The sequence below is a fragment of the Lynx canadensis genome, chromosome A3 (assembly GCF_007474595.2).
Source record: "Lynx canadensis isolate LIC74 chromosome A3, mLynCan4.pri.v2, whole genome shotgun sequence".
NCBI lineage: Eukaryota > Metazoa > Chordata > Mammalia > Carnivora > Felidae > Lynx > Lynx canadensis.
In genome coordinates, this window is record NC_044305.1 from 39,678,652 (window position 1) to 40,832,084 (window position 1,153,433).

General features: G+C 37.2%; 1 long non-coding RNA gene across 1 annotated transcript; it reads left to right on the forward strand.

The window, feature by feature from the left end:
- Positions 1–179,698: 179,698 nt before the first annotated feature.
- LOC116737977 lies at positions 179,699–959,455 on the forward strand. Its single transcript, XR_004343383.1, has 4 exons — positions 179,699–179,810; positions 699,806–699,927; positions 891,046–891,076; positions 959,382–959,455. It is a non-coding gene; the product is annotated as an uncharacterized LOC116737977 (long non-coding RNA).
- The last annotated feature ends 193,978 nt before the right edge of the window (positions 959,456–1,153,433 follow it).

Sequence of the window (1,153,433 nt, forward strand, 5' to 3'; positions counted from 1 at the left end):
TCTGTCCCCTACCTATTTTGTCTTTTCTCTCTGGCTTTAGGCCCAGGTTACCAGTCATTGATTTCCTTGGATGGGATTAAGGAGGTCTTCTGGTCCATTCTGTGGATAAAGGCAATACAAAAAGCCTACTCTCATGGATCTGGTCTCAATAATAATCATTATAATTTAGGGTCCCAACTCTAGAATATAAGCTCACTGAGGTCAAGGGTTTCAGTCTGTTTCATTTATAAATGTTCCTTGTCTCCTAGAGCATTGTTGGGTAATTCAGTTAGCATTTATTGGATGAATGAATGAAGCAAATGTCCATGATACAGTCAGACCTTTTGTACTGCCAAGACTGAAAGTTTCTTTGGTTTATTCACCTCTGTGTTATTATGCTAAAATGATTTATTTGCTTTTATAAGTAGTATAGAAGATCCTCTTCTGTGTGCTTGTTTTCATAGATCAGCTTTCTGAAGAAAAAAAATAAAAGCTAGTATTTTCCTGCACCAGAAAAAGGGATAGAAGGATAGCTACAACTCCCTTAACTCTCTCACACAGAAGAGCCCTTTGTGGCTTCACACATAGATGGCTTGCTTTGCCCTCCAATTACCATCAGGCAGAGAGCATGGTGTTATCACTGTATTCTCCACATCAGCCTCCACAAGGAATATCCTCTGTGGCATGCCCAATTCCTCAAAGTGCAGTGAATTTGGGGGCAGATAACTCCCTTAAGGAGAGTTATCATTTTATACTCTACTTGTAAAAGAATTGTCCATCTCTACCCTGCTCAAGGTAATCAGTCCTCCTGCAATTATGTTTTCTGTGTCTTGGTGCCAATGACATGACCCGTAGATTGAATCAGAGGCATCCTAGCTTATATCCCCATGTTGGTGTAACATATGTGCTGTCTCTCTTGGACTGTCTGTAATCACTGAGCCTCCTCCCCAAGAAACCAGGGGACTCCACATTCTCCTAACATTTTCTTATCTCCTCTTTTCTCATGTTTGCTGGGCTCCTATTAGACCTTACCAGGAGCATCTAGGATTAAGCCAATCATGAGCATTAATTTCAATGTCTGTTTTCCACAGGCACATAAATATTGTTCTCCAGCTACATTTTATAAAATAGCAGAGATCCTAACTAGTCCACTGATAAATGTCATACATCAAGTTCTGTTCCAGAAATTTACTAGCTTCTGCTTTCTGGGTACATCCCAATTCTGTAACAAGATCCAATTCTGGGTCTGGCGACACTGTATGTGAGCACTTATGTGTCTACATGTGTTTGTGTACTCACAGGAGGCCAGAGGCTAGATTTAATAGTGCCCTTTTGCCTCCAGCAATTGCACTTTGATCATTCTCCAGTTGGCAAAGGCCCATCTCATTGTGAAAAGTTTGGTGATCTGGACATCATTTTTGATAAAATGAAAATAAAATCATGAACTCTAAAATATCCTTAGTTCTCTAAGATTTATGGAATCTGCTTTATAGGTCATGGTTAGATTGATTATAGAATTTACTATTTAAAACATAATACTTTAAGTGTGAAAGGGAGTGGTATTTACAATCACATTGGATCAGAAGTCATAAACCAGGACATGTAGTCACTCTGGTTATGGCAAAAATCTCATGTTGAAACTTATTTCACCAAATATGGTGAAATCATTTCAGAACTCCTCTCAGTCTGTCATCTTAAGTTTTGATTTTTTTTCTGACCCATGAACGTCCCTTCTAATATAATTCAGTAGTCTAAATTTACCTACCATTTCAAGTTGTTCATATTCTTAGCCACCTTCTCTATGTTAGCCTCAGAAGTTGGTTAGGGCTCTAGAGCTGCCTTAAGCTTTCTCTTGAACAAAAACTGATTGACTGGACAAATGGAGGCTTTCTTTTCCAATTTATTGTAGTAAATTGGAATTTCACTCTCACTTTGTAGTGCCAAGTGTGGACTAGAAGTGGCTAGGTAGGAGTGATGGAGCAGGGGAAGGGAAGGATAGGATGAAGGAAAGCTGCATACCATCTAGGTACATGTCAAAACCTTTTACACTCATGTTCTTGACCCCTGCCTTCATTAGCTTCTCACTCACTGCTCCCTTGATTACCTCAAGGATCCCACTCAGGGGAAAAGGGAGGTTGTATTTAGAACACTCTCTCCTGTTCTTCTTTTCTTTTCTTTTTTAATTTTAAATGTTTATTTTTGAGAGAGGGAGAGAGAGAGAGAGTGAGAGAGAGAGAGAGCATGAGTGGGAGAGGAGGGGAGAAGCAGACACAGAATCAGAAGCAGGCTTCAGGCACTGAGCTGTCAGCACAGAGCCTGATGCGGGTTTGAATCTGTGAGCAGGGAGATCATGACCTGAGCCAAAGTCGGAAGCTCAACCTACTGAGCCACTGAGGCGCCCCTCCCCTGCTTTTATTTCATTCCCTTTACGGATGCTTCAAGTCCTTGATCTCATTAGCTTCTACAGCCCTTCTTCGTGGTCTTGAATGGCTTCCATACTGCTTCTCGTAGCAGAGCCCCTTCTCCTTTTTCACATGCCTCACACTCTCTGGATTGTTTTTACCTTGCAAGAACTCCCTTAGCATGTTAGAGATGAAAGCTTGGAGAATCTCATTCTCATTTATTTTTATTTTTATTATTATTTTTTTTTTATGAATGAGAGTTTTAAGGATTGGAAAGAGCCTCAATTTTCCTTTTTTTCCATATCAAGAATGGTTAGAGAAGATGTGGTTTTGGCACCCCAGTTTAGAATTCTGAAAGGATTTTCTCATTGAAACTCCTTTATAACACCATTTTGTTCCCAAATGCTACTAGTAGTAAGTACCCCTGGTTAAATTGGTGTTTCAGTCTATGCTTTTGTTTTTCTTTGTCAATCCATTCACCAAATGTAATAATATTTCTTTTCAAAAATATGAGGCTAACTCTCCAAGTTTGTTTAGATGAAATTCAGAGATACAGTCTGTTTATAACCAGATCTATCTACACTTTTTTTCTGGTTGTCATTTAAACACAGTTCGAAGATGTTGAAAGTTAGCAATGTTAATGATGATCAGCATTGACGTTTATTAAGTAAGCATCCACCATGTAGCTAGCCACTACATTATCATTATTTTCCTTAACTGCACTGTGATGCAAGTATTATTTTCATGTTGCAGATGAGGAAAGTGAGGCGCTTTAATGATAGTGGTAATTTACTGGGGTGCCTGGGTGGTTCATTCGGTTGGTTAAGCATCTGACTTTGGCTTAGGTCATGATCTTGTAGTTCTTGAGTTGGAGCCCCACATGGGGCTCTGTGCTGACATCTTGGAGCCTGGATCCTGCTTTGGATTCTGTCCCCCTCTCTCTGCTCCTCCCTGCCTCTCTCTCTCAAAAATAAATAAACATTACAAAACTTAAAAAAAGTGATAATGGTAATTTACACAATGGTAAATGGTAAAGCTAAGCTTCATGCCCAAGCTTGTTGGACTCTATAATTGACATCTTTCTACATGCCATGTGGTTGCCTGTACCCACCCATATTTTACTATATTGGTATGCCTCTTTTAGCTTATGAACAATTTTGAGAGGTGCTTTACCTTATTCTGCATTTTTACTGGCATTTAGGCATACTGATTAGAACAGTTGGATGTTAAAGCACTTAGAATAACTTTTTAGATCATTTGCATTTCTAAAGAGTGGTAAATGAAGATGTCAAATAAAGCATATATTCACATTAATTTCAAGTCGCCTATTATGTTCTCCCCCTCTTCCTTCTGGTTTTCCATTCAATGGAGCCAGTGAATATTGGATCCATGCTGATGATCAGGTTAAATCTTTTATGATCATCTCCCTGAGTTTGGAGGGGTTACAGGGGTTAGGGGAGCAAAATATTTACCATGAAATTGATTTCTAAGGACAGGGAAGAGAGTAAGACTGATGTCAGGATGCTGATTAGAAAAGAACAAAAATCCTTTCTACTATCATGATGGCTATAATCGAATATCTTGCATAGGTTAGAGTGCAATAAAGGTTCAATGAGAGTCACCTGAATGACTTTGACTTCAATATTTTTCATGTCTCTCTCAACACAATTGTGACTCTTGTGTTACTTAAATTGCATAGAAATCTATTTTTCACACTGTCTCTAAATTCTGATTCTCTTTCATGTTATATTTCTTTTTTTATTTCTCAGTTAAAATAGAATGGGTAAATATTACATAAATTCTGTCATTGCAAAAGATCTAACTATTTTGAGAGTAATACTGACTCTATGAAGAACCAGGATTATCTTTCAGAATTTCTTCTATATTCTGCCCATTCTCACTTTTACTTTTTTTTTCCTTCAAAAATAAAAAAAAATTAGTAAATCAAGAGAGCCATCTTGTCTTGTCTATATGTTTCAAATTAAGCTGTCAACTATTGTTAGTGGTTTGGGTTGGAATTTTCTCTTCATAGAAGTCTTTCAAGTTTGATTTAGATTTCTTTTCAGATTGCAGTTTTGAGTTCAACCCTTCAAAGACATTGATAACACTCCTTACATCAGCTAGTTTTGCGGAATATGCTTACAACCAACCCTGATTACACAGGCATAAAAAAAAAAAAAACAGGTTTCTAGTGAACAACTTGAAAACTACAAATAAAATATACATCAATGGATTACGGTAACATTGTAGGAAAATATGCTAACATACCATTTCTATAGAAAGAATGCTCTGGGGACAATGACTCACACTGTGCATTATGAAATCATGAGTTTCAGCAGTTTCATTTTCTGTGATTTACATTAAAATAGCTAAGAAAGAGTACATGTTTGGAAAACTATTTCTTAATGATCTGTTAGACACATCCCCAAATGTCCTAATGTGTTTCACATGTGGCTCAATTGAGCCTGTGAAGTTTGATGACACACTATTCTGAATGAAATGAGTGCCTCTACATTTAGTCTTATTTTCCATGGCCATTTGGGGGGCAATTGTTCCAATCATTATGGTTTAGGGGAAAAGGCCTATTTAAATAAGTGTCTTCAGGAGGCTGAGTAAAATAATCAGCCTGGTTCGTGAAGAAGGGACTTGATTCAAGAGAAATGGATGAGACTCTCTCTAGTTTTGCCTCTCTCCATTTGATCCTCAGTAGCTATCAGTATGATATAAACTAACATTTTATATAATATTACAAACCTTAATGTGAGATCAAGTCTAAACTTTAAAAAACCCTACTGCCCCTGGAGAACGAAGTCTATATTTTTTTTTTTTTTTTTTTTTTTACTTTTTTTTTTTAAACTTTTATTTGTTTTTGAGAGAGACAGAGCATGAGGAGGGGAGGGAGACACAGAATCTGAAGCAGGCTCCAGGCTCTGAGCTGTCAGCGCAGAGCCTGATGCAGGACTTGAACCCACAGACTGCAAGATCGTGACCTGAGCTGAAGTTGCATGCTTAACTGATTGAGCCACCCAGGTGCCCCACAGAGTCTATACTTCTTAACATGGCACACAAAGTTTGTGATCTAGCCCCTGTCTACCTTTATTGGCCTCTTTGCTCACCACTGTCTTTTACTTTTAGCAACCTGAACCACAAATATTCCCTCTCTAATCTCCTTTGTCTTTGTTAAGCTGACTCTTTCTTCTCCTTGAGATACCTTATTTTCATTCTAAAACCTATTCACCTCACTGGTGGATTATTTCAAGAGTGAGTTGATCTTCTGTTGCCCAGAAAACAGATGTTAACCATTGCTCAGGGTAGATTGGGCCATCTTCTCTAATCCAATAGTAAGGAATAACCAGCATTTACAGAGCAATATGATAGAGCAATATGGTTAATCCTATATGTGTATTGTCTCCTTTAACCTCTATACCAAACCTATGAGGTAGATATTTGAGGATGGGTCTTATATAATAATAACTGGAGCATAGATTAAGTACTGTTTTTTTTTTTTTTTTTTTTTTCCTAGTAACATTTGCTCCTTTGCCTTTCTTCCATGTTTAACTAGATCCTGGAGGGTAAACCTTGATCAGTTATAACCTATTTTGTTTATTCACTTCCCATTTTCAGTGATTGCTCAGGAAAGAACATACAATGCAGTGTGGCTGAGAGACCAGTACAGGAATTATTAGCTAGGTTGCCCTTATCTAGGGAACTAAGATACTCCATGTGAAAGCATTTTTCACACTGAAAAAGCATTTGTTTTGGTGTTAGGTTGTAAGTAACAGAAGATTCAAAGGATTAAACAGTAAGATGTGTTATCTCGGGGCGCCTGGGTGGCGCAGTCGGTTAAGCGTCCGACTTCAGCCAGGTCACGATCTCGCGGTCCGGGAGTTCGAGCCCCGCGTCGGGCTCTGGGCTGATGGCTCGGAGCCTGGAGCCTGTTTCCGATTCTGTGTCTCCCTCTCTCTCTGCCCCTCCCCCGTTCATGCTCTGTCTCTCTCTGTCCGAAAAATAAATAAACGTTGAAAAAAAAATTAAAAAAAAAAAAGATGTGTTATCTCACATCACAACTCCATAGATATGACTGTTTCAGGATTAGTTAATTCATTTGTTCAAAGCCATCAAAGGTCCAATTCTCCTTTTATTTTTCTGCCCTGCCACCCTTAGCATGTTGACATTTGTTTTCAGACTTGTCACTTCATGCTCATGATATGGCTACCACAATTTCTAGACCACCTGTTTACACAGCATGTAAAGCCTTGGGAGAGAAAGGCTCCTCTTAATGTCCTTTTTAAACATTGGGGTAAACATTCTCAGCAGCTTTATAACTTTTCCTGGGCTGGTTGTATCAACCAGCAGTATACCTGCTGCCCATTCCTGAGTAGTCCGTGAAAACGGGAATTAGAGGATGAACATGAACATGAACATGAAAGTTTGCTCCCTGGACCTCTGGAGGAGTTGAGTTATCCAGAGGCATGTAGCCACTAAGCACTTGGATGAAATTGGGGTTCTAGTGAGGGAAGAAGGGGCTAAAGCATGCCTTTTTGTTAATGAGCAGTACCTGCCTTCATCCTATACAGTTACGAGTTCTTATTTTGAATGTTACTTAGTGTGTAGCAGTCGTTTCAGAAAGATTCACCTTTGAGGTAATTTTAATTAATTTATTTGTTTGAAAATTTATTTATTTTGAGAGAGAGAGAGAGAGTGGGCATGAGTGGGGAAGAGGCAGATAGAGATAGAGGAAGAAAGAGAATTTCAAGTAGCTGACCGTGCAGAGCCAAACATGGGGCTCAATTCCATGAACTGTGAAATCATGACCTGAGCCGAAGCCAAGTGGGATGCTTAACTGACTGAGCCACTCAGGTGCCCCTGAGATCATTTTAAAGCAAAGAAGTTTTATTTATTTTATTTTATTTTTTTGAAGGCTAATAGAATTTCTTGTTCTCTGTTTTAAGTTGAGTTGCCTTAGAAACAGACTCTAAAAGAGTTGAGTGCAAGTAATTTATTGAGAAGGTAGGGAAGAATGGAACATAAAAAGGAGAGCAAGGAAGGGAAGGCAGTCTAAGGGATACAGTATCAAACCAGTCACAGCTGTGGGTGACAGAAGCTTAATCCCCTAAGGACATTTTGGGAAAAGGTGTAGAATTAGGAGTAAGGGAGTGGGGGTATATGTACCCCAAGTTTTGTTAGTCATCTTTTGAGAAAATCAGGAGGGCATATTAATATCCCAGGCCCCTTGTGATGTGGCTTTTTGCAGTTTATGGGGAAACTCTCAGGCAAAGATACAGATATTGGAAATTAGAAACCTCTGGGAAATGATGAGCTCAAGGGATATGGTCTGAGGATCAGTAGCAACTACCACATTCCTTTATGTCCAAACAGTACAAAGAGCAGAGATGTCAGAAACCCTGCAAAACTATTGGGAATTGTTTTGTCAGAAAGGATAAGGAGGCACTTCCATATTTTTTAATTTACATCTCAACAGGGGTCATTTCTAAAACTGTGTGATTAGAATTTGCATTATAGAAAATTGTTCCCCTGTATACTGCTTATACTCAGATATAGTGGCAAAAGAAAACTGATTTTAATGACTCTAAAGATAGATGTTCTCACCTGCAGAATTTGTTTTGATACCTGCTCAGAGCAGCGTAAGAGTTGAAACCTTACATTAAAAATATTAGCTCTAGTTGTTAGCTGAGTACATTTTGATGTTGCAGCATTAGTTTAAATGCTGGTATCCGTCCACCTTCCCAGCTGATTAAGTGCACTGAAATATAATTTATCTTAAGTTTTTCAGTGTGTGTTTAATTTTCTCATCCCTTACTTAACAGAATGTCGATTAATTATTGAATCCAAAGTAAGAGAATCATTGTTCAAATAAGCAGGCTATGCTTCATTTAACCGCTACAAATATAACATTCTAGTGAAACCTACTTGTGTATCACAGTAGCAAAGGGTTGCTAATAATATAATAGTCATTACATGCACTTGCCCGGCAAAGTATTTCTTCCGCTTGCTTTTTTGTTCTTTTCTGTGTTTATTTACCCAAGAATACAAAGCAATTAGCTAAAAGCCTGTGAAAAGCTCTGGAAATCATTTTATTTTCTGTTTGTACTTTGAAGGCAGGGAAAGTGAGAGCAGGAGGGATGGGAAAGTGTAGTGGGTTCAATGTTGTGCCCTCATAAAGGGTATTCCTCTGGAACTTGTGAAGGTGATCTTGTTTGGAGAAAGTGTCTTTGCAAATTTAACTAAGTTAGGGATCTCAAGATGAAATCGTTGTAGATTAGGGTGGGTTTAACATCAGAGAGAGATTTGAAACACAGGTATACAGGGTGGAGAAGACCATGTGAAGATGGAAACAGAGGTTGGAGTCATGTAGTTCCAAGCCAAGGAATGCCTTGGAATCATCAAAAGCTAGATGAAGCAAGGAAGGATTTTTTTTTTTTTTTTTTTTTTTTTTTTTTTTTTTTTTTTTTGCCCCAGAGCCTTCTGAGGGAACACAGCCCTATTGACAACTCAATTTCACACTCCTGACCTGCAGAACTGTGACAGAATAAATTTCTATTGTTTTAAGCCACCAACTTTGTGTTAATTTGTTACGGCAGCCATAGGAAACTAATACAGCAGATATTTTTATTAGTGGTAGTATAGATAATGGAGGTAATGTATTTTATTTTTTATTTTATTTTATTTTATTTTATTTTATTTTATTTTATTTTATTTTATTTTATTTTGCCTATGGTTTTATAGTTTACCAAATGCATTCATCCTGATAGTAAATGGTAAGCCGAATGACTCAGAGAAGTTTAATGACCTGGCCCAGCTATGGCCATAAGCACCAGACACAGAGACACCAACCCATAGGGGGTCAGCTGTGTTGGGAAAGCTTGAGGAACACTTAAGTCTCTAAAGAGTAACAAGTCCTGTGGAAAGTTGTATCTCTAGACCCCAAATTTCCTCTTCTAAAGCTAGCCGTGTAAGAGCCATGCCTCAAATTTCTCATTAAAAGTACCTCTCAATACTCCATGTTTACTGTGTAGACACATTTCAATGAGTTTTTGGTTTTTTTTCTTTACTATATGATGATTTCTGTTTGTGCTCATTTATTGAATGTCCATTCACTTAGTACCTGATAAGGGCCTAACCCTTCATTATTCTAAAAAATATGTAATGCATATCATGATTTTAAGATCCAGGGCTCCTAAGAAAAGCATGGCTTTGAAAAGGATGTACAAAACATCCTTCTATAATAAAAAATTTTCAGTGTAAAATTTGTGTAATTTTAAGAGCTATTAGTATTATATATATGTGCAAGTACAGTGTGATTGAGATCATTTATAGTCATTCAGTATTTGGACAAGTTGGTTTTCATTAGTAGGTTTGTTGTTTTCTAATGCCTTTCCTCTTGGTTAAGAGAGTGAATGCATCAGATGTGGTGCCTGGACACCTGTTGCTCAAGTACATGCCATTGGCATTTTCTTAGAACGTCAGCCACTTCATCTCTGCTTAAATTTACTGCATATAAAGCTGAGAGTACTGAATTATTGATGTGGACTTGAAGTTTTGGGTCTGGTTGATGTATCAGAATTAGGTTTTTGTAACAGAAATTACTGAGACGTGCTCTGAGTTTGTGGTGTCTTGCTATATTTTTGTTTTGTGTGAGGGACAGAAAAGTGTGAAGCTGTATTTAGTTTGTAAGAGGCATATAGTCACATGATATGTGATTATATATTTATAAATAATTTCTTGATTATTAATACTCACATATTTATAAGAAAATAAGTTAAATGACTGCTAGTTTTTGCTTTACAGTGGATCAGGTGGTGATCCATTTGATCTTGAAAAAAGAAAATGAGAATGGAAATGGGATAAAAATGATAAAGTTGCATTCCTCCTTGTATCTAAACATCTGGTCATATTATGAAATTCACTTTTACCTTTATATCTAAAGAGTATTGTTTTAAAACTCTCTTTTTCTGTTATGTATCTCTTTAACTACAACAATTAATTACTTTCTTTGCAAGAAAAAATTGTGACAGTGTTTTTGGTTGGAATTTTTCCTTCATAGGAGGCTTTCTATGGTTTATATTTGTTTCAGATTGCAAAAAATAGAATGGTACCCCTTTGGGAGGTAGTGACTACTTACTGCGAAATATTTAAACAGTGAGTGAATGATTTTATCTCAGAGTACTGTTACATTGGTATGGAGCATTAAAGGAACCTCCAAGATCCCTTCAGAATTTAAGATTAGGTCACTCTACTTTTGAATCAGGCATAATTATAATGGTTACCTTCTTATTTTATAAGGAGTCCTGTCAAAGACTTGGGCATTTCTTTGATTAAATATCTGGGAAGGTGTGGCCTACTTTTTTAATATTTGTTTATTTCTGAGAGAGAGAGAGAGTGAGGGAGCGAGCAAGTGGGGGGACAGGCAGAGTGAGAGGGAGACACAGAATCCAAATCAGCCTCCAGACTCCACACTTTTCATCACAGAGCCCACCGTGGGGCTTGAACCCACGAACCGTGAGATCATGACCTGAACCAAAGTTGGACACTTAACTGACTGAGCTACTCAGGTGCCCCAAAGCTGTGACTTAATGGTCCTCAAAGTCTTGAATAAATAATGAAGAAGCAAGGCAGAATTAATTATGCATGAGGTCTCCTCCAGAATCCTCCCTTAGCTGCCATGACTTTATCAAAATCCTCACATTCTTTGGATTGGATGGCCAGGTAGTACTTAAATAATTTGTATCAATAGGCTTACGCACAAGGAAATGAACTTGTCATACTGAGTCCTAAGAAGGTATTCTAGCATTGAATTTGTGGGAGGTTTCATGAATTCTTTAACCATATATATCTTTGTAGATAGAAAGTATTAAGGTTATTACTAATATAATTAGCTTTGTTTATGGAGTAGTGTTTACCTATTAGAACATATGTTCTATTTCATATGAAATAGCTTAAATCTTATAGAAATAACCTTCTTGACTTTTGGAGAGAAACACATCATGGCTACACATAATAGAAACTGGGACATGGTGACTTCTAGAAGTAAAATCTTTGAACTATTTGTCATTGGGAGAAATCACCTATAGTTTCACAGAGACCTCATCAAAAAGAACTTTGCCATAATACGTAACAACATGTATATGTGCAACACAGACTTTGGTGATTATCATTTAATATCAAATATTTCTCTGTTACCATTGTCATTTCTCAAAAATGTATTATCCATTAACATTATTGGAGTTTAGCTGATACTTTTAAACTTTCATGTTTCAACTGGAGAACTTCATTGGGTATAGAAGAATGAAGACAAATTTATAGCATGAACAGAATTAAAGTTTGGTTCATTTTCTAGTTGAGGAAGAATAAAGAACAGCATATGAAAATCGAGGATGTAGAAAACATATGTGAAATAGCTGACGATTTATTCATTAGGAAAGTTTATCTTTTTTTAATGTTTATTTTTTGAGAGAGAAAGAGAGAAAGAGAGAGAGGCAGGCCGAGAGAGAGGGAGACACAGAATCTGAAGCAGGCTCTAGGCCCTAAGCTCTCAGCATAGAGCCCAACACGGGCCTCAAACTCACAAATGGTGAAATCATGACCCAAGTTGAATTTGGACGCTGAACCGGCTGAGCCACCCAAGTGCTCCAGGAAAGTTTCTCTTTATAGTTAAGTATTAAAAAAGTTAACTACAAGTTGCTTAGTAGTAAAATAGTATAGTGATAATGATAATGATGGATTATTTTAAGCTTTGAACAAAAGCGAAAGTAACTGGGGCTGAAGTAACTAAAGTACTTTAGTAGTTTACTAAAGTTAACTAAACGTGACTGGTAGCTGTGTGTGTGTGTGTGTGTGTGTGTGTGTGTGTGTGTGTGTGTGAATTAAGTCCCATTTCTTATATTTGTTCCACTTTTGACTGAAGGCAGATATTGTTGGAGAATAGATCTATTTGTGCAACCTTATTGGGAACATCCAAATTGGCAAAATGACTTGGTGCCCATCTGCGGTAAATCAAGAGGTACATCTGACTGGGTTGGGGCTTCGTGCCAGTGCCTGTCTCAACATGTTCAATTTTTAACTGAATTCTGTCAAAATTTTGAGTCACATAATAATATCACAGACATTTTGTACATCTTTCTTATGGAAGTGTCTGTGTGACTGTTGATCTAGTCACAAAGGCTCAGGGTGTCTTGGCCGTAATGTTAACTTAAAGTTCCTCCTACCCAGGCTAAATTTTCTCCCTCACCACCATCCCCCCCCCCATCCTCTTTCATCCTCATTCCACTTTGGAATTGATCATTGGTATGGTTGTTGAAAAATCCTGCTCCAGTGGGGAAGGGAGCACACCTGTGTATTGGGCTATTTGGGGGCATTATTTAGTGTCCTCGTTTGGATTTCTCCAAAAGCAATGATTTGGATATGATATTTATTTGTTAATTTTGGGAAATAAGAATGAGAGAAAGGAGAGCAAAGGACCCCAAAATTATTATTTTAATGATCAGAATAAAGATATGGGTAACTGGGGCTCAGTTTTACTGGGGATCCTGTGTAAAATGACCTCGGAATTGTTCATTCTCCATGCAGCATCCAAAATAATAATTAAAATGCATAAATCAAATCACAGTAGCATCCTTACTTAAAACCTTCTGCTGGAATCCCCTTGCGCTTAGAGAAGAATCCACACTGCTTATCCGTACGTATGAGAACCAAGCTCTTAGTGAACCTGTTCCTTCCTATCCACCAGTGCTCATCCCCTACCTCTCTACTGTGACTCAGCTCTAACTATACTGGCCTGCTTTCTATTCCAGGTACATACTGAGCTATTACCCTCTTCAGGATGTGATTATTTCCCACTTGCTCTGCCTGGGATACTCTTTCCTCCTGCATCTTTATCTAGCTGGCCTCCTGCTATCAGTCAGTTGTCAACTCAGAAGCTACCTCCTCACGTTTATTATCTGCCTTTATGTTTATCATCTGTCTTCCTGGACCCATCTTCCCTCCAAATTTAACTTTTATGGGATTAGGACTTTACTCACCTTCTTTCACTACTGTATCCCTAGTGCCTAGAATTTTCTGGCTTTATAAGTACTCAGTAAATATTTGATATATGATTGCCTAACTAATGGATAAAGTGATGAAATATTGAATGAACAAGTGGTATAGAAATTTAGTTACTGTACCCCAAATCACAGAAATGTTGGCAATATTTGAAATCAAGATGTTTCTCTGGCCTGCTCATGTGACCCTTTTCACAGTGATTTCAGATTCATTGCGTGTAATATTTTGAGCCAAAGGCATTGTCCCTTTCAAAAATCCCACTTTTTTATTTAGGAGGAGGAATGAACATAATAGGTGGTTTTGTTGTGTTTTATTTTGTTTTGCAGAGGAAAGTACCCACATATACAGGGTGATACCTCTCTTAGCTTGCCTAATCAAGTTTAGATAATCATACAGAGAACTTTATAAATATCCTCTTCTGCATCCTCCCTTAACTCCTGCTTTCCCAGGGGGAATGAAGGAGATAGCAGCGTGGGCTGGTGGTGGGAAAAAAGAGAGTGTTAGGGGAGTAAGGGAATAACTTGTATGAAAATGTTTGCTTCCATCATCTAGGGAAGGTAGGCAATATAAAAGCCTTGACTAAGCAGCAGTGGGTATTCTTAAGAATTAAGCACATTACTGCACAGATAAATATATCATCATTCATGCCACTAAGATATTTTATAAAATAGTTCCTCAAAAAAAGTATTATATCTAAATTTACCTAGTGAATAACTTGTTTTTAATAGTAAGACATATTTAATATATATACCATAAATGTACTATTTTTTATAAGCCACCATGGGAACTGAAAAGTAATGCTGCTGGTGTATTGACTGGATGCTTGGTTTTCTTTTAGAGAATTGGGAGCTTGGGTCTTGCTTCTGTCCCCAAATACAGAAATAATAAATTGTAGTAAGTAAGGGACTTGCATTTGTCTGCTGGTTAATGGAGTGGAAGGTAGGCTGGGAGGAAAGCATTATACATAAGGGCAGTTGTTGCTAGTTTCTGGATGCTAAGTGAATCTACTTCACACGTGAGCATCTTGGGGGTGCTCATTTCATCATTTGGATTGTTTTGCCATTCTTTTTAAAGGGTCCTGGTAGATTTTGATAATTCACAGAGAACTATAGTTTAGATCCAATTATCTGTAAGTATGTAAATATCTTCTTGTACATTTTAAAAGAGATAATATTATGGCAATGTCTTTAAGTAATGACACAGCCTTAGTTTTAATGTTTACCTGAGCCTAGTGTAGATTTTCAAGAGTCCCAATTTATTAAAAATAAAACTTTAGAACCAAAAATGATGGGACAACATCTTTATACTGCCCTTGTTTGCATTCAGGACATTCTCAAATTAATCATGTCTGTGAACTTGGTTATGTTTATTACCCAGATGGTATTTTACCACATGAGCAATTAATATAATTGGAGACTATGAAGTGTTTATGTCAAGGCAAGAAGCAGTAGAAGCTTCAGTGTGGTAACTTTGCAGACAGCTGAACATATTTTACTGTGTGCTTCCAACCTTCCCTTCTCCTGCCCTTCCCTTTCTATTTTTATATTTAACAGAAAAGAAAGGGAGTTCACAAAGGCACTCAGAAACTGGCAGTTTCTTGTAGAATGTGGTATATTTCTAATTTCCATATATTTCCTTCAAGTGGAATGGCCCTGGGAGCACAATTACCTTTGGTCTTGACAGGTTTGAAAGAGGCAAATTCTGCCAGTTTTTGATTGAAATGTTATACCGACTTTTCTGAAACGGGCATGATGGGTGACAAAAGAGAGAGATATTGCTGGGTCAGGTGAAGTTGTTGCCATAATCCCTTTTCCCTGTTTTGAGGTCTTGAGCAAGAAAATCCTGTGTCACGGTATATTATCACCACCTGCTAGGAGCACCTTAACGGGGTTGGCAACAGAGGCTCTCTAATTTTCACTATCATACTCCTCATTCCAAGGAGCTCTGGGCAAGAAAATCAGGCATGATCTCTGAAGACTATATAATAAGCTCACATTTTCATTCTTCATCTAGATTTCATTTTCTTATATGAAAATGATCTGCCAAATGCCATGATTAGGCCTTTCTTACTCCATATCGCAATATATAGTGCTTATGAATTTTGTTCATAGGGAGTGTATTCCTTCATGTAACGAATACATTCCACAAAAAGTGTACATCAAAAATTAAATCACATTGTATCTTCATTACCGAGTTGATCCCTCTGAATAATAAGCTCGTGATAAATGCTTGATAGAGTTTTATATTTTAAAATCCCAAATAATATATTGTTTTCTCAATGTGGGTATACTTTGTGTATACTTTATGTGAGAATAGGTATGCTTAAAGGGAAGCACACATATATTAATTTGCATTTACTGACATACTTTTGCAAGATGGATTTGAGGTCTTTTTGTTTAGTCTGGCATGTTCTTTCTGCATGGGTCCCTCCTCCCCCAGGATATTCTTAGGGTTCTCTTGGTCACTTGCTTTCACCTCTGTTCAGATGTCATCTTGCCAGGGACATCTTCTCTGACCACCTTATATAATCTTCTCACTCCTATCCTGCTCTACTTTTCTCCTATCACTCACAGTCACAAGGCATATTATACGTTTATTGTCTGTCCCCCCCTGCACTCAAAAAATACAGTGCCTGGTACATATATACATAATATATATTTATCAAATGAATGAATAAGTGAACAAATGAAGAATTGAGAGTGAGTGGCATCTGCATAACTCCCAACATTATCTGCCCCATTTTGTGAGAGAGTATCTGGGTATTTCCTGGGGAGAACTATATACTTTTTGTTTCTCTTAATCCTACCATATCTGTTATAATGGGATCTGGTGTATCTAACTGCTCAAATCCTAAACTTGTACAACATATTGATAAATAGATCCTTTAAATCTTATGATCTGAGATTCACCCATTGATTCAAAGAATGATCTGATTATAATAAATATATACTACTTCAGGGAACTTAAATAGTAAATCATGAAATAGCATGAAACTCCAAGCAAGAGAAGGCAAATTGAGGGGCTTATAGATCATTTTGATTGAACCACATAACATTTTAAAGATTTTTAATTTAATGTTAAGATTTTTAGAAATTTAATATATTGCACGTGAAAATCTGATTTCCAATGTGATGAGGCTGGGCTCACATGCTTGCATGGCAGCCATTAGCTGGAGCTGAATGTTAAATGTGTTAACCACAGTCTCCACCACTCCCTTTTGTCATTTTCTCATCTTACTGCTGCATTTATCGTACCGATGTTGGCACTCTTGGAATTTGGCTTAGCATCCATACTCTAACCCAAGCTAATCCCTTAAGCATCACTCCCTATGCTGCTTTTTATTTAGTTGCTGAAATGGAGTTGAAAAAATTTATCAAGGCTAAAGTATCCTTATTTTAGTTTAGCATTCTATGTATTTTGGATTGTTTTAAAGAAAAGAATGCTGATACCAAGGATTTATTATTTTCCTTAAAATAATCTGTAGCTCGGTGTTCTGTATCTTCAGAGGGGTTTGGATGTTCACAAGTGTAAACATGTCAAAACTGAATGAACACTTAAGTTTTTTGTATTTCATGGCATTTTATAAAATGAAAGCAAACATTGAACTATATTTAATCATATGCATGCAGAAATATTTAAAGAGAATTTTTAGGATGTTTGAAAATTACTTTGAAATGCACCCAAAACAGGTAGATTAATGAAAGGTTATAGGGAGAGACAGATGCATAGAAACATGACCAAAGAGGGTAAAATGGTAATAGTAGAATCTAGATGGTGAGTATGTGGGATTCATTCTCCAACTTTTATAATTTTTCTCTATGATTGAAAAATTTCATAACAAAATGTTGAGGAAATCTCATTTGCTGCTGAATATTACTAATTTGCGTACTGTTGCTGTTTGGATTTTTTGTTTCAAATTAAATGTAAAATTTTACACAATGAATTAATGAAACAGGAAATTGCTATAAATTTTTTATTCTGCTCCTTTAGGATTAATTTGAAAAAAGTTTCATATTACAAAAACAGTTGTGATCTGGAAATATAATTGTGGAGTAGTTTTATTTTGTAGAAAATTTTCCTTTTTGCTCCTTTTCTTACTTTTTCCTATATCTGTTTCCACATAGCCAATACATCTCAAATAGTATTCTCTGGGACCCTTAAGTTCCATATCCTTTAAATTCTTATATGTGGAGTTGAATTATGTACTATTATTATTATTATTATTATTATTATTTTGGTTAAAATATTTTTTAGTTGAGTATAGTTGACAATGTTACATTAGTTTCAGGTGTACAGCATAATGATTCAACATATACATTGTGCTATGCTATTTTTAACTGGGGAGAAAGTATTTTTAACTGATTATGGTTTCACTCTGCACTTTGTAAAGTGAAGTCCATATTTGAATGTTCGATTCATACACATTTTTAAATAGATAATTAGCATATTGGCATAATTAAAAGTTTTGTCTTGCACAGATTTTTTCTTACACACACACACACACACACACACATATATATATATATATATATATTTCAATTTCACAATTATAAATAGGAGGTTGTAGAACTATTAAAAGTAACTTAATTATAAATATTTAAAGTGGCAAAGTGTTGTAGACAATGGTTGAGCTACCCAATCCAAAGAAATAGGCTTTACTTTTTGATTAAAGAATACATGTTATTAGGGCAAACATTTGGATTGTTAATGGGCAGAGCTTGACCACAAAATCATCAAGTGAAGCTGTTTCCTTCCTTTTGGAAAAGAAACTCACTACCTGTTCTTTGGCAGAGTCAACAATATTTCTAATGGGTATCTTCAGTGACATGAAGCAGATCTATACCGTAACACCTAGAGTTCTAAACTCCAGAGTTTTCCTTCCTGATTACTCTAAATTTCAGCTTATTTTTTTTCAAGATGATCAGTTAGCATATTAAGACACTGCTTATGGGGTGCCTGCATGGCTCAGTCAGTTAAGCGTCCGACTTTGGCTCAGGTCATGATCTCACAGTTTGTAAGTTCGAGCCCCTTATCAGGCTCTGTGCTGACAGCTCAGAGCCTGGGGCCTGCTTTGGATTCTGTGTGTGTCTCTCTCTCTGCTCCTCCCCCGCTCATGCTCTGTCTCTCTCTCCCTCAAAAGTAAGAACCTTAACAAAAATTTAAAACACCACTTACACTGCAATGCCAGATGTGTTTGAAGCACAGATCATTCTCTGTATAGATAACTCCATCCAGGAAGACCATGGATCTCATTTCTCCTCATTTGATAAAATGTGTCTTCCCTACCAGGGAACATCAATCTTTTTTGCATCCAGTTTGAGTCTTATTAAAACCAATTTTCCCCCCAAACATTTCCCTATTGTTAAAATTTAGCAGAACTCCAGTTAATCAGTTCAACTAACATTCACTGAATGCCTATTAGGCTAGCTGTTGGGAATGCAGACAGTCCCTGCCCTTGAGGAGGCCTCATGTGTCTATAAAATGCTATTGTGGCAAAAAGGAGACACAGCCAAACATTTTATGGAGGTATGTTCCAAGTGAATTACAATACTATCCATGTTCTGATGACTTTTTTTGAAAGTATTATTAGGTTGGCAAGTGTATTGTTGGACATTTATTATTAAGTAGTTGAAATTATTTCCTTCTAATATTTTTTAGGAAATAGAGAAGGGCTCAACATGTCGTTTTTTTTTTTTTTTTTTTCCTAAGGGTGATAATAGAGTATGGTAGAATGAGAAAAATAAGTTTGGAATCAAACAACTCTTGCCTTCTAGTCTTTGTTTATTAACTCAATGATCTAGATCTCATCAACTTGTATAAACCTCCATGCCTCTCTTTTGTCAGCTGTGAGATATGGGTAATACAGCTGCCTGTCATGGATATTAATATTTTAATAGAATAATGAATTAAAGTCTCAAGTCCATATAGTACTAGCCCAATATGTGGTGAGGGCTATTGTTATTATTGTCTTGACATTGATTATGATGAAACTTTTAATTTGGGTTTCTAGAGAACCAAACCTGACACAAAAGTTGCACTATAAGTAGTTTATGTAGGAAGCATCTGAAGGAATTGTAGTAAAGGAATTGTAGTAAAGTGGGGGAAAAAAAGGACAGAGAAGGAAGAAAGCCAGTAAAATGGTGGACAACTGCAGCTTAATGATGCTAGGAAGTACTGAGAGACAGTATAAAACATGTACCTAGGGGTTATCTCACCTGAAAGATAAAGGGGAGGAAGTATTTGCATCATTTCCTGCAAGCCATTAGTAGAGGGCTGCTCTCAGGGGGTATTAATTCCTTGGCATTTGCATCCTGCCACATTCATTCATAAACAGAATAGTCTTTGGCAGGTAGGGAAAGGCTTCAGTCAAGGATTCAGGTGTTGACAGAAGTCAGTCTGGCATGTCTGAAATGGTTAAGCTGAGGTCATATGGACTGAGTACTGATAACATCTATCCATCTGATGATGATGAGACTACTTGATGAAAGGGGGACACTGTATATCTTTCTTTGAAAAATGAAATACAAATGCAGATGATTAAATGTAGGGAGAAGCCTGTCTAGGAAAACGAAGCACTATGTGCCTGCATACCTGTATATGCAGTTAGATATATCTGACAGGCTTGGAATTATTCTGGCCTTGGCCAGTCAGTCATTTTATTGGGCACAGATTTCCTTTGTACAGGTCTCCTGTCTGGGCTCTGGGTAGGTTTTGTGCATTACTGGTGGCTCCTTGGATCTGAGAGTGCAGTGTTCAATTCACTGACCTCACCTCCTAGAGCAGGGTACACTTCTCAGCCAGCAACCTTGGTCTGAGGTGATCTAGTCATTATAGCCTGCATGGTCCCTTAATAGCGATGATTCAACTTAATCCAAAGCTAATGAGCAGGAAGGAGCAGTTCCACCACTCCCTTGCATTGTTTGAGGAGATATTCCACCATCTTCCAATTTAATTATGGGATGTGGTTTCTGGGCAGGAGAGCAAGTGAGATCTGCTTTTTGCATTTTGTTTTGTTCATAACTGAATCATAGCAATTAAGCAATCAAGCAGGGTGTAAGCAATAACTTTTATGAACATTAAGATAGTATATTTCATAACATATAAATGCTATGTTTGTTAAAGCTCACTTTTGAGAAATTGTGATAGTTGTTAGGAAAACACTATTAATTTGAAGGTGTGGACGAGAGAGATAAGACACCTCTTCTAGAATTGTGTATATTCAAGTAACTATTATCTTTGGGAAGCACTGAAGGTGTCTTCTTTAATAAATCTCAGAAGGTATTCAAGCAATAAACAAGTATTTACATATATGGGTGTAGAGATAGTTGTATACATGTATACAATACATTATTTCAGCCATGTCGTAGACACTTAACAAAGATGGAATTGCACTGAATGGTTGGTTGCAGTGTCAAAGACAAAAAGGTAAACTCTAACCAGTTCCTTTCAAATTCATAAATATACTTTATTTTTTAAACTTTGAAAAATGGGAACAAATTACTATAAGAATTAATATACTAGCAGTCACTGTATTTAAATAAGTACAGGAAAATAAATCCCCCTATTAATTTTTGAAGCAAGAAATGCTGTGTATCCACAATGTAGAAATTAGGAACCATTGAAACTCTCTTTAAACATGCAAAAAGTCTGTCACAGATGGCAACTAATTTCTACAACCTCTCTTCTATTGATGGTATCAACTGTTAAGATAAGCATTTCAGTACATATGACATAGTTACAGCAATAAGCATGTTGTTGACTCATACATGGTTTGCCTGAATAGAATGAAGAGTCCTCTGGGAAAAAAAGAAGCAATTGTTTTACCCATCTACTTTTGCACAGTGATTAGAAGATGGGTGATATTTTGCTACCCTTCAGAAGTGATTCTCTTAATATTTTGGCTGGTTCAAAGAAAAAAGGTGTCGATAACCATTATACCTTTTTAGGAAGCCAGTTTTAGGATAGTGGAGTGAGAAAAAAGGAAGAGCTGGTATCTTAATATCCACAGTTCCCACTGTTCTCATCTGCCTGTCATTTCTCCTTGGCCTCTTGCCTTTTTTCTCAACTCCTCCCCCTTACTGGATGACTTTCCCTTCTTTTGATCTCAACACCTGTCCTTCAACCAGTCCAAACATATATCTTTTTCCTTTCAACTTTTATTGTCCACAGGGTCACAATCATACTGCTCATAACTTGGATATTCTCTACTCATTACAAATAATAGCCATTGTTGCTAGAAAAATATGTATTTATAGCAGCAATCACATTTTATACATCTTTGATATTCCCTGTGTGGTAATATCTCATAATATTGGTTCACCCAATAACTGCCTTTTCTTTGTCCTCCTTTGCACTTTGTACTTCACTCCAGTAGACTTATTAAGCTGTATCATAATTGCTTGCTGTTTAACAAAGCACCCCAATATTTGGAGGCTTAACACAATTTGTTATTTCTCATGACTCTGTGAGTTAATTGGGGGCATTTTCTTCCTTGATGGTAGAGCTGAGTTCACTCATGTAGCTGCATTCAGCTGGGAGATTTTTGGGGGCTGGAACATCCACGATGGCTTCTGTCCCTCCAAAGTCTCCTCCATGAGGCTTTAATCATTCTGCAGTCTAGTCTGAACTTCTGGCATGATGTCTAGGCTCCAAGAGGGAAGAGGGGGAGGGAAGTCAAAGCTGCCAGTTCTCTTTAGAGCTACACTAGAAATCCCAGATATCACTTCCACTGTATTTAGTTGTTCAAAGCAAATCACAAGACCAACCCAGATTTACTCTCTTGATGAGAGGAAGAACAAAGTCTCATTGCAAGGGAGCATGTGTACAATCATGGGAGGAATAATTGGTGGCCATGTTTGGAGATTGTCTTTACACTTGTATCAGCCTTTCCCACTAGAATTTGATTTCTTCAAGGCAGGGACTATGTCTTCTTCACATTTTTAGAATCAGAATTTGAAAAATATTTTGCTCTTTATTTCCTGAATGAAGGAATAGTTGCCCCATGATAGTGATTAGTTTTACCTCTCTATCTCTAAACTTTGATGATAAACTCTGTTTTATATTCAGATTGCTGGTATATATCTTGATTTTTTCTTCTTTTTTTTTTAATTTTGGAGTGTTTTTCTGATAGATATATAAAACATACCTACTGTCTTAGTTTGGGTTTCTTTGTATAGAGAAAGTCACAGAATTGCAGATTAAAATGCAAACAGTTCCTTTGGGAGCTGATTTCAGGAAACACAAACAGAGAAGTGAGGGGATTAAAACAGACAGCAAATGAAACTAAAATAAATAAATAAATAAATAAATAAATAAATAAATAAATAAAGGATGTAAAGCAGCTAATTTGGAACAACTAGAGGTTATTTCCAGTAGAGAACTCTGGAAAACAGTGTAGACATATGCCTCAGAGTTATTTTACTTGAGGGATGAGAGAGTGGGAGGACAGTAATTTTTCAGCACTTATGGCTGTCTACAGACATAGTGGCCAGAGAAAGGTCTCTGGCAGAAAGACACAGGTACTGGAAGTTGGACCAACAACCCAAAAATGGCCTGTGCCATAGAATACTGGGCATTGCCTCATCAGCCATCTCCGTACATACAATTCCCCTCTCCTCTTACCTCCCTTCCCAGAAAGAAGGCTTAGTGGTCTCACCAGCCTTCCTTTAAGGGCACTGTTGCTTGACAATTTTTCCTCTTACCATATGGTTTTAGCTAAAAGAAGTACCAAGAAAAACAGCTTATACTTCTTGAGCCATCACAGTTGTCCCAGATCACATCACAATAGATTCTTAAACATTGTATTCATAGACAGCAGTATAGCAGTTTTGCAGTGCACCATATAACCTTGATGGCCTCTCATTTTTAGAAAGGAACTTGAGGGTTTTGGGCTCTAAATTCACAGAAGCAGAGTTTATATCTGTTGTTGCACATCTTGTGACCCCATTGTCGCAAAAAGTGTCTGATCGGGGTGCCTGGGTGGCTCACTTGGTTTACTGGCTGACTCTTGAGTTTGGCTTAGGTCATAATCTCATGGCTCATGAGATTCTGTCTCTCCATCTCTCTCTCTCTGCCCTCCCCCAACAAATAAATAAACATAAAAAGCGTTTCTGATCATAATAGTACTCAATAAATATTTGATAAATAATAAATTACTAAAGGTAGAAAATAATGTAGTCAAAAGATCATTGTAAATATCTTTGCCATTTTCTTGCTGTATGGCTGTTGGTAAAGAACTTAATATTGCTGTGACTCAGCCCTGTTTGTCTGAGAGTATGACTTACGTTTTTCCAGATCTGTTCTATGATTTCCTTTGTCTCTTTTTACCCTCTTCTTTACTTTCATCTGTATTATATTTTGGACAGAGTAAGCTTTTACCTAGAGTAAACTTCTGCTAAAGTAAGTTTCCAGATGATTTTTCAGATCTCTTTCTACGGGAAAAATAAGTAAAGAAAGTTGATAAAGGGAATAAGTTGAAGACAATTACACTTGTGCAGAACCATCATTTGTTCATTCTTTCATCATCTTGTAAGGAGGAATGCTCTCCATAAAGCCAACTTTGGCCATTTTGGTGTTTTTGAGAATACCCATAGAGATACAGAGGTAGCAAAAAGATAGTTGAGGAGTCTTACCATTGGGAAACAAGGGGGAAATGACTATTCTAAGGTGGCAGTCCAGAACATCCCTATCAATATTGAATACTTTTTTTTTTTTTTACAGTGAAATGGATTCACACAGTATTCTACCATCTTAAAACTCTAAACTTATTGAGGGCAGGAATGCACCTTACTCATATTTCTGGGTCCTTAGCACTTTGTACCTTGCTTAGCACAAATAAAGCTCTTGGTTATTTTTTGCTGAGTAAATGAAGGAATAAGTGCTTGAATACATAGCTAAAATAAAGCACCATACATAATGCATGGGAATCCTTGCTGATAGGAAGATTGGAGGAAACCAATATCCCATGGTGATTTAGAACTTACTTGGTAATTGGAAATAAAGACAAATGACAGAGTGAGGTGGAAGGCATTGACTGAGACTCCCATCTTCTATCAGTAGTAGCCAGAGTTTTGTTTTGAAAAATAATGATGCTATGGCTTCCTCATCTCTTAGTTCCAACTGAGGACCTGTAACTAATTATATTGTTTTTTGAACTGCTCATATTGACTGTCATCTCCTGTGTTCTTATGCAGGAGATACTCAAGTTGGAGGGAAAAAAATAACTTTTTATTCCCTTTTCAGTCAGTGTAATTCCTATTGCCTGTGAAGGATTAACTTCTGTAATATAAGGTCTCCATACCTACAATAGAATGCTATTTCTGTGCATTTCTGTGCTGTTCAATTTCATTTTGTACACTGTTGTGGGAAACATGAAAATTAAGATTTGATTTGTCCTTAGCCTCTTATAGAATAAGGTAGTGGAATCAGTTCTTTAATGCAGTGTGTAGTTTTAGACTATAGCGTGAATTAAATCAACTTGGGCTTCAGTAAAGCCTTTATTAGTTCTCAAATATTGATTTAAGTAATGATATTAAATTATGTATGGTTGAAAAGATAAGTCTAGCTTCTGCCATAGTACATGAATGCCATGACAATGTTTTCCTTTTATTGTAATAAAATCAGAAGTAGAACATAGGTTAAACACAGTTCTCTTCATACCTCGTAATTTCTGACACAGTAAGTTATGTTGAGGAAAAGAGAGACATTAAGTTGACAGTAGACTTTTGTTTATAAATAGGGGGATACAGATTGATGGGGTGATCCATTCTGCCATTACAATTATTACCCATTGCAAAGATGCCTGAACTAAAAGGGAATAATTTCCTTACATAAATATTGAGGTGGACAACCATTTGAGACATGACTATGCACTTGGATTATTTTGTAAAGGAATATATGAGATTAGAGTTTTATATTTATTGAGTAAAAATTGAAATTATCAAAAATAAGAAGGCAGTTTAATATTCTCTCATTTAAATTTTAATCATATTAAGCTTTGAAGTTTTTCCTGAGCTGTTATGCAATTACTAACTGTAAAGTTGATTATAATTTTATATTCTTTTGTATGTATAACAACATTCTTCTATATTTTTTGGATGGCTATATGTGGATGGATATGAATGGGGAGTTATTTTAAAGCTGAAATTTCATTTTTCCACTTTATTTTTGAGTTGATGCATTGAATTCAGGATGGCACTGAATGAATGTTACATTTAATAAAAATGTTTAATTCCTCTAATTCTTTTCATAGATAAAAGTATATGCTTTTTTATCTTTTCCTTTAAAATGACAAGGGCTTCTCATTAGGGGGGTTAGAAACCATGACTAGTACATTGAACCTAGTATTAGAACATTTGGGTTTGATTCTTTATTTCATCTGACCTTGGAATGATATGATAACTCCTAGATTATTTTCTCAAAAATGACTTGATTTCTCATTCATTTACATTTCAGTGACACTTTGAGTTCTCTAACTCTTATGCTGACTTATATTTTTTAATATTTATAATAAGTAAAACTTAGTTTATTCATATCCTCTGGGTAGAAGAGTATAGATAAGGGACAATGGAGAAGACCCCTCTTTCTCGTGAAAGTAGCAGACACCTATACCTTACCCCCCAAGTAGATTTGACCATAAGAATAGTAAAGTGTACATGGAAAAAAAAAGGCCTTATGGTATAGTATAGGGAATTTCAAAATTTGTTGGGCTTTAGCATCAGCAGGGAGGCTTGCTGAAAATGCATACTCCAAACCTACTGAACCAGAATTTAGAGTCCTAGGGCATGGGCAGCTGGCTAATATCCATCAAAGTTGGTGGTATATGAATCAGTACCTAGCCCAATTTGAAGTAAGATATTGGGAAACTTTGCTGCTAACCTTAATTCTTCCATTATCTGAATCATTTCAAAATTTTGAAGCATGATTTTCCATCTGTCACAGCTTAAATGATTATTCAACATTGAAATTCCTAGCCCTAGATGGCAATAAGAATTAGCTGTCCATAGAACTCAACTTTTTTGAATGTCTCATTTCCCCATGTTATATTCAGCTCTTTTGCTCTTTGACCATTTTTTCATTTGCCAACTGCTATGATTTTGAGATTTTAATCCTCCTTCCCATGTCCCTATACTTTTCTTATTTTTCTCTTTAGCCCTTCTATGTTGGAGGCTGCCTGTGAATCATCCACCATTTGTAGGTCACCCTTTGGGAAACGCCAAGATTCTCAGAACATTAATTTCTCTGCCATTAGATGAGGACAGGAATGGCTGCTGACATTTCCCTCGACACTGAAGGATGTTGTCAGGCTATTTGAGAAAATGCTTGTTGAATGCATGGTGCTATGCTGTTACTGGCACTTAGCTGGGAAGCTGAAGTCCAAGCAGCTTAATGATTTGCTGGAGCTGTGCAGCCCATCAGTGGTAAGATTACAACCTAGAGAATGGGTTATTGTTTCAGAGAACATTCCATTGGATACACTGGACTTATTATTTGAAGTATTCCATGTCCCTGTAGACCAAAGAGGTAGAATTTGTGACATCAGTTTGATCTTCAGAAACTCCACTTAACCCAGAATTATCCTTTATTTACTGAGATCACTGGGAAAAAAGGAGGGATGAGGGTATGAGAGAATATTTAATTACTGAGATTATGTTGCTTATCTATAAGGGATGTATGTGGGGGGATCTTCACTTTTTCTACACATGCTATAAAAATTCCTTTTAACCCTCTCAGGAAAAAACAATGCAGAATTAAAATAGAAGTTCTTGAGATTTGTCCTTGACTATATCTGTAGAAAAATATATTTGGAATTTGATGGCTTGTAGAGAAAGTTTATCAGGAAGGTTAGAATTTTTATATTTATTCAAATTAAATACATGTGTACATTTTGAAATCAAAGTTTGTCCTTAGGAAAAAAATGGGTATAGGAATTCCTAATGTTGTTCTTTGGTTGGTATTTTGTATTATAGAGTTGGAATTCTATTCCTTAAATTAGAATTTGAGGGAAATGTCAAAGCCAGTCTTCATGGCCCGGAGATATGTGAGCTGTAGGTCCACCGTTCTGTCAGTGAAAAATTAAGGTGTCAAATATATACTTAACATTTTCTGTGAGCCAAGGTATTGCAAAAGGCACTTTATATACTTACATTTAATCCTTCTGGAGAAGTAGCAGCTTTAGGAGCCATGTGTTATAGACAAGGAAACTGAGGTTCTGAGATGTTAGATAACTAACACAAGGTAGAACTGAGATGCTATATTAGGTTCATCCCACCCCAAAACACAGAGTCCACTTGTTTCTAAAAGCACATATAACCAGAATTTCGTTATAAATGTTACCATCAAGGACAGGACTTGGAAATGCCATGGACATCTTCTGTTACATACACAAGGCTCTGCCTACAAAATGTGTTAGCTTACTACACAACTACAAAGGCCCAAATACAAACTGTGGGCTCCATATCCCTTTATTAGCACATTTTCTCTTGCCTGGTTATTCACTATGAATCTGTGATGAGCTGAGACTGTGGGTAGAAGCTGCTGCAATTAGTTTTGCCTCAGGTAGAATGCTGACATCAGTTGTAATGAGATTAAAATCTTCTACTCAGCTGTTACTTGAAATATTCTGTTGTGTTCTCATCCAACTGTTTTAACTAATTGAAGTGACTTAACCATATAATTATTTTCAAATGTTTACAATTACTTTTAGATAAATATAAATGAATGTTTTGCCTGCATATTAGCAGCAAAGGGAGTAATTTGGTATCTTCACCCAAATAGTCTTACTCTCCTAAGGTATTATTGGAGGATACATCAGAGTTTATCAATGGAGTTCAAATGACACAAATGAGGATTACTAATACTAAAATGAAATATTACTTTCAGTTACCAAGATGGAGTAGCTCCATTCCTGCCAAGTCCTCCTCCTTAGAACTAAAACCCCCTAGATATAACACAGCACACATAGGAGGTCTCTGAAAGATCAAACAAGAAGGTGCACCGCCTAGGGACTTGAGGAATTGGAGGAACTACACAGCGGTGAGTTCCTGAGATTTCCTTATTGTCTCTCACATATCTTGGATGGGGTGCTGCAGAAGTTTCCAATCAAGGACCTTCAACAGGCAAAGACCCAAAAAACTCCAAGAAAATCCTGTTTCCCTTAGCTAAAGGACTAAGAAAAGGATGGCCTAACAACAACAACAACAACAACAAAATGACATCTGCCCAATACCATCAGAAAAACGATACCTTTCCCCCTGAATACTTTCAGGGGTTCTAGCAGGAAGTTGATTCCCTCCCACACCCCGTCAATTTCTGTGATAAGTTATGTATGTATATTACATCACATACACAGATCAAACACTAATAAAACTATACAAAGCAATATACTAAAAAAGAAAATGCTACATATAAATCAAGATAAAAACTATAAAAATGATCAAAGAAACTGAAAACAGAAAGCAAATTATAAAATGATAAAATGAAAGACTTAAGCCCTGATACCAATAAAATACTTTCCATGTAAATAGTCTATGGAAATGCAAGGGACCCAGAATAGCCAAAAAAATCCTGTAAAGGAAGAACAAAGTTACAAGACTTGTAGTTTCCATTTTCAAAATTTACTACAAAAATATGGTATGGTGTGGTACTGGTATAGAGATAAACACAAAGACAAATGGAATGAAATTGCTAGTTCAGAAACAAACTCTTACATTGATGGTCAAATGATTTGCAATAAGAGTGCCAGGTCTATTCAATGGGGAAAGCATAATCTTCAAAAAATGGTATTGGGACGGTTGGATATCCACATGCAGAAGAAAAATACAAAACCTCTTCCTTATACCATACACGAACGTTAACTGCAAATGATTCGTAGATCTTAAATGTAAGAATAAAAACTATAAAACTTGTAGAAGAAATTATAGGTAAAAAATTTCTGACCTCATGTTAGGTAATGAATTCGTAGATGTGACACCAAAAGCATAAGCAACAAAAGAAAGATAAATACACTGGACTTCATCAAAGTTTAAAAATTTTGCTTTAAGGAGGAGTTAAGGTGGCAGAAAGGTAGGAAGTCCCTGGGCTTTCATCATCCCTCAAACACAGCTGTATTAAGGTGAGATCACTTGGACCACCCAGGAAATGGATCTGAAGCCTGGCAGAAGGATTTCCATGGTTGGAAGGAGACAGCATGGCACGTACAAGGAAAAGTTAAGATGGTGGAAAAATAAGGGGACCATGGGCTTGCCTTGTCCCTCAAATACAGCTGTGTTGAGGTGAGATCATTTGGAACACCCAGGAAATCTACTTAAGGACTGGTGGAAGAATCTCTGTAGTTGGAAGGAGAGACAGCATGGCAGGTGCTAGGCTTATTTTCACAAAGAAATCAAAGTACATCTAGTTTAAGGTCCAAATACTCCCCTCTTCTCTGCAGAGGAATAGCCAGTGGGAAAGAGCAGCCAAAATCCAGCAGCAGAGTATACACAGCATACATCAGAAACACTTCCTGAAGTGTCAGGCTCTGGACAGTGTATGACCCCTTTTTAATAAAGCATGACTCTCAGATGCAGGCAACATAACAGGATTTCAAAATATTCAAAAGACAGAAACTTAGCCAAAATGACAATATGGGAGAAATCTCCCCAAAAGAAGGTCAAGAAGAAATCATAGCCAGGGACTTGCTCAAAAAAATATAAGCAATACATCTAAACTAGCTGGACTTGAACAAAGCATAGAAAACACCAGAGAAATCCTTACTGCTGAGATAAAAAACCTAAAAACTAGTCAGGCTGAAATAAAAAATGCTATAACTGAGATGTAAAACAAATTGGATACAGTAACAACGAGGATTGAAGAAGAAGAGGAAAAAATAGGTGATACAGAAGATAAAGCTATGGAAAATAATGCAGCCTTAAAGAATAGGGAAAGAAAATTGTTAGATCATGAAGGGAGACTTAGGGAACTTTATAATTCCATCAAATGAAACAATATCTGTATCATAGGAGACCCAGAAGAATAGGAGCGGGAAAAGGGGGCAGAAGGTTTATTTGAACAAACCATAGCTGAGAACTTCCCTAAATCTGGAAAGGAAACAGGCATTCAAGTACAAAAGGCACAGAGAACTCCCCTCAAAATCAACAAAAACAGGTCAACACCATGACATATTATAGTGAAACTTTCAAAATACAAAGATAAAGAGAGAATTCTGAAAGCAGCTGGGGACAAAAGGTCCTTAACCTACAAGGGTACAAGGGTAGACACATAAGGTTAGCAGCAGACCAGTCCACTGAAACTTGGCAGGCCAGAGGGAGTGCCAGGAAATACTCAACATGCTCAATAGGAAAAAAAATATGCAGCCAAGAATACTATATCCAGCAGGGCTGCCATTCAGAGTAGGAGAGAGAAAGAGTTTCCCAGACAAAAAGTAAAGGGTTTGTGGCCACTGAACCAACCCTGCAAGAAGTTTTAAGGGGGACTCTTTGGAGAAAAAAAAATAAAGCAATAAAGACTAGAAAGGAATACAGAACATCACCAGCAACACTAATTCTGCAGGTCATACAATGGCACTAAATTCATATCTTTCAGTAATCACTCTGAATGTAAATGGACTAAATGCTCCAGTCAAAAGTCATAAGGTATCAGAATAGATAAAAAAACAAGATTCATTTCTATGCTGCTAATAAGAGACTAATTTTAGGCCTAAAGACATCTGCAGATTGAAAGTGAGGGGATGGAGAACCATCTATTATGATGTCAAAAGAAAGCCAGAGTAGCCATACTTATATCAGACAAACTAGACTTTAAAACATAAACTGTAACAAGGGATGAAGAACCACATTATATCATAACTAAGGTATTTATCCATCAATATCTAACAATTATAAATATTAATGCCCCCAATATGTAAACTCACAAATATATAAATCAGTAACAAACATAAAGAAACTCATTGATAATAATACAATAATAGTAGGGGACTTTAACACGTAACTTACAGCAATGGACAGATCATCTAAGCAGAAAATCAACAAGGAAGCAGTGGCTTTGAATGGACCAGAAGGACTTAACAGATATATTCAGAACATTTCATCCTAAAGCAACAGAATACACATTCTTCTTGAGTGCGCATGGAACATTCTCGAGAATAGATCACATAATGGATCACAAATCATCCCTCAACAGGTACAAAAACATCAAGATCATACCATGCTTATTTTCAGATCAAAATACCCTGAAACTAAGAACTGGTTCTTTGAAAGAATAAACAAAAAATGACTTATAAAAAAGAAAAGAGAAAGAACCCAAACAGATAAAATCACAAATGAAAGAGGAGAGATCATAACCAACACCACAGAAATACAAACAATTATAAGAGACTACTATGAAAAATTATATGCCAACAACCTGGGAAATCTGGAAGCAATGGGATTCCTTGAAACTCACACACTATCAAAACTGAAACAGGAAGAAACAGAAAATTTGAACAGACCCACAAGCAGCAAAGAAAGTGAATCAGCAATCCAAAATCTCCCAAACAAACAAGAGCCCTGGGCCAGATGGATTCCTGGGGGAATTCTACCTGGCATTTAAAGAAGAGTTAATACCTATTCTCCTCAAACTGTTTCAAAAAGTAGAAATTGAAGGAAAACACACAAACTCATTCTATGAAACCATAATTACCTTGATTCCAAAACTAGACACATACCCAATCAAAAGGAGAATTACAGGCCAATATCTCTGATGAACATGGGTATAAAAATTCTCAACAAGATATTAGCAAATCAAATTCAACAGTACATTAAAAGAATTTTTCACCACAATCAAGTTGGATTTATTCCTGGGCTGCAGGGCTGGTTCAATATTCACAAATCAATCAATGTGATACACAACATTTAAAAAAAAAGGATAAGAACCATAAGATCCTGTCAATAAATACAGAAAAAAAAAACATTTAACAAAATACTACATTCATTCTTGATAAAAACTCTCCACAAAGTACAGATTGGTGGAAGATACCTCAGCATCATAAAGGCCATGTACAAAAGACCCACAGCTAATATCATTTTCCATGGAGAAAAACTGAGAGCCTTTCTCCTATGGTCAGAAACAAGACAAGGATGTCCACTCTCACCATTATTATATAACATAGTCCTGGAGGTCCTAGTCTCAGCAATTAGGCAACAAAAAGAAATAAAAGGCATCTAAATCGACAAGAAAGAAGTCAAACTTTCACTATTCACAGATGACATGATGATATATGGAGAAAACCCAAAGGACTCCACCAAAATATTTCTAGAACTAATTCATGAATTCAGCAAAGTCCCAGGATATAAAATCAATGTACAGAAAACTGTTGAATATCTATACATCAATAACAAAGCAGCAGCAAAAGAAATCAAGGAATTGATCCCATTTGCAATCGCACCAAATATATATGTATCTAACGAAAGAGGTAAAAGATCTGTACTCTGAAAATTATAAAACACTTATGAAAGAAATTGAAGAGGACACAAATAAATGGAAAAATATTCCATGCTCTTGGATTGGAAGAGCAAACACTGGTCAAATGTCTATGCCACCCAAAGCAACCTACACATTTAATGCAATCCCTATCAAAATAACAGCTATTTTTGCAGAGTTAGGACAAATAATCCTAAAAATGTGTATGGAACCACAAAAGTCCCTGAATATCCAAAGCAATACTGAAAAAGAAAAACAAAATTGGAGGTATCACAAGTCTGGATGTAAAGCCATATCACAAAGCTATAGTCATCAAGACAGTTTGGTATTGGCACAAAAACAGACACAGAGATCAATGGAACAGAATAGAAAACCCAGACCTGGACCCACAACTATGTGGTCAACTAACATTCAACAAAACAGGAAAGAATATGCAATGGAAAAAAAGACAGTCTCTTCAACAAATGGTGTTGGGAAACCTTGACTGAAGGGAAGGATAAAACTGAACCACTTTCTTACAACATACACAAAAATTAATTCAAAATTGATAAAAGACCTAAATATGAGATAGGAAACCATCAAAATCCTACAGGAGACCACAGGCAGCAACCTCTTTGATCTAGGTAGGAGCAATTTCTTACTAGACAAGTTGCTAAAGGCAAGGGGAAACAAAAGCAAACTTGAACTATTGGAACTTCATCAAGATAAAAAGCTTCTGCACTTCAAAGGGAACAATCAACAAAACTAAAAGGCAACCTACGGAATGAGAGAAGATATTTGCAAAGGACATATCTGATAAAGGGTTAGCATCCAAAATCTATAAAGAACTTATCAAACTCAATACCCCAAAAACAATAACCCAGTTAAGAAAAGGGCAGAAGACATGAATAGACATTTTTCCAAAGAAGACAACCACATGGCTAACACATACACGAAAAATGCTCAACATCACCATCATCAGGGAAATACAAATCAAAACCACGATGAGATACCACTTCACACCTGTCAGAATAGCTAAATTAACAACACAAGAAACAACAAGTGTTGGTGAGGATTCAAGGAAAGGGATGCACTATTTGGTGGGAATGCAAATTGATGCAGCCACCCTGGAGAACAGTATTGAAATTCCTCAAAAAACTAAAAATAGAACTACCCTATGACCCAGCAATTGTACTAATATGTATTTACCCGAAGGATACAAAAATACAGATTTGAAGGGGTACATGCTTCCCAATGGTTATAGAAGCATTATCAATAATAGCCAAACTATGGAGAGAGCTTAAATACTTATTGACTGATGAATAGATAAAGAAAAAGTGGTGTGTTTATATAAATATAAATATAAATATGTATTAATATTACTCAGTCATAAAAAAAAAGTGAAATCTTACCATGGGTAATGATGTGGATGGAGCTAGAAGCTATTATGCTAAGTGAAATAGTCAATCAGAGAAAGTTAAATGTCATGATTTCACTTATATATGGAATTTAAGAAATAAAACAGATGTACATATGGGAAGGAGGAGAAAGAGAATGGAGGGAAACAACCCATAAGACTCAATGATAGAGAATAAACTATTAACTGACAGAAGAATTGTATTGGAGATGGGCTAGATAGGTGACAGGTACTAAGATGAGCACTTGTGTTAAGTTTCTCAGGATCCACATAAGAGTGAAAACATATGGTATCTGTCTTTCTCTGTATGACTTATTTCACTTAGCATAAAACTCTCCAGTTCCTTCAGATCATGGGGGAGGGCAAAGGAAAAAAAAAAAAAAAACGTTAGAGAGGGAGGGAGCCAAACCATAAAAGACTTAAAAACTGGGAATAAACTGAGGGTTGATGGGGGGTGGGAGGGAGGGGAAAGTAGGTGATGGGCATTGAGGAGGGCACCTGTTGGGATGAGCACTGGGTGTTGTATGGAAACCAATTTGATAATAAATTTCATAATAAAAAAAGATAACAAAATAAAAACAAAATTTTGCAACCAGAAAAAAAAGATGGTCACTTGTTGTGATGAGCAGTTGTATGAGCATGTTGGATGAGAGTGATGAGCTGAATTCTACTCCTGAAATCAATATTGTGCTGTATGTTAACTAAAATTTAAATTAAAAAGAAAAAGCTTTTGCTTCAATCACACCACAAAGTGAAAACCAACTCACAGAATAGGAGAAAATATTTGCAAATCATATATCTGATCTGTATCCAAAATATGTATAATACTCTTACAACTCAATAATGAAACAGCAATACAATTTCAGAGTGGTCAAGTATTGTGAATATACATTTCTTCAGTGAAGTTATTCAGATTACCAATAAGTATATGAAAAGATGCTGAAAGTCATTAGCCATCAGAAAAATGCAATTCAAAACCATAATAAGATACTATCTTTCACCATTACGATGAATAACTATTATAAAAATATGGAGAATAACAGTGTTGACTAGGATAAGAAGAAACTTGGAACCCTCATATGTTGCTGATTGGAATTTAAGATGTTGCACCCACTTTTCAAAATGGTATGACAGGTTCTCAAATTGCAAAACATTGAATTTACCTTTTGATCTAGCAATTCTACTCCTAGATATATTCTGAAGAGATAAAAAAGACATACATTTATACAATAACTTATACATGAATGTTCATAGCACATTATTCATAATAGTGCCCCAAATGGGAACAGTTCAAATGTTCATCAACTTATGAATGGATAAAATATGTATCATATTCAGAAAATGGAATATCATATTCATCCATAAAGAGGAAGGAATTGCCGAATCTTACAACATGGATGAACTTTGGAAACCTTATGCTGGGTGAAAAAAACTAGTCATAAAGGACTATATATTATATAATTCCATTTCTATAAAATTTTCCAAAATAGGCAACTCTATAGATGCAGGAAGCAGTCTGCTGGTTTCCTAGGACTAGGGTTGTGTTGGGATAGTTGGAGTTGAGGTGGGGGTTGGAAGAAAACAGAGTGAATACTAATTGGTATGAGTTTCTTTGGGAGATGATGTAAGTGTTCAAAAGTTGATTATGGCAGTGGGTGAACAAGCCTATGAATATACAAAACCCATTGAACTGTATACTTTAAATGAGCCAGTTGTATCATGTGAATCATAAAGCTGCTGAAAATGTATGTGGTGTATATAAAACAAAAAATATTTTGGCAAAGTGAATAAAAAACATGATCCAATAATATGCTGCCTGCAAGAACTTCACTTTAAATATAGTGCCATAGGGTTGAAGGTAAAAGGATAGAAAAAGATATATCATGCAAACATTAATTTTTAAAAAGTGGTTGTTAATATTAATATCAGATATAGTCGACTTGAGAGCAAAGAATATTATTAGAGACAGAGACATTACTTAATTATAGAAAGATGAGTCCATCAGGAAGACATAGCTGTGGTAAATGTAAATAGGTACTCATCAAACATCAGTGCCTAAAAATACATGAAGCAAAATGAAATATTACATGTCTCAGGTTTTTTTTTTACTTCTTTCAATCCTACTGCAACTATAATAATCATTTTTAAATCACAACATAAATTTAAATCTAACATCTGAACCAAGTCTAATTACTAAAAGAGCTGCCTCTGTCTTTTTACTCTCAAAATATAATGCAGTATTACATATTGAAGTGTGTGTGTGTGTCTGTGTATTTACACAAGATAGACAAAGCCTGTGTTTCTGTAATCATAGTATTTAGGCCTACATGATAATTTTTTCAAGCTTCCCTCTCCTATGACACACATATTCACAAAAGTGTAGTCAGTTTAATGCCATAAATACATACTAGTAATATTCTTGATGCTCTAATATCTTATATCTGTTCCAAAGTGATATTTTTTTACTAATTGTTATGACTGAGAAAGCTCTCCCCTCAAACAAGATGATATAAACTTTAGAAGTAAAGGCAAATTTCAGTATTTATATTTGGGAGCAATAAACTACTGTCTGGGAATATTTATCAAATGGAGGTATAATTGCCTCCCTGAAACTCATTAAGTATGATAGTTGTGTTTTTTGAGTTTATTCTTCTTAAGGGATATAAATGAAATATCTCAACAGCTTGTTTTTTTCTAAATGAATAAAATAGCATATAAATGTAATTAAACAAAGAATTACATCTTATATAAATAAATACTAAATAATATCTGGTAATTTTAATAGATTATCTATATAAATCCTATCCTGTAGAATAAATAACCTCTAAAATGGTCAGCAATGGGAGAGGATGAAGCTAGTGTACTTATATTTACACTTTTGTACTTATTTTTTTCTCTTCCTGTTTTCTTATATTATTAGTTCTAAAATTTTCAAAGCTTATATTCTTTGTATATTTTATAATTGTAATTTTAGCAATTTTTTCTTTAGTTTTGTCTGTTAAATGGACTTAGGATTGACCTCCAAGCCTTTTACAATGAATTCTCCATGTTTTAAGTTGATCAGGGTGATTTCCAAACGTCTGAGTCATGCATAATTGATAGATGTCTTTGGGAAGTACTGAGATTCTCAAAGGTTTTACTTGTGTCATCACATGAAAAGAGTAATAGCTGCTACCAATTCCTTTCTCTGTCACTTTGGTGTTAAGCAGGGCTCAAGGATCCTCTTAATGTTAGAATTTGGAGCTTTTTTTTTTTTCCTTTATCTATTCACATTTCTCTTTGTTTTGACCTCCTGAATTTGAAAAACATTGTAATAGCATGTGTATTTATGTGTTTAAGTATTCAAGATCTACTGCTGAGTTCTTTACATTTCATATTCTACCTGTGCTTTTTGACCAGCCAAAGATTTTTCAAGCAAGAGAGGAGAAGCCCTTGCTACCTGTATTTAAGAGCCCTCCCTAGAGACTTTTAAAAATCAAGGGGTTGTTAGGATTGTTAAAGGAACTTTTGACATGTTACAAGAAAGTGGTGAGTTTGGTAGATGCTAGGCAGAAAGAATTGTTTGCTAATCACACTTTGTTGCTTGGAAATTGATAACTATGCTTAATGCCCCCTCATGCACACACACACTGTACCCCCATCCCCACAAACACACACATATACATCAATATGTAAGAGTTGAAAATGGGATCAAAAACTGACCTTTAATATATTCAGATGCAAACAGCATTCTGTGGCTGCCTCCCCAAGTCATCTAAGTTCTGATATAGAATATGCAACCTACCTCAGGGATCCAGTAGGATAAGAGCAGGGAAAAGTAGGACAAGTTTAAATGTCACAATTCATTCTATGAATGATCATAGAATTAATTTAGGTAATAAAATTCATCCTATGTTTGTCATAAACACCATTCTTCTGAAGTGATTAATATATATATATATATGTCAAGACATTTAGACATATATATATATATATATATATTAGACCTATGTGCATCAAAGTGGGTCCATTCCATGTCACCAACCTATGCCCAACCGACGTCATCACACTTTTAGGCAGTATTGATATTGATTTCTGGTGAATGCCAGCACTTATTTTAGCACTAATTGCACAGAGTTGTTTATTTCTATTTTTTTTTATATAACAGCAAACAAACTGATATATTGAATTTTAATTTATCTTTACCTCTTACTCCTCCTCTTCTTATGAATAAACTTTAGAATTTGACCTTATTAACCTACAAGGAACCTCAGAAACTATTTCAATGAAATAAAGGTTGATTTATTTTCATTCATCTGAAATACCAGGAACTTTAACAGATGGACTGTCACATTCAAATAAAGTTTTATTGCTTCATGGTAATTTGTGGTAATTAAGATATTGTCCAGATAGATTAACACCTAGACCCAGGGAGTCTTGCAATGTAGCATCAAGGTAGAGGTATCTCATGAATTTGTAATATTGCATACCGGTCAAGGAACATCTCTTATAATTTTATATAAATTATATATGAGGGATTACTTATAGTCTAAGATTATATTATTTAAAAGCATTTTATTAGATTTATTTTTGGACTTATAACCTGATTAGAAACTTGCCATTTTCAAATTGTTCTTTCTAAATGTCTTGACCTTCAAGACATTTTAGTTCAGTCATAAGTTGTCTTATTATTGTGGACTAGAAACTGTTATAAGCTTGGGCAAATAATTTGGAATAATTGCTGAAAAACCGTTTATTATCCTAATCTTTTATGTTTTCATGTACTTTTGAATTTTAACAAAGTGATCTTGATTCCTATGTTAGATTTTGGAGCTGGGTAGGGAAATTTTGTGTTTTTATTTTTAATGCAGTATGGGATTTCTCCAGGTATTTTCATTGTTCATTTGGGATAGTAAACTTTTTGTTTGGCTTTCCTTTTTCTTGGGGGGGTGGGTTGTAAATATTTTATTTTATTTTATTTTAAATATATGAAATTTATTGTCAAATTGGTTTCCATACAACACCCAGTGCTCATCCCAACAGGTGCCCTCCTCAATACCCACCACCCACCCTTCCCTCCCTCCCACCCCCCATCAGCCCTCAGTTTGTTCTCAGTTTTTAAGAGTCTCTTATGCTTTGGCTTTCTCTCACTCTAACCTCTAATGGCTAAGAAAAAATTTAAATCTTGGTGGTATTATTTTTATTGTCTCAGTTTTCATAGGCTTCACCTATAAATACTGTATGGGAGAGGAAGGAACACCATGTTGAACACATAAAACACTTCATGCAGTTACCTGAAAATGACAAAGCAAAAGCTGTCACGTAATACTTTAGTGTATCCTTTCTCCTAGAATTTAAACTGCACTCCTCATGTCATGTATAAAGAATGAACTTTGCAGTTAGTTTTAAAAGCTGAAATAATTGGGATGAGAAACATAAAATGCCCAAGAAATTATTCTGATGAGAATTGCAAGTCTAGGTCAAGGAAGTAAATAAACCAGAATGTGAGGCATGATCTTTTTTATTTTTATTTTTTTAACTTTAACAGTCCTTAGCCATAATTGACAATTTACTGATTTTAACAGGAAACAAACATTGCTCTATTGCCATCTGGACATCCTGGATAGAGCCTATGCCTCTGAATGAGGGAAAGGCATAATGATTAGATAGATATTTTGGCAGAAAATTCCCTTTTTTAATGTCTTGGGATTTGGAATGTAAAACCAATGGCCATAATTCTGAAACATCTGTTCTTTTCTTGATCTCCACATGGAAACAGATTAGGAAATGGAGTGTCCTCAAGTATCACTTTATTACGGTGAGCAAAAATTTTCATATTGTCCAAATACGTAAATGGAGTCAAGTTAACTTTTGAGTAAATCCTCTTATACCAAACATGTAGCTTGCTTCTTTTTCTGAATTCAATATTATTTGTTTAACTTGGCTTATTTACTATTATATACATCCACCTACTTCCAAAAGGAGGTAAGCAATTTTACACTAAAAATATATAGGTATAATGAAAACAGTAGTGTTTACTAAGTAATGCATGATTTCAAAAAGATGATTAAACCAAAACATATTCATCAGGTATAATAAATGTAGTTGACTATAAAAACTGGGCATATACAACCTCAGGACATCTCTTACTGTTTAAAATTGGTGTCCTTCTATCTTTTGGATGCACTTCCCTCTTCTGGAAATAAACAGAAGGGAGAATGTCAGTGAATCTAACACCCTAGACTCCAAAACTGGGTGAATTTAAAAATGAATGGATCTCTCCTTCTGTCTGGGTCTCTTGGCTTCCTGGCTTGTTTTCATTCTCTTGTATTCTTTCTTCCCCTTCAGGCTAGGGGATTCTGCAGGAAAGCCTTTCTTTGGATCTGTTGCTGGTGATGTTCTTGCCAACTCTCTCTCATGGGATTACACTGTATTCTGTTCCGGTGCTTTTTTCTTTTTTTTTTTTTTAATATAAAATTTATTGTCAAATTGGTTTCCATACAACACCCAGTGCTCATCCCAACAGGTGCCCTCCTTAATACCCATCACCCACCCCCATCAACCCTTAGTTTATTCTCAGTTTTGAGGAGTCTCTTATGGTTTGGCTCCCTCCCTCTCTAACGTTTTTTTCCTTCCTCTCTCCTATGGTCTTCTGTTAAGTTTCTCGGGATCCAGATAAGAGTGAAAACATATGGTATCTGTCTTTCTCTGTATGACTTATTTCACTTAGTATAACACTCTACAGTTCCATCCATGTTGCTACAAAAGGCCATATTTCATTCTTTCTTATTGCCAAGTAGTATTCCTTTATGTATATAAACCACAACTACTTTATCCATTCATCCGTTAATGGGCATTTAGGCTCTTTCCATAATTTGGCTTTTGTTGAATGTACTGCTAGAAACATTGGGGTACAAGTGCCCCTATGCATCAGCATGCCTGTATCCCTTGGGTAAATTCCCAGCAGTGCTATTGCTGGGTCATAGGCTAGATCTATTTTTAATTGTTTGAGGAACCTCCACACTGTTTTCCAGAGTGGCTGCACCTGTTTGCATTCCCACCAACAGTGCAAGACGGTTCCCGTTTCTCCACATCCTCTCCAGCATCTATAGTCTCCTGATTTGTTCATTTTAGCCACTCTGACTGGTGTGAGGTGGTATCTGAGTGTGGTTTTGATTTGTATTTCCCTGATGAGGAGTGACGTTGAGCATCTTTTCATGTGCCTGTTGGCCATCTGGATGTCTTCTTTAGAGAAGTGTCTATTCATGTCTTCTGCCTATTTCTTCCCTGGATTATTTGGTTTTTGGGTGTAGAGTTTGGTGAGCTCTTTATAGATTTTGGATACTAACCCTTTGTCTGATATGTCATTTGCAAATATCTTTTCCCATTCCGTTGGTTGCCTTTTAGTTTTGTTGATTGTTTCCTTTGCAGTGCAGAAGCTTTTTATCTTCATGAGGTCGCAATAGTTCATTTTTGCTTTTAATTCCCTTACCTTTGGACATGTGTCAAGTAAGAAATTTCTGCGGCTGAGTTCAGAGAGGTTTTTTTCCTGCTTTCTCCTCTAGGATTTTGATGGTTTCCTGTCTCACATTCAGGTCCTTTATCCATTTTGAGTTTATTTTTGTGAATGGTGTAAGAAAGTGGTCTAGTTTCATTCTTCTGCATGTTGCTGTCCAGTTCTCCCAGCACCATTTGTTAAAGAGAATGTCTTTTTGTCCATTGGATATTCTTTCCTGCTTTGTCAAAGATTAGTTGGCCATAGTGTTATGGGTCCAACTCTTGAGTCTCTATTCTATTCCATTGGTCTATGTATCTGTTTTTGTGCCAATACCATGCTGTCTTCATGATTACAGCTTTGTAATAGAGGCTAAAGTCTGGGATTGTGATGCCTCCCACTTTGGTCTTCTTCTTCAATATTACTTTGGCTATTCAGGGTCTTTTGCATTCCATACAAATTTTAGGATTGCTTATTCTAGCTTCAAGAAGAATGCTGGTGCAATTTTGATTTGTATTGCATTGGATGTGTAGATATCTTTGGGTAGTATTGACATTTTAACAATATTTATTCTTCCCACCCATGAGCATGGAATGTTTTTCCATTTCTTTGTATCTTCTTCAATTTCCTTCATAAGCTTTCTATAGTTTTCAGCATACAGATCTTTTACATCTTTGGTTAGATTTATTCCTAGGTATTTTATGATTCTTGGTGCAATTGTGCATGGGATCAGTTTCTTTATTTGTCTTTCTGTTGCTTCATTATTAGTGTATAAGAATGCAACTGATTTCTGTACATTAATTTTGTATCCTGCGACTTTGCTGAATTCATGTATCAGTTCTAGCAGACTTTTGGTGGAGTCTATCGGGTTTTCCATGTATAGTATCATGTCATCTACAAAAAGCGAAAGCTTGACTTCATCTTTGCCAATTTTGATGCCTTTGATTTCCTTTTGTTGTCAGATTGCTGATGCTAGAACTTCAAACGCTATGTTAAACAACAGTGGTGAGAGTGGACATCCCTGTCATGTTCCTGATCTCAGGGAGGAAGCTCTCAGTTTTCCCCCATTGAGGATGATATTAGCTGTGGGCTTTTCATAAATGGCTTTTATGATCTTTAAGTATGTTCCTTCTATCCCAAATTTCTTGAGTGTTTTTATTAAGAAAGGATGCTGAATTTTGTCAAATGCTTTTTCTGCATCGATTGACAGGATCATATGGTTCTTTTTTTTTCTTTTATTAATGTGATGTATCACATTGATTGATTTGTGAATGTTGAACCAGCCCTGCAGCCCAGGAATGAATCCCACTTGATCATGGTGAATAATTCTTTTTATATGCTATTGAATTCAATTTGCTAGTATCTTACTGAGAATTTTTGCATCCATATTCATCAGGGATATTGGCCTGTAGTTCTTTTTTTTTGCTGGGTCTCTGTCTGGTTTAGGAACCAAAGTAATGCTGGCTTCATAGAATGAATCTGGAAGTTTTCCTTCCCTTTCTATTTTTTGGAATAGCTTGAGAAGGATAGGTACTATCTCTGCTTTAAATGTCTGGTAGAATTGTCCTGGGAAGCCGTGTGGTCTTGGACTCTTATTTGTTGGGAGATTTTTGATAACTGATTCAATTTCTTCACTGGTTATGGGTCTGTTCAAGCTTTCTATTTCTTCCTGTTTGAGCTTTGAAAGTGTGTGGGTGCTTAGGATTTTGTCCGTTTCTTCCAGGTTGTCCAGTTTGTTGGCATGTAATTTTTCAAAGTATTCCCTGATAATTGCTTAGGGATTTTGCTTAGTGTTTCTGAGGGATTGGTTGTTATAATTCCATTTTCATTCATGATTTTATCTATTTGGGTCATCTCCCTTTTCTTTTTGAGAAGCCTGGCTAGAGGTTTATCAATTTTGTTTATTTTTTCAAAAAACCAACTCTTGGTTTCATTGATATGCTCTACAGTTTTTTTAGATTCTATATTGTTTATTTCTGCTCTGATCTTTATTATTTCTCCTCTTCTGCTGGGTTTGGGGTGTCTTTGCTGTTCTGCTTCTATTTCCTTTAGGTGTGCTGTTAGATTTTGTATTTTGGACTTTTCTTGTTTCTTGAGATAGGCCTGGATTGCAATGTATTTTCCTCTCAGGACTGCCTTTGCTGCATCCCAAAGCGTTTGGATTGTTGTGTTTTCATTTTCATTTGCTTCATATATTTTTAAATTTCTTCTCTAATTGCCTGGTTGACCCATTCATTCTTTAGTAGGGTGTTCTTTAACCTCCATGCTTTTGGAGGTTTTCCAGACTTTTTCCTGTGGTTGATTTCAAGTTTCATAGCATTGTGGTCTGAAAGTGTGCATGGCATGATCTCAGTTCTTGTATACTTATGAAGGGCGCTTTTGTGACCCAGTATGTGATCTATCTTGGAGAAGGTTCCATGTGCACTCAATAAGAAAGTATATTCCGTTGCTTTGGGATGCAGAGTTCTAAATATATATGTCAGGTCCATCTGATCCAATGTATCATTCAGGGCCCTTGTTTCTTTATTGATCCTGTGTCTAGATGATCTATCCATTACTGTAAGTGTGGCATTAAAGTCCTCTGCAATTAACACATTGTTATCAATAAAGTTGCTTGTTTGTGATGAATTGTTTTATGTATTTGGGGACTCCTGTATTTGGTGCATAGACATTTATAATTGTTAGCTCTCCCTAACGGATAGACCCTGTAATTATTATATAATGCCCTTCTTCATTACTTGTTACAGCCTTTAATTTAAAGTCTAGTTTGTCTGATATAAGTATGGCTACTCCAGCTTTCTTTTGACTTCCAGTAGCATGACAGATAGTTCTCCATCCCCTCATTTTCAATCTGAAGGTGTCCTCAGGTCTAAAATGTGTCTCTTGGAGACAGCAAATAGATGGGCTTGGTTTTTTTTTTTTTTTTTTTTAATCCATTCTGATACCTTATGTCTTTTGGTTGGAGCATTTAGTCCGTTTACATTCAGTGTTATTATTGAAAGATATGGGCTTAGAGTAATTGTGATGTCTGTAGGTTTCATGCTTGTAGTGATGTCTCTGGTACTTTGTCTCACAGGATCCCCCTTAGGATCTCTTGTAGGGCTGGTTTAGTGGTGATCAATTCCGTCAGTTTTTGTTTGTTTGGGAAAACCTTTATCTCTCCTTCTATCCTAAATGACAGACTTGCTGGATAAAGGATTCTTGGCTGCATATTTTTTCTGTTTATCACATTGAAGATTTCCTGCCATTCCTTTCTGGCCTGTGAAGTTTCACTAGATAGATCCATCACTAGTCTTATTGGTCTCCCTTTATATGTTAGAGTGTGTTTATCCCTAGCTGCTTTCAGAATTTTTTCTTTATCTTTGTATTTTGCCAGTTTCACTCTGATATGTCGTTCAGAAGATCGATTCAAGTTACGTCTGAAGGGAGTTCTCTGTGCCTCTTGGATTTCAATGCCTTTTTCTTTCCCCAGATCAGGGAAGTTCTCAGCTATGATTTGTTCAAGTACCCCTTCAGCCCCTTTCTCTCTCTCTTCTTCTTCTGGAATTCCTATGATATGGATATTGTTCTGTTTGATTGCATCACTTAGTTATCTAACTCTCCCCTCATACTCCTGGATTTTTTTATCTCTCTTTTTCTCAGCTTCCTCTTTTTCCATAATTTTACCTTCTAATTCACCATTTCTCTCCTCTGCCTCTTCAATCCGTGCTATGGCCGCCTCCATTTTATTTTGCACCTCATTTATAGCATTTTTTAGCTCCTCATGCCTATTTCTTTGTCCCTTGATCTCTGTAGCAATAGATTCTCTGCTGTCCTCTATGCTTTTTTCAAGCCCAGTGATTAATTTTATGACTGTTATTCTAAATTCTTATTCCATTATATTGCTCAAATCATTTTTGATCAATTCATTAGCTGTCGCTACTTCCTGGAATTTCTTTTGAGGAGAACTCTTCTGTTTCATCATTTTGGGTAGTCCCTGTGGTGGCTCCAAACCCAGGGCACTTCCTCTGTGTTGTCCGGAATACCCGATGTTTGCCCCCGGACCACTGCTGGGGCCATAGTCAGACTGGTGTGTACCTTATCTTCCCCTCTCCCAAGGGCAGGACTCACTGTGGAGTGGTGTGGCCCCTGTCTGGGCTACTTGGACACTGCCAGGCTTTTGGTGCTGCTCCAATGGGATCTGGCGTATTAGCCTGGGGTGGAACCGCAAGGTGCACAGGGTGGGAGGGGTAGGCTTAGCTCACTTTGCCGTCGGTGGTCCCCTGTGTGAGGGGCCCTGCATCTCTGGGAGGGAGGCAGGCCCGTTGGAGGGATGGATCCACAGAAGCACAGTGTTGGGCATTTGCGGGGTGCAAGCAAGTTTGGTGACAGGAACTGGTTCCCTTTGGAATTTCAGCTGGGGGATGGGAGAGTGAGATGATGCTTGCCAGCACCTTTGTTCTCCCTCTGAGCTGGGCTGTCTCTCCCAGGGCTCAACAACTCTGCCTCCCGGAGTCCTCTCGCCCTCCCCGCTCTCTGAGAGCAGAGCTATTGACTTTTAACATTCCAGATGTTAAGTCCCCCTGGCTGTCAGAACTCATGGAGTCCGACCCCTCTGCTTTTGCAAGGGGCTCTCCATGTGTGGCAGGCTGTCCCTCCATCACCCGGGCTCCCTCATGCCAGTCCATGTAGCATGCACTGCTTCTCTGCCCTTCTACCCTCTTCTGTGGGCCTCTTGTCTACACTTGGCTTTGGAGAGTCCCTTCTGCTAGTCTTCTGGCAGATTTCTGGTTATTTAGGCAGATGTGGGTGGAATCTAAGTGATCAGCAGGACGAGGTGAGCCCAGCCTCATCCTATACCACCATCTTCCCTGTTCTGGTGCTCTTTGCCTCACTTTGAAACTCTCAGAAAAAAATTGTTGCCATTTTCATCCTTCTGATCATTTCTCTTCTCTGCTTTGCAAGCCTTGTGACTACCTATTCCTCCTAGATCAGATTTTTCTTGGACCTCATTACTGACCTAGAATGATCTGTGACCTGAATTTACAACTTTCATTGGACTAGAGTAGCCAGTCTATGGACCTTTCCCATACAGGACTGGGGTAGAATTCAGCTCAATTCTGACCCCACTTGTCAATGCTCCTAACTTATTTTCCACGAGCATCTCCTCCAGGATTGTTCCTTCCTCTTCTGCATGTATGCCAGATGGGTAGCATAAAGCTAGGATATGTTAGTCCCTTATAGGGGTAAAATCTTTACACAAGCTTCCAGGAAGCCAAGTACAGGAGGGAAAACATGAAGATTTGCAAACTCTCAGAGCATAATGAAAGCAATATAGCAGTTTTCAGGGCAGAAAACAACCCCTCCAAAAGGGAACTGAGATCTTTTTTATATGTAAGAAAAACTCTTCATTATCTCAATCTGTCTTGTATTTTAAGGTTAAAAATTATAGGCACCAAAACATACTTATTAGAATAGCTAAAATTTTAAAATGCTACAACACCAAATGTTGGTGAGAATGCAGAGAAACTGGATCTCTCATTATTGTTGATGAGGATGTAAAATGGACAACCCTTTTGTAAAGGAGTTTGACAGGTTTTTTTGAATTAGAATTTTTATTTTGAGATAATTGTAGATTTACATGTAGTTGTAAGGAATCAAAAGAGAGATTCAATGTATGCTTCACCCAGTTTTCCCCAATGGAAACACATTGCAAATCTATAGTACAGTATCTGTTCTATAATTTCTATTTGGTTCTTTTCTATACATTTTATTTCTTCAGAGAAGTTCTAATTTTTCATTTGGAAAACTATGGTACAGTATCATTGCCAGGATATTGACACTGACAGCCAAGGTACAGAACACTTATGTCACCACAAGGATCCCTTATGATTCCCTTTTACAGTCACACTTGTTTCCCTGTCATCACACCCCTTCCTTAACTCTCTTGTCATGTCAAGAATGTTTAATAAATGGAATAATATAGTATGTACCTTTGGTATTGGTATTTTCTCTCAACATATTTCTCTAGAGATTCTTCAGATTGTTGCATGTTATCAGTAATTCCTTTATATTGCTGAGTGTGATTCCCTGGTATGGATGTACCAAGTTGTCTCACCATTCACCTACTGAAGGACATCTGTGTTTTTTCTAGTTTTTTACTATTATTAATATAGCTGCTCTAAACATTCATGTGTAAGTTTTTTGTGTCAACCGATGTCTTAATTTCTCTGGGTTAAATCCCCAAGAGTGTGGTTGCTGGATCGTATGATAGTTGTATGTTTACTTTTTTAAGAAACAGCAAGAATATTTTCCAGTGTGACTAGCATTTTATATTCCTACCAACAGTGTATGAGTAATCCAATTTCTGTCCTCAACCAGCATTTGTTTTGAAGACGGTAAAACCTTGGTTTGTGAGCCTAATTCATTCCAGAAACATGTTTGTAGACCAAAGCACTTGTATATCAAAGTGAATTTCCCCATAAGAAATGATGGAAACTTAGACGATTTCTTCCATACCCCCAAAATATTCATATAAAAATGATTGAAATATTGTAATATAATACAAAATAATAAAGAAAATACAAAGTATAAAGAAAACAAAGAAATTAACCTGTACTTACCTTTGAAAACCTTTGTGGTTAGTGTGAGGGAGACAAGAGAGAGGAGGATTATTGTGTAGGACGAGTTTTACTATCACTAATGGAATCACTCCTATCTATTATTGGCTCAATGGAATATTTTTCTTTTTGTCCAACTTTAATAAGGACCCTATCCAATGACATTTGCTTTTGCCTCCTTTGAGGATTTCGAAGAAATGTGACATTGCATTGATGATCACCCACCATCCTGCATTGAGAGAGAGAGAGAGAAAGAAAAAGAGAGAGAGAGAGAAGAACCATTGGTTCAGTTGTGATCATGTGACATCATGTACTATTCGTATTGCAAGAGTACTTATTTATCAAGTTAAGGTTTATTAAAAATGTTTGCTCATCTTGTGGAACATTTGCAGAACAAGTTACTCAAATCCAAGGTTTTACTGTATGTATACATGTATGTACATAAAACACACACACACACATATATATATATATATGTTATATTTTATATATATATATGTTATATATAACCATTCTGATAGGTATAGTGATATATATATTATATATATACATATAGGTATACTGGTGTATATATATATAACCATTCTGATAGGTATAGTGATATCTCATTTTGGCTTTCATTTGCATTTTCCAAATGACTGATCTTTTCATTTGCTCATTTGCCATTAGTCTTTCCTCTTCATTGAAATGTTTCTTCACATCTTTTGCCCATTTACTAATTGAAATTTTTTGTTTAGTTTTGAAAGTTCTTTATATATTATAGCTATTAGTGCTTTGTTGGATATGTGGTTTGCAAATATTTTCTCTTAAAAATGTTTTTCATAGAATAGAAGTTTTAAATTTTGGTGAAATCCAATTTTCCTTTTATGGATCATACTTCTGGCATCCAGCATAAGAAGTCTTTATCCCTAGAAGCAAAGATTTTCTACATATTTTTCATGAAAACATTTAAGTACATTATCTACTTTGAGTTAATTTTTGTATAAGGTATGAAACATGGGTCAGTATTCATTTTTATGTTTGAATATCCAGTTGCTCTAGCACCATTTCTTAAAAAGTTGTTCTTTAATTTAATTGCTTTGTCCATTTGTCAAGAAGCCTTTGGCATATTTGTGTGGGTCTCTCTTTGGGTTCTATTCTTTCTGTTACATTGTAATCTATATGTCTTTCCCTCCACCAATATCCCTCAGTCTTACTTACAGTACCTATACCTTATAACTTATCACTGTCCACTGTTATTGTCATTTTATCATTTGAATCAAGCATAGAATAAAACATAGAAAGTATAGAAATCTTACTTTTATAACCCTTTTCCTCCTTGTATTTAATGTCATTATCTTAAACATTTATCTATATACATTTAAGACCATAGTAGATGGAGTTATAACTTTTACTTCAATTGTAATACATAATTTAGAAAACTCAGGAGAAGGAAATCCTATTGCCTTTACTCATACTTTTTCTTGCCATGTTCTGTTTTCCTTCCTGGTGTTTCAAGATACCTTTTTTTTCATTATTATTGTTTAGAGAACTTTCTTTAGCCATCCTTGTAGAATAGGTATGCTGGTGACACATTCTCATAGTTTTTGTTAATCTGAGAATGTACTGAGTTTTCCACCATTCTTGAAGAATATTTTCACTAAATATAAGGGTCGGTTCTTTTATCACTTAAGATAAATTGTCTCACTTCCTTCTAGCCTTCCTGATTTAAATGACAAATCCACTATTATTTGAACTATTTTCCCCCATAAGGTGTTTTTTTATGCTGATTTATACGAATGTTTTTGTTTTTAGTTTTCAAGAGTTTATTTATTTATCTATTTATTTTTGAGAAAGAGAGACTGCATGCAAGAAGAGGAAGAGACAGTTCCAAGTAGGCTCCACACTGTCCAGGTCCCTATTGGGCCTCTGTTCATACCCAAGAATGTGCTTCCTCTATGCTGGTGGGTGGGAGTGGGAGTTCTGGCTCCCCAACTGGTCTCCATTAATACTGTATGTATAGAAGCCTCTTTCTTAGCTGAAGGGGATGAAAGTCCCAGCTTCCTGATAGGTCTTCTCTGACCCCTTCCTAGTGGGGGAAGGTAGTTGGGAGTGCTTCAGTGCAGCCTTACAAAGGTAGAAGTCTACTCTTCACCTGGCATTACTAGTAGGGTAGGGCCACATTATTTGTCTGTTGTGTTTGGTTGGAATAGACTAATTATTGTTTGAAATTTTCCCTTGATTGGCAACAGGCTTTTAATAGGCTTTCTTCTTTTACTTTTTTTTTTTTTTTTTTTTTTTTTGTCTGTGGCCATTGGCATTCTGGGTTACCAACTACTTCAGCTCCAAGTCTAGGATACATGGTACAAGGAGTAAACCAAGGGAATTCAATACTCTTATCATTCTTTGGGTCCTGAGGTCATTTCTGATTTGCCTTTTTTTTTCCACTTTTCAGATTCTTGTTTTATTTGTTTTATACATAATGCCTAGGGCTCTTAGTTGTGTTTGGTGTGAGAACCAAAGAAAATTGCATTTAGTCCATCTACTTCAAAAGTGGAAACAGCAGTTTCTGGTAAAATTAAACATAAACCTCCATATTATCCAGCAATTACTCTTTTGGGTATTTAACTCAGGGAAATGAAGACTTACATTTACAAAAAAAAAAAAACCTGTCATTAAAGTTCCAAGCAGCTTTATTTGTAATAATAACCAAGGACTGGAAATAAAGAAAAGATCCTTCATTGGGTAAATAGAAAAACAAACTGTGTGGTACATCCATACAGTGAAATACTACTCATTAATAAGGACAACCTTTAATACAATATTCTCAAAGTGACATAATTCTAGTGAATGAGACTTTGCCACTGGCTGGGAGTTAGGGCTTGGAGAAGAAAGTGACTTAAGCAGTTAATATAGTAGTGTTTCTCTCTGGTGATGGAACAAGTCTGTATCTTGATTGTTATTATATTTACTCAAATGTATACTTACAATGAAAATTCATATAGTTACACACACATGCACACACACACACACACACACGCACACACAAATGAGTGCATGTAAAACCTGGTGAAGTCTAAATAACATCTGCACTTGAGTGAATAATATTGTATCAGTGTCAATTTTCTAATTTTGATAATGGGCTGTGATTGTGTTCATTATGGCTATCTTCATTGAAGGAAGCTATGTGAATGGTACATAGAACCTCTCTATTTTTTGCAACTTCTTGAGTCTTAAACTATTTCAAAATAAAAAAAAAGAGCTGTAACAATGATAAAAATAGGAATGCTTTAAGAGTTTCTAAAAAAATGTAACATTGGCCTGGAAAGAAAGTTAAATGTTTTATATGGTATGTTGATTATTCTACATTTTTCCTCTTCCAACTCAGATTCCTTTATGTTCTTCTCTGGCTTACATTATGCCCTAGGAGACTTACTTTTATTGACTGTCTCACTTTGCTTGCATCTCTGGACATAGCCCTTTTATTTAATTCTTTTTAGTTAAAACTTTTGAGTTTGCCTCTCTCCTGCCAGGACCCTGATATATTTGGCACAAAACAGATATGTCAAATGGAATGAAAATGATAGATTGGGGCAAATATTTGTAACTCATGTGATAGTTACTCTCCCTAATATATAAGGAGTTCCTACAAAAGGATAAGAAGAAAGCTAACAACATAGTTACTCTCCCTAATATACAAGGAGTTCCTACAAAAGGATAAGAAGAAAGCTAACAACCAAAAGAAAAATGGGCAAAGGGTAGGAACAAGCATGTCAAAGAAGAGAAATTCCAAACAGCCAATACACATGTGAAAGTATGTTTCTAAGTTAGTAAGTAAAGAAATATAAATTAAAACAACAATGAAATACATTTTTTATACATGAGATGGGGTCAGATTACTCTTTTGACTGAAGAATTTTTCTTGTTACTGAGTGTTTAAGTGGCCAACAGCCCAGCTGATTCTCTCTTCAAGAGTTTTTCTCAATCCGAGAGCTGTCTTGCCCAAGATTATGCTTTCTCCCTGAAGATGGTCTGCAAGCAGTGACTCATGATGTGATATATAGAAGTCTAATTCTTTGCCTCCAGGCTGGACAACTCTAAAAGACTATTTTCTAGGGAACCCACCCCACAGCCCAGCCTGTGTGAACCTGTAGGGATGTTGGAACTCTTGTAGTAAGAATTGTTGTGATCTCTTTTGGAAAACAATCTCACATGATCAGTAAAAAAGAAAAAAAAAACATATCTTTTGATTTAGAAATCCTTATTTTCAGTATTAAAAACAAGAAAAAATAGTATACAAGGATATATGTATACATGATGTATTTTGTAATTTTATTTGCTAGAGTAAATGAAAGTAGCTTAAATACCCCATCAATAGAGAAATGGTATAGCTATGGTCTGAAGTATGAAGGTACTAAGAAGAATTAACTGCACTTGCATCTGGTAGCATGCAGAGGATATCTGAGTGTCGATGGTATAATGCTATATAATAATAAAAGAAGAAAAACAAATTATAGATGTACGTGTGTGTGTGTGTGTGTGCACATGTGCTTTGCTATATAGCTTATTGAAGATAATCAAATAACTGTGAGTGTTAGAAGAACATGTTTTATTAGAGCTGCTTTTAAGCCAGAGCATGCTTTCATGGCTATGCTTGTTATTTATGATGATGAGCACGTTGATTGGCTGGGTGTTTATTCTGATTAGTTAGTGCCTGTACTGCCCTGGTTGTTAATTATTCTGATTGTTGTTCCTGCCTATAAAGCATATTGTCAGCTGACTGACAATTTTTTTTAAAGTCTCTGTATGTAGTTGGCTACAGAAACAAAAAAAGATTCAATAAACTGCACATTTGTATTCAAATTATGTCAGACATTTGGATGAGAAAGGAAGTATTCAATCCAAATTGTTTGTATAACAAATATAAACAAGTTAGAATTATGATAAAAGCTTCTAATTCTATCTGGTAAGCTCTTTATAATAGACACTCCCTCTGCATTATAAATAGCATATGGAAGGAGAGAAAGATTATACATTTTATAATTAAATACTGACAAAGCATTATTTCTCATTACTCCCACCATGGGCTACTGAATGCTGGAGCATATATTAGAAGTGCCAAATTCTGAAGTTTAGGAAATACTATTGTAAAGCATAACATATACATATATTAGAGATGCATTAGGGAGAGAGAGTGGTAGCATTTTATTCAGGGTTTTAAGCTAGTTGGTAGAGTAATAAGCATACTTTTGTGTTAGCTTTATATGATTTATATTACCTTCTAGAGCAAAACCACAATAGTATAAAGAAAGAATATTTTGATTGTTTTTATAAAAATAGATTACTTAAGAAATAAATATATTCAAGTTACAGTTTGCTCATTTGTATTTGATATGATCTGACACCGTAGAGGGGCAAAGGATCTCATTATTACCCAGGTCTTTACAAGAAAGGGTCCCCAATGCATGACATGGCAATTTGTAACCTTTATTTGGATGGATTTAGACAAAGCTTGCATCGTTTAGCATTCAGTTCCTTTGACAGTACCTTTTAACATCCTTCTTATTGTTCCATTTGTGGGTCATTGCAAAGCATTCATGAAGACTTTGTGGTTTAGGGAGGAAGTGAGGCTGTTGTCTAATTTGTTGTAATTGCTTAACTTACTCAAATAGTTTAATTTACCTCTGAATATGTTCAGCAGCTTAGAAGAAAGGTGTTTGTTCAAACATGAAATCTTTATAATTAGGAAAAAAAATCATTGTATGGTTTTGTGTTATATAAATCTTAGTGAACTTTCTACCTGCCTAATTTAATTAATCTTTAAATAATAACATTGGCTTGGTTCTTTTTTTGGTGGGGGGAGAGGCAAGGAAAAATTATGCAAACTTTCAGAAACTTTTGGCTTTTTTGAGAAGTAACATGCATATTTTTATGTGAGAGACTTTTTTCCTTCAAAATCTCTTCCTAAATGCCATTTCAGCTTCTGCCTGAGGGAGTGGATTAGCTGTATCTTTCCTCACTCTCAAATTAGCCCCCTCCCTGCAAACTGCTACAGCCCCAGTCTGCTTTCAGGTTACCAAACCATGGGGGAGTACACAAAATGTTCTTTCTCTTTTCCAATTTACCTTTGAAGTGCCAATGAGAGATATTCTGGCAGCACGTAAATCTGAAATATTGTTTTGCTTAAAAAAAGAAAAAAAGAAATTCTCGTTCAGGTATGATTCCCTTCAAACCAGCAGTCTTTTCCTGTTCTTTGTCTACTTCAGTATATTTCAGATATCTTATTAATAGGCTGGTATTCCTAATACAGTGCTTTTTAGGAGTTAGATTTCTGGCTAAATCTACACTGCATTTTTAGAGACAAAATAGCATACAGGGAAAATGAAGTATAACACCAGCGTTTTGAGTAATGTTGTTACCTTACCTTTCATGATTTAATTATATTTCTTAAACATAGAGAACAATTAAATCTTCAATTTTGCATTAGGTTGTTTTCACAAGTATATTGATTAATAGTATAAATACTGAGCCATTATTGAAAATGAATTTGGGTTGGCTGGAGACTACAGGAAGAACAATATTAAAAAAATGAAGACTTTGTATCACTTCCTAACAATCCAATCTCCTTTCTAGCTCAGTTTTAATGAAACTTTACTCTTTCTTGATGAAGTTGTCTGTTAGAGTTGGTTTAGCAATCTACCAACATCTCGGTCTCTCCATCTTTTTTATTTTCTTTCAATTTTTAGGGAGGCTGAAATTGTATAAAAAAGACTCCTTCTGCTTCTGCTTATAAAGTAAGAGTGAAATGGAGTTAGGCAAATTTATTTTAGGGTGAACTTACTGTCTTTTATATGGCTAGATGTGTCTAGGATCAGAAGCATTAGATGCCAGGTTGAATATTATAGACTGTGGGGAGTACAGCTACAAAGGAATCTGGATCCTAAACACCATTATTAAAGAAGGTTCAGAAACCAGCCAAGCCATAGAAAATGCAAATAAAAACCACACTGAATGGTTAAAATGAAAAAGGCAGGCAACACCAGGCATTGGAGCAACTAAGGTTCTTCTTTGCTAGAGTGAGTGCCACCACTTGAGAAAACTGGCAGTAGAACTAATGCTAAACCTATACCTACCTTGTGACTCACCACTTCCATTCCCAGGTATATACCCAACAGAAGTGAGTCAATATGTTCATCAAAGACACATATAATAAAGTTTATAGGAGCACTATTAGTATTAGTCCCAGAGTGGAAATAATCAACAGAAGAATGGATGAATTAATGCTGGCACATCATTACAAAAGAATGATATAGCAAAATGATGAGCCAACCATAAGTACACTCAACACCATGGACAAATTGTACAAACTCATTGTTGAATGAAAGAAACTGGATACCAATGAGTATATCTCATATTATTCAGTGTATTTAAACTTGAAAAATAGGCAAAACTAACCAATGGTGTTAAAAGTTAGGATGATGGTTAGCATTGCAGGGTAGTGACAAGAAGGGGGTATGTAGGGAACTTCTGGAGTTCTGGTGGGACTTGGTTTCCTGATCTGAGTGCTGGTTACCTAAATATGCTCATTTGTGATTTTTGCAATTTTATGCATATATATTTACTTCAATAAATAAAGATGAAAAGAAAAGAATGAACAACAACAGCAACAAACGGCTATAGCAATGAAGAAGATTGACAGCATAAAAGAGTGGATTTTGTTTTCTTCAACCATATAAAGAGATCAAGAATGAGATATACATTTAAAACCTATGAAAATTTGAGTCAAAGTTTTAAACTCTCTAAGTGGCCAAAGTTTATTGTTTGAACAGAATGCAAAATGATAACCACAGTGTTTAAAACTATCCTAATCTTTAGAATCACTTTAAGGACACTTGTCAAAAATATTGACTCCACATCCTCTTTGGGAAATTCTAGTTTAGTGTGTTAAGATGGGGTCAGGTATCTTTATTTTTAAAACACAACTTAGATGATTCTAATAGATTGATTCCTTTTTTTCCCCTAACAACTAAAAATGATGTAGCCTGCATTTTTCCTGTTTTCCTTCCTCCACCCCAATCCTCCCACCTATCCCCAATTCCAATTTGAGCAGTGATTCTCAAACTTTGCTTTAAGCATTTGATAAAAATACAGACTTCTTGGTCTCACCCCAGGGATTTTGAATTGTTAAAGTATGATGAGCAGTATATGCATTTTTTCATTAAGTACCTTAAGAGGTGCTCAGATTTTGAAGCAGCTGGTTTCAGTACACTTGGAGAAACTGGGGCCTGAGAAAAATACTACAATGGCCACACAGATATATTTGGCTTAGTTTTTCCCCTTTATGGCTGGGCTGGTTATCTAACATTGGTTATTATTAAGTGTCTAATAAATGTTAAAGTCTTAGGAGATGGGCAATGTGTCTCACTTCCTTCTTAGGGGCAATTTCATAGTATTTATGAATGTACTGCTTAGTCAGTGAGCATTAAGGAAGTCATGAAGTCCAGATGATTGAAGTTACTTTTAGCACTGTTTTTATTATTATTGTTATTGTTATTATTATTATTATTATTTAGCACAGTTTTATAATAATAGTTGTTAGAAATTAACCTGGAGAAGCATTGTTTCCTTTAATATTTACATTACTTTTAAAAAAACAGTAACCTATTTTGCCAATCTTAAGGTTTATTGAGTATCTATTATGTACATGGTTTCTGAAATATCATTTGGTTCCTGTCATTTCATGGGCTCCAACTGGAGGTGTGGGGGGCAGTAAAGATTCATGATCCAAATGGTACAGGGCCTTGTGCAGTTTTAATGTTTCATTCATCAGAATTATAATATAGATAGGTGTTTGGCTGTTCTAAGTTCTTTGATAGGCATTCTGTTAAAATGAAAAGGCAGAGAAGTTGTCAGAAATGGCTTTAGTTTATTATAGTGCAGAATCACCAGTCCTTGCGAATTGTAACCATGGGCTCTTTTTCCAAATAAGAAACACCAACTTATTTATTTAGTTGCCTAGAAACTTTGCTTTCCTAACACCTTATTTTTTATGTAGTATAAATATTTTATATATACTTTTATTATACTATTTCTATTTTTAAATATAGGCAGGTCATATCTGAATTTCTTTGGAAACAAAATAATGAGGTTATTGTAGAGATAAATTCGTGTCCATTTTGGAAGGAATTTTGACATCTAGTTAGAATACTTACAGCCTGGAGTAATTGGGACTCTGCTGGTAAGAAAGTAGATTATTACAACCACTTTGGAAAACTGTTTGGCAGTGTCTACTAAGGCTAAACATGTATCTACCCTCTGACTAAGCAGTGCCGCTCAATACACTCAAGAAAAATATGTATAATATTCACCAAAAGACTGCATAAGAATCTTCACAGCAGCACTGTCCATAATGTACCCAAATAGAAATTACTCTAATGTCAATCAATAGTGTGGAGATGATAAGTAAATTGAATGAGAATGGACAATCTCTAATTACACATAATAATATAGTTGAATCTCACAGACAATATTGAGAGAAAGAAGTCAGATGCAAAAGGGTATGTACTGTATTGATTCTATTTATTCAAAGTGCCCAAATAGGCAAAACCAATCTCTGTTGTTAGAAATCAGGACTGTGATTATTCTTGGGGGTTGTATAGTAATGGAGGGGGCATAAAAAGGGTTTGGGGGGGAGTAGTAATGTTGTGGCTTTTTTTTTCATTTTTGATGCTTAGAAGGTATGTTCAGTTCATGAAAATTCATTGAGCTGTATATTTACGATATGTGCCCTCTCATATATGTATATTACTCTCCAGTAAAAAGTTTAAAGATATTTATAAGCATGAGTTTTATGTGAATTGGAATTAGTTTCCAGCTTTTATCAGTTATATTTACATGCACCTATTTTAGAACACGCTGGCCTCTGAAAAGTGGAGAATAGTTTAAGTGTTCTATCTAGTATCCTTAAGCATCATGAAATAGCCATTTATCTATCTATCTATCTATCTATCATCATGTTTAGTGTGTGATAAGGAGGTGGGATAGTCAGATGGTTTAACATAAGATTTGATTTCATAAAACCACATCTGAGTTCTGGTTCTGTCCTTGATGAACTTAGTTCTTGGGCCAGGTCACATAACCCCTCTAAGCCTTACTTTCCTCATACAAAAATGGGTTATAATATCTAAGGCTATGTGGATCTATTTTGAGTTCCTATTTTGAGTATTATATATCATTTTATATATTGTTTGTTTACTAGAAAGTGAATCTGATAGGGGCAGAGATTTTTGTCTGTCTAATTAATCTAATGTCCACATTCCTGGAACTATATCTGGCAAATAACTAGTATTTGGTAAATATTTCTTAAGTAAATAAGTTGCTAAAGCAAGAATACTGAAAGAAATTTGAAAATAGAAAATATGTGTGCATCTAGAAGCTACTCTTACTCCCATCAGACTATTATTAAAGATCACCAGAGGAAAGCCATAGGCAAAAAGAATGAAACTGGACCCCAAAATTATCCCATACACAAAAATCAACTCAAAGTGAATAAAAGACTTGAACATAACACCTGAAACTGTAAAATTCAAGAAAACAAAGAACATAAGTGCCTTGACATTGGTCTTGGAAATTTTTTTTTTTTTTTGGATTTGACATCAAAGGCAAAAGGAATAAAAGCAAAAATAAACAAGTAGGACTACATCAAACTAAAAAGCTTCTGCACAGCAAAGGAAATCATTAACAAAGTGAAAAGTCAACCTACAGAATGAGAGAAAATCTTTGCAAATCCCATATTCTATGAGGGGTTAATACCTAAAATATGCAAGGACCTCATATAATTCAGTAGCAAAAAAACCCAAAAATGATCAAAGGACCTAAATAGAATTTTTCTGAAGAAGGCATACAAATGGTCAATAGGTGCATGAAAATGTGCTCAGCATCACTAGTCCTCAGCGAAATGCAAATCAAAACAACAATGAGATATCACTTTATATCTATAAGGATGTCTATTACCAAAAACATAAGAGATAACAAATGCTGGAAAGGATGTGTAGAAAAGGGAACCCTTCTACACTGTTGGTCAAATGTAAAGTGGTACAGCAACTATGGAAAAATCTGTGGGGTCCCTCAAGAAACTAAAAGTAGACTACCATATGTTCCAACAATTCCACTTTTGGGTATATATCCAAAGGAAATGAAATCATTATCTTGAGGAGAAGTCTATACTCCCATATTCATAGCAGCATTATTAATCATAGCCAAGGTATAGAAACAACCTAAGTGTCCATCAACAGATGAATTGATAAAGAAAAGGTTACACACACACACACACACACACACACACACACACACACAGTGGGGTGGAAGGAATAGGGAGAGGTTGTTAAAAGGGATACACATTTCTTTTATCAGATGAATAAGGTCTGAGGATCTAATATATAACATGATGACTATAGTACATAACACTATATTGGGTAGTTGAAATTTTCTGAGAGTACTAAAACTTAAGTATTCTCTCACCAAAGGAGAAAAGAAAAAAAAGTAAATATGTGAAGTGAAGGATGTGTTAATTAACTCAATGGGGGAATCCTTTCACAGTGTACAAGCATATCAAATCATCATGTTGTAGACTTTAAATATGTTACAATTTTATTTGTCAGTTATGCTTCAGTAAAGTTGAGGAAAAAAGTCACCAGAAACCCTGAGTCTGGCACTTTGCTTCATAACACATTGTAGTACAGAATTAAGTCTAATGAGTTATCTTCACGTATAAAAGAACTTAAATAAATAACAATTACTAGGGTATAACTTAGCCTGGCATATCATGATATTATTTATCATTGCCCTTCTTCCTGGAGCTAGGGAATTCATTCATTCATTCATTTAGTCATTCCATATTTATTAAATATTTGTTGTTATATATTAGCCAGCAATGTCCAACAAATGGTTTTTGCCCCAGTCATGCTCACAGTTGCATAAGGAACAGTCATTAGATAGAAATTTATACAAATCTTACACAAATTTTATAACAAGCAAGACCTTTCGAGTTAAGAAGGTTATGGATAAAGGGATGGATTCGGCCTCACCTCAGCACAAGGAGACTTTTTTTCAGGAATGCATCATAGTAGCTACTTCATTCAGGTGTTCTCTCTTTTCCTTTATCCTGAGTCCTAGAGAATTCTCACTACTATACTGTTACCCTTGTGTGTTCCATACCTCACAACAGAACAGACTTGAAACATATTCCAAACAACAATACCAATTGAGAAATTAGATCTTTTCCAGTTTATCCAAAACATGTGTGGGTAGCTAAACCTGCCCAAAATTTATCTTTGCCTTGGCCCACTGGAGGGACAAGGCTGGGGTAGCTCTCAAAAGAAGATTCCCAAGGTCCAGAGGAATGGCCTTTTTTAGCCATGGGCATACCATACCGCCAGAATCAGCTGTTACTTATTTCCCTAAAAATATAGTGCTACCTCCATTATAATTTCTGAGTGCATGAGGAAGTAACCTCAAACGTGAAAAACTGAACTTCCTGGTACTTTCTGCGTTCCATAAAGGATGTAATGAAATGATGTTATTTGGGTGGCAGTGTCTCTGAGAACATGAACTATTTCCAAGGCTGTCATTCCAGTATTGGCTCTGACTCTTTGTCTTGTCTCTTGCTCTCATTGCTCCTTTGGCTCAAAGTGGTGAGACCTCTTGCCTGGACTTCCATTTGTTTGTTTGCTTGCTCCTTCCTTCCTTCCTTCCTTCCTTCCTTCCTTCCTTCCTTCCTTCCTTCCTTCCTTCCTTCTGTACTGACCTATCCAGAGTGTTACCTGGTCTTGTTCTATTGAACTCTCAGCTGCATCTCTATAACTGAGACATAATATTTACCCTGCTGTTTCAGCTTCATTCGTTCATCAAATATAGGTAAAGCCTTTAGGGACTAAATGGGGAGACAAGCAGTGATCTGAACCTCTTTGCCTTGGTGGCAATGCTTAAGCCTTGCAGGGTCCTCACAGTCTGGGCTTTTCTGAACAAGTCTCTGTTAATGTGCTCACTGCTGCTCGAAGACAGATGAATGATATACATGAGGATGTTTAGTCATTTAGTCACTTTAGGAAGTGATTGATTAATTAAATATATAAATTGTAAACTTCCCTGCAAAATATATATAATGCATCACATGTTGTAAACAGCAGTTCATATGTTTTTGGTATCATGATCCCACTCTTAAAAATGAGCACCCCAAAGAATTTTGCACATAGTGTTATATATAACAATGTTTACTGAGTTAGAAATTAAAACAATAAAATTTTAAATATTAATCACTTCCAAATAATAAACCTGTTACAGAAATAACAAATATATAACCCATTGACATAGATGTCATATTTTAAATGAAATATAACTATATTTTCCATATAAAATATAGTAAGAAGACTGGCATCAATTTGCATTTTTGCAAAAACAAATACATTTAACATCTGGCTAATAGAAGACAGCTGGATTCTGTTTTTGCATTCAACATGTTATATCATACATCACGTTGTCTCTAGAAAACTCTGCTAGACACTTTTGAGAAATGAGAATTAATAGTCAAATAATATCTTAGTATTATTTTGAAAACCAGTTTTGACTTTGTGGACTCCTTGAAAAAGCCTAGGGAAGGCCTAGAGGTTTCTGGTCTACACTTAAGGAATGATGTCAGAAACTCAAATTCTATTTATTCCCTGTTGCATTACATTTTGATCAATTAAATTTCAGTGAGTATTCATAGATTCTTAATAATCCTATGTCAAATAAGAAAATGAATTATTAATTTTGGTGTATGTACCTTTTACAAATACATACCTAGGATACATTATGAATGCAGGAAAAAATTTTAATTTCTACTATTTTAAGTGTTGTTTTGAATAAGGAATATTTTAAATGTAATTTGAAAAAGGACATGTTCTAAATAGGTCAGTGAACTTTATAAAAACGGCATATTATTTCCAAAATAGTGTTATAAGATTACACAGGCAAATATTTATCTCCCTATTGAATGATTCTTATAATGCTATAATTAAGTGTAGAGAACTTGTTGGAAGAAAATTTCATTTTTATTAAAATGTCTGTATATGTTGCAGACACCTAAGTAAGTAGCTATCTTCATTATTAAATTGGAGAGCCTACCTTATATGTGTTTTGTGGAATAATGAATTTTTCATAGGTACATGATCTTTTAGATAACATGCATCAGGAAGAGGAATCAGCGTGCTGATTTCCTAATTCAGATTCTGTATCCCTACATTGATATTTATGAAAGGAAATAAAAATGGCATTACTTGATCCTCAAGAAGACACAGAGAGGCTTACACTGCTTAAAACGGAGGCTTCAAAAACGTGCGGAATCAGGCTTAGTTTGTGATGTGATTTGATGGCCAGTAGCAACAGAGCTGCCTCCTTCATGGGTGATTAAAGGAAACAGGAATGAGATGGCAGGAACCACAAAGCCCCATTGCCACCTGACAGACTTTTCCTTCAATTCAAGGAAGCCCTTCCCTTGAATGTGAACCTAGTTCCCTTGCCAGCATCTATTTTTGAATTTTTTTTTTATCTTTGTTACTGGAGTGAAAGTATAACTGCCATTTTCAATATGCTTCAGCACTGCTAATGACAAAGTTGTTATTGGGAGCCAGATGATTAATTTAGACAGTGCAAAACATGGAGGCCCCAAGTTAAGAACACTCTATAGGACTTTACCTTATTTGGATATAATTAAAAGGCCCAGAATCAACCTAAATGTGACACTTCTCAGTGACATGTGATTTTCTGTTTGCAGACATTGTTACATAAGGGTTCTCAGAGGTCAAGAGAGATGAAGGCCACTCCATTTTCCAAAACTTTTGGTATATTATAAAGACAGTGACATTCAAAAGATGTATTAAAAACTGAGATATATTTTAAAGACCTATATTAGACAAATTAATGCTTTTAACACAAATGTAATGCAATATAACTGGGGCATTGTCAAGGTAATTACAGTATTTTTTTAATTGAAGTATAGCTGACATACAATATTATATGAGTTTCAGGCATAAGCATAGTGATTAGACATTTATATACATTATGTAATGATCAGCATGATGTCTAGTTACCATCTGTCACTACATGTAGTTATTACAATATTATTGACTATTTCCCTATGCTGTACTTTGTGTTGCTGTGACTTGTTTATTTTGTAACTGGAAGTTTGTATGTCTTAATCCCCTTCACTTATTTCACTCATCCCAACACTCACCCCTCTGGAAACCACCAGTCTTTTCTTTGTATTTATGAGTCTGTCTGGGTTTTGGTTTGTTTTTTAGATTCCACATATAAGGGGAATCATATGGTATTTACCTTTTTCTTACTTATTTTACCTAGCATAAAATCGTCTAGGTCCCTCTATGTTGGAAATGACAAGATTTCATTCTTTTATATGGTTGAGTAATATAACAAGATGTGTGTGTGTGTGTGTGTGTGTGTGTGTGTGTGTGTACCACATTTTTTACCAATTATCTATCAATTAAGCCTTTAGTTGCTTCCATATCTTGACCATTATAAGTAATGCTGCAATGAACATAGGGGTGCATACAGCTTTTTGAATTAGTGTTTTCATTTTTTTCAGATAAATACCCAGAAGTGGATTTGCTGGGTTATATAATATTGCTATTTTTAAGTTTTTGAGGAGACAAATAAAAATATTGCTTAGACCAATGTGAGTTTACCGCTTATGTTTTCTTTTAGAAATTTTATGGTTTTATTTCGTACGTTTAGGCATTTAATCCATTTTGATTTTATTTTTGTATATGGTATTAGAATGTGGTCCAGTTTCCTTCTTTTGCATGTAGCCGTTCAGTTTTCCTAGTACCATTTATAAAGAGATTATCTTTTCCCTATTATTTATTCTTGCCTTCTTTGTAATAGATTAATTGACTATATAAGCATGAATTTATTTCTGAGATCTTTATTCTGTTGATCTGTGTGTCTATTTCTGTGCTAGTATTGTACTTTTTGGACCACTCAGTCTTTGTAGTATAGTTTGAAATCTGGGGGCATGATATCTCCAGTTTTGTACTACTTTCTCAAGATTGCTTTGTCTATTCAGGGTTTTTGTCATTCCATAAAATTTTAGAATTAATTTGTTCTAGTTCTGTGAAAAATGCTATTGTTATGTTGATAAGGATTTCATTGATTGGTTTGGGTTTATCAGTATTTATTCCAGTCCATGAGCACGGTATATCTTTCCACTTATTGGTGTCATCTTCAATTTCTTTCATTAATGTCTTATAGTTTTCAGAGCATAGGTCTTTTCCCTCCATGGTTCAGTTTATTCCTAGGTGTTTTATTCTTCTTATGCAATTGTAAATGGGATTGTTTTCTTAATTTATTCTCCTGATTGTTGGTTATTAGTGTATGAAAGTGCAACAAATTTCTCTATATTAATTTTGTATCCTGCAACTTCACTGAATTCATTTATTATTTCTAATGATTGTTTGCTTGAGACTTTGGGACTTTCTATATATAATACTGTGACATCTGCCAATAGTGACAGTTTTACTTCTTACCATTTGGACACCTTTTGTGTCTTTTTCTTATGTAATTGGTGTTGGCTAGGACTTCCAGTACCATGTGGAATAAAAGTGGTGCCAATGGGCATGTTTGTTTTGTTTTTGATCCTGGAGGAAATGCTTTTAGCTTTTCACTTTTGGGTGTGATGTTAGCTGTAGGTTTGCCATATATGGCCATTATTATATTGAGGTATGTTTCCTCTATACCCACCTGTTAAGAGTTTTTACTGTAAATATAGGTTGAATTTTGTCAAATGCTTTTTCTGAATCTGTTAAGATGATGACATGACTTCTAGGTTGTCCAATTTTCTAGTATATAATAATTTGTAGTAGTCTCTTATAATCCTTTGTATTCCTGTAGTGTCAGTTATAACTTTTCTTTCAGTTCTGATTTTATTTATTTGGGTCCTCTCTCTTTTTTTCTTAATGAGTTGGCTAAAGATATATCTATTTTGTTTATCTTTTCAAATACTAGCTCTTAGTTTCATTGATATGTTCTGGTTTTTTAATTATCTAATTTATTTCCTCTGTGATGTTTAATATTTCCATCCTCCTACTAAATTTGGGCTTTGTTCTTCTCTTTATAGTTCTTTTAGGTGTGATGTTATATTTTTTATTTGATAGTTTTCATGTTTATTGAGGTAGGCCTATATTCCCTATTAGAACTGCTTTTGATGAATCCCACAGATTTTGGAATGTTGACTTTTCATTTTCATTTTTATCAAGGTATTTTTTTAATTTCCTCTTTGATTTCTTCAGTGACCCACTGTTGAGTAGCATGCTGTTTAGCTTCTAATGTGTTTGTGTTTTTTCTAGTTTTTCTGTAATTGATTTCTAGTTTCATACTATTTTTGTCAAAAAAGATGATTGATGTGATTTCATTTTAAATGTATTGAAATTTGTTTTGTGGCCTAACATGTGATCTATCTTGGAAATGTTCCATGTGCCCCTGAAAAGAAAGTGAATTCTGTTGTGTTTTGCTTATAATGTTCTGTATATATTTGTTAAATCTATCTTGTATAATGTGTTGTTTTAAGGGCACTGTTTCCTTATTGACTTTCTGCCTGAATGATCTATTCATTGATTTGTAAGTGGGATGTTAAAGTCCCTTACTATTATTGTATTACTATCAATTTCTTCCTTTATGTTTGTTAATATTTACTTTCCTATTTTCAGTGTATTGATATTTACAATTTTTATATCCTCTTGTTGGATTGATCTCTGTTATTGTGTAGTGCCATTCTTTGCCTCTTGTCAAAGTCTCATTTTTAAGTCAATATGTCTGATATGAGTATTGCTATCCCATCTTCCTTTTTGTTTCCATTTGCATGGGATATCTTTTTTTCATCCCTTCACTTTCAGTCTCTTACTTTAGGTCTTAAGGGATTCTCTTGCAGGCAGCATACACATGAGTCTTGTTTTTTTTTGTGTGTGTTTTGTTTTGTTTGTTTTGTTTTGTTTTTGTTTTTTAATCCATTCAATCACCCTGTCTTTTGATTACTTTTGGTCTATTTACATTTAAAGTACATATTAATAGACATGTACTTATTGCCATTTTGATAATTGTTTTTTGTTTGTTTTTGTAGTGCTCTCTTTCTTTCTTCTTGTTTTGCTTTCTTCCCTTATGATTTGATAACTTTATTTGGTGTTATGTTTTGATTCCTTTCTCTTTATTTTTTTGTATCTATTTTTTTGGTTTGTGTTATGTGAAATTCAGATATAATACCCTATGTATAGTAGTCTATTTTAAGTTGATGTTCGTGTGAGTTTGAACACATTATGAAGGCACTACATTTTTACTCCCCCCTCCATATTTTATGTTTTTGACCTATATTTTACATCTTTTCATTTCATGTGTCCCCTAATTATTGTAGATATAGTTTATTTGACTCCTTTTATTTTTTATTCTTCATACTAGCATTATAAGTGGTTGATCCACTACTCTGTTTGCTATATATATACGTATACATACATTTTTGTGATTTTCTTATTTCTACTCATAACCGTTTCTTTTCCACTTAAAGAAGTCTCTTTAACATTTCTTTTAAGACTGGTTTAGTGGTGATGGACTCCTTAAACGTTTGTTTGCCTGGGAAACTCTTTATCTCTCCTTTAATTCTGAATAATAACCATGCTGGGTAAGTATTTTTGGTTGTATTTTTTTTTTTCTTTCAGCACTTTGAATATATCATCCCATACCCTTCTACTCTGTAAAGTTTCTGCTAAAAAAATCAACTGATAGTCTTAGGGGGTTCTCCTGTATGTAACTACTTGCTTTTCTCTTGCTGTTTTTAAGATTCTTTATCTTTAATTTTTGACATTTTAATTACTATGTGTCTTGGTGTGGGTTTCCTTGGGTTCATCTTGTTTGAGACTTTCTTTTCCTGGACTTGGATATCTGTTTCCATTCCCAGGTTAGGGAAGTTTTCAGGTATTACTTTTTCAAGTAAGTTTTCTGCCTCTTTCTCTCCTACTTCTCAGGTCCCTATAATGTGAATGTTAGTATACCTAATGTCCCAGATGTCCCTTAAATTATCCTCATTTACGTTTTTCTTTTCTTTTTACTGTTTGGCTTGAATGAGTCCCACTAACCTGTCTTCCAGATCACTGATCTAGCCTTCTATACCATCTAATCTGTTGTTGATTCCCTCCAGTGTAATTTTCATTTCAGTTATTGTATTCTTTATCTCTAATTGGCTCTTCTTAAATATTTTCTGTGGTTCATCCATTCTTCTCTTGAGTTTGGTAAGTATCTTTATGACCATTACTTTGAACTCTTTAGGAGGTAGAATTCTTATCTCTGTTTCTTTGAGTTCTTTTTCTGAGATTTCACCTTAATCTTTTATTTGGAACATATTCCTCTCTATTCTCATTTTGTATGACTCTCTGTGTTTTTATGCATTAGGTAGATCAGCTACATCTCCTGGTGCTGCAGTAGTGGTTTTATGTAGAGGGCATTCTGTGGGGCCCCAAAGCACAATCCCTTCTGGTAGAAACAGTTGCTCCAGAGATGTCCAATGTGGGCTGTGTGTGCCCTCTTAATGTGGCTGGGTCACAATAGCTATGGGGTGCTGGTGGATGGGGCTAGGCCCCAGTGTTGTTGGCTGTGTGTCCTGGCCACAGGCATTGTGAGCATGCTGGTATGGGGGTCTGGCTCTGCAGCACAGGGCAAGAGCTATTTTGGAGGGGCACTACTCCCAACCAAGGCTGCCCCAGGTGTGGCAGTTCAGTAGCCACAATGAGGGGAGAGGGGGTGCTAGTCTGGCTGAGGCTGACTGCCAGCCGTGGCTAGGTGTGAGCTGCTTTAGGGGGATTGGGTTCTTGCTGAGGCTGTCCTTCGGGTGTGGCAGGGTGGGAGCTGCTTTGGAGATGGGCCTGCAGGAGCAGATGGATCGGGCAGGGCAAGTCTGTAAGGGAATGCTGGGCTGGGTGATCACAGCTAGCAGGCAGGGTAGATGGAGAGTCCCAGAACTGGCAACATCAAGCACTGGGCCAGCTATGCGGAAGGAGGACAAGAAAAGTAGCTCCCATCAGCACTGCTGTTCCCAGAGAAAGTTCCTACAGATTTTTGCCTCCTGGCACATACCTTAAAATCAGTCAATAAATCTCCTTCATGTTTGGCCCAGACACTTTTCAAATTGCTGCCTCTGTTCTGGGTCTCAGAGGGAATGAGTCTGTATGCAACTATTTAAGAATGCAGTCTCAGTTTTCTGTAGTTTTCTGCTTTCTTGGAGGTGAGCCCTGCTAATTTTCAAAGCCAAATGTTACGGGGTTTATTTTCCTGATACAGGTTCATTGAGTGGGGGTTGTGCCCAGGGTGGAGGTTTGAGCCCCCTGTTCCTCAGGGGGAACCTCTCTATGCCTGGGATAGTCAGCCCTTCTACTTGCGGATCCCAACCAGAGCACACCTCTGTCCCTCCTACTTTTCCTGGGCTCGCTCTTTATATGTTTAGCTGTGGAAGAGCTGTCTGCTAGTCTTCAGGTTGTTCTCAGAGAGTTTCTGTATATGTTTTCATGGCCTTCCTGTGTCTACAGGAGGAGGTAAGCTCAGGATCCTCATACTCCTCCCTGTTAATCTGGTTCCCTTGTGTTGCCTGCAGGATTTACCTGAACATATCTTTAAAGTAAAGTTTGTTACTTCAACTTTATAAATATATCCAGTAGTAGTTATGAATTTGTGGTGTTTGGTAAACACCATGTTCTTCTGATCCAGTTAGAATATTCTGCTTGTTTTTATGAATGACCTCATTTGAAGCTCTTTCTGGGTGTGATTCTCAAGTGATCGACACTGCTGCCCCATCTTAATGGAATAATACCTCTTCATCAATAATCAGATACCATTTATGATAATGGTTTTAAACCTAAGGGCAGTAGTTGGTCAAATCATGCAGGATGTTGACTATTGAAGTAGAAATAGGTTTCTAAATTTTAAAATGTTCTGTGTAAAGTAACCTATTAATGAAATCTCAAAATATGCAGTTTTTAAAAATTATATGCTCATCTTGGAGAAAAATCCTATTTAATATGTGACTATATATGAATCAATAAATAACTAATTTTATATTAAGAATTACTCTAGTGAACTTGTAAAGCTCTATACTTTAAAACTATAACTTTCTTTTAACCTAAAAGTGATTAAAATAATAATTTTATTTTCTTCTAAACTTTACAATTTTGCCTTTAGGATTTTGGCTCAGTTATTAGAACTATAAAAGGAGTAGAATTTGGAAAATCCTCTCTGACTTAGAATCATAGAACCAGAAAGGAAAGTAGAGGAAATGGATGCCAATTCCCTTTATTAAAGATGATAACACTCAGGTTAAGTAGCTCAACTGATTTCTCTAAGCAATCTTGTTGTATAGCTAGATCTAGAACCTAGGATTCTGAAATAAAACCTTATGTTCTTTCTATACTCTGATTTTCCACCTTGTTAAAATTTTACATATTCAGAAAAATGGCATGGAATTTGAGAGACTCTTATAAGAGGAAAGATAATTAATTATTCATAGTAAAAAAAAGGAGCTATATATATATGTATATATATGTAATGCTTATATAAATAACAGCTTTTCTTTTCACAGATTGAGGAAAAAAATATTGCAGATTTAAATACATTATATAAATATCAAGTAGGAGCTATTTTAAATGTTTTTAATTTTATCACATTTTTGAGCTTTTCTCATGATTTGTCTTTACACATCACATAAGTTTTTAATAAACTGATAGTGGGATTTTTAGAAAATATCCAACTTTTGTACTTTACACACTGTGTAATATTTCTGTTAGTATTCTTTCATTTCATTGATAAAACATTTCTGATGAAGTTTTGAAGTTATTTAGAAACTATAGAACTATGAAAAATAATCCATGGATAAAGCAGTTTGTTATGGAAGCTATGTACTTTCACAAAAAAGGAAAATCATGTCTATATTTAATTCATTTTAAAATTGGAGGCAGAGATTTTTGCATTATATTTAATGATTTATATCAGTGATTTTTATTCAAAAGACTGCCTTTCAGGATGTATTCTTTAAGTGTTTATTTATTTATTTTGAGAGAGTGAGTACAAGTAGGGGAGGGGCAGGGAGAGAGAATCACAAGCAGGCTCAGCACACCATCAGCACAGAGCCTGGTGTGGGGTTTGATCCCATGAACTGTGAGATCATGACCTGAGCCAAAATCAGGAGTCACATGTTCAACTGACTGAGCCACCCAGGCGCCCCGAGAAATGTATTCTTTGATTAAATGTCATTTTTTCCTTAAGGAATCTTGTTGAGTCAAATGTTTACTTTGCTTTCTAATAAAACATACTGTAGAATCCCCATCCTGCCTTTTAAATCGTTGTAGTGTATAATTTCAAAAGCAGTTCATCTAATTATAAATGCTTTTGTCTTTATTCAGAATATCCAAGACTTTGATAATATTATAACCAAGTATCAGGTGTATTTAGTTACAATCAGTTTGATGTATGTTTTAAGTGCTCAAATGTTTCTGAATAAAACAAGCAGTTTATATAACAGATGAAGGTAAATTCATTGAAAACTAAGTTAGATATGACTCTGTAAATAATAATTTATTTTTCTACAGCTTTACAGTTTTACAGAGTGAGATGTGTGGCTCTGGTTTACAGGTTTCCAGCTCTGTTTCCTAATTCCTTATTTCTTCTCTAAGTCTTCTTGAGCTTAATGTTCTCCTTCCCATGTTTCTTGAAAGTCTTTGTGATTTTTTTGGATTGAAACTGCTGCTGGCTTGAAGTTCTAATCCTGTTTTTGTTTGTTTGTTTGTTTTGTTTTTGTTTTTGTTTTTTTACTATTTCATCCCCTTTTAATCCCCATATCTGCATATACTAAAGACAACACATCTTACTCCCCCAGCTGGCAGCAACTGTATGCAAGTCGTGATAACCAATATTTTCTTGATTGATGCAAATGATGCTTTATAATCAGATTAAAAATACATGTTTAATACTTGCTTTTTGAGCTTTTCAAACATTACAACATTTGATTCATACTTTTTATTGATGGCATTTTATTTTTAATAAAATCTTAGTTTTTCTTATAGATGTACAATTTGATTATATTAACTTTTTCTTTTTATACAGGTATATTTATAAGGTTGAAGGAAAAAGCCCCCTTTAATGTATTGCAATCATTTTGGATTTCAAAATCCACTTTGCATATCTTTGTATATTTGAATTAATACAAAAGCTTGATAAAGAGAGGAGAAATAATGTACTCAACCTGTTAGGAGTAAGTAGTTGTATTGTTGATTTAAGCCTGTTGAATGAGCTATCTCAGAATGCTAAAGAGGCAGACCAGCAGGTTTCAGGTGATTAAAGAAAATCCCTCATCCTGGAGGAACTTGAAGGAACATGATGCTATTTAAGTAGAATCTAATCAGGAAGAAGAAAAGCTTGGAAGTAAAAAGACGGAATGTTTCATGTCATTATTTGCAAAACAGCTGAACAAAAGGTGAGCAAGATAATTAAATGCCTTGCTGCTAAGTAGAATTTTTCAAAGCAGGTTGATTAGAGGTCTTCCTTTTAAAAAAAACAAAAAACAAAAAATTAAACATCTAAGTTCAGATAATCTAGTTGAAAGAGTAAACTCAGTTATGTGATGAAGACCAGTTTAGAAGAAAATTGAGTCTTGTATATGGTGGCAGATGTTCACAATGATCAACTTAATTGCTCAGCAAAATCCTGATGAGCTTTGCATAGTTTTAGCATTAACAGTATTTCAGTGTGTTTTGAGATTTTGAAAAATGGAAATACAAGCAGAGTCATGTGAAGGCACTAAATAGATTATTATATTATGTTGGTTATTTCCTTTTTCAATTGACCTGGAGAAATAGAATTTGATTCTTTTTTTCCCTTTGACTGAAAAAATGCCAAAAACATGTTTTATCATTTTTATTATAAAATATTATTTGTAACTATCAAGCAAAGATTGGATGCCATTGATTGTATCTGTATTTTGTATTTCAAGACATTTCTGGTTATAACATGAGAAAACTGGCATGCCCCAGATTGTGCTTTGTGAAGAACACATGCCAGCAGGGCTCTGGCTTCTTTTAAAGAGATGGTCAGGTGAAAGTATGCATTATAGCTTAAAATGAAAATTAGGAAGTAATGACTTTAGTGCCTACTTTGTACCTAAGAAAGGAAGCTTGAAGATAAAACACCTAGTAGAAATATGTTCTTTTGCCAGTGTTTTTTTTTTTTTTATCTCTTTCAACATTCTAATGACCCCCAGCTTACTTAGTAATGCATAATTTGGGGGCAAACATCCAATAGCAGATTGCTTCATTTATTATCAATGAATTTATTTATGCAGTCAGTTATTGTAGAGCTTTATCTCCAAAGAACACTTTTAAAAAGTTAAACTGATCTTTTGGTCACCTGGAAGTCCCCTGTGAATATAAAGTGAATAAATACCAGTATACTTTTGAGTAGTTTCAAAGGCTGATGATGTGAGTGCCATATTGAAGACTTCTGTGGAAATCTAAAACAATAATAAGGTCAGACATTCTCAGCAGAAACATATGGTCTAAATATTTGTATTAGAAGGGAAAAATGGATTCTAGACCCTACTCAGTTACTTTAAACAATCTGGATTTTTACCTTGTACTTTAGACAGTGTTCTCCAACTTTGCCTGCACATTAGAGTCACCTGGAAAACTTTAAAAATTCTCATGTCCTGGCCATACCCCAGACCAATATCAGAAACTGACTGTGGGAGTGGGGATCTATAATTTTTAAAAGCTCTCTGCATGATTCCACTATGTAGCTAAGATTGAGAACCACTTAGTATTTTTAACTATTGTATTATTTATTTTTCTTGATCTTATTAAAACAAACATCCTGTGTTATAGCTTTCTTAATTTAGGATGCGGGCATACAAGATTTTATATTTAAAAATGTCCCTTCTAGGGGTGCCTGGGTGGCTCAGTCAGTTAAGCATCTGACTTAATTTTGGCTCAGGTCATGATCTCATGGCTTGTGAGATTGAGCCTGCATCAGACTCTGTGCTGACAGTGGAGACCCTGCTTGGGATGTTCTCTCTGCTCCTCTCTCTCCCCCTCCCTTCCCCTTCTTTCTCTCTCAAATAAATAAATAAACATTACAAAAAAATGGCCCTTCTAGGAGTGCCTGGGTGGCTCAGTCTGTTAGGCATCTGACTCCTGATTTTAGCTCAGTTTGTGATCTCATGGTTGTGAGATTGACCCCCAAGTTGGGCTTTGTGCTGGGCATGAAGCCTGCTTAAGATACTCTCCCTCTTCCTTTGCCCCTCCCTTTCTTGTGTGCCTTCTCTTTCTCTCTCTCTCTCTCTCTCTCTCAAAAAAAAAAAAAAATGTCCCTTCTATGGAGTTGGACTTGGGAATATCACAAAAGTCTGTGATTCAGGTTTTATATTATTTTTACATTGCTTAATTATATAAAACATTGTCACCACAGGTTGATTTACATCGTGGACAGAGAGTAAATTTTAATATGAGTGTTACACATCTTTTATGCCCAGCTTCATTCTCCTAATCTTTTTTTTTTGCTTTATTCATTACTGCTGTGTCAGGTGGAAATGAGATGTTGTCAGACAAGTTCTCACCTCAGCTGTACCCAAAACTATGTTTTCTTATTAGGAGCTAAATAGCTGCTTCTCTTAGGACTACCCTTTGGGGCTAATGGAACTCAGCTAGCCCAGTACGTTCACATACCTGACTTAAGTCTTGATCAATATGGGCCAAGAGCAAGTGGTAACATGCTTTTCTGTGCTGTGTCTTGGGCAGAAATTCTGAATTGTCTTCTACACATTTCCTCAGAGGGTCCGCAATAAGTTGAGTTCCAGCTGCTCGCATTAGTCACCAGCTCAACTACACACCCTTGGATTAGTTTTCTCCCTTCCTGTTTTATACTTCCCATCCCCCTCAGTCTCCATTCTAGTTTCTTGGGAATCACTTACCCAAATAACCTACCTGCACGTAAGAGCTCATCTAAATCTCTGCTTAGTTTCCTCCAAGCTAAAACAGTACAAAAGGAGAAAATCGTAGCAGTCATATTTTGGTGTATGCTCCCTTTTCTATTGTGATTTTCTATCACCCTTTTTTGTATTTGATATATTAGTTTTATTGACCTATGATAGGAAATAGTCTACTCTCAAATCTTGAATACCAGAAGGGATCCTCATCCCATGTTATCAGTTCAGGGGCCAGCCCTAGTATCTCCTTCCCTCATCATTCTGTGTAATTTTGTCATCTTGAGTACTGTTCCTGATGGCCTCCCAGCAATTTGCCCTGTAATCTTGATCAGTACCCATATCACACCTTCCTTCCAGATCATGAAGCAAATGTTTTGTAGACTCAAATAGTATAACTCAGTAGCATCAGCATAATATTAAATGAAATGGGGAGATTTTGCGGAGAGAAAAATGATGCTGATGCTGATGCAGTGTGGTACAATTTGTGTAGTAGAGAAAGAAACACTTCATAGTTGGGGTCTCAGTGCGGGGCAATTGTATCTTCTGTCACTCAGAAAATGAATACGGTTAACAGACATGTTAATAAGGATAACAGCCATTTTTTCCTCCAGCATTGAAACAGATTTCCTTTTGTTCAGTTGAGTACCATATATATGAAAACAAATATATTTGAACACTGTGAGGACTTTAAAAAAAACATTTATAATGAATTAAGAAAAAGCATTTTCTTGTTTCAAATTCTTAGCCTTTAATATTAAGTCTGATTATTTTCCTAGAAGATCCCCTCAGTTTTGAATGATTACCCCTCTATGTCTTAGAACATTGGGAAGAGAGAAATGAGAACATGAAGTAGAATAATAAAATTATAGAGCTAGGAGAAATATGAATTATCATCTTTTTAAATCTTTGCCTACCCCCATGCCACCAACCAAGGCATTTTTGAGATGGGGAAATTGAATCATAGACAGATTAAATGATCTCTTCAAAACCATACAACAAGATAATAACAAAGTTACATGAGTCAAAGAGTCTGAGTAATAAGCTCAAGACCTTAAAAACGACATTAATTTACTAATTATTTCTGCAGGTGTGAAATCTGTGGAGCTACTTTGATATTATAGAAGTACAATTTGATGACAAACATTCTCTATTAAATATTTCTTCATAAAATGATAAAGGAGGGGCACCTGGGTGGCTTAGTCGCTTAAGCGTCCGACTTCGGCTCAGGTCATGATCTCGCAGTCCGTGAGTTCAAGCCCCGTATCAGGCTCTGTGCTGACTGCTCAGAGCCTGGAGCCTGTTTCAGATTCTGTGTCTCCCTCTCTCTCTGACCCTCCCCCGTTCATGCTCCGTCTCTCTCTGTCTCAGAAATAAATAAATGTTAAAAAAATTTAAAAAAAAATGATAAAGGAAAATTTTCTACATGTTGCCAATGACTTTTAAAATTCAATTTAAATAAAAAAAAATAACAACAAATACATAAACAGTCTGTCCACTTCTCTCAACCCCCAACCCCTTTCCTTGGTTGTCACCAATCTGTTTGCTGTATCTATGAGCGTGTGTGTGTGTGTGTGTGTGTGTATGTGTGTGTATAAATATATATATATATATATATATATATATATACACACACACATATACATATATACATATATGCGTGTGTGTATATATATATATACATACATACACATATACATATATATACATACATTTTTCCCGTATAAAAGAAATCACACAGTATTTCTTTCTTTGACTTATAGCATAATGGCCTCATACTCCCCCCATGTTTTCACAAATGGCAAGACTTTATTTTTTTATGACTGAATAATATGCCATTGAATATATGTAGAGAGAGATTTTATATGTCTCAGTATATATATTGAAATATATATGTATTGATATACATATGATGTGTATGATATACATATATATGAAATATATATGTATTTCTCACTATCCATTAATCTATCAGTGGACACTTAGGTTGTTTCCATATCTTGACTGTTACAAATAATGCCATAATAAACATGGGGGTGTGTACACCTTTTTGAAGAATTAGCATTATTGTGTTCTTTGGATAAATACCCAAAAGGAATTGCTAGATCATATGATAGTTCTATTTTTAATTTTGAGGAACCTCCATACTATTTTCCATAGTGGCTGCACCAATGTATATTCCCATCAAGTGCACAAGGGTTCCCTTTTCTCCACATTTTCACCAATACTTGTTATTTGTAGTCTTTTTGATAATAACCATTCTAACAGATATGGAGTGAAAAATCATTGTTAATTTGATTTGCATTTACCTAATGATGAATGTTGTAGAGCATCTTTTCATGTGTCTGTTGATTCACTGTATGTCTTCCTTGGAAAAATGTCTTTTTGGGTCTACCACCCACTTTTTAATTGGATTGTTCGTTTTTGTTTTTCTTTCTGCTATTGAGTTATATAAGTTCTTTATATATTTTGGACGTCAGTTTCTTATGAGATACATAATTTGCAAATATTCAGTAGAGTGCCTTTTTATTCTGTTGATGGTTTCCTTTGTTGTGCAGAAACTTTTTAGTTTGATGTAGTCTCAATTGTTTATTTTTCTTTTGTTGCTTTTGGTTTTGGGGTCAAATTTTTAAAAAATCATCACTAAGATTTATGTCAAGGAGCTTACCACTAGGCTTTTTTTTAGAAGTTTTAGGGTTTCATGTCTTATGTTCAAGTTTTTAATTCATTTTGACTAAGTTTTGTGTATGATATAATAGTTCATTGTCATTCTTTTTCTTGTGGCTGTCCTGTTTTCCTTATAACATTTATTGAAGAGACTGTCCTTTTCCCATTGTATATTTTCCTGCTTTGTTGTAAATTAATTGGTCATATATGTGTGGGTTTCCAGGGCTTTCTATTCAGTTCCTTTGGCCTGTGTGTCTGTTTTTATGCCAATATCACTCTGTTTAATTACTGTAATTTTGTAATGTAATCTGAAATCAGGGAGCATGATGTCTCCAGCTTTGTTCTTTCTCAAAATTGCTTTAGCTGTATACAGTCTTTGGTGGATCCTTATAACTTTTAGGATTATTTGTTCCATTTATTTGAAAAATACCATTGGAATTTTGATAGGGTTTTTATTGAATCTGCATATTGCTTTGGTTAGTATGGACATTTGAACAATATTGATTCTTCTAATCCATGAGCATGGAATATCTTTCAACTTATTTGTGTCTTCCTCAATTTCTTTCATTAATATCTTGTATTTTCAACATTCAGATCTTTAAAATCCTTGGTTAAATTTATTCCTAAGTATTTTAAGTTTTTGATGTAATTGTAAATGGGACTATTTTCTTAATTTCTCTTTCTGGCAGTTCATATTATTGTATAGAAATTCAACAGATTTTTGTGTATTTGTTTGTGTCCTATAAACTTACTGAATTTGTTTATTAGTTCTAATGGTTTTCTAATGGAGTCTTCAGAGTTTTCTATATATAATATCATGTCACCTGCAAATGGTGAGTTTTTCTTCTTCCCTTTCAATTTAGATGCCTTTGTTGTTGTTGCTATTGTTGCTTGTTTGCTTGTTTTTACTAATTGCTCCATTAAAACTTCCAATACTGTGTTGAATAAAAGTGGTGACAGTGGGCATGCTTGTCTTGATCTTAGAGGAAATGCTTTCATCTTTCCCCATTGAATATGATGTTTGTTGTGGGTCTATCTTATATAGACTTTATTATGTTGAGGTACATTCCCTCTATACCCACTTTGGTGAGTTTTTATCATAAATGGATGTCGAATTTTGTCAAATGTTTTTTTGCACCTATCGAGATCATCATATGATTGTTACCCTTCAGTTTGATAATGTGATGTATCACATTGGCTGATTCATTGATTTTGAACCATCCGTGCATCCCTGGAATAAATCTCACTTGATCATGGTGTGTGATTCTTTCAGTGTATTACTGTACTCAGTTTGCTAATATTTTGTTGATGATTTTTGTATTTATTATTATCAGGGGTATTTGCCTGTAATTTTCTTGCAGCATCCTTGTATCAGGATAATGCTGGTCCTGCAAAATGAATTTGGAAGAGTTCCCTCCTTTTTAATATTTTTAGAAGACTTTGAGAAAGATTGGTATTAATTCTTCTCGGAATGTGTAGTAGAATTCACCAGTAAAGCCGTATGGTCTTAGATACTTATTGGTGGTAAGGTTTTGATTAATGATTCAATATCCTTACTAGTAATAAGTCTGCTAAGATTTTCTATTTCTTCATTATTCAGTCTTGGTAGGTTGTATGTTCCTAGATTTATCCATTTCTTCTAGGTTGTCCAATTAATTAGCATATAATTGTTTATAGTAGTCTCCTGATCTTTTGTATTTCTGTGATATCAGTTATAATATCTTTTTTATTTCTGATTATATTTATTTGAGTTGAGTCTCCTCATTTATTCTTTGTGATTTTAGCTAAAAGTTTGTTCATTTTGTTTATCTTTTCAAAGAATCAGCTCAGTTTCATTAATATTTTTATTGTATTTTTTGTTTCAATTGTCTTTATTTATGCTCTATTCTTTGTAGTTTTCTTTCTTCTAACTTTGGGTTTTGCTTGTTTTTCTTTCCTAGTTCCTTGAGGTCTAAAGTTAAGTTGTTTATTTGACTCTTATTAAAGTTTTTGTTTTAAAGTCTATTTTATCTGATAGAAGTATAGCTACTTCAGCTTTCTTTTAGTTTCCATATGCCTGGTAAATTGTTTTCCATCCCTTCACTTGTTAATTTTGTTTGTTTGTTCTTAAAGTTTATTTAATTATTTTGAGAGTGAAATAGAGTGTGAGTGGGGAAGGGCAGAGAGAGGGATAGAGAATATCCAAAGCAGGCTCCAAACTGTCAGCACAGAGCCCAATGTAGATCTCCATTTCACAGACTTCGAGGTCAGGAGTTGTATACTTAACTAACTGACACTAACTCAGGTGCCCCTTTCTCTTCACATTTGGTATTTATGTGTTCCTTACATCTAAAGTAACTCTCTTGTAGGCAGTATATAGATGGGTCTTTTTTTTTTTGTTTTTTAAATACATTCAACCACTCTATCTTTTGATTGGAGGATTTAGTCCACTTACATTTAAAGTAATTATTGATAGGTATATGCTGATTGCCATTTAATTAATTGTTTTATGGTTATTTTGTAGTTTCTCTCACACTGTGGAGTATGTAGTTCTCATACTGAGTCAATACGATGACATTCTTTGTCACAAAATATTCATATAATAAGAGGAGTCATGGCTCTGGAATCACATTGACTCTGCAGCATACACATCAAGTGAAATGGTGTCAGAATCATCTGAATCCAGGATCATTTCCTTCTATCTGTCTCTTTTGGCTGAATGCATGCAGTTGAATACATAGAAATTACATGCATGAAAAAAAAAATCACATGCATGAATGATGCAATTTCATTGTCTGGGCTCATTTTCTGGCTCAGAGACTGAGGGACAGTGTGACTATCACAGATGACTGTTGTATTATGCCACATTCTCTTGGCTTCTCTCTGACTTCAGACATAGATGCATCAAACAATTCTGTGCAAACTCAGATTCATCTCAGGCTAACAGCATCCCACCTTGCTCGAGTGTATATTTCCTCACCCAAATACCAGTGGGGGCCAGAAGCATGAGGACTTAATGCCCTAGGGGAAACTATTTACTAGTGGGGTTAGAAGCCCTAGAAAAACTTTGCAGGTCCTCAGCATTCGTATGGGTAGTTCTGGGGAGCATCTTTTCTCTATAAAGGAGGTTCCCATAGATTCAAGCCTTGGTTGCTGTTAGTAGTAACTGGAGTAATGGACCCTTACATTGCTTTCTCCTTCCTCCCTTTCATTATTCATATAACCTCAATCTTGCTTTCTTGGATCACCTCCCAAATAAACTATCTATAACCAAGCCCTTGTCTTACACTCTGATTTGGGGGGAGCACAAACCAAGACAGTGACATTAGATCTGTTATGTAATCTTTCTTAGTCAATATTTATCCATCTATGAAATGAGAATATTAACATTTACTTTACACAGTTGTAGAGTGGACTGTATATAATTTATACAAATCATTTATCCCTGCTCATGACCTATGACTCACTTTAAAAACTGATAGATAATAAGAGACAAATACAAATTTGAATATCTTGTCCTAACATGATTTCTATAGAGAAGATAAGGAAGAGACAGAGTAAATAAAACTGAAAGATACTACATGCATGAACACTCACCACTCTTTGCCTTCTATCATCCTGAGACCATTATCACAAAGCATGATCAATCCCTTCACAGAACTAGTCTTTGCACTTGTGTTACTTTGAATTGGGGTACCCTGCTCTTTGATTCCTTCTTCCTTCTCTAACATATGGTTTTAGGTATTAGAGATTCAACTTCATTTTCTTAGTTTATTCACCTACTAATTATTCTCATTACATTTTGTTTCAACCAATGAAGTATTCTACTTCCATCAAGGAGTTTTCCATTCCACAAACTCTAGTAGGCCCAAATTCCCCACAAGTGTTTCATTTACCCAGCATTATTTTGTTTTGAATTAGCTGTTTCATATACAGAGCATGCTGAATAACTGACACTTCTTTAAATTATGTTTTCTTAAGACATACCAATATTAAAATCAGAGTCATTTTTTTAAGCTAAAAATAGTAAATATTGAGGGTGACCAACCTTTCAAAATTAGTGCATTTTTTCCTACCTTCTTTCATAGAATACTTGGAGCCTAGTTAAAAGTTTTTAAATTTATGCCTTAGGGTTATCATGATTTACAGTCCAGTGATAGTTTAGTTAGTAAGAAGTGTGAACTGGAAAATATTGTTGGTTCTATACTAGTTACTTAATAAATGCTTGTTGTATAAATTATTGAATAATAAAATGAATGATTCTTTTCTGAGGTTTCTTCCAACCTTAAAATCTTATGATTCTATGAGTAAAAAATCCTCAGTGAACAAAAACAAATTTGGCCCAAGGTCTTCCTGAAAATTGGAGATGCCAATCTTATTAGCTGTCAACTGGAGTCATTATAGTTAAGGACCATTGTTTAGTCTCTAGAGCATCTGAGTTCTGGCTGGGATGTAGGGACAAGTTGATTCTGAAGTTTATTTACATGTCCCAGCCAGAAATTTTACATAGGATGAACAATCTAGTTGGAAGTGAATCTAGCGGGTTTGTTTTGGAGCATGCATAAAAGCTACACTTTTTACCTCGCAAGTTTGCTTTTCTCAGAATGTGTTTATTATTTATAAAAATTATGGAGTGGTAACACCTTCCAAGTCATACTTATACACTATGTCACCAATATAACTCCATGTCTAAAGAATTGAAACTAAGCCTGTTAGAGTCATGTGTAAAGTATGAGAGTAGGTTTTGACTGAGGATTTCAGAGAATATCATAGCAGGAATATGCAAATACTTTAGTGAAAGGACTTGTATGTACTGTAATATACATACACGTCTTAGTTTAGGCTGCTTTAATGAAAATATCAGAGAGTTGGTGGCTTAGACAACAAGCATTTATTTCTCATGATTCTTGAAGCTGGGAAGTACAAGATCAGAGTTCTAGCAGATCAAGTGTCTGGTAATAGCTCACTTCCTGATTTGCAGAACATTGTTTTATTGTATTCCCACATGGCAAAAAACAGAGAGAAGTGAGCTCTCTCGTATCTCTTATTACAAGGGCACTAATTTTACTCATGAGAGTTCCACTCTCAAGACTTAATTACATCCCAAAGCCTCTAACTCCAAATACCATCACATTGGAGATTAGCTTTCAACATATGAATTTTGGGGGACACAAAGCTACTATATCCTTTTGCTTTAGTGTATCACATACAAACTATTTATTATATACATTCACTTAGTAATTACTATCAATAGTCAATAGGCAAGACAGATATGATTCCTGGCCTTATGAAACTTAACACAAAAGATTAAACATATAAAGTATTCTTGTACCATTGAGGGAACCATCTTAAAGAGGCTACCTACTATTCCATGGAATGAGAGAGTGGGAAACAATAGTTATTTGGGACAGAGCTCTTCTTTTTCAAAGATATAGGATCTTGGTAGATTAAAATATTTGTGTTGTTGTTAAAATATTTTTACAGAAAATATTGATCTTTAGGTATATTATTTAAGGTGTGTAGATTTCTATGTAGTTCCTTTAATATGAACCAACCAATATTGTCCAACCATTTAAACACCATTAGGGAGCACAAAGAAAAATTATAGCTATGTCTTCGTATAAATAAAAAAATTATATGACATAAAGCCAATGAGTGCACATAATAGAACAGACTTATGATGGCTCACATGTGTTGATGTGTTTGCTTTAATTTTTTATATTTTAGAGAACATAGGTGAAGACTCATAGGTTGGTGGCCAAAGGGCAGATATAAATATACAAAACAAGAACAATCAAAAAAGTTTACATATTTTTCTCTTGCTAAGTAAATGTACTTTCAGGACTTGTAATGATGGGTTATGCGATACAAGTTAGGTGGTACAGTGTGTGTTACATGCATGCGCATGCTAGTGTGTGTGTGTGTGTTTGTGTGTGTGTGTGTGTGTATGTTTATGTTTTAAATGTTAACTGTTAACTCTGGTGATGAGTGTTTGCATATTCTTTGAATAAATGGTTCTTTTACATCCTTTCTTAGAATCTTCTAGGTAAGTTGATTTAATCAATAACATCTTTCTTCAAATTTCCTAATTATAGGGTGCCATGTAAAAGAATACAGAATAAAAGTTTGCGTTTATACAATGACATTAAGGAATGAAACTTTCTGCTCTTACAATAAGAAGTTCAAGTACTAGTTTCAGTATCAAAAAACTAAAATAAATGCTTACCTAGAACTCTGTAGAAGGACTATCAGTTTGGCTTTCTCTGTAGTTAACTGGTTAGAAATGCAGTTAGTCACGAGCAAATTTCAAATATTACAGATTCTTCAAAAATACTCTTTACTGGCATAGTTTTGCTCTATAGACTTACTTTTTTTTTATATCCCCTCCAACTTAGTCTTCACAAAAGTTAATCAATTACTGAATGATCCATCTTTTCCCCAGTGTTTTAATATGCTATGTTTGTCATATACAGAATTTCATCATATATACTGAGGTTTATTTCAGGAGTTTTTATTCTGTGTCACTGATCTGTCTGCGATTTATCAACTCTGGTTCCAAATCACTTGAATTATCATAGTCGTTTAATATTTGGAGAAATTAGTACCTCCTTACCATTCCTTTTTCAGAAACTTCTGAATTTATACACTAATAGATTTCTTTTTCCCATCAGATGAACCTGGAAATTATTTCAAGTTCTGAAAAATATTCTTCTGGTGCCATTGTTGATTTTACAGCTAATTTAGGGAAACCAGATATTTTTTACAATATTTAGTTTTATTATTTACTAACAATATATGTTTTCATTTACTTGTGTCTTTTTTATAGCTTTTATAGAATCTTATACTTGGATTGCAGATCTATATTGTTAAGTGTTTACTGGTTTCTCTTGCTATTGTAATTAGAATATTTATTTTTTAATTTGATATATGGTTATTATTAAATATTTCATGTCATTGTTCTCATATATATGTATATGTATTTTTATGTTGGTTTCCATTTTTGTCCTAAAATATTTTCAGTAAGTATTTTTATTTTTTTTTGGTCACATATTATTTGCCAGCTACTAATGACAGTTTTATTTTTGCCATATTTGAATGAATGAATTATTGTCCTATTACATTTGTTAGGACAGAGTTCAGTTTTGCATCATATCACTCATAGTTATATTTTTACCTACATTTAACATAAATGAAAATGCTTCTAATATTTCATTATTAAAAGCTTTTTTTTTAAGTTTCAGAGAACTCTTATTCAAGTGAGGAAATTTTTTTGTGTTCTTAGGTTATACAGTATTATCTTTCAAATTAGAAATGGGGTTTTTATTTAAAAAAATTATAGAGAATTGAATTCATATATATGTATATACACATGTATACATTTCTTTTAATGAGTTTATTCAAAGAATTTCATAATATTGAACCATTGTTGTATTTTTGAGACAAACCCTGCTTGGTCTGGATGCATTAATCTTTTGATATATTGCTTTATTTTCATGTTATTTTAAAATTCATTTTTAGAGTTGATGTATAATCTACATAAAGTAAAATTTACCCTCTTTAGTGTATATTTCTATCAGTTTGACAAATGAATACAGCAATGTTATTACTACTCCATTCAGGTGTATTGCTTTGATGGTTATGATTTATGATTTTACCTTCTAATTATGTAAGAAAAATAAGACCACATTTTATATTTATCTTTGGACTTAAGAAATCAAGTTTTTAATCTATTTTGATGTTTAGAAATAAAAAAAAATAACATAGCAATCATCTGTTTCTTAATAATTTTATAGAATCTCCTTTCTCCTGGGAATAGGTCATAGACTACCTTTTCTTTTTTTAATTTTTAATGCTTATTTATTTATTTTTAATTTTTTAAATGTTTATTTATTTTTGAAACAGAGACAGAGGGCAAGTGGGGGAGGGGCAAAGAGAGGGAGACAGAATCCTAACCAGGCTTCAGGCTCTGAGCTGTCAGCACAGAGCCTGATGCAGGGCTGGAACTCACAGACTGTGAGATCCTTACCTGAGCTGAAGTCAGACGCTTAACCGACTGAGCCACCCAGGCACTCCTTCATTTTTTTTATTATTGTTCCACTATAAAGTTTTAAAATATTATTTTTGGTTATCTACGTTTACTTAGAAAATTATCCATTTTATTTAAATTTTCAGAATTAATGGTAAATAGGTTGACAATTATATGCTAATATATGCTTTTATTTTAAAATTATTTTGTAGTTATAACCTTGTGGTATTTAATTGTATTTTCTTCTTTACTTTGATAGGTCGTGAAAAAATATTTTACATATCTTTTAAAAGGTCAGATTTTGCTTTTGTAATTAGACATACTTTTCATTTTCTATTTATTCATTTTTGGATTTATATTTCTCTTTCCTTTCACTGTGTGGTAACTTCTGGTGCATTTACTGGTTTCATGAGTTTGTTTTCCTGAAGCTTTGAACCAATGTTTATTTCCAAACTTTTTCATTTTCTAATATGTGAATATAAGATTCTTTATATGTTTTTCATTACATAGTAAATGTTATAAGACACGGATCTGTAGAAATATCCTTTGATTTCATCTCACAGCTTTTGATATGTATGATTCATTTTGTCATTCATGTCTGAGTAGTTTATAATGCTACTTTAGTTGCTTTTTAAACCAGTGATTATTTAGACATTTGAAAAAAAAATTGCCAATTAAATCATAGAAGAGGTAGTATATAGTTTTTGTTATTAACTTATAATTTTATTTCACTGCCTCAGAAAATTTAACCTATAAGATTTTCTATTTTTGTAGTTGAATTTTTCTTTGTGTTCTAATACATGATTCTTTACTGTATTATTTTTATTTGAAAATAATTTATATATTGATTCATGTGGTATATTTCTGGGGTACACTACTTTATGTATATGTGATGATTAGCTCAATCTTATTGTAATAAATTTAGATTTTAGTCATTTAATCATTTTTAAATACTTGAAAGACTGATATGAGAGACTTGCTAAGACCTCCAATTATTTTTCTTAAATGTTCAGTGTCTCCTTGTTTCTGTTATTGCTTTATAAATTTTTGAAAAAATCAGCATAATATCTCAGTAAGTGGAATATTGTTATTTGACTATGACTTTTGTCAAGACAAAATGTCTTTCCTGGTTCCATTTTGTGCTTTCCACATTGAATTCTATTATATCTAATGGCAATATGCTATTTATTCTTGCTCTTTTGTTGTTCTCTTGTCTATTATACTGTTATATCTTCTAGTGAGAATCTTTCTATAACCATTTAATTATATATGTAACTCTATCTCTTCTAAGAGTCTCATCTTTTAGTAATAAAATGTAAACCATTCACATTTACTATTATGATTGAAATGTTCAGGTTTATTCCTTACATTTCAGTTTTAGTTTTCTCTGTACTGCTTCCCCAGCCTTTATCTACATTAGTTGGGACAGCCAGGTGCCAGGTTGAGCTGAAAATCCAGGTAAAATCCATTTTAAATTCAGAGAAAAAAGTTCTAACAACAACCATCTGGAACCAGCAGTTCACAAAATGCTACATACTGCTGTATGGCATGAATTTTTGCAGTACTTTATAAAAATATGCTGTCTTGATATACAAAGGTGACCTTATTGCCCTTTCCGTCTGTGAGACATGTGCTTTGAGCTGCTTTTCATGTGTTGGTGAAGAGTTGTGTTCAGACATGGCATACATTTATATGACAGCTTCTTGGGGTTAGGATTGAATATTTTTCTTCTCTTTAGACCTATAGAGCGTAATATTTTCATTATTTTATAATTCATATCTCTTGATCACTTTTAAGGTATTTTGACTACATTTAGGTGATCATAAATATGTTTTCAAAACTGCAATGTTTTTGATCATAAAAGAGGGGCACTATTCATAATTAATACTTTGTAAACAGGTATGAACTGGAGCCATCTGGGGAAAATGGGATGTAAAGTCATCCTAACCCTACTAGTTAGGTGGAAAAGGTTATAGGTATAATATGAATGAAAATTTGTTCCCATGTCCTCTACCATAGAAATACTAGACAAGATTGAAGAATATTTTGGCTGAGTTTGGGGGTCTATGGAGCAGCGATATTTGAAGGGGGAAGAGATTATGATGCCATGGCATAGCTTAGGGCACATTCAACCTCTTACCATAGTCTATACACTTGACTAGCTGCCAGGGTAGAATTATAAATACACCCTTCTTGAAAGGATATACAAATCCAAATTCATCCATTTTGTACAATGTGCTTGAAGTCTGATTTCTCTCTCCTTTTTTTACTTGTTTGTCTTTTATATGCATATGGTCATATTACTGTTTTTCCTTTCTCTCTATATTTTAATAGTTATTTTATTTATTTATTTTTTTTTAAATTTTTTTTTTCAACGTTTATTTATTTTTGGGACAGAGAGAGACAGAGCATGAACGGGGGAGGGGCAGAGAGAGAGGGAGACACAGAATCGGAAGCAAGCTCTAGGCTCTGAGCCATCAGCCCAGAGCCTGACGCGGGGCTCGAACTCACGGACCGCGAGATCGTGACCTGGCTGAAGTCGGAGGCTTAACCGACTGCGCCACCCAGGCGCCCCTAGTTATTTTATTTTTAATAGCCCTGCTCACCCAGTGGTACACTGGCTGAACTTTATTTTATTTTGTATAGCTTGGTGCAATTACACTTCTTTCTGTGCCCCAAATTTAATGAATTTAAATCAATTACCTTAGTCCCCAAAAGAATACAGGGCTGTTAACAGAGTTGTTTGGTCTAGGGATGAGAGGCTGTACTCAAATCATCGTATGTCAGCTCTCTTTGCTCTTTCCTTTTCTTAGTAGTTTGGTTAGATTGGCTCCCTACAAGTATATCTTACAGCAAAGGAAACTTAAAATATTTCCAGAGATGCTTATTTTAAAAGCCATTTCAGTGTCAACTATGCTTAAATCTGGCCACCTCTAGTTCCAGGGCAATTTTCAGAACACCAAAACCAATGATGAACCGGACATGACCAGTCCATGTATGCAAAGGAAGAACATTAACTTAGCACAGTTTGATGTCTAGAAGAAAATATACAGCCTCATAAAGTTTGAAGAGGCTTTTTAAATGTACTTTAAGCTTTAGTGTAATGCCTTTATAAGACAGGTTCTGGGAACAGGAATAGTATTATCTTCACAGGCTAGCTAGTGTTACAAGAGCCTTTTGCTGCAATAGTCATACATATTTTCATGGAAAGCCAAGTATATACCAAGCAGTATGCTGTGGGGTCTAGAAATATATGAAAATATTAAACAATGTATGATCATATAATTATGAATGAGTACACATTTCAATTCAGGTACTTAGACTGAGTAATAAGGTAGCAGAAAATCATTGGGCAGACAAGAGAAAGGAAGACATTCTGGATAGAGGAAGCTTGGTGTGGAATGACTGGCAAAAAAGGAATGCAGAAGGGCATGAGTGCACATTCGGTGTGTTTGGTAGGGAATCACCAGTACATTTGGATGTTGTATTTTTGTTTTGTGTTTTGCTTTGGTATTTGTTAAAAAACATCCCCCCCCCCAAAAAAAATAATAATTGGTAGAGAAGAGGCAGCCATGAGGGATATTTGAATGAGAAGGTGACACAAAGCCCTCTGTATTTTAGAAGGTTAAATATGGCTGTTCCATGGCTAGGCTGAATTGGAAGAAGCAGCTCAAAAAGTCAAAGATAAAAAATGATAAAAATTAAAAATAAAAAAAAGTCAAGGATAGTAGTTCACAATGTAGTTGTTATGTTTTAGAAACTTTGGAACATTTGACTCCCCTTGCTAAAAGAAGGGAAAATTGTAATACAGAAGGCAATACGTATTCTTTTTTTTAATGTTTATTTATTTGTGAGAGAGAGAGAGAGTGAGAGTATGAGAGTGTGAACGGGGCGGGGGGGGGGGGCACAGAGGGAAGGAGACAGAGGATCCAAAGCAGGCTTTGTGCGGGGCTCAAACTCAGGAACCTTGAGATCAGGACCTGAGCCAAAGTCAGCTAGTAAGCTGCTTAACCCACTTAATCACCCAGGTGCCTCAGGAAATGCATATTCTTAAGTGTCTTTGGGTATTCTCATCTTTTAGATTGTTTTTATTGGGTGTATAGGTATCGTTTATTAGCAGTACCTATAGCAGATCTATCTCAACATTAATAGGTTGCACAATATTTCATTTTTTTCTAGAGTAAGCAAGATAAAATGTTTCATTCTGTTTGTAGTTTCTTTAACTGTGATTTTTCCTCATATTTAGAAAATTTATTGCTGGCAAGTCATTTCTTAAATTTTGCTCTTATATGATCCTAAAACATTGCTGAGATAGTTTGAGTTTTAGGTAAATGACTATAGATGATTGTTATAGTCAATATTACTCTGTATCTTAATTATGACAAAATGTTAGGTTGAAATTTTATTTTAAAGACATGCATTACAGTATGTGAGTAACTTTTTCTATAAATCAGATAACAAGTAAGAGGTATATTTAATGTTCTCCTAAACTATTTTTCTACTATACCAGTATTTTGTATTCATAAAATATATTCCTGTTTTTCTTTTTTACATTTTTTTTTACATTTTATTTATTTTTAAGAGAGAGACAGAGCACAAGTTGGGGAGAGGCAGAGAGAGAGGGAGACACAGAATCTGAAGCAGGCTTCAGGCTCTGAGCTGTCAGCACAGAGCCCAACGCAGGGCTCGAACTCACAAACAGTGATATCATGTGACCTGAGCCAAAGTCAGACGCTGAACCGAATGAGCCACCCAGGGGCCCCTTGTTTTTTTTTTTGTTTTTTTTTTTTTTTTAAATTCAATATACATACACATTAGTGTTCCTGCTTGATTAGAAGAAAATAATTGGCTAAATTTCTTGTAAAAGTCAGATGTATTTACGAGTACGGATTATGTATAGTAATGAGATGTATATCTGCAAGTAACATTTTGATTTGTACTTTAATTGCTGTTTATATGCAGTGTGAATTAAGAATAAAACAAGGTGAAGTGAGTGAGGGAAGAAGGAATAAGGAATATAATTAACAGACTTAGTAGTTTTGCATTATAGCTGCTTTAATTAACAGCTTTGTGGTGGCAAAACAAATGTGATTTGGAAAAGCTAAGAATAAGTAGGATCATGACATCCTCTTTGGATAAAAGTTCTTAATATTTACTTGATTTTTTGACACACAGCACAAATACAAAGCATATGACATATTTGTGTCATAGAAATTATTTATATGATCAATTTCACCTTTATTATATTAATAAATTTATTCTTTATAAATTTACAAAGATGCCAAGCATACTACTACTACTACTAACTACTAACATATTTATTTGTATCCTTCCAGAATTGTATCTATAGTATTTAAAAAAAAGTGATTCGGGCTCTGTGCTGACAGCTCAGAGCCTGGAGCCTGCTTCAGATTCTGTGTCTTGCTCTCTCTGTGCCCCTCCCCGACTCATGCTCTGTCTCTTTCTGTCTCAAAAATAAATAAAACATTAACACATTAAAAAATTTTAAAAAAAGTGATTATGTTAAAATCATATATATATATATATGTAATAAATTCCTTTTTACCTAGACTTCATGAATATAGAGCTGTTGAGTTCTAAGAAAGGGGTAAGATAGGTGGTTTTCAATTCTTTTAAGTCCTCCCATTCATCTAAAACAATTTTTATAAGCTTCTTTTAGTTCCAAGCGTGAAGCTAGGAGATAGGGCTAGAATAGAGGCTCTCAGAGACTAAGTGAGATTCTCAAGCAGGTAGAGATACTAAATGAGACTTGGCATGCTATTAAAGACATGCAAATGATGATAGTAGGACTACAGAGAAAATAACTTTGCCCAAGGGAACCATAAGAAATTCGGGGAGGGAGGTATTTCTGCTGGCTTTTCCTTTACCTTCTTCTCCCTACTTTTTCATCTCTGCAGTTTGTCTTCTCTGTTTTCTTCTGTCTAGTATTCATCTGTGATATTTTCAGTTTTCTCTCACTGGATTGGCATTGGTCCACTTATTTTAAATGAAAAAAAGAAAGAGAACTTACATAGGTTTATTCAAATATGGAGAATGCTGCTTTGGGAGAAAAACTAACACAACTTTCTAGTCCTTTGTCACACCAAATATATTTATAAATATATATATATATATGGATATATATATATATTTGTATATTTAAATATATATATATATATTTAAATGTTAGATATTTGCCAACTATCTGTACTATCACAGTTTAAGTAATTTAGAAGTTTAAAATAATACAGTATTTTATCTCTTTGTCTCTGAAATAAATAACATACAGTATAGATTTGTTGTGGAAAAGTTAGAAAATAAGTAAGAGAAATTAGCACCTCAGTTTCCATTATTATTTCATTATACACCTTTCCTGGATTTTTTTAATGTAGGGCTATGGACATATAAATACTAATAATGACATATAATCATAAAAATGGGTCAAAACATATGTATTGATTTGTATTTAGTTTTGTTCACTTAATCCATTATAAACATCACATGGTAGCAAATACAAAGCTCCATTTTCATTTTCATTTTATTTTATTTTAGAGAGAGAAAGAGAGCATGAGGTGGGAGAGGGGCAGAGAGAGAGAGAGAGAGAGAGAGAGAGAGAGAGAGAGAGAGAGAGAGAATCTTAAGCAGGCTCCACACCCCACCCAGAGTCTGATTCAGGGATTTATTTCATGACCTTAGGATCATGAACTGAAGAAATCAAGAGTCAGATGCTCAACCAAATGAGCTCCCCAGGTGCTCCTCCATTTTCATTTTTAATGATAGCTGGGTTTTCTAAGTCTATGATTTTATCGAAATTTACTTAATCCACATTTTGTGTTTCTAATCATTTATAGCATACATAATCACATGAGTAACATCCGTGTAAACACATCTTTGCCCGTATGTCTAATTTTCTCCTCAGGGTGAATTACAAGTAGAATTGCTATGTCAAATGTTATGTACTTCTTATGGTTCTTACTACATGTTGTCAAATTGTTCTTCAGAAATGTTTTGTATTTATACATAATAGCAGTGAAAACACCATTCTGTTCAAAGTTATACACTTACGTGTGTGTATGTAACATTTATATTCTATACCAGAACCAAATTAAATAGTTGAATTCTGTACCAAACATCTGTATTTTGATTTTTTTTCACAGTTTTTTTTTCTAGTAACAACAAACATTACTATATATTAGGGAGGAGTTTCTGTCTTTATTGTGAAAAGTCAGTTCTTTCCATTTAAATGCAAATTCTTTATTTGAAGAATTTCATATTAATGGCACTTTTGACTTTCTAAAAAAATATTTGAAATTTATAATAAAAATTTTAGGACTTCTAGTACCTTTAGGAAGTATAATGTAAAAGAAGCTTTATCTTGTGTGAAAATATACAGGAACTGATTTGTCCTAACCAAATGTCAAATGACAGGTGATAAATTAAACAGACTATTGTTCCCATCTTGCCTTTCCTTTTGAAGGTTGAAAGGGACTGAATTGGAAGGGAATTTCCTTTATTTAATGGCACAAATAAATGAACACAAATGGTGCAGATTTGCTCATCTGTATCACTCTTCTGTGGTTTACATACATTTTTGATCACAAGTAGAGGATTAAAATTTGAATCATGATTCAGAGTTGCTTTTTTGGTGGTAAAATAGGTCATTTTTCTTGTCCTCTTATTGTCATTATCAGTCTCCTATTTAGTTCACTTTATTCATTGAAGAATCAAGTTCCTGATCCACTTTCTTTCTCCCTACTCCTGATATCAGCCTAAGTGACTTTAGCATCTATGTAGATGCCTCTTTGAATTCTAGTTGAGGAGCATTACTTCTCAATTTCTTGCCTTCCTCACCACTGTTTACCTTTCTCTCTATCAAACTCTGGGCCCTGTTGTCACAAGAAATTGCATCACCCCTGAAATCTCAAATCATTAGTCTATTTGCTCTGGTAGCCCCATCACAATTATTTGACCTTACTTAGATGACTAATCCATTGTCCTGACACCTTCTCACTGTACATCAGCCTCTCCTGCCTTCATTTCCTTCCTGGTCTAATTTAGATTCCATGATCTATCATTACAACTTCTGAACAAATACTCTCACCTCCTTGTCTCTGTCTCATATTCTCTTATCAAGCTCTGTCTTAGTTGAACACAGTTTGCTTCCTTTTCCTTGCCTATTCCCAATTAAGTAGATATGACTGGAGAAAAAAGTTAACTCACAGTAAAACCATTAATTTTTTTAATGTTTATTTATTTTTGAGATACAGAAAGAGACAGAGCACAAATGGGATGGGGGGGGGAAGGAAAGAGAGAGGAGACACAGAATCTGAAGCAGACTCCAGGGTCTAGGCTGTCAGCACAAAACCCGATGTGGGGCTTGAACTCATGAACCATGAGATCATGACCTGAGCTGAAGTCATACACTCAAATGAGTGAGCCACTCAGGTGCCCCACAGTGAAACCATTTAAAATCATGGTAAAAAGATCTCTAAGGGGAACTTTTATCATAAAACACATAAATGTGATTCTCACATGCCGTGATGATTTTTTATACTTTTTCTTCTCCCTCCCTCTGTTGCTATCCATTTAAATGATGGCCTTCTGAGATGATAGTAATTAAAGTGGCAAATATGCTCAGAAGGAATGAGCACCTATGACTTACCTAAAGCTATTACTGAGAGCTTATTTTCTTGAATGAGCTTTTTTTTTCTTCCTATCAGTTAGTTATCTTATAAAATTTATGATTATAGCCTGTGGAAAAATGGAGTTTCTGTCTTCTTTCAGTACTCTTGTTTTCCTTTAGTACTTCTACCCATCCTATTTCACCAGTAAAATTACAAAATTATTATGACCATGTGTCTATTTTGGTTGTTACACTTCCACTTTTAGAGGTAGCAGAATGTAAAGAAATTAGAATCTGAAGATCCAAATTTGATTCCTTTGATCATGCACTTTTTAAGCCGTGACTTTAGGCATGTTGCCCACCATCTCTGAGATTCAGTTTGCTCATTTGAACAACGGAGTTAATAAATCCTGCCTTGTTGGATTCATTGGAGAATCAAATGAGGTATGTTTGTAAATGTGATTTGTAATCTGTAAAGCCCTATACATGTGTAACCTGTTATCATTTGAACATCTCACATTCAGAATTACTTCCATCATGTAAATTATTATGATTTGAAATTTGGTGTTCAGTGTCATGGTTATTAACATCACGGTACTGGAAATTTATTATGAAGTGTCATCTTTTTAAAAATGTTTGTTTGGTCTCAGAAATACATTCTGCAAAAAGCATTCCATTTGAAGAACACTTTTTCCAGTTTTGTTCTCTCTCGGGGGATGTTAAGTGATGAGTTCTTGATGAAATTGCATCACTATTGCTTATACGCAGTGGATATGTTTCCATTACAGTGTAAATAAATTACTATTATAAACATTTGATTGAAACTAAGTAAGTCTTATGTGGGGATGAAAGCAGTTTGTTGTTCTTGGCTTTTCATTTCTTCACAAAAGCATTTCTTAATCTTTTAATTTCCAAATACAGTAATGTTTTTGAAGAAATATAGAGGGAAGAGTGCCCAAAGAGCAAGTTGACTTGGAAGTGCTTATTTAGCCTTCAAAAAACATGTGAAAAATATCAAGAAACTTTGTCATCTTAAAATCTGGAATCATTTTTGGAAAATCTGCTTTGAAAATTAAGCTTCTAACACTCAGGAACTGACTTACCCAACTATCTTGTTTCAAGGAAAATAGAGAAGGCAAGTTGGCTGAAATGAAATCTGGTTCATTATTCACAAGCCTTAGGGATAATCACATTTAGGGGAGAGGCTATAATTATTAGCTCAGTTGTTGCTTTTACCCCATATGTGGCAAAATCCAATTGTCTCTCATTTTCCTTTCTTTTTTTTTTTTTTTTTGGTTTTATTTTTAAAGTCTCCTAATGTTATCTCCAATTTATATATTTCAAACTTTGAAATTCTAATAGGAAATAGAGAAGTTGTAATACTCAATTATATAATATTCACTGACATTAATGTAAATTCAAAAATTTGTATCTTTAAAACTTCTACTTTGGAGTTACCTATTGAACTTTTCTTTATGCTGAGGTGTTTTGTGGCACTATGGCTATGTGTCCAAATATGAGTGATTAAAAACATAGTCTTTTTGTAATTGAAAAAATATAGCTGACATACAATATCATATTAGTTTCAGGTGTACAACATGATGATTAGGCAATTTACATCACAAAATGCTCACCATGATAAGTATAGTTACCATCTGTCACCATACAAAGTTATTACAATATTACTATTTCCCTATGCTGTGCTTTTTTCATCCCCATGGCTTGTTTATTTTATAACTGGAGGTTTGTATCTTTTAATCTATTTACCTATTTCACCCATTCCCCCCACCTCCCCACTCTGGCAACCACAAGTTTGTACTCTGTTTCTATGAAAAAATATACTCTTCTTATCAAAAGTCTCCAACATAAACAAATCTATGCTTCTCTATTTTGTTTGCTTGCTTTCAGCCTCCAGTAAGGACTTCCAACTCCAGGTTGGAAGTTTATTTTAATTAGAGTTTAAAAGTAATGAACATTACAATCAAACATATGGACGTTCCCAGAAGCATTTCTGCAAGCAGCACATTCATCTGCCGACTCACTCCAACATCACTATTGCATTAAAATTCTTTGTAAGAACATTTTGCTTAAGCTATATGCAAGTTTCTGTCAAATTTCTTCTGATATTTCTAATTTAAAATGTAGAACAAAAGCCTAGCCTTCTTTCCTTTATGTATTTTTTGCATTCACAATAACCATTTTTTCAGAAGTATTTATCTTTTTAGGATTTGATACTGACTTCCAGTATGAATATTCTAATATTTTTCTATTTAAGCAGGAGTTTTAAGTCCGACAATCTGTGACTTTAAAAAATAGTAATGGTAGTACTGAATATAATTTTATGGTGGTAATAAGAATTTTTATGCCCAGTGCTAAAGTGTACTCTGTTTATATTTTGAATTCTTAATTTTTCATGTTGGTTCAACAAACATTTCTCTGGAGAAACTATATATATTAATTGATTTACATGTTAATTAAGTAATTTTCACAATGGGTACTTACTGTGAAAATCGTAGAATTTATTTACTGTGAAGCTATCCTGATAGCCTAAGTGTATGTGAGGAAATGTGTAGGGAAAGGTTTAGCAAATGCCTGTAACAAAGGATTTCAGACTTCCTATTGCCCTGCAATTTCCCATTATCCATATTCTCTGTGGTGCTATGACGCATGCCATAAATGTTGGGCTAGATTCAAAGATAAAAGGATTATAACATATAAATCATCAGTATGATAGAAGAAGTTATCATACTCTAAGCACAGTTTAATTATGTTTGTATTATATCAGTAAGATAATGTTTTTTGGTTTTGGATATATGCTTAAAAGTTTAAGAAAAAATATAGATATAAATGCGGCTAACTATATTGATTTATACCTTTTGATTCAAAGAATGTGTATTGGGGTGCTTGGATAGCTCAGTCAGTTGAGCGTCTGACTTCAGCTCAAGTTATGATTTCATGGTTTGTGAGTTTACGCCCCATGTTGGGCTCTGTGCTGACAGCTCAGTGCCTGGAGCCTTCTTCGGATTCTGTGTCTGCCTCTCTATGCTCCTTCCCCACTCACACTGTCTCTCTCTCTCTCTCTCTCTCTCTCTCTCTCTCTCTCTCTCAAAAATAAATAAACATTTTTAAAAAAGAAAAAAAAGAATATGGATTTGTGTTGAAGTCTACAAAAGCTCTTCTGGGTATGTCAGGGCGGGGGGGTAACCATCTAGCAGGGTAAGGCATTCCCAAATAGTTATGTCTGTGTATTAAATACAATTATAAAGATATGAAAAAAAAAAGAATTGTAGAAAGCAAAGGAAAGAATAGGGGGAGGCAGAGGCTGGAGTGGCAAAGGCTTCCAGAAGAGATGACACTTACGTTGAGCTCTATTAAAATGAATGATCAATACTATTGAAGCATTGATTGAGGACAGAGGTGACAGGAAATGGGGGAGGAGTAGTAGGGTATAGGAGAAGAATTAGAAGAGCTGTCTATCAGAGCTTCAAAGGGCGAGTGGAATTATAATAGTGAGGAGCAGATTTAATAAAGTCCTGAATGGAGCAGGCAGTGGCATTAGTAATGGGAAGGTGGGAACATATGCAAGAGGCACTCTGCATGAGAATTGACATGACTTGGCACTGGCCTCACATGGGGAGGAAAAAGGGGAGGGTTTCAAGATGAGCTGAGATATGACCCCATGTGATGAGGAGGAAGGTGGTACCAGTGACTGAGATAGCTATCATGGCAGTAGGAATAGGGCTGTGAGTTGAATTAAGGTGTTGAAAGCATAGAGAGGTTGATATTTTTAGCTGTTACTCTGAATTAAGACCTGGAGAGTAGGAGAAACTCAGCTATTGAGTCCACCACACTGTCTGGATAGGGCTGACATGTTAAGAAATTAATATATTCAGGAACAAGTGATTAAGTTTTTGAAAATGTGGCAAGGCCATCATCATCCCAAAAAACTTTCAGCTGTCAGTCAAATCACTTAATCTTTCAGTAGCTGAATTTTCTCAGTTATAAAATGGGAAAAATAGTATCACTTCCATATCCATCATCTACATTCTGGGATTGCATTAAAGACATTGTTTCAGTAAAAATCTATAACAGGAGACTGTGTACATATATTTGTTTGTTGTTATTATATTGAGAAAACTCCAAAAAGATATAGTTAGTATTTTAATTTTTCAATTGTATATTGTAAGAAGTTCTAAATAGAAATATATTTGTATATATATTTGTATTTATATATGTATATGTATGTGTGTGTGTATATATGTGCGTATATATACATATATGTATATATATGTATATATAATTAGCTTTTATTATATATACATATACATATATGTATACATATATACATTATATATATGTATATATATAATTAGCTTTTATTAGGTTTTTACTCTGTGTCAGGTACAATTCTAAATACTATTCAAATGTTAAATAATCTAATTTTTAATTTAACACCATGACATTACATTATCACCATTTTATAGATGAAGAAACCATGGCTCAGAGAAATTAAATAGCATTTATAAAGCAGAGATTTGTACCCAAGCACTCAAGCTTCAGTGGTGGGCTCCTAGCCAGTAGTCCATGTTACATCCATATTGACACCTACTTCAGACCATGCTTCATTTTGTTATTGCATTTGTATTAATGTACAAATGTACATTAGTACAAATGTAATATATTTTCTGTTATAATCCTCTCTATTTCTAAAGCTCATGTGATCCATATGCATTGCCTTTGCTTCCACACATACCCATTTCCTTGCACTGAAGGTAATTTGATTGAGGGCTGGTACTGTGTATTACATGAGGAATTGACATGGCAGGAGAAAGTATATAGGCTTTGGATCAACTCCAAATGCTTGGTTTAAATCTGAGCTTTCTGTCTTGTTAACTGTGTGACCTTGAGAAAGTTGCTTACCACCCTGAACCCAGGGGTCCCCTTCTGTAAACACCAACCTGTAGACAGAGTTAAATGTCATAATATATATGAAATGCTTAAATAGGGTTGACTCATAAAAGTCAACCCCAGGGCTGACATCCATGAAGTAGAGTAGGTATAATGTGGAGAATCCACAATACTTTTTAGGGGCCCATGAAAATAGTTTAATTTCTTTTAAAACCAGAGGAAAAACTAAACTTTTAGGTTGAATAAATATATAATATATATATTTATATGATGTCATTATATATATGTTAATATATTATTCATCTTTATTACCAATACAATTATAAAATATAATTTTCAAAAAAAAAATTAATGGAGCAAAAGTGGCTCAGGTCCATGAAAGGCATAATGTAGTCCTGGCCATCACTGCTTAATTACATCCCTTAAACATCTTCTAGTGCCTGAGACATGTTGCTTTCTCCATACCTTTTCTTGATTGGTTCATTAGCCAGCTGATTTGTAGCTTATGTCCATTAAAATAAATTTAAAACTGACATTTATATTTGTTCACCCAACAATATTTCTCCAATACCTCCTTCCTAAATAGTTCATGTTTTCCTCCTCTGGCCTACCTCTGTACTTTGTGGTTAAGCTTCTCACACTGTATTTATTTAATTTACATATCTATCTTTCTTACTAGACCATCGGAGCATCTTAAGACCATGGGTTATGTCTTATCTACTCCTGTATCCCCAATAACTAAAAGCAGAGTACATGGCACATAGAAAGTTGTTCATTAAGTTGGTGAATTAAACTGATGCCACTTGCAACAAAGACATTGTATTTCCATCTATAAGCTAACTGCTGTTTGTAAATGTGCTTTGTAACTAAGATTTTAGCTAAAATTTTAAATAGCTGGGGTGAAAAATTGTCATCTATCCTGCAAAATTATCTGCTCCTTATGACTTTTTCTATACTTTTCAGCACTACTCTCTACCATCCTAATTATTCCTTAAAAATGGAAAAGTTAAATAAATTAGTTTGTCAAGTCTTCTTCCCTCTTTGCTAAGTTAATTTAATTAATAAAGGACCTATGAAAATAGTCAAGGCCCTTTGATATCTTTATATATACACATTTCCATGTTATAAATGATTATGTCCCACTGATCTAATAGAAATATAGTGTGAGAGGGAGAGAAATAAGCTTTAATTCCTCAATACCAAAGACAGACCAGCATTATCCAATTATAGAATTAGAGACAACATGTATCACTACCAGACTTTAAGCATCTAGTTTAATAGACAATGGGTTTTCTGATTTTACTTTAATATCATTTATAGAAGTTTCATTTTCTCTGAAGAGGAACAGAACATATAGTATATTATTAGGAAATTTGTTGCTGATTAGTTTGCATCATATAGTAATTTTATTGTTTTTTAACAGACTGCCAAGTACCACTTTGTTTTTCATTTATTTTTTTATCTTTGTTACTCTCTGAATGTGTAACTTGCTCAGGCTTGAAGAATTTATGCATCTTAATAGCTTGTGGTGTACAGAATACTGAGGCACTAGAAAGGGAAGAAACTGTTTGCAGTTTGGACAATTGTGGATGATGGTACCGATTACATCAAAGAAGTTGGAAGATAATTTTTGTTCTTTCCCAAGTTTGGTCCTGCACAATAGCCTATAGTAGACTTGGCTACTTGCAGACATTATTTTCCATTCTTAATATTTCTCTGAAAGAGAAGTGGGTAGCCTTAGCTGTGGAAAACCAGTGTATGCTCATGTACAGAGAATGAAATTTCAGAATTTTGGCATGAGCTAATACTTGGAGTCTCATGTTCATTGGATTTTTCTAAAGATGTTGAAATTCTTAATAATAAAGGAAGGATGATTGGGACACCTGGGTGGCTCAGTTGGTTAAGCGTCCAACTTCGGCCCAGTCATGATCCAGTGCTTTGTGGGTTCGAGCCCCACATTGGGCTCTGTATTGATGGCTCAGAGCCTGGAGCCTGCTTCAGATTCTGTGTTTCCCTCTCTCTCTGCCCCTCCTCCACTCTGTCTCTCTGTCTCAAATAAGTAAACATTGAAAAAAAAACTTAAAAAAATGAAGGATGATTAATAAGAAAAATAGGTAATCATTATCTTGATGTGAGGTTTTACTGGACTATTTTCTCATATTAGTAATAATAATTGAAAGTATCTACTGTTAGTATGACATTTTTCAGTTGGCAGGGAATTTTCTTAGGCATTAATCTTTTGTTGCTCATAATCCCATGAGCAAAGTGTTATTACCATCCATATTTTACAGATGAGGAAATGGAACTGTATCGACTTTAAGTGACTTAGACAATATCTCAGAGTTAGTAACAAGCAGAATTAAGACCACCTTCTGGGTTATTTTGTTATTGAAATTCCTATTACTTAGGACTCTTTTGCTTTGAAGCCCTTCAAGTCAGTAAGATCTAACCATAGGCCTCCTGACACAGTTGGAAGATAATCAAGAACACCTTTTCTCTGATCCTTTCCAGGCTTGCATACCTTAGGTGTCTTATGTACCTTCACTGGCCACTGGACCTGAGTCTACACTTCTTCTTCTGACTTGGGTGCCATATGGAATCTCTACTATACTTTGGTTTTGGCCTGAGAATAGTCACATTTCTTTTGTTTGTCAAATTAATGGTTCAAGCAATTATATATGGTAATGGCAGGAAGTTTAGTGTCTCCTTCCTAAGATTTTCCATTCCTCCTTAATTATTCAGGAAACCTGAATCTTGCTAAATCTGAGGGGAGACATTCTACCTTCCAACTACCAGCAGAGAACAGAGAACACATTTGAGTTGAGTCATTCATTTTTACTGTTGCTTTTGGCTGCCACACAGTGATGCCATGGTAAATGCACCTTGCACAGTTCTTGCAGCTGGTATTTATTCCCTGGTTGCCCTTGTAGGTAGAGATGGTCCCTTACCAGCTCATAGGGATACCTCATGTACAGCTCTTTTAGTTCACATTTTCAGATCTAATCATTATTCCCCAAAGCATGATGGCCTTATGGCAGAGCATCTGAGTTTGGAAGAGCTTCCTGTATAAATGACAAGCTGAAGTCATCTCTCAAACACATCCCTATGTCAAAACCCAAGTCTCCAGTTGATGTGCTACTTTTCATCAAGACAGTTTTATTTCAGTGTTTCATTGTTCTTTCCTGCCATAGAGTTTTGGTGGATTTCATCCTGATCCATTTTAATAAGTCTCCCAAACTTTGAATCTTAGGGAGCAGGCCTAGATTCTTTCTTCCAGGATGATCAGGGGCCTCAGCAAATGGCATCTTTCATCATATTCCAAATTCTCTCCCTTCTTCAAGGAAGAAGTTGCTTTCATGCCTCACATTCATATGACTAAGGAGATACCTTCAAGATGCCAGGAAAACTAGTGTCTATAAATTTACTTATGAAAGCTGTTATCATTTTAAAATAAATTCCTGATTGGGCATTCCACTTCCGCTTGATCTCTGTCTGAACATGCCTTCATCACACGTATGACCGCATAATGCTGTACAGTTAATGCTTGTACCTTTGCTTCTCAAAAACCCAGTGAGGTAGCTATGATACATATTACCTTCTCTAATTCACACTAGAAAGGTTGGAAGCTATAAAATTGGACTTAATCCAAATAGCTAGTTAGGGAGTATATTTCCTTCCTGGGGCTACTGTCACAAAGTCTACAGAAAATTATTGTCTCATACTTCTGGAGGTCAGAAATATCAAATCAAGCATTGGCAGAGTTGGTTCCTTCTGAGGGTTGAGGATGAATCTGTTTCATGCCTGTCTTCTAAACTTCTAGTATTCTCAGTCTGTGTGTCCAAATGTCTTCTTTATAGAAGCACACCAGTCATATTGCATTAAGACCCACTCTCATGGGTCTTAACTTGATCATTGGCAAAGACAGTTTCCAAAATAATATTCACAGTTACTGAGGGTTAGGACTTAGGCATCTTTTATGGGGGACAAAACTCAGTCCATAAAAGGGGGGAAGTATAGACTGTAAGTTAGGTTTTCTGACACTAAATTCCATAGGGTTTATATTATATTCTGAAGCATCATTTAATTTTCCAATATCTATTAAAACATTTCTCAAGAATGTACTTATTTGTTATAGAGTTAGTGGATTCTGATTCTTCTACCAAACTTGCTTTTTTAAACAAATGTTTATTTTTGAAAGAGAGAGTAAAACAGGGGAGGGGCACAGAGAGAGGGACAGAGAATCCAAAGCTCGAAGATGAGATCATGATCTGAACAAAAGTTGGAAGCTTAACCAACTGTGCCACACCCAGGTGACCCCAGAATTTATTATTTTTAAAATTCTTTTTAGAGAATTCTCAACTGAATTTTGACTTGTTGCCTTAATATAATTAGTTTTCTAATAATTACTTCTAAAGTCTGAATCTCTTTTTGTTTAAAAAGTATTTCACATAAGGGAACAATACCTGTAAGCATTATAGAATATCCCTATTTGTAATAGTGTGTGTGTGTGTGTGTGTGTGTGTGTGTGTGTGTGTGTGTGTGTGTGTTTGTCTTGTCAGTCATATTACTTAGGGATAATAGGATGAAACTTTATTCACTACTGCTGATTTTCTTTGTAGATATAGATGCCTTATCAGTTCCCAAGGATACCCCATGAGAAAGTAATTTTAGAGTTGTAAAATAGACTGGGTACTTGTTACTGTTCATAAGCATGGCCTAGAATAATACTGATGTGCTTCCTAAGTTTAAACAAATGAATTTAACCGTCATTATCTTTCTACATCCATTTAAGTAAGTATATACCAAAGTAGTTTTAAAAATGGGCTGTACAGTAAGAAAAATAAATATGGTTGGGTCTCAACTCTGCTATTATTATATGAGTGACTTGGGCAAGTAACCTAACTTTGAAGTCCAGTTTTCTCATGTCCAAAATTGAGACAGTAATACATATTCCTCATAGGACTCTTGGGGAAATTACCTAAGAAAATATATGTAGCATGCTTACAACAGTGCCAGGCACTTTTTGAGCAGGCAATAAACATCAACTATATTGTCATCATCAATTAAGTTAATTGGTCCAGTGTAATCATAATTACTATTTTACCCTATTAAATTAAAATCCTGAGCCTGAAGAGTAGAGGTTGCTGTAGTTCTGTGCTTAGAACAGTATTAGAGGCATATTTGGCAATAAATTATTAGTTTATGTCAGAGAGTATAACTATGGATCTATTATTTTAAATAGTTTTTCTGTACCAATAATAATCTTGAGTTAGAACCTACGCAGAGTAAGAAGATTTTTAAAAATTTTGTAATTTATTTTGTCATTTGGCTATTGATTTTTTCTTTCTTTAGAATTAGGGTACGTTTTCCTATGCAAGACTTTTTGTTGTTTTAATTGTGAGAGTAGCTGCATTTTCTGATATATCTACTTTTATTTTTCAGGTAACTTTTATTTTTCAAGTACTAGTTCGTTAACTAAAAAAAAAAAAAAAACTTCATGAAAGCAAACTGTTGTTATATAAGTAATACATGCCCATTAAAGGAAGAAATAGATAAATGTACACACACACACACACACACACACACACACACACACACACATCAAGCTACCCGTAGTTTCACATTCCACAGAAAATCAATGTTTGCATTTTGAGAAAACATCTCTTCATGTTATCTTCTGACTCTTACACCATCTTATGATAAATTGAATTTCATCTGTATTGATACCCCCTTCTCCCTGGCCAACCCCTTTGGTTGCAACAATACACAGGAAAGAATCCCAGTAGCAAGCAGAATCAGCAGGGACTCTATATCCATCTCTCATCCCCAGATCCCTTTCATACAGAGTGGTGCCACAATAGGACTGCTGAAGTAGTGTGAATTCATAAATTGGAATTTATTTTTATCGACTACTATTGTCAACTGGATAGAGACAAGCTTTGAGATACATAGGAAGTTTTCCAGCTTAGAGGAATGTAACAGAAGTTCATACCTCATGATTTTACCCTATGTCCACTGCCTGTCCTTTCCAACTCTATTTCCCTCTCTCGTCCAAAGTGGAGCTCATAGCAATTTATTTCATTGGTATATGTCTCTCCTCACACTATTAAAGATTCAAAATCCCTTATATGAAATTCTGAAATTTGTTTTTCAGAATCCAGAAAGTTCTAAGAACCAAAATATTTTCATAACCATATGAATCTATTTATAATTGTAACTTCTCATCCTTGATGTGTATATTCATATGTTTGGCTACCAAATGTAAATGTGCTTGATTATAGAGTATTACTCCAGATTCCACTGAAGATGTTATACAGCATGTAATATATGCTTAGATTACCTTTCTAATGTCCAGGAAAGTCTGAATTATAAACACAACTGGCCCCACCCATCCTGAATAAGAGTTGGACCTGTATTAGCACAAGGAGGTGGACAGGGACCAGTATAAGGAGGAGGAGGAGGGCCTCAGGGGGGAAATTCTGTCAATTGCACCATCACTTTGTGAACTCTTAATTCTGTTCTCTACTCACATTGTGACAATGAGGGTATAAACCCTTTTTAGCCTTCTCCTCTTTATTTAATTCATTTCTCATCATGTCTTGTACACCAAAACATGTTCCTTGAATTCCTTGACTTAATGATTTTTTCTTCTAATTACACTTAACCCTTTTCCTTCCTCAAATAAAATGGATTTCCTTTGTGTTCAGTACTGCGCAACAATTAAGCTAGAATGATCCTTTGCTAAAGCTACTTTATGAATAGTACTTATTTGTGGGGATAGTAAATCAATAAATCTATGCCATAGTTTTTGCGTCTGAATTGAGAAGAACCCTAAGGAATACCAAAAGATCATAATGAAAGGCCTATGGAAAGGAAAAAAAAATAGAGTATAAGAAGAAGACAAAAGAAAGAACAAGATTTCTTTTCCTGTGGTAGAAAGTTAGTTGAAATATTTTAAATTGTTGTTACAGTTTCCTGGAAAATATCTACGAATGATATATCATGTTTTCACCCTATAACACACCACAAGGACTCTTTGCTGTTTCCCCCTTGGCATCCATAAATTTCACAGTAATGTTCTTTTGCTATTTACTAAATAAAAGGAACTTAAAATCCAAAAAGACATTTCTCATTCCACATTAGCCCTACAAAGCTAGATGTAGGGGTTCAGGCCCAAGTGAATATTATAAAATATAGTTCCTCAACCTCAGCTCTATTGACATTTTGGGCCAGATAATTCTTTGCTGTCTAGGATTATCCTATGCATTGTAGAAAGTAAGCTGCATCCCTGGTCTCTACTAGATGCTAATAGCAATCCCTCCTCTCCCCAGTTGTGACAAGGATATTTTTCCCCCCACATATTGTCACATACATCCTGGGGGTAAAATCACTCTTGCCTCTTCCACTGAGAAGTACTGCTATGGGGTAGCTCTTGTGTGTTTTAGAGGTTTTCCCCAGGCAGAGAAAATGCTACCAGTGTGATAGCTTTGGAGGGTGGGGATAATCTAGCCTATCTTTCAGGATTTTACTTTGTATGTCATCCATCCATCCATTCATTCAGTTAGCTGACAATTATTGGTCACTGACAGTGTGCCAGGGCTTTACTTGGTGCTGGGATAGTGAATAACAGAGTTAGGTCCCTATTCTCAGGGAGTGTGCCTTCTGAAAGTGGTAGTGGTGGTGATGGGGGTGACAAGTGTAAATAATTAGTAAGTGATTTCTAAATAATTAGTAAATCTGTAACCAAGTAGATGGATAATATGATTTGAAAGAAGATATAAAAAGGGGGATATATTTCATAAATTGAAACATAATTTGTAAGGGGATATAAAGAAGAGATAGGTATTTGGAAAGAGTGATTGGAGGGTAGATGCATGCTACCTTAGGGTCATCAGGGATGATTTCTCTAAGGAGATAACATTTCAGCTGAGAAAGAGATGAATAAGGGATATGCATTCCAAAATAAGGGGATAAAAAATATGACTACTTTCAGATGTGGATAAGTTAGTTCTGCTCAGTGACAGTGAGAAGAAGGCAAGTGTGGCAGGAACAGAGACAGAGTGGTACCTGAGGTTTCAGTTATGTGAGATCTGTGTGCCACAGAAAGCAGTTTATTTATTTCCTTTTTTTAAATTTACATCCAAGTTAGCATGTAGTGCAACAATGATTTCAGGAGTAGATTCCTTAATGCCCCTTACCCATTTAGCCCACCCCCCCTCCCACAACCCCTCCAGTAACCCTCTGTTTGTTCTCCATATTTAGGAGTCTATTATGTTTTGTCCCTCTCTCTGTATTTAAATTATTTTTACTTCCCTTCCCTTATGTTCATCTGTTTTGTATCTTAAAGTCCTCATATGAGTGAAGTCATATGATATTTGTCTTTCTCTGGCTAATTTCACTTAGCATAGTACCCTCTAGTTCATCCACATAGCTGCAACTGGCAAGATTTCATTCTTTTTGATTGCTGAGTAATACTCGATTGTGTATGTATGTGTGTATACACACACACACACACACACACACACACACACACACTCCACATCTTCTTTATCCATTCATCTGTTGATAGAAATTTAGGCTCTTTCCATACTTTAGCTATTGTTGATAGTGCTACTATAAACATTGGGGTGCATGTGCCCCTTCAAAACACCACATCTGTATCCCTTGGATAACTGCCTAGTAGTGCAATTGCTGGGTTGTAGGGTAGTTCTATTTTTAATTTTTTGAGGAACCTCCAGACTGTTTTCCAGAGTGGCTGTACCAGTTTGCATTCCCACCAGGAGTGCAAAAGAGATCCTCTCTCTCCGCATCCTTACCAACACCTGTTGTTGTCTGAGTTGTTAATGTTAGCCATTCTGACACCTGTTCTAAAGCCTATGTATACTGCAGGTGTGAGGCGGTATCTGACTGAGGTTTTCATTTCTATTTCCCTGATGATGAGTAATGTTGAGCAGTTTTTCATGTGTTGGTTGGTCATCTGGATGTCTTCTTTGGAGAAGTGTTTATTCATATGAAAGCAGTTTAATAGTATAACTGCAATGCATTGCAGAAGCCTGCATTGGAGGCTTTTAAGCAGAGGAATTAGCATGTTCTCATTTGAGGCTTTAAAAAGATTGCTTTGGGGTCAAGAGTAAAAGCAGGTGAAATACACTAAGAGCCTTTTGAAGAAGTGTGAGATGGTGGTAGTGTGGGAGTTGTAACATTAGAAATGGAAATTGGAGGGTTCAAAATGTATTGGAGAAGTTAAACTGCCAGTAGTTGCTGTTGTTCTGATGTTTGGGTGAGAAAGGAGATGAGTCAAGGGGATGATTCTTGGGCTTGGGTTTTGAACAGTTTTAGTGATTATGTTGCCATTTATGATACAGGGAATTCTTGTTGAGGACTAGCTGGTTTGATATATGTATAGGGGATGGTGGTGTAAGGTACTTAAAGGTCACCTCTTTACCATCTTGTCTTTTTGCTTTGTGCTTGTGCAAGAAGTTAGTGTGCATCTCTTTTAGAAGATCTTTCACTAACCTACTACTCCGAACTTCATATAACCTAATTTTTCAAATACCAAACACTATAAAGCATCCTTCTTTTCTTTGCAAAAATACTTATGTATATGAAGATCACACAAATGACTGATTCTCAGTAAGTCATGTGTTCAGAGTTTGGTTTCAGAAGAAGTGATAGATTTATATGAAAATAGACATCTCCATATTGCTTCATCTGTCTTGTGATCACTGACTGAAAGATAACATGGTCTCTGAGGTCATGGACCATAGAACAGAACGAAACTTCTTTTCTTACCCTGGAGAGAAGATCCCAAGGATCAGTATTTTAACACATGGGGAAAAAAGTCTTTAAGAGCTTAATCTCTTTCTACTGAATGATTGGAAAGTTTCTTTTTCCTCTGTTCTTTTATTTCTTTTTTTTTTTTAATTTTTTTTCAACGTTTATTTATTTTTGGGACAGAGAGAGACAGAGCATGAATGGGGGAGGGGCAGAGAGAGAGGGAGACACAGAATCGGAAACAGGCCCCAGGCTCTGAGCCATCAGCCCAGAGCCTGACGCGGGGCTTGAACTCCCGGACCGCGAGATCGTGACCTGGCTGAAGTCGGACGCTTAACCGACTGCGCCACCCAGGCGCCCCTGTTCTTTTATTTCTTAAAGTTCATCTAAAGCCTATGTATACTGCAGGGTCTTATATAACCCTCTTGTCTTTAAAGTTCAAGCAGCAATAAGCAGACTCTTTCTTTAACTAGATCGAAATGCTGCACTCTCTGATTTAAATTGAGAAATCTGAATTTGGCAAACAAATGAACAACAGCAAAGAATCAACATTAATAGGATGGACCATTTACTCTGGAAGGGGTTTATTTAGAATGTCTTTAAATAATTAACCACATTAAAAGATTAAAAATATGGTTTAATAAACAGGTTTTCTGAGACATATCCATTTCATCAAATATGGACCTTCTGTATTATATTGGATCTCAATGTCTTAAGTTAATATATAGGTAAAGTTGCCATGGGATTCATTTCCCAAGAAAACACAATAGAATCTTTCATTTTCCTACATGAATAAGAAAGTATTTATCACTGTAAAGTTTCTCTTTCTTTTTGTTATAAGGTGCTCTTCTGGTAATTTTCTGTTTCTACCTGGGGTTTCTTTTTTACCCACTGATCAGTTTATTTCTCAGGTAGGCAATAGTGTTGGGATGAATTAAAAAATAGTTATTCTTTGCTGAAAAAAAATTTATTGATATGTAGGTATAATATTTCCTATTGTAGAGGTTGTATTTGGGTCAAAATACACATTTTTGTTTCTCCTATTATGTATTTTAAATGATTCTGGAAATACAGAATGACAGATTTTAATTAGTAAAGTCTAGTATGGATTGAGATTTTTTTTTTGTTTTTCCCTGAGAATGAGATAATATTTGTCAAAGTATACATTAATAATAATAATAATAATAATAATAAAGATGAAAATGCTTTGAAAATGGTAAAAGTAGGCCAATATAAACAGGCCAATTTTTATTATTATTGTTATTATTCTTTGTGATGGTTAAGGTATGCAAGATAATGCTGTTAGCTTGGATTGTAATTCAAGCATTAGGTAAAACAGACAAAGTAGAGTTAATTCTGTACTGAAGACTCATCTGACAAGCATTAGTTTAGAAGAGCTTTTTAGGAGTTTCACAGAAGGCTTTGGTGCAATTTAATTGCCTCTCGACATATATTTTCAGAATATTCCCTTCAGATATTTGGTGGGTTATACCATAAGATGGTATACTGGTTATAAATGTGGCTTGTTGTGCCAAACTACCTGGATTGAAAACCCACCAGAACCACTTGCTAATTGTAAGAGCGTGGACAAGTCTTATAACCATTTTGTGCTTTTATTTCTTTGTGTGTTAAATGATGAAAATGATATTGCCTACTTTTGAGGATTAAATGAACAATATAAATAAAGAAGAAAGTCTACCACATAGTGAAAAACAAATGCCATCAATTATTATTTCTGAACAAGCTTGGTAAAAATTCAGTTTTACTATTTATCAAATTACATTGGTCCTATTTGCAGTCTTCTTCATGTGCAGAGATCAGCTATGACCCATTTTTGTTTTGGTCATAATTTGACTATTACATCTCATAAAAAAGAAGGAAGGATTTGGCCTTCAAAAGGTGAAAACAAGGCAGCCCCTCAAATCTAGGCTCTACTCACGGTCCTGGCTCAGGGTGTGATCTGCAGTAATCCCACTGCAAACCTGGGTTCATGCCACGTTGTCTGCCCAGGACTCTGATCTGTGATTATGAAGGGCCTTACTTCTCCTTCTTAGTAAATCTGTATAGGATTCTTTTCTTAAACTTGGCCTTTAGCCTTAGGAAAATGAGAAAATTTAAAGGTATACTATTATGGCTGAAATATTAAGGTTTTAAAAAAACACATGCTTTGGTTCATTTAGCTGTCTAATACTTTCTTTGCTCTTCAATTAGCTACCTTTAAAAATGTATGATTATAGGTGTGCCTGGGTGGCTCAGTCAGTTAATTGTCTGACTCTTGATTTCAGCTCAGGTCATGATCTCATGGTCATGAGATCAAGCTCAATGTGGAGCTCCACACTGGGCATGGAGCCTGCTTAAATTTGCTTTCTCCCTCTCTCTCTGCCCCTCCTCCACCTCCCTCCCTCCCTCCCTTCCCCCCTCTCAAAAATGTATGATTTTAAATTATATAGTGGGTTATTCAGATACTCATCTAATATTTAAAATATAAACAGCATCAATTTTTCTAAAAGGCAAGAGGTACAAAATTATTTTATGTGAGAGGAAATAGAATCATGGTCTTTTTTATTCTTTCTTACCTTGAATTCTGCAGTTTTAATCAATTTGGCATTTAAAAATACTGGGCTGTATCTGTTAGGAACTGTGTGTTGTTTATAGAGATTTTTAGGTGCAAATTATCTAGCCAGATGTTTAAACACTAAGGGGAAACAAGTTAAATACAATTAACACAGTCTTCATTTACCAAGTAGTTAATTCTCGGTGGTAGGCCATGAAATCAGGCTTTTGATTCCCATAATATATATAGATATAACTATTTAGATAACATAATATAACATAACATGAAAGATACAAAAACCTACTTTTGAAACTCTATAAACTTTGCAAAATTAGGGACTATTCTACTCATTATAGGGGGCTTGTCAAATTTTGGATATTCATTGGCTTTGTAACTATCTTTTATGATTATTCTAGACTTTATGGGTATTGCAACAGATATTATAGTGCATTGTGATTTCCCACTGAGTAAATGATATCAATTGGTATCTGAGAACAGGGACAGGGTGGACATGTGTGGGATATATACACATACACATATGCACACACACACCCCACACACAAATATAAAAAATAAAATTGCATAATATTGCATTTAATTTGCATAGCTCTCGTTAAACTCAACTCTTACATAGTTACCTACAATATTGTGTTACTGTGGAGTGGGTTGTTTTAATGTGTTAATATGCTATGAAGTGGCAGCTCCTAAAATAATCATGCTGGCAACTACAAAGGTGTTGATATAGTTCTTATTATGGCGAATTTGAAAATGTTCCTTACGACTTTTTAAATTATAAAATAATATAAAAATGTAGTAGGTTTGGGTTTGAGAGACAGAGGGAAAAAAATCAGCTACTACTTAACAAAAATCATTTGTGCCCTACTGTATATATGTAGATATGTATATCTCCCATTGTATTTTCAATGTTATACTTTGTTGCTTATATACATATATAGGACTGTTTTAAATATTTTAAAACAAAGGTTTTAAGTTATTAAATCTTCCTGGGAAAGAACCTAAAAATATTTCAAATTTTGCAAGTCTCATTGAAGACCTAGGGAATAATTCCCAAATATTAATTTGGAGCTTCACTTTTAATAAGGTATTAAAACCAGTGATATAGTAGAAGTTGTATTAAAAATCAGGAACTATTTTCAAGTTTCCATTTTGACCACATGAAGGCTTTGAATCTGGTTATTACATTCTTCTCTACTTGTATCATTTGAAGTATGTTTGTGATACACCTTTGTATATGATAAATACACAGAGCTATAAGAATAAGTTATGATCTATATGCTTTCCCTAAAATTGTGCTCTAAATCTAATAGAGATTTATGGACATCTTTTCTGGGGCATTTATTTCTCTGTGATAGAGTGATTTATTTTGGGCAGGGAGATGCTTCTGCTTCTGTTAGTTAATGTATATGGGGAACAACAGAACGTAACAGGCAAGACTGGAGGAGGAAAAAGAACTTAGTAAGTACGAATGAGAGCAATGGAGAGGATCAAAGCAATTTAAGGATCCAATTATTTATTTGACAACTATTTCAAAGTCTGTTAACTATGAAGATAAGAAAAGGTTGTAAAAAAAAGAGAGAGCAGGGTGTTAAGGAGACAAAGAAAATACAGCTGTGAAAGGATACCCCAGTTTTTTTCCTCTGGTTCACATGGCTTCCATCATTCCTTTTTCTTTGCTTGTTGCTTCTTTTCTTTGTTGTTTCTGGATGTGAAGGAAGGAATATCTTAAAATTATTTAGACACAATTAATTAGCTCAGGAGAACTATAGATTTAAGAAACCACACAGACTATTTCATTTGTATTACAAAACAATTAAATAAGAGTCCACTTTAAGCCATAAGTTGCAAAGTGCTAAGGAAATTTCAAGTTAATTTATCTAGCTTATTTTCACCCTATCTGCCTATGTAAACTCGTCATTACCCTTAGCTTCCCTTAATGGATGAAATTAAAGTTCCTTCCTACTCTAAATATATTTTTTTAATGTTTATTTATTTCTGAGACAGAGAGAGAGTGCGAGCGGGGCAGGGGCAGAGAGAGAGGGAGACAGAATCAGAAGCAGGCTCCAGGCTCTGAGCTGTCAGCACAGAGCCCGACGCTGGGTTCGAACTCACAAACCGTGAGATCATGACCTGAGCTGAAGTTGGTCGCTCAACTGACTGAGTCACCCAGGCGCCCCAGTTCCTTCTTACTCTAATAGTTAGAGTCAAAGTGCAACCCAAAAGTCTGAGGTGGAGGTTGTTGTTCCATCATGGAGGCCTCCCAGTTTTCAAATGATAAAATATTTCTATAAAACTATACTAAAACATAAAATAGTTTATATTTCACTCTGGCTCTGCAAAAGAGACAGTACAGTAAAGAACCGCATATCCAGAGCCTAAGTTTTGGGATTTGAATTCCAAACCTAGTCAACTGTGTGACTTTGGACAAATTACTTCACTCTCCTATGCCTTAATTTTTTTGTCTATAAAATGATGATAATTGTAGTAATTTTCTTACTAATGTCATCACGGAGATTAAATTAGTTAAGCATTCACAGCAGTACTTAGAACATAAAAGCTCTTTATAATTCAGGTTTTCAGCTTCAGTGACACATTAGAATGACCTGAGGAGCTTGATGTCCAAGCTGCACACCTGACCAATTTAATCCAATTCTTTGGGGATGGGACCCAGTCGTGGAAGTCATTAAAACTTTTGATGTGATTCTAATGAGCAGTCAAACTTGGGAACAACCACCATATATGTTGACTGTAATTATCCTGCTGACTAAATTATAAACTTTCTGAGGGCAGGGAGTATGTTACTTCTTTTTATATACTCCTCCCCAGAGCATCTAGCCAAATGTCTTATTTGTAACTAATGCTCATCAAATACTTGCCAATTAAGGAAAACATGTTGATGATTCTTTAGATGTGCAAAGAAAGACCTTGCAGCACTATGGAGGTGCTAATTTCAGGCATTAATTATTCATTCCCTCACTTATTCATTTATTCATTTATACATGCTACACAATTTTGAGTCTTGATATCCAATGCTCAGCACTGCAGGCATATATGATTTGAAAATACAATCCATGCTCTGAAGAGTTTTTAATCTAGTGTGTGATGGGGAACATGAATAAATACAGACAAGACTTTAATAGAAGAAAAATTGACCATGTTTAAGTGCCATATTGCAATTTTGTTTCTTTAGGAAGCTGACTCTAAGATGGAGCATGTACCATATTTATTAGGAAGCGGTCTTGGGATCCACACCTCTGTTTGTGGTGGAGGGGAAGGAGAGGCACAGAAGAAGCATGATTGATCAGGGAGAGAAGTTAAATATCAACGCATTGCCATTGCAAACAAACCAACCCCACAAGGAGCTCTGGGTTGGGACAGCTCTTCAGAGTTGTCTCAAGTTGTCCATGTTGATCAGTAGTCGGATACAGCTGCTGGAATGAGTGACCTTGGATAAGACACATTTCTGTAGCCAAAGCAATCTCCAAATAGAGCTGACAGCTCAGGGTGTCTTCTGGTAGCTCTTCCAGCAGATAGGGGGATACACACATAATTTCTAAAGGGAGGTTTAGGTGGAGTATCACAACTTCCATTACATAAATAAAAAAGAGTAAATAAAAACAAAAAAAAATTACTATGACTCAGAAAAGAATGAGGTCTCATTTATTTACCTTGAGAGAGACGAGCCAGGGTGAATTGGAGACCACTTTCTGAAGCAGATGCCTTTACAATTTGATACTTAAAGATAGTTAAGATTTTAAGAGGCTGAGATGAAGAGCAGATTATTTCAGGTACAGGAAACAACAGAAGTAAAGGTGGAGAAATATGAAGTAAAGATTTGTTCAGAAGCCTGTGAGTGGTAGAATTAAACTCTAAATCTTCTAAAAATGAATTTCAGTGAATGGTATTATTTTGAGCAAGAGGACTTCTGAGCCCCTGAAAATGATGTTAAGTGTAAGGTCACCCTCAGTGATTTAATTTTGAGGGCTGGCATTTTCAGGATTTGAACAAAATGGAAAATTAAGTCATACTTGTAGCTTCTTAACCTTGGAAGGAAGTCCTGGAGTGTTATAAACATTGCCTTGCAGGGGACTCAGCTATAGGACATAGTATGCCTTAATGTTGTTATAATTTCTTTTTTCTCCCTTTTCTCTCACAGAAATGAAATGGATGAATTGATTATCCTGTAATTTGTCATTATGAGGGAACTTTTCCTACTTAATCTTAATGTCTAGGGTGTTTCATTTAAAAACAGTTTAAATGAGCCCTACTTTAAAATGAACTGTGCTATAATATCGTTAGTGCCCAACTAGTCACTTTGTGAAGTCACAGAACTCTGCACAATTTTTCTTTCCTTTCTAAGACCTTGGAAGAAAGTAATTGAAGTATAGACACTTGAGAGTCTTGATTTTATTGCTTTGCAAAGAAATTTCAATTTAGCGTTGATCTGGTTATGGTCCCCAAATATTTCTCAAAGGAAGATAAATCAAGTGTATTGGGAAGTTCCTAGTCATATATCATCCAGTCCTATTATCTGAACTACCTTGTCTAACGTTGTCAATCTGAGAACTCTCCCAGATGTGATTAGAACTCAACCTTGGTTTGGGTTGGCAACTTATTCTTCTTGTTATTCTCTCTGTGGCTCTGTGTGTGTGTGTGTGTGTGTGTGTGTGTGTGTGTGTGTGTCTTTTAACTTGCAGATTCAATGCAGTTCTTTGATTTATATTTTTTTCCTAAGTCATTAGGGTGTGTTTCCAAGTGGCCTATCTTTCCTCCTTTGTTGGTTAATGTTTACAAGAAACCTCTGGGAGTAATGACTCACTGTGATATCACTTGCCTGCCCACAGTATCAGTGATGAGCTTATATTTGAGACTTTACCCTTCTCTGTGTCTTTAAAACAAATTCTGTTTTCTGAGTGGTGCATGTGGTTCTGCACCTGATCTGTGGGGAACACAAACCACTCTCTATTAGCAAAGATAAATTTGTGCCACCCTCCTCTGTTTTTCTGCAAGATTGTTTTTAAAGACCAAGAAACTATAAACAAGACTCATTTAGGTTTCTTCAAAGATGCTTATTAGTACTTACATTAGAAGTCACATTAAAGGATAATAAATAACCATTCTAAGAACTAGTTCTATGTTTTAAAGAACTAGCTTACTCAAGTACATCTCTTATCCATTTTTTATGTCTAGTAAATTAAAATAATATCTACTTTCTATGCTCAGTAAGAGTCAAGATGCTATGAGACGCTGCTGAATTTCAATTCTGCTTATTACTGAAATTTTGAGCCCTTATGGATGATGCTAGAGAGAGCCTTCTCCAAATGGCTTAAGTCAAAGCCTCACTACATTAAAGGAGAGAGGGAAGTGTTTGCTGGTTATTTGTGCAGATGATGAATTGTACCAGATTAAGTTTCAGAGTCTTGGCACTGAGGAGGAGCCGTGAAGGGAAGTTTTCTTCAATCTCCTCTATTTTAGGTAAAGAATAGTATCATCTTGACTAAAGTGATAAGGCAGCCAATGATATGAGTAATTAAATGATTTAACCAGGGTCACTAGAAGGAATCTGCAGACCATGCATCCTCCCTACCACGCCCGTAACTTTTTTCTTTACCAGTGCATCCAAAAGTTACCAAAAATAATGGCTGATACTTAGAAGGTCCTGTGGAAGAATTAATAAGTAGAGCCAAAGAAAAAAGAGAATTCAGAGTAGCAGTTGACTTCCTCCTAAGGCAACATTATTCCCACTTTTTTTTTAATTTGAGTATAGTAGACACACAATGTTACATTAGTTTCATGTATACAGCATAATAATTTGACAAATTCATACATTATGTGTTTACTACAAGTGTAGCTACCTTTTGTTCCCATATATCACTATTACAAAAACACTGACTATATTTCTTATATCCAATGCAGTGCCCCTCATTCCTATGACTTATTCATTCCATAACTAGAAGCCTGTATCTCCCACTCCCTTTTATTCATTATTCCCAACCTCCCATCCCTGTCCCTCTGATAACCATCAGTTCTCTGTATTTATAGGTCTGATTCTGCTTTTTATTTATTGATTTATTTTTAGATTCCACTTATGAATGAAACCACATGTTATTTGTTTGTCACAGACTGCCTTATTTCACTCAGTATAATACCTTTTAGGTCCATCCATATTGTATCAAATTGCACAATCTCATCCTTTTTGATGGCTGTATAATATTTCACTATACAATACATGTACAATGTATATACATACAATATATATGTACGACATCTTCCATATGTATTTGTCTATTTATGGACATTTAGGTTACTTCCATGTCTTGGATATTATAAATAATGCTGCAATGAATATAAAGGTGCACATACCTTTTCAAATTAATGTTTTTGTTTCCTTTGGGTAAATACCCAATAGTAGAATTATTGGATCATCTATCTATTTATATATCTTTTTTGTTTTAAGAGTCAATATAGTGGAATGGTCAAGTGCCTAAGTTCTGTAGATAAACTGCCAGTTCAAATTCCTTAGTTTCTTAACTTCCACATATGAGTGAGAGCATATGGCATTTTTTTCTAACTTAATATCTCTTAGCATTATACTTTCCAGCTCCATCCATATTGTTGCAAATGGCAAGATTTCATTCTCTTTTTAAGGCTGAACAATATCCCATTGTGTGTGTATCCACACACACACACACACACACACACCCCATATCTTCTTTATCCATTCGTCTATTGATGGACACTTAGACTGCTTCCATAGTTTGGCTGTTGTGAATAATGCTGATATAAATATAGGGGTGCATGTATCCCTTTGAATTAGTGTTTTTTTGTATTTTTTTGGTAAATACCCATTAATGTGGGTATTAATCCTGGATCATAGGATAGTTCTATTTTTATTTTTTGAAGAACTTCCATACTGTATTCCACAGTGGCTGTTCCAGTTTGCATTCTCACCACAAGTGTAAGAGGGTTCCTTTCTTCCAACATCTTTGCCAACACTTGTTGTTTCTTGTGTTTTTGATTTTAGCCTTTCTGACAAGTGTGAGGTGATTTCTCTGACAGGTGTGTAGTTTTGATTTGCATTTTCCTGATGATGAGTGATGTTGAGCATCTTTTCAAGTCTCTGTTGGCCAGCTGTATGTCTTCCTTGGAGAAATATCTTTTCATATCTTCTGCCCATTTTTAATTTGATTATTTGGTTTTGGAGTGTTGAATTGTATCAGTCCTTTGTATATTTTGGATACTAACCCTTTATTGGATATGTCGTTTGCAAATATCTTCTCCCATTCAGTAGGTTCCCTTTTAGTTTTGTTGATTGTTTCATTCGCTGTGCACAAACTTTTTATTTTGATGTAGTCCTAATACTTTATTTTTGCTTCTATTTCCCTTGCTTCAGGAGACATATTTAGAAAAATGTTGCTATGGCCAATGGCAGAGAAATTATTCCCTGTGTTCTCTTCAAGAATTTTTATTATTTCAAGTCTCACTTTTAGATCTGTAATGCATTTTGAGTTTATTTTGTGTATGGTGAAAGAAAGTGGTCCACTTTCATTTTTTTGCAGGTAACTGTCCGGTTTTCCTAATACCATTTGTTGAAGAGACTACCTTGTTTTCCCGTGTAGATTCATTCTTCCTTTGTCAAAGATTAATTGGTAATATAATTGTGGGTTTATTTCTGGGTTTTCTAATTTATTCTATTGATGTATATGTCTATTTTTATGTCACTACCTATGATACTGCTTTAATTACTATCATTTTTAATGTAATTTGAAATTTGGAGTAGTGATACTTCCAGTTCTGTTTGTTTGTTTGTTTGTTTGTTTGTTTTTAAGATTGCTTTGACTATTTGAGGTCTTTTGTGGTTCCACACAAATTTTAGGATTGTTTGTTCCAGTTCTCTGAAAAATGCTGTTGACATTTTGATAGGGATTGTATTAGATTGCTTTGGGTAGTACAGACATTTAAATATTTTTTTTTTTACATTTGTTTATTTATTTTTGAGAGACAGAGAGAGACAGAGCATGAGCAGGGGAGGGGCAGAGGCAGAGGGAGACACAGAATCCGAAGCAGGCTCCAGGCTCTGAGCTGTCAGCACAGACCCCTTTGGGGGGCTCGGTTCCAGGAACTGTTGATATCACAACCTGAGCCAAAATTAAGAGTCAGGCGCTTAATCGACTGAGCCACCCAGGCGCACTCATAGTGTTCTTTCCTCTTGTCAGAGTGAACCAAATTCTCATGGCTGTGTTGGTCTGGGTCTCTGACTGAAGACAAAATGGAGCAGAGCTGTCTACTAACCTAAGATGAACGTGTAGTATGAGTAAGAAATAATGCATTATGTTATGTCATTGAGATTTGAAAGTTGTTTGTTCCTGCAACATATCCTAGCCTGTTCTAACTGATTCAGATAGGGGACATATTAGAATAAATTTCCAGAGGTTAAAAAAATAGTTGTTTTTTTCCCTCACTTATGTAGGTTTATATGTTCTCAAAGTTAAAGAGCTCAGGGCACTTTACCATCTATCATAGGGGGAAAATTACCTAGGCTCCTTGTATTGGTTTATTTGACTAGTGGTTGTGATGCTGGTATTAGTGGGTAGTCATATTTGGGAGCAAGGAGGCTGTATTGTAGCTCCATGGTAGGATTAATTTATCAGCTTCTTTTCTACTGAAAACAGAATCATTCAGTGATTCATCACCAAGTACCTCTGGTTAAATGACAATGATATTGGAGAACATAGTATGTTCTTAATATGCTGGCTTTTATTTTCTTTTTCTTTGATTTAAGTGAGCACTCTGTACTTAGATATTGTAAAGGGAAGATTCTTAATTTCTTCCTTTTGTTCAATAGAAGTCAATGAGAGGAAATAGAAGTCCATGAAGAAAGGAGGGTATCATTGACGAGCGGGGATAACAATAGGTTTGTCGCTCAAACAGGTGGTTTGTGGACCTCAAGAATTTCCATACTCTCTGGTAGTCCTGAACTATTATGAACTCAGCTACAGATCTTACTGATTCATTACGTGGCTTTGGGCAAAGCACTTAATCACATTTGATCTTAGTTTTCTCATCTTTAAAATGAGGATAATAACACTGGCATAAGTCATAGGGATGTTGTGTGGATAAACTAATTAATGATTGTAAAGCGCTTTGAAAGTGCAAACTGTTGTATAATTGTTAGGTGCTCTTATTAAGAAGTATTATTAGTGTGTTGTGTTTAATTTTTATTAGGGCTTTCTCTGCTTTGAAGTCAGCATCCACGTGGATTGTGGGGTAAGTTTAAGTTTACAGATGTGCTGCTCCAATCCCTTTTTTGCCTAGAGAAAATATTCAGTAGCTAGGGTAATCATCATTATGAAGAGTATCTCTTCAAGATAAAAAGATAGGAAATGATCTTCCTTTTAAAAAATGGAAATTGCTCTAACTTTAAAAGTATCAATCAATTCTTTAAAACCTCATACAGCCCTATGTTTCAATAAAAGTCTAACAACGTGCAAAATTTGAAACTTCAGGCATTTTCTGCTTCAGCATAAGATAGGAAATGTTCTTGCTCAGATAACTTTAAATCAGCTGAACCAGCTCTTTCTAATTTTCCCACAATGTTTGCTTCAAGGATGAAAATAAGCGAGGTATCCTCCTGAGGAAAGAAATTCTGATCTGTGGCTATGTTTTGCATTTGTAAAAAGTTAAAACTCTGACCCAAATTAATTTTCATTTGCTTTATAGATTCTCTGTTGGGAAATGTGTCTGGGTACATAAAAACAAGCTATTCTTTTGAAGGTCAACCAAACACCATATTTATATATGACTACATGATAGAGCTAAATAACACTGGCTTTGAGGAAAAAAGATTGTGGTCAGGGCTTCAGAAGATTGCTTCTTAGTTGTGTGTATTTTGACAAAATACTTTAATACCTGTCTTAGTTTTCATATATAAGTATGTATGTAAAATATGCCTTCCAGGGCTTTGGAAAGTGCCAAAGAAGGTAAAATCTTTAAAAAAAAATATTTTACAAATTAAGTGAACTATTTAAATTGTATTATATTATTTAACATTTTCAATTATCTTACATTTAATTTGTTCTTATTTTTATTTTATTATTTTTTTTTAATTTAAATCCACATTAGTTAACATATAATAATGATTTTAATTTGTTCTTGAGTTAACAATCCCCTAAATATATTTTCATGGATAATAAGGATAGTAGAAACTCAAATAATTTCATTCAAACTTTCTAAAGTCCATGTCCTTAGTCTTAAATCTTGTAGCGTGGTGAGACAGAAGTCAATATGTACTTCTGAGAGGTTGTTCATTAAGTAGGTCGAAGGGATATTAAAGATTTGAGTGGGCACTTTGGCCATTGCTAGTATTGTACATCCGTTTTGGTTTTCTTTGCCTTTTTAAAAATTCTGTGTGCAAACCTGTATACCATTTTAAAATCACAAGGAACTGTGAATACAGGAGAAACTTGTTTAGTATGCAAAAGAATAAAACTCTTACCAAAGAAATGTAATATTTAAGTCCAAATCACAAAAGGGGTTTTTAGAATTTGATCATATTGTTCTACTATAGGGGATAAACACTTCAAGAAACTTCTGAGAGACCAGAAGTTTTCAGAGGCCAGCCTTCTAGGATCAGAGGACTCAAATACTTAGGCTACCCTTGATGCACCATTGTTTCCCTCAAATATTACTCTTCTTTTGGTGGCCTAAATCTTTGCAAGAAGAACAAGTCCTACAATCAGTTTGTTTATTCCTGAGAATGTTGACCTCCTGAAATGATAGCCAGTATACCAAGCTATTTATTCCCTCACAGGTGCCAAAGAAAAGGGAATGACCGATTTTTTTTTTTTTTTTAAGGTTTGTCCCATTGTTTTTAGGTTCATTGTTTTTAGGTTCACTGCCTAGAGTGAATGCTCTGGTGTGCTGCCCAGTTCCTCTTTAAAAAAAAAAAAATAATGTTTGTTTATTTTTGAGAGAGATAGAGACAGAGTGCAAGCAGGGGTGGGGCAGAAAAAGAAGGAGACACTGAATCTGAAGCAGGTTCCAGGCCGTAAGGTGCCAGCACTGAGCCTGACGTGGGGCTCGAACTCACAAACTGTGAGATCATGACCTGAGCTGAAGTTGGACGCTTAACCACCTGAGCCACCCAGGTACCCCAACACAGCTCCTCTTTTTAAAACTGAGACACTTGTTTCCCTGTAACTGGGAGTGTTGTCTGCTGATGACTCAGAGCTAAGCCCCTCTGCTGGATTGGCTTCTGTTGAAGGGAGGGAGGTATTCCTTCCAAGGTCATACCTGCCTCCCTGGGGCTTGCTCACATCTAGTGACTGTTAATAGAGACAGTACAAAGCCACAGTCCCTTGCCTTGATGGATAACACCTCTGAAGGACTATCCCAATGCCAGGGATTCCTGTAAGACTGGCTAAGGCCTCTGTTACAACTGAACTGTAATTTAGTTTCTTTCTTTTTTTTTCCCCAAGCAATCTCCAAGTCATCAGAACAATATCTAGGGTCAATTCACACCATAATGTGGCCAAAGAAATGCTAGCTGTGCTATAGGAGGAAGCCCAAAGCTTTGTAGACCTTAGATAATATGTATTGTCAGTAAGTAGGAGAGTGTATTTGGGACTGGATCCAGAGAATGCTGAGTCAAAGCGGCTGGAACACATAAAGTTGAATAAAGGAAAGTGTATTAACATGGAAGAACTCTCCGATGACATAGAATTTAATACTCTAGCAATAACTTTGGGAAATAGTGTTAACATATTTCTAGGATGACTCCTGGAAGCTTGCAAAAAGTGATGGCCTACCAAATGAAAAGTAAGAATGCTGGAACTACTTTAGTAGACAGTAAATGATAGAATCAAAATGTTCAGGGAGATTGGCTTGATAGATACATATAAGGCTAGAAACCCGCCCAGATGACCATATTCTTCAGGAGCACTAGGGGATGCTCCATTTACCAAAGTGATAGTGAAATCACTAGTGAGGGGAGCACCATTAGCTCTGGGAAGCCCAATGGTAGCTATTTTCTATTGGCTACGGCTGAACAAAAAGATACTGTGACAGATATCTGATAGCAAAGTCGATAATGATGGACACAGTTTGGCCCCTCCAAAAAAACAGATAAATTCTCGTGAATGACAGAAGACTACCACAAATTCAACCAATCTTCAAGCACATGGTTTGCAGCCATTGAAGTGGCAAATACATTCTTTCCCATCCCTATCAGGGAAGAGGAACAGAAGCACTTTGCATTCACTTGGGTTAGACAACAGTAAAAATTTATGTCTTGCTTCAGGGTTGTACTCTCTGTCTTGCCCTCTGAAGGGACCTGGACTGTCTGGATGTTCTGCTGCACATCACATTAGTCTATTATTTGATGACATCATGTTTATCAGATTGATCTGCAGTAAGTGGCAAGCCTTAATAATGCATGTCTGACCCCGAGGGTAGAAGATAAGCCTTATGGAAATTCAGGAGCCCTCTCTCTACATTAGCAAAATTTTTAGGGGTCTGAAGTATGCTGGGACATTTGTACCACCCAGATATCCCCCTTGAGAGATGAGAGATTCATTCCCTCAGTTGCCGAAAGTACTAACTGCTGAGGATTCGTAATTAATTGCCTCTATGGGAATTGACCTCTGCTGAAAGTAACTATCTCACCAAGGTCATGGCCCTCCCTGGGAGTAGCCTGCATTTAATGACTGGTTGATGCAGGAACTCAAAAGCCTAGGTCGGTTACCTTGATAGGGGCCAATTCAGAAGGGCCATCCCTTCCCAGTGGGATCAGCTGAAGTCTGTGTTGCAACTGCACTGCAGTTCGACTTCTTTTCTTTCAGTCCTGCTGTATACACTCTCCTACAGGCATTATTCCTGAGAAAACTCCTTTATGAACTTTCTGCACACAAATCTCTCCCTGAGAGTCTGCTTTGTGGGGAATGGAGCTTAGAACCTTGTCCCCACAATCAAAATACAATTTTATTAAAAAATACTTATATTTTCTTATTTATTTATTTATTTATTTATTTATTTATTTATTTATTTATTTTAGTAAGTTCTTACTATGAACACATCCAAAAACATCCCCAGGCATTCTTACATGTTTTGATTCTAAAGATCTATATCTTTTATTCATTCTATTTGATTCAACAGTTCAAGAATGCCCAATATATATTAGCATTGTGCCAAGCATTCTGGATTTAATGGCAAATAATATCTGACCTGATGGCTGAATGGGAGAGGTAGTTAAATTAACAGTCAATTAAATATACTATGATTAATAGAGCATGTTGTGGGAACCCAAAGATAGGACATCTAATTTAGATTGTTGAGCAGGGCCAGAGAGACAAATCTTCCAGGTTTTCTGAAGAAGTGTTTGATCTGAGACTTCAGGATAAGTGGAAATTATTTAGATAAAGAAAAGAATATGTTCAAAGAGTGGAAACAATGCAAATAAGAAGGTCTGGAGGTAATAAAGCACTTTAATACAACCAGACCAAGGGCTGTGGTAGAGACTAGTGTGAGGTTCAGAGAGCTGTTGGCATTCATCAAATTGCTCCAGACAGGAGGGATATATAGTCTGATTTTCATTCTAGTCTAGTGGAAGTATAGAGAATGGGATATAGAGGAAACCAGTTAGGAGTTCCTTGTTTCAGTGTTGCTAAGAAGTGATAGCTTAAACTACTTTGGTGACAGAGGAAATGGAAACAATAAAATAATGAATTCCTGAGATGGAAAGGAAGTTGAATCAATAAAAGTCGGTGATGGATTGATGTGGGAATGCAGAGTTAAAGTTGCCCCTAGGTATCTATCTGGGTTGGGCAAGTAGAAGTACTACTTACCAAAATAAGTGATGAGGGTGGGGGTAATGGTGGTGCATGTGAGTGTATTTGTATGTATTGGATGGAATGCAGATAGGGTGAGATATGATCATTTTGATATTTCTTCTAAGAAACTTTAAGATATTTATCCAAAGACAATTGGCTGTGCGGATTGAGAGATCTGGGCTTAGGAGACCACATCAGATCAGCAGTAGAAGACACAGGATGATCTTATCCTAGGAGCAGATTTACGGTGAGAATAAAATAGAACTGGAATTGTCTTCAGCAAAGATAGTGACAAGAGCTGTCTATGTTCATTATCCTCTCTGTGGGAATCTTGAGTTACAAGACACTATTTAGTACGGTCGTTTAGCCAGGATTTATATTCCAGGGTTTCCTAATCCTCCATCAGAGTTCTAATGATAAGTTTCTTTGGAACTTTGGTCAAGTTTGCTATCTTCTCATTTAGTTGTATAGCCTGGAATTAGACACATTCTATTTGTTGTTATCATATTTGATAAGACCAGAATTAAGAAGCCTTCCTAGTGTGAAATAAGCTCCACTGCCCCACGAAAACAGGGGTGCCATTTGTGACTTCTGTGAAGTATGTGCCCCAATGGCAATTCCTATGTGTCTTAAGAGAGTGGTGTATTAAAAAACCAATGTAATTTGTGGACAAAGCAACATGGTAGGACATGTGTTTGGGATGTCACTGGTTCTGCATGCGAGATCATTTGAATAAGAAATGCATTTAATTATTTTTACCCTTTTGAAAATGTTTCCATGTCTCCATGAAATGAGCCAGATTTTAAACAAAAATTGAAAAATCCGTAAATATAATCCAAAACACAGTACGGTCTTGATTTGTGAGAATTAGATGTTATACGTCATTCCTTGAAAACAGGTTAAGCTTTGTTTAAACCTTAAAAGCAGATGACAGACAATTATATTTAATAATGAGATAATTTTCACGCATTATAGTTTTTGTTTATTTTGAGGAAAGTTAAGTGATTTTTAAAGCTCTTTTTACCTGAAATGAATATATAATTTGTATGCAGAGTGTTTCAGTTGCATGTAATGATTGTGAAGTTATAGGAAGGATGGCGTTCTAAATCTTGAGTGACTCACTTCAGCTTCTCTCCCTGATTCCCATTTTCCAAGTCTTCGGGAGGGGTAATAAATGCACAGACTCTGGGAAGGGTCATACTGCAAAGATGTAAATTAGCTTTGGAGTCTGGATGTTGTCCCTCTAGCTAAGCCCTTTATCTTTCTATCCTGAAGAACTCCAGCCCATCTATTTATTTTCTGATCAATCTCAATATTTATAATGTTCAACTCTAAAACACTAAGGTTTGTCCTAATTTTTGTCTCAAAGAGACACAGATACAAAGCAATCAGAACCTTAGCTCTTAGCAGGTCCTATTATGTGACAAGCTCTTTATATATTTATTAACGTTTTAAGATTTACAACAACCATGTAAGTTGATACAATTATTATCCCCCCCCTTGATAGATGAGAAAATGGAGGCAGGTGAAAGTTAAGCAACTTGTCTAGAAAGGGGCAGGATCAGGATTGGAGTCTCGGCACTTTGGCTCTTGAGCCCATCCTCTTAACCATCCTGTTATCCTGCCTTTCAAAAGTATGAGCTTTTAAAAACAGCACAAGGTATTTGGTGTGCTGCAGAATTTAATTGGGGGATTTGGGCAGGAATGGAGCCAGATAGAGAAAGAGAGAGAGAGAGAGAGAGAGAGAGAGAGAGAGAGAGAGATTCTTCACAGGTGGCTGAGACTAAAAGCCTGACAGCATCTGCACCAATTTCTAAAACCTAGACTATAAGAGAGAGAGAAAAAAAGTGTTTTGTTTTTGTTTTGTTTGCTTGTTTGTTTTTGCTTAAACTTGTTGCACAGTAGCTAATTTTGACTAGCTAAACTTGTTTTAGGCTTTAAGAAGTAGGTCCCAGAGACTCAAATATCAAACTGAAGTTAATTAAAATTAAAATTAACAGTTATTGTCTAAAAATTCATGTAACTCAGCAATGATTTAGGCCTTCTAAACAATATGTGCAGATTACTTTATAATTGGCATAATTATATTGCCTTTTCCTCTAGATTATTGATTTCTTACATAAATAAGATTTTAATTAGTTCACACCAGCCTGCATGCCTAGGGTTTGAGTAGAAATATGCCTATCATCAAGAAAATAAATTCATTTAGTCATTTGTAAGCATTCAAGAAGATAAGGTAACAAGACCTAAGTCTAAAAGAATATTATTGTCTACATTGGAAAGAGTTGCATTTTGTCTAATCTTTATTGATATGTGTTTGGGACATCCTTTCAAGGAGATGATTCACAGATTTTAGTTGAATCCAACAATTTTAAACGCTTTCCCTCACATATAGACTTTTTATATTCCCCACTTAACAGGAATGTGATTCACCTATGGACTGGCTTTTATGGATTTTTAGACTTTCGGGTGTTCCAACAACTAATTTGTTTACCTCTTACTAAGCCAGTTTGGATTATCAGTACTTTTCTGCTTGTTTTCTTTTTTAAAATTGTTACTGTTTATTTTAAGGAATACATGGGGGTTCTTCATGAACTTGTATGCCATTGACAATATTCTCTGTATTTTTATAACTTTAACATATATGCAACTGGAATAAGCATGCCAATTAGAAGACTCCACACAGTGACAGTGCCCACCAGAATAGGAAAAGGTTTCAGACTTACAACAAACAAATAAAAAATAAAGTTAAAGGGGCGCCTGCTGTCTCAGTCAATAAAGCCTGTGACTCTTGATCTCAGGGTTGAGTTTGAGCCCCATGTTGGATGTAGAGATTACTTAAAAAAATAAAATCTTAAGAAAATAAGTTTAGGGGCGCCTGGGTGGCGCAGTCGGTTAAGCGTCCGACTTCAGCCAGGTCACGATCTCGCGGTCCGGGAGTTCGAGCCCCGCGTCGGGCTCTGGGCTGATGGCTCAGAGCCTGGAGCCTGTTTCCGATTCTGTGTCTCCCTCTCTCTCTGCCCCTCCCCCGTTCATGCTCTGTCTCTCTCTGTCCCAAAAATAAATAAATGTTGAAAAAAAAAATTAAAAAAAAAAAGAAAATAAGTTTATTTGAGTATAGTTGACATACAATGTTACTTTAGTTTTGGTGTACAACATAGTGATTGAACTTTTCTATACATTATCCTATGCTCTACACAAGTGTAACTACCATCTGTCACCAAATAATGCTATTACTCAAACATAAACACTAATTTGAAAAAAAATATACACCCCTATAATTACTGTAGCATTATTTACAAAAGCCAAGATATGAAAGTAACCTAAGTTTTCATCAACAGATGAATAGATAAGGAAGATGTATTATATATGTGTATATGTGTATATACACATACATACAAATATGCATATATATATGCATACATGTATGTGTGTGTGTGTATGTGTGTGTGTGTATAGTGGAATATTACAAAGCCTTATAAAAGGATGAGTGGATGAATTCTTGCCATTTGTGACAACATGGATAGACCTAGAGGGTATTTTAAAAATTCTTATGTGTATTATATAATTTGTAATTTATTAGAATGGCATTTTAATTTCTAAACTGGTTTTTCCATGAGATTCAAAGGTCTTTTTGTGTGCTTTTCATTTAAGATGAAGTAATTCAGATATAGGGAATATTGACTGTATTGTTAGTCTAAGTGAAGCTCAGAGAGAAAGTTAAAGGGACCATATTTGATTAAGAATGATGCTACTTCTTTCCATTAAGGGCGGTCATTCAAAATCTGGCTGAACAAGGAAGAATTCTGGCAGAAAATCAGTTTTTAATTTTCTCTTAATATATTTAGGATTTAATTTAACCATTATGTACCTGGAGTCAGGAGTAAAATTTAAGTGTGTTTAATAATAAGAAACTTAGAACATGAAAGCTTGCTTTATTCATAGAATTCTTTGGTTAAATGATGGCATAAGTAAAAACCAATTAGTGAAATATTACAGATATGGGAAATTATAAGAAATTGTCAACTATATGTGTAATTCATACAGAAAAAAAATATTGAGGAAGTATCCCTATTTTCTTAGTGCTCATAAGGGTCCCCCTCTCCTACTGAGTTGTTTTCCTACATCTATGGCTTTTGTATTTATTGTTTTAAATTATGATTGATAGTATCTCAAAAGCAACTTGCTACTACTGTTTCATGATAGTCCTTATTTAGTCTAGAAAGCAAGAAGGCAGTAGATAGTTCATTTTAATGTAAAATTAACCAATAAATATTTTTAGAAAAATGATCTCAAGATTCTTTGACTCTTATTAATAATTTTATTAATCTATTAATAATTAATTAATGTTTTAATTTATATTATATTGATTATCGCCATTTGAACATATGTTGAGATTTTTCTTTAACATGATAGAAATTACATAGTTAGTAGTGTTAGTTTCCCATGGTTTCTGTAACATATTACCACAAACCTAGTGCTTTAAATAGCCTAAATTATATTTAAATATAATAGCCTCTTAACTGTCCACCCCATTCTGGTTTTTCCCTATTTCATCCTATCCTACATCCGCCAGGTTAATATTCCTAAAACACTACCTTGGTCATCTATAGATGTATTGCACAGATACATTGCACAGATATATTATTTGCCTTCTTATTTCACATGAGTTGAAATGTAAACTTTTTAGCATGCTTCAGCCTGGCCCTGATGTACATTTTTAGCTTTTCATTTTAAATGCTTATTTATTAATTTAGGGAGAGAGAATGGGAATGTGGAAAGGGCAAAGAGAGAGAGTGGGAGAGAGAGAGAGAGAGAGAGAGAATTCTAAGCAGACTCTGTGTTCTCAGTGCAAATCTCGATGCAGGGCTTGGACTCACAAACCCTGAGATCATGACCTAAGCCAAAATCAAGAGTCAGCTGCTTAACCGCCTGAGCCACCCTGGTGCCCTTCAAGTGAGCTTTTTGAAAAGGCCACAACTGGAAATAAAATTTGCCATTTCCACATTGACTCATATATTACTTTTTTTTTGCCACATGTGTTACTCTGATCACATACTGTTCATGAAACTTTGACTACTTTTTAAAATTTAAATTTTTAAAATGTTTATTATTTTTGAGAGAGTGAGGGAGAGAGAGAAAGACAGAGAGAGTGAGCAGGGAAGGGGCAGAGAGAGAGAGAGATACAGAATCTGAAGCCGGCTCCAGGCTCTAAGCTGTCAGCACAGAGCCCGACACAGGGCTCGAACTCACAAGCCATGAGATCATGACCTGAGCTGAAGTTGGATGCTTAACCAACTAAGCCACCCAGATGTCATAAAATTTAAATTAACACATTTTTATTATTGATATTATTTTCTTGAAAAGTAAATTCATCACAATTTAATCTCAGCTACGTATGTTAAATAGGTATCAGCATGGATAATTAAAAATAAAGTGAAGAAAAATTACAACAGTAGTATGATTTCATTAAAAAATTCAAAGAATATAATAAAGAACAAAGTAAAAATTATTGATATATATGAGATGAAATCAGCACCTTTAATAGTTTAGTGTGAGCTTTTGAAGCCTTTTTTCCTATGCACATAAAAATATTTTACTAATGTGAATTCATGTACTAAGTATTCATGTACTAAGTATGGCAGGCTTGGCTTTGCTTGGCTACAGGTAGACTGGGGTTCTGTTCTGTTTCTTCTCATTCTGGGACCCAGGCTCAAGGAGTAGCCCCTATCTGGGATATGACAGCACTCAGGAGACAGAAGGGAAGAAAGAGTAGTGGGGGTGGGGGGAGAGTGGCACTGAGGAACCTAATGGAATTTTAAGCTTTTGCTCAACTGTGGCAAATGTCCTATCTTTTCATATTCTATGGGTTTAGAGCATCCCTTGTGAATGTTTTTCATGCCTAATATTTGGCCACAGTTTTGGTTCTTTTTTGTTTTGCCCTTTCTCAACTGGGGGGGTTCAAATTTATTTTCATACATGGTCCCATCAACAGAATTGTTCAGAGGATTTAAGAAAGCTAGCACCTCATCAGAATTTTACATAACATGCCTGTATGGCTACAAAAATTGGGGGGCATGGGATGAAAACAGAATCTATAGATGACATGCCTGGCTTTCAATATTGAAGGCTTTTTGTTTTCAAGATATCCAAAACAGGCATAACCTGTTGAAGTAAAAACTCTAGACTTATTCTCTCTTCAGTCTGAAATTATGTTTTTGAGACTAACAGCTCTGGACAGGAGGCTATGGCCTTGAAACATACTTCTTGCAAGGAAGAAGTTCAGGCCCATGTCACCCCTCAAGTTTGGTCTCCGTTACCTCCTATAGTCTGCAAGGAAATTTTTTTGCTTTATCCTCCTCTCTCAGGCAGGATTATGGAGTTAACATTTTAGTCAATAGTCATCTGATGAATATTTATTGAGTACAAAGTGCAATGAGGACAAGGAATTAAAAAGATGCATCTTCAAGGAGCTAGATCTTTATCCTAGTCTAAAAAAAAAACTACAAAAAAATCCTAAAGACAGTGTTAAAAAATGTAAATATCTCAGCTGTGCAATCACTGTGGAGTTATTTCTGTGTTCCACAGGATCAGGCACCAGTGCAGGAAAGCTGGCATCTAGTGGCATTGCCATTTTGTGCTTGTTGTTAATTGTTTTTTTTTTTTTCCAAATCTTTATTTAAATTCTAGTTAGTTAACATACAGTGTAGTATTGGTTTCAGGAGTAGAACCTAGTGATTCATCACTTACATACAACAGCCAGTGTTCATGTAACAAGTGCCCTCCTTAATGCCCATCACCCATTTAGGCCATCCCCCCACCCACCTCCCTCTGTCAACCCTCAAGTTTGTTCTGTATAGTTAAGAGTCTCTTGTGGTTTGTTTCCCTCTCTTTTTTCCCCTTACTCTGTGTTCATCTGTTTTGTTTCTTACATTCCACATATGAGTGAATGGGTATTTGGCTTTCTATGATGGACTTATTTCACTTAGCATAATATACTCTGGCTCCGTCCATGTGTTTGCAAGTGACAAGATTTCATTCTCTTTGATGGCTGAGTAATATTCTGTTGTATATATACCATATCTTCATTCATTCATTCATGTATTTGTTTATATTATTTTTAAATTTTAAATCCAAGTTAGTTAATATATAGTGTAATAATGATTTCAGGAATAGAATTTAGTGATTCATCACTTACATATAACACCCACTGCTCATCCCAACAAGTGTCCTTGCCCATTTAACCCATCCTCCAACCCAACACCTCTCCAGCAACCCTCAGTTTGTTCTTGGTATTTAAGAGCCTCTTATGGTTTATCTCCCTCTCTGTTTTTATATTATTGTTGCTTCCCTTCCGTTATGTTCATGTGTTTTGTTATCTTAAATTCCACAAGTGAGTGAAGTCATATGATATTTGTCTTTCTGTGACTGACTTATTTCACTTAGTGTAATACACTCTAGTTCCATCCACATTGTTGCAAATGGCAAGATTCATTCTTTTCGATCGCTGAATAATATCTATATCTATCTATTTATCTATCTATATATATATCTATATCTATCTATTGGGGTGCATATATATCTATATCTATATCTATATCTATATCTATATCTATATGGGGTGCATATATATCTATATCTATATCTATATCTATATCTATATCTATATCTATATATATGGGGTGCATATATATATATATATATATCTATATCTATCTATCTATCTATCTATATATATTGGGGTGCATGTAACCTTTTGAAACAGCACTCCTGTATCCTTTGGATAAATACTTAGTAGTGCATTTGCTGGGTTGTAAGGTAGTTCTATTTGTAATTTTTTGAGGAACTTCCATACTGTTTTCCAGAGTAACTGCACCAGTTTGCATTCCCACCAGCAGTGCAAAAGTGTTCCAAATCTTTGCTAACATCTGTTGTTGCCAGAGTTGGTAATTTTAGCCATTCTGACAGGTGTAAGGTGGTATCTCATTGTGGTTTTGATTTTTATTTCCCTGATGATGAGTGATGTTGAGCATTTTTCATGTGTCGGTTAGCCATCTGGATGTCTTCTCTGGAAAAGAGTCTATTCATGTCTTTTGCCCATTTCTCCACTGGATTATTTGTTTTTTGGGTGTTGAGTTTGATAAGTTCTTTATAGCTTTTGGATACTAACCCTTTTTCTGATATGTCATTTGTAAATATCTTCTCCGATTCCGCCAGTTGCCTTTTAGTTTTGCTAGTTGTTTCCTTTGTTGTGCAGAAGCTTTTTATCTTGATGAAGTCCCGATAGTTCATTTTTGCTTTTGTTTCTCTTGCCTCTAAAGACATGTCAAGTAAGAAGTTGCTGCAGCTGAGGTCAGAGAGGTTGTTGCCTGTTTTCCCCTCTAGGATTTTGGTGGTTTCCTGTCTTGTGTTTAGGTCTTTTATCCATGTTGAGCTTATTTTTGTGTATTGTATAAATGGTCCAGGTTCATTCTTCTACATGTCATTGTCCAGTTTCCCCAACACTGTTTGCTGAAAAGATTGTCTTTTTCTATTGGATAGTCTTTCCTGATTATCAAAGTTAGTTGGCCATACATTTGTATACCACATCTTCTTTATCCATTCATCAGTTGAGGGACATTTGAGCTCTTGGCTATTGTTGATAATGTTGCTGTAAACATTGGGGTTCATGTGCCCCTTCAAATCAGCATTTTTGCATCCTTGGGTAAATACCTAGTAGAGCCATTGCTGGGTCACAGGGTAGTTCTATTTTTAACTTTTTGAGGAATTTCCCTACTTTTTCCAGAGTGGCTGCACCAGTTTGCATTTCCACCAGCAGCATAAGAGGGTTCCCCTTTGTCTACATCCTCGCCAATATCTCTTGTTTCCTGAGTTGTTAATTTTTTGCAACTCTGACAATTGTGAGGTGGTATCTCATTGTGGTTTTGATTTGTATTTCCCTGATGATAAGTGATGTTGAACATCTTTCCATATGTCTGTTGACCATCTGTATGTCTTCCTGGAAAAATGTCTGTTTATGTCTTCTGCCCATTTCTTCACTGGATTATTTGTTTTTTTAGGCATTGAGTTTGATAAGTTCTTTATGGATTTTGGATACTAACACTTTATACAATCATTTGCAAATATCTTCTCCCATTTCATAGGCTGCCTTTTGGTTTTGCTTATTGTTTCCTTTGTTATGCAAAAGCTGTGTATCTTGATGAAGTCCTAATAGTTCATTTTTGCTTTTGTTTCTCTTGCTTCTGGAGATGTGTCTAATAAGAAGTTGTTATGACTGATGTCAAAGAGGTTGTTGCCTGTTTTCTCCTGTAGGATTTTGATGGTTTTCTGGCTCACCTTAGATCTTTTATTCATTTTGAACATATTTTTGTGTATGGTGTAAGAAAGTGGTCCAGTTTCATTTTTTGCATGTTGCTGTCCAGTTTTTCCAACACTGTTTGTTGAAGAGACTGCCTTTCTCTCTACAGATATTCTTTCCAATTTTGTCAAAGATTAGTTGACTATATAAGGGTAGCTCCATTTCTGAGTTTTATGTTCTGTTCCATTGATCTATGTGTCTGTTTTTGTGCCAGTACCATATCACTTGACTTTTCACCAGTGCTTTTATTTAACTCATCATAGTCTAAATCAGGGGTTGCCTCACTAAGCCTGCTAGCAGAGATCCAGCAGAGCAAGATTTATAGCTGGAAAATTACTTAAAGTGCTCCTTTTTCAACTTTCCCCAAAACAGAGGCAGTACTGACCATGGTTATAGTCAGTGATCAAGCTCATTAATGTTAAGTTCTTTATACTCAGAAGAATGTCCTATCAGAATAGTGTCAAGAAATGGGAGAGCCTCCTTTGCAATACAAAGGTAAAAAATACTAACATAAAGTTATCAATTGTGCTGTCAATTAATTTTTGTTTATTAATAGATTATAACAATTACTTTTTGACTGATGGATTTATCTTTGAAACAAACATAAGGCCTATTTAAATTTTGCGATCAATTCTTTATTTTGATCAAAACTTTATTCATGTGTGTAACTTACTTATTATATTGTAGCCTTGATTTAGGTTGAAGTGTTGAATGACAAGTATTAAGCGTCTGATGAATGCTAATCTGGGGTGCAAACATCCTTTGAAAAATCAGAAGATAAAAACAAAGCCAAAAGTGTAAAACTAATTCTTATACCATATTGGAATAAAAGCTGTAGGATGTTATGACAAATGGTAATAAATGCTGTTTTCCCCAATGATATGAAACACATTTGACAGAATACAAAATTTTAAGAATATGTTTATAAACTAAATTAATCTAATGTTCAGTGGAAAATGGAACGTGATTTATGGTTTGCTTTACTGCATCTATTAATTTTTTTTTTTAAATTTTTTTTTTCAACGTTTATTTATTTTTGGGACAGAGAGAGACAGAGCATGAACGGGGGAGGGGCAGAGAGAGAGGGAGACACAGAATCGGAAACAGGCTCCAGGCTCTGAGCAGTCAGCACAGAGCCCGACGCGGGGCTCGAACTCACGGACCGCGAGATCGTGACCTGGCTGAAGTCGGACGCTTAACCTACTGCGCCACCCAGGCGCCCCTGCATCTATTAATTTTTAAATATTGCACAATTTGTTTTCAAGTTTTATTTATCTTCATGTTTACTTGATGTAATTCTGCTGCCTATTACAATACACAGAGCTTGTCATCTATAAGAATAAGAATCCTATTAAATCATCATTTTAATGTGATAATGAATGGAAAAGGAGTTTAACTCCATTTTATTTTTCATGATAGAATTTATTTCAGAAGCTCCTCTTAACCCAGAAATATTTGGGAGGAATGTTGATATGGAGAATAGTGCTTTTTTTTTTTTTTCACCTCTGTCATTTCATCTGTAAAAGTACAATGAAATGAATCTCTAAATAGATACTTATTTATCCCCTTGACTGTTTTAAGAGGAGACAATTACTATGATGTGAAACTATACATAATCCTCCCTGCTTCACCCCTGGTATTCCTCCACTCTACCTCTAAAGAGCCACCTGAAGCTTCCTCAACTTTACACACTCCAGCTACCACCCCTAAATAAATAAAACCAAAATATGCTTGAAGCTGTATTGCCTAAAGCTAAACAGTATCTCCAGTAGATAGTTTGGAAGTGAGGGGACAGTAAAGATGAAGTAAAGTGCCAATGGATGTAAAACAGTCCTTTTCTCCTATGTAATTTCATTAATATGGAATTAGCAAAGGGTTAGAACATTGCTTTTGTTCTCTTCCTCACCCCCCTCCCACATTCTTTTGCTGAGGACCACTGCAGCATTTAAACTTATACTACTGCATCCCTTTCTGGGGCACTAAGGAAACACCTGCAATGTTGAGACCAGCAAGGCAAGAGTGATCTGGAAAGTCAAATGGGAGCCCTGTAGAAAAGAGGAAATGATGCATAGAGATTTTGTTTTGATCCATCACCAGGTTGACTAGATGCCCAAGCTTCTTAGTATTCATGGGGTCTGCACCTGTGCTCCAATGTTTCTTTATGTTATATTTTGTTGCAAGAAAAAAAAAAAAGAGGATAGCAACAAAATGTTCCAGAACTTTTTCAGGTGTTATATTTGAGCACCCGCTAAGTGTATGGAAATGTGCCCTGTGTCAGAGATTCCCAAAATAATAAAATTTCCTCTGCATTTGGGAAAAGGTCAAAAGCACATTAACTACAGGTAAGGTGAAGGATATCCAGAGGAAGAAAACACCGATGCTGATGGAGTCTGCTTAATTAAAGGCAGGGAATTGTGGAAAAGTAAAATTCACATGAAAACTGGAATTAAATATGAGAAAAGAAGCCCAGTAGCCAAGATAAAGAATAATGACAGTAGCTAAGAAAGAATAGAATCACTGAACTGAGATGACTTTTCATCTTCTACCAGCAAGATGGGGTTTGTTAATGTTATGTATCTATTGGAAAATGAAAGCTGGAGAGGATCAGGAGGATGAGAGATGACATGAGAGAGCAGAGTGGGAGGAGAAGGAAGTTCTGAGAGGTTTCCATCCGACACTCTTGTAGCTGCCTTTCTAGACTGGTTTAAAGGATTAGCTTGCCTTGACTTACGTGCTTCTAAGAGTCCTCTCTACTGGTATCCCTTGATTTCTCCAGCTTTAAGAAGAAAAAAATCTGCTCTGTGATAGATATTATAGTCACCCTTTTAAAGTGCTCTTCAGATCCTGGTTACTGTTCCAGGTGACCATTGAGATGCACAAGTCTTGTACAAATTGGCAGTCCTTCCAGGGTCATTGATTTGTTAGCATTAAACTGCGTAATTAGCAGTTATGTTGAAGAGAAGACTGAGTAAAATATTAAAGTGAACACCAAAGGAAAAAACTCTATCTGAGGTTTGTAAGCTGTCACCCTGCTCAGTATCTCTATGTTCCCCAACACCCTGAAGGCCTAATCATGCTCTCCATGTAGTCTTACACGCGTAGACTCTTTTCTTCATTATGATTTGCCGATTCCCTATTGTTCATACTGCATTACAGCAATAATCTTTGTCATTTTTGAATTGGTGTCCAGGTGGCTGCTGTCACATTACATCCATTTTTAGATGTTCCTCAAACCCACTGAGGTGATGTGTGGTTTACAGAAAGTGTGATTTTTTTTTTTCAAGTTTTGTCTCTTTGGTGGAAGAGAAATTTGCTGTCATCTTTGACAGCTGGACAAGGAGAGATTGCAATCTCATTCCCTTCTCAGTAGTTTCTACCTTGGCAGCATCATGAATAAGCAACATTTTAGATGGTTGACTTCCAAAAAATGTTTCCTGTCAAGCTCCTGTCAGGATTTTGGAAGTCAGGGAACAACTTCTTTTCAGTTGTGATTTTATATAATTTTGTTTTTGAAGTCTGAATTATGATTTTTTATTTCTAAAGCTTATTTTTTTTATAACATGAACTGAGAAGAAGAGGTAGCTCAATTCATTTTTTGTGTTTGGTTTGAGATAGAGAATATCCTCTAGGTCTGTGGTACCATTATATTGATGTTATCCACCGATAGAATCTATGATGGGATTTTTTTACTTGTAGTTTAAATTAATATTGTTATATTTTAAATTGGATTCTATCAAGAGTCAATGTCTAGATAACCTTTCAGTGATACTTTTTAGGATATCATGTGATTTTTAAAAATCACACTGCCTTTCCTACGTAGGAATAGAGCATACACTGAAAGGAAGTGGGAAAGGGAACATTGTCCCTGTGATGAAAACCTTTCTTTCCAACCTTCTCTGTTTTCTCCTCAGTCCCTGAAATACTTAGGAGGGAAATAAATTAGGAAATAAACTAGACATGTCAGATTGGTCTCATTTAGATCTAAGAGAATAAAATGGAAGTCTTTTAAACACACCTGAAATTTTTTCCTGCTGCTTTCTTTCCTCCTGCAAGCTATAACTTTTAGTGGTTCTTGTTGAGCATTCCAATTTAGGCCACTCTGTGCTTATGTGTCTACAGGATTATTTCAACAGAGGGAGCTCAGCATAGTTGTTGAACTCATGGTCTTAGAAGACTGTGTGGCCCCAAAACCTGATTCTGCCAGGATTTCTGTGACTTTCAGCAAGCTCCTTACTCTCTCATTTCCCCAGTTTCTTCATCTGTATAATGGGGATAATAAAAATAGTACTCATATCACCAGTTTGTAGTAAGAATTAAATAAGTGAATATATAAAAAGTATTAGCAATGCAGAGTAGGCATTATGTATGTGTGATAAAGAAATACATACATACTTAATCCAGCCTTATATTTGGTACATGCCCACTGGGCATTTTATCCACCAGTGGTATTCATAGTTTTAAACTTGGCAGCCACACATTTGTTCACTTGCTTCCAAATAAGTCCTCTGAGTTTCGTGACTAATGCGGAGCAACTAGTAAGTGGAAGTCATTTCCGTGTTAGCAAAATCTAATGTAACCCACTCCTTTTTGGGGGAGGGGTCTGTTGTGAGTAAACTTAAAACCACTTTTACTAGATAGAGTTCATCTCTTAAAGGAGCTAGCTTATCACTAAGATTTAGTACCTTCTCTTTGAACTCCCTCAGTTCACTCATTTCATGCTCAATTTTATGAAATTCAATCCATTCTTGTCTGTCTTGTCTAAAATGTTTACTGTTATTTAGATAACTATCTTAGGAGGTTCAGATAGAGTTAATTCCTGTGGCTAGGGAAATTTCTGTTGTCAGAGGTTTTTCAATAACCTATGGCCAGGAAGAACTGGGGTTTCGTTCAGCTGCATTCAGGATATACTTACTTAGCTCAATGGGGATTTCTCCATTTTTCTTCCTTCTAAAGCTGATTACAGAATAGCCATCATTCAAAAAAAAAGTCTAAAGGCTTATCTAATTTTCTTGCAGGTCACAACTCTTTAGCCAACTACAGTTGTACACTATCAAAAGTAGGATTTACCGAGCTATCACTCAAATTCCTCCCTGATTCAAGTTCTAAGTTTCAGGATTGCTTCAGTATTAGGAATGATACATCAACACTAATGCCCAGCTATAGCCCAAGTCAGTGTAATGGGGAACACAATTTTTGTAATCTCAGAGGAGGGCATCCTTTTTGTCACCCTCCCAAGGGCCCTTATACAATTCAAAACTCACATTCTGTAATCGCTTTCTAATGTGACAACACATACCCCATATTTTTTGTTTACTACTAGTGTGAGCATTTTGTGGAAACACTGTAAAAACTTTATGATTCACCTAGTCCATTTGTAATTAAGACATTCTTGAACCTTGGGAGCATTTACAGATTTAAATTTTGTAAGTAAAGTGACATGTTAGAATATCTCATATTACTTTATAGCATACCACTTCATAATTCACTCTTCCTGAAAGGAAACAAAAAAGGAAAAGAGACATTCATTTAATGGTGTTAATGAAGTAATAGGTTATACTGATTTTTTTTTCATGTTAGACAGTAATGCAGTTTAGGTTGCTTATGATCCATTTGGCATATGTGAGCCTGGCAGTCAGATGAAATGGCTCCTCTGGTGATTCTGGAGTCCTTTGTTCACAGCCGGAGCTTTCCTGACACAGTGCTTGAAACCTGGTGTGCTTTAACTATTTGCTGAATGTATGAGTGACTAAATGAATGGATAGGAGAATGTCTATATGTGTGGATGGGTGGAATTAAAAAAAAAAAATAAAAACACGGAAGCCTCATTTCCTCACCTGTGACATGGGATTAGAATGTCAATCTGATGGGGGTGAGGGGCACCTGGGTGGCTCAGTAGGTTAATCTTCTGACTTCAGCTCAGGTCATGATCACATGGTTTGTGGGTTCGAGCCCCGCATCAGGCTGTGTGCTGACAGCTCAGAGCGTGGAGCCTGCTTTGTATTCTGCATCTCCTGTCTCCCCCCTTCTCTGCCCCTCCCTTGCTCATACTCTGTATCTCTCTGTCTCTCAGCAATAAATAACTGCTAAAAAAAAATGTCAATCTGAGGAGATTATTGTGAGAATGAAAAGCAATAATGTATATAAAGTACTTAGCAGATAGCTAGCACATGAGTTCTTTTTTTTTTTTTTTAATTTTTTTTTTCAACGTTTATTTATTTTTGGGACAGAGAGAGACAGAGCATGAACAGGGGAGGGGCAGAGAGAGAGGGAGACACAGAATCGGAAACAGGCTCCAGGCTCCGAGCCATCAGCCCGGATCCTGACGCGGGGCTCGAACTCACGGACCGCGAGATCGTGACCTGGCTGAAGTCGGACGCTTAACCGACTGCTCCACCCAGGCGCCCCTACTAGCACATGAGTTCTAAATAAATTACAGCTTCAAAATGATACAAAATTCCGATTAAAAAAAACAAAACTATATATTTTTGCCAGCCGTTAAAACCATGCTCTTGTGAATCAAAGAAACAGAAGTTAATTTGGATTGTAGTTTTGTATTTTTTGTGCCTTGAAAGTGATGTTTCATCATGAGGCAAGTGCTTTCTTTTCATGACCAAGAGCCTGATGTGGCAGCTTAACAAGTGTAGTAGCAGTGGAAGATCCAAATAGTCTGTTAGCTAGAAAGCTGGGGGTTCCATGATGTGAGTGTTGATCTTCAAAAGCCCATCTCAAAGCTCTTTGCTACTTTGTAGTCCTTTACTTGCCTTTCCTTGGTAACTCATTAAAATAAAAATTTGGATTCATCCTCATAGAGTTTTCTAAGACTATTTTTATAATTTAGCATTCCAGTAACATTTTATATTTACAGATTATTATATGGTAATATTTTCTCCCACTGACTCACCTCAATGTGGATTAATTTGACCTTATCACTGCAGTTTTCCAAAACTCTCTAGATAATTGTCTTTAAGAATCAGTGTTCCATTTCACATGAGTTTATCAAACATGCAGTGGATGAGCTATGTCTACATGATATTTGAAATTAATGTTTATGTGATAGACTATGGAGGCAGTTCATAGTCTACATATACTACATGTTATTTTGGGGGCACCTGGGTGGCTCAATCGGTTGAGCGTCCGACTTCGGCTCAGGTCATGATCTCAAGGCTCGTGGGTTTGAGCCCCATGTTGGGCTTTGTGCTGACAGCTCAGCGCCTGGAGCCTGCCTCCGATTCTGTCTCCCTCTTTCTCTCTGCCCCTCTAAACATTAAAAAAATAATTTTTACAACATGTTTTTACCTTCTTGCCTGATTTTTGGCTACAAAGACAATTACATCACTCTTGTGTGCACATGTCAAATAAAATAGTAATAGCAGGTACCATTCATACTTATGGGAGCATGGAGTGGGTAACTGTAAGCAAACAACACAAACAAGCAAAAACAGGATGGTGACAAGTAGAAACAAAGCCTTAGAAGGAGACATAGGATGAGAGGAAAAAGGCCAATGTGGTGGCTGAAGCATTCTATGTTCTGATGAAGATTTTAAACTCAAGTATTGGGCAATGTTTAGAAAGGGACTGAAACATTATTTTCACAGGAATAACCATTATTTTAGAATTATTTCTTGTCAGTGATAAATAGCTTCATTTTGAAAACAAAACCCAACTTTTTGAAATTGACACTATTTTGTCAATTTCCTTCACTCTAAGACTAAATTTAACTATAAAGCTCTTGGAAATTAAGGATATTACCTAGGTGCTTCTTAAAAGAAAATTAGTATTAAATGTATTAACCACTCCTATGAAATCTAAATAAGTCACAAATATAACATGAGTCTATTGAGTTTATAGCTGAATGAATGAATAATATATTCTACTAGTCTTTTTTTCATTTTCTGATTCTTCTTTTTATCACCTACAATTTTTCATATACTGTAAACTTTTTCTCCTCTATGTCTAGTTTAAGAGAATAAATGCTGAGAACTTAGAATTGACTTCTGAAGACTGACAAGAATATGCCTAAAGTCATACGATCGCTTACTTTCTTCTAATTTAATTAGATGGGAATGTGTTCAGTTTGTAATCTTTAAAATTTTTTTAATGTTTATTTATTTTTGAGAGAGAGAGTCAGAGCATGAATGGGAGAAGGGCAAAGAAAGAGAGGGACACAGAATCCAAAGCAGGCTCCAGGCTCCGAGCTGACAGCACAGAGCCTGACACGGGGCTCGAACTCACCAGCCGTGAGATCATGACCTGAGCTGAAGTCAGATGCTTAACTGATTGAGCCACGTAGGCACCCCTCAATTTGTAATCTTTTAAAAACTTTGTTGTTTTATTAAAATACATTTATATGTATCTTTGAACCCAATTAACATCATTATTTAGCTATGATGTTTTCATATGTAAGATTTCTAGAATTTTTTTTTTTTAATTTGTTTTGAGAGGGAGGGGAGAAGCAGAAAGAGAAGGAGAGAGTTAGAATCCAAAGCAGGTTCCATGCTGTCCCAGTGCAGGGCTTGAACTCACGAACCATGAGAGCATCATGACCTGAGCTGAAATCAAGAGGCAGACACTTAACCAAATGAGCCACTCAGGTGCCCCAGATGTCTAGAATTCTACAGCATTCCCCATAATGTTAACACATTGGTTTTTCAGGAAAAAAAATTCTGACAGTGAATTATTTACTTTGTATTAGGATAAAAATATTGTTAGTATTGGTTGCATTTGAAGGATCCTTTCAAGAGAGTAGTTGGTGTGCAAGCTGATTTTAAATAGAACGTGCAAGAAACAGTAATAACAGAGAGATCACATTCTCTTTGTAATTTATTTTAATGCCATCACACAGGGAATTCAAGGCAGATAAAACTTCTCCATTTACAGAGACCAAATGTGCAGAAATGGATTGTCATAATTCCAGATGAGTCAATAATACATACATTCTGGCACACTTTTATTAGAAATTGCTTGAAAAAATTTATATTGTATACTAAATAAATATATGATCATAGCTTTAAGATCTCTTGCAATGTTAATTCCCCTTGATGAATTACAATGCAATTTTCTAGCCTACTAATTTCACTAAAGAAGGTAATGACTGGAGCAAAAGTCTAATCAGCTGCCAATCAGGATTCCTTGAAGCACAGAGTGTCAAAAATTGAAGCAATTTTTTACAACTCATAAAAGCACTTATGTTCCATGATATGTCTTAAAACCTGTGATGAAAATCTAATGTTGATGAAGCTACCTTATTTCTCAAGTGTTTTTTGCAAACAAACAGCTTTCACATTTAACCAAACCTTTCATTAATATTCAAGTCTTTTAATATGGTACCATTATATTATCTATTACAGTACCATTTACTATCCAGCCATGGAAGGAAAATTAGTTACATATAAATGTAAGTCACAGCACTCAGTGGATTTATCATAAGAGTTATGATGGTGGGAGGTTTTTTCTTCCATAGGGAAATAAGTTAGCTTTTCTTCTGATAGAGTAAGTTTTTGTCTTTATATTGGGAAAACAAAGCTTCATGCTTCACTTTCCTTTGAATTACGTGTGTTATTGTCTAGCTTTTATTCCTAACATAATGATACATAGTTTCATGAGGAGTAACCGTATTTAAAGTCATCAATTTGTTTATCATTTATTATTTTAGTACCAGAACATAGTTGCTTTCCTGTGTTGCTTAAAAGCAATCTTTGAAGGTCTTATGTAATCACATTTCTGCATCATGTCATCATACTATCAAAACGCAGCTATTACAAGTCCGTTTATGTGTCTCTTCATCTGCCTTCGTACACATAAATAGGTGCAGTTCCTGGGGTTTTGCTGTTAGTTAAGAGGTAGAAAGTGTTTCCACATGGCTGAGTATTTACGGTTGACCTTCTTGATAATTTTTCTGTTAATGTTTTAAGCATGGTGACATACCTCATGTCCAACCTTAATAAAGTAATTAGCATTTTCCCTCTAAAACAAGTTTGAGAGAATCCTGGTCAAACTATGCTCTCCTATACTTGAGGGTCTTTGCTGTACAACCAGCAGTTACTAATTCAGGAAGATTTATTTGGCCTTGAGTTCTCTGAAAAATCTGTTTGTGTAAAAAAGATCATACTACACCATCTTCAATTTTCCCGGAGCTGAGGTTTTAAGGATTTAAATGAAGTTACCCTGTTTGTTTTATTATTTGAAGTTTTGTTTCAGTAGCTGATGCTTTCCCTTCACATTTTAGGGGAGGTAAGAAATCTCAGATGAACCTTAGAAGTAATGTTCATGGGTGCACATGTAAAATTTTTTCAATAACCCTTAGTGCGATGGGATGATAAAAAGGGACAATGTTTTGCTTTCTAAAACAGAAACCCAAACCAAGCAAACAAACAACAACGGCAAAACCCCACTAGCACAGCAAGTACGACTTATAAAATATGTGAAAATATTTCAATGCATTGACAATATGAAGTAGTAGTCATGACTAATGACATCTCAGTCTCAATATTTGTGCCTCAGTTGTTTATCAAGTCAACAATTAGGGACTAAATTGTCGCTGATCCTTTGATTTCTCATAAGGCATCAGTCCTCCAGGCTCCATTTCTTTTTTTTTTTTTTTCAACGTTTATTTATTTATTTTTGGGACAGAGAGAGACAGAGTATGAACGGGGGAGGGGCAGAGAGAGAGGGAGACACAGAATCGGAAACAGGCTCCAGGCTCTGAGCCATCAGCCCAGCAGGCTCCATTTCTTAAATGTACCCTACAAGATGGCAAACCTTCTTAGAATAGAATAGATAAATTTTCTTACCACTCTTGACTGAGAGACAGTTTTCTGGGTCTGGGGGGACACCATCCATGAGAATGATGATCACTGATGTAAAACTTTTTTTCCCTTTGTCCTGGAATTTGCTGTTTTCAGGACTACTTCTGTGTTACTCTTCTCTCAGGAGGACAATATCTTATTTTCCTAACTGAGACAAATCAAGTTCACTTCTTTCCCCAAAGAACTACTGTTGCATCCTACCCAGGTTGGACGAAAATGTTTTTCATTAGACTAAGAACCTGCAGAGGCAGTGCCCAGTATGTGTTTGTTTTTGACTCCATGGTGCGAGATAAATAGTGCTCGATATGTTACCGAGTGGTGACTCCTTAGAATAGTAGTAGTTAACATTTGTGTGGATAGAGTTAGTACAGGTCAGGATTATAGCTCAAAATCTTTGCAATATGATTTTCATTGGAACAAGGAAACCTGAAGATCAGAATACTTTTTCTGAAGGATGCCTATACAGTGGGTAGTTTGTTAATCTATATAAATGCAAATATCAATATTTATATCACAAATTAAGCCATTTGTAAAATTTACAAAATGGCTTTTATAGGACTCTCTAACTGAACATACCCTTATGACATTTAAAATCTGGTTTACTTTCAATATAATCTTTCTAATAATCTATTGAATTAAAAAATTCTACAAGTTAAACCATGCTCAAACTAATAAATGAAATTAAGCCAGGAAGTATCAAAATGTTTAGGTAACAGAAGCTTGCAATCTATTACAGCACTTACTGCTTCTCTCTTTTTGTTCATTTAAATATATATGAATCTCTCACACACAGAGGATTTTTTTTCATTTTATTAAAATGGAGTCACTATACATATTACTCTGCAGTTTTTTTCAGTTTACTTAAGAGTACATGATGAACATTCGTTTGGATCTTGATAAAATCTAAGTTATTTTTTAACAACTATATAATGTCCTATAGTTTGTACCATTTTATACTCAACCAAGAACACCTCTATTAAATAAGTTTTACCTATGCCCATTAATCCATTATTCCTAGAGAGTTAAGCTTTTGTCTTTCATCTGAAAAAAGGAAAAAGAAAAAGATAAAACCACACAGTTTCTCCTCAAAATGCTACATACAATGGGTCCATGAGGTGACCCCTGAAACTGATGTGTTTTCTTGGGAGTTGTCAACAGACCTATAGTCCTGTCAGACTCGGGAGGTCTAAATTCTTGCACATCACATTCAAAGCCCCCATACTTAAGGTCCCCTCCTCTCTGACCAGTTTTATTAAATAAGTGTTTACATCTTAGGATGTGGATAGAAAGAAAAGGAATAGTAATTTGAATTTCAATCTCCAGAATACCTTTTTCCTGTCATGGGCTCAGTTAGCACTGCCATCCATGAAGCATATGCCATCTGGTAGGAGGAAACAATTTTAGGTATTAGTGAGATCAGGGCTAGTGGAACTGGTCCCAAAGAAGGCACAATTTCCTCAGATACAGAGAGCACTGGTATCAGGCAGTGTTATTCTCATGGGCAGGGATATCTGGACAGAACAATTTAAGTCTTGAGTGGAGAGCATCTTCATTGCTTATAGAAAGGTTGTTGAACCATGACCACAACCATGCTGGGGGAAGTAAGCAGGATCCAGCCCCTGAAGAGACTGAGAAGGGCATCCAAATCTTAACCTAGTAAGTCAAGCTTCAGGGAAGGACTGCAGTTCACTCAAGGATGTAGACTGCTCACAAAGAACTGGGGTTGGAGTTTGTTCATTGGGCTAGACACCTGTTTTGGAGGCCAGCATCCAGCTGTAGCTCTGTAAGTACATAGACCCCCAAAGGTTTGTCCTGAGTACACTGGATGTCAGGTTTAAGGTATAGAGGCTAATGCCAGAGGTCTCCCCCCCACCCCCCGCCACTTTTGTTAGAACTCCACATCTAAGACATACCCAGGCTTAATTCTCATTGACACACAGGCTAGGTGGGGCTGGGCCTAGAGATGAATATCCTCAGGTCTTACCTCCAGATCCAAGTGGGGCATGCATAGACTGGTAACTTATTTTCACAGTGCTTTTGTGGATTGGAACCTTAACTTGACCTTTAATAACTTTTATCTCAGAAAAATAAAGCAGGAAGTAGAAGGGGACACAATTTTTTCACCTCTTTATATTTCCTATGCAGCGGGATTCTCGCACAGAGTTGTGACACTGAGGCTTTTCTTTCCAGGAAGCAAACTTATTCCTGTCACCATGGCTCAGTTGGGTTCCTGCCTGAAGAAATGAGCCCTCAAATGCCACGTGGTCTAGTTTTTTGTATATTTTCTATTTCTTTGTCTCCCATATGTGGTAACATACAAACATGCAGTCTGATAAATTGGTCTTATGTTATAAGGTCATTAGGGATGTCACATATAGTATAGCCAGGTTGCCTTGAGGGTTTTTTTTTTCCTTCACATTCCTTAGGGAGGGGACCCTACCACACCTAGACTTAATGCATCCTTTTATCAATCCCAGTGGGTTTGTTCCAGGTGCTTCAATAGTTGAAATATGCAACAATCTGTGTTGTCTCCCCATGCTGGTTGGTAGTATATTTTGGTGAGCAAGTCTTCCTACTTGGAAAAGAACAAGCTGGGTTTGTCTGCAGCTTAACAAGGAGTCTGAGGTGTAAAAAGCTTAAATATTTTGTCATGTAAACATGTCCTGATCTGACTTTTTTTTTAATTGGCTTTGTACCAATTTTTTAAAAGTTTATTTTGAGAGAGAGAACATGAGCTGGGGAGGGACAGAGAGAAGGATGGAGAGAGAATCTCAAACAGGTTCCATACTCACAGCAGGGAGCCCAATGCCGGGCTGGATTTTGAGAACCATGAGATCATGACCTGAGTTGAAATCAAGAGTTGGACACTTAATGGACTGAGCCATCCAGGCACCCCTCTTAATCTGTCTTTTAACTGTTAAATATTTGGCTACCATTACTGACTTTCATTTCTTTCAGGTCAAATTGTTGACATTCCACAATCTTGATCTATTACTTTACCCTAGATTGGAAAAACAATATTAGCACTAGTCTTTTCACCCACCCGTTCCCCCATTTTGAGCGTTGAGCTTTTGGAAAATCATAATAGAGAACACGATTTATGACATAATTATCAGTGGTTCTCAGCCACAGGAAGATTAGAGTTCCACTGTAAAAAATTAGTAAATATTATTTTTTATGGGTCGAGCAGTCAAATGGAACTCGCTTTTTCTGTCTTGCAGTTGTCCAGGTAGACTGACAGCAAACAGCTAACTGTTTTTCTGGGATCTACATAATCCCAATGGAGATCAGTTCCTTTTATCCTTCTATACTGCTTACCCACCAAAACAGGAGGGGTTTTTTTGAGGTACAGATAGAAGCCCATTTGATTATGCAAAAAGTTAGCTCTTAACACACCTTCATACCACATACCAAAATGCAGCTTTTCATGTAGTTGCAAGAAGCAGTTCTGAGTGTTTTACTGGTTTGAAAAGTGAGCTTATGTCAGTTGGTCTATGATATGCATTCAGAGCCAGAACAGGAGGGGTGGGCAAGGTACAAACACTCCTTCCATACTGAAAGCTGAAAATTGTAAAGTATGGAAATAAGAGATTGGTGGGATGAAGGCCGCACAGAGTCCAAAAGATAGGCATTTGCATGGCCACTGCATAGAACCCTGGGCCCCTAGGATGCCAAGAGGTGTTATGTCCAACATAGGGTTCGATGATCAGATAACTTTGAAAAATATTGAATGAATTGTCATTAAATAGATTTCTTTCCTGCAGTTATCACTTACTGTACTAGTATGTGCTATTAGTGTCCAAGACAGGGACAACATTTACTACATTTGCCAAACATGTATGGTCTGCAGGTTCCACTTAGGACATGCAGTTGGCGGAGGATATTGTGAAGTGCCTGAGAAAAGAGCCCAGGAAAGGAGTTCAGCAAGTCAAGAGAGCTAGTGCATAAGGACTTACTGGGAGGGAATTGGCACCTCCATATGAACCTTAATTTCAACACACAAAAGGACCAAAATTAAAGAGGAGAAGGCAAAAGGAGGTGAGGACAGTACTGCATATTGTGGCTTTGACTAGACCATATTTTCCAAATCCTTGGTGATCAAAGATGAAAATCAACTTAACCAAGGGTTTATAAGTGACAGGAGTAAGTGAGGTGGCGGGTGGGGGGGGGTGGGTGTAGGCAGCAGAGCAGGACAGAGACTAGAAATCTCAAATTGTCTGATTACAACTGTTAGTCCTGAACCATATCACTATACTGTAATAAATTCAAGAAATGAAGGTAGCATACATAATAACCTGCTGAGAAGCCCAAGTGTGAGATAGCCACATTGCTATAGGCCTGATTCCTCTGTCAGGGCGTGTGTCTCTCCAGATGCTGTAGACCTCACTTGTCTCTGATTTTAGCCACAGCTATGGGGACAATTCTGTACGGCTCCACCTAGCTTATTGCACAGTACCTCACCAAATCCCGTTGCCAACATTTCAGTGTTGATGCTGTAGATGCCTTCTGGGGAACTCAGGCTGCTGCTGTATCTGAGCTATTTAGCAGATTCTGTTTCCTGTTTATACACATAGTAATTATGAATTAATAAATGTATTCCTATTATGACACATCCCAGTAGAGGCTCTGGTAGGTGCTTGGTCATATGATAAACAGCTGTAATTCCAAAAGCCCTCAACACTATTTGGTCACTAGACAGATACCAAGGCCGGGACATCAAGATACCCAACCAGGGTAGGTTACCCATCAATATTTTGGAAACACGATTGCCTCACACTGTATTTCCCTGCCACTGGTTTAATTATTTTACATAAAAGTTTAAACAGTTGACTGTTAGGGATCCTTATTCAGAAATTTCTCTTCTAAACTGAAGTATGAATAACCTGTAAGGAGTGACTTTGAGTGTTTTGAAAATTTTATGTTTTCAAAAATTGTAGTAGAAGGTAGCTCTGCTGTAGTATTTTATCTCACATAACACCAACTTGATATTTCTTCTTTCAAACTATGATATAGCTGAAGTATTTGTAGCTACCACAAACATAATTTCCCATCTTTGAAACACATCCCTTATTGCACTGAAATTCCATTTTTTATTGTTTAATTTTTCCCCATTTCTTAATTTTATTTTTTTAGTTTTTTAAATGTTTTATTTATTTTTGAGAGAGAGAGAGACAGAGAGAGACAGAGTGCACGTGGGGGAGGGGGCAGGGAGAGAAAGAGGGAGACAGAATTTGAAGCAGGCTCCAAACTATGAGCTGTCAGCACAGAGCCTGACATGGGGCTTGAACTCACGAACCATGAGATCATGACCTGAGCCAAAGTCGGATACTTAACTGACTGAGCCACCTAGGTTGCCCTCTTTCCCTTTGTAATAATTGGGGAAAACTGTGTCAGATTATTTGACCACTGAATTTAAAAATAAAACAGTAACTTAAAACAATAACAAAAACCTTGAAAGCAAAATCACCACCACCATCATTACCACCAGTTTTTCTTACATATGACTCAAGAACAGTTGACATTTCAGTAAACAGGTGGGTTTTATGAGCCATACAAGGACCTGGGCCCATTTAAACCACCAAACTGGAGGAGTTTCAAGGCTGGAAACCCTTTGGCAAAAATGACTACACAAATAACTACGGGTGATAGTTCTCATCTGTTTGCTTGTCCTTGGCAAGGTTCTCATGGTTGCATACGACCTTCCATTCATTTCCTTAAGGCCCAATAGCTATTTATTTTGCCACTGGGAAGGAATTAGGCCTTTAGCAATGTGCTGTGTCTCTCACACTTGGGCTTCCTTACATATTCTTATGAACCCTATGTGCATTCCTTATCCATATTACAGTGTGGAAATATGGTCAGTGCTAAGGTTTGGAATCACACAGCCCAGGATTTCTGGTCTCTGCCCCATAATTTATTAGCCCTGTTTGCCATTGGTTAAGTCACTTAACCTCTCTGAATTTCAGCTTCCACATATATAAAATGGGAGTCTTATTATTCACATCACAAGATAACTGTGAAGTTTAAATGATATAATGTGATGTAGTAGACTATTAGGTTCCTGCCTATGTTCCCTGGGCCCTCATTCATATACCTTCAGTTCTACTTAGAACACTCCCTACTCCTTGCTTTCACTCTGGCTGTACAAGGATGGTTGGCTTATTCACAAGGGGAACTGAAAATCTACAAAAGCAATGTCTCCAAATGCAGCCTCTCATTTGGAATTTCTCTGAGGCATGTTCTACACATTTTCCAGAGTTCCCTGGCAGGATTGAGAGCTCTAGATGCCCATAGAAGTTAATTGCACGATATACCTCCTTGTTCCTCCTTCCCTGTCTCATTTCTCCTTTCCCTACTGATTTTCCTGGGATCCCCTTTCAAACAAATTACTTGCAGTCAAATTCTTGTCTCAGGGTCTACTTCTGAGAGGATTCAAAATAAGATGTGTGAAAAGCACTTAGCACAATGTCTGGCACATAATAAATGATACTAGTTATTAATTCCAGAAGATATATTTAGTTATATGTTTAAAAACAAACAAACAAACAAACAAACAGGAATTATATATTTGAAAACCACCCTCATGGCTGCCACTTCTGCTACTCTTTTTTTTTTTTTTCACTTCTGCTACTCTTATTTTCCACCCTTTCTCTTGTTTCAAGGGAAAAAATAAATTTTTGAAAATTTGTTCTCTATTTGAATAGCTGGAGCATGTTCAGCAGGCAAATTTGGGCAATGACTGCCTGCACTAATTTTTCTGTCTTTTAAAATAAAAATTTCTGACACCTATTTTGGTCTGGCAGTTCATTTGAAAAAAAAATAATGAAAGCAGAATTTTAAACATGTAGGTAAGAAAAATTGTATTGGGGGTCTGACAGCACTGCAGAATAGCAAGAGCTCTCTATTTTGCCAGAAAGGCTGTTTCCCTCTTTGAGTGAACACTGAACATTGATAGTATGTTATGATAAATTAACTATAATACCTTTGGAGGCCAAGTGTCTCCAAAAAAAAGGAACAGTAATATCTTAGGCAAAATGGAAAGCATTAGATTCACACCTGTAACTCATTAATTTGGACCAAGGGTTAGATTTCACAGAAAGCAATTACTAGGATGGATTGAGTTCTTTCGTACACAGTGTTGTTGTTTTTTTTTTTTTAAATTATAAAACTGTCTTGAGTATTTTTTCTGACCATAGTTGCCCTCTGCAATATCCAGAACTGGTGTCCATAGATTGCTTCAGTGTTTTTCGTTCTTTTTCTTTCCAGACTGACTGAGAACGGTTAACTGTTTATTACAACCTTAAATATTAGATTAGAGGGATTTTATGTGTTTATTCTTTCTATGTGTTTATTCTTATGAATAAGAATTCATTTTATGTGTATAATCTTAAAGAGTGTAGATCATTGTTAGTGGAATAACAGTGTTGAGAAATATACTAATTACCTCTTTGATACAGAACTTATGTATAAGCCAAAAGGGGATGCTGTGTGTGTTTTGAGTGTGTTTTGAGTGTGTGCATGCATGTGTGTTCATGACTACATTTTAATCCTACAGTTGTTCAGTTGTTAACAGTTCATCTATTTAAACACAAGTCTTTAGGGATGAATGACTTAATAAAGAAAAAAATATACTTTTATTTACTTGCCTCTTCTCATATCTCATTCTTTACAAATTCTAGTAACATTATTAGTAAGTTATAAGAGAAATTGTTTAGCTTATTTTTTGCCTTGAGTCTTTTATTAAAATCTTTTTACACATATTTTCATATTCCTGTTCTTTTGCTTCTTCCTCTTCCTAATGAAGCAGTATTTTTGTTAACTTATAGAGGTTTATGTAAAGGTAGCTCATATTGTTGAGAAACTAACATAATGATCAAGTAGAACTTAACCCCCTGTGATTAATCAATAAAATCCATTGACCTGCTTTCACTCAAAACTGTTGTTGCTGTTGAGCAGTTTAGCTATAATGAGTTAATTGGCTTTCTATGAAACGATATAGGCTGTTCTAAATTCCAAAGTTCTGTGATATCTTTTCATTTTCTGAAAAGCCATTTGTCACTGTTGTTTAGAACACATGGCCTGATTCTCACTCCCTGGAAGCAGAACTGAAGGAGTTTCCCAATCACTTGCCTCCTTCTGTTAATGAGGAAATCAAGGCTGAGAGGGTTTGTGAGACTTCCCCAGACTTCTCCCAGTCTGTTTCTCTTTAATCTAGTTGTTCTACTGGGTGTCTTGTGTCATTTCTGCAGAGGCTAGCTCGAGCCCTCCCTTGGTATGTCTGATGTATTAGGACAGTGGAGGTCATGGGGTTGTGGAGCCATGGAAGGACTTCAGAAATCTCCTACTTCTACCCTATTTATCCTTCAGAGGAGAAAACTGAGTCCAGAGGGTTGGGATGGCAAAGAAATCCATAGCGCTAATTCGTGATATAATTATATCCATTCTAACTTTAAAAGGGTAGGGACTGAACCCACTTTCAAAGCATGAGCTGAACTGTTTCCCCATCCAAGCATAAGAGAGAACTTGTGACACCATATGTAACAGCTGTTCATTTCCGTCTGGCACCAATAGAAGTGCCCTAGTTCATTTACACATTTCCCCTTCTCTGTAATACAGGTTAGCTGGCTTACTTCTATATCCCTGCCGAAATAGGCAATGCATGTTGGCTTTACTGTAGCTTATGGAGAAAAAAGTATTCATATTTTATTATAATACATTTAGCAGCCCTCTACTAGCATTATGATTAAAATATGTGGCTCAGGGTTGTTTCTGGGAAAAGGCCAGCCAGTGAATTTGGCTATAGACCAGGGACTGTTCTGGCTGATGCCAGAGGTGTCATTACTATGGAGGTTATATTGTTGTACCCGTTTTTTTTTTAATACTCTTAATACAGAATTTTGGTCTTTTCATTGTGAAAATTGTTATGTCTCTATTTTTTTGGGGTAGTATTTTCTATGTGCTATCTTGGGTTTCCTTATTTCTTAGGCCATAAATAAGATGTACATGAACATTTACTACATTATAAACCTCATGACCCTTTTCACAGGGCTGGTGTATATACCTCTTGTAACATGTATGTAATAAAACACTTTCAAACATACCCCCCCCACACACAGACCCAGACATTCTTACAATAGGAGGAATGTAAACTGGTCTTGCCATGTTGTTATTTTCATACATTTGTGCTTTATTTTGTATTTTTCCAATGCATTAGCCTTATGGATTTTAAAATTCATGTACCAAATGGCACTTATGTAATTTTAAATATGTTGATTCAAATCATTTAAAAATATAATCTAATAAGTTACAGTCCCTCATTCAGTGATTCAAGTTCGCATCTATCTCTAAGTGTGTTATTACTTATTCATTAATTGAAGCCTTTAATTTTATATTTCGCTCTTGGCAATTGTGGCTTATTTGGTGCTTGTTACAGCCACTTTAGAGAAGTAAATAAAATCAGATGAAAAACCTCAGCAACAGCTGGAAATAAACCAGTAGGTTCTGTTTGGGTTTGGCAGAGTGTAGCACTGCAGGGCTGCACGTGGAAAAATACCAGCCGGAAGTGTTACACACTGTGAAAAAAGCTTATACATCTCTAGGGTTTTGGCCTTCTATTTACTAGGGGTTTTCTTTGTCCATGAAAAATGCCACCTGTGTAGCTGGGCAGGAATATAAAATAATTAAATCACTATCAAGAAGGGTAATAGTATATGTCTTTCTGGCTTAGTTGTGATAAGAAAACCTTAAACAGACATACATAAAATGATGTCAAACAGTATTTCTTTGAGAGGCTTATTCTTATTTATTTATTTTATTTGTTTAATGTTTTTATTTATTTTTGAGAGAGTGAGACAGAGTGTGAGTGGGGGAGGGTCAGAGAGAGGGAGACACAGAATCAGAAGCAGGTTCCAGGCTCCTAGCCATCAGCATAGAGCCCAACTCGGGGCTCAAACTCATGAGCTGTGAGATCATGACCTGAGCTGAAATCGGACGCCCAACCCACTGAGCCACCCAGGCGCCCCTGAGGCTTATTCTTATTTAATTTCCCTTCACTAGTATTTAGTTCAAGTACCTGAAAATTTTAGGGAATTACCAGTCTTTATCAGACCACCAAGGAAAGAACAATGCTCTGTCAATAAGTAAAGCCATTGACTTGTAATAACTTGCTTCTGAATTTTAAGTCACACTTGTTTTGGTAAGCAAAGGTCTCAAACGTCTATGGGGTTTAGCATACTGGGTTTATTTCTTTACTCCATCAAGGGAGTATGGACATATAGTTTTTTAGACTATAAATACCTGATAATTTTAATAACGTATTTGTAGTAACTGCATTGATTGCAGTTTAACCTTATTAAAAGTGAATTATATATTTGTATACTATTCCTTTGATAAACTATTTCTCTTCTCTGATGATGAGGGAAGAAAGATGATTAAAGTTTGGAATTTTTATTGCGAGACTATTTAAAATTAGTCAGTTATGTCTAATTACATACTTTAATTATAATTTTGCTAACTGGTAATGTTCATGCTCTGATTAATTGTTCTTTTCTTCCAAGTTATACTCAATTTGGAGAAATCAGGTTAAACCATAGCATATGAAGTCCTTAAAATTCTCTATAGATGGATATCTTGATTTCAGAAACTTAAATCATCTTAATACTTTCTGGAATAAGACCAGGAATGGAGGAAAGATATGGGAAATTTTTTGTTTTGTTTCCTCTAATTTTATTTCTTCTTTTAGTAGAAGAACTGTATTCTTAAAACTAAGGGTTCAAGACTGTGTTCTACTGCTGGGTTTATCTCTTCGTTGGGGAAGTAGGCACAAACTAAACCCAATACTATTTGTTTTTCCATTAAAAAGAAGAAGGATGATGGTTGTTATCAGAGGAGAGGGTTGGTGGTGGGAGAAATAGGGGATGGGGATTAAAGAGTACACTTACTATGATGAAAAATAAAATAAAATTTAAAAAAAATGGCCTGGATTTTTCAAATCTGTGCGTTAAGAATATCTGAAAACAGTGATTCTCAAACTACAACAATCAGAATCACTTGAAGGATTTGTCAAAATCCAGATTGCTGGCTTCTACCTCCAGAATTTCTGATGGGTCTGGGTGGGCCCCCAAATTTGCATTTCTAACAAGTTCCCAGATGATGCTATTGTTGCTAGTTTCTGGGGCTGCACTTTGAGAACCAATGCCTTAGAACAACCAGCTCCTGCCATAAAAGAACTGTAAGGAAAAATACTATATGTTAAAGAAGTTGTCATTGGGTCATGGGAGTCTGGGTACTTTTATACTTTACTTTTTTGTATTTTTCACATTTCTACAATTTTGATATTTATATATGATCAAGAAAAAAATGAACTTTTTAGAAGAATGCATGTTGAACTAGTAATTCATTATCTATATTCACCTTGCCCTTCTCAGTGTCTTGTAGCAGTGTAGTAATGTCTGTTTCCTCTACCAGAGACAAACTTTCTCCTCTGTGTCTTCTTAGGTGGCTTTCACTGAGCAATCACCAAACAATTGCTTGGTTCTTATCATAGTTCAGTTCCAACTGTGGTGGAACTTAGTACAAGGAATGCTGGCTCCCCGGGGATTGGCAAATGACTTAATTATACTTTAAAAATGCTCCCTATTTTTTTTTCTTCCAACCTCCAACTCTTGCCCCATCCCCAAGTCCCAGGTTACAACCCCAAAAAGTTTTGTGTTGACCTATATACACCATTAGAAAAAAAGTCTGATGGACCAATGCTAGGTACCAATATGCTCAGAGATTGAGAAATTCTGCTCTCATTTTTGACAAATTAGCTTCAATTAGACAGAACTCCTTAAGGTAAATCAAGCAGAGTAATATAAAGCAAAATAAAATATGCCACCACAATTTCAGTCATTTCTTTTGGTGTTTCTCTTCCAATAACCTTCTAGACACCTTTGCTTTGTATTTTTAACCTCAAATTTTTAAAAAGTAAACTAAATATTTTAACTAAATACCCGAAATATTTTAACTAAATATCCTAAATTTTTTTCAAAAATCTTAGGTTCTTTTATTTATTACTTTTAGAGGCATGTGAGGGGAAGGGGCTTGGTTAGAGAATAAAGGTTATAACCCGCTCTGTCTGTGGAGACAGTGATTTTAATTACATTTAATTCCCATTCATTCTGTATGTTACTTGATCCACTCATTGGTTTAAAAGCATATTGATAAATACAGCAGTGGTTTAACCTCTTGCCCTTCTACTCGTCTAGAATTGCATCCAGGCTTAAGTGGGTTTGCCACATTTAGATGTCATACTTTGTTACTTACGAGAAAGTATTGAGATTCCCGCTAGATAGTTGAGCCTATGTTTTTCTAGAGAAAAGTCCATATTCCATTATCAAAATAAATAAATACCTTGTTGCAGAAGGCTTTCAAGATGTTGGCTTATAGTCAAACTATAAGTAATAGCTTTAAACCTTAATGTATCCATGATTCTCACATACATGTTAATGGTTATTCTCCTTCAAAAATATTTCAGTAAGTATTTTCCTAAAGATACTCAACTTGCTTGCTAATTTAGTAAGTGATTATCAAAATGTGTATTGTATATGACCCTGTGCTTGGCACATAGTATATGTAATGTCATCCGGTTGAGGTTAGGACCACAATTTTAAATACATGTTTTTAAAATTTTCTCAGATACTACAATTCAGTAGAAATTTAAAATATTCACATTTTAGTAACAAATGCATGAATTGAAGCAATGAAAGCAGATTGATAATCTCAATCCCTTCAAAAACACATTTTCCTTATTTTCCATGTTTTAGTAATTTGTTCCAAGTGATACGGAAGTGTCTACTTTTAATGATTGGTGCCAGATATGGGGGCAATGAAGTTTAAAAATAATATTAAAAAAAATAAGTTCTTGTGAAGAGCAATTATTCTAATAAGAAATCTACTCTCATGAATCTTTCAACTCCACTAGCCTTTAAATACACTTTTGCTGGATTGATTTCTGACCCAGAAAGCAAAAAGGAATAGTGTTGGGGCAAATGAGAAAATCCAAATATAATGGTAGGATAGTACCAATATCAATATCCTAACGTGGAGGATTGCAAAGTGGTCATGGGGGCAGAGGGGAGTGTCCTTGCTTTGGAGACATACAGACTGGAACATTGAAGAGTGATAGAGCGTCAGGTCTGCACCTTGTAGTAAATTATATAAATGTAATAAGTTATTTAAAAAGACCATACAATATGTAGTTAGACATTAATGGCTTCAATGTTTCTCAGATTCCTTATATCATAGTAGTTAATTTGATTCTGTATAGCATAACATTTAGTATAATAAATAATTTATACAGTCTTGGTCATATATAACATTTTGAGCAGACAATTAATTTTGGCTTTGAATAAAGGAAATGGAAGAAAACTTGTTTCTCCATCTCTTACTTTGTGTTTTATGACCATTAACAGGAAAGACTTGATGGCTATTTTTACCAATATATTAACTTTTTTATTTGCTATAACTCCTCTGGGTTTCTAGTTCTAAAATATAGATTATAATTTCAAGATCTAACTAAAGCATTTTATTGCACATAGTATTATCCTTTTTTTCCCCATTGCTTGGCAATACATTTTTACTTTCTATATTCTTCCTGTCCATTAATAAGGGTGAGAATTAGATAATTGTTGGTTTACAAAAATCCTAATAGATAAAGAAGAAAATATTGTATTTTTTCACATGTGTATCAAATACCAGGGTTCTGGCTCATCAATCAGGAAGAGCACAGAAAGATACAACTGGAGTCCTTCCTAGTTTCACTGTTACAGCCAAAATCCTGACATTCAGGCATATTTACAAGACCCATGTTTCAGAAAGCCCTTATGTGCTTTGAGTGGGCTGAAAAGAATGTGAAATAATTTCACATGACGACTTTTTCACAAGGCTGGATGAGGAACATGGCATCCTCTTTGAAAGAGAAAATCATCTTTGCTCATGTAAAAACCATTGCTTTCTTTCCTTTGGATTAGGCATATAATAAGATTGAAAGATTCACTTTGGAACTTTTTAGACTTTTTTGTCAATATACGCTAGCTTGCCAGCAAGATGCTGTAGACTGCTGTAGAATTGTGACACCTGCAAGATGCCTTTTCCTGACTTGGGACTGAAGCCAGCTCTTGACCCCTTAGATTCCCCTCCACGCCAACACCTCTGCAAGAGCACCCCTGATGTAAGAAAAAAAAATGATGAATGGTAATTACCTCACCCTCATTTAATGAGCATCTGCCATGTTTGAAGTGCCTTATATTCTTGATCCAAGTTAATCTTCAAAAACATCCTTAAAGATAAGACTTATTATTTCCATTTTATAAATAAGGAAATAGGCTCAAAAAAGCTAACCAACTTACCTAGCATCATGAATAGTAGTAGTGAATGAGAAATTTTCCCATCCTTTATGAATCTGGAACTTGTGCCTTTTTCACAAAACCCGTCCAAAGTCACAGGGATAACAAATAGATACTGGCATGGCAGAGAGAAGTTACATAAGGACAGCACCTTGACGAATTTCACCTTGAAGGCCTACTGTAGTGGAGTAGAGAAACAATGAAAAATCCTCTGATATAAGGACAAAGAACTTTGATAGATATCTTTATTTTCTTTAATTGAAGAATAATTAATATACAATGTTATACTGGTTTCAAATGTAAAACATATTGATCAATAATTTTATACATTACTCGATGCTCACCACAATAAGTGTAATCACCATATGTCACCATGCAAAGTTATTACAGAATTATTGAGTACATTCCCTAGGCTGTACTTTTCAACTCTGTGACTTACTCATTTTGTAACTGGAAATTTGTACCTAATTCCCTTTATTTATTTCACCCATCTCCCCATCCACTTCCCCTCTTGCAACCAACAGTTCTCTGTATTTAAGAGTCTGTTTTTTGGTTGGTTGGTTGGTTGGTTGGTTGTTTTGTTTGTTAGATTCCATATACAAGTGAAATATGGTATTTGTCTTTCTCTGTCTGACTTATTTCACTTAGCATAAATACCCTCTAGATCCACCCATGTTGTCACAGATAGCCAATCTCATTCCTTTTTATGGCTGAATAATACTCTATTTAACTAGATATCTTAATTATGACATGTAACTGTGATGCCATTTTGTTAGAGGCAATGCTTCTTTATAGTTCTATACACAATACTGAGTTGTACCTGGCACGTGGCAAGTGACTGGGAGTCTTCATTGAATAATTTTTTTAAAAAAAGTAAATAAATGAGGTAATAGAAAAGTAACTGACTAAAAAGCATCTTAGTGCTCTTAGTGACCAGAATTAACTATTTGAAGAGTTAGGACATTACCAGTTAAGATTTCAATTAGCAGTTTATTTTTTTTATTTTTAATTGCAATATGGATGGAGGGGAAAAGGGAGGTAGGCTTACAAAGAATCGGAAACATTAAAAAAGGATGCTAAGTCTTGACCTAATGAATTATATTTTTAAGTATGATTTTGATAAAGAAATAGACATATATGGGGCACCTGGGTGGTTCAGTCAGTTAAGCGTCTGACTTTGGCTCCAGTCATGATCTTAAGCTCATGGGTTCGAGCCCCGCATCAGGCTCTGTGCTGACAGCTCCAAGCCTGGAGCCTGCTTCAGATTCTTTGTCTCCCTCTCAGCAGCCCCCCCCCCCACTCATGCTCTGTCTCTCTCTCTCTCAAAAATAAATAAACATTAAAAAAATGTTTAAAGGGGTGCCTGGGTGACTCAGTCAGTTAAGCGTCCGACTTCAGCTTAGGTCATGATCTCAAGGTTCGTGGGTTTGAGCCCTGCATCCGGCTCTGTGCTGACAGCTTAGAGCCTGGAGCCTGCTTCAGATTCTGCGTCTCCCTCTCTCTCTGTTCCTCCACTGCTTTCACTCTGTCTCTCTCTCTTAAAAATAAATAAAGATTTTAAAAAATATTTTAAAAAAATTAAAAAAAGAAATAGACATATAAAGGTAGTGATGATCTTCTTTCTTTTTTACTCTTTCCAATTTGTTGTATGTTTTTTGCTTAGCTGGAAATGCCTAGCTCTCTCAGATATTATGCCTGCTGATTTTATGTTATTCAAGCCTCATATTTTTTCTTTAATTGTTAAGCATTCTTACCTAATATCAATCATATTGAAATAATTTTAATGCCCATAAATTAGTTTATTATTATTTTTTTCTCTCAAGCCATCTTTCCCAGTGTAATTAACTTACATATATCCATCTTTGGATTTCGTTTTCTTCCACAGCCATTGTGCCTGGTCATCAAATTCTCCAGGGCACTTTTATCTCTCTGTTCAAAACCACTTCCATTTACATTCTCCCTGCATTATTAGGTATCATGTGCTCCATTTGAATTTGGAAGTACCATTTCCTTGAGCCCTCTGGTAATAAACTGGGTGCATTTTTCATCAGTACCAATATTCATTTTCAGCAGAAACTATCAGAATTGTCATTATACTATTTGCTAAAAGGCGATATGCCCTCCTAAATGACCTTAAAAAAACAAATAAAAACCAAAAAAAAACCCAAAAACAAAGAAAACATAGATTCCTTTTCTACAGGTGTCAAATTAAAACAGGCCATGAACACAGTCCATGAGGTGTGGTTTCCCAGGGCTGCCAAGATTTCAGCTTTCTGCTCTTCCCATTGAGAGGAGCCAAATGTGCACCAGGAATGATTGATAAAGTGATGGCATCCCAAGCTGTATTCACTTTAACTTCTGGTGACACAAAACTTAAACCAGAATAAACCCCCAAATCATAACTTGCTCCAGATATTTATGATGCTCCAGATATATAAAATTTCTTTATTACCTAGCAAAGAAATACTGTAGCATAAAAACAATCAGCATTTTCTCTAAACAGATTGTATTTCTGAATTAATTTCTGAAAACATTCTTAGGAAAGTTTACAAAGAGTTGGGGGTTTTCTGTGTCCCTTGACCTGTGATTCCTGTGCAGTGGAGCAAAGTGTCCTCCCCACTATCTTCTATAGTTCTGTAGTCATTGCAGAACATTTTTTTAATGTTTATTTATTTTATTTTATTTTATTTTATTTATTTTTTTAAGCATCAATAACCATATTTTATTTTATTTTATTTTTTTTATTTTTAAGAAAGAGACAGAGTGTGAGCAGGGGAGGGGCAGAGAGAGAGGGAGACACAGAATTCAAAGCAGGCTCCAGGCTCGAAGATGTCAGGACAGAGCCAGATGCGGGGCTCAAACTCCCAAACTGTGAGATCATGATCTGAGCCAAAGTCAGACTCTTAACCAACTGAGACACCAAGGCACCCCTATTGCAGAACATTTGTAAATATCTTGTGTTTGCATATCTTGCTTCATTTGCAAATTTAAGGACATGTAATATTTTAAAAGAAATTTTTAAAAATTTTTTAATGTTTATTTTTAAGAGAGAGAGAGAGAGAGAAACAGAATGTGAGTGAGGGAGGAACAGAGAGAGAGGGAGGCACAGAATTCAAAGCAGTCTCCAGGCTCCAAGCTGTCAGCACAGAGCCTGACCTGGGGCTCGAACACTGAGCCACCCAGGCGCCCCATTAAAAGAATTTTTTTCTTAAAGAAAAAGACTCCACGTGATACAGTTAGGTCCAAACACAGTATACTTTACATCTATATCATTTGACTTTTAAGTCTTAATATTTCGGTCCCTGAGATTTGACAAGATATACTGGATTGCTAACTACTAGAGTGCTGTGCAGATGGCAGAGGAATACAATATTTTCTTAGAGGGCCCTTTAAAAATTGTACCTGTGGAGGCAGGATCGCTCTTGTTCCATCCTGACAGGGATGGTGGATTTAATAGGTTCCCTGGAGCTTTTCATCACATTATAACTCTTTCTGTGACGGTCAGTTTGGGTCCACATTATGTGACCTGACTTTCAACTCATTTGAACTGCTGTCAGGCTGCTCAGGAATTGAGGGCTACTGAACAATTCTGTTGTTTTCCAATTGGGAAAACAACAATCCTGCATGAAAACTCCTGACAAAGTCCAGAATTATGCTCTTTAGAGCCAAACTGAGTCAGACTGATACCTGGAAACATCTTTGGCCTGCTTAAAGTAATGTGGCTGGAATGCCTTATCATAATGTAAATCTGTGTTGCTTTGCTCTACAATAAGAGCGTGTCTATCTCTTGTCATCTTCCATTCCCAGAGGTTGAAACTGTTATCATATCCACAGTGCTCCTTTTTCAGTTAGCTAGTGCTGCTCGTCAGCATTCCTGCAGAAAGGACAGTGTCTCTCCTAAATGTTCTCCCCAGACCCAGTGCGTGGTATTTAAATTAAGAAAGCTCAGACATGTCTGAAAGGAACTGAGGTATTGCATCTAGCTTTGCCAATCCACTGATTAAAATTCTTGCCAAGTGTTACATTATGCACAGCTTCCTTATTTTGGCTGTAAATTTCATTGCATATTTTTCCAGGATGAGAAAGTTTGTACTTTTTATTTCATAAGCCCACATAATAAACACAGCTTTCTTCAAAACCGTTTGAGGTGTTGGATGTGTGTGCTAGGTTAAAATATAGGGCTCTTTTGTGGAGGAAAGCACATGTGGCTTGCTTTAACTTCTCCCACAAGCATTTTGGGTGGGACAAAATGGTTGTGCTGGGGAAAAAGAAAAGAGACATTTGATGAGCTGCAGGGTTATCCAAGTCATGGCTTTCTCCTCTCTGAAGTCACTTTTCTGTGAATTTGAAGAATGGACAACATTTTCTTTATCATCACAGAGAAACCCATTTGCCCTCTCCCGCGGCCACCACCACTTGTCAGCTTTGCATTTCTTTATTTTTTAGTGGGTGAACATGTGAATCAAAAGTTCTCACCAAATAGAACTTTCTCTAGCAGAAAACTTTGTGAAGTTTTCTTCACATTCAGGTGCCATCCTGGTGAGAAATCTTTGGTGTTTTGTAGGAACACATAGGTTTAGAAGGAGTTTGTCTGGAAAAGGCCATAAAACAAGCACTTTGGACCCAGTGACTAGACCTGCAGTGGAAAAGGGGAAGCAAATGAAAAGTATTGCTCCATTTGCTTCTAGAAATGTATTTTCCTTTGGCAGCAACCTTGTAGGAAGAGGGCACCCTTGAGGGTGTGGAGGTGGAGAGTTTAAGTGACATTAAAATAGCATAGGCCTTGGATTTGGGTATTGAATGCCCATTGGCAGGTCACATTAGCACCAAGATGCTCCTTGAGGCTTCACTGGGCAGATTACTGCTTTCATTCCCAAAAGAAATAATTCTGAATTTCTCCCCCCCACCCCGCCACATTTTATTAAGTGGAAACTTTCTCTGGAAAACAAAACAAAACAAAAAAAATCTCAACCTATTTATTTAGAAATATTTTAAGTTTGTACATGGGAATGCAATTTTAGTTACAGAAATTACATGTGATACTATTCATTCTATTCTCTTATTGCTTAGGTTAAATATTGTTTTTTAATGCTAAAGTTTAATTTGACATATGGTGCTTCTTTTTTTTTCCTCTGAGAATTTTTACTAGCATATTCCCATGAGAGTTTAGAATTGTTAAGGCAAAATCTTCATCCATGCAGGCACATATATTGAATTTTTTACTGGAAGGAAATAAGGGAATTTAACCAAAATTATAAACTCCTATAAACTCCATTGTTTGGATTTTTACTATTTAAAAAAAAAAAAAGAGCTAAACCTTTTCTAAAAATTAATCTTTAAATTTTTTTTAAATGTTTATTTTTGAGAGAGAGAGAGAGAGAGAGAGAGAGAGAGAGAGAGAGAGTGAACAGGGAGGAGCAGAGAGATCGGGAGACAGAATCTGAAGCGGGCTATAGGCTCCGAGCTGTCAGCACAGAGCCCGACTCTGAGCTCAAACTCACAAGCTGCGAGATCATGATCTGAGCCGAAGTCAGACGCTAACTGACTGAGCCACCCAGGCGCCCCTCTAAAAATTAGTCTTGGGGCGCCTGGGTGGCGCAGTCGGTTAAGCGTCCGACTTCAGCCAGGTCACGATCTCGCGGTCCGGGAGTTCGAGCCCCGCGTCCGGCTCTGGGCTGATGGCTCAGAGCCTGGAGCCTGTTTCCGATTCTGTGTCTCCCTCTCTCTCTGCCCCTCCCCCGTTCATGCTCTGTCTCTCTCTGTCCCAAAAATAAATAAAAACGTTGAAAAAAAAATTAAAAAAAAAATTAGTCTTTAATAAATGGTCAACTTTTACTTTAATTAAACTAAAAAGCAAAAGTCAAAAAGAAAGAATAATTTTATTGCTTGACAGAATGATCACAATGTTTTGCCCTTAAGTTTTTTTCTTCACATAAGATTACTCTTCAAAACTCCTGTTGAAAATACATAATGGGAGAAGAGAAAGTTGACATTTGGATTGGGGCAATAAATGCCATTTTCATGTGCAGACTTTGGGGAAAAGTACTGCTTGTTGTTTATCTCCTACCCAGACCTACAGATATATTGAGGCATTATTAGTCCTTATAGTACTCCAGCAGAGTGAGTGGCAAATAGTTTAATTTACCAAAACAAGGATTCTCTTTTGTGTATGTCAAGATTTTATATTTTTTCAAATACATATATACTGACAGGCTTTTATCACTTTCCTTTAGAAAACCAATTGAAAGTTCACAGAGATTTCTCTTTTTGTCTTAAAGATTTTTAATCCTTTATCATATCACCTGAAGCCATTAGTATTTCCTGAAGCAGATGGGAGTATGAACCACAAAATGACATATTTACTTCTTAGTAGGAAGAAAATGAGGAGAAAAGATTCTATAACACGACTGAAGTTTAAAAGCTGAATTCCTTGAGGAAAGACTACTTTTCTCCATAGGTCTCATTTTCTGATAAAACAGATGAGGTTGTCTTGGAAGCATCTGTTAACATTGACCTACATCATCCCTAGTTTTGAACTTATGTTCCCCAGCCACTGAGAAGTTTCCAATAGAAGAGGAAGTATGCAAGTTGACTCATTTTTTATTTCTTGGAAAGAGAGAGGTCTCTTTCGCATTGCATTTCTGTTTGACCTATTCTCTATTAAGAAGACTCCCCCAGAAACAAGGGCACAATCTATGCCTTTAACCCAGGCAAAGCCACACTCTAGAAGCAGGTCTATTATGGCTGCTCTGAGAATACAGATATTATTGCTTCTTTACTTAAGGTCAAAATTTCCATTAATGCTTAGGCTCTATTAACTTCAGATTTGAAGATTGTTTTGTGGAGTTATTCTCTCAAAGGGTATAGTGATAAGACCTGCCTTTTCATAGTTCCTTGAGAAGGGTCTCTGCCTGGGTTGGAGGAATGAGGTTGACCTTGAATAAGAACTGAATTGGATACTTTTTTCTTCCCAAGCAAACTTGCCAAATTAAAAAGTGGGGGGACGAGGGAAGAGAGAGAGAGAGAGAGAGAGGGGAAAGAGAGAGAGAAAGAGAAAGAAAAAGAGGTAGGGTTTATTAATGAGCTTTTGGGCCACCAGCTAATATATTCTTTGCCTGAAATCCCTGTCAGCTCTGATGGCAAATTTACCCTTCATCAGACCATCTCTGTGGACTTCCAGGGAAATATGATCCTCATTCTCTTCTGTGGGTTCTTTACTAGTATCTACCTTGAGTAAATCCAGCCTTATTGCTGATGGAAATATCCCTGCCTGGTGAGAGCTGATGAAATGTAAACCATCTTAAGGTCACATGGCTGTTAGACTGGCACATTCTAGGTTCTTCTAGCTGCCATTCCTTCTTTAATGATATGGTCAGCACTGCCCTGGCCTCCTCCATTGATCTGTTGGGACTTTTGCCTGCTGTTGCCTTCTAATGTTTTGTCAGCTCAGAATTTCTTAGTAATTAATACTTCTGTAATGGTCAAAGAAAAGTTACTCATCTGGAATTTCAAGGAATATGTCTCAGCTAAATTAAAATGCATGCCTACAACATTTAAAAACAGTGTTAGGTTCCAAGTTACAGAAGTTCCATTCCCACCCCAGATAGTGGGCTACATAAGACATATGCTCACTAACAAAAAAATGTTTTCTCTCACTGAGTGAGAAATACTCCTAATGTGACGTCTCCATAGATGCTATAAAAAATTCAGTCACCTACCAGCTCTTTTTTCTACCATACCAGACTAAAGCCTTTATGTTCATGCTCATTAGATGACTATGGTAGTCTGGCCACCAAGTTTAAGTCTCATGCAGAAAAGTGGAACAGTAAGAAATACTGCTAGTAGTATAATAGTAAGAAAGCCTAGTAGTAGTAGTAGTAGTAGCAGTAGTAGTAGTATAGATAGATAGATAGATAGATAGATAGATAGATAGATAGATAGATGGATCTGCTGTGTGAGTAAACCCTCTGTAATGAGATTCTTAGGAACTCACTCAATGGCATCTCCTTCTGTCTAAATTGCTCACTCATATCTTTTACATTTTTGAGAGACCTGCTGGTAAATATAGATTTTTAGCTGGGCATGTAGCCACCCCAATCAATATAGGGATTCTGTTAGTAGGGGAAATGAGAATTGATAATGGGTAGACAACCAGTAATCTATATCATTTTCTTAGGTCAAGGCTTTTTTTTTTTTTTTTTTTTTTTTTTTTTTTTGTAAAGACAGAGCATGGATATGTGGAAGGAAATACATGGGTACATGGGTTAGGTCTTAAGTAATATGTTTACCATGAAGTTAACATTGACTAAATATATCTTTGTCATCATCTGAGTAGGATTCTAATCAACTTGACTTTCTCAGTCTCAAACCTAATGATGAGATAGAACTCATTGATTCATATTTTCCCTAAGAAGGATTTTAGAAGGTCTGTTTGTTGTTGAGAAATATTCTTATATTCTCACTTGGGAATTCAAGTTTAACAAGAGGGACCAAAAATCATTGTTTGTTGGGCATCTGCACAATTAGTTAGGTCTTAGGTTCTAGGAAATAGAAGTATCTCCTAATTTTTAAAGATCAGTTTCTAAACTTTTAAAATTAGAAATGAAGAAAGCTATATGTGTGACCCTTAACTGAAAATTGCTCCAGGTTCCTGAGCTAGGAAATGTGTAAATGTTTATTTTTTTACATTTGTCATCTTCTCCTGGGACTACAGCCCAAGTCTTTCCTAGTCAAATTGGCCAACATCAGGAGGCTTATAACAGAAGTTAATTTTTAAGTCAGCCCAAGGCTGTTTCAGATACCTTAATTCCTTGCATCTGTGAAGCTTCAAGATGTGGATCTCCTTGTCAGTGTATTGCTTTTTCTAACAGATATTTCTTCTCCTCCCTAAAGGGAACACTGATGCTATTTAGTACCTGACACATAAATCTTTCATGCAAGCTACAGGTGACCTCTAATGGAATCAACTTTTCACCTGATTACTTCAGCTATATTGTTTTTCTTTCCTAAGAGTTTCGGACAGTTATTTAACCTTTTTCTTTTTTAAAAAGATTTTTTTTAGTTTTTTTTTTTAATGTGTATTTATTTTTGAGAGAGGTAGAGACAGAGTGCAAGTGGGGAAGGAGAAGAGACAGAGGGACAGAATCTGAAACAGGCTCCAGACTCTGAGCTTTAGCACAGAGCCCAACATGGGGCTCGGAGTCATGGACTGCAAGATCATGACCTGAGCTGAAGTCAGACACCTACTTAACCGACTTTCCTTTGTGTGTTTTTTTCTGATGATGATGGCTAAGCATATCAGTTAGCCTTTCTGTGTAACAAATCACCCCCAAAGTTTAGTGGCTTAGAACAGCTACTTATATAACTCATACTTCTGTGGATTCACCAATAAGCTGGACAGGTCTTCTCATGGACAGTTCTCACATATATATTTGTGGTCAGTTGGTAGGAAAGTTAAGTGCTGACTAGTGTAGTATGGCCCCAGCTGGGATAGCTTATCTCTGTACCATGTAGTCTCTTCTCCTTCAGCAGGCTGGGCTGGGCTTGTTTACATAGTTGCTAAGCAGAAGTGTGAAAGGCCTTTTGAGGCTTAGGCCTAGAACTGGCACAGGGTTACTTCTGTCTCATTCTGTCGGCCAAAGCAAGTTACAATATCAGCTGAGATTGAGGGTGTGGGGAAACAGATTCCATTTCTTGATGGAAGGAGCTGTAGAGTCACATTTCCAAGGGCATGGATGCAAAGATGGGAATAATTGTTTTAATCTTCTGTGCAGCAATTGCATTGGTAGAAATATCTACCACAGCAACATTCTTTGAGTACTTATACAGGCACTACACAAGCTAAGCACTGTACAAAAATGTTGCCTTACTTAATTAGAATAAGAACCTTAGAAGGTAGATACTAATATTATACCCATTGTATAGATGTAGAAACTCTTAAGTGATAGTCTAGCAGTTTGATTCTAAAGCCCTGTTAATCACTTTGTCTGTTGACTTCATTTTTTTACTTGTGTACCTTTCTCAGTACAATTTTTTTTTAGTATGCCCTTATAAATTGTGTGTTTACCTGTAAATTATGTACAAGTATTATTGTCAGTCTTTGTGTTAAATATTAGTAAATTTGAATTCCATTTTTATTGTATTAGATACATATAAATATCAAGAAAATTTTAAATATATTCATCCATCTCCTTTATGGATGTCTTGTAAACTTACTTTGGAGACCATACACCAGGGACCTCTTTATGGTCATTTTTAGTCATTTCATGATTACCATATCTATCTCTGGTATCTGAATACCAGATCTATCTTTGATCTTAATCAAGATCCAACTTGCTACTGGACTTCAGTTCTAGTTTCAGTTAGTATTTCCTGCTTTAAATACAAACTGTTAAGGACATGGATTCTTTAAATATTTGATTAGGACTTATTGGAGACTATAGCTCTAATTAAATTTAAAGGGGATCTTCTGATTTATTAGAGCTAGGACTCATGACTTTACGCATCCAGTGAATTATCAGATGATTTGCTATAGACCCAACTATTCACCACTCCTTGGAGGTTTGTCAAGAAAACAAGATGATAAAGAGGAGTTATTCTTAAAGTTCTCAATTGGTAATGTATATCTGTATTATCTGTTGAGATTAATAATTGTAGGTTCTGGGTCCTACTGCTAGGGAGACTGATCCTATAGATTTGAGGTTGAGTCTAGGAATCCACGTTTTTTTCCCAGGTTTTTGAGGTGATATTGATGTACTTCAAAAGCAATAAAATTTGAATTCTGCCACTTAACAGGTGGATGACCTTAGACATTTACTCTTGCATTGGTTGAGTTTCTTCAGCTATAAAATGAGAAAAGTAGTAAAGTCCAGGACCACCTTGCAAAATTGTTTTGAGAATGAAATATGTGGTAACTTTGTCAAAGAACTTTACAAAATGTAACACATTAACGTGTGAAATATTACCCAGATTTTTTTTATCTATTAAAAGACATATTCTCCATAACTAAGATACTCTATATATTGCCAATAATTTTCATTTCAGTGAAAATATGGTTCCGAGCATTTCTGTCTTATTCACTTGCTTCCCAACGGAAGGGACCATGGTTTTGATGGAGATAGAAGAGAGTAGGGATTAAGGACATAGATTAAGTTCAAACAGACGTGAGTTCTGACCGCAGCTTCTATGTGATCTTGCACTAATTCCTTAATACCACTTCTTTGTTAAGTAGTAGTTCCTACTTCCTAATCCTAATAGTTCCTACCTGTGAAAAATTTTATGATGATTAAATGTAATAACACAACCAACATTTACTACATACTTGCTACATGCCAAGCATTATTTGAAATGGTTGTCATGTAATAACTCATTTACCCACAAGAACCCTATGGTTTTGAATAGAGGTCCTATAAGGGCCCTTATTTTACAGTTGAGGAAATCAGAGGATGGGAAGAAATGATGGTGGCACTGGGACACAAACTTCTGCCTTCTGACTCCAGAATCATCCTCTTTCCATCTTGTAGCACCACCTCTTATTAAAGGGAAAGCTTGCAAGTTATTTAGCACACCAGAAGGCACATTGTAAATCCTCAAAAGATGTTACCTATTGTTATCATCATTTGATTTCTTCACAGCTTCTTGCAGAATGCTTTGTGCAAGGTATTTGTTTAATAAATTTATGTTGATTTGATTTGGAAAGAACTCCATTGTATTCTCTTGGGCTTCTAAAAGATATATTCAATGAGAGAGTCTCTTATTTTTCAAGCTAATGTGATTTATGTGGCTGCTTTTAGATTAAGTTACTGCCTTTTATTTACAAAAGAAGATTAAATGAATATGTACAGATCTAAGAACTTCAAAATCCTCCTTGCTAAAAACTGTTTAAAAATTTGTCTTTGTAAGACAAAGAAGAATGCTCATAGGGCCAATTTATAAAATAAGTGGATTTTGCTAAATAGTATGTTTAGTATTTTTCAAAACACATATTTAGAACTCTTCCCTGGTTCTTTTTTGCTAGTTCTTATGTTTCCTGGCGCACTGTATCTGATGGATTCCTGTTCAGTGCTTTGTCGCTTGTTTTTTCTTTCCTGTTTTCAGTATCAAGTTGTTCATCTGTATATAAAATGGGGAGTTTTACCTGAGGAATACCAAAGAGGCAGGTTGGAATGTATGGGGTAAAATAAATCTTAGGTCAGAAAAATTGATGTGGTTTCATGTCCCATTGCTTTGTCTTTATTTTAGCTATTTAAATAGTGGGTAAGACTATCCTATAAAAACATACTCAAAATCTACACCTCAGGGTACTATTGACACAAGTGAAGAACAGTACCCCCTCAAGCACAACTGAAACCCATTGTTCCAGCCCATCCGAGACAGTCTAATTCTCTAGGTTATGTTGTAAGGAAACCTAACCAAGATGGTATAATTAATAGACTGAAGTCTTCTGGATTTAGCCATTGTTAAATAACTGGAGGAAATACACCAGGAGCCAAAGTCCCTTGCCTTAGTTAACCATCTGCCTGAAAGCATTTTGGTCTCACTTGTCAGGATGGTAAATGACAGATGTGTCAGCACAGCAGAAAATGTGGTCTTTGGAAGAAGTTGTAGTCAGATTCCTCTTAGCTCTGATGAAGAGCAGCTCTGTGAGTGACCACAGCGTTCACTCCATTACTAGCTAATCATACCACAGACAGTTTTTAGGCAGTCCTCAGCCTTTATCTTCTATTAGTCTGCTTTCAATCACAAAGTAAGAGAACAACTATTTGAATGAATAGGACAGACTGGCTTTGGCATTCAGAGTCCTCAGCATTTAGCATGATTAAGAATTCTGAAGCATACCTACGGAAATGAACTTGGCTAAAACAATATGTTCATTCTAGTAGTAAAATCTGATTTTTCCCTATAAAAGTTAAAAAAAAGTATCAGTATTCAAACTGAATGAAAATTACCAGTATGGTATTTACAACAGAAGTAAAAGTGGTAGTCAAGGCCAACTGCTATTACAAATGTCCCCAAATCTCAGTGGCCTTACATAATAAAATGTTATCTATCACTGGATTGACAGTCCATTATGGGAAGTGGGGTGGAGTGGGGCTCTGTTCCACACAGTTTTTAAGGATTTAGGAAGTGGGGGGGGGAGGGGCTCTGTTCAACACAGAATTTAGGGATTTAGGCACTTTCCATTTAGCTGCTGTACCATCTCCTGGGGAACTGGACTCTTCCAGTGGGTCCTCTGCATGCAGCCTGCAGAAAATGGATGATGATGTGGAAGACTGTATGTAGCATTTTTAGGGATTGGATATACAAGTAATTACATCATTCATTCATTCATTCATTCATTTATTTGAGAAAGAGAGAGAGCACATGCGTGAGCTGGGGAGAGGGGAAGAGAAAGAGAGAAAGAGAACCTCAAGCAAGCTCTGTGCTCAGCATGGAACCTGACATGGGGCTTGATCCAATGACCCTTGGATCATGACCTGAGCTGAAGTCAAGAGTCGGACAATCAACTCAGTGAGTCACCCAGGTGCCCCTACTTACATCATTTTTACCAATACTCCTCTGAGCAGAACTCAATCTCATGACCTCACATAACTATAAGGGAGGCTGGGGATTGCTCTCTAGCTATATAACCAGAAAGAAAAATAAGTGGACTTTAGTGAACATATTTATTTATAGAGTTAATCATCTTTTCTTTTTTCCTATTGTGAGTATCTCTTTTGTAGGATAATAGACATAGGTAGTCCTACTGCTCTCTGGGATATCGTGTCCAACTTTTGTTTCTCTTCTAGACTTTTGGTCTTGGGTTTTTTGTTTGTTTGGTTTTAGTTTTTGTTTTATTTTTGTTTTTTTTAGTTGTAAGTAGGTTTAGACATTTTGGGTCAGACTGAATACCTTCTCTGCCAGCGCAGGTATTGACTGTTGGACCTCCATCCCCTCCCACCTGGGGGCTGGGGGTGAGAGAAATGTAAAAAATGCTACTATATTGAATCTCACATCTTCCCAGTATTCAGCCTGATGCATTCTGACCCTAAGGGATGGTGAAGGAGCAGATGTTCTAGTGGGCTGCCCCAGACCCACGGAAGTAGGTGAATTTTCCGATTCTATGAATTTGTTAAAATTTTTTAATGTTTATTTGTTTTTGAGAGAGAAAGAGAGAGAGAGAGGGTGGAGGAGGGGCAGAGAGGGAGGGAGACACAGAATCTGAAGCAGGGTCTAGGCTCTGAGCTGTCAGCACAGAGCCTGATGCAGGGCTTGAACTCGGGAATGGCGAGGTCATGACCTGAGCTGAAGTCAGATGCTTAACTGACTGAGCCACCCAGGTGCCCATGTTAGTACTTTTAACATGGAAGCTCATCACTAGACTTGTGACCACAACATTGTGGCTATGTATTTAACTTTTTTTTTTTTTTTTTAACTTCTGGTTCTTTGGATTTAACTAGCCTGACTACTTCAGTAACATAGAGAAAAAACAAAACAAAACAAAAAAAAACTACATTAGTTTTACTCCCAAATTTACTTGCATTTAGTTCAACTGTATTAAGCACTTTCAAAAAGTCAGTTATTAAGATAACTAGGGATATAAAAAGAATGAGCAACCTCCTGTACCTTCAAGGAACTGATGGACTAGAGGAGAGAAATTTTCTAGCACATAACCAGTCTGCTATATTTATATAATAGCTATAAAACAATTATATGTATGAAAATAAGGGTACAACCCAGAATATGGGGACATAAAAAGGCATTATTGTGTCCTGTAAATGTTGTGAGTAGCTTTTTAGAGGAGGAAAGATTGGAACTAGAAGTTGAACAATGAGAAAGACCTTGCTAGGCAGGAAACAGGGAGGGGTAGCTAGCTATTTGGGATAGAGAGTACTTTGCAAAGAAAGTTGTGTCGTGTTTAGGGAATGCTGAGGATTTAGATGTGTCAGATGAGATGATGTCAAGGGGGGGAGAGAGTGGGATGATGTGAGGTTGGAAGGTTAAGTTGGGACCACATTTGTAAAGGGTCTAAAAGACCATAATTTGGAATTAAGGGCTTTATAATGTAAGATAAGGGGAATAGCAAACATTACTTTAGTATGAAAATGTAAAATCAGATTTGCATTTTAGGAAAATAAGTCTAGCAAAAGAATTAACAATAGATTAGAGAATTTTAAATTCTCATACTGAGTTTGTGCATATAGACACATTATTATTGTTTTTGTCTTTCAAAGACACAAAAACCCACTTTCAAGTAGAGAATTGATACAATAGATAATACCACTTCCTTTTTCTTCTGTGCACTTTTTCTAAGGGACACATACAGCTCTAAAATAATATGTCATGTTTTAGCCAATAAAAAATGCAACTTCCAGCTTCTGATAATGACAGACTAGCTTGTATCAGAGTAGACTTCCTACCAATAGTAATTTAAAATTCTTGACAAAATATAAAAGCAATGACAGAAACTGTTTATTGGCACTAGAGAGCAACTAAAGAGGATTCAGCCTTGGAAAGAAGAAAATACACTGGGTGAGATCCACATTTAAATGACTTTGACCACAAGGGCCCTCCTTGCCCACCATGGGAAGTAGCTGATAGGACTCAAATAAAAAGCAATAGTTTTACTGATTTTAGGAATCATAGGACGAATTCAGGGTGGTCAGAACAACTAGGAATTGAGATTAGGGTACCTGAAGGGAGAGAGTCACAAAGGAGGGAATGCCCAAATCTGTAAATGAATACCTCTAATCTTTGGCAGAGCCTTAAACTGCATGTACAGATAATGAGTCCAAGGAACCCAGGAAGAAAACATGAGCTTGAAGGCTGAAAGAAGTAGAACATTCAGTTTCTCACTTTAGGGATATAGAGTTTAGAAATTTAGTTCCCCCAACTTAGAGGGAATTGACAAACACCTTAGGTTTTCCATTGAAACTCCAGAAGTTTAATGCTTTAGGAATAAAGACCACATCCTAGAATTAAGGGAAAAACTGGAATAAATCTACCGTAACAAAAGCCTAAAATTAAGCCTCCATATCACCTGGCAGTAATTTAACTGCTTGCTAGAGCAGTTGGCTAGAGCAAGCGTCAGTGCTGTTTGGAGTAAGATAATTTAAAGCCTTTATAACATATTAACAATGTTTGTCATCAGTAATTACCGGACAAGCAAAGAAACAAGAAAATGTGACCCAGCAACATGGGGAAAATCAGTCAATATAAACAAATTCATAGCTGACATAGATATTGGAATTGGGAGGCAGGGTTGTTAAAATCACTATACAAAATCTGTGAAGGCATTTACATGAAAAGACAGGCGAGGAGATGGAAAAGTTCAGGAGTGACACAAAAACTGTAAGAAAAAGAACCAAATGAAAATCTCAAGATCTAAAAAAAATCTCTGAAATTAAAAAGAAAAATTGGATGGAACTAATTGCAGATTTAACACAACTCAGTAATAAAAAGACAATAAAAATTAGCAAAAGACATGAGCAGACATTTCCAAAAAGAATATATATGAATGGCCAATAAGCATTTGGCAAGATACTTAACATCGTTAATCATCAGGGAAATGCAAATTGAAATCACAGTGAGAAACCCCTTTTTATCCATTAGAATTGCTAAAATTAAAAAGGCTGACAACACCAAAAGACTGTCAAAATTTGAATTCACATACTTTGCTGGGGGTAGATGTAAATTTGTATATCACTTAGGAAAATTGTGTATTAGTTCTTTATAAAGTAAAATATATACCAACCCAGCAATTTTATTCATAGTTCTTTGTCCAGTGGAAATGAAAACATGTAGCCACACAACGACTTGTAACTTGTACAGACTTATTCACAATAGCTAAAAACGAAACATGTCAATGCCTATTTGTACATTGGTGGATAAAGAAATCGTGGAATTTTCAACAATGGAATATTACTCAGCAATAAAAGGGAATGGAGCACTGATGCACACAACAACATAGATGGATCTCAAAAATAAGATGAGTGAAAGAAGCTAACCTTCAACCCCCATCTCTTGTATGAAGTTTGAAGTTATAAAATAGGCAAAACTTAGCTATGCTGGTCAAAATCAGAAAAGGGGCTCTCTCTAGGGTGAGAAGGGAAGTTGTATGTAAAGAGCACAAGAGAACTTTATTGATATCATGGTTACATGAGTAACATATTTGTTAAAACTCATCAAAACTGTACTTTTGAAATCTGTGTATTTGATTGTATGAACATTATAACTCATGAGTACAATTGATGGGAACTGAAAAGCAATGCAATATGGTAGTTCAACATGCCACTTGCAGGGACTGAGGTAAGACTATTTGGATTCAGGTCCTGCAGGCAGTGAATTATAATGGGTAAGGGTGTGGTTGCAGCATCAGACAAAACGGAGCTTTTGAATCGCAATGCCAATATTTTGTGAATATTGGAAAGTTACTAACCTCTTCTAAGCTTCTATAAAATGGAGATGATAAAATTAGTATCTCCATGGTAAGGTTGTCCTCAGTATAGTGGCTGGCATATAGATTCACTCAAGAAATGTAAGCTGAAGTCATTATTGGTAAATAGCTCTTCAGCCTTTCTTTCATTGCCCTAATGCAGTCATGAATGCTGGTATAATATGAAGATTTTGAGAATTAGATATCTACAAACTGCATTACACTGCAATCTAAATAATGGAGACAATATTTGACAGCATATGATTAAGTACACGAGCAAATCTTATTTTAATTATCCATTTCAAACTAAGTAACTATCTCTTTGCCAAGAAAAAAAGTATTCAATTTAAACTACTTTTCTTGAAGCTCTTGTAAAAAAATGCAAACAGAAATTAGGACCTAATTTTCTTCTTAATGGTCTCACTCTCGGTTTCCCATCTCATAATCACTTTTTATATGTTAACATATCTTTCAAGTACATATATGTATGCATGTACCTGTATCTGTATAAGTGTGGGTGTGGCTGTACTATTTATGTACTCTTCTAAACCTGACATTTCACTTAAAAATCTTTCCTAGTTTGGAACTATTTACATATAGAGTTGGCCCATTCTTTTTAATAGCCACATAATCGTGCATCGCTTTGATGGAATTTGACTTATCTAACTAGCTCTCTATCTAAGTAGTTCCAAGTTTTCACTATTATAAACAATTTTGAAAGTTTTTACTTAAGTCTTTTGCAGTTGTGTTAATTATTCCATAGAATAAATTTTTTAAAAATGCTGTGTGAAAGAGTTTGAAGAAAATTTATCAAGCCTTTTTTTTTTGTAAGAGAAAAGTTGTATGTGTGAGTGTGTTTGTGACTAAGCAGTGAAAGAATGAGCATGTTGAAGATTCTCTGAGTGGTGGAATAAATGGTGGTTTTCTTTCTTTTTTTTAAAGTTTTTGTAATGTTTATTTATTTTTAAGAGAGAGAGAGAGAGAGAGAGAGAGAGAGAGACAGAGTGTGAGCCATGGAGGGGCAGAGAGAGAGGGAGACACAGAATCTGAAACAGGCTCCAGGCTCTGAGCTGTCAGCACAGGGCCTGATACAGGACTTGAACCCACGCACCGTGAGATCATGACATGAGCCGAAGTCGGATGCTTAACTGACTGAGCCACCCAGGCACCCCATGGTGGTTTTCATATTCTTCTTGCTTCTCTATATTTCTTATTTTTAAATAAGGAAAGGAGTTATTTTAAAATCTATAAAAGAGTTCCACTAGATGGGTTTAAGATAATTAAATTATTAACTTATAAGTAACTAGATAATTAAAAATTATGAGAACTATTAATGGGGCACATAACACTGTCTTAAATGCTATGTGGTGCCTCTCATGCACTATATTATTTAAACTATGTACAACCATGTGAGGTAGTGCCATTATAGACACCAATTTCTAAGGAAACTGGGACTTGAGTATCATATGACTGGTAAAGGCAGAGTCCATTTTAACCTTGTTATTCTCATATATTGTAGCCCAGAGTAGTCTGGAGTCATTTTGTTGTGAGGGTCCTTGAGCCCAGGTTCATTCTCAGACTCTACATGTATGGTGATGTAGTCAAGCCCAGATGAGCTTGTTTCCCTAGGGGTCTTCCTCAGCTGAAAGCAATGTCTTCATGCCAGTCCATGGTAGCAGAAGCTACTTGAACATTAGACAAGTTGTCTGCCCCTCACTGACCACCTTTAATCCACTATCTGGCTTCCTCTCAAAATAGAAATAATAGTAATATTAATAACAATAACAATAACAATAATAAGAAGCAATAATCAATTACATGCTGGTGTGAACCGGGGAGGCAGGGGGACTCCTTCTGATCTCTAATATCCTGGTTTATTTTCACATCCCAGGTTACAATGATTCTCTTTCTCTGTCTCCTTATCCTTGTTTAGGAGTCTTACATTTCCTTTCCATGCAAGGGGCCCAATCAATAACAACTAAGAACCTAAGTTTTCAGTTTCCTAATTTATGTGCATATGATCTTTGACCTTTCCATCTGTGTACTTGCCCCTCATCCAGTAGTATAAGATTTTAATTTCCAGCAACATCAGATTTGTGTTTTCAAAAGGCGAGTTTCACTGTGTAGGCCAGGTGTTGAAGGGGGAGGCTGAGAGGCCAAAGGACTGGTGACGCTTGAGGTTGGTGAAAGTCAGGAAGCTGATCATTTAGCGGAGCTAGGGCAGCAACAGCCAAGGTTCTTGGCTTAGTGCCTGTCAAGTGAGTGAGGGTGACTTTATGGGTGTTTACTAAGACCTAAGGTGCCCTTGCCCATCATCTAGTGCCCTGTCAGATACCCTGCAGAGACACAGCTGTATTTGTGTCATGCTTTTGGGGGAGGGGAAACTCGGAGGTCTGGTTGTTTTCCTGACGGCTTTAATTCTACTCTCAGTTTTGAAGTGAGTACAGATGTTTCAGAGTGACGTTCTCACTTTCTTCTTGACCTTTTTTCTTCTATAACCTGTGATATGTCAGAGACAACACTTACCAGCTTGGGAGACAGAATTGTTAGCATTTTTTCCCAACCCTGTGTTTAGTGTCATCAAGTTAATAGTTAGACATTGGACGTGGTGGGGATATTTACACAATTGATAATGGAAAATGCTGTAAATCAGCGACTCCCCACCCCAAGAGAAACTGTTGTTTAATGTTTACCAACACACTACACGACTTCTATAACCCTTCGACCTCTGCTCACCACACAAATCAAATACACACACACACACACACACACACACACATACACACACACACACACAAGAAAATATAGTTTTGAAGGATTGGACATCATAGGTTTCTTCTATGAGACTATGGTGATTTCCAGGAGGAAAAACTGAGCTCCATTTTTCTTTCTATCTCAGGTTGTCCATTTATTTCCAAAAGGACGAAAATGAGCTAACTTCTTTCTCTCTTTCCTAGTGGATGGCTGTATTCACCGAGCAGCTGGCCCCTGTTTACTGGCAGAATGTCGTAACCTGAACGGCTGTGAAACTGGACATGCAAAAATCACATGTGGCTATGACCTGCCGGCAAAATGTGAGTACAGCTCTTTTGAACACTGTTTCAAAATCAGATGAGCACTCTTACATTGTTTTATTGCTCAAGCTTGTAACTGGAAAGGAAGTGGCAGTGGTGATATTTAATTAAATGTGCTTATATTCAGATTTTGTACTTGGTAATAAAATGTGTTTTCCAAATAGTTCCTCAAATATATATATATATATATATATATATATATATGTGTGTGTATATATATATATATATATATATATATATATAGTGTGTAAGTGTAGGTGATTGTTGCTCAGATCTTCAACAGCGTGTCTCTGAAACAGAGAAATAAACATGTGAGCAAAATATACATTATAGTATTTAAGTGCCGTGGAGTGACAGCTTCTGGAAATGATGCCAATTTCTTATTCCTTGTTCAGGTTTCTTGATTGTGGATGTGTTTAGAGCAAAGGAGATCAAAGTGATATATTGTGTTTTCAGCTGCCATGTAAAGGCTGATTGGCAATTACAGCCAAGGCATCTGTCACACTTTGCTTTCAGGAAAAGCCAATGGAATGTGGTTGTCAGTGTGAGAATGTATTTGCTCTTTGAATGTGGAATGGTCAAAACTTCCATTATATTTGAATAGAGAGAAGTATTGCATTTGATTGACCTTGTTGCCTAGTCGTTTAGCCAGCTGAGTGGGGTGGTGTAGAATAAAAATACTAAGAGAGAAGCTAGTTAAAGACACAGATGTTTTAATCACATAATCTTCAGGGCTTGGTCAGTGGAGGTACAAGGTTTCATTGTGCCATTAAGGTGTTCATTGATCTGGAAACTGGGACACCAATTAATTGTTTATTCTATTCATCTACTTCTTATGATACTGCCTGGGTCTGTGAGTACATTTTATGTAAAAATGAAGTGTGGTTTTGTTGTTGTTGTTTTGCAGTGGAGAAAATGTGACTTAAAAAATTATAACACAATCTGTGGGATACTTGGTGGGCTCTATATAGACAGGCTGTGTAAGAATGAATTCCCTATGCATATATGTGAGTGGAGAGAGTGTTATTTTTGAAAGATTACTTTAAAGTATGTTTAAATCTGAGGCTTTGTAGTAAATGTAATATATTAAAATGATATTTTTCCTTCATAAACATTATAATACTACTTTCTATATTTCTCACAGTGGGTTCCAGTGAAAGTATAGCAGCTGTATACTGTTTAATTTTCCTTCAATGACTTCTCACTTTTCTTTCTTTCTTAGTGTTTTTACCTTGTGTGAAAGAGTCAAGTCATGTGCCAATGGCCCCTCACTCCCACTTGGAATGTATATTTATGTCAAATAAAGTCCTTTGGGTACAGTGGTGTTTCAAACAATTCTCCCTCTGAGTCAGAAAATTTGAGTATTAAAGGTGATTTCCCTTCCCAGGATTATCTCTCTGTGTTTACAAATATTGGTCATTTTTTTTTTCTTTTTAACACCATACTACCTTTGTGATATAGCTAACTGATACCACCCTGAGAACAAACAGAATATTGATTATTTTCAGACTTGTGTCTGTCCTTAAGCTAAGGAATAAGGCCTGGTCTCCTAGTACTTTACTACTTTGTTTCCTATGTATTAAAGCACAAATAAGAAATTATTTATAACTGAGATTTCTGAAGAGAGATAACCTCAGTATCACTAAATATGACCAAATAAAATGGTGGCTTCAGTGTATGGATTGACATCATGATAATTTTGTCTAATGTGCTTCAGCTTCATATCCTTGTAAGTCATCCAACTTAGTTCAGGGTTATTGAAAACTTGCACAATACCACTGAGGTGTAAAGATCAATACCACCAGTGCTTGTGCTTGAGGAATTTCATGATTGAGTCATATCTCTGAGCTGAGGTGTGGCTTTCCTGGGCATCCCATGCCAACCGAGTCTTTGTGGCACAAGGACTCTAGTTAATGAAAGCCAATCCACAGGGCTTGTACAGAATCTGTGTGAACTGAGATACTGAAAGCCTGGTACACATTCTAGTCACTGTGTGCAGCCCACAGGGCACATTTAGTAAAAAAGTCATTCAGCAGTATAGAAAGTCCCAGTCTGGAATGGCAGTGCCACCTCACAAAAGTTACACACATGGACTACTTGTGAATAAGTCTTGGTATTTCTCCATATTTTAAGAGATTAATGATCTATATTTAAAACATAAAGAAAAACAAGGAAAGCAATAAGGCAATATGGAAATGAGTAATAATCACTTATATCTGTATGCTATGTTATAGTTTTCCACAGTACTTTCACAAGCCTTTATATTTTAAATTGTATTTTATAAACATTATGTGTGTGTTCATTTTCCCTTTTCCTGTCTCTGAAAGATGTTTTTCTTTTCTCATCAATTTGGTTCATCCATTTCAGAATCATTAACAATCCACAGATGTGCTTTTGTAGAGACAGAATGAAAAGGGAACTCATTACATACTGTTTGGGTCATTTTCCCCCTCCATATTTAATAATTCCATGACAGTTTGACAGCAGAAACTAGTTCCTATCTGTCCTCTGTGACAGTGGGTTTATCATTATAGGGGTACTAAAGCCATTCATCTAACCACCAATGATAATATCTTCATGCTTCAGCAATTGTTTGGAAAATGCTATTGTCTAGGTTACAGGCAAAGTTGGTAATTTTGGACTGGCCTTTGCTTCCCTTATGCTTGCTAGATTAATTTATTCATAAATGCTTGTATTTGAATTAATCATATTTGTAGTCTAAATTCTGTGACTCATCATAATTTGTGGAAAGATAAGCCTCAGAGATTTAGTTTATTCTTTGTTGTTAGGATGTTTTGGTTTCTTTTGATGTAGAACATCCAATAATTATTTTCAAAAGTAATCTTAAGAGTGCAAAGAATATTGGCCAGTATTTCATTAAAGGTGCAAAGAATATTGGCCAATATTTCATTAAAGGTGATTGCTAAAGAAATGACTTAAGAATTCAACTGACCGTATATACAATTGGACCTTTTGGGACCTTCTCTTTTACAATACTAGATTCATAATAAAATTTAGTTTCTACAGAGTTTTAGAAGCTTGTCAATATGTGGAACCTTTCTATTCAGGATATCATCATTCCACGAAAGTTTCAACTTCATGTGGGAGAAGTTTATTGATTTATCAGAGTCAGGGTTCTAGTGTCAAAATCTATCACAGTGTTTCTTGAATATGTGCTGAATTAATATGAATGAATGGGTGATCAAACAATGAATTGTTTCAGAACTTTTCACCTGGAAAATATTTTTGCAAATTTTGCTCCTACTAATTCTTTCCCTCCTGGAATGCATTCTGCCCAGTGCTGGTAGATTAATATTCCTAAATCCAGAGTCCTTATAAGTGTCCATAAGACTCTAGATGATGTGACCCCCCCCCCTTACATCTCTAACATCACCTCCTTCTGTCCCCTTCCTTGCTCATACTGTTTGCTTTGCTGATCTCTAATGCCTTTGCATTAGCATTCCTCTTTCCTGGAATTCTATTCTACATATCTACATGGCTTGATCCCAACCTACTTCAAATCCTTGCTTAAATGTAACCTAAAGTATCATCCTAACAAACTTGTTTATAATTGCTTTTCTGCCTTATTTATAATTGCTTACCTCTAGTATTTAACCTTCAGATACACAGTATCATTTACTTATTGATTTTGTTTATTGTCTGTCTCTCTCTATGAAAATGAGAGTAGAGATTTTTTTTCTGCATCTTTTTCAGTTATTGCAGCGTCCACATAGGTTAGAAAAATGTTTGACATGCAATAGGGGCTCAAAATCTAATTGTTGCACAAATAAGTAAAACCTAATTCCACTCCTCTCAAAATCCTTGGATGGGTCTTTCTTTAAACAGACTTGTTAGCCTGATCACCTTTGGCCTTCCATGATTTACTGCCATATCTTGAACCTTTTACATGATGTGAATTGCTGACAGTGGTCTGCCTGTGCATGGGGCCTGCATTTGGGGCCATCTAGAAAGCTCTTTCTTTGCTCCTTTTCTGTCTTCCAGACAGCTCAAGTATCACTTCTGCCATGAGACAAGTCTTCCCTTATCAACTCAGGTAAAAGTGCCTTCTTTTTTCTTCAAACTCCTGAACTCCTGACTTCCTGAACACTGCTTGTTAACACATTGAGGGCATTTTTCACTACTTCTTATTGTTATATATGCAAGCTTTCCACATTTCTTTAATCCCTTGGATATAATGGATACTAGAGAAACATCTACTAAATTAATTGCTTGTTAAAGGTGGAAGATTGATTGATAATTAGTGATGGGTAAAATGTTAAAGAAAATTTATGTTAATATTCCTGAGAAATGATGAAATCAGTGTCAATTATCCATTGTGATTTTTTAAATCATATTTTAACATACTTCTATTCCAAAGTCTCTTGTCTAAGAATTTTATTTTTAATGGAACTTCTACTAAAGGTGAACAAATAAAAAAAGAAACTACATCTACTTTATTTAATGATTTTCAGCCTACCTCACATGTCTATTCTATTCCTTGAGAATGCTTAATTTTTAGGCTTTAAGGCTGAATAATCTTGAATAATAGGTAGGAAAATATTAAAATCTGTGTCTATAAAATGACGGAATCTGTTTCTTTTATTCTTTCCATTTAATCTTAGAAGATATCAAAGGGTGATATTAGCATCCAACTCACAGGTTTTTATTAATCATTTGAAAGGAGACTGTAGGGTGAGAGACCATAGTATTATATGTTTGAACATCATAGAATAATATGAATCAGAATCCTCATTCTATTTCCAGGTGCAAAAATAATCAGATGATGATATCTTAAAAGATACTCTTGACAATAATTAATACTTCTCTTATGCCTTTCATGAAGAAATCATAGTACCTTGAAACATTAGTTCATCAGTCCTTTTGAAATTTCTCTGAGGAAGTGACATGACAAGTTATGGTATTTTCTTTCAACACAGAGAAATTCAGGTACACAGTAGTTAAGTTTGTTGCTCCTAGCAACAAACTATGTCCATTGAGGGGTATGGCAGATAATTCAAGTATCACCTGAATAGGGTGAGAGTCTATGGCAAGTGTTAGCCAAGACCTGTTGCCTATTTTTTTTTTAATTTTTTAATGTTTATTTATTTTTGAGACAGAGAGACGGAGCATGAGTGGGGGAGGGACAGAGAGAGAGGTAACACAGAATCCAAACCAGGCTCCAGACTCTGACCATCAGCATGGAGCTTGGCGTGGGGCTCGAACCCAAGAACTGTGAGATCATGAGCTGAGCTAAAGTCAGATGCTAAACTGACTAAGCCATTCAGGTACCCCCTGTTGCCTGTTTTTGTAAATAAAATGTTATTAGAATGCAGCATTTGTTTACATATTGTCTATAGTTGCTTTCATGTGACTGTGTTGAGTATTAGTAACAGGAACTGTATGTCCAAAAAGCTTGGAACATTTATTATCAGGCTCGTTATAGAAAGTGTTTGCCAATTCTTGGGGCACCTGAGTGGCTCAGTGGGTTAAGCTTAGGTCATGATCTCATGGTTTGTGAGTTCGAGCCTGGTGTTGGGTCTGTGCTGACAGTTCGAAGCCTGGAGCCTGCTTTCCGATTCTGTGTCTCCCTCTCTCTCTGCCCCTCCCTGCTCACTCTCTGTCTCTCTCTCTTAAAAATAAATAAACATTAAAAAAATTAAAAAAGAAAAGAAAGTGTTTGCCAATTCCTGATCTTTGGAAATCTCTATTTTTTATGAAGGAGGAAGCTGAGATTGAGAGAGGTTAAACACTTGTTGAATTTTATTGAATGTATGTGATTTAGAGCCCTATTGACAAAAGAGGTACTAAAATACCTGCCGTCTATTTCTCAGGACAGCTCTTGCTTCTGTTGCCTCAATAGAACATCACCTTGGGAGGATGATCTGAAGCTTTTTAAATCTTTCAAATTATAAGGCCACCTTGAAAAAGATCCTTGAAAAAAATGGTCATTTTTCTCAGTAGGGCCAGAACTGGAAAGTGAATAAGTCTCTGAAGGGAGAGTTAATTCAAAACACCAAAGTATTTGGCAATAAATCTTTATTCCTTGCTTCTTCCAGTGGTGTTAGCTAATGTGCTGAAAGGGAACCTATAGTCCTGAGTAAATTCAGTTTCTAGAGTAGGTAACTCATAAGATGGGTCTGAATTAGTCTTCTGCAATGCATGACCTGATTTCAGCCATCATGGGCTCCGTCAGCAGGTGTCTGATTGTGAAGGCAGTGGAGTGGGCATGCTATCAAGAATATGACTCTACCAGGCTTTGATGGAGATCTGAGGGCCCTCATGAGCCCTTTCCATAATTAAATGACTTATATTACATAAAGAGAAAAATAGCTTTTGAAGAACATAAAACCATCTTCCTTCCTGAAGAGAGATGTGAGGTTGTTCCTCCTAAAACCAACTCTGATTGGCTCGTTTTCCTGAAGTGCTTTAGGAATTTAATTACTATTTGAATCTATTTCTTCATAATTACCACCCCTTTCATTTATATTAAGCAGTTTTATACATTTATCTCCTTAGTGATCCTTATGATGAATGTGGAAGTGAAAAGGGCAGAAAGACTGTAAAATTCAGAGTAGTGGTTCTCAAAATGCTCTCCTGAAACAGCAGCAGCACCTGGGATTTGTTAGAGATGCAAATTGTTTTGCCCCACCCCAACTTTGTGGTTTAACAAGCTCTGGGGTGACTTTGAGACAAACTCAAGTGTGAGGATCATTGACCTATACAGTGGTGGAATCCTGAGCAGTACCCTTGACTTTTTTTCTTTTTTAATGTTTATTTATGTATTGAGAGAAAGAGAGCTTGTGCCTGCATGTGCATTGGGGAGGGGCAGAGAGAGAAGGAGAGAGAGAATCCCAAGCAGACTCCACACTGTCAGCACTGAGCCCCGACAGGAAACATGAGCTCATGACCTGAGCCGAAATCAACCGTCAAACGCTTAACCAACGGAGCCATCCAGGTGCCCCAGAACTGTTGCCTTTTGATTCCCTACCCTGGACCCCTTTCACTACACAGCACAGGCATCCTTTTGGGTTGCAGATTAGGGCTGTCTTTGAAGAGAACTCAGACATGTTCCCAGTTAGTATTTACTTGTTTATTGCCTGCCTTCTCAAACAGAATTAACAGTTTAAAGAGAAAGAAGTCGTATCAGTCTCATTTACCACTGGTATCCTTACTATCTGACTTAGTATCCAGAACCTAGTTCGTGGCTTTTGATACGAATTCACTGGAGGAATTAATGAAAGCATTGTCTTTGTGATAGTCATAGCTGCCACTGCAGGAAACCAACCAAGAAGACACTCAAGATAGGATTACATGATTCCAGAAGTTTGCAGAGCCAGTGCTGCTACCATTGCAGCATCTGTGTTATCCTATCACCAGACTGCAGCTTGCTCAAAGACCCTAGCAGTGCAAGAACATACAGAGGGGCCAAATTTGCTCAACTTGTCCACACGGCACACCAATAACCTCCACTTCAAACGCTTTATTTCAGTTTCTTTTTTTTTTCTTTTTTTTAACCCATTGTAATAACATATATTCCGTCTCCAAGTGGCTTTGTGATGAAATAACTGAAATACTCTAATAGTAAATAGTGTCTTTTAAAAATAACTACATTTTGGAAGCAGCTAGTATTTACATTGTTGTATTACTGACCAAGTGTAGAATAAACGCCTATGCTTGGCTTTCATTAGTTGACATCTTAGCAGGCCTTCAGAGGACACTGCCTATACCTCCTATTTCCTATGTGATCAATAGGAAATAACAGTGTAAATCAATTCTGGGTAATAATGTAAATGAGCTCTCGAAGGCAGTTCCTGCTGTGAAATAAGTAGTTAGCTGTGACACTGGCATTAACCGCAGTGGGGGTAATCAGCCTTTGGATATGTTTAATCAGAGTTATCAGCTAAGATTAAAAAGAGAGCCACTGTTGTGCAGGGATAATCATTTTCAGGATTTAAAAGATGAATATTTGAAGGTGTTCTTATAAATTAAAGCCATCAGAATTGCTTTGAGTAATTTGGGATGCTTTGAGGTCAGGCACAAGCAAACAGGAAAGGTTAATCTCAGAGCCACAGTAGTTAATGTGTAGGAATTGCAGAATACGCTTATTGAAATACATAGTGAATGCTGAATTAACTGAAGATTTTCCCCCATTGCTTAGATGTTCCTTGCGCTATTAACATGTATGATTTGATTAAAAAGTGGGCAACACATAAAAGTTTTTAAATTTATTAATTATCCTTACAATTAATTATCAATCCCAAATATTAAATATTGCACTACATTATGGTTTGATTAGAGGTGTTTCCAGTTGAAAATATTGATGAAACCAAGTTCTGCACTAGAATTAAAGAGTGATTCTGGGTCAAGAAAAGTAAGCCTCAAGGTAGAAAATCTGAAGAGAGGTCTTGAATCCAGGATATTCTAATTGGTAAAGTCCCTTAACCTCTGATCTGAGTTTGCTCATCTGTAATTATCTGGGGGTAGTAATATCTACCTTGAGTGAGTTTGTTAATATGCAGAACCACTTTTTAATAGGGTAAGACATAAGTATATGGTTCTATAATTACTTGTAAAATACTTAGCACATCTCATTTACTTATACTACCACTGTTCACTGAGTATCTACTCTGAGCTAGAGTGCTCTTCTGGAAGGTATAAAAACTATAGTGAAAGGACAGCTAAGCTGAGGTTTAAGTACTTTTAGATCTTAGGTTCTTAGCACAGAGAGGCAGATAATAAACACATTCACATAAGAGAATTCACACATTCAATCTCAGATCATGATAAGGGATATGAGGAAAATAAAAAGTGGCAATAGAATGGAGGGTGGAGGGAAAGGGCTACTTTTCCCATGGTGGTCAGGGAACACTGCCCCGAGGAGATGGCATTGGAGCTAAGAGCCATATGCTTTCTAGTAGAAATTCATTGCAGGCAAAGTGAAAGTAGTTTACTCTAGGGTTAAAAAAATTCCCATTGGGTAACCCGGTGGCTCAGTGGGTTGACCGTCTGACACTTGATTTTGGCTAAGGTCATGATCCCAGGGTTGTGGGATCATGCCCTGCATTGCGCTCTGCACTGAGTATGGAGCTTGCTTAAGATTCTCTTTCTCCCTTTCTTTCTGCCCCTTCCCTGATCTCTCTCTCTCTTTCCCTCTCTCTTTCTCCCTCTCTCTAAAATGAAAAAATAAAATAAAAAGCTCACCTTGCCTGATGTCTAAAATAAGATAGTCTGTAACTTTTTCAAGTGTTCTTCCTTGGTATAGATATTATATTTCAGTTTTTACAAGTGCATAATTTTAATATACTCTAGGTTGTTGAGGTAACAGAGGTAATGCTGTTGCTGCTGCTGCTAGAGTTGACAGGAATTTTAATGATAATTTAATCTCACCTCCTAATTGTAAAGTTAAGGAAATTGAGACCCTGAAAGATCATTTAATTTTAGTTTTTATTTAACCATGTGATAAGGGACAGAGCCAAGAGTAGAGTCTGGGTATCCTGACTCACAGTATAGGGCTCTGTCTGCTAAAGCATACTGCCTCTCCTAGTCTCTTAGATAATACTAACTCTCCTCTAGAAGTATTGTGAGAATTTAGTCAACTATTAAGTGAGATGATGTATGTGAGCATGCTTTTGAAATAACAATTTCTTATTTTATATGCAGTTTATTAATAGTCATTTTAGATGAGTTACATATACATTAATTGTGACATTATGAGGTCTACTAGTAAAGTTTATGACAATAGTCCACCTGAACATATGCAGCAGTGACTGGTGTTTGAGGAAATATGGAAGTCACGGACAGGAATTAAGAAAAAAAATTGTATGCCATCCTTAAGACTCAGACATTTGCTCCTGCTTCCTTACAGTATCTTGTTGTTGGAGGAAAGAGAAAGTCTTCAGAAGTCATTTTGAGAAACTTCAGAGGACAACTTTATTGGTTTTACAAGTTCTTTGGTATTTCTACCCTGGAGAGGTAGAGTTTAATTCCCCTCCCCTTGTATGTGGCTTGAACTTAATGACTCATTTCTACTGAATAGAATATGTCAAAATAATGGGAATTATTGAGATTAGGTTATGAAAAGACTATGGCTTCCACCTTTACCTCTCTCTCTCTCTCTTTCTCAAATCACTCTATTAGTTTCCTAGGGCTGCCATAACAAAATACCACAGGTTTGATGGCTTACAACAGCACTTTACTCTCTCATAGTTCTTAAATCTAGGTGTTGGCAGGACTCTATGCCTTCTGAAGACTCTAGGGAGAAATCTAATTATTGCCTCCATTTTTACATGGCCATCCTCCCTATGTCTCTCTCTGTGTGTTTTTTTTTTTTTTTCTTCTCTTATGAAGATACTTGTCACTAGGCCTACCCTATATAGATATTGATATAGATAGATATAGAGATAGATAGAGATAGAGATAGAGATAGAGATAGATACAGAAATAGATTAGGGCAAAGAGAACCCATAATCAGCTTAGTAAAGAAACGTTGGGAGAGGGGCACCTGGGTGTTTCAGTCGGTTAAGTGTCTGACTTCAGCTCAGGTCATAATCTCATGGTTTGTGGGTTCGAGCCCTGCATTGGGCTCTGCTCTGACAGCTCGGAGCCTGGAGCCTGTTTCACATTCTGTGTGTCTCTCTCTGCCCCTCGCCCACTTGTGTGCTTTCTCTCTCTCTCTCTTTCTCTCTCTCTCTCTCTCTCTCCCTAATAAATAAATAAATAAATATTTTTTAAAAACTTTTTTTTTTTTTTAAAGAATCATTGGGAGAAAAACAACACAAACCACAATACACAGCTGGGTATTGATATTTACCGGATATTCCTTAAGTGTCTTTAGTCTTTGCACTTGCTACTTACATGCTCTTTATTGTTAGGAATCACTGTTTTCATTTTCAGGGGAAAATAAATTCAGCCTTTCCCCTGTGTGGAAGCTGCGAGCTAAGTGAAGCATTGGTAGCTTCCTATTTACATTTATGGCAGTGCCCTTCTAAATCTGTTTGCTGTACTGGGTGGTATGTTTCCTATTAGCTCCTTCATTTGTCAGAACTACTGAGAGTTTGCACCATTTCTAATCACACACTATTTGTGAAATCCCTAATAATTTCCTAAGGTCTTCTGAAACTTTCCTTTTCCTACCTGTGATATTTTGAGGAAAGATTTATTCCCCTTCTATGTTTATTCTGCTTAGTGAAGATCATCAGAGACAACTTTAACTGTATTTTTGCAAATTTTCTTTCAAATTTTGTCTGTATTGTATTTAGAATGCAGGTGCCCATTTGAAAGTCTGCAGAATTCAAAGGGCTAACTTAGCATTCCCTTACATTTACACTCAGGTTTTGCCTTCTTACATTAGGGCACACGATGACAAACTTGTCTCTCCTTACACAGCCAGATGATTTTGTTTCTGTTTTAACATTACTGCTATACTTGGGTGTGTCCAATGCATACACATGTACATGTCATTTTCCATGCATCCCATTAGAAGTATATTCTCATTATGCTGAACACAGGTTTTCTTCTGCATTATCATGTTTTATGAGAATGGAATTTAGGGATTTTTTTTTCAATCTGTGGAACTGTTTGGAAAGCATTCTGGCAGAGTTTACATTTGTGGGTGGATTAATGGAACTGGGGTAGAGAGTCTGAGGGGATCTCCCAAGAACTCCCAGAGGGCAGGCAGAGGAAAGGTAACTGCTGTGCTGGACAGGCTAGCAGGATTGGCCCCTCCTCCTCCACGCATCCAGGACATATCTTACCTATTGTTATAAAATTAACAAAAGTTAGGGGCTCCTGGGTGGCTCACTCAGTTGAGTATCCGACTTTTGCTCAGGTCATGATCTCATGGTTAGTGGATTCTAGCCCTGCCTTGGGCTCTCTGCTGCCAGTGTGGAGCCCACTTCAGATCCTCTCTTCTCTCTCTGCCCCTTCCCCCATTCATGCTCTCTCCCTCTCAAAAATAAATAAACATTAAAAAAATGTTTAAGTAAAAAATAAATTACGAAAAGTTATTTTGATTGTCCTCCTAATAATATCCAGTGCCTGAATAGTTGAATGGATTCCAAGACTAATGAGAGATTGAGAAACCCCACATCAAAGTATATCCATAAAAGACAGGGCTCTGTATGTAGAGTATTGCATGGATTCATGTAGCACCTAGAAGGAGGTGAAGTTTAGAGAACTACACATCATAGAAGGGTTAATATTTCAAACATTTCCTTACATTTTCTGTTGTCTCCAAAGCAGTGTTTCTCCATATACCAAATTAACTGGTTGTCATGGGCACCAAACCTGTTACCTTAAACACAATATCACACTCCAGGCAACATCCTATTGTTTCTGCCTATTTTGAGATTAACCATCACATGGCATTTTTTTCCCTCTTGTTTTCATTTTTCTTTTACCACTCCATTCAGATGATGATGAAATCAATATTTCAAAGCCTGTATGTGAGATGTTTCTATTTATTGTTCACGATGGTATAATAGTAACTTTTTATTCATCACTATCCTTGAGGACATACATTTGGGGACAACGGAGCTTTTATAAAAGTCTCACAAGTACAACAAAGCTGAAAAATATCTAGAAGTCACTATTTAAGCAAATGAGCCAGTTTCTCCCATTAAGGACTAGGCTATATAAGCCTAGTATAAGACTGTATACTTTGCATTTAACAATCTGTCTGGCACACAGTAGGTAGTGATAAGTGTTTCATTCATTCAGAAAACACTGATTGTTTCCTAAGATATGTGCCAGGTGTTTCCTTATCTTTTAGAAAAGAATGATATACAAAACAAATAGGGACTTCACACTCTTAGAACTGAGTTGAGCTGAGCTCAAGTGATTCAAGTGACTTGCTCAAGACCACACAGTTATTTAAATGATAAAACCTTGCCAAGAATCCAAATTATCAGATTTTTAGTCTATGGTTCTTTCTTCTTTTTCATGGAGATTTTATTTGGGGGAATCTAATAATGAGAAGATCTGATGGTGATGAAAGGGCGGGCCTACGCCGGCTGACTCCATCTTGTTCTGTGTCCTTCACCTTGACCACGCCTCCTCCCCTTGAGTAACCTCCCACTCACCTGCCTAACAGGACTCCGACCCTTCCCCAGCCAATGGGCTGAGGCCACAGCCATTACCTCACCAACTGCCCCTAGGCCCCAATAAAACCTTTGTCCTTTTGAAACTCGCTCTCTCTCTCCCCAGTATCTCACCGCTGCGTCGGTGCAGGTAGGGGATTGAGTTCGAGCTAGCTCGAATAAAGGCTCTTTTGCTTTTGCATCAGACTCGGCTCCCTAGTGGTCTTTGGGGATCACGAATTCTGGGCATAACAGTGATGGCCTTCTTGTCTCATGTTTCCTTGGGATTTTCCTAGTCAGTGACCATTGGACATGATCAGTGGATTCTGATACATTTGTACCTGGGATGGGGAGAAGGGACATGATCTAGTATAGTAATGTCTAGTAAATAAATAAATATCTGTTTTAATGTTACTCCTATACTTGGGTATGTCATATGCTCAAGTCTCTCTCAGTCTAGTATAGAAAATGATTTTGGAAATCATAATTCTAACTTGGCATGGGGGGCCACAGGGCTTTTTTTGACTGGGAGCTGGTATAACAGCTGCCTGACATTTTCAGTGATACGGTTTCTTTTCTTTTCCCCCATCAGTTTTTATTGAAAATTCCAGTTAGTTAGCATACAATGTAATATTAGTTTCAGGTGTAGAATTTAGCAGTTCAACACTTAACATACAATACCCAGTGCTAATCACAACTAGTGCCCTCCTTACTCCCCATCAGTGATAATGACATGCAGACCACATCCCTGTAATCTCTTTGAAAGAATTTTAGGTTTCACATTATTTAAGGATAAGATAGGCAGTGATTTGTAATCATACATTTTAATAATTATTCATTATTTTATATCCACATGTTTTAGGAAGAAAAACTTTTGAATCTCTAGTTCCTAAATCAGAATGTTAAACATTCATTGTTACACAATATGGAAACTAAGCATAGATTAATTCATTACTTGTGGTTTATTCTGTTTATTTGCCTTAGCAGCACCTTTTAAAAATAAGATTGACACATATCTGTGAGAGCATCTGTACTGAGTTATGTTTCCCAGACATAAAACACATGGGTGGAGTTCTGGTGGAATCCTTGTCTTACTGTGTGGTGTTATGGCCTCTGTCCTCTTTTGTTCCTTTCACTCTGCTTTGTTTGTTTTGTTTTGTTTCTTTAGTGCTTTTAACTGCCTCTCAAATTTTGTTAAACTATTTGATTGATTGATTGATTGAATGATTGACTGACTGACTTGGGGCATAATCCATTTTGAAGATAGAATTTAGAACTTCCTGAAGTCAGAATCACTTGACTTGAAAATTTAAATGCGTATCCTTCCTGTGTGGAAATTTCTTTCCATTGATGTCCACATTTCATAATATGGTTAAGAACATGGACTTTGAAGCCTCAACATTCTGGGCTCAAATTCAGGCTCTGGATATGGGCAAGTTATGGAACCTCTGTGCCTCTCTGTTGCAAACTGGAAATAAGAACAGCTCCACCCTCGCGTAAATGTTGATGATTACGAGTTAATGTCAGTGTAGCATTATTATAATATAGAGTGCTGCCTGCCTCCAAGTAAATGCTGTAGAGGTTAGCTGTTTTTTTAGTAAGGTCATTCCAACCATTTTATCTAAGATGGTCATTCTAACCATATTATCCATCACTCTCTGTCCCCTTGCCCTGCTTTAGTTGATATCACAGCCCTTATCATCACTTGAGATTATTTTATGTATTTATTGGTTTATTTGTTAAATGCTTATATCCTGTACTAGAATGTAATTTTCATGAAAGCAGGGACTTGGTTCACTGTATCTTTAGATCTTAGAAAGGTATTCAAAACCATTTCTGAATGAACAGATATATGTGAACAGGAAACTTTAATTATGTATAATTATTAGCTGAGTTACTAAAAGGATGAGCCTAAGAGTACATTTAGTTTCATGCTGTGTTCATTTGGCTCTTCCAGTAAATTGGGTAATAGTTATGAATAAGCCAGGAAAATAGCACCAATGTATGAGAAGGTCAAGACCACATTTGACATTTGACATATCTACCAAGAATGTTCTAGGTGTATTAAACATCTTTTTTCCTATTTTTCAAAACTCTGTAGTTTAAGTAGTGTGTCAGGATGAAGTAACAGAGAAGAAGAACATTAATGGCATGGGAACCATGTCCTGGCTTGCCTAACTAAACCCAATGGGTGGATAGTGAGGTCCTTTTCCATTGATTTACAGTCTGTATTCAAAGGTGATTTCCAAGCTCAACTTACTGTTAAACCTCATTAAAATAAAGTGATAATTTTATGGGTTTGAAATGTGCTATGACTGAGTTTCTGATTGGGACCACTAGCCCCAGTGCTTACAACTTCCATGTAAATGTGTTAAGAGGGGAAATATTGATGTGTGTTTTCTCTGTGTTCAAACTGCTCATACTTTATGGGAAATAATAAAGCTTTACAACTTGTTCTTCACAAATAGGATGTGAGGGACTTGCAGCAACAGGAAGAATCTATTATTTTGTGTCAGAGTGATTGGGGCCATCTTCTGTTTTATGGACTCCCAGAGCTAATTGTTGCTTGGGGTAGAGAAGAAAATAGCATGACAATTAGTTCTTTGAGAATATTAATTTGGTATAAATAGAATTTCCTTTTATTATAAGGAAGATAATTATCTGACCAGTAGGCAGTATAGCAGCATTCTCTGTTAGCCCAAATTTTACCAGATGGAGTGAAGGCACAACCCTTCCCATCAGGACTTCAGGACTTCTGACATAAACGGCTTTAAAATATAGTTACAGTTTCCAGCTGAGAAATCATCCCTGCTTCTTGTCTTTTAGCTGCAGCTGTGGTCCAGACACCACAGGTAGGGGGAGAAAAAAGAAAAGAAAAAAAAAAAAAAAAAAAAAAGAAAAGAAAAGAAAGAAAAGAAAAGAGAAAAGAAAAGAAAAGAGAAAAGAAAAGAAAAAAGAAAAGAAAAGAAAAGAAGTAAGGTTGAGGTGATGTGGAGGAAGGAGAAAATGTAGTCATACTAGTATCCTTCATGCCTTGGCAAGAATTACAGTCACAGACATCCTCCTCCACCTCCACTTGCAGAATTGGAAGACTATCTGGTGGGGCCACTCCTTTAGCCCCACTCATATTGGATGTAAGCATGTACTTGTGAAGGCATTTAAGCCCAGCCCTTCATGTCTTTGTATCTATTTTAGATAACAGATGTTTCAATTGCCCATTCCAATTTTCTACTAAAACTATTACTCTGGGGAAGTTATTTCTCTTCTCATTGTTGGATATTATAGTCTGTAAAGCATGATCCTTGGTCTGAAGAAATGTGACTCAATGGTCCAAATTGGTGCACTGTCTACTGTTCCAGTTCTTTCTAGTACTCTGAGTGTTGTATCTACCACTGGCTAAGCAAAACCCAGTCTCAAGTTAGTGTCTACTTCTCTGAAGACCATTTGTAGCCCCCAAGGGCTACCTAGTCTCACTTGCCAGCTCTGCTCAGCGCCTTCCCCCACAGAATCTACCATATAGCCTGCAGTGTCTGTCTCTTTTGTTGGCAGATAGAATAATTCTTACTGGAATTTTGTGCCTCAGAGAGTGAGGCAATATGTCTAAATTCATCCCATCTCTGCATTGCTGCGGGTACCTCTTTATTCACTCATTTCATGGAGCCAAGTGGACACTTTAAGCGAGTGTACAGGGGTATCTGTTTGTCAATTCCAGTCACCCTCTGAACCTGGAGGGGTTTCCTCAGATGGGCATTGATGTGTCCCATATTAATGCATCCTTCAAATTTCTGTAGTGATTACCACAAGGCAGTGCCCCATATGGGCATCACTTTAATAGGTCAAGTTTCCATTGCCCTCCTGCCTGACCATATGGCCAGGCCATTGGCTATTGTGCATTAGTTGGTAAAAACAGAAACATAGGAGCTTTTTATCATAAAGCAGTATGTGATTAAGCTCACCAAACTGATTTGTTTTTACCTTCTTCTATCAGAGTGGTTGCCTTCCAAACAGAATATTGTCCATTCACCTTGGAACTGCTGTCCACAAATTAAACAGACTTTTGTTAGTTGGTTAAGAGCTGTTTATAGGGCACTGTTCAAATGATGATAGAATCTGGCAGCTCTTCATGCAGATCTGAAGTTAATCTTAGGGGAAAGGAGGCTCCCTGCTCATGAATATCTTCCCCTTGAATTCCTCTTGTAGCACAATCCCTATAAACCATTTCTATTTTATTAGAGAACTCTTCTGAGCACTGTCCTCCCCATTAGAGTATTTCTCTAACATTACCCAACACATTATATGTATTTCAGACTTCCAAGATTATTTTATGTCCTTCACTTATAGAGGTAATTTCAATTAATGTCTAATAGCAAGCTAGTAATTTTCCCTCAAAGGGAAATTCTGTAGTCTGAAGTCCCACAGCTGTCTCTGGAAGGGATTCACCAGCTTTTTCCATAAGCTCCATTCCACACTCCACATTGTGATATTTTATAGAAGATTTGTCTTTATCAGCACTCTAAGTTCTATTCTACACTGTGTGGGCCTGGGCAATCTTACCCATTCCCATTTAGTAGGTCTGGTTAATACTGCTTGAAGAACAGATTTATATACCTTCTCTTTCATAATACCAGGTTGGAGAAAACATTTCCTAGACAGATACAGTGTCTAGCCCCATAATATATTCAGGTAATAAACACACAATCACTTCATATGAAGCCTGTTCAAACATACCAGTTTTCCTCCACACTCTCACCTTAATCCCATCTAACCTTACATTTCTTTTTTTTTTTTTATTTTTTAAAATGTTTATTTATTTTTGAGAGAGAAAGAGAGCGTGAGCAGCAGTGAAACAGAGAGAGAGGGAGACACAGAATCCAAAGCAGGCTCCAGGCTCTGAGCTGTCAGCAGAGAGCCTGATGCAGGGCTTGAACTCAGGAACTGTGAGATCATGACCTGAGCCGAAGTCAGACGCTTAACCGACTGAGCCACCCAGGTGCCCCATCTAACCTTACATTTCTAATTGTAGCCTCCAATGGGGCTTCATTAACAGGTTTTGGTTTTACAGTACTAGGTATGGGGAGTGTTCCTCAGGCAGACATCATATCCATTCCCATAAAACATTCAGGTCAAGGCACAACCTCTTCACATAAAGCCTGTTTAAATAGTCTAACTTTCATAATCCTATCCTTTACATTTTTTCTATTTTCTATTTTCTAAATCTAATCTAACTGTAGTTCATTTCCAGGCTTCGCCAGTGGGTTTTGGTACCATACTTGTGGCTTTCCTATACTGGAATCCCAGGAACTTCTTTTCACCCTCTGACCATTTTACCCACTCATATATGTAAGGCTTTGGGTCCCCAGTAAAGGGTTGAGATGGAGGACCTCACCTTTTTATCAATCTTATCTTGAGTAATCTGCTTGCTGTTGCCCTGTGCCATTCCAGGTCTGATTTTCCATTGCTATCCTTGCCTTCTGGCTTTTAAAAATCCTCCAAATTAGAATATATAGACTTGTTTGGGGCCTCTTAATGTTGGAGGACCATCTGCGAGCCCCTTTGCTCTATCCATCCTTTAATAGTGCTTTATTAAGGCCTTTGTTTCAATCTCATCAATGTCCATGTTATTCACTCCTTTTCTTTATTACCATCTAAAGATTTCCACCCTGATGGGATTCTACTCTTCAGTCTATATTCACCCCATTTCTTAACCATTTAAAAAATTTCTATCATGCTAGGAGAAGTCCCTTGACTCTTCCCTCTGCCTCTGTGCATTCTTTTGTTGATTAATCTAGTATTAGCATCTGTCAGACTCATGACGGGAAGCTGAGACAGCAAATTTGATAAGGCTTCTCAAACTGTTGCATGATATTGTAGCAGTAAGGTTACAGTGGATGTTGATGCAAAAGATCCCCCTGTAACACCAGAATTTACTATGACCTGGGTAATGGGCATATTCAGTGGATGGGTATCCCAACTGTCATAAAGCCAACCCCATATGGCTTGTATATGAAGCATATAAACCATTTCATCTGGAGTGCTCCACATGGTATTTATAAGGGGAGTTGGACAGTCCCCCTTCTCCGAGTCAACAGATCTTACAGTAGATTTCATCCAGTATATCATGCTGGCTTTCACCTTGGGTGTAACTCATGGTGTGTCTGGATCATATATAGCCACCTGTGAGTGTTCTGCAGTGAGCTGTGAGTCCTATATCAACCTAAACATGTTCTTCCACCCTGTAGCATTCAAAACCAAAACAGTGCCCCTAAATTACTCATTTTCACAACCTATTTTAGTAGAGATTCTTCATGGAGCTGCTGATATAGATCCACAAAATTAGGCAACTCCTTCATGGAATGCCCTCTGGTTTCAGTAGTTTCCTGGTTTTGCCATCTTCCCCACCCCCAACACTGACTACCTTCTCAGTAACCAGAGATACTTTTTGTTGTCCTGGTGTAATTTTTCCTTTGTAGGCAGCTTTTTTAAAAAAAATCTTAAAACAATTTATTATTTATTTATGTATTTAATTTATTTTTTTAAATATGAAATTTATTGTCAAATTTGTTTCCATACAACACCCAGTGCTCATCCCAACAGGTTCCCTCCTCAATACCCATCACCCACCTTTGTAGGCAGCTTTGATGCTAGCAGCCTTCTCACTGATCAGCTAGAAATTGATGGTTCCCATGACCCTTTCCTCAGGTTTGATAATTTGCACAGAACTCGGGGACACACTTGCATCTATTATTATTGGTTTATTAGAAAGGATACAATTCAGGAACAGTCAAATGGAAGAAATTTAGAGGGCAAGATATGGGGTGCATGGAGCTTCCGTGCCTTCTCTGGGCATGCTGCCCTCCCAGCACCCAATATGGTCCATGGGGAAGTATTCCAAAGCCTTTTGTTTAGAGGTTCATTATGTAGGCATGCTTAACTAAATCATTGGCCATTGGTAATTAACTTGATCTCCAGCCCCTCTTTCCTCCCTGGAATTCAGAGGATGGAGCTGAATGTTTTTAATGCTCTAATCACATGGTTCCTCCTATCCTGATGCTATCTAAACATCACCTCATAAGTATAAACTCAGGTATGGTTAAAAGGGCCTTATTATGGATAACAGATGTTTCTATCACCTATATCACTAGGAAATTCCAGGGGTTTTAGAAGGTGTTAGGAACCAGAGACAAATACCAAATATATATACTTATTATTGTATTATAGTCATCAGTCCCACAACTTAACTGTATTTATGCAGAAATATGCTTAAGTATACATGCTAATAATATGTATCCTCATACCAACCTGAAAACTAATTTCTTTCCCACAAGGATCTGGTTTTACCACAAAACTTTAAATCTGGACGTTGGGGTTATCTTATTCTTACATTAAAAGAACATTATGGGTATTCTTTGAGAGATGAGAGTTGATCATGACTTTTGTGTGCATGATATATACTCATACACTACGGTTTGAGGAAAATTCATTTTTAGTATCTCATATTCATGTAAAGGTCCTAGGTGCTATTTTTAAGCAAGGTATCATATAGTATTAAATTACAAGATCTTATATACTTAGTTTTATAGAACTATTCCAAAAATTTAAATAATGGAACTTTTAGATTTAGATAGTTAAATATCTAGTATAAGGCAAAACAAAAGCGTCATTTGTAAAGCTAAATATCACTCAACTATTCAGTTATTCTTTGTTGTAGATGGGTAAGCTTGTTCTTTTACAGTTAGACCATATGGTGTTCATTTATTTTTCTGTGATAGATGTGCCAGATAGCCAAAACCTTTGCTTAGTACCCTAGGGGAAAGGGTATCTGTGACATGTGTATTTATTTTATGCCATTCCATCCACGTTGTACAAAATACATTTAAATAGGGGAACTAAATTGCTTACAGTAGTAAAATACATTTCCCTCAGTGAATGTTGGTACTTTTCGATGCATGCTGATTTGAGTTCTGACACAGTCATAATCTACATACCAAACATATGCATTTAGCTTTCAAAACAGAAACTGGCACTGGGGGAGCTAGGGAAGTGAGCTAGTTTGCCAAAGCAATCTCTCCTTCGTCCTCTTTGGAGAAAGGGTTTATCATTCATGGCCTAGGTTCTCTTGTCTTAAACTTCAGAGCGGACTTTCCAATTAATAAAAATATATTCCATAGCATGGCAAAAATTTGAGACTCTGACTCATCTGTCTCGCTTGCCTTCTATGAGAGAATGTGGTCATGAGGTCCACCGTTTAAAACATGGGCAATAAATCTTTGGGAACATCGATGTTTAAAAATGTACAAAATGTGGGGCACCTGGGTGGCTCAATTGGTTAAGCATCTGACTTTGGCATAGGTCATTATCTCATGGTTTGTGGGTTTGAGCCCCATGTGGGGCTCTGTGCTGACAGCTCAGCTTTTGCTGAGAGCCTGCTTTGCTCTCTCTCTGTCTCTGTCTGTCTCTGTCTCTGTCTCTCTCTCTGCCCCTCTTTCTGTGTGTGTGTGTGTGTCTCTCTCTGCCCCTCTGTGTGTGTGTGTGTGTGTCTCTCTCTCTGCCCCTCCCCTGCTCATGCTCTGTCTCTGTCTCTCTCTCAGAAATAAACATTAAAAAATGTGCAAGATATAAGTAGAAAACAGTGTCATTAGATTTTACCTTTGCACCAGATGGACAAAACAAAATGTATATAAATAATGATTTCTGTAGCCTCAGAGCATTCAGGTTTCTCTTCTACCAGTTGTATATCGGTATGCCCTTGGTATTTATATATATTTTGTAGATACTTTCCACCTATGACTCTCTGATATTTCACATGTATGGCTTACATGATTATTCACCTCTTACTTTCATTCTATCTTGATTAAGTCTAAGCTAAAGGCTTTTTAAGGTCTTGTATATTCTCCTTGTCAACTCCTGAGCATCTATACTTCTAAAATGTTGGATTCTTGATAACTGTGTCCTTCATGTATGCCTCATAGGTGATGTCACTTGACTGAAAAGTCCTCTTGGTAATCCAGTAATTAAATTCTTCTAGCTGGAGGCTAAGAGAGATCTCTTGTGCTGAATTGCACTGTATAGTAAATGGCATTATAATGAGGTTTTAACTTATTTGTTAAATGAATGAATGTGAATTTTGCTGTTGCAAATCATTAGTGTTTGATGCTCTAAAGCAAGACTTGGTGCTGTGGACGAGAGCTAGTATAATCATGTCTTCTTATAATTGTCATATCAGTGTATTGAAGGTACTTTCATTAAAAGGAGAAATACCCTTGCAAAGAAAGTGTAAGGCAGGCTAATGAAACAGGCTGATGATCACTCCCTCATGTCACTGAGTTCTCTGTGTCAGGCCTGTGGTAGATACTTCTGCAGCATTACCTCACTTTTATCTTCAAAACAACACTGTGTATTAGATTCTGTTATTATCCCCATTTTATACACAAGGAAAATCAGGCACAGACAGGTTAAATAACTTTCCTGAGTCTCACAGCTAGTAAGAGTAGAGTGTGGATTCAGGCTCAGCCCCTCTCCATAGCTCTGCCCTTACAAACAAGGTTTTATTGGAGCACCTGTGTGGCTTGGTCAGTTAAGTATCTGATGCTTGATTTCAGCTGGGGTCATGATCTCACTGTTGGTAAGATCAAGCTCCGTCCCCGTTGGCAGCGAGGAGCCTGCTTAGGATTCTCTCTCTCCCTTCTCTCTGCCCCTCCCTTTCTCTCTCTCTCTCTCTCAAAATAAATAAACTTAAAAAAATGTTTATCTCATCCTTAAGCATGGGCATTTGCTTATATATGAATTAATTTTATTGTTATTATTTCTCTTTGATTTCCTTCCATTTTTTATGAAAGTTGATATTTAGAAAGCTTTACTTCTGTAACTTAAAAACTGTTTAAGCTCAGAAATGTACTGAGAAAAATAACAAATGCTCATGCATCAACTACCAATACTTTTTAAAAAATCTACTGATATCTTGGCCTCTTTATTTCCTCTCCTTGTTTTTTAAATAAAAAATAAGACATTTTTGACAAAGTTCTCCTTAATCCCATTTTTTCCTCTTTCCCATTCCTTGCCCAGAGAAACCACTATTAAGAGCTGGATATAAAGCCTTATATATTTTTATATTTTTGTTTTATTTATTTATTTATCTATTTATTTACTTTCTATATTTTTGTATTTCTACCACAGATGTAGAAATAGCCATAAACCCTATACACTTTTGTTTTGTGTGTTTAAATGTATACATAAGGCCTCATGTTGTATAGTCTATATACTGTGTCTTAACCTTTTCATACAATATTATGTTTTGAAACCTCTCCGTAGTGATTTATCTAGCTATAATTCATTATCAGCAGCTGTATTCAATTCTCTTATACATATGCCATATTTTATGGGTTCATTTTCTTATCAAGGTTGATTAGATGGTTTTCAGGATTTTCCTAATGTAAATAATGCTGAAACAGATATTTTTCAGTATATATTGACTCATATACATGTGCCTCCTCAAGTGGCTGGCTGGTTGGGAAGGTTGTGCACTATACTCTAGCAGTGAGTGTACAACAGCATCAAGTGGGGAGGAGGGCACGCCAGGGTACATTTGAGAATTAAAGGAAATCACCAAGTACGTTTATTATGCTTATGAGACAATGATTAATTAAATTAAATTACATTCCACTGCTAATAGATAATTTGAGTCCATGTTTTATGAAGTCCCTACAAATAAATGTTAGGTTTATGTGAGGTTTAATAAGGAGAACTCTGAGCTAAGAGGCAAGAGATCTGGATTTTCTTCCCAGCTGTGCTGTAACCTAGTTTTGTGCTATGAAACAATACATTAATGGCCTCTGAATCTCATTTTTCTCAGCCAAAGATGAGGCATTTTTTATTGGTACTTTTTTTCTTACTATTTCTTCTAGTACTAGACTATCTATGTTACCAGTTTTCTTTAGGACAGTTTCTTTAAGACACCTGCTCAGCAGTGAGCAGGCCTAAGTCTGTATTGCACCCCTGGACTGCTACCCCGTTGCCCCTCAATATGGCACCCTTTCCTAATTCCAGAGTTCTAGGCACTTGGTCTTTTTGGTTCCTCAGCTTATTATTCCCCTTTCCGCCATGTAAATGCTACAGGTGTCTTGAAGAGAGACAGAATTCCTTGCCAGAGCATTTCTGAACCATGTGACCTTCCATGGCCTCAGGCTCCAGTTATCGTCAGTGGTATCTGGTGTGCTAACCACACTCTTGATTGTCCCTTTCCTTCTCCTGTCTCATTTCTCCATCCCCTGACCATTGTTATCTGAGCTTCTCATCTCAGGGTCTTCTTTCCAGGGGAAACCCAAACAAAGATATTCAACTATGCAAATCTTACCTGTTCTTCTGCCTCTAGCCCAATTCCTGGGTTTTGGAGGTTCTTCCTGACCCGCTCAAGCTCATGCTCATAAAGTTCTGTACCCTTTTGACATTTGTCATTTGAACCAATTAATGAAAGGCTGCATGCAATTATTCACCTTCTTTTGTGTCCCTCTTCCTCCCAGTCATAAGATGAACTGCCAAAAGTCATGAACTCTTTTTGTGTGTGTTGCTTTGTTTTTATTTTTAATGTTCCTCAGTGCCTAGGGTGGAACTAGCACAGAATATACACATGTAGTAAGTCTGCATTGAATGAATAATGTAGTCTTAATAGGTTCATACCCCCCAGGCCAGATTTTGTGGATGTTAGGCATCTCTTCTCCCTTCTTTGGTTTCTTTGCCTTTTAATTAACTTTCCATTAGGCTTGTAGCTCTTAGTGACCTCCTGAAAGCCTGGTAGTCAGAAGGTTACAGAAAGGGCCATCCATTTTGTTATAGGGGTAACAGGAAGAAATACTCTCTCTGGTCACACTTTGAGAATATTTCAGGCTAATTGGCAGAAATAATTGGGAATACAAATGTGTTGGGAAGTAGCAGTTAGAATTTTTAACTTTTTATATAATACCTTAAGTTCTAAATATCCATAGCATTGTTTTAAAGTTATTATCAAATTATATGAAATTAAAAACAAACTTATGTATGAATGATTCTAAACATTTTACTTCAAATATTTTTTGCCACATTTTCCCCCAGTGAGATGGAGTCTACATTAATTTTCTTTGTTCACTCTCCCTCCCTGTATCTTTGGAATCAGCCTGATTGAAATACAAAATTTTAATTTTTAAATTCTCTATTTTATTTTGGTTAAATATCTCATACGGTTAAAAGTTGTTAGATGAATTCAAGTAGCTGAAAGTGACAGCTTGTGGTTTTGTTTAGCAAATTACTGTCCCCCTTTGACTACAGGTGTTTTCTTTGTGAAATGAGGACCAGTACCTGTGGCTTCTCTTACAAAACTTTCAGCAGCTGAGGGCATTATTCCTTATTCCATGAGTTTAAAAACTGGGGAAACTATCCCCCCTGCCCCCCACCCCCGCCTCCCACCTCCTGCCTCCTCAACAGTGTAGCATTCTATTTGTCATTTGTTTGAGCCTGTTTAGTGAGTATTGATTTTGTAAAATATATTCCCCAAAGCTTATTTCTCAGATTCAGGTCTTTTCCAACTGTGCACAACTTGGTTGGGCAGAAAAGGCCTCCTGGATTGCTCTGATTTATTCTCCCTAGATGGACTTTATCATTGTCCTTCAGTTGTCTCCAGAGTTCATCACAGATGATCTCCTTTTGTGGGCAGAAAGCAAGGGGTGCCGAGGCTGCAGGGCATAGTTGCTGAAAGATTCCTCTTTCAATTCAGATTTCAGTCTAATTTTAACTTATTTGGTGCTGCTGTGGAAAAGCTGTTTGTCCGAAATAAGGAGGATAAATACATGATACACTACGTATGGAGTTCACAAAATGAGATGCAGAAATCTAAGAGCTAAAATTTAGATCTAAGGCACAAATTTTCCTTCCTTCCCTTTTCTCTTTCTGTTTCCTCCCCACTTTTCTCCCAGTGGATTGGATTAGGATTGGCAAGAGTGAAAGAAGAAGATGTAAGATTTTAGACATTTGTTTATTCCTCTGTGTTCAAAATGTGTGACAATGTAGAACTGAGCATAATTCTGAGGAGCCTTCAAAGACTGAGGTGGCAGCCATGAGGAGAGCACTTCGTGATCTTTGCAGAATCCAGACAGTTTCATGGAAGATCACTGAGAGCCTGAGCCCACCCCTTGCTCAAAAGACCCACAGGGACAGGCACCAGTAATTTTGTTGAGGTCCACTGAATTGAACTAAGTTATGCTGGTTCTAAATATGAAACAATTTGAATAGAATTGTTTTTATTTATTTATTTTTTTACATATATATTACATCTTAACATTTTCATAGAAGAGCCTCTATTTTCTTTCTGAAGGTATAAAGGCTTGGATTGTATATTAGGTATATTAGGCAGAGAAAATGTACCACTCTGTACTGCCTCCCTAGAGTTGTCTTGATTGTTTTATTGTAGCTCTCACTGCTGAGCCCCTTCCTTCCAGGGCTGTGGAGTTGGCTTTGTCCAGGGAGCTCACTCACCACAGGTACAAAAAGAGGAGTGAATTCCCCACTTGTACCAATATCACATTCAGGCTTAGCAGGCACATTTTTACTTCTGGCTGTAAACTTGTAACCAAACCACAAATATGTAAATATGATAGGGGAGAAGGCCATCTCAATTATTTGTTCAAACAAGTCAAGGGCCCACAGAAGAGAAAGATTAACTTCTCTATCATTAGCAGTTCACACATAGAGCAAATATTGGTTATGCATTATCTTAAATTATACATTAAAATAATGCTAATAATATTTGAGCCAAAAATGCTCCTATGCCTAACAGCTAGAAATTTCTAGTTATATAATGGCAATATAGCCTAGTGGCAAAGAACTGTCTAGATCTGGAAACCTTGGTGTGAGCCTTGCCTTTTCATGTAACCTGCTGTATATGCTTAGCAAATTACTGAGCTCTGGATTTAAGTTTCCTCATCTACAAAATAGACACATTAGGATTGTTGTAAGTATTAAATGAGATGACATGTATGACATTTATGACAGTACCTAAAACTCAGTAAGAATATCGATATCAGCTAGTGATAGCATTTCGATCACTTTCCTGTTTATTATGACATTTAGTCTTCCTGACACCCTTGTGGTATAGCATATACAAGAAGTAAGCATTTTTTTTTCTGTAAAGGGTCAAATAGTACACATATTTAGCTTTGTAGATCATTCAGTTTCTGTTGTAGCTTCTCAGTTCAAGCACTGTAGTGTGAAAGGAGCCAAAGATGATATAAATGAAGGGATGCATCTTTGTTCCAATAGAACTTTATTTACAAAGACAGGTGGCAAGCAGATTAGGCCCAGGACTGTGGTTTGCTGACTCTTGACAACACCCTATTTGCTATCATCTGCAATTTGTAAATAAGAACATGGAAACAGATTGTTAGGAGATTGCCTATGAGTCCATTGCTAACTAGCGGTATATGTCAAAGTAATAAGTATTGTTATCTTTCAGGTCAGGGATTTCCTACAGAACTGTTTAGTGGTCATCTACATTGCCTCAGAAACAGACTTGTTTGCATTATTGGTTAGAATGTCGGGGTTCCTGTGAACATTATGTTTTTATTTTGCTTTACGGCCCAGTCTTCAACTTTAAACTTCAAGACAACCTTCTTGCTAGCATGTAAATCCATCATAGGAAGTAATGCCTACATTAGTCCCAACCAAGAGTTAGAAATGTAGAGCCCTAAATCAGTTTTTAAGACTTGTTTCTATTTTTAATAACACTTAAACTGTAGTTTTTCATTTAAAAATGTGTTCCTGGGTTAGGTATCTTTTTTTTTTGTTGTTGTTTAAGGTTTATTTATTTGTTTTGAGAGAGAGAGAGAGAATGTGTGAGTGGGAGGAGGTGCAGAGGGAAAAGAGAGAGAGAATCCTAGGCAGGGTCCTCACAGTCAGCACAGAGCCACACATGGTGCTCAGTCCCATGAACTGCAAAATCATGACCTGAACCGAAATTGAAAGTTGGATGCCCAACTGACTGAGCCACCCAGGTGCCCCTGGGTTCTATAAATTTAAAAGAAATGGATAATTTGGGGGATATGGATCAAAATACTGGGTGGAAAACCTGTTAGATACTTTTACTAAATAAACTCTAACCTTAAGATTTTTTTTAAATTTGTTTGTTTGTTTTGTTTCGTTTTTTTGGCTCCAAAAGACATCCCTGGAGAGGAACATGAAGTCTGTGGCTTGAGCAAAGTCTTTTACATATGGTTCTAGGATACACATTCATACACACTGTCTCACACACACACACTCAGTCTCTCTCTCTCTCTCTCTCTCTCTCTCTCTCTCTCTGTCTCTCATACACACACACACACACACACACACACACACACACTCATACATGAAATAAAGAGGGTGTATGGATGTCTAAAAGCAAACATCATTCTCCAAACTCTCAAGAGTTTACTCTTTAGAGATTGCCTCAAGCTATTATTCTGATTCAACGTACATGTATTTAGATTACAATTTAATAGGCTTGGCATCAAATTTCTCAACCTACCACAAATTAGAAGCAATAAATAGGGAAAAGGTTATTGCTAGTAAAGGGTGAATGCCAGTAGGGAGAGGTGACAGCTGATGTTTGGATCCTAAAGGAAGTAACTGAAAAACTGAAAAACCATACCATGATACCCAGTTGAATCCATTATTAAGTAAAATTTAACCTGTATAATACACATTACACTGATTATTTATCAGAAATAAGTATATTTTAGGATTATATTGCTCTAAAGTTGTTCTAATAATAGGAAGTTTTGACCTTGAAGTATAAAATCCAGTTTTCTGGAAAGTTCACCCAAATCTAAAACCTCTTTTCTGATGTTGGATAAATGTGGAATTTTCACATATTCATAAAATATATTATAGTCTAAAATTCACCTTTTAAATAAGAATATTAATTTCATGTTTCAAACATATTCCTAATTGAACAGCCACATTTATATTCATTTATATATTTTTTTAAAAAAATATTTATTTATTTATTTTGAGACAGAGAGAGTGCATGAGCAGGGGAGGGGCAGACGGAGAGAGAGGGAGAGAGAGAATCCCAAGGCTCGATCTCAAGATCACCACGGGATCATGACCTGAGCCAAAATCAAGAGTTGGACACTTAACCAACTAAGCCACTCAGGTGTCCCTCTTTTATACATTTCTTCATGCCAGACAGAATTAGAAATAGCTCTTTACTCAGCTGAATGATGTTGGATATAATGTAAACAAACTTAGTTTGGACAAATCTAAGGACAGTAGCAGTCAGAAGAAAATTTACAACTAGATGAGGCAAACTACCTTTAAAACCTCTGAGAATGAGGAAGTAGAGATGATCTTGAATGACGTATATATATAAATTAAATGTTTGTTTATTTTGAGAGAGAGAGAGCGAGCGAGCATGAGTGGGAGAATGGCAGAGAGAGAGAATCCCAAGCAGGCTTCATGCTTACAGTGCAGAGCTGAACATGGGCCTCAGACTCATGAACCATGAGATCATGACCTGAGCTGAAATCATGAGTTGGACTCTTAACCAATGGAACCACCCAGGGACCTCTTCAGTTATATTTACTTGATAAAAATGGATACCACAATCAATAGGAAAACACAGCATATGTTAGGGCTGATGATGAAGCCCTACACTCTGAACATGTACCCCATTTTATTGCTCAGCCTTGGACTAGTGAGTTAATAAATATTCAATAAGCCCTTTTCACTGAACTTTTAAAAGATAAAATTTAATGCTTTAAATTGCATTTAAAAAATCAAGTTCACGGTAAGGGTGCAATAAATATTTGGTTTATAATTTCATCTTGTGTATGGGGAAAAAAGACAAGCATGGGGCTAATTGCCATGTACATAGAATTCCTAAAATAGTTATTGCTTCAATAAATGCTCATAGAAGAGTAGCTCAGGTTGCAGATTTTTTACATTTTATTGACTGAGACTCCAGGGAAAATTTAAAAGTTAAGGTGTCTTTTAACATGATTCAGAAATACAGAGTTTCCTCGGCACACTGTGTTTGACCCTTCTTTCTACCTCTTTGGGACACCCTCTCCTTATTGCCATTCTGTGTTCTGTTGTTTGTCCATACAATGCAACTTAATATAGTTTTATATTATTTCGCTTCATCTTTGCTACCTTTACCCACTCACTCATTAGTTCTTCCTGTCAGTATTTTAAAAACTTTCTAAAGAAGCAAATGCCATTGAGCTCAGTAAACATTTTTCATAATTGATAAACCACTTTCTGCTTCCACATGTAGGCATACAATTATTTCTAAAAGTGGAGTCCTCATAGGCTCCTCTTCTAAGGACTTACATTCTCACTGGTGATCAGTTCCTGCCATCTGTCTGAGCGGGTTCCATATTAGTATCTCCCAAATGGAGAGACTTTTCCTACCAGGAGTATTGGAGTTAAAATTGAGAGAGAACATACAATCATTTTTATCTTTTCACAAATTATACAAATTTGTTTGTACTTTAAGAATTGAGAAAGTTGCTAAGATTTCTCTGGAGTGGGTCACAAGTTTTCTTCCTGGATGTTTGTTCAGAATAGACAACCATATTTGATTTATTGAAGTCTCTTGCTAAAGCATAATTACAACTTCTAGACAATATGTTTGATGTCAATTTCAGCTTTTTTTTTTACTGAAAGGAAAGAGGAATGAATCATGTCTTCATCTTCATTCTGTAGTTCTTTAGGAATAATTTTCAGTGTCGTTGAAGAAGTTAGAAACACCCAAGTTAATTATTATATAGGTTTTGCAAAAGCAGAGTGTTTAAATTATTAGTCATGTTGTAGGAACTCATTTTTCTTGAAACATTGAAAGATGTTATTAATCCTAAAGACTAGGTGTAGTGCCAAAGACTTAACAAGTATGATTAGCCTCCCTGTTATAAATGGTGTACATATCCATCATGAGGTTTCTTCATTTCCCTTTCAGAACTGACCTAGTGTTTGTTTGCATGGTCAGTTAACCAGGAGTCCTTCATGACAGCCCTGCTCTCTCTGGCAAGTCTTCTCTCTGTTTCTAGTAACTCCTAAACTCCTCCCCTCCTCCAAATATTTCCACTTGACTTACTGAAACAGTTGCATTGTTCTTTTGCCCAAATCCCAAGCATTCCCCCAGAGAGCTGTTTTCACTTTCCATAGAGCACTTACAGTTTATCTCTGTAAGAGAATAGTTTTGAGTTTGGCACTTAGTCTATTTATTTTTCATTCTAATAGGAATCACTTTGGAGCTAGCTAAGCCACCTTTAGTCAGCTTCTTAAGTGCTGCCCAGACCTCTTCCATCTGTATGAAACACTCACTTTTTCATGTCAGAAGTTTAATGAAACTAGAGAAGTCTTTAAAATAACAATAATAATGAAAGACTCTAATAGATTCAGGGAAATTGCACATATATCTTCTCAAGGTTAGATCTATTTTGCTAAAATTTTGAGAGTTTTATTTTTTTGATACGCCCCCAGGTTAGAATCACATAAATTAGTCAAACATCTATCTCTTTGGGTTGGAAATACTCATTGATTTCATTCCTACCCTTCTCTATAGGGGAAATATTTTGGGGAGACTGGGTGGCTCAGTCACTTAAGCTTCTGCCTTCGTCTCAGGTCAGGATCTCTCAGTTCGAGGGTTCGAGCCCTGCATTGGGCTCTGTGCTGACATTTCAGAGCCTAGAGCCTGCCTTGGATTTTGTGTTTCCCTCTCTCTCTGCCCCTCCCCTGCTCACGTTCTGTATCTCTCTCAAAAATGAACATTAAAAAAATGTATATAGGGGAATTATCTTTAATGTAAATCATGTGGCTGATTGCCAGTGATACATAAAAATTGGTATGCATTATTTAAAATAAATTAATGAATTTATTGATAAGCAGCCACATAGTGCTTGCTTGTTTTCATGTGACATTAACTATTGTGTGTCTAAAAAGTGATATTGACAACTGGAACTGATCAGCATGCTTTCTGTTTCTCACACCTGATACATATTGAATGCCTCACATACTGACATTTCTTAAGTGAATAGTTATTGTTGGGACATTTAGAGAAGCTAATATAAAATGGGACAATCTTTATTTGACTATTTTACCACACCTCAGGTATACAAAAGTTACGAATAAACATTACATGATGGCTTCAGACTTTGTACTGATTCAAAAAGATTTTAAATGAGAAAGGCCAATCTTTCTTGTTTCTTGGGCATTCAGTAACTTTTTGTGAGTTTGAATTGTCAGTGTCTCCTAATCTCTCAACTGTTTTTCCCCCCCTCTCGATTTCTAATCTTACTCAGTTGGACTGTGGGGAAGAGAATACAATAGAGGGATTAATGGCTGAGTGCAGAGATGTTTGCTTACTGGACAATAGAAAAGGGAATTTGGTAGAAGTTCTTACCCTTCCTGTTTACATTCAATAATGTAACCATATATTGAAAAGGTTGTCAATGGTGGTTCTATTTTGCCAGTTGTGATTCCCAAAGTCTTATTGTTAGACATTCATCAAATAAAGAAATAAAGAAGAAAAGAGAGAGGGAGAGATGTAAAAGAAATATAAAAGATGATAGATTTGAGAAGTCAGTGCAGTTATGAAATAAGACTAAAGGAAGTACTAAAAAAAAAAAGCATGTGTGTGTGCACGTGCACGTGTACACACGTGTCTGAGCTTGCATATGAAATACATTCATGTACATAGAGTAGAGGTGATGAGAAGAGTTGAGGAAAAGTATTGACGTTTTCACCTTTTTTTTTTTTTTGGAACAGCTAATGACCAGAGAGCTTTCTAAGTGCTTAATGAGACTTAACATCTTTACATATGGTATGCTGCGTAGATATGGTTATCCCCATCTTTCGGATGAAGACATGGAATCTTAGAGAAATGAGAAACCAGTTTAAAATTTCTTAGAATGTATGTGGTTGAGTGAGGATTTGAATCCATATTATTTGTCACTCCAAAACCTCTTTTCTGTTTATTGGTGAAACCACTGTTCCTGGAGAGTTACGATTGATATTACTCTGGAAATTTTGCCACATGTTACTCCGTGAGTTTTGTAAATCTCATTAGAGTATGTGGAGACCTCCAAACCCCCTCCCTACCGACATAGGTAAAGGTAAAGCATATCTTGGAGCAAACTTTAAGTCATGCCTATCCACTGAAAACCTACATATGTACAAAGCACTGTGCAGGTACTAACAAATGGAGAAAGAAATACATGGCGTGTTCCTTGCTACCAGCACCTTATTAACTAGATGAAGAGATAAAACATACATATATGAAAAGCTAAAGACAATACTCTCATCAATTACTAATTTGGTACAGCAAGACAAGTCATGATGAACTGTCAAATAACACGAAATGTGTGTGGAAGAAGTTGAGTGGTCTGTATTGAAATGTAGTAGTCTGGGAATTCTTAATAGAAAACAAGGAAGGCATTTAATCTGGATGGGAAAGGATAAGCAGAATTTAGAAAGTAACAGAGGTGGAAGGTTAATTCAGGCCTGAATACAAGTGTAAAGAGAGGCAGCACAGCAGGAGACAAAGGTTATCCCAAGTGGGTTGAAGGACACAAACAAAAACAAGGAGATAAGTAAACCACTTTGGATAGAGAAGAGCTTTGGACAAATAGAAAGGAGAGATGTGACCTAAAAAGTAGGTCACAATCACGTTATCAGGCCTTGAGTGCCAGCACAGACTGAGCCTGTTGCTATGAAGGTATGGCAAATGGACACAAATAGGAAAATTACATAGTCAGAGTTGTACTTTAAGAAAATTATCCAGGCAGTGGAGGATACAGGGTGAACGTCTACAGATAAAGAGTGAGGCAACATGCATAACTGTACTGCAGTAGGATAGACTGTGAGCTTACCGTGCATACTTCTTACCACTGCTGCTCTGGTTGCTGTGTGCAAATAGCCCCCAGCTCATCTACCTACCCAGTCACCTCACAGAATGGCCAGAGTGATCCTTGTAATCCATAAACTGCTTGTCAAAATCTCTCAACATGGCCTATTAAGATATTCTTATTTTCATTTCTGTGTCCTACCCTTAAATATGGCCTACAAAATGTGGCTTTCACCCTCTCTCTCTGGTCTTACTTCCACTTTGTTCATTCTTTTTCTCTAGGCATGCTGGATTTGAAAAAAAAAAAAAAGAAGAAGAAGAAGAAGAAAAAAAAAATGTTCTTCTTCTTTGTGTTCAGCAGGCTCCCTCCCATTGTAGGGTCCTCTGAACATGTTATCACATCTTTCTGAAATGTTCTTCTTTCCCTTCATTGTCTTGTCAGTGCCTACTTATCTTTCAGATCAGCCCAATCTTCTTTCAAGACCTCCTTGACTAGGTCAAATCTTTCTATTGAAGGATCCTCATATCCCCATGTATCTATCTCTTATTTGTTGCTTTTGTTGTATTTGCAGTTCCTACCTTTATCTGGTTATTTGATTAATGTTGTTTTCCCCCGGGGACCACAGTTTGGTTTTGCTTTCTGTTGAAGTTCAGAAACTAGCATATGCCTAGCACATACCAGACTCTACTAAATATGTCCTGTGGTGGGCCTGGGGGGGGGGGGTCGGGAACAAAACTGTGATTAAAATGTTAGATGATTTGAAAATCTCTACATTTGAAGGTTTGGGCTATTGGAAATGTTATTATTTTTAAATACCCTTGGCATTGGTTTTTTAAAAAAGGAAATGATATATAGTCAGTGGTAGAATTCTATTCTCAAACTATAGACTCATCATCTTAGCAATAGGGCTAAGATTGCACTTTTTGGTCTGCCTCACACCCTTCCAACCTAGATGTCAGCAAACAAGCTGCCACGTCACTGAAATGCAGAGAATCTCTGGAGAAGAAATGCTGCTCTTCCCAGTTGTCGCACCTACTCAGACATGGTCAAGCTTTCTGAGCCCGAGGAGAATCAAGGCAAGATTACTAGTTTTTACAGATTTGTAAAGTAAGGCTTAGTGTCTGTGGGACAAAAGGGAACTATTTTTGTTGTAGTTTTTAAGTTAATCATCAGCTGAGGGTCAGAACTCGGAAATCACACCACTTGGAATTCACATAAAGACAATCTAGCTGCAACTACATTATTCAGGATCCTTTTGCCACTAAAACAGAAAGATGGTACTTAACCAATCAGGATGAAATGTCAATTTGAGAGGAAGGTAATGTGAAACTTTCATAAATCACCCAAACACCAAGAAATCTGTTACATTCTGATTTCCAGCCCGCTCTTTTGCTACGAAAACTCACTCTCATAACTCAGCTCTCTGAATACTACATATTCATGCAATTATAATTATTCCCAAAAGGTGGACACCACAGTGATATGAGGGAGTTTTCCTCTAGTCTGCTTAGAGTTTGTCCAAAGAGAAGAAGCCACATAATAAGAGTCACTCTTTTGGAATGATTTTGCTTCACTGTATTAAAATTTCTCTTTACGATCTAAATAGAAGAATTTTTTTTTTCTTTTACTTGAGGTGGCAGTGTTCTAGGGACATGTCTCTATGGTGTTTGCTAAATTAAAGTTCATCTTTTTAAGCTCATCCTTTTTTTTTTTTTTTCCCAAGAGTTTACTGGCAAAATCAAAGACCTTGCTTCATTCCCCTTGCAGGGTGGAGCAGAACTGGTAGGATGATCACAGGGGAGTGAGCAGGCTCCAACATTTTTTGAAAAGACCATTTCCATTTCATTGGCACAGGGACCCCATCCTGTGCTGCAGCCAATTCTTAATTCTTTCTACCATTGGTTCAGAGGGTCAGGCTTTTGTGGGGAGGGATTATTTGTTTCTTTAAAATCCACCAAGGTTCTTTTCCCTCCCGCCTTTTCCTCTTTCTTTTGTGGCCTGGAACAATAACAATGTTAGTGATTTTTCAGTTTCTGACTTGCAGCAAATCCATCTATACTTGGAAAAATGTAGTTAAATTTAATACTGCAGCTGGAGGTGAGATAGAAGTGAAGGTGGCTTAAAATGTGAGGTGGGTAAAAAAATGTGTAATTGAAACAGTATGATGTTGATGAAGCAGTGTGTGAGGCTGTCAGGAGGCATTATAATATGCTGATGAGTGGGACCAGCTTCCTAGTTATTCTGTGTGCACATGCTCCATTATATTGGGTGGGGAAAAGGAACCTGGCATATTAACTGCCTTTGTTTTTAGAGATGCAGGTGAAGCTCTTTCATTTCTGGTTTCTGAAAAGAAATTTGCAATATGTCCTAAAACCACTTTTAATCTGGAGTGTCAACTGACAACTATAACAAATAAAAACTCCTAATTTATTTTTAAATATTAAAATAAAAAAATATTTCGAGTATCATTATAAGCACCAACTCTAAAAATTCTCATTTTATGTAAACTAAACTGTATATGAAGTCTCTACTTTTCTACACTGAATCAAAATAATTAATTTAATAAAAGTACCATAAACAAAGTACCGTGAGATTCAAAATATAGAAAATAAATTTTACTATGTTTTTGTTCTGTTTTGTTTTGGAATTTTAGAGTTCTTTACCTAGTTGACATGTTTGTTTCTTGCACAGTCATCAGTAAGTTAGTCAGGATGTATCTGTCTTTTTGTCTGTTCCTTTCTTTTAAGGGCTGTTTGGGGGTGGGGGGGCGGGATGGAGGTGAAACTAGACATGGGTGGTAGGAGGAAATGTTAATGAACTTTAAGTATTTCTTTCCTTTAAAAAACTGAAATATTAGGTCTTAAAGTAAAAGTATGCACTTCAAAACTTATAAAGTGCTATACTTTATTTTCATTTTTTAATCTTCAAGTTATTAGCAGATTGCTATATTGAATACCTTTCATGTGGTTTTTCATTTAACATGTCCAAACACCCTTAAGGGATAGCTATTCATTAACTCAGGAGTGCCTAACCTTTGCAGAGAGAGGATTAAATTTTCATTTCCCTCAAGATTTAAGATGACCAAAAAGAGGATAAGGAAGTGGGGCTTTGAGGTAGTTGGAGAAGATTGAAGAGGGGGAGAATTGACCCTTGAGTCACTGGGATATTGGGAGGTGATTTTCAGTTACTTGTCTCAGTTCCTGTAAAGCCAGGGGGCAGAGAGTTGGAAAGGTGCCTTCATGACCTTTGACCTCTGGGAATGACTGTGGATTTAGCCAAAGCTAGTTAGAGCCAGAGAAAAAAGGAGAGTGATGGACAAAGCAGGAAGGAATAATTATTCTCCCTAAATACATAGTCCAAGATAGTGCCTTTCAACAACAAAAAAATACACAAAAAAAAGCATGCACATATATTCACATATATGTCTGTGAATTTACACATATGTGTATATATGTTAATATGTATATTAATATGTTGACATTACACAGGACACAGTATTAAAAGAAACACTGTAGTACATGTAGTTCAGACATCAGTGGTAAGACTGAAGCAAAGAAAGAAGCTAGTCTGTGAGTAGATGTCTTTTAGTCTCCCCTTCATCCAATGGTACAGAGCCCCCAACACTCACATACAGCTTGTTCCCAGAAATCCAACCTGACTGTGCCTTTGAGGCTCATGGAAGGAGCTTCAGATCCTATAATTCAGGAAGTCTGGGTTCTTGTTCAACACAAATCATGGTTTCCTGGATGGGAAGCCTTGTTTAGGAATTTAAATTAGCAGAGAATCAGAGCAGCCTGAAAAAGTCACCCTTGATACTTGAATGTCTAAGAAATAATTACGAGAAACAAAATTGTATTATTCAGAAACTTTTCCAGAAAATGATGGAATAAATACTATAATTCTCTGGTGAGAGCACAATCTCACCACAGAAAAAAAAAAAATTTCAGCTCTAACACAGGTTCCTTTTATTTAGACTTATTCATTCTTTTCGTCTTTTTTTTCTTTAAATAAAAAAATATAAACAAATGATAGCTCCTGGTCTAGAATGCTTCTACATTTTATACTTTAAAAAAGTTTGTAGTTATTTTATGTTTGAATCTAAGTAATTACTACATATTCCAAATGAAAAATAAACTCTTACTTCTGCCCACTTGAAAACCTCATGTCAGACGCCTCTTTTGCCTCCTGCCAGTTATTCCCCATGTCTTGATATAGCTTGAGAATCCTTGAATTCTCACTTACTGAATTTACTCATATAATCCATTTTTGCACTTTACTTCTCTCAAGACTGATATGCAAAGGTAACGGGAATAGGAATTTTGGAATCACAAATGGCCTCATTACTACAAGTCTTCTAATTTTTGAGATGTTCATACTCATTTATTAAAGATCATAGACAATAAATAAGTGATTTAATTAAATTATCCTAAAATAGGTACCTTAGAAACAAACAAACAACCCCTGCTGTAATGTTTCCTGAAACCCTGGAAATGTGTGTTTAAGAGAAAGAAATGGAAGGTGGATATCAGTTGAAAATAGTACTTTGCATTCCTTCTAATTTGGGGCCCTCTCTGGTGATTAAGAAGCACTTTAAGGACAGTGACTATGCCCCCAAGGTACATGCAATTGACAGCTAACTTCTGCAAGAGTCTTGGACCTTCAGTGGGGAGAGAAGACATAATATGAAAAGAAAAATAAATTTGAGGGGTGGGAGACAGTAGGGATGGAAGGATGTGTGGGCAGCTGTGTCCTTCTCATGTCTGTAATTTGACCTTTTATCTTCCTAGAGAAAGACTCCTTATATCATCTGATTTGCAGAAAACTTTCTTGAAAGACAATTGCATATTCTTTAAATCGGAGGATGTTGTACTTAAAAAAACCTCCTTTTGTTGATATTTTTCTATATAGTGATGAGTATACAATGGGGATAATAATTTGATACTTGTAAATCTTAAGGTTCAGTAAAAACCACAGACTATATATCATGACTATATACCTGATTGATCTTAGACTAAATTGCAATACTTCTGATCAATTCAGTTAATATGTCATATGTAGTTATGCTTTGAGCAAATTACCTTTTGTTAAAGGAAGTAAGTAAATTAAAAACTACATATGTATGTATATATACATATTTCCTCTTCATAAGCCCTCGGCACAGTTGGTTTGGGAAAGGTCTCCTACCATCCGGGCATTGAACATTCATCATGAGTAATTTGCTGTTTTGGTTGATACAGTTGTCATATCATAGTCATTTCCTCCTTTAGTTAGTGTTTTAGCCTAAAGGCAGTAGATTTATGTTTTTTTTTTTTTCCAGATTGATTCATTTCCCAGCTGCCAAGCAACTTCTTTTAACCACATTTACAAATTGCTGGATGCATCTGTATACACACATAATGAATTGATAAATATTAGATGAAAGATATGTTGAAATAAATTGAAAGTTAAAACTCGTGGAGTATATTTACATTTGGATCAATCTAGAAGATGTGTTTAAAATAGAAGTGTATCTTTCAGTTCTATAAGGAGTGTCTACTGGGGCAAGCACAGTTAATCTTGGCCTAACATGAGAAATAATTATTTAGTGTCTATTGTCTTGCTGCCTACATTACTGCAAAAGCCTGTGAGTGGTCCCACTAAATGTTTGTATTTAATGTGGCTACCTGAATTGCCTTACTGGTAGGTTGCATCTATATTCAAAATGTTTTGATAGGTTTTCATGTTTTTAAAATGAAGTTGAAATTTTTAAGCTTGACATTCAAAACTCTCCTAAATTTAGACCAAATTTATCGTCCTAACCCCATGAATCATTAAACCATCTTAGATACTGGCAACCAAGGTGGGCTTTTTCTTCGAACCTCCATTGCTCCGATCTTGAAATATCCTCCTCTCTAATACTCTCATATTATTAAGTGATAGGAAGACTGTAAACTTAGGTCCACGACACACCAGAATTCTAAACTGGGCTCTTTCTCTTACTAGGTTACCTAGGTAGAGATAACCTTGGGCAAACCACTTCTCTCCTCTATGGCTTAGTTCCTAACTTTGTACAAGTATGTCAATCAGTTATTGGCACAATAGTGTAACCAATGACCACAAAAATTCAGTGACATAAAATACATGTTTGTTTCTCTTGCATTTATGGATAGACTGGTCTCAGCTCCAGGTGCTGGGCTCAGTATAGGGTCTCCTATACTTTGGAGGATCAGTGAAATACAAGGATTGTTTTTCTCATGGGGATGGTAAAAAGTCCAACTGTCTAACTGTACAAGTACAGTTCAAGTCTTTGCACCACTTTGCCCTATGGATGTTACATCACTGGGTTGGGAAACATAATCCACCCCTAATGGAAGGAATTGCATAGGGCAAAAGATATAGAAAAAATAATGAGGGTGAATAATTGGAAACAATAATGGAATCTGTGACAGTCGTATTATTGGAGGATTAATTCACATCATCTAGATTAGGTTTCTAGCATAGCATGTGGCACAAAGGCACTCAACACATTTGACTTTCTCTCTGTACTTTCCACACCCACACTTGTTCAAACCCTCCTTTGTCCTTTAGTCTCAAAATAGATGTCATCTCTTTTATGAAGTTTCCCTTGCTTTCACCTGTAATTAAAATTAACTGCTTCTTCCTCAATACTTAATGCATTGTCTATAATAATTCACTTAAGGCCTTTATCTCTTTCCCTATATTAAATTAATCATCATAAGCAGATTATAAAACTTGTGGATAGTGCTTTATCACCGGAACTTCTTGTGTTTTTTCAAGCAGTAGGTATTCAGTGAATGTTTATTGGACATAAATTACCATCAGTTTTGTATTTGCTCTCTTATTGAAATACATCTCTGGGTGCCTGGGTGGCTCAGTTGGTTAAGTGTCTGACTTTTGATTTCAGCTCAGGTTATGATCTCATGGTTTGTGAGTTCAAGCCCCCGCATCGGGCTGTGTGCTGACAGCATGGAGTCCTCTTGGGATTCTCTGTCTCCCTCTCTCTCTGCCCCTCCCCTGCTTACTGGCTCTCTCTCTTTCAAAAATAAATAAACACGAAAAAAAAAAGGGGGGGGCTCCTGGGTGGCTTGGTTGAACGTCTGACTTCTGCTCAGGTCACGATCTCGCGGTTAGTGAGTTTGAACCCTGTGTCCGGCTCTGTGCTGACAGCTCAGAGCCTGGAGCCTACTTTGGATTCTGTGTCTCCCTCTCTCTTTGCCCTTCCTCTGCTCACGCTCTGTCTCTTTCTTAAAACTAAATAAACATTAAAAAAAATTTTAAACATCAAAAAGAAAAAAAAAAGAAATACATCTGGTACAGCTGATATCAAGCCCTGTATCTTCTCATCAATCTTAAATTTTCTTATTTTCTTATCAGCTCAAGTAGAATCTAGTTGCCATTTAAGAAGCCATATTGGTTCCCAAACCTAGTGAAACATAAAAATCAATGAAATTCTTTTAAAAATACCAAAATTTTATAATAAGCTCAAGAGTAAACTGGAAATGTGCATTATATACATATAATCCGTAACCTAAACTCTCTACTTCCTTAGAGCAAAAGTGGTAGAAATAGCTTCAGTATATAAATGATAAATGATTTCTTGACAGGTATGTGAGTCGACCATGCAGATGTTACACATAGGAAACGTTATGCCTTCTTACCTCCTTTGTCATTCTTCCTGGTGTTCCTGTCAATCAGACTGTAGAGCTCAGGATCTTCATGCATCTGAGTCAAGTTAGTTTGCTGATGCCAGGTCTTTTCTGTCCCTCTGACTAGTACTTTCTGCTTAGCCATCTCTTTGAGTGATAATATCTGACTTTATCTTCTCACAGAAAATATAGATAATTTTATATCAGATCAAATTATATTAATAAGAACCTGAGATCATAGGGAATGACTTGTCAGTTTATATTAGTATGACTCTGGTGTCTGACAGTGGCCACCAGAGATAGTTGGTGGGAGCGCTGCCTCATATGACCACTTTGTAGGTTAGAATCCTAACCCAAACACCTTCCTTTTAATTCTCAGTGTTTCATACTTTTTTAAGTGGCTTATTACACTCAAACTTTTTGACATTCTTCTTGCCATGGACACCCAAAGCAAAGTAGAACAAGGAAAATGACATGCAAAAAATGTATTTGTATGCTACCTTCTTTGTGTGGTGACTGTATGATAAGGAGGAAAGACTGGTGAACTGAAAATCAGAGGTTCTGCGTTGAAATGCCTGCTCTGGCACTCATTAGTTAGGCCTCAGTTTCTTCCATAGGAGCATGACTTATATACATTAAGTTTGTTCTCATGTGTGTGTGTGTACATATATATATGTATACACACACACTCAAACACAGACACACACACTTTTAATTTAAATTCCAGTATAGTTAACAGACAGTATTGTATTAGTTCCAGATGTATAATATAGTGGTTCAGCAATTCTATATATTACTAATAATGAAGCAGAAAGAAAAATTAAGAAAACAATATCATTTACAATTGCACTACAAATAATAAGATATCTAGGAATAAACATAATCAAGGAGGTGAAAGACATGCCTTCCAAAAACTATAAAACATAGATGAAAGAAATTGAAGATAACACAAGTAAATGGAAAGACATCCCATGCTCATGGATTGGAAGAACAAATATTTTTAAAATGTCTATACTATCCAAAGCAATGAACAGATTTAATGTGATCTCTATCAAAGTACCAATAACATTATTCAGAGAACTAGAGCAAACAATCTTAAAATTTGTATGGAACTATAAAAGACTCTCTCTCTCTCATTTTATATTTATATATACACACAAACATATATATGTATGTATGTACATATATATATATTTATACACACAAACATATATATGTATGTATATACATTTATATATGTATGTAATACTTATATACATATGTATATATTAATGTATTTAAATATAATTATAATAAATATATAAATATATTATTTATATATTATATATTATACATTATATTATATATGTATATACATTGTACATATGTATATACATTATATACATATATATACACATAGTCTCTCTCTCTCTATATATATTATATATGTCTATATAATGATGTTCTACAACTGTATTCATTGGAAATTAAGGGGCTAGGAAAGAGGACAGAAGAGATAAAACATTGACTAATAATGTAGTTTTGTGCCATTGCCAGTCACAGTTTTGAAATCTAGCATTTTCATGCTTTTTGTTGTTATTATTATGGTAAGAATAATAAAAATATGTTTACCTCCTTCTTGTAAAGATTTGATATTTCTGTATTCCTCAATTTTTCCTTAAGGTGATTAAATACATTGTTTCTTAGAAAGCTTGGATGGAATTTGTCATCCAGCATACCAGAATCTCAGTATAAAGCATATCAAAATAATTTTAGAAGACTTTGTTTTAAATGTCTATTGTCTACTGGGTAATTTTAGATGGGTTTCCTCATAAACATTGGGTAGTATGTTTTTATGAGTATTTCAATTTGATGCTATTCAGCTTTTCACACAATAAACATCCCTTATCTCTTCGTGTGTAGGCCATTGTGACTCTCATTCAAAATTATATACATATGTGTTAAATGCAGTTTCATTCTCATAAAGGCAATATTATTGAACATGACCATTCTTCGAATGGTTTTCATGCAAAATGAATTATGTTGCATTGTAATCTGGAGTCTTTTAGGTTTCCTATGAGAAATTGTCTGAAATTGTGTCTTGTTTAAACTGTTGGGTATCTCTTACTATAACTGTGTAGAGGATGAGAACTAAAATAGCTTTCCTTTGCTTTCTTCTTGGTATACCCACATAGCATAAAAATTGACTTATTTCTTACGAACTATGGATGTTTTATAGGTCTCAGAATAATTCAAAAAATGCTGTCTTTTAAAAACCAGCACTCTGTAAAAATGGATGCACTAAGTTCTTGGACTAAGGTTTTTTGTTTTTGTTTTTGTTGTTGTTTTTTGTTTTTTGTTTTTTTTTTTGGTGTGTGTGTGTGTGTGTGTGTGTGTTTAAAATTCATATTCTCTTACCATTCAGATGCAGAGAAAATTTGGTGTAATAGTGAAAAGTATGAGCTCTGGGTTAGACTGATTTGACTTATGTATCAATCTCTGCTTCTATTGGTCTGAGCAATAGACTCAGTTTCACCACCTTCAAAGTGGGGATGATGATAGCTCCCGCCATTTATTTCATTCAACAGAATTTTTTTTTTCAAAATTTTTTTTAAGTTTATTTATTTTTGAGACAGAGAGAGACAGAGCATGAACGGGGGAGGGTCAGAGAGAGAGGGAGACGCAGAATCGGAAGCAGGCTCCAGGCTCCAAGCCATCAGCCCAGAGCCCGACGCGGGGCTCGAACTCACGGACCGCGAGATGGTGACCTGAGCTGAAGTCGGACGCTCAACCGACTGAGCCACCCAGGCGCCCCCATTCAACAGAATTTTTATTTCAGGTCTGCCATATATCAGTTTATGTACTAGATGCTAGGGATGCCGCATAAGACAAAATTCCTATTATTGACTTCTACTCAGAGTAAAATAAACTATGTAAAAGAAATAAGTATGAAAAAAGCAGTAGTTACCACTGTGATAAAATAGTGATTGGGTAGTATATTAGGTTAGATAGTTTTTACACTTCTTTATAAGGACAATACATTTAAACTGAGCCTTAAATAAGAAGGAGGTAACCATATGAAGATCACAGAGAAGAACATTCAAGGTGAAGGAAACAAATATGGTAAAAGCTCTGGGGAAAGAACAGAATTTCTATGCTCAAGAAAAAGGAAAAAAAAGCCAGTGAGATATAAGTGTATGATCCAAGAAAAAAATTAGACAGACTTCTGTGAAGGAAAAGTTCAGAAACTGGAGCCTTATAAGCCAAGACAAGGAGTTTGGGTTTTATTTGTAAGTATTATTGGGAGCCATTGGAAGTTGTAGCAAAGGGAACACCATAGCTTACTTAATATTTTTTTAAGTGTGTTTTTTTTTGGAGATACCCTGTGGAGAATGGCACATAGAAGGAAGACTTGGTGGGAGACCATTGCAATAGCCCAGAAGAGAAATGTTCTTAGATGATGTGGTAGTTCTAGATGTGGGGACAAAAGGGTTTTTTAGAGTATGTTTCAGAGGTAAAGTCAACACAACTTGCTAATGGATTAGATATGGGGAATGAAAGGTGGGGAAGAATCAAGAACAACTCCTAGGTTCTTAATTGGAGCCAGTGATGGATGATGACACCATTTCCTGAAATGGGCAGGGTGGAGGAGAAGCAGGTTTTGGAAAGGACATCAGGAGTTCTTTTTTGGCCTTGTTAACATTTAGGTAGCAATGTTAAACAGCCCCTGAAGATATGAATCTGGAGCCTAGGGGACCAGTCAGGGCTGAAAATATAAATTTTATTTTATGACAACAATTTTTTTTAATTTTTATTTATTTTTGAGAGGGAGAGACAGAGTGAGAATAGGGGAGGAATAGAGAGAAAAGGAGACACAGAATCCAAAGCAGGCTCTAGGCCCTGAGCTGTCAGCACAGAGCCCCACGTGGGGCTTGAACTCACAAACCATGAGATCATGAACTGAGCCAAAGTCAGACGCTTAACTGACTGTGACACCCATGCGCCCTTGAAAATATAAATTTTAGAGTGTCACTGATACATAAACACTGGGATGGGTTAGACCACCTAGGCAGAGAATGGAAACAGAAAATAGAAGGCATCCCAGATAAGTCCTGTGATGTACCAACATTTAGAAGTCAGGCTGAAGAGAGGTCAATGGAGGACACTTAAAAGGCATGTACAGTGAGGCAGGTGCACTGAGAATATAAAGCCCTTAGTGGCTTGTACATAGTAGCTTCTCTATAAATGCTAGTGTCTTATTTGGGTTTCTTCAGAATACTGAGATAGGTGGATTGAAAGGTTATCCAAGGAAGTGCTGGTAAGGAAGTGGAAAGTGAGACAGAGAAGGGGAAGAACCAGTAAGTGTGCTATCAATCAGGTTACCATGGGAGAAACTGGAGCCCAGTCCTGCTGCTGACATCTGGGAAACTGTGTCACACCCTTCAGAGTTGCCCCAACCGAGGGATGAGAAATATCTATTCTCCACCACGTTTGTCCTTAGGTGAGATCTGCTTTCTAGGGCTATTAACTCATAGCACTTTTGGTGTGCCTCAGGAGGGATGCAGATGCTCCTGGTAGGACACTGCAGCATGTAAACATAGATCAAGTGCTGAGCAGATCTGGGTGGGCATCAATGGAATATGGTTAGCGGTTACTGTTATGTTCCTTACTTGATTGACCCTAATCATTTTACCTTTCTTCACTGAAATGTGGTAAGAACAAATGATATCCCAATTGATTAAATAAAATTATTAAAACAAGACAGAATTCAAATTTCTTCATTACTTGTCATACCTAAAGATGTGACAAACTAGTTGAAGCATATTAATAAATGGGTGTGTAATTCTCCTTATATTATTGACCTAATGTGTCAGTAAGTTTTAAGGCATGTTCTTCAGTGCCAAAAGTACCATTAAATGGGATGCCATTAAATGTGAAGGTAAGCACATATGACCTCAGTGTTTTATATTTTTTGAAATATCAGAATAAAAATTCATATGATATACTACCTTGAAATTCAGTGCTTTTCTCCCAGAGAACTCCAAGGTTACACTTGATGCTTTTCAGCTCACCTTGTACACATGAAATCACTTGATCCCAATTCCTAGGAGGGTAGTGAGTGAAGTAACTAGTGTCACAGGTGAAACTGAATTGCTTTTAAGCTTCTTATCTGAGCAAGCAGCAATATTGAGACCAAGACTCAAGTTTGTTAGCATTTGATCTAGTTTCCTTTCCTCTCTGCCATAATGGAAATGGCAAAATGGTTACTTGAGCTCACTATGGGCCAGACACTGCCCAAAGCACTTTATAAAATGTGCTAACTTAATCCTTAAAACAACACTATCATTCAGGTAGTAGTATTTTCCCCATTTTACCCACTGACTCACAGAGTTAAGTAACTGTACGGTTCACATCTCATAAGTGGCAAAGCAGGGATTCAAAACCATGTATTTTGTCTCCAGTGTCCATTCTCCTTGAATCAGTAGGTTACAGGGCTTATGCAGCAGTGATGGGGTCTGATCTCATCCCTGAACTGCTTGGACAGATCACACATATGATTTGTTTGGTACTTTTCCCATAAATTCACTTTGCTAATCATTTTACTAGAGATTAAAAAAAGAAACCTCACCACCAATAGTCTTATTTTTAATTTTAAAAATTGGAGTATTTTTTTTAAAAAATCTCTTTTGTATGGCTTCAAGTGTCTAGTTTTTCATGTATTCTAATATACAATCTATTAACAATATTATTTTCCCTCTTGTGAATTCTTATGCCTTGTCATTAGGATTAAATATATGCAGGGTATCAAGACATACTTCTACCAAAAAACTTCTATTAAAAGTCTAATTAAGACAGTTCTTCCAGGTAGGTTTTTTGTGCCTTGGAGAGGAAGTGGTATGGACACAATTCTCTGAGAAATGTTTCATTTTTGCATGTGTCTAGGAAAGATGTTATTACTGTATCACTCCCCAAATTTCATTTACTTATTTCTTTAGTTTCTTTTGCTATTACCTGCTCACTGCACGGAGTGACTAATCATAATTTTCAGAGTAATTTCAAGTGTGTTATGTCATTTGACCACAGGAAGATTTTTGATCCTAGGTAGATCTGTAAGGAGGTTGCTTTCATAACAAAGGAGATTCTGATATCTCACCTTGTGGGGAGAAGGCTGCTTTTAGCAGCTCCTGCCCCTTGTGGAAGAACTCTTCGGTCTCATTAAGCGTTAAGATATTATGATTACTTCCCCCTTGCTATGTGATACAATATTGGTGACTGTTTAAATCCTACTGGAGGGGATTTAAAGGCTCTTCTGCAATCCTTTTATAGCCTATGAATTTCAAAAATAGGAGATGCTTAACTTACTGGCCCCCAAATTCTGTTTCCACTTATATCTACGTAAAAGTAGAGCTGCAGATGAAATTATGACCCAGTATTTCTTCTCTCATTTAAAATATCAATTCCTATGTCCCAGAAGTTAGTACCAAACTTGTGTGTCTGTATGTTCAGGATTTTGTTGTTGTTGTTGCTGCTGTTGTTTTTTTTAGAGGGAAAGAAAGTCAAGTATTCTGGTAATTTAAAATTGTTTATGGCATATTCCTATAATTCTAATCATTTACAGATGTAGCAATTTATCTTTTTTTAATGTTAATTTATGAGTAGAGCTGTGATCAAATGAATTAAGCCAAAGTCCTTATAATTTAAATATTACTTTTTGGAAAGTACTTTTAAAAAAAGTTGGCTTACGTGCTTCCTAGTCAAATTATTATTTACTTTATTTTTCTGATATTAGTTTTGAACTATGAAATCTCATATGGCATATGCAATAGCTAAAGGTTAAAGATCGAATACCCAAGCCTCTCTTTAATGTCTGTTTTGTCTGATGGCTACAGCCAGATTTCCTCAGAAAACCTTACAAAACATGAGAAACTGTTCAGTGGTAATGTTTGTGTCAGTAGCAGCAGAGATGAGTTCCAGATATTTTCAGAATCATTTAGAAGTTGATGTGAAATTCTGCAAAGAGTCAGGCCAATGCAATAATTTCAGTTCTGTAAAGTTATATTTATTTTAAATCTTAGGATTTTTAAACAAAAATGGTAAACAACATTTAATTGGGTTTAGTACCACACAGTTGTTCTAGCCTTCATATAGTTTAAAATAAATGGTACAAAATTACTCGATAAGTTATAAAAACAGTATGAATTTGAACTATTATTTTGGGGTGCCTGGGTGGCTCAGTCAGTTGAGCATCCGACTTCAGTTCATGGTTCATGAGTTCGAACCCTGCGTCGGATTCTGTGATGACAGCTCGAGCCTGGAGCCTGCTTCGGTTTTGGCTTCAGTTTCTCTCTCTCCCTGCCCCTCCCTGCTCATGCTCTGTCTCTCTCTCTCTCTCAAAAGTAAATAAAAATTAAAAAAAATTGAAATATGATGTTTTAGCAAATAATATGACTATTGTTGAATATTATAAATTAAAATAAAGATGCATGTCTTAGTAGAAGATTTTCCACATAAACCTGCTACAGTATATACTTTAAGCCAAGAACATCCATTTCTGATGCTATGATTGACAATACATCCTGAAAAAAATCACTCATTAAAAGCACCTAATCTAGCATGCTATTTTATCCAGCACGTTTAATATCCACTTAAAATATACGGTTGAGCTGACTTGAAAATGAAGACATCATCCAGGGTCGAAGGGCTGAGTGAGAACAGGAATCTGCTGCTCTCCTGTTCTTTCTTTCTCTCCTTCTCTCTCTCTCTCTCTCTCTCTCTTTAAAAGTTTATTTATTTTATAGAAAGAGAGAGCATGGACATATGCATGAGCAGGGGAGAGGCAGAGCAGATCGAGAATCCCAAGCAGTCTCCATCATCAGCAGACAGCCAGATGCAATGTGGAGCTCAAACTCAGGAACCATGAGATCCCAACCTGAACCAAAATCGAGTGGGTTGCTTAACTGACTGAGCCACCCAGCAGGCTCTCTTGTGCTCTCTTGATCCCCTGTAAACTAAACAATTTCTGACCTCTGTGGAGGGCAGAGAAGAACCAAGGTGAAGGACCCAGAGCCAACACAAATGGCCATTTTATAGACTGGCAGCACATGTTTACATGTTTAGCTGAAAACGCCTGAGCTAAGTATTTAAATTACTCCTGATGATTTATATAGAAGCAAATGAAAATCCTTATTAGATATACACACTCTCAATACAAATTCCAAATAATTTTATGGATAAAGATAAAATGGTCACAAGTTCAGTATGCAGAATCACTAAACACACAGGAAATCACCATGGTTTAGGGTCAACAAAAGCACCACAGATAGAATCATAATATTGGAATCATCAAGTATGAATGTAAATGAGTCTGCATATTATATTTACTAAACTAAAAGAGAATTAAAATGTTATTAAGCGGTGAGAGAGTATCACAAATGATTATATAACTGTTTAAAAGAACAAATAGAATTTTAGCAATTAAAATGTTTAGTCATAAAGAAGAATGAAATCTTGCCATTTGCAACATGGAAGGAGCTAGAGGGTATAATGTTAAGCAAAATAAGTTAGTCAAAGAAAGACAAATACCATATTATTTCACTCATATGTAGAATGCAAGAAACAGAACAAAAGAACAAAGGGAAACAAAGACACAACCAAAACAAACAAAGAAACAGACTTTTAAGTATAGAGAATAGATGGTTACCAGAGGGGAGATAGATGGGGGAAATGGGTGAAATAGGTGAAGAGGCTTAAGAGAGTATGCTTATCTTGATGAGCATGAGTAGTATACAGAATTATTGTACACCTAAAATTCATTTAACACTATTTTTTGGCTATGCTGGAATTAAAATAAAAGAAAAAAATAAAATAAATTTAAAAATCACTACATTAGCTAAACAATTAAATGGAAGATCTAAAGAATTGCAGCAAAAGGAGGAAAATGTAAAAGCCAGATTAAGAGATGTGGAGGGTATGGTGAGCTGGTCTAACATATGTCTAACTGGAATTCCAGAAGGAGAGAATGAGGGAAATGAAGGATGCTGATACTCAAAAATATAGTGGCTGAGAATTTTCCAGAATCGATGAAGAGGACTTACAGAGTCCTTAAATTCAGGACCACCAACAAATCCCAAGCAGGATGAATAAAAAGAAAACCCAGTCTTAAGATACATTGAAGCTAGCTGTAGAACTCCCAAAGACAAGAATAAAATCTAGAAAGCAGCCACAGGAAAGGACAAAATACCTAGATGAACAACAACCATTAGACTGGCAAGTCTTTTCATAGCATCAAAGACAGACAGAAACCATTAGAGAAAGACTTAGAGGGCTGTGAACAATATCAAACTAGATTTATAATCCCAGTGAAACTATCAAGAATGAGAGCTCAATAAAGATATTAAAGCTGGGAGAATTTATCACCATCTGATCTAAGAAAAGAGTCCTAGAAGGGAGGCCTGAAGTATAAGAAGAAATGATGAGAAAATAAATTAGAAAATATGGATGTAAATGTAGGTGACAAAATATTGGTTGTGTAAATCAATACCATCTATTGTAGGGTTCAGAAACATAAAATAAAACAAATGTTGGACAGAAGTTGCATGTAAGCTAAGGAGAGATAATCAGAATTAAAATGCTTCTTAAAAAGGTATTTTTATTATTTAGGAAGAAAATTTGGATTACCTTAAAACATTTTTAAATTAAATATGCATGTAAGTATATTTCATAGGAAAACTACTAAAATAATTAGGTGTTTATCTCACAAAACAGTTTACAAAGCCAAACACACATTAATTGTGCATCAAAAGTATTGTCTTTTGGGGTGCCTGCCAGGGTGGCTCAGTTGGTTAAGTGTCTAACTCTTGATTTCAAGACCATTAGTTCAATCCCTGTGTTGGGTTCTGCACTAGACATGAGATCTACTCAAATAAATAAATAAATAAATAAATAGGTATTGTCTTTTGTAATTCAGGAGCTGTTTTCTGTTCACCACCTTGTAGGTCTTATTCGAATCCAGCAAGAGTAATGCAAAACTGTCTGTGACCATCTCTAGTTATCACAGGAGTCAAATTTAAGAATACAAAGATAACATTGAAAACAGTGCCTTTAAGATAGGAGATCTTTGTTGGCTTCCCTGGGAGGGAACATGGCTGTCCTGAGTCCATTTAGGCCCTGGTAATGTGGGGATTATGCAACAAATTTGGTTTTGCCATTATTGTAGAGATAATTAATTCTAATGAAAAATTACTTAGGTCCTTAAATCTACTTTTTCAGACATGATTCACTATCTCTTAGAAAATCTATAAACATTTCCAATGTCTCATAAGGTGCTGATACTGTATCTTTGTCTAAATGACCTCAAAAGAAAAAAGAACTATAACTGATGGGAAATTTATTTAGAAGAAATTGATGTGGAAACCTAGACAGGATACTACCATGGTTATTTGCTAGGAGTGTGTAGTTATCCCAATGTGGCTTTAATCCCTGTATGATTTTCTGATATTCTAAAGCAGTCGTTTTTAAAGTGTGATGTGGGGATGTCTGGGGGGTCCTCAAGACCCTTTCAGAGGTTCTATGATGCCAACATGATTTTCATGATAATACTAAGACATTTTTTCATTGTCATTCTCTCACAAGTATGGTGTGTTTCTAAAGGTTACATGAAAGATGATATTTTCTACTAAATGAAGAAGACATGAGAATCCAACTGCCTTCTTTTTAAACCAGACATTAAAAATATTTGCAAAAATTTTAAAAAATGCCATTTTCTCACTAGAAGTTTTGGTTTTGAAAATAAAATTATTTTTTGTAATGCACATGCTATCTATATTAATCTGCAATAATAATTATTATTTTTAAATTAATTAAATATTTTTAAAATTCTTAGTTAATTTTTAATATGGTAATATATATTATATATTTGGTAAATATGTATGGTAAATATATATATATATATATATATACACACACACACGCACATATATATGTTTATATATGTATACACACATGTGCATCCATATATATAACAAAGAAACAAAAACCCTGAGGTCTTAAATAATGTTTAAGAATGTAAAGTAACAGAAAGGGAATATTTATAAGTCAAATGATACTTTAAATAGGTATGGAGTTCTATAGATATGTTGGAGGGGAATGTGGCATGCATCACTTTGTAACTTTGCTATGTAGCAACATTTATTAGGAAAAATAAAGTGTGTGCGTTTAGGCAGAGGCATTTCTAATATTTCTTGGGCAAACTTTGAGTGCTGTGTATTATTATCTGCAATCTTTAGTAGACCCTCTTTATGGTAAATTAGAGCCTCAAATTTTTTCATGGCTCCAACCTTGAACTGTTGTTTTAGGATAGACACCAATAAATATTAGGGGTCTACTGGGAAGGCAGAGAGCATTTTCAGATTTATGAGAGGGGAAAAAAATCGATAGCGTCCCTAAGGCCGTGTAAGTCATGAGTAGCACAAGTAGTCTTATGCAAAGTTGACAATATCATGAAATATAAACCTTTGCTTTGGAATTTTACCAGAAATTAAAATGGCATTATAAGGGAAAGTCAATGTTTTTGCCATATCTCAAGAGTTATTTGTCCTTTTGATTGCCTTGCTTCACTTTGGCTGAGTTCTGGGAAGGTGTTTTTTTTTTCCCCCTCCTTTTCTGAAAAGTTGGGTGACCTCCTCACATTCTTCTGCCTTCTGGCTCATTTACTTTTTCTTCCTCTTCAGCCCTTGATTAAATCTTCTTGGCCCCTAGGAGTTCTTATTCCATATATAGCAAGTCATACACTTGGTCCTCTTGTTATAAGGAATGAATTAATAAGCTTAACTCCCTCTTTGAAAGAGACTTTGGAATGCTTTTTTGGTGAAAATTAATATTCAGTTACCAAGACTGTCACTTTACCAAATAGGAGAATACAAGACACAGCATAGCTGCACTTGAGAATCATTGAAATCAAATTTTCGTTGTATTATACCACAATGGCTCAAGCTCTGAAGGAAAACTTTTATGTCTTCTTATGACAATGAGTACATTTTTTTTTCTCCACTGAATATTTATAACAGACCGTTTAACTCACTGCTTTAAAAGAACATGGACTGAGGGGTTCTTCTTACACTTGTCTTTGGAGTTTTAGAGACATCCTACTGACCTACAAAATGCACAATGTTTATCTTTCCTTGGCATTAAATAAGTTCTCCAAAGGGCAGTAACTACAATACTTCTCCAAATTGCATCCTCTAATACTTAATAATATTCCTGTGATATTTTAATGGGACTAATGGGTGGATACATAAGAGGTGGTTCAGGCCACTTTCCTAAGGCACGTTTTGGTTTGCATGGGTTTTTCATCACAGATTGTGCAGAAAAATCTGTGTTGCTTAACTGAGTAATGAAAGCATTTTACCAGTTAATAATAATTTAAATGTCAAAGAAAAAAAACTTTATGCAAGGGAGAGGAATAAGAAATTGAGAACATAACAGTATGTGGAGAATAATCACAGCATACCTTAAAGTATAAAAGGAATCAACCCAAAGAAGTTAAATCTATACTACAAATAACTCTCAGGAGAGCTAAAATCTTTGGCATCTGATTTTACTTTTATTTCTGTAAGAACGTAGCATAAGCAAGTGATTTGCAGAAGCAATTATAAAAGCTCTTATTACTTATAAAATAGATTTTTTTTCCCAAACTGAAGTAAAAATTTAAATAAGGCCAATTTTTATCCAAGGCTGCTATTAACTCGCCCAGCTGAAGTAACTGACCTGGAAATCAGAGGACTTGGTATTTTGTTTTGGTTTTAGCATTTATTTGCTGTGCAGACTTGGGCTCATTGCCTAACCTCTCAGGGCCTTATTTTTTTCCATTTGCATATTGAGAATACTCATTCTTGCACTACTTCATAGAACTTTTGTGAAAAAATATCAGGCACTGTATGTGCAAGTGCTTTCAGAAAAATCTAATATTACTGATTTTAAATACTACTGTTACTAATTGTTATTGATAGATTTAAACTGCCTTATCCTTCAATTTCTTCTATTCTGGTATATCTTAAAAGTTGCTGAAAACTCTGAAAACACATTCTTTTTAAATTTCTAGATGAGACCGATAAATATTTTATTTTAAAATTCACACTAAGTTACTAGCTAGTAGGGTCTTGTATGGCTTTACCTAAAATCCAATTATATATTTTTTGTTAATAATTACCTTTTTTATTATTTTTAATATTTATTTATGTTTTTTTAATGTTTATTTATTTTTGAGACAGAGAGAGACAGAGCATGAATGGGGGAGGGTCAGAGAGAGAGGGAGACACAGAATCTGAAGCAGGCTCCAGGGTCCGAGCTGTCAGCACAGAGCCGGATGGGGGGTTCGAACTCACAGACAATGAGATCATAACCTGAGCCGAAGTCCGATGCTCAACTGACTGAGCCACCCAGGCGCCCCTATTTATGTACTTTTGAGAAAGAGAGAGCACAAGTGGGGAAGAGGTAGAGAAAGAGAGAGGGAGATACAGAATCTGAATCAGACTTAAGACTCTGAGGTGTCAGTGCAGACCCTAATGTGGGGCTTGAGCCACGATCTGTGAGACCATGGCCTGAGTCGGAGTCGGACACTTAACCAACTGAGCTACCCAGATGGTCCAATAATTATTTTTTAAAAAATAAAGTGGTTTGGCTGCAAATAGCCAAACGATCTGAGAAAAGAAGACCAAGGTTGGAGGACTTACATTTCCTAATTTTAAAACTCACTGCAAAACTACAATAGTCAAAACAGAGAGATGTTGTCATAAGGATAGATATATAGATCAGTGGGATTGAGAGTCCAGAAATAAGCACATAACATCTATGGTCAATTGATTTTTGACAAAGATTCTATTGCCCATTGTTCTACAATGGCCATTTTCAACCAAGATCATTGAATGGGGAAAGAATATTCTCTTCAACAAATAGTACTGGGACAATTGGATATCCATACATAAAAGGGTGACAATAGACCCTTATCTCATATCACATACAATGATTAATTCAAAATAGATCAAAGGCATAAATATAAAGCTGAAAATACAAACAAAACAAAACAAAACAAAGCACTAAAAAAACACATAAGGGTAAATCTTCATGACCATGGATTCCACAATGAATTTGGTACAAATATGATACAAAAAGCACAAGCAACAAAAAGAAAAAAATAAATCAGACATCATCAAAATTGAAAACTTTTGCGTCTCAAAGAATATAATTATGAAAATAGAAACAAAAACAACAACAACAATAACAACAACAAAACAAAACCAGCCCATTGAATGGGAAAAGATATTTATAAGTTATATATCTGGAAGAGTCTACTCTCCAGAATACATAAAGAACTCTTACAACTCAACAACAACAAGAGAAACGACCCAATTAAAAATTGGATATAAAGTATTTAAACAGACATTTCTCTGAAGAAGATACACAAATGGCCAACAAGCATATGAAAAGATACCCAACCACATTAGTCATTATGGAAATGACAATGAAAACCATAATGAGGTACCTCTTCACATTTATGAAAATGGTTATAATAAATTTAAAAGAAGAAAAATAATATTGTTGATGAGGAAGTAGGGAAAATTGAACCTTCTTTTACTGCTAGTGGGAATGTAAAGTGTTCTAACTACTGTGAAAAATAGTTTGGTGATCCACACTAAATGAAATATAGAATTACTGCAATACCCAGAAATTCTACTCATCACCCAAACTAACTGAAAACAGATACAAGAACTTGTACACAAATGTTCATAGCAGTACTGTTCACAATTGTTAAAAGGTGGAAATAACTCAATATCCATCAATTGATGGATGGGAAAACAGGATGTTTTATATCTATGTAATAGAATAGCATTCATCCATTAGAAGGAATGGAAGTACTGATACATGCTACAATATGAATGAACTGTGAAAACATACACTAAGTGAAAGAAGCCAGACACAAAAGACCATTGTATGTTTCCATATTCAGTATAGGGAAATCCATAGAGACAGAAAGCAAAATACTAATTGCCAGGGGCTGAGGAAGGGGGGAGGATGTCAAGTGGCTACTTAATGGGTATGGGATGTCCTTTTGGGGTGATGAAAATATTCTAGAACTACATAGTGGCGATGGCTGTACCACACACAACATTGCAAATATACTAAATGCCACCAAGTTATAAACTAAAATGGTTAAAATGGTAAAAATAAATAAATAAATACAATTCAGTGAAGTATTTTACAATTTTTTGGGCAGTGGCCAAACCAATCATACCTTATGCTTTCTAATTAAATACATCTGCAAAACAGTGATATGATAGTTAATATTAGTGAGAATCCTAGAGAGTAATAGAGTACCAACTATGTGCAGGGTACTGGTCTAAGTGTTTTGTGTGGATTTGCTTACTTAATCCTCATGACAATTCTATGAAGTACGTACTCTTCTTCCTTTTTTTTTTTTTTAATTAGAGGAAACTGAGGTGCAGAATGTTTAAGTGACTTGCAGAAGTCATATACTTAATAAATGGTCACTAAGAGTCTCTTCTGTTTTGTCCCCCTCCCTGTTTTTATATTATTTTTGTTTCCCTTCCCTTATGTTCATCTATTTTGTCTCTTAAAGTCCTCATATGAGTGAAGTCACATGATTTTTGTCTTTCTCTGACTGTCTAATTTCACTTAGCATAATGCCCTCCAGTTCCATCCACTTAGTTAACTAATTTGGTTGTAAATTTTAAAAAATAAAAAATAAAATAAAATAAATGGTCACTAAGGGATTTGATTCCAGTTGTTCTATTTCTGAAACCAAAAGTCTTAACTAGGACATTGTATATTTCTGCAACAGAAAATGGGACCAGGTACCTACTTAGACCTGGTTTCTGATAAGAAGGTGTTAGGAAAGCTATGCAGCCCAATCGGCATCACTGTTGTGTCCTTACAGCTTTTGGGAGCTGTGGCAGGGGGGCGGGGAGCATTTCTTTGGAAGAGTTGAAATCTTCTGGCCTGTGCTAGATGTTAAAAGATGGCAATACATGCTGGGAGTTAGTTGTTCATTTTATTGTCTCTGTAAGTATTTGTGGTCAATTTTGCTTCCATTTCTGATAATAGTTCCTGTATATGTTTTTCAGTTATTTGCAAACTACATTGGTTTTTTTCACCACATCTCTAGATTTATTTTGTCCTTATCAAGTGTTTTCTTGTATCTCTTGAATCAAAGTTGAAATTTTGGGATAAATATGGTTGATTTTTGATATTTTAGGAGAGTACTAAAAATTTTTTCTGAAAGTATTTAGGCAAACTATTTATAAAAGGTAAAATAGAATTAAGGCAGAATAATTTCAAAAATTTCTCCAAGATGAAATATACCTAATGACAAAATATACTAAAACATTTCTTTAGGATCATAAAAATAACTTTGGTCATAGGAAAAGCTGTTTGTATTAGGTAAGTCCCTTAAGCTTCAAGGTGGCCTCTAATCAATAAAAGGACATTTTTTTTTATTTCTCCTATCCTGTCTAAAGACAAAACAAAACAAACCCTATTTCACCTATCGGTCTCTAGCCCCTTCCCTGCTTTATTTTTTTTCCCTCTTGAAATAGAAGTGCCATGAGGGCTGAAACTTATTCCCCTCTGTGTCATTAGTGCCTAGAAAAATACTTGGTACATGTAGGCATTTGATACATTTTGAATGAATGAACAAATGAGTGAATGAGTCTACTTCTTATTTCCTTTAATCTGTTACTCCTGCAAAAAAAGAAAAACAAAAAACAAAAAAATGGAGGTACTGTAAATAAAAATATTTCTAAACCATTTCCAAATAAAGTTTAAAACAGGGATACGAGGGTCACCTGGGTGGTTCAGTGGGTTCAGTTCAGCATCCGACTTTGGCTCAGGTCACGATCTCGTGGTTTGTGAGTTCAAGCCCCGTTTTGGGTTCTGTGCTGACAGCTTGGAGACTGGAGCCTGCTTCAGGTTCTGTGTTTCCCTTTCTCTCTTCCCCTCCCTTGCTCACTCTCTCTCTCTCTCTCTCTCAAAAATAAATAAATGTTAAAAAAAATAATAAAAGAGGGATAAGAAATTTAAAGGAAAATAATAATACTTCAATAGAAATGTGAACAAAAGATAGAACTAGCTAATTTGCTACATATGAAATAAACATAGTTGGGGCACCTGGGTGGCGCAGTCGGTTGGGCGTCCGACTTCAGCCAGGTCACGATCTCGCGGTCCGGGAGTTCGAGCCCCGCGTCAGGCTCTGGGCTGATGGCTCAGAGCCTGGAGCCTGTTTCCGATTCTGTGTCTCCCTCTCTCTCTGCCCCTCCCCCATTCATGCTCTGTCTCTCTCTGTCCCAAAAATAAATAAACGTTGAAAAAAAAATAGTTATTAAATATATTAGAAAATATGTGTCACTTAAAATATGCAAGTGAAATCAATAGTAGATACCACTTATCACCTATAAAATTTACAAAACTTGTAAACCATAATATTCAGTTATGGAGGAATGATACAGTACGTATATCCGTAGAATTAGGAGACAGATAAAATCCACAAACTCCAGAACAAGTGGAAGGGCTCCCCAGAGCAGGAGAGATCACACAGGAGCTGCAGGAAATGAGTTTAGGGAGGAGACCTAATGAGTACAAAAAGTTGCTCACGATGGTAGAAATACAAAGTTCTATCTTTTTTTTTCCTTTTAAAAAGTATATGGAACTGAGGTAAGTAATTTTATTTCTAAGAATTTAACAGACATACAGAGCTGATAATCAGTTGATAAACACCAGTATGGCCGACAGATTGTTAAATATTTTGAATATTAGTCTGAACTGAAGAAATGTTTGCATACACAAAAATGATATATGTATAATATTAATGACTTTTTTTCAAGAGCAAAACATTGGTATAAAACTAAATACCAATCATTAGGGTATGGTGTAAATGAATTATGGTAAATTAGGGTATAGGTATGCAATGGAATACCATGTGATTGTAAATAAAAGAATGAGAAATAACTACTGATACAGAAATAACTATAAACTATATTATTAACTGCAAAAGCAAAACATAGTATGGTATGTATTTTCTACTGTCCTTTATAGAATAAGGGGGTGTGATATATATGTTTATATTTACTTATATATTCACAGATAAAATCTAAAAGGCTGTATATATTAATAACAATGTTACCTGCAAGATAATGAGAAGTGAGTAAATAAGATACAGAGCTGAGAGTAAGATACTTTACTGTTTACTTTTTATTTATATTATATTGATATAAAAATTTGTAAGACAAAGGTATTATATGCTGAAAAATTAAATATAAAAAAATAGAAAAAAATTGAGATGTGTAGAAGTACATGTTATCAGGTTGAATGGAATAACAGCATGCACATGCCTTTGTGGGACATTTATTATAATGGTATTTGGGTTAAAAGATAATGAAGGATGTACAGGAATATTTATTGCCAGATACACATACACTGTTGTTTACATTGATTAAATATTGGAAGCATCCCAAATCCTATGCTATGTTCACACAATGAAATACCATAAGTATTAAAATGGTGTAAAATAATTGCTAAAGATATGGAAATGTATTCACCATATATTGTTAATGAGAAGGACAGAAAAAGCAAGTGAGATAATTCAAAGTAGGATTCCATGTCCATAAAATAAAGAGTTAGAAAGTATACATACAAGCTTATTCATATATACAGAGAAAGAATTAGAAGGATATTCACCAGGTGGTAATTTATGTGGTTCCCTCAGGGTAGTGGGATGATAAGTAAGTTTTTTATTATCTGTGGTCTCTAAAGTTCTTCTAGGAAACAAACAAAAACTTTCAGCACTTATTGAAGGATTTGAATGGGCCCTGTGCTATATTCAGCTTTTGGTGACCACAGTCTCTTAAATTTCTCAAAGTCCCAGGAGGTAGGTTTATTAGGCATTTTACAGATGGAATAGCTGAGGCTCAGGCAGATGGAGTATTTTACCCGATACTGCGTAGCTGGTGTCAGATTCAAACTCAGGTCTGTCTGTATCCAACATCCACTTCTTGATCATCCTGATAAATAATTCAATGAAACACTGCTTGCCATTGAAAAATACCTTTCCAAGTAGTTTTCTTTTTCAGTGGCAAATTTGCCACTGGTCTTTTTGCCTTGGTTATCAGAATTTGTTTTTTTGTGGGCTGTGCTAATAATGCTCAAGCATTCCCTGATAGTAATTTAAACAATCTTGCATATGTGAATTATTTCATGTTTTTTTACAGTAGATAAAATATGTTAATTTGTGTAAATGGTCTTCTGGGTACAGATGCTCACATTGAAAACAGGCTTATCTTAAAAGCTGCTTGTCTTTAATTTGAGACTTCTTTTAATATGCATAGTTTATTTTTCTAATGCTGTCTCAATATAGGAATAATTTTAAGGAGGCATTTGTGGCTAAATGAAAGGAAAAAATAGCTCTCTTGGCTTTGGTAAATATTAATGAGCTCATAGAAAATCTTGTTACTGAAGTGCGGCACTCTTTTGAGATTTTTTTCTGCCATCTTGGCCCTTTGTGGGCCGGGGTCCTTTGTTGCAGATTAGCATACTGGTTTGTGTGTGCTATTGTGAGTTTTGCTTCAGCTCCTTTGTGTGTGCTGACAGAAGGCTCACCTTGGTCTATTATCAGGAATGTCTAGGCATCTTAATGTATTGGATTTCAGCAAGAAAAAGGCAAATCACTCAGAAATAATTAATCTGATTTATTCATTTCAAAGCTTCACGACCAAATAGATAATGTTCATTTCTGGTCATGTATATATTGTCATCATTAACAAAGTAAAATCCAAATTTTATTAATTTTCAAGTGGAGAAGTTCAGAATTTGAATTATTTATGTCAATATTGATGCATATGTGTGTAAAATTATATAGCACATGTACAATTTGATTTAGGCACTCTATTTTATTTTAGACAGTGTATTGTGTATACCCATCCAAACATATCTAATGATCATTTTTTCTTCATAAGCAATAATATTCTTAATTATGTTGGGATACAGAGAACTCAGAGAAGATAATATTTGACTTATTATTACCTCATTGGTCATCCTCTAAAAACCATGTTGTGGAGTGGTATTATTATAGAAATCATGAATTTACCTATTTGCTGATTTTATTCTGCTATATACATATACTGAAATGTAAGAAGAAGAAGAAAAAGATAATTCTTCCAATGACAGAATGTAGGAATGATCAAAACTACCTAAAATTAAATTAAAATTTTTTTTTTTTTAATTTTTTTTTTCAACGTTTATTTATTTTTGGGACAGAGAGAGACAGAGCATGAACGGGGGAGGGGCAGAGAGAGAGGGAGACACAGAATCGGAAACAGGCTCCAGGCTCTGAGCCATCAGCCCAGAGCCTGACGCGGGGCTCGAACTCACGGACCGCGAGATCGTGACCTGGCTGAAGTCGGACGCTTAACCGACTGCGCCACCCAGGCGCCCCAACTACACCTTTTTAAAAATCCTCTATTAGCTGAAAGAGTTGTATGATGCTTATAAGAGAATTATTTGACAAAACAACCTTTTCTTTTCAAGAATAAAATATTTGAGTCTAGTCACAGGGGTCATAAATTCACACCCAGTTTTAAAAACAGGTGCATTGAATTTAAAAATGTCAGGAAAAATGAAGCAGTTGTTTGAAAACATATTTTAGACAAGAAAAAAATGCATCAAACACTTTCATGGGTTATTACTAACCTGTCACTGCACACTTCTTCATCTGCCTTCACAGAAGTTCAATGTATGTGCATTATTTCTAGTCATGAAAAGAAAAAAAAAATGATAGGAGTAGAAGACTATAATAAGAGTATTTGGAAACATAGAGATAGAAGTATCATTCATCCACCTTAAGATTCTGTCCCAAAACCTTGCTTAAATGTTGTTCATAGTGAATTTGAATAAAGGATTTATGAGGCTCTTTTATAAAACCATCTTTTGAAGAATTTTTATCAGATCTAATTTTGAGCTAAAGTTGTAGCTGGGTAATTTTTGTTTGTTTATAAACAGAGTGTGAATCCCATGAGAACCCATTTCAATAGTTTGACAAAGAAGGAGACAAATCCTGTAAATGATTTTATGTTGTCAGAAATGGAGCATTATTTGAACCATCTCAATTTAAATTTCTGGAACTTAAAGGTAATGTTAGGAATCATTACTATAATTCAAACATATTAATTAAAAACCAATCTAAGATTTAGTTTTGGATTTTTTTTTCAATAAAAACAAGATCTACCTCTCCTTAAAAAAAAGAAAAGAAAAAAGAAATCGAGCTGGAGCTGACTGGTAACAGGGGGTTTAATAACTTCAAAAATCACAGAAATATGAAGGCATGGTCACATATAATTTCTCCAATGTTGCACTCGTGGTGAGTTAGAAAAGAGACATCTGCTGAAAGTCTAGAATGCAAACAGGGTCATATGTAGCTTTGATCATTAACAGTTTTGAGACAGAGAGAGAAAGAGAAAAATAGTACCTAATATAAACTATCATTAATTCACTTCAAAGTGTGTTCTCTTCAATATGGTTTTACTATGAAAATTCAACTTAAATTTTTTAAAATGGCAAAATCAGGGGCGCCTGGGTGGCGCAGTCGGTTAAGCGTCCGACTTCAGCCAGGTCACGATCTCGCGGTCTGTGAGTTCGAGCCCCGCGTCAGGCTCTGGGCTGATGGCTCGGAGTCTGGAGCCTGTTTCCGATTCTGTGTCTCCCTCTCTCTCTGCCCCTCCCCCGTTCATGCCCTGTCTCTCTCTGTCCCAAAAAAAAAAAAAACAAAAACAAACAAAAAAAAAGGTGAAAAAAAATAAAATGGCAAAATCATAATAGAAATCTGTACCACAGGCTAAATATATTGCTTTCATATACTAAGGTACTTAACCCTAGATACTAATTTGAAGCACACTATTGAAAATAATTCTAAAATATTTAAACTATACCTTAAAGTTCTAAAGTAATGGATACTTTATTTAAAAACTTGAGTTGTATAAAGAAAGCCCATCATAAAATGACAATTTTTTTGTTTTGTTTTGTTTTTGTTTTAACATAGCCAATTTCTCCAATACAGTTCAATATGATTTGCAGTTAGAAATTTTATTCAGGTACAGTTTGCCAGTAACATATTGTGGTAGTCAGAATAATGGCCCTTCTAAGGCCCACAGTCTAATCGCTGGTATCTCTGGAGGTAATACTTTTTATGGCCAAAGACATGTGATTAAGATGAAGAACGTTGAGATGGGGAGATTATCCTGGATTGTTTGGGGAGGCTTAATGTCATCACAGGAGTCCTTAAATACAGAGAACCCTTTCCTGCTGTAGTCAGAAGGACATGTAACTATGGAAGAATAGCATTAGAAGACACAGCATTGCTGGCTTTGAAGATGAAGGAAGGAGGCCACAAGTCAAGGAATATGGGAAACCTCCAGAAGCTAAAACACACCGGGAACAGATTTCCTCAGAACCTCCAGTAAAAAATAGATTGCTGACTCCCTGACTTCAGCTCAGTGAAACTCATTTTGGACTTCTGATATCCAGAACTATAAGAAGATAAGTTTGTATTGTTTTAAGTGTAGGGAAATTTGTTATAGCAGTAAAGTACAGACATATTGAAGGTATAAACTGAGGCATATGTATGTAAGAAGCTACCATGGCCATAGGCATCTTTGAATAAAAGTTATGTTAGAAAAATCATATAAGCTATATTTTCAGATAAAAGCTTATTTAACTGTATACTAAATGAGATCAACTTTAAAAACATCAAATGTAGTAGATTAGGTAGTATATGTAATGTAGTAGATTGTTATAAAATAACCACCATAGTTCATATTTTTATCTTCACATAGAGAGTAGGCCCTCCCATACTGGCTTTGAATTTGACTACATAATTTACTTTGGCCAAAGGGACTATCAAATGTGGCTCAAGCAGAGGCTTAAAAAGTGCTTTTGCAGTGGACTTGGGCCATTGTAGCTGCAAACTTTTGGTTCACAGTCTAAACCAAGCCTGGTCTAGCCTCCTGGAGGATGAGACGTCTTGTAGAGAATGCCCAGCTAAAGCCTCTAAGATATGAATGATGCCATCCTAAACTACCAAGCCCCAGCCAAACTGGTCCAGACTTGGAAATCTTAAGTAATAAATGACGTTTTTTAAGCCACTAAATTAGTGGCCAGAAGATCTTAGGTAATAAATGATTACTTAAGCCACAGGATCTTAAGTAATAAAGTCACAGGATCTTAACTAATAAATGATATTTTTTAAGCCACTAAATTCTGGGATGGTTTGTTTCTCAGCAATAGATAACTAATACAGTGTGTTTATTTTTGCAGGCTTATGGGTAATTTTTTTGTTGTTGTTGGGTACATTTTATACATTACATCTACACATTCCTCCAGCAGTGTTAACTGGGTAGCAGTTAGATGTCCTACATTAGGTTTCTTTTAAATCATGTGTAGCCTTTGATTTTTTAGGAGGCTGTGCTAGAAATCATATCAGGGCCTTTGTAGGCATCCTGAAATGACTAAAAGTGAGGTACTTGACTTGGATTTTTCAGCCCCAATTTTTTATCCTTGTCCTCCAAATACATCCAACTAAAAATAATAAATTACTAATGTTTTTGTAAAGGTTTTTAACCTTTGAATAGGCTCAGTGGAAAACATAATGTACCTATTACTAAATACCTTCTATATTTTTAAAGACCTATATGAGTATAGCAGGAGAGCTATGGTTAGCTAAGAAGAAGGTTTACCTCACTGAGACCCTTGAATCAAGTGGTTGACATCAGAGCTTTGTAAAAAGGAAACCAGAGATCATTTGGTTGCCGTGAAAACTTACTACTAGGAAATTTACTGAGAAGATAGGAAAGATAAAACCCCCCCCCCCCCCGCCCCATCTCTTGAATGGTTGTATCCTATTTTCTAGGGCCCTGAAGGATCACAATTTGAAGACACCCTAACCAAATGATCTCTAACGTCTCTTCCAGCTCTAGAATTACAGTATCATGGCTACTCCTTTCATATTGGAAAAGTGATATTTATATCCACAGAATACAGCAAAGTTAACTGACTTCCTTGGGGATGGAAACAATGACTCTGTCCCCTTCACCATGAACTCAGTCAACTGAAATAACAATTCTGGCCTCCAAGCTACTTCAGGTTTTCACTTCTAGGAGTTTATCTTTACATTTTGAGAAATGAACTCCTGTAGCTGTCTTCTCCTGTGACCACCCATGTTTGCAGGATTATATATTTTTCTTTCTGAGGAGCTGACATGTAAGAATTAAAAATGAAAATGGGATTTAATAGCACTTCTTAGTAAAAGAAATTTCTAGCATCTTTTTCAAGTTTTTTTTTTTTTTTGGTTTGTGGTGTGTGTGTGTGTGTGTGTGTGTGTGTGTGTTGTTTTGTTTTGTTTTGTTTGGTTTGGTTTTGCCAAATAAATAGTTTTCCCTAAAAGGGAGAAAGTAAGTGAATCTTATAACATCCCTATTTGGGTCAAAGTTGAAGAATTTACATTTTCTGAACCATGATGTTTGTACTGGGAATGGGTGGATGTGTGTGTACAGTCTATAACATATAAAGATATGATAGAAACTATACTAGTCTCATATATATCATTCTCTTGCACCCATGCTTAGTTATTTCCATTAGATAAGTATATTTCCCATGGCCTCAAGTAAAATAATGAATCGGATTTACCCAGTGCTGGAACTAATTTGAAGCCTTTTGGGAATTCTTTTCAAACCATGAAGGCATCAGTGCACTACTACTCTGTGTCCTGAAAGAGTTAATGTAGATTTCAAAAAGGATCTAATTTACTGGCTAGCGGTATCTTTTCATAGGAATTACTTGGCTTTTGTGGAATAGCCTTTCATCTTTCTGCTTTTTGTTAATTCAATTGAATTTTCATCTAATCTTCATTGTTTCATTCTAATTGCAGCCAGTCCCTCATCTTACAAACCATTCAATTCCAAAAACTCATTTGTGAGTTGGTTATTTGGAACTCAGAAAGTACTTTTCAATAGAAAAATAAGAGCCCAAATGTTGAGTGTGTTCCCAGAATAGCCCACTGAAGCCATCACATTCTCAGTACTAATGGTACTATCCAGCCTAAACACTATAAATAGCAGGGCATAGGAAGGTAACATGATTTTTAGGACCCAGGTTGGGAAGTCTGAGGTTCATTCTTCTATAGCAGGCCTGTCAGTAGGGGCGAGGTCCTTCTGTCTTTATTCCTCCAACCTAAATGATGCAAAGTTAGGACACAGCTCAATCTTAACTCAGAAACAAAGACTCTCATTGTTTAGGTCATGACTGAGGACAGGGGAGTTGTTCAGTAAGGTTGAAGCATCAAGATGAAGGCTAAAGAGAATGAAAAGTCAGAGTTATTTGTGAGTCACAAGGATGTGGACATTTGGATGAAGAGTAGAAAGATCGAGAGCTAGGTTAGGTTTTAAAGGTGTCTGTAATCCTCACTCCCTTCTTAAAACTATTTCAAAATCATATGCAGATTCAAGTTCACCTAGGTAAAATTGCTTGGTAAAGAGCAGGCTTTTAATTTACTAGTAGCTTTTATAAAAAAAAAAAAATAACCCATTCTTTCAGCTATCCCTTTTGTTTCTGAGATTGTTGCTGAGGTGGAAGAAGAGAGGCCAAGGAAGAACCACAGGAGAGAAGGGAGGAGATTAAGAAGGTATGACAGAGGTCCTCAGGTAGTGGCAAACAAGGTCTTCAATCTTGGTTTTCCTCTTCTCCCATTTCTATGAGTATAATGGGATAGATTTTGAGGGACATGAGAAAGAGAGTTTGACGGACTAAATGGGAGAGAAATTGAACTCCCAGTAGAAGGAATGTTAGTAGGTGGATATCTCTTGCATTTCTACAAGGATAGTTAATCATAGGTCAGACCATTCTGGGCCTCTGGATCTGACTTTATCAATCAAGTTTCCAGAGAATTGTCTTGGGAGGAAGGAGAGTGATTCTCAAATGTTTTGAGGAAAGGAAATGACTTTCTAAGAAAATGATTGCCATCTTAGAAATGAAATGAGGTTGGATACCAGCTATACTAGATATATAAAATTCTCATAGATGGGCCTCAGTGAGGCTGTCCTCCTTTGTCTTGAGTGCTCTTCTCTGTCCCCTTCACCTCATTAATTCCTACTCATCCCTTATCATGCAGGTATTATTTGTTCAAGGAAACCTTTCCTGCACATCCCCTCCATTCAGTCTGTACCATGCTCTAAGATAGAAGCACTCTTGTAGCATGTTTTGTTGTTGTTGTTTATTATTATTTCTTTTTACTGTCTGTCACAATAGTAAGTATATAACACATTAACCACTGAATCCAATGCCTAATATGGTGGCTGATACTTAGCAGGTGCTCAGTGAATATTTGTTGTGAACTATTAAGGAGCAGGAAGTATGTATCTTAGCATGTCTGTGTGTACAGAGGGTCCCTTTAATATGTACATCTGACTATTAAAAAACTTAAGTAGGATATAGAGGCAATTTAGAAAACTGTTAAAAGAAATTGACTTAAATATTTTGTTGCTACATATAAGGATGGATTCTAGAAAGCCTTTATATTATTTCAAGAAGTTTATATACTTTTATGTAAAAATTACACTTGTCTACCTCATTTCCAAACTGGTTAGTGCTATTTCAACTTGAATTACCTTTAGATTTTCAAAAATGAAGGAGTTGCCCCTGGCTTGCTGCATTGAGCGGACCACAGTTCTTAGGCAGGAAGGAGGAATTGCTGTTAGAAACAGTCAGCATCTCTCCTCTATGCTCCATGATTTTCTGGAGCAACTGAGAAAAATCTGGATATATCCATAGAAACCTTGGGTGTAGACATTAATAATGGAACAAAATGGATCTTGGCTTTGATTCCAGCCACCCAAGTAATTAATTTAGAGGAATTTATACCCTTAAAAAAGGAATTATTTTAGCCAGCAAATCTTTTGTGATTCCATTCATTTATCTTTATTTCTTTAAGGCTTGTCTTACATGAGCAACACTTGACGTAGTGATGCAAACACCACTACATTTCACTATTTTCTCAGGGTCTCTTCATTTTACTTGGGGAGAAATCGATTTATAGCCTGTGCCACATGAAAGGCAAAAATGCTACCATTTTTGTAACATGTTTATCATTTATAGTGTGATGAGATGTGCCTACTACCCACCCACTTGCTGTTGTCAGAGCTTGAACAAGTGCTATCTTGGTAACACACTCAGACTTTCTTAGCACAAAGGTGATGGTTTACTATGAGCTGTACAGTTTATATTTTCTAATAGATTAATAAGAAAGAAATCAAGAAAATGCCCTTCAGGTGCACATTGCCATTTCTCTAAAGAGAATATTATATTTTAATAGAAGTATTAAAATATAGAAAGCTTCAAAGATTATGATGTTGCTTGGAAATTAAAAAAAAGAACACAATGTAAAAATAGGTACAATTAATAGATTAGTGTGCAGATTTCCAGTCAAAATTAAACATAGGAATTTATAACTAAATATGTAATTCATAAAATGTGAGGGAAAATATAAATTCTAAATTATCTATTTCTTTCTCAAATACTCAATTTTAGTAAGAAGAGAACGTTTTGTTTAATGCAAAGATTGATTTTTAGTCTTATTTCTGATCAAGAATAAACTAATTTTCTAAGAGAAAATAGTCTCTTGGGATGAATTTTATTATTGAAACATAATACTTGTAATAAATTTGAGTATCCTATTGGTTTTGAAATTACCTTTATTTTTTACCTCTTAATTTTATATTGTATGGTAGTTGAAGTTTCGAATAAACAGTGCTACAGATGTTTTATAATATTATAGAAACATATTTGGGATAAAAAACAGTGCATTTAGAAAACAGCTATTGAGAATTTATACTGACTTTTTAAAAGTTAGGTAAAACTGTGTTGATATTTATCTGAATATTCTTGTTTCTTAAAATTATTAATTTTCTAAACTTTATGTAACTAGAATTGTAAATATTTTATCTACTATCACCAGAATTTGAAGTGTTCTAATTTGTTATTATATAATTAATACAAATAAACAAAATATAATAAAATCAAGTCAGCATCAATACTGATGTTACATTTTTAAAAATACTTCATAATAAACTAAATAATAAATAACTAATCTGGTTATAAATGGATCTTGGTTTTAGTTCCAGCTATCCAAATTGTTAATTTGGATATACCTGGACAGATACATCTACTTTTACTTACAGTTGACTTTCGAACAACAGGGGGATTAGGAGTGCCAACCCCCTAGGCAGTAGAAAATCCACATATAACTTTTGAGTCCCCTAAAAACTTAACTACTAATAGCCTACTGTTGACTGGAAACCTCACCAATAACACAAGCAGTCGAGTAACGCATATTTCATATGTTATATGTATTATTTATTATATACTGTATTCTTACAATAAAATAGAGAGAAGAAAATGTTATTAAGAAAATGAAGGGGCACCTGGGTGGCTCAGTTGGTTAAGCATCTGACCACTGATTTTGGCTCAGGTCATGATCTCATGGTTCATGGGTTTGAGCCCCACATCGGGCTTTGCACTGACAGCATGTAGAGCCTGCTTGGAATTCTCTCTCTCCTCTCTCTCTGCCCCTCCCCCTGCTCACATGAGCACTTTCTCTCTCTCTCTCTCAAAATAAATAAATAAACTTAAAAAATTTTTTTAAAGATAAAGTTTATAAGAAAATCAAAAGGATGCGAAAATGCATTTACAGTACTGTACTGTATTTATCAAAAAACAAAATTCACATGTAAGTGGACCTGTGCAGTTCATACTCCTGTTATTTAAGGGTCAACTGTATTTCTTTTCATTTTAATATCATAATGCTTTCAGTATTCTGTACTAGACCTCATGTACAAGGGACAGAAGTTGCGTTCTAATTTTTTCCACTATTGAGTTCTTTGATTAAAGAATGTAAGATCTTCTATCACTATAGATGACACTGAAGAATATATGCTACCAAATTTTAATTTCATTTCACTCAAGTTTTGTCTTTGCGGAAATAAGCATAGCATGAAGAAAAACTTACACTGCCACTGTCGGTGGCAGTGCCCATGAACTCAGCACTCTGGTTCCTTTATAAGGGCTGCCAGCTTTACCCTTGACCTATGTTATCATTAATGCAAACTTCTATAACATGTAACCTAATCTCTCCAGTGGCATCTAGGACATCTTCCCTCTTTATGTTGGATAATCAGTTTCTCCCTCTTCTTAGGATATTTCTATTCCCATGAAACTTTCTTTCAGGCTTAGGCTTCAGCCATTTAAGTCATATAAGCACATGCACATACATAACTTCTCTCAAATCCATGTGCTCCTCCCACTATCCTCTCTCTTTTTGTTTTCTCCGTAGCAAAACTGATCTGCACCAATTAATGACCTGTATTCTTAATCTAATGTATAGGTTTTTAGTCATCTGTCAGTTTTCTATTGTCAAGACAACTTGCATAATAAACAATGATAAAACTTCAGGGACACACAACACTATGCATTTATTTCGTTCTTACATCTGTGTGTCTGCTGAACTTTTGGGCTTGGTTCCCACTCTCTCTTTCTCCTGGGATTCATTAGCTAGACCAGGCATGTCCTTCTCATGAGGAGAGCAGAAGTGCAAGAAGGCAAGTTAAAATGTTTAGAAACTGCATGCCATAAATTCTGCCTTTTTTTTTCCCCAAAGAAAGTCACTTGGCCAAATAAATTCAAATGGAATAATGTACTCTACATCTTTTTAAAAACTTTTTTAATATTTATTTTCAAGAGAGAGAGATGGAGAGACAGCATGAGCAGGGGAGGGGCAGAGAGAGGGAGACACAGAGTCTGAAGCAGGCTCCAGGCTCTGAGCTGTCAGCACACAGCCTGATGCGGGGCTTGAACTCATGAACCATGAGATCATGTTCCAGAGCCAAAGTCGGATGCTTAACTGACTGAGCCACCCAGGCACCCCTGTATTCCACCTCTTTTAGTGAATGAAACTGCAAATTTACATAGTAAAGAATATGAATGCATGGGGAGGTAAACTGGGACCAATAATATGGTCTGTCACAATAATCTTACCTACCTCTGTAATAGTGATGAGCACTGTAGACCTTTGCCTTCTTTCTGAAATATGCTCTTCCCCTGGCTTCCATGATGAAACATTCCCTTGATATCCATCCCATCTCTGCCCCAACCTATTTAATCTCATTTTTTAGTCCAGCTTCCTCAAGACCTGATTATATATGTATAATCTAGGGTTCACGGATCCCATCACCACCAAAATAAAGATGAATCAGAAATGCTTAAATTTCTCCTCTATATTCCAGAATCATATATCTAGCTGCCTACTTTGTAATTCTTCCAAGATATTTCCAAGATACCTTAGATTAAACCTAGGTTTAATGATGAACCTCATCTCATCTTGCCTTCATCTGATCTGTTCTCTTCACTGCAGCTAGAAAGATATTATTGAGAAAAAAAAAGATCTAGTTACTTACTACCTTTAAAAAACAAAATGCCTAAGAGACCTATGCATTTCGTTCTTATCCCATGTCATGCTTGATGTCTTAGTTTGCAGTTCTCCAAAAATCATGACATCAGGCAAGGATTTTGTAGGGTTTTTATTTGGAAAGTGGAGCCAGTAAGTAGCAGCAAAGGAGTAGGGAGAGTGAACAAGAAAAGAAGGAAAAGTCATTACAAGAGTGTTCTACCGAGGTTGCTGCTATAGGCAGTGGTGGATTGATATTTAAAATTTTTGTTAATGTTTATTTTTATTTTTTTAATGTTTATTAATATGAGAGAGAGAGAGAGGCAGATCGTGAGCAGGACAGTGTCAGAGAGAAAGGGAGACACAGAATCCAAGGGAGGCTTCAGGCTCTGAGCGGTCAGCAGAGAGCCTGACACGGGGCTAAAACTCACGGACTGTGAGATCATGACCTGAGCTGAAGTCGGACGCTTAACCGACTGGGCATCCAGGTGCCCCTTAATGTTTATTTAATTTTGAGAGACAGAGACAGAGAGACAGAGTGTGAGCACGGGAGGGGCAAAGAGAGAGGGAGACATAGAACTCTAGCAGGCTCCAGGCTCTGAGCTGTCAGCACAGAGCCTGACGTGGGGCTTGAACTCACAAACCATGAGATCATGACCTGAGTAGAAGTCAGATGCTCAACTGACTGAGCCACCCGGCTCCCCATTGGTGGCTTGATTCTATAGGACTTCTGGGAAGTATGAGGAATAGGACCCATAATCATATGCCTGAGGAATGGCAGCTAGTTTTATGTATTTGTTGGCCCTTCATTGTTTGAAGATTATATGCCCAGCATTTCAGAACCATACTTGTACACTTTGCCTAGATGCTTCCCACTCAACTTTCAAATCCCACTTCATTCATATGCTAGGGAACACAGGTTTTTCCAGTCATCCCAACAAAACCATATGCCTCTACTATATTCCATAATCATACCATATATATATCCATGGCTGATCTCAGTGATGAGTTTACATTTTGCCATGGTATTATTTCACTAAAATTTTTCTGCCCTCTGGACTGAAAGCTTGAGAAGACCTGAGATCACTTCTGCTTTTGATTATCATTGTCTTCCCAGCACCAAAACCAGAACCTGGTGCATAAAATATGTTCAATATATTTTCAATGAATGTATAAATGTAGGTGTGTATGTATGTGTAAACATGCATGTATTTTTAAAGAGAAACTTTGAATTATCAGGACATAAGTAGATAACTACGAGTATCAAAAAGTTTTTTTTTTAAGTTTATTTATTTTTGAAAGAGAGAGAGTGAGCAAGCATGGAGGAGTGACAGGGAGAGAAAGAGAGAGAGAATCTCAAGCAGGCTCCACACTTCCAGCATAGAGCCCAATGTGGGACTTAAACTCATGAACCATGAGATCATGACCTAAACTGAAATCAAGACTCAGATGCCTAATGGACTAACCACCCAGGAGTCCCCAAAATTTAACTTTTTAAATTCAAATATTTTGTTGTATTTTTATGCAATTGCTTTATTTCAGTACTTACCTAGTCAGGTTACACCAAAAGAATTCTGTTTAAAAGAAATCATACTGAGAAAAGAAGAAAATAAACTCTTAAACATTGCAATATTTTGATTGATTGACAAGTATTGGCAATACTTTTCTAAAGAAAGTTATTGCTGTGCAATTTCCTTTTTAAGACAGAGATTTTGAGTTAGAAGGGGAATAATCAGGTCCTAGAACACAGCCTTGTACAATCCTGCATTAATCAGTGTAGGAGAGTACCACATTTGGCAATGCTGGGCAATTTGAGGACTTGGGTACTTAAAAATCGGTGTGTGTGTGTGTGTGTGTGTGTGTGTGTGTGTGTGTGTGTGTATGTGTGTCCTCTAAAACATCCTGTCCAAATCCATATTTTTGCTTCTCAAACTCGGAACTATGGTTTTATATCAGGAAACATGTTGTGAAAGTAAATCAGTTTTCAGTCTCTGGCTTCATGCAAATGTAAGATAATAGCAACCAAAAAGGAAATGGTGAGAAATCTACATAAATTATTTTTAATGAAAATGAAATACTTACATTTTAATGAAAATTAAATACATGACATAGGAAGTCATCCACATTCAATACATACTTTACATATGTCCAATTACCACGTGACATTTCATACCATCCAGCATTAATTCAACAAATACTGATTGAGCATTTACCAGGTGGAAGTAATGTGGTGCCATTGGCAAATCAGCTGGACATGGTCTCTACCTTTATAGAGATTGTGATATAGTTGGCATTATATTATAAAAAATGCAAATATTTTCTCTGAAAAAATCCATTCTATGCTGAACTGTTTCTTTTAATTTCATGGAAGAGAAACAAGAGCAGTATGCTTCTAATTTGGTCTCCAACCTCAGCCACTAAGAGATACATTGTGGTGAAAGGATTATTAAGGTTGTGAATAGATTATGAAAGTAGTTGTATCTGTGTCAATTAGTGTTTGCTTATGTTCCATTTCTCTCATTTGGGGAATGTGGAGAGGAGGCTATTGAACGTCTAGTGGGCTTTGAGTGTTTCTGTTCATCTGGTAGTTGTCACAGTTATGCACAGGGCTATAAATTGAAATGGCATGTAAGCCCATGGACTAAAGACTTTGGGGCCTTGAAGTAATTTCCCCAACACTCTTCCCTGTATAGCAGATACCATGGAAAGTATTTTCTTTGGCTTGTGCATATGAAATCAGAGAATATCTGTTATTCCAGGGCACACTCCTGCACATGAGACCTTTTTAAATCAAGTAAATTTGTTTGAGGACTGCCAGAGGGATGGTAGGCAAACATGAATTTAAGAGATTAGAGTTTTATTGAGCTGAGTGTGCAACAGAAGAAATCCTGGTTTTATTTGTTGCAGATAAACATGTTAAGATATTTTTAAAGTCCCATGCCCCCTAAAAATTGCTTATAATAAACAAAGGTGATGCCATCTTTGTTCCAAGATGATCTAGGCTTACTTCCTTTCAGCTGATGATTGTGCAACAATCAAGGTGCAGGCTCTGCCTTGGTGAAGTGACAACTCTAGCACAGGATTCATCTTCCAGTCTCTGTATCTGAGAGCATCCTTCAAAGTAGGATGCACAGAGGAACCAGCGTGTTGTGTGCTGGAACGAAGACCCTATCAGAGCGGGAGTCTACCCTGTCTTCTTGCTCTTGGGTCATTTTAGGTGAGGTCAACTCAAACACATTCTTACCACTCTCCCTCAGTGGCATTTTGGGCAAGGTCACCCCATCGGGAACATTTCTTGACTCATGTATTTCAGAGTGCCACATATACTGTTTAAATCAGACACAAGTGCCTGACAGTTTCTTATATGTACGTTTTTTGGTTACAGTTAAATGATCTGAGAATTGCACCCCTCACAAACAGTGGCTACGTTGAAATTTGATTAATAAAGTTCAGTAAATTTAGATAATTTGCAGTCTATCTACCAAGAAAAGAGTACTTTGATTTTGAGAAGATTACTTAGATTGCCTTTGAGAGGGTCAAAAACTAGTAACATTGTATTATATGAACATTGTTGCTAAAGTAGGTAAATCTGAAAACTCAAAATCATTAATAGTGAGAACACAAGTGTTCATTATATTATCTTTTGTACTTTTCTATGTCTTTTTTTTTCCTTTGGAAGGGAAACATAATTCTAAAAATCTTAGAGCCTTTTGGGCCAGCATGTATGAAATTAGGAAGAAATAAATATTCTATCAATAGGAAGAACCTCAAAAAAATAAAAGAGAGATTGTGAACATAACAGTTGTTATTTCTTGTAGCCAGTTTACTTTATTTTGTTTCACTGAGATTACTGTCATTCAAAAGTGATTTTTAATGACTCAGTAGCATCTTGGGTCATTAAAGAAGGCCTAATTTTGTTAATTAATTCTCTTTTCTCAATGTATTGCCCTTATCCATACCACTTTCTTATGGTCCTTCAGGATTTTTCCATTTCCTTAGAATAGAATCAAGGATCTCACTGGGATTTTCATGGCCCTATCATGCCTCTACCCAAGTCATCTCCCTCCTCTCCATTGCTCGCTAAACCCCAGCCATCTTTCCATCAGTTCCTAAAATATATCAAGTTTTTTCCCACCTCAGAGTCTTGCTACTTTCTATTTCCTAGGTTACACTGTATAATTGATTTCTTCTCTTCCTGGTAAAGCCGAAGCGTATCCCCTTCTCAGAGTGGCCTTATCTGACTACCCATCCAAATTTAATATCTTTTGTTATTCTTCTCACAATATCTGTTTATTGTCTTTATTGCAATTAACGGATTCTGTGGTTTTTAAAAATGCCTCAATCTTCCATTAGGTTATGAGCTTCATGACAGTAGCAACCTTATCTCATGGTTAATAATTTTATCTTTAGTATGCGTAACTTGCTTGGCATAGTAGATGATCACAGAAATTAGAATGAATTAATTTCAGCTATAAATTGGAAGCCTGCCATGCCCCTTCATAGTTACTGACTGACCTGTATCCTCAATCTTGATCTGATGAGGCTTTAGCCCACATGCTCCTAGCTTCATGATCACATTTATCATTTTTCTTTTGAAATTTTTGTTTAAATTCTAGTTAGTTAACATACAGTGCAATATTGGTTTCAGAAGTAGAATTCAGTGATTCATCACTTACATACAACACCCAGTGCTCATAACAAGTTCCCTCCTTAATACCCATCACCCATATGAAAACATTTCTGACAAATGTAACAAGAACAAGAACAACAACAACAACAACAACAAAAACACATTGTTTTAACTGTGAATCTTGACAATATTGTACTGTTTTATAAGTTTATTGTAAAACATGACATTTTAAAATTAAATATCTTAAAGAAAAAGAAAGTTCTCTTTTATAGTTTAGTTTCCTTCATTTATTATCCTTATCATAATGGGATAAAGAAGCAATACAAAGTTTTAGGACAATTTAGCAAATGAGTAATACAGTCAGGATTTTGAAAGAAAATCACTTTCAGCGACAGAATACATGAACAGCTTAATTTATTATATTTTACTTCTGTGGAGAAAATTTAAAAAAAAGCGCTGTTAGATAAATTTGATATTGAAAGCCATAATACTCTGAAATGTACATAGGGAATTTAGAAGAGTAGGCTTCATTTAGTTTCAAGAGATGTCAAAGTACGAATTTGTACGATAATGTTATTTTCTTGGGTAGACATCTTATTAAAGAAAACAGATCCAATATGACCTTCTAAAAAGCTGTATATAAACTTAGCCAATTTCATATTTATTAGAAGAGAAAATAAGCATAGAAATTTCAATTTTCTAGTGCCTTGTTTTGTGTATGTTTAACCAGTAGGTTACGTGTGCCTCTGGATTTATATAGCATTAAGTGTTACTCACTTCAATAAGTATTTAAAATATCATTATCCATTTTAGGATAATATCAACACATGTTTATTGTGGAAAGCAGAAATAATCTGCTTAGATTGTTCAGTGGCAATTTCATACCTAGAATGCTTCCCTGATCTTCACTGCTTATTAAAGCATGAACTCCCATATTTCCCCAGCCATTCTAAGTAGCTGGGTCGAGGCATGGGGATTGGTGATGCTCAGTACAGTTCAAAGCATGGACTGGGAATGAATATTTATGTAAGATTGACTGAAAGATAATTAGTCCATGTGTTACTGTAGATGATCTAACAGTTCATGACTAAGTCCGTTAGAGAACCCATTACCTAGACAACACTTGGATAACTCCCATGGAGCTGGTTTTATCCAACTAAGCTTTAAGGTGCTTCCATCTACTTGTATGGAGACTATCTACACCCAGAACTACATATTCTGTCATTGGGTTATTCAAAGAATATCATTGAAGATGCTGAGGATCTCTTTTGGATTTTAGTATCAGAAATAGTTGTTCTTATACTTAGATAAGTATCATTAGGCTACTTTTTACTTTGTAAACACTGTGAGTCTTGTAATTGATCATTTTTTCTCTCTTAAATTTGCTTTTAGAACTCTAAGAACCAAATCTAGAGGACCCCATATAGTTTAAATATTTCATGGCATGTATCTATGTATGGATCTACCTATTCTCTGTGTCTTATGTTTATACTCTTTTACTCCCTTTTGTTGCTTATATTCAATTCATTGTATCTTGGTTAATTAAATGCTTTCTGATAAGCTGTCTTGAATCCCTTTTTGAAATTATGTGGCTTAGGGGCGCCTGGGTGGCTCAGTAGGTTGAATGTCTGACTCTTGATTTTGGCTTAGGTCATGATCCCCAGGGTCATGGGATCCAGCCCTGTGATGGGCTCTATGCTGAGCATGGAACCTGCTTGAGATTCTCACTCTCCCTCTGCCCCTCCCTCGCTCACAAGTGCACATGCATGTGTGCTCTCTCTCTCATAAATTAAAAAAAAAAAAAACAAAAAAAAAACCTTAGGTGGGGTTATTAATTCATTGCTTACTGTTTAGATTGCTTACCTGGCTCATTATAATTTTCAAGTCATTAGAACAACAGGAGAATTTGTAAAGTTTTGCTATTGAGTATATCAAAACTATGCTTTGGGAAGGTCTTACACTCATAATCCACTTTAATATCTTATATTTGAGTTAATTTTATTAAACATTTCAATTGCAAAGGAAACTGATGAGAATTTTAAGGATAAAATAAGCATATTTGATAGCATAACTCATCTAGTACAAAAATTAATGGTTTTAGAAAGGCATCTCTAATGTTTAGTTAGATGATACATGTTGTCATTTTCATAACAATATAATAATATGCTTTATCTTCACATTAAGTTTCCAGCATACAAAAGACATATTTATAAATTAGTTATTTAGAGCACAGAGTTCATTTTTGTGAACAATTAATTTCTAAGTGGGTTAGGATCTTAGGTTAGTCCATAAAATTTGTTTCACTTATAGTATAAAGGAAATAATATTAATTCATAGGAGACATTGCTGAAAATACAATTTTACATTTTAAAATAGAAAAGAAACAGACCAATAATTACCTTATTTCAGTTTTGAAGCCCAAGACAAGATTGATATAATTAGATGATCAGGATGTAGATACACAATTTCATGTATATCTAGAGAGAAATTTTGGTTATACTTAAAGGGAGTAAGATTCATTGTACTATGCAATTTCATTTCACAGTATATGAGATTTTCCTTTCTTTATGTCAATATAGCATTAGTGATAGATAACTCTTCCATTTGTCAACATGATTAAGTTCATTTTTTACTTGAAAATGGAAAGAATAACATAAAAGAGGAAAAACAAATGATAGAATAAATGGGTTGATATTTCTAAGGTAACCAGATAAGAGCTGGTTAGACATCTGATAAAGGGAAAGTTTGTGGATATGAGGGAAATTTTCTGAGGTGGCACCAAATGAGCCATAAAGTGAAATCATGAGGGTGTGGAGGGCTCATGAATTGTACAGAACTCCTGAGGGAAAATAAATAAAACTGCTGAGGAAAGGATGTTGGATCATTCAGATCCCCATGTTGCCAGTATAGTTGGGAGAGTGTAGAATGGGGGCAGAGAGTGATCCTGAGCAGATGGCAATTTCTTTATTTCAAGGTATTGGCAAGTTGAGTGTCTACAATCTTGGAAGGGCTTATACTTTTAAAATTTCATCTCTAACATACTCTGTGGGTATTTGAGACTTTCAGTGTACAGAAGTTATTTAAAATTGTGTATCAAGTGTAAAGTACTGAACCTGGGGCCAAATGCAGGGTAAAGAATTAATTAACATTAGTTCTTATTACTTTCTGGTATTTAATACAATTGTCAATGGAAATTATTCATATTCACTCATTATTATTGCAGACATGGTTCCTCTTTTTTTTAATGTCTATTTTTGAGAGAGACAGAGCATGAGTGGGGAAGGGGCAGAGAGAGAGAGAGACACAGAATCTGAAGCAGACTCCAGACTCTGATCTGTCAGCATAGAGCCTGACACGGGGCTTGAACTCATGAACTGTGAGATCATAAGCTGAGCCGAAGTTGGTTGCTTAACCAACTGAGTCACCCAGGCACCCCAGACATGGTTCCTCTAAATTATGATATATATACATTTAAATTTTTTTTTTTTAACGTTTATTTTATTTTTGGGACAGAGAGAGACAGAGCATGAATGGGGGAGGGGCAGAGAGAGAGGGAGACACAGAATCGGAAACAGGCTCCAGGCTCCGAGCCATCAGCCCAGAGCCCGACGCGGGGCTCGAGCTCACGGAGCGTGAGATCGTGACCTGGCTGAAGTCGGACGCTTAACCGACTGCGCCACCCAGGCGCCCCATATATACATTTTAAATCAAAATACAGAGAGGTAGTTTAAGATGACATTGTAGGAAGATCCTGAACTTACCTTCTCCCACAGACAAAACAAATACACAGCTACATATGGAACTATTCTCTCTGAAAACAAAACAAAACAAAACCAAAACAATACAAAAAACAACCTGAGAACCAGCTGGACACTTCCTTCATGGCAAAGGATAAAAGTGCCCCACCAAGAAGGGTAGAAGAGGTAGAGATGTGCTCTCATCACCACCCCTCACAGTGACCCATAATTAGGAGGGATCTCAAACAACAACAATAAAAATATGAATAAACCTTCTCCCTAAGGATCAAGGGGTTTGTATCCCACATGGCACCCTAACTTTTGGGTCCTGCACCAGAGGGACAAGCCCTCAAAACATCTGGTTTTGAAAAACAATGGGAGTCATATTCAGGGAAATATAGGGTTGTATGAAATAGTTTCTACTTTTAAAGGGCTCATGCACAGACCCACTCTCCCCAGGACCTAGCACAAAAAGCAGCACTTTGAAAAGAGCCTAGACAAATGGGAAGAATATTCACTTGGTAAACTTAAAGCTTCTGTTGGAGGAGCAGACATTTACTGGAATTCTCTCTGGGAACTGAATGCTGGCAGATGCCATTTTTATGGGCTCCTTCTACCTTGCTGGTGCTTTTGGGTGCCATTTTTACACATGCAGTCTAACCATCTAACAGCAGCAGTTGAGCAGTCCCAGCCCCAGCTGCTTGAATGTAATGGATGATCAGCCCCACCTCCCCCTTTGCCACTTAAGTGATACTGCTAGATGCAGTGGGCAAGTAGGCTTCCCCTCCACCAGCCCCACAGCTTGTGTGCGTGGTCACAGGCAGCAGGCAAGCAGCCCCACATGCCCCTGCCCCATGCTGCTCACATGGTACCTTCAGACTTGGTGGGCAAGCACCACTACCCCTTTCCAGCAGCACCACTCACATGACCCATAAGAGCCAACAGTGCATACAACCCACACAGGACATACCTCTTCAGTGACAGCATCAGGTAACCGGTGGGGGCTTATGTTTCTGGACCCCACTGGTATGAAGTAATCAAAGAGACAGCTTGAAACACAACCAAGAACTAGGGAAAGATTAAACAAAAAAGACTCATCTCCTGCATAGAGCCACTCCTTCAAGACAGGGATAGATAGCTATTTTGCATAATACACAGAACCAGAGAATCAAACAAAATGAGGAAACAGAGAAACATGTTCCAAATGCTCGAAAAAGGTACTTGAGGGGCACCTGGGTGGCTCAGTTGGTTAAGTGTCCAACTTAATTTCGGCTCAGGTCATGGTCTCGTGGTTCATGGTTTTAAGTCCTGTTTAGGGCTAGGTGCTGATAGTGTGGTGCCTGCCTAGGATTCTCCCTCTCCCTCTCTCTCTGCTCCTCTCCTGTTATCTAAATAAATAAACACTTAAAAAGATGCTTAATATGATTTCAGTCTTCTTAAATGTGTGGAGACTATTGAAATACCAATGGTGTTATTCACAGAATTAGAACAAATAATCCTAAAATTTGTATGGAACCACAAAATACCCCAAACAGTCCAAACAATCTTGAGAATGAACAGAGTTGGAGGTATCATATTCCCAGATTTCAAACAATAATACAAAGCTATAGTAATCAAAACAGTATGGTACTGATACAAAAACAGACCTATAGATCAATGGAACAGAATAGAGAGCCCAGAAATAAGCCCACACATATCTAATCAATTAATCTGTGACAAAGGGGGAAAAAATATACAATGGGGCAGTCTCTTCAGAATGAAATTGAATCATTGTCTTTCACCATATTCCAAAATAACTCAAAATGGATTAAAGACTTGAATGTAAGATTTGAAATCATAAAACTCCTAGAAGAAAACAGCTGCTTGGCAGTTGTAGTGATATATATATATATATATATCACTACAACTGCCAAGCAGCTGGTCCAGTATATATATATATATTGGACCTGACTCCACAGGCAAGGACAACAAAAGCAAAAATAAACAAATAGAACTACATCAAAATCAAAATCGAAAAACTTTTGCATGGCAAGGGAAACCATCAACAAAACAAAAAGGCAACCTACTGAATGGGTGAAAATGTTTGCAAGTCATATATGTGATGAGGGGCTAATATCCAAAATATATAAAGAACTCATACAACTCAATAGCTATATATATATACATATACACATATATATGTGTATATATAAGGATCTTGAGGATATTGTGCTAAGTGAAATAATTCAGACAGCGAGGTTAAATACTATATGATTTCACTTATATGTGGAACCTAAAAAACAAAACAAAACAAAACCAGACTCATAGATACAGAGAACAGAATGATGGTTGTCAGAGGAAAGAGTTATTGAGAGGTGGGCAAATGAATGAAGAGGATCAAGAGATAAAAACTTCTAGTTATAAAATAAATGTCGTGGGGATGCAATGTACAACATAGGGAGTATCAACAACAATATTGTATCAACTTTGTATGGTGACAGATTGTAACTAGACATCACGGTGATCATTTCCTGATGCATATAAATGTCGAATTACTATGTTGTACACTTGAAACTAATATAATATTGTATGTCAATTAGACTTCACTTAAAAAAATTTGAATGCCCTGGGGCACCTGGGTGGCTCAGTCAGAGCATCAGACTTCAGATCAGGTCATGATCTCACAGTTCGGGACTTCCAGCCCCACAGCTTGCTGTTGTCAGCACAGAGCCCACTTCAGATCCTCTGTCCCCATCTCTGTGCTCCTCCCCCACTTGCACTTTCTCAAAAATAAATATATATTAAAAAAATTAAATGGCCATACCATAAAAGCATAAGATATAATGGAGAAAACTCAATTTTCTGCTTTGATAAACAGGAAAGCATTTTTAAAAAAATATAGAGTATTGCTCAGTATCTCTGCCTCATTCAAGACCTTATTCCTCACATGCTCCATCCCCCAGACCTGTTGATTCTCTTTGTCCTTCCTTTCTAATCATGATTCTGAGTTCTCTTCTATCCCTCCCCTAAATATAATGTATGCCCATTATGTTTGGCACTATTCTTCTTTTGTTTACCCCCTAACCACTAGAATCTTGTACCTTTGCTCATTATTGTCGCTTTATTACTACCAGGTTATAATCTCAACTATTCAAAATTGAGCTCTGTTTCTTCAGTTTTACTGAAGAAAATTCTCCTTGTGCAGAATTCTACCATCACTTCTCTATTCTTATTCTCATGGATTCCTCTACATTATAGATTGTAAACTACACTCATCTTTGGCATTGTTTCTGTGGCATCTCCTCATCTCATAACTCAGTCTATTGAAATCCTGCACTGTCAACTTCTATCTCTGGTGTTTCTTCTCCATGGGACCTTTCCTGATTTTCCCAGCTTCCTTCCATACCATTTGTCTTGGCCCCTAGTGGAAAGCCTGTTTTCTTTGATTCGTAGTTATTTGGGTATTGTTAAGATCTCTGCCCTAGATTTTGTCAACAGGATTCTTGAAAACAGGAAATTGTCTTATATAACTATGAGAAACATCGAGAAAACTCCCAATAAATGTTTGCTGAGGGTTGACTTTCTTTTTGGATGCAATCTGTTGAAACATTTCCATTGCTGCATATTACTAACAGTCTAGTAGTCATGATACCTATTGCTGAGGTAGAAAGAGTGACAAATCCCTCATAAAAATCCCAGCGTAACACTCATGCTCGTGACTATACTCCATTTTTGTTGAACACTTTTATACATTTATTTTGGTAAGCTTACTGCCCCTTTATCCAAAATAGTTCTTATATAAACTTGCTTTTTATTCCCAAGATCCTCATTACGAGATAGCTGCTTCAGCTCATTGATATGCCAGAGCAAATCTTCTGTGCTGACTCCTGACACTTGCTGTATATTCCTTATATTCCTCTCCAGGAGCGCTTTTTCTCTGCTTTTTAAGGCCACAAACCTGAAATACAGTTTACCCTTGACGGAGCTTTAGATGATCTTGTTTTGAAATATACTTGTAGCTCTTGGGTCTTTGGTGCCCCTCAGTAGTCCCTACACACAAACCTACATGCTCCTTACTTTACAAGTTGTAAACATTTGGAAGGAAGTTTTACCCACAGTGAAGACAAATCAGCAAATATTTAGGTATTTTCCTTGCTAGTAAATTGCTGCAGACTGAATCACCCATGTTCCTCCGAAGCTCTTCCCATTCCATAGTAGGTAGATCTGTGTGATATCCTTGCATATGGTCTGTGCAGGTAAATTTGACTCTAGGTCTGTTCTCTTCCCTTTCAGGCCCTCAGGTACTTTGCTTTGCCTCCTGCTGATAAGGCCATTTACTTCATTGCCTGGGAACTTTCTTAGTTCTGCAAGGAGTCTGTAGCTTTTCCCAAGAGAGATAAATAGTTCTTTCAATGCCTGTCAGGGACTATGTAGCACTTTTAGCATAAGCCTTCACTTGGGCCATCATGTACCACATCAGGGGTTCTCTCCTCCTGAACTTTATCTCAAGTGTCTGTATGAACTTAGAAGATTCCCCCAGGAGTGGGGTCATGAGGTCTTTTAACAGAGTGACATATTCTTTTCTTTCTTTCTCTCTTTCTTCCTCTATTTCTTTCTTTCATTCGTTCATTCATCTGTTCTTTCTTTTTTTCTACCTCCTTTGGAATAGAGATAAACTAGTTTTACTGACTCAATTTAGAGGATGACAAAAAATGAAATAAAAAAAAATACATACTACAAGACCACCTACCCTGATGTCTTTTTTAGTTTCTTGATCATAAGATTCAACATTCAATCACTTACTCAGCACACATTTCTTGGGTACATGCTGCAGGTAAGCTCTGCACTGGTCCCTGGTGATACACTGACCATGTTGTTATGGAACTTAGCCTACCAAGTGACACATAGACAGATAAAGCATGGAATGGTATGGTAAGTGCAATCACAATAAAGGAGGGAAAACAAACAAACAAACAAACAAACAAACAAACAAATCACCTCACAGAGAAAAGAGGAAATGAACTTCACAGGATGGGGTTAAGACCATAGAAGGTATTCCTGGAATTAGACATTAAGGAATGAATGAAAGTGCTGGGAAAGGATATATAGGAGGTCTTTGTGTTGTTATACCCACAACTTTTCTGTAATTTGAAAATTAGTTTTAAATAAAAAGTTAACAATAACTTACCAAGCTAATGATGGTGAAGCTAAGAGAAGAACATTCAAAATATATGCAAACAAACAAACAAACCACCACCACCACCACCAACAACAACAACAGAAAAACCCTGTTACTCATTTGATGTTGTTCAGGGTTCATGGAGGAACAGTGGAGACAAAGCTCTTGTACATGCAGTTGACTCTGGATGGATTTGGATTGCTATAAGTAAAAGGGTGAAGCTGAAGGATTTTAATTAAGGGAATGGCATGGCAGGATTTTCTCTTTAGAAAAGTAGCTCTATGACTTTGTGGAGAACAGACTGATGGGAAGAAGTAAGAGGTAGGGGAAGCATGGGAGGGGCCGGTGGTCCAGGCCAGAGGTGATGGAGTTCTTGATCAAGGAGGTGGTAACATGATTGGCAGTAAGAGTATAGGTTCCTGAGACACTCAGAAGGTGGCATTAGCAAGACTTAGACACTGCTGGGATTTCAGAGTGATGGGAAGAAGGAGTGAGAGATTTTGACTATTTGGCCAGATTGATTCAAGTTAATAGAAAAGGGAATCTGTGAGAAGAAAGAGATCTTAAAGGAAGAGGAAGATAACTATTACTGTTTCGAGTAGTTTGAATTTGAGATGCCTATCGGATATCTGAGAGAAGATGTCTAGTAGCTAGTTATTTATATATAAACTGCACTTGGGGGAGAGATAAGGATATAGCCTGTAGATATATATGTGGAAGTCATTAACATATTCAGTTTCTTAAAGTGGTATCCATGAATAGGCTTCAAGGGCTTCACAAACCCCATATGTGCCTATGTGTATTTTTCTAGGCTGAGGATCTGTGCTGAATATTTCCAGTTGCCCCACCAGACATGTATGTTTCCAGATCTGCTCTCTGTCCTAGTCTGTGCTACCAACAGGCTGGTAGTTTGGACTGCATTACCTGGAATCCTCTGCCATTTGATATATGTCATTTAATAGATAAGCCCTTGGGAGTCACTGGCAGGAAATGAGAGGAAGGGGGAAGGTAAAGATGGGGATATTTCTTTCCTCTTACTTCCTACTTTGGATCTCATTTTTGGCAGAGGCTGTATTCTTCCAGGACTAAACTCCTGTCCAGAGACTGACCTTTCATAGAGCTAGTGCTCACAAGCCTCCAGTAACAACATTTTCTCCCTATGCTTTCATTGTTGGGCTGAGGACTACTTTCTGCTCTTCTTGTCTATTGGTGTTTTGACATATCTTCCTGGTTGCATGAAACCTACCATAACATCTAAGGAGTCCTTTCATTCCAGGTTCTGTACCATCAGGGTGAATTGTTTCTTGCCAAATTCCTGACTAATAAATGGTACAGGTGTCACTTTTTGATACTGTAGTGTGCATCTGTGACAGAAACAAACAAACAAACAAACAAACAACTCAGTCGAACCATGGAAATGGTTGGCCTCACCCAAAAGTGTGGCCTGTTAACCATGTCCTGTGAAGATTGTCAAGTATCGTAATGGACTTACTTTTAAACACTTTCTAGGTTTTGGGTGACAAGAAGTTATCACTGCTACACATCCCAAGTGAAACTGTACCCAGCAAGTTTTGTCCCAGATTTGTAGGGTTGGATTTTTGCTGAGCTTAGAAGAGAAGGGAAATATGAGAGTTTAAAATGTATGCAATTTATATATGAAAAGGTCTATATAAGAGTAAGGCTGAATGTTATACTGGGAGTTTCAATCTAACCTGAACATTCTTGTTGTATTTTGGATATTTTTTTCTCAACTTTTTTGGTGGCAAGCAGGATCTTTCTAAAACATTTTTTTTAATTTATTTTGGAGAGAGCACAAGCAGGGAAAGGGCAGAGAGAGGAGGACAGAGGATCCAAAGCAGGGCTCGGCTGACAGCAGCAAGCCTGATGTGGGGCTCTAACTCACGAACTGGAAGATCACAACCTGAGCCAGTCGGACGCTCAACCAACTGAGCCCCAAGCAGGAATTTTTTGTATCCAAGAAACCCAGGAATGTCTCTGCCTTGCCCAGCTAAAACTGTACTTGGTGGAGCTCCTAAGAGGCTTCATGCAAGCAATGCTAGTGGACAGGGCATCAGAATACTGCTGCAATACCAAGTGATTCAGTGAAAGCTGTAGTTCAAGACTTATACAGAAATTCCTGCTCTCTTCAAATTTGAGAATAAAGATCAAGTGAGAGTGTGAATTTATACAATTTTAAACTTAATCAGTAACTTATACTCTAGCCAATCAGATTAACAACTCCTCCCTCTATTTTTCTCTCTCATTCTCACTGTCTCTGTCTCTCTGGCAGAGTTAGTAGAAGTATAAGGAGAGGGCTAGAAACTAACGTTATTTCCCTATATTGTTGTCCATCAGTCTCTCTCCTGCCTGATTTTTCCAACTGACATACCGCATCAACATACTCTTTTCTTCTAACTTTTGTCAAAATGTGAAACATCAGATAACTTGGAGGCCACTGACTTTGTATGACCATGTTCATAATATACCATTCTAAATGTAGCCAAGTCAGTAATTCTTCAGAAGTTGTTGGATAGGATAGCTTGTGACAGTGAGAATGGAGCTGTCCACCTGTTTTCTCTTCTAGGGAAATTGGGGAGTAAAAATATTAGAGTTGAAAAAGACCCTAGAAATATTTTTTTTTACATTAAAAATCTTAGAAATCTGTATTTAAACAAAATCTTAAAAGTAAATCAGTGTATGAAATAGGTCTGGTTCTGGATGAGGTTTGTTGAAAGTCTGAGTCCATATGAGAATACCCATGGCTTCTCCCAGAGTCACTATGGTGTGGACTCCTGTGAAACCTCATTGTTCCATGAAGTCCAGTTTGAAAGCCTTCAGCTATCAACACATAGTACTTTGCCTTCTTCCACATTGCCTCTTGAAATCTGCATTAGATTCAAGAGATCATATACCTGACACCTCCTTCAGTACTGCCCCTACACTACTCATTTACCATAGAGCTGTTTATCTCATGCGGGTGTGCATGCACATGTATGTATGCACGCATATGTGTATACTTGAAGAGTGTATTGGTTATGGATTTTTCTTACGGGCAGTCAGCCAGTTTTGTAGAGGGAATGTCAGCCTACCCACCTAGCTGATGAGTATCTGACCATACCTCATGCTGTACCTCCCTTATTTAAAATGGCACCCCTGGGACTCCTGGGTGGCTCAGTTGGTTGAGTCTCTGACTTTGGGTCAGGTCAAAATCTCACGGTCCATGAGTTCTAGCCCTGCGTCGGGCTCTGTGCTGACAGCTCAGAGCCTGGAGCCTTCTTTGGATTCTCTGCCCCTCCCCTGCGTGTGCTCTGTCTCTCTCTGTCTCTGTCTCTCAAAAATAAAATAAACAAGAAAAAAAATCAATAAAAAAATAAAATGGCACAGCTAAGTTATTTATTTACTCTGCCATGGTCTTTATATCTGTACATATTACTCATGTTCCTGCTCTGTTGTACAGGTTTTACTGTTATGGGCTGAGAAAAAGAATCCAAGTGATAAAGTGAACATTAGATGGTACAAGGCAAATTTTATGTCAGCACTAGAAAGAAAAAGAGAGTAGAGTTCAGGAAGCAATTAGGGATTGGACGAAGTCCTCTAATCGAGAGGGGTATTGTACACCAACCTCACCGCAGCCTCGGATAATTGGCCAATACTTGTGTGGAAAATAGTTGGAAACAAAAACAAAAACAAACTATTGGTGAGGCATATCTCAACTTCAGCAGGTATGGAGAGAAAAGAAAACTGTTTTTTTTTTTTAATGTTTATTTATTTTTGAGAGAGACAGAGACAGAGAGCGAGCAGGGGAAGGCCAGAGAGAAATGGAAGCACAGAATCCAAAGCAGGCTTCAAGCTCTGAGCTGTCAGCATAGAGCCTGGCAAGGGGCTGAACTCATGACCACAAGATCATGACCTAAGCCGAAGTTGGACAGTTAGTCAACTGAGCCACCCAGGCACCCCAAAAAGTGATTTCTTATGTTTGATGTTGAGAAGACATATTCATAAAGACTGTGCTCCAAAGACCCCACATAGGATAGATTAGTTCCACTATTTCAGGGAACTTGTTTCTTCAAACTAGGTAGTATATGCATTCATTAGACCAGATAAGGATACAGTAATCACTGCAAAGGAAAGCAAGATCCTTTTCCCTTTGTGTTGTCATATACTCTAAACAGTTTTCAGCTCTATTATTAGCATAGGCTTTAATAGTACTGATCATATCAACTGGACTGTAAATGATACTTGAATGTTACCAGTAAGTCACTGGTATAGTCACTAACTCATAATAAATACAGCAGACATGGTCAAGAATTATCCAGAATCAGGGGGTGCCTGGGTGGCTCAGTTGGGTGAATGTCTGACTTCGGCTCAGGTCATGATCTCTCATTTCATGAGTTCAGTCCCTGCATTGGGCTCACTGCTGTCAGCACAGAGACGGCTACAGATCCTCTGTGCCCCAATCTCTCTGTCCCTCCCCTGCTTATACTGTCTCTCTCAATAAATAAACATTAAAGAATTATCCAGAATCAGAAATAGCATAAAAGGATATTTTTAAAGAAAAACACAAGCTGTAAACTAATCAATTGTGTATAAGTTGAAGGTAATGAAATATTGGAAGAACTTTAGAAACACAGTAAGGAAGTAATGCTCCTGAGTTAGAAATCTTGGCTGATGAAAGATACTAAATATCAATTTTCCTTAATGTAACATATTTAAAAAGAGAAGTAGATATTACTCCTGACTCCACTACTTATTGCTGTGTCCTGTCAGAATATGCTCAATCTTAAAACATCTCAGAAAGTTTCCTCTCTGATTATACTGGAGAAACCATACCTGTCACACTTAACCCTGAGCGTTGCTATGAATATCCAATAGGATAGTGTATATGAACATTTCCTATGAACTTAGGAATTCATAATAGTTTGATTTCCCTGTTCTCAGAGGGACCACATGGAATGCTATAGACTTAGCTAGATGTGAACCTTTTCTTTTAAGAGAGAACTTATTTTGTGTCTTACTGGATGAATAACCATCAAGACTAGAGAATGCCAGTAACAGTAATTTTTTTAACCAACATCCCAAGGAGTACCCTGAGCTTCTCAAAAAAAGAAGTGAGAGTGTCAGCCTCCATTAGGTTTTGAAATTCAAGAAAGAATAAAGAGATGTTTGAGTTTGATTGGGACCAGGAGACAGAATTTAAGCTAGTTCTTAATCTATTATAATAGTAAGTTCTTAGACCTCATTTTAGAAATGACCTCCTTTCAGAATATGAAGTGTACCTTTAAGACCTAACCACTGCCTTTCCCGCATCAGAAACCTTCCCTCTCAGTGTAGTTAGAAAAGTAAAACTCGGGGGGAGCCTGGGTGGCGCAGTCAGTTAAGCGCCGACTTCAGCCAGGTCACGATCTCGCGGCCCGTGGGTTCGAGCCCCGCGTCAGGCTCTGGGCTGATGGCTCAGAGCCTGGAGCCTGTTTCCGATTCTGTGTCTCCCTCTCTCTCTGCCCCTCCCCCGTTCATGCTCTGTCTCTCTCTGTCCCAAAAATAATAAACGTTGAAAAAAAAAAAAAAAAAGTAAAACTCTTACCCAGGGTGGTCATCCTTCACGTATCATAGATATTAAGTGGAACTGGTTGGTTGCCCGCTGAAAGTTTTCTTTGAGTTTTTTTAATGCAAAGAGGTCATTCCTGTAGAATATCTTCTGGTAGTACATCTTATTTCCTAACCCAGCTGTGATGTAGAACCTTTTCTATCTCAGCAGGAAGAGAAATTTACACTCCAGTTATTTACTTTTGGCAAAACATTTCCTGTTTTAACACCTATTTGAAAGTGTAAAACACTTTTTGTTGTTGTTGGGGGGAGGGATGAATTATTCATACAATTTTCTTGCTTTAAACCAGAACAATGATACATCATTCTTTAAATATCTGTCAGACAAGCTTTCAGTTTTAACTCTTAATTCCTGGTCCTATACTTCACATGATCAAGACATTGGGTTGCATCATAAGCAAAATGCTCAAGTCATTCTAGGTTCTATTTAACTTCTTACCTGTTAAGAAAAATCACCATTTGGAGCACTCTTACCCCACACCTGGTTGGAGGTCACTTTCTTGATGCCTGTAGAGACCCATTAGAAGTACCCCAAATATAGCACATGGTTCAGCATTTTTGGAGTACAGCTATGACATGGGTCAAAAACCTAAAACCTTTTATTTTTAGCAATTGATCTCAAGCTTATGTAAAATTATTACTTACAAGAAACAATCAGCATTATTTATAATACAGAAAACCCAGAAACTAATTAAATGTCTAATATTAGGTATAAGGAAATTTTGAAACATTCATAGAACTAGGTAGTGAAAGTAATACTGTAAAAATTGCCTTTTGCATAAGAGACTCTTAAAAACTGAGAACAAACTGAGGGTTGATGGGGGGTGGAAGGGGGGGGGGGTGGGTGAAGGGTATTGAGGAGGGCACCTTTTGGGATGAGCACTGGGTGTTGTATGGAAACCAATTTGATAATAAACTTCATATATTGAAAAAAAATTGATATGAAAAACATCTTTATGTAATTATAAATAAAAGAATCAGATTATAAGTAGCATGAATAGTGTGATCTGATTTGTATAAAAATATACATTAATTATTTAGATTAAAATTCACAAAACATGGTCTGAAAGGGCACAGAGCAAATTGATAGTGTTTATCTCTGATAGTGAAAATGTAGGGAACATTTATTTTTTCTTTTTTAAATTATTGCTACTTTGTGAACATGTATTTTCTGTATCAAAAAGTAAGAAAAACTATTTAAATAATATTCACATCTTCAATGAGGAGACTATGGAAAGGAAGGTGGTGAAATTGCGTGTGGCTATCCTGATTTTAGGATTTCTCTTTTCAATTCTGTTGAAGGGAAAGGAAGGAAGGAAGGAAGGAAGGAAGGAAGGAAGGAAGGAAGGAAGGAAGGAAGGTGAAGGAAGGAAGGTGAAGGAAGGAAAGAAGGTGAAGTAAGGAAAGAAGGTGAAGAAGGAAGGTGAAGGAAGGAAGGAGGAAGGAAGGAAGGAAGGAAGGAAGGAAGGTGAGGAAGGAAAAAAAACCCTTTTCCTCCTTTCCATTCCTTCCTTCCTTCCGTCCTTCCTTCCTTCCTTCCTTCCTCACTTCCTTCCCCTCCCTCTCTGCCTCTTTCCGTCCTTACCTTCCTTCCCTCCTTCCCTTCCCCTATCCTTCCTTCCTTCCTTCTTAATTCAATACAGGTTAAACCTTCACACAATCTGACAACCTTTGCTTTTTGGATGTTTTACCTTAGTTTCACTACCCTCTGTGGCTTCCATTTTGTGACTACTTCCTACATTTTCCTCTATTTTTCTACTTACTTGACAAACAATTATAGGTGATACTCACCTCTAGATATTTCATTATTAGGTCTCTATTTAAAAAATACAACAGATAAATGCACTGATTGCTCACCATGTTCCAGGCCTATTCACTTACCTACTTTTCACAATACCCTGTAAGATAAGTGTTGTTATTCTCCCTGTTTTACATGGGAAGAGACTGAAGCCCAGGGAAGGTAAGTCTGTGCTCGAAATGATATAACCCTATAGGAGATCTGGGATTCAAGTCAAACAGGATAACTCTAAAGCCATATAGATATATGTGAAATATGTCACATGGTATTTAATGCTTGACAAAATCTAAATGAATAAAAACACCTACTTAAAATGAAACAAAACTTTAAACAACCTACCAGTCTATTTTCTTGAAAGTACAAAGTATGCAGTTTCTTTAATAGAAGGAAAAAAATCCCAAAGGGTATTATTTTCACAAATGACTTATTAAGAAAGAGCTTTAGAAATTTTGATTCATCATTTCTTCTTTTTATGATAATGTGTGCAATATATTTTTTTTGAATATTTATCCCATCTCCATTCGATCTTTGTAGAGTAAGTAATTGCTTTCTTTTTTTTTTTTGTATGTAACCCATAAAATAACCAGAACCTGCAAACTCACTCTGTGTTTTCAAAGGTTCATTTCATTATCACCTCATATCTTGTTTTCAGGAAAGACAGTTATCAAAAGCATCTCAAGTTTAGGTTTTCATTGCTTAGTGTCAAAGTTCAAACACTAGGGAAAAAAATTAGTCCTTATAAAAATCTCATTGCACACGATATTTAAAAACGACTTGGCATCTAGAAGCGGACAACAAATGATTTTACACGTTAATGTTTGAATTTTTTTAACTGTCTTTCACACCAGTTTTTTTCCACAGGCTTAAAAATATATATATTTTTTCCCATTTATCATTTTCTCTTTACCATATCTGTATCTTTTTATCTTGGCCATTTTCTTTTTTTCCTTTTTTTCTCCTGTTGATTTTCCTTTTATCACTTCCATTTTTCTCCTTCTGATAGTTCCTTTTCATCCATAGTAATAATATAGATGGAATAATATATGCAAAATATCTGGTTTTAAATATTTTTTTATATGTTTATTTATTTTTGAGACAGAGAGAGACAGAGCATGAATGGGGGAGGGTCAGAGAGAGAATGAGACACAGAATCTGAAACAGGCTCCAGGCTCTGAGCTGGATGCGGGGCTCGAACTCACGGACCGCGAGATCATGGCCTGAGCTGAAGTCGGACGCTTAACCGACTGAGCCACCCAGGCGCCCCTAAATATTTAAAAAAAATAAGTTAATAATTAGCTTTCATGACAGTGAATGAATAATATTTTCTGAGAATAAAAACAAGGAAGCTATTGCCAGAATTCCCAAAATAACATAAGACAGATAAATAGCTTTTATCAGGGAAGATTATATTCCAGTTATTGGTAACAGAAAAAACCAACTTAAAAAAAATAACTTTTGTCCTTCATACAACAAGTCCAAAGACAGGTAATTCTATTGTTACTTCAGCAGCTCAGTGACATCAAGGCCAAGGTCAATATGATTTTCTTGACTTTTCCCTTTTGGTAGTAAGGGGTTGGTGTAGCTTTAGCCATCATGCCAACATTCCAGGTGGGATGAAAGAAAACATATTTATCTGGAGAGCAAAGTATTCCTCGACATTCTCTGCAAGTTTCTGTTTGCAGTTTGTTGCCATAGTAGTGCTCGTAGGGCCAATTCTACTTGCCCAGAGCTGAAGTGTGTTTGTTTCACTAAAGATTGCCACCTTCATAATAAATAAGGTTTCTCTCAATAGAAAGGGAAGATGAATATTAGATAGATGTATTAGTTATATATTTCTCTGCAGTATATTAACCCCAAATCTAGTGATTTTAAAGCACAAATATTTACTGTCTCACAGTTTCTGTAGATCAGGAATTAGGATTGGACTAAATGATAGCTCACTCACTTTTAACAGGAGGCCCCATTCCTTATCTCATTGGCCTCTCCATCAGCTGCATATATAGATAGCAGTAGACACTAGTCTGTCCCATAATAAAGTTTCAATTCAAGCAAAAATAGATCTTTTGCCTCAAGTGAGTGTGGTTTTTTAGAGCAGCTCACCAGTGATGGACTCAAATCATAACACCTCTAATGTATAGTTGAATTTACTATGCAATAGGTCCGAAATTAAGCATGGCACCTGTTTTAATTTGCAAGAGTTCCCATAATAAAGTACCACAGGTCGAGTGGCTTAAACAACAGAAATTTATTGTGTCAACCACATTAACATGTATACTGATTGCAGTATGCCTGTGTGATATAGCTATATTTACTTCTTCTGTGTCAGACATCCTAATGCCTTTTCTCAATATGCATCAGGGAGAAACCAAAGACCTGCTAGCTGATAAAGAAGCATATATAGTTTCTTTTCTAAGTGAATTTCATTGGGTTTAATAAATAGCATTTTTATAGATTATATATGTTATCTTCACAAAATAAAGTTACTTGATTACTGGTGTTTTCAACCCAAGGTTATAATTTTGTTTATTATAATTAACATGATCATGGAAGAATAACCTTTACAGACCTTGGAAGTAAAGTATTAGTACACGACTTAAAGGAAATAGGGCAGTATTAAAAAGCACCAGCTCTTATATTGGTATGCTTTTTAGGAACCTGAACTTAGAACATCTAAACTCGGAGGTCACACTTGCCAATGATGATTTTTTTGTTGTTGTTGTTCTCAACAGTGCTCTATAACCTCTTAGAAAGTTGTCACAGGGTAAAGAATACTCTCCTTAACAGCCTGCTGGCCTGCTAGAAGTGTCAGAGCTCAGGATATCTGCTTTTTAATTGCCATGTTCAAGGTCTAATTATTTTTTCTCTATTGGGGCAAAAGAACTGTAATGAGGAAATAAAATCATTAAACACCAGTGAGTAAGAGAACAGAGTCTTCTTGAATTCTGCGGTGAATTAGCTTCCCGTGCAAAGCTGTTGCTGTGGCTAATTTCTATCTGAACATTCCCTTCTCAGTTCTTTGAGAGGTCATATAAAATATAAAAGAAGACTACAGAACGTTTGTAGTCTTTAAGGATAAGGGAAGACAATGGATTAAAAGGCCATTATTACATGTTGATATGTAGATGGTTAATAGTTAAGATTTTATTAACCCCAAAGTGTCAGCGTGTTTTATAAATGAGTAAGATAGTATGCAAGTTCGGGCTACACACACGGTGAGCATTGCCACTTGAGTAAGTGGCCTGGAGATATGTATTGCTGCTTTGAATCTTCAGAATTTAGACCCTCAGATTTCTATGAAACCTATTTTCTGTGTCACTGATTATTTATTATACTGGCATTGATGAATCTGTATTTTTCCTTAATTCTCAGCTATTTGAGTAAACTACCATATGACCAAACTGTCTCAGAAACAGGGTTTGCTATTGAAGTTATTACAAAGCTAAGAAATCACAAACCTTTGGTTCTGTGAGAGTATGTCTGTGTACATGTGTGTTTATAATGCATGATGTTACTGTGTAACATGCTAAATAAACTATTTGTGTATGTGTTTATGTATGTTTATTTATCACTTTGGAAACAGCAATACACATGGCAGAGATTGAGCTAAGTGCTTTTACACATCATCTGATTTATTTTTATAATACTTCTCTGATGAAGGTATTTTCTGCATTTATTAGATAAAGAAACTGGGACTTAGTAAGTGGCTTAGATGGGATTTGGACAGAGGTTTGTCTATCTCCAGAGACCATTAATGTAAGCACACAGTGACCATATTCTTCCCTTTCACTGCAAACATCTCTACTAATTTGCTGATGCGGAGTACAACTAATTTTATATGGATCCATGAGGGGAAAAAAATTTGGATTTCTCCTGGGAATTCAAAACACATCTGCCCTCATATATCAACCTTTGAAAATCTAGCAGTGAGCAGGAAATGGGTTTACTTCTGTGATCACATTGATAATTCCAATCGGCAAATTGTAGGTCCATGAGTCCCTGGAGCCCAGCCATCCTGGCGGCCTTGATGTTGGGGCTCAGTGGAACTGAACCACATGTGTGTGGGAGGGAGGAGGGCTGGATAATGCCATGGTTGCTTAAGAGTCAGTATTTTCACAGACTGACTGAGGAACAGCGGCTGAACAAAACTTGAACCCACAAAGGAAAATGAATATCAGAGGGAACAAGCCAGTGTCATCTCACACAGCAGTGGAGAGGGAGTTTGCTGGAGCCAAAGAGTGGGGTCACATATGCCCACAGTCTGGATTCAAGAGTTTCACAGGTTACTAGTATGAGTGATCATTCACCTGTCAGGTCTAACAACTTGAGATGAGATATTGGACATGCTTGAGCCTCAGTGTTCATACCTGCAAAATGGAAATTTGAATTTTTTCTCATAGAGTTGTGGGTGAGGATGAATGAGGCCATGTTTTTGAAAGGAACCACAATACAGCACCTGGTCCATAAAGACATAATAGTAGTTGTAGCAGTAATGATAATAATAGTAATGCCCTTTGCAGCCATATACATCAGGGATATTGGCACAGTTGCCCTCAAATGTATTGTGTCAGATTTGTCACTCTGGAGTCTGTCTTAGTCATTTGGGGCTGTTATAACAAAATGCCATAGACTAGGTGGCATATAAACTATAGACATTTATTTCTGACAATTGTGGAAGCAGGGAAGTCCAAGATCAAGGTGCTGGCAAATTTGGTGTGTGCAAGGGGATGGTTCCTGGTTCACAGACAGCCATGTTCTCACTGTGTCCTTATATGGTGGAAGGGGCTAGAGAGCTCTATGGGGGTCTCTTTCATAGAACATTAATCTCGTTTTTGAGAGTTCTACCCTCATGACTTTATCACCTTCAAAGGCCCCACCTCCAAACACCAGAACATTGGGGATTAGGTTTCAACATATGAATTCTAAGGGGACGCAAATATCTCGTCGATGGCAGAATCTCTGCTTGAACTTGGGATCATGCTGTCTAGATGAACCCATCAGATCTCTCCCTAACCATTTGGACATTTTTTTTCTTGCTTTTTCCAAGACCATTTAGAGATGAACATACATCTGTATAATCATTTGCAATTTTTAAAAACGTTTCTAGTATAACGTATATGTGGGAATGGACATATATTAGGCATACAGCTTGATAAAATTTCACTGACTGAATAGTTTTGTAACCAGCACCTGGTTGAGAAACAGAATATTTCTTTCAACCACTAGAAATCTCCCTTCCCCTCCCAGAGTGTATCCTAAGCATTAATAGATTAGTTTTGCCTGCTTTTGAGATTTAATAAAAAATGAGCCATATAATTTATACTGCTTATATCTCAGTTCTTCACCCAACATTAAATCTATGAGTTTTACCCATATTTTTCATGTAGTAATGCTGTGCTCTTTTTTTTTAAGAAATTGCTATTTAATATATCCTACTGTGTGAATATACCATAATTTTTCCATTTTCCTTTTGATGAATATTTGGGTAGTTTCCAGTTTTGGAAATATTCTGAATAGAGATTCGGTGTTCTTGTGCATGCTTTCAGTGCCCTGAAAAGCATGCATATTTACCTAGATTTGAGATTGGCTAGGTCATAGGGTATGTATATGCTTATAATCTTTTGGAAAATGCATATATCAATTTACATTCCCACCAGCAGTGAACTGGACTGTTTTGAATGATTATTGGTTTTTAAGAATTATTCTCCCTGCATTGTGGATTACTCTTAAAGCATTCAGCTGAGCAGAATGCAGCTGTATTGAGGGCTGGTCCGTGTGGGCACTAGATCCATAAGGACAGCTGAACACAGACATACCCTGTGATATATGTGAACGCTACAGAGCTATCAGAACCATGCGTTCTGCCTCTGTTTTATGGCTTGATATATTTTGATGGCAGTCCTTAACAGCTGCAGATTTCTTTTCCTAATGTTTTCTTGGAAACTGAAACGAGTTTGAAAGCAGCCTGATTCATATAGACCACACAAGTTAGAAGAGGCATATTAGATAACACAAATATTGGCTAAAGTGGCGCCAGAGAACAAAAAAGAAAAAACTTACTTATTGGGTAACTACTAGATCCAGGCATGAAATTCAGTAATATGCTGTTTAAACATAAAAGGTTAAGAAGAAAAACTTGTTTGAAATTGTAGAAGTGTCTGACAGCTAGTGTAAGGAATGTGTGAGTTTTCACGCTGACATCCCCCCACACCAAGGGCAATTTCAACTTATCAGGTGGCCTCCATTTTAGCAATGAAGAAAATGGGTTATAAATATGAATATCTTCATGTTAATTCAAACCATTCACAAACCTCCGTATTTGGGAAAAGTCATGCTAAAACCACAAGCCAGCAGGAACAAGTAAAAATTTCAATAATGGATCGAGCATTTACTGAGCTTGGGGTCTTATACACTCTTTTCCCAATTATAAGTATCCTCAAACCCTGGCAGCTTTTAGTATTTTCACTATCCTTTTCCCATGGATCAGTCCCAGAGACATTAAGTAACTTGTCTAAGTTCCCAAAGTTTGCAAATGACACAACCATTTTCAAATCCAGGTTTATCTGATTCTTCACTGCCTCATGTTGCCATAGGAACGTGAAAGGGAAGTAGTTGTACGTTTTGGCAGTAAATAGCAGAAAAATGATTAAAAAAATTTCTCTGATAGACATTACAATGCTCTTTACATCTCCATCATTCCATTCTCTCTGATAGGATAGCCAAATGTCACCTGGTTCTTTCACTTTCTGCTATCTTAGAAGGCCAGCCAGGCCTGGAGGACTGTCTTTGTTGTCATCGCTGTCCCCTTTTTGTTTTAGTTTTCTAAGTCTTCCCTCTTCCATCTAGTGGCCTTATTAGTAAAATGGGTCCGTAAATTGTTCAGAAGTCTTCACTAAGACAAACCTCCCCCAGCCCATTTCCAAAATGAATAAGGAAGCATTCGATAGGGTGGGAAGGAATTCATAGTAGTTTGGTGGAGTGATATTCATGCAGACAGGTCTTTCTGGGCTGTGGTTCAAATCACATCAGAGCCATCACATTATGTTGCTTCTGAAGATACAGCTAATGTGAGCTAAAGTGACTTTAGGGTGTGTTTTTCCCCGAAAATACGTAAGAGTCAACATTGGATTGGACAAGATTATGAGTGGGGAAAAAATGGTCAAATTGTTCTATCAAAAGTCATTATCAGATCTCTTCATTCAAAACTCAGAGTGTACATAAAATAATCTGCTGCTCACAGCATGACCACAACAGTTTATTTCTCTTCCTAAATCAGGATTGTGGTCATCTAATGTCCCATTCTCAATACTAGCTCATGCTTTTTTCTGTGTATAAAAATTTGTGTTTTTTTTTTTTTCACTTCATAGACACATTGCACCTTTTATCTTTCAAAAGGTAATTAATGATTGTAGTGACCTTGTGGTGTCACACACTCATGTGACAAGATCACAATTGCATTTTTCCCATTTCTACTGAGAAGCTGTAAAGGAGTCTGTTGTTTTTTTTTTTTTTTTTTTTTTTTAACGTTTATTTACTTTTGAGACAGAGAGAGACAGAGCATGAATGGGGGAGGGTCAGAGAGAGAGAGGGAGACACAGAATCCGAAACAGGCTCCAGGCTCTGAGCTGTCAGCATAGAGCCCGATGTGGGGCTCGAACTCAAGAACCGTGAGATCATGACCTGAGCCGAAGTCGGATGCTTAACCGACTGAGCCACCCAGGCGCCCCAAGGAGTCTTTATATTTGTGTTATCATCTCCATTTCCTCCTCTAGCTCATCATTTTTAAAAAGCTGACAATACAAGGTATTTAATCAGCAGTTCGCCATGGCCTTACAGTTCTGTGTTTTTTAAATTAGAATTTAACTTTGAACTTTATATTGTACCATATACCATAACTGGGTTTTCTTATTCATTATAGATTTATATTGTTAAGCAATATGGTAAAAATAAAATTATATTCAACAAGTTCTTAACAGGATGCTTAAAAGGCTGACAAATAATAGTCTTTTAAATAACTTATTAAGCTTTATATTCTCCATATTCTTTATATCCTCTTTATTTTTTATCTATTCTAGACCTTTTATTTTAAAACTTTATAATATCTTACATAATCACCAGTCATATTTATTAGATCATTATCTCCTGTATTTAGATTCATTTCTTATATTTTAACAGATACAATGAAAGTAATTGCACAAGAAGTTTGATTATTTGCTGTGGGCCAGTCTTATGTTAAACAATTAGATTAACCCCTTTGGTCTCCACCCTCAATTTTGTAAGACGGTATTATTGCCCCCTTTTTACAGATGAAGAAACTAAGGCTAAGAGAGGTTAAGTCATTGTCCCAGTGTCATACATAAGAAAGGTCAAATAAGGATTCATGGTCAGGATCCTCTGATATCAAGTTGCTGTTAAGAGTGAGACCGCATTATTCTGCTTTTGAAATGGGTGACCTTTCTTCTTTGTTGCAATAGTCACATGGAATGTTGTATCTAAAGAAGAAAGAAAAGGAAATTCAAAAAACCCTGATTCACATAATTGCCAGTGCATTGATAGTGATGAAACAGATGTATAAGTACCCAGAGAAGTGTAGGGGTGGTGTTAGTCAGAATCTATTCAGATACTAGAAATTGGCTATTTTTGTAAATCTAATGTCCTTCAAAAAAAAACTTTTTTTTCAGATAACTGCATTTTATTGATTCAAGTACCAATTTAAAAAAATGTAACTTTAATGGAAATCTTTCTAAATATTCTATAGACATTCCTGCATATTTAGACAGACCACCCAAGAGCATCACTTGAAAAATCCAAAAATTTACTATGCAGTAGAATATACCATAGGACTCCTTTTGTTTGTTTGCAGCTCTCCTCTCTTGATGTTATTTTTCTTATTTGAGTCGACTTGACTCTTCCCTCAGTTGCTTTTTCTCCTAGTGTGTTATAAACACTGCAATACCATGTAACACAGCATTGCAAAAAATCTGTATGGAGTGATTGGAGGTTCTTAGGGAAAAGCATTAGAGTAAAGTAGAACTTCAGTTACATCTATTTGGGGCACCAGAGAAGTTTTACAAGTTTGCAGTGATTCAGCATTGAATCATTTATTTATACAGTTTTGTTCAATGCACCTGAAATAAAATAATTGTAAACATACATAATGATAAAAAAAATGTGAGGACTAGAAATGTATGAATAAGAAACTATATGAAGGGGCTTTTTTGGCAGCCAAGCCAAAAATGAAGACTTAACTAAAATTTTTGTTATCATAGAAGATAATGCCTAATAGAGATAGCAGTATTTTCCTTGTCCTAAGTCCGAAAACAAAAGTTTTTAGGAAGCTTATTATATATCTTTAAAAAAATTCCTGTATTTAGGATTGTGTTGTGATGGATTAAAAGATGTTACTTCTTAGTATTGCTTTCAATAATATCATAATCATCATCAATAAACCATAATTGAACAATTATTATGCTAAAAATACTTTGAATCAAAAAATGAAATACAGAGGTTTGCTCTTTAAAGTCTTAACCGTCTTGCTAGAAAACATAGACAGAACTCATATAGCTAGGCAACAGAAGTTAGTATATGCTGTCATTACTGAATTCGTGTTAATCATAGATACAGTATTCTCAACATAGTTCTTCAATTTCATTACTAAAATAAATTATTGAGGTTTCCTCAAATGCTTATAGGACATTAACATCACCTAAGTCAGCCAGAATATATGATCTACCATTTTTGTGGATGCCTGTATGCAATGACTGATTAATGAAAATGTGTAAAAGTCTAGTTCCTTCACCCCGGTTTGTGACAACTCTAAAGGGCGTACCAGTTTTAGAGCTCCCCATGGGATCAGCTGAGGCATTGTGGTGACCACATCATAGCCTGGGTGTCTTCTCCATTCATTATGCTTCCTTTACTTCAACCATAGCTGTTAATCTTGAGAATACAACCTTATATATTTCCTGTAGTCCATTCCACGCCCCAGAGCCTGCTCTTCTGGAAAACCAACATGCCAGAATGGGTCACTTTGTGCAAGCCACTAAGACTTCTGTTAAAGAAGAATTACAATCTAGTTTAAAAGATGGTACAGAGCAGTGTGTAGTAGGTATGCACAAGAATGGGCTAAGGGCCAAATGAACCATTGAGATTCTGCATATTTTTCCATCTCAGAAGCCAAGGAGATTGCTGAGAGCCAATGTAGCCAAGGAACGTTTCTCTCAGGAAGCTTCTCCTGTTTTCCTTCTTGTACCCAAAAGAACCCATCTCAGAATGTTAATTCAATACTGGTGCTTTCCCCTGCATGTTTGTTTATAGCTGTGCGTAACAATTTGAGGTGTCATATTCCTATACTGTTATCTTCCTGGGGTCTCTTTATAGTCTTAATGACCTGTATGAATGCCATGTAAGTAGCAGCAGCCCACAAGGGCAAGCAAGAAGGCACTTGTGTTTATGGCAGTAGAACCCTGTTCAGTTGCTGCCTTTCTCTCAGGGCTGTCATGTAGCTTTGACAACCAACAAACCGCTGTGCAGCCATGTGACTCAATAATGCTTTTGCCCTAAATACTGGTTGTAAACACTTCTTGTTCTGTTGTGTCTCATATTTTTCCATCTGCCCTCAGCATAACTTGCTCTGCTCAGAGTTCTGCTTTTTTCTCTGTTTACGCAGTTTCAAAGGAAAGCCTTGGAAGATCCTGATGATAATAGTACTTCAGAGAGGTGCAGCATTAAGTTGCCATCACCTATATAGGTGGTCTTCAAGTTGGGTTTCCCAAGAAGTGGACTGAGACTCAATGATTTGAGGGTAGGTAGTATATTGGCAAGGTGCATCAAGGTAGGACAGCAGAAACGTGAGCTAAGCAAGAGGAGGCAGACAGTCAAGGAGGATCATCAAGCAGCTTAAGCTTACTCCATCCAGGGAATTCTGGAAGCCCATGTACATATGGACCTCACCCTTACCACCGAGTGATGAAGGAGCTTGGCCACTAATACACCAATGCCTGTTAGTCATCTCTTAGGAACAGCTCCCTTTAGAGGTGAATTCCTCAGCACTTCCCAGCTCCCGTGTGCTGGAGCGAACTAAGCTTTGGAAGCCCGAGAAAGCCCATTGTCAAAATAAATACATAAATAAAGTGCAGGTGCTGGCAGTCAGGCCTGTGGGCACTGAAATAAATGGTCAGGGCAAGGGGATGTGATCGAGGATCCTGTAACATCAGTGACACAAGCTAATGAGGGGAAAATACAGATCTTGCAGTCATATTGTACAGTCTTGGTGTTTCTTCCTCACTCCTACATCTAATGAGTCCCAAATTACTATTGACATTGTCTCCCTGCCAGCTCCAGTGCTTCTCCTTTCTTGAGATTTTTGCTGTTTTCTAGTAAAGTACACTTTATTTCTCTTCCAAACCTCAAGAGTTATCACCTCTGAGGCTTGGCTTAGTTGGAGGTGAGGTCCCTTTGCTGGAATGCGTATATTATATTCCTATTAAAGTTCTTCTCCAAAGTCCCCATCTCCACGATGCTTCTCACATCCCTCTCCTGAAGTTTGTGGCACTTCACTGTGGTCTCATTTTAGCACTTCTCAATATCTGCCTTGTATTAAAGGTATGTTAATAGGCATCTCTCTTTCTCACTAGATTGTGAACTCCTGAAGGGCAAGTGTTGATGTTCAATTACTGTAGCATCCACTGCAATGCTTCACATATAATGCGTATTTGATAAATGCTTGTTGAATTAGATTGAATAATTTAAACCCAAAGTAAGTTGGAAAGGGATGCTGTTTAGAGGGGGCCACCTGATTCAGTTACCTGCACAGGGAAAACATACACTCGATTTTTCTAACAGCTTGCATTCAAACTGTCAGTAACATTAAAGTCCTTTATTATACTCTTTCATTGTTGCCTAAATAATACTCCCCGTGCCTTGGAGCAGTAGATGTAACACCCTCTCTTAGTTATAATTTTGTGACATCAGGCATCAAGCAGTTCGGAAATTGCAAGTGCTGGTAATATAACTTTACATATAGTATATCATTACAAATGAGAAAAACAGGGCCTGGAGGCAGGGATGCTCTGTAGCATACTTTTCTGAGAAGAAAGAAAACTTAGTAGAATGACAGTAAATTTCTGTAAAAGCATTTTCTCCTAAAAAAAGACAGTATCCATTTAGTTACCCTTGAATAATTTCTGTTAATTTCTTTGTGGCAACATACTAAAAGACTCATTTTTTTTCTCTCTCTTACGCACACACACACACACACACACACACACACAATAGTGAGACATCATTTTAGGTGTCTGGGCAGACATACTGGTCCAGGAATTAAATGCCTGGGCTGGGAAAATCACTCTGCTTTCCTTGATATATCCACTGTCTCCCCACTCCCCAGCTCTCCCATACACATTCAGATTTTTTGCATAGTTCTGTAAGGTAAATCTAATTTCAGTGAACAGGAGAAAAAGACTTTAAAGAGATATGAACAAAAGGAAAGGCTCATAATGTGTTTAAATGAATTCAAATGAGATCATTGTTAGAGGGAAGGAAAGAGTCCCCAAGTGAGACTCAGAGTCAAGGTGAGGACTATGGGCAAGCTCTACTGACTGTCCTGTCCCCTTCAAACTGTCTCATCACATCCTCCACCATGCCTACCCCAAACAATGATGCTCACATACATACTGTACCAGTATGCTATAGTAGCAGAAACCCGAAACTACAGTGACTTAAACTACATGTAGGTTTAGTTGTTGTTGTTGTTGTTGTTGTTGTTGTTGTTGTTGTGTTTTTTCAATTTAAAAAAAATTCAGGGAAAAACAGCTGAGAAGGAGGTAGACCAAGGGTGATATGGGACATCCACAATCTTTCTCTGTTAATCTTTAGTATTGTCTTGTGGTCCTAGATGACTTGTTGGAGCTTTATCAGTCACTTTTGTATTCTAGGCAGGAAGAGAGAGCAAGGGAGAGAGACTGACGATGAAAAACAATGCTCTCTGAGTTCATCAGCATCCTTTGAAGAGCTTTCCCGGAAACCACACTCATCTACTATGTCTTACAACTCATTGGCCACCTCTATCTGAAAGTAGAATAGGAAATGGATTTTATTATCTATCCTCCTTGCTCAATTTTTTGTTTGTTTTTGTTTGTTTTGATATTTCTTAAGAAAAAAGAGGAGAGTGGATATTAGGTAGGTAGAACACACAGACATATACAGTATTGCTTCTGTTTAGTTGCTTATGTAGAGGGGACTACAGAAGGTTAGTGACAGTATGCATTAAGTCTGAATTCCCAGTTCTCTTGTCAGTACTCTTGTGTTCACTTAGAGTCAGAGAAAGGAGAGAGGGAGGGAGAGAAAGAGGGGCAGAGACAGAGAGACACTGAGAGAGAGAGAAACCTAAGGAAGAGACTTGAAATTGTCTGAAGTACGGAAATCTCTTTTTGAGATAGCTTGCGTTTTTTCAGCATCTGGAATGCTAAGCACTGAATGTTTGTGTTGGACGTTAAGGCAGGACAGCTCAAATCCTTTATTAACATGATTTCAATCCTCACTTCTTAATAGCCTTGACATTTCTTCCCCCGGGGAGAGGTTGCTCTGGAAGGAAGCAAGTATTATTATTCTCTTTTTCTGGCCGAAGTTGTCTCTTTGTTCATTCTCAGCTTTCAAAAGAAGTTGAGTTGAATCCACTTTTAAACTCTTAGAGATTCATTATTGGAAGAAGAAAAAGGAGATTTGAGTAGACTTTAATGGGAATGGAGACCAGGAGGCCTAGGTTTGAACTTTGTACTTTTAAAGACAAAAACTAGAGTAGATCTTGGGGTTGCAGAAGGCTCAGTACACCAGAATCCACAGCCTTTGTTAGAGTGGAATGTCCACAGCTTTTTGTTGAAATGATCACCTACCTCCTTAGAATTTCAAATTTGGAATTTCCCATTTCACTTCTCAGTAAGGACAATAAAGTTGGATGCTCTCAGGTTTCTAATTCTGCTCTCTTTGTCCTCTCAAATTCCAAAATAGGCATTAAAAAAGAGGAAGTGGAGGCAATGCAACAGCTAAAATAGGAAAAGTAATGTACCTGCAGGGACCTTCAGGACAGCTACCACTGAGTTCAGTTGATTATAGCAATTTCTAAAGAAGTAGAGTTTGACAACTCTAAGTCATACAAGGATCATTTGGCTCTAATATCTTCCCCAGCTGCACACATAATAGTAATCATAGCTACCAGATATTTATTGATCTTTTTATTTGCTCTGCCATATCCAAAATGATCTAAATGGGATAGACCATTTGATTCCATATTAAATGTCTATTAAATAGATGGTTAGGTTACTTGTTAAGTTTTAATAATGAATTTGAAACACCTTCATCAATGTTCTCTCAATTACCTTTTACATTTTAAATGATCATTTTTGAAACCCTCTCTAAAAGGAAATCATTGACTATATTGTAAAGAGTGAAGTAAAAGTACATGTTTGTACTAAATTCTGACTTATCCTCAAAGGTCACAAGAAAGAACACCTGTCATTGTTAAGGAGCATGTAGCCTTTTTTCCCTGCCTGGGGAAAGTTCAAAGTTGACACTGAGTTCACTTGAAGAGATGTAATATGATGTCAAAGCAAAGGTGGGTTGACAGGACAAGCAGGATAAAGTTTACCAAGGAGCCTTGGCCCCTATCATTTGTTCCATGATCTCACCTGAAACAGAATCCTGGTTCTGCTTATCTTCCTAAGTACCCAGGAGATTTTTTTTTTAGTATCCAGGAGATTTAAGTAGTAACTGATGCTATCAGCAGAGTGGGTACTGTAGACATAACACTACACCCCATTTTCTTTTTCATGCCATGGAGGCCATGTTCAGACAACCTCAAGGGGACTCCCTATTCTTTTCTAGAGCATGGTTAATGGGAGAACAAAATTATTAATCTTTATTGTACTTTTTAAATGTTTTATTTATTTTTGAGAGAAAGAGAGCATGAGTGGGAAAGGGGGAGAGAGAGAGAGAGAGAGAGAGAGAGAGAGAGAGAGAGAGAGAGACAGAGAGAGAGAGAGACAGAATCCAAAGCAGACTCCAGACTCTGAGCTGTCAGCACAGAGCCCAATGCAGGGCTCGAAACTGGTGAACCAGCAGATCATGATCTGAGCAGAAGTTGGATGCTTAACCAATTGAACCACCCAGGAGCCCCTTTATTGTGCTTTGAGAGGATTTAGAGGCTGCTTTTGCTTAGATAATACTTTTTCTAAATAATAAGAAATGCTGCAGAGTCATTTCTGGACCACGTAAATGCAGGCAGTTGATGGGGAGCAACAAAGCAAATTTACCAGGTCTCTACTATAACTTTGCTTTTCCACATTTACCTAGAAGGACTTTTCATTAAATTTGGTGTAGCCCATTCTCTGATAGTCTAGCCATTTTTGATAAGAATCAAAAGTATATATTCTCTAAATATTGAAATGCCATACAATCTATAAAACAAATAAGACAAATATGTACCAATGTGGAAAATGCTCCAAATCATTAAGCACTAAGGAATGGGTTAGATTTCATAGCATTTATAATATTATCCCTCCTTTTAGAGGATGGTTAAGTAAGTGGATAGATGGATGGATGGATGGGCAGACACATTAGGATGCCTGGCTGCAACACCTGAGTGTAAGTACTTAAAAGTATTTTTGATAGTGGTTTTCTTTATAAACAAGGACTGTTAGGAAAGAGATGATTCTGATTATCTACTTTTAAGTACTATTTGATTAAAAAAATGTATTAATAGGGTTTATCTGAGTGGTGAGATAGTCTGCCATTTCCATTTTCTTCTTATATTTTCTGTATTAAAAATCAAATCAGGGTTATTTTTTTAATGTATCTCTGTTACATTTTATTTTCTTAAAGATGCTGCTGTTTAAAAATTCATACAAACTGTTTCAATTCATCCATTAAAAATTTAGGCTTGTATCAAAAACTATATGGCATATTATTACTCAGGAATAAAGGGAAAGAAAAAGTTAAGTGCAATTAAATTTTGCCAAGTGTATAGGATATGCCTAACTAAATTGTAATAAAATCATAGTTTATACTGATTAAATATAGATGTTCTGAGGGATAAAAGAGAAAGAAATCATATCATTTTGCAATCTCTCCTTGAATCCAGAACAGCCCTCCAAAAAAGACCAAACACATGACCTCTGGAAGAATATTGCTTTATCTTGCAGATTAATCATGCACTGCGAACTCTAATGCAAAGTTATAAACCATCCAACCTCATTTCCATTAGAGATATAACTGTATTTGCCTTTCTGACATTGCATAAATATGAGACACAAAAATTAAAGTACTCAAGATTGGAAAATTTAAAGTAAAGTTTTGAAATAAAAAGAAAACATTTAAAAATGAAATTTATAAAGGATGCTAAATGTGGTGTTATCAACTTACATATATACTTAAGCAAACCTAAGCAATGTATTAAATATGCAAATTAAAAAGCCAGCATTTTCTCCTTTATTTCAATAGGCAACTATTTTTCTCTATACATGCATATTTTACATATACACTAATTTGTTTAGAAATAAAAACTGTGTGTAAAATATTTTACTGTTTTTCGAGACTGCAAATATGCCATAGCTGTCAGTGTGCTCAGTAAATATCCAGTGGTAATTTAATTCATAAAAAAACAAACTTTTCTCCACAAACTTGTCACATTTTATTGCTTTGCGCCAAAGGCCATTCCATGGCCCAGGGCAGAGTATAAGTAGTATATTTTCTGAATAGATACATGTTGGAAGGGATTGCTAAGAAGGATCATATGTAACATTTTAGAGGTACTATCATAAAAGATTATAACCAGGGTGCCTGGGTGGCTCAGTCAGTTAAGCGTCTGACTCTTGATCTTGGCTCAGGTCATGATCTCACAGTTCGTGTGTTCAAGCCCACACTGGGCTCTGTGATGACAATGCGGAGTCTGCTTGGGATTCTCTCTCTCTCTCTCTCTCTCTCTCTCTCTCTCTCTCCCCCTCTGCCCCTCCCATGCACTCTCTCTCTCTCTCTCTCAAAATAAATAAACTTAAAAATATATATATTTAAAAAAAGAGAGAGATATTATAACGAAGCTGGCCTTATGAGCCACAACTGAAATTGTTCCATTTCAGAAAGTAACACCATTTCATGCAGTAGGCCTGGTCAGATGACCTTCACCAAGGAAGAGACTTGTTGCACTGTAGCACTTGAGGGATTAATTAAATTTTTGTGAAAGTGTAGGCCAGATAATTGTAATAGTCAGTGTTGAATGTGTTTATATATTTGCCAGTTATTCATCACTTTACCTTGCTCACATAATTAAAAGTAGACCCCGAAGACCCAAATTTAAAGGAGCTACAATTAGCTAATTACCCCTTGGAATTTTGCAGAGATCAGTTTTCAGAATGAATTTGCAACTTAAGTTTAGACATAGACACTCAAAATAATGCTTCTACCACCCGCAGTCCCCTACCCCTTGCTCCTCCACAGTAGCTGAAAGTTGCCTCCAGGGGTGTTAAGTCTACTCTGTGAGTTTCCTCATTTGACTTCCAGGTTGCAAGTCTGTGCAAGCTCAGAGGGTGCCAGAGAAAGGCAGAGAAGAGAGACCTAAATGTTGTCAGCCACTAGGAACTGTTTTCAGCTACAGGCGTACTCAGCTGATCCAAGGGGCTATAGGCAAGGGATCAACAATGTCTGCTATAGATAGTGTTTTCCTTTTTGGAAAAAAATCTCTGTAAAACTTCAGGTATGGTTTATAATTCATTTTTTTTCTTTTGCAAAGAGTATGCTAAAACCGAATTAGTCCTACATTTTATAAATAAGTACATTTAATAAATGAGAGAAGGCATTTCTCTTTAAATACAGTACATTGAATTATGAATGCAAATATTTGGGCTTAAATTTTGAGCTTGTGTATGTACTTCCAGACTAAAGAAATGCATCACATCTGTGCTCCAACAGTTCCTGTGTCCGTAGAGTGTTCATGGTTTGGGAAGTGCTTTTGTGAGCACATCATCTTTGGATCCTTATGAAAGATGTGAAATTTACAGAGGAGTTATTATTTCAGTTTTCCAGTTGAGAAAACCTAAGACCCAAAATTGAATAGGGGGATAAAAACACAGATATTGATATCAGGAGACCTTGTTGTTGTCCCTAGTTTTGCTATAGTCTTGTCTGAATATGTCATCTCACTCTGTGCCTTGGTTTCTTTATGTGGGACATGAAGCAATTGACCAAATGAATAAATCTTCGAATATTCTGAAATGAGCTAGGACATGAATCAAAGACTTTTGATATTCATCAACTATTTCCACCATCCTCTCAGATTCCACCAAACTTTCTTTAGCACTCATAGTTTATTATATATTATATATCTATATATATGAACTAAATATAATAAATATAAAAATAATAAATATAAATAATAAATATAAACTGAAGTTGGTACATTGTAATCAAAGCCCTTCCAAAGGCATATAATGTAGGCATATGAATGAATTTATATTTTGTTTATATATACATGCATTTATATTTAAACTATATACTTATCTTTTTTACTCGGTAAATATTTCAAATTAGAATATTCTCTAATGTTGAAATCTTAATGGTAATCAATTTGTGGTACTCTTGATATCATTAAAATTTTTGCAAAGTCTTGGAGCACTGGGGTGGCTCAGTTGGTTAAGTGGCCTACTTCGGCTCAGGTCATGATCTTGCAGCTCATGAGTTCAAGCCCCGCATTGGGCTCTGTGCTGACAGCTCAGAGCCTGGAGCCTGCTTCGGATAATGTGACTCCATCTCTTCCCCTACCCCACTTGTGCTCTGTCTCTCTTTCTGTCTCTCTCTGTCTGTCTCTCTCTCTGTTTCAAAAATAAATAAACATTAAAAGCATTTTTGCAAAATCTTTTGATATTCCCAAGAATAAAACCCTTATCCTCCCCAACAATATTTCTTTATCCTACAATCAAATAATGTTTGAAATTAATATTTCTATCTTATAACTCTTGAGGTTTTTTTTCCATGAAAGATGCATCGTAAAGCTTGTGTTATATCAGGAATTTAGTTTGGGAATTTATTATTATAGATAATTTGGGGAATTTTTTATTATAGAATGACAGTCTTGTTTCCTCTGCATATAATACATGAGAATATTAGATTAGCACTGAATTGTTTTGTATTAATTGTGGATAGAAGACTACTGGATTAGCTCCGGATTGTTCTGTATTAATTGTGGACACACCCACATACTTTGATGCAGAACATGTTACTTATTCCCTACATATATATTTTTTTCCTACTTGATCATAATAAATATACCCCTATACTCCAGTGCCAATGTCAGGTTATTTCTGTTCTTAAGATTTTAATTGTGCTCATTATTTTGGGCTAAACACTGGTTAGGAATAACCCTTGAAGGTTAAAGCTGCTTATTTGGGTATGAGTGATCATTTGGTGATGTGAAAAACTGTCTCATTCAGAAGTGAAGCTTTTCTATCGAAAGAAAGAATCAGACACATAAAGCAGATTTTCTGAACTAATATCATAGTTCTATGGAGTCATTAGGGCAAAGCACCTGCACCTTAATACACTTTGATTACCCAGCATGCTGTGAGAACCTGGACTGTCACCTTGAACACTGGTATCCCCATCTTCTAGTTAGATTAACATCCTGGATTTATTACTGTATTGGAAATTCCATTTACCAAATTGATTCAGTTTCTTTTCCCTACCCATTGTTGACGTAGTCAGCCAATGGGTCCCTTATTTATTAGAATGGTTTGATCACTGAATTGTGCCACAAAGCTATGTTACCTTTGAAACAGAAATTTTATCAGGTTTACTTCTGAGGACTAGCATCATAAATGTACCAAATCAAAGTTATTTTAATTGTTAAAGAAGTATTCAGTCATCTACTTAACAAACATTTACTAAGCATCTATTTTGTACAGGGTTCTATCTTGTTTGTGGCAAAGAATCTAATGGTAAATTAGTGAGAACAGTCTGGTCTCATGGAGAATGAGGGTACTCTATTCCTAAATACATCGGTTGAAATTTTCACACAGTCATTCATTAGCTGTGTGATCTTGGGTTTTATCTTGTGTGTGTGTGTGTGTGTGTGTGTGTGTGTGTGTGTGTGTGTGTTTAAAATGGGAATAGCACTATTCCATTAGGTTATAGTGTGGATTGAAAATTAAGCATTTTAGGTACCTAGTAGAGTACTCAATAAAAGTGTAGTGACAAAATAAGTTATAGTTCTCAGCATTATAGTAGTATAAGACCCAGCCTTTGTCCTTGAAGAAGTTTACATTTTGTTGATATAATTTATGAGATGCCTAAAAGTAAAATTAAATTAAATTAAAAAAACCTCCAACTTATAAAATATACTGATACTCCATTTTATTTTTTATACTATATTTTTTGGTTCATTCCTCCTTTTAGTTCACCAAGGCCACCCTTCTTATCTTGTTTTGAGTCATCTAGGGTCTAGTCAGGAAGTGAAGTAGTATTTCACTTAAGAAAATTTAGTAGTTATTTCACTTAAGAAAATTTAATATGGGGAATTAATTGTGCAGCCATTGGAGGGCTACAAAGGCAAAAAGAGAATCATGAGCTAACAGAAATCCTATGTATAGGAGAACTAATGAAAGAAGTTAGGTTTATCAGATGCGAAAACTCAAATAAAGTACCCCATAAAACTCAGGCCTAGACCTCTAAGGACAGGTGTTCTCCGCTGGTGCTGATACTCACCAGCTGGAGGAGGGTTTCTATAGGGCTGCCTTCCTCAAGCTGGTACCTCTGAGGGGTGCAACAAAACTTACCCTGAGAGTATCCAAAATAGAAAATAGAATCTGAGGCCAAATGCTGTTGCTGCTGGGGTGAAGAGCCTACGGCAGGGGATCTACTAACAGTAGTGATGATTGAAAAAAGAAGGAACTGGTCTTTTCTGGTCTTTTCTCCCCTTCCTCTGCCTGCCCATTTTCTTCTACCACCCCTGTTGGTAGAGCATAGTAAGAAGCCAGCTGATAGGATGTGGAGGTTCGCAGTCCCAGCTCCCGCATCACAGAACAGGGGAGCAGAAGGATGGTGTTAGGACTTAGAGACAACAGCTTACTGACTGGCACAGGTCTTCATTAGCAGAGCAGCAACATGCTTTGATTTGTGATCAGATCTGCCCCCAAAGGACTTAAGAGCCCACTGGTTCCTTTGGTTTACTTTAATATGATATGTTCACTTTTGAAGAGACTCAAATTTACATTAATGTTGAAAGTCAGTGTTTGTAGTTATATACTCAAATTTTGTGGTTTAAAATTCCTTTGACATTAAAAAAATCTTTTGAGAAGAATAGATAATATGACTTTTCCTACATAGTACATCAGCATTCAAGAATACCTTGTCTGTAGAAGACTTTTGTCATTCCTTTAAGATTCTTAAAAGGCAAACATTGATATAATTCTATTGGTATCAACAAAAGATACCTAAGTGTGGTAAATATTTTTTTTTCATTTGTTCAAATGGAAATAAGTATGATCTTGTCCTATTTCTTCAGTTTCTGCTAGAAAGATGACTATTACCATTAGGAAATTTTATATGAAGTTAAACATTTATTATATGCTAAAAAATATCCAAGAAACTAAAATGCGGTAAAATTTCTGGTTTATTTGCTTTCAGCTGAAATGGAAGACAACTTAAGATGTAGAAGACAAATTTTGGTAAAATTTGTACAACAAATTTTTATTTTGTTGAGTACAAGTTTCTGTTAGTTTTTTTTAATTCCTTTCGAATATTAAAAAAGTCTGTTTGTGGACTTTAAAAATTCATTTAACAAATGTTGGGGTCTCTTGAATGCCAGTCACTGATGATTCAGAGTGAATAGGAACTACTTGGTTCAACCATGCAGGGAGCACATATTCTAGTGGAGACAAGAAGAAAGATAATAAGCTGGTAAATGCAGAAACAATGTGAAAAATTCTATAAAGGAAAAAAAAAATAGAGTTGTTTTAGAAAATGCATTTGTGTATGTAGTTATGAAAATATTTTTGAAGAGATACTACTTGAGATGAGACCTGGAGGATGAAAAGGGAGGGGGTAGCCCAGGGAAAGTCACTCTAAGCAGAGGAACCTGCAAGGAGAACGTCCCTTAACTAGGAAGGAATGTGGCATTTTCAAGTTACTACCAGAGAAGCCACTGGAGGTAACACACAGTGAGAAGAGAGCAAGTTTATAGGCAGGAAGGGCCAGACCATGAAGGACTTAGTAGGGCACAGTAAGCAGTTTGGGAACAAAAATGGGAAACTGTATAATGTTTCACAAGTAGGAGTCATGTAAGCCAGTTTATGGTCACTCTGGTGACTGTGGAGAATGCATTCTAGGGGTGAGGGTATATACAGAAAGAGGAGTAGGACAAGAAGGCCAGAATCTAGAACTGATGGTGGTGGTAGTGATGATATAGTGGTGGTTATGATGATATAATCATAAGTGGACCCTGAAGAGGACCCTGGAGGACTAACTGATAAATTGGGTATTAGGGTCGGTGGAGGGAGGCAGGTGGGGAGAAGTAAAAACACATCCTATGGATTGGACTAAGCTACTGGTGGATGTTGATGTCATGGACCTGGTAAAAACAAAGGGAGGAATGAACACTTGTAAGAGTAGAAGAAAAGTGAATCCCATTTTAGATCCATAAGACGTTTGAGGCAACAAAAGATAATACAAGGCAAATCTCTAACAGGTAGTTGAATATCCAAGTTTGGAAATTACAGCAGTAATCAAGACCAGTGATAAAAATTAATAGCTTAGTTTTGTGTGCTTATTTTTTTTTTTTTAATCATCATGTGGAATGTAAAGCCATGTGCCTAGATGTGATCTTGTTGGGAAGTAATGTGCATAGTAAAGAGAATATCTAGCATTTTGAAAATGGGATAGTGAAAGGATCAGATGAAGGCAGCCTGAGAGATAGTAAGAAAAGTAGTGGAGCCTTATGAAATTCAAGAGACAAGAATGTCCAGGAATGAAGGATCCAAATGGATCCTGCAGAAGCCAAGTGTAGGGAAGTCCAAGTAGAAGAAGAGTGAAGTGTCCATTGTTTTTGGCTACATGGAGGTTTACATTGACCTTGACATGAACAGTTTCATATTATATGAAGTTTTATGAGCTTATTTATATTTAGGTTTTTATGAGCCTCAGGTGGTTGATAGGAAGGAATAATAATCACCACAATTTTTGTTAAGTCTGAGGAAGAATTTGTCTGCTGACTTATCACATTTTCAGTTAGGGGTTAATATTTGATGTAAATGGCTCTGAAAGGTTTTCTGCCTCCCTGTGATTGGAATCTATAACTGGAAATGGATCCAGCCTGGTAACAAGAATGCAATCTCTTGGGCTTTTTCTCTGTACGGCACTCACTGAAAATGATGACCAAGAATTGTTTTCATGCAGCCAGGCTGGAAAACCTAGTAGTAACCAATGTAGGAAAAATAAGAGCCGTTTCATCTAAATAACTAGATTCTTTTAAGAATGTCACAGTAATATTTTTATATGACCAGTTTCATCTTCATTCAGTGTCAATATAAATTACTTGAACAAAAAGTGAAATAAAATTTACTTATTCAGGGATACTCTATAGCAGAAAATCTAATTATCTGTAGATGATATTAAATTATTTACTTATTGGAAGGCAAGCTGAACTTATCTGCTGTTATTTTAGTTTAGATGAATATAGCATTTGTCTTTTCTTAACTGTGCTTCACTTTTTTTTTGTTTTTTTGTTTTTGGGTTTTTTTTTTTTTTTTTTTTGATGGCAAAAAGCAGTGCCACACTACAATATCCTGGGAATGCTGGGAGCCCTAATATATGCACTTACCTTTACTATATATTTTTGCATAAAAGCTTTACTGTATTAGTGAGCTTTTATTTACTTTAAATCCAGTTTTAGTTTTTTGAAGGGACATCCTCTTATTGCCTTAACCCAATAAACCCCAGGCTGATGCCTTATAAATTTATGTCTCAAATTCTGTGTAGGCCATACTTTTCTTGACATCTTCTCTTAGATATCTCAGATCCAAGATGTCTGGAACAAACTCATGATTTTTCTCCATAAATCTCCTCTTCTGTTGTTCTTTATTAGACTGCATGGTATTATTGAGGATGCCAAGACAAAATTTTGAACCCTTTCTCTCCCTTTTTAAAAATTGCTTAAGTGTGTATTTATTTTTGAGAGAGAGACAGAGTGTGAGTGGGGGAGGAGCAGAGAGAGAGGGAGACACAGAATCTGAAGCAGGCTCCAGGCTCTGAGCTGTCAGCACAGAGCCTGGTGTGGGGCTCGAACTCAAGAACCACAATATCATGACCTGAGCTGAAGTCGGACGCTTACAGACTGAGCCACCTAGGCACCCCTAACCCTTTCTCTCCCTTACACCTGTGGCCAATTCACAGCATGCTCTGTCCATTTTACCTCCTACATATCTTGATTTTTGCATATACTTCTCTCTGTTTTCACTGTCCTATTGATGAAGTCTTGGGGTGATGCTGGGGTGGTCTGGAGTTGACAGCCAAGAAAGAATTCTTGAAGCTGTCTTTGGAGCACAAAGGTGATTTTACTAAAGCATGGGGAGAGGGCCCGTAGGCAGGGAGAGCTGCACTGGGGTCATGACAGGTAACTTTATACCCTCAGGTTGGGCCTGGGTCAGGGATGGAGTAAGTAAGGTATTTTGGAAGCAAAGTTTTCAGGACTTTGAGGGGCTAGCTGTTGCTAGGGAAACACAATTTATTACCGTTTAATAAAACCTCAGTCATGAGACCCTTCAGATGTATATTGGGGGGCCATAAGCTTGGAGTATGGTTGACAGCATATATCTTTGGGCAGTTGAGATAAAGGAAGTTTCCAAAGGAATTTTTATATGTTAAAGTAGACTTATAGGATCTGTGAGGTTGGGATAATGTTAACTAAGATTCTCTTTTGCCCCTAGCAAAGTGTAATCATGGAAGCAGCTGGTCACTCTGCCAGTTTCAAGGACTTGCCAATGGGTTATAGCCAGTAAGGGAATTTAATTGTTCATTTGCCTTAGTTTCCCACATCACCATGGCAAGCACTTGAACCCCTTTCCTTTGTTCTTGGGTAGCCAGGATTGTCTGAGGAATATCACACATATTCCACCTGGGGCGGAGGGTGGTGTGCCAACCTGTATTTTGCCCTCAGCTTGCCCCATGCTCCCCCATCACTGTCACCCATCCAAACTACCATCACCACTCACCTAGACTATTGCAATATGCTTCTAACTGATCTCTGTACATTTACTTCAACCCACTCTCCAGACCATAGACAGAATGCTGCTTTCAAAACCCAAATCTGAACATGTTATTCCTCTGCTTAAAACCTTTTAGTGACCTGCCAGTTGTCTTTGGGATCATGATCAAAAATCCTTAATCTAGTCCATCAAGCTTTCATGATCTGGCCCTGAAGTTATTTCCTGCCTCACCCTCTAGCACTTTGCACCCCCCCCCCCACCATGTATGCCTTTATTTCTTCTTTTGTGCCTGTTGTGTCCCCTGCTGAGGCTCTTTTTCCCTCCCTTTCTTTCTCAACTATTTAATGCTTACTTGTGCTTATGATTCCTACTCAAATAATACTTCTTCATGAAGTCTTCCCCAAGTCCAAACCCCAGATTCAGTCCCATTCCCTTGTAGCACTGGCTACCTTTCCTTCACAGCACTTGTCAGAGCTATACATGTTTATCTATTCTGTGATAAGTACTGTGAAGGATATTTGATTATTATCTATTTTTAATTCTAGACTGTAAATTCCATGAAGACCTGGATCATGCCTTGTTTTGTTCACCTTGTATTCACAGCACTTAGTGCCAGTAGCATAAGAGCACACGGTGAGCACTTATAGATAAATGCATGAATGAATGGTCTTGAAAGGAATACATAAAGATACAAGACTGACTCAGTGCATTTAATTATCAGAATTGGAAAAGCAACTTAAAGTTCATATCTTACTGAGTTAATAGGACCTTCTTTGTATGTAAAGGTCAATACATTTTAAGATTAAAGTTGACTGGCTGTTAACTTACTATACCTAGATTGATATGTAATTTAGAATGCCAGCATATGGGACTCTAGGGAAAAGTAGTTATTTTCAGATATATTCTACTTTATTTGTTACTGTTACTGTTTGCGGTTGTCCCACTAGCGTTCGTAGATTGCAAAACCCACTTGTAAGCCTTGTTTCATTACTTTAAATGAAGTTAGCATAAAATGTAATTAGAAATAGTGACTCAGGCATAGATTTGGAATAAACTTAACTTTACTGTAAACTTTAATATAAATACAGTGAAACGTTCTTCAGCTTTCCATTTTGTTTTGTTTTGTTTATAATTCATCAACGTGGACTTATCCTGATAATTTTTCAGCACTTTTCTGAATTTGGAAGGTCATAGTTTTCTATTTGTATCTGAAATCTCTTCCAAAAAGGAGTATTCATCGTTTGTATCACATGGGTGATTGGCAGTCACACAATTGATCACAGACGAACTTTTTTGTCTCAATTCTAGATTTTATAGATCAACTCTGAATAGTCATATTAGTATAATAGTAGCTACTACTAACATTTCATTGGCATCTACTACATTATGGGGATATAATAAATATTAATCATGCTAATCCAAGTGCAATTTATAATTTAGGAAATAAATTCATTTCAGTGTCTTTCTAATAAATCCTATCATTTCTTAAAGCATTGTTTAGTTTGATGTAAGGCTACAGGCACATAAATGAGAAGATATATCAATGTATTTTTATATATTAATAACTTAGAAATTATGAGACATTTATAAGTCTGCTGAGTTTTTACTTCAAATTACTTTTTAATTGTGATTTGAGTTAAATCATTCTGCTAAAAACTATTATTTTAAGATTTTTTTATTAGTTGAAAATGTAATGGAATGTACATTGGGACAGATTTTCTACAATAGAACTGGTTAGTTTAACAGTATATATTGAGATATTTCAATGTGTTCCCTAACATAATATTTCCTCTTTTAGAAATTTATTCATGAGAAATTTTTAGAGAAAGGGCACTTTTACAATTAGGAAAAAAGTTATGAAAATATAATAATTTAATGCTATTTTATCCCTTAAAGATTTCTCACTTGTATAAGTACATTTCTGATGAGGTTTTGATTTGAAAGAGATTAAGTCATTTTTTTCTTATATCCCAAATCAACTTGATGAAGCCTTTACTTATTAACATTTTAATTTGGGAAATCCCAGAACAATCTTAATATTAAAATAATGAGTGATAGTGATTTTGATCATCATTGTCATCCTTTTAAACAGTAGCTAAAGCATACCAATTTGATAGTTTATACAAATTATGATGTATTTTCTTTTAGGAAATTGCTTACAATTATGTTTCCAGGGTTTTTTTTTTCTTTGTTTTCCACTCACTTCATTCTTAGCATAGAAGATTTTGAGTTCTGCATTGATGATGAAAATGTCACCTTCATTATGCAATAGGGTAAGTTCTTTAGATAAAGACAAAACATAGGCATGGCAATTCTTGTGTGTTTAAAATAATTGAAATGTCTTTGTGTGTTTCCTTAGAAGTTGCTCTCAGAAGATAGTTTATGCTTCCTGGGCAGCTTCTGGGGCAGGCTGGCCCTTACATTAAGTATCCTAGGTATCAATATGGAGCACCAGGACACTATTCCATGTAATTGCAGAGATCTTACTCCCTGGGTTAGAATCTCACAAGAGGCCCTGTTTGTTGATATATTTGCAACAAAAAGCCATTAACTTGCAGGGTCAAGGGGTTAATGGAAGAAATATTCTTGTCTTCCTATTATCTTGTAATGTTTTGCTGGGAGTTGAAGAAAGAGAACACTTTTTCTCCCCCAATTTCTCTTGGCAGTTTTAAAAATGGTGACTTCATGTTTCCATGACTAAATAAAAGATTAAATGCCAATATGGAAAGCTTTAGAAGTGTACTTAGTCAAGCTGTCAGTTCAGACAGGCATTCTATCATGACCACCTTTGCTGAGGTCACTGAATAACTCCTAGTAACGAAAACTAGGAGGAAGGTATCTAATGGTTTCTTGGTTTCTGAGTCCTGAGATTTTTTTTTCCTTTTCTATTTTAGGCAAACTAGTCATCTTGCACAAGAAGTCAAGGAAATTTGATAAAACTTTAAAGGAGAGGTCCAAAACTCTTTTAGTTAAGTCCAAAAGGAATTCTGTGTCTGAAAGAAAGAATTCAACTACTCAGATTGGTGTCCCTCAAATCCAAGTATTTTAGAGAGTGTGTAAAAGAGTACAAATAAATATCCTTATGCCCGAAAAATCCTTATTGGAACTGGGTTGATGATTATAGATGGAACTACAGGTGGAATTAACTTGCCTAGATTTTATAGGTGGAAATCATTGCCTAGCTAAGGGTATTTCTGTCATTTTTCTTTGAAAACAATGTATTTAATAATCTAACTCTTCCAATTTAATGTATGTGATCAGAATTGCCCAATGCAATTTAAGAGTCACTGGAAGGTCTTCTCTTCTTGTATGTAAGTGGGGAATTTTCTCTGGATCTAACCAATTAGTTAATTTTCCTGATTGATTAAAATAAGTCCTTTCAGAATGTAATAAGAGCATTGTTGAGCACTTTAGGAAACTTGTCTACTCTTTTTTTCTCCGAAGGCCAGAATACCTTTATAATTTCATCTGAAGGCTAGTCATAGTCATGGGTATAGTTAGTAACCCAGAAATTGGGTTACTAACTCATAAGTTGAAATAATCTCAGCCTATTTAATTGTAGTGCTCTGCCAACAAACACAGGTTGTGCTAGTTTGATTTGACACAGTTTGGCTCGTGGGTTTCACTAATTTTACTAATTAAATCTGCCACAATAATCAACGCATGTAGATACATATGGTTACAGTCCTCCATTTCACCCATAATTTAGCCCGACAACACACATGTGAGTTTTCTTTTTACTCAATGTTTATATAAAGGGAATATTTAGCACATAATTTGGTAATTCTCCTGAAATTCTAACTTCAAAATAATAGAAGGGGGAAATGTAATCACACCTCTGTTAAAACAATTTAAAAATGAAAAACCTGGTGGAAAACTTTTTAATAATTGAGATAATGTTTGTCTTTCAGATTTAGTTGCAACCATGCATTATAATAGGTTAGTCAGCATGGTTGATAGGGTGTGTTAAATCACCTTTCCTGTGTCCTCCAACACTGTGAGCATGCTACTGTTCACAGACCAACACTTTGCTCCATAAAAAGCCATTCTCTGTCTATGCAACATGATGCAAGGCTTCAATGCTTTTAGTACATGGACTTAATCATAGGCCAGTTTGTCCATTTAACATCCTAAGTAGTCAGAGTATTTGTCAGATTTTGTGTATTCTTAAACTTGTTAAAAATTATACCACTAATGTTTATCCCTGGGGAATTTTTTTTAAGATTTCTTTCTATAATCTGTTGGTTTACTTATTCTCATACCAGGAATTTTTCATATAATACCTACAGTGATAATGCATATCGATCATCTGCTAAGGCATATTCCTAAAAAAAAATCTCTCATCAAGAGAAACTAAGCATATTTAGGGTTCCCCAGGCGGAAGTTCATACATGCTCACCAATAACCCAGTCAACTGTACAGACTGCTACTATGTGCTGGCTTTTTCTTTTCCTTGTCTCTTGCTTTGGGTTCTCTTCACTATGCATTATTGAGTCAAGTCTGCTAGGTCCCTGGTTGAAGTAACCCCACCAGCACCCCTGATGCCGAGATGCCGGATCTACAAAACAGTCTCTGGCAAACAAAGAGGGATTCCACCTCTCTCACCACTGTCTGGTGGATTTTGTTGGACGGTGAGGATCCAGAACTCTGCAGTTTAACCCATTGTATGACACTCAGAGGTTTAGCAGGGGTAGGGTTGGGGTGGGGGATGGAGAGGAGGAGCAAAGAGGCTGCCGTAGAGGCAGTGGGCGCAGGGTACTTTTGGTAGAGAAAATAGTGGGATGCATTTTAGAGAATTTAGAACCATAAAAAAATTGGCTGAAATTGGTCTGCTTTGTAGTTTCACCATGTGCTGATGATTCTAAACAATAGAAGAAAGATATATATACTCCTCCCTGCCAAGCAAACTACTCCCACCACTCCTTCCCTTCAGTGCAGCACTGTTTATAGATACTTGCCCAGGGCAGATTCTCCTCCAGAAAGCTCCTCAGTCCGTTACATATATAATCTATTGATAGGTCAACCTGGCAATAAGTTAGATACGACCCAGCTATAGGCCTCCATCCTCCTACACATGTCAAAGGAGAACTGAAATCTTTCCTTTTCACTTCCCTCCCTTCCCTTTCTCTCCTCTTTTCTCCCTCCTCCTCTCTCATTGTTCCTAGAAAAAAAAAAAAAAACTGATTTCTGTGAAAGATACATTATCTTCTCGTACTATAAGCTAGAAATTAGGGGCAGCATAGTGTGTAGTGGATAGATGACCTGACTGGATGCCAGGGGATCTGGCTCCCAGTCCTGGCCCCCTGAAGAGTCATGTGACCCTGATGAAATCATATGGCCTTTCTGAGGCCTCACCTGTGATATTAAGGTGATTAAACTTGATCCCCAGCCATCCCAGCTAGGCATTTCTACTATTCTATGAAGAAAGAAAGTAAAAGGCAGAAGCAGAAATGCAGATGATTGATTAACACAGAGCATCACTGTGCTTTCCTTCTACAGCTCCCAGTCCTATTTTTTTTATTGTTTTCCTTTTGATTTTCCAAAAGATGAAATCTTTACAACCCCTCTGTTAAGTTTCACCCATCAAGGGCACAGTTGGTCAATATCAGTGACTTCCAGGGCTTCAACATAATTAAGTTCTAGGAAACATCAGGGACAAAGCAGAATTAATTATATATGTCTCTACCAAATTACAGAGCCTGTGAATAGTTGACAAGGGCATCTTGGCCCCTCATCAACCATGATATCACATACCCTGAACTGAGTGGTGTTCCAATAGAAGAAGCCTGAGACAGCATGTGCCTGAGTTTCTTTTTAATACATGATCATATCACCACTTATTAGTGTGCAAACTGTTTCTGACCAGAGAAGACAGGAATCTAGTTCACAAGTCAGAGGATTCAGAGGTAAAAATTGAAGCAAAAAGACTTGGATGAGGTTTTTACATGCTTACAGATATCTTTACAGTAATTGAGTTTCCCATTTATAGTTAAATACTTTTATTAAAGGGAGACTTAAAGATATAGGACACCTTGTAGTCATTATTAAATATTCCCTTCTGCTATATCATTTCAGAAGGAAATTAAGAAGCAAAAAACACCATTAAAACCATTACTCTCCCTCACACACACCATTAGTACATGCATTTGCACATTCTTGCATGCATGCACAATTATGCCTTTTAATTTGGTCTCATATCTACTACATATTCTGAGTGTTAATATAGATGGAAATTATAACAGTAATATTTTAAAAGAAAAAAAGGATTCACTTCTAATAAAGTAAATAATGATGACACCAGATAGTAATTGTTCCATCTGTTGTCCTTTTAAATTTGTATTATAAATAAATACCTCTCTGTGTGTCTCTCTGTGTCTCTGTTCCTGTCTCTCTGTGTTTCTATCTCTCTGCACACACACGGACATGCACACTTTGTGATTTCAAAAGAAATAACTGGTTTTATAGTTTATTGGTATCTGCGCAAAGATTTGTTTGATTAGAATTTTTCAATTTTAATGGTAATATTAGATTTGTGTCTTACCACTGGTGTTCCTACTATAATTGAAATTCTTTATTAGTCATCTTTCACCAGCTGCTTAATGTCAGTGGATCTTTCATTCCTAGACCATGAGTTGAGAAGGATTTTTACATACATTCAATATAGTTGGAGCCCACTAGTTCCTACTACAACAGTGCTCCCCATCACCCATATACAATTTCATTTAAGACAAAATAGCGGCTCCAACAGAAAGTAAGTGCAGCCTTCTCCTTTGTAAGTTGTAATTGAGGTTATGGCACGGCATATTGCCTGTGGCAGAATCTATTACCAAGAAATGGAGACCATGATTTGAAGCTGGATGCAGTGTAAGCAAAATGAATTAATTATTAGCAGCACAGAATTGAAGGAAAATACAGGGTTTCCTAAAGTGAAATATATTGACATTTTAAAAAAGAAGGTGTAACAAGGAATTTATTGATGAATCATGTAGTCTTTCCCACTATTCTTGCCTTTTGGAATTCTTACATGCTTAGGTTAAGATGACTATTTTTAAATAAGTCATACTCTGCTCAGAATGTCATAGAAATCTTTTCTAGTATTATTACTTCTTCCACAACTTGAAGTTAGTGTATTTTAATGTATAACTGTTGGTGTCACTTGAATAAGTAAGTGGCTAGCTAATGATAGGATTCAATTACCTTTGATAATATTCTTTATTTGATATTATTCTTTAATAGAAAAAGTAACTTTTTCCCTATCCAATATGTCTCAAAGTAGACAAAATGGAATTTTTTAGGGGAAAGTTTATGAACATTTACCACTTCACACTATAAATGGTGAACATTCGTGTACATAACTTATGTAGGTAATTATTTAGCAAAATCCCAAAGAACCTCCCATAGAGTGATGGTTGCCCAAAATATTGGTTACTGTATACTTTCTATTGCTTTGAGGAGAAAACTGTTTTTGTGTCTAGTTTTGGGAAGTCATGGCATGTATAGACCAAAGTTGTACTTTAGAATCTAGTTCAATGAATCTTATATGAGAGAAAATTCCTGCTAGTTTCTGGTAATGCCTTGACGGTCTGTTATCATGTTCAATTTTACTTATTTTCTTCTTATGCCCTCTTTTTTCCCCCTAGATTTTGTATTTAGGGTTAGAAAAAACAGTTCTATGAGTTATCAACCAGTTACCATATTTAAGAGTAGTCTCTTCTGTTCACATTAAATATTGGTCATTTGAATGATTATCCTACTCATATAGAACCTTTCTTTTCACATGATGTGACTTATATGATTTTCAGAACTATAATTGAGACCCAAAACACCACATAAAAAACAAAACAAAACAAAACCAAAGTCCATAAATTAATGGAACCTCTTCTTTAGTATATTATAGGCACATATCGTATTGTTTCTCTTCTCGGCTAGCAGTGGTTCTTGTCAGTTTTTTCAAGAGCCAGCCGGCAGTCTAGTCATGAGTTTAGTGGAAATAATACGTAATCATCAGTTCATACCATTATACCATTTGTTAGGGGCTTGCTTTCTGCCAACCAACTTGCTAAAAGCCTTTTGCACATTAACCAAACCCTTGTAAAAATCAATGAAACTCTGATAGGTTAAATAACTTAGCAAAGGTGATACAGCTTAGGGCGCAACAGCTGGGATTCAAACCTAGGTCTCTCTGACTTTAAACTTCAGGAGTTTAACCATTATGCTCTGATTCCAGCCATAGTGGATGAACAAAGCCTACCAGTTTTCACATTTTTGAATGCTATGCATCAAACAAGAATCACCTTCTCAACATTCCCTTTTGTGCCTCTCTTGGGGCTTAAGATGCAAAAGCCTAACCAGGAAGGAGTGTACTGTAGCAAGCTATTGCTTTCAACCCAGTTATCCAAAGTTAGAATTGCAGGTTATCTTCTTGTTAGGTTTTTCATAGGCACTCAGATCCTGTATCTACCACTGTCTCTCTGACCTCGGGCACATAATCTGACATCTCTATACTTCAGTTTCCTTCTATCTAAAGCAACATCATTGTGAGGATTCAATGAGTGTATACAAACGAAGCATTAAAAATAGTGCCTGGTACACAATAGGCACTCAATGAAAGATAGCTGTAATTATTAGTTACAACTCAAATAGGAAGTCTTATTTGCTGAGGGCATCTAATATGCCTTTGCATGGAAATGGGCATTAAAATGACAAAGATTCATTCAGAATGATATGCAGGTCTGAATATAAACTCTCCCCTCCTTTATCTTTCTACACACCCAGCTCCAGTAGCTACACACCCAGCTCCCTTTGAAGCACCCCTTTCATAGACTCAAATATCAGAGTGGAGAGGTTGGAAGATGAGCCCAAAAAGAGCATGCACAGAGTGCATTTCAACTCAGCGCTGTTTCACACCTCTCTTCACACTGCATACCCTAAAGGTTTGTTTGAAGACTTGGCCATCTCACCACTACCCACTTCTCAGCCCTGGTGGCAGCCAGGCTATATATGAGAAGGAATCGGAGATAGCATCCGTATAGCTTTTCATTGCTTGGTAACAGCGAATGCTTGCCATTTTGTTGCAAAATAAAATTGATATTATACAGTTGTGGAAATCAGTTATGAAGGAAAGTTAGCAGACATTATATCTTTGTAATAAAACATTCTACTGGCTGGTGTGCGCATGCATAATAAGTCACTTTTTGTCAGACACTAAAAAATTAAAGTTTTGTAATGAGAGATGTAAATAAAAACCATCCGTAGAGAGAAACGGGTGCCCTAAAAGAATGGAAAGTTCTAGGCTATAGCATCTGCTAAGGGAGAATTTATTTTTGTGATCATCATTCATTCAGCAAACAGCTGCGGATTTTTACCATGTTCCAGGTACATGACTGTTTGCTGGGGCAACAAAGAGGACTAAATCATTGTCATCCTCGCCCTTGAAGTGCTGACTAAAGGACAGGTAATCGAAGAAATAATTGTAAAACATGACAATGAGTATGATGATAAAGGCAGGGAAAGAATGCCAAGAGAGCACAGGTAAGGCAGTTGTCTCTGGAACTGTGAGAAGAATCATAGAAGAAGGTACATGCCTTGGACATTCACTGAAGGAATGAATGAATGAATCAATCAATCAATAGTATGAAAAAAGTGATGTGATCATAGGGTTAAGTGCTATGCCCTGAGAAGATGACTTGGGATTTGGCAAAGGGAAGTTTCAACGGAGTGGTAAGAGCAGAATCTGTACTGCAGAGCACTGTGGCCTCAAGGCAAGAGGAGATGCTTTATGGCTCTTGCATCCCCTCCCCCAAATTGAGTAACATATATTTAAATAGTGTAAACTGCATGCTGTTGTTTCCCAGAAAGGTATAATTTGCTGGGAAAAACGGTATCTTGGGCAAGTTTCTGCATATGATATCATATTTCAAATTATATAACAAGGATGCACACTTAAAAAAATCAGCAGTGAATCTTTTGAAAAGAAAAAAATCCCTTAAAATTGTAAGTAGATGCTTTTTGATTTAGGATTTTGCTCATGTGCTTTCATAAATAGGGTTTGCACATCTAAGTTTCTAAATGACATTGAAGTTTTCATAGACTAAATATTTACCATAACAAAATATATCTCTACATCTGTTCCCTGAAGTCATTTGGATGTGTGTGTGTGTGTGTGTGTGTGTGTGTGTGTGTGTGTGTGCTTGTGAGCATGTATATATCTCTCAACATCTAAATTCCCTCTACAGTAATTCAGATATGAAATCAGTATGTCAGTCTTAGAGATGCTATTCAGTTACTAAATCTTCTAGCTAAATCCTAGTCTAATTTTTCTTTGACTAAATTTCCTCCTCTGGTATAGTGTAGCATTCAATCACAAGTTAATGATAACATTAACAATACCTAACTTAATAACATTTACTGAGTGTTTATGTGCCAAACAATTCTGTCAACTCTCTTTATACATGATTTCTCCTAACCCTTATGATTAACAATATGAAACAATTTATCAAGTGCAAAATATAGAATTCATCATTTTTTCCTTAAAAGTTGGCATTTTCACGTTGTACTTGACCCTCTCTGTGTCTAATCTTTGGACTTAAAGTAGGTCATTTAGCTGCTGATTTTGCTCCCAGATAACTCAGTTCTTTTTAGCAACATTAAATTTCCTTTCCATAAAATGTTTTATGTTCCAGTTGTAGTGGTGCTCTGCCCTGATTCTTCAGTTCATGAAGATAGCCCTGGATTAAGTCAGACACTAGCCCCATAAGCTATCCTTCCTTGATTTTTATTCTTATATTTTCCCTTCTAAACCATAATTTTTTGCTTGAATATGATCTTGTTTTAATGCTATTGACTTAAATGTCTTTTCCAATGGATATAACCATAATTGATTTTATTTTTAGAACAAATATCCTTATTGAGAGTATATAATAAAGATACTGCAGATTTTATACTAATTTTAACTTTCCTAAACACCTTTGTATCTACTGGAAGTCTTGAGCTTAATACCATCAGGAAGGTAGGTCAGAACAAGTACACTGAAGTGAGATGATTTGCCTAAATAATAAGACCTAGCCAAGTCCAAATCCAGATTTGGATCCTAGCCTGAAGGCTAGACTGTTTTTTTCCCCATTCCAAATTTTCTTTGATTTGTTTTTACCATAATTGAAACAATAATATGACAACCTTTGTAGTGAATGTTTGAATACACAGAATGTTTCAAAATCACCATATTATTTGATCCTTGTAATGTCATAAGGAATTGTATTGGGCAAATATTATTGACCAATCCTGTTTTATGGATGAGGATAGCCAGGCTCAAAAGAAGTTAAATGACTTCCCAGGGTTACATATATAGTGAGCAGCAGAGCCCAAATTTTTACCCAGGTGTGATAAAAGTTGTATCAAGTAAACAGTAAAATATCCTGTCTTTTTTCAGGAAAGAGTTTCAGGAAATAGGTAGCTTAATTTTATTACACTCATTATGAATCGAACCTGGAGTCTGCATGTTTCAAATAATATGTATTCATAGTTTTCTTAGTATATTATTGATTGACAGAGAGAAAGATCTCTATTTCAGAGGGATACTTGAGTTTTCATGTTTGTTTGCTTGTTCTCTCAGTGGTAACTTTCAATGGAAGTAGATAAATTTGAAATATTAGTAAGAAGTTTTAGATAAACCTTGGATCTGATTTATTCCTCAAATATTATCTTAAAGGAAAGTGGGAGTGGACCAAAGTGGCAGATGAGGCACAACTCACCCAAAATTCCATTGAAAACACACACACAAAAGAATATATCTATAATAGCACTGAAAAATAATAATAATAAAAAGTATTGCCATGAGGGACAATACCAGAATGCCTGCTATTTTACTATTATTTATTATACTAATTATAAAAGATATTTTAGCCAATGCAAAAACACATACCTTCTATATACACATGCACCCACAAACACATAAAAACAAAATTTTTACTATTTTCAGATCATTACTTATTTATAAAAATAAAACCATTACAATTCATAAAGAGTTTATTAAGGTATCCAATGTTGAGGCCTATTTTGCTATGGGAGTAGCATGAGTAGACTTTTATTTTAGTAGTAAAACTCTGGGGACCATCATTAGGATTGACCAAAGCAAAAAAAAAGACTCATGAAGAAGTTACTGATGGCTGAGTGAAAGACAATGAAGGCCAGAGTAGAAAAAGGAATGAATAAATCAAGAGAACTTTCTTATCTAAACACAGTAGAACATAACAGTGTATGGGATAAGCTATCAGAGTAGGTGGGAGAAAAAGGCATCAATGATAACTTTGTCTTTGGAGAATGGTGACCCTAATATTGAGATTGAGAATTTAGGAGCATAAATTGGTTCAATAGCAGTGACTCTCCATGTTGGCTATAGATTGAGATCAACTGAGGAGTCTTTAAAAATACTGATGCCTGGTTGGAAGTCCAGGGATTGTAGTTTAGATGGTTAGGGCATGAGATTTTTTTTATGTTTTTTTTTTTTTTTAATTTTTGAGAGAAAGAAAGGATGTGTGTAGGAGTGAGCAGAGGGTGGGGAAGTGAGGGAGAGAGAGAAACCCAAGCAGGCTCCATACTGTCAGTGCAGCAGAGTCCAATGCTGGGCTTGATCTCACAACTGCAAGATCATGACCTGAGCCAAAATCAAGAGTCAGACACTTGACTGACTTAGCCACTCAGTCACCCCAAGGAATAAGATTATTGAAAGCTCCTCATGGAATTGTAATGTATAGTTAAGAATAGCAATCATTATTCTAGGCAAAGGTCAGAAAAAATATTTCAATAAAGGCCAGATAATATTTTAAGCTTTGCAGGTCATGTGGTCCTTGTTGCAACTATTCAACTCTGCCTCTGTATTGTTGAAGCCACTAGAAACTCTACATAAAAGAATGTTCATTGTTGGGTTCTAATAAACTTTATTTCTAAAAATAGTCTTGGGCCAGATTTGGTCTATGGATCATAGTTTGTTGAGAGAAGATAGCAATTACTTTCGTCCTGTTGTAGTAAGACAATTGTGTAGAGGATGTTCAGTAGGCAACTAGAAGTGAAGATGTGTAGTTGAGAGGTGTTTTTGTCTACTCAGACATCTATAATGAAGTACCATTGACTGACTGGCTTAAATAGGAATTTTTCTCTCACACTTATGGAGGCTAGCAAATCCAAGGTCAAGGAGCCAGCCAGTTTGGCTCCCTAGTGAAGGTTGTCTTCCTGGTTTTCACATGTCCAACTTCTCTTTGTATCCTCACATGTTGGGGGAGAGAGAGAGAGGAAGCCAGCTCTTTGGTATTTCCTCTTACAAATGTAATGATGCTCTCATACTAAACCTAATTACCTTCCAAAGTCCTCATTTGCAAACACCATACCTTTAGGGGTCAGGACTTCAATACTTGAATTTGGGGAGAGACACAATTCAGTCCATAACAGGAGGACACTTACAGCTTGACCCATACACTTGAGAGTCTTCTGCATAGAGATGATAGAAGTCCATGTGGAAGCAACGTTGCTCAGCAAGAGTTAACAAAAGGAAAAAAGCCAAAGGAGTGAACTGAGAGGAATGTTTGCGTTTAAGAGCTTTGTCAAAGGAAGACCTCCAAGAAGAATCTAAAATGACCAGCCAGATAAATAAGGGGGATTCCAGAACTGAGTAGTAGTTTGGATGTCAGGAAGACCTCATTATCCAATGGTGAGTACGAAGAGAAAGGGAAGAGGTAGAGGGGCAGCCATTAGAGTTACCCAAGGATTGGTGACTTCTGAAAAACAAAACAAACAAACAAAAAACTAGCCAATATTGATAAATTACTGAGAGTTTGACCTTTTTTTTTTCTTTTCTGGTAACTATACCTTTTTTTTTCTTTTTTGGTAACTATACCACAAGTTTTCTTTGGGGAACCAACCTTCCATCCACTGTCAGCTTATATGATCAACTGAATGAAGAAAACAGGGACAAGAAATAGACATGATAGATTTCATGGTGACATTGTTTGAGGGCCTTTATCCGATAGTGCCTAAGCCCGGACCTGCAGCTCCACTTCTTCCCTGAATCAGCCAGTATATTTTCTTTTATAACCATATCATTTGAATTGATCTTCTGTCCCTTGTAGATAAAAGGTGTTAAGTGATTAAGAGTTTAGAACCTATGTTAAAAAGAAATGCATAGAAAATGGAAGGAGCAATAAACTGAATGTAGGTTTACTATTTCTCCCAGAAATCTGTCAATTTACAGAAAGATAAGATGGTAGATTTGTGGGAGAAATGGATGGAAGGAAGGTTTATCAAATGGGGAAAAATAGGTGAGAAATTTAAGATGTAGAACAAAGAACACTGCGTTAAGTTCCCAGATATGGAACACAGAAAGCCCATAGTCCCAGTCTCCCTTTATTTTCTGTATTTTCCATTTGCATTTTTCCTGCTTTATAATAGCAGATATGTTGCTTACGATGTCAATAGTTCATAATATTTTAGGGCTGAATTATATCAGGACTTCCAATATGAGGCAAGGGTCCAGATCTAGGAATATACTAAACATTAAAGAAGTTAAATGACTGAAGACCTTCAAAAAGGTTTTTCAAAGCTTAATCTATTTCTTACTATTGTACAAATTGTTTTATATCTCTATTTTTTTCATCTATAAAAGTATATCACATTTGTTCAACTTTCAAAAAAACCATTTCTTCTATACAAAACCACTATTATATTCTTCCTTTATATGCATTTATAATACACACATATATAAACTTTATTTTTAAATACATATCTAAATATTTCTTTTTTTCTCCAACACTAGTATTAGGAATGGAAAATTATGATGTGATTCAGCAAAGAGAGGGATTGAAGTGGTTTTCATTATTGACTATGTTCAGGCAAAATAGTTGGACAAATTGGGTAAGGGAGCTAAATTATATTATATGAGGTGCTGGCCTTAAAACTGTCATTCTGTTATATCTTCTGATGAAACACAATTGCATTTGAATTGTGTAAATGATAAAAAAAAATAATTTCACTATGCAAAGTGAAAGATATAGCACTAGTTACATGGAATAAAAAGAAAAGAAAAAGAAAAAGTAAAGTTTTCTTAAAAATTCACATTTTATCCTTAAAGCATATATACTAACATTTTATAAAAAGTATGGGTGACTGAATGATTACCACTGAGTAATATGATTTGTAAAATGCCATTCAAAGACAACTTGGCTGTTGATATATCTTTTAATTTTAAACTGTTGATTTACAATTGTTGTTGTTGTTGTTGTTTTCCTTCATCCTCTTTTTTTGAAGTCTTGGTATGAGAGTGCTAATTAATGTTAGGTTTCTTAACTGATATACTTGTTGCTAATCTAATAGAACTATCAGAGCATTTCATTTTGAAACTGCGCTCTTTTTTTGAGTGATACCACATTTGAAATCATGCTTGGAGAAACATCCTTGTGTCAGGAAGCTAGTTCTTTCATTAAGAACATATTGCCCATGACCAATTCACTGGTTTATTTCCACAATGCTAATTGCTTCTGTGACCCATACATGTCTGTTGTTGAAAACTGCATGTAAGGGATTTGTACACTAAGTTGTTTTATTCATATCAGAATATACAATTTAGCAAATTCTAATACATGGAAATTAATGAAAATTTTATTTAGAACTGTACATTGCCAATCTGGTACAATATCTTACTGACTTCCTTGGACTATCTAAGCTAGATTACTTTTTAATTTATGTATTCTTCTCTTTCCTTCCTTCCTTCCTTCCTTCCTTCCTTCCTTCCTTCCTTCCTTCCATCTTTCTTTCTTTCTTTCTTTCTTTCTTTCTTTCTTTCTTTCTTTCTTTCTTTCTTTCTTTCTTTCTTTCTTTCTTTCTTTCTTTCTTCTTTCCTTTGGGTTTCCCTAAGAACCAGATCCTAAGTCAAGGATTCCTGTGCAAGTAGTCTATTTGCAAAGTTCATAAATTACTAGAAGAGTGAGAAAGGAGACAGGAAAGGGGAAGCATTCAGGAGAATTCTTGGAAATGATTTTAAACTGTCTCAGAGTTATCTTACCCAAAGGATAAGGGAAGTCGGGTACTTGTACACTAACCACATCAAATATCAGCTGAATGCCACAAGGTTAGAAGAAGATGTGATTTTCCTGACTGCCGTGGCCTGCCATGCAAATAGGCAGAGTACTCTTTGAAGTTTCAGAGAAAGCCCCAAGGCCAATAGAAGCAGATACTGGCAGTTGGAACACACTGAGGCAGAAATAGCTGGGATGCTAGGAAGACCACCCGAAGTATTTGCCATACCTTTTGTGTGCTTATGTCTACTCAATGTTATTTTACCTCCATCTGTAGAAAGATAGAGGAATAATTTCTCAATTGTGTATTCATTAATTCATTGGTTTACACACATTTATTGATTTCTCCTGCTGTTCTAGGGGCTACTGTTCTAGTCATGGAGGCAGACCTAGGGAAGAATATGACATATCACCATTCAGGTTCTCACAGTCAGGGTAATTGGCTGGAGGAGGGAGGGATGAGCCATGGAAAGTTCTGAGTGCACAGAAGTTTACATTATTTACTCCATCTATGGGAAAGTACACAATCTAGGCCTCAAGAGTAGCTTGGCCTTCCTTGTTGTCTTTTTTCTTGTGGAGGGAGAGGTGAGAGGGGAGAGAGGGAGGGAAGGGGAAGGGAAGGGAAGGGACAGGGAAGGAAGGGAAGGGAAGGGAAGGGAAGGGAAGGGAAGGGAAGGGAAGGGAAGTTGAATGTAACTTTCTTGTTGCCTGGCAATGCATTTAACTACTTTTTCTTTTTCCTCTTTCTTTTCTTCTTTTTTTTTCTTTTTTCCTTTTTCTTTTTCCTTTCCTCTTCTCTCTTCTTCTTCTTCTTCTTCCTCCTCCTTGTCCTCCTCCTGCTGCTTCTGCTGCTTCTTCTTCTTCTTCTTCTTCTTCTTCTTCTTCTTCTTCTTTTAGTTTTGCATGGTCGTGCCTTAGCCCAATGCTTTTTCTGTATCCCTCCAGATGGGCACATGTGTATAGGAAAGGAGAAGTAGCAATATTTTGTTATTCCAGTGAGGGTATTTTAGTAGCTATGTCCTTTGGCTGAAATATTTAGATGATTTTTCAAGATTTTAACTGAGAATATTCTGAATCTATTTAGAGAAGATAGGGACTCTCTACATGCCAAAAAATCTGCTTTCATCCAAAGAATGACTACTACTATGGACCATGCACATATAAGAAGGCCAGGACACATTTTTTTTTGATGAATCCACACTAAAATTATATTGAAAAGTGTAATATTTAAGGGTATGTGTTTTTTAATCCAGAATGGGAGGTACAACTATAGTAATATGATAGGATATGATTATCTAAAATAGTATAGATATTTAGATATTTTTCTTCCTTAGATTTCTTCAAGATGATGGCAGAGGTAGCTGCAAAGATGATAATGATAGCCATGGTTACCATTTTATGGAATGACTGTTATGTGTCACCAGACATACCTTATTTCTAAAAGTTTGACAACTGTTCTACAAAGCAGATTACCAACTTTGTTACATGTTAATGAAACTGAAGTTCAGAGAAGGTAACTTGTCTAAAATTGTAAAACTAATCCATCAGGATTTTAACCTGAGCATCTCAATTCTGAGGTATGTTTGAAAAATTTATTGATAAGAAAGACAAGATACAACATAAAGATATCCACGTTTCATCTATTTGTTCAACAGATATTACCTAAGAAATTGACTATAGGTCAGATGCTTAGCTAAGCACTGTCCACATTATCATGAACAGGAGAGACAACCCCCTGGCCCTCATGCAGATTACAGACTATAGGGAGGATAGTAAAGCAGTTAAACAAATAAGTGCATACCAGGTGCTAAGTGTTATAGTGGGGGAGTACAGATATTAAGTAAGTCCAAAGCTAGGGGCTTAGGTGATTTTTAAGGATCAGAAAAAGCATTTTTCGAAAGTGACTTTTAAGCTGAAAATTAAAAGATGTCACAGCCAGAGGTGGAGGAAGGGGCAGGGGAGAGGTGTTCCAGGTACAGGAAACAGCATACCTGAAGGTCTAGAGGGCTCATTCCAGCACTGAAAGGACAATGTGGCTAGAGCATTGAGTTCAAGATGGAGAGTAGAGACAAAAGAAGCTGGGGAGATCAAGGTCCTATGAGCCATGCTATGGAATCATGATGCCACTCCCATCCCAAAGGCCTTGGGAAGCCCATGAAGGAGGTGACACCATGATTTGCATTTTACAAAGATTCTCTCGTTACACTGTGTTAGATGGATTAAATATGAATAAGCCCAGGATGAAGGAAGCTGCACCAGTAATTATCCCATCCAAGTACTAACCAGGCTTGACCCTGCTCAGCTTCCAAGTTCAGAAGAGATCGGGTGCATTCAGGGGGTATGGCCGTAGACTGCACCAGTAGTTCTGATGATCATTGCAGAGTGCTGCTGTTGAGGGTGGAGGGAAGAAGATTTCATTGAGGGATATTGAGCACTTAAGACTTGAGTGAGTTTGCACTGAAAGATGGGAAGACAGTGACATTACCTGGGTTTCTGATTTGGACAGTGAGGTGAGTGTCAGTGAAACAGCTTCTGAAGACCTTTAGGAAGTTTGTCTGCATGAAAGCTGATTTCAGTCTGTTGGCCAAAGAACAGGAGGGATCCTACCCTCTAATTCTAAAAGGAGACACTGAGGCAAATGCCACTGGTTGGGTATCTGAAGGTGGTAGGCTTAGGAATCATTGTTTTTCCTTTCATTTTCTTATCTTTATTTGCTTTTATAATTAAAAAGGGGGTGCCTGGGTGGCTCAGTGGGTTAAGCATCTGGCTTCGGCTCAGGTCATGATCTCGTAGTTTGTGAGTTCAAGCCCTATGTTGGGCTCTGTGCTGACAGCTCAGAGCCTGGAACCTGCTTCAAATTCTGTGTCTCCCTCTGTCTCTGCCCCTCCCCTGCTGATACTCTTTCTCTCTGTCTCTTTCTCTGTCTCAAAAAGAATTTTTTAAAAAGGGGTTTTTCTTATAAAGATTCAGCTACTGTGGTATTTTGAAGCCAACATGTGTCTCAACTTACTTACAAGGTCAGGAATGTTGGGCCCAAATCATAACTGCTAAGCCAACAAAAAGATAACTTCATCACCAGTGTAATTAAGTGAGCTTTTCTAGAATATCTCAAGTTAACTTCTCATCTAAGTAATATGAATCCAGGCATAGTGGTTTCTTGATGTTTATTTTAATCTTGTATTGTCATTAACTAGCTTGTTACACTGATTACCCTTGGGTATACTATGGAAAAGGATGTGTGTGTGTGTGTGTGTGTGTGTGTGTGCGCGCGTGTGTGTGTGTGTGTGCGTGTTTTAAGAATTTAGGGTATTATGCCTGAGTGAATGGATTCACAGGGATTTTACTTACTTAAATTGTGTGTTGCTGTGTTTTTGTTTTCTAGTTGGCTAAGCTGCTTTGCCTCTCTCTTCTGCTAGCATTTGTACAGTGCTTAGGTGTCAGTTTTTCATTATGCTCAGATAATGTGAGGTACATAGAAAACTTCCGGAACCATAAACTCTAATTTTCCAATCATGAATAGTTAGGAAACCAGAGTTCTGGGTTTTCATTAACACAAGGTCCTACATTCCAGCTCAACTTACTACCTGCTAAGCCTCCCAGATCTGTTGGAAAACATGCATTGGCAGTTTTCCAGTCTTGCTAAAAGTCATAAATAGATGCCTTTCATATGAAATGTATTAGGTTTGGCATATTGACACTGGAATACATTATTCTCTTAGCAGTTGTACAAATTAAAATAAAATGATGCCTCCATTTTTTCAATGTAATAAAATGAGCATAATTGGGTTAATATCTTAATCTGGCAGTCAGGAATTAGATTGTATACCCACAATCACACAATTTCACTAAGGGAAATTACATGTTTCCTTTACCTTGTTCTCTTGATGACCTTCCTAAATACCAATAGCTGAGAGAGAGCTTGGTCAGACAGAGTGATTGGAATAATCTAGGGAGCTTTCAAAACAGTCCTCATGTTTAAGTTCCATCTTTTCCAAATCCTAATGTAATTGGTCTTGGATGCAGCCTAGGTGTCTGGATTTTTTAAGGGTTCCAAGTGGTTCTAATATGCAACCAACATATTCCCATGTGACAACATACTTCCCTAAGGTAACTCTCGCTCTTCTCCGTTTCTCTTTTGTTTTCACTAAGTTTGACTAGTACCTCAGGGAATGAACTTGAGCTGGAAGAATAAGAGAGCTACTGAATAGTCTGAGGAAATTCAGATAGTTTCATTTTATGCTCAGGTTGACCATAGAGAAGTGTAAGGACGACATTCAAGGTCTCTGTAAGCTACTAGGCAGATGAATCAGTTTGAGAGTCCCTCTGGCACTTCCCAGCTCACCCCTGCACACTTGTGAGCAGAGACCTACCAGTGGACACTTACAGTGACAGGACTCTGTCTAGTAAGGATGATCTCACCTTCTAGGTGCTAGACTAGGTCTTTTATTAAAAATATATTTATTTTATGCTTTCAAATAGATGTTTAATATTCATTTTAGGATTCATATGTTTAGTCATCAATACAAATAACAGGTTCTTGGCATCTCATACTTTCGATCAAGATGGTACATGAAAACATATGCTGGAAGTATGAGCACCATAGTGTTTTTAGAATGCTATTTTCTACCTTCTTGTTTTAAAAATTGGCAGACATTGGCTAGGAATGTGATATTACTTACCCTTGGGTGATTTTATTTAAGAATTGTACATAAATTTAAAGCTTTGGTGAGAAATATCAAGAATCATTCTAGTTATTGAAAACCATAAGATATCTTTCCAGTTAAAATGGATAACAATTTCAAAAAGGTTATCAGCTCAGAAGTCTGCCTTACATTTTTAAGAAAATATCTCTGCCTAATAAGAACATACAGTGGCGGGGCGCCTGGATGGCTCAGTAGGTTAAACGTCTGACTTTGGCTCAGGTCATGATCTCGCGGTTCGTGAATTTGAGCCCCGCGTCAGGCTCTGTGCTAACAGCTCAGAGCTTGGAGCCTGCTTCGGATTCTGTGTCTCCCTCTCTCTGCCCCTCCCATGCTCATGCTGTGTCTCTCTCTGTCTCAAAAATAAATAAAAAGTTTAAAAAAAATTTAAAAAAAACATACGGTGGAAGGAGTGGGGACATTCACTCATCAAATATCGTTTTATATGTGAGTAATATTTGTATTATTTTAAGAATAAATGTTATGGTACTTGAGTCTTTTTAACAGGAAATATATAACTTACATAATGTTCTACCTTATGATAAACTCTGTCATTCACAATATACCTTATTCTTTCTTCTACCTACAGTTTGGGCAAACCACTAACTGGGCTTTTGATCAGGAGCTATGGCTAAGTAAGCATCACAGGGTCTAGAGAAGTCAAAAGTCTCTTCTGAGTTGGTATTTTCAAAGATTATTTAGAAAACAATTGGACTCAGACTTTTTTCTACATAAAATTTCATTTAATTGAGGTATATAAATATTTTGTTAAAAATACAATCTTTCATCATGAAATTCTGTTTCTGCCTGTCACAGAATTTTAGATTTCAGTGTAAAACAATCTCTTTCCAGTCATTGAAAAAAGTTAGGATCTTCATTGCAGTTGTAATCTGAAAAATAAATATGTGCTTTGATAGAGCTTTTGATGTTTATTACCATATGCCTAGGAGTGCACATATACAAAATGTTGGCTTCATTTCCCATTCATGTCAGTCATGGAGCTATGAATTAATTCTAGGTTAGATTTTTAGCTCATAGAATCTCTGTATTTCAACAATTTCATAAATTCTTCTGTCACCTCGCTATAGTTAAGCAAATTATCTCATTTAGGTTGTAATCTGGAATGTGTACTTTAGTCTTTTTTAGCTGAATCTTCTCAAAGTGTACTTAAATGGCACAGCCAAACCATTGAAGAGATTCAACAGTAATGGATTGTTTTCTTGTGCTTCTCTGTGTTTTTTGGTTGTTAGTGTAGTTTATCTTTGAATATGCACAACAAATTTTAGCAAAAAGACATGCATTCTTTAGCAGATTCTAGACTGTGTGTATTAATTTTCTAGCCGCAAACATCTCCCTATTTATGACTTAATCTTCTTCAGACTTTTTTTTTCTTTTAAATTTTTTTTAACTTGAGACTATAATCAAACCCTTATTTATGTGTTCATATATAGTGATATTTATGTTATTGGTATTTGTTAGGATTAACTTTATCTGAAAATAACAAAAATCCTAAAATAATAGTGGCTTAAACAAGGTAAAGTTAGTTTTTATCCTCATGTAAAATAAGTGTGGACATAAAGAGTCTAGAACTGGAATGGTCACCAGGGACCTGGGTTTCTGTATTGTTAGCACATAACTTTCACCCTCAAGGTCACCACAAGCACCTCAGTGTTCCAAGATTGCTGTCAGATTACCAGCCTTCCCAGTAGGAAGGAAGCTAGAAAAGGGGAGTAGGGTGCCAAAAATGTTGTCTTCTTTTTTATAACAAGTCTTTCTATAAATCCCATATACCACTTCTGCTTAGATAGCATTGTCAAAGCTAGCAAATATGGCTATACCTTGCAGAAAGAGAAGCTTAGGATTCTAGAATAGTAGTTGGGTGTAATCCCATCCCAAATATATATACATATACATATATATAAATCTATATGTATATTTATTTATGTATATATATACATGTATATGTATATATATATGTGTATGCATATATGTGTGTGTGTATATATATATTGCTTTAATAAGGAGAAAGATGAAAATAGATATTGAGGTAAATAATAGCAATCTTGGCCACATTAGTTTTGTACTATTATACAATGGATTGTACTATGGGAAGGCATCTTCAAATTAAAAGCACTCAAATTAAAAGTACAGTTATTTATATTGTTATGTTAACAGAGAATGATATAAATGATATGAATAAAGCTAGTAAGCAACTTGCTGTATTGACAGCTGTGAGATTTTATCTAAAATAAAAGTGGACCAGAATATAGTCAATAATATTGTCATAATGTTGTGACAGGTGGTGACTGTACTTATCTTAGTGAGCATTGAGTAAATGTATATATAGAAACTATTCAATCAAAATCAAAATCAAAACAAAACAAAAAGTGGACCACAAGTGGAAAGATACCAGAGCTAAGTATTCATGTAAATGTATCTAACAATTACATGAAAAAAAATTAAATTTTGTTTATATGCTAATCACTTGTGTGGCAACCCCACTTACTCAGAACATCTGTACAGAGATGAGGTTGTATATTTAGTCTAGAGTTATTTAGCCAATATTCAAAGGTAATCTAGAGTTTAGGAGTAATTATAAAATTCTGAAGGCTCCAGAAAATGTTAGGTTAGTCACAAGTGTTGAAGATTATAGCTTCTTTAAACATTATACATAATTCTTGGGAGTCCATAACCAGTAACAGATCATGAAAAGGTGATAAGTGTTCTAGGTTATCTATTACTAATAGATTGCCCCAAAACTTAGTGGCTTACAACAGCAATTACTTTTTTTTGCTTCTGTTAATGTCCCCTGGGCCAAAGCTAGTCTCATGGTAAAGGCCAGAGATTCTAAGTGGAAGGGACTACAAATGGTGTGTAAATAGTAGGAGGTGTGGTTCTTTGGGGGGGTCACCAAAGTAACTATCTGCCACAGTAAGTTCCAAGATCCACTATTTATTGACTTAGTATCATGGGCCAGTTATTGCCTTTAATCACACAATTGCCCTGCAGACAAGGTTTGATTTGTTATATATTTTTTTCCAGATAGGAAAACTGAGGTTCAAATGTTTTAATTAACCTGTAGGAGATCACAGAGTTCTGAGTAGTGGGGCCCAATGTCTCAGGCCAGCTCTGAATGCCTACAAAGCCTCCTGTCTTTCCACAGCCTTCAACCTCCTTCTTAACCATTGTAACTGCTGCAGACATATCTTCCCTGTGTGTTTTTACTCTAAGCAAACAAAAGCCTTTGCCACCTGACATTCTTTTTTTTTTTTATAATTGAGGGCAAGGGAAAGAGCCTCCTAGATATTTTAATTAACCAAGAGCAACTTGTGCCACAGAGATGCCTAACAGTGAAAGCCACTGAAGGAAAGCACTGGCCATTGGACTAGACAAGAAACCTGTGCCTTTGTGCTCTGTGCCATTGCAAGCTCTTCGTTCTCAGCAAACCTGACCGGTGATAACAACTTCTCAAGTCTTTCCTAGAAAGCTCTCTATGTTGGTACCTTTCTCCTGGAATAAAGATGTGTAACAGGGGCATTGCAAGATGCTAATTTCCAGTACTTTTTAATTGGTGTGTTCCTGATATCACAGCTTTTACTAGAACACCCTTGTCAAACTAAGCATGGGTCATGCACATGACCATGAAATTCCATTCTTTATATTTTAAGTAGCATCAGGATTGTTCTTTTCCTTCACATTTGGCAGATCAGAGTTCCCTTTTAAAATGCAAAAAGTTAGTTACTTATCAAAGTATTTGATTAATTAGCTAGACCTGTCAGGCCAAACAGAACTAGCCAAGTCTTTTAAATCTCTTAATATGAGCCAATTTTCACAATAACCTGTTTCATTCATGGCTTCGGCTTTTTAAATTCTTGCTCATTAGTGACCTGGTATTTAGGCTTGTCTGAAAGGAAAGCATCCGTCGTGTTAAACAGGGCTCATTATGGATTATAGGTTTTCGAACAGGGATGCCTATACACAAAAGACTGCCCTCCCATTTTCCTCTGAATCGCTAATTGGACCTTCGCCTTGTTTTTACAAGCAAAGGCTAAGCTTCAATAAGGAGGAAGGCTTTTATAATGTCACAGTTTGGGTTGTACTGAAGAGCTGGTGACCTATCATTATCAATACAGATGTGGAACTAAAGTAAAGCATGCGTTTGGTTTTGCTAGAGACAATAAAAATAATGGCTGCTTTTAAAACCAGTAAAACACTGAACTTGATGGAAGGAGAATTTCATTGAATATATCACCCCGCAATAGCTCAATTCCCTGAGTGATAAAATACAACCATCAAACACTGAGAAGTAAACACAACATAGTTAAAAAGGAAATGAAACGCAAACCTGAACCCACAATACCCCTCATTGACTTCTAAGGAAATAGTTTTCTCATATTCCAAAGAAATGCATGTATTGCTATATCCCTAAGGGTTTAGCATCATCATTGTATATCATACAAATATCCCTAACAGAAGTTCTTTTTAAATTTGCCTTGGTTAAAATAATCTTCTACTTTGCTGTAGTTTCCATTTGTTTTAAAATGCTGTTTGTATTACTTGAAGTAATTCTTTTCCTTTCTTTCTTTTTATTTTATTTTCTTGCAGAATTTACTGTTTATTTCCAAATTACTCCAGACCCTAATGGTCTATTTTGCTTTTGGCAGAATCCGTATATCTATTGAATTGCATTCTGTTTTGTTGGATTTCCTTCAGTGAATATCTCTCCAGTGGCTTCTTTTGGGCACAAAACATTAAATGACTTCTTTAGGGCCTTCAGTTTACCATTTGTAGCATGTAGTCAGAATCAACCCTCTTAATAAACCTAGTGTCCTAATTCATTCACTGTGTCCTTAGGTTTAAGTATTTATGGGCGTGACTCCTTGAAATGCTGATATACGCGTACCTATTTGTCTTAAATGATTTTCCTGGCAGTGTTATCAGTTTTAAGAATTCGGTTTTAATATGTTTGAGGTTAGCGAATTCAGCAGACAACCTAAATGCGGCGCCATGTTAATGGAGTCCTGGAAGCTGCTGGTGTTAAAATGAGTAAATTAAGGAGTCAACACTGCTTATTTAGGCACATTAGGATAAAATAGTATGAGAGCTCGGACTTAACAAAAATCAATTCAGCACGCAGAGTGCACATCCATCAGGGCTTTGTTATGATGCCAGGGGGAGCAGCAACCGGGTTTTATTTTATGAAGAATGCTACATTAGCATCCTCACGTCCTTGGATGGCTGTGACATTTGCTGTTACAGAACTTCTTCAAGGCAGCCACGAGCCCTTGGGGACTACTCCAACTACATTAAAAAATTAAGTTGGCATCAAATGACTTATTGAACTCTTTATTGATATCCTTGGGATTTGCTTGTCAATCTACACAGTCGTTAGTCTCCTTCCACAGAGACTACATTAAGTAGGAAGTTGTAACAGTTATGCCAGTGATTTGAGCAAATTGTTTTTCTCTAGCCAACCCCCCCCCCCATCACAACACCACAGTAATAAAAGTAGCTTGAATGAAAAGTATATTTCAGGTATGGCATAGATGTTTTATGTATACCTGGGTTTATTTCACAGTAACCTCTGGCTAGATATTATCTTCTCTCTGAAACTTTGTGTTATTTCTGTAACTGATTCCAGTGTCACAAACCAGAGCCCATGCCAATGACCACAATTACGGGAAAGGAGTTTTAAATTTACTTTTGTCTAAATTTTGTACACTGACAATTCAAAGTTGTATTTTACAGATAATATAACTAATTCTTGACTTCATTTTATTTTTATAAATGCATATGCTCCTTGGCAAAAGTAAAAGTTACCAGAACATACCCCTTTCTGTGGTCCCTATCCCAAACTATTAGCTTTTACTATTTAAATTTTTTCCAACATTTATTTACTATTGATAGAGAGAGACAGGGCATGAGCAGGGGAGTGGCAAAGAGAGGCAGGAGGCCCAGAATCTGAAGGAGGCTCCAGGCTCTGAGTTGTCAGCACAGGGCCCAATGCAGTGCTCCAACTCACAAACTGGGAGATCATGACCTGAGCTGAAGTTGGACGCCTAACTGACTGAGCCACCCAGGGACCCCAAGCTTTTATTATTTAAAGTGGTGGAGGATAGATATTTAATTTCACTGGCCTAATTATTCATTTGTATTTGAAAGAGTTAATATTTATTAATACTTTAACATATATAACTATTTTTTACATACTATACAATATAGAAGACTTAATATACTCTTATGAGTAGGAAAGGATTATATGCAAGAAACATTGCACCTTATCCATGTTATTGTCATAATCTATCATCTTGGTTTCCTTTACTTTTAACAATTTTAATTTTTAATTTTATTTTTTTAAATTTTAGTGAGAGCAAGAACAAGTGGGGGAGAGGGTCAGGGGAGAGAGAGAGAGAGAGAGAGAGAGAGAAGGAGACACAGAGAGAGAATCTTAAGCAAGCTCCATGCTTAGAGCAGAGCCGAATGTGGGGCCCAATCTCATGATCTTGGGATCATGACCTGAGCCAAAATCAAGAGTCGGAGGCTCAGTGGACTGAGCCACCCAGGCACCCCATTATTTTAATTATTTTAATAAAAGGAAGATATGCTCATTGTTAGTTTAGGAAAAATAGGAAAACATAACGAAGAAAACAAAAATAGTCTCACAACCTAAAGGTGAGCCTTATGTTTAGTTGATATTTTCTCAGAATTTTTCACATGTATTTTCCTATGTATACAGTTTTTTTTTCCATGTGTGCTTTATGTATACTGCCTGCATCTAGTCCATACAACCGATTTTGTACTAGTCCACTTTAAGGATGTGCCATAATTTATTTAATTATCTGCTGTTGGAATTCAATTTGATTCTGAGCTATTGTAATTCTAAACAGGATTTCTTTGACCATTCCTGAATATACTGCTTCTATGTAAGAAGGTAAAATGTTATGTGTGTTTAATATTCAACAAAGTACCAAAATATCCTTCAGAACTGCGCCTGTGTAGGAAGTTGCCTGATTCTCACTTTTAGGATTATTTGGGGCAGCATGGCCATTCGCTCCTTGATTTAGAACCATTTGAGTGCTTACTGTGTATCAGGCACTGTATGAGACCCTAAGCAATGGTATGAAACAAATGGGACTGTTGTTGCTCACCTGGCACTTACCATGCAATGAGTAGAGACAAATCTGAAATAAATAACTGCAGATGCCTTCCTGGGGGAATAATTGTTTTATGAAGAAAAAGTTGTAGGGAGTTTAAATCTGATAGATTGTGGGGAGTCAGGAAAGGCCTCCTTAAATAAATGTTATTTAACACCTGAAAGGTGCGGGTGTGTGTGGGATACAATATGTACTGTGTTACATCCCATGCTAACGACACTACACTCTTGCTGGGGAAGACTAGGTATACTTTGGCATAATCTACATCACGTTGTTTTATTCTATTTTATTGTTGGACAGTGCGGAAAAAATGGTCTTCAAAGTCTCTTTTCCATCCCACTTCTCTTTCTTTTGCTTACAGTTACAATAATTAACATATGATAATCCACAACTATTTTTTAAAGGAAAAAGTAATGCCCATATTCAAAAGAGTTGCATGTCACCTAGATGGAGTTTCATCTTATAGGCAATGTCTTCAGGGACTCAGTGCTATTCTTGGAGCTAAGTGAAATTCTAGTCACAGTAGTTGAATAATCGTCATTAAGCGTTTTAAGCAAAAATGAGAATGCATTGCAACACCATATTTAGAATGTGAGCATAATGCCTTTGAGTCTGACCTTCCCACTTTGGACATATATTACCCATCACCCTGTCTATATGCCAAAATCGTTAGAAAGGCAATGAAAAAATGGACTTTGAATGTGATTTGACCTGTGTGATGTCAGAAACTCTTGTGACCAATATTATGCCATTGACTTAAATGAATATCTTTGTTTCTAGGGAATCATTTTTTGTTAGTCTCAGCATTAATCTTCTGTAGAAAAAATACCTTGGATTCTTTGTTAAACATTTAAAAGTGTAATCCTTCCTGTACAAAAGTATGCAAATATTATTTTTGTAGTTCAGTTAAGGAATTAATTCTTAACATTGATGAATTCACACAGAACACTTCATGATGTAAAATGAGTTTCATACTGAATTAAGCAAACATCCTTATTTATGAGTCCTACAGAATAGTAGCTATTTGGATTTTTTTAATCCAAAGAAAAATGACCTATAAACATTGTTGATACAAATATCATCTTTTAAGATGCAGTGGATTCCTAGTTTTCTCTTTTCTCTGTGAAACATATGCTTGGTTGAATAGGATTCAGTGAAACCTCTCATTAGGGCACTATGGTTCATTAGGGCTTAAAGAGGCATCGCTGAAATTTGAATTGGCCATGCTGTCATGGCCAGGCCTCTCTGAGTGGTAATCAGGCAACATTATGCTGTGAGCTTTACTTCTGCAACAGTTTTTGGAGTCTTTTTTTTAACTTTAATTTTTAAGCTTGTGTATCTAAAACATTGGCAAGCTTCTTACGGATGGCATTTTTCTGCTTATGAATTGATATATTAAAATTCAGATTCTTGGGGCTCCTGGGTGGCTCAGTCGGTTAAGCGTCCGACTTCGGCTCAGGTCATGATCTTGCAGTCCATGAGTTCGAGCCCCGCGTCGGGCTCTGTGCTGACCTCTCAGAGCCTGGAGCCTGTTTCAGATTCTGTGTCTCCCTCTCTCTCTGACCCTCCCCCATTCATGCTCTGTCTCTCTCTGTCTCAAAAATAAATAAACGTTTAAAACAAATTTAAAAAATTCAGATTCTTATATAAACTATTTGAATGCTAACTTTGAATATGATGATGGATTTGGTTTTCACTTATTAGAAAGAGCATGTTAGTGCAATCTTCATTTCTATTTCATTTCCTCAAACTGAATAAAATGTTTGCATGTACATATAGCACTAGAAAAATTAATAGGTAATCTAGATATTGATTTATTGAGTATCCAACATACAGAATGAGAGAAAAACAGATTAAAATGTAATAATTTAGTTAAGAGTGGACTTAAATAAGGGTGAAGTTATCAAGTGGCAGGGAATCACCAGACAGATGTATATCGTAGCCAGATCCACAGGGAAGGACATTTTAACCTACATAAGAAAATAACTTGCCTCCAGGCATTTGAGAACCAGTAAATACTCCATAATTGGATCGGCAAGAAATATTTGTTTTATCAAAATGAGCCCAAAAGATCAATCTGTCATTGATTTGTTAGCTAGAAAAATGCCCTCCTTCATAAATAATAAATTTATCCTTTCAAAATATTTATTTAAAAATAATTTAAACTAGACTGTACCTAGTCCAAATTGGTAAAATATTTTTCTTTATACATACTTTTAAAGCTCAGTATTGGTTATTTCATGTGCACATTTTGCACTGGTGGTGGCCCTGAGCATACCTCCCTGGGGTGACTTTCATCACACAGCATTGGAAATCTCACTTTGCTTATCTAATTTCCCCACTCTTGCATTTCTTCAATGGGAGAAACTGGTGACCACTCTCACCTTACTGCCTACCAAAAGCCTAGCAGAGATATGTCTGATAAACATTTGTTGAATATATTAACTATTCTGGATTCCCACCAGCCAGCACAATGGCTGATACAAGCATATCCTTAATATGTTTTGTGAGTGAGTGAATGAATGGGATGTATGAATGGATGAATTTACTATTTGTTTGATGACTGTGTCCAATTTTATTGACATGACTATTTGGAGGCATAGTCACAGACTTACAGAAAAAAAAAAAAAGTTTAGAGAAAAGTTCTTTTCAGTTATCCAGTTAGAATATCAATGTAAAGTTTGGTTTTTGGCAGTCACTCTCCAACATTCCTACTCCATCCAAACCCTGATAAAAAAAGAGCAACAAAATTCAATTAATTGAAATTTGGTATTTGTGTATGGGGGATTTCGCTGGGGAGCATAAAAGTTAGTGTATCCACTTTCCTGGTCAGTGTATCTCTTAATTTCATCGATCATGTGTTTTGAGCTTTGAAAGCTATTTTTATTCTTTGGATACCAAAGTTGAGAAATGTATGTGTAACAGGAATAAATTGATTTAAAAGAAACTGATTGAATCACCTACATTTTCAGTCAGAGTAGTATTACTTTTCTTTTCTTTTTTTTTTTTTTTTTTAAGTTACATGGTCTACCTTAATCTTAAATAGGGGAGGAAAAAAAAGCTCTGTCATAGTGATTTTCACATAAATGCAATATTAAACTTTCTAGAAAACACTGGAGAAGTTAGGTTGCCCCTTTAACCTACATAGTGCTGCTAGTAACTAAACATGCATAAATGAAGATAATTTTAATTCTACAAGTTTGGGGAAAATGTTTTGTTAATGTCACATTGTCAACTTGTTAGGATTTTGTCATCATTTTCACTTTTTACTTTTCTTGCATTAAATAAGTCATGGTATTATGGTTCAAATGTAAATTTCACATTTGATGATTCTTTTATTCTTGGGGATTCACTCTGACTGTGTTGAGTCTCTTTGGGACCAATGTCACAATTGAAAGATGTAGAAGTCTAACTCCAAAAAGTCTTAAAAACTAATACAAGTCTTTCCTGAAAATCTTTCTGGGAGCCAACAGTGAGAGAATCACATCAGAAGAGAAGATATGGAGCCAAGTTTCTTAATAACTCCGTTTAAATAACACTCTTTTCAGAGTTCCATACCTGCAGGAACCTGCTCCTCTTTTTCCCTCTTCTCCATCTCACTCCTTTACACTCCTCTCATTCAGCTGTCTACTTCTAAAATACAATATTTTGGTCTCCCTGGTTGGCCTCTTACATTCCCTGTTTCCATCTCAGCCTGATCAATTCATTGAAGACCATTGAAGATTCATTGAAGCTATAGAATGAGTAAAAGAATAAAGGTCAAGCATGTGAAAAAGGAAAGAATTGTAAATACAAATAATTTAAGCGTTATAATTATTTTATTTCAGTTTGTATCTTGGTTAATCATGGCATTCTTTGAACTAAAGTAGGGTCGAAAATATTGAAATGTTACCTTTCTCAGCTTGGGCTCCCCACAGAGCAGAGCCTGAGACAAGGATTTGGGTACAAAGTAGTTTGTTTGGTTGTTATCACAGGAAGTAGAAGTGAAGAGCTAGAAGTGAACTTAAGAGAGCAAAACCCAATAAGTGATACATCTTGATCCAGTTATCACTGTGGGCAACTGAGGCTAAATCCTGCTGAGGACCCTCTTGTGGACAATTGTAAAACACACAACCTTAGAAGCATTCCTTTAAACAGCACTGTCTAATATTTCTGATGGTAGACATGTTCTATATCCACATTGTCTGCTGTAATATCACATGTGACTGTTGAACACGTGGAATATAGGTAGTGTGACTGAGGAATTGAATTTTTAATTTTATTTCATTTTAATTAATTTCAGTGTAAATATACATATATATGACTACTTGATTGGACAACATAGCCCTCAAGGATCAGAGTTTCAGGCATTAATCACTAATTCCCATCCCCCTTGTCAAGGTATATGGGGGAAAGGGTATTAACTCTGTCATCCTTCCAACCTAGCCAGCATGGAAGCTAAGATATCTGCTAGGGTTGGAGAGCAATCCCTGACGCAAAAAAAAAAAAAAGTAAAAAATACAAATAAAAAATTTGAAGCAACACGGCCTTGGTGTAAGGAAATTCGCCCCAACAGCTACAGAGGAAATCACAAACGGGCTAGGGGGCTAGGCTGGAGGCATGAAATTACTGTTATATGTCTTCCAGGACATTGCAAAAGCAACAATTTGGTATATTCAAATCTATTTTTGTGATTCTGTATCAAAGTTCATGTCACAAAAAAATTTAATTCTGGTATAAATCTTAAAGTTCTAAGTAAATGTAGTGCTTTGAAACTTTTAATGTTTTTTAACATAAAAACATAGCTGTTTTTTTTTTTCTTTTAAAACTTTGATCATTTTGATTTTCACTTTAAGTTAGTCACTAGGACAAAATCATCACCTCATTATTAAGTAGTAATTTATTGCATTTTCACTTATTACATTTTGAAATGTAAGTAGAAAATGCTATCAGCTTTATATTTTTATTTTCATAGAAGTGCATTTAAATCAGTTTCAACAACAATAAAGACTATTTCAAGTTATTTGTCACTAATGAATACCATAGCTTTGTAAATTGCACAAGCTAAATAAAAAAGTATAGCGAAACAATATGGCAACTTCTAGTGATTCAAATTATGAAAAATGATGAGATTATATCTTCTTAAAGTTGGATTTACACCATCCTGTGCATATTTAATTTTTTTTAAATTAAATTTTCTGAGAAAAAACTGCTTATCACAAAAGAAATACACCAAGATTTAAGAAGGTAGTGTTTATGCAGCATAAATGAAGCTGAATAGCACATTTGAGTACTTCTCTGTAGTTATTAAAACACAAACTTTACTCTTACTTTTTGCATTTCTATGAAATGACTGTTTAAAGGTCAGGAATAAAGGCCAATATTTGCATTTAAATGGAGATATTTTAAGAAGAAATGCTGATTTGTGACCTTTACCCTTGCCATTATTGTTTTTTTTTTTTTTTTGGTAGAAGAATTATACTTCAGAAAAAATGCTAGAAATGGAAATAAATTGATAGAAAATATTAAACATGACTGACTGTCCAGAGTAGTACTTTCATATCCTATAGGGAGGGCAAGCTGTGCTTGGTCATGAATCAGTTCAATCATATTTGACAATGAAACTGGGAGAATGATTCCAGTTATTCCAGTTGACGTAAACCAGAGGTCACAATCACAGTAGACTCAGTAGAAGTAAAGAGTTAAAATCAAAAGGGACCAGCTAAGTATAGGTTGGAGACCATAGGTTACTAAGTTTTCTTATCCTATGTACTCTCTATATTTGAAAATTTCAAGCAGATACTTCAAAATACATTAAAAAATTTTTATACTTGCCAAGAATTCTGTATTATGATATCCTACCCATGAACAACCAGAATTATTGGTTGAAATAACTTTTTTATTCTACTCTCTTCTGGATTGTACTGACCATTGTTAAAACTTAGTGGAATTAGGGTAATAGACATTAGGGAGGCATAAATTTAAAACATGTTTTAAACTATTCCTCTCTGTGCATTGACCAGTTATTTGTCTATGAGAATATATACTTATTTGAGTGAGTGAATGATAGAGAAAGATTAGTTTGTTAAACCTACTCTCCCCTTAGTATGGTAAAAGGGAACTAAATAGAACATTGTTGAATGTAGTTTTGCTGTTGTGTGTGAGTAAACTCCTCTATAACAACTATTTTATTTATTTATTTATTTATTTATTTATTTATTTATTTATTTATTACTTTTAGCTATTTATTTATTTTTGAGAGAGAGACAGAGTGCAAACAAGGGAGGGTGCAGAGAGAGAGGGAGACACAGAATCGAAACAGGCTTCAGGCTCTGAGCTGTCAAAACAGAGCCCGATGCGGGGCTTGAACTCACAGACTGCGAGATCATGACCTGAGCCAAAGTCAGATGCTTAACAACTGAGCCACCCAGGTGCCCCACAGCTATTTTATTTAAACTAAATCAGTTCCTTGGAACTACTTGTTCTCGCATTGTCACTTTTTATTTATTACTTGGGCTTTAGACACATGGAAAAGACAGCCTCATAATGCCAGATCATTCTGCTTGGAGAAGTACAGGAAACAGATCATAAGGTAAGGTGGACACATAAAAACAATGTATTTGAAGAAAGAGTTCTGCTTATAAATGAAAGAACATGTGAAATATGTGTTAACACCCTGTCCATGACAAGTCCAGGATTTCATACTAGGCAGGCAGTTAAGATATAAGGCCAATCAAAGTACCTTTTTTTAGAGAAGGACGTTTAGTAGCCATCATTTGGACTCAGCCATTGGGAAACTGATATGTAAGTTGAGGCCATTCAGTTCATGGTCCACTAGGAAATGAGATCCAGAAATTCAGGCATTAAAAGTCCAAGTGAAGGTGAGGGAACAGCAGAGAGAAAAACACAAGAACATAGTTCCTATGAATCTGACTCAGGCGAACCAACCTGGGTGCAAGTGTCCAAAGTCAATATATCACTAAGAGGTAATGATCACCGGCTCAGATACTGGACCAGAGTAATTTCTATAGCCATTGCTCTGAGAGGTGTCATTATGCTACACTCTTAGAAACCAGAAATTAAAAAGCCACTGGCTATTCTCATTCCATTTTTATTTTTACCTATCTTAAATGTTTTATTTATTTTTACAGAGAGAGGGAGCATGCAATTGGGAGAGGGGCAGAACGAGGGGGACAGAGGATCTGAAGCTGGCTCTGCACTGACAGGCTGGCAGCAGTGAGGCCAATGTGGGGCTCAAACTCATGAACCACAATATCATGACCTGAGCCAAAGTCAGAGGCTCAACCAGCTGAGCCACTCTGGTGCCCTTATTTTTTTTTTTTTTTTTTACCTATTTCTTACTACGTGTCAGACACTGCACTAGGCCCCATCACACATATTTTCTTAGTACTACTTAGAGCCAAGTTATTTTTTCTTAGCCATTTTCTTTGACACATGGTTTCTTCAGAAAAAGACAGGCAAATGTGTTAAAGACACAGCAGAAATTGTTAATATATCAAATAACAACCTGCAATACAAGATTTTACCATGGGCTTTTCTATTCCTATGTTTGCTAAATGACACTAAGTCCTCAAATGAATATGTTTACAGAAGAATTCCCCAAAGGGTAGATTGCTCACAGTTATTAAACAAAAACAATCAAACAAAAAATTAAAAAAAAAATTCACCCCGAACAAGTTAATATACAAAAGACTGAGGGCTCTTTACTCAAAAATATTTGGGAAATGGTGAATTAAACAGAGTTAAAGAGATTATTTTATTTATATTTCCGTGTACATTAGTCTTTAAATTTGTTAATCTGCAGTGTAATATCCAAGAGGGAATAATGTATGCAGTTTCCCTAAATAATTTGATCTGGGGGGGCGCCTGGGTGGCGCAGTCAGTTAAGCGTCCGACTTTAGCCAGGTCACGATCTCGCGGTCCGTGAGTTCGAGCCCCGCGTCGGGCTCTGGGGCTGATGGCTCGGAGCCTGGAGCCTGTTTCCGATTCTGTGTCTCCCTCTCTCTCTGCCCCTCCCCCGTTCATGCTCTGTCTCTCTCTGTCCCAAAAATAAATAAACGTTGAAAAAAAAAAATTAAAAAAAAAATAAAAAAAAAAATTTGATCTGGGACTAGTTTATATGGAAGCATCTTGAGAGATTAGTGTCCTGCAGCACACATTTGTTAAAATCCCAATGTCCCAGTTTCATCCTTCGCTAAGAGAAGCTATCCTCGGGAAAACTCAGAGAGGGATACTGAATATGGTACTACTGTTTGGATTTCAAAAAAAAGACAAAGACAAAGAGGAACTCACACAGAGTATTGGTGTTAATGAAGGATTCTGCATTTGAGGACTGTCTGTGAAGCTGGGATCTTTGATCTAAAATGGTAGTGACTCTGGGGGGCACCTGGGTGGCTCAGTTGGTTAAGCCTCCAACTCTTGAATTCATCTCAGGTCATGATCTTACGGTTTTTGAGATTGAGACCTTCATGGGACTCCCTGCTGAAGCATGGAGCCTGCTTGGGATTCTCTCCCTCTGTCTCTGCCTCTCCCCTGTGTGCACATGCTCGCTCTCTCTCTCTCTCTCTCTCTCTCTCTCTCTCAAAATAAATAGACTTTAAAAAGTGTTTAAAATGGTAGTGACTCTGAAGGGATATAATTGAAGTGTATAAAAGTATAAATGCTATCCATAAGTTGTCCATACTATTTTATCAAATTCCACAAGACAAAACTGACTATATAAACCCTTCCCTACCTGCATCATGAGGATTAATATACAGAAAAGAGGTCCATAGAGGGTTGTTAGTAGGAAATCAGGCTTTCAGAGCTATGTCCTAACTTTTAGTGATGATGGGCAGTGAAACAGAATATGAAACTCAGTGAATCAGTTTGGCAGAAATATGCATAAGAATTGAAACTTTTCCTTCTCCAGAAATATGTCTGTACTTAAGCCAGTTGATAACAAATATTAGACAATCAATAAATAGTTGATGAAGGAATGATTGAAAATAGATTGTAAAGAAAGCAGTTGTGCTTCAGAGAGTCCAGAAACATCTTTTTAAAAGATAAGAAGTATGGGTCACTTGGGTGGTTCAGTCAGTTGAGCCTCAGCTCAAGTCATAATCTCACCATTCATGAATTAGCCCCGTATCAGGCCCTGTGCTTACAGCTCAGAGCCTGGAGCCCACTTCAGATTCTGTCTGTCTGTCTCTCTCTCTCTGCCCCTTCTCCCTCCACTCTAAAATAAATAAACATTATTTTTTTTTAAAAAAAAGATAAGAAGTAGACGAAATTTTGTGATAATTAGAAAGGTGTGATGGATTGTGATGGATTGTTCTGTAAATTAAAGATAGATGAAGGTTTCCGTTTTGCTCATCAGTTTATTTCTCTTCACAGGCAAATTTTGATTTTAAAGTGGAAAGTGTTTATTATTCATAATATCTAGAAAACATGATTCAGTTTTCAGAATGAACTTTGTCTTCCCAAAGACTAGAGGATAGGCTATGAATAAATGTCTTCATAAAGACACAGGCTTACTTCTAGAGCATTATTGATTGTCTAACATATAGGGAATTGTTAAATTAATAAACAAATGAGCTTGCCATAGCAATGGAAAAATTCAGATGTGCTTAGAAGCCCCCAGTGAAGATAATCATATCTGAGTACATCCTTGAAAACAAACACAACTCAACTTTTTAATATTCTTATTATTTAACCAGTTGGAGTATAAGTGGATATGTAACAAAGCCTTGGCAATGTGTTTCTTCCCGTAATTGCATTTCTTTGTAAATCTCCGGCCTTAAAACTAACTGGCCTTGAAAGCCCCTGTTTTTATAATTCCCAAGATCAAATGTCTGATACGCTACTACAAAAGGGTACTTGAAATGGTACTTGAAATAAGAGAGACCACTTTTTATTAAACTGATTAACCAACTCAATAATATAATTATTTTAATCAATTGTTCCCACTAACTAGCAAAACCATATTTTAATATGACAACTTCTCATGTCTTACATAGGAAACAGGTTACCAATGAATTTGTCTATATCCTGTTCAACCAGGGAATTTAATTTGATTAGTATTTTACATATACACTAGATAGAACATTATTTCTATCTAGACACATTCAAGATTTCATGGGGAGGTGTCATGGTGTGTTGTTTTTATATTTGTTGTTTTTTTTTCCATGAAACATTCCAAAATTATCACCAACAGTGAAATATCCACTGAAGAAAAAATAAAAGACTATAGAGCACAGCCAAAGCAATGAATGAGGACAAATGGAAAAAGTGCTAATTCCATACCATGGGATGAAAATAGGTAATAAAGATAAAATTAGGGAAATTGCTTAAAGCTTTCTTTTCTACATGGTAGGCTTTCTCTCTAAAGCAAATGGCTCAGTTGAGTTATTTGCTTCTATTTGTGTAAATATTTCTGTGTGTATAATCTTTTGCCCATCTCTCCCATCAGGAACCATTAAATTCTGTGCCCAGAGAGATGTTGTAAATCAGCTACTATAAAATTAGGATATTCTAGAAACTCATAATTAATTGTATAAAATTATTTTACAAGACCAGACAATGATTCTACATTTTATGTTATATTAAAAACTGAGAAAACGTCATTTGTGAAATGTAATAAGGCAGAACATTATTATGTTCATACTAAAAGTCATACTAATCTGAATGGATTAAAGGTGCCTTGTGGAATATCTTGTATTAGTTGACTAATTCTTTTCCTCATTATTAATATTCTGAGGCAACTGTAATACCTATAAGTAAATATCTATTCAAAATAATTTCATAAACATTTTTTAATCATCATAGACAGAATATTGTTTGCTGTGTTAATGCAGATTAAATAGCATAAATTTGCTTTTATCTCCCTTTAAAAAAAACAAGTTTTGAAAAGCAGATTAGTGAATGGCTGTCACCCTTGATAAAGCTGTTTCACATCTTTGGAGAGCTTAAACATGATACAGTGAAGTGTGTTCACTGTCCCTTGTGAGCATTAAGTGGTTTCTAAGATAAAAGAGAGAAACCAGAAGTGAGAAGGTTTCTATTACAAACATAGTCCTATCATATAAAGGAGTGGCATGGATTAAATCCCTGCTGCCACCCTCTCCCCGCTCCCTCTCGTCCACCAGAACTTCAACTGTCCTCTATGACATACAACTGAGCAGGAGACATAGAATCACATTTTTCACAGGGATTTGAAATGTCTTTGTGGTCATGGTCTGGCAGTAATAGAAACCATATGCTGGGTCAGGGGGAAAGCTATCTTGAAACAGAAGAACCCATCTCTTGGCCTAATGACCTTGGGAAAGGTTAGTCATTTCAATGCATTTTTCCTTGAAGCAATGAGAGAGTTGTTTGGGCTACTTTTTCCTCTATGTGACTCTAAGTTGAGAGGAGTTTAACCACATAGTATCCATTAAGAGGATAATATTGGTGATAAGCAAATGGTTAATGTCAGTAGCAATAAAATTTTCTTCCAGAGCACCTGTTAGGTGATTTGTTATAGATTGATTTGCATTTCCCTTTGTGATTTTAAACGCCTTTGGCTTCCTAATACTTTAAAACACAGTCTGATGGAATGAGAGAGAGAGCATGAAAAAAAATTTGATTTAAGCTGAGTACTTTGTAGACATTGGAAAACCAGCTTTGTCTTAAGTTACATTGCCTTTGGAACGCTAGCCTGTAAGACAAAGAAGCAACATGATCTTTGTAATGGCTGCTGGCCCCTCTCCAGTTGACACACACACGTAAGTTATATGCATTGGGTCACTTGAGGTTTGCCATTTCCCATAAAATAATGTTTATCATGCCCTAAAGGGGCTCAGAATTGTTCCCTAAGTTATTTTTTGCTCTAGTCTCTTGTATTGATCTGTGAGCTTGTCCCCAAATTTGGCAGTGACTTAGAGACATAAGCCATTTAAATGCTGGTAGTGGACAGTCATCAGATGGCCAGTATTTTATTTTGATATAACCCACATTTAAAAGAAGGTAACTGGTTTTATGTATGTATGTACGTATGCATGTATGTATGTATGTATGTATGAAGGTATGTATGTATTTACTAGTAATAGGGAAGAGAATTTTTCTTCCACTCCTGAATTTTGATTATAAATATAAGTAGGTGTTTTCTAAAATTTAGGTAAGGGCTTATCAGAAATTCTCAGTATCCTACTCTTGGATCTCGAAGCTATCACACATCCTTTGCGCTCTGTTTTCTCAGATTGAGGAGGTAGTGAAAGTGGTGAAATGTTTCTTCCCTCCCCCTTTCTTCTTGGGGATATCTGTTGCTCATGCCTCTACCTGCTTCTATAGGGCTCATGATTTGACATACATGGGATATAAAATGTCTCTTAAAATCTCCATTTCAAACTAGCTCCCTGAAGTGGTAAAATGACCAAATCTTAACCTGACACCTGCTGTGTTGTTTTTTTTTTTTTGGGGGGGGGGTAGGGGGGAGGTGGGGGGGTTCCTCTCTGTGTACTTGTTCATTTGTGTCCAGGATGACTAGGGAGGACTATAATCAGTCCTCTTATCAGCCAGGACTACATACATTAAAAGTAAAGGAAAGAAAGGAAGATTGAGTTAAACCAGCTCTAAAAATATTGATGTTCCATCATTGGAAAGGTTGACAGGTTCTTTCAAAGGAAGGTCATTTTCAAAGCTTAAGAAACCTTTTTCACCTAACTGTATTTTTTGCTCTTATCTGAAAGCTAATCACAGGTTCTCCTATAATATTTTATCATGATTCTGATAGGTTTCAGAATGAAGAATGGAACATGTCTTAAAGAATACAGGACTCATGCAATGACACTGCACTTTGAAATAAGCCAAAATGATTTGTCTACATCAGATGTTCCATAATGATATTTTACTTCTTTTACTGCATGAAATAAAATCTTATGATAAAACTTCAAAACACCCATTTGTAAATTTTAGGTCAAAACCATGAATGACACTAAATGTTTTTTTAAACACTTTAACAAATACTATTTTAATGTTGTTTGTTCTATTGCTTATTATCTAAACATTTTCCTTTAACCAATATTAGAACTATTTCCACTGAAATTTCTGTACATTGAAACAATCGTGAAAGTGGAGAATTTAGTTATAAAGTACTTGTTGGGGCGCCTGGGTGGCTCAGTCGGTTAAGCGGCCGACTTCGGCTCAGGTCATGATCTCGCGGTCCGTGAGTTCGAGCCCCGCGTCGGGCTCTGTGCTGACAGCTCAGAGCCTGGAGCCTGTTTCAGATTCTGTGTCTCCCTCTCTCTGACCCTCCCCTGTTCATGCTCTGTCTCTCTCTGTCTCAAAAATAAATAAACGTTAAAAAAAATTTTTTTAAAATAATAAAGTACTTGTGTTCTGTAGGATAACTTTATCATGCAGATAAAATAATGAAGAAAAGAATTAAATAGGCATTCCTTTGAGACTTACTCTGACAATCAAACAAGAGGTTTTGATTGGGAAACTCCCTTATTAATATAAATTGAGTGAGTGAACCAATTTCTTTGTAATTTGTTTTGGTAGGAGCTTTGCACTGATGTAAGGGGCAAAAGGAATTCCCACCATCTTCACTGTCATGAAAAAGGAAAAAGAAATAATGGGTTTTTTGAAGTATTTCCCCCAGCTTTCAACTCCTTAGCTTAAAGTATTGGAGACCACCTGAGATTTTCCAATAGATACTTTCAGAAAAAAAAAAAAAAAAAAGGAGAGCAATAGGCAAAGGCTGCCATTGCCACTTATAATGTATCTGAATGACCTATAAGGCAGCTTTCTTAGGTGATCGGATAGAGGCATCTTGATGTTCAGTTGAATTTCAGCTTTAACAGCCTTCAACAAGGAAGTTACTGCATGCATTACAATGTTATAAATGAAAGTTAAAAATGATATTATTATAAGTAAACTTGAGTTTGTCTTTTTACATGCCATTTATAACATAGTAAAGTACCATAAATAAATTACATCTTCTAGGTAATTGAGATCTGTCTTTTTTTTATTTTTAAATTTTTTTTTTTCAACGTTTATTTATTTTTGGGGCAGAGAGAGACAGAGCATGAATGGGGGAGGGGCAGAGAGAGAGGGAGACACAGAATCGGAAACAGTCTCCAGGCTCCGAGCCATCAGCCCAGAGCCCGACGCGGGGCTCGAACTCATGGACCGCGAGATCGTGACCTGGCTGAAGTCGGCCGCTTAACCGACTGCGCCACCCAGGCGCCCCGAGATCTGTCTTTATTTTTAAAAAATGTGTATTCTTTTCTGCTCTGTTTATAATACACCTACAAAAGTAAAAATGTATATTGTTATTCTTTGTAGTACTTTATTACTAAAGCAGATACAATAACTTTAAAGAGGGTTCTGATAGATTTTTAGAATCAGAGCAGATATTTATGTACATTTAAAGTAGGAAATGATATGCTACTCTTGTTGAGATAGTTTTGAAGTTCTTTGGCTCTCCAAATTGATCTTTTTTATCTCTAGAATTATTTCATTTTTGGATTGTTTCACTAGGATACAAGAAATCATTATCACTTAAAATGCCATCCATACTAGGTTGAAGGCTCTTTAGAGAAGCAATATACTCCAGTATTTAATCTGAACAGAAGATGAAAGGAGATGAACCCCAGGAGTCATCTCCAGGAGACATGTCTGCACCCAAACTTGGACACCATTCCCTGTCTTCACTAGAGTGCACTTGTATGCTTATTTCCTGTAAAGTTTAGCCGTCAAAGAATATGCGCCCCCCTCCCCCCTCCTGCTCTCCATTTGTACCATCCACACCTAAATCCAGGCCTTTATCATTTCATACCATGACTGTCAATGTGGCTTTCTCTCTGGCTTCTGGTCTACCCGTCTTAGCTCCCCTTTTACCATCCCTAATTCTGCTCCCCTGCTTAATTTTCCTAAAACAACCATCTAATCATCTCATTTCACGTTCATAAACTTTTCTTGTTTCTTTATTACCTACAGAATATAAAAATCTAAGCTCTGTGCATTATGATTGGGGACATGAGATAAAGCAATTATCCAACTTAATGGGCTCTGAAGAATTATTGGAACTTATGTTTAAATTTATTTTTCTTACTCTCCTAAATATATATGTTTGTGTATATTTTACAACATATTTACTTTACCAATATAGTAGTACACAGATATAATTTATGGATAAATATATAAATATATAATTGATGGATATATATATATGTGCTCAAAAATATTTTATTAAAAGTATACACACATACACAAACACACATATACAAATTGTTGGTCATTGATATGACTTCCTTCTTTCCTGTTTCCTTTTCCACTAGGTTGGCAAGGCAGGTAAATTAACTTTATTCTATTGGCAGATACAGAACTAACCCAGAGACATTCTCTAAATATGCTATAGGAGTTTAGATTTGCTTACCATTTTCTTCACACAAAGATGGTATATATTGTGGAGTCATTTTTTACTTTTTTTTTTTCTTCCTGACCACTTCTGTTCTCTTGGGCATATTTCAAAAGTATTACTAACCCATTTCTTATGTTGGGCCTTGAGTGGCTTTTGTTTGCTTATTCTTCCTAACTCCTTTACTCTTTTACTGTGTTCTTTTTTTTTTTTTTTTAATTTTTTTTCTCCGTTTTTATTTATTTTTGGGACAGAGAGAGACAGAGCATGAACGGGGGAGGGGCAGAGAGAGAGGGAGACACAGAATCGGAAACAGGCTCCAGGCTCCGAGCCATCAGCCCAGAGCCCGACGCGGGGCTCGAACTCACGGACCGCGAGATCGTGACCTGGCTAAAGTCGGACGCTTAACCGACTGCGCCACCCAGGTGCCCCTCTTTTACTGTGTTCTTTATGCACATTCTTGTCTGTACATGTTCTCTCATTCTGTAGTTGTCTCTATTGCAGTCTTAACTTACAGTGCTATATATTGATGCAGTTAGCCTACAGGTAGTTTTCAAACTTCTGGCACTCCACGACCATTTGGTGTTATTGGTACTGCCATGGCCACCATTGCCACCATCACCAAGTTGTCCTGCCCCCATCCATTCATTTTACCTCTCGTATACATCCTCTGGCACATAGAGATCTCAGTACTAATTCTGAGACTTTCCTGTTTTTCTACTTCATGGTTCACTTGTATTGATTATGAGTTGTTTTTGCATTAGGAGCTAAAAATGGCATTTTTGCTGTGGTCTGAGGCTCTCTGGCCTAAAATGCCTCCCCAGTCACTACCTGCCTGTTGAAATCCTTCCATCTGTGCATATCTAGTTCACATAATGGTAATGATAATGAAACAGCCTCTACTAATCACCCTCCCCAAAAGTAATCTCTTTCTTGCTAATCAGATGCCCGGTGGGATTCATTTTGTGGCATTCCTATTATAGGCTTATAATATCCTGACTTTATGATTTTTATATAGTTAAAAATATATATTTATATTAATGTAATATATATTAATTATATTTGTATTAATTATATATAGTTAATACATAATAACATAATAATATATAATATATTAATTATATTTATATCAATATAACCATAAATATATATAGTTTAAATATATATATTTAATATCTAAGCTGCTAAGTTTGTAAGTTCTTTGAGGACAGGTACTATGTTATATTCTTCTTTGTATATTCCTGATTGCCTAGTTATAGTGATACTAATATATTAGAGGCACAGTTTTATCTCTAGAGGGGATTATATGACTGAATGAAATGTTTCACAATGATGTATTCTTCTGATGGAATCTTTTAACCTAACACTGCTGAGAATCCTTCAGTCACCAGAGAGATAGTAGTGCATCATTCTGACACTCCTTTCAGGAACATGTTTATTCAGTGCCCACCCTCTTACAAGAAGATATTTAATAAAGAAAGAAAATATGTAGCTTGATTATATGCTTAGCCAAGAAATTTCTTTTGCAGTTCTAAGGAAAAATCTCCAGCAAACCCAATTACTCTCCCAGCAATGCACTTCAAAGGAGAGAAGAATGCATTTCTTGTACAAAATTCCTGAATATGTTTGATCATTAGTCAGGGCAAGTAGTTTGACTCGAGGCTATTTACTCAGCAGGAATAAAAAGTACAGCATTGCTTCAACCAAGAAGAGTGTCCCATACCTTCCCCAAGCAGAATTTAATATGATCTGTCAGAGAAGTTACAGAAGCTTGCTATAGAAATGAGTCACAATCAGTAAGATTTGGTTGACTTTGGGCTATTCAAAATGCTCCTTCCTTACAAGTGACCTTTTTTTTTTTTTTTTCGGGAATAATTATAACAGAGACACTTGGCGCCAAGTAACTGACCAAGAACCTGAGAATTTCACAGCAGGGGTTATCGCTAAAACATTTTTGTTTTTCTGAGCCTAAACCTGGCTCTCATACTTTGGTACTTTTTTTTTTTTTAAATACATGCAAGCATTCTATGGCCAATATTTATTTCATCTGTGAAGTGCCACAGAATATTTTTGATGTAGTCAGAATATAATGTAATATCATTAGACTTCTAATTATAAATATACAAATATTTCATAGAGAAAATCAATTTAAGAAAAAATATGGCCTTAAAAGTATTAACTTAAAAAAATACTAAATATATATTTTATTATATGAGGTAGACTTTACACTTTCTTGAAAATATTTGCAAATTTTTTCAACATGTGACTTTTCAGCACTTAAATTTTTAATTAAATTTAATTTCAGTTATGTTTGTTACCCTTTGGCATACCTTTCAAATAAATAAATTAATAATAATTGGAATTTGGGGGCACCTGATTGGCTCAGTCGGTTAGGTGTCTGACTTTGGCTCAGGTCATGACCTTGCAGTCCATGAGTTTGAGCCCTATGTCAGGCTCTGTGCTGACAGCTCAGACCCTGGAGTCTGCTTTGGATTCTGTGTTTCCCTCTCTCTCTGCCCCTCCCCTCCCCTGCTCTCTCTCTCTCTCTCCCTCTCTCTTTCCCTTTCTCTCTCCCTCTCTCTCTCTCTTTCTCAAAAATAAATAAACATTAAACAAATTAAAAAATAATAATAATAGTAATTGGAATTTTTCTTGCTTGATTTTCTATCTCAATTTTTAGGAAAATAATCCTTTAAATTAATAGAAAATAAGCTGGTTTATAACCACAGATGCTTTAGACAATATCTATTTGTAATTTTTCTCCATGAATATTTCTGAAAGAAATAACTATTTTTTTAATTTTTAGACAAAGGGAAAAAAAACAAAGTACTAGTGAATCTTTTCATTGTTATTGGTTACTTTTAAAAAAGAGTAAAACTACTTCTGTAACATTAATTTTAAAAAGTTAATTCCCAGGTTCTAATGGTAGTGTAATGAGTTTTTCACACAGTGAACTCTAATGAGTTTATGAACGTGCTGCCATGTTTATGGTAGAGGTTATGCAAATTTGACGGATGTTTATTTATGTATGCATTACAGTTGGGAATATATTTAGGGACCATAAGCTTGCTGAGAATTTGTTATAGAAAAGAAAACTTATGAAGAAGACTACTTATCCCTAGAGTAAATTAAGGTAAAATTAACAAGGAATTAAAGTTATCTTTGATCATGGTTTTTTATTCCATTTTTATTCACTTTGAGGAAGTATTGCCTATTCTATTTTTTTTATGTTCAGCAGAGCAGTACAATGCAATACACAGAAGCATAATGTTGAATTTTCATAATAATGCTTGTGATGCAAATGAGGAACACTTCAAAAAGCAGGTTGATTAGCATTTCTTGGTAAGATGACAGTCCCCTCTTTTTTTTTAATTTTTGTTCATTATTTTTATTGGTAGATTACATATCCAGATTTCAAATTTGAAGTGCATAGTTTTTGCTTATAATTATAATGTGAATTTAAATAGTTTTAGATTGTGCATTTAAAACAATTCTTCTGTCACTAAATTATACTCTGAATTAATGAGCTGTTTGCCACCCCTGAGCCCTTTGCTTTGAAATTCAGTCCAGCCTAAAGTGAACTCCAACCATTTCAGGCCAGCAGCTCACAGAAGGTTGCAGGATTAATGAGCTCCAGGGTGTCCACGGCTTTCTTAGAAGCATATATCACTAATTTCTATTCTCAGGGAACATTATTCTTATGCAAGAAGAAGATGGGGAACTGAATGTGGAGAAATGGGATTTAAACAAATGATTTGATAATTACTGATGAGGGGTATACTTTCATCCCACTAGGCACACGGGAAACTAGAGCTGTTGCCTTCTCTAACTGCAGTAAAATTAAAATTGATAGATATTTTAATAAGGCTACTAATGTTGTTAAACCTTTATGGTTTATTATTCAATTCTTTGTTTTTATTCCATTTAATGGACTTTCTACGGCTTGAATGAAGAACTTACACACATGCACTCTAAAGTACACTTACACACATATATTCGTGGATATGGTAGCCTATTTATAAAGCTTTATCTTTCTCCTTAGTTACGCTATAGCAATGACCAGAATTTTCCTCCTTTTGGATATCCTCAAGGCATCTTTTGAGTTCATGCAATGGGGAGAAAAAAATTGTCCTATTATCCTTAGGGTAGTGTTCCTTGGTAAGTTGAAAATCCCCTTTTTATTATTTTTCTTTTATTTTCTTTTCTTTCTTTTCTTTTTTTTTTCTTTTTATTTTCTTTTTTTATTTTTTTAAATATTTATTCACTTTAAGAGAGAGTACACAAGCTTGGGAGGGGCAAGGAAAGAGAGAGAGAGAGAGAGAGAGAGAGAGAGAGAGAGAGAATCCCAAACAGGCTCCACGCTCAGTGCAGAGCCCAACGCGGGGCTCCATCTTACAAACTGTGAGATTGCGCCTGAGCCAAAATCAAGAGTCAGACACTTAACCAACTAAGCCACCCAGGTGCCCCCCAAATCCCCTTTAAAAATTTTTTTTTTTCTAAATTCTACAAGTAGATTATATGACCAGATTTTCAGGTTGAAGCCAAACCGAACTCTTTATATCTGGGGAGAATTATCTACCTGAAGTTGTACCATTTAATTATGACAGCCCGAGATAAGGATGGCAGCTACATGGTAATCCTATAGATACCCCTCATTCTCAGATAGACATCAGTCATCAATTACAACCTTTTTCTTCACAGAACAAGCACTCTATATAGTAAAACACAGCCTCAGAATTCTTCTCAACACTCCAATTCAGGCAGCCCCAGAGTTGGCAAGTGACCAGAGTTAGAAAGTGAAGTAAACACACTTGTCAACTTTGGCCTGGTTAGCCCTCTCCAAAGTTAATGATCTGTCTGACCACTTAGGCAGATCTGGGAGATCCGAGATCCTAGACTATCTTCAGTCTCCAATTACAGAGATGTAAAGATGTGATGATATTGGCATTCTTGAGTTGATGAAATACAGTATTCTCTTCACTTTTCAGAATGCCCTTTTTACCTGAATTCAGCCTCTTCCTGACTTTTCTTTCCCAGCTAATCATTCTTGTCATCTACATTTCATTCTTCCAACTGTTTTCAGGTCTTTTTCCTGACCTCTCACCATTGTTTTACCATTAGATCGTGAGGATATTTTCTAATAAATAAATTGGCAACCTTGAATTAAAGATGCATTGATGTCACAGGTTTAACTTTGGCCTGCTAGGGATGTCCTGTGGCAGTGGGGAGCAAAATGTGGGTCCATCAGGCATTATTTGATGTCCTTGCCCATACTCTCTCTTGACAGGGAGTAATTCTCTCATCTGAAAGCAAGGGGAGATGGCAACAGCTGGAATTCCCACTGCCAATAAAAATAGGCTACTGACCCCTATTCTGGCATTTCTGTTTCATCATAGTGTATCTCATACAAAAAGATGAAAGAAAAGGAAACTTCTCTTACTCCTGAAGTTATCTATCACTTGAAAACCCTAACCCAAAATCTACCAAAAATTAGGTATGCTTCTATGTTGGATTCTCAAAATTTAGCTATCATACAGATCACAGTGACTCAATGAAATATCACTAACATATGGTTAAAAAGATATAAGAAGGACAGCCATAGTTTAAGTGTTGAACATTTCTACTCATTTAGGACATTGTAATTCTGTTTGCATTTTGTTACATGAGAAAACAAAGAGGCCCAAAGTTGGGAAGATGGGCATCTCATGCCTCTAGTATGTAGATGATTTGAAGCTCTATGATGACAATTCTAAACCCCAGCCTAATAAAGTATGAAACATTATGAGTGTTCCTGAAGATATGCAAATGAAGTTTGGAATGGAAAAATGCAAATCAGTTGAACTGGCACATGGCCAACTTAGCCTTTCACTCTCAGAGAATTTCAGAACTTCATTAAGTTTAACTCTAGGAGAAGAGTATACATGTAGACTCCATTCAGATGGAAAAGATTTAGCATGCAGCCAACATTAAATATTTTAGTTTTATTTGCCACTGTTATATGAGGGTTGTGTTAATTGGAGTGTCTAATCAGCACCCTAATGCCATTTTAGGAGCTAATTAGTCCTGTTACTGATGAAGGAGAAGAGATAATCCAGGACACCTCAAACTGATGGGTAGGTTTTAGAAAAGTTTGGTTTTAGATGCAGCTAGAATCTGTAAGTAATTCAAAATACTGAAGAGATTGCTATACACAGCAGAGTGTGTATTAGTTAAAATTAGGTCTACACATATAGAGGCACCTTAGAATAGAAGTCATTGGACTGGTAGATATTAAAATGTGAAGATGTTAAATGTAAGGGACCTTAAAATAGGAAGAGAGATGATAAAGCAATTGTGATTCATAAGAAATTCTGAAGCACCTAGGTGGCTCAGTCGGTTAGGCATCCGACTTTGGTTCAGGTCATGATCTCACAGCTCATGAGTTTGAGCCCCATGTCAGGCTCTGTGCTGACAGCTCAGAGCCTGGAGCATGCTTTAGATTCTGTCTCCATCTCTCTCTGCCCCTCCCCTGCTCATTCTCTCTCTCTCTCTCTTTCAAAATATAAATAAACATTAAAAAATTAATAAAGATAATAATGTTTTAGAGAGGGAGAAATAGTAGGGTGAGGAAGAGTTTAGGCAAGATTTTGCCATTTCTAATATTTTTCACAGTAGCAATGACATACAAGCCCTGGGTGAAAGGCTGTGTTATGATATGCAGTGCCTTATGCTGTTGGAAAATGAGGTCTCACATTAATTTTATAAAAGCTTTCTGTCTAGGAAAAGAAGTGACTCTGTGAAAGCAACAGAAATGCACAAAGAACTAAGTTATCATTCAGAGAAAGTTAAAGAAGAATGGCTTTTTTTTAAGTGAAATTGAAGACTATTTAGTAACTTTTTGAGTTTGGAACTTCTTGGACATTTTGAATTCTTTCTCCCTGGAGAGCTACCTAAACTGGAAATTGTAGCTCTTGGGGAGATGAGATTACTTTAGTTGCTAATGAATTTAGGTCCCCAGCACAGAACAATTACCATAGATTATAAGCACAGTTTCAAGAACATAAGGGAATTTTACCAAATTCTGTTTAATCCCCCCTCATCCCATTTACAGATCCCATTTACAGATTAAAGTTGAGAGTAGAGTGTTTCCTTGAAGGGACATTATATCTTTGGATAAACTATTCTAGGGTTAATTTGAATCAACAAACATTTGTTCATGTTTCACATGTATAAAATAAGGTTGTCCTAGGAGTTATAGGGATACTAAGATGAATGTAAAGAAAATGATTGCCCTTAATTAAGATGGCTTGAGGGTCATGGTTACACAGATGTACAAAGTTAGAAGGTAAAATGCGTTATGTGTTATCAGGTAGGCATAAATGAAGTACATAGTCAACTTTAGAGAGAAAGAGATATGTAGGGACTAAAAATACCCTGATAGCCACTTTGATTTTGGGTTTAGTGGTAATTATACAAAGAACAACTTGATTAGAGTAGTGCTGAGGCATGGGGTGGGGTGGGGTGCAAAAATCGGCTCATGCATAGGAGGGAGTAAAAGACGAAAACAAAGACATGAAAATAGATCACTCTTTCAAGATGTTTGGTAAGGGATGGAAGGAGGACATATGGCTTTGTCACCTTTGCATATTTGTATGCCCAGGTGGCATCCTCATCTTCAAGAGCAACATTTTATATGGGAGCATGCCCTGACATGGCTCTGTTCCAGGCCTCACACTCTGTGGATACCAGCTTGAGTACACACTCAAGTGTGGATACCACACTTCAGTACATGTCACAGCACCCTTGTACTGCCATGTGTCAGAGCCCAATCCGGGACATAAGAGGGAGGGAGTGATGAGAAGTCCTACTTGTACACCTGGAGACAAATTTTGTGCTGAAATTTTATTTCATTGCTTAGCATTCATAATGCCCTATATTGGGAAGCCATCTATGTCCTTACATGGGCCACATTTAATTCTGTTCTGTTCTATTTTTTAAAAACAATCTTATCCCTAGGTACCCCATGTGAGGTCCTTGCTTTGGCTCAATGTCTATAGCATGGTTAAAAGAGATCCCTGATTTCAAGAAACACAATCAATCTGGGGAAGCAAGAAACCTAAATAGTGTTTCATTACAATCTGATGAATGTTGGTTCAGTAGAGGAATGGTTGATGGGTTTTGGGAATACAGATGATAGGCACCTACACAAACTGGGACATCTCAGAGGCTTCCAGAGAAGGTGACAGTTGGACCAAATCTTGAAAGATTCTTGAAAGATATGTAAGAGTTATCCAGAAAGCTAAGGAAAAACAAACAAACAAACAAAAACTAGGAGAAGACTTCCAAGTATGAGGCAGCAAGTGTGGTTGGTTAACCATGAGAGGATAAGACTATTGTGAGAGTACTGTCAACAGTGAAATATGTCTGCAGAGGGAGCAAGGGCCTGGCCATGGAAGGACTAACATGTCAGGTTCGATTTCTGTGTTTTGTTCTATGGATAATGGGGAGCTACTATAGTGTATTAAGAAGGAAGGAACTGGAGTGTCGGAAGATGGCGGCGTAGGAGGATGCTGGGCTCACCGCATCCTGCTGACCACTTAGATTGAGACCACATCTGCCTAAATAACCCAGAAAACCTCCAGAAGACTAGCAGAATGGACTCTCTGGAGCCAAGCGTAGACAAGAGACCCACGGAAGAGGAGCCCCACCCGAAGCGAACCACCGAAGGCAAAGCGAGCTGAGTCTGCCCCTCCCACCCCTGTACACCTTGTGGATCCACCCTGGCTAATACGCCAGATCCCATCGAAGCAGCACCACAAGCCTGGCAGTGTGCAAGTAGCCCAGACAGGGGCCATACCACTCCACAGTGAGTCCTGCCCCTGGGAGAGGGGAATAAGGTACACACCAGTCTGACTGTGGCCCCAGCAGTGGGCTGGGGACAGACACCAGGTCTGACTGCGGCCCCACCCACCAATGCAAGTTACTCCAGACAGCACAGGGGAAGAGCCCTGCAGTTCCACCCCACTCCAGGAACTTTGCAAAATGATGAAACGGAAGAATTCTGCTTAAAAGAAACTCCAGGAAGTAGCGACAGCTAACGAAGTGATCAAAAATGATTTAAGCAATGTAACAGAAAATGAATTTAAAATAATAGTCATAAAATTAATCGCTGGACTTGAAAAAAGTATAGAAGACAACAGAGAATCTATTACTACAGAGATCAAGGGACTAAGAAACAGTCACAAGGAGCTAAAAAATGCTATAAATGAGCTGCAAAATAAAATGGAGGCAACCACAGCTCGGATTGAAGAGGCAGAGGAGAGAATAGGTGAATTAGAAGATAAAATTATGGAAAAAGAGGAAGCTGAGAAAAAGAGAGATAAAAAAATCCAGGAGTATGAGGGGAGAGTTAGAGAAATAAGTGACACAATTAAACACAATAACACATGCATAATTGGGATTCCAGAGGAGGAAGAGAGAGGGAAAGGTGCTGAAGGTGTACTTGAAGAAATCATAGCTGAGAACTTCCCTGATCTGGAGAAGGAAAAAGGCGTTGGAATCCAAGAGGCACAGAAGCTCCCTTCAGACGTAACTTGAATCGATCTTCTGCATGACGTGTCATAGTGAAACTGGCAAAATACAAGGATAAAGAGAAAATTCTGAAAGAAACTAGGGATAAACATGCTCTAACATATACAGGGAGACTGATAAGACTAGTGATGGATTTATCTACTGCAACTTAGCAGACCAGAAAGGAATGGCGGGAAATCTTCAATGTGATGAATAGAAAAAATATGCAGCCAAGAATCCTTTATCCAGCAAGTCTGTCATTTAGAATAGAAGGAGAGATAAAGGTCTTCCCAAACAAACAAAAACTGAAGGAATTCATCACCACTAAACCAGCCCTACAAGAAATCCTAAGGGGGATACTGTGAGACAAGGTACCAGAGACATCACTATAAGCATGAAACCTACAGACATCACAATGACTCTAATCCCATATCTTTCAATAATAACACTGAATGTAAATGGACTAAATGCGCCAACCAAAAGACATAGGGTATCAGAATGGATAAAAAAACAAGACCCATCTATTTGCTGTCTACAAGAGACTCATTTTAGACCTGAGGACACCTTTAGATTCAGAGTGAGGGGATGGAGAACTATTTATCATGCTATTGGAAGTCAAAAGAAAGCTGGAATAGCCATACTAATATCAGACAAACTAGACTTTAAATTAAAGGCTGTAACAAGAGATGAAGAAGGGTGTTATATAATAATCACAGGGTCTGTGCATCAGGAAGAGCTAACAATTATGAATGTCTATGTGCTGAATACAGGAGCCCCCAAATATATAAAACAGTTAATCACACACATAATCAACCTTATTGATAAGAATGTGGTAATTGCAGGGGACTTTAATACTCCACTTACAACAATGGATAGATCATCTAGACACAGGATCAAGAAACAAGGGCCCTGAATGATACATTGGATCAGATGGACCTGAAAGATATATTTAGAACTCTGCTTCCCAAAGCAACAGAATATACTTTCTTCTCGAGTGCACATGGAACATTCTCCAAGATAGATCACATACTGGGTCACAAAACAGCCCTTCATAAGTATACAAAAATTGAAATCATACCATGCATACTTTCAGACCACAATGCTATGAAGCTTGAAACAAACCACAGGAAAAAGTCTAGAAAACCTCCAAAAGCATGGAGGTTAAAGAACACCCTACTAAACAATGAATGGGTCAACCAGGCATTAGAGAAGAAGTTAAGAAATATATGGAAACAAATGAAAATGAAAATACAACAATCCAAACACTTTGACATGCAGTGAAGGCAGTCCTGAGAGGAAAATACATTGTAATCCAGGCCTACCTCAAGAAACAAGAAAAATCCCAAAACAAAATTTAACAGCACACCTAAAGGAAATAGAAGCAGAGCAGCAAAGACACCCCAAACTCAGCAGAAGAAGAGAAATAATAAAGATCAGAGCAGAAATAAATAATATAGAATATAAAAAAACTGTAGAACATATCAATGAAACCAAGAGTTGTTTTTTTTTTGAAAAAATAAACAAAATTGATAAACCTCTAGACAGGCTACTCAAAAAGAAAAGGGAGATGACCCAAATAGATAAAATCATGAATAAAAATGGAATTATTACAACCAATCCCTTAGAAATACAAGCAATTATCAGGGAATACTGTGAAAAGTTATATGCCCACAAACTGGACAACCTGGAAGAAATGGACAAATTCCTAAACACCCACACACTCCCAAAACTCAAACAGGAGGAAATAGAAATCTGAACAGACCCATAACCAGCAAAGAAATTGAATCAGTTATCAAAAATCTCCCAAGAAATAAGAGTCCTGGATGCGATGGCTTCCCAGGGGGAATTCTACCAGACGTTTAAAGCAGAAATAATACCTATCCTTCTCAAGGTATTCCAAAAAATAGAAAGGGAAGGAAAACTTCCAGACTCATTCTATGAAGCCAGCATTACTTTGATTCCTAAATCAGATAGACCCAGTAAAAAATAAAACTACAGGCCAATATCCCTGATGAATATGGATGCAAAAATTCTCAAAAAGATACTAGCAAATTGAATTCAACAGCATATAAAAAGAATTATTCACCATGATCAAGTGGGATTCATTCCTGGGCTGCAGGGCTGGTTCAACATTCGCAAATCAATCAATGTGATACATCACAAGAATAAAAGGAAAGATAACCATATGATCCTGTCAATTGATGCAGAAAAGGCATTTGACAAAATTCAGCACCGTTTCTTAATAAAAACCCTCGAGAAACTTGGGATAGAAGGAACATACTTAAAGATCATAAAAGCCGTTTATGAAAAGCCCACAGCTAATATCATCCTCATTGGGGAAAAACTGAGAGCTTTCTCCCTGAGATCAGGAACACGACAGGGATGTCCACTCTCACCACTGTTGTTTAACATAGTGTTGGAAGTTCTAGCATCAGCAATCAGACAACAAAAGGAAATCAAAGGCATCAAAATTGGCAAAGATGAAGACAAGCTTTCACTTTTTGCAGATGACATGATATTATACATGGAAAATCCAATAGACTCCACCAAAAGTCTGCTAGAACTGATACATGAATTCAGCAAACTCTCAGGATACAAAATCAATGTACAGATATCAGTTGCATTCTTACATACTAATATTGAAGCAACAGAAAGACAAATAAAGAAACTGATCCCATTCACAATTGCACCAAGAAGCATAAAATACCTAGGAATAAACCTAACCAAAGATGCAAAAGATCTGTATGCTGAAAACTGTAGAAAGCTTATGAAGGAAATTGACGAAGACATAAAGAAATGAAAAAACATTCCGTGCTCATGGATTAGAAGAATAAATATTGTTAAAATGTCAACACTACCCAAAGCTATCTATACATTCAATGCAATCCCAATCAAAATTGCGCCAGCATTCTTCTTGAAACTGGAAGAAGCAATCCTAAAATTCATATGGAACCACAAAAGTCCCCGAATAGCCAAAGTAATTTTGAAGAAGAAGATCAAAGCAGGAGGCATCACAATCCCAGACTTTAGCCTCTACTACAAAGCTGTCATCATCAAGACAGCATGGTATTGGCACAAAAACAGACATATAGACCAATGGAATAGAATAGAAACCCCAGAACTAGACCCACAAATGTATGCCCAACTAATCTTTGACAAAGCAGGAAAGAACATCCAATGGAAAAAGGACAGTCTCTTTAACAAATGGTGCTGGGAGAATTGGATAGCAACATGCAGAAGATTGAAACTAGACCACTTTCTTACACCATTCACAAAAATAAACTCAAAATGGATAAAGGACCTGAATGTGAGACAGGAAACCATCAAAACCCTAGAGGAGAAAGCAGGAAAAGACCTCTCTGACCTCAGCCGTAGCAATCTCTTACTGGACACATCCCCAAAGTCAAGGGAATTAAAAGCAAAAATGAACTACTGGGACCTTATGAAGATAAAAAGCTTCTACACAGCAAAGGAAACAACCAACAAAACTAAAAGGCAACCAACGGAATGGGAAAAGATATTTGCAAATGACACATCAGACAAAGGGCTAGTATCCAAAATCTATAAAGAGCTCACCAAACTCCACACCCGAAAAACAAATAATCCAGTGAATAAATGGGCAGAAACATGAATAGACACTTCTCTAAAGAAGACATCCAGATGGCCAGCAGGCACATGAAAAGATGCTCAATGTTGCTCCCATCAGGGAAATACAAATCAAAACCACACTCATGCCAGTCAGAGTGGCTAAAATGAACAAATCAGGAGACTATAGATGCTGGCGACGATGTGGAGAAATGGGAACCCTCTTGCACTGTTGGTGGGAATGCAAACTGGTGCAGCCACTCTGGAAAACAGTGTGGAGGTCCCTCAAAAAGTTAAAAATAGACCTACCCTATGACCCAGCAATAGCACTGTTAGGAATTTACCCAAGGGATACAGAAGTGCTGATGCATAAGGGGCACTTGTACCCCAATGTTTCTAGCAGCACTCTCAACAATAGCCAAATTATGGAAAGAGCCTAAATGTCTATCAACTGACAAATGGATAAAGAAATTGTGGTTTATATACACAATGGAATACTACGTGGCAATGAGAAAGAATGAAATATGGCCCTTTGTAGCAACGTGGATGGAACTAGAGAGTGTTATGTTAAGTGAAATAAGCCATACAGAGAAAGACAGATACCATATGTTTTCACTCTTATGTGGATCCTGAGAAACTTAACAGAAGTCCATGGGGGAGGGGAAGAAAAAAAACAGAGGTTAGAAAGGGAGAGAGCCAAAGCATAAGAGACTCTTAAAAAGTGAGAACAAACTGAGGGTTGATGGGGGGTGGGAGGGAGGGGAGGGTGGGTGATGGGTATCGAGGAGGGCACCTTTTGGGATGAGCACTGGGTGTTGTATGGAAACCAATTTGACAATAAATTTCGTATTAAAGAAAAAAAGAAGGAAGGAACCTTGCTCTTTTAGTCTTTTACAGTGATTATTCTGAATGAGGTGTGTGTGTGTGTGTGTGTGTGTGTGTGTGTGTGTGTAGGGTGAGAAGAAAGACCAGTCTGAGATATAAAGCAATAGTCCAGGTAAGAAACTATGGCCTAAATTAGAGCAATAGAAATGGGGTTGGAGAGGGCAGGTAAAACTGGCGTTTGTTAGTGACCACATTCTGGGGTAGAGAAGAAATGGATGCTTAGGCGCTTCTCAAGTTCTGGCCTAGTTGACTTGACTGGAAGTGCTTTTCCGGCTCAGTGAGAACCATCTGCCTGCCTATATTCTGAATTTTTCATAGATATTTTAAAAATAGGGTGGAGTTTGGAGGCCAAAGGTAGAGCTGTATAGAGTCATAGCAAGGGTGTAGGGAACCTTGAGGAAAGCAATAAAAATAAAGAGGGCAAGTAATTATTTGTTGTTGTGACCCATGTCTTAGGTCACCTTTTGGTTTCACTTTTCCATAAATTATTTTCTTCTTCTTCTCCTCCTCCTCTTTCTCCTTCCCCCACCTCCTCCTCTTTCTTTCTTCTTTCTTCCTCTTCTTCTTCTTCCTCTCCTTCCCCTTCTTCTTCCCCTTCATCTTATCACTAAGTGCCTTAGGAAATGAGCATGGTACATTTATGGAATTACTATAGCCTGCATGTGGAGAGCATCTGAGAAGTGAGTTCTCGGAAGCACTATTGTGGTGGCCAAGTACGTGCTTGTAAGATTTTATCAGATATCTATAAGGATCAAGGTAGACCAATGTTTTTGTTTTGTTTTGATTTTTTTTTTGTTTTGTTTTTGGTGATAGAAGTGGGAGAAATGACAAAGATATAATAAGTAATGATCAGAATGTAAAAGGAACCAATTAAACATAACTACAACTGAATGGAGCTCACTTACTTGGCCTCAGAGTGTATCAGTTGTGTTTCTTAAGCCAGGTGGGCAGTTTGTTCATTTGGTTGGAATTTGGAGTAATGAGGTCAGAATTAGAGGCTTAATGCTTCTGTAGGCCATTTGATTTTAATCTATTCCATGACCCCAGAAGGACACTTTAACCCTATCGTCACCCTGACTTTTGTCTTTGAGTGCAGGGAGACACCAATCAGAGAATGTAGATTTCCAGGAAATCTGTATTCACTAGGAGAAAGCTGTGGTCAGATAAAGAGGATTACCCTTTAAATAAAAAAAAAAAAAACAGCCTGTTCCATAATTAGAAAAATTAGAAATTGCTGTGAGAAAGACAATAATGGGTTGCTACTGAATACCAATTCTTGGATTTGGTTTATAAAAAAAGGCTCTGGTAGCCTTGTTAATTATATAGTCTGTGATTATAGTTAATATCACTGCACTGTTGTCCTTTACCTATGACTCACTGAATATTGGTAGTTGGTAGACTTGGACTTAACAATGGAATGTCTTACCAAGTGTGGTTGAATTGGCTACCTACTTTTATTTTAGAACATTTTAAGTTCAATTACTATGCCACAGTTTGGGCTGTTACTCTCTCTTGATGCAATGAAGATGAAATATATTTTATACTATAAAGGTTCTTTTTAAAAACTTAAATTTGTCATTCAACAGTAAATATCTGTATCTAAGGCAGGGATGAATCCAGGATTTGTGGGGATTGAAACTTACACAACATTTGGGGTAAGCCCTCTTTGAGAGAAAGCAAAATTACAAATATAAAATCAGTACTAAATTGTTATTTAAATTCATTCTTTCCTCTAAGTTGATGGAATTAAAATAATGTTAATAGTTGAGAAAAGCATCTGCATTTTAAATCTTCATTGATAATGTATGCAGAATAGTGGTCAAGTTTGGGGAAACTGGGGCCTCTTTTATAAATAGCTGCAAGACTTGAGGGCATTTCAAATTGTCTTCTACAGGAACTAATATTAAATACCTTTGAAACTGACTATCCTCATTATCTAGCTTCTTACCCTTACTGTTTCTCATTTTTGCTAATTAAAAAAAAATCATGGGGGCGCCTGGGTGGCTCAGTCGGTTGAGCGTCCAACTTCGGCTCAGGTCATGATCTCACAGCTTATGAGTTCGAGCCCCACATTGGGCTCTGTGCTGACCGTTTAGAGCCTGGAGCCTGCTTCGGATTCTGTGTCTCCCTCTCTCTCTGCCCCTAACCCACTCACATTCTGTCTCTGTCTCTCTCAAAAATAAATAAACATGAAAAAAAATTTTAAAAAAATCATGGCCATGTAAACACATTGCTAAGACCCCATCCAAGGCCTTTAAAAGGCATTGTGCAAATGAGGCCCTTGAAGCTTAAGTTCCATTGTTTCATGGTAAATTCATCTTGGATCTAATATCATCATAATTTTCACTGACTCTTTCCAAATAGCTTAATATTCAGTTGTCCAGTGAAACAGCATAACCCTTCATACTTAGATACAATGAATCAGTTGAGGAAGAATTCAGATCGTTAGTGATCTTAACGAGTTTTCTAAACAAGGCACAACTCAATTCTTATCTTTTGATTTGAGTGACATACAGTGGCTTATTATAAAACTGTTATGTTAATATCTTTGTATCTATTACAAGCTTTAATTTATCCTTGATAGCTTGAAAGGAGACTAAATTCCTATGTAAGGAAATGAAAACATTTTTTAAGATGTTATCTTTTATGGTATGTCCTTTCTAGTCTATTGACTAGATTAGCTGTGGTCATCTGAAATATCAGATAATCTTGACAGATACTATGTAAATAAAAAATATAGTATGTCTAAGTGATGGTCTTGTACAGAGCATCTTTAACATTTTAAAATGTTGTTATTTCCAATCCTTAAAATGAAACTTTTTACTTAAGAAAGATCTCATAATAAATATAAAGATATTATCGTACTTTATGTGGTTTTCTGTTAAATTTACCAAGATCTGTTTTATCGCATTAAACATACTTAGTTTCATTAAAGATGCTTGGGCCTCTCCCCTTTTCAATGCCTCTTCCCCTCTCTATGTACACAAATCCAGCAACCTAATCAAGTTGCCTTTGATCAAATTTAATTAGGATCTTTCCCTAGTAAGGCTGTCTGGTGGCAGTTAAATAGAATTTAATTAAAATAAATATGCAAAAGATTCAATAGAGCTTAATTATCTGATTTCACTTGGTAAAATTTGGCAGAAAGTCTAGACGTTGTGAGATATACCTATACTTGACTTAAATAAAGGTTTAGTAAAACAGGCCAGCATTCAGAAAAGGGGGAGGAGGAGGATAATACAATTATAAAAGCTCTCTATACTATTAGGTAGAATTCTAAAAAAACAAAACAAAACATGTCCTGTTGAATTTGTACCTACAGTAAAATGGGTTGTTTTATATCTTTCTATTTTATTAAAATCATAAAATGAAAGTGTGCAAAACCAGGCACTCTACTTGTTAAATAGCAATTTAGATTGACAGGCTATTTTCCCAAATTTGATTTCTGGCTCCATTAAACCAGTGCTTCTCAACCTTTAATGTGGACATGAATAACCCAGTGATTTTGTGAAAATACAAGTTCTGATTTAACAAGTGTGGGGCAAAGCCTGAGACTCTGCATCTAACAAGCTTCCAGCAATGCCCACGCTGTTGGTCTGAGGACTGCACTTGCAGTACAAGGTCCCAGACAGTGAAATAAAGACAATTTATTTGGGATCATTGTCACCACCATCAGCACCATAATTGTACTGATAATAGTGTTTAAATAACATTACCTCTCAACTGTGGTGTGTTTTTATATTATTTTCATTATTATCTGTTTTATCTCTTCACATTACGTAGTGTCATATGCTTTATCTTGGTTGTCACTGTTTGTAAAGCCAGTTAATAAAATATTTATTTCAGAGTCTTGCCCTCTCTAGTTCAGCATGAATAAAATGTGGACAGATTTTGCCATAGAGAGTGTTCTCCAGGTCTCATCACTTCTCTCAACATTCATTCGGGTGAGCTTCTGTGTTCCTTCTGACATTTTCCTCACCTCTGTGCCTTTATTCTGCAAGGCTGGTCATCTCACTGTTCTCCACACAGACTAATTCCATTACTGATTTCAAATTCTACACATGCAGTCTCTTGACTAAAATGCTTGTATTTATACCTCCTGTCCCTCATGAAGCCTCCCTGAAAAGTCCTTCCTGCACTCAGTCATCTCTTCACTCATCTAATAGAGCTGAGCAGAGTGAGGCTCCAAAGGTGCCTGTTGGAATTGGATTAATGTACACAGGAATATGTTCTTCCTCTTAAAGCCACCCAGCACTGGTGCCCATCAACTCCTAGAGCATGATTTTTGTTTGTTTGTTTGTCTTTGACAATGTATCAGGAAATTTCTATAGTTGAATATGCACTGAGTTGTGACAATGGAATGCTACCTTAAGACATACATGCTCAGATGTAATACCACAAGTTATAAATACTCCTAATTTATAAATCTCTGAATTAAAAGCCGAAAGTTAATAGGTTATTAATGTGTAAAGTGAACGTTTTGATTTAGAGAAAAGGAAGTGGTTAGACAATTAAATACTAATTTCAAGGAATTTCCACATAAGGTCAATAAAATTAAATATTAATAACTAACAATTAGTACCTTGTGAAGTTATTTAGTCAATAGGGAAATGTTTTATATAATAGCCTCACTTGGAGGGTATTTGTTAGAAAGAGATTCACATGATACATTTTTATTGGTTTTAACTGTTACTTAGAGATTTGTCATGTGCAACAAGGTAATAAGTACGCTCCAAGGGTACAGCTGGGAAATGTGATCAACCCAGAGCAGGGATCTGAGTGAAGTTCTGACCAAGGGAGAGACAAGGTTAGCTCTGACCTACTGGGCCTTGGCCAGCAGAATTTCTTGGGAAATTCAGCAGAATTTCCCCTGACTGCCATCTTGGAGAAGGACCTTGAGATGATGCCAGAGCCTCAGTACTTCCTGTGGACTTTGTGGTAGGAAAAAAAATGCAATCTGGATCCAAATTATGGAATATTCATCTAGGTGAATAAGTGAGTATTCCAGAGGATAAATGGAGTGAATACTTGAATTAATTTTGTCTTTTAGGGCAAACTGTCAACCCATTGGAGTGGCAATTTTCTGAGAGATTTTTTTTTCTAAGTCTTTGATAGTTTTATTTCTGATGTTGACATTATTTTCTCATGGCCTACAATTTTTCTTTCATTTATAATTCCGTTTGGAAAAATGCCAGTGTCTTCTGTTTTCCCAATGCATAATCTCAACGAACTTATTAGTTAGCTCTCTAAATAGTATCTACAGGACACATCTACATCACACCTTGATGACAATCTGAGGTTTATAATAAAAGTCATTCTCAGTTTCCTGAAGTATTAAATAGGAAAAAAAAATAGTAGAGTGTTAAATTAAGAAAGAAGTCTTTAGGGGTCCCTGGGTGGCTTAGACAGTTAAGTGTCCAATTTCTGCTCAGGTCATGATCTCACAGTTGTTCAAACCGTCATCGGGCTCTGTGCTGATAGCTCAGAGCCTGAAGTCTGTGTCAAATTCTGTGTCTCCCACTGTCTCTGCCCTCCCCTGGCTCATGCTCTGTCTCTCTCTTCTTTCTCAAAAATAAACAAACATTAAAAAAAATTTTTAAGAAAGAAAGAAAGTCTTTAGAGGTGACTCTCAGCATCCTCATTTTGTAGATAAGGAGATATGACTTGTCTAATGTCAACCAGGAGGCCAGAGACAAAATCCAGAAAAATAGTTCTACAGATAATATACTAAAATATATGTTGTGTAAATACACACATAAGTATGTATATATATGTGTGTGTGTGTGTATATATATATATATATATATATATATATATATATATACATATATATATATAATGCAGATTCTTGAAGAGTAAAAATTAAAGCTATATAAGGTTCCTGAAAAAAAACATTGCAGTAGGGAGAACATGGAATAGAACCCTAAAAAAAAATCTAATATATTGGCTGATTGCCTTCTAAATTGTACAGATTACTGGTCCATTTCTGAACATGCCCTCAGATAAATTGAAAAGGACATCTCTTCAATCTTTGTCAAATGCAGGACCTGGTGTCATAAGTGCTTTTGACTTCTAAGAGGAAAGGACAAAAATTCATGCAAAAGAATATATGCAAAAGACTAAATCAGTGCTTGTTTGTTTGTTTCTTTTGATAAGCCCCATAGTCCCTGGAATAATTCTGTCCTCACTCCTCATCTCTTTGTGTGTGTGTGTGTGTGTGTGTGTGTGTGTGTGTGTGTGTGTGTATGCGCGCATGCGTGGAACAAGGTGGGAAGATTAGCAAAGAACATGCTGAGAGTGAGAACTTTTTCAGGGCCTGAGTGCAGAAAGCAGTGCTCCACTGTTTCCCTGTTGGAACCCTGCTGTCTGTGATCTGGGACCACTCTGTCTCTGTTTGCCTACTTGTGACTTGTGCTTATGCCCTCCAGTTCTCACTGGCCCCTTTGATGCTATTCAGCAAGTCTTCTCAAAGCAGCAGGACAAAATGGGAAGGTAAGCAATGGTTTCACATGAAAAGAGGGAAGCAGAATCCAGGTGGGGGTCCCTGCAGAGATACTCTCCTCCAGGGCTGTGACCACATGGCCTCTGCAACTGCTGTGACTGGTGCCTGCAGAGGAATTTATAGCCCCTGGCAACCTGCAAGCCACAACATCTACTCTACCACCCTCCAAAATTAATGTAACTCTGTGTGTGTGTGTGTGTGTTTAAATCTTTCTCCAGGCTTTTCTTTTGGATATCTGAGAGCTGGGTTAAACGGTCTCCATCTCTAACTATAGCCCCAATCTAGATATATTGTTTTGTTTAGTATCTCATGCTTATCAGTTTACAGATTCACCATTTCTATTATCTTAACAACAAAGGAGCTTAACAAAGGATCTTGGCAGGAAGTATAATCTACCCAGATGGTTTAAAGAAAGAGAATTGAACTAAAGGAGTAAAGAAGTATAGCCAGGGTTGAGGAAACCAACACCAGACACTGAATCACTCAGAGCCTAACTACTGGTGGAAGCTGTAGTTCCCCTAGGCCTAAAGGGGAGGGAGAAGATAGTGTTACTGGAATCCAGTGAGAGCTAAAGCCCCCAGAAGACAGGGCACCCAGCAGATCTGCTGTCTTGGAACACCAGTTCCAAATCTTACCCACTCACTGGAATTACTAAGGGAAATTGAAACACTCCTAGAGTTCTGATTTAATCCTTGGTGTGGGCATCAGGAATTTTAAAAGCTGCCCAAGTAATTGTAATGAACAGCCAAGTAAGAGAAACACAGTCATAGGAGGATACAGACACTGATTAAATTATGGTGCAGATGGCCTATGGGTCTTTACCAGTTTCTTTCACCCACCATAAGTTTAACATTTCTCCAGATGTTCTCAGGAGGGAAAACAGGATCCCTGAAGGTTGGTGGCATCCCTTAAGTGGCACTTGTAGTTTTGCCAGTGCACATATCTGTGGGCACATTTCACACTGTGGATGCTCTGTCCCTTTCTATTTCCTCCCAAATCATGCTGGCAAAGGCTACTTATAATGTCTCTATAAAATTTAAGGAGGTACAGAAGGCTAAGGGTGAAGAGTAAAGAAACGATCCTTACAGGTGTTATGAACGTGACTATTTTATACCAAATGCTTCTCCTGAAAACTTTAATTTTAACATATGCACTGCAAATACAATATGACCAATTATACCAATGTAAAAGCATATTGGACAAGAGGTGAGAGACTAGGGGTGAGAGTAGAGATTCTGGGAAAAAAATGTCAATTAGGTAAAAGTAATTTTCCAGATTGAGATGAAGAAAAAAACACATGTCTATCTTAATATTATAACATTAATAACATTTATGGAGCATATAACATTTGCCAGATACTGTTTCTAAGAGGTTTACATCCATTTTTATCCTCACAACAACTCTATTGAATAAGACTATTGTTATCCCCATATTAAGGATGAAAAACCAAGGCTCCTAGAATTTAAGAAACTTGACCAAGTAACAAGAGCCACGATTCAGATATGGTTAACCTGCCTTCAAACCCCAAGCTCATTTTTCCATTGGCAAACTTACCTGGGTCATTGATTTAAAGTGAAATCTCTCATATTATCCTCAGGAATCTGTATTTTTTAAAAGTTCCGGGGCGCCTGGGTGGCGCAGTCGGTTAAGCGCTCGACTTCAGCCAGGTCACGATCTGGCGGTCTGTGAGTTTGAGCCCCGCGTCAGGCTCTGGGCTGATGGCTCAGAGCCTGGAGCCTGTTTCCGATTCTGTGTCTCCCTCTCTCTCTTCCCCTCCCCCATTCATGCTCTGTCTCTCTCTGTCCCAAAAAAAATAAATAAACGTTGAAAAAAAAAATAAAAGTTCCTAGGTGATTTTTATGGTCAGGAGAATTTGGGCCATACTGCATTGTGCTATTCTGTTTCCTGAGTATATGTGATTTCTTTCTTTTTTCTTTGGCTCCCATTTTCTAAAATATTGTTGAGAACACCCTCTTTCAGGTATTCTGCAAAAACAAAGTCCATTGTTAAATATCTTACAAATACTAAATACCATGACTTTTTCTTGGTGATTAAGATGCGATTACCCCTGTATCAGATGCTGCATCAAAGATAATTTTTGTCCAGAGAATCCTTTTACTAAATAACAGCCACATGTGTATTCCTTAGTAGTCGTGGGAAAGGTAGTCATGGATAAATGTTAGTCACAAACCCTACAATAATTTTATATGGATTTAATAAAACAATTATTTCATTTTAACTATAAAACCTTAACTTTAACATTTTAATGTTTTTAATTCATTTTGTTTTAAGATTAAAAAAATGTTTATTTTATTTATTTTGGGAGAAAGAGCACAAGTAGGGGAGGAGCAGAGAGCGAGGCAGTGAGTGAATCCCAAGCAGGCTCCACATTGTCAGCACAGAGCCTGATGTGGGGCTTGGTCTAATGAACAGCAGAATCATGACCTGAGCAGAAATCAAGAGTTGGATGTTTAAATGACTGAGCCACCCAGGGGCCCTTGTTTTTAACTCATTTAAACATATAAGGCAATTCTGTCTCCTAAAGCTAGACTAATTCAGTATTAAGTTTTGCTTTCTGTAACAAGATGTTAGAAAGTTTTAGATAACTTATACTGTGTGAGTAGACTTCTCTTCCCTATAGAGGATATTGAACCCTGGGACCTTGTCATTAGAATAAAAAGACCCAGCTAAACACTAGAGAATGTGTCAGGACCTTAAGAACCTGTCAGCTGGAGCAATTTCAATGCTACTAAAGATACCTGAGAAAACAATGGCTTTAAAAGTTACCCTCTTCTGCTAATGGATATTTGGACATAAAATCCCAGTTTGCTTTTCAAAAATAATGTTTTTTGAGAAGGTTTTCTAAACCTGTGTCAGTTTAAGTCTCGCAGTTTTCCTATGAGACTGTTAAATCAGAGGGAATTTAGGGTATACAGGAGTTAATTAATGCTTTTCGTTGATGTTGAATTTCATGGCAACTCCAGAGTCACAGAATGTGGGAGCTTTTGATCTTGACAAATCTCTCAGTATAGATCTAGGCGCCAATGGCGGTTCTAGGCCTGTTGGATGTGAATTGCTTCTTGTTCTTCCCCTGCTATGCCCTGTATCCCAGGGGAGCGTCTCCCTGAAGACTGCATTTCCCAGCCTCCCATGTCTGACTGCCACCTGGGTTTGGAGGTTGGCAGGCATTGCCATGAGACTAGAGGCTAGGAGGAAGGCGAAGCCAGAGGATTTCTTTCCACTCTTCTCTGTGTTGGCAACATCTCTGTGCTACTATCTTTTGCCAGAGAAGCCTGCCGAGGACACAACTTCCTCCATGTAACTTTGGTCCCTGGGCTTTGGTGACAATACTTTTTCTCTGTCCTTTTGTTGTTTTCCTGTCTTTGGTAATTCCTAGGTTGCCTCACTCTTTCTTATTTGGCTTTTTGGCTTCCTATCACCTGTGAAACCAATTCCCTGAATTAAATTCCCTTCACTTAAGCCATTTAAATACCAAAAGTTTGCTGGAGTTATTCTGTGGAATAATAATCACAACCACCTCTACAAGTTGCCAGCTTTTCAGAATTTATTGTTTACACAAATAACTTGTTTCAAATCTTATCTTTTAATATCATTCATTATTTTAAAATTTAATTACTATTGCTACCAAAACTAATAATAAATACATCTTCAAATATATTATATATCAAAATTAACCAAATTGGAAGTGATTAATATATTACCATGTGCTCTCAACTCAACTCTTTCTTTTTTTTTTTAAACGTTTATTTATTTATTTATTTATTTATTTATTTATTTTTTGGGACAGAGAGAGACAGAGCATGAACGGGGGAGGGGCAGAGAGAGAGGGAGACACAGAATCGGAAACAGGCTCCAGGCTCTGAGCCATCAGCCCAGGGCCTGACGCGGGGCTCGAACCCACAGACCGTGAGATCGTGACCTGGCTGAAGTCGGACGCTTAACCAACTGTGCCACCCAGGCGCCCCAACTCTTTCTTTTTTTATGCTCACCTGAAGTAAAGCTTCTTTTGCCAACTCTATTTAATTAAAGATTGTCTTATGATAAAGCAAGCTCAGTTCCAGCCTGGATTTAAATGGCATTGTTTTTTCTTAAAACTCTTAGTGATTTGTAGCAAGTTCTCAAAAAGATGTGCTTGCAACTTTGATTTTGTAAGGATCTGGGAAGCAGCTATAATTTTTGTTTGCTTATTTGTTTTAAAGTTTGACCCTTCTTAGGGTATATATGGAGGTCAATTTCCAAAAATAACTCTGTGATGTCTGGTTCATCTTTGATGTAGTTTGATTAATCAGTGTGTAGAATTCTTGGCAAGTAATAGGCACAAAACAATTATATATTGAGTGAATGACAATGAACGAATGAATGAATGAACATAAGAGCTTTTCAAAATATTTCTTTCTCATGGCAATACATGTTATTAGCTATTTTTAAATGGACCCACAATTAACCAGAAAAAGCTTACGTTATCCTTCCATAAGATGAATTTAGCTGGATGGGTCTTGGTTCAAAATATAAGCAACCAACTGCATACCTTTGGAGCCATCAGAACAGAATTCAGACGTTGACAGTAAAGATTAATGAACCACCTTTTCTTAATTGATAGCATCCAAAGTGCACTCCCCCTCAGCCTTTTGTCTGTCAGTTGGCAGAGGATCCAGCAGGTAGATACACTCCATTGCTTGCTGAAATTAAAAAGCAGGTAATTTAATCTCCTCAATACTATAGATGATGATTTTTTTAAAGTTGCAGTTGAAACAACACAAGAATTTCTGGGTGAGTAGGTCTTCTTGGTGATTAATAATTTAGTAGATGACATGTTCAGATTTATTAAATTGACCTGAGCATAAAATCATCCAGGAGAGCAACAATCTGTAATGCTCTAGATGTATTCTTTCAAGAACAACACAGTCCTCACTATTATTATATATTTGCTTTTTTTTTTATGATTATAGGTAAAGAGCAAGCTTTTCAGCATTTGTGATATACGCTTACATGAATTATGATTCTAGTTTCTGAATGTGGGTGGGAAAGTGTGACTGAATGTTTATGCAAAGAGTAAGCAATTTTTCACATAGAATGTTTATTGGATAAATATGAATTTGCTTTAGGTTAAGGTGTTAATGCAACCTTGTCAAGAAGAACAAATCTGAAAAGTAGTTAAATCAAAGATGTTTGATTTTAAGGAATAAATGTACCATCTCTCAAAGTATATTATCTTTCTCTAAGAATATTTTTTCCCATGTCTGTAATTTCAGAGCTCTGTGATGTGGAAGCTGTCAATGCATGTAATTGAGGGCAATCTGACTTTTGTTATTGTGTGCAGTTTTCAAGGGTGGTATTTAGGTGGCCCTGCTTGAGACTTTTCTAAGAAGCTCCATTATATTCATAAATAAATACTGAGTTCCAAGAGAAACCTGGTGAATTGAGGCACAGTTTTGATAGCTGCCTTGTAAATGGCATGATATTATTTTCTTGGGAAGGGAGGACCTTTTTATTTGGTTCTGTTACATAAAGGATACACTCACTATAGATTTTTAAGTCTTGATGCTAGAAATTCAGATTGGCTTATAAACTGATGCTTTTGTTTCTGGCTAAGGAACTGAAAATATTCCAGGTGACATTCTCCTTGAAGTGTAAATTATGCTTCAATTGAACCTTGTTTTTTTTTTTTTCCTAGTACCTTTGGAAAGTGAGTTTTATGCCTATAGAAGAACCTGTATTCTAATAAATGGGATTCTTAGCCACAGGAAAGTTGCTATAGGTGGTAAGATTCCTATGTCTACTTGGATTTCCATTCAGTAGGTTACCTCACAGCTTAACCCTGAACCAGCCTTCTATGCATATCATTCATGTTGATTTCTTTTATGTATTTATTTCCCATTACTTCCAAAGGCGATTCCATTTCTAGGAAATATTGGTTTATTATGTTGTCCCCAAGTTCTCTTGGATTTTGAGACAACCATTGTTCTTACCAACCAAATAAAATGACTTGTCCCCATTCAGTATACTTCGAGAGGTCCAGTGTTGTACTTAACATTTCCAAGTTGTCCAAAAAGCGATGTTGTAATTGCACATCTCACTCCAAATTCCTATTCATGGGCTCACCTTTCATGGCTACTAGCTATTTCCTGCCTTTTCTTGCCCCATCAACTTTTTAAGATATCAATAAGGTCACAGACAGTTGATTTTTCCTTAATGTTAGGCAATGGAAAGAAAGGTGGTGTCAATCGAGAGAGAGAGAGAGAGAGAGAGAGAGAGAGAGAGAGAGAAATATTTAGTTGTTGTCATCAGAATACATAACAAGAACCACATTAAATTTTAATGTAAATAGCACTATTCCTTGAAATACGTTGGCCATTCTCTGCCACAAGGACACTCTCATTGACGTAAGTTTTTAGGCCTCCAAACTCTCCACATAGAACAATTCTCTCTCCTATATCTCCTTTTTAAAAAAATGTTTATTTATTTTTGAGAGAGAGAAAGAAAATGAGCAGGGGAGGGGCAGAGAGAGAGGGAGACACAGAATCCGAAGTGAGCTACAGGTTCTGAGCTGTCAGCAAGAGCCTAACGTAGGGCTCAAACTCATAAACCCTTGAGATCATGACCTGAGCCTAAGTTGGATGCTTAACTGACTGGGCCACCCAGGCGCCCCATATCTCCTATTCCAGAGTTCCACTTCCCTACAATTAAGTACTACAGTAACAAAATCCTCATTAATTTACGATGTAGAAAGCTTCAACTCCCAAATCCTACTCCAGCCTAGAGTCTGGGCTCAATTTTGCATATCCAAGGAGGATCATTAAGGTGAAGTCACTCTTACACATGAAATGAATCATCAAGAAATTTGAAATTGCTATGTTTTCTTTTTAACATATTGTGGATCCCAGTTTTGCAGTTTCTCTTGTACTTGGCAGTAGAACCATAGTAACCATACCTGCAACTTACAGGCATTATGTTGTTAGTGTTGGGATGCCAACAGGATTGTACTTTATGTGTTGCCATATTGAACTATAGAAGCAAAAGTAATTAGGGCACGTGGATTTCTTTCTTTTCATATGTCCCTTGTGATTCTTGGTCAAATACTATCATTGATTTAAAAAACAAAACAAACAAACAAACAAAAACACTATATAATTTGTAGGGCTCAGTGCAAAGTGAAAATGTGGGCCTTTTCTTCAAAAATTTTTCAACAGCTTCAAGAATGCTACAGCAGAGCATTAAACCAAATATGAGTTCTTCCATGGATGGAATCCTGTACAACTACACAGGTCACATGCCCTAGAAGGCTCTTCAATATTGGTGGTTGATGTTGACAGTAAGATTTTAGTAATGATGGATTTTTGTATACTGATACTCATTTTCTTCCACGCTTGGAGGGAATACATGGTAGGACAGGCAAAATAATTTGAGTGGCAATAACCAATGATCAATTGCCTTGAGAAGAAGAGATTGTATTGTATCTCTCAGAGTTTTATTAAAGAAACAGAATCTCCTCTAGGTGTTTTAAGCTGGACTTCACACTTTACATTAGGTGTTTCTAAAACTGCTGGAAGGGCTAGAGGATCAAAGCTCAGGGAAAAGTATGTTAGCTTTCAGAGACTCCAGAAGGGTTTAGAAACCCTACAAAATTACTTATTGATGGCCAAGCTACCTGCAGCACCATAGTATATTATTTTCACCAATGCCAGGCCTGATTATTACTGCCGAGGAACAACAGGTTCTTCTTCCTTCTGTACCTTGTGTAAGTCTTCGTGTTCATGAAATTGAAAATGGTAAAAAGCCATTCAATGGTACCCGACTACTTCAGCTTGTATAGAAGGCAAACTCTTTTCTCAAGAAGAGAGAGCATTTGAAGGAATTGGATTCTGCATTGTTGGTAAAGTAGCATCAGACATTTATTTAAATGTCTAAAATGTAGAGAGCAGACATTATTAAAGTAAATACTAGATGCTGTAATAGATAAAGACTTAAAATTTCAATGACTTAATACAATAGAATTTTATGTCTTGTTCACATAAAAGTAAGTAACAGTTAGGGAGAGGATAATAACTACATCATAAAGCCATTAAGGAACCAAGACTGATAGAGGCTCTGCTGTCTTCAACACAAAGTTTCCATAGTTGTGGACATTCATATCTGTCTGGCAGAAAGGAGAAGAAAAAGAATGGAGGATCACATGGCTGGTTTTTATGGGCCAGGCCTGAGAGGGGCACTTAACACTTTGGTTGGTCAGATCTTAGTCACATGACCACTCCTAACTATAGAAGATGCTGGGAACACTAATTTTGTGCTCAGGAAGAAAAGGAAACGAGTAAGATAAATAGATACACTATTCCTTTCTCACAGTGTCTAATAGGGGCCCTTTCTACCACTTCAGCAACCAGAAAATTATCCACAAGGGTAAAATGACTAATGGTGTATGTTATGTGGGGTATATTGTTAAACTTCTTTGTTTCTCAGTTTCTACATCTGTAAAAAGGGGGTAATAAATGCATCTCATAGGATTGTTTTGAGGATATAACGAGATAATACAAAAAAATGGTTTAATAATAATGCCTGGAAATTAGTAAATGCAAATGGATATTAGCTATTGTTATTATTGCTAGCATGATGATTTTAAGGAAAAGTAGCATATTTGGAAACAAATTAATATGTGCAATGTACTCATCATGTACATAGCACATAGTAAAATCTCAGTAAATTTGTTCTTATTCTTATTCTTTTAACTTACTGAATCATTCTGGAATTACATTTAAACTTATGACTTTCCACTCATAAGGAACCCTTAGCTCTCATTGATTTTCTTCTTTCAGATTTCTTTTTGGAATATTATCTGTCTGTAACTGTAGTTACCTGAGTCAATTACTAGGTTCACTTATACTAGATCTAGTTTGATCTTTGGTGACCTGTATAGGCCTTTATAAATTTCTTCTTATTTGTTTATTGATAATTTCAGATCAAAATGATGGGATTTGAAATGGAAAGTGCCATAAATGCATAAATATGTCAATAAATTGATAGTGTTCTATTAAATTATTCAGGAGAGTATAGTAAGCATTGATTGATGGTGATGATTTAACTGATAAGAACTATTTTAAATATGTGTGCAGTTAAGTCAACCATAACTTGTTTAGAAACTTCTGGATTTGAATACAATCTGTTAATGGTACAGACAATATTAGGCCAGATAGCAATACTGCATTGAGTTTACGTATCTATCACTGATTTGGAGAATACATTTATATACATCTTTACAAACATACCTATGATTCTAATTTTTTAAAGGCCATTCAGAAAAGAGAATCACTCACTGTGCAAAGTAAAATAATAGAGGATAGTCTAAGCATGTTGTTTTCAGCTTGCCTCATAGCTAAATATGTGTAAAGATTGGTAGTGTTTGCTATTGGACATTCCTTGTTTTGAAGAGGGGGAAAGAGTATATCTTTAAATTCTACATATATTGCTTGGCTTTCATAGCATCTGTACTCAAAGACAGAATCTGAGACATTGCATAAGATCTGGCAATGCTGTATCTCCATGAAAGACTGCACGGATAGTGTCCAAGCATGCTTGCTCATGGCACATTAATGTTTTTCTTTTTGTTAGGGTGTCTGCCCTCTCTTTTGTACGTTGTTTTATGGCAAATGCCTTTAAAGAGAAGCTACAAGAATTATTACTTGTTTAATGAAAAGTAGTAAATGTCATATAGAGAAACATTATAAGGTAAAGACAGATTTGGGATTAGGGACCACGTGGCATATAACCATGAACCAATATAGCCTGCCTGTATTTTTTAAAACAAATAATCAAAACATTTAAAATTGTCAAAAGGATATTTTCAATTCTGCCTCATAATTTGACAAATGCTTTTATATTTGAAACAGTTTCTGTTTTTTGTTTTTTTGGGTTTTTTTGGCCAAAGTAGAAACACTGTTTATCCTTGTTATTAACCAGTAGAATTTTAATATGGGTTTTGAGACCCTCCATGAGTCAAATTCAACCTATCCTTCCAGGCTCAAATACAACTCTTCCATTTCAAAAGCCTGCCTGGGGGCGCCTGGGTGGCGCAGTCGGTTAAGCGTCCGACTTCAGCCAGGTCACGATCTCGCGGTCCGGGAGTTCGAGCCCCGCGTCGGGCTCTGGGCTGATGGCTCAGAGCCTGGAGCCTGTTTCCGATTCTGTGTCTCCCTCTCTCTCTGCCCCTCCCCCGTTCATGCTCTGTCTCTCTCTGTCCCCAAAATAAATAAACGTTGAAAAAAAAAAAGCCTGCCTGGACTGAGAATTTTCTGTTACATAGCCCAGGCTCTCTCACCTCCCACTCTGACCTAATACCTGTCCTCCTACTTGGAATACCTACCCTTTCTGTCCACCATACTCTATCTTCATCAAATGTTCCCTCATATATACTTCTTACCTACTTCAACCAGATGTTATCTCTTTGATTCTCACATGACACTATTTTCTAGTTCCTTGGAGTTCATCTTACTCATACTAACATCCCAGTTGTACTGACGGGTAGACTCTGAGCTCCATATATTTTTATCTTTATTTACATACATTGTATACCATACCATAAAACCTTGTACAGAATAAATGTCCAGCAGATCTGTATTGGGTATATTAATAAAGGCATGAATTATATCATTCTATGTTTTTACTGATAAGACATAATGATTAATGTTTAACTGTACAGAATAAGAATGAATTGCTCATTAACTAAATTTAACATATATTACCTGTATATAGAATGACTATGACCTTTGGGCTAATATAAGGAAAAATATTCTTCCAAGACAGTATTAACTGGATCTGTCTTTTAAAATGTTCAGTTGGTTTGCTCATATTGACATTAACCAATTTTGAAATTCAGACATAACATGTACACAGATAAATTTGACACTCGAGATGATTTTTTTCCAGTTAAATTATGGAACAAAAAACAATGACTCAGAGGAGAGTCGGTTGGCTATAAGGGATGAAATACTTAAGTAATGTAACTAAACCTGATTGAGAAAAGATGAGAAATAAGCCTTGTTAGTCCTTTCGTGGAGAAATGGCTCAGCACTGTTAAAGAACATGATGAGGTTATATTATTCTTTCCTCACAAACTGTTGGGTTAATTGTGGTTTATATAGAGTATAGTTGATTCTGAAGACAATTGGTTATTGTGCTTTTCTTTTTCTTTTTTGTTTATTTTTAAGCAAGTTAGTGCTTTATGAGAGCACTGGTTCTTGTCATGAAATTTGCTAATGAAAAACAAACTGTGAAAATAATTTTAAATATACCTGGGTTTGAAAACAGAAGTTCTTGGAGTCATTTTTAAGTTCCTTCAAAGTCTCAAACTCTGTTCATAAGTGATTAAAAAAAAATCTTAGTAGGAACTGAACTTGTGTAACCCCTGTTTTTGGCCTTCTGAAAGCAGAGCATACCTTGTACTTCTGTCCGGAATGATAACTATACAAAATGTGTGTGAACTAGTAGAAAGCAGGCCAGTGGAATTTTGTAAATTGTAGTATGCCCACTCTGGTGTGAGACATGAGATCAGTTTCCTTTCAGTGTTGTGACAGGATCAGAGAAAGAAGCTTTGTATCATGGAGAAGTGCGTTTCCTGCTGCCCTCATGAGAAGAGATTCATGTCTTCCCTCAACCCCAGGGTTGGGTTGGAGGAACGTGGAAACCAGGTAGATAGCTTCACTGCCAACACAGCCTCTGATCACCTGGCATGCTACAAAATTGTTTATATTTTCTGCTGCTTTTCATGTGATAGTTCAGAGAACCATGTCTGTTTCTCACTCTTCACAGCTTCAGTTTCCACGGACACAGCAGTGCAGCAGAGTTACAGCCAGAATTAGAGCAATCATCGAGCGCTGATTTGAATATAAAATCTATGAGCATTTGAAAGGGAAACCTTCAAGGGCCCGTGTAATAAATCCATAGGGAATTTAAGAGAGATGAACTGTACCTAATTGCATTTGACATGAGTAAAACACACAGTCTTCTGTGAAGAGTGTGAGGGCAGATCCCCCAAATCCTCTGCTCAGCACTATTTGAGATTCAGAATAGTTCATGCATTTAGCTAATCTACAGCTATGTGGTAAAACATCCCTCAGTTGCATTCAGCCTCCCTCCCATGGCTTATGATGAGAAGCCAAAATAATTAAATTGTATTTTCAGAGATTTTAAAAGACAAACTGAAAACAACTGATGGAACCATCCAACTGGTGCCTTGGACTGCCATGCATTATTTTGTGTCTGAACTTGGCTTAAGAAAACAACTCCCACCATAGAGGGGAAAAGTTTGCTAGGCCAGAGTGGCTTCTTGTTGCTTGGAACTACTGCCTCCCAGCATGGGCAGCTGCAATCACAGTGCCCCTCTCCCTGCCTGGGTGGTCCTGGATGGTTAGAAAGCTGTGTGGCTTCTCAGGACCTTTTTTACAAACCTGTGTGTACTCTTGCAAGCAAATCCCCCAGCTAGGGCCTAGATGACCATCCTTGACCAGGGAAGCAACCCACATTGCTTCTAATAATTCTTTATCAGGAATGAGAGGATGTTGCAATGGAAAGAAAAATATTAACCCAGGTGAGGGCCTTGTCAGTGGAATCTTCTCCCACTCCCCTCCTCTTGGGATTGTAGATCCTTGGGCTTTGGAGCCAGTCAGTCAGGACACTTTATAAATTCCCTTCTTTTCATTGGCTTGACCACACTAGATATCAAGCACTGTGACTCTAACCTCTGAGTTCTAAGCTCTAAGCCCTACCACCTCTGTTGGCTTAAAACTCAGGAACTCACCTAGAACAAGCCTTGGTCTCTAGGTATAAGAAACAAAAGTAAAGGCTGGTGAATCTTCTCACTGATAAGGTACTTAACCTGCCTGTGCCTCAGTATCCTCATTTATAAAATGAGACTCACTGTTCTTATCTCAGAAGTTTATTGCTGGGAATTGGATGAGGTAATCCGCAAATTCCCTGGCCTGGCATCCCACACACGTCCTCTTCAGGAAGAGTCAAGGGTAACTCTCACGCTATTCAGTTTGGGAAAACAAGCAATGAGAAGGTGGTTATATTTTCACTTGGTTTCTGTGCTGATGGGCTTTGGAATTTCTCCAAGCTTCTCCATACCCTGGAGGGGTATTCTTAGCATACTGGTCTACACCTTGAGTTTAAGATCTGTGGGATACTCTGCAAGAATTTTACCTCAGATTTCCACACTCCACCTTTTCCTGAGGCCAGAGGCCTATAAATTTGAGTCAGTGAAGGGACTGAGGGAAGCTTCTAGGATTTCTAATTCATTTCAAGTCCCCATTGCTTAGGTTTGCCTCTTCATTGCCCTATCTTCCTCTATAGTCGAAGGAATAGGCTTATATTTGTGTAGTGCTTATATGTACCATGTGTTAACTCATTTCATTCTCATAACAACTCTAAAAGGCAAGTACTCTTATTGTCTCTATTTACAGAAGAGGAAATTGAGGCAAAGAAAGATTAAGTAGTTTGTCCACAGCCCCAGAAGGCTTTGTTTCTAAGTGGCAAGGTGAGGATTCAAGCTCAGGCAGCCTTGCTCCTTCCTGAACCCTCAAGCTTCGAGATTATGCTGTATTGCAAAGGTTATATCTTGCCTTTGGCTCGTGACTGAGTTATTAGACCTTAGCCTAGTCATTAAAATATGGCAGGCACTCTGTAAATACTTGATGAGTGAATGTATGGATGAATGATGTTTTTATAACCATTCCAGTCCACTTATCAAACTTGTCTTCCACTTTTTATCTTCCCAATGCTTAGAATCCTCACTTTCTTATTTTACTAGCTCTTTGTCTTTATATTATTATCTCCCTACCAAAGTATAAGAGATAATTTCCTGAATGGAAGTACCATGTTTCATACTTTTTATATACCATCACAAGAATAGCTGAATAATCAATTTATGACACATGGAACCCATAAAATAAGTTTCTAAATAGATTGGAAATTTGTGGTGTTGAGAGATAAACAATTTACTCTCCTTCCAAACCCATGCCTTCACTCTGTTCCCTCCCAGAAAATGCTATTTGGTTGCATAGCTTAAAGATTAAAGAGATAACATAGCAAAACACTTAAAAAAGATGAATAAAATTATCCTAAATAACCAAAAGAGTATTCAGACTCTTGAGTAGAACAGATCAGAGTATGAGGGCAATGATTCTGCCTCTAAAATTTCAGGTCACTAAAAGAAATACATTGGATTGCATCATCTTCATTTTCTTGAGGGAAAAAAATAGCATTTAAAATTAATCTCTGAAAATAAAATTGCTCTTAAAGCTATATTCAAGTAGGAATCAATTATTTAGACCTTGTGTAATGGGCACAAGAAACAATTCTGTCAACCATGAAGTTACAGAAGACGCCAGCATACCCTCTTCAAAAACAGACCATAATAGTGGTGAGAATGGCCGCATTTTTTTGATGAAGTGTTTAGAGTTCATTTGCCTTCACCAGAAGACACACCATATTCTGAGTCATGGTTAATGACGGCAACACTGCTTTTCTTTCCTTTGAAAGGGGAAACTGCTTTTCCTTACCTATTCATCGACCTAACATGTTTTACATACCAGAAAGACATTAGATTCTCTATTATATCTTTGCATAGAAAAATGCACCACCCATTTCCCCAAAACACTGTAATTACATTTAAGAAATTCCAGTAATTAATAGACCAAATGGGTATATCTAATTTAGGTTCATGAAAAACCAAGAGACATACCTAACCTTTCTTAACTCTAGGACACATACATAATTTGAACATTATGTCTACAATGAGAGTGTGTTTTCTTCCTTTTCAATGAGGATAATTAGGGTGATAATACAAATAATACTTGAGTTTATAGAGCCCTTGGATGAGGTTTACCAAGGTGATTTCTGGCTCTGTGGTAAGCATGTCAGACTGATGTCGGTTTTTAGAAGTCACTAAGTCTTTCATACCTTTTTTTTTTTTTTTTACCCCCTCAGGGCTTCCTCTTTCTCTAATAAAACTGCCTTAGTCCCATCCATATTCCAGCTTAGAATCCCAATGCTTAAATGAACTGTCTATATTTGACCAACTTAAAAAAAAAAAAAAGTATCTCAAAAACAAAGAGTTGTTTGGTCTCCTTTCCCATCTGGCTGCATCTGTCATATACATGTATTGGCCCTTGACATGAAGCTCTCATATTGATCTGGAGCCTTACTGAACTCCAACTTAATATAGGGACAATGTCTACCAATAACTTAGGCACTTTCAGAGGTGCTCACTGAATCTTTTTCCACTTACAAAATAAAAGAATGTCTTTGCTAGAGTACCTATTAAAGGGTTTCAGTATGCCCTATGTCAAGCTGAACTTTGGAATGCAATGAAATATTTTTAAGTGAGCTTTCAGTTTTGTTAAATTAATTTGGGATTGGATTTCCTCCAGTGGTTCAAACAAAATGAAAGTGTGATCTTAAAATATTTAATAAATTGTTTCCTCCCTTGTTAATTTGGATCAGAATTAACTTCCAAGACCGTCCTAAGACCCTAGTATACAGTGTATTAGAGGGCACTCTACTGTGACATCCCACTATAATAATTAGGGAACTACAATTGCTTAATGCTGTGTGGTTCCACACAGAAAAATCATGACAATTTCTCTTCCCATTGCCTGTCTTTCTGTGGTTATCTATGGCCATGTAATACACCACCCTAAAAGTTGTTGGCTTAAAACAATAGAAATTATTTATTTTGCTCATGAATTTACAATTTGGGCAGAGCCTATCAGGAAAAACTTTTCTCTGCTACACACAGAGTCAGCTAGTATGGCTCAACTAGACTAAAGGATCCACCTCTAAGCATCTGACTAACATCCCTGACATGTTGGTGCTGGCTGTTGCCTGGGAGCTCAACTGGGTTTGCTCTCTGGGGACCTTAGTTTTTTAGGTCCAAGATACTGGGTTGCCAGGGTCTTCCAGTGTACAAGATCATTTCTGTCATATTTGGCCAGCCAAAGAAGTCACAAATTCTACTCAGATTTAAGGGGAAGGGACATGGAACCTTACTTGTCACTAGGAGGAATGCCAGATAATTTGGTTATCCTTTTTACCACCACACTCTTTTTTGATACCCAGTTGCCCAAGCTGGAAACTTGGGCATCACCTTTGACCTTCCCATCCCTTATACTTATCCTTTTCTCCATGATCTACCCTAGAAATATGTATATTATTTAATGCATATAATTTAATAATAGAATCATATCTCTCTCTCTCTCTCTACACACACACACACACACACACACACACACACACACGTTACCAAATCTTTCTAACTGGCCCTAGAATTTTTCCACTTCTTTTGTGTGCCCTCACTACTTCTCTGGTACACATAGCATCCCTCACCTTCCTCCTAACTGGTCTTTCTGCCTGTAGGTTTCCTTCTGCCCAAGCCAGTAATGGTGATTTTGGTTTTCATGGTAAAAAACATCGCTCCTCTGATTAAGAGTCCTAAAATGTTCCCCTTTCCTGTTAGGGTAAAATGTAAACTTGTTTTCATGGCTCATAAGGTTCTGCATGATCTGGCCTCTGCATCCTTCTCTAGTTGTATACCCTCGTCTCTTGCTATACGTTTGGCATTCAGGCCTCAGCTTTGACAAAGTCTTGATGTTCTTCAAATGCTTTTGCTTCCTCTTACCTCTGAGACTTTGTTCAGGTTGGACTTTTTCTTTGAAAAGCTCTTCTGCCCCACTTTCCTCTCACTGTCCGCCATTCTCTCTGTCAGGATAATTCAGGCTCATTCTTCAGATTTCAATTTAGTTTTCAATTGGTCACTTCCACTGAAGTGTTTTATAACTGTTTATTCATTCACAAAATATTGATTGAGTACCTACAATGTGCCAGGCACTTTTCTGGGCCCTGGGGATACTACAGCAAATAAAGTAAACAAAAGCCTCTTCTGTTATGGAACTTATACTTCCAGTGGAAAGGCCAGGCAATAAACAAACAAAAGAATAGGTAGTAGTATAGAGGTACTAAACAGGAAAAAAAATGAAAAAGGATGGGCAGTATCCCACCCTTCCTCACTGGGAAGGTGTCATTTGAATCAGGACTTGAATGCAGTGAGGGGGCTAGTTATGAGGTTGGGGGGGAAAAGACCATTGCAGTCAGAAGAAACAGCAAGTATAAAGGCCCAGCGATAGGCATGCACTTCTTTGTGTGAGCAATGGCGGAGGGCCAGAGTGGCTGGAGTTAATGTGGGGGAAGCAGAGGAAGGTAAGATAAGATCAGAGAGTTAATAGGACCCCCAATCACAGAAAATCTTGTAGGTCATTGTAAAGACTTGGGCTTTTTCCTCTAAGTTGGAGAGATTGGGAGAAGTTGAGACGAGGAGCATCATGCTCTAATTTATGTGTTTAAGGGATCACCTACCTACCCTGAAATCCTGGATAGGGTCCTCTTACACATTACTCGTACTTCCATCATACAACTTTTCACCTGTAATGTAACTTGTTTACATCCCTCACTTGTGTCTAGGTTCTGTGAGGAGTGGTGCTCTGTCCAACTTGTTCATGTTTTATTCCACCACCAAGTGCAGTGCCCAGGAACCACAGGTTCTCAGGAAATATATATTTGATTTCACTAAAATGATGAGTAAATGAGTGCCAGCCCCTTGCTAATCTCTACCTTTTTTATTTATTACAACAACTTCCTCATTTTGGTAGTATTAAACCCCAATTTATAAACCAGGAAATGAAGCAGGAGTAGGAAGTGATAAACAGAAAAAAGAAAAGGAAAGATATGAAATCCTTTACAGCAATCACGGCAACTTCTTTAAATTAAGAAACCCAGGTTCTCATTTCTATCCTGAGCTCTCCAGTGAAGAGTTGCATTGTCCCATTTGCTAGACCTAAAGATGTCCATTCAATTCTCTGAAATAGTCACAGTGGATGCTTTTTTGATTTTTGTCAGGGGAAGAGAGATACTTCAGTTCTGGGACCATTATAAGGAAAATGAGGCAGAACGGCCAGGATCCTATATTACAGAAATTCATTTCCCATCTGACTGCATGTGTACATATGCATGTGCATATGTGTGTACAAAGGCTTCATCACTAGTCCACCTGTGTTTATCAGTTCCTACTTTCTGCCTAGCACTAGGGATGGAGAGATCTTTGTCCTCAATGGACTCAAAGGGGTTACACAATATAGGACAGTGTAGAAAGTAATATAGTGGGGAAATAAATATCTGTTCTAGGAGGCAAATAGAACAGAACAAATTGGGTAGAAAAATATGCTAATCCTGATCATAGGGTTAGCATTTCTTGAATACCAGTATGAACAATTGCTTACTGACTGAAATGATGATCAGAGAGGGGTACCATCTTGAGATTCCCCATTTGATTTATCTTGTGAAATCATAGAATAGTCAAGTTGGAAAAACAAAACAAAACAAACAAAAGCCTGCATTTAGCTCTTTTGTTTAAGATGTAAAGAAAATGAGACCCAAAGAGATGGAGTCTTGCCAAAAATCACACATAGGAAGAACAAAGAGGAAAACCAGGCCTTTAAAACTTGGACCAGTCAAATGGCTACCTTTTGTTACCTAAATCAAAAAAGAGAATGGCCATCTTCTTTACAGAAGTATTTGGAGTTAGTTAGTGGGTGGTCTCTCCACCCATAAGCCCCTGCCTTCATTTATTTATTGATTTCTTCTCATTTACTCAGTCTAGACATGTTGTTGTCAGGCTTAAAGCCTGAGTGCACTGCGAGGGCTTCCTGTTGTCAGCTGGGCTTCCACATTCACTGTATTGCAGACTGATAAAAGATACTGCAGAGTCAGCCTCACCACCATGAGCTGAGTCTGCCATGGCATCCTCTCTTGTTTTCTCCTGCTGCTCCAAACTGCTGAGGGACAGAAAATGGAGGTGCTGAGTCTCAAGGCTTACTGGGCTTGTCTGCAACTGCATTCAGCTTGCTGGACCATGTGGAGACCTGGCATACTGCTTCAGATCCAGAAGTGAAAAGGGAGCTCTAGTGAAATACCTACACTTTTCTAAATCTCCAGTTAATTCCAAAATTGTCATTAGCTTTTTGAAATTTTACCTTCTTTACATGTAGACTGACCCAGGCAGAGCCAGTGATGCCCTTCTGATATAACTATATGGCATGAGGGACATGCAGCCAAATTAAATAAAATTAATTTCAAGCACACATTCTGATTTGGAGAAGCATTTGCACAATTACACAGTGTCAGCGTGAGTCACTTATTCTGAATGGTTTTATTGTCATGATCCTGATTTGGAAGTCTCTATGCTTGCTATGCATGATAAACTTGAGCCATGTTTTGCCCTGAAGTTTTAAAGAACTATAATTTAAAACATCTATAACAAAACAATCTATGAGTAAATGAGACCTCCGTAAATTAGATGCCTCTTTCAGCAGCACAATAAGTAATTATTTCCAATATGAAAACATTGAGGGGCTCTGGGAGTCTCTTTATTAAATAATAATCCTTCCTTGTATAGGATTTTGCATGATCCTTAGGGAGAAAAATCTATTTACTTACTTAATCTTGAACAAAAGGTACCACTTCTCTACTTTTGGTATCATCACTGCTGCGTCAGTTTGCATGTGCAAACTGTTGTGGCTTTACATCTTTTTGTACTGTGGACATTTTTCCACATAAAACAATATGAATAAAAACAAGTTCTGTGGAATTTCATGAATTGTAACTCAGACTAAAAGTACAGACCATCCTCTTCCATCTCATTTTGTTATGTTTCTTACTATGCTTTATTTGTTTAAGTAATAAATATTTATTCAGTATCTACTATGTGCCAAGCACTGTTGTAGAGACTAGGGGATACATCAGTGAAAAACAAAACAGAACAAAACAGGAATAGATCTCTGCCCTTACAAAGATTATATTTTATCAGGAGCATAGGGAGAGATATACAACAATTACTGTGAGTATTTAAATAATTGACTATAAAGCATGCTTGAAACTAATGAAAGCTATAAAGAGATGAAAAAATAGGACAGATTAAGGAGGAAGTATGTGGACTCCAGTTGTATTAGTTAGGAAACAGGGAGTCAAAAAAGATATCATTGAGGAGGAGAGATTTGAGCAAAGACTTAAAGGAGACAAGAGTAAACAAAGCAGATAATCTGGGGAAATATTATTTGATGCCAAGAGTTAGCTAAAGCAAGAACCCTAAGTAGGTGACCTGGAGTGGTCAGGGAAATCCCTGGAGACCATTGTTGATAAAGTCAAGAGAGCAAATTGAAGATGAGATCTTTAAGATAAGGTGGCTGTTTAGGATCAGAGTTAAGGTCTTAGGTAGATTATTTAGGGCCTTGTAGACTGTTGTAAAATATCTAGGTTTAATTCCAAGTGGATTGGGAAGCCATTGCAGTTGTTTACTTGAAGAAGTGACATAATTGGATTTAATTTAAGTTCTAAAACTTTCTAAAAGATTAGCTGGACTAGTCTGGGGAGGATGGCAAGTCATGGCAGGAGATAAGCAGTATGTTATTACAATACTCCAGAAGATATGTGTGGTTGGCACAAGATGGCATGTTGTGGTGGAACTGGCAAAAGCAGTTCACATTTGGTTCATATTTTGAAGGTAGAAGCAGCAGAGAGAAGTTGAGGATGAATTAAAAGGTTTTTAGTCTGAACATCTGAAAGGATGGATTTGCAATCAGCCAATACAGAAATAGCCACATGATGAGCAGATTTTCAAGTTGGATTAGGAACTGGAGTATGGACATGTCACATTTGAGGAGATTATTAAACATCCAACTCTAGGACATGAGTGAGGAGAAAGGTCTGGGAAGAAGATAGAATTTGAGAGTTGTTGATAAGTAGGTGGTATTTAAAGTCTTGAGGATAGACAACACCAAGGGAATAAGAATAGACAGAAAAGAGGGTATAGATCTGAGCCCCAGGGCATTTTACCATTAAGAGGTCAAGGAGAATTGCAAAACTAGATAAAGAGCCCAAGAAGAAATGACCAGTGATGCAGAAGGAAAACCAAGACAGGGTGGTGACTTGGGGAAGAACGTATTTTGAGGAGTGAGTGATCACAGTGTCAAATAATATTGGAAGGTAAAATAAATTGAAGACTGAGAATGATGACTGGATTTAGAAATAGTGAGGTCACAGAAGTTTGAGTGGTGTGATGGGAATAAGATCCTGATTAGACAGAAAGTAATTTTCTCTCCCTTTCTTTCTTTCTTTCTTTCTTTCTTTCTTTCTTTCTTTCTGTTCTTTTTCTCCACCAAAGTGGGCTAAAACGCCAAACTCAAATGCTTATTGACAGCACAATTTTAATGAATCCCTTTGAGAATTTTGTTATAAACACTTGGGAGATTTTTCACTTATTTGATCTGGTCCTAACATTCCAAAATGGGAATGTGTTTTAATTATCCTCAGATATAATCTGTGAACAAAACATCCAAGGATACAGATAAGCATTTTAGAAAATCATTTACTTATTTTAGGCCATTGCACTATACTATCATACATTGATTATGGAAAAAAGGTATTAGTAGCTTGTTTTTTTATATCTTGGCAATTTAATTGAAGTCACATGTTCTTCTCAAAGTATACCCAGGGTTTAACATATTTGTTTTGTATGCACAGCTTCCTTAACGATACAACAACCAGACCTTCTACTAGTCTATGATTAAGTACCTGGTCATGTAATATACAGTAGGTAAGCAATAAACATTTATTAGTTTAATGTTCTATGTTCCCTGTGCCTGATCCTGCTCTCTTATATATAAGCATCACTTAGTTATGGAAGGATAATAATAGAAAATGATCAGGGTGCCTGGCTCAGTCAGTTAAGTGTCCGACTTCGGCTCAGGTCATGATGTCACAGCTCAAGCTCTGCCTCGGGCTCTGTGCTGACAGCTCAGAGCCTAGAGCCTGCTTCAGATACTGTATCTCCCTCTCTCCCTGCCACTCCCCTGATCACACTCTATCTCTCTCTTTCAAAAATAAATAAATGTTAAAAAAATAAAAATAAAATGATCAGAGTATAGTGTTTATACTGCTAGAAGACTGGCCTTCAAAGACTTTATAGTCTTGATAGGGAGGGGATACATATGTATATGATAAGTTCAAAAGCAAGGTAAAAACAGTATAAAGAAGAATAAAAGATGGCCTTATAATTAGTTACCAAATTAAATCTGTAGATAATACATGCCCAATACGTTTTGGTAATTCTCACAATATTTCCATCTTTTTTTCATTGTTATTATATTTGTTATGGTGATCTGTAATCAGTGATCTTTGATGTTACTATTATAATTATTTGGAAGTACCATGAACCATGGCCATATAAGGCAGCACATTTATTCCATGAAGTTCGTGTGTTCTGACTTCTCCATCAATCGGCCATTCCCTCATCTCTCTCCCCCTTCAGGCTTCCCTATTCCTTGAAATACAACATTATAACCCTATAGTGGCCTTTAAGTGTCCAAATGAAAGGAAGAGTCACATGGCTCTCACTTTAAATCAAAAGCTAGAAATTATTATGCTTAGTGAGAAGGGCATGTCAAAAACTGAGATAGGCTGAAGGCTAGGCCTCCTGTGCCAAACAAAGTTGCGAATGCAAAGGAAAAGTTTTACAGGAAATTAAAAGTGCTACTTCAGTGAACACATGAATGGTAAGAAATTGAAACAGTCTTACTGCTAATATGGAGAATGTTTTAGTGGTCCATATAAAAGATCAAACCAGCCATAACATTTTCTCAAGCTGAAGTCTAATCCAGAGGAAGGCCCTAACTCTCTTTAATTCTTTGAAGGCTGAGAGAGGTGAACAAAGCTGCAGAAGAAAAATTTGAAACTAGCTGTACTAAACAACAGATTTTCAATATTGATTTAACAGTCTTGTATTGGAAGAAGATGCCATGACTTTCATAGCTGGAAAGAGAAGTCAATGCCTGACTTCTAAGCTTCAAAGGACAGCCTGACTTGTTGTTATGGGCTAATGCACCTGTGACTTGAAGTTGAAGTCAGTGCTCATTTACCATTTTGAAAATCCTAGGGCCCTTAAGAATGATGCTAAACCTACTCTGCCTGTGCTCTATAAATGGAAAAGCAAAGCCTGGGTAATAGCACATCTGTTTACAACACAGTTTACTGAACATTTGGAGCCCACTGCTGAGACCTACTGCTCAAGGAAAAAAGATTCCCTTCAAAATATGACTGCTCACTGACAATGCACCTGGTGCCTCAAGAGTTCTGATAGAGATGTACAATGAGATTAATATTGTTTTCGTGCCTGCTAACACAGCATCCATTCTACAGTCCGTGGATCAAGGAGTGATTTCAACTTTAAACTCTTATTATTTAAGAAATTCATTTCATAGTGCTATAGCTGCCATAGATAGCAATTCTTCTGATGGATCTAAGCAAAATAAATTGAAAACCTTCTGGAAAGGATTCACCATTCTAGGAGCCATTAAGAACATTTGTGAGTCATGGGAAGGGGTCAAAATATTAATATGAACAGTAGTTTAGACGAAGTTGATTTCCAGCTCATGGATGACTTTGAGAGGTTCTACTTTGATGGTAGACATATCAAGAGAACTAGAATTAGGAGTGGAGCCTGAGGATGTGACTGGATTGCTACAATCTCATGATAAACTTTAAACCAGATGCAGAGTTGAATGAGCAAAGAAAGTGGTTTTTTTGAGATGGAATCTACTCCTGGTGAGGATGCTGTGAAGATTGTTGAAATGACAACAAAGGACTTAGAACATTACATAAAATTAGTTGCTAAAGCAGTAGAGGGGGTTGAAAGGATTGACTCCAATTTTGAAAGAAGTTCTGTGGTTAAATGCTATCAAATGGTATTGCATGCTATGGAGAAATCATTTATGAAAGAAAGGGTTGATTGATGTGACAACTCGTTGTCTTATTAAGAAATTGCCACAGCCACCCCAATTTTGCTGTGTAATTCTGGACTGGGAGATAAGAATTCTGGTAGTGTGTGAAGAGATGGTTGAGAGTACAAGTGTAGGAGGTGGGGAGAGGCTTACTGTAAACTCCCCAAAATTTTCATGCTAGTTTCATGTACCAAGAGTAAACATCCATAGAGCAATGGACAGAGGAAAGGAGAATAGAGCTACAGATTGCTTCTGTGCACTAGAGACAAGGGAGGTTATGGAGTTGAACAAAAGTATACAAATATGTGTGTAATTAATGCACACTGATTTCTGGGTAGTGTTTACCTCTGGAGAAGGAGAAGTGGGGAAGGGGTGAGTTTTACCAGAATCAATCAATCAACCAATCAATTATTTATTTGAACAATCTTAGGAAAATAGAAAAAGTGTTACCATCTGTCAAATATGGATAGTGATTACCTTTTTACTTTCAGTAAGTTCTGTTCTGCTTGAAATATTTTATATACATATTTTAAACAGTTTTTTTAACTTTAATTTTTATACAGAGACAGTGCAAATGGGGGAGAGACAGACAGAGAGGGAGAGAGAGAATCCCAAGTAGGCTGCACACTGCCAGCTCAGAGCCTGATGGGGAGCTTGAACCCATGAAGCTGTGAGATCATGACCTGAGTCAAAACCAAGAGTCAGAAATTTAACCGACTGAAACACCCAGGTGCCTATATATATATATATATATATATATATATATAACCTTTAAAAGGTTCAGAAAATTTAAGGTAAAAACCTTGGAAGATAAAGGAGGAGAGTTTTAAAATACTTTTTAATGTTTTTATTTATTTTTGAGAGAGATAGAGCATGTGTGTGTGAGAGTGAGTGGGGGAGGGAAAAAGAGAGAGGGGAAAAGAGGATCCAAGGTAGGCTCATGCTAACAGCGGACAGCCCAATGAGGGGCTCAAGCTCACAAACCCTGAGATTATGACCTGAGCCAAAGTCAATGCTTAACCTACTGAGCCACCCAGGTGTCCCTAAAATATTTTTAAATACTAGCTTATTTCCAAATAAATTGAAGCTTGGATTTCACTATTTACCTTATATCTTTCTCTTTAACATAAGAAACTGAAAATGAGTTAAGTCAATTAGACCAATATTAGTTGGAAAGAACATGTTTGCTATTAACCTTTTTAAAAGGAGTATTTGTTTTGAATGAAGTTAGTCATATCATTGCCTGTTTTCATTTTATGAAAGTAGAATTTCTTCTTCAAAAAAAATTTTAAAAATTCTACTTCTACTGTGTATCTATATCTATAGTTATAGTTCTGAAAGTTTCATGGATTTCTCCCCTGTTTGTTTATTCATTTGCCCCAGTTCAATATTTGGCTTCTGAGAAATTTATTTTGATACTCTCTTCACCTGAGAGACCAGAGCCTCAGAAAGCTTTCCTTACATGGATAAGAGTGATAAGTTTCCACAGAAAAAAGCGACATCAAACATTGATCTGCTTGCGTAAAGTGATTCTACCAGTTATATGGCATTTGGTGCTTCCTGTAAATTGATGCAAACTTCATTAAAGAAAATGACAGATGGCATATGGCAGCAGACAAAATGCTAGCTCACATGATGAATTCTACCTTCTACTAGTCCAGGATAAACAATGTTTTTAATCACCTTGAAAAAACTGTCACATTGATTCAGCTACAGTGACCAGGTAATTATAATTGTGTAGCTAGTTTCTTATTAGCTTAAAAAATAAATAAATAAAAGGTGGCAACAGATAGGCATTTGCTTTTGGTTTATATTGCAAGACAGATGGCCTAATGAGATTTTATGACTCTATGCTGCCATGATGAGGTCTCCACTTGCACAGCGTTACAACAGAATGACCACGGAGCCCCGGTTTGTATTCTCTTCACTAGTTGTTTGGTATATTACTTTGAGAATTGGAAGGGCTGGGAGTGTAAAAAGTGATTATGAGATTTTTCTTTGCTTGACATGATGAACGAGTCTATGTGAGGCAGATACCTTTCTGTGGATGAACTGCAGACAGGTTTCAATCACAGTCAGATTGTGTTGCATTCCTTTTGAAGGTGGACATTTACAACATTGAATTTTAAGGGGATAATTACAGTGTTTTTAGATTCTGAGGTTTACATCATGATACATTTTTTCTTTTTTCTTTTTTTTTCTCTTTACAAAAAAAAAACACAAAAAAAAAACCCTCTCATCAATTTTTATAATAATGTGCTTTTCTGGTCAATTTTACCTGCAGGACATGGTCCTATAAATATATTTTTAATGGTCCCTAATTAGAGGTTCAGATACATAAGAAATAAAAATGATTTCTACTTATAGAAAGTAGGACTAGATTTTAGTTTCAGTACATGGAATTTATATCGTTAACTTTAGTTAGTGATTTATATCAGACTTCTTTTCAAGTTATAGAAATTGCCTCTGGCTAATTTAAGTGAAGAATATGGAAGGATATTCACTGACTGGGAAGAAATTCGAGAGAACCAAGTAGAATCTGGGTTCTAAGTGGAATCTGGTCTTACTACCACAACCTGCTTGAAGCCATAATCCATGGTCTTGTAGGGCAGAAAGCTGCTGGCTCTGCCTCCACTGAGCACTTGACTTTGGCTACAATGGGATTTCCACAGTGCTAAAGACAATTTCTCAGCTGTTCTTGTATCCTTCCTTTATTTTCCAGAGCTTCAAAGTCCTAAGTGGAACCCTTTGATTGGCTGAGTTTAGGCCATGTGCCAATTCTCTGATTCCTGCTCCACTGGCTTCTTAATGAGAATTGAAGCCTTTCTCCCCCCAGAGCCTATGCAGTGGAAGATCTCTCCAGGTTAGGAAGGGAGTTCTGTTGCTGGACGTCTAGAGAACAAGAGCAGACAGGAATTGACAGAGGTGCATGACGGCAAAAGTTCTCTTTTGTATCATAACATTTTTTTTCTAGTTTATTTTTTCTCTTTGTTTTATTTATTTTTTTGATAACCATAAACATATAAAGTAAAGAATGCTATCATTAATATCCTTAATCCCAACACGTGGTTATGGATGTAACTTTTTATCCCAGGACTTTTCCTACTATATCAAAGGCCCGATTACTATTCTCAACATGCATACCAACCTTCCTTTTGTGCACACATGTCTGATATTTCCAAGTTTAGGAGAAGGGAGACATTTGCCTTATGTCTCAGCCCATATTTTTAAATCAGCATCATTTCCCTCTGCTTATTTTGCCATGATTTTCACAATGAGTAAATATTTACTCAGGATTTCTATATTAGTTTGCCAGGGCTGCCACAACAAAGTACTACAAACTAGCTAAACAATCAAAACTTATTGTTTCACACTTCTGGAGGCTAGAATTCTGAGTTCAAGGTTTTGGCAGAGTTAGTTTCTTCCAAGGGCTCTGATCAAGAATCTGTCCATGCTTCTCCCCTTTGGTTGCTGTTGTCTTGTCATTTCTCAGCTTGTAGAAATATCACCTTGATCATTGTCCTCATCTTCACATGGTGTCTTGAGTTCACATCAGTGTCCAAATCTCTCTTTTGTAAGAACACCAGTCATATTGGATTAGGATTCATCCTAATGACTTCTTTTAATTTGATTACCTCTGTAAATCCCTTATCGCCAAACTAGGTCATACTCTGAGATACCAGAGGTTAGGATTCCAGCATACACTTAGGGAACATAATTCAACCTATAGTAACTTCTTAAATGGCTGCCTCTTCAATGTGAGTTTTTGAAATATTGAATCCTTTTTGACATTTTTTTTAACCAAGGAATATATAAGTAGGCAGACTTGGCTGACCATTAAGGACTACATACACATCTTAATTTTAGGCGTGAAATTGACAGAATGGTTGATTTCATGAAAAGCAAGGAATTTTTGGTATTCTTTAGCTAAAGTTTGTCATTTAAAAATGTATCTTTTAAAATAACCCACTTCTGGTTCTTTTGGTTTTTCTCTTGTTATTCTAGTCTCTGTTTTATTTAATTCTGCTAAAATCTCTGTTGTTTCTTTTATTTTGTTTGCTGTGGATTTAGTTTGCTTTTTTTTTTTTTTAGTCTCTTTCAGATCTTCTTTGTGGATGTGCTCTGAAGTTCTAGAAAATTTAGACCAATTGTAGTTTCTTTCAGTATTGCATTAATTATCAGTGAAATACTAGTATAATAACCTGAAGGCAGATTTAATGGAAACTTTATTTAAATGAGTTATTTACATCTCCCACAAGAAAACACTTTACTGCATATATGGATGTAGTCAAAAGAACATCTTTAAAAACAGGAGCACTTATATTCCAAATATTTTTATCATATTCTTTCAAAAATTTTTCAAGGGCTCTGATGGGAGATAGTATTATTTGATGTACAAATATTTTAAGTTTTGCTTATATTAGATATATTAAATGCTACTGCATTAAAAAATACTTAAGATGTTATTCAGTATTAAAGGGTTTCAGCTTTTTTTTAAAAGACATTCTTTGTAAATTAAAAGCTCTAAATGGAGCTCCTGTAATCCTTTAATGCAAAGCAGCTGTTTTCATTTTCTGATGAACTACTAAAAGGAAACTTCATGACATTTTTTTTTTGTCTTCCCCTTATATACTCTGGTTCATGTCAATAAAACATAAAATTAAAAACAAGCAAACCTACCAAATACTCTTAAAAACAGTCAGTATTCTAAGCCATTGCAGTTAATACAACAACAACGACGACGACGACAACGACGAACTGGAGTGAAAAGCTTGAACAAGCTTTATGATATATTTTATTAGGTTATGACCTATGATTTACAATTGCATGATTTTTTTCAAAACTCTCTAGTATGAGTATAGGAAATCATCTAAATGCATGAATTTGTGTCATGAGACCTTACAGATTATAATAGGTAGTGTATTTAAAAAAACTTTTTTTAATGTTTACTTACTTTTGAGACAGAGACAGAGCATGAATGGGGGAGGGTCAGAGAGAGGGAGACATAGAATCTGAAGCAGACTACAGGCTCTGAGCTGTGAGCACAGAGCCCGACGTGGGTCTCGAACTCATGGAGTGTGAGATCATGACCTGAACCGAAGTCGGATGCTTAATCAACTGAGCCACCCAGGCGTCCTAGGTAGTATATTTAAAATACCTGTTGTATTTTTAAGACAATTATCAAACCATCCAAAGAAAATCAATATCATGATAAATTTAGATGACTTAAAATAAATACATCAAAAACAAAACCAGAATCTACACTTGTGATAGTTTCTCTAGCCTCATTTGCTTTGAGACAGGGAATGACTATCTTGAAAATTTAAGGTTCTTTATTTCTGTGGGATTGTGTGTCTATCAGCTTTCACTGACTTTTGCTTCATCCGACTGTTGCATAAAGTGCAAAAGGTCCTCTCAGAAATATAATGGGGAATGGAAAATGCAATTTTAAAGCATATGTTGAAACTTTTACACAGAATCAGTATAAAATTTATACACTGAAACTCATTCTAATAACAGTCAATAGTAGGTAGATATGTTACTGAAAGGATCATTTTAAAAGCAATTATAATACTTGGAATAACTAACATTTTACGTGTGCTAAAAGCTTCTAATTTAATGGAAACATTGAAGGTCTTTTTGTGTAAAAAGAATGATGCTTTTGTAATGTAAAACATTAACCTCTAGTTATTTTAGAAATAGATGTTTTTTAATCAAATTTTCTTAAAGCAACTACAATTGTACTTCTTTGTTTTAATATTTCAAATTTGTAGCTAGGAGTTGAAATTTTAAATAGAGAGGAGCCCCCTTTTACCTTTCATTTATTCTTTAACCAAACCTGGCAGGTTGGCAGCAGATATTTGGTCAGTCACTTTGTTCCTTGCTGATGCAAAAGGGTGAATATTTCAAAGTAAAGCAAGAGTTGGGATCAGAGAAACCATGTTCTGTGTTCTTTTTAAATAGTCTTCCAGTGGCATTCTTTTAGAAATCTAGTCTTTGCCCTCCCCATACCACAAGGGTGAAAAGGTGGCCTTTTCCAGAGTGCTCAAAGTCAAATTAGTCCTGTAAGTCAGTCTGGGGGGAAATGAGAGTAATTTTGTGGTCAGGGTGGCCAAAGACCTAATGTCTAAGGAGGCAAGAGAGGCAGCATGGTCAGGACATGCTGAAAAGGATTGAAAAAGTAGGGACTTTACAGCCATGAGGCTACAGTAGTGACTTTAAGGGAAGTATGTGCTTTAAAACCTGTTTAAAAACAAAGCTGAACTTTGAGAGCAAAAGCTGGGAGGGACTCAAGGAAAACCATGAGCTCAACATGAGGGAAATGAAACATAGTACATAAATGGAAGTTCAAAGCCTACAGAGGAGAAAGAAACATGAAAGGTAAGTACAGAAGGCACTATGTGCAAAATAACAGAAGAAATAAAATAAGGAAAGATCAGAGGTCACTTTTTTGCTCTTCGGTCAGCAAAACCCGTATAGTAAAAGAAGTAAACCATAAGTAAGGGAGGGTACATCTGAAGGTGTCCTACAAGATTTATTTAAATAAGACGAAATAGTAGGGGACTTTAACACCCCATTTATATCAATGGACATATCATCCAAATAGAAAATCAACAAGAAAATAGTGGCTTTGAATGATTCATTGGACCAGATGGATTTAACAGACATATTCAGAACATTCTGTCCTAAACAGAAGAATACACATTATTTTCAAGTGCACATGGAACATTCTTCAGAATACATGAAAACAAGTCTCAATAAATTCAAAAGGATCAAAGTCATTCCATGTGTATTTTCTGACCACAACACTATGAAACTACAAATCAACCACAGGACAAAAATCTGGAAAGAGCAGAAATACAAGGAGGTTAAATAACACACTACCAAACAATGAGTGGGTCAACCAAAAAAATCGAAGAAGAAATTAAAAAAAAATACATAGATACAAATGAAAATGAAAACATTATAGTCCAAAATCTTTGGGATGCAGCAAAATGACTCTAACAGGGAAGTTTATAGCAATACAGGCCTACCTCAAAAGCAATAAAAATCTCAAATAAACAACCTAACCTCACACCTAAAGGAGCTAGAAAAAGAAGAAATAAAACCTAAAATGAGTAGCAGGAAGGAATCTGAAGTAATAAAGATGAGAGCAGAAATCTGAAAACAAACAAACAAACAAACAAAAAAAAAACTATGGTGCACTTAGGTGGTTCAGTTGGTTGAGCATCGTATTTCAGTTGAGGTCATGATGTTACAGTTTGTGAGTTCTAGCCCCACATCAGACTCTCTGCTGTCAGCACAGAGCCTGCTTAGGATCTTCAGTTTCCATCTCTCTCTGTCCCTCTCCCACTCACACACACTCTCTCTCTGTCAAAAATAAACATTAAAAAATAAATAAATAAAAAGAATCACTCTCTAAAAAATAAAATAAAATAAAAAACTAAAACTAAAAAACAATAGAACACATAAGTGAAACCAGGAGCTACTTCTTTGAAAAGGTCAACAAAATTGGTAAACATTTAGCCAGACTCAGAAAAACAAAATCAGAAATGAAAGAGGAGAAATAACAACCGACACCAGAATTACAAAGGAATTACAAATAAGAGAATATTATGAAAAATTATATGCTGACAAATCAGACAACCTAGAAGAAATGGATACATTTCTAGAAACATACAACATCCCAAAATTGAATTAGGAAGAAATAGAAAATTTGAACACAACAATTACTGGCAATGAAATTGAATCAGTAATACAAACACTCCCAACAAACAAAAGTCCAGGACCAGACAGCTTCAGAGGTGAATTGTACCAAACATTTAAAGATGAATTAATACCTATTCTTTTCAAACTATTACAAAAAATAGAAGACAAAGGAAAATTTCCAAATTTATTCTATGAGGACTGCATTAACCTGATACCAAAACTAGATAAAAATAATACAAAAAAAAAAAAAAAAGAGAGAGAGAGAGAACTCCAGATCAATGTCTCTGATGAACTTAAATGCACACATCCTCAACAAAATATTAGCAAACTGAATCCAACAATACGTTAAAAAAAATCATTCACCACAATCAATGGGACTTATTCCCAGGATGCAAGGGTGGTCCAATAATCACAAATCAATCAATGTGATACATAATATCAATAACATAAAGGATAAAAACTGTATGATCATTTCAATAGATGTAGAAAAAGCATTCGACAAAATACAACAACCAATTCATGATAAAAACCCTCAACAAAGTAGGTTGAGAGGGAACATACCTCAACATAATAAAAGCCATATATTAAAAACTCATAGCTAACATCATAGTTAATGGTGAAAAATAGAGCTTTTCCTCTAAGATCAAGAACAAGACGAAGATGTCCACTCTCACCACTTTTATTCAGCACAATACTGGAAGTCCTAGGTACAGCAATCAGACAAGAAAAAGGAATAAAAGGCATCCAAATCGGTAAGAAAGAAGTAAAACTTTTACTATTTGCAGATGTCCTAAAGACTCCACAAAAAAATACCATAACTGATAAATGAGTTCAGTAAGGTTTCAGGATACAAAATCAATGTATAGAAATCTATTGCATTTCTATACACTAATAATGAAGCAACAGAAAGAAATTAAGAAAGCAATCTTTCTTAATTTGTAAAGATTTCATTTGCACGGATTGGAAGAATAAATATTGTTAAAATGTCCATATTACCCAAAGCAACCTATAGGTTTAATTCAATCCCTATCAAAATACCAATATTTTTTACAGAACTAGAAGAAGTAATACTATTTTTTTTATTTGTTTTGTAAACTCAAAGAGGATTAAAGACCTAAATGTGAGACCTGAAATCATAAAAATCCTATAAGAGAGCACAGGCAGTAATTTATCTGACATTAGCCATAGCAGGATTTTTCTAGATATGACTCCTGAGGCAAGGAAAATAAAAGCAAAAATAAACTATTGGGATTACATCAAACAAAAAACTTCTGCACAGTTAAGGAAACAATCAACAAAACTAGCTTCTGAATGTGAGAAGACATTTGCAAATTGCATATCCAATAAAGGGTAAGTATCCAAAAATATAAAGGACTTCTACAACTCAACACCTGAAACAAACAAATAATCCAATTTAAAAATGGGCAGAAGTCAAAAACCAACATCTCCTGAAAAAGAATGGGCAACAGACACATGAAAAGATGCTCAATATCACTTATCATCAGGTAAATGCAATCAAAACTACAATGAGATGTCACCTCACATCTTTCAGAATGGCTAAAATCAAAAACACAAGACACAATAAGTATTGGTGAGGATGTGGAGAAAAAGGAACCCTCTTGCACTGTTTGTAGGAATGTAAACTGGTGTGGTCACTGTGAAAAATAGTATGGAGCTTACTTAACAACAACAACAAAGAACTACAATATGATCCAGTAATCACACTACTGGGTATTTACCCAATGAGTATGAAAATATTAATTTGAAAGGATATATGCACCACTATGTTTATTGCAGTGTTATTTACAATAGCCAAATTATGGAAGCAGCCCATGTCCCTCAATAGATGGTAAAGATGTGATATATAGAAAAACTGAGAGCTTTCCCCTAAAGTCAGGAACAAGACAGGGATGTCCACTCTCACCACTGTTATTCAACATAGTATCGGAAGTCTTAGCCTCAGCAATCAGACAACACAAAGAAATAAAAGGCATCCACATCAGCCAGGAGGAGGTCAAACTTTCACTCTACACAGATGACATGATACTCTACATGGAAAACCCAAAAGATTCCACCAAAAAACTGCTAGAACTGGTTCATGAATTCAGCAAAGTTGCAGGATATAAAACCAATGTACAGAAATCGGTTGCATTCCTATACACCAACAATGAAGTGACAGAAAGAGAAATCAAAGAATCGATCCCATTTATAATTGCACCAGAAACCATAAAATACCTAGGAATAAATCCAACCAAAGAGGTGAAAAATCTATACATTAAAAAGTATAGAAAGCTTATGAAAGATATTGAAGAAGACACAGAAAAATGGAAAAAGATTCCATGCTTCTGGATAGGAAGAACAAATATTGTTAAAATGTCAATACTACCTGAAGAAATCTACATATTCAATGCAATCCTTATCAAAATAACACCTGCATTCTTCACAGAGCTAGAACAAATAATCCTAAAATTTGTATGGAACCAGAAAAGACCCTGAATAGCCAAAGCAATCTTGAAAAAAAAAAAAAAAGCAGAAGGCATCACAATCCCAGGCTTCAAGGTGTATTACAAAGCTGTAATTATCAAGAGACTATGGTAACTGGCACAAGAACAGACACTCAGATCAATGGAACAGAATAGAGAACCCAGAAATGGACCTACAAACATATGGCTAACTAATCTTTGACAAAGCAGGAAAGAATATGCAGTGGAATAAAGACAGTCTCTTCAGCAAGTGATGCTGGGAAAACTGGACAGCGACATGCAGAAAAATGAACCTGGACCACTTTCTTACACCATACACAAACATAAACTCAAAATGGATGAAAGACCTCAATGTAAGACAGGAAGCCTTCAAAATCCTCGAGGAGAAAGCAGGCAAAAACCTCTTTGATCTTTCCTGCAGCAACTTCTTACTCAACACGTCTCTGGAGGCAAGGGAAACAAAAGCAAAAATGAACTACTGGGACCTCATCAAAATAAAAACTTCTCCACAGCAAAGGAAACAATCAGCAAAACTAAAAGGCAACCGACAGAATGGGAGAATATATTTGCAAATGACATATTAGATAAAGGGTTAGTATCCAAAATCTATAAAGAACTTATCAAACTCAACACCCAAATAACAAATAAACCAGTGAAGTAATGGGCCAAAGACATGAATAGACTTCTCCAAAGAAGACATCCAGATGGCCAACCGACATATGAAAAAATGCTCAACATCACTCATCATCCAGGAAATACAAGTCAAAACCACAATGAGATACCACCTTACACCTGTCAGGATGGCTAACATTAACAACTCAGGCAACAACAGATGTTGGCAAGGATGTGGAGAAAGAAGATCTCTTTTGCACTGCTGGTGGCAATGCAAACTGGTGCAGCCACTCTGGAAAGCAGTATGGCGGTTCCTCAAAAAATTAAAAATAAAACTACGCTACAATCCAGCAATTGCACTACTAAGTATTTATCCAAGGGATACAGGTGTGCTGTTTCGAAGGACACATGCACTCTAGTGTTTATAGCAGCACTATCAACCATAGCCAAAGTATGGAAAGAGCCCAAATGTCCATTGATGGATGAATGTATAAAGAAGATGTGGTATACACACACACACACACACACACACACACACACACACACACACATACACAATGGAGTATTACTCAGCAATCAAAAAGAATGAAATCTTGCCATTTGCAACTACATGGATGGAACTAGAGGGTATTATGCTAAGGAAAATTAGTCAGTCAGAGAAAGACAAATATCATATGACTTCACTCAGATGAGGACTTTAAGACACAGAACATATGAACATAAGGGAAGGGAAGCAAAAATAATTTAAAAACAGGGAGGGGGACAAAACATAAGAGACTCTTAAATATGGAAAACAAACAGAGGGCTACTGGAGGGCTTGTGGGAGGGGGGGATGGGCTAAATGGGTAAGGGGCATTAAGGAATCTACCCTTGAATCATTGTTGCACTATATGCTAATTTGGATGTAAACTTTAAAAAATGATGTGATTTATATAGATCTATATCTATCTATTTATATCCCTCTGTGTGTGTGTGTGTGTGTGTGTGTGTGTGTGTATCTCAAACACTCTATCTGTGATACATATAATACATATGGAATATTACTCAGCCATAAAAAGAATGAAACTTTGCCATTTGGAACAACATGGATGGAGCTAGAGAATATAATGCTAAGTGAATTCAGTCAGTCAGAGAAAGGTAAATACTACATGATATCACTCGCATGTGAATTTAAGAAACAAAACAAATGAACAAAGGAAATAAAAAGAGAAAGACAAACCAACAGACTTTTAACTATACAGGACAAACTGATGGTTATCAAAGGGAAGGTGGATGGGGGGGATGGGTGAAATAGGTGATGGGGATTAAAGAGTACACTTATGGTGAGGACTGAGTAATGTATAGAATTGTGGAATTACTATATTGTACATCTGAAACTAATAGAATACTGTATGTTAACTATGTTGGAATTAAAATTTTTAAAAACTTAATATTTCTTTTAAATTAAAAAAAATAAAGAAGACAAAAACAAACAACAGATCAACAAATTCAAGACCAGGGACAAGACTGACATGGTATAATTAACTTTGGCAGATCACAGAATTCTTAGCAACTCCTAATGAAGATAAACTGCTAATAACATAATACTGTATTTGAAATTAATTAATTAATTTTATGTTTATTGAGAGAGACAGAGCTGGAGCAAGGGAGGGGCAGAGAGAGAGGGAAACACAGAATCTGAAACAGGCTCCAGGCTCTGAGCTGTCAGTGCAGAGTCTGGTGTGGGGCTCGAACTCACAAACTCTGAGATCAGGACCTGAGCTGAAGTCAGACCCTTAACCAACTGAGCCACTTAGGCACCCCTGAAATTAATTTAAATACAGTTTTGAATTTATTTATAGTTGGTCAGTGCTATAATTTGGTTATGGCTTCTAAAATTCTATTTTTAAAAATCTTATTTAGATAAATTAGGAGTAAAAATTCCTGAATCTGGGAGCAGATAGTTTTTTGAGAGGTTGCTATATATATTAGGATAATGTTAGATGCCATAAAAAAAATAGCCCTCAAATTTCACTTGCCTAACACAAGAGAGATTTATTACTTGTTCATATCACAGTCCCATGTGAATGGCTGTTCCTGGTCAACAGAAGTTGGGGGCAGATCTGCTACACATAGTCCTTCAGGAATCCAGGCTGATAGAAGCTTTCCCCCTATCACTGTGTGACTTCCATGATTGCTTTCAGCATTGATAATCCATCTGACAGAAGGGATAAAAGTATGCAGGAGCGTATGTGAAAAATTGTATGTTTTTCCCTCACATTCTTGGTCAGAATATAATCACAGGGCTACACTAAACTTCAAGGCAAACTGGAAAGTGTCTAATTGAGTATCCAGAAAGAGGGGAGATAGAGATTTTAGTGAATAAACAGAAGTTAGTGTATGGTACAGTCACTGAACTCATGTGAGGGATTTTGAAACCATGTCTAACCTCTTGAACATACAAGGTTCTGGGTAGGCTCCTGAATGAGTTACAAAGTTGGCTTTTGGATGAAATTCAGTATGCATTTTATAAACTGGCACCAATTAAGTGTAGTTGGATAGAGTCAAATTTTGCTAAGGCATAGATTTCTTCTGTTTTCCTTGCATTCTAATCTCTGTGGTTTATGTAACTCATTCATATAAAAATAGGAAATATCAGTATATATCTGATCATATAATTGGCATTATTCACTGAATTTATTCTTATAAAATAATTTTTATGAGAGAACTAAAAATAAGACATTGCTTTGACAAATGTCTATGTCTAACTAGAATATTATGTTCAGATTATAATTAGAATATATTTGTGTGTGCATATGTATTTACACATTTAAATTAGTATGCTTATACTGATGTGCAAAGTATATACTTGTGTCAGTGTATACAACTGAAGAAAGTTCTTTGGGGTCGAATTCCACAGCAGTAAAGCTAAATTCATAATTTGTTTGCTGCATCATAGACTTTGAAATTACCTACTTTCAAGTTTTGGTAATGCCATTTAATACATGGATGACTCTTAAACCAATTATTCAATCTCTTTAAATCTTGGTTACTTTGTATATACACTAGGACTAATAACAGCTATTAATCAAACTGGGTGATTGTAAATAATAAAACTGGATTATATAGATAAAGCATTTAGCGTAGAACCTGGCATATAGTTGGTGTTCTGTGGTATATATTATTCATAGTTAGGCCTACCTAGTAAGAAGTTAGACATACTGCCCAGAGCCCCTATAACACATACAAAAATAAATGCAGGTAGACACACAGATAGGAAATATGCTGGGTACTTATTTTTAATAGTTTATTTCATTTATTCATTCCTTAAGTAAACACTGTTAGACCTTTAATATGCAGAAGCTCTGAACCATGGTGAGCACAAAAATTGCTAAGACAGCTCTATCGTTGTTAAAGCTTTTACCACCTGATTATGAAGACTCTAATAGTCATAAAGCAAAGTGATATTTGCATAGAAGAAATACCACAGAGAGATATATGGTTTAAAATAAGGAAAACCAAGGGCGCCTAGGTGGCTCAGTCAGTTAAGTTTCAGCTCAGGTCATGATCTCATGTTTTGTGATAATGAAGCCCCATGTTGGGCTCTGTGCTGACAGTGCAGGAGGATTCTCTGTCTCCTCTTTCTCTGCCCTTCCCCTGCACCTCCCCCTCTCTCTGTCTCTCTGTCTCTCTCTCAAAAACTAAAATATAAAATAGAATAGAATATGGGAAAGCCATTCAAGAAAATGTTTTGGACATTTAAAACTCCCTGGCTCTTTAACTGGCTCTTAAAAACAGAATTTGAAGAAGTTTATAGAGGGAAGAGAGGCATTCCATCAGATAGAACAACATTCCATTCCATTCAGAAAGATGAAGAGAGGCAGGAAAAAGCACAGGACATATTCAGGCAAAATTGAGAAATAACTAGAGAGGAGTTCTGTGAGGTCAATATGGACAGTCAAGGCATCAGTGCCATTCTAAAAATTGGACTTTTTCTGTAAGTAATGAGTGAAAAGATCAAAGGTGAGAAAGAAAAATTTTGAACAAAATGACATCTATGACCTTGAATATTTTACTTAACCTTCCCAGCATCCAATTTTTCTCCCCTAGACAATAAATGAATGGGCCAGGATTCTTTCAGACCCTAACTCTCTAGGAGACTTCCCTGCACATTACATTCTCTAGAGTCACTGTTGTTCTACAAGTGTTGGAACATCTCTATTCTCTTCCCAGTGCTGTTTACCTGGGCTCCACCCATCACAGTTGCCATATCCTTCAGACTCCAGGTTTTTATTCTCTGTCAGTCTCCCTTTCTTCCCTTGTGATGAGGACGTGAGATACAGTTCATTTATTCACAGAGGGCATCCTGCCTGCCCAGATCCCTGGCTCCTGACTCCTCCATTGGCTGTGTCTCTAAATCTTCCCTGGGCCTTTTCCAATCCTCACCTCACTTATTCCCTTTATTTCACTTTTCCCATATTGTTATTTTTTCTCCTAGTTTTTCAGTGTCTTTTCTTTTCCCCCACCTGGTACATCCACTGTTCTAAAAGAATGGAAGAGAAAATATAATCAAACAGAAACAAACAAGCAAGAATTACTGGTGAAAGTGATGCCTTTATAAGAATAAAATACTGTCTGTCACTATGTATAAAATACAATTGGAGTGGGGGGGATTTCCTGGGGGGATTTCCCTTTTTCCTTGTTAGATTTGTAAGGATAGTTATGTCTTCATTTTACTCAAGTCAACAGTAGCAATGACATGATTGTTATTTAACATTTACTGATCGCTTCTCTTTTGGTGAATAGGATTTAGCAGAGATACCAGACATTCTGCTAAGAAAATCAGTTTTTTCATTGAGAATAAATAAATGTATAATATGCCAAAATATCATTCTATACTGCTGTTTTAAGTTTATTTTTAAATTTTTAATGTGAAATTTATTGTCAAATTGGTTTCTATACAACACCCAGTGCTCATCCCAACAGGTGCCCTCCTCAATACCCATCACCCACTTTCCCCTCCTCCTACCCCCCATCAACCCTCAGTTTATGCTCAGTTTTTAAGAGTCTCTTATGGTTTGCCTTCCTCCCTCTCTAACCTTTTTTTTCCCCTTCCCCTCCCCCATGGTCTTCTGTTAAGTTTCTCAGGATCCACATAAGAGTGAAAACATATGGTATCTGTCTTTCTCTGTATGACTTATTTCACTTAGCATAACACTCTCCAGTTCCATCCACGTTGCTACAAAAGGCCATACTTCATTCTTTCTCATTGCCAAGTAGTATTCCATTGTGTATATTGGGACCTCATGAAGATAAAAAGCTTCTGCACTGCAAAGGAAACAGTCAACAAAACTAAAAGGCAACCGATGGAATGGGAAAAGATATGTGCAAATGACATATCGGACAAAGGGCTAGTATCCAAAATCTATAAAGAACTCACCAAACTCCACACTTGAAAAACAAATAATCCAGTGAAGAAGTGGGCAGAAGACATGAATAGACACTTTTCCAAAGAAGACATCCAAATGGCCAACAGGCACATGAAAAGATTCTCAACGTCACTCCTCATCAGGGAAATACAAATCAAAACCACACTGAGATACTACCTCACGCCCGTCCGAGTGGCTAAAATGAACAAATCAGAAGACTATAGATTCTGGCAAGGATGTGGAGAAATGGGAACCCTCTTGCACTGCTGGTGGGAATGCAAACTGGTGCAGCCACTCTGGAAAACAGTGTGGAGGTTCCTCAAAAAATTAAAAATAGAACTACCCTACGGCCCAGCAATAGCATTGCTAGGAATTAAACAAAAAAAATTTTAATGTTTATTTTTGAGAGACAGAGAGTGACTGGGGGAGAGGCAGAGAGAGAGAGAGAGAGAGAGAGAGAGAGAGAGAGAGAGAGAGAGACACAGAATATGAAGCAGGCTCCAGGCTCTGAGCTGTTGGCACAGAGCCCAATGCAGGGCTCGAACTCACGAGCCGCGAGATCATGACCTGAGCCAAAGTCAGATACTTAACTGACTGAGTCACCCAGGCACCCCTCCATACTGCTGTTTTAAAACCAGCATAGAATCTATATTATTAAAAAAAAAGAACAGCATATTTTCTAGTATTATTTCCAAGTATACTGTATTTCTTTCAAAAGTCTTCTCTTAAAACTTCTCTTTTAATTCAAATTATTCTGTAAAGCTTTCAGCCCCAATGTCTTATCATAGGCTGTAGTGTTTGTTAATTAAATTCAATGAACACTTTTGGAGTGCTATGGAGAAGAAAGAGATTAAGGTTCTGACTCTGTCATTGAGAAGTCCATGGAAAAGGAGGCTTATACATAAATACATAATTGTATGCAATGTAGTAAGTGTTAGAAAGGAGCTAAGTACACGGTCCAGGAAGAAGTGATCAGTCTAAGTTGTTTGGGAGTGTGTGTGGGATGGGGTGGGGGGGGGGGGGTCATTGAGAAAGTGATTCTCAAACTAGGTCTTGAGTTTTCTGGATCAAAAAAATGGAGAAAGAATAACCCAGGCATGAAGAATAGAAAGAGCAAAGACAAAGAAGGAAGATAGGAGATGATGTGAAATTAAGTATGGCATGAGCCTGGGTGTCAGGCTATAAGTAGTGAGAGAAGAAATGGAAGAGATTGGCATAGGCTAGATGATAAATGGTTTTGCATATACCAAAAAAAAAAAAAAAGAAAGAAAAAAAAAGTTCAATATTGACTGTTGATTTCCAATGGTTTATTGTTTGTCTGCTTTTATTTATTTTTATGTTTATTTTTATTTTTATTTTTGTCCATGGGAGCATTGTCCCCTTTAGAGATCTGCTGAAAGAAAGATCAAGGACTTCTCCCAAGAAAAACATGCAAACATAGTCACTTTTGCAGATAAGTACATCCATAAACTTGGAACCCCAGCTACAAACCATGGTTAAAGTTCCTTAGAAATGGTTGAAAGTCATTGGGCAGGGGAGCAACATGATCAAGAGTGTATCTTCAGAGAAGGAACACTTGCAGCAATGTGGAAAATGTACTGGAAGAGATGAGACTCATGTTAGGGAAAATAGGAATTTATTGCAAAGTTTCAGCCGAGAGATGGTCTGCAGTAAGGTGGCAGCAAATATTTGTTTTTAATTTGCCTCCTGCTTTATATGTGTCTGTCGGCCTATTGAGGAGAATACTGCAAGAGTTAAGTGGGTGAATGGTGGTGTCATTTACTGAAATAGTGATTTCAGATATAAGCGCAGGTTCATGAGGAAGGATGATGAATTTGTAGTGCCTGGAGGTTATGCCACTGCAGATACGGGTTAGCATGTCAAAGAGTAATCAGTGTTGAAGATTATATTTTTTTAATATTCTGGATGAGAGGTGTATAGAAAGGTATATACCACATAGAAGCAGTAGATTTTAATACTGTGAGGGAATGAGATTTCATCAGCAAAAGAGCATAAGAAGAGCTGGAGGTGTCAGAGTGGAGGCTTGGTGGGACTTGTTGCCTGTCATGGGAATTTCAGCCATAACTCTTCTTAACTAGTGTTCCCTGCTGGAACCAGGTTGGTGAGTATTCAAGCCATTGAGAAAAGATTTCTCTCTGACAGTGAAAGCTTGTCCAGGGCTTTGAACCCATTAAGTAAAAGAACAGAGAAGATGGTAATTTTATGGAATCATCTGATGGATGTTGTTAGGTCACACACTTGAAGTTCATAAAACTAGCAGGCCTATCTTCTGACTCAAGCTGCCTCAGGTTAGGTTAACTATTGCCTGGATTAAAAATCTAACTTTGGGGGCGCCTGGGTGGCGCAGTCGGTTAAGCGTCCGACTTCAGCCAGGTCACGATCTCGCGGTCCGTGAGTTCGAGCCCCGCGTCAGGCTCTGGGCTGACGGCTCAGAGCCTGGAGCCTGTTTCCGATTCTGTGTCTCCCTCTCTCTCTGCCCCTCCCCCGTTCATGCTCTGTCTCTCTCTGTCCCAAAAATAAATAAACGTTGAAAAAAAAAAAATTAAAAAAAAAAAATCTAACTTTGACAGTGGTTGACACTTATAACTTCCCTTTCTGAGCCAAAGTTTCTCCATCTGTAAAACGGGAGTAGATGCACCTACTTCAAAGAGACAAGCAGAGGATGAGGCACCTGGGTGGCTCAGTCAGTTAAGCGTCTGACTTCAGCTCAGGTCAAGATCTCTCCATCTGTGAGTTCAAGCCCCGCGTTGGGCTCTGTGCTGACAGCTCAGAGCCTGGAGCCTGCTTTAGATTCTGTGTCTCCCTCTTTCTGCCACTCTCCCACTTGTTCTCTCTCTCTCTCTCTCAAATAAATAAACGTTAAAAAAAAAAAAACAACAACAAAGGGACAAGCAGAGGCAATGAGATAACTGATATAAAACACCTGCTGTAGGGGCGCCTGGGTGGCTCAGACGGTTGGGCGTCCGACTTCAGGTCATGATATCACGGTCCGTGGGTTTGAGCCCCGTGTTGGGCTCTGTGCTGACAGCTTGGAGCCTGGAGCCTGCTTCAGATTCTGTGTCTCCCTCTCTCTCTGCCCCTCCCCTGCTCACACTTTGTCTCTCTCTGTCTCTCAAAAATAAATAAATGTAAAAAAATTTTTTAAAAAACCGCCTGCTATATTTCCTATGCATAGGAATTGTTTAATAAGTAGTATGTCCTGGAAGCTCCTTCGTATACCTCTTTCCTAAAATTTCCTAGAAAACCCGCTGGTCAGTGAATGAGCTACTCTGATTCTGAAAGCTGCCATTGCTTTTGCCTATCTGAAAGGACAGGAACTTGAAAAAAAACTTTGTTTTAGAACTACATTTTGTATTCAGCTAGTTTTTCTTTTTCTTCTTCAGTGACTTGTGACTATAGGATGACACATAATACTGTATTATGGACACTTTTGAAAACCTATCTTCAGGAATGAAAGAGTAATTATATTTTCTTGGACTAACTGCCATATCTGAGTGTCTAGTACAATGAAAACTCAAATGTGGGTTCTTGGGCATGTATTATTTTCTTGAGAGCCTCTGGGATTCTAACCAGATCATGCTAATGAGATTCACTTAGTCTCACCAAAGTCCCACCAATCTTTTCTCTGTACTTTGAAATATTAAATGAAACTCTCTTTAGAGTATGTTTGACTTCGAAGGGACGGACCTCAGAGGTCATTTAATCCAGCTACTTCATTTTATGGGCCACAGACTATTCATTTAAAGTTTGATGAACTCAAGCACTGATCACATTTTCTCTTCTATTCTTATATTATAGTGAAAAGAATCTCAGCCAGGTACTTCTTGCTTACATATTAATACAGAGCCCAGATTGTAGGGGGAATTGGCAACTTGAATTGGAGAAGGGAGATTGGGGAACAGAATTACAGTGTGTTATTTGGTACTTCAGCCCCTCCAGGGAGCTGTAATTAATGTGTGCAAGGAAAACACTTCAAGGAAACTAATTTAAAGAACATACTGAAACAATTTTCCCCTGGCTTTCCAAAATAAATAAAGAGAAAAAAGAAATCACCATCAAGCTTTGAGGAAGCATGAAGAATTCCAGCAGAAAGGAAATTTATTGAGAGACCGAGGAGGGACTGGTAATAATAGCTGGTTAGAATGTAAAGCCTCTTTTAAATTTAGGTTTCTTCTACCATTTGTCAGAGTTCCATGGTCCCTGATCCATTCATTAAGCATTCACATGCATGTCACTCTAATTATGGGTCAGAGTTTGGCTACAGCCACTGACTGCTCTTTCTTTATATCTTGGTAACTCAGTTCTTTTTACCAATTGATACCCCACTAGTGTTTCCTTCCTTCCTCCTCCTTACCCTTTTTTAATCCTAAGCTTGTTAGGTGGCTTCAGAGTTTAGAATGTCTTGTGAGTGCATGTCACTTGATGTGAATGCTATGAGTTCCCTAGAGCAAAGTCTTTTCAACATTTCCTCTTCAGCCTATAATAAGAAATTCATTTTACGTCCGCCTAGTACACACATTCATAGGTAATTGAAAATTAAAGTTTCATGAAAAAATATTATGTGTGATATCCTTTGATACTTTTATTTTTCTTCAACTATGTCATTTATTTAAAAAAAATACAGGTCAAGATTGGTTGAAGATCATTTCTTCCTCAGTTCCCACCACAATGAGTGTGTTTCATAAGATGAAGTCTTCAGACCATCTACAACAAATCAGGTGTCTGGGCCTCAACTTTACCCCAGACCTGCTGCATTAGGGTCCATATTGGCAGGTTCTACAGTTTCACCAATTCCCCGGTATAATTTTAAAGCTCATAAACCATCTCCAGACTTCTTTATCAACTCACAGGAAGTTTCCTCCTTTGCCAGTTGATTTTTTTTCCTCTTTGGTATAGCTATCCATAGCTAGAGCTTGTTGAACTTAGGAGAATTATAGGTCAAATCAAAAGGTACCAGAAACTTTGAACATGTAATAATATGTCAGGTTCTATTCTAAGTGCATTATATGAACTAAACAACACACTGTTTTGTGTACTGTATTTCTCCCTGAAATTCTTAGGTTATTCCACTAACCCACAATGAGCACTAGGAAGATAAATTAGGAGTTTGATCCTGTCTTTTACATTTGGCTTCAGTGACTTGATAATTACACTTCCTCCATTTGTCCCTCAGCCTTAAGGAGGAGGGAGGGTAGCAGCTTTCTGCTGTTGCTCTAACTTTGACTCTTCTATCACCTGAATAACCAGTTTCATCCATACTTAAAACCTACCTTTTCAAAATAACATAATTCAAATACTATAAATACAGCAAACCCAATATTTAGTGATTATATCACATAACAATGGTATTACAGATTATTAAATTCATTATGTGTAAATAAACAATTCTAAGCAATGAATGATATAAAGGGCTACTTTAAAGTGTATGTTTAGAGCTAAATGGCCCTCAAAGCCATTACTAATGAAACTTTGCCAAGTTTCCTGTTGGGTTATGCCAACCAGTCTTCAAAGAAATTTTCTATTATTTCTTGTCAACACATACCAATGCGGAGGGAGACTAATAGGGAAGAAATGAATTTCAAACTTTGTAACTTTGGAGGTTATGCCTTCAAAGCTGAGTTGTGACTATTGGACAAGCAGAGAAGCAAGACAGAAGGATCAACATATGTGACGGCCAAAAGGCAAGAAAGGCATGGTTTTTTCAAGAGCTAATACTAGGTGAAGGGAGAAATAATGCAAATGAGATAAGGAAAGATTGAATTGAATCAAGTAGTTATTTACAAGCTTATAAATTCAGGTTTGCTTTCCTTTCACCCCCATAGTCAGCTGTTTATGAAAGAGACCTGTCAGGACCTCATGGCAGGGGCTCCATCTGTGCCCCCCGGTAAGCAAATGTGCATGAGAATAATTCCATCTCCTCAGATGGTTTGGGCTTGGCAGTTGGCTCCAGCACATAAAGCATCTAGAGCTGCTCAGCAAGATGAGAGCCCAAATGCTCCCTCTCTTCTACAGCCCAGTTCAGCTAGGGAATAAAGATGAAAGTGAGGGTAGGAGGGATGTGAAGGCTGTGAGAGTAAAGGCAGTGTGTATGTGACATGGAGGAGGCATGTTTGTATATACATGCTTATGTGCATGCATGTAAGTATATCTTGTGTATATGTATGATAGAAGGATCCATGTTTAATCCAAGAGAGTAATATAGAAGTTAGATGCAACACTGTAATTTTATTTTTCTTTTTTCTTCTTGATATTCTTCACCTGCCATGTTTGCCTTAATCCTTGAACCATTAGGATGGGTTTCAGGGAAGGCTTCCCCCAAATGTGCCACTCTGGCATACTGACTTTTTTTTTTAATTTAACTTACTTAAGAAACAGCCAGTGCAAAAAGGACACTCTGACCCTCCTTTGTCTGCCTGAAAGAAGGAAATAAATCTCCCTCCTGAAAGATACCTCTACCAGGAGGTGGAGACATCCTTATTACCAGAGACAAGGAATTCAGGGCTAAGAAGGCTACATACACAACCCTTGTGTTACTTTTTTACTAATTTACTCCCCCAAGCCCAAACATCTTTGTCTTGTCAGTTCTTCACACATTTCTTGTTTCTTTGTCTAAAATATATAAAAGCTGCCTGCTTTGCCCACTTCTTTGAGTTTCACCTTTTTATGAGCTCCTGTACATATGGCATTATTTTTTTTTTCCTGTTAATCTGTTTTATGTCAATTTGATTATTAGAGTAGCTAATGAACCGAGAAAGGAAGAAGGGAAAAGTTTTCCTTTCCTGTAGTTGCTATACTTATTGTAATGCTTAAAGCAATACCATTTGTGTGTAGACCATAGTTTACATCTAAGAAGCTTCCAATATCCCTAGTTATATATTATTTTTAACTTTTCCTTGATGTGTAAAACATTCCACATAAGAGACTATCCCTCAGTGTACTTTTCCATCTGCCCCCACCCCTCATTTTCAGTCTTTAATTCATAGTGGGTTTCTTCATATTTATTTGGAATTATGTACTGTAATCTTGTCATATTCAACCCTGATATGACACTTCAGAGTCTGTCTCATGGACCATGTTGGGGAAGAGTCAGCCGGCAGCCAAGACTTAAGTATAGCTTGCTCCCAGGCTTCCTTGGGCCATAGTTGCAAGGGGCTGTTAAGTGGTGCTAGAATCATTTCCTTTTGTCTGGCTGCAAATACCTGATACTCTAAACAATTTGCAGCCTCTCTCACACAAGAAATGTTTCTGAAAAGAAATTCCCCAAGCCCCGCTCTTCTGGGTATCCTCGCTTCAGCTCCAAAGCACTCACTCTTTGTTGCTGAAACACGGAGAGTGGTTGTATTTTCAGTTCCCTTAGTGGAAACATGCCGGGAATTTGCTGTTATAACTGATCTCAATTGGAGTGTTTCATTCCTGCCACAGATTTGAGGAGAGCATCACGAAGGTACCTATTATTCAGGATTGTTCTGTTAAGCAGTAGGGAAGCAAACTGCTCATAGCCTGTCAAAGAGTCTCCCTCAGAAGGTGATAGTGACATGTATTTAGGTGGATGTAGAAAAGTGTTTCCAAAATTCAAAACTTAGAGTGGAACTCTAGGTCCTGGTGGCCAAAGAAACTGACTTTGCAGTGAGCAAGTTGGATAAAGAGCTATGTAAGAGCTTTGGGGATAAGGGAAATAAAAGCACCATCCAAATGAAGGAAGACTTTGCCTTGACAAAATGTTCTCCTACAATGTGATTCCCCTAACAAACCATAAAAAAGCAATTAGAGATCCATCCACACATTGCAGTATTTGAAGAGTTTCAGACTAACTGAAGATTTGACAGTTATAGAAATTTCAGTTTTATAAGAATTTATCTATAAAAATAAAAGGGCATTTACTTTCTCTAAACCTATGTAATATTTGGTTTAAAAAATAGTTTCTCTTTAGTTTTTGCTGGCATAAGCTGTCCACATCATATATACTGTCAGACACATCCAAAAATTAATTCTCCCAATGCATGCCATATTTCATATTGTACTGGCTTCTTTTGAACATTCTGAAGAAAACAGGAAAGATAATATTTTTCTTTTCAAATTTAATTTGTGCATATATGTAACAGAGAAATATAGACTGTTATACTCTCAGAAGACCAAATCTAAAATGGCAATGGATGTGACTGATTTAAAAAAAAAAAAATCTTATTTTATATCATATGGGCAATCAGGCACATACAATTGGATTAAATTTTTAAAAATCTTTTTCTATGCTTACTTTATAACAATAGAGAAATGAGGCTCTGTGTTCATGAGGAAAGTGTTATTGCAAACACGTGTGCATGTTTGTGTGCAACTTGTAAATTTAGCTTTAGGAAGGTATAACAATAAAGTAGAATTGAATTTGTCTCTGGCCCTTAAGAATTTCAGTAAAATGCATATGTGGAAACATAGGACATGTCAATGAAATCAGCACAGGCTCTAATGACATTTCTGGTGTCGTCAAAAGATCACCACCAAATGAAGCTTCATGTGTCAAAATAGCAACTCCAAATAAGAGAAATGTGAGAAGTTCAAGCAGCAGAAACTATTTGGAGTAGATGACTTGAATGTCTTCCAAAATCTTCGAGAAGCATTAAACTCAAGCTCAGCCCTTTATCTTTGACAAATAACCACACCATGTATCTGCTTGTTATTTCGTGGTCCTGTTGTTCCTGTCAGCTTGTTAAATGGAACTCTGGTTTTAGTTGGGAGATGATAATGTGGTAATCTGGGCTCTGCTTGCTCTGCATCCGGAGGCACGGCTGTGCCTGACTGTGTGAGGCTGCCCGTGCCAAGGGTAACGACTGGCAGCAGGGCTGATGGAGAACAGTCTGTGCCAACAGATTGAAAATACTCCTTTCAGATCTTTAGATTGGAACTTGAGCTTTACTTTGAAAAGTTTCATGTCCACAGCATGTATCACAGAATAAATTACTAAACTAATTGCTTTGGGCGCTTCCACCGTGATATTAAGGTGGCCGAGAGTCTTCATTCTTGATGAGACTCAAAGAAGCAGCTTCAGAAAGTTGGTCCATCAGAGGGAGGTTGGGCAAACCCAAATGTGTATAAGAGCCCGCAGACCTATGGTAAACAGTTCTTACTCATAGCAGTAAGTGAGGTAGGGAGCATTCAATTTCAAGAAAGAAAAAACAGAGCTGTGCATTCTCACCTTCTGGCTTCTTTCAAATTAATCAGAGGGAAAGGGGTACCCTATTTAATGGAAGTGTTTACCCCCACAGAGAAATATTTACAGTGGAAATGCAAAATATAGTTTTGCTTCTCTGTTAAGGTTCCATCCTGCAGAGCTCTTTATCCTCCCATCAGAATACAAAGGAAAAACAACCAAAGGCAGCATCACAGTATGCTGGGTTGTTATTCCCAAATGCTTGAGAGTTCCTCTCTCTTTTCTAGATCAGGAGCTGAGCTGAGCATCAGAACTCTCCTTTTACAGTATCCCCAGAATATCAACTCCTGATAAAATTAAAGATATTTTATGCCCCCAAAGCCTCAAAAGCTCCAAGAAGCCCTTGGGGGGGGGGGGGCGGTGGTGAAGGTGGGAAGTTCAAGGGATGGGAAACTCATAGGTTAAAAACATGAATTTTGGAGAAAATAGGCCTAAGTTCAAAATTGGGTTCTACCAATTACTGTCACTGTGAGCTAAAGCAAGTTACTTGGGCTTCTGGACCTTTGATTACTCATTTGTAAAACAAAAATGATCATATATACTAACAGTAGTGTTGGAAATATATAAAACATGATAACTTTTGAGGTGAAGTGTACTCATGTCTGCAACTTTGAAATGGATAAAAATTAAGACGGATGGATAAATCATAGACCTACAAAACAGATAGAGCAAATGTTAATAATTATAAATACAGGTGGTAGGTATTTTGGTAGTTACTATATATTTGTTTCAATTTTTCTCTGTGTTTGAAAACATCTTAATGAGGAAGAAGAGATTTAGAAGGGCAAGTCTTTTCAATGTAAATACAATCCTTACACCCACTACTTTTAGTTGCATCCCCAAATGTAGTCACCTGGCCATTCTGAACCTCAAGGGACACTGGAAAAATGTCTTTTTCATGGACCACTGTGAACCTAGCTAAGATCCAGAGATTCTGTTCCTAAGGAAGAAAGGAAGGAGAGAGATTGTGGCAAAGTCAGAATCTCAGTCACACAAACATAAATATTTATTGGTACATCCTGAATGCTAAATAATAAATGGTGGCCATAACCGATATGGAAATGAAGGAATGACTGCCACTTGTCTGCCTCAGGGTGGAATGACCTCCTAGGTGTCCTCATCCTTCCCTGTCTGACCCAGTGGCCTTATTTCTTCCATTCCAGTTCAGCTTGTTTTGCATGTCTGTGGCAACATTTTACTCCACTCTCCATTGTGTTTTCTTGATTCTCTCCAGGATCCCTCTCTGCAGAGCCTGGGGTTAGCTCTTGTAGGACATGGGGGTCTCTATTCTTCCCTATATTTAAGCTCAAAAATGCTTCCTTATGGCAGAATTTTCTTAAAAGTTTCCAATGTTGTTAACTCTTTGAAACCACTGCTTCATGAAGACAGCTGATTATTCTATTATGGGTCCCAGATGAGGGAGTTCTATTGTTTATGGTTCCTCCTTGGTGGGCATTTCATGTGAAGCAGTGCCTGGAGGCTCCACTGATACAACAGGGATTCGACCTCTAATTTCTATCCAGGGAACTCCCTCCACCTGCCTGTGGGAGAAGCATGGAGAAGGGGATCAGAGACCCTGAGAAAGAGCAAAACTTATAGAATGGGCAGAGGAAAAGGATCCTCCAAAACACACTAATGAAACCAAAACAACGAACAACACTACGAATGGGCAGTTCACAGTGGAGAAGAAGGACCAACATAGGCTGTGTCTAGAAAGCCCAAAGGAAAGTCATTCCAGACAGATGAGTCAATGACATCAATGCTGTCCAGCAGCCAAAGAAGATAAGGACTTACCAGTATCCTTCAGTCATCGGCGATTTTAATAAAGGGCCATTCCCTCAGGAAGGGCAGAAGTCAAACTTCAGTGGGGTGAAGGTGACAGGGAGGAAGAGGAGAGAGCAGTTCTGAAAGATTTAGCAGCACGAAGAAGAAGAGGATGGCAGTCACAGAGTAATGAGGGGCACGGTTAATGAGGAGTTTTCAACGTTTTTTTATTTATTTTTTTTGGGACAGAGAGAAACAGAGCATGGACGGGGGAGGGGCAGAGAGAGAGGGAGACACAGCATCGGAAACAGGCTCCAGGCTCCGAGCCATCAGCCCAGAGCCTGACGCGGGGCTCGAACTCACAGACCGCGAGATCGTGACCTGGCTGAAGTCGGACGCTTAACCGACTGCGCCACCCAGGCGCCCCAATGAGGAGTTTTTATGATGAGAAGGACTTGACTGTGATCAGCTGTTGATGAGAAGTTGTTGGGAAAGAGGCAGAAGTTAACAATATAGAAGAAAGGAAGTGCCAGAGGGAGTTAGAAGGGAAGACAAGGTAGAATCCAAACACCCAGAGGAGCGATTGGCCTTGGGCAGGAGGACTCCTCTCACATGGTGTCTGCCGTTCTGCCCACAGAGTAGAATTGTTACTGCCCTTTATTCAGTGAACATGTTTCTCCAGTCACTCTGCAGTCACATCCCATCAGCTCTTTCTATGACACTGTTGTTGTTTTTTTCTGGAGTTGATTAGCAAACAACAGACATTTTCTTTTAAGAGTTCCTGCTAAACAATGTCTTCTCTATCCCACACTCATGGCTTTCGGAAACCAAGTTCAAGTCCTAACATTTATTTCCATTAAATGCCATTCTATTAGACTTAGATCATGTTCCCAATTTTTCAAGGTCTTTTTATATTTTAATTCATCTCACAACATATCACTGACATATTTCAGCCTTGTATCACCCACACATTAAAATATCAGCTGTATCCCTTCATCCAAACAACTGTATTTAGCTTTATTTTATTTTCATTTCATCAATCACCCTGCCCCCCCCCCCCGCCCCCTGCCCACTCACAGAGACTAGGAGGGAACAAGAATTAGACTGGATGCTTTGATGATAACTGATAAAGCTTTTCTTTCTGAGGAGTCCTCCCAAATTGGATTAAGTGGATTCATTTGTGGTTTGCAGTGTTTATGTTTTAGACAGGGATGTGAAAACTCTCACTCTCTCTGTGTTCATTCTCACAAATAGATGGATACTGTCACTTTTCAAGGCTTGTCCATCTGGAATGCATCACAAACACATTGCTGGGAAAGTAAAAGTTCCAGAAAGAGACTCATTTTTCCCTGGAACTGTGAAATTGAGTGGTCTGTTTTTTTCCATGTTGTTGTAAATTCACAGGAGTGTAATATAAGCTACATTTTTAACCATTTGGGATAGCTTATGATTGAATAATGCTTCCTGCCAGACATGTTTTCCCTTTATTTACCACTTACTTTTCTCTCTAATTTCAGCAACAGCAATTGCTGATTATGGAAATGACTCCAATTGTTCAACCTCTCATAACCACATTTAGTCACCAAAAGCAATCTATCTGCTACTTTCAAAAGCTGTTAAACAAACAAGTAATTTATTCCTGCCTCCGTGTGAGCAACCAAGTAATACAGCCATGTTCTCTCTGCTCCTTGCGTTGCTTTGGAACCACGAGTGCTTCTTTCTAACGTGAATCAAAATCGGCTTGTTCCTAACCGCTGCCTCTGCAATCAGTAATTTGACTCAGTGGGCTTAATTCAAAGCAGGCACTCACATTCTTTAGGCTGTTTGTCAGTCTTCCAGGAAATCAAGGAGAACAGCGAAAACAAACAAGCACTGGCCCTAAATTAAACCAGATAGGAAGAAACTTCAATGAATGATGAAGCCAAATGACGAAAGGAGTCAGGAGAAATAAATAGAAAATATTCCAAGGTTCCACCTGCCCTGGCCCCATGAGCCTCTCCTTTATCTTTCTTTCCTAGAGGAAATCAAAGCATCTCCCAAGAGCAATTAATAGTAGTTGCTTCCAGACTTCCACAGAGCCTGCTGGGTCCCCGCCTCTCAGCCTGCAGCCAGCAGGTGAGCGCACCTGAGATCACTGCAGGCAGACATTTCCAGTGATTTCCCTGCATCTCAAACAGCCAGCATCCCTGTAGAAATCTCTCCCCTTTGCTGAAATAAGGGAGATGAATTAATTCCCTTTTGAGTTAACCCCAGCTTGGTTCCCCACAGCAACCACTGGTGCTGAGATAGAGTGTTAGCAACCTTCCTTGAAAACCAAATGGTTTTTCTTCTGTGTGATCTGCTCAGCTTTCTCTTGCCCCAGGCTTAAAAATCCAGGTCTAGTCTTTAATTTAACTTGCCTTGTGTGAATAACCAGGGAATAGTTTAGGGCTTAACAAGATAATAGTGGGTTAGCATAGATCCAAATCCCAAACAAGGGTGTTCTGGTAAATCTGATTTTATCTCAGATTTCTCAAATATAAGCAGGCTAAAAAAATGTGGGGTTTTTTTGAATACCCTTTAACCAGATTGAAGTTTATTATTTAGGAGTTCATTACTTATTATTTATTTTAATTTCATTAAAAACTTTCTTAGATTTTAAGTGTAATCTCTCAGTCCTCTCATCTCTCTCATTGAGGTTTTGTTTTGTTTTGTTTTAGATTAACTCATTAATGATGGAACTTTTGAGGGGTGCCTGGGTGGCTCAGTTGGTTAAGCATCCAAATCTTGATATCAGCGCAGGTCATGATCTTGCAATTCATGAGATCAAGCCCCACATTGGGCTCTATGCTGAGGAACGTGGATCCTGCTTGGGATTCTCTCTCTCTCTCTCTCCCTCTCTCTCCCTCTCTCTCCCTCTCTCTCCCTCTCTCTCCCTCTCTCTCCCTCTCTCTCCCTCTCTCTCCCTCCCTCTCCCCCACTCTCCCCCTCTCCCCCTCTGGCTGCCCCTCCCCTGCACTAGCTCCCACACATGTGCATACTCTCTATCTCAAAATAAATAAACTTAAAAAAAAGATGAAACTTTTTCAAGATATTCACAGATTTAGAATATCTGAAGTGCTGGTGATTCATAGAAAATATGCAAGTGGGTATTTATCCAAGTTACATTCTAGTACAGACCTTAAGCCTGTTTAACAGTTACCTGCAACAAAGGTACCTGTTGAAATTAAGTTTCCACCAGCCTCATTCATCTCTTGGAAAGTCTATAAGAACAAGAACCCTATATTGCACTATTCCCTTGGTAAGCAATAAGCATGAAATAGGGAATACCACTTTTCCACCATTTTTAGAAATGATATCCAACCATCCTTTCAAACTATAGTGATATAATATATGAAAGTTTTGTTTTTGGTCATGATGAATCAAGTCTGTACTGCGACATGGATGCCTAGTCTATTAGATGTGTGTATGGGTGTTTAAGGAGCATATTGCCATTAGAGGCAAGGCAGTTATTTCCCATGACATTTTAAAAGTCCGTTTCTGTATTACATATTCCAATCTAGTGAAAATTAGATCTACTCTATTTAGATTTGGCATCCAGCACTTGTTGGCCATGGCATGTGATGTAATTTTAAGCTGCTCATGTATAGTTGGAAGATTGATTTATAGCAGTCTTTGCCTGAGACCAGCACAATTTAAACTAATTCCTATTGATCCAGAAACATTTAAGGTTGGTTTTGGAAATTCTCAAGAATAGGGAACTTTGGATACATTTGAGTCATTTTGCTAAGCATTATTGTCATGTATATAAAAGCATGAAACTGTTAATGCTTATACTTCTTTCCTTGGCATCTTTGTTAGTCACTGTATACCTAAAGGCAAATTCCTGCTCCAGATACTGTCTGCCCAGCTGTTCTGAATATATTCTATTTGCAAATGGCAACATAAACAGCATATCCAGAACTTTGTGCAGGCTGGGACTTTGCCATTAAGGCTAATATATATTTAGTGTCAGGGATAATCTTTTGGTAAATTGTAACCAAGATAGAGTTGAGGGAATGGCAACAGGTATAGCAAGGTGCCTCATAAAACAGCCAAATGAAGAAATTATTTATTCTAATATTTCCATATTAGCATCTACTGTATGCTACAAATTGAATTCCCTGTGAATGTATAATCACTATGTGCAGAGTTTATAAGGATGTCTAATATTGCACATGCATTATTTAAGAAGATCAAATTACATCAAACATTTTTTTATCAAGTTTTCGGGGGTTTTGTTTGTTTGTTTGTTTGTTTGTTTTATCTGAAAGAGTAGTTCTGATTATTTCCCAGTTGTAAAGTAGCCTTGTCAGAAATGGTCAACTTGGAGTTAAGAAGATCTAGATTTCAGGTTCTATAAAACAAATGTTTATGGCTACCCTGTGACATTGGACAAATCTCTCAGTCTTTCCTACTCTTTTATTCTTCCTAGCCTCTCAATTCACAATATTGAAAATACCTTTATTTTAACTGTCTTTGTGCTTTGCCAAAAAAAAAAAAAATGCTTTATGTATGGTGTAGGGCTATTTTATTTTTCAACTTTTCCTCAATACTTCTTAACTTTCTTTAGTTGCATAGATCTTTCTTCATTTCTTTATTTTTTCTTTTCTTTTTGTTTCTTTTTTCTTTTTCTTTCCCTTCCCTTCCCTCCTTCCTTCCTCATCTTGGATTCCTAAGGTGATTAGACAGAGAAAAATGCATGGCTTATTAGCCACCTCTAATTAACACAAGCACATCTAAGTGGGACTTCTTTTTATTTTTTTAAAGTATTTAGTTAGTTAGTTAGTGATTTAGTTATTTTTGAAAGAGACAGAGATAATGTGAGTGGGGGTGATGGAGAGAGAGAGAGAGAGAGAGGAGAGACAGAGACAGAGAGAGAGAGAGAATCCCAAGCAGGCTCTGCACTGCCAGTGCAGAGCCCAGTATGGGGCTGAAACCCATGTACCATGAGATCATGACCTGAGCTGAAACCAAGAGTAGGATGCTTAACCTACTGAGCAACCCAGGTGCCCCTCTAAGTGGGACTTGTAATATGCAAGTCAAAGAATACTCTAGAACTCAATCAGTTTTTATATTCCAAATTATTTTATCATTACATTTAAAAAACATTAGTGTCTGCCCTTATCTACCCCTGAATGCTACTAACATGTGCTGCTGGGCAGAAATTTGATTCATTAACTTATTTGGATCTTGACCTTTTGAGGTGCTCTCTGCCCATTGAATCTACAGTTTTTGTCAAGTCTCAGATAGCTCACTGGTATCCAGAGGGTAAGTGGAAAATATTCATAAGTCAGTGACTAGAACTGATTTTTATCATCTTTGATGGTACCAGACTAAGAAAATTATCCATCTGGGCCAGGTAATCTGTCTTTCTGGAAAATCACTAAACTATATTCCTAATAACCCAGTTACTGAAATAATGTCCTCTTATTGAATAATTTTCTCATTCAGTAAGGATTTTTAAAAGCCTGGGGGTATTTTGAGCATATGGTTTAGGGACATCATTTTAAACATGAACTATCAACAGAATTTCAATACAATCTAAGTAAAATAACTTATTTCCTAAGTGTTACAAATACAAGCAGGATATTTCTACCAAAGCTTTTGCTTTTGAATTAAAGTTAGGAGCTGGGGATTAAAAAAGTTTTTCCTAATCATTGTCTTATAGCAACTGGTGTATCCATTCTCAGTAACCTACAGTCAATTCTCTCTTGACCCAGTTAATTTTTCCTCTCACATGAAACAATTTCCTCCTCTCTTGCTGACTGCTCCTTTCCAATCTCTTTTATGGTTCTCATTTGTATCACTGCCCCCTTAATATTGAAGAGCCCCAGAGTTTAATCCTTGAACTCTTATCTATCAGAACTCATTCTTGGTAATCTCAGCTAGACTTGGGACTTTATATGCTAATAAATCAGAAGTTTGTATTCTATCTCAGACCTTTCCTCTGAATTACATATTTGTAAATCCAACTGACTACACTCAATATCTCCTTAGATTCCTTTTTTTCTTTTTTAAAAATATTTAGTCTTTTTTTGAGAGAGAGAGAGAGAGAGAGAGAGAGAGAGAGAGAGAGAGAGAATGAGTGGGGGATGGGCAGAGAGCAAGAGGGAGACACAGAATCTGAAACAGGCTCCAGGCTCTGAGCTGTCAGCACAGAGCCTGACACAGGGCTTGAACTCATGAGCCTTGAGATCATGACCTGAAGTCAGACTCTTAACTGACTGAGCCACCCAGGCACCCCTCCACTTGGATTTCTAATGCAGATCTAAATATACCATCTCTGAAATAGAATTTCTTATGTAGTACTGTATTGAGCCCCACAGAATACACACATACACACCTTCTCCCCAGTTTTTTTTTTTTTTTTTTTTTTTCATCCTAGTTCATGGCAACCCTGTTCTTCTGAAGCTCAGGGCAAAATCTTTGGTATACTCCTTGACTACCCTCTTTCTCTTACCTTCTATGTTGAGCCTCTCAGGAAATCTTGTTGGCTCTACATTAAAATATATAAAGTATCTGACCATTTCTCACCCACATTCCTTTCTTTACTCTGGTCCCATCATCATCATCATGATCATTGTCATACTTTACTGCTGCCTTCTAGTTTTCTTCCTGCTTCAGACCTCAACCTCCTATAGTTACTCTCAACATTGCAGTTGGAGTGATTCTTTGAAAATACAAGCCAGGTCATGTCACTCTTCTGCTTTCTGCTTGGAACCCACTGTTGGCTCCCCAGTCTCAGTCAAGTGAAGTTAAAGTCAGAAAATCCACCTTACCTCCTGCTGTTTTCCTTCTCATCCATCCTCCCCAGCCTCATGGATCTTCTTACTCTTCCCTCACCTGAAACTCACTTTCTCTTCTGCCCCCCACTTTTTTCAGGTTTCTGTGTAAAAGTCACCTTTGTAAGGATGGCCTTCCATGACCACCCTTCCTAAAATAGCAGCAACTGGACATTCTATAAACTCTTCCTTTCTTTATTTTTCTATCTTATTGCCATCAGACATGCTACACATATTGCTTAATTTGTTTATTGTCTGTCTTCCCCCTGAAAGATGTGCTTTATGAGTATAGGGATTTTCTCTGTCATGTTCAGTACAGTATCTTCTAGAATATAGCAAGCTGCCAATAAATATTATTTGAATGAACAGATATATTGCCATGGCAAATGAAGTTCTCCTTAAGGTTGACATGATAACCTAAGCCAATAGTTCCTTCTCTGTTGATTTTTTTTTTTGCTGTTTTTTTCCCCTTTACTTCATTTGGAGATATGAATTATAGACAACGTGGAAGGAAATAAATAATCTGAAGAGCCAGAGCCAAGGAGAAGGGGGATGATGGTCTCAGGCAGAGGTAACTCTAGAGGGGCAACTCCAGGAGAAGCAACTGCTTTCAATTTGCCATAGAATACTTCAAATTTCTCCAGGATGTGATATTAACTCAAAGCTCTCCAAGAGGTATCTTTAACTCTGGGATGGCTCAAACTTTTTGTTGTTGTTTTGTTTTGTTTTGTTTTTTTGCTTGTTGTTTGTTGTTCATTAGTACTTCAGGGGTATACCTTGTCATAATACCCAAGATGGGTGACTGCATGGGCGTCCAGGGTCATGCTGAATTACAGGCCATCTGCTTCAGAATTTCTTGGGCTGAGGAAGAAAGAAAAGAATCTCCCTAAAATTAGAAAATGAGTCATCTCTACCTTTTTTTCTTCACTGCTCAGTCTAAGAAAAGATCATGACTGTTGGTCATTAAAAAAATTGTTTCAACTTATCAGCAAACCTTTTTGGGTCTTTTAGATTATATATATTGTGTGCCATGATAAACTGACTGTATGGAAGTGGAGTTAAATACCACACATATAGAAATTTTAAGCAATATCAAAAGGAATAAGAATGAATATAATTGAGAACTTAGGAAGGGCAGATGAAGGCAGATGATTTATCTTAGACCTTTTGTAGAGATACATAGAATAATAATCATGTTTATATGTGTAGTGGTTAGCACTTCTATCTGAATCAGAACACTGTGGTTTAGGAGCAGAGAAACGAAAGCACATGTCCTGTTGGTCTATCTCTTATCCTCCTTCAACAGACACTAGCACCTGGACTGTAAAACTGGAGTCCTAATTTCTGATCTGAAGAGACACAGATGAAAGCAAAAATACTGCTATCACCCATTCTGTTCTCTGCTTGTCACAAGTTACTACCATTAAAACACATGCTATAAGCATAGGGAAGGCCAAAAGGAAAGCTACAGATCTAATAAAATAAACGTCATCAGCCTAGAATGCTTTGTATTTCCAACTGCCTTGCCTCCTCAGGCTCTAATATTTTAAGGTTGGGTTGAATACCTCTCCTTCTGTATATAATATGTTGGCACAATTTTTTTTTTATTTTTCTAATTCAGTTCTCATGGTGCAAGTGGTTGAAACGAGGCAATGCTTGTCTTGTATGGCCATCTTTAAAGAGAATCTACTTCCATATCCTCTATTCACCAGAGGATAATAATCTCTTCTGGCTTTTTTTCCTTTTGATATATGGGAGTTAACAGCTGTGGTTGAACTTATGCTCATTTCCAAATGCTTTCTTTATACTTTTTTGTCTTTTGTAATATAACATTGTAGTGCTATGAGGTAATAAATCCAGGAAAACAAAAACTCTCCTTACTTACTGCTCTATACTGATCTTACCCTCAGAAAATTAGCCTCACATAGAGGTTATACATAACAATTACTTTATCCATTATACCTTATCACCAGGATTCTGTTCTGTAATGAAACATTTAGGGAATATTTTGAAGGAATGACTTAATCATCAAATTGCTACATTTTTAAAGGCCATTACATGTTTCTGTCTCTGTGTATTGGTTCTACATGAGTCATCATCTTTACGAAGGAAAATGACATTTACCCCACTTGAAGTTGGCAGGATACATGTAGAAGGCTTAATTTGTAAGGTCCTATGCCCATGAGACTCTGGAGCTCTTATATTCCCCAGAAACCCTGGTCATTTGTAGATTCGTGATTCATAGTATGGAATGTGCTTTGCCAATCTTCCTTCTATACAGAGTGTGACAACATTCTCTGTTGTCTCTGGATAACATTTTACATTTATTGTACAACAATATTTGTATTTGAATGTATATCTTAAACTCTAAACAAGATGTCTTGGTGCACCTCATTGGAGAAAATGCAAAGAGAAAGATATAGGACAGGATTTATCAATTGTCTGATTTACAGGGGCTTAACAAAATGTGTTCCTGACATCTCTGGTTAGTCTAATGAACATGGCAGATAGTTCTGAGTTCCAGTATTGTCTCATGTATACTCATGAATTTGGGCAAGCTATTTGGCTTTTCACATGGTTGTTGAAACAAATAACATATCTGAATCAGTAAGGTACCTGGGATAAATAACCTCTTGGTGGTGTTTAGTTTTCTTTTCCCATTCTTTCCTGTTCCCACTTCATTACTCTGCCTGAATTTAGAGTTTTCTGCAGGTAGTAGAGGAACATTTTTCACTCTTTTTGTTAATTGAGAAGTGTTTGAACCAGCTATTTTTAAATAGGAAGCAATATGTTTAAATGCTCATGCAGCCCCAGAAAATTAAATGAAAAAGTCAAACCCACTGTAGCCATGCCAGAGAGATTACTTGAATGCATAAGGATGAGAATGGAATATTAGAGGAGGCTGAAATTAGAGCCAATGCAGACAGTTGGATATGATTTCAACTCTTCCAATTGACATGAGTATTTTTCTTCCTTAGGAGGAAAAAAGTTTTAGTTTGCTGTATCTTGTGTTTGTCATCTGTATGTGGGCTAGAAAAAAAAAGACAAAGGCAGTGACTAATTATAAAAGTTTACTTGAAAAGTTCTGAATGCCTCAAGAAATAAAATTAACTAACTTCACAGCTTTACCAGATTGGTGATAATTATATTGGGCTTTTTGTGATTCCAGTGAATGTGGATTTCAACAAAACACATTGTGTGTGTGTGTGTGTGTGTGTGTGTGTGTGTGTGTGTGTGTGTGTGTGTTATTGTGGGGGGGAAAAAAAAACTCCTACCATTCAGTTTCTTGGATGTTTATCACTATATATAAAACTATATGATATAGTTTTAGTAGAATCTTGCCTTCTTCTACCCATTAAAACTTTCCAGGATATACTGATGGTGGATGTTAAGAGATTGTCTTCTCCGAAAGCTTTGTTTGAAGTGAAAGGAAAAAGAAATAAGTTATTATGGCTGTGTATGCTAGAGGGTGGAAGTTCAAGAAGGAAAGAGAAGGAAAACTATAGCATAGATAGTATGTTATCAAGGTTCTTGGTTGCATACTACAGAATCCATTGTGTGTAGATTAAGCAGAGAACAATACAGTCTAGGATAACATAACGTGAGAAATGCTCAGTCACTACACTGGCCAAGCAGAAAGACCAGTGCTGCTACTCTCCATATCTTGACACTTATGACATTGAGGTCTATGTGCCAGAAACTCTGGAATAACTCCTGAAAAGAACTAGATGTATTGCCATGATGCTTACCAAAAAGTCACCCTTTTGTGCATCTCATACTTTATGTTGTTAGATGTCATCTTCAAAGTTCACATAGTTGATTCTGCTTGAGGGACCCATATTGCATGCCAGCCCCTAAAATAAATACTTTTTAAAAAAAATTTTTTAAGTTTATTGATTTATTTTGAGAGAGACAGAGAAAGTGTGAGTAGGGGAGGAACAAAGAGAGAGAGAATCGTAAGCAGGCTTCTTACTGTCAGTGTAGAGCCTGATGAAGGGCTCGAACTCATGAAACTGTAAGATCACGACGTGCCTTGAAACCAAGGGTGGGACACTTAACTGACTGAGCCACCCAGGCACCTGAAATAGGGTTTTAGCTCTTCATCTTTGTAGTACAACTGTGAAAGTAACTGTGGAAGTAAATTGGAATGGGTGCTTATTGAACCACTTGTCAGTATCTGCCACTAATGGGACTGGACTGAAAGGTATTACAGATGTTGCAATTACCTGTATATTTAGCTATTGTGCATTATTTAAAAGAAAAATTAGGCACAATCAGACAGAACTGAGACTTACTAAGTCAGCCGTCTGTAAAGACTAGAACTGTTTACTTCTCTTTGCCCATTCTTTATCTTAGATACCAGAATTTTGACTAAAATAGATAGGTAGGGCTTACCTACTCCAGAAATCCATGTGTAGCCATATCTTTTATAAGATATTTTGTAATTCAGAACTTTATGAGAATGATAAAAGTATTGTAAAAGGTGAAAGGAACGAACCATTCCTTTGGAATGAGAACTACATGATAATTTATGTATAAATTTACAAAACAAGTTTTAGTGGGTATACAGTGGTTTCAGATATTAAAGTCTAGTTTCATTTCATTAAGGAATAGCTGAAAGAATATTTCCATTTTGTTCTGTTCTAGACTCAACCTTCTCCAAGTTATGTAAATCTTTTTTTTAAACGTTGGCTATTTTTACTCTACGTTGGCTGATTTTTGAGAGTCAGTTTCTTTTTCCAGGAGCTCTATTAGTATTTGCAGAAAATAATTGTCCTAATTCAGTTGTTCACAATTCTCTTTGAGGTATCCAGATTTTGTCGGGATATGTAGTCAACTCTACAGAATTCTGGTGATCAACTTTATTTTTAATTTTATTTACTTATTTTTTATTTTTTTCACATTTATTTATTTTTGAGAGACAGAGACAGAGCAGGGGAGGGGCCAAGGAAAGGAAGGCAAAATCCATAGCAGGCTCCAGTCTCTGGGCTGTCAACACAGAGCCTGACCGCAGAGCTTGAACTTACAAGCCCTGCGATCATGACCTGATCCAAAGTTGGATGCTTAACTGAGCCACCCAGGTGCCCCTGGTGATCAACTTTACTTATCAACCCAGGAGTGTCTGGACACTGCTGTTGTCTCTAGACCTCTTTAATCTGAGTCTGTTTTATAACAGTGTGTTGGCATTTTGTGTTCACATCCATAGCACGCCCCCTGCCCATATTGAGTTTCCTAGATTGAGCAGAAACATTTATGTTATGCTAAATTCTGGGTAGCATGCATCTTCATACCTCATCTTGCCCACCAGCTGCAGGACCTCAGAGGTATTGCTACTTCACCATTTATTCCATCATATGCAGAGGCAGTTTGGCTGCATGACCATGTAGGTGCAGAATTAGCATTCTGTCCTCACAGGCTCACAGCTTTTCCAAGTAACCAAACCCTAAGAGACCCTGCTAAGTCACCTACCTGTTTCCATTCATTCGTAAACACACTTCTGAAGCATTTTTAAAAGGGGGGGGGGTGGAATTTAGAGATATAGATAAGTCATTAATTAGGATTTAGAATTTACCAAGAATAACAGCCTTATTAAAAGGTAGTGAATTGAAAGATATTTTTAGTTCTGGAAGGTGTCTAAAGGATACCTAATCCAGTTTTCAGTAAATAGAAGCAAGGAGTGGTTAAGTGATTTGCCCAAAATTACATAGCTAGTTAGTATCAAAGTTAAGATTAAAACTCAGGTCCCTTGTTTGCTGGCTGGGGATGTCTCGAAGGTGCTTAAGTGGTTAAGTCATCGCCATTCTCCCTTATATGAAGCATTCATATGATACCATATGCTAGAAGGGGTCACATTCTGAAGGATGTCTATATGAAACAACCATGAAAAAATCAACATATAATATGGCCTACATTCTCAAGCCTTTTCTCAATTTCACTGGAGATTCTCTATTTTATGACAAAATTCTATTGAACTATGTGCAATAAATGACACCAGTATTATTTTCACATCTAAAAATACCTTAAGAGCACTTTTCCTGTTTTAAATAATGAGCTTTCCGTTTGCTGCAACCAGCTATATTAATTGCTTACACATAAAGCATGATTTTGTTTGGTTTCCTGTACCCACTTACGGGAAAAGTAAGGGAGGTTTACAAAGGGGTTTAAAATGAGAGAAATTAATTGTTAATTTTTTATATGTCAGTAAGAACTTTTTAAAAATATATATAAAACTACATTTTAGTGAAAAATCATTGTAATCATTACATTTCTCATTTTCACAAATATATTGTCAATGTAGAAATTTTTCATCAGTGTACAAAAAGCCATATTTGAGTTCTCAAGTGTTAAATTGAATAGGGAAAATGGGAAGTTGGGATTAGTGATATTTACAGCAGATGTGGGTTCTGAGTGCAGATTCTGGAGTACAGCTATCCACTTTCAACTCCAGATCTTCCATTTCTGAGCTGTGAGATCCTGGGAAAATTTTCTTCTGTAAAAGGGGGATGTCAATAGCACCTAACTTTCAGCAGTGTTGGGAGATTGAGATGATGCATGTCAAGTACCTGCTTTGTGCCTTGCTCAGAGTTAATGCTCAAGTATTAGTATTCAACATGTCTAGTTTCTATTCATACGTGTTGAGTCATTTAAATGATATTTATGGAGCAACTACCATGTCCCAGGCACTGTCCTACACACTGGAAACACAGAAATGACAGATGAAGTCTTTATTTATATTGATTCTGAACATTTTCTAATTCAGATAAAAATGCAAAAGCAAACAGAAAGTTTATATACATATACACAAAACATGATTTTCTTTAAGAAACTTTGTGATTGGAGTGCCTGGGTGGCACAGGCAGTTAAGCATCTGACTTCAGCTCAGCTCATGATCTCACAGTTCATTAGTTCAAGCTCCTCATCCGGCCCTCTGTTGTCAGTGCAGAGCTCACTTCGGATCCTTTGTCTCCCTCTCTCTGCCCCTTCCCTGCTGGTTTTCTCTCTCTCAACATTAAAAAAAAAAAAAAAAAAGAATCTTTGTGATCAGTAGTTTTGGGAGATTTGGTAAAAAGTTTTAAGTGAACTCCAAATAACTTTTAAAAATTAAACATAAATGAATAAATACATCCCACATGGCTTCCAATTATTTTAAATTATCCTTATTAAACACGTTATAGAACTGAATAAACTTAGTAATCTATTGCCTTACCTGGAATGGTATAAAAGAAGTAGAGTGGATAAAGGTCCTCCATTTGGTGATGACCCTGATTTTGGGAAGGAGAGGACGTGGCATTGGCACAATCCTTACATGACCTTCCCCACTTCCTTGAGAGAAGGGAGTTGCTGGTAGTTCTTGTTATGGGATCTGCAAATACTGTTCACAACTAAGAATTTTTAATTTAGACCCATTATTCCAGCAAATGGAAATGAGCTAAAAAAAAACCCAGCCATGACACTGATTTTCAGCTAAGCAGGAGACATGCCCTGGGCACATAGTAAAAAACCTAACCATTAGCCTTCTTCAGCTCATGTTCCCTTTCCTCTCTGCTGCTACATATTCTCCTTCTCTCCCTTCTTATGCATCACATAAAACCTTTTAAAAGTTATTCATCTTTCTTCTTTAAACACAGATGTCCGTACAAACACCTCCTTTCATACATTCTCAAATTCCAAATCTTCCTGGAGGGTCACTTAAAGTTGAAGGTTAAATAGCAGAGAGAATGATAATGAAAGATGGAAGATAAACTGTAATTTCTAGCCCCCTTACAATATCATGCCAGCGTTTCTTCCTTTTATACAACATAATTGTTGAGATTTTAAAATGAGTATTAACAGAATAGGGAGAGTGATTTTCAGAGAGAAAAAATACTCCTCTAACATGACTGCTTTTCTTCTTTCTCTTTCATGGAGAATTGTCAGAGTTGTCAATGTCATGCTTCATGGCTTTTGAAACCTTCAACTTTAACAACAACAAAAAATTCTTTACCCATGACAGAAATTACTATCCTTTTTGGATAAGTTTGAAGTCTTATTCAGGTTTCTTACAATCCTGTAAACAGATAACACACTACCATTGTCTGTGGCAGCAAGGACAGAGCTGGTGTGGATAATTAAAATGCTAGCATTGGCCCCTCCAAACCATGTACTCTGCATCTCAGCACAGTAATAAAACATTGGAATTTTTAACCTCTATAGTATTTTCAAAAGTTTCTGTTGGTATAAGTGGTTTAATGTCTCAAAAATTTATTTTAATGTCATAATCTATACTATATAGCTCTTTGTAGGCAAAACCAATTTCTGCAGAAACTACCAAGCCATTTAAAAATATCCTTGCTATTTATAGAAGAAAAATAACATAAGCTATTTTTCCTTATTAAAGATACTGGTTTTCTCTGAAATTTGCTAATATTAAATTAGCAAATGAGGATGTGAATTTTTTTATTTAAACATATTTATATGGTATTTATTTTGTGTTAAGGATTGTTCCAAATATTTATAGGTGGTAACTCAATCCTCATAACCTATGAAAGAGGTATTATTATTGTTATTACTATTATTTATACTTCATAGTTAAGGAAATAGCTCAGGAAGTAGCTATTTCTGAGGAGGATGAATAACTTGTCGGTGGTAGTACAACCAGTAAGTGGCAGAGCCATCTGTCAAATCCAGCCCATCGGGCTCCCAGAGTTCCTCCTTATGAGAAGACCACTAGGTACTGCTTCTCCCTGCAGCATGTTGAAGGCTTACCAAGGCAGATGAGCTCAGAAATGTGTCCTTGAACCAGCCATCTGTCTGTCCTTCTGGCCCCTCCATGATGTCAAAGTTCCCCATAAAATGGACATAAATATCTGATGAGACAGGATGTGTACAGAAAACCATGGGACCATAACTGATTCTAAACAAATATTGAGCCACTATAATAGGGCCACATTCTCATTAGCTTTCTTAAAACAACTTCTAAGCCGTATCTTCGGCCTGTCTTCCCATCAGACTAGGTGTCTGTATCAATCACAATCTCAACAAAAAACTAATGACATTTTCAAATTAGGAAAATACGTGAAAGTTTAGTAAAGGGATTCTCTGGACAGAGATAATCACATAGAGGGCCCGTGAATCTCAGTTAAACCCAGTGGAGAGGGATGAGCAAGTAAACAGCTGAAACCTTACTCTTCTCTCTTCCTTTAGTCTCTTGGCAGGGAGCAGGGAGCCTCCTTGTTGCCCTACCAGAAGCCAGAGGGAAAAAGAGGCCACTGATGTGGTCCATACAGGTCAGCCTCCAGCCTCGGTGCAGGGTAGAAAAGAAGATCAAACTGAGTGGGTCAAATGGAAGATGTTTGACACAGTCTTAACCAGTTGTATACTTTACACACACATGTGTGCAAACACACATATACACATACACACATACATGCATGCCTTTAAGGAAGGATTTCCTATTATTTTGTTGAAAATTTGAATCCTTTATTCATTAAGTCAACTTTTTTAGTTCCTTAGAGTGGTTCTGAGAATACAAAACTCCAGCATCCTACCTGTTTTGTCTTTTTTGGCACATTTTCAAATGTGTTAAGGTCTTTTTGAATCCTGGTTTTGTCATCCAACACCATGGTCTTCAAACCCAGTAGCTGCATCTCCAAATCTCTAAGAAAGGTTTTTAGTGTGCTGGTTTTACTGGCCTGCCCCAGACATTGAGCCAGTCTCAGGCAGGGCCCACAGATGTATATGTGTTTATTGTTATTTATAATTTCCCAGGCAACCCTACTGTAGCCAATTGAAACACAGACATGTGGGATCTCTTGATATGACAACTCCAACACAAGGCATGTAACACTCCACTAGACATTTTTTTAGAGTTTGTCCAGTAATTTAGGGATTTTCCACACTGGCCTATTTGAGTGTGGAGTGGAATATTAGAATTATCTGGGGGGCTTTCCCTAACTTCATTTCCTCACCCTGGTTAGCCAAGCTTCCCTCTGAAATCCTCTCACTACCACAATGAACTATCATCATGGATGAGATCATGTTGAAACCCTCCAGTCTTCTAGTTCAGGACAAAGACTAAGACCCCTGGATTCATTGTAATATTCTTTATATATGATTGTTGGACTTGTTTTGCCTTAACTTTACTACCCATATTTCTCTGTTGTGCTAAAAAACATTATAGTAGACTTCATAAATATTTTTACTGAATTTGAATCACATTCACCAAACCCACTGACCCAACCACCCACTCTTTCCTTTCTTTCTTCTAGGAGGTACTAATTATTCTAGGAGCCATGCACTCTTCTAGGTGTTAAGGATACCAAAGTGGGCAAGACCATTGAGGTCTCTGCTGTCTTGAGCTTACACTGTAATTGGGGAAGTATTCAATAAATAAACAAATACATAAGTAAAAACAGAAAAAAAAATGAATCAAGGATATGTGGTGTGAAGGAAATAAATGGAGGACTATGCTGGACTGTAACAGATGGATGGAGTAGTGACTATTGCAGAGAACACCTCTCAAAGGGTGACATAGGAGTTGAAGGTCAAGAAGCCATCCTTATATAGATCTGGGGGATGAGCATTCCAGGCAGAGGCAACAGCAAGTGCAAATGCTCTGAGACAAGAAAGAAACTTTAGTCTTTATTTTGTTATTTTATTTTATTTTATTTTATTTTATTTTATTTTATTTTATTTTATTATTTTCATCATGGTAAGTGTATTCTTTAAGCTTCATTCCCTATTTCCCCCCACCCATTTCCCCTCTAGAAACCATCAATTTGTTCTCTATACTTAAGAGTCTGTTCCTTGGTTTCTCTCTCTCTCTCTTTCTTCTTCTTCTTCTCCTCCTTTTCCCCCTCCTCCTCCTCCTCCTCCTCCCCCCCATCCTTCTTCTTTTTTTTCTTCCTCTTCCTTTGCTCATTTGTTTCTGAAATTTCACTTATGAGTGAGATCATGTGATATTTGTCTTTTTCCCACTTATTTCACTTAGCATTATACTCTTCAGCTCTACCCAGATTGTTACAAATGGCAAGATGTCATTCTTTTTTATATTTGAGTAATATTGTATTGTATGGATGTACCACAACTTCTTTATCCATCCATCTTGTCAATGAACACTTGGGCTGCTTCCATATCTAGTCTATTGTAAGTAATGCTGCAATAAACCCAGGGGTATGTGTATCCTTTTGAATTTGTGTTTTTGTATTTTTTGAGTAAATGCCCAGTAGTGTGATTACTGGATCTTAGGGTAGTTCTACTTTTCATTTTTTGAGGAAATGGTATACTGTTTTCCACAGTTGCTGTACCAATGAAACTTTAGTTTTAAATAAAACATTGAGGCTATTTCTGGGTGATTTGTCCTTACTGATTCTGTGCTGACCAGTGAAGAAGTATCTTTGTTCTAGATCTCATTAAAAACAAAAACAAAAAACAAAAAACCTCTTCAAATATCTGCTAGAAATATTTCTATGTCACTGCAAGCTTTTAGCTACTTCATCCTTACTCGTGCCTATAATAGAGTAAAATAAAATAAATACACAAAAAGTGCTGGTAATAAGCCTTAGCAGTAATATTTGAACCTCTCTTCTCTAGGGGCTCATCCAGGTTATGTGGAACCTGTAGCTTTTACAATTTCAAGGGCCCTCTTCAAAAATAATAATAAAATATTGCAAATAAAAAATTGCTAGGGTGCCACACATGCAAGTGAAGAGCCCAGAAGTTTAAGGACAGTGGATCCTCCTTTGCCTGGCACCTGTATGCACTCAAGAAAGTGAGTCAGAGGGGCGCCTGGGTGGCGCAGTCGGTTAAGCGTCCGACTTCAGCCAGGTCACGATCTCGCGGTCCGGGAGTTCGAGCCCCGCGTCAGGCTCTGGGCTGATGGCTCAGAGCCTGGAGCCTGTTTCCGATTCTGTGTCTCCCTCTCTCTCTCTGCCCCTCCCCCGTTCATGCTCTGTCTCTCTCTGTCCCAAAAATAAATAAACGTTGAAAAAAAAAAATTAAAAAAAAAAATCTTTAAAAAAAAAAAAAAAAAGAAAGTGAGTCAGATTACAGAGAGAGTGCTGGGGAAAAAGCCTGTCAAGTCTTGGGACTCTGAGGGCACTGCTGCTTAGAGCAGTGAGGAAGCCTGCTCTTCCTGTGAGTACTCAAGAGCCCCATTCTTCTCCATCACAGCTGGTGGTGAGGAGAGGGAGTGGAAAACATGTTCCGATTTAACCATGTAGCCATTATATCGGGACTAAGTTAGAGGCAAGAGGAAATAAAAGGAAAAGATGTCACCTGCTACTTGGTAGTTTATAAGGAAGCTACTATAGGAAGCTTCAGGCAAGAAACAGAAAATGGCTAAGTAAATAAACATAAAACAATATAAAGTAGGAAGTGCTAAATGCTGGGAAAGGGGTAGAGGGAGGAGGAGGTGGCCAGAGATGGAACCAGTGGAGGAGGTCTGGGTGTGAGGGTGTGTCTGTGGGGTGGGGGGTGGGAGTGGGGACTAGGACGTAGTGGGTGGAGGTAGGGCTAGGGTAGCAGACCTGGTAAGGGCTGGGAAGGGGGTAGAGGTAGTTAGTGAAAGCAGTGGAAGTGATGTGGGAGATGGTAGTTACGTAGAGGGGAATGAGTTGGCGGTGGTAATGGTGGTGGTGGTTGTAGCTGTTGGGCAGATTGTCGAATTTGGGCCTCTGAAGATGAATTTGGGCCTCTGAAGATAAATTATTCCTACATTGTATCAAATGCTTCATTTCATAATTAGTTCTGATTCTCAAAAAAAAAAGAAGTTCTTGTGAATAAAGAGGACTCAGACAATCACCCCTTATGTTATCAAAACAAAGACTCACCTTAGTCACAATCAGAACTTCTGCCCTGACTCTGCCCGGGTTTGGAATAGGGAAACCATTTGGTTACAGTGTTTTGACATTTGCCTTCCAGGCAATAATAATGAGCTTTTTAATTAGCATCAACATCCTGCTCTTCTGTGGGCACTACAACAATGTGTTGCTTTTTCTTACTCTTGGAAGCTGCCAGATGCTCACTTATTACCTATCACTAAATATCTGATATCAGTCATTGGTGTGCTTTCAAAATAAGTTCATCATGTTCATGAAATGTCATATAACTTACAATGCCTTGTTTGAAATGACCAGTCATTAAAATTTACATGTAGTTCTGAAACACAAAAGAGTTGACTTATCCCCACCTCCCCGATAAGGTATTTGATGTTTGAGTGTGCTCTGAGATGACCTTAATGAAACCCAAACCAAACAGTATTTGTGATCAGGGAGAGATTTCTTTTCAAAAATATTCTGTCTCACATGATATGTTACCAATCAAATGGCTTCAGAGCCCTTGTTTGGTCAGCACTGAGGACAGTTTCAAATGCTAATGTTGAATGATACATGTATGCTGGAAATCATTCTGTGCCCCTGAATGTAATTTTTTAAATGGCTTATTGTGCTCTAGGGTGTGACTTTTGACTGAATGTTACATTTAGATTGATGCATAGTAGCCTCAAATTTTAGGAAGAGCAGGAATCTAGTTTGCTTGCTTCTGAAGGTTTAAACTTTTGGCTATATGCTTACATAATGCCTTATATCCAGACCAGTTTAATAGCTGAAATAATTTGAAAAGGACAGCCATTTCCTTGCCAGGGTGCAATCCAGTGTGGGGGTTCTCTAAATGCTAATTAATTCCAACCTCAACTACTTCACCTGCTGTTTCAAAGGCTGGCAGCTTGTATTCATCACCTGAATGACAGCTGTTTCTAACCTCTTTTCCCTGAAAAGAAAGAAATTAAATAAACCTTTTGCATGCTAATCACTGACATTCTGAAATGACAGTTGAAAAGTGCTTCAGTGTGAGTGTAAGACAGGTTTGAATTGAAAGATTTTGTCTACATCCACCAATTGTTGAATTTTGACTAGATATTTTCAAAATGTGGAGAGAAAGGGTGGCAGGTAACAGACGAGACAGTATTATCACAAGTGAGGATGTTGGTACGCTGAATCATTAAAACAGACTTTCAGTATATTAAGTGTCTACATTTAAGCAATTTGAATGATATACATTTTTAATATTTTTAATGTTTATTTTTTGAGAATATACATTTTGTATGCAAGTTGTGTAGGCTTTGTCAAAGCAACTTAATACATCTTTTTTTCTTTTTTTATCCATCAGATTTTTATATCAGTCAGTAAGCATATATAAAAAACAAGTGTTTGTTCAGTCTATTTAATTGTCTCATGATGACTGCTATCATATTGTTTCCCAATCACAGAGTTGTCTTTTGTCAAAATGGATCTTGTTTTCTACCATAATTTCAGTTTTTACTTTTACAGTCATGTCTAGGGTTAAGGGAATTTGGTGGATTCCCTCTCAAGAGAGTAATTAGTACACAAGGAATACATTCTCATATAATAAACATGTCCCCAGTATGGTTTTGGACAGGATTATGTAAACTTCATGAAGGACCAAGATCTAGATATTAATAATGGATTGTGTTCCTTGATTTGTTTAAAGGCATCTACCACTGAATGTTATCTTCTGAATGTTTCTGACTTTCTATGAGGTCCCATGTGGTATTGTTCAGTTATAGTTTCTTTATCTATAGAATATATGTACCTCATTAATTTCAGTTGCTTTAATGAAGCCTGCTTTTGATACAGGGAAGTATGTTAGTTTTTCTTAATATTTTAATGCTATTATCATTCAATAATTTTACTGTATATGGTAAAATTGTCCTCGGTGCACAATTCTATGAATTAATACGTACATAAATTTCTGTAACCATTGTCACAATCAGAATATAAAGCACTTTTATTAGTCCCCCCAAAACACCCTTCTTATGCTATCCTTTTACTTTTCTAATTATTTATTTATTTATTTATTTATTTATTTATGAGAGAGAGAGAGAGAGAGCGCGAGCGCACGCCATGAGAGAAGCAGAGAGAAAGAGAGAATCCCAAGCAGGCTCCACACTGTCATAGTGCAGAGCCTGATGCAGGGCTTGAATTCACAAACTGCAAGATCATGACCTGAGCCAAAATCAAGAGTCAGCTGCTTTAACCGACTGAGCCACCCAGGTGCACCCCTTTGCTATCCCTTTATAGTCGTATGTTCCCTTCAACCCTAAATCCTAGTGATCACTTAGAAGGTATTTTCTTGGTATTAAAATATAAAGAAGAAGATGAAGAGGAAGTAGAAGGGAAAGAAGAGGTAGAAGAAAGAAAAAGAAAATTAAAAAAAAAAAGGTGCAGATGAGAGAGCAGAGGGAGAGGGAAAAAGGAAACTGAAGGATGCAACCCAGCGAAGTGTTCATTACACTCTAATCAAGGATTTTACACACGCACTAGGATGATCTGTTGTCAATTTGGCATCATTCCCACCTTCCTGGGCTGTAATGCAGAGGTGAAATTGCAAAGCACATACCCCAGGATCCTCTTTCCTTTATGGTTCAGATTCCAGATTGCCAGTTAGAGGAACTGATGTGGGAACTGGGAAGCAGAAGAGGAGCAGTCAGACATGTGGGCAGATGTGGGATTCCTGGTGGCTTAGTGGTTTGAGAACCACTAACTTTACTGTTGCAGACTGTAATCACTGGTGGGAAATTGCTAGAGACTTTCCAGAACAGCTTCCCCATAAGCCTTAGAGAACCACCACTTTGGCGTTTCAGGATGAAGTCTCCAGGTCATCTCCTTGTCCTTCTGGCTGCAGCTTCCCAGAACTTCCACAGTGACTTTATCCACTCCCATCATTTGTGTAAACCCTAATTCCCATATTAAACTCATTATCTTATAACAGCTTTGTTTTTGTGCTCAAACCCAGATTACTGCACACAATTTTAAAGAGAAATGTATTTGTTGCCCACATTTAAAAATTGGGAGATTTTTCTTTGAAGTCCTGACTGCCCTTTTTCTTTGAAAAATCAACAGATTAAGAAACAGTGGACCAGCATTCATTCTTGGCTGGAGACATTTGCATAGAGCTAAGGAGCTGCTAGACATGATTCTCCGCTCCACCACCCAGCCCCTCTAAATAATCTCTGCCCCTCTAAATAATATCTAAATAATATCACCGCAGTCTAAGAAAAAGGATTGACTATGAAAGTCTTACCAATTACAGTGTTGTTTCATAGGAACTCCTGAGTATATGGAGATGTTTAAGACAAACTCAGTGTCTTCTCAGGGCTTGGGGGAAAAGGTGAAGGGCATAGAGCCAGCATAGGACTGTCATATCATAACAAAATATATGGAATGAGTTTTTTGTGAAACAATGTAAACCCACTAGCTTACTATTTGGGTATTTTTAATTATCCGAGTAGATCTTTCAGATTAATTTTTATGGCAGTTTCACTTGTTATTAATGCTCCAATTATTATTAATGATTTTATCTGCATTTGATTAAGAATTTCATAAAATGTAAACTTCATGAATGTTCTGGGATATATATAAATTTATTTTTTTCCAGTAAGCAAATTCTCAATATATATTTGTCTAGAATATTTTTGTTAATCTTTTTCTTTTATATCTAAATACCAGTATATGTGCATATTTTAATAAAAGACTATATTGCACAAAAATTTGGGCTAAAATATTCCCCCAAATATTGTGTAGAATACTATGTTTAAATACATATGTCATTTTTAGGTTAATTAATTCTATGTTAATTAATTCTATATATATTTTAACCTTTTTCTTCTTGATGTTACACAAATCTTATAGCATATAATTTTTGAAGCAGGATTTTTACTTTATATTGAAATTTTTATTATGTGGTGAAATAAAACTATAGTAATAAACCATTGACCATTTAAGATTAACATCTGTTGATTCTTTATTCCTCCAGGTAAAAGTAGACCTCAGTTTATCAATGTAGAGTAAAGAATGTAAGAGCATCATAGAGACAGATGATAGCATACTCCATATAATAATTCAAAAAAAAAAAAAAACTCCTGTTTAGAGTTTAGTGTTTTGTTTTGCTTTTGTTTTTTTAAAATTCACACATTTTCAGTCTAATCTCTTTTTTGGAAGAGGGAAGAGATCCAAATTTATATTCTCCCTCAATTGATGATAAAAGTATGAGCCATGTGTACTCTGTTGCATGTGTGTAAGATAGATAGATAGATAGATAGATAGATAGATAGATAGATAGACAGATTGATTTTTGGTAGAGAAAAGAGGACATTTATTTGGGCAACTCACAACTGTACAAATTTGATCCTTTCCAGATGGCCATATGTCTGGCTGCCAGATCCTTGGCTCAGCCCATTCCCTATCTCCCAAATACCCCTTTGTGCTTTTCTGAGAGTAGAGCACATCTTAGAGTTGGTGGGAGTTCCTTGTTAGAGCAGCTCCCAGTTTCACTGAGAGAGCTGGGAAATATTCTCTGGAGTCTCACAGAAAAAGTTCACATAACTGAACAAATGTGCCTCTTTAAAAGATGCATTTCACTCTACAAGGATGCATCTTTTTTTCCTTATGGAATATCAAGGGAAAGTGGTTAGGATCATTGGGAAAGCCAGCATGAATTCAGTTTCTGGCTGTATCATTGACTGGCTGTGTGCCCTTGATATGCTCTGCAAATTACCTGATGCTCAGTTTACTTCCCATAAATGGAGCCACTAGCAGTACCTACCTCACAAGGCTGTTGTGAATATTAAATGTGGTGACTCAAGTAAAGGGTTTAGCCCTGTGTTTAATTCGTAAGTGGGTAGTATGCAGTGATTAATAATGATGATATGTACTGGTGCTAAGGCATTTGTGCCAAAATTGGTTCTCAAATTTGAGTGTGCAGAGAATCACCTGGGGGGCTTATTAAAGCACAGATTTCTGAGTCCCACCTGCAGAATGCTGATTCAGTAAGTCTGGGTGAGACCTGAGAATTGGCATTTCTAAGTCGTTTCCAAGTAATGCCGATGCTGCTGACCCTGGGACCATACTTTGAGAACCACTGAATCACACTATTCCCCTTGGGTGGTTTGGTTGTGGAATGAGACTGAGGGATTAGAAGGATAATGTTTGGGCAATGTTTCTAAAACCATGATTCCTGTGGTGCAACGCTGACCCAGTGTCTATTTATCAAGGTGCAAAAAAATTGGAATCCCTGTATTTTACTTGCATCTCTCTCAGATATTTAGGGGAACCCACATGTAGCACTCAACATCTCATCAGTACTTTCTATCTTATTTTTCACATCGTGATCCTTCAAGGAGCAGCAACTCCCCCAGGGGCATCACAGTGCTGTCATTGAGCTGCCTCAATCTAGCTCTCCTTTGGCACAGAGCACACACATATCACAACCCCCATGCCCCAACCACTGCTAATTGCAGTCCTCTTGGGCAGTGATTTTATTTTGCTCTGACTACTTTTCAGGAGAGAATCTTTTACCCTTGGATTTTGTCAGAGGAAGCTTTGGAGTATGCTAAGCAGACAATTGGCAAATACTTGAAGGTGATGGGGAATGGCTGTGAACCAAATATTTCATTCCCTCACACTTAATTGAAACTGTTGCCTTCGCTTTGGTGGCATATTTCAATCAGCTTCTTAACTAGCTGTGGACCCTCCTCAAACACCACTTGCTTATTTTGGCTTCAAACATAGGTGTCATCTGTCACTCATTATTTGTGGCAGGCCTTTGCTAAGTGCTTTACATACAGCAACTTCTTTCATCTTTCCAGTGAGTCTTTGGCCTCGGAAACGGGGTGGCAAGGGTACTCACACTACAAAGATCATTACTGTTCCCAGGAGCTCTAATGGAAACATAGACCCATCCGCTGATCCTTCACTAGTGCCCTCTGTTGGCTGAACCTGTGACACTGCAACACACAGAATCGACCTCCCTGGGAACAAAGGAGGGCAGAGGATCGTAGAGAATTCACTGGGGTAGCAGACAGAGTGAATGACTAGGATATAAATGAAAATTTAAGCAACTAAGGCTTTATGATATTACATACTTTGCTCAAGGTGGAGCTTTTACTAAGAAACAGAACTGGAATTTGAACCCAGGACCATTTATAGTCATAATCGATGTAGCATGCCTTCCTTTTAGGAGCCTGCAGAACAGGTTGACATTATGAGAAAGCAAATTATGTGTATAATCAGTATTATCTTTTCACATATATAAGTAGATGGGATCATTCAGGTGTGTAAGCATTCTGAGATACCCTAGAATGTTAGGGTCAATAGTCAGCTATTTATAGAAAATATGTGTACTTTTCACTCTGATAACCACAAGCAATGACTACAACTCTTAGAATTATGTGTTAGGGATTTGGCTTTTCTCTGCCACTGACCACACTTTTAACCAACCAAAGTGTTCACTTCAGTTTCAGAAAGATGCTTTTTCCTCTGTGCAAACAAAGCTCAAGTGTGGGGAGCCAAAAGGGAATTAACTTTCAGAAATAATCTTAATTCTCTAATTAAAGTTGAGCATAGAGATGATACATTATCATTTGGTGGAAGAAACTCATCTTTCAAATAAGGGTATTACTTTAGCTATTGCAGAGGACCCACTTTCTGAGGAATTTCTTCTCCCCTTCCAGGCACAGTTTTATTACTGAGTTCCCTATAAATGTTCAAATGTGACTTACAGGTCAAAAATCACAGTTTAAGTGGATTTGATGGATTTTCAGAAATAGTTTATAAAATTATTTTAGGTCACTGCTTATTTCAATTGAAGCATCAGACTAACAGTGAATCAAATGTATTGCCAATGCTCAGGCAAGCTGATTGCCTAGTGAACTTAGCTCTTTAAAAAAAAAAAATATTTTACCCATAGTAACAAACATGACTCAATCATCTATTTATTTATTATTATTTTTTTCTCTGTATGTATTCGGTGCCTATTATGTGACAAGCCTTATGCTTTACATATGCTTGTATGTTAATTTTACACTTTGGTATGATTGTTGAGAGTACCTGTCATGTGCCCAGAACTCAATGCATATTATCTGTAAGGATCTCAACAACCCTATTATATTCTTATTATTTTTCCACTTTACCCTTGTTTAGCTGAAACTCAGAGAAATTAAACAACTTGGTAAAGGTCACAGAGTTGTGATTTCAACTCAAGTGCACATAAGGACAAATATTCTATTTTTCTACCATGTTTGTTCCTGTTGTCTCTTCTTGAACATCTCTGGGGTTGTTGCCTCAGCTGAACTGTTGGCAGTAAGAAACATACTGGCTCCTGGTATCTGATTGCTGAAAAATCTAATTCTTAAAAACTTGGAGCCAGGCTTAAGTAAGAGTCAGGGTCTCATTGGACTAGAAGACTCTTGGGACTTGGGCCATAGTAAGGTTGAGTCCTACCATTCCAGGCTACTAGAATGGCCCATCCTGGGTTCCAAGACTTATACTGTCTTCAGACTCTGGATATTTATTAGAGACCACCATATACTCTTCTGGTTCCAGAGGAGATGATACATGGATTGGATTAGCATCCCAGGATTCAAAAGAAATAATTGAATCCAAAGTTTCATGGAAGGGCTTAAATACTGGGACTCTAGAATCTTTCACCAAAATAAGAATGGCTTCTCCAAGCCCAGCAATCTGGTTTCATCAATGAACCAGCAAGCCCAACAAGACCTGGGGACATATGCAGGACCACAGGAGACATGGTTTTGGTAGGTTCATTGGTTCAGAGGGAGATACCTACTTAGTACACAGGAATTTCTGGGGAATAAGACCCTTGTTCCAAGCTTACACCCTAGACTGCCTCTGGACTTCAGAGTCTCCATTGACAAAGTATCTGATATTTGGGGAGAAGTTCCTTCTGACATTCCTAGAGACATTTCCTGGGCCTCAGAAATATCACAGGGCCTGTTTTTGGGAAAATGTTTTAGCAGAAGACTTGGGGCCAGTAGAACCTGATGTTTCAGACTGTGGTCTTCAAACTTGGAATTATCGAAAGGCTAAGGATGATTTATTGGTTTACTGGGTTAGGCTTTTTATGACACGTTGCCAGGGAACCATTCAAATTTAATGCATCTTCTTCCAGTATGAAGCTTGCATGTAGCAAATCAGTGTAGCTCATTGACTACCAACAAACATCAGATTTTTCTATGTATCACTGGAAGTCAGTTGGGGAATGAGTCTTAAGAATTATGGTTTAGAGTTGTAGAGGTTTATGGCCTTAATTTACTTTAGTGGTCTATGGTACTCATGAGCGGTACAGCTCTGGACTCATGGTTGCTATCTGTGAGGTCTGGGAGCAGGTATCAGATCACCATACATAAAGATATTGAAGTTCAGGAACAAAAAAATCCAGTCCTTATAGGACTGGGTTAAGTTGCTAACTCACCATGATACAGAAGCAGGAATCCTATTATGGGCAAACCAAGTCCACAACAAGACTTGTGCCTTGCTCATAATAACTAGATTTCATCTCAAGTACCAGCTTTAATGAATTAGTAATGTCTACTTGGAGCACTGTGTTAAGAGGGATTCTGAGGCTCTGTGTCAGCTCAGTGAGAAAAACTTGATGGGTGAGGTAAGGGAGGTAGTTAGTACCTGTGCTACATATCTATCATTTCTGATATAGATTTGGAGCTATAGGATTCTGAGGATCTCATTGGTCCCAGAGTCTGGGCAAGACAAACTCAACTAATGTAAGTAAAGTAACCCAAGCAACTCACTTCTCCATTACAACTTTTTGGAACCATTTCCATATTTTCCAAGTACATAAAATCATGACAATTCTGTACTCAAAAGATAACTTCCTTGGCTTTACTGAAAGGAATGAAGACATTCCACATGAGTTCCTTTGTTTTCCTGCCCTATCACTCAATGTCTCTTATCTTGCCTCATCTTTCCTCTTTTTTTTTTTTATTTTTTATTTTGTTTTGTTTTTCCTCATAACAGAGAATAAAGCATTCTTCCTATTCCTTTAGAGTTGGTTTCTCATTCTTTTCTCCAGGCTCATTACCCACAACTTAAAAGAAAATAGCTGATGGAGAAGTAAGGTTTTATTGGAAATGCATTCCCAATCTCCACAGCCTCTCCCCACACCACCCTGCCTTCCCATGTCTCTAATTTACCAGTGGCCATGAATTTCACAAATTACTGTTTTTCTTTATTTCAAATTAATTTTGCTCTGTCATCAAGCTATCAGACTGCAGTCCCAATTCTAAGTAATTGTGCATGGAATTTGCACGATTTGTAAAATACAGACAGAGGAAAATGGAAATTCAGCTTCCTGGTTCCCGCCACTTGCTGAGCATGTCTCACATTGGTCTGATTTTGTTTGATTACATGAGTTGAGGTTCATGGTTAAGTATAAAGAAATTGAGTGTAATATTGCCATCTAATAATAGTTCAAACGAAATGTAATTTATATCTGTTATTAAAATTGTGTTCTGGTGTATTTGAAGTGCTAAGATCTATGCTCAGAGAGAGGTCTTGAATATTATATTTCTAGTTTATTTGAAGTTGATATTTTGGACTATGGTTATGTTTTCTGAACTCGCTCTCTTCCTAAATTGACCTTATGTAGAAAACAACTTATTAATATTTAAGTAGCTAATCCCAGTACTGTCTTCCTTCAAAAGCAAACCACATGTCTCATTAGCAACTTACAACCTTAGTATCAAGTAAAAAGTTTTCTTAGTTACTTGTATAATCTTTAAGGGATGAGTTTTATAGTATTTGCTAGATCTTTCTATACCATATATCATAAGTGAAAACACACACACACACACATATATATATATATATATATATATATATATATATATATACTGTGAATTGTTCACCTAAAAGTGATTTTTTAATTCAAGTTTTCACAAAGAGGGCAGTATGAGATTCGATATCTAAAGTCCTCCTTTTTGAAGGAATGTGACTTTCTGCTAGGGGAAAAAAAAAGGAAAGTATACTTGTTACATGTTTATTTAAGACAGAGAGAAAAGGAAGTTCTATTTGTTGATTTCTTTAAAGATGCCAGAGAGAGAGATAGAGAGCAATGGTAGCAAGAAAGAACAGAGCCAAAAATTACTTCTTTTTTCAAGAAAGGAGGGGAAAATAGAAAATGCCTTTTTCAGGAGAAAGGCCCAGTATGGGGTGGTTTGTGACAAAATTTTAATGAAAAGCAAGCTTCTTTATTGAAATCTAATAAGTCATAGATCAGGAAGAGCAGGCTTAGCCATTTTATTTTTAAATGAGATGATGAAACGCAGATAAATTGGATGCCTGAGTCAAGAATTTATTGGGTTCGATGGCCGTTTTTAGGACACTTTTGACTTATTCATAAAGTGTGAAGGGTCCCTATTTCCCATAAAGTTGTGCCCTCAAAGAGTGAGCAGTATGCATTCTCTAATGAAGTTATAAAGGAGAAAAAGAAAGTGCTCTGACCCATCAGCTAAGCAGTTGTAGTGTCTGTCATGCAGAATTCTCTCCAGAAAATAGCTAAAGGCTAGGACCTAGGGAGTTCTGAGGCCAGCATCCTACTTTGATTTCTATTTTTTTTTTAACATTTATTTATTTTTTAGAGACACAGAGAGACAGAGCATGAGCAGGGGAAGGGCAGAGAGAGAGGGAGACACAGAATCCGAAGCAGGCTCCAGGCTCCAAGGCATCAGCACAGAGCCTGACGCGGGGCTCGAACTCACGAACCGCGAGATCGTGACCTGAGCCGAAGTCGGACGCCTAACTGACTGAGCCACCCAGGCGCCCCCCTCCTTTGATTTCTAAAGGAACAATTGTTACTCCTTGTTTTCCAAATTACAAATTAGGGCACTAGAAAAGTATTTGATGTGAGTTTGCTGATTCTCCTTTCAGCCAATCCATACACAGAATGAATTGCCTACCATGTATCCGTCACTAGAAAGGGCTGCTAGTCTCAATATTTATGAAGAGAGTGGGTGTCCATTTAGAATACATAATACCTGTGCAGCTTTAATTTGATGGTCAATGTATTTCATTTCTAACTCTCTGAGGGGCAGATGTACAAATGCTTAAGTTCTCAGAGTTCCAATGCCGTAATTGGGTTTACGTTTTTATTTTCCTGTGTTGTTAACATGATACAACCTAAGTACAGACTGGTGTTAAAACAAGCTTATAATAATGATATTGATGTTTAGAAACAAACTTTTCAAACCAAAGTCGGTACCTGGAGCAGCTTATAAACAATTTTTCATAATCCTTTTCATCTGACTTTGCAGAGTGATAGCGCCTTTTAGCCCCTTTTTGGTTTAAATGTTAAACCTGGCCATCTTTGGTATAAAATAGAACTGGAAGATACAAGGTGCATTCAAATACTACATTCTTTGGATCTACATGTATATCTTTGAGAAACTGATTGTGGTAAAACGGAAAAGAGCTGGAATTTGTAGTTAACTAGGTGAACTTTAATATCATGAAAAGAAAAAAAAAAATCTCCCTGTGCCTCAGTTTCCTAATCTGTAAAATGGAGATGAAAGTATATACAGCAGTTGTTATTACCATCAACTTTTCCTTTTCCTCCTGACTATGTTTAGTATACCAGGGTCTACATACCTAGTGCTTTCACACAGACGAGTTTTATCATATATTTTGATGTGGATGTTATTAGGTGTGTATTCATTAGCATATCCAAGGTAGAAGGTAGACCTTCCTTTTTCCAGGTCTGTATACCTTCTGTATACCGAGAAGCCATTTCTTAAGCATGTGAATCCTACCACCTCAACTACCAAGGTTCCCTCTTCTCCCGCTGCTGCCCGAAATTTTACCACTTGGAGTTTATCATTTCTGTCTTGAAGACTTTATAATTTTGAGACCCCGCAATTGCAATGCAACATGATATCTCTTAAATTTTTATCAATGCCTGAGCTTGGGGCTGGAGTAGGCCCAAGCCCCATGACTAGACTCTTCTTAGCTGAAGGAAAGAGGAGGAGAAAGAAGAGGTAGCCAGCGATATATGAAAGAAGGGATTCTGGGAAATAGAAAATCCACAATCCTTTATTTCACAGATTTACCTGGAAATTTCATGGTATGATTGATAGTGGAATTGTTTTTTAATCTGTTTTTCTAAAAAGAAAAAAATTGTGGGGTTCAAACTAAATATGACTTTCAGCTGATTTTTGGTAATTCATAGGAAGTTTTTGTTGATTTAGAGTCTCTCATTCTTTTTATCTAGTACTAAGATTGAAAATCTAGGCTAGGGGCACCTGGGTGGCTCAGTTGGTTGGGCGTCTGACTTCAGCGCAGGTCAGTGTCTCCTGGTTCTCGTGGATTTGGGCCCCTTATTGGACTGTGTGCTGACAGCTCAGGACCTGGAGCCTGCTTCGGATTCTGTGTTTCCCTCTCTCTCTGTTCCTCCCCCACTCGTGCTCACGCACTTTCTTTCTCTCTCTCTCTCAAAAATAAATAAACATTAACAACAAAAAATAAAGGAAATCTAGGCTAGCTTTTGTACAAATTAGTGCATGACTTAGGGAGGAAGGAGTAAAAAGCCTTGCTTACTTGCCCTATAACCTAGTACTTACCTTGAGGTTTATATAATGTGGCAAGTGGTGACAAACCACTGCTTATGACATGTCTTGCAATGTAATCTCACCATTCAATGACAAATGCTTCTAACAAATGGAAACCTGCTACTATTCTAAAACAGGGGGAAAATGAATATAATTCAGATATGGGATAATAAAAATAGTTTCTCAAAACATGTCAAATAAATTAGATCTCTAAGGAGGGTCCATATTACAAAACAGAATGGATTTTTTTTTTTTCCCTAGGATTTTGTTGTTGTTGTCAGTTGTCAGAGTGAATTAATACTCTTGGAAGCAGCCCTATTACCATGCCACCTTGTTCTATTGTTTTTTAGTAGTTTGAACTGTTAGTGCTAATTGAAAAAACTATTTGGGAAAGTTAATTGAGGGTGACACTAGTTAGTTGTGGCTGACAACATAACCAGGTTAATTGTAGATTATGGGTCAGATAAAGGGCTAAGCTTTTTTATCTCCTGAGTTTTCGCTAAGTTCATGAGTTGGTTGTTTTTAAATCATAAAATTTTAGTGCAAGACAATTCTTAGAAGGCAAGGGTAACTTCACACTTAATTGGGGGGCAGTTGGAAATGTTAGCACTCTGTTGTTGGGCAGTTGGCATGTTCTCTGTAAGGGCTAGTAAATCAGCAGTGAAATTAGGTGAGACTCCGCACATGTGTGCACATTTATATAACGGTGTTTCTCAGGCGTCAGCCAGCTACATGCCACCTGCAAGACTTTTGCTGCCTGCACTATTATTTGCTTAATATTTTTCTCTAAGCTGTTATAAATATTTGCTTTGTTTTCACTTATCCTTGACATAAGCAATAATATCCACAATGAATTCAGAGGTCTGATGTATTTATTTTATATTATGCATTAAAAACACATAGTTGTTGCAATTAAAAAAAAACTTTAACTTTATAAACATTAAAAAAAAATACTGTGTACCACCATGAAAATGCCCCATATTTGGGAATGCACTTATATGATCTACACTTGTATCATTCATTTTCATAATTACATAGTTTTGTTTAATTTCTTATATGTTCAGAATCAATTTTTCCCCCCTTGTTGAACTGGGAAATGAATTTGTGTATGTGAAACATTGAAAAGGAGATGAGAAGAAAACACATTTTATATAATTACTTGTTGGTCTATTCTGGAATTATAATAGCTAATGCTAATTAGAGCAGGTACACTTTGGGACACTATATGGCAGAGGCTTCCTATGGCAAAGCAAGGAGAGACAGGGCTAGGCACAGAAGGAAAGGGAACTCGCCAGCCCAGGCCCATTGCAGGCAGTCATAGATGGTAAAACAGCAATTCTGATCTAATGGCTGCTGGCTGCTGCTGTTGAGAACCCTGACTGGGTCTGTATTCAGCAGGGCAGGAGAGTAGGCTTTGATAGTGATGTCTGCTCCAGGCAGGAGAGAGGCAGGAGTATTGAGTACGCAGGGATTTTCCATTCCTTCTCGGGAATATCACCATCATTTAGTTGTTACAGCACTATGGTGGAGTACTTCTCCACTTTTTTTTTTATTTTTGAGAGAGAGCTAGTGTGCGCGAGCAAGTGTGAGTGGGGGAGGGGCAAAGAGAGAGGGAGACACAGGATGCCTGCTAAGCAGACTTCAGGCTCTGAGCTGTCAGCACAGCTGAGATCATGACCTGAGCCTAAGTTGGCACTTAACCCACTGAACCACCCAGGCACACTCCACTCCACTATGGTTTTACATTGAAGTGGAAAGTTTTCTTTTTGTCATTGGACCACTGGGTTTTTCATCTACTTGACATCTCCATCTTTGTTATTTTTTTTTTATTTTGACTGCATGTGATTTTATTGAAATATGTATCTAGTTTTCAATCATAATGACAGTTTTAATTGATTCTTCCTTTGCTTTCCTCAGATCATATGCTACCATTCTGACATTCACTCTTGTCTTTCTGTTCTTACTTATCCATCCTTTTTACTGAATTCTACAAAGTACCTTGGGACTAGACTTTCTGGTTCTCTCTTATTGAATCTGAAGTCGCCCTTATTTTCTGCAGATAGGTGTACGTATCATCTTTTTTATTTCCAGGTTCCTAGCAGGCTAGGAACACCTGGGTTTATGTGATTTAAATGTACGTTTTGTACCCACGACATCAGAAATATGATGAGATGATTTATAAATAATGAGAAATATCTTTTAAGAGTCGGAGATTCTTGTCACTGGCTCAAGATACCTTCTGGAGTGGTCCAGATATTCAGAGACATGAATGAGAAGGCATGAGACTTTTTTTTTCCCCCTCCCTCCTCTTCACATTCCTTCTAATGTTCTGCTTCCTGAGGTAGATGAGAAAACAAAGGGTTGAACTGGCAGATTCTGCTCTAGTCTGAAGTGGTAAAACAAGATTTGCATTTTTAAAACAAGTCTTGGCGCTCCCATCCTGTCTTAGGGCCTGTACAAGGGCCACGGTTGTTTTCTTTGGCACCAAATCCACCATTAGAGCTTCTGGAAAACCTGATGATTAGCCAGGTTCTACTCTTGAATATCCCCCTGTCCAGACCCTATCCCTCAAGGATCCCAAGCCAGTATACAATCAAATATCTCAAATTTTGTCTAGTAGACCATTTCTCCTAAATAGTCCATGCTCTTTCCAAACAGTTGTTGTTCTAAAACTTGAAACTGCATCAGAATCACCCATAGGGCTTGTTAAAACAAATTGCCAAGCCCCACCCTCTGATTTCAGATTAGGTCTGCCTGAGGTGGGACCTGGGAATTTGCATTTCTAATGAGTTCCCAGGTTGTTGATGCTGCTGATCTGGAGACTACACCAATAATCCTTGCACAATATTTCCCTTTTCCCTCATTTCAAGCCTCAGTGAACTGAGGCTGAATTTATGTAGGTGTTGGTCTAGTTGTCCTCCAAGTGATCTTTGTTTATCCAAATAGTTGCTCGCAACATGCACAGAGCTCCACACTTGGAAATTATATGAGAACTGTCAGCAGTGATTCTTCTGGTACTTCTTAATTGTTTCTACCACTCCTACAATCCTACCTTCCCCCCCCCCCCAGCTCTCCCTCCCACCACCTTTTATCCTTTCTCCTTCTTCCAGTCCCTCAGGACACAAGAGCCAACAAATAAAGACCGAGCAGCACACAGCCTGGAATAAAAGAGGATTAAATGCCTTGAACTGAGGTGCCATAGAGATGTACAACCCCACGGGCCTCATTCACAAAGGGAATTCACAAACAGAATAAAGCCTCTAGCCTTTGTCTGGCCTCTAAAAAGCCACAACTAGGCAATCTATTTATAATAATTGATTCACTGCAACAGGTAGCCTTGGGCCTAGACCAGTCTAGACACTTGTAGATGGCCCCACCTTCAATAAGTAGAACTCAGAAAACACTGTCTTACTTGGTGACTCACAGGAAAATCTTCCTGGTCCCACCCAGGGGCGTGCCTCCTGTCAGAATTTCCTTCCCAAAGTTAGTAAGAGCAAGGGAAGTACAAGGGAATGGAAGACAAGGAGTCAACCCTTACTTTGCTCACAACTCCTGATTCAGTTTATTTAAATCAGCCACCTCAATTTACATATCAATATGTCTAATCTCTCCCTAGCCCTGGGGTCTTCTCCAATACACCCTTGACTGGGAAACTTTCTTCTTCCCTCCTCAGTCAGTTCTTACCCTGCATTATTCAGCATATGTTGAAATGGCAGTCGTAGAAACTACCACTCCAGTGAATACTTTGTTATATCAACTGGAGAGAATGTGACATATTTTTTTTTTCTCCAACCAAAAGTTCTCACACCTGCCTGCTTGCAGCCTTTCCAAGAGGAGGTCTGTGCTCTGTCTCTTGCTTTTAAATTTAATGACTTCATGTTTGGGGCTAAATTCTCTTACCTGGTCATCTTTGGTAGCTTGTCTGTGCCCTAGAGGATTATGACAAAGAAGTTTTTCGTTTTTTTCTTTTCTAATATGGAAGATTAATATGCTGCAATCCATCCACCATTTTGTGTGCCTTCACCACAGACTTATTAGAAAGGTAAATTCTTAGCCTGTCTTCCACTGCATCCCTTAAAAAGTCCTCTTATTATCTCCCTTTTGCTGAAAAATTCAAGGAAAAAAACCTTTTGGTTTCTCATCATTTCTAGGGGTAGAATTCCATTTGGAATCTAGGAAAGCATCTTATCGATGGGGCTTTCTGACCCTTTAGCAGGACCTTCTTCTGTGACACCACGCACACATTAGTTTAGTGACTTCTTTTCATCAATTAATATAAATTGACTGAAGACCAGAAATTGAGACTCTGGCAAAGGAGAACAGCGAATAAAATATATACCTCCACTCACACTTCTGCCTTTGCTTGATTCCTCTTCTGAGAGGGTGGTTTGGAACAGTGCTAGTCTTACTAAAAATTGCTGAGTTTTGTTTCACACTAATAACACCTGGCATCTTTATGTGCTAAGGATAAATTAAGCACACAGTGAACAGAGAGTAGACATGGTTTTCACCGTGATGTAGCTTATTCTATACTTGTCATAGAGAGAGAGAGAACTCTGTGCTTGTGACAATATGTATGTGTAGCTATGTATGCACCTTTCAAAAAATATGAATCATTTTGGCTGAATTTAGGTAAAGGCAGCAGTTTTAATATATTCTGATTGGTTATTAACATAGATACAAGAGTATTAGAGGTGAAGTGGCCCTTAAGAACCACTTAGTCCAAAAATCTCATCCTGCAGATTAGAGAAACCTAAGAGCAAGAATGATTATTTTGAGGAATTATAGGATATGTTCTCTGAATTTGATCAGAATCAAAACTGAAAGTCAAGGATTGTATACATAGTCCAGGGCAGTCTCTACCACACCATGTTGTTCTTCAGATAATGAATAAATTATGCAGGTATGTGAACATATAGACAAAATTGTTTGTATAATTCTACAGAATTATAAGGTACTGGTTTTAAATGATTCTAAGATACACATTTTTTTGCTTTTAATATGTTTTACTTTGAATTAATTTTGGACCCACAAAAATATTCCAAGAGGTGTGTGTGTGTGTGTGTGTGTGTGTGTGTGTGTGTAATATTTTTCTCATCCCAGAGCCAAAGCATAAGAGACTCTTAAAAACTGAGAACAAACTGAGGATTGATGGGGGGTGGGAGGGAGGGGAGGGTGGATGATGGGTATTGAGGAGGGCACCTTTTGGGATGAGCACTGGGTGTTGTATGGGAACCAATTTGACAATAAATTTCATATATTGAAAAAAAATATTTTTCTCATCCCAATTCCTTTAATCTTAATATCTTAGAAAACCATAGGACAATTATCACAAACAAGAAATTAACACTGGTATAGTATCAACTAAACTTCAGACCTTATTCAAATTTTAAGTTTTTCTTCCTTCCTTCCTTCCTTCCTTCCTTCCTTCCTTCCTTCCTTCCTTCCTTCCTTCCTTCCTTCCTTCCTTCCTTTTTCTCTCCCTCTCCCTCTCCCTTTCCCTCTCTCTCTCTTTTTCTCTTTCTCTCTTTCTCTTTCTGTCTTCTCCAGGATCCTATCCAGGGTCTTAGATTTATTTCATTTAGTTGTTATTTCTTATTAGGCTCCTCCACTCTGCAACCATTTCTCAGTCTTTCTTTGTCTTTTGTGACCATGAGCCATGTGAAGAGTACTGGTCAGTTGTTTTACACAATGTTTCTCGATATGGCTTTGTTTGATGCTTTCTTATGGTTGGAGTAAGGTTATAAATAGAAATAGTTATTTAGTCTTCGTTCATAATATGAGATTTCAAGAAATTTGGAAATACTTTCTGAGTAACTGAGGCTCCATGAGGCAAGAGGAGAAAAAGTTATACTGTAACAGATGTATAGGAATACCAAGTAAACAAAAATCTATAAAAAGGGATGCCTCCCTGGCTCCTCCTGTTTTCTTCTTCCTCCTCTCCTTATTCTCCTTTCCTTCCTTCCTTCCTTCCTTCCTTCCTTCCTTCCTTCCTTCCTTCCTTCCTTCCTTCTTCTTCTTGTCTTTCATCTCCTTTTTTTTCTTTCTCCTTCTGGCTCTTCTTTCTCCATTTCTTCTTCCTCCTCTGTGATGTTTTCCTCCTCCACTCACTCCTCTTCCTCCTTCTCCACTCCATCCTCCTCCCCCACTTCCTATTTTCCTCCTCCTCCATTTCCTCCACCCCTACTTTCCTCTACTCTACTTCCTCCTCTTCTTCCTCCCCTACTTCCATCTCCTCCATTTTCTCTCTCCTCCCTCCTATACTTCCTCTCTTCCCCCTCTACTTCCTCTCTGCCTCTTCCTCCACTTCCTTGTTTCCTCCTCCCCTATTTCTCCTTACTCCACTTCTTTTCTTCCCCTTCCCTACTTCCTCTCTTCCTCCTCCTCTGTTTCCTTGCTTCCTCCTCCTCCCCCACTTCTACCTTCTCTCAGTCTACACTTCCTTTTCTCCTACTTCCTCTTCCTCCCTTTCTTCTTCTTCTACCCCCTCCATCCTCACCAATGCTCTTTCTCCTATTTACTTGCCTTCTTTTCTTCTCCCCACATAATCACCCACTAACAGAATATTCCATAATATAATTTCATAGCCATAAAACAGCTAACTAAAGTCTGGGAGAGAAAACATAAGAAGCTCCATCACCCAAAGCAGTTAACATCCAACATATCTTTTCCATCTTCAATTTATAGGATAGTATAGGACTCAGATTATCACAATGTCTTAGCTGGTATTAATTCAGAAATGAAATCGAAAAGCTGTACCACAGGTATTTTTTTCCCCTCAACTAAGATAGAAACTCAGCACAGTGCAGTGGGCATCTGTCTTCTAGTAAATGAGGCTAAGTGGGCAGGTAGAGATTATTGAATAAATAGTACTACATCAACACATTGAAGTTTGAATTTGGGGATAAGTGTCAGCTTAGAAAATCTGAATGCTTGCACAGGCTGAGAGTTTCTCCAGTCTTTTCTGCAGCTGTCAGAAGTGTCCTGCTCTGCCCTTTCCTCACGCCTCCTCCCAATAATTCTATTACTCAGGGGAAGGAGACCTAGGAGAGTGAAATGACTCATTATTCCATTAGGCGATGGGACACTTGGGTTTTGACTCAGGCTGCTCAGATTGCCACAGTCCTGGCTTCTGTGGCAACCCGGATGCACAGGAAATCTGAGATTTAAGTTGTGAATTCAGTATTGATATGAAAAATGCCACTTGTGTTGTGCTGAAACAGGCATGCTGATTATGTAACAGCTTCCAACACATTCCCTGCTGGTGGTGGGGTTTGATTGACATTTTATGGGCCTTATTACTCTTGAAAACAACACTAAAAATGCCATGACAAGCTCAAGATGGAAATATGAACACATGATCCTCTTCCTGATGAACTAGAAAATGGCTTTTCAGAATTCTTCCTGGAAGAATGTGGGAAAAAAAAAAAAAAAAAGGTATTCACATAGTTTCATAATAAGTCTTCTTTTGTTCCCAGAATGGGGAAAATTCTCAAATCTTAGAACAAATTGGCACAGTCTAGATTCAAGGACTTCTCTCTGGGCTTCTTACAACTTACAAACAAATGCTGACTTTTGAAGTAGAGAATGAACTGCATAAGACATAGATGGCTTGATAAATACTGTCTTTACAGTAGTGGTTTAGAGTTTATTTCATAGCTCCTTGGTAGAGAGAGTTCATCATTTTAACAATATAAAGATGGAAATGCAGCAGAAATTCAGATGCCATGATTGAATGTAAGGTGATTTTTTGTCTTCTTTATACAACAAAGCTTCAAAGTGGAATGGGCCTTTGAAAATGTCAGTGAAATATAAACGGCATGTGCATTTATTTTAATTGAATTATTTGTCCTCCCTGAGTACTTTAGAATAGCAAAAACTCTGAATTAGGTTCAGTCTCTCCATTTTTCTTCTGATTTTATATAACTAAAATATATAGAATTAAAGCATGCCATGCAGCATCCTTTGATTCTGGATTATAACTATCTGCTTTGTTATGTAAGTAACAGTAGTAATAGCAACAACAGAAACAATGATTTATTGAGTTATTTTTTAACACTTAAACTCAAGCAGTCTGGTTTCCATAAACAGTATACTATACTTTAATGTTTTCTAAAATCATGCTCAACTTAAAATGGGAAGGCAGTAGATTTGGTGTTTTCCCCCAAGATGAGTGTCCTCTGCCCTTTCAAGAGGACACACATGAATGCCACACTTTCAAGCAAGTATAGAGAGAATAAGTACAGAATGAAAAACTATGTTTGTGAAGCCCTTTGAAGGAAAACCATTATGAAATCTCTTTGTTGTTGTTGTTGTTTTTAAGTATTGGGGAATATGGAGTTACTAATCATAGTACAATTGAGGCAGAAACTTTTCTGGAAGCACATGTTCAGTGTTGGCAAAGCTTGAGTTATTTTTGGTAAACCTTTTTTCATGTAGAAATTACTATAAATGGGCAGCAGATGTTTGCTTTTAAGGAGGCTGCTTTTGATTGGCTAGCAAGATAAGAATGCACGTGGTGATTGTTAAGAAGCAGCTGGTGTCAATTTAAGAGAATGATGTTCTACCCTCTTCTGCCTTGACCAGTCTGAGAGCAGTAACATCAATATTTAAAGTTACATATTCAACAACATTCATTTATATATGCATATATGCTAAGAACTTGATTACAGAGATGATAAATTTTATTCAGTATAGAACTGTGCATACCCAGAATTTAAAAGAGTCTCCTTTTGCTTCATCATTATAAAGGAACTGGAGGCATGGCTATCGCTATCCTATTCTGACACATTTTAACATCTGAAAACTAAAGAAACTCTGGTTAGGTTGAATATGGCCTCTTTTCAGATGGAGTATGTTTATATGAATAGTCAAGGAAGATGGAATACACATACATATTTTTATTCCTCATTATTTAGAACTTTAGAAAACTAATGAGTTATTTTTCATGGGGTAAATGATGAGACAAAATCCCAAAGAGATCTCTTTTTTGGATAACTGGTTTTAAATCCCATAAGCAATAAAGCTGCTGTTGGTGGAATTATTTTAAATGCTGCTTTTTGAAGATAGATTACTTATGCTTTTCTTACCTCCTTAATTTTAATTGAGTTACACCATACAGTGTGTTAATCTTAATCTGTATATACTTATGTAACCATGTCTGATTAAGGCACAGAATGTATCCAACATCCCAGAATGCACTTTCATCACCTTCTCATTTCATCGTCTCCTTTGTGCAAGGCAACTCTTATTCTAAACTCATTCACTGTCCATTAGTTTTCCCTGTTCTTCATATGCACAAACTCAATCCGTATGTTCTTTTTAACATCTAGACTCTTTTGCTCAAAAACCTATTTTGTAAATTCCTATTGCTGAATATTATTGCTGTAAATTCCTATTGCTGAATATTATTGCTGTAAATTCCTGTTGCTGAATATTTAAGTAGTTCATTTTTAAAATCAATATGTAGTATTCCATTTTATGTATATGCTAGTATTTGTTTATCCATTCTTCTATTGATGGGCATTTGAGATTTTCCCATTCATAAATTATTATGAATAAAACTGCTAAGGACAGTCTTTGGGTGAACAATTACACTCACTCATGTTGGGTATGTATCAGGAGTTGAACTGCTAGGCCGTAGCATAGACATAAACTTAGAAGTTTGAGCACGCTAGTGGGAGTGTGTTAGAATCTGGCTGTGGTTTTAATTTGGATTTTGTTGAGAAGAATACTATTGAATAATTTTTCATATACTTATCAGTCATTTAGATCTCCTCTTTTTATGAGTGCTTCTTCAAGTCTTTTGCCCAATGTAGAATCAGGTTACTTGTTTTATGTTTTTGTTTGTTTTTCTCTTCCTCAATGATTTGTGATAGTTCTTTTATATTTTGGATAGGAGTCCAATGTCAGATGTAGACTGTGAATATTATTGTCTCTCACTTTGTGTTTTGCCTTTTAACTCTCTTAATGTTAACTTTTGATAAACAGAAATTCTTTATAAATTGGATTTCAATAAAATTATTTTCTGATACACTTAATGATTGTTGTGTCCTTCTTAAAACAAACAAAACAACCTTTTGCCTATTCCATTTCTTGTTTTCTTATCCACTTTTCTTCTATGCTAGTGGTTTTTGAGTTCTGTATGAGAAGTCTGACCATTTCTTCTAAAGCAAAATATTTTGAATAAGACTTAGTGTTCCCAATAACTTCGGGTCCTCATTATAAGCAGTAATTACTACTGTCCAATAAATGTTATAGTACCACCCTACAAGGATTTTATATATATATAAATATATATATATATATGCAAAATTTTGGTAATGTAAGCTCTTACCTTATTGTTTATACTGTTGTACTGGCCTTATGAAAGGAATAGGACTATTACTTTTATGCTTTGTGTCTGTTGACACCTGTATGTTTTAAGTTATTATATTTAAGTTCCAGGCCAGTAAGGTGTTTACCAAACATAAGTGCAATCATCAGATTTCCTTGTCTATAATTTTTTTAAATTTATGTCATAGACCAAAGAACATATTAGCTGTTAATAATACTTGTTTATGAATAACACTGAAAAGCATTGCTCCCCTCATTGTAACATATTGACCCAGTGAAGTAAAACAAAGAAAATTATACTCTTTTGATATGTGTGTACTATTATTCAACTACTGCGACCAAATATACTAAAGTTCTCAGCCAAGTTCTTTGTCAATTATCTCTCAATTGTTGGATTGATGCATGTGTTAGAACAATAATTCTCAGTCCTGGTTATTTATTAGCATCGTCTAGGAAGCTTGTAAAAAATAAAGGCGGTCAGCTACCAGCCCAGGGGATTCTCTAAATTACCTGGGCTGGGGTAGTGTCATCAAAGTGTTGTAAAAACCCCCCAAAGGATTCTAATGTGCAACTTAGACTGTGATTCTTGTAATTATTTGCCCACATCAGTATTACTCAGACTTCAACTATTTGCGTAGGGCAGTGTGACTCAGAATTGCTCACCGGAAGGGCTTGTTAATGCATAGATTGCTGGGCTTCACCCACAGAGTTTCTGACTCAATAAATCTGGATGGGTCCAAGAATTTGCTTTTTTAGAAAGTTCTAGATCATCTGCTCTTTGGGGACTGCAGCTCAAGAACCACTGACTTAGATATTTATTGCCCTTCCTGCCACGTGGCTAACCTATTGGCTATCCTCATCCTTTGCCTTTTCAGATCTGCTAACGTTAGCCCTGGCATTCAAATTCTGTTTTTGTTTCTCACTGTACTAAACTGTATTTATTTTCTCACTTTGTCAGAGAGAGCTTTAGGATTGACTATTACTTGAACTCTTTCCAAAAGAACTAAGTATACTCTTCAATGTACTGCAAAATGACTTTTGCTAATAGATATGCGATGTCAAAGAGTTACCATATGTCAAAAGAGAGGGAGAGATACAAATGTAGATCACCTTAGAGCTATTCATTCAGCCAGAAAGTAAGGTTACAAAATTATTAACACACATCTTGAGTTAAAAAGAAAGAAGGGAAGGAAGAAAAGAAGGGAGGGAGGGAGGAAGGGAGGGAGAGAAGGAGGGAGGGAGGGAGAGAGGAAGGAAGGAAGAAGGAAGGAAGGAAGGAAGGAAGGAAGGAAGGAAGGAAGGAAGGAAGGAAGGAAGGAAGGAATAGAAAATAATGTGGTCTATTTCCTCTACAGGAATAGAAAAGAATGTGGTCTGCAAACACCAAATAGCATTAGTATCAAGGGTGTTTGGGGTTATCAGTGGTTTGTTGGCCTTTTTAAAAAAAAAAACAAAACTATATATCCTATCTTATTTTTTATGTTTATTTATTTATTTTTGAGAGAGAGAGAGAGAGAGAGAGAGAGAGAGAGAATTCCAAGCAGGCTTCACACTGTCAACCCAGAGCCCAATGCGGGGTTTGATCCCACAAATCGTGAGATCATGACCTGAGCCAAAATCAAGAGTCAAACACTTAACCAACTGAGCCACCCATGTGCTCTGAGTTATTTTTTCCTCTAAAAAACTTTGGTAATAAAAATAAAAACAATTGAAATGTTTAATATAAACAAGAAGCAGTCATTCAGCATATTCATGAAACTACCTTTGCCAGTAACAGTAGAGATGGAGAATAAGACATTTTATAAACACAGGAGCTTACAGTCCTGTTGAGCAGAGAGAAATTCCAGTTTATGTTTTCATAACATTTAACAAGATGTTGAGTCTCCCTGTAGTAGTACGAAAAATACAGAAAGACATTAATGATCATTGACTATGGAAGACAATTTCTTAGAATGTTGGTGCCTTTGATTTTTTTTTTTTTTTTTTTTTCCTAACGAAAACTTGAAAGGATTTGGTCTGGTAAAAGCTGCTTTAGCTTGAATCTACACCTTTTGTTTTTGAAGTCTTAAGGACTTTTATTCATTTATATTAGATTCAGCTGGATAAAGATCAGTTTCAGTGTCTTTTTTTTTTTTTTTCATTTTGGGTGATGGGCCCTCTAAGAATGAAATGATACTTTATTCACTGTAAGAATAGAAAAGTTTTAAAAATAAATTATGGCTCATTTAATAACCATTAATGTTCAGATCTCAAAAACGAACATGAAAATATTTGTAAATGAAATAAAAATCTACTCTTTTGTTGACATGCAGTCCTTGTCTTCCTCCTCCTTCTCCATCATCATCATCATCTCATCATAATCAATAGTGGCGATATCATTGTCACAATATATAGTATATATTAGATTCTAAAGTCAGCCCATAAGACAAAAGCCATGTTAAATACAAAATTAACCTTGAAAGTGTCTTAGGCAGCTCTGTATTAGAGACCTACATTTCTCAATAAGCTCAGCAGAGCCAGTTTTCCCCCCTCTCATGTAAGAAGGCTGTTTCTTCAGTTGAGGACTAGATAAAGTGATCAAGTTATATTCATAGCCGTATTGTATTAAACAAAACAAAACAAACACAAAACAGTGTCTTTAAATATTCTTAGACTATTCTCAGTCTATTATGAGATGCTCACAGTGTTAAAGGTGCATGGGAACTAAGTACAACTGAAATGATCCAGATCCCCTGGCCCATGCAAATTGAATGGCAGATTCCAGCTGACACTAATAGGCAAAAAGACAGTAACATGGCTGAATTACTTATTTCTCCTTCCCCACTCTTCCTCTGTGTTCCAAATAAATCACCACAGACCTTAGGAGCTTAAAGTAATTTAGCATTATATCTCACAGTTTTGTGGGTCGACTGGGCTCAGCAGGAAAGTTCTCACTTTGGGTCTCTCATGCAGTTGCTGTTAGATGGCTGCTGGGACTGAAGTCATCTGAAGGCTGAAATGAACCAGATATACAAGATGGTATTTTCACTCATATGTCTGGGATGACTGGAACAAGTTTCTCCACACAGCCTCTTCACATGACCTGTTTGGGCTTCCTCACAAAATGGCAGTCTCAGGGTAATAGGACTTCTTACATGGCATCTAATTTTGCCTACAGTGAACATTTTAAAGGGCAGAACACAGAAACTGCCAAGCTAGTTTAGAGGGGTAGATGGAGCTATCATAGTGTCCCATCTACTGAACTCTACTGGTCAGAGCAGTCACAGGGCCCACCTAGATTCAAGAAGATGCAGAAATAGGCTTCACTTCTTGATTGGGGTCACAGGGCAGAAGAATACATGGGCTGGGAAATGTTAATGCAGCCATCTTTGGAAAATACATTCTGCCATACCCTCCCTTCCTTGTCCCTCCCTTTCCCCTGACTCTTTCCTTTCCTCTCTTCCCTCAGCATAGGGTTGAATCTGGGTAAGGTAAATGCATACGTGATTAAGCATAACTAAAACACTTTCTATTAAATTTAGAGCTTTACATGTGTTTTACCTACTAAATCTTTATTTACATAATACTAAAGTTCTAATGCCCAGAACTAAAATGGAATTATTTTTTTTTTAGTGGTTCTATATATCATACAAGGAATTTAAGGTGATTTAGCAATTACAATTTCAAAATAATCAAGAATATGCTATTCAAATATTCCCTGGTATTCTACTTCAATTCCAGGGTATAGAGCAGAACAGTTTGCACTCACTAAGAGGAGTGCTTACTATTCCCATCTTATTCTTTGTACACATGAAGAGAATTCTACAGGCATAGATGCTTTATCAGTTCGAATGGTTTCACCTTGACACAGCTTACTGGAAAGACATTACTACTCATTGTCATTCAGGTGTGCTTCATTAAATGGTCTGTCATCTAGAACTTCAATAGCCAGAAACTTGCTGCTATCTTTTCATTCATTGAGACAAGATGATATAGAATCTATTAGAATAATTAAGCAATGTTTTATATAGTATTTACAGTTATTAGTTATATGTGTTATTAAGAAATTTTTGAATAATTAATTATACAGTAAGATGTTATATTAATTTTGATTAATTACATAATAATACATTTAATATTATTAAGAAATATATATATTTTTGTTACTCAATCCTATATCCTAATGAACTATGTCATTTTTATTTTCATTATACAGTTGAAGAAATGAGGCTCAGAAATTCATCCTAGATCATACAGTTAATTAATGGTCATGAGTTTCGGTCAATGTTCTAAAGTTCTATTATGTCATATTGACACACAAAATAAATATCCTCAGGATTAGCTAGAGTGCTTAAGAGGTCAGTATTTACTTTTTATGAAGTGGCAGAGGACGGTCTTTGCGTTGCTGTCTTTCTGTTTAGACAGTGATAACTTGATTATGGAAATTCTGCTGAAAGAGAAATCAGGGAAAGATTTCAGAGACACATTATTTGGGGACAGTGTGAATTAACTCCAAGTCAGTGGGATTATTTGATGTCAGTGTTTATTTTCCTAGCATTTAGAATGCTCTTATAGCTTTTGCTGCAAAAGAATATGCTCTTCCTTACTTAAAACATAAATAAAAAGATGTAACTCTGAAAGGCCATGATACTAGCACAGAAATTGTAAAAATTTGTTATCCTCAGAAACTAAAAACAAAGACAGAAAAGTCGTTGTTTCATTTAACAAGTGTTGTGGCCCTTCTGTATAATGACAATATCATTAATTTGGGAGTATATGTACATATACTGGAGTACATATGTGAAAAAGCACAATTTTGCCCCTGAGAAACTTAGTTTTAGTAACAAAAGACAGGTTTATGGTTAAAACAGAACAATGAAAGTCAGTTACCCATGTGAGGTAAGATGACATAGAATACGATTTGTAACAGAGGAGAGTTCACTTCTAGCTACCAGAGAATCCTGGCAGCTTGCATGGGGTTATGGTATTAGCATTGGAAGTTGGAAAAAATAGGAAATTGGATACCTGGAAAAAAAATTGGACATCATTATAGCAATAAGAAATGATAGATTGAACTAGGGCAACAGCCAGTGGGAAAGGGTCAAGAGGAAGTTTAAGTCAGAAATATGTGGAAGAAAATTCCATGGGACTTAACAAATGATTGGATATAGTGCTTAAGAGAGTAGGGGATGGTAAATTTTTGGATTTGGGTCACCAGAAATTTGGTGGTTCTGTCATGCATATAGAGAAATGACAATGGCTGGAGAGTATATCACAGCAGAAAATATATGACCTACTCACAAGCAGATAATTCAAGAAGGGTATATTTATAAAGGAATTGTTTCCAAATATTTGAGTATGGGGGCTACAGAAGGTAGCATCTGGGCCTTAGCAGCTGATTTATACCAATACGAAACCTGAATGGACAAGGGAGAAAAAACAAAACAAAACAAAAATACACCAATTACTTGAACCTAGAAGGAGAAAGTCCTATAGAGATAGTCACATTGCAGTAAATAACTTCTAGTTAAAGAAAGCACACACACAGCCTAAGGCAACCTCCTAGGAAAGGAGCAAAGAGACTAACTACCTTGATCTCTCTCTCTTACTGCAATCTCTGATGCTGAAACCAGCTGGAGGCCCAAGAGCAAGGGATCCCTAATAATATTGTCTGTGCTTCAATATCCTGGGGCACAGAATAGGGTGGAGAAGGAAGAAGATAAGATCAGGGTGGGCAAACAAGGGCACCTGAATGGCTCACCTGGGGAAGCATCAGGCTCTTGGTTTCTGCTCTGATTGGTGGGATGGAGCCCCTTGTCATGCTTATGCGGACAGCACAGAGCCTGCTTGGGATTCTCTCTCTTCCTCTCCCTCTGCCCCTCCCTGGCTCTTGCTCTCTCTCTCTCTCTCTCAAAAGGAAAATAAATAAGTAAACTTAAAAAAAAAAAAAAAAAGATCAGGGTGTGCAAACAGAGGAATGGTGATGCTTTGCAGATTGTGTGAAGTGTGGAATTGAGCCTGGGTCTAGAAGAGCTGTTTTCCCAAAGGTGTATACACACACACACATAGGCACGCACACACACACATATGCGCACACACACATATGCACACACACACTCAAACATACACAATGACAGGCGAAGCAAGATCTTGGAGATAGGGCTTATTTAGAGGAGATTTCTTAACTTTGTCACTGTTGATACTTTGGCCCAGATAATCATTTGTTTTGGACAGATGTCCTATGCATTGTAGGATGTTTATTTAGCAGCATCCCTGGCCTCTGCACACCAGATACTGGTAGCACCTACTCCCCCAAGTTTTTGATAATGAAAAGTGTCTCCAGACATTCCCAAATGTCCCCTAGCAACAGGTGGGAGGAGGACAGGGAGCAAAACCACCCTCAGTTGAGAACCACCAATTTAGAGGAATCAGCAGTTTGAGAGAGGAAATGGACACTTAGGGAAAGAGTGTCTGAAAGCCTGACAGAGAATGATCAAAGTGGGTGTTGCCAACCGTGGAAATGCCATAGAAGATTCTGTATGGGGACTAGATTCTCTTGAGATGCAGAAAGGATCTAACAGGCTGAGATGGGCACGTGGTAAATGGAGGCACCAGCGTGGATCAAATTTGGCACCAGAGAGAAGGAGAGAGGGAAAATGGCAGCTTGACCAGGTGGGTTGATAATTTGTTTGAGGATGAAGAGAATTGAACATACTGTTTGGCTGAGGGGAGGAAACCAGTGAAAGAGGGAGCGCAGAGATCATAGTGAAACCAACACTGAACACATGTGCTGGCCCTATTCTAAGGGCTTCAGTGTTCTGCGATGTTTGACTCTCAAAACAGCTCCTGGAGATTGTCAGAGTGGGTGCTCTTATGATCGCCGGTAGCAATGATGGAACTGAGGCACATGGAATTTACTTACATAGAATGTTTATTTACACAGAGTATTTACTTAGACAGTTAATACATGATAAAGTGGTGCTCGAACATGTGCTGAAAAGGGGAGAACATTCCAGTGGCATGTGTTAAACAGGGCTGTGTGTTAAACACATAGCAATAAGGAGGAAAAGAGAAATTAAGCAAAAGTATGTACATATTTGATGTGTAACAGGAGGGGGCTTACAGTTCCTAGTTTTGAATCGAATTGCTGCAAGAAGGTACTGTTTGAGGCCCTTTGCAGAGGCTAGAAACACAGGGGCCAGAACAGATTTAGAATAGACCCTATAGAGAATATTCCCAGAGAGATGCCTCCTGCTTTAAAATGTTCCACTTGTTCTTATTGTCTGCCCACAAATGCTTCTCTGATCATTTCAAAGAATTCATGGTTCCTGCACAGCTGTTTTTCTCACTGCTACATGTATTTATTTGTTTCCTATAACAAACTGCCACAACATTGATATCTTAAAACAACACATACTTACTCTCTTACAGTTCTTGAAGTAAAAGTGAAATCAGTTTAACTGGGCTAAAGGCAAGGTATTGGCAGGGCTGATCTTTCTGGAGGCTGCGAGGTCTTGCCTTTTTCAGCCTGTAGTGATTGCCTATATTATTTGTCTTGTGGCCTCTTCGTCCAACTCCAAAGCATATCACTCCAATCTGCTTCCATCCTTGTCATCACATGGACTTTCCTCTGACTCTGACTCTGAGTTCCTCACACAAGGACCATGTGATTACAGTGGGCTCACCTGGATAATCTCATACAGTCAAGGTCCTTAGGTCCTTAGTTTGATCACATCTGCAGGGTCCCTTTTGCCATGCAAGCTAACATTCACAGGTTCTAGATATTTGGATGTGAATGTATTTGGGGGCTATTTTCAAGCACACCACAACTGGTTTCTTGATTTTAATTTGAATGGATGGAAAGGTGGTTTAGCCTAGAGGTTAAGGGCATGGTCTTTATTGCTTAGGTTCAAATCCTAGGACTACCACTTCCAAGTCTGTGACCTTGAGTTTGTTATTTAACATCTCTGTGCTTCTACTTCCTCATGTGATCAATGGGAATAGTAGCATTATTACACATTGTTTGGGGATTAAGGAAAACAGTCCATGTATAGTGTGCAAAATATAATGTTGACCCTAACTGAGTATTCAAAAAGTATAACCAATTATTATTCTCAATTATTTTATGGAAACACATTTTCATTAAAGTCTTTAATTACTTGAGTACTGTCCATTTGATTAGTTATTTGATTAAGCTGTTTCTCTAAAAGCAGAGGCTACATGCTCAATCTGGCTGATATTATAAGGAAATGAAACAATAGGGTTTGTATCAATATAGTTCCCCTGGGTAAATATAGATAATTGCCTTTAAATGACCCTGAGGTCAGAATTGGCATTATTTACAATCTAGGAAAAAGCCTGCTACATCTTTCTTTTAAGAAAAAAATTATAATAATAATAGCCTTCCCTACCCAGGGTAAAGCAAACAACAAAGCTAGTTTTGGGCAAGTCTTCACCAGACATAGCACATCAGGTCAAGTTCTTTTTAACACACCAAATGAAAAAAAAAATCACTGTAGCACCCAACTTGTTTTTTTCATTTTATGCTATTTTCCTTTGGCCTCTGATACCTTATGGCCTTTTCAGGTCTATGTTAGTAGGTAATATGTAAGAAAAAGTGTTCTGACATTTAAAAGAGAGAGAGAGACTGCAACATACACACACACACACACACACACACACACACACACACACACACACACAGAGTCTGTAGTGTCTTGGATAAACTAAAAACCAAACTGGGCAAGTTACATATCCTCTACACCTCAGTTTCCTCAGCTGGACACCGGTGATTATGTAACCAATATTATAGGATGCTGTGAGAAGCAGAAGAGGTAATGAATGTAAAGGTGCCTGCCTGTTCGTAGCACACTGTAAGTGACAATGTATAAGAAGAATGATGATCATGGTGGTAGTGGGGATGATAGTGGGAATAAAAAGGAGGGAAAGTGACAAACCTTGAAATAGCACAACTCATAAGCATAATCTGGGGAGGAAAAAAAAAGAAAACACAAGCAAATCATTAGTTTCATGATTTAGAGTATGGCTAAAGGCTAATTACAAATTCTGTTAAATTTATCTTCAAATAGCACCAATACAGATATTATAGAAAGAAAACATCATTTGACAGTGCATTATATTATGTGAAACAAACTTTGAAAGCTCATTCTTGCCTATATTCATGATTAAGTCTCAGGTTTTCCCCTAATGCATGCTTGGAGGTAGACTGACACGGAGCCAGGATTAAGTGTTGTGATTAAGTCAACCAAAGCAGACGAGCTATAACTAGAACCCAGTGGACTTGATTTTTCCCTCGGGCTGCCATCATTTTAAAGAAGAACCTAAGATCAATTGTTAAAAGAGAGAGAGTTCACATGCAGCATATTTGATTTTGAGAGGTTTTTTTCATTTCTCACAGAAATAAAAATAAAAACGTGTATAATATATATCCACGCAGTACTAAATTCTACATTAGAACACTAGTACTTTGAAATTTCTGTTGAAGTGGCCTCATGTGTCCCTATCACAGAAGTAAACCACCGATCTTCTCTTTTTTCCTTAAGGTGGAGAATTCAACTAGATATTTACAGTGTTATCAGAAACCATTAAGGAGTCATGAACCATTACTTCTACAGGCAATGGCCAGTGTAATTAAATCTTTTATCCTTCCTAGCTTCCCTGATGTGCCATTATCAGTCACTGGGCTCCCTACATATTTGTTGGCCATCAGCCACCATCTAGCTGTGTGACCTTGAAAAGGTCCTTTAAAGTCTCCAGATTTTAGATTTTTCTCCACAAAAGGAGGAAGGAGGATATGAATAATCGCTAGGGTCCATTTCACCTCCAGAACCCAATGCCATGGCTTTGCAATGCTTTACAACCTGATAAACGTGAAAATACATGAGAAAGAAGAAAAAGATTTCAGCTCTGCCAACTGTTTCTCTCTTCCGTTGCATAAAAACTGCCTAAGCTGCCAGCGGTTTGCAAAGGATGGCATCACTATTTATATTTTAATGAACACAGGACTATAGGACAATTTGTAAAAACATTTATTTCTAACTGTTCTTAAGAGATGGATCTGGAATAGAATGTGCATGTGGACAAATATTGGATTCCAGTGAACTATATACTTCCATTGTATTTTGAAATATAAGTTCGCATAAAAGGACCAACAAAAAAAGTCATTACAGTTTTACTATTCGTCGGCAGCAAGAGGAAAAGAAATATTCTCTGAAAATGAACAAGAATGCCCTGCTAACGGATTTTTGAGAAGAGCATAGTTTAAATTACTTATTCAAAAAGTCTAACTCCTAATACTTTGAGTTTCATGGAAAAAGAAATGGTTTTTTGATGAGTTATATGAATTTTGTTTCGACATAAATGTCAATGTTTGATTAGAAGGTTTTTTGTTGTTGTTATTTTTTGTTTTTTGTTTTCTTTTTCACAAATGCCAGTCTGGGAGGTCATCTAGTTTGAGGAGTCATTTGCTTAATGAAGAAACTTAAGTTGTCATTTTTATCCTTTACTCTCACAGGGGAAATCCTTCAAAAAGAAGCTAATCATTCTGATAAAACAGAAAAATATGAACCTTAAAACTAGACAAAACATATTTCAGTTTGCCACTAAATTAACTGAGTAGTGCTGGTATGTTCCCAGAGCTTCACATCCCCAACTGTAAAGTGGGGATGATGATACCTGCTTTTCAGGACTATTGAGTGCATGAGGTAACGCATACATTATGTGTGTTGGTGCCCGCCATGTGACAATAATAATAGTAGCTAACATTTATTGACTGCTTATAGATGCCAGATACCTCTCTAAACACTCTCTTTTTGCTCAACCCTTTAGATGAGTGAATCACTAATCTCATTATATAATGAAGAAACAGAGGCGAAGAACTTGTATAATTGGCCAAGATCAAATAATTACTAAGTATTAGGGCCAGATTTCAAGACCCCATGGTCTTTTTCTCTAATTTGTGACACTACACTAACCTGTACCTGGGAAGATCCTTAGGGACTGGTCACCATTTTTATTGATGGGGATAATGTCCATAAAGCATTGAGTTTAGAGCCTAGCTGGGAATCCAGGTGTCTTTCTGGTTCTCTCTCTCACTCACCCAGGATGATCAAGCCGTCAGCAGGTCATGTCTATTTTACCTCCTGCTATCTCTCCTGTATAATTTACTTTATCTCCACTGTCTTCATCCTAATCTGAGCCACCATTCTCACCTTCTTCTAGGCTAGGGCATTGGCCTCCTCCCAGCAAAGCTCCTCTGCCCCATGGGCCCCCTCCCATCTCCTCCAGAGTAGAGTAAGAAGGATTCTTTAAAAACAGAAGTATGGGGGCACCTGGGTGGCTTGGTCGGTTAAGCATCCAACTTCGGCTCAGGTCATGATCTCACTGTCCGTGAGTTCGAGCCCCGCATCAGGCTCTGTGCTGACAGCTCAGAGCCTGGAGCCTGTTTCAGATTCTGTGTCTCCCTCTCTCTCTGCCCCTCCCCTGTTCATGCTCTGTCTCTGTCTCGAAAATAAATAAAACGTTAAAAATTTAAAAAAAAAAAAACAGAAGTACGTATGTGTATGTGACTCCCACGTAACTTTAACACTTGGGGCAGTTTCCCATTTCTCATGGCTCTTAGGAAAAAGATAAGAATTCCCACCATGGTCTATAAAGTCCTCCACTGAAGTGAGCCAGGTAAACTAAAGTCTCCAGCCTGATCAGTAGGGCCCTTCCTTCACTTCCTGCTCCAGACCCTTGGAAACATTAATCCTCTTCCTCTTCTCCTCTCCTTCTGCCTAGATAATTTGTGCTTTTTTTTCATCTCAACTCAAACTTCATTCCTTTGAGTGAAGCCTTAATATAATACCAATTGTGTGTGTCTGTGTGTGTCTGTGTGTGTCTGTGTGTGTGTGTGTTTTGAACAAATAAAGCTCCTCAAATAATGGTAGGTAGTGGTGATATTGATAGTCTGAATGGTGTTCTGTTGGTAGTAATGAAACCCTCTTGGGAGAGATGTGACTTTTGATATGCAGAATTCATGTAAGTCATTGGAATGGACCAGTATTTCTGACTTGTGGAAACCAGCCTGGTTGCTAAGGCACAGCCCACATGCCTGACTTCCATTCAAGAGGATTCTCTCCTGCTGTTATTATTAAGGACAGATACTGGGCAGAAGTTAGCTGCTGCTTAAAAAGGCTGGAAACTCAAATACCTACCTGAATACAATAGCCGTCTCCACTGATTAGGCTTTGTGATTACTTTGTTTCCTTCCCCTTAAAGAACACGATTACAATTTACCTCCTTTGGGTGTTAAAGCTGCCTTGGGGTTTAATTTTAATCCAATTTCATGTGTATATTGTAACACCAGAGTTTGGATGGTAGGAGGGTACATTGGGTCTGTTAGGATGGACCTCAGGATGGGCTTGGGCACAGAACTAGCAGTAGAATGATTAGGAATAAAAGGGAACAGTTTTTTGTTTTGTAGGGTTTTTGGTTAATTTTTGTTTTGCCTTTTTGTTAACTGACACTGAGGTATCACTTCCCTCTGACTGGTAGGCAAAACCAAGAACACCCCAAGTAATAAAAATGTGCTTAGTTACCTCTGTGGCTTGGAAGCTCCCACTTCACTTTTTCTTTCAACTGCTAATTGCTAAGTAGTAATTAACTGCTACTTTAATGAGAAAAAGGACAGTTCACATTACATCTATACTGAAGAATCTGTTAGATGGGCAGGGATTAGGAAGGTGTTCAGGTAAAATATCATAAATAATAAATAATTAGTAAAGTTCTGATGTATCATAAGGAAACTAAAAGCTATAAGGCAAGGGGAAGGCAATTTTGGAGCAGAGAAAAATAGTTTTGATTTGACAATAATGACTCAAGAAAATGAGAAAGACATCCTGAATTAATAGATTTGTGGGCACTGTGTTGGGGTCAGGTCTTGGGAGGCGTTCAGTCAGAGAGGAGTAAATACAGTGAAGGAGCAAGATCACTTTCTGTGTTTGTACATCACTTACCATGCTCCATACCTCCCTCCAAGCTTTTTGGTTTAGTGATCGGATTGTGCCTATACCAAAGGCCAGATAAGAGTAAAAAAGAAATGGTCGTGCAATATTCTGCTATCCTTTCATTGTCTCAGAATAAGCCACCTTTAAAATGCAACAACAGTGTGACACTACCAATCATCTGGCATCAAATAACACATGGCACTTCACTCAATTGCATTTTGAGCTCTTAGGTAATTCAGTAACATTTTCACCTCAGGATGCCAAAGCAAACACTGGTTCTGAACTTTGCCTCTTGAACTACGCTTTCCCCTGTAATACTCTTTTGAATTTCCTATAGATATCTTTACCCCAGCATGTGAAGTAAGGAAGTTCACTCAAACTAATAACTGTCTCTGATTTTTAGTGGAGTAATCAGTTGTCTCCTCTATTTGCCTTTCTTGGACTTGAGCAGAGAGGTGTGTGTAGGAATCTTTGTATCCACTTGATGAGCATTTTAAGTCCCAACAGCAGAGGACTGATTATCGAGGCCACTCATAAAAGGCCTACCTTCCAAAGGAAACTTGTCAAGGCTCAGATGTTGTCAAGATGGTTGCACAAGTGCTTCCAGTTAATGGAATAGCTTTTTGGCGACTTAATGAGGGGTAGTTTGAAATCTTTACTGTATTCACCTTTACGTTTTTTTTTTTTTTTTCTTTAAGGCTGATTAATGATTATGGTTCTCCCTAATCTAAGAAATGCCAACTGTTAAAAACCTCATACTAAGGTATTTGGGAGTGGTCATACCTTATGGCCTTTGATTTTAGTTTGAAGATTGAAAATAACCTTTGTGTTGTATTTTGATAAGGAAGTTGTCCTCAGTGGAGACAGACCTCACAGTTGGCATAGAAACAGCTGCTGGGCTATTCCTAGGCCATTGAATACAAGGCACCTGGCCCAGTCTGAATTGTTCTCTCCCGCTTCCTTGTTTAAATAAAAGTCAAGAAAAAAGTTCCCTTTCTTGGTTTAGACTTCAGCAAGAAATAAGGGAGTGACCACAATGTTATCTTAAAATGAGCATTTCCTTTTCCTTTAGGCATGTCTTTATGGCCCTAATTAAAGTTAATGAATGTCCCCAGTGTATGACAAGTGTTGAATGCAGTATAGCTCACCTGAGGTTCCCTGTGGTTGCACACTTTTGCAAAAATGCCCTTCGGTTCCCGCAGATCCATTGTTAGGCAATCCCTTAATTATAGACTTTATCTTTCCAAAGCATTCAAATCACATGTTAGCCAAATAACTGAGATGCCTTTCTAAGTGCTAGAGCTCTTAAGTCAAGTTGGCAGAAGAGGCTAAAGTTTAGGTAAATAAAAGGACGTGTTTCACAAATGATTCTTCACCTTGGGTGTTTATGGAAAGGCTCTGAGAAACCTTTGAAAACAGCAAACACCTTAAAAAAATCTCATTCCAAACAGAAACATAAATCAGCTAAAAGTAGAGCTGCTCTGAGGCAGGGGATGGGTTGGAAGGAAGAGGGAGAAGTCGGGGGAGCATCCAGGCTCACCCTGGCCAAGCTGCCTCTGCTAGATGTTTTAGGCTCACTTCTCTCCTCATCAACGCCTCAGGATCTTAGGAGACCACAGAACCGAATCCCTGTTCAAAGGCACAAATTTGTATGACTTGCAAATATGGAAAATATGGTTTGGCACTGAGTTCTTCTTAGGATCCTATGATCCTTTTTAGATGGTATGGTTATATTAAAGGGTGAATTGAGTCTGCAACACATTTATCCAGAACTCCTGCATAAAAACAAGAGGTAGTATCCTTAACTTCCAGTAGTTAAATATTCCATTCTTAATTTTCCAAAGAATTGTGGAAATGCCTATGGCCTGTTTAAAAGCCATAAAAAAAGCATTAATTTTTCTTTATTGTCCCACCTCATTTTTAATCCTTAGAAGGGGCAGTATTTCCAGTTGTTAAAGGAAGTACTTTTAATGTTTATTTATTTTTGAGACAGAGGGAGACAGAGCATGAGTTGGGGAGGGGCAGAGTCTAGAGAGGGAGACACAGAATCTGAAACAGGCTCCAGGCTCTGAGCTGTCAGCACAGAGCCCGATGCGGGGGCTTGAACCCACAAACCGTGAGATCATGACCTGAGCCAAAGTCGGATGCTTAACTGACTGAGCCACCCAGGAGCCCCTAAAGGATGTACTTTTGAGTCTCAAATCTAACACCTAATTTGTGACAATTGTTTAACCTCCTAAGGTTCTCATTTTTACAATGGGATGATAATAAAACCTGTTTATAAGGCTGCTCTGAGGACCAGAGGTGAAGAACTTAACTTAGTCCTTAGCAACTAGTGACCATTCAAATTTGTTACCCAGTATTAGTATTGCTGATGTTACTGTCATTATTATTAAACAACTTGTTCACACACGTCCTCGCACTACACTTGGCTCTGAATTCTTTCAGACTGTTCTGAAACATCAAATGGATCTTCAGTGTGCAATTTTTAAAATCACTATTCCAGAGGTTTTGAAAAATAAGTTAACAGGGTCTGAAGGCATTTCAAAACATAGGTTGATGAGAGAAAGGTTGAATGTTTTCAAGCCTCTGAAATGGCTATTTCCAAAGGAGATGATGCTGTGGATGGAATGTGTTGTATGTGTTGTTGGATTCAGTTTACTCTGTAAACACATTTAGAAGTTTTTTCATGATTTTTCTGGTTTCACAGGGCAAATATGTGTTAAATATATATTATATGCAGATATGTGCTAGAGTCTCCATGAGATCCCAAGTTATATAAATATTCACAATGTTTTTAATAGGATGCATTCATGGTCAGATATATGGTAACATCTCATGAGCAGAAGTTTCTGAAGCAATCATTGCTGGTCTGAATTCAGGAAATAGGAAGCCGTCAGAGTGAAGCTCTGCAGCCAGGGGAGGTGGAAAGTTACCTCCTCCACTTGTTTTCAGGAAGTGGGTCCTGTGACTTCCGTGCCTGGAAGTGGAAAGATCTGGGTTACTGTGGAGAGTCTCAATGAGTATTTTCCAAAAGTTAGACTTTACAAATATCAAGCATACTCGGCCCCCTCAGTTTATGGTAATGAGGGCAAGGCAGCCAAAGTCTTGCCCAAAATGGGGTTTAAATTCTCTCTATGAACTTAATTCTCTTACTGATTGTGTTTGTGAAACCCCCAAAAAGGAAGGATTTCTTCAGAAGCTCTTGGAGGAATCTGTCTTCAAGTGACATTGATGCTTCATGTAATGCTTGTGTTTGAAGATATCATCTATTTCACTGCAGACCAAAAACTACAGATTTGGTATATCTGTGTGGTCCGTCAGTATCCACACCTGGGATTTCACTGCACATTTTCTCGGGAGCTCACTTTTAAAGGCCACAAATCCAACATTAATGCTGGCTTGAAAACTAACTAACGAAGCTCATTTTCAAACATAGCCTCCTTTAGTAGGGAGCTGATGAAATACAGGAGATCATATGTGAGTTTTATTTTTTAAATTTCATTTAAAACATCTGTGTCAAGGATTCTTCAGGACATTTAAAAGTACTCTTTAATATTTAAATTATTGCAAATAATTCTGTGGTTTTCGCATGGGAATATGTATTTGTAGAAAATAATAAAGTCTAGAAGGAACAGATAAGATTGTATTTATTAAAATAAAAGCAATGCTTATACAGGTGAATTCATCAGTAAGCATTCTGTGACTACTTAGTATGTGCAAAGTAGTGTATATATGTGTATAAGTGTGTGTGTGTGTGTGTGTGTGTGTGTTAATTACATAACTTAAAAAATAGTCATCTTATAGTAACATATAGAATGTAGTCTTTTTGTAAAAATCCCAGTTATTTTATATATTTCTCTTCTGGATGAAGGAATGGCATATAAAAATGGCATATAATGGAATAATCAGTGGACCGACCTGATAATGTTTTAAGAATAGAGAAATACCCTGGGTGAAGGAAACTCATTTCAATGTTGACTTGGATCTGATTAATAACGTTAAAAGGAATGATATTCTCTGGAGATCTTAATGATCTGTAGTCCTGGCTATAACCCAAAATCAGTGATTTAAAATGATTCTCTGGTTGGGTCAGTTTTGATACATAGCTGATGGGTTAGGTGAGACAGAAAGTTAAACTGATGGTTTCCCTGGGACCCATCAGTTGGTCTGGGATTTCACTTGAAACCATAAATCCCCAGCTTCAGAAACAGGCCATTTTCCCTGTGTCAGTGAAAGAGTTTTGGAAACATGATCAGTCTGAGCATTAATAGGTGGGAGATAGATAACAGATTTTTTTTAATGTGAATTTAGAACTTTGGGAAGGATGCAGCTTGAATAGTGCTACAGAAGGAGGGACACACTTTGAGTTAAGAAGCTGAGAATGGTTATTTTGGAAGTGGCAGATTTGCCAGCCTGCTTTATTCAGATACCTTTGGAGACAAAGGGTCAACTCTACCTGGACCTGGGACCTTTGCTTAAAAAAACCCTGAAAAGGCCCTTGTTTCAGCAAGGACCAAGAGAAGTGAAAACAGTGTTCCTTAACCTTAATATGTAGAGTTAACTTCAATAGTCCAGAACTCTAATTAGCAGCCTTCAGATGGAGCCAGAGGGGAGCAGCTCAGTGAAAGGTATTGACAATGAAAGGATACCACCTATTACTCATATGCTTTGCTCTGGGATCCCCTAAATCATGGGGGTGGGGGGATGAGTGAGCATAGAAACATATCTGTCTTTGAGATTGCTCAGGATTCTTGATGGGGCACTCAAAAGAATGTTCTAACTGTTCATAGAAGTACAAGCTGAGTAAATGAACATGTTTTAAAAAGTAGCCAAGTCTTTAGAGCCAGGAAGAGAGAGATCAAGACAAGGGAGAATTCTGTATCTTTCTGTGAGACTAGCGTTTTCCCCATATTTATTTAGTTTCACTATGAAATTCTGCAGGTCATAGTAAAGTATCTCCTTGTCTTGTACACAGCTGACTGGGCCTGCTGCTGCTTTTGGTCACCTCCCAAACAAGGGAAATGATTTCAGATGCCTTCTGCTTTCCCCAATCCATCTCAAACCTTGAACGGTATCAGTACAAACAAGTAAAAAAGTTTTATTCACCCCTCCCCTCAGATGTCTGCTCACTGGCTGTACATGGACGGGAGTCTCTTACCCTGGGCATCACTGATGCCATCACTGATATCACATATACCATCACTAATGCCATTCATCATTTAAAAAACAAACAAACAAACAAACAAACAAACAAACTGCCTACACATCAAAAACAAATAGCCAGTTCTTGGATAGACTCTAACTAAATGTTACTGTAAGGAAAATTCTCAACCTCCACAATGAATATATTTAAGCCTGAATTTTTGTCAAACATCCTTGAAAGATAGACCTTAGGAATTAAGCTTGTGTACTTTTCAAAGGAGCAACATGGTGCTTAAAAAGATGTAATGTTCCTAATGCCTCTCAGCTGAAAAGACAGGACTAGGATTAGGACCAAGTTACCGTATTTTCAGTCTTCAGTTTAATTTATTAATCTATTACTTGTTCATTGCCCACTTCAGAAAGGGAATATTCAGACCAAAAATCAAGTTATTTTTGAAAATAGAGCTGACTTTTGCAGGGTAGACAGACCTATAAAGGATAAAGGCAAGGTAAGGTGAAATATTTTTGTTGGCAGTGGAAAGGAGTCTGGACTTGTTTGGGCATGGACTGGATTGGGACTCAGTTATTCTATTTGCACTACTTTAATTAATGCTTCAAATCTACAAATACATAGTGAATAAAAGAAATTGGGAATATTTGGATCAAAATGGTTACTGTGACCATTCACTCATTCATCCATTCATATATAAGACATTTACTGAGTTCCTACTAAGCTATTAAGTGTTTTAGTTGATACAGAATGTACTCCTATGCACAAAGCATTCATGATCTCTGCCATTCTAGGTCAGGGCAGAGGGAGATACAGACAAGTTAACACATGCATATATCACATAATCACAGATTATGGTAAGAACTGTGTTAATATGGCAGTCAATGCTTCTTTTTGTTTGGTTTCTTCTTGTTGTTTTATATCTAGAACTTATTTGAGGCCACCCGGTAGAGAAAATAATGTATTTCTCTTTCTGGATAAGTGGCTTTAGGATCACTTTTCTGAAGTGAAATCTTTTATTAAAACATGGATTTCCCATCTGCAATATTCTTCATAGCAAGCTTGCAGCATTGTGTCAGAACTGGTCTAATGATCTTGCTCACAAAGTAAATAAAACACAGTGGTGTCTCTATTTCTAGAATTTAAGTGTTGTAATGTATCTGTCTAGAAGCTAGTTAAAATGCATATTGTCCTGACGTTTCAATTAGAAGTCTGCTGACTTCATTGTCTAGCACAAAAAATCATTATTATTATTTTATTTTTATTATTTGCAGATGGGTCAGGTTACCATCAAAACCTTATTATTATTATTATTATTGATAATACACTAATGCAGTAGGTTGACATAGAGATTGACAAGTTGATTGTTACAGTATATTAATTAATCTAACGTAATATTATACATTTTTCCTGACTCCGTGTAGCCTTTAAGATGTAAGAGAATTTGAGCAAATCTTGTCCCACTATTCTCAGAGATTAGATGTTATAGAAAAGACTAAAAGGATAAAATGATTTGATAACCATTTCAAAAGAAGGCTATAATAAATACCCTTAATGCAACATATGCCATAAACCAGGGAATTGTAAGTTTTTAGGCATGAATCTAGTTTATAACTCTAAAAGCCAAATTTATATACTTAAATACGTACAAGTAATGGTTCAGTTGCATGCCTGAAAGCTACAAGAAATTTTTTAAAAATGTTAAAAACTTGGAAATTGTGAAGTTTCTTCAATTTTTTTTTTGAAAATCAGATTAAAAAAAGACCCTTCTGCCTCTGATGTTTTAGAAATATTACTGCTTGAAAGCAAGAATCTGAAATAAAAGCAAATGACAATAGCTTTCTAGGCTCTAATCCTGTGTTCCCACTAAAAATATCTTTTGGGTGGGCATGACATTAACCATCCCATCTTATAAATACAGTAGAATATTTAATGATCTTCCATTGTATTCTGGAAAATAGACTTTGTGTTCTCTTTCTCTTTCTTTCTCTCAACCCTCCCCCTGTCCCCACACCCCCACCGGCTCTTTCTGGTACTTTGCCAGAGCTGTCTGCTTCTTTCTTGGAGTCCGGTAATTGAAGGTAATTTTTTTGGAGATGGTTTCAATTATCTAAAGCCGGTGGAATGTTTAACTGCCCCTTGCTATTGGTGAACTTGTTTACATTGGGATTTCAGATGAATTTAGATTACATGCAACCAGATGTTATCTGCTATGGTAGCTTAAAAAAAAATGTATGAGAGAGGGAACTTTACTACCATATTTAGGTCAATGACCCACCAGTTTTATAGTAGTATGCCCCTTTGGGTAAACTTTTGGGGTAAACTTTTAATCACAACCAGTGAATATTCAACTATGAGAGCATATGGCTTGTGTGCAATAAATAAGCTTTAATTTTCCATGTGTCCTTATAGTTTGTGATACTGATCAGAAAATCCTGTCTCACAACAACATTTTGCCACCTATCTAGTTGGAGATAGTAAAATTATAAATTAAAATTAATTCATGTTCGCATTGTGCCTAACCTTCACAGATTTGCTGTCATGCTACCCAGATAATACAAAATAAATGCTGTGATATTTAACAAGAAAAAAAAATATGAAGCAATATAAGTCACCTGTAAAACAACAACTAAATGTTCTAGTCTGCAGACAATTGAAGACTTATTTCCTTAACTGACAGCTTAAATGAAGGCTTAGTAAGATATATTATTTGTACAGGTTGAACTTTAAAATTTAAAAGAAAAGCTGAATACACAAATTTTAACTTCGAAAACAGATAAATTAGGATGGAATTAATCTTTATGAAAGAATTATTTGCTTTATCAAGGGATCCAGAATTCACTTAAGAAGTTTTTTTTTTTAAGTTGGCTTTCAACATGATTAAAATAGGATTTAGCCTTCAAAGTTTAATTGCATATAAATTTCCAAAAAATAATACATCCTTGTTGAATCTTCAAGTAGGCATCAGGTATGATTATCTTCACTATTGATAGTGGGAAGCCATCCAAGAAATGTTTTAGGAATTAAATAGGAGAATATATACTCATACACATATAAATGCATACATAAATACATATATGCACATGTATGTACACATGCATATAATATGTATATCAGCATATATGCATGTAATTTTTTTCTTAGGGTTTAGCATACTAACTAAACATAGTTGACAGACACTCAATTGAATGAATAAAAAAACAAATTAAATGTTTTACAATCTTTGCAAGTAGAAGAAGGGATACCAGGCAGGAGTTTTCACCTTTGAGGGTTGTAACCACTGTCAAAATCATGCTCAGGGAAGAAAGAGTAGGTTAGGGGAGAAAAAAAAAAACAAAAAAACAAAAAACAAAAATCAAAAAACGTTCTTCACCTCTCTTCCCACTACCTATTCTACTGTGGTCTCTCATTGCATTTACCTAACTGGAAGCCAGATGGCAAGGGTGCCAGTTGAAACAGTAGATAGGGGTCAACTTCCTACTTCTTTCTAGTCAAAAAGCAGGGCAGAGAAGTATGGAAATGGATATGGAGGAGCAGAGAAGAAAAAGCCCATTGGTATCTCCCATGATCCTACCTAGGGTGGTTCTCATAATCTGAACTTGGTGGAAAAATGCCATTGACAATTATTTTACCACTGTAGAATTATAACCTTTCTAGGCAATGAATCTAAATAGTAATCCAAACACTATTTCTTTTTGATTCAGACTTGTTTTTTTTTTAAATGAGAATTCTGATTATGAACCAAATACTTAATAAATATTAAGACTTCATATCAATATTTATTTTCTTTTCAATATATACTGTATATGGACCCTTAATTGTCAACTGTACACACAAAACACATTTGACAAATCAGTGTTAAGTTGTAGAATAATTTGAGAGATAAAATATGAAATACTAGCTATCATTTTTATTTGGATTTTACCCATCTTATAGATTCATGTTTACAAATAAAACTTAAGAGATTAATTATTTGCTAAGTTATAAGAGGTACTAAAGTATTTTAAAAGACAATTTAATGGAAAAGAAGTTAGACAAAAGATAGATTAATTGAAAAAAAGAGAGTGTCAAGTCTAAAATAGTCATGTCAAGCTCACTAAATTTCAAAGGGTTAAATTCATATGGATGTAAGGCTTTGAAAACTCATAGAGAGTATATTCTCTGGAATTAAGCTAAATATTAATAACAAAATGTGTTTAATTAAAAAATACCTAAATAGTTAGAAATTAAAAATGACCTAAATAATTATGGAATTAAAATATCATAACGGACATTGAAAATATTTTGAAATGAATGACAATTAAAATGCTCATATCAAAACTTGTGAGATGCAGCTAACCAAGTGCTGAGGGGGAAATTTATACACCCTGAAAGGCATGTGTGAGAAAGTAGGGAAAGCTGAAAGTCATTGATCTAAGTATTTAGCTCAAGAAGCAAAAGTACAAGAAAGGTAATAAAGATAATAAAAGAAATTGATGCAATAAAAAACAAAGACATTATAGAGAGCTTTGAAACAAGGACTAGTTCTTTAAAAGATTAATAAGATTGCTAAACTCTAATGTAATTGATGCAGAAAGTGAGTGAGCAAGAAAGCACAGTCTACCAATATCAGCATTCATGACCAATCTTACAAAAATTTTTTAACAAAAAAAAGATATATGGATAACTTTATGATAATATGTTTGAACATATTTTAACTTCACAAATTCCTTTGACTTAAAGTATATGAATACTCAAAATTTTTTAAAAGAAATTTAAACTATTATTTAAAGCCTTCCCACAAAGAAAACACGTAGGTATCTTTATTATACTAGATATCTTTACTTACACACTGTGTGGGATGTAAGTTAATATAGCCATCATAGAAACAGTATAGAATTCCTAAAAAAAACTAATGATAGTACTGATATATGATCCAGCAATTCAGCTTCTGAGTATATATCCAGAGGAAGTGAAATTAGTATTTCATAGAAATATTTGCACCCCCATGTTCATTGTAGCATTCTTACAATAGCCAAGATGTGGAGACAACCCAAGTTTCCATCAGTGGATGAATGGTAAAGAAATTGTACACCTCTATCTATCTATCTATCTATCTATCTATCTATCTATCTATAATGGAATCTTATTCAGCCATAAAAAGTAGAAAATCCTGCCATTTGCGACAACATGGTTTAACCTGGAGAAAACTATATTAAATGAAATAAATCAGAGAGAAAGAAATACTGTTTGATCTCATATGTGAAATCTAAACAAGTCAAACTTATAGAAGCAGAAAGTAGAATAGTAGTTGCCGGGAATGGGGTTGGAGAAATTGGGGAAATGTTAGTGAAAGTGTACAAACTTATAAGTTCTGGGGATATGATACATGGCATAGTGATTATAGTTAACACTGCTATAACGGACACTTGAAGTTTGCTAAGAGTGAATTTTAAGTGCTCTCAGCACACACACAAATGGTAACTATGTGAGGTGATATATAATGTTAATTAATTTGATTGTGGTAATCATTTCACAGCATATAGGTATATAAAATAATCACATAGTACACCTTAAATACATATAGTTATCATTTGTCAAAGAATAAAATAAAACTAAAACACTAGCCCAAAAATTAGGCCAACAAAAAATATAAAGAAAAATCAACATTTTAGGAATAGGTAGATTCCTAGGAATCCAACAAAATATATGTAAGACCTCTACGTAGAAATTTCAAAACATTTCTTAGAGAAATAAATTAAGTCATAAATCAATGGAGAGATGTGCCATGTTCATTGATTAAAAGACCAAAAATGAGACATTGATTCTATTATAGCTGATCTTTAGATTAAGTGTAATAAATAAAAATTTTCAGCAACTAACTTTGTGTATGTGTGTGTAATATAGCAGGTTGGTTTTAAGATCTATCTATAGCTATAGCTATCTATGTCTATAGCTATCTATATCTATATCTATATCTAATCATCTACCTATATATAATTAAATATAGGGGCCCAGAGTTGCAAAGACAGTCTTAAAAGGAACAAATTTGATGGACTTATACTTCCAAATATTAGTATCTATTATAAATTATTGGGACTAGGTATAAAGCTTCTGGAATTTTGGTGATGCTTTATAATTTGTTCTAGGAGGGTGATACAGGATATTGTAGAAGTTCACTTAGTCATAAAACTTAAGATTTGTCTACTTTGTTGTATGTGTGTTATATTTCAATATTTCCAAAGCCAATATGGCAAACAAAATATTAAAATTTAACATTGATTGAAAATATAGATTATTCTCTATGCTTTTCTACATGCTTATAATACTTTAATAATTTCAAAATAGATAATTCATAAAAATATTTTTGTTTTAGGCTGTATTTTGATTACAAATTTGTATATGGCAAAATGATCCCAAACTTTGTGTCCACTGTATGAAACCACAATATTCCCTTCATCAGACCCTAGCAAAAATTATTGCAGAATGAGAATATGTGAGAAGTCTGGTAAATGCTGTACATTACAAAATCCTCTACACCTATTATCTGGGGAATAATGGTGGGGTTCCAGACAGCCAGGATTAGATTGATAGCCAGGAAAAATCCACAACAACAATAGAAAATGGGTGTTTGGGAAAAAGAAGGACCCAGAACACTCTGAGTACTACAGCTGTCAGTGAGTAAATGTTCATTTGATAAACTACCAGATCACCTCTAAAAGTGCTTTTGTCCAAGGGCAGTTCACTCAACACTCAATTACTCAGGGACTCTGTATCTGGGCCTTCAATTTTTCTCCATTTTAAGAGCCACTGTCTGAGGGATAAGAGAAGAAAGTAGCTCAACACTCTGCTCTTTCATATTTGTTGTCTTCTGTTGGCCTGAGAGGACTTTTATCCAGGTTTCCTCTGAAATGTTTAGGGACAAATGGTCAAATCTAGAGTTAAATGCAACATGTTTAATCATGGTTTAACATTTATTTAAAATATACTATATTATTGTTATCAATTTCTCATTGGCTTGTAGTAAAATGCAACATGCTTTGTCTATTTTCAGTTTGACTAAATTAATTTGAAAAGAGAAGTTTAAAAATCTAAAATTTGGGTTTTCTAGTGGGACTTATTTTTTGAAGGTGATGATCATATCTAGGAAATGTTACCTTACAGGTTGTTTTTCATATTATTATGATCAATGATCATTATCAACCAATATTTACTCATTTTCTTGTGCATATACAGCCTAATAGACACAACATGGAGGAAAAAAAATATATATATATGTCTAGGTTTAATGTGGTGCAAACTCCAATGCCTACAGGGACCAGTGACATAACCTAAAAGAGCAAAGTGGTAATGGTGTAAGAAAAACAACAAAGGGTATGCCATTATAAATGGAGCCTGATCATTTGCCTTATTGCCCTGAAGACATAGGGAGTGGTATTAAACTGGAATTTTTTGAACAGGACAGGCTCTACTCAGTTTCAGCTGATTATAGCCCTGCAGGAATTTCGACATACTGCTGCTTTATTTTTCAAAAGAAACTTGAAATATCTCTCTCCTAAACAAAACAACAACAACAACAAAAACAACAACAACAAAAAAACCAAAAAAACAAAACACAACAAAACCCATGAAATCTTCCAATTAAAAAAAAAAAAACAATCTAGTTATAAACTAACACACACTCTATTGCTATCACCATGGGGCAAATAAAATGCTTTCTGAGGGCTATTTATGGTATAGACCTGTGAACCTCAGCCTTCCAACATACTCAGAGGAAATAGGACACACAATTTATATAAAAAGATATGGAATAATACTAAATACTACATGCATTTATTTATTTATTTATTTATTCTCTCATACAATAGTATTTACTAAGAGCCTTCTAGGCCCAATGCCCTGTGTGAGTTACTAGGGTTACTAAGATGAACAAAAATGTTTTCTGTTGTAAAGCAGCCCCCACTCTGGGAGAAGAAAACAAGTCATTAGTTATTAAGCAAATCTAATATAGTAGGAACAATTCGTACTGTAGAATTTCAGAGGATAGATGCTTTGCGGACGTTTTTCTTGAGGACACAGGAAATAATTGGGAAGTAATGAGTCCCTCCCCCCCCTGCTTTTTTGTAATTTATAAATACTATGTCTCATCTATCTGGGATACACTTTAACCTAGTAACAAGAAGCAAAAACAAGTCATAAAACAACCTCACAGTCAACTTCCAAAGGAAGTACTGTCATGGAAGTGTGAGAATGGCAAGGGATCTCTTATTAACTAACAGTTTCCACATCCTTTTTAAGCATATCTTTAATTACACTTAACTAAGCAGAGTTAGTTCTTCTAAATGGGTTATGCTATCAGCTAGTTAGCTATCTTTTTTATCTACACACACACACACACACACACACACACACACACACATTTATCCACATAGTATTTTATTTCTTTTGCCACTGAAGACAATCTTACTTTAGCTTCAAATTAAGTAACAGCGACAGCCACTTGTTTTCCCCCTTGGAACTATGGTGCAGCCACAGAGAAGGCACATAAGTGAATAAATTGTCATCAATTCTAGAGCCCTTTGGTTGTGATAAATGGAACCTGTTTTCTCTGGGAATTCTGAGTGGATTATTATTCAAACTACTTACTATTAAATGTGTTTTATTCACCAACAGAGGCAGTAAAGGTCCCAATGCTCCATTTTTCTGAATAACCTTATCAGCATTCACTCTGGTATATACAACTTTGTAGACTTGGGAGGAGTGCTTGATCCCTACATATCTTCAGAACTTCCCTTTAGGCGGTTTCCCCCAAAGTTATAATATTGTGAAGAGTATGGAGTTAAGGATCACTCTTTGAACATGGATGGATGGAAGAACAATGCATTCATTTGTGATAAAAATCTAGATATGAATGACGTAATGAAGTATCGGTTTAACTAATGAGATGGGAAGCTCCAAAGACCTCCTGGCTGTTTTGCTAAATAAAATGGCAACCTTCAAGCATAAAAACAATTGTTGGAAAAGCGTCTGTCAAAAGCAAACCCTTCAGTATCTTATGGCAGATGTTTTACTGACAGAAAAGAAGAGACAGGAATTTCCTATAACCGTGGTTGGCTTTAAGAAATACAAAATTTAGCATGTCTTTCATCATTGTAATAATATGGTAATGATTAAATTCACCTGCAGAAGCCCAAGGCGTCTGTTTGTTTCCTGGGAACTTCCAAGTGTCTTGTGTACAGACTTGTTCAAGTGGGAGTTTGTGAGTGTAAGAACAGTAAACTCCACCTTATCTCACACGGCGAAGGAATGGTATGTTCTACTTAATTGAATATTCTTGTTGGAGCACTCTCACACATACCACACATTTTAATTTTCAAAGAGTAAACTTTAGTTAGCATTAAAGTGGCACTCACATGGCTTATAGCTTGCTTTGATGCAATAGTGGAACTTTGTTTCCTTTATCCCCTACCCTGTAGTTCCTCTATCTTTAGGTACTTTCCCAGCTTTGGCTAGAATTTACTCATAGACTTTTGTAGTTCTTGTATTATGGAACCATCCCAGCCCCCAGAGATGCTCAGAATTTGTGCTCTGCTTCAGTCAAGCCACACTATCAACCACACTTTCATTCCTTAAGGGCTGTTCTGGTAACTGGCTAATTCTTTATTGGACCAATTTGAGGTACAGTGTTTTGTTTGATAATTGTATAATATGTTGACCTTCCCTGAATAATATTTGATTTAAAGGGCTTGATTTTGCCTCTTGTGACTTGATTAGAATAATCAAATAACTTGGAATCATGCAATTACTACAACCTTTTATGATACAGAGAGCTTACGTATCATCGCTAGCATAAATTCTTCACTTCCACAAACACAGAGGTTGTATTCATTCAGTGCCTATGGTTATTCTGGGCATAGTACTAGGTGCTTTATAAAAAAAAATATTTTCATCTCGGGGCGCCTGGGTGGCGCAGTCGGTTGAGCGTCCGACTTCAGCCAGGTCACGATCTCGCGGTTGGTGAGTTCGAGCCCCGCGTCGGGCTCTGGGCTGATGGCTCAGAGCCTGGAGCCTGTTTCGGATTCTGTGTCTCCCTCTCTCTCTGCCCCTCCCCCATTCATGCTCTGTCTCTCTCTGTCCCAAAAATAAATAAACGTTGAAAAAAAAAATATTTTCATCTCTTTTTAAAGACACACAAATAAACAAAAACAAAACAAAGCAAAACAAACTGTGAGATTGGTTCGATGGAAGTTTTGGAAATTATCATCTCCTAACAGGAGAAATTATCATCTCCTGCTTTCTATTCTCTCTGTACAGTGTCTGTGTTATGATCGCAGCATGTTGCTCTTGGGCTGGCTGGCTACTCTTTAGAAAGGCTGAGTACTTTGCTTCTACCAACGACAATGTTCAATTATTAAGTCAGTTTTCCCTCAAACCTGTTTATGCCAATTGATGTAACATTATGTGGACAAGAAGACAGTTGTTTCTATGAAAAGATCTAAGATACTGCAAAATTTTGATAAAAGCCAGTTGCTTTAAAACATGTTGTCAAAATGGGGTGCCTGGGTGGCTCAGTTGGTTAAGTGTCCTAATCTTGATTTTGGCTCAGGTCTTGATCTTAAGGTTTGTGGGATGGAGCTCTGAGTCTGGTTCCATGCTATTGGGGTGGAGTCAACTTGGGATTCTCTCTTTCCCTCTCTCTGCCGCTCTTCCACTCATTCATTCTCTCTCTCTCTCTCTCTCTCTCTCTCTCTCTCTCTCTCTCTGTCAAGATAAATAAATAAACTGAAAAAAAAGTGCTGTCAAAGTAGATGTGGGTAAGAAGTAAGACCCCTTTAGAGGATTAGGGGAAAATCATTAAAAAAAACTAGGAAAATTTTCTGCTCTGATTGCCTTGTCATGAAATTCTACTCCATTCAACTTTAAAGAGGCTAGAAATAATAATAATGCATTATGAGGGAGGTTAGTACAAGAAATACAACTTGGAATTTCAGCTAGTGGACCCTACTGTATTGATCAGGTTTCAGTTGCAAACAAAAATAGAAACAGAAACTATCTGTCTGTCTGTCTATCTACCTACCTACCTACCTATCTATATTTTTCTATCTTTTTTTTTTTTTTTACAAGTATGCACACCTGCTCTCTGACATCTAGGGAAATGTTTGCATCTGACCGTTGAGTCAGTCCTTAATTTATCCCTTGTCTTATTTGGGTAATTAGTGAGGAATATCAACCACTTAAATGAAGTCCTCTAAATGTTAAATATGGAACAGAAAACACCTTCCATATGAAGTTGCAAATAATCTATAATATGTGGGACTGTGAAGATGAATTAGGCAGCTGGGGAGCGGGAGCTGTTCTGGGGCTGAGGGGTTGAGATGCAGAACCTGAAGTGAGAGCCTAATCCTAATCCTCTAGGAGTGGAGTTCCAAGATGCAAAGTGCCAGAATGCCAGGTCCATCCCACACATATGTGAGAATGTGAGGGAAAATGAGGAAATAGGATGATGAATAAAGAGAAGTATGATGTGGAAATATCAATGGATATGAATGAATGGTTGAAAAGGGTTCTAGTTTGAGGAAAATGAATGGATTCTTAAACTAAAAGAAATATTAGTCAAAATGCAATGAACAGAAGGAAAACAAAGCAGGACTGAAATATTTACTTTTGGTGCACTTGCATGGCTCATTAAAGTTAAGCACCTGGCTCTTGGTTTTGGCTCAGGTCATGATCTCAAGATTGGTCATGGGATCAAGCGTTTCATGTGTGACAGCACAGAGCCTACTTGGGATTCTCTCCACCACCCCTCTTTTTGCCCCTCCCCTGCTCACATACATGGGTACTCTCTCTCTCTCTCTCTCTCTCTGAAAAGAAATAAACTGTATTAAAATTTTTTTTAATGTTTATTTACTTTTGAGAGAGAGAGAGAGAGAGAGAGAGAGAGAGAGAGAGACAGAGCACGAGCTGGGGAGGGGTGGTGAGAGAGGGAGACACAGAATCTGAAGTAGGCTCCAGGCTCTCAACTGTCAGCATAGAGCCCAATGTGGGGCTCAAACTCACCAACTGCGAGGTCAGGACCTGAGCCAAAGTCCAGCACTTAACCAACTGAGCCACCCAGGTGCCCCAGAAATAAACTGTTTTTAAAAATAGAAATAGTTTGAAAAATATTCAGCAAAGTGTGTTGTAGAGACTGATTTAAGAGTAAATAAACTATGCAAAATTTGTTGAAATTTCATCATATCAAAAGGGGTTTGCTTATTTCAGATAGTGATATTTCAGGTATTTTAAGTAAGGAGGGTGAAAGATAGGCAATTAGGTGCTTATGATCTAGCAAAAAAGGGCAGGGAGATGAGGCTCTCCCCTGGGCCTCCCAGAATGAGTTCCAGAACAATGCATAGGAACTAGGCCACCAGAAGAGCTCACCTCCTTCACATGCTCGAGACAGTAGAGGATCAGGAGATTTCTACCACCACCATCACAACAACTGCCTATTAATGCTCCCAAGCAAAAAGCTATTCTCAGAATGATGTTTCAAGAAACCCAGGGGCGCCTGGGTGGCGCAGTCGGCTAAGCGTCCGACTTCAGCCAGGTCACGATCTCGCGGTCCGTGAGTTCGAGCCCCGCGTCGGGCTCTGGGCTGATGGCTCAGAGCCTGGAGCTTGCTTCCGATTCTGTGTCTCCCTCTCTCTCTGCTCCTCCCCCGTTCATGCTCTGTCTCTCTCTGTCCCAAAAATAAATAAATGTTGAAAAAAAAAAATTTTAAAAAAGAAACCCAGATAACTCTGGGATGAGGCTTGCCTGTCAAAACCAAGAGCTCCCTTCCTCCTTCCCAGAGCATGTGCAGGCAAATCCAATTGGAGAAACCCAATTTGCATTCAGAATCCTCAGTCCAAAGAAGTATAGAAACTGGTGGGTTTTGCTGTCTGTCCTCAGCAGTACAAGAAAGCTCACTAGAAGTGTAGGATTCATATGGGTGTCAGCCTACCTATTAGATTTACCTGCAAGTGAACAGGCTTGGTCTCTGTGAAAAAATTGATACGTTAAGGTGCTATTATGCTGTTATGTATTCAGTTACAATAAAATGTGTGTTTTTTAACATATTTCACTGACCAATGGTAAGACTCCTTAGAGTTTTATAGAAATTCAAAATGATGTTACACTGTTGTTTTTAGAGTGTGTCTTAGAAACAATGAAACATAGCATGACTCACTTTTCGATCTCCACTTGAACTTTGTCCTTCAATCAGCAAAATTCCTATCACAATTTTGTAGAACAGGAGGAGTTTTAATGCTTTACTTCCTGCCCAGCCCCCCTTTTTCAGATAAGTTAGAAATTGAAACTCAACAAGGCTGTGACTAATGCTTCATAGCTAATAAGTGAAAGAACCACAGCTCTGTCTTAGCTAAAACCCACACTCGCTTAGCCACTGTGTTGTTCCTTTTACTTCCTTCTGACAGTGCCATTAACTGTTAGGTTTTTGTTGCCAGGTTTCTCTTAACTTGGCCAAGTTAGAAAAGCTGTGGTTTAAAACCAGTTACTTGATGCCCAGACCAGTGCATTTCCTTTAATCCAAAGAGGAAAGAACTGTGAGGATTTGAGTTATTATTTTTATTTTATTTTTTTAATGTTTATTTTTGAGAGACAGAGACAGAGCATGAGCAGGGGAGGGGCAGAGAGAGAGAGGGAGACACAGAATCTGCAGCAGGCTCCAGGCTCTAAGCTGTCAGAACAGAGCCTGACGCAGGGCTCGAACTCTTGAGCCGTGAGATCATGACCTGAGCTGAAGACTGAGGCTCAACCGACTGAGCCACCCGGGCTCCCTGTTTTGAGTTATGATAAAGGGGAATGTGTGTAATTATTGCAGGGTAACAACCAGCTCACCCCTCCCTGGAGAACAGAGTTTCTCTACCTTGCTTCCCTCTCTACCTAAAGTGGATCCTATCACGGTGCCCCACATAGATATCAGTTTAGTCAGCCCACACAACAAGCATTTATGGAACTGTCATGTGCCAGACCCTGTGACAGGCACTTGGAATCTAACAGTGAGCAAAATAGAAAAATAAATCTCCCTGTCCCCATAGGGCTTATGGTCTAGTGGGGTAGAGAAAAAATAAGGAAATGTCATGTTGGTGATAAATAGCATGAAAACATTTTAAAGTCAGGATAAGGACAACAGTTGCCACTACGTTGTTTGCACAGGATCAGTGTTGGGGGCTGAAGACTTTCCTGCAGCTAAATTGAACAGATCTGATGGAAATAAAATCTACTGGGTAAGTGTGGGGAGGAGCAGAGAATCCAGTGAAATATTTTGTTACTGTAAGTGGCTATTAAATTACAGTTTTTACTTCTTATGAAGGGAGAACATCTCAGGAGTGTGTATCCATTTCCTAGGACCGTCGTAACAAAGTTACACAAACATCACGGCTTATAACAACTGAATTTTGTCTCATAATCCTGGAGGCCAAACATCCAAAATCCAGATGTCAGTAGTGCCATGTTCCTTATGGAACTTGTATGGAAATCCTCCCTTGCCTCTTCCTAGTTTCTGATTGTTTGTTGCCATTCTTGCTTGTTACTTGGCTTGTAGATCCCTCACTCCAGTACCCCATCCCCACATGACATTCTCTCTAGGTGTGTGTCTGTGTCTATGTCCACATTTGTCATTTTTTTTTTTTATAAGGACACCAATCATATTGGACTAGGACGAATCCTAATGACCTCATTTTTACTACATCTGTAAGCCTCTGTCTCCAACTAAGGTCACATTCTGAGGTATTAGGGGTTAGGACTTTGAAACACATAGTGTTTTAAACTTGGCATTTCTCTAGCAGGAAAGACAGATGTACATGCAGATAATTCTATTATTAGGTAGAAATAAGTAAGTGCTAATGGTTTTTTGATGTTTAAAAAGGAAGACCACTTCTCTCTTTATATAATAGTGAAAGTCCAGATAAACCACGGGGATTCCAGCTTCGTTAAATGTACTTCAGTGGTTGGATAGCATGACTGCAGCCAGTTTATTTAGCACTTTTTTTTTTATTTAATAAATTGTGCTCATTTCCACCTTATTAAGATATCTGTATTTATATTTATATCTATATTTTAAAAGTGTTTATAGATTTTATATCATAGCTGGATGGATTTTTTTCCCGTTCCTTTTCCCTATTGTGTTTTGTGGAGGTGTTGGAAAGCTTGGAAGTCTGACTGCCAGAAAATGTAGTCATGGTGTGTAATTGGCTGTCTCCACTCAGGCAGACGGGAGAACCTCTAGGGTTGATCAGACTAGCCTGTGATGAAACCATGATTGCATATGAAGCAGCTGGTCCCTTGCTGCAAATGCTGATTGCATAGCATTTTGCACTTTGTCTCAGGAAAAGTCCAGCAATTGTACTGTGCTTTCCTGTATCCTGGTCCATTCATTATGGGTGTTGACCTGGGCCACTGGGGACGGCATAGGTCAGGCTGATCCTGGGTCTCCAGACACTCCACCAAGACAGCAAGTTTAAAAATATGCCCCTTAATTTGATCCTTCCCCAAAGAAGCCCAAAACATATAGGATTCTTGGCAAAATCTGTCATCATCACATTATAGAAGATTTATAAAACCTTCCTAAAGATTGCTATGGGATTCTAGAAGTTCCTTCTGTGCCTTCTGGCCACTCTGATCAACTTATCACGCTAATGAGGGGAGGGGAGAAGAAAAACCGTCATCACCCCAGGTGTGCGTCTTCTCACACTTGCCATTCTGGACTCAGATGAGAGAGGTCTGATTACAGGAATTATTAATTATGACCCCAAATTTCTATAGAGAACATTTTTTGTCCTTCCTTGAACAAGTATAGCATGACACTATATATCCCTCTTGGGTTTTTATTATAATCATGCCACATTTGTTTACTGATTTTAAGAAACTGAAAGATCTTAAGACAGAAGATAAACTAAACTCCCTCCCACCATGTTTTGAAATAATTTTTCCACCATTTGAGCCACAGATATCTCTTCCTGCCCCCCTATTTTTCTTACACTGAATAAATTGTTTCAGCTTAGCTATAGGTTGTTTCCTGAAAATTTATCTTCTGACTTCCAACAGAATTTCGATTTAGAAGCAAGTACTTTTATTCTCTCCCCCCCCAATATATAAAGTGTGTAGTTCCAGTTTTATTGGCAAGATTATGTTTCCTTTGTTTGTTTGTTTGTTTGTTTTTAACAGCAGCTTTATAAAACTGGCTCACATGCTGATTTTATTCCAGAATTGGAGAGTTCAAACATTTGTAAATCCAAAACCATGTTCCTAAACAGAAATTCACCACACTGTTGAGGAGCATGTCAACAATGATAGCCAGAATTGGCAAGGGCAAAAGGAAAAAGAATAAAAAAAAAATGTTTTTGACATGTGAGCTTTGTAAGACTTGTAGGACTAAATAATTGGCATTACCCATCTTCCTTACTTTAAGTAGAAACTTTTAGAAAATCAGCACCAGTCAAAAATTTTAGGGGCACCATGCGGCCATTTAGATAGTTACACAGTTATTCTAAGAGCTTCCTTAAAATCTCTGCTGAACCACCTTCATCTCTTCCTCTGTAGCAGAAACACACAGCAGGAGAAAGCACCTAAATAATTTCACATTATCCTTTACTTGAAAAATGAACTATGGTCCCAAGTTATTAGAGCCCTAATAGACGCTGCTAAAACAAATGTACAGGGCAGGTCATTTAATTTTAAGGTTACGGGTAAATGCATCCAGATGACAACAAATAACTTTAATGATTAGCATCAATGCTACTCACATATACATAAGATTTGGGGACAGAACATTCCTTCTATTTATGCTTTGTTTGGGTATTTCTTAAAACCATATCTGTTCCTATTAGTCCTTGAAATATCCATTAATTTACTTATCTGTATTTCCATTGCTTTGTTTTTAAATATTTTCAGCTTAATAACACAAGGAAAGCATAAATAGAAATAATAATAGTAATAATAATAAATAAATAAACTAGGAAGCAAATTAGCCTACGGTGGTGTTGTTGTTATTTTTTTAATAGGCATCAGTGACTCCGCTGCTGTGTCTGAAAATGTCTTGCTGATCTCAGGACCTCCTGGAAAAGTTCACACCTAATTGTACAATGAGTTTAAATACCTATTTTTAGGTTTGTTTCTCTTATGGGTTTCCTCCCAAGTCACCAGGCTTCAATTTACTTATTTTGGAGCAACGTCCTCAACCTGTGCTGTGGTCTACTGCTACCACACATAAAGATAGAAAGAAGCAATGCTGCCTGATGCTAGTGACAACTAGCTCCTTGTGTGGCAGACAGGTCCAAAATGGATTAATGTTCAGGCCAGGCCCTTTCACCTGTATTCTCTTATGAGGATTGACAGAGCAGTGAGTGTGGCTTGTCCACAGACCTTCTGATTCCTCTGCCACCTTTGAGTTGACACCACTTTCTGATCTGAGACAGTGTGTCATTTGGGGTTAGTAGTTTTTGACATTTGTGAAGTCTTGCAATGGATTTCCAATGTGATGGGAGGAAGAAAGGTAGAAGGAGGGAGGGAGGAAGGGAGTGACAGGAGGGAAGGAGGGAGAGGGAGGGAGGGAGAGACAGAGACAGAAAATCTCCTTTACTAAATGTCAATTGTGCCTTTTTAATTAGTAGTTTTAGAGCCATAATAACTTTCCCATATCAACAGGTAAACCTTTCTTCAATTATCTAATCAATGTGCATAGTATGCTCACACTTGTAAGGCTCAGCAATGGGCAACGAACACAGGGCTCTTTGTTTCCCCAAGTTCTTCTTGCTATTTTTACTGGCCATGGTCTCATCAAAGCAGTTGGGAAAGGTGTGGCTGTAAACTTCAAGGAGGGCGCAGACACTGTTATTTACTGAATTATTTACTTGAGCCATCAACTCTCTTATGACTTAGTCCTTCATAGAAGAAGCTTTCTTTGTGGTAACATCTCTTGGAATTTGCTTGGGAAATCCACCTCTGTCCATGTCAGCCATGTGGTCTGTGTTGAATTGACCATCTTCAGCTTCAAGGGAAGGCCTTAATGTGTTTAAGCATATTATTATTTCCCATTGCCTTGGATGTAGTGTTTTGCTTAGCGTTGGTCATGTGTTTTTAACAAGTGAACTTCAGAGACCCTGCCAGACTCTGGGCTCTATCTCTGGTTATGAATGAAGAAACATAGAGCCCTTTAGGCTGTTGGCAGGCATATTATGACCCCAAAGAGACCAATAATAGCATGAAATATAAAGTATAAGGCAGGGAGAAAAGATGGAAAGAAGTAGTCTTTTGGTCAGTATCATCAGCCCATCCCACCTTTGTATATTTCAGTTATGTGAGTAGTAAACTCCTTTTATTATTAGAGCCATTTTGAGTTGGAGTTTTTCTAACTTACTACCCACATGAACCCACAGACCCACATGACTTGATTGAATTTCAAAATATTTTGTCATTAATTTTTAATTGGGAGATGGGAACTAAATAAGGGCAATGTCAACTATGGCAGACCATCAAGAACAGTGAAAGTTTGACAACAACAGCAACAACAACAAAAATAATAATAAAAAGGTAAGAGCACTGAAGTCCTGTGTAGAAATAATTCAGACTTCTCCCTTTCTCCAAACTGAAGAACAATGGTTTAAACTCATGGCTGTTTGTTTTAATTTAAAGAGTGTAAGTAAATGAACATCCAGACCCCAACCTACAGTAAACAGCTCATTCAAGTAAATTACCTAGGACAAAGAAAACACCTCTGACATAATTTGGGTGGGGGGCAAGCATGAAAATAATAGGGTGCTTGGGAAGCCATAGAGTCCCTGTAAACAACCCAGTAGTTCTAATAGCATTTGGAGTTGGTAGGAAGGAGCAAACCTTTTTAATTTCATACAGCTGGTGCTGCAGTCTCTTTACCCCGTTGAGTTTTCTTCTCCCTTCTGAATAGGAAAACAGAGCTAGCTCTGTCATATTGAGCCAGTCAGTAATGGGCCCTGCCAGGCGTGGAAAAGATAAAAGCCACCACCTGCCTTGTTTCTGCCCCCCCTCCACCCCATTCCCGGTCTCCAGTTGTCTGCACAGCTGCTGCAGCCAGCCATTGTTCTACCCCAGAGTTGCCTTGGGAGCTCAGCGGTCCTAGCCTCAACAGCAGCACAATTGCAGTTTGAATGAAGAACTCCTGGATGGGTTTGCTTTGCACCTTGGCCATGACCTCTTGCAAGGCCATTGCCTGCAAGTCCCAGCGGACATGGCTTCTGTGCCTGCCATGTACCTGGAACTAGAAGGAGCACACACAGCACTCCAGGGTTAAAGAAGGGTTTGTGCAAAGACAAAAGAGGAGAAAGGTATTTATAGTGATATTAGGTGGGCATGAATTCCTTTTTTGGCTTTCCAGTGTCCCTTCACCTCACTCTGAGAGAAAAGCCCCCTTTCCTAGTGAGAATGTATCACCAGGCCTGACCAGTGAAAGAACTGCGTTCCCTCCTTATAACTGTGACTGGGTCAGAAATAGGCACATGACTGAAATTAGGTCAGCAATAGCCCCTGAGATTCATTCTGTAGACCTGTTTTTTAAAGTTAATTTATTTATTTTGAGAGGGGAGAGGGTCAGTGGGAGAGGCAGAGAGAGAGAATCCTAAACAGGCTCTGAGCTGGCAGCGGGGCTCGATCCCACAAACTGTGAGATCATGACCTGAACCAAAATCAGGAGTCAGATGCTTAACCAACTGTGACACCCAGGTGCCCCTCCAGACCTAATTTTGAGAATCAGAGGAGTTAGTCCTCTCTTCATTGCTAGATTCTAAACCTAGAGTACATGGAGGCTTATAGTTGCTGGCATCTTTGTCAGTGTATCATGGGTGCCATAATACCACATCAAAATAAATTGTCCCCAAACTCAATGGATTGAAACAACAGGCATTTATTTCTCAATCACGGGCAACAGGTTGGCAGTGACTTGCTTGGACTAGGTTGGATTGGACTCTGGACTCCAGGTTAGGTTCACATCTGCTCGTCATGTGTCTCACCTTCCTTGGATGAGCAGCTACTGACTGATAGGCTGGTGAATGACAGATGCTCATGAGGCAAGACCAGCCATTTTGGCACTAGCCTCTGCTGCCATTAAGTCCAGTAGCATTCATTAGCCAGAGCAAGTCACAGTGCTAAGCCCAAAGTCAAGAGAGCAGAAAGTACACCTCAAATACCACAAAACCATTGCAAGGGCATAGCTCTATTATTTTATTGGAAACAGGAGTGGAAGAAATTGAGACTAGTGATCCAGTCTACCATAACATCTTACTAGCACATGGAATATGACAAAAGTCAACATACACATTGTGGGGCGAGACAGAAATGGAAGCCTATGGTTTGAACTCTGAATCCAGCTATATATGAATAGAATTTATTCGTGGACCCTTTATCATGTGATTCCTTTAAGTTTAAGCCTTTTCTGATTGGTTTTCTGTCACTTTCAAGCAACAGAGACCTAACTTTTACAAACTTTATAGATATTATCTTAATATTTCTAATAATCCAACATTGTCAGTATTGCTATTCATATTTAATAGATTGGGAACCCGAGCTAAACAGGGATCAGCTGAATTGTTCTGACCTACCAGTCAGAAAGAGAGCAGGAATTTGATCCCAGGTTAGTCTAGCTGTAAAGTCGGTCTTCTGTCTACATTGTCCACTGGCTCCATTTATGCAGGTGTGTTAGGGGAGAGTTGGCACAACAGGCTCTCTGTTGTGAGAGGAGAATCCATAGAGGGGAATAATTAGATATAAGACTAAAAGAGCAGTTTGGGATGGGCAGAAGATATGAACAGACATTTTTCCCAAGAAGACATACAGATGGCCAACAGACACATGAAAGGATGCTCAACATCATTCATCAACAGGGAAATGTAAATAAAAACCACAATGAGATATCACCTCACACCTGTCAGAATGGCTAAAATCAGAAACACAAGAAACAACAAGTATTGGTGAGGATGTGGAGAAAAAGGAACTCTTGTGCACTGTTAGTGGGAATGCAAACTGGGGCAGCCACTGTGGAAAACAGTATAGAGGCTCCTTAAAAAATTAAAAATAGAATTACTATATGATGCCGTAATTACACTACTGGATATTTACCCAAAGAATATGAAAATGCTAATTCAAAAGAATATCTGCATCTCTATATTTATTGCAGCATTATATACAATAGCCAAATTATGGGAGCAGCTCAAGTGTCCATTGATAGATGAATGGATAAAGAAGATGTGGTATATATAAACAATGGGATATTTTTCAGCCTTAAAAAAAAGAAAGAAATCTTGCCATTTTCAACAACATGGATAGAGCTAGAGAGTATAATGCTAAGTGAAATATGTCAGTCAGAGAAAGACAAATGCCGTATGATTTCACTCATATGTGGAATTTTAGAAACAAAAGGAAATGAGCAAATTGAGAGAGAGAGAGAGAGAGAGAGAGAGAGAAAGAGAGAGAAACCAAGAAACAGACTCTTAACTATAGAAAACAGATGGTTACTAGAGGGGAAGTGGGTGGAGGTAGGGGTGAGATAGGTGAAGAGGGTAACAGTACACTTATCATGATGTGCACTGAGTAATGTATAGAATTGTTGAATCACTATATCATAGACCCAAAACTAACATAACACTGTATGTTAACTATACTGGAATTAAAATTTTGAAAAAAGAAAACAAACAGATTAAAAAATAATAATAAATAAAAGAACAGTTTGAGGTCACTCTAACCCTGTGCGTTAGGTGAGGTGGATTCTGTGATGAGCAACGCAGAGCCCCCTTTAGGAAAAAGGACTCACTCGCCCTGCTGCTGGGAGTGAGGCTGGGAGACAGTCTGTAGGTGTTAACCCATTTCTGGAACTGCCTCAGCCAACAAGAACATCTTGCCCGAAGTCATGCCATCTTCCCAGGGTGGCTCACATCTAATTGCTCATTGATGTAGGGGTATAAAGACCTAACCTTCTTACCTCAATTCAGGACAGCTCTGACAGATCAACCCATTTCCAGAACTCCCAAGACTTCTCTTGGGCTGCATTGCAGCTCTCTCTGCCAGATCCAGCTTCAGCCCCTTCCTGTCTGCAGATTTGGATCCCACGAGTCCTTTCTAATAAAGCCCCTATATGCTAGTCTGCTTTCAAGGTAGTTCAACTTACAACACCAAGCCAAATAGTTTGTGTTTTTTCCTAGTGGTAAAACTGAGTGACTGAAGTGAAGTGATCACTCTGGATAGAGGGATGGTAATAATCTGCAACATGACTTAAGGAGGTGGTGCAAATCATGCAACCCGCTTGAGTGCAGCTCGGAATCCAAGTAAAACTCAAACCTTGGCCATGCCCCTCTCCTTTGAGGCCACTCAGGCTTTAGTGTGCAGTGTGACCATTCAACAAATGGCCCAGTTGTTTTGATGTTATTCAGGCACAACATAATGTCATAGTTTTCTCATGAATTTCAAATACTTTTTAATGATGCTTGACAATAAAACTGTCATCTAGTTCCCACCCATCCCCCCCATTGTCTGATGGAAGGCATATCCTGAAGACAGTTTATGGTAGTTACCTTTATAGCAGCATAACTCTTACCAAGTTTAAAATTAAAATTTCATCACAAGTGGCATTTCCCATCCCATTTCAAATGTAGAGCACTGCAAGAATTCTCAGGAAATTAAAATATTGCCTTTAAAGGTCTGCTTTTATAAGAATGAGAAGGAAATTGCAGCACAATAGCATTTATCCAACTATCAGGATTTTTTTATGGTCTATAAAATATTTGCCAACGTATTCCCCACGTGAAATCTATTATACACAGCGATTAAAAACAAACATCATGTGCACTACATGTTGGAGATGCTTTTAATAACTTGAAGCCAGAGCAAATGATCACCAGGGCTCAAAGTTAATAACAGATTGAAAGGATGCCCTTAAAATTGTGGCGGTGGCCTTGTATTAAATCTGTGGTTTGCATTCTTCTTTCTTACTGCACTAAAATAATAATTAAACTCTAAACAGGCAAGCCTGCAATTAAACAATTGTGCGTGAGCATTAAGTATGTGTGCAACAATTATGCATACATTCCATATTGCTCCTGAAGGATCATTTTATGTAAATGATTACAATAAACCAAAATCTAACCTATCTTGGTACCTGGTATGTATATAATTTGTTACAAATCTACCAACCCTAAAGCTTAATTCTATTAGAAAACACAATTTCATATATTCAACAGAATACATGAAGTTTATATAGTCCATAAATTTCTTTGAGGACATTTAGCTTTACACAAATCCGATGTTCATTGTGCTTTATTGTATTAATTGTATGTAATTTTTTGTCACTTCAAGAAAAACAACAACTCCTATTTTTAAGTCCCATTATAAAGTACCATGTGGCATGTTGAGGTGCTCCTTGAATATTTTTGGAATGAATAAGAATGTCCCAAGAATCTTTGTGCAGTTTTAAGCAGTAATAATTTCAGAAATATAAGTGCCACAAACTTATAAACATAGGAATGTTTAATTATGCAAACTTCTTTCATATTAGCTTTTGGATTTTTAGTAACAATTTTTCATCTTATTTTTTTTTGGTTTCACTCAACAGTTGGCTGCTTCAGAGGAACTGAAACCAAAAATTTAAATTATGAGTTCATCATTCAGCAGTCACAAAACTATATAAATGTTAAAGAAATTTATCTAATTGAAATTTCAAATTATGTTTTTGTTTGTACATTATACTTTGTTTTAAATCATTTAGATTTTATTTTTAAAATTTATATCCCAATTAGTTAGCATATAATGCAACAATGATATCAGAAGATTCCTTAATGCCCCTTCCCCATTGAGCCCATCCCCCCTCCCACAAGCCCTCCAGTAACCCTCTGTTTGTTCTCCATATTTAAGAGTCTCTTATGTTTGTCCCACTCCCTGTTTTTTTTTTTTTTATTATTTTTGCTTCCATTCCCTTATGTTCATCTGTTCTGTGTCTTAAAGTCCTCATGTGAGTGAAGTCATCTGATATTTGTCTGTCTCTGACTTTTCCCTGACTAATTTCGCTTAGCATAATACCCTCTAGTTCCATCAACATAGTTGCAAATGGAAAGATTTCATTCTTTTTGATTGCCTAGTAATACTCCCTTGTATATATACCACAACTTCTTTATCCATTCATCCAACTATGGACATTTGGGCTCTTTCCATACTTCAACTATTGTTAATAGTGCTGCTATTAACATTGGGGTGCATGTGTCCCTTTGTAACATCATACCTGTATCCCTTGGATAAATACCTAGTAGTACAATTGCTGGGTCATAGGGTAGTTCTATTTTTAATTATTTGAGGAGCCTCCATACTGTGTTCCAGAGTGGCTGCACCAGCTTGCATTCCCACCAGCAATGCAAAAGATATCCTCTTTCTCTGCATCCTTGCCACCACCTGTTGTTGCCTGAGTTGCTAATGTTAGCCATTCTGACAGGTTTAAGGTACCATCTCATTGTGGTTTTGATTTGTATTTTCCTGATGATGAGTGATGTTGAGCATTTTTTCATGTGTCAGTTGGCCATCTGGATGTTTGGAGAAGTGTCTATTCATATCTTTTGCCCATTTCTTCACTGGATTATTTGTTTTTTGGGTGTTGAGTTTGATAAGTTCTTTATAGATTTTGTATACTAACCCTTTATCTGATATGTCATTTACAAATATCTTCCCCATTCTCTCTGTTACCTTTTAGTTTTGATGATTGTTTCCTTCGCTGTGCAGAAGCTTTTATTTTGATGAGGTCCCAGTAGTTCATTTTTGCTTTTGTTTCCCTTGCCACTGGAGACATGTTGAGTAAGAAGTTGCTGCGGCCAAGATCAAAGAGATTTTTGCCTGCTTTCTCCTCAAGGATTTTGAAGGCTTCCTGTCTTACATTGAGGTCTTTCATCCATTTTGAGTTTATGTTTGTGTATCGTGTAAGAGAGTGGTCCAGGTTCATTCTACTGCATGTTGATGTCCAGTTTTCCCAGCACCACTTGCTGAAGAGACTGTCTTTATTCCACTGAATATTCTTTCCTGCTTTGTCAAAGATTAGTTAGCCATACGTTTGTGGGTCCATTTCTGGGTTCTGTATTCTGTTCCATTGATCTGAGTGTCTGTTCTTATGCCAGTACCATACTGTCTTGATGATTACAGCTTTGTAATACACCTTGAAGTCCGGGATTGTGATGCCTCCTGCTTTGGTTTTCTTTTTCAAGATTGCTTTGGCTATTCAGAGTCTTTTCTGGTTCCATACAAATCTTAGGATTGTTTGTTTTAGCTCTGTGAAGAATGCGGGTGTTATTTTGATAGGGGTTGCATTGAATATGTAGATTGCTTTGGATAGTATCAACATTTTAACAATATTTGTTCTTTCTATCCAGGAGCATGAAATCTTTTTCCATTTATTTGTGTCTTCTTCAATTCTTTCATAAACTTTCTATACTTTTCAGTGTATAGATTTTTCACCTCTTTGGTTAGATTTATTCCTAGGTATTTTATGGTTTCTGGTGCAATTGTAAATGGGATTGATTCCTTGATTTCTCTTCTGTTGCTTCATTGTTGGTGTATAGGAATGCAACCGATTTCTGTGCATTGATTTTATATCCTGCAACTTTGCTGAATTCATGAATCAGTTCTAGCAGTGTTTTGGTGGCATCTTTTGGGTTTTCCATATAAATTATCATGTCATCTGTGTAGAGTGAAAGTTTGACCTCCTCCTGGCTGATGTGGATGCCTTTTATTTCTTTGTGTTGTCTGATTGCTGAGGCTAAGACTTCCAATTCTATGTTGAATAACAGTGGTGAGAGTGGACATCCCTGTCTTGTTCCTCTCCTTAGGGGGAAAGCTGTCAGTTTTTCCCCATCGAGGATGATATTAGCATTGGGTTATTCATATATGGCTTTTATGATCTTGAGGTATGCTCCTTCTATCCCTACTTTCTTGTGTTTTTAATCAAGCAAGGATGCTGTATTTTGTCAAATGCTTTCTCTGCATCTATTTAGAGGATCATATGGTTCTTGTTCTTTCTTCTATTGATGTGATGAATCACATTGATTGTTTTGCTGATATAGATGGTTCTCCATTCCCTTACTTTCAATCTGAAGGTGTCTTTAGGTCTAAAGAGGGTCTCTTGTAAACAGCATATAGATGGATCTTGTTTTCTTATCCATTCTGTTACCCTATGTCTTTTGGCTAGAGCATTTAGTCCAATGATGTTTAGACTGAGTACTGAAAGATATGAATTTATTGCCATTATGTTGCTTGTAGAGTTGGAGTTTCTGGTGGTATTCTCTGGTCCTTTCTAGTCTTTGTTGATTTTTGTCTTTATTTATTTGTTTTTTTTTATTTTTTATTTTTCATATTTTCTCCCCTCAGAGCGTCTCCCTTAAAATTTATTGCAGGGCTGGTTTAGTCAGGGCTGGTCATGAACTCATTTGTTTTTTGTCTGAGAAATTTTTTATTTCTCCTTCTATTTTGAGTGACAGCCTTGCTTGATACAGAATTCTTGGCTGCATATTTTTTTCTGATTCAGCACATTTAATATATCCTGCCACTCCTTTCTGCCCTGCCAAGTTTCTGTGGATAGGTCTGTTGCAAACCTGATCTGTCTTCCCTTGTAGGTTAAGGGCTTTTTTCCCCTTGGTGCTTTCACGATTCTCTCCTTGCCAGAGTATTTTGTAAATTTGACTATGATATACCTTTTTGATGGTCAGTTTTTGTTGAATCTAATGGGAGTCTTCTGCGCTTCCTGAATTTTGATGTCTGTGTCTTTCCCCAGGGCAGGAAAGTTTCCCACTATGATTTGCTCACATATCCCTTCTACTCCTATTTCTCTCTCTTCCTCTTCTGGGACCCCTATGATTCTGATGTTGTTCCTTTTTAATGAGTCACTGATTTCTCTAATTCTTAAATCGTGCTTGTTTGCCTTAATCTCCCTCTTTTTTTCTGATTCATTATTCTCTGTAAGTTTGTCCTCTGTCACTGATTCTCTCTTCTGCCTCATCCATCCTTGCCACCGTGGCCTCCATTCGAGATTGCAGCTCAGTTATAGCATTTTTTGTTTCATCCTGACTAGCTTTTACTTCTTTTATCTCCCAGAAAGGGATTCTAATCTATTTTCGACTCCAGCTAGTATTCTTATTATTGTGATTCTAAATTCTTGTTCAGACATCTTCTTGTATCTGTGTTGCTTAAGTCCCTGGCTGTCATTTCTTCATGCTATTTCTTTTGGGGTGAATTCCTTCATTTTGTCATTTTGAAGGGAGAAAGGAATTAATTAGGTAGAAAAAATTAAAATTAAAAAAATAAAATTAAAAAAACATTAAAGTTAAAAAATTAAAACCAAACACACATACACACAAAATTGAAAATGATGCTAGATCCTAGGTGTGTTTTGGTCTGGGTGTTGAAACTGGTTTATTAGATTAGAGAAAAAAAAGGGGGAAAAACACAGGAAATTGTTTGAAAATTTGAAAAAATGAATATACTCAAGTAGACTAAAATGAAATGATGGAAGTAAAATAGAATTTGAAAAAAAATCACACAAAAGTAAAAAAAAATATAGTAGAAAAAATTAAAGAAAAATATTTTTTAATAAAAATTGAAAATAAAACTGAATTTTTTTCTCTTTTTGTGTCCAAGAAAAAGAAAAGAAGTGAGAAAGAGAAAAAAAATCAAAGAAAATTGAATAGATGGACTGGCTAACAGACTGAAATACGAGTGAAATTACTTTGTTTTCTGCTAGAATTCAAACTATGAAGTGCTTTATAGTCCGTAAACTAAGCAGGAGGTGAGACTTGTGTTCTTGAAGAGCAAGGTTGGCCCAGTTGGGCGGGACCTAGTGCAATGGCTCCATTCTCCACTAGATGGTGCTGCTTAGCTTACTGTGGTGGATTCTTGTAGCGCTGGTAGGTGCATATGCGCATGCGTAGAGTGGTAAAAATGAAGTCACCAGCCACCCAGCCTCTAGTATCAAAACACTCTTCTCCCCAATCAGCAATTGCACACCCATCTTTGTCTTTGCGATGGAGTGTCCATCCACTCCCCGCTTTTACACCATCCCTGACCAAGCCCCAGGCAGCATCTCCCTCCCAAGTTTTGTCTCAGATGTGGCTGTTCTTCTTGGCCCCTTTCTTCTGAGAGACTACAGCTTTGACCCATTCTGCCCCTCTGCAGAGGGTATCACTGGGCAATGGCCGGGTGCTGGCCACACCCAGGAACATTTGCAGGACCATGCTGCTGCCAATGCCCAGATACTGCGGCCGGGTGCCAGCCCTCCCAGAAAACGTTTGCGAGATAGTGTAGCAGCAGTGTTTCAGGGATTATGGAAAATCAGAACACACATCTGGCACTAGTCTTCACCCTTAATGACCTTGTTCCAGCACCAGCAAATGTGGTTGTTCTCTGGGGTCTGCTGCGACCAGGTGGCCTCTCAGCCTCTACCAAATGTCCTTCCAGCAGTGGAACCACTTCTCCCCGTGTGGCCTGAGAAACTCCTGGACCCCACTCTGCTCCTGGGGATTTGCCCTTCCCACCAGAACATTGCCAGGTATTGAGCTGTGGAGTTTCAGACTCTGCACTCCCCCGTTTATAGTCTTAATGGAATTAAACCCTCTCCTTTCTCCTTTCTCCCTTTTTAGTTCAGTCCCTGTGGCTGTTTCCAATTTCCCACTTTCTCTCCAGCTGCTTTTGAGTGGGGTGCTTTTCCCATAACCCACCCCTCCTCCGTTCTCTTTCCACACACAAAACTGACTCCCTGCCCTCTGTGGCTTCTCTCTCCCTCAGTTCACTTCTCTGCACCGCATACCTGCTCAATTTTGTGGTTCAGGTTGTGCAGATTGTTGTGTTAATTCTCAGATCAGTTTTCTAGGTGTGCAGGATGGTTTAGTGTTGGTCTGGAGGTATTTCATGGATGTGAAACACACAAAAAACTTCCATGCTATTCTGCCATCTTGGCTCCACCCTGTACATTATACTTCTAAAGTTAATGCTTACAAGTGCACTAATAAACTTTGTGATGTCCCAAAAGTCTAGTTGTTAATTATCTTTCTCTATGTTCAATTTTTAATATTTTTCATTTTTGGTAGAGCACACATTAGACAAATTTCCCTAATTAAAATCATGTAAAATGTGATTTCCTTGCCAGTTTATTGTGAAATTGTGAAATTTGTGAAAGCCGATGGATTTAATGACAAAGGTAATCCTTGATCCTTTGAAGAAAATGGGGTGGGTTATGATTGCCAAAGTGGACCTAACATAATTGTTGAGTTCTAGGTATCCTCAAGTTTTTAAAACAAAGAGCCAAGAAATGATCTTAGTGAAACAGGTCAGCCCTCTTTGAACCAGTTCTGTTCTATTGATACACTTCTTATTAGAAGTATGGCAGAAAGTAAAATAAAATGGTTATAGGAAAACATGTGCCTTAGCATGATGGCTATTTTAGTGTATAGCTCTTCTCTTGGGTGTCCTTGAATAGGCTGATACTGGGTTGAAGGGAGCCAAGATCATAAACCAGACATAAAGGACTCTAAGCACAAGGTTTGGAAAATGGGAGCTCCTTGGAACCATATTCTATTTGGCAGAAAGAAACACTGAATCAGCGTTTTCATTTTTCCACTCTGTGTGTATTGAATTTTCTGCTTGTTCAAGGTGTGGATCTTTCTGGAGAAATCCTAGGAATGAAGTCTATTCTTTATGTTTGCTAGAGTTAAAGGTCACAGACTCTTGTTCCTGGAGAACAAGGGCAATTCACTTCCTGTGTCTTAATAAAAATATTCCTATATTTAGTACTCTCTGAGGATATATAAAGTATTATAGCAGTCATGAAAAAAAACGATAAAAGTAAAAGCGCATGTTGTTAAGAGTCCTAAGAATCAGAACTCTGATATCTCTAACTTGAATGACACTAACTGCTGTCAGGACAGGTAAACTAAACTTACATATAAATGTTTGTGGAGGGGCACCTGGGTGACTCAGTCAGTTAAGCGTCTGACTTTGGCTCAGGTCATGATCTTGCAGTCCATGGGTTTGAGCCCTGCATTGGGCTCTGTGCTGGCGGCTCAGAGCCTGGAGCCTGCTTTGGATTCTGTGTCTCCCTCTCTCTGACCCTCTGCTGCTCATGCTCTGTCTCTCAAAAATAAATAAACATTAATTTTTTTAAATTTTTTTTTCAACGTTTATTTATTTTTGGGACAGAGAGAGACAGAGCATGAACGGGGGAGGGGCAGAGAGAGAGGGAGACACAGAATCGGAAACAGGCTCCAGGCTCCGAGCCATCAGCCCAGAGCCTGACGCGGGGCTCGAACTCCCGGACCGCGAGATCGTGACCTGGCTGAAGTCGGACGCTTAACCGACTGAGCCACCCAGGCGCCCCAACATTAATTTTTTTTAAATGTTTGTGGAATATACATTTTTTGGGCTCTTGTTCTGTTAGGTCATTTTTTCCCTCAGTATGGTTGCCATGAAATCTACAAGCTTAGGCATGACTGAATCCTGTTGCATTAGGATGGACAGAAGGGAAGGATAGGAGACAGTGATGGAAGGGAGTATCATTTCTCAGTGCAGATGACCTTGCAGTGAGTCCTTTCTTTCTTACTGCAAATGGTCTCAGATTCAGACTACTAACTTCCCTTTCCTTTTCTGAGCCACCAAAATCCATCCTTTGCTGTATTTTTTTTTTCCTCCAAGTCATGACACACTATTGGACTATCATTGCATTTCTTTCCCTTTCTACCCCTGAACAGACAGATACACACACACACAAACATATACACATATGTGGGTGTGCACATGCATACACACATATAAATGCTGTCATAGATGGATGGATAAAAGGAAGGAAGGAAGGAAGGAAGGGAGGGAAGGAGGGAGGAAGGAGGGAAGAGAAGGAGGATAGGGGGAAGGAAGGAAGGAAGGAAAAGAAAAGAAAAAAGATAAAAGAAAAGAAAAGAAAAGAAAAGAAAAGAAAAGAAAAGAAACAAACATTAATTTAATTCCTGCTAGGACATAAGGTATTACAACTATACAAAGTGATGAGCTTCTATTATGTATGAAAAGAAACATATACTTTAGTCATTGAAACAACCCTTTTTACAGAACAAAACAAAAAACAAATAAAAACCTTGAAATTAAAAAAGGATGAGCAATTTTCCATAGGTAAAAAGCTGACAGGTGGCATATTGGTCTGACTTAAAAGCCTTTTCCACTACACCACGGCTGACCAACATGGGAAGCAAAGAGATAATAACAGGCAAAAATAGATAGGGACTTCCAGAGTTACCAAAGTCTAACAAAGTTCATTTATGGCCTCTCTGTTGAGATTCTCTTTCTTGATCAGCAGACAGCTTTCCTTTTTTAAAGACTAAGGGTAAACTTCTTCAAACCTTTTTGTTCCATCGTAGCCCAGATCATACTGTGCCTTCAAGAACTTAGATGAAGGAAATTTATTAAAAGAAAAAAAATGAGAGGGAGTATTTTTTTTTTAAATTTGATTGTTCTAGACATTTCAATGTTCTAGAATAGGATCAGCAGACATTTTCTGCAAAGGGCTGGAGAATAAATATTTTAGGCTTTATGGTCCTAGAGGCAAACTTGATGACATTGTATATATATTTACATAGCAAAAGAAAAAACAAATCTTTACAAAATTTTTATTGCTGAAATTCAAAATATAATAATTGAATACAATTTTTTAAGTTTACATATTTATTTATAAAATATGTAATATTAATAAATAAATATTTATTTATGTGTGTGCACATGAGCAGGGGAGGGGCAGAGAGAGAGAGGGAGAGAGAAAATCCCAAGCAGGCTTAATTCCATGACCCTTAACTGACTGAGCCACCCAGGCACCCTATTAATTGAATATGTTTTTTTAAATATTAATTATAAAATAAGAAGAAAGGTCATTTACTGCTATCTAAAATACACAAAGAACTTTTATAATTCAACAGTAAGAAACAACAACCCAATTAAAAATTGAACAAAGATCTGATCAGACACTCCACTAAAGAATATATACAGGTGGCAAACAAGCATATGAAAAGGTGTTCAACATCATATGTAATTAGGGAATTGCAAATAAAAACAATAATGGGATACCACTATAAACCTATTAAATGGCTAAAATCCAAAACACTGACAATACCAAATGCTGACAACAATGTAGAACAATAGAAATTCTCATTCATTGCTAATGGGAATGCAAAATTGTACAGCCACTTTGGATGAAACTGCCAAACTGGCTTCTAAAGTAGCTGTATAATTCTGCATTACCAAAATTGCTCCAAAAAATAAAGTCTATTAATTAAAGAAAAAAATATATAAAAAGCCCACAAATCTGCAACTATGTATGCAACCAAGCAAAGTTGTCAGGAATAACTATCACATTATATGATCGATGCTAAATTATTCCAATAATGTTTTTGTAGTGTCTAATTTATTTCTCACTAAAGAATTATATTGAATACAGGCAGCCTTGGTAATTATGAGCCCATTATTAAGCATATGTTGCTATATACAACATTGGTTTTTTATCTCTGTGTTGCATAAACATGACAAACATTTTAACTCATCAACCTATAATTGCAGGGTCCCTACTAATGTAGACAACTCCACAGTAAATATCAATTCACAGTCTGAAGTATTTAGTATCTCACAGCAGAAAAGCTCCATTTCCAGGCTTCCCAATATTGTTCCCAATATTTTTTTGATGTTTTTATTGGTGGTAGATTATTATCTTGTATCATTAAAGTTGGACAGGCCTTATTTTATGGAACTTTACTTTAGAGAGACTATTTGAAGTGGGATATACTATGCAATTTATGAATACATCTTTACAATCTTGTATTCATGTGATGTTCTCATTCATACTTAATCTCTAAATCAAACATCCACAGAACAATTTCAGAGCATTTCTGCAGGCATTGGTGATATCTTCTAAAAAAGATAAGTACAAGACAACTTTGTTCTCTACAATGACAAGAAAGCAGCAATTAACGGGCCACTTTTATCAGGCTCCTGAAGGAGCCTGAAGGATGTGTACTGACTACATGCCCAGGTCGGTTTCCGGTGCCTGCACCTGTACTCTGGATTGAGGATACCATCATTTGCTGAAGGTGGAACAAAATATTAGAAAGATAGTAAAGAAAATCTTTTAGCTGAAATCTTAAGAGAATCTCTGAACTGCTGTAAATGGATGCATAAGTTCACTCAAATACTTTTGAGTACCAGATGGGCATTTATATCTTTGGGAAAACTGCAGAAGGTTTACTCAGGGTCATCATTCACAAAGCCCCCCATGAAGGGAGGTTAGGGATTGTAATTCAGTCACCACTCTTTGCTCATGGTTGTGTCAGCCTAGACACTTCTCACAACTTACCCTGGAGCATCTAGGCTAACCTCTCTGGACCACAGTTTCTTCATCAGTCAAAGGGGTAATTGTGCTACAGCCTTTGAGAGCTATTGTGAGGATAAACTGACTGAACATACTAGTTTTTGATCAGTATAACTCATTACTATCAGAACATCCTAGAATTGTCACAAAGATTAAAGAAGCTTCTTTGTACTGTGTGTAGCACCTTGTAGGCTCTCAATGGTGGGGGCTTTTATTGTTGGTAAAATGCACTAAATTTGCCTCTCCTACTCTACATCGTTTGGGTGCACAGAACAGGAACTGTGAAGACATGTATTTAGTACCAAAAGAGATTTATTGGAAGTCCACCGTATTCTAGACATTTAAAAATTATTATTATTATTTAATACATAAAATTTTTCTTTGAGGCTACAATTTTATACCTACCATTCAGGTGAGAAAATTGAGGGGCTTTAAAACCATGAATCTTAACAAGAAGAAAGAGGAAGAGGAAGAAGAAGAGGTAGAGGAGAAAAATAAGAAAAGGAAGGGATTGAAGAAGGAAATTATAGTATAATAACCATGTATAAACCTAGTTAATTTAATTAGTTTGAGTATATGACTAACTTAGGAATGATTTTTAGGTTTGTTAAGCAGTGTTAAATATATTAAACTTCATAGTTGAAAACGCTTGTTACAATATATGAGAATTTTTGATAAGAATCTGCATTTTATATTTATATTATACTTAAAAATTTTAACATTCAAAAACTCAGACTTTTTTCCTAAACAAATGAAAGGTACAAAATTAATTTAATTATTTTATACTCAAACTATGGTTTTCTATATATTATAGCTAACACTGAAAAATGTCCCCCCTATTTAATAAAAGAGTGGCAATAGGAGATTGAGCCAGTTTTAACAGATTTAGTGCTGTAGGTATTTTCTTGAGAAACTATATCCACTGATCAAGAAATTGCTTTTCCCTTAAGGGAAATGAACTCCTGTCTAAGGGACCAACCTCCTCACAAGAAGAATTTGTAGAGAGTTCTTATTTCCCTCAATGAGGACACCGTCCAGGTTTGAATTACGTTCTTCATCTAGAGAAGATTTCACACTGTTAGCAAAATGAAAAAATTTCATCCCGAATGAGTGAAAATGCAATATCCTGATTTTCAAGAGTGTCACTTCCCTAATGTTAGGCTTTTTTGTTTATACATTTGGGGGTTTCAAAATACATATGACTAGATGAAATGAAAAATATTTTTTTCACAATGGGAATATTGTTTTCACAGTGAAAATCCTCCATGTTATTTCTGGCTGGAGAATTTGAGATCAAATTTTATAATTTTCATTGAATAGTAGCCTAATTTTTTTGTTTGTTTATGGGAGAAAGAGAGATGTTGGTTATGTGTGTATAAACTCTGAGGGGACTATTATCCCTACTTAACTGATAAGGAAGCTGAGACTCAGATTTTATGTATAATACGGATATGTGTGTCGGGGTTTGCATATATAAATATATGTATACATGTGTGTGTATATGTATATGTATGTGATTTGCATTGGTGAAATGACTGATTATATTTACATCATAATGTTAAAAGTTATCTTCTCTACATGGTTGCTATTTCAAAAGGTATATTCATATATATTTATTGAACATGAGTGTGTATATCACTGTGTTTCTAGAGCTTTGTTAAGAAGATAGCTTTTACTGGCTAAGAGAGTAAATCTTAAAAGTTCTTATCAGAGGAAAAAAAAATTCTGTAACTGTGTATGGTGATGGATGTTAACTAGACTTATTATGGTGATAATTTTGCAGTAGAAATCCCCCTCAACTTACGATGGGGTTATGTCCTGATAAACCTATCATAAGTTGAAAATATCATAAGAAGAAAATGCATTTAATATACCCAACTTACCAAATGTCATAGCTTAGCCTAGCCTACCTTAAACATGCTCAGAACACTTACATTAGTCTGCAGTTGAGTAAAATTATCTAACACAAAGCTTATTTTATACTGAAGTGTTGATTATCTCATGTAATGTATTGAATACTTGCAAACCAGATTTGGCTTGTGGGTGTCAATTTGTGATCTCTGGGCTATTTTAATGAAAAACCCATATCAGAAACGGATTGCTTCCAATGGAATGAAAAGCATGGGTCTCTCCCATGAGGTTAGTCAAACTATAAGCATGAAGGCAGAGTGTATGGCTGTCCTTTCTAGAACCATCTTCAGTGCCCTGTGCATGGCCTGGGACATAGTAGGCTTTTAATAAGCATTGTGTTGAGTGATCCAGTACAGGGTGCCTATATTATCTGTGTCAGGATGGTGTCCACCTCTTTGCTTCAAAAAAGGAAGCTCTGGTGGCCTCATCTGGCCTTGGCCAGACGCTGAAGCATGAGCGAAAAGGGCACAGAGCAAACCTTTATTTACCTACACCCTCACCAACCCTCAGGTGATCTATATGATCTATATTATCAATAGATTTACATTATCATTTATGATAATTCGAGTAACCCCAAATGGCTAAATTCTGTGTGCCAAAGATCTATACAGCAGGGCTTCCCAACCTACATACTATTGACATTTTCAGCTGAATAATTCTTTAGTCTAGGGGGCTGTCCTGTTAATTACAGGATGTTTAGAAGAAGCATCCTTGGCCCCTACCCACTCGATGCCAATAGCACTCCCAACCAAAACCATGTTTAAATATTGCCAAATGCCACCCTGGAAAAGGTCAAAACCCATCTCTTCTCCAACCCACTGAAAGGCACTGAATAAAGTAATGCATTAGTAAGAAGCAGAAAAGAGAAAGCTTGGATAATGAGGATAAATTCTGTGGGGCAGACATCTATTGTGATATCTTTGCACATTTATGTTTCTCTATTATAGTGAATTATCACAAGAGTCAAGTCAAGATAAAAAGTGTGCAATTTAAGTGCTTACTATTACCTAGGAGACGTTGTGACTCCGAAGTTTTATTGGTGTAGGTTAGTATTTCCCAAAAATCTTCCAGGGAGGACTTTAATTGATGTTCTGGAAACCAGCACATCCTTGGTCTTTTTCTTCTGAATGCGCATTAGTATATTAAAGATCTTTGGACATCAGTAGCTAAGAACAAATAAACATTTGCTGTTATTTAAGGTTACACAAAGTTCTTTAAGGAGACAAGATTCTTTTCTTACTAATATCCATCCAAACCCTTTTGCTTTTCACTAGTTTGGAAAGTTCATAAATAGCATATATGTCATTTCCTCAGAATGTAAGGATTTCTAGCTATTCTGTTATCATAGATTCCCACATCATTTTAGCATCATGTTATTGCATCCAGATTTAATTTGTACCTAGATAGAATTTTACTTAAGAAAGTAATTTGTTTGTAAATGATGAAATAACAGTTGTTACCATCTTCACCTGTTCAGTGGCCATGATTAGACTCATGAACATACTCATTCATATGACTCTCTCAATCAATGGCTCATTGCCTCCATTTCTGTGTCCTTCTGAGTATTTATTTATATGTTTATTTTATTATTATTAATATTAATAATATTATTACTGTTATTATTATTGTTATTTTAAATATACCCAAGTAACTCTGCCAATTGCTGCAGGAGATTTGGAGGTATCAATAAAAGAAAATGATCTAGCGCAGTTGCATGGGGCCTAGCCAATAAGTAAAAGGTGCCAATATGAGTTCAGAGCCAAACTCATCAGCTTGCTTTAGCACTCAGTTTGGAGATAGCCTGGCCTATATGGGCTGATATCAAAGTGGAAAGAAACCTCAGAGTAAAGTGCAACCTGGAGAGCTAGTGAGAATGTTTTCTGCAAGCTCATCTTTACATGATAATAACAAAACTTAATTAAAAATCACTGGTATTTTCTCTATTTGTTTCCTCGGCAGAAAATTCAAATACCAGACTGTCTGGTTCAAAATTGAACACCTGGCAACCCTAATGATTTGGTTTGCACAATGATTTATGTTGGCAGATTCAGAAGAGTGGAGACAGTGGGGGTCGGGGTGGGATGAGCCCAGAAAGATTCAGGGGAAAAAAAGACCTTTTCCATTATTTTTACATTTTTAATTGGGTTAAAAATTCTTCACAGGAGAAGGAAATATTTTCACCTATTATTCTGTTTTATTATAGGCCTGTCCATTTCTCTTTCTTACTATATTTTTACTTCTTACCTTAAATAATAACTCCCTTAAATACTATTCATTCATAGTCTCTGCTCCCTGTCAGATTTGATTTGGGTGTTTTTGATTTGGAGCTCTGTCCTGACTCTGAAAAACAGCCACTGTGGTTGATTTACTTGGGAAATATAAGACCATAATAAGGGGCCAGGTGACTGTGAATCATAGCTGTACCACTTCTCAGTTGTGTAGGAAGAAGCAAACAAACAAACTTAATCTTTTTACCTTAATTTACCCAGACATAAATGGGAGTGATGATAATAATACCTGTTTTTGAAAATTTTGTTGTAAAGGATACAGATGGCCAACAGACACATGAAAAGATGCTCAGCATCACTTATCATCAGGGAAATGCAAATCAAAACCACAATGAAATATCACCCCTCCCCTGTCAGAATGGCTGAAGTCAAAAACACAAGAAACAAGTGTTGATGAGGACATGGAGAAAAAGGAACTCTCGTTCACCATTGGTGGGAATGCCAACTGGTGTAGCCACTGTGGAAAATAGTATGGAGGTTCCTCAGCAAGTTGAAAATAGAACTACCCTATGATCCAGTAATCACACTGCTGGGTATTTACCTCCAAAATACAAAAAAACACTAATTCAAAGGGGTACATGCACCCCTATGCTTATTGCAGCATTATTTATAATAGCCAAACTATGGAAGCAGCCCCAGTGTCCATCAATACATGAGTGGATAAAGAAGATTTGGTGTGTGTGTGTGTGTATGTGTATACACATATATACACATATGCATGTATAGTGGAATATTATTCAGCCATAAAAAGGAAGAAATCTTGCCATTTGCAACAACATGGATGGAACTAGAGAGTATGATGCTAAGTGAAATATGTCAGTCAGAGAAAGGCAAATACCATATGATTTCACTCATATGTGGAATTTAAGAAACAAGGAAAGGAAAAGACAGAGGGAGAGAGAGACAAACCAAGAAACAGACTGTTAACCATAGAGAACAAACTGATGGTTACCAGAGGGGAGGTGGGTGAAGCGATGGGATAAATAGGTGATGGGGATTAAGGAGTGCACTAGTTGTGATAAGCACTGGGTAATGTATGGAAGTGTTGAATCACTATATTGTACACCTGAAACTAATATAACACTATATGTTAACTACACTGAAATTAAAACTAAAAACTTAGTAAAAATAAGTAAATAAGTAAGTAAATAAATAAATAATAAATAAATAAATAAATAAAATTGCCCTTATGTAAGTGAAAAAAAATTGTTTTGAGGATAAATAGTCCCACCACTCATTCTTGAGGGGTCCAGTGGAAGACCACAAATGGAGGCTTGCATATTCTCTCTAAATGTTTCAAAATTATAAACAATCCTATCAAGCTATTCAATAAACTGCATTTTGCCCATGTACTTTGCAAATATACCTTCAAAATCTAGAGGTCTTGTTTAAATTAGAATTCTCAGACTTCTTAGAGTTCCACGTTGGAATATGGTGTCCCAGGGAGAACTGGCCCTCATCTCTCAGCTTACCCCCTTCTCATCCTATGCCCAGCTCTTTTTAAGGGTCTTAAATTCAAGGGCCTTTAAGTCTGTGTATGCACACCCCAGTTCACACCCCCAAACTATGTCTACATCTCTACCAAAAGGTAGGCCAAAGCCACTCCTGAGGCCTGGAAGTATATGTACTAAAGCACGGATTGCCCTTGGAGGAAAGACCTACGGAAGACGTCTGTGAAGGCCATGGAAGCAGATTTAAGGTCATTTCGACAGGGAATTCTTGGAACCTGAGAACCCAGAGAATGGTCCTGGGGCTGGACCTGGACAGATGGAGGTCAACCTGCAGACAAACTGGCCTAACTGATTAGGATTCAGAGAACCATGTTATTGGGACCCAAGAGGTCTCTAAGAGACTCAAATCCATATGTCAGCCTGAACTGGCAGAGCTCCCACAGTTACTGGAAAACTAGTGAATTTTGGCCTTCTCTCCATCTGGAAGTTTGCATTTTTAAAATGTCCATTCAGTAGCTTCTGTGGAAAAAATAGTTTGGTGCTTCCTTAAAACTTAAACTTAGAATTATCTTCCTTTCAGCGGGGCCAGCTTACATCATATGGAGAGGAAGGAAAACTGGGGAAAAGGATAATTTGATAGAGTCTGCTATCCAGCCAACTGTTCCTCTTGCTCTCTGCCTGGTATATACTTTGTACATTTTGTCTGCCTGTGACCCAGATATTTGCTCTTTCTCTTCATATACTTGAGGTAACCTTGGTAATGGGTTCTAGCACATAAACTGAAGGAGGTGGTCTTCATGTATGATGGGAGTGGCAGTGGTTGGTGCTTCTGATAAAATAACTGGAGATAAGCAAAACATCCCCACTGTAACTGTCTGACTTGTGAAATCTGTAGCTTTGGAATCATCATTCATCATTTTTGTCTTCCCAGACACTAATGGAAATTAAAATAAACACACCCGTTTGCATTTAGAAAAGATCCTCTACAGTGACAAGTTTCACACAAACTGTAACAGGAATAAAATATCCCCTGTGTTTTTAAACAGGTCATCCATTAAGGGCTCACCAGACACAAGGGAGTATTACAGTTAAAAGGTGGATAGGCTGTTGTTTAACCAACATTTCATTAATGAATGAGAGTTCAAATGGCAAATGATAGTCTAACGACATCATTTTATATTTGTGAAGATTAAACAAGACTCATGTTTCCCCCGTTTGGAGGTTTGCAAACTAAATCTGGCACAAAATGTACAGGAAGATAAACTCAAGAGGAACGTAGACTGTCACAGTGATTGATGGGCTGGTTTTCACCCAACAGTGTTTGAAAATGCAGATATCCTTAAATAAATGATGCTGCATGAGCCTTGCCAGCCTAGGGAATTAAAAAGACATTATTACATTTTGCAGAAGCAGTATAAAACTCTGCTACCAAATTTGATGATTGTAATTCTGTATACTTTCCATAAGACCTCACAATGCATATGCTCTAGAAGAATGTGAGTGGCATCATCTTTAGTAATGAGGTTTCTGAGGTGTTACAAGGTGAGGCAAATCATTCTCCATGCTATGTTCCTGGAGATATAAACTGCGCAATCAGCAGTATGACTTTCTGGAACACTTTAGGATTCCACCCTCATGACTTTCCTTTCCTCCCCCTCAGTTTATACAGGGCTCTGAAGAGATTCAGTCTATCGTTGATAAAATTCCAGGGGGTAAATTATAAAATACCAAATTTACAGGTGATTTTTTAACAAGACAGAAAAGTACTCTCAAATGAATATAAATTGTAAAACTTTTTTTTTGTCAAAATCAGCAAGTTATAGCATTTGTTTTTTGTGTTTTGATGGGCAGCCATACTCCTATCAGCAGGATCCCAGCCTGTTTTCATACTCTTGTCACTGTTGAATAGTGTAAAAAAAAAATGAAATTGGTGTCAATTTGGTAGGCAAAAGCTGACATCATGTGGTTATTTTAATTTTAATTTATTTGATAATTTGTGAAGTTGAACACCTCACCAAGGCTTATCTGAAATTTATACATCTTCTTAAAAGAATTGCTCATGATAATTAATATTTATATTTACTTATTGATTTTGTGATGAGATTAATAAAGATATTAGTTAATTTTCATATGTGTTGCAAATAATTTATTCTCATTTTTCTGTTAATTTTATGTCTCCCCCACTTTGGCCTATATAAATAACATTTATTTATTATAAGCAATTTGTTATGTTTTCTATTACCTGTAGTGCTATGATTTGTTAGCCATCTCCTGACCTGGTTTTCGTCTAGCATGGTTTCATTTTTTGCATCTGTATCTTTCATCCCTCTGAAAGTTATTCTGGTGTGCCTTATGATGGAGAAAATTTTTATTTTTTCCTCAAATTATTGGTTAATTTTGTTTTATATATATAAATTATATATATTATATATATAAATTTTACATAAATTATATATATATATTCTATCTTCCCTACTATTTCTTTATCAAGAGATACATATATATATATATATACATATTTTTTTTTAATGTTTATTTATTTTTTGAGAGAGAGAGCATGTGAGCAGGAGAGGGACAGAGAGAGAGAGAGAGAGGGAATCCCAAGCACACTCTATGCTGCCTGTGCGGAGCCCAATGCGGGGCTCGAACCCATGAGCCATGAGATCATGACCTGAGCCGAAGTCAGACGCTTCACCGACCAAGCCACCCAGGTGCCCCAAGAGATACATATACCGATTCATTAGTTTGTCTGTTTTTGTAACAGTATCAACTGATTTAATTATCTGATTTTCCCAAAGACACTGAAAACCTCTCTGTCAAGTCTCCCCATCCCCCACCAATCCAGTTGGAATTGAATGAAATACATATATTGAAGAGAATTAACATCGCTCTAATATTGACTTCTCCCTCATGGTAATACAGTTTTATATGTCTGTATTCAAATCTTACATTTTTGTGTGTATGCCCTTCTTAAGCTTTTGCAGTTTTCTCATATGTGTCCTGCACATTAAAAAAAAAAAAAAAAGTAGACTTAGGTATTTTGTGATTTTATTGCCTTGTTAATGGAATTATGTTCTCATCATATGGGAAAGTTACTATATTTTTTAATATCGATTAGGTATGGACTCAGTTTTTAAAAAGTATAGAGTAAATATAAGTTGGGAATTAAACGTGAGCATGCAAGAATTATTTTTATTTCAGGACACCTGGGCAGCTCAGTCAGTTAAGTGTCTGACTTCTGATTTCAGCTGAGGTCATGATCTCATGGTTCCTGATCTCATGATTCATGAGATCTAGCCCTGCTTCAGGCTCTGTGCTGGCAGCCAGAGCCTGCTTAGGATTCTCTCTCTCCCTCTCTCTCTGTCCCTTCCCCACTCCTGTGTGTGCAAGTGCGCTCTCTCTGTCTCTCTCTCAAAATAAATTAACTAAAAAAAAAAAAAAAAAAGAAAAAAGAAATATCCTTATTTGTTTATTTGCTTTAAATCAAATTTGGTATTACCTCAAGTCTACCACCTACCCTTTCCTATCCCTATAGGGAAATATCAGGAGAATAGATCAATTCCAGTCCTTATGGAAACTAGAAAATGGGGCATAGATTAATTTCATTGTGAAGGCTATTGAGACCATCAGTGTCACACCATTATGACCACATGAAGATGTGGACATTTCTGCTGTGGTAATACCAAGGGGTCATGGGACCTTTATGTAGCTGAGAGATACTACTCCAAGAGTTGATCCTGTTTTAACAATTATCTCACCTCCCTGGGGTCTTGCCAGGGAATCCTCAGGACTTGCAAACTTGTTTCCTTTCTTAGCCATGGGTATTTTTCTCTTTTGTACTGCCAGCCTTGCTTCCCCTTTTCTTCCTACCATAATTCTTTTTTAGGACATCAGGCTTCAGTGAAAAAACAAACCAGACAGGTCAGCAATCTGCAGGCAACTTTTGCTTTCAGGGCAGCAACATTCAAGTCTAAGGCAAGGAGAATGGAGAATTATTTGACTGTCTCTTCCAGTATAGAAGAATAGAGGAGTGAGAAATGGGGAGTGGGGTGGAGAATAAAGCACAGATAAGTACTTCAATTGATTTTATTGACCTATGTGTGTAAGTTTTATGTATATTTGTAATTATTCAACTTACCAATCTCTTACGTGTTCTTATAAATTCATTTTCCTTTTCCTTAGAGCTTCTAAGAAATGATATTGGGAATAACATTTTTTTTCATATTTAAATATCCATATTCTTTTCTTTCAAGAGTTTTTTTAAATTTTTTTTTAACGTTTATTTTTGAGACAGACAGAGACAGAGCATGAACGGGGGAGGGTCAGAGAGAGGGAGACACAGAATCTGAAACAGGCTCCAGGCTCTGTGCTGTTAGCACAGAGCCTGACACGGGGCTCGAACTCACGGACCGCGAGATCATGACCTGAGCCGAAGTCCCCGCTTAACCAACTGAGCCACCCAGGCGCCCTCAAGATTTTTTTTTTAATGTTTATTTATTTTTGAGAGAGAGAGAGAGAGAGCACGAGTGGGGGAGGGACAGAGAGGGAGGGAGACACAGAATCTGAAGCAGCCTCCAGGCTCTGAGCTGTCAGCACAGAGACTGATGCGGGGCTTGAACTCACGAACTGTGAGATCATGACCTGAGCTGAAGTTGGACGCTTAACCGACTGACCCACCCAGGTGCCCCAAAATATGATCCATTTTCTTGAATCAGTATTATCTCTGGAAAGACAACTAGTAAGTCCATAAATAATGGTTTTAAATGTAGATAATTGAAGATTCCAGTAGACTATGATGACCACCTACTTCCCCTTCTTCTACTTCAGTGATTCTCAAAGTGTATCCCCATATCAGCACCACAGCATCAGCAGGAAACATAAGAGGTATGCAAATTATTGGACTTTGCTCCAGACCTATTGAGCCAGAAACTCTGGGATGGGCCCCAGAAATCTGTATTTTAACAAGTCCTACAAGTGAATCTGGTACACACTGAAGTTTGGGAACCACTTTTCTGCCTAATAATCAGGATTCATCTAGCTCATGGGATTTGTGCCACTAGGTTTTAAGGATAAAGTTATTTAAACAATATAGTAAACTCAGTGTTAAAAAATTAACATCACTATTTTGCCCCCAAAGTTTTATCTTTAGAGAAATATCCCATTATTAACAAGCAGTTCCAGAATTTGGCACATAGAAAAGCACAAATCATTTAGCGCTTCCTATACGAAAATTGCAAGCATTAATAAACCAAAGCTTTCTCTTCTTTTGTGCTAATTATGAACATCAAAGTTTCCTACTTACTTATATGTGGTTTACCATCTAAATTTGTATGATCTTTTACTACATTCTAGTACTAGAAAAAACGTCTTTATATATGTTTTTAATTTAAAGTTTAATTTTATTTTCTTTAATATAAAATTTATTGTCAAATTGGTTTCCATACAACACCCAGTGCTCATCCCAACAGGTGCCCTCCTCAATGCCCATCACCCACCCTCCCTTTCCTCCCACCCCCCATCAACCCTCAGTTTATTCTCAGTTTTTGAGAGTCCCTTATGGTTTGGCTCCCTCCCTCTCTAACTTTTTTTTTTTTCCTTTCCTTCCCCTCCCCGGTGGTCTTCTGTTAAGTTTCTCAGGATCCACATAAGAATGAAAACATATGGTATATCTGTCTTTCTCTGTATGACTTATTCCACTTAGCATAACACTCTCCAGTTCTATCCATGTTGCTACAAAAGGCTATATTTCATTCTTTCTCATTGCCAAGTAGTATTCCATTGTGTATATAAACCACAATTTCTTTATCCATTCATCAGTTGATGAACATTTAGGCTCTTTCCATAATTTGGCTATTATCGAAAGTGCTGCTAGAAACATTGGGGTGCAAGTGCCCCTATGCATATTGGACAAAGGGCTAGTATCCAAAATCTATAAAGAACTCACCAAACTCCACACCCAAAAAAACCCAAATAATCCAGTGAAGAAATGGGCAGAAAACATGAGTAGACACTTCTCTAAAGAAGACATCCAGATGGCCAACAGGCACATGAAAGGATGCTCAATGTCACTCTTCATCAGGGAAATGCAAATCAAAACCACACTGAGATACCACCTCACACCAGTCAGAGTGGCTAAAATGAACAAATCAGGAGACTATAGATGCTGGAGAGGATGTGGAGAACTGGGGACCCTCTTTCACTGTTGGTGGGAATGCAAACTGGTGAAGCCACTCTGGAAAACAGTGTGGAGGTTCCTCAAAAAATTAAAAATAGATCTACCCTATGACCCAGCAATAGCACTACTAGGAATTTATATATGTTTTTAATAGAAGTCAATTGCCATTTGGGGAAATTAACTTAATTTTAGGGGCTAAATCCCCTAAGAGTGATAAAAAAGAAAATGGATGATTGCAAGTGGGTATTAGTGAAAGATCTTGAAAAGCCACACTTTACTCAAATTCTTTTCTTAAAACATGACTGGAAACAAATACACTTGGAGAACTAAGGCAGAGTTTTCTTATTTGGCATTTTTTCATTAAATTTACTCACCCAGAATAGATATCACTTTTTACACTTTTACCTGGACCTTTTATACTTCACCTCTTTAGAATGACCAAGACTTTGTTAGACCAAGACTGTCATATGTCTTATTTATTTATTTACTTATTATTTTTTCAATGTGCTGGACTTTTAGTGTATTGAGGATGGACTCTAATTTTCCCACTTTTGTTCACTTCTTTCTATCTCCTTGGTACTACTCTCTGCTTTTATTTTTAACTGTTCTAATATTAACTCGTTTTGAGCTATACTTGATGACAGTCCAGGTTGCAAATTTTGGCCTTGCCATGTATTCATTATATGGCAGTCTGTTAATTAGTTATCTCTAAAATGGAATGGTAATCCCTACCTTGCAGGGTTGTCAAGAGTAGTGAATGAGATGATGTATATAAAGTGCTTAGAATATTTCCCACCTAGTTAGTAACATGTTATTAGGACATAAGAAATAATCTTATCCCTCCATCCCATCACTCACTAATTCTTTTGTGTGATTAGAAATAAAAGCATTAAGATTTCAACATTTATTTATTTTTGGGACAGAGAGAGACAGAGCGTGAACGGGGAAGGGGCAGAGAGAGAGGGAGACACAGAATCGGAAACAGGCTCCAGGCTCTGAGCCATCAGCCCAGAGCCTGACGCGGGGCTCGAACTCACGGACCGCGAGATCGTGACCTGGCTGAAGTCGGACGCTTAACCGACTGCGCCACCCAGGCGCCCCAAGATTTCAAATCACATTTATATCTCTGGATAATTTTCACCTCAAAACTAGGTTATATGTATGATTGATGTATATCTCCAACCTTTCAAGAAAAGGAATATGTAGTAAAATCTTATTTATAAAGGAGGAAATGAGGTCTTCTTGTTGTAAATGAGGTTTATTTACAACCTGGTGATGTTTTCCAATTTATTCATCAAGGAATTCTTTCCAAAAGTTCTTTGAGGTTAGCAGTATATTTTTTACATTTTATTTCTGGTCTCTGTTATTGATTGTGGCCAAGGATATTATAAAATATAGGATAAACCTATTAGGAGCTTCCTAAGTGTGAAGGGCGAGAGGCCACTTGTTCATATAAGTGACTCTACCACAGCTGGAGTGAAAAGCTATAACCAGCACCCCCCAGCATTTCTAGAACATATGTTTCACTTGTTATCCAGTCCCTATGTTCAATGTAGTGGAACCAACACATACCTCATAAGGACAAGGTCAGTCCTAGTCAATTTGCAGGCCAGGTGACTGTCCCTCGTTGTTTGGTCTGAAGACATCTTTTGAATGCAGCTTGGATGGGCAAGGCAAGAGATGTACTGCTACTATCTCATGTGAGTGAATCAGTAAGTGAGGTAAAGGCCATGATGATATGAAGTAGAGCTCCATTCATTACAACACATGTATGATTCAATTGTACAAATATGTAGGCAAAGAATTAATTATGTTCCAAGTATTAATTTATTGTCCAACAAGTAATTGAGGGCCCAGTAAAGGCCCTTAACCACTTAACAAACCAAAGTTCCAGATTTCAGGGGAAGTAGAGGAGAGTATAGGAGAAGGATGTGACAGACAACTAAGCAGAAAGTTACCATAAGGTATGCTAAGGGTAAGAGAGAAGGCAGCACTGAATGAGGAATTAAGTGGAGACTGGGAATATTTATGCCTGGTATCCCATCTCAGGTTTTACTTCTGTGATCGCTTTTCCCCTCAAATACAGGAGTAACTTTTCCCAACGTGAGAATGTTGCTCTCAAAGTTCTTGGAGAAATAGATTCCCCAGGGTCCTTGCTGATACCTTTAGTGGTAATTATCCCAAGGTTTCTTGGATGTGAAGCATTGTGTCTACACGGTGGGAGTGAAGCATGTCTGTTTGCTAGGAACCATGCTGGGATGTGGTTCTCTCATCACTTACAAGAGCCCTGATGCAACCTTCCTTAGCAAAATATTTGGCGAGGTTTATTTTTTTCCTCTACTCCCGAAATTTAGTTTATATCATAGTGACAATGGTTTAATATGCCACCTTGTCACTGTTCTCCACCCTGTATCCCAATGTTATAGCCTTTTGCCAGAGTTTTTGTAAAAGGACTGTATTTCTACTGGTGGATTGCACTAAAGTGGGCTATTGGATTGGCCAATTAGGACAAAGGTGAGGGTGTGTCTGTAGGAGACCCTTATCAAGCTTCACTCTCCCTCTACTCCAACCATGGATTGCTGCTTCCTCCACCTTTTCAGGTTACCAACTGCCCACGTATAGTTTTCCTGTATGGGTTTAAAATGGTGTTTTGCTGACCCCATCAGATCATTGATCAGCAGATGGCTTTATTTTCTTTCTCACTGAACAACCTCTTAGCTATGCTCAGTGTTGTTGTTGTTTTTTTTCCCCCCCTGGGCTGACCTGTTCATTGTCGCAGTTTGTAATATTTGTAATATATTTAAGTAACTGTAGACCCTTGGCTTTTAACACTCTTATCCAATTATGAAGTTCATTTCTTGAGATGAACTATGTGTTTATGGCTGCTACTCAGCTCCTTGGGTAGAGATCAAGTCTGCCATAAGCATTGATGATTGATTGAAGTAGGTGAAATCTTTCATTTTTTTTTCATTCTTTTGGAACTCACTTTTTGGTTGAAATTCTTACAATTCATCTAATTTACTGGTATGGCTTGCCATATGCATTCTTGACATTATGATTAGTTTTTATATTTAAGCTTTGTTATTGACTCACTTCAGTGAATTGTGTGGTTTTAAAAATTGGAATCCAATAGTTGGTGATTTCCATTTGAAGAGGAAAAGCCAAGAAATGGGAGCTTTCTTTATTTCTCTAATGCTAGAGCCAAAAAGGACATGAACAAATTTTTGTTTACAACACAGTTCACAGTCATTGGAGGGTATCTGTTGGCCAGAATAATTTCCTCAATAATATTAACATCTGTTCAATATTGATAAAATTCTAAATTCCTACATCTGACCACATTTCCAACTTCAGACAAATGTCTACCTATAGATTTTTCTTAAGGATACCTCTTTTAGATTTTGCATATTTTTCTTTTCTCAGATTTGCAGCCTTCTTGCTATTGTATACTTAATTTCTCTATTGTTGCTTTGAGTTTTGATATTGAAATGTTCTATTTCATTGTTCAATACTACAAAATGTCATAATTTGACATGGAGATGTTTTATCTCCATAGACTGAAATAGGTCTTCAAATGATAGAAAAACATATGGTACTGAACCAGATTGTGTATGTCAAACAGGATTCTAGGAACCTAGAGAGCTTAAAACTATTCATGGACAAGAAAGTTGGTGGGAGAATTTCAGAAAAGTTTGGAGACCCAAATCATGAGTAATAAACAAATGGTTCCTGGTTTTAGACTCCACTAGTGAAAGAAAGAAAAACAAACAAACAACAACAACAACAACAAAAAACCAAGGAAGTGTTCTGTTTCTTTGGGGTATAAATTACTCCATGACAAATAGAAAGTGAAATTGTGTAGGTTATTTTCATAACCTATCTTCCAGAGAATTTGCTGACTGCTGAAAAATAGGGAAATGCAGAAGAAATATATAAATTCTAACAGTTTCTAAAATATTTTTAAAAAGGCATGGACATAGCTAACCTCATTCTATAAAAAGAAAAGCTGAATTTGGAAGAATCAGTTATGTAAAAATAATAAGTTATCTCATTTATGGAAAACTCATTCATGTTCAATATGCCTTCACCTAATCACCTATAGAATCCTATAATGGAATGAGACCCTAGTGTTCAGCCAGGGGTCTGACCCGTGCCTCTCACATTTTATGATAGGAGTATTAGAGCCATGCAGGAAGAAGCCTCTCATTCTAGGTCCCACAGTGAATTCTGAGCACTCCAGGGCCAGAGTCCATATCATTTCAGTGTAGTAATCATCTTTCAACCATGAACCCCTGCTTCACTGTAGATGAATCAGGGAGATTCCCATCTTAGCACCCAAAATTTCATCAACAAAAGCTCAGCTAGGTGATAGTTATATAGAATGGAAGCAGAAGATCCCAGTGATCAACTCTGCTTACATCCATCCAACAGGATGGTAGAATGGGTAGGCAGGAATCTCAGATTGTGCCTTGCAAATTTAAAGCCAGATCTTACTGAAGGGAACCAGGGAATGTGGATGAGCAGTGATTGCTTTATTTTTATTTTTAATTTTTTAATGTTTATTTATTTTTGAGAGAGACGGAGACAGAATGCGAGTGGGTTAAGGGGAGAGAAGAGGGAGATACAGAAGCAGACGCAGGCTCCAGGCTCTGAGCTGTCAGCACAGAGCCTGACGTGGGGCTTGAACTCACAGACCGCGAGATCATGACCTGAACCAAAGTCAGAAGGCCAACCGACTGAGCCACCCAGGTGCCCCGCTTTAATTTTCTACCACACTTTTTTGGGGGAGGGAGGGGAAGTGCTGATTCTATACAGAAGACATAAAACTTTCAGCTTAATTTTTGGACATTTTTTTTCCCTTTCTTGGATTTTATCCACATTTCTGGAAGTTTGTGTTGAGTCAGACCATGTGTAAAAGAAGGACCCACATGTTCCTTGGTCCTAAGTCTACCTTCATGTGTTCTTTATTCCAGTCTACATGGCCCCTCAGGTTTAGCAAATCTCCCTACTGCTTTGGTGCCTTGCTTAGAGAACAGTACACCTGTAAGACTCCATCTGCCTTAAACCAGGGTGTAGACTGAGTATAGTCGACATTTTATTTAGCCCACAAAATTTTAAGAATCTGGAATTTTAATTGAATAATCTAGTTTTCTGGTATCTGTTGAACAATTAGAAATGCATTGACTCAGTACCTGTATTCTTGCATAGATGCTCCCCATGCAGCTGGCTGGTGCTGCCCTCTCTCCCCCATTTAGATGGGCCCTGGGCTTTCCAGTTCTGCACAGTCCCCACCACACCCTGTTGTACTATATGCACTTGGCTCCCTTCATCCACTTGAGTTTTTTTGAACCTTGCCTCAACTCTGCACACTCACATCTCCCTCTTGGACTTATCTCTTCCTGAGTAGTTCTTTTTGAAAGATTGTCATAGGCCTCTCTACTCATTCATTTCACTTATCACTTCTCTTCACTTATCATTTCTCTTTCCTCTTTTTCCCAACCAAAAAGAACTTATGTGGTCTGGGGATGGTAGAGGGGAGCTCTGTTTCCTCCACTCTGCTTCTCTGAAATACTTTGTCTCTACACTTGATTCTGGGCAAGGCATTTTGACTGTACTCTAAGTCTTAGGGCCCCCAAAATATATGGTTTTCAAGTTTAAAATCCCATAATCAAGACTGTTCCTGTTTTCTATACATACTCACACACACACACATACTTCCCCAGAGTCAGTAACTACATCTCTGCTAGATATCTTTCATTTGCTCTTCAAAGCCGCTCTTCTCCTTCTTATTTTCTCTGCCTTGGAAAGTGAGCTATATGGACTCTCTCAATGAGCTTCCCTGCCTTCTGCCTTCCTATTGGGTTTAGGTGGCAGGCAGCACCATCAGGAAGTCTGAGGAGGGGAGGAAAATGGAGATGAGATGTTTATTTCTAGTTTGTCTCCACATTCTGGTAACTGCTCCTCCTCCTCCTCATGCTTTTTGGCCTGTGGATAGTGACAATGCCATGCTTACTAGCCTGAGGGAGTGGCACTAGCCCTAGTAATTTCTAAGCCCTTTCCACACCTTTGTGAATAGTCTCTCTACTAACCACTTTCAAATTACTCAGTTTGATAGTGCCATCTGTTTCCTGTTGGGATTCTAACAGATATAACATTCTATGTAATTGTTTATCCATAGTCATATTCAATAATATTTATATATATTTTAAGTTTTATCTAAAAATAATAATTAAAAATGCAGTATCTAACGTATGAAGCAGTGTAAGAATTTTCTACAAAACAGTCATTTGTGGTTCAAAACAGTCAAGAGTAACCAAATTGAAGCTTTTAAACTCCTACATCACAGCCTTTTAACACACAAGGAATCCCCAGTGCACCAGTTTCCACAAGAACCTAATAACATTTAAGCTTATGTAAAACAGAAACACAACAGGGGTTATTTAAGGTCTCTAGCAACTGGGGAAGATATGCCAATAACAAGTTTATCATGGCCTTCACCATACCCTGGGTGCATGTTAGTAGGTAACAGAAGACCTTAATCAGAACACACAACCTCACTCAAATTTTTAGTATTCTTCTAAACAGTGTCTATGTTAAGGCCTATGATTGACAATCCTAAGCACCCAGGAAAACAGAGCACCTTTCCCACTTCTGTGAGTGCCCTGACCTTGTGTGTCTTTTCTTCCCTTCAGTTCGCTCAGCTGTGACAATAGGTGTCATCCATGCTGATGCCTTTAGTAGAAAATGAGAAGTGAAGGATTTGCTGGCACATAATTTGATACGTAGGGGAGAAATAGTGTTTACAGGTATTTCTACATGCTATTCAGAACACATTAGGTCCAGCCTGTCTGATGAAGCTGTTGTAGAACCTGGATTTCTTCCTTCTTTTACTTAAGTAAATTCATTAATCATGCTCTGATTGATAAATTCATAAATAACATATGTGCAGGTGTTCAGACATGTGGAGTCATGTGGTTGCATTCAAGTAGGAAAATATTACTATTACCCACATATTTGTTTTTTACTCAACTGTTTCAAGCAACTTGGTTCATTCTGACTTCCTTTGGTTGATTTCTCTCAAGACCAGTATTATTTTCTTCTCCTTCTCCTTCTCCTTCTCCTTCTCCTTCTCCTTCTCCTTCTCCTTCTCCTTCTCCTTCTCCTTCTCCTTCTCCTCCTTCTTCTTCTTCTTCTTCTTCTTCTTCTTCTTCTTCTTCTTCTTCTTCCTGATAACACAGCACAATTATGGAGTGTCTACCAAAATAGCTGTGAAAAATGATCTTATTAGAACTGAAGGAACTTCACTATACTGAAGTGCTTTTTTGAAAAATATTCTGAAACATGAAAAATAGCCATCAGAACAGAGAGCAAGATTTCCAAGGAGTTCTGTTCTTCTCTCTGTTCTGTGGCATCTCTTTCCATTAACTCTGCCTCTCCCTACCACTTCCTGAACAGAGGCGCATTTGATGAGTCCAGCCCTTCCCTGTCCTTGGTGTCCTTTCCCAGTGTCCTTTCTTTTGGAGCTTATCTCAAGACTTCAACTACTCAATCGAATGAATTATACATTTAAACATCTTCCCCTTTATCTCTTCTGTTTCATATGGTTTTAATTTTGTAGGCCTTCTCAAACTCCTTCTAGAACAAGGTAGAATAATGCGACATGAGGCAAAAATTTAAAATATATATACAGAAAATTCCATTGAACTGATTTATAATAAAAAAGAACCCCTTTATTAATGGATACTTTTTAAAAGTATCTTTGAACATTCCAATGACTTCTGAAGCTGGAACTGCTTGCTACTGTATGTTCTCTCTTGAGCACAAGTTCTGCAAAGAGAGTGGTTCCAAAAAACAAAGTCTTCTTTGTACTGATATGCTCACTTCTCTGAATGTACATGTCTACCCAGTTTCCAAATTCTGGATTCCTGCTTTGATATGACACCCTTCTCCAGTTCAACTGTTTTTATACATATATTTTTTCTTTTATCTTGGGTCACTTACCCCTCACTCTATACTATCATAATGCCCACCCAACTGGACTCCTTTCCCCACCTGTATTATAAGTTACTCAGTTGGAGGTCTCATATCTGATAACTTACCAGCCAGTCTTCGAGTATGTTGCCTTTCCGAAAAGGACTTTTAATCTGCACTCTTGGTCCTGATATTCTCAAAATTTTGTCAACTATACTTGAATTACTTGCACCTGATTAGCTGCTGTGACATTCACTACAGTAGAATATCTTTCTATATGTCTCTCTGATACCTAAATCACTGCTTTCATTGTTGCCCTTGGCTGAAAAGCACATGGCTTATAAATGTGTTTTATTCACAATTATCTGGCAGACCAAGCATGATGTTTAATGTAATTGATGTCTCCTGTTTACGAATGGATGTTATATCATCATTATTTAGAAAATTTGCTACTGAATTGACATCTGATTAAGGATATGTGATTGAGGTTAAGAGCCTGTGAATATTTGGAGATACTTGTTTATATAGTATGTGCCGTGCATTGTGGCATGCTATCTACAGGCTGCAGCTGGCTTTCCCTTCTGTTAATATTCTGTACTTGACGTGGCTAAGTAAGTGGGTATTGAGATGCTCAGCTTCTATGGTTCTTCCTACCTACCAAAGGGCAGAACATTTATATGTGAAAGTGTATGATACAATAATCTGATGACATGTGGCGTGTAAAAAAAAGAAAAACAGGACAGGACACTTTTATAGAGTCACATAAGATAGATGAGAATGACACACACACACACACACACACACACACACCCAGTTCTACATATATTTTAACTCATTTGTATCAGTGTTTTTTAAAATTTATTTATTTATTTTGAGAGAGAGAGAGAGAACACATGTGGGGGAGGAGCAGAGAGAGAGGGAGAGAGAATCCCAAACAGGCTCTGTGCTGTGAGCACAGAGCCCAATGCAGGGCTCAAACTCAATAACCATGAGATTATGACCTGAACCAAAATCAAGAGTTGGACACATAACCGAATGAGCCACTCAGATACCCCTATGAGGGTGGTTTTAAATGAAAGTTTCATTCTAATTATGAGGTGCTTAGAGATCCACGTAGCTATGTTAATTTATTATGAGAGACCTGGAGTTAGAGGCCTTGCGGTATTAGTCACTACCAATTATCATATCCATTCCCCCAATCCCTACCCTCAGTTCTGGATATCCGGCAAGACTATATATACTGGAGCTCTCATGGTTACATAAAGTGTATGACCAGTTTTGGCCAATGACTTGTGAGTAGAAGTTGCCAAAACTTTCACTGCAGTGTAAGACCCATCCTTTGCCTTGATGACCAGCAGTGATCTACATTACATGGTGACTGGTGTCCCAGAATGAAGACAGCATGGAACAGAAGTATAGCCAATCCTCATTGGACAAGAAAACAAAAACAAACAAAACCAAACCAGACCCCAGAAAACCTTTGTGGTTTGAAGCCACTGACATGGAAGTGGTGTTTGTTACCACCTAATAACCTGTTCTATCCTGATAGATACACTTGGTTTGATTCTGGCTTTGTATCTTTCTGGCTATAGGAGCTTATGTAGGTTGATTAACCCTGTCATTTTTTCTCATTTATCTAAAAAAAAAAATGAGTGTATTATCTAAGTGTCTGCTTTATAAGGTTACTGTAAAGATCATATTTGATAATAATATATGTGAAAATTTTATGTAAATAAAGTGATATACATACATATAAGATATTATTTTTATTTTTTAATTTATATTCTTACTTTTTAAAGATATTTTTAGGGGCACCTGGGTGGCTCAGCTGGTTGAGCATTTGACTTTTGATTTTAGCTCAAATCACATGGAGTCTGCTTAAGATTCTTTCTCTCTCTCTCTCTCTCTCTCTCTCCCTCTCTCTGTCTCTCTCTCTCCCTCTGCCCCTCTCTCCCACTCATGCTCTCTCTTTATTTCTCTAAAATAAAATAAAATATATACATATGTATGTATGTTATTTTTAAAGGTATTCATTTTAAGAATTTAAAAACCATTCTTAATTTTAAAGATAGTTTATGCTCATGGTAAATCTAAAGAGTAAAGAAGGGTAAAGTGTAAGCAAAAATTTTTCATCCCTACACCACCCCATCATATACATTCCCAATTCCAGAGGTATCTGCCATTAGGTTTTTGTGACTAAGTATGGAAGCATATTTTTCTGCATAATGTTTCAACTTTTTTTGGTCACTTAACAATATTTTTTGAACACTCTGCTCAGTTTTTCTTTTAATAGTTTTATAATACACTGCTGGATAAATTAACCATGCTTTATATAACCTGTCAGTCAAGAATTATTTTTTCTTTAAAAATATGAATTCCCTAAGGGGTATTTAACACAGCTTCAGTTATTTTTAAAATTGTATAAAAGAAAGGATGTTATAGGGACTGCTATAATAACATATGCTGCTGTCTGTGGAAAGAAGTAAAAACAAAACAATAGTAATATTTATGACCCGGGATGGCAAACACTAGTGCCTATAGAGACCAGGAAGATAAATTAATAAAATCAGAGATGAGGGCTCAGGAAAAACGTTAGGGAGAGGGAGAAAGGACAAAAGGGAAGGAAGGAGGGAGAGAGAATTGTTACCACTGGGAAAGCACATGCCTTTCTAAAGGCAGCAGCTACTACTCAGCTGACACCCACTATTTTCACCATCAGTTCTATCCCAGCAGTAGCAAATATGATTTTTAAGAGAATTTATATATATATATATATATATATATATATATATATATATACATATATATATGTTATATATATTATATAATACACATATGTTTAAGACTTTTATTTTTAAAGTCATAAGCTTTATTTTTAATGTGCAAGCCAAATTGAATTTGTTGGGTAGGAGGCAGCTGAGCATAGTCAAGAGGTAGTTTGTTACCTTAGGGTAAAAAGTACAATAGAGGCACAAAGTTTGAACATATCTTAATATAACTACATATTATGACCATGTATGTGTGACACAAGTGTGTTCATACCCTGGAAATCTTCCTATCTCTAATTATGTTTGTTTTTTTTTTTTAAATCCACACAACCAACGAATCACAGATATCCTCAAAGAACACTATGTTAGTGTAATTTAATTTTTCCTCTGTCCTATGCTCTAAAGCATCATATAAAAAGAGTTTTCAATGACTCTTTGACTTGCCATTTTTCCATCTGTGGAATTTGGAGGCAACTTGACTTCTGTATGGTACTGACTAAAAAGCACTATTGATATAGAACATTTACATTTATTTAAAATCAAATAAAGGGCACCTGGGTGGCTCAGTGAGTTAAGTGTCTGACTATTGATTTCTGCTCAGGTCATGATCCCTGGGTTGTGGGATCAAGCCCTGCATCAGGCTCCATGCTGAGTGGTAGAACCTGCTTAAGATTCTCTCTCTCCCTCTCCCTTTTCTCTAGCTCCCTTTGCCCCTCACCCACTTGTGCACATGCACAAATAAATAATCAATAAATAATATATTTCTCTCACATAATGATATATATTTCTCACATAAATAAATAAATAAATAAATAAATAAATAAGGTATTAAAGTGTTTTGAGTAACACGAGGGTATTAAAGTGTTTTGAGTAACACAAAATTTGTTTCTATATTGGTCTCTTTAAAAAAATGTTTATTTTGAGAGAGGGAGAGACAGTGAGAAGGGGGTAGGGGCAGAGAGATAGAGGGAGAGAGGGAGAGAGAGAGAGAATCCAAAGCAGACTCTACACTAGGCACAGAGCCTGATCTCACAATACTGCTTGATTTCATGACCTTGAGATCATGATCAGGGCCGAAATCAGGAGTTGGACGCTTAACCAACTGTGAACCACCCAGCTGCCCCATATATTGGTCTCTTAATTTATTAGTTCAGTGTAAATTTTGATTAATTCAACCAATATAATGAAAATTCTTTTTGTTTTCATTTTTTTAATTTTTATTTATTTTTAAGAGACAGAGACAGAGAGACAGAGACAGAGACAGAGCATGAGCAGGGGAGGGTCAGAGAGAGAGGGAGACACAGAATCTAAAGCAGGCTCCAGGCTCTGAGCTGTCAGCACAGAGCCTGATGTGAGGCTCGAACCCACAAACCCTGAGTTCATAACCTGAGCCAAAGTTGAATGCTTAACCAACTGAACCACCCAGATGCCCCATGAAAATTCTTATGTATGTAAATTGACCTTGGTTTCTGAACATTGTTGTCCATATATACTAGATTTTCCTCTTCTTAAATGTGACCTAAAATTAGATACACAGATGCAGATTGCACACTTTTTAAAATGTGAAAAGTGGCTTTGCAGAGTGTTTTGAAGCATAGGATGCTTTAATTAGTAAAACTAATCATCTATCTTAGAGGAAAGGAAGGCATTTGAAGGTTAAACCAAATTCATCCATCTTGTAAGATTGAATGCCTACTTATTTATACTTATTTATAATTCATAATGAAGACAACTCTTTGTTGACTCAAAGTGTGGTCAAGGTTTGGAAGTTATTCTTTTATGAGGGATTACATTATGAAATGTGAAATTATTGTTGAACAGAAAGTTTTTGTTCCATTTGGTTCAGATACTGAGAAAACTCTTCATTTTTTGACATGTCTGAAAATTTCCTTCTTTCCAAACTTGGTAGTTTTCTGGAGTCTAATAATAACTGAAATCCATTTTTTTAAAACCTGCCAAGAGGACCCACTTTTCTGTCTGATTTAACTAATGTAACTATTAGATTTAATCTGTTTAGTTGGGAAAAAAATTAGTTTGTGACCACAAATGGATGTCTGCATTAATTATATTCAAATGAACAGAGTAATTTTTAGAATTTTTTACTATTAATTTTTCTTTGCTTGATTAAATTTTTTCACATCGGGGTACCTGGGTGGCTCAGTCGGTTGAGCATCCAACTTCAGCTCAGGTCATGATCTCACAGTCTGTGAATTCGAGCCCCACATCAGGCTCTGTGCTGACAGCTCAGAGCCTGGAGCCTGCTTCAGATTCTGTGTCTCCCTCTCTCTCTCTGCCCCTCCCCGTCTCATGCTCTGTATCTCTCTGTCAAAAATAAATTTAAAAAACTTAAAGATTTTTTTTACATCTATTTTACAACCAATAGGATTTAAAAAAATGTTTATTATATTTTTATATATTATATATACACATATATACATATATTATCTATGTGTATATCTATACTCAATATGTACATGTATCTATTATATATTATACCATATGTATTTTATATATATGTATATATATATTACTAGATGGGCTTTTCTCTATTGTCATCAGAATAATTCAGAGATCAGATATATTGTTGCTTCATTTTGTCAAATGAATAGGCTGCACTGTACCTCAACGGTTGACCAACTTTTCAGAAGTTATGTATGGTTTTCTACTGAAGTCTCCCACAAGTAATATTTAACCCTTTTCCATCATGACTCCAATCATATTTCATTTTTATATGTTTGCATATATTATGCTTTGGGGCCTAAATGAACTCAGCTAGACCATGATATTCCATAGTGGAGACATGTTTGCTTAGAAAGTAGATGTCTGGGTGTGACTAGGACGTTTATATGTCTATTAACTGTCATTTCCTACCATCTTATGAACTCCCCTGTATTAATTTACTCATGTAACCTGAATGTTTATGAACAGCAGGACTTATGGGACAGAACGGACAGAATCAGAATGTTCCTTCCTCCCTCCCTTCCTCCTCCTTTTCCTTGTCTCTTTCCCACCCTCCCTCCCTCCCTTCTTTCCCTTCTTTCTTCCTTCCTTCCATTCTTTCTTATCTCTCAATGCCCCTTAAGTTTTATTCATTGTATATGTTCTTCCCATGTTCCTAGATGAAAACTTGATTTCTCTCATGACTCTTAGAGAGTAAAATACCCTAACATCACTTGACAGGACAATCACGGACTCCCTTCAGAAATTACAATATCAAGTTGTGTTTATCAAAACTGAATTGGATTTAAAGTTTACTCTTCTTTCTTTCATCTAGTTTTGGGCCTTCTATGGACTGGCTACTTAAGGTAGAGAGAAGACATAATCTTTCTACTTTCTTTTTATACCTACCATTTTAACTCCTTCAGTAGCTTGAAAACTGAAATGTGTGATTTTACCAGATGGGGAAAGAAGAGGTTGCAGGTAAGGGGGGTAGAAAAGCTCATACCTGACAGGTGGCTGTATACTCTTACAGTGTCTTCAGAGGTCCAAGAACTATTTGTTTGACCCTTGAAGTTTAATTGGTCTTCTTGTTGTATTCTAATAGTCACTCATTTCCTTCTCAGTAGGATTGTCAGGTGAAATACAAGACCCCCAAATAACACTTTAATTTCAGATAAACACTGAATAAGTTATTAGTATAAGAATGTCCCAAATATTTCATAGGGATGCACTTATACTAAAAATTATTTATGTTTTAGCTGAAATTCAGATTTAGCTGGGCATCCTATATTTCCATTTGCTAAATCTTGCAACTCTAGTTATGTGTTTTCTTTTTCATTCTTTTTCTTTTCTTTTCTTCTTTCTTTCTTTTACTTTTTTTTTTTTTTTTGAAAGAGAGTGAAAGAGAGCATATGAGCAGGGGAGGGAGGGCAGAGGGAGAGAAAGAATTCCAAGCAGGCTTCTTGCTGTCAGCACAGAGCCCCACACAGGGCTCAGTCTCATGATCACGAGGTCATGACCTGAGCTGAAATCAAGAGCTTAGCCACCCAGGTGCCCAATGGAAGGGCAATTTTGAAAGGTGTCTATTCTTATGAGCCAATTAAATCTGAATAGTTCATCATGCTATGCTTTGGTACCAGAATATTTTTTTTTTCTCTATGTCAAATAAACATTTTATAAACATAACCTTTCAAAACTGGATATAGATTTTAAATTTCTCTCTTTTTAAATTTGTCTTTTTTCTCTGTTTTTAATGTAACTATCCCAAATGCAACTCAGATATTAAACACTGACTAATTAAAAAAAATGTACTAGTATGCATGTGATAGAGTTGTTTAAGCCAACTAGATTATAAACTCATAACAAGCAGTAGTTATAAGGAAGCAACCTTTCTATATCTCAGTGTCTAGAAAGACAATTTGCAGATAGTAGATGCTTGTTTAGTGATTGACTCTTATGGTTATCTGTGGTTCCATTATCTAATAATTTTTCCAAATTTAAATTCTAATATTGCTGATCTATCACTGCTATATCTGTACCATATTCAAATTATAAGCACAATGAAGGAATCCTGAAAGTACATCATGACAAGTGGATCCCAGCGATTAATGTATTTTGAGGTGGGCTATGAATATTTAATAACAGTGATTATTAGAACAAGCCATTGTTTCCATTATAGATGCAGTGGAATTTTGTTTCTTTCAGGACCATTAAAAAGGCAGCTGTGCCTCAGAATGGAATAGTTTATCCTCTCTTCCTATTCCTATCAGGCTCATACTGAGTAGACTCCATTCCAATCAGTTTGGCTCATTATTCCTTACCAATAATGAGTATTTTTGCTCGACAGATAAGAATTTCATATGATTTCTCAAGGTCATGAAGAAAATTTGCAACAGAAAACAGAATTTCTTAAGAGAAACAGTTTTAAAACTCTTTGTCTGTAGCCCACTTTCTTGGCTAGCCAATTTTACACAGCCAAGAAGGTAAAATGGATGTTTTAAAGTAATTTATTTCTGGTGAATTAAAATAAAGACTGTAGGATGTCACCATAAATCGGACAAGGAAGAAGATAACACTAGCAATACTATGAATTCTTCCTATTATTATAGATTAGAGGCAAATATAAATATGACTACTGCCATACCTCCAACAAGAGTCCAAACTATACTAGTAAAAGCATGTGAAGAAAAAGACTAATGCATACATATCCCAAATGCTTAGTGATACTATTCATTTTGTATCCTTGTGAAAGAAGTAGTTAACATCACTCTCCTTAATTCAGTTATAAGGAAACTGAGTATTGTGTGTAATTTTTCAACTTGGTTAAACTGGAATTACATTTCCCAGGATGCCCCTTCCCTGTCCATTATGGTTAGAGTTGGCTAAATGAGGAATTTAGAAGGTAGAAGAGAAGTAGCAGTCATCATTGCTCTCTGAAGTTGTCATTATTAGGTGCAGTGACAGATAGTTACAGAGATGCTAGCCAGTCCTTACTTGTCCTCATTTTCTTCCCTTTGTATCTTGCTCTTCTTCATACTTGCTTACTCTGTTGACCAAGGGTGACCTGAGGCCCCTGCCCCCACCACAGGCCTGAGTATAGACATACAGAGGCAACAGCCACTGTAGGTGAAAAGTGAGTTTCTCTTTCTACAAGCCAACCTTTATAGTCCTTTTTCAGTGGCTGGACATGTGTGGCTTCTTGAACTGACTGTGTGGGAACTTACCTGATCTTCCCACTTTTCCCAAGCACCTTGGTTTCTCCAGCTTCTCCCATAGCTGTATAAGTAAGGTTCACTATCACAAATTCTGTCTCCCATAGCTTCATGTGCCAAAGAATATCCCTGAGGCTCTGCTCAGCTGAACATCAGAGCTCCCGTTTAGCTTCCTGCCCACATTCAAAGTGGCTAACTCTGCATGATACAATAGACTATGCCCTTGCTGCAGGTAAACTGGAGAAGTTGACATGTTTACATTTGAACATAACAACCAAATATGCACTAGCAATGTATCCATGAGTAATGGGAACTTCTTGGGAATGAGAATCTCATCTGAGAGGGAAGTTCATACACAATGAAGCCAGCTCACAAGGCTTGGCCTCATTAAAACACAGTGATTTTAACTCATGTGGGGGTGTTGCTGCTAAAATTGAGTGGCAGTCACCCTCTATGGGTGAAAGCTCAGAGAAATTAATCCAACAAAAATCAGAATGGTATGAAATTGCCTGTAGAAGCAGGGTAGAATGTCTTTATAGCATGTAGTTTAAAAGGGCCTGATGCTTGTGATGGCATGTACTTGGATACCTGGATTATTACCTTCTTTGGACCTCTAGAATCAACTTTGAAGACAACCCTTATTTCTCAATGTTCAGGATGCTGTCAGTGCCTGGCCCACACCCTTGGCACTCACCTGTAAATGCTGCTTCCTAGAATAGCTGTGACTCTGCCTGAGGGCTTTTATCTGGCAGTGGGAGTCTATCACCCACACACAAGCAAGACCTAAATGCTGGGTTCCCTGGAGGCACCACTCCAAGACAACTGGCTTCTTCCATGCCCCTCCAGTGGGATAACTCTGAGGTGCATGCCCCACGTTGTCTCCCAGAATTCCCCAGTGGGATTGAGCTTGAGTTGCTTAAAGGGCAAAGTGCTTGATAATATGCCCTGTGTTGGCTGCCTGTCTCACTTCCCTGGTCCCCTACCAGTATTTCCTGGAATCACTCTCCAAATAAACCACTCCCATGTGTGTCCTTGTCTCAAGGTCTGCTTCTGAGGGATTAAAAATAAAGCATCTTCTGTGACTCTAAGCCAAGTATGTCTCTTTCTGGCTATTTGGTTTTGCTGAGGATTTGTTTATGATGTTAAAATGTGTATAAAGAGAAGGGGAAGAAATGCAGAAGGTAAAACAAATGTAGAAGGTAAAGCAAGATGTCTAGTTATAATGTACACTAAGTTATTAAATTAGAAATTTCCATGGAAGCCTCAAAATGAATTTTAATTCCCAGAGTGTTGTGAGACCCAGAGAAGGGTAGGAGGAAAGTAGTTCTCATTCCGGGCCCAATGAAATGCTTCAACGGACAGACTCCTTGTGCAGCTTGATATTTGATTCTTCAGGTATGGGGACACTGTGGACTGTACCTGCCTCCTGTCTGGAGAGGGGAGAGGTAGAGAGAAGGCCCTTTGGTCCTGTGAGGCAGAGCAAGGATAGATACTACAGTCCTGGGCTTGCCCAGCATTCCAGTGGTAACTTGGTAACACCTTATATGGGCTGATAAAGAATGTGAAATGGTTTCTGGTGAAATGGATGTTAGCCTTGTGCCTGAGAGAAATGGGGTACACATATTCTCATGGATGCTGAAAATCGGAACAACTAAAAGGGTAAATGGTCTCAGCAGAAAGAGGCTAAAGTGGGGCGCCTGGGTAGCTCAGTCAGTTGAGCGGCCAGCTTCAGCTTGGGTCATGATCTCACAGTCCGTAAGTTCGAGCTCTGTGTCGAGCTCTGTGTCGATCTCTGTGCTGACATCTCAGAGCCTGGAGCTTGCTTCAGATTCTGTGTCTCCCTCTCTCTGTCTCTCTGCCCCTTCCCTGCTCATGCTCTGTCTCTCTCTCTGTCTCAAAAATAAATAAAAAAACATTAATTTTTTTTTTTTAAAAGAAAGGGGCTAAAGTGAATAGCTGGATTTCTAGGTATTGAGAGGTAGGCTTGCTGGATTTAGCAAATACAAGTACAGGATACCCAGTTAAATTAATTTTTTTCTAAAAAAATGAACGTTTTTAGTATAAGTATAAACTATGCACTATTTATAAGATATACTCATACCTTATGTTAAAAAAAGTTATACAGTGTTTAGCTGAAATTCAACTGTAACTGGGCATCCTGTATTTTATCTGGCGCCCCTAGTTTTCAAGAGTATTAGGAGTAAAGTAATTAGAGGTAAAGTAAAATGAAGTATTTGGTGTGATACTGGTAAAATAAACACTTGGTGTAGCAGATGAAGGCCTTGCCCTGCTCCCACACAGAGCTAAAAAGTAAACAAAAGCTTAATGCTTAACTTAATTAATCATTTTTCCCCTTTTTATTTATTAATCCACTCAACACATATTTATTGAGTGCTTACTAGGTGTCAAGCAGTTATAAAAACTGGGCAAACAGCACAATCCAAATTTTGGACCTCACAATAATTTGATTCTAGTGATGTAGGTACTTGGCAAACAAAATAGAACTTGGGGCCAAAGAGTCCTGTAAATCTTTGAAGCAGGTGATGATTCCTGCCTCAACCCTTGCCATTCTTACTTTCCTGCCCTCTAGTATCTAATGTTCCCCTGGGACACTGTCAAGAGAAAAACCTTGAGTATCACCACCACTGCTCCAACTCACCAAGATTGGTTTGCAGATGGTATCTGAGTGAAGACTCTTCAGCTAGACATGGTGACATGGTGGTATATGTATGGATAGGTGGATAGATGGATAGATAGATAGATAGATATAGATATAGATATAGATACAAATGTATAGATACATATGTATGTACACATATTTATATCCTACTCCATTTCTAAAAGTATTTGAAACAGCATGACCCATGCAGTTATGTTTGCTTCACTCATTCATTCGTTTTATCCAGTCCAAACAAAGATGAATGGGGCCAATAGGGCCATGGTTTTGGATATGTTGGAGTCTTTAAAGAAGCCATAGGTTCTGAGAACTTAAAATTGTGGTATCATCACATATGATGCGGTTAGGAAAAAGAAATAAAATTGAAACAGGAAATACTTCAATTTCCTTTTCTAAAATTTAATTACAACTTTGCCTCTTCCTTACCTCCCTAAACCTTTCTACTACCCTCTGTGAGGGGTCCCAAATGAAAACAAATATAGATATTGAACTGCAACTGTATGCAGACATAACATTTAATAAAAGAGTGCTGCTCATCAAGAAATAATATATTGGGTTTTATATGATTAGTTGGGAAAATCAAGTTTTGTCTACTGTGGCTGTACATTTTTAACTTGATGCTCATTTTTTAAGTGAAGTCCCTTTGGGGAGAGTATCACATTTTCAATGTTTTATTCTAAAATAAAAGTATTAGGGCAGTTTATGCACACATTCAAAGAAATATACTTCACACAGTTGGTGTCTGCATTAATCTCAGAAGTGTGTGTGTGTGTGTGTGTGTGTGTGTCCCTTAATGTTGCTATCATAAAATGTTCCCTGAACGGGATGACAACTTGATGTTTTCTTCTTCATGCGAACTATTCCTCTTTGCTCTGCTTTTCCTCCCATTAGTGATAATATTCAGTTATTCCTTAAGGGGGAAAAAAGTACTATCCTGTATGCAGAGTAGGAAAAATCAAATCTATCTCTAACAGATCAGAGCTGCTTTATAATCCATGATCCAGAACCATGATTCCATTTCCAAAGTTTTACTGCTGGAAATAATGTTAGTTGTCCCTAAATGGTCTTGTTAGGGAGCAAGAATGTCCTGTTCCCTTCAAGGTCCTCGCTGGACTAAGAATCAAATTGACATGAGACACATTAATAGGAGAAAATCAAATATAACTCCATTAATATGAGAAATCTACACAAACATGGAAATTTCAAAGACAAGCAAAATGTAGCATATATGTTATCCTGAACTAAGAAGAAGAGGATAGGGGTCTGGGACTTTAAAGGAAAGGAATAAAATTCACAGGAAGATGGAAAGAATAAATATTTGAAAAACAAATGTTTTCCAGGCCACTCAGAAACAATGGGACGTAGAGGACTTAGATCAAACAGGCCTTGCTAGGTTCTTCTCTGTAGAACCTAGCATTAGGTAGTTACTTACGTTGATAGCTGTCTTCCTGCAGCAGGTCCTTTATAAAAATTATTTTAGGCAGTTGTGCAAGAAATAAAGAGCTTTTTCCAAATCTGCTGGGTTTTCATCGCTTTTTAACTCAAAATAATCTTCATGCCAAAGTGATCCATCTTCAGGTGGCCTGCCCTTGACCCCTATAGTATTTTAGTCCAAATTTAATTTTCCTCATAGGTAGCAAACTGAGCTGAAACTACTTGTCTACATTTGCAGGGGTTTTTAGTAACAGTCTTCCAGGCCTGTGTTTGAGTCACTACAACCTGGTGCCTACTTTTTTAGAGGATGGGTGTGCATATCAGCAACCTAATGGAGAACGCACAGAAGGGGACCCATCAGAGTTGAAAATCTGGTACCTTCTACGAAATAGGGGGTGAGAAAATGACCTATTCCTCCAACCTTCTCCTGAAAGATGGGCACTGATAAATGTTTGGAGGTGATTTGGGGGTCAAAACTATGAGCTGTTAGGCTACCCCAGAACTGCTATGTCCATAGGAACCTTAGATGTTCAGATGCAGATTATTTTGTATAATTTATAATCACTGAGTCTATTGACTAGGACTTTTGATGAGGTACCGAAGCCCTACTAGTTAGGTTCTAGTCTACTGTCTTTGTTTTTCAACCCTTTCACATTGAAATTCTTCTAACAGTTTCCCAGTAACTGCTAATGGGTTTTATTCTTTTGTTTACTCAAGTAAGTAATTTCCCATTTTTAATTTGCACTGGCAGCCAGCATTTTCCAAGCATTTAAATGTTTTCTAGTGTTGAAGAAGTCATTTCACACATGCCACCCCAACTCCCCACACCAATTCAGATAAATGCAACCATCCATTTAAAGATGGCAGACGGGGTCTTTGCTTATCAGGGCTGCTGTTTCCACAAGAACCAAAGCCTTAAAGATTCCACTACACTCTGTAAAACAGCACTGTTGGCCTTAGTGTTGCATGCACTTATTTCTAAATTATATGATTATTCAAGACAGTTATTGTGGCATAAGAATTCTGAAGTAAGCCTAGTGATGCTGGCATGTCAGAACAAGTGTTGAAGACAGACTTTAACAGCCAAATAGCACATCCAGTCTTGTATTGCATAAAATTAGCTATGCATACTATTTGGATAGCCATTTATGTTACTTTTTATTGTAGTTCAAAGTAGACTGTAAATGTAAATAAATTAAAAAAAAAAGATTGATCAGTTTTTCTCACCATTTCTCTGCATGAGGACAAGTCTTGTTGATTTGGGATTAGGCAGAACCATTCAATTCCTATAGTCTCAGCATGGCTGGACTACCTCTTCAGATTTCATAATGGAAAAATGACACAACATCTGCATTCATTCCTCTGGAAGCCAGCTAGTGGTGTGATTGAGTTATGGTTTCCTTCAAGAGGTACCATTGCCTTTGTCTTCAAGTACATCAGGGTGATTTTCTTTTGTAGTATTATTTTAAAGTAATTAACATAAAATTTTATTTTCTCTCATTTAAGCATATAACATATGAATATATGCTTAACAATTTATTCCTAGTTACTCAAAATTATCTTTTAAATAGATTTTATTTAGTAGTTGTCTTATATTATAAAATAATAGATATATTCCAGGAATAAAAAAGTTTTAAGTAATACTTACGTGTTAGTCAGTTGTTGCTACATAGCAGACCACCATGAAAATTTTACTGGTGTAAAACAGTAAGTATTATATCTCATCACACATTTGTCAATCAGCTAACGTCATTCTGTTTCAGGCTTGAGGGTTGAGTTTGGTCTGTTCCACATTCTGGGGCCCAGACTGGAGTCAGTGGCTTCCCAAGGTAGGGTGTTCTCATAGCAGAAGTTAGAAGCTCTCAGAGGGGCACATGAAAGCAATAGATATCTCTTAAGACCTAGGCTTGAAACTGGTATAATATCACTTCTATCCCCATTCCATTGGTCATATTAAACTGTATGACAAAGACCAACATCAGTAATAATAGGAGAAATGCTTCTCTTATAAACATACCTGCGGCTTCAAATGCAGTGAACTATAGAGTCTATTACTTAAATCTAATCTTAAAATGAATGAAATGTTACTTAACATAGTAATCATGCTATACTATGGTCAAATTTCAAAACAAAACATATATAAAATGGAATGAAAGCAACAAATTTAGAAGACTATTGTCTACTTTATCTCTTTTCATATTTTATTTAGTGTTTTGTCTTCTGAGTCAGAAATAAGTTCTGATAGTGCAGAGAAACTTAATTCAGAATGTCATCAAGCAGTGCAACTTTTTAAATGTTTTATCAAACTGAAAATTACTCAAATTCAGTTAAATTTATAAAATTGCACTGATATTTCAATATTTCAAAGGCAAATATATTGAAATATAATTTCATGGTTACCTAATTACTGATCATTATATGAGGAAGGATTTTTGAAATTGTTTTTTGAAATTCATTATTAAGAGTCCATACTCTTTTCATATATACACCACAGTTATCCCAGCTGACATAGTTGTCAGAACTTCTGTTTTGTTGATGATTTTGTTCTTTAGATATTAATTTTTAATTTAAAAAAAGTTAAATTTTGACTGTGTATGTTCTCTTGCCAAATATCCTGGATGGATATTTCTCTGCCATTCAGTACATATTAGATTATAATTTCCTTCTTTCTGCTGGTAATACAATGCAGTGTTTTCATATTCTTCTTAAGGATTGTGCATGATAATTGAGTAATTGTTATTTGATTGCTAAAATATATGCCAGGACTACTTGTGATTGACTTAAACTATGTTGTTGATAGATTTTTTTTTCTTTTAGTTTATTTATTGATTTTGAGAGAGAGAACGTGGGCAGGGGAGGGGCAGAGAGAGAGAGAGGGAGAGAAAGGATACCAAGCAGACTCTGCACATAACTGAGCCACCCAGGTGCCCCTATTGTTGATAGTTTTTATTACACTCTCAAAAGTAGCATGGTTAATGACTTTGAACCATTGATGTATGCAGAACAATTGTAGAAATGCTATGTAAATGAAGGGATGGGGAAACCTTTCCATTTTTCACTGGGATAAGCATGAATTCTTTTTTTTTTCTTTCTTTCTTTCTTTCTTTCTTTCTTTCTTTCTTTCTTTCTTTCAAGAGAAACAGTCATTTATTAAGTTTATGAGTAGCAAAAAGATAAACAAGCAGCCAATTTGATGTTAACTAATAAAACTTATAAAAAAACTATCATAGCCAAGAATACTGTTTTTGAAAAATGACTTTATGAGCTTTGGCCCCATTTTGAAACTCCTAAAGAGGATTGAAAAATGTGAGCACCCAATAGACAATGGAATTTAAACAAAAAAATTGTGGGAGTTTCCTACAGTTGGTGATGGATTACCACAGCTGACATGATTTTATTCAATCAGAAGATAAAAAAGATAGAAGCCATTTAGACCATTTGTATGTTTTTAAGTGAGTTGGAATTCAAGAAGACATCTGATTTCACTAAATCAGATTTTCACTGAAAAACAGATGGCATTTTAAGCCAGAAGATAGTCCTTTGAAGGATCTTGAGATATGTAATTTATCTGAGTGCATGTTGCCTTCATCTGTGATTTCCTGGACACTAGGAACTATGTCATATTTATGGCCTTCCTTCCCCACTAAAGAGCCTGAAACACAGTAGGTGCTCAATAAGTGTCTGGAGAAGAGAGGAAAAAACCTTGGAGTGCTACTTGAAAATGTATGAAAAATATTTGCCTAAGTCCTTTATACTCAGTACTTTTTCCAGTTGCTGGTAGTGTTGATTTTTTGCAGATAAATTACTTTGCATTTATTTTAAACAAATCTATGTTTTTAGACATCGAAACAAAAAATATCATCTCACAGAAAAACAGTGAAAGAGTGCTATGAATTAAAACCAACACTTTAGAAAGAAAAGTAAGATTTCAGGGTTTGTTATTCAAAGTAACTTCAGTGCTTCCAGTTTTTTTTTTTTTTTTTTTTTAATTTTTTTTTTTTCAACGTTTATTTATTTTTGGGACAGAGAGAGACAGAGCATGAACGGGGGAGGGGCAGAGAGAGAGGGAGACACAGAATCGGAAACAGGCTCCAGGCTCCGAGCCATCAGCCCAGAGCCTGACGCGGGGCTCGAACTCATGGACCGCGAGATCGTGACCTGGCTGAAGTCGGACGCTTAACCGACTGCGCCACCCAGGCGCCCCGTGTGCTTCCAGTTTAAAATTCTAAAATTCATAACATAATGTTTAGGCACCATAAAACATACCTTGTGGTTGGCTACATTGTTGTAACAAGTTTCTGTTAGATTTGGTTTCATTTCTTCTGTTACCATAATTCTCTTTCCACTTGTTACCTAGAAGATGCCTTTCCTTCTGTTTTTAAAACATTTTTGAGGGAGAGAATGTATTTTTTACTAAGAAACTAATGTAAGATTACCCAAAAGCATGATTTTAAAACAGGGAAAATAAACCTTTTTGTCTTTGAAATGCTGTTTTTTTTTTAAATTAATAACGTAACATCTTAAGATGCCCATATACATATAAAATGGAATGTAATGGGTCTTTTGAAGGATAATTTCATGCTTTGTTAGATTAACCTTTCTGTAATTATTTATTTATTAACAAATAATCATAGATGTGACTATTGAGATAATTCATTGGAAGAAAATCTATGGTATTTCTCATAAAGCCTAGGATTAGCCTTATTTTTAATTTTTTTTTAGTTTCTTTTTTCAAAGTTTTTATTTATTTATTTTTAAACCCAGTTAGTTAACATACAGTGTAATATTACTTTCAGGTGTACCATTTAGTGGTCTTAAAAAACAATTTGTATTAGAGTAATCACCATATGGTTAGTGCTTATATACAGATGGGATAGTTCATTTTCTACTGTATGATCTACATGGTAGAGGTCTATCATTGGTGATGGTAAGGATAGGAATATTTCACCTATGGGAGATCCCCATGAATAAAACATTTCCTAACAATTCTTACTGGTAGGAAATTGTTTTTCTTTTTTTAATATGTTTATTTTAAAGTTTACTTATTTATTTTTGAGAGAGAGAGAGAGCACATGAGCAGGGGGTGGGGGCAGAGAGAGGGGGAGAGAGAGAATCCCAAGCAGGCTCCACACTGTCAGCACAGAGCCCAATGTGGGACTTGAGCTCATGAACTGTGAGATCATGACCTGAGCTGAAATCAAGAGTCAGATTGAGCCACCCAGGCACCCCAGAAAATTGTTTTTCTAAGTCTAGTTTAGCATCTTGGCCTTTTTCCCAAGTGTAGGCTTATGAAGGAATGCTTTCTTTAAGGTCGAATATGGCTTAGATTACTGTCCTATTCTCTTTTCTTTTCTTTTTTTTCTTTCTATTTTTCTTTCCATCAGCTGATTCCTCAGTCTGGCAGATTTTTAGCAAGCTACCTAGTTTGAGATTGGCCATCCTACTATATAGTCTGCAGTCTAGGAAATACATGTTCTACTCAAAATCCAACATATACTTATTAAATTTGTATAGTCCCCCTCTCACACCTATAAAAGAATAAATCAAACAATAAACCTCATGAATGAGTGATTGATAATAAAGATAAACTTACAGCTATCTATATGTAAGTACCTTTACAAGACTATGTCTCCAACTTCTACCAATTACTACTTAAAATGTAAATTTAGAAAGATGCTATACCTCAGCCATTCTCACTACTAGAAACACACACTCGTAAAACTATATGATCTCCTGATTATCAGTTAAGGTAATCTTTTAAAATAAGAAACTGCATTGAGTTGCTGTAAATGCAGAGGATTACACAATTATTTCAGATTTTAAATCCTCCCAACACACACAAACACACACACACACACACACACACACTCACACTCACACGCACACCCCACAGCATTACTTGTCAGAAGCTTGACTTAACTTGGAGAAAGTGCTTTAGAAAAGTCACTTCAAGGTGGTAGAAGGCAAGAAACAAAACAGTTCTCCTTAGATTTAATCAATGGCAACATTCCATCTTATGTTTGAGTTTCTTATATTCTTAAGTCCAGCTCTGGCTTTGTTTAGTTCATTCAGCTGGACTGAAGTAAGGGTCTTGCACTGTTCTTCACATAAAGATGTTTTCAAGGGAAAGAATACTTTGAAGAGTAATTTGATTTATAAAAGTAGACTACAAAAAAAAAAAAAAAAAGATGCTTCTTTTTTCCCTAAGAGCTAATGTTTAGATCCCTTGCTAAAGAAATACTTGTTACATAAATTTGTTTCCTGCCCAGTTCAATTCCATAGCAAAACAATGATGTGTTTTAGAGTTTAATGTAGAATATATTATCAGAAAAATTAAAACAAATGGCATGTCCCAAACTTGTAGTTTATCGAAGTATCATTTGTGTCTTTGTTTTGCCATGAAAATAAAATGAATCACTCAAATCCAATGTATTCTAGTGACTGGAAGTTCACTTCAATTTTACATATTTATCGACAGCAGGCATCCACATGGAAGCAATGCAAACATGTACAACATCTTCCCTTAAGGCTCTTATCATTTAGCTGAAGAAAAGGGGTGAGGACACCGGAAGTTAAATTGCAATAGAATGTTTACATAAGTCAGTAGAATGTGAGTGGATTCTTTATGCTGAGAAGGAGGTGGAAGGATTTCTTTAAAATGTAGAACAAAAAGATATAATCAATTGATGAGTAAAAAGAGGATAAATAGAAATTGATAAAGCAAATATAGTAAAATGTTAATTGTAGACTCTAAATGGGTTCATTATAAATTATTTCAACTGCTTTGTGTGCTTGAAATTTTTCATAGTAAAATGATGAGGAGGGGCACCTGGGTGGCTCAGTCGGTTAGGCGTCCAACTTCGGCTCAGGTCATGATCTCTCAGTTCGTGAGTTCGAGTCTCACGTCGGGCTCTGTGCTGACAGCTCAGAGCCTGGAGACTGCTTCAGATTCTGTGTGTCTCTCTCTCCCTGCCCGTCCCCTGCTCACGCTCTGTCTCTCTCTTCTTCAAAAATAAGTAAACATTAAAAAAATTCTTTTAGGGGTGCCTGGGTGTCTCAGTCGGTTGAGCGTCCTACTTTGGGTCAGGTCATGATCTAAGGCTCATGAGTTCGAGCCCTGCGTCAGGCTCTGTGCTGACAGCTCGGAGCCTGGAGCCTGCTTCTGATTCTGTGTCTCCCTCTCTTTCTGCCCCTCCCCTGCTCATGCTCTGTCTCTCTCTGTCTCTCTGTCTCTCTCTCTCTCTCAAAAATAAAAATAAACATTAAATTTTTTTTTTAAAATCTTTTAAATTATGACGAAATTCTAGAGTCTACAGGAGGATAGTAGTAAACTACTCTGTGGGCATTTAATTTCCATGCAGCTGTAATAAGAGATGAAGCATGAAAGGTAAATTCTGTAGATGGTCGTTCTTCATTAGTCCTCTCCTTGATTTGATCAAAAGAGTGAAGGCACTTCATGTTAGAGAATAAATTGCATTGGGCATCCATCAGAGTATAAAATTTCCAATTCAAAATGAATGTAAGGCATGTTATTATTGTACAGATTAGGGACACCAAAGTTAGGACAGACCTCAGGGTTGATTAATTTAGTCTCTCAGAATTCTCTCAGAGGCTCAATTTCCCACTCTGCTGCCTACAGCATCATCTTCAACACGACGCTACTTCCTCTTCCTCACTAAATGGCTACCCTCAGTCTTGTTTCTGTGAACTGTGAAAAATGACTGCCCTCACTTCCCCAGTTACTCCAAGTAAACTCCTCTCATATATTTTTGTCCTAAATTGACTCAGTTCTGAATCCACTCTGTCAAGAGGGTGAGTAGAGATAGCCGCCCACAATTGGCTTAGATTAATCATGGGAGGTGGAATAGTTCAGAGGGCAGCAGCATTAGTGACTACCACACAGTAGTGAAGAGACAAAGACATCCATCCTCCTGGAGGGTGGAAGAATAAGGATGGGGAAGTCGCTTACTTTTATAAGCATAAACCTGTGACCACTAGGTGCTTTAGGAAAATGTAGTGGGCAGAATATTTTATGTTTGTAAAAGAGAGCTATTTTTATGGAATATTTTTTTCATGATTATAAAGCAGTACAGGGGCACCTGGGTGGCTCAGTCAGTTAAACATCCAACTTCGGCTCAGGTCATGATCTCACAGTTCATGAGGTCGAGCCCCACGTCAGGTTCTGTCCTGACAGCTCAGAACCTGGAGCCTGCTTCAGATTCTGTGTCTCCCTCTCTCTCTGCCCTTCTCCCCGCCCCCACTCTCTCTCTCTCTCAAAAATACATAAGCGTTAAAATAATAAAGGCAGTACATATTCAGTAGGAAAATTATTTAATAAGGCCACAGAATATCACCATCATTTATATTCTTACCGTTTAGAAACAATCAAAGTTAATATCTGGACATTTCCTTCAAACTTTTATTCTCTGTGTGTGTGCTTGCATGTGTGTGCACATGTACATATGTTATATGCTGGTTATGGTACTAACTATACAATTTTGCATGCCATTTGCCTTTCTTAACATTATTTATTATTTTTTTTTTAATTTTTTTTTCAACGTTTATTTATTTTTGGGGCAGAGAGAGACAGAGCATGAACGGGGGAGGGGCAGAGAGAGAGGGAGACACAGAATCGGAAGCAGCCTCCAGGCTCTGAGCCATCAGCCCAGAGCCTGACGCAGGGCTCGAACTCAGGGACCGCGAGATCGTGACCTGGCTGAAGTCGGACGCTTAACCGACTGCGCCACCCAGGCGCCCCTTAACATTATTTATTAACATTTCCCATTATCATTAAGATTTCTTCATAAATTTTATTTTAGTGGCCGCATAAGATTCTATTACATAAAACTACAAATTTATCTAAATATTCCTATACCATAGAATGTTTAAACTGAAACAACTTTTTCTTTGTTGCTGACACTGTGTTAAATGTCTTTATAATAAATCATTGTTTGAATTTCTGATTATTTCCTTAGAAAAGATTTTTAGTTAGTATATCATTAAGCCAGATTATATGAATATTTTTAATACTCAATACATACTGTCATATTAAGCTTGTCCCAGTTTATACTTCTACTCACGGGGTTACTCCAATGATACTAAGAAGTACTGTCATTATAATTATCATTTAGCCACTACCTTTTGGCAGTAGGAACATGTGACTTCACTTTTCAGCTCCCAGGGCCTCTCTAAGAGAAAGAACTACAATTATGTTTTCCATCACCAATCCTCTTTCATCACCATCCTTCTGCATTCCTTCCTTCTCTGGCATTTTACATTAAAAAAGTAGAGGTGGGAGATTTACTTGTTACTTTTTTGTTTGTTTGTTTGTTTATTACTTTCTAAATCAACTCCTTTTTATTTCTTGGACTAATATCTATACAAGCTTTAGGAATTAAGCATGTGAAGCTTTATATATAGCCCCTGTCAGAGGATAAGCAATGAATCAATTAATGAAAGAGTGAGTGAATGAATGAATGAATGAATGAATGAAAATGCAGTATCTGGTAGCTCAGGATAAAATTTGCTGTGGTCTTATTAAGTCCATAAAATTTGCAAATTACTTCATAAAAGTGCTTTATAGGTTTTGGCACTTTAACGATGTTTACGATGTTTTAGAAGAGACAAAAGATTTCGGTTTTGTGGCAGTTTGCCAGAACAGGGAGCAATTCTGCATTCAATTACTCTATTAAGTTATTAAAGGTAGTAAGGAATTTATACAAAACAGACCTTGAATTGTTTTAAACTCCGTTTAGTTGAAAAGGTTAACATAGGACAAATCACATACTTTTAACTCCCCTTTACAATTGTAATTCACCTTTATTTCCCACTAGACCACACTTTTTTCTTATTCAATAAACAAGAGTTATGAATTTTCTTTATAAGTTAATAGTGTAAGCTTGATGTCCACAGGTAAAAGATCTTATGATTCAAGTTCATGATATTAAGGGGGAAAAAATCAGTATGTCCAAGGGTAAGGGAGTTGAAGAAGAAGTTGTTTCATTTCTAGAGCCATAATTTTTGTCCCAGGATCTAATACTCTAGGAAATAATATATGTGAAAGCTTCTTGAAAGTGTAAAGCACTCTATGAATGTAAGGGATTAGTATTAGTAGCGTGGTAAATCATTTTTCTGAAGGTTGGTATAGGCCATTTATATTTTTAAAGTAGATGAGTAGAAGAAGAAATACATTTTACACTGAGAACGGCTGATTTCTTCCTCTAGAGTGGTTGAAACACGTTTTCTGGTTTGATTTGATTAATCCCTATGCCATCCTGGTAAAGGAAATTGGAAGCTCACATTGCATTTTTATGGGCCTTGCCTACATTAAGTTTCAGATATCTCGATGACATTTCTCTTAGGTGCAACTAACTAGTCTTTCTCTTAATTACTCCTTTTATCACTGAATTTCAGATAGACACACTAGAGGGATCCTAGCAGAGATGCCACTACAGAAGTGGCTCTTTTTATGGCATTTGGAAGAGCTAATATGGCCTCTGAAGAGTTCTCTGAGGCTTTGAGGGGAACAGGGTAAACTCAGAGCCTCAATGAAGGGAAAAGGCCCCTGGAAAACTAACTACCTGAACTTTTCCTCTCCAACTTACACTGAGTGTTTCTATGCTTTGGTTTTATATGAGAAAACTAATTATGGGCATTCCAGGACTCTCCATAAAAAGTGAACTTGGGGAGTTTATCAGGTCCTAGGGAATCATAAGAAAAGGATCAAGCCAAGAGTTGGAGCAGAACAGAGTCATGGAATTTGCAGTGAGCCAGCTGGAAAAAAGTTAAAGCAACTAAAGGTCCTGGAAAATCATAGAAGTACCTTGTTGTTCCGGCTTGTGTTTGTAATTTCCACTCCTTGTGTTGTCTACAGGTCTTTACTTGGTTTTCTAAGGGACTCTTTCTCCTAAGCATCCAAGGGGCAGCACCAGTTTTCTTCCCAATGTCTATCCAGAGTAGTGGGAGAAAAAGGCACAAACCAGGCATAGAAAGATTGACTGCTCCAGATGACAGAAGTGACAACAGTATGACACAAGATGCTATTTCATTTTTTTTCCTCTGTAAAATTCTTTAATTGGTTAAATGATGTTTCAGAGATACATAAAAAAATCTACTTTCTAAAAATGTCAGTGCCTTCCATACTTTTTGTTTTCCCCTAACTGTTTTAGACATCATCAAGGCCTGTTGGGAGCAACTTTGGCCTTGTGGGTCACAAGTTAGTAACTCCTCTGAATTCCCTCCCCTTTCTTGCTCTAAGGGAGTCCTGGAGGTCTCCTCAGGCCTACTCCCCTTGCAGGCTTGTGACCTTTTTTATTTTTACTTTTTCCCTCCCACATACCATATTCCACAGGGCCTAGAGGAAAGGAAGGCAAACTCCTTTCAGATCATTATTCCTCTTTTTCTGAAACAAACAAACAAACAAAAATCAGCTCCTTTGAAACATATCAGATTATACCATCCAAAGTTAACCTACTTTTCTCCTGGTTCCTTCCTCTGGGCTACAGGAAATTTTAGCTTGTGAATTTTTGTTCTTTCCCATGACAGCCATGTTAATTTTTGGTGACTTCAGCAAGAATTGAGGGTTCTTGGCCAGCCTACCCATCATCTGAGTGCCTGAGTTCCTTGACTGTCTCAACTTCAATTACCTTCTGCTTTACTCATCTTCAGTCACTAACCTTGATCTTGCCACTGCAATCATTGTACCAGCTCTACAATGGCAGTTTTAAGCATTGCACTCTGACTATCACCCCTTCTCTGCAGCTCATTTGTTGAATCCAACAAGCTGTTAACACCATAAGAGTTTTTACGCATAAGCCTACCACTTATGACCATTTATCCTCCTTTTCATGTTCACATTCCTCTAGCATAGAGCTCACAAGCCGTCGTGGTGATCTCTCCAGAGTACATACCCTCAACTCCCTTAGTTAAGGCATGAGAATCATCCAGAAGGAAATCTACCTCTGACTGAGTCCTACTTCCTGCCTACTCCCCATTTGTTTTCAGGCAGGTGAACATGGCTGGGGAAAGCACACAACCACTCTCTCTGGTCTCCAGTGGGCACTCAATCTGCTCGAGTCTCTTCACATTTCTCTAGTTGTTATTCCCCCATTACCAAAACAACTACTTTACCACTTCCCCAACATTATTCTCAACCCCAATCCACTTATTATTAACACTTCCGTAATAAAATAGAAGCCATTAAAAGAGAACTTTGTCTTTGAACTAATAAATCTACCAACCTACTTACATGTTTATCCTTGGATCCCTGGTCCTCTCTCCCTCAACAACTTGCTTCTGCCTCATCCATTTTGTCTTTTCTCCCAACTGGAATATCTCACATCTTCAAAACAAAATGAATAAACACAAAGATCCTTTACTCCCAGGTCCCCTTTACAACTACTGCTCCAAGACTTTAGAGCAAAATTTCTCAAAATGCCTGTTCCTATATTTCTTCACCTCTTTACAAATGTTCTTTCTTGGACTTCTGAGCCCACTGAAGAACACACTTGTTAAAGTCACTGATGAGTTCCTTCTTGCCAAATCTGGTTGGTCAGTTCTCTGGTCTTATCTTAGCTCACACATTGAAGCAATATTTGACACAATGGTCATCTTCCTTTAACACCTGTTCCCTTGGCTTTGGGCATCCTTCACTGTTATTTTCTCTTATCTTCTCTTATTTCATTAGCCATTTATTTTTATCCTTCTTTGCTGATTTTTTTTAAACATTGGAGTTCTCTAGAGCTGAGTTCTAGGAAATTTTCTCTTCTCTATTTACTTCCGACATGGTATTAACCGGGCCCATAGCTTTAAAAATGATTTATGTTCTCAAGAATTAAACCCCTACCTCTTCCCAATGTTCCATATTATGCATACAACTGTTTCTTCAGTATGTTTGCTTGGATATCTAATAGGCATTGCAAACATAACATTTAAAAAAAAAACTATGAATTTCACCCAAAACTCACCATTCCAGATATTCTCATCTTAAAAATTGGTATTCCCATTAGTGTGTTTGCTCAGGGTAAAAAAAGCTAAGATTTATCTTTGACCTTTCTTCTCTCTTTCTCTTGTCTGGTTCTCTCTCTGTCTCTCTCTCTCTCTCTCACCCTCCCTCTGTCTCCCCCTCTCTCCCTCTCCCCCTCTTCCCATCCCCTCCTCCCCCTCATTGTAAAAAAAAGTAGTTTTTACATCTACTTCACCAGCAAATTTTGCTGACTTTATCTTCAAATACACCCCCTTTAACTGTTAATTGTCTTCTCCACTAGAATGTAAGTTGTTGTTTCTCCAAATCTTTAGAATAGAAATTGACAAACTATGGCCTACTGGCCATATCCAGCTCTTCACTAAATGATTTTTACATTTTTAAATGTTTAAAAATATTAAAAAATATAAAATAAAATTTTGTGAAATATGAAAATTATATGGAATTCAAGTTTCAGTATTTATAAAGTTTTATTGGACCACAGCCCATACTCATTTGTTTACATTTTATCTATAGCTATTTTCTCATTACAATGGCTGAGTTGAATAGCTATGACAAAGATTTTTATGGCCCCCAAAGCTGAAAATATTTACTATCTGGTCACTTACAGGCAAAAGTTGCCTAAGTTTTAAGACTAACATTCTCTCACTATAACTGAGGCCTAAACTTCTTTATCCTACTGGTACTAATAAAAATTTCAGAAGTGAGTATTGTAGCACTGAATCACATGACTATTCTTGAACCAATCCCTGATTGAAGGGTTAGACCACATTTAATTGGACAGGCCTGGGTCATCTGCCCATTACTGAAGCTGGGGAATAGGGAAGGCTTAACTCCTTCTGAATCATATGGACTAAATATGGAAGGGAACAGTTTCCCAAGGAAAACTGAGTTGCTATAACCGCAAGAAGGAGGAGTGGAAACTTTGGTGGGAAAAAGAAGCAGTTGACTTCTACATGGATCCTCTTACTTTTTTAAAGATGGCATGTCCCCAAACTCTGTGGTTTATTCCCCTTGTTAATTATAGCTTTCTGTTGAGAAGTTGCACTCAGTTTACTAGAATATAATTTCTGATTCCTCAAACCATCTGTGCCTTGGACAGAATGTGTGTGTGTGTGTGTGTGTGTGTGTGTGTGTTAATCTGTAGACTCTAAACATACATAATTTTTTAAAGCTACTTGTGCTGGAGTGGGACATAGACCAAAAGTTACGGAAACGGAAGTCTTATCTAGGGCAGTGCCTTCTGAATATTTCCATAGATGCTTCTAGAGCCACCTTGCAGATGTCCTGGGCAGAAGCCAGGCTGCTGTAGCACTTGCATACCCAGCCTTCTTGGCATGACAAAGTAAAATCCTCAGTATTGCACCCCTTTCTAGTTCTCTTTCCTTATTGTTAGAATTAAGGATTACATAGCCAGAGTATAAGGTTATCTGCTGCAAGGCCTTCCTAATTTATTAGGCAAACCATAGGCTGTCAAGATATCAGAATTTATGAGAAGAGGGGAAGACTGATGTATAACCCACCAATGCGTCTGTATCTCTCCTCAACAAAGGAATGCTATTGGTGATCATTAAGAAAATCTTTCATATAGTAAGATTTATGTTTTAGGAAGATCATCGATGGCAATATGGAGGCTCTTTAATAGGGAGGTAGAGCACCATGGACTAGCAGGAATGATAGAACTGAATATAGGCACTGGTAATGCTAATTCAAGTAGCTTCTTAGTTTCCCATCCTTGAAGTCATGGAGACATCTGAGTCAGTGAAATGTTTCTTCATCACAATGTCAAACTGTAGGCATTTTTAAGAGCCAAGCTGAAGATAGAGCTGTTTTGGAAATCATAGCAACGTATTTATAACACGGAAGCTGTCATTTCCTTATTGATTATTTCAATTCAAGAAATTAGTTTGTGAATTGGACTTCAACAGTCTTGTGATTCACTCTTTACAAATTAGCAAAGATTTAAAATTTTGAACTGCTCTTTGCTAGCATTTTCTCCTTTGAATACAATGTTTTTTTTCTACAATTCTGACATTTCAGTTCAGATGCTCTCATTGAGAATTCTCCTTGACAGAGCAAATTTTCTACAATAGAAATAATACTTTTCATGTGTCTAATAAAAGCTGACTGCCAATTGGTGAAAAATAAGTTTTTGTAGTTATAAAACTGTTAACTGTAGATGCAAAGCCATGTTATTTCTGATGTCCCATCCAATTGTGACATAATCCACAAGTTTTGCTTACACTGAAATCTTATATTAGTGCCTTTTCTGGGGTGAAGTTTAGCTCACATGGAGATCCCAATGGGCTGTGAATATGTTCTCATTTTTCAAAAATGCCATTAGTTGAAAATCATTTCCTTTTTCAAAATGGCCTCCAGTTCTATCAACTGACTGCCTTGTGAGTTTCTAACAAAGGTCACAACCAGTGGTCTTATAGACTGAATACCCCTTAAGAGAATAGTAACAGTGCTTTGGCAAACACTGAAGAGTTTAATAAGGACAAGGCCCTTGGATTTTTGTACAATAAAAATTCAGTGTACAACAGACTTCATTCTCATAATTTTCCATGATGCCTAGTGATATAAAAATAATGTTCTCTCTTTGTCTCTCTCTCTCTATCTCTATCTCTCTCTACCTTTTATCTGCCTCTCTCTCTCTCTCTCTCTCTCCCTCCCTCCCTCTCCTCCCCTCATCAGGACACACAAACATATACACATCCTTTAATGGAAGAAAGGAAGATTAATACTTTTGGATGAGCTTGTGTGTCTTTACCCACAAATAAGGAAGAATAAATAAGAATAAATGACAGCTACTTTGGAGATATGTTATTAGAAAAAAAGTAGGGCAGACAAGTAGACTTGCTCAGAGGTAGATAAAGTAGAACCGATGAACAAAAATTACAAGGAGACCGGCAGAGTTTGACTCGGTTCTTCAACTAACCTCCTCAAGCACATCCAATCCAATAGCAGAGTGAACTGCTACCAGCAGCTAATAAAATCCTTGTCTTTCCAGGAATTAAAAGCAGAGATCCTCATGGCCATCTGCTAGAGATACGTTTGCAGAAATTGTTGGACAGTGTAATAGGCAGAAATGTTAGGTGAGGAGCAGGGGAATCTCTTGGTCTGTTTGAATACATTTTCCCATGGGGGTTTTGACTACATTGTTTTTAATGATAATATGTTGACATGAATGTCAAAACTCAAATGAAAAGTGACTAGAAGAAGCAGATTGAAATAAAAACTGAGCTATATAAAGAAGGCAGTGAAAGAGTGGCCCCAGTTTTTATGGTCAAGTTGTCATCAACCAATGGTTCAAGGCTATCACCTCTCCTACTAGGTCCCCCCAGTGTCAGACCCTTCTTTGCCTTTCATTATGCTAGGAAATTTCTAAGATCTCCAACTGTGAAAAGCCCAGGTATAAGGCAAGGTTCATTCAGGGAAGCAAAACCACTATGAATATTATGGAATAATAAAATGACTATAAAACTAAGGTCTTACAAACTTCTGGTGAAAGCTGGGAAAATAAAGTCACCAGCCTTTCTGAAGCAGTGGTGTAGTTGGACACATTAGAGCTTCCAAGGACTGTAGGAAACCAGGCATGTCAAGCTGCCAGAGTGGGACTGCAAAGGAGAACTGATATCTATGGGAGGCTGTTGGCTCTGTGTTTAATTGTTGGACTTGGAGTCATCTTTGGCTTGGGCCACTGTAAGGAGGAAGAGCTACAAACCCAGCAGGAGAGAATGAGGCTAAGCTGGAACCTGCTGACACTTCTGTTTGTCTCTCGCCCCACATAATCATGATGACCCTCTGAGAAAAATGGCTGCTGCTTTACATCCACCTTCCAAGCCTTATGAATCTCTTTCAATCCTTGTGGATTTTGTCTGCTGTCACCTGAAACCATACAAGGAGGTGATTCTGTGAAATGTGAATTCAAGTTTAGTGAAGCAGACAAATACTTATTTTCTTCTGTAACTAAAAGCAATCACTCTATATTTTCTCTAACTAAAGAGCTACTCAACTTTGCCATAAATTTTCAGTAAATTTAATTGACTTTAAAGTAAATCATACTTTTCCTTTAGACCCTTGCCTATTTGCCACAACCTGCCTCTGGCAAGTCTGCCTCTTAGCAGGCAGTTTATACTCTTCTTTTTCTTTGTTTTTTAAAAGGAATTATAATCAGTTTTTTTGTTCCTCGGTGTCAGCAGTAAAGTGTTCTTTATTTAATTTTCCTAGAAAATTCTAGGCTAGCTTATAAAATGTAGATGTTTGGTATTAGATAGCAAGTAGCAAAATAAAATGCCATGTTTAATAAGGGCACATGTGAGTAGCAATGTTTTTGCTGGTATTTCTGTGAAAGGAAATCATACATCATGAGTAGCTAGAGGAAAAGCATCACTGTGTATTTATGAGTCAGAGAAGCAGAAACTACTAAATTTATTCCATATACATCCCTTGATTGTTCAAGCATAGGCCACAGATTTATGAAATGACACGTGTTCTTTCTTTTGATTTTTGCCATCTGAATCTCAACCTGCAATGGGATGGTGAAAACAAAGACAATTAAGTTTAAATCAGTGAATAATACCTTTGCTGTCACTTCCACAAGTGGCTTCATTAGGTCTGGGGATTATCTCATGTGTGTTGTTAAAGGGACAGCACTTACTGATTTTCCTTCCCTTTTATAAGTCCTGTTAGCAACTGGCAGACTTGAATATACACAAGAATAGCTCTATGTGTTCATTAATAATCCTTAGAAACTTCTATTTATTTTAAATAAAAATTAAAATAAGAATGTTTTCAATATGTAACTGGTCAAGTTTGGAGAGAAATAATTTCTTATATGTAGTTTAGGAGAAAAGAGTTTCTGAGGCACTTTTAAGTAAGTGTGAAGGTTGAGGAAGCAGGCTGAAGTATTCCAAAATACAGCATATATTCAAAACATGGAGGATTGCTTTATTATGTCCAGTCATTTGCCCCTCCTTTCCTTGTAAGAGGATTATACCTCTCCTCTTATTGCTAGATGATTTCATGTGCTGCCACGTAAACACCTCACAAGCAGCCTTAACCACTTGACTTGCTTTGACCAATGGTATATGAATGGGCATGATGAACACTGCAACCAAGTTAGAAATTTTGAGAGACATCAAAATCTTCCAGTAGCCCTCGTGCTGTTCCTCTTAGCCATGAAATCATCATGTCCCATTGTGATGGCTGCTCTATAAGCCTGAGTTCTGGAAAATACATGGAACAGAGCCACAGTTGAGCCATAGTCACCAACAAATAACTAAAGTGAGACATAAGTGTATGTGTGTGTTTGTTGGTTTTGTAACAATCTGATGAAATTTAGAGCCCGTTTGTTGCACATCCAAAGCTGACTACTCCACGACATAGAAAGAAATCATATCAGACTGCTAACAATGACAATTGCTTTAGCATGAAGATTATAGGTTGCTGTGACTTTTTTGTAATCTTTTCCCCCCTGTTATCTGTATCATGTATTATTTTATAATCAGAAAAAGAAGTTTTATTTTTCTTCTAAATATTCTTTCAGTTCTTCCTAACCCCCAGACATTTGAACTAAATTTAAGGTGAAATTAAATTTAGACCAGTTCTTGAGCAGGGGTGTTGCCACATTCAGGACTAACTTGGGATGCTGCATTTAAAATATCATTAGCCTTCAAATTGATGCAATCCCTATTAAAATCCTGCTAACTTGGCAGAAATTGATAGCTGATTCTAAGATTCACATGGAAACATAAGTGACTCAGAATAGCCAAAATAATCTTTAAAAAAAGAACTAATTTGAAGAACTCACTTTCTGATCTCAAACTTGTAGAAATCAAGATAGTTTGATACTAGCATAAGGGTAGAAATATAGATCAGTGGATTAAAATTGAGAGCTCAGAAATAAACTCTCACATTTATGGTCAATTGATTTTCAACAAGAATGCTAAAGCAATTCAAAGAGGAAAGAGTAGCTTTTTCAACACCTGGTGTTAGGACAACTGCACCAATAATTGAATGGAGAGCCACTCTCTTCTTATCACAAATGAGGACAGGGAGGCACTGCAAGTTTCCATCAGCAGTGAGAATAAAATTATTAAACTCAAATCCCTCTTTTACATGGATCTGACTCTCCATCCTTATTTCTCAATATAGTACCTCTCTCCATCTGCCTTTGTCATCATCCATTAGAGACTGTCAACCTTTCTCTTTAGGATTCTCCATTTTCCACTTTTGAACAGTCTCTGGAATATCTTTACCTTAACCAGAAATTCATTCAGTCCAATAAAAATGTATAGGCATTATTTAGATGAAAGAGTTACAGCAAGATAACTAAATCACTCAGTCTCTAAACTATGGAGGTTACACTCAAGTAGGGGAGGAAATAATTCAAAAAGAAAACACATAACTATTTGTGAATACAAATAAATAGCCAAATAAATACATATTGTAAATTTGCATTATGGTGCAAATTATTTGAATTATGTTCTCATAAGCCTTCTTATTAATAAGACATATGTCCCTATTCGAAGTCACATCAGGGAATTCCCTGAATGTTCTTTTTTTTTTTTTTTCTAGTAGTTCTTAGTGACACTTAAAATAAGATCTTACATCTGATTGGTCTTTCATGCATTCATTCAACAAATATTTATAGGATGTACAAGAGTCTGTTTTAGATGCTAACGATACCACAGTGAGCTCACCAGATATGGGTTCTGCCTTCAGAGAACTTACATTTGGGGAGACAGGCATTAATCACAAAAACCTATAGAAAGCAAACAACCAAATTGTAAGTGTCATAAAGGAAACAAGGAGGACAGGGTAAGAGTACATAAAAGGGAGTACTGATATCTCTTTAAAATTTTAAATATATACATTAAAAGAACTAACATATAATGACATATCACTTAGTTGGTTTACACAAGTTTTCCCTTAATGAAAATGAGATGAATGAATCAATGACCTTTAATAGATCCTTACCCTGACACCCCCTTATGCATCCTGTGGTCTTATGAATTATAGCTGCCCAAATTAAGGCCTGTTGGCTCATTACATGGGAATGTAATATTTTTGTTAGCTAGTTCTTCTGGTCTACATGGATCACCAATTTTCAATGTACTCAAATATTTCAAAAATCACACCACTAACATGATTCAAAATAAATTATTGTGTCCTGAGTCAATACTATATTCATTGCATTATATTGAATCTTTCAGAATTCAGAGATGAATAACACACACATGCAGACATAAACATGTTGTGCACAGTTTTTTCCTTTAAGAGATGTGTAGCTCACAAAGTCTGAGCCTTAGACCATCAACATCACCATCATTTGAAGCCTAACAAGTAAATTCTCAGGGCCTACCCATATCTGCTCAATGTGACATTCAAAGGAGAGAAGGAGGGCAGAGGGGTCCAGTCCCAGAAATACTTGGCCTAACTAGTCCTCCAGGTGATTCTGATGCATGCTAAAGTTTGAGAACCACTGGCTTAGGGAATGAAGAATAAGAAAATTATTTAAGATAATGTACGACAAGGCAGATTATGAGAAATTGCCTAAAATATATATAAAGTACTATCTCTAATGGCAAACTTGCTAATTATAACTAGTTTTAATTTTGTTTGGAATCTTTATAATAAACCAGTGATTATCAACCAAGTTGATAAGAAGGAAGCATGTCCAAATCAACTGAGGGACTTAGTCAAATTACCCGAGTCTTTCCCTGCCCTGGTCCCAAACCCCAGTTGAAAACCACAACTCTGGAGGGTAATAATAACCTTCAATATTCAGAATGTTATTTTGATCAGATTATGTTGGGATACCAACTAATCCAGTGATCTTGAATTTGATTCCCACTTCTGCCTCTATTTTATAGCCTGTTCACTAAAATGTTGTTCCCATGAATCTTTGATTTACAACAAACACATAAAATATCTTGCAGAGGATAGAGGAAGTAGCATCAGTGAAGTGATGGTGTCAATTTTTGTTTCTGACTGCCACATGCTAGTTCTGTAACTTTTGTCAGGTTACTTACTTCCGGTAAACCTCAATTTCCTCATCTATAATGTTGATTTCATAATCTCAGCCTACTTCAGAGGCTATCAAGAGGATTAATGGATATAATATTTTTGATGGTATATGTAGTACATATTACGCCTTTTATGATGATGAGCATTCTGTCTTTCCTAGACTGTCTTTTTTCCTGGGTTCCTGACATGCCACTGGGTATCAATAATGCAGAAGGTATTTCTAAAGAATCTTTAAAAATTGATAATATAATTGCAGGAAAAAAATCTATTATCTGTCTATCCATTGTTCTATTTTCTATTATGTATCTATCAATGAAATGGTGGCAGACATTGAGAATGTATATCTATTGAGCATGTATTCAATTAACAGAATTAACTTAATATTGACAACTTTATAGACATTTCAAATAAGCATGAAAATGTCAACAAAAAGAATGGCTGAGGAGAGACAGCAAATTGCCTTACGACATGTTAAAACTTTTTTCAGAGCTAGTCTAATCTAAATACCACACTATCAGTGCAGCAGTGTATAAATTCATGGGACAACATAGAAAATTCAGAAATAAATCTACATTTACATAGATATATAATTAAAGACATTTCAGTTAACTCAAACAAGAATGTTTTATTTAATAAACAGAGCTGACAAAAATCAGCAATTAATCTGAAAGAGCTATGTCCTGCCTCATACCATTGATGGATCAAATATCTAAATGGAAATTGATTAAATATCTCAATATAAAATATAAGAGCAAAAATTTGAATATTTGTATAATTTGGGGGCAGGGAGGATTTATTAAAAAAAAGACTATCTAAAAATAAAATGAAAAAAACATATTTGACTATTTACAATTAGAGCATTTTAGGGGCACCTGGGTGGCTCACTCAGTTAAGCTGGGACTTTGGCTCAGGTCATGATCTCACAGTGGTGAGTTCGAGCCCCACATTGTGAGTTCAAGCCCCGCATGTACTATCAGCACAGAGCCTGCTTCTGATCCTCTGTCCCTCTCTCTCTGCCCCTCCCCCTCTTGCATGTGTGCACTTGTACATGCTCTCTCTCTCAAAAATAAACATTAAAAAAATGAAGTAATATCAGAACAATTTGCAGCAAAAAATAACATAAACAAAATCAGAAGACAAGTGATGGGGAGGGAAAAATATGTTACATGCTTGACAAAGAGTCTCTAGCACAGAAAAAGTACTTTCATATATATATATGAAATATGTTTCATATATATTAAAAATATGAAATATTTCATTTATGAATATTTTATCTTGAGTATTTAATTCATATGAACCATATGAAAAATATATGAAATATATGTGTGTATTTAAATTTATTTTTGTGAGAGAGAACATGAGTCGGAGCGTGGGTGTGACAGAGAGGGAAGGAGACAGATGATCTGAAGTGGGCACTGCACTGACAGCAGTAAGCCCAGCGCAGGGCTTTAACCCACAAACCCCAAGACTATGACCTGAGCCAAAGTCAGACATTCACTGAAGCGAACCACCCAGGTGCCCCTCAAATTTGTATTTAAAAAATCAGCAGAAAAATGAGCAAAAATTTTGTCCAGATAATACACAGAAGAATAAATCCAAAGTGGTCAATAAATATAAAAACATGCTCAATTTCTCTAAAAGTCAGGCAAATGCAAATAAAGACAACAATGAAATTATGTTTTTCATCCATAGTTTGGGGAAAAATAAATTTCATGCCATATGGGTAGAATGTAGAGAAATGGACATTGCCATATGTGTTTTAAAGAAATATGAATTGTTTTAAAAATTTGCAATGTAATCAAATAATATTAGTACAATTAAACAGTGTGTGTACCCTTTAATATAGCACTCACACTTTGGAGAATTTATCTCCCCCCAAATCAAGTTGCAATACATAGAATCAGTGTACAAGTGTGCCTCTTTCACTAACATCTGTAATGGCAATAATCTGGAAATAAACTGAATATACTGCAGTAATAGAATGGGTGAATCCATTATGGCACATCTATCTGATGGACTATGACAAACTGTTTAAAGCAGTGTATTAGATTAGTATCTGGTGAATTCGGAGACTAACCACTTAAAGGCAAGATAAGTTATTGAAAAATATGAGCATATTAGTGCATATTGGAAAAAAAATTAAGCCACGGATATGTGTATATAGGTATCTATGACCAAGGAGAAAAATGTGAGAGGAAACACATAAGACAATGAATACCACTTATGTTGGGGGTCTGACCCTGAAGGAGAGTTGGTGGGGGAGATGAATCATTTTTTTCATTAAACGTCTTTGGATTGTTTTACATGTCATAATAAGTATATAGTAACTTTGTAACTTAAAAATATAATAAAAACAGAGTCAAATCATGTGCAATCCTGTATTTATATGCATAATACATGTCTGAAGGACTCAAGCCAAATCGCTAATTTTGGATCCTCTTAAGAGAAAAGAAGTAGTAGGGAAAGAGGGAACGGAGATCTTTAGCTTTGTTTCATATATATTTCTGCCTTTATAAATATGTATATTTTACAATGAATACTAATTCATATATTACTCATGTGAATTAAAAATAAATACATAGATTTAACTGTTTATACCCATGCAGTATACTAAGACAGGGTTTTTTTTTTTTTCCCCCTACCATTAATAGACAACAGTTATTGGCACAAACATTAACAAGCATAATAGTTGTAATTTGGTTGAGGAGAATAATCATGTATTAGCTTAAGTAAGATCCAATGCCTTGAAGAGATCTGCCATTCTATGAAAGTATTGACTTACAGTGGTCCCAACTAAGAAATACAAGATGTAATCCGTAGATTCTTGTGAAATTCAGCTGTATTATCTTTTATTGCTCCTATAAACCTTAACTCTAATTAAGGATCATTTAGAGGTTTTTAGCTAGAGGGATGGGTGAAAGGATGTCTTTATCCCCACTTAGGCAGAGGAAAGATTTTAAAGTAGAAAATGAGCAATTGATGATTGTCTTGCCAAGTGTAATTAGGAAAATTTAACAGCTCTTATTGTACCAAGTTCTGGGAGTAAAATCTGCCAAAGGCTGAGTTATGGTTTCTATGTAGGTAATATTATAAACTCAGCATGTCAAGTCTTTGATTCTAATTCTTGGAATAAGCTATAGTCTCTCACATATAGAACAATATAATTTGTATCTGTTGCCCAAAGCAAAGAGCTCTCCTTTTGCCTCCCTCCCTCCTACATTATCTGAGTCCTTTGTGTCAACTGTGTTTACCCCCAGCACCCCTCTGCCCCTGAGACCTGCCATGTTGAAGGGCTTTCCTTCTCAACTCTTTACTAGCTTATTTCACTACACAGTTCACTGGTAACAATTTCTCATTTTTTCTTCATGGACATTGCTGGATCTAGACAAACTTAAAGGGCTCAGAGAGGGAAGCTCTACTGCCTAATTTTACCTATATTGTGAGAGGCAAGAAGTGTCTGGATTGTGGGAAACTCTTGTCTTTAGGGATTTTGGAGTGTTCTTGCAAACATGAGCCATGGATAGCTGAAAAATTATTGTATCCATATGAAATAGCACTGGGTGCCACATATAGAGGCACTCAAGATCAACTATCAGAATAGTTTAAACTGGTATGCTCAGATTATAGGGAAAGAATAAATCACTAGGCTTCAGTCCAATGAACTGGTGGAAAAAACTAGGAGATTACATTATATATAAACTCTCTAAGATATATGTTAAGTTGCTGCATAGTGCCTGCTATATATGTATAATTTTGCTTTAAATGGATGAATGTGCCTATTGTGAAGATATGTGTGAATAGCAGGAATTACTTATTCAGTGATGATGGTGAGAGATTTGGGGTTAAGGGTACTAATTAACTTCTTTCTCCTACACACTGGACACAAACTAACTCTTCCACCCATGGCACTCTGGTTTGATATGGTTTATCATCTCCAAAGGTGAGATTGATCATTTTGTTCTATGTTCAAGGGACCAGCCTGATTCACTAAAATATTGATTGCCTAGAGTCCTATCTTTTCCTCTAATTCCTGCACTGATTGCAAGAACAAAAGGTACACTTCAAATTGAACTGCTTGTAATTGGCCTATTTATAAGCCACATAAAGCGGCACACACACATTTACTTATAACTTTAATTGTCAGGATTAAGTCCCTCTGGAAGAAGAAGAGAGATACAATTAAATGCATGGATGGAACTGAAAGAGCTGTTCAAAGTTTGGTAATAAGTGGACATATTCAGGAGAATCAGGGAGTACTCTTGGGCAGTTAGAAAAATAGATCAGTCTCTGAAAATCTAGAAGGAACATGGAAGAAGACCATGCATGAGAGTAAACAGTGGGATAAAATGAGTTTTGGAGACACAGAAGTGTTTTTGGAAGCCAGAAATGCAAAGCCTAGGGAAGTAGATAAAGATTATAGAGGATGCTTTTTATGTGCCACCCATACCCCTTTGGACTTTCACGGTTTCATGTGGGTGGCTGACTTTAACATGGCATTGTGTCCATTTTTTTGCCTAAGAGTTTTTCTCTGACCATTGGACTTTGCTTAAAGCTAGCATAGCAGTGTAGAAACAGAATTTAAAAACGCTGACTTTTCCTCCTCACCCCCAAGCCCCCAACTACAGCATCCTTCAATCACTGGAGTGTAGATGCCCCAACTCCCTCCCTCCTTGGGTGAGATAACAATGGGTCTCACACTTAGTGCTTTTTTTTTTTTTTCAACGTTTATTTATTTTGGGGGCAGAGAGAGACAGAGCATGAACGGGGGAGGGGCAGAGAGAGAGCGAGACACAGAATCGGAAACAGGCTCCAGGCTCTGAGCCATCAGCCCAGAGCCTGACGCGGGGCTGGAACTCATGGACCGCGAGATCGTGACCTGGCTGAAGTCGGACGCTTAACCGACTGCGCCACCCAGGCGCCCCACACTTAGTGCTTTTTTAATGTTTATTTATTTGTTTTGAGAGAGAGAGACAGAGAGAGAGACAGAGACAGAGACACAGAGAGAGAGAGACAAAGAGCATGGGAGGGACAGAGAGAGAGGGAGATAGAGAATCCCAAGCAGGCTCTGCACTGTCAGTGCAGAGCCTGATGCAAGGCTTGAACTCACAAACCTTGAGATCATGATTTGAGCCGAAATCAAGAGTCTGACACTTAACCAACTGAGCCACCCAGGCACTCCTCAGAGACTTAGTTTGATTGTATGTCTGGGATCCCTAGTGCAATTAAGCTGCAATTATCTACAATACTAACATTTGTCAACACAACCTGCATTGTTTGTCTTCCCTTCCCAGTTGCACTTTAACATTGTCATCCTTAAGTTATCTGAGATCCCTTCCCCAAAAATCTACCTGCACCTGAATCTTTGTCCCAAACCTTACTTTGTGACAACCCAACCTACGATTGAATTTGTATACAAAATGAACTGCCAAAAACTTGAAAAATGAAACCAAACTGAAAAGAAAAATTAAAAATAAACAAAAGATATCAGACTAAGGAGAGTTGAGATAAAGACAAATGAAGATTATTTTCCTTTCCTTAACTAAATCTCTAAAAAGAAAATGAGTTTAGGAAACATTGTTATTTTACTCATTTTCTGGGTTAGTACTTTCTGAAGAAAAGAGAAGCACTATGGGCATTTTTAGAAGTAAGCTTTTGAAAACTGTAATGCTTTAAGCCAAAACATATTGTTAACTGTGATAATGGGAACCTACATCACTAAGAGATGCATTGCCTGATTCTCTGTGGTTTCCTACTACAGTAGTTCTTTTTGGAATTAGGTGGTCTTTTCCAAAAAGCACTTGTGTTATGTGTTGAAATAATGAAAAAGCTGCTGAAATACAATATGCATTTTTAAATCTAGTAATAAAGAAAGTAATATGGCTGAATAATGCCGGGCCAGATTAGCTTTGACACTGTATTTGCTTTGTGTCCAACTTTATCTGGCAATGCATTATTCACTAGTACTATACACAGTGCTTTATTAAGTCTTAATCAAATGCATTTTATCATAAGTGTCAATTCAATGCTTTGCCATTGTATTTATGTATTTTTAAATACTGAGGTCTTTGTAACGAATGATAAATGCTTAGGCTGGAAAAGAATATCATATTTCTGGGGCCTGGGAATGAGGTCATTGTGTAGGCACAGTGTGGTTTTACATCTACACTAAAGTCATCTGCAAACAGCTTATATTACCCTTTCTTTTCTCCTCCTAATAAATTGAAATGTGAAAATGTTCATTTAACTTTTTTTTCACCAACATGAAAATCAAGCAGGCATACTTTGGTCATCCATTGAGGGCATTTTAATAGGTTTATAGAGCACATAAATAAGACCTAAATTAAAACTGTCATTTTATTTTATATTTTATTTTATTTTATTTGTGGTTTTTATTTAATAGATTTTTGCACTAAATTTTTAACTGTGACGAGGAGCTCAAATGAAGTAAGTTAGACATAAAATTTTATATGTAAACTGACAAGGGATTGCAATGGCTACACACATTTTTAAGGATAATTAATTAGTAATGAGCTGTATGTTTTGTAAACACAACTGGGCCTTAGAAATGCTTCTTGTGTTTCTTGAATTTTCTATGAAAGAAAATGCTTACAAAATATATTATTAAACTGTGTTAAGATCTTAGGCTTACTACTTTGATAATACTGGACAACTTCAATTTTTAAAATACTGCCAAAATCCAACTACAAGTTGCTTGGTAGTCTGGTTCTTTTATCAAAACAGCAGGTGTAGATTTATTGAACTTCCTATATTTGAAGAAGAAAAGGCAACTACTATAATCCTACAGTGTTATTTGGAGATACCTGTTTATTTCCTAAGTAAAAAAAAAGAAAAAATCTTTACAGAAGTTCATGATTTTAGATTAAAAAAAATACATTAAAAGAAGTCCAGGACTTTTAAAGAACATTTTATTAAATTAGACTTCTGTCTTTCAGTGAGTGCCAAATGAAATTGTAGTGTTAATAGCATTAGGCTTTACACACCAGAGTGGCATCAGCCCCTGAGTCAGTACCACCAGTGGGATAGAGTTTTATCTATAGAAGGGATACTTAGATAATGAACTCACATTAATTCTTGGTATCAATACCAAATAGACTGTTTCTTCTATACTTTAACCTTCAGGTGAATTGTCAGTCAGATCCTCTGCTATCCCCAATTCCTCTTGTTTTCTTCTATGTCCGAATAGCTGGAATAGACGCGGAGCTTTATCAGTTATAATAGCAATACTTTAACATATTTGTCACTTACACTACATAATTGTTAATACAGAAAAAGTATTCTTAACATATTTTTTTCTTGCAAAGTAATTAATCAGCAGTATTTACAGACTACTTATTATGACCATGTATTTCTAGTAAGGGTCTCTGAGTAACACTCAATCAAGGTAGAAAAAAAAATCCATTAAGCAGAGAAAGTTTTCCTTAAAATGAATTTATACTTAAATAAGTCAGGCCCTTTTTTAATCTGCATCAAATTTTTAGAATGAAGTTAAGTGCTAGCCATTTACAAAATAAATTTGAATCTTGTATGTATGTGTGTGTATGAGTATATATACATAAGTGTATGTATACATATGTACATATGCACATATACACACACACACATATATATACATATATATTTTTCCATTGTGACCACATAAGTATTTTATTTTTGTGATTTTTTTCACCTTGCCTAAATTTATAATGTTTAGACTATACATACATACAGTATGTATACATACATACATATACATACATAGAGTTAAAGGCTACTCATCTTAGGTTTAACTGTTATTCTCTATGTATATTTTAAAATATTCTCTTTTCTTTATTTCTTAAAAAAATGAAAAAAATATTAAAACCATGGAAACATTAAGATGGTATGTACAAGCATTAATAAGCATGTCCTTGTGTGTAAGGTTATTGATAAAGGTATTTATGGAATTAATGTAAGGGTACTGTGGTTCTAATGATAAATTCACAATAGGAAAGATCATGAATATGGAAGGGAAAGATCCAGGTAACGTTCCATTTGTTTTGCTGGGTTTGTATGTAAGTCTGAGTAAGTCACTAAAGGTCTCTGATTCTTGGTTTCTTCATCTGTAAAACAGGACCACGGGATTGTCTCTTTTCACTCCCGTGAGTTTAAAGAGTGTTCCTTGAATTTTTTTGTTGTTTAAAATTTTTCTTACCATGCTTACAAGAGGATTTCCTGGCCCCCATGTACAAGTTTTTCATTCTCTGTGCTTAGATGATACCATGCAGTGTGTGTGTGTGTGTGTGTGTCCGTAAGAGAAAGAGACAGCAGAATTAAAATAGATTCAGGAAACACTTAAAATCATGAGACTTTAGCAGAGATTGATTAAAATAATTTTTTATATCACTAAAATCCTCAGCAGATACATCAAGGAGTCTGGGGTTAACTAACAAATGAGTGTCTTTCCTACCAGGCAGACACATTTCTGAAGAATTAACTCTCTTTTTGTGAATATACAGTAATGGCACTATAAATCTAAATATGATTAAAGTTCTGAAGAAATGGGAAGACAGTAGGTCACTCATAATAGAGTCTGCCAGTAGCAGCAGCTGTCGGATCCCTTTCTCCCTGTGTGCAGGAGGAGTCTCATTTGATTTCCAGCTTTCGATCCCTCCTCAAGGTGCAGCCATAGTCCTCTTGCAGCACATTATAGAATCCTAGAGACATGAAGCAGTAGAGCATGGCTGCATTCCTTTCTCCCAATGGGTTTTGGTACATACAGTTCATAAGTGACTAGTAAGAATTTGCTGTTCAGGCTTACTTTTCCCTTGAGATTTTATAATTATTTTAAAATATTAGCCATAAATCCCTTGCTATTTCCTTAAATTCTTCATTTGCCTTAGTGAAACTCAATTGTATGCCAAAAATCACTTTTAATACTTGACTTGGAGACTGCAGACCATACTTACACATCAACCTGGAAAAACAATATGCAAAATTTGGCTTTGGCATTGCCCAAAATGTGATATCCTGAATCATCATATATTTCTGTATGTCACAAAGTATGTCTAATAATAGGAAAAGATGAGTATCTTCACACAAAATGTAATGCTCACATTAACATCTGTCAGCAATTTTGTGAGAGTATTGCCAAAATATAACATTTATTTTGGCATTTAGTTCCATTTTGCTTTTGTGAGTGCTTCTTTTACTTTGTTGCCATTAACATAGCATAAAAATGTCTTTCAGATGTTAAAAATCAATTATTTCCAAAATGTCCCGGTAGTTACCAGAGCAGATTAATGCAAGGTGCTGTAAGAGTAATGTCCAAATAAATTGTCGTAAGTGAACAATGCAGTTCACCACAACAATAAGATTGGCCTGACTTTGGTACCTTTGTGGGAAACGGGGGTAAAATCAACATTTGCAACCAAAGAAAAATATACAAGGTCATGTTTTGTTGAAAGATCGGCAGGTGCTTTAGTGATATTATTTTCATTGCAGTGATCAAGCTGCCATGATAAGTTAGAACAAGACCAAAACTGTTTACACTCAATTTCTATCTACAGATGTGTAGCTGGTGATCGATACATGATAAGCTTGGGAATGGACATTTCCCTCTGAAGAGGTCTCTTTGAGGGAATATGAATTATGAAAACTCAAATGTTACCTTTTGGACTTAGGCATTTGGCAAGTTCATAGCAACCTTTATGTTAGTAGTCATGAGAGATTATTTATTTTATAGAATTTTGAGTTCCAGGCCCTCAAAATACTTGAGAGAGAGCTTCCAAATAAATGTAAACACTGTTATGTAGTGGAATCAGTGTGGCCCTGGCATGTAGGCATGGAGGGGAGGGTCTGGTGTCATGAGCATGAGAGCTGTGCAGTCATGTAAGGTCTCATCTTTAGAAGGACCCACAATAAATGCTTATTTTGAAACAAGCTGCCATTATTTAGAAATTCTTAATAACTTTTGAATAAGGGGTCCTACATTTTCATTTCACAGTAGTTACCACAATTTACTTAATGGGTCATCAGGGTAGTTGCAGAGGAAGAAAAAGACTCCATGTTTCCAAACTTTTTCACCTGAATTTAGGGAGTGACTCTTTAACTGCTCTCTTCCAAGTAGTGTTCTTTAACTGCTCTTCCAAATAGTGTTCCTTTATTTCTATCTTTTTTTGCTCTACCTCTATCTTCGTTCTGATTTGGAAAACAGAACCCCTACGATGTTAAGTCTTCAGTAAGGGCTTAAACTGTCCTCCATGTCTGACTTAAGATTTCTCTAGAAGTGACCAGACATCTTTGTTGTTGGACAACATCTCTGTTGCTGGACATCTATGCCATAACACACCTTCTCATCTAGTTATTTACTCTTTCAGCTCTAACATTATGCTGGGCATGTTTTGTGCTGTGTATATAGTAGTGAATAAGGGGACTTGGTTCCTGTTGTCCTAAATTTACAGTTCAAAAGGACAGACAATAAAGCCAAGGGCCAGATAAAAGAAACTATGATGGTGATAGAGCAGGACCTACAGGAACACAGAGGAGGAACACCTAAGGACGTGAATGTAAAGAAAGATCTGAGATCTAAGTGTGGATAGATATTTTTCACATGAAGGGGGAAACAGAGAATGTTCTAGAAGGAGAATAGCATGAACCAAAGCCCTGAAGTGAAAGGTTGCCATCTTCAGGAGAGTTTCCCCCATGGATAATTGCACTGACCAAATTCAAAGTAGGTATTAGCCAGAGATTCTTTTCAGAGGATTTCACATTTATCAATACTAGGCTTTTAAATGAGTTAATAGTTTAAATTGAAAGGTTATCATAAAAGGGCCTGACTCTACTTTAATCAGATTTTTTTCGCAAAGTCCATGTAAGATATATCTAAACCAGAACAGGTTTTAATATGTGATATCCATGGACACATTGAAGATTCCACTTGGTGCTTGGAGGCTAAAAGAAGTTGTTGACTAGAGGGAAAAATGTGATGTAAATTGATAATTAAAGTTAAATATCATTATGGTTGAATATTTGTGCTCCCCTATTCATATGTTAAAGCCCTAATCCCCAATATATTATCAGGAGGTGGGACCTTTGGGAGGTAATTAGGTTTAGATGAGCTTATGGGGTTGGGGCCTACATGATGGGGTTGGGATATTGTAAGAAGAGGAGTTCTCTTTCTTTCTTCATGTGAACCCACTGAAGAAGGCCATGTGAGCGCACATTGACAAGGTGATTGTCTACAAACCAGGAGGGAGTCTGGTGTACCTGGAGGAAAGAGAGAGAAAGAATAGCAAGAGATGAAATCTGAGAGCTGTGCCCAGGGACCAGATTATGGACATAGTCTTGTGAGGCCTGGCAAAGATTTTCCATGGTTTGTAAGGGTAATATGAAACCACAGGAGTGTTTAAATAAGGATTGTGATGCGATCTGACTATGGCGTTAAATGGTAGCCATTGCAAAACCCCAGGCAAGTGGTGATGGTGGCTTGGACTAGGGTTGTGACTTTGAAGGCTGGGATAAATGGACTTACTCCTGTGGAGACAGTGAAGGGAAAGCAAAGTGTTAAAGAAGGCAATACAAACATGCAAAGACAAGCCCAGAGTAGAGGTTGTAGAGGTTGTAACTAGGACTTGTTTTGATAAGCTGGCTTTTGGGATCAGAGCTGAAGGGCTAATCTAGAAACAGACGCTCTCAGCTTTCCATAAAGTCATGTTGTGATGGGAGGAAGAGTTCCTTGCATTTCCAGGGTTCGGTAAGCAGTGTCAGCAACACTGATGCCTCAGCAGACACCCACAGAAAATAGTCATCTCTGATCACTGTTCAGAATCAAGCACTGCAGGTCATGCTTCCAGCTATGAGGTGGGAAGTGCTTTAATTTATACTTGGTTAGCTTGATCTTCCAAAAACATGGAAACGAATTAGGGACATAACCATTGAAGACTGCAAAATGATGGAAGAGAGATTGCCACAAAGATCCTGCAAAACTGTTGTGTTTGAATAAGCAAGTATTTGAGGGTGCAGTAAGTAAATTGGATGGCCTGAGCTCATGTCTGCTTCTCACTAAAATTGTTCAGGTACCTGGGGGACCTCATTTTTCATGTGCCCATATTGCCTTCAAGGGACACTTTACTCACCTGAAGGACTGGACTTTTTATTTTCCTGCTGATGTGTTCTAATAACATTTAATAGCAGTCTCCATCTTAAATATGGGATTTAGACCATTAACTTTATATGGTATATTTAAAAAACAATTCCAAAATAACAGATATCAGCCATTAAAATAACTTCTTCATTAGTAAATAGATACATTGAGAATTTTGCATTTTGATTTCCATGTACAAAAATACAAGTGCATGGTTTTGTTTTGTTTCATTTTTAAAAGTCCTAAAAAAAGAGGCATCTATTCCTTTCCTTCCTTTTCCATAATTTTTTCACTAATTGACATATATCAATCCAGATGTAGAGAATTGGTAAAAATAAGATGAATTGCTAAGCAACATATATTTATATTATATGTCTTTCTTTTCATTCTAAGTGACAGGAACTACAACTAAAACTAGAAAGGGATTTTATTTATACACAACTGGAAGATCCAGGGCATGGATTTTTCTCCAACTCGGCTTCTATTCCTTGTCTTAGATCCATTTACAAATGGTTGTCCCCTCATGGTGGCAAAATAGTCCACCAGTTTTGTGGTCCCTTGGGCTCAAGTCCTAATTTCAGCAGTCTGGGAAAAGTCTCATTGCTTATCATTGACTCTTGTGTCCATTTCTGAAACAACCTCTATAACAAGGAGAATGCAGTGCCTTGATTCAGCCTATTCCTTCTACATTTTGAAGAAAGGATTGAATCCACCTTATCCAACCAAATATTCAGCCTAAGAGGAAGGCAATGATGGTTTCCAGTAGGTAATTGGTGTGCTCATAAAACAATACATAGGGGATACATGTTAAGGAGCTAGAGAACGTATTTGCCCACTGCCCTGTATCAGGCCTGAACAGTGTTATATAGGAAGGGATATTGCCATGTTGGGTCTCCAATAATTTGTCAAGAAAAGCTACCAAGGACACACCATATTTTCCTCAAGGTTAAAAAGTTATACAGGGAGCTTCTCAGTAGTTTGCTTCTGAATTTCCTGCACTAGAGGCAGCCCTATATTCAAAGAGGGAAGAAAAGTTTCCATTACCCCATTCTATGTGCTCGATATACACCATCTCATTAACTACTCACAAATATTTTATCATTAGTCCTATTTTTTAGGTAAAGAAACTGAGCCTCAGGCACATTAAGGAACTTGTCTAAGTTCACATAACAAAAGCATAGCTCATGTCTGAACCCAGATCTTGCTGCATATAAAGCAGGATGCCACTGTCCTAGCCAGATATAACTCTTCCATTAACTTACTCATTGAGTCAAGTAATTGACTTTGCTCTTTTTTGTTCTTTTTAAAATTGAATTTCGTAGCATTTACTTTAAGATGTAGGCTTTACACATGTTATAATGTAAATTTTACCACTTTTAAAGATCCTCAACAAGAAAATTATTAGTTTCTCTCTAACCCCTTATTCCCCAAATATGTAGTGAATGTCTATTACATGCAAGGGGACAAGAACAGTGTGAAATGAGTTGGCTACACCATTCTGGGGTGGTTTTGTGAGAAGAGTAAGGGGAAACATGCAGTCTTTCCTTTTTCTGGCATGCCATGAAAGTCCAATGCAATCTTGAACTCTCACAAGAAATTTTGAATGGTGGAGTTCACCTAGGCTAAATAACTCCCTGTTAATTTCCCCTTCCACCCTTCAACAGCATGGTAGCTGCAACCATCACACTAGATTTTGGTTCATGAGTTTACATTGTTTTTATGTCTTCTGAGTCGTGCTGCCCTTGTGAGGAGTTCATTTGCACTCCAGCATAGATCATACCTTTGATTCATATTAGGTGTTCAGTAAATATTTCTTGAATTAAGTGCCTTATTAGAATGATGGACCATAAATATTTGGTATAGGAATACCATTAAGCAATTAAACACTGATAAAATGTATATGAAACACATTATAGTTTAGAAAAAATATATATATTCAATATCATGTGATACATATATACATATTATGTATAACCTAATATATGACTTATACATCTGAAATATATGTATTCACACACATATATTCTTTTATATACATGTATATTTTTCTGATTCATAAAATTTAGGTTTTTTTGGTTTTTGTTTGTGAACAAGTGTTTTAGCTCAAAACCTTTCCTGGAATTTGAATTCCCATATCAGCATTTTATGAAACCATAAAATATGAACAATTTACCTTCTGACCTCTACCCCTTCTAACCTCCTCCCTGCTTTATGACATTAAAAACAAACACACATATGAAGTGAATTATATTTAAACTTTTGGACAACATATTTTAGCAAGTCACAAAAAGATGTAATTGTATTTTACACTAAGTGATTTAGTTCTAGAAAGCTAAGCTGACATGTAACCAATTGGTTGTTTTTGTTGTCAAGTTCTTTTAATTTAACTAAAAGTGGGTTTGCAAAAGGATATTGGGAAAGCCTCAAGAGTTGTATTGTGAATCTTTAATTTCCATTTTCAAAACCTTTCAGTAATGCCTAATTCTTTATGATTCATGATTTCTTAAACATACAACATACCCTTCTTGATTATGGTTTCTCTCACTTTTTTTTTTTTTCAAACCAGAAGTGTAATTATGGCAATGAGGCTAAATAATGTGTACTCCAGGGGTGTTGTTCATCTGACTTTATGCTTCCTGAGGCCATTCTTTCTTTCTCTGACTTGTGACACCTTAGTCTACTCAAAGAGATAATTGCTATTTCCTAGCCTACTTCTCACACCCTCTTTTGCCTTTTTTGTTTCAATGAAACAAAAAAATAAATTACCTAATTTTGATTTTTCTACTATTTACAAGAGATTTTTTTTATGTGATTGAATGTGGTGGGAGTTTAGCTGTTTGGAATAACCAAAGAGCTACAGATGATCAAATAGAGGCTGACAGACAATAAATTACTAGTCTACAGTCATGGAACTCATTGGCATCCAGGTTTAGCAGGATTTCAGAAGGAGCAATGAGTTAAGCAGGCAAGTCCCATGCATTCATGAAAACAAGCTTTTTAAATCAGAGATATACTGGAAGGCAGTAGAGGGTAGTGGTTAAGAACACAGCTTTGGGGACACCTGGCGACTTGTTCAGTTAAGCTACCGAATTTGGCTTAGGTCATGATCTAACGGTTTGTGGGTTCAAGCCCCAAATCAGGCTCTGCACTGGCAGTTCAGAACCTGGAGACTGCTTCAGGTTCGGTGTCTCTGTTTCTCTCTGCCCCTCCCCTGCTCACACTCTTTCTCTGTCAAAAATAAATAAACGTTTACAAAAAAAAAAAAGACACAGGCTTTGGACTCAACCATCCTTGGAACTGAATCCTTACCTTCTCTCTACCTATGTCATACTTGGGCAAGTTATTTAACTTCCTTAATGTTCACTTATGCTTCTCTGCAAAGCAATGGTGACATTACCGAACTTTTAAGTAAGGATTTTATGAGATAATGCCTATCTCGTTCTAAGCAATGAATAAAAAATGGCTAGGGCTGTTTTGCTATATCCTCTTCTTGTACTTTGATAAGCATTGATAGAGTTAATAAGAGTGCCTGCATGGAATCTAACAACTTGGAAACATAAGGTGGGTGTTACTTCTTATTGTTCTAATTTTGGCCAATTAGAAATGTTTAAATAAACTGTACATTATCTTTCTTCATGTCACATTCCCTGTAGTTCATATAGGTGGCCTTGTTCTGTACCTATTGATAACTGCCCTGGCCATGCCTTATTTTACTGCCAACTTCCTTCTAGATATTTCTAGAATCAACTATGTTTCTATTTTTACTGACAATGCCCTAGTTCAAAATTTAATCATTTTCACTGTTTTCATCATACTATTAGATATCCTTTCTTTTAGTATTGCTCCCTTACTCTGTTAACTGTATTTGAACTGAAACAATCTCTGCAATGCACAGTTCAAATGATGTTACCATTGAGGTAAAGCCCTTTCACAGCACCCAGAATCCCTCAGAAAAGTGTGATCGTGCCATCATGATTTGACCTTTTTCTACTTCCTTCTCTGTGTCTTTCAAAATAGACTATGCAGAGGAGGAAACTGAGGGTCAGGGAGGTTAAATAATTAGCCTGAGGTTACACAACTAGTGAATAATAGAACCAGAACTCCATCCCAGACTTCTCTGCTCTATTGTCTAGCACAGTTATTACATAGATCAGGGGTTGGCAAACTACATCCTATGGGCCATATTCATTCCATTGCCAGTTTTTTTTGCAAATAAAGTTTTATTGGAATGCAGTCATGACCATTCATCTACATATTGTCTGTGGCTGCTTTCATACTTCAAGGGTGAAGTTGAGTAGTTATAACAGAGTCCATCTGGGCCACAAAGTCTATAATATTCATTATTCGGCCCTTTAGAGAAAAAGTTTGCCAGTCCCTGACATAGATTCTACTTGGATTCAAAAGTACAAAAAGTATAGATTCCAGAATGTACACAGTGAGGAACTCTGTGATCAGAGTCTTCTTCTACTTTAATGAAAGTGGATGAAATGTTGCCTTAACAGGTAGAAGAATCACTGAAACACTAGGACCTGAATACACTAGGTGATTTTAATTACCTAGATATCTATTGGGAAAACAGCTTGACAGGATACAGATTGTCCAATCAATTATTTTTAAAGGGTTGCTGACAGTGCTTAATGTGAAAGAAGTAGGAAGCTAAAGAGATGGCAGTCCTCGTCTCCTGATTGTGCCCAACAAAGAACAGACGATTGCAAACAAAATGGATATGTCATTTGGAAGAGGCAGAAGCTGTAAAATAAATGGGAGAATTCACAACGCTGAGGTAGGGGATTAGGAAAAGCAGCTGAACAAAGAATATGAATTTTAAGAAAGTAAACTTGAGTACAGAATGCTCTGAGCCTGAAATGACTGGATATTTGCATAAATATGTGTACATTCACCTGCTGAATCCTCTCAGAAAGTTTGCCACTGGCCTATACGGAGAGAAAAAATTGGAATACTCAATCATTCAGAAAAATCTACCAGTTGTTTAACATGCCAAAATTCCAGAAAGAGCTTAGCACGAATATTATTTCTCACAAAAGCAAGCTCTTCTTGTTCTTTGAGAGGTATTTGCCTTTGGGAGACCAGGGAACAGAGAAGCAACAAGCACAGGTTGTGATAATGTGTTTGCCGAGAGCTGAAATAAACCATGTGCAGAATGTGCCAGGAACATGATGATGGGTAAGCCTTAGACTTGGATGTGTTCTTCTTCCAAAAACCTCAAAGTATGGATAATTATGAAATGACATTCTAGGGGCCTGAGAGAATGAGTGCATTTCCAGCTACCACCTCTAATTTACTTCAAGGGAATAATTTGTATGCCCTGGGCTCATCTGACTGATGCCTGGGTGCAGTGGTGTCCAAAAAGAGGTGAGAAAGGACTTGTGATCTGTGTGTTCTTTTGGATGAAGAAATGGGATAGAAGGATGGTTTCCTCCTTGGTTCCTTCATTCATGATTTAATAAATTTTTGTGAAGGGACCACTGGCTGCCCTGTACTAGACCTGGGGACACCAAGATGAATAAAGACTTGTGTGGGGGAGAAGATGCAAAATCACATCATCACCATGCACTCTGATGAATCAATTCTAATACTTGAGACTGAGCCCAGGCCAGAAGCTGTGTGAGGGGTAAGAGAGGATAAGTGTGGAACGGGCTGAAGAGGTTTAGAGATAGACTGACAATTTGTGTGACAGACTCCACCATCCTCAGTGTAAGTTGTTTTTGAATGGAGGGATATTTCCACATACTTTGGGGGAAACCCCAAAGAAGGACAGCAACTGTTTTGTGTTCTTTGCCTTCATGCAGTACATACAGAAGAAGAAAAGATGAGCATGTCAGTGTGGCCTGATTCTCTCTTCTGCAAGGGTGCTGTGTGTGTTGGAATGCACAGGCAAGAGGCATTTCCATCACCCCTGTCTGTGTACTTTCCTGCAGTTTTTAGCTGAGTTTGAGAGGCAAATTTACCTCCCTTGCGCTGAGAGCCAGGTCCATGCATAGCTGGTGCCAATGCTCCGACTTCATTTTCTTTATCATTAGTATTTCTCATGACTCTAAAAACAGCCACTATTCTTTGAGCACTGCCCATGTACTAGGCACTGTCCTCAGCACCTACATCCATTGATCATTTAAATTTCACAATAATCCTATGAAGTAGGGGTCACTTTATCCAATTTTCAGAAGATAAATTGAGTCATAGAGTATTTAACTTTCCCAAGGTTACTTGGTTGACTTAAGTCTCACATATTCTAGATACTTTTAACCTCTCTAGTAAGTATCTTCTACTGTTTTTTTTTAATAATTTGATAAAGAAGTTCTATGGCTGAGGCAAGTGCTTGAAAACTACTGCAGAGATAAACTCTTGAAATATTAGGGCACTAGAACTGGAATCTAAGTTAGGGATATATTTGGTCCTTTCTAGATCTGCCTGGGTTATAGCAAGACATTTTCCATTTTCATTATGCACTTTGCAAGAGGCCAAGGAAATCAAGTGGACATCATGTGCAAATATCACTGCTTTCCCTACAGTTTTATTTCACAAAGGCCAAATTGTAAAACTTTTAGTGATCATAGGCAAGGGACATGCCATGTCTGGCATGGAAAGGCCAGACTTCATAGAAAAACCTTCACTGGGTGATGCCTGCCTTGAGCAGTCTTTGGACTGTCAGATGCCAATTGATGTTGGAGGACTTCTACTCAGACACTGCATAGTCCAAGCTCTTAGATACTCAATGTGAAAGTTCCTTCCTTCATTAATATTCATGTTCTGTTTTGATCACAGGTCAAAGAGAGTGGTTAAACCACAACCTAGAATCCTAGGGATCAGGATTTGACCATACTGAGACCTCATACGTAGCCACCCCTCTATGGTTCTGTGGATGGAACCTGGCACTGGTGTGAGATCTGGGATATGACCAGATTATTTCATTTCATTGATGTCCTAGTTAATCCATTGTTTCTGAGAGGCTGGTAGGATATCTCTCACCTGTGAATTGAAAAAAGTGTATCTCCTTAATCACTCTATAGTTGGTGTTAAGAGAATTCAGAAGTATAAGAATAGGAGGTTGGGCTTAGAAATAAAGTATTGAGGGATGTAGACAATAAAAATAGGGCCACTGGATGGACCTGTTAGAAGCATCTTAGATGCTGAGAAGTCTTGATGAAGGTTGTGCCTCTGAGATGGGCAAGTCTTCTGGCTTAAGTAATGCATTTGGATTATAGTAGGAATTGTAACAACAATATAATTTAAAATTGAATAGCAATTTGTATTTTTCAAAGGACTTTCATTGAATAGATAATCCTAAGTATTGAGGCTATAACACAGAATTAAACAAAGTCCCAAATTTGTAGAATTTAGTATCTATTGAACTCTTTTATTTGATTGCATTGAGGCCTTTTTCCAAGTTTCATGTTGTAGTTTCTCACTACTCCCTGAGGAAGGTTGATCAAAGTTTATGCTCAATTTAGTGATGAGAAGACAACACAATGGTATTGTAGAACTAAGAAGTATCAAAATCCTCACCAGAACCAAGTAAACTTGACCTCAAAGTTTGTCTGATTAAAAAATTCTGTGGTAAAATATTTATAACATAGAATTTATTATTTTAACCAGTTTTAAGTGCATGGTTCTATGGCATCAAGTACATTTACATTGTGCAAACATCACCACCATCCATCTCCAGACCTTTTCCATTTTTCCAACCTGAAACTCTGTACCCAGTAAACAAGTCCTCTTTCTCCTTTCCCTCTTCCAGCCCCTAGCAACCACCACAATGCTTTCTGGTTCTATGAATTCGACAACTCTGTTACCTCATATAAGTGAAATAATACAACATTTGTCCTTATGTGATTAGATTATTTCATTTAGCATAAAATCCTCAGTGTCCATCTATGTTGTAGCATGTGTCACAATTCCCGTCCTTTTTAAGGCTGAATAATATTCTAGTGTATGTATACACCATATTTTGTCCCTTCACCCACTGATGGACACTTATGTTACTTATACCTTTGGCTGTGGTGAATAATACTGTTACAAACACAGGTGTACAAGTATCCATTTGATGCTTTCAATACTTTTGGATGTATACCCAGAAATGGAATTACTGTATTATATGGTAACTCTATTTTTAATTTTCTGAGAAGCCATCATACTGTTTCTCATGTTGCTGTACCATTTTACATACCTGTGCTCTTTTGACTACATCAAAGTTGCCTTTGAATGATGAACTGAAGAGGGAAAGAGCACTGATATTGTAGCAATGCCGAATGCAACAGATCTGATGCTTCCATTATATATCAATGTAACCCGTATTTCTGTCATATGATTTGTGATGTTTACAAATAACCTGTTTCCTTTGCTCCTCAAAAACATGTTGAATAAAAGGGTATATGTAACTTTTCAGTACACTTTAAATATGATGAAAATGTCAGTGTTTTTTGAGGTGTCAAAACAAATGACATAATGTCAGCATTTAGAAACGGCTATTTGCAAAACAAGTTGCTTTTGTTTTCTGCCATGCACACCACAGCATGTTTAACAATGGGGTATGATAGCTATGAACTGTGACTCTGATCTGCCTCAGACTCAGAAAGCCTCCACTACAAAGTGGCACTTATCATTGCTTTGTAGAGTTTGCTTGTGTCTTCCATACAAAGGTTCACTGGGAGTTGAACTGAAAATTTGTGGATAAGTACTGAGTTGTGTATTCTTGAGGTGTATGTCTGTATCAATGTGTGTGTGTGTGTGTGTGTGTGTGTGTGTGTGTGTGTGAAGGGTATATCTCCCAAATGATCCCATTTGGAGATTTTTTTCTCCCCCAGTTTGGTGACACACCCTGAGGGGACCCACAATGAGTCTGGCCCTTGTATGGTCACCTCCCCTTGAGTGCAGGCAGACCTGTGACTTGCTGCTAGCCAATGGAGTATGGCAAAGGTGATGGGATGCCACTCACTTGATTAGGTTACGCTATTTAAGACTCTAGCTGACTGGAGGAGAGATTCCTCTCCTGGTCTTGAAGCAGTCATGTTGTGACAGGGTCACATGGCAAAGAAGGGGCAGCCTCAGGAGATAAGAGTAGTCCTTGACTGACAGCAAGTCAGAAAATGAGGATATAAGTCAGTTCCACAACTGCAGTGAATTGGATACTGCCAGTGCATTCGTGAACTTGGAAGAGGACTGCAGGCTCCAGAAAGGAACACATCCTGGTTGACACCTTGATTGTAGGCTTGTGAGGCTCTGAGAAAAGGATCCAGTTTCCTGATCCATGGTAACTGGAACATAATAGATGTGTTTTTTAAAGCTGCTATATTCGTAGTAATTGGTCACACAGCAATAGAAAACTAATACAATCAGGCACACTCTTAGCATTACCTTCCCTTTTTCTGCATGTTCCTTTTACGTTTATATTGATTTTCTGCCTATTTCTTCTTCTGTGGATTCTGCCTGATGGTACTGTCAATTAAGATGCCCTGGTTTCCCTCAGCCAAAAGGAAAACACCTGACCCTAACTAGACCAATTCGGATGTTTCTTTCTGGGATCTGAATCTTGACAAGAGTAATGAAGAGGTTGGGCATGTTTAAAGCTGATTTGTCCCAGCAGTATTACCCTGAAACACTCTTGCTACCCATTCTTCTGAAGATTCCCTACTTCCTGTCTTTGCCAAAACTGATTTTTCAGCTTTCTATTTTTTTTATTATTTTTTAAAGTTTTATTCATTCAGATAAAGAGAGAGAACAAACAGGAGAGGGGCAAAGAGAGAGAGAAAGAGAGAGAGAGAGAGAGAGAGAGAGAGAGAGAGAGAGAATCCCTAAGCAGGCTCCACACTATCAGCATGGAGCCAGATATGGGGCTCAAACTCATGAACCACAATATCATTTCCTGAGCCTAAATCAAGAATCAGATGCTCAACCAACTGAGCCACCCAGGCCCCTCATCTTTCTCTTTTGATGAGCTCTACTAGATTTTTCAAATAAATTTCTCTTCTGCTCAAATTAATCAGTGCTTGATTCTCTTCATTGTAGCCAAAGGATTCAAATTGATACATTGACTGCAATCATAATCTCCTCGAACCTTCTTTTTCTGAGCTGTATGATGACCTTCTTTCTAAAAGACCCTCCCTATCACTAGCTGCTCCTGACTATGTTACCCCAAAGTACTCAAGGTTTAAGGAGAATTCTGATCATTTAAATGACAGGATTTTGCATCAGAAGAAATTATAATGTTACTTTCCTAATTTTAATCAGGGCCACTTTTTGTTTTTTGACGCAGGGGGTTAGGTCTCATAAAGAAGACACTCAGAAAGAATGAATCATCAAGATGGATATTATTTGTAGAAGTAAAAAAATAACTTATTTAAAAAAAAGAAAATACAGAATGGCTCCCAGCAATGTGTTTTCTTTTCTTTCTTTTTTTAATTTAATTTAATTTAATTTAATTTAATTTAATTTAATTTAATTTATTTTTGAGAGAGAGACAGAGAGACAGAGAGCAAGTGAGGGAGGGGCAGAAAGAGAGAGGGGGAGGGGGAGAAGGAGAATTCCAAGCAGGCTCTTCACTGTCAGCACAGAGCCCGACACAGGGGCTCAAACTCACAAACTGTGAGATCATGACCTGAGCCGAAATCAAGAATTGAATACTTAACTTACTGAATCATCCAGGTGCCCCAGCAATGTGTTTTCTGATTTCTTAGAGAGAAAGAAATATCAGCAGGTTTTCTTGATCTTCAAAGTTCAGTGTGTAAAGATGTCTGTTTCCTAGACTGAAATATCAAAGACAAAGGAGGAACTTTGAATGGAATGAAAGCTCCAGAATAGAATTAAAAATAAGAATCGAAAAGTGAAAGAATTGTAATTCATCATTGGAATTGTGATTTTTGACTCACTTCTTTGATACACAAATCTTTCCTTGATGATAAAAGTCTATGTGAAAAAGTGTTATGAAGTTTCTCCCTCTCATATTTAGTCGATGTGTGAATGTTTTGATTATATCTTTTACAAAGAAAGCTATAAAGAGGTTAAAATAAGGTTGTTAATGTTTTTATACCAGTGTCCACAACACCATGCCAAATATGGCAAAGCATTTTTTCTCTTAATTTGTTGAATTGAGGGATTTTTTGCTATAATCCTAAAATGATCATATTAAAACTGTTCTGACAAATGCTCTACCTCTGCTTTGATGAAATTTCAAAAAAATATAAACCACGTTCAATACTGTCATAGTTGGGAACGTGTTTGAGATGGAGTTTGTGTCCGTGAGTGTATCATAGTGAAGAGAAAAGACACAAAGAAAACATAAAAAAGAAAATCAACAGCTGAAGAGTAGATTTTATGAAACCCTAGTGGGTTTAGCCTTGCTCTAGGGCCATTTTTTAGCTGCTTTACAAAGTGCTATATTGCCTATTTTCCTATTATGAAAACATAGTTGAGGTTTTGTTTCAGGATTGCTAAAAGAAATGACTTGATGTTTTTATTTCCTTTGAAAGGTAAAACTGAACATAGTTCTTTACAAGATTTCCTTCTTTTCTACACACATTCTAGGGTAGATTAAAATGAAATCAATCTTAGAGCTCAGGAAATGTCAAGATTTCAAATGTGAAGTTCTTGACTCGGCTGTCAGATAACTACTTCTCTCTCCCATTTCATTTTGCAGTAGAGAATTGGTTGAGTCTTAAGCATGTGTTCTGTGTGCTGCTCACCATGCCTCCCAACACCTGACCATCACCCCTCACCATCATTAATTAGATGATTGTTCATCCTCCAGGGTATTTAGACATTGTCAGAAACTTTATAATTAATTATGTGAAGAAATAAAGTCATAATGAAGATATTACATTTCATACAGCCAAGGTATGTTGCCTGAGACTGACTGAAGGATACTAGCATGATCCTCATTACCCTTTGTCTGCTTTAGTGCTGTGTCCCAAGATACAGAGTCATTAGAGATTGGTATTTGGGACCTTGTGTATTATTTTCATATCATGTATTAAAACTGAAAATTTATGGATCCAACATATAAGTAGTGTACTGAGCACTCAAAAAACTTTTAAGAAAATAGATCTTGTGTTGAATGTTCTTGCCACAATAAGATTTTTTTTTAAAGAATGCTTCAACAAGTATAGGGATAGATTGCTTTTAGTTTAGAAATGTTATATGAATTCTTATTCAGTGTTTAAGCAGTAGCTTGAATACTCTAATTTTTTGACGCTATTTTCCTCAGTGATTGGCTCCGTACAGCTAGGATTCCTCATTCCACCTTAACTGGACATTAGTCTTTTAGGCTTAGGGATCTGAAGTTGTCACTTTCTAGCTCTTTGACCCTATTTAGCCCCCAAATCCAGACCTGTGGAATGAAATCTTGGTGAAGGATCAGTCAATGGCTTTTTTTCAAAGGACTCTGAGACTACTTGAAAGAGAATAATTTTCAATTTTTGTGGTGATTTCACTGAGAGATATTCCTACCAAAACTAGATCTCTCAGGAACTGATGAGATTGTACCTTTCCTATTGCACCAAAATTGAATATATACTAGTGTAAGGCTTAGCTACCTTTCTAGAATCACCAAACGACTGCTAATTTAAACCTCACTTCTTAAGGCAATGAGCTTATGGCTGGAACTATCACTGGCTGGACTTTGTAGGAAGCACTGAATATTTCCTAAACTAATAAGAATTCTTCCTGAAACATGTATCTTCAGCCCCAAAGGAAATTTTATTTGAGGTAAATCTCAAATTTTTCTCTTATGGAGGAGTCTCATAACCCTTAGACATTTTGATTTGTTGTGTGAAAGGTTTAAGGTGTGGAGTGAGTCTTTGGCTTTTGGGACACATTTATACTTCCTGAAGGGACTATGTTGATCTTTCCTTCAACACTGTTAATTAAATTTTATTTTTTTTAAATTCATTACCTCTTGTTTACACCTACTTTAATACCTTGTTGCAGATCCAGCCATTTCTGGACAGAATTTGGCATTGCTTCTGTCAGACAGGAGAACTTAATTATTTACTGAAAGGGTTTTTTGTTTTGTTTTGTTTTGTTTTGTTTTGTTTTGTTTTAGAAGAATATGCACTGACATGAGAAAACATCCACATTTTTATTCTGGGCATGAAAAAGATGTAAAACAGGTTTGGTGTGAAGCACGTGGGTTTGTATCCAACTCCACCCTATGTGAAGGATCGCCAATGTTTAAAATCCTCAGAAACGAGAGCAATTAGTCTCTTCTGTTGTCTATGAAAATCACAAGACCTGGGAGTATGTCACTCCTTTGTACCATTTGGAAACCATTACTGGCCCAGAGGGATTGATACATCAAGAGGAAGGATCTCTTGCCAGCCTGTTTTTAAGTTTTCCCTGGCTCCTTTTACTAATCCCCACCCATTTCTCCTTTATCCCATGTCATTTCCTGAGGTTAAGAGTTTGGCAGCCCCTTCTGAGGTGTGCTTATCTTTTTCCTCCTATTTACAAAACCCATCTTCCCTTACCAGCAAGACAATTTATGTAGTGTGTACATATACATCCAACTGGCTCTGCTGTTCTACAGAAGTGCAAACAGTGCTGTGATCTTCAGCCGTAGGACCGTCAATAGACACAGTGGTGAGGATGACACAGTGCACCAAGGGACAAGATTGCAGAGATTTTTATCATTACTGCAATGTAAGTATATGGCCAGAAAGCCCATAGTAGAGAAAATAAAAGGAAAACAGTTTAAAGATGAAAGCTTCCAGCCGAACAAGTCCCACAGGGAAACATCTTAAAACCCCTTCTACCCCATTTGAACAAGCGTATGTAGCAGTTCTTCAGAGAAGAAATAAGAGCCCAAGAAAGAATGACATACTCTGTATGTTTTACAACTGTAAGAAAATGGCAGTTAATATTTAGGAAATTAAAGTTTTGAAGCACTTCGATGCAAAGCATATGTTAATATGTAAACTAATGGAAATTGTCAATGACCTTGCAGTTTCTCACAAGTTGACAGTGTGGCCCTTGATGCCACAGCAGGTGACCACTGCTGTAATATATTCTGACAATGACTAGGATTACACTCTGATTTTATATTTAGGGTGAATGTTATCTACTTACCAGTCTGAGCAGTTGTCTTTTGCCAACAGTTTCACTTGCACATATAAGTAAACAAACATATCTATCACTTTGAGGATCAGCAAATGCTAATAAAGTTGCTGCTGCTTGCATTTTAGATTTGTTTTGATGACAGACACATCCTAAATGAACTAAGAATGCTTGCTTCAGAGCTCAGCAAGAAACGTAAAGATTACGAGCTTTATTACACTTGTCACCAAACAGGTTCAAAGGATGGTACATGGTATCTTTGTCATCAACATATTCTAACTCTTAGACTAAGTTTGTAAAAGTTGTGAGTGCGCACACACACACACACACACACACACACACACTCGTATTTCCTTTTGTGGGAGTTTTGATGTCACTTTTTGGTAAAATTTATTTTTAAGGTTATATCCTACTGCAGTGAAGAAAAGCAACTGACCAATGAACAAATACACAGAATCCGTTCCTCTACACAACATTTTTATGTGTTATTTAATTTAAAATCAACACTCTGCATACAGTCATTTCAAATTATCTAGTGCTATGTACACTAGATTATTAAGGTTTGCTTTTCAAATATTCCCTTATTCAATTATTTCTTTAAATGGGCCGAAACATCAGCTTTTCTCTATATGTATTTTATCTATTCATATATGGATTAAAAGTATATTTAATCTCTTTCTTGACTTTTACCCCTTTATGTTACCATTCTATCATTCTTTGTTTTCCTTTCTTCCTTTGCTGATTATCTAGAAAATATTTGTGTTTGCTGACCACTCACCGCTCCCCATTCATTTCTTAACTGTTTAAAAAATATAGTTTCTTCCTAATTCAGAGGCTAATTCACTGAGTTTTTTTCAGACCATGTCTTCTTTAACACTTGTAATATTTAACAGCTGACCACCCCCCTCTTAGGTGGTTTCCTCTACCATATTTGCTGTCAAGTGGCACCAACAATTAGCACCATACCTGAGCCAGAGCAATAACTGAAAGCCAGATCTGCTGGTATTATTTCTTCTTCTTCTCCTTCTTCTTCTTCTCCCCCTCTTCTCCTTCTTCTCCTTCTCCTTCTCCTTCTTCTTCTTTTTTCCCCTCCCACCCTCATTGGCTTCTCTTGACTTTCCTGTGTATTTCCTTCTTCTTCTGTTTGCCAATTCCATTTGATATGGGCCTTCCACAAAGAAAAATAGTCGATACTGTTTAAAACTAAAACCAGTTATATCCATTCCTATTTTGTGGAAAGGACATAATGCATGGAATTGGGAGTAGATTGTGATACATGCACACACACACACACACACACACACGCACACACACATTTTAAGACAATGCCATTGTTGAACAGGTATAGCCTCATGTAGTCTACTATATGTCCAAGCTAAGTTTTCTTTCTTTCTTTCCTTTTTTAATCCCTCAGCCACCGACTGTTACTTATTTATTTATTTATTTATTTACATCCAATTTAGTTAGCGTGTAGTGCTACAATGATTTCAGGGTAGATTCCTTAATGCCCCTTACCCATTTAGCCCATCCCCCCTCCCACAACCCTGCCAGCAATGCTCTGCTTATTGTCTATATTTAATAGTCTTTTATGTTTTGTCCCCCTCCTTGTTTTTATATGATTTTTGCTTCACTTCCCTTATGTTCATCTGTTTTGTATCTTAAATCCCTCGTATGAGTGAAGTCATATGATATTTGTCTTTCTCTGACTAATTTCGCTTAGCATAATACCCTCTAGTTCTATCCACATAGTTGTAAATGGCAAGATTTCACTCTTTTTGATTGCCAAGTAGTACTCCATTGTGTGTGTGTGTGTGTGTGTGTGTGTGTGTGTGTGTGTATATATATATATATATATACCACATCTTTATCCATTCATCCATCGATAGACATAGACATTTGGGCTCTCTCCATACTTTGGCAATTATTGATAGTGCTACTATAACATTGGGTGCATGTGTCCCTTCGAAACATCATACCTGTATCCCTTGGATAAATACCTAGTAGTTCAATTGCTGGGTTGTAGGGTAGTTCTATTTTTAGTTTTTTGAGGAACCTCCGTACTGTTTTCCAGAGCGGCTGCACCAGCTTGCATTCCCACCAGCAATGCAAAAGAGATCCTTTCTCTACATCCTCGCCAACATCTGTTGTTGCCTGAGTTGTTAATATTAGCCATTCTGACAGGTATGAGGTGGTATCTCATTATGGTTTTGATTTGTATTTCCCTGATGATGAGTGATGTTGAGCATTTTTTCATGAGTGAGTTAGCCCTCTGGATGTCTTCTTTGGAGAAGTGTCTATTCATGTATTTTGTCCACTTCTTCACTGGATTATTTGTTTTTTGGGTGTTGAGTTTGATAAGTCTTTATAGATTTTGGATACTAACCCTGTATCTGATATGGTATTTGCAAATATCTTCTCCCATTCTGTCAGTTGCCTTTTAGTTTTGCTGATTGTTTCCCTTGCTGTGCAGAAGCTTTTTATTTTGATGAGGTCCCAATAGTGCATTTTTGCTTTTTTTTTCCCCTTGCCTCCGGAGACATGTTGAGTAAGAAGTTGCTGCAGCCGAGGTCAAAGAAGTTTTTGCCTTTCTCTTCTAGGATTTTGATAGCTTCTTGTATTATGTTTAGGTCTTTCATCCATTTTGAGTTTGTTTTGTGTTTGGTGTAAGAAAGTGGTCCAGGTTCATTTTTCTGCATGTCGCTGTCCAATTTTCCCAACACTATTTACTGAAGAAACTGTCTTTATTCCATTGGATATTCTTTCCTGGTTTGTCAAAGATTAGTTGGCCATACGTTTGTGGGTCCATTTCTGGGTTCTCTGTTCTGTTCCATTGATCTGAGTGTCTGTTTTTGTGCCAGTACCATACTGTCTTGATGATTACAGCTTTGTAATACAGCTTGAAGTCCGGGATTGTGATGCCTCCTACTTTCGTTTTCTCTTTCAAGATTGCTTTGGCTATTCAGGGTCTTTTCTGTTTGTATACGAGTTTTGGGATTGTTTGTTCCAGCTCTGTGAAGAATGCTGGTATTATGTCTATAGGGATTGTATTGAATATGTAGATTGCTTTGGGCAGTATTGACATTTTAACAGCATTTGTTCTTCCTATCCAGAAGCATGGACTCTTTCCATTTTTTGTGTGTGTCTTCTTCAATTTCTTTCATAAGGTTCCTATAGTTTTCAATGTATAGATTTTTCACCTCTTTGATTAGATTTATTCCTAGGTATTTTATGGGTTTTGATGAAATTAAATGGGATCAATTCCTTGATATCTCTTTTTGATATTTCCTTATTGGTATATAAAAATGCAACTGATTTCTGTACATTGATTTTATATCCTGCTACTTTGCTGTATTCATGGATCAGTTCTAGCATTTTTTGTTGGAATCTTTTGGGTTTTCCATATAGAGTATCATGTCATCTGTGGAGAGTGAAAGTTTGACTTCCTCCTGGCCAGTTTGGATGTCTTTTATTCCTTTGTGTTGTCTGATTGTTAAGGCTAAGACTTAGAATACTATGTTGAATAATAGTGGCAAGAGTGGACATCCCCGTTGTGTTCCTGACCTTAAGGGGAAAGGTCTTAGTTTTCCCCATTGAGGATATTAGTGGTGGGTCTTTCATATATGGCTTTTATGATCTCAAGGTATGATCCTTCCATCTTACTTTCTTGAGGGTTTTTATCAAGAAAGGATGCTGAATTTTGTTAAATGCTTTCTCTGCATCCATTGAGAGGATCATGTTGTTCTTGCCCTCTTTGTAATTGATGTAATGTATCACATTGATCGTTTTGCAGATATTGAACCAGCCCTGCATCCCAGGTATAAATCCCACTTGTTCAAATGAATAATTCTTTTAATGTATTGTTGGGTACGCTTGGCTAGTATCTTGAGGATTTTTGCATCCATGTTCATCAGGGAAATTGGTCTGTAGTTTTCCTTTTTAGTGGAGTCTTTGTCTGGCTTTGGAACGAAGGTAATGCTGGCTTCATAGAAAGAGTTTGGAAGTTTTCTTTCCATTTCTATTTTTGGAACAGCTTTCAGGGAATAGGTGTTAACTCTTCTTTAAATGTTTGGTAGAATTCCCTTGAAAAGCAATCTGGCCTTGGAGTCTTGTTTTTCAGGAGATTTTTTATTATTAATTTGATTTCTTTACTGGTTATGGGTCTGTTTAAATTTTATATTTATTCATGTTTCAGTTTTGGTAGTTTACATGTTTCTCGGAATTTGTCCATTTCTTCCAGATTGCCCATTCTATTGGTGTATAATTGCACATAATATTTTCTCATTATTGTTTTTATTTCTTCTGTGTAGGTTGTGATCTCTCATGTTTCATTTTTGATTTTATTTATTTGTGTCCCTTCCTTTTTCTTTTTGATCACACTGGGTAGTGGTTTATCAATTTTGTGAATTCTTTCAAAGAACCAACTTCTGGTTTCATTGATCTGTTATTGTTTGTTTGTTTGTTTGTTTGTTTGGTTTTTGGTTTTGATATCATTGATTTCTGCTCTAATCTTTATTATTTCCTGTCTTCTGCTGGTTTTGGGTTTTATTTGCTGTTTTTTTTCCAGCTTTTTAAGGTGTAAGGTTAGGTTGTGTATCTGCGACCTTTCCTCCTTCTTTAGGAAGGCCTGGATTGCTATATTCTTCCTTCTTATGACCACCTTTCCTGCGTCCTAGAGGTTTTGGACTCTGGTGTTATCATTTTCATTGGCTTCCATGTACTTTTAATTTCCTCTTTACCTTCTTGGTTAGCCCATTCATTCTTTAGTAGGATGGTCTTTAGTCTCCAAGTATTTGTTACCTTTCCACATTTTTTCTTATGGTTGATTTCGAGTTTCATAGTGTTGTGGTCTAAAAATATGCATGGTATGATCTCCATCTTTTTGTACTTGTTGAGTGCTGATTTGTGTCCCAGTATGTGGTCTATTCTGGAGAATGTTCCATGTACACTGGAGAAGAATGTGTATTCCATTGCTTTAGGATGAAATGTTCTGAATATATCTGTTAAGTCCATCTGGTCCAGTGTGTCATTCAAAGCCATTGTTTTCTTGTTGATTTAAAAAAAAATTTTTAACATTTTCATTTATTTTTGAACAGAGAAACAGAGCATGAATGGGGGAGGGTCAGAGAGAGAGGGAGACACAGAATCTGGAACAGGTTCTAGGCTCCGAGACATCAGCATAGAGCCCGACATAGGGCTCGAACTCACTGACCGCGAGATCATGACCCAAGCCAAAGTCGGGCGCTTAACTGACTGAGCCACTCAGGCGCCCCTCCTTGTTGATTTTTTGTTTAGATGATCTGTCCATTGTTGTGAGTGGGGTGTTGAAGTCCCCTACTATTATGGTATTATTATCAATGAGTTTCTTTATGTTTTTGATTAATTGATTTGTATATTTGGGTGTTCCCACTTTTGGCTCATAAATATTTATAATTGTTAGGTCTTCTTGGTGGATAGACCCCTTAATTATGATAAAATGCCTGTCTTCATCTCTTGATACAGTCTTTATTTTAAAGTCTAGGTTGTCTGATATAAGTATGGCTACTCTGGCTTTCTTTTGTTGACCATTACCATGATAGATGGTTCTCCATCCCCTTACTTTCAATCTGAAGGTGTCTTTAGGTCTAAAGTGGGTCTCTTGTAAACAGCATATAAATGGGTCTTGTTTTCTTATCTATTCTGTTACCCTATGTCTTTTGATTGGAGCATTTAGTCCATTGACTTTTAGAGTGAGTACTGAAAGATATGAATTTGTTGCCATTATGTTGCCTGTAGAGTTGGAGTTTCTGGTGGTGTTCTCTGGTCCTTTCTAGTCTCTGTTCCTTTTGGTCTTTTTTTTGTTTCTCCATCTTTTCTCCCCTCAGTGAATCCCTCTTAAAATTTCTTGCAGAGCTGGTTTAGTGGTCATGAACTCAAATTTAATTTTTGTTCGGGAAACTTTTAATCTCTCCTTCTATTTTGAATGACAACCTTGCTGGATAAAGAATTCTTGGCTGCATATTTTTTTTTCCAGTTAAGCACATTGGATATATCCTGCCACTCCTTTCTGGCCTGCCAAGTTTCGGTGGATAGGTCTGCTGTAAACCTGATCTGTCTTCCCTTGTAGGTTAAGGATTTTTTCCCCTGCTGTTTTCTTGATTCTTTCCTTGCCTGAGTATTTTGTGAATTTGAATATGATATGCCTTGTTGATGATCATTTTTTGTTGAATCTAATGGGAGTCCTCTATGCTTCCTGGATTTTGATATCTGTGTCTTTTCCCTGGTTAGGAAAGTTTCCCACTATGATTTGCTCACATAACCCTTCTACCCCTTTGTCCCTACCTTCATCTTCTGGAACCCCTATGATTCTGATGTTATTTCTTTTTTTCATGAGTCACTGATTTCTCTAAACTTAAATTGTGCTCTTTTGCCTTAGTCTCCCTCTTTTTTCTTGCTTCATTGTTCTCCATAAGTTTGTCCTCCATATCGCTGATTCTCTGTTCTGCCTCATCCATCCTTGCTGCTGTGGCCTCCATTTGAGATTGTAGCTCAGTTATATCATTTTTTATTTCTTCCTGGTTAGCTTTTGTTTCTTTTATCTCCACAGGAAGGGATTCTAATCTATTTTCAACCCCAGCTAGACTCTTATTATTGTGATTCTAATTTTTGGTTCAGGCATCATGCTTGTATCTGTGTTGATTAAGTCCTTGGCTGTCATTTCTTCCTGTTCTTCTTTTGGGGTGAATTCCTTTGTTTCATCATTTTTGAGGAAGAAAAGGAATTAATAAAGTAAAAAAAAATTAAAATTACAAAATTAAAAACAACACAAATTAATCAAATATAGGATGCTAGATCCTAGGTGTGTTTTGGTCTGGTTGTTAAAAGAAGCTTGCTATATTAGAGAAAAAGGGAAAGATAAGAATAGAAACAAAAGAAAAAAAATGAAAAAAAAATAATGAGAAAAAAGGAAAACTTTTGAAAATTAAAAAAAATGAATACAATAAAATAGATAAAATGAAATGATGAAAGTAAAATAAAGTTAAAAATTTTTCCAAAAATAAAAAATATAGTGGCAAAATTAAAGAAAACTCTTTTTAATAAAAATAGAAAATAAAGCAATTTTTCTCTTTCTTCATTCAAGAATAAGAAAAGAAAAAAAATTGAATAGATGTATCCTCGAACAGCTTGAAATATGATTTAAATTACAATGGTTTCCCCTAGAAGTCACACTAGGAAGCAGTTTATAGTCTGTAAACTAAGCAGGCAGAGAGATTTGTGGTGTTCCTCAAGATCACAGTTGCCCTGGTTGGGCAGGGTTTATGGTAACGGCTCCATTCTCTACTACATGGTGCTGCTTAGCTTACTGGGGTGGATTGTTGTGGTCCGTGTAGGCTAGTATGCACATGCACAGGAGGGGTGAAAATGGTGTCACCAGCTACCCAGTCTCTAGTATCAGAATTCTGTGCTCTCCATGACTGGCAATCAATCACCCCTCCTTTGTCTCTGGGTTCTGTCCACTCCCTGCTTTTACACTGTCAGTGACCAAGCCATCAGGCTACCAGGTCACACTTCCATCCTGAGTTTTATCTCAGATGGGGCTGTTTCCCAACTCCTCACTTCTGAGGTACTGTGACTTTGACCCGTTTGGGCCATCTGGGAGAGGGTCTTACTGAGCAAAGACTAGGTGCCCACCCACCCCCAGGAATGTTCACGATACCATGCTGCTGCTGATGCTCAGAGACTACAGCTGGGTGCTACCCTCCCCAGAAAAAGTTCATGTGATTGTGTAGCAGGAGCATTTCAAGGATTATGGTAAATCACAACACACATCTGACACTAGGCTTCCCCCTTAATGTCCTTGTTCCAACACCAGTGAATGTAGTTGTTCTCCAGGGTCTGCTCGGACCTTTGCCTGTGGGGAGGCCCCACAGCTTCTTCCAAATGTCCTCCCAGCAGAGGACCTTCTTCTTGCCATGTGGCCTGAGGACCCCTTGGACTTCTTTCTCTGCTCCTAGGGATTCGCCCTTCCCACCAGAGCACCACCAAGTATTGAGCTGCAGAGTTTCAGACTCTGTGTTCCCCGTGTTTATAGAGTCTTAATTGAATTTAAACCCTCTCCTTTCTCCTTTCTCCCTTTTTTGTTCAGTCCTGTGTACTCTTCCTTTTCTCTCTAGCTGCTTTCAGTGGGGAGGGGTGAGGAGTGCTTTCCTGCAGTCTCTGCCCCTCATCTCCATCCTCTCTCCACAAGCAAAAACAGCTCCCTGTCTTCTGGGGCTTCTCTCTCTCCCAGTTTACCTTTCTGCACCATGTACCTGCCATGTTCTGTGGTTCAGGTTGTGCAGACTATTGTGTTAATCCTCAAATCAGTTTTCTAGTTGTGCAAGATGGTTTAGTGTTGATCTGGCTGCATTTCAGAGATGAGAGACACAAAAAAACTCCCATACTGTTCTGCCATCTTGGCCTCTCCCCCCAAAGATAAGTTTTCTTAAGTGTTGGGCATTAATCATCTCTTTCAGTCCTTACCACAGCCTGTTTGTTATTTATCCCCATTTTATTCAGAAGATACTTTATGTGTTCATTCCACTGAGAAAGTCTATGTCATTATGAAAGCCAAGATGAATTGAAAGTGTTTGGGATTTTTTCAAATTGGGTTCAGAATAGTGAAATTTCTCTAACTAGGACAATGACTTCAAAACAATATTTGGCAATTAGATTAGTGTTGCTGTATCAGGTTGAATACCATCATTGTGGGTTGTTTTTATCCTTACAAAGAGAAATAAATTAATATGTGGTGGGAAAAGAGAACTCAAACATATCCCATTTTTAATATGGCTATATACTTAAATACTGTATTTTTTTTTTGTTTCCTTTTGTTTTCATCAGGACTTTCCCAATATGCTAATGATAGTTTAAAATTTAATATTTTCTTTGTGTTTCAGAAAATAAAATAAGGGAAAATTTAAGTCTTCTTGTAAACTAGATCTCCTATTTTTCCTCAAAGTAATAAGGTTTTTTGTGGCTCTGACATGAAAATGTTTCCAAATGGTTATTGGTTCATGGACATTAGGTTCTGTAACACAATTCTTTCTATCATCTGAATATATCGCTATTTGTTTGAAGTCACATTCTGCCGTTATGTGTGCCCTCACCAGCAATGAGGGATGAGCCTGAGTGAACTTTGGGAATAAAGCCAATTGTTTTCTCTGCTGCATTACACAGAAAATTATTCAGGAACATGCCCTGTGTGGAAAATTTACCAAGCAGGATGTTTGTTGCTTTGACATTTTGGACTCTCTACTGGCATGAAAAGTCAACAGAGAGGTGCTTCAATACTTGCTTAGAAACTATGTGGCTAAATAGCATTATAGGATAGAAATAGCATTTTGTTTTATTTTTTACTTAAAACATAACCCTTTTAGTCAACCAAAGTTAATGGTGCCAGCGGTATTCATTATTTTATTCATATTTCTATCCTTTCTCTGCAATGTGGAGCTTTTCACATGATGCATCTATCTGTGCCTCTCGTCATTCCTTAGACAGAAAGATAGAACCTTCTCTTCATATCCTTAAACTAAACAAGATTAAGTAATGAGCGCTACTTGCCTCAAGAGTCTATAAACCACTGTTTCCTGCTGTCAATCTCTAAAGTGAAAAGCCACATTTGGGACATATATGCTGGGTGAATAACTGAGGCAAAAAAGTCTTTAATTTTGCAGTTTGAACTGTAATATGACATAGCCAAATTATGAACTACCTGCTAACATTTTAACAAGTGTAGTTAGAATGCTCTGTCTGTGTTGAGTTGGTTTCTCTGAATAATTTAGGTCTGTGCTGCTCAGGAGATTTGCCACAAATCACATCGGTTCTTTAAGTTTAAATTAATTAAAAGGAAATAAAATGTAAAATTCAGTTAATTCAGTGGCAATAACAATATTTTAAGTGCTCAGTAGTTGCGTATGACTTCATTTAGATCAATGAGATGTGAGATGTTTTCTGGGGCTCCTAGCTGAAAAGATTCTCCTTTCCTGTTACATGTGTATAATGGGCTGCAACTCTCAGAAGCTGCTGGCAGCCCTTTTGGGATGGTGAGGAAATCCAGCATTAGAAAGAAGCAACTTATTACTGTCTTGCTAATTACCTACCTGCAATTCTAAGTCACTCTGTGACTTTTGCTTTTCAAATATGAAACATCAAATTCCTGGGGAGAAAAAAAATGTATTGTTTAAGTTAGGTATAATCATAACTATATTTATTCTAGTGATTCTTTTCTGATTTCATTTATACACAAATTATCATTATTTTTTTTCTCTTTTCAGACACATTTAACTATTTTGGTACCTTTCTTCCCTCTTTTCTCATCCTTCATGTCACTAAAATAGCAATTGTTTACTTAGTTAGTAGAACTGCTTGTAAGTGGCAGTGGAAGATGAAAAAGAAAACTATACAATGGCAAAAGAAATGGAAACATTTTTAAATGTTGAAATGCATGATTTTATACTATGGTATAAAAAGACTTTTATTTGAACTTTTAAGCCCTCACACTTAATTTCCTGGTTTGAAAAAAAATCTAGAAGTTAAAGTAGGACTAGAAGTCACTCACTGAGTTATCAGTAGAAGTCTTCTTTTATAAATGCACACAGATTAAGGAAAACTGTATGTTTCCACTAAAAGTGAGTTAGGTAAACTGTGCCCCTTATCAAATTACAACAAGTGGAGTGTATCTTTCTACTTACTCCACTTTTATTTTACTTTTAGGAAATTATCAGGGTATAAGTATTCTTTTTTTAAACATTTCTTTATTTATTTTGAGAGAGAGAACATGAGCGTGTGAGCATGCAAGCATGATGAGGTTGGGGCAGAGAGATAGGGAGAGAGAGAATCCCAAGCAGGCTCTGAGCTATCAGTGCAGAGCCCCATGTGAGGCTCAATCTCAGGACCCTGAGATCGTGACCTGAGTGGAAATCAACAGTAGATGCTCAATCAACTGAGCCATCCAAGCACCCCAGGGTGTATGTATTCTTATCTTTGTATAAAAAGGTGATAGTTCGAATATGCTTAGAGGATAATATGTATTTTTATTTTTGTATTTCTTCCAGTTCTTCAGGAGATTAATCATTGAGATTGTGGCCTTCCCTAAATTCTGTTTTTGCTTTTCATCTCTGGTGGTTTTCTTTGTATGTGTTAAGACAGTTAGCTTCTTTCCAGGGGATAAGTGCACTGTTTATACTTTGATTTTCTTATTTGTGGGCTACATGAATGACTATTGAATAGAATAACGTTGGCAGTTCATTTGAAAAACACAAGTCCATTATATTTTGTTATTCACCACAGTTTTCAAGTAGAATTGCAGTAAGCTAATCATTGATTAAAGTGTCATTAAAGTTGATACATGAGGGGGAAATTCTGTGAGTAAAGAGGAAGTTATTTGACTAAATCATGGAGTTTTCAGCCTCTCACTATTATACAGCTTATGTGAGATATTTGTAATGTTGATAATAAAAATTTTTAAAAATAAAATAGCTGTGTGTAATCTTATTGAATTTCATCCCTATATATTGTTCCCATTGCCTACATGAAACAGTAGTAGATTATTCTTTGGAAAACCTCTTATCTTCCTCTGGAAGCAGTAGCAATGAGCATGTTAAGTTAATTTCAAAATACTGTCTCTAAATTCCCTTCCTCTCAACAAACACATTCCCCAAAATAATCCTAAGCAAGCAGAAGTAGTTGTTTACTAAGATATCTCTAGACTATGGATCCTCTCCTCAAAGTAGAGGTAAAGAGGAGGACTCTGCACAAGCAAACTGGGCACAAGTGAGGAATGCATCCAGTCATTCATTTATTTATTCAACCAACCAACATTTATCAAGCTCTTTTCATGGTGAATCTGTCATCATGAAAGTCTGAGAACACTTCACAGCTTCTGCTGCCAGGAGAAAAAGAGTTTATATTACTAGTGTCCTATTTCATGTATTTGGCACTCTGGGTCATTTTTAATATACCTTCCTCCACAAGATAAAATAATTTTCTATACTAATCAGTGATAACCATTATTTTCTTGATTTGCTTTTTGGATCAAGATACAATTCACACAACATAAAATTTAGCATTTAAAGTATATAGTTTTTTGGGGGGGGGGTTGTTTGTTTTTCTTTTTCTTTTTTAATAGGAAATTTATTGTCAAATTGGTTTCCATACAATACCCAGTGCTCATCCCAACAGGTGCCCTCCTCAATGCCCATCACCCACCCTCCCCTCCCTCACACCCGCCATCAACCCTCAGTTTATTCTCAGGTTTTAAGAGTCTGTTATGGTTTGGCTCTCTCCCTCTCTAATTTTTTTTTTTCCTTCGCCTTCCCCATGGTCTTCTGTCAAGTTTCTCAGGATCCACATAAGAGTGAAAACATATGGTGTCTGTCTTTCTCTGTATGACTTATTTCACTTAGCATAACACTCTCCAGTTCCATCCACATTGCTACAAAAGGCCATATTTCATTCTTTCTCATTGCCAAGTAGTATTCCATTGTGTATATAAACCACAATTTCTTTATCCATTCATCAGTTGATGGACATTTAGGCTCTTTCCATAATTTGGCTATTGTTGAAAGTGCTGCTAGAAACATTGGGGTACAAGTGTCCCTATGCACCAGCACTCCTGTATCCCTTGGGTAAATTCCTAGCAGTGCTATTGCTGGGTCGTAGGGTAGATCTATTTTTAATCTGTTGAGGAAACTCCACACTATTTTCCAGAGTGGCTGCACCAGTGTGCATTCCCACCAACAGTGCAAGAGGGTTCCCATTTCTCCACATCCTCTCCAGCATCTATAGTTTCCTGATTTGTTCATTTTGGCCACTCTGACTGGCATGAGATGGTATCTCAGTGTGGTTTTGATTTGTATTTCCCTGATGAGGAGTGATGTTGAGCATCTTTTCATGTGCCTGTTGGCCATCTGGGTGTCTTCTTTAGAGAAGTGTCTATTCATGTTTTCTGCCCATTTCTTCACTGGATTATTTGTTTTTCACGTGTGGAATTTGGTGAGTTACTTATAGATTTTGGATACTAGCCCTTTGTCTGATATGTCATTTGCAAATATCTTTTCCCATTCTGTTGGTTGACTTTCAGTTTTGTTGATTGTTTCCTTTGCAGTGCAGAAGCTTTTTATCTTCATGAGGTCCCAGTAGTTCAGTTTTATTTTAATTCCCTTGCCTTTGAGATGTGTCAAGTAAGAAATTGCTGCTGCTGAGATCAGAGAGGTTTTTTCCTGCTTTCTCCTCCAGGGTTTTAATGGTTTCCTGTCTCACATTCAGATATTTATCCATTTCGAGTTTATTTTTGTGAATGGTGTAAGAAACTGGTCTAGTTTCATTCTTCTGCATGTTGTTGTTCAGTTCTCCCAGCACCATTTGTTAAAGAGACTGTCTTTTTTCCATTGGATATTCTTTTCTGCTTTGTCAAGAATTAGTTGGTCATACTTTTGTGGGTCCAATTCTGGAGTCTCTATTCTATTCCATTGGTCTATGTGTCTGTTTTTGTGCCACTACCATGTTGTTTTGATGATTACAGCTTTGTAGTAGAGGCTGACGTCTGGGATTGTGATGCTTCCCACTTTGGCCTTCTTCTACAATATTACTTTGGCTATTCGCGGTCTTTTGTTGTTCCATACAAATGTTAGGATTGCTTGTTCTAGCTTTGAGAAGAATGCTGGTGCAATTTTGATTGGGATTGAATTGAATGTGTAGATAGCTTTGGGTAGTATTGACATTTTAACAATATTTATTCTTCCAACCCATGAGCACGGAATGTTTTTCCACTTCTTTGTATCTTCTTCAATTTCCTTCATAAGTTTTCTATAGTTTTCAGCATACAGATCTTTTACATCTTTGGTTAGATTTATTCCTAGGTATTTTATGATTCTTGGTGCAATTGTGAATGGGACCAGTTTCTTTATTTGTCTTTCTGTTGCTTCAATATTAGTGTATAAGAATGCAACTGATTTCTGTACATTAATTTTGTATCCTACCATTTTGCTGAATTCATGTATCAGTTCTAGCAGACTTTTGGTGGAGCCTGTCGGGTTTTTCATGAATAATATCATGTCATCTGCAAAAAGTGAAAGCTTGACTTCATCTTTGCCAATTTTGATGCCTTTGATTTGCTTTTGTTGTCTGATTGCTGATGCTAGCTCTACCAACCCTATGTTAAATAACAGCGGTGAGAGTGGACATCCCTGTCATGTTCCTGATCTCAAGGGGAAAGCTCTCAGTTTTTCCCCATTGAGGATGATGTTAGCTGTGGGCTTTTCATAAATGGCTTTTATGATTTTTAAGTATGTTCCTTCTATCCCGACTTTCTTGAGGGTTTTTATTAAGAAAGAATGCTGAATTTTGTCAAATGCTTTTTCTGCATCGATTGACAGGATCATATGGTTCTTTTCTTTTCTTTTATTCATGTGATGTATCACATTGATTGATTTGCGAATGTTGAATCAGTCCTGAAGCCCAGGAATGACTCCCACTTGATCATGGTGAATAACTCTTTTTATCTGCTTTTGGATTCAATTTGCTAGTATCTTATTGAGAATTTTTGCATCCATATTCCTCAGGGATTTTGTCCTGTAGTTCTCTTTTTTTTCCTGGGTCTCTGTCTGGTTTAGGAATGAAAGTAATGCTGGCTTGATAGAATGAGTCTGAAAGTTTTCCTTCCCTTTCTATTTTTTGGAACAGCTTGAGAAGGATAGGTATTATCACTGCTTTAAATGTCTGGTAGAATTCCCCAGGGAAGCCATCTGGTCCTGGACTCTTATTTCTTGGGAGATTTTTGATAACTGATTCAATTTCTTCACTGGTTATGGGTCTGTTCAAGTTTTCTATTTCTTCCTGTTTGAGTTTTGGAAGTGTGTGGGTGCTTAGGAATTTGTCCATTTCTTCCAGGTTGTCCAGTTTGTGGGCATATAATTTTACATAGTATTCCCTGATAATTGCTTGTATTTCTGAGGCATTGGTTGTAATAATTCCATTTTCATTCATGATTTTATCTATTTGGGTCATTTCCCTTTTCTTTTTGAGAAGCCTGGCTAGAGGTTTATCAATTTTGCTTATTTTTTCAAAAAACTAACTCTTGGTTTCATCGATCTGCTCTACAGTTTTTTTTAGATTCTATATTGTTTATGTCTGCTCTGATCTTTATTATTTCTCTTCTTCTGCTGGGTTTGGGGTGTCTTTGCTGTTCTGCTTCTATTTTATTTAGGTATTCTGTTAGATTTTGTATTTTGGACTTTTCTTGTTTCTTGAGATAGGCCTGGATTGCAGTGTATTTTCCTCTCAAGACTGCCTTTGCTGCATCCCAAAGCGTTTGGATTGTTGTGTTTTCATTTTCATTTGCTTCATATATTTTAAAAATTCTTCTCTAATTGCCTGGTTGACCCATTCATTCTTTAGTAGGGTGCTCTTTAACCTCCATGCTTTTGGAGGTTTTCCAGACTTTTTCCTGTGGTTGATTTCAAGTTTCAAAGCATTGTGGTCTGAAAGTGTGCATGGTATGATCTCAACTCTTGTATACTTATGAAGGGCTGTTTTGTGACCCAGTATGTGATCTATCTTAGAGAAAGTTCCATATGCACTCGAGAAGAAAGTAGTTACTGTTGCTTTGAGATGCAGAGTTCTAAATATATCTGTCAAGTCCATCTGATCCAATGTATCATTCAGGGCCCTTGTTTCTTTATCCTGTGTCTAGATGATCTGTCCATTGTTGTAAGTGGGGTATTAAAGTCCCCTGCAATTACCACATTCTTAACAATAAGGCTGCTTATGTCTGTGATTAATTGTTTTATATATTTGGGGGCTTCCGTATTCAGCGCATAGACATTTATAATTTTAGCTCTTCCTCATGGATAGACCCTGTAATTATTATATAATGCCCTTCTTCATCTCTTGTTACAACCTTTAATTTAAAGTCTAGTTTGTCTGATATAAGTATGGCTACTCCAGCTTTATTTTGACTTCCAGTAGCATGACAGATAGTTCTCCATCCCCTCACTTTCAATCTGAAGGTGTCCTCAGGTCTAAAATGAGTCTCTTGTAGGCAGCAAATAGATGGGTCTTGTTTTTTTATCCATTCTGATACTCTATGTCTTTTGTTTGGAGCATTTAGTCCATTTACATTCAGTGTTATTATTGAAAGATACGGGTTTAGAGTAATTGTGATGTCTGTAGGTTTCATGCTTGTAGTGATGTCTCTGGTACTTTGTGGTACTGTGCTACATTTTACTCAAAGAATCCCCCTTAGGATCTCTTGTAGGGCTGGTTTAGTGGTGATGAATTCCTTCAGTTTTTGTTTGTTTGGGAAAATCCTTATCTCTCCTTGTATTCTGAATGACAGACTTGCTGGATAAGGGACTCTTGGCTGCACATTTTTTCTGTTCATCACATTGAAGATTTCCTGCCATTCCTTTCTGGCCTGCCAAGTTTCAGTAGATAGATCCGTCACTAGTCTTATCAGTCTCCCTTTGTATGTTAGAGCATGTTTATCCCTAGCTGCTTTCAGAATTTTCTCTTTATCCTTGTATTTTGCCAGTTTCACAATGATATGTCGTGCAGATCAATTCAAGTTACGTCTGAATGGAGTTCTCTGTGCCTCTTGGATTTCAGTGCCTTTTTCTTTCCCCAGATCTGGGAAGTTCTCACCTATGATTTCTTCAACTACACCTTCAGCACCTTTCTGTCTCTGTTCCTCCTCTGCAATCCCTGTTATACATATATTATTGAGTTTCATTGCATCACTTTGTTCTCTAATTCTCCCCTCATACTCCCCCTGATTTTTTTATGTCTCTTTTTCTCAGCTTCCTGTTTTTCCATAATTTTGTCTTCTAATTCACCTATTCTCTCCTCTGCCTCTTCAGTCCATGCTATGACTACCTCCATTTTATTTTGTGCCTCATTTATAGCATTTTTTAGCTCCTCATGACTATTTCTTTGTCCCTTGATCTCTGTAGCAATAGATTCTCTGCTGTCCTCTATGCTTTTTTCAAGCCCAGCGACTAATTTTATGACTATTATTCTAAATTCTTTTTCCATTATATTGCTTAAATCGTTTTTGATCAATTAATTAGCTGTTGCTACTTCCTGGAGTTTCTTTTGAGGAGAATTCTTCTGTTTCATCATTTTGGGTAGTCCTTGCTGTGGCTCCAAACTGCAGGGCACTTCCCCTGTGCTGTCCAGAATAACTTGTGTTTGTTGGTGGGGCCACAGTCATACCCAATGTCTGCCCTCCTCTGGGGCCACAGTTAGGCCCAGTACTCAGTACAGTGTGTACCTTATCTTCCCCTCTCCCAGGGGCAGGACTCACTGTGGAGTGGTGTGGCCCCTGTCTGGGCTACTTGCACATTGCCAGGCTTGTGGTGCTGCTTCAATGGGATCTGGCATATTAGCCTAGGGTGGATCCGCAAGGTGCACAGGGTCAGGAGGGGCAGGCTTAGCTCACTTTGCCGTCTGTAGTCCCCTGTGGGAGGGACCCTGAAGCACCGGGAGGAAGGCAGACCCATCGGAGGGATGGATCCACAGAAGCACCGTGTTGGGCATTTGCACTGTGCAAGCAAATTCGGTGACAGGAACTGGTTCTCTTGGAATTTCAGCTGGGGGATGGGAGCGGGAGATGGCACTTGCCAGAACTTTTGTTCCCCCTCCGAGCTGAGCTCTGTGTCCCAGGGCTCAGCAACTCTCCTCCTGGTGTCCTCTCGCCCTCCCCACTCTCTAAGAGCAGAACTGTTGACTTTTAACATTCCATATGTTAAGTCCCCCTGGCTGTCAGAACTCACAGAATCTGTCCCCTCTGCTTTTGCAAGCCTCCTTTGGGGGCTCAGCCTTGCTGGGTGGGCGGCCCCTCCATTGCCCCAGCTCCCTCCTGCCAGTCTGTGTAGCACACACTGCCTCTCTGCCCTTTCTACACTCTTCTGTGGGCCTCTTGTCTACGTTTGGCTCCAGAGAGTCTCTTCTGCTAGTCTTCTGGTGGTTTTCTGGGTTATTTAGGCAGATGTGGGTGGAATCTAAGTGATCAGCAGGATGAGGTGAGCCCAGCATCCTCCTATGCCAGCATCTTCCCCTCTGAGTCCTGTTTTTCTTTTTGTTTTGTATAATCACGAAGTTAGATAACCATTATGACTATTGAATTCCAGAATATTTCATCACTCCCTAAATAAAACCCATACCCATTAGTAGTCATTCTCCATTCCTGTCCTCTGGCAATCTACTTTTTGTCTTTATTGGATTTACCTATCTCGACATATCATATAAATGAAGTTAAATTATATGTGGCCTTTTGTATCTGGCTGCTTTCACCACGTTTTCAAGGTTCAGGGTGTTATAAAACGTATTAGTATTTCATTCCTTGTATGGCAAAATAATATTCCATTATATGTATATACCATATTTTGTTTATGCATTCATATATATATTCTCTTCCATTCAGTAGGTTGCCTTTTCATTTTGTTGATGGTTTTCTTTGCTGTGAAAGCTTTTTAGTTTACTAAAACCTGAAATAGTTCCACTTTATTTTTGCTTTTGTTTCCCTTGCCTTAGTAGACATATCTAGAAAATTGTTTCTATAGCTGATGTCAAAGAAATTACTGCCTATATTTTCTTTTAGGAGTTTTATAGTGTCAGGTCTCATAGTTAGGTCTTTAATCCATTTTGAGTTAATTTTTGTACATAGTATAAGGCAGTGAGTGGTCCAGTTTCATTCTTTTGCATGTGGTTATCTTGTTTTCCCAACTATTTCTTAAAGAGACTGTCCTTTATCCATTGTTCTTTGGCTCTTTTGTTGAAAATTCATTGACCATATACATATGGGTTTAATTCTGGGCACTCTATTATGTTTTGTTGAGCTTTGTCAGTTTTTATGCCAATACCATACTGTTTTGATTACTATAGCATTTTTTATTATTATTATAGTCATCCTAGTAGTGTGAAGTGGTTGATTTGTTCTTTAGTTTAGAAATAATTAACAACTTTTTTAAAAAAATAATAAATTTAAAACTTAACAATAGTAAATTCATTAAAAATTTTTTACATATGAAACAAATTTTTTAACAAAAATTACTAAATCTCAAAGATTGTTCTTTAGTTCACTCTCTTAAACACAAGTAAAACCCTAAGAATTCAAATAGGATAAGATTATTGAAGTAACTCAAATCTGTTTACTTTTCTTTTAATTACATAGTATTATTGTTTACTATGTTTTTTTCTGTTTGAATGTAGAAATATGTAATAGCACATAAACAAAAACTATTTTAAAGAAAGCTTGAATAATTACAAAGAGTTCTGAGGTTAGTCTTGAAAGAAATGCAGATAGTTGAGTTCACATGTGTCTTGGGCCAGCTATATAACTGGGACTTCTATGAATTAACTTCTTACAGATAAAAGGATGTTATTTTTTAAGTTTCTAAGTTGAAGGTTAATAACTGTTACAGTCATTTAGAACTTAGATCAACAAAAGATTTTTGGGAAGAGGAATATTTTACTACTGGAATATTTTACTACTGGATAGGATTATGCATATGCAGATAATAAAAAGCAGACCAAAATTTCCTGAGTTTCATTTTTTAGAATTTTTTTCTATATAATACATTCCCTGATTACATATCCCTAGGACAGAACACTACTTGCCTTTGGTTAAGTATGAATTTTGAAGGTCTTTAGGTTTCCAAAGGGGATGTTTAATATTTTACATGGAAAACATCTTGACAATGACAAAAACTTTTCTGATTTGGTTCCCAGTCAGGAAATAACTCTTTAACCAAAGATCATAACCTACCCTTTTACTGGAGTGCAGTGGAAGAAAGAAATGATTCATATAGAGGGCATAGATACTAGAGAGAGAAGCTTACAAAGATCACCTCAGGGTCAGCCAAAGTTATTCCCAGAGTAATGAGGAAAATATTGTGTAAAATATTGTGGGAAGCAAACTGTTAGTTATCTATGGCTACATATCAAATTATCCCTAAATTTGGTTGCTTAAAACAATAAAACTTATTACCTCATATAGTTATTGGCATCCAGGAATTTGAAAGCATCTTAACTGAGTGATTCTGGCTCAGAATTTATGAGTTTAAAGTCTAGCTGTTGACTGGGGCAGAGGTCATCTGAATGCTTGGCTGGGGCCAGAAGAGCCATTTTAAAGCTTGGTCATGTGGCTGTTGACCAGGAAGCTTTAGTGTTTTGTTGTTATTGTTTTTGTTGTGTTTTTTTTTTTTTTTTCACTCATAAGCCTCTCCATAAGACTGCTTACAATATCGCAGCTGGGTTCTTTATGACTGAATAATAGAGAGAGAGAGAGAGAGAAACAAAAAACAGACAGGGTTGAGATAGAGAACAACGAATATGGAAGCCATAATATCTTTTATAACATGCCATCACTTCTTGCATTATTCTGTCAGTCACCCAGAACAACCCAGACACATTGTGTGAGGGGGCTACATTGCTGGTGAATACCAGATGATAGAGATCATTAGGGACCATCTTGGAAGCCAACTACCACACCTCTCAATTTATATTAATTTATAAGTTTAGATTAAAAAAACAGAATTCACTGTTCATCCTAGAATGGTGCTAATTCCTATATTCTTCAAATTTTATGACTTAAGAATTAAACCCTCCAAGCATTATTTTACTCTGACCAGATTAACTCTACCTAGTTATTAGAGCAAGCTATATCTTTTAACTAGGATAGGGAGCCTATTATTTAACCTTTCAATATTTCTTTAAGAATATAATTTTTTAAAGATGCAGGTGTTTTACCTCTAAGAATATCTGTATATTCTTAGAATAGAGAGAGTGGGAATAATGGAGGAATAGAGTTTTATATATATATATAACTGTGTATATAATATATTTTAACATAATTTTTACAGTATTTGGTTATAAATCTCACATGATGACTGTTATTTTGTGGAATTGTTTTTTCTTATCGATAGAAGGTTCTCCCTTTTAAATTTCCACAGTGTCTATGTTACCACAGAGAGTAAGGACTAAAACTTGCAATGTTTCCATTTCTTAAAAATTTAATTGTGTTTTATTATATATATGTCATTTAGTATTTGTCCTCTATAGTTCCTTTCTTCTCATCACACAATCTAGGGACAACTTTATGGAGTATGATAGATTATAGTTTAATTCTCTGAGGTAGGATTCAGCTGACTTCATATATGATAGTTGCCCCTTAAGGCATGATAGCTAATGGGCTCAGGTTATAGGTAGAAATTAAATACATTATAATTTTCCTTTGAAAGTAATTATTGTAGGGTAAAATTAGGTTTGAATTTTATTTTGAATAGTAATGATGCATTGGAACCCTAGGATACTTTGGATTATACCATTTCCCTCTATTAATCTAGATTTATATACTCTTTTTCAGATATAGTTCTTTACTTTGCACAGCATTTGAAGGATAGTCATGCTATATCTTGAGATTGTGCTTTTTTCATGTACTTTCTGTTTGCCATCACACTGAAAAGTATGGAATTGAAGAGAGATGATTACAAAATAAAATCACCATTAACATAAATGGTTTAAATTAATTTTTACACTGCTTTCTTGTCAGTTTAGGGATCTGGGAGATTGGGAAGAGTAGAGACTATCCTTCTGTTTTAGTATATTTTATAAATTGCTTTCCTCTCCTACTATGTTTTAACAACAATAATAAAGGTAAAGATATCAGAGTCAAAACTATGTATATGTGTTTTCAGTAGAAAAAAAATGTTTGGATGAACTCTCCTACTAATTTAACATAATTTATTTTGGAAAGTGTTTTTTGTTAATGCTAAAATCTGTATTTATTATATGAATTGAAGAAAACTAGAAACATTTAAAGTCTAACTTCCTGGTATTATACTTAAACTCTGTTAGAAATACACTACTTACTTATCATTTTTTTTGAGACTTCTGTCAGCTCCTAACAAATTTATTATAATTTTGGAATCCTTGGAAATACTATCCCTGTAGTATAACTAATGGGCAATCTGGAACTAACAGAATGGAATTTTCTTTGCTTCTCCCTCCCACTCACCTCAATAAGATGCACAGATTTACATGGCATGTCTCGCCTAACACAGTAGAACAATCCCTAAAGTTTGATTCAACTTTCCTATTTTTATTTTAATTCAACTAAAACATAAATTTATATTTCAAATGCACTGAAGAACAGACTAGTTAATAAAGCCTTAGGTAGTTTTTTTTCTTGTATATTATGATTTAATTTTAAAAAATTTAGATTTTATATATCAACTGTGTTTACTCATTCTAAATTGTTTTTATTCAGAATGAATCTCCAAGGCAGGCTTTGCTGAGTGTCAAACCTGTGTTCCTCACTATTAATGGTTACTATGGTTGCTTCTTCATTCTGTAATTTAAATTTATGGAAAAGAGGCTTTTTGTGTCCAGAAGGAAGAATGGGCCTGGTGAGATTCAGGCACTAGACCTAAAAGGCTTTTGGCCTTTCTGCCTCTTCCCCTCTGTCTGCCTTTGTCCCATTTCCATGGGTACCTGGATAATGTGGGTTACCCAGGGAGTAGAGTTTATGGAGAGAATGAATTTCTGTTGTGTGAATAAGGGCAGATAGGAGTAGAGGAATAGAGGTTCTTAGGACACAGGGTTCTGCTTCTGTCCTCCGTGCCCCTTGGTCACTCCAAGATTCAGTTTAATTTACAATTTTAATAATATTTAAAAGATTAATTAAAATAACTTTTGTAGGACTCATATTGTATTTTAAAATAGCACTTCTAAAAGTCCACATAAGCATAATACTGATGTTAATAATTGTGAACAATCTGGTTTACAATGGCAAAGTGAAGCTGAATCTCAGCATATTCTTTTCCCTAAATGAATAAAATGAAGCAACATACATAATTATAAATCAGGGTGCCTGGTGGCTCAGTTGGTTAAGCGTCTGACTTCAGCTCATGTCATGATCTCGCAGTTTGTGGGTTCTAGCCCCGGGTTGGGCTCTGTGCTGACAGCTCAGTCTTGGAACCTGCTTCAGATTCTGTGTTTCCCTCTCTCTCTGCCCCTTCCCCATTCGTTCTCTCTCTCTCTCAAAAATAAAAACATTATTTTTTAAAATCAATTCTCACCATATATCCATCCATATATACGTGTGTGCCAAGGGGCAAAAAATTCTCAATTATGAATGGAAGAAAATATTAGCAAAGGATGCAGACTTGAGTTTCAGAGTTTTTATGATACATTTAGCAATCTGCCATGTGCTCCTAAACTGTTCTCCACATAAACCGAATAGGGGAGATGTGAGTAAAACAAAATCCTGAGAGATAACAAACAACCAACTGTAGAGAAGCTACAGAAGATGCAGCAGTACTAAGAGCAGGAACTTGGATATTTCCACAAGGGTGGCAGTCTTCTGAACTCACAGGAGAGATTAATAATTCCTGAACTTGTCTATTTTGGTGTCTCCCTGCCAGCATGAAAGTAGGAAATAAAAAGCAGAATGATCATACATTCAGAACTAATTAGCTTCAGCAATAAACAAGGTTTTAGCTGACCAGAAAACAGAAAGAGAAAATAACTTATGCAAAGAGCAGAATGAATTGAGAAACATGTACTAGAATCCTGGGGTGATGTTGCCTTCAGCCTCTTTATGACCTTAATGCATTATCTCTATTGTATCTGAGAGAGGAGATACATTGGCTGTTGGAAAGAGAAAAGTTAATTGAACTAAATGAGGTATTTCTGATGGAAATAGAGGTTCAGGTGCTCTGGGCTAAGTAGGGGAAACTATCTGAAGCCATAGGCATTGAATTGATTCCCAGTAAAATGGAATAAGATCCTGGCATAGAGAATTAACAAAACGAAAGAGAAGATAGCAAAGTCCAAAAACACCAACCAAGACTGCCCAAAACCATCGTCAATCATTCCCCATACTTTTCTCCTTGCCTTCTGGCTACAGATACATGCAGATACAAATTCTAGTATTTACGGAGAGCTAAGTAAATCTCAGCTAAGGTGAGAAGGGAATCAAAGAGAATTGATCCACAAACTCACAATCAGAAACAAATTGCTTAATGATATAACACAGGACGGGGGTTAGGATAAGCATTGATATCATTTAAGTATAAGAGAAAATTAAATAATTTTGATTCTAAGAATTATAGAAAGTAAATTATATAATGTAAATATTTTGTTGAGTTATAATTGCCATATAACATTTTATTAGTTTCAGGTGTACAACATAATGATTTGATATTTGTATATATTGCAACAACCATACCATTCATAATTACAATTTTTTTTATTATAAATGTTGACAAAATATAAAATGATTATAAAAACAAAATGTTGAGATATAAAGGATTGGCGATGGAAGTATAAATTGCTCAGCTCTCTTATCAGAAATTGAATGAGAAGCCTGTGCAGAATAGAATGACTAAAAACAAACCAACAACAACAACATCAAAGACTTTAAAGCTGTCAAATCACCAGAGAGGAAAACATACACATCATACTTAAAGAACAAAGAAGACAATCCATATAGAAGTTCAGAAACAAAAGAAGCATTACATTTAGAAAATATAACTTGAAAAGTTGATTATATTTGTTATATAAATGAATATAAATGAGATAATGCCTGTTAATATAATGTAACATATAAAAAGTAAAATAATAACATAAAACAAAAAGCATTGACTATGGGAAATGCAAAGAGAATTTAAGAGAAATCCAGTGGTGGCAAGAAAATTAACACATCATGTCAGACATTAAAAGATTATGGAGATAAAATAAGAATTATAATGTTAAGTGTCTGAATAAAATAACCGAGAAGTTTATGTATGTAGATGGATACAGAGGTAGATAACTAGATAATTGGATGGATGGATAAAGGAGTGAATGATCGGTACCTCTGGAAAATAAATATTTATTTTAATACCTATGTGTCATATATATAGAAATGGAGCATATATTAGACTTTGAGAAACTTTAATATAGTCCCCAAAAGTAAAATAATATGAAGTACATCACTGACCACAATTCAATAAATTTATAACTTAATAGAAGGGAAGGATAAAGTCCAACAACCTTAACAACTGAAAAAAAAATGCTCAAATAATTCTTGGGTCAGAACAAAAATCAGAAGGGGGTTTACAAAATATAAAATATTACTATTTAGAAAACAGTAAATATTTGACAAAATTCATGTAAGAATATTCACAGCAATTTTGAAAAAAAATAATGAGAGAGAAACTAACTTTACTAGGTATTAAAATAGATCATGAAGTTGCAATAATTAAAATAAATTGATACTAAAGAAGACTGAAAGAGAGAGGCCACAAATAGATCAGCATGTTACAACACTTAACTCATGACAATAGTGTTGTTTTTAAATCATTAAAAAAAGAGGCTATTCTGTAAATAGCGTGAAACAACTGCTTAACTGTTGCAGAAAAAGATAAAACTGGTTCCCTATCTTTTTAACCTCCAAATAAGTTCCAGATGGAAGAAAGTATTAAACATAATAGCCTATAAGAAAATTTTAAAAAAAGTATTGCTGAATGTATTTATAATATTGACAGAGAGAAGCTCTCTAAAAAGAGTATAATATCCAGAATTTTATACAGAGAAGATCAACAAACTTCACAACATAAAACATTAGAAACAAAAACTTTGTGTAGGAAGCAAATATGAGAAAGGACAAAAGACAAATGATATATCGGAGAAAAATATTCGCCTAAGCTCAAAACCAGTTTTTCTTAATTATTAAATATCTCATAGAAACAACCAACAATATGGGGCGCCTGGGTGGTGGCATAGTCGGTTAGGCATCAGCTCAGGTCATGATCTCATGGTTCATGAGTTCAAGCCCCACATCAGGCTCTGTGCTGACAGTGTAGAGCCTGCTTAGGATTCTCTCCCCCCATAGCTCTCTGCTCCTCCCCCCACTCATGCCCTCGTGGTGCCCTCTCTCTTTCCCTCTCTCTCTTAAAACACATAAAACTTAAAAAAAAAAAACAAATAACCAATAGAAAAATGAGCAAGGGATATAAACAAAAATTTATGAATAATGAAAAATAAGCAAGTATTTACCACATAAAGAGTTGTTCAGCCTCATTTGAAAGTAGGGCCAAAAAATATAACTGTAAATGATTTTAAAAATCTAATATTTTATGCCCACATGATTGGCAAATAATTAAATTTAAAATACGCAGCATCAGTATATTGATAAAGAATGCTCAACTGTGAGGATATAAAATATGGTGGCCAATCTTGGGTGGTATGAAGATAGATATATGTCAGAAATGTAAATGTGTGCAGCCTTTGACCCCAACATTCTCAAAGATATAGGAATTTATCCAATGCATATATTTGCGAAGTTCATCAACATGTTTTCACAATGATGTTCATTCCATCTTCATTTATACACTTCCTCCATGTGCACCTTCCAGGAAAAAAGAACTGAAGTATTGGTCAGCATGAAATTGTTAGGATAATTACGGTATGATGAATTTGAAAACATTTTAAAACAACTGTTTTGTTTTAAACTTTCTACTGAAAGGGAAATAGCTCTAATATATATAAGTCTAGTTTTAAAGGCAAGGTATAGAAATATATGAAAATGTGCATATTTTCATACATTTATTTATTACATTAATAAACTTTTTTCTCCCTTTTTCTGGAAGGAAACAAAAGGGAAAATGTTAACAGTGGTTTTGTCTTTCGAGAAAGGAATGGGGCTGATTGAATGAAGAAGAATTTTACTTTTTATTTTGTCCTTTATTGTTTTCATTATCTAATCATTATGGATATCAGCTGACGTCTTCAGAACAGTAATTTTTAGTTTCATTTTTATATTTCTCTTAAAAACCCAAACTCACCAATGCTGATGGTATCAATCAGGTAGTAAAAGAATTCTGATAGGATCAACTACAGCCTGTGTTTATATAGTCTGGTGTGTGCTGAAAATTAAGGGCTCTATCAGTGTTAATATTTCTGTAGAGAGCTATTGCACATGCAGATGTGCTATTAATACACATAAGACTACTACATTCAGGCTGATTCTTTTCAAGTGTCTATTCTACTCCCATAAGAATGGAAATAGTTTTAATAAATTTTGTTTTATAAATATTTAACTTATGTTTTTGAGGTTGAAAAAGGCAATATGCCACAAGGGTCCATTTTCTAAATGTAAGGCATGAATGATTTTTTCATAGTTACAGTATTTATGAAATATTGAGAATTTATGCATGTGAAATGTCCCATAATGGACTATTATAGACTTAAGCTATTCTTTTTTTAGGTCTCCAGTGTAAAATTCAAGGAGTAGAAGCTATATCAAAAGAACATGCTGTGTTTCTCGTGCTATAGACTCTTTAATCTTTACAGAAGTGTTATTTGCTCAGCTAGATTGGTCTGAAAGATTTTTTTTAAATTAGTTTAATTTTCTTTCAAACAACTCAACCTTCGAAAAGAATCCTTCTAAGTTGCTTTTTTTTGCTGTTGCAGCGCATACTAAAGTTTTTTATAAGCATGACATTTAATGTGTTTATTTTATGTAGAGTGCATTATTAAACTAGTGGCTGAATTACTTCATATAATTTGCATAAAATCATATTTCAGTGATAAAAATTAATGTCTTGGGAGTTATGAATGATTTGGAATGAGTCATTCATTTTTAATAGAAAAGAGATTTGTCTTCACTTTCTACCACACTTAAACTTCGATTACCTGGATTATTTTGATTTGTTTATTTATTTGCACTTACTTAAGTTCTGATAATTATTCAGTGGTTGGAGCAGATGACTGTTTTAGGTATGTCTTTAACCTTAGCCTGATTATAGAAGGAGTTGGCATGTATCAGAGTTCGTATTTTAAAAGCATCCCTAAAGCTTGACAACGTTCTAGTGATTCCATTAGCAGCTATGATATGGAAGCTTAATGTCTTTGCCATTTTGGAATCTGACAGACTGAAACTTAGTATTCGTTTTGGCCCCTCAGAATTTCATCTGCTCATCCATGCTTATAACAATGAAATAAAAAGTCAATCCTTGTTGTTGCTCTTGCAGAAGCAATTGTAGATTTTATGAGGAAAACAATGAACATGTCACCCTGGATTTGGCAGCAGGAAGGAGCAGGGAGTTCATAAAGTGTTTTTCGGGTGCCAACTGTTATGCAGCAGAATTGTTTATATTAGTGAAATCCTCTGGTTGTAAGTTATGTAAATTGTGTCTTTTCCTAGGCTATGTTTTATGGTGGAGAGGGGGGTTGGGGAATGTGTTTTAAATCTGAAATGGTCTCATGCTTAAATACCGCAATGTGGTAGACAGTTAATCTTCAAAACAGATAGTGAGCGTACGTATCTGCTTTATTACCACCAACATATGTCTCCCCATAATTATCTTGGCTTATACTTTGGGATGAGCTAAGGATGCAAGAGCTGTCTCAGCTTAGAGAATTTTTGTTTTTATTTTTTGGATTCCAAACAGAAGGTGTTAGGAGGGGAAAAAGTTATGTGGATTTCCCAAATAATGGTGCTAGTGAAAACATGACTGAAATTAATAGTGCTGTCTGTTTGAGACCTAGGAGAGCAGGTGTTGGGTAAGCCTGACTAAACAGCTGTGTCAATACACCTTGGTACATTGGAGACTGTTTGGGGAAATTCCTGAGGAGACTTGTGACACTGCACAGGGTCGTTTCCACTTATCTGGTGGTGACACGCACAGGTGGCATCTAGGGACAGGGTTGTAGCTGACCTTCCAGTAGCCAGGGATTCACTCCTGAGAGGTTGTGGTGCATTCTACAAATAAAACAGGAGCCACATGAATACTAAAAAGGAAAAACAACTCCTCCACTGGGTGTCCATTGAAGAGGCAAGCTCAATCATTTCTTTAATTTTTCCTTGTTTAGTAACTAAAAAGGATGGGCATTTAGCAAAATAGGGATGTGGCAATGAGCCTAGTCCACAAATTCAGATGTGCAAAAATTGTACCTGTAATTTCCTATAAATTTTATTCATGTAGTTCCTATATCTAGAGAGAGCATACTTCCAGGTTTGCCTGGAACATTCCCAGCCTAGTGATTGTTAATAGCACCCCCTTCTTCCTCTCAAGTAGTGTCCTGATCATGCTGCCTGTATCCCTCCATAACAACTTTTCCTTGAATCTGTTGCCAGAACAACCTTGATACTTCAGTGGGAAGGGTTATGGGGCTCAAAGAAACACAGAAAAAAATGATAGTTGTCAATATTGTAGAATATTATTCCCTTCAAAATATTCTAAGATTTCATATGCTTATTTCTAATTTTCAAAAGGATGTGTATGATATATGTTATGTGTAACAGAGATGGAAATTGTCGGCTAGAGATAAGCAAGCATATTCCTTGGATAAAGTAGTATTTTATTTGGGAGGACTTGACATACTTTAGGGAGCCTCATTAATTTTATGACATCATTAGTTTACTTATTATTCAATAAATTAAATTCCTCTACACTAATACTGGTAGTAAAATATTTTCTACATCCATTATGTTCTCTGCTGCTTTGGAAATAGCTGGCTGGACCATGGCCTGGGGAGGAAATGGGTGAGGTCCAAGGAGGTGAAGCAGGTCACAAGAATCTTATATGTGACAGAATCAGGGAGCACCTCAGGTCCTTGATTTAGGGCCCGTACAGTACATCACAATCTTCCTAAACTAATATACACTTCAACTGCCCTCATTAATCATAGTCAGTTTTGGAAACTGAGTTAATTGCCTGCTTGGATCATATTTTGTGAGCCAGGTTTCATTGACAGTATTCACTGTATTGACCAAATTTAGATCCATGTAATGCATTAAGTTCATATCCATCCAGATTCTATTTACATGCATGCATACATACACATATACATTTATATATCCATACAGGTGTGTGTGTACATATGTGTATGTAATGTGTGTGTATAATTATAGGTCTTCTATTTAGAATTATGGGATTTAAAATCAAATGATCTGGAGGACCTGAGTGGCTCAGTCAGTTGGGCGCCCGGCTTTGACTCAGGTCATGATCTCACAGTTCATGAGTTTAAGCCTCACAAAGGGCTCTGTGCTGACAGCTGAGAGCCTGGAGCCTGCTTCAGATTATGTGTCTCCCTCTCTCTCTGTCCCTCCTCCACTTGTGCTCTTTATCTCTCTCAAAAAAATAATAAATAAAAATAAACATTAATTTAAAAAAATTTTTAAAAAGAAAAATCAAATTATCTGGTTCCGTAAACATCTGCCCCTCTCTCCATACAGTTTGCCTCCTCTCCTGCCTTTAGCTTGGTTCTGGGAAGGGACAACTACATCCCCTTCTCTGATTCCAAGTGACCCAGAAAGTGTAATTGCTCTTTTCCTGTGCATATTTTGATTCACCTTCCTAATGCCTGGGAGGCAATGTGTACATCTGGATTATTTTCTCCTTTCTTTCCTGCTTCTTCAGAATAAACCCATTTTTAATATTCTTTTTCCATTTTTTTTAATGCTGCCAGAGTGATTTTCTTAAAACACAGGCTTAATACCATTTCCTTTCCTCTGAAACTTTTAGTAGAGCCTCACTGTGTAAGAAATGTCTCATGGCATGGCATTCAAGGGCCATTCTAATCTGACCCAGCTGCAGTTCCTAGCCTTTCTCTTTGTATCATGTCTTCCAGTCAAACCAGATCCATGATTCCCAAGCCTTTTCATGCTTCTCTTGTTTTTCTCAGCTTCTTTAAGGTTTACCTGAAATGTATCTTTCCCTGAAACCCTTGCTGGTCATCTTAATCACTTCCTCTTCCTGCAATCATACAGATTTTTATCATTTGTGTATAGATGTCTCCATAGCTTGTCTTGACTTATGACTAGCTGTTTCTATACCTGCAGTACCTGTTAATTATAAATTCCTAGAAGGTGGACACCATGTCTTTTTATTCTTTGTGTTGTTCCTAGAATCTTACACAATACTTGTTAAATAGTGATGCTCAGTAAATACCTGTGAAATTGGCAAAGAAAAAAAATGAATGCCAACCTAAAAGAATTGCTAAAACTTTGAAAAGACTCTTTTTAAGGATCAATGTTTTTGATGACGGCAAATGCCTAGACAGCATCATTTCCCAAACTGATGTCCAAAAATGGCCAACCAATTGCTCTGTCCATAGATTTCAGAGAAAAAAATAATGTACACATATTAAAAATTATTGATGTGTAAGTGTAAAGATGGTTTCCATAGGTATTTGGTTATCTTATTAAGTTCTATTATGCTCTTCAAGATTATGGATATATTATAAAGACTATATTGGGAATGTCATCCCAGTCAATATTCAGTTAGTGTATTTTTCTCCTAAATGTATAATTTCCTGTAATTTTCTTCTAATTGTTTTTAACCTGTATTTCCCCCCTTTTTATTGTTAGAATTTGGATAAATATTATATCCTCTGTTCACAAAAAACAGATCACCAGCTTAAAAACATTCTCTTAATACATAAACATTGTGATAAGAGTAGTAACATAAGTACCACAATCCAGATTATTGTGAAAAAAAGTAAGTGGTGATTAGGACTCTAAAGCAAATGTAGAATATAATCAGTTTGTATTGGGATGCCATGATTTCATTCAAGCAACCACAGAAGAAAATTTTAAATGGGGAGTAAGGTGTTAGTTATTTTTAAATTTTTTTCTTTATCTCTTGTGTAATGATAATACATGTGCCACTATGAGACAATGAAGACTTTAAAACTGTCCTGCAGCTTTCAGGCAAAACACGATGACCTTTCTGTTGAACCAATTAAGTTTCTCTAGAAAGTAAAATACTTTCCCCATCAAAATTAATGCATTTTGTTGCAAAAGATGGGGAAGTCACCAGAATCACAGTAACATAATTTAACTTTGCACTCTTTGTAAAAAAAATAAATAAAAATTAGGTAAATGTCACATTGTGACTGAGATGGTTATAAAACCAGCCACAAGTTTAATGATAAATGTTATGTTCAGAAAGCATAATGAACTTTTGGCAATATTGCTGAACCAAATGGATGCTCCTGGAATCTGCCTACACGATGGAAAAGCAGTTACTATCCTGGAATAGACTAGCAAATATTTTACTAGAGAACATAATACCTAAGTACGGAATATAAATCAACATTTGGGGTACGTGTGGTACCTATGTGAGGGAGAGGTGCACAACAATTATTTGTCCTATTTATGACTGGAGATCCAAACTCTAGGAATTGAGTTTATTTTTAACTCAGTTAATGGTTATCCTTGATGCCCTGCTGTAGCCTGGAAAAGATGTCCTGGGATGAGGATTGGCAGATCACAGCCATATGTGCAGCAAGGAAATTCTTACATTATTCACAGACAGTATTTGGTGGTCAACCATACACTTCCTGATACTAATTTGGTGTTGGAGGAAGGAGCCAAAGAATTATGGCCATGCATGCAAGTCTTTGTAATTTTTTCCTGGACTTCCAGGACAAGGCTCTGCTTTTCCACACTGATGTCTACCAATTGGAAGACGGAGAAGAAATCACACGATTTGTTCGTTTGTTTGTTTGTTTGTTTGTTTTTGGAAAAAAGGGCATATTTTATCATATTACACCGATAATAAAAATAAACACTATTTCTCTTTCATATCATTTGTTCAGTGACATCCTCAACGATGCATTGGTATTCTGAATAGCCTGAATGAATTACTTCTAGGCAGAAACATGTTTGTTCCAAATACATCTAAATATCTGCAAGAATATGACTGATGATGACTAATTTTAAAGTGGGCTTTTCTAGTAAAGTATAAATAAAAAGTAAGCAAAGAAACCCACTGGATGTGAACCTTATTAATGTAACCATCATCATGATATTCAAATTATGAATGAAGACATTCAAATAACAGCATTCCTGCAATTGATATGAAATAATTTTAAAAATCTCTTTTATTTGTGTATATTTGTCTTTAATATTTTTAAAACTTACCTAAAATACAATATCTGCATTTATGTGTTTTGTTCATTAACTGGATCTAAGTGGTGAAAGTTTGAGGAAACGTTATCACTAATACTATAGTCATGACTATTTTTGAGAAATTTCAGGCAATTTGTTTTAATAAATGTTTTCACACATAAACATAATAGTATAAAGCATGTTACAGTTATGTATTGCTTACAATAATAAAATTAGATACAGAGAACATAATTTATGATTTAAAGATTGATTGTTCAGATTAACTGTCAGACTTTTAGCTTTCAGTCTCATCCAGTTTGATACATTTTGAAATTTATAAAATATACTTGATTCAAGAAAGTATACATGGTATTCTCATGCTTCTTACATTGATGATGTCTTCTACCTAAGTAACATTTTCTACTCTTTTTAAAAAACTTTCTCCTTGAAGTATTAATTTTTATGTTTCCTACTCTCTCATGAAGAATTAAATGCTTTATTATTTTTTTAATTTTAATGTTTATTTATTTATTATTATTATTTTAACTTTACTCGTTTTAATTTACACCCAAATTAGTTAGCATATAGTGCAACAATGATTTTAGGAGTAGATTCCCTAATGCCCCTTACCCATTTAGCCCATCTCCCCCTCCCACAACCTCTCCACTAAACCTCTGTTTGTTCACCATATTTAAGAGTCTCTTTGTTCCCCTCCCTGTTTTTATATTACTTTTGCTACTCTTCCCTTATGTTCATCTGTTTTGTCTCTTAAAGTCCTCATATTAGTGAAGTCATATGATATTTGTCTTTCTCTGACTCATTTTCCTTAGCATAATACCCTCTAGTTCTATCCACATAGTTGCAAATGGCAAGATTTCATTATTTTTGATTGCCGAGTAATATTCCGTTGTAAATATATACCACATCTTCTTTATCCATTTACCTATTGATGGACATTTGGGCTCTTTCCATACTTTGGCAATTATTGATAGCGCTGCTACAAACATTGGGGTGCGTGTGTCCCTTCGAAACAGAATACCTGTATCCCTTAGATAAATACTTAGTAGTGCAATTGCTGGGTCGTAGCGTAGTTCTATTTTTAGTTTGTTGAGGAACCACCATACTGTTTTCCAGAGTGACTGCACCAGCTTGCATTGTCACCAGCAATGCAAAAGAGATCCTCTTTCTCCGCATCCTCGCCAACATCTGTTGTTGTTTGAGTTGTTAATGTTAGCCATTCTGACAGGTGTGAGGTGGTATCTCATTATGCTTTTGATTTGTATTTCCCTGGTGATGAGTGATGTTGAGCATTTTTTCATGTGTGAGTTGGCCCTCTGGATGTCTTCTTTGGAGAAGTGTCTATTTATGTCTTTTGTCCATTTCTTCACTGGATTATTTGTTTTTTGGGTATTGAGTTTGATAAGTCCTTATAGATTTTGGATACTAACCCTGTATCTGATATGTCGTTTGCAAATATCTTCTCCCATTCTGTCAGTTGCCTTTTAGTTTTGCTGATTGTTTACTTTGCTATGCAGAAGCTTTTTATTTTGATGAGGACCTAGTAATTCATTTTTGCTTTTGTTTCCCTTTGGGTAGTATTGACATTTTGACAATATTTGTTCTTCCTATCCAGGAGCATAGAATCTTTTTCCTTGTGTGTGTGTGTGTGTGTGTGTGTGTGTGTGTGTGTCTTCAATTTCTTTCATAAGCTTTCTATAGTTTTCAGTGTATAGATTTTTCACTTCTTTGGTTAGATTTATTCCTAGGTATTTTATGGTTTTTGGTGCAATTGTAAATGGGATCGATCAATACCTTGATTTCTCTTTCTGTTGCTTCATTGTTGGTGTATAGGAAATCAACCGATTTCTGTGCATTGATTTTATATCCGGCAACATTGCTGAATTCATGAATCAGTTCTAGCAGTTTTTTTGGTGGAATTTTTTGGGTTTTCCATATAGAGTATCATGTCATCTGCGAAGAGTGAAAGTGTGACCTCCTCCTGGCTGATTTGGATGCCTTTTATTTCTTTGTGTTGTCTGATTGTTAAGGCTAATACTTCAAATACTATGTTGAATAACAGTGGTGAGGGGTGGACATCCCTGTCTTCTTCCTGACCTTAGGGAGAAAGCTCTCAGTTTTTCTCCATTGAGGATGATATTAGCGTTGGGTCTTTCATCTATGGCTTTTATGATCTCGAGGTATGATCTTTCTATCCCTACTTTCTTGAGGGTTTTTATCAAGAATAGATGCTGTATTTTGTCAAATGCTTTCTCTGCATCTATTGAGAGGATCATATGGTTCTTGTCCTTTATTTGTTGATGTGATGAATCACACTGATTGTTTTGTGGATATTGAAAAAGCCCTGTGTCCCAGGTATAAATCCCACTTGGTCGTGGTGAATAATTTTTTTTTTATGTATTGTTGGATCTGGTTGGCTAATATCTTGTTGAGGATTAGAAGTAAATGCTTTAATATAACAGGATATATAATTTCCAGAGATCTTGATAATTATTGAAATCTTTGTACTATACAAGTGTTTAGGTGTTCAACTGTTCAGTGTTCTGATTTTTTTAATCCTCAGTATAATAGTGAAAATGGGAATAAAGGCCTAATTTTGGTTTGTTTGATTTTATTTTGCTTTAATCCCCTAGCATCTCATTTTTGCAGATGGTAAGGAAATTGACTAAACTTACATATTATTGAAGTGATGGAAGTTAATTTGTTCATGTTCTCCTTATGGAAATGCAAAATCTATCAAAAGTAGCACAAATAGAGCAGAGCAAAATAAACTAGGCTCTCCTCAATTTTCTCCTATTTTGTTAACAGAGACATGTTATAATCAAAGAAGTAAGTGGCATCCTAGAGGTGCTTTTTTGTTTGTTTGTTTGTTTGTTTGTTTGTTTGTTTTGTTTTTTGGGTTTTTTTTTTTTTGGTATTATTGTTGTTTTACATTTTATCATCTCTTTTCCTGGCCCCTTCTTTGTTTGACAAAGTTCACCTGTGCATCTGATTTTAACTCATTCTTTTATTTAAAAAATTTTTAGGAAGAGAGAAAAGGAAAACCATTTTTCTTTTATTTTGGAACCATGAAAGATCAAGATGAGTCATCCTGAGACACCAGTTTTATTAACACCTAACTTTGAGAAGATAAGCAAAAAGGGAAAATAAGCTCTTCTTTAGACTATAAATTTGTTTCTGGTTTTGTCATCATGGTTAATCATTGTGATTTGCAGCCTGACTCTCAATCATTGAGACCCAGTTTTAACTTGATTAACATTTTTGTTCCATTTGTGGAGCAGTGCTGGTCCCTAATTTTTGAGAACAGGATAACCCTCAATTGGCCTATGTAAATAAATCATATGGTAATGCCCTTGAAATCAAAGCATCCCCAAGGAGAACAAGCTGTAAATCAGAGTGGAAGAAACATTGAGGCTGTTGTCCTAAATGGTGTGTTCAAGATGAACCAAATGCCTTTATTTAGGGATTTAAATTCATGGTACTTTTTTCTTCTTTTCAACTGATGCTGTGATCTTCAAATGACAGAGATTGAGTGTAAAATTGCTACTACATAATTTCCTTATCTCTCATCTATATACTGAGTCTGACTGAGTTCAGGTTTTGTGAAGAATGTTTTACATAAGAAATTTTGAAATATGGGGAAACACATTATTTCAACATAAAGGAAAGAGGAAGTGTTGTGTGTGTATGTGTGTATGTGAATGTGTGTGTGTAGAATAGGTGTTGCATCTCATTTTGTTTTTCCTCACCTAGGGCCTTTGCTTTATTACAAATGGACAAGTATTATCATTTCAACATTTTTCCTCCAACTCTTGATTCTTTCTAGCAATCTCTTTCTGTGTAACATTTATCCCTTTCACTCATCAAAACTATTTTTATGCTCTGTATTTTTTATGTTGTAAAGAGGCTGAAACAATGACCTGGAACCCATATTTATTGGTTGCATAAACCAAATTATTACTTCTATGTGAGTGATAAGTGGGTCCACACTATGGCTATTCCTATGAAAATTATAACTGCCTGGATTAATAACTTGAGATATGAACTCACAAAGAAACACTGTACAACAATGAGAATAATGACACACAACAATATGGACCACAAACATAATGTTGGTTAAGCAAAGTTAGGCATCAAGAAGTACACCCTGAATGAGTCCAATTATGTGAAACTTTCAAACAAGTAAAGTTAATGTATGTGGTCAGAAGTCAGGATTAAAGTGTTGTAGGAGGCCTTCTGGAACACTGGTCATTTCCTGTTTCTTGCCTTGGGTGCTGGTTACAAGAGTATATTTGTGTGTACTTTCTGTAAATGCACATAAAGTTAAAGGATTTACTTTTACTGTGAGCCATATGGATTATCAGAATCCTAATGGAACTCTCTGAGGATACATTTTTCAAAGCCATTTTAGCCTTAGGTCTTCATCTTCACTGAGACTCAATTGAATATCCCTTACTTCACTCCAAGTAATTTGCTTTTCTTTTTGTCATTACTTTTACACCTGGCCATGAAGGCATGAGGAGCTTTATTTTCCCCTGCTGAGTCGGAACTTTCTACTAGCAGCATTTCTCCAGCCCAAAGTAAATGTCCTTAGAACATGAGGAAAAGCAAAAAGCCCCTCCTACAATATTGGACTAAGTTTCCCTGCAGCTCAGTGCCTTCATTCCGCACCTTCACTTAGAGTCATGACTAGGAGAGGCACTGGCAGTGGCTTTATCACAGAATTGCCAATGACTAATGTTATCATTCCAAGAAGAAGGGTGAGTACAGTGTAATAAGATTTTTGAGAGAGAGACCACATTTATGTAACTTACATTACAGTATGTTGTTATAGTTGTGCTGTTTGTTATTATTGTTAATCTCTTACTGTGCCTAATTTATAAATTAAACTTTATCATATACATGATATAGGGCAAAACATAGTATATATATGTATATATATGTACATATATATATATATATATATATATATATATATATATATGATTCAGTACTACCCATGGTTTCAGGTATCCACTACAAATCTATAAAATGTATACATGGATAAGGGAGTACTGCTGTACCACTCTAATGGGGAGTTTTGATAATGGAGGAGGCTATGCATGTGTAGGGATAAGAGGTACATGAGAAACCTCTATACCTTCCTCTTAAATTTGCTGTGAACCTTACACTACTCCAAAACATAGTCTTAAAAAAAACTACCTAATGGCTTCTGTTTTGCTTTTGTGAGTTACCAGTAATGCTAGTCAACTCTGAGTAAGACATCCTGGCCTATGAGTTTTGAATAATGAATTTCCTTATCCCTAGATGGTGACATGTAGGTAGCATCTGCTGCTTAGAAAAACTTTCATTGTACTCACACAGGTGAAATAGAGCCCAAGCTGTAATCTTTGCCTCCCTTGAAAATCCCTTATTTCTTGAAATTTCCTTATTTGTTACCTTCACTTTGAGATGTGTCTAAGAAGGTGATGGAAGGAATATGAAGAGCTGTGCAACAGAAATGCTGGGTCAGGGATTGCTTCACATAGTAACAATATCTTGTCCTTTATTTCTGAGGCTGGCTATCAGACTAATTCCACCAGCTCATCACTCAGTTTTCTATTTTACTTTGATTAGGGTCATCAATGACATAGAGAAAAGCTTCAATGTCAAATTATTACTGGTCAGTTTAGTGACACAAGTGGTAGCTTTATCCCCTTTCAGTTTTCTCTTTAGGGAAGATCTGTTTTCCTTGGCTCATCAACCATTAACTCATAATTTCTATCATGCACCCCCCCAGTATAATCCCAGTTTAAGACATTATGATATAATCTATAGTGTTTTGCACCTTCAGGACAATTACCCAAGCAGCTCTTCCTACAGATTCCTTCCCCTATGCCCAACGAAAAGAGTTCCTGGAATAACCACTCTGGCCTTGCAAGATTCATCTCAGCTTCCTTCCTTTTCCAGGAGGTGGAATGAAGTATGCATGGGGGGAGAGAAGGCAAGAGCAAGGGTGTTCAGAGGAAAATGAGCAGCTTCCTGCTCAGCTACTTCTCCTTTCTCTTGCCTTCCCCTTAGAAGACTTGGGTAAACCTAGATTTGCCTCAACAGGAGTATTTGCACAACTGTCTTTTGCTCTATATTTCTCTCTGGCCCCTGGCAAAATTAAATCTAAAAAGTAAAATGACAAAAGCAGCTATCATTAAATCTGTGTCAGAATAACTTTATTTTGTTGTGAGTCTTAGGTAATTACAGAACTAACCTAGTTACACATGTTTCAACTTCTACTCCACTATTTATGTTTCATCAATATTTAATAAATATTTTAAAACATCATTGTGAACCTGTCATGTGTATGTTGTTAGCATTGAATGGTTCTTTAGTTCTGTGACTGTGTGTTTTGGTTATTTGTTCCTTGTTGGTAATCCTAATGAGAAGTTCAATAGCCAGTGTTGAATAGTAACATACAGGGTAGAATCCTGGATATCTTCCACTCGTTCCTTAATCCACTCTTCACCCTTTTGCACCCTGCTTTGTGCACCAGGAGAGCACACTTTAGGGATTGCATTACACAGGGTACCTCAGCCAATGATGGGCACCATCAGGAGATCTAAGCACAGGACAAGAAAGAGGTTAAGGTATCTATTATTGCAGACGCAGATTAGAAGTGGCTATATTATTGTATAGAAGCAGCCCTCTCCCACACCTATAGTTTTCATTGGCTTTCAGTAACTGCTTTCTCCCCTTGACCTTTCAGGCTGGGGTGGTAAAGTCTTCCTATTGGTACAAGCCTCAGGGCACTTTATCATCCCACCCTTCAAAACAGCCGCTTCAATAGACTTTCTCCAATTACCACTTGGAGTGTGGCAACTCTTTCTCCCCACCCCCCAACTCTACCTCCCATTAGGAACACATAATGTGCAATCCCAATTAAGACATGAATGCAAGATGTATCATCACTTTATAATGAATCACACCATGCTTGTTGTGGCAGAATAGAGGATATTGTTCACTTTTGTGGAAATGGCTTCAAATTGATTTTGAAATGTATGTTTATTAACTAGCATGTTTCCTTTCCAGAACTTTCCAAACAGACACCTCTTCTTCGTTGTTAAAAGTAATTCAAATTTGAGACAATAATTATGTTCATAAAAACACCAGTACTACTTTCTAGTAATAATAATAGTAACCAGCATTTATATTGCTTGGCACATGTTTTTGCATGTGTTTCGTAGTTTACCCCAACAGACGCCTCATATAATACTCTTTTCTCCACTCAGTTCACAGATTAGAAAATGGAGTTTCACAAAGAGACTGTCCTTCCCATGCACCTAAAAATGTAATGAAAAGCAGGAGAGATTCAAAAAAGTATTTCAATTCTTTTCAATTTCAAATCCTTCAATTCTACCTAAGCAGGGAAAAAAAATGTTAAAATAGAGACATTAGGAGGTCAGTAATACTCCCTTCAATTTACATGTGTGTTAAGTTCATTTTAATAAACGTCCTTGGTTATTGGTCATCTCTTTGCAATGCAAATGGAAATCTTGTGCTTAGTTCCTGATATATTAGTCATTTTTAAAAGGACAACTGCTGGTTTCTGTGTTTACCTGTGAATCTATAATTTCTGAAATTCTACGATAAGATCATTAACTTGTTGAGTAGCCTGCAAAATAGACACTAATGGAATATAAAGTGATTCAAGAGCTCGGACTTCTCACTTATAGGATGACAAGCTGTATATTGAATTCACATTTATCAGCAGGAAATCTGAAGATGTTGAGCATAGTTCTTTTTTTCCCCCTTTTATCTCTCTTTCTTTATAATCTAATGTATTTTTCTCCCTAAAATGCATAGGCCACTGTCTGCAACATATTTTTGTTTTTTACCCATGAAGTTAAAAAGGAGCTTTGCTTTCCCTTTTTAATGTATGTATGTAAAGATAAGTACAATATCCAAGCTGTAATATGAAGATATAATTTATGTTTGAAACCCTATTAAACAATTAATAATAAGAATCATGTCTAGAATATCTATTGCCTTTTTTCTCCCTTATTTTTTTTATAAAACAAAAAGGATAAAGCCTTGGGGAAGAGTGTATCTTCTATGATATGATGAAAATATGACTTTTGGTAAAATCTCCTCTTCCCTTTTGCCCAGATTTTGGTTCATTTTTTGGCTTTTTTAAATTTCTCTGTGTGCCATAGTTTTGTCAAACTTATTACTCTGGAAATTTTATTGAAGTTTGAGTTCAATCAAGAAGACTCTTTAGGATATATATCTTGGGTTTGGTATAGAAGTACAGTGATTGTGGGGTGCCTGGGTGGCTCAGTCGGTTGAGCATCCAACTTCAGCTCAGGTCATGATCTCACCCCACGTCAGGCTCTGTGCTGACAGCTCAGGGCCTGGAGACTGCTTCGGATTCTGTGTCTCCCTCTCTCTCTGCTCCTCCCTTGCTCACATTCTGTCTCTCTCTCAAAAATAAATAAAGATTTAAAAAAAATTTAGAAGTACAGTGATTGAAATATACTTTTTGACAGAGGATAAAGTAAGGATTATTTTATAATCCACTTTTTTGTGGGAGGTAAGAAGAAAAATATGATTTGCTTTATTCTTATGGAAGTAGGCGATCATTTCTTCCACAAAGTCCAGTTATATAAGCAGGTTGATGTATTGACTGGCATTGGAGAATGAATGATATTTCTATCGTGTGAGTGATTGGGTGGTCCAGTCCCCCTGTCCTACAGGAGTTTATAATCTAGTAGAGGAGTTCTCTCTCTCTCTCTCTCTCTCTCTCTCTCTCTCTCTCTCTCTCTTTCTCTCTGTCTTCCTCCCTCTCTCCCTCCCTCCCTCACACATACACCCACTGGTGCTTGTGCATACACAAACACACCCCAAAATACAATATGCAATATTAGTCTAATAAAGTACAAGCAATGTACTGTTAGAGATCAGAAGACGAACATGCTAATTATGGCTGAGAGCACTGGGAAAAGCTGGGTTATTGTGGCATTTGAATTGCCTTTCCTATACAGGAAAAAATGGGAGAGGAGAGGTTTTTCAAGAAGATTAAACAAAATTGCAAAGGAGTGTAGGTAGAATTGCTTATGGTGTCTTCAGAGACTAAGAATCCTGATGGCTTAATAGAAACAAAGGTTGTATGAGAGGAACAGATAAAAGGCAAATTAGAAGGGTAAGCAGAGACCAAGGAACAGAGAGTCACTGGATACCCTAGTGAAGTTTGAATTGCATTTTAGAGGCAAGTGGAAGCCCTTAATGTTTTGGCATAGTGTGTAAAATGTGGTGGCTGAAAAAAAGATGGGAAGAAGGAGATAATATTGAAGCTCTTGCAATTATCCAGGGCAACAGTAAGAAGAGTAACCCCAATCTTGGGCATTGAAAGTGGCATGGTAGAAAGAGGATAAATGTGAGAGAAAAGTATCTTAGTGATTTGAGAAGCTACAGACAACAATTCCAAGGTTTTCATTTGTCAGAATACATTGATATAATGGATACAGAGAAAGGTAAGGCAGTTTGGGATGGGAGACTAATGAAATATCTATCTATAAATATATCTATATCTCTGTTTCCATATAAATATAGGCACAAAGATATTTGGATTTGTATTTCCCTGTATGAGATTTGATTTATATTTATTTATCATTTAGGTCATGGTGGTAACACCTAATCATAAGTGTTGGATTTGAGTTCCAAGAATAACTAATCACTTTAACTTCCTTTGCTTCAGTTTCTTCATATGTTAAATGGAGAAGTTACAATAGCTAGCTCATGGAAATATTTTGAGAGTTAATTAAATAAATAAATAGGTGTAAATAGAACCTTGCTATCTCTTGAGTGCTGTATAAATGTTAGCTGTTACCTGTCTATAAATCTATATCTGCCTTTAACAAGCTATATGAACTTGAACCACAATATTATTTAACTTCTTTGGGCATCAATTTACTAATGGATAAACTGAGTTTGTATTAGATAATCTCTAATTTTTTTGTTATTATTGTTTAACCTAATTTATTCAACAAATAAGTAATGAATAGCTACTATATGATAAACACTGAATCTATGGTAGAGAACAAAACAGGACATGCATACTGTTCACTTGGGTGTTTTGATCTGGGGTGGATAAGAATAAGGAATAGAAGACATGTTAAATAGATAAACACAAATAATAAATATACAACAAATATATAGTTATTGTCTATTTTAGAAAGTAAGGCAATTAAGAGTAATCTATGAGAGAATATCAAGGAGGTGCTACTTAGAGGGGCTGGGTGGAGTTGAGTGTTGGCAATCAGAGAAATCTTTTCTTTGGAAATGATGTTTGACTTGAGTCAAGGGTGTGAGTAGAAATTAGGCAAACAGTGGGATAAGATGGTAATTCCAGGTACTCGGAGCATCAAGGGCACTAGAGGAATTCATCCAAAGAATGGAAAGAAGGCCATGAGTATGCAGGGAGTAAAAGCAATGTGAGACAAGATTGGAAATAAGTTTGGTTGGATGCTATCCAACAGCATCTTGTCAGCCAAGTTCAGTGTAAGGGTCTATTCTAAGAGTTACTGTATCAGCTGCAGATTTTCATATTTGTGTTTTAGATGAAGGAAAAATGATACTTTGATATAATAAACACACTTAAACATATGCAGATATCTATAGGCATATGTATCATTACTCACTAGAGCCTTTAATTGACATTTAATTTTCTTCACTCAGGATCAAAAATACATTCGTCTTGGACATTTGCAATTAGTTCAGTTTCTATTACTATGGGCCATTTAAAGTTTTTTTTTTTTTTTCATCTCAAATAAAAAAGGTCTTGAGATAGTAACTGTGACAAATGAGAGCACAGTCCCACACTAGTTCAATATTTCTATCACCCCTTTTCCACTCACCCCAAATAAACACAATCTAAATTAAGCCGTGCAATTTTTATGCAAATTAAACTTCAAAACAAGCCTAATAGTTATCTCTTCTGACACTATTATAGAAATTCTAGAGTCCTAACTGTGAAAAGAGATATATTTAGTTGAGAAATCCAACAAGTCTACTTGTTGGCTTATGTGGCCCAGCTGAATGTCTTTTTTTTCCCTTCTACTTATTTAGCACACATAATTTGGTGGCTCAAAAAGGTCTTCCACCTGCCCTGCCCACTGTTTCTGATGGAAGTAGTTAATCCCAGTCAGATGTCATGCTTGTGGGATATACTTAATTAGTAATGGAAATCAGTGCTGCATATAATTAATTATATAGTTTTCAGCTTATCAAGTTACGTCAGGAGATTGATTTTTGTGAAGGATTACCAATGAAATCCGTGGGAGTTATCCATCCCCAGTTGAGGCTACTATGATTAGACTCAGTGTTTATTGGGAGGATTCTACAAACTTAGTGGCCATCTCTTCATGGCCTCAGCTGTTCTTTTTATGTCCTTCAACCACTCCCTACATCCCACTACCTGAAGAAATGACTCCTGTTGTTGTCCTCAGGGTCCAAGGAAGGGATACAGAAATGAGCCAAGAAGCTTTTAACTTTGAATGATTATGGTACTCAAATTAGCCATATTCTTGGGCGGTTGTTTGGGATGGGATTCTCACAATGCTACCTGACTCAGCTTTCTGAAAACAATGTTAAATATCCTGCTTACCTACTGCTACAAGTAACTACTGAGGAATTATCTTTTCATACCTCCCAGATGGGGATGTCCTGAAAGGAAGGGTCCTTTAATGGTGATCCCAAAAAGGATGTTATGGAATAGATTGTTTATTACTTTTCTTCCTAAATTTTAATCATGGTAGGATGATAAAAGTTTTGCTTGTTTATTTTGGTTTGTTTTGGTTTTTTAGAATGAAACATGAAAATTTTAGGAGTTTTATAAGTCCAAGTGCATCAGATGTTCAGATTTGTAGCCTTTAGTTTCATATTCATGAAAGGAGTTCTAGCTAGCATGTTCCTCAATCCCTCTAGGCCTGAAGCCTTCCTGGGTAGATCATCAGAAGACAGTGGAGCATCTGACAAAATCATCTGGAAAAGGCAATTTAAGACTAAAAAGTTCACTGAGAACATCTTAAAACAACTCTGTTGGAGGATTGGGCAAGTTTCCAAGTTTGACTGATTTAGAGAGTCTAATAGAGAAATAAACACTTTAAAAGAAAGACTAGTTATGTCCATTATTTGGACTATTGTTCTATAGGACTTCATTGAATGCCAAGCTTATAAATCATTTACTTACTCAAAAAATTAATGAGTTCCTACTTTTTGGCCAGCATAGACAGGGAAAAATAGACATGGTCACATCCCCCCAGCCTTTTCTGACATGCTCTTTGTCTAGTTAAAGAGAAAGGATTGATAGAACCACTTATTAAACTCATTTTATTACTCTGATAGGATTTTTCTATATTTATTTGAAATTGGGTCCATATTTTGCGGAATAAATTTTTACTTATTTTCTGATCTGCAACAATTCTGGAAAAATTTATTGAATTATCTGTCTTTAATTTGACTTGTGATATCCCATGTACCTCAAATCTATCTTTTAAAAATATTTTGACTGCTTTTGTTACCAAAACGATATAAATTTTGTAGGAAGTCAACATATGTGTGTGTTGATGAGAGAGTGATCTACTTAAAGGTCTGTACTCACATGCACAGACATACATACACGCTGGCATGTAATTGAAGAAATTGTAATAAAGTGCAGAGAGCAGAAGTTTTGATTAGACCACTCTTCTTCAGGTCTTGGTCGTTCCACCTCTTTGCCTTATGACCTGGACATGCTGGTTCACCTCTGTGAGTTTGTTTCTATATATGTAACATGGACCTAAAGATGCATCCTCATTGGGTTGTAGTAAAGAGTAAATTAAGTCTACCTAGAAATGATTAGCACAGTGGATGGCACACAATATGTGGTCCGTAAAAATATAATTAATAGCCTTTGGTCAATGGCATCAACTAGACCCAAGTTAAGTTTTATTAAACAACAGTACTAAGGTTAAAAGACAGTATCTTCATGTATACCCTCAAAACTTAGACCCAAATAATCTCAGAAGATTCTGGGCATATTTCCTCTTCTAAATGGGCTATTAGTAAACATAAAAAGAAGCTGTAATAAGCATATGGCTTGGCATAGAAGAGAAGAGAGTCCAGTAAATTACTATTTTATTTTAAAACCACCATCTGGAAGTTGGTACAGCAGCACTATCTCACTAATTTACATTTTATTCTCCCAGTAGAAAAGAATATATTCGGTAAGAAGAAAATCCATTGTTTTCTTTTAAAAATCCAGTTTAGAATGCTTGTCTCTGGAACCTGTCGGCTCCACTTAATTTCTACTTAGATGCTGACATAAAGAGTTTCCTCATCAGTGTTCCAACAGAGCATAGAATTAATCTTTCAACATTCAGAAAAATCAAAGTCAAAATTAAATAAAAGCCTTTTATTAAATTTCTCTCTCACTACAGGTTGGAATTGAATACTGAACATGGGTTGAGACAAATGCATTTTTTAAAGATATTCAAAAGCTGAAAATCAATCTATTGATATAGGTGATATCGATAACAGGACTGAATAAAAGCAGTTAAAATACATATTATTGTTAATAGCATAAGAGACTAGATGTTGTAAAAAGTCCTAGATGCTGGGTAACAACAGACTTTTAAATGAATTGCTGAGGTTGATAGAAAGTAAAGGAGATCCCCAAAGTTAAAACACACACACACACACACACACACACACACACACACACACCAAAACCAACACCAACACCAACACCAACACCAACAAACAACAACAACAACAACAAAAAGAACTAGGATTAGAAAAAGGAGTGGTAAGTAAGAACTGAGGCCCAGGATGACTTGAGGACATTTTGAGGATTAATAGTTATTAGAGAATTAAAATAAAATTAGTAAATTAGTAAATTTTGAAATCTTTGAGGTCCATTTAGGGGGAAATGTTAAGTTTTACATTTTGTATTAGAAAAAATAAAGATTGAACATAAATAAGCTATAAAAATAACTTAAGAAGCTGAAAAAATAGGGGTTCCTGGGTGGCTCACTTGGTTAAGCATCTGACACTTGATTTTGGGTCAGGTCATGATCTCCCCACTTGTGAGTTCAAGCCCCACATCAGGCTCCACACTAATGGTATGGAGAGAATCTCTGTTTGGGATTTTCTCTCTGCCTCTCCCATGCTCATGCACATGCACTCTCTCTCTCTCTCTCTCAAAAATAAATAAATAAACTTAAAAAAAAGAAGTTGTAAAAATGGCATTAAGATAAACACAAATTTACTAGAAGGAAGGACGAATATGAAGTAGAATTAATGACATTATAGAAAATAATCTATACAGAAAATTTTAGACACCTAAGAAAAGGTATTTATTTAGAAATATTAATGAAATAAGTATTTGTTGAGAGTAATCAAGAAATAATCTATTAGTAATAAAAATTAAAATACTCTAAATAAAAAAGAGACAAAGCATTTCACATATAAAGATAAAACAACTTTGTGCCAAGAATTTGAAAACTTAGATACAATGAACAAACCTCTAGAAAAATATAACATCAATTGGGACTCAATATTGTATCTGAATAGTCTTATAACCATAAAATAAGTAAATTTATTACTAATAAAACTTTTCCTAAGCAAAAAAACCAGACTACAATAGATTTGTAGGTAATACCTACCAAACTTTCAAGGATCGCTACATATCATTTTATAAAACCTTTTCAAAATATTAAAAAACACATTTAACAACTTAGGGAGGCTAATGTAATCTTCATGCCCAAACACAGAAAAGACTGCAAGAAATGAAAAGTACACATTCAAGAATTAAAGTAATAGGCCCAAACTGGAAGCAATCCAAATGTCTATCAACTGGTAAATGCAGTGCAAGGAATAAACTATGGAAACATGCTACCGCATGGATGAACCTCAAGAATATCACACTAAATGGGAAAAAGCTAAATGAAAAAGACTACATATTGCATGATTCCATTTATGTAAAGTGTCCATAGAAGGCAAATCCAAAGCAGCACAGTGGATGCTTAAATGTGGCTAAGGGTGGGAATAGGGACTGACTGCCAAAGAACACAAAGGATCTTTCTGGGGTGACAGAAATATTCTAAAACAATATTTGTTGCACAACTTCATAAATTAACTAAAAAGCACTGAACTGTTTGCTTAAAGGAGAAAACCCATGTGATTATCCTAGTATAGGCAGGAAAAACTGTACCAAATACAATAGCCTATCTTTGAGTTTTTTTTTAATTTCGAGAATATTAGAGAGTAAAGAGAATTTCTTTGACTTGATTGAAGTTGTTTATTCACCTTTTAATTATCCTTAATATTCAAACAGTAGAAGCCATCTTTTTAAGTTGTACTGTGGGTCCTAGCAGGCACAGAATTGCAACAACCAGAAATGAAAGTTTTAGGTATTAGAAAGGGGATGCAGAAACTTTATCTTCTGATGAAATTATTGTCTGTATATTAAATAAGGAATTTTCAGAAAAATTAGTGAAATTATTAAGAAAGTTCAACAAAGTTTCTGGGTTAAAACATAAAAAAATGTATTGAATTACTATACACTACCAAAAGAACTGTATAGATTGACTTTTAAAAATATAAGATGTGGGAGCACCTGAGTGCCTCAGTCAGTTAAGCGTCTGACTCTTGATTTCAGGTAAGGTCTCCCGGTTTGTGAGTTCAAGCCCCACGTTGAGCTCTGCACTGATAGTGTGGAGCCTGCTTGGAATTCTCTCTCTCCCCATACCCCTCTCTCTATGCCCCTCCTCCTCCACTCTCTCTCTGACTCAAAATCAATAAGTAAACATTAAACAAAATAAAAATAGAAATAAAGTAAAAATACAAGATGTGTATAAAAGCTGTATTAAGTAAATTGAATCACTCCTGAAAATAACCAAAGTACTGTATGCTGTCAGGCCACTATTTCTCTGAACAGTGTCCTTTTAACCATGATAGCTATATCTGCATTTGTAAAAGTCATAATCCTTATTTAGTGCTTTCTGGAAAATGTTGGAATTTAAGATAACCTTGTGTTCTGCAAAACAATGTTGAATGGAGTGGTCTGGTTCCAGAGAATATTGTGTTCTTCCTCCTCCTCACTCTCTTCAGTTATACATCCCAGAGGAGATCTGGAGGTAATCAAGGAGTTAGAGTTTTACATATATCTTTAAAAACCTACCAGAAAAAAATACACTTTTTCAAATTTTTCTTCAGAGGTCTTTTTGCCTGCATTATCTGATAATAATTGTATTATATTTTATTAAATTCTGTATCAAAGTTCAGAATATACCATTTAGGCATGAAATGATTCCCAATTCTGTGTAGAATAAAAGTTCAAAGTGAGAAAAACAGGATGCATTAAATTTCTCCTCATGACTCCATCCAATCCATTCCTTCTATACAGAAACACTGGTCCCAAGAACCTGGTGTTCCTTAACATTTTTTTTTTATTTTATTTATTTATCTTAGAGAGAGAGAGAGAGAGAGAGAGAGATTGAGAGAGAGGTCATGAGCAGGGGAGGGCAGAGAGTGAGAAGGGGAGAGAATTACAAGCAGGTTCTATGCGTTAGAGTAGAGCCCAGTGTGGGTCTCAGTTCCACAAACCGTGTGATCATGACCTGAGCCAAAATCAAGAGTAGGAAGCTTAACTGACTGAGCTACCTAGGCACCCCCCAAGAACCTGGTGTTCTTTAAACTATTAGCAGAGGTGTTGAAGTAAGAGGAATATAATGGGAAAGGAAGTTTACATCACAAATACTAGATTGTAATCTTGTTGAGAACAGGGTCATTTTTATCTTTATCTTTATCATAGAGCATATGATATTTTGAAAGCATATGCTGGCAAAATGTATGTTAAATGTGTAGAATTAGGTGTAAAATGAAAAGTTTTCCCTAAGGTCAAACATCTCCCAACCATAAGACAAACAAAAACTGTGTTTCACTAAGTAAACAATAAATGTTATGACTAGGTAACACAGTATTAAAAGTCCATAATTCTTACAGAAGCCAACAGGAGCATGTATAGGAGTGGTAATTATGCTGGTAACAAAGTGCCTTGCCAGAGGTCTGCAGGGACTCGGCAACAACATTCTAAATTGGCAACATTTGGTGGAATGGTCACAGAGGTAAACATGAAGAGGCTCTGGATGGTCCCGGTCCTGGAACTGGCACTGAGTAGGTGTGACCTTGGGCAAGTAACTTCCCTTCTCTGGGCCTCCTGGTTTCAATAGGTATAAACTGAGGGCATTCTATGGTCCTATGATCCTACTTAGGAAGAACAAACTTCCGTTGCTGCCAAAAGTTGGCCAACACATCAGCTAACGGCCTCTTTCTGTCTCTACTTGTGCATATATGTGTATGCACATGCTCATGTGTTATGACTTATTATTTCCATGATTTAAAAACTCAGGATGATGGAATTGAAAGCAGAGACTTGAGCACATTTTGTGCATACTGTCACAGCAGCATTATTTACAATAGTGAAAAGGTGGGAACAACAGAAATATCCCTTAACAGATGAATGGATAACATGTGGTACACACACACACACACACACACACACACACACACAATGGAGTATCATTCAGCCATAAAAAAGAATAGTTTTGACACATTCCACAACATGGATAATCCTTGAAAACATACTTGGTGAATTGAGCCAAACAGAAGGACAGATACTTTATTATTCCACTTATATGAGGTGCCTAGATTTCAAAATCATAGAGACAGAAGGTAGAATAGTGGTTACCAGGGGTTGGGCGGAGAAGATAACAGGGAATTGTTGTTTCTGGGTGTGGATTTTCAGTTTGATGAGATGGAAAGGCTAGAGATAGATAGTGATGATCATTCTACAACAACATGAATATGTATTCATGCCACTAACGTGCACACTTAAAAATGGTCAAAATGGTAAATTTTATGGATATTTTGTCATAATTAAAAAAATTATCTCAGGAAGATAAAACAAAAGTGTCTCGTTTCATACTAAGAATGCATTATATTTCGGTTTCCCCAACTTCTTCAAGAGTAAAAACTCCTTGTATTATTCTGACTGAAATAAGTCACTCAGAGAAAGACAAATATCATATGATTTCACTCATATGTGGAATTTAAGAAACAAAACAGGTGAACATACGGGAAGAGAAGGAAAAAATAAAATAAGATAAAAACAGAGAAGGAGACAAACTATAAGAGACTCTTTATAGAGAACAAACTGAGGATTTCTGGAGGGAAGGTGTGGGGGAGGGATGGGCTAAATGGATGATAAGTATTAAGGAGGGCACTTGTGATGAGCACTGGGTGTTGTATGTAAGTGATGAATCACTAAATTCTACCCCTGAAACCAATCCTACACTATATGGTAACTAACTTGAATTTAAATAAAATCTTGGAAGAAGAGGAAAAAAAAAAGAATAACATGGAGGGAAAGGGAAATATATGGGGGACCATTCCTTAATTTACTCAACTGAAAGTAAATAGGGAACTTCTTGGTATACTTAAAGTAAGCTGGCTATTTTAGATTTTTTTCTGTTAGAGTATGTTTGTTTGTTACTAGCCCCTGGGGTGTTAGCGTTCATTGACACATCCATGTTCTTTATTAAGAGGTCAACATTTTTTCTAAAAAGAAATACCAGCCACTATGAGGGTATAAGACACTAACATTGAAGAGAATTGAAGGTATTAACATACTTCTGCAATGGCCCACCTACTCCAGAGGCATTTAAGCAAGAAAATGGTCTTGTTTTGTCTAAGGGGAAAAAAATTTATATGTTTTTATACAATGACGGCTTGTCTAGATTTAGTTGTATGTCAGGTTAAAGCAAATCTGTCCTCTTACTGCCATGTACTGTGAACAAAATTACAAGATGCATTATTGATAATAGACACAAAATACCTGAAAGCTTTTTTTTTTTTTAATCAGATGTGAGCACTTCCCTTAGAGAAAATTCTGGCCCCTTAGCCGAGAACATGGGTGTGTCAATGAACTTTATTTATTGGTGGCTTTCTTATTTTTCTCTGTTGGCTTTGCTACCACTATAATTTAGTTAGGTTACTTAGAACCATCATCATAATCTTTGCTGAAATAATGAGGTTAAGATCAAAATACCCATCTCTTAATTTTATGCTTTTCCTGCCCAACAAAAGCAACATGCAGAATGCAGCCAAATCAGATGATAGTTAAAAGCAGTTGGTATTAACAGAATTACAGTTAAGATTTATTTTTATAACTTTTCTAAAATTTAATCTATCCTCTAAATTAGCTTACTAAATTGTAACCTAGTCATATATGTAACCTAGTCATATACATTTTGTGTATACATAAATTCTTAAACTGAAGATAAAGTGGAATTTCCTTTCTTTGGGATAATACTCTATATATTACTCAGGATCAAACTATGGAAGCAAAACTTCATGAGTGTTAGGGAATAAGGGATTTCTTATAGGCCCAAGAAGTTATGCAATATTTGGAGAAGCTGGAAAAATAGAGACCAAACAGTAGAGTAGGAAGATCAGAGAAGTCACTACCCAGCCTCCAAAGCTCTGGAACTAGTGGACAGATTGGAGTCTATAAGGACATGTGGGAAGTTAGGTAGGACCAGTTTCTGGAAGGAAACTGCAGAGAAGAACTGATGCATCCCTGCCTGATGGTGGCCTGGCCTGATGGACCCATTGGTCAGTAGAGCTAGCCATTTTGAAGAAGAGTTGGCCATGGAGTAATGAGAGTGAGAACATGCTGAATTCTCTCTGCCTCTAGCCATGACATGAAAACCCAAAGGAAGCAATGGCCATTGCATCAGTTCACCTTTAAAGCACCCACAGATTTCTCTTCTGGCCAAGTTGGATTAGAACCATGTGGGGAAGGGGATTCAGGAAACACAATTCCAGCTTAGCCCTGTCGATACAAAGAAAAATTTTTTTAGTTCTCACAAAGCAATATTTTTTAAAGTTAGCAAAGGCATTTTAGCATACTCTGGGAAAAGGTGATGCAGAGTTAATCAAACACTAAGTAACACCAGCTGAATACCTTCCTGCCTAACCAGCTCTTGGCTGCCCCAGCTTAGTGATAGAGCAGTGAGACTTGGTTAGGCACCGGCAGTCGGCCTGGGTGGAATGTTTTCTCATCAGGGCAGAGCTCTAGTTATCTCCCCGAAGACCAGGGGAGATGCCAGAGAATCTAAGGTGAAGGCAAAGCAGGGCCCTGAGATGGGAGCCAGGGAAAGGAGGAGAGCTGAGAAAAGTCCCTTGGGACTTGGTGGAGGAGGATCTCTCTCCTTCTACCATTCTTCCATCACACCCTTTAATTATCCCAACCCACCAAGATTCAATAACTTCTTTGTAGCATAAGGATCTTGACAAGTTGCTTCCTATCCTTAAAAAAATCTCAACTCCTACTTTCTTCAACTCCCACCTCCTGCTCAGTTTCTGTCCCTGTCTCTGTCACTCTGTATCTCTCTCACTCAAGACTAACTCCTCCTACATCAGGTATCTCAGCTAAAAGTCACTTCTCTAGACCGTCTCTGAAAGGAGGTACATATTTCTCATTAAATATGCAGGGTGAAATATGTACCTCCTTTTATCCCATAATTCTCTATTACTACATTTTTTATGTTCTTCATGGCACTACAACAATTTAACATTATATATTTATATTTTGCGACCTGTTTATCTCACACATTGAACTGTAAGCTCCCTGAGGACTGGGCCACATCCCTTTATTCATCCATTTGTACCCAGTAGCTTGCTCGGTGCCTGACATATAAAAGGTACTTATTAGATGTTTCTTGAATAAATTAACTTCATAAGAAATAAATGAAAGAATATAGTCAGATTTTAAAGTTTCCAGAAAGGAAATCTTAAATAATACTTAATGTGTTTCCTAAAATATGTAAGTTGAATATGATATCCCCTTTTGATTTTTGAAATCAATTGTAGGAGACAGGGAAGCAATCATAAGATAGTACAAAGCTTCTATGGGACAGATACTTTTATAGTTATCAGGGATCCCAAAATGAGGACAACAGTAGAGGCACAGGCAGAACAACAACAAAAACCTACAAATCCTGTAGCCTCATTCAAGGACTGCAGTGGAAAAGAATGGAGTTTGGTATGAGTCAGTTAAAGAAAGTCAGAAGTCTGGAAATAGGGCGACGCAAATTGAGGAAGGAAAACTGAGATTTAAAAATGAGAGAGATTCAACTCACCTTTACAAATGGTAAATTTTGACATAGTGTTTCTCTTGAAAACGATGTGAACATTGACTACTTAAGTGCAGATTATAATTGTAGATTATTTATTGGCAATCTGCCAATACAGTCACTACCAAAATGAAAATTATAATTAATTATGGGACATTGCAGTGTATATGTTTTAAAGCAATTTACTAATATTGTTACTAATTCATTAAAGAAAATGCTTAATATTTAATGCATATTATGAGTAAGCTAGCTCTAATATTTCAGTGACATGAAAAGCATTCAAAATGAAGAGAAACGTTAAAACATCTTATTTTAGGATTTCCTGGCTGGCTCAGTCAGAAGAGCATTCAACTCTTAATCTTGGGGTCTTAAGTTTGAGCCTCACATTGGGTATAGAGATTACTTAAATAATTTAAGAAGTATTATTTAAAAATATATATGCATATATAAACTGACGAATCATATATATATATATATATATATATATATATATATATATATGAATCTTTTTTATTTAACTTTTTGAGAGACTTTAAAAATTATCAAATTTTAAACAATAATAAATGATGAAAATTAGGTTAATTTTAGACTCCATTACCATACAACCTGATTTTTATCACACATATAATTCATTTTGTGCATTTATTTCAAATACTCTGTTATAGGTTTAGATTATGATTTCTTGAAAATATTTCTTTTGATTTTTCCTTAGATGAGGACATGAGAACTTGCCCTGTATATGTTTGATAAACAAATATATATTCTTAAAGGGAAGCTGTCCAAAATGGCCAATTCATTCAGGCCAATGCAGAACGTTCCCTGTAAGATCAAAGCAAAGGATTCTCTTCTTTTTCTTCTTCTTCTTCTTCTTCTTCTTCTTCTTCTTCTTCTTCTTCTTCTTCAGTCTGCTTCTCATTGGGAGTGGACAGTTTCTTTACCCACTTTTGCAATTCCAGAAAAGGTCTTATTGTAGAAAAAGAGGCCTAGATCTCTGAATGTCAGTGCAAAGAACTTTATCACATTACTCTTGTCCCATGCAGCATAGAGAATCCATTCCATTAAAAAGAATTCTAAAAATTGGCTGAAATTCAAGCTGTGTTTTAATTCAACTTTTTGGCAGATGGCCAAAGGAAGTCAAGGGTCATAGATCGATAATTAGGTATAAATACAGCCAGTGCAGTCGGCCTCAGCTTCAGTCATGCAGAACCAATTTTTAGCTTGATGATATCACGGTTGCATATTTTTAATTGAAACACTCATAAGGAGCCCTAACATAATCTGAGTATTACTCTATTTTTCCCCTCATAAACTCATGGTATAGGTTAATGATGTTCAATGAAATATTGCATCATTGACTTTATCTTTTTTACCTACATGTTCCCTGAGGCATAAAGTTTGGGATAAAATGTTTCATCCCTTGACTAAAAAATGTTTCATCCCTTGACTAAAAAATGTTTCATCCCTTGACTAAAAATTCTCTAAGCTTCTAATCAGTAATAGATGCTTATTTTATAAGTCTAATCCTGAATAGAACATAACTTATCACTGAAAACTGACTTCATTGTCAAAACAAAAAATATATATATACACAAATCTTTTAAATAATAATTTTCCTAATTCTCACTCTGCATTTAAATGGTGTAATTTTGAACTATGTAGATTATTATATAAAATGAAAAAATTTTATCTTTGTTACACTTGAATGCAATGCCTCATTTTAAACAATATAAAATCCTTGAATATATGTTTCCTTCATATCTGTTATGCTTCTTCCATTTGTAACAAAATATTACTTGTAGCCTTTCTAATTTAGAAGAACTTTAAGATGAGAATTCAATGAAGATTTTTTAAAAATAAAACATATGGACATAAAAGACACTCATTGGAAATGTTTAAAATGAATATAAGACATATGGATAATCATTCTGCCGTACAAGTTTCTTATATAATTATACTACTTAAAATGTTTAATTGCTAAATTTTGAAAGGCAGACTTAGCCATATAGACTTAGTGACTAGAAAACTGATTAAACCTAAAATCAGTGTGAACTTGCAATTTGGGGGCTGAAACAACAACAACAACAAAAAAAAGAATGAAAATTCAAGCAAAGATATATTACAGTAATTTATAATAGGTATTTTTTTTTATATCATTTGAATGGGAGGGGGAGCACCAGATTGTTCCAGAAGGTTGAATCTATACTGGTCTATGCACACTTCTTTCCACTCACTCCCTTTGCCTTTTGGGATGGAGACAAGATGGTAAGGTAAAGATTGTTAGTCTGCATGCATTTGTCTTAAACCTCTGCAACCTCACTTTCCAAACTGAAAAATACAAATCTGCCAGTCAGTGGTAAAGCATGTCAGAGCTGCTGCCGAAAACTCATCTTTGACTCATTCATCCCCATCGAATCTAAATTTATGTTAGATCGTATCCTGACAGGAAATTTGAAACTGAACTCTGCATTTTTCTGTCTTCACAGTCATCTACCTCACTCTATGTTGAGGGTTTCACTAATGAATGTGACACTTGCTGGTAAATAAATAAATAAATCCACCTCCATAACTTATTTTCTTGTTCTAGAAAGACAGAATGAACAGAACCAATAGCACAAGCAAACATTTTTGCTCCCCTCCTCCTCTTGCTTGGTCCTACTTCTTCAACTCAGATACTTTAACAAAGAAAATGAAAGTAAAAGCTATCATGGGGATAAATCAAAATCATGACAGTTGTTTAAGAATATAGGCATTAAAGATAGAATTGGGCCTTCTACAGTTTGCCCACCCTATCAGCCCATCATATCCTGGTATAATGAGAAAGGTAGGCATGTGTTTTTCCCTGCAGTGAAATGCAAGTGAGAGCAGGGAACTTTACTTTACATTCTGCATTGGAGATGTGGGAATCCTATGTGGGCTCAGTAGTCAGAATGCCAGAATGTAACTCCGTCTAGCATAAAAAGGACATGCTAAATAAAAAAGAATAATAATAAAGTAAAAAAAAGAATATATTGAAATAAGATTGCTAAAACATCTGGTACAAGGTAGTTGTTCAGTACATAATAACAGATATTGTTATTCTAATTAATATTTTAATGTGTCAAGTAGTAGTAGTAAAAAGGTAAAAAAAAAAGAGTTCATAGTTTTATGGAGTTAAAAGCTGAAAAGAATCACATAATCAGGTAAGATTAAAGTCTCTGCCTTCCACTGAAGAGGGCACCTGTTGGGATGAGCACTGGGTATTATGTGGAAACCAATTTGAAATTTCATATTTAAAAAAAATAAAAATAAAGTCTCTGCCCTCAAGGGAAAAAAAAGAAGCACATGCTTGTGAAGTACTCCCTCAGGTAACTTGATAACCCTAGCCGTGATTGTGACTTCAGGCAAGGCTGCATGCAGGCATTGACTGATATCATCAGATTTCCAGTTCTCTCTGTCCTTCCCTTGACATTGTGCTACTTCATGAAGACTGTCTCAAGTGCTTCTCACCTGGCAGCAGAGACATCTCCTCCAAACCAGCCTAAAATACTCTCAGTAATGGCTACCATTCTATAAGTGCTTCCTATATGCTTTGCTTTCTCTTTACATATTTTATAAGCATTATATCATTTGATCCTTACAACCATTCTATGAGGTTTGTCCAACCTTTTGATCCTTACAACCATTCTATTAAGTTGTCTCGTTTGCCCAAAATCAAAAATCATAAAGAATAGAATTGGATGTGATGAGCCAATTTGGTTCTAGCATACATGCATATAATCTCTACTCAGATTTGCTAGTCTAAGGGCCCCTGGGTGGTTCAATCTGTTGAGGATCTGACTCTTGGTTTCAGCTCAGGTCATGATCTCACGTTTCATGCGTTTGAGCCCTGCACTGAGCTCTGCACTGACAATGTGGAGCCTGCTTGGGATTCTCACTCTTCCCCTCTCTCTCTGCCCCTCCCCTGCTTTCTTTCTCTCTCCCTCTCTCTCTCTCTCAAAATAAGTAAATAAGCTTTATAAAAAAATTTCTATTCTAGTGCTTGAGATCGCAGAGGAAGATACTTTCTGTCTTATCCATATCAGTCCTGAAAATATGCTCTGAGCTCTTCTTGAGTTGACCAATTTCCGTGTCCAGGTCGAGCCACCTTATGTCCTGCACTTCCCCCAAGGCAAAGGAAGCAGGGCTACATGATGTTTAGCCATGACAGTTGGGTAGGGGCAAGTTCAGAAGTGGAAATGTACATGGCAGAATAAAGTTACAAATGACTACCACAGCAGCCCAAGCTGCTACTGTGCTAGAAAATTTCCCGGCATTACAACTTTGCATATCAAAAACAACTCATCTGTGTAAATCTGCTTTTCCATGACTTTCCATGCCTTGTAGTGATATATAGTGACTGCAGTCTGGTGGCCTGGTCACCTTCTAGATAGGGGCAAACTGAGCAGCTGAAGAAAAGAATGAAGAGAAGACAGGACAAGATATAATCGTTTATAGATGATACAGTTTATCTCTGTGCAGGTAGTATTTGATCAGCTAGTCATACCATGTTTGCCTCCATCTTGCTCTGATCCTAATTGCCCCTCCTTCTCTTTCTTCTTGATTGGTAGGGTGGTTGCCCCAGAGTAAACATATATAGAAACATGAAACTGTACCCTTAAAATGTATGCAATGTACTGCATACCTATGGTACTTTATTATTATTTTTTAAATTGACAAATACAAAATAACTCTTTTGGTGTAGAGACAAGCCAGATTGCCTAGTAAATTACCATGGAGACTCCCTGGGTTGCCTAGCAACAAGCTACCTGGAACCAATGCCCCCCTCCCTTCCAAGAGGAGGGCCTGCACCCAAATCTAACTTTTACAAATTGCCAGATGCTAGAAGCTAACACCCCCAGACTGTTTTGCACCCAAATTCAGAATGTTTTTAGCGTGCATGTAAGACTGTTCTCATCTCATTCCATTAAAAGGGATGTGCCCCCTTTCCGAGAACAGCTTGTGGTACACTCAGCTGGGCCAAACTTAAGCTTACCAGTACAAAGGATGCTGAGAGGATGTGACCTTTGTGTACTTGTTTACATTGCTGACCTCTGAGTTTTCTTTTGGTCCAAGTGATGTCAGCTATTGTTTGCTTGACACTGCCAAGGTCATTCTTATAGACAACACTTGGGCTTTCTTGCATTTTGTTATTTTTGGACAATTTAAAGATTCCCAATTTGGGTATGGTTTATGGAATCAACTAACATGAATGCTGGTTGCAGGGAAATTGAAAATACTTTTTTCCCCCTGCCATTCAAGGCTAAGTCCAATTGCATTAGTAGAAACTTAGATGAGGTGTGATCCAGATTAGCTATGGTGCCCATGCATTTATACTGAAAAATTTAAACTTCTATCTGGTAAATCAGGGATAAGTAGAAAATCAGCATCATAATGTATAATATTTTAGAATTTCAGGAATGAATTTCTCTCTCCTTCATTATAGCTCTTTGCTTTGGAAGGAACTTCCAATTCCTTGAACACACCATGCTTGATCATGTCACCATAACTTTACATGTACTATCTCTTCTGGAACACCTTTCTCTCTTTTCCTAAATACCCAGCTTACCCAGATTATTTCTCCTCCAGAAGACTTGCCTGGTCTGTCCTTCAAGTCAAGTCTAAATATATGCCCTTTCATAGACCCAGTTACACTGCTTTATAATCACTGATTTATGTGTGTCTTCTGTACTAAGCAAGTATGTCCAGGGCATGGACTTTACCCTTTGTGATTTTGTGCCCCCAACACACACACACACACCAATGCTTTATCTTTGCCTTGTCCACATTTGCCCTATACTCCCATGAGCAGAAGGTTTTATCCAGACCACCTAAGAGTTCTAGGGGAGGAGACGGAGACACAGGGCACATGGACATTCTGGACAGCTCCTGCAGACTGAAAGTTAGACTGATCATCCTGACAAATCAACTGCACCAGACACACAGACATTCCCATGAAGTTCCCTGGCCACCAAGTAGCGAGACACTGAGCCGATGTTGCTTAAGTCCCTGTCCCCAGTGGATGTCTTGCTCTACTTTCATTTACTTGTAATCTTAGCATATTTCCCAAAGGTTCAGCTGGGTGTAGTTACCACCTGTTAAGCACAGCCAGTAATATACTGACATCCACTGCTTTCAGGGAGTGTAAAGCCACCTTAGCTATCAATCCAAAAATTGATTGTTTGATTGTGTGATTATTGACGGATAGGGAATATGTGTGTTTCTAAGCATTTATTTACATAATCTCTTTCTATAAGAATGCCTAAAAATGTTTAAAAGAATTGTATGTGTATGTGAGTTTGTTGTTTTTAGAGACTTGAAAATCAAACTTCTAAAACTTATTAGTCAGTTATGGACTGAATCAAGAACTTGATTATTTTGACCACCTTAGTTTATTGATCAAAAGGAACAAGCTTCCAGATATAAGACAAGTGAGTTCTGAGGCTATAATAGGCATCATGGTGACTAAAGTTAACAATAACTACAGTTAACAATTTGAAAGTTGCTAAAAGAGTAGAACTTAAAACTTCTCATTACAAGAAATAAAATAGTAACTATGGGGTTTGATGTATGCTAACTAGCCTTATTGTGGCAATTATTTTGCAATATATATGTTTATCAAATCATTGTGTTGTATACCTAAAACTAAAACAATGTTATCTCTCAATTATATCTTTTAAATCTTTTAATTTTTATTTTAGAGAGAGAGAGCGAGAGAACATGTGCAAGTAGGGGAAAGGGACAGAGGGAGAGAGAGAGAGAGAGAGAGAGAATCCCAAGCAGACTCATCATGGAGCCTGATGTCAGGCTCAATCCCACAATCTTGGGAACATGACCTGAGCCAGAATCAAGAGTCAGATGCTCAACCAACTGAGCCACCCAAGTGCCCCTCAATTATATCTTAATAAAAATTTTGAGAAAAGACTTTAATTATTAAACTTCTGTGATGTATTTAAGAAGTCTATAAATGAAATTTAATCACAATATATGAATAAATGAATATTTGTTATAAAGAAATGCTATATTAATTTTTATGAAAAACTCATAAGATCTGATTGAATGATGTATGTTCTACTGACTACATATATGTGTTATTAAGTCAATACCTCAAAATAGACAGCTTCATAAAATAAAAAAAATGGTATATTTTTCTTAGTTAAATTATAATGTAAATGTAAATTTACATTCTGATTTTTTTAATAACTATATTGTAGACATTTTCAGTGTTGCTACATTGACTTTATAATTACTTTATATGTGGTAGTTCAATTAATTTGATAGAATATAAGTTACCATTTTTCTTATTGTGCACTTAGACTGGGCTTTTTGTATGTTTTATTTTATTATTGAAGTATAGTTGACATACAGTATTATATTAATTTCAGGTGTACAATATAGTTATTCTTCAATTCTATACATTACTCAGTGCTCACTACAATCAGTGTAATCACCATCTGTCACCATACCACATAATTATACTATTATTGGCTATATGCCCTGTACTTTTCATCTCCATGATTTATTTTATAATGGATATTTGTGCCTCTTAATCTCCTTCAGCTATTTCGCCCATCCTCATATCCCTTTCCCTCTGGCAACCATCAGTTTATCCTCTGTATGTAAGAGTTTGTATGTTGTTTTTTTTTTTTTTTTTTTTTGGATTCTACATATAAGTTAAATCATATGGTATATGTCTTTCTCTATCTGACTTATTTCACTTAACATAATACCCTCTAGGTCGATCCATGTTGTTGCAAATAGCAAGATCTGATTCTTTTTATGGTTGAGTAATAGTCCATCTTCTTTATCCATTCATCTACTGATGGACATTTGGATTGCTTCCATACCCTGGTGATTGCAAATATGCCACAATAAATATAGGGGTACATATATCTTTTCTAATTAGTGTTTCTGCTTTCTATAAGTAAATACCCAGTAGTGGATTATATGCTATTTTTATTTTTAAGTTTTTGAGGATCTCCATACTGTCTTTCACAGTGGTTGCACCAATTTATGTTCCATTTCCATTTCCATTTGGGCTGTTTTCAATTGTTTGCAAGTACATATAATATAATAAATATCTCCTTCACAGAGTAAAATCTCAGCGTCAAGTATAGGCGTAGGAGCATGTTTCTTATGCTGGATTGATATTGCTACACTGCTTTTCTAAAGTACTACACTTCTGCCAAAGACCAACAATTGTGTATTGGGTAGCAATTCCATCCTTGTGGCTTAAATGGTATAAACAGTGGATATTGTGAAGTATTTTTCTATCCTTTCACATATACTCTGTTAGCCTCTTTTCTAATTTAAAGACTGGCCAGTTAGAACTTTTGACAGCATGCTTTGGTTACTATAGATGGTGTTTCTTATTTTAGTACTTTCTAGAAATGCTTTTTGATGTTGTATATTTTCACATTTAAGGCCCTGTAAAACACTCCCCTTCCCGTTACCTTATATTGCACATTTCATCATGTCCATCCCTTGACTTTGCCTTTATAACAGCACAAAAATGATTCCTAAAACACAATACATGGGATCTAAATAAACATACTTCCTCTTGGAAACGATAGGTCTCTACATTTGCAGTTAATTTTGTCCTTGAAGGAGATTATTTGTCTCCCTTGAGGTTGTGATTTCCTAAATCCACTGAAAACTTTGCTGAAGGTAAATGTCCTTTCCTTGAGAGTCAGTTTATTGCTGTGAAAAAATAATTTACTTCAGAATAGGTGGCCATATCATGCCCCTGGAGTACAAGACTCTTCACAACTGTTGTGCCACAAGATTGAATAGAATGAAAACCTTAAACTACATTTGTAGATTAACAAAAGAACACACCCTAAAATGAAGCTGTCTAAACAAAATTTTGCATCTAGTTTTTTTGTTTGTTTGTTTTTGTTTTTGTTTTTCATTTCTGCTCCGTTTTGCTTCAGATACCCTTCTGTTGTCCTGACCTGTCTTCCTGCAGTAACAAAACTCATTAGTGGGGATAAGAGAGTAGAGGATGGAAGCTGGAGAATAAAAAAATCAAATGGGTTGTTTGGAGTGATAAAGCTACCAGTAAGTGTAATACTGGCTCTAATTCCCAGTGTAAATGATTGTGGAATTGTGTGTTTCATTAACAATCTGGTTTGCTGTGTGTAGAGGTGGCGGGAAGATGTGTAAAAATATGGGCCCGGAAGGTCATAAGCTAAGCGAGGTCATAAGCTATGCATAGGGAACCTAATTGATTTTCCTGGAGTGGAAGACCCTGAATCCAGGTTTCCCTAATCTTGGCTCATTAGACCATAATGAAGGAAGAATAATTTATATCAATGAGCACAGAAATTTATCTTTCCTGGCACTCAGAGCAAAGTAGCATTATTTATAACTTGGAGGCATGCAGGTGTGTTCCCCTAGGCATCTCTTTCCATCAATATTTTAGGAGACTTCCTGGTTTGCTTGGGGAAAAACTAGAGACAGCTGGAGTTGTGTAGTTATCATTGCTATTTTTATAATCATTCATTCATACAGCATTCATTTATTCACTCATTCATTCAGTTACTCAGAACCTGACATGGAGGCAGATAAAAATTGATGGCATATTTAGAAGATGTCAACTAAAAGACTACATCTTAAGCATACCTATCTTTTCACTGGTGTCACTTCTGTTAACACCGGTAGACAAATATCTGAAGGAACAGGTACACATTAAAATATCATCATGGGCTACATGGTAAATGCAATTGTTCTCAATTGGAAGCCTTCCTTGGTTTACTTTTTCATAAAATCATAACTACTTTTGTACAAACTGCTTCATCTCCTCACATTCTCATTCCCACCACTATCTATAAAGGTGCTTTGTTGCATTTCTTACCTCAATCAGACCACATGGAAGGGTGACCACATCCCAAGACCTCAGAATATACTATACCACTTACAATAAGTAAAAGGGAGAAGCAACAGCAACAACATAAACAATGAATTTGGAACTTGTTTTCATCGGAAATCACAGTAATTCTACATTCCTGTTCCTTAACAATTATGTATTGGATTTAAATTACAATATTGCATACAGATCATTTTTCTGGGCTATTTTTCCCCTAGCTCCCAAAACTCCTGCATAGACTCAAATAAAACTATTTGGTTTTTTTTTTTTTGAGAAAATTATCCCTTATGCAGAAATGATGAGGGAAGAGAATAAAACTGCCTGGTCTCCAGCATACTGGCTGAACTAGCCATATTGATTAGGCTCCAGACAGTGAGAATCACCCATAGTAACAGGCTAGTAGTATTCCCAATTACATCCTGAATAAACATTCTTATTTTATCTTACCACCACAGTTAAAGTGTATACCTTCCCAGGGAGCTGCTACATGGAATAAAATGAACATAACTAATCAAATAAATACACAGTCACCACATAGACCTACAACCCCAATCCTCAGTGACTTAAAGGAAAGAATGGCAGACTCAAATATCTCACAACTGGACAGGTAATATAAGCAGGCTGGGTGTAAGGCAGTGGGGAGTGATGGGCCTTGTAGAAAACTAGAGAACCCACACCCTATTTAAAGGGATCAGATGCTATTCAGTCTGAATCATTCAGAGCAGTTGACTAAAAAAACAAAACAACTCCCCCCACCACAAAACAATTAAAACCCTTTCCAATTAAAAAAAAAAGTATTTGCAATAACAAATTCAACGTTTTATAGTACGTGTGGACCAACACTGCCTGAGCCAAGCAAAACATTCTAAGGAACAGATTTGGCCCATGAGTTTGCTACCTCTGCTTTATGATATTTTAATTCTGAAAATAAGCTAGGGGAACAATTATAGCTTTAGGAGAAATACTGTGGATTCTCCGTCCTCTGTGGATTTGTGTATCTGACTCATGTCATTCCCTCCAAAAGGAAGGACCTCCTTCACCAACATTCCCCCATTTCCATTCATCAATACATTTTCCTTAGATGTATTAGAAAAGATAACTGATGTAACAAACAACCCCACACTTTCAGTGTCTTAAACACAGCAAAAGTTTCTTTCTCATTTATACAAAGACCAATATGCATATTCTTAGTTGGGTGACTCTCCTGCAAGCAGTAAACTCAGGGATTTAGGAAACAGTCTTCCACTTCCAGTCATAGGGAGAGAACAGTGACAATATGGAAGATCAGGTGAGATGTTTCATGGCTGGGCATGAAAGTGGACTTAATGATTTTCATCCACATTGGCCAGCAGTCAGTCACCCGATCCCACCCAGATGTTGACAGTCCTGAACACAGACTGTGGACAGTCTTCTTGATTTCCCAGGAGGAAAATATACCACTTTTTAAGGGCCAGCTCAAAAACCTAAGTGATCCATGAATATCCCTGGACAATAGTAATTAGAAACAAGTTTTTCCATTCACCCAATTAATATGTTTAAAGTACACATGCCAGTTGTATACTAGACACTGGAAACACAATGATAAGATACCCTCCATATCTTTCTCCTGAAAGCTAATGCTATCAGTAAGGAAACAGACATTCAAACAACTGCATCAAAATATGATGGAGGCTTTGATGGGCTACTAAATACAGTGGGGGCAGAATTGAAGCAGTGCTCCTTACCACATGGAGCTCGACACTTGGTTGATTATTTGCACATCTTATCATCCCACTGTCCTTCAGGATCCTTGAGAGCATAGATTACGTCTTATTCATCTTTGTATCCTCCCTACTACTAGCATCTAGGGGCTACCCATAAACATTTGTCAAATTGATGAATGAATGAATTTCTGATAAGAAGGGTGTAAGCACAGACTCCTGATCTGAGGAGAAAAAAATTATCTTCATCAGTTTTTAGGAGTTTAAGCTTTTGGTTCATAATAATATAATATTCTTGCGGATTCTTTTCTTTATTTCTCCCCGAAATTTCTGTGGTGGCTCATTGATGTCCAAATAGATTACCATCAAAGAATTCACAACATTTAGCCTTAAATTACAGTTTCCTGACTGTGTAACAAATGTTGATTTCATTTAAGCAACACACTGTATCATTTATCTGGGCTAAAGTGGATCAGATTAGGTTTCAAGGCAATTATGTCATATCCTTGGCAAGTATAGTCATTATTAGCTTAGGAATTGTTTAAAAGAAGTCAGTTTCAAATACCTACTACCTATTATTAAATTTACTATATAATTTATTTATAAATGTAATAATTTAGATGTCCTTATAATGAAGTTAAAATTACCTGGGCCCTCCTTCCCTTTTATTATTGAGCTATTCAGTAGAGGCAAAAGAAATCCCAGCTTCTAAACTGTGGACCAGATGCCATTCTCACGTTTAGTTCAGAATCGACAATCTGTTGTTTGCTAAATGACTCTTGTTCTAACACCAATACCAGAAGGAAATGAGTTTCCACCATTTATCATAAAGTTTCAAAGTGGCCATTCAACTTCTGTTGGAAATTTTGGGGAGAGAAAGTTTAGGAATGTGGTATCATATATCACTCACTCATAAGAAATGACTCCTTGTTTGCCAGACACAGGGAATGAAATTTGGAACCATTTATATCAGCAAAAGACTGGAGTATAAGTGTGTTTTCGCAGATGGATGGAAAGTGAACATAAACCAAGAACAATGGAGTCTTTGCCCAGAGGCCTCCCTTTCTCTTGAGCATGGAGTGAAAGCACCTTTTTTCTTGGAGCCCCCTGAAGGGTTTTGTACTGAGTCTCTGCCTTTGTGATATATTGTTTCACTCCTCCCCACCCCCCAGGGGGTGCTTTGTTTTTTTTTTTTTTTTTTTGAAATGCAAAGATTTAATATCTTAAGGTAATTCAGTATTAATGCAAATTTATTTATTTATTTATTTTTTATATATATGAAATTTATTGACAAATTGGTTTCCATACAACACCCAGTGCTCTGAGCCCAGGGGCTGCTTTGTGTGTGTGACTCTTTACCTAAATTTGCAAGTAATTTGTGCCATTTGCTCTTTCCCTTCTTCCATTACAGTTGATGTATCAGACAGTCAACAACCCAGACTAATGCCCATATTCTCTATACGTCCGTACTTATGCCTTTACCGTCCAGTTAGTACCAGATTCTAGACAGCCTTCCTACCCAATGATTGGAACTCCACTTTTGTTTCTTATTGAATATTTTTAAATCTTAGCATATGTGGATCTCGTCTTCCTAATTAAATTCAAAGCTTCACACAGCAGGAACCATACATTATATTTCTTTATTTCCTCTGGACTTAGTATAGCAGTAACCTAAATAAGTATAGAAGTGGTATACCCACTTAGATTATGGTAAATGAGTGAATGCTTTATCAAGGGTTGTTCATCTAGTAAATTTAGCCTGGGGTTAGATATCAGAGAACCATAAAGTAAAACAGGAAAAAAAATCTTTATTATTCATTAACTTCTAACTGAAATTTAGAATGTCCCAGATGATGAATGCAGGCCTCAAACCACAAAAGTCACAGCAGTGCCCAACACTTGGCCACCCATAGAAGTTGTGGATATTTTCATATCACATTTGATTTATGGAAAACATCTCAAAAATCTCATTTATATTCATCAATGCTTCAAAATTATTTTAGATATTAGAACTGCAACTAGAGTTTTGTTATTTTATTTGCTAATCATGATATGTACTAGCACTTTACAAAATGCAAAGTAATGTTATAAATAAAGGTTGACACCCCCTGCTTTAAATCTAATTGATACATAAAACGATGTTAGGAGGCCTTATAAATAAGGTCCAGTGGATTGGATTTTGAACCTTATGCTGTGTGAGTTTTGGCAAATTACATTGCCTCTCTGTGAAGATATGAGATCTTTCCCAGCTGTGAATTCTGTGATATTTACAATCAGGCAGATTAAAACATGCTTTATACCAAAGGCAATAAACTCATAAAGCACTCAAACCCACTCAAAAAAAGTATAATAGGCTCACAGTATAAATCACCTTTTAAATTATTTAGATAAATCCTTGTTTGATAGATCTATTATGGATCAACCAGAATTTGTCCAGGAGGAAAGGAGGCCTTTGGGTGTGCCCAACATTTAGGTCTACTAGACAGTAAGACAACTATACTCACCCATAACATATTATTTGGGGATCTTTCAATGGACCCTGGAGCACCTTACAATGATAATCAGCAGCTTTTTCATGGACATTCAGTTCAGTTAGGAAGGAAATTGGCCATATTCCACCAGTGCCTTTGATTAAACTCTGATGATGTTTCTGAAAAGGAACATTAAGAACTGAGACCTCTGGGGACAGACACGCTGTAATAATTATTATGAATACTTAGCATTTTTATCATCATCATTAATTACATTTCTCCTTTAAGGGTTTGTCATAATCTCTGAGTCTGCTATTTGTTCATTTGTCTCATAATTATCCACGAGTAAGCAGTTTGTTCTGTGTTCTCAGAAATTGATTATTCAATGTTTGGTTCTCTTTCTTTCTTTCTTTCTTTCTTTCTTTCTTTTTTTCTTTCTTTCTTCCTTTTTTTATCTCTCTTTCTTTTTCTCTCTCTCTGTCCCCTTCCTTCCTTCCGCCCTTCCTTCCTTCCTTCCTTCCTTCCTTCTGTCCTTCTGTCTTTCCGTCCTTCCTTCCTTATAATGGAAATTGAAAAAAAAAATGCCTTTGTTTTCTTTTTTTTTTTCCCTTCTGGTTCTTCTAATTGTTTAAAAAAAAATTATCCTTGGGTCTTACCCCACCCAACCCCTCCACACTAGTATAATAGATGCTTTCAAAAACTTGATGGTGGGATTTTTATAGAAGTCAGCATATCAATCTAGGAAAAGAACATTCAGTGGTAAAATGGGTACTTTGATTGGATATTTGGACACATTTTTGCATAAAGTCTTCACCTTCTTACATAAGCTATCTCAGTCTGATCTGACCTAAGTTCTCTAGGTTGGCTCATGCTGGAGAAAGCAGAGCTGACCCCTGGCTTCCCTAAGCACAAAATTTAAATGAGGAGTGACCAGCAAAGTAATTTTGAATCAAACCTTCTTCCACCTTCCCTCATGCTATAAAGAAGTTTGGGTTGAATGAAATAGCAGACTAAAATGGAAAGCATCTACTTTGTGCTGAAGTAATATTATAAAGTGTCCATGAAGGTATGTGTTCAAATTCTTCTTTCTCCAGACTCACATAGCAGTTAACTTATTAGAGTTAACTGATTTTGATTGGATTTTAGATTTTAGTATCTGGAAAAGGCCCTCTGGTTTTTATGTTTGTTTGTTTGTTTTGTTTTGTTTTGTTTTGTTTTGTTTTTTGCTGGCAGATTCCAATGAAGCCAGGCAATATTTGTTGGATGTAGCACTGATCACTTTGTGTGAAAGTCCACATTCTTCTTTTCATACTTTTCAAAGATGTGCTTTTCTCATTGTAAGCCCAGGTCATAAGATGATGCCTCAAGTGCATTGCAGAACATTTATTACTCTGTGAGACTTGGGTGATGAAAACCCTCTGCATTTGGAGTATGATTCCTTAAATGAGCTGTCATCTATGACAATGACCTTATTTATAAGACACTGTCCCTAAGGGAATATGGGCTTTTTGACCTTGAAATGCATGTAGCAAACCTGTTTGGCAATTGGTAATTTTTTTTTCCTTAAATAGTAAGAACTTATCCTAGTTCTTTTTGGAGCTACATTTAGCCTTGTGCATTAAGCTAGAACTTAGCTAATGTTGCATAAGCTCCCAGTGGAATTGAACTTCACTGTTTATTGGTAACTGTCATACATATCTCTGCTATTTATCAAATATTTCTATCTTCCTGCCTTTTATCTGTATGATAAGATTATACTTTCCAACCCCCTTTCAGGTTCAGCATGGTCACATGATTAGATTTGGCCAATTAAATGTGAGCAGAAGTTATATATTTTACTTCTGGGTGGAAGGGTTAAGCACTAATGCATGATTTACCATGCCCCCCTTCTTCTTGAAAAGGTGATAATGCAGACTTCCCCAACTTGGAGCCTCCATCAGCCTGAGTCCCTCAGTGACCATGGTGAACAAGCCTGTTTGCTGACCTGTACTGAACATGTAGCATGAGAGAAAAATATACTTTTGTGATATTAACCCATGAGAGATTTGAGGTTGTTCTCATAGCATAGCCTACCCTCTAGTGACTGATAGAACAAAACTGTGTGTGTGTGTGTGCATGTGTGTGTGTAGATATGTAGATTTGCATGCACATGTGTGTATTCTTTTGAAATGTTTTGTCCTTAACGTCTGACTTCCGGAAAAAAATAATCACTCTTCTGCTCTTTGGTAATATTGGCTCTTTGCCTTCATTCTTTTTTTTTAATTATTATTATTGAAGTAGAATTGACATACAATGTTATTGTCTTCATTCCTTTATTAACAGCAGAGGCCATCCTCTGTGAGAGGGATGTCCCCTTAACTATGCCACAGGGTCTTCATGTGGAAAGTGTCCTAGGATTTAGCCAAGGAGTCAGCCACAAACACATAATGGTGATCTCCAGGAAGTGTATACAACTAAAAGCTCCTTTCTGCCCTCTCTCTTGCTCTGTCCCCCAATATTTAGGGGCAAATATGTATTGAATGCCTGTATGCCAGGCATTGTTTTAGATGGTGATAAAAGAGAGCAGAGAACAAATCAAATGACTGGGGCCCACCCTAGACGGGTGGGATCTAAGCCTCTAGTGGCAGGACCCAAGCACTGTCGTGTTTTGAGGCTACTGAGAAGAGTCTAGTGAATACCTGGAGGTGAGAAAAGCTGACCCATATTTTGGACTTACCCTTAACTTGCTTCCAGTTCAAGATCCAAGTCCTACTGGGCAGAATTACATTTCTGTATGTACTGCTCTCCAGTTTGTCATATCTTTTTGTACATTTACCCTTACTTAACTTACCATATTTTTTATAATTATTTCTATACATATCTGTGTATATATAAATACAAATATATAAATATATATGTAAATGTATAACATATATGTATAAATATGCATGTATATAAACATATAAATATATAAAGATATATGTGTGTGTGTGTATATATATATATACACACTATCACACTACTTAGGGCCACATCGGGAAGCACAAGGGTCAGTCAGGAGGCAGATGTATATGTATGCACATACGTGTATGAACATGTATGTATGTGCATGTGTGTATAACGTTATATGTGTGTGTAATATGTATATGTGCGTGTGTGTGTGTGTGTGTGTACACATATACACAGGGCAGGGGAGAAGGCTGAATGAATAAATGAATTTTTCTGAAAAGAAGCAGGAATTGGGGAAATCCAGTTTGAAACAATTTCACTTATGGTTTATATATTTCCCCTGGTTTCACCTGATTAACTCAGCAGATTTCATAATAACATCATGATTATTATTATGACTTTATTCTAAAATACGCTATTACATATTCCTAAATACTTTTCAATTCATTTAAAATAAAATATCCTTCCTTTTGACTGTCCCCACCAAGCTGTACTTTGGTCAGTCTGGGATATGAGGACTCAGGAGGTAAAGGAAAATATATAAAGCAGAATATAAATTTTTTCTGGATTCAAGAAAGAACTTAAGGACTCACACCTTCAAGATAAAGTGCAGGATCCTCCCATCTGGGACATTAGTCATGTGGGTGTAGTGAATGAGAAAGACCAAATTCAGGGGACCTGAGATCATTACAGGGGTATCTTGCGAGGATAAAATTTTTCCAACTGTAGAACCTCCTGGCCTGATCCTATTGAAGAAGAGGAGATAAATTGCTCTCTTTTGAAGGTGCATTAACCTTAGGTTCATTTAATGAATTACCTCTCCCAGTGCACTAACAGATACCCTGGGGCTTAAGATGAAAAATGTCCTCTTTTCTCACAGAGAGGCTCAAATATGTACCACTTCCTTCTTTCTCTTTAACTTGTGTTGACTTTCATTTTTTATCTTCTTGTCACATGTATTCAAAATAAAACTATAATACACTCCCCATTTAAAAATAAAAATGGGAAATCTAGTACCTAACAAGGGGAGTATGCGTTTCTTATTTTAAGTAGATTTTCTTAACTTAATTTCTGTCTCATTTTCTCCTTGTGGCATTTTATATTGCAAGCTACTTAATGCTCATGCTTCTCCCAGTGATCTGAAGGAGAGAAGGGATGGTTAATAAGGAGGGTGGATACTGTGAGGCTGTGAATTGAGTTACCCAGCAGGTGAGCTCAGGGGTCATCCCCACATTCTTAGACCCCTCTGTTGGTGCCATTGAACTACCTGTTCTTCCCCATCCTCCCCTGTAGAATTCTCTCGGTAGCTTTTTTTTTTTCATGCATTCATTTAGCAGCTATTTATAAGCAATAAGAAGTCTTTATTTGTATTCCTCTGGAAGCAGAACCTGAGATAGGAATTTGGAAGTGCCTTAAAATGTAGGTTTTGTTAATATTCAGGTAGGTAAGATCTCTGACAGATCAGGAGATCACTGCCATTGAAAAGAGAGTTTGCTACTCTCAGTTCCCAGTCGGAGAGGCCACACCATGCCATGCAGGGCCACACAGGGAATACCAAATTTGGTCAGGAGAAAGAAGCAAGGGGAAGGCATGGGCTTGAGCCTTTATTGTGGTTTCTGTGGAAAAGCAAGATAAGACAGGGGAAGCAAGTTTGTGATTGGCCAGTTTGAATAACTTCAGTGGGCTTTGGGTTATAGGGACTATTTCCTATTGTCTAGTCTCTGGCCCTGGAATGATGAGTATGAAGGAATGTTGTTTCCTGGGGTGTAAGAGCCAGATAGAGTTCAGAGTATGGGCTCTGGATTTGTTGGTTTATATATTACAGGCATGGTCCTATGCAAGTCATTTGCCGCCTTTAACAAATTGGCTACCCCTGGAAAGGACAGTGTCTCCCCAGGCAGCAGGACCCCAAATGCCAAGAATACAGAAAATAGCACAATACAGTTAATATAGGGTGCAGATAGTTTAATGTGGAAGTGATACCATCAAACAAAAGTAAGAAAGTGGGGGGAAGGGAACATAAGGAAAACATGCTGTTGAAACAGGGGCTTACTTCCACCGGGGGTTTTCTAAACACCCATGTAAAATATACCTTAGACTGGGCCCTACACAGAACATGAAACAGAAATATGTATTCACTGACTCCCAGTCCCCAGTGGTTTAGGACTGCCTCTAGAGACATTCCTACTCATGCACTTCCAGGATGAGCTTGCACACACAGGCTAAGTGCATGTCCAAGGCTTCAGAGAAAGTCCTGAGACAGAAAAGCGAAGGGCCTTGCAGGTGTTTGTACTGGGAAGTCAAGAAACCTCAGCCACAGTTGAGAGGTGGGCCAGAGGGGCAATCGACACTGTGCTGCACCCCAAGACCCCAGCCCACAAACATGAAATAAGCCAGCTCTTTGAGATGTGAACTGTAGTCAGTACATGAAGAATTAGAGCAGCTGTACACAAAGTCACCTTACAGACAGGTGGCAGGGTGGAGAACATCCACCTGTCTAAAGAGAACATCCTTGGCCAATGAGATATTTTTTTGTCAGCTATGGAAACAGAGGAAAAGGAGCATAAATGAGGTAAAGGTTGGGCATGCCCCTCTGAGCACTGTCTAGGGAAGACACAGCTCTGGCCCAAGGACTATACAGGAAGTGGGAATGTCTCCATTTGGAGGTGAAATTTCACCCAATTGATGAAGAATTCAAATCGTGTGACAACCTCCCCTTCTTCATATCTCATTCTTCCTTCTCTTTGTTTTTCACTATTCCTTCCCTTCCCTTCCTTCTCTTTCTTCCCCTCCTTTCTGCCCCTCTTGTCTTTTCTCCCTGCCTTTCTCATTCTTTTCTGCCTCCTCTTTGTTCTTCACTCATTGTTTGTAATACATACAAACAATCATCTTCTGGGTTCCTCTTCCAGCACTGCCAGAAAACCTTAACATCAGGACAGTGATCTTCTGTGAACTACATTTGGGTTAACAACCTTTTCATAACTTTTATAAGAACAGGCACAAAACAGCATAAAATCTTTCCAGTCAAACTGCTGTTCCTTTCTGGTTGGCTTCTCAGTCATTGTACAGTGAGAATAACCTAGAACTTAACATATTCATGGAAGAGAAAAGATAGGCAGAGAGCGAGACTCACATGCCCCTGTTGGTTCAAGTTATACCTGGAACTGCCATTCACCTGGGCCTCAAGGTAAGAAGCCTCTGGTGCCAGGTGTCCTGCTAATAATCAGGAATCCCATTATCACCAAGCCATAAACTGAATTATTAGTGACATACATCCTGGATTATTCTGTCCGCTTCTCACTCCATACATCCAGGCACTGACACTTAATTATGTTGTCCCACAGTAGATCAAGTTTTACAGCAGCAACAAAAGATTAAAACTGTTTTATATTGGGGACATTTAGAGGATAAACAGCAGAAGGTTCTAGGAGGGAACTGTAGTCAGCTGTGTGGCCATCTGGGAGAAAACCATTCAAGTGCTATTAATATTTAAAAACCTTTTAGATTTTTATAGTTTACAATGCTTCTAACCAGTTTCTAACTCCACAGTGAATTTTTGGTGTCAAAACACAATGCTAAGCTATGTTAGGGTCTTTATTAGCAGGGACAGAACCGACACCCTGTGTGTTGTTTGGCCTGGCTGAAAGCCAGTGGGGTTGAAGAAGCAGATTAGTTTTCAGTTGAGCATAAACATAACTCCACTGAACACCAGCAGATTCTTGGTTTACCTATTTGTGTAGTCACTCCGCCGCCCATCTTCACTCTATTTTCTCCCTTCTTTCTTTTTGTCTGTCTTGTCATCTTAGTGTCCCTGAGTCCACAGATATATATATATATATATATATATATATATATATATGTATATATATGTATATATGTATTAGGGTATCTATCTATATTAGGTATCTATCTATCTATCTATCTATCTATATATGTATTAGGGTACACTTTGATTTTCATTCCTCCAAAATCCTTGCAAAATTAACCTGGTCAATGGCACCATAATTGTTCCTGTCCAAGCGGTTCTTTCTGACTGAACTATGTTATTGTATCTAGAGAAGCTTCAGAGAAAACAAGAGAGGCTGATAAACAGTGTAGGGAATAGGAGATGAATGGTCAATAAGTGACCTACCATCACGCACTTGGCTCCCACACCGAACCTGTCATCCCCAACCCCACTGTCTCTCCTCCATTCTTCCATCTCACAGTCTTCCCTTGTGGGTCCCAAGAGATAAGTTGGAAAATCTCTCATCTAACGTCTATAGTGAAAAAGCAGTATCAAGTAGTAACAGTCACTGGAATAGCAATAAGATGGCAGTTGAATCTTTCCAGGCTTCAGTTGGAAAAAAAAAATGTTTACATCATGAAAGTTTATAAGAAACCAGCAAAATAATAGATAAAAAATAATGTTGTCAATCATAAAGTGTTAAACACATCAAATGGTATATGAATGATGTTACTGAGAACCCTCATTACATGATTCATGCATTCTCCAAGTAGATTCTTATTTATGTGACATTATTTTTAACTTTTTACTTTGAAATAACTTCAGACTTACAGAAAAGTTGTAAAAATAATACAAAGATTTCCAGCAAATTCTTCACTGTTTCCTAACTGCTATCTTTATCACCTGTTTTTTTAAGTCATTCCGTCATTTATCAATAATATTTGTAATTATTCGTTTCTGAATTATTTGAGAGTAATTTGCACACTTGAGCCCATTATACTTAAATATTTTGGTACATATTTCATATTATATAATCATAGTACCATGAAATTAATCTTGGAAATTAAGTGATTAAATATTACTATGAAATCTTTAGATCTTATAAAAATGTTACTAATCATTCCACTAGCTTCCTTTGCAGTGGAAAACAAACTAGCAAACCAATCTCTGGTCCACAATCCAATCCACAGTTGCTATTTGTATTTAAATGGCATGTCCTGTTAGTCTCTTTCAATCTGTAGTAGTTTCTCAGCTTTTCATTTTCTTTCATGACCGTGACATTTTTAAGTGTACCAACCAGTTATTTTGTGGGAAGTCTCTTAATTTGGACTTTTGTGATGTTAAAGGATACTTTTCAAAAGGCTAAAAATATGACATACAAATGTAACATGAATACATAGCAAAGATTTTATTTAACTTATTAATTAAGAGGGAAGTGGGGAATGTTAACTGCAGTCTAAAGAACATTTGAGAAGCTAGGTATATATGGCAATTTTTTAAGAGATGTTAGAATGAGATTTCTGGGTTAGATGCAGTATGTGAATGTTTTACAGCGCCATCAACCATAATCTTTGGGATTACTCATTTCATTGAAGAGAATTTACACCTCTACTGGACAAAAATGCATGGGTTAATTTTTGCATCTAAGAGTTGTTAAATAGTCCAATTAGTATTAAGTCAAGCCCAGCACTGCATTGAAAACAATGTTTCACTTATTTCCAAGTTTGGGATATGTTTCATAGCAGTGGGTTTTAAGTTGTGTTTCATTGTTGGCTAGGGCTGTTCAGAGGAAAACTGTAAAGAAGGTACAGTGTGCTCTTAGAATCAGTGCACTGGCCCTATAAACATTCCTCTACCTGTCCCTTCTGCCCCAAGGTGCCTGCGTTCTTGCACACAGGTTTGATACCATCAGAAAAAATTTAGAAGATGAAGGACTTAGGCCTTACCAGGGATATATTTGCAACATTTGGGGGAATCTTGTAAAGACCAGTAAATTTGGGGGCGCCTGGGTGGCTCAGTCGGTTAAGTGTCCCAACTTTGGCTCTGGTCATGATCTCACGGTGGGTGAAATTGAGCCCTGCATTGGGCTCTGTGCTGACAGCTTAGAGCCTGGAGCCTGCTTCGGATTCTGTGTCTCCCTCTCTCTCTGCCCCTTCCCCACTCATGCTCTGTCTTGTATCTGTCTTTAAAATTTATATCCAAATTAGTTAGCATATAGTGCAACAATGATTTCAGGAATAGATTCCTTAGTGCCTCTTACCCATTTAGCCCATCCCCTCTCCCACAACCCCTCCAGTAACCCTCTGTTTGTTCTCCATATTTATGAGTCTCTTGTGTTTTGTCCCCCTCCCTGTTTTTATATTATTTTTGTTTCCCTTCCCTTATGTTCATCTGTCTAGTCTCTTAAAGTCCTCATATGAGTGAAGTCATATGATTTTCATCTTTTTCTGACTTAATAATTTCACTTAGCATAATACCCTCCAGTTCTATCCACATAGTTGCAAATGACAAGATTTCATTCTTTTTGATTGCCAAGTAATATTCCATTGTATATACATACCACATCTTCTTTATCCATTCATCTACCAATGGATATTTGGGCTCTTTCCAACTTTGGCAATTATTGGTAGTGCTGCTACAAACATTGGGGTGCATGTGTCCCTTAGAAACAGCATACCTGTATCCCTTGGATAAATTACCTAGTAGTGCAATTGCTGGGTCATAGGGTAGTTCTATTTTTAGTTTTTTGAGGAACCACCATACTGTTTTCCTGAGTGGCTGCACCAGCTTGCATTGCCACCAACAATGCAAAAGAGATCCTCTTTCTCTGCATTCTTGCCAACATCTGTTGTTGCCTGAGTTGTTAATGTTAGGCATTCTGACAGGTGTAAGGCGGCATCTCATTGTGCTTTTGATTTGTATTGCCCTGATGATGAGTGATGTTGAGCATTTTTCATGTGTCAGTTGGTCATCTGGATGTCTTCTCTGGAAAAGTGTCTATTCATCTCTTTGGCCCATTTCTTCACTGGATTATTTGTTTCTTGGGTGTTGAGTTGGATAAGTTGTTTATAGATTTTGATACTAACCCTTTATCTGATATGTAATTTGCAAATATCTTCTCCCATTCTGTCAGTTGGTTGCCTTTTAGTTTTGCTGATTGTTTCCTTCACTGTGCAGAAGCTTTTTATTTTGATGAGGTCCCAGTAGTTAGTTTTTGCTTTTGTTTCCCTTGCCTCCAGATATATGTTGAGTAAGAAGTTGCTGCGGGCAAGATCAAAGAGGTTTTTGCCTGCTTTCTCCTCGAGGATTTTGAAGGCTTCCTGTCTTACATTGAGGTCTTTCATCCATTTTGAATTCATTTTTGTGTATGGTGTAAGAAAGTGGTCCAGGTTCATTCTACTGCATGTCACTGTCCAGTTTTCCCAGCACCACTTGCTGAAGAGACTGTCTTTATTCCAATGGATATCCTTTTCTGCTTTGTTAAAGATGAGTTGGCCATACGTTTGTGGGTCCATTTCTGGGTTCTCTATTCTGTTCCATTGATCTGAGTGTCTGTTCTTCTTCCAGTACCATCCTGTCTTGATGATTACAGCTTTGTAGTATAGCTTGAAGTCCGGGATTGTGATGCCTCCTGCTTTGGTTTTCTTTTTCAAGATTGCTTTGGCTATTCAGGGTCTTCTCTGGTTCCATACAAATTGTAGGATTGTTTGTTCCATCTCTGTGAAGAATGCTAATGTTATTTTGATAGGGATTGCATTGAATGTGTAGATTGCTTTGGGTAGTATTGACATTTTAACAATATTTGTTCTTCCTATCCAGGAGCATGGAATCTTTTTCCATTTTTTTTTTTTTTTGGTCTTCTTCAATTTCGTTCATAAGCTTTCTATAGTTTTCAGTGTATAGATTTTTCACCTCTTTGGTTAGATTTATTCCTAGGTATTTTATGTTTTGTTTTTTTTTTGCAACTGTAAATGGGATTGATTCCTTGATTTCTCTTTCTGTCACTTCATTGTTGGTGGATAGGAATACAACCGATTTCTGTGCATTGATTTCATATCCTGCAACTTCTCTGAATTCATGAATCAATTCTAGCAGTTTTTTGGTGGAATCTTTTAGGTTTTCCATATAGATTATCATGTCATCTGCGAAGAGTGAAAATTTGACCTCCTCCTGGCCAATTTGGATTCCTTTTATTTCTTTGTGTTATCTGATGGCAAAGGCTAAGACTTCCAATACTATGTTGAATAACAGTGATGAGAGTGGGCATCCCTGTCTTGTTCCTGACCTTAGGAGGAAAGCTTTCAGTTTTTCCCCATTGAGGGTGATATTAGTGTTGGGTCATTCGTATATGGCTTTTATGATCTCAAGGTATGCTCCTTCTGTCCCTACTTTCTTGAAGGTTTTCATCAAGAAAGGATGCTGTATTTTGTCAAATGTTTTCTCTGCATCTATTGAGAGGATCATATAGTTCTTGTCCTTTCTTTTATTGATATGATGAATCACGTTAATTGTTTTGCAGATATTGAACCAGCCCTGCATCCCAGGTATAAATCCCACTTGGTCATGGTGAATAATTTTTTAAATGTATTTCTGGATCCAGTTGCCTAATATCTGGTTGAGAATTTTACATCCATGTTCATCAGGGAATTTGGTCTCTAGTTCTCCTTTTTAGTGGGGTCTCTGTCTGGTTTTGGAATCAAGGTAATGTTGGCTTCATAGAAAGAGTTTGGAAGTTTCCCTTCCATTTCTATTTTTTGGAACAGCTTCAAGAGAATAGGTGGTAACTCCTCCTTAAATGTTTGGTACAGTTCCCCTGGAAAGCCATCTGGCCTGGGACTCTGGTTTTTTGGGAGATTTTGATTACTAAGTTGATTTCCTTAGTGGTTATGGGTCTGTTCAAATTTTATATTTCTTCATGTTTCAGTTTTGGTAGTGTATGTGTTTCTAGGAATTTGTCAATTTCTTCCAGATTGCCTATTTTATTGGCATATAATTGCTCATAATATTCTCTTATTATTGTTTTTTATTTCTGCTGTGTTGGTTGTGATCCCTCCTCTTTCATCCTTGATTTTATTTATTTGGGTCCTTTCCTTTTTGTTTTTGATCAAACTGGCTAGTGGTTGATCAATTTTGTTAATTCTTTCAAAGAACCAGCTTCTGGTTTCATTGATCTGTTCTATTGTTTTGTTTTTTATTTTTCTGTTTTTTTGTTTTGATAGCATTAATTTCTGCTCTAATCCTTATTATTTCCTGTCTTCTGCTGGTTTGGGGTTTTATTTGCTGTTCTTTATCCAGCTCCTTAAGGCATAAGGTTAGGTTGTGTATCTGAGATCTTTCTTCCTTCTTTAGGAAGGCCTGGATTGCAATATACTTTCTTCTTTTGACTGCCTTTGCTGCGTCCCAGAGGTTTTGGGTTGTGGTGTTATCATTTTCATTGACTTCCGTATACTTTTTAATTTCTTCTTCAACTTCTTGGTTAGCCATTGATTCTTTAGTAGGATGTTCTTCGATCTCCAAATATTTGTTACCTTTCCACATTTTTTCTTGTGGTTGATTTCGAGTTTCATAGCACTTTGGTCTGAAAATATGCATGGTATGATCTTGATCTTTTTGTATTTACTTAGGGCTGATTTGTGTCCCAGTATACGGTCTATTCTGGAGAACATTCCATGTGCACTGGAGAAGAAAGTATATTCTGCTACTTTAGGATGAAATGTTCTGAATATATCTGTTAAGTCCATCTGGTCCAGTGTGTCATTCAAAGGCATTGTTTCCTTGTTGATTTTTTGATTAGATGATCTGTCCATTGCTGTGAGTTGGGTGTTGAAGTCCTACTATTATGGTATTACTATCGATGAGTTTTTTTATGTTTGTGATTAATTGATTTACATATTTGGGTGCTTCCATGTTTGCTGCATAAATGTTTACAATTGTTAGGTCTTCTTGGTGTGGATAGACCCCTTGATTATGATATAATGCCCTTCTGCATCTCTTGATACAGTCTTTATTTTAAAGTCTAGATTGTTTGATATAAGTATGGCTACTCCGGCTTTCTTTTGTTTACCATTAGCATGATAGATGGCTCTCCATCCCCTTATTTTCAACCTGAAGGTGTCTTTAGGTCTAAAGTGGCTCTCTTGTAAATAGCATATAGATGGATCTCGTTTTTTTATCCATTCTGTTACCCTATGTCTTTTGATTGGAGCATTGAGTCCATTGACATTTAGAGTGAGTACTGAAAGATACGAATTTATTGCCATTATGATGCTTGTAGAGTTGGAGTTTCATATATATACACAGATTTTCTCCCCTCAGAAAATCCCACTTAAAATTTCTTGCAGGGCTGGTTTAGTGGTCACAAACCCCTTTAATTTTTATTTGTCTGGGAAACTTTTTATCTCTCCTTCTATTTTGAATGACAGCCTTGCTGGATAAAGAATTCTTGGCTGCATATTTTTCTTATTCAGCACATTTAATATATCCTGCCACTCCTTTCTGGCCTGCCAAGTTTCTCTACATAGGTCTGCTGCAAACCTGATCTGTCTTCCCTTGTAGGTTAGGGACTTTTTTTTCCCTTGCTGCTTTCATAATTCTCTCCTGGCCTGAGTATTTTTTGAATTTGTCTATGATATGCCTTGTTGATGGTCAGTTTTTGTTGAATCTAATGGGGGTCCTCTGTGCTTCCTGGATTTTGATGTCTTGTCTTTCCCCAGGTTAGGAAAGTTTTCTGCTATGATTTGCTCATATAACTCTTCTACCCCTACTTCTCTCTCTTCCTCTTCTGGGACCCCTATGATTCTGATGTTGTTCCTTTTTAATGAGTCACTGATTTCTTTAATTCTTAAATTGTTCTCTTTTGCCTTCATCTCCCTCTTTTTTTCTGTTTCATTATTCTCTATAAGTTTGTCCTCTATATCGTTGATTCTCTGTTCTGCCTCATCCATCCTTGCCTCCGTGGCATCCATTCATGATTGCAGCTCAGTTATAGCATTTTTTATTTCATTCTGACTAGTTTTTACTTCTTTTATCTCTGCAGAAAGTGATCCTAATCTGTTTTTGACTCCAGCTAGTATTCTTATTATTGTGATTCTAAATTCTGTTTCAGACATCTTGCTTGCATTTGTGTTGGTTAAATCCCTGGCTGTTGTTTCTTCGTGCTCTTTCTTTTGGAGTGAATTCCTTCGTTTTGTTATTTTGAAGGGAGAAAGGGAATTAATGAGATAGAAAAATTAAAATAAAAAATTAAAATTAAAACATTAAAATTAAAAAAGTAAACACACACACATAATTCAAATAAATGATGCTAGATCCTAGGTGTTTTGGTTTGGATGTTGAAAGTGGTTTGACAGATCAGAGAAAAAAAGGAGGGGGAGGAAGTCATTTGAAAATTTGAAAAAATGAATACACGGAAGTAGACTAAAATGAGATGATGGGAGTAAAATAGAATTTGAAAAAATGACACAAAAGTAAAGAATATAGTAGAAAAAAATTAAAGAAAAATATTTTAATAAAAATTAAAAATAAAAATGAATTTTTTCTCTTTCTGTATTCAAGAAAAAGAAAAGAAATGAAAAAAAGAAAAGGGAAAAAAGGAAATTGTTTGAAAATTTGAAAAAGCTAATAGACTGTAGTAGACTAAAATAAAATGATGAAAGGAAAATAGAATTTGAAAAAATTTACACAAAAGCAAAAAATACAGTAAGAAATATAAAGAAAAATATTTTTAACAAAAATTGAAAATAAAAATGAATTTTTTCTGTTTCTGTATTCAAGAAAAAGAAAAGAAGTGAAAAAGAAAAAAAGAAAAAAAATAAAATTGAATAGATGGACCTGCTAACAGATTGAAATAGGAATGAAGTTACTTTGTTTTCCCATAGAAGTCAGACTATGAAGCGCTTTATAGTCCATAAATAAGTAGGCAGTGAGACTTGTGTTCTTGAAGAGCGAGGTTGGCCCAGTTGAGCAGGGCTCAGTTTAATGGCTCTGTTCTCCACTAGATGGCACTGCTAGCCTACTGGGGTGGAATGTTGTGGTATTGTAGGTGTGTGTGCAGGTGCATGCATGAATGGAGTGGTGAAAATGGCGTCACCCACATACCCAGTCTCCAGTATCAGAACTCTGTTCTCTATCAGCAATCGCGCATCGTCCACTGCCTGCTTTTTTTGCTGTCCATGACTAGGCCCCAGGCGTTACCTCTCTCCCAAGTTTTGTCTCAGATGTGGCTGTTTTCCCTGGCTCCTTACTTCTGAAGGACTGCGGCTTTGACCCATTCCACCCCTCTGTGGGAGGGTCTCACCAAGCAATTGCTGAATGTTAGCTGCACCCAGGAACGCTTGCGGGACCCTGCTGCTACCGGTGCCCCGAGACTGTGTCCAGGTGCCAGCCCGCCCCTGAAAAAATTTGCGAGATAGTATAGCAGCAGCTTTTCAGGGGCTATGGAAAATCACAACACACATCTGGTACCAGGCTTCACCCTTAACGACCTTGTTCCAACACCAGAGAATGTGGCCGTTTTCTGGGGTCTTCTGGGACCAGGTGGCTTCAACAGTCTCTACCAAATGTCCTTCCAGGAGTGAAACCACTTTTCCCCATGTGGCTCAAGACCCTCCCAGAACTCACTGCCCAGACATAATTGCTATTAACATTTTAGCATTTGGCATTTTCTTCTACTTTTTTCTATCCATGTATGTTTATATACTAGAGATAATAGTATACACCATAGACTGTCTTCATCTTTTCCATAAAAACACTATATAATCTATTCTCCTGTGTAATTAAACTTTCTCACAATTACTATTTAATGCTGGTATACTATACTTTTGTGTTAATGTACCATAATTTATTTATCTCTTCCCCCATTGTTGGAAATTTATTTTTTTCCCAATTTTAGACTCCCAGAAGTGTAGAAATCTGTTGGAGATCAACATATCTAGGATTCTTGATATGTGATCCCACCAGTGTCTGTGATGGTGCATATCTAATGAGGCCTGCCTGGGTTTGAGTATCATATATTGTTCAGTCTTTTCTAATAGTTGTTTTAATTATAGCTTTGTTAAATAATGTCTTGATTGAGAATTTTTTTAAATATTAATTAGCATCTGCATTTCCTCTTTTCTGTACCTCTTCCAGTGTCCTTTTAGATAGTGACAACTGCACAGATACAGCTTTAATCTGGATGCATGACCCCAGGCAATTTAATTTAATCTTCTCTTTAAGTTTTAGTATCCTCATATGTAAAGCAGGGTTAAAAATATGTATACATACCTCATAGCATTATTGTGAGGATTAGGTGAGATAATATAAGCGTGATACTTAACACAATGCCAACACATGCTGTTCATTAAATAATTTTGCTATCATTGTTAACGTAATTGCAATGATCATTGGGGAGATAGGGATTTTCCGTTGATTTATGTGAGCTTTTTAAGGGTTATGTATATTCATTATTTTTTACATTTGCTTATAAAAATATTTTTCAATTTGATGATTGCTCTTTCCATTCCTTTCCTTTCCTCCCCTCCCCTCCCTTCCCCTCCCCTCCCCTCCCCTCTTCTCCTTCCCCCCCTTCCCTCCTCTCCTTCCCTCCCCTCTGATCCTCTTCTTCCCTCCCTCCCTCTCCTCTCCTCTCCTGTCCTCTCCTCTCCTCTCCTCCTCCTCTCCTTCTCTCCACATCTCCTCCTCAGAAAGGAGAACTTTCTGTCAGGATTTACTCTCTTGGCAACTTCCAAACATCCCATAGGGCAGTGTTAACTATAGTCATCATGTTGTACATTATATCCTCAGTGCTTATTTATTTTACAACTGGAAGTTTATACCTCTTTGAGCACCTTTGTCCAGTTCCCCCTTGCCACATTTCTCTCCCTCTGATAACCACACATCTATTCTCTTTTTCTATCACTTTCTTCTTAGATTCTACATATAAGTGGGATAATATAGTATGTTTTTCTCTCACATATTTCACTTAGCGTAACACTCTCAAGATTTATCCATATTGTGGCAAAAATGACAGGATTTTGTTCTTTTTATGGCTGAATAGTATTCCATTGTGTGTGTATACCACATTTTCTTTATCCTTTCATCTGTTGCTGGACATTTACATTGTTTCCATTTCTTTGCTATTATAAATAGCCATGTAATGAACGTGAGGGTGCAGCTATCTGTTCAGCTTCATGGTTTTATTTCCTTTGGATATATATCCAGAAATGGAATTGCTTGATCACATGGTAATTATATTTTTATTTTTTTGAGAACTGTCCATACTGTTTTCCGTAGTGGCTGTACCAATTTACATTACCACCAACAGTGTACCAGTGTTCCATTTTCACCACATCCTTGTCGGCATTTGTTATCTCTTGGCTATGATAATAGCCATTCTAACAGCTATGACATAATATTGTGGTTTTGATTTGCATCTCTTTGATGAGTAGAGATATTGAGCACCTTTCCATGTACCTTTTGGCCATCTGCGTGTCTTTTTTGGAAAAATATCTGTTCAGATCCTCTGCCCATATTTAGTCAAATTATTTGGTTTTTCGCTATAGAATTGCATGGGCTGTTTTTATATTTTAGATATTAATCTCTTGTCAAATATATGATTTACAAATATTTCCTCCAATTCAGTAGTTGCCTTTTCATTTTGTCGATGGTTATTGCTATTTTAATGTTTGTTAAAATATTTATGTTCTGTGTTTAGCAAAATGAGAACCACAACAGTTGTTATAGAGTTTATCAGAAAAGGAAACAGCAAAAAGAAAAGGAAATAGCTGTAACCTATGAAGTATCCTGTTACCACCTGATCATTGCCACCATTAATATCAAGGGGCAAAAATGTAAAGAACCATGTAGCACCTATCTTGCAATAATGAACCAGAAAGTCAAGTCAAAAAATATAGTTCTGGAAATATAACCTGTAACAATGCTGTATCATAGTGTAGATGTTATAAAAATATAAAACACTAAAACATTTATTAGAGTAAATCACCACTTAAAAAGTAAGGGGAAAATTTTTTCATATCACTGCTTCCAACTTTATCTTAGCCTTTGAAATATGGCCTTCATAGTTTCAGCTAAGACTGTATTATTAGCAAACCACTGGATCATAAGTCTTCTGGTTTTGAAGGAAAGACTGGATAAAATATTTCATGGTTTCAGATGGCCTTTCTTTTGTTTTTTACTCTGGAGTTCAACAGTGACTGATTTAAATACTGAAACTTATTGTATTTTGATGACTGTATATTCAATAACTTCTTTTGGGTCAAATTGCCATACTTTTATTTTTCCATCTGGTTTTCTTTGCAAGGTTTACCCTTTCACACAATTAACACTTTTTTTGGTGGGATAAAGGTAAGAAAAGATCAAAACATTGTTAGTTTGGTAATAGACTCTGGGGTTTGCAGAAACATTGAAAAGAACGTGTCTCATTCAGCAACATGATAATATCATGTTTAAATTTTTGAATAGCTAAGAAATATGTACGAGTGTCTGGAAGTAAATTTAAAATATGTATAATTTGCTTTGTAAAATTGGCATATGGCTTAGACAGCCTGTGTAACATAATACTAAGTGAAACCATACTAACTAAATAAAGGGGTCAATAGGAGTCTTAGGTTTGTGTGCATTTGTTAGATTCATTACAGTTTATCTGAGCCCTATATGCTAAAAAGTTGTAAAATGACACAATGCATAACTCTGATTTGTGGTTCAGAGAATGAAACTCTGTGCTTTATTCAGAGCAGCACTTCTCAAACTTTGATGTTTATGTGAATGCCCTGGAGATCTTGTTAAAATGAAGGTTTTGATTCCAATAGGTGTGGTGGGGCCTGAGATTCTGCATTTCTTGCCAGCCTTCAGGAGGGATCACTGCTGCTGGTCCATGGACCACACTTTGAGTAGCAAGGGGTTAGGAACAAATTATTTATTGGGAGTACGTAAAGAATTCGCTGGAGAGCTCATTAAACAGATTCCTGGCATTCCTCCCAGAGAGTCCTATTTAGTGGGTTTAGGGTGGGAGCCCATGGTTGTACTCCTAACAGGTTCCTAGGTGAAGCTGATGCTGTTGATCTGCTGATCACAATTTGAGTAGCTACTAGTCAGAAGTACTCGAACTCCTCGGACATAAAGTAAAAGTTAATTATGATGAGATGAAACAGCTCAGTGGAAAGTCTCTAAGGTTGTCTAGAAGGGAGCTAGGTTTTTGGTAGAGGCTCCTCTATGAGTCTCAGTTTTCTTACCTATAAAATGGGACTAATAATTAGTCCCAGTCCCACATATTTAGCATACAAATAAGAGGGAGCCCTTTTAATTTGAAACATAAATTTTAATTCTTTTGGCCATGTCTTCCCTAATAATTGGAGGACCCATGACAAATGGAGATCTCATGGGGTATGGGTCAAATTTTAAAGCTGTACATCATGCCAACAAATACATTAGATAATAATCTGAACTGTTTATTGTTGCAATATTTTTTAATGTGAGCATTCAACACTAGTTCATGAACACCTCTGGAAACCACAATTTGATACATGAAGAAAATAGAAATGGATACTTGTTTCTCCTAGGAAACAGCACTCCATTATTTGAGAATCTGTTGCACTCATGCTATTTTATAGGAAGGATTTAACAAGTTAATTATTTTTCCCTTACCTAAGCACTTCTGCTAAATCCTCCATCCACTATTAAATGATGTCCATCTCTATGGTCTGATGGAGTGATTGCACACTCCAGAGCCCTTCATGCTACTCAGACACAGTCTTCTTTTGAGATACAGGATAAGAGATGTAGAGAATCATTTCCCTAAGATCTGAGCAATGTTAACCATGAGATAAGATGATTAAGATTATGCCTCACACACTACAGTACTAAATACTGGATCTGAAGTGACAAAAGTAAACTGTCATGTGTGTTTGTGATGTGTGAAGAGCTCTAGAGCACAGGACTCAGGGAAGGGGCTCCTCTTGTCTGGGTTTAGGGCAGTCTATTTTGCTGGTCACAAGAGAACTGATATGCAAAATGACTATCACTTGACTATCATTCAAGGTACTTGATATTTGAGAGAGACATTTGAAAGTCCAAATTAATTTATTCATCTAGGTGCCCTAAAATATATAACTATATAAAATTAGATTATGCTGCAGTCATACCATTTTAGCTAAATGGAGAGAACTTTAGGTCCAATCAAGACACAGTTATATGCCCTCTGCTTCTTTGAAGATAATATAATGTCTCTATACAGAATATTTCTGTATCACTTGCACAATTACTATTTAAGACATCCACTATGTCATCCAATATCCCTTACATGAAAGTTAAACAAGGTAGTTTTCTGTAAATTCAATACCATCTTAAGAGAAAAGTATATTGTCTCTTCAGACAAGCTTGTATATTTCTTGCTTTGGCTGCCTGTAAACTCAGCACTAAATTTGACATCCAGCTGCAATACTTAACTTAGCCCAAGGTCTATACCTTAATGTTTATTTCCTTCAGATGCCTTTGTTTGAATTGTATTTTTAAGTGTATCTATTTTTTAAATGTGATTTAAATTCATCAGTTAACTCAGGAAGAAGCAGCAGCATATGCAAGAAAGAAAAGAAACAAATACTTGAGTAACCTATCTTGCAAATTTGTAAAATTCACATGAAATAAAATGTGCATGGTAGAATTTTGTAAATTGTAAAACTTTCTATAACTAAAAGGTATTATGATATTTGATCCACCTCATGGCCCACTATGGCTTCTGGAGTTCCAGCCATCATGAGGTTTGTATATGTCAGTGCATACAGAAAGAAAAAAAAGAATTTTAGAACAGCAAAGTGGTGTCATTCTAATTCTGCAACTTTTCTGGAGGTTCTACATAACACTTGGTTACATGACCATGTCTATTGACATGGCTGATGGAAAATATAATATTTTATTCTTGCAGCAGCAAACTCAACTAAATACTAAGTTCCTATTACAGAGAAGGAAGATGAGAAAGAGGTAGGGGTGGAGAATTTCAATCTCTGCAACAAATTCTTTGGCCGGTATTGAAGTGAGGAAATTTGTAACTTCTCAGTAAAGTAATAACATACTTAGTTTTTAAATTGTCATAAAAAATTAAAATATCAGGTCCCATATTGGGTAGATCTTTATTCAAATACTTTCCACATTTTAAACATTCAGATCTTACATCTCAAATTAGTATAAATTTCAACCACGAATTAAATAAGATTTTTAAATAGGATGCAGGTAATGACTTCCAGAATTGTTCATGGACAATTTGCCTTTGTTTGGGGATTGATTCAATGATTTATTTTCATAAGTATTGATTTCCTTTCCTGTTTGTTTTATGAACTGAGTGGGGAGGACTATTGTACTCAGTCTTTATTTTGTTTCTTTTTATTCAGAGTGCAGCAGCAGTTGTGGATGTTGCCTTGACTGTTTGTATTTTAGACTAACTTTTCAGATGGTAAATTGGGCATGAGAAATATGTTATTAAACTGACTACATTGCAAAGTGGCATTTGACATTTTCTAATTATAAGCATGGTACCTTTACCTAAAGTCCAGGAATTTTTTAACAAAAATGAATTTCCATTAACTTATGTGTTAAATGCCAAAGCTTATTATTTCTGTCTGAGATGTACTAAACTAATTTAATCTTTCTGCCCAAGGTCAAGTACATTAAGAGTGACTGTATTTTATGAATAAACATTGTTAAAAACAACCATTACAGAGCCGATTTTCATAATTAACAAAAAAATTTGCAAGTTGACTAAGCATCATCTTTACTCACTGAACTTTGAAATATTCCATATTGAATTAATAATCACACTTCTCCTAGGGATATATACTTAATTTACTATGCAGATATAGCAATGAGGAGACATTTGTTGATTCTAATATGGATTATGTATGAGTGAATATTTATGTGTGTGTGTGTGTGTCTGTGGTGTGTGTAAAATACACAAAATATTGTGGTTTGGGAAAGTCAAAACTGGGAATGGATTTAATGTCTGTTTTGTCAGTCATCCATGATGTCAACAATCCACTTACTGCTTATTCCATCCTTAATAGTAATTTCGCTTTGTTAATTGTAATTTCAGGGGAGGAGGGGAACTACTGGAAATTTCCATTGTCTAAGTTCCTCACCATGATCAGAAAACATCTATCACTGCTGACTGTTTTTAACTCCTCAACTCGTTTTCACAATTTGTTGTCCTGTAAAGTAACAAATGGCCCAAATTTTCTACACACTAATTAAAATTCCATTTCTCATGAATCCCTTAATCGAGTGCAAGTCATTATGTGCTTTGTTGATTCTTAAGTGCAAAGATAATTGCAATGGGCAGCATGAAAAAGGTTTGATTATTGCCTGTCTACTCTTGTGAATTCTAATAGGTCTAATTGCATAGCATCAATTCATCATCTCAGCATCACCTCTTTTTATTATTAGCTCTTCGAATTGTAATGTGCTCATAAAGAAGTGTTGTAGTATATCAGAGCTGACATGGTACCTGGCCTATTGTAATTTTCAGCCCTTACCTTGTGCAACTCTTGAAATTAAAAGTTTATTATGGAGTGCCCTTTTTCTGAAACTAATTTTGAAATCCTCCTGTATGATAAAATGAATACTGTCCAATAATCTGCATATGAATTTGCCTTTGTAATAATTCCATTAAATGACTGCCAAGACCTTTTTTGCTCAGATTGTTCCTATAAATTCAGAACATAATGTGTTAGTTGGAAAACATTTATTAGATTTTTTCATGGGAATTCCTGGCGGCATTTCTCAGGGAGTTTCTATACTATAATGGCTGTCTTAAATGCTCACGAAAGAAAGAGCTTCCACTGAATAATGATGGGGAATTATCCAGGAGCCCCAATTATACGAGTAAAGGACCACCAGCAACTGAGATGCCAAATGCACTATCTTTTGCACTAAAGAACAGAACGGCCCCAGTTAGACAAGGAACATAAACCTTTAATCAATCTACAGATAAACTAATGCTCTATATGTATGAGGGAGTATAATAATAATGGATTCAAATTTGGTGACTTAGACCCTGTATGAAGCACAGTATTTTAATCATTATTTCTAATAATCTCTAGGATCCTTGTGAGTAAAGTATTAGTATGACAATTTTACAGATGAGGCTCAAAATGTCACCCCAAATCACCAGATGGTATATGGCAGAACTGGAATTTAAACACCAAGACTGAGATGCATCCCCTCCAACACCACCCCCCCACCCAGGCTATAGCTTATGTACTATTTTCAGCACACACTATGGCATGACTTAGTTGAACTTTAAAAAAAGGACTATCATATTATTAAAATGTGATTCCAAGTCAACCCAAAAGTTAAATAAAATATAGAACCCCAGATGCTTGTATTCATTTCAGACTAATGCATTCAGAAGTGATTATAATCCATGTTAGGGAATGAGTCAACTTCATGATATCATGTTTTTGGATTTAAACGAATTAAAGGAAAGCGTCTCAGTTATTTGCTGTTGTGTAACAAACCATCCCCAAACTGGGTGGAATAAGTAAACAGCTATTTTATTAGGCTTACAGACTCTACATGACAGAAATTCAAATAACTCAACTCTACTAGATAGTGTGTGTGTCCCTACTGGGAAAGATGTGAATGATCGAGGACTAGAATCGAGACTTCTTCATCCACATGTCTGGTGACTGAGATGGAATGACTCACAGAATGGGCTCAGCTGGGACTGTCCATCAGAGTGCCTATACAGTGTGCCTTTGGATTCTCACAGCATGGCACTGAGTTCCTAGAGGAGCATCCAGAAAGCAAATATTCCAAAAGATGTAAGACTTCTTCTCACCTTTCATTGGTAGCCCCATAGCATCACTTCAACACATTTTATTGGTGATAAGCAAGTCACTACAGTCATCTGAGGTTTACTGGGAAGAGATCTATACTCCAGCTTTTGATGAAGGAGTGGCAAGATCACAGTCCAGAAGAACATGTTGGATGGAAGATATTGTTGTAGCCATATTTGGATGATACAGCCCACCTCAGGGAATGAGTCACCCTTGTGTTATTTGTTTCTGAGCAATGGAGCAACTTGTAGGGAAACAGTCCCCTAAAAGGTATAAATTACTATCTTAAACATCCCCCTGGAAATGATTTTAATAAGAAGGCATCTCTTTACTTTGTGTATATGTGTGTGATGAAAAACAAGAATAAAACAATTCATTTTTCTGCAGAGCAAATGTTTGGTTCTTTTGAAAAGAAAATTCAAATTATATAGCTTAGATATAAATATTTTATTAAGTGCATGAGTTCATTTCCAAACACAAAGAATTAGAAAAGCAAATATTTATCCTGAGTTTTCTGTTACCCTATGAAATGTGGAATATCCCTATATATGAATAAGGACATAAATTACTAGTCATGAATATTCATTACTTATGTTCTGCCTTGAAAATCATAGACTGGAACAGGGACATACATGGAACTATTGCTTACTATGCTTTACTTTTTTTTTTAATTGGGATAAAATTTACACAGAATGAAATGCAAAGATATTAAATATATAATTTGATGAGTTCTGACAATGTATACACACCAGTCAATATGGATAATATTTCCATCATACCAGAAACTTCCCTTGTGCCCAATCTGGTGAGTCCCATTTCTCAAAGGTAATCACTGTTCTGACTTCTTTCATTATTTGTTAATTTTATCTATTCTTACTATAAATGGAACCACATAGAGTATATGTGTACTCCTTTGTGTCACGTTTGTTTTGTTCAGTATAAAGTCTGTGCTGGACGGAGATGGTATTTTTTAGTTTCCCTGCTAGGTCTCAGCTAACACCACCCAGCTGGGAAGAGGTGGGTTTTCCTGTTAGGGTTCCCTAGTTAGCCTCCAGTGACACAGCAATGGGGATGCCTATTAAATGGTAGTGAAAGTTCCAGCTTTCCACATGGTCACCTCTGACACCACCCTGAAGCAGGTAGGAGTGCAATCCAAGATCCCCACATGATTTCCACTGACATTAGGAAGGCAGGGAGTTTGTTACCACAAGCCTAGGGTAAAAATCTTGGCTTCCCACTCACAGTTCTCTGATGCCATTTAGGCATGGAGTAACTAATTATAGCTGGATGAGGGTGGAAATCAAGGCTCCCTACTTGGCCTCTACTAACTGGGTAAGCTTTGAGGCATGGTTTTGTCTCTGGCGTTTTGTTGGAAAGGGGTAGTTATTATCTTTCTGTCTTACTAGGTAGCCCTTTCATGTTTTTTTTTTGGAAAGAGCAGACTAATCTGGGGCTTATTGTTGTTATTGCCTCTTCTTGGTATTTCTGGATTGTGGCTCCTTTAGAACCCAGTACAGGATATATGAGGCAAAAAGAAAACCCAGGGGGGTGCACCTGGTTGGCTCATTCGGTTAAGCATCTGAGTCTTCATTTCGGCTTAGGTCATTATCTCATAGTTGTGAACTGAGCCCCACATTGGGCTCTTGCTGAGTGTGGAGCCTGCTTGAGATTCTCTCTCTCTCTCTCTCTCTCTCTCTCTCTCTCTCTCTCTCCCTCCCTCCCCCAATTGTGTGTGCTCTCTTTCAAAAAAGAAAAAAAAGAAAGAAAGAAAAAGAAAAGAAAAGAAAAGAAAAGAAAAGAAAAGAAAAGAAAAGAAAAGAAAAGAAAAGAAACAAGAAAAAAGAAAGAAAGAAAATCCAGGGAACTCACCACCATGTCATTCTTTGGGGCCCAAGGCCTGCTTTCTTCTCTCCAGTTTTCAGAGTCTTCTTATATTTGTGTCATATACAATGTCTGGGATTTTAAGCCACTTAGCAGGAGGAATACAAAGATGTCCATCTGCTCAATCTTGAACCAGAACTGAATCATCTTTGCTTTCATTATGCTTGTATTTAATACTAGGTCTTGGTGGGTGTTAAAGTTATGGAAAGATTACTTTGACTTAGAATAGTGGCTGTCACTGGTAAACACTCAACAAGGAACAGTTGTCATTTTCTCTGCACAATCTCAGTGTCTGTGGAAGTCCAATCTTCTCCTTCTCTAAGACAGGCTGTGCTGCCCAGGTGTGGTGGAGAGATAGAGAGGGAGATGTATCCAAACCCCTTAGCTCACCACACCAGTGGATGCAAGAACTTTCTCAACATGTCTTAAGACACATCACAGTTACCTGTTTTACCTATGCATGAAGCTAACTGTACATGCAAATGTATAAACACACATAAAACCTCAGACTTTGACATACTGATGAAGGCAAACAAACGTGGGGCAAAAACATACAGGCTCTGAAAATCTTCCTAGAAGGATATGGAAAGAAATCTTTTTCAGTTCCTAAGAAGTTGGCAACTTCTGCCTACAAGTGTTTGATCTGAAGTCCTCTCATGAAAATATGATTCTCTATAGAGTTTTTTTTTCTAAGTTTTTATTTACTTATTTTGAGAGAAGAGAAAGGGAGCACACACACAAGCAGGGAAGGGGCAGAGAGAGAATCCCAAGCAAACTCTGCACTTCCAGCTGAACCCTACCACAACATGGGGCTCGAAATTAGGAACTGTGAGATCTTGACCAGAGCCAAAATCAAGTCAGGCGCTCAACCAACTGAGCCACCCAGGTGCCCCTAGAGTTTATTTGTAAAACAAAACATTATACTTTATATGGTGAGTCTTTGTAATTCTATTCCTGGTGAAAGCCCTGTGATCACCTAGCATAACCACATGTAAAGACTTCAGATCTCCTGAGGGAGAACTGAGTGCTTGCGATTTCAAACATCACTATAATTTATCTCCCTCTGCCTATTATTTATGGCCTTCATATACATTTTAAGTGTTTGGACAATTGACTAGTTTGCACTGAAATATCCAGGCAGGCTTTGTGAAAAATGGAAGTGGCTCTCAGTCCTTAGAGTCATAGGCAGTTCTGAATGGCAAGTAGTTCTCCCTACAATGTGTTTTGTTCAGTTATTGCTAGGAGATTAGATCACAGGTCTGTCCTATTGGACACGAATGGAAAAACTACCTGAGCCGTTCCAGTTGCACTGTAAGTACCCCTTAGACAGACTGAATTTCCTTAGTCTTATTTTAGAGTGTTGTTTTTCATGTTTTTAAAATATTCTGGACATAATGTTAATCAACCATTTTAGCTACTTAAGCAGCTATTTAGCCAATGCCATTTATGTATTAACTACACATATCTGAATTTCCTGGCATGTCCCAACACTATTTTTCCCCATTTGTTTTTTGTTTAGTGGATTATTTAAGTGCATAATTCAGTGATTTTGGCATATTTACAGAGTTGTACAATCATCATAACCACTATCTAATTCTGGAATCTCTTCATCACCTTAAAAATAAATCCCCTTTTTGTAGGACTACTTACTAGTAGTCACTCGCTCTCTATTCTGTACCCCACCCTAGGCTTGGCAACCACTGATTATTACTTTCTATCTGTATGGATTTACTTGTTTGGGGCATTTCATGGAAATGGAATTATAATGGTAGCCTTCTGTGATTGGCTTCTTTAATTTAACATAATGTTTTCAAGAATCATCCATGTTGTAGAATGTATCAATGTTTCACTCCTTTTATGGTTGAATAATATTTCATTGTGTGGGTATACATCTGATTATAAATAATACTGCTATGGATATTTGTGTACAAGTTTTTGTGTGGACATACGTTTTCTGTTCTTTTGGAGACAATAGGAGCAGAATTGCTAAGACTTATGGTAATTCTATACTCAACATTTTGAGGAACTGTCTACTTTCCGAAGTAGCATTTACATTCCCACCACCATTGTATGAGAATTATAATTTCTTCACAGACTCATCAATGCTTGTTATTGTCTGTCTTGATTATAGCCATAGTAGTGAGTATGAAGTTTTGATTTGCATTTCTTTAATGACTAAGGATGTGGAGCATCTTTTCATGTACTTATTGGCCATTTATGTATTTTCTTTCCAACCATTTATTAATCCTTTTTTGACCCCTTCTTGAATTTATTCAAAATCAAGTTATCTACCTAGCTTTTCTTCTTCGGTTTGGCTTGCTTGTTCTTTGGCTTAACTCTGAAGAATACTTTCTTCAAATTTTACTTTCTTCTCACAATTAGTGTACATGTACCCAAATCTTCTTAAAATGTAAAGAATTTCAATGAATGTCATTAATTACTGTCATTAATGTTCTGCTGACATTTGAGAATGAGCTCCTTACTATAATATTTGTTCAAAATGTGCTATCTTTATGGATTTTTGCCAGATTTATAAGCACTAAAATAGAGATTAGACAAGACAATTTTCTTTTGGATTATATGCATGGGAACATTTGAAACTATAGATGATCATTAGTGTGTGTGGCAACCAGGCATGTGGCGGGCCTAGAGAGGCTACACAGGTCAATAGAATAATATAAGTCAACGATCATAGCTGGGGATGCAGTTGATATGCAAATCCAGTTGGCCAAATCAAGGTTAGAATCTTGGGTGCCAAGTCAAACTGAACTACCAAGTCATGGGTAGGAATTTGGTAACAGACTACAGGCTGCCAGTTTTGGTCTAGACTAGTAATTCTCAACATGCGGTTCCTAGACCAGCAGCATCAGAATCACCTGGTACCTTGTTAGAAATGCAGATTCTTGGCCCCACCCCCACTCCATCCCAGACCTGCTGAATCAGAAATTCTGTGAGTGTGACTCAGCAACCTATGGTTTAATAGGCCATCTAGATGATTTTGATGTACTCTCAAGTTTGAGAACCACTGACCCGGACTTAAAAGGAGGTGCCAAATGAGAGATTGTTTTGTTGACCTAGTAAGAGTTTAGGATTTAGTGAGGGCATGGATATAGCCACAAACAATATCTATAGGGAGATAGGGAGGTCTTCTTGCCAAAGAATCACCTTCAGAGGCCTCTTCCATTCAAGAACTCTAATACAGATTCCACACAGGGTAGGAAAATTCATGGTAAACTAAGTCCATAAAATTGAAGGAGAGCCAATGTGTTGGCATGGGAGGGACTGGGATATGGTATCAAGTAGGGTGTTGGCTTCTTTTGTTCTTAAGCCTTATTTCTTGAGTGAAAGCATTCATACAAGTTGGCAAAAGCATGTCATAGAGAATAACAAGGAAGATATCAGTAAAAGTAAGTGATTTGGGAGAGGGTCTATACATCTGGTAAGCCCATAGAACTTTCACTGGACCAATGTGATAAAGCCAGGTTTATCACAACCTGCAAATACAATCAGCCATGTGCTGGGAAGGAAGATGCTTTTTCTAACACAATAAAACTCAAAGGACAGTTTTATGTTCTAACAACAGGAAAATGCTTTTATTTCTCCTTTGGCCCTTTGTGCTTTGTCCAGCATCCCAGCCAGGACCAAATATGACTTCATTGTTCTCTAGTTATATTCAGGACAGTGGTGACTTGAGCCAGTGAGAGAAATGCCACCATAAGCTTTCAGCATCTGCAACTTTGGTGTTTCACTAGAACCTAAGTGATGGCTGTGAGAATATCTCATACATTCCTGGGCCACAGATAGATTCTTAAGCCCAGAGTATACACCTCAAATGGCACCAATGTTGTCTTCATGAAATTCTATAAATTGTTGTGTTTGTGTGCCTTTTGTGACTGTTATTTTTTTCTCTATTTAATAAGAATATTAAAAGATAAGAAATAGCAATGTATTTAGTTTAATCCTATAGAAACTTTCGTATTGTTTTATTGATAAAATTGTCAATAATAATTCCATTAGAAAAGTTAATTTCATTGTTTTTTGTTCTTTAGGGTTTTTATTGTTACAGCGGTGTCAAACATATTCTTGCAGCCCATTGACTGTCATAGAGAGTAGTAAAATATTCATCTTTCAGAATGAAATAAGCAGTAAAACTTAAAATCTATCCAAAAATATTATTGATATTGTCTTTTCTGTATTCAAAATGTTGCCCAGCAAGGATATTTTGGAAAATAAATCAGCTGTTTTATGTGTTTCTGCTTTAAATATCTCTGGACAGTTAAGATTGTAACAAGGCATAGACATCTAATGTTTAAGGTAAAAATAAATACACCTTTTAGTTTGAGTAGTTTAAATGGGGTTTGTAATACATGTGTAATAATTAGGTATCTAAAAACAGCACTTCACATTGGAACTATTTTTCTGGTAGTTTTTAAACCAATTTTTGTTTAAAATGTATAACATTTATAAAAAATGTGGTCTAAAATAGGTCTGGCTTGGAACAATGTTCGTATCAGTTCTAAAAGAAGCACTATGAAATAGTTAGAATGTTGTGGATAGATATGTTTTGAGTCATGAAAATACTGAATATATTCCCTTTTTCTTTCTTTTTTTCCCTATGTGTTTGTGTGTGTGTATATTTTCAACTTGATAACATATGTTGCTTTATCATGTTAGGAAAATAAAATCATACCTTTTAATGTTAAAAAAGCTGAATTCTTAGCAATTTCAATAATTTAGTTGTTAGCTACATGAGGAATACATTCCTTGTTAAAATGTCTATTTGAATAATTTGGTCAATCACATTACTAATGCTTGTTTTGTTTTGTTTCTTTCTTACTAGAGATACCTAATCAATCCTGTCAAAGGATTGGTTATCCTCATTAGAAATGAAAATGTGATGAAAATACATATAATTTGTATAGGGTGATAGAGATATCATGCAGAAAGGGTGAAGGTGTACCTTAATTGAATTCAAATCCACTAAGAGCTAGCCATTACTAAATCTTAGCTTAGAGAGAAAAAGGATTTATATCCATTAAAAAAGTTGGTAGAGAGAATAAAATTATATGATATATGTAGAAGTTACAAAAAGGTGTTCCTATCAGATAATAAAAGTTCCAAGTCAAGGGATACCTGATGGAAAGGAAGTAACTGAAAACTAAGTTACCAATCCAGAGAATAAGTCGAGGAAATACTCTAGAATGTGCAGCAGACAAAATATTTGAGGGAGTGTGAGGACAATTGAGACATTTATAACCCATCTGTTAAGAATGGATAAAATGAAAGAGTAGTAATAACCACACAACTAAAAGGGAAAATAATTCCTTTCTTGAAAGAAGCTAAACAGGGGCGCCTGGGTGGCTCAGTCGGCTAAGCGGCCGACTTCGGCTCAGGTCATGATCTCGGGGTCCGTGAGTTGGAGCCCAGCGTCTGGCTCTGTGCTGACAGCTCAGAGCCTGGAGCCTGCTTCAGATTCTGTGTCTCCCTCTCCCTGACCCTCCCCCATTCATGCTTTGTCTCTCTCTGTCTCAAAAATAAGTAAACGTTAAAAAAAAATTGAAAGAAGCTAAACAGAATTCTGAATTACAAGATTGAATAGGAAGGAAGTTCCTAAACCTTCTGGAGAAGAAAAGAAATTCAGCTTAGTTATGGAGGTATAAAAATTAAATTGGCTTTTTCTTATGAAAGTGAAGCAAAATCTTCAAAACTCTGAGAGAATGATTAACTGAAATCTAGAGTCATATATGCCAGAAAACTAGTATTCAGAGATGAAAACAAACTAAAAGCATTTGAAAATCCAGTGCCTTGGAAAATTCCCAGCTACAGATTATCTCTTAAAGAGTTACTTCAAGGATACACTGCAAAAAGAATAAAGGGGGAAAAAAAAGTTAAAGAAAGAGAAGACCAGGAATCCCAGTAATAGTGGAAGCAAAGAAGCCAGTAAAATATAAATGCTGACTTAATTTGTTAATATGAATAGTTAAGGATTTTGAGAATGTAATGGTGAAATACTGACTAAATGTGGAAGATTCTATAATTATCCCATTTATGCACATTGTGAATGCAATTATGTACAAATAGAGGTCAATCAAGTCAGAGTTCATAACCTACTACATGGCAGGTACTGTGCTGGATGCTTTCACATATAATACCTAATTTATTCCCCATGTCAAACTTGACAAGTAAATATTATTGTTTTTACAGAAGAAGAAAAGTAATTTGCCCAAGTTCACCTATTTGGTGAGTGGGAGTTTCCATTGAGATATGAAGACTTGTTTTCTTACTCTTTCCGGATACAATCCTAATAATAATTCCAAGATGTGTAATTATAGTGGCCATCTTTTTCTGATATCTCTAGACATGGTTCTATAATACAATTATTCTACTACTCATACCAAACTATCCCTTCTTGCACTTCACTTATTTCTCTTACCATAATACATCTTCAACCAAATTATCTTATCATCTCAAAAACACCCTATTTCTGGATAAAAGTGGAATTTTTATTCACTGGCCTACACAATAGTATATAACTAGAGAATCAGTTACCATGTATTATTTATTCATTTGCAGGTATTTCTTTTTTTCTAAAATCTAATATCCATTGCTTAATTATCAAAACCCCCAGACAAACATTTCATTCTTGTCATCTGAATGGCTATGAAAAGTTCTCCTTTTTTGTTTCTTTGTTGTTATGGTTTGTGTGGTTTTACATTAATGGTTTCCACTAAATAATCTTGCAGAGGCACATGCTGACTTCTTTGAATCTAAGTCCCATATGAATCATGTTTTAAAGACTCAGTGATATATTCTCTTCCCCTCTGTGATTCAGTGTGAGGCCGAAAGTAGGTGAGGAAGGAGAGAAGTTAAAAAAAAAAAAAAGGAAAATTCATTATTTTCAACTGTACAATTTTTGTTTCTCTTACTAATCTTTCACTAGTTTTTGGCTCCCTTTTGCACTTGATTTTTATGTTAAGGATAGATTTTCAGAAGGCTTAACTAGTACTGCAGTAATTCAGGCCTCAGTTACTGTTGTGATTTTCCTATTCCTGTCACCCCTCAGTTACCCAGAGTGAAGTTACTTTGGGTAAATTCTGATTCCCCCCTTTCTTTTCTCCCACCCACCTTGACACCATCGTTAAACTTTGCCAGTTTACCTTTAAGTTTTTTGATTATCTAACTCCCTTTTCATTCCCACCAATTTAGTTTAATGTTAGCTGTTCTTTCCTCTAGAAGCTTCCAACTCATTCTGCAAGGAAGTGAGTGTAAGGAAGTAAAACCATCCTCATGATTTCCCTTGGGAATTCATGATCCTGAAGTTTCCCTCTTTTCCTTATCCTGGGATGTCTTGTAGAATTCTTGATTAAAAAACTGTTCTTTTACTACTAGAATCATTTTTTTTTTACTAGAGTCAATTGATCTGGTAGCAGTCATCTTAAACTTTCTTGAGTCTTTGAAAGCTGCTTATTTTAGAAGTACTTCCATTCTTGAGAAGTTAGTGAATAGAAGTGATCTGATCACCATCTCATGGAAGAGGAAAGAGATATTACTATAGATTGTAAAGATTGAGCAAAAGACAAAAATTGCATTTGGGTAAGATTGCTCTTTTAAAAATTCTTAACTCACAGAAAAGTTGAAGCAGAGAAATACCATTTCTTAACAAGTCCTGTACATCTGGTTTTCCCTATACATTTGAGAGAGATCACTGTTTCTTCAAATGTGAGGACCAGGCAAGTAGTTGGAGATGTCCTTTTTGCATTAGGAAAGGACATAGTTACTACTTAATTACTTAATTCTTTTTTTTAATATGAAATTTACTGTCAAATTGGTTTCTATACAACACTCAGTGCTCATCCCAACAGGTGCCCTCCTTAATACCCATCACCCACCCACCCCTCCCTCCCATCCCCCATCAACCCTCAGTTTGTTCTCAGTTTTTAAGAGTCTCTTATGGTTTGGCTCCCTCCCTCTCTAACTTTTTTTTTCTCCTTCCCCTCCCCCATTGTCTTCTGTTAAGTTTCTCATATGTGGATCCTGAGAAACTTAATTACTTAATTCTTGCCCAGCAAGAAACTCCACTGTAGCAGTTCTCAAAGTGTAGTCCAGGGACCCCTCTTTCAGGAGGTTTGTAAGGTCAATATGATGTCCATATTATACTCAAAAGTTATTTACATTTCTTATCCTCTTTCTGTCTTGAGTATGCAGTACAGCTTTCCAGAGGCTACATGACATGTGATAACGTCATTTTCCTGATAGTTAAGATGTACCTGCTTTTGTTTTTTTGTGTGATAGATATATCCACTGAAACAAAAGCTCTTTTGGGTCTTTAGTTATTATTAAGAATGTAAAGAGGTCTTAAAATCAAAAAGTTTGAAAACAACTCCTATTGCACAATGAGCCAACCATCGCTGAGAGGCAGGTGGGAATGTAGACTGATCTGGAATCAGGGCAATATAAGCCAGCCTATTGTGCTCATGCTAAAGCACTCATTGTGGAAATGCCCAGTGAAATTATCCTTATTATTTAAATCTTTGTCATTCTCACCCTCTCTTAACCTTGGTTCATATTGTTGAATTTGTATAAATGAACTCATGAAAAATGTAGCCTCACAGTATAGAAATTTCTACATATTCTTTCTTTTAGAATCTATGTTAAATGAATTCTGTCCTTCTCATTTTTTTCTAAATACAAGTGTTCCTTTAGAAAATTAAGTGTAGAGCCTGGTGTGGGTGTGTATACCATGAAAATAGAACCAAAATGAGAGTGTAAATGTACAGTACACATATAGTCTGGAGCTGTTTTCTGAATGCACTGGCCTCAGAGAGATACTAAGTCTGGTTTATTTTGATGGAGAGGTAGGTTCATTATACCCAGATGTCACTTTTGAAAGAAATATGAACAGTGATTTATAATTTTTGAGAAAATATGTAGAGAATCTATCATTTTCCATTTTGTGATTTGAGAGCCAAAACCAATCTCTAGAACAAAGCAAATTTATTCCAAAATTAGCAGTATGCAGATGAAGGAAATGACACATTTAAAAAATGCATTTATTTAATTATCTCTTGCAAAAAAAAGGCAAAGGAGTCACCACACTTTTTTTTCCCCCTACTGAAAGTCTTTGGAAAAAAAATCTCATAGCTTTTGTTGGAGTGTAATGGTGTTAAGAGTCTTTTTTATCAGCTGTTGTGAACTTATTAGGAAACTTTTGATCAGACTATGCTGAGTCTTTCTGTGAAGAAACAAATTCTCAGTTCCATAAAAATGTATGTTGAATGATATGAACCAGTATAACTACATTCCATTGTTTGCTCTGTCTAGACTGGCCATTCTACCTCATTGTTTTCTCTAATCCAGTATATCATCTCTGATTACATCAATTGTATCAGGCCAACTTTTATTTAATCACCCACAAATTCACTAATTATCCATTAAGCAACTGTTCCCATAGAGTTCTTGGCTTTGTGGGAAACTCAGACATAGATTTGTCATGTTCTCTGCAGTGGAGTCTCTACATGAAGACAGGAAATACAGAATCATAGCATTGCAGAATTAGAAAGAATCTTGGAGCACATATAATCATATTTGATTGCCTTCCCTGACAGGAAATGCCCTGTCTCCTCAGGAAGAATATCATATTATTAGAGAGCTCTGACTGATGGAATCTTATTAGTTGTGTGTACAGAAATGTTGATGTTAAAAATCATGTATATGGTCAAACATAAGTGATATTGGAGACAATGAAAGAAGAAGCAAGTTCAAAATTAGTTCATGCAGTAGTGTCCATGGATCAGATCTTTAGTGAAAATAAATTCTCTTTGGGTTTCATGGACTGGAAAGGATTTTGAGAGGCAAAGATGCAGGGGCTCTCTTGACACCAGAAAGTTCTGGAGTCAGAAAAGCACAAGACCTGTTTTGTAAGAGTGAATGGAGCAATTGCCCTATGTATGTGGCACACAGTGGATTCTCAGTGAATATTTATTTATTGAATAAAGGACAAAATTAATGACTGAGTGCATGATTGTAGAAGAATTTTTCTTGTCCAGACTCATGTTGGTAAGGGAGCTATAAAGGAAGGCTGATGACAAGCAAGCACATGCAACCACAGCATCAGCTTGTGTGTCCTGACACTGACCCCACCGCACACTTTCATCCTAGCCTAGATTTTGCATTAGTAGAATTACCCTATAGTGGGGGATGAGGGGTGGAGGGGGGATGACTAACATTCACTTATTTTTACCCACTATGTAGGATTCTTAAACCCTACTTTCCCCTCACATCTTAAAAAAAAAAAAAAAAAGTGCTGGTTTTGCATCTCTCTCTCTCTGAAAAGGCTGCAAATTGTCCATCCCTTCAACCAGAATAAAGACATTATTATCTTCCTTGAAAAAGTCATATTGTCTATCTGGACCTCCACCTCCTCTCACCCCTGCTACTGAAGCATTAGAAATGCCATGTATTTGACTCACTTCCTTCTAAGATGTGTTCTTTTTTGGTTCATTCTAACATGATGTGAAATGTTAGAATTTTGCAGATAATTCAGCTTCCCACAGCCTTTATGAGACTCCTCTCTGTTGGAAATAACACTATTGTAATGCAGATGCCCCCAATACCCTGTGGAATCTCAAAGATTCTATAAATGGCTGACCACAGGATATCCCTTTTACACAAATTTCAATCCCTTTTTGAAAATGGACCCTTATGTATAGGGATCCAGTTGAAACAGGAGACAACCTCATCAGCAAGATCAACCATAAATAGATTTTTGGCAGAGGAGGGAGAGCCAATAAACTATTAAAGATGAGCTTTGCCTCTTCCTTTCTTCCTTCCTTCCTTCCTTCCTTCCTTCCTTCCTTCCTTCCTTCCTTTATTAACATATAGGATAATATTTTACTGGAAATTGCTCAAATAACATTTGATAATTTAAGCCCCACAATTTAATCTTAAAACCTCACAACTTTAAAGTCAATGAAGCATGAAACATACTGTCAGCACATGATGTCCAAAACGTGGCAACATCATCACATTTACATGTAAAAATAGGAACACACTTCAAATTGACCTGGGTGTATTCATTCATCTTTGGCAGTGCGTTCTGTATGCTTTTATCAGCTGCAAAATACAAATGTTTTTTAGCTACTGTGTATTTAATCTTAGACACAGACATCTTATTTGTTTTTTTAAAAAAAATTAATGTTTATTTATTTTTGAGAGAGAGAGAGAGAGAGAGAGAGCGAATGGGGGAGAAGCAGAGAGAGAGGAAGACACAGATTCCAAAGCAGGCTCTAGGCTCTGAGCTGTCAGCATAGAGCCCAACACAGGACTCAAAACTCACAGGCTGCAAGATCATGACCTGAGCTGAAGTTGGATGCTTAACAGACGGAACCAACCAGGTGCTCCATCACAGACATCTTATTGAGGGAACCATATAGTTCCAAGGAGGCTAGGAGAGGTAAACCAAAACTCTTTCTAACTAAAAACAGTGAAAAGAAATAGTTAACTCACAGACTCAAAGGAAAAGGGACTAGAAAATAACACTATAAGTGGTAGTTTGTCCCAAACTCATGCAAAGAGCTGGATGACTATAGTCCTTCTGGGCACAGAAAGAAATCCATCATGCAGCTGAAGAAGTGTATGAGAGAATAACCCAAACTTAGAAACCTGCAGGGGGATAGTTGAGTACATTCTAACTGATGTCCGTTGCAGATTGAAAAGGAACATCTTATGGACAATTGATTGTTTCTTGAAATATAACAAAAACAAGCTTTGAAAATGTGTATATGAAAACATTGACCTATATGGAGAGGAAAGGCAGCATTTACTTTGTAAGGCTATCAGGTGGTAATTCAATTTCCCATTTACTGAACTTCAAGTGTGCTGTTCCAGGTCATAGATTGGTGGTGCTTATCATATAAATTGGCCAATAAGATTTACAAATAGTACCTTTAGTGCTTGGATATGTGGTTGTATCTTTAGAAAAGAAAATCAATTTAATTCTGTGCATTGGTTTTCTCCTTAAAATTCATGCAATTTGAATATGATTGACAGGGCACAGCATCATTATGCAGTCTGTTAGATGGACCGATTATGCTTATGAATACAAGAGTGGAGTGAATGAAAGCAACATGTAATTGATTCTACACTGGTCTGACTGTTCATTAACAGTTTGAATGTAGCACAGTCGCTTCTCAAATGGGAAAGGATGAGAGCAAACTATATGTGCTCTCTCATTTGTTTTAAAATTCATTATGCTAATATTGTTTCACAGAATATCTTTGCTGATTTTTTTTTCTTTTTCTTTTTCTTTTTTTTTTTCTTTTTGCCAAGGATAAATCTGATTGAATCTTTGTAAATAATTCTACTGCTTTCAATACTTATTTGGCATTCCAATCACACATTTTTCAATTTACACTTTTGGAAATGAAAGTGTGCTGTCCCCTGCACCCCCGTCAAAGAAAACCTCTCCTAGTCCCCTCTTCTATATAGTTCAGACTAATTTCCCAGGATAAAATGAGGTGGGGGAATGCAAGGTGGTGGTTATAGCTTCAAAACAAAAGAGGTGATTTATAGGCTGATTGATTTTTGAAATAGATGAGGAAAAACAGCTTTCATTTGTCTTGCCACACTGTAGTCTGATAAAGCACAAAAGGGCCTGCCATCTCATTTTCCATACCTCTTCAAGGGCTTGCATTTGAAACGTTGATTAAATGTACACATTGCATTGCTGTTTTCTAGGCTTTCCTCCCTTGTGTAAGAAAGGACTTCAAAGGCATGAAGGCTGCATGTCCTTTCTCAAATGAGAAGCTGGGCATTTCAGGGAAATCAAAATCGCATACCTTTATCGCTCACAGGGAGATATGATGCTGATTCTATAGCAGCCATTCCTTCCCTTTCCTTTGCTCACAACTTCCTGCCAGACTTTAGCACAGAAGAAGTAACTAAACTAGTGTGGGGCCAGGAAGTTCTACATAGGAGCTATAGTTACACTGTGATCTCCAAATTAGATTATATTTACAATTAATAAACGTATCAATCTCATATCCCAATCTTTCTCTAGCTTTGACTTTTATTAAATAAGCAGCTGACTTTTTAAGAGAATAGGTCTGAGAAGATACTAGAATAGAATTTTTTTATGATGAGAACTTTTAAGATTTACCTTCTTAGCTACTTTAATATATGCAGTATAGTATTATAAACGGTAGTCACAATGCTGTACATTACATCCCCAGGACTTGTTTATTTAACAGCTGTAAGTTTGTACCTTTTGACCCCGTTCATCCAATTTTGCCACTCCACCCATGCCCCGAACCTCTACCTCTGGCAACCACTGATATGTTTTTTGTTTCTATGAGCTTGGGTTTGTTATTGTTGTACTGTTTATAGATTCTACATAAAAGTGAAATTACAGGGGCACCTGGGTGGCTCAGTTGGTTGAGCATCTGACTTCTGCTTAGGTCATGATCTCTCAGTTCCTGAGTTTGAGCCCCACATCAGGCTCGCTGCTGTCAGTGCAGAGCCTGCTTCAGATCTTCTGTCCCCCTCTCCTTGCCCCTCCCCCCTCTTGTACTCTCAAAAATAAATAAACATTTATTTAAAAAAGTGAAATTACATGACATTTTCCTTTCTCCGTCTGACCTATTTCACTTAGCATAAGGTTCTCAAGGATCATCCATGTTGTTGAAAATGGCAGGATTCTTTTTTTTTCTTTTTTATGGCTTAATAATATCATATATATATATATATATATATATATATATATATATATATATACACATACACACACACACACACACATACCAAATTTTCTTTATCCATTCATCCATTTTGGACACTTAGATCAAAAATGCTGCAATGAACATGAGGTGCAGTTGTATTTTTCAGTTTATGTTTTCATCTCCTTCAAATAAATATTCAGTAGTGGAATTGCTGGGTCATATGGTAGTTCTAGTTTTAATTTTTTGAGGAATCTCTACTCTTTTCTATAATAGCTGCATGGAAATAGATTTAATTATATTGGCCTTTTCTATAGTTTCTAATATATCTACCATAAGACTTTTTAAAAACATGCTAACCAAAATAAAGTCCAAGTGTCTGGGGAAGTCCTGCGATGTGGCCATTTTAAAATATGCTCATAAAGTCTTTGTTATTCCTACCATCTGTGTCTCCGCTTGAAACGGGTGGAATTGTATGATACTTGCAACCGATAGGGATAGTAGTAGTGATTCTGTGTGACTCCCAAGGTTGGGTTAAGAAGGGCGACATAGCTTCCACCACTGGTACACTTGCTTTTGGAATGATGAGCTGTCATGTGAGCCGTCCATCTACTCTGAGGCTGCCTTGTTGTGAGGCACCCCAAACTAGCCCATATGGAGACTCCTTGAGACTCCATGAAGAAGGAAAGATGCTAGTCCAGCTCTTAGCTTCCATAGCCCCCAGTGTTCCACTGCCACCCATGGGCTGACAGCAACCCTGTGAGAGACCCTAAACCAGCTGCTGTAGCTGGGCCCTTCAGAATTTCTCACCCAGAGAAATCAAAAGAAATGATAAAATGGTTGTTAACTGTCTTAAGCCACCGTGTTTGGGGGTAGTTCTTATTTGTTTGTTTTTGGGTTTTTGTTGTTGTTTTGTTTTGTTTTGGTTTTGGTTTGTTTTGTTTTTATGTAATAGTTAACCAAACTATGAAGTTAAAGTAATGGGATCCATGGTAAAAATGTCAACTTTTATATTTACAGATGTATGCCATTTCCTCAAATAAGTAGTCACCTTAGGGAAACTTTATTTATAATCATATTGTCATTGTGATATTGTATCTCCCCACATTGATGTGTATTATTCTGCCACTCTGGTTCCCTGAACAAGGTAAAATAGATTAAATTTTCTATATTGTCCTTTTCATTTCTAAAAATTCTTGGCTATTTATTTAAAATTCTTTGGTTACTGAGATATCTAAGATGTATATCCCTGTACTACATTTTCCCTGTAAAGTATCTGGAATTCACTTTGCGTATTAAAATTGTAGTGAAACTTTAAAGATAGATACTAGACATATAGGAGAAAAATGCCCTTTGGTCCATCATTTAAACCCTACTTTTATCTGAAAATAATTACTTATATAAAGAGATTATTGAGAGAGCAAAATAATAAAGATGTTAAATCCCTTGGAGTTGTAGCTTTTTAATTTAAGAGCACGTTCATATTTGTAGTGGTATAAGATCATCTTTATAAAGCACAGTAACAGTCCTTGTATGTTATAGTGATATGGTAGATGGGATCCAGGAACATGGTTTAATAAACCATCTACCCTTTGTTTTAATGCCCTATGTAATTATTGAATAGGTAATGCATTCATATAATTTGAATGTAAAACATATATCTAACAAGTAAACATTAAAACTCTCCTCATATTTGCCTCCATCTTTGCAGTTTTTATCACTAGCCTGGTAGAAAACCACTGTTATTAATTGCTTGTTAATGCTTCCAGAGATATTTTATGCAGGTATAGCTAAAAGAAACATGTATTCTTTCCTTCACCTGTGGGGTATTTTTACACTAATGGTAGCATACTAATTATAGTTTTTTTGCATATTTTTTAACTTAGTAATACATCTTGGATATCTGTTAATATCCACATACAAATACCTTTGTTGCTCTTTTCACAGAAGCATAATATTTCATTGTATAAAGTACAATTATTTTACTAGTCTCTGTTGATGGATATTTAGGTCGTTTCCAATGTTTGGCTATTATATACAGTGTTGCAGTAAATGACCTGTATAAATGCCATTTTGCATACAAGTAAGCATATTATATACAATACCTTCCTAGAAATAGAACTATTGGATCAAAATGAATCTATATTTATAATTTTGATAGGAATGTTTAAAACACTGTCTCTGGGGATGGGACCAATTTGTACTTTAGTTGTATAAGCATGTTTGAGAAACTTGAACCATGACTGGTGCTCATTTATTTGTATAAGAATGAATTAAACTACTTAGAATCTATAGATCAATTCTTAATAGGCAAAGAGAAGAGGAATTGCATTTGAAAGCAGCAAAGAATCTTAGAGGCCATCTTATTCAACTCCTTCTTTTAGCTTTGGAGAGGGAAACACAAAGAGTGACTTGTCTGAGGTTATGCAGCTGATTAGTGACAGATCTGGGGCTTCTGACTTATAATTGGATCTTAGGACTTAATGTGCAGTATGCTTTCCACATCAGAGCAGAGATGACAACTCTCATTCCTGCCTGTGTGTTCAAGATGTCTTGGATGCTGGTGGTTGTTGTTGGTGGTGGTGGTGGTAGTAATTGAGCCCCTGCATGCATCAGAAGTCAAATTAAACATTTCTGTTTACATGATTTTATTTATACCAAGGGATCCACATATTCATGTACCAGTGAAAGCATTGTCTATGGATTGAATTCATATATCTCGCATATATGTGTCCACTATCAAGATGCTATTGTGTTTAATAAAATGTAAATTAATGCAAGGCATCATTGACATTATAATAGCTGTTTGTCTCTAGCTTATTTTCAATCAATGGATTTTGAAACTACTATCATGAAAGGGTAGTCTATAATATTTTTTATATGTAAACAGGATCCTTAATACTCACAAAGCTTGCAAGCTGCTTAAGGTTCCTTGTGACTGCCCAGCTATCATTCTCTACTCCACCTGGCTCCATTACAAAGTCTATTATTAATGATGTCCACATCACAGCAGAAACCACAGAGATCATCTGAGCAGCTTATTTGTTTTATGGATAAGGAACCCAAGGCAGGGACCAGTGAAAAGATGGCTTCATCTGGGGCACTTGGCAAGTCAGGGCTGGAGCTGGAATTGGAAAGATGACCTCCTGACCGAGTTTTATAACAGGAAAAGAGGAACTTGTCAGTGTAGAAGAGTCACTCCTAAGTGCTATGAACAATTAAAATAATGAAGGAAATTTATTTTTGAGCCTCACTTTGATTTGCCTCCAGCTTTGTGGATCTGAGAGGTCATCGTGTTGGTCGATAATAACACTTGATCTTGGATGTTGTAAGTTTAATATAGAGCGTAAAATACAGAGATCAATATTTTCATGTTGAGGAGGAAGCTCATTGATTGGCTGCTTGTCTTCAGACTTTTAAATTAAATAGAAAACTATAAAAATGGAATAAATAATGTTTCATAAATTCCATTTGTTATGTGGACAATGATGTCTAAAGTAAAAAGCAAAGAAAAATGATTCTTTAAAATGTCACTATTTCCTCCTTTTATGATCTCTCTCTCTCTCTCTCTCCCCTTCCCATTAATGCCTCTAAGCCCTGTTTTTACTTGGCTCAAGTAGACACATCTTTATGATCCCAGATACGAGGCACTTATTCTTGACCCTCTCCATCCATAAAATAAGGAAACCAAGGTCATATTCTATTGCTCCTTTATGTATTAAGTATCTGATGTACAAAGGCAATGGGTAAGGAGGGGAACCAAAAAACACAGCCTTGTCCTTCAACAATGGCAGTGAGGGTGCTAGAGTTGCCCCAGCACAACATTTCCCAAAGATAAATTTGTCCCTTGAGGTACTCTGTAAAACATAGTTTTCAAGAGTCAAATGTATTCCGTTCTGTATCCCTCTCATGGAGACTCACAATCCATTGTAGCATACTAAAAGTCTTAAAAGTTCTGCACTAAGGTAGCTATTTTGATGTAATTTCCCCCAGTGACTCCCAAATTTAATTGACCTTTAAATTCACATCTTATGGTACCCACTTTTGGGAAACGTTTTCTGTAGAATCCTGTGTTGTTACTCTACAGCTTTTCTACCTTTGGATTCATTAGGGGATGTAGAATATCATAGGTGGGCACAAACACGTAGTCACAAAGGGGAAAGTGAAGAAAAGCTAAATACAACCTTCCTTCTTCATCTAGCATTTACTGCAATATGGAAGCTAATGTGAAATATTCATTAAAAAATTCACGACATATGGTATAGAGCTTGTATTGCTTCAATATATACAACTCTTACTTGTTACTCTTATTACACAAAAATGATATCACTGTGTGCTAGGTTTTTTGTTTGTTTTGTTTTGTTTTCCTGAATATAACCTAATCTCCCTCTGTCCTCTCCTGTATTGCAGCGGTCCTCACTTTAAGCCAGGTTTGCCTGTGAAAGAATATCTACATGAATTCACTAGTGATGTTTTTGCCTATTTTGATCACAAGATATCATCTTTAATATTATCTGACAAGGGTTTAAATACTGTTTCAGAGTTAAAAGTTGAAATCAACATTTGTGGGATTTTCTCAAACATCAAGTAATATACTCAGTATTTAGCAGGCAAACAACAAAGGTTTTACCCTTAGTGATTTATTCGCTAGTGAAATGTCCTATGCAATTTAAAACTAGTCTCACTTTTGTAATGTGTTTTTGTCTTGTCATTATTGTTGAAATTAAGTGTTACTGATCAAAGTAAATGATTTCACTTCATTATATGATTCCGATAATACTAGACCAAATTTGTCTTTCAGTCGTCGTTACTTACATCAATGAAATGGCCTAATAATCCAGATTAACAGATAAGACTGGAAAGCAGATGTTATTAGGCATTCAAATAATTTGGCTTATAATTTTAGTTCTTTCTTATGATCCTTATTAACTTTAAAACTAGAACAGTTCAGGGGTGCCTGGGTGGCTGAGTCAGTTAAGCATCTGACTTCAGCTCAGGTCATAATCTTGTGGTTCATGAGTTTGAGCCCTGCATCTAGTTCTGTATTGACAGCTCAGAACCTGGAGCCTGCTTCAGATACTGTGTCTCCCTCTCTCTCTGACCCTCCTCTGCTCACACTCTGTCTCTCTGTCTCAAAAATAAATAAACATTAAAAAAAATTAAAAAAACCCAGAACAGTTCGATTTCATTATGGTCCTAAATGTAAAAATGTATGCGTGTGTAGATATTTAAAAAATACAATGACTGGTTGATGTACAAAAAAAAAAAATCTAATCTTTTGTTTTAAACATAAAGGCTGAAAGGTATAGATTGTATTTTGAAAGTTTTAATATAGTAAAAATTAGAAGCTAGGTAATTTCTAGGGAGTGTTATCCCTAGCATGCCTCACTTATGTGAGGATTGGTAGGTTGCATTTTGAAACTGGTAGCAATATTTTGAAGTTATTCCTTTTAGGGTTATCACTGATTGTTATAAATTATCTTGGCACATTTTCAGAAACTTGCCATTTTTTATTATTGTGTACAATGCCTAAAACTGTTGTCTTATTTATAAGTAAAGTGATGTGTAGCATTGGCTCTTCCCATGTCAATTCAGAATGCTCATTTTGCAGGCAATTATTTCTCAGTTTATTTCCCACCACGGATTTGTCTTTTGCCAGGGTGCCAATTATTCACATCTTGTGTTATAATCTGTCTCACTTGGATCTGACCAATAACGATGGAATAATTTACTGCTAGGGGATGCCCTTTCACAATGATCACCTTCCTGGGCAATTGTCTACTTTAAGAGGCTGTGCTATATAAAATCTTTTACCAGAGAAGCATTTGCATTATCAATATTTCTTAACTTGCTCCCAGCTCCAACACAAATACCTAAAATAAATAAAGTGGCAATTTGTGAAAAGTGAAAAACACCTTGCTTATGCTATTTCTTCTTCCTTTTGCATGTGCAGATGTGATCCACACTGTAGGACCAATAGCCAGAGGCCATATTAATGGTTCCCATAAGGAAGACCTTGCAAATTGCTATAAATCATCTCTGAAGCTGGTGAAAGAAAATAACATCCGATCAGTTGTAAGTAATTTTATGTTTCTTATTTCTTATTCATTTCAGCCTTTATATTTGGGAAATCAGACTTGTCCAAAATGACAGTAGGAAACCATTTCTAAAATTTGGAAAACTAAGGTTAAGTTTCTCAGTAAGTGATGTGGTCACTATTTTGTGTACCCTAAATATTTGCTTAATTATCCATGATGGTTTAGGATTTAACACTGTAGGATCACACCACCAGAGCCATCTCATCTACTTTCTTCCAATCATTGTGCCACTGGCTTTTGAAGAAAGTGTGTGTGTGTTTGCATTTTAACTTGAAATTTGCTGCTTTTTAAATCTGTTTGGCTCTTCTTAAACTATGCCACATCCCTTCTAAGCTTTATCCATTTAGACAGAGTTCAAAAAAATGCGGTCTAGTCTATTTCCTTACCAGCAGGCTGGGATGAAAGGAAGTCTCTTCGAGCTGGATTTGGAAGTATTTGTTCACCTGCTTTTCTTTTGCAACATGTCCTACGTTTATTACATATCAATTACACCAGGAAAATAAAAGTATGAGAAAAATGAGAGTGTAAATACCCAGTAGTAAATTAATTTGGGCAGAATCCCTGGGATTCTTTTCACATAGATTATAACCTTGGTGAAATGCTGGGACAGGAAAATAGTTAAACAATTGACTTCTTAGCAGGCTGAATGGATCAGCCTTGCTTAGGAGGTCACAAAATTGAAGGCTTTATTACTTGTATAAAGGAGCATTGAGAGACACATTTAGATAACCTGGGATAGTGGCTGGACTTTTCGTGCATGATTATAATTTTGAAATGTCTTTTTTAGTGCACATAGGTGAGTTTGCTTAAAATAACAAAACTTTTTTTGCAAGCTAATTTTATGGCTTTTAAACCTTTGTATAGTTATTAACAGAGATGAGTATTTTATTTTACTCTTTCATTTTTTAATTTTTTTTCTTTAAAAATAAATCAGTAAGTAAGACCACTCTGTCTTAGAGGAGAAAGCTGAAGTTCAGAGAGAATGAAGCAAAGCAAACTACTGAACCAGTAGATTTTGTTCTTTACAGAAAAATAAGGAAACTCAAAACAGGTGTGCATACACGTTTAGGGAATAATTAAAATTTTGTCAATGTGGCTTATTGATTCAAAAGGTGGGGGCTGAAATGCTTGGAAAAATGGATATGTAGAGAAGTTTCTAGCCTGGCAAATATAGACCTTGAGACCTGAAGAGAATTGGCTAATGAATTCACTGGCATCTCTAATGACCCCTTTTCTAAAGACAGGAGAAAGTAAGATGCTAGACAACTATAAATAGTGTAAAAACAGCACCCATCCTTTTAATAGGAAAAAGAAACATCCCTAACCATGATGATCTTAAGACAATCATAGCTGCTGTTATACTACTTGCCACTATTAGGTAAGAGGTGGGAGAATTATAGACTGAGTTAAATTGACATTTATGAGATGACCTACAGATGGACCGAGACTACTCTAATCATCCTGGGATTGGATGAGGTCTATCTTAATATCTTGGATGATGATTTTGAGGGGTTAATTATATCTCACTTGGTGCTAAATTAGCAGGTGGTGCTAAACTAAAGTCACTTTAATATTAGTAAACAAAAATAGAGGTGGAAAATATTTGCGAAATGTGAAGCAAAATGTCAGCTAAATTAATCAAATGTTATGTCGTGGTTGAATGGAGTTTCTATCAAATGTCTTGTCTCTTATTCACACACAAAAATCCATTTTCCTTCCTTCCTTCCTTCTTTACCTCCTTTCCTTCCTTCTTCTCTGCCTTGCACATTTCCTCCATGCTTCTTTCTTTTCTTTTTTTTTTTTTCTTTCTTTCTTTCTTTCTTTCTTTCTTTTTTTTTTTCTTTTTTTCTTTCCTTTATTTTTTCTGTCCTTCTGTCCTTCCTTCCTTCCTTCCTTCCTTCCTTCAAGGAGGAAACAAGGCTTTGTATTTTATATGGAATGTCATGTTCTTGGCCAATGTTAAAAAATTATAATGCTTAAAAAATCATAATATTAATGTCATCAAATCCTCATTATGTGGGGAAAATGGAAAATTCTTAGCAACTTATTGCAACTGGATATATGTTTGATAGTGTAGGCTTATACTTTATAGACTTATTAAAATAGATAGGGAGCGATTATTACTATAAAAAGCCTGGATAGTAAGATAGAAAATAAACTTAACTTGAGCTCATTTATAATACATGTCAAAGAAAATTTCTCAAAAACCCTTTTACCAGTGCTTGCTTTACAGTTACCCCTGTGTGACCACAGGCAAGCCACGTCAACACTTCGTAGCCTCAGGAGAAAACATGTTTCATAACTTCAATTTCTACATACAAAGAATCACAAAATTATTACTGTTATCTCAGATATATCTAACTCAAGAGGCTGTTATGGGGGTCAGTTGAGATAATGGATGTAAGACAACTGGAAAAATGTAATTCTCTATCAAAGTATTTGGTAATATTACTTTAAGTATAAGTTATTTTCACATTTTATGATTTGGCAAATTTAAGAGATTGAGATCATTCCTACTTTGGCATCTATTCTGAAAACCTGACCTCTAAACATTCATCATGTCATTTCTAGATGCTATTAAGACAGAAATAAATTATTACCAAGTATTCAGTTAGTACATTTGCAAAGGAAAAACTCAATTGTTTTCTCCCCTGTGTAGGGAAAAACTTTGTTGTTTTTTTTTTTTTTTTGACTTAAAAAAATTTTAAATGTTTATTTTTGAGAGAGAGAGCATGCACATGCATGAATAGGGGAGGAACAGAGAGAGAGAGAGAGAGAGAGAGAGAGAGAATATGAGTGAGGTAGCAGCAGAGAGAAAGGGGGACAGATGATATGAAACAGGATCCATGCTGACAGCAGAGAGTCCAATGTGGGGTTCAAACTCACGAACCATGAGATCATGATCTGGGCTGAAGTCGGACGCCTAACCGACTGAGCCACCCAAGCGCCCCCAAATTTTGTTCTTCTTGATTTTGTGTTTATTCCCTGTAAATCTTCTTTTCTTTTCACACAAATCCCTTCACTTCCGGTTACCAAATATGTGGAGGTTTCTCCTCATACCCAGCAATTCACTGGGCCACCTTATGGGTGTCCTACATTTAATTCAGTTTTGATACTAATTACCTGGCGATAGTGTCAGATCTCCTAGGTTAAGGGCCCAGTCCCAAATGGTCCGATCCCTAACCCCAGTTTTCTCCACACTTAAACCCTTCAGATGCCAGTAGCAAGTTCAGTCTCTGAACCAACCAGCTATAGATACAAGGTTCCAATGACCTCCTCCTTGGGTTCAGTTAATTGATAGAGAGGCTCACAGAACTCAAGGATATACTTGCTTACAGTTGCCAGTTTGTTAAAGGATGTGATAAAAGAAATAGATGAACATCCAGGTGAACGGGTATATAGGGCAAGGTCAGGGAGGGCCCCAACTATAGGAGCTTCTGTCCCTGTGTAACTGGGGTGTTTTACCCTTCTAGTATGATTGTGTTTGCCAACCTGATAGCTCTCTGAACCCTGTCCTAATGTGAGACTCCCTCACAGTCATGACCAATCATCAACTCCACTTCTAGTCCTTCTTTCCTGTTTGGATGATGAGAGGTAAAGCTGAAAATTTCAAGCTTCTAATCATTGTTTGGTCTTTCTAGTGACCAGCTCCCATCCAGGACCCAGTCAAGAGCCCAACAAGAATTGCCTCATTAGAAAAAAAGTTGCCCCTAGTCCTCTTATTACTTAGGAATTTACAAGGGTTTTCAGAGTCCTGTGTCAGAGATGTAGTCAAAGACAAGTATTAAAACAACAGATGCTTCTAAGCTTCTTATTACTTAGAAAATTACAAGAGTTTTAGGAACTCTGTGTCAAGAACTGGGGACAGAGACCAATATATATTTTCTATTATCTTGTAATAAATTTATTCAGGCAATTAAAACTAGTATTAATGTTGTTTATAACTATTAGTGTCATCTTATTTCTAAGCATGAATAATATTGTTACTATTACCAACTCATATTTGTATTGGAAGTACAGAACATACCATAGACTTCTATTGCTCAGTAGATGCATTGAATTGAATTAAATTATATGACTCTTGTCATCAGAATTAACTGTATTAAATTTATACTCTAATCTTTCACTTTTCAAAAAATACTCATATAATTATGGTTTCTCCCATGATGCATCATTTTACAACAAAGATACAAAAATGAATGAAGATTATCTATTTACAGTAGGGTAGCAGATATGTAACAAAGTAGCTGTAAAGCAATATGGTAAAGGCCATAATGGTCTGGACCAGCTAGGTTGTGGTACAACTACAAATAACCTCAAAATCTCAGCAGCCTGTGTTCAGAGACCCTGGCTTATAGACATACCATCATCTCACAGCTGTCGTGTTTCAAACTGACAACCTGCTCAGCCATAGAACAGAGACCTTGCAAACTCATGCATTAACTTTTTACCACCTCAGCTTAGACATGACACACACCATTTCTCCTCCCATTTCATTGGCCAGAACTATTCACATAGCCCTGTCTAGTGGCATGGGGGCCAGAGAAATATCCATGAATAAATGAAATATTTGATAGGCACTGCTTTTCTGCCAAAGTTAAACCAAAGGCTTTGGGATCACAGTACAGTGGTCAGAGATATCTGCCATATTCTAATTTCTCCAAAGTGATTCTTTAAAATTTTAATGGAGGTAAAACAAATACTGTGATCATTTATTTATTTTAAAAAATATTAATAAGACTTATCAGTACCAAGACATTTTAAGCATCTTCTAAGACCCAGAGGGTATAATGATTGTCTTCACATATATAATTTGTCTCAATCTCCTGCCCATCCAGACAAATAAATAGACCAGATCATCATATCCATTGTGTGATTTGAGAGCAATCTCTAGCTCTCATCACTTTTAAATATCTTCCCACAGATGTCTGAAATTCCATAATTAATGAGTAATTTATGATGGTCAGGCATTGTCCTTTCTCTGCAATTTTCCTTTAAAATGCAAATACTCATGAGATCTGTAGATAATTAATTTCCTAATACCCTAACATGAAGAAATTTATCACATTACTTTTCACTTTAGCAGCATAAATTAGAGGATGATAAAAGTGCTCAGCATCTCAGCCTGAGGGAGGAGGGGAATTGGAAGGGGGTCTGGAGGAAGGTTGAGAGAAACAGAAAACACAGAAACAGAAAACAGCGGGATACAAATAAATTTCATGTACCTCCCAGTTTTGCTAAAAAAGAAATTTTTAAATAGAGAAGGAGGAAAAGTTATAGTTACACATAACTATCTAGAAGTAAGGTAGTTATTTCATTTTTGGAACATGTTGTAGACAAAATTTTTTCACTATGAAAAAAATAATACTCCTTTATTAATTTAAGAGATAAAGTTTCCTTATATTTCTCTCCTCCGTCCATTCTTCTTGGTGGCTTCTTTCCAGTATATGTCTACATGTGTGCTTTAGGTTGTAAAAGGATAAAAGTAATCAATAAATCTAATGGTTCATTTTACAGTGGCACATCTCTTCTGTGAATTATTAATTAGCACAGCTTTGTTAATAGTGATGAATGTTTAAATTTACAATTTCAATCATGATTCTTCCTCAAGTCTTAAAGTTTCAAATGAAAAATCTGAATAATCTTTCATGCTCTCTAGACCTCATTTTTGCATGTATTTTATTTCTTCCAACTTACTTCAAATAAAATTCACTTATTTTCCTCCAACCATGAATTCCTGTTGGGCAAAATTCAAATATATGCAAATTCACTTTGTGTACGTTCTCCACAACCTTCAGAGTGTTGATTCTTGGATAGGCAAAGTATAAGGCACTATGAAGGGGATAATTAGAAAAAGATTAAACTAGAAATGGGAATAGGAAAAAAAAGGTGAAAGAAAAGTGAAAGAGGGTACAGATTTTTTCTAAAACTTTGGGAAAGATAAAGGTAAGTGTCAAAGAATGGATCCAAGTCTTAGAACCGCAGAATTCTAACACATGTGACTTGAGAAATGAATAGTCAGGCTGGTGAAATTAAACAACTAAATTATTTTGATTTCTGGGACAATGCTGTGTCCTGAGGAAATTAAAAGGGTGTTTTGGGACTGGAAGAGTACTTCACATATACAGAATATCCTTTTGAATGTATATTACCTAAAACATAAAAATGGAAGTTATTTATATTACTTTGCTGAATATCTTGGTGAAATTTCAGGGGTGAGTATAGTGTTGAGGGCAGTGAGGAAAGATTCCAATTGCAATTGGATGGACAGACTTATGTAGAGACACTATAGTAGCACAGACATTCTCTTACGTATCATAATGTCTTTGTTGTTTTCAAGTGAGCATAGAAATATTTTATAAGGGTTTTTGTAAGTTTCTTGCCATCTATTTTTCTCTTTTTTTGCACTGTGACCTTAAATGTCCTCAGTGGCAAATTCTTCTACCATCAGTTTCAGTTTTAGAAACGTAATCCATGCCTTTCAAAATCTGTGCCTTATTACTTCAGAAGTAATAACTTCCCAGGGGCTCCTGGGTGCCTCAGTCTGACTTGCATCAGACTTTTAGTTTCAGCTCAGGTCAGGATCTTATGGTTCATGGGTTCGAGCCCCACACTGGGCTCCGCACTGACCACGTGGACCCTGCCTGGGATTCTCTTTATCTCCCTCTCTCTCTGCCCCTCCCCAGTCTCACAGGTTCTATCTCAAAAAAAAAAAACTTTAAAAAATAACTTCCAATGGAAAAGACAATGGACTTACAATGTCGGTGCTAACCTGTAAGCATTACAACAGTAAGCAAATCCTATGTTTCATTGTTTCACTGCAGTGTAGGTTTTCATTTTAAGGTGTAGTCAAGTATGCCTTAGTTTCTTATACAAGTTCCCTTCTGAGAGGGTTGCCATGGCAATGAGTTCTCAGCTTGAGATTCTTAAATGCTGGTTTTATTTCATTATCTGAGTTTCCATTACAGGCCACATCAATCAATGCAGTCCCTTCTTCAAGAAGACTTCTGCAGCCTTGAAAAGATGACCCTTTAATTTGTTACCTCTGCCCCTGCCTAACTTGGCACCACCATTTCCCAGCCAGTACTTCATCTCAAAGCACCCCCTGCAACAGAGCCATTGGTGTGACCTTTCCCCATCTCTTTTTAGGCAGCATCTAGTCTTGGTTCTCAGTTATCTCATTTATAAAAGATAATGCTAGGTGTCCATGTCCTTCCTAGCTGGAATTCTAACAGCTCTGTGACTAATGATACTATTAATAAATAACAAGAACACAAGAATTTTTACATTTGCACTTCACTTTATAGTTTACAACAGTGTGTTCCTATACATCATCTCATTTGTTGTTTAAATTCTCCTGCTAGCTCCTTGTATTTCTTTGATTTAGCAAAAGAGGGGAGAACAAGGCTAAATCAATATTTTTCTTTCTTCTTTTTTCCCTACACTCCTAAACTGGGCATACATCCTAACTGGGCATAAGGGTACAAATACATCCTAACTGGGCATAAGGGTACAAAATCTGTAATAATATTCTCATCAGGTCATTATTACTGGCAATAACCAGTGACCAAGAAAGGACAGCAGAGATGAGGAGGTGAGAAAACATGGAATGATGGTAAATTCATAGACCATGCCTGGAAAACTTAGAATTATATACCTTGACCCATGTTGTCAGATATTGCATAATTCATACCACCTGGTGGTATGAATCAGAGAGATGACTTGGGTTACAGAGATCAGTCATTTAGCCAGACAATATAATAATAAGAATAGCGAATATTTTTGAACTGTCACTTTGTGCCAGACATTGTGTTTTACTCATTTAGCCTTGGAACAGCTTGAGTTAGAGTGTGGTTTCTTCCACTTTACGGATGTGGAATATGAGCCAGAAGGACCATGAGTAAATTGCCTAAGGTCTTACCTCTAACAAAAAGTAGAGGTGGGAGTTAAATTGGGAAAGTCTAAATCCAGTGCCTTTTTCCTTTCCTCTGCCGTTTTATGTCTTTTATTTTTTTACTTATTTGTGTGTTTATTACTAATTAATTAATTATCTTTTTAAAATAAATAAACCCATGGTACTTTATACTACTGCCTTGTAGGGAGCTTTTTGTGAACATGGTTTTGGACAGTGAAAACAATTGGAGGGTACCACTAGCATTTTGTGAGCCACAGGTGCTACAATGTGTGGGCTGACCAGACACACACTGAGAAACTGTCCCTTATCCTGCACGACATGTGAATGTTTTGCCTGACAGTCATATAAGTAAAGCCTATTTATAAACAACAAGGTACATTACAAACAGAGCTTTTGTTTTCAGTATATGAATGAACCACCATGAAAATTAAGGGAAGTTTGTGCTTAGCTTGCTCAGCATTTTGCCTAGTGTCCTGAGAAAACCCTGCCGTCGGTGGCCGCACCACTTAGGGTAGTTGGCAATACATTGCACTTGTGTGCGTCTGCATTTGCAGATGTTCTTTTCATGGTGATTCCATGTAGGAAAGCAACTGTTTAACCCTTTCATACGTGCTGCTTAATTCATTGTGTGTTACACTATGCAGTAGGTAGCCATGTCTGAGTATTTACTTTGAGAACAGAACTTTACCTCGTCACTTTCCCTTTACATCTCTTTCATATCACCCCTATGACATTATATTCATTTTTTAAAAAATTGATGTATTGTCTTGATTTGGATTCTCCTGAAAGCAGACCCGGAGACAAAGATTTGTGCACAAGTAGTTTATTCAGGAGGCTAGGACAGGAAGCACTGGCAGAAGTATGGGGAAGTGAGAAAGGGAAGGGAAGGCAGCCAAGAGTCATATTACAAGGAAGTCACTACTTTGGGCAACAGAGGCTCACTCTTGCTGGCGAGCTCTCTGAAAACCATATAGAACATGCCTACAATTGTCCCATCTGGAGAATGAGGGGAGTTGAGCCATTTATATTTCACCTCCACCTGTGGCTGGCTGAGGACTGCTCCTGGGGTAGTAATTCCCTAGACTTCCCTGTCTGCTCCTTGGACAGCCTGAGAGAAAACCCTGAGGCAGAATCACATACAGGGACTTGCTGGAGGGTGCTATGCGTGGGCAGGTACTGGAACTCTGAGTTCTGGGAGGATGTGGGTGGGTCCCTGACACTTTCTGCTTCCTGGATATGGGTAAGTATTACTATTAATAGATGTCATTTCAGCATATTCAAGAGGTCTTCTCAAAATATTTATTATGGGTCTGATTGAATTGAGACCATTGGGTTAAGTTAAACTGAGTTTCCAGTAGGGTAATATGCTAAACACAGGTTGTCCAAAGATTTTTATTCTTGAACTCAGTCATACAACTTCTCTGCTTCTTTTGAGTATAGTAAGATATACATGTTACAAGGATGGCAATTAATGTGACTAGTGTTGTATCCTATGAATGAGCAGAGTTATTGAAAATGAATGTAATTCTTACGTAGTGGAGAAATAACATCACAATATTGTGTCACCGTGGTTGAACTTTTTTCTTAACATGTCATGACACTAAATTTTGTATCATCATGTCAAACAGCTGACAAGTTGGCTACCCAAGGCTGGATGTATATAAAATTGTTAATCAATTAGAAGATACAATACAAATTGAGGGTTAGCAATTTGCTAAGGTAGTTACCTCATATTTTTCCAATATAGTGATTCATCCAAATTATGTCTTCTTTTAACGTTTCAGGAAATAAGTTATCTTATATTTTCTTCAAAATCTTACAATATGCCCATAATCAATTCTTTCTGTAAGAGTGTCTGAAATTTTTGCTTCATCTTTTATAGTTTGAAAGAATTATTTTTAGTCACTTGTGCTTTCTGCAGATATGGTAGCAAAAACCAAGGAAATTTTATTTAAAGTGAAAGTATAAAACATCTCAATCTAACCAGATTTGTCCACTTAATTATTTTCAGTTCCTTTTACAAGGCTGGGGAACATTCCCAGGAAAATCATTACTGGTTTCTACAACAGTGTCTTCCAGAGGCATTACTGGCCCAGCGCACTGTCAAAGAAAGTATATTACAGTGAAATTTGTATAGAAACTATAAACAGATTTGCAAGGCAAACGTTCATCTCGGGTGTTTTATTTTTCCCTGACCTGAGCAGCAGTTATCAGATTACTGTATCATGAGGAAAATAGTCAATTCAAAACACGGACCACGGAGTCCCGAGCCTACCATTAGATTTGAACAACAGGGCAATTTTGTCATATATCTGGAGGGTTAATAGTCTAGAGGAAAGGCAGCAGCTTTAAACTGTGTATTTCTTCTTGCAAATGTTCAGATATGTTTTTTCAGAAGAGCAATTTCAATGTATAGAATATAAGCTATTCTTAGGCTGTTAAACTGAGACACTAAAAGAGCAAAGCAAATAAAACCAATACCACTTTGAAAATAAAAATAAACCTGTCAGTATCGAGAAAGCTCTCTAGACTTGTTTATGTACTATTCAATAGAATTATAAAGAGCTTTTTTTTCATGGAAAATGTGTTACAGATTCAGTTTAAGCCACACCATAGCAATCTTTGTTTTGAACACTTACACATGCTCCTGAAATGTGTAGAAGGTGAATTACTTGCTTGGCAGGTGTGTCATAGAAAGAGTATAGTGTTCTAGTTATATCTATGGCTTAAGTATAACAGTATATTAACCACCCAGATCTTTGTCCCTGTGAGCTGAATAATTTTAGTGCAATCTTTCCATCTCTTCTGAATGCATTGTTTGGGAAATTTCCATGCTGCAACTCAAATGTTTAAAAATATAACAGAAGAAAATAAAAATATAACAATGATAAATAATAATAGTAGGTTCATCCCAACATTTTCATGAGACTCAGATGCTACAATTTTTATGAAATGCTTTGCAGACTGCATAGCAAGTTTCATTAGTAAGGTTCATTAGTAGTAATTTGTCCAACAAATATGTATTCAGCAACTACTATGTTCTAGTCACTATTCCAAGTACTTGGTGCTTGTTGAGCTTATATTCTACTTGTAGTAATTTTTATTATGACTAGCAGTAGTATTAGAACCATTATTATCAAATAGTTTGACAACATGTCTAAATGCTATGGCTTTTATTATTATTACATCCCTGCAAAATTATTTCACCATTACTTTTTTTTTTACTTCATTTCTGTAATTCCTGAATATTGGACAAGCTAATAAGTAATAGAGCAGAGTATAGATTCATAAAATGGCAGTTCTGTGAAATGTTAATGACATAACTCTCAGGTAACATACATCCATAAGGATAGAGGATTATATGACTAGTCCTATAAAGACAGCAAAGAGTCATAGAAGCAGTTCCTAAAGTTATTTTAAAAATTTCAAGTGCTCCCAATTTTAGAAACAAATTCTCATAGATAGAACCTTCAGAGATTCTAAACATAGGAAATATAATTCAAAATGAAAACAATGCTGAACAGTGAAGAAAATGCAAGAAAGCCTAAGAAAAATAACTTTTTCTTTTTAAATTGAAATGGCAAAAAGTAAATGATTTCACAAAAATATACTAAGAAGCAAATACACAATTCTTGATTTTTCCGTACTTGTTTCTCTGCCCATTGGCTGATCCAGGACCAGTGGTGCAGGCTGGGAAGAATAATGAGAGGAATTACAATAGCTTGTGTATCAGTTACATTATTTAAAAATGAGTGTGAATCTACATACCTCACAATGTAATGCACAAGAGCCTAAGAGCACACTGCAAAATACATGCAAAAATGTGAGCCAAATTTGAATTTAATTTTCTCTTGCAAAGGGCAGAAAAATGTCTCTGCCCTAAGTTTGCATAAACTAAGATCTCTTGGTTATGCCTTTCAGGGAAGACTAACTGCTCTGTCAACTCTTTCTGCTTCCAGTTTTACAAAATCTTGCTTATCTGATTAACTGCAATTGCAGCTACTCTAATCATGTGTATTCATGAGTATTTGTGGGTCAGGGTCAAGGGGGAAGGAAGGCTATCTCTCCTCCAGTATTACACAGTATTTCTTCTTCAGAGCAAGTCTTAATTCCTCTGTTTTCTGCTGGTTAAGGTTTATTGTTCATCTCACCCATAACATATACATGAGAAAAAAGATGTATATTATTTTAAGGCGATCTTATTACCGCTCATTTAATAGCAATGCAAAAGCAGAATCTGGTGAATTTATATGCAAGTGATGAGTTTCATACCTGGAAAGCTGGGATACCAAAGGAGGATTTTCAATTGTAATTTGGATGTTGAGTCATGGAAGAATTTGAGGCATGGAGTGCTTGTTGGTTTGATGCCTCACTGATCCCCAGACTGGTCTGACTTATATGGCTGAGTGGGCAGACACTTCCTTCCCTTTCACCACTTCATATGTGTCACTCTAACTATTATGGTTTTGGACAAAAAGTGTAACATTCCTAGAGAATGAAGGTCCCAGAATTCCAACAGATTTTCTCTGCTAAAAAGTCTAAATAAACTCTTAGGATCTGATTATACCTTTAGTATTAAGAATTTTAACAAACTCAAAAAAAAAAAAAAGAATTTTAACTAACTCAACCCCAGTATAATGTTTTTTTTTAAATTATGGGTAATTTGAAACCTTCTTTCTTTTAAACGGTGGTAAAGGCAAACTTCGCAAACATCTTTCTTTGCATTTCATAAAATCTAATTTATCTGGCAACGGATAGAAATTAAACATACACTTGCCAGTATTTCCAAGTAGCCTGCTGGTTTACCTGCACGCATTTGGATACTGTAAGCCATTACTTAGGAGAATTATTTCAAATTCAAGCTCAGTAGAACTATTCATAATGCTATATACCTGTGATATTATCACCAAAATATAATATCATAGACTTCCTGTAAGTAATTCAGAGATGTGACTTAATTATTCTCTCTGATAATAACTAGATAGTATTAATGTGAGACATGGAGAATAAGCATCTGAAATGGATAATTTCATGTTTGTTTCATGTGTCCATTTATATTTCACATTATATTGTTTTGATTTAAATAAAGAGAGGAAATTTTCTCAGGGTTAAGTCTTACCTGTCTTCTTGTGGGTTGATTTTTTTCTAGACTAGAAATTTTCATCCAGTGTAAGGGTTCTGACATATTGCATCAACACACTTCTATTGCTTTAAACAAGAAAATATATTTTATCAGTGTCCTATGACAAGTGAGGAGGATGCTTTTACAGTACTCAAAATGTATTTATATTATTCCACTAGAAAAAAAAATGTCAGGGGCTAATTTGGGACCAAGCACTGCCAATTTTATCATTCTAGTCACACAACCTGTGTGACAGCATTTCCACTTTTGACAAATTTGGCTTAAATAATAATCAAATGAATGTCCAAGCTTTAAATAAGTATTTCTCGAAGGGCGTATACTATAAAGAAAATTTAAAGATATTATGCTTTGGGAAAAATGGAAGAAGCAGTTTGAAGAATTGGATACTTCAGCTTTATATGATACTCTGCCTCTTTTTTCAATAACCCTGATTTGATGGCATGAATAGAAGTGTCCAGATATAGTGAACCATGGGCTAGAATCACATCATAAATCGGTTTGAAGAACTACAAAGACATATGCTTTTGATGCTAGTGAATCATCTTCTCTCAGTGTTAAAGGTATTAATATAATTGAAGTTCATCTTCTTTGAAAGCTTCTCATTAGTACATTGATATTCTGAGGAGTACATCGGTAAGCCAGTAGCATAATGAATGGGATGTACACACACATACATGTTTGTATGTTGGAAATCCACATCACTTCCTAGTTATATCATACCTGAGTTTTGTCATTTATATCATACCTGAGTTTTGTCAGTGCATTTTTCTATGTGTTTGTAACACCTTGATGTTGATATGGTTTCAGAATGACTTTGTGGTATCACTGGAAGGAAACTGACCTAAGAATTTGAAAACTAATATTTGAATCCTGTCCTTTCTAATTGATTGCTATGTAGACCCATCTTTATTTATCTGTGAAATGGGGGTAATAAAATCTGCCCTTAATAGTATCAGTGGAAGAGAACAAGTGTTTGTGAGGATGTGGAGAAGTTGGAACCTTCATATGTTGCAGTGGGAATGTAAAATGGTACATTCAACATGGGAAACTGGTTGGCACCTCCTCACAGGTTAAAGATAGAATTATACTCAAAGAAAACAAGCCAAATGTCTATCAGTTAATGAATGGATAAACAAAACATAGTCCATCCATACAATGGGATATTATCGAGCAATAAAAAAAAAATGAAATACCAATACTAGCTATTACATGCCTGAACTTTGAAAGCGTTATGCATGAAAAAAGCCAGTCACAAAAGGCCACATGTTGTGATTCCATTTGTATAAAATGTCCATAATAGGTAAACCTATACACACAGAAGGTAGATTAGGGGCTGGGGGTAGGAGATGAGGTAGAAATGAGTAACTACTAATGGGTATCCAGTTTCTTTTTGGGGTGAGGAAAATGTTCTGGAATCAGATAATGACCACGTGTGCGCAACTCTGCAAAAAGGCCAAAAAACACTAAATTACGCACTTTAAAATGGTTTAAAATGAACGTTATGTTGTATGAATTATATCTCAATAAAAAATGTAGAAACCCTGGTCTGTGTCAAAGAATTGTTAAGAAGAAGGACAGTTCCATAGAATCTAAATCATATTCAATAATTCATGGCACTGCCTAGTGAAGAACACAGGCCTCAGTGTTTGTAACCAGATAAAGAGAGTTTGCATTAAAATTAATTTATGTCCAGTCCTGGGAAAAGTCATATAGATAATGTCACTCAGAACACTTGCTGTGAAGAGTTTACAGGAAAGTTATAAATTGCACAAAAAAATTTTATTTTAAAGAATGGAAGGCACAGGAGAGATGTAGAGAAATGGAGCTTTCTGTTGCAATTTGCCACTATCCACTTTATATGTTAATAGTAGGTGTATTAGGGGCGCCTGGGTGGCTCAGTCAGTTAAACAGCTGACTTCGGCTCAGGTCATGATCTCGCGGTCCGTGAGTTCGAGCCCCGCGTCGGGCTCTGTGCGGACAGCTCAGAGCCTGGAGCCTGTTTCACATTCTGTGTCTCCCTCTCTCTGACCCTCCCCCGTTCATGCTCTGTCTCTCTCTGTCTCAAAAATAAATAAACGTTAAAAAAATTTAAAAAAAATAGTAGTTGTGTTATAACTGCAAAACCCAGACTGGAGTACAAAATCCTGATGGTCAGAAGCTGCATTTGGTTCATCTTCATTTCTTCGCACCCGTGGACACAGTGCCCTGCCTACATTCCATGCTCAACTGAGATCAGATGAGCTTTGCTGAAACTTTTTCTTTTTTCTCTTTTTTTAAATCAATATTCTATTTGGAACACTAAGCAAAGTCTATAGGCTACTGAATGAACTTCAAGAACCACCTTCTGAGGGCCTTGTGTGCTGTCCCTTTCGTGTTTACATGAGGAAGAATGTAAGCTCACCCCAGGATTCCAGGCAGAGCCAGAATTGAGGTCAGTTCATTCCATGATGCCTCTAGCCCACCATGGTGTGTCCTCTTCCAAACTCTCTTTTCAGGGCTGTTCTCTGCAACTTCCCAGGTGTGATTATTGTGTGATGCTCCCTGCCCTTCTTTGCCCTTATCTAACTTGAGCTCTCTGCAGTACTTGACACCAGGACCATTCATTTGGGACTCCTGCCTCTCTTAGCTCCCAGAATAATTCTCTACTCTCTTTAATTCCTTCCTGCCTGATCATTCTTTCTTAATAGTCTTGGTGGTGACCTCTCTAGCATAAACCCCCTGTGACTTCCCTTGTTCACCCTCTGCTCTTCTTGGACAGCAAAATGTCTTTCCTTAGCAGCATCAGTCAAGCTCTAACACTTTGGTGGGGTTGGGGCTTCAATTAGTACTTATGTCTTTCTGATTCCCATATAATAGCTCGAGCTAAGACTTTTCTTGCTATCTCCACAACTAAATATCTAACTGCTTGATGGAAAATTCCACTGTGTGTCCCACAGTGCCCTCAGTCTTAGTGTGTCAGGGGTATTCTTGAATTCCTGTGGCTAGTGCCTTTGTGAATGTCACCAATAGAACTGCAATGTGCAGCTGGAAATCCAGGAGTCATTCTAGATTTCTCTGCCTCACTCCTCTCCTTCCAATGAGTCATCTATTGCAGTTCCTTTGACTTCTGTAATGTCTCTCCTATCCTTCTGTCTTCTCTCTAAAGCAGACCCTGAACAAGTATCTGGGTTCAAGAAATTTATTGAGGAGTTCATTTTTCCCAGGATGCACCATGGGGCAGTAGGGAAATCAGATGGGAAAGAGGAAAACCTATAATGGGTATGACAGTAAGGAGATTATTACCAATGGAAGCTGAGGCAGTTTAGCTGTGGAATCTCTGAGAAACCACATAGAACCCACTTCAGAATCAGAGGATAAAGAAGCTAGGGTATTTCTCCAACAACCCTGCGCTTCCTTGCTGGAGGTTGCCCCTATATAGGAGGAAAAATAATTTTCCCTCTACCCTCTGAATTCTTGGCTGAGACTCCTGTAATACAACACAGATCAACCAGAGAAAAACAAATAGAAGTGTATTAACAGGTACACCCCATATATATACAAAGGAGAGACCCAGGAAAAAATAAGCAACTCAAAGAAGTGGCTTAGAATTCAGGCTTGTGTATCATAATAGCGGGAGGAGAGAGGGAATGGAGGACTCCTAAAGGAGAATAAATGATTTTTAGGAGAGAAGATGGATCTTGGAAGAATAAGTGGGAGATATGATAGATAGTTTGTGACAGTTTGTCTGGGTGTGGTGTCAACTTCTAGTCTTTTCTCCTGTGATGAAGGCCAATCCTCCCTAGCTGATAAAACTTGCAGGGAGGCAATCCTTGACACTTGAGTTCCTTTTAGAAGTCTGTCTTTAGGCAGATATGTTAGTTCAAAGAAAGTCTCTCCTGTATATGCTGTTTGTATAAGTGCTTACACCTCAAAATAAAGAATATAGAAAAGTGGCATATTTGGGGGTAGCATGTTCTGAACTCCTTGGTCTTATTTTGGGCTGACATAACCTGCTACTCTTTGTGCCTTGCATGGTGAGCACCTCTGACAGCCATAACTCCCCCTCAAGCAGACGCAAGAGGCCATCAATGTGGAAGGAACTCTGAGAGGGCCAGGGGCAAGGAGACAGCTGAGAGTCTTTGCTATACTGTCCTCTCTACTCCATCCCAGCTACCATTCCGCATTACTTCTCAGCTAACCCACTGAACTGGTCTCCTTGAAGTTATAAGGTTTTTTGAACTTTTACTTTTTAGCTTTTTACACAACCTGCCAGAATGATCTTTAACACACACACACACACACACACACACACACACACCCTACCTACTTCCCTTCCCTTTAATTAGAGATACTTAGGAGCTCCCTATAGGTTTCAGGAGGAAGCCTGATTACTTTAGCCTGTGCAAGTTTGTTGCCCGAGGAACTCAGGGAACCATAGCAAACTCATAGGGGCAACTCATAGGAGTGAGGCAGGATTTCTTTCCATTTTGAAGGAAATATAGATGCTCAACATCTTTTGGACAACATGTAAACTGTTGGTTTCAAGGTAATCCACAGTTTCAAAATTGGATCATACAACATTCCTTTCTATGATGCCATGTTATTCCCGAGTTGGGTTTTTGACCATTATTGTGATAAAAAGGAAACACCAAATGAAAATCTATATGGAATAGGAAATGCGGAGAGCAGAGTCCAGTCTGGTTCCAAAGTTTAAGGGTTTAGTAACAACAGAAGCACCATCCCATTAGCAAATAATTATAGTTATTTAAGAGTGAAATCAAAGTACTATTTTTCCTTTCAATTTATGCCTATTACTTTTCCATACGGCTACTGAGTTGTTAGTACATAAATACTTAAGTTGTTTGGACATAAATACTTAAGAAACGAAATGCTGAGACCTTACTTTTGGCCTACCGGCAGCCTGAAGAAATGACTGAGACACTAAGAGTGCTGTGAACTGGAAAACTGGAGACACCTTACCCTAGGCCTATTGCATAGGCCCTCTTACTTAGCTGTTCCCACTCTCATATACAAGTTTTTCACTCTATGGAAGGTCATCAGAACTTTATTCCTTAGTATGAAATTTTCCCTCTGCCAAAATTACCTTTCTTAGTTCTTTTCCCTCTTCAACTAGACTTCCATAATTCAGCTTAAAGAGCACCTCCACTGGGAAGAGATTCCTGTGACTGGTGCTTTTTGTCCCAGGTATGATTTATATGTCCCTGTATCCACAGAGTGTCTGTGCACACCTTGTGTGTGCCACTCTTTGTGCGGAACCCCCAGTGGTGATTTGCTTGTTTGTCTGCCATGCTAGCCCATGATTTCCATGAGCTTCATTATCACTGACATTTTTTTTTTATCTTCCTGGTGTTTTTATTGGGATCATATTAATTTAACTTATGGATAATCAGCATGAGTGCCTAGCATGGTATAGTTTCTCTGAAAACTGTGAGTGAACGAATCGAAGGAAGAAGATGAACATAAGAATGAATGTAAGACTCTAAGAATTAGCCTTTACTCTTTTTCTTGCTTATAAACATTGTGTGTCATGGTACCTTTGTATATACCAGAGAGCTTTGCATATGTCACCCTCTCTATCTAGAAATATCTTCCCTCCCCCTTCACCTGGGTCATTTGCTCTTCTCATCCTCTGGATCTCAGCTCTGTCTTTTCATACTTTTGTATATGTTTGGTTATTTGTATATTTTCTTCTTTCCCCTAGATTGCAAGCTCCATGAGGGTAGGGACAAGATCAGTCTTGCTCACCACTAACATCCATAATTGAGCATATTGCCCAACACAAAGCAAGAACTTAGCAAATATTTGTGAAATTATTGTGGATGAATAGATGAATGATTAATCTATGAAAGCTAAATTTGTATGAATCAAGACTGAATGACTATTCTAAAGAGACAGTGAGATGCAGTTTTTCCTACAGAAGGTGGGAAAATTTCCTGCTTTGTGAAAACAGAAGACACCTAAGTAAGGGAGGACAGTGATTAGAATTTTAATTTTGAGTTGGAAAGCAATCAGAATCTCTTTTCAATTTCTGAAAAAGGGGGAAGGGGTCAGATGATCAAAATAGGTGTATACAATATACAAAATTCTGTTTAGTTAACCACTTAAAATATTTCAATTCAAAATGGATTCCTCTGTCATTGAAAAGCCATCATGTTTTCATTTGCTGGAAAGGGACAAAGTTAGATAAATGATAATGCCATGTCTTTGTTCATTCCTTGGTTAGAAATCCTCAGACTTAAATGCTCCTTAGCACAAACTTTCACTGAACAATCATGAAGTGCATTGTTTTACAACATGCCGCTCAATGAAATTGCAGCACATTTGGCACTATTGAGCATTTTTAGGATAAGGAGAAAGAAAACAACAACAAAAAAGCCCATAAAATAAATAGTGGCCCCTATAGCCCTTAATAAAAGGACTTTGGACTAAAATGACATGTTACACCAACTTTAGAGAAGACTGCAAGTATTAAAGCGTTGGATTTTCACATAATTTACTTGTTCTCAATGGTATTTTATTACCATTTGTTTCTTCTCTCTCCCTTCATCCTTTCTTATTTTCTTTTTTCTGCATCTTCATTTCTAAGTGAATAGCTTTAAAAAAAGAAAGTACTAACTTATTTTATTTTCAAATTTAAGAGATTGATTCTTAGGATCAAGATACTATTCTAAATTTTTTAATTCAGAAAGTTCCAGGTAATAACCTAAGAAATACAACTACCCACCACACAGTTAATTAAATGTCTCTGAATTACTAGTATTTGAGGTTGATGAGCCCCAGGTATGAATTCTTCAGCTCAAAGCAGGAAGTTATATTAAAAAGACAGTGAAAGGAAAAATAATTAGGTAGTCTTTTAGAAGAGGGTGCATAAATGGTGTCTCTGTAGCCCTGACTTTTTGTCAGTCAGCCTGTTTATTTCAATATTCAGTCATTTGAGGTGTTTGCTATTATAGGTAAATTTTAGGTACCACTTAACCAGGGACTAATATAAATATTATTTTATTGCATATATTTCTGTGAATTAATTTTGAACAGATAATACTAGGCTTCTGTTTTATGTATTTATGTCTATGGGAATTTTTTAAAAATGAAATTTTACATATATATATATATATAAAAGCATATTATAAAATCATATATGTATTATATATATAAAGCATATATATATATATTTTTTTTCATATATATATGCTCATCTTGAAGTTTGTTACAAACCAGGGTGTTTGATATTGTACAGAAGGAGCATCTAGTTCAGTCCTCTATCAGTCAGGATGGCCCAGGTCATGCTGAAGTGACTCCACCATTTCAGTGACTTACAAACATAGATGTTTAGTACTCATTCAGGCTGCATGTCCATCACGGGCAGCTGTAGCCCTACTTAAACATCACCTTCACTCTGTGCTAAGCTACAGAAGTGAAAGAGAGAAAGCAGTTCTTAAAGCCTCTGCACATCACTTACCCTCACATTTCATTAACTAGAGAAAGTTATGAGTATACCCACATTTAACAGGAAGGGGAAACAAGGAAGTATAATCATCCCTTGGAGAAAAGGTACCATATATTTGTGAGTAGTCTACCATTCACTTCTTTATTTTCTTGGATTATGAACACATCATCAGGACAATTAAGCAACTTGGTCCAGGATCACTGGCAGAGCTGAGATTAGAACCAGATTTCTGATTTCCCTTCCCCCCAGTGCCTCTGTGTGTAAACTTGTGGACAGGCTGTTGTAGTCACAGAATCACAAGAGAAGGATGCCATCTATAGAGGTAGTCTACTCACCAGGGCCTGTCTCAATTTGTGGGATCAATTGACATAGATCTGTAGGTCCAACATTTGCCTTTGTTACAGTATTCTGTATTAGTCAAGAATTAATAATCAAATCAGAGCCATTATAAATTTTGGTGTAAGGGATTTATTATAGGAATTAGAGCTTAAACCCTGTGGGAGGAGCTGGTCAAATGAAGGTCAAGGGGGAAGTTGGAGGTTAGAGGAGTCACAAACCAGTTACTTTGGTAAGCAGAGCATGTCCAGTCACCAAAATTGGATGGTAAAGAGAAGGTCTGTGAGAATCGAATGGAAATCTTGACTTCTGTGTGGCTATCACCCCTGTAGGAACACCAATAAGCATCTGTGGCTTGCCTGGGGCAGCAGTGGATCTATAGGCTCAGAAACTGGTAGAGAGAGTAAGAACCACCTGGAACTCATAGACCCCTATGTACGAGATTATAACTGCATCTAACCATTACAACCTTCAGAGTGTAATGGCTGCTACTTTGCTTCTGCCTTTCAAATCTAACTTGAGAATCTAAATCATATAGGGCAGGGATTCTAGAAACATAATAGTTCTAGCTTAACTAAGCAGACACAGAGCAACCTTCCACACATTCCAAGTTTGAAGAGGCCTAAACAGACTCATGCCAACCCAAATGCATTAGTTTCCTCCTCTGCTATAATAAATTACTACAAACTTAGTGGCTTACAGTCACACAGATTTATTATCTCACAGAGCTAGAGTTTAGAGGTCCAAAATTGGTCTTTCTAAACTATGGTCAAAGTGTCGGCAGGGCTGTGTTCCTTTTGGATGTTCTAGGGGAGAATCTGTCAGTTGCTTCTGGAGGCCACATGACTGCAACTTCTGCTTCTGGCATCACATCTCTCAATCTGACTCTCCTGCTTTCCTCTTTTCCCTTATGACCCTTGTGATTACATAGGACCCACCAAATAATCTAGGAAAACCTCCCCTTCACATCTCAACACCATTAACTTAATCACATCAGCAATGTCCTTTTGCCATGTAAGGTAACATATTCACAGGTTCTGGGGATTGAATGTGGACTTGGAAGGCAAGTATTTTGTCTACCATACTAACTCATATAATCCTGATGATCTATCAGGTTCAGATTGGCAAAATTATAGCTTGTGGGCCAAGGCTGGCCCATTGCTTGTTTGTGTAAATATAGTTTTGTTGAAAAACAGTCATGCCCATTTGTTTATGTATTGTCTTTGGCTACTTTTGCACTATGATAGCAAAATTGAGTAGTTAGAACTGAGACCATATGACCCATAAACCTCAGATATTTACCATCTGACCTTTTACTGCAAGTTTCCTGACCCCTGGTCTATAGGCCAGGAGGTTGATTTGTTGATTTATAATAACAAACTTGGGCATATAGCAGCCCCAGAAACTTCAGATTGTGAGGTAATGTATTATCTCCCTATGTTAAATCTATATGCAAAGCTAAATTACATGGTTAACCGCAATGGGAACAACTCACACCATTTGTAAGGCAATGAAAATTACATAACTAGTTATTAGCATGGAAGCTACCACCTGCACCATAGCCATGGGCCTCCCACCTGGGCTAGATGCTGATGGCCAGGGTGAGAACATTCCTTCCCCTGAGACAGAAGTATGGACAACTCTAGAAAACTGATACAGACTCACTTTCCAGATACCCTTCTCTATGATGAAGGTCACAATCTTTATTCCCATGGAGTAAGAAGAGAATTAATGAGGCTACATCCACAGACTATTCACCATGATTAAAATTTGAGTAGTACCTCAAATTGCTCAGCCACCCAGGCAAAGACTATAGTTTCATGTGGATTGTTTTATCAAGGGCTGATTTTATTTATTCAGGTTCATTTTATGTAACTTTATTTTCAAAAGTAACCTTATCTTCAAATTTTATAGATTGCTCTGTCCACATCCTTGTATCATCTGCAGATGCATTTTCCTTGACGTTACTTATAATATTTTAATGTTTTCCTTTCAATCATGCTTCCATTCAGTTAGTTCCAACGTGGAGGAACACTTATCTTAATAAAAGTCTCTTCCACTTGCAAGGAAATGAAGCCATTAATGAAACCTTCAATGCATGGCTTTAAAATGGTTAGTGGTTTATCTCTGTGCCTTGTGAGGCAAAAGAGTGGGATTTCACCAGGTTAAGAGGTAATTGATTAAGTTTTCCCTTCAGTTCAAAAAAAAATTGTAAATGGTGAAAATTCCATTAACTATCTTCAGGACTTTTCATTATAAAGGAAAATCAAGATGTGTCAGCCAAAATCATTAACTTGGTAGGTGTTCAAATAAATGCAAAGCAATGTTTTGAAAGATTCATTGTCTTCAGTTTTGGGATCATTTGTTGTTTAGCAGCACAGTGGAGAAGAGTAGGTCTATAGAGCAAACTTCCTGGATTTGAATCTCACTTCTCTGCTAACCGTGTCACTTCATCAAGATGGGTCATATTCTGAGCCTCAATCTTCTCATCTGTAGAGCAGGGACATAAATAGTTCTTCCCTCAAGCACAAATCTAGGAATTCAATTTGTTTATACATGTCGAACACTTATAAATAGTACTTGCTAATATGTTCATTAGTTAGTTCCTTCACTCACCTGACAAATAAGGTGCTAACTACTACACATTATAAGCATCACAGTAGCTCTGTGAGATTGGTATAGTTATCTTTTTTTTTTTCCTTTTTAACAGAAAAAGAATTTGGGGCATCTGGGTGGCTCAGTAGGTTAAGCCTCTTTCTTCAGCTCAGGTCATGATCTCACAGTTCATGAGTTTGATCCCGTGTTGGGCTCTGTGCAGACAGCTCAGAGCCTGGAGCCTGCTTCAGATTCTGTGCCTCCCTCTCTCTCTCTGCCTTTCCCCTGCTGGCTCTCTTTCTCTTTTTTTGTCTCTCTTAAAAAATAAAAAAAAAAACATTAAAAAAACTTTATAAAAAAAGAAATTGAGGGTCAGAGCAGCTCAATAATTTCCTGATGGTTATAAGTCTAGAAAACTGCAGAGCTAGAGATAGAATTCAGTTCTGTCTGATTACAAACACCAAGCCTGTGGACTTAACCCACCATTTGTAAACATGAATTCCTTGTATTGTGAACCATTTAAGGCCAAGGTGTTAGCATTCTTTAGCAATTCAGAAGGTGATAACTGGAGTTAACAAAAATATGGGGGGTACCCCAACTAACTGAAGCCCCTGGGAATATATTATCTAGACACTCTAGTTTTCCAGAAAGAAGCTTCAGCTATTTGCCAAAACTTTAAAATATTATTTAATTTGGAAAGAACTCTCTGTAAAATATATTATATTTTCCTTGTCTTCTAAAACAGATTACATTGAACATGATTTAGGAATATATTGACATAGTCATTTTATAATTATGAACTTCATTTTTTTTTTTAATTTTTTTTTCAACGTTTTTATTATTTTTGGGACAGAGAGAGACAGAGCATGAACGGGGGGGAGGGGCAGAGAGAGAGGGAGACACAGAATTGGAAACAGGCATCCAGGCTCTGAGCCATCAGCCCAGAGCCTGACGCGGGGCTCGAACTCACGGGACCGCGAGATCGTGACCTGGCTGAAGTAGGACGCTTAACGACTTCTGCGCCACCCAGGCGCCTCCCCTTTTTTTTTTTTTTTTTTTTTTTTTTTTTTTTTTTTTAAATGAACTTCATTTTTATCCCGGATTCTAATGTAGGAATATTCTGGGAGTTTATCAAAATAAAGAGGGTTATTACTGACTTAGACTGGTATGTGTGTTTTAATTCCTGTGCTTGATTTGTAAAGTTTTAGATGTTTTCTGTCCCAGTGATTGCTACTTGTCAGTGTGTCTGCTTGTACTGTCAATCTCTCAAAAGTCCACCAGAAAAATCTGTTGATCAGGCAAAGCTGGGTTTATTAAAACTTATTGTAAGACAACAAATCATCATCCTGATAGTCTTGACAGTGTTTCAAAATGAGGAAATTTGGGTAGAATATTTATAGTGTAGAGTATGAACCACGTGATGGTATGAACTGGGTGATTTTAATTTTTTTTTTTTTTCAACGTTTACTTATTTTTGGGACAGAGAGAGACAGAGCATGAACGGGGGAGGAGCAGAGAGAGAGAGGGAGACACAGAATCGGAAACAGGCTCCAGGCTCTGAGCCATCAGCCCAGAGCCCGACGCGGGGCTCGAACTCACGGACCGCGAGATCGTGACCTGGCTGAAGTCGGACGCTTAACCGACTGCGCCACCCAGGCGCCCCTGAACTGGGTGATTTTAATGGGGGTCTTACATGGCAGAGAAGTGGCTGGGATTTGGTAGACTTTAATGCCATAAAGGCTCTGGAATGGTGGGCAGAGCAAGATAAGAGATCTAAAAGCAAGCCTTGATGATTAAACTGTTTATATTAATAAGCAAGTTATTTCAGTTGGTTCCACAGTTGTATTTTACAAGAACATGTATAATAATCTTATTAAATATAGAGGACAAAAACAAACCTGCCTGTACATCAGAATCTTTCTTAGGATGTACTTATATTGAAATACAAGTTGAGACTGGTTAAGATCCATTTTATGTTAGGTAGCATGAATTAAAATAAAAACTTAAACTTACTAACACAGGTGTCAACAAAGGAGACACCAAATTTAAGTCGCTGGGTCCAAATGGAAGTGACTGTGCTCCATGATTTAAGAATAAAGTCATGAAAATGAGGTTAAGCAATGTATAAGCAGCATTTATTGAGCACCTGCTAAGTGCCAGGAACCCATGCTGGGTTCTGTAGATGAAGAAATAAAAGTTTATAATTCTGAAAGCTTCACAGCATAATTGAAAAGTAAACAGTTGATTAAACAATATAATAAATAATAGGAGTCTGTAACAAAATTGATTACTGCCAAAGTATAATTTTCAAAACGTTAAAACTCGGGTTTTACAAAAAACAAAAATATCAAAGATTTTGTTCAACTCGTTAAGAGAACAAGCAAGATAATAGAAAAATTCAAAAAGCATTTGAGAAGCTAGATATGCACAGGCAATTTAATAAAAGAATATTAAGGTAAGATTTCTAGGTTAGGTATAAAACCAGTTAATTTCCTACAGAGCAATAAAGCATAACTTTGAAATTATCATTTTTCCAGCATATAAATTATTTTCATCTCTCCTGAATAAAAATCTATATTTGGGATATTTTTTCAATAGTAATCAGTGAGTTGAACAGTTTGTTTCCCCTAGATAATTCTTTGGTGGGGCCTTTGCCCTCATGGGGAAATTGGCACTGCCTGCCTATCTTTTTGCTTCATTTTCAAGTCTTGGGGTTTTTTTTCTTAATAAAAAAATCAGCAAACGATGGAATGTGGGAGAAAGGAAGATAGGGGGATTCCAAGTAGAGGAAAGTTAAGAACAGAAGATGTCCAAGGTAAGGCTCCTATAAATTAAGACCGAAAATTTTCAGTAAGACAAAGTTTTCTTTGGGGATGGGGATGATGGTGAGATCTAGAAGGAGGGTGAAATAGTGAATTTCAAGTGCTATTTCATGAGAAGTTTTTGCATTACTTTTATGACAGATGATCAGTATGACTAGGGACTAATTTATAAGACATATTTACTTGATCCTTTATTGTATTTGTTGTGGTGGTGGTTTTTAAAAAGTCAGAAATCAAATCATCTATGTGATGGCAGGGAGTTATAAATTAGTTGTTTTTAAAGTCATAAATTCATATGTCAGAACATTGAAACTATTTTGGAAGAAAATACCAAGGATAATAAAAACAGAAGACAGTGAAGATAGAGAAGATTGGGATCCAATCAGGCACTAAAACTCAGCAGAATCTCTAATTATTAGACATACCTCTGAAATTCTCTTTCTTCACTCCATGGGTGTTTGCTATCTCTTCCTTTTTTTCTTTTCCATTCCTCTCCTTTCTTACCCCATACATGGAATGAAATTTGGGAGACATCACAGTTTTTGTGTCTGGCTGAGCATGATGTGTTTGAAAGAAGCAGCATCTAATTTTTCTTCTTAGGCTGCAGGCAGGGAATAGAATAGAACAGAATATAGCAAAATGGAATGGAATGGAATGGAATGGAATGGAGGGGAATAGAATGGAATGGAGGGGAAAGAATGGAATGGAGTAGAATAGAATGGAATGGAATCTCTCCTGAAATACTTTTTTTGTCTAAACTATTTCTGCTGTTAAAAAAACACATTGTTAATTTTATTTTTCTTCTGTGATATTAATTTTCTTTTTAAGAAACAAGTCACATCCATAAATAATTTATTAATCTAAATCTCTTTTTACTAGCTGAGCTTTCCCAGTAGGTAACAAATTGTGAGCAGTGGGGTTATCCAACCTTTTTAGTATTATTTTCCAAGGAGTAGATAAAATATGACTATACCACAATCCCTTGGCTTTCTGTATGAGCTGCCATACTCATGACAATGTGGGTAGACCTAGAGGGTATTAGCCAGACAAAGAGAAATGCCATATGATTTTACTTAGATATGGAATCTAAAATAAACAAAACAGTTGAACAAACAAAAACATAGAAACAGACCCATAAATACAGGAAACAAATTGGTGGTTGGGGGTTGCTGAGGGAAAATATGCAAAAATGGGTGAAGGGGAGTGGAAGATATTGTCTTCCAGTTATGGATGAATAAGTCATGGGGATAAAAGGCACAACATAAGGAATATAGCTAATGGCATTGTAATAGCATTGTATGGTGACAGAAAATAGCTACACTTGGGGTGAGCATAGCGTAGTGAATAGAATTATTGCACCACTATATTGTACACGTGATTAAAACTAATGTAACACTGTGTGTCAACTATACTTCAATAAAAAAGACTTTTGCAGCACCTGGGTGGCTCTGGGTTGGGTTAAGTATCTGACTTTGGTGCAGGTCATGATCTCACGGTCCGGGGGTTCAAGCCCCGCATCGGGCTCTGTGCTGACAGCTTGGAGCCCAGAGCCTGCTTCAGATTCTGTGTCTCCCTCTCTCTCCCTAACTCTCCCCAACTCGTGCTCTGTCTCTTTCTCTCAAAAAAATAAATAAAACATTAAAAAAAAGACTTTTTAAAAATAATACCTATTGATAATACCTGCTAAAAAAAATTCCAGGTTTACTTTAAGGCAGAATCAAATCAGGAAAGGTCTAAATCCAAAATAAATGAGGTGTTACTCTAGTAATCCATTTATACACAGCTTTTATTTTAGCCTTTTTTTTTTTTCATTTGGCTGGTGACAGTTGGTCATTGGATTTATAGTATTTAGCATTGATTTTGGAGAAGGGCAGGTTAGTATCCACATCAAACATGCAATATTTCACTGTTTATGTGGCCTTCTAGAATTAATTAGGGAACAATTTCAAAAGGGCCTCTTTGGGATTTAACGATACTAATAATATTTGTTTAACCCAAACTGATGAATGTTTGTTTTATTCATTTCTAACTGGGCAACTTCACATTGCGCCAACAGGTAAAATTAATAAGCAGGTTAAGTAATTGGCTTGCTTTGACTGAGAAGTTTAATCCTTTCCATAAAGAAATCTAGACTGATTTTATTTTATTTAATTAATTGATTGGGGTTTTTTTCATAACTTAGGAAGCAAACTACAAAATTGTCCTTGAACAATTTTTTTTTATGGTGCCTTAAGCATCTTTGGTCTTTTTAGATGAAGAGCAGGACTTCAGCTGTTGGAAGAAAGTCTATCTTCTGAATGAAATGGCTTCTATTTGCATGGAACAATTAGCTATAATTAGCATGCAAGTTTTAATGACATTGTATTGTGAAGCTGATTATGCCTGGGGGACTGGTGATGCAAGTCACTTCTATTGTTTATTGTATGCAAATCCACCCACTTAGCTTTAATTAGACATTGAAATTCAGAACAATTGTCAACAATTGCTTTAGTATTAATGAGTAGCATGAACTGCCCATCATGAGTTTTTAAATGTCAGAGACTTATAAGCAATTGATTTGGCTTCCAAGGAAAGAAAAGGTCTCTTAAACCCCATTCTTTGCACAACACTGTCAAGTTTGGGCCAGTCTGGTTGATAAGATTTCTGTGTCTCCCTATTTCCTCCGATTATGCCTCTTTGCTTTGTGAATATTAATAGGTGGCTCTTTCAAGAAAGCAAATTCAAAATAAAACTTAATAGTTTAAGAAGAGCCAGAATGTGAACTATTTTCATTCAGATATTTGTTGGTTCATGATTTGGTGGTATTCTAAAAAGGTCACTAGGTTGGGTTCATCCTAGTTATTAATGCATGTTACACTTTGTATATTGTAGATGAAAATAATTACATGAATTAACAGTCATACTGAGATGTTCTTTTAGTAACATGGCAGATGTGGTTGATTTAGTTTTCCTTGGCTGCAGAATTGTAAGGAAGAGGTATTGAGCATGGCTGTTTGATCACCCTGCAAGCTCTCCAACCTTTTCCAAGACCCAATTTTTTCCTTAGTCTTTAGTCATCCTGTCCTAAGGATGACATGTTAGAAGAACATTCACATGAAATTAGAAATGACTTACTTCCATTCACTTTTCACAGACTATTTGTATCTCAAAATGAGATGCAGGGAAAGAACATGCATTATGGGAAAGAATGGATACCACTTCCAGCCATCAGATAAGGAAATTTTATGAGGTACCCCTCAATTGTAGCCAAATATTTACCCATCCCACTCCACCTAAATGATAAGCTGTCCTTCCTTGGTAATTTAATCTTCTTCTATCAGGATGTTTAGACAAGGATGTTATCATGTGACTCATGTTTGTTTGTTTTTCTCCTTTATAATTTTAGTTGCAGGCAGAAATAAAGTTGGTTCCTAATAGCAGATCTAAAAAGAAACAAATCACAAGAATGTTCCAGTTAAACTTTTATTTCCTATAAATATACCAATAATACTTGCACTCCTTTCTCTTTCTTTCTTTCTTCTTTCTCTATCTCTCTCTCTTACCCTTTTCTTCTTCTTTCTTTCTTTTTTTTTTTTTTTTTTTTATCCTCACTTTTCTCTCACTGGAACCTTCTCTCACTGGAAAAAAAAAAAGAAGCTATAAGCATTTGCACAGACGTTGGTCTGTTTTGAATTAAGTTGGTATGTTAACAAAGAGGGGAAAAAAGTTACTAGCTACCATTGTTCCAAAGGTTGATTTCTGATTTTCCTAACTTCTGTTGTGTCTGGAGTTCTCTCCCCATTTTTCAAAGAAGCACCCTCAATAGCTTAATAAATCAGCTAATAAAATATTTTAGCATCTGCTAATGTTCCTTGAGTGTGTTACATGCTTGTTCAAAGACTTTGTAAAGGAGTGCAATGGAGGGAAACCACAGGCAATTCTGAAAGGCAACACTATCAGATTTCAAAATACTGTAGAACCTCAGTCTTTACCTTAAAACTTTGCTTGTAAATATTTACTTTGTTTGCCCAGATGGTGGCACAATTGGAAAATATGGGTACTTTTTAAGCATCTCTTAATAAACTTTAAAAAATAAACCCATAATCTAGGATTGAAAATCATAAAAACACATTAAATATTCAGTTGAAAACTTTTGCTATTGTAATTTTTTTTTAATCACACCAAAAGGAAATGAAAATATACAAGTTCTTTTTCAGGTTTTAAGTGCAGTATATTCTCATGTTACTCTTCACTTAGATAAGCCTGAGGCCTTAGTAGCTTCCAAAATATTTCAGTTCAAGTCAGTGAACTTTTAGTGAATGCCAACCATGTGCTATGCACTGTGATAATGATTCTAAGGGCCTCTGATGTGTAATCAGGCAGATAAAGATTATATAGTTAAAGGAAGGATGGGACTCCTGCTAAATCACTGTAATGAAGCCTTGGCCAGTGTGCTTAATGGAATCCTCAACCAACCAAATGGTGAAAGACAGTGGCAAGATACCTTCCTCTCTCACCTAAAGAACTGCAGTTACATCCCAAGTGTCTCCCTGTTGCCATTTTTCTTCCTCTCCATCCATTCTCAGAATCATACATTCTCCAGGTCTCAATTCCATGTCACTTGCTTCTTATTTCACTGGATCTTGAATGGAACCCTTTAATGGATTCATGGGCCTCAGTACAAAGTCCCAAATCATAAACATGGCTTTTAAGGCCTACCATAATACATGTTTCCTCGTTACCTCAAAGACCCTGTCTCCTACCACTCTTGTCCTAACCTCCCAATTTTTCACTCAGCCATGTAGAACTACTTGCAGTAACCCAAATAGCATCCCTGCTTCTGCCTCTGTGTTGTTCTTTCTCTCTGTGTGAGTGTTTGGGTGTAGAGGGAGGAAGGGGAGGAGTTGTAGGAGAGAGTCAACCAAAGCACCATTAGCATGAGCCTCAGTTTCATTCTAGAATGCCTGGGCTTGAGAAGTTGGGCAGAGATTTTAAGTGGGGAAGGAGGGTGAAGTGTTAATAGGCTTTAGCAGGAAGAGGGAGGAATTGTTCTTGGGGATTAGTAACCATTGTTTAAACAATTTGGATTTTATCTGGAGAAGTGGAGAGAAACAGTTAGGTGCTAAAGCTCAGGGCAGTGGGAACTCTTGTGGGGGCCAAGGTAGGAACTCTTGTGGGGACCAGGCCACACAAGAACCTCAGTGGAAACCTCTCCTTCAGTGTCTTACAAGTTTATCTGAAGAACTGTCCTTCCTTCTCACTCCCCTCTTCCCACCCTTACTTGGCTAACTTCTAATTTCCATGGTTCAGAGGTCACCTCTCCTTAGAAGCCCTCCCTGTGCTTCCTGGGAACTCATCTCCCCACCTCCAGCTAAGGCCCCTCAGAGTTCTGGGCTTAAATCTGGAAAAGTGCTTATCACAGGGTATATAATTCTCTGTTTGCTTCTCTGCCTACTACACCAGATTGCTCAATTTCTGAAGGGCAGGACCATACAATGCCTAATTCTTTTTTCTAGCATGTATAATGGGTTTAATACCTTACTTTGATGAATGAGTGAATGAATGAATGAATGAGTGAATGAATGTAAAAGGTAGGTGAACCCTAAATCTCTGTAGAACAAGATGATCTTTCTGCCTTAACCTTCTTATTCATCTATGATGCAGCCAAGCTGGTCTCTCTACCCCAAGACCAGTAATAGTCCAACATGGGTGAACTGATCCAGAAATAGTTCCAGGACACATCTGCCTTTGTCCCCAAGACACCATGTGGTCTAATGCAGTTAATAAACAGGCTCTTATTTTTAAAAAAAAATTTTTTTTCAACGTTTATTTTTATTTTTGGGACAGAGAGAGACAGAGCATGAACGGGGGAGGGGCAGAGAGAGAGGGAGACACAGAATCGGAAACAGGCTCCAGGCTCTGAGCCATCAGCCCAGAGCCTGACGCGGGGCTCGAACTCACGGACCGCGAGATAGTGACCTGGCTGAAGTCGGACGCTTAACCGACTGCGCCACCCAGGCGCCCCAAACAGGCTCTTATTAACTGAGATATAGTTATGTGGAAATACTACACTTCCAGCTATGAAATTCTAGATTTCAAAGTAGAGATTTGGGATCTGTTCCCATTCCACCCACCCTTAACATTTATAGTAAATCACTGCCTAACAAAGAATTATATTCTTAGGGAAAAATGAGAAACATGTTTGAAGAACTCAACCCTTATTAACACCATTTTTTAGTAACAGTAACCATTAAACAGTTATGTATTTAACCTCTGTAGTTTTTAAGGCTGCTAAAGTGTCTAATTAGTTAATTAGGAAAATAATTATGTGCTAAAATAAAGGAAATTTGAAAATTGTCTATGGATGCATAAAACTGTGTTCAAAATAAACTTCTATTTTGAGGCTTTGGAGCTGTCCCGATGTATTAACATTTCACGATTCTTTGTAGTCATTAAAAGGTTTTTCACAAAAATATTGGATAGTTTCCCAAAGTTCTCTTCTCCCACCTCCTGGTATATATCAAGCAGAATATTGGGCTTCTCTACTCGAAGTATAGTTGGAATTACATTTTGTAAAAGGCTATTTACTTGGAAGTCATTCAAAATATACACATAGGGAAAACTATTTTAATTTGTAGAGCCAATATTTCTCTGTCATAAGTCAATTATAAGTTAACTTTTCCTCAGGAATTTTTTTTTGCTATTTATAATAATCAATTTGTGAAGCATTTAGCATAGGCAAAAACATGTCTGATGTCAAGATCACTGTTAAGATGCTGCTCTTTTGTTTCCCTTCAGCACTGTACATACATATTGCTTACATTTACTATATAAATGGTGGGAACTCACAGTCCTGAAAGCACAGAATGAACAAACAATCTCTGAATGAGGTATGCAAGTTAAAAAGGAGAAATTGATCATTTCCAGATAATAGTGCAATTATCTTTTCCAATTTGAGGAGTAAAACAATCTATATAATTCACTTCCAGAGAAAGTACATTTATATTGAATAATGTTTGCAGTTGTCATTCTTCCCATCAATGCCCCTCTCCTCCTCTGACTCCTGCTACCCTACTCCTACTTAACCTGGACTTCTCATGGCACTTCAATTGGGAAGTTTTGACATTTGTCCTTGCTGTTCCCTTGACCTTGAAATGGGTTAGAAGAAATCCACTATTTCGTGAGATTCTAAAAATTAAACTTCCCTCCCCCAGCAGACACCTTCTGTAGCATGAATTTTAAAAATGAAGCCAACAAAGAAGGTGAGAATTTGGCTTTCTATGAGAACGGCTGAGTAGGCATAAAAGACTTCAGAGTGAGGAAAAGGCAATTTCTCCTGAAGGCCTAGAGATGGAAGAAGCAGTATGGGTAGCTAAGTGATTGATTTCTCCTCTGCAACCTAGGATATCAGGATACAATTGTTGGCTCAGACAACTGGGTACTGTATTTACAGGGACATAGTATATAGTAGATGCTGGGAGGATTCAGATCTTAGAGTCCTCTAACAAAAAGTATGTTCCGATTCCATCTTCCCCACTGTTGTAATAGCTACAATAGTGGACAATTTATGTAATTATTCTGAGCTTTGGTTTCTTTATCTTTGAAGCGGGAATACTAATATCTACCTGGGCAAGCTGTAAGGATTGAAGATAATGTATGCCAAGCACTTATCACAGTGGTTGGTTTGCACATAAGCACTAAATAAACAGTAGCTATTATAACAATGACTGCATGGTCTTCACCCTTCTATTCAGGGTGAATTGAGCTAAGACAGTTCTAAAGACTTAATAAAACAGATTTGCCTTGTGACTACTAAGGATAAGGAGACATGAGGAAAGGTGTTTATCATCTGAGGAACTAAAGTGGACCAAGGAAACAAGAAAGAGTTGCTACTATATCTTTGTCTGGAAACAGGAGTAAGACTGGAACACAGCCATCAGCATCTATTTGTAGTAGGCTGAGAGCCCAGTAGCAAAAAAAAAAAAAAAAAAAAAAAAAAATCTGCCTCTCTCTCTCTGTTTTGTTGTTTTGTTTTTGTTTTTGTTTTTGTTTTTGTTTTTCTTTGAATATAGGAGTCTGGCCAGACTGAGGCTGGGTTTTGAACCCATTACAATTATACTCCAGTAGTTCAATGTCCAGCTGCACTGGGACTGTGTTTCCTTTACATATACAGATACCTAGATCCAATCTTGGGATATGTCAGACATCATTCTTCTGCTAAAGTGATTTTGGTCTTTCTCCTGGTCCCTACTCTAGATTTAATAATGTTGGTTTGATGGTAAAGGCAAAGGCAACAAAAGCAAAAATCAACAAGTGAGACTCATCAAACTAAAAAATTTTTATGCAACATAGGAAATGCTCAACAAAGCTAAAAGGCAAGCTACTGAATGGCAGAAAATATTTGCATATCATATATCTGATAAGAGGTTAATATCCAAAATGTGTGAAGAAATAATACAACCCAATGCCTAAGAACAAAAAATTAATTTAAAAAAATACGTGAAGGATCTGAATAAAAATTTTTCCAAAGAAGACACACAGATGGCTAACAGGCTAACAGGTCCATTAAAAGATGCTCAACACCACTTGCAAATCAAGACCACTATGACGCATCACCTCACACATGTTAGAATGGCTACCATAAAAAAAGAAAGACAAGAGAAAGAAAGAAAGAAAGAAAGAAAGAAGAAAAGAAAAGAAGAAAGAAAAGAAAGAAAAGAAAAAAGAAAAGAAAGAAAGAAAGAAAGAAAGAAGAAGAAGAAGAAAGAAAGAAAGACCAAGTGTTGGCAGGAATGTGGAGAAAAGGGAACCCTAGTGAACCCTAGTGTCCTGTTAGTGGGGGTGTAAACTGGTGCAGCCACTATGGAAAATAGTTTGGAGGTTCCTCAAAAGCAGTAGATTCAAGATACAGTAGGCATCAAATTTACTGAATATGAAGTCTCTAGGTAAAAATGCAACTAGGTTGGTGGTGATAAATGGTTCTCTGTTGAGGGAAACAAATGAATAATCTGATCTTTCCATGCAGGGCTATAAATTCTAGGCAGAATGCAAGCAGAAGCTTCCAAGGTAGTTTGGAGAAATCCTTGATCTGGACTGAGTCCATATGGATTGGGTCTCAAAAGGGAGAAGAGACATCAAGGGCATAAAGCTATACCGGGCATAGGTGACTTGTGTTTGACTTGTAGGGTCAGGCCTGGCTCTGACCAGTGGAGGTGTCCCTGAACTCCCAGGAGTCGAGTGGTTCCCAAATATCCAGTGGGACAGATGGTAACACCTTAAACTGCTTTTATCATCACTGAAGGAAACATAACCTAATTTTAACAAAGATACTGTCTTTTTGTAAATGTACTTCAAGTGCACAGAAACTTACGATAGCTAGAATGCAAGGAGAAAGCAGGGTATCCTGGACAACAATTTACATTTAGGAAATATTTACAAAACACTGGGACATATGCAAAAAATAAAGTCCAGGATAAGGCCTTTTATAGTAAAGGTGTTTTGGAATAGCATTACTATTTCACTTGGTTGAATTTTTATGTCTTGTGAAGACCAGTGAAATAACTTGTATTAAGTGTTCTACTGTCAAATTCTCCTACTGTGAAAGAAGCCCAGCTGGTAAATGCAGAAATCTCAGATCCCTTTTTAGGAATCCATATTGTTGTACTCAGGCAATTCTGATCCCCTGCCCTCTGTGACAAAAATATGACTATTATTTTATAAAAAGATTTGTTATTTTAAAAATAAAGAAAAAGGAAAAAAATAAAATTACACATAATCTCAAATCAATTTAGGTGTCCAAAAAATGAATATATGGTACTTATTGACTGTCCATTACCTCAATACTTAATTTTTAAATTATATATATTCTAAATTAATTATATACATATGTATAGGAAATAAAATTTCCAACTTTGTTTCCTTTTCTCGTCTCTATACTCACATTTCTTATTTATTTATTTTGAGAGAGAGAGAGAGAGAGAGCAAGTAAGCATGGAGTGGTAGTGAGAGAGAGAGAGCCAGAGAGAGAGAGAGAGAGAGAGAGAGAGAGAATCCCAAGCAGGCCCCTCGCTGTCAGTGCAGATCCCAATGTGGGGCTCCATCTCATGAACCATGAGATCATGACCTGAGCCAAAAACAAGAGATGCTTAATCAACTGAGCCACCCAGGCACCCCCCTATACATGCATTTAAATGGCTCTGTTTTATGTTTGTTTTACCAAGAAGTGCTGTGGTGAATATTCTTACCCAATCATCTTTATGCATCTGTCCAATCATTTCTGTTAAAGGGCATTGTTTGGGGGGTGGGGTGGGGGTAAATTTTATCACTTTTTGATTGTAAAAGTAAAATGTTCATTATAAATAATGTAGAAGTAAAGTAGGAATCACTTTTAATGATGAACTGCCACTGAAATACTTTTTCAAAGTACATTAGTCTCACAGAAATAATTCAGATTTCTAGACTTTGAAACCTTGCCAACCTTGCCTCATTCATTCGACAAATGCTTGTGGAGTTTCTTCTATGCCAAGCACTATGCCGTGCCGTAAAAGATTTGAAATCCTTGCCCTTTAGGCTGGAGAGTTGTACTTGTGTCTTAGATTTAAGTATGAAGAAAATTTTATTATCCTAATTTTTACCCTTTGTCTTGGATTTGTCAGAATATTTGTACCAGATTAAATGAGATAATACCTTAGCTCTTAGCACAGGGTTTCATACATAGTAAGTGCTCAAAAGATGTCATTGTGCTTATCATTATTATCTTCATTAATACTGTCATCATTATTATTGCTTGCAGTGTTTATAAACCACCTCTATGTAAGAATGTTCTCAGAGAACTCAAACAAATAATTCCTAATAGGATGTTGTGTTTGCTAATTGCTATGTGAACTTGTACTTTATCTTCCCTGGTTAATTTCTCACTAGTTTATCCAAGTTACTAAATTAAAAAAAATGCCTCTATGTTGTATTCTTATAGTTTGGTTTGCATTATTAATGGATGCATAATAATTGGGCAATGAGTTGCATTTGACTTTGCAATTTCTGTTCTTTGAAATCAGGCTAAAGCTCTACCTTGCTAACCTGGGAACTTCTGAACGTCCATTTTAGCAGTCATGGTGTCTGAAGAGACTAGCCAGGCTCAACAGCCTGGCTTTCCTAGGAATCCCTGTTTCTCTGAGATGTCTCCCCAAAGGTCATATGGGTAATTATAACCAAGGCAGCAATGAGGGCTCAAAATGCCATGATCCTTCTGCTCATGTGTATCTCCAAGGATTATTTATAGGTCTCCTAAACTCTGCAGGAAGGCCCAAATGTAAGCCATTATTGACACAGGGGAAAACATATTTTAAAGTCTCTCCCAGCTCTTGCCTTTAAGGAAGGAAGCTTCTACTATTTCAGGTTTTGGGCAAAAAAAAAACACAAACAACAACAAAAACAAAACAACAACACAACACCTTAAAATTTTTTCATTATTATTGAAGGGAACAAAATCCAATCTAAGCACAGATATTGGCTTTTTTTTTTTTTTTTTTTTTTTTTTTTTTTAGTGCACTTCAAGTGCACAGGAATGTAGCCAGAATTCAAAGAGAAAACAGGACTTATTGGGCAACTATTTTACATTTGGGAAAAATTTGCAAAACTCTGGGACACCTGCAAAGCAAGGTCCAATAAGCACTCTTATAGTAAAAGTGTTCTAGAATAATCGTTGCTGTTTAACTTGGCTGAATTTTATGCCTAATAAAGGCAATGAAATAACTTCTGCTAAATGTTACAATTCTATTGGGAAAGAAATCCAGCCACCTTCATTTCTTTAGGAGGAAGGTAGAGAAGGCTGAGCTGCTTGGATTGGAGGAGCAAGGGGGAAGGGAAATGATCAGTGTATTAGAACACCAACCCCCTCCTTTGAGAGTTAACATGTTTTCATATCACCCATGTTTTGGGGTTGTGGGGGGTGGTTGGTGAAATTATGGAGCTTTTGTGATGCCTGTGTGTCAGGTGCATGCTGACCACTAAACTTTTAGTAATTTTTGAAAGACACCTGTGGTATGTAGCAGTGGAAACTCCTTCTAATTTAAACCTTTTTATCACGAATTATTACAATAATTTTGTTCCCATTCATTAAGCACCTGCTCTGACCAGACACATTTCCTATTTGTCTCTAAGATTTACTAAGTTCTGAAATGGAGGAACTTGAAACTTGGAGAAGTTAAACAAAACACTCAAAAAAGCTGGAAGGAGTCTTCATGTAGGGCTTTGCCCTCTGCCAAGGTGTTTTACACCTTCGTTCTGCTATTGAATCATGTTCACTTTTTCTATCTGACATGCCAGCATGGGCAACAGCCAATTGTCCTCCCCCAAGTAGGGACACAGTCCTGCCCTGAAGTGCATTAGGTTTGACTCTCAGTCTTTTCAGAATGAGGATCCCTGTACCTTCATTCTTTCCTCATGGTCTGTCCCTAAGTCCACCATAGTTTCCTTCTGGGTACAGTGCAAGGGCTAAAACCTTTATCCTTCAAAACTCTGCAACCCAGAACATAATATATGCATTGTTAGGCATCCCAAAGGCAGGGTAAGTTTTATAACTATAACATCACTGCAATATTTCAATATAGCTTGCTATCACTGGGACCCTGAGGCCTTTTATTCTGTCATACATATACATTTGTCACCATTCCCAGGGTTTTATTGGTACAGTTTATTTCTTTTTTTCTTCCCAAGTGTACTTATTAAACACTATCCTGTTTATTTCTGCCCCGTTCTCTCATTTCTCACTATAGAGTGACCTTGACAAATTAGAAAAGTGCGCAGAAACCCCATTGCTTCAGAGATTCCCATTGCCAGATCTACTTCCCTCCTTCCCTCCCTCTCCCTTTCCTCCCTCTTTTCCTTTTCCTGAGGCTTACAGAATTTAATATATCCCAGATCACACAGCTAGAAATTCTATTCCAGGTTGGATTCTATTATGTTACACTTCTTTTCATTTAGTTCTCTAGACTCTAGATCCTCTACCTAGAGTGTTGTCTATGGAACAGCAGCATTAGAATCACCAGAAAGCTTGTTAGCAATGCAGAATCCTAGGCTCTATCTTAGAACTTCTGAGTTAAAATCTGCATTTTAATAAGACTACAAGCAGTTCGAAAATTAAAATTTTATAAACACCAGTCCAGATTATAGGAACCTATTTAACACATAGTCAACCTTTTTTCCTGTCCAGCAGACTCTCTTTATGCATCCTCCACATTATTCAAGGTTATTATCCGCATTAGTCAAATTCCAATCAGGACAATCTTATTTATTATGCTAGTAAAAGGAATTGGGGTGGGATTTTGATCCAGTTCTTCCCAATGAAACATTCAAGAAGTAGGCTCAGGAATTCAGGAGAGGATTTCTTTCTTTTCATAATTAATCACTTGGGAAGGAACAGTTTTTTTTTTTCTTTTGCTACTAGATATTATGGTAGCTTCTTAAGATGCTAGAAACTCTGGCAACTATCTTTCAGCCATGATGGATGGGTGCCAAGGACAAACGGTAAAGATGGCAGAGAGGAAATGCAGGAAGTGGCAAAACCATCTCACTTCAAGATTCCTTCTTTTTGAGTTTGTTTATTGGCTTGCTTGCTAAATGGTTAAGTTAGCTGTTTTAGGATGTTACTTGAAGCCAAAAGCATCCCCACTGATACCAATTATGTTCTTCTTGGTGATAAATGTATTGCCAGAAACAGCATCAGCATGCATGTTAAAGGCAAGATCAATTATACCAATTACTTAGTTTACCAAAGGACAATTAGTTTGATCAGATAATAAATTTATAAATTATAAGGTTCCTTTGTCTCCAGGAAAATTTTTATCTTCCCTTACCTCTTCTCTTGCACGCTTTTCTGCCCCTATTCTCATCTGCTATCTTTTCTTTTATGTAGTATCTTGAAATATGAATATGCTTCAAGTTTTTTAGAGATTTATCTTTGATTTCTACTGAAAATCTACTATAGAGAGTAGATGAGAAAACAAGGAGAGTAAAATTCAGAAAATAATTCTGGAGTGGAAAGTACAAAGAACTCAGTAATTTTTTTTAATATTTATGTATTTTTGAGAGAGACAGAGACAGAATGCGAGTGGGTTGGGGCAGAGAGAGAGGAAGCCACAGAATTCGAAGCAGGCTCCAGGCTCTGAGCTGTCAGCACAGAGCCTGACATGGGCCCCGAACCCGCGAGCTGTGAGATCATGACCTGAGCCGAAGTCGGATGCTCAACCGACTGAGCCACCCAGGCGCCCTAGAGCTCAGTAATTTAGTGTTCAGTTACTTCTTAATTTTCATTTAGCCTTCTGATCATTTTATGATGACACTCATCTTTCTTGTCTTTCTCTGCCTTTCTCTCTCTCAAAATAAAAAATAAAAATAAAATAAAATTGTGATTGGTTTTGATAATTAATAATACTATGTGATTTTCCATATTTTAAGAATGATTTGCAAATGGTATAGATTTTCCTATGTATGTGTGGCTGGTAGAACATTTATCTAATCAGAAGGTTTAGTCCCTTTCTTTTATTTTTATGCATTAAGAAAAAATTATCCTAAATTTGTAAATCTCTAAAAGAAGGACTTTATGTTCTCTCAATGTCATATTGTGGTATTACATAACAGACCCACCCAAGAATACTTTAATTCTCTTTGGGTGTGTACTTTACTGTTTTGTTTGTTTGTTTTATTTTGTTTTAGATATTTTACATCTTTATAAAGTAAATACTAGCTTGGAGAAAATTGAGAGTGATACAAATGATTCTTGTCATATAGAAATGTAAGTGAAATTTATCTGGTAGAAAAAATTATCTGAAAGGTTAGTGGTAGTTTTGTAACTATAGCAGTTGTTTTTTTCACAGTTGTTTTGGTGCCAATGGATACTCAGTCTCTCAATTCTTTTTGAACCAGCTTTACCACTAAGTTGTTTCCCTCATTAATGAATTAAGTAAACCTTTAACACGTGCTCACTGTATGTTTGTAGGAGAGCAGTGTGTTTAGCTTTTAGAAAATTATGCCTCAATCCTATGATTTCAGCCTCAGTGGTGAACTTTGCTGACCAGTTTGATATTAATTATGGATTTTAAACACACCGATGACATTTCTGTAGAATTCGTTGGAAGGTGTACATCTCACCTCATTAACACATCACCAGCTGGAATCTATAATGGTTTTTTAGTTATTTAGCCAAAGAACTAAACGTCCTATCTATATCAAATAAACTGAAGGGTGGTATCACTGAATTACTGGTCATCCATTATGATGCTTTGAATTTGTCAATATATTCTGTTCAGAAAGATAAAGTTTTCCTTCTATGATAGTTAGCTGTCTTTGACTATTTTTAAAGAGATTTAAGGTGTAAGTTTCTGTTTGGGGGACACTTATTTACGTATTTGTGATAATTCTAAATGTTTAATTATAAAGTTTTCATAACGTCTTCTTTCCTGAACTTGCCTGTAATCTCTAGCCCAATTACTGCCTCTACCTATTTCACCTGCACAAAGAGGAAGGAGTCTTTTTTGCTTGGAAAAAAGGTTAAATTTAACTGCATTTTTAAATGCTGAGGGAGAAGGGGTGGAGAAATGCATGCAGGCAAGGGTTTCATCAAAGTTGAGGAAAGGGAGAAGTTTTCCAAAGGTTCTTGAGAAGAGAGCACATGAGGGCTGTGGGTTGAAAAGGGAAAAGAAACTTAATTAAAAAAAATTAGTGAGTTAAAAGTTGGACCTCTTTTAATATACTGCCAGATACTTGGGTATACAGTGAAATTACTGTGAAATTAGTTGGTAAATATGGTTTGACCCCCAAACCGTGCTTTTTGAATAAAGAAGTACTTGGAATCTAATGTGATTCTCCAAGTTTATTAAATTATATTTGAATTCTGCCAATATTCATTGAGTACTGATTATGTGCTAGGCTCTTATGTGCTAGACAAAGAGTCTGTCCTCAGGGAACTTTTTATTGGGGGTTGACAGGGGTGCAGAAAATAAACAAAGGAATAATAATAGGATATGTTTTATATAGTAGCTGGAGATGAAGACTATGAGGATATAAAAGGCTGAGTAGGCTGGAGAGAGAAGAGAGTGCTATTTTACGTACGAGGATGAAGTAAGGCTGCCGTTTAGGAAATAGCACATTCCATTCTAGCCATGTAGGCAAAACTCATCATACTGAGTAGGCCAATCTAAGTAGACAGACAACTGAGTAGAAATTTCTTAGGTGTGGACCCTGATGGCCCCATGAATCTGTGGTATTCTTCAGAAGCTACTGCTGATATTAAGCTTTTTTTGAAAAAATAGAATTCTAGAATCTAGAAATACTTTGGGGGGGTGGTGAATATGGCTTGGAAGTATACATTAGAGAAGAGAGAATTGCAGTGAGCCCTCCCCCAAAGCATTTTCTCTTGAGGAAAAAAAGGAAGTTATATGCATTTCCTTAGTCACGATTTGTAACAGTTCTTGAGATTCTCATAGAACATGGAGACTCATCAGGGAAACAGAATATGAAACAACTCTCTTTTATCAATTTAGAGCTCCTTTGTCAAGGGAGGATTATTTTGCCATAAATTCAATTTAAAGGGAAGGACATGTAACTCATTTTCAAGGTCATTAAAAAGGATAAGAAAAGTAGGATCCTATAAATAAAACTTTAATAAGGTAAACTAACTGGCAGCAAGAGAGCAAGCTATTTTCTCAATAAATATTGTATAGTTGTGCTTTGTCAATTAACTATTTTTTTTGACTGTGAACAAAATGTAAATGTCATGGATAAATGATAGCTGTAATGATGTTTTCCAGCATTGTGCTCCATGTTACCATGGCTTCTTAACAAAGATGTTAAATCATTAGGAGTCATATTTCATGATAATTAACTGCAAATCTGGTAATATTACCACTTTTCATTTGGCGTGAAATGATGAGGGAGAACCACAAGGTTTATTGGAGGTACATGGCAAAGGACAGAGTGACTTAATGTATGTATATAAATCTTATAAAACTACCTATTGGACAGCATTTTATGATGGACATAAATTCCCATTCACTCTCCACTAGTGATAGACAATGAAGTCTGCAGTAGAACTAGAAACCTGAGATGGGAAGTCACCCTAGAGAATAGAAGGGGCTCATAGTTTTCTTTCCTATCCTTGCTCAGTCTCCTTGCCACAGCTAAAGAGTCCTTGTTCTTGGCTAAGTTTTGAACAATTGCATACTCCTATTAATTTTGTCTTATTAAATGTGCTTTATTATAAAATATGCAATAATGCTTTTATAATTAAGGAGCTATTAACATTTTCCATTTTAAACTACTGTTCTTTTCTCTGTATTTCTTTGAACTCTGAAATGTTCAACAAGATCATTCAAGATTTCATTTCAGGGAAATGAAAATCATGAGCACTTTGTGTTGTAAATATTTTCATCCCAACTTACTGTTACAAATATAGGTACAGTGGTTTGGGGGTAAAAAAGACACTTTTTTTTATAGAATTGGGTGACCTGGTTTGATTTTCTCTTTGCTTATAATTTTTTTATCTTGAACACTACCTTAATCAAAAAAAATTTTTTTCCGTTGTAAGTGACTGAAATCCAAACCAAAGTCTTTTAAGAAAAGAAAAGGGACTATGTTGGCTCATGTAATTGAAATCTTAAAGACTTCTGGCAAGAACACATTGTCCCAACAGGGCCATGTGTATCAGTCTCTCCATGTCTTAGCTTTGCTTTTCTCAGTGCTGGCTTAATTTTTCAGGCAAGCTCTCTCCACATAGTGGGAACAATGGCAGCTTTAGACTCTAGATCTTGAGAGCTGGAGATCCTGGAGAAGACAGAAACTATTTCTGATACTTTGACTAAAGTCCAAGTGATGACTGATTGGTCCTGCTCAGGCCAGCAGTTCATCTTAGAATGAATCCTGAAGTTAGGAATAGAGAACATTCTGCTTTGACTGGCCAGGGCTCAGTCTGCACCTGACTCTTCTAGGACCAATGCTGAATCACCATTGTCTAAAGATAATGAATATTAAATGAAGGAATAGTAGTTGCCTGAATAAAGAGATGTTGAGTAGTCAAGTTATAGATATAGCACTTGACCTTACACATTAATTCATTCTTTTTCCAACTAACTTTTAAAAATTAGCCCCACCTTTTTTGCTGTATCAGGGACTATGGTGGTAATGATGAAAGGTTTAAAAAAAAAGAGGACTTGGCTTCTAGGAATAATCATGTGAAAAAAAATATGTGTAATGCAAAATATCATGAATTGAAAGTCAGTGATCTCCAAGGGAAGGATCTTCCAGGTTTCCTTGTTAGGATCAGGGAAGACTTCAGGAAAGAACTTAAAGCTGTGCTTTGTGCTTGACTTCTACTCAATGAAAATAGCAATAGATGGAGGTATGAGAACATGGCACACACAAAGGAAGAACTTGTTCCCACCTCAGTAGGAGCAATCACAAAGAACAAGGGAAATAGCAGGCAATGGAGCTGAACAGGTAATCAGAGGCAGATCTGGAAAGCCCTTAAGTTGATCAATGAGGCTTTATTATTTTTTCTTCTGTCAGATGGGGATTATTAATCAGAGGAATAGTATAAATCAAGTGTGTACACTAAAAAGATCATTGTTGTGGGCACGTGGAGGATTATTTGAAAGATTTTGGAACAAGAGGCAAGATAGCTATTAAGAGGCTATTGTGACTTCCCCAGCCTCAGAGGATTCACTCATTCATTCACTCACTCACTCACTCACCTCACCACTCATTCACTGATTTCTTCCCTCCCTCAACAGATATTCATTGAATGTCTGCAATGTACTAGATATTGTGTGAGACAAAGTATAAGGCAATTGGTAATGGGGTTAGAAAAAAGGAGACAAATATGAAAGTAATTAAGCAAAGAATAACTGATTTGATGTCAAATAGCTTCAAGATGGAAAAGACAAGATTGTCGGTTTCCAGCCCAAGCTCTTGGGAGGAGGGTGGTAACATTGCTGAGCCAGGGTATTGTCCAAATCTGTTCACTCAGCTGGAATGTGACAATACCAAGAACCCAGCATCACAGGGCTATTAGGGAGAATGAGTGGAAATAATACAAATATGAATGGTTTTGTAAACTTTAAATATAAAATGAAGGCAAGATGTTATTGTTTAACGTAACATTTCAAATGATCTCTGTGATTGCTTTAAATTCCATGAGGCTGTGATTTTCTCCTCCCAAGATGTACCCATTAGACAGAATGAATTAAATCAGAAGTCTTGACTGTCTAGTGAAATAAGCGTTATTTACCTTGGAATGTCAGCCTTTTCAAGCTTTATTTCTATCTCCTGGTTTTTCTTTCATTATGCAGGTGTTGGAGCTGGGGGAAAGGAGGTAAAAAGCCAGTGAGTTTATCATAAAATTGCACATTGCAGATTTGGGGGAGAATGGTTTTGTTTAAAGCTGATTCATTGGGCTTTCATAAGAGACACTATTGTATAGGTACAATAACTATTTAGTGAGGTTCTTTATGAGACATTCAGGATATGGATCTATGATTTGCATTCATTGCAAACATTGTAACAACTTCCTTTGAGCCATTAAAACAAAGGTATTGGAAGGCTGTTAAGGACTGCACAAAGCCGTGAAATCGCAACAGGTTCATTTATTAGAGAAGTACTAGCAAGATACAAGCCAGCATTACAAATCCAGGTCTCATCTGTTCAGTTGTCACATTTAACTTTTTCCAGCCTCATTGTGTAAAGGAAGGGGCTATGATTTGAGTAGGTTGGAGACTCTGAAATCATACTGCAATATACTCACCCACCCAGCCAGCCATTCATCCACTCATTCACTTCCATTTCTTAGGTGCTGGGTAAATGCTAAAAAAAATAATATGCTATCCCTGCAGAGTGTAATTGGAGAGACAGATGCATAAAATATATTTGCAGTAAATGAAAACGTGAAATGATAGGCCTAAATGCAGAGTGTTTGGTTGCTGCTGGGAAGACAGGACAGTAGAATGAAGAGGCAATTGCTGAATAGAGAAAAATAGAGGACATTCCAGGCAGCCAAATTAATAAGTGAGTGTTTGTTGCAAATTAAGTTGTGAATTCAGCTCCCTGGGAATCACTAATGTTGGCAAATTCCATCAGCTAGCCTTTTCACTTCCATCTCCAGGATTTCTGATTTAAAGACAAATTAAGCTAAATGTTTAGTTGCTCCATAAAGTGTCAGTGTGAAAAACTCATCTAAACCAGACTTGAGAGATGAAAAACAAAGAGAAGTTGAGAAGTTCCCAGTGACTGCATAACAGAATACAGGCTGACTGACCTTTGCTGTTGTCCCATGAGTGGTAAAGGTATTATTCGTCATAGGCCTGAAATCCCTTAGCACAACATCTGGCACACAGTAGGTCCACAATAAACAGCTGATATTATCCATTGACAGAACACTAGCTTGGCACAATATTTGAAATTGTCCAAGAAGAATTTTTTTTTAATTTTTTTAAGTTTATTTATTTTTGAGTTAGAGACAGAGTGAGCGGGAGAGGGGCAGAAGGAGAAAGAGAATCCCAAGCAGGCTTCACACTGTCGGCACAGAGCCCGATGCAGGGCTTGAACTCACAAACTGTGAGACCCTGACCTGAGCAGAAACCAAGGATCGGACTCTTAACCAACGGAGCCACCCAGGTGCCCCATGAAATTATCCAAGAAGAATTTTTAAGGGCATCCCCAATTCTTTCAAAATAACTGTATTATCTTCCATTCCTACATCAGTTTTGCCCTGAGCCTATAAAAAGTGAATAGTATAGATCCATTTAAACAAATTAAAAAGAAATTAAAATTTATTTAAAAAGATTTGTCAGACTCTCTTTTGCAGGTGCACAGGAGATGAAGTATTGTCATTAGTCTAAAGGCAATCATGATAGTTTCATGACCAAAAAAGGGAAAACTTTGTGGAGGTGCAGCACACCTGGTATACATCAAAATTAATTAATTTTTTAAATATATTTTTTAAATTTTTTTAACGTTTATTTATTTTTGAGACAGAGAGAGACAGAGCATGAACGGGGGAGGGACAGAGAGAGAGGGAGACACGGAATCTGAAGCAGGCTCCAGGTTCTGAGTTGTCAGCACAGAGCCCAACGTGGGGCTCAAACCCACGACTGCCGGATCATGACCTGAGGCGACGTCAGACACTTAACTAACTGAGCCACCTTGGTTCCCCCATAAAAATTAATTTCTAATCTCATGTGCTCATAACATATAGGTCACTTTTATTTCCAAATATAATAGCAGAGGGGAATATCTATGAATTAGACACTGTCAGTCGTATTACTAGCAATAATAACTAATCCATTATGATTCAAATATTATGGTATAAATAGGTGAAGGGAATTGCAAGAAGATAAAAACAAACAAACAAACAAACAAAAAACCAAAAAAAAAAAAAAAAACCTTCCTGTTATCACTGGATAAAGAACCAGGTCTCTTGAGTCTAAACAGCTTTTCTCTTCACTTTTCTGCATATTTTAATTGAGAGAATCTGGGCTAGTTTTACAATCCAGATGACAAATTCCAACTCTGATCTTCTCAAATTGTGTAGCATTATGCAAGCTAATTATCTCCTCTAGTCTGTCAAATGGGGATAACATTAATACCCACCTCATGTAGTTATTATGAAAATAAAATGAGATAGCACATGCAAAGGTCCCATGTATGACCCAGTGTGGAGAGGATATTTAATAAATATTTGTTCCACTTATCTCCTTTGCTTTATCATTCACCCAATATTAGCTTTTGCAATGTGTTTTGCAATGTGTTTTGGTGAATAAACAAAGTCAACCTTTTATACTCATCATTTGGAGTATGTGGCAATTCAAATACAAAATCAAAGGTACATAATCCCCAGAGGAACAATGTGCCTTCTAATCCCTGATGAAAATACTAATGGCTTTATGACATTAGGCAATTCACTTACCTCCAGTGCCCTTAGCTCTATATTTAGTTACAGTTATAAAATATATCATTATTATGAAGATATTATTATATAAATAACTAAAAAATAGGTGTTAATATTTTTATGTATGCATTATATCAGATTACATTGTTTTGTTATTTTTTTCCTTGATTTAATGCTTTGATTCAACTTTATAATTTTAGTGGGAAAATTTTTCCCCTTTATATATAGATTTCAATGTCATAGACACATTAATGTTAGAGTTGGAAGGGAACTTACATATTATCTAATGTGGTGAAGTCTCACATGCCACCATTCCCTTCTCCCGTGTTATTGTAGACCTCTCCTGAATGTACCTCCTGAAGCGGAGCATTCCTATTGTCCAGAAGTACCACTGTGAGAGTCTTCCTTGTACTTAAACTAAGTCCCGCTCACTTTCTCAGCTACTCTTGACAAAATTCTACCTTTAAAGGTTACATTAGAATAAATTGATACTGTCTGTCACATGGCAGCCCTTCAGATTAATTGAAAACGGGTAAAATGCATATCCCCAGCCTTTATTCATTCATGCCTCATATGTAATGTGTTAGGTGGTTTAGAGGTACACTTTTATCCAAAGATCTGTAATTAGTATGGCATTATACTGCACTGCCATATCTTAGAATGAATTAAGTTTTGTAACATTTTGCTTTTCATGCATCTGTGCTTATTGTTTGAAGACAAAGTATTTCTATGTTTTCTAATACTATAGGGACCTTGTATTCCAACCCATAGATATGACACCTTCACTAAGTGTGGAAAAATCCTAAATCAAAAATAATTAAACAGACAAAAATAAGAGGTTGAAGCTTGCTTGGTCATGCCCAAGGTTGAAAAATATCTTTATTATTGTGTCTGAGGGTGCACAAAATGGAAATAATTTCTTCCTAATCAATGACTATGATCATGTCTACGGTGGGGACAGGGAAACAGGGAACAGACAGCCAGGTCCCTGGCTAAAGGACATTTTGTTAACCCCAGGGAAAGAGTCAAAACCTCTGTTGCGATGATAGCAACCTGGAATCAAGCACAAGAGAGCCAAATCTGGTTTTAGATATATCGCTTGGCTGACACAAAGTTTTTTGTTTCTTAGTTGCCTTTAGGGGGTGCCTGGGTGGTTCAGTCAGTTAAATGTCTGACTCTTGGTTTCTGCTCTGGTGATCATCTCACAGTTAATGAGTTCAAGCCCCACAATGGGCTCTGTGCTGACAGTGCAGAACCTGCTTGGGATTCTCTCTCCCTCCCTCTCTCTGTCCCTCCTGCTCTCTATGTCTCTTTCAAAATAAGTAAATAAACTTTTTTTTAAGTTGCTTTTAAAATTCAAGAGATTCTATATAAAATCAAAACGGGGCCTGGTTTGCACTAGTCAAGAGATGGGATGGGACATCTCCAGGTGGCAGCAATTCCCATGGCTTCCTATTTGTAGTATATTTGACCCATTGCTTCCATTTTTTATTGTCTGGTTAATTCTTATTGGCATGTGAGGGCCCAGTCACTGGGTATCTCTGGACTGTGCTTACCTTTATTATTCCAGCCACATGCTTGCCTCTTCTTAACCTCTGGTTCTCTTTAATTCCTTACTCAACCCAACTTAGTACACACCCATGCAGACTTCCTCAGGTCTAAATCTTCAAGCAGGACAGAGTTGCTTGGATGCTTAGACCTCGTCCTCTGCAGATGTAGAGACTGCTCACCACCTTGTCCCCTCTAGTCCAGCATTTTTCCCTGTCGTGTTGCCTGACCAACTGTCTGTTCATATGAGACACCTGTCACTGCCTGGTGCTCACACAGGCTCCACAGAGGGTAGGATGAGCCACAGCTACATGCATTGACCACAGCCCTGGTGCCTCCTTCCTTTGCCCATGCTGTATCCAGCACCTGGGTCTTTAATGACAGAAAATCAGAAGCCAGTTAAAGTTGTTACCTTGCCAGTAGACGCATGAAAACAACACTCTCATTAGGAATCAGGAAAAGGCAAATCAAAACGAGTGTGAGAAGTTTCCCAGCCATCTTTATAACTTTTGTTTGTATTTATTTATTTTAAAATTCCAGTATAGTTAACATACAAGTGTTACCTTAGTTCTAGGTGTGCAATATAGTGACACTTTTTATCACTTTTGAATGTCAAATATACATCATCACAACACAAGCTGGAGAAAGGAAAAAGAAAAAAAATCTTTCTGCTTTTCTTTTCTTCTTGAGTTCAGTCTGTTGAGATGGGTATGAGAAAGGGATTGTGTTGATATGTGACTGTGAAAACCACATGCTGGGCCTGGTAATGAAAGATTAGATGCAGAGAAGTTTCTCTTAAAGAGCAACCATAGGATGAAGCAGTCACCATTTTGCAACCCTAATGAATTAAAGGGTGGAGGCAATGCTCATCTGTGTTGTGGTTGCCAACATCTGTCTCTCTCTCTCTCTCTCTCTCTCTCTCTCTCTCTCTCTCTCACACACACACATGCACACACACACATGCACACACACACACACACACCATTAGACCTTATGTGCCTCTTATATATTACTACTTATGGAGTAGCCTAGCCAACCCAACCCTTAAAAATAATTGAACCTAAATCAGATCAATCCTCTAGATATAACTACCAACTTATAGGAAATGCAGAGGAGAGGGACATGTGAAATTACACCATGGAGCCAACAAAATCCATACTAGAAAATTCTACAGACCAGACGACCCAGCTTCAACATATAAATTGGGAGAGAGGGGAAAAATCTGCAGAAAATAAGACTTAAAAGACATCCCATATGAAGCAAATATAACAAAATATCATTCATTCATTCTGTTTGAAGACTATAAAGCTATTACACAAAATTATTCCCCATACATCTGCATTTTAGTTTTCATAATTTAAATGGTATTGTGTTTATTATAGTCAAAAACAAATAAGCATTTGAGATGATGGGTGGCTCAGTCAGTTAAGTGTCCCACTTTGGCTCAGGTCATGATATCATAGTTCATGAGTTCGAGCCCCCCATTGGGCTCTCTACTGTCAGCACAGAGCCCGCTTTGGATCCTCTGTCTCCCTCTCTCTCTGCCCCTCCCCTGCTCTCTCTCTCTCTCTCAAAATAAATAAACTTTTTATTTAAAAAGAAAACCCAAACAAGCATAAAAAACCTACCAATCCCTTCCAATAAAAATTTAAATTTGGATATTGTTTCATACACACCCCAACATTTTTGAAAAATATGAAATTTATGATACAATTTAAAATTTGAACACTGACAGGCATTCAATGAACATAAGGAATTTTTGTTAATTATTTAAAGATACAGTAATGGAAGTGCACTTATACCCCTCCCTTGCTCCTAAAAGAGGGGAAAGAGTCATTCTCATTTAGAAACATACACTTGGAATTTATCTAGGTGACATAATACAATGTCTGACATTTGGTTCAAAAAATACAGGCAAGAGGGAAGTGGGTAGAGCCATACATGAGATTCTAATTTTGTATGTGTTGGAAGTATTCCACATTGCAAGCTGAGAGCAAACAGAAGAACAGGTACTGGATGGTCAAGCCCCCTTACATGATCACAGAGGCAGCAGTTCATTAAGAATTCGTCTGACTCACCACTGGACTGGCCCCAGTGGACCCGCCCCCCCCCCCTCCCCCCCACCCCCCCTCCCCACCCTAAACACACCATATGATGTTTAGAGAGTAATACCCTGGCCTAACAAAACTGTTAACTAGCCAGCCTGGAAAGGAATTTGGTTGTTTCTTATCCCAAAGAAGAAAATCTCATTTCTCTCTTTCTTCAGTGTTATCAGAAAATGCTATGCAGCAAATAAGTGGCAACTCCATAAGTGGATGTTAATGAAATTTTAATGAATTTGAGGTGCTGGCACGGTATATCCCTGCAGAGCTCAGTTTAAAAGGAAAAAAAAAAGTCCTGCTTTAATGCTGAAAGCTTACAGATGACAGCAGCAGCCTTAAGACCAGCGTGAAGGGAGCCTCAGTGGGGTGAAGATTTGCTCAGCCTAGTAAAATGTGTGGCCTTCATTTTTCTGGTCTCCTGGAGGCCCTGTGAGCCCCAAGGTCTGACATCCTGTGGTTCTGAGTGTTGGATGCCTTACACAGAAGAGATCCATGATTTCTGTCATCCTCTGCTGCCTCTGGATATTGAGGGCTCCTGCATCCCTTTAAATGTTTACTGCAGATTGCTTCTTTTGCCCTTCTAAGTAGTCTGTAAACTCGATGCCAGAGAGGGGCTGAGAGAGTTATTGCCTGTTGATACACTCACCCAAACAAGTGCTGAGTGCTCTTCCCTATACACGTATGGACTTTGGCTGTGGGCCCAGAATACCTGAGTCAATTTCAGAATGTACTTGTTACAGTGGGTTTGTATTTTTAGAGAAGAAAAAGGTGTGCAATCCTAAGATCTAAAAGCTGTCCACATTTACATTCCAACTTTCTTTTTAATTAAGCAGACCACAAAGATCAATAGAGAATTTACTAGCATAGAGGAGCATACTGGAATGATTTCATGAAAAAATGTTGCTGCATCGACAGAGGGAGGGCGGGGGAGGTGTTTACCAAACCATCTTTAACTGGCTGGATGTTTCCCATTTATTTCAGATTCCATTCTTTCTATATACTCCCCACCCCATTCCAACCTTGGACCACAACGCTTCCAGAATGTTAACAATGCCCCTGGTCCTGGAATGTATTTTCCATGAGAGAACAATTTCCCACTTTTACAATGCTAGAACAATTGTGTGCATTGTTAGAGACCCCTATATGACTTTGACATTGTCGAAAGAGAATAGTAATTCTCCATTGACAGCTCCCAGTGACTGAAAGTATAATCAAAGTCAATGCATTATTAATGACTTTTCTTTTTAATGACTCAATCACAGTATGAGATGCTTTTCAAACATTTTATTTTATATAATTTTTCCACTTGGAAAAGTCTGCCCACAAATTAAGGAAATACAATAGCTGAATAAAACCAGAAATATTGTGTTGGATACTCTCCAAACAAATTGTCCTTCAAAAAGATTGCCAGAGTAAGCTCTGATCGCTTTTCCCTGACAGGTGAGGACCAGGTAAATTATCTACTTGGGTCTGGTTATCTGAGAACACAGATTGGGAGCTGGGCATTGGAGTCTGAGAGTCCCGATACACCCAGATTTATTATTTACTAAAGGTCTGATCTTGGGCAGGTCTTGGAAGAACTCATAAGTCTTGGTTTCTTCCTCTGTGAAATGAAGCCAGCGATGACCTTGACACAGACATTGTGTGAGGATTAAATGATATGCTGTATGGAAAGTGGGTTGTTCACTTCTTATTCTGGTTCCAACCCCTTAGATTAAAGACAAGGACAGAGAAAGGAAGCTTCACAGCTGGCCACCCTTGCTTCTCTAAGCTCATTAACAAGGTACCAGGAGAAGGAACATTTACCTTCTTTGTTTCCTTCCAAGCAGTGAACCAAGCTTCAATATAACATGTCCCTTAGCTCACTTAATACTTGCTCTCAGGATCCCCCCATCTCTCTTTGGCCCACTGGCTTCACCCCCAGATCTCAGCACCTCATCTCTTTGCCCAAGAGCTTTCTCTGCCCCTTGCAGAACTCTCTGCCCATGCACACTGTAGACTGGACATGCCAGGGAATTGAAACCCACAACCGGTAACTGATGGAAGTGGCTTTGGATAAATAGCTCAAGTCTCTCACCCTGTAGGTGGGAGAACTCTGAGGCGTGTTCTATACCATCTCCCAGAGTTCTCCAGTGGGAATAAACCTCGGGTTCCCATTGTGATAACTTTCTTGATAACACACCCTGCCTTAGTAACCTTCCCTGTCTCACTTCTGTATTTCCCTAGTGTTCTTTCCTGGGATCCTATTGCAAGTAAACTATTTGCCTTGGAATCTTATCTCAATATTCACTTCTGGAGGAACCTAACCTAAGACAGTTTATTAACTAAGATGGGCTTTGACCAATGACGCCTGACACTGAGCTTCCAAGCATTTTTGGAAAATATAATACAGCTGTGCTGATTAGATATAATTCACGTTTATGACTACACATCTCAGAAGGGCAATCACTCTGGCAGAGAAGCTTACTGAATTTTCCTAGTAAAATGATTTTCCCTGCCTTTCAGGTGACTGTATCACTCCTATTCTAAACCATTGGCCCTGAACTTCCTCCCTCTTTTGCCTTCCCATGGACTTTAATCCTAGCATATTCCACCTTCCTTTATTAAAACATCAATTCTTCCCTTATGAAAAGGTCACTCCCTTTGGGGTATAAACACAAATAATAAAAAGCAAAAACAATTTAAAGAAACCCACTTATCCCAGAAAGCCCTGTACCTCATTCCCTTTGTCTTTGTTCTCTTTCACCATGAAACTAAAATTATTTCTACTATACTCCTCAATTCTTCATCTTTCAATCTCTCTTTGTCCTGCTCCAACCAGGATTTTGCCCTCATTACTCCACTGTCACCATTCTTATAGAAGTAGCCACTGAGCCACATCTAACCAAGGCTAAGGGTCAAGTCCCCATTCTCATCCTCCTTGGTCCCCCAGCAGCATTAATGATAGTTGAACACCTTCTCATCCTGACCACACTCACTTGGTTTCCCTCTAATTCACTGGCTGCCCCTTCTCAGTCCCTTTTCCTGACCTCCTCTTCTTTGATCAGACCTGTGAATGTTGGCATGCCTGCCTTGCCATCTCCATCCACGTCTTTGGTCATGTTTCCAATTGCATAGCATTAAATTCCATCTCTGATGTATACATCCTGCCTAGCTTTCTCCCCCAACTTCAGAACTTAACATTTCAAACTGCCTTTTTAGCATCTCCCTTTGACTATCAGATATCTCAAATTTGTAAAATGGAAAAAAGAGAGAGAAGGAGGGAGGAGAAAAAGAGGGAGGAAGGTGGGGGAAGAGAGAGAAAGAAAGAGAGAGAGAGAGAGAGAGAGAGAGGAGAGACTTCTCAAGGTGTTGCCACTACTCTGCATCTCAGTAAATGTTCCACTCTTCACTCAGTGGCTTAAACCAAAAGCCTTGACTCCTATATTTCCCTATTATTTTACAACAAGCATATTAATAAGTACTTTTGTCTCTACCTTCAAAATATACCTCAAATCCAATTACTTACCACTATCTCCACAGCTCCTAGCTTTTCCTTCGCCAACCAGTCTGACCTACTCAGGACCTCCATCATTTCCAGCCTCCACTTGATATGTATTTGTTGCTAGATCAACAGAGCAGATGAGCAATTTAAAATTTTAAAGTTGGATTGTGAACTAAAATGTTGAGGGAAGGTATCACATTTTGTTTACAACTGTATTATTTGTTAATGATTCACACGTGACTATGTACAGTGTACAAGTCTGTCTTCTTTTTTTCTTATCAGTTTTTTTTTCTTTGCTAGTTATTCCTTTATTCTATTCTTATTTTCCTCCATTTTATTTTCTCTGACCTAGATCCTACCATTATGAATTACCTTTGCTTTCCCTCACATTGCTAGCTTTTTATTAATCTCTTTCTTTTCTTTTCTTCTTCTTCTTCTTTTTTTTTTTTTTTTTGGATTGCATTTTCCTCCTGCATTCTACCATGAGAAAATCAGGTGCTTTTTCAAGGGTGTTTAAAAAATGTTGGCAGCAGAAGTAGTCTTCATTCCACCTCTATGTTAGAGTCTTGTGCAAGAGGATATTGTTCTAGGCAAGAACTTTACATTCACATAAGCTTTTGCCTTCTTCTGTGTCTGGAAGCAAGCTAAACCGATTATTAGCATAATGATTATATCAAACACAGTAGCTGAAACAAGATATGGGTTATTTTTCTTTCAGGAAAAAGAACTCTACAAGAGACAATTCAGAATTGGCATGGTAGCTCCAGGAGGCTATCAGTATTTCAGGCTTCCTTTTTCTCAGCTAGCTTTTCTGTGTACATGGCTTCCATTTTCTAGTTTGTTCCATGGTCTTAAAATAGATGCCACAGCTCCAGCCATTACGTACAGATTCAGAGCAGGAAGAATAAAGAAAAGGAAAGTAATTTTCTGAGTCAGACTCACTTTTAAAGAACTTTTTCAGAAGCACATAAAACCTTTTTGCCTACATCTCATTGGGCAGAAATTAGTTACATTATGAACTCTACCTGCCTAGAAGATTGGAAAATGTAGTTTTCCAGCTTGGGACATTCTTATCCCCAATTAAAAGTGGGATCTGTGTAAAGAAAAAGGAAGAAAAGTTATTGGATAGGTATACCATAATAATAATTATAATAATAACTACTCGGTATTAGACATATTAAATGCTAGGCATGTGTTGAGCAATGTATGTGATTGTATGTGAATTTTCTTCTTCAACTGTCACACCAACTTAACAAGTTAAATACTATTATTTATCCCCATTTTATTGATCAAGAAACTAAGGCACAAAGCATTAGGTAACTTGCTTGGTTGTACATAGATGGTCAGTGTTGGAATCTGGGTTCAAACCTTCACAGAGAGGCTTGGGATCCCAGGCTTCTAAACTCTGTATTAAACAAAAGTTGATGTTCCCCAACCCTATTCCCATTTTCACCACCCATTTCTCTTAGCTTATGTGAACCACACCCCTGTTATTAAAAACAAAATGAAAAAAGTGTGTGTGTGTGTGTGTGTGTGTGTGTGTGTGTGTGTCTGGTCAAACTTGTACTTTAAATTGAGAAATCCTAAATAGAATATTACAATAGCTTAGTTCCTGGATTCTGACCTCTGAAGTCCTTTATCAAATCCCAGTGTCCCCCATCTTTTCCTCCATTCCAACCTAGAATTTAAGGCCAGTTGCAGGCATCTTCATGGACAGTCCCGAAGGCAGAAATCCTGGTGACTTAACCAGAGGTGTGGTACTCATTCTACAAATTTCACTGTGACTTCTAGTTAATGAAAATATAAGCCTAAGGGGGAAAAAAAGAAATATAATGGCATATGTCTAGTCTTTGGTGTTGGATTTCAGTGCTTTAAGTATTTCTTATGCCAGTCTACCTTGATATACACTCTGAGATGGGACACTCAAAGCAGACATTACAATGTCCATTGTACAGATGAGGGTATTGAAACACAAAAGACTTTTGGATGAGTCAAGTTTGCATGTCTAGGGAGTAGGAATTCTGGGTTTCACAGTCAGAATCTCTGATTCCTCAGTGGTCCTCAAGTGATGGAGCCACTGGTAACAGGTTTCTGCTTATACAGAAACAATCCTTTAGGTCTGCCACAACCTTGATTTAGCTCTTCTAGTAATCAGCTATCTTAGAACAAAACTCTGAAAAGCGTGATGTGGGAAGATGTGGGTGTGGAATGAGGACGGGCAGGGAAGAGATATGGAAGAGAGAGACACTGGCTGACATGAGAAAAATAAAATTTATGTTTAGCATGACTGCTTTTGAGTTTTAACCACCAAGTCATTTTCAAGGGTAAAATGAGTCCACTGATTCCAGATACAAGTCATGTTCATGTAGTTAACGAGGGAATGATAAACATGATGAATCTTGTTTGTCTGTGACTTGTGTTCAATAAATTACCTTTTAACAATGTGAATTTTAGGTGGCATCATGCTAGTGAGTTGTTGGTTATATTTACATTTACTTGAAAGCTTTGTTACATATATACATATATTAAAATAGTACTTTTGGAACTGCACTGATAATGAGGTAAACGGGCTACCAGTTACCAAGTACCCTTTTATATGCCACGGATTTTATGTTTTGTGCCTTTCACATAAGGCTTAATTGAACTCTTCTACAATCCCACAACTTATTATTATCCTAATTTTACTGGTGAAGAAGCTGAGGCACAGCGAGGTTATGCAATTGTCCCTATTTCACACAACTATTCAATGGCAGGGATGAGAACTTGAATTCAAGTTTTTGACCTATTACTCTATGCTCTGACCCCTAAACCCACCACATACCACCTACTGAAATAATGAGTTTTCTGTTGTGATATTGCTAATAACTGGAAGTGATAAATTAAGAACTCAAAGTATACTTTAGCCAGAATTTTTTGGTTAGTTATTTTCCTGATACTGTTGCCTTTATGAGAAGGGCAGGAAAATAATATATAATTTTGTGTGTGTGTGTGTGTGTGTGTGTGTGTATGTTTGTGTGTGTGTGTGTGTGTGTGTGCAAAGACTGGTAAATTTCATCCTATTTTATTGGCATCCTTTCTTCTGCTGTTTCTTTTTAAATTCTTTTAATGTTTATTTATTATTGAGAGCAGAGACAGAGCACAAGCATGGGAGGGGCAGAGAGAGAAGGAGACACAGAATCTGAAGCAGCCTCCAGGCTCTGTCAGCACAGAGCCCAACGCAGGGCTCGAACCCACAGACAGTGAGATCATGACCTGAGCCAAAGTCAGACACTTAACCAACTGAGCCACCCAGATGCTCCTCTTCTGCTGTTTCTAACTTCCGCTTTTGAGACTATCTCAAGGGTCATTATCTAGGGACGCAGCTACTAATGGAGCAAAATAGTCAGGGTCATTTAAAATCTCTTAGGCAGACAGCGTTTAAGTTTTCTTGTCTCTGGCTACCGGTAACAAATCTTCATTAAATCTTAAACACAGCATAAACAAAGCATGAACAGATTGTGAATGCTTCCTAATTCAACAAAGAGAGATTATGGCTTTGCAGATACTGTTCAGTGTTGGAACAGACCCTGAGGAAATAATTTTAAGGCCCATAGTATTTTCATGTATTTTGGCTTCTCTAAGCCAGATTTTTGTAGAGGAATGGACATTGCCAAAAAAAAATGTGAATTTTTGCTTCAGGTTGTCTGGACTAAGATTTATGCTTCTATAGCCATCTTTATTATCACCCGTGGAAGGCAATCAGTACTGTCTTAACCCAGTCACATCCCTACTAATGCTTTATGTATATTTCACACACCTACCTATACAATAGAAAGAAGTCATTGCAGAAATAAGGCAAAGTACATGTATTAAGACCCAGTTTGCAATACAGCCCTTTTGCTAACTGGGTCCAGACATAGATGAATGCTGGAATCCATCTGGAATCTGCTTGAATGAGGGAGAAAAGTTATCTAAGGTGAATCTAGATTGGGTTGTACAAGTGTCAATGTTTTATTCAACTGAGAAGAGAAGAACGAATAGTAGAGTCCAGTTTTTTTGTTTCTCTTCTCTTCTCTTCTCTTCTCTTTTCTTCTCTTTCTTTTCTTTTCTTTTCTTTTCTTTTCTTTTCTTTTCTTTTCTTTTCTTTTCTTTTGTGACAGGCCTTGCCACTTAAGAATGTCAGAGGAGGGAAAGCTAGCAAGATAGTAGCCAACTGGACAACAGTAGTGATCATCTACTCATGTAACTGGGCTGCTAAGTCATTCTTTCCGCTGGGAGGGAGGACATATAATTTCTTTTGGCAGCTGTTTCTATTTCAGGGGCTAAAGGTGGAAGTGCAGGGAAGGATGAGTCATTCCCCTTAGGTTGATTGATTAGGACTGGGGAGCAGGTATCTGGTGGGCCTACACAGGAGTGCTGGTGAAAATGACTGGGAGGAGGAACCAGACTTGTGAACAGGAGGCATGAGACAGAAGAGCAAGCCCACAAAAGGGCCCAGTTGACAGGTCCAGAGAATAAGTGGGGACAGCTGGAAGAGCAGCCAGGGGGTATGGTCACCACCTCACATTGTCTCCAAATGGTATTTGTTCTTCAGTGTCTTCTTATACATGCGGACTTGGGATTTGCTTTGGTGACTGACTTTCAGGCAGGTCATCACAGGTATTTAAGAATCTTCTTTGTCACTGTGTTAAGGCTAGTGGGAGGTATTGGCTGGTTTCCTAGGATTGGGGGCTACATTTCTTTTTCCACTTAGGAATCTTGAAATTATACCTGTTAAGGAAGTGGTTCATCTTTCAGGGACATTGCCAAAAGAGGGTCCAGGAGAAAGAGGACAACAAGCAGGTCTTCAGCTTTCCCCTACCAACTATTCTGGGACCTGGCTATTCTCTCACATGTATCTTCATCTTAGCCTACAGATATGCTAAAACTGTCTTGAACTCAACAAGACAGAATAATGCAAAAACCCAAACAGCCGCCAACATAAAGCACAAACATATCAAACCCAGGAAAACTCAACCTTAGCTCCCCTTAACTCCTGTCAAACCCACAATCTACTCATTGCCAAATTTTCTCTAAAGCATTGTCAGCACTCCTTGGCACGACTTCCGTACCAGACCCGTGCTTTTTGGTTTCTGGCATCTGGCTCCTGCCCAATTACTCAACTGAAATGCCTCTTCTGAAGGGCACATGTGGCATCCTCATGGAGTTGGAGTGCCAACTCCAAAAGCCTTTTCTTAGCTTCATTTAATCCCTTTCTGGAGGCATTTTTATGACACTGTTGAGTATATTTCCTTTTTTTCCCCTTCAACTGGTCAAATGTGCCATGGCAAATAAACTACACACACACACACACACACACACACACACACACACACATGCATACACATGGCATTTACACAGATATGTGCCTTTTATTTTGCTTTTTAGAAATGGCATCATATTTTAAAATCTTTTCTGCTTCTTGCCTTACTCACTTAACAGTTCATTGTGGAAATCTCTTCAAATGAGCTGGCATAGAACTAAGTCATATTTTAAAATACTGTGAAAGTACCACAAATTATTCAACCATTCCCCTATTGATGGATATCCCATTTGTTTTTCAGACATTTTCCACTTTGGGCTGGTGATTTCATATTATGGGATAAATTCCCAGTTGGGGGATGGCTGGATCAAAGGACATGTGTATATTTAATTTATATTTAGTGTGCATATTTAATTTTAATAGATGCTGCCAGCTGGCCTTCTAAAAAAGGTGTACCATTTTACATTTCCACCAGCAGCCCTTCCCCAAGCATTATAGTCCTTTGTAATTTTTACAAATCTGTTGCATTTCCCCAACTACCACCAAAGTTGAGCATCTTTTCAAATGTTTATTAGCCATTTGGATGTGCTTTTCTGTGAACCTGGCTATTTATATCCTTGTTCAAGTTACTTAACCTCCCTGAGCTTTGGGTGCTTCATGAGGTTATTGTGAGGATTACATAAAATATTTATGAGAAGGTTTTGCCCAAAGTCTGGCACAAATGACATACTTGATAAACAGTAGCTGATGTTATTATTTTTTTTTTTGAGAGAGAGAGAGGGCACAAGTGAGCAAGGGGCAGATGGAGAGAGAGAGAGAGAGAGAGAGAGAGAGAGAGAGAGAGAAGTGGAGATCACCGGAAGCAGGGGCTTGGGTTCACCCAAAGTGGGGCTTGTGCTCACTGGAAGCGGTGCACCCGATATGGGACTGGAACTCACAAACTGAGAGATTCCATGACCTGAGCTCAAGTCAGATGCATAACTGACTGAGCCACCCAGGCACCCTGGTGTTAATTGTTTTGAACTCCTTTTTGCTTATGTAGTTGATCTTCATCCTCATACCTTTAAAATGTAGGTATTTTCCAGTATTCTATTGCCAGTTCCCTTGTTTCTTGAAACTCCACATTCTTGACAATCCCCATGATGTCCACTGTTTCAACTTCATGATCTCTGTTCTGCTGAGAGATCTGAATCACCGATTCTGATTTGTCTTTGAAGTTCAAAAGCAGCAATTTCAGTATCCTACTGGATCCTGTGCTTCAAGCCTCCTCTCCCCTCAACAGTCTGTCTTCATGGGAGATTCATCACCTTCCCATCTGCCTCCTGTATTCCTAAGAGCATCTGTTTCTCCAAGACCTTTGGATTTGAAATCTCAAAGTCATTGTGCTGCCTTGTCCTAGATATTCACTCCAATTGACAAAGCCTTGTTAATCTCTCCTCTACACTGGCTCTTATATCTGTCTCCTCTGTTTCTACTCAAGTTCACTGCCTCAACAATAATTAAAATGGCTAACTAACCAGTCTTTCTCCTGCCAACTTCTCCCTTTTCTAATCCATCTGTTATATGCCAGGGGAAATATTCCATGACAGTGGAGCAGTGGTAGAATCATGGACCCCTGTCTAAAGCATTTATCGATCCTTTCTTTTACAGAATAAGGTTTACACTGGTCTTGGAATACACTATCCTCATTCCTGCATGTACCCAATTTTTTCACACACAAAATTCCTTCCTTTTCACTGGTATACCAGACTTGGGCACACTCGTTTTTCTTCTGCTGGACTGTCAATCTATGATGCCTCTCCCTTTTCTACCTGTTGAAATTTTATTTCCAAGTCCTTTTCCCTTACTGAGATCCTCCTTATTTACTCAGCTAGAATGAATCACCTACTTTAGCAATTAATCACAGCATCTCCTAATTTAATTTTTCTATAATAATAATTATTATTGTTAATCATTTACATAATTCTTTTTGCTCCATTACATTCTAAGCTTCTTGAAGGCCAGAATCTGCCTCTTGTTCCTAATTATATTTTCTTTGCTGTTTTCCCTGTCTTAGTTTCTTATCTTGTATCTTGTAAGTGTTCTTTTTGTTTTTAAAATTTTAATTTTAAAATAAATGCATGGCTGGAGCTTGGACTTGGGAACAAATGGAATATGACTGGAGAGAAAAAGCTTTGCCAAGGACCAGTTGTCTTAGATTCTCAGAGGTGGCAAATAGTGCCAATGGAACTGTTCTGTCCCATAGATACCTTCTGTTTGCTCGTATGCAACAGTATATGAATACATATTGTACCAGTTGGCCAATATTTATAATCAACATAATAAGCATCTGGTTTCTCTTGAAAGAAAGAACATTGACAAGAGTGGGTTTGCATTCTTGGATAGCACAATGGGTTGAGATGGGCAACTATAGCCCTACCTTGGGCTGGCAAAAGCTCCCTTCTTGCTATACCCACCACCCCGTGGATATTACCTACATGAACCCTACAGGCATCTGAGCCCATGATCATAGCACTAACTCAGTGTGTGACCCTAAGTTAGTAAGTTGACCCTTAGGTTTGATGTTCACAACTGTATAATATGGGATAAAACACACCATTCTAGGGGCGCCTGGGTGGCGCAGTCGGTTAAGCGTCCGACTTCAGCCAGGTCACGATCTCGCGGTCCGTGAGTTCGAGCCCCGCGTCAGGCTCCGGGCTGATGGTTCGGAGCCTGGAGCCTGTTTCCGATTCTGTGTCTCCCTCTGTCTCTGCCCCTCCCCCGTTCATGCTCTGTCTCTCTCTGTCCCAAAAATAAATAAACATTGAAAAAAAAAATTTAAAAAAAAAAAAGAAACACACCATTCTACATCTTTTGCTTATAAGGGTTCCTTTTATTCATTTCTTTCCTATGGGACTCATGGCTAAAATTCCATTCTCCATGAAAGAATGCACCTATTCAACATAACTACTTTGTTCTACTTATGCTATCCTCTTTTTCCTAATTGATTCAGATTTTAACCATTAGTCCATAATTATCTGGGTTATAATAATATAAAGTACCACATTTTCTGTCTTGTATATATATATACACTTTCTGTCTTGAAAGTATATATATATACTTTCAGCACCATGTGTGGTAGTCTTTTTATTAATGTTTATTATTGAAATGATCAAATAAGTATAGATGGTAATATATAAGTTGGAAGCCGAATGTTTCCCACCCCCTTCCCATCTCATTCCCAGTAATTTCCTGATAGTTTTGAACACAATTGTCTAATTCCTTTTCTTTCCTTGTGCACATTTTTTACTGAAGTATAATTAACATACAAAATTATATTAGTTTCAGGTATACAATATAATGATTCTGTGGTTCTAGACATTGCTTAGTGTTCATTATGATAATTGTACTATTATCTACTATTATCTACTTTATCTACTTCACCCATCCCCCCACATACGTTCCCTCCGGCAACCACCAGCTTGTCCTCTATGCTTAATAGTCTGGGATTTTTGTTTGTTTGTTTGTTTTTTTTCTTTTTTCATTTGGTTTGTTTCTAACATTACACATATGAATGAAATCATATAATTCTCTTTCTCAGACTAACTTATTTCACTCAGCATTACACCTATAGGTCCATCCATGTTGTTGCAAATGGCAAGATTTCATTAGTTTTATGGCTGGCTAATATCCCATTGTATGCATGTACATCTTCTTTATCCATTCATCTATGGATGAACACTTGGGCTGCTTCCATATCCTGAAGTTTGTCAGTGATGCTGCAATAAACATAGGGGTGCATGTATCATTTGAAATTAGTGTTTTCTTGGGGCACCTGGGTGGCTCAGTTGGTAGAGTGTCCAACTGTTGATTTTGGCTCTGGTCATGGTCTCACAGGTTATGAAATCAAGCCCCACTTGGGTACTGCTCTATAGTATGGACCCTGATTGAGATTCTCTCTCTCTCTCTCTCTCTCTCTCTCTGTCTCTCTCTGTCTCTCTCTCTTTCTCTCTTCCCCTCCCCAACTCATGTGCAGGCACACACACTCTCAAAATAAGTAAATAAAACTTAAAACAATTAGTGTTTTCTTATTCTCTGGGTAAATACCCAGGAGTGAATTTATTAGATCATATGGTAATTATATTTTTTAAGCTTTTGAGGAAACTCCATATTGTTTTCTATAATGACTGCACCAATTTGCATTATCATTAACAGTGCATGAGGGTTCCTTATTCTTCATATCCTCACCAACACTTGTTATTTCTTCTGTCTTTGATTTTAGCTATTTTGACAGGTGTAAGGAGACATCTCGTTGTAGTTTTGATTTGTATTTCCCTTATAATTAGTGATATTGAGTATCTTTTCATATGTCTGTTAGCCATCTGTATGTCTTTTTTGGAAAAATGTCTATTCAGGTCCTTTGCCCATTTATAATTGGATTTTTTTGTATTCAGTTGTATAAGGTCTATATATAGTTTGGATATTAACCCATTATCAGATATATAATTTGTAAATGTCTTCTCCCATTCAGGAGGTTGTTTTTTGTTTGGTTTGTTGATGTGTTCTTTTGCTGTGCAAAAGCTTTTTAGTACTGGAAGCTCTAGCCACAGTGATTGGACAAGAAAAACAAATAAGAAGTATCCAGACTGGTAAGGAAGAAGTAAAATTGTCACCACATGCAGATGACAAGATACTATACATATAAAATGAAAAAATAGGGGTGCTTCAGTGGCTTAGTTCATTAAACACCCAACTTTGGCTCAGGTCATGATCTCATGGTTCGTGAGTTCAAGTCCTGCCTCATGCTCTGTGCTGACAGTTAAGAGCCTGGAGCCTTCTTTGGATTTTGTGTCTCCCTCTCTCTACCCCTCCCCTGCTTGCTCTCTCTCTCTCTCTCAAAAATAAATAAACATAAAAAAGTTTAAGAACATTAAAACTAAAGATTCCACCAAAAAGTACTATTAGATATGATAAATGAATTTAGTAAAGTCACAGGAAACAAAATTAATATACAGAAATCTGTTGCATTTCTATACACTACTAACGAAGTAGCAGGAAGATAAATTAAGAAAACAGTTCCATTTATAATTGCACCCAAAAGAATAAAATAATTAGGAAGAAACTTATCCAATGAGGTGAAAGACTTTGAAAACTATACAACAGTGATGAAAGAAATTGAAGATGACACAAATGGAAAGATATTTCATGCTCATGAATTGGTAGAACAAATATTGTTAAAATGTCCATACTACCCAAAGCAATCTACAAATTTAATGCAATTCCTGTCAAAATACCAAAAACATTTTTCATATAACTGTAAAAAATAATACTTTGTATGGACCCCAAAGAGCTAAAGCAATCTTAAAATAAGAACAAAGCTATGGGGCGCCTGGGTGACGCAGTCGGTTAAGCGTCCGACTTCAGCCAGGTCACGATCTCGCGGTCCATGAGTTCGAGCCCCGCGTCGGGCTCTGGGCTGATGGCTCAGAGCCTGGAGCCTGTTTCCGATTCTGTGTCTCCCTCTATCTCTGCCCCTCCCCCGTTCATGCTCTGTCTCTCTCTGTCCCAAAAATAAATAAACGTTGAAAAAAAAAAAAAAAAGAACAAAGCTAGAGGTACCACAATCCCAATTTTTGAGATATACTACAAAGCTGTAGTAATCAAAACAGTATGGTACTGGCACAAAAATAGACACATAGATCAATGGAACAGAATAGAAAGCCCGGAAATAAACACATGCTTCTATGATCATTTAATCAATTCAAAGGAGACAAGAATATGCAATAAGGAAAAGCCAGTATCTTGAATTAATGGTGCTGTGAAAACAGGACAGCTACATGCAAAAGAATGAAACTGGACTACTTTCTAACACCATATACAAAAATAAACTAAAAATGGGTTAAAGATTTAATGTAAGACCTGAAACCGTAAAATTCCTAGAAGAAAATACAGGCAGTAATTTCTTTGACTTTTGCTGTAGAAACATTTTTCTAGATATGGAAAAATCTAGAATATGGAATATTATAGATTTAAATATAGATTTAAAATGGAATATCTTCCCTTCCTCAGGCAAGGGAAACAACAGCAAAAATAAATTATTCATAGTACTCCTTGAGCACATTTTTACAAACTGCAAACATACTATGGATTATGTTGTTCCGTTTTCTTTTTTACTTCTTCCCAAAATGAATCAAGTATCTTTCCATTCCAGTGCATTTTCATCTACCTCATTCTTCTTAATTGATTTTTATCACTGCAGTGAAGGTATCATAAAGTATTTAGCTAGTTCTCTGCTGATTGACATTTAGATTGTTTTCTATTCTCTTTCTGGTTTAATGTTCAGTCTCCTTGATAGCGTAGGAGGTAAGCTAGCCATTGTATGACTGTATGTTTCTGGCCAAAATGTTAACTATTAATAGGTATTTGAAAGTTAACTCCATGGACACATACATAATCTGCTAGTAACTGAATCATTCTTTAGTTCACTTTTCCAGGGATGAGAATCTGTACCAGCCACCATTTTAGTCATAAAAATAACAACTCTCATGTTCTGAGCCCTTATATGTGCCAGGATCCATGCTAAGTACTTTACAAAACTTATCACTTTTAATCCCAATAATCCAACAGGCACATACTGGTATTATTTTTTATTATAATAAATATATTATTATATTTTACAGACCTATAAGCCAAGTAATTTTCCCAAAATCACAAAGGGGTTAAAGAGGCAGAACTTGAATGTGAACACACACAATTGCAAGCTAGAAATTTTTAATTTTGATTGCTGGGGGGATGGGAGGCCTTTCATTGATGGGTTCTCCTCCCCAACTCCCCATATATATGTGAAATTGTAATGGGGAAGGGAGGGAGAAATGAAAGGGCTCTCCCATGTCCTAGGCCAAGAGTGCAATGCCAACCAGGTTATTCCCAAAAAGAGACTATTAAGAGCAGCAAAGTAAAAGCTCATTTCTGCCATGACATTGCAGCTCTACAAGGCTTCAAATCAGAAGCTCTATGCATATTTCTTGAAACCAATCTTATGTTTGTGCAGAAACACATCCTGTGGGGAAAAGCTCAGACTCTGAAGACTTAGAGATGCCCTGAACCAGCTGTGTGATTGTGGTTTACTCTGTCAGAGAATGATGCTTGGGCCACTTGGTCTCTGAGGCACATTTTTGTGAAATAATTCCACTTGAAATTACTGAATAAAATTGTTGAGTTAATGAAATCATTTTAGAGTTATGGAAAAATTTAAAAAACAGTATGAAGAATTCTCATTCCCATTTGCCTTTCTCACAGAACTCCCAAATATTAACATTTAACTATCTTTGCTTTGTTGTTCTTTCTATGTATACAGGCACACCACGCACACACACACACACACACACACACACACACACGTAGATTTGTTTTTAATACATATTGTTTTTATTTCTGAACTGTTGAACTGTTTAAAATATTACCATAAGGCCCCTTGCCCCCTAAATATTTAATTGTGTATTTCCTAAAAATTAAGACATTCTCTTCTATAATTATACTGTAATTATTAGAATGTGTACATTAATACCAACTATAGTATTATTATCTAATCTATATACTTTATTTGAATTTTACCAACTGACCTACTAATATCCTTTATAATAAAATAATTTTATTTTTATGATCTAGTATCCAATCCAAGATCATATATTACATGTTGTTGTCATTTCTTTTTGGTCTTCTAAAATCTGGAACAGTTCCTCAGTCTGTTTGTCTTTTGTAACTTTGATATTTTTGAAGAGTTCACACCAATTATTGTGTGTAATCCCTTTAATTTTGGTTTATCTCATGTTTCCTCATAGTTAGATTTAGGGTATGCATTTTTCCAGAAATATCACAGAAGTGAAGTTGTGTCATGCCTGGTGCATTACTTTGGGAGCCACACAATGTTTATTTGTCTCATTACTGATAATGGTTAAGTTTTAAGACCTGATAAAGATGATATCTGTCAGACTTATCCCCTGTAAAGTTATTATTTCCCATTTGTAATTAATATTTGTCTTGTAGAGAAGTACTTTGAAGCAATGTAAATATCCTGTTTATCACCAAACTTTTCACCTAATAGTTTTAGTAGCCATTGATGATTTTTACCAGAAGTATTATTTCTAAGTTGGTTGCCAGATGAGTTCTAAGATTCTTGGTTTTTTGTAATGTTTACTTACAAAGGGCTTTTTGAGCAATAATAAAAATTCGCTATTGAGTCATTTAATTACCCTGTGGTTGAATTCATCATTCAAATTGGATCAGTCTATAACTATTGATCACATTCACTATTGAGATTAGGGGTAAGTATATAAACAGAAAAATAGCTCTTAACATACTTTCCAATTTTTCTTTAAATAAACCCAAGTAAATTTTTTGCTTTGTGAAAAACATTGTTCAGACTTGCAAATGTTAAAGGTAAAGGTCATTCACATGGGAACCTACACTTTTTAAAGGTTTATTTATAGTTGAGGTCCACTTACTTGCCAAATGTCAAACATTTAGGGTAAAGGAAGAAGGCCAACTGAATTTCATGATTGTTTTTAAGGGGACAAATGAAAGAAATATAGACAATTATCACTTCTTGACTGAAAAATCGACACTAAGGATTAATTTTCCATAACACACATACCTTTTGCTCCTTTCAACCCTGGCTTTGTGGTCCCCACCCAGAGGCTCCACAACTGGGCTGGGGTTCAGGAAAAGACTAAGTTATCTGGGTTAGACTGGCTTGGTTAGGCCTCCTTGTGCTTTTCTTTTCCTCCAAAGCTCGGAAAGTTATAATCTCAACATTTGTTCTCTTCTCTTTTTTTTTTTTAAGTTTATGTGTATTTATTTTGAAAGAGATGGAGAACAGGTGCAAGTGGGGCCAAGTGGGGCCAGAGAGAGAGAGAGAAAGTGGGAGAGAGACTGAGAATCCCAAGCAGGCTCCACACTGGCAGCATGATACCCATCATGGGGCTCAAACCCGTGAACCTTGAGATTGTGACCTGAGCTGAAAACAAGAGTCAGAAGCTTGATCATTTGAGCCACCCAAGTGCCCCTCAACATTTTTTCTTTAACTCATAGTAGCTTCATTTCCCTCTGGGAGTTTTGGGCCTGTTACTTCTCTCCCCCAACCAAAAGCAATACAGTAACCATCATGCTCACTAAAATTGGTTCTTTTTTTTTTTTTTTACATATTTAACTGTTCCTTGTCATTGGTATATTACACCCACATGGAAAGCTGCAGGAAATATTCATGTGAATGGGAACCCTTCCTCACTGAAAGTAGGGAGTTATTTTTTTTATACAAATTTCTGTGTTAAATTACCAGCTAGAGAAAGTCTTAACAGATCAAATGTGAAGCCAAAAGGAATGCAGAGATTAGTGCAGAAGATAGTATCTGCTTACTGATGCCCTTAATCAGGCCATATGACTCCCAGGTGAAGCCTGCAGACATCTTTCCAATCTGTCCCTTCATTCACTCTTCCTTTTAGCAGAGCAAAGAAAGGAAGGACTAAATTGGCATAGACATAGATATCTACTGATTCTCAAACTAATCCTGACATCACCAACTTTTTATTACTGACTAGGAATCCCTTCCTCCCATTTGCCTTTCTGAAGGACCTATAGATCTGGCAAATTACCATCAAGCACTAATTACTTTATCATCTGATTCACTTCTTCATGGACTGGTGATCTAACTTAAGAAATACTTATTTTGTGTTTACTTTTTATCAAGAGCCATATTATAGACTGGAAATACAACAACAAATAAGACAGGAGACCTGCCTTGGGAGGAAACAGATGATGGTAAAACTAGTAAGATACTACATTGGACTATGTATAAAGTGCTGTGTCACCACAGAGGAAAGAACAATTGGTGTGTCTGCAGAATTAAGGAAAGGCTTCAAAGAGGAAGTGACATTAGTGGTGGGTAGAAGAATGAGGAGTTCATCAGAAAGAGAAAGGGTAGGAATTTTAAGCAAAGAAAAAACATGTAGAGGAGAAGTTAAGAGGTAAGTACAAGTGTAGTGTATCCAGGCAAAGGTTTAGAGTCCAATGTGGCTCAAGCATGTGCTATTTGGAAACTCATCAAAGCAGCATAAATTGATAGGAGAGCACAGGTTCAGAGGACGGACTAATGTGGGTTTCAACATAATTTTTTTTTGTTTTACTAGGACAGTGTGGCTTGGTTAAGTTACTTATTTTTTTATGACTCCATCATTTCATCTGTAAAATGGGGATCATAGTACCCATTCATTGGGGTTGTTGTGAAGATTCAGTGGGGATGTGCATAAGATATTGGACACTGAATCCAGGAGAGAGTGATTTTTCACCAGATTTTTTTCTACTGCCCTTACCAGGCAGAGAGGTAAGAATGACAGTTGGTGAAGCTAGAAGTATTGTTGGGGCTCAATGTTGAAGGCCTCAGATAGTTTTCTCTGAAGTTGATATTTCATGCTGTCTGACCAGTTCTTTAAACCAGCCTCACTCACCTTAAACTCCAAAACTGGACTCATCTGTTCTCAATCCAACCAACATGATTCCTATTTCCTGAGACTTGCCAATCATATTTCAGTGTGTATATGATATCTGAATAAAGTTGTTTGTTGGAAGGCATGTCTATAGTAAGAAAGAGAATGATGTAAATCAGGAAAGAAAAAAAATTCAGCAACAAATTCATGAAATGTTAATCAGCTTTTAGGAACTGAGGGGTGAGAAAACATGTATTGACACATACATACATGAATTCAGAGGACAAAACTATGTTTAAAAATCAAGTTACATTCTTAATGATTACAACATCTTACAGAAACAGAAAGTTTTTCAGATAAGGCAAAGGTGAAGTCCAATCAACCAGAAAGAACTTGGTGAATGGCCTTCCTTCCTCCCTCGTCACTGCTCAGACAACACAAAGAAATTCTCAGTCCAAACAGGAAAGTCAACTCTTAGCCACTCATTTTTCAATATATCCCAAGAGAACATGCATGTACTTTATGTGAACAAAGGCATTTAGAGGAAATATTAAGATATTTCAATAAATAGTGGCCAGCATGGTTTCATTTTCCATGTGTTTTACTGCCCAGTAAACGAGAGGAAAATATATTTCCAAAGTGTAAAGGGGATAAGAATAAAAGACTGGGCCAACAATTTGGAAGAAAATTCCAAACAATTCTGGTAGAAAACAAAATGTGTATTTCAAATGATTTCTTTGTATATGTTTTAAGGTACATGCTGAAAATTGTACAATAATGGTTAACCAGTAGCTTTAATGATGCAAGTAATAGCATATCTTCAAAGTTCTACAGAGCAATGATGTTTAGTAGCAAATATATATATATATATATATATATATATATATATACACATGCATACATACAGGAAATGGTTAAACAAATTACTGTTCCTTATTTGGTGGAGTTGTATGCTGCTATTAAAAGAAAATACATTTTTGTGACTGACAAAATATAATCAAATAATGTAAATAAACCAAAAAATAATAAAAGAAATTCAGATAAGGTGACTATGCATGAATGAAAAAAATTCAATATTGAAAAAGTATAACAAAGTAAAGGAAAAAAGGACAAACTAGGGGACAAATCTTTGAAACACTTATGGAAAAGACCTACAGGAATTTGTCCTACATGTATACTTTCATGTAGTCATAACAATATATTCATACACAGACACTTACTTTTGAGACAATTAGACATTCAAACACTGGATATTTGGTGATATTTAGGATTTATTGCTCATTTGTTCAAGTGGGATGGTGCTATTTTGATTTTTAGTCTTCTTTTAGGGTGATAATCAGAAATATTTTCTGATAAAATACTAGAATAACTGACATTTGCTTCAAAATAACCCAGTATTTTAGGAGTTATAAGGGAGGCTGTGTCATAGATGAGATGAGTTACTAGTTGTTGAAGCTTTGTGAATTTAGTACAAGCATAAGAATTTAGTCTATGGTTTCCCCGCTTTTGTGTATGTTCAAAATGTTTTGGAATAACTTAAGCAATGCATAGAACTGTATGTGTGCATAGTATGCTTCTATTAAATTAAAAGGAATGTGTGTTGTGTGTATGTTAATTCACTTATGCTTAAGTTTGTGTAGAATAATAACTGCAAGGATATAAGAAAGTAAGAATAGTGCAAGACATATGGTTATATAAATATGTACATATATATGTGTGTATATAATGTATATATGAGTATGTGTGTATATATGTATATATGTTTATATATATACATATATGTATATGTATAACTTATTTTATCAAGTGAGGAAAGAAATAAATTTATACTATGCTTCCAACATAATACAAGTCAGAACTTAATTTTCTGAAAAAAAAAGTAATAATTTAAAAATGTTAGTTATCTCTAGAAAAAATGGAGATTCTGCCTTTTAAAAATTGAAATGCAATAACTGAAGTAGATTTCTCATTTGAGTAATGTTTGGAATGTTTGCCTCCTGTTTTATGGGGACACATCTGGTGTTCACTCCTTCTCTAGGGGCTTTCTTTCACTTATTTTAATGAAAAAATTAAGGAATAAGATGTGTTCAGCTGCTCACTGAATTCCTGCCCACCACTACCTCTTCCACCGAGTAAGGTGAGAAGAGGGGTTATAAAGGATATAAACAAAGGTATGTATGTATGCTATATCAACCACTAAATATTATCCATATTTAGTGGATATTCTAAAGCTCAAATTCCTGAATGTGGCCCTTTTTCCCCAAAAAGTGTATTTGGGCGGGTTAAGAAATTTTTTTTTATTATTTGCAGAAATGTTTTTTGTTTTTTTGTTTTTTTACCTTTCTTGATTAAAACTTCTGCAACCTGTCCCATAATTGTGTTATTATTTGTTTTTCACATTCCATTTATTTGTGGGGGATCTAATTAGGTGATGTCTGTGATGCACTAGCTAAATTGATAATAACGTAGTAATAAGGAATATCTAGATCAAGGATATAGCTTCATTTAGGACCAATAAATTTTTACCCAGTGCCATGCTGAAAACCACATGTTGAATGATATCAGCAAAAATGGATGGGAATGTAGCTCCAAGGGCCTGTCCATCACAGAAACTGAAAAACCAAGCAAACACTATCAGGATCAACCTTGTCACAACTCTGGAAAATAGTCAGATGTTTACAGCAACTAAATGAATGTTGAATCAAGGAAAAGGCAACTTAAAGAAAAAAAAAGTAAAAGAAAAAGGCAATTTAAAAGTGGTAGAAAAGCTTCATGGCATTTTTAATTGTCCTTGCCACATTCCCTTCTCCAGGTTGGTGGAATCCTGAAGCTCTTGTTCCCAGTGAGTGGCATTGTTCCATGATTCTGGAGAGAGAAAATAAGACTTTATTCTGAATGAATTATGTTTATCTATTTAAACCTGTCTAGGAGCTACCTGAAGGACTGATGCAAGGTGCTTGTCTTTGTTTTGCATAACTTGCAACTTGCTTAGGATGAAAAGGCAATGGGCATTTGTTAAAAACTATGTAAGACAAATGAACAATGTGCAGTACCTGAGGGAAAAGATTGTAGCTGAGGCAAACAATAAAGGAGTGAAAGCTTGAGAAAAAAAAAACTTGGAAGGGAGTTTCTTTGGGAAATTAGGCCATTTAAAAGTACCTGTTTATACTGGATAAATTAGAAAGCTACAGACATTGCCAGTGCAGGACACATGCTCAGAAGAGAACTGTAAAGACCCTAAGTATTCATCTCTGGCTGATCTATTGGTACAGTCAGGCAGGAAGTGAAGATATGGTAGACTTCTAAACAGCATGGCTAAGCATTGAAGGGTGCCTCAACATAGAACTAATGTCAGCAGAGAGTTTCAATATCAGATTTAATTAAGTAGAAGAAAGAATCAGAAAATTTGAAGATAGGTCAATGAAATGATCTAATATGAGAGTCAGAGAGGAAAAAAAATGAAGAAAAATATAGAAAGTCTAAGAAAGTACACAGTATACCATCATATGCATAATGGGAATCCCAGAAGAACAAGAGAGAGAAAGGGGAAGAAAGAACATTGGAAGAAGTAATGGCTAAAACTTCCCAAATTTGATAAAAGATTAAAGTCTACACATTCAAGAATCCCAATGAACTCCAAGAAGGATAAACAAAGACATTCACACCAAGACACGTTATAATCAAAGTGTCCAAAGACAAAGACAAAGACAAAGACAAAGAGAGAATCTTAAAGGCAGCAAAAGGCAAGTGATCTTTCATGTACAAGAGATCTTCAATAATATTAACAGTAGATTTCTCATCAGAAACCATGGATGTTGAAAGGGAGTGGGATGATACATTTAAAGTGCTGAAAGGAAAACAAACATGTCAACCAAGAATTCTGTATCTGACAAAACTATCCTTCAGATATAAGGGAGAAATTAAGACATTCCCAGATAAAAGCTGAAAGAGTTTGTGGCTGGCAGACTTGCTCTACAGGGAATACTAAGTAGAGTCCTTCATGCTGAAATGAAAAAAAAAAAATAGACAGTAATTTAAAGTCATTTGAAGAAGTAAAGAACTCTGATGAAGGTTAAAAAAATCCAATATTATTTTATTTTTGAATTGCAACTCCTCTTTTTATTTCTTACATTATTTAAATAATAAATGCATAAACCACTAAATCTGTGTTAATAGGAGCACAATGTCTAAAGATGTATGAAATTTGTGACAATAACAATATAAAGACAATGACAATATAACAATATAAACAATATATACAATATAAATTTGTGACAATAACAATATAAAGAGGGTATGGAGCTGTATAGGAGAAGTTTTAATATGATATTGAAGCTAAATTAGTATCAATTAAGAATAGACTGTTATAAATTTGGGATGTTAAATGTAAGCCGCATGGCAAACACTAAGAAAATATCTAAGAATATATGCAAAAGAAAATGAAAAGGGAATAAAAATGTCACACTAGAAAACAGCCAGTTAAATATAAAACAAAGCAGTAATAGAGGTAATGAGAAACAAAGTAGTATAAGACATGCAGAAAATAAATAGCAAAATGACAGAATTAAGTCCCAGATCATCAGAAATTAAGTGTTAATGAATTAAACTTTCCAAAAGGCAGCCATTGTCAGAACAGATAAAAACATGATCCAAGAGACTCACCAACACTTGTAATTTTTAGTTGTTGTTTGCTTGTTTGTTTTCATTAAAATTATACTAGTATATATGAAGTTGTATATCAGCCTAATAAAATGGATGGCATAGTGTGTTGGTGAGGAGGTGGAGAAATTGGAATATCTATCTATCTATCTATCTATCTATATCAATCTATCATCTATCTATCTGGTATATATCTGGTAGGAAAGTGAAATAGTACAACTGCTGTGGAAAACAGTTTGGAATTCCTCCAAAATCTAAACAAAATCACATATATCCAGAATTTCCACTTCTAAGGAAACACCCAAAAGAACAGACAGGTTACTCAAATACATATGCATACATGGTCATTAAAGCACTACTCACAACAGGCAGAAGATAAAAATAATCCAGTGGATGAATGGATAAACAAATTGTGGTATATACAATAGAATAATTTTCAGCCATATAAAGAAATGAAACAATGATATTTGGTACATTGTGGTTGAATATCAAAAATATTATGCCAACTGAATGAAACCAGACACAATAGACCACATATCATATGATCCCATTTATATGAAATATCTACAATATGTAAATCCACAAAGATGGAAATCAGATTGTTGGTTGCCAAGGGGCTAGGAGAGGGTTAAATGGGAAGTAATTGCTTACTGGGCATAGAGTTACTTTTCGGGGTGATGAAAATATTTTAGAACTAGATGGATGTGGTAATTATACAATATTTTGAATGTATTAAATGCTACTGAGTTGTTCAGTTTAAATTGGTTAATTTCAGGGTTCCTGAGTGGCTCAGTAGTTTAAGTGACCAACTCTTGATTTCAGCTCAGGTCACGATCTCACAATTCATGAGTTAGAGTCTCACATCAGGCTCTGCACTGAAAGTGCCTGGGATTCTTCCTAGCTCATGCTCACTCTTGCTCTCTCACTCTCTAAATACATACATACATACATACATACATAAGTAAATACATAAATAAGTTAATTTATGTTATGTGAACTTAATTCAAAAGACAAAACAAAGCATATAGCCCTTTTTTCATATGTTGATTATGAGAGTACTTAGTGAGAAGGAATAGATTTTAGTCTGACAGAGTTGTTTCAATTCCTGATTTATCTATTTTATAAATAAGATAAGCTAGAATGAAAATACCACTACCACAGATTGTTGTATTGTTAAATTAGATAAATCGGTATCTTAGTGAAACTGAGCAAACTTCAATAGAAAACTAATCTCCCAGTATATGTAGTTTAACACAATAAGCATTTATTTTTTATTAACACAGTTATAGTCCATTCTAAGCATTCATGAATAGGGGAATATTATCTGTGGTCATCAGGGACCCACTCTCTAGGTCCTTGTATTTTCTCTCCTGTCATCCAGCAAATGGATGAAGACATGGTGGATCACTAATGGAAGGTTTTTATGAAATGGTACTAGATAGCATCACTTTTCCCCAAATTCCATTGGTCATAACTCAGTATCATTGCATTGCCTGCCTGCAAAATGGCTGAGAAATGTAGACCAACAGTGTGTGTCAGGAGGTGGGGAAAAAAGATTTGGTGAGGACAAAACTACTTGGAATAATGTAATGATTCTTCTAGCTCAGTGTCTAATAAAAGTATGAATTCAATAAATATGAGATCACTTCTTTGTGGGTAAGAGAGAATCCATCATAGCTTCTGGAAATGTGTCTCAAAATGCATGCCTGAGGAAAGACCATTAGTTGTGGCCCTGTGGCAAAGTCAGTTGATGTGGCTGCCAGGCAGCATTCAGCAGAATTCTTTCTGGGCTCTGTGCCTGCTTGCTCTTTTCTTCTTTTGTGCTTTGGAACTTCCCTTGGCTTTGGTCCAGTTTAGTTTACAGTGTCCAATTTGGGATTTGCTTTTCTAATGTAGCTTGCTCCCCTCCAGCTTCTATATGACTCAGTCCCTGAATTTTGCCCTCTCAACAAACTGTTCCTAGTACTTGGCTCTGTGTCCTTACTGGGCAGGCCCACAAACTCCTTTTTGCCATTTTCTGCTTCCCAGTTGTATCTTGAAGACTTACAACTCAAACACATTAATTTATTCTTGGTATGATTGTTAAAATTTCTATCTCTTCCTGCATCTTATAATTAGCTTAGCTGATTTTTAAAGAAATCCTCTAAGAATTATTTTTATGAAGGCCATCTGGTAAAACAAATTAGTCTCCAAGGAATGTTAATCAGACTAATTGCTAATTAAATGTTCTCCTTGATTGTATTAGTTATATATTGGAAAGTGTTTGTGACGTATATTAATTTTTGTAAAGACAATGAGAAACATTTTTTTATTTTGCCTTCAAGGCAATAAGTGAATCTATTTGCATGTATGATATATGTGTGTGGTGATATTACATGATGTACTTTTCCATTTTTCAAGTGGATTAGTTCTTAGATCAGGTCGCTATACATGATCTTGAAACTTTGGGGGCTAAAATTTATTCTAATCTATTGTTAGTGTATCAGCTTTATGCTTCTTCAAATAGTTTTGTGGATCATGAAGTTTTCGAAATATGTTTTTTATATACAAAACAATAGCCAGTGAGTTCAATTCAATCAAAGATGGCAAATGGGTTTAATTTTATATGCTAGTGGATTGATACCAATTGCCTTGTGTACATTGTAGAAAAAGATTTGGAGGCCAGTATAGGAGGGATTATTTATCATGTACACATTATGCTTTCCTTTTATCAGACTGAGTAATGATTCACAGAAGTGGAGCCACAGAGAATAAAAATCATTTTTGCTTAATAATAACAATGCAAATCTCTAAATGAGGTACAATTGATCAGAATCAGGAAAACTTTAAGGAAAATCCTATTTCCTTAATGAAATCTCTTTGTCCCATGGTAGTTAAGTACAAGAAGTGTTGAAAGCTCCAAACTCCTCTAAGTTTGAGTTAATTACTCATTTATGGAAACAAATGGGAATTTTTAGTCAAAGTAACTTAGGTTTTATGGATTATTTCTTCCTGTGTTTTTTTTTTTTTGTTGTTACATATTTGTATAGGGTATGGATGACCTTCTTTAAGAAGCAATTAAAACCCATTTTCCATAAATTTGTCTCTTATTTAGAGGTGCATTGTTTACAATTGTATAAAAACTAAGGGATCTTTCTTTTTTTGTTATGGATTTTTTATGCATAAAAAAGGTGTGCATACCAGGAATGTGGTATATAAATGTGGTATATAAATATGAAACATATTTATAAGAAATGGAATTTGGCATCAAGGAAAAATAATTTTGTCTGGGGAGTCAAATCTAAATTCTAGGTCTACTTCTGTCAATGAACCCTGTGATTCCATGGTCCCCAATGAGCTCAACTATAAAATAAGAGCTTGGGGCTCACTTTTCAACTAGAATAATGAGTGCATGTTTTGACATTGGCATTTTTGCCATCTACATTGGTAAAGTGCTTAATTTGCCTTTGTCCCTCATTGAGCACAAGGGGACAGTCATTGGCAGATTGATCCTTTTGCTTCCTCTTGACAAATAGTCTTATTCTTTGGCAGCTTGGAACCTTTATTCTTGACTTTTCTGCCATTACTGACAGATATATTTGACAGAACCAGTGGCTTGCATTAGCATTCCATTCTTAAAAGTAAAGTCTATAAATCTTATAGGAACAAACATACAGTATTCAACTTTTTCAGTAAAAATACATATAATATACTTCATCTATTAACGTTGAAATGGTCAGAACCTTCAGACCTATTTGATTTTCTTTTCCTTGAAAAATAATTTATTTTTATAAGGATTAAAAATTATATACAGAAACTGGTAAGCATTCTCAATCCAACGGATCTAAAACTAAACTAATTTTGTCCCTACCAATTGCTGTTCCTTTGCAAATATTCCCTATCTTGGTAAATGATGCCACCATCCAGCCTTTGGCCCAAACCATATACTTCTGAGTCATCACCTTTAACCTTTCTTTTCTCACTTTCCTCCATCAAGCTGCATACTACTTAATTGATTCTATAAATCTTGTTGATTCAGCTTCCTATGTATTTTTATTATCTCTCCCTTCCTTTCCAATGGATACTTTTATGATGCTAGTTTATACTCTTATCTGGACCATTGCAGATATCCCCAGATTGTGTCCCCAATTTCTAATCACATCAAGCTCTCCTTTAACTTCACCCCAGGGCTACATTTGAACAGATAGAGCCGTGAAGGTCTCATGCATCCAGTCTCAGTTATTTCCAGTTTATCCCTTTGCCTTTTATTTTAAAAGCTACCTAAATAGGATTTAAGAATTTTTCCTGTATTATGCGTGCTTGTGCTTCTTTTGTTCAACATGATCTGAAACAAGATCTATGCAGTGAATTGTACCAATGTTCTAGGAAATAATTTCTCCATTGTTTTTTTTTTTTCAGCTTCACCTAAGTATGATTGACAAGATTGTAATACATTTAAAGTGTGCAAGTCAGTGATTTGATATACATTGTGGAAGAATTCCCACAATCAAGTTAATTATCACATCCATCACCTCACCTTTTGTGTATGTATGAAAACACTTACCTACTCTTTTAAGCACACTTCAATTATATCATACAGTACTAACCATACTATAGTATCAGATATAGTCACCATGTTATAAATTAGGTCTTAAGAACTTATATATCTTGGGGCACCTTGGTGGCTCAGTGGGTTAAGCGTCCGACTTCAGCTCAGGTCATGATCTCACGGTTCGTGGGTTCGAGCCCTGAATTGGGTGGGCTCTGCGCTGACAGCTCAGAGCCTGGAGCCTGCTTTGGATTCTGTGTTTCCCTCTCTCTCTGCCCCTCCCCCATTTGCACACTGTCTCTTTCTATCTCTTGAAAATAAATGTTAAAAAAAAAACTTATATATCTTATAAATGAAAATGTATACCCTTTTATCAACCTCTCTCCCATTTCTCTAAACCCTAACTAAGCCTTGATAATGACAATACCATATTTTATTTTCTTAATTAATTAATTAATTAATTTTTAATCTCACATTTTGTTTATATCCCTTCACTCATTCACAGATACTTAGGTTGCTTCCATACCTTGGCTATCATGAATATGTTGCTATGTACGTGAAAGTACAGATATCTCTTCAAGATAATGATTTTGTTTTCTTTGAATATACACCCAGAAGTAGAATTGGTGGACCACAGTGGTAGTTATCTTTCAGATTTCTGGAGGAAGCTCAAGAAGCTCCATACTGTTTTACATAGTAACTACACCAGTTTACATTCCCACTAATATCTACATCCTTTCCAGCATTTGTCGTCTTATCTTTTCAATAATAACACCTTAACAGGATTAAGTGATACCCCAGTGTGGTTGTAATTTACATTTCTCTGATGATTGGTGATGTTGAACACCTTTTCATGTACCTGTTGTCTATTTGAATGTCTTCTTCAGGACAATGTCTATTCAGGTTCTTTACACATTTTAATCGGGTTATTTATTTATTTGCTATTGAGTTGTATGAGTTCCTTGTATATTTTGGATATTAACTCCTTATTGGATATGTGGTTTACAAATATTTTTTCTACCATTCCATAGGTTTCATTTTCATTTTGTTCCTGGTTTTGTTTGCTGTACAGAGTTTTTTAGGTTGATATAGTTCCACTTGTTTATTTTTTCTTTTGTGGACAAATCCAAGAAAATAATTGCCAAAACCAATGTCAGGAGCATTTTCCTTATGTTTTCTTCTAGGAGTTTTTTAGTATCCAGTCTTATGTTCAATTTATTTACTGATTTTGCTTCTGGTGTAAGATAGAGGACTAGTTTCATTCCTTTGCACATGGCTGTCTAGTTCTCCCAGCACCATTTATTGAAGAGACTGTCCTTTGCCTACTGAATATTCCTGCCTCCTTTTTGGAAAATAAATTGACCTTATATGTATGGGTTTATTTCTGGGCTGCCAATCCATTTCCATTAGTCTGTGTGTCTTTGTTTTTTTGCAAGAGCCATACGATTTTGATTGCTATAACTTTATAAAATAGTTTGAAATCTGGGTGTATGATGCCTCTAGCTTTGTTTTTTTCTCAAGATTGCTTTGGCTATTTGGCATCTTTTGTGGTTCCATATGAATTTTAGGATTTTTTTCCCTGTTTCTGTAAAAATGCCATTGGAATTTTGATAGGGATTGTATTGAATCTGTATGTCACCTTGCGTCATATGGACTTTGTAATAATATTAATTCTTCAAATCCATGAGTGGAATATCTTTCTTTTTATTTGTTTCTTCTTCACCTTCTTTGAAGAATATCTTATACTTTTCAGTATACAAATCTTTAACCTCCTGGGTTAAATATATTCCTAATATTTTATTCTTTTTTTGATACTACTATAAATGGAATTGCTTTCTTAATTTCTATTTCTGATAGTTTGTTGTCAGTGTGTAGAGAAGCAACTGATTTTTTATACATTGATTTTGTATCCTGCAACTTTATTAAATGTATTTACTAGTTCTTTTTTTTTATTTTTATTTTTTTTAAATTTTTTTTTTCAACGTTTATTTATTTTCGGGACAGAGAGAGACAGAGCATGAACAGGGGAGGGGCAGAGAGAGAGGGAGACACAGAATCCGAAGCAGGCTCCAGACTCTGAGCCATCAGCCCAGAGCCCGACGCGGGGCTCGAACTCACGGAACGCGAGATCGTGACCTGGCTGAAGTCGGACGCTTAACCGACTGCGCCACCCAGGCGCCCCTGTATTTACTAGTTCTAACAGCTTTTTCGTTGGAGCCTCTAGAGTTTTCTATCTATAATAATGTAATTGTCATAGGCAAACAGACAATTTTAATTATTTTTCTTTAATTTTGATGCTTGTTATTTCTTTTTCTTGCCCTATTGCTCTGGGTAGGACTTCCAGTATAATGTTGAATAAAAGTAGCAACATTGGGAATTTTTTACTTGTTCTTGATTTTACAGGAAAAGCTTTCAGCTTTTCACAATTGGATATGACATGCAGATTTGTCATTTATGGCCTTTATTAAATTGTAATACATTCCATCTATACCTAATTTTTGAGCATTTTTATCATGAAAGGATATTGAATTTTGTCAGTTTTTTTCCTACATCTATTGAGATGATCATATGATTTTTATATTTGTTTTGTTGATGTGGTATATCACATTTATTGCTTTGTATATATTTACCTATCTTGCATCCCAGGGATAAGTCCCATTTGATCATGATGTATGATCCTTTTAATACACCATTGAATTCAGCTTGCTGGTATTTTGTTGAGAATTTTTGCATTTATGTTTATCAGAGATACTGGTCTGTCATTTTCTTTTCTTATAGTATGAATGTGGAGGAATAGCCATGGGAGTGCTCATGTGCCAGTTTAACTATTTCTTCTTTGATTTGCTATAGTCCTGTGGAACTTGTGAATGCACACCCTGTTGGCTTTCAGAGATAGGCAATTTGGGGTCTATCTTTTGGATGACAGCCTTCGAAGTTGGGGTTCTAGATGTGTGGTCCAAACCCTTCACTCGTTGGGGAGAAAATGGGAGTTGGTGATCTTCTCCTGATTCTAAGTTGCTGTGCAGGGCTAGTGAGAGTACCTCTCAGTCTTCCCTACTCATTTCAATATGAGTATTTTTCTCAGCTGTCTGATGTGTTGGAGTCAACTTGCTTCAAGTTTTCTCTCAGAAGGAAATGATCCTTGTATAGCTGGATACTTGGTGCATCCATGGGAAAAGGGACTCAGGAGCTTCTGTATTGCCACCATGGTAATGTCAAATCTCTATTTTGGTTTGTTTAAATTAAAATAATGTTAATCAATGAACTATAATTCTGAAACATTTCTTTAAAAATAGTCTTTTTGGCTTTATTTTTATTTTTTGTTTGGAAAGATTTCAAGCTTTAGTGGCACCTGGGTGGCTCAGTCAGTTAAGCATCTGACTTCAGCTCAGATCTCACAGTTCATGGGTTAGAGTCCTGTGTCAGGCTCTGTTCTGACAACATGCAGAGCCTGGAGCCTCCTTCAAGTTCTGTGTCTCCCTCTGTCTCTGCCCCTCCCCCACTCATGCTCTGTCTCTCTCTCTCTCTCTCTGAAAAATGAAAACATTTAAAAAATCAAAAAAAGAAAAGATTTCAAGCTTTTATTCCTTTAGGGAAGTACAATTTTCAATATACAATATACCGAGATATATATAACCAAGAATTTAGGTATAACCTGAATTCTTCCTCTTGATGTTCAGTATTTAATTTTATACAAAATCTTCCCATACTCAAGAACAAGCTTTAAATTCCATCTCTTCTTTGAGAACTGTTCATAATACTGCAATTCAGTAATCTTGCTGTGAACCTCTAATATTCTCTTGTTGCTACATATAATGGTAAGGTAATCTCTGTCTCATGTGAGCTTTCCATATGTATATCTTGATTTGCCAAAAACAATATAAACATTTTGATGACACAGACCCTGCACTTACTTTCTAAGCCCAAAGATTCTCTTGTTTAATTGATAGTCTGGATATCAAATAGTTGAAATTGAAATAATATCCTCTTCACGCACTGGTCTCTTGTGCGATAACATTATCTGACATTAACCAGGACATAGAAAACACCAACAGAAAGACTGGTGCCTTTTGAAAAGATCATTTTTGTCCTTGGAACTTTTGAATAAATCTTACTGTCAACGTCATTAACCACAACACGGGTGGAAGAGGTGGTGTTGGTGTTCAACCACAATTAGAGAATTTATTAGCAAACCCCAGGCATGTCAAAGTGAAAGGCAATATAGGTAAGTTTTTTATTACACTCTTCAAAATAAGGATCAGATATTTCCCAGTTGCAGAGCCTTACTTCACTTACAAAGAGTATTCAGCTGCCTATATATTAAAAGGCATTCACAAGACTTTCTTCCATGGGAAGACAAATTATTATTTTTTGGTACTTGTTGATAAAAATGTTGGTCTTTTTGTGGTGGTAGCAGATAGGGTAGACAGACATGGATGTTAACTGCAACCTAAAAACCTGACAATAGAAAAAGTCTAAAGGTGTGAGGATGAGATAATATAAGATCTTTCACCCCACTGGTCCTTGTTGTCAGTAGTTCTGGATGGCTAGGAATGTATCATCTCCCTTCTTTTGCCCTGTTCCATATGTGTACCTTGTAAATCTGAGCACTTGACCAAAGTCAATGATATTTTGAAGTGTAAGAGAACAGGTTCTCAGTAAAGATTATTTACAAAGTGGAAATTGCAAAATCATCTTATGGCTAAGGCTGGAAACACATTTGTGTTAGTCCGTGGCTTGTCACATTTGGGTCTCTCCATCCTGTTAAATCATTCCTTGATATTTTAAAATTTGCCTTCTCATTTATGCTGACATTATCATTTTTATTTGAAGTGATGTAGGGGGTAGATTTTAAAGCAGCTCTTGGAAGGCAGGTGTTAAATTCTAAACTGATGCTTGGTAACCTCCATAAGGAAATATGCCACTATTTAACAAATGACTGCTGTACTGTGGACAGCTATGCCCCAGGAGAGAGGAAGTGTTTTTCTCCCAGAATCTAATCAAGCCCTGGCTTGTCTGTGTCCTAACTTATGTAGTGTAATCACTTGTATCATTCATAGCATGTCTTCCATTAATCAGAGTTCATGCAGGCAACAAGGGAGCAAGGGTTCCATTAATGTGACATATGGTGGCCTTCCCCAAGTTTTGGATGTTTTGGAAGAGAGTTTCAGGGTTTGTCCCAATCATACAAGAGCTACTTAATGACTTGGATTTTAGTAGGCTTTTTCTCAGGGAGTTAATATCTTCCCCAATTCCTTCTTAGTAATTGTATTTAGGTTCTTGATGTACCCTGTCATGTTTTTATATCCATCACATTCAGATCCAAGCTGCTTGATTTGTTGCTTCATCTTGGCCTCTTTTTATTTGCCTCTAGAGAATGAGTATGAAAGAGGAAGAAACTACCTTTTCTTAATTGTAAAAGTGATGAATGAGATAAGCCATCAGGACAATTTTTCTTATTTTCTAGAGACGCTAAAAATACATTTAGATTTGTTTTCAGAACAAAATGAGAAAGTTATTTTGGAAAAAAAAATCATGATAAGTTTGGTTACTTTAAAATTTTTTTATAGATACTTACCTTGAAAACAGCATTTGTCTTTGCTGGTCTCATATAGCAATGTTGTTTCCCTTAAAATTAGAATTTTTTAATAAGTTCAAACATCCCTGCTCTATACACAGACCCAGACATTCATAGATATATTTTATCATGATTTTTTATACCTTATTGGATAAGTTGATATAAAGTACATTTTATCTATTTTAGACCATTTTAATTTATGAAATATAAAGACCTCAAATTTTTAATTCTTATCAACTTATTATACTTTCCCTTCTTTTTCTCTCCCCATATGTTCTTAAATGTGCATTCCCTGGGGGTGCCTGGATGGCTCAATCCATTAAGTAGCCACCTCTTGGTTCAGCTCAAGTCATGATAACACAGTTTTGTGAGTTTGAGCCCCACATCAGGCTCTATGTTGACAAAGATGCTTTGCCTCCCTCTCTCTCTGCCCCTCTCCCACTGGTGTATCTCTGTCTTTCTCAAAATAAATAAATAAACTTAAAAAAAATGTGCATTCCTGGGGCACCAGGGTGACTCAGTCAGTTAAGCGAATGACTTTGGCTCAGATCAGGATCTCACAGTCTGTGAGTTGGAACCCCGTGTTGGGCTCTGTGCTGACAGCTCAGAGCCTGGAGCCTGCTTCAGGTTCTGTGTCTCCCTCTTTCTCTGCCCTTCCCCTACTCATGCTCTGTCTCTCACTCTCAGGAATAAATAAACACTAAAAAGAATTTTTTTTTAATGTGCATTCCCTGTATGCATTTATAAAAGTAAATAATATGAGATTTAAATGTAAATAATATGTGATCTTTCACCTATCTATCTTGGAAGGAAACTTTTGGGCTAGAGGACTTAAAATTTCACTCACATTGGGAGAGGAACAAGATAGGGCTCTAAAAAGACAAGAAGAGAAAACTGCATCAGGAGGATAAGGGAGAAGTTCTTCTCCTCTTCCCCTATCTTCAAGACAAAGCATGTGCAGGAATAGCCACAGGTTGCCAAGAATGAAGACCAGAAGGCATCCAGGGACACATGAAAGGTGAGAACTATTATACACTTCTGGCTAAGATAAATAGGTTTAACTTTTTTGGAGAAAAAGTTGGAAATAGGGCAAATCCAAAATAATGTGATAAAAACATGAATTAGACTATAATCTGGTGGATGATTATATTGTTTTCTACCCAGCACCTCCTCTCAACTTGGTATAGATTAAAGTCCTTTAATGTTTATTAATTTTTGAGAGAGAGAGACAGAGAAGGTGCCCCTAGGCTAAAGTCCTTTAAAATAATATTTGTTGTGTCCCTCCTATGTGTCAGGGACTATCCTAGGTGCTTGGGACATATCACTGTCTTTGTGGAGCTTATAGATAATAAATAGTGAACATGATAAATAACTAAATTATATGATATGCTAAAAAGTGATAAGAATAATGGATTTTTTTAAAATGAAGATAAAAAGGATCAGAAGGGCCAAACAGTTGGGGTCAGGGGCCAGGATGGAAAAGTCAGTATTTAACAGGGTAGTTACAGTAGGCCTTATTAAGAAGGTAATATTTAGATAAGCTCCTTTTTTTTTTAAAGAAAAAGAGGGGAAGGGGCAGAGAGAGAGGGAGAGAGAATCCCAAGCAGGCTCTGCACTGTCAGTGCAGAGCCCAATATAGGGTTCTATCTCATGAACCGTGAGATCATGAACCGTGAGCCAAAATCAAGAGTCACATGCTTAACTAAGAGAGTCACCCAGGTGTCCCTAGATAAACTCTTAAAAGAAGCAAGGGATTTGTCAAGTAGATGCCTTGGGGAAGAGCATTGCATGAAGTAGAACAGTAACTATAGAGATGTGTATGAGACTAGCTGGAGGCCCGTGTGGTTGGACACAATGAGCCAGAAAAAAGAGAATAAAGGATGAAGTTAGAAAGGTAACACAGAATCCAATCATGAAGGGCCATGAACTGACCTTGACTTTTACTCTAAGTGAAACAAAGCAGTTTCAGGATTTTGAGCAGGAGAGATAAACAATATGATTTATGTTTTCAAAAGGATCCTTCTGGCAGTTGGGAATAGATTGAAGGATACAGGGGTGGTGCTAGTTAGGGGTTATTGCAGTGATCCAGGCAGTAGAGGGTGGGGATAATACTTATCTTCTGGAGAGGGGTTAAGGGGATGTAGATGTAGGGTCAGGTTGGTTGGGGAAACAGCAGCCATAATCTATAGTAGTATCCTAAATTAGACTGAAGAAGTGGAAGGTTTTTGGCATCATTCCTACTATTCTGGAATTCCCATTTAGGCACAGGACCTAGAATCATTCCAATAGAAATTTAAATCAGAGCAAACAAGTATCACCTGGTGGTGTCAAACCACAGCATGGACAGGGATGGATTGTATCATACCTGAGATTCCCTGCTGGCTCTCTGGGCTGACTGGCCCTGGTCATTTCTTTAACTTTGACACCCACACCATATGTAATTTAATTCATAGGATGTCACTTGGTATGTTATGGCACAGTTTTACTATATGTAACAAAAACCCTAAAGATGTTCTTATTTTTGATATAACCATTAGAATTTTAGAATTTTTTTGGGGTGCCTAGGTGGGTCAGTGAGTTAAGTGTCCAACTCTTGATCTCAGCTCAGGTCTTGATCTCAGAATTGTGAATTTAAGCCCTGTGTTGGGCTCCATGCTGGCTGTGAGGCCTACCACAAAAACAAAAACAAAAACAAAAACAAACAAACAAACAAAAAAACCACTTCTTTAAAGGAAATGTCCAAATGCCGGAAAAAAATATGCCCAAAGATATTTATCAAAGTATAATAGTATGTATATATTGTATAATAATAACAAATCAGGAACAATGCAAGTGTACATACATAACACTAGAGAAATGATTAAAAATTACTATAGCATATTTATAAGTTAAAGAATTATGTGCCATTAAAACAATTTTAATTATGGGAAAATTCTTATGAAATAATGTAAATGAGTATTAGGACACAAAAATATAGAAGTCTGAAAGGAAATGCAACAGATCTTCATGGGGTCTATGTGATTATGTAAAATATTTTTCTTTATGCTTTTTCATATCTACCCTACCTTTACCTACTCTCACTTCCAAATTATTTTGTTATGTTCCTTCTAGAAGATACCATTAATGGAAAAGATTAGAAAAGGTCTCACTATCAAGTTCAGGAGCCCTGTGGGCTTGTATGAGTTGGAGATGAATGGTCTGTAGGTGATTTAGCATGCTGTTTGAAGTCTGGGGTTCCCTATCTGCATATATATATTGCTTATTTGGCAGTCAGTTACAATAATTTCCCAACTAGTTCAGTCTAAAAGAAATGCTTATATAATTTGAAAAGGTTATCATGGAAATTAATATGTGATATTTTAATTTTTTTTTTGATGTTTATTTATTTTTGAGACAGAGAGAGAGAGCACGAGCAGGTGAGGAGCAGAGAGAGAGGGAGACACAGAATCTGCAGCAGGCTCCAGGCTCTGAACTGTCAGCACAGAGCCTAACATGGGGCTTGAACCCACAAACCCCAAGATCATGACCTGACCAAAGTCAGACGCTCAACCAACTGAGCCTCGCAGGTGCCCCAATATGTGATATTTTAAAAGAAAACCTTTCTGTGAGTTCACAGGGACATAAGAAATACACATCTTTTCCCTCTGTCTGAAAGTCTAGCCTTTATGTCAGTGGTTCTCAAAGTGGGCCTAGACGCTTCTTAGACATGCAGATCCTCGGACTCCACTCCCGGAAATCTGTGTTTTAACAAGTCTTCCAAGTGATTCTCAGGCATGCTTCAGTTTGACAAGCACTGTTCTATGTCAAGTATTCAGAAGTGGCTGAGCTTGTTATACTCTAGCAGTCCTGGTTGCAAAGGGCTTTTCCATGGGAGCTGAAGGAAAATACAGAATGACTTCACCCACACGTTGAGAAAAATGTTGCTTAATCAACGTGTAGATTAGGTACTGGGCATGTAAAGGAGGTCTGCACAGAAGCTAAGCAGTTCATTTCTATGTCAATGAAAAAAGTAGGACTATTTTGTATTTCAAGTTATGTCTCCAGTAAACCGAAACTGATGTTTGATGATCACAGAAAAAAAAAAATGCCAAGGAAGTGGGCTAACTCAGGAACCTGCTATCTTGATAGGAGTGGGAAAGTCAGTATTGCAGGGTGGATTGGAAAACTTCCTTTCCACATCTGACTAATGGATTAAAGTGACAAAGTTCAAACAGAGCTGTTAAATCATCCTCTGGGATTTGTTGAGCCATCAGGTTTTATAAGCTCGGAAGGCACCCCAAGTTTAGAGCCAAAAAATGAAATTACTCCTCTCAGCAAGCTTCCTCCTGTCCTGAAATAATTTCATAGGTTGGCCATCTGTCTTCTGCCCCTGGTTATCTTTACCTGTGGCTTACATAAGAGCCTCTCCATGCACTGCTGCCATTTTTCTTTTCTTTGAAAATAGGAGCAGAATATTTCATCTTTGATGCTTTATAGGAGCAGAGAATCATGATGTCTCCTTAATATGAAAAATGAGGCAAAGTTGTTATTATTATTTAATTATCTAACCCAGATGCAATAACACATGGGGATGTGCTTATAAGTCTAGGACAGGGTTTTGACCTTACTCTTCCACAACTATCCAAATGTATTTTAGTTATTTTATAGAAGCTTGTATGAATAACTGACAAAATCTACTTGTTAAAAAATTAAATGGATTTCTAATATAGAGAGTTCTTTTTACACAAAGTAATATTTGTCCATTATAGATTTTATCTTTAATTTTTAAATCTGTTATCTTGATCATGATGAAGTCCACATGGTTGAATTATTAATGAACTACATGCTGACTAAAGTTGATGTGATTCTTTTATATATTAGAGTACAGTACTCATGCATTTATAATGTACATCAGTTTTGTTTTCTTTTGTTTTGGAAAATACTCTCTGTGTGAAAATTTATGATTTTAAGGGAAAAGGTTAATTTTGAAGAGGTACCTTGGGGATTTTGTCTTAGAAAATTAGAAAAAAGTAACAGAAAATAGCTTCAGATCATTCAAACTCAAACCTCAAAACATAAGTTCTAAGCCATGTAAAACCTATTTGTCCCATTGCTCAAAATAGTATCAGATATGGGACCATATTACCAAAGATGGTCTTTCTTTCAAGACTTCTTTTCTCATGTCATTTTTAGGAACTTGTTTTCTGAATACTGTTTTCCAAGCTTACTGAGAGCATCGGTTTGCCAATACATATCTTCATCCATATGTGCATGCATATACACACCCATGCATACATGCATTTTCATTTGCATTCCTTGTTTCAAAAACAAGGAAAACAAAGCAAATTTTCCTCGTGTTCCTGATTCTCTACATGATTTTTTAAAGTATGTTATTCCAACAGTAGTAATTTAAAAATAAATGTTATTTCTGCAAATCAAGAAACAGACTTTTAACTGCAGAGAACAAACTGATGGTTACCAGAGGGGAGGTGGAGGCAGGTGGATGAAATAGGTGATGGGCGTTAAGGAATTACACTAGTTGTGATGAGCACTGGGTGTTGTATGGAGTTGTTGAATCACTATTTTGTACACTTGAAACTAATATTATGCCGTATGTCAATTTGGAATTGTAATTAAAGCTTAAAAAAAAAGAAAAATAAGTAAATAAAAACAAATGTTATTTCTGGACCTGAATTGGCATCTTTCCAATTCCCAGAGGTATCTTATTTCTCTATAATATAAAAAGTTTGTGGCCATATTTAATAGATGAAAGCAAGAATCTTAAGCAAGATGAGTTCAAAATGTGAAAAAATGGATTGTGATTGTAGAAATTGGAAAAGATTGGGGTGCCTGGGTGGGCTCAGTCGGTTGAGTGCCCAACTTCAGCTCAGGTCATGATCTCGCAGTTCATGAGTTTGAGCCCTGAATTGGGCTCTGTGCTGACAGTTAGGAGCCTGGAATCTTCATCAGATTCTGTCTCCCTCTCTCTCTGCCCTTTCCCCACTCATCCTCTGTCTCTCTCTCTCTAAAAAATAAAAATAAAAAATGTAAAAAAAAAGGTTTTTAATAAAAAAAAAGAAATTGGAAAGATTGAGCTGATTGGGTGGGCTCTCTTCAGTCCTGTTGATACAGGAGTCCCACTTTTCTCTGGGTTTGGAAAGTATTTAAAATTTTCTTTTGTATACAAAATAAGCCAAATTGCATTTGCTGCTGAAGTAATACATTATTTAACGTAGTTGAATAAATCCATTTAAATCAGCTGGGAAGTGCATATAATAAAATAATGCTATGTTCCTTCAGCTTAATCAATCTAAAGCTTTTATTTACTCTAGAGCTATAATTCCATGTGGCCAGGGGAAGGAAGACTGTGCTCTAAAAATTTAGTACAAATAAAATTTGATGTAGGGTACAAAACAGAAATTTGATTTTGGTCTTCACAGGCCAGCATTAAAAAATATATATGCAGTAAGCTCATGGGATTAAATTACAATTAATTTAGGTGAAAATGAGCATTAAATGTGGATTTCTTAATACAAACATAGATATTTATGTTTTACAAGGCATGAGTGTGTTCCCACATTGATACCTTTCATGAGTGGATATCTGACTTAATGGTGATGAGGATGGTGATTTATTTTGTCTTCTTCTGCTGTCAGCTTGTCAGCTGTCCCTTATAGCACTTTGGTATGTTTTTTTCTTCTTTCAGTTTGTGTAAAGAAGCCATCCCTCATGACCTTTGTGTGATAGTGAGTGTCCTTTTCTGTTGGTGACATAAGCTAAGACTGTAGCCTCCTTTGCATAGGAATTGAGGCTACTAGTCATGAAGTAGGAAGGCAGGAAGGCACGGGAACTTACTGACAGGAAGAGGCAGGCCTCCAAAAACGCAATGGAAACTCAGAAGGCTGGCTTTAGCAAACATGGAGAATGCAAAGTTTGGCTTCTTCCTCTGGGTCCCATTTCTCTTAAGCTAAAACCAGCAAGGCCTGATTAAAGGAAGCTAAACCCCATGAGTAGATGCTGTTCAGGCTTATGTAATATGGAGGAAATTTTGGATAGTTGGAAGAACTCCTAAAGTAGTGTTCTTCTTTCAGCCGGGAACAGAAAGCTGTTCACCTAGCGCAATGGTTCCTAAAGATGGTTCTCAGACCAGCATGAAACTGAAACTTCTTAGAAATGCAAAAAATTCAGGTTCAACTCCAGACAAACTGAATAATGAACTCCAGGGGTGGGGCCCAGTAATCTGTGTTTTAATAAACCTTCTAGGTGATTCCAAGGCAATTCAAGTTTGAAAGGCATTGGCCTTTAGAGAGTCCCTTGCCTCTTTTCTGCCCTCCTTTCCAACTGAAGAAATTTAGTCTTCCTCTCTGTTTCCTCTCTCCACCTTCTCTTCCAAAGGGGAATATTTTTTTGACAGATTAGTGTTTGGGTCAGGTTAGACTTTTAGGATGCAAGTTGAGAGGAGGGGGGAGATCAGATTCAAATTAAGAGAGAAATTTTCTAGGATATTGATCAATGCTGGAAGAGGAGTTGTTCTGTGTGGGGAATGGCTATGTCCCCGTAGAGTCTGAAGTTGGCTCTGGATTTGAATTCCAGCTCTGCCACTTACATGATACATGACTTTGGCCCACTTAATTTGGCTTCTCTAGGACTCGTTTCTTTATCTGTAAAATAGAGATAAAGTAGCAGACATTACTGAAAGAGATTTTATAAGTGATATTATAAGGATTCAAGTAGTTAATTTATATAAGGATCACAGAACAGTGTTCAGCATGCATTAGCCACCATTGCTATACACAGTATATTTTCTTCATGGTATTCAGAAAAAAATAGGCAAAGTATCTCAGTGATTTAAAAAAATGTTTTTGATTGCTGGACTCATTGCTTTGCCTTAAAAAAGACTGTTTTTGAGACTGGACCACATAAATCACAGCTTCAAGAGGGTTTCATAAGGAATATATGTTTCCAATTAGAGCAATGTTAAAAGGTATTCACAGTCGAAGACAAATGAAACGTCCCATTGCTACAAAGCTGTTGTGAGTTTTCAGTTAAGGTATCATTCTCTCTGCTGCAAATTTCTGAAAAGTTCTTCTCAAAATAGGTATACGAGTTCTTTGTCCCCAGTTCCCTCATTAGCTAACTCTGAACTTCTTGCCTTTGAAAACATGATTGCTTCAGCTCTTGATTGAATATCCAGTAGAGATTTCTGTATAACTCTATACTTTTTTTTCCCTCTTCTATCTTGTAAAGTTCCATTGGTCAATAAGGAGACCATTTTGACTCACCAAAATAGACTTTTGTTTCTGATCCTTTCTTTGTATTAGGGCAAAATAGAAGATTTGTGGGGTAGTGGAAGCAGCAAGATATTTGGAACCAGAGACGTAGTTCTGACTGTACCTCTAATTAGCTTTTGGACTCAGGAAAGTCATTAATCCTCTCGGATCAATTTTCCTACTTAGATCAGTTTTTTGACTGGGTTAAGAGTGCCTCCTCCCAGGAATGATGAGAAAATCAAATGGGGAAAACATGAATGCATTCTAAGCTGTAAAGTGCCATTCAAATGTTAGTTATCAAAAGTTAATAACAGCAATCACTGAGTGCTCATGGGGAGCTGGGTACCCTGAAAAGCCTTATATATCTATATCTATATTTATATATACAATATTGTGCTGCATTTAATATCCAATTTATTAAACCTGTATAACTGGTAGATAAAACTTAGAAAATGCCATTTTCTTAACGTTTAAACCTTGATTAGAAATATTTTCAACTTTTGACTGAAAATAAGAGAAAAACTTAAAACAAACAGACTTAAACAATAAGGAAATTTACTGTTTCCCATAACGTGAAGTTAGAGTGACTCCAGACTCCATTGTGTCTTTGTGTTCTTCTTGTCTCTACCTTATATGACCAGTGTCACAGGAGGCTACCTTTGTAAGAGATTTTTAAGCCTGGGAAGGACCTCAGTGGTCGCAGAGACCACAACTATCATGGTGAGGAAAATCCAAATTGTAGCAGATCACAGAGCTATCTTGTGATAGCACACTATATACAACTGGGGATTCTGGTCTTTTCCTCCAATCACAGATTAGGCAATAACTCCGGGCCATGGCAATGACTAAACAACCACAGTCCATTGTGGAGCTGTTGTTCGGGATTTTGTGCAGTGACTGGCTCTTCACAAATTTAGGTAGAACTCTGTATTCCTCCCTCTTCCTTCCATGGAGAGATAGAGTCCTTCAAATGTCTTTCTTGTTATGTTTCAATTCAAAGGACAACATTTTGTAGGCATGCTATTACTGGATATTCCAAGTTATTTTTCTTACCATGCATTGTATACCAACAGATTTGTACCTCCGTCATAGGATAGTCTTCTTTATCTTTCTGTCTGTGAAGATACTGGTAGACTATTTTGCTAATGTGACTTTTCTTTTTATTCCTGCTCCTCATGGAAGGGACACATTTTTGTGGTATGGTTTTAATTCTGTGTTAAATTTGTGTACTAAAAATGTGCTCCCACTAAGGTGTATAAATAATAAATGTAGTAATTCAAAGACAGCATACCAGACAATTTTCTATAAGGGAATTTCTGGCGGTGGTAATGATTTATTCCAGATATGCTGCATCATAATTTCCTTAAGGAATATGAATGTATTCCCTTATTTCAAATTTTCCATATGTAGCGATAAGTACATGAAAACAACATTTAGGTTGTTAAAATGAGGCTCTTGATTCAGTCACCAGTGCAAGTATTTGTAAATGCCTAGCCCAAACACCCAGGATACTTGTAGATATAGCAGATCAGATCTTGGATGCTGTTCCCTTCTGCTCACCATTCTTTGAGCCCACCTGGTCTATTTCCATTTCATAGAATTGTTCCTTCCTAGAACTTTGGTCTTGCACTTTCCATCTCCATAGCTTTGCTTGCTGTGTTCTCCTCACTTAGGAAGCCTATCTGAACCCCGAATCTTTCACCAATCACCCTGTAATATCACCTACTCTTCAACTCTCCTTAGATAAGCCCAGACCAACCAAAGACCCAAGATCCAGTTCCCTTTTCTTTCATTTATTGAATGCTTGTTGAACATCTCCTTTTGTAAAACAAAATGCACCCTGTTTGATTTCAATGTTTGAATCTAACCTCCTAGATTGCAAGGAGTTTGAGGGCAAGACCTCGTCTCTTGTAAGCCATTCCCCTCACACCAAGTTCTGTGCCTCTGCAGGAAGCACAGTTTCATGGATGCTTAATAAACTTTTTTTCCCCATATGATTAGAATCTGATAGTGCAAAGATTTTAGACTAAGAAGACAATTTTGGTGTCCTAAGAGGAAATTACAAACGAGGACTATCTCTGAATTTTTAATAACAACAAGAGCAAAGCAGATGTAAGGTTTATCTTTTATCTGCTATAAATATGTTTCTCTTTTAAGGCATTTTACGGAGATTAGGTGGTTTTGCGTTTTCTCTGTGACCCATATCCTGCTCTCCCTCTTACCTGTTGCATCACCCACACATGCGGGCAAGAGAGATTTTTTTTTTTTAATGGGGCTTTCTCCAGGCTGCCCTCCGCTCCTTCAATGTGTTTATATATTTTTCTTCCTAGAAGTTCTGGTTATAATTCAGTGACATTTGAGAAGTCTTGACTCTTCCAAACTAAACCATTACCTCTGTGTCTTCTAGTTGGATCTGGCTAAGCTCTGGCTCTGCACAGCCCTGCAGGGTCTGTTATCAGAGTACTACCTCGCTTCCAGCTTGACACACACACACTCTCTCTCTTGCACATTCAATTTCTCCTTTTAACCTTAGCAGTGCTGCCTTTAAAAAGTTGATTTTCAACAGGTTTTTTGAGTTTGATAGCTCCCAGCATTTGGTCTGTAGAGTGTGTATGTGAGTGTGTGGGCTTGCTCTTTGCCAAGTCAGTAACCACCTTGAGAGAGCTTCAGGAACCAGACAGAGCTATGAGAACACGATTAAACACAGCTCCAGTTTTCTCCGCCTTGTCTACAATTTAGTTTCCTCATTTGTTTCATCTTTCTGAAACATGAGTAACATTTCTGACCCACAACTTTATTCCCTCAACCATCCCTATCAATGTTGTACAGTTTTGAACTTAGGAGGTCATAAAGGCATTAAATAATACTGAAGACTTTTCAGTGGATTTGAAGTACTTTCCAAAATATACTAAGAACCCTCTCTCTGTCAGATTAGATATTTATCCCACCAGCACTTATCTGACTCTCTCCTTCCTATCTGACTCTCTCCTTTCTTTTCCTCTCTACGTATAGTCACAAAACTCAATTAAGCCATAATATTGCAGTCTAATTTTTATTCTACCCATTATGACTTGAAAGACATTGCTTTAAAATACCTTATAGCAGTGCCTGGGTGGCTCAGTTGGTTAAGCGTTAAGCGTCCAACTTCGGCTCAGGTCATGACCTCACGGTCTATGAGTTTGAGCCCTGTGTCGGGCTTTGTGCTGACAGCTTAGAGCCTGGAGCCCGCTTTGGATTCTGTGTCTCCTTCTCTCACTGCCCCTCCCCTGCTCATGGTCTGTCTCTCTCTGTCAAAAATAAATAAACATTAAAGAAAATACCTTATCTTATATTAATTCATTCAAATTTCTCCATCCAGCTTTTCAAGATGTCTTACCTTCATATGCCAGTGAGTTTCATTCCCAGAGGATGCAGCCAAATCTTTTGAGGTCTGCTGCTAGCTCCATCCCTGAAGCCTTCACCTCAATGTGCTCTCCTGCCTTGTCTGAATCACCAGCAGTCTTCCGTAAAAGGCTGGGAGGAGGGGGTGGGGGGTGGGGAGGGTTTCCTTGCTGCTGGTCAGCAATCAGGCCTACAGGAGCTTGTGAGAACTAGCAACCTAAGCTCAAGGTGCTGATAACAATAACTGACATTTATCAAAGACTTAATGTGTTCAGATACTTTCTCTCTGTTACTTCATTTAATTCACAGAATAACTCCCTGAAGTAGTTTTATTATTCCCCTTTTGCAGGTGAGGAAATTAAGACATGGAGACTATAAGTTATTTGCCTGAAATCTGTTAGTACACAATGGAGCCCGAATTATGAGCCAAAAGGGTCAGCTTCCCTAATTTCATTTCTTAATCACTCTTCCACATGGTGCTTTATACAAGTATGCCCACCTCCCTTTTTTCAAACTCTGATTGTAAACACCTCATATGATTCATTTTAAAGTAGGATTCTAAATTTTCAGTTTAAAAGAACAATGCTCACAATTTAAATGATACTGTCTGGAATGATATATTTGGAACATTTCATCTAGCAGTCACTGAAGCTTGTTAATATCAACAACACGCATTACTGGCTCCTTCAAATAAGCCCATTTGATCTATTATAGCTTGTCAGTAGCAAATATGTCATTAGTAGGAAGGATTGTAGTAAAGAATATTCACTGTGAAACTTAAAAAGAAGTATTTTTTAAAAGTTTTTAATGTTTATTTATTTTTGACAGAGAGAGAGAGAGAGAGAGAGAGAAAGAAAGAGAGACAGAGCATGAGCAGGGGAGGGGCAAAGAGAGAGGGAGACACAGAATCTGAAGCAGGCTCCAGGCTCTGAGCTGTCAGCACAGAGGCCGACACGGGGCTCGAACTCACAGACCATGAGATCATGACCTGAGCCGAAGTCGGATGCTTAACTGACTGAGCCACCCAGGTGCCCCTAAAAATAAGTACTTTAAGTGTGTAATAATGCAAGGGCATATATGTGTATATATACATATAATATACATACAAACATACATGTACACATAATATATATATATATTATACACCTGTATATCTATATATCTATATATAGTATAGTATTACATATATAGATAGATAACTTTCACAAACATTTTCAGTTATTACAATACTTAGTATATGGTGATAATAGTGTTTCCTCTATCACAAATGAAGTGTTAGATTGTGTGTATCCTGTTGTTCAGGTTATGTTTTTAAAATAATTTGGCAGAGATGAAAGAATTGGCAGGTGGGTTGCAGTTTTGGCAATTTTCACTCTAAGAAATCAATCAACAAAGCACCAAACAGCAAAATATATTACTCATTGGCTGGTAAGTCATAAGCCCCAGAGGCTGTTGATCATCCTGGAGGCTGGCTGCTTGCCTACTGTAGGGCAGATGGAAGAACTGGCTGCAAAATCGTTTTTCGCACTTGAAGCCCAGCATGACTGAGGATCCTGAACATGGCTGGAAAAATATTTCTCTAGTAACTTATCTTGTACTTATCAGTGAATTTGCATAGCCCAAGAGAGATCTGTTTTGTTGAGATGACTTCTGAACAAGTCAAACTCAGGTTTCCAAGCCCACTTCTAACACCGTGATTATTATTGAATATTATTTGAACCAGTTCCTGTTTATGAAACACAGAAAAATTAATTGGAAAGTTTCATTTTCTGATTTAAGATTATTCATTGTAGTTTTACTGCCAATGATGAAGGTGAAAGTATAGCTACTTTTCATGCTATTATTTGGCCTAATTTTATGATTCCCCTTCACTTCCCCGAATAAGAATACATTTTGTCATATCTCTCCTCCATTGTGGTGTAGTTTTAATAATGCAGTGGTGAGTGGGTTAGTGACAAACATTTTTTAGTCTTGTAGCTACAGAGGACAATGAGGTATGTAGGGAAGCTAACACAGCCTCACTGGCTCCCATTATCTTGGTAAAATAACCAGGATATAGGGTTACGTTTTTCTTTCTTTTTTTTTTTAATTTTTAAAAAGTTTATTTATTTATTTTGAGAGACAGAGAGAAAGCACAAGCAGGGAGAGGGCAGAGAGAAAGAGAGACAGAATCCCAAGCAGACTCTGCACCATCAACACAGAGACCAATGTGAGGCTTCAACTCACGAACTGTGAGATGATGACCTGAGCCAAGATCAAGAGATGGATGCCCAACCAACTGCACCACCTACCACCTCTCTTTTTTAAATATAGGCCCCCACATTTTTTTGGTCAACTTTTCTTTTCATCTCTTTTTATCTCCTTTGGATGAACTCGACTCATATTGTTATATTGAATTATGATGAGTCTACAACAATGCTCTGCTTGGGTTTCCTGGATTCAGAGCTCTGGGATAGAGCAGAAGTAGCAGCAGAAGATTACTTGGTAAATAGGAGGTAACAAAAATGGAGTCCAGACTAACCCATCCTCGTCTCACAATACAACACACTGTTCTAGAGTTTGGCTTTTCATATCCTTCCAGTCTGGTGTCTTTCTCCAGTGATCAGTGTTGAATAAAAACTATAAATTTTGCTCTCTAACTACCTACCTTCTTCCCACATACTTTTTGTCCCTCCATGCTTACTATTATCCTTCTGTTTACATGGTCTTTTGTCAAAAAGCAGTTTTTTAGATTTCCTTTCCATGAAGTTATAATCATGTTATATTCCTACCTTGAAGAAAACATACCAAAATTATTTTCAGTAGAGAGTTGGAGATGATAAAAATTATTGAATTATTGACTTGTAGCATTGGGGCTCCTTCTATATATGGCTAATAACCTATATAATCATGTTTTTAGGGGGGGGGCTGCTTGTTTCATTTACAATGATGCATGAGGGGGCAATGCCCTCCACTCATTGAGCAAAGTACCTCCCACAAACACATCATCATATCTATATTTTCTTTGGGACATAAAATAATTGGGAAAGTATTGACAAGTATTTTGCATATTTTGAATATATGGTTTGCTCTTTGGTAACTTTTAAGATTTTAATATTACTCACTAAATATTTAAACAAAGTCTTATCCATGTAGACACCATCATTAATTCATGTTATATTAAATAGTAATTTTAAAAATCCAATAACTTTTACCAAGGTTATATTATAATATCTAGTATTGACTTTAATATGGTATGATTTGGATGAGTCCAAGACCACTCCATGAGAAAACATATTTAGGTGCAACAGGGGGAAGAATATAACAAATCTCCTGAGAGTTTTATACACCTGGGCTTCACTGTCTACATGCAAAGCATTGCCTTGAAGCCATCTTTGAAGAACACTCCTGTTTAATAATGGCTTTGACATTCATTAACAAAAATGTTGGCAAAAAATCTAGAATATGAAGTGAGAGCTTATTCACTTTACAAAAATAGTTCTTTTCTTTAACATTTATTTATTTTTGAGACAGAGAGAGACAGAGCATGAACAGGGGAGGGGCAGAGAGAGAGGGAGACACAGAATCTGAAACAGGCTCTGGGCACTGACCTGTCAGCACAGAGCCCGACGCGGGGCTCGAACTCACTGACCGTTAGATCATGACCTGAGCCGAAGTCGGACGCTCAACCGACTGAGCCACCCAGGCGCCCCAACAATAGTTCTTAAATACACAAAACATGATCTCTAAAAGTCTTTATATTTTAGACTCCTCTAATATTGATTGTTAGATAATTCCCAAAGGGGAAAAAAACAAAGGGAAGGAGGAAAAGTAGATACATTTAAATTTAAGGCATTAAGAGTGATTGTTTGATATGCTTCTAACCTAAAGGTAAAAAAATCTATTACATTATAATGTAAATCAATAGAAACATGTCATATAATTTATTAAATGATGTTGTACCTACAGCCTTTTAGAAATATATTTTTCATGCGGATGAAAGCAAGTTGCACAGGTATAACCACTGGCAAGTGACCTCCAGAAATCAGATCAGGATTTCTTAATTGAGACTTTGTGAGCTCTAAGAACCCCAATTAGTGTCAGTGACTATGGTCCATCAGATGTTGGCTTGGAGGCAATGGGGAAGGTGGTGGTGGCAATGGGAATGGAATCCCCAGGGAACAGTCAGCATTCCTATAGGAGGAATGTGAATCCAAAGGAACCCATGGATGGACATCAATGGATCTGTGAAAACCTTAAAATCATGATGAAAATTATATGTGATGGGATAAGCCAATGATACAGTTTAAGTATACCTGGTCTTTCCCCTTGGTTAGGGAGGGTCTTTTATTCATTTCTATTATATGAAAGCCAAGGATACCTAACTGAATTACAAATAGCAGAGGACTACATCACTTTAACGCATTTAAATGGTAATGTGACTTCAGACATTAAAAGAATTAAGGAGATGAAAAGAAAACAATGGAGATAGGGAGGGGAGTTTTGAGGGTGAACTTTACTGGCATTGAGGGAATGGACATGACCTCATTTTGAAAATACTTTCCATCACCCACCCACTTTGATATATCTATATGATGAGAGGAGGGCTCTTGCTTTAATATTGCCTCTTCTCTTTGAAATTTCTACCACATCATTTTACATCTTCCTCTTGTTTCTTCATCTGTGCTTCTGGTGTTTTGCTACTGACCTCCCTTGGAGGGATTGTTGTAAGGTTTAAATCATTAATGATTATGAAGTGCTTTGGAAAGAGAAAGTATGGCTTCAGTAATATCTCAGATGCACCTAGGAATTATAGCATGCACAGTACAAAGCAAAAGGCATGTTGTCAGAATTCCTTATGGGGCCCTGGATTAGCCAGGCCTCCCACTCACATCGAGGTGAATTAGGGCCACAGGCTCAAAAGCACATCTGATGCTGCTTGGCTTGTGCATGCTTCTGTTACAACATCATTTTGACATTTTGTGTGTTCATTTGTTGAACGAGTCTAAACCCTTTTGTAACCAAAGGAAACCAAAGTGCCTACTATAAGCATTTTCCAGAGATGGTGTCAACCTGATTGGGGATGAAAAATTGATCTCCTGAATAAAAATGTTGGAGTAGCATGTTTAGTTTGTTTCTTTGGCCAGACATAAATAGGGCAATGATTCAGGGGAAGTCTTCATTAGAACACACTATTTATCTAATACTTTGGCAATCAGTGTTCTCTTCCCTTCTCTCCCTCTCCCTCTCCTTTTCTCTCTCTCTCTCTTCCTCTCTATCACATCTAACACCTCCTTCACCTCCAATATCTCATACAAGAAAGCAATATAAGAGACCAATGGAAGTATATAATCAATCTAGTTAGTCCTAGGATTAAGACTAGAAACCAGGTATGTTGTCTCCCCATCCAGTATTTCTATATATGTGAGTGCCTTTTGATTATTTCTAAGAATCCAAAGTAGCTGTATCAAACATTCATTCTTCCTAAAAGAACCTGAGCTTTTCATTCAAAGATCCCAGGATAACAGTTGTTCATAAAGCTGACCAGCCATGCATTTAGAGGGTGAGGGAGATCAGCTGTAACATCTGTCATGTCACCAAACTCGAAGATTGATTTCTATGCTCTATTAGGTTTGATGAGATAAACCTTCTTCCCTTTCAGTCTACATGTCCCTTTCAAATATGACTTTAACTGGTAGACCAATGTGGGTACATGAGTAATTACATTTCCCTTCCATGCATTTTCTTTTTATCTCTATATAGGAAAGTGTAGAAAGGGGAATGGGAGCCGTAGTCTAAATAAGCTCGTGGAGTGTCAGATACCTATGAATGACAGTTCAGATGAGATTCTTCCAGACTGAATTACTCAGATGATAGAAGTTCCCATCTTATACTCCAAATCCAGATCTAGACTCAATGATGAATACCTGAACATAATCGCCCCATCCCTTTCTTTCTCCTTCTCCCCAGGTGTCAGCCTCTTCTTCCCACTTCAGACACTCCTAACCCTAATCTTTAACAAGTTCTTGCCCTCTTCTTCCTGATGCTTCCCAGTCTGTATTCTCTGCAGACTGGATCAGTCCAACTGAGAAAGTGCTGGTGGGATGCAGATGGGAACAAACATGCCAGTTTTGAATGTACAGTTCTAGGTGATTGCGAGGGCCAGAGAAAGCTCTCCTATACTGCAGGCTTGGGAAGAAACAAATGCCACTACTGTTAAAAGATGTTAAACAGAGCAACCTGGGGTTTCACTTCTCAGATGTGGCTGAATCAGGGACCAATTTGGCCTAAGCACTGAGTCTCAATTTGTTTTGTGTAGGACTGTGTGTTTTTGTTTTGTTTTGTTTTGTTTTGTTTTGTTTTTTTGGTATTCTTCCAGAAGACATTAGCCAGACTCACAAAGGACTGAGTCTGAATATGTCTGCCAGTTTATTCATCTACAATGTGGCTATTCTAATTTTGCAGCTGCAATAGCCCTATTTACCTTTTCTTGGTGTGAAGAATCCCAAGATGTAGAATTAGTGACTAGCAAATTGGTGACCACAGAAAAAGAATTGGAACATTTAGTGAGCCATTTAATCTGACCTGTAGTGGAGCCCAGAAAATCATTCTTATTCCTCTATGATGATCTCCTTATAATTAACTGTAGTATTGTGTGTCTGTTCATCCAGTCGATATAAATTCTACAAGATGTTTCTACAATGTGCCAGTCACAGCCTTGTAGGTTCTTGTATTTATCAGTGAGTGAAATAGACAATGATTCCTGCCTGCAATTATCTATATCCTTCAGCTCATGCTTTAAACCTATTAGAATATTAGTTCCATTAGGGATAGGATCAGCATAATTTAGTACACATCATTTAGTTGCATAAATTAATAAGACTGACTCCTCTTGGCCAAATCCTTGTCCTTTGACATTTCATTTCCAAGCTCTAGATCCGTGTCATCCAACAGAACTTTCAGTGCTGATGCAAATATTCTATGTGCTGTCCAGTGTGGTAGCCCCTAAACACATGTGGCACTCACTGAAAACTTGAAATGTGGCTAGTTCAAATAAGAAATTGAACTTTTAATTTTAGTTAACTTTAATTAATTTAAACTTTAATTTCAGTAGCTGCACAGGGCTAGTGGCCACTGTCTCTATAAGATTAGGAACTGCTACCCTTTTGGCAGGTGGCTGTTCAGGAAACAGAGCAATGGGCCATTCTGCATGTCCAGGGATACAGAAACCAGACTGCTCACATGTTAAGTGTCAAGTAATAGGAAGGTACCTAGCCAGGCAGGGAGAGTTTGATTCCTGGAGATGATGTCAACAGGTAACCATGTAAATGCTTATTACTTAGGTCTTCAAGAGCTCTTAACAGAAGGTTTCAACTGGTAGGCAGTCTGACAAGATGACATACATGACCAGAGTTCATCAGGTCTGGGATAAGGTAGAGATCATTAAATACTAGGTATCAAGAGGAGAATTCCTATTTCTGGGAGGGCTGTTGAGTGGGAGGAATAAGTCTTTGAGGAACTGTGACATTGGACTGGATTTTGAGCCTAGCAATTAAATGTTGGCAGCTACTGAGTGACTAGAATTGGGGGTACCAGGAAAGAGGCAGACTTCCAGATAAACAAACTTATTCTCAAAATCATACAGTTAACAGCAGCAAAGTTCCCATGCTATTGAATCCAGGAACTAACCTAGCTCCTTCCATTCTTCTTGCATGGAGCTGGCTGGGCTGGGAAGTGGAGACCAGATTCTTCCATCTGTTTCCAAGGAAGAAATGGGAAGAGGAGTAGCTATATGTTCTGTTTGCTGTCTTAGAGATTTTGTGTGTCTCCTTGAGGGTATTTAGAGGGAATAAATCATCTCTTTTAAAGCACTTCAATATAAATTTGTTATAAAGCCAAGGTAGCTTATCGTCAGTGGTTAACTCTCCCTATTTTTTTAAAAAAAATTAATGTTTATTTACTTTTGAGAGACAGAGCATGAGCAGGGAAGGGGCAGAGAGAGAAAGGGACATAGAATTTGAAGCAGGCTCCAGGCTCTAAGCTGTCAGCACAGACCTGGACGTGGGGCTCGAACTCATGGACTGCGAGATCATGACCTGAGCTGAAGTCAGACACTCAACCGACTGAGCCACCCAGGTGCCTTAACTCTCCCTATTTATGATGACTCTTGAACTTTAGTTCCATGACACCAACCAGAGTGAAGCCTGGCAGCAAAGGAATACTGTGGCATGCTGAGTCAGGAGAATCCCCTGGGCACACATTTAGTCTGAAATCTCTAGGGCAGAGAACCAACCCTCAAAGTGAAACAAGAAGCTAAGCACATGGCCAGGTGCTAGAGAGAAAAGCAAGGATTTAGGTTAGGAGAACCCTGATAAATTAATCTTAGCTCTTCGCTTGGCATAATGACAAATTTTTGTTGGATTAGTTCTATGCAAGGTGACTCTGTCCTTGGTCATTTTAAAGGTCTTTCAAGGCCACAGGTCATTTGGGACTTGCAGCCTCCTACATACTTGAAATAACTTCTCAAAGACAAGTTGGCTTAAATGGATTCTTATTCTGGCTCTGCCATTTATATAACCGCATTGGTCAAGACATTTAACTTCCCTTAGCTTGAGTACCTTCACATATCAAAAAGACTCCACTGGAGTACAGGGGGTCCAGGGTATTCTTTTTTTCTGAATAAAACATATCTACCTTGGTTTTTACTTGTTAGAATTTAAAAGATAGGCACTTCTTACTTATTTTATAAGACAGTGGTTTATCACTTGGGTTGGATCAGGAAAGTGGTTGTATTTTCAGATAACATATTCAGGATTTTATAAACTTATATTGAGAAAATTTTAAATGCAAACCACCTAGTGGATGCTTGACTATATTTTCTGATGGTACGCATCATCACTTCCTTTTAAATCGTGGCCACCATACTTAAAATTGTAACTCTCCTCATGCACTCGTGTTCTTTGCCTCTCATCTCTCTGCTGCCCCCCCCCCCCACCGCCCCCAGTCCTGATCATTTCTAACATACTATAAAATTTACCTGTTTATTTTGTTTATTGTCTTCTCTCCAGGCACAAAGGAGTTTTGTTTTGTTTTGTTTTATTCACTAGTCTACTTACTTAAATTGCTTCTGGCACACAGAATCACTCAGTAAATATAGGTGGAGTAAATGAATGTATCTTAGCTGTTAGGGATACATAGTATACAAACTCTAAGACATGAACCTTATGGGTGGCACCTTCTGTGAGGATTTATCAGGATTTTCCTGGAACATGAGGCAAAGACTAATAAGTATTTAACCAGCCCATTTCCTTTTCTTCCTTGACATTCAGCTAGTTAGAGGATGCTATGTGATAGTGATCTGACCAGGGAAACATGGGTGGAAACCATGTGTGCCTCTTTCAGGTCTGGCCACAACACGCTTTCATGGTCCTCCATGAAATTGTCCTCTTCCCTCTGACTTGAATGGAGCTAATCCCTAGGGCATCCTTAGGCTTCTCTGTTGAAGAGGGCTGAGTGCACAAGAAAAATGATTCTGATTCCCTGAAGAGATCCACCAAAATGGGGACCCTCCAGCCCCAACAGCATGCAATTGACTTTAACATTAGCATTTTTGTAACAACACCAGAAACAAACTTGTCTGTATTAAACTACTGAGATTTTGGGTTTAATCTGTGACAGCAGCAGTTAGAGTTTACTAAATTTGAGCATGAGACTTTTATGTTTACTGTAAAAGAAGGACTCACATTTAAAAGAAGAAACATCACTATAGACTGTGACTTTGTTGCTGAAACAGTCTCAGTGCCCCTCATTATAGTCCAATGTGTCAATTTAAGGAAAAAGAGCAACTTTAAAATACAGAGAGAAGGAGTCTTTCTTCTGCTTTTTCAAATCAGTTAACTGACATGGTTTGTTTTTGTTTTGTTTTGTATTGTTTTGTTTTTTTCCTTTGCTTTTGAATGGATTATTCTCCTTCATAGGAGGGAAGCATTAGGCTCTGGAGAATTTCAGCACACACCCAGATTTTTTTTTTTTTTTTTTTTTTAACATGGCCTTTACGTTTCTTCCAGAAGCCACCCAGTGTGTTGTGTTTTAGAAACATTCTAAATTAATTGAATGTTTGTGTCAACCCATTCAATCCAATAGTGCCCCCACGAGAAAACCAAGAAACATAATCTTTTTTTTTTTTCAGTTTATTTGCTGTAAGTTTTTTTCTATTTTTATTTGCTGGAGTTTTTCACATTCTCTTTTATGTCTAGAGTATAACTTACAGGTCATATGTTACTACCTAAATAAGATGGCACACTATTTTTGTGGGGACACTAACTTTTTCCAGTTTCTCCCTCCCATTAATTTTGGAATTTGTAATTCAGGTAATTTATTTCTTGCAACAAGGATTAAGAAAAATCATGGCTAAAGAACGAGTTGTAATTATAGTGGATGAAATGGTCAAAGTCAAAAAAAACTTTCTAAGAATTTGTATTCTTTTGCTGGCGGAGGGGGTCCCATGAGGGGCCTCATCTTGGCTAGAGCAAGATGTTATAGGACAAATGTCCATCCTCCTTTGAGATAGTGTACTGGGGCTTTCTCGTCTATAAATTTGAAGTGAGTTAAACTGTGCATTATATATAAGAGTTTCAGACTGGTTTTAAAAAGTACATGCAAGAAAAGCCTAATGAAATGGACTTTGGTTAACTTGGAGATTTAATTAGCTGACAGAGTAAAGAGAGGATACCTGTTGCCAGAAGCTTGATACTCCTTGCTTTTGGCATCTGTTTCTACATCACTATAGCTTTGGCTGCTGGTTTTCAATAAGGCTGTGATGATTATAATACTGAAATTTTCCATGGTCACCCTATAACATTTTATTTACATAGGCTAGTTGGGCTGGAGAGGCTCAGGTAAAAATAATAATGATTAAATGTGTTTATATTGACTTCTGAGTGTGAATTTTTTTTAATTGCAAATGTACTTCCCTAAATAGAGTCGACTTTTAGTTCTTACCTGGATATAGGTAAATGGGAGGAAGTGATGAGTGGAAGGAGAAAGCAGCTTGATATTAAATATTCCTATAACCTTTAATCACAAATGCAAATTGCTGTTTACTCAGATGGGGAATTTAAAGTTGTTGCTCTCACACAGGATCACATATTGGGATTTCGATACTATGCAGATTAATCTGAATATGTATTCACCAAAATACTGTGAACTAAATTTATTTCATTGTACATTAAAACCTTCATTTTAAATTTCCATGTGCACGTGGACATGTTATAATATTGTGAGTCAAAAACCTGGCATTCTAAGGAATTTCTAAATAGCATTCATTAAAACAAGTTAAACTTATGATAAATTGTTGATATTGTGGAGAAATCAATGTGAACAATAGTCGAGGTTTTTCTCTACATTTCTCCTTTTAACAACTTACATGGTAACTTAATTTTTTCCCATCCACTCCATGCATTGATTCCCATGGATTTATAATAACAGCGATAAAAATCTCATCTTTTTACAAATGTGACAACTAGAATAATAAAAGGAATTTCACCTATAAGTATTTTTGTAAGTCATGTTCTGAAAAGTGTTACCAGGAGTGATTTTGCTGTTTGGAGTAAGGGCCATTGTAATATATATATATATATATTTAATTTTATTTATTTATTTATTTATTTATTTATTTATTTATTTATTTATTTTGAGAGAGAAAGTGTGCAAGTGGGGAGGGCAGAGAGAGAGAAAATCCCAAGCAGGCCCTGGGCTGTCAGCATAGAGTCCAATATAGGGCTCGATCCCCATGAACTGTGAGATTATGACCTGAGCCGAAATTAAGGGCCGGGATGGCTGACCAACTGAGCCACCCAGATACCCCTGGCAGTGAGGGCCATTAATTTTTTTTTTCCCTTGATTAATTCTAAACATCATCAGGCTCTCTTACAAGAATTTTAATTCTCCCCAAGTCACCTCATTTTCCTAGCCCCAGTTTCTTCCTTTGTAATGGTTCCTTAAATTGTGTTTGAGCTTTCTTCTACCCCTAACCTTTCATTACTCTCTCATTTTTTTCAGCATGGCTTATATCATAATTGGAGGTCATTTGTGATTTACCTCCAAACTCATGAGTCATATTCTCTGGGTCCAAAACCCATTTTCACCATTTTCTAGTTTGTGATCTTGAGCCACATACTTAAACTCTCTGTACCTCAATTTTCTCATTTGTAACCTGATGAAAATAGTAATGCCCCCCTCATGTGTCTAATGGAATAAGATATGATAATACAGGTAAAGAGTTTAACAGAGATTCTGGCAGAAATATAGTAAAGACTCCATAAATGTTATCAAGTAATTTATAATGTAGCAAAATTTTATATCCTTGTAAGTCAGATAACTGTAGAGTAAAAGTTGAATACGTCAAGGGTCTGTAGAATTTCAGTGGATTCTTGTTAAAAATATCAGACATATTACCAGTGACATATCATTAGAAAATACATATATCCACATTTTGGGGGAGGAAATAATATTATTATTTGTCCTGTAACAAAAGACTATTATACTATGTTACCCAAATTGCTCTTAAGGGGAATGTGTTATAGACATTCACTGTCATGGAAGAATTACAAATTGAGTTCAGATTATGACAAACTTATTGTATGTAAGTCAAGAAAGGAAAACACATGTCTTGGAAAATCTTTTAGATGATTGGAAGAGGTGAGGTAGCAATTATGCAATCAATGATGACTACATGATGAACTTGTATACCTAGTTAATAAAGCTATCTCACTAAAGAGTTAGAAACAGTATATCATCTCAGAACAATTCTGGTGTTACATTATTCCATCCCTGGAACAAACATGTTCTAAAAACAGCTATGTGAAATATTTGACTAAATGAAGATTAAGTTATATGATGCCGCCCTGAAAATGTCAATTATTTCTTTTTCTATTTGGTGGCCTATATTTTATAAATGTAATTAAAAGTCTCTACCAAACTTCAATTTACTTTTTAATAAACTGAGAAGACAAGAATGTGTCAAAAATAGGATAGATAAGAATAGGAATTTCATTTTTAGCATTCTTTTTATCTTTTGAAATGTTGGCCTAAAATAATCAGTGTTACCATTACAGCATGTATACTAATTTTAATTTTCTTCATTTATATCCACAAGACAACAATAGCGTTTATAATATGGAAATAATCAATCATGAATATTAATATTACCAATATACTGATACCTAATAATAATCCCTACATTCATTACATGTTTATGAGGTGCATATATTTATAAGGTTCATAATCTCTGTACTTTATTTCTTCTAATCTACATTTTTTAGTATGTAATATATGCAACTCTTTGACAAACAAATACTTTTAATAAGTCTAAACAATATTTTTCTGATGTTGAGATAAGTTGATCCATCAAGGTGAAAATGGTGCCCACATTCTTAGTGTTCCTTTGTTCTTTCATACATTTATTCAGCCAATATAAGCATGAAAGGCTGATGGTGGGAAAAACACAGGATTAGCTTGGTGAGAAGTTGACAAGCATAGAAAATGTAGTAAAAGAGATAGATAATGTATCCACATGACTATAATCACATATCACACATACGTTACAAATCCATCACACCTTGAAAAGTCATAAGCAAGCATGTAGTGTTGCAGGAATTTGAAGAAGAAAGGTATTTGGGGGTTTAAGTGAGCAGAAAAAGACATCTAATCTATAGAATAACTGATTAAATAAATGAGTTTTCCATTGGCACTATTCTAAAAGAATTCCAGCTGCTTTGGACAACTGTTTGATCAACATTTTTAAAGCTTTAACAAATTAATATATTGTAAATGTTTCTGAATTTAATGGCCAATGAATTGCTTAATAATATATCATCTCTCTCTCTCTCTCTCTCTCTCTCTCTCTCTCTATATATATATATATATATATGAGTCTTTTGAAAGAGATATTCATTACTTAGATGTCAATGATCACTTTCATCTTCCAAACATTGTTCGTTTACTGTAGATATGAGATAATTTTATACTAGTGGCCTACTGAGGTGAAAGTTTTATTGGCCATTCCTCAAGGAGAGCTGTGACCTGATTTTTTCACTTAGAAAGGGTACAAAGTTGCTCTTAGAGTTTAATGGATTCAACCTTAGAGAATAGGTAACAAAAGAACTGTACTCATTTCCTATATTATTAATCCCTTTATGACTTTCTTGCTTATTCACTCATTCCACAGTACATGTACTGATGACTTGATCTTATGAATCAAAACCTTCAACTGAGGAAACTCTTCACCCAGAATGGCAGATACTTTGGGATATATTTTCAATTTTCTTGGCCATCTAGTAGAACCAATTATATTAAATAATATCCTGGCAGCCACAGAACTATACATGCTGTCCAAAGTGGTGAGTTTAAGGAACCTCTAAAAGAAATATTTTTCAGCCATGTATAGACGTCTTCATTATTTCTTTCGTGCACTCTAGATTTTAGTGAAGAGTTTGGATCTGGTTATGTTATTCAAAGAAAATTAGGCATGGATATGCTTGTATCTATAATCTATGCATATAATCTATGATATCTATAATCTCTGTATATATTCATATATAAAACTTATATCCCTTATCACTAATTAAAAGAGAACATTTTATTTATAATTTTTCAAGTTTATTTATTTTTAGAGAGAGTGCATGCACACATGAACAGGGGAGGGACAGAGAGAAAAGGAGAGAGAGAGAATCCCAAGCAGGCTCTGCACTGTCAGCGGAGCTTAATGCGATACCCAAACTCACAAACTGTGAGATCAAGACCTGAGTTGGGGCGCCTGGGTGGCGCAGTCGGTTAAGCGTCCGACTTCAGCCAGGTCACGATCTCGTGGTCCGTGAGTTCGAGCCCCGCGTCAGGCTCTGGGCTGATGGCTCGGAGCCTGGAGCCTGTTTCTGATTCTGTGTCTCCCTCTCTCTCTGCCCCTCCCTCGTTCATGCTCTGTCTCTCTCTGTCCCAAAAATAAATAAACGTTGAAAAAAAAAAAAAAAAAAAAGACCTGAGCCGAAATCAAAGAGTAGGATGCTCAACTGACTGAGCCACAAAGGAGCCTCTTCTTATATTTTTTTTAATTTGAAATAATTATAGGTTAATAGGAAGACCCAAAAATAGTACAGAGAAGTTCTGTTTACTCTTCATCATTCTCCCCAAATAGGGAAAACTATATTTTGCCTAACTACATTACCAAACCCAGGAAATTGATATTGACATAATGTATGCACATAGTTCCAGGTCTTTTGATCACATGTGTAGTTTCCTGTAACTACCACTGCACACATACAGAAATATTACATTACCACAAAGGTCTATTTCATGCTACCCATTTTGTAGTCAGACTCATCCCTATCTCCACCATCCCTAATACCTGGCAACCATTAATCTATTTCCCATCTCTATGGTTTTGTCATTTTGAGAATTTTTTAAATGGACTCCTATAGTAGGTGACCTTATGAGATTGGCTTTCTTATACTCAGTATGATGTTCTTAAGATCTATCCAAGTTGTTGCATATATCAGTAGTTCCTTTTATTGCTGAAAAATAGTCTCTGGGACGGATAGACCATAGTTTGCTTAACCATTGATTGATTAAGAGACAGTTTGGTTGTTTCAGCTTTTTGGCTATTCAAATAAAGCTGCTGTGAATATCCATGTGCAGGTTTTTATGAGGATATAAACTTTCTTTCCTATGGGATAAATGCCCGGGAGTGTGATTGCTGGTTCATAAGGTAAGTTCATGCTGAGTTTTTAAATAAACTACCAAACAATTTACCAGAGTACATGTACAATTTTACATTCCTACCAGCAATGCATGAGAGATCCTTTTTCTCCATTTCTCTGCCAGCACTTGGTATGGTCACTTTTTTTTTTTTTTTTCTAAAGCTTCTTATAGGTATGAGGTGATACCTCATCATAGTTTCAATTTGTGTTTTCCTAATGGCTAGTGATGTTCATCATCTTTTCATGTGTTTATTTGCCACCCAAATATCCTCTTCAATGAATTATCCCTTTACATCTTTTGCCCATTTGTTATTGAGTTGTTTGCATTTTTACTGTTTTGTGAATTCTTTATGTATTCTAGGTGGGAGTCTTGGCTGATGATGTGTGGTTTGCAAATATTTTCTCCCAGTCTGTATCTTGTCTCTTCATCCTTAAACAGGGTCATACATAGAGCAAAATTTTAAAAATTTGGTGAAGCCTGATTTATTGATTTTTTTTTCTTTTATGGTTTATGCTTTTGTTGTCATGTCTGAGAACTTTTCACCAAGCCCAACAACCTAATGATTTCCTCCTGTGTTTTCTACTAAACATTTTAAAGTTGTATGTTTTATATTTAAATATATTATCCATTTGACTTGAATTTTACATAAAATCTGAGATTGAGATTGTGGTTATTTATTTATTTAGCCTATGGATATCTAATTGCTACAGCAACATTTATTGAAAAAATACATTCAGCTTCTTTTGCACCTTTGTCAAAAATTAGTTGTCCCTACTTGTGTGGGTCTACTTTTGGGTTCACTACTCTGTTTCATTAATCTATGTATCATTCTCTCTGCCAATGCCATACAGTCTTGATTAATATAGCTATATGATAAGATTTAAAATGAGGCAGAGTGATTCCTTCTACTTTTTCATAACTGCATTAGCTATTCTAGTTTCTTTGCCATATAAATTTTAAAAATAACCTGTCTATATCTACAAAAAAAAATCTTGCTGAAATTTTGATTGGAATTTCGTTAAATTTATATATAACTTAAGGAAAAGTTAACATTTTTATTTTGTTGAATATTTTAACCCACGAGCACAGTATCTTCTCCATTTATTTAGATCTTCACTGTTTCTTTCATAAAATGTTTTGTAGTTTTTAGATGAAACTCTATACTTGGTTTTTTTGGAGTTTTACCTAATTATCTCAGTTTTGAGTGATTGTAAAAAATGTGATTGTATTTTTTTAATTTCAGTATCCATGGTTCATTGCTAGTGTATGGAAATATAATTGATTTCTGTACATTAATCTTCTATCTTGTGACCTTACCAAACTCAGCTACCTTAGGAGTTTGTTTAGTTTTGTTTGGTTAGTTTTTTGTTCGTTTGTGTACTTTAATTCCTAGGGATTTTCTAATTTTTTTTTTTTAACTTTTGAGACAGAGAGACAGAGCATGAACGGGGGAGGGTCAGAGAGAGAGGGAGACACAGAATCTGAAACAGGCTTCAGGCTCTGAGCTGTCAGCACAGAGCCCGATGCAGGGCTCGAACTCATGGACTGCGAGATCATGACCTGAGCAGAAGTTGGACTCTTAACCGACTGAGCCACCCAGGTGCCCCAATTCCCAGGGATTTTCTATGTATACCATTGTGTTGTCTACAAATAAGGCTAGTTTATTTCTTTCTTTCTGATCTGTATACCTTAGATAATATTTTCTTACCTTATTGCACAGTCCAAGAGTGTTAAAAGCGGACATCCTTGCCTTATTCTCAATCTTAGGGGGAAAATATTTAGTCTTTCCCCATTATGTGTGGTGTTAGCTGTAGGTTTTTAATGTATTTGTATTTATTAATTTCTATATTTGGTTTCTGAGGATTTTTATCATGGTGGATTTTTGAATTCTGTCGAATGCTTTGATGCATTAATTAATATGGGTATGTAGAGGTTGTAGGGTTTTAATATTGTGATTACATTCATTGGTTCAAAGGAACATTTAAAATTTTTTTTGTTTATTTAGTTTTTACAGAGATAGAGTGAGAGCATAAGCCTGGGGAAGGGCAGAGAGAGAGGGAGACACAGAATCCAAAGCAGGCTCCAAGTTCCAAGCTGTCAGCACAAAGCCTGTCCCGGGGCTCAAACTCACGAACTGTGAGATCATGACCTGAGCTGAAGTCAGATGCTTAACGAACTGAGCCACCCAGGCGCCCCCTATTCAATTCATGATTATAAAGTAGTCATTTTTGCATGATAAACAAACATTTCATTTTTTGATCAACTAAACTGTTGGATATGAAAGGAAAATTTTAAAAAGATAAAAGTATGGAATCTGATATAGTGCTGATATTAGAAATAAAGAACAGACCCATAGAAATTCATGATAGTACACAAGTTAACTTAGTTTCTATTCAACTATATTATTGTCTCCCTCGTATTTCTTTCTTTGGTTTATTTTCTGCTACCACCTCTCTTTGTAAAGCTGGGTGCTCCCTGACTGAGAACTCCCATGGGGGTCCAGATGCAGGAGACAAGTGGCCATCTGCTTATTAGTGGCAACACAGAGTAGTGGCATGATGTTCAGGTTGAACCATTCTGCTAATGGAACATCTAGGTCCTTCAGTTTAGCATCTGTACCTGACAAAGGGACAAAGATAGAGCAAGGCAGAATGAACAATGAGGGTGAAATTATATCACTGTGTAAACCTATGCATGGGGAATAAGAATATTTAAAACTTATGAGAAAAATTCAAAAGACACAATGGCAATATTCTGCTTTCATAGTAAAAATGCCATGACTTCGTAGGGATATGACCCATTGATGGAGCATTCTCACCCCATCAACTTTTCCCAAGTAGAGGAAATAAGACAGTGCCCGTTGAAATTGATCAGGAAGTCTGACTGTGTTGCGCACCATTTGACCCCTGCTATATAAACTACTGCAGGCAAACTGCCTCCCATCCAGCCCTGACTGTCTGATGCACTTAGATTGTATTACTGCTTAAGGAAGAGAAAGAAATACAGACCCACAGGTTCATTTGGGAGCAATAAAAGCTCAAATTTAGTGCAATATAAATAAATGCTATAGAGACGGAAAGCAAGATGAATTATCATTATTATCCAGTATTTTTATAGCACTTTATATTTTGCAAACAGCTTCACAATCTGGTGTAATGTATCTGTGGGGGTCTAGGGGATGGAAATGTTGTGGGCTATAAGGAATAGCAGTTAGCACATCCATTAATAGTGCTGCTTACGTTTTTATTGTCTAAATTGTTCACATGAACTCACCTCTCTTATTTTCTTTACAAAGGTTTTTGGTAACTTTGGTAATTGCCAATATAATTTTAATGGATAAGCTTAAATTTCTTTGGTTTTAAATTTCCTGGTATAACGCTACTTTGTGTGACTATATTATTGCATAGAATGCAAGCATGAGAACTGGGTTAAACTAAGAAATTTTTATGTGTAATAAAACACTGACTAGCGTGGCCTTCCTGTTTGTGCTTAATATTCTTCACTGAAGGTGTCCAGGCTTTTGAATTTTGCTGTCTCCTCCAACCCTCCTTCCTACTTAAGTAAGCATCATGCCACTGTACCAGTGTATTTTACAGGCCTTGTGTGTGTTGGCCATCTGTTCCGTTTACTGGTAGGTAGTCCCACTTTGAAGCTTCCTTCCCTGTTGTTCCTGTGAACTCACCCGTATTTGTCAGCACAGGCACATTTGTTTTTTTAAATGGAAAATAAATAAATAAATAAAGCCCTGTCACTGTACTTAGCCATGCCCCACTGTCCCTCCCTGTGTAAAGATTGTCTAGTCTATTATGCATCTAGTGTTGGGGAATGACTTGCAGGTGTTCTATTATTCTTATTTTTATTGATTATCCCTCTACCAACCTGGATCAAAATCTTAACTCTCACTGGAGTGTAATTCAAGAATTTCCAGAGGTTTATTTAATAACAAATTAATGACTGAATTGTGAGTCATGTCAATGGTTTCTGAGATCTTTTCATCAAGTCATTGCAAGCATGTGTATCTCCATGTCTTCCCTCTCTCTTTCACTGAGATTGCAGCTAGCTTAGAACAGGGACCAAGGACAGAGCTTGGCACGTAGTAGGTCCTCAATGTGTGTGTGCTCACCAATGAACTGATTCTTTAAGGGATCCTTGCATGGACTGGAGGCTTCAAAAGCGTTACCTTTAAGTTTAAAAGCTGGTGTAGACAATGTGACAAAAATTGTATGAACTGGGAAATGTGTTTGATCCAATTTGTTTCCTTGAACATTCTACTAGCTGTAGAACAGACAAAAAGGGAAGTCTCAAGTGAGTCATGAGAGAGAAGTTTAAAAATCACAAAGTTTAATCTGTTCACAGCTGTTTTACTGACAAAGGCAGAAAGAAATTCAACAGTGCATTTGTTGGAAAGAATCACATTTTACTCTGATTAAGAATATGCTGAGACTTGCTTTTTAGGGCAACTTTATAATTGTACCACACATCAGTTTTTAAATAACTGGAAAAAATATTCTGTACTTCTAAATTATTCTTTGAGGGTCAGAAATTTAAGGCAGATGTTTTAAATCAAAGGCGTTGTTTTGTAGAGAATATCCTTATATTTCTGAATATTGAAAAATCTATATAAAGATATTTAATGAGAAAAGAAAAAAGCTCTGTGCCTTGTACAGTTAGTAACAAACTCAAAGCCTCAAAGCCTCTGTCCAAACATCAAAATCCTGAGCATCTTTAAGCAAAAATATGGGGAGGAAAAAATTGTGTATAATCAATGAGATCTCTGATTTCATGCTAACTGTTAATTACCGTGAAGAGAGTTTTTTAATGAAATAAATTATCACACAATTAAAATTTTAACCCAGTTGCAGTTAAAGAAAAACAGAGCAGTCTAAACTTATATGCACTAAGAAAAATCCTGGAATATATTTTTCTTACCCTCAGCTTATTTTAAAATGCAGAAAATAAGGGAAACTAATTGAAATGTCAAGGTCCAAAAATGATTGTTAATTTCAAGGGGACAAAAACCTTTCCTTGCTTTAACTCAAGAGGAAACTACTTAGTAAATTCAGACATAAGGCCTTAAGTCAATGCCCAGCAGTCAGCTGAAGTTGAGGCAGAAAAGAACGGAGGAGGATATTCTTATTAAAAATTTCAGTTGTCTCTTTTGAACATAAAATCTGTCTTCTGAACATTTTCCAGCTTGAGCCAACTGTTTATGTCCAGTAAGCCCTCATTTAAGATATGAAGAAAATTAGCTTCCATTCTCCTTTTATTTAGTACTTTCCCCCTCCCACTAAGCTTCTTACCTAACTATCCTAGAAATGTCTGCCATATTCGGAGCTTAGTGCTTTTAATACCAGCTTCCAGAAAATTAAAATGATACTTTTTGGGGAGAATGAACATATTGATAGGAACATTTACAAATGTTCATATATGGTTAAACTAGCATTGACACATTTTTTTAAAGGAAAAAAAAATCATCCAAAATCTTAGTATTATAATTCAACTCTTCTCCTTTCTCCCTGACCCTTTTTGTGTAGTGTCATCTGAGCACTGAGTTTCTAGGTCTACTTTTGCATACAGCACCCTTATGTCGTCATATCATTTATAATTATGCTGTTTAATTTTGAAACACTATCTTTTCAATTTAATGTTCATAAGGTATTAACTATTTCACTGTTGGGAAACATGTAACTTGTAGCTTTAAAAAATACTGTAGATAGGGGCATCTGTGTGGCTCAGTTGGTTAAGTGTTCAACTTCAGCTCAGGTCATGGTCTCACAGTCTGTGAGTTCGAGCCCCACACTGGGCTCTCTGCTGTCAGTGAGGCACCCGCTTTGGATCCTCTGTTTCCTTCTCTCTGTCCCTCCCTGACTCATACTTTCTCTCTCTCAAAAATAAACATCAAAAAAAGCAATCTCAGTATTATCACTTGTCATAAATTGCAATGAAAATTGCATCAATATCTTCATGAACTTTATTCCTTTTTTTTTTTTTAATTTTCGAGGTTTATCAGATGCTCCTAAAATATCATATTGGAAGGGAAGAGATCACTTTTGTCCTCACTTGTTTCCAAAATTCTTTCCTAAACTAAAGTTTTCTTTCAGCCAAAGGACCATAAAACATATTTCTCAACATATATTATAGGGAACACTAGTACTTAAGATGAAATTCCCATAAAGAAAACCATGAAATGTGTTCTTAAGTGCAAAGCTTCTCGAAGTGTGGTCAGTAGGCTACAAGCATCCATATCATTTGACAACTTGTTAGAGATGTAAAATCTTGGCCCGCCCTAGACTCTACTCAATCAGAAAACTCTGGAGGTAGGACCAGCAATCCATGTTTTAACAAGCCTTTTAGCTGATCACAATGCTCACTAAGGTGTAAGAACCATTGTGTTAGTTTCATCTTTGTAATTTATAATGACATTACCTTACTAAATGAGAAGTTCTACAGAGGAAAGGAAAACCATATACCACAACACAGTAAACATTTCCAAACCTTGTTTGCCCAAACTGTTGACCATGGACCATCAAACACCACACCCCTGTACAAATGCCATATTTGAGTCTAGACTCAAATTATAGTTGCTAGCTTCAACTTGAATTGTTAATACATTTACATGTGTTCACTAGTGTTGGATGTATACCTTGTGGCTAGGCCATGAGGCAAACCACAGTCGTTTATTAGTCAGTAGCAGGATACTACAGTGCCTGTGATTCATGTTTATTGTCCCCCAGTACTTGTCTGTAGTATATCTCTTAATATACATGAGTTATGTGTGTCTGGGATGAAATGTGTCATCATAATGACTCCTGTGTAACCAAGACTGATAGGAGAGATTCTATCTGCATTTGTTTACTATTAGAGTTGATAACACATCCGAGTAACTATTAAGTGTTAATACTCAGTAAGTGAATAGATCCTAAGGGAAATTTAGAGCTTTTGGACTAAATATTTATCTGACAAGAGAGAAAATTTTTTTACAAAATGAAAATATAAAACAACAAAATGGAAAGTTGGAAGCAGTTATCTTTATATATTTCATAAAGTTGCAAACTGAATTTATGCCTATTGGTTGTTGCCAGTTCAAGGGTTAGTGAAAAAGCACCACTTTGAGAGCCGACTTTGCCAATTTAATCATTGTGATCAAGCTTTATGCATTTAATTTAAACATCCATAGGCAACATCCTCTATTAGTAGCTCTCTTTATACTTTTTGCAAAAATTAGATGTTTAAGGGAAATGTTATGTTTTATCTCAACAAGAAAGTCTTAATTTGTGTATATTTTATCTTTGTATGTCTCTTATCCTGGGCGTTTAAATTACAAAGAAATTCCACACTTCAAATGAGCGTGAAGTTGTTTGGCAAACTGAGATTATGGAGCTACAAAACCTGTGGTAGATGGTATCTATAAATAGAAGTCTCTAACATGGAAAGTCTTCAGAACAATATAAATGGCCCTTTTTGAAAAGGAAGTGGAAAGGAGGAAAGCCTAAAGCGTTGATTTAAAAGACTGTAATTGGAATTAGGTTCCGATAATTAGATCCCAGTAGACTGAGTTCAGGCTTTCTTTTTCCTCAAACAAACAAAACATAAATGAGTGTAGGATGTCATATCTGCAGGAATGAAAATAGAAATGGAGTTTTAAACAAAGATTGTGAAGCAAAACGAGACATTGTAGTTCTTGTACCTGGAATAATTTCATAATGAAATGCAAATTAATTCTAAAACTCTCTGACCTATGTTTTGCTAATTATAGCCTAAAATCATTCATTTAGATTTTTTAGAAAAAGAGAAAATGCATATCAGGTGGAACCGTTTGCTACAACTACCTTGAATTTCATAATAAAGTCATATGATTGTCTCTATGGCTGAATGATTTTTTTTAAGTTCATTTATTGAGAGAGAGAGAGAGAGCACACCTGCAGCAGTGAGAGAGCAGGAGAGGTGCAGAGAGTGGGGGAGAGAGAGAATCCGGAGCGAGCTCTATGCTCAGTGTGGAGCCTGTGGTGGGACTCAATCCCAGGAACTGTGAGATCTTGACCTAAGCCAAAACCAGTGGTCAGAAGCTTAACCAGGCTGAACCACCCAGGCGCTCATGCTTTCACATTTCTGTTGTGAATATAGAAAAAACAATGATGATATTGGTAGGGAGTGAATCCATTATGATTATTTGAAATTGTTCAAGGCTTCAAGTTTTATTCATCCCTCACCAGTGTGGTCTTATGGGATGTTTACTTATTATAGATCCTTTATTTCTAAATTTCCAAAAGTAAAACTGGAATCTCCTTTTCAGCTTTGAAAAATATAAATCTGACTTTCATTAAGTAGCATTTATGCAAAAGAACAGGCTATAGTTGCCAGTCTCACATAGATGTTTAAGAATTTCTATTTCTGTAATGGTAGAATGTGAGTTCATGAGAGGTAAGGGACTTATAAATCTCCCGGAGTCTATGGCCCAGTGGCATCCGATTCTCCTTATCATTTTGGTGACTAATGTTATCAGTTTATCTAGTAGGAAAACAAAACTGGAATGTCATAAAAAATGCACCACCAAAAAATTTCTATTGATAGAGATGAATAAATAAATGGTATATTCACAGATATTCATAAAACGACTATCAAATAAGATTGGGGGATGAGAATGAAAATTTTGAACCTAATAAAAATGTCTTCTTATTTATTTATATTCACACATATTTCTAAAAAATAATTTCAAGCTATTTATAATAGGAAAATGTTGACTTATTTTTCTAACCTTGAATGGAAGTGGCAAAACATAACATATGCCAAAAGAAAGTGTAAGGCAGGTGGTAGCACAGAGACTTAATATAATTTATTAAATTCTATGTACAGTTAGGCTCTGAACTCCTTGTGAGTGAAAGCAAATAAAATCTGTATGTTCATATTGTCTTTTTAAGTTTTCACTGTAAATATAGTGAAGGTTTTTGTTAGGCCTGATAGTACACCCTATAGACACATTCCATAAATGTTTGCTGATGACTTTCATCCATAGGTCACGTGGTTCAATCGTCATTGTCCAAGTCACTCTTAAAATTTCTCGGTGACTGTATCTTATTCTTAAATCACTCAAAACGAATCAACCAACCAAGAAACAGCTGGTACTTCATTTGTCTTCATTTTATTTCACTGCTCAGCTTGTTAATGTTATAAACCTGAGCAGTAGGATAGTTTGGTGATTTGACGGGATTACTCATCACAGCTGGCCTTTCAATATAATAGATTGGAATGGTCGTTTTCAATCCTGTAGCTCAGAGTCCTCTTAGGGGGCTTTCAGAATCTCCTTCCTAGGTAAGAGGGAGAACAATTTACCCAGAACAGTTTACACAAAACTGCTTTATCCCAATCACCATCGCTTTTCTCTGTTTTACCATGTTGTATTCTAACTCAGATTTGCTTTGAAACAAAGTTCTGCTGGAAAAATATTTGACAGCTATTGGGTAAAGACCACCAACTATGCTATAGTGGACCACCTGACCATGACATGAGGTTTGTGGAACCTCTAACGAGGGTGTCCTAGCTCAAATTGATGGTTTTCTGAATGTTAGCAATCTCCTGAAATTATAGGAAAATTATGTATGTTTGACATGCAGTCTATCTAGAGGGATGGTCAATAGTTGTTTTTTAAAAATTATTATTCTTTTTGTACTATCATTACATTTCAGAAATGTAAAAAGAATAAAAAGATTAGTTAGTTACTATTATTTCCCTCCAAACACAACTACTCTCTTTAATTTTGTATGTATGATTCTGGTTTTTGACTTTATACTTTTACTGCATATGTAAAGATATTCATTAAAAATATATTGTATTAATTAGGTATTTCTGAAATATTTCATAAATATTATACTGTACATATCATCATCTGTCTCTTTTTCTCACATGACATTTTATTTTTTGCTTCCGTGTTGATACATATAGATTCTCATCCATTCATTTCAATTGACTGCTACAATTCCTTGTTACAAGTAAGATATGATGTTTGATTAATTTCATTTTTACGGAAATGTATTAAAGTGCCTTCTATTCCCTCACTCTGACAAAGAGTGTGGCAGGTAACATCTTTACACATATGTTCAAGGGTTGAACTAGGCTGGCCATATAACCAGACTCGGTGTGCACATCTTCAGCTGTATTTATAAAGCCCACATTATTATCCGAAATGGCTGAGCTTGTTTACATTCTCCACAGCATTGTATAAAGGCTTATATGTTTCTGCATTCAACAGTGGAATTTTCAGACTTTAGTTTTAACGTATGAATGGGTATGAAACAGCATCTCATTGCGGCTTTAATAGGCAGTTCTGATTACTGGGAAGATCGAATATCTTCTCAATTTACTATCTATTCAATTTCTTTTCTGTGAATTACTCTTAACATGGCTTGTTCACGTTTTTTCCTTGATAAGTTAATTCTTTTTCTTGTTGTAGTATAGGTGTTTTTTTTATATATTTGTTATTATATTTTATTTGTCAATTATGTGTGTTGCCATTTTTAAAAATTCAGACTAGAGCTGTTCTTTTAACTTTTTCCATAGAGACTTATCATGTTTCAAATTTTATTTTAAAAAAAGTACTGACTTTTTAATGTATGGTTTCTGCTATTCATGAGTTATTTTAAAAATCTTTCCCTATCACAATTTCATTAAACTATCCTGTTAATTCTATAAATTCTTAAATAAAGGTTAAATTTTTTGTATTCATATATAGGCCATTAACATCTGGCCTTCTTTGATAGACCGTGTTTTTGTAAATGTACAACTGTGTTTCTGTGATCTCTTTTTGATTCATTTAGTCTATATCTGTTACAAATTTAAACCGCCTCAATGATTCTCACTTTATAGTCTTGATATCTGGAAGGATAAAACTCTATTTTTTATTTATCATCTTCAAAACTGATTTAAATTTTTGTGATCTTTCTTCTTCCAGTTGAGTTATAGGATAATTTGCCACTTTAAAAGAAGTTTCTTTTAGGGCTTTTTTTGACGTATTGAATTTATAGAATAATTAATAGAGATTAATTTGGTGAAAATTGATAACTTTCTGAACTTGAGTCCTCTGATCAATGAACATTGTATATTTATGCATATTTTTACATTTTCTTTGTCAGTATTTTCATTGTTTTTTCCTGCTAGCTTTTAATTATCTTTATCTTTTATATGTTTGTGTTCTAACTTCATTTGACATGTCTGGATTTGCTTTTATTTATCCTAGTCTGGTGTTCATGTTTTTACATTTTACTTTTTCTCCCCCAAGATGGGGACTCCTGTCTTGCTTCAATTCTGGGAAACAACAACCATCATCTGTTTTCTCTCATTCTCTTTGTTTTTTTTTAATTTTTTTTCTAGAACTCTTGCAAGATATGTAACTGTGTGTATATATTTGACTTTGGTTATATGTATTTGACTATATAGTCAAATATACATGAAATCTTGCAAAAGTTCCAGAAAGATGCACACACACACACACACACAACACACACACACACACGTCATGGACCCTTATTTCATATTTTTACCTATATCAAACCCATTTTTAACCAGAATAATACTATTTATATCTTTCTATATTTGCCTTCCACTTGTAATTCATTTGAAGAAAGGATCACAGCTTTCCTGAAGCCTATGCAGCTTTCCTTTATACAGTTATGTTTTAAGATGGTAGAGACTTTTTATATAATTTGTCTTTGGAAATCTTACCTCCAAAAGAATAGAGTACCACTATTCCTGAGCAAGAAAGAGAGAAGTTCTTCCAGTTTCATATCCTGAACCTACCCAGTATGCCACCATACATATATGCAAGCATATATACATATTGCATTGCGTTTATAGCCGTCAGAGAATTGGCCAGGATGTATATTAATCACTTTTGCTGCTAATGGTAAACAGCAATCATTTTTTTAAAGCACACTATTTTCCTTGATGGGATTAGTTACCACATAAAATTTATGTCTTTGCATCAGTCCAATGCATAACAGAGGCCAAGAAATTGTGCATAAAAGGGGATGGATGGATTTGGCAAAAGTTCTTCACAACTTAAAAGAAGGGATTTGTTTGTTCAGAAAATAGGCTGACATCGGATCAACTTCCATTAATTCCTGCCTCCACCTGTATACTCTTTCATTTTACAAAATTTTCCAGTCTTCTATTTTTCAAGTAAATATTTCAATTGTTCATATAAATCATTCATCTTGGTATCACTAATCATCTAACTCAGAAAGTGTATCCATTAAGGGATGAAATTACTCTTTTTTTTTTTTTTTGCTGTTATTTAAAATCTGTTGGTCTACCCAGTAGTAGAACAAACATTCACTGCCATAATAAAGTCATATGGATTATAGATAAACTCATGAGATACCTTGGACTTGGAACTATCATCTCTATATGGTGCCAAATAATACACTGTTGATTTGGACCAACAAGGTGGAGAAAATTAAGCCTTGCCAATCCCAGCTAGTCTTTTAATTGAAAGAGCTCCAAGAAAGACTCAGGTGCTATAATTGTGTGGTAATTTGGTAAGGCAGCTACTAATTATGAATCAAGAATGAGAACAACCTTGGGAAAAATCTCAGTATGCCAAGATTTACCCATTGCAGAACTAAAGTCTCAGCCAAACAGTAATTTGGAAGGTTATTAAAAAGACTTCTAAAATAGAGGTACCTGGGCCAGATGACTCTCATCCTCCTCTGAACTTTGAATTAATCAGAAATTATTCAAAGTTACATTTCTGGTGATTTTCCCATTTATTCCTTCATTCCTTAAAAGAAAAAAAAAGTCAAGATTTGGAGAGAAGTTGACAAAACAAAGAAGAGATAAGGCTAGCTTTTATTGTGTGCCTATTGCATATTGAATACCCTGCCAGGCATTTTTATATTTTAGTTCATTTAATTTAATTCTCACAACCTTGTGAGACTAATATAATCCCCATCTTATAGATAATAAAATTGTGTTTCAGAGGAGTAGGCAAGTTTCTTAAGGTCATACAAATGATAACCATTCAAATTCAGTATGTCTTTTTCCAAAGTCTGCTTACTTTTTTTTTTAAATTTTTTTTTAATGTTTATTTATTTTTGAGACAGAGAGAGACAGAGCATGAATGGGGGAGGGGCAGAGAGAGAGGGAGACACAGAATCGGAAGCAGGCTCTAGGCTCTGAGCCATCAGCCCAGAGCCTGACGCGGGGCTTGAACTCACAGACCGCGAGATCGTGACCTGAGCTGAAGTCAGATACCCAACCGACTGAGCCATCCAGGCGCCCCTGCTTACTTTTTTTCTACACCAACAGTATCATGAATATATGGATCAACATATACTTCTCTTAATTCTGTCTCAATGCTCTTTTATTTTTAAGTATTATCTAGTTTAACTGGGAACTTTATTGAGACCATATGTTTCATGTTCACCATATGATTTTGGCATATAAGGCTGTCCTTGAGAACATGTGAGTGAGTGTAAGACACAATAATTGTTATGATGCTTATTTCAAAATTCCCCCATTTTGTAGCCATCGGTCTTTTGGATTGGGAGATGAATGAAGAAAGAATAGAAGATAGCCTTACAGAATGTTAGATAATTTCATTGGTTGTTTGATATCTAGGCCTAGGACACACACACACGCACACACACACACACACACACACACGTGTGTTATAAGGGGAAGGAAGCAGGATAATTGGTGGACAGAGGGAAAAGTAGATCCTTTGATTGCTTTAGAACTGGGTCACATGTTTCAAGATGGGGCAAAGGGCTAGGCCTTTATATCTTCACACTGACTAGTCACTAGGCATTAGCTTCCCCAAGAAGGGGGTGTGACTTTGAAAGAGGTGACTCTTCAGCTGAGGCAATTCCTAGGGAAGGCTGATAGCTGGGAATTTTCAGCCTTCCCAGCAGTTGAAGGAATAAATTCCTTGTATTAGTATTCTATTATTATATAATATGTTACCATATTTGTTATTTCACAATTTGGGTAGATCAGAAGTCCAGGCACAGCTTACCTGGGTCCTCTGCAAGGCTGAAATGAAGATATTGGCTAGGATGGGTTCTCATCTGGAGATCTGACTGGGTCAGATCCAAATTCTGACTGGGTCTACTTCCAAATTCACTCAGGTTGTTGGAAGATTTTATTTCCTTGCAGTTGTAGGATTTAGGACAGTTTGTACCTTTAAAGCCAGCAAGGAGAGCAAGACTCTAGAACAAGTTTGCTAACAAGATGGATTCTTTTTTTTTTTTTTTTTTTTTAATTTTTTTTTTTTAACGTTTTTTTTTGGGACAGAGAGAGACAGAGCATGAACGGGGGAGGGGCAGAGAGAGGGAGACACAGAATCGGAAACAGGCTCCAGGCTCTGAGCCATCAGCCCAGAGCCTGACGCGGGGCTCGAACTCCCAGACCGCGAGATCGTGACCTGACTGAAGTCGGACGCTTAACCGACTGCGCCACCCAGGCGCCCCAGATGGATTCTTATATAATGCAAGAGAATCAAATCTCATCACCTTTGCCATACACCATAACGTAACCACAGGGAGACATCTCATTTCCTTTGACATATTCTTTTGGCTAGAATGAAGTGACAGGTCCCTGCTACACTCACGAGGATGGGATTGCACAAGGGCATGAACATCAGGAGTTGGGGAATCGCAGAGTCCAGCTAAAAATCTGTCCAGGCAGTCCAGATGGGGAAATCTGTGTGGTTCACCAAAGGGACCATAGCATCTGTGTGCAGCACCTCCAGATAACAAGGCAGTAAAGTTCCATAAATCCTACAGACTCATCAAGAAGAAAACTGAGACAGATTTATGACAAGTGGACTGTAACATCACTCTGTTTAATAGGTAAGAAAATCTAGAACCAATGTGGGCTATCACTATCACTTAATTTAGTTCTGGAAAGTAGAAGTGAAGAGATATTAACAGATTTTTCTGTACTGTGTTGTAGTAAACAACCAGTGAAGTGAGAATTATAAAGGGTTCCTTCCGGCTTCAGTAAAAGCATCCTTATCCCATATTAGCTTACTCTACCAACAAGGTTGTGAGAAACCACTTGTTAAACTATTACTATTGTCTAAATTGGTACTTATGAAATTACTTTCTAGCCAGGAGATGAGAGATTAGGTAATTATGAAATTTGAATGATATATGAAACCTTTGAGGTTACTTTTGTTTTATAGATGAGGAAACTGTGAAGTAGAAAGATTAATTAATTAGTCCAAGACCATACACTTAGTTACCAATAAGACTAAGAATGAAGCTCAAATTGTCTGACTTATAGCTTGGTGATGTACCTACCATATCATGTCAATTCCTAGTGTTCTATAGTTTTGTAATTCTTATTCCTAAGGTTCATCTGCTTAATGGCATTACATTTGAATAATGTAAAAATTATTTTTTATTAGAAAACAGTTATAGCTCTAGAGTCTTTTACTACCCATTGGTTTTCATAGAGATAATAAAAACCAGAGGTCAAAACAGAACAAAGCCTAAATCCCTTTGCTTCACTATTGGCGGCTTAACTCCAGATAAAATTGAAAAGTGATATCTGGAAACCCTTAAACTCATGACTTTCTTTCATTATGAAGGAATTAGGGCTTCTCATTATGTTTGGCTCCCAAGTACTCCCTCTGAAAATTCAAACATTTAATCCATTTAAGGAACACCATAAAAAATGCCCATGGTCTAACAATGTTTCTAGAATAGGAACATTTTCCCTACTACATCATTCTCTTGGGTAAGGAAAGAATCCCTCTCCTTACTGGCCTATAATTTAGGGAATTAAAAAAAAAAACATTTTTCCTTTAATTGCTTCACAAACATTGGGATAAATATATTTGCAGAGTGGCTATACTTCCATACCTAGCCTTTTATAGACAGGTCTGTGAGGAGCCACACATATAGTGTCATTAGTCACTGATGATGCCAATGAGGACAAGAAGATGGGAGTGGCAGGATTACGGAGGGGGAGAGGTAATATGGGAGGTGGGGAGAACAAATAGAAGGCAGCTTTGGTAAGCCAGGCAAGAGGAAAAATGCCATGCTACACTGATAGTGGAGAACAGATAGATGCACATGCCTGAGATACTTTAAGGAAAAATTGAGATTTATGACTGACTGAATGTATTGGAACAACGATACTGATATTTATAATAATGTATCTTGTATTATAGGTTACTTTATGCATTTATGTTCCCAAATACCATTGATTAAATGATTATATAGTCTTTCTTTAGTCTGAAAAGTTTATTTTTTAAAAGAAGAAATAAGGGTGTCTGAATGGCTCAGTCGGTTAAGCGTCTGACTCTTGATTTCATGGTTTGTGGCTCTGAGCCCTCCATTGGGTTCTGTGCTGATGGTACAGAGCCTGCATGGGATTCTCTCTCTCTTTCCCTCTGTCCCTCTCTCCTGCACACACACACTATCTCTCTAAAATAAATTTAAGAAGAATTCTATAAAAGAAGAAATAAACTGTCACCATGTAAGTCCTTCTAGGTCAAAAATTTATTTACTATCAAAATTAATAGCACACAACCACTTCAACAGTTAGCAGAGTACATGCAATATTTGATTTTTTATATACTTGAAAATTTTATATGAGTAAAACCTAAACAGGAAAGTAAAAAAATATAAGACAACGAAAACAAAATCACAAATGATGCATAATATTACCTCTACTCTAAACTGGCAAATTACCAGTACCCTGAGAGGAGAAAGCACATGTGCCAGCTCTGAAACTGCAAAGATAGCTGCACGGTGGCTCTCATTTCATGGTGCTCAGCTGCCACTGAGGCGTGTGAACTCTAAATTGGCCCTCATAAACGTGAAGAAATTCCTTTAACCCAGAGTAGGGTGTTAAAGAATGAATGTATTGGAACAATGATACTGATACTTATAATAATGTATCTTGTATTATAGGTTATTTTATGCATTTATGTTCCCAAACACCATTGATTAAATGATTATATAGTCTTCCTTTAGTCTGAAAAGTTTATTATTTTTTTTTCAACGTTTATTTATTTTTGGGACAGAGAGAGACAGAGCATGAACGGGGGAGGGGCAGAGAGAGAGGGAGACACAGAATCGGAAACAGGCTCCAGGCTTCAAGCCATCAGCCCAGAGCCTGATGCGGGGCTCGAACCCACGGACCGCGAGATCGTGACCTGGCTGAAGTCGGACGCTTAACCGACTGCGCCACCCAGGCGCCCCGTGAAAAGTTTATTTTTTAAAAGAAGAAATAAGGGTGCCTGAATGGCTCAGTCGGTTAAGCGTCAACCCTTGTAGATGTTGACTTGTCAATATTATCAGTTATATGAATGGGTATGACTTATATGGATGTGCTATAAGTGGCACCATGATAAACTATATTCACATGGTATTTTATGTTTATAAATAACACACAACCCAACAATTAAACACACAATTCATTAAGTGGATAGCATCCTCACAAATGTTTGATCTTCCCACTGGGCTTTGCATGCATATTAAATTAAACCATATGAAATATCTAGTATTTGATCATTTTTGGTTTACCCAAGGGACAATTTCACATGGTTTGATTTGATATATGCCACTCTCAACTTGACATTTCCTCCTGGCCTTGCCTTGGCATTATCCAGGCATATAAAAATAAAGTCTATTTTCTCCATTTTTTCCAACCACAGGTGCCCACATTTCTACAAATGATCGACTCCCTTGTTCAAGCTTTGCACTTGAGCATCATTCTCATTTATTCCCTTTCCCTTGCATCTCGCATTCAATTCACCTGCAATCGTGTTCGGCTTTGCCTGGGAGATATATGTCTAATTTATTCACTGTTTTCTGTCTCCACTGTCAGCACTCTAGTTTGTCATTATTATCTTTTGACTGAATTCATGCAAGAGAATCCTAGCTTGTCACTCAGCTTTACACTCTCCCCTAGTTCTAATTGTTCTCTAAACAACAACATATAAAACATTTGATAAGTTAAATCAGATTAGGTCATTCCCTTGCTTAAAACTCTCCAGGGTTTCCCACTGACACAGAGAATGAAATCCAAACTACTTAACAGTGGCCACAGAGCTCTGCATACCTGGCCATTTATCTTTCTGATTTCTTCTCCTACACTGTTATTTACCATGCTCAAAGTACATTTAAAGCAGATTGAACATCCTCTCTTACAGCCTCCACTGTTCCCATTTTCCTGAAACGTTTTCTTCCATATCTTCACATAGTTAGCCTCTTTCTCTCAATCAGTTCTTAACCTGAATGGCATGTCTTCAGTGAGGTCTTCTCTGACAACATATTCTAAATAATAACTCCTATTTGTCATTCTTTATCATGCCACCTTTAAAAAACTCTGCAGAGCACTAATCACTATTTGAAGTCATCTTATTCATTTATTTTTGTAGCAGAGTGTTAGAATGAGTTTTTATTGGGGAATATGGCTTTACAAAGTAAACCAGATGTAAATAAGGTTTCAGAGTGGGACCTGGGAATCAGGTGGATGACTAACAATTTCTTGCCTGTAAAGACAAAATTAAAGAATCATAAAAATGGAGATTGAGAGATGATTTAGGGAGTTGTTTTTCCCCCCTTTGGTAGCCATTAGAGTGCTATTACTAAAAATTAGGGGTGCATTGGTGGCTTAGTTGGTTTAGTGTCTGACTCTTGATTTTGGCTCAGGTCATGATATCCGGTTGGTGACATTGAGCCCCAAGTCAGGCTCCGTGCTGTCACCATGGACCCTGCTTGGGATGTTCTCTCCCTTACTCTCTGCCCCTACCTGGCTCATGGCTTTCCTCTCTCAAAAAGAAAGGAAAGAAACGATATATTATACAGATGATGAGGAGAGAGAGATAGAGACACACACAGAGAGACGAAAGAGGAGAGACGGAAAGAGAGAAAGAGTGAAGTGATAAATATAGAAAAAGAAAATATAAATATTTAAGTTTATATATATATATATATATATATATCTGGGTGGCTCAGTTGGTTGAGCATCCAACTCTTGATTTCAGCTCAGGTCATGATCTCCAACTGGTGACATCAAGCCCCTGAGTCAGTCTCCATGCTGACAGGGAAGAGCCTACTTGGGATTCTTTCTTGTTCTCCCTTTCTCTCTATGGCCCTATCCTGCTTGCACTCTTTCTCTCTTTTAAAGATAAATAAATAAATATTTTTTAAAAGTTAAATTATATAGGGGTGCCTGGGTAGCTTAGTTGGTTGAGCATCCAACTCTTTTAAACTTTTTTTTTTTACATTTATTTATTTTTTGAGAGACATAGAGAGACAGAGCACAAGTTGGAGAGGGGCAGAGAGAGAAGGAGACACAGAATCTGAAGCAGGCTCCAAGCTCCGAGCTGTCAGCACAGAGCCCGACACGGGGCTCGAATTCACAAACCGTGAGATCATGACCTGAGCCGAAGTCAGACGCTTAACGATTGAGCCACCCAGGCGCCCCTTGATTTCAACTCAGGAGCCATGATTCCAGGGCCATGAGTTCAAGCCCTGAATGGGGATCCATGCTGAGGGTGGAGCCTCCTTAAGATTCTCTCTCTCTCTCTTTCCCTCTGTCCCTCTCTTCTGCTTGTATTCTCTCTCTCTCTCTCTCTCAAATAAAAATAATACATTACATAAAGTTATAATTAGTAAATTATATTAAAAACAGATACTACACATGCAAAACTCATCACTTCCTGATTATGTTATTATGTTTTGTTATTATCTGTGTTCTTGTAGTTACTAATGCGTATTGTATCTGTATGGTAGAAATACCATAGACAGTAGTGTATTGCTGTGTATGTCTTCTCAACTCTGTTTTTGGTGAGGTTGCATTGGTGTTTGAAATTAGCCACAGTGGAAGTGTTTATACCAAGAAATTGGCCAACACTGTAAGTCAGGGCTTGATTTATTGTTTGTTCATAGTCTCAGCTTAAGGTAATTGAGTACATGTTAATAATGGAGACTACACTTAAAATAAGCATGTTAGGTCTGTAGCTGTTTGTTTTAGCCTGTTTGGGCTGCTGTGACAAAATACTACAAACTGTGTAGCTTATGAACAACATAAATTTATTGCTAATGGTTTTGGAGGCTAGAGGTCTGAGATCAGGTGCTACCATGGTCAGATGAGGGCCCTCTTCTGGGTTGCAGACATCTCATATGTTCACAAAGCAGAACAGCAAGAGAGCTCCATGAGATCTGTCTTATAGCACCACAAATCCCATTCATGAGGCCTCACCCCTTATAACCTAATCACTGCCCGAAGTTCGACCCACTAATACCATCCCTTTTGGGAGTTAGAATTTCAATGTATAAATTTGGAGGAGACACAGACTTTCACATCACAGTATTGTTACATTTATGAATAACCCAGGAATTGAAGAAATACTTTTAGTATTCCAAAACTATTATCTAATTCAATAAAAAATCACATTATTGAGAATAAAAGAACTTTATACTTTTTTTTTAAAGAAGCAGCTTTATTGAGGTATGTGATATACTTCTTCATATCTCCATTTCATATTATTAATGTAAATAAAATATCAACTACTATTCGTGTTGGAATTAAACTTTATTGGTTGCAAGTCTATATTGGCTATAGATACAAAGGCCTGGCAAAAATAGATTAAATCATTCTATGAGAATCAATTGTCCAAGTGGAATTTACAATATAATATTATTTGTATTATTTTTATAAATTATGTGCTATACCTTTTATAGCAGTAAAATTTATAATATGCTTATGTGTATGTGTATATGCATATGTATTTTTTCCCCAGATGCTCTTTGTTAAACATTTACCAGCACAGCACTGTGCTAGACCCACTGTCTATCCCAGAAGAAGGCAGGTTATTTCTTTTGTCACCTCAAGTTAAGAAGGGGAGCTTTTCTGAGACCACTAAAAGAACATAGATTTTGTCCCCCACAGTCAGGGAGGGATGTTGTGAATTTGTATCTTACTCCTCTTGCGAAATCTAAAAGATGAGAAATAAGTTTGGCTGGCTGCTGTAAAAGGAGGAGCAAAGAAACAGTTGCTTCTGGAGAAACTTGCCAGCATCTCTAATGATGTGGGGCAAAGTCTGAGTAAGAGTTTCCTGTGGACCACGATGGGCCTCACATGAGGCAGCTCAGGCACAGAATCAGCTTAGATCCTCTACAAGGGGATTGCCCAGATGAGTAAAATGAATTGGTATAAAGAAGCTAGAGGGGCGCCTGGGTGGCGCAGTCGGTTAAGCGTCCGACTTCAGCCAGGTCACGATCTCACGGTTCGTGAGTTCGAGCCCCGCGTCGGGCTCTGGGCTGATGGCTCAGAGCCTGGAGCCTGTTTCCGATTCTGTGTCTCCCTCTCTCTCTGCCCCTCCCCCGTTCATGCTCTGTCTCTCTCTGTCCCAAAAATAAATAAACGTGGAAAAAAAAAAAAAAAGAAGCTAGAAATGACCTTTGGATTTCTAGAGCCAAAGGAGATATATATATTTTGCATAAGGAGAATTCCAGGTGAGAAGTTTTCAACTTGTGAAGAAGTTGAACTGAAGAACTCTTAATATGCCCCAAAGAGAAGGAGGCAACTTTGAACTCCCAGAATAGGAGACCATATTGCCAGTTTGTGACAATATCAGACATGGTAGGTCTTTGCTTCTCCATTTTCTCATGTCTGTCACCAAGTTGACAAGCTGAGGGAGGAGGAAGAGAAGCATAGACTGAGGGAAAAGAAACCAAAAATATCCCTCTATTCCTTCCTTCCCCGGCAACTGGCTTGCCCCTATGACACATCTATCTGTGGTAAGAACAACTCCTCAACTTTTAATCAGGATTACATTTGACCATTACACAAGCCTGGATATCTTAGGATAAAGAAGATAGTGGGAGACAAAAATATTATTGCCTTATGGTTGAACCCTATAAGCCATTCTTGTTCAATGAGCCACTTATATTTATTTAGTACATTTATTGTCTTCACTGTAGGTTGAAAGCTTTAAGAGAGCAGGGACCTGGAACATAGGGGCACTAAGTAAATATCTGTTGCATGAATGGATGTGTAAAGGAATGAATGGTAGATCATTGGTTCTTCTATTGGCACATGATGAAGCAGCCTGGGAAGACATATATGCAAATTACCTTTAATATAAATGTTCTCAGGTAGCAGAAAGAGAAAGAATGAGAAAATTCTTTTTTGTGTTTTTTTTTTATCTTTTTAAATTGAAGTACAATTGTTCAATTCTGAATCATTAGAAGGAGAATAGAAATGGGTGGATCTGGAAGAGGAGCCACTTTCATGTGGGAAAGCAATTCATATGGTTTTTGATCAGTGAAATTGAAGAGCAGGTGTTCTACACATGCATGCACAACATATAGTCAGTGATTAGAATAGGGTACTAGATTCCTGAAGAGGGAGATAGAAAATGAGGCAAGAGCAGAGATATTGTTAAGCAATTCTATTCTTTAAGTCCTTTGAATCTGAGGGAGAAGAAAGGAAGAGCATAAATTCAGAAATATGCATGGACAGAGAAGCCCTTAGATGAGGTAGAGCTTTACAAATGGCCTTTAGATTTTTATCTTTGTGCACTAGCTCCACATTTACCCCCCACCCCCAAATAGACAAAGCTAAAGCTACATGAAATCTTTAGTCTAAAATGAAGAATTGGAAAACCACAGATGGTAGGAGCTTAATTTAGGTAGAATGAAGAAAAATAAATTTTAATAAATTGAAATTTGAACACAAGCTTTATGAAAATACCTAAAATTTAACTCCCAAGTATTTTCTAACAAATTCCCAAACATGTTTAATGATAAACTCGTGAGGAAGAAATTGTTAATCCCTGTCAGAGTGAGTCGATGTTGGCTAACATGTATTGAATACCTGCAGTGAACCAGACACTGCATTTTTTAAAAGTTTATTTAGTTATTTTGAGAGAGAGACAGAGACAGAGAGAGACAGAGACAGACAGAGAGAAAGGTCAAGAGAGAGGGAGAGAGAGAATCCCAAGCAGGCTCTGGGGTCCATGCAGAACCCCACATGGAGCTCCATCTCAGGACCTGAGCCAAAGTCAAAAGTTAGAGGCTCAACCAACTGAGCCACCCAGGTGCTCACAGACATTGTATTTTTGATCCTTAAAGCAGTCCTGAGAGGAAGAGACTTTTTAATTCTTAAAGGACTTGGAGAGTTTAAGCTCACCTATTTCCTCAGTTAGTACAAGCTTAGATTGAACTCACCTAGAGTCCATTTGCTTCCGAGTGAGGGTTTCAACTTTACTTTGCCATGACGTTCTTTTTGGATTTAATGTTATTAAGGAGAAAAATGGATGAGGCTGAACATATTTCACTGGCTTTCATGAGCATCAAACAATCGGATTTCCTTGTCCTTATTATTTTTAGTCCTCTGCATGCAGACGCACAGCATTGATCTACAGGAAAGCTTGTGTTTTCTGTTGTCATGGTGCACTTCCCAGAAATGAAGTATGATGTATGTTCCCTTTTGAAAACAATTGATAAGTTTCATGTTGAGCAGAAACATTTGTCTTCAAATTCATTTGTCTATTCTTCATGAAAGGAGTTACAAGAGTATGTTGGTTTTGGTAATCCAGGTCCATTCCATTTAGTGGATTTTCTTTTATTAATATATCTCTATTTAAATTCTGATCTCAAAAAGTGGCCATTAGTTAGCTTTGGGGGCAACACAGCCTTTTTTCTGAGAATTGGAAAATCTGGTAAATGCTTTGTACTTCTGCTTTGTCAAAAACATTTATTTTTCAGAATTGCCTGGGAACATTTAATGGTACTCCATAAATTTCATGCATTCAGTAACATTGGAATGGAGGCTTTGATAACTGCATGCCCTTCTTAATGACATGTTGGCTTTGTCTCAGCACCATGGCTTCAACTTAGTTCTTAATGGACATTAATCTATAGTGTATAAACTTCAGGTAGCACAGTTGGTTATTTGTATCTTTCTTTCTGGATATGCCCAAGACAGATCCAAGAATATCTCCTTTTATTTGAGAGTTTAACTCTGGCTTTCAGTTAAAAATATTTCCAATCAACAAGGTGAAACTTCTTAAGATTGAAGTCCTCTTGAAAGCAAAGGATGGATCTTATAAACCTTTGCATACCCTAAGGTGCTAATTCTTTAGTTCACCCATTCATTCATCTTATAAACATTTGTTGAATTCCCACTATAGGCCAGGCACTGTGCCAACTGCTGAGGCAGGGCCTATACTTGTGAAAACTGCTAGTTATTTAGTTTCTTTCAAATCATTACTAAATTAGTACATTTTTTACAATTAAAATATGAAGTGGGGCACCTGGTTGGCTCAGTCACTTGAGTGTCCAACTTCAGCTCCGGTCATGATCTCACAGCTCGTGAGTTCAAACTGCACTTCGGGGTCAATGCAGAGCTCACTTCAGATCCTCTGCCACCCCCCCCCCGCCCCTCCACTGCTTGCTCTCTCTCTCTCTCTCTCTCACTTCCTCTTTCTCTCTCTCTCAGAAATAAATACACTTAAAAAGTATGAAATAAAATTGTCCTGGCCAACATGAGTGTATCTCTTTAAAGAGGTGATGCTATCAGTAAAACAAACAAGAAACTTATTTTCCTAGTGTTTACTCTCACCTGCATCTTGGGAAATAGTCAAGGGATCTTTCCAAAACTGGGCTAGTTTACACTTTGGTTTTAGCTAGGCAAAGTAAGAATTTCCTTTAATTTGGCCCTCTGACTTGACAAGTCCCTGTGAAGCTATGATAATATTTCACAGGAATTTATCAGACTACTAAATCAGAGTACAGGAAAGACAAAGAAAATGTTGGAACAACAGCTATAGAGACTATTCTGAAAGTTGTGTAATCAATAGGGCCTTGGGAGACACTTCCAAGGTTGGTCCTTTCCAAATGCACACAGAGGGTGGGGAGAGAAGGGGAGCTTTGGAGTTGGGAGGGTGGATATGGCAGATAGTATCTACACATGACAGATTCAAGTTCATGCAAATACTCTGAAGAAAAGAATATGTCATGGGTAATTTTTAATTCAATAGGATAGAACTTTGACCTCCTAAAGGATGGAGGTCAGTGAGTTTTGGAATAAGATGACTACTCTTTGGACTCAAACCATGGAAAACATTTTCCTGCAGAATATAATGTATCCATTTGTCTGTAGCAGGAAATAAATGAAATTATTTAAAAATGGTGTCCCAGAGAAGGCCTGAGGCAAAGTCGTATTTTAAGGGTATGAATACTGAATGACATGATTGCATAATTCAGTGTGGTCTGGATTAGTTGAGCAAACCATGGGGACATACTTGTCTGTTTATTTTCCTACGTGTTCTTGAAATTAGTGTCTAAGGACTACCCTGAGACCTGTCTTAACATCCTCTTGAGAATGGATACATGGACTGACATAAATTATTAACTTCTCCCTGGACAGGTCCATTAATATTCTGTGAATTATTATGGCCTTATTTGTTTCCCATCAGTTATTCTTGGTCTCTTTCCATTAAAGAGAAATCCACTCTTACTTAAATTTATGTCTGTACAGTGAAGGTGAATTTAGCCAACTGCTCTTTGAATCTATTTAATCCTAAAATTATTTCTTTAGGTAAACTTTAATGTATCCTCAAGAGTCTCTTTTCCTGAAAATGCCAAAGATAAACTCCCCTTAATTGGGCATAAAATAACAGGTTTTAAACTTGAGTTGTTCTATAAATGACAGTCTGTTCTATAAGGTTACTAGGTCAACATAGTCAGAATCTTTGGTGTTTTTTTACAAACTGATACTTAAAGATCGTAAAGACTGCTCTGTTTCAGCCCCACACTGACAAAAATTAAGATGTTGAGACTCCAGGAGTGAGTACCTAATGCAGGGAGATGACAGCTATCTAGATATGACCAGGAAGTAGCCATGAAGTGATAAATCATCTGTATTTTTTTCTGTGCTGTCCCAGTAGAAGTGGTCTTAAACAAAATAGATTATATGTCATAGTTATTGGCAAAAACAGTAGACTTCATCACCTTTGCCCTAAGCTGCATTATATCTGTAAGATCTTAAATAATAGTGTAAGTTCCACCAGTATATTAGATCATTTTCTACTGTATTCTTGTGTTTTACTCCATGTGGTTTTCAGAATTTTAAAGTTGGGAGGGGCCTTAAAAATAATTTAGTATAAATCCCTCACTTTAAAGATAAGGAAAGTAAGAACCAGAGAGGGTAAGTGACCTGCCAAGGTCAAACCACTTAGAGCAATACAACTTTTAAGTGACCATTTGGGAAATTCCATAATGATTTCAATGGAAATCACTAAAAGTACTATTGAGATCTTCAAAAGCCCAGTGTCAGGAAGTCATCCTGAATTGCTGGGTCCAGGGCTGATGAAAATTCCACTGTAGCTGTAATAGCTTAGCCAATAATTATATTATAATTTCAGCCCCCTTGGAATGCATTAAAGTTATTGGCTAAAATGGTGAGAATGTTAGTAACAGAGTATGTTCCTTCCAGAGGTGGGCCTAATGCCCTATTCATTTTCTTCCCCTTTGGACAATAAAAGTGGTGCTTCGGGCCATATTGACCAAATCATTGGAAAATCAATTATTATTGAGTTAGAGTTGAACAAAAAAGCTTGAGAAGTGTTTAATTATTCCTCATAACATCTATTCTTTTACAGTTCTTGTAATCAGTGATCCCTGGCTGACTTGTCTATGATTTCTGACAGGAAACTTTATTCTCAAAAAAAAAAAAATTTTTTTAATTTCCCCCTGCTATCCTTCCAAATAAGAAAATCATTAAAGGAAAAGAAAACAGCATTCAACATAGTGAGATAGGAACAATTCAGTTCAACTATTATTTGAGTAAAGCCTGTTTCCCTAACTAATCAAAATTCACAGTAAATGTGGGGAAAACAAAGCCAGACTGGCAGAAATAATACAGTTAGGCTTAGGAAAGACTTAGAGTGCAGTCATAGCTCATAAAAAGGTTATTCAGAAAGAAATCTGATGGCTGTGAAATGAGAAGCTAATGCTAGCATGAGCAGAGCCTTACGTCATTCTTCAGTCGGTGTTCTGCTGTTCTGAAAAGGTCCCTAAAGTCAATTGCATCTTTCACTTTCTTCCCCTCTCCCTCCATTTCTTCCTTCTTCCTTGTTTCTCTCTCTCTATATTCCTTACCTTCCTCTTTTCTCTGTTTCCATTGCTCCTTCCTTTCTTCCCTCTCCTCCTTCTCTCCTGTTCTCCTTCTCGTTCTTGCCTCCTTTGTTTCTCTCACCCCTCTTCCTTTCTCCATTCCACTCACCCTTCTTTCCCTCAGCCCACTTAACTCTTCCCTTACTCTCTTAGCTCCATCCTTCCTCCATTCCTTCTCTTTTCTACACTGCTTCCAATAGTTTCCGGCTCTTCTCTGTTGGTTTTGGTTTACCCTCTGTACCAGGTCATGGACAACATATGAAGTCTCATACTCAAGACCTTACAGGCCAGGGCGACAGACAAGTTATCAATACTCAAATAACGTGTGAAGAATGAAAATGTGGGGGTGTCTTAAGCTGTTATTGGAGAAAGAGTTTCTCTAAACTAACCCAGCCTGGATGGTCTGAAAAGGCTTCTAAGAAGAGGGCAAGGAAGGGGGTCCTGAGTGGGAAACAGTGTGTGCAAATGAAAGGGTAAGAGAGAGGGGGGCAAACATAGAAAGAAAGGAAAGAGAGATAAAAATGCATGTTGCTGTTAAAACACTGAAGGGACTCTTTCATGACCAGGAATATCATGGTAATGTACTGTCCCAGGGATCTCTGAGGACTATGGCTCTTTCTCAGTTAAGCCCATGAGTCTGTCTCCATATTCAAAAATCTGATATTCAAAGTACTTAATAACAGGTATAGCTCAGGTACTGACCAATCATAATGGTCATAGTCTAAAGTGCTAAACCAGTCTTGGTCTTAGAAGCCCTATTGCTTGAATAAGGGAAATCATGAGCATTCCAGGGGAGGACCTGGGATAGCTTGGGCAATTTGAGGGGAATTTAGCTTGGGGAAGTAGCTCTTTAAGAACCACTACCACAGGAGTCCTCTAGTATTTTAACTACCAATGTGTACTTAAACAGCCAAAGATTAGCCTTGTCTCCCCTGAGGTTTGGGTCAATGTTTCAGCTCCAGCCCATGATCTCTGGGGGCTCCTTCAGGGCCTTAAGGCAGATATACAAATCCTCCTTCCTTTGAGCATAATGAAGAAGCCAACCAGTACTCCTCCTAACTCACCATAACTGGAGTGACTGCTCCTACAAAACCCCTTCCTTCTGTTCTCAGACCTGATTCTTAATGGAATCAATTAGACACATGCTGATCCATGGTTCCACCACTCAGCCCTGAGGACTGAAGAAGGAAAGAAAAGAAATGACGGGGTATTTGTCTCCCAGATCCAAAGCACTTTGGGAAGTTATATTGGCCAAAAGCCAGTGGTATCTAGAGCACTCTTTCCCTTTTGCTTACCTCCTCTAGTCTACTCCCAAATGACCTACCCCTAACTAGTTTTATGCCATGAAGACAGAAACTTTGCTAATCTTGTATACTTCTGATTCCCATTCATTCATTCATTCATTCATCAATGATTCTTTTGAGTACTGAATGAATTGATGAGTATATGAACTTCCTTCTGGCCCTACTCTAGCTATAGGAAGAAAGGAAGCAAAAAAAAAAAAAAAAAAAAAAAGCCCATACTGAAAGGAGTGATATGGTCCTGAAAATCCAACAACTGTGTTATTATTTTCCCAAAGACCATTGTAGTTCAGTCCCTCAAGAAGAGCAGTAAAGATGATTTAAACTATATCTAGGGGCTCTGGGACTAGTAAGCACTGCGCAGTTTGAACAAAATCCAAATACTTTACTGTGGCTGAAAAGGCCCATGTCATCTGACTGTCACCTTGCTCTCTAAACTCATTTTCTACCACCCTCAACCTTGTTTATGTTATTCCAGCCATACTGGCCATCTATTTGTTCTTTGTATACACCAAACATTCTCACTACATGGTCATTCTTGCTGTTACTATTTTTTCTGCTTAAAACGCTCTTCTCCCAGATTGTCTTATGCCTCTCCCAGATCCTTTTATCATTCAGGTCTCAACTCAAGTGTGAGCTTCTCAGCAAGATCTTCTTTGAACTCTATCAAATATGGCCCCCTTCTCCCCATCTGCCCAAGTTCAGCTTGATTACATTTCCCAGCTTCATTTTTTTTTCTTAGCACTTATTACTATCTAAGATAACATTGCTTATATATCGTTTTCTTCGTTCTCTCTTGCTTTCTCTCATTGCTAAGACCTAAATCCCTTGAGAACTGACACCTTATAGGCTGTGTCCTCAGCATCTAGAATAGTTCTTAGCACATTGTCAGTGCTCAATAACTATTTGTTTAATGAGTAAATGCATTACTGGAGGGTGGACAATACCAAGCTCTCTATAAATTCAATGGGTATCTGTGACCTGCCCTTGATTTCTATCCATCATTTACAAATTGTTTTTTAAGTAAAATATGTTAACAACATCATAAAAATCTTTTGGAAAAAGTTTTATAGATTTCAAACTTTCTACATTTTAAAAACAACCAGAAATGGAACATTTGGATAAGCAGACATTTTGAAATGAAACTGCTCCTAATTGATTAATTGGTCATATAAATTTAACCTTTTGCAAAGCAGATTTATTTAAATCAGAGAACTGAAAAGATAGGAGCTCAGTAGCCAGAGGTCTCTATCATCCGGTAAGGGATAATAGAATAAGTTGATGGCAGATAAACTCTATTACTAGTAAATAAAAGTGTGCTAACAAATACTGGGCTTCACCAGCTGAAAGACTCCTATCTGCTTATAAGATTTGAGGGATCATTCTAACCTTTTTAAAGTAGGATCTAGGAATCCCCCTAGACATTTTAGCACAAACCAATGTTCAATGAGTGCACTTGTTTTTATGTGTTGCCTTTTAGAAAGTAACATATTTAGTGGCAGTACAAAATGGGAGAAGGATGTCTGGAGATATAAAGTTGTGTGCTGGGATTTGACTGCATTATTTCACAGCTGAGCTCATACTCTTAGTTAGCATTTGTAAGCTCTTGCATAGGTGCTTGGAGCTGTGTAGAATATGGACAAGGTCTACAGTGGTGGAACTGGCATTGTCAAAAGAAGGCAAGTGTCCCAGCCACATCCAAAGTCAAAAGGAGTTCATATCTTGAGGACGTATATGAGGATTTATTTCTAAGAAGAGGGACGGGCTTTCCCCTCCCCCAGGGTTGGATGGAAGTTACAAGACGGGCTTTTAGGAGGTTCCTGGGGAGTCAACAAGGTCTTGCATTAACCCTCCAAATGCTCATTTCTTCATCTTTCTCTTATCTAATGTCTTTGCCTTTCTTTTCACTTATGTAAGCTCCTCTTGGAAGCTACATACCATTGTCTTGGTCTGTCAATTAAAAGAGAAAAGCCCATCTTTGAAGGGTTCCTTTTATTTATGAAACTTACCTATATGTAAGAAGTAAAAAAAAAAGAAAAAAAAGAATTATAGTTACACGTTGATCTCTGATGACAAAAGAAAGCCCAGAGGCTATTAGCCCCTCATCTAATGTAAGTCAGTCCCCAAACTTTGCTTTTATATCATTATCTTATATTTGGGGTCAGGATCTTTGCTTTGTTTTGTTTTGTTTGTTGTAAGTGGAAAAATATGGAATGGGAAGAGAGAGGTATTCCTGATAGGTTATTTAATTAACTTTGCTATATAGTAAATGTAGATAATGTGCAAGAGATAAGTTATTATAAACTTAAGAGCTGGTCTCAGATATACTTATCACCCAAAGGAAATTTTGTTAGTTAGAGGAACTACAAGATAATATCTTTTTGTATTCTAAAAAAATCCTTATTTCTGCCAGTGTTGCTTGGTTTCGCTAATACCTAATTATCCACCATCATTGACTTTTATTATGATTGGTTTTCTAATAGGTGATATTAATATTCAGTGTTTGAATATGTTGCCCATTAGTGTGAGAAAAAGCCAATAATGTGACACTAATATCATATTTAATGTGATTTATTATTTTAATTTTTAATATGGCTCTTGATCATTCCATATTTTTAATATTCACATTTTAAGATTGTTAGACTTTTTTTCAATTACTTTTCTGGTTTTGCATAATTTGTATCATTTCACCTCATCTCCTGTCCCTTAGGTGCATAATAATGCATCATTATACCTCTCTACCAATAGGAACAGTGAAGATTCAGAGATATGAAAGTGATTTACCTAATTTTTTAAAAAGTTTTTTAATTCTGTTTTGAGTATTCGTGCCTTCCTTTCTCCTTGACTCAATTTTCTCTTTCTGTTTGTTCTCTTGTTTTTCCCTTTGCTCCCTACCTCTTTTCTTTCTTTACTTTTCTCTTCATGCCTCCCTCTCTCCCCCCATACCTTTCTTTCTTTTTCTTCCTCTTTCCTTTATTTGCTTTTTTTCTTTGAAAGAACATCAATAAGAAAATTTTTGTTCTGCTATTGTATAAGAAATAATTGTACAGTATAAAGTTATAACTTATATTGAAGAAAAATGCTTTCTAGGACACATCTTACCACCTGCTCAGTTCACAGTCGTTCTGAGAGGGGTCAGGGACTGCAAGATGGAGGCCCTGGCAAAGCAGCTGGAAAAGCAGTGAGTGAGGAAGCCATATCTACATACAGCTTCACTTTTTCCTTGTCTGGAAGCAAATTACCTAAGAGTTTACTGTAACTTTCCCTTCCTCTTCTGTGGCAAAGAGTGAATTCCATGTTCCTGAAATTGACATGAAGTAAAAGAGTGGCATGGTCTCTTGCCAGTAGATTAATGGCACTGCCATGCTGGGTAATGCAGTGCCATGATAAGCCAAATCATCTTTGATTATCTCATGACACTGATTAGAATAAGTGTGTGATGGGAAGAGAAAAGATGGTGACAAAGTTTTAACTCTACCTGTCTAAAATCTAACTCAACATCTTGTTCTCCAATTTGACTCTTTCTTTAGACTTTTCCATTTCTGTTGATGGTTTCATCATTCTTCCTTCCTGTCACCTGGACTCAAAATATCAAAGTTATCTTTGGTTCTGCTGTCTTTTCATCCTAAATCAGTCCCAGACTTTTTTCCTTTATTATCCTTGAGAAATCTATCTTTTCACTCAATTCTGGGCCTTTTCCTACCCTTTCTCCCAACTCTTGAGACTTTTTTCTTCCTGTCTTTGGATTTTTCTTTTCAACTCCATTCCAAGTCTGCTGTTAGTTTAATCAACTACTTTGGCCAAATCAGCCTTTGCTCTAAATTCTTCAGTGTTTTTCTGTTAGATTCAGAATAGAGTATAAACCTCTTAGCCCAGAATATAAGGTCTTCCCTAATCACTCTTCCCTCCTAAGTCCTTTAACACCCTCTTTGTTCTAACAAGGCAAGCCTGCATTGTTTTATTTCTTGACCACTCTTGAGTATTTGGTAACAGGATTCTCTCTGTAAGTAATGTTTTCATCTCCTCCTGCCAACCCCCACCCCCCCCCCACACGCAGATATACCTCTGCACAAACACCTGTCTCTGACCCTCCCTTTATATTACTGCCTGAATTTTAAGTCCCTGGCAAATGTTTTGATGGTGACAAAGATGAAGAGAAAGAATAAAACAAGTTTGAAGGAGAAACTTCTGAGCTGGGTTTCTGGCCAGAGGCTTGTGGTTTGAAATTACCTACCTTCCTGTTGCCATTCACAAAACATTCCTTAAATGAAAGCAAGAGAGAACTTCTCTTCAGTGGAGTAAAAGTAAATGTGATATATAGCTGGTACAAAAAAAAAATATGAACTCTTTATGAAACAAACTGGTTTCCCTTTGAGCTAGGAGCACATACTGGAACAAGAAAAAAAGGCAATGGCCACAATTTGGGTCTCTTTTCACATCAGCCAGGGGGCAAGGGCAGTGGCTTATTCCTTGGATAAGGCAACATCTTCCTTTGCTTATTTCCCAGGAGCTGGTAGGATTTCCAGCTTTTTGTGGCTTCCATCTCTTCCCCAGGAGTTGTGATATTTAGAGTGTTAGTCAACAGACTGATCCTGTTTTACATCTTAATTTCATCTTCATAGCACAGTCTGATTAAAACTTGGCAATATTAAAAGCAGATTAAGGAACCAAATAAACCAGCCATCACATAAAGTCACCATAGTTTTTAGTCTAAGTTATTCTGAGGGACTGTCTTCACACAATTTGGGGTTGCTTTAGGAGAACAATAACTAAGTTTTTAAAAGTCAGTCCAGGGGCACCTGGGTGGCTCAGCCAGTTAAGCGTCTAACTTTGGCTCAGGTCATGATCTCCCAGTTCATGGGTTAGAGCCCCGCGTCCAGCTCTGTGCTGACAGCTCCAGATTCTGTGTCTCCCTCTCTCTCTTCCCCTCCCTGACTCACTTTCTGTCTCTCTCTCAAAAATAAATATTAAAAAAAAATTTAGAAGTCAGTCCAAACTCTTAACCACAGAACATCTCACATGTGTGTTCTACTCTTCTACTTCAAACTCCAAACACTCCTTAAAGTCCTCAAGTTATGAGATCAACAGTGCCCCTGCTGGTAAAATGGCTTCTTTTTTTTTATCCCTTCTTGGTTTTCTCTGGCTCAAAGTTAGAGAAATCTGGCAGTCCACTGTAGATTAAACTTAATGAGTAGTTTGGAGCAAAGATTCCAGACCCAAATCTCTTCAGGGTCATAGGGTTCAAGTGGTTACTAATGCCCAACTAAGGAGTACTTACTTTACAAAATGGTGCCTGTCTTCCAGGTGCACCAAGTATACTAATTACCCTTTCAACTTGTCTTCCTTCCTTTGATGAGCAGTGCAGAAATTAGCAAGGTAAATAAAAAGTATTCTCTCTGCTATGTGATTTGATTCCACAATAAAATCCTGGAAAAGTCTCATATTATTTGTCCTTGACTATTTATTACTCTTACCACACTCTACCCCCACCACATCCACCAAACATGGAATGCTTTGAACATAGATTTTGAAAATAAACAGAACACAAGTACATGCTAAAGAGAGTGGGTTTGAATGTGGTTCATTATTTAGCAGTAGTGAGCTTCCAACTCTACTTATCTGTCTCTTCTCTGTTTTTACCATTTTCTTTGTCCTAAAGCAAAAACTGGCCACTCTTATTGTCTTTATTAGGTTTTTTTTGAAATGTGTTTTAAAAAATTGTACAATTACATTTATTCATTCACTTATGCGTTCATCAATTATTTAATGCAAAGTTTGGTGTACTTTACCTGTATAGGGCCAGATTGCAAAAAATAACCAATATTGTAGGCTTTTCAGGCCATGCAGTCTCTGTCACAACTACTCACATCTGTTATTGAACATAAAAGCAACCACAGATAGTGCACACACGAATGGGCCTGGCTGTGATCCAGTAAGAATTTACTTACAAAAGAAAAAGAAAAAAAAAGAAGTGGGCTGTTGTGCACTGATACCCAATTAACACATTGATTAGCTCCTATATTCTTATTACTATGCTGCTGTGTTAGGTTCTGGGGTGTACCGATGAACAGAACTTGGTTCCTGCCTCAAAGTAGTAACAGGTTACTATTTCAAGAATCAAGTCTGGCCTTAGACCAAGTCATTTTTGGTGTCTGGTTCATCTGCCTGCTGTTCTTTTCTCTGCCAGTTTCTCTGGCCCTGTGCTGCCCACCCCCATATGCCATCCAGAGTGGCTTGGTATTGCATAAATTCTCTTCCATTCCTCCCCCAGAACAAGCTGGCTCTCGGCACATTGTCCCCAACTAGCCAGAGGACATAATAAAATAATATACATCAAAGAGTGAATTACTGGCGTAGCTTAATTTGTTCATCCTTCAGGAGTACTTACATATTAAAAGAAGCTGTTTTAAATTCACAGACATCTACTTCAACCTGTAAAACTCTTGGCAGAGGGCTAGGGGAGAATTTTCTGGTCAGGGAAGTCTATGCTGCAATCTAAATCCCACAGTATCAGTGACCACAGGTGCCTTTCTGTGATAATGAAGATAACCAACATGTATTGAGTCTGCATCACAGCAGTCATTATTCTAAGTGCTTTCCAGGTAAGATCTACTTAGAGCTTCCTAATAACCCCATGAATGAAGTGCCATTATTATTCCCATTTTATAGATGAGAAAAATAAAGTTAAGACAGTCTAGATAATCTGGTAAAAGTCTCACAACTCCTACATAGCCCAGATGGTATCTGACACAAAAATGTTCAGCTTCAATTCAGTAACTGTAAAGAAGCAAGTCTTCTTTAAATCAGAGAGTGTTGGGCTCCATAACAGAACCTTATAAGAGAAAGGAAAATTAGAGGTTGTTTACTATAATCTTATTCTAAGGACAAGGAAACTGAGGCTCAGAGACAGTTTTGGTTTTGACAAAATCAATGCAGACTGCTGTGAGTAAAATGCTGCTCTTAATGGTGTTTAAAAATATATATTTGTTTTTGTTAGCTTTGTGTTTCAGTACTACATGGCCTCTTGACAAAATAGCAGTAACGAAAACATGAATTCATTAGAAAAAGATTTCTTCCTGCTGGGGACATTAGTCTGTGTAAGACTCTGTCATGTGCAACTTTGCTCTTCTAAGTGTGCCCTTATTATTAATCATGGGCCAACTGGGGACACCTCATTGCCTGTCATCCACTGGGTGAGTGAGTCTTCGTGAAGCAAACCCACCCACCATGCTCTATTGAGTGGGAGAGCAGAACAATACATTCCTTCATTAAGAGCTCACATCTAGAACACCAGGGCTGACTATGCCTTCTCTGAATTTCCCAGAGGGTAGTTGAAAGCCCTGACAAAACATAGTTAAGGCGAGAGATTGCTGTCTTTTTTATAAAGACTGTAAAGAATTTCCCAGTCAGATGGCTCAATTGCTTGAGCAGTCTGCTTTGCATAGTGAATTCCATTTAGTTAGAGCAACAAGTGTTCAATTAAAAACAACTAGAATTGTAAAAAACTTAATATCATGTAACATGTACTCACATCTTATGTTTATTGTAGGTATAATTTTAGTTTCTTGTGTTTTCTTTAGGTGTATTTTCATAATAGCTTTTAAAAATCAAGGTGGATCTTAGAAGCAAAAGAAGATCTAAGTTTCATTAGTTCTTGAGATTAGTTCTGATTGTGTAAATTGTCATAAGGCTAATGGAAACTCATAGCCTCAATCTGCACATTGTATTGGGAGTTGATCCTTCCAGTGTCTTCTCATGAGGATTGGTTTACATTAAATAAGGATTAAACAACAGGGGTACCTTCACCAACTGCACTGCTGACTTCATTTTCAATTGAAAAAAAAAATGTTGGGCATAGAGAAATGATCTTTCCGATATGTAAAATTATGTCATATCTCTTCTATATATGTCAATTTAATAAACCCAGAGCAGAGAAAAACTACTAGTTCTTGCTACAAGAAGTCTACAAATATAGATAGCTTTGGTTACCTGCCCATAGCGAAGGTCAAGTAACTCTGAGTAGGACTAAACTAATAAGATAACAAGGGGACTAGATATTCTGGAAATGCAGAATATGGTGGAAAAAAACTGGGTGACATTGAAGCTTATCCAGAGAGAATTAAAAATGCTATTTATCCCCTACCCCCATCTACTTTTTTGATTGATTGAGATTTTCTACCCTATCCACTTTCTGATTTACTGAGACTCTAAGGCAACCATCACTTTTTATGTTATTTGGCAAATGTACTGTTAACTCATATCATAGTCTTGATTTTTTATAGAAGAAATTGAGAGTATTATATTGTTATTAGGTTATGTAGCTGGAATGAACCCAGGTATTCTTATTCCAACCCAGATATTTTTCTACTCTAACAGGCTGCTCTCCATGGTGGGAGTTGGGGCACAGGCAGGGGTGAGAGGGTGGTGATGGGCGTGGAGGAGGAAGAGCATGCTCTTCATCTCTTCTCACATATGCTTCTAAGGATATGAGTAATAGAATTATTGTGTTGAGTAAAAACTTACTTGTACATAACAATTTTCTCACCATTCCAGAGTTAGGTTGTCCAGGGTAGGTACAGCTGCTCAACACTGTTAAGAAAGATCTAAACATCTTCTCTCTGCCGTGTCATTTTTAGTGTGCTGATGTGACTCCTTGGGGATAGCATGGCTGCTGCTGTTCCAGTTATCACAATTGTGTTCAAGTAACCATATCTTTGCTTTTAATAGGAAAAGCAGATGTTTACCCAGAGCTTGTAGCCGTCTTCTACTTCTACTTCATTATAATTGTGTCACAAAGTCACTCCAGCATTATGGGGGTAGTCATCTCTCCTGTGTTGGACACACCTCCATGCCCAAGCAAACAGAGCTCTGTTATGCATAAAAAGGAGGGAATGGATTTGTAGATAGTCAATACACTTTGTCTGCAACAGTTACTGATTGGGTACTATGAGCGTACTTCTTCTATGTGCCTGGATACACAGGTTTCATTGGCAATACCTACAGTAGTCTCACCTTTGGTTAAGCTTCAAGGGAATAAAACATAGCTACTCTTCAGAAGAAGGTGGCAGACCCTGATTTACTGCATGATACATTGCTTGCATACTTGTCATGATTTCCCAAAAAGAAAGATAAACCTGGCCTCAGAAGTCTCACTATATATAGCATGGAGTACTATTCTATTTTGTCCACTGTTTCCCTTCACATTTCATGAACAGTCTCTTTAGTCATTTTATTATTCTCTAGGACTTACATAATTTTAGAAGTCGTTTCCTCTTATTCATGTATGTTACCTAGTCTTTAGCATAGAGAGAGAGGAGCCATCCAAATGATGAAATTCTTTTCTCTCTGAAAGAGCAAATGTTTTAAATTAAAGCATATCAGAAACTTAAGTTTTTGTTTCTAAAACTAAGGTTGTCTACATAAAGCCATTCCACATTTAGGCCTTTCATGACTGGCTTTTCTTTCATTGAGAAATGGATATTTAATGGTCATCCTATATAATAGCATGAATACATTGTTTGAATAGAAGATGTAAGAGGGCCCTCTTCCCAGGAAAGAAAGAAAATCCGAATTGGGGCTTAACAGCATCCCAGCCCTGTCGCAAGTGGGTCTTCCTCCACAGCAAGAAAGGTCATAGTTTCATGTTGCCTTTGCTATGGTGACCCAGCAGTTGTGGAAACCACCACACAGAGTGACCAGCAGAAATGACCAGAAACAGCTGTGGAAGAACTATGCTCACTTTGCTCCAAGAAAATCCACTATGTAAGAAGTTGGGAAGTTGAAAAGAAAGTGGGTTTCCTCCACATAGTTTTTCTGCTAAAGGCTTAGAATAGTTCTATATTTCCCCCTTAAATTTAAACCACAAACCTGTTTAAATACCTATAAAATATAAAGCTATTTTCTTTTGCTTAGTCTGTGTGTTTTTCAGACTGTGCTAGTGTAGCAGGAAGCTCCCAGTTTACTTCCTGCTTAGGTAACCAGGCACTGCTAGAAACACAGAGCCTCGGGACACCCTCCCCAGCCTAGACATCTCTTGCTTTCTGCAAGCGTTCATAACCCCATGGTTTAGTTGACTAATTCTCCTGGAAATCCCATCACACACTTTAATTTTTCTTAGAACTCCTATCGCTATTTATGGTTGAACCATCTGTTGTGAGGCTGTGTCCAGCTCACTGTTCTATCTTCAGGGCCTAGTTGTGTGCCTCTTATCCAATGGGAATTCAGAACATTTTGGTTTTAGGTCAAAATTGATCATGTAAGAGAAGCTAGGTATGCAGTCCTGATTAGCTTGAGGACAAAAGGAAAGAATAAGGAACTTTTGAAGGCAGTTGCTTGCCTAGTGGATAAAAAGATGCACGTTCCTTGGTTCTGACTTTTCTCTCCATTGTGATGTCATCACACAGGTTGGCTTTGGCTATTTATTCAATTCTATTTCAACTAAAATAAAACATGTGAGTTTGGAACATTTCACCATGCTTTGCCAAACTATGATAGTGACTTGGTTTCCAAGGGTGGCTGAGGTATTACAACCCTGCTGGTTTGCCTCCAAATTTTAGCCAGTATCCTGGCTAATGGAATAGAGAGGCCAAATTGCAGATCTCTCATTTGTGTCTCATTAGAGAGAGAGAAGGAAGAGAAATAACAGCACTCTCCTAACTGGAGATCTCAACTTCTGCCTGTCCTTTTTATTGGACATGAAACCAGTCATACAAGATTAGATTCACCATTGATGACTTGGGTAACAAACTTGGGTAACAAATTCCTACACAAGGAAGGAAGTAATACAAGTCAGAGCTGAACAACCATCTTTCACAGGAGCTTTCATAGGAATTTCTGATCAGTAAAATTTGACAACGTAAAAGCCAAGGCTCCTTAGTACAATGAGATGGGACACAATTGCTTGGTGGTTAAAGGCTGGAGCCAAAAAACCTGGGTGTCATTCCAGACCCACCACTGACTGACTAAATGACGCTGAGCAAATTACCTGATCTCTGTGTTTTCTTCATGAGAAAAATAGTAGTGATAATAGTAACTACCTCATAGAATCTTTGTGAGGATTAAGTTATATTTTGCTTAGAATAGTGCTAGGAATATATCACACAGGTTTCTTAATAAGTTATCAGTAAGAGTAACTGAGGGCTCTGAGACTATTATAGATAACAATAGAGAAAGTGTAGATACAGTGTCCGTGAGGTACTGTTGAGAGCCAGACGAAGGTGACCCAGCTCACAGCTGGAAACCTTGAAGAAATGATCTCAATAATGGATGGCCAAGATGCAGATTAACAACTGGGGCTGGACATCCTACAAGCCTGGAACTAGCAAAGGCTTTGCAAAGTCTCTGATGCCATGAGCTTTACATTCCCTAAATAGAATTTATCTTTTTGAGCTAGTAAGACTTGTTGCTGTGTCATTTTCTGAGCTGTGCTTCCCTTCCATACCTTTCATCCACCTCACACTCCTTTGGGATGTTTTCTAGGTCTTAGTAACCTCTCTTGACAAGAGAAATGGAGTTCAGGCTCTCAGCAGCGGTCCAAGCCACACAGATGTTATGGGTCAAGGAAGACCCATTACATTTCCTGAGGTTCTCTTCATTAGGCAGGGGATTGCATGGATGGCACTTGTAGATATTCATCCCTGGAACCTGGCTGGTTGAAGGTGCAGTAAATACAAGGGAGAGTTGAAAGAGAAACTTGACTGTGTCTATCCTTTCCATTTTATAAACTGCCTACATAGTAAGCACACTGACTGGCAAAAATTAGAGCTATGATAAATGCAATAAAGCTGCCCATTACTTGCATAATTGAGAATTATAAATATTTTAAATAATAAAATTGTGAAAAATTCCTGTATTAGGGCTCCGGGAATGTTTTAAATCTGTAAAGACTGGGGGATTCATAAGGATGGCTGAAGACAAAATCTTTCCTTTCATATTTCTGAGATCAAATATTTTTCTTGGATATTTCAAAAACCTTCAAAATTGGAAAGAGTGAATATGTGAGCAGTTAAGAGGAAGGAAGCCCTGAAGAGTGAGGGAAGGGTAGTTCTTCTGGGAAGATGTATTTAGGAAAAAGGGGAAGAGCAAAGAAAAAAGAAATGCAAAAATAGAACTAATTTGACACTGTATATATGTCTTTCATTGCTGTACACTTTTGCCCCCAAAGGGTATAATTTGATGTGATTTAGTAAGGCTTTCTGCTTTAATTAGGTATCTTAGTCCTTGAAAATTGAGACTAATCCCCAATGTGTATGAGAGGCATGAGATATTTAAATATTACTAGAGAAATACAAGAGCAGTATAAACTAATATCCCAAGGCAGATCCTCTTAATAGATTTGTAATGCTTGTACATAGAGGAAAAAAAAAAGAAATAGTATTTGTTCTAATCTTTTCTATAATTTAGTCCTTAATATGTTTGCATATCTAGTTGTATATATATGTATATGTGTCTATATTCTATACCTATGATAAATGTTGCTAGTTATAGGTGAAATACCCACTTTTACTTTTACTTCTTCATCACTAGCAAACCCAATTTAATTTGGGATGGCAATGTACCCAGCTTTTTTTTTTTTTTTAAAGACATGTTTCCCAGACTCCTTTGCAGCTACCTGTGATTGTGTGCCATGGTTCTGGGCAATGCTATCTAAGTGCAGTTACTGGAGGTTTTAGCAAATTGTTCTTCTTTTAATAAGTGCAATGCCCCTGCTTTCTTGCTCCTTCCTCTTCTTGATTGGAATTCAGCTTATGAGGATGGAGGTAGAGAACATTAGGATGGAAGAGCCATGCTAAAAATGGCAGACAATAAGAATAACCCCAGGCATTGGTGAATTTGTGGAACTGTGTCTTATTAGGGTGAAAAATAAACTCATAATTGCTAAAGCCTCTTATATTAACTGTAATATACTTACAAGGGTATATATGGAACAACAAAGCATGAGAGGGATTAAAACAATTCTTATTTATCCATCGCCAAGGCTTAGATAGGCATGTGTTAGATTTGACACCTGTTGGGTGGGTGTAGCTATAAATTTGGAAATGTACAGGGAGATCCAACCTCCACAACAATACAGTATTTCTACATTTATAGTACTTGAAATATAGTAGGTGTGCTGTACTGATGTGTTCATTTTTAGAATAATTCTAGGTTTATTTGTCTTTCACCCCCAGTGGGAACATCTTGATAGAAATTTATCAACAAGATTTTGATTTTATACAAAATACATTTAACTTATTTACTTGATTTGATCTTTTCTCAGTATCTTGTTTATTCATCATTCTATGTTATGGTTAAAGGGAATCTAATTGGCAAGATTGTTTTTAATGCTACTATGTAGATAAGAAGACACATTTTAAAACAAATTATAATTAATAAAACGACAGATGTGAAATCTTTAACAAACTGTACCAGGGAGCACAAGGTATGTGTGACAATTACAGCAGAATCAGGCATGCAGGTGCTATTTATTTTCTTACCAGCTCCAACCTTTGGGCCAAGAGGGCAGTTGATCTCTCCTGGATGTTTCAGAGGGCTGCTACTCTACCTGCTTGTGAAAATTCTGTTCCTCTGAGATTTGTGCCATTGGGCTGCCTCCCCTGTTATCTACTAACCTTCTGCACACTCACCTTCACTGACCGAAGACTTTGGCCTAAGATGCACAACCTTCTTCTCTATTCAGGTCTCTCTCTTCCTGGCAGTTGAAATCCTTATGTGTGTAACCCTACTGCAGCATTGCCTCTCACATGCTGGACACGATATCACTCTACCCGTAAATACTTCAGAACATACCTCCAAAAGATGAAACACTACTAAGAAACACATCCGTAATGCATTAATGAGCAAACAGTCACAGTTCACACATCTTCAGTTGTCTCATCTGTTTTCAGTTTCTTTGTTTAAATAAAGCTCCAACTAAGGCCCATATGTTTCATGTAGTTGGCATGTCTTTTAAATTAGTCTCTCTCTCTCTTCCACATTTTTATGAAGATATAAAATATAGTAAAGAGAGAAAAATAAACTAAGATATACAGCTCAATGAATTTGTGTATAACTAATATCCAGATTAAAATATAGAACATACCTAGCACCCCAGATTTCCTCATGCCCCTTACTCATCTATACCACTCCCCCAGAGGTAACCACTTTTCTGTTTTAAATCTGTTTTAATTAAACTGTCAGTCTGCTCTCCCTTTCTTTCCCTCCTTCCTGCCTTCTCTCCTGCCTTCTTTTATTCTTTCCTTCTGTTCTTCCTTTGTTCTTGCAATTATTTTTGTTCTGTATAATATCTCATAATGGAGATTTTGCAAATGACATTATTAATGTCATTTAACATGCCATTCTGCCCCCTGTATTGCCACTATCTAATAGTTATGGCTACATTAGATCCAGCATACAAATGCACACTTGCACACATACACATAAATATGCAAACATGTTTGTGTGTATATATGTGTATATACACATACAAATATACACATACACCATTATTTTATTAAAAGCTGCAAAATGGGGATATTCTAATTGTATCTTTTCTTCTCCATTTATTAATGTCAATCATCTGTAAAGAAAAACTTCTATTAGGTTATCAAAGTTACAGCCCCAATCGGAAAGGCAGGAAAAATTCTCATGCTTTCTGTTTATTTATGTTTTAAAATTTTTGAATTGGATCCTTAGGAATTTCTAAAAGTGTCCAATAATTTTACTTTTACATATCATTAAGAAAAATAAACATAAATTTAAAACTATTTGGTATGTTCCAATCCACTGAATTTATTATCCTTATTAGTACTCCAACTGTCCCATCATTGGTCAATAAGAGCCTATTCAAATAGATTCCTGAGTCTTTTAGACATGATCCTAATGGTTTTTGATAGCTTCCTTGCTCTTTGGTGCAACAAAATGTTGCAGGCTTATCTTGTATATTTTCTTCCCCAGATCTGGAATCAGCCATTTTTCCAAGGAATGTAGAAAAGGAGATCTTTTTTAGGATGGGAAATAGGCCCGATGCTACAAACAATCCAGCAGCAAAAGAAAACAAAACAAAAACTGATGACATAGGAGAAAGGGAAAAAATGCTAGCAAATATTTCAGTGGTCAAGAGGGGCTGGGATCTGATGAAAGTATTGGCTTATAATGGGAGAAAACAGCTAGTCTTCTATAATAACATGAGTGTGTACACACACACACACACACACACACACACACACCGAGAGAGAGAGAGAGATTGAGAGAGAGAGAGAGAGAGAGAGAGAGAAAGAGAGAGAGAGAGAGAGACTGACTAAAACCTGCATTGTTGGCCAGCATGCTGGAGATGCAGAGAAAGGCTGATGCTGTACTGGAGTCCAGAGAGTATTCTTATCTTGATGAGCACTGAGTAATATATGGAATTGCTGAATCACTATATTGTATACCTGAAACTAATATAACACTGTATGGTAACTATACTGGGATTAAAATTAAATTAAATAAAAAAGACCCCAAAAAACAAAAGTAGACTGCAGACAGAATTTCCTCCTCTTCAGAGGGTCTCAGTCTGTTTTCTCTTCAGACTTTCAACTGACTATATGGGGCCCATCCACATTATGCAGTATAGAGCATAATCTTTTTTACTCTAAGTCTACTGATTTCAATGTTAATGCCATCTAAAAAACACCTTACAGTATCATGCAGTGTTTCACCCAATATATGGGTATCATGGCCCAATCAAGTTGACACATAAAGTTAACCATCTCTAAGAGTGAAAGTACAGATGTTGGCTGGTAGACATGATGAAGAGGCTGTAGGTTTCTTCATATCTCTGCTCAACTGTCACCTTAGAGAAGGCACCTCTGACCTCCCTGACTATATCTCACTGCCATCATACGTGTATCTGCATCATTTTTATCTGAGATATTGCCATATCTCATGTGGAATGCTGCACAAGCCCCCTGATCGTCTCCCTGCATGCATATTGCCCCTATATAATCTAGCCCCTTCACCACAGGCAAGAACGTGTTTTCTGTCACATTAAAAAAAAAACTAATTACATCATATCCTTCTCAAATTTTTCCATTGTCTAAATTAAATTTAGACTTCTTAACATGGCCTTTAGAACTCTTCAATGCCTGGTCTCCATTGAATTTTGCAGTTTCCTCTGCCCATGTCCACTACAGATGCTTACCAGTTTCTGATCCCTCGAATGCTCCATTATGCTTTCCATCATGAGATCTCTGCACTTTTGCATATGCTGTGCCCCCTGCCTGGAATGCTCTTCCTTCTCCTCTTTACCTTGGCAACTTCTCTTTGTTCATATCTCAAAGTGTCCTTCACTGTATCTTGGACTATATCTGACATCTCCTCCATCACACTCATAAGCATCCAACATCTCTCCTTCGTGGCATTTACCATAACTGCAATTTTGCACTCATTTATGCAAAGCTTCCATTAGTTTTCATCTCCCTCCCATGGCAGCACATTCAATCAACATGATTGAGTTTACACGTTGTGGATTACCATTTAGGTTACAATGTGAAATATAGATTAGAACATACTAAAGTAAATAAGTGACATAGATAATAAATGTTATGAATTCAGAAGACAGAGAAAGTATACTGTGAGCTCCTGAAAATTTGTCAGAGAAAGGACTTAAAATTCATCTGGCAAGATGAGTGGTGTCCAGAAGTAGCAGAGTATTATGGTTAAGGGCAAAGATGCTGAAGTTTGACATATGAATCCCAGCTGAACCGCTCAGTATCTGTATAACTTTGGAAGAGTGCTTTATTGCCTCTAAACCTTTATCTGTAAAAATAATGGGAATATTACTAGTGTTAGCTCACATTTACTGAGCACTTACTAAAACCTAGAGACTATGCTCAGAGTGTTATGTGGATTATCCCATGAAATCTGAAACCATGAGATGGGTGTTCTTCTTGTCCCTGTTTTGCCAATATGAAAATAGAAGCTCAGAAATTTGAAATTACTTTCTCAAAGTCACATATCATATTAGCACCATCTCATAAATGAGGATTAAATGAAGTAATGTAGAGATCACAGCACTATGCTTAGTACACAGGAAGTACTCACTAAGGCATTGGTATCTTCATCTCCACTGATAAAGTGGAAAGAAAGTTGTCTGGCAGCATGATAAAGGCCTGGAGATAGTGAAGCATGTGATAGACCCCAAGGAAACTGATCAGGCCTGTCTTGCTCCTTAAGAGGGAATGAGTAAGGGTAGAGAGGAGACATGGCTGAAAATGATGGCAGGGAAGGCCTCTGAAGGACTTTACAGACAATGATACTTAGGGAGGGGATAGCAGTGTTTGGCACCAAATTGCTCTTGCTCTTAAGTTTACTGCCTTAATCTGCACAACAAACAGCAAGGTTTGGGTGGGAGTTAAGCCAACATGTGTGATGTAGGTGTGATGTGTGTCCTTAAAGGTGCAACTGTTTGCCTATAGCCCTCAGATGTTTCCCTCTTCCTAGTCAATAAGGGTCAAGGATAGATTTTACATATATTTTACAGAAAGTAATTCATTTGTGCTGTTCTTCCTCCCTCCCCAAGAAGAATTTGGGGGAACTCAACAGTGTTCTAAGAAATTTTTAATTGCAACCTTTAACTCACTAAGTCTGTCCCCTTCCCTCAGATACTCAACTTGGCAACTTGCTCAATATAAAGGAATAATTCATTTGATCCTCCCCAGAGGTTAAGCCCAGGGTATATGTGGGTGCAATGCCAATTGCTGGTTTGGCAAAAGCCAGTAGCCATTACCTGAGTGGCTTCCAAAAGCTACCCTTGGGAGGATTTTGTTTCCAAAGCTGGTGGATGTAGTTACCTATAGGACATACTGACTTGAAGGGGAGAATTTGAAAGAGGTCATGGAAAAGGGCCAAAATATGGGCTAGAATCCTCATGGGAGTCCAGAGCATGCTCAGTATTGGTCCAGTGGCAGACATGCTCCTATTCCTGAGTGTGGAGGGTTGGCTGAGATCCGACCCCATTTCTTTAGACACACAAATCCTGTGGAAGCATCCCAGAGATCTTTATAGAAAGTCTTATTCATGAAACCGGGGGCAACTTAAATAATGAAACAGCAAACAAATCCATACCTCACCACTGAACACTGAATTTAAAGGCAAGGGGAAGGGAGAATAACTTCTGCCACAAATTCTTTTGCCTATGCTTTTCCCGTCCCCTACAGCTAAATAGTGCTTGGGGCTTGTGCTCTTCTAGCTAAAAAAAAAAAAAAAAAAAAAAAAAAAAACACAAGTCCCACCTGACTGATTCAAAGACATCTGAAAGGCTGTTAGCATGACAGTAAAAACTAGAACATCAGGAATAGCTTGTTTGGAGTCTGTGCAGATGTGCAGAGAGAGATAAGAGGCAACTGTGAATGTCCTGGAGGAATGGGATCTAAATTTGATGGAGTTTGCTGCATCTGGCTAGGACAGACAATAAGGCTTTTTACTAGTGGGAATTCTAGCAGGAGCACTCCAAGGACTCTAGGATGGGTCTTTTGCTATTATTCCATGGAATTCCTTTTACCGAATAATAATTATAATTATAATTATTACTGTTATTATATCTATCTCATTATTATTATGCCATAGAAATTCTTCCATTACCTTTCCCATGCCACAGAACAATGGGCAGATGCAGTGTTTATGAGGATCCTTATGAATAAGGCACCTACCTGGATTGTTGTAGTCTTTGTTGTGGTCTTATTTTTTTTTCACCATTTCTCCCCTCAGAGAGTCCCTCTTAAAATTTCTTGCAGGGCTGGTTTAGTGGTCACAAACTCCTTTAATTTTTGTTTGTCTGGGAAACTTTTTATCTCTCCTTCTATTTTGAATGACAGCCTTGCTGGATAAAGAATTCTTGGCTGCATATTTTTTTTTTCTGATTCAGCACATTTGATATATCCTTCCACTCCTTTTTGGCTTGCCAAGTTTCTGTGGATAGGTCTGCTGCAAACCTTATCTGTCTTCCCTTGTAGGTTAAGGACTTTTTTTCCCTTACTGCTTTCATGATTCTTTCCTTGCCTGAGTATTTTGCAAATTTGACTATAATATGCCTTGCTGATGGTCTGTTTTGTTTAATCTAATGGGTGTCTTCTGTGCTTCCTGGATTTTGATGTCTGTGTCTTTTCCCAGGTTAGGAAAGTTTTACACTCTGATTTGCTCACATAAACCTTCTACCCCTATTTCTGTCTCTTCATCTTCTGGGACCCCTGATTCTGATATTGTTTTTTTTAAATGAGTCACTGAGTTCTCTAATTCTTAAACCATACTCTTTTGCCTTAGTCTCCCTCTTTTATCCTGCTCCATTATTCTCCATAAGTTTGTCCTCTATATTGCTGATTCTCTGCTTTCCCTCATCCATCCTCTGCTGTGGCATTCATTTGAGGTTGCAGCTCAGTTATAGCCTTTTTTATTTCATCCTAACTAGCTTTAACTTCTTTTATCTCCACAGAAAGGGATTCTAATCTATTTTGAATCCCAGCTAGTATTCTTATTATGATGATTCTAAATTCTGGTTCAGACATCTTGCTTGTATCAGTGTCTGTTAGTATCTGGCTGTCATTTCTTCCTGCTCTTTCTTTTGGGGTGAATTCCTTCGTTCCATCATTTTGAAGGAAGAAAATCAATTAATAAGGTAAAAAATAAAATTAAAAATTAAAAACAACACATACACAAAATCTAATAGATGATGCTAGATCCTAGGTGTGTTTTGGTCCGGTTGTTGAAGGGATAGATTAGATAAAAAGATTGATAGATTAGAGAAAAAAAGGAAAGATAAAAGACAAAGTAAAAGAAAAAAGAAAAGAAAAAAAGGAAAACATTTGAAAATTTGGAAAAAGGAATACAAGGAAAATAGAATAAAATGAAATGATGGAAGGAAAGTAGAATTTGAAAATTTACAGAAAAGTAAAAAATATAGTAGAAAAAGAAAAAATATTTTAATAAAATTGGAAATAAAAGTAAAATTCTTCTCATTCTGTATTCAAGAATAAGAATAGAAAAGAAAAAAATTGAATAGATGGACCAGCGAACAGACTGAAATATGATTGAAATTACATTGGTTTCTCCTAGAAGTCAAACCAGGAAGCACTTTATAGTCCATAAACTAAGTAGGCGGAGAGACTTGTGGTACTCCTGAAGAGTGACTTTGGCCCAGTTGGGCAGGACTTAGTGTAAAGTCTCCGTTCTCCACTAGATGGTGCTGCTTAGCTTACTGGGGTGGATTGTTGTGGTGCATGTAGGCGAGTATGTGCATGTGCGGGAGGGGTGAAAATGGCGTCACCCAGCCATCTAGTCTCTAGTATCGGAACTCTGTTCTCCCCGACCAGCAATTGTGCACCCCTCCTTTGTCTCCAGCTACCATCCACTCCCCACGTTTACACTGTCTGTGACCAAGCCCCAGGTGGCACCTCCCTCCTGAGTTTTATCTCAGATGCGGCTGTTTCCCAACCCATCCCTTTTGAAGGACTATGGCTTTGACCCGCTGGGATCCTCTGGGGGAGGGTCTTACTGAGCAATGGCCGGGTGCCTGCCCACCCCTAGGAACTTCGGGAGACTGTGCTGCTTGCTGCCAATGCCCAGAGACTGTGGCCAGGTGCCAGCCCGCCCAGAAAAATATCATGCGATCATGTAGCAGCAGAGTTTCAGGTATTATGGTAAGTCACAACACATATCTGGCACCAGGCTTCCCCTTAATGTCCTTGTTCCAGCACCAGTAAATGTAGTTGTTCTCCAGGGTCCACTGGGACCTTTGCCTGTGGGGTGGCTGCCCAGCCTCTACCAAATGTCCTCTCAGCAAGGGAATGGCCTCTCCCAGTTTTGCCTGAGTACCCCTCAGACCTTGCTCTCTGATCCTGGGTGCCCTTCCCACCAGAGCACTGACAGTTATGAAGCTGCAGAGTTTCAGACTCTGCACTCCCCCTGTTTAAAGAGTCTTAATGGAATTTAAACCCTCTCCTTTCTCCCCCTCTTTTTTTTCAGTCAGTGGCTGTTTACACTTTTCCATTTTCTCTTCAGCTGCTTTTGGGGGGCACTGTTTTTCCTGTACTCTCCCTCTGTCTCGGTCCTCTCTTCACAAGAAAAAGTGTTCCCTGAACTCTGTGGCTTCCCTCTTTCCCAGTTTACCTCTTCATGCCATGTACCTGCTGAGTTTTGTGGTTCAGGTTGTGCAGATTGCTGTGTTAATCCTCAAATCAGTTTTTTAGGCATGTAGGATGGTTTAGTGCTGATCTGGCTGTATTTCATGGATGAGAGATGCAAAAAACTTCCATGCTGTTCCACCATATTGGCCCCTCCACTATTGAACATCTTTTATTGGTATCTGGGTGTGTCGATATTTATGGGTCCTTAGAGTTAAAAGCAATATTTTTCCTTTACCACTAGATTTATGAAAAATGATCATCTAGCATTTTTAGTTCTATATTATACATGACTAATTGGTGTCTGCCCCCAAAAAGTTTCTTAGTGAAATAAATTTGGAATTACTTAGCTTAAATGAGTTTATTTTATTCAGTACACTGAGTATTTAATATACATTTTGGCAGCATATCCCAAATTTATTTGAAAACTAAATACCTTTTATTTTCTTCTCTTTGGCTTTCCTTTACTTTATAAGGAATCACTTAGAGGCTTGTTAAAATACCTATCCCTGGGCTACAACCAGAGATTTTGGTAGAGTACTCTTGGGAGAAACACAGGAATTTGCCTTTTATTTTTATTATTATTTTTTAATCAATTGTCAAGTTAGCTAACATACACTGTAGTTGTGGCTTCAGGAGTAGATTCCCATGATTTATCACTTACATAAAACACCCAGTGCTCAACCCAACAAGTGCCCTCCTCAGTGCCCAACACCCATTTTCCTCACTCACCCGAGCCCCCCGCCCCCATCAACTCTCTGTTCTCTGTATTTAAGAGTCTCTTATTGTTTGCCTCTCTCTCTGTTTGTATCTCATTTTCCCTTTCCTTCCCTTATGGTCATCTGTTAAGTTTCTCAAATTGCACATGTTAGTGAAATCATATGATATCTGTCTTTCTCTCACTGACTTATTTTGCTTAGCATAACACCCTCCAGTTCCAGCCGCATTGTTGCAAATGGCAAGATTTCATTCTTTTTCATTGCCAAGGAGTACTCCATTGAGTATATATACCGTATCTTCTTTATCCATTCATCAGTTGGATAGGAAATTGTTTTGTAAATCAGCCATCAAGGTGATTCTGATGCAGAGTTTTGTGAGTCATATTTGAAAACACTGACTGGGACAATGTACCACTTAGAAGACTGAAGACATATAGAGGAGTCCTGAATGGTAGTCTCTAGAAACAAACAAATTTTCTTTATTAGAGGTTAAAAAATGTTCATTTTTGTTCTTCAAAAGAGACTAATTGAAGGCCATCTATAAAATACCTATAAATAACTCGTACTTAATGATGATGGACTGAAAATTTTATCCCTAAGTTCAGGAACAAGATAAGGATGTCTATGCTCACCACTTCTATTCAACATTATAATGAACATTCTAGCCAGGGCAGTTAGACAAGAAAAAGAAATAAAAGGAGTCCATATGAGGAAGGAAAAATGAAAACTTGCTCTGTTGGCAGATGACATTTTATTTATTTCAAGTTTTTATTTTTTAAATAATCTTTACAACTCAAACACTCATTATTTTTTCAATAATCTTTACAAGGCTTGAACTCACAACCCCAAGATCAAGAGTCAAATGCTTTTCAACTAAGCCAGCCAGGTGCCACTGCAGATAACATTTTATACATGAAAAACCCTAATAAGTCTGCAGGAAAAAAATATTAAAGCTAATAAATGAGTTTAGCCAAGTTGCAGGACACAAGATCAATATACAAAAATCAGTTGTATTTCTATACACTATCAATGAACAATCTCAAAAATGATATCAAGAAAATAATGCCAAAGGGCACCTGGGTAGTTTAGTTGGTTAAGCAACCAACTCTTGGTTTCAGCTGAGGTATTGATCTCACAGTTCTTGAATTTGGGCCTCCAGTTGGCTCTGAGCTGGTCATGGAGCCTGCTTGAGATTCTCTCTCTCCAACCCCCCCCCATCTCTGCCCCTCTCCTGCTTGCCGTATCTCTCTTTCAAAATAAATAAATAAACATTAAGAAAAGAAAATAATTCCAATTATAATAACATCACTCTTATGAATTAACTTAAGCAAGGAAGTATAAGATTTTGCACTAAAAACTACAAAACATTGTGTGTTTTTAATTAATTTTTTTAATGTTTATTCATTTTTGAGAGACAGAGAGAGACAGAGAGAGACAGAGAGAGAGAGAATATGAGTCAGGGAGGGTCAGGGAAAGAGAGAGACACAGAATACAAATCAGCTCCAGGCTCTGAGCTGTCAGAACAGAGCCCAATATGGGGCTCAAACCCATGGACTGTGAGATCATGGCCTGAGCCAAAGTTGGCCGCTAACTGACTGAGTCACCCAGGTGCCCCAAAACATTGTTAAGACAAATTAAAGAAGACTTAATGTATGGAAAGACATCCCATGTTTATTGATGGGAAGACTTAATAGTGTTAATATAGCAATACTCCCCAAAATGAATTACAGCTTCTATGTAATCCCTGCCAAAACAGTCTTTTCAAAAAGAATGAAGTCAGAGGATTTTCACTTCCTGATTTCAATATTTACTACAAAGTTACAGTAATACACAAACACACACACACACATACATACATACATACATACAGTTAATTTTTCACAAAGGCACAAGGCAATTCAATGGAGAAAGAATAGTCTTTTTAACAAATGATGCTGGGTCAACTAGATATCCAAATGCAAAGAATGAATTTGGACCCCTGCCTCACAACATATACAAAAAAGGAACTCAACAGAGATCTAAGAGCTAAAATAATAAGACACTTAGAAGGAGGCAGTGTGAATCTTGGTGATGTTGGATTAGATAAGAGTTTCTTAAATTTGACACCAAAAGCACAATATATATATATATATATATATATATATATATATATATATATAAACTGGACTTTATAAAAAACAAACTATTGTGCATCAAAGAAAGCTGTCAAGAATTTGAAAAGAATGGGAGAAACCTGCAGGATGGGAGAAAATATTTGCAATTCATATCTCTTATAAAGGTTTTAATATTCATTACTACAAATTCAACAACAAAAAGACAAACCATCCAATTTACAAAATGGGCAAGAACTTGAATTGGCATTTATCAGAAGACAAATGACAAATAAGCACATTGCTCAGCCTCATTAGCAAAATTCAAATTAAAACCATAGATAATATTTCTTACCTACTATGATGTCTGTAATCATAAAAGCAGACACTAAAAGCAGACTTGTGGAAATGTAAAATAGTGCAGGCTGCTATGGAAAACAGGTAGAAGTTCCTTATAAAGTTACACACAGAATTACCATATGGCCCTAATTCTACATATAACCAAGAGAATTGAAAACAGGTATTCACACAAATAATGTGTATGTGACTGTTGATAGCACCATTACTAGTAATAGCCAAAAAGTAGAAACAATGGAAATGTCTATCAGCCGATGAACAGATAAGCAAAGTGTTGTATATTCATGCAATGGGATATTATTCATCTATAAAAATGGATGAAGTACTGATTCATTTTACAATATGGTTGAACCTTGAAAGTACACTAAGTGAAAGAATCTAAACCAAAAAAAGGCCACATCGTTTCTGATTGCATGATGTGAAATGTCTAAAATAGGCAAATCCAAAGACAGAATGTAGATTAGTGGTTGTCAGGTGCTGAGAAAAGAGGAAAATGGGGAATGACTGATAATAAGTATGAGGTTTTTGTTTTTGTTTTGAGTGATGAAAGCATTAAGGAATTAGTGGTGATGGACTACAGGCTGTGAATATACCAACAACCTGAATTGTACACTTGAAAGGAGTGAGTTCTATGGTATGTTAATTTTATTTCAATACAATTAAAAAATAGACTAAACTGGTTATGGTGCTAAAGTTTAAAGGAGGTAAAAACAAATAAGGCTTTGTCTCAGCCCTCAAACATCTCATACTGCCCAAAGGGGACATGCAATCAAATCCACACATCCGTGTGGGGCAGCCTCCAGGAGCCATGGGAAGATACGCCCCAATGAGATAAAAACAAAACTCCCAATTAAGTCTTTCTGGTCTCGCCTGGAGCCATGCTTCTCTCAGAGTCTATTCTCCAGCTCTATCCTAACCCTTGTACTGCCCCCCAACACAGGGTGCTTTGCACATACATTCCCTTCCTTGGGAATGCTGTTCCCTTACACTTCTTGTCTAGTTAATTTCCCCTCATCTTATAGATCTTAGTTCTTATGTCATTGCCTCAGGAAAATCTTCCTATCCTGACCTTCATAATCAGGTCAAATTGCCACCTGTATGCTCTCTTGTTGTCCTGCAATTCTTCCCCATATCTCTTTTGGGTACACTCACATTGCTGTGCTTCTTTAACTTAATTGTCTTTTCCTGCCAGATTTTGAAGCTGTGGAGTGTAAGGACCTGCCTGCTTTTGCTCACCAAGATAACATCAATGCTTCTCCGTGTCTGGCATGCAATAAAGTCTCATTGATTACCTGATGATCAGCCAAATAAATGAATAGAAATAGTAGTCTACTGTCTGTCTGGCTCCCCAAGAGAATATAGGGTTTGGGGCTTTTGACCTGAAAGGAAAGGGTGGTGGTCCCCCTGGCACTGAGAGCTCACTGCTGCTCCCTCTTCCCCTAAGCTGCAACCATTTGGTCATCTTATCCTCATGGAACCTGTGAGTTCATTTGATGTTACACTTGTCATTTACATTTGAATCACCTGCAATATAATATAAAGATAAGATGACTGAGTGATTGCAATGCTCAGTGCAAGTGTTCAGCATTGTTTTATTGGGCAGTTAGGTCATGTCCAGTTTGCTCACTCAAATACTTCATCATATCCTGCTGCCAGGTCTATAAATGTCAAATAGTAGCAACCTCTGACCTCCTAGCTCAGCTCTAAGCATGCTACCAAATGAGCCTCACTGACCTTCTTTAATAAGAGAATCTTTAATATGGATTAATCATATTATAATAATGTATTTGTTCTTTTATTAGAGTCCTTGGGGAATGTCTTTTACTGGTGCAATGTTATCTTACAGAGTAATAAAATAAAACTGGGTTTTATTTTTTAATTAAAAGATGAAAAATTTTACTTAAAATGATTTTAAATGCTTTCAACTTGAGTACAAATGGTAGGCATGTATCATTTTGCATTTACATAAACTTTACTAGTCTTGGCAATTGAACTAAAAAATGAGTCCGATAGCTAATGGAACATTTGTAGAGAAGACAAACAAATTGTCCAGGATAAACAAAACCAGTGTTTATTTTTAATCGATAGCAGCTGAGCACAGGGAGATGCAGTTAGCTCAAGGCACAGATCAAGCTCATTAAGTATCCTGGGCCTTTTATAAATCATGGAATGTGCCGAATCTCGAATTAAACCAAACAAGACAATGGCCCAGGATCCTTCCCTTGTACCAGGCAGAAGCCTAGTTGGCAGTGAGACCCTGCGAGGGAGATTGAGCAAGGCTGTTTTTCTCCTTAGTAGTTTTGGAGGCTACACAGTTGTCAACATAGGTGATTTGCCTGTTCAGAGGCCAAGGACTGGAGCCAAATGGCCGGCATCTGAGCACTGGCTCCTGCTCTTCCTAGGCAGGTGTAGCAGATTCTGTCAGTACCTCATCCCTGCCACTCAGCCTCCTGGGTTCCTGTGCTTGCTGAGGATTCCCTGCACCTCAGGGCTACAGGTGTTTATTCACTGGCCAAGAGGGTGTGCTCTGCTCAAATACAGATGAGCCAGAACCACAGAGACTTAGCCAATCAGGATGGGAGTTGGTTGGCAGATACCCTCTGTAAATCACCCCTTAATGGAAACCTCCAGGTTGTGCTCTACACAGTTCCTCAGAGAGCTCCCAGCAGGATGGAGCCCCAGTTATCCATAGTAGTAACCCATTCATTAAGGGGCACGATAGTGGCTCCTGGGTGGCTCAGTTGGTTAAGCGTCTGACCTCTTGATTCATGGGATCGAGCCCTACATTGGCTCTATGCTGACAGTGTGGAGCCCGCTTGGGATTCTCTCTCTGTCTCTGTCTCTCTGTATGTCTCTCTGTCTCTCTCTCAGACACTCCCCCACTTGCTTGTGTGCACACACAAAAAGGTTCAATGTACTCACCGGCTTTCCTTTGCCGTACCCCACTCATCTGCATAGTGCTTCCTGAAATCATTTCCAAAATAACCTACTTTTTTCCAAAATTCTAATGTCTGTTTCTGGGGAAACCCAACCAGAGACATTTTGCATCTGTGCACTTTTACTCTTAGAACAGCATTAAGGAGGTCAGAGGTAGTTGGAGAGGCAGGCTTCCTGGTGGTTAACAGGGCATTCCCTAGATTCAGAGTACCTCACCATGTCCTGGCTTTGTCACTCACTGGGTATGTGATCTTACATAAGGCACTGAACCTCCCTGAGCCTCAGTTTCCTCACCCATAAAATGGGGCCAATGATAAAAAATAATACCTACCTTATGCGCTTGTGGGGAGAATTACATGAGTAATCCATTTATTACTTTTGGAATACTGAATAGCACATGGTAAGTGTTCAGTGAAAGTTAGCCATGGCTACTTGAATCACAGAACATCAGACTGGAGAAGTTTACAGGTCACCTAGTGTGACCTCCTCATTTTCCACATTAAGCAACTGAGGACCAAAGGGACATGAAGTTGTTTCCTCAGGGTCTCAGGGCTAGTGACAGCAAGAACCAAAGATCTCTGCGCCCGGGGCCTCTTACCCCAAAAACTTACCTTCAGAACAGTCATATCTGTAAATAGTCCATTGAGAAATAGAATGGTCTATTCTATTCCACCTGGGTGGCACCTAGGTGGCTCAATTGGTTAAGCATCTGACTCTTGATTTCAGCTCAGGTCATGATTTCACTGTGAGATAGAGCCCCGTGTCAGGCTCTGCTCTGACAGTGTGGTCATTTACATTTGCTGATTCTTAAAAAATTCCTTGGCAAAAGAAGGCAGGAAATGGGGAGGATTTATGTAAGATTTCAAGGATCTCATGAATTTGAAACCAGAAACTTATTTTAGGGAATTTAAAAAAATCTACTCTGCAATGCCCTAGGCAGAATGTCCTTGTGGGGACTATATGATTTAGACATGAATGCTTTCTTCTGCAGAGTCCTCTGAGAACCTCAGCTTAACCTTCTGGTCTGGGAAGATGACAGGTTCTGGCTGTGCAGAGTGGAAGTCCTTAGAGTATTTGACAGCATTTATCTGATTGTAGCTCATAGCCTTGGTAGTATCCGCTAGCTTACAGAGGTTTGTACTAGACCTAATAAATAAAAATACATGTTTCTATAACAGCCCTTCGCTTTTTGAAGTTTCTCTTTTTTATCCACTGTTCCACGTAAGCCACATCTTCTCATCTTACTTTGACCTTAAACGATGAAGGGGCAAAGCACAAGGAGATACCAGAAGAAGAGAATAGGAGCAGACCTCACTAAATGAAAGCTTCCCTCCTGTTCAGCTACTGAGATCAGTGGAATAAAACCACATTAAAGATGACCTCTGGCCCTTATCCTCCAGAGATGACATCTTTCAGCGGCAGCGAGTGCGCCTCCGTATAAATACACAAAACATTACAGAAAGGAGAGCTCTGTGGTGCCAAGGCCTGTAAATATTGTCTGAGAGTCATGTTTCTATTTATCTTTGAGTATGTCTGGCAAAGGAAATCTGGAGAGAATTTCTTAAAAGGTGAAGCAAGTTGGTTTGTGAAAGTGGTGTCATTTTATCTATTCCAATAGCTTCGGGGAAATCTCTTTGGTCTCACAGTAAATAGTTGCCTCCAGATCGTCAGGTCATGGGATTTTTATTCCTGAGCTTCAATTCCAACTACACATCTCGAACCTCACTCATTTCACCAATGAAGAATTCTTTCCAATCTGTTTTTTACTTGTTAGCTAACCAAGTATTAATACACTGAGCCTCTTTTCTTCTCTGCCTTTCCTTAACTACAATTGATAATAAAAGCTGTAACAAAATCAATTTATATTATTGTTATTATTATTATTTAAAGCTCCCATGGAAGCCAATTCTAGTTGGATATAGATCAACTGTGTGCAATGGACAATCTTCAAAGCTTAACGCAATAAAAAATAACCTTACTCGGGACCAAATGATACATGATACATATCCTAAAGCTCTTCCTAGTCGTTTTTATGGTTAAATTACTGTGATTGAGCATCAAGCTTGCTTAGATTTCACTTCTCCACTTCCTTGCCTTTATCTTCTGTATATCACATTGTAAGGCAAGTTTTTAGTTTTACAATTCATTTTTTCCTTTTGAATAGTGATTATATGCAGTTCCAGGAGTCACAATGCTGTAGTTTATAATTCTTCCAAGCAGGAGAATGACAACACGGCAATATAGTGCAGAAATAGCAATAAAGAGAAGGGGCTATTGCTCAGGTGTCTGGGAGAATAGAGATGTTTATTTAGAATGTGTGCTTAATATGGGCACTAATATGAGCACATGCACCTAATATGAGCATATATCTCAGGCTGGGTTTTCCCCAAAACAGACATGGTGACTAGCTGAGTACATGTAGCTAATTTTGGAGGTAATACTAGGGCCTACTGATAGGGGAATAGGGAAGTAACAAAGGGGATGGCAGAAAGCCAACACAGGTGCGTTGTTAAACAGGTTACTGCTGTGGGCAGCGAGGGCTCAATCCCATGAGATCCTCTGGTAGGCTGCATGGAGCACATATCAGAACTGTCCTTTGTTATATCCATTGTCTTCCTTTTATCAGCCATCCAAGGCCAGAGAGTCCAAGTAGCTAGCACTGAGAAGGCATTGGTGTGCATGGGAATGTGAACTTCAAGGGTTGTGGGTAGAGCATTGGCAGCATCTGCTACTCACACCAACTTAGAGGGATAACCAGACTGGTTGAGCTCGGGAAACAAACACAAGTGCAGCCTCAGAACTGGAGGTAGTGGTCCACACCTGGCTCACTTGTTTTCCACCTTGGTCTAGGTCAGTTCTTCTCTATTCTTCTCATTCTTTTTTATTTTTAAAGTATTATTATTACTTTCAATTTCTCTGAAAGATTAAAAATAGATCAAATAATTGGGAAATAATAATTATAAGCAAGAGAACATTCTTAGCCAATGGACATGAATGAATGCAGTGGAAGAAAAAGTCTCAGCCAAACGAGGAGCCTTTCCCTACCCCACACCCCCCCGTGTAGAACTGCTGAAATACTCTAGCTTTGTAGCACTTGGTGCCATAAAATGGATATTTTTTAAAGTTTATTTACTTATTTGGGGGGGGGGGAAGAGAGAGAGAGAGTCAGAGAGGAGAATCCCAAGCAGGTTCCATACTGTCAGCATGGAGCCTGATGTGGGGCTCGAACTCACAAACCATGAGATCATAATCTGAGGACAAAATCAAGAGTAAGACGCTGAACTGACTGAGCCACCCAGGTGCCCCATCATCAAATGGATCTTGACCAGAGAAATATCCTGTATGGTAGCATGAATTTTTTTAGCTGATTGTATATTTTATAATTAGATTGAAGAATAAAACCTCATCATGTCTCTCTTGTGTTAATGGGTTGCCTTCTTTGAGTGTTTTTGGGGAACACTGGCTCTCTCATGCCAGCTCCTGGGTCAGTCTCTCCAGCACACTGCTTCACCTTTGTTACTATGTTTCTGCCCATAAATTTCAGCTCCATCAACAATCATCAAGTTCATTTGTCAAATATTATTACCCTCCGGTAGGGGTGAATGAGGTGAAAGTGTTCTACTGATATCTCACAGCCATATCAAACTCTGTGTTACAAACATAAGCAGTTCTCAGGCTGAATTCTGTCACACATACTAACATCCATTAGCAAGCAGTCATAAAAACAGTCAGCTAGTCTAATCCTGTAAACTTAGGATGCTCCTCCATCTACAGGCACTCCAACAAACACTTTAGAGGAAAAGTTCATTTTCAACAGCCAGTCCTCTAAACGGGTCAGGTCATGGAGTTGTCTCTACAGTGTGTAATTGTGCTGTCAAAGCTGTAGGTCTTGGCTTAGCAACCAGGTCTTAGATGGCAAAGCTTTCCAGAATCTATAGATTCTCATATATCTCTTATGCAAAGTGGATGGGGCCTGTATAATCTCTTTAGCCAACTACAGATCTTAAATAACCTCTCATTTCACCAATAAAGAATTATTTCTAGGGTCTCATTGGCTTGTTAAGTAATCCTCTGCTATTCAATAATAATTGGTGATATGTTGGTATAGCCACCTCTGAAGGTGAATACCTGATTTTAGGGTACTTCGTCTTAACCAATTGCCTCCAGGTTATATACTGAGGCATGTGCGTGTGCACACACACAGCACATTCTTAAAAACCATATCACAACCTGGACAATATTCCAAGATAACAGAAACTCTTCATAAATCATGATTTCTCTTTCTTGGCAAAATATTTCATTAATTTGAAATTTCCTTTTGTCCTTAGTCTGAAGTTTCAGTAAAGAAAATCTTAATATTCTTCACAGTATTGATTCTTTTACTTTGTTAAAGAACTTACTTTAGGAATTTTTCAGAACTGATTTGGTCTGTTAATGAAAAAAAGAAAATCAGATTTTGAAAATCCTGTTCCATAGTCCCTTATCTCATTCTCCTTCTCAGGTAAATTTTGAAAGGCTGCATCCTGCCATGGATTTTTCATTAAATTTTCTCATTGGTCCCTGAAAGTATAAGATAAAACCATGATTGCATGAGTTAGAATAAATCTTATAGAAGAAAGTGATTTCCTCCAACCTCACATACAATATATTTAGCCTAATAACTTGGTGTTAGAACTGTTCCAAATTACTTAGCTGGTACTTCCTACTATCTGAAAATGGTAATTTTATGCTTTGACCACAGTTAAGTTTTGAGTGTCCATATAGAGCTAAGAGAAAAATGTGACTTATAGGAAATGCCAATGTTTTCTTACAAGTTTACCCTTCATTTTCCAATCCATAAAGCTTTTGTACTACCCGGTGAAATGGAACTCCAGCCTGCAGGAGGATGTGCTCAAAAGGCTCAATCGTGTGTTTTGTAGGCATCGTGAGAGTGGGGTTGGAACTGCCTTCACAAGGTGTTGCTATTCCTTACCTTTTGACACACCTGTGGCTGTGTGGAGGCTCTCAGCACCTTCCAACACTCTCCTTCTTGCCTCCCGCATTACTCCTAATACTCACTATCTAGTGGGTGACAAAGAATCCCTGAAAAGTTTAGCATTGATGCTAAATCAATGGTAATTAGTTTCTCATTATTTCTCCAAAGGTGAACTGCTATTGGAAAAGAGGTGTAAATAATATTAATTGTTGCTACCAGTTGGAGCCTCAAAATACCCTGTAATTTTATTGTGTTAATGAGGCAAATGATGATTTCAGAATAGAGGTTGAGCAAATTCAAAGGGATTTAATTTTGCATGTGTACTATTGAAAAAAAAAGTTGAAATGGTAGGGAAAGATCAAGAAGGAAAGAAAATCCAACCCATTTAATAGAGGTATTTAATACCCTTTTATGTGTTGCCTTTCAATCACACCATTTTTTGTCAACCAGTCATAATGTAGTAACTAAAACATCAAAACCTATGGGCTGAGTGAACAAAACATCCATACAGTGTTGTTTAAAGAAAACCCTTGTCTAAAATGATTTCCATTATGGCTGATTTATCTAGATGCATCAATTTCCCAAGGTTGTGAGGCCTCTGTAGACCCTGACTCTGTTTTCCACCTGGAAATTAACAGATCTTGGCACAGACACTGCACTATTTAAATCATTAAGAAACATCAGGGTAAAATTTTAGGCCTCTTAAAGACATAAAATGGACCCACCGAGGTCTCCCCTGACCAGTCCTTCTTCTGGGAAGCTTAGGAATTATTATGTGTAATGACTTTGCTAGTGGTTCTGGCCTGTGTAATTAAGATCCAAATATAACTCTATATTCATTCTACAACTAAATTTCTTATCTGGACAAATGACCCATTTATGAAAGCTCATAAAGTATTGTAGGCAAGTCATTACGTACTTAAAAATCTCCCTAATAAAATGTACCCAAAGACGTTCATATCTGCTTTGCTAATAATTTTCCGAAATATCCCTTAACATAAGTAACTAGAAAAATACTGTATATTATTTTAAGAGGAGAAAAATAGAATATAGATTCATAATTATAAATAAGTACCTTTCTTTGATTTCATCTAGTGAACATATTAGCATTTTTCTTCTATCATTTCAATTCCCAGATGTGATAGCAGAGTCACCATTACATCAACATAATCTTGCAAGCTTGTGCATTCACTGCAGAATGCAAAATGTCATGACATTTCTTATAGAAATATGAAACTTTTTTTTGCAAGTCTTGCTATACATCAAAGGTGAATGAAAACGATTCCAGGGCATACCAGAATTCTGAGTGGAAGAACTGGAGTGGCCAGACTCATGGAAATACACCATAGCTAAAGGAAACAGAAACTTTTGTCTTTCCGTCACCTTATTAACTTCTCTAAAGTTGTTGATTATGGAACTCCAGTCCTATGGAAATGGTCCAGTGTGCCTCCTTAAGGAGGACTCCCATCATACCACACCAAAACAGGGAAAAAGTGGAGGTAGAGGCGGTAGAGGGAAGGAAATACTGCACAAGGGAAAATTTATCGATGGTTGGGAAGGGTTATTAAATATAGGTTGAGAGTTCAAAGAATCTTTAATAGAACTTTTAAAAATATAAATTATTGAGAGATTTATGTTTCAATCTAAAGGCAAGACACAATAATGTATGTTTGCAGGTATTTTTTTTAGGCCTTAATAATCTATGCATTCCAAGTATGATCAAGTTCTTGAAAGATTCTCAGATTACTGAATTATAGTTTTTGAGTAGAAGTAGTTCACAGAAATTATTCCATAGGGTTTTACTCTCAACCCACTTGCAATTTTGACAAGAAGGGACACCTCAGCTTTTGTCTCAGCCTTCTCCCCCCAAAAAAGCACCTGACTTGACTTTCACCTCACCAGGTAGCATGTTCTCAACTATATATGTCCACACATGTGGTCATGGCAACCAATTAGCCTAAGTCAGTCACTTAGTATAGTAATTAGAAACATCATAAGAAGCTGCTTTAAGCCTTACATAAAGCTATACATATTGCTGGATTTTTCTTTATTATGAAATAATTTTTTTGAGCTCTACTTGGAGTTAAGCTGCCTGTTGTTTGTGTCTAAAGTTTTACTGATATAAGGGTTAACATGAGCAGAGATCAGAAGTGGGAAAGTTTAGTGAGTAACAATCTCAACTCTTGTTACTCAGAGTGGAGTCCAAGATCAGCAGCAATAGTATCATCTGAGAGTTTGTTACAAATGCAGAAACTAGGGGCGCCTGGGTGGCGCAGTCGGTTAAGCGTCCGACTTCAGCCAGGTCACGATCTCGCGGTCCGTGAGTTCGAGCCCCGCGTCGAGCTCTGGGCTGATGGCTCAGAGCCTGGAGCCTGTTTCCGATTCTGTGTCTCCCTCTCTCTCTGCCCCTCCCCTGTTCATGCTCTGTCTCTCTCTGTCCCAAAAATAAATAAACGTTGAAAATAAAATTAAAAAAAAAACCAAAAAAAAAAAACAAAAAAACAAATGCAGAAACTAAGACCTCAATCCAGACCTACTGAATCAGAATCTGCTTTTTAACAAATTCCCTTAGTGAAATGCCTACACAGTAATGTTTGAGAACTAGTATAGTCTAATTTCTGGAATACATTGACTATGGATCTAAAATATATTGGGGCACCTGGGTTCTCAGTCGATTAAGTGTCTGACTTTGGCTCAGGTCATGATCTCACAGTTCCTGAGTTTGAGCCCCGCGTTGGGCTCCATGCTGCCAGCGTGAAGCCTGCTTTGGATTCTCACTCCCTCCTCTCTCCTGCCTCTCCCCCACTCACGCTTTCTCTCTCTCTCAAAATAAATAAATAAACTTTTCCAAAAAATTAAAAAATAAAATAAAATAAAGACACTACATGTGCATATAGAGACAGAAAAAATAGTCCCACTGTGAAACAGTTGTGGTTCTGAAGTTGACATTTCATGTGAGCAGAAGAATAAGGGTATTTATCATGATGAAAGGAGTCCTGTGTTTAAACAGGGCAGTTTTGTGGGAACGTGCAGGCATGGATGGAAGAGCATGGACTTCATCATCTGTCCTCTTCCTGGTTTGTTACTGACTTCTATGTAGCTCTGGAAGCTCTGCTTCTTCAGGTATCCATGTGTTAAGTGAGAACAATTTCCTCCCAGCCTTCTCAAGGTTGGAATTCATTCCATGCTATCTTGAAAAGTAGTACTTGAAGTGATATTATTGTCTAGTCACCTGCTACTATCAATGTACCCAGATCAACTACCTTAACATCACCTGGGAGACTGTTAGAAATGCATAATCTCAGCCTGCCCCAGATCTACCTAATAAGAATTTGCATTTGAGCAAGATGCTCAGATGAGTGGATGCACATTGAAGTTTGAGAAGCACTGGTTCGTACACTTTCTGAGACAGTGAGCTTCCCATCCCAGGAGAAGTTCAGGTGGAGCCTTTTTGAGCCAGATCAGAGATGGTAGGGAGGGGAACCATGCTTGGGGTAGTTGGAACAGATATCTACCAAGGTCAGTTGCACCTGTAGGATACCTGTGCTTTTAGCAGAACACTAAAATCCAGAAAAGTAGTGTGAAGATTGGCCCAAAAGGCTCCTTTATAGCTTCTGCAGCTAGGCATGAGGTAGGGATCTCATGATGAAATGTTAGTTGAAAAAGGTGGAGGAAACTTGGATAGCTCTTTGAAATTATGGGAAATAAATCTCTAGCATAGAAGCCTTGCCTAATCTTTGGTTTCTTACTGTGTCCTCAAAAACCTTTCTCAATTATATCAAATGACATGTGTTATATTAATATAGCTATTCTTTTCCATATCAAAGATATGCCCCACTTACAGAGAATCCCAAAAAGAAGAAACAGTGATATGGAGAAAGAAGAAAACAGTGGGAAGAAATCCTTTTACACACTTGAAAGGAATATAATGCTTGGCTGTAGTAATAAGTTTCATCTGAGACAGAATTACAACCTCTTATGGATGGTTTTTATTTTGTTTGTCTTTAATCAAGATGCAACTGTGAGATTGTGGTTAAAAAATAAATCCTTCACTTTGTGAAATTATACTTTAAATGAAGTCAAAGTTTAGCAGAGCTGGTAGAAGCTAAAAGTCATCTCTAAATCAAGAATTGTTCTATCTATCCATTCATCCACCCATCTGTCCTATCTTGCTATATTTCACCCATCTATCCATGCATCCATGCACGTGTGACCCTCTCATTGACTCTCTTAGTGCATACATTAACTCCTTAAGGGTACAAAGACATTTAGTTTTAACTATTTATTAGTGAATAATGGGTACGTCACATTCTGTAAAGCTTGGTCTTCTCATCCCGATGGTTTGTTCATCTCCCAGTGCTGCAGCCAACTCCACAGTGTATTCAACTGTGTATACACTGACCCTCAGTGTATACTTTGAAGGCCAGCTGCCTCCTCCCCTCCTTGTGGCTCTGGTAGAATTCTGGTTGGATTAATGCAGTGATCACTGGGAAATGTATACAAATAAGTCACATCCTGGGGCCTGAGCTGTCAGACATCTCCTTGCAAACTGGCTGCTCAGGTCTTTTTCTTTTTGCTTATTTCCATAATAGACTCCAGTTGATAAAACTCTTCACAGTGATTGATGGACCACAAAGCACAGCCATTTTCAGGCCATGAGTAGCAATTCTTGAACTTGGAAAATATGACTACGATCAATTTCCTTTCCTTTTCCTTTCCTGCTTTCCTTTATTTTAGTCATTCCTACAGGGTGCGTCCTTCAGACACCTCTTTCTTAGTCATTATCCCCTAATTAATTCCCTTGTTAAATATAAAGTGTTCATTAGGCTTGACTAATGTCTTCCTTTGTGACTAAGGAAAGAAGAATTTATTACCTTTACATATTGACTCACACTGCATAATCACAACTCATTTTATTTAAAGCCCTTATTCTTTACAAACCACCCTGTAGTTTAGGTCCCAGGCAACCGTCAATAGAATCTCACCTGACTCTCCTAAATATGAAATAGAGTCAAGTGTTTGCATATATAATTGACTTAAGAAGTGGCTATATTCATATAGAAAACCATCTCTTTTTCTATATGATGCTTTCAAGTTCACACCATGAAATTATGGAGGGGCTGAAATGAAATTGCCCATTTTGTGGAGAGAACATGCTGACATTGTAAGAGATGGAAGAGAGGTGTCAAAAAAGTCTGCAGGAATAAAAGTTACATATGTGTTGATAATCTAGAAATCTTCTCTCTTTATAATTGTGTGGTCTGTGACAGATTAACAAGCATAGACAAGAAAAGACCGTAGCTCATCTTAGTGGGAGACAGTCTGTGCTGGATATGGGGTGGAGGCAGGCTGGGCAACAATGGCCTGGTGCAGCAGTGGGGGTTGGGGTGAACCAATCTTGGTTACAATAAACTAACACAGTGGTTCTCAAAGTATCCTGATCGTCAGTCATCTGAATAGAACAGAGCAATGGTTCCAAAGTGTCCTAATCTTCAGTTACCCTGTTTAGCTAATCTTTAGTTTAACAGCAGATTTATCACTCTTAAGATATGGTGGCTAGTGCTAGATGGGTTTTCATGCTGCGTTCTTGCTGATAAAGAGTTCTTCGTCTCCAACCAGTTTTTTCTCAAGGACTGAAAGCATGCTCAGGATGGACTCTTCACCTGTCTCCATCTTCTCTCCTGACCTCACCACCTCTATGTTCCAGCAGGAAGTACAGTAGAATTTTGAGTCAAGAACAGTAGGGTTTCTGTCTAACCTTCCTGTTGGCCACTGTGTGGCACCCTATCCCAGCTGGGGAGAGTAATAATAATGCCTCCTGTGAGCCTTACATGGTTATTTTGAGAGACAGCAAGGCCCATGTGAAACCATCCTGGAAGCTTTAGAATTTCTTAGGTGGCATCTTTATTCTTATTTGTTTTATTAAGCCATAGGAAGATAGAAACCTGATAGATAGCTGAAGCTTCTGGATACTCCGGTATTTTGTCAGTATCAATGGTCTATCAGTAAATACTTGTTGAATATGAATTTTCTCTCTTCCTTCTAAAAGCTGTTCGGTTTGTTAGTGAGGCCTAGAAGGAGATGTGAGACTGGTTGGCTGGGAAATTGTCAACTTACTCTATAGTGCCCAATCCATAGACTCTTAGAAAATGTCACCTCATCATCTAAATGTGTCAAGGCTTCTGGGTTGCTCCTCTATGAGAACATCTGTGTTCATTGTTTTGTGGTTATTTGTTGTTAATGGGTTTTCTTAATGTTTCTCTAGAAGTCATATCTTCAACTTTCTAATTAAGACAGATATTAAGACACGACTTACTATTAAGAGAATGCAGGGACTGACTCAAAACCATGAATTTTAGATTTGTATTAACAAAACTTTACATGGTGCACAATCTGTGTGGGGCCTTGTGCTTGGCATGGAAGACAGAGTCCCAGGGCCACCATTTTCTCCCTGAGTTTTCACTTTCTTTTAAAAGCAGGGTTTTTTTAAAACATTTATTTACCATTGAGAGACAGAGAGGAAGAGTGTGAGAAGGGGAGGGGCCGAGAGAGAGAGGGGAGAGACAGAATCTGAAGCAGGCTCCAGGCTCCAAACTGTCAGCACAGAGCCCGACGCGGGGCTCAGACTCACAAACTGCAAGATCATGACCTGAGCCAAAGATGGATGCTCAACCGACTGAGCGAGCCAGGTGCCCCCTAAGTTTTCACTTTCTGAATTTCCTCCTAGTTGTATGTTCTTGACAGCCTCTCCTTGGCTCTGAGCCAGGTCTCAGTTGTTCAAGTTGTTCATGGTCTTGAGGATGCCCTTTCTTCTTTCTTGTGGCTTCACAAGGATTTGCTTGCTTTGTTTATTTGTTTTTGTTTGTTTTTTCTCATTCTTACCAAGACTGACTTGGGATGGCCATGTATTTTATTTCCTTAGAGGTTCTCCCAAATTAACCCCCAGGTCTATTTTGCTTTAATGGTTTTACAGCCAGTGACATCAAGGTAAATAGTAATAACAGATGTCTTGGGTTGGTTCTCTAGAAGCAGACTCTGAAGTGAGGATTTGGGGAAAGGATTTATTAGGAAAATCCCAAGAAAAACTCAGGTGAGATGTGAGGCACTGGGACTGGAAGGGAAAGGTAGATATTAGGCCAAATCCCAGGTGACTGCAAAATCCCATGGTGGTAGTTTCTAGATGATGAAGTCACACTTAGCATTTTTCTTAGTAGGGTAAGGGTATGCTAGTATTTATCCTACTCTTCCACACCCTGCTCATCAATCATTCATTAAGGACTAGCACTGGGATTTGACTTCCAGCCTCTTTCTCTTCCAAGTGCTCTAGCAAAGTGGGTCTATGATAGTTGCTGTGTGGGAGGACCAAGGGCAGGGGCATGTGGGCATGGTGAAGGATGGGACACAGATGGAGCCCTGTGCAGTCACAATGAGGAAAGCTCAAAGATCCACAAGTCCTATACTTGCAGTGCTCTATGTCCTCAGTGAGCGCACAATCCTTCATCCAGGAAGGCCCCTTCCTGCAGGCACAGTTAGATCTTGCCAGTGGTTTTGAGCTGTGGGCCATTCATACTCAAGTGGGTAATTTATTCCTCAGGGGATCTGAAATGATGACTCTTCTCTCAGTTTCTCCTGGCTCTGCCCAGGAAGGGTCATCACACAGCATTCCCACATACATACTCCTCACCCATGGGTGCCAGGGATGTAACATGGGCCTGATACCTGTCCTTAATTATAAGGAAGATGGAGAGGGGATACAAAATTAGAGGTAATTAGACTTTTGGAAAGTCATCGTTTTAGGGACTTTTTGTTCCAGTAGGAGCTTTCATATTACACAAGTGTTTTGCTGTTGATAAGAGGTTTTATTTTTGGGGGGGGGGTGGTTCTTTTTTGTTTTTTAAGCCTTTATTTACTCTTGAGAGAGAGAGAGACAGAGCATGAGCGAGGGAGGAAAGAGGGGGGGGGGCACAGAATGTGAAACAGGCTCCAGGCTCTGAGCTGTCAACACAGAGCCCGATGTGGGGCTCAAACTCATAAGCCTTGAGATCATGACCTGAGCAGATGTCAGATGCTCAACCAATTGAGCCACCCAGGTGCCCCCATTTTTTTCTTTTTTTTAACCTTTGTTTCTTCCTTTTGCTTCTACATAAAGGGAGTTTACAGATGTAGACATTTTGGAACAGAATGAACATTCTTCTGAGTTCAGCAGGTTTATAGTGACCTGTTCGTGTTTTCACATATGTATCGTTTACAGTTAAACATTCCTACCAGTCACATGAGCAAGCTTGGGCAAAAAGAAAGTTTTTCTCTGTGCTTGTTCTGACATTTTGCATCCTAATAAATTCACAGTGGAACTAATCCAGCTGTCTTCTTGGAAAATATAAAGTTTGGAAGAGGATTGCTACTATTCATAGCTATGTAATAGTTTGTTTTATACTGTGTGGAGTTGTAGTTATAAACATGAAAGCAGCTGGCAATAAATGACTTTATGACAGCTATTTCCAAGGTATAATGAAGAAAACAAAAACAAAGTTATTGCTTATAATTATGGTGCCTGGGTGAGCTTGCACAATGTACTTCAAACATTTCACTGGCCAATTCCATGTGATCTCATTCACAGTCTCCTCTAAATGACCTTGGCCTTCAGGTTATTTAGCCTTGGAGAGGGGAGCCTTTGCATTTTCCAGTGCAATTTGTTAACGAGAGAGCATCCTTTGCTCTGTTCACCCATGCAATGTGGGTAAAAAGTGGAATTAAATAATTTTCTTTATTATTGATGAGGTTTTATATGAGAAAAATAAATGTTTGAGGGCAGTAGATTGTAAATATTCTCAAAATTTTAAACGCACTTTTTTTTAACCCAGTGGTTAAAGAAGTTAATTTCATTTCTAGAAATAGATCCTACTAGAATACTGTTAAGTACATAAAGGCAAGTCAAGAATGTGTATTGCAGGTTTGTTACAGCAAAAGTTACAAACAACCTACATATTCATCAATGTGGCAATATTAGATGAACAGTGTAACCATGCCATAGAATAGTATGTAGACCTTACAAACATGAGGTGGATCAATATGCCCAGACATTAAAGGGTCACCAAGATCGAGGACATGAAAAAAGAAAGCTAATATCAAAACATCAACTACAGGGAATGCTCTAATTTGTGTAGAAAAAGAATATATGACAATGTTTATATATGCCCTAGAACTCATTTGTGTATTCATTCAAAGATTCAGCTATTTATTGAGTAGTAGGCTACATTTTAGGTGCCGGCGATACGACAACAAGTAAAACCAAAGTCTTCTTGGGAGTTGCATGCCAGTGGGGGAACTGAAAGTGAGGACACAAAGAACAGCAAACAACTGTGTGTCAGGTGGTGTAGGAGTCATAAAGAGATACAAAGCAGCCTAAGGCAATAGAGGGTAATTTAGAGGCCAGAAAGAGCCTCTTTGAGGACGTGACATTTGATCAGAGATCTAAAAGGAACATGTGCCAGGCAGTGGGGACAGCGAGGCCAAAGTCCGTAAAGCAGGATTGTGTTTTGTGTGTTTGGAGAGCAAAAGGAGGCCAGTGTGGCTGCAACTCTGTGAGCAAAGGGAAAAATGGAAGGAAAGGAGCGGGGAGAGGAAGCTAGGAGCCAGATCACTGGGAGCTTGAAGGCCATGGTCTGGACTTCAAGTTCTATTTAAAGTGTGGTGGGAAGTGAGTAGAGAAGTGAGATCAGGAAAAAGACCCAATTTTATTTCGGCTTTAAAATGTAAATACGTGGAGTGGGATGCTGCTCACCGTACTATTGACCACGATGGCCTTGGAGGGAGGGCATTCTAGTTTAGTGAGAGGAAGGGAGGGATGTGACTGTAGGAGAAGTTCTCACTGATTTCTGCCTACACCAGTCTTGTTTGAGACTTTGGGACTGTATTCAAACATTACTTATATAATTAAGAAGTATTAAAGGCAAAACATAGATAGATCATTATTCCTTATGCAATAAATAGATAGATAGATAGATCCCTTATGTAGTATTCCTTTCTGTGATCTTGAGCAACTTTGCATCCATGACCTTACTGGTCCCCATGTATATTAAAAAGGGTAATATGTTCTTTATCACAAGATTGTTCATGAGAATGAATCAGGTAATATACATAGAGCTCTTAGCCCAGTGCTTGGCACATTATAGTAATTAAAATAATGGCAACTCTTATTTTTGCCATGCTGCCACCCCCCATGTCCAAACACTGTAAGGCACTCAGGATGCAATGAAATTCCTTGTCTCTCTGTTATCTTTATCCTGAGCTATAGAGTATGATAAGAGGCCATTTTGTAGCATCATAGAATTAAATAGCTGAATAAAGCATTTAATCCAACTGTGCTCTTTTCATAGATAGAAAAACAGAGGCACGGAAAAGATACACTGGTGGTTCTCAGATTTAAAGCTAATGAGTGACTCTGATCTCTTGCATTCCAATTCAGATTTCTACTGCATTAGTATTTCCCTAATTTTAAACATTCACATTTCACCTTCTAATATGATGATTATCTAATATTTTAATTGCCTCTTTAAGTACTTTTATTCTCAAAGGAAACTATAATATCACCCTAAGTGGAAAACCAGTATTCCTTCTTATAATTCATTACAATGACTTAGAGTTTTAGCATATTTATATGATTGCTTTTGCCACAGTAATGCTGTGTAACAAACAACCCCAAAACTTAGTGACATAATGACAAGCACATCTTCCCTGCTCACACACCTGTGGGTTCACAGGGATAACACAGCTGCCCTAGGCTGGTTTAAGATTCTACTTGTCTCAGCCTCAGGCTTCATGAGCTATGTTCTTCTCATCGTTCTCCTCTAAAGTCAGGAATATAAAAGTTCAACTCTAAATGTCATGTCTACTATTATCCCATTGACCAAACTAAGTCATATGCTCAGTCCATCATCAGTGATGCAAGGAAAATACATCTTCCCCTAGTGGAGCAACTGCAAAATCACATGGTAAAGCATGTAGGTACAAGGAGGGATGAAGGCTTGAAAAAAGTAATGGGGATATGGTATATCAAAATAATATGTAGACATTACAGTGAAATGAGTAATGACTATCTATTTGCCATGTCAAAATATCTTGAATACTAGAGTTAGGCATATCATAGTTTGAGAAATAATCAAATACCCTGCATTCTGGATAAGGGGCTATGGCACAACCCACTATGCTGATAACTAAACACCTAAAGACAAAGAATGGTACCCTGATGTTCATTGTTTCTAAGATGCTCATTTTCTCATAACCCATATCCTATCTTCTTTGAAAGTAGGATGTCTCCTATAGCCTGGGATATTTTACGGTCAATGATAGTCGTGGTGAGTTTTTGCTGCCTGTACATGGGTACACTTGGTTATCATTCCCAGTGTACTTACTGTTCAGCTGCAACCTCTTGACTTTCAGTCCGTCAACCAATTAGGGGCCATATGAGAAGGAGGTGTGTGTTTGGCTGTTGTCTGAAAACTTTTGTTGGCAACAGAGATGGAGCCAGCTTCAAAATTTTCAGAGAAGGAGTTAGAAGCCTAGAAGAAAAGTCCAGAGTCAACAGTGGAGCTCTTGTGAAGAACTGGATCAACAACACCTTTCTTGAGAGCACAAAGATGAAACTGTGGAGAACTCTTGCCTATGACTCTGCAGTGAAAAGTGATTCAGAAGTACGGGACTCTGAATGTGGACAAGTTTTAGGAAAACTTAACCAGTTTATCTCTTTTAATCTATTCTTTAGAGCAAGATGTGATTTAAGAAATTATCTAAATAAAGGCAAACTAGCAATTTCAGTTAAGTATACAATAAAAATCTAAATGGTAAGAAAACATGTGTTATATTTCAACTTATAGAGCTTCCTCTTAGGGGTACACAAAGTACAACAAGATAATGGTGTTTCTTACAATCAATGGCTTCCTCAGTGAAATGGGACATATAATTAAAAATGGTTAAATGGAAGGTGTATCAGGTAACATGCTTTTGCTTGCAAATAATGGAAAATCTAACTAAAACTGACTAAACAATAAAGTGTTGGCTCAGCAATTGAAAGATTCTCAAGACTGGGAACAATTTACAGTTAATTTACACCAGCAGCTCACAGATATCAGAACTCTCCATCTCTCCTTGTAGCTAAGGGGGATGTGTGCTACTTACTTAGTTCAATCGACACCTTCATGTGCAGCTGAAGGCGGAGTTAGTCCTACCCAGCTGGCAAGGCTGTTGCATAAGCAATGAGTAGATGGCAAAGAACATAGATAAAGAAGAGAGAAAGTGTATGGAAACCAATTTGACAATAAACTTCATATATTGAAAAAATAAATTAATTAATTAAAATAAATAATAAATAAATAAATAAATAAATAAAAAAAACTTGATTTCTAAGGACTGGTGGTCCTAAAAAGTGCAAAAAAAAAAAAAAAAAAGAAGAAGAAGAGAGAAAGAAATTCCCACTTTACAGGAAAGCATTAACCAAGAATCAAGCGTCAGGGAAAAGCAAGGGATGGTTATGATGTTGGTTTAGGGCTTATTGCCTGAGTTTTGAGGCACTATTAGAATCAAGATAAGGCAGTGGGGGTATTTCCTTCCTTGCCTCAAATGGAGAAGTGGAAATAGATGTTCAAGAGAATGGGAGGCATAGTCTACAGCCTTAAGGATTTCAGTGTGTTTACAAATGTACTTGAAACCAACATGCTGGGTTAGGGAAGTATTTTCCAGGTAGTGGCTCAGTCTACAATTTCACAAAAGAAATATCCTGTCTCACTCTCCAAGTCAAATTATTATTTTCCCCCAAGAAAGCAAGTGCGTGTTGACATAGAAAAATATGCTGAAAAGTCAAGTGTTACGAAACAAGTTTCTGATGGCTATATGCTGGGGCCTGATTAGCATGGAGACTTTTGCTCCTGGGGCTTCTGTAAGGAGAATATGGAGCCTTACAAATTTGGCTGGTGATGTCATTCCCCAAGTTCCACAGGTGACTGCTGAGTTATGTGCACTTGAAACAAACCAGGCTAATTGGCTGGGTTTTGGTACAATCTATCATTCTTCCACAGAAGAGGATTTTTGTGGGAGGTGGTTATGTTAACCAAACTTTGAAATAAAGAAATCCCATGCTACTCACTTCTGGTGACACCATCAGAAAATTATTATGGCAAAGAACACAGACTATGTGCTGTAAAATCCCTTAGATGAGCTCACTTGCTCACCTTCTTTCTCAATCTCTCTGTCTCTCCTCTCTCTCTTTCTCCCCCCTCTCCTGTCCCTCTCTCTCCCTCCCTCTCTCCCTCCCTCCCTCCCATGCCTCTCCCCCTCACTCTCCCTCTCCCTCTCCCTGTCTCTCAATAAAAAGTGATTAAGGGAGGAGATTTAGTTTGGATGAATTACATGCAAGGTTGTTTTACATAAAACAAACTTTTTCCATGATACTGTATTTCAGTCTCTGCTTTATCATTGCTTTTTTGTTTGAATGAATGCAATAATATTACCAAAGCCATCCTCCATTACACCACCATTTGCCTTCACATTCAAGGCAACAATGTCATTTTCCGATGAAGCTATTTGTCCTTGTTAACAAAGGCAAGGCAGTTGGTACATTCAGACTCAATTACCAAGTTGCATGATTGATTCAAAGATATTGCTGGGAGCTGAGGCAAATGAAAGTTGCCATTAACTGTTCAGTATGTTCTCTTCTGCTAGATCTAATGGGAAAAAAAGACTCGTATAGCTGACCCTAAGAGGGAAACGGAAGGGACTTAGATCAGTTACCAAGGAGGCAGACTCTGAGACAAAGATTATGGTGCAAGATGTTTATTAAGATGTGCCCTTGGGATCTACACCTGGAGAAGAGAGGGGAGGGAATCAGGAGTGGGTAGAGGGAAAGATGTGCTATGATGCAAGTCCAGTGATGGCTTCACTGAACCCGTTGGGAGCTGTGGAGCTGGTAGGGCCCTTTAGTGTTGCACTGAATTGAGCTAAGATGAACCAAGGCCTTGCCACTCTGTATTAACTAGTCTTTGGATGTGGACTGTCCGGAAGGAGTATGACCCTGAGTGGAGTAGCCCTTTGCATCTGAGGCAATCCCTGGAAGAGTTGATAGAGGCTGTCTGCTGACAGCACTGCTGCGGTCTAGACCCCAGATTCTAAGGCAGTTGTCCTCAACCAGAGATGATTTTGACCCTAGGGGACATTTGACAATGCCTAGGAATAGATTTGATTGTCACAACTTGGGGGGGGGGGAATGCCACTGGCATCAAGTGGATAGAGAGAGTCCAGGGATGCCACCAACCATCTCACAATGTACCACACAGCCCCCAACAACAAAGCGTTATCTGGTCTGAAATATCAATAGAGCTGAGTCTGGGAAGCCCTGCTGTAGGGCAACAATTTCCCCTTGAGGGGGAGCTTGGTGGCCATGCCAGTGCCCACCTCAGGAATCAGCATTAATCGAGATATTGCTATCTGTCAGATTCAATGCTCTGTGTTCCTTATTTCTCCTAAGCTTCCCCCAGACCCTTTGAAGTGAGTCTCATTTCCTCATTTGTTTCCATTTACTAATGAGGGAACTGATGTTCAGGAAAGTTCAGTAAACTACCCAACATCGTGAACTGGAAAGATGCCCAGGTGGAATTTACAGTGGGCTTGCTTGTCGAAAACATGGTATCTTCTGGCCTCTGCTTGATGGCTCCGTGTAGCAATTCTCAAACCTTTCTCTTTCTCTATTGCAATCACAAGATGGGTGTTTACGTGTTCAGTTCACTCTCATGGAATTCCTGGGGCATGAACTGTAGACTCACTTCCCTCTATCTCATTTAAAAAGCAGAATGGAACATGAGTGAGCACGGCACACATGGGGATGACCCTGAATCCTCTCTAATTTGTATTTGTATTTTCAGGTAGGCCATCCCTGAACTCTGACCCTTTCTATTACTATCAAATTGCTTACAGTGAGCATGCAGCTGGTTTTCACATGGAGAGAAAGGCCTGTCAGTGGTCTTGGTGAATGCCTTTAAAAAGATGAGAATATTTCCAGGAGGATTTGTTTCACACTCTCTCAGTCATTTGAGCGTCTGACTTCAGCTCAGGCTCAGGTCATGATCTCACAGTTCGGTTTGTGAGTTCAAGCCCCACATCAGGCTCTCTGCTGTCAATGCAGAGCCCACTTGGGATCCTCTGTCCCCGTCTTCCTCCGTGTGTGTGTGTGTCTCTCTCTCTCTCAAAAATAAAACATAAAAAAAAGAAACAGTAGCACTTCACTGTTCCTGGTGAAGGAACAGAAAAAAGAAACTTACCATTTTGCAGACATATAGGTGAGCTCAAGAGTTCAGTATTACTCTTTCTCAAAAAAATCACATAAATTGTGACTTTTTAAATAGGACATCCATGTAAAGGTAATAAACATACAGTCTATAAAAATGTTAAGGAAAATAAAATATAGTACACACTTAACCCAAAGATATAAAGAAAAAAGATAGACATTGCATCATTATGGAGCTCAGTAATAATGCTTGTTATGACAGTCAAACAGCTGCAGTTCTTAGATTCTGTAGCACAGTATCAGTCACATGTTTCAAAAATTCTGTCATTGATTTCTACAGCCCATTTCTATATGGTGAATGCTAGCATCTTCATTTTCAACTGAAAAATAAAAAGACCAGAAAGATGAAAACAACTTGATTAAATTTACACAGAGGTACATTGGCAGAGGACATTGCTATGCTCAGATCATGTTCCTCTGTTAGAGAGCCTAATTTAGAGTTAGCTGTATATTCACATTTGTTCCTACACTCTTCCAGTCAAATTCTTTAAATATTGCTAGGTAAAATATGGGGTCTTAGTCATTTGGGCTGCTATCACGAATTACCACAGACTGAGTGGCTTCAACAAACATTTATTTCTCACAGTTCCGGAGGCTGGGAAGTCTGAGATCAAGATGCCAGCAGATCTGGTAAACCTGGAAAGGGGCTTGCAGATGGCTGTCTTCTCATCATAACTTCTGGAGGGGAAGAGCAGAGAGTGCTAGCTCTCTTCCTCTTCTTATCAGAACTCCAACCCTGTCATGGGGCCTCTACCGTCCCCCTCCTTAACTTCCGAAGATTCCACCTCCAGATACCATCACGTTAGGGCTTCAACATAAATTTGGGGAGACACAAACATTCAGTCCGTTGCATAAGGTGTAAGCAGTAGTGTGTCTGTAAATGGTGAAAAAACTCGGGTGCCTTGGTGGCTCAGTCAGTTAAGCGTCCAACTCGTGATCTCTACTCAGGTCATAATGTCACGGTGTGTTGACTGCTTGGGATTTTGTCTCTCCTTCTCTCTGCCCCTCACCTGCTTGCATTCTCTCTCTCTCTCTCAAAATAAATAAATACAATTTAAACAAACCTGACTCTAAAAAATGAGTATGTATGTATGTATACATGTATTTAAAATTTTACAGATAAAAAGAATGTTTAGCACACAAATTACAAATAAAAATAAAATACAATATATATACTTATATATAATACATTTATTATACATTTAATAATAAATTATTTATTATAAATTCTATACAGCAGATTGATTCTTAAAAAACTTTTGTAAATGTTACAAAAATTTTGCATCTATAGCCAACTGTGGTTTCCACTGACCCACAAGTGTGGTCCAATATGAAGGCTGATTAATGTTTTCAAGCTTTAAGCTACCAACATGACCACTCTCTCTCTCCCTCTCAAAATAAATAAATAAGCATTTAAAAATTTATAATATATAATAACTTATATGTTATATAACATATGATATATTTATAAATGTATATGATATTTATATTTATAGAATATATTCATTATTTATATTATATTACATATTATAAAATGTATAATAGACATAGGTCTTCTCAAGAGCAGAGGTAATAGTAAAATGTGGCAAACTGGGAAGTGATGAGATGATTTCTGAATATTTGTTTTATATATAACATTTCATTGCAGGCTTATATGACTTAATTTCTTAATTATAACTAGATTTAACAGTTGGTTCACAAGATTCCTGGAAATCTGACAGTTGACTCTTGGGAGCTGATGTGATTGCTGCTGATAAGAAGTTTTCAGTTTTGATACATCCATTTCCACAGTGTCTCCTTCTCCAACTGAGTAGGGTTTCAGAGGTCTGAGCATATGAATAGAGAACATCCCATATCAAGCAAATAGATACTGAAATAGATGATGTCAGCAAAGTTGTTCCTTTAAAATTTATTGTTATTTTTGTGGTTTATTCACAGGCATTTCCCTGCATCTCAACCGGCATTTATGGTAAGTGATCTAGCTTTTGATAATGTTTGTATTTCTTTATTTTGTTGTTAAAGGCAAGGCTAACAGGAGAAATAAGAGGTCCTCTGATGGATATAGTTTTCTGTGCTTTAAAGAGACTCAAAAGGCAGGTAGAGTCTCTGAGTCCTACTGTGGACTCTGAAGAGGCTATTCAGGTATTCTGTGTTCTTGGATTTTATTGTATTGGATACCACCTGTAATGATTTGATACACTGTGGCACAATGTCTTTGGTTAAATGAAAAATCTTGCTTTAGTAAGATTTGACCTCCAATAGGGTTTTCTTTCATAAAGTAAGGCTTTTCTCTTACGTGAATCATTATGCATATAAAGCCTAGCATTATCATTATTATGTTGTGAGCTACAAAATAATGGAAGCATTGATATGTATGCACATGCATGTATCAGTATATTTAATTTAAAAAAAAACCCTAAGGGGGCGCCTGGGTGGCGCAGTCGGTTAAGCGTCCGACTTCAGCCAGGTCACGATCTCGCGGTCCGTGAGTTCGAGCCCCGCGTCGGGCTCTGGGCTGATGGCTCAGAGCCTGGAGCCTGTTTCCAATTCTGTGTCTCCCTCTGTCTCTGCCCCTCCCCCGTTCATGCTCTGTCTCTCTCTGTCCCAAAAATAAATAAACGCTGAAAAAAAAAAAAATTTAAAAAAAACAAAAAAAAACAAAAAAAACCCCTAAGAAGTGGCTGTTGATAAAAACAAATTAATTTTTGTGATTCACATATATATTTTTAGTCTTGAGGGATTGTTTTAAATAGTGACTGCTTCACTTACAGATAGAGGCAAAATGTTCTTGTAATCACTTGTTTTCACTAACCTAAAGCTCTCTAAACATTATTTTACCTACAATGACATTTCCTGGTGCTTTTTTCCCTCAAGCCATTATTAAATCTGTTTTACAATATTAAGGTAACATGGGGTTTAGTTTTCATTTTAGAATTTTCTAATCAAGAAAAATAGATTAGACCCTTATGAACTCAAACTTCTCACATGGTGGCTCTTAACTGAAAAATAAAATATGTACAAATGTAAAGAAATAATTTAAATTCATCACTCCAGGGAAGAGATATCTAGAATGATGTCAAAGGTAGGAGATTTATTTCTTCTTAATATGGTATTTATTTTGAAGATCTTGGTGAGAATAAAATGGAAAATATAAGCCTGAATCAAATTAAATGAGGAAGGATTTGGTCATATCATTTAAGAATTTAAGGCATGCCTTTTTTTCCTCTCTAGATTCCACTATAGCTTATGTTTATGGAAGCACAATGGACACTGGGTTGGAGAGGGATAACTGGACCATCTGTATAATCTCTATCATGGCAATTCTTCCTACCTTAGGGATGCCTAGTTAGAGATCTTAAATATTTGTTTAAAGGAAACAGTAAAATACAAAGTTTTGATTGCGCAAGAGCCCACATCTCCCTTTCATCTTGTCTGGAGTCAAGCATCTCCCCTGCTTGTGCTCCCTCTCTCTCTAAAAATAAAAGACAGAGAGAGAGAGAGAGAGAGAGAGAGAGAGAGAGAGGGAGAATCTTAAGCAGAATCCGTCCTAGTGCAGAGCCCTACACGGGGCTCTATCCCACAACCCTGGGATCATGATCTGAGCCAAAATCAAGAGTTGGCTCCTCAACCAACTGAGCCACCAGGCACCCAATTACTCCAGTTTTCTTGTGGACCATTTAGCATTTTGCAACTTGGAATTTATTTCCTATGTCCCTTGTGAAGTCAGCTTTCTGATTAGTCCTTGATTCTCTCCCAGTACCCATATTATAGATCAGTCCTTCTCTCACTCTTGCTCCAAACCCTGCTCTGCTCTTCATTATCCAGATAAGTTTTACTTCTCTCTCAATTTATTGGATCTGAAATAATACTTTATTTAAATAAATTGGTCCACAGCTCAAGAGAAAAGTTTTAAAAAGGAAACAAAATCGACAACACTTTGTAAGTCATGTGAGAATGGATTTAGAGAAAATATTCACAACAATCTCCTGGTTCTAGGTCCCCTCCTTTCTTATATTTTCTACCATACTAGATTAATTTTTCTAAAATGCCACTTGGTGCATGTTTCCCGTCTGCTCAGGAGCCTTTGATCATATTCCATTACTTGCAGGTTAACATTTACTCTTTCTGGACTGAACAATAGGTGCCTTATGTATCTCCCTAAACCAGTGCTTTCAAAATTTGTGAAGAGAGGGGCGCCTGGGTAGCTCAGTCGGTTAAGCCTCTGACTTCCACTCAGGTCATGATCTCACTGCACCTGAGTTCAAGCCCCGCATAGGGCTCTGTGCTGAGAGCTCAGAGCTTGGAGCCTGCTTCAGATTCTGTCTCCATCTCTCTGCCCCTTCCCTGCTGGTTCTCTCTCTCTCTCTCTCTCTCTCTCTCTCTCTCTCTCTCTCTCCCTCTCCCTCCCTCTCTCTCTCTCTGTCTCAAATATAAAATAAAACAAAAAAATTAAAAATTTGTGAAGGGAGAAGACATCTCTTTCTCAAGGATGTGAATTAGTGTGCCAAGAAATTTGTATGTGCTTTGTTTTTATATCTGTAGTTTTTTTTATTTTGAGTTTATTTTGAGAATCCCCAGCAGACTCCATGCCCTTAGTGCAGAGCCCAATGTGGGGATCGAGCTCACGAACCATGATGACCTGAGCCAAGATCAAGTCAGGTGCTTAAACAGCTGCACCATACAGGTGCCCACTTTTGTGTCTTTAAAAGGATGATTTACTCTCCAGCATTTCCTAAGGTTATTTGACCTTTGTTATTTTCTCAGCTTTCTCAGGTGTTTTCTCCAGAATATAGTTGGAGAGATTTCTTATCATATACCCAGTGTGGACACATCTTCTATCACCCTCAGATGAGCTGATAAGTCTCAGAACATGTTATATAACTTGCCAGGTTCAATCCTGTGTTCTTCCTTATAAGATGCTCACACATGCCCACATTCTCATATGCACACACACTCATACACACATGTGCACTGAAATCACACAGACGTTGACCACCACTGCTCTTCCCCCATCCCCAAATAAAGACATACTGTGCACACTTAGGCAGGCAACTATTAATCTCTGAGAAGTCTTGAATATGCCAACTCTTAGTGGTCATTATATCTTTTGAAATCTTTCAGCATTATAATCTGAACAATTAACAATAGCTCTTTCATATTTGTCCCATAGATGTTTGTTTACATATCCTGTGCTCACAGCCAGTTTGGAATTCTTTAGTGAGCATGGATTCACTTGCGCATATTCTGTGCACAGCCAGTGCCTAGTGTTATATCTATAGGACAAGCTCAGCAAATATTTGCTGTTTGATAACAAGGATAATGATTATAACCCAAAGTGTTGCCTAACTGAAGATACACAAGAAACAGAATTGTTGATTGGCAAAATAACTGATAGAGAAAGGCTTCCTAGTCAGTATTTTCCTGATGGACAAACATCTCTATTTGAGGAAAAACAAATATGCTTCTCAAAAGCATTCTCAACTAAAAATGGTATTTGTGAGAATGGCACTATCCACCTTGTTAAGGTAAAATGAAAACTCAAGAACTTTTTCAGTCAGAGAGCCAAGCCATACACAACACTTAACTTCACTTAAGAACATGCCCCTTTGTTGTTTATTATGGCCCATGGAACAACGGTCAGTCAGAGAGGTACAGATTGGCCCCGAGGCCCTACCCTAATTTCTCTGGACATACCAGCCCACTTGCCTGCCTGCTGTGATTTCTTAGACACTTGTTTTCTTTAGATTTACAAATCTTTACTTTTAGATTTATGGCCTACAAACCCACTGTAACTCTAGTTGCACTACAACAAAGTTTTGACTATAGTACAGCTATCATTTGAAAGGGGGTTGGTTATTTAATTGCCAAAACTGATCTCATACCGGGGTAATTTCAACAGTAAGCATTCTCATTTCGTGGAAACTCAGACATCATCACCACGCTCACAGTGTGTCTGGAGCATGTGACATACACCAGTACGTTGGAGGTCCTTTAGCTACAGAGGAAACCTGTGCCCTCCCAGCCTCTCCCCACTCCTCAGCCTTTTAAGGAGCGACCTTGGTGGCGGCAAAACCCGCCACCCCTTCCTGAGAGACACACACTGATGAGTATCCGCTGTGCAACACAACTGCATTTTGGGAAGGCACACGATGAGAACAGGCCCTGCCCGCTTTGAAGTTCTCCTGGAAGAGGAACCAGACTTTTCCACTCTGACTTCCAGTAACTGCTGTGACTGTTCCAACATAATGCTTCCAGAGGGCATCAGACTCTGCTTACACTCAGGATGAAAAGCCACATTTGGTAAAATACCAAAGAAAAGCCGGTGTTACTTTTGGAAAAATAGATCCAGATGAGGCTTACAGGGGCTCTAAACTCCCAGATTCCTGTGAAAGATTTGAATTGGCTGCTGAACCAGTCTCAGAGGGACAGATTTGAACTTCCCTGATGGACATTTCAGATCTCGTGCGTGCCTTCTGCCCTTTGAGCCTGACTTGGACGCTTTGGTGCTAATAAGTTTAACAAAAGAGGCTAGACATGATACATGGCAATGGAATTTTTACTGAGAAGTGAACAGCAAAAATAATTTTAGTCCATTTTATGAGAGCCAATATAGTTAACAGAAATGAAGTCCAGGTGGAAAAGTGTATCCCTTGAGTAATTGGGAAAATATTCTCTGTGGAGTAAAAGAAAAAACTTGAATCTTGCTTTCCAGGTACGAGGTGGCGGTTTTAGAGAGGAAGGAATTTCAGACATTGAGTTATTGGCTGGAAATTTGTGGAAGAAATTTAAGCAGCGTAACTTAGCTAAAAGCAGCTCTCGTATTTAGTCAATATATTTCTGTTATCAGTGTTGAAGGCCTGTTTCTATCACATCACCTGGCGTCCCTCTGCTTTCTTTGAAATGCTGCCAGAACACAGCTTTTCTAATTGAATCCCTCATTTGCATTCACATTTGCTCTTTTGCTTCTAACTGGTAAAACGAAGATGAGCCCAATGTTTCTTTAACCTTATCCCTACTCGGCAAATATATATATATATATATATATATATATATATATATATATATAAAATCACTACATCTGTCCAAATTCTCAGACATGACTTGGAAAGAAACCAGGACATCTTCCAACGGCAATGCTTAGGGCATGCTCTCTGTCAACTTTAAATGCTGACAGATTTCAGAGGGTGTGACAACTATTGCGGTGCAATTCTGGGCTCGCTGGGAGAGTTATCTTATGTAATACACTTGGGAACCAGAGCAAAATTGACAAAAATGTGTGCCCCTCCCTTTTATCTCCCTGACAGTTCTCCCCTCCCTCTTGGCTTTCTTCTTTTCCCTTTGAAATTTCCATTTGCTTTGAAATTTTCCTTTCAGGTGGTCTAATGATGACTCTTTTCTCCCTCATAAATTCCCTTCTCTGACATCCTGTTTTTTGCCCTGGTCACCTTATCCCCACTATATGAAACCTTGTTGCTCTTGGCAATCCTCTAGTTAATTGCTGACCCTCAAAACAAAGTAACATTAGAATCAGTGTAACTTACTTCCCTTTGGTTAAATGCAGTAGTGGGTCAAACCTGCCTCAATTATACCATATTTGAATATTATTTTACAGGCTGATCCTAATGAAGCACTGGGAAAAACAGATTAATAGACACACAATTCTAGCTATTAAATTGTTTCTAACCCTCTGAGTGCTTGCCATTTGAATAGACGATTTTAGCAAAAACACTCACACATGCACACATTTATTCATTCATCCCACAAAATGTGGTAAAACTCCCCTCTTGTTCTCTCTAAGCTACGTGGATGTTTCATAATAAAAATACATGAAACTAAGAAACCAAAAGTACTACCTTTGCTCTGGAAAAGAGTTGCACGTGTCTAGCAACAATATACATACGCTAGTTCAGCTTCCATAAAAATCACAGTGAGACTCACAGGCAGAGTTACCCCAGGGGACCTCCCAAAAGAGATGAAAATCCTGGAAACTTAGCCTTCTGGTGCTCAGATGCAGTGAATGACACCGTTGTCATTCTCCCTGGTGTTCTGTTCAAACTGAATGATTTAGGACTTAATTAAAAGATTAAGTGTTTCCAAAAGTCATAAAGATTACAAGTTGATTACTGTTCCTGAGGTGTGGATGTCTACCTCCTTGCAGTTGCGTCAAGGTAAAAGCTTGACTGAGGGCTAAAAGGTGCAAACGAATTCAAATCCACCCTTCCTCAGAGGGCACCGCTTATTGTTACGCTACATTAAAAAAAAACAGCTTTGTTATAGAGAAAGTATTAAAACAGTAAGCCTTTTAAGGAAATAGGAAAGCCACTTCGCACAGTAGTAACTCTGGGAATATCTTTCAGTCTCATTGAAAAATAGCGCTATTAAGACGTTGTCCCTAGGGAACTATTTGAGAGCATCTAAGAATTGGCCACATTTTCAGTTCGATCAGTGAAATAAGTTCCATGCATTTTGCTCCTTCTTCTCATCCAGTCTCAAATGACATTCCTTTTTCTTGCCCTTTACACATACTTGTATCTGAAGGGTGAGTTTAAATAAACATAGCTCAGCTCCCTTTCTGAAGGACTTAAAAACAATTCTGACAATTCTTAGAGAAGTCAAGTATGCTTAGCTCTTTAGGACAATGATTTTCATGCCAAATCCTTTTTAGTCAATGATCATATTTTTAAAATGCATCTTGAGATGTATTTGGAAGAGACTATATTAGTTAAAGTTAACCTGTTGTAACAAAGAGACTCTAAAATACAGTGGCTTAGTAAATAGAGACGTTTATTTCTCTCTATGCTAACAATTCCAAAGTGGGCATTCAGCTTGTGGGAGGATTTGTTCCATTCTGTCATTTAAGGAACCAGAAATCTACCATGGTGTCAAATAGTTGCTCTGTCTACCTTAAGCCATTGTTCTCATAAATTTACTTGCCCTGGTCCCAGCAAAAGAAATGCTTTTGATGGTCTCACACCCTAGCTTAGGATGCAGAGAAGCACTTGTCACTTTCATCTGTTTTCCATTGGGGAAAAATTGGCCTCCTGGATGTCTAGTGTAGAATCCACGTTTCTCTGTGTATTTTTTAAGTGTATTTATTTGTTTTGAGGCAGAGAGAGAGAGAAAGAGAGAGAGAGAGAGAGAGCATTGAGTGGGGGAGGGACAGAGAGAGAGGGAGAGAGAGAGAATCCCAAGCAGGCTCTGCACTGTCAGCGCAAAGCCTGTGGGATTCCATCCCAAGAATTGTGAGATCATGACCTGAACCAAAATCAAGAGTCAGATGCTTAACCGACTGAGCCACCCAGGCACCCCTGGAATCCACATTTCTGACTACAATTTTGTTATGTGGAAAGAAGGAGATTTGAATTATCATGGAATTCTACATATCATTAGTCAAGAGGAAAAGCAAAGCAAATTAAATCAAACAGGCCACTGATAGATAATTTAGTTTGGAGCAGTGTCATCTACCCAGAATCCATAAATATTTTTGAACACTGGTGTCCTTATTTTGTAAGAATATTTGGTAATTTTGATAGTATATACTTTATCAAAATGCCTTTATAATCCTGAACCCTGAGAAATTTGAAAGTGTGGAAATCCTAAGGCATCAGGACAATGACCTATCATCAGTTCCAGTATATTTAGACCTTAATATCTCATCTCAATTATATTCACATTTTTTCACATACTCCTTCACATATTCACATACTCCTTCAAAATTGGCAGACATATCAGTGGAAACTAAAATCAATATATTGAGAATTAATAAATAATTATATTATTTATTACATTTGAAATTTTGGCCCATTTCCATAGAAATCCTTAGAGGAATCAATTATAATTTGTTTCTGTAATACCTTAAACTCTTAAGGCTGTAACTATTAAAAACATACCCAAGATTCTGAACAGTTCTAGATCAGCATCCTGCATACTAAGGAACCCTAGGGAAATGTGACTTTAGGAAAGAGTCTGCTCATAATAGAGTAAAATATTACCAAGGAGAGATGAGGAGAGAGAGAGAAAATGGTAATATAAATGTGAATGTCCTGAACAGTTAAAGGAGGTCTCCTTAGAACCTTTAGAACTGAAGAAAATAGTTTTTTACACCTTATTTCACATTTCAGGCATTGTCAACAGGGAGAATTCACCACAAGTGACTGAAAATTGAACCGAAATTAACAAAACCAACATGAAATTATCTCATGTCTATAATTTAGTCACCTAAATTTATTTTCGAATGTTCTAAAGGAATCTAAGTTCACCTAAATCTTTCCAGATCTTCTTTCTAAGCAACTATATTTTTGATAAAACTTATTTTCCCTTCACTTAAGACTTCTATTCTTTTGGAACTTAGCTTATGAAACTGGGATCTAATCTCTATCTACCACCTAAGGCAAAATCAGATACATGGTAGGCCTTGATAAGGCTTTTTTTAATGTTTATTTATTTTTTAGGGAGAGGGGTGGGGGAGGGATAGAGAGAGAGGAGGACACCGGATGGGAAGCTGGCTCTGTGCTGACAGCATAGAGCTTGATACTGGGCTTGAACCCACAAATCATAACCTGAGCCTAAGTCAGACACTTAACCAACTGAGCCACCCAGTTGCCCTGATAAGCTTTTACTTAACAGCTATAAAATAAACAGGTCTTCAACAAAATATAGGCAAATAAAATTTAAAAAGTATGCAAACAATTATATACCATGATCAAGTGGGATTTATCCCAGGTATGCAAGCTGGCTAACCATTCCAAAATCAATTATTGTAATCCATCATATCATTAAAGTAAGGAAGAAAAATCATATGATTACCAATAGATGAAGAAAAATAATTTGACAAAATCTAACACCAATTTGATATAAACTCTCAGTAAACTAGAAGGGAAATTCCTCTACTTGGTAAAGACTAGCTACAAAAACCTACAACTAACAGCATACTTGGTGAGAAACACAGTTTTCCTACTAAGATCAGGTATAAAGAAGGATGTCCCCTCTCACTACTTTTTTCAACATCAGACTGAAAGTCCTTGCCAATGCAATAAGGCAAGAAGAAGAAATAAAAGGTATACAGATTAGGAAGGAAAATAAAACTGTTTTAATTTGGAGATGACATGATCGTTTCGTAGGAAATTTGAAAGAATTGATAACAACAACAAAAAACCTCCTGGAACTAATAAGCAATTATAGCAAGATTACAGAATAAAACTTAATATATAAAGGTAAATCTATATAAATAAATAACTGAAGAGTTATTTCATGTTCATACATAGGAAGACTCGATATTGTCAAGATGTCAGTTCTTTCCAATTTGATCTATAGAGTCAATGTAATCCCAATCAAAATAGCAGCAAGTTGTTTTCATGGATATTGACACTGGCAGAGAGGCAAAAGACGTAGAATAGCTAACACAATATTGAAGGAGAAGAACAAGTTTGGAGGACTGAACTACCTAATTTCAAAACATACTATAAAGCTACTGTAGTCAAGACAGTGTATTTTGGTGAAATAATACATGAATAAATCAGTGGAACAGAGAGCCCAGAAATAGATCCACATAAATGTAGTCACCTAATCTTTGACAAAGGAGTAAAAGCAATGCAAATGGAGCAAAGATAACGTCTCCAACAATGGTACTGGAACATCTGGACCTGCACATGCAAGAAATGAATCTAGACAGAGACCTTACACCCTTCACAAAAAGTAACTCAAACAGTATAATAAATATAAAATGCAACAATATAAAACTCCCAGAAGACGCTTTGGCAAAAACCTAGATGACTTTGGGTATGGTGATGCCTTCTTAGATACTATACCAATTTCTCTCAGGTATCTTCAAAGTCTACCTTTGGTTCATGATTCTGGTGTCCTGTTCACCTCAGTGGTGATATAGGTTTCTTATAGTATGGTCTGTACCACCATGTGTGATCATTCTTGAGTATCACTGTATTGGAATACCAAGGAATAATGGAGAGTGAGGGTAGATGTCAAAGTGGCTATGGGCATAAGTTTCAGGGTCCCATAGATCTAGGTTCAAATTCTGAGTCTGTCTCTTATCAGTTTTGTGTCCTAAAGCAAGTTACTCTCCAGGATTTAGTAACCTTAGTTGTCACATTGGGATGATAATGCCTATAACATGGGGTTGTTGTAATATTAAATTAAATAATGCATTAAAGTGCTTATTGTGATGTCAGACACATAAAGATGGGTACTTAACAATTATTATTACTACTATTGTTAATAGTAATTTTATTTTTGCTACTATTGTTATCATTATTACTCTCTCACTGGAGTCTGAGTTCCTTGAGGGCAGAGGCTTTTGGATGTCTAATTCACTCCTATCATCTAGATTTTAGAAGAGTTTCTACACTGTTGAACATGTAATTTGACATTTGAAGGAGGCTTTACTCAGGCCCTTAATGACACCGGTCATCAGTCTCTTCTCATAAAAACCACCTCACTTTCTGTTGGATTACTTCTATGGCTTTGTTGAAAACTAGCTATATCCTGTAAGCTGCCTCCATGTCCTGTGGTTGAGCCCTATGAGTTGAGCCATCTAGAACTGAAGCCTGTTAGCATCACACCATACATTCTATATCACACTTAGCCACAACCACTGTAGACTGTCATTTTAAAAATAAAGTGAACTTGTTTCAGCAGTTCCAAGTTTTCTACAGTTTATCTAAACCTTAGGAATGAAAACATTTTGTTTTCTCTGTATATAAATATATAAGTTTTCAGTTATATGAGGGACAAGGTAATTGTAGTTAATTGTGGTCTCAAAGTGAAGTCCCATGTAAATAAGACAGGTAATATTTTGGATAAAACTGAAGCATGGTTCTGTAAGACAGCTTTTCTAATACTTCTTTCCTAGGAAATCTTGGGTAGTAGATAATAGTTGTCTTGCCATTTGCCTTTAAGAGAGGGAAAACCCAATGCTTATTGTTTTTTTTCCCCCAAAACATCAAGAAAGTTTGCACATTTAAAAAAAAAAATTCTAAGAACATAGGGTCATGGGACTGGAAGCCATTTTGGATATCACACCTGTCTTAGCTCCTTATTTTTCTAGTTGGGAAAAATGAGACCCAGAATTGTTGATTGACTTGCCCAGCCACACCCAGCTAGTTCATGTAAACACTGAGATCAAATATCCACCAGTAGGGTAGAGAAGCAAGGGTAAGAGTTTGGGAATCAGGAGCATTTGAGATTACAGCCCAAGATGGTCCACTACTGACCATTTCTTTTCAGTTCTAGGCTTCCTCATATGTTGCGTGGGAATGATATTAATATATACTTTCTGCTATTAGAAGAAAAGAGGGGAGTTGAACTGAAACTCTTCCAGAACTGATCCCAAAAACTTATCCCAATAAAGGTCCTGATTCCCATACATCCTCTAGGTCCCTATTTCCAACCCTGCCGCTTCTTCTACCCACATTTCTTCTAGCTTAATTCTTTTTCTATGGATCCACACCAGGCCATTGATTTCACCATCAGTAACTTGTGATGATTGAGTTTATATAGAAAGTACCTGCACATCCATCTCTCTTTGTATCATATCAGTGCTTGTTTCACTTTATCATCAAAGACGCTTTAAATATAAAGGTTAATATGTCTATATCCTCAGAGTCTCTAGAGATAGACTCTATGAGGGGGGATTTTGTTTTAGTTGAAATCTTATATTGTATTTTAAAGTATAAATATATATTGTAATCTGTTTTGTAAAACAAAATAGTTTACATTACTTACCTGTTTAATTTTACAGCCCTCCTACAATATATTTTCTTATAAAATTAACTATTAAGAAGGTGCCCATCTTGTGGTTTATGGTGCCTCTGGCACACTGCCAATTCCCCAGTTTAAAAGCCAGACATTTGCCCAACCTTACAAATGTCAGCCCTTGCATATAATTACAAGAATCTGGGAAAGTGATCACCAGCAGCTCAGAGGTTCCAAGCTTCTGCAAATTCTGAATCCCTTAGGCAAGCCAGAAAGATGTGCTGGCACTGCCGTGGGGAAAGGTTAGCATCCTAAATTATTGCCTCTTTTTTTTCATCTTTGCAAATATTTTATCTCCTCATCCATAGTGAAAAGGAAAAAAGAAGTATGCAGAGTTGCTGCTTTCCCATGTTGTATACAGAAGGAAATGAGGACTCATCAGCTTTCTTCATCCTTCATAAAACAATGAAAATATGTCTCCTTGCTGGGTAAAGCAGGGATATGCATCAGGGGATCTGGGAAATGTAAAAACCTTGATTTGAAATGCTTTTTTTTTCTTTAGATCTCTGCACACATTGAAGGCAATATTGGGACCTGAGAGTAGAGTGTGTGTGTGTGTGTGTGTGTGTGTGTGTTTATCCTCATTTAGCTTTTCTCCCAATAGACCTCATTCCAAACTACCTGTCAAGACATGGGGTGAGATAAGAAGTAGAAAATGGAGTGAGTATGAGAAGATGGTGAGAAGAGCGGTAAGAAAAGAAGCTATTGTAGGGGCGCCTGGGTGGCTCAGTCAGTTAAGTGTCTGACTTCAGCTCAGGTCATGATCTTGTGGTTCACGGGTTCAAGCCCTGTGTCGGGCTCTGTGTGGACTGCTCAGGCCCTGGAGCCTGCTTTTGATTCTGTGTCTCCATCTCTCTCTGCCCCTCCCCCACTCATGCTCTGTTTCTCTCTCTCTCTGTCAAAAATAAATAAACATTAATTTTTTTTTTCAAAAAAGAAAAGAAAAGAAGCTGACACAAGGGAACTGCAAACTCATGGCAGAGCAGCCATCCCCAGGCAGGAAGGAGACTGGTTCAAGGATGAGCTGGGGCATGCAGACCAATATGTGCCTGGGAACATCCTTGGCTTTGCTGCTGTTTCCATTTAGAGTTGTTTGCTCCCATCCCTTTCACTACCAACTCCTTCTACTTTACACCTACTGCCTCACGTAAGGCAATGCCCATCTTAGATGAGACCACAGTGTCAGAGCTCCTGAAAGCAACTAACAGCTGGGAAGATGGAGTTCCTCTTAATTATTTTTGCAACTCAGCCCTCCTCCATCTCCAGGGCTACTTTGGTCACTTCCTCAGCCTCTGTTGCACTTCCTACCACAGGCCCATCACAATCACCATACAGCTTCCTTTCCAAGAGAGAAGTCCAATGCTCAATGGAGCTTCCATGCTGTTGGCAACTATCCTTAAGAAACTCCAGGGAACTGTGCTTACTTAAAGAATTAGAAACTGGAGTAAAAAAATAAAATTGTTTTGCATTCTGTAGTGGGTGAGGTAGGAAAGAACCTAGTGGGGAAGTAACTAATGATAAGAGATGGTGGCTCTGCACTCAGGCCATTCAAAGAAATCATAGTCTGGGACTATGTGAAGCCTAGGGATTTTTTCACAATACTATAGACCAAATGGTCTTACAAGACCATATACAGAACATTTTATCCAAGAGCAGCATAATACACTTTCTTCACAAGTGCACATGGAACATTTTCTAGGGTAGATCCTATAAACCAAAATATTCAAGAAAATGTAAATTATATATCAAGTATCATTTCACATCACAATGGAATGACCTAGAAATCAATAACAGAATGAAAGCTGGAAATTTCACAAATACATGGTAATTAACAGTCATGAACAACTAATGGATCGAAGATGAACTCAAAAAGTGAATAAAAGAATAGCCAAATTATGGAAAGAGCCTAAATGTCCACCAACTTATGAATGAATAAAGAAGTTATGGTTTATATATACAATGGAATACTACTTGGCAATGAGAAAGAATGAAATATGGCCTTTTGTAGCAATGTGGATGGAACTGGAGAGTGTTATGCTAAGTGAAATAAGTCATACAGAGAAAGACAGATACCATATTTTCACTCTTATGTGGATCCTGACAAACTTAACAGAAGACCATGGCAGAGGGGAAGGGGGAAAAAAGTTACAGAGAGGGAAGGAGGCAAACCATAAGAGACACTTAAAAACTGAGAATAAACTGAGGGTTGATGGGGTGGGGGAGGGGAAAGTGGGTGATGGGCATTGAGGAGGGCATCTGTTGGGATGAGCACTGGGTGTTCTATGGAAACCAATTTGACAATAAATTTCATATTAAAAAAAAGAATATCTTAAAACAAATGAAAATGGAAATACAACATGCCAAACTTACGGAATGCAGCAAACGTAAATCTAACAGGGAAATCTTTAGCAACATAATGCATACATCAAGGAAAGAAGAAAAATCTCAAAGTACCTATCTTAAACCTCATGGAACTAGGAAAAGAAGAACAAACTAAAAGTTACCAAAAGAAAGGAAATAATAAAAATTAGAGCAGAAATAAATGAAAGAGAGAATAGGAAGACAATAGAAAAGATTAACAAACCAAACCAACCATTGGTACTTTGAAAAGATAAACAAAACTGATAAACTTTTACCTAAATTAACCAAGAAAAAAGGGCTTAAATACATAAAATTATAAATGCAAGAGAAGACATTTGATAGCACAGAAACTAAGGGGATTGTATGAGACTACTATGAACAAATAGATGCCAACAATTAAAACATAGAAGAAATGGGATGCCTGGGTGGCTCAGTCGGTTGAGCATACAACTTTGGCTCAAGTCATGATCTCATGGTTTGTGAGTTCGAGCCCTGTGTCAGGCTCTGTACGAACAGCTCAGAGCCTGGAGCCTGCTTCAGATTCTGTGTCTCCCTCTCTTTCTGCCCCTCCCCTGCTCACATGCTGTCTCTTCTCTCAAAATAAATAAACATTAAAAAATAGAAGAAATGGATATATTCCTGGAAACATACAACCTACCAAGAATCATGAATAAATCATAAAGAAATTAAAATTCTGAACAGACCAATAATTTGTAAGGAGATTGAATCCATAATATAAAACCTCCCAGCAAAGAAAAGCCAAGGACCACATGGTTTCAATGGTGTTTTTTACCAAACATTTTAAAAACGAATTAATTCTAATCCTTCTTAAAACAATCTCAAAAAATTGAAGAGGAGGGAGTACTTCCAAACTTATGTTATTAGATCAGCATTATCCAGATGCCAAAGCCAGATGAGAACACTGCGAGAAGAAAAAAAAAAAAAGAAAAAACCAAACAACTGCAGGCCAACATCATGAATGTACATGCAGAAATTCTCAACAAAATACTAACAAACTGAATTCAAAATCATATTAAAAGGATTATAAAACATGATGATCAAGTGGGATTCATCCCTGGGGTGCAAAGATGGTTTAAAATGTGCAGTCAATAAATGGGATGCATCACATTAATAGAATGAAATATTAAAAAAACACATGATAAAAACCCTCAACCAAATGGATATAGAAGGAATGATGGAATGTACTCCAACATAATAAAGGCCATATATTTAGCAAGCCCATGTCTAATGTCATACTTAACAATGAAAATCTGAAAGCCTTTTCTCTAAGATCAGGAACAAAGCAAGGATGCCCACTCTCACCATTTTTATTTGACATAGTATTGGAAGTCCTAGCTGGAGAAAGTAGGCAAAAAAAAAAAAAAAAAGAAAGAAAAAAGAAAAAAAAAAGAAAGAAAGAAATAAAGAAATAAAGAAATAAAGGCATCCAAATTGGAAAGGAGAAGTAAAACTGTCACTATATGCAGATGGCATGTTATTATATAGAAAACCCTAAAGACTCTATCAAAATCTGTTAGATGAATTTAGTAAAATTGCAGGATACAAAATCAATACACAGAAATCTGTTGCATTTCTATACACTAATCAACTATTAGAAAGAGAAATAAAACAATCCCACATACAATTGGATCAAAGAGAATAAAATACCTAGAAATAAACTTAACCAATGAGGAAAAAGACATGTACATTGAAAACTACCAGATATTGATGAAAGATATTGAAGAGACACAAATATATGGAAAGATATCTGTGCTCATGGATTAGAAGAATCAGTATTTTTTAAATATCCATATGACTCAAAGAAATATACAGATTCAGTGCAATCCCTATCAAATTCCAATGCATTCTTTCAGTAAAATAGAACAAATAATCTTAAAATTTGTGAAGAGGTACAAAAAAAAAAGAAAAGAAAAGAAACATGAATACCCAAAACAATCTTCAGAAAGAACAAAGCTGACGACATCACATTCCCTGATTTCAAACTATTCTACAAAGTTATAGTGATGAAAACAGTATGGTTTGCCATAAAAATAGACACAAAGGTCAATGAAATAGAATAGAGAGCCAGGAAATAAATACACACATATATGGTTAATTAATTTATGACAGAGGATCCAAGAATATACAATGGGGAAGGGACAGTCATTTCAATAAATGTTGTTGGGAAAACTGGACAACCACATGCAAAATAATGAAACTTGACCATTATCTTACACAGTACACAAAAAATACTCAAACTGGATTAAAGACTTGAAAATAAAACCTGAAACCATAAAACTTCTAGAAGAAAACAGAGGTGGTAAAGCTCTTTGACATAGGTCTTGGAGATGATATTTTGAATCTGATACCAAAGGAAAAGCAACAAAAGCAAAAATAAATAAGTGGGACTACATTATACTAAAAAGTTTCTTCAGAGCAAAGGAAATCATCAAAAAAATGAAAAGGAGAAAGAAACTGAATTGGAGAAAATATCTGCAAATTATACATCTGATAAGGGGATATATACATGTCCAAAATATATAAAGAATTTATATAACTCAGTACCAAATAAATAATCTGATTAAAATGTGCAGAAGATCTGAATACATATTTTTCTAAGGAAGATATATAGGTGACCAACAGGTACATGAAAAGATGTTCAGTATCACTATCAGGGAAATTCAAATCAAAACCACTATGGGACATCACCTCTCTGTTAGAATGACTGTTATCCAAAAGAGAAGAAACAACAAGTGTTCATAAGGATGTGGAGAAAAGAGAACCTTGTGCACTGTTGGTGAAGATGTAAATTGGTGCACCAGTATGGAAAACAGTATGGAGTTTTATCAAAAAATTAAAATAGAACTACCTTATGATCCAGCTATTCCATTTCTGGGTTATATCTGAAGGAAATGAAATAAGTATTTCAAACATATATATATATGTATATGTATATATGTATATATATATATATGTATATGTATATATGTATATATATATATTCTCATTGGAGAATTATTCGTCATAACCAAGACATGGAAACAACCTAAATGACCATTTATGGATGCATGGATAAAGCAAATGTGAAATACATATAATGAGATGGAATATGATTAATGGGATATTATTCAGCCATTAAAAAAGTAAAACCCTTCTATTGGCAACAATGTGGTTCAACTTTGAGGGTATTCTGCTAAGTGAAATAGTCAAACGGAGAAAGACAAATACTGTATGATTTCACTTATGTATGGAATCTCAAAACAAACAATAAACTCATGGAAACAGAAACCAGAGTGTTTTTTTACCAGGAGAGGAGACTGAGGAATAGGAGAAATGGGTGAAGGTGGTCAAGGGTACACATTTCCAGATATCCTATGAATAAATTCTGGGGACATAATACACAGCATGGTGGCTGTAGTTAACAATACTATATTGTATACTTGAAAGTTGCTAAAAGTAGATTTTTAAAATTCTCACAACACACACAACACACACACACAATTGTAACTTTGTGAAGTGATGATGTGTTAACTAACCTTATTGTAATCATCTTGCAATATATACATATATAAACTCATTACATTGTACATCTTAAACATACCCAATGTTATATGTCAATTATTTCTCATTAAAGCTGGAAAAAATGCTAAGGATTTTCCGTAATAAGAGGCCATGACCTCAATGTTCTTCCAATTTCCAACACTTGAACCCTTGTGTTTTTGCCCTGTTGTCCCATCCTACATCCCTTTCCTGCATACCCTAATATAGGATTGGAACTTGCTATCAGTAATGTAGAGTCACACAGTTTCCATTCTGATTGCTTGGGAGGTTAGAAGGTGGGAGAATCGCCAGAAGTGGAAATGTGTTTCTGGGAACTCAATCCAGAATTCTGAGCCCATTTTCACAGGATAATGACAAAGGTATTAATATGATCTTGGAGCCCTTGTCTGCCCTCACTTGTGCCTGGCTTGTCCTAGCTTTCTGTACACCCAGCCCCACTGTCTGCCTTTGAGTCCTTCCAACCAGGCCTCTGTTCTGCTATTTGTGCCCTCTGTCTGGAGAGCCCTTACCTCCTCCTCTTCAGCAGGTTAACCACCAAAAGTATGGCCTCTAGAGGGATGCTCTCTCTGACCTCCCTGATAAGATCAAACCTTATTACCAGCTCTCAAGATACTATGTGGCTCTCCTTCACAGCCTTCATTACAACTGCAGCTCACATTTTATTATTTTATCAATGTTAGTGTCTGGTTTCACTCATCCTTTTTTTCCCACTTCCCAACACAGTGTCTGATGCCTGCTAGAGTAGATAAATTCTTGTTAAATGAACGCATGCATTTTTTCTGTAAAAAAAGATGCTTTATGTTCTGCCTTCGTTATACATGAAATAACTTTTGGGCAAGTCCAGACAAGAGAATTACAATGTACAGTATTTTCTCATTGAGAATTTGAATTATAAGTTTCAGATAATCAAATGGGAAATAACCGTTTGGAACATAGAAAACATGGAGTTATAGTTCTTATATTTAATTCTAGGGATTTTTTTATCTTCTTTTTTTATAGTACATGTAATTAAATAAGTGTTTTTTATTATAAAAAAAAAACCTTTTTGATGTTTGCATTTATCATCCTTGTGGTCATCCTACGTAATGTTTCTGCAAATGGCTATCTTTCCTCTTAGAGGACCATCCCTAAGACTGATGGATGGCTCAAAGCAGATAATCAAACTGCCTAGTGACAGATTGTGGGTACCTCAGGACCTGTCTATAAAATTCAACCATGAAATGCATTCGTTAAGTTTTTCATCCCTACTCCCATTAGTGTCTTCACTAGTGTCTAAACCCTGAGTACCAGAGGATTGGGAACACAGGACATTCCTGTGCCCTTACAGTCTAGTATGGAACTTGCTGAACAAATACCCATAGAACTGAAATTAATCACACATATTCCCCACTTTTCCTTATCTAATAACTGATTAGAGGGTCATGATCCACACCCAGCTTTGAGAGGACTCCTGGTTAATAAAATAAGGCTTGAGCATCTGAATACTTACATAGCACTAAGGAGATGTTACCAAGGAGAATAGGAGATTGAGGGACGTCTTTTAAAAGTTGTGCTTTTTTATTGTTACTATTTTTATTTTAATTCCTGTGTAATTAATGTAGAGTGTTACATTAATTTCAGGCATACAATATAGTGATTGAACAATTCTATACATTACTCAGTGCTCATCATGATAAGTGTACCCTTAATTGCCTCCACCTACTTCCCCTCTGGTAACCAACAGTTTATTCTCTACAGTTAAGAATCTGTTTTTTGGTCTGTCTTTTTTTTTTTCTTCATTCATTTATCTTTTAAATTCCACATCTGAGCAAAATAGTATGGTATTTGTCTTTCCCTGACTGGTTTATGTCGCTTAACATTATATTCTCTAGATCTACCCATGTTGTTGCAAATGGCAAGATTTTGTCCTTTTTTATGGGTTAGTAATATTCAGTTGTGGAGTGTGCATGTGTGTGTGTGTGTGTGTGTGTGTGCGTGTTTATACATTGTCTTTATCCATTCATCTATCAGTGGACACTTGGGCGGCTTCCATGGTTTGGTTATTGTTAATAATGCTGTGTTTTTTAATTGTTAAAGCAATACATGCACATGGTAAAAAATAATAAAGCAGTATAAATGTCATACAGTTTTTTTTAAGTTTATTTTTTTGTTTTATTTTGAGAGAGACAGAGGGCAGCACAAGTCGGGGAGGGGCAGAGAGACAGGGAGAGATAATCCCAAGTAGGTTCTGTGCTGCCAGTGCAGAGCCTGACGTGGGGCTCAAAGTCATGAAACTGTGAGATCATGACCTGAGCCAAAATCATTGTACATACACATGCATATGTCTATAATACACATACATACACATGCATATTCATATACATATTATAAATATTATACATTATACATAGTATATCAGTTTATATACATACATATATATCATACTATATTATTATATGATACTATATAGTACTATATGATACTGCATATCATACATATATATACTATATATCACATAGTGTGTTTGTAAGTATATATATGTATATAGTGTAAATAGGTGTATAAATGTGTATATATGTATATCAATATACATATAAAAAGGACTTTATATGCTTAAGCCACTGAATGTGAAATAGTATATGTTTTGCTATAATAAGTATAAATATATGCTTATACCTATGTATGCATAGTGGTTTGAAAAAACATGAACTACTTAAAAAAAAGATTTGGGGGATATATGTAACTTTAAGCAAGTATCTAATTAATTATTATCTATTTCTTTCACAAATAATGTCTGTTATTTTCATTTATTTGACCCAGTAATTACAAGGTCATACTTTTCTATTTTTGCTTATTTTTTAGGTAATACTATATATATACATATATGTATATATATATATATACATATATATGTGTATATATGTATAGGTACATACAATATTATATTGTATGTGTGTAATATAACATAATATATATATTTATATGTGTATATATAATAGAAAATGTATTATTTATTATGTGTATATGTTTTGTGTATGAATATGAGAGAATGTGATCTGTGTGTTGTTTATATCTCAAACTCTAGTAAAGTTTTAGGATGTTATGATATTTTTAATCTTCTCGCTATTGAATAATTGTGTTCATTTTTTCATCTATTCGTTATAATATAATGAGTTTTTTCACACTAAAACAAGGTGTATTTCACCTACTCCCACCCCCACACATACAGCAAATCATTTAATGTGAGAATAAATTAACAGTGCCCCCTTTAAGAGCCATAGCTCAGGTATTTCTGAGATGTAGTGAGATTTCTTAGAATTATAAATATTGGTGTCAGTTTGTCAATGATTTTCTCCAAATGCACAATGTTATTGCTTCCATGTCATTCACCATCTGAAAGCAAGTCTGATTATGAGACATACAGGGCTTGGCAGCTAAGGACATTTCCTTGTTTATTAATCTATTCCTTTGGGATATTGTTAAAATTACAAAAGGTCATCTCTTCTATGAGGGAACAAGTAACACAAGTATTTTGCCATAGCTACCAATGCAAAATTATCTATTGTCTTTTGGAAATAAAAGGGAAAAAAAAGATGGCATGCCTAAATACCATTTTCCACTCACCCACAATTAGCATGTTCCAAACATCTTGGAGGGTATCAGAGATATACCTCCCTTTGGGCATTTTCAGTGTGAAGTATGGAAGGACTCTTTCACACCTTTCATTTGTGCTGTTAAGACTTAAATCAGAAGTACAAAGTATTTTAAATCAACAAAATGAAAAGCAAACCTCAGAGTGGCTTTGCCTCCCATGGTGCTTGCCAAGAAGGCCAGGACTCATGTCAGCAAGTCTCTTGAAGGGTGGTAAATAAAAAAAGAAGCCACCTTTGACCCCTTCCTCATCTTTAAAACACACTTGAGAATGGCTTCCTTCCCTCCCAGGCTAAATCCAGTGTGCTCTGGGGCTGTCAGCCCTGCAGAAAGGCCCTCATTTGCCAAGCAGTCTGAGAGAAGACTAGCTGTAATTGGCAATCCATTTCTCCATTTCCATTGTACAGCCATCCCTGACAAATTAATCACAATCAAATGTTAGCTGCAGCAAGGGGCACCCTATGCGGCAGGGAAGAAAAATGAGGCCTCACGCTGGTCTGACAGCCGAATCTTTCAACTCACCCCATTAGACTGAACAAGGGGACACTGCGGTTTGCCTATCACTACCACCACCCATAAACAAACCGTTCGTTGTGCATCTCGGAGCTTGGCTGATGCGATCAGGGCTTCGTTAGGTCCCACCAGATACCTGATCAATCAGTGCTGCAGAGAAAGGAGCAGGGCTTTGTCCTGCTGAGGAAGCAGCATGGGGCAGTGGCATAGAAGATTGGTGAGGACAGCCTGGCCCAATGGAACCCTAAAGAGTAATGCTGTGTCTGACCATTTGGAAGTTGGTAGAGGCCTATTGTATGCTCCAAATGAGAGTGTCTATCTGGCTGTGCTTGCTGCTGGTCTATTGTCTGTCATCTGTGAGCTAGGTAGTGAGATATCTAGCCCTTTCTACTCACTGATTAGAATTCATTTACTAGGCCACTGTCTCTACTCATATAACCCAAGAAACTGAAAATACCTTTAAAAATATTCTTCATAAATATGCCCAGCCCCTATTATAAAGTTTATAAGTCTTACCCATAGGAAAGCTTCTCCAGCTCTTCCCCAGGGCCTAATCACTCTCATTTTATTTATTTTTTTTAAGTTTATATATTTATTTTGAGAAAGAGAGAGAGAGCGAGAGCACAAGCAGGAGAGGGGCAGAAAGAAGGAAAGGGAGAATCCTAAGCAGGCTCTGTTCTGTCAGCGCAGAGCCCGATGACGGGCTTGAACTCACAAACTGTGAGATCATGATGTGAGCTGAAATCAAGAGTCCGATGCTCAAATGACTGAGCTGCCCAGGTACCCCTAATCATTCTTATTTTAGACATAATTCTAATAAATGTTTCTCAGCCCATAAGAAATTACCAGATGCCAGGAAGATCCTAAGAGATAGATACTCAACAATAAGAAGAGGCATAACAGTGAAAGATGACCAAAAAAAAAAAAAAAAAAAAAAAGCCAAGTTTGCTTCCCTGCTCTACCAGTACCGCAGAAGAGAACATCATATTTTGAAACACTTGCTCTTTGTAAAGGACAGCTAAGCTATGTAATGGGATACCTGCGATGTTAGGTATCCATTGAAGTGAAAGAGTATCTATTCAAGTCTCCTCTGTAATGCTCAAGAGGTGGTATTTAGCTTAATCGAATCAAACAAGAATCATAATGTCATCTCTTTTCTAATCAAGTTTACCCCTGCTTCTTATAACTGTGGGCAGTGGTATTCACAGCTGGGCCATAGACTTTCACAAAAATCAGTGTTGGGGTCTTATGGGTAGGTAGTGGAATGTTTCAATTCCCAGGAAAAAGTGATCATTTTTCAGACTATAGAACTGTGTACCATCATTGTCTCTAAACTTTCCATTCTGCCTCTCCCAGACCAAATACAAATAAAATATAATTCAAATGTGTTTAAAACTTTTCTCATCTCTAGTACTAACTCAGAAAGCCACTTTTCCCTATATATTTAGGGCTAGAGATTCTACTTATTAATGAAAGTTAATTTAAAAAATGAGGATTATCTGAGGTCTAAATTATAGTAAAGCATTTCCCAGTACTAGACTGAGGGTATCAATGACGTGTCCAAAGACATATAGAAGCCAGACATGAACACAGTATTCAGGACACGTGGCTTAGTTTTTCCTCAGAGATACATAATTTGACATTCTCCCGATGATTAAGGTTTTTTTCTTTTTTGCAGGAAAAAAATATATGTCTGAAAGTATGTACATAAATTGCTGTTTTACCCTATTCTCTGAGAAAGACATAATAATTTCCTAAGCCTAATGCCAGCAGTCTGAAGACTCCAGTGTTCATTGAATTGTGGGGTCATTATTTTAATCTCTCCCCTTTCCCCCTCCACCCTTCTCACTTCTTGACCTAATAAAATTTTACCAGGAAGTGCAATTAATTTACGTATTTCTAATACTCAATTATTTTAGTTTATTCCTAAAAATACAAAAATACTTTTGTATTATGTTGGATTTTTCAATTTAGATTGAAATGGTTAAATACTGACTGAACTGAGGTGCACCTTTAAGTCAATAATAATATTTGTTACTATTTCTTGGATACCTATAATTGTGCCTGATGTATTATGTGCTATTTATAATCCTCACAACAATCTTAATGGATCAGTACAATGATCCCCACTGTACAGCTGAGGGATCCGAGACTCTGGGAGGTTAGGTAACTAACTAAGGAAAGAGCAGAGGTGGGATAAAAACCCTGCCTAATTCTTCAGAAGTGCACCTGAAAGCAGTCCTTCTCCTTGGTAAAGAGCTGCGCTCAGAGACAAACATTCTTCTGTTCTAAAAAGGTTCATGGTTTCCCATGCGGCAGTGTGTACCATTGTGATCCTAATACACATTCATCAGTTCTCAAGTCTGCAGGAAGCATTTGGTCTGAAGAATCAAAATTCTCTTTTTTCTGGGTGTATTCCAGCCTCTCTAGCTTTTACATCAGCCGAGGGGCTCAAAGAATGCGAAATCCATATGCAGCTGTGATGGTGGTGCTGAAATTTGGATATTAGACTGAAGCCATTGACCATTCTAACACTGATCTGTGGTGTCTACACAATCCCAGCTTTATGTACCACATCATTACTCTGCTTTGAAAATGAATTGTGGGTTTCTGGAAAAAGCTGAACAGTTGGGAAGGTGTGTCCCTAGCCAATTGCCAGGAGAGGTTGTGAGCTTGAGATGATGTTTGCAACTGACTCACAGTTATGATTAACATTTTAAAATTGTTTTTGTGCGTCTTAATTATCATATGTGTTAATAAGAACTGAGCATGTAGAAAAGAATGGAGCATTATTAGGTTAATAGTTTTAAAGAATTCTTAGCTGTAGGTTGCAAGCATCCTGCTTAATACTGAACTCTCCTTCTTCTCACTCCCTACCAAATGCTGTCTCCTCCTCCTTCAGCTCACATGTGCGCACGCATGTGCACACACATACATTTATTATGCAACTGTTAATCATAGAGCTGCCATAGTTTTCTAGATGTTTTAGGTTAGGATAATTGATGGGTTGATATGAGGATCTTAACTCTCTTTTTAAGTCTTATTTATCCTTCAGATATGATTTTTTGTGTGTATTTATTACATATCCAGTGTATTTACATATATACAAACAAGCACAGATATAGATATAGATATAGATATACACACATGGATATCTATTACATATATTCTTAAGATTTCCTTTTGCAGTTCCAAGAGAAGAAATACAACATTCCAGACCAAGTTTCTTTAAAGAAATGCTTTGAACTGTGCAGGTGACCTGTCATGGAGAGGAACTGAGGATGGTAGATAGTTTGGGGCACTTACCTTGTGCCTTCTGCCTGCTAGTCTGTAAATTGCTTTATGTATAGTAATCCATTTATTTTGAAAAGAATCTGTAGCATAATCTCTGTTACTCTTGATGATGAGGAAATTCAGAATAGCTAAGCAACTGTCTCAATCCCATGCAGAGACCACCAGTGTCGAATGTTGACTAGACCCAGGCATCTTGACTTCAGATTGCATTTGCTTAGCCGACAGCAAGAATTACATCCTTATGATGTCTAGAGGCTTTCTTCTTGTGCATTTTCTGGGACCCTGGGCTTCCTGGAAGTAGAGAAGTATTTCACCAGACAACAGCGGACCCATTTAATAGAAAAACAGTAGAATAGTTAATTGCTCCTTTCAAACTAGCAATGATAGCCATGATGTATATAATGAGTATACATATTGGTCCCACTTCTCTGTCAGCAGTTTAACAGAGATTCCAGTTTGTGGCAGCTTGTCCATGATTATGGGCACTGATTAATGAGTTGTCACTGTTTTATTGTATATAGGTAATCAGGGGCAGGAATAAAAGTATCTCTAGCATCTGAGCAGCCCAGAACATTCAACAAGTGATAAATGAAACCATCCGGGCCCTTCAGATATGTGATTTATGTACATACCCTTGGATGACTGCACTTACCATAAAACATACAAAGCAATCCTTACACAACATACTGATGACTTTAAATTTAAGAGTTCTGCTTGTGAAATATCATATGGCTTTGAGCAAGCAACTGTCAGGCCTGTCAAAATCTTTTCATAAGGGGTAGTCTATAAAATTATAATTGTGAAATTTGATGCATATTTTGGAGAAGAGTTAATTGCTAAGCTTTTACTGCAGATTTGCTTTCATTATCAGTTTTTCACTCCTACTGTAACCTCCCCACTCAGTTTTCCTACATGGGTTATAACCTTCTGGATGCTGACTGTCCTCTCATTCCAGCTCACTTTTTAAGACAAGAATTGATTGGCATTTTCACCAGTCAAACTGGCTCCTTTCATAAATCTATAAACTAAAAATGAGCCTTCTGCTTTGTGAAATCTCTTTTTTATGAGCTTAATAGAGACATAGACAGGCCTGAGGGATAGCTCTGTTGACCTCATCAGGTTTCTTACAGCAGGATGTCTCCACAAAAATGTGCTTTAACCATTCCCTTTCAGGGAACTATGTGTGTTAAGTGATAGTTGTGTTTCTGACAGTAATTGCTGGGACAACTGGGATCCTAGAAGCAAATACTGGGAATCACAGAACTCTGGGTATCTGAAACAGAAAAGAATCTTCTTGAACTATATGATCCAAATCTTCTTACATTACCCATGTTCCAGCGCTTCCTAAAAATGTGTCTCCTGTTTCTGCACTTCGGGGCCTTTGCTTACATAGTTCCTGCCCTGAGGAATACCTTTCCCTAAACATTATCTTTTCCATAAAAGTGCTTTGGGTATCTCTTCTGCTCACCATCACCTCCAGGAATGTGTCCTTCCTTTGTATTCCTATTGTGGTTTGCTGTTTGAAGACAAAAGTGTGACTGCTTTTATTGCATTCTATCACAATCAGCTATTTGTGGTTATGAATCACATCCTGCAACTGAGAACAAACTCCTTGAGGGCAGGGTTATGGTCTTTGTATCCAGTAGGTAAACTCAAGTTGACCTAAACTAGGTCTTAGGCAGGGCTACAGATTCTTCCTTTCAAGTGTAGCTAACTTGTATGGAGCCTAGGAGCAGCCCCAGGGGAAGGTCTGATATTGATGTCTCCTTCTCCCATATTCCCTAGTACAGTGGCTGCCTTTTGGAATCACCCAGAAAATTTATAAAAATACCAATGCCTAAGACCTGCCCCTAGAAATTCTGATGTAATTTGTCTCGGATGTGTCCTGGGCCATCAGGATTTGTTCAGTCTCTTGGGGATATTAATGAGCATCCAGGGCTGAGATCCACTGGGCTGGTGGAAGTGAAGTTTGCTTGCCTATCATAGGCTTTATAGTTTTTTATTCAGCTGTCAGTTTTTATAGCGGGCAACTGACCTCACACCACTTTATTTTGTCTTGGTCTTGGGCAGATAAGCTAGCACCTGCAAAGACTGAAACTGTGGAAGGGGAATGGAATTCATTTCCCCTTTTCTTAAAAAAAACTCTGACTTTTGGACATCCCTTGGGCTGGATGTAAGGATAAAATAACTATGATTGTCTTATACTTACTGTATATGTCTCAAATCTAGTGTGCAATTAATTTTTCTGTTACTTTTGATTTTATTAGAGGATTTAGAATTTGACAAGGATTTCTGGTCTGACTACTCTGCATCCGAGATGTTCCTACTTTGAGAAGCTAAAACTATGCAGTGATAGATATGGCAAGTACATAAAACCTTTTGGTGTTCAACTCCACATGCCGAATTGACCATCATCTCCATAATCTCTCTGATATCTACTTGCGTAATCAGGTGTAATCTTGCAATGTTACAAATTTATTTCATGTAATTGAGTCTCAAAGATATGAACTAATGGAAATATTCCAGATGGAAATATAAAGCAACTGGATTTGCCTGGTTTGGATAATCTGCAGTCCCTTTCACTTCTTTGAAATGCAGTTTTATCTGAGCATTACTCTGGCAACCGTGATGACCACAAGCCAGAATATGATTCAACCATTTTATGTTGGTAGAAAATTTGTTAACAAACTCCTCTATCTTTGGTTGTGGGAACCTCTTATTTCATCAGTTCCTGTTTACGGCTAATGCCCTGATTTATTTGACCATTTTAAGACATGCTTTAGTTGCAGTTTAAATAAGTTTCAGGTCCTAAGAGGTATCTGGTGTCCTGTGACAATTCAGAGCCTTTGAAGTTGCTTAGACTAGGATTCACATCCTATCATTTGCTCTAATTATTTGATCTCTAGTAGCTATGGTTTCTCCTCCTCTGCAAAATGGAGATAATAGAATATAACCTAATGAAGCTGCTCTGCATTAAATGAAAAAAACATATCTAGGTGCTTAATGCCACATCTGATTCACAAAGATCCTTCCATAATAAATGGCAAATATTATTTAGTTTTATTTTCTAAACCCTCAATCGCAAGTTATATTTTTCCAATTATTTCCACCAGTAAAAGGAAATTTGGGCTATAAATGCTAAAATTTGCCACACAGGGCTTGTTTTCAACCATTCCCAGTGTTTCCAAAGACAACTTGTATAAGAGAGAATCCACATGTTTTCAGAAGCCTTGCAGATCAAGGATGACCATACCATTCATACAAATCATATAGGAACTAACTCATAAAAGGGAAATGTATTCTGCTTTCTTTTTCTTAGAAGGTTCAGAGTAATAATTATAACAGAGCCTCATTTTTATTGTCAAACTCAGGAAGATGTTTGGATTCCCCAGGGAAGGTAACTTTGTCTTTATGGAGCTACTGCAATATAAACCAAACTCATCATCAGTGATAAAAACATGGGTCTAGAATTGTAATGTACCCAGTGAACACCAATGCTCTTATAGGCTTCTTTAGCATTGAGTCAGAGAACAACAGTGAGGTTATAAACATTATAAGATTCTTATAAGAGATGTAAGAATCTTATAAAAGATAACGATGATAAGCTGTTAAAGAAAGATTGTGCCATTTATTGAATTGATGTCCACTGCATGCTATTACAAGATTGATATTAATGTTATTCATTTAGTTCTTTCAGAGTTCCATAAATATTTCCTAAGTCCCTGCCTCATTGTGTACAAGGGGCTTGGCAGATCTGAGCCAGGATGATGGAGGTTAGCTTTGGGCCAGTGCAGAGAAGTGCTCCTTCACCTGCTCTTGTCCCTTCACTTTCAGCCCCACAGTGGTACATCCTGGGTGAATACTGAGGAATCCTAGATCCTCTGGCAGAAGTTCAAGGCCTGCTTGCCATCATTTTGAAGGGCAAGGGGATCTTCCACTTGTGAACCAAATAAGACATTCTGGAGGTTTTCAGAGCTGTCCAGAGCCTACTTGATTGGAAGCATGGAGGATGAAATAGTATCAGAAGACAATTTGTAGGTCTGATGAGATCAAGGGATAAACATTTCTTGAGGGTATAATATCTCAAAACCATTGCTAAGATTTAGAGCTGGGAAACTGGCCTCTTTTTTTTTAGTGATGAAAATTTGTAGAGAGAGAATAAAATATCCTTATCTGTAATTTCTTTTTCATTACTATCTATACATTATCACTGCTATCTGTCCAAGTCGCTCCTGTCTACTGTGCAACCCTCCCTTGCTTGCCCCATTAGAGTATGGAGTTATTACAGTTGCTCATTTGCAGGCAGGACATAATTACCCAAAGTGAAGGTATTTAGAGCAGAAGGAGGAGGCTAGAAGCTCTATATTCAATATGTGCTGCATATTCAACATGTGAGGCAGCTTCTTAACACCTGCCATATTAATGGCAGCCTTTTCTCCCTGCTACCCTTTTATAGAAGCTTCTTTGATGTGGCAGTGAAGCTAAATGCTCTCCATTCTGATCGTTATTTAATAATTATCAAAGACTCTTTCAGTCTTGATTCTCTAAACTGACCGAAGGATTGTATCTACCTGCGAAATTTCTAACAATTTTGTGAGAAGCAGGGCAAGGGGAGTGGGAGTAGAGTATAAGTGAGAGAAGGTCTTTAGAGTTCAGGGGATGTAGTTACTTCTTAGTTATTTTTTACACTGTTCCACTCCTGAGATCCTATAGACAATGAAACCTTTAGGTTACTATTGTTTCAGTTTATCAGCATTTCTCCTTATTTCTTCAAATAGGAGTGCACCAGCTTTTCCTTTTTCTTTTCCTTTTTTTTTTTTTTTAGACCACAACTCCACCCTCAGTGCAACAAATAGTTCTGATTGGTTTCCATCTTTACCCATGTGGTTGGAGTTTGTAACCTAGGACTAGCTATACTGAGTGATCTAGGAAGGGCACATGGCAGAAGTCTGGTAAACAGACTGCCTCTCCTCTTCTGGCTACAGAGGTTGATTCAGGCATGGGTGCATGGTCATTGATTCTAATAGACAACCAATAGGTAAGTTTTTGGAAGGTACCAGAAAGCATCACTACTCTCCCTTCTGCTGAAATCGAACTTGTGGGAATGTAGACTTGTAGCTGCTTGCAGTCATTATACTACCATTTGAACTCAAGAGTGATGCCAACAAAGATGATAGAAGATCCCAGAGAAGGAGAGAGCCTAGTTTCAGGTGATATCATAAGAGGTCCCTGGGTCAAGCCATTCTCAAAGCAAGACAACTCTTAAAACTTTTTAGTTATGAAATTCAACATATAACCTTGTTTACCCAGACAAATTTGAGCTGGTTCATTTATCACTTGCAACCTAAATAGTCCCAAATATACAAAATTACCATCCAAGGAAACTTTATGTATATTATATTACTTTTCTAGTTGTAAAGATGCTTCCCACAGTGTTCAAAATAAAACAAAACAAAAATATTTTGGCAAATGGCTGATATTCAGTTTAATTATTCCCTTTCCATTATGAAGATCCATTATGTCCATTAGGGAAGCATTTGTTGTCATTATTTATTTTGTTTTATTTATTTCATTATTAAAAACCGACTCTATGTTTCATAATTCTGAAAGTAAAGGCTCCAGCTTCTATTTTTATGTACCTTCTAAATAAAACAAGTTCAAAATTGCTGAGAGCAGTTTACCAGAAACAACATCCTCTCTTATTCCATGCTTTCCTTTAATTAATGTTATAAAGCAGTCTCAATGTATCAAAATGTTCCCCTCACTGATACGGAGTTCATAAATGCACTATGTATAGTTGGAAACAATGTGAGTTCAAATGTTCCAAAATGATCATTTAATCTTGGTATAACTATAATAAATTATGGGAAATAAGTCTATCTCATATTAAAGCAGAAAAAATAAGTACATGTAGATTAACACCTACATTAAAATATATATATATATATATATATATATATATATATATATATTGATTGGAGGGGCACCTGGGTAGCTCAGTTAGTTGGTTGAGTGTCCAATTTCAGCTCAGGTCATGATCTCACAGTCCATGAGTTCAAGCCCTGCATTGGTCTCTCTGCTGTCAGTGCAGAGCCTGTTTGGATCCTCTGCCTGCTCCCCCAGCCCCGTACCTCTCACTCAATCTCTCTAAAATAAAAATAAAATATAAAAAATAAATAATTTTGGGATAATACTTATAAAATGTTTGAATGGGAAGATTTTGGATGGATATTAGAACTGACTAACATTGGCAATGGGAGAAAACCAACATACTTGACAATTAGAGGGTTAACATCAGAAAAAAAGTAATTCTATAGAAAAATGGGCATACAACATAAAGAGAAAAGTGATTAAAAAGGAAATACAAATGACCTTTAGACACATGGAAAGATCTCCAGTTATCAAGACAACAAAAATCAAAATAAAATGTAATTTTATTATCCATGCATTTGACTTGAAAAAAAAAAAAAACAGAAAAAAAATTGATAACAACCAGACACCGGTGCTGGTAAATGTATGGAAGAAATTAGCACTGTTATATCATGCAGCTGGGAATGTGAATGTTGATCAAATGTTTTTGGAAAATAACTAAACACTAGTTTCTAAAATTTTAAATTTGCATATCCCTTTGAATCAGTAATCCCATTTTGGGGAATCTTTTTTATGGAAATAAAAATATCAATATTTAAGAATATGTATATAAGCATTGTTACTGAACTTTGTTAGTAGTGGTAAAAATCTAAAAGAAGTCTGAATTCCTATGAGTAGTAAAATGATATTATCAATTATGAGGCATACATAATGTGTTTTTTTAAGAAAAAAAAGAATGAGCCATATCTATGCATATTGACATGGAAGAATGTCCATGATATATTTTCAAGTTAAAGGCAAAAAGACACAGAAGCCTATAGGAGATTGTGAAATTTACATACAAAACTATAATCATCAATTATATAAAGGAGCAAAATGAAGATTAGTAACTATTTTTCCCTTCATTGATTTTTGAATTATTTGCTTTTCAATCTTGGTAAAAACCAACAAATTCTGTGAAGAAGAATTTTAAGGGAAATTTTCTGAAATGCATACATTTCCTTTTTCTTAAATTGAATACAGAGGTCTCATTCAGGCCCATAAACAGAAAACAAACACTTCCTTTTCTGATATTTTACTTATTCTTTATTTCTGTAAATCAAAGAAGCAAAACAAATACTCCCTTTCACAACCTTAACCACTTTGGGCATTTTTTTTTTACTGTTTGGTTCCTCTTTGAGGATGTTCAGGGTCTTAATAGTACAAGATGTTTGTTCTAGAGGGAAGGAGAGGAACAGAGAGAGGAGGCAAGCTGTTTCTTGACTTGATTAATTCTGTCTCCTGGTTTGGCCACTCTGGAATGTTTGGTGTTACTACTCCTGTGGCCACAGCACTCGTTCACCACTTTTGAGGACTGACTCTACAGTTTACTGGTCATATGTTCTTGGGAACATCATTTTAATGTCTCTGAGCCCCAATTTCCTCAACATTAAAATAGGGTTGACAATTGCTACTACATTTACCTAAAAATCAGAAAGAGACAATGTCACTGAAAGTTATGCAAATATTAGGGGGAACATGCATTACCTCTTCCTGGATGATTCACTTTGTATTTTCTCTCTCTTTTAATCAAAAAGTGTTTTATGAGATTTAATTTAATTCAATAAACTGGCTGTGTGTGAATCTACATACCATGCTACTGAAATCAAAGAGAAAACAATATAAAAAGCCATGGACTCTGCCATTTGGAGGGCTATCTGGTTATGAAGAGATATTGCACATCACTGAGTATAAGGTGCACTTTTTTTTTTCACCTTTTCATACCTCTGACATTACCATGTCTTACAAAAGATGTTGCCATGTGATCGTATCTAATATTTGCTGTCAGCCAGGGGGCAGTGTGGCATAGTTGTCATTGTGCATGCGCAGACTTGATTACAGAGAGTGGGCAATATTGGAAATGGAATTCATACCTTTAAGCTATAAGTGTGCTATGCTCCAAATGCCTTCGTAGAAGTTCTCTTTCTATGTCCAGCTGGGCTCATATTAGAGAATATAGAACCACATCTGACGGGATGGGCTCTTTTCCATTTTGTTTCTCCAGTAAAATGACTGCTTTGGGTAGATGCTTCTTTAACTTTTCCATAATGTGTTTTTGTATTAGATTCATGCTAAAGGGTGCCACGGACTTTCTCCCCACATGATGGATTTGCTTTAGAGGAATGTAGTAAGGTATCACGATCTAGCTATTTTATTAAAGTTGTCTGTTTCTATTCCAGTCAGAAGTAAGTTCTCCCTGCTCTGTGTGTCAATAAATTTCATTTGTATTTTTCATAACATATTCATTATGCTCTACTTAATAACAGGGCTATATGTTATATATTTTTTTCTCTACTAGACTGTTCTTTCTAGAAGGCAAGAAATAGCACTGTGCCATCAAAGAGCATTGTTCCAGGACATAGAAGTCCATAGACTTAGTCCTTACAGTATTGTATATAGTACTTGCTATATTATTGTAGACAAGTTAACTAACTCTCCTGTAGCCTTTTATTTTATTTTAAGGCAGGGATAAGAATAATTATCCACAAATTGTATGATCATTTTAAGCTTAAGTAAAATACTGCTTATGTTTATTATTAGTTTGGTAAACCTCCCCACTGTATACAGCCCAGTGTCCCACTCAGTTGGCCCTCAGTAAGTGGCTAGAGAATCAAATGAACTTTCTAGTCACTATTGCTGCATAACAAACCATCTTGAAACTTGGGGGCTTCCAATAGCAACCTTAGGATTTTTCCTGAATTGCTATATGTTTTGTTTATGCATTAAAGCCATAAGTGAAGACTTTCTATGTAAAAACAATAAAACTATAGACTTCTTTGAGTAAATGTGCTCTGTAAAAATAAGATTTTTTCAGTACTAAAACTAGATCACCTTATTTACATGTTTTTTGAACATACTCATGACTGGTGGCATTTTTTCCCTTTTTGCTCTATGAACAAATCAAAATCGCAGACACCACTCATATTATGTTGGGATCCTGCTAGGTGAAAATGATATGTCTGTAAGAGCTACATGAAATCTAGTTTCCAGATGGAGTTTCCTTCTTGCCAATTTTGGAACAATTCCAAAGAGTTTCCCCTTAGAAACCATCTAGGTGAAGTGAAAATTTACTCTTGGAAAATTATTGGAGAGAAGGCTTGTGAAATGCAAAGGTATGACTTTCATATGGACAGTGTACACATTTGCAGATATTTTATGACCACCTTTGGGATATCTAATAATAATGCAAGTTCTCATTGTGTTTGGTCTTTTCTAAAAAGTAGAGACCACCAAAAATTAATTGCACCAAAGGAATATATTTCAAAATGATGTTTTTATTGTAAGGTAATTGCAAATAATCTGTAATCAGAAGTGATGAAACTCCTTACATCTGTATATTGTGTTTAATTTTCAAGTCATGTCATGACCTCACTTTTATAATTATCAAAAAAAAATGTAAGGAAGGAAAAGAAAATGTTATTACTATGGTATTTGGATAAAGAAGCAAATAGATATTACAGCTGTGCCATTCTAAATACACAAGAGGCGTTTGGGTTCCACTGATGTTTTGGTTTATTTGTTGGTTTGAAAGCCACTTGAATTTTATTTAACCTCAAGTTTGGTAAAAAGGAGAACAATATTTACTGACTGAATAGATTTGTTGTTTTTTGTAATATATTTGTGTCACAATCGTCTACCTTTAAGGTGCTATAATTGCCATTTGGGGCAGCTTTCACACAGTGGATATTGATGGCCCATGACAAGAATAACCAAGAGCCAGTGGTTCCCAAATTTATCCACTAAAATATTTTTTTGTAATGTCAAAATAGAGTTCACAGGTCTCTATTCTATAATAAATTGAAAACTATAAATTCTGTAATGTTTTGCAACTTTTTTTTTACATTTTATTAACTACAATGAACGCATACATTTTTGGAGTAGTAACCTATTCATGTATGAAGCATCTGTTCACGCTAATGGCAAATGTTAATACACATGTGGGTTTACAAACTCTTTTTTTCCCAAAACTCTTGAAGTAGCCCTTAGTCACCTAGGATCTCATGACTAATGGGCTAGGAAGGTTTGGCACAACCAGGAGTGGCCAATATGTTGTATCTCATGTGTCAATGCCAGTGGAGAGGAAGGACCATTTACAAAGCTGTGTTGTAAAGGATTCCAAGTTCAAGTATGTGTTCAGAGCCAAAGAGTATGGTTATCAATTAGTTATGTCTGCCAGAGAAGGAGAGACTAGATGTGGAAGATCCAAATATTTGCCATGCTGACTTAGACTGGGTGAATCATTTGATAGAGCTTATTCCAGAAAAGGATGACAGATGTAGTTACTAATTAAAAAAAAAAAGACTTAAAATTGCTCTAAAAAACAAAGTCTATTAAAACACATGCACACACACACACACGCACACACATGCACACACACATTTAAGAATAAGTTAAATTTACTGGAGATTTCATGCCAAACTTGCCGTTGCTATTAATCACCTAATCCTTACTCCCTCCACTTGATAAAATTCTCTATTTTCTCTCGAGAAAAACTGAATATATATATTTTTTTAATTTTAGTCATTTTATAAGGGAATTTTGCTACCCATCAACTGATACTCACTGGTGATACAGCCACCCTACATAGCTTGTTGGTGCTTGGTTTATTATTGTTGGCCCTTCTTCTCTTAAAAGACAAATCATTCACTGAAAACATTTATTCAGACACAGAAATGGATGGGGATACAGAGAAAAGTATGTGGCACATTGCTACCTTGGCCCAATATTCCTGTTTATAGAAATATCCCTATTTATTTAAGTCGCTTACTAAATGAACTATCCAAACCTTCTTCCTTATTTATTTTTCAAATATCTTTACAGAGAAAAACAGATACTAATGATATATTTAATTCATAGGTCTACCATTTCTAGAATTTCCCAGTTCCTTCTAAAACTCTTCTGCTTAGCTTTATTTTACTCTGTGAGTATGTTAAAAAAAATTGAACATGATCATATCATTTTTTATTGTTTTCGTGTGGTTTTCTTCCCATCCAAAACTCATCATATTTGCCCTGCTTTTCTGAAAAATTCTCTGTGTGTCCTTTATGTACCTGTCCTGCCCTAATTATCTTTCAAAATTTCATCTTAAGATATCACCTCAGTTGCTATCCCTGAAAATTGATTGTGCTGCCTCCAGGCTGTCTTTGTTTTCATGTTCATTATTGCTCTTCTCAAAAAGTGTATTTTTCACTTGGGCTGCTTGAGGGCAGGGTACATGTCTTAGTCACAACTATATCTCAAATGCCTAGAGCTAACAATTGGCTCATGGCCAATGTTCCATGAGCACTGGTTAAGACTCAAACTCCCATGAGCCACTATCTCCCAGTGGAGAGAAACTTGATTTCATTCTTTGATTCCCTTTCTGCTTTAAGCATATTCCCCACTGAAAGCTAATAAGTATTTTCCCTTTTCTTGATACTCCTTTTTACCTATTTTTCTGGGGGTACATCACTTCTTTTTGTACTCTGTAATGACAATCATAAAGATAACTGAGGTGAATGAGATTTGCCATATTTATACATATATTTTTTGAAACACTTTAGAATGAAGTCCCCTCATAAGAATAATGGGGACTTCTTTTATTAGATATTTAAATATAGATGCTTATATATATATGTACATATGTACATATATACATATACATATATGTATATATATACATATATATGTAATTTTTTACTGGCCTTATATATCATATCTCGAGAACTGATTTGACTTTTAACATGAAAAAAACCATATTAAACATACCCCTGAAGGGTAGCCAGGGAGGGTAGAAGTGGTATTTTGGCCATATTTTTGTCTGTGCTAAGGGCCTTTGGGTGACCTGGCTTCAGTGAATCTGGCTGTCAGAAAAGTGCTTGGTAATCTTGGGGTGAGCCTCTCAGAAGAGGCAAAAGTTTCTCTGATACTCTAAGAATAGAAGGATGCTCATTCCTCTGGGCTCCTTGAGGAGAGGTCCTGCTTAGTGTTCTCAGCAGGCAGAGTGATATTTACAACTTTTCTCTTGGCTGGTGAGGCATGAGGAAACAGGACACAGCTACATTGTTGGGAAGAGAAGTGGACACTAGGCTGGTCTTGAACAAGAGTAGATGGTCACATTATCAATAAATAAAGACCTCACATGAAATTCTATCCTCCACATTCACCTGAATCCACATGCACTTCCAATTGCTCACCTTACCTTTCATGATTTATCTTCTTTTTGCCCTATGAAGGTGCCTTTGATGTCCACTCTTTTGTTTATTTCATTCCAAATATTTACTGAGCCCATACTCTGTCAGACATTGTCCAAGGCATTGTGGTCACAGTATGAATAAGAAACATATGGCTCCAGCTAGCACAGAGCTTTCACTCCAGTGAGGAATGACATAGGTACACAAGTAAGTGACACTATTTCATTAAGTTCTATGTACTATAAAGGAAATAAAACAGAATTATAGTAGATGCTTTGTCACTTACTATATGAACTGTCCAACCTTCTTCTTTACTGATTTTTGAATACAGAGCAACTATTAGGGGATAGATGTGTCAGGGAGGGGCTACTTTAAATTTGATCCAAGATGTGACTGGTCAAAAAGGGTGAAGGTCTGGGCAGGTCTGCACAGGTCTTTGCCTTTATGTGTTTATTCTCTCATTCATCCATTCATTTAATCAATCACCATGAATGCTTTCATCTGTTTAAGCCCACTGACTGACATTATTATGATTCACTGACGAGGCAACCACCCAAATTATTTTAGCCCTGGAATTATATACATTCATTCAAATAAATTAATTCATGGACTCATTCGTTCAGATACTATGTTGGCAATTTTACCTGGACAGAGTCATTGGTATTGGGTAAAGGTTGGAGAAAGAATACAGGTGGTGTGATTCACCTAGGATCCTAAAGTAAGTCAATTCTGGTATATTTATGAACATGATCAGGATCTGTTAAAATGTCCAAAATCATAAAGCTCCTGAACATGTGATTTAACCCATGGACATATCATTGGCACAATGTGCTCAACATTCTTTGCTATTCCTTCCCCTCTGTGTAGATTTAGGTCATAAGAATTTCAAGATAATTTTTTTCTCCAGCATACTTATTGTGAAAACTTTAAGACCAAGGGCTTGGAGAAATGCTAAAAGAAAAAAAGAGATTATATTATAAGTAGAAAATGAATTTTTTTCATTTAAATTCATTGTCTGACTTTGATATTCTGTAAGCAGCCCTCCCAAATAGTTTTAATTCTGATAATGAGTATATTTCATGGCTAGACTAGACAAGCTCTTAAAGACTCTGAGGTCTCCTTGGATCCTATAAAAATTGAAATTGAAATTTTTATTTCTGACGAAGAGTATTTAAAGGCCCAGCAAATCTTGACAGATGTGATAATGATTTACAGATATTTGTTGGACATATGATGGGTGCTAAGTACAAAGTTAGGCACTGCAGCAGATGCGTCCACTGCCCTGCTCCCCCGTTCCACACTCATCCCCCATGCAGCCAGCCAGATATCTACCTTTCAGCACCTGTGTCTTCCTCTGAGAGTGTTTTCTGACTTCTAGAATCTGATCTTCTGAGGACGAGGGCAAGCCAGAATGGCAAGGAATCAAGGAGTCAACACCCCACACACATAAACCAGCCACTTGCAATCCCTGAGTGATGAGATTTGGTGGGTATATACCCCACTTCTTTGCTCTTCAGACAAGATAACTCTGACATGTATGTTCTACACTATTCCCAAAGTTCCCCAGCCAGATTATGCCACAACTGTCCATAGTGGTAACTGATTTCATAACCATCCTTTATCAGTTTCCTTCTCTTCTGTCTCTCACTTCCCATATTCCTGTTTCTGTGATTGTTCTTCAAGTAAATTACTTGCACTCAAATCCCTGTCTTAAGGTCTGCTTCTGGGGGAGCCAAATCAAGACAGATACATTGCACAGATTATCTCAGTTAATCTTTACCACTTCTCCAAAGGGAATGTTACTATCCCCATTTTACAGATGAAGAAACAGGGGTTCAGAGAAGTTAATTAGCTTGCTGTCTTACTCCAAATCTCCTTTCCTTTCTATTTCATTGTAAATAGACTGGCCAAGGCCCATCTCTTACGATTGTGCAGCCATGTGGTTAATGAATTTTGCATCAGAATAATAAATCAATATTTATTGACTCAAATTGGTGCAGAATGCAGGAGGTGGAATTTTGTACATTCATTCTACAAATATTTATTTTCTCCTACCAAGACCCAGGCACTCTGTTCCTTTCTGAATGTACGGTGGCAAAAGAGAAGATATCCTCTGAGGACAGCTAAATGCATACTAATTGGTGAAAAGCTCTGACTATGGCATTGGAGGTTTTTGTGATGTTGAGATCTTAGGCTACCATTCAAGAAATGTTCAGCAATGACAAACTGATTTTCAAGCATCTACTCTGATGCCAATTAGGTAGCTGTAGTCAGAAAGCAGAAACCGGTTTCTCTCTTTTTTACTGTTTGTATAGACCTTTTTATTTTATGTTTTTCTTCACTAGAGTCTAAATGTCTTTTGTAGGTAATGAATATTTCTTTCACTGCATTGAATTTTGAATAAGAAGTAATGACCAAAATCTGAATATAAATGCGGGATCCACATCAACTTACAAAATTGTATACAGGACCCCCTTAGAAAGTATCAGTACTGAGAAGTATTGAACATGTTAAGAGGATATTTTCCTGATACTTTCATTCAATTAAACAGGATGAGAGAGAGAAGCAATTGATTTAAATCAGTGGGAAGAAATCGGTGTTTAGCCTTGTTGGCATCTTAACTACAAATGAAACCAATATCCTAGTGTTGTTCCATTCTGAGTGTTCTGATGATTTCACAGTTGACTAGTGATGTGTACCTTGCTTCAAATTACTTAGGATGTATTAGGGCATAATCTATGAAAACAGTGTGGCTCTAAAAAAAGATAGCCTATAGACATGAAGAGAGAAGCTCAGTGCAGTCACAGAACTCTGCAGGCACAGAGCAGGGAGACCTCAAAAGGTCACCTGACCATGGAGGTGCCATCTCTGTTGGAAATTATAAGTAATAGTGGAATTTTATGTACTGTGTAAGGCTGCCAAAGGTAAGAGAGGTATTTCTGAACCACATTCCTAGCTAGTATATTTTATTTTCACAGAGATCTCTAGAATATAGAAGAATATTCAGGAACGAAAGAAATGAATCCTAAATCCAATTGCTTGACAACTTTCTATTTAATACTGGCATACATTCTGTGGGAGATAAAAAAGAACAAAAAGTAAGACCCTAAAAGAGATCAGTGCGACTAGGAGACAGATAATAAGCATGAGAAAAGAACTGATGTTAACATCTGTTAGTTGGCATCATCACGGATGGTTTAAGTGGAGGAGGTGGGAACTATAGTTGATCTGAAATGAGAGACAGAATCCATTCTTGGAAAGGAAAGAAGATGGTGGAACACCACAAGGAAAAGTGAGAAAGGAGGAAAACAGCACAAAAGGACCTCCTGGGATGTGGTTGAAGTGAAAATACATGCTGGGATGTTGTGAAGTACAAGAGGAAAGTGAGAGAGGCGCCAGGCTATGGAGGGCCACAAAAAAAGGTGATGATCTTGTGGTTGTGGAAGCAGGACCCCAGTGTGTGTCCTCAGGCAGAGGGGTCCCTAGCATCCAGGTATAGAATAGGTTGTGTAAATTCTTTTTTCTGAGATTAAATCCATCATCTTGTTTTCTTTTTTCTCCTTGTGCTCTTTTTCTCTTTTATTAATGGCAACACCATTATCCAAAAGCTTAAATCCCCAGTCAATTATAACCATGTCTTTTCCCTTGTTCCCACATGTAATTGGTTGCCAACCATTTTCAGGTCTTATTTTCTCTCTTTATATTGAATATTTCCCTCCTTTTCCCCCTCCTGCTATCATCTAAGTTTATTCCATTTCCAATTTTTTCAATACCTGCTTTTACTAACTTGCTTCTTACCTTATGTCCTAATATTATTTCCCATTGTGAGACTTTCTACAGTGAAGTCCATGTCTTAGCTGGTTTGGCCCCCTGTGCTTTTGCTCACATCACCTCTGCAGAATTTTACTCCCTATTTTCTTGTTTAAATCCCATTATTTTCTGAGATTTACCATAAATGCATTTCTTCCAGAAAATATCCTTGATCTTACGTTCTCTACCTTTTATTCCCAATCTGGTAAGGATTTTTCTTGCCTCTAAACTACTAAAACATTATCTCATCCCTCTAGGTTATTATCCAAAATAGAAAAGTATAATAAGAATATGGACTGTTGAGGGGCGCCTGGGTGGCGCAGTCGGTTAAGCGTCCGACTTCAGCCAGGTCACGATCTCGCGGTCCGTGAGTTCGAGCCCCGCGTCGGGCTCTGGGCTGGTGGCTCAGAGCCTGGAGCCTGTTTCTGATTCTGTGTCTCCCTCTCTCTCTCTGCCCCTCCCCCGTTCATGCTCTGTCTCTCTCTGTCCCAAAAATAAATAAACGTTGAAAAAAAATTAAAAAAAAAAAAAAAAGAATATGGACTGAGTCCGGTCTGCCCAAACTGACCCAGATCTATCACCTACTAGCTACGTGGCCCTAGACTAGTTATTTAATATCTCTGAAATTCATTCTATTCATGTAAGTAATAAAATAATAAGACCAGGCCCTCAAGTGTATTGGGAGGATTAGAAAGTGCATATGACACAGACCCTGACATTGTCTTTGGCTGAGAACAAAGACAATGCTCTTGCTATTCATTAGGTATGTGTTGAATGAAAAAGTTTTTCTCAGTAGAATCTGAGATGCTACAGAGTACAAATGATGACACAGAGCAGGCACTCAAGAAATATTTTCAAGTGGAAGAGGTGGACTCATAGGAGGCAAATGCCTGACATCAACTCCCCCCCATCAGTTTTATAATCTGTCCACCAGGAGTCAGAGAAGGGCTAACATTAGGCTGGGTGAGAATCCGACTCATTTATCATCCTATCAGGAAGTGACTTTTGCCTGAAGACATACCCTCAATACAATAGAAACCAGAATTCTCAAATTGCATTTCAACTGTTGTAGTGACCACAGCCATCCTTGGTCCTATTTTCTGAGCTGAGCATTACATTTACTGCTTCCAAGCTTGAGGGAATTCTGCCCTTGCATGCATTTTCAAAAATAACAGCTATTGGTTGTGCTACAGTGACTTTGTCAATTCTCTCAGCTTTCAAACTCTGCTGATATGAACACATCCAGTGTTTAAATGTTCTTGACTTATTTCCTTTCTCTGCTTCAGCTAGCTTTCCCTTCACAAGTGATACCCACTTGGGCTCATTGATTAGATTTGCATATTTTAAACTAGCAAGTCCCCCAAACATTAATAGTTTTCTTTTCCTATCAGTCAACAGAGCCCAAATTATCTTGTGACCTTTTGGTTTCTAAAATAGAAATGTGTCTTCATGTTACAGAGTGTGGCTTTCAAGTTCAGACTGCCCAGATCTGAATCCTGGCTTAAGCATCTATTATCTTTCTGAGTTTGGGCAAATTTGTGTCATTGTGAACCTCAGTTTTCAACAATGAAGAGCACATATGAAGAGCTCAATATATATTAGCTGTTAATATTAACAGTTCATCATAAACCTTTTGTAACTAGCAACTCCATGGTTGATTTTGTGCTTTAACTTTCCAGTTTGTACTTCTGTTTATTCATTATAGTTTGTTGTTGGTTATTTGTTTATTTTGTGTTGGCTTGTTTTTATTATTTCTTAGAATGAAAATTTCACTTAATGAGTTAGGCTTGATGTCATCCTAAGTACCCTCCCTGCCCATCCTTGATGTCTGAATTGAGGTACTTTGGTCAAGAAGGTCTAGAATGGAAAACATCCCTTATACACTCTACAATGGAGGTCTTCTCCCAACATCTAATTCAGTAGTTCCCACCGTTTTTTCCCTTTTTCTCTCCTTCAGCTTGTCCAACATATATCAATATCAGTAACTGACTACTTCTCATGGGGCTATGGATTAAAGACAAACAAACAAACACTAGTTTCCTAGTTCTCTGATAATTGCCAGCCCACATAGTTACTTGGTACCTGTTAGAAAAGATTACCCTTTCTCCTTCTTTCTCTGTCTTTCTTTTTTTCATTTTATCTTCTATTAATTTTTTATTTGAGTATAGTTGACACCTTATTTACAATTGCCAAGATATGGAAGCAACCCCAGTGTCCACTGATAGATGAATGGATAAAGAAGAGATAGTATGTATATACAAAGGCTACACTTTCTCAACAGAGGCAGTTCCGTAGGTGTAAGGTTTGGCAGTTTAGGTTCTTTTGTACAAGAAAGAGTAGTCTCTTCTTGGGAGTGGACAAGTGAGGAGATTGTCACCCGTAGACCTGAACAGAGGCATTGGCCACTGACCCAGGCTGCATTTCATTCAGACCAACATCCTGGCTCCATGCAGTCTTGCATGGAGACTTATGGGGCTAGGCCTGCATCCACCCCACACCCTCGGGCAATTACTGTTATGCAAGGAGGCAGTGCAGTTCTCTCGTTACCACAGTAACTTGCTCCACTCACCCCCCACAGATCCAGTCACTTCTCTTTCACTTTTCATGGGAGATGGATCTTTAAGAACTTTTGAAAGCCATGCAAATTAAACTTTTCTGCTGGTATTAATGATACAGCAAGCTTTCTTTTGAAAGGAATGAAGTATGGGGACCAATTTTTTTTCCAAGAGAACTGCATGAGAGTACTCATTCTGCATTCTAATGGAAGAAAATTTAATGCAAACTATAGAGGGGGAAGGAACTGTATTTCTCAGCATTTGCTGCCATAACTATGTTCCCTCAGCAAACCTCTTCACTCTACATTAGCCACACCCAACAGTCATACATCATGACAGTGGAAGAGGCCCTACCTGTCTGCTACCCGAATGCCAATAGGAAGCTCCTGTCCTGTTGCTACCAGCATGGGCTGTGACTCAGGGAGTTGAAGGAGGAGTCCTCATCCAGATATCTATAACCCTTGGAGATTTGCTCTGGTGGCTACTGGCAGGCTGCTGGTGAACCTGGTGAGGACTCTTAAGACAGAAAACCTTTAATCCCATGACTCCAATCAGCCTGACTTTCTACTTCTAGCTTTCAGAATCTGCATGGTCTAAAATCATGTAAGAGAGAAGAAAAATGCTCCCTACTGTCTTCAATAAGGCAAATATGTCACAAAACAGAAAAAATGAGAGAACATAAGATGAGGAAAGGAGAAGAGGAGACCATCTGCACTCTCCCATAAATTTTATGTCACTCATCTTGACAGTCAAGCAAAATGTTTGTGGCCAAGTACTTCTTTTCTAGAATTGCAAGAAAGCGATGATACACCTAGATTTGGGGCTGATTAACCACTTCAAAATGCTATATTTTGTGGAATCCAAAGTTCTATCAATTATATGATGCCCTTTTAACTTTAGAAACATTCACCTAATGTCTTATTAACCCTAAAATGTGTATTTTATTTTTTTTAATTTTTTAAAACATTTATTCATTTTTTGAGAGACAGAGAGAGACAGAACATGAGTGGAGGAGGGACAGAGAGAGAGAGAGAGAGAGAGAGAGACAGAATCCAAAGCAGGCTCCAGGCTCTTAACTGACAGCACAGGGTCTAAGGTGGGGCTCAAACTCACAGACCTGACCTGAGCCAAAGTTGGACACTTAACCAACTGAGCCACCCAGGTGCCCTGTGTATTTTATACCTATCAAAAGAGTACTTTTGTATTTATTTATTTATTTATTTATTTATGTTTATTTATTTTGAGAGAGAGAGAGGCAGAGAGAGGGTGTGATAGAGAGAATCCCAAGCAGGCTCTGCACTGCCATTGTGGAGGCTGACATGGGGATTGAATCCATGAACTGTGAGATCATGACCTGAGCTGAAACCAAGAGTCGGGCACTTAACAGACTGAGCCATCCAGGTGCCCTTGTATTTATTTTAGACAAATGCTTTTATGATATAATATCGTTCTTTTGCACACACAGCAGGAAAGTGAAAGTGAAGTCAATGAGTTAAGATATTCCTCAACCTTCTTCACAAAGTCTGAATCTTCTGAATCACTGTGCTGTTCAGTCATCAATAGTCATGTTTTCTTTCCACATAGTATCATCCTCTGTGATGTCAAAAGGTTGGTGATGTGGCTTTTCTTTTAAAAAAATATAATATTGTTTTCCAATTTTAAAACTGTGTTCTCCTTTTGCTTCCCCAGTAAATCTATAAACTCCTTGAGCAAAGAGTAGTTGTCACATCCTGATTTTGGTATCTCCCTCAGCTAAGAGGGTTGTGTCTGTCTGGCTGTGTTTGATCCTCAATACATATTCATTCAATTGGATCACTGCATCCTACCTCAGTAGCAGAGAAGGAAAATCAGCAAGATCCCCCTGCAACATAGTTCTCCAGATTTGGAGTCCTGCAGATAAAATTGTATGTTTTGGGGTATGAGAAAAATCTAGGTCATATGCCTCTACTTGGGAACTTGAAAGAGTTTTGACAAGTGCTTGATTTCAAGATGGAGATATTTCTCTTGGTTAGAACCTGGTTCTGATAGATATATTTAAGTAGAAGGGGAGGGAAATCCCAAATTACTCATTTGACTACAAACAATATGCTCATTCCTTGTAATCTATTTAAATCCTTCCTTCTCCATGGCATCTCTGGAATTCAGTTTGGGCTGATCACACCCTATTTGAATTTCTGTAGCCCTTTAGCTCCTTTTGTATTTATCAGATTCTGCCTTTGGAAACCTCTTATATTATAAAATAATTTGATGGGCATGAGTAAGTCTTTTAATTTGAAAGAAGGATTTGGATGAAAGAAACTTGAGAAGTAATACCACAAACACAGGTTGAGGAATGAAAGAGTGAGACACAAAGGGAGGAAAGCCAGTAAAGGGTACATTAATGAATGGCTTTCTGCTGTGGGCAAGTGGGGTTTATTTTTATCGGAGGCTGTGGTAAACTGAATTATGGCCCTGCAAAGAGGTCTTCATGTTAATCCCAAGAACCTACAAATATATTACCTTATATGGCAAAAGGGACTTTGTAGATAAGATAGAAAGATTTTATGATTACTCTGGTGGTATAATCACAAGGGTCCTTATAAAAAGCAAATAAAAGCGTTAGAGTGAAAGAATTCAATATGACAACAGAAGCAGAGGGAAGGAAGGAGATATGACAATGGAATCAGATACCACAGTCGTATGAAGAATGACCCAGGAGGGCCAGTAGCCAAGAAATAGAAGCAGCCTTTGGAAGCTGGAGAAAGCAAGTAAATGGAATCAGCCTAGAGCCTCCATAAGAAATACAATCCTGCCAACACTTAGATTTTAGCTCAGTGAAATTTATTTTGTACTTTTGACCTCAAGAACTGTAAGATAATAAATTTGTGTTGTTTTAAGTCACTAAGTTTATGGCAATTTGTTTCAGCAACAGTAGAAAACTAACACAGGGGCCTTCTGAGAAACCATTAGGATTGTCCCTAGAGTCATTAACTTTCTATTGTGTCTGATTTGTTCAAGCTAAACTCCCTCCTGCCCTCTCTGGGAGCCAAAGAAAGCTCTGAGTCAGAGAGACAGAGATGCATGAAATAGGGAGTCTTGGGATATATAGGACTGTCCACCAAAAATGCAAGTGATAAGTAGGATGGGCCAAGGAGGGTGGGTGGAGCATGGATATTACCTTCCATGGTAGTAAGTGAATGTATGCATGCATGTGTGTGTGTGTGTGTGTGTGTGTGTGTGTCTGTTGTTCCCCCTTTATCAAGTTCTCTGAGGCTAGAAATTCTCTCTCATTCACCAGAAGCCCTAGCATAATGCCTAGCATCTAGGAAAAACACTTCCTGACGGATTGGGTGACAGAGTGTGACAGCTTGCGAATGTCACAGTAAATAAGGAAGTTGGCTGTTTTACAGCAATTTTTCTCTAATTCCCAAATTAAGCCTGTGCAGAAAAGGAAAAATGGCTCTTTCTTGGAAAGAGATTCAAGAGACTTTGTAGATCCCAGGCAGTTTGGGTGCAAGGTGGCTGTCAATCACAAATGCAAGTTGTCACTAGGCAAAATGGCCTTCTCCTGCTGCACGACCAATCTGCAATCTAAGACTCTCTAGTCAAGGTTAGCAGATAAATCAATACAAAGAGAGATGAGCATTTCAGGCAGTGCTGATGTCAAACAGCCATTTCATGTGTCTGGCAGAAAATTGAGCATATTGGGAAAGTACTAAAGACTTCCTGCGTGAAAATGCTGGGATCCCTAGTCTTGAAAGGAAAATCAGTTTAACTTTCACAAATCTTTCCTGACACCTGAGAGACAGTTTCCTCTTGACAAGGGCTTGGAGAGGACAATGTGATAAACAGCGGCGTGGCCTTCTCTTTGCTAGGTATCTAATTTGACATAGCTTTTTGTGGGCACTTGTTAGGTACTGGATTCTCTTTTTACCCCTGACATGTTTTTATTTATTTATGTATGTATTTGTGTACTTATATATGTACGTATGTATATATTTATTTAATTTTTTAAAGCAATGGATATTAGCAAGTGTTTTCAGATGTGTTGTATATTCTGACAATATTGTAAGCTCGGCCAGGTACATTAGCCTTCAGAACATATTAAGATGAAGGCTGAGTGCCTCTTCTTTAAGAGAAACCTAGAATAAAGTTTCGATTTTCCACAACAGCTTCTCTTCCTGATTTGAATGTCAGACAAATGTTTGACGCCCTTGAATGGTGTTTGATTAAATTCATTGACACCCATTGGCTGTTAAAATGGCCCTCAGGTCCTAGAAAAGCTCTTTATATGTATAAAGACATATGCAAATAAATACAGATAGATATGTTTTAAAGACCATTTTATAACTAACGTATTTGAAAATGATAGCACACAAAATATGATATTAAAATGAACTGATCTTGTAAAAAAATCATCAGGGTCTGAAGGAAATTTTAGGGTAGAATAGAACGTGATTAAACCCTGATGGATCCAGAATTTTGCTAATAATGTAAAGGTCCTGGTTGCCACAATCCTCAAGGAAATCTCTGTCCAGTGCATATTTAGGGATTGTAAATACAAGCTGGTTAATGATAAGCTTGTGAAACAAGTAAGGTTGAAGTACAAAAACTTCGGACAAACACTATTAGAAACCAGCCTGCTGCTTAATTGAGAGACAAGCCCCCCTTAAAATGGGGCAAATGTTTGCATGATCTAGGATACACCAATTCCCACCTGTTCACTTGAGTTCCTGGGCCTGTGGCTCATAACTGTAATCACATTTCACCAATTCCTCCTGCCTACCTGACAAAACTTAGGTTTATGTGCCATTTATATGTGGTCCCCAATCTTTGGAGCTTTGTCTAAAGTAAGTAACACTTTAGAAGCAATAACCCAGTGGGTTAACTTTCATAAGGGTTATGATTTACAATAGCACATTTATTTACAATAGCACAACTTCCTTGTTTCTTGGCAGTTCTCTATTTGGCCCCCTCCTCCCTCTTCTCTTTTCTCTAAGCAACCTTACCTGAGATTCCTTGCTGCCTAGCTTTTGTTTGGGTTTGGTTGATAGGGAAAGGGAGGGATTGGTTAACTAGCAGAATGGAAAGGTGGGAGGAAATGATTTCTTCTTTCTTTTAAAAAAAATTCTTCTTTCTTTAAAAAAAATTTTTTTAACATTAATTTATTATTGAGAGAGAGCATGAGCAGGGGAAGGGCAGAGAGAGGGGGAGACAAAGAATCCGAAGTAGACTCCAGACCCCTAACTGTCAGCACAGAGCCCTATGCGGGGCTGAAACTCACAAACCACAAGATCAAGACATGAGCTGAAGTTGGACTCTTAACTGACTGAGCCACCCAGGAGCCCCCTGATTCAGATATTTCTTATCTCAATTCCTTATTTTGCTTTCCCTAAATCCCCACCCCTGACTCCCCCTACCCCTTACCCTCCCCCACTTTGGCACTATGTTTCTGGCAGTAGCTATGCCTCTGGATGACCAGTTCACTAGGAAGCCCTTTCTTTCACTAGGCTATAGTGACACTGTTTCCACTACTTTCCTCTAGGGTGTTGACTGCTTCCCTGGGCTGTTGGTGTCTTGGAGTCCCAGTTTATCTTGCTTATCTTTGAACCTTGCTATTTCACTGTAAGTGGTCCCTTCATTAAATCTCTTTATTTAAACTATCTCAGAAAACTGTGTTTCCTGTCAGAACTCTGACAGTCACACTTTGTTTGACCATAGCATTCTTTGAAAGTAAGGAAGACACATATTTAGTATTTAATTATAAAATGCTTAGGTTGGGGTGCCTGGGTGGTCCGACTTTGGGTCAGGTCATGATTTCACAGTTTGTGAGTTTGAGCCCTGTGTTGGGCTCTGTGCTGACAGCTCTGAGCCTGGAGCCTGCTTCGGATTCTGTGTCTCCCTCTCTCTCTGCCTCTCTCTCTCTCTCTCTCTCTCTCTCAAAGTAATAAATAAACATTAAGACATAATAAAATAAAATGCTTAAGTTGATACATTGCAATATTATAGTTCTCATTTGGTGAGTGTGCTACTCAAAACTTTATTTGGAAAAGAACAAAAATAGAAGGTGCCTTTTCACATAATATTATAGTTTGGGCTCAAGTGTCCATGCCATTCTGTATCTGTGTCTATAGTAGCAGAATAGGTTAGGATCTGAGTACCTTGGTATCTACTACTCTGAGGCTGAATGACATGTCTTTCTTATACACAAGGCAGAAGCTGTCCAAGGTCCTTTCAGTCTAGATGATAAAAGCTAAGATGAAGTAAATGTCACATTGTGTTTATATTTAGTAACATGGTAAGTATGCATTATGCTTATATTTTACACATATTTTAATATATTTGTATATGCACACATACATACTGAGAGATAAAGAGAGGATCTGAGCTATGAATGCTGGGCATGGTGCTGCTTAACCTCAGTGTTAACTGAAAGCAGCACATTCATAAATACTATGTCCCAGAAAGAAAGTCAGAGATAGCCTGATCTCAGGTTCTTGCAGTATAGCCCAAGTTAGAGAAAATAAACATGTTTTAAAAGTCTACTATTTACTAGGAAGCATACAAATGAATGCAGTTTAATTTGGGATAAACAAATTACGTGGGTGCTGAGGAATTGACAGGAATTAAGGAAACAGGTGACTATACAGAAATAAATTCAGAGAGGGGGCTACTTCTGCCCTTGAGGAGAAGAAAATTAAATCAGTGACATTATGGTGGCCACGAAACCATTGCTACGTCTTGAATGACTTCCTCTCCAAGTCTTTTTATGTGATGGCTCTTTTGATGACTGAAAATGTTTAAAATAATTTTATACACAATGATACAGTCTAAAAATGAGAGGCATTACAACAGGAATAGAACAGCTTAGGAATCATTATTTTTTTTGGGGGGGAGGGAAGTGAGCAAAGAATGAATTGTCATGCCCGCATATGACTGCTCATGCTCTCATTTTCTACTTTAACTCAGGCCATATGGATTACTCCACCATCCTCTTCCCTTTTCTATCAAAATTGCCATGGGCTATTCCATCTCACACTTTCTCTCTTGCTTCACCTAGATGAGAAGGCCATCATCTATGCAGTTCATTATTTCCTTACCTCTAAAGAGAAACTGCAGGTTCTTTGAGTTTTCATGTTTTCTACTAACCATCATGGTACAATCAAAATTCAACATAGAGGGCCATTATGAAGCTTAAGAAACATGTCAAGATAGCATTTGTCCTGGCACTTGATCTACTGTTTCTAACCCTGTACAGGAGTCCATTTTGAACATGTTGGGCTTCACTTGGCCCCCCTGGGGCAGAAGTCACTCACCTTCTGTCTCTACCTGCCCATCTTCTTAGGCAGACTCTGCAATATTGATGGACACCCCTCTTTCATCACCACCATGACTTGCCCCACTGATTCTTCTCAACTTGCTCCCCATATTCCCATCTGCCAAGGGAAATTTTTCTCTCTTAATCTTTCTTTTTCTTTCACTCTCTCTTTGTGTATGACAAATATATTAAGCATTTTGAAGGCAGTTATCATCTTCAGATCTGCTGCAAACAGATCAGAACAGTAGGAGTCCCCTTCTCAAACTTCATTTGTCCGTGTGCCTCAGATGAGCACCAGGCATTAATAAAGACAGTCAACATGGACACCTGTGCCCCATCTTGAGCAATGGGACCATTTTGAATTCTGTAACAGCTTCTCCTAAGTCAGGGGGGAAGATATGAACAAATGGGAATACCTGTGTGTAATCAACTCCCCAGTCAAGTTGTAGAATATTTCTATCACCCTAGAAAGTTCCATCATGACCCATTTCAGTCAATCTCAGCCCCCTTTAACAACTCTCATTCAGATTTCTAACAGCTTATTTTTGCTAGTTCTTGAACTTCGTATCAATGGAATCTTGACAGTATGTACACATTTATGTCTGACTTCCTTCATACAAAATTCCGTTTTGGGGGGTGCTTGGGTGGCTCAGTCGATTAAGCATGTGACTGGGGTCCAGGTCATGATCTTCCAGTTTGTGAGTTCAAGCCTTGCATGAGGCTCTGTGCTGACAGCTGACAGGTGGAGCCTGCTTCAGATTCTGTGTCTCCTTCTCTCTCTGCCCCTCCCCCACCCGCTCTCCCTCTCAAAACTAAATAAACATTAAAAACAATTAAAAATACAAAGTAGTATTTTGGGGATTCACCTGTGTTGTGTGTATCAGTAGTACATTCTACATTTTTTATGAAAATACAATATTTATTATTGTATGTAATAACACAAGAAATGTGTCTGTGTATAATTGTGACAGGAAGTGCAATGGGCAGTAATAAAGGAAATTCCTAATGTACATGAAACGTGCTTGGTAATTTTAATGTGTTATTGACATTATTGCACACAAAAAAGTTTTGTCTCTGATAGAGCATTCCTTAGTAATCATGGAGCCTCTGTGCTTGAGTGGAAATTTTACATGTTTGCTGTCACACAGCAGTTGCCTCAATATCATTTCTTAAACTGAGCTTTTGAATTTAGAATGCCAAAAAAACACTGAAGCCATTGGTGGGTGAGCTGTTATTTAGAAAATATGCCAGAAGGGGCTCCTGGGTGGTTCAGTTGGTTAAGTGCCCAACTCTTGGTTTCAGCTCTGGTCATGATCTCATGGTTCATGAGTTCCAGCCCCGCATTGGGCTCTGTGCTGACAGTGTGGAGCCTGCTTAGGATTCTCTCTCTCTTCCTCTCTCTCTGCCCCTGCCCTGCTTGTGTGTGCTCGCGCTCTCTCCCTCTCTCTGTCTCTCTCTCTCAAAATAAAAAAAAAGAACTTTAAAAAACATATGCCAGAAATAGTAGCTGGAAATGCTCATCTGTCAAACCTGAGAGCTATTTTATTTTGTTTTATCTTATTTTATTGACTTTCTTAGAACAATTTTAGATTCACAACAAAAGTGACTGGAAGGTATAGAGAGTACCACATACTATCTTTTGATATTCCCATTATTCATATGTAGTTGTTGCACAGTTCTTAGATATTCTGTTCTCTCTTTTTTTGTTCCATTTTGGAAGTTTCTATTGACTTCCAAATTTTCTATATCCTCAAGCTCACAGGTGCTTTCTTCAGCTATGTCTAGTCTACTAATGAGCCCATCAAAGGCATCCTTCGTTTCTGTTATAATGATTTTGATCTCCAGCACTTCTTTCTGATTCTTTCCTAGAATTTCTGTCCCTCTCCCTGTATTGCCCATCTGTATGCTATGTGCTTTACCCATTAGAATACTTAGCATATGAATCATTCCAACATCCCTGCCTTATCTGAATCTGGTTCTGATGCTTAGGCAGTTTCTTCAAACTATGAGTTTTGCTTTTTAGTATGCTTTGATTTTTTTTTCTTGATAGCTGAACATGGTGTATTTGGTAAATGGAACTACAGTAAATAGGCCTTTAGTAATGTGGTGGTGAGGTGTGGAGAAGGGGAAACATGCTCTAGACCTCTGCTCAGGTCTCCGTCGTTAGTGAGCCCATGCCTCTGAACTGGGAATGTCACAAGTGCTTCTTATTTTCCCTCTTTCCCTCTTCAGGTGAGATTGGATGACTAGCATGGGCTACAGTTGGGTGTTTTCCTTCCCCCATGTGGACGGATGGCTAGAGCTGGCTGGACTAGAATATTCCCCTTCCCCCAGGTAGTTTAGGCTCTGGTAACATAGTTTCTCCTGAAGGCAAGCCTTGTTGAGAACAGTGTGGCCTATTTCAAAATACAGTAAAACCTTGGATTGCAAGTAAGTTGTTCCGCGAGCGTTCTGCAAGATGAGCAAACATTTCTAAAAAATTTTAACTTGATAAGTGAGCGTTATCTTGCAATATGAGTAGTACACGATGCCGCCTGTCACATGATCACAACCGAGACAATGGTTCTTGAAATTCGCTTTGATATGCAAGTGTTTTGGACTACAAGCGTGTTTCCAGAACAATTTATGTTCTCAAACCAAGATATTGCCATAGTCCCTTTCCCTGTCCCCCTGCAGGTGGCATGAGGGAGGGTTTTCTTTATATTCACTGTGAGAAAACCTGGTCGAGCTCCTGGAGATAAAACTTACAAAAGTGGGGTGGGCACCCTAAGGCTAGGCACCTCTGGAGTTTTTAACTCTAAGACATGTGTACCCCAAGCTCCAACAGTTCTTTAACTACAGTTTAGGTTTCCCTCCCCTTGTGCTGGTTCCTGTGGACGTTTCTGCTCAAAGAGCTGCTGCTCCGTGAAATTGTGGTTCTCTGTATTCACCCGCCTGTTTCTACAGTGATTTGCCCTGGGACCTCACTTCTCTGAAAGATCTAAGAAAAGTTGTTGATTTTTTTTTCAGTTTCTTCAGCCTATCACTTGTTAGGAGGGAGTGACAACTTCCAAGCCTCTTGTGTGCCAGAACGCCATTCTACTTTTTAAGAAGAAAAATAATGTCAGGTGTCACATACATAAAATACTGTGCAAACATCTGCTTTATTTTTTCTCTCAGGAATACCTTTGAGTGTACACAAAAGTTCCAACTTCCTAAAGGGATCCGTCAAAATAAATCTTTAACATTTATATTTAAATGGATATTTATTCACACTAAAAGCACACCCTAAACTTCTTTTCTGGTCCTGGCAGGTTTTTATGGCACATTACAACTTCATGCTATCTTGTGTCTGCTTACTACAGCTCAAGCCAGAGAACAAGTTGATTTTTGATGAGAAATATGCCCTTCTAGGATTTCATTATGCTACCACAAACTTGGTCTGGAGCTCATGGTTGGTGAAATACTGTCATTCATTATTAAGACTGACAAATGATGAGCATTGTGGGAAATTTGCATTTTAAAATGCAGTTTTCCTGCTTTAAAATTCTGTGGTTTATTTGGTCTCTTCCATTCTCCTATCATTCCCCAAATGCTTACTATTCCCCCAAATACCTCACTGTGGTTAAGAGGAACGAGCTCGGCTTCTGTTTGAGGGAAATAGTACATACGTCACTTCCAATTACATTTTTCTGGGCAATTTCAGGAGCGGTGTCTTATGTTTGGGTAAACCTTAGAAATCTAAAAGCCAGTGAAGGGAATGTTCCAGGTAGAACAAGAAAAGGTCATATCTGTGATGAATCAGAGGCCATTGCTCAGGCCGCTCCAAATTCATTTTAGATTTGTTACAGAAGCATATTCATCATATCACTGGGATGTTGTGAAATCCACAGTGTAGTGATTGGGAGTCTAACTAGCAAGCGTCTTTTGGATGCCGATACTTGACTATAGTAAGTACGGTACAATTCAGAGGTTTAGCTATAAATGAGGTCACTTTGTGAATACCTCTCCTTCTACTACTTGTTTCTCTTACCAAAAAATTATATTTTCTAGTATTAGGAGGGGATTCTGGGGAAAAATAGGTAATGTAAATCTATTTCCAGGCTCTCAGGGGAAACAATTGATCATACCTTCACTTGAGGTTCTGACTCTAGGACATACTGAAGAGTTTGGTGCTCCTAGCTGGGTTCCCAGGCCTCAGGTGAGGAATGGCATTCATGTACCTTTAGGCTTCCTTACATCTTTTGGTTTTCTCACACCTTTAAGTAAATAAGGTAAATGCAGGGAGAGGGACCTAAATAAGCCCTGTGAGGAACAAAGGGTATGTGACTTATTCTATTTAATCTTCACAGCAAGAGGGTAGCCTTATCCCCATATTACTGGGTGGGCAAAGAATAGAAACATGCTTTGTAGAAACACCTGCCTGGCTCGGTCAGTGGAGCATGTGACCCTTGATCTCAGTGTTGTGAGTTCGAGCCACACATTGGATGTAGACATTACTTAAGAATAAAATCTTAAAAAGAATAAAAAGGAACAGGCTATACTCACACAGATTGCCGTTTTCACGGCAGGATGCAATGTCTAGTAGGTTTGACTGCAAACGTTTTCTCTTTTCCTTATTCCAGGGTTTCTCTGGAAACAATTCCCATGCCTCTGAATTCTTTGCAGTAATATGCACAATTTATTACATATATAATATTTTTACTCTGGACAGTCAACAAGTGAAACCATCTTCCAAAACTGGCCAAGACCTAGATAAGAAGAAAAACCACTCCTGAGTGCCGTACATCCTCAGTGGGATTTCAAAAATCATATCAGTCTTTGCTCAATGTATCAGTCAGATTTTTCTGCATTACAAATGACCTCGAAAGACCAAAGGCTAACAGCAAATGGCATTTATTCTCTTGTTCACAGTTCTGCAGATTGGCTGGGTTTAACTGGTTGAGGCTGGGCTGGACCTGACTGACCTGGATCCCAGCCTTTTGGTAGTGGTCAGTCTGTTTCACCTACCTCACTTCAGGTGCCATTCTGAAAGGGCAGTGGCTACCTGGAACATTCCATTTTTATGCCGGTGAATGCTCTTAAAGTCTCGCATTTGCTCCCATCCCATTGACCAAAGCAAGTCACATAGCCAGACTCAACATCAGTGACACAGGGAAATATACTCCACTTACAGGATAGTTTTGAAAAATAAGGGTGCCAGAGGGTGTGGCAAAGAGGAGTGAGGAATTCAATATGCTCATCCAATCTAGCACATTCAGAATCCAAACCATCAAAAAGAGACACAGTAGTCTAATGGTGACATTACTGCCCACGTCAAACTGTGTTCTCCATCACAACAGAGAAATTTTCAGAATTTCTCACTTGTGATCTTTCAGAGTGTCTTTGAAAATGATTTTCAGGATGATGTACTCCAGTGGGCTTTCAGTATATCAAAAGACATATTTTTGATCATAGAAATTATATAATTATATCAAATAATGTGTTATTTTTAATCACAGTCTGAGTTGCTAAGATTGCATTAATCTCTGTGTTTCTCAGCAAAAGAGTGGCTGCCATTTGTAAATTCTATCAAACATAGAGTGGAGTTCTCACCAATTGCATCAGCTCCATCTAAGAAAACTTCACATGCTGTAATCTGGAGACTGGTTCAGATGGACCTCAGGACATGAGTGTAGCAGCCAAGGTCTGTCATAACATTCATATGTGAAGAGGAGAGGCTCTCCATGCTCAGTGTTTATTGCACGAGAGTTGATCAGTGAGAAACTTCAGAGAAATTCCTGGGATTATGAGGGCAGTTTGCAAACTTAGGCCTTCAGGGGAACTTGGCTAGTTACTGGGGAGTAAAAGCCAATAAGCAGGGCTCTGGGGACTCACTCCTCTTCTTCCATGTTATGGTGTCATGGTTAATGCTGCTGGAAGCTGTGATGAAAATATTCAGCGCATCTCCTTCAGGAGAACCTTGCAACCTGGCTGTGCAGGTGGGAACATAAAAGCTTTTTAGGACATACGTGGTTTCATGCCTCTAAGTCAGGGACACTTGAAGCTAAGAGACCCTCTATAATGGTGTGTCTCTTAAGGAGCTCCTGTTCTCTGACCCAGCTTGAAGGTCACAGAAGCCCAAGAGGTGTTTTTTGGACCTAAAGCCAAGGGACCTAGTTCTCATTCTCCTAAGTCCATGCCTTTAGGTTGTGCCAAGGTCACATGTGTTGTGGAAGTTCTTGCCCAGCAGGCACAAGACAGCTGCACAGAATTAGTTTGTTTCCTTCCCTCCGGTGAGAGAGATGATTTTCCTAGGCTTTAGGTGGCATAAAATCATTTCAGGATGCTAGGAAGCTTCACACCTTATTGAGCACATACTTTGCTCTGAGCACTGAGGGTGAAAAGGTGAATAATAAAGATAAGGGCTCTGCCTCATGGAGTTTATATTCCAGTGGAGGTACTCATGGTAACCAAGCATTTCAGAGTATGAGGGGGGCCACACAACTGCTCTGGAAAGCCAAAATGAGGAGTTTGGACTTTGGTCACAAGTGTGGAGCAAGTCACTGGCATCTCTTAGCATGGCTATGACATGGTGTGCTTTATGTTTAGAAAGATCATTGGCTACAAGGTCCATGCACCACAGGGTGCCACCAGTTCAAAAGTAGAAACTTCATTTTTGTCTTTTCAGTAGATCCCAATATAAATCTTTCCTACTCAAATGTGATACCCTTGGTGAACTCCCTTGATTGCCCCTGTAGGAAAAATGTTCTTTTAAAAGAGAATATTAGAAATCTTCTGTTCCAGGTGATTCTATGAGATCTTTCATCTCCTTTCTCAAGAGACTTATTCAAAGTTAGTAGGAACAGCTTGCATAGAATAGCATTTGTTTCACGAGCCATTTCTTAGGTCATTATTATAATTCCTTAGGCAAAAGATGATTTAAAAAATATCCTCAGAAATAGAAGCTGGAGCTCATAAGTTTTAGAAACTGATGAAGCTTGCATAGATTGTAACCTTGTGTCCCATAAAAGTGCAGCTCATTCATACCCGCTTTGCAGAGCAAAGGAAAGACAACTTGAAAGGAAAACTTCATGTTGCACAATGTTTTAAGTAGGTGAAAGCACAAGTAACTCAAGTCTGAGGCTGAATATAGTAGAATTTATGGAGTGTCACTTGCTATGGAACACATAATGTCAAGTGAAATGAAAGAACGTGTGTGGAGAGAGTTTAATGATAAGAAGTACAGAATTTTCCTTCTCCCTTGTATATATGACAATCCTAGAGGTCTCGCTTGGAAAATCAGTGCTAAGCTGAACAAAATAATGGGTAAGGCAGGACCACAGAGAGAGGTGTGATACACAGAAGTTCTGTTGTGAGCCAGTGAGCTTCAGATTTCTAAGTTCCAATTGTGTCCAGAATGATGGTACCTATATGTTGAGGAGTAATTGTACCATCCCATCCACCAGCTTTTCTACAATCCAAGGGGATTCCTTGGGCCCCATCCATACTCTGAAATGCAGACATTAAATGGTAGACTGGGTGCTGCCACCCGAGAAAGAGAGCAAAACATCAGTGACCCCAGGTCTATTGGGTGTGACCAGGCATGAGGCCCCGTGCTTGGCACACTGAAACAAGCTTTCTCATCCTATGTGCCTCCAATTTCATTTCCTTCTCTTGGAGTTTGAAACTGTTGCCTCAGGAGGCGAATCTCTGAAGGAGAGGGGTCATGGTAAATTCCATTCATTCTATAGATGTGGGAGGATGAACAATAGCAGGCACTCGGCTAGGGTATGGGTGGAATCAGGCAGACCCAGGCTTGGGTATTGGCCCTGCCCCTTGCTTGGGTTCTCTAAGAGTCACTTTCATTCTATAAAATGGGAAAGACTATACACATCTTGAAGGGAGTTTTGAAGGTTCAGGCAATTTTATGTGGAAGCCAGAGGTGACAGGGCTCTTAAGGACAGCCTAGGCTCCCACCCTTGCCACCCATGGCCACATGCAGTATCTTTGCTTCCTCTTCAAGCATATGCTGGTTTAAACCACATTAGTGATTGATACTGAGTCTACCAATGCTTGCATAACACTTAGACTGCATTTTGCACACCTCTTGGTAGTTTTTAATATAAAACCAAATTAATCATCTTTGGTCACTGCCTCCCTGAATACACTAAAGTCACTGTTCATTTATAGACCAGCTCATCTTTAATTATTCTCCCTTGTTCTTTTCATTGGGTTGTTGTGGAGATTAATTAATATAATACATATAAATGCTAGGTAGAGTGACATGTACATAATAACTACTCAATAAATGTTAACAGCAGCAGCAGCAGCAGCAGCAGCAACAGTTTACTGTGGTTTCAAGATTTCTGTCCAGTGGGGCCAGGCTTCCATGCCAGTGTGAGCCTGACCTATATGACCTCTACCCTCCCCCCTCCCCAAAGTAAAATACTATTGTGCTTCCATGCTGACAACTTCCAACTTATTTCCTCCATATCATTAAGTAATTTATAAAACATTTATCTACCGTGCACATGCCAGACCTTACAAGTAGAAAAGTCTGAAGAATGGGTGCCATCAGATAAAACATGACCCCTCATTTTCTCAAGTTCATGAATGCATGTTGATTGCAGTCGTGGTTTGGCTTCCCCCCAAATCAGGCTCAGAGGCAAGGGTTTGAGTTCAAGTAGTTAACTGGGGAGATGATTTCAGGGAAAGAAGCCAATAAGAATGCAGTTTGCCACTGTGAACAACAGGTGGGTAATCCCACCAGGCAACTCGAGGAAACTGTATGAAGCATGCACCTCAGTGTTGTCTTGCCTGAGGGGTGAGTGAGCTGGGATATTTATCCACAATCTCTCATTAATCATGGGTTGAGAAATGTTGCTGGTGGTCCTGATTCCCTGACACTTTGGACCTGCCCCACCTGTGGTGTCACTATGGACACCCTCAGTTAAAAGCCTGCTGGTGCTAGTGGGTGTAAATCAAGCCAGTGTGCAAGGATGGCATATGCCAAGGGGATGTATATAGGGTGTTGTCAGCATCTGCTATGTCTATTGAACTTGTTAAGATGCCATATTATGTATATATGTGCATATTTTACAAAAACCTGCCTTTTCAACACCAGCTGAGACTCCACCATCTTACTGACAGGCTGGGGATGTCTCGCTCTTGCCTACTGTGGTGCCCTTTGCTCTCCTGAGGAAAGCCAGTGACACCCTCTTTAGCATTCTGCTGCTGTGCTCACTGCAGTCACTGAGGCCAGTGTCACTCTTATTACTTCACCTGTTTTATCTTTTGTGAAACTCAGCCTTTAGCCAGAATTGTCTGAGTGGCTGCTCTAGCGATTGCTTAACGGTGAGCCTCCTTCAGCTCATTCCTTTCAAGTAATTTGATTTCATCGTGCTATCAGAATTGCTTTTATGTCTTGGAAGGAGGCCTAGGGGGAAGGGGTTGACAAAAACTGTTTTCAGATTAAAAAATAAATTCATTTCCCATACTTTCCCTTGCTCACCCATATACTCCATACTCCTATACCCCCATAGCCCCGCACCTCGGTGCACCCTCCATCCGTATCCCCCTACCTCTCCTCCTGACCAAAGGCAGGTGTGTGTGTGTGTTCGTTCAAGAAATAGTCATGAGGAATGTTCTGAGAAAGACAACTCATCTCACGCTTCATGTCCTTTTACTTGAGCTTGTAAAGTATACTATTTCATGTCCCTGTGGTCCCCACACCAGAATTTTTGTGCTAAGATGGAAAATGTTATGGTTATACTGTCTCAAAATTGAAGCAAAGTGTAATTTTGCATTGATAATCAACATTGACAATCTCAGTTCAACTGATGTTAACATTTCAATAAACCCAGTGATACATCCCTGTCATTTGGGACAGTCTGAGATTTGCATCAATGCTGAACACCCCATGTTTAAGACCTGCATAGTATTTTGCTTGAGTTTGTGTGTAAATAGAAAAAAAAGTACCAACATGCTTTAAAGACTTGATAAGGAGGGAGAACTCAAAATTGAATGTGAATTTCACATGCAGAGTTCCAGAGAAGTTTTGTTTTTGCTTTTGATTTTTTTTAACTCTTGATTCTAACTTCTGAATATTTATCGCAATTCAGTACTAATCTTGTGCTTCTAGTCACTGAAGGATGGTTAGTATGGCAACCAGTGTTTCATCACAGCTTTGGACTAAGTACCCTTCTTGGTGAGATGAGATTATGGACTAAACACCCTTTGAGGCAAAAACCACTCCAGAACTTGTGCATGGTTTTTACGCTTGTGAGCTTTGCCTGGGCATTGATATCTAGGTTGCCTTATTCTTACAACTGCTAGAGAGGCATCCACAGTTAAGGCAGAGGTGACTCCTTATGGCTGGGCTTGACAGGGATATCAGGGACAATGCAAGAAAGCGAGGCCCCGGCTAGACTGTACATGGTAGAGGGGGGTTGACATTTGGACACATGGGTTAATCATACCTGGAATTATGTTCAATTTGATATTTTTTTGCAGTAAGAACTTCTTTGAAATAACTGACTTAAGGCATTACCATATGCCCTCGATGGTAGGGTGATCCAGAGCTGCAAGCAGACTGTCATTTTAGGTTTAAAACAAAAGCTGATCCATTGCTTCTGCCTGCAAAAAGGGTAGTTTTACAGGCAAAGCAAATTATGTCTACTTTTATTTCAGTAGAATATGCTAGATTTTCAGTAGAATGTGTTTTATTTTATGTATTTTTATTATTCTTTAATTCAAGTATAACCGACACAGTGTTATATTAGCTTCAGGTGTATAATATAATGATCAAAAATTCTACACATTACTCAGCGCTTATCGAGATGTGCACTCTTAATCCCCTTCGCCTGCTTCACCCAACACCCCACCTACCTCTGCTCTGACACACACCACAAACACCAATTTGTAGAAAGTGGTATTTTTTTTTTTTTTTTATGTCAGGGAAACAAATTTAGTTTTTGTGTCAGAGCAATCGACAAAGTTGAAGATATTGGAGAATTATCAACAACAGCAAAAGAATAAAAGAATGAAACCTAGAGAGGAACTTCGTCTATGATAAGGTCAAAACCAGATTCATTCGAATTGTGTTGAAAACATTCCAGATTTTTAACAATTCCATCAAACGAATAGTCCAATGGCTGGGCAGGACCTTCAGTGAATCTTCATTGCTATATCTTTCTGCAATTTGATTAAAAGAGAAATATCTGCTTAATAACTGAGTAAAAGGAAAATATCTGTCTAATGAGTTATTTGCTGTACCATGGATAAAAACTATTGTAAATTGAATATTCTGTTTCAATTTTTACCTCTCTTGTTCAAAATTTGTAAATATTGTGTTGGTTTAATTCTGGTAGGAGTGTAAATGGGTAAAACTGCTTTGGAAAATTGGCAGAATCTACCAGAGTTAAATGTCTGCTTAAGCGATGAACTGGTAGCCCCAGCTCCAGGTATATACTCAACAGAAACAGTGCTCATGTCCACCAAATGACATTTATGAGAATGTTCATGGCAACTTCATTCCTAATAGCTCAAACAACCCACTTGTCCATCAACAGTAGAATGGCTAAATAAATTGTGGCATATTCATACAATGGAATACAACACTGCAGAGAAGAAGAAGAAGCTTCTGCTATATGTAACAACATGAATAAATCAGGCAGGCATAATGTTGAAAAATTTGGACCAAAAGGGGTGCACATTGTAATGTCTATATATGTGAAGCGTAACAACAGACAAAACGAATCTGTGACAGTAGAAGAGAGAATAGCAGTTTCTTCATGGGGTAGATATTGACTTGGGATGAGGCGGTTTTCTGAAGAGCTAGAAATATTTTATATCTTGGGGCGCCTGGGTGGCGCAGTCGGTTAAGTGTCCGACTTCAGCCAGGTCACGATCTCACGGTCCGTGGGTTCGAGCCCCGCGTCGGGCTCTGGGCTGATGGCTCAGAGCCTGGAGCCTGTTTCCGATTCTGTGTCTCCCTCTCTCTCTGCCCCTCCCCCGTTCATGCTCTGTCTCTCTCTGTCCCAAAAATAAATAAACGTTGAAAAAAAAAATTAAAAAAAAAAAAGAAATATTTTATATCTTGATTTGGGTAAGAGTTGTATGTGTGTATGATGTATGTATGTACATTTGTGTGTATGTAAATATTTTGCAAGTAGTTTCAATATAAAAGTAAACAAAAAGAAAAAATCACTTACACATTCTGTAAATAAACTTCAACATTCACAACAGAAGTTAAATTTAATAATCTATACTAATGAATAAGGAACTAAGCTTTGGAATGCCAACAGAAGCACAGATTCTATGTACACCTGGGCACACACATATATAATTCCCTGCACGCCTGGCCCTAAATTATTAATGGCTTGTTCAGCCTCATTGACCCTCATACTTGGAAGAGATTTTCTATGTCATTTAATTCAATGATTCATCTAAAGCTTGTCTGCAGCCTTCCCTCTGGGTGGCCATCCTGCTTTTATGAACAAAAGCCCTCTGGTGACCAGAATACATTGTGACCTCCCGAGGTAGGCCTTACTGTCATCGGGAGCCCATCCCTGAGCAAAAATCTATCCTGTCTATTCATTGGTCTTACTTGTAACCCTTGGAGTCTTGCAGTTAAGTGGACAAAGAATTGTGCTGTTGATGTTTCCTCTGAACACCATACTTCATCTCGTATAGATATATGCCCACTGAAAGAAGGCATATTTTCAGGGACATTTGTCTTGATATTTCCCTCCATTTTTAATTGATTACAGGATATCATTCCATTAGGAACTGTGTTTTCTCATATGAATCTTCTCAGTAGTTTCCCCTCAGGGATGAAATAGGATAATGTGGATATATCATTGCACCCTTCACCCTCTGAGACTCTAGAGCTAAACACCCTTGTTCTCCCAGTGCTGGCTTTCTTGCTGTCAGTACAATGAATCACAAGTCCACAGTCCATTCACTCATTCAACACACATTTATTGATCATCTTGTAGGTGCCAGCAATGGTTTAGAGAGACAGTGATAAGCAAAACACAGATGTGATGTCTGCCTCCTTAGGGCTTTCACTCTACTAGGATTATTAATCAAATATGTACATAAATAAAGGTAAAATTGAAGCTAAGATGAGTACCACCAGGGAAAGGTACATCATGTTATGAAAGTGTCAAATAGGGAGTCGTCAGAGAAGCCTTCTCTGGAGAAGTGATGACTGGGAAAAGAACAAATAAAAGTTAAAATAAGCTAGGAAACGAGGGAGAAATGTCATTTCAGGAAGAAGATACAGCATGAGCAAGGCCTTCTGGCAGAGAGCAAAAGCAAACATGCCACATTCAAAGAACAGAAAGAAGGTCAGTGTAGCTGGAGTTGAGGAAGCAACGAGCGATACAGTGTGAGAAGAGCCTAGAGAGGTAGGAAAGAGTCACGCCATTCAGGCAGGAAATATGAGCACTAGTTTGGGCTTCAAGGGCTTATAAAGGACATCCCTTGGAAGGTAGCAGAACAAACTAAAGATAGAACAAGTTTTGAGAGAGCATGCTTAAATTAGTAATTTGGGAATAAAAATGTTGCTTCAAGGAGCAGGGTGTGATCTAGGGAGGCGGTGGAGTGGAGGTGGTTGTCAAAAATGACCAGGTCAAGTAACTGGCAGGCCAGGTGGGTCATCTTATTGGACACTGAAGTCACCCACGGTTATGGCAAGCCTTGAGATACAGATGAAAACCATAGCTCAGTGCCAGAGGCTTTGATAGCTGTGGGAAAGTGACCAGGAGGTCACATATAATTGGGAACTGACTGTAGTTGCCATGGTTCTATGAGAATTTTTATAATTTCTCTGTGGGGACTTACGTCTTCTAAAGGTTAATGCTGACGGCCATTGCAACTGAGCATGATTACAGTATTTATTAGCTTTATATAGCCCTATAATCTTATGATTTAAGTACTTCTTAAACACATCAAAAAGTTGGAGAAGAATTTCATGGGAGGAGAATAAATAGGAAAAACTAAGACCCAAGTCTAGAAAGGCTCCTTGTGGTGTATCATGCCCAGCTAAGGAGCTAAAGTTCACTCTGTAGTTGCTGGAGAGTCCCCAAGGTCACCATTGCTTTGTGTAATGTTGTGGTAACTATACTTTAGGAAGAATCACTTAGAAGTGGTGTGCTCAACAGAATGGAGAAGCAGGGGAATGACCAAAGAGGCACAATTATGAGTCAACTACAGTAATCAAAGTGAGGACTGATTGTTCTTTGAATGAGATCAGATGGCAAAGAAGGAAAGGAAGTGGTATAAAATATTTCAGAGGACTCAGTTACCAGCTGGGGAAACAGTCAAATACTGAAGCAGTGTCTAGGAGAGAGATATCCATGAGCAGAAACCAGAAATACTGGAAGAAGTTCATTTCGTGGAAGAATACACATTACACTTCTGGTTATGGAGTGCATCAAGGGGAGGTATCCAGGTGATTACAAATGCAGATGTTAAACTCAGAGGGGAGGTGGGGGTAAGGTAAACTAGAAAAGCCACCTGTAGTTAACCCCTAACCACAAATGCCCATCCCAGCCTCTTGCTTTTTCCTTGCAGTCCACAGGGACTCCTTTTCTTTCTACCTCTCATCACTTCTCTTACCTTTTCCATTAATTCCTACTTGCTCACACATACTTCTGAGGACAGTGTCTCCTCAGCTCCCTGCTTTATTGTTCTCTTCCCCAAACATTCTATCACTTCCTAGAAAGCCTCCTCTTTCTTGCTTAGCTCCCTTTGTCTGTGTCCCCACATCCCTGATTCATTCGCATGCATGCCTCTTATTTATTTCCTCCCTCTGACTTTGGGTTTTAGAGGACAGGGGCTCATTAAACATGTCTATATATCTTCTCTTTTCTGGTTCAATAATTTGCTTAATGAACGAGCTAACTAACAGGTTTTATTTTAAGGGTTTTATATTTTGAAACCTTCATTTAAGGAAAATGTAAATAGATGAAACAGTTCAAAACAAATTCACAATCCCAAATGTCACAGATGAATTTACAAAGTTTAAAAAGTTATGGGGTGCCTGGGTGGCTCAGTCGGTTAAGCGTCCGACTTCAGCTCAGGTCATGATCTCATGGTTTGTGAGTCCGAGCCCCGCGTCGGGCTCTGTGCTGACAGCTCAGAGCCTGGAGCCCATTTCAGATTCTGTGTCTCCCTCTCTTTCTGCCCCTCCCCTGTTCATGCTCTGTCTCTCTGTGTCTCAAAAATAAATAAGTGTTAAAAAAATAAAAAAATAAAAAGTTGTGCACATTTTTCCTATGACAGTGGTTCTCTCTCTCATATGACGGTCAAGTGGAGCTTGGCCCTGCTTTATTTTGTCCCCTTTCCTAATGCACTCTCTTACAAAGTGTGTAGGTAGAAACCTAATCAGAAAAGCAACATTTGTTCTTGGAAATGCGGACAAACATCTCTCTCTTGCTCCTCTTCTTTCATACATTTTCTCTGAAAGTGTAATGAGTTTTATACCATTAGTATAAACTACTGGAATATGTATTTGCCTTCCAATAAAACTGGTCTTTTAAATCCCAGATCTCCCCATTTCAGCAATACCTCTCTCTTTCTGCATCTGCACAGAACAATGTCACAGGAGCCCCCTGATTAAAAGGCATGTTAGTGGATGATGCTGCAGCTGGCTAACACAGAATATCGACTAAGGTGAAGGCTGACTTTAGATGTTGGGAATGGCGTACATTTAATGGATGCTCCTAGAAAAAGGAGCTAGAGGAGCTCAAATAGGTGAGAGGAATCATAGAAGCCAGTGCTGAAAAATCCAGGAGGAGAATTTTCAAATCTATAGTGACAAAACATAGATTTGTAGCTGCCAGGGGCTGGGGTAGAGGGATATTGAGGAATGACTATTAGTGGGCACAGAATCTTGTGGGGAGATGATGAAAATATTCTGGAGTTGGTGGTGATAGCTGCACAACTTTGTGGAACTATACAAATCCACTGTGTTGTATACTTTAAAACAGTATTTTTTTTTTTTTAAATCAAGGAGGGAAGAGGTATGAAACATGGAAAACTAGTCAAGCACATCTGATACAGGAAAAGATGAAGACTGATTTGAATGAGTGATTGACTATATGAGATTTGGTGATTAGGAAGCCAATAGTAAACTTAAAGAAAGTAGTTTCAAAGGAATAGTCACTTCGTCTTTTCTTCTTTTTTCCCCATAAATATAGAATTTGTAAGGTTATTCCTTCACATATATTTTATTGGCAGAATGTATGATGATTCTGCAAGTTCAGAAGTACATTTGATTTATATAAACTAAAGAGATATTCTGGATGGGTTTTAGAAATTCTGATTATGTGTGCTGCTGCTCAGTAGGACATAAGTGTCTTTCTTCCCATCTTTCTAAAATCAAATCCATAGTGCACAACCAGGTCAATTCATGTTGTCTTAATCTCAAACATAATTTTTTTTAACATTTATTTATTTTTGAGAGACACAGAGAGACAGAGCACAAGTGGGGGAGGGGCAGAGAGAGAAAGAGAGAGACCCAGAATCCAAAGCAGACTCCAGGCTCTGAGCTGTCAGCACTGAGCCTGACTCAGGGCTTGAGCCCACGAACTGTGAGATCATTACCTGAGTTGAAGTTGTACGCTTAACCGACTGAGCCACCCAGGCGCCCCTCAAACATAATTTCCAGTGGCCCTAAAAGGAAGGCCTTTGAATTCTGACAATAACTTTCTTTGAATTCTGGTAATAACTTTCAGTGGTATGGCTATTTGGCAAGTTGTTTGTCCTGTCTTGTGCCAGTTCATTGATAGAGTCCTGCTGGCCCATGACCCTGGGTCAAGTACATGTATTCTCTAGCCATATTTACTTGGTTTATAAATTGAGGGTAATAAACCTTATATGAGCACCTCTTATGAGAATATTATATGAAAGTGCTTTGAAAACTCTTAAACAAATGTAGATATATTTTTAATTGACTGTTGTAGAATTTAAAAGACAGTTAAATCCTTTTTCTTGTTAGTGCTGGACTGGCATAGGACTAGCCCCTTTCATGCGTCATATGTGTGATCATGGGCTTCATATCCATGGGTACCTTACTGAGACCTGTCTTGATCAGTAGTAATTGGTTGAATTGCATACTGCTTAAATGAGAAAAATTCAGTGTCATACCATCATTGAATTATCTATTGCCTTCATCTTTTTATGTTTATTTGTTTTATTCTGTTCTTCACTTAGGATTCCCGAATGAGCCTGCTTCCATCGTTGCCCTCAGCACCATTAAGGAATGGCTGGCCAAGAATCATCACGAGGTAGGAGGAACAACATAATTAGAAAACATTGAAAATGGTATAATTTGATCCTCAATCTCAAAAAAAGCAGAAAAATTTATTCCATAAATATCAAGTAGGCCTAGTCATTGAGCCAAAGCTAGCTGACCATGCTTTCTGGAGGTTACATAGGTGGTTGAATATTTTCCAGTAATTAATTGAATGAAGGGATTATGCTGATTGTTTTTGGTGGTGAATATATACAAATTGATCAGACTCATTTGGTCATGATCTCATTTTTACATCTTTAGATAGTATGGGTTTTGTGTGTAAAAGAGAACAGGATGGATTGTCCTGTGCTATTTTCCTTAAGGAGTTAAGCTATCTTTGTTGACAGGGATTCCTGGTGTATGATAATTTTTTGGTATCTTGAGGTCCTTTATTTATAATTAATCATTCCCCTAAAGTAACTTCTGAGTGTGAAATTGGAGTACACATGGATAATTGATAGCTAAATCCTCATGATTAGGATTTTTTATGAAACTGCTTCTCTTGGACTATTCATCATGCATCTTATTCTGCTTATTTAATAAAATCTTTAGGATATGTTTAGTGATGAACAGGAGAATTACTCAACAAAGTAACACAATAAGTAGAGATACTGTGGAGGCTTAGATTTCAAAATTTTGGCAATTAACATATTGTAACAGTAAATAGGTTTCATACAATACACAACTTTGTGTGTTTTTATTCTGATTTTTTTCTGATATTCATGTGAGTGCTTATAAAGAATTTTGTTCCATTTATATAGACCATGAATTTAGCTTTCTTCTTGGGTAGGACATGGATTATTTGGAAATGTTTGAGTATGGAGACAGACTGTGGGCCTTTGCTAATAATACGGGAGATAGCTTCTTGGTGCCTTTGTGAATTTAAAAAAAACAGCAGTGTAATTTTCTGTTAATTGCTGTAATTTCAACATTTTTTAAATAGATTCAGAAATTGTTACTCTCCAGGAGGAGTAAAGACCACATGGCCAAACATATCCATTTTCGTGCTTGTTCTTTCTTTTCCTCTTACTCTGAAAGGCATACATACATATAACAGATTTGATATAGATATGGCTGTAATAACCTCAAAGAAGCAGAATTTTTTTAAAAAATACCAAAAATAACCAGTTTACAAAACATTTCTTTGACATGTATTATTTTCACAACAATCTCATGAAACATCTAGCATAGGATTCTCATCTAGAATCAAAAGGTTAAATGACATACTCAGGATTTCAGACTCACAAAGCCAAGAGTCTGACTTTGCCCTCCTTACTCCAACAGCCATTCCTCCTTGGAGGGATCCTGAGGCCAGGGAGAGAAGTTCAGTCCCTTTGAAAGTGATATTTTTAATATATCTCTTGGTTACGGTAAAAGCTCCTCACCTGGACCATCTGCTTAGCAAAAGTGTAGAATGTTTCATGAATACAAATCGAGCTAGTGTATTGGTGCAAATCCATATTTCCAGTAAAATAGTGATCCAAGGATATTCCCTACTGATGAAAATTCACATGTGTCATGGTGGCATGTGAGAGAAGTATGTATACTCACACAAAAGTCATCAAGGAGATGATTATGAAGAGGAAACTTGTTGGTCATTTTTATAGTTCATTGAAAAATCCTACTGATGGGTTTTCTCTGTTAAACTATGCAGGTTATTTTTCATGGAAATGTGTTAGTGTTTCCCACTTAAATGGTCTGTGCCCTGACAAACCTCGTTAGCTTCCTCTGTCTTTGAGTCTGTTCTTTTGCTTTCAGATCTTTTTCTTGCACATTTCTTGGGTCTGTTGTATAGAAATTTAAGTAGTTTAGATTCAGGAACACAGCTCAGTTATCACCACTGTGACCTTAAACATATAATGTGCGAATTCTCTTTTAAAAGGCCTCTTTTTCGGGGTGCCTGGGTGGCTCAGTCGGTTAAGCGGCCGACTTCGGCTCAGGTCATGATCTCACGGTCTGTGAGTTCGAGCCCCGCATCAGGCTCTGTGCTGACAGCTCAGAGCCTGGAGCCTGTTTCAGATTCGTGTCTCCTTCTCTCTGACCCTCCCCCATTCATGCTCTGTCTCTCTCTGTCTCAAAAATAAATAAATGTTAAAAATAATTTAAATAAATAAATAAAAGGCTTCTTTTTCCAATATGCATTAGCTAATGTAAGCATGTTAATTTGAACAAGTCAGATTTTACTTAGTAAATGAATTGTAAGTAGTAGGAGATAGATAAAAGCTATACAAAGTTTTTTTATAGCAGTATTTTGATTTATTTTTTGCTCTGTCAAAAAACAAACAGGTTAAGGACTTAAGAAAGAATATTATTGGGGCGCGTGGGTGGATCAGTTGGTTAAGCCGCCGACTTGGGCTCAGGTCATGATCTCGTGGTCCATGAGTTCAAGCCTTGCGTCAGGCTCTGTGCTGACTGCTCAGAGCCTGGAGCCTGTTTCAGATGCTGTGTCTCCCTCTTTCTCTGACCCTCCCCTGTTCATGCTCTCTCTCTGTCTCAAAAATAAATAAACGTTAAAAAAAATTAAAAAAAAAAAGAAAGAATATTACTTCTCTGTCAGTTGTCTTTTCATTGCAGTATTGTTTTAACATCCTGATTGTTTAAGGTATTTATTCATTAATTCACTCATTTGACAAATAACCACCAGGATTTTTCTAGATGTGAGGGACAGAACGCTATAAAGCAAAATCATCCTCTTATGGTATACATAGTCTAGGAAAGAGAAACTTCAAAAAATAAAGGAACAAGACAGTTCAAAGAGTACTCTATAAAGTAAAACAGGGTAATGAGAGAGTGAGTTATAGGAGGATGTGGTTTTAGATAATTTACAGAGGGCTCTGAGGACATAATCTTGGAACAAAGATTTGTATGATGGAAAGGAGAAACCCAAGCCACAGAGAGATCTTGAGGTAGAACATTCCACATAGAAGTAACAGCAAGAGAACAACCCTGGTGGGAAAATGAATTTACTGTTTGCAAGTAATAGTAAGAGACAATAGAGACAATGCTGTTGGATCAAAGAGATTAAAAAAAAAAAGTGGCAGAAAACAAATTTGGACAAGTAGGTAAGAGTCAGATCATAGAGTGCTATGGTTTATGGAGAAACTTGGATTTTTATTCTAAGTCAAATGGGAAGTTGTTGAAGGTTTGGGACAGGGAGTGGCATGATGAGATTCACCTTTAAAATGACAAAAGGCTGGCTGCTGCCAGAAAGGACTTGAGAGACAATGTCAGAATAGAAAAGGGAAGACTGATGAAGAGGATATTGCAGTAAATCCAGGCAAGAAATGAGGATTCTTTGAAATATAGCGATGGCCGAAAAGGAGTTAACAGCATCAGGTTTGGAATATGTTTTGACGATAGAGCTAGCAGGACTTGGGGATTGTCTTAAGATAGGATAGCTCCTGCTGCAGTTACAAACAACCTCCAAATCTTAGTGCCATAAAACAGCAAAGGTTTATTTTTGCTCATGCTATTTGTATGTCTTGAGTCAGCAGAGGGCTCTCGCTTAGTCAAGAACCCAGGCTGACAGACACTCTACCATGTGAAATATCATCTATCACATAACAGGAAAAGATAGACAATCAAGTAATAGCTCTTAAATGCTTCTGCAAAGGAATGATGCATATAACTTTTTCTCACATTTCACTGTCCAGAACAAGGCACCCAGGGGACAAGGAAATGAAGTCCTCTCCAATATTCAGAAGAGAGGCAACCGGATATCAATGAACAGTAGTAGTGTCTATCATAGCAGTAAATCATGTGTGGTATATGAGGAAAACAGAAGAGTCAAAAATAGCATCTAGGCTTTTGACCTAAGCTCCTGGTAAATTTTGGTACATTTACTAAGAAACTTGGTAGAGGAGCATGCTGATATAAAAAACATAAAGGAAACAATAATGATGTTGCAGACAGTTAAGTTTGAGGTGATTTGAGTTACAGAATGAAGATTTCAAATAGAAAGGTGGTTACTTGAGCCTGAAGCTCAGGAAAGAAGTCAGACAGAAAGGCAAGGTAAAAGTGATCAGATTATCATAATTTTAACTTGGGTTTTGCTCTTAGTTTGAGATTAGCTACAAGAAGTAGAAAAACATTCAAGCTATATTATGTAAAGGAATATATATTATATAAATGAATGATAAAAAAAAAAAAGTCTTGAAATTCAAGGGCTAGAACTATAGCAGGGTCTCATGAGTAACCAGAACTACAGACTATAAATCCAACAATAAGCAAGGGAGTTCATTTACATACTCTCTCAATCGCTCTCATGTCTATGTTTCATTGATTTTTTTTTTTTGTCCATTATCTTCATTACCCATTCACCAGCTTAATATGCCCCATTACGACTGGGTCCCTCCTTGGGGCAAAGCTAGGGTTGAGGTCAGGGTGTTAAGTTGCAACTTCTGGACCTTTCATCTGGTTATGTCCCTTAAAATTTTCCTTTAAAAAAGTTGGGAATCCGTGTAAATGTGACTTCTATCAGTGGCCATACTTCTCTCAGTCAGATAAGTATATGATTCAATGGTGCATATCTTCATGATTTTTGATCATTGATAATTGATGTTGTCATGTAATTAGTGAGCCTTCGCATTTTACCATTTACTTACCCTCTGTTTCTAAACCATTAGGAAGGGATACTTCTTTTCTTTTTTTTTCAACAACAGTTGATTTGATTCCTTTCATTACGCAAATCATGCCCAGCTTGTATGACTGGACATTTCCACATCCAGAGAGGCTTTTCTGGAGCACTTGGCCCCAGTAGACAAGACTAGGGAAAACATGTTCTGTCACCCACCATTGACTTGTTTCATTTGCCCAAAGGTTGAACTGTGAGGATGCTATCGTCACCACATGTTTAGGGGGACTCAGGGACATGAGGGAGCCCAGCTGAACAAATAGCACAATAGACTCTAGAGGAAGAGATAGAGCAGTGCTTTAATGAAAAAAGGAAGGAAAATCCTCCAGAGGAAGTAACTGGGGCACAAAAATGATTTACCAGAACTGAAAAATATAATGAATTCTTATTGAAAAATTGTAAAACAAAAAAGAATATTCACTGCTAAGCCTTGAATTCTTGTTCTCAGAAAACCAGAGTTTAATTATCTTACAAAACAGAAATACAAAGAAATGGAAATCATGACTGAAGAGAGATAAGGCATGTGGCAGAGAAATCCAGGAATCAAGTGGGAGGTGGGCAAGGAATGAAGATTACTCACTGGCATTTTTTGGCAAAATTAAGAATTAAGAACTCCTGGTTCAGAAAATCAAAAGAAAAGAATATCAGAGTTCACTATAAATCAAATGACAGCATGTGGCATGATAACCTTTCCATAAGTACCCATTTTTCTCAAGTAGAAACTTTATTGCAGAGACAAGCGAGCAAAATAAGGGGCCATTAGGGAAATGAGCAGCGGAAATGTGGCCCACACTCTCAACTTGGGGTGCCTGCTCCACGTTATCATCTGCAGTTTCATGCATTCCTCATTTTTTATGCAGTCTAAAAATATCATATTCCTTGTGAAATAGGAATTTTCCCACTCCACAGCTCTGAGGCATCCCTTTTATATCTGGAAGTTAGCCTAAGAAATGTTTTTTACAGTGCCTATTCTATTGTTCCACCCCAGGGACTCATATGGCATCTGACTATTGGTCTCTGGGGCAATGCACGTATTTGTAATATTTTCCATAGAAAGCAGAAGAAGAATAGGATGTCTTTCCCCCTCTAAAAGCTACAAATGCCCTGATATTGTATGAGCTATTTCTCCATTATGGAGGTCACGTTCAGTGATTTCAAATGTCCCAAAGGAGCAGACATCCCGTAACACAGAGCACCTGTGTTAAGTCTTCCAGGAAGTCATCTTAGGGGCTGAGGCATCTAAGATGAAGATTCTAACATGCAAGATGAATGAGTTTCCTGGTTACTTTCAAATGTGGATACACTAAAGTACTAATCAGGCCTCGGTTGTAGCATGACACAAACCTGAACACCTCCTACCCCCAACAATGATAAAGCAGGAGTGATGGGGAGAAGCATAGCATTCTGGGAGGCTCTAATTAAAACTATGGTAGCTATAGACATACAGAGGGGAGGCTGTGGTTCACCTGAGACCGGGCCCCAGCTGCATCTCTGCAGATCTTTGAAGATGGCATTTCCCAGAAGTCTTTCCCATTCAGCCACTCCATGGGAAGTTCCTAATCTCCCTCCTCATGCTGACAGTACAGCCCCCTCCTCCACAAACAGACCCTTTTGTTCTAAGGTGAGAACAATTCAATGGAGGAGTCTTGGCTTCATCTTGCAAGGCCCTCAGTGGGCTACTGGTGTGACTTAGATACCTTGGCAGGGAAGAACCCTAGCTCTGCATTTTTAAAACCAAAATCAGTTTTCTTCTCTTCAGGAGGAAGGTAGAAATTTTCTGTCATTGCATGCAGAGTTTGGGCCTTTGACTAACATAATATTTTTAACTGTGCTTTTAGCACAAACAGATTGTTGTACAAAATGTTAAATATCATCTACTTGTCATGTAAATTTTTAATGCTGTGCCTTCTGAGGGAAACTTGACACCTGTGCTATTGCTGTTTGTCATCTTAAGTGTTGTGCCTACAGATGTGGCAGGGCATCATGAGATGTTGCGTGTATGTGGCAGTGCTGCATTGACACAGATGACCTACTCTGCAACTTGTCGCTATGGTCCCAGACTTTATCCAGTGAGCTCTGGACCTTAAGGTCAACTGATAGTAGTAGCCAGAGAACAAAACTTCTTGTGCTAAGCGGTTTGAGAAAGAAAAACAAAGCTGGAGGTATCACAATTCCAGATTTCAAGATGTACTACAAAGCTGTTGTAATCAAAATAGTATGGTACAGGCACAAAACTAGACACATAGATCGGCGGAACAGAATAGAAAGTCCAGAAATAAACCCACACTTACATGGTCAATTAATCCATGACAAAGGAGGAAAGGCTGTACAATGGGGAAAAGACAGTCTTTTAAGCAAATGGTGCTGGGAAAACTGGACAGCTACATGTAAAAGAATGAAAATGGAACACCAGACCAAAAAAAAAAAAAATAATAATAATAAAATAAACCCAAAATGGAGTAAAGATTTAAAGTAAGACCTGAAACCATATAAATCCTAGAAGAGAACATACACAGTAATTTTTTTGGTGTTGGCTATAGCAACATTTTTCTAAATATGTCTCATAAGGCAACGGAATCAAAAGCAAAAATAAACTATTGAGACTACATCAAAATAAAAAGTTTTTTTGCAAAGTGAAGGAAACAATCAACAAAACAAAAAGGCAGTATACTGAATGAGAGAAGATATTTGCAAATGATATATCTGATAAGAGATTAATAGCCAAAATATTTAAAGAACTTCTATGACTCAACACCATCACCCCCAACAAATAATCTGATTAAAAATGAGCAGAGGACCTGACTAGACATTTTTCCAAAGAAGACATACAAATGACCAAAAGTCACATGAAAAGATGGTCAACATCACTCATCAACAAGGAAATACAAATCAAAACCACAATGAGGTACCACCTCACAGCTGTCAGAATGGCTAAAATCAAAAACACAGAAAAAAACTGTTGGTGAGGATGTGGGGAAGAAAAGGAACCCTCATACCCTGTTGGTGGGAGTGTAAATTGGTGCAACCACTGTGGAAAAGCATATGGAGATTCCTAAAAAAAATTGAAAATACAAATACTATATGATCCAATAATTCCACTACTGGGTATTTACCCAAAGAAAACAAAAACACTAACTTGAAAAGATATATGTACCCTTATGTTTATTGTAGAAATATTTACAATATATTATAAAATTATTTACAAATGCCAAGATATGGAAGAAACCCACATATCCATCAATAGATAAGTGGATAAAGAAGATTTCAGTTATTATATATATATATCATTATGTATTTATATATATTTATATTTATATAATTTATAAATTTATATTTATAAATTTATAATTTATATTTATGTTATATGTTTATATATTATATATTTTTATATATTTTATAATATACATATATTTTATTATTTTATATATATATATATAAAATATAATATGGAATATTACACAACCATAAAAAGGATGAGCTCTTGCCATTTGTGACAGCATGGTGGACCTAGATAGTATTATCCTAAGTGAAGTAAGTCAGACTGAGAAAGGAAAATACCACATGATTTCATTCATAAGTGGAATCTAAAAAACAAAACAAATGAATAAAGAAACAAAAGGCAGAATCAGACCTATAAGTACAGAGAACAAACTAATGGTTGCCAAAGGGAATGGGGGAAGGGGATGGGCAAAATGGATGACGGAGAATGGGAGAGACAGGCTTCCAGTTATGAAATGAATAAGTCACAAGAATAAAAGTCACAACATAGGAAATATAGTCAATGATATTTTAATAGCATTTTATGGTGGCAGATTGTAGCCACACTTGTGCCGAGTACAGCAGAACATAAAGAGAACTTGAATCACTATGTTGTATACCTGAAACTAACATAACATTGTATGTCAAGTATACTCAAATAAAACAATTTTTAAAATAAATAGGCAAACGCTTTGTCATAAAAAGCAAAAAAAAAAAAAAAATAGTTTCCAGCTCATACTTGGTGCCTTTTGAGGTAATGATATTGGTTCCTACTGAGTAGAAGCAGTTACACTCTCACCCTCTCCGGCCTCCCAACAATCAGACACACAGCCACAGAATAATGAAAAGGTAAACATATTTGTCTACTCCAGAAAACAGAATTGGGAATCCATTGAAGAAATGTATGTTCAGCCTCTTGAAAGGTTCATATGCTATCCTTGTGCTAATTTGACAAGATCAGGGACATGGCCCCTTGTTTCCTCATTATGGATCACAAGGAACCGTCACACTTTAGCTTCTGGTGCCAAGGCTATTTTTTCCCCTTCTTGGCAGAGGTCTTTGAACATATGCAGTGTTAAAAATTGTCACTTTTATTTCAGAATCACATTATGGACCACAAAAAAAAAAAAAAAAAAAAAAAAAAAAAAAAAAAAAACAACACCCAGTGTGGGGCCTGCCTTATGTCACTGACATGAAACACCTTAGGATCTTTCTTAAAATGGAGATTTAAATAAAACATGAAATGATGCTTACATTTCTAATGAGAAAATTACATCCTTCACACCAAGTTTCAATTTCTGTGGTCGATTATTCCCAGAAATGCAAAGAATATAGTGCACCACATCCCTCAGTTCTACATGACACGGGGGTGTGGTTAACATCCAGAGATCTGAAAGCAGTAAATGAAGTGCTCAATGTTTTCCCTGAAGAATGTCTTTTTATGTCTATAAAACATCATTTAAGTATCTATGCTGGGCTTAGTTTGGGTATCATATAAGGTTGAAATGTGTGTGTTTGGAAAAATAATCCATCTTAAAATATTCAGGTTCTATGCAAGAATGTGGCTATGGCAATAGTAATCATCATCCTAATCTGCAGCTATAAAAATGTATCCTTTGACTAGCCTGAGCATGATCTTCAGGTGGAAACCATGATGCTCATTGGCTGTGACATAACTGAAGAAAATTATTCCCAGACTTTGCACATATGGCACGTTCCTTTTGCTCTTCAAGAACCCTGATGACGCAGTTTGTTTTCTCTCTCCTTCCCATCTATTTATACTCCTGCCTTCCTCCCTACCTTCGTTTCCTCCTTTTTTCTTCTCTACTCCTTTCCCCTCTCTCTTTCATACACACAAACACACACACACCCACACACATACATGCATGCACACACACTACTTTCCTTCCCATTCTGAGATTGCCTGTGTTAAGATTTGTGCCAAGCAGTTACATCAGTGATCAGAAATTTTATCTCCTTATGTTATGAATCTAAATTCCCATTGTTGGAATGAAAGTCATGCCCCAAGGAGACTTCTGCCTCGCTTGTTGTCAATAGATCACCCCACATTAGAGCTTTCCAGGTGAGCAAATCCACTTATCTCTCCACCCCTACACTGCTCTAGCACCTATCCACAGCAGGCCTGCTCAGGTTCTTGCAGCCAGAAACTAAAGACCCTTGCTATTGCCTTCATAACCCCATTTTTTATAAATAAGCAAAATATATGGGACAATATAAATTTTGATGTTTTAGTGAGCCCACTTCCAGTTAGCGAGTGTACCTAGGGTACAGAAGGCTTTCATCAAACACTTTTAGGCACTGAGGTAATGTTGGCCAAGTACCCTTTTCCCTGGTCTTACTTTGTGTAGAGAGCTCTGTAAGTCTAATGATTTTTTTTTTTCCCAGCAGAGGATGTCTGGATATTCAAGGACTCAGGGTGCCCTAGTGATACCAACCTACAGTCGCATATAGTTCAGGGTGGCTTGTCTACTTCTGTACTGACATGCAACCAACATATGTCTCGAGGTGCCTGGGTGGCTCAGTCGGGTTAGCATCCGACTCTTGGTTTTGGCTCAGGTCATGATCTAAAGGTTTGTGGGTTTGGGCCCCACACTGGCCTCTGTGCTGATAGCAGAGAGCCTGCTTGGGAGTCTCTCTCTCTCTCTCTCTCTCTCTGCCCCTTCCCTGTTCATTCTCACACTCAAAATAAATAAATAAACTTAAAAAAAAAATTAAAAACCCACGTATGTCTCCTCTGCCAACAATCCTTAACCCAGCACAGTGTCTATTATATGTTTAAACAGATGTGGGAAATTTATATATATATATATATATATATATATATATATATATATATACATATACATATATATTTTTTTTTCCACTAGGTCTGGGAACTCTAGAAAGAATTCTAGAGGATGTAGAGTAAGTAAATACCTAAAGAGAGAAGAAAAAGCAATTTTTCTGGCTCCTGATGTGTCCCATGGTCTGTGTTTGTGGACACATACTATTACATGTTTCTGTGACACATATGATTATATAGTCACAAAACTTTCTTCAAGATAGGTATTTTGATCTTTAATTATACAGATGTGGTGTTAAAGTTCAAGGAAAAGGAAATTCCTAAGGTCACGGAACTGGGCACTTTCATGTTCTTATAACTTGTTTCTGTGGTCAGCAGTGATTAGCTCTAAATTGGACATCTTACCCAAACTTGCCACTCAAAGTATGTATGTGGGCATGGAACCTAAAGTAGGCTGATTAAAGTCTTTCCCTTGAACATTTTTGTCAAACTGGAGTTGGGAAAGGAAAACTAGGGCCACTTTGACAGTGATGTTGAGGTCTTTGGGGCACAGGAGCCACCAGTGGCCATGTTCCCTGCTCCCTTGTGGGAAGGTGTGTTCTGCTCTAGGAGGATATTTTGCTGAAGGTGTCACTGACTGTTGGCCAGTTGGCAGAGTCATAAAGCCTGTTCTGCTGGCTGGAGTGAGGAAAGAAACCTAAGGCAAAATATAGTACATTTTAGCAAAACAGAATGACCTCCCATTTTTAGTTTTAACAGTTCAAGCTAATAATTCTTAACTAGAGAAAAGAAAGTTGAGAATCATTTGAAGGGTGTTTCCCTGCCAAAACTACATGTTTTAAGCCATTCTATTTCAGAGAACCCTGCTATGTTGAGTCCCTGCTTTTGATGAGAGTATTTGAGGTCCTTCAAATATATTTGGTTGGAAAAAATAATATAGAGTCACTGTTCTCAGTAGTAAAATGAATAATAGCTCTTTTAAAAATCCCATCATTCAATACATATTTTCATCCAGGGTCAAATCAAAATTGTATTGATTTATTTATTTACTAACTAATGGCTGCGTCTTCCTATTTCTTCAGTCTGACCTGAAGGTAAGAAACATGTAAGTTTTAATGGAAGATAGTACTGAGTAGAAGCCAGGAATAAGTAGTACGAGGCAGTTGTTTAAAAGAGAATGGACCCCTTTGCAAACTGTGGCTTAGAAGTCTGTGAGAATATGGGACAGCTTCCAAGCCTACAGGATTATATCAGCAAGGCCACAATGTAACAGTAGCTCAGATCCTCTCCATGCATCCAAAATGGGAATTATGTCACCTGGAAGCTGGGTGGGAAGAGGCAGGATATAGTTCATCACTGGCTATTATTGTCCCAAAGAAGAAGCTTAGTGTGAAGATGAGAACATTCGGTTAAAAGTCAGAAAATTTTGACTGTAATCAGCTCCTTCCACTCTCATTTATAACCTTGGACAATTGACTCTTTAGGCCATGGCTCTTTCAGCTCTAGAATTCACCATAATTGGTACTATCTTCTGGAGCAACCCCACTGAGGCAGCCACTTATGCCTTTGCCCAGGTCATCATAGCACAGACCAATAGAAAGCTTTGTTTCAGCCCCCTCAAATGACATACCAGAGATCAAGCAGCACTTGCATATGCTGCCTTGATCTCTTTAAGATGGTCCCCAACTTCCATATGGGTTTCTCCTTAGAGTAAATATTAACAACCTTGACCCATTTCATGTAGGAGAGGCCCCCATGTTGCTTTTCTATAAATGATCTGGATTATATGGTGGTTTCAAAATAGCCAACCTTTAAAACTTCTTATGAAATTAAATCTGCTGATTATCCAAATGATGTGACATTTTTATAAATAGAAAATAAACCTCTGAGCATGTGACAGGATCCACATCTGACACAGAGAAAAAATGACACTGAGGGGCCTACTGAAGGATGTTCTACAGCTGAAAGCATGTGCCTTCATTCTTCCCAGGTAGGGAGGAAAAAAATAGCCTTTTTCTTCCCCTCCACTTCAGTTGAGTAGGACTCAAGTGCTGCTGTGATTGAATGGAAAAGCAGTATCCTTTCATTATCATCTAGCTCAACTCAGGGAAGAACAAAAAAGGGCACTTTCTCATTCTAGTGGAATTAAATGATTCACCTGTAAGTGGCAATATTCTCAACCACATCTCTGATTTTGATGGAAGCTACGGTCAGAGCTGCAGTGGCCTTTTCATGATCTCTCCTAATGCATTTGGGCATAGTGGTGACCTTTATGAAAAACAGACCTCCTTTGATAATGACCCTCCTACCACTATGGTAAGAAACATAAGTAGGTTTGACAAAGCCATCATTTATCCAATCTCTTGGCTCTTCAACAGAAAACAAACTAGAAAAACCTCATAAGAGTATGTACATATAGCATCAGCTTATTTATGGTAAAAGCTGAGTTGGAGGAGCCAGAGTGTGAGCCCAGTAACAGAAGGACTTGTAACATGCCCCTCTTAATCAGATGGCATTCTCTTCATTTCTATTCATGAACTCCTTCAAAGTCTCATCAAAAGGAACTTGACAAGAAGTTGAGAGAAATAAGCTTTAGTGTCTTCATACCTTGCCAGGAAGCCTCAACAATTAGTGAAGAGACTGTTCCTTTATATGAAGCAGCAATAGAAAGATTTAAAGGATTTACCGTTCCCTGAACCTGTGATGAATCCCAAGTTACTAAAACCTGGTTGGAATGAAGTGTTCACACCTGTTATCCCAAATCTGAAGGCCTCAGGCAAGGAAGTGAGAGCCCCAGGTGAATCCTGAACTACTGACCTTTGACTTGGTTGTGCAACAAGGGTACAACTACCTGGCATGCGGCCTGATGGGCACCAGGGCAAGTGATGTTCAGTGGTGGGGAGGTGCTGCCTATACACGGGGGTTCTATTATGTGCCCTCTTTGAAAAGACACAGATAAGGAGAGAGACTTGAAATGATGCAATTTATTTTCAGTTTCACAATAAACCTTGGTGTGATAGAAGACATATGAGTACTTTTTTCCCCATCTTGTCTAAATTGTCATGTCTCATAGTTTCTTTCTGCATTGGGGTGATTCTGGTGCATAGAGCTTTTTGTCCTAGTTGCTTCTCTGACAGGGCTCCTAAATATTAGTCCAACACTTCATCTTTTGCTTAGAGGTGACAAAAAACAAAAACAAAAAACAAAACAAAATAAAAAAACCCTCCAGCAATCTTTCCTAAATCTGGAGGAAAAAATGGACTTTGTTGGAACTTGAGAGACACCTCAGCTTTCAACATAAGGCCTTTTTAAAAGAAGTTTAAAGAATAGTTTTGCCCATGTAAAGTTTTCATCCTATGAGCTGACTTTAGAGGCATAAGAATAACTAACTCAACTTCATTTATTTTGCAACATAAACAGTGGCTGTTATAACCAGCAGATCTTCCTTTAGTCTGGGCTGTTTCCTTGCCCTGCTATAGACTGGAGAGTTCCCCTAATAATAACCCAGGTATTGCTGAGCTTGTGGGTGAGACTTTGACCTGGGAATTAAGGGGATTGTACGAGATGTTACAACCATTCTGGGACTGTTCTTCATCTGTAAAATAAGGAGAAAAATCACCTGGGAAATTACTGAGTCAGACAACAGAGTCATAACTTGAATTTACTGCTTTGAAATATCAGAGAAGGCAGCAGCCTATATTTTTACAATTTCTCCAGCAAGTGGTTGAGGATGATTAGATCAGTTACCCTCAAGGATTTTTTCCAGCTAGATCATACTAAGGTTCAAATCATATTTATTCTTTTCAATGTGAGAAAGACCTAGCAAGTGAGAACTCTAAGAATAAATCCCTTTCTCAACCAGTGTATAACCATCCTTCCAACAAAGGCTTAGAGGGCTGTCCTTGTCTAGAAGGTACCAGAGTGGACACCAAAACCTTCCTACTGATGAGTATTTGTTTCTTTACCTCCATAATCCCTTTTAACATGGGTTTGTAAATATTTTGATGATGTCTACATATAATCTATAACCTCAACTCACATTAAATATTTATGGGTGTTTTATTCAGTCTTCTGTGGTACCTTGCACATAGTGGGGCCTTTTGCTCTCTTTTAGAAAGCATTTAATATATTTCCAATGTCCTGTTTGTAGTAATCATTGTCTAGATATGTACTCAGATGGATCCATGTATGAAATGTATTTAATAAATTAGTAAAAATCATCAGCATATACAACTGAATCATTATTTGAGTAATTATTGTAGTCAGATTGTAAAAGAAAGCCAACAGGTTTATCTTTTGGCTGTAGTTTAATTATACTGGTTCCTGAAAAACCTTTTAAGAATAAAATATACAGTTACATGAAGCAAATTAGTTCTCCCTGGGCATGAGGGCACCATTTAGCCTGGCTGCAAGAGATGATTTTCTGATTATCTGTTTTCCTTTATGAGACCCTGTTTATACCACCCGCTTGTGGATTGGCTCCTGGATATGCAGGTATGTGTCACCCACAAAGATAAGTTAACTTTTTTTAAGGAATTAGTACCACTATGCTAAAATGTATTGCTGAAAATACTTACCACCTTAATATCTTCTGCTGTCCAGAATTTTACTCTGAAAACAATTAGAGCATGATGGGCTGTGTGTTTGACAGTCCAAATTGAGCTACAAATGACCTGAGTGTGCTTGAGCTAAGCATAGGGCAACTTAGGAATGTATTAAGTTGAGTAATCATCTCATATGTTTTTCCCTGGGTTCAGTGACATCTAGAAAGTTCATTTTTTAAAGAAGTTTTTCTCTTTACAAATTTAAACTCAAGGGAAATAGGATCCATATGTTCCTGATTCATTTGCACTAACTCATCAAAACGTTTTTTCCTTTATAAGTTATTGGATGTCTACGGAGGATTTTGACTGCTTTTTTTTATAAGTTCTTTTAAGCCTTTCTGTCTAGAGGCAGGAAATGGCCATTTGCCAGCAGTGAGTGAACCCCACAAATAGTCACGTTCCATTGAGAGGCAAAGGAAAAAGAAAATTCATATTCCCCATTTTCTAAGTACAGTCGGCAAATGCTTTTCCTTCGAGGGTGGGGATAAATGTATACTCTGGAATGCTTTAGATTTATTAAAGGTGTAATTAAAGAGATTCCTTGTGGTGGTTGCAGCAGGTGTGGGATTTAAGTTGCCCCCTTCACCAATACTTTACCTGTGAAACTCTTTAAAGCAATCTGTTTACCCAGCAGTGTAGAGCCTTGAACTAAAGGAAACATAAAATATTGACAATGTGCATAGCAGAGGATGTGGTGTGTGTGTGTGTGTGTGTGTGTGTGTGTGTAACAGACAGAGAGAGATTGATGTATACAAATTCTGTTCTACTATATATTGAATTAAACAGGTCTACTTTTGATCATCAAAAATATTGTGGCATACTGCTCAATGACACATACAAAGCAAACTTCTCTTTGGCCTATACTATAGGCCACGTGTGGAGATATTGAGCGCTTCCTTTGCATCAGCACCTCACTTAGATGATCTCATTTAATTAATATGATAATCCTATGTGGTAGTCATTGTAATCATTCCCATTTTATGAATGAGGAAAGTGAGACTTAAAGATATTAAGTAAGTAAAGTTTTAAACACCACACAACAAATAAATGGAAGAGTTAGAATTTTACCTCAGGATTCCCAAGTTCATAACCATGATCTTCAAAAGAATCGTGTATTTTTCCCTTGGTAATGAAAGTAGACTACTATATCAACAATCTCTTTTCAATGCTTACAATTCACTCTAAAGCCTAGTTTGGATTTCTTCTTCCCTGGTCCCATAGCGTCTTCCATGTTGTTGTTCACATGACTTATGTAGAGTTGTTATTTTTTTTCTTTGAAACCAAGGTATCTTATGAATCTAAGAGTCTGTGGTTTGGTCAACTTTTGTTTTATTGCCCTCAGAACAGTGTCAGGCCCAAACTCATTACAAGCTAGATGAGAGAGTTAACAAATGGGACTTTTATTACCTGATCTGCATGTCTTATAGTCTCCTAAGGCTTTATGTAATTACATTTTGAGATGAACAGCATGTTGGTTCAGAACAACCACTTCTAAACCATGGATGTTGCCATAGATTAATACGCTAAATGTTATCAAATAATAAACAAGTTCAGGAACATTTGAAATCTCCCTGAGAGTAGGTGGGCCCTGATATGGATCCAATTTCTCATTGATCAGCCCTGTCTTTGTTTATACCACATGCTTCTTGAGATGACAGATTCCTTTACTTACTCCTGTCATGTCTGCTCAAATATTATATCCTCGATGAATTTTTTCCTCACTCTTCCACGTAAGACATAACATAAGCATAACATAAGCATCACTGTTTTCACTGTGGTTGTGGATTTACCTGTTAGCTTTCTCACTGATTCAAGGACAGGGAATGTGTACTTTCACCCAGAAGGTTTTGTGTTTTTTGTGTGTCGTGTGTATATGTATTTGTGTATGTATTATGTATGTGTGTGTGCACGTGCGTGTGTGTGTGTGTGTGTGTGTGTGTGTGTGTGTGTTTAATTCATGGGGCCAGGCAAAGAGAAAGCCTTAATAAAAACAGCATTGACTGAATTAATGTTTTACATTGTTTCTTACAATGACGCAGCTGAGCATGCATGAAGCCAGTAAATCTCTCTCATATAAACCTTTCTGGTGTCAAACTTTGAACATGCTAAATAGGTTTTTATCTGAATTTCAGTAGATTCCAAATTAAGATTTAAGCTTTGACCTCCATCACCAATCCCAAATAAACAGAGGGGCTAGAAACTAGCCCTAGTGTGCAGAGCTACAACCAGGTCCTAGATGTGACCCAGATTGAGGAAAATTCTACCATACCCCTTCCTTTATCTATGGATGGATGGCAGTGTGTCAGGGTTAGGCAGCTTTCAGCTGTCGTCTACAATGGGAAGCTTATTCTGGGGACAAAGTAGAAACAATGAATATTCTTAGAAGTTCATCCCTTTGCCTGAGTTTTAATCTGTTGATCTATAATTGGTCAGCACAATGCTGAACTTTTGCCTACCTGGCCTTCTCTTTCCTTGCAGAGGCTCCTGTAATTTTAAACATAAGGGAGGGGTGCCTGGGTGGCTCAGTCCCACTCTTGTTCTAAGTGCCCCACTCTTGGTTTTGGCTCAGGTCAATTGTCTCACAGTTGTGGTATGGAGCCTAGCCTGCATTGGCTTAGCACAGAGCCTGCTTGAGATTCTCTCTCTCCCTCTATGTCTATCCTTCATGTTCTCTCTCTCAAAATAAATAAATAAACAATTTAAACATAAGGGAGACATGGTATCTTTTTTTTTAATCAACCTAGTTTTAAATTATTTCTTTTAGTTTCTCTGATGGCATCAGCATTTCCATTTCCAGTCCTAAAATCTGATGATAACATTTTTAAATGTGCATTTTCACATATAATCCCTTTCAGAAAGGAAAATATGTTCTTCAGAAAAATTTGATCGTGGGATTCATGTGTAATTCTTTCAAGAGCATCACAGTCTTGATTAACTTATTTAACAAATCCTCAAGATCTGGTATGTCTCAGGTCTTATGCACTGTTTATACAAAGATGGTTGATGTATAGTTCTTGTCCTTGCAATCTGTCGGAGGAAACAATGCACACAGTGATTACATGACAAAGTAGTGAACACCAGGACAAATGGTGCCCAGAACACTGTGGACGCTGGGTGAAGGAAATAGGGAAGACTTAAGGTGCTTCCTAATTTAAATTGATAAATACGCTGCATCCTGTAAGCTCCTCTCAGAGCTTCCATTCCCCTGGGAGTAGAATCCAAATGCCTCCCCAGAAGTTGGGCCCTTGATCGGTGGTCACAGATTCTTAAGAGGTCCCAAGGAGTTTGTGAATTTGGGGAAGAAAATACAATTATTTTCATTAACCTTGTCTGCACTTTAGCATTCCCTTCCATCATATCTATAGCCATAAACCACAGTGGTATCAGCAGTTCCTGTGACTTTGTCATCAGTAGAAACCAGATACTTCCTGTCACATTACAGTTGTAGAGATTGCTCGTTGTAACTTCAAATCATCACCAGATCTTTTTTTAATGTGTCAGTAAAGAAGTACACATATTACCATAGCACACACTGATTCCAATAAAACTGGAATCTCAATAAAATCATTTCCTTTAGGGACACCTGTTGGCTCAGGCAGCTGAATGTCCCACTTTTGGGCTGAGGTCATAATCCCAGAGTTGTTAGGATTGAGCCCATGTCAGGCTCTACACTGAACATAGAGCCTGCTTAGGATTCTATCTCTCTTTCCCTCTGCCCTTCTCCCCTGCTCACACTCTCTCTCTCCCTCTAAAATAAAAAAAGTTTCCTTTGTAATCTTTTGTATTTTTATTTATTTAAAATCCTGATATATAGTCTGAGAAAGATCTATAGGCCCCACTCAACTGCTAAATGGGTCCGTGATACCAAAGAGAGGTCTCTCTAGTCACACCCATACTATTTCTCCCTAGCTGGCTACCCTCCAGTCTTACTGACTCTCCCTTTGAACCCACCCAGCATACTCATGCTTCAGGCCACCACCGCACAGGTGCAAAGATGACAAACTGCCTGGATGGATGAGTGTTTATAGTAAACAACCTGACAGCGATGTAGGCGGTATCCATTGGCCTTCCTGCTCTCCTGTGACTCATTAGCAGGGATAAAGCAAGCTCAGTGTGACTATTTTTAAAGACTAGAAAATACAATTTGAAGAATTCACTGATCCTAACAGCTACACCTGAAAAATGCTAATGGAGCAGGTTTGCTTAGTTATAACTTCTTGCCTGACCCCGTTGCCTATTTCACCCAGTAAAGATGGGCAGACATTATTTGCATAATGTGCCTGTACAAACTATCAAAAGTCTGGACATTAATATAGCTGGCGACAGACCTTCTTTTCAGAGACACCCATGATAAAATGAGACCCTCAAGAGAACTTGTATCGCACAATTTCAGGCTCCCAAAGAGCAAGCTTTATGAGGGGGAAAAAGGTAATGGGTTCATTGCCACCAGAATGCAATGTCTTGACACACAGTTTGAGATGTCTGAATCTGACATTTAATAGCTGAGATGATAGTGGCCAAATACTTCTTGAGGTCAAATTCATGCAGAGTTCCTGAAAAGGTGAGAAATCGCTGAGATCTGTAATGACAAAGCCGATGAGAAGATTGATGAGATGGTGGTGGCAACAGGAAGAGCCTCCAAAATAGCTTGCAAATGATTTACCCCTGTGACAGCACAGCCGTCTGACAATAACGGAGCACTAATTAAAGACCAACCTCTGGGAAAATACCGTAAATTTCTCTTGGCCCTGTGTTGGCAATTTCCTACATGTAAGCAGAGGCCAAGATATTTCCCAATAATTATTCTTTTTAGACCTAAATGTTATGCGTGCCCATTCCTTTTCTCCTTTTTCTCAATCTCTAGCAAATTTGATTTGAAAAAAAAAAAGGAGGTGAGGGAAGAGGAAAGCAGAGAAGGGATTGCAAGCAAGAGAAAGAGAGTTGGCAGAAGGAAAGAAGCTTCCATGTGCTCTAATAACACTGTATGAGAAATATTTCCATTCCTTTCCAGTTTGTGGCTAATTAGGGTAATATAATAGCTAATATTTATTAAGTACCTATCACAAGCTTGGCATTTAAGGGCTTTACATAGAATAAGTTAGTATTTACTATTTACTATGTGCCAGATTTTATGCTAAGTGTGAATTCTCACCACTACCCACTACCCTGTCAGGGTGTGGGGACTATTTCCCCGTGTTTTTTTTTTTTTTTAAATAAACAAGGAAACTGAGGAAGATGGAAAGTTAAAGTCTCATCTGAAATATGCTGTCTCATTTTAACAAGTATGAGATTTTCCATGAAACAATTTTTGAAAGGTCTTTCATGGGGAAGCAGTTTATACGAATTATAGTTTGCTAAGAAATGCAGTGAAAACAATTTAAGGAAAACCCTTAAGTACATAAGCATTGAATTAAAATGAATTCTTAGCTCTAGTTAGGAAAAAGAAAGAAATGGAGGCATACCCCTAAAATCAGTGAAGTGCCAAGTGACCTTGGTTTGGAAAGCAATTAAAATGGGCTGGAAGAAATAAGCATTCTGTACTTAGAGAAGCTTGATCTCCTTTTGTCTTCTTTCTGGTTTGCAATAGGTTGGACAGGGACATTCTTCGAGGCAGGGATTAAAGTCTGGGGATGCAGAGTAAAAATCAGGTCAGTACTCACAATAGTTCCATTATCTGAACCACCTCTACCTGATTGCCCAGGGCTAACCTGCAAAGACTTTTGAGGCAAGGTTGAGGAGAAGCCTAGAATTGTTCACAATGCAGAGGAGGCTATTCTATTGGGAGTTAGGGGAAGTGATGAGTCAGAAAGAAGCATTCCAAACCATTTTATCAAATGAAATGAGGCCTGGAGAAAGCTGACAGTAGTAGAATGGTTAGTGACATGGTAGGTGAATGCTTCTTTAAATTGCTTATTGGATAGGAATGCCTTATTTTGTCAGTTAACATAGATTACATTTGGTGGTATAAAGAAGTTTTATGGGTAAAACACAAATTGAGTACAGAGTAAATCAAGTCCCTTATGAATCTCTGGAGAAGAACCTATCTTGTAATTTTGTGAAGTGTTTAGGTTGGGGAAAATATCCATGGGAAGTAGGCATGGCATGGAGATCTTTTCCAACATGTTGGAATGATACTTTCTGGAGTGTCAGAGTGATAAAGATCCAGATTTAATATAACAATAGCTTCATGAGCAGAGTATCCATCCCATTTTGTCTTTTCTTTCACACCCAGGCTGATAACAGTAACAATGTCTATCGTCATACTTCATGCCAAGGCAAATTAACCCAAGTGTCTTCCCTATTCTTAAGAATTAAGGGGTGGGGGGAGCCTTGGTGGCTCATTTGGTTACGCATCCAACTTCAGCTGAGGTCATGATCTCACGGTTCTTAGAATCGAGCCCCCTGTCAGGCTCTGTGCTGACAGCTCAGAGCCTGGAGCCTGCTTCGGATTCTGTATCTCCCTCTTTCTCTGCCACTACCCCGCTCATGCTCTGTCTCTGTCTCTCAAAAATAAACATTAAAAAAAAAATTAAAAAAAAAAAAGAATTAAGATAACCCTGGAGCTTCAAGATTTCCCTCTAATAAGAAAGACCCACAGCTTCCATGACATTTGAAACTGTGCATAGATGAGAACAGATTCAACAGAGGAACTGAAAGGTCTCATTGGGCCCCAGGCATTCTAAGTCTCTCTATGGTACTTTGGGAAATTAGGTGGTCACCTCCTACACTCTACCCAAAAAGAAAAATGCTAAGAAAAAAAAAAAATAATAAGTCAAGATTTAGATAATCTCTGATAGAGTTCCTTCTTTTTAGTTTCTTGAATTGATTACCTTGGTCTGGGTCTTAACAGCATCCACATTCCCATTTTCTGCTAGTTCTTGATGATGGGATTGGAAGATTTGCCATGGGCCAAACATAGAACTCACTAGACTTCATCACACTGGAGCCACAGCCCCCAACTTCAGACAGCCTTTCATTTTGTTCCCCATCAGTTACATTTAATGGGAAGTGGGTGTTTAAACCACAGGGAAGGGACAGTAAGAACAAATATATAATTAGACATGTTTCCCAGCCGTGTGCTTTGTAGATAGGCCTGTTGATTTTCTCTTGGGTGACTTGCCCAAATTGCATCAGGAGATTCCCCCAGCAGAGAACAGGGCTGAATTTGATCCAAAAAACTGAAGTTTGAGGCAAGAAATTGTGCATCTACAAGAACAGTGATAACTATAATCAAGAGAGGGTTGTTTTCTTTCTTTATTTTTTTTTTTTTTTTTTTTTTTTTTTTTTTTTTCAGTTTGCCTTCTTGTTTCCCAGTGAGCATGGCAGGGATTTCCATTAATAATAAAGACATTCTGGAGATGTAGAATTAGGAACTGGTTGACTGTAGTTAATTGGCATATTATTGTATTCCCATAAATTCTGTCTGGGACTGCTGTGAGTAGATTTAAAGCTGCTAGGAAGAAATAAAATACACAGCCCATTACAATGAAGTTGTTTTAAGCTTGGAGCTTTTTATTTTAGTGACTTTGGAGCTGGGTAAGTATTAACTTGAGGATTTTATTTTGGAGAATGCTAAAGTAATGGGCCCAAGAGTTTCTCGTGAATTTCTATAAACTGCCATTGGAACTAAGGGACAAGAGAATTTTGAATTGTATAAAAATGAGAATGACCATAGGACACAAATTCATTTTCTGCCACTTCTTGGGTAGTCCATCCATTATATCCTCCAAACAAACCAAAATTATTGATGAAACAAACAAACAAAAAAACCAGTATACATAATTAGGATATGCTAATCACAGAATTTTAAAGAAACTAACAAAGCTCAAAATAAACAGCATTCTCATTTTACAAACAGTGATAACAATGATTATATGGAGATTTTCTCTGGAGTGCTATCTACACTGAATTTTAAGTAAAGGTAGAAGGAGCCAAGTAATTTTCTATGCAGTTCGTAAGTGTGGTTTTATTTGGCAATGGCTTTGGGCCATGGGCCCTTTAGTATAAAAAAAATGACACCAGAATGGGGTCAGAAGGTTTACTAACTGGAGGTCTTTGGCAAGTTGCTAAAGATCTCTGAGTACTAGTCTGTCCATCTTTAAATTTTTTTAATGTTTCTTTATTTCTGAGACAGAGAGAGACAGAGCATGAGTGGGGGAGGGGCAGAGAGAGAGGGAGACACAGAATCAGAAGCAGGCTCCAGGCTCTGAGCTGTCAGCACAGAGCCCGACTCGGGGCTTGAACTCACAAACCATGATATCATGACCTGAGCGGAAGTCAGTCGCTCAACCGACTGAGCTGCCCAGGTGCCCCTAGTCTTTCCATCTTTGAAGGGAGAAAGATTATGTGCAACTGACAAGGAGTTGAAAAGTACCAGGACTTGGGTGAGGCAAACATGGTATCTAAGACGTACCATTTAAGGAGCAACTGTCAGATGCCAAGTCTGTGACTGTATGACTCTGAGGGTGAACACCACCTTAAATTCTACACCCTAGGTGCCTCCCTTGCCTCATTCTAGTCCTGGCGTTCTTAAAGAGATACTACACAGAAAACCCTATCACAATGCATGGGTCATACTGAGGCTCAAAAAATGTTTTCCCCTGTTGATCCTGTCTGCCTCATAGGTATCTTTTGAGAAAGACATAAGAGAAAGTATGCGAATGTGCTTGTGACGTGCTATGCAAATGTTAGCTGTGCTAAGTCACTATTGTTGTTATGAGTTGTGTTGCTATTATCATTAGCAAAGATGTGTATGCAGATATGTATATATATATATATATATGATAGATATTATAGTTCCTGAAAGAGCTTAAATGAGATGATGTATATTAATTAACATGCTGAAGATAACTCTTTAAGGTAGGATTGAAATTATGTCAGAGTACAAACTAAGGATGAACTCAGGAGGGGTGGCATTCTCTTGCTGTATTTAATTTGTCTACAAGCCTAGCACCATGAGCACATAATCACTTTGCACCAGGAAATACATGTGGTTGGGAAATAACATCAGGACTGAATGTAATTCTCAACTCAAAGAGTGTAGTCTGCCTGCTGGTGACTGGTATTAGCTGCCTGCTGGATGGAGGGGAAAAATTTGGACGGTTGCAGTTGAACCTGGGGAAGGTGGGTGAGCAGTTGATTGACAGGACTGCATTCTTACCACCCAGACATGGATACATTTGAGAGTCGTAATAAGAATCAACCAGCTATGGTGATCTCTGGGTTGGCCTTAAGCATCCTTTGAAGGATTATTAAAGAACTTCCTAACTTCTTATGAATTAAAAGCTAAATTTATTCAGAGCAAAGAAAGATTTTTGCTGAAGGAAGCACATTGCCTAGTGTTTCGTCACATGAGTGGTGGCAGATAATTCGGGTCAGGTTCAAACACAATGTACTTTTCAAAAGTAAATGTGCACAAAAATGCTGCATTTTTAGAGCCATCTTAGTTTTAGCCATTTTATGTTTTATTCTGAACTTGGCAGTCAAGTTCAGTGACTCAAAGATGCTGTTGGAAGAGATGTGTCTGAGTCAGGCAAAGGGTGGATTTGGGGTGCATTTGGCTGTTGTCTTCCTTTGTGCAGGCAGAGTTGTTTTCTCACTGTGTTTCTGTGCACCAGCAGGAGAGCAGGCTGTGCACACATTTGTGTCTGTGTTACTCAGAACTCATCCCAGGCTGTGCTACAGTCATTAGCACACTGGAAAAGCAGGGAGTTTTGGATGAGTCACTAATAGCTGGTTTCTTAGAGCTGCTTACTTAACATGTATAAGCAAACTGAGATTTCTGCTGTGGTTTAGAATTCATTGGAGACTGAAAACCTACCCATGTCTCTGTGTGGTACTGTGGATAAGCCTTATCTTCATTCTTTCTCCATAGAGAAGTGTTTTCCATACTGGGTGGATGGATGGATAGATAGATAGATAGATAGATAGATAGATACCATCTATAGCCTGAGCATTTGCAGCATACTGAGACCTATTCTAGGCTCTTTATCCCAATATTTTACAGATCTAGAAACTGAGGCACAGCTAAGTAACATGCTCAAGCTAGTAAATATCACTTCTGTATGCTTTGAAACCAGCAGCTTTGGCCTAGGCTCACATTCCTCTTGATACAATACCTTTGAAATCCTAGGCATGTGTGCACATACATATTTGCTTTTGAAGAACAATGAAGAGATTCTACCTTGAATAGAAGGTATTTGTATTGAGGCCATTCCTTTCTTTGTTGAGTATTAAAGGTGAGAGCAATAGAGATAGAATTGCCAGGTTTGCCAGACTCTCAGATTTGATGCTTCTGCCTGGGGAAGATTTGTAGACCAGGTCTCTCAAATCTAGCCTTTCCGGAAGCCAAGGTGGGCCAAGTGTGTGAGTGAAATAGAGTGCGGTGTCTCCACTGAACTTCAAGAGTCCCTTTGATTTGGTTTCAGATACTCACTGCTATGAAGGATTAGCCAACGTGACCTCATTGTCTAATTTTTCTGAGGAAGACAGATATTGAGATTTTTAAAAAATCAAGTTTACAAATATTGAAAACTAATTCAAAAACTTAAACACACACAAACCAACCCAAATATATCTATGAGCCAGATATGTCATTTTGAGATAACTCTGTTCTGGGTGAATAATGGGTCACTTAAAACAGATTTTTGTTTCTTGTTCTTCACCTAAGGAGGAAGAGGAATTATCACCTATGGGAAACCCCAGGACAGGAGATTGTCTAATAGAATGATATGTTTATTGTCTAGTCCTCAGTTATAGCTTTGCACACTTTCTACTCAAGGCAGGTTATCTCTTTTCACAGTACAATATAGTAGGCACTAGCTACAAATGACTACTTAAGTTAAAATTAATTAAATAAAATTAAAAGTTCAATTACTCATTTTTAGCAACCATATTTCAAGCACTCAATAACTTCATGCAGCTAATGCCTACCATATTGGACAGAGCAGAATAAGGATATTTCCATCATTGCAGAAAGCTGGCTCTAGATTGTTAGCTTGGCAGCTTAGGCTGTGTTATGATTAAGTGATCTAAGAGAATACTCGAGAAAAGTTATGTAAAAGTGAATAGTCTGCTCTCTCAGAAAGTTCTTTCTTGGCTTATTTGCTTGGAAATTTAGAAATTTACTTGCTTATTTGTGATTGGAATTCTCACCATAGGAATACTGGCTTGAATGGTGATTCAATAATTTTTTCCTGGGATGCAGTCCTAGTCATTACCATCAAGACATTGCAGTTATCCTTACATTAAATTCACCTGAGGATATTTTTTTAAAATTTAAGTATTTGGGTTCTACTTCTTACCTACTTTACTAGTCCTTCCAGAGAGTTGGGCTAAACCATGTTTGGTCTTCAATGTCCCTCAGTGATCCTGGTGGAGTCCTCTGGTTAAGCATTACTCCATTAGTGCAAACCCAGTTTTCCAGTCTGTTCCAGCCTTGGGAATATAATACCCCCCCCCTTATCCACAGGGAATATGTTCCAAGACCCCCAGTGGATGCTTAGAACTGTGGATATTGCCAAACCCTATATACACTATACTTTTTTCCTATACATGCATACATACCTGTGATAAATTTTAATTTATAAATTAGGCACAGTAAGAGATTAACAGCTATAATAATAAAACAAATATAATAAAAATTTTATGAATGTGGTCTTTCTTTCTCTATGGATTTATTGTCCTGTACTTACCCTTCTTCTTGTGATGATAAAATGCCTATGTGATGAGGTAAAGTGAGGTGAATGACATAGGCATTGTGATATAGTGTTATAGGCTACTATTGACCTCTGCTAATACATCAGAAGGAAGATCATATACTTTCAGACTATGACTGACTACAGGTAACTGAAATGACAGAGCAAAACCATGGATAAGAGGAACCACTATACTAAAAGGCCTTGGTCATAATCAAATGGTATCTTGACTACAGTCTGCTTGTATTTATTTGAACTTCTATACCACTAAATTCCTTGGTGGCCATTTATGTTGTTACTTTAGTAGAGCAAATTCCAGGAAATGAAGGAAATCTAAGAGTATTGATCTACTCAATAGAAAGAGGGCATTTTTTCCAAGACTAATCAATCTTCTATTCATTCCACTTAGGTGGCCAGGTTTTCTGCTAGTACACAAGTCTTTGGGAATCCCCTAAAGTTAACTCTGCCCTTTGAATTTTTAATGCCTCTGGGACATAGTCTGCATTGAGACCACAGGTGCTAGATTAGAAATAGCTGTTAATGGGGCACAATTGGGATGGGCCTGTCTCTGACAATGGGCCTCACTGTATACTTCCCAGTCCCTTCCAGGAAGCCACAGATCTCTTAAAAATGGAAATTGGGAGACCTGTTTCACCTCCCAGTTTTCCAAGATGCTAGGTTTCTTTAGTATGATTTGAGTATCAGGTGGTCTTGTCACTCTGCACAGAGGGAAGAGGACATGGATTAGAACAAAAAGACTCCAGGACACATCAGGTGGCAGGGAATGGGAGGGACCAGACAGCAATAGGCAAGAAGAACCTAGGGAGGAAAGTTGGTGATTGCACTTATGAGCCTACTGTGGTTGACTTAATGCCCTGGCCTGTGGCACCAAAGAATCCTGTGTAGCCCTCATAGATGACCACAAGGTGACAAACAGCCCCTATAAAGTCACATCAATTTCTTGAAAAGGCTACTCAAAGCAGGCTCCTAACACCATTGGTGGTTTCCTTCCTTCCTTCCTTCCTTCCTTCCTTCCTTCCTTCCTTCCTTCCTTCCTTTCCCTTTCTTTCTTCCTTCCTTTGTCTTTCTTTCTTTCTTTCTTTCTTTCTTTCTTTCTTTCTTTCTTTCTTTCTTTCTTTCTTTCCATCAGTAGTTTTCACTTAATATAGTGGCTCCCAAATTTTGTTGCATGCTAGGAAAACCTGGGGAACTGTAAAAATTCCAGATGCTCAGGTTGTACATACCAACTAAATCAGAATGTTTAGGGGTGGGAGCCAGGCATCAGGTTTTGTTTGTTTGTTTTTTGTTTGTTTATTTGTTTGTTTTTTAAAGTGACTCCAATGTTCATCAAAGATTGGAAGCCACTGATTTAATAGCAAAGCATCATTGGAAAATGAATGTTGTTAAGGTCTTTGGCTATTGCTAAACAAGGCCCAGAGCAACTAACAATGGTTTGTGCCCTCCAATTTGATTTTTTTTTTCTTTTATGGCCACCAAGTGGGATCCCTCTGCATGCAGGACAGTATCCAAGTCTTCCCTTCTCTTTGTACTCTGTAAGAAAATTGAATGCTTTTCTGGATGTGAAAAACAAATAACAAAAACAAACAAACAAACAAACAACGGCAGAACACTTCTATTTGAGTGACTGCTGTTCCTAAGTCAGAGAAACTCCAGTTTCTATATGGGGCATCCAGAAGCCTCTTGTAAAAACAATGCTTAAACTTCTCTAAGCCTGGATATCCCCATCTGTATTTGGTCATGAGGATTCAAGGACATAATGTAGTAGTTCCCAAACATCTTGTGCATAATTTCTTGAAGAGCATATTTAATGTATACAAACCTCTTCTTGGAGACCTTGATTCAGTAGGTAACAGTGGAATCATGGACAATATGTTTAACATCCTCCCCAGGTGATTCCAATGCTGCTCAATATCTGAGAGCCACTAAATTAATATACCTTATTTATGAATCATTCAGAATGAAGGAGGTGTTGTTGCCTTACCTCCCTCTCAATTCCTGTGAATATACTTTTCTTTCCATCTGGCTAGGAGTTACCTGTGCTCAAAGACAAAATTTTCCAATCACAATAGGGCGCCTGGGTGGCTCAGTTGGTTCAGCGGCTGACTTCAGCTCAGGTAATGATCTCACGGTTCATGAGTTTGAGCCCCACATCAGGCTATGTGCTGACAGCTCAGAGCCTGGAACCTGCTTCAGATTCTGTGCCTCCCTCTGTCTCTGCTCCTCCCCAACTCATACTCTGGGTCTCTCTCTCAAAAATAAATAAATATTTAAAAATATTAAAAACAATTATCCAATCATAGGGAAGATGTATAAAATAATCCCTCATTTCACAAGTCTGTAGATTAGGTATCCAATGATTTTCTTTAGTGGATGTCCTGTGCATTCCAAAAGTTCAATTCTTTCAGTCTCATTTGTTGACAAATTGCCTCACACATGAATACTTTAAAGAGTGGTGGAGGCTTGTCTCTTATAGAATGTACAAGTTATATCATGGCCACATGACATAATGTGTCCTCATTGCTGTCCTGAATTATGGCTTATTTCCTCATTTTCTGGCTTTTTCCTTGTGTGTATTCACTAAAGTGCTTGAACTATGTCCCAACTTTGTACTGTCTTCTGGAACTATGAGCAGGTTGTGCTCACAACTCTAAGAGATGCATCTGGTCTCAAATATATTCCTGTATGGTTTTCTCTCTGTGGCCAGACCCTGTGAATGTCTCTACTTGCTCCAGACCCTTGGACTAGGATCAGTTTCTTTGCTCATAAGTGTCTGGCATGGCACTTCCTGATACTGGCCATTTAGATACTGTGATTGCCTTAGTGGCTTGAACTTGTTTGTGTTACTTCAGTCTCTCCTTTACTCCAAAAATATCTCAGTGTTGGGCCCTATCCAGGTGCCCTCACTGTCATCTCATAAAGATGAAACTTTTGTCACTGAGGGAGAAAGAAACTCGTTTTACCTCTTGCACTTCTTCTTTAGACCATTCATGACAGTTACAATTTTTATATTTGATTGGTTCTTTTCACTAGAAACCCACTAAGAGCCACAGGGGCAGGGATTATGTTTGTGATTGCCATTTTATCTCTTGCACCTAGCAGAGTTCCTGGCACAGAGCAAGCAGCCAACAACTATTAGATGAACTTAGGCAATGGGTAGAATAATTTTCCTTAATAACATTGTCCAGTGTGGGCACCATTCCCAACAAGAAAAATGACATAGCTCAAGGAAACAATTTCCATCATCTACAAGCTTATGAGGTATCATGGTGTGATTCAGACCCACATGGTCCCCATTCCTTTTACAGTAATGCACCCAAAGCAATCTATTGAAGAACTGCCGACACAAATCAACCCAACCTGTATGTTCTTATGCCTCTAGCATTAAAGTGTTCTTGTCACTATCAACACTAACTAACCAGTGGAACTTTGTGTGAAAACACTCTGGCAAGAAGTCAATGATAATCAACTTATATTTAAAGGCATTTTGGGTAGGCCAATTATCCTTTTAAAGTCCCTATTTGTATCATGGCCATTTAACCTCCCTTTATATAAATCTCAATCTTTCTTGTTTACACAGGAATCTAGATAGCTGTATACTACCTGTAGGATGGTCAGGAGCACTCAGAGGTCCCATTCAACATCTGGTTGCTTTAGGTGAGCATCACACTCAAGGAAAATATACATGGCAAATTAAGGAGTGATGAAGAGAAACAAAACAAGGGACTGATGAAGAAGAAAGATTTTTTTTCCCTTAAATGTACAAAAAAGGAGAATAAAGTGTTTTTTTTTTCCTTCTTTTTTTTTTTTTTTTTTTTTTTAAGAAATAAGGATCTAGGTCATCAATATAAACTCCACAAAGGCTGAAATGATGGTTTTGGAGTCTATCCCTAGAGTATCTGTCTTTAAGGACAGTCTATTGAGATTTCTTTCATAAACATATCAGATGCCAAGGTGGATACCAAAAATAGTGTATCCCTTGGTGCTTGACCATAAGCTAGACAAAAATAATAACAACAACAACAACAAAAATAATAATAATTGGACCAAAAGGTATCTAATCTTGTAAAACAATTAGATGGCAATCACAAAATGGCATATAACTTGGCACCACCAAAAATAGTAGAGATATAATATAAGCCCTCCAGAGATTAGAGAGGGAAGAAAATATTTTAGTGTAAATTTTTCACAGAAAGAAAGATTTGAATAGACAAGAGAAGAAAGGAAGCCATTAGAGTAAGGGTGAGAAGAAGGGGGTGGGTGGGGGGATCCTGGAGTGTGATATGAGCAAAGAAACAAGGATGATCATATATATCTACAGAACAGTAATAATTCTGATTTGGTGGGTTATCACTGAAAAAAATGTGGATTGACAGGTTTCTACTAATTGTATATGAAGGTGCAGAAATTGTATCTACCAACTTAATTTAGTAGGAAAAAAAAAACACAGCCAGAAATTAGTAAACCATATTGGAAGAGTGAGGCTCTTCTTATGGTAGTTGGCATTATTATGTTTTATTTTGTTTTATGGTTTTGTTTTGTTTTGTTTTGTTTTTTGCTTGACAAGGTTGGCTTGGTTGATCTGGTTTTTAAACAATGCCTTCCTCCTCCCTTACAAGTACATACGTCCCTCCCAAATCTCCGTCAAAGAAAGTGACCTTCTCAAATAGCAAATAGAAGAGAACATTTAGTTAAGAAAGCATGGAAACCCCCAAATAATCAACATTTTGTAAACATAGTTCATTTGTTCTCTGTTTGTTTCATAATTTTGCTAGCAAATATCTTACCACATATTAGAAATCACAAAGAGATGACTATCTTATTGTGGTAATGGTTGTGCTGGGAAAATGCCAAAATATTATGTAAAATAAAACTTTTAAATAAGGAGAAAAAAAGCTCACTATCTCAGATTCCCATTCCCTTGTCTGTGCTTGTAGCTTCATGCTATTAGGACTGTACCAACAATTCCATGTGTTCCTCAGAGAAAATAAAATGAGTCCACTAGATATCAGTAAATATTTCCAAGTGTTTGGTTGCCATGTGTCTTAAAGTGTGAAGTTTTGACTAAAGATTCTATTTGAGAGAAAAGCTCCTCATTCATTTTTTTACAATATTAGTAAAGCTTAGTTAATGGTATTCAACTGGCTGTCCTATTCAGTGTCATAATGCAATCATATGAAATAAACTGAAAGGAAATTTCATTTCACACAGCTTTATAAAGCATCATTGCTGAATGTTTGATAGAGAAAATGAGTTGAAAATCAGTTAAGTTTATGTGTTCACTATTTAATAGCAAGTGGGTTCAGCTTAAATCTACTTCTGCTTTAACCACTCAAAGTCAGATTCCTGAGTTGTTGCAGCCATTTTTCTCCCTGTATCATCTAACAAACAGTACCACCCTCACTCTTCTACTTCTTAACCGTCACTGACTGCTCTTTGCCCATGCTGTTCTCTGAGTTCCATTAGTATATGGCTTCAGAATCATCTAAGGTCCATCACCAGCATCTACAATCTTCCCTGGAGCCTATTCATACTCTATAGCAAATATCTCTCCAGTGGTTTTCCAAGAGGCAAAACTTAGGCACTTGATACTTCCCACATATGAAACAAGGAAAGGAATTTGAAAGCCAGCTGGCACAGCTGCTCTGGAAACCCATGTTTTCCATCTTGCTTTTCCTTTTTCCCCTCAGTATCTTCTAATGTTGTATCCATTATCTCCATAGTGCTTGACAAATTATGCCCTTTACTCATTTAGTTTGTTTGTTGCCTACCTAGTCCCACTAGAAAAGAAAGGATAAGAATTTTTGATGATTTAGTTCACTTCTGTATCTCCAGTACCTAGAACAGTGCTTGGCACACAGGAAGTATTCAATAAATATTTGCAGAATGAATAATATAGAAAAGTAGTTCTCAGCCACGTCAGTTTTGCCCTCTGAGAACCTTTGGCAAAGTCCAGAGACACTTTTTATCACTGGGGCTGCAGGGCAGAGTAGTGCTGCTGGCATCCTACAATGTGTAGAGCAGCCCCTCACAACAAAGAATTATTTGACTCTAAATGTCAGCAGTGCTGAGATTGAGAAACCCTGATGCACAAAACCCTCAATAATTCTGCTGGGAAGGTTGGCTGCCATCTCTCTTGTGGCTCCTTCCGGTACATCTTCTGGACTGTACCTTTTTCGGCCTCATCTACTGATTGAACATTTCTGTTTGCTTTTTGTAATCTAGAAATTGAAATGTCTCATCTGTTTCATTTCATATTCCTTTACTGCCACTATAATGTGGTTTCCTGAAGGAGGAGAGGCAAATGCCTCTGCTTGGCTTCCATTTTGAACTTAAAACTCTGTTACCCTTACCTTGTTGAAGTGTCATATTTTCTCTGAAGACTCCAATATGACTCGAGCCTGTACATCATTCTCTCTTCTCTGAATTCTTAGAATATTTACCATAAGTTTTGGCCATTAGGGCAACATATTACAGTTAAAGACAGCCCTAAGTACTATAGCTTAAAGAAGATGGAAGTTTGTTTCTTTTCAGTCTAACATTGAGGTCAAAGTCAATAGGATGGCTCTGCTCCATGTGATTATTCAGATTTAGGTTCCCTCCATATTGTTACTCTGCCATTCTCAGAATGTTTTTCTCAACCAGAAGGAAGAGGATCTGGAAGTAGACATATCTATTTTCCAGCTTGAAAGAAGGGGAGAGAGTAGCAGTCTTGTGTGCATTTTCTTTTAAATTCTGGTACGTGCTATGTATGCATGGTGAGTGTGTGCACACGTGTACATGTGTTGTAAATTGTTAACAGTAATTTCTGGAAGGTAGGATTACAAGTGATTTTTAATTTTCATTATTTTACTCTTCTATATTTTGCAATATTTTACACAAACATAAACTGCATATAGCTGTGGGCCACTTTAGACATTCTTAAAATCATTTGTTAAGACTTATTATTAAGTGGAAACTGTATATAAAAGATCTGCCAAGGAAGTAGGGAATTGCCAAATAGAAGCTAGGTGCTATTTCTTTTAAATTTTCTTTTTAATGTTTACTTATTTTTGACACACAGAGAGAGAGACAGACAGAGCATGAGTGGGGGAGGGGCAGAGAGAGAGGGAGACCCAGAATTCCAAGCAGGCTCCAGGCTCTGAGCTGTCAGCACAGAGCCCCACGCGGGGCCCGAACTCACAGACTGTGAGATCATGACCTGAGCCAAAGTCGGACGCTCAACCGACTGAGCCACCCAGGCGTCCCAATTTCTTTGAAACAAGAAATTAGTCGACAACTGTAAATGTAAGCCTCTCCCACCAAAAAAAAAAGAAAAAAAAAAAAAAAAAGAAAAAAAGAACCAGATTTAAGATTTCAAGTAAATTGAAAAACCAAATGACCATCTCTTCAAATATATATACTTTAAACTGTAATATTTATGTTTATATTTATTACCTTTCAAAAAATAAATGAAGCAAATCAGTTGTTTGACATTGCAGAGTTAAAACTCCTAGCTTGACTCATTTTTGCCCCTTTGACCAATGATTTTGACATTTAGCAAGTGATAGTTAAATTTAGAAGCTGGGAGAAAAAAAGGGAGTATACCATGAAAAGTGGACAAAACAGTGTAGAAAAGATGTCAGGGACATAAAGGCAAAAGAGTGTATTCAGAGAAGTGTGAAGAAGACCAATAACAATGGTTTAAGTCAGCAGGCAGAAGAAGTCTGAGAGAGGACAATAGAAATTTATTAAGACAGAAATGAAAGGTGGGGCACCTGGGTGGATCAGTCAGTTGAATGTCCGACTTCCGCTCAGGTCATGATCTGACAGTTCTTGGGTTCCAGCCCCGAATCGGGCTTTGTGCTGACAGCTCAGAGCCTGGAACCTGCTTCGGATTCTGTGTCTCCCTCTCTCTCTCTGCCCCTCCATGGCTCAGGCTCTATCTCTTTCTCTTTCAAAAATAAATAAATATTTTTAAAAGTACATTTTAAAAAAAGAAATGAAAGGAGAACAGAAAATAAAGCTTGTATTTGAAGAGGAAAAAAGATAAGCTGAAGTAACTGTAATAAAACTGAGTTAACTGTACCTTAAGTTTCATTATTTATCCATTAGTCACCATATTTTAGCCCTTCCTTGGCCATATACAGAATTAGCTGTTTCTCCTCTACTTTCTTGGCAGATATGAAAGTGAAACTAAGGCTCTAGGTAGAAAAATGAAAGCTTATCCCAGGAACACAGTTCAGATCTATTTGGTGAAGGGAACAGGAAACATTTGGCTGAAGGTTAAGTGAGTGTATTACAAATTAACTCTTAAGCTGATACTGTAAATGTGGGATAGTTTTCAGGGTTTCTTTATGTTTAATGTCATAATCTAAGATTAATGTAACCTAAGTGATGAGCAACATAAATGGCATGTACATTTTTGTAAGCTGCATTTTTCTTGTTGAAACATTACTAACATTTTTACTTTCATATACATGTGAAGATCTCTCATTTTTCGTGGTTATGTAACATTCCATCAAAAGAATGTTCAGTAAACATACTTCTGACAAGATTAGTCAGGTTGGCTATCAGGATCTATATTTATTGAAGAGAAAACTTACTTGGCACTTGGTATGGACTGAATATTTGTGTCCCCTCAAAATTTGTATGTTGAAATCTTAACCCGGAGGTTGGCCTTTGGGAGTTAATCAGATCATGAGGATGGACCCCTTATGAATGGTATTATTACCTTAATAAAGAGACTCCAAAGAGCTCTCTTTCTGCCTGAAGTCAGCAGTTGGCAACCTGGTAGTGGGCTCTCAATAGAACTCAACCATGCTGGAACCCTGATCCTAGACTTCCAGCCTCCAGAACTGTGAAAAATAAATTTCTGTTGTTTATAAGCCACTAAGTCTATGCTATATTTGTTACAGCAGGGTGAACAAAGACAGCATTATTCGTTAGTTTATTATTATCCTTAGATACCTTTTTTTTTTTTAAATTTTTTTTTTCAACGTTTATTTATTTTTGGGACAGAGAGAGACAGAGCATGAACGGGGGAGGGGCAGAGAGAGAGGGAGACACAGAATCGGAAACAGGCTCCAGGCTCTGAGCCATCAGCCCAGAGCCTGACGCGGGGCTCGAACTCCCGGACCGCGAGATCGTGACCTGGCTGAAGTCGGACGCTTAACCGACTGCGCCACCCAGGCGCCCCAGATACCTTTTAATAAAACAAAATCTTTCTGTTTTGCTTGTTGTAGATGATTTACTTAAGTTAAAAAATAACTGTTTTGGGGCACCTGGGTGGTTCAGTTGGTTAAGCGTCAGACTCTTGGTTTTGGCCCATGTCATGATCTCTCAGTTTGTGGGTTCCAGCCCCGCCTCGGGATCTGCACTGACGATGCAGAGATTGCATGGTATTCTCTCTCCCTCTCTCTCTGTCCCTCCCCTGCTCCGTCTCTCTCACTCTTTCAAAATTAATAAACTTAAAAAATAACTTTGTTTTGCTTTTGCAAATTGCTAAAGGTTTTGTTTACCAATGATGAATTAAAATTTATTTTACATATTAAGAATTAAAAATAGAGTGTTGCCATTTTTTGGCAAAAATGACAAAGAGACAGTCAAATGAAATCAATAAATGTATTTATTGACTATGGAGATAGAAGTATGAAAATAATCAGTGTTCTATATAAGAACATTAGAATATGACAGACTCTACATCCCATTATATTTTGCTATTTCCAGAACTCTTTTAAAGATTATATAGCCATTAATTCTTGTTCTCCTTTTCATTTTTTTCTTCTCCCTCAACTTGTTATAAAAATCTTCAGACAGAGAAAAATTGAAAGAATAGAACAGTGAACACCTGTGTAACCTCCAAGATTCAATGGCTATGATATCTTAAGAGAATAAAAACTCCCTTGGTGTACAGATATATAAATGGTTAAATAGAAAAACAACACCTAAAAAGCAATTTAACGCAGCTTTTTATATCTGCATTATGTTATTGATATTGGTCTGACACATTGTAGTATCTTTGAAGAATCACAACAAAATCTGGATTGGAGAAAATATGGATTCATAAACCTAGATCTGATGAGTGTCCAGCACAATCTTCTTGTTACTGCACTTTCTCTTTTCTTTTTCTCCTGTCTTGTTAAGTCTCCTTTATATTTCTGTCTGCCCTGGAAATAAAATTTGGCAAAATAATTGTTTACCAATGAATTATCAATTTAAATGAATATTGGTTACATGCAAAAGATTGATTAATTACATTCTGTATTAGGAAGGGGTCTATTGTTTTTGTAGTTAGTTTGCCTTATGTTATGTGAAGTGTATTTCGTGAATACATTAATAAAATCCATGTATCCTTTACAAATTACTATTTCATTGTATTCCTTGGAAATGAATCACCACAACTGATATGCATTCAATATTGAATGGTTTTATTGTTCTCATAGTAGGCTTTCATAAATTTATTAATTTTCCAGCAAATGACATTTTAATTAAACAATTTAAAGTCAACAGATCTAGCGATGCCAGATAAAATATAAGATTCCCAGTTAAATTTGAATTTCAGATGAATAGCAAATAATTATTTTTATATAAATATATCCTAAATATTACATGGGACATACTTATATTTAATTTTTTTTGTTATTCATTTGAAATTCATTTTTTTTTTTTTTGAGAGAATGAGTGGGGGAGAGGCAGAGACAGAGGGAAAGAATCTCAAGCAGGCCCCATGCTCAGTATGGAGCTCAACATGGGACTGGATCCCCTGACCATGAGATCATGACCTGAGCTGAAATCAAGACTCTCCTGCCTAACCCACTGAGCTACCCAGGTGCCCCTTGAAATTCAAATTTAACCAGATAACATGTACTTTTCTTCATTAAATCAGTAACCCTAGTAGGGCATAATATGTAAGATGCTATTTGTCTAGTTTTTCGGGTATTGTTTTTGTCTTTATTTTATACCACTCTCATTATTAAAATAAATATTTTGCAAGTTTTAGCTACCTGTTTATATGTTGAAAACATAAACCTGGCACTTCCACTGAGGAAGAGAGCAGAATGAAACTTTAAAAAATTACTCAACCATATACAATATTTTAATTGTATTTTTACTCATTGATTACAATTTTTAAAATTACTCAACCATATACAATATTTTAATTTTATTTTTTATTCATTGATTACAATTTTTCTCCTTAGGACAAATTCATACAGACTTGGTGAAACAAACAAAATAAGCACACCTATAAAACACAGCAGGCTACAAACATTCTACCTTAAATTTATCACCCTCCATAATCAGCTTCTTTTCTGGGGGAAAAAAAATTTGATCTTGATCTTGGGAAATCTTAATTTTTGTCCTGGCTTTGTTCTTATGGTCTGGGCAAGTCTCTGAACCCCCTCCTAGAATTCCCTGTTCTCATATGTCAATTAAAGGGGAAAGATTGTTATCTAAAGTCAGCTCCAGGGGTGCCTGGGTGGTTCAGTCAGTTAAGTGTCTGACTTCAGCTCAGGTCATAATCTCATGGTCTGTGGATTGGAGCCCCACATCAGGCTCTGTGCTGACAGCTCAGATCCTGGAACCTGCTTTGGATTCTGTGTCTACCTCTCTCTCTGCCCCTCCCCAGCTCGTGCTCTCTCTCTCTCTCTCTCAATAATAAATAAATAAACTTAAAAAATTATTAAAAAAAATACAGTTATTTTCAGAGCTGAGGTTATATTGCCCATCATTTCAGCTTCAAGTGCCTGGGCAATAATTATGCATGCATGGTACTCATGAAGCCTGCTCTTGATTGGTAAATTTTTGTTTACTTCTTTTTATTTTTTTAAAAATTTTTAACATTTGATTTTATTTTTTGAGAGAGAGCTTTTGAGGGAGAGAGCTTGAGAAGGAGAGGGCAGAGAGAGGGAGACACATAATCCCAAACAGGCTCCAGGCTTTGAGCTGTCAGCACAGAGTCTGATGCAGGGCTCAAAGCCATGAACGTGAGATGGTGACTTGAGCTGAAGTCACTCAACCAACTGAGCCACCCAGTAGCCTCAAGTTTCCTTATTTTTTATTTTTTTAATTTTAATTTTCATTTATTTAGTTTTAATATGAAATTTATTGTTAAATTGGTTTCCATACAACACCCAGTACTCATCCCAACAGGTGCCCTCCTCAATACCCATCACCCACCGTCCCCTCCCTCCCATCCCCCATCAAACCTCAGATTGTTCTCAGTTTGTAAGAGTCTCTTATGTTTTGGCTCCCTCCCTTTCTAACCTCTTTTTTTTTCCCCCTTCCCCTCCACCATGGTCTTCTGTTATGTTTCTCAGGATCCACATAAGAGTGAAAACATATGGTATCTGTCTTTCTCTGTTTCCTTAGTTTTTAAACTGTGATTTTTCTATGTCTTCATTCGCATTTATTCAAATGGATTTATTTTTCACCTTTACTAAATGTAATGATGTCATTCATGCACAGAAATAACTCAAAATTAAATCCAAAGGAAATTTCTCAGCAATATTCACATTATGAGACTGGGTATGCCCTTTAAATGAAGTCAGCATTTCTCCCTACAGATTTTGAGGCATTCTGAAATTTTAATGGTTTAGTAAATAGTATTTTCTTTGGGAAGAACAATTTTGGTGGTCTTGTTGTAGATCAGTCTTTTGAAGAGAATTGCAGAAGGTAAAAAGAAATGTACATAGATCATGATCATTTTAGATATTAAGACAGTACTACATAGACAGATGTTTCTACTGTAACATATAACCATATATTTTACCCCCCCCCCTTTTTATCATTTGTATTACTTGGATACTGTAGAGTTTTGATGCTTTGGAGATTTTTTTTAAGAAAGAAAGAGGGGCACCTGGGTCGCTCAATCAGTTAAGTGTCCAACTCTTGACTTCGGCTCAGGTCATGATCTCACGGTTTATGAGTACAAGCCCCATGTTGGGCTCTGTGCTGACAGTGCAGAGACTGCTTATTCTCTCTCTCCCTCTCTCTCTCTCTGCCCTTACCCCACCGGTACCTCTCTCTCACTCCCTCTCTCTCCCCCAAAATAAATAAATACACATTAAAAAACAAAGAAAGAAAAAATAAACTTGAGAGATAATCCATCCTACTCGTCTCTTTTTCCTTGAGAGGAAACTCAGTCCTAGTGCAGCTCAATGACTGGTTCAGGGGAAACTAGTTGGCAAGGGAAGGAAAAGGAGTATGTGGCAGGTCCTTTGCAGACACAGCCCTGACGTTTTATCATAGCTACACTGTGAGCTAAGGAAGCCCTGGACTGTCTGATATAGAAGGTGATTGGAAGTGACAATGTGGTGGTGGGGTCAGGGAAGGAACTTGCCTGCAATGAAGCTTGGGGGAATGAATGAGTAGGAGACTTGTCTGGAAGCCACATTTGCATTTCAAGTTCGTTATTTCTACTTAGATTGTTTGATTGTGTACCTTGGTGACAGAGTCATAGTTGCAGGAATGATGTGACGGAAATTATGGAGGGTCTAAGTCTTTTCCAGGCCAATTTTTGGCTCTGACACTGCCTGTGAGGTAAGAAAGTTTGTTTGTTTCCCACTTGTACAGATGATAACCCTAAGGCCAAAAATCATTTCATGCATTTGACAAAGGTCACAGAATAATGGACAGGATTCAAACTCAGGTCTACAGAACCAGAAAATCTAGATGCATTTGGTGTTACACCAAACTGATTCCATCAGCATGACCTCATCAACTTTGAAGTGCTCCCTGAGATGAGACACTGAGCTCCAGGACCCTATGCAACTGTATTTGCTGCATGTAGGCACATACTCATCTAAAGATAGTAATTCACATTAAATTTCTTCAAAATCACTCTGAAAAATATATAGCTAAAACTATTTCTCCATGTGCAAATTAATTCATAGAAGAAAATAAAATACAACGAAGCCCATTACAGTAAATAAATCAGTGAGTTATTTATTTTAAAATACCTAGATTGACCCAATCCATCAGCTGATTGTAAAATAGTGCAATATTTGATAGGATTCAAACTTTTTCTCCTGAGAACAGCTCTTCTATATAAATATATCTAGTTCTCTCTCCCTCACAGGCTTCTTTCTTACCAGTGCAAAAGTAATATATGCCATTTTTTTAACTTAAAATTTTTTTTGTAGTCAAAAGGAGTCTCAAAAGTGTGCAATAGGGTGGTAGGTGTGAAAGCTGATATATGTTTAACAGTTTCAACCACATCAGTTAAACTCCTAATATACAAAGGCCATAACCAATGACATAGCAAAGTCACAAGAGTCAAGAATGTGTCATATCTTCAGCTCCATTGCTACACTGTTTGTGACCTTGGATATATCAGTTAAATTCTCTAAGGTCTGATATGTCTGTGCTATAAGTATCTTGCTAACTCTGAACTCTGCTGTTCCTTGGTTTTATAAAACCAGATATTTCCATGCTAATATTTTGAAAAATTTGTTTCCAGGAGCTCCTAGAGACAATGTAGAGTCCCTTTTTTCTTATACCAGTTGTTCTCAAAATGTGGTCTTGCGAACCAGTTAGAAATGTAAGTTTTAAGCTCCACCCAGACTTGCTGAATCACAAAGTCTGAAACAGGGCCAGAAACTTGATTTTTAACAAGCCCTCCAGATGATTGAGAACCACTGTTTCACACTATAAAATTAAAGACCTATTTTCAAGGAAAAGGCTGATTTCCAGATTATTGGCCCAAGACTCTGACAACTCAATTTCTACCTTGATTTCATCCACAAGGAGCCCCTAAAGAGAAGACAGTGAAACACAGAAGATGATTGTGCAAATGAACAAACAAGGTAAGCCTTGCTTACACTTCCTGATGGGACATTTTCCAATCATATATCTCCTGGATCTGGGGGGTTCCATATCCCTGGATCTATTTTCAGAAACAATATTCATGTAAGTATTTCAAATAAATTTGTATTGAGTAATAATGGATGAGAAATAAATTGGCAACCAGGAAATAACAAAAGCAACCCTTCAAAAAGCTTGTTGTAAATATCTGGCAATCTTGGGGGACGACACAGGAGCACCTCTCAAAAAGTAAGACGTGAAAGATGCCCCCAGAAGAGTCAGAGTAACTGCAGTGAAACTGAAGCAGTCATTTGAGGCATCACAGTGAACACCAAAGGTCATGGTGTTTTATTTATTATTGCAATTACAAGAACAATAAAACTTCAACGGGCAGCAGGGTCCATGCAGTTTTGCCAGCTTTCCACGTGACACTGTTCCCCCTCATCAGCACTTCTGATTTCCAGAGGCCTGAGTCTAACAAGCAGCCTCAGCAAGTACACAGATTAATATATTTGCCCAAGACAGAACAGTTTAGAGCTGGCAGTTTTTGATAAAGACATGTCACCCCTGGTTTTGTTCTTTACTGGAAAGCCTGCGAGGAGAGATGGTGAAATTCTTGTTATCACTTCCACATGGGTTGTCTTCTTGGCACAAGTGAAGAGACTAGGGGGCCGCAATCATTCCTCAACTGCTGGAACAAAGAAAGGTGGATTCCATTATTCCAAGGGCCCTGGGGATTGGATGGCTTCAGAGGAATTCAGGAAAGAAGAAAGCTAAATGTTAAAAGGCCTCAATGTTGATTAAAAAGTGAGATCAAAAACAAAGCCCGATGCTCTTGCATTTATCGCATGTATTAATTGTGCCGCTATCTTTGGTTTGCAGAATAGGATGTGATAAAGAATGCAGTGACCGTTCTGGTGTGTTGAAAATGCCCGTTATTAATATGGATTAAGAAATAAAAGTGAAATCACTAAGCAATGAATTATGCCCATCAAAAGATTTGTTGATGGAATGAAACTTATCTTTTATTCACACTCCAACAACTTTTGAATAGTTATTTACAGTGCTGTCATTTGGTGCATTTCCAGCTGTCCAGAGCTTTAATGTGATCCTGCCCATCCTAATATATGCCTCTCTCTTTTTAATATTTTTACCAAATTTGATAAAATCAGTGGAAGTGATCATGTAACCCCCAGTTTATAATCCTTCATCAGATTCTTCATAGCATGCTCAACAAAAGAGGCAAAATCTCACCACTGTTAATCCCCATGACCTTAACATACACTGTTCGCCCCTTGCCATCTGAGTTTAGAACCCATTGCCCTCATTTTCACACATAGCTTTCCCACATGTTGCTCACCTACCAGGAACAACTTTTCACTTTGTTGGGGAAACTGTACCCATCCTTCATATAGCAGCTCACACAACTCTCATTCTAGGAAGCCCACCCCTGGATCCCAAACTGGATCATGACCCCAGTCGTATGCTTTCAAAGCATGTTATAGCTGTGCCTTAGAGGAATATATAATTAATATGTGTCTTCCAACATAGAGACCATAATTTGTTCATCACTGTATCCCTAGCACTTAGCAGAGTGCTTACCTGGCTTATCATGGCCAATAATAGCCATCAAATTTTGGGGGCAGAGAATGATATGGTTGGCTGTTTTAAAAGAACATACAAGTGCAAATTAGAGGTCAAATCGGAGAGTGGAACATAATAATTGGGATTTTGTATAGGGAACTATTGTAATTGTCTAGGAAAGAAAAAGAAAAAATAAATATCTCAATTCCCCATTTTATTGTCCATTGACTCACTTGCCAAGCATTTATTGAATGCTTACAACGTATACATCAGACACTGTGCTGGGTGCTGAGGCAATAAAAAAATCTCTATTTAGAAAATGGAATGGAAGGGATGGATTCCAAAGGAATCTTTGAGGTAGAATCCACAGGACCCACTAAGCAATTTTTGATGTAGAAGAAGGAACTCAAGAGAAATTGAAAGCTTCTAGGTCAGTGACTGTATTGAGGGTGATTCTATTAACCTGTGTTAGGACTTCAGGAAAAGTAGCAAGTCAAGCAAGACACAAGGCAGAGAGCGCAAGTTGGAACATGTTGAATTTTGAGATGCGTGTCAGATTTGCAGATGTGTCAGCTGGTACAGTCACAAGTTTTGGAATGAAGCTTCGCTTTTCAGTGAAGAGCTTCTGGTTGATTGTGAAGGTTGGCCTGTGAAGACTGGCAAGAGAGCAAGGCCCGCTTAAGAATATCAAAGTATAGTTTTATCTTGAAGCCAATGGTTTCTTCTTTGACCTTTAGAATGTGCATATTTTGAATGAGTGAATGAAAACAATGGATTTTTTTTTTGGTAAATAAATCAATTATTTCATTTGAACATAAAACAATAGTCATAAGGAGTAACATAAATAGAGTATTCTTATTGGGTGACAATAGATTAAATTGATAACTTTCTATCCTGCTGTGCTAATTGTATGCCTTAGCATGTACACTGTATAAAATATCTATATACAATTTACATTATATATTATATATTATAAAATATATAGTTATGTTTGTTATTTATATTAAATAAATTATATAAAATTTGTATAAATATAAAATATAAAATATGCACTTGTCATTTTAAATATACAAAAGAGCAGTTCTGTTTTTTTTTTATCTTTTCTTCTTCTTAATATATAACTCTTGCATCTTTCCCTTTAAGGCAATACTTAAGAATGTATGTAACCAGCCAATACAGTGATAAATATGTCTTTTTCAGCAAGCTTTAAAATCTTAAAAGATCTAGAAGAGGCATGAAACTCTAACCAGATAAATCCATGGTATATTGTGTGAGCCAAATGCTTTCTCTAAAATGAGAAAGATTCAAATCAGTGACAAGGAGAAGCATGTGGGGCTTAAGCCAACTGTAGAAGGACACAGGTGTGCATCAGTACCACAAATGCACACAGAATTATCTAAGAACATCTTGTCTTGCCAACTCTTTAATATCACATGAAACTTGGGCCAACTGTGCAGCAATATTTAAATGTACCAACTCTGGTATTGCTTTTCTGCTGTCTTGTCTAGCAATTGCATTTGTTTTTTGTTCAATAAATTATTCCAATACTGCAGTAGAATTTAATAAACTTAGGTTTATTGGTCTGGTTTGCCTGGAGATATTTTCACTGACTTGTTCGTTAAACTGGAGACTTTTTTCTGGCTTGTCCAGTGTATTGATGATTCATATTTTAACGAGATGAAATTCTGATTTTACATACTATGTAGAAAATATTCCATGTTGAAAATGGTGATAGACTTTAGGTATGAGAGATAAAGTGATGACAACAGAGACCTATAGCTGAAAGGGAATTTGAGATGTAGGGAATGGCATTAGCCAAGTCTCTCTTCATCTTCATATGGCATTCTCAGTGAGCATATAGCCATGTCTAAGTTTCCCTTATTTATGAGGACACCAATCATATTGGATTAGGGGTTCACCCCATTCTAGTATATCCTCATCTTAACTATTTATCTGCAATGATCCCTTTTCTAAATAAGGTCATATTCTGAGGTATGGATGGTTAGGACTTCTACATATGAAATTTGGGGGACACAATGAAATCCGTAATGGAGTGCTACTCATGCATAAAGATAGTCCAGTTTTTGTGGGAAGAAATAATTCATCATTAGTTACATTAGGTTTGAGGTACCATGGGAAAATTCCGGTAGTGATTTTTTTTTTTTTTTTCCGGAACTGGATTTATGAGTCTGGAACATAGAAACCAGTGCTCTTAAAAGGAGGAGATTTGGGTATACTGCCTACTATATTCTCTTTCATTTCTCTCTAGGTAATATAAAATTGTTTAAATTCTACTAATGTAAGAGCATAAATTTGATTATCAGTTGGAAATTTGAAAACTCAAAAGGAAAGAGACAAGTAGACACTGCCCAGATTAATTTCAACATTTTGGCACTCATATGATGAGTTTTGATTAATGGGCAAGCAGCCCAAACTTGATGGAAAGAGCTGAGGTGTTTTTTTTTGTTTTTGTATTTTTTCAGAATATTTTGATTCTTAACATGACTGACACATATCCATATGTCCCAAAGCAACATCTTATTTGATATTGGGTTTTGCTTGACAGTTTTCTTCAGAAAGCTCAGAACATTTAGTCAATTCCTTAATATATTATTCTTTTTTTTAACATTTATTTATTTTTGAGACAGAGAGAGAGCATGAACAGGGGAGGGTCAGAGAAAGAGGGAGACACAGAATCTGAAACAGGCTCCAGGCTCTGAGCTGTCAGAACAGAGCCCGACGCGGGGCTGGAACTCACGGATCGGGAGATCATGACCTGAGCTGAAGTCGGACGCTTAACCGACTGAGCCACCCAGGCGCCCCGATATATATATTATTCTTTATATATTTTCTGTTTGTAAGGAAAACAGTTCTGAGAAAAATTTTATTTTTCATATGTATAACTCTCTATTGCCCAACATAATACCTCATACATGGTAGATACTAAGTAAATCCAGTTACTAAATGGCTGTTGTATAAATGTTTGGGATTCAGGCTTTAAAAAGAATCTCTATAACCCATGTTTGCATGTAGTATATAGACGTCCATGTAATGCTCTCCCTTCCCCTCCATGCTATGTAGGAATGTGTTTTGTCTGTTTAAAAGTCCAAGTGATGCTAGCAAATGAACCTAACTTGGGTGTCCAGTCTTTCATTTTTCCAGTGGCCTGAGCTCGATTGTTACCATCAGATAATTGTTGGAAACCTCTAAGGTTGCAACCAGTGTAACTCATGCAAATGAGGGCCTACTCTGTGCCTCCTTCTCGTGTGGCAGGCACCTTGGAGTTATACAAAAGAAGCCTAATCAGATGGTGTCTGCTATCAAGATAGTCAAAAACCAAGATTGTTGGGAATCATATTGACTATCTTCAAATCCCACTCGGCCACTCTGTGACCTTGAGCAAGGTATATGACCTCTGTAAGCTTCAGCTTCTTCTTTACACCATGGAGATTATAATAGTACCTACATTTTACGGTTATTGTGAGCTCAGTGACTGTAAAGAGATTAGGCCATCTAAGAAAGGTCATTAAACAGTAGATATTATGGTCAAAATTGTCATCACAGTTGACATTGTACTAGAGATCTGAGAGCCCTGTGCACTTGTATGGTCATATTAAGAAACCATTTAAGAAAGTAGGACCCAGGGGGAGATGATATCATAATAATCTTGAATATTCAGAGTAGAGAAGGGCTGATGTGAGGGCTCATACAATCTAGACAGAAGGTAAGACTTCAATGGCACCTCAGTAACAGATTACTTAAAAAAGATTGAAAGGACAGAATTAAAATTTACTATCAGAACTCTACGATTTCAGTCAGTTGACTGACTTTTGACTTCTCTGAAATCTGTTCCTCAATATAATTTCCACAGCAGCATTGGTTCTCACGGTATTTATTTACTATTGTAAGCTTCATCAAATAGCCAAGTGATTTCTTAAAAAACAGAGGTTTTGACCTTTGCCTTTCCCTCGATTGGAACTTAATCATTCTTTGGTAGATAATACACACTCTGTCTGTGGGCCCAGGACTTGTGGTTGGAGTTCACGTGATGGACTCGCCCATTTTCTTTGAGGCACAACACTTCAAATCAGAGCAAATGACTTTGAGCCCAGAGGCTCAGGAGAGCCTGCTGGCAGAGGATGAGGACCTGGAAGTACTGAGGAGCTCCTTCTGGGACTGGGCTTTGTGATTGATGTTCTTGACCAGCACCAAAACAGGATAAACATGGACATGCATAGATTTAGAATTTTTTTAAAGTTTTATTTAATGTTAATTTACATTAAATAAAGAGAGAAAGAGTGAGTGGGGGAGCAGCAGGGACAGAGGGAGACACAGAAGCAGGGTCCAAGCTCCGAGCTGTCAGCACAGAGCCTGACGTGGGGCTCAAACTCAGGAACCGTGAGATCATGATCTGAGCCAAAGTTGGAGGCCTAACTGACTGATCTACCCAGGTGCCCCAAGAATTCTGAACTCTTAAGAGCCGACCATATTTTTTTTTTTCCTTTTCAGTAGCTTTCTTGGGCTACATATATAAAACCACTTGCTGCTGAAATCCTTTGGAGTTTTCAACTGATTAGGGGCAAGTGTGGCACATGGGCTTAAATTTTGGTTTGAATATATTAAAACAAATATATTAGTTGTGGCTTCCTAAGCAAGTTACTTAGGTTTTCTGAGTGTCAGTTTCCTCATCTGTTCAATAGAAATGGGTAATAATACCCCACTTACAAAGGTTATAGTGAATATAAAGGATATTATGTATGCTACAAAATGTGTTTGCAGCATACATTGTACAGGCCTTCAATAAAGTTTAGCCACTATTATTTTAATGGTGCTGCAGGCAGGCATTCAACTTTTCAGTGCCACAGATATTGAAGGCTTATACTTCCGCTGCCAGGAATATCATTTCCTTGACTTACAAGTCATGACAGTGGAAAAACAGGACATCCCACTACAGAGAATGGAGACTTAAAAATGGTTTCTATCCATGCAATGAGGCAAATCTCTGTTTTTTTGGAATTGCTTAGTTCTGTATTGCCACAATTTTAAGCAGTGGCTTAAAACAATGAACAACCATGGGGTTCCTGTTGTCTCAGTCAGTTAAGTGTCTGATTCTTGATTTCAGCTCAGGTCATGATCTCACGGTTCATGGGTTCATGTTCCACATTCAGCTCTGCACTAACATTGTGGAGCCTTCTTGGGGTTCTCTCTCTCTCTCTGCCTCTCCCTGCCCCACCCCTGAAAAATAAATAAGTAAACTTTAAAAATTAAAAACAATCGATTAAACCATTCATTGTTTTAGCCAATACTAAAAACAGTAGGCATTTATTTGGCATATGGATCTATAGGATTGGCTGAGTGGCTCTGCTGGTCTCAGCTGTGCTTGCTTGTGTGTGTCTGGGAGCCAGCTGGCTATTGGCTGATATGGGCAAGGTTTGGTCAGGTCAGCTATCTCAGTTTCACCTGTCTTTCATCCTCCTTCTGGGATAGGTGGTCTCCTTGGGCACCTTCTCATGGTGATGGCATGGCAATGGAAAAAGTGAAGGACTGAGCTAATCCAATGACCCAAATGCTTTGCAGGACTCTACTTGCATCATATATGGTACTATTTCATTGACCAAAGCAAGTCATGTGGCTGAGCACAGGGTTAAAAGGCAGAGGAAGTTACCCTCCCCACAGTGGGAGATTACCACAAATGCAAGTTCCTGTCGAAAAGCGGGTAGACACAGAGTGGGGGAAGTAGTAGGGACATCATTATGCCTACCACAGCTCTAGAGCAACCTGCAACCAATAGGCCAGTCACCTCATGGCATCTAGATTCTGAGAAATAGACATTTGCCCTAATATTGTTTCCCTGAAGTCATACAGTTTGCTTTAGTACCTGACTATACCATCAATAATAGCAGCACAGCAGAAAGTCTCAGTTATTCTCATATAGCCACAGACTGAGCTTAAAGAATTAACTTGACCTTTTATCTCAAGAATATAGACTCTTAAGCCAGTAGCAGGAATTATCTCTAAGTGTTCTGAATAGGTTCTCACTGATTTAAAGGCTAAAATGGTGGGGGTTGATTACAAGTTTCAATGTGGTCTCTGAATTATGCCATGGACATAAGTGTAAGATTAATTTCTTTTAAGCAACAGAGAAGCCATCCAATATTAGATATCCTGGCATTGTCCTTTGCTGTGAATAGAGTCAGACTTGTGTCCAAGAACCACAGTGTGAATTTGGTTATGATTACATCCATACAGTGCTGGAGGGTTTGGCAATCTCTGGGTGTCCAAACATCCCCTTCTACTTAACCTGTTTCTGGATGTATGTAAACACTTCTAATGTAACTTAGAATGGAGCTGTATTTCATTTGGTTGCTATTGATCGTACACCTTTGTTATTTTATTTAATTATTATTAGGTAAAATAATAGATATATGTAGATTAAATAGTCAACCACAAGAGCTGGTTTCTAGGGGAAGCATATCTTGCTTTACCCTTTGACTTCCAGCCCTTCCCTGCTAAGTCCTCCAGGGAAATTCCTTAACCCACTGAGCAGTGGTGGGGTCACATTCTGGGCTTATGTGCCCTCATTTTCATGCTGCATTTCTTAGTGGGGCCTCGAGTACTTTAGGAAGCTGATAGAGTTTGGCTGTCATTTGAAAATGTTTTCCTTCTAACTGTTTTCATTTAGAAGCTAATTTATACTCTGCTTTCAAGTAGGCTCAACTCCATTTCACATCTCTGACATGTAGCACGCATTGCAGTGACTGAGATGGAAGGAGACAATTCAATCAAAGGATGTTTTCTCCGTGGAGGAAATGAATATTATTTGTTCATCTTGCAATTCAGGGTTCTGGGCAAATTATGATGTTTGGCAAAGGCTCTGGCAAGACAGAAAGACAAATAAATTGCATGATGTGAGAACAGCCTTCTTAATATTAAGGTTTCCTTAAAACAGTGGGTATTGGCTTGCAGGCAAAATATCAAGCTGCAAATCACTGGTTTGCAACTCCTTGATCATCAGTTGTAATCCCAAGAACATATTTAATTTCCTATTTAGTTCTAATTTCTCTTTGTTCCTTAATGATATTTCTCTCCACTCAAAATAAGCCATCTGTTGGCAGCAGCCCACAGAAGACAGATACTGCAACACGCAGTAATCTTGGAGCGACGCTGTTACACTGGGAGAATGAAAAACGGGTCTCTTTGGAACCATGGGGTCACCTTTAAAATCCCCAATCTTCATTTTTTTTTCACTCTGGCCATATATAGTATTGGAAATAAATCTTGTTTTGTTGTATTTTCTGATATGTTTGTGACCGGGGGACAAAGCTTTGTACTCAAGGGATAGAGAGTTTACAGCTTGGCTTGTAGATGCACTTTGCCATTTTTTAACCCTCAATTTAATAAATCCCTGGATTTACTGTGTTTTGAAGAAAAAAAAAATCTAACTAGAAGTGCACACCAGAAATCAAGATGATGGCAGAGTAATTCCTTCCACCTGAAGGCTGTGAGACGAATGGGTCTTGTACGGAAGAGGGAACTGTATGACATGGGAGAGGGCAGAATATGACACATTCAGTTTACCCTGTCCCCATCCAGTCTTTGACCACACGTATCTTTTACCTGTATCTGAACAGCATTCCTAATGGAAAGAAAGGAGTCTTTTTGACTAAAAAGATAGATGTAATGATAGTTAGTACTTCTTGGACTTTAACTGTGTGCCAGTCAATGCTTAAGTGATTATCCATGGATTTTCTCCTGTAATCTTTCAATGACCCCATGAAGTTTCTCATAATATTTCAATTGTAGAAATGAGAAAAGAGCCTCAAAGTTCCACAGTTATTAAGCCTTAGAGTCTGGATGATAACCTGGGCAGGTTGATTTCCTGGGATCTCCACATTTACGCTAAAATTGGGAATGGGTTAACAACGAAGATGTTTTATCCTGAATACCTGTGGGAAACCTCCCAAGAATAAAGAATTCAGATTCACTTAAAAGAAAGCGTTAGAAATATTGAAATGGACACACAAAGCACATCAATGCAAAGGTGAATGAGGTAGAGGAGATTTGATCTTCCTTTTCGCTCCCTCATGTTTTGAAATATGATTCCTTTTGATGCCATTTCTTCAGTGGTTGCTGCAGTTCAGCTTTAGATGACTTTTCTGCCTCCCAGAGCAATTAAAAGGTAATATCACTATTTTACCATGTGAAGCTTGACATCTGATTCATATATCACTCAGCCTGAAGGCATATTTTTCATACTCACCTGGGTGCATGTCAAGCAGTGAATTGATCTTTTTTAGGATTCAAAAGGAATTCCCTTTTCCAAAGGAGATTCAGGTGAGTGAACAAAATTAATGTCCCCATTACTCTCCATCTCCTTTAATTAGTGAGCCAGAGAGCTAATAATTATCTCACCTGTCAGCTATCTTGACAGCTTGTTGTTGAGTCAAAACCAAAGACAAATGCCCCCCTCCCCCCATCTCAAATGATATCAAAGTCTCCACTACCAAAGGTCTCCTTAAATTCCATTAGTGTGACCTTCATGTTTTGGTTCCAGTTCCCTCAAACCAATGTCTCCAATCCTTCTTCCCTCCATCCTGGGTAATCTGACTAATAAATGTCACTACATGGTGAACGTTGCCTCATCTCATGAATTTCCACTGTAAAATATTCTCAGCAGTACTAGACAGATGGAACAAATCCAGGGAGCAAAACAAATGCTACCACAGCTTTTAGAGCACTCCAAGTGTAATGGTACTAGCTGTTCTTATCTCATAATATGCCCATCGCCATCATTTTCTCCCTAACAATCTGTCCATGATGACAAGTTCTATTCCATTTTCTTGATGAGGGATCATGTCTCTAAGCCATATGTTGTAACTGGAAGACCAGCCCAATTGTAGCCTTGAGATTTTTGAGTGAGTGGAATCTTACTTCCCATTACCTTAGTACCTTATTTCAGTCTGGTTCTGTATCCTAGTAATTTCCCTGAGCAAACTAAAGAGCACATGTAATGTGATCACAAGTCTGTAGAATGGAATATGTCACCTAATTGCTTTCCTCTGCCAAATTTTTTGATTCCCACATTTAGAGGATGATCTGTCTCCTGCCATGAGCTGACATGGTGCTACTGACTCTGTAGCAGAATTGAGCAGCTGGCCAAGACAGATGGATTTCTGTGTTGATCCAGTAAACTTTCTCCTGTGTAAATCTTCATTTCCTCATCATGCCTATTAAACACCCTTCATTTCAGAACCTGCTCTCTTCCCTGGTTTCATCCTATCTAGCAATTGTGTCTGAATGAACTGTGGTTTTAGTATCAGCACCCTCTAAAAGATGTTTGCAACCCAGTCAATGGTCAGGGTTGGGACTAGCTACCTACTGTGCTTTGAATTCATCCAAATAGTTCTCCTTTTATTGACATCTATCTACATCAATCCATTTATTTATCTGTCTGCCCATCCACCAATCCATTAATTTCCACTCATCTATTCATCTATCTGTCCATCTATCTACTCATTTAATATTTTTTTTTTAATTTGTTTAATTTTTATTTATTTTTGAGAGACAGAGACAGAGCATGAGCAGGGGAGGGGCAGAGAGAGAGGGGAGACACAGAATCTGAAGCCAGCTCCAGGCTCTGAGCTGTCAGCACAGAGCCTGATGCGGGGCTAAAACCCACGAACCATGAGATCTCGACCTGAACTGAAGTCGGACCATTAACCAACTGAGCCACCCAGGCGCCCCTCCCCCTTTTAAATTTATTTTTTTGTCATTTAATATTTCTTAATATTTGGAGATAGACTCAGAACTTAGCTTTACTTTGTTATCTAATTATATGAAAGTTATCTAACATCCATCTGTTATAATTCACCCGGTAAAGTGCCTGGATAGCTCAGCAGTCTGTAGAACTTGAGACTCTTAATTCATCCAGTAAAAGCCATCTTTTTTAGAACTCTAATAAAAAAAATGTTTACAACTCTAAAATTAAAACATAGTGATTTTAAAACATATCACCAATTCTTTAACAGTCCTTCCTTGAGAGGAGAAGACTTTGTTTGAATCGGGGCCAAACTTAGTGATGTGCTTTTTACTAATAGAATTAAGCAGAATTAATGTGAAATTTCCAAGCCAAGATCAGTAAAGGCCACAGATCTTCTACTCGGTTCTCATGGGTTGGGGGAAGCCAGTTAACACACAAAAAATACTAACACTTTGAGAACAATAGATATTTTGGCCACCCATCTAGTTGAGCTACCAGCCAACAACCAGCATCAACTGTCAGTTATGGGAGTGAGCCATCTTGAATATCCAGAAAAGTCAAGTTTTCAAATGATTCCAACTCTAGCTATATCTAACTTTATCCTTGGGACAAACCCCAGGAAAAACCTGCCAGCTAAGCCCTTCCTGAACCCCTTAACCAAAAAAACATGCAATAGTAAAATGGTTATGTCAGTTGCTAAGTTTTGGATACATTTGATCTGCATTAATCGTAACTAAAATAAAAGTAATATTTGACAAGTAAGTTATTGAGGACTTCAAAGGGATGCTGATAATTTCATTTTTTTATAAATGGGCTAATTACTTTTTGTTTTTTACTTTCCACCTTTCCACTTTATTTTTATTTTTTTTTAATTTTTTAAACATTTATTCATTTTTAAGAGAGAGAGAAAGAGAGAGAAAGAGACAGAGCATGAGTGGGGAAGGGGCAGAGAGAGAAGGAGACACAGGATGTGAAGCAGGGTCCAGGCTCTGAGCTGTCTGCACGGAGCCGAACGCGCGGCTCGAACTCACAAACTGCTAGATCATGACTTGAGCGGAAGTTGGATGCTCAACCGACTGAGCCACCCAGGCGCCCCTCCACCTTTCCACTTTATATTTGTTTTGTAAACTTTGGTACTAGATAGAGATTGAGACAGAAACAGATCTAGAATGGCTGTCTGTCAGTATCTTTTCCCTCATGGGATTATCTGATTTACACAAATATACGGAGAAGAGCTTAGTTGGGTGAGTTTGAAATACAATAGGAAAGAAAAGATTTTTAGGTCATCCACTTCAATTTATTTACCCCTATTTTAGATTCTCATTTACAAGCTGGGTGGTACACCACATATATATTCTCCATATACCTCACTAGGTATTTTCTAAGTGTTTGGGTAATGCAATTCAATATAGACTGAAGTTTTATTTTCACCCCAAAGTCTCATCTCCAGCAGGCAATAGAGAGCATTGGCATTGCTATCACAATTCTCCAGTTCCTCTTGGAAGGAGTTCACTTTTCTCATATCTGTCCCAGTTTCGATGATCATGTCATATAACTCAAGTGAGTTCCCTTTGAGTCTTGCTAAGTCATCCAGTTAGTGTGTGTTGAATGATCTTTTCACCATCAGGGAATATGCTAACTCAAACTAGGCATTGTCTGTGCACTTGTCACATACGTGCATATCAATTTTTTTTGCAGAACTTTCTGAGTAGTAAACGTTAAGTTGGAGACATTGACACTTCATTCACAAATACTTCAGTATATATCTTCTAAGAAAAATTACTTTTTTTTATCTATATCATCACACTCAAGAAACTTGGCACTAGTACAATAATATACCCATTGTACAGTCCATACACAGATTTCTCCAGTTGTCTGATGATGTTTTCTGGTTTTGTTTTTAATATAGTATCCAGGGAATTCCATTTAGTTGTCAGATCTCTTTATCCTCCTATAACCTAGAAAGATTTCTCCATCTATTCATGTGTTCAGTAAAATTGACATTTTTTTAAAGTGTCAAGGCCCACTATTTTTAGAATGTTCCACAACTGGAATTTATCTTATTAATTCTGCATGATTAAATTCAGGTTATATATTTTGGGTAAGAATATTTAGATACGATATTATTCCTTTCCAGTACATCACATCAGGGGGTGTTTGTCATCCATTAGTCTCATTATTTGTAATGTAAAGGTGACGTCCTTCATTGTTTTTCATTGTATATTTTTCTTTTCATAATTTCTTAGTGGTTCAAGAAGTGGCACTTTGAGGCTGTGTAAATATTGTTTCTTCATCCTATGAAAAATTTTTATACTGATGAGTCTTACCTGAATCAATTATTATATTGGTGATTGCAAAATGGTGACTTCTTATGTGCTATCAGAGATAAATATCTCCTGTGAACCTGCTGGGGCAGATTCAAAGAAAGGGAGGGGGATCAGGCAATGTGGAACATTGATGAAGGCAGGTTCAGCTGCTCTTTATAGACCTTCACCAGTTCTCCTGTTTTCAGCCTCAAGCTTTGTCCCTTAGTTCACAGGTACCAGGTGTCTCCAGTTCTGAATCTTCTCCAGAGTTCTCTGGCTACTGTCACTGGCTTCTTACTAGTTACCTTCTTTTCAGGTTCTTGTATTTTTTTTTTTAATTTTTAATGTTTATTTATTTTTGAGAGAGACAGACAGCACAAGCGGGGGAGGGGGAGAGAGAGATGGAGACACAGAATCTGAAACTGGGCCTGACATGGGGTCCAGACTCACGAACCTTAAGATCATGATCTGAGCTGAAGTGGGACACTCAACTGAGCCACCCTGGTGCCCCTGCAGGTTCTTACATTTTAATTTTTCTCCCTGACTCTGTTACCTCCCATCCCATATGTTGAAAAAAAAATGTTGGTGTTTCTTGTCTTTTGTCACCTCACTTCTCAATCTCCTTGTTCCTGTGGGCTTTTATTTATCACCATTATTATTTCACCCTCACTGTCATGAACTTTGAGAAAGGACAGGAAAAACGTACTAAAAACCTCATGTCTTGTGTATTTTGGTGTTCTTAGTGTTGAGTTTCATAGACAAATACCTTAAACCTCCATTCATATTGCACTGTTTCATGTATAAGAATATTTCCTTGCTGTGAGACCACATTATTTTTCCTTTTTATTCATGGTGACTATATAAGCATTTTTTACTTTCATAAAAGGAGAAAAATTTTCCTCAGTTTGTTTATATGCATATACAGATTTTTTTCTTCCAGGAAATCTATGACTTATTTTCTTAAAGAAAAAAAAGTGTGCTTTATTAATTAATGAGACCTAGGGAAGATTTGGTAAGTGTATGGAGTGGAGAACATGTGTTTTCCTCCCACCATGTTTTTACTAGAAGTTCTTCTCTTTCTTGGAAGACTGTTAAAGGAATCCCTTGCCAGAAGCGGCATCTGGACCTTTGGCATGATCCTCAGGTTGTTTTGTTGACAGCTTGTAAGCTTGTGTAGCTGATCACAATCTTTCCTTAGCTTTAAAGATCACTCTGAAATGTTAGATTTTTTTCCTACCCAGTGGTCATCTAACCATGGATCTGGTCTTCAGCCAGTTCTGATGTCTTGGAAATCTCTCATTATTAGTGATACTCTGATATGCTATTAATAAGTAAAAACGGGAGGCACTCCAGATTTTAGGGATTTTTTTTTAAAATGCACTGTGTAAAAGTATGCCACAGGAGATGCTGATGCTAGGTTATCTGTTTGCCCTTGCCCTGACTTGAGGCTACCTATAGCCCCACTGGACAATGCCCCTATTATGTACACAGCTTCTCATCTTAAACACCTCTCCCTGCTTCCTTTTCCAGAGACTTTTCTTTTCTTTTTTTTTTTTTTAATTTTTTTTTTCCAACGTTTATTTATTTTTAAGACAGAGAGAGACAGAGCATGAACGGGGGAGGGGCAGAGAGAGAGGGAGACACAGAATCGGAAACAGGCTCCAGGCTCTGAGCCATCAGCCCAGAGCCTGACGCGGGGTTCGAACTCCCGGACCGCGAGATCGTGACCTGGCTGAAGTCGGACACTTAACCGACTGCGCCACCCAGGCGCCCCTTCCAGAGACTTTTCTAGTGGCATAAGAGTTTTTCCCAGTTTCAGTAAGGGTAGCCTGGAAATAATAATAATTCAGTCCCTCTAGAGGCATCCAGTGTATCAGTAAGGGAAAGGAGTTGGTGAATAAGCATCGTATCTCCTCACTGAGACAGTTCTAGGAGTGTCCTGAGTGCACCCTCAGAAGGAATCTGAGTCCCAGTTGTCCACATTTATAACCTATGCATTAATACTCTTTTGTTGGATTTTTCCATTCTCCACCTCATTTCCCACTACCTCCCTTGTACTTCCTAGGATCACTTCTCAAAGAAACTGACTGCACCCAAATTCTGTCTCAGGGTCTGCTTTTGGGGAAAGTGTTTCAAAGATTCAAAAAGTTCCAGAAAAAGTACCATCACATTTATTGGAAATTGACTCTACTTTGAGAAAGTGCATAATAAATTATCCTTTTTTTTTTTTATCTGACCATAATACCTCCTTTTAACAGGCAACTGGTGAATTTGTGGTATATATAAAAGGATTAATTTATTTTTTTTTTATTTTTTTTTTCCAACGTTTATTTATTTTTGGGACAGAGAGAGACAGAGCATGAATGGGCGAGGGGCAGAGAGAGAGGGAGACACAGAATCGGAAACAGGCTCCAGGCTCTGAGCCATCAGCCCAGAGCCTGACGCGGGGCTCGAACTCACGGACCGCGAGATCGTGACCTGGCTGAAGTCGGACGCTTAACCGACTGCGCCACCCAGGCGCCCCTAGGATTAATTTATTTTAAAAAAATCTCTGGAATTGCTGTGTGCCATGCTTTCTGCTAAAAACACACAAGTGAACAAAATAAACATAGCCCACTCTTCTCCATTATAAAGTTTAGACTTAGTGGTGATATGACAAATAAACAGTAAATTATAATGCAAATTTGAGATATGCTATGATAGAGGAAGTCTCATTACCATAACGAATGGGGTCAGGAAGACTGTCTTTGTACCCCTGCTCCCCGACTTCTCAACCTCTAGCATAAAACCTAGAACACAATGGGAATTTCAGAACTATTTCTTGAGTGAACAGAGGTATATTCAAGTATGAGTTATATTCAGGAACTGGAGAAGTGATCAGTCTGACCAAAATAAACCAAATAAAAGAGAGGTAGAGAGATGGACAAGGGTCAGGACTTGTAAGGCCTTGAATGCTGTGTTGAGGAACGGGGACTTTATCCCAAGAGTAAAACAGAAGTTTTAAGCATTAGCAGGACAGAACCAAGTTAGCAGTTTTACAAAAATTTCCATTCTGCGAGCATGATGAAGAATGAATCAGAGCCAGTCAAGCAGGGATCAGGCAGATCAGTTAGAGAGATGTGCTGTAGTCCACATGAGGGATGCTAGTGGTCCCAAATCCAGTAGTGGTAGTGGGGCTGTGGAGACATGGCTGGGCTGGAAAGAGATGTAGGAGGCAGAATGGATGAGGCTTGGCACTTGTTGCATATGACAAGTGGAGTAGCAGGGGACAGCGCAGATAATGCCCAGAGTTCTGTTCAGCATGACCCTCCAAATCTGGGACTGCAGAAGCAGCAGTGACTTTAAAGGGTGAAGGTGGAGAAAAAGGCATTCACTCGAGAATGGTGCAGAAAGAAGAAAGGAAGTTTTGCCGAGGTTGTTCTGTATTACATTTCCCTCTGCCCATCGATGCTTTGAAGGATTATTTATTTATGAAAAAAGACAAATCCAAAATATGTCACTTAAATGTAGCTAGATAATTTATAGCCTTGTAAATCTAAATGTATTTAGGTAAAAATTTAATATAATATGTTAACTTTTTATCAAATAAGTATCTTATTTTTAACACTAAAACCTATAAATCATGGTAGTCCCATCTGGCAAAAAAAATAAAAATAAAAACTATATAATATTCATTTTCTTAAATGAAACTTGATGTTCAGAATAGTTATTTGTAGGAATGGCTTAATGAAACTGATTATAGCCCTTTAGGTACAGTTTATTATTTTGAAATTGCTTCTTTTGGAAATGTGAGGGAGGGTAAAAAGGTTAAATGGAGCTGAAGTACCAAGCTGGGCCATTTAAAGAAGGCACGAGTTTAAATTCTGAACGCTGAGTAAAAATGTCCTAAAAGACCTTTGTTTGGAAGGAAATGACTTTAGCTGTTTAGCCTTGGAGGGAATAAACAGCCACATGCATACTAATCTCGCAAACCTCATGCCCGCGCTTATCTTTTATTCATTTCAAACTATACAAATCTTCAAGGCAGAGAAACCTTGCTTCTTGTAGCATTGCCACTAAAATGCAGAAGCTATGTTTGTGCTGGTGGAATTTGAGTTATTTGTGATTTTATATGGTTAGGTTATAGCAAAGCTCTAAAGACAGGGAGTGTAAAGGGGTATGACTGTATCAATGGGGGAAGGAGGGAGGGTGTGAGGGGGCTCCAGGGGGCGGGTAGCACAGCAGTGAGAGATGGTAGAGGGTGGAAACTCACAAAACAAGAGGCTTTCGAAACCCCCTATGCCAGCTGCAGCACTATTATAGAGACACTCTCCTATCCTCCAATATCTATTCCCAAATCAGCCCTAATTTCATCCACTCTTGTTCCTCTTTTGGAATAGGGAGGTGGAGGGGCATAAATGAGATTTGAAAATTGTCCATTTGAACCAGATGTTTTCATCTGAGTTTCTTCCTGCAACTAGTTTATGATTTTACCAATACAGTTTAATCCGCTTTTAAAGGCATACTTCCAGAATGATCTAGCATTTTTCCAGGAAAATTAAAAAGACACATACTGTAACTGTTGATCATGGGGAGTGATGGATTGGTTCTGCCCTTTGCTAGCCCAAAACAGATCACTGAAAGTCTAGAGGAACAGGTAGGAGGATGACAGTTGGGACAACGAATTTTAAAATTTATGCTGTGAGCTTATCCCACTTATCAAGAAAATTTGACATCAGAAATAACTGTAAATTAACTGCAATTGAAAGTGTATGACATTTATAGCTTGGCATAATCTTCAAATGAAGAACATGTTTATTTGGTTTGAAGGTAGTTTATTCAGGATTCATTGCCCCGATCTTTATCTCTCTCAGGTCATAAAGGGGGCTCTCTGGAACTCACGCATTCCTGCCTTATTTAAACCTGCTTCTGAACTGTGCTTGGCTCAGTGAAGCAGAGAGGCTTAGAGAAGGAAAATTAAAATGGGTCATATGCATCTGTGTCCTCTTTGAGGCATATCACAAAAACAGCCATTCTGGGAACATCGTAAACAGTTTTACCCATCTGTCTAGTTTAATCTATTTGGGGATTAAACCTTCTGGCTTCTCAGAGTACAGGGTTGTGCTAGAGGCTCGGTCACTTATGATACGTGTTTCCAGGATGCTGGTTACTCCAATATAAATGATGGATTTGGGGCACTGTGTTTACTTAAAGAATCATGGATCTCTTGATTTATACTAGGACATCTGGCTTATTTTTTTCCCCTGAAACCATTGCTTGAACTAAAGCAGTTTACTCAGAGATAAAATAAGTTCTGTGTACTCATCATACCCAGTTATTGGTGACCAGTGGTCTACTGCTTTCTAAAAATATTTTTGGCTAGATGGTATGCACTATTTATAGATTGAAGATCTATCTATAGATTGAAAAACCAGGGTTCTTCAATGGTAAAAATATTGGAAGAGGCCTTCTTGAACTGTAGTTCTTGCATATTACAGTATAGCTCCCATGGCCAACTCCATGCTCACTATTCATCTTTTAGAACATAAGAAAAGCATTTGGGAGGTATAACCAAAAAGAATCACTGTCCCTGTTGTTGTTTTTCATGTGATTACAATTTTCTTATTAAGAACAAATGTTGGTATAAAGTGAATACGTTGTAGGGTTCATTTTTCAACATTTATTTATTTTTGGGACAGAGAGAGACAGAGCATGAACGGGGGAGGGGCAGAGAGAGAGGGAGACACAGAATCGGAAACAGGCTCCAGGCTCCGAGCCATCAGCCCAGAGCCTGACGCGGGGCTCGAACTCACGGACCGCGAGATCGTGACCTGGCTGAAGTCGGACGCTTAACCGACTGCGCCACCCAGGCGCCCCTGTAGGGTTCATTTTTGGTCAATGGACCTTTTTCTGCTCTGACTGTTCTCTCTTGATTGTTAGTGATTTGCTTCAGCTGGTGAACTTGAAACCAGACCACACTGTGAGATTGATACTTGTCAGGAAAAAGGGAAGAACTTTTGCCCTCCGATAGAGTTTCCAATTTTATTTACTGTTTGGAATTTTTTCCACGGATTTCAATTTTACCTATCTAAGTCTCATATCTCAGTCATACAGGCACAGATTAATCAGTCATAAAATCATAAGTAAAGAGGAAATTGCAGCAACATAAAATTCACATGAAAATAGTAGGTGCTGATTCATTGACTGTAAGTTCACTGTTAGAGAAAAAAAAATATGACATAATTTACTTCTCTGCATCACTTCATTCAAAAATCACAGATCTTGAAACCCCTTAGGTGAATGAACTCTCTTTTTCTTAGATACAACTCTGTTCAGAAATATTTAGCCCAATGCTAAAGTACAGGATGCAATTTAGGACACCCACTGCTGTCTCTAATATTTCTGATTAAGTAGTAGAGTCAGAGCTTTTGATTCTATTAATGAGATATGACATGGAGAAAAATACCTATTCTTCAGAAACACAGAGAAGGGTAAAGAAATAAGGCATTCCATTTCATTTTAAAAACAAGAAGAAACAGCAAATACAAAAACCAAAAGAAAAGCAATACAATCTAAACTTCATCTTTGGGTTTTCCCTGCCACACAGACTTCAGAAACTTGCCATTGGCTGTTGGGTCATCTCCAAACCAGAACTTTAAAAATCTATGGTTGCCTGAGACCCCAGCAGCCAAGTCAGGCATTCTACGACCTAAGCAAAAGGGCCAATAGGAAATTTAGTCCCAGTTGTGGTTAAACATGTTTACTATAGAAAGCACTCTGAAGTGGTCACAGATTTTATCTTTCCAAGCTCATGATGAACACAGAGAACATGGAAGAGGGAATTGGCCTTAATTTGGTGCAGCTGTTATTAGAGCATTCCCTGGTCTCTGAGCTATTTGTTTGGATTTTGTCTTACTGAGCTCTAGCAGATTACTATCGTAGGACAGCCTAGGACATTTACTTTTTATCCATCCCCAGCCATACTGTGTAGGAGCCCTCATCGCCTTCCTCACACAATTAATCATTGAGAAAACACTACTGGTTGGGATGGACTCATACAGTAATCGTTTAATGTCTGCCTGCCTACTGTATGCTAGGCACTATGCTAGGTTTCATTTAAATATCTCATGCACACTCTACTGAATTCTATGTGGGGAACATAATTAAGATATAAAAAGATGAGAAGAATCACAAATCAAGTAATATACTCAAGGTTACCTTAGATCCTGACAAAGTAAGACTGTGATAGACTGCCCATGTATTTTGGTTCGAAAGAGCTTATGGCCACTTCACCACCACCAAAGATCCCAGGGAGTCATTTGCCTGCTGATTACCTGCTGACCTTTGTCCACTGGGCTCTCCATGCCACTCTGCCTCAACTGCCTAACTACCCATATATGGGCCATGCCACCTCAGCATCTTCCCTTCTGCCCAGAAGTCATGAGGTATTTGTTTCTACTTTGTTCTTCCCTGGCTGACAGTGAACAGTCACTAAAACTCTTTTCAAAGATGCTGGAGTTCCCCTCACCCACATCTTAGTGAAGGGAGTTCTTTCGGCATCATTGAAACATGGTACTTTCAGTTTAGTGTGCTATTTCTTAATTTTTTTTTTTTCAACGTTTATTTATTTTTGGGACAGAGAGAGACAGAGCATGAACGGGGGAGGGGCAGAGAGAGAGGGAGACACAGAATCGGAAGCAGGCTCCAGGCTCTGAGCCATCAGCCCAGAGCCTGACGCGGGGCTCGAACTCACGGACCGCGAGATCGTGACCTGGCTGAAGTCGGACGCTTAACCGACTGCGCCACCGAGGCGCCCCGAGTGTGCTATTTCTTTTCTTTCTCCTAATCTTTTGGGGTTTCACCCCAAAATCTGGACAGAACATAAGAAATATGTTCCTTAGCCACATATCCCTTTTTACCTATTGGCTGACCTCAAGAAGTTTTGGTTAGGAAAGCAAACTTCAGGCAGTCCAGTGATTCCAACTCTGGTCTTAAAATTTTTTCTGCACAAATAATGTTACTAAAGATCTTATAACATTATTCCTTTGATAGATATAGATATAGATGATATAGATATAGATAGATAGTATGTATGTAATATATATGTGTGTATATATATAATATACATATATATGTGTATATATATACACATATATATACATATATATATTATGTATATATATATGTATACACATATATATACACATATATATACATATATATATTATGTATATATATGTATATATATATATTATGTGTATATATATACACATATATATATATTCTTATGAAGGAAGGACTGATTCAAGTGACTATCAAAAATCAAGATTTTGTTGAAATATTGCAAATACTACAATAATTTCAGATACTTTAGCCAAACCATTCAGTAGGTTATGATACTAGGAACATATTTATCTTTTGATATAATTCTCAGCCTGACTCTGTCACATGCAGATGAGGGTATGAGCTCAGAGCTACTTCATTGCAGTATGAATAAAATGATTAAATAAATAACAGTTCCAATTAAATCTTGCTCTTGGTTAACATCACTAACTGCATCAAAAAAATGCTATTTTTTTTTAATGTTTATTTAATTTGAGACACAGCACACACACATGCATGCACATGAGTGGGGAAGGGGCAGAGAGAGAGGTAGTGAGAGGATCCCATGCAGACTCCACATTGTCAGTGCAGAGCCGGATGCGGCACTTGAACCCACGACTGTGACATCATGGCCTGAGCCAAAATCAAGAGTTGGATGCTTAATGGACTTAGCCGCCCAGGAGCCCCAAATGTTATTTTAATTTTTAATGAAGTATAGTTGACACAATGTTACATTAGTTTCAGGCATACAGTATAGTTATTCAACAACTGTATAGATTATGCTATGGTCACTATAAGTGTAGCTATCCTCTGTCACCATACAACACTATTGCGTATCATTGACTATATTTCCTATGGCTGTTAATTGAGTAAAATTAGATTTGATATTATGTTTTAGTTAAGATGCTGAAAACAACAATCTCATTTAAAGTAGATTTTTATTTGTGGAGAAACTCTCTGCTCTATCTCTTCACCCATTTCCCAAATTCTTGCCACCCCATGAAGTGAGAACTTCTGCAAGCTCTTGTGAAAATTAGGGACAAATGCTAAAGGCTCTCAGGCATTCTCTGTTTTCTCTCCTTGGAGGAAAAATAATTTGTTTAACGGCAAGAGGCTGACATCCAAAAGTCCTTGTTTCTTTGTTGAGTGAAATTAATGTGCTGAGGGGTCACTGCTCATATGTAGTCCATCCTCTTGAGCATACAGTGGTTAATAAAGGGTGAGGCAGATCAAATTTTCTCTGAAGTTCTTGGCTTAAGTGTCTGTATTGCAAACCCAGTTCTCAGCACCTGTGGTTTTCAAGGTAAAACACAAGTCAATGGGTAGAAAGACTTTAGCTTTGTGTTAAAGCTTCATCTTCTAGTTCAGTCTTCTCAATAGGAAGGTTAATGCTCTAATCCATCTGACCCTTGTATATATTTTTCAATTGATTCATAGCTTAGAAGTTGGAGGGATATGATAGTTTGTCATACTCAAACTCCAATACCTTTAACTTATCAAAATTAAAGACACCACAGGCATATTGCAAGTCATTTTCTGCCTCAAATTCCATGACTTTTCGCTGAAGAAATGATTGGCAGAGGAAGGAACAGTTTAAACTGGGACCAGTTTAAAAAGGCAACCAATTTATCTCACCATTTATGCCTATTCTCCCACTTTGTGGCTGATTGAATAACTCTGAATGTGAGATTGTGTGTTGGAGTAAAATTAGGAGGCCCAAGTTTGACTCTGGGCTCTTCTGGTTAACTACCTGAATTCATTTAGGCGAGTTTCTTAATCTGTCAGATCCTTAGGTCCTTCATCTATAACATAAGGAAAATAAAAACTATTTTATAAGATTTTAGTATATTAAATAAGAATGGATTAGTAAATTCATTCATCTTTCAGATATCAGTATAAGATAATGACGACAATTAATCAAAAGGAAAAAATATATAATGCTAGTGTTAAATGCTCTTCTTTTTGTCGTTAAAAAAATGACCTGATTAGTAAAGATGGAATGATCTTTCTGGATGTGTCAATAATTTCTCTTCATTCTTTGACAAGTAATTTTGCTTTAATTGAATCTGGCTTATGTTTAAAATGGAAGGGGAGTAGGTTGCACAGAGAACAAGGAATAAACTAGATGACAAAAGCCAACTTTTTCCAAGATGGCTAGATCTAAAAGGCCACAAATTATCTCCACTTAAATTATCTGGCGAGGGGGCCCGGGTGGCTCAGTTGGTTAAGTATTGGACTCTTGATCTGGGCTCAGGTCATGGTCTCACAGTTTGTGAGATTGAGCCTGCTTAGGATTCTCTCTCTGCCCTCCCCTGCTCATGCTCTCTCCTCTCTCTCCCCATCTCTCAAAATAAATAAATATACCTAAAAAATTTCAAAGGAATCAATAATCTGCCAAAAAAGGAAGAAACTTTAAGGATCCTAAGAGGATATGGCATAGTGAATGCTATGATACTTTCAGTGTAGTTAGGGAACACCAGAGGTTGGTACCCCCCAACATGGAAGCAGTGAGTGTTCTAAGGACAAGTCAATGCTATGATTCTCTTCAAGGTCCATTTATAGCACCTTCACCTTCTTCATCTGCATATCCTTATTTTTAAAAGAGTTGGTAAATCAGGCTTACTCTCATTATGCATTTGATTGGAATAAGCATGGATTATGCAATCAGCTTTGCCATTTTCCAACAACATGTGAAGAGTGAACCAGAAAGATAAGGAAAAATCTTTTCTCCAGCATTGGTACATTTGTTCAGCTTTTGAAATTCTGTTGGCAAGTTGTAATGAGGTTGTTAATTGTGCCTACTTAATACTTAAGTTTCACATTTTGGGCTGAGTCTGTCGAGGTGAAGTAGTTACAGGCTTAGACCTTGTGAGAAATTCTCTATGTTGGCTGGTACCACTACATTAAAATAAATACTATTCTGTCCATGTTACCTTATGTCAGTACCTTCTGGGCCTCTTCTTCCCCAAGTAGGGTATTGCCTCTTATCCTTTGTGAAAATCAAACAAAGGTCTTAAATAAATGAATCAAGAAATCAATGAATATGAGAAATCAATGAGATGCATTAGAAGGAGCAAGAAAGTTTGGGTAGAATTTTTAGATAGTGCCTTTGGTTTTTATTATTTTATGCTAAGTTATTTATCAATAATTATCATTAGACAAGCGGTACTGTGGTGAAAAGCTGGTGTTTTTTTTTTTCTTCGGTAGCCATATGAACTCCAGGGGATGCCAAGGGAATTAAAGTAAGAACTGAGAATACTGCTGTTTTATCTGAGCCACTGCAACATCTCTGCTTGACACCCCATGTTGAACAAGAGACTATTTACTAGCTCCCAACAATTACGCGTGTACTTTTTCCTGGCAGAAAAGTCTTTGCTGCTTTGTGTGTGTCAAGATTATGCCGAATCAGCATAAAAATCAGGCCTGACTTATTCCTGGAAGGAACAAACCCATCTCTTCCCATTGGAAATGAGATAGTCATAGTGAAGCTTTGAATATAGAAAACAAATTTTAGTATAGACAGACAGCTTGTTCTTATACAGAATTTAAAATGTAACCATCATGTTTTCATAATCATTTCCACTGTTACTATCTGCTGTATCACTGCATATACTATCCACTGTCACTGTCTGCTCTGTCACTGCCCCACGTCCACCCTCTCCCCATCCCTAGTTTTTGGTATATTTCTAGTTATATCCATATTGAAGTGACTGCATAAAGCTTTGAGAGCTGTCTTCATCTCTGATGGGATTCGGGCCCCTTTATGATGTGGGGCCTTCATATAAGCATGTGATGTGGAAAATGAAACCCATGTGTAAATACAGAGTTAATTAGTATGAAAAGTCCCATTTTCTACCATATTTCTTGCCAGCAGCTGTGATTATGAGAATTTAACTTTCTGGGTCTCCTAATATTTTTTTACTAGATCCAAGCAAAGAAATTCCAAAATATCCCTTTCTGTGATATTATAGATGCATGACAAAAAGGGAATCAGTACTGGAAGAGATTGTGTGTGTGTGTGTGTGTGTGTGTGTGTGTGTATCATAGGCTTATTAGAGTTTATTGTCATACTTTCTGGACAAAAGGTGATTTATTTCTTTCTAAATGTTTTAAGCAATAGCAGGTTTTCTGAGATCTTTAATCATTGAGATGTTATTTAAGGTAGACCTTAATAAAGCAGTGCTTAAAAAAAAATAGCTCTAGAGCAAGGCTGATGTCAAGTCGGCATTTTATCTATATGTTCTCTGACGGAAATTATCTCCATGGTGGAGATCAAAATAAGATCTTTGAGTTGTGTCGAATAAAATACGATGAGTCAGCCTAATTTGGGTAAAGGGTATTGAATAGGAAGGAGATGCATTGGGATGCAGCTAGTGAGAGCTGGGGACAGAGAGAGACTAAGAATATACCATAATGTATGTTATATTTGGATAGAAATATACATAGTTTGACCAGAATGCAGTATCATGGCGAGTTCAAGAAATCAGAAAAGAGAATCAGCAGCTTACCTTTATTGCCACCACTATGACTGGTGAGCAAGGAGGACATGCCACACATACATGTGTGCATGCATCTGTCCACAAATGCTGATTCCTAGGGGAGGATGGAGTGTTGAAACCGTTATAGACAGTATCACTTAGGGACTGGTTGGTAACAATGAGAACTAGAAATACATACTTTTTGTGCCTTGGTATCCATGCCAATCAGTGTAGATGGAGAAGGCTGAGAGATTTTGGTCTAGCTCACCATGCAATTCTCCTCTCATTGCCATCCAAGACTTCTCACCTTGGGAGCTCAAAGATGCCTCCTTTTCTCTGCGCCTTACTTACATCTTGCCCAGGCTGCTCACACCCAGTCCAGTAGGATCGTGCTGTCTGTGTCGTTTGCCCCAACATGGCCTCAGAAATACTTTTTTTTCTGAAAGTCAATCTGCTCTTTATGCTTACATTCAGATTTTGTGTCAGGCTAGTAAACATTAGACATAAAAAGAATATGTAGCAAACCATCTTAAAAGGAAGACTATAAACTATTGGCATTAAAACTATTTAAAAAACTATTTGTGTATTTCACTTAAGTAGACAGCTGTGAAAATCTCTTTTTTTAAGTTTAAAAGAAAAATGCATTTTCTTAGCAGTATAAACGAGTTAACAGAGTGTGGTAGGGATTGATCAAAGAAATAAAATAATATATTTTATTGCATACTTCTGGTGCTTTGCAGGAAATACATGCCTATAAAAACCTTTTAAAAATGTAGTTTGAAAGACATGGATATAGCACATTGTTTGTCTTACTAGCAGGGAAAATGAAATGATCAATGAAAAGCAGGGGTGCGGACGAGGGGATCCTTTAACTGTTTTCCTTGCATGTGATTCCATTTAATCAATCCTGGAACAAAGGATAGCATTTTTCTTTCCTTTTTCCGTATGTGTTATTTCACGTTATTAAATGAGATTTGAGTGAACTGAAGTAAATCAGCCAAAACCTAGCTTGGATTAGATCCCCTAAACTTCCTTATGCCCAGATTTTTTCCAGATGGTTTCTCATGTAGCCAGTTTAATATCAACAGTGTGTGACACGCTAGAAGAATATTTCTTAGACCAGTTCAGTCCTTGAAAGATAATTACACTGTCAGTTGCCATCACCGTTACTGTAAAAGTGAAGATAACTGGGGTAAGTATATTAAAATCCAGCCCCAAACCAGCCTCACTTTCAGATAGTGCATTTAAGCACCTTCACACGTTTTTGTTGCTATCTGTCTACGTTGCTATACACATTGTAACACCGATATCTTTTTGACAGCAAATGCCCGCAGGTCACTTTTTGGTTATATGTTGGAGAAAATATCAAGAATTTTTACATGATGAAAAAGATTGTACACTCATGTCTGTTTAAAAAGTCTGCAGTCTCTGCCTTCCCACTTCCATTTGCAAGTTGAAAAATGTATTTCCATGCTACTACCCACTTTTGATCTTTTTTATTGTACCACTGACATTACTTATAGCACATTTTGCAGCTGGGTTTAAAAGTACGTTAGCAGGCAATTGTAGGTAGCGTGTCAACAAATATGGAAAACAGAACAGGACTAACAAATAAGGAATTCCTGCAAAAGTATTATTTGAGGTGAAAATAAAATGGTTTCATGAAACTGCTTTTCACACTTTTTATTATAATTGCAGTCTTGGAGAAAAGTTGCAGAAATAGTTGCAAGAACTCTGATAACCATTTACCAGATTGTATATATACCCCTATACATTCATGTGTATGAGTATATAAAATATATGCACCCATTTATACATTATATATAATAGGCATAACATACACACATTTATTTACATTTATAGTTCCCTTGAACAATTCACAGTAAGTTGTATACATCACGCCCCTTTACTTTTATATAATTTAGTATTTCCAAAGCATAATAATAGTTTCTTCCATAACCAGAAAAAACTATCATGTTAAGAATTTAGAACTGATACAGTACTGTTGTCTAATCCATAGTTCATCTTCAAATTTTGTCAGTTTTGCCACTAATGTACAGGATCTATTGTATTTCATTGCCACCTCCAATTAGTATTGGAACAACATGAAACTGCTTTTTAAAATGCAATATTTTAAAGATAATATGGAGCAACCCTCTGCCAGTAGCTATGCCTTGGTCCCTATATCACCTCTTGCGAGGCTCTGTTGTAAACACTTCTGATTTTCTGGTAACCGACCTGCATCTTACATTCTCCAACAGAAAGCATTTCAAATGCAAATGTTCATCTGAAAATAAATCCCTAGAGATCTCTGAGTGTCTAAAGATGTGAACACGTAAGCAATTTAAAGTTACTTTGAGATTGAATACACAGATTGGATTATACACACTTACGTAATCATAAATGAGGTCCCACAAACTCCATGGATATATGGCAATTAGAGTGAAATTTTCTTATATGGATAATAGTTTGGAGTATCTGAAGTGATAAGTGAGTACATTGGCCTGAGATAATTATTTTGGCAATTAAATAAAATACCAAGCAGTGTGAGATACTTTTGAGATATAGAAAGAATTGTCAGCTGAGCAGTAAATCAATGCCAAGTAATGGGTATTACTTGGTATTTTTCTAATCGTGTCTTGAGGCAAAAAGGTGGTGGGAGTTCTGAACACACTGTGTTCGGAGTTGGGAATCAGAACACTAATCTTCTTGCCATTTATTAGCCCCATGGCTTCATTTGTCTCATCTGTAAAATCAAGTGACTCACCCTGGTGGTGGCTGAACTTTTTCAGCACTACGGAGCTATGAAAAAGTTGGACATCTTCTTAGGCCAGGGTGAAAGTAGGGAAAGAAACATCATTAGTTTAATAAGTGGTTACTGTGCCCCACTTTGTTCTTAAAAATAATACATTCCAGGAAGCCTGAGGGGCTCAGTCGTTTGCGCATCCACCTTGAGTTCCGGTCATGATCTCAAGGTTCGTGAATTCAAGCCCAGAGCCCACTTGGGATCTTCTGTCCCCCTCTTTCACGGCCCCTGCCCCGCTTGTATGCACACGATCTCTCTCTCAAAAATAAACATTTAAAAAATAATAATAGTATATTTCATTGGTGTCTGTTGACTCATTTGGGAAAAGAAATAGAATCTCAGTTTGAAAATTATTTCCCTCATCGTCTGACTTGGACCTCTGTGGTTAAGGCTTTTTCCAATCTCACATCTTCCTTCTAAGTCTGCCCTACTGTTATATCCCTTGCCATTAAAAAAAGAGAGGACACCTTATTGAAATAGTGTGGTATGATGACAGTAGCCACACTTGGGGTGAACAAAGCATAACATATAGACTTGTCAAATCACTACTTTGTATACCTGAAACTAATGAAACATTTTGTGTCAATGATACTTCAATTTAAAAAGAGGAAAAAAATTTAGGTAAAAAAGAAAAAGAGAGAACACCTTTTGACATTCCAAGTAGTTTAGCCTATCATCATTTCTATCTTATTGCTTAGGCCAATAAAATACCCTTCAGTTAATCATTTGTGTGAATAAGCATCACTCTGAAGTTTATCTCAAAACCTTCAGCTGTTTATCTGTATGTCTCCTCTGGCACTCAGAGCCGTTTTCTTGCCATTGTCAAGTAATTTACCATAGTTATACTGTTTCTTTTCACAGTTATCCTAATATCAGTATTATATAAAAATATTGTCAGCTTACACTTATCTGTTTGACAAACAGAAGTACACTCTGTATCTCAAATTGCTCTCATGATGGAAAAAATAAGTACAAATTCTGAAGCTAGCTAGAATTTTTTTTTGTGCTTTGTTATTTTACTAGGCAAATTAAGGATGGAAAGAAATACATTTTCAACACTTTATCCTCTTCTGGTTTGTTTTACTTCAGGAAATTATTTAAATATACTGGCCCTGGTTAAAAATACTTGGTTTCAATTCACTATTAAAGCAAATATTTGGATTTTTTTTCATGAATGGCAAGTACAATTTATTTAAAGCTTTATCATTTTATGAATTATAAAAAGAATACTGTTCTCTTTCATTCATGAAGAGCAGAATTAGGTCACATAATTGAAAAGTGAGAGTAATGCACTCAGCTGATGTAGCTATCTGACTGTGCCTGTCAGGCACGTTTACTCCAGGAGGCTGGGCTAAAGCCTCAGACATGGTCTCCATGTTGCCCAGCATATGGGATGTGGAGAGCAGCTCCAGCACCTGGGAACAATAGAGAATGCAAATGACTCTCATGAACACATTGGAGCCTGAGCCAGATTATCACAGTATATAAACCAGTCTGGGAGTAAATCAGGAACATTGTCTTATGAGCCTTAACCCTTTCAAGACTCCCGGATACCTTTTAATGATTTACTTCTGTGGTGCATTAAGGGATACTCTAGTGACAACTTAAGGGCCCTAATGTGGCTGCCAAAATTGCCTGGTAATTTTTAAGAAGTGGAGAATTATGTCCTAGAGGGTCTGTTTAAGAGCCATGGACTCGGACTCAGATACCTATAAGAGCCAGGTGTACCACATGAGTGCACTTGTACCAGGGACAGGGGAAAGCATGTTGCACCCTTAAAGGAGAAGTCTGTTCCTCTGCTCATCAGTGGTTACCAATTCAGAATGTGGGCTTAGGGTTGTTTTATCTCACCTTTTAGGAGAAGCTTGGAATTCTTATTTTTGTGTGAAATCCTCAGAGTCTTAAATATAGGAAAATTTAATTCAATTTAAAAAATACAGTTCTGGCTAAGCTAAATGTGCCTGTGTGTTACCAGTTCTTGAATTCTGAAGAATTCAAAAGGACCTCAGTGAGGCTGAACAGGTAATTTCCTATTGACTTCATTTGGACATGGGCCCCAAGACCTGCAGCTCTGGCTCTAAATTTTTGTATAGGAAAAACCTACCTTTCCTATGGATTTGTCATTTCCCACCATTCCCTATTAAACAGGGCAAGGGTTTGCATGTACTTTAAAAGTCCCATTTAGATTTTCAGGGAAATCTCATACCTCACACCCTTTGTATTTCTTTCCCAGTAAAATGGAGATTTCTAGGGTTTAGGCCTTGAGGATGGAGGATACACCTTTATACAGCACCTTGTTCTTCTTTCCACATTGATGTCTTAATCAGTGTAGGCCAGGGAGTGCTGCGTAACACACCAATACTGAATGTTCAGTGGCTCCATACAACAAAATTATATGTGTTGTTCTCACTGTGTGTCTGTCCCTAGTGAGCAAGTGGATATAGTCAACAGACACATTTTCTCAGTGACCTAGACTGACAAATGGTCTACTTTGTGATTCTGTCATCTCAAAATATAGCTTCCAGGGAACATGTAGCTTAGGAGGAGAGCAGTGACAGGGACACTTCTGTTTTGTCCAGAGATGATACACATTACTTCTGCTTATGGCCCTTTGGCTAGAACTAATCATGTGGTTCCAACTGAACTGCATGGGAGACTGGGGAATATGAGATAGCACATGAAACCTTGGCTAAGCATTACTTTTTCTACAATGATGTTTTCTTCACTGTCAGATTCAAGGTTGGGGCTCCCATGAGTAAGCAACTGCAGGTGGTTTCTCCCTCAGATCCTTCACAGATACCCAGGTGAGTTTCTACAAGCATGATATGAAAGTTATCAAGAGCATCTTCTGGCTTAAGTCTTGTGGATAAAGTTGGGAGCTTGGGAACACTAGAATTTTTGAATCCAAAAGTCCCCCTATCCAGGGCTTCTTGTTTTCTGTTGCCATGTCATGGTTATACATGAAAGAAAGCAGAAAAACAGATTTACTGAAGGCCTTGACCAGGACATAACTTCCCCCTAATAATCCTCAAATGCAGAGCTCAGCCCAAAAATTGTAGGGAAGGACAAGGGAGTACCCTCCAGTTAACTTCTCACCTGAATGATTCTATTCCTCAATTCCACATTGGCCCATCAAAAGCGTACTCCTCCTATTAATGCTACTGTAATGTATGAGAGCTACATATAAAAGTTTGCACTATGAAACAGAGTTTTAACTAAACTGAGCAGAAAATTCTCTAATATGCGTGCTTGGGTAGATTTATATGTTTGGGGATCAATCTCACTGTAAAAAAAAAAAGAAATAGAATGACTTTAACTCTCAAGTAATCATGTAGTTATAAACAACTGAAAATCCAACTCAAACAAGCTCAAGCAAGAAAAGGAACTAATTTCCTCTAGCAATGGGTAAGTTCAGGGGAAGAACTGGTTCCATTTACAGCTCGATTTAGAAGTCAAACTATGCAACTGGTACCCACACATTCTCTTTCATTATTCTGTTATTTTCCATGCTGGCTTTATTTTGAGTCACTACATTGTGGCCCTTAACATTTCAGCTCTATCAAGATGGCAGCTCCAGCTTCAAAACTTCTTATTCAAGTTTAGGAAGAAAGTATGAGAATTCTTTTGGGCTTCCTCAAAAGTCCTCAGATTTACTCTAATTGAACTGCTTAGGTCACATGCCCATCCTTGAACCTATCACTGTGACTTGAGATGTAATGTTTGGTTTGTATCAAATAAAAAAGCAGAGGCTGTTGCAAAGAAAAAAAAAGATAGTAGGGGATCAATGCATATCTACTACTCCATGTAAAGTAATAAAATGTAGGTATTTTAATCATTTAACACTATTATACATTTAAATTTTATCCATTTATTTTTAATAGGCTATTATTTACAGCAGTTGTAGGATAACAGCAAAATTGAGTGGAGGGGCGCTTGGGTGGCTCAGCTGATTGAACATCTGACTTCAGCTCAGATAATTATCTCACGGTCCATGAGTCTGAGCCCTGCGTTGGGCTCTGTGCTGATAGCTCAGAACCTGGAGCCTGCTTCAGATTCTGTGTCCACTTCTCTCTCTGCACCTCCCCCACTCATGCTCTGTCTCTGTCCCTCTCTCTGTCAAAAATAAATAAACATTAAAAAAAATTGAGTGGAAAATACTTAGATTTCCCATATATCCTCTACCCCATTCATGTAAAGTCTTCCCTATTATCAACACCTCCCCACCATAGTGATATACTTATAACAATTGATGAAACTACATTGACACATCATTATCACCCAAAGTCCATAGTTTACATTAAGGTTAACTCTTGGTGTTGTACCTTCTATGGATTTTTCCAAATCCAATTACATGTATAATGACATGTATCCACCATTATAGTACCCTACAGAGTAGTTTCGCTGCCCTAAAAATCCTTTGTGCTCTATTTATTTATCCTTCCCTCCCAATAATCCCTGGCAATCACAGATATTTTTACTGTCTCCATAATTTCGCCTTTTCCAGAATGTCATATATGTGGAATCATGTTTTTTTTTCATGGCTTGATAACTCATTTCTTTTTAGTTTTGAATAGTATTCCATTGTCTAGATGTACCACAATTTGCTTATCGATTCACCTACTGAAGGACATCTTAGTTGATTCTAAGCTTTGTTAATTATGAATAATGTTGCTATAAATAGCCATCTTTTTGTGTGGTCACACATTTTCAACTTTTTGGGGGTAGATAGCAAGGAACATAATTGCTGGATCATATGGTAAGTGTATGTTTAGTTTTGTAAGAAACTACCAAACGGTCTTTCAAAGTGGCTGTACCTTTTTGCACTCCAACCAGCAATGAATGAGAGTTCCTGTTACCCTGTGTATTTGCCAATGTGTGGTGTTGTCTGAGTTTCAGATTTTGGACATTCTAATAGATGTATTTGGTGGCATCTCATTTTAACTTGTGTTTTCCATGATGACATGTGATGTGAAACATCTATTCATATGCTTACTTGCCATCTGTTTATCTTTTTTGGTGAGGTGCCTGTTAAGGTCTTTGAATTATGTTTTAATTGGATTGTTTTCTTATTGTTGAGTTTCAAGTTTTTATATATTTTGGATAACAGGCCTTTATCATATAGGTCTTCTGCAAATGTATTCTCCTAGTCTGTGGTTTGTCTTATTATTCTCTTGACAATGTCTTCTGCAGAGCAGAAATTTTTAATTTTGATGAAATCTGGCTGATCATGCTTTCTTCCATGGATAGTACCCTTGGTGTTATATCTAAAAACTCACTTCCAAATCCAAGGTCATCTAGATAGTCTCCAGTGTTATTTTCTGGGAGTTTCATAGTTTTGCATTTTATATTTAGGTCTGTGATTCACATTGAGTTAATTTTTGTGAATGGTGTAAGCTCTGTGTCTAGATTCATTTTGCATGTGGATGTCCAGTTTATTCACCATTTGTTGAAAAGAGTATCTTTTCTACATTGCATTGACTTTGCACCTTTGTCAAAGATCAGTCCACTGTATTTATGTGGGCCTACTTCTGGGCTCTCTGTTTTATTTCACCATATTGTATTTTTATTTCTACCAATTATCATGATCTTTTCTTAAACCTGCTGACTTGGCATACTATATTCAGAAACCTGGTAGATAAAAAATTCTGCAAACAGACTTTAACCCTTAAGGTATATTTTGATCTACAATTCTAGGTCTCAGTAGTCAATACAGAAGTATTTCTTACTGAAGCCACTATTTTATTTTTAACATGATGCTGTTTATACATCTGGCAGCCTGCAGATAGCTGGAAACAGTTTGGATGTCCTTGAAATGAAAAATAATCACATGGTTATAATCTCTGGATTTCTTTTTGGACTTATCCAAGTCAAGAAGGTTGAGACAGAAATAATTATTTTCCAAATATCTTTCCCCAAACTCTTTTTCTTTTCTTTGGCTTATTTTACAGGTATGTCTCCATTTACAGCTGTGTTCCTTTTGATAATTTTTCTTGGTTTGTTGGAAATTTAACATTTACTGTGTTAGGAAAACACAGTCTACTAATTGTCTTGTAAATATCCAGCTTTATCTCAAGTATAAACTTTATCTCAAGTATAAACATATATTCAACTTAAAAAAGGAACTTAGTGAGATGTTTAGATTCTCAAAGATTTGTTACGGGAGAAAAATTAAATATTGCTTATTGTGCTCTTTGTCTTTATCAGATTATAGAAGGCATTTCTTTGGGAATTGTAAAAGTGATAATATAAAATATACAGAGCAACAGGAGCCAGATGTCTCTAAGATAAAATAAAATGAACATGGGAAGTAGGATTTTATTTAAATTTACAAGTATGTCTTGACTTAGTGTTTTTCACATATGTTCTCAGAACTATTAATCACCTGACAAACTTTGAGGAATGTATTAACTTCTTCACAGCATTTGAAAAGAATCTGAGTCCATGTTGTATTCAGATGAACATCACTTCCACAAAATTTAAGCTTTTTCAAGTTTAATCAATAGGAAAGTGGACTTTTCATGCACAGATGTTGATTGAAAGTATATATTCACTCAAATTCTCAGGTAAAAGGATAAGTGTCCTGAAAATGGCAGCGTGAACACTTCCTAAGCCCTTACATAAATCAATGTTCATTATTATAAATCATAAACCCATTAGCCACCAAGAGAGAATTTATTTTGTTTTATTTTTAAATTTGCAATGAAAACTATAATTAAATAATTCCTTTAGTAACATATTCATGCAAAGTAAAATAGTCTTCAAAATTAACCTTTTCTAACATGTAATTTTCACAGTTAATGCCTGACAAAGCAGAATATGAAAAGAAAAACAAACTTCACTGACATTCGTTGTAATCTATCTAGAATTCATTCAATGTGGTAGGAACTACTGGGTAATTTAGCTGATTTCTCAGAAGAACTAAATGTGAAAATCTTACCTTATAAGTTCATTTATTTGGTTACTATATACTAACAGACAGTGATTCTGATATTACTTTAAAGTATATTATCTTAACTATAATTATGTGCTCTTAGTTTAAAAATATTTTTTTCATAAATGCACAGGGGGCCCACGGTAATTTTATATTTGAATCTGAATAGTGATTCAGACAAAGAAACTCACTGCCACCTCACTGAAATTGATGGGATGTATTTTTAGTCAGCAAACTATCAAAGCAACGCACATAGTCTGCGGAAGTAAGATGTAGCCCCAGAAGAAACCTTTATCTGAGGACCTTGCAAATGTAAGAAAATCCATTTTAAACTACAGAAAATTCAAATTAAAAATGAGGACAGCTTATCCAAATTACATTATTATAAAATATAACTAATAATATCCTTATACCAATGAATTGAAAAGTACTGACATCAAAACCACAAGGCTACTTTTCAAAGCAATGTTAGTCAAAAGGAAAATAAACTCATCTCAATAATTTTGAAAAGCAAAACACTGTGAAGCACAGAAAGAAGCATCCCACCATTCGGTAGCAAACCAACTGCACTGTTTTGGAATCTTTCATTCCCGTCTCATTTCTTCAGTAAGCCACAGACTATATGTATTCTGCCAGGCCATTTTAAAACAAGATGGACATCCTGTTTTAATACAGCATAATATGCATCACATGGCCAAACTAGAACACTATTTTTCTTAATTAAAATAAACTTTGTTTGTTTGTTTCCCTAGGAATAAAACTGGGGTCATTGTAGGAAAGGCTTGCTGTGGCCCTTTTGTTTGAGCACATGTACAGATTTCAAGATTACTATGCTCTGTTAGGAACAATTCTTAGGAAAATCATCAACTATTTTTCCTTAATTTTCTTTTTAAAATTCTCCAATGTAAGCAAAGAAAGAAAAGACAGTCTAGGATCTAGAGAGCCCAATAATTCTCATATAAATAGTTGTTCTGTAGAAGAGTAACATTCTGTGAGAAATTATAAAATCCAGCAATATAGATAATTCCAGTAAAGAAACTTTGTCTGCTAAATAAACCTGGAATGTGTTGTACAGATTTGACCTAAGCCACACACGGCCCATACCTGAGTGCCTTGGGAGTTCATCAAGCGGCTGCCTCCTAAACCCCAGCTCCCTGTTTCCCTGGTTTCTCACCTCCCCCATCCTTGTCTCCCTCTGCCCTTAGGAAACTAGTGCATGGAATGGTGTACCCTATTCTAACTGGAATCATGCCTTGGTAACATTTTACTAACATGCAATTGAATAATTTCACCCTCTCACCGGATCCTCAGAATACTTTTTAAAACACAAGGTCCTCAAAAATCCATTTATGTTTCTCTTGAATCTCAACCAATCAAAAAGATGCAGCTAAATGTGATTTTACATGTGACACATTTCTGATATTTATAAACCTTGGGCACTTGTCCCACATGAGGGGGTAATTAATAAGTGTACTTTTTTTGGAAATGTTTCAAGAATGTTACTCTAACCATGAATCTTTCTATACCATTGACACCACTCCTCCACCCCCCCCCAAAAAAAAATATTCAGTTTCATAAAATTCAAAGCATTGGCAGATACCACGTAGTATCTACTTTGGGAAAATGCTGGATAGGTGGTACTTCATACTGATTTCTTCAGTTTAGAAAACCATGCTGGGGGCGCCCAGGTGGTTCAGTTGGTTAAGCGTCCAACTTCATCTCAGGTCATGATCTCACAGTTCATGAGTTTGAGCTCTGTGTCAGGCTCTGTGTGGAAAGCTCAGAGCCTGGAGCCTGCTTTGCCTGTGTCTCCCTCTCACTCTTCCTCTCCCCCACTCATGCTCTGTCTGTCTCTCTCTCTCAAAAATAAATAAACATTAAAAAAAATTAAAACATGCTGAATTCTAGTGAAAAAACAAAAGGAGAGAAACAGCGAATCTTCATTCTTTTCATTATTTTAAGTACAACTCTGGAACCATCTAAATTTTGGAATATGTTCCAAAGACACCCCCACCTTTCCTCTCATTTTCCAGGTAGAGTTATATTTACTTGTTTTTTTTTCCATGAAAGTGTATTTTAGATGAATATGAAGATTAGGTTTCGTAATCTTTATATGAGATCACAGACAAGCTCTGAAGGTGATTTCCTCAAACTGAGTAGAAGAAATGATAACATGCCAGGAAAGGATAGGAATGCCTCAAGATTTTAGCTCTGGCGATCCCTAAAGAATCTCCTGGTTTAAATAAATGTCTATCATTTCAGCTTCAGAACAGCCCAAACCATACAGGACTTGGACTTTATTGCATCAGTCCTAATACTTGTTGTTTTTCTTCCAAAAGGCAAACTCTATATTCAGTGTATTGAGGTGTGGATTCTACCTACAAGGGACTGTTCTCGGCATGCTTGAAACTGAAAATGAAATGAATTTCATAACTGGAAAATCCAGTTACCAGGCAGGAGCAAATGGCTGCATTTGTTTTAGATTCTCTTGCTGGTCACCTCATTTTCTTCTAAGTTAGCAAAGTTCATGTATGAAATTAGACTCAGCTGCTATTTATTTTAATACTGAGCTCCAAAGTCTAAGGTATGAATTGTTCCTCTCATGTCTAGGAATTTTCTCTTAACTTTCTTTCTTAAACTTGGGCACCTATAATGTGTTTTTCAACATCCTTGGATACAAGCTCAAAGTTAATTTTACCATTCCCTGTATTCATCTAGAAAAGCTAGGTAGCTGTTCTCCCTTAGTGCACAATTGAGATTGTGCTGCATTGAAGAACAAGTGATCAGTAGCATTTCATTTTAATGCAGGAGTTTTATTTTTCTTCTAAGGTTTGCTTGTAAAGCCCTTAAAATAAGAATGTACATTCCTATTTGAGTTTATGATTTATACTCAACCTACTTCCAAAAGGCATTTGGACTGGCTTATAATATAAGGCACATGTATATATAATAACATCATTAAAATAGAACTACAAAGCTAAAAGTCATGCATGGAGGATTGTGGGGGGAGGTAAAAATAGACCAGCAAAATAAGTGAGGTCCTAGAGCTAAGCAGGAGATCTTACCCAGATCCCTGTTGCAACCAAAGCAGAAAGGAGAAATGATGAATTACTTAATTCTCATTAGCTGGTGTGGGGGTTGGGGAAATAAAAAACACACTGGTTCATCAGGAGAGGCAATTGAATTCAGTTGCCTACAACTGAATTGTAAAAGGCATTTTTAATATGGTTTTAAACATAGGATAGACTTTGAAATTATTTGCCTTTTAAAGTGTTTTATGGAAGTATAACATACATTGAGAAAAGAGCACAGATCACAAGTGGAGGGCCAGATGAATATTCTCAAACAAAGCACATCTGTATAACCAGCACCCAGAGCAAAACCTAGAATGTCTTAGCATCCCAAAAGACCTGTATGTTCCTTTCCAGCCGTGACTCCCTCCTCCCCCAAAATACCCACTATGTTGACTTCTTAGAACATAAACTTTACTTTTTTTTAAATTTTAGTGTATTTTAAAATACATGTTTAAATAATTTACTCTATCTTCACTTTTAAAATAGTAATTCTGGGGGCACCTGGGTGGCTCAGTCAGTTGGTCGTCCAACTTCCGCTCAGGTCATGATTTCATGGTTCCTGAGTTCAAGCCCCGTGTCTGGCTCTGTTCTGACGGCCTGGAGCCTGCTTCAGATTCTGTGTCTCCCTCTCTCTCTGCCCTCCCCTGATTGTGCACGTGCACACTCTCTCTCTCAAAAATAAATAAAAACATTTTTAAAAATTAAAAAAAAATAGTAATTCTGTTAACTCGTGGTTTCATCCACCCATTTATTCACTTATCAATCCCTTCAAAATTCTTGAACATTGGCCATACAACTAACAACCATGGTGTTTAGAATATTAGGGGCTTTAAACTGGTTTCTATTACATTTTTAATTTGTATGCACTAAGTTTCACTTCTCTTTCCTTTTCTCTTTCTTTCCTTCTGGTGCATGGTTACATGAATTTTGACACAGGCAAGATTAATGTATATACCACCTGAAGCACAATTCCAACAATTCCATCACCCCAAAAACTCTCTCCTGCTTTACCTTTGCTGTCATACTTTTTCCCCAGCTCTGCTCTGGCAACTCCTGAAGGAGCCTAACAGTTTGAGTTTTGAGCCAATAACGAGGAGGAAACTTTTCTCATTCTTCATTTTCAGCTGCAAGTTTTCCATTTTCCCTTCTTCTATTTTTACATCACCATCATATGAAAGCCATTTTATTTTCTGATTGCAAAAGTCCTGGGTCTGTCCATACTAAGAATATTTTTCTGGTGGTCAGAACTCATAGAGTTCCATCAGACCAACCTTGTTTTTTCACATATGTGTTTTGTTTGGTTTTGTTTTGTTTTCTTCTCAAACATTGGGTCATTTATGCTATGGAGCACAGAAATATTGACCTTTGGATGAGGATCACTCTGAATCTTCCTCTGAGTAGTGTAAATGACTATAACATTTCCCAAGATGGAATGGAAAAAAAAATACCCAGGGGCACCCAGGTGGCTCAGATCATGATCTCATGGTTCATGACTTCGAGCCCCGCATCAGGCTCTGTGCTGACAGCTCAGAGCCTGGAACCTGCTTCAGATTCTGTGTCTCCCTCTATCTCTGTCCCTCCCCCACTCATGCTCTATGTCTCTCGATCTCTCTCTCTAAAATGAATAAACATTAAAAAAAATTTTTTAAAGAAATACTCAGAGCTGAAACAGGAACTGGCAGAAGCACCCTGAAATGCAAAATACCCTTTTGAGTTTTTCAGGATTTTACTTCTCCAAGAAAATATTTATTTTTCTCCAATCAACCCACCCTTAATAATTTCCCCAACTTGTCTTTTGAGTGGGAAGTTCTTTACCACATTGTGGTAACACTGATAATAGTGAAAGAGGTGGTATTTTGGAAGGGAAATTATCAGCTTAAATTGTTTTATGCATAGCAGTTGGCAAACTGCTTTGTGTGATTTTAATAGTATTCTGGCTTCTGTCTTTCAAGGGAAGCGGTACATTTGCCTATGTAAGGAAAGTGAGTCTGAATTGTAAAATGTGCTTTATGGACACCTTTCTTAATCTTTTATTTAGTATTTCATATTATAAATGCAAAATATATTCTACAGAGAAAAGCTAGAAAATATAACCGGGGAAAAGAGCATTGAAAACACCTTACTCCTATGTCCGCAGAAGCATCCACTCTTTTTCTTATTAACTTTTTATAATGGAAAATTTCAAATATATACTGATGCAGAGAAATATTCTGCCAGTACAAATTTCCTGATTTCCTCCCTCCCTTCCTTTCTTCCTTCCTTCCTTCCTTCCTTCCTTCCTTCCTTCCTTCCTTCTTTCTTTCTTCATATAAATGTTTAGGAAAACAACCATTCATAGTATCATGGTGCACGTCTTTTTCAACTATTTCCTTTCTCTTTTCTTAGTGTTTGTGCATGCTTACATGTTTCCCTTCAGACTTCCTGTCACATATGAACACATATAAAAATAAAATATGAATATTCATATTCATAAGTTAGCTTATACCTTGCAATCCTTTTCTATAACTAACATCTCTTCATAACAGTATGTAAAAGTCTCCCTTGGGGCACCTGGGTGGCTCAGTCGGTTAAGCGGCCGACTTCGGCTCAGGTCATGATCTCACGGTCCGTGAGTTCGAGCCCCGCGTCGGGCTCTGTGCTGACAGCTCAGAGCCTGGACCCTGTTTCAGATTCTGTGTCTCCCTCTCTCTGACCTTCCCCTGTTTATGCTGTGTCTCTCCCTGTCTCAAAAATAAATAAAATGTTAAAAAAAATTTAAAAGTCTCCCTCATTCTTTTTACCTCATGGCCATTTAAAATCTCATAAGATGGCTTACCACTATTCATTTTATCATTTCATTGTTCATTTTGAGTTATCCTACATTGAATTTAAATAACATTTAAATTATTACTGAATATAAGTTTACAACTACCTTTAGATAATTAACAGCTGCTTGATGAGTGCTTAGAAGCACTGAGCAACATAGGCTGTCTCTAACAAGTATGTCTTGAGGCAAGCCTGTTTTACTTTCAGTTAATAGAAGTAAAGATGCTTGAACCACATGCTATAACCTTGCATGTCACTTTACAGTTTACCTAACATCAAGTTACAGGGCCAGGAAAGTAGCCACTGTTCATATTAAATGTGAGGTCCGAGTTAGCATGACAGGTGAGTGCATAATCACAGTAAATAAGATGGCACTTTCAAATGACGGTGTTTCCTGAGCTCTCAGATCTTGGTAGATCAGGAACATTTGGCCTTGTGTACGTCCCTGAAAGCCTGCATGGGAAAGATGTATGCTTTGGAGCCAGATAAACAAGGCATGAATTCTCATGCCAGCATTTAGTGCTGGATGACTTAATATATATTAATATCCCTAAGCTTGAAATTTCTTCACCTGCTTAAAGGAGATAATACTAGTGCCTAATCATGGGGTGAGAGGTTTGAATGTGATAATGATGCAATAAAGGGCTTTGCATAGTGGCACGTAGTAACCAAGAGCTCAATAAATTGTAGTGACTTCCGGTTAGAGTTAGAAGACCAAATGCCAGATGCCAAAGATTGCACACAAGGAAATTCCATTTGTATACCATATAATACAGGAAAGCTAATCTATGCCATTGGAGAAGTAAAGCTGGAGGTTATGTTCATGACGGTGGTGACTAGAAGAAGGCACAAGGGGCTTCTAGAGTGCTAATAATGTTCTTTTCCTTGAGTTGTGCTGGTTACCCAGGTGTGTTCAGTTTCAGAAAATTCATTGAGTTGTACCCTCATGAATATGTACCTTTCTGTGTGTATTCTATGCTTCAGTGAAAAGTTAAAACTGAAAAACAGTTAAAAAAAAGCACAAGAACATCGATCTTATTCCTGACAATGTGACACCTGGCACATAGCTACATAGTGGATAGGGAGAGAAATAGATAGATAATGCTAGTCATTGATTTCCATTTGAATTGTTACTTTCTTGTTAAATTTTAGGAAACTTTATTTGAAAATAATGTTGATTCATGTCAATCATCATATATATTTTGAATTGGTTTCGTTAAACTCTTCTCCATATTTTTGAGAGAATTTTCCATATTCAACCTGGGGCAGATATTTCCCTTGATTTTTCTGGATTTTTTTGGGGGGGAGGGGCACTATTGGAGCAGCATCTTGTCTGCCTAGACCAGACCCACAGTGCTGTGGGCTTTGAAAGGAGTTATAGGAAACCTGAGGAACCCAGAGGAGGTGTGGTTCCATCCAGCAGCAAGCTAAACTTATCAACTTGTCCTGAAGAGTAATTCTTCTTTTCACCTCCAGGAAGTAACAGTGAATTCATGACCGAAGAGTTATCTCCTTTCTTTGGGTGGTGACATTTCAAATACTCAGAAGAGCATTTGAAGTTGGAGAAAACAGACCCAAGAAATAGATATTTGATTTAGTTGTTCTCAATCGCACTCATTTTGTCGAGCAGAATGAAGTGAACGAGGCTCAACATTTCATATGGTGGAGCCTGCTGTTCGGCGCAGCATTAGCTGCTGAATTGAGGGGAGCCCTTGGGATGTGTTTGTGGAATCTGCTCTAAAGAAAAATTTCAGTTCTTACTCTTATTAGTCCTTTTATTTCATAATCATATGTGTGTGTATTTAAGAAGTCTGAAAGGTAAAATATTTGATAACCCTCCTTGTGAAGTCTAATATATACAATATAGTGAGATAGATTTCATAAAAGTCACCTACTACAGAGGTTTTAACAACGGAAAAAATATTTAAACAGATGGGTCTTAATCAGTATTTTCTAATGTGAATACGGATATGAAAAATAATTATAAGGATGTTAGACCCTCTTTTTTGCTGTCACAGCACACAGCTGGAAATTGCTTATTATTAGCTTGCAAATCCTACAGGAAAATACAGAATTATTTTTAGTACTCAGCAAATTTATAGTGGTAATTATGGGTATTCACATCACTTCCGGAATATGAGAGTCTTATATCTCTATTCTCCAGGTTAGGAAGATCATTTTTATCACTTGTGCACCTCTGAATATTGATCTCTGTGATCACTGGAAATCAAAAGTGCTTTTCTGGTTAATGTTATGCATGACGATAGTCACTTTGCAATGCAAGTTGTTTGGAGGCTTTTTCCCCATAGGTTTGTTGTTTTTTATCTTGATAATAGATGAAGTAAAAAAACACAAATAATAATCTTGTATTCCGAGCACCAAATCCTCCAACATCTCTGCATCTGAATTCACACATTCTGCTTCCTTCCTTTAACAACTGGGAGCAATGGCCCTGGTTCTACTAAAAGCCAAATACTTCCCTTGTGCCCTGAATCCCACCTGTTCTTACCCATTACCCAAGAATTTCACTCTCCCTAGCATGCACATCTCCCTGGTATCATCTGTGTCTGCCTCCCTCAGTCTCTGAACAGCTCTGATCTTGAGAAAATAAAACCCTCAGTGGCCTCATTCACTGGAAAAAACTCCTTAAAGAATTACCTACTTTAGTAGTCTCTGTTTGCTCACCTCCCCTTCACTCCTTAGCCAATTCCTGTGGGCTTCCAAATTCATCAATTTTTTTTAATGGCACCTCCATCTACTATTTCCTCAAGCCAAGAACACTGGAGTCATTTTATAAATTGAATCTTACAAGTTTTCTTATAAACTTAGTCTCCACAAGGCATGTGGAATCCAACCACTCTTCATCCTCTCCATTGGGCTTCCCAACCCCATCAGTCCACAGACACATCATTGTCACCAAAACCTTGCTACATCCAATGGATTGTCAATTATTTGGCCCTTTCTACTTTGACCTCTCTTGTTGAAACTCTTATTTTTCTCTAGGCTTCTGTGACAGCACCTCCTCCAGTTACTTTAATACAGAGAACTTAACAAAAAAAGAGTGTTAACTAGGTAACTGAGATATACAGAATTATATGTCCTTATATAAAGAACATTAAGTATGTCACTGAAATGTGTGAAAAGAGATCTTTAAGGTGTTTTAGAAGTAGAGACTGCAGGAAACAGCCACCAAGTTGATGGACAAGGTTGGAATTCAAGTTCAGGTGCTTAGAGGAGGGCCCCAAGGAAACGAAACCGTGACCTTGGAGGAACTAGGGGGAGCTTGGCTGGACCTTGTGTTTTGAACTCAGAGGAGGGGTCCTGCAGCTGGGACCCAGACCTCTGAGGAGCGCGTGCTGGTGGGTACTTGGTGCTAGTGTTGGGAGTCGCCCAGGGGGATGCTAGGAGACTACTTCTGTGAATAATGGAAAAACAGCAAAATGAAAGAAACTGGTGCTAAGAAAAGTCCTGCCATGGCCAGGGTGAAGAAAGGAGACTGGGATGAAGCTGAAGGGAAAAGAAACCCAAGCCCATCCTAACTCCGCCTGCCTCACTGGTCTCTCTAGCGCCCTCTAGGGGCAGGGCCCAGCAGGGAGCTGCTGGCAAAGCAGGAATGCTTAGTCTTAGCATCCAAGCAGGATGTACAAGGGTGGGCTTAAAGATGAGATCAATAACTAGGTAACTAGCATAGTCTTACTTCCACATGTTGATCCTCTGCATTCTCTTTTCCTGTCTCTGCATCATCTGCCAGATTTTGAAATGTTAGAATGCCCTGGAGCTTCTTACTGTACCCTCTGTCTCCTTACACCTTCTTTTCCAGCCCCATGGCTTTCAATGCAAATACACACTATGATTCCCAAACTTATATCTCCAGCCCTGACTTCTCCCCTAGGCCCAGAGTCAAATAGCAAACTGCCTATGATACATTTCACAGAGATATTTAATAGGCATGTAAAGCTTGGGTTGAAATCAGTGCTTTGATTTCTCACTCATCTCCAACCCTGCCACTCCTGCCCTCTTCTCATTTAAATGACATACCTTATGTAATTTCCTCGGGCCAAAATCTCAAAGTCATTTTACAAACTCCAGATTCAAATTATTCTTACAAACTCAGTGTTATGAATTATTCTTCTAAATGCTATCTCCAAAATATGTCTGTAGCCCAACCACTTCTTATTATCTTCATTGCTGCAATTATAACACAAGTCACTATCTTTTCTGGAATAGTGCAAGAGACTTTGAACTTGTGTCCCTGCCTCCTCACTCGTAACACTGTAATCCGTTTGCCATACAGTGTTCATGGAACTTTAGAGTCAGGCAGGCCCTACTGCTAGACAGCCCCAAATCTTCTATTAGCTATTCCCTGAATTCAAAAGAAAATCCAAATTCTGTGCCATGATAGGCAGCCCCTAAATTAGGGCTGGGTAACCTTTCTGTAAGGGGTCAGAGGAGAAATATCTTAGGCTTAGACCTATCTTAGACCAGCCAGTCTCTGTCACACCTACTCTACTACTGCAGCATGAAAGCAGCCATAGGCAATATGTCAATAAATGGATAAATGGGAAGGGCCCTCTTCCAATGGCACTTCATTCACAAAAATAGGCAATGGGTCAGTTTGCCCACCTCTGCCCTATATAAGCAGGTCACTTCATACATAACTTTTACGCCATCTCAGACTCAAGGGCATTCTTTGGCACCTCACATACTTATTCTTAGTGTCCCTTCTATCTGGAATTCCCTCCTTCCAGTTTCTTCATGGCTGGCTTCTACTTATCACTCAAGTTCCCATTCATATATCTCCAGGACCACCATAGGAACACTGCTCCCCACCACCCCGCCCCATCACCTGTCACGCTGTCACCTCGTTTAGTGTGTTTCAGAGCATTTGTCACTATACGCAGTTTTTCATTTGTTCACATGTATATCACCTATCTCCTCAACCAGAACAGGAGACAAGGTGTTTGAAATTTTACCATCTATGCCTAGCATTACTTGCTCAATAGATATGTATTGGATAAATTAAATAAAACCCAGGGTTTTTGTCTTTTTATTTTTTCTTCTTTGTCAATACAAAATAAGTCCCCACTTGAGTTGAGATCATGGTTTGCACTGATTTTCTACCTTGCTTTGTTTACCTTGATTTGTTCAGTTAATCAACCATTCAGGTAGTCAGTTGAGAATTCACAGGGTGCTTGATCTGTGAATATACTCAGCTAGACCCTGGGAGGCAGGGCATAAGTGCCTAGTATCCATATACTTTGCCCTCCAGAACCTGCCATTTTCCTTGACCTCATCAAAAGAGAAAATTCAATTTGGATGTATATACATAACTTACAGTGCTTGCTTTAAACAAATATAGATTGTATGAACCCATCCCAGCTTATGTGTCCTTGACAAGAGATGTGCGATTATTCACATGGTGGAATTAGATGATTTCCAAAGTACTTCTTCACTACTCAGTCTACCTGCTGGATTCCTACTCCTTCTGATTCTTTTGGAGGAAAAATACCATGCTGTAAGCTGAAGAATCTGCTCACTTTTCATTTATTTCTATATTAGCCATTGCACCTTGTTGCAGTATGGAGAAGGGGCTGGGCGAGAAGGCTTACCATGGAAACCTCAAGACAGGACCACAGTTTGCAAGCTGCAATTCAAGTCTCTTCACCTCAGGGACAAAGATCTGTTCTGACATTGTGTTTAGTACTAAACTATTGTAATCAAGTTCTGTCAAGGTTGAGAGATGTTCGTTACCTAGTAAAAATATCTCCTGGAGTTCTGACTGCTAAAAATGGCCTCTCCTTTTGCCTGGCTTCCCCTGTAATCTTAGAAAACTCTTACCTTAGAAGCCACAGTGCCTGAGTAGATGGGATGTTAAGGCAAAAAGTGTCATTTTCTGAAGAGAGAGCGGGGAAGAGAAAAAGAAAAACAAGTGTAGTATATTCTACTAGTTCATATCAATCCTGTTCAAAAACCTCTCTAAATGTATGTATCTTTACCAATCATGGGATGGTACCAGAGCCCTCCTCTTCCAGATTCTTGTCCCTAGTTTAAGGTCCCACTCCCCCACTCTGCTGCACCCCACTGCAGTCAGAGGTCTGTGGTCTCTTTCCCTCCTTGTTATCCATACAATGTCTTACCTCAGAAGCCCTCTTAACAAGACTGCTTAAAGAAATGTAAATAACAAAATAAATAGAAAATATAGACAGTACATTTAATGGGCAGATTAAATATCAAAGCCAATGCTCCTCAAGTCTCCTCTTTCATAAGGAAACAGCATCATCACAAAACTCATCAGTGTAGAAACTCAGCAGTCTGTTATGTTTGCTGTAGTGAGTGGCTCTGGTTTGGGGCTCAGGAGCCCTTGTATTTTGTAGTCTCCCACTTAATCCTTCATGACTCTGGCTTTCTTGACAAAAAGCCTCTATGCTTCTTTCCAGATTCACATTCCTGAGCCCACAGGGTTCTGAGAACTCTCCCTTAGCAGCCTTTAAGATTTGGGCATTTTGTGATCACCCCATTGTACACTTGTGGAAGATAGTTCCTTAGAAGCTCTATTTTTTAAACAATTTTATTTACTTATTTATTTACTTATTTGCTTATTTATTTAATTTATTTAGAGAACAAGCAGGAAGGGGCAGAGAGAGAGAGAGAGAGAGAGACAGAGAATTCCAAGCAGGTTCTGCACTACAGTGCGGAGCCTGGCGTGGGGCTCGAACTCAAGAACCTTGAGATCATGACAGGAGCCAAAACCAAGAGTCAGATGCTTAACCAACTCAGCCACCCAGGTTCCCCAGAAGCTCTGGTTTTTAAACAACTAATTACATCTTAAGGGCCAGGAACAATTTTCTGTCTCGGTATTACCTTAAAGATTTTACTCCATGGGGGTGTTCTCCTAAGTGCCCCAAGGTTACTTCATTGGCTTTACCTAGAATTATTTTAAAAATTCAGCTTCGTGGATCACATTGGGGGTTCTTCTCAATCTGAGTTTGGTGATGGGGATCATGATCGGGTATATGTGTAAATTTAGAAGATTCCACCATCTGTTCTTACTCAAGCTGAAGTTTGAGAACCCCTGTCCTCTTCTGGACATTACTGGAGTAATAGAAAGAAGGCAAATTAGAGAGCTGGCATTACTGAAATAGTGCCTGCTTACCACATCAGGTATTTGAGATATTCTGAACTAGCTCTTAAAAAATAATTATGTATTTATTTTCATGTGTTTCAGACCAAAATAAAAATGTAATCTCAAAACAGTGATCTCACTGATATTATAGTTGAGGATGAGGCTGAAGAAAAATAAGTGAACAAAAAACGAAAAGAAGAAGTAAGTTAGTGTTTAAAAAATATTGTAAGCAAATGAAAATAAAGGGAATTTGAATACATGTAGGTATTCTATTGTTTTATTCAAATTCCTGTTCAGGCACTAACTGCCTGAGTCACATCAAACACAGTTCTTCATGTACACAGAGGGCATTTTGTACCCATCCTAGGTACAATTACCACTTTCCTCTCTTCCCCCTTCCTGCAGGCAAATGCAGGTTCCTGAAAGTACTCCCAGGAATGGTGGGCTGGCCATTGGTAAAGCTGTGATGTTACAGCCTTCAATGTCTGCTTCCACTTTTCCTCCTCATCCTAGTTTCCCTGGTGCAGTATTTTTCCCTTGAATGCCACCTCTCTCCCTGGCTGTATTGCCTTGTCTGAGCCTGTGAATGTAGCATTCATAATCCTGTCCCTTGACTCTAAAAAATAACAATTTCTAGGGATTTCTTTAGCAGATGTGCTAGTTGGTGCTGCACTTTCCAAGATGGAGCTTGCTAATCTGATACGTGCAACAGTGCTGATATACCAGCATAAAGGGCAACACTGTCACAGTCTACTATTGGGTGGCACAATGGATGCAGCAGACAGGGTCAGTGCTCCTCTTATGCACTTGACCTCCTCATGTGCTCCAGCTGATTTTCAGCTGCCAGTGTCTGCATCCCTGTGCCCAAGGGCTCTTTTTCCCAACTGCAGGAAATCTCATGCAATGCTTCCCCTTTATTATTTAATCAAAGCAAGAATCTGAGGTTGAGATTCTATTTCTTTTTTTTTTTTTTTAATATTTATTTATTTTTGAGAGAGTGAGAGAGAGAGACAGAGAGAAAGCAAGGGAGGGGCAGAGAGAGAGGGAGACACAGAATCGGAAACAGGCTCCAGGCTCTGAGCCATCAGCCCAGAGCCTGACGCGGGGCTCGAACTCACGGACCGCGAGATCTTGACCTGGCTGAAGTCGGACGCTTAACCGACTGCGCCACCCAGGCGCCCCGAGATTCTATTTCAAATAAAAGGGGAGAGTATCTTTCAGTATGGAGAAGATAAAGTTTGGGGCAGATATAAGTTTTTTTTTTTTAATTTTAATTCCAACATAGTTAACATACAGTGTTATATTAGTTTCAGGCATACAATACACTGATTCAACAATTCTGTACATTCAGTGCTGATTATGATAAGTGTACTCTTAATCCCCATCACCTATTTCACCCATCCCTCTGGTAACAGAGGAAACCTTTTCATATTCTCCTAGTTACCCTTCGACTGTGGCCCCATATCACTGTGAACTGAATGTCTATTTATGACCCTTCCCTACCAATAACCCTAGAAATCCCTGGTTCATCATCTATTTGATTTATTAATCTAGCTAAGCCAGTGGGTCCCAGATTTTAACTAGCATCAAAATACCCTGTAAGGATTGATAAATCACAGATTACTAGGCCACTCCACCTCCCCCTCAAAACTCTGATACATTAGGTCCAGAGTGGGACCTTAGAATTTACATTTCTAGTGAGTTCATGGGTGATATTAATGCTGCTCGTCCAGGGACCTCACTGAGTACTTCTCCTATAAGTTTGCTTTCTCTGTAACCTCTTCAAATATACGGCCAAGAATTTGCCATTGAAATACAGTATTAATTATTATTTTTTTTAATGTGTCTTTGAAGCTCTTGGGTGACTCAGTAGGCTTAGGTCAGATTTCACAGCTAGTGAGTTTGAGCCCTGCATTGGGCTCTCTGCTGTCAGTGCAGAGCCTGCCTCAGATCCTCTGTCTCCCTTTCTCTCTGCCCCTATCCCACTAGCTTGCTCTCTCTCTCTCTCAAATAAATAAATACTAAACATTTGAAAAGGTATATAAAATAAAATTATATCTATTGATTTTGATTAAGTAATAGATTTATGTGGCTCAAAAGTCAAAGTCTATAAAGCAATAGATGGATTCTTCCTTTGCATTGATAAAAGACATTGATCTCAACACAAAAGCCAGTATTATGCTTCCCAGGGAAATAAACACTGGAATAACACTGGAAATAAACTTCCCAGGAAATAAACACTGGAAATAAACATGTTTCCATGAAAGGAAACAGAGATATTATTCTGGAGGTTTTCTAGATGTTATTGTGTACCTAGAAATTCCAAAATAATCAATTGAAAAATAAAACTATCATATAGTAAGAATGTTCAGTAACATGGCTATGTACAATATTTTATGTGAAGATATGAGTAAGCTTACTGTACATAAGCAATAAGCAAGGAGAATATATAATGGAAACAGAAGTCTAATTTCTAAAAATATTTAATATACTAAAGAATTAAGTATATTTTAAAAATCTGCAAGATCTACATGAAAAAAAACCTAAAGTATTCTGAGGGCAACAAGACCTGAACTAATGAAATAAGATACAATGTTCTTGAATAGTGAGGCTCAACTTCATAAAAATATTAATTTTATTTAAAGAAATAATCTCAATATGAATATTGAATAAAATATGAACATGATTTTTTTAACCTCAAGATGCTATTTCTATTTTTTTTTAATTTTTTTTCAACGTTTATTTATTTTTGGGACAGAGAGAGACAGAGCATGAACGGGGGAGGGGCAGAGAGAGAGGGAGACACAGAATCGGAAACAGGCTCCAGGCTCTGAGCCATCAGCCCAGAGCCCGACGCGGGGCTCGAACTCACGGACCGCGAGATCGTGACCTGGCTGAAGTCGGACACTAAACCGACTGCGCCACCCAGGCGCCCCAAGATGCTATTTCTAGAATGCACATGGAAAGATAAACCAACAAGGTTAGACAGGAAAATTCTATAAGAGTGATGAGGCAGAGCTAACATCAGCATCATAAAGCAAAGCCTTAATAATTTAAATGTTATGGTATTAGATCTTGAGTAGACACAGTAGAAAATCAAGAAGTGGCCTCAAATATACATAAATGTTTAATATATTATAAAGTTGGCTTTTAGTTCTTGGTAAAGGGATGGAATAGATCCCTCCAATATGTAACCTGTGGCCATTTGAGTTATAAATATTGTTACTTTGGGCACTGCTTCACATTAACAACCAGTGTTTATTGAGAATCACTACATTCTAGACAGCATGCAAGGCATTTTCATAGCTGTTGACTTGTTTAGTCTAAAAAAAAATAATCTGTAAGGCAAAAAAAATATTATGTTTATCATTTTGTGGGTGTGGGAAGAGAGAGGAGAGAGAGAATCCCAAGCAGGCTCTGTGCTGTCAGCTGCCACAAACCATGAAACCAAGACCTGAGCTGAAATCAAGAGTCAGATGCTTAATGGGGACACCCAGGTGCCCCTGTAAGGCAAAAGTTTTTATCTCCATTTTTAATCTGAAGGAAACAGAGGTCTGAGAGATTAGGTATCTTGCCTACAGGTGTATTACGGTGAGTGGCACAGCCTGAATTCAGACCCTAACTTTCTGACTCCCTGTCTGGGACCCTTTCTGTGCACCAAACTTCAAACCTCCTTAAGGAATATTTGTGGCCATATCTTCTTCATATATGTTTTTTTTTTTCTATTCATTGTCTTTATTTTATTTGGCTCACCATTTTCTAGGGTAGTCAACATGAATTTCTAATTAACAACTTTAAAATGAATTGACTTGAAAAAAAATATTTGTAACTGTTTTCTTTTATAGGAGGTTGTCATTTTTTTTTAGCTCAGACCATCAACGTAGCGGACGATTGATGTCTGGTCAAAGTCAGTAGCTGACAGGTTTTGAGCTTAACTTGTTGATGTGTTATCACCAGGCCTCAGGCAGTGAAAGATGCTGCTAGCAGCTTGGAACATGGTGTGGCCATGTCTGAGGACATCCAGAAAAAGTGAGAGCCTTAGGTCCTCTCATTCCTGAAGCCTCTCCACACCTCAAAGAAATGTGGATGGGCAACGAGGCTGTTCTCCTCCATGAAAACTGGTTTTCCAACCTCTCAGGGTACCTCAGAGCCACTCCTTCCACTCATTTGGTAACCAGTGCAACCCAAAGATCCAGGAAACCTGAAAGGCCACTTCAATTCCAGAGCCCTCAGGGGCCTCCTGCTGCCCATTCTGTCCCATGAGGAGAGAATAACAAATTCATTGTGACTCACAGTGACAGCTGGGCCATTCACAGGTGACTTAGAAAGCAACTCCTAATTCTGAGGAATGCCAGGAGTATGTTTTTTTGCTAAAACAAGTACAATTCACCTGTTGAGGAAATTCATGATTTACTAGTGATTTATAACTTTTATTTTTTCCTCTTTAACCAGGATGCAGTCCTTGTTTCATTAGGTTTGTTATGTTTTTAATTACCTCAGGGACCTATTTGGTGCCTAATTATCTGTGTGACAGGAAATTAAACTAAGCTATTTGTCTGTAGGCACTGTGTAACCTTACTTTCCCCCATTCTCTCTCTCTCTCTCTTTAAGCAATAACATGAATTGCAAATCTAAACCTAGTGGGTTTTGTACGGCACTTCAGACTACCTCTAAGTCACAAAACATTTGATGAACATTTGAAAGAACAGCCTTTTTTTTTTTTTTTTTTTTTTTTTGTCAATTGTCAAATGTCTGTTGACTCATCACAGTTATTATCCTTGTGGGCATCCTACCATGACGGTCAGGTTGAACTCCAGCTAAACCCTCAAGTCTGACTTCTAAGGGTTAAATCCTGGCATTGCTATTTAGTCTCTATGAAACTGCCTGGTAACTAAACCTTCCAATCGTTTAATGTTCTTATCTATATAATGGGGATAATAATACCTCTATATAATGGAGAGTGGCTGAGGAGTATATGACATAATACGTGTAAATATGTGCAGAGTGCTTCATGCCTGGCTCATAGTAACGACTCCTTAAATAATCACTATTATGGGGCACCTAGGTAGCTCAGTCACTTGAGCAACCGACTCTTGATTTGGGCTCAGGTTATGATCCCAAGGTCATGGGATTGAGCCCTCCATTGGGCTCATGCTGAGTGTGGAGCCTGCTTAAGATTCTTACCCTCTCCCTCTGCCCTTCTCCCCTGCTTGCTCTCTCTCTCTCTAAAATAAGATCTTCATCACCATCATCAACATCATCATCATCATCATCACTGTTATTAATAAGAGAACCAGGACTTGCAGATATAGGTCAACATTTTTATTTACAGCTCCCTATGGTCTGTTTCAGATAAGAGATGAGCATTTCAAGGAGATTCATGTTTCTGCTGACATTGAAAAAAGTAGGGGCAGATTTGGCTCTTAGTCTGAACCAGGAAAACCTGAAATAGCCACTGTCATGTGCCACAGGCTCCGATCACGTTCACCCCTGATTTCTCAGCCTGGCCCAGAGGTGCTAATTTAAAGCTCATGGTCATGAAAGATTCCATTCCTTCCCTTTGTTTTACTTTCCACAAACTCTTGCAGAAGCTGTCAGTAATGAATTCTACAGGTAGTGTGATACCCTCCCAGAAAATTATGAAAGGGAGAAAATGAATTAAATAAAAATTCCCCAATTCCCTTAAGTTTTATTTCTTTCTCGCGGCAAAGTGGAAAGCATTCTTTATTTAGAGCCGTTGTCTCCATTGTCTTCATTACTTGACATCTCAGGAATAAAGTCCTCTGGGATAACGGGTGGATGTTGAAAACATCCAAAGTATACTTACAGACCTTAGCTTTATTTTTCAAAGTTTCCCTTTCACGTCAGCCTTTGGCAAATGGATTTGAGCTTTTACCAGTAAGAGGTGAATATTAAATTGGTGCGCTTCAATCTCCATAGTTCAGAAGGAACCCTTGTGCCCCCTGGAGCTAAATCTACAAATCTGAGTGACATATCTACAAGGAGATAGCAAGCAGCAGCGAGAGGGACATACAAACACACACAATCCAACCCAGGCCGTGATGACAATTGCAGTGTGGCGGTCCCTGCTATCCTCGGAGTAATTACTCTGACATTCTTTATCATTGTGTGTTAGATGTGATATGAAGCAATTATCCAGTTACTTTTTGGACTATTGATGCTTGGGCTGTCTTTGCACATTATTCTCATCTCATGCTGTGACCCTGCAGGACTTAATTCTGACACCTTGAGTCTCTCGTGGCAGATTGATAAGACGCACAGGCTTAATCTTCCCTTTCTTAGGATGAGACTCTAGTGTTTACTTGTGTTATTAAGGAGAAGTACTGATAATATGAAGTACTACCATTTTCCTTTTCTGCTTGCAAAATTCAATTTGTATCTAGAATTCTCTATTGCCCAGTCCCCTACTACATATATTGGCACAATGGCATTTAGTGCTAATTGTAAACTACCTTCATAACAAAGGCAGACATCATTGTTTTTTTCCTATAATTACTTGCAATAGTCCCTGTGTTCATAAGAGGCACTTCTCGTAACCCTATTTTAATAGTAATCTGAGGAATATGGAATAAGATTTATTAAGACCACATGTTTCTGGTCCACATTCACTTTGTGGGAGTAATGCCTGAGGGCATGGAAATTTCACCCTCCAAGAGGTGGTCTATTTTCTTAAGTTGAAATTGGCATCGTGACAGTATTTCACTTTAATCCAAATGGCTATTTCTCAGCTCCTTTATTGGTAGATTTCTTTCATTTTTCTGAGAGTGGATTTTTTCTTAATTTGGAACATGGATCAGCATGCCCATATTTTAAATATTTCATATCATATCAACTTGTTTGTACCACACACAATAGGAGGCATCTGGCATCTTTCAAAAAGTCTGAAAAAGCCACTTTCTGGTGCTGTGTGTGGTTGTCCCTCCTCTGCCCCCACGTATGAGGTCTGCAGTGAGGTAAGGGTTGGTACAGCCCACAGAAAGAGCAATGGCCACATGATGACATAGCCGCAGCATTATAGTGACAAAATACATACATCTACCCATGTGTGCTTTCTGTGGTCAGCACTAACCATCTTTCTGAAGAGATTTCAACAAGGCAGTTCGTGAAGGTGTCAGGAACTTGGACATTTGAAGAGCGGCCACCCCAATCCATACCTGTAATGAGACACCAGCATGTTGCTTCCTCTCTATGAACCATGCTTTCATCATTTGGGAGATGAAGAGAACCATAAATTTCTTCTACAGCTGATGTAAAAAGTAAGTGAATTGTTGGATATAAAGCTCTTAGCATAAGGTCTCATATATAGGCTGTCTCCATGTTACTTACCAATCATCTATCTGTCTGTTGACAGAGAGGGTTGAGTCGTTTGGACTCCTGATTCCTCAGCTTACAGACCCTTGTCTGTGAAATGGGCTTCTAGCCTAATTGATCATTTTATTCCCTCTTACCCATAACCAACTCCTATTCCCTACCCCACATCCACTCCATAAGTAAACATTCTCATATATTTGATGTGCTCTTTAAAAATATTTTTGTTCTATTTTGTCAATATAACTTTATTTTACGTAAATGTTATCCTGCTAGATCTTATCTTTTATCTCCTTTTTTTTTTCTTTTTTTGGCTATGGTCTGAATGGTTGTGTCCTCCCCAAATTCATATGTTTAAACCTAATCCTCAATATGGTGATATTTAGGAGGTAATTAGGTCATGAGCACAGGGTCCTCATGAATGAGATTAATGTCCTTATAAAAGAGGCCCCAGAGAGCCTCCTCACCTCATCCACTATGTAAGGTTACAGCTAGAAGGCACTGTCTATGAACCAGGAAGCAAGTACTCACCAGACACCAAATCTGTCAGTGCCTTTACCCAGCATCCAGAATTGTAAGAAATAAATTTCTATTGTTTGTAAGTCATTCACTCTGTGCTCTTGTGCTATAGCAACCCAAACAGGCTAAGACACCTTTCCTATTTTTTTCTCTTTTTCTTCGCTTAGCATGATATTTTAAAGTCATATCCATATTGCTGGATATAAATCTAGCTCATTGCTGCTCACTGTTCCATGGAACCCCATGCGTACAATGTGACTTAGCCATTTCCTCAATGACAGACACTTAGGTTGACTCCAGCTCCTGAAGTCTACCAACAACATTCTTGTATGTGCCCCTTGCAGAGCTGTGTAACCAGGGGTGGAATTGCTAGACTGACTTCCCAAATAGCTGCACCAATCCTGGCTCCCATCAATGATACATGGAGGTTTCGATGGCCTCCATCCCCACAGCCCCACTAACACTAGGCATAGTCAGCTTTCCAATTTTTGAACATAAAAAAATAGTTTATGGGGCACCTGGGTGGCTCACTCAGTTGAGCATCTGACTCTTGATTTTGGCTCAGGTCATGATCCCAGGGTTGTGGAATTGAGCCCCACAAAAGGCTCCACACTGAGTGTGTGCTTGAGATTCTCTCTCTCTCTCCCTCTCTCTGCCCCTCTTCCCCACTCATGTGCGCTCTCTCTCAAAATAAATATTAAACAAATGGTTTGTTGCTATTTTAATTTCTGTTTCTGTACTAATGAGTTTGGGCATCAAACTGTTGTATCTGTTGATTTTTACATGGCATCCCTTACTAACCATTAACTCCTAATTTTGATACAATCAAATTAATCAAATTAATCAATTTTTAGCCTTTTGATTTATGCTTTTGAGTTTTCAAAATACCCTTCCCCACCCCTAGCCTATGAAGATGTTCCTATCCATTTTCTTCTTCTAAATTTTTAGTTTCATTTTTCACATTAGTTCTTTAATTCTTCCAGAACCTACTTTTATCTACAGATGGCATCAGAATGTGGTCCAGTTTATTTTTCTTTATATAGATGATAATGTTACTAAAATTCTCTTATAGTCATCTATGCTGATTTCTTCAAATTTTCTTTCTTTTATTCTTTCAAAACATTACTCCATTGTCTTCATTGTGCCAAGGGTTGTTTAACAATTCTGATATCGATAGGATTGCTTCTGCTTTATCCTCCATACCTCTGAGCTTTTCTTTTATACTTTCTCTTTTCATCCTTTCTGGATAAATACTGAGACAGTTCCTAAATCAGCTTCCCATATTACTAATTTATTCTTCTGTGATATTCATCTATTTATCCCATCTAATATAATTGTTTCAATTATTATAGTATCTGTAACTAATATGTCCACCTGGTCTGTTTTGTGACTTACTGTTCTTGCTTCAGATTGCCTGTCTCCCCCTTATTTCCGTGCATTTATTTATCATACTTGTTTTAACTTTTTGATCTCGTAATAATTTGGCTTCAGGTTGTACACACTGTTCAGTGTGTTATCTTTCTTTTCTGGTGGTTGTGCTCCTTTGTTACCTAGTCATTTTGGCCTATATGATTCTGATGGAGAAGCAAAGGTGATTTCCTGGAAATATACAGGAGAAACATGAACATTACATAGTCACTGTCCCATGGCATGCTCACCAGCACCTTCCTCCCTAGGATGCACCAGCTCTCTCTCTCCCCCACCACATGCATTCACCACACATACCACTTCTCAAGAGCCTCTAGTCTCCCCCAGATGATTACACTTTTTAAAAATTAATGTCTTAGATCTATACTTTCCTTTCATCTCTCTACTTCTTTCAGGGCTGATTTTAAGGGAAGAATCCAAAAGCCCATGTTCATTTGTCATCTTGTCAGGATCTGGAAACACTTTAATTTCTTTGTCTTTTCCCATGCCTATAGCCTCCTCCTTTCCCCCTAGTGGTTGGTTACATTTTGGAAGCTACAGACACATCATGATGACATACTCAGGACCCTTGGGCAAATGGAGAGAAAAATAAACACACCTCTGATCCAAACAGCTCCCAGAATGCACAGGAACCCATGGAATAATCAAATGTCTCCTGTTTGGTGAAACTGCCATGAGACAGTATTTCTTTTTAGGAGAGATTATCAGAGTTTGAGAAATTAAAATCACAGCACTGGATTATGTTAAATGAAATAAGCTAGTCACAAAAGGACAATACCTTTTGATTCCACCTACATGGAATACCTATGGTAGTCAAATTCATAGAGAAAGAAAGTGGAATGGTGGTTGCCAGGGGGCTAAAGGGAGGGGGAGGTGGGAAGTTGTTTTTTAATGGGTGTAAACATTCAGTTTTGCAAGATGATGAAGTTATGGAGATTTATTGCAAAACAATGTGAATATACTTAACACTACTGAACTATACACTAAGAATTGTTAAGTTGGTACATTTAATGTGTATGTATTTTATCACAGTTTTTTTAATGGATCTTGAAATTAGTTCAGGAAATAAATTTAAGAAAGCTTACATAGGGGCGCCTGGGTGGCTCAGTTGGTTGAGCAGCCAACTTCGGCTCAGGTCATGATCTCGCTGTCGGTGAGTTCGAGCCCCGCGTCGGGCTCTGTGCTGACCGCTCAGAGCCTGGAGCCTGTTTCGGATTCTGTGTCTCCCTCTCTCTCTGACCCTCCCCCGTTCATGCTCTGTCTCTGTCTCAAAAATAAATAAACGTTAAAAAAAAAATTAAAAAAAAAAGAAAGCTTACATAAAATTATAACACTGGAATAAATATTCTAGAAAGTAATTTAGCCATGTATGAAGAGGCTAAACAATGTATGTACCCTTTTAGGTGTGTCCTAAGCAAACAACCAAAAAAGAGGTCAGGGAGTATTAAAGTTTGTTTGTTGCAGCAATACTTATGATATATTTATAGAAGCATATTTAATCCAAATGCTCACCCAGAGGATGGTTAAATAAATGTTGGTATGTCCACAGGAAGGAAAATGCAACTATTAAAAACTTGTTTTGAAATATATTTAATGATGTGAGTAATTGAAATAATGCTATGTCAAAAAAAGTAGGATACAAAATTACAAATTCAATAGGACTCCAATTTTTTTAAAAAAATATGCGTAAGTACAAATAGAAATAAACATGGAAGGAAATGCACTACAATTCGAACAGTGATGAGCTGTTGGTTGTTGGATTATCTGTGTTGTGTGTAAAAATGCTGTGTGAACTATAGCTTGGGGCACTACTCAGGCAGTGGTTATGAGCCACTCAGAATGGAACACTTGAGCTACCCTAGCATAATATCCTATTTTAACAGTACAACAAAAATATGTAGCATGCAATAAACATTTTTTTTTCTGATCTATCTGCATATATTATCTTATTCAGTGCTCCCAACCAACCTGTGAGGTAGTAGGTACTGTTTCTCTTCCAATTCCTTGATGGGGAAAAATGAGACCCAAAACGGTCATACAGCTAGAAAGCTGAGGAGCCATGATTCATGGGCCCAGAATTTCCCAGGATTAACCCCTACTACTTAACCAATTGTGAAATAATCTGAAAGAGAATAAAAAAAAAAAAAAAAAAAGCTGGTCATGGGGGTCCCTGGATGGCTCAATTGTAAGCATCTGACTTCAGCTCAGGTCATGATCTCATGGTTTCTAGTTCAAGCCCCACATCGGGCTTTTTGCTGTCAGCACAGAGCCCACCTCAGATCCTCTGTCTCCCTCTCTCTGCCCCTTCCCTGCTCTCTCTCTCTTTCTCTCTCTCTCTCAAAAATAAATAAACATTAAAAAAACAAAAACCTGGTCATGACTGCCTAGATGTTTTTGTCATCCTGTTGGGTTGTGGCTTGGCCAGCTCTGCAGAGAGCTACCTAGTGATGTCCAGAGCCAGTCTCAAGGGCATTGACTGAGCAAAGATCTCAACTTAAGGATGGCCGATCAGAATGCCTTCTCATAGTGGGTGTTCTAATGCTTTTGTTTTGCAGCTTTCACTGGGACCAGTGAACAGTGTGGTAATGAGGTAGATCGTTCCACATGTCATCTAGTTAAAGTCATGGCACTTGCCAGCCTCCTTGAGAATGTACTCAAGGGTCCATGGTCATTCCTTAGAAGCATATTAACTCACTGATTAAATTGTGCTGGACTTGGTCAACTTTTTCCATAGCAAGTCATTTATAACACACGTTATTTGGGAAATCCAGAACGCTCTGAAAGCTAATATAAATTATAAGTGCTTTTGAAAGCCATGACTGGAAATGACTCCCTTAGCCCTTAGACTCTTGCAGTGATTTGCAGTGCACTTTCAAGGAAGGGATTTTAAGTGGTTTTGTTCATTATATGTGCATCCTGCATCAGAAAGAGCCCACGTATTACATAGGAGAAATTATGAGGCCAGACCACTCCTGCTTATTAGAAATGTCCAGAACACAAGTCTTTACCAGGTCAAGCATACCTAAGCCCTTTGAGAACCCCAATGCTGGTTTGACATCCTAGGTTCAGTACAGACTCTGAATATGTGTGTTCTCTTATTGGCAGTTACATGATATATCAGAGCAATATGATGTTAAAGTGTGGCTCTTTCTCTCTCAATTATGGTTAAGGCATAGACAATGATGGTATATTCCCTGCTAAAAGTTCAAATGGGAAGTCTCTGATCCCTTAAGGAACTGTCAAAGCCTTCTCTATGCTGTTAGTCTCAAAGGGTTGTGGAAAGTTGTTCTTGTTTTTGTTTTATGTTTTGAGAACCAACTTTTCAAAGACAGTTGCTGGTATGTGGCAAATCCCATTTTTTTTTTCCCTCAAGGAGGGAAGGTGGGAGAACTGTTGGCCTCTCACCTGAAGCCTAGTGTGAACTTCCAAGAATTTCAAAAATACTTTTTTCAGTTAGAGAATATATTGGCCTGATTGTGATACCCACCTGAACAATGTAGAAGGTTAGAAATGTTTTAGCAGCTTGTGCAAAGGAACAACAGGAAAATCATTGCTATATTAGGATTGGGTTTACTGGGGACAAAGGGTATAAAAGTGGTACACATAGACCAGAGATTAGAAAAGAACTGTAATAGGATTGTCTTGTGTTCTATCCAATGAGGCTACACAGGGGTATAAAGAGATGTCTTCAGAGAGAAACTGATCTGTGTGTCAACTGAAGGAGTAAGTGATATACTACATGGAACATATCATCAGTAAAAAGGCTACCACAGGTGGGAGGTGTCTGATGATGGTTTAGGGTCAGGGGTCCTTTGAAGAATCCACAAAAATGCTTTATAACAAATAATTAACATCAGGGGGGGGCCTGGGTAGCTCAGTCAGTTGAGCAACTGACTCTTGATTTTGGCTCAGGTTATGGGATTGAGCCCCGCGTCGGGGTTTGTGCTGAGCTTGGAGCCTGCTTAAGATTCTCTCTCTCTTTTTTCCTCTACCCCATCTCTCCCACTGGAGTACTGTCTCTAAAATAAATAACAATATGGGGCTCCTGGATGGCTCAGTCGGTTAAGCATCCAACTTTGGCTCAGGTCACGATCTCATGGTTCGTGGGTTTGAGCCCCACATCAAGCTTTGTGCTGAACAGCTCCTAGCCTGAAGCCTGCTTCAGGACTGTGTCTCCCTCTATCTCTGCCCCTCCCCTGCTCACACTTGGTCTCTGTTTCTCTCTCAAAAATAAATAAACATTAACAATTAAAAAGAAGGGATGCCTGGGTGTCTCAGTTGGTTGAGCATCCAACTTTGGCTCAGGTCATGATCTCGCGGTCTGTGAGTTCGAGTCCCACGATGGGCTCTGTGCTGACAGGTCAGAGCCTGGAGCCTGCTTCGGATTCTGTGTCCCCCTCTCTTTCTGCCCCTCCCCCACTCATGCTCTGTCTCTCTCTGTCTCATAAATAAACATTAAAAAAATTAAAAAGAAAATAAAAAATAAAAATAAATAACAATAATAATAATTAGCTTTAAAGATCCACTAGGCCCAAGAGCACAAAAGCTGTCTTTCCTGTCCCTCGGACCCCTGCTTCCTCCCACCTCTTTCATCCAGAAGGCACCAGAACCCAAACTTAAGAAGAAAAAAGTGGGTGGGGGGGGCTACAGGGAGAAGGCTGACCATACTTCATTTGCTCAGCTCCCCACCTTTAAAAAGTTCCAGCTGGTAAAAAGGAAAGCGTTTCATTATCATATAGGCACTAACATTATAGAGTTTAGGAAACAATACTATATCTGATGACTTAAAGTATCTTTGTATATTTTATTTTCTAAGACATTTTATTTCCTAAAAAGGAGGAACATTTTTTTTCAGGGGGTTATGGGAAACAAAAATTTGCTTTATGTTTCATTCTATGAGCTGTGTCTGTTCAGTGTAGACTGATATCTCTTGTCTAACCCTCCAGTTAGCACTTCAGATTTCCTTCACCATGTGGTAACTGTTCTCAGAGCACAGTGATAAGATCCAGAGTGAGATCCCACCTTTCCAAAGAGACTGTGCATTTTGCAAAGTGGACTGAGCATGCAAGTGGAGGTCAGATCAGAGCATCTGCATAAAGAATCAACTCGAAATGGATAGCCTTCCTATCACCATAGGAGCAGATGAAAACTATTTTCCAGGATGATCAGAAAGAAGGTTTGAGGTTAACATTTTTTACAAGAGTTGCCAAATAAACCTTGTCATCAAATAAAATTACAGGATACCCAAAATTTTTACATAAGTATGTCCTGAAATCTTAGCATGGGACAGATCCATACAAAAAAAAATTATTCCTGGTTAATCTGATATTCATATTTAACTGGGTGTCTTGTATTTTAATTGACACCCGTAAGTGAACCTTTTCCTCTGCTCTTGCATAGTCAGATTACATTTAGGTCATAACCCCTTGAAAAATGCCCAGAGATGTGCCCATATATGTTGATATATATGTTAGTCTCTGAATCAAAGGTTGGTACACATGGTTTGATACCTGGTCTGGCAGTACAAAAGAACAGTGTAAATTATTTAAACTGAAATAATTCTCAAATAATCAGGCCTGTGATCACTTTACCCTAGTCCCCAACATGAGACAATGGTAAAATAGAAAGTTATTCAGGTAATTTTTCTGCCCAGCTGGACAACTTCTCCAGCAGTGTGGTCTTGGGCAAGTCACTTAATCTCTTGGACTTCTCTGTCTTGTCTCCCACAAATTGGGAATATCAGAGAACTGTAATGAAAACCAAATAAACTAATTAAAGAAAATCGACCTGCAATACCATAAAAATCTTTACAAATCTTGGCAATAAGTATAAGAACTAATATGTCTAAATTTTTAGATTTCCCTGTTGGCATTCTGTTTGCACAGAAAAATTGCATGAAAATTACTTTTTAAAAGTAATATCCAATTCCAGAGGACCTGACTCCCTCATGCATTCAGGCTTAGTCAGGGACACTGGAACTACAACAGATCCCAAAACTCCAGTCATCCAGTTCAGATGCTTTTCCCATTGAAGGCTTTTCCAAAACCCCCTCTGAGCGGTGAAACCCTTTCCATGGCTCTGTCTCTTCCTTTGGCTGCCAAATCTGGGGTGATACTCACAAACTGAGAGGCAGCTGAGAGGTGAGAAGAATGAGAAACAGCGGATGAGGAAAAGCTGTAACCCAGGCCTCTATATACAGCCCTCGATGATGCTTCCTTTCCATCACAGGGAAGCTGTGTACGTGGTTAACAACCAGCATTCCTGACAACTTGGACTTTTCCATACTCCCCAGGACAGGACAGGCTGGGCCACTGGAGCAAAGTCATTTTGTCTTTCTAGGTGACCTTCCTCCTATGCTCCAGGCCCCCCAGTTCATTCTCACTGGCTTCAGCTCTTACTCACATGTACATCTTCCAAGTTTCTCATAGCCTGTTTTTTTCTTCCTTTTGGGTTCATTAATTTTTGCTGTTGTTTTGTGGTTCCAGCTAGCAAGTCACAAAGGAAGCACATCTGATCTAATTTTGTATTGCTCATTATCAGTTCTTTAATCATTTTCTTATGATCTTCATCAAAAAGTAACTTGTAAAACCCAGGAAAAGTAGCCTTCAGTGTCTTTTCTCCCCCCTCTTCTTCCTTCAGCTCTTTTAATGACAAAGTAGCAGTGACTTCCCAGAGAGCTATGGGAAGTCTCACCTAACGACAAAATAGTTGTGTGATGTCCAATATACTGAAAAATGTCTTACAGAAAAACCTTTAGTTAAGAGCCTGGGAAGGAAGGTAAAGGCATTTTAACAAATCAGAAGCTCAGAGCAGACAAATGGTGCTTGATGAGCACTTGAGATGAATACCACAGGCTAATGCGAGCAATCAGCAGGTTTGTGAGAATATGCTGATATCTGCAGAAAAAATGCAGTGGCAGAGGAGCGCTTACAGATAAACACAGGAGCTCAAAAAATATTATTGCTGGAAAAACCTTGACATTTTGACCATCTTTTATGGAGCAGTTAGAAGGGAAATTCAGGGTTCAGTTTTTGCAACCGAATATCCTTCCTGTAATAAATGCATTCAAAGTGTTGTTCCAAGACTCCTCTCATTCGGCTCTATCACAAATCAGCCAAGGGACCCCACATTAATATGAATATATTTAACTCCATGATGGCAGAGCAATAAGAAACATATTGATAAGTTAAAATAATTTGAATCGATTAAATACATGAAGGTAACTCAATTCAAGGTTCCTATTTGTTACCTTCTGTTGAACACTCTTCATTAATAGCACCCTCCACCTCACTGTTCTTAAATGCCACCCCGACAGGGGGAAGGCAGCTGGCCACTGGGCCATCTAAGTTGCACAACACCCATCTTTCCAGAAACACTTCTGTGGCTGTTTCCTATAAAGCGTTCATTTCTGTCTCTGCCTCTACAGAAAGCTCAAGTGGTTAAATAACATCTCCATTTATATGTGTGTACCCATTCACCCATTCCAAGTCGTGTACACTCCGTCAGTAAACCTCAGCTGGAATGAGCAAAAAAAGTAAATTTAAGTTCGCATCTATACACAAGAATGCATAATCACCCTGTGTTCTTACGGAGATGGTAATAAAAGGTACGATTATACAGTCATCTGTTGGATTTCGGTATTATCCTATCCCTGGAGGAGAATTCTTCAAGGCCTAATATCCAGGAACAGAGGGTCAATTTACTCTCAGTTGATTAGCTTTGAACTCTCCAGATCGCAATAAAAAAGCAAGGAATATTTTGACCCTCAAATATGGCTCATTCATCCTTTTCATTAAAATAAAGCATGATAGGAAAGCCAGGCAAATTTGCTCACAGATGAACCTGAACAGTTCAGGTTCATCAATCATCACTGAATCACTGAAGATAATGTGGTAGATGCAGGGATGCATGTCTAGAACCCCCACTGAAGAATGAAGAACTCACTCCTCCTTAGTGCTGGGAGTGTAGTGGGGCAGAAAGCCTCAGCTGCCAGCCCCTACAGGTTCTGTGTCAGCTGAAGAGGACCCAAGGCCATGCCCCCATTCTAGTTAGTGTGCATCCAATGACCCATCAACCTGGGGAACAAGGGTCTCTGGCCCCTTTGGGTCCAACTCACCCACTCTGAATGGTCATATTAGCTCAGGCTACCAACCAAGCTGACTTCAATCCTCTGCCCCATGTTACTTCCCTTGTTTTTCTTCCATGGGTTTTGATCCCATGAGCACTTTCTCATTATTTTCCTGCCTGCAAGTCTCTTCATGTCAGAGCCAGCTTTGTGGGGAACCCAAAATGTTAATAGCTACTTCATTTTGTTTTAGACTCTTGGGTCAACACATACAGACCTAGTCAGAGTTCTTTATCAGCCCAGGAAATAACAAAGAATATATTATTCTTACCCTTCAAATTATCAAGCAACTTTTTCATAGTTTCATCTGGAACACAGAAGCCCCTTGAGGAGAGATCAGTAGACAATAAGTTTAATAAGAGAAGAGGAATCTAGGATAAAAATGCATGCGTAATAAGGGCAGAAGTTAGAATAGTAGGCAAATAGATGTATCCATAAGATATTTGCTTCAACCACCTAGTTATCATTGGGAACTCTGCCATTTTGCTTCAGGCAACAGAGCCAGGTCTCTATTAATGGCCAGCCTTTGGAAGTCCTTATAGATTATATCCTAGAATATTTAGCCAATGCCAATTTCTTTTAAAAAATCCTATTTCTTGATTGTATTTTAGTCTAAAAATTACAATGGCAAGGGTGTGGGTGTGAGTGAGGGAGACCCGATTTAAGTGGTCTCTTTCAGAACCAATAGCCACTTCTAACTGAAACTCGATAGTATGACTAGACCAAGAAATGTGAATATTATGTGTGGAGATCCTTTGCTTAGACTGAAACTCTCATTAGTTTTCTTTGATTCATTTCTGAGATATCAAATCAGCATCTAGGGGGGGAAATCAATAAAGCCATCCTAGATAAATAACAGTCTGAATGGAGTGAAGGGGAAGGAGTAGGGCTTAACTTCCAGAAGTGGTTAAATATTTCATAAGATATGCAGGAGCCCTGAAATTTTTACCATTTGTGAAAAGCAGTTTATCCAATATTGTAAGATAAAAGGGTAATAGAAGAGAATTTCAGCAAGGTCCCTTCTCAACTGAGAAAGGGATTGTGGAAGTAAAGATGACTCATTAAAAAATGTTCAAGCTGGGGCGCCTGGGTGGCGCAGTCGTTAAGCGTCCGACTTCAACCAGGTCACGATCTCACGGTCTGTGAGTTCGAGCCCCGCGTCAGGCTCTGGGCTGATGGCTCAGAGCCTGGAGCCTGTTTCCGATTCTGTGTCTCCCTCTCTCTCTGCCCCTCACCCGTTCATGCTCTGTTTCTCTCTGTCCCAAAAATAAAAAAAAATTAAAAAAAAAAAAAAAGTTGAAAAAAAAAATGTTCAAGCTGCAGACCCTTCAGAGGGAAGTTTGGTCATGAATGTTTTTCCTGGAAACACAGTGTCTTTGACTGTTTTAAAAGTTCATTCAACAACATGTGTTCCCAGAATTGTACTTGGGAATAACTCACCACTACTTCAAATCAGTCTCCATCCTCTGTTCCTTTTTATTCCCTAACCTGAGGTATAGCTTTTAACTCCAGTAGGATTCAGAATTAGGTAACATCTTTTGTGATGTCCTTCTTATGGGCTAGCTTTCTGCATCCCACTGTTTCTACTAGCTTGGCAAAAGGTGGCACATCGGATCTACTGTGGGAGTATACTTACCACATGGGTTTCTATTTAGGGATGGGAATGGAAAAGAAATGGCCAAAACCAGAATGTTGCCCAGAATTTCAGAGTCCACAGTCTCAATACAACAGGGATAAGGGTTGATCAAAATGGACTTTATTTGGTTCCCTTCCTTCTTCTTCCTCCCTCCTTTCCTTTCCATCTTTTCTTTCTCTACCTTTGAACCCTGGCTATGCAACAAAATTACCAATTGATATATATTTTTTTACTTGCATTGTTTTTAAGAGTGCATGTGCTCAAGCACTGAAACAGTCTCTGTGAATAGAGCCTGAACAGCTTTGTTTGTAAAGAACACCACAGGCAATTCTGTAGCATGCCCAGATTTGAGAAGCACAGAACTCCCTCCTTCAGAAGGAAAGTGCCTACGGACAACAGGACCAAATAGGACATGCTGAGCTCTAGGCTTAACCACCAATTGTCACCCATCTCAACTGAGTTACACTACAGAATTTGTATGCCACCTCTGCATCACTATCAGCCTTCCTACAATGTCTGCGTTCCCAGAGAAGCCGATCTATGCCCTGAGATGTGAGAATATTCTTGGTCAAACACAAGTTTTTATTCTTGACTCCTCCAGGGTTTTCCCAGAATAACCAAGGTCTTCTCTTCTGTATGACAGAGCTAAGTCTTTGCTGCAGGGACATTGATAACTCGTTAAAACTGGCTAGCTTAGATTTGCATATTTCTGTTATAAATCTCAGAACTTATGATGAAATAATTTCACAACACACTTTGCAAGCATCTGCCCATCTCACACTTCGGCAGTTCACGTTAATTTTTAAGTAGCAACCCCTTTGGAAATAGAACTGTAAATAGATATACCGTGGATGGAGTTTCACTGGCAAAAGGCATTTGTCTTATACCCAGATGTTCCTTTAAGTGATTTTTTTTCCCCTTAGAAACTAAAAAGTAAATGTTGAATAATATTCCCCCACACTAGTATGTCTTTTCAGACCCTTACCAGTTCTCTTAAATCTTTCCATTCCCTTCTTTTTTCATCTACCTGCAAGGCAACACACATGTAGTGCACGACCTGTGCTCTTTCATTTCCTTTGTATTAGGAGAAAATGTGCCTGGGTGGAAAGTCACAAGCACTTCCTTCTTTGAGCATTCTTGACGCAGCTTTCTTGGGGCATCACTCTTTGTAATATAGATTTTTTTTTCATGTTTTCCCTCAGTTGCCAGAGAAAGATGCAAAATGAAAAGAGGGTATTGATTCTCTTTCTTCTGTGGGGCATAGACTATTTCAGATGACTTCAGTTAGAAAAACAGGATGTGTGTATTTGTGTGTGGATGTGTGTGTGCATGTGCGTGTGTGTGTGTTTCTCAACACCAATGTTTCCTTAGGAGTAAATCAACATTAGATACACCCAGAAAGCAAAATCAAATAGAAAAAAAGAAAATAAAACAGCAAATGTGCACTAGCTAATAACAAGAATACTGTTTTACAGTAGCTCACATAGAATATATACATTTTTAAATAGAAATTTGGAAAAATCTGGTGATAATTTGGTTTTAAGTTAAAAGCAATGGCTCTACCACATTTTCTATTTATTTATTTTTTTTAAATTTTTTTTAACATTTATTTATTTTTGAGACAGAGAGAGACAGAGCATGAACAGGGGAGGTGCAGAGAGAGAGGGAGACAAAGAATCTGAAACAGGCTCCAGGCTCTGAGCTTTCAGCACAGAGCCCGACGCAGGGCTCGAACTCACGGACCATGAGATCATGACCTGAGCCAAAGTCAGACGCTTAACCAACCAAGCGCCCCAACCACATTTTCTATTTAAGAAATATATGGATCTTCATTCATATCTCATTATATGAATATTGTCATCCAGAGCTTCCTGAAACTCACTTCCCATGATACCAACCAAAACATTTCCCTGTTCTCACACTATGTCAGACCTCCTTGATATCATTCAAGGAATCTTATTTTCCTGTTTATTAATTACAAATCAATTACAATGCTTTCTGGTATCCCTTCTAGGATTCTCCACTGACATGTCAATTCAGCGTGTCCCCAAATGAATGATTCTCCCCCTTGATTTTGCTTCCTAAATATTTACCAACCCATCTTCTCTCCCCATCCCACTTTTAATGTCTGTTTGGATTCTTATAATCTATTTGTTACATTGAAATTGCTTCTGACTTAGTTTCTTTGCCTGAAGCTTTGTGCTCCCAAGACCTATCCTCCAATGGTATCAGCTATCTAAAACTACAAACCCACCACAATACCTTTTTACTGAAAACTCTCCAGTGTCTCACTAGTGACTCAGGTGGAACATATAAGGGTCTGGATTACCTCATTTGTCTTCTCGAGTCCTAATTCAGACTCTATACTTCTGATTTCTCACACATGTCAGACCTTTCCCTGCCTCCATTCCTATGTTGTTTCTGCCTCCACCTGCAATCTCTCTTTCTGTTTTTTTTTTCCCCTTTCAATTGATTAGTTGTCATCCATCTTTGAAAACTCAACAAAGGTTTCAGTCTTCCCATGACCCCAAGCTTCCTTCTTCTCTGACCTCCCAAGGCCTCCTAAATATTTTTTGCTATGGCACTTGCCACATTAAATTCATATATGTTTTGGGTCCCACCTCACTAGATTTTGGACTCCCTGACAGCCAAGCTAGGACAACATCATCTTAACACCCCAGCATGAAGTCACAAGTATATACTCAATTAAAATTTCTGGAATGCATAAGCCAGAAGGAAACTTACACATTAACTAGTAGAATGATTTTGTCTCAAAGATTGGAAACTGAGGCACAAGAAACTTAAGGAACATGTCAGACATTAAATGTTAATTTTGTGACTGAGCTGAAACTGGGGCCTGGACATCCATATTGCCTTCTGACACAATTTGAGTGATATAATTTAGCATACCCATTGGTATAATTGGTATAATTTGATTATATTAATTTTTCTAATTGGATTTATTTGGGAAAATTGCAGTGATATTCTCTTTTCTTTCCTGTTCATTGTGACCCAAGGGATTGATGTTTTTAAGCCACTGACCATTTTATTCTGTATCTACTGTTCTCTTGATTATGCTCTATCATAGCTTGTTTTGCTATCTTATAAATCTCATAAATTATACCTACTAAAATATTTCTATAAGCCAACCTTTTCATTATAATTCTACATGATACATTATTTTGCATGGTATTATAAATGTGCTTGCTAATTAAAATCAATAGTCAGAGACCGATTCAACGAAAGATCAGAGCAGTGGGGAAAAGCTGTGTAATTTTTTTAAAAAAATGAACTGGCCATGGCTTGGTCCATCTTAACAGAGCCACATGCCTTTCCAGCACAAGTTAATAAGGGGGGAAGAAAACCAGAAATCCTCTACTTCCCATACTGGTTACAGGATGTGGTGGTGTTCTTTGACCTTGTAGATATACAGTGCATAAAGTTGTACCTTGGTTGTCTTATATGTGCATTATTGTCACACATTCAAACCTATCACAAACTCAGTACCCTTCTGTGATAATCTTCTATTTCTTCACTCTCATTTACTCCTGTGATTGATTAGAATATTTTTCAACTGTGTACTCCTTCCCTGCTACTTCCCTGGAAAGAGTGTATTTTCCTGCCTGTTAATCTTGTATTTGGCCATAAGACATGATCTAGTCAATGGAATATTAGCAGATGGGATGCAAACAGAACCTTGAAATGGCTTGACACTTGAGCCCTGCCAATGCAATGGAAAGACCTCTCTGTGGATACCTATTATTTTTTCACCATTAATCCTAGAAGAAGCACATGCAGAAAAGACTTGAGACCAATTTGCATGAAAGAGCCAAGCCTAGCTAGATCCATGCTTGAAGCAGATTTCCTAGATAAGTCCAACCCAGATGAACTAACCACCAGGTGACCCACAGAAGCAAGAATAAATGATTGTTATTTTTAAAAATTGACTTTAGAGATGGTATGCTTTGCAGAAATAGCCAACTGATCCAATTATCCCTCCCATCCATAGGCTGTCCAGTAAAAATGTCCTAAGCCTTTTGCATAAGTGACCACAGCACTCTCTTCATAGTCCTCACCTTCTTCCTTTTCCCTGTTGTCTTAGGCTTCTTGAAATCCCATTTGATTCTAGATACCTTTGCTTGTGTTCATTTAAGTTGCTTTTCTTCAATTCTTATTCCTCCTCCTTTCTTCTTTACTTGCTCTGCTACTTCTTCCTGGAATCTTTATTTCCATCTTTTATTTTATTTTTGCCTTTCTCTTTTGCTGTCCCCTAAACTTCTTTATGTTCTTGTTTCTGTTGTGCCTGCTGCTGCCCATTCTGGGCTCTTCTTTTAGTTTCTGTCTGTACCCAGTCCCTGTGGGACGATGGCCACACTCCATCCTGCTGTTCTTTTCACCCGCTCTATTCCCGCAGAAGCAGAAAGGCAGATTAACAAATGATCTGAAATCCTCCCCATGATAATTCCACTTTGCTTTTTGGCTCCAGCGGTCCACCCACCCCCAGCTGCTCAGAGATGGAGCTCATTAATTACACTCCCTCCAGGCTGCTCTGTCTTTGAACAGCGGGAAGGGAAGAAGGAAAAGAAGTGGGATAGGCCAGGTGAGGGAAGGAAGAACCATGGGGAGCTTGTTAATGGTATCTTTGTTTTCTGAAATGAGATTTGGAGAAAACAAGGCATAAGGTGCATTCATTGTATCAGAACTGAGAAACAAGCTCCTATTTGCCTTGCCAAATTTCGAAAATGTGTGTAATTCCTCTCCATTAGCTCACAGAAATATTGAAGATATATTTGACTAAACTGGAACACATTATCAGCCTAAAATGCCCAGAGGTAGCTCAATACAGCCATCCATATTCTTCTCGGAGTTAATTTGGAATAGAGAGAATCCGGTATCCAAACTGTCCCCTCAAACTCTCATAGAGTCCTGCCTGTGTGACCTGAAAGGGAGACAGCTGACTCGTGTCACCACTTGAGAGTCTCAGAGATGTTCTGGGACTGTGTCATATTGGAATGGAAGGGAACTATGGGGGGTACAGAGTCTTGCAGCTCCTAAGTGCTACTTTTTTCTTTGGTTTAAATGTCCTGCTTTATGGAATCTGTGCTTTCTAAACCCTTTCTTAAAGGATCAGCAGGACCTAGCCTGTTTCAGTATAAATTACATAATTACAATCATACACATGGATAGAGTGAGTCCACTGTCCCTTACCAACCCTCTCAGAAGATTCAGATTAACCAATGTATACTCAGTTCACAGCCAGAAAGTCCCAAAAGGCACTATAACTTCCCTCTATAGCATCATAATCTGTGCAATCTTCTACAAATTACCCTAGGTAATGAATTTAATGGATTATTGCCATGTAAAGTATTCCTTCTTCTGTCTACCCTTTTCTGGCACTCCTGGGACTATCTGAAACACAGGACAAGTACTCTTGTTGCAAATTATGTTAAGAGCTTTGCTTAACATGAACTACTCCCTAACTTATGACCCAAATATTAAGTGGGAAGACTAAACATAAATTTCCGGGGCAACTTGAGTGTGTGATGCCCATCCACTCCTCCCACCACTACTGCCATTTGATTCCTACCCCTGCGTGGGCACTGTCTCAGTTTCCTAGGGCAGCCATAGCAAATTACCATAGGTCAGGAGGCTTAAAACGACAGAAGTGTATTCTCTCACAATTCAGGGGCCAGAAGTCCAAAATCAAGGTGTCAGCAGGATTGTTTTCTTCCGGAGGCTCTGAGGGAGAATGTGTTCCATGCCTCTCCTGGCTTTTTATGGCCACTGGCAATCCTGGTGTCCCTAGACTTATGACGACATAACTCCAATATCTGCCTCCGACTTTTTATGACCTTGCCCTGTTTCTAGTTTTCTGTCTTTCAAGGACATTTGTCATTGAATTTAATACCCAACCCAAGTAATCCACGATGTTCTCATCTTGAGAACTTTAACTTAATGACACATGCAAAGATTCCCCTCCATCACCACCACCACTACCAAATAGAGTCACCTTTGTAAGTTCTAGATGGACATTATCTTTTGGGAGGCCACCATTCAACCCACTGCAGGTACCTTGTGGGTAAACATTTCCGTCTTTAGCTATCAATGTTTCTCTGCATTTATCTCATGCTTTCAGTATGGAGGTGACCAGAAATACTTCCTCAGCTACATTGCAGCCCATTCTCCACCCCTCGAACTGGTGTTGGCAATGGAATGCCACTGGACCAGCAAAAACTATTGCTTTTCTGGACTGGCCTTGGCCTCATGTAGGAGGCAGAAGAGAAGCAGGCTACTCTGTAATTTCAGGGCGATGCAGACAGTTGAAACTTTCACTAGCTTGCCCCATCTTACCTCCTTCTTTTTCTTTTTTTTACCCAAAAAAGTGTCTTCCATCCCCAGTGAATTGTGTCTGCTCTGGCCCCTGGGTCTCCAAATACCCACGGCTAGTGGTCTCTATGTTGCATCCATAATAGACTCATATCAATCTGTACAAGTAAGAGCACATTGGCTATTTGTCAAGAACCTGCTCTGTGCCAGACTCTGCCCTTGTAAATTGTATCTCATTTGGTCCCCATAGCAAACGTTTAGGTAGGTGTCAATGCCTTGTTTTACAGATGAGGTAGCTGAGTCTCAAAGAAGTTTCAAAATAAAAAACTCCCCAAAGGTAAAATAACTAGCCAATGGAAGAGTCAAGACTGGAATCTTGTCCTCTGAGGCTTTTGAGCAGACATTTTCTATTGGCACATTACCTCTTCCATGCAATATTATGTAATTACTTGCAAGTTTGGCATATATGCTCTGGTCATTTTTTTATACCTGTGGTTTCCTCAGCAGGATCATTAATAGGCATCCTGAACATTTCCCACGCACCTAGTGGGTGCCCTATCTGTTCTGTTACTCCTAGCTGATGTGCCTGAAGGACCACACAGTTATCTGGGTAGGGCTGGCACTGGCCACAGCCCTGAGGGGATTAACATGCAGACCAACATCCCTCTGCACTTCCTTATGATTAATTCCATCTGACTCCGATTATTCCTTCATGCTGTGACCCCCCCGGGCACTTACATGCTGAAGCTGTGCTGCATTCATTTGTTCTTGTTGAAATATTGCTTTGTAATTGCTTCTAAACAATTTCATTTCTGCATCTATTGTAGACAGAGTGCTAAATCTGGCAGTTTAAGCACTTGCTGGATGATGTTTATAAAGCCCTGAGCAATCCCTAGGAGTCAGGCCCACTGTGGGGATTATGCATTCCACCTCAACCTGCATTGTTTTGTATGTGTTTCTGGGTAATGAGCACCCTCACACACAGACCATGGCTCTTTTTCTTTGATTGATTCCCTAGCCTACACAGGGAACTCATCTCTTTGGAACTCATCATTGAGCGCTCCTTCTCCCCCCAACACAAACTTGCATTACTTCCCACAATGAGCTAACTTCACAGTGACTGACTGGCTGAGTAGATTTCCCTACAGTTTTTGAGAAAGAAGCGGATGTTTGTACGATTCAGGCCACAGCACATTATGGGTCTTTGCTACTTTAGTAAATACAACCCGTTGCTCTAATCCCAAGAAGAATCAGTCTCATTACAAATTCTACAATATAGCAAATACGGTTTACAGCAAGATTCTGCCATGCTGGCTTAGGATTCTTGCCTTTTGGCTGTTGCCCAAATCTAAACAATATCCTGTCCCCAAGATTTTACTTCTGGCCTGGTTAAGAAAATGCTCTAATCTAATTGTCTGCCTCGACTGTGTCGACTCTTCTGGGAGATAATGATCCCTGATGCTGTTCCACAGCCTCACTTTTGGCTAACTTTGCATAATGCACATTACATTGTCTGTGTCTTCTCCCATTAAGGCCTGCAAACTCACGGGCAATTGATTAAACCTGAGACACTATGAGAAATATCTTTTGCTGTGAAGCTCTTTCAGAAGTAACATTTAAAAAAAAAAAAAACATATATTCTTAAGACATGTAGCAAAATAAATGAGACTGCAGACTTTCACATTCTACACGAGAAATGCTCTGCTGCTCTAGCCTTAGCTATTCATAAGGGGCAGTGGAATTATAGTCACAGAAGTTCTAATCTTGTAGAAGAAAATGAATAGAAATGATGGCTCTGTTGTTTTCTTGTAGTCATTTTAAAAATGTTCTGTAGAGTGTGCCTCTAGACAAAAAGGAGTGAATGCAAAAAAAAAAAAAAAAAGAAACTTTTATAGATTTCTTTTGAGTATTCCGTGTTTCTGGCTATAGAAAATAGGACAGCTTCTTTTGAGAGAGAAGAGTGTCCAATGCATTTACTCATCACATACCAATAAAATGGGACACACAGACTGACAGCCTGCCTGAGAAGCAGCCTCACACTGAAACCAAGCTCTAACTCCAGCATGTTCTGTTAGGCACATCTAGGTAGAGTGTGATCTCAAATTTCAGAGTGAGTACAGTAGCCAAGAGATTGTCATTTAATAAGTACACAAAGAAATCAATTTCCCTGTGTCAAAAAGGGAAACAAATATCCAGCTACATCTCTAGAAAGCTATCAAGCGAAAATGAATATTTTACTGGAATTAAGCTGAACCTACTATATTAGTGTGACAGTGCTCTGCCAGGTTGGCTGTATTAGAATGACAGACACACTGACCCTGTTGAACTCTCTGTGTTGGTAGGAAGTCAGAAATTAATGGCTTTCAAATTTGCATCTACTCGGATCTTTCCAGATTTCCTAAAAACTACCAACAACTTGGTATGGCACTTTGTTCTGCCCTGATTTAGGTCTTAGATTGGCATGTCAGCATTGTAGCAATATAGTTTGGCTTGTCCATTTATTACTGAAGAAACCATCTTCAGACTTTATTTGGTGCTGTCACTTCTGCCTCTAAAAAAGTGGATAGTTGGTATGACTGGGTGGCTCAGTCAGTTAAGCATTGGATTCCTAGTTTTGGCTTAAGTCATGATCTCACAGTTCATGAGTTTGAGGCCCGCATTGGGATCTGTGCTGACAGTGTGAAGGCTACTTTGGATTCTTCCTCTCTCCCTCTCTCTGCCCCTCCCTTGCTCATACTTGCTCTCTCTCTCTCTCTCTCTCTCAAAATAAATAAAACTTAAATTTTTTTAAATAAATATTTTTTTCAAAAAGTAGATAGCTAAGGAGATGTAGTGTAATACAAATCAAACCTTTTTTCTTTCTCGTTATACTTTAAAATTATTAATTTAAACAAGAAGGGCTTTTCCTTACTAATACATGGCATTCTTTCTTTGTATCAGCCACCACACTTACAGCTTTAAGCTATTTACCCCTTTAAGCTTTACAATAGCCATGAAAGTTATTCCCAATAACCCATTCTAGTGATGAGAAGGTAGAGGCTTCTGGAAGTGATTTTGGCATAAAGACAAGTATCTGAGATTCAAATACAGTTATTTCTGACTTTAAAGCCTGTGATTCCACCCACAAGGAGGCTGTCTACACACAATGGAGACTGCCTCTTAGCCATCCTGTTGAAAGGGACATGGAAGAGTGGAAAGTCTGACCATTTTACCTTAAAATGAATAAGGTTGCTGAATACAGAGGTAGACAGACTGACAATACAAACAGTGCCATTCTGTTCATGGGTTTCTGGCCTGCTGCAGCTTTGGCTTTGCAGAGCTGGTTTCTGTCTGTGACTGCACCTTGGACCCACGGGTGAATGAGGGATGGGAGAAAAGAGTAAACCTTCATTCTAAAATCCCCTAGGATTGTGGAGATAAGCCGGGCTATGACACACAAGTTGCTGCTTTTTAACTGTTACCCAGAAAGCTAGAGTTTAAATCCAGCTTACTCCTAATATGTAACCTCGAGAAAATCACTTTAATTATTTGCAGTTTCTGTTAGATGAAAAGTAAACAAAACGAAAATGAAGCACCTAACATGATGAACACATAGAAGGCATTCACAAGTGACAGAATTCAAAGACTCTGTTCTCATCTTTTGTTATGTGTTCATTCTTTTATTCCTACTGTTGAAAATAAGTGTGACCCTTTCTTTCTCTGATCATTTTCTCCCATACCCAGTTCCTCTAGTTCCTCTTATAGCTCACTATATTTCCTACTTTTTCCACATCTGAAAAACTCTGAAGTTGCAATTCATTTTATAATTGGAGTAAAGGGAATCATGCCGGCTGCCCAGAATGTTATCACCTGCAAATGTGTGCATTGGGCCATGTGTTCAAGGTGTCTTTTCCTCTGATTGTCAACACGGGTGAGCTATTGGTCAACACCATATATGATTGAATTTCAACTTAAATTGGGAACACTGTCACTAAATGTATCTTATGCAACATTAAAACAAAAAAGTACCGTGCATATGCAGAGTGGATTTTCAGGTGCCTGGCAATGCATTGAAAGGCAATAGAAATGGCCAGATTGTTGGAACAGATCAAAGAACTGCAAAGCTTGAAGAGATTGGTGCATCTTGAAGAACCAAGGCTCAGGGACTCTGGATTCTGATAAGATGCAACCTGATGGGTGTTAACATTTTATTAAGTTTCTAAGATCTTTGCCAAACTGATGTATCCATGTCTTAATGCAAGGGAAAAAATAGTACATTTTTTATATTCTTGCCAGATAATTCTTACTTTGGGCTTTAAAAATAAATTGCACGCCCTTCCATTTTTAACACATTCTGTGTTTCTCTTAGGTAACTTTGTCTCTCTGCTTTGCTGCGATTTTTCTGATCCCTTTGTGCGGTGTGCAGGGTGTGGGGAGTATCCTCAAAACATGCCTTTGCTGTCCCCTTGTTTTGTTGCCGACCTGTCCTCAGCCCCAAAGGGCAGCCAGTTGCTCAGAATTCTTAGGAGACAGCTGTGCCCCATCTGTGTCGAGGTCTGTTCAAGAGATGGGAGTGGCTGTGCTATCAGAATATTTCACTGGAAACCAGGACGGAACAGCTTTTGAAGAAAGAGTCTAAGAATTCTTCCTCTAACCTGAGTGAGTTTTCCACCTCTTCCTGTGAAGAGAGGCAGAAACTTCTGGCACGCTGTTGACCCAAGACATGAAAGAAAAGTGTAGAGGAATAATAGAGTAATGTAAAGGCAAAAAACATTCCTAGATTTCTAAGGAGGCAAGTTAGTGAGGTGGGAATTCCTAGTTTTTCAGAAAAAAAGTCTGGAATGGCCACAGAAGCCAAATGGGGCATATCCAGCTCACTAGGGTGCCTCAGAGGGAGATGGAAGACACCGTCAGCCACACAGGGACAGACTCCTTCAGGGAGGCACTAGTACAGATCATGAGACAGCCTGCACCTGACACAACCAATACAAGACACCAGACCAGTGAGAGTGTTAGTGAAGAAGTGATCCCAGCCCAGCCACCAAACCCACCATCATACCGGGCTTGCATCAGCCTAAAGAAATGGACCACTCTCTTAATTTCTATTTTGAAGTCCTCATGTGCATAGATCTGTCCTTCCCTGCCACTGCCAGGTGGCACATGCATGAGCACCCTGAGAAATTAGAAATAAGACCCAGAGAAGAAGGCAAGAAAATGCATAGGAGAAACATGAGGAAGACTTAAGATGGGAAATTTCAACTGTAGTACAATATCTGAATTTAAGTGAAACTTTCCAATGAGACTGTTTTTTTAATGTTTATTTATTTAGAGAGAGAGAGAGAGAGAGAGAGAGAATGAGAAGGAGAGAGGCAGAGAGAGAGAATCCCAAGCAGGCTCTATGCTCAGCATGGAACCAGACATGGGGCTTGATCCCATGACCAGGAGATAATGACCTGAGCAGAAATCAAGAGTCAGATGGTCAACTGACTGAGCCACCCAGGAATCCCCCCCCAAAGACAGACTGTTTTAAAACAGAAATGACTTAGGGGCACCTGCATGGCTCAGTTAAGCTTCTGACTTCAGCTCAGGTCGTGATCTCGGGGTTCATGAGTTCAAGCCCCATACTGGGCTTTGTGCTGACAGCTCAAAACCTGGATCCTGCTTCAGATTCTGTGTCTCCCTCTCTCTTTACCCCTCTCCCACTTGCACTCTGTCTCTCTGAAAAATAAACAGACATTAAAAAAGAAAAAAAAACTGAAACAGAAATGACTGAAAACAAATTTAGTTACTAAAATGGAATAAAATAGACTGTGAGCCCGAGAGTAAGGCTGATATCAGCCGTGAGTAAAACAAAAATAGCCTCATTGGTGTGTGCCTCTGGTGGCTGTGGTTTGTCTCCCACTATTTCAGACTCCATTCTGTATGACAAAGTAGGGATCAAAGAAGAGTCTCTTCACATTTGGGCTGAAACCTATTCTTGGACTTTTGCCTAAAGGCTCATTACTATTAACCTGTGACTCCATTCCTTGCCTTCAGCAGATACGTTTCTCTGACAACCTTCCCAGGATGTGATTGCACTGTCTGCCTGTTACACTTCCAGATGCTGGTTTGATTTGTTCTTCACCCGGTCAACTGCCTGGCTCCAACGTTAATTCCACCCCTTATTGGATTTCCTTTCTGCCTTCTATACAACCTTCTATACTGTCCCTCAAGCTAGTAAAATTCTTCCCCCTGCTCTGGCTAAAAACGATAGACACACATGGTGTTTTGGGCTTCGTCACCAAAGATCCTGAAATTCTTTGCCTGCAGTCATTTATAGTGGTTCAGTTTTATGGAGCTTCTCACGTTACACATGGCTACCAGAGTGGGGTGCCCATATGGGTTTCAATTTTCTAACTCCACTTCTCTCAGACACAGCTAATGCTTTCACTTGTTCAGGCTTGGCATTTCAGATCTCAGACATGAATTGTTAGTATCCGTCTCCAGAGCTATGCTAGAATGGTGACTTCTCTGGAGATATTTTTGGGTTCAAGGCTAATGTTCCATTCACTACTTCTCAAGACTCTGTTCCTAATTTGCAGGATAATTCCTGCTGGACTGTTTCTTTCCTTTCAGATGATCAAGCTTTGTGGTTCTTTTCTTGTCATTTTTCTACTCGCGTTTGTTTTATCTATTGTTTTCTACTAGCATATGTTGAGGCTCAGCTGAGCTAACGTGGTTACAAGAGAAAGATAATTCAAACATGGTTTGACAGATCAGGGACAGAACAGACATTAGACGATACAGAAGGATGGGAAAAATAGATTTGGTTTGGAGCTTGCAGAGTACAGTTTAAGTTTTCCCAGGATAACCATGGTGTAATTTATTAAAATTGTCCTAGGTAAATAAGGTTTATGAACTAGGTCCCATCACAACACTTTGCCCTCAAAGCTAATTCAACAATGGCTGATAGATGAAAACACTATGGTTATCTTCTTTTTCAAAATGAAAGGAGAGATTCAATTGAACTGATAAATATGAATGTATTTATGGGGACAGGAGAACAGTTTTCAGACTATTTAGGAAATGAAAAGTGTAGAGATACCATGTATTTGTGGCTGGAGAGTTCCATCGTATTCATCATTCATTCATCCTATAAATAGGGAGTACGTGGGCTATGTGCCAGATCCTGTGATCAGCTCTAGGGTTACGGAGATAGGAGATACAGGGTTTGGAAAGAGAAATATTAGGAAAGAGAATAGGGGCACCTGGCTGGCTCAGCTGGTAGAGCATGCAACTCTTGACCTCAGAGTTGTGAGTTCGAGCCCCAGATTAGGCATAGAAATACAAGAAAGACAGACGAAAGAAAGAAAGAAAGAAAGAGAATAGCTCATTCACTACAGGGTGTTTAGTGCAACGAAGCTTGTCTGTGCAGGCTGTGTGGAATGGGAAGGAAGTTCAGGGAAGCCTTTCTAGCCGTGGTGATAGACCTGAACTGAATATTGAAGGATGAAGACAGGGGTTTCAAAAACAAAGGACAAACAGTGCAGGCATGAAAAGCAAGCAATACTTGTTGTCCATTTGGACATGGGAGAGAGTCAATGAAAAGTGAAACAGGGAAGGTAGACGAGCCAGATCAGGATGGATCTTTTTATTTATTTATTTTTTCTTTTGGTGTAAGAGATTAAGATGATTTCTCTGAAGTCTCTAGAGAGTCATCATTAATCTTAAGCAGGGAATAACCTGAATAAATTTTCATTCTAGACGTTTAAAGCCAAAGTAGGGAGTTGAGTAGGCCACTGAAGTGGTAATCTAGGCAGGAAAGGATGACAGGCTGAGTTAAAGCAGTAGTTCTGGGGAGGATACTAAGGAGGTAGAGTGACTACATGGAGACAGGTAGAGAGTTAAGGGAAAGGCCTCATTTTCTGTCTTGGTAAATTAGAGGGGTTAAGTCCTATCCACTGAGTTAAGGAGGAATCAAAGTGTTTGGGCTGGAACCAAATGAGCTTGTTTCTCATGGTGTTTGTGTTCCAGCTCAGGCCCTGGATCATCAAAAAGGAGCTGACCATACTGTATGTAGAGCTCAAAAGAAAACCACCCAGGCTGGACATTTAGATCATGTGAGTAAGAAGAGAAGAGGAAAACATCTTGCTACTTAACCTGAATGGCACCTACCTTGGAGGGTAGTAGGATAAAATGAAACAATTTTCTTCTTACAAAGAAAACACCTATGCCTTCTGCAGTGGCTGTTCGTTATTATTAATATTATTATTGTTGACAATGGGGAAGGACTTAGACTATACATATGCTTTGTCTCTGAGTTTAAATAGTGGTATCTGGGGTGCCTGGGTGGCTCAGCCAGTTGAGCGTCTGACTTCGGCTCAGGTCATGATCTCGCAGTTCGTGGGTTTGAGCCCCATGTCAGGCTCTGGGCTGACAGCTCAAAGCCTGGAGCCTGCTTCAGGTTCTGTGTCTCCCTCTCTTTTTCTCTCTCTCTGCCTCTACTCCACTTGTGCTCTTCCTCTCTTTCAAAAATAAATAAATAAACATTAAAAAATTAAAATAAAATAAATAAATAAAAATAAATAATGGTATCTAGAGACCTTTCCAGAGACTCCAGAGGGGACCACTGGGGACCACTCTTTCTATGAAGTGCCCCTGGCATCACCCACCACAGGGAACAAAAAGCTGTTAAAGGCACCACGCTGCTTTAGATAACATCATGGTCAGTTTGATGACATTTTTAAAGTGAGGACAAACTGAAAAAAGTTGTTAAAAAGCAGCAAATGAGTTTCACACTTCTGGAAACATATCTTTGAGGCCTGGGATGGTTGCCATCACTTTGACTTAAAGAGAAGGTCACAGAAAAAAGACGCCATGGGCTCTTCTACTTGTGATGATTGACTGGCATGCCTGGCACAGAAGTCATCTAGCCCAACTGGAGACGTTCTGGGTGACAAGCAGACTACAAGGATACCTGGGGATGTCAATGTGTTAGTGCTATTCTAAGTCAAGGAAGATGTTCGCTTGAAATTTCAGATGCTTTCATGCTATTCCACTCTTGGGTAGAACATTTTAATACCTTGTTCTTTTAGTTCTCTCATTATTCTTTGAGTTCCTTCTCTCATTGAGTCATGTTGGGCTCTTCATTAGGAGTCTCTTCTCTGTTTCAAATTATTTTTCCAACCCATTTGGAACCATCTCAACACTGGACCTTGGCCTCAAGTGAATTAAGATTCCTAACTTCTGACTAGCTATGGTACTACTGGACACTGGTGGCTTTTCTAGCCTAAATGGCCTCAAAGAGTTTCTGAAGCCAGGACTCTTCCAGGAAACTTTTCCCAAGCCACTCAGATTGTGAAAAATTAGCTTCCCCCCGCCCCCCCATATATATATATATATATATATATATATATACATATATATATATATATGTATGTATATATATATAAAACTATTTATTTAAAAATATTAAAACTTCCTCTAAGAAATTTGAAAATGGTCATTGCAGAAAATCTATAAAATTGATACACAGTTAATCCCTCTCCTGATATAACACTGCAACTGACAAATTGGAAAAGACACTCTGCATCTGGAGAAAGTGTTGTAAATGCAGATTCTAGATCATCTATGCTCCTCATGTCTTTGCAACTTGGCTCTAAAGTAGTATTTTTTCCACACACACACACACACACAGCTCCGATACAGACTGCTTCTGCCATCTACGAGGATAGAGAACCTTCTGGTTCCTTAAGACAAAGGGGAGAATAAGAAAATATTGCCAAGGAGATTCACACACCCATAACACTCAGATTATACTTTTAATGAATGGGGGTAGTTACGGTTCTTCAAATCTGTGTGGATACTACAGACTCTAATTATGTTTTGTAGATGGTTCCAAAAGATCTTCGGGCCATTTTAAGATAGAGTTATCCAAAGCCAGACTAAAAATAGGTTTAGATTCGGGAGGTAAAAATAGACATGCAATAATTGTGCTGGGTTTCTGCAGTGAGAAGGTCTGAGTTTATGGTTTTGGTTTTGTTTGTGGTTCCCCACAGGAGGCTCAAGGCAAAGATTCAAGTGCAAGTATTTTCCTTGAGCAGTGAATGAAAGGGAGTAAACAGGTAGTGGAGGGAGGGGAAGGCAGGTAATAAAAGGTGCCTTTCAAGCCTCCTACCACTATGTGAAACTGACACCTCAGAATCATCTTACTGAGGGACTATGGGGCCACGGTATTTCTACAATCATTGGTTGAGGGATGCTCATGGGAGCACTTAATCCCCTGCACTCTATGTGGCCTGCACAGGGCTCAGTGGTCTTCAGCACCAGGTGAGAGCCCTTGGACAGTGCAGCAGGAGCTAGCAGTCATGATTCAGGTGGCTGTGTGCTGAAATGGGAAGGCCAAGGGGATATAGATGGGGCATCACTAGTGTTTACTTTGAATGGAGCAGTTCTTTCATTCTGGAAATTCATATGAATATGCTCTGTGGTGCTCTGAGTTTGGCTGATGGTGCATAATCTCATTTTTTAGACTAAATAATTCAAAATTGGATATAGTTATCATTGAAAAACAAGTTTTCTCCAAATTAGTATGAGGAAGTGTTACCCTGGGAGAGCAATGTCTTAAATGTGAAATTTGTGTTTGTTTTTTTCATAAGATAGTGATGTTAATTTGTTAATTCTGGACCAATACTTCAATTTGGGGGCCAAATTCCAGCAGAGAACAAATTTTAGGGCTACGAGTAATCCAGGGACCAATGAGTGAAGCAGAGCCTATGTCAATAAGAAGATTTTAGGGTATGTGTGTGTTTCAATATAACTTTCACCTGTGTGGAAGCAAAATGGTTCTTTATTTTTAAATCACTAGAAAACAACCTCATATAAACTGTCTACAAAAATCCAGATTGCTCTCACTAAATTTTCCACACCATACATAGACATAATTTTGATAAAACATACTAAGTGTGTCTAATATCTTTGATTGCTGTATTGACTCTTGCATCCTATGTATTCATCAGGTATTTGACAAATGTTTGCTGAATGAATACATTAATGACTGAAATTGGGGGGAGCAGGCTATGCCCTTTTCTGGGACCCTACCCGTTGTTTGTGGGAAGGGAAGGAACAACTTTGGTGAGGTTTGTAAAGTATGGAAAGAGTAAGAAATTGGAAGCCATGAATATATTTATATTAAGAAGTACAGATACCCTTATATGAGCTAGGCTGCATGCTAGAAGCTAGATACACAGATACAGAGAAGATATGCACTTTGCTATTAACAAGCTTCTTTTTTTTTTTTTTTTAGAAATAGGTTTTTTTATGTTTATTTATTTATTTTTGAGAGAGAGAGAGAGAACGAAGGGGAGAGGAAGGGCAGAGAGAAAGGTGGACATAGGATCCAAGACAGGCTCTGTGCTGACAGCAGAGAGCCCTGTGAGGGGCTCGAACTCACAAACCGCGAGATCATGACCTGAGCCAAAGTTGGACACTTAACTGATTGAGCCACTCAAGCACCCTTTAACAAGCTTCTTGACAAATAAGACCCCAACCTTAGAAATCTTGCTTAATTCCGTTAAGTAAGTCATCTATTATCTATGTATCTGTGTATCTATCTATCATCTATCAATCATCTACCTATATGTAGATAAATATATAGAGGTATACACATATGGTGTGTGGCACTCAAAAATACCATGTGTAATTGATGACAACCTATTGTCACCATCTTTTTAGGCACAAACTATATGGTGAACAAAGCTCTGCTATACATATTGACTGTATGTGGACTGGGGCCAACAAGCTAATGCCCCTAGGCCAGATCAGGCTCACTACCTGTATTTATAAATAACTTTTATTGTAATACAGCCATCCCCATTCTTTTATGTATTGTCTACAGCTGCTTTCCCACAAATAGTGGTGAGCAATGGCAGAGTTGGGTTGTTGTGGTGGAGGCCAAATGCCCCCAAACCTGAAATATTTTCTATCTGGCCCTTTACAGAAAAAGCATTTCAATCTCTGGTATAGAAAACTGTACATAATACATTTTTTATTTAGGAATCAGGCACCACCAGTGATTTCTCCTGAAATAAAACAGACATATAAAATGCAACCCTATAGAGCCCAGGCTCTTTGGGTCACTAAACAGTGCTTTCTTGCACACCATTGCCATAAGGAATTTCTAATACTTTATTCTTCCTAAAAGTTCCCTAAGTATGGTTCTTTCTTCATCTGGCAGTTTTGATTTTCATTTTATCCCCATAGCTAGCTAAGGCTAACTATGCCTTTATGGCTAGTGGAATCCAAAAAGGAGTTGAATAACCAAGCCTCAGAAATTCAAGGCTGCAGATGGGTCTAGGAAATGATGGCAACAAGGCTCCTGGATTCTATCTGGTTTCTCAGTCCAGCTTTCATAAGAAAATTTTCCTCTTTCTTTCCAGTCTTGCCTTTCTCCCCATAGCAGTAAGCATGGCAGCCAAAACACTGTGAAGTTTATATCAGATATCCTTGTCCACTAGAAAAGGATTATTTCAAGCTCTCTTTATGATCCCAGGGAAGAGAAAATCCTGGGGAAGAGATTTATTGGTCCAACTTGGATCAAACACCTGCTCTTGGGCCAGTCACCTTGAGCCAATGAGTGATGGTGATAATATTGTGCACCTGCATTAACCATATAGATGGAGGACAGAACACTTAATTGCAAAGGGGAAATTAACAGACAGTTCTACATGACCATTCCATTATTTCTTTATCTTCCACTTGGAAAAATTCATGAAAAATAGCTCAGTCTGCAACATGAAGGATTTAGGTTAGAGAGAAATAAGATTATACTGACATTAGAGCTTATTACACACTGGGATATGTTACTGAAAGAAGCAGTAAAATATCTTTTCTTAGAGGTTTATAAAAATAGAAGTGATTTCTCATCAGTTGAAATGCAAATAGTTTTCAAAATGGATTAGACATACAAAAATTTTGTTTGATGTGCAAACTCGTGACAAGGCCCTGCCTTCTTTTGCTGGTAAATTCTGCCCAGTCCTAGTCTTTGGGTGCAATTCAACAAATTTTTATTAAATGCCTACTAGGTGCAAGGCATTAGGCTGGAGTTAAAGGGTTTGCATTATGTTGGGGAGGTTCCAGAAATTGCAAATGACAAATAATTGTCATTTAATTAATAAATTACAAACAACGTGGTTATTTAAGGCAATTGGCATAGAAGAAGTTCAGATTCACTGCTATGGAGTTTTCATAGGAATGAGACAGAGTGGCGGGAGGAAGTTGAGGAAGAGAGGGAGAGGAAGAGTTTAACAGAGAAGCAAGAAAACAAGGGAAAGAATTAGCAAAGGGCTGAGGCTGAGGTTTGAAATGCTCTTTAAGGGTGGATAGAATTGTAATAGGGGAGAGATGAGTGAAAAGGCATTTGGGACAGAATGGCACGAGCAATGATTTGGGTCACATTCAGGGAAGCAGCAAGACATCCTTTTAGCCGGAAAACCATGGTAGAAGAAGGAAGAGCTAATATAAAAAAATGAGAGCAGAAAGCTGGGATCATCTGTGGAAGGCCTGAAATGCTGAGTTAAAGTTTCATTGATGTCAAGGAGAAGGGCAAACATGGAAAGATGAATTTGAAGGTCATTACGGAGGCCTGTATGCAAAAACCAGAGTAATTTCATTGGATTGTGGTGACGGAAATGGAAAGAAGACTATTAAAGGAGGAAGCTGGGAGGGATATAATCTACAGGTCTAGTTGGTGAATGGGGTTTGTGTATTTTGTACTTTCCATATGCAAGCATTTAGCAGAAAAAATCATTTATCAATTTCCTAGTTCCTTAAAATATTAGACTTCTGTTTGTATATACATTTAAGCTTCAAGTCAACAAAATAAATAAGTTAATTTTTATCCCCATTTTGAATATGAACAAACTGAGATTTAGAGCAGTGTCCCCAGGCCACACTGCTAGTAATCTGCTTAGTGGGACTTAGAACACAGGATGTCTGGCTCCAGCATCCCTGTTCTACCCACAAGCACGTTGCTCTCACTGAAGAAGTATAGAGGAAAAAGGACAATCAACCATGGTGGATTGGATGGGTTCTTGTCATACATTATTACATAACAAACTGCTCAAGATTTAGTAGTTTAAAACAACTATTTTATCGCAGCTCACAACTGTGTCGATCAGGAGCTTGGACAGGCTTGGCTGGACAAATCTTCTATTATAAAGCCATTGACTGAGGGCATACAGTGGGTTGCAGCCGGCAGGCAGACTGGTAGAAGGAGCAAGATAGTTTCACTCACATTTGTGCACCTTCACGAGGGTGACTAGAAGTCTGGACTCCACTGGACAGTGAACCAGAGGACTGTACATGGTATCTCCTGCAGAGGGGTCTCAACTAGTTAGCAGACCACTTTTCCTGTTTGGGGACTTTATGTAAATGGATCATGTAGTGTAGACTCTTTTGTATCTGACTTCTTTGGCTGCATTATGCTTGTGAGATTCATTCATGTTGTTACATGTGGCCATGGTTCATTCTTTCTTGTCACAGTACAGGATAACTCTGTGTAACTAGTCTGCAATTTAATTGTCCATTCTTCCATTAGTGGACATATGTATAATTTGTAGTTTGAGTTCTAATGCATGGTGTTAGCATGAATGTTCTTAATATATGTCTTTGTGTAAAATATATTCACATTTCTATTGAATATATACCTAACAGTTGAATTGCTGGATTATAATGTGTGCTTATAACAGTGTTAACAGCTTTCCATACTGTTTGTACAAATTCACACTCTTGCTAGCACTGTGTGAGAATTGTAGTTGCTCTACATCAACTAGCAGTATCAGATGTTATTAATTTTAGCCATTCTAGGTGTTTTGAAGGGACGGTTTTGATATATTGACACAGGTCTCATCTAATTCTCTCCCACTTTCTCACTCTTTCCTTAAGTAACTCTTCATGATTTCCTGAAAGATTATGGGAGATGCCTATGAGGTTATTCCATTTAAGTATTTCCTTATTCCACAGTGATATGTGGAATCTCTCTCCCCCCCACCCCGACCCACATCTCTCCTGACACTCTGAGAGAAAGGATTCAAATGGAACTCCTCTGACACCTTACTGGTGGTCTTTCCACATTTTAAAGCCAAATGATATTTGCTTTCTTTTGCTCTGTTTCTATGTAGGACGAATAATCTCAATATCCATCACTGTGAAACTAAATGTTAAATAAAAAATACTTTCAGGTGAAAACTTTCAAATTTTGGATATTTTGAGGATCTTCCAATTTAGTTCAACTTCATCCAGTATGTTTCCTTTCTAAGTAAGAGACTGAAGAATAAATTTGGGCTCAGCTCTCAGGAAGTCAAAGAGAAAATTATCTGTACCTATGGATATAGATGTAGCGGAAAATGTCTCCTCAAATCACATATGCAAAGGAGCCATCTCTACACCTGACCCTGCTGGAGTGAATGCTTTGAAGTAATTTTGTAATTCAGGAAAGGTCAACTTGTTTACTTTTCTTCTGTGAAAACTCTTGCTCCCACCTTTCTTTCTTTCTTTATTCTTTCCCATTCTTTCCAGGATTTGGTAAGGCTGCATAACATAGGGGAACCACTTGATGCCGTAGCCAGCTCATGGTGATGATGTTAATGATGATGATGATAGTGATGGTGATGATAGAGGAGATAATATCTACCTCTTTAAGATATTTTTAAATATGAAATTAACTAGGTTAGCCTATGTAAAGTACTTTCCAGAAAGTTTTGACATATAGTGATACTCAGAATACAGATTTAGAGAAAACCAGGCAAGAGAAGATAATTGAAGTAGGGAAGATAATGTAGAAAGAGATAAGACTTCTCTGCTGTCTTCACCTGCCCTTCCTGGAGGCTGTTGGTTTAACTTTCCTTGGACTTTCTACAGAAAAACTCTGCATCCAAACTTGAGCAACTTTGTGTTTGTCCTCCTTGAAAACAAATGAACCCTGACTTGAACAGTCCCTTTGGTAGACATGTCATACATTATAGTAGTTTTTGTGACCCTCTCATCTCTAAAACTAGATTATAAAATCCTCAAGGGCAGAGATGTCTCTAATACGTCTTTGTGTTCTGCCTTGTACTTTAGCACAGAGTGGGGAAATGTCATGTTATCCTGCTGATTAAGTCCATTAAGGATTCAGGTTGCATAACTCTCCTAATGGGGAATGGAGAATAAATTCTGCAAGTGAGTTTAATGTTCATGTAAAGCATCAACAGCAAATGTAGATGCCCTTTGGCCATGTACAAAATTCAAGGGAGATAGTGGTCTTTTTTCCAACTCTTTATGAATAACCCTCAACTAAGTTCTCACCTCAGGGGCAGAATTCTATGTGGTTGTCGTCATACAGATTCTTTCTCTTCCTTGGTTTGAAACCACCAACTGAGTTGGAGAATCCAAAGTGGGGCAAGGAGTTTAAAGAGGGGACTCAAAGTAGGCAGCTCCAGCAGAACTTCAAGTTTATCTGGGGTGAGCTTCATCTGTGGAACACAGAGGCATCTGCTTCACAGACCATGTGGGTATGACTGCAAATTCTACATAAAAAAATATTTATAGGAAGATCTGTCTTTCTGTGTATATAGCTAAAAATCAGTTTGTTGAGTGAATCTGTATTTAAGGCCAAACTCTGATTCACAGTTTGAAGAGTCCCAAACTAACCAAATGGGAGGGACATACTGTGCAAAGACATCTCCATTGCCATACAGGAGGGAAGCAGAAGCAAGATACTGCCAAGTGCTTGCAGAGGGATGTCAGAGTCCCTTTCAACTCCCTAAATGCATTCTTAGGAGATACTTCAGTAAAAGATGCCCATCTACATGTTCCACTGTACTAATGAGTATGAATGCACATTCAGCTATTGACTGATACCAGGACCAGAATTAAGTCCTAGAACCAGAATTCGGTGTCTTAATTATTTTTTAATAAACAAAAGTGGGTTTATTGTCAAATGATTATCAATTTTTTTCAATTAGGAAAGATGATTTTTAATCAAAAAATCTTCCAATCTTGTTTTCACTTCCATAAATAGATTCTAAGAACCATCATCAGAGAATAGAGGACATTTTCCAAAGCCTGAGCCTGTGGTAGGAGTTGGGGCATGGGGAAACTTAAAACCCTCCACCTTATACCATTACACTTATGTCTTCCCCATTTGAAGCATGTATGGAGGGGCAAGACTTAGTCAGGGAAATGCCCCTTTAACCCTTTTGACACAAAGCACTAAGAAGAGCTAGAAAATGGCTCCACAACACTGGTTACCAAACTTTGCTATACAATGGAACCACCTGCATATCTTTAAAAAATACTGATGTCCAGCTTTCGTCCCTAGACATTTAAAAAAAGATTCTTTTAATGTTTATTTCTGAATGAGAGAGAAAGACAGAGTGCAAGCGGGGAGGAGCAGAGAGAGAGAAACACAGATTCAAAAGCAGGCTCCCAGCTCTGTGCCAAATGCAGTGGCAGAACTCACAAACTGTAAGATCAAGACCTGAGCCGAAGTTGGACGCTTCACCAACTGAGCCACCCAGAGGCCTCTCATCCCTAGACATTTTGATTTCATTGGTTTGGGGAGGGATGATTTGGGCATGAGAATTTTAGAGTCTGGCCTATTTTGAAAAATCCAGTAGGCAAGAATTTTTTAAAAAGGTAAAAAAGATAAATAAATGAGTGCGTCATTTCAGTTTATTTTAAACAAATGTTTACTGAGTGCATACTCTGCGTGAAGCCTTACGTTATGCTCTGGAAATACAAACATAAGTAGGAAATATATCCCTGCCCCTAACAAAGCTCACAGTTTAGTGGGGAAAGGACAGTTAGATGGGCAAATAAATGCAATGCAATTACAACTCAATTGATTACAAAACAGTATGGCATATACAAAATTAGAAATTGGTCCAAAGCAGAGAAACATACAGAAAAAGAGACAGGAACCATGGCCAGAGGCATTTGCATGACTTCTAATAACATGTGATTGGTATTTCTGAAACTTTAAAAACTAAGGAAAGAACACAGAACATAGGTTTTAGAAAAGAGCTCAGTTGCAAAGGGTTTTTATGTTTCCTTAATAACTTAGGGTTTTGGGGTACATGGGTGGCTCAGTCATTTGAGCATCTGACTCTTGACTTTGGCTCAGGTCATGATCCTAGGGTCATGGGATCAAGCCCTGTGTCATGCTGAGCATGGAGCCTGCTTAAGATTCTCTCTCTCTCTCTCTCTCTCTCTCTATATATATATATATATGCCCCTGTCCCCCACTCACACTTAAGGGAGACCCCTCTCCCTTATTTTAAGGGAGACCCCTCTCTCCTTAAAATAAAAATTTAACAAATTAAAAATTAAAAAAAATAACTTAGGTTTTTGTGGATGTAACCAATATCTCTCTGAATCTGGACTGTCTTAGTAATTGCCCATTATAAACCAACTCATTTATAATTGCCTTCCTTCCTTCATTTCTTCCATCCATTTCCCCATATCCATACATACCTACTTACCTGGAGAGGGCCCTACAACTTTGCCTTTTATCATTTAAATGAGCCACAGGTTTTAAAAATAAGAATGACTTAACCACTGGTATTACTCTCAATTTACTCTGTGGTTTCTGACTTACATATCACTGATGATTTTTGTCAACATTACACTCATATAATTTATTCTCCTTCTCCCAAATGGAGAAGTATGAATTTGTTGAAATAAAATGACTATTTTTTTATTTCAAAATTATACTTAAAGGAAAAAAATAATGAGACAACCAAGAGTCACTATTTACCTCACTTTGCCATATTCTCAAAACTTGACATTAAGGTAAATACCATAAGCAAGAAAACAGCTGTTTCCCAATGGAGATGGAAATAATAATGCCAGATGAACATTGCTGTCGAATCTCACTGTGGGACTTCATTCATGTGACAAGTGGGAAGTAACAAGTTTATTCCCAGAACTAGAAAATGCCATTCAAGATTCCAAACTGTAACCTTTATCTTTGATTAGGCTTTTATCTTAAAGGGAAGTATGAATAGACAAGTGTTTTGGTTAATTTATTTTAAGTAAGGTAGAGCTATTTTATCCATGACAATTCTCATTAGTCATTGTAGCTGTATCCCCTGAAATTTTTTTGAATTACTTCCCATGTATTTACCATTCCTCTGTCATGATCTGGTTATTACCAAGACTACATTGCTATTAATAGTTAACATGTTATTTTAAAATTGAACAAGCTAATATTATCAGCCCATAATTTTCTGGGTTTACACTGAATCTATTACCATAATTAAGTTGATAGTATTTGGAATGAATGTTTATTTCTTATTACTTTGTATAGCAAAATGCAATTAGATGTTTGTCTACATACAAATGGTTTAGGAATATTTACTCTGTAAATGGTTCTGCATGAATCTATCACAAGAAAGAGTTTAACTTCTTTCTCATGTTTGATGAGTCAGAAGTCAAAGATGTTGTTTCTATTCAGTAAACTCAAAGGATCCACTTCATCTGCTTGTGCCTCTCTACTTTCTAAATACCAAAGATATATTCTTTGTATTTCTTTGGCTTAATGTCTACTACATTTTTTCTTCCCTGGTTGTCTATCTCTTGGTGGATTGTTTTCCAAGCCAATCAAGGAGCAGAGAGAACAAAGGATAAGCAGACAGGTAAAATGGAATTTATGCATTTGCTAATTCCTTGGACACTTGGGGAAGATCAAATAGCAGTTTGAATTAGTTGTGGTTCTGCTTTATCTGTGATCCATCCAGTTGGCATAATGTATTATAGGAGTAGATATTTTAAAGTTCAGAGGGTGTGATTCCATATGCTTATCATAAAGAACAGATGTAAGAGTCGATTTCCTGTTTGGATTTTTATTTGAGCACCAAGCAATTTATTTAATCAGAAAGTCTTTATTTATTATTCATAAAACTTCTCTAGACTGGTCCCATGTGTTTGCTTTAATTCTGAAAGTGACTCTCTACTCAAGGCTGATAAACTCTGCTGTTTGAATTAGGATGTTAACCAGGAAACATTGTGTGCCTGATCCCTTGTGGTCCAATTAGTGTCGAACAAAGAAAATCTCTGTAAATGGTTATAGGTTGCAGTACCAGAAACCCAAATCGGTTACCTTATGGGGGTTAAAATTGCTACAACCTCTATACCAAACTGTCCCCATGGCTGTGATAATGGTACCAAGGGCATGCTCTACTGATGACAAAGATGGTAGCTAGGAGTAAGGTGATGGGTGTTGTCAATGAGCACTCCATCCATTTCTACCTTTTTCTAGGTGATCTACTGTATTGCTGAGACTTGACAGTTAAAAAAAGTTTTCTAGACTCTTTGGAACCTAGGGTTCTGGATGCAAGTTGTGTTCTGCCAATTACACAGACTTGAATGTGATTTGAAAGCAACTGAAGCAAGGACCATCTTCTTGCTGCTGGTGAGGATGACTATAGAAATGAGTACTTTGAGGTGGTTATGGCTGCCAGAGTTGGCCTCCTTCATGTTTGGGAGCAGTCGCAGTGGCAGCAGCAATGGTTTCCTGACCTCTGATTGTAGCAGTACGCTTTTGTGTCCCTCTCTCCCGATCCGCCATTTCTTCTAAGAATTTAGCAAGGAACTGATCTCCTGCGCTGAATATCATTCTGCTTGAAATACTAGGTTTATGTTATCTGCAATTAACCTTCACTGTTACAAAAACACTAATAACAACCACAGAAACCAAGAGTTACAGTTTATTGAGTATCTACTAAATGCAAGACAAAATGAGCCTCAGTGATATTGGGATAATTTGTACAGGGTCACAAAGCTAGTGAATGGCAGAATCAGTAATGAATTTATATCCCTCTGTCTGTGAAGTTAATATACAAAGGGCAGAAGCTTTAATAGGTCTATTTCTGTTAAAATTTTGAGAAATTTCACTGAGCGAGGGCAGTTGACAAAACCTAAATATAAGATCCATGATGTCACCTACATAAAAGAATATAAGAAGATACAACTGGTGAGATGGATAGAATGTCTACACGCTCAACTACTTACTGGAATAGTGACATCACTGGAGCAAGCTCACATCAGCCACCACTACAGTGGTGACACCCAGGATACATAGATGTAGATTAAGAGCAATTCTTTAGTCCATCCTATTCATCCATTCTTTCTTGTATTCTTCATCACAGTACTGAAGGGAAAATTATGGCCTTAATGGGTTGGGTCTCCTATTTCAGATGCCCTTGGTGTTATTTTTGTTATTTTTCAGAAAGTTTCTGTTATTGTATTTCTAAATCCTTCAGAGGCTGAAGCAGACTCTGAAAAGATAAAGTGCATCATTTAGGTCTTTCAGCATTTCGTGGCCTAATTTAAAACAAAAGAAAGACAATGGGAAGGCCATAGGGCAGGAAGTACTCCCCGCTTCCCAGTGTCAGCAAAGACTCTGGAGAACAGTTGCCAGGCTAAGAGTGCTTAACCCTTTTCAGAAGTAAATGTGTCTGTGATCAGCCTTTGGAAAGATTCAGCACGAGGTCATATGATGCATAGGTGATAAAAGTGGAGATGTTTTGCCTGAGGTGGTACGACCCTGGGGACCAAGCAGAAGGGAATGAGTTATCACATGGAAGAGACAGAAAGCTAAGATCTAGAACCAGAGTGGAAGTTGCCAAGCAGTAAGTTTTCTGGGAAGAACTGCTCTAGGTGAATGAGGCTGCTCCCAGATGCAGCTCAGCTGGAGTCCTGTGCAGAGGTGTGCTGGATGTTAAAGATGGGGTTCAGTTTGGTAAAAGTGTAACGAAGTCTTCCCTCCCTGAAAGTGTACAGTGTGCTCCCCGGGGAAGAGGCTGCTTATTTGAATTTTAACTCATGACTCTAGTGGCAGCCAGTTTATAGCCAAACCCCCTGTCCTGCCATTTACTTGCTGTATTATTTTAATTCTGTACTTCTCTGACTATAAAATGGGGGAAAGAATAGTATCAGCCTCATAGGGGTAAGTACGAAATCAAATAATTTAATTCATGCAAAAATGGGTTAATGTACTTATTATTTTTGGCTATATGGTCATTGACATTGTATCTTTCAAACAGTTTGGTGAGAGGAAATGCCCTCAGACCATCATGCATTAGCATGTATTAGCATGGTCTTAAGGACCAAGAGAATCCAGAAATCCCGTTGGCAAACTTTCGGCACTATTTGGCCTGGACAGTAGATTGTCTCAGACTGGCTTTCCCAGTCCCTGGGAAAGAATCTAAATTTCTCAAGGCACTCATCTCAAAATGTCCAAGCAGCTGCTGTACTTCTGAAAATAGGAACTTAACAGGCTCACAACTGTGTTAGTTGTGAACTAACATAAAAGAACATAAAAGGACACCAAGGGTTTGGGTCATTTTAGGGATCAGTGCTTTCCTGCATCCTCCTCCATTGTTACATGTTGAGGGAAAGATTCAGAGCTAAATTTCTGGAGCTAAATTTTAACCTCAACAGCAGTCCAAAGTCTCATTCATTATTTTTTTTAAGTTCTAAACCAGAAAATAACTATGACTTGTCTTTCTGGTTTTGCCTAATAAGTAACTGAAGTTCATATAAAGTCTTGGCTTACTTTGGCTGTTTCTCTGTTGGGTATATTATGTCCAAATTTAATTAAAGACCATGCTGTGGACTGTAAACTCCTTTAGTGAGAGGAAAATAATGGGAAGGCCCAATTTTTTTTATTAGGTTTGTGTCAATTGAGTTAAAGCACGTGCTCTGAGCTCCCTTTGGAATGAGCCATGCGTTCTCCCAAGCCACCTGGCTAACAAAACAAACTTGAAAAACTTGGCTCTCACATGAAGAAACCCTCAGTATTAGGGAAATGCAGCTGCATTCCAAATGGAAACATGGCAACCTCAGGCTCCCTTTCTTTCTTCCCTCCTGCCAACCCTCTGTGTGTCTCCGCTCTTTCCAGGAGACGGAGAAATAAAAATATCTTAACAGAAACGGAAGCCAGTTTCCGACCCCCCCCCCCCCCCCCCCCCGCCAAACAGGGTGTACCAGTTATTCAACCATACCAAATATAAGAGGACTTGGAATGGAAAGAAGTTACTACTTTTTAAAAGCTAAAAATATCCACAGAAGGTGAAAGTCACAGGGCATGATTCGGGTATGCATCAGAAAAGGATTCCAGGTCATTAGACAAGGCCAGCAATCATGGTGGAGTGGGGCATGTGGTTCAAAGCTGAAGGCACTGGCCCATCTTTGTCATGGGTATTGACTTGCTGAGGGGGCCTCCAGGAACTTAATTAAGTTTCTGGATTCTTCTTTTGACAAATCCAGATTACAAACAATAACCACCATGGCCCAGTGCTATTGAATTCATATGATAGCAGAGCAGTACAAACTCAGAATTCTGCTTAAGAGCTGATAATTACATAGGAGAGAATAGCATGTTGATTGGGGCAAAGGGGCCAGGTGGTTAACTTTTCATGGTTCAAGAGTTGAGAAAGAGCATATGAATTACGGGCCAGTGAGGACATTTTGAGGATTATTTGGAAATTCTTAACTGCAGCAAAGACAAAGTTTGAATACTCTCTGGATGGCAGAGTATGCTCAGACAGCTAGTTGACAAGCTCAGTGGCTTGGGTGTGTCATTTTTTGTTTCTGAAAAGGCCTCAGGTAAATGCTTTCTAGAAGGCACCAGTGAAAGACATTCGGAATTTAAGAGAGACATCAGGTTCAGGGCTTATCTCCGGCTGCCTTGTTGATGAATCCTGGGCACAGTGGCAAGAGCACTGATACAAACAAGCCATTTCTGAGAAGCTTCAACTTCAAAGGAAATCGCCCACAGCAGAGGGGCTGATGCGGTGCTGAATGAATAATGAAAAATACAATAAAGACCAAATCTGATAGGGATTTGAATTAAATGCAAAGGGAAGTATTTCTGAGGAAAATGAGATGGTGGGGAGGTTTGGGACAGATCGAAGAACTCATAATCAGAGCTGCTCACAACTTATATTACTTAATCCCAGAAAATTTCAAGGCTCTGTGAGAAGGCAGTCAGATGAAAATGAAACACCAAGATCTTTTCTCTGAAATTCGAAGTCACCCATGTCCTGCGACTGCCCAGTGCTCCCACTTGCTACTCTCCCTGGGCCCCACCCCAGTGGAGGAAAATTCTGACCTTCATGCGGTGGTCTGCAAAGAAACTGCAGAGATACTCCACTCACTCAGGCCCAAATCTCAACCTTCACAGGCATACGGTCCCCATTCACAGCAAATGTGCCACAGCCAGGTTTGGGAGTGTCTCGCCAGTCCGTTACCCCTTTCTCTGACAGCAGCCCTCAGGGAGTACTGGCCTTCAGCCATGTTTGTTCAGAGGAAACTCAAGGCTCTTCCCCTCCACCACCAGTGATTAGAGAGACAGACAGGGAGAGGGAAGAAAGAGGGGGGAGAGAGATAGAGAGAGAGCCAGAGACAACCAGAGAGAGCTACAGTGAGAGACAGAAATAATGAGTGAGTAAGACAGTGAGGGGGAGACACAGAGAAAGACGGAGTCTGGTGAAAGAGACAGTGGCAGATAATGAGACAGATGGAGTGGGAGACAGAGACAGTGAAACAATGTGCATAAAAGCAGAGTGGGAGAGAGTTCAAAGCCTGGCCAAGTGGGAGTCTCAGATGACTTCTCTGCTCCCTCCCTGGAGGATGGTTGGCCATCTCTCCAGCCCCAGGTGCCGTCCTGTCACCACCATGAATCCAGAGGCTCTCAGCATCTCTGTTCTACCAGCCAAGTCAGGAGCTGGGAGGCTTCACATCCATGCAGAGAACAAAGCCAAATGGCTCTTGTGGTGTTGCTGCTGCCTCACTCTCTGGCCCCATCCTAAGCATGTGTTCAAAGGACCCTTGAAGGACAGTCATTATGCTGTGCTCAGAACTGCCCCTCCCATCACACTCTGACCATTATTTTCCATGAAGCTTGGGAGTCTCTGTTCTCACAGCTTAGGATGGTTCTTTCCCAGGGCACTTTTGAGTCCTCCTGTAAACAGATGTGGCACACAGGGGCGGGAAGGGGGTCTTTCTGGGCGCACAAGCCTTGTGGAAATAGATGGACAAGCAGGGGCCCCTGTTACCTGCACCACCCACAGCATACCTCCCAAGTGGACTTATGGGAAGTTTTCTCTTACATTTCACTGAAGCTTCACATTCCAGACTTGCTTTGTTTCCTTCAGGCCAAGTAGGCAGGATGACCTGTCAGCTATGCTGTCTACCTCTTACATATTGACGTTATATTACAAAGAAGCAATCTAGCCAGAGCAGGTATGTTGAATCCAAAATAATTTATTGGAGATGCTGATTATGGGGCCTTGCAGAAGGCCTTTTCCTATTTTGTTAAAAGTTTTATCACTCTGGTTACCAACAGGCTCCCTTAGTCACCTTGCCTACTCTTGCCTCATTCTTCCTTTTCCCCCTCATTCTTGCCTTTTCTTTTAGTCAGTGGTTTCTCCTAGACTTCTACTCTTACATCTAAGCACTTGGGCATTGGTGTTATCTTGTTTCGGCTTCAGTTATGTTCTATTTTGCAAATAGAACAAAATGTGTTGGCATGAAAAAAGAGATGCAGCCAAGCTGAGAGTGACGTATACGCGTGGATAGAGGGAGAGCCAGGTCTTGCTGAATTTCTGGAGATTCCATGGTCTTCACTATACCTGTGTGTCTTTTATAACTATCCGGAAAGACAAGATTTTTGCCCTCCCTGGAATCTGACATGCGATGCAAAAAGGGCTCCATTATTAATGGAGAAGAGGAAGAGACAAAAATAAAGACTGGCAACTTGCGTCTGGTAGAATCTTCTTTCTCTTTCTGGCAGACCTGACTCTCAACACTACTTCACCTTTTTCTAAGAGACAGTTTTATTTTGGAGTTATTCTAGTGAGTAAATTATCAGCCTGGATCAAGGACAAATGTATAATATTTAAGTTTTCTTATACTGCTAAAGAGATTTCTTTTGTGTCCTAAACAAGAATGGCCCAACCATTGCCAAATGAAAATTTCTTGCATGTGTCCTTTATTAAAATCCTCTTTTAAAGATAATATTTAAAAAAAATCATTGTGAACCATAAAACAATAGGATTCACTCTAATGGATGAAAAAATATATATGTATTCCATGAAATACATATGTATATAGAGAGAAATATATTGAAATATATATATAGAAATATATTGAATATATATTTCAAAATTTCCTCTTCTTCTAGGTAGCCTGAAGGTAGATTTGCTGCAAATTGCCTTTGGGGCATAAGAGGCCCTAAGAATCTGGAGACAGTTTTGGAAAACCTATTTTCTTTGCTGTCTGCTGAGTATTTGTGGGAAGACAAGAAAGAAGAACATAAAGAAAAGCAAGCTCCCCTAAGCTTACAAAAGATTCCATATCTGGTGATCATGGGAGCCACAAAATAATAGAAGTTTTGAAATCAGTGCTGCTCATTTCTGGACAAGGAAGGAGCTGTGGCAATAGTTCAGCCTTCTGTCCTCGTTTATTTCAGAAAGGATAGATAGTATCACAGAAAAACAATCCATCCAGGAACCCCTGAACAAACAATTACAAGCATCATAAAGCAAGCAGGTCTGGAATTGATCCCGGCAACCATTTCCCATTCTCACTCTTCTTTAATTTTGCCTATTAGGTGGTTTGCGGATTCAACCTTCTGTGAGTGTTCATTTAATGGTACAGTATCAATTTCTCCAGATAAGGAATGTCTGTGCCCGTCTCCCTTTCAATAAAGCAAAATATCACATCATTAAGTTGGTTTTTTTCTCTGTGCTTTGTGGCTAGACTAAAATAAAGAGGGAGATGTGGAAGGAATTATGTGCCTATATACCTGCCCAACACATCCACACACCACACAAACAAAACAAAGATACAAACAGTCCTCTCTGTTCCAGGTCATTTCACCCCAGAGCAACTGCTGGGCTTTGTGGCATCCTCATGCTATCATTTGTGTGTGTGTGTGTGTGTGTGTGTGTGTGCGTGTGTGTGTGTGTGTGTGCTCTGCTCAGCCTCCACTTCCCTCTCTGAAGCACATTGTACCTTCCCCACACACATATGCACATATGTGACATTCTCTTTGGGCCCATGGTAATAAGATATTACTTGCATTCCAATTCACTGCCTCAGACATCCAACGGCTTGAAGGGTAAGGGACTTCCTCGTTGGATCCAACCATGCATGGACCTATATAGACTCATAACACTTTGCCATCAATTGGACATCTTGTTGGGATGTTTATCCATTTAGCTTTAACTAGAAAAGACAGTTCTCAACGTTGTGAAAAAAATAAGTATGAAAATGTTATGGTGCTTACTTGCAGAAATCATAGATGTGGGGCTAACCTGTATTATATAGTTCTTTCTCCATGATGTATGCTTATGGGTATTTCTTCCACCCCTTGTTCTAGGTCCTATATGATCTGGCCTGTGCCCACCTCAAGCTCATCTCCTATTTTCAATTTTTTTTCTCCGTGCTGTGGCCAGAAAGGCTTCTTATGATCTTACACTAAGCATCTACCTGCTTCAGTCGCCTCCGACATTCTCTTTCCTCCACCTGGATTGTGATTTCTCCAAAGTCTCTATCTGACTCTCTTCTCATTATTCTGATGTCAGTTGAAATGTCATTTCCTCCAAGAGACCATCTTTGACCACTGTAAAGTTCTTTCCCTTCTTCCACTACTTCTATAGCATAATGCCATTAATTTTCCCCTATGAGGTATCATTCTCTGTCAGGTTGACTTATTTCATTGCATATTTATCATCTGTCTCTTCCCTGGAATGTGATCTCCTAATGGCTCAGGCCTTAAAGTCTTACTAACCATTGTGTTTTCAATACCAAGGAGAAGGTTTGGAACAGAGTAGGTAAAATAAATGAATTTATGAATATATGAGAGCAGACTGTGTGCTAGTCACCTACCTGGTTTAGCCTGTTAAGTCACTGCAAAAGCCTTGTTGGATACATACCATTATTATATTTGCCTCAGTTAAAGCTTAGGTTTGGCTGAATGTAACAAAAAAAAATCTCAATACCAGCAGGTTAAACGAGCTAGAAATTTATGTTTCTCTTATGTAAAAGAGTTTCTGGGCTGTTATGGGGTTCTAGACATTTGCCCCACCATCTTCATATCCAGCATGACTGCTAGGGGTCCAGCCATCACTTCTGTTTCTAGGCAAGAGGAGGAGGAAGGAATAGACAAGGGAATGCCTTCCTCCCTTTAAGAAGTTTCATAATGGTTGGGGCACCTGGGTGGCTCAGTTGGTTGAGTGTCCGACTTCAGCTTAGGTCATGATCTTGCGGTTCATGAGTTTGAGCCCCGCGTCAGGCTCTGTGCTGACAGCTCGGAGCCTGGAGCCTGCTTAGGATTCTGTGTCTCCTTCTCTCTCTGCCCCTCCCCTGCTCATTCTCTCTCTCTCTCTCTCTAAGAATAAATAAACATTTTTAAGAAAAGAAGTTTCATAATGGTCCCCACAACATTTTGGATTATATGTCATTGGTCAGAATACAGATACATACTATATCTGCTTATAACAGAAGCCAATAAAAGTAAGCCAGGGTAACAATGTGCTTAACTAAAACCAATGTGGCATTCTGTTTCTAAGGAGGAAAAGAAGTAACCCCGTATGCTGCATCCCCATAGACTTTCACAGAGAGAAAGTGACTCTCACAAAGCCATGCAGCTAATAGATTACAGAGTGAGATGGATGCCCAGGATTAACATCACTGTCCCCCACCCCAAGCATCTGAACTGCCCCCACACACCCAGTAATATAATTGCTCTCAAGTCCTTCTCTCAAGGATCCTTGGTGGACTGTGAAGATAGGGGTCAAGTCTGCTTTCTTCTTTTTCATATTCACAGAATCTGGTGGGGATCCTAACAACAGTGAGACAGAACCCCTGGGGCGCCTGCATAGTCCCAGGCCCACTCATTTCTCTCTGTAGCCCCTCTCCTTCCCTCTTCTTACATAAATACATCCTAGCCTTAGCACTGCTAATGATTCTATTGAACATTTGCTTTTCTTCAAAAAAATTATTTTTGTAAGAATTCTTTCACTAAATTCTCATAATTGAGCCCATTTGAGAGACAGGGTAGTCAGGCTTAGAGATGTTAAGTCATTTTTCCAAGCACAACTAGAATCTGACTCCAGAGTTTAATCTTGTAACAAGATTTCTCTAGTTCAAGAACCACTGTGCCTTCTTCGCCTTCTCCAACATAATCGTGTTTCAAGTGCATCTTGGTGACTCAAAATAAATGATTGTGTGTGAGCTGGAGGCAAGTTTGTGCCTTAATTTCGTGTTTTTAAGTATACTCTGCTCCTGCTGTCACACTTACTGTGCCTGAGGCTTGATAGCCTCCATTTGGCAAGAGGTCAAAGGGGCCTACTGATCTGGCCAGAGACCCAATTTCTCCATCCTGGGATGTTTAGTCCTTTTTGGGTGAGTACGGTAGGAGGGAAGTCAACATGCAAAGTCAGGGAAGACTGAATTGTTTCTGGGAATGCCTCACCTTTCCTGTCTCTAGGTGGGGCTGTTTGTAGATTCCTTGGGATGGAAATTGTTTCCCAAAGACTTAATTTTGACCATGTATGCATTTTACTTGAACTGCAGAGCTGTTGCCACACTAGAATGGTGGACATTTGTCTCCCACTTGTGTGAATTACAGTCAGTGACCCAGAGGCAAGAGGGTCACCATGTCATTAGAGAGCACCAGCCCTTCATTCACTGCAGAGATGAATGTGTGATTTTCCTGTTGCTTCTGTGTTTCAGTCACCATCTAGACATCATGTCATGATAATGTATTCTGCTATGTCATTTTTCTCCAATTATCTGAACATTTCCAGGGATTCTAGGGTGTCCAAAAAATGAATTGAAGAATTTTCTTTGTAAAATGAGTCATTTTTTCTCTGAAAACTCTCAAAAAGCTCACTGCCTCATCTTGCATGGGAACACTCTACTCGGAGTTTTTAAAAAAGAAAAAGGAAAAAAAAAACTCTAGCAGAGGAAAGGCAAATATTATGGAAACTCTCTTTTAAAAAAATGTTTTTATCAGGGATAAAATAGGTGAGAAGAAACCTCATGAGTTCCCTAAGGAAATGTCTCTCAAAACTTAAGAAGATCTGCTTTGTTAAGTTATAACAAGTAAGCTGGAACTAATAAGGCAAACCATGTAAATATATACTATGTGCTATTGAGGATGGGCTAAATGCATGGTTAAGTCTTATTTTAAGAAACATATATTTAATGCATTGTACTAGCTCTTTCGTCTTTGTTACACTCCATTGGATTCAGAAGTAACTTAGCAGGCAAGCTAATTTTGAAATCACATATACAAGCTATATAATAGTACACATGGCTTTCAGAAGTATTACTTGCTGTTCACAAACCCATATTATGTAAATTATAAAAAAAATGCCTAATATTCCCTTCTATTCAACATGTGTTAATGTCAGGAGGCCTATACTACCTCTATTCCTCCTATCCCTCCTCCTTAGCATTTCTTATATGGTTTACACTGGACTGCCCCTCATTTCTGAGCTCTTCAGATCATATTACTATTTGTCTGTTCCTCTCAGCCTCCCCTGAGGTAGGTCAAAGGTAAATTAAGCATGATTATTTATTAACTCACATTAAATGTACCAGTGCATCATTTAAAAATCTGTTGTCAGAACCCATATTAGTCTTACAATGAGAGCACTTTGTCACAACAGGAACTAATTTTTCTGATGAGTTCTAAAGCTGAATATCTCTCTCTCATTAGTAGCAAGTAGAGAATAGCTAAGCTTTATTAATGTGGTACTTTGTGCTGGGAAGATGTCACATATTAGCTCTTTTAATCCTGAAAATAATCCTGTGAGCTAGGTGTTACTATATGACCCCTATTTTACAGATAAGGCAACTGAGATTTGGGGAAATTAAGGCACCTGGCAAGATTATGCAGCAAGAACACAGTGAAGGCAGGTTGAGAACTCAGGCAGTCTGGCTCCAGCACCGTACTGTGTCTCCTCTACCTTACCGTATTGTGTTTCCTTTCATGGTGCCATTTATTGATTCATTCATCTGTTTCTTCTCCTCTACGTCACCCAGAAATATTTATTAAGTGACTTTTCTTTGCCAAATGCTGTCCTGGGTGTTTATGACAATATATGAAATAGATACTATTTTTGTCATCAAGGAACTCATGAACCAGCAAGGGCCAGCCGATGAGAATGTAGCGGAGTAGAGTAAAGTGACAGAAGTTCTGTGGAAGCTTATAGTTGTCCTTACCCCGCCTGGAGGTGCAATTGTCATGGAATAAGTTATGAAATATATGTCAGCTAATAGATTCTAAAAGGTTAAAGAGAAAGGTGGAATGCAAAGAGAAAATGACAAGTAGAAGGAACAGCTTGAACAATGACCCAAAGGCAAGAATAAAAGATGGTAGGTGTGGGGAGCTACAATTGGCTTTATTATAGCATAAATGTGAGTCAGGAGACAAGGTGGTAGAATTAGCAAGGAGTGGAATATATGACATGTCTGCACATTAGGATGCATAAAATGATCCATTGAGGTATAAAAAGGAAATCCTAAAATTTATATTTATTTCTACGTTATTTTTGTTTCACCTTTTGATAAAGCTTTAAATGTGTATTATATATATAGCATACAAGTACAATAATGCAGATACACAATTTGTGTCAGAGAGTTAAAGGCTAAAATTCTTTTCCAATTAGGGTTAAGATCAATAAAAGTTTGGGAGTCACTGCCATAAGTCATGGAGAGACAATAGACAATTTTAATTGAGGACTCTCTTGGTACATGTGTATGTCTATAGATTGTTCCAGAAGCACTATGAAGGTTGATAGCAGAGGTGTAAGATTCAGGAAGGGAAGTGCATTAAGGAGATGCTTGCTACAAGGGAAGTTAATACTGGTAAAGATAGGGGCCAATGCTGTGGGGATAAAGAATAGGAAATGGATTAAATTAAATGGATTAAATGCATTAAATGGATTTTAGGTGGCTGAATCTATAAGGCTTGGTGATGGGCTGGCCATGATATTTGACAATCACCACCTCACTGTACACAAGCTCCAGCCACAAGCCTGCTTGCTATTGCTTGAAATGCCCACTGAAGATCTCTACAGCACTTTGGACTACCTTTACCTGTTTTGGAACACTTTCTCTGCACCCTCATCTTTACCTGGCAGAATTCTTCACTTCCTTCTTATTCCTATGCCAAAATCTTCCCAGTGAGACCTTCACTGACCATACTATATAGTTTTTCATACCCCCTGTCAACCTCCCTAGTTCCTCAGTACTCCCTATCAACCTTGATTATCTCCATGGTATTAACATCTGAAAATTCTATAATCACTTCTTTGTTTGTTGTATAATAGCATGGCCATCAGAGACTGTCATTTTTGTTTATTGCTATCTTTTTCTATATACCTTTCACACCTTTCACACATAGAATGTGCTCAGTATATGTTGATTGAATAAAGGAATGAATGAATGAATGAATGAGCAAAAAAGTGACTCTTCTTTTTTTTAATTTTTATTTTTGAGAGAGAGAGAGAGAGAGAGAGAGAGAGAGAGAGACAGCAGGAGCGGGGGAGGGGCAGAGAGAGAGGGAGACACAGAATCCAAAGCAGGCTCTAGGCTCTGAGCTGTCAGCACAGAGACCTACACGGGGCTCGAATTCACAGACTGCAAGATCATGACCTGAGCTGAAGTCAGACACTTAACTGACTGAGCCACACAGGTGCCCCAAAATTGGCTCTTTTTAAATTTAATCTCTTGACAAGTCCATTAAAGGGATAGTATTTTTCCACTGAGAGATGAGAAAAAAAGATGTCCTAAAGAGATTAGAAACTTGTCCAAACATATCCCATCTGTTAAAACTCTTTACATAGTCCATAAAGAGAAAACCCAAAGTGGCTTATGTAATACAGTTTACATAATGTAACACATTGACTCAAGTTGCTAGACAATTCACAGGTACAACACCTTAGGAGTAGTTTGAGAGGTTGAAGAAGGTATCTAGAGCTATATCTGTTTGTGAGTCTCCTTGGAAAGGCTGGCTTACCTCATGGTGTCAGAATGGCTGCAGCTCTTCCAACCCTCATAGACCCTACTTTGTTGCCCAGAAGGAGAGATAATATGTTTTCCAGATCCCAGTGAATGTCCTCAGCTTTGCCATAAGTGGGGCACTCCTGAACCAATCACAGAAGTCATTGGGATGGGTTGTGTCAATTAGCTTATAACTAGGGTTCTTTAACCAATCTCTGTGCCAAGAGAGATAGGGTTACTCTGATTGACTGAGACAAATTAGAACCCACCTTTTGAGCTGGGGCTTGAACCAATCAAGTTTACTTCATGGATGCTACAAAATAAGAAAGCAGTGGAATACATACTGAGGGAGGAGGCACGATGTCCTCTATAGCTCAAAAATAAATCCAAGTGTATATAACTACAAAGTCATTTAAGAATATCAACTCATTTATTAAGAATGCCTTCTATAATCTAAAGATGCCACTTAACAAAATTTGGTGGTTATGGTTCCAAAACTGTTAAACATATTTTATAATCCTTAATTACAGTGTACATGTGTAGAATTACTCCCCCTTCCCCATTAAATACTATGAAACACACAGGATTAGTTAAGAACAATAATTCACTGTTAAATATAGATAACAAAAATTAATATTGTAAAGTAATATCTTACCTTAAATTCTAGTTCTCTCTGCTTACTTGATGCCACCATTAGTAAACCAAGAAAAATGATTTACATCTGGGGTAAGAGTTACTGCTTCTAGTTTGTGCAAAAGAATTAAGCAGGGACTATGTGGGAGATCTGATTGGGTTAAATGATGCTGACTTGAATGGAATCCAATTAGTTCTCCTGAAAAAAAAATGATCATAAGAAAGCTGAACACCAACTGTCTTCTCTTTTGATAAAGGTCAATGTATAACAAGTTGTATCAATGGTGGAACAAGATACTTCTCTCTGCTTTTGGGTTTCTGAAAAACAAATTTTTATGCCATTTTTCAATCTGATCTCACCATTTTCTCCTTAACTACTCTTTTGTTCTTTGACATCTCTCTCACACTTTTGATGTCTTCTCTAATTGTATTCTTTCATTTGGCAAACACTCATAGCCAACCAGCCAATCCAGCTTGCTTCTGATTTCAGTACATTCTCTGCCTTAGGCTCGCCTGAAAACGACTGTCTTTGTCCCAGTTGTAGAACTAGTGAACACATGCTTTATTTTCTTCTGTTCTCCACTCACTTTTTATAAAGTAAAGGCAAAATTAAATTACACATTTGTTTTCTACACACGATGTAGTAGTTAAAATCAACAATACCGCTGGTTAGCAGCTGGTTAGCAGTACTGCCATTTAATAGCACAAAAATGGGATTTTGTGTATCATTCAGTAAATTTTAATGTGGTCTAGCATGGAGAAGATGCTAAATTAGGGGAAATAGGGTATAACATATGAAATCCAAGGATCCCTTGTACTCACTGTTCCACATTTCTATCTTCTGAACATTTTACTCTGTTGACCATGTGGGTATCATCAGTACAGCCTGACAATGATCCTCTCATACTTACAGAACTGGGACATCCTAGCCTGCCTCTTTACTTTTGGCACACCCTCTGTACTCTTCAAGGGTTCTGTTTATTACTTTTTGAAACTGAAGTGAATGAAAGTTATTTTTACTGGGGTCATATTTTTGAGAATTTCATGACACCCTTTGGAAATCTGAGAGTAGTCAGCCCCCTGGTTTCTTTCTAAGGGCATATTTGGGGAATACCAACTTCTGAGGGAAACAGTATTTCCATGCAGCTGGCTCCAAAGGCAGTCTCCATGCCAAACCCACCCATGCAATGGTTGATCCTTGTGCCAAAGAGTTCAGAAACACAAATCCAATTAAATTCTGGCTTAGAAAAGCAATAAGTGTTTAAATTAGATTTCTGTGGAGTTCGTTCTTATTAGGCTCAGCATGCAAACTGCTTTATAGACATTTATTATTTAATTATTTCTAACAAAGGCTCTTATAGACCTAACATCTATAATTAATTGGGATTGAGAGCAAAAGTGGTCTTGATGCTAGCCAACGTGTGCTCTGTGACCCAGAACTTGCGCTAAGAGAGCTATCAGGTTTGTACTAAACACTAGGGCCTTTGGCAAAACTTGGCTTCATTAAATTCAGCTTTGTGGCTTTGTGCTTTTAATTTAGACTCTCAGATGTACCTGTCCATCTTACCTGCATCATACAGAAAAAGTTTAACAGGGTCAATGGGATGTAAAGACGTAGCACCTGGGAAGTGCCCTATCAATGGCCTCATTTTCAACCCAGTAATCCCTTCCATCATGTTTCCTCCTCTCCCAAGGCTTCTTCCAAGGACCTCCATGCTAGGTCCTTCCTGGATATGTGTCCATCCCCATTTTTCTTATGCTTTACACTGATTGGTTCCATCCCACCATTCTTGATCTTGACTATTTTCTGTTGAGGCTCTGATGGAATAATCTGATAAATGGTTATGCGCATGAGTTACTTGGTGCTTGGTTGCTTGATTATCTTTCTATAATTGCTTTGCATTTTGGTAGGAACCTTCCAAAACAGAGCCTGAAAACAGAGCTGTCATTGTGGAAATGATAGTTCTATGGAGGATAATGGAGAAGAAAATTGGATCCAGGCTCATCACATGGGCATAGGAGGCCTGGCCCTCCATACCAATTTCTTGTGCCTGTCGCTTGTCTCATAAACTTGCTCACAGTATTTGTTCAGCTTCATGATAAGAAATCATCTCTGATTTCTAGACAGTCAGAAACAAGCACCGACCAATCTGCTAGTCTTGGTCACATGCTACATGATGATTTACAAGAAGTCTTTTTCTTACTAAGGCTGTTGTTCAGTAGATACTTTTGTAGTCACAAAGGATAATTCTCACAAACTTTAATAAATTCCAAATTAGAGAGTTTAGAGATGTTAGTGTTTGTTCAGGGTTTTCTCGGTTCCTATTTCGAATGAGAGTTATGTACTTTACATCATAATTAACTATCTTTTCACTTTCACAAAGATTTTCTTCTTATTTAGTGATCATTTTTTCATAAGAAAATAAGAAACTACAGTCAGTGATATAGGAAAGATCAAAAAGAGAATAAAGAAGATGTGCTGAGAAGTGACTGCTAGTGGATGACTAGGTTCACTCCCTACCTGGGTGACTTTTCTGTCAGTCTCATAGTGAGTGCTGTCTAATTTGGGCATCTGTAAAATTTTATTTATTTCATTATGGACTTTCAGGTCAATAATCAAGATGCTAAGTGTGTGAATGTCCAGTGTCTACTTTATTGGCTTTGAGTTTTGTAATGTCCCAGCTATTCTTATTTGGCCCTGTAACTTTTTAAAAAAATAATTTATTGTCAAGGTAGATAACATACAATGTATACAGTGTAGTCTTGGCTTCGGGAGAGATTCCCATGATTCATCACTTACATACAGCACCCAGAGCTCATTCCAACAAGTGTTCTCCTCAATGCCTATCTTCCATTTTCCCCACCCCCCCCAGCCTCCCACCTCCATCAACCCTCATTTTGTTCTGTGTATTTAAGAGTCTCTTATGGTTTGCCTCCCTCTCTGTTTGTAACTTATTTTTCCTTCCCTTCCCCTGTGGTCTTCTGTTAAGTTTCTCAAATTCCACATATGAGTGAAAACATATGATCTCTGTCTTCCTCTGACTGACTTATTTCACTTAGCATAATACTCTCCAATTGCATCCACATTGTTGCAAATAGCAAGATTTCATCCTTTTTCATAGCCAAGTAGTAGTCCATTGTATATATATATATATATATATATATATATATATGCGCGTGTGTGTGTGTATACATACACACACACACACACATATATATATTATACCACATTTTCTTTATCCATTCATCAGTTGATGGACAGATGGACATTTGCATTTGGGCTCTTTCCATAATTTGGCTATTGTTGATAGCACTGCTATAAACATTGGGGTGCATGTGCCCTTATGAATCAGGACTCCTGTATCCTTTGGTTAAATTCCTAGTAGTGCTATTTCTGGGTCGTAGGGTATTTCTATTTTTAATTTTTTGAGGTTCTGTGACCTTGAGTGATTCACTACCCTTTCTTCCCCAGTCTCTCCATTCATAAATGGGGACAATAATGGACAAAAATACTATCTTCCATAAGGTTGTCATAGGATTAAAAACATTACTATAAGTAGAGTGCATAGCAGTGTGTCATACACATAGTAAGTGCTAAATATGTTATTGCTGTTATAACACTAATGCTACAATTAATATTACTATCATGATTATTGCATTACATTTAATTGTCCTGATAATTGGATTATCTCCTCTGGTACAATGCTAGGACAGAAAATCATTCAGGTTAAAAGGATGTAAGAGAGGAGACATTTAAAAAACATAAAAGTAGGGGCGCCTGGGTGGCGCAGTCGGTTAAGCGTCCGACTTCAGCCAGGTCACGATCTCGCGGTCCGGGAGTTCGAGCCCCGCGTCAGGGTCTGGGCTGATGGCTCAGAGCCTGGAGCCTGTTTCAGATTCTGTGTCTCCCTCTCTCTCTGCCCCTCCCCCGTTCATGCTCTGTCTCTCTCTGTCCCAAAAATAAATAAACGTTGAAAAAAATAAAAAAATAAAAAAAATAAAAAAATAAAAAAAATAAAAAACATAAAAGTAGAAGTCTTAATTTCTAGTTTCTGCTCCAGAACCTAGACACCGTTCAAATCCTAAACTATTGGAGTGCTATCTCTTATGCTTGAAGTGAACTTTAAAGGGATAATTACCATCTGCATGGGTAGATGTAGCCAAAAAGATCAGTACCCTCTTTAATTTTGCACATAAATTGCTGTCTTTTATTCAGTAAATAATTTTTGGTCATTCTATCTGTGACAATGTGGGTGATACTGAAATGAGAAGCACATGATTTCTACTATCAGGAAGAAAGAAGAAAAATATATAGACATGTAACTTAAGTCAAACATGCTGTATCTACAAATATGGGCAGAATTGGTTGTTGTGCAGATGAATATTTTGACTATATATAGGATCAATGAAGCATCAGTCACTCAGTTTGGACGTGAAACAATTAGATTAAGTTAGGATAATCACCATTACTGGGTTCCATCGTTCCATCATCTGGTTGGCTCATAAACTGTTTATTATCTCCATAAATCATTCTAAACTCACTGTAGGCTGCCACGTGGAGCTTTAGCCATGATAGGACACCAGCATTCTCTCCCTGAGGGGCCTACAATTTCTGTTAGTCAGGTCTTGCAATGACTATAAGAAGATTACACATCCCCGAATTGCCTGTCACCACCCATCAGTATACTGGGTTTGGGAGGCATAAACACAGGAACAAAAAAGAATTCCTCTATATGGCATTGATACCAAATCCCTCTCCTGTGTCCATTCTGGAGAACTGGTAAACTTTTGTGATCCTCAGCATTCCTTTCGTATCTGAGGATTATTAGGGGCTGAAGTTGAGACCAGCTCTTCTCCAGACTCCACTCTTGCTAACCCCACTCTAAATGTGAAAGGAAGAAGTAAGCAGGAAAACATGGAAAGGATGCCCTTTCTTCTACAGACTGTGGAAGATTTGGGATAAACATCCCATTCCAGGTCTCATTCCCTGGTCATCCTGTGTTTTCCAAGTTTGACAGGGTGGGAACTCTCCCAAACAACAGGCTGCTCTGTCCCCATCTTATACTACCAGCTACTTATAAATGCACATCTCATGCCGAAGAAATTCAGCAACAGCAGCAAGAAAGAACCAGAAAAATCAAGAGCAGAGAGATTATCAGATAAATTCCACTTATACCACTATTTACTTTTTTTTGAGAGAGAGAGCAAGGGCACAAGTGGAGAGGGACAGAGAGAGAGAGAGAGAGAGAGAGAGAGAGAATCCCAAGAAGGCCCCACAGTCATGCAGGGCTCAGTCTCACAACCATGAGATCATGACCTGAGCCAAAATCAAGAGTCTGTTGCTTAACTGACTGAGGCACCCAGGTGCCCCAAACACGATGTACTTCTAAGAGAAACTTCAGTCTTACCATAGTAACCTCTGCCACGTTCAGAATGGAGTTGGTAGGTGGGTGCCTCGAGCTCCCCCTAGAGTTTAAAATGTGTCACTGTCAATTACTCTTGACAGCCTTGGGGTAAATAAATACTCAGTTGGTGAGCTGAAGTCTCAAAGGATGTGGCAGTTCAGAATTCTTTACACAAAATCACATGCCAAAGTATACACCTCTGTCCTCTTGCCCCAGAATCCCTCCACCTTATGTGATTTTTCCTATCCAACACTTGAACAAATTCAAAGCACTGCCTTTAAAATGATGGGATGGGGTAGGGAATTGGTTAGGTCTGTCATCTGAACTGGCCTAGAGTTGTCAGGGTCAGAATGGAGATGGTTCCTTTGGCATCCCTTTGATGTTACACAGGGAAGAAAAAGCACACATCTGTCTTTTGCCCTTTGGCAGCAGCTCACAAATGTCATAGCTCATGAGGGTGCCAATTAGTACCACTTGTAGCCTAACTAACCTGCCGTGGAAAGAAAATGCCAGCCAGCTCTCAGTTTGTCCTGGAGAGATGGGGCCCATGCTTCACTGCATAGAGAGTGTCTAATTTTGAAAGCTCCAATGTAGATATTGGAATATGGTGGTTCTCCAGCTGGAATAGTGAAGGTGGAGGCTGCCCAAAGGATTTATGTCCCTGTGCTCCCCATATGTACTGCACTAAACCTCGAGTTAGGTAGGCGTTACTAGAAATGCTGTGAGGTCTGATGAACAGAAATGATTTCAGTCACTGGAAGGATATATGTCTTCAAACATAGTGTGTGTATGTGTGTGCATCGTACATATGTGTGCTCTGTGTGTGTGTGTGTGCATGATGTATAGATATGTGTGTATTTGTTGCGCATGTGTGTGTCGAGGAGACTAGAGCATTGAATACTTTGATGTGAAACAGGACAACCTTGATAATTATAGAGAGTTAATTGGATATGCAGACATAAATGAACTTTTTTAATATATAGCTATTTAGGAACTTCATATACATTTTTAAGTACCCCACTCCTGTTACATCCCACCCTCCTTTCTCTTTTGATTTACAGATTGAATATGTGTATGTCAGGACATTTGGCAAGAGAGAGACAGCTGGAAGTAATAGGGCTGGGCTTTGTTTGAAAAGCTGAATTTTCACAAGTGGTTTGGGGTTTAGGTGTGGGGAGCAGAAAATCCTGGGCTGCAAAGTAACTTTTGAAAAGTTGCTCCCCTGACATAAAGATTTGAAAGAAGTTATTCATAGCCTCCCTTGCACTTTTAAAAAGTTGTGTAAAATTACACCACCTACCACAAAAGAGAAAAAAAGATATATAGGAAAAGTCACGTCAACATTTCTTAGAATGATGTAATGTCACAACTTTCTATTATTGTTTTATCTGTCAAAGAAAACATATGCTAGGAACTTTTGAGAACCCCCCAACACACACACACACACACACACACACACACATACACACACTTCTTTGCCAAAAGTGTGTAGCTGGGGTCTGGAATTCTTGCGCCTGAAAATGGCATGCATCTTTTAAAAATAGAATGAGCAGCTCAAAAGAAGAAAAGGTAATTCGTTTCTCCATCTTTGATTTCTGCTCTGCTGTAGCTCCTCTTTGTGAAGAATGACACGTATACCACGATTTAGTAATGAACGAGGAATTGTAGCAAGTTACCTTTACAGGCATCATCTCCACTTAAAAAGAAACTTCTCCACCCATCTTCTATTATTAGTAAACCCGTGGCTGATCTAACTCTCCTATCATTTATTTTATACACCCAAGTCTTTCGGATGCAGAGGGTGTGGGGTTTTTTGGGGGGTAGCGGACAGGATTGATGGTGGAAAGTCTTCATGAACAATAGTGTCGGGGTTGCAGTATTGAGGCTTACCATTGTGATCTGTTTCCTAATTTCAAGTGAGTAGCCTGTCAGAAGCAGAAGCCTTCTCCTTTTGATAACAAGCCTAACTAGTTCCTGAAGTAAAATATAAAGAGTCAGGTTGTATCAATTTCAGAGTTTTGAATTGCTGCAGCTCTGCCCGGCATTCTTTCAGCAGGAAATATAAACATGTACCAGCTATAAAATGTGTAAGAACAAGAATAGGGACAGCTATCTTTTTTGCATCCCTCAAATATGACAGAGAGCTGTATCTTATTACTAACCTTGTCCATCAAGCCAGTGTTTGCATATTGCTTTTCAAGGGCCTAATGGCTGAGCCCTATCTCCAAGTATTGGATAAGGGAACAATTAGAATCATTTTTGCCAAACCCCAGAGCTGGTGCTGCAGGCCCCTTTTATATGTGTCCAATAAGGGAAAGGTTTAGTGTAAATGAAGATCAGCTGGCTGAAGGGGCCCCGCTGAGGCTCTGTGCCAGAGCCAGAGGGGGTGCAAGAGAGCTTTCCATGCCTGACTATAGACTAAATGCAGTACAGCCCTATGCATGCAGTTGCTCCCTAGCGACTATCTTCTTCACAGGGACTTATAAATATAGATAAGTTAATTGATTAAACAGGATGGCTGTGGTCTTGAATGGCTCTGGTCCTGCCTCCAAAAATGGATCTTGCTACCAGGTTTTGGCAAAAGTGAAAAGAGACTAGAGAGGAGTTAGCAAAAGAAGGAATGATTTATTAAAATCTGGCTGTTTTCTTTTTTAAAAAAGTAAACATATGGTAAAAAAAAAAAAAAAAGACTTTATTGATCTGATTTCTGAAACTTTGCCCCTTCAGTGTTTTGGTTTATGTGTGTGGCATAGAAGGAAGAAAGGAAGGACTAAAGGAAAGAAGGAAGGGTGGCAGAATGCAGGCTGGTAAGAATAAAAGAGAAAGGACAGGGAGAAGAAAGCAAGGTGGGGAGAATAAATGAAGGAATATGCCTAGATGACTATAGGAAAAATATTGAAATTTTCCACAGCTGAGTAAAATCAATTATAGCCAGTAAGCAAGCCTATTCCCCCTGTAGTAGATGATGCCCTGATAACCTGGCAAATGGAATTAAAAAAAAAAATCACAGCAATATTCATTTTTTTTTCTATTCTTTTGATTCTTTTGTTTCTTTGGCTCTGTATTCTTTCATGAGTGTTAGAACATATGGCTTACTGAAGAGATGGCACAAAGAAATCTAATTCGGCTACGTATTGCTAAGGGGGGAGGTGGTGAATGAAAGCAATTCCATGCACCTGTGGCTGTTTTTCATGAAATTGTATTCCCTTAAATCAATACCGTTTCAGCTTGGTCAGTTTGGGGACATTCTTTACCCAAAAAGAAAAAGGTATTTTAGAAAAAGGTATTTTTCTTTTTTTCTTTTTAAAAATATGCCTTAACCACTAATGGTAAAAGAAACATACTGAATTTGTATTGTGCTTAATGATTTAAGGGGTTACAGAACAATAGCTTTATGGAGTAAGTAGACAGCATCTTAGATTAGGACTCAGGTTCTATTTAACAGAGCCTAATAACTAGTTTCTTGTCTTTAGGTAGATCACAGATGATCACTAGATTTTCTTTTTAAGCTTTATTTCCTCATTTGTCAAAAGGAGCTACTGGCAATCTTTGCTGCCTTGCCATTAATAATAATAATAATTTAAAATCAATTTAAAATAATTCTTAAAATTGTTTTTGTAAAATGAAAGTGTAGACAACACAAAAGCATCTTATTAATGAGAGCATTTCCCTTTCATTCTGTGAAACACACCAAATCCTATAAAAACTACTCAATGGCTGGCCATCCAAATTTCTCACTGAAACATTGAGCTTACTATGCCATTATGCTTAGAGAGTGTTGGAGGTAAGCGCTTAGGAATGTTCACATAATTCTCTTGAACTTGTTACTGCTTTCCTTGTGTGTAGTTGATTCTTGTATGTGTTGCTTTGTGTTATTGATGCCAGAGACTGCTGGCTGTGGGTGGAGATCTAGCATTGGGCAAGATAATATGTGCTTGTCTAGCAGACGCTAGTGTTTGGGGACCTGTCTATGTGTGGTCCAGTCTAGAGGCTTCTCTTCAGAGATCTATGACCGGGAGAGGAGGGGATGGAGGAGGAGAGAGGATGATCAGGAGGGTCAAACAATGAAGAAGAGTTCTGGTGACCCATAGACTAGCTGTCATTGTATCAGTATTTATCAATCAGCCTCCTCAGTCACCAGCTGACTGGCTGACCAGGCTATCCACACTGCATCTCCTTGTTTACATTATCTGCTTTCCAAAGAAACTTTCTTTTCCAGATGGTATGTGCTTTTCAAGGCTCAGCTCTGCAGGAGTTCGGCTTGACAAACTCTAACATACCTTCTCAACAGTCCCCACTATAGCTTAGGCAAACACACAAATGTAATTCTCAACTGTCTGGAAATTGGAGTCAGGATTTCCTACCCATGAGCCCTGAAGACAAATTGTATTAGTTTGTATTGACTGGCTAAGTGTTCAGTGTGGCTGACCTCCTCTAAATCTGCCAAACCAGCCAATCTGTATGTTCACGTGGCATGTGTTTTACTAAAGAAACTTCAATGGTAAGACAGTCAAGTCAGGATTCCTCAGGTTAGCTTATCATCAAAGGGCTGCACAAAAACCCTGTCAAGAGTGTATTGATTCTCCAGGCTGGAAGAAACTAAAAAAGATGACCCAAGAATCAAGCATGTTTAAAAAGCTTCTCAAGACACTTAGTAAAACATTTGCCTACAATTTTTACCCTGTAAGGGTAAGTCCAAAAGTGATTGCACATCCATATGTACTATAAAGTCTAATATTTTTTTTTTGAGGCACCAAGCCTGGTGAGATGTAACATTCAATGCACACCGATACTTGTTTCCCACTATGCATCTTATAAACCAATTTAAAAATGCAAGCATTCAAAGTAGATTATTCAGGTCTTGGTTTATAGGTTTATGATACCTTGGTTATTTCTATTTTTTAAATATCAGATCTTAACATATACCTAATCACCTTTGTGTATACCTTTCTTCTATAGAAACAAACAAAAACCTTGAAAGATAGTAAAGATTTTCTATTGCCATTTATAGAAACAAAAAATTGCAAGAATATCAGAAGTTTCCTGTTGCCTGTTGTTCTTAGGTTTAGGACAAAACTCTATGTACAGTCTACACCAGAGGCCCAGCAAGGCCTTCCTCTACCCACCTCACCATCCTGTTGTTGGTCCTGTGCCTTCTGCCCAAACCCGCCTTCTTTTGTTTGGTCCCATTTTGTCTCAGCCACATAGAATACTTTTCTGATCTTTATGTGGGTCCCTCCTACTTATCCTCCAGACATTATCAGGAAGGCATTCCCTGACTTCCGGATGAAACCAAAGTCCTCCGTTATAGGCTCATATTGAAACAGCTACCCATCTCTCACAGTTCTTATTAGGATTTCAGGTTTACTTTGTTTGATATTTTGATTACTGCCTACCTCACCCTTTAGACTTAAAGTGGGCAGGGGTTGCATCTATTTTGGGTTATCATTATATCCCCAGAGCTTCACAGAGTGTCTGGCATATAGTAGCCCTTAGTAAATATTTATTAAGTGAATGACTGAATGAGTGAATAATTGAAGGTATACAAGTTTGAAGGAAAAAGAAAACATGAGACAAAAAAGAAGGAAGGAAAGAGGAAGGAGAAAGGCAGGCAGGTAGGGAAGGGAGAAAGGAAAAGCGAGGAAGAAGGAAAAAAAAATATCAGTGTGATGTGCTTATTGATTGATTAATTTCAAACCATAACATCCATATGGTACAAATTCGTTCTTCAATTTACTTGTAAGGAATAAATGGAAGCAGAAGCTTGAAAAAAGTAACATCAACTGTTTCTATTTGACATCTTGTTAATTTAAGCGACTCATTTTTCTCCAACAAATCCTCAGTTGAGAAAGTTTTGTGATGACATCCAGGCACACAAATTTTCCCGCTAAAGCACATTGACACCTAGGAAAGCAATGTAGTTTTCCAGATTTATTTAGCAAATAGAAAGCATCTCTAAAAGTCCTTCAAAAGCACAACAGCAGGACTTTGGTGTCAGTAATCATATGCCATATTTCAGGCTTTTAATTTCCTCGAGATGATATTTCTTATGATCTGAAAGCTTTTCTCCCTCCCGCATCAGATCTTATTTTAACATACTGATTGAGCCTCTTTATCTCACACTTCCTGCTGGGAAAATAGATGCTAAAATGTGTGTAATGTCACATTTACTTTAAGCCATCACAGGGTAAAATTGCAGGAACCACAGGCATAGGCTGTGGTGTATATACATGTGACTTTTTTACCCCCATTCCAGACCTCTATTAGCAGCTCAAGCCACACATTCTATCCCATGAATGCTGTGTTTACTTGGATTCTACTCTTCTTTTTATTAAAAGCTTTAAGCTGTTTTTTTTTTCTTTATTTTGTACTGAGACTTTTATGAAAGAATGATCTCTTTTCTGAAACAAAGTTTCAATCTGATCATCTCTGTTCCATGCTAATAATGTTCTTTCCAAGTTTGAGCTAGGCAATTCATAGAATGTCACTAAAGTTGGCCTGGCCACTTACTATTTGTGGCACCTTATGTGTCATAGTTTAAACCAATGGTTCTCAGCCAGGAGTCATTTTACACCCCCTCCCTCCACCATGAGACTTCTGGCAATGTCTGAAGACATTTTTTTTTTTTTTTTTTTTTTGTCAAACTGGGAAGGGTGGTGAAGGAGAGGACACGTACTGGCATCTGTGGGCAAAAGCCAGAGATACTGTTAGACATCCTACAATGCACAAGACAGCCCTCCACCTCAAAGAATTATCTACCCCAGAATAACAGGAGGGTCAAGGTTGAAAAAAACTCTGACTTAAACACTTAAACCTCAATTTCCTGTCCTGTAAAATAAGGACAGTGATACGACTGGCATCACAGCCATGTTGTAAAAATGAAATAATGCATGCCACATTCTTAATGTAGTCAACAGCTCCTGGTGCTTTAGCTATTGTTATGAATATAATCGAGTTACTAGGTTTGTAATGATTTGACCCTAGTATACCTCTCTAATCTCATTTTTTCCCCAACTTTCTCTTTTATTCCCAGGAATCTCTTGCAATTTCCTACTCAGTACTCTCTGGCAAACTTCCTACTCTTCACCCGCATTAAAGTTAGATGTCTCTCACTAATCCCCTGGTTTATCCCATTTCAGAGCCAGTTTATACTGCCCTGAATTGACTGTTATTCTTCAGAGTGTGATCTTTGCACATGTGTTAATATTATTTCCCAGAGATAAATATCCACCCAGATATATCAGTACTGCTGGGAATGGGGCCTAGAAATATGGATATCTAGCCCCTCAATTCATTTTAGCCATAATAAAGCATGAGAGCCACCATAACGGATACTGATTTTCAGAAGGGCTAGGTTAGGTCTTACCTCCCTTTGTATCCTTAGTGTTTAGTATGGCATCTGGCACATAGTAGGCCCTGAAAAAATGATGATACTATCTGAAAGAATAAATGAGTAATGAAAACTTTCATTCTATCTCATTTCTCATTCCCTTATTTTCTTTTGGTTTCTGTCTACTCCTATATCTCATTCCTGCTGAAGTCCTCAAATGTCTGCATAAGAAAAAATCATTTGTCTTTATTATTGTTCTAACCCTTTTAATATATGGTTAATAAATGTATATATGGGAGGAGTTAGAAAAAACAAAAAAGTAAAAAAAAGTAATTTGAGCCTAAGAAAAATCACTGTCTTAACTTCCAAAAGGGAAGCCAAACTGGTGAGCTCATGTTGCCTCTCCAAGGGGGTGCTGCTTCTCCGGTAGCCAGTGGTTGCTAGGTAGGGAATGGTTGAACAAGACATCAGCATTGCCAGATTTTCTTATTCTTCAAGAGCAGTCAGATGTGGTTTTATATGGTGTCTGCAATGTAAGATGTTGGCCACTAACACAAAACTTAGACCAATGAAACCCTGTTGCGGCCTGCTCAGGACAAACAAAACATATCTGTGCTCTTTGTTCAGTCTGATGGTTCCCACTTTCAGACTCTGCTAAGCATAGGCATATCTTGTCCATAAGATACTTAATATATAAGAACAGGACATGTCACATTTCAACCACTCTGAATGCTAATACCAATGGCCCTTTTTCTTCCCAAAAAGGCTATCATCAATGTACCAACTGCAAAACAGAAATAGGGTGAAAGCAGTACATGTCGCTTCTATGTGAGCAGGAATTTAATCACAGTGGTGCATTTAATGATGGCTCCACAGGTGTCCTTGTCTCTGGAAGTCTTGGCTGTGTCCTGTAAGATATAACTCACAGTCTACAGTGAGGAACAGGGTATAAATCAGTTGGTCAATCTCCCTGCATCATAAATCATGAGTGTGACGGTTTGGTAATTTAGATCAGCAGTAAACCCTGGGACTAAATTAAAGAAATCACCCTCAGCTTGAGTCTGCACCTAGATTAAACAGTTGTGACTTTCCAATAAATATGCCCAAGAGTTCTGGGTAGATTCAGACAAGTTTCACTTTGTGGAAGGAAAAAGGGGGACAGCAAAAAGGAATTGAACCTTCAGGGAACAGCTGAACAACAGAGAGGGTTAGATGAAATGATCAAAGACAACAAAAGCAAGTGATCCCACAGAGTGAACAGAGAGGGTACTTCCTTTTTAATAGAATCAGGTTTAAGCAGCAGAAAAATATATCTCTTACAATAAGTAATCAAAATCCCCAAATTGGGGCAATTACTTTGAGCTAATTGAAACATCAATCAGCTATTGTATAACCCTCCCCTAAACATCAGAGACTTAAAACCACAATCACTAATCTCTTTCATGTGTCTGGGGCTGCCTGGGGTTGGCTGATCTAGGCTGGGCTTGCCCCCATGGCTCTGCCTTGATCTGTGTATCCTCCTGGGCTTGGCACTTCTGTGTGATTTGTGTTCAGGTCTGCTCCTCAGGTGCTTATTCAGGCCCCTCAGGCTGAGGATCAACAGCTAACCAAGAGAAGCTCTTGTTCATGGAGATGGCAGCAGTGTGGAAGACAAGCACAATCACACATGCACATTTCCGGTCTCTGCTTGCATTGCATCCGCTATCATCCCAATGGTCATGGCAAATCATATGGCCAAATCTAAAGTCAGGTGCAAGGAGGTATACTCTACCTTTCTAGTGGGAAGAACTGCAGAACAATAAGGCAAAGAGACTGAATAGATAGAAAGGGTGAAGAATTCAGGCAATAATTCAATCAACCATAGGCTATGTTTCCAAGTACAGTATCATGTCCACGTATGATTTTATGGATCCTGTGAATATCACATCATAGAACTGAATCACATTATAGAGTTGAATCACATAATGAAAAAGAGGTATTAGCCCGTACTAGACAGATGTTAAGGATTTTCACAGAGACTTTATCTTTAACATAATTCAAAGGCTTTAAAGAGAATTGGAAAGGAGCATACCTACATTTGCAGTCCCAGTGCTGCCTGTTTTACTTCTAAAGGACTGGTGAGCATTTGAACTAATGTTCAATTCGATCAAGCTTCATCGAGAGTTTATGTGCCAGTTTCTTCTAAAGAAATTATTTCTCCAGCTATTTTAATTTGCTTTGGGAGCCTCAAAATTAAAAGTATGGGTGATAGCACATTGTAGACGGTAACTTGATTGACATGGAGTGCATTCCCACCCTCAACAAATAAGGTGATAGTCAGGAGACAGAACTCACCTCTCAGAGTGAAACTACTTCCATACAAAATTGTGGTAGACTCTCTGATAACCCACAGGATCTTCTGTGCAAATATGAATAAGCATCCTTGGGGACTTGCAAGGGGACCTGGAGAAGTAGGGCTGCGAGATGATAGTTACAATGGAAACTGAAATCAGTCAGTTGGGCCGCACGCCATCTGGAGGGGATGGTCAACAAAGAGTACAAATTTGCCAGGGTTTCTCCAACCTTATCCTAAACATAGCAAAAAGTAGACTTCAGTCTCTAGAGAGAAAGAAAAAAGTCTCTAGAGAAAGAAAAAAGAGCTATGGCAGGAGATATCCCATCAAGCCATACTTCCAACTTGAAACATCTTACTCCCTTGTCCTGCTTTCATGCATATTAATAAACCTTCTGTTTTGGGTTGGTGTCTCAAGAGTTCAAACGCTGGGAAGAAGATGGCAGCTAGGGTTAGTCTGACAAGACATTTCCATGATAATTATTTTGATTATGGAAAAAATGTTATTATTCTTTATACATCTGAGACTCATTCCCTAAGCATCCTTGCTGCTGACATCCTGACACATCCATAAGCAGACCGCAGCCTGTGGTGAACCCCCCTCAGTCATGCCACCTGAGAAAGTGCTCCCTTATAGGTAAACTGGCCTCCCAGGGCTTCATCTCTATTTTATTTCTCTTTGAGATATGCTTGGTATTTCATACTATAAATATGATAGTAAAAGTGTGGTAGTTAAAAGAGTGTAAAAGTAAATGTAAAGTAAATGAAATTATATATGAACTGAAGATTTATCTGCTGTCATCTGATTTCTTAAGACCTTTATAAAACTGTTCACATTCAATTGCATCAGTGGACTGGAAGTTGGAGAACACACAGAACAGCTTACATCCCAGAAAGGCAAGCAATTTGAAATTGACTATTAGACGCCACTTATTAAAGAAAAGAAAAAAAAATCTCCTGGCCATCTGTCAACTTCAGAGAGGAGGAGAAAAGGGCTAAATAATCAATTAATTAATGCCTTCCATCTCATCTTCAGAGAGACCCAGCCCTCCTCCTTTATCTCTGCTTAATCTTTCCACAGCCTGCTCTAATTGTCTTTCCTTTTCACACATAATTGTACATCAGGATACTTCTCTACAAAAAATCTCATTTCCTTTCAGTGGAGGAATTCTGATGCCAGATGCAAAGAAAAATTTTTGGCCCTCACAAAGATCTATGCATCTTTCTCATTCTATTTATTATTGATCTCAGTTTATTCTGAACACTGAAATTTTAATGTGAGGTTTTATCACTAAGAATAAGAAAAAAAAGTGTGTTTTTTTCTCCAAATCAATCTGTGGTTATTCAGTCAGTACATAAATTTCAGTTACATTCAACAGATATTTGCTATGGGTTAATTCTGTGTCAGGCACTGGCACTAAAGGCAAGAGATGTGACATGAACAAGACTTAGCCCTTGGCCTCCAAGAGGTAACAGCCTGGAGGAGGACAAGCGCCCCTGTAACACAGAGTGACAAGTGCATGATGGGAGAAGACCCCTTTACATTGTTGAATAAACCCTTATATTTATGCCATTTCTCATGGAGGAAGGTACATTTTCTCCCAATTTATTTATTATGAAAATTTTCAAACATTAAGAACTGTTAAAAGAACAGTGTAAGGAGCACATATACCCTGAATCTAGATTCAACAATTGAAATTTTCTTCCATCCATCCATCCATCCATCTCTCCATTATCCATGTATGTATGTATGTATCTATAATTTATCTATCATATGATAGCACGTTGGAGAAATCATGACCATTCACCCCAAATATATCAATATACACCTCCAAAAAATAATAATATGGTGCTACACAGCCTTAATACCATTATAACACCCCCCAAAAATGAACAAAAATTCTGTATCTAATATCCAGTCATATTTAAATTTCCTTAATTGAGCCTCAAATCTTTTATGGCTTTTTTTGTTGTTCTCCTACCATCATCCAATGAAGTGTTAGTGCGTTTATTTTCGTGCCCTTTAGTTTCTTTTGATGAAAAACTGTACCCTCCTGCTTTTGTAAAGTCCAATAGTATTCTGTATTTTTTATTATTGTTTTCCTAAGGAGCCATATAATGTGCTCCTCTATATTTTTTATTTCTTGAGAACTGGAAATTTTATCTTGAGAGTTGATTAGACTCAGATTAAACATTTTGTTTTGCTAGAAACCTTTATAGGTGATTCTGTGTATTTCATTCACATTGGGGGGTTTCTAATATTATTGGCAGTACTATGTGTGAAGGCTTGGCTATGGTGGTAGCCAACAGATTGTCTCTATTATGAAGATTTTTTTTCCTCTTTGCAATTACTAAGTAATCTTCAGGGTGACACAGTGGAGTCATCGCATCTCTTGTTAACCCAAACCTTAAGCTGGTATCATCTGCTGATGAGCCTTGTCTCAATCACTACATGGGGTTAGCAAAATTTATACTTCTACAAATAAATTAGCTAGCATTCTTCTGTAAATAACTTTTATTTTTTATCTGCTTTTTGAAACAAAGTGTATTTGAGTAAAGCATGACCTAGAATGGTAAATATCTAGCCTTGCATAAACATTAAAAGCTTAAGAACTTGAAGCAAATTTAGAGAAACCATAGCAACTTAAAGCTAGAAGGGACCTGAAATAGTATGTATTCCAACCCTTTATTCTAACAAATGAGAAAAGTGAGGTGCAGCTATGTAGTTTATTTTGATCTCATAACTAATGAGTTTGCTATAACTGATGCCTTTGAATAAAGGGAAACACATTGTTCATGGATGGGAATGAGGTCAAAGTACCCATGCACAATTACTGCTCATCTGTTGGCAATATTGTCTGCTGAATTATAATTTTGTAGGATAATAAGAGGTTGCTTATTTCAGCCTTGGTAAATATTACTGCACACATGCAAAGAGTTGGGTGTGAGCTTTGGTATTTCCCTGCATTATGTAATTGCCAAGGCTTCATTTCTAACACTAAGGAATTTTCACCAGGCTTAAACCAAGCTGATTTTATGTACCCAAGATCTTTTCTAGTCTTGGAATGGTCACTAATGTCACAGTATCTCATAAATGGAAAGCCAACATCCACATCATATTCCCTACCACCACTACTTTAATCCAAGGGAAATTTTGAAATCCTTCTATAATTATATTTAAGTCCAATAGTTTGAGTTTCTATCTGTGGAATGTGTAGCATGATATGAAATGGCAAACACTGGGAATGAGCTACATGAGGAAAGAATGGATTGAAAAAATATATTGTTGGGAAGTTGGGTGAGAGAATAGTGAAAATCCAGGTGAATAATATCTGATCCCTATACTTGAAAGAGCACCTTAAACTGGTCATTAGGGAATGGAGAGAGGGCTGTCACTAGAGAAATTGCCTAACTAGAGTAAGGCCAATTGGATTCTATTTGCCAAAGCCAAATATACATTCCAAATCAAGGTTGCCCAAACTAGAAGACCTAATAAAATAATTAAATGGTACAGTTTCGAAGCAGATGATTAGTGGATGGGTAGGCTCGAAGAAGACTGGAAACAAAAAGTGTTGCCAGCAACTGACTTTATGTTTTCCTTTTTAAACATGTACTGAGTGCTTACTATCTAGCAGGCGTTGCACTGTGTTTGGTACACATTATCTAATTTAATTCTCACAACAGCTTAGAAGCCAATACTTTTATTATCCCCATTCTAGAGATAAGAAACCAAGGCAAATTACTTAAGATCACCCAGTTAGCAAGCACTGGGGCTTCCCTGACCCCTGTGCCTTTAATGAATAGAGAATAATACCTTTTTCTGGATGGTAATGTTTCATTTCAAAGAAAGCAGGGATAAGTGTCTAGATTGAAAAGGTTAAAGCAGAGAAATCCAAAAATGAAAGATTAATAGTGTGAGGTTGCCACTCTTCCCTCTCAGAATTTTGGAATACCTATGGACTTTCAACCACTACAGCAAAGAAAATCTATCTGTCATGACATCTTCCTTTGAAATGTCAGACTGTTATGGGCCCTGATACCAATAGAGGAATAGGATGGTTATTGGCACTGACTAAAAGCACAGAAAGGAAATTCAGTGGCTCTTAACAGTGCTAATCAAATGTGTCATTGAGCATCATGAAGGACATGAGAACAGCTAGACCAAAGATACTTCTGAGTGAGCACAGCTTCTTGGGATCTGCCTTCCATTTCTCCTGGTACCATGCCCAGGATGGAGATAAGCAGACTGTCCTGGGTAAGGAATCTTACAGCCTTGAGAAACCCCTAAAAGAGAAGCCCCAGGACTTTACTCTCTCCACTTTGCCAAGAGAAAACCATGGCTGTGTTTCCATGTGAGGCAGAAACTCTGCCATGAAGCTAGGTCCATGGCCTAAGCCTGATGGCCACCTGCCATCTGCAGGCAAACTCCCTCTGCCTTAGAGGCACTGCTCAGGTGGACCTGAGCAAGGCCTGTCACATTACCTGTAAAATGATATGGTTGAGCTAAAGCAGTGGTTTTAAAACATTTTGGAGATGCACTTTAAAAATATAGTAACAAAGTATGCAAAAAATACAGAAGCTTGGGAATGAAAACAAATATCCAATTCACCTCTAATCTGTCCTCTAGGATCGCACCCCAGAGACAAGTGGTACCAGTTTCCTGCATATATTTCTAGAATATCGCATGCAGTTTTTTGTTTGTTTTCCTTTGTTTTAATATAAATGCATGTGTTCAAAGGTTTCTGCACTTGTTTTTCTCACTTGGCAGTAGATTTTGGAGGTCATTGCATATCAGTATGTATAGTGTATCTCTACTTTATTATTTTAATGGATTCCATCAAATGGCTATAATCCTATTCTTGTAGAACAGCTGAACTCTCTATCCAGCAAAAAATATCTTAGATCAAACTCTAGAAGTAAAATATATCAGACATCAAATGCTGGAGTTGTTGGGAGGGTGAGGGAGTTGTTTGGCTCTCCTTTACCAGAAGGGAAGTCTCTGACATGTGCCTATGGAACCCTTTAGGACACAGGGGGACAAAATTTGAAAATACCATCTGACTTGTATCTAGAGCCCCTTCCAGCTCTAGTATCTCATGACAATGAAAGGTATCGCTTGCCTACGGCTTAGCATCTAAAGAGTCCTCATCAATAATATCAGAGGGGCAGTCATTTGAACAAAACACCCAATGGATCAGGTCCCCTCCTTCATGGTGGAATGCCTACATCTACAATTTGTAAGCACTATTAACAAGTGAGGTTGAGCCTGTGAACTCCTTGTCTCAAAATTAGATTCTGAAAATTTGCAGCTATTGCCAAAGTCTTGGCTTGTAGTTTTACGTTGAATTATTGTGCTGAATTATTTCATTTTGTCCCAGTGTGCCTTGTCAATTGAAAGTATTGTCACAGAGAGGCAACACAATAATATTTCATAAAGAAATCATTCCTTCAGGGATGGAAATACCTGCTCATAACCTGAGTCTCTGACCCACTATGGTGAACAGACACACAGGATACTGAGAAGGATCCAGGGCTCCCTAAAGCTGCTTAAATCAAAAGAAGATAGTAAGGCTTAGGCTGGTGACATGAAGCAGAGTTTCATTTGTGTCTGGAGGAGATTTAGATTATGCTTATGAATTATCTGTGCACTTATGAAAGAACAGATAATTTATTGTCTGTTAATATTTATAATTATCATTGGTTTGGGGTCTAGGGTAAGAAATTCTTCATTTCCCATGTGAAGGACTTACATAGCCCTAAACATTCATGAGTAATATTAGCTAAACATTCTAGCTCAGTCTCAAAATCTGGCCTACACTCACACACACACACATTCATTCATTCATTCATTCAGTTTAAAGGAAGTGGCATGTAGTAGATGTCTATTGATTTTGTCACCCAGAACCCACTCATTTTTCTCCTGACAACAACACCCAGACTTTCTTCTGGGGAACCACACTTTCCCCTCTCCCTTACTCCATGTTCTTCAGATGAGGTGGTCTTGGGAGTGGACATGTGACTAAGGTATGGCCAATCAGCACAACATATTCCCCTGACCGTTGTGATTGGGGGATGGCATGTTCCCCAGTGCAATAAAAGTATCACTGAGAATATTGAAGCAGAAGCTATCTGTCCTTTCATACTGGATGTGACTTGGAAGAGAAGTCTGGGGATCTTGGCCACCATCTTTTTACCACATGGAACTCCAGAATGAACCTTATGTATAGGAAATTAGTACTGAAAAATAAGAAGAGATCAGACCCTGCTGGCACTGATTCTAATCCCTGACCCCCAGGCTTTCCTGATATGGGAGTCAATATATTATCTTTCATTTTCTTAATACAACTTAGGTTGAGTTTTCTGGCTCATGGAAGTTCTGATACTTCACATTTTTAAAATTCCAAGTGAATTTTATTAAATATCTATCAGGGAGGAGAAATGAAGCTAGCTCCTGGGGAAAGGATGCAATTTCACTGTTGAGACCATCAAATCTAAAAATAAGTGACTAATTCAGGTGTCAGAAGTGTGACCCCTTAGTCCTGCTAAGTGCCAGTATGCAGAAGAGGAAACCTATGAGTCTCTATTTACAAAAGAAGGAGAAGGAGAAGAAGAAGAGAGAAAGGAAGAGAAAGAAGAAAGGAAGAGAAAGAAGAAAGGAAAGGAAAGGAAAGGAAAGGAAAGGAAAGGAAAGGAAAGGAAAGGAAAGGAAAAGAGAAAAGAGAGAAGAGAGAGAAAAGAGAAAAAAGACAAGAAAAAGAAAGTTGTTCATTTATAAATATCACCTACTGAGGAGCTGGTCACGGTCTATGTCCCAGAAGTAGTTTGAAGATCAAGGGTAACAGGAAAGATGAAAGAGTATTTATTTTGCACCTTGTATAGGCTAGATACTTTGCAAAGTACTTTAACTTATTTTCATTCATTATATTTAAGAAACTTTGCATGCCTGTCCTCAGTGTTCTAGGCACTATAGATGTGGGTGCTCAGTAGTTAGAAACAAATGGCCCAACAAATGGCTGATAGTCTAGCACATCAATAGAACTTTCTGCCATGATGTACATGTTTCTAGCTGCACTTCCCAATACATAAACTAAGCCACATGTACCTATTGAGCATGTGAAATATGGTTACTGAAAAATTGATTTTTTTTAATTATAATTAAATTTAATGTGAGCGGCCACATGTGATTGTGGTTACTGTATTGAAACGAGTGAGGACTCTAGATTGTATCTTCTTAAACCTTAATGTGCATATGAATCACCCATAGATCTTATTAAACTGCAGATTCTGTCTCAGTGGGGTCTAATGTTGGGATGGAGGTTCTGTGTATCTAACAAGTTCCTTGGTGATGCTGATGTGGTGCTCCATGGGCCACACTTTAGTAGCAAAGATATATAATCATCAAAGTAAATTAAATAATAATAATAATAATAATAATAAAACTACAAAATATGGTAACACCTTCAAGGACATAAGAAATAGATAAGAACAGGGTTCTGTAAGAGAGAATGGAAGGGGCAGAATTTGAAACTGAATTTAAATTGGAAGGCCTCAGTGGAGAGGGGTTCCTGGAGTTGAAACCTTCAAGATGCATGTGAGCTAGTAGAAGCGTAGAGCATTGGGTGGGAAGGCTTACAACCTCTCTTGTAAAAGAGTTTGTGAAATAGCCTGGTCTCCAATAATATAGATATCATTGCCTTTTTTGTAGCCTCTTATCCATTCCTCCTGTTGACCCGCCTGCCACATTCAGACAGGTACCCTTCTCTGAGTCCCCATAACCCATGGCATATTTTCCCACCATAATCATTAACACCTTGAGTTGCAATGTCCTCTCTCTCTGCTCCCCACCAAACTGCGAACTCAGTGTATTTTTATTCCCTGGATCCCCACATGGTAGGGATGTTTACTGAGCTGTAGCCAACAAAGATCTTGCATTTGTTTGTGTTCATTTATGAGGTATCTGGGATTAAGGAACTATATATACTGCATATAGAGATGTATGCAGTATTTTTTCTCCCAAATAGATAAGAAATACTTTTGGAATACAGCCAAAACTCATGGCCTCTACATTACTTTCAGTTTTACAGCACGGAATCACTCTGGTTTTGACAAGCACTAATTAATTCCATCTCTGGGGAATAATGGGAAATGTTGGCTTATGCTGTTTGCACCAAGGTTATCAGTTATATTGGTTTTAATGTTCTACCCTGCTCTAGATATAAAACATGCAGCAAAATGCACAGTCGCCTCCTCATTAGCTGTAAACAGTGTATTTCAGATTTGTCAAGCATACATATTTATTTTTACATCCAGGCATTTTTATTTATCTTTCTTGCAAGTCTGTGAAGTTTCTGCCAATAAATTAAGAATGCACTAACTAGTTCTGAAAACTATGGCACGCAGGAAATTTTATTGATCTCATAATTTACTGGATCTTTTGGTTAATTACAACTTCTGTCTAGCTTGGTATGCTTTTCAAGTCAGCTGTGCATCATAAATATGAAACCTCAGTGCTCCCCCTCCCTACATTCTCTAGCAGCCCTGTATGAGGTCAGAGGTGTAATGGCTACAATACCCAGAGTCTCTAACGTGTTTAATTAAACTATTAATCTACTTTTATCTTTGACACTAGAAAGCAGGAGGCATTGAGTTTTCAGAGTTCTTCGGTGCATTTACTTATGGTGGATTTTTCCTAGCCCTATCTTGAACACTTCAGCGCTGGCTGCTCTTTGAAAGGCAATTTTAAAAGATTGTACATGTTGCAGGAATTACTGTATCAGCTAATAAGAAAGTGTATCATTTCCCATGATTCATGCATTCGCTTTCTGACTAAAGCACTTTGTTAACAACAAACAAGATTAAGGCTTGCTAAAGGTTTGAAAATTGTCGTAGATCCATCAACAGCAACCTTGGAAGGTCCATTACTGTAAAAGCATGTGGATGATCCGCAGCATGTGAGTTGTCTTTGTTACAAAACCTGTAAGAACTCTCTGAGGACAAGTGTAACCCTTGGTGGCCACGATGACATTTTGAGTGGTCAGGCCTGGTTTTGTGTTCATCATCACGGCAGAGCCTCAAAACGTGAGTCTTCGGAAACATGTGTATCTGTGAAGCTTTAATTAGGTTAACAAGGTTCTCATGTGTCTGTCTCTTTTCTTTCCTGTGAATCAACTGGTAGTAATCTGTTACATATGTTATGCAATTAAGGAAGCAATTTGCTTCTTTTCATTTTGTTTTCCGTGCTCCTTCTTGAGCTTGCGTGTATAAAATTATGTGAAAATTTCAAGGTTCTATTTCCCTTCACTTTTTACTTCTCCTTTATTAAAAGAATCTGCATCTCGTGTGTCTCCATAAAGGCTGTGAAAATATGACACCATGACCTTCTAACTAATGTCCCTGGTTTTAATTTTAACAGTGATTAAGAGTGATTTGAGTCATGCATTTGAACATTCCAATTAAAAATCAATTTAGACAGGCAATGCCCATGTAAATATTGATTATAAATCCACTGTGTTTCTAGCTAGTTAAATTATACTATCATAAGCTAAAATTTAAAAATCTATTTTTCTCTCCTACTTTGTTAAAGAGCATATCCAAAAACCAAATCCATTTGCAGATTGGTCATATATTTTGCAAATGCCCATAGGAATAAAATTTAATTTAGACACTCAGCATATCTTCCCTCCCACCCCACCTCTAGTCAAAATAATCAGAACCACAACTCTTTTACATTTATGGAGCAGTTGAAGCTGCATATTTCACTTTATTTTATTGTATTTTAACTTTTTGTACCGCATTTGCTGTAAGGATTCCATGTATCTTGTTAAATGCAAGCAGATTTCTCAAAAACAAGTCATTTCAACTGACATTTTTTGGCTTATGTTCAGCATTTTACAGCCAAAGTATCAAAGCCATAAGTTTGTAATTTGAGATGCCACAGACTTTACTTATTCATCATGATTAGATGTTTCTATCTGCTATTCTACTGAATGGCAAGCTCTAATATTGAAAAATAAAATGAATCGGTTTCTGGTCTGGCAACAACAATAACAAAAACAGTTAAAAAAATAAGAGAAATGAATTAAGTTCATCTCCTTAATGAGGGTGCAATCTAAGTCAAACTTCTGTATGACCATTGACTATATGCACGATATTAGAATATAAATTGGCGATTTTAGTACATTTGTACCATCCTTGTGCTTCAGGGTTAAAATTATTAGTTTAAAAACATAATTACGGGCCATATTTATAGATGAGTTTTACAAATGCATGCTTATATGATGAGTGAGTACATAGCTGTTAAAGACTAATATTTTGTTTTGGAGAATATTTCTTCTTTTCTATTACAGTAATTCCTTTGTAAATGTTTAATCTTTACTGTATATAAGCAAAACTTTGAGGGCTTTCTCTCCTATAGTTCTGATTTAGAAGCATAGGAAATTTAGAAGGCAACCCTAATGACATCGTGTGACCCACAGAAATTAATCATTGATGGTGGAGCCTCAGGCATGACGGGTATTGTGTTAGGGGAGTAGTCTGTTGACTTCTGCATGTGATGCTGTCACTTGTATAGCCTCCCCACAAAGGCAGGTCCAGCCAGCACTGCAGGGAAGCCAGGGTGCTATGACTGCCTGTCCAAGACAGTGCCTTTGGCTGCCTCTGCTATTAACAAGGATAGCCATGAGTAGAGAAGAGGACACTGGACATTGTGTGGTTGGCTAGGACCCTAGTCTTCCATGAGGCTTTAAGCCCCACCATCAGAAAAACATTCTTAGGGAAAAGATTAGAACTAACAGTATTGAGCCTTAAAGAGTTCCGTTTACCTTTAAAATATAGCTCAAATTGGGGCGCCTGGGTGGCTCAGTTGGTTGGGCGTCTGACTTCAGCTCAGGTCATGATCTCATGGTTGGTGAGTTTGAGCCCTGCGTCAGGCTCTGGGTTGACAGCTCGGAGCCTGGAGCCTGCTTCAAATTCTGTGTCTCCCTCTATCTCTGCCCCTCCCCTGCTCAGGCTCTTTCTCTCCTTCAAAAATAAACAAACATTTAAAAATTTGTAAAATATATATAGCTCAACTTACATAATACAGCTATATTATTAGTCTATATACCTGAGACTAATTAAGTAACTTGCCTCAGAGCACACAAATAGTAGTCTTTGGGTTTTTTTAATGTTTATCTATTTATTTTTTTCAGAGAGAGAGAGAGTAAGTAGGGGAGGGGGAGAGAGAGAGAAGGAGACACAGAATCTGAAGCAGGCTCCAGCCTCCACTAGTTGTCAACACAGAGCCTGACACAGAACTTGAACTCACCTACTGGGAGATCATGACCTGAGCTGAAGTCAGACGCTTAACCGGCTGAGCCATCCAGGTATCCCAGAACACACAAATAGTAAATAGTGGGGCCAGGATTTGAAACCAAATGAGTCTGTAAGCCAAAGCCCAGACCTAGTTCACTTTAGAGTCATCCTACCCATGATAGGGAAATACCTTTGGTCATTATCAGTCTGTTTATTCGTTTTAGGCCTAATAGCTTGAGAGCTGGAAGGAGCAGAATGGGAGTATAGTGGGGTTAGTGGTGTTTTGGGAAACTGGCAATCCAAAATAAGCAAAACCACAACAGCAATAACAAAACAAGCTCTGACTTGTAGTATTTGCCCTTTTCCTGTCATGGGAATGATCCCACCATAGCCAATTCCAAGCTTCCTAAGTGAGATCACTGAATGCAGAGTTCAGAAGAGATGCACTGAATCGGATCTCACAAACTGGCTCCCACACACCACTGAGCGGGGAGCACACATATGGCTAAGAGAAAGAAAAGCGAGGGTGGAGAGAGAAGGAATCCATTGCTGTGAGGGCCATGTCAGATAAACAACATATGAGGACTCCCACTGCCTTGTCTCTTACATGATAGTGAGATACTTTGGCACCTGCTGATGCATCTCACTTCCCAGGATTCACGTCCTGTGCAGTCCCTTCCCCTTGGGCTGTACCCGTGACTTGCCTCACCCAGCAGCCAGGGGCAGAAGTGATGCAGTGTAGGTTCTGAGGTTCCACCTTAAGAACACTTGGAAGCTTCTGCTTTTGTACTCTCGGAGCCCTGGGCTGCTCTCTAAGAGGCCTAGCTACCCTCTTCGGACAGACCACATGGAAGGGCCAGGTGAAAGGAGCAGAGACAACATATGGAAAAAAAACAAGGAAACCACCCAGTGGAGAACAACTTCTGGGCCCCAGACTTATGACCCCCAGAGAGCCATCCTAGCGGAGGCACACTTCTCAGTAGTGAAGAGCCCACCTTGAATGTTCCTGTCTGGTAATGGTGCTGTCTCAATTTCTAACCCACAGAATTGAGAAAATTTTGTCTTAAGCCACTAAGTTTGGGAGCAATTTATTAAGTAGCAATAGACAGTTTAAGTAAAAACTTATTTCTACCAATGCAAGAATCTTATTTTACTTACCCATGATGCCATAAACTGGTCAGGATGGGAAGAGAAGCCCTATTCCTGAAGTCACAGCCACACGTCACAGTGTGCACCATGCCACAGCCCTCTTCCTGAATTCACAGATGCACCATGTTAACCTGGGGGTTCCTCTGACTCCAGATGCCCAGTTCAGTGTTGCCGGCCCCTTCTCCCAGTCTCATGGCAAACACAGGAGAGAATCATAGCTGATCACCTTTACATTTTGATGTCACTATCTCTCTTTGTGGTGATGGTGTTTCGCATTGACATAAAGGGAAAATGAAGTGGAAAGAGAAGAATTCCATACATTATTGTTCAAGAACCAAGAATAAAACAAATCTCAAATCTGTGAGCTCTGGGTTCTTTTGAGTATAATTCTTATTGTGTTGACAGTTTGGTGAGGGTTTTGCTGATGCTTCTTTCTTCTCTCATGTACTAAGAAAGTAATCATGAAGAAGAAAGAAAAAAAGGGATGATCCTGCCAGAATACTAAGTTTGTATCATGACTCAATGGAATATCGTGAAAGCATAAAATTGAAAGAAAAATACAGTTGTCCATTGTCTGAACACTGAATTAAACTATTGTATAACCTTGCTTATCCAATACCTATAAGCTGAGACCCTGGAGTTAACTATTGTGATTCCAGAAATAAACAAACATCCAAAGGTGCAGTTTCCTGTATACCTCTAGTTTAAAAAAAAAGTATCTAGTTCTAATGGATTTATTAGATATTCTCTAACATCAGCAAGATTTTTATGTCAGCAAGATGTTGATATTTTTGTCATGAGATTAATGCAAACAAACCAGACTGGGATTAAAATAACTGGGAGATAAGGTGACTGATGACATCATAACAACAGAACGTGCTGACAATTTTAGAGCAGTAAAAAGGCTGAGAAATGAAGCAGAGATATTAACTTTATGAAAGATGAGAAAACAATTTAGGAGGAGACTATTTTGACTTTTGGTAAAAATCTTATTTTGTATGAAACTCATCACATACTCTACAAGGTGCCACACAAGCCAAATACATTTTGTTGTCTAATTTTAGAAGAAAGAAATTGAGGTTGCTATCTTGGTTTGGGGATAGTTTCAGTGTGAGATTTTAAGATGATCCTGAGTCTTTGGGAGACTAGTGAAATCACAGCTACTGTAGACTGCTTACCAAGGTACAGGATTTATTATAGCACTTAGGTCTCCTATTGTAGGCTTAAAACTTGATTTCAAGATGGTCATGATGGGGCACCTGGGTGGCTCTGTAAGTTAGACATCTGACTCTTGGTTTCAGCTCAGGCCATAATCTTACGGTTTTGTGAGTTCAAGCCCCACATCCAGCTCTGTGCTGGTCGCGTGGAGCCTGCTTGGGAATCTCTCTCTCCCTGTCTCTCTGCCCCTACCCCACTCACAAGGTCACTATCTCTCTCAAAAATAAATAAACTTAAAAAATATATATGGTCATGAAAATTCTTCCAGTCTAGTCTTCTTCATGTGTAACTCACAGAGAATTTTTTTAGTCTCTCTTATACCTATCTTATGGCATTGATTTAATACTCAAAATCATACAGAAATGATTAATGAAGTATAATGTACTTTTCAAGAGCAAGGTAACCTAATGACAGCTGAGGAAGAGTGCCATCCAGAAAATGTTTTCCCAACCCTGCTGGACCTCTTTCAATAAGCAACCCAGACAATTTAGGCCTGATTTTGTGCTTTCTAGAAATCGGTCCACCAATTCAGCCTCCTATGAAAACCAAGCAAGATGGGCGTGAAGGAGAAGATGCGTATTTTCAACCCATTTTAGATCAATTGACTCATCTGTATTAGATGTGACCTGATTTGTTTGGGGCTCCAAGTGTATGAGTCCATACTTATTTTCATATCAGGCATAGGTATCCTTTTCGACAGCAGGTGACAAATGGGGGGATGGGATGGCTAACAGATTGCCAATATTATATTATTTTCCAGTAATAAGGACATTGCCTGTATTATGGCCATTTGATTACATTTTTGTTCTCATTTAAAATAATCAGATCTTATCCTAAAGCTTTCTAAGTAAATTTTAATGTTACATGAGGTGTGTAATGGAGTAAAAATGGAGTTACAATGACTCCTACTCAATCAGCAACACGCTTCTCTTCTATTACTAGAGATAGCAGAGTGGCTTTTGGGACCAGGAGTTTAGACATTATTTTGTACATAGTTACAGTTATTTGCTTGGCTATTTTCATAATTCACCAGGTGATACCTGTGTTGGTCTTCCTTCTGAATAGCACTTTCAAAACTCTTGGTTATTATGGCTCCTAGTCTTTGCAGAACAGAATTATCATGAATTGTAACTTTAATGATAGAACAGAGCTTGTCAATCCTGTGGGAATTGGGAATTTCATAAAGTATAGCTACTTCGCAGGCTATATACTGAGTTGTTGGGGCATTTCCAAATGGAGAGTTTGAGCTATGTACATCAGAGTGGGTCAGATGGTCCAGGGGAGAAAGAAAAGCTAAGTTCTGGAGCACAATAAAGAGAAGCAAAAAGAAGGAACCCACATTTCAATGACTACTCCTGGTATTTGAAAATTTAACTGGAAAGTCCTTTAGACTTTATTTGAACAAATTAGGAAGGTAAAGTAAAATCACACTATAATGCTCAGTTTGGTTTTGTGGAATTGAAACAGCTCATAGGAAAATACTAATTGGCCAGGATAGGTCTGTAGGAATTCCACTGAGGCTGTAAAGATAGATTTTATATAAGGTTACTCAACAATATAGCAAGGATTAGTGGAGTGATACAAGAATTATAGCCATTGTCAAAATGCAAAGATTGTTTTGTTTTGTTTTGTTTTCATTTTTCAAGAGGAAACCTGCAAGCTTACTAAAGTTTCACTTACTGTTTAGTATTTGAAACCAGTGAGAGAACTCTTTAATGCCACATGGGGCTCTGTTGACCATACAGATGAAGTTTTACCAAACAACAAATTTTAAATTTTATGTTCTTACTATATTTGACTACCAAAAACATGACCCTCTTCTGTGCCTCTTCTGTTTGGGTTAAAGCATCTGTGGTTAATGGCTTTCGACTCCTCTTATATTATGGACCTTAAAAAGAAATCATTTTATGAAAATAAGCACATTGTTGGTAAAAATGAGTTTAACTTGTCAAGCTCTGTCTTTGTTTGCCATCCTGTGTTCTGGAAATAATTCATATTAGTCATCTTTTAGAAACTGTAAGTCATGTCTTCCTTGCCATGATATGATGCCCTGGTAACAATCCATTAAATATTTCATGGTACAAACGATCCCAGGAGATAGTAATTAACCTAATCTTGAGTGTAATAATAGAATCAGAGACTGATGAACAGTTTTCTTCAAATATTTTAAGTAATGGCATAAAACTGAAAGGCCATGCATTGCTTGTCTTAGAAAAACAGTATGGAATACGTTAGAATATCATGAATAAATGAACACTTTCATTTATGAGTTTTATATAGAAATCATTGAGTTTCCCTGCTCGAGGTGCAGCCTGCCTGGTAGTTAATCTTCTTGTGGCACTTACTGTATAATGCAACACCTCTTTGGGCAATCTTTTGTATTAAAATATAGCATTTAAGTTCCTTTCCTCCACAGAGCAATGCAAGAATGAATTGTTCAATTTTTTTTTTATCACATGCTGGAAATTATTTCAGAAATAACCAAGATGGTAATTTCCATTTAATATCTTTTTTATAGCTCATTGAAAAATATGAAATATTTTCAAACCAGAATAAAATTATTATAAAATGAAAAGAACCTTACAGTGGTAACCAGAAGACTCCTGTCTCAGCCTTGCCACCATCTGTGTGCAACCCCAGCAAATCATTTACCCTCTCTCAGCTGTTTTTATAATTATTTTAATCATTAAAATGAAAATGTTAATTTAATGACTTCCAGGTAACTTTCATTTTAAATAATTCTTCTCCCTGTTTAGATCTGTTTCCTCATTCTTATTTCCATCCACCCCATCCCTTTCTGGTGCATTTTAATGACCTCTTAGTTTAAGCCCCAAAGAATCATGGTTCATCCCAGATCAGCCTGAGATTTCTTGTATAAGAGAGCTGTCTCGCATCCTCATTGAAGTCATATGTCATCTCTCACTCTGTAAAGGAGATTGAATGGCAGGGACCAGCTGTTTCCTGAGAAAAGCTTAGACCCCATGGTAATCAATGGATAGGCAAGACATAGGCTAAATCAGATAGTATATAGAATGCCATTTCTAAAGCAAACTCCCCAAAGGGTCTTTCAAATAGCAAAAGAGATATCTTCTGATTAGAAGAAAATAGCATTACCAACTTGAAGTGAGCATATTAGGATGGCTACCACAACCATTTATAAAAATCATTTACTACAAATGCCACTTCCTCATAAATCACAGGGGTAAGTTCACTTAAAAATGGATATTCATTCTAAGTTTTGATCCACATTTGGCTCAGTAGAAGATCAATCCAGAAGGTTTAACAGTCCAGTTAAGGATTTTTAAGGATTTTTGAAAATGAAGAATTGTCAATAGGAAATTTCTCTATGAGCCCCAGGTAGTATCCATGGACTGTAAATTATCCTTCGCATACTGCAAGTGGGAAAAATACACTCTATCAGGACATACCAGTATGCCTTTCAAAATAAAATAGTTTTTAAACTTAAGATGTGGCTATTATTATTTATTGACATAAAAAGAAAAGATGGATACACATGTTGATGCATAAATGTTGGGCCACTCAGCATTGTTATTTGGGTGCAAAAGGATGAAAATTGGTGAAAGGGGAGTAAATTCCTCAACTCATCTGGGACACTAGTTCATAAACTACATGAAATCTTTAACAAAATGAACTCCAGAGTTTATGCAATTCCCCAAGAAAAAGAGATGACTTTAAAAAATAAATCATAATGAGAAATATTATTATTATTCTCACTGGTGGTATAAGGATCATTAATAAAACAATCTCTGTGATATGTGAGTTCTAATGTAAAACTATAAAAATATTATAAATGTTCTGCATAGAGTAGAATAGCCGTATTTATTACATAGAGTTGACATGATTAGCAGTCACCTTGCACCATGGGAGAAAGAGACTCTAATTAAGTCTACTCCATGAATATTTTGATTTTCTGGCATTTAAAGGAGAGGATGGTTGGGGAGGAAGAGTAATAGGCTGTTTTTCTTGTCTTTTATTGTGCCACCAAAGTTTCCCAAACCATAATGAAACCTGCTAGACCAGGTGTTGAACACAGATGTCTGAAAGAAGCATATAAAACCTAAAAGTTTTCAGAGAATAGAGAGGTCACTGAGAGCTGAGATGAGAAGGGCTTAATGAAGAAGTTCTCACTTGAATTACCCCTAAGAATCTGGACTGAATCTAGAGAAGGAGGAAGATCCAGCTCTCATCACAACTCACTTACCAGCTCCTTCAACTGTGCTGATTTTTTTTTTTACTTCTACTGAACCAAGACCTCCTAATCTCCATGCTTTCTAACCGCCATGCTACAACCCTCTTTCTCTTCTATTTTTGCCTGGTAATGACTTTGAAATCACCATTCTCAGTCAAGTTGAAACTTTCTTCAAAAATATTCTTGGGATCTTTTAGCACCTCTCTGACATTTTGGGTCCATTGTTGTTGTTGTTGTTGTTGTTGTTGTTTTAAGCTGCCAAGAAGTCTGCATGTACTGTCCCCATCAAAACATTTGCCTCTCAGTATTGAAATTCACTCTTTAAATCTTGATTCCCTCCAGAAGACATTTTATCCATTAGTCTTTGCATAGTGCCTGGCACATATCAGTTATCAATAAGCATCTGTTTATTGAGGGAGGGAGGGAAGAAGGGAGGAAGAGGATATGATCTATTTGAGAAAAGAGAAGAGAAGCAGGAATGATGGGGTGGCTCAAAGACCATGAAAGGCTGAGGGGACTAAATTTTAGTGCTGACGCCATTTTCTTCTAAATGTGTCAGATGATGTATATCTTTTCCATGGATTGTGGATTGGGACATTTACCGTCTTTGAAGAGAGATAGGAAATAGAATAAATCCAATATATTTACCAGTGATAATTTGTTAGATTCCTGTATAAGAAGGAATTTGAGAGTTTCAGGGGTCAAATGGATTTATCATGTGTCAATAAAGGGATTGCAAATCACTTAAAAAATCAAGTTTTACTTGGAAGAGGGAATTACCAGAAAAAAGTCATTATTGCAACAAGGAAAGTTCATTTTTAAATGCTATTTTAACTTTATTTAATTAATTTTGAGAGAAAGAGAGAGCATGCACATGGATTGGGGGTGGGGCCAGGGAGAGAAGGATATAGAGAGAATCCCAAGCAGGTTCCACATTCAGTACAGAGCCTGACACAGGGCTCAATCTCAGGACCGACCTTGAGATCATGACCTGAGCCAAAATCAAGAGTTGGATGCTTAACAGACTGATCCACCCAAGCACCCTGTAAAGTTTATTTGAATAGGTTTAAAATATCAGTCTACACAGTCCCCACTACATATAAGGGAAAAGATAAACCAGCTGAAAATAGAATAGGTAGATGGAAGAGGCTTTCAAATAAATGTTACAACTATTAAAATACTTACAATTTGTTGTATATATATATTAGTTCACTGATGGGGCCCACATGTAAATAATAATGTTTTACCCTGAAAATAAAATACAGAGAATACACATTCCTCTGAACTCAGTTTGAAGATGGGTTATTAGACAGCTAAGGTGGGGAAAAGGTTGTATATTTGACATTGCATTGTGTGTGCCTTATAGCATCTTTCCAGGATAATACACAATTTTTTATTTGATGCTTTTAGAATGCTTGATGGATGAATAATCTGGATGTTGTAATAATTCACTTCAATGTAACCTATCTAGCAAGTCTATGTTCTGTGCTAGACACTGAAAATGTGATGGTAGATAAGATACGGTCTTCTCCATCTATGGACTAAAATTAAACAGAGAGAACATTTTGGAACCAGCTCTGAGAACTCTATGTTCTGAACATACCAGGTTGTTCACTTTTCTCTGAACATCTCAAAATACATTCACTTATCTGTGATTCTGCTCATGTGTTTACACACTTAGATTTTGAGCCTCAACATGCCTTTCTCTCAAATTACTGTCTCTATGCAGAGTTTCAAAAGCCAATTTAGAAATCCGAGTAAGAATTTCCTAAGTTTTGCTTTCTGTTCTACTCTGTCATGCCCATTCCCAGAGGCCATGGTCTCCATGACAAGCTTAGTTTTAACAAGCAAAAGAGGAATTATTGGGAGGGAAAATCAATTAGGTCAATAGCTAAACATGTCCTGCTGCATGGTAGTGTAAACAGCTGACTGCTAGCCATTTGCATAAGGTATCTAAGTATAAAAAATGAAAACAAGAGGACAGAAGGCTTCACCTTCATAGCATCTGAGGTGGATTTTGAAGGAGTAATCTGCTTTGACAGGCAGGTACATTGGGGATGGAACACATAAGCAAAATCATGAATTGGTAAACGTGCTTTGAGATGTGAAAAATCTCTTGAATGCCATAGACTGTGATCCTATATTCCTTCAAATATAAGCAAGTTGAAAAAATTGTCAGAAATATGGGAGAAAATAAAAATGCCTACACTTTTTTTTGACATACATAATATGCACAAAGTTTCTGAAAGTGAACTTGACCCACATTTGCTCAAATAAATTACCTATCTTTTCTCAATGAATTCCATGCCATATGAATGTGGAGAGAGGAGGGGGGATATTTTATTATTAAAATATGAAACATTTTTTAAATCTTAATACTTAATAATGCTTTTTACTAAATGGGTGATGCTAACTACTGACATTTGTCACATGATGTGTTATAATGGATTTACTGCGCACTTAGCACATGCCGGTGATTATGCTGGATACCAAGGGACATTGCTCAACAGGACAGACTGGGCCTTAGCTTCTATAGCATGGAGTCACTCAATAAGCATAGGCAAACAAAAACTAAAAAGATGACAGATTTTGATGAGATCTGTAAAAATAATGATAATAAAATAACAATAGCACTAAGAGAACAGCAGGAGAACTTCCTTTAGACTGAGTAATCAGCAGAGATTTATAAGAGAATGTGATATTTAAAGTCCAAATTGGGGTCACCTAGGTGATTCAGTCATCCAACATCCAGCTCTTGATTTCAGCTCAGGTCATGATCCCAGGGTCATGGGATCAAGACCCACATCAGGCTCAGCGCTGGGCATGGATACTGATTAAGATTCTCTCTCTCTCTCTCTCTCTCTCTCTCTCTCTCTCTCCCTCTCTCTCTCTCTCTCTCTCCCCCTCCCTCTGCCCCTCCCCATCTCATGCACTCTCTCTTTCTAAAATTAAAAAAAATATATCAATTAATTAATTTAAAAATGAAGTGCAAACTGAAGAAGGAGTTGACTCTGTGAAGAATCAGGGAAGATTCCATCAGGCAGATGGAAGACCCAGAAAACTTCTCCCCAGGTTGGAATAGCCCTGGTCATTCAAAAGACTAACTGGAAGCCACCCCAGCTAGGTGAGTGAGCCTCGGGGAGGACAAGTGGTCTGCAAAGATACTGGAAAGGCAGGCAAGGAGCAGACTCTGCAAGGTCTTAAGCAGAAGCACAGCTGAGAGCAGGGGACACACTGCTTCCCCTAAGCACATTATCCAAAAGTGGAACTTTTTAATGGCTGGTGACTACAAGGAAGAGAGGCTGGAGGGAGCTATATGAGATTTACAGTGGATATGTCTTGGGATGGAGTCTCTGTTGTGAGCGGTTCCCTACTGTCGAAAGGCAGAGGACCCCCACTCATCCCCCTGTCATTCACCATTTCCATTACCACCCACAGTACCACTACCATAACCAGCCTGGGAGAAATAGCTAGAGCTTGGCCTGTAGGCTGAGGTGGGATGCCTCTGATTCCGAATGTAGTGGAAAAGCATAGTGGTTTTAAACAGAGGAATTCATGACCAGATATACATTTTTAAAAGATCTCCATGTGTGCTATGTGAATGGTTAAGGGGCAGGAAGAAAGCATGTAAGAAGGACATCCAGTAAGGAGTCTATTGCAACAGCACAGGTTTGGGGAGATGGTTGGTAGCACTAAGATAGGGACAATAGATACGATACATAGTAGATAAGTTTACTTTGTAAGTAGCATAGACAGCTTTTGCAGGTCACTTTGAGATGGGGAGGAGCAAAACAAAGGAAGGAATCAAGGATGATTCTTAGGAGTTTGAATTTAGGAACAGAACATTCTGTGGTGTTAGGATTTAGTGAGATATAGATGAAGAAGGAGAAAAATACAGTTCCATTTTGGCCAGGCCAAGTGTGAGATCTCTGTAAGACGGCTAAGGTTGGCATATGGATATAGAAGGTGGGCACTGTCATCATGATCTGAATGTCAAGTATAGATTGAACTAGAAAAATACATTCAGAATACACCAGCGTATGGATGGTATTTAGACTCATGGGCTGGATAAAAGCACACAGGAAATCCTTTCTTTTTAGCAAAAATAGTTCATGAGTTTAGACTTTTAACATCATGAACCCAGCTCTTTCCCCTGTAAAATGCCTCCCTACCTTGACAGCATGTTATATATACAGTAAATAACTGGTATCTGCCTTCTAGGAACACACAGTCTAAAATAGATCCTGATGGGGGTGCCTGGGTGGCTCAGTTGTTTGAGCGTCCAACTGGGTTGTAGCTCAGATCATGATCTTGTGGTTTCCTGAGTTCCAGCCCTGCCTCAGGCTCAGGCTCTGAGCTAGCAATGTGGAGTCTGCTTGGGATTCTCTCTTCCCCTCTCTCTCTCTCTCTCTCTCTCTCTCTCTGCCCCTCCCCCCATCTCATGCACTCTCTCTTTCTAAATTAAAAAAATCAATTAATTAATTAAAAAATGAAGTGCAAACTGAGGAAGGAGTTGACTCTGTGAAGAATCCAGGGGAAGCATTGCAGGCAGAGGGAAGATCTAGAAAACTTCCCCCAGGGTTGGAATAGCCCTGGTCATTCAAGAGACTAACTGAAAACCCATTAGTCTTTCTCTGTCTCTCTCAAAATAAATAAACCAAAAAAAAAAAAAAAAAAAAGTTAATCTATGTTCACATTTAAAAAACAAAACAAAACAAGACAAAACAATAGAACCTGTTGACATAACCAAGGGAGCTTCCCTTTTCATTCTTGTCCCTCTGAGCCTTCATAATAATAACACGTATGAGTATTACAGCCTGCAGGGACTTTTATATTCATTATCCCATTTTCTTTGTCCTTGAACAATCCTTGAAGTGCAAAGGACATGTGCAAGCTCTTGTTTGAGGTACTGAGCAGCTCTTTAAGTATATTCTTATTCCTACTTTTTAGGAGATAAGAATGTAGGCCCTAAGAGTTAATTAAGCAACGCCTCTGGAAGATATCACAGAAGTAGTGACTGGGATAGGCAGAGGGAAGATTCTTCTAACTCCAAGGCTCCAGGGATTCTAGTTTTGGATGGGACCTTCCTGGATGTATCAACTTTTCTAAGAAAACAGAGCACCAATGGAGAGCAAGAACTCAAATCTGTCAGAATTGGATCAAACCTCAGCTTTCCATTTGCTAATTGGGTGAGCTTGGAAGTAACATGGCCTGTAGGCCTTGATTTCTTAATCTTTACAGTGGGGATGCTAATATCCACCTCTCAGTTTGTAAATATATGTGTCCATCCATATATCCAGGCTTCCACTAACCAGTTTCCTCCTTCATCCACCAGCGTATAATAAGGTACCATGTGCCAGGACCATTTTAGGCATTGTGAATGCATTTATGCAGAAAATAAAGCCGCTGCCCTCCTGGGACCTTTATCCTTCATAGGAAGTGATCAATGACCAATCAATATATTAATATAGACTAGAACATGAGATAGTAATGTGAACTGTAGAGAAAGTAGAGCAGTATGGAGGGTCACGAGTAGTTGGAGAAGGCTTCTCTGAGCACGGAGGCTTCTCTAAGCAGGCACCTGGACTGGATAAATGAACTAATATAGAAAATGTACTTAGCATGGTGCTTGACACCCATTACTGAGCCATGGAATCCCAGAAAAAAGGAGAGTTAAAAGCTGACATGGGTGATGTCCAAAGAAATGTACTCACTGCCCAGCCTAGAGAGCCTCAGCTTTTGGAGTTATTTCATCCCACTGGCTAAGTTATGATATAGTCTCTGGCTGCTTTTGCTGACATCATTGATGAATTCAACTGCTATTTTTCTGATTCTGTGCCCAAGAAACATCTTCTAATCATGGTTTAACTTCTCATGTAAACCCACCCACCTGGAGAGAACATTCTGATCATACAGACTTCAAGTATTCAGCTTCAGTTCTTAGCTATTTCTCTTATATGTTGATACAGAGATGCTCTAATTATGATTTGGTTTCCTGTGTAGCTTGGCCACATGGAGTGAATGTGGACTTTGATTATTCCAGTTCCTGTGACAGCTCTTTCCCATTATAGGTTAAGCATCTGGCATTTTGACTGAACACATTCACCTCCTGAATTTAGGTCATAGTCATGCCTGGCACATAGTAGGTACTTAGTAAATGTCCACTGATTAATAGATTGAGACTTCTCCCAGGCCCATGGCAAAAATCAGATTTTCAAGGGTAAATTCATCAGGGGGATAATGACTGCCACCCTACAGGGCCCCCCAGGAGCTAGCCTGCCCAGGTGTGCCAGGCATCTAACCACAGTCACTGCGGGGACTGGGCACACAGATTTTTGCACATCAATAATGGCTTTAAACTTCTGCCTCAACCTATTAATACCAAGGTTGAGGGAGGGAATGGAAAAGTTAAGTGGGATAACAGGAGGGGAGGAACGCTGATCCTCCACTGCAGGTGAGTCCAGTTGCCAGGCAAATTCAGAAGCAGATGCACTTATATTCCTGGGAGCAATGTTTCCACTCACCTTCAGAGCGCTGGCAGGGGAGAGGTAAGGGGACTGAGGTGGTGGGACTTCTTTGGCTCCTGTAGAAGGTGAGGAAGTACAGGGTCTCTAATCATAATGATAATAACAATATGATTCACTTAAGATTCAGCAGGCACTGCATTTCATACTTGATACCTATCACTTCACTTAATTTTACCCTGCAGGCCATTGCATATATCAGCTGGAAACCTCTCTTCCCTTTGATTCAAACCCACATTTTCCAGAAATGTTTAATGAAGGTTTCTGGCTTTTTGGCTAAATAAACATCATGCGTGAGTCCATCGGTCTCTCTGTGATATCCAGCCCAGTAATTTCTCTTATCTCTCTGAGCCTCACACCAAGAGATAGTGCTTGTATCCTGTTAGGTATGCAGGAGGATCTTGCTGTTTGCTACCAGCCAATTCATTTCTCCTGTGGCTCAGTTTATATAACCCTTCTTGAGGAACGTACTTGATGGTTGGCAGCTGATGGAAATTTCCATTCCTCCACCTTCTCCCTCACTCCCTTCCCACACTCACTGCTGTTTGCTCAGTCTCTGAAGCCCAGCCGAATCTAGAAGCTTCAACTCCACCCAGGCACTAATCAGTTGAGAAACTGAATAAATATAATTGAGACCCCATTGTTAAAGGTACCATTATTGTTTTATTTCGTCCTAGGCCAGGTTGCCACTTATTTTTTTTTTCTTGAATGTTTAGTATCCCTGGAAAGCCCCAATACATAAAATTTTATGTGAGGCATCTTAATTATATAAAAATATTTTTTTTTCTTAATTCTCTCAGTAAGTATACGTTTCTTTGACCAAGTTAATTAACTATAGGAGGTTTCATATTCCTTTTTTCTTTTTTTGGACACAAAGGCAGCTGTATTAGATTAGTGGTTTTCAGTGTCTTTTAGGTGGTAAAGTGCCTGCAAGCCATGATGCTTTGTGGAATACCATAACATTTTAACAGCCAAGGCTAGACTTAAAATAGCCAAACATACAATTTTGTGACATCCCAAATACTATCCTATATATGATTCTAGTAGAGGCAAAAATTAGTACACATGGAGATATGAATCATTCATTCATCTATCAAATAAGTGTTATTAAGTATCTTCACAAATGTTTCTCAAACTAGCCTTCACCCTGTGGGGGGAGTCCTTTAACATATAGCATTCTGGGAGGTGCCTGGTGGCTCAGTCAATTGAGCATCCAACTTCGTTGCAGGTCATGATTGCATAGTTCATGAGTTTGAGCTCCACATCGGGCTCTGTGCTGTCAGCTCAGAGCCTGGAGCCTGTCTAAGATTGTGTGTCTCCCTCTCCTATCTCTCTCTCTCTCTCTCTCTCTCTCTCTCTCTCTCTGCCCCTCCCCTTATCGTGTTTTGTCCCTGTCTCTCTCTCAAGAATAAACATATATATACATATATATATATACATATATGTATGTATATATCATGATGTATATGTATATATCATGCTGGGCTGCTGCTTGGCCCCATTCGGTATTTTAATAAATTCTCAGATGATGCTGATGATGATACTGCTGATCTGGGAAACATTCTTTGAAAGCCACTGGCCTACTCTATTTTGGGCTAGGGGTTGGCAAATTACAGCTTAGGGGCCAAATGTGATACATCTTCTTTTTGTAAATTACATTTTATTGGAACACAGCCATGTCCATTTATTTATGTATTGTCTATAGCTGTCTTTGTGCCATATTGGCAGACTAGTTGGGACAGAGACTATACAGCTTGAAAAGCCTGAAATATTTTCTATCTGGCCCTATACAGAACAAGTTTGTAACATGCAGGTTGTTAGGACAAACTCGTACAAAAGTACCATCTAGTTCTCTCCTCCGGGACTTACATTTTAACATGGTGCTAAAAATTTAGTGAGATTTAAAGGCAAAGTATAAGAGAAAGTCATAACTGACCAATTCTATCTCCATTATTCATAACCTTGTTATCCTTTCTTACCTTTAAGGATCCCTTCTCCATTCATACCCCGGAATCCTAGCCAATGCCACAATCTCTTCAAGTCAGCATGGTCAAAATACGCTCCAGACTGGCCTTTCCCTCTCAATACTTTCTGCCTCCAGTGTACTCCAGAAAGCATTTCAAGATGAAATATCCTAAATGTAGCATTTAGATGACAGTCATCTCCAGAATAAGATTCTGCTGTTCCAGTTTACCACATGTGACACCACACCACTACGGCTACCTTATCTACCACCTGTGATTTCCTGTGGTTGCAGGGTGTGTTTGACCTGCTCAGAAATGGAGATGGTAATGAGTTTTACCAGCAGGAGTGGCAAGGCAAGTGTTCTACACATTAGCACAGGCTCCGCCACTTTCCTCTTTTTCTCTCTGACCCAGGCAAGAGCCACTTCACTCATTTCATTTTGCTGCCAGCCTCTGGAGACATCTGCGTTAGCAAGCCCATTAAACTCTCCATTGAAAGCATACCAGTGTATTCACTGTCTTTCAAATTATTTATTAGTTATCTTCTGTTATAAGTAATGCGTTATTTATATTAGCTCTTTATTAGTTATTTATTACTAGTATAGTTACATATTACTAATGACAAATTATCTCAACACTGTGTCTTGGAACAATAGATTTTGCTTAATCTCATTTTCTATAAGGCAGGATTTGGGGAGTGTTTTCGTGGGTGGCTTTTCCTCAGGGTCTTTCATGAGGTTATGGTTTAGGTGTCGATCTGGATTACAGTCATCTGAAGGTTTGACTAAGGCTACAGGACCAGCCTGTAGCCGAAGGCTCACTGTACAGCTGACAAACTGGTGCCGGTGGTTGGCTGTCGGTCTCAGGTCTTCACCACATGGATCTTTCCTTCTCATGCCATGGAGGTCAGCTTCTCACAGAGGAAGTGAGCCAAGAAAGCAAGGCATAAGCCATGGTGTCTTTCAAGACAGAGACTCAGAAGTCACATACTGCATCATTTCCATGTTATCTTTGTTGTTCACAGGTCAGTCCTTATCAAAGTGGAAGAGAATGACACAGGAATATGAATAGCAGGGGGTAAGAATCATTGGAGGCCATTTTTAAACCTGGGCACCACATAGTTTTAACTCTTCCCTACTCCAGGCAGGGACTTTTCTTCACCATTTTCTCCCTTGGAATGTTCTCTGTCTCTCTCTGTCTTTATCTCTCACTCTCCCATTTCCTGAATCAGATCATCTTTTAATGCTCTCATCTTGATTCCATCATCCTGTGACATCTCCTCTGAATCCTTTAGCCTGAAGAAACTGCCTCTTCCTTTGTTCTCCTGTGGCCTCATTATCCTTAGTACACATTTCAGCAGGTACTCACACACAAGAAATAATTTTTATTCACAAATGAAATAGTCAAAAGCTCAGCTCTTCCTGAGTAAGGAAATTCTTTAATATTACTACAAAAATCTGTGTGAGACATTGGGAAAAAAAACAACTTTAGAGATTGAACTGTACTGTATTACATAATGTATTATGAGTAATATTGATGTGGTACATTTGGTATAATGTAGACATCAATATCTACCAGAGCAGTACTACTCAAGCTTAAATATCCATATGCATCATGTAGGCATCTAGTTAAATGCAGATTGAGATCCAAGGTGACGCTGATGTTGCTGGCCCATAATACACACTTTGAGCAACAAGGTACTAGTATACCAGGAGATGGACATAACATAGAATATCAATTGCAAGTAGATTGAAAAATGGGGTGTCCGGGTTGCTCAGTAGGTTAAGCGTCTGACTTTGGCTCAGGTCATGATCTCACAGTTTGGGAGCTCAAGCCCCACGTCAGGCTCTGTGCTGACAACTCAGAGCCTGGAGCCTGCTTTGGATTTTGTGTTTCCCTCGCTTTCTGCCCCTCTCCTGCTTGTGCTCTGTCTCTCTCTCACATTCTCTCTCTCTGTCTCAAAAATAAATAAACATTAAAAAAAAAAAAGAAAGTAGATTGAAAAAGAGAAGTATTGAAGAGAATCATGGCTGTATTCAATCACTAAAATTGGCAAGGCATAAATACTTGAAAACATGAATCACACATGTGTTTCTTTATTATTCTGTTGTGTTGTCCCTTATTTTTATATGTACACATATGTCTTGTCTCCTCCAGTCTTGATTATAGGTTCTTTTGGATCAAGTGTGTTCATGTCACCCACAGAAATGAAGCATAGATTTTTCCTGAGTTAGGTACTCAGTAGATGTCTACTGTTTGATTGCTCTGCTGCTGATTAATCCCCGTCATCACTTCCCCAAACATTTCTGTTTTCAGTGTAGGGGACTCAAAATGCCTTCTCACTGTAAATATGAATTTATTTGTTTTATTTACAATTTATTTTAAATACGTAATACAATTCCTCATAATAAAATAAAACATTAACTAGTAGGCCTAAATACACACTAGGTTAAATTAACATGATCAAATTAATAGAAAAAATTCTGATGTAGTTACACCCCAACCCAATTAAATTAAAATCTTTGTGGGTGAGCCCAGGTAGAGGTACTCTTTAAAGCTCTCTGGGTGATTCCAATATGAAACAAAAGTGAAGTCTAATTCATTTCCTACTAAATGTTAAGATATAATAATTATATTTTTATTACTATGCCCCAAAGCATAGTTTTTTTTTTTTTTTTCAACGTTTATTTATTTTTGGGACAGAGAGAGACAGAGCATGAACGGGGGAGGGGCAGAGAGAGAGGGAGACACAGAATCGGAAGCAGGCTCCAGGCTCTGAGCCA